Consider the following 1,151,489-nt stretch of genomic DNA (forward strand, 5'->3'; position numbering starts at 1 on the left):
AAGAAAAGGATCACCGAGTTACCTCGAGATATTCACGTTACATTACATCAAAAGTTTTAGGGATTCCATCCAAAGAAATTAACTACGACCGTTAGAATCAAGCAAAATAAAAATCGATATTTTCGCCGCGCGCGAAGTCCGCGGCAGCTCCCCGATGGTATGGAATGTCGTGACGCGGCGTAATTTATAATTGATATGTATAGTCATAAAGGCTATTTTTTCGTATATCGTTAGTCTTATTACTTACTTAATATGATACACATTTTTCTCTATTTCTCCATTTAAATAAAGGATTAGCTCTAGATAGGCTGATAGCTGTTGGACATACCGCACACGTAATTGCACGACTTGGATTCGGTAGAAAAACAGCTATTCCACTTTCATGCTGCAGATTGTCTTACCAATCGTCTAATAATAAGAGTTAATTCATCAGTCAATCGGCAAGCATCGGAATTTCTTAGTAATTATCTGTGCGGTGTTCGATATTAATGGAATCGAAGCTTTAAGGTGCTGCCGAAATAGCTTTTCATTGGTTGATATTCTTGAGTAGTTTCTGATGACACAACCCATGTAATTTGCAATCAAATAAAAAGTATCGCTTAAGAATATAACTGAGACCCTTGGTGTCTTAAATATTTCCTTGTGAGTGAAATTTGCCGTCACATAATTCGCGTGATATCAATCGCATCAAAATAATCACATCTTACGACGTTCGATTGATTTCCGGATTCAACAAATTTTATAAAGGTAACAAAGCACACAACAAAATTCACTCGATAGATATAGCCCTTAGGGGTAAGCGTTTCTTATTAGAGTTTATGTAAATTGGGTTTGCGCAGAATTTCATTTACAAGGAAAGAGCATCTCATTACAGAGGGGCTGAGTTTTTTACTTTTTAATGACGATTAAGAAACTAATATATTATTTTTAAATTATTTTCTAATAGTTGAAGAGACTATTTCAAGATAAAATTTACTATTTTAAGAAGCAAACTGCTAATACAAATTCAATAGAACTTATCTCCCTTGCGCAGTATCTGATAACCAACAGGGACCCAGCAAGGAATTAAGTCTAGGGGTGATTTTAGGCGAAACTAATGCTAGGAGGTCTGGGGGGTATGGAATGCCCGCCAGGGCAAGCGGGTTGTGCGGGGGCCCTCCCCCAGAAACATTTTAAGTTTCACGGCTTTCGGAGCGATATTTTTATTAATCTTTACATTATTCTGTAAGTAATATTAATCTAATTAAGTAAAATGGATTAAACTTTTAAAAAAATCTCTGAGCTCTGTGAGGGGGGGGTTTATCCCCCTCAACTCCCCCACTCGCTGCGCCATTGGTAACCAGTATTCCTGAAGCGATTAAGGTGATAGCATGATGCGTAAAATGAGACGGAGATTGAAAGAAAAATCTCCTGTCTATAACTTACTACATAAACCAGCTGCAGTACTCGTAAATTATGAGATATTCTATCCTTGCATCAAAACTTTCCTTACATGTCAAACGTAGCGTGGGTAGTTTATGAACGATGAAAGTGCAGCATGAAGGGAACTTACAGCGAGTAAACCGAGCAATGAGGGAAGTTTTAGCGGGAGAGCCTCCAGAGTAAAAAGTCCACCGACAATAGATATATGCTTCTTCCGTCTGAACGATTTGTTAAAAAATTCTGCTACCTACTTCATTTCATGAGCGAACGATGAGATAGTCGACGGAAAGTGGCGCTTTTCTTAAACAAGAAACTCGACGGAGGAGAGAACTTTTGCATCGGTTTGGCGATGTGTGCTCGATGTACTGTGCAGGTTTTTTTCCGCGAAGGCAAAAGAGGGTCGTGAACGAGCTGCGCGATGTGTGATGTTCATGAATTAAAAAAAGGACGAGGCGGAGCATCGGAGGAGAAGATTCGGCCGCCAGTAGAGAATGCACCAAGTTTCCAAGTCGAAGAGCTGGCGAAGCGCTTCTCGGAAAACTCCGAACTTTCCGTATATTCTGTTGGAGGTTGCACTGGCGGCTGATTTCATTTACAAATTGACGCAGAGCAGAAATTATTTTCAGCGCGGAGAACATCCTAATTCTACTCGCTTCCTCGGAAGAAAGTCCAGTATGAAAGCAGCAAGAAAACTCACGCATGCTCGGGAGTCACCGGGCAAAGGAGGCATCCTGAAAGAATTATTCGACTATGACCTACAAAATATAAAGAGAAGGCCAAAGTCAAAAGGTTTGGTTCAGAGATGTATGAAAACATACATTGTTATAATCAGATATTCATGTATTACATTCTGCTGACCAGCGACTCAAAACTTGCTTTTCTTCACTAAACGGGAAAGAGATTTTGATTTCACTGGGAAATTAAGGATTTTGTGGAGAAGAAATGGTGAAAAAGATACATAAGGGTTCAAATTGAAAATTGACCGTCTTTAAGGTTTGGCCTACATTATATCTGTATAAAAAGTATTGTGTCTGCTTTCATAATAAATTGATAGCTGTATCCTTCTCCCATGGTTTCAGGGTTGTGATACATCTGTATTTTTTAGTGAGAAAGAACTTTTAATACTCCATAGCATATACCGGTGGAGTAGTCAAATATTTTTTTTATTTTAAATATCGTGAGTTAAGATCTCCTGTGTGTAGTCCTCTAGTAGTTGAATATTAGTTAAAACAACAAAACGAGTTCAGAAAACAATTTGCATTCCCGCTATTCATAATCAAATACTCCATGAGCGGCACTGACTCTTCCTTTGTATATTCAAAACGGATATTGCCGAGCCAATTACCAAGCTAATTACGAGCTAATTAACACCTTACCATAAAAATAATCCTTTGCAATGTAAACACTTCGAGCCAATAATTAACCAAGGTGCCCAAATGTTGCAATCTTTTGTATCCTGATGATGAGGTTTGCAAATAATAAAAAACTGGAAGATGTAGACTAATAGAGAAGATTTTGTCATCCGTTGAGAATCCTGAGAGATCGTAGAATTTAATGAAAACAAAAGTCAATTTTTATGAATATCAAATACAGCATTTTCTAAATATTTTTAGATAACTCATAGATGAAGAGAAGAATAAATAACATGTATCACTGTGCCGTAGGCATCGTTTCACACGATCGCATTGCTGACTGAGAGAGGTGTAAAGTTGGTAGACACATTTTTACCGGGGAAGAGTTCTCATCCTTCCTAGAGGTTTTGCCCACGCAAAAATTATGCCCTGAAAAGTGAAAGGAAGGGAAGAGAGAGAGAGACTACTTTCCCAACACCACCACCCCCAGCGGAGGGATGCACATCAAATAAAGCTCACCCTCTTCCTTTCTCCTGTCCTCTTAAAATTCCTTATCCAGCCACCCCTTTAACTTCCCCGCTTTCCGCAAGGGACGCTGTCACGAGAGATTTTGATGGTCAACACTTCAAAAGCCAAATCCGAGCCTCGGATACAGGGGTTCTCGGTGTAAATCATTTTGATAAATAATGTTGACGTTATAAATTCCGCGATTTTTTGCTCGCAACATACTACTGAAAAATTTTACAGCTAACTCCATTTTCAGTGCAGTTATTTTTATGATAAAAATACTTCCAAATAAAAAGAAGAAAACCTTTTACCGGATTAATTTTCTGCATAGTTAATTGTTCTTTTTTTCGCATTCAGAAAGATAAGTATCACCCTAAACCATTATATTCTACATTAAAATAACAAAACGCGAAAAACGAGGTAAACGGGAAGGTAAAGAGACATCTTATTCTTCCCCTTTGCCTTCCCGTTCCCAGAATGTATTATTGTGATGCTTTCCTGTATTGTGACGTCTTTTACCAGAAGATGGGTCAATGAGCCAGAGCCTGTCTTTCACGTTAGGATAATAGTGTAAACAAATGCAATTTTTATTTTAACATGTGGAGCTACCTCGCCTGAATCGGTTGAACATTGCTTCGCGGCTGAATGTCGATGCGCTGTGAGCACTTGTTAATTCGGCATGCGTGGATTTTCTCTTTGTGTGAACGAGGCATGAGTTGAATCTATAATTTAGTGGATTAGAGTGCCAAATAAGTTTGAGGAACGCGAACAAAGGAACAACAATATACCTACTCTACAAATGAGTCTAGGATAAAATTCTCTGCTTTTTATCATAAAGTGCATTTACTATCGTAATAACTGCACTCAAAATGGACATTAACAGTGAAAATATGGGTAATATGTTTTCATGGTCGTTATCATGATTTAAAAAGGCAATTTTATAATTTATTTAAAAAAATCGGACTAATACGTTTATTTTTATAGAAAGGTAAGTATTAAAAATTAATAAAAATCACTTTAGTTCTTCAAGTCTACGTGCTAAAGCGTTCTCGGATTCGTTGGAAGTATCTCGGTTTATTTGATAGTTTGGACTACGACAACCATTTTCCACTATATTTCGATAGCGCTATAAACATGGAAGTCATGCGCGTGATGCCATGCGTGATTGTGGCTCTAGCGACACAAGTGCTGCGTGAACAGAGAAATAGGTGTTTGATGCATCGGAAAGGAAACGAGAGAATAGACGAAGAGATTGGGGACGAACGGTGGAACTTCACGTCGGCTCCACTCAACGGGAAAGTTGCCTGATTTTGTATCCCAAACAGTTTACGGCGACACGCCACGGGTCTAATAAAAATATAGGTAGGTATACACAAGAAAGCGTCCGTCCTCAGTGCTTTGCTTCGTCTCAAGATACGAATAAAAAAAGCGAGAAAATGAAGAGGGATATGGAAAAAGTTGGAGATGCAATGGAAGATATTTTTTCTCGCACTCCAAGTCGCCCTTCGTTCCCTCGTAGTATTTCTTTTATTTCACGACTCCATTCTCCCGCGAGGCGCAAATATTCGTCCGCGACGCCAATCCTTACGCCTCTGAATCCTCCTTCCGCTTCGCCTCCTTCATTTTTTTCTCCCTCCTGCAGCGCCAGGCCGAGAGAGAGGGAGAGACGGCGTTTGTCTCGACGGAAGGCGGTTTACACTCCCTTCAATGAGGTCACTCAAATATTTGAACTTCCCTGTACGGACGTTTCCGACGAACTCACAATGTTGGGTCCACGGCTCGGATAATGGGGTCTTTCCCTTCTTTTTCAGCACTACCTAGGCGCTCTCGGGACAATTCTACCACGTTCCCCTCCCTTTCTCTCGCTTTTCTCAACTTACTCAAGCCAAATCATCCCCCCTTTCTTACCCAAGACGATAATCCTTCCTATCTATATATCCCCGCTTCAATTTCGGCTGTCACCCTCTCCTCAAGCCACACCGAGAACTACCTCTTTCTCCCCCCTACATCTTTCGCTGGGACAATAATCCTTCCAGGACCGACACGACACCACGTTTCAGAGTAATTCTCCGGACGGGGCAAACGGGGACCAGGGGTACACGGGAGTAACCCACGGATCCAGGGGGAGAGTGCAGGTGGCTACCTCACCACCAGAGTCCCGAGAGCGGTGTGCAGTTTACATTGATTACGGAACGGGGCTCATTCAGGGGTGGTTCGTGGCCCCGGAATGTTTGCCCTGCCACCGGGACAAAGATTACGCTCCCATCCCTCCTGCACAACTTTAATTTCCGACGGCGCCGTCGTATTTACCCCGTGAGCCATCCCAGCCTCACCTACCAGAGACGTTTGTCCATCGAAGCCATCCAAGGGCCGGAGGGGACAAGTCGACCGTGAAATTCGTGGATCGCGGTCCGAGCCTTCCCCTCCTCACACTTGCTTCGCAGGTGACTGCACGCCGAAATTCATGCGAGGGGGTGATACGTAATATGATCTAGACATGTTTGCCATTGCATCACCTCCGTCAACCTCTCTAGCGTGAATAAAGCGGTATCGGACCCCGGTCTGGCGCCAGTGTAAACTCAGGGCGTTCGTTGATTCGGACGGTAATTGAGGGACCACCACAGCAGTGTCCTCGGAGCGGATGCAAACCCCCTCGCGTTCGTTGGAGCCGATGAACGCTTGTTTACGCAGATAAACGCTCGGTTGGAATTCATGCCCCATAGCCAAAACCGCTGAGGATATATTTCGGGGTTGACCGAGTGATGTGGCTCTCAAAAGATTTCCATATTTCAATGAGCCGCACTCGCAATGCATGGCTGTGAAATTGATTCGGGGAAAATATCGGGCACGGGAACTCACTTCTAAAGCATATTTTTGCAGATTATTAATCCTCCATCGCTTATGTGAACAAAAAGTCTAGAGAAAAAATTACGGGCTGCGCTTTAAAAAAATCAGGGACTATCGAGAAACCCTAATAAATAGGATGGTTTCCTATTATTATTTTGCCTAAATCGAAAGATTATTGCTCCTGGAGTACGCATTTCACGCTTTTAGATTTTTATTGACGATATCTATTTTTCGCGACTACATGAAAAGTGAAATATTTCAAGCGCGCGAAAACGCGACGGCTAAGTATGAATGCTGGGTAAACCCTGTGTGACGTCATTCTGGTTCCCGCTGCCGCAAGTGAGGTGGCCTTGGGGCAAGGCTTTGAGCGCTGATGCCAGCAGGTAGCAGAGTACCGTGCTAGCAGGTAGCGCTTGGCTTAAATAAGGATTATTAATACCTTATCAAACGAAGAAAACTTTCCAGCCTTAGCCATTTTTAATAGGTGATTATTAAGACATATTTCCCTGAGCTCTGTGCCTCATGCATGCATTGGTAATTTCAGACGATGTAAAACTCCTATATACTCGTATAGAAACTAGGTGCCTGTGACGTCTCGTGGAGTGGCATCGCATGGGCGCCAATCTGGCCTTTTTCAAATGCGGTCAAAATTGATTGCCATTCGTCTAAACTGGGATTTCTAAAACCAAATAATTTGTATATTATGAATACACTAATGGTGGGTAACGAATCGCAATCAATGCCTCTCGTTTTCTATGATCAAGGAAGCTACCCTATTACGGCAGAGATACATGCTCATTAGTTTCATCTTACTGACGCAAACTTCGGTTGCACGGTTTATCCGTCAAATTACTGACACACTAATTTACTCATTACCATACATGAAACCTTTCAGTAGTATCGGGGAGATTGTTATTGAATCAATGTTACAATCATAAAATAAAAATACATACTCAAATATAGAAGAATCATTTCACGAAATATTGACCATTTCAAAGACTTCAACATTAAATTTATGTAAGATTTCCGCATCAATATAATGCGGCATGAATTTCAAACACTTTACTGGCCCTAATTTTTTATCCGAGCATAAGCAGAATTTCAGCAAGTTATGGAAATCGAAGATTTAGCAAGAGCCTCAATGGAGTCGTTACACTCTCCAATACTGCAGAATATCAAATGTTAAAATCATCAGTATCCTCCCACATGTTCTCAATGGCCGTGACATAAAAACGTTTTGTGCATTGAATTTTTAGATACGAGTCTATTTCACAATGAGACAATTAAGATTATTATTGTTCAAACCAAAGAGTTAAAAAAATAACACTGATAGCAATTAAAGTACCGATTGGTGCAAAATAAAAAAAGTTCTTGTGATGCAATGAATGGAAGCTTTTAAACGGTAAAAGAAAGAGCGATAGAAATAACAATTCTTTCAATTTACATATTCATGAAACAGTCCAATTTTAAATTTTCGACGACGCTTGAATGTTCCAAGAATCAAACAATTCCGTGTCCCCATCCAATTTACCAAAACATTGGAGATTTACTAACATCCTCCACAAATATCACTCGACACAAAGCGGGACCCAAGGTCATTTCTCGGAATCGGCGGCGGTAGAGGGAGCCATCGGCAAAGCCGCTCCGTAGCACTTTCCATCCCCCCATAATTGCGTCATTGAGAGTTCTTAACGCCCGAAGCAAAGCTCAAATGGATCGGAGGGGGGCTCTCTCTCTGCCAGGGTTTGACGACCTCGCGCATGTAGGCGGCTGCGGCGGCGAATATTTGATGGGAAGGAGTCGAGTGGAATGGCTAATTACGTGGACGATCGCAAATGCGGAGGGAAGAGTGGCGAAGTGCATCGGAAGCAGAGTAAACGACGACATCCACGCGAATCTCCCAATCAAATGGATCAGGTGAGCGGATCAAAGGAGATCAGGAGGAATAGGGGCGCGTTCGACCGCGCCACTCGCACACACAAATAGCGACTCCTCATCCCCTGCAATTGCAACCACGATGCTTACCGTCACTAAATGCGAAACTAAGACTCTTACAACATTTTTTATTTTCCAAACTGTTCAAAATCTTAACGGCATCACACTCGTCTAAATGATACATACATTAAATCTTTTTGTACCACCAAAATTTGGTGGCACTAGCGAAAAGTGCCTATTTAAAATTTAAGAATTGTAAAACTTCATGAAAAAAAACACTATGCAAAATTAATATTTTGGATTAAATTTAATATTTATTTTATTAAAAAGGAATTTTTTTTTGAATATTGAATAAAACAAATTGTTTTAACTAATTATGGTTTTAAACCCAAACGCTCGAGCCGATATATCGGCTCTTGGTGGTAATTGCCCTTGGAGCAAAAGCTGCTTTATCGGACCGTAGTACTAAGAGTAAGGTACTATTTTTAAACGCAAGGTGCAACATCGGACCGTGGTACTTAGGTACTATTTTTTAACGTGAGATAGTTTCTTGCGAAACACTTCATAGCCACAAATGTAACACTCATCACATCCGTGATTTGGTTCAGTGCGGTGTGACAGCCGATATTCACTAAAATACTCCATATTTCATGGAAGAAGAAATATATGATGAAGGTGATAACCATTTATTATTGGGTAGAAAATGTTCCTTCAGACGCAAGGAGAGACATAGATACACTAAGAGACACTTTAAAATATCCCTATCAAACTTATAACTTATATAAAAACAGTCTGTTCTATTTATCGGAATTATTTCGCATTGTATTACAAATATTTGAATTTAAAATTAATCGATATGGAGTTTGAGAGGTATTAGTCGTACACAGAGAATGTTTTACGATATTCAATTCACGAAAGCAGGAAGACACTGACTTCCTCATAAAAAATAAGAGCAACAATTCGCATAAGTTCAACAGATTCAGGCTTCAATTGGTGGAAGTTAGACATATTTAAATAAATGAAAGATCATTGCAGTTTTCCACAAATTTTTATTACTGCGTACAACGCGTTTCAGCTCACAGAGCCATCATCTGGTACAAGACACCGGTCTTATCGGGTACTGGTCTCGTACCAGATGATGGCTCTGTGAGCCGAAATGCGTTGTACGCAGTAATAAAAATTTGTGGAAAAGTGCTACGATCTTTTAATTAATTAAATATGCAAACATACGCGCTTAGGCGTACAAAAGAATCCTCAACTCTGCGGTCATTGTCATGACCACAGGAATTTCGGTTCGTTTATTAAGTGGTTTTTACGACAGGTGCAGGGGGGTATGTGAAGTGGAAAGAATGGGAGTATTTCTGAGAATTGACACTGGCCATATAAGGAATTGTAAATGAAAGAAACATAAATATTCGTACGGATAGGAGGGCCAATTATAGGGAAGGCATTATTTCAGAGCGAGAAGAATTACGGAGGTGAGGAATTGGGCAACTGAGATGGAGGAATTGACAGGGCGTTTTCTGGTTGCAGGGACAGGTAGCGGAGTAGATTACGGAGCGGTATTCGAAGATTGGGAGAATGAAGTCAGTGAAAAATGTTCATCCAAGCCGTTCACCTATTGAAAATATTCGACATGGCATCATCCTCCGTCTTTCCTGGCATAGATTAAAAATATGAGATTAGGAATCACTGCCGTAAGACTTTCAAGTACGCGTTGTACGCAGTAATAAAAATTTGTGGAAAACTGCAATGATCTTTCATTTATTTAATTATGTCTAACTTCCACCAATTGAAGCCTGAATCTGTTGAACTTATAAAGTCTTGGTATTTATTTCTTGGCGTAATAAATATTTTAAAATTGAGCTTCTCCTTCTAAATTCTAGATAAAGTATGTTAATGGCAAACCTATAATCAAAAATCACCAACTACTCAAATATCAAAAATTTACCTCAATATCCCTGTACTGTACTCGTGGCCTATAAAGGTAAAAACTTTTTTCATTATCAAAAACCGCAGTCTTGGGAAAAACGAAATTTTTGCCGAAATACATACACATAAGACGCATTTTTATCGATCATAAAAAAATATCCGCAACTCGGCGATGAGGAGAGAACGATCAATTTATTCTCAATATACACTATATAAAATTTATAATCACGAGGAATACCATTGAAAAATAATGAAAATATTAGACCAGAACATCTTGAATTACGATCATCAGCTATAATTTTAGCTTTGTGATCGATGATAAAAATAAAATGCGATCGATATGCTCTCAGGGACACGAGTATCGACTTTAGTTAATCCGTTTCAATACACAACGGATGGCAGCACATTCTCCACAATTCTCTCTCGCAACATTCTCCAAAATTCTCGCTCTGTTTTAATAATTATTTTTATATTTTTGTGAAAGGAGAGAAAAAAATTATTTTGTTCTGTCCATATATTATACTTTGCTCTTGTTCATTGTAAGTTATTGCCACTTATATGTTTCATAATGATAATGTTTCAAAAAAATTATATCTACTTTCTTTTTGTTTTCTGGCCTGCCTTGAATTTAATTTTTAAGATGGTAGCTCCCATGCTGTTTTTTTTACTTTAACCATTGAAGCTGCCTAAAGCTCCATTAATTTTTGTGTTGTGGAAAAAAAGTGTACATTCAAGGTTGGAGTAATAAATTCATTCATTCATTCATAATATCCTACCTTTTCATATTCCAAAACAAATTTTCAAATTCCATGCCGGGAAAATGCAGCGTTCACAAATGTAAGGTTCAAACAATTATCTCTCTATCTCCCAAACTCTTACCGCAAAACAGCACGCATGACTTAGCTCCAAAGTGTCATTCAGAAGGAGGAGAGAATGGGATGGTTAGGGGAGTTTGCGGGGAGGGATAAAAAGAAGGGGATGGGGTGGGTGGGTGGGTTGGGGGTTTATCTGCGTCATGAATGGCCGCGAGCAACAAAAACATTTCCATTTGCGGAGGGAGGAGGGCGAGGACGGGGGGAATCGGCGTTATCTTATCCGCGCCACTGAGCAGCACACACATACATACATCTTGAGGTGCGAACGGAAAAGAAATGAGCATCGGCCGGCGCAAGCAACGGGACCGAATGGGTAGAAAAAAAAGACAGGAAGCCAAAACGGAAAGATGGCAAGAGGACAGAGATGCAGATATCCTTAAGAAGCTCTCCGAGCACAAGTCGACGCCTGCTGAGAAGATTAAGGAGGTTCGAACACATATTAGACTTGCATTTTATTCATACACTCGGACAAAATGGGCAAAATTTTGCCAACGACTGACCGTGAATATATACGTCTACTTTTTCATGCATGATTTGATATTTTCCCATCGAATAGAATGAATAAACTTCTCTAGGGTTTGCGCGTGGTTATGGCTGCCTTAGATTTCATTAACCGCGCGTAGACCCAAGAGAAGTTCATCCACCCAACCTTTGCAGCTTGTTTTAAAAATATTATGCTTGAATTAATTCGAGAATAAAGAACGGTTATTATCTCTATACCACATTTCGGTGGCGGAGTATTATTTCTGCAGCTACCGTAAATGTTTCATGGAAGCCTTTATCCTCCAAGCACGATGAGAGGGAGAAAATATAAATACCTGATTGCATCAGGGATATTCATTTCATCACGTTTCACCTCATCACGCAGCCAAGCTAATCCTTAAGAAGGCTACCGCGAGTTGATGAATATGAAGATGTAGTTCTTCCGGGCTTTTCTCCGCGTCGCGACGTTGAAACTACGATGCAGTTTCAAAAAAGGCTATTCGGGCTTCCAGCCGGGTGGTCTCCCTCCACTCTGCCGACGTTTCGGAACACGAGTCGGGTTCCATCTTCAGGGCTAATGGTGAGAGGATGAAGTTTGCCAGCTTATATACTCTTCAACTGGTTGTGAGGTCTAACGTGATCGGCCGGGAGGCAGCCAATCTTATTTTCTTAAGTGCCGGTTTCCATACATTACTTAATGAATACCCGGTGTCACGGTTGAGGGTGTTAGTTGTCAGCCGGATCTCGATGGATTCCTTTATCAGTATTTTCCAGAAATCAGTCGCGGCATAGAATTTTCACGTGGTCCCACTTCACCCTATGATCCGTCGGTCAAGATGATCCTTATTTGCTGAAGATGATTGCCTGAGCAAACGTGTTGCCATAAAATCTGAGTTTATATGATCTTGGTAGGAATCTCTACGCACAATTTCCGGTACTCTATTTTTGTTATGTTGCCTAATCCTTATTCAGCATTGCGGAAAACGAGGTGTTTTCTAAGAATGGGTCCAAAGCTATATATACGAATCGTAATTTATTACCCCTTGAAATCAAATCTTCTGCGTGTTCCACACTAAGGTTTTTCATATTGATAAGGAATCGGCTTCTTCATCACTTTGGTGCGTAATTTCACTTCGATGTGCCATAGCAATAATGCTGTCTGTCATGGGTATTTTGAAAAGTATTTACCCAGATTTTGTCATTTTCAAAGTAATTTTCTCGTAAGTAACCAAAAATCGTTTATGTCAGCAAAATTTTAATTGCTATCTTTAATTTTTCCTTTTTCTCCATAAAATTTTTTTGGCACGCGTAGTTTTATGAAGTTTTAAATGAATATTCTCCTATTTTTTTATGACTTCTATCGGTGCTCGATTTTATTTGTTAAGGCGGCCTGGCCACAGTTTATTCTTGGAGGAAACCTAAAGCTTTCGTATTAAAAAGTTTGTCGTTTAAAGTGTAAATAGAGCAGGAAGCAATCAATTTATTATTATGGCCAATGAAATCGTTAAAAGAATTTTAACTCCAACGCAGGAACATCACCATCATAGGTCAACAATCATAGGTTTGGTGCGATGTAGCTCTCTATTCCTCTCTCCTATCCGCTAGCCTTTTTACATCGACGTATTTCTTCTCTTTTACATCCTTTATAACCTCTCCTATGTAACTCATTCGGGGCCGTCCCTTGCCGTTCTTCCCTTCCACCTATCCTACGATTGTTTTCATCATGTCTCATCATGTTGCCAAATAAGTTGCCTCGTCTTCTCCTTAAGGTTTTTGGAAGAATTGTCTTTTCACCTACTCTTCTTGGCAGTTCCTCATTATTCACAAGGTCGATCCATTTTATCTCCGGCAGCACCACATTTTAAATGCTTCCACTCTTTACTTCTCCGCTGCCATCAACGCAAAAAGCCTCGTTTCCATTGAGACTCTTGCTCCAAATTTTGCATCTGATCAATTGATTCCTTACTATTACGCTTTTATTTCCCTCTTTAATGCTTGATATCAATAAAAAACGAATGTACACTAAGTGTTTGCCTTGTCGTCTACCCTTATCTATACCCAGCTACCTCAGAAACCTTCCCAGTGCGTTCTAGCTCCTCTCCTCTCGCCTTCCACGAACTCAATCAGAATGGTAGGTGGACGCTGTTTGCCAAGAAGCTGACTGCCTTGCGACCATTGCCCGCTCTCCCCTTACAAGTCCTGCATCCCCTTTTGTGGTCCAGCAACACTCCGTCCCACTTATTTCATTGCGGGCGATCGGCCGATGTACTCGACACTCATATTTTATTCTCTTAAAGCCTCCTTCATTCAGACCCTTGAGAGGCAAATTTTTTAAAGATTTTGAAGGGGGCGAAAATAATAGATGATGATGTAAGAAACAGGATCGCTCAAGCAAAAGCGGCATTCAATAAAAAGAGTTAAATATTAAACTCGAGAAGAAATAGCCTTGAAGTTAGGAAAAGTTTTCTCAAAGCCTACGCATGGTTTGTGGCATTATATGACTGTGAAACATGGACTCTGAGTGATTTCCACGCATGAAACTAAGGTGCCTTTCATGCATGGAATAAGGGCTAATTAAAGAGTAGGAAGTATTTATTATCAGTACCGACGACTTTTTAAATATAGGCCAAGGGGAATGACAAACAACCCCTACAGTGAAAGTATGCGGAGATGGTACGAATAAATTATCTGACATATCCAAGACACGCCATAGACCAAATTACCTAGGTACTCCATAAACAATGGGAATCTCAGTCTCTCGAAATGGGTGGTTTCCTATTATTTTTTATTGCCTAAATCGATAGATTATTACTCCTGGAGTACGCACATCACGCTCTTAGATTTTCGAATGACGATATATATATCTATTTTTCACGATTAAACGAAAAGTGAAAATTTGTGCGCGTTTGAAAAAAGTGCGCGAAAACGCGACGGCTAAGTATGAATGATGGGAAAAGTCCGTGTGACGTATTTCTGGTTCCCGCTGCCGCCCTGTGAGGTGACCTTGAGGCGAGGCTTGAGCGCTGATACGACGCAGGCTGCTAGCAGGTAGCAGAGTACCCTGCTAGCAGGTAGCGCTTGGCTTAAATATGGATTATTAATACCTTATCAAACGAAGGAAAACTTCCGAAATTAGTTAATTTTAATGGGTGATTATTAGGACATGTTTCCCTGAGCTCTGTGCCTCATGCATGAATTGGTAATCTCAGACGATGTAAAACTCCTATCTGCTCGTATAGAAACTAAGTCCCTGTGACGTCACGTGGAGTGGCATCGCATTGGCGCCAATCTGGCCTTTTTCAAATGCGGTTAAAATTGACCATTTCCATTCGCCTAAACTGGGATTTCTAAAACCAAATAATTTGTATATTATGAATACACTAATAGTGGGTAACGAATTGCAATCAATGCATTTCGTCTTCTTTGATGAAGGAAACTACCCTATTGGTCATTAAAAACACAGTGTATTTCTTCTCCGTCCTCGGTATCAATACTTACAATAATACAATCAATAATATTTTCAATTCTCCTGTTCACTTTTGGAAGAAAAGGGAAGGCTTCCTCTAAGGCGAAGAGAAAATGCCAAATTTAAGGGTGATTGATGGTCATGTCGAGCGAGCAGTGTAACTTTTGACTGATTAAAATGGAAGCGTGACCGAGAGAGAAAGAGTCCAACCAACATTCATTGTTGACAATAAGGAACTACCGCAAAAGCTTTCATAATGACAAAAAATCAACTGCTATTGTTAAGCATGAAAAGGAACGAGATCTCATACAGTTGTTCAAACATATTTACTTCGTCAAAATATCCCTCAGAAAGCCGTAAAACTCACCATTTTGAATAATTTATCTTAAAATTCCGCATTTTATCAATCTCGCACCTACCGCTTATCCTGGTAGCTATTCCTCCCATTAAAAATGGCAACATGAGCACAAGTAAGATTTCAGGAAGCTGCATCACCAATAATAGAACAAATAATTTATTTTCATGATCACACCATGATAATTTTGCTTATTGTTGCCATAATAGTAGGAAATGTAATATTATCATTATGCTGAAATAAGCAATTAAACCGAAATTTATTTGATGGACAAAAACTCGAGACAGCATGAACAGTATTACCGGTATTTGTATTAATTATAATTTCTATACCTTCCCTACGATTACTGTATTTAATAGATGAAGTAAGGGAGCCTTCAATTACTATAAAAACTGTAGGACATCAGTACCCCCACACACCCCGGTATTAGTTGCACCTAAAACCCCCCCACCCCCCAGCCTTAATTCCTAGCTGCGCCCCTGCCTTTGAGGCAGCATTTCAGCATGAAACAATCAAGATACGACAAAACCGTTGAAACTTTTGCTCGTAAACACCTATATTATCATATTTATATTTAGGCCCTTCAGGCACGGCTATCCGACGTCGCACGAGTCTCAAGCTATTTTTATATTTTTTTCACCAATTCGCTCATTTGAGACCACGAATTCCGAAATCGGATCTTTTTTTTTTAATGAACGCCGGCCTAATATCACATTTAATAAAAATATAACGTATAATAGCAAAATATACGTACACATTCACCCAAAGATAAACCTTGCTGGCGGTTAGTAATTCCTCTAGAAAACCCATGTTAGTTTAGAACAATGCAAAAATGCAAAGATTTAATGAGTCATCCTAGCAAGTGACGCCATTAATTTTTTTATAAAGGAGACACAAATGCTATCATTTAGCGTACGATGAAATAATGTCACCAAATCTCCCTGTTTTCAGTCTAATTCATTTATTTCCTATGATATATTCTACCGTCAAAGATCCCTTCTTTTGATTAATTTGGCAAGCAGAAAAATTCTCATAGAATCAGAACATGTTTTGAATGATGGATAATTTTCAATGAATTTTAGGCAATGAATAGCAACATGCTCCGTGTGATATGTTATGCAAATCGACTTGCTAAAAGACGTGTTAAAAAATGATGCGTATATATCATAACCTATCTCCAATCAGTTCAATTTATTACATGAACTATCCACGCGGAGGATTACGGACTCGAAACTTTCGGGCACCTCTGAATCGCTGTGATTACATAACCCTTCCCTTCTGAATGGATGGCACTATGCTAATCCCCGCGGTCAACTCGAGCCGTTCTCCGAAACTCAGGCCGAGATTTTTCTCCTCGAGCGGAAGGAAGTGGAAGACGGCATAGAGACAGACAGGCAGACCGGCCGGCATCCTAGTCTCACAGCAAGGAGCGCCAACGCTTGTGTTTTTATTTCCGTCGACCTCGGGGACTTCTGGAGTTTTGCGAAGCATTGTAATGCAGAGTGCGGGATGCGGGGTACACGCTACTCCACGGTTGAAACGCCGGCTGGCCCACGGAGTCATGAATTTTGGAACACTTCTCCAGCAGCGAACTAGTAACCTAGGCGCATTGACTATATCTGCCCACCTCAGCTCTATTGCGGAGTTGAACATACAGAACATGAAGGCACCACAAAATAACAGAATAAGCCCCCACTCCAGATTTTCTTCCATTACTATTCCACAAGTTTTAGGAGATATATCGTGGGTGAAGAGACGATATAGCTAAAAAAATTTGTGATACAATATCTCTTGCCAAATGTTTATGGGATTACTGAACTTTAGCTGTTCCGCGGCTTGATTTGGTTACTATAACGGATCTAAAATATGTATGTGATAACTTCATAATGTTAGGAGGCAAATGATTAATTTATAAAACACATTCCGCCTCATTAGTTCGTAAAAAATAAACTTATCACTGACAGTTTGCTTTCTCCCACATGTTTATGGGGTTACTGAACTTTAGCTGTTCCACGGCTTGATTTGGTTATTATAACGGAACTTAAATATGTACCTGATAACGTCATAATGCTAGGAGGCAAATGCTTCCTTAATAAAATACGTTCCGCCTCATTAGTTCGTAAAAAAACTGATCACTGACACTTTACTTTCTTCATTGGCAATCTTCCCTTGCTTTCAGCTTCAATGATAAATATATGAAGCCAGGCTCATCCATTTTATTTAACCTCTCAACTAATTTCACGTATTTTTCGTATAAATAGCTTCAAGAAAACAGAAGCTATCATTTCGAGATTCGCTTTTACTTCGTTAGAAAGATATGATAAATATAAGGCTCAAAGGAACTGATTTAATTGCCTACTGATTAATCCTCACATATTTTCAAGTAGCCATTCCTCATGTCAAGGACATAGAATTGATTTAAATTTCAGGGAGAAAATTTTGATTTTGATTTTGAAGACTATTCGTCAAAGAGCTGGTTGAAATAACATCTTTCAATTTTTGTAAATATTAAAATTAATATTAATTATTATAACATTAATTTAAAATTTTGGATTATTATAAACGCATAACACAAAAGAAAAATAGGAGAAATTTTCATCATATTATGCAGGTAAGATATTTTATATATTTCAACCCGATTACACCCGCATTATCTGCGAATATTTGGAGCTGTGATTAAGAAAGAATCTGCCTGCACACCTATAGGTTGTAAAATTGCGAAAGAACGCCATTTTTATTTTATCTCGCCACTGGGAGACTAAATTGAAATAGGAAGCCATAGTGTTTTACCTCTCCATTTCCATCAGTAAATTTATGAGGAATTGGTGAGAATAATCAAGAGTTATAAATAACTGGGTTATCATCACAAAGGCTATCAATGAGAGAGCGACGCGTCATCCCGAGAACTGAGGGTGTGGGAAAAGGTGACGCGTTTGAACAATCAGAGACAGTGGCGGCATAAATTTGGAAATGAAACTAGAATTATTCTTGATCTGCTCAAGGGATAAGTTTGGAAATCACTAGACGGGTTCTTGAAACACTCATGGGAAAAATCGATAGACGTTTTAGTTAACTCACGAAAAAAGGCTCATTAGTAGACGGGTCATTTAGGGCTCGTAGAAAAACATTTAGAAAAAATCTCCAAGTGAAGGATTCTGAAACGGTGGATGGTTTTGAACGCAGGATGAGGGATGCATCGCCATCGCAAGAGTCATACCTATACATCGAGTGATGCGTCCATTGGTCGAAGTGTATTTGATTCGCGTAACTGTGTACGAAGTCACCTTTTTCTAAGGAGTGTTTTGGAACTACAAAATTGTTAACACTAAGAAACGTTGAGCCCGTGAATCCAACAGATTGCTTACCGCCACAGAACTATTCACCGTATTTTGAGCACTATTTTTGAAAATAATCAAGGCTGAATTAAATAATACTATATGAGAAAATTATAATCCGGTATAGTTAAGTAAATTGTGAATATAATACAGATAGATATCACATCACACGTGGGACACAGTAATTATAAAAGTAATTGCAATGACGATCAAAAGTGGTACCGTTCAAATATCTTAAATATGTGCCTTGGTGTATTGATGTGATTACATTTCATGTATTGTAAGCGTAACTCTTTATTAAAAAAATGTCATGTTCTATTTACCTACGTCTACTTTGCGTCCTTAAATTAGACGGAGAAAAAAATCAAGTTTTTAAAACGTAGAAAGTTGATTTTTTACTAGATCAAGCAAGTAGGTAACGTCGACTTATCGTTATCTAGGTGTTTTGAACGTAAGTTCTATTTGTTTTAAAAGGATTATGATACACAAATGCTATTCCATCGACGGTGATGGTCTCCTTAAGTTCTCAGCTCCGCAGGGAGAACGGTTCCCTGAGATGGAGCTCATAACATCTAGGAGTACTCAAGCCATAGAGTGGTATTTGCCCTCCATCATAAAGGCAATGAAAGTGTCTCTTTTTTTTAGATATTTTGAGGATTCTCCTCAGAAAACGAATAGCAACATAAAGATACAAAAGCACTCCATACAACAATGAATGCAGTGCTCTCCTGGTCTCTTTGAATTGATGATGTATGGGCAGAAATCAGTAACCCATCACAAATGGAACGGCTTTTAAGATGAAGACAATGACAATATTAAACCCGAATGGCTTCCAAGCGAAATCGTCATTATTTGGGAATGAAAAAGGGAGAATATTTTCAAAACTCATTTATTTGATGGACGCACAAGAGTCCACAACGAATAAAGCATTAAGATAACATCTTTTCTTCATATTTTCCTGAAAGATAAATTTGACTTTCTTGTTCCATTTCAATGTACCTACTTAAATGAGCTTTGGCGCGTAAATCTGAACTCACTCCGTTAAATTGGTTTTCGTGGTAGCTTTGCTACAAAAACTTTTTATTTTTATTCATATAACAACAAGAATTCCGTTGATTATGCATCAGATATGGTAATATTAATTATTTCAAGGATCAATGAACCTAGAATTGCAATCGCTTGTTATTGAACACTGAATGAATTTTACTGCCATTAAAAAATGAAAATAACTTCAAGCGCAGATCTTCTTAATTTTCCAGTTAATTAGTCTAAAAATATTACTTTATAATTACGGCTTCAAATAAAAATAATATGTCTTCCATGGCAAGAATCGCAGCCATTAGTTTCTTATTCAACTATGAAATTCATTCCAAGTTTAGTACTTTTTAACTTTATTTAACAATGTTTAACAAACCTTTAAATTTATTTAATATACACCAAGAAACATTGTCCAGCTATCACACTGGATGCAAGCTCTTACATAATAAACCGAAAAAACCCATTACAATGAAATTTCGTGCTAAATGCGCTGTAATGACAACAGCTGAATCGTGACCCAGCTGAGCCGTAAATCTTTAGCGAATTTATTTTTGAATAAAATAAATATGGATCAAGAGCCGCCAAATAGGGAGTAAGGACAAACAAATAAAATTGGCAACTTTAATAAATCTAAAAATCGCTTTGTTTAAAGCAATTGGTCTATTTGAAAGTATTTGAATAAAGTTTTCCGTATTTAAATCGAAGCTAGATTTCCGTACGCACCAGAGAATGTCACACAGCCTTATATACAATCAGACCTAGGTTTGTATAGATGCAAGATAGCAAGCTGCAGGCATTTTAGTAACGAGTTCACGTTCCTTCAAAACTGCAGTGCTTAATGGCAAAAAGCTGTCATAAAGTTAATTATTTCATCAAAATAAGAAAAATGACTAGCTTAGATATTTGAAATATATTCTTCATGGTATTTTGCCAGGGTTGAAGGCCTTTATGGAGGATGATCTACTTATCCTTCACACTCTGCTCTGCTCTGCAGAGTCTGTAGCCTAAGTAGATCATCCTACATGTTTTTTTTACTACCGCGGAGTGAAGTATTGTCTCTTTGGCAAATTATTTTTTACTCAAGTCAACAAATTCTTGCTGTACTGTACAAAGCCTTGGCGCACCCCAACCGTTAACAATCGTTAATTAAAAAATGGCGCACGTGTACTGTTGTGGGTGTATTGTGTTGTCTGTGTGAAATAGAAACTTATAACTAATATTTACAACATGAAAATTGGCTTTTTGGTGGCCATCACATTGGTAACAATCAATGTTATTAAATTATAACTTTTTATTTTTATTATTATTTTTGGTTGTTTATTAGTATATATTATTTAGTATTTTTAATGTTAATTATTTTTCATAAATATTTTATTACTTTTTGCCAATTCTTTTTGGTCTTTTATTTTTAAGTATATTTTTTTTATTCTTTATCTTTGCTACATAGCATTAGCAAAGAGAGTTTCATTTTTTTAAATACATCTTTTGATAAAAAACTTTTGATTAAAATTACTTAACTTGCTTGGTCTTATCAAGCAACCTCTACTCCCTTGACATCTATTTGATGGAAAATTGGAACTTATTACCGGAGGCTTCAGTCGCAAGAAATCCAACTCTAATAAAAAGGGTGAAAAATCATTAAATATCCTGTAACACAAAATTTACTATGCAAGCACGATTTCAAGGAATATCTAATTAAAATCCAATCCTTGGTATATTTCTAAGTAACTTCACAAAATCAAATACCAGTGAAGCTTCGTTAATTACCGAATAGCAACATAAATTCCTTTGGAATGGCATTTCATTCTATCCATTAAATTCTCATGTCTTTCCCGCATTGCATCTTAATATTACAGCTCAGTAATTGAATTGATTATTGAATTGCGGCAGTGCGCGTAACTGCGTACGAAGTCTCTCCTTCTATGGAGTGCTTTGGAACTACAAAATTGTTAACACTAAGAAGTCTTGAGCCCGTGTATCCAACAGATCGCTTACCGTCACAGAATTATTCACCGTATTTTGAGCACTATTTTGGAGAATAATCAAGGCTGAATTAAATAATACTGTATGAGAAGATTATAATCCGGTATAGTTAAGTAAATTGTGAATATAATACAGATAGATTTGACTGATTTGCTTCTTTCCTCACCCCTAGAAGCTCATTAATTGGGAAAAATTCTCATCAGTTTTCTACCACCCAAAATGGAGAGAACGCCACGAGGGTTTATGTGCTCTTCCGGCGAATTGATTGTGCGAAAATCTCTGGGGACTTCCACCAAGTGAGAATACAGACAACATTTTGACATGCGACTTGGCAATCATGTTCAAAGAGGTTATTCAATATTTCACAATGAAAAAGATGCTTTCAAAGAGCTGTTGGATCTTCAAATGAATCGTTCAATGAGGCATTGATTGTTCTAGGCAAAATCAACGACACGATGCAAATGAACCGTTTAAGTGACCGTTTGCTCGCGCGCTTTAGGGGGTCACTTATTACTTCAAAACAATCCCCCTACTTGGCTAAGCCTGTGTCGTCATCTGAATTTGAGATCAAATTTGGCAATATAGAATAACCCCCAAGGCTGATGGTATCAAGAGAGATTTACGAACTGCGTATATGCAGTAATAATGGTGATTTACTGACGTTTAGTGATTGGTCGACGTTCATAACTCCTAATTGGTCGTTGCTTATGCACAAGGAGGTAAACATTCGCCCTTGACACGGTCAGTCCATAAGATAATGACCGAGTCCGATATCGAAACGTCGGGATGCTTCGAGCTCCTGGCTAACGATAGGAATATGTCGGTCAAAATCGATTTCTCGAGCAATCATATATTTTATCAAAATGAAAAGCTCATTGTTCAACAAAAATTGAAATTTGAACCAAAATATTAGTTAATCGCAAACAAATAGACGGCTCTTTTAAAAATACAGTTTGCAGAAAAATATGTGTATTATTAATTTTAAAAACTTTAAAATTCACGCTTGAGTCGTAGAAAAGTATAGCTCGAATGTCATCGCTTGATCTCCATTTCTTAGATCTTTGACTGTCAAAATCGATTTTTTTCATCACAACTCCCTACCCGATGGGAGTCCAGAGAGCTTTTCAAGCTGAAGAGAAAGTTTTTCCCCCCTCAGAATATCGCAAGCCGACTTCCGCTCCACACCCAGAAAACGAGAGGTTACGCTGCATAGGAGATAACTTCCGTAGCAATCTCGTCAAGGTAAGCGACAATGGAATTACACCTCCAAACAATCTCATCCCAAACCATCCCATCTCCAACCTATTTCCTCGAGTCCTCTCTTTTAAGTGTTCCTTTCTCCATCCTTCTTCTACCGCCCCCTACATTCGCCCCCTCGTAATTATTCATCGTCCGCCTTTTCCCGCCACCTTCAGCACCCCCACTTCTCCTTAGGAAAACCCTCGACCCCCCCTGGCCGCCCCTTCCCCTTCAATTCCAACCCTCCACTACTCTGCATTCCAGTCCTCTTTCTTCCGCCCCGCTAATAAAATCACCCTCGCCACTCAATCTCCAACTAATCCGGAGACACTTAATCAGTCCGCCCTCGTCTCGCCCTCCATTCCTTTCACCTTTCTTCTCTTTCTCCGCCGCTTTCTCTACCCCCGGACATGCCTCCTCTAATTCTCTCTCCTCAATCGCGAGGCCAGAAAAGAAGTATGCAATGAAACTATACTTGTAGAGCGAAAAATTCATCCACCCTGACATTTACATACTATCCCGCAAGCCGCCTAAAAAGGCGTGTGGCAGGAGGTGTTAGGACACCAGCCGTCCACATATAAAAAGCAACAAATAAAATAACGACTAGCATTTATTGAAGTCCTTTATGGTTCCGGGGAGAAAATGAATTCCCACATCTATCCGTGTGGCAAAATATCTCTCTTAGTTTATCGCATCTTTCGGACCTGGAATATAGTGGGGCTCTAATATAATGTTCTCCATTTCGCTCTTAAAGATACCCATTCTCAATTGTTCACGCAATATATGCCTAGCGCGCAGCCTCCGAGTCTCAAGCAGCTCCCAGCCTAATTTGCTTAACATCTGGGTAACGCTGTCTGTACGCTAAGAGCAGCTTTTGGCGAACCGCGAGGCTTTCATTTTTATTTCATTGAGTTCACGGATTAAGTCTTTATGCACCGGATCCCATGTGCTCGCGGCATATTCAAGGTGCGGTCGGACGAGAGTGAAATTGCACCTTTCTTTTGCTTTCTCATCCGAAAATCTCACACAATACGCTTGACGAATCCTAACTCCTTCAAGGCTGTACCGCAAATGTTCTCCCCACGTTATGTTTGAAGTTATCGCAACTCTCTGGTAATTCAATTCGTCTGCTGCCTTTATGTTAATACCATCCACAGCATAAACATGGGAGTAGTTGGACACACGCGAAGATACGCTCCACAAGAAGATATGCTCAGATTAAGTTCGAGTCCCTTCTCTTGGCTCCACAAATGAACGTTGCTTAAATTCGATGACAGAATTTCATAGAGTGATCACTAATTTCGCGATAAATGAGAGCATCGTCTGAAAATAATCTTATTTTACTGCAAAATTGTGAGCAGAGGTCATTTATGTACATGATGAAATTTTATGTTCATGTAAACGAATGTTAATAAATTTGCCTGAATCACAAAATTTAAGATCATCGTATGAATAGCTTTATTTTTTCACTGAGATAGATTATGTAACTTAACGACGACCGATTTTTCTAATATCCATGTGAAAAAATATAAAAATCTATAACACGTGAGTTATTTCTACTTTTTGAAATTATGAGTAAATTCCACTAATCACGCCCGGGACTAAAAAACGAACACGTGTCTTTATATTTGTCAAACTCTATCAAAATATACCCTAAATTAACTCTTAGAGTGCCGACCTGCCCATCTATCGCCCTGAGGCATATGAGCGGAGAATGCCAAGGGCCGATCTATCGGCTGAGTGTGTGTTTCAATACCTATTGAAATCAAATATTATTCTCAAGTTTTACAGAAGAAATGACAGCATTGGTGGATAGTGTTATAAATTTCATAAGTGAGAAAAAATAGTTTCCACGTGTATTGAAATTATCATAATATTTAGATAAAAAACGTAGGCATTTGTAAAAAACATCCCTGTTATTCCTCGCAAGAATATTTAATTAAATTGGACACGGGAAAATTATACATTCTGTAAATTTTGTTAGTGGTTCTAAAATGATGAAAATGAATATCTTAAAGATTCCGCCGAAAAATCTAAAAACTTATGCAATTAGCGATGCCATGTTCAGGGCCGAAATATATAGCGGACATTTTGACCGGCCGGCGGTTTAAGGAGGAATGAGAAAAATTTCTTAAACCCATAGTTGCCGGTGAAAGAAAATTTTCAGGTTGTTCCCTTTCATAGAGTAAGGAAAAGTCGTCAAATGACACAAATTTATTGGTGTTCATACTTTATCAGCAACTGTTGAAAGTGTGGCGGTTCTGGTGTTAAAGAGGGTGGCAATAAAAAGGCTAAGACTTTCGAATGAGCTCATATTCTCGGCGGAAGTGTGCAATGATGCGTGCAAAAGTTGGGGAGAAAAAATCTCCGTATGCCAGTGTCTTCCGCAGTGGTGAGAGGGGGAAGGGTGAGCGTTGGCGGAAGACGCAGGCGTGTACGGGGAACCACAATTGTCGTCCGCACAACCCTTCCTCTGCTGCGCACACAGCCAAGACGACGACCGCCAGCACGGCCCCGGGGGCAGACCGCTGTCTACGGTTTGCATCTCGCCAATATTCCGAGAGGGGGCGCGGGGCTAAGTGGGTGGTGTCGCATTTATCCCGGGGGCCACTCTCACCCTCTTCAAAACCACCCTCCACTCCTCGTTTCGTATTCCACCCCTTTTCCTCCCTCGCTCACCACTCGGGCCACTTGAGAGGTGAGCATCTCTCGGAGACTCGAGCCGACCACCCCTTCCCCGTACCCCCCAACACTGCTTACCCTACGTTTTCCGAGCACCACTCCAGCTTCATAGCAATGCTCCCTATATCCGCACCTCTGAGCTCACGCGGAAAGAATAGTTTGCTCGATACACCCCCCACAGGACGAGCTAGGTGAAACTCCCATAACTTCTTAATGTGATTTTTCTTCCTTTTTTGTCAACGGGGGGTGTTCAAACAAGCGCCACTTTTTGTCCGTTTAGTCAGCTTGCGGGGTTGTATGAAGATTCAGATGTTGATGACTGAAATGGGATTTTTTTACCACTAGAATTTCTTTTTAATCGGTTGAATTGTTTTCTATGAATCGCGAATCAAATTACGCTCTTCGTGGTTTCTCTGCAGTTCAACCCTCGCCTGCAAAACCAAGGTTCGACGGTTTGATTCCTGATGGAGGAGAATACAGAGACAGGCGCATGGGTTTTTTAGTCATGTTGTTCCTAGAATTCAATTTTTGGAGGACACTTGTTGCTATAATTCTCCCCATTTTCCAATAAATGGACGACTTTTAGTGAATTACCAAGAAGATACATACTGGAACATATTGCATCGAAAATCATAAAGCTAAATGCAACGGATTGATTTTAATTAAATTTAACGCACTGATGATATTACACAGGAATAGTCATCTACCATCGTTATTCCTAGAGTGTCGTTATATTTGCAAAACTCCGAAGCTAAATCATAGTAAACCACATCCTCAATTCCAAAAATGATACTTTTTTATCTCTCAAAAAATCACAAACAAAAAACATTCAACGGATAAAAATCTAAAAAAAAACATCAACATGTCCTCGTGCTACTTAATAAGGCATGAAGAGATACTTTAAGCATACTTTAGAAAGCAAATTCAATCAAAAGAGTGACAACCGAATTTGACGTTGCTAATTGGATAATGCACCTAATAACTTCGTAATGACCATCGTGACACCGATTTTACTCACGCCAGGAAGATAACAAAAATTATATTTTTACTGGCAAAGGCACCCGTGGTGACGATGCCGGTTATAACGAGCAGATTATTCAAAATTTCAAAACTCATCTACAAAGATGCACCAAAAGAACCTTTAGCGAATATTCCCTATCGGCTTTTTATTAAACCCAATGAAACACTGATCCTCAGATGGAGCCGATTACAATTTCAAGGCTCCACTATTGGATTTCAGGGCCAATAGAAAAAATACGGATAATTCGAAACTGGGCTAATGAAAGGAATCTAGGGAAGGGAACTACAGTCACAATGTATTCAAAATCTGCGGTGCCAATTTTTTTTTATTCCAGGCATCGAGTGAAATCATTAATTAGACTCTTAAAAACTAATCAACACTTTCGGCGCATTTTCAATGTCATATGGACTGTGCTAAACTAAAGGGTTCAACATTCTGCTATTTTTACGAATTATTTTAACAGCAGCAAATCTCACGATACAGGGCTTTAAAATAAATACATGGATACCAAATATTATTAAATAAACAATATAAATACTTTAGATTGCAATATTTAAATGCAAAAAATTGTCGACCAGTAAATGTCAATAACGAAAGTTTCGATAAAAAGCAATATTTGCATTGATACTAATTTATAATATTGCAATACAACCCAAATAATATAAAAGCAAGTAATCACATAGTACCTTACAATCGTCACCATGAAAATAATCGAATATTGAAATAGAAAATAGAATATCATCCAAATTCTTTGTTTTAAGACTTGGGTTTTAAATATGACTTAAACATATATCCAACTCATAAGAAATGATATTTATTAAAAGTGAAATGCATAGAGTATAAGTGAGGGCAGCGTTTTTTACTTGAACCTATCACCTTCATTTTTGATAATATAGATAAAGAGATTATTTACCACAATCAATCCCAATTCATCATGCCTAAAGCTTTTCGAGGCTCAGAATAAAAAGTCAATCATGGTGGCTGGTAACATGGCAGAAGGAAACGCAATTACGTCTATTACATTTACAGTTGAATCTGTATTAAGGCATTATTTCTACCAGTCTGTTGGAGGAATTTTGCATTTTATCAATAAACGTCGTGGATTCTACTATCAAAAATTGAATCATGAAGGTATCCATGGATTAAAGTACTTACTGATTTTTGTGTCTTTTACATCAAGCATTTTCAAACAATTACACAACCGAGCTCTTTCCATAGATTCTAAGGAATTAACGAAATAATTATCATGAAATATGAATATAATTGACAATATTCACATTAGTGTACAACGTTTGTAGGCTTTCACTCAATCTATTATCTGCGGAGTTATATTTGGGCTTGGAATCGGGCGAAGAAAGAGAAGAAATCTATTCTAAGCCTTTTCACATCGTAAAACTCACACTTTTGATCTGATGAGATGACCCGGGCAGAAGTTGAAAGTACATAGTGCAAGACATAGTGCTATGGGATAATAATATGTTTGGCTTTCGTTGAGCCTTAGGTCACGACCCGGGTAAATGGTATGATTACTATGTCTGGCCGAGAAATAAAATTTTTGCATGGTGGCGTATGATGTCTTTCACACCAAACATAAACCCTGAAGTCTCGAAGGATCAGGAAGACGTGCCGCTTCAAATGAAGATCATTGTTGCTGTTTCCTTCCGTGCTTGCTTTTTTGTTTTTATTTTCATTCCGCAGGGGAAATTCTATTCCTTCTAGCAGCTCAAAATTACACTTTCAGTAATAATTATAAGTAATGTATGTGCGTTTATTTAATACGTTATTATAATGTATCCCCATGCGTTGTTAAGCAATGATACGGGTCTGTTGATTGAGAACAAGTGAGAATCATATGGAGGTAAAGAATATATCTATTTCAAGACAATTGGCACACTGTGGAATTCTTCTTAACGTAGATGTTTTTCTATTGCTTTGCACACGTGCATATGTGATTTATAATCATGAAAATGATAAGCGTTGGTAGTGAAAACTCAAGTTATCTGCTCTGAGAGGTAACTATGGCAGAAGTTTAAATCATATTTGTGACATGGAATGAGTCATTGGATTATTGTACCATATTTATTACCAGATAAGCACGTCTTCCGAAGTGAACAGCATTTTTAACGTCTCCCGTCGTAATCCAACGGCGATACATTTACTTTCATCCCCCTGACGCAATCCTTTCCCGGAAGTATATCCATGCTACAGCTCATATATGATTACGGTTTTATGATAGAATTAGAGAATTATTTTTACGGATAGAAGAGTTTTAGATGTATACCAGAATTATATAGTATTTAGCTGGTGCAAGAGGACGATAGCTAATAAATAACCATCATTATATTCATTGAAAAAATGGTAACATGCCGACATACTAAGAGGATATAAAAGTGTGCAAATACGTTTTCGCAAACAAGATAACTTCAAAATGTGGGCATATTTTATTTTTATTTTTTATTTTGTTCCCGAACCTCCGAATACAGCTCGCTTAGGCCATTTTAAATCGGAGTATTCAATAAATTCAACAATGAATCGTACACGAACAACCATGCCCTGGATAAGGGAAACTTACCCAGGCGGGACTGGAACCCGCGACCTCGTATTTGGCAGGCGAGGACTTTATCCCGCCGCCACCGGGGCCGGCATATATTAGTACTTAGATTTCTTCCGAACATATTGCGATTAAATTGTAACTTAAAACTTATTACAAGGACCTTAAACCCTTATTCCCTTATTTGGGACCCTTAGTCATACTTTACCTCAGTATAATGCTGGGTAGTGTGGTAGAAATAGCTTCCCAATAGATTTTGCTATCTAGTATTTGAATTCTTTCCCAAGTAGAGAAGTTCTCTTTCTCAGTTGAACAGTGTTGACGTTCAAAACTCGAGTTCTCGACCCTGAAAGGGTAACCACGGCAGAAGTTCAAATCAGATTTCCAACATGGAATGTGTCATTGGATTAGCCTACCCTATTTATTGACCCCGCGGTTCCATACAATCACGTCTTCTCCGAATGAAGACCATGATTACTGTCTCCCGCCGTGATCCAATTGCGATTACTTCCATCCCCCTGGGGACACCATCTTACACTTTCCCTTCCTGCCGCCTTCACCCTTATAAACTTCCTTCTTCCCTCAAACACACCCCCTTCCGGCAAACTCGCTCTCTTCACCCCCGCGGCCTCTCTTCAACCCCCCCGCGGCGCGACTTCCTCCCCTCCTACACGAGGAAGTGAGAGGGACGACCTCATCCACCGCCTCCACTCAGGCCGCCCACTTCCTCGTCTCTTCAACCCTATGAGAGGTATCCGCTTCTTCCCTCTCCCTGCGAAGACAAAAGCAGCCAACTCCGCCTTCTACATCCCACCCCTTCTGCCTCCCATCTCTGTCTATAGTCTCATCCTCCCCCCCCCAGCCCAAGTCAGGAACCTCATTGGGAATTCAAGTTCCTCACTCATTCTCCGTCCCAGGTAGGCCGACCAAATCAACCCTTCCCACTCATCCTCCCCATTCCATAACCCTGTCTTCAAGCCTTCCACCACACTCCTGTACCTTCTCCTTTCCCACCCCTTCTCTTACTCTCTTGTGAATGCGAAATTAAGGCGACCTCCCTCGCGAAATCTTCCGGGTTAAACTATTCCAAATTATTATTAGCATTCGTCCCCGGTGAGATAAAATTTTAAAAAAGTTTCCGGTGTCTCTAAACTTTTTTTGCCTGTTTCTCTCTCTCTCTCTCCCCTTCAAGAAGTGTCTGAAATTTTTTCGAAAGCGGATTTGAATTGGGTTTTCATGCTGAATGAGGGGCGACGTGGGATGCATGAAGCATGACAAATATTTTCGCCTTTTTCTCACCGTGATACCAAAAAGGCTCGTCATTTTTAAATAGTAGGAGTAATTATAAATGAGGGGGTGAGAAGACAAGGGGTACAAGTCTCAACAGAGTTAGGTAAAGTTAATTGTCAAAAGGAATGCACAAAAGTTGGTTGCCAAGGGATACGAATGAGTCTCTGTTCTGTGCTGACATCGAGTGGAAAATCAAATGCACTATGTCAAATATCTAATTCTTCTCGTATGTTTCCTATACCTAATTTCTGTACCTAACTGTGTGTAGAAAGAGGAAATCACTTGTGCGCCTTGCCTTCCAAACCACTCTATACAAATATTTTCCAACTTAAAAGGTTAAATAGACAGATGTTAAATCACTGATAAATTTCAAAATTAAACTCAGAAGTTTTGTAAAAGGATTTCTCATAAGTGCATGCAATTTAAATAAAATATTTTTCAACTTAGAAAAATTTCTCCTAAACGCTATAAATAAGGTTCTAATCATTCTCATAAGTATAATATAAATATTTCCGCACATTTTCATCGTCATTTGACGAGATGGTCTATATCACAAATAAACAGTGTCTTGATACAATTCGCTATTACTTCAAATTTAACATCTTGAAATACCTAACTGACTTCAGAACGAGTTCTATTATTCCTTGTTTTTCACGCCTTATACCGCATCAACGGGTCGTTTCGGGACATTTTCGATATCTCTGAGTCTTTGGGAGTATTGAACGGAAATCGAAACCATTTCTTTTTCCACTATTTCATTTCTACTTCCTTAAATCATTCTCAACATGGAAATCCGTCCTGCAGAATTGTAACTGAAACGTCATGCGCATGACATGCATAAAATGAATTAAAGAGAATGCAGGAAAACCCAAAGCATCGCTTAATTCATCCCATTACACCCTCAGTCACTTATTCGTCAAAATTTACGTCTTATTTCGTTCAAGCATAGTGAAATGCACGCAAAATACGTAAAGGAAATGGTGGTGGAATGTTTTGCAGTTCATTTTGACCGCGTGCTTAAATGAAATAAGCGTACCTTCGGGGACGCAAGCGGACTTCACATTTTCTTCAGATATATCTTCACAACTCATCGATACATCGCATCATTAATTATTCGACGTTAACTTTTTTAAAGCTAGTTCTGCTCCATTTTTTAAGGAATATCGCGTAAAAATTAGCGCCCACCTTGTAATGACAAAACGGCACTGAAACATAGTATAAAAAGCCGTGAAGCTACTTTAAATAAAGAAAACGCATCATACATTAATTTATACCATTTCTTATGCTATCAATCTTCTATATTATTTCTACTCTATAGAAACCTTTTTCTCGACTTATTCGCAACCAAACTCCACAAATGAGGTACCAAAATGCGCAGGATTTATCAGAGAACATGCCACGGCATATCTCACTGCCTAAATATTGCTATTGCTTCCTAAAATTGGTTTTTAAATAATAATAAAAAAAACAAAAAAAATCAAAAACCGGTAAATATTCCTGACGTAAACGGCGCACAAACTGATAAATTTGTTCATTTTGCAGCAATATCTCGCATTCTTTAAAAACCTTTTATCAAAATGCGGCTGATTCCACATTCAAGTCTCCTGTTGATGCGTAAGTATGAGTTATCATGTGAGTTTAACATAGGATAGTGTAACTACTTCCAATGTTGTGTTTTGTGCATGAATATTCCAATTAAATTTGTACATAAGACCCTGCCTCTTTTTTCTACATTTTAAAATTATAAACGCGCCAATCCCTCTGTGGACCTGCATTGAAAAGAGCGGGGGAAGCCCGCTGGGAGCGGGCGCAGCACGCTCGTATATTCCAATAGCGTCACCAGGTGATACAGGTATGCAGATATAACCTTTAATATTTTTCAAGATAAACAGAAAAACGTTCCTCAAATGGTTTTTTCATGTCTGCATACCTGTAAAAGACAGTTGCGAATAAGTATGGAAATTCACATCAGGTTCAACTTGGTAACTAATCATATTTGAATATTGCTGCAAATTTTCAGGCGAATACCTCGAGAAACCTCATTTCATATTTTGTTCACCTCTTTTCGATTTCAGCCCACTGTGTGTTACAGCCAAATTAAAGGGTATCTGCATTAAATATTACAAAGCACTTTTTATTTGGCTTTTAAATTACTATGACCAATAACTATGCTATTAAAACCATATTACGCTTGATCTACAGTTGGTATCATTGAAATTTCAGAGAATACCAGACCATAAAATCCCCTAGGAAATACTTGTTAACCTAAAAACGTTAATTAACACATCATCAAGAGATTTGCAAAAAAAAAACTTGACATAATCTATTACAAGCGGAATTTATGCTTTAATTATCTATATTACAAAGAGTTACGGGACGAAAATTTGAGTGCTCACGGCCTGATTCAGGATCTGGATGACGAGATAATTTATAAACGGCTTAACTGCGGATAAGATTTTTTTAATTATAACGTGCGTGCTAAATACTGGAAAAGCACACGGTATATTCTGTGCATTTCTTCTGATATTTGCATGAATTAGACAGCTATCTAATGACAAATTGTGCCACCACATTTTATATACAAAGCTAGAATTTACTACTTTTGGATACGCATCGTAGTTCTCGAATCTTCATTAACAAAATTCCCGCTCCATTTTCAAAGCCGATAATTTACTCGCCACACTTGGAGCTTTCGACCTCGCATTAGCGTGACAAATGAAGTCACGAGCGATGAAAAACTCAATTCAATGGCCACACTCACTCGGGAAAGTGAGGAAACGCCATCGTAAAATTCGAAGAAAAATGCGAGGATTTTTGTCACCATTTCAATTCGAGGACGCGAGAGCGAACGCCGTTCGGAGGAGGGAGAGAGAGAGATGGGAATCACGGACGCAAGCCGAGGAAAATGGAGCCAACTTAAAACCTCCCCCACTCCCCAACATGCGGTAACATTTTTCCGGCGCGAAAACGAAAAAAAAAGAATAACGAAATGATAACCATCCCGCTCTCTTTTTAACCCCGAACGTATATATATATAAAAGAGCTAATAATATTTTATGATTTTAGACTCGATCGAGATTAGGTGTCCTTTTATTTCTAAATGATTCGAGGAGAATAAAAAAAAAGGTTTTCAAATGAGGAATAAAAAGTAGAACAAGTAGAATATGGAGGGGGAATTACGCTTCCCTGCACGCTACAAAAAAAAGATGAGACATGGAAAGAAAGAAAGATAGAAAGAAATGGAGGATGAATTTATGAAAAAAAAAACGCGAGAGAATAGCGAGAGACCAGAGTTCAAATATTCCCACGGTTGAGTTACGATGCACTCAGATCGGAGATGAGAGATATTCATGGGAACTTATGGGCGCCGTAAACCATTCGCCCTCCTCTCAACCCCGCTCGCGCTGTCCCGCTTCTTTTTTTTGCGCGTGTGTTCGCCCGGTCGTCCTCGTTTCTCCATTTCCACTCTAACTGCAACTTATCCTCCTCCGCCTTCCACTTCGGACACCAACAGCGCCATCTTTTCTCATCCCCTCCAACCTCCAGCAGGACCTTCATCCTATCCCCTCCGAACACGTTCAACTCTTTTCGTGATATTCCCACTACACTCCTTATCAATGCTCCCCCCTCAAATATCTCTCATTTCTACATCTACATACTGCCCCGCAGGAAGCAGCCTCAATAGATGCATGGCGGGGGATGCATGTATAATGGGTGGTAGTTATTTTCAAAGTTTTCGAATTTCATTTGGGACGCCCCTCGGTTTTGTTCCATTTGGTGAGAAAATAAATGATGAAAATTATGTTTGCAATCGGATGCCGGGAAAACGTGCCGCATCGCACTTAAAGTTTCGAAATTTTGGTATTTTTGGGTGTTTTTCGGACATAAGTGAAGATGATGTCACTCTCGGATTAATCTATCAATTTTTTGTCCTCTACAATGACTTGATAGACATTGGAATAGTATCACATCAAATTTCTTTCATTTCTGTCCTTTGGTTTCCGAGATATCGCACCGAGAGTGAGCGCGCGCCACCCCAGTCAGACAATATGGGTGGCACGCGGGTTGCATACTCTCACTTTTTGTTGATCATTCTCACTCGTCGTAAAAGCATGAAATTCTTAAAAGCATGAAAGCTTACATTGTACACCAGCCGTTTACAAAGAAAGAGAAGTACGTCTACGATGTTCCGTCTAGCCATTATTTGAGGCCTGTGTTGCTATTGGGGAAAAATCTATTTCATTTTCTTTCTCTTTACGTAATGTTTTTTTTAATTGAACCACTCTAATTCGGAGTACCTTAATATTCTGCGCTTCTAAAATGATAACTCAGGTTTTTTTTATAGTTTGTCACACAGCAGGTTTATAAATACGTTCTTTTTTATTTTCGGCATCCAAAAGACACCTCGCGGCCACATCAACATACTACCCCGCAAGCCGCATGGCGTGTGGCGGAGGGTGTATGGATACCAATCGTCAAATAAAAAGTAAATACTCTTACAAAGTTCCCCCGGCATTTATTTAAGTCCTCTAGTGTTCGGGGGAAGAAAAAATTCCCATGCCTATAAGTTTGGCCAAATACCTCTCTTAACCCTCGAGCGGGCGCGCCTGATATTTTTACACGACCGGGCGCGTGGCGTACTTTGCCCGCGATATATGCATTTATATGATAACACTCGATTTTTGTTAAAATTTATCTTTATTTGTATAAATTAGTTCAAGCTTGTAGGTTTATTTATAGGTGATACCGATATAAAGGTACACAGGTGGTAAACGGCCGGTCGCGCGGCGTAATTTATACTCCACGGGTGTCGGGTTCCTCTTGCCCACCTAAGAAAAATTGCTACAATACTTTATGCTTTAAAAACTCACGCTATAGAGAGAAAAATAACATTTTAAGAATGTAAAATTCGTGCGTAGGTTTCCGCGGCGTTGTTCATGATGGCTGCTAATTTTCGGGTTCTCCAGCCGCGTCTGTCATTTATGGTTTACAACAGTTTCGAAAGCCATCCTGCTATCGTATTTGCACGTTGCTGATTGGGCAACTTGTGGAAGAGAGTACTTGGAAATCAAAACTTCTCACCTTCGACCCGAAGACGAAAGCAGGATGGCTTTCGAAACTGTTGTGAACCATAAATGACAGACGCGGCTGGAGAACCCGAAAATTAGCAGTCATCTTGTAAGAATGTACGAGGCCATTCAAGAAAAGCAAATCACGAGGAACACGGCTGGTCGCGAGGCGTACTTTGTATTTGTACATGGGTATGGGTTCGTCTTTCCGATCTAAAAATAAATTACCTACAATACTTTGAGTTTTGAAAACTAGCACTATAGACAGTCAAAGTACACTGTAAGAATGCACGAGGCCATTCTAGACTAGAATGAACGTTCAATGCTGAAATCCTTGGTTTTCGAACATTAGCGTACTTTGTGCGCCAGCACGCCAGCTTGATGGTTAATTTATCGTTTCTGTCGGACCTGAGAATATAGTGAGACCCTGATAAGACGTTCTCCGTATCACTCTGAAAGATATCTACTCTCAATTGTTCAAGCAATCTCAGCCTAGCGCGCAGCCTCCGAGTCTGTAGCAGCTCCCAGCATAATGCGATTAGCATCTGTGTTACTCGTATTGTACACTAGGGTGCCTCGTTTTGCCACTTTTTTTAGGAGCGAATCGTAATACCCGGCAAAAGTTGCGTACCCGGGTGGGTATTACAGATATGATTTTTTTTCAAAATCGATTGGAAACATCAGTGATATCTTCGTGCCCGAAAATATCGTCATTACAGCCGGCGTTGGTATAAAAGAGGATAATCTCATCCTTGTAACTATCCTTGAAAACTTCAGACATTATTTCCACATTTCTGACTGAAAAGCATCTCTATTTCGCGTCATTTATCGCATGCATGGCGTAAATTGAGGTGGCGTGCCGCGGGTTGTCTACCCCACAAAACTGCTTTCGAGGAGACGATAAAAGGTCAATTTCTCGATAATTAAAAGCAATAGAGCTGGAATCTTTGGTGTTAAATATCAAGGAAAGACCAATTATATACTCAATTGGAAAAAATGAGTGCTTGCTAAAACCAAATTTAAATTATTCACATTTTAAACGTTTTTCGTTAAAAATTTCTAAATTTCAAGACGAAATGGCGAACAGAAGATATTAACCGATTTTGAAAAAAATCATATCTATAATACCCACCCAAGTACGCAACTTTTGCCGGGTATTACGATTCACTCCTAAAAAAAGTAGCAAAACGAGGCACCCTATTGTACAGCCGTACCACTTTTTGACGTATCGCGCATCTTCCCTTAGTATTTTATTTAGTTCATGGATTAGTTCTTCCTGCGCCGGATCCCATAAGCTCGCTACATATTCAAGGGGTGGCCGGAGAAGTGCGAATTAGCACCTCTTTCTTTTAATTTTTCATGTGAAAACCTTCTCAAAACACGCTCTCTATCGCAAGGCTACACTCAAGCCGACTGCACAGAGAAATTTCTAATACATTGCAATGAAGCTAGTTTTATGTTTCCACTTACATCACTTTTTAATAAATCATAAAAAATATCCACAGTGTCACTATGTGCTCAGGGTGATCCATTAGTGAGAATATTTTCAATCGAATACTTGCAATCGTGAGGAATAAAGTTTATAAATTCTAACATTTTATCATCGGGAAATAAATTTAGGTCAATAGTCTTGATTACAACGGCGTGGGTCAATTATTAACCGCAGTGTAGTCATAAAATTTTATACAGTTGCACAATGCTATAATAATGCCTAGGAAATTAAATTCAAATTCGAAGGTAGAAACGTGACTAATTTGCAGACGATGTGTCACTTCGCCAATAGTTACTCGTCTGTCAAAGAGAATCATTTCACGTGAACGCTCAATGTTTTCTTCATTTGTGGCGGTAAACGGTGTTCCGGCTTCTTCATCGTTCTCAACACTTGTGCGACCATTTTGGAATCCTTCAATCCAATCGTGGACACTGTGTTGTGGCAGAACTCTGTTCCTGTGCAGTTCCGAACGTCTTCGATGAATTTCGGTCCCTGATACGCGTTCCGACCACCAAAAAACGGATCACTGAACGCTAATCTCTTCTTTGGTGGAAATAGAAAGCGGAGCAGAGCCATGATTAACAGCATGGCAGTGATAACGAAACCAATCTAGCAGCTTGAAACTTGCAAAGATGTAGCAACAAATAAATAAAGCATGCGTCATCAACGCAAAACTACGATACTAGCAGCGTATACAAAAATATAACTCAATTGTGGATAACTGAAATGTGGGCATGGGAGAGGTAGGAAGTCAGAAAAAATCGAAATTTCGTTTTCTTATGGAGAAGGTTGTACGTAGGTAGGAGAGGGTAGTGTGCAAATGGCACGGACAAGGTAGAGATTCAATAGGGTAGTTTTCTTCATAAAATAATAAGAAAGGCATTGATTGCGATTCCTTACTCACCATTAGTGTATTCATAGCATACAAATTATTTGGTTTTATAAATCCCAGCATAAACGAATGTTACTGGTCAATTTTAACCTTATTTGAAAACGACCAGATTGGCGCCCATGCTATGCCACTCCACGTGACGTCACAGGAACCCAGATGCTATTCGAGTAGTCAGGAGTTTTATATCGTCTGAGATTACGAATGCATGCATGAGGCACAAAGCTTAGAGAAACATCTCCTAATAATCACCTATTAAAGCTGGCTATGGTCGGAAAGTTTCCTTCGTTTGATAGGTATTAATAATCCATAATTAAGCCAAGCGCTACCTGCTAGCAGCCTGCATCGTGGCGGCGTTCATAGCCTCGCTCCAAGGTGGCCTCACACGGCGGCAGCCGGAACCAGAATGACGTCATTCGGGCTTTCAAAACGTTCATAGTCAATCGTCACGTTTTTACACGCTTGAAATTTTTCACTTTTCATTTAATCAAGAAAAATAGATATCGTCATTTAAAAATCTAAAAGCGTGAAATGCGTACTCCGGGAGTAATAATCTTTCGATTTAGACGATAAAAAAACAATAGGAAACCATCCTACTGGTAATATATATCAGTTGCTACGATTGACGAAGTTTGTACACAATATAAGCTTCACACTGTTGGCAAATGTCTTTCTTTCGTCTTCTATAAAATTCACATTTAATGACTTACTACCTCTCCCACGTCAACGCTTTAATTATTGACTTGCCCCCCGTAGATTATTTCTTCGTGAAATCACTCTGCCCTGCAGTTACTACATTGATGACTTTTGTGAACCTATTTACATGCGCGATAGGAGGCGACATATTTAACGCGCCACTTGAATAACCTTCATTGAATTAAATCCTGGTCGATAGGACGCGGACAGTGAGAGGGCAGCAAGCAGGAATGAAAAAAGAAATCGCAGGAGATGGAAATCTGGCGCACATATACACGTGCACATTGAATCGTTGGAAAGAGGAATAAGGGGAATGACAAGTGGGCAGGGCTATTCAATTTCACCCGAATCGCCTCCGAAAAGTCCCAAGCCCTTTGGAATAAAAAAAATATACACACATGAACAGCGGGAATCTTGCCGCAGTGTTTCGCGCGCTCGTTAATCTGATGTTTCGCACTATACCCCGAGATTAAGGTTCAAGGGTCCGAAAATTCAGGGATTTCAGGGAGAATTTCATAAAAGGGCATCATGAAATGTTTACGAAAGGTTAAAAGAGAGCCTTAATTTCACCATCTTTATTTCAGGTGCTTATCTCACAAAGCTTCGACCGAAATGATGTTTCATCGCATATATCCTGTAATTGGGTCGTAGAGAAGTGGATGTGGGAAAATAAAATTTTCATGGTGCGACGATAAAAACCTTTTCAGTAGGTTTCCAACATAATATTCTGTTCATATCCATCATAATATGAGGCAATTGACGCAATATTTTCCTGGAATTGGAGGTGGATAAAAGATCTGAATCCTTAAGTCAGTCAAGGTGAGTTAGTGAAATTGACCTGATAAAAACATGATTTTACGTTCAGATAAATAAAAGCTTCGAAATACAAATGATTCTTGGTAATTGATATACATGTGGGGGTCACGTTTTTATGATCGCACTACATACCATAATTGATTAAATCTTTACTCTCTGCTCTTTATCATTGATCTTCAGCATTTTCACCCCCATCTAGTCTTTAAGTTGATCCCAAATTGGGTGACCTAATGGTACATGGATAAAAAAACCTGTCATTTCAACTGGATAACAAACTATAGCACTTGGTTAAAATTAGGGGCGAGTTATACAATTTATTGAAGATGAATATCATAAGCCTTTCACATCCATACAGCTCAATCGAAAACCATTCCTGAAACACAATACTAGCAAAACATTCCTCACTAAAAAAAATTTCCAACTCTCCATCCCGAAAGCAGTTTTGTGGAAAGACAAAGATTTGAAATGACACCCCAGAAAGGAAAATGACAATTTTATTTTAAATCTGCATAATCTAGATTGAAAATAGTTTCATGACTTCACTAATTTTATTTATCTGTATCGAGCATTTTACACAGATTTATAAAGAGCTGTAAACCAGCTTAGTGGTAAAAGGCGATATTTAGTGGTACTGTGCAACAGGAAATACAATCACAGATACACTTATTATTCAATAATGCATTCACAATTTTTTTGATGACCTCGCGGTTTCGTGACTATACACAATAAGCCTTATCTCAATCGAAAACCTTTTCCGAAATACTACACTAATTAATCATTCGTCAGCAAATAATTTCCACCTCTCCATACGAGAAGGTTCTTAAGATAAGTACGTACTATACACCTTTGAGAATGACATAGTGTATATATAGTCAAAACCTGGGTCAGATCATTTTTAAAAAATCGTGAAACATAAAATATTAATGTTTCCGTGTTTTTGTTTCAAGTAATGCAGAGTTGACAAAGATGACCATTTCCTCATCACTCTGTCCAACTCTGGACCTTGAGCTGCCAATTTCATTGGAATGCATAACTCCACGAGTATTTGAAGGATGGAGAGGCAACGTCCCATCGCCATAGAGTGTTCTGGTGCGTTTGACTGGGAAAAATGCCACGCAAAGAGAACGAAAGGTACCTATATATATATATAAGAGCAGGATATATGTGCGGAGAGGGACATAGGAACGGGACACCAGGACGCGACAGCGTGGAGAGAAAAAAAGGCACGAAGCGAAGAACTTCCGAAAAGTTGAGTCACACGGCGCGGCGGCGGGGGGCAGGAATGCTGCACTGTGGGTCAAGTGGCTGGCTGCCCACTCGAGAAGTTTTCGAGAGAAAGGGGTGAGTGTCCGGTGGGGTGGGCGGGGAGTGAGGGTGGAGCACAAGGGGTTGGAAGAGCATCGACCCCCAGAGAGAAAGAGGTGAGTGTGGATCAAGGAATACCTGCACTCATCCCACCCCAGTGGAGTGAATGGACAGCAGAGGAACCTCAGAATTACCTATATATAAACCCTAAACAATCATTTCCACTTCAAAATTTTGCCACACCTCTTTCAAAGGGAATAACTTTTCCTGCACAAAAATTGTAAAGCGTTTTCTAATGCGTTAAATGACGTTTGAAGAGGCCGGAATTTAAATGACAGCCTTTGACCAAAATAATATTAAAAGGTAATTATTTTTTAAGGCAAAATGTGATCAATGAACCTTATTCATTTTAAATATAGCGTCTAAACCTTCATAAAATCAATAAATTTCACAATTAAAAATACCATGCATAAATTTTTTGGGGAATAAAGGAATGAAATTGCATTATCATTCTCAGTGGCTCTGGATTGATAATAATGATTCACGAAGGAAATATTTGGTTTTTTCATCGCCTGAGTGGGTATGAATTCAAAACTACAGCGTCTATTTGGTATTGTCTATTATAAAATACACAATAAATGATGGTTCATAAATCCTAAGTACATCATCTTCACAAGAATGGTCTACTAGAGGACTCATGTAATCTCCTTTTTTCAATTACATATTTTTATGTTAGGTGTTCAACGGGCAGCACAAACTATCTGATTAACAAGAAATCAAATGCTTTTTTTATATTGACCAATAAATTTATGGCATTCACGCAAAATAATATAGCATGCCATGTGCTTACATTGCATTGAAAACTCGGCAAATTTGCGTTGGAGATTGCGTAGAATCTAAAGACACGGAGAGAAAGTGGGTGAAAGAAAAATCAAAATACAAAGTGCTACACCCAACTTTGGCTATCTGGGAATATTGAACGTTTTTGTAGAAATGCATAAGGCACGTATGGTGATGAAGCATCAACATGTTATGGATAAATTTTCTTATATAACTAGCACACAAAACAATATCCTCTTTCAAAACCATTTCCACTAATCAAATATTTTTTTTATAAAATAGGTACGTAATAAGGCGAAAAGATAGGATCTGTAGGAAAACGATTTGTAAAATCATAAATAGTCACTAAGAAATTATAAAGGTACGGCCACAATTTTTCAACATTTGGGGCAGCAAAGAAACAGTTTTTAGGTTTCCTTTAAATGCGGTATTACGTCAGTAGTTCAAAAATCAAGTAGAACGATCAACACTTCCATTATTGTTATCCCACAATAATATAGATGTTCTTTTTTAATGTGTTTGTGATTGCATGCATATTATTATATATATTATGTTTATATTTTTGTTAAAGGATAAAAAATAAATTTATTTTGTTCTGTTCATATATATTATACTTTGTTCTTGATTATTGTAAGTTATTGTCACATATATGTTTCATAAGGATAATGTTTCAAAAATTATATATACTTTCTTTTGTTTTCTGGCCTGCCTTGAATTTAATTTTTAAGTTGGTAGCTTCCATGCTGGTTTTTATTTTGACCATTGAAGCTATCTAAAGCTCCATTAATTTTGTGTTGTTAAAAAAAAGTGTACATTCAAGGTTGGAGTAATAAATTCATTCATTCATTCATATGAATAAATGGCGCAAGAGAAGACTCGTCCGTGCTAGCAACAACGCCGCGTCACAGATCTTGTTAAGGCTTTCTTGAATAATATGTTTGCCTTTAGAACGCTTCCTTCTAGACTAAAATAGCCTAAGGTAATACGCTGAGATCGAAATATTTTCTTATTCGATGACAGGAAAATATAGTTTCTATAAATTACATCCTACTTATATTTTACATGCAGATTGGCATCTCACGGAAAAATGAGATGATTTTCATCGACATAGCAAAAATAAAAAAATTCCCGCGTAATATTTACTACTATCTATTGTTATTATGATTTATTTTTCCTTCGCGTTTCAAATCAGCAACTGACAGAATAAACACGTTTACCTGGTACAAGAGGTGTTACCAGCAAATTTCTAAACTTTATATGAAAAATCATCATCGCTGGTCAACAATCCTAGGATTGGTTTGACGCAGCTCTCCACTCAGTTCTCCTATCAGCTAATCTTTTCACACCTACGTATTTCTTCTCTTTCACATCCTTCTTTACTTGTTCCATATATTTTGTTCGAGGTCTTCCTTTTCCGTTCTTGCCTTCCACTTGTCTCTCGACGATTGTCTTCATCAGGCCATCATGTCTCAAGATGTGGCCTAAAGGTAGAATAGCTCAGGTGAAGAGAGCATTCCACCAAAAGAGAGACCTGCTCGGGAAACTTAAATATGGAAGTAAAGAAACGATTTATGGGAACCTAAATTTGGAGTATGCTCCTATACCGAAGGGAGGCATGGACAATGACCGCAGCGGAGAAAGCAAGGATAGTGGCCTCCGAAAGGTTGTGCTACAGAAGAATGATGAAGATCAAATGGATCGACCGAGTTAGTAACGAGGAAGTCCTAAGAAGAGTAGGAGAGAAGAGAAGCCTCATGAAAACCTTAACAAGAAGACGGAATAACCTTATATGAAAAATATTCATCGTTATTTAGTCATAATAGCATAACAACTTTAATAACACTTTTACAAAATCATTAAACAACGTTATTTCCGTGGAATAACGAAGAGAATGTAGCGAAGGAATGAGTCGATGGTTTGATGCGCTACTTTATGGAATTCATTCGATTCGAAAAAAAATGAGGTTCTACCGCACGCGAGTACGAGGGCATGAGGCAAAGTGTTCTAAAGTATCAATCCATTTCCGCGACAAAGCGCCGTGCCACCTTTTCACTCTAAACTGGTTTTGTTAATGCAGAACGACGCTGTTCCTTAAAATGCCTTGCGCCATGTGTCTTTCCTTTTTTTTAAGCGCGCGAGGGGCAAATATTTGATTAATGGTGCAACAAAAACTACGGAAAACGCTAGAATCGCTAGGCTGATTCATTCTGGCGATCCATTTCACGGCTAAAATAGCAATGCATCTCCCGGATGAGGCCTAAGTGCGGAGCACATGCATAAATATGGCTTATGAGCGTTCCCCGGTACAATGACTTACGCTCTGTCACGAACGATTTATAGAGGACGTGAGCGCGGCCAAGATAGCATCAATGCACATTAGGCCGGCCCTTATTTTTCAGAATTGAGAAAAGTTATGTTTTCCTAGTCTCAAAATGATCCAAATGAGGTTCATATTCACGTGTTAAAATTTGGTTACTTTAAAATAACGGCAACCTGTGCCCCAAGGGCCCTAAGTACTGAGGACCCTCAATTGAGATTTTTGGGGCCGAAAAGGTGCTATTTCTATGTAAAACGTAAAAGTAAAGCCCTTTAGGGCCGATTTTTTGTTTGTTTTGACCTATCTCTAATCGTTTACGAGATATTGTCCGTCGTAATGCAATCCACCCCCAAGGGCGCTACCCCGCACCGCGGCGCCGCTGAGGTACGGCCCGCACCACTAACTAGAGACTTCCCCTCCACCCCCTCCCCTTCCTCGGCAAAGACTTTGCTCCTGATGGCAAGATGTAGTCTTTGAAGAAATGTGCTTACGTTAAAAAGAATTTAATTGCCATGACAATGCTTCCAATCAAAGTGATCAATTTACTCGTATTTTCACTTGTCCATGAATTTCAGTACATATTAACCAAAACAAAATACATTTTCGTATTTCTAATCTTTCATATTTGGCATTTAAAGTGTATTTGCGCACGTTAGGGGCTGTGCTACGATGAAAATTTATATTTATTGTTAGTAATTCATTTTGAAAGCTCTCTTTCTTCTACGTGACTGACTTAAAATCTTGAATTAGTTTCACCCCTCTTTCTGCACAATCATCTACCGCTTGAAGGCCCCGAATAATTTGCAAATCGTTCTTGTAATCAGGATGTTCATACCATTCTTGCGTGGGCACATCAAAGAATGCAGTTCATATTTCCAATGCATTAAATAGCTTTCTCGAATTAGTAGTGACAACATTTGATATAGATACCGTTTTCAGGTCTTTACGTTTATAGAATGCCATCTTTGGTGGATCATATTTTTCCTCTCGTGTCCTCATATGGCGTATCACATTTTCCTTTTCACACCCAGAAAAGGATCCGTCAAAGAATGACAGGCCTATGAAATCCTCATTCAGGTACCACAAGTGGTTTGAAAACCTCTTTTGTACTCCTTTCGCTATGTCCCAGGTTAACACTTTCGTAATTTTAGGATCTGAAAGTCACTGTTGGGAGCAGATGCAGCACAAGGAGCGGGGAATCACAACTTTTTCTTTTTTCTTGAGCATATTGAAATCTATTCCACCAATAACTGCATTTCGTGCTCCTATTTGACTGCATAAGAATTTTACTTCTTCATCCCACGCACATTTATCTGAGAGATTAACTGCGAGCGTCAAAAATTCAATGGCACCGCCCCTTGCAATATCAAACAAATCATCAAGTTTTGTTACGAAATATTCTCTTCTCTAAATCTTCACGGTAGTTCCCACTCTCTCTTTATGTCGTCGCACCTTCATCCATTCATTGTGTAATGTTTCTAACATTTCAGTCACCTTATTTTCTGTAATAACAGGAATTCTTATTTTGTTCCATGGATGAAACGCATTTCTTACTGTTTTTCTCGCACTAAGTCTGATACATTTCAAACCCATTAGATTATACAGAAACACACAGCACTTCTGTCACTGTTAGCAACTTTGAGCCAAGTATTTCTTCACTTTCTTTTCCAACCACTTCAATGTGTGAATTTAGTCTTGATTTCATACTTTTTCTTGTTGGCCTATTCTTAAAATGAACGCCACGTGTGTTCATGATAAACTAGTTTTTTCGCCACTTTTCTCCTTAAATCCTAAAAAAATTAGCACATTCTATCCTTTGCGCACTATACATAAGAACTAACTATCTCTCCGCATTGATCTACAAATGTGAACTGACTGCCTCGTTTCTTCTTCATAGAATATTTCTATCAAATCTTATGGCCCTGGAAGCGATGTTCATTTCCTTCATTCCTTTATAATTCACGAACACAATTGTATCAAATACTTATAAAATTTTGTACATACAGAGCAGTTTTGAACAAAGCATGCGGTAATTGTGCGCGGTCGTATGGTGGCAACAAACTAAGGTTTAAGGGGTCGGTGCACAGTACATAGGACGGCGTTGAAGGGTTAAGATTGACATTGTATGCTTTAAAAACATTAATCATGACACAAGAGGAACTTTTCAATTCTGTACCACTAGCATGCAAATATTGCCAGCAGGAGCAAAGTCTGTGCCGAGGGAGGGGAGGGGGTGGAGGGGAAGTCTCTAGTAAGTGGTGCGGGCCGTACCTCAGCGGCGCCGCGGTGCGGGGTAGCGCCCTTGGGGGTGGATTGCATTACGACGGACAATATCTCGTAAACGATTAGAGATAGGTCAAAACAAACAAAAAATCGTTCCTAAAGGCCTTTACTTTTACGTTTTACATAGAAATAGCACCTTTTCGGCCCCAAAAATCTCAATTGAGGGTCCTCAGTACTTAGGGCCCTTGGGGCACGGGTTGCCGTTATTTTAAAGTTACCAAATTTTAACACGTGAATATGAACCTCATTTGGATCATTTTGAGACTAGGAAAAAATAACTTTTCTCAATTCTGAAAAATAAGGGCCGGCCTAATGCACATATCCCACCCTTTTGCCATGCATTCATACGCCATTTGTATCGCTCCATTGAACGCTCCGCTCCACTCCAGCCGCTCTTCTGGACCTACCCCTTCAGCAGAGCGCATTCATTCCACGGTAATTATTTCATCACGAGCGATATCGATTTACAAAGATTTGACTCTCGAAGTACACTTGTCTGGCAGAAAAAATTAACACAGAACCAGCCATTCAGCAGTTTTCCAGCATACGTTTCAGCATGCTGCCGCTATAATTACCTTACATTCCCAAGAATCGATAACAAGAGGGGCCAAATTAATAGGTGTCGATCAATAACAGTGTAGCGGAGGGAACAGATAATTCCCTAAATAACTAAAGCAGGAAATATGTTTTATTTGCCCTCATCTAGGGCTACTTTGGAACTGATGGGATGAAATTAGGACAGCAACACTACTACGTGGTTTTAAATACCCTGCGGTCACCGATTGTGAGACCGTTTCTTCTTAGTTAGGTCTTTCGAAACTTTTTTCTTTGCTGCCATATATCGGCTAGATATCGGCATGCATCGGCATAATCTCTGTGAAAAATCTGTGCCAAACAGCAACCATTTTTACTTTTTGAACCAGTTTTGACAAGTTGGAAAGCGCAACGTAAACTTTCACGTATGACTGACGGTTGAGCTAAATTTGAACCACGAAAGACAGGTAACTACAGCAAATTTTACTTGATTTTGCGATCATTTTTGTGAATATACAGGGTGTTTATAAATTAATATCGGGGTTTTAAAGCTTTATAACATTTTTATTACATTATATTTACAGTTATAAATTATATGTCAAATGAAAGAGCAACTCAAACAGTTTTGTTTATTAGCAACAATGCACATGTGTGTGAAATATTTCCGCCGCGATCCGCCAGAAAGCGGTAGTAGCAATGATGGCGACTAGTGAACAGAAAGCGTTTTGTTTTACAGTTTGCAAAGACTGAATATGTAGTTATAGTGCAACGTGTGTTGCACAGTAACCCCAGATCCGCACATTATGAGTGTTTACATGTCTACTGAGGTGAAAAGTCGATTCATCAATGAAGACAACATGATCCAGAAAATCATCATCGTTATGAAACAACATTTCCATTGTGAAGTTGGCAGGTAATCCGTGGTATGTAGGCTTTAGAGCTTGTAATAACTGTAAACGGTAAGGACGTAGTTGTAAGCGTTTCCTTAAAACTTTCCAAGTAGTCGACACAGGAATTTCTAATTCACAACTAGTCTTCCGGACTGATTTCTTTGGCCTACAAGTGAACGACTCTCTCACTCGCTCAACAGTCTCTTCGCTAACTCTTGGTCGTCCCGTGCTCCTCCCTTTACAAAGGCAGCCTGTATCTTCAAACTTATGATACCATCTAATGATGTTATTGCCACTTAGAGGATCACAACCGAATTTAATGCGGAACGCACGTTGCATAGATTCAGTCTTTGCAAACTGTAAAAGACAAAACGCTTTCTGTTCACTAGTCGCCATCTTTGCTACTACCGCTTTCTAGCGGGTCGCGGCGGAAACGATTCACGCACATGTGCATTAGGGCGGATCGGAAAAATCGATTTTTTTCAAATCCATCTGGCCCAATGAAAAAAAGTTGTGGGACCGATCAAAAATGAGGCCTGAAAATTTTGAGACCGAAAAAGGGAACCGGTCTTCGGCTCTTGTATCCGCGACGCTGCGTGGGCGTTGGAATATTTTCTTCGCGGACGCGGAATCAAATTAGGCATTTTGTGGCTAAACGATGGCAGATACGTCAAAATACACGAAATTTTCGGTCTAGAAGGAAAGTAACTCGGCTATATCTATAAGGAATGACCATAAAATACTACTTTTTTCGTATTTCGACCCTCCCCCCCCTAAATTGCATTTGAGCGAGGGTCAGGGGTTAACGTAGAGGTCTCAAAATGTTCAGCCTTATTTGTGATCGGTCCCACAACTTTATTTCATTGGGCAAGATGGATTTGAAAAAAATCGATTTTTCCGATCCGGCCTAATGTGCATTGTTGTTAAAAAAAGAAAACTGTTTGAGTTGCTCTTTCATTTGACATATAATTTATAACTGAAAGTGTAATGTAATAAATATAATAAAGCATTAAAACCCCGATATTCATTTATAAACACCCTGTAGAACCAAATAGCCTAAAATTACTAGCTACATTTGGTTATGTTTGTCAATAATGAGACTTAAGTGGGGCAACTTTGGGACTGCCCGAAAGTTACCCCCAAAAACGTCCTTACTAATTTTTATTATCTCTCTTGTTTTATGAACCCTTAAAGTATGATATGCGAATATAATCGAGCCCTAGGGTCGAGGGCATATAAAAATTATACCGAAGAGTTTAGACGATGCTACTGTTCCAGAAATGCTCAGAGTTCTAAGGTGGGAGAGTTTACAAGAGAGGAGGAAAAGAAGCAGGCTATGTGGCATGTTTAGAACAATGAGTGGGGAAAAAGCATGGAAAGAATTTGGGAAGGACATATCAAAACCCAGATTTTTTGGAAAAAATGATCACCAGTTCGAGATAAAGTGCCGTTCACAAAGGACAAATACAAAGCAGTTTTCCTTCTTGAATTGGACTTTAAGGGACTGGAACGACCTACCAGCAAAACTATCGAGCCCTTCCCGAAACATTTTCATATTTTAAAAAATTGTTGAAGAAGTAGGGACTAAGGGCTTTTTATAATGTTTTCTATTGTTTTTTCATCATATGTACATGTTACCACCAGGCCAATGGCCTACTAGTAACCATTTAATAATAATAATAATAATTAATGCGATTAAGACTAAAACTCTGACGCACAGGAAGGCGTATGTAGGTGAACTGTATCCGGGACGGATTACAAAAACAACAATGAAGGGATTCATCATCTCCTCCATGGCAAAGTCTGGAAACAATTGGAAGTGGCCTTAGGAAGAAGATCTTATAGAATATCCTTCATAGCAAGACGTCCAAATAATTATTTAATCAGCTCACAATATTATTATAATCAGCCCAAAATGAGCCAAGCGCGTGTCTCTCGTTCAATTCTGGATTTTCATCTCATGTTTTAGCTATCTTGCGGCAGCAAGCAGTTTAAGCGGAAAGAAGTACGGTTTATTAGTAGGAAAGGACGCTGATTTGGGGGTTTTATGCTTTGCGGATGGATGGAGGTCCTCCGGTTTCAAAGTCTAATTTCTAGCGTTAGTGAGGGGTTTTTGGCAGATTAATTTGTTGGCCTCAGTATATGCCAATTTAATTAAGAATATAATTTTGAGACATTATCGAGATTATGACAAGGTATGAACCAAAATTCGTCCAATAGATTTTTAGAATTGGTCCCTTAAAGAAGAAATAAAAACTCAAACTCATAAAACACATTTATATGAACGTATGATATCGTTTCTGGCTTAACGTGGTACAAATATCCAAGATAAAATAGAAAAACAAATGATTATTTGCACACTTAAATGTATATATCACTCCACAATCAATCATGGTTTCGACTCTCTATGAAACCTTGAAAATGATTTAGTGTTGAAACCATAGTCGGTAGTGGAGTTTTATATTACGGTGTGGAAAAAAACATTAACTTTTTATATTTTATCATGGAAATACACATGAGACAAGTCAAAAGTTAGGCCAGTCAGGGTTTACTAAAATAACGTTAAATTATCGACTATCAAACACTAAAATCAAATATACACTGTGAAACTCAAATGGTGAAATTAAAGTTAACAAAATCCCTAGGGAGAAATTTTCAGAGGGATCTTCTACTCAAGTAGAAGTTGATGAGATTGCAAGGAGGAAAAAGAACTTTCAGATAATTAAAAGCAAAAATTGCGTCGCTATTCCCCTTAAAGACCAAAATGGAATTTATTTCTCAACTAAATGTGTACACAGTTGCTTCAAGTTCCTGGTATAAGCCCAATTAGTTTGCTCAAACACTCAAAAGCAAACATAAAGTCAATTTATCTCCAAAACTTTTACAGCCAGAAACTTATTTGTTCCTCATTTTATTATCCTAGTAATGCACACACATACATTTTTACGCCCTCATTTAAGGAAATAAAAAGATAATATTTCTACTGATAAGAATTCAAATTGAGATGCGAACAAGCCATAACGTCATTTACGAGCTAAAATTCTTCCCTTGTTTTCAGGTGCCTGACATTTGATGCCCTCCATCCAACTAGGCGTTCTTTCTAGGTTATGATTCTTAGGGGAAAGATTATATCCGTATATTGATGTTAAGAGGTTAATGCGAGATCATAATATTATTTTCTCTTGTCATATCTTGATTCACTGCGATAAAAAAAGTTTTAATATTTTTTAGTCTTTATGCTTGCCCTTTTTAAATTCTGCTTTGAATTGTATTCGAAATTGTATCCATACGCTTTCTTGTGGCAATAATTTAATATAACGTATATTAAATATATGTATAGATGACTATATAAAATAGAAAAGCAACATAAAATGACGTTTATTTATAAAATTTGAATGCACAAATACCAATTAATTTTCAATTTAACTGAGGGTTGCTGTATATGGAGTAAAAGACATTAAAAATGATCGTTGGTGAGAAGGATATCAGAGAAAGACCGCCGCTCACGTTTGGAAAGAAATATAATTTTGGGGGAAATTAATACTCCAGGCTATTTCAAGGTAAGGAACACCTATTCCGAAAATTAAATAATTAAAAGATAGCGAAAAAGCCTGATAAAATTAGTGAAAACACAAAAAGATATAATTGATCGGCGTCACGCTTCGAATAAACAGCACATTACTGAATAAATATTGTATTTCCCCTTTAGGAAATTGCATAAGCAGAAATAACTGGAGACACGGGTGGATATATAAAGATACCGTGTAGAAATAACCATTGTTTGCATATATAGAGGGCCTGAATAACTACAGAATTGACAGAGAAAGATATTTGAATGAAACTTATGATGAAATAATAGATAGAAATTAGGAAACGGAAAAATCGATAGTGGGTAGCCGTTGGCGGTAAATTGAAGAGTAATCTTCAATATTATTTCTACTGTATAGATACCTTTTTCTCAACTTATACGCAACCAAACTCTACAAATGAGGTACCAAAATGCACAGAATTTATTAGGGAGCATGCGACAGCATATCTTACTTCCTAAATATTGCTTTTGTTTCTAAAAATTGGTTTTTAAATTATTTAAAAAAAAACCTGTAAATATTCATGACATTAACGGCGCACAAACTGATACGTTTGTTCATTTGCAACAATATCTCGCATTCTTTAAATAACTTTTATCAAAATGCGGTAGATTCCACATTCAAGTCTCCGGTTGATACGTATGTATGAGTCATCATGTGCGTTTAACAGAGGATAGTGTAATTACTTCCAATGCTGTGTTTAAAGAGGTCCTCTGACCTCGATTTGTACATGAACATTCCAATTAAATTTGTACATAAGACCCTGCCTCTTTTTTCTAAATTTTAAAATTAGAAACGCGCCTATCCCTCTGTGGACCTGCATTGAAAAGAGCGGGAGAAGCCCGCTGGGAGCGGGCGCAGTAAAATCGCTAATTCGTTTTTGAGAATCGATTAAGGAAAAGGAGTGACTTGACTAAAACTTTCGCCCCGGTCGCACAACCTGGGGCAGGCCGATTCACTCACGCTCTCGGATGGAATCGAACACCATTTATCAAGAGGAGAAATAATTAGAAGCTATTTTCGGGAGGCCGATGAGATAAATTGTAATATGCTAATGCTCTACGTTGATTCTAACACTTTGAGTGCTGGCTGCTAATTTTAAAGCCCTACTGAAAAATCCAGCCATTTTTACTCAATTCGTACATTTTTTATAACATTAGCATCAAATATATATTTATATCGATGTGTATTTCAATAAAAATTGACTTTGCTCTTCTTTATGAATGAGTTGAATAATATTTATTGCTAATTTTTAAATATATTATTAAACAATGAAAACGTACTCTTCTTGAAAAAATAAGAAAGCTGCAACGTATGATATATCGCCATAACATGCAATATCATTTTTTGTTCCAAGCAAAGCATTATAAATCCTGGATAACAAAAAGGATCACTGCACCCTCAACGAACGGTTCATTGCCCCAAAGAATTTTAACACAAAGTGGCTTAAGATAAGGATGCCGATAGCTACAGAGGACTTTTCGTCCTCAAGACAAAAAGTGAACTCTTTATTTTTTCCATTGAACAGTGATTTTTGAAATAATAGAACCACTACGCAGTAAACTGGAAAAGTACCACGGGCAAAATATTACGGCTTCACGCATACAAAGCCAATTAAAAAGAAAGACGTAATATTACTTCCATGGCATTCTTCAGAAATATTAACAGGACGTAATATTACGTCCATGGCACGCAAAGTGTTAAGCCTTGAAAAGAGGATCTGTGCATTAATTTAATTGTCTTAAATTAATTCAGGGGGCACTTACGTGTTTCTAGCTTTTCTCCACATCTATTCAGGTGACATTCTCCTTTCAGTGGGAGATGATGACCAAATGTATAACACTCAAATTCATTCAAACGGCTCTACCACCATCAACCCTCAGACGTGAACGATGGATCATATGCGTTTAGTCAGTTTCTATTCCAGCCGGCGCGACTTACATTGGAGGTATTTATATCACTCAGCGTGTTTTAATTTAAGAAGCATTCTAAAACTCAATCGTGAGCCTGGGCGTGCGCGATGCAGCGTCTTCGACCAACAAATAAAAATGATCGACCACTTAAGGCAAGCCAAAATATGATGAAGGAATAACCTGCGGTAAAATTTAAGGCCTCAATCATTTCGGAGACACTGAACTCGTCAAGCTCTTTCAGAAGATATTCGAAAAAGAACCTCCCCAATGTGATGATTGTCGGTGCCCGTTAAATATTAGACATATCCTGATAGATTTTGTTAAGTACCGCGACGCGCGAAGACGGATTAATCTAAGGGAAGACCTAGAAGCCCTTTTAGGAGACCACCCTACCATCTTAAATTATACATTTCAGTTCCTCAAAGAAATAAATATATTTAATAAAATCTAATTATGCTCACTCTTAGTACGAAAGCACCGTACGCAGTGGCTCTCTTTCTACATAAGTTTTGGAAATAACATAGTAGTGGTGCGAAATGACCTAGCCGTCATGCACCCTAAATTTAAATACCAATACTACGATATTCGAATCGTTCTCTTTCAAAAGTGTCAGAATGTGATTGTATTCTGATCAAGAGTATTATATTCAATGATAGAATATAACGAATTTTTTAACAAAAAATATAAAAGAACTTCAGGAAGAAGGATGAGAAAAGACTGGAGGCCTTCGATCCGTGGGTGAGGAGGAGGATTGAGAGGGTTAAGTGAACGGATGGGAGCAGGAGCGGCGAAGCACTGGAAATGGTGAGATAAGGGAGGAAACTCTAGATGAGATACGGAAGAGACAAAAGGTTTGGATGGTGGGACTGATCAGCGGGGAAAATATATTAAATTCTAGCTGGAAGGAAGAACGTAGGATAAGTACGGGAAGGGAATATGATCTATTGATAGAATGAAAGGGAGTTGTCCTTACTGTGAATTGAAGAGAAAAGTCCCTATCGGGCATGGTTGAACTAACTCGTTAAACAATCAAGGTAAACCTATCTTAAAAAGCAGCATAGTTAATCATTATTTTAAGCAATATCACTTTTAAAACAAAAACCAATCAGAGAACAGGCAAAAGTCAGTCAGAGAACGGCCAACAGTCGGTCGGACGCCAAAGAGTGGATGCTACTATTTAAAATCAGGCAGGAGACGAAATGACGTATCTGGGAGAAAATTGAGTTTACACAACAAGAAAAAGATTACCAGAAACTGGCGAAATGAAAGGGCGTTGAAAAATGGGAAGTAAATTCTATTCGAAATATACTAGAAAAGAATGACAGCAATAGAAATGTACATTTTCTAGAAAATATTAGTGATAGGACACTAATTTAACGCTTGGACAAAATTGAAAATAACATGAAACCCGCATATTGACCGCGTGGATAGAAAATGTTAGGCGGAAGTTACGCGATACAAGTATATTGCATAAAAATGTAATATGGGCCAATTAATATATAAGCCAACAAATTTGCAGAGGAATAACCAGCGGTAAAATAAAAAAAATCAAAGGCAGAGTGGCAAAAGCAGAGTGTAAATTTTCAAACTACTAGGAGATACGAATAATAGTGTGATTTTGCCAAGTCAGAGCTATTTTTTAATTTTTAAGCGATATCTTATATTTCAAAACAGACCAAATCAATGAGGTAATCTTGAAAGGCATGATTATGATTTTTATGATAAACTTAAGCCTAAGCTCGTGTTTCATGTTATCCCAGCCATCATAGGCGGATCCAGGGGGGGGGGGCACGGGGGCACGTGCCCCCCCCAGACCCTTAAAAATATGCTAGATTTTTAATACGGTCCCATTATCATTTCGTTCGTTTTGTATGACGAGGTGTCCTTGTGCCCCCCCCTGAACAAAATCCTGGATACGGCCTTGCTTGTGCCCCTCCCAGAAAGAAATCCTGGATCCGCCCCTGCCAGCCATATTTTAATTATAATCCTAAAACATATAGTTCCGATCAACTTAATTTAGAGCACTGCAGAAACAAGCGACTTTGTACGCAGTCACGCGCACGGGTGCAAAGTTAAGTACACCAAAGGATGAAGTTCGCCATGAAAAAATATTTGACTTAGCCGGGATGTCAAATATTTTTTCATGGCGAACTTCATCCTTTGGTGTATTTAATTTTACTTAATTTAGAGTTCAGATCTTTGACCCCATTCAGGAAGAAAGGGATATCATGAAGATGTACTCGGAAGAGAGGGCCATAAAAGGACAAAGGCGACAGAAAACCCATCCCAAAAATTTTTGATGGTTCGGACAAACCCAGAAGTGGCTCCTCTTTGCGCACATGTACACACGAAAGAGCTTTTAGGGGCAGCGCAAACGACCCTCACGGCCGTGCATGGGCGGGTCTAGACACCCTTTGGTGACGTGTCCCGCAATCAACCGGGGAAATAAATGAAAAACAGCCCCAACGAGCGCACGCTCGGTCAAACGCCGCGACAACCTTTCAATTACCTCTGTGCAGGTGGGCAACCGAGAGAGATGGATAGATAGATATAAAGAAAGGGCAGGCAGGTACCGCGACACAGGGTGCGCGTATATCGCCGAAGAACAAAGAGAGGAGAAATCAAGGGTAGTGTGCAGGCGTGCGTGTATGAGTGTGCGCGATGCATTGTTGTGGGGGTAAGTGGGGGGGGGGGGGGTACAACAATACTGAGGTGAGTTCCATCGTCACGTAGGTTCGAGGGTGGAAATAGGGAGGTCGGAGCAAACAGCAGAGCCGCATGCTGCCGGGTGGTCCATATTTTCAAACACACAGGCCCTCCCACATTTGTCTGACCTGCGGTCTCAGTGCACGCCCGATGCCAACCTACACCCCACTGCCGCTGCCGTTGAATTGCTCGTGGCTGCCGATTGAGTCCGACATGACACGCGGGGTGTGACTGGGTTGGCAAATGTTTGGCCTTACTCCATAAAATGGGCGGAGTCCCTCACACTATGGCCCGGAGGCGAAGCTGAAGGAACTCACGCGGGGTTTCCATGCCACCGGTTCCTCAAAAATAAATCCGCACAGGTATACTTCCTTAATAACATGGGTGCAATAATATTGCAATAAAATAAACAAAAATAAGTTTAAAATCTACATTTTTGTTCACACGGAAAAGAAGAAAAAAACACCCTGTGAAGTCCCTACGTTACATACCCAAAACTAAAATATTGGTGCGTATTTCCTTTACATTTGACCCTGGAGTGATTCAAATTTATGATCATGTGTTTGAGATTTTATTAGTACCGTTGTCATGAATACGAGGGTTGTTCAATAAGTCCTTAGAATTTCCGAGAGAATAAACTCTTAATTTCAAAAATTAATTTTCCCAGAAAGCAGTACTTTTGACTATTCAGCTGTTAGAGTTTCAGATGTATTCATGACCTAGTTTCATTAATGCTGCCTATTGAGGTGAACAACTTTCATTTGTTTAGAAAAATGGGCTTTGTGCGGTGGTCTAAAAGTTGTTTTTAAAAGGGTTAACGCCGAAAGAAATCGAATGCAAGCTGTATGGAGCTCATGCCACATCTGCTCTTGTGTTTGCAACTATTTACGATTGAGTAAATGAAGTTAAACGTGGCAGTACATAAAAAAATGAACATCGTTCCGGGCGCTCTGTGAAAGTGCCTACCCCCGAAATGACTGACAAAATATACGATATGATTTTAAGTGACCGACAAATGAAAGCATGCGATTTAATTGAGGCCACAGACATATCGCACCGCTCAATCGCTTTAAGTTTGCACAAAATATTGGTTGTGAAAAAAATCTCGGCAGAGGAGAATTATTTAAACAAAGTTACCTATTCTTGGGACCGAAAACTTACTGTGAGTTACCAAAATACATAACTGACGAAATGAATGTATACAGATATTGCAAAAGGGTAAAGATGTGGCTGTTGGCTCATATTGATGTTTCCATTTTGCTTAGGTGAATGAGGTATTGTGATGAATGGAATGAGATTCTATTATTGTTTTTATGCATTAAGTGGTTTCATATTCTATATGTTTATTTATATATATTATGTTTACATATTATATATGTTTCATATGCTAGGGAGCTTATTATTTCTCATTACGAATGATTCAGCAAGGTAACATTTTTTGTTTAATATGTACAAAAGCACTCTAACTGAAGAACGAGTCGGTAACCAGAAAGCGGAGAATTAACTCCAAAGGGGTACCTATGTTCCTGTAGCCATGAAAATCTTAAAATTTATATTTGTGTGGAACAATAAACATAATTATTATTATATGGCTGCCGCGTTTGCTCGCATTGGAGAATAAATGAAATCGCGCTGCCAACTCCGAGGCAGGATAGGTGCCTTTCCGTCACAGTCCTGAGAACTTTACACATAAGTACATAGCTGTTAATGAAATACGGATGATCCACTACACTACAGGGACAAAATCAGTCGAAACAATGGAATTCTGGAGGATAAATGGCGCCAAAATAGGCGAAGATAGTGAAATGGGGCGGTCAGATCACGGAAACGACATTTTGGGGATGCATGCGGAATAATCTACATCGATTACTTAAAAAAGAGAAAAGCGAAAACAAGTGAGTTGGGCGTCTCGTTATTGGACCGGTTGATGGCAGAAATAAAGAAAATCATCCTCATTCGAAAGAGAAAACAGTTCCTTGTTCAACGAGACTATGCGCGGCTGCACGCCTACGCAGTTGTATTGGTCAAAATTACGGAATTAATGTTCCAATTGTTACAAAACTTCCTGTATATATAAGATATGACCCCCAATGATTTTTTCTCATTTCCTAACTTGAATAAATGGCTTGGTGGATAAATTTTTACGTCTAAGGATAAGGTCATACCCCAAAATAATGCCTATTTTGTGGATATCCCGAAATTCTACTATTTGGACAGCTTAAAATGCTTAGAAAAATGACAATAAAAATTTCTAGAGCCGAAAGAAGACAAGGTTGAAAAAAAATTTTAAAAATTACCTAAAATCAATTATTTTCTACCTTTTTCTAAAGACTTAATGAACGACCCTCGTATATACAGAAAATGATTTGATGTTAGATGATGGATTAATATAAACTATTAATTTCTACACAGTATTTATTAATAACTCTTCCTTTTCAAGTCATTATTAAGAGGTCACACAACCTCAGCCTCAGTTGCCTCTTGATAATTACCTGGAGAGGTCGAAACCGATAGAGGTTTAAATAAATACTACGTGGAATATAACAAAGTTCATTTCCGAATCCATCATGTCACCATTCCACAAAGTGAACACACGATCCATTGATTTCTTTGAAGGTACTGAAATTGATGCTCACATGGTTGCACTGAAATTGCTTACTTAGAACACGTAGTCTATTGTCTGTGAATTTCTAACGTGGTATATTGTACCAAGGTGGCGTGGTTTATTCCCTTCTTTTTAGTTCGAATATAAACGTGGGTCTGACTGTAAAGCTGATCTGTGAATATATTTAAGCCGAGAAGCGTGGGAATAAATTCGACGTAGCGTATGGCGTACAGCGTTGACCTTAGCGAGGGGAGACTAGGCAGAAAAACACCAACCTCGAGCACTGATCCCTTGAAAAAAGACGGATTGAGGCAACAATTCCAGTTTTCGGAAAAAGCGGCACGGGGGGTGGGCGGGTAGGGAAGCATTGCTGAGCTTGAAGATGAAGAGAGTGTGGGATGGGGCCTGGAGGATGGGAGGGTTGTAATATCAGAGAGGGAGACGAATGAAAGAACAGCGAATGGGCATGAAATACCACTCGCAATGTTATGATTGCTTCATGTATGACGGTCCGCATAGATGAGAAATTAATGAAACCACCCTAAATCTTTCAAAATTAGACACATATTAATCATACGTCAGGCAGTTTTGTTACAATAAATGGTTTTAAAGGTCATCAAATCAGATTGAATATTTCCTTAAGAGTTTCATGGTGTTACTAAACTATGTGTGGACACCTTATTGGTTAAAATGAGAACATGAATATTGGTTTGACAATAAAATGATATAAAGTGCGTTATGGCACAAGAGCCATTAACAAAAAAAGAAAAGACTCTGTTGCTCTCGAATTTCTACAATGCCCGTAATGAGACATCGTCTGTTTATCGAATGGGATAAATGAGGAGAGAGCGTGGAAAATAACAGAGAATAGGAACGAAATACTAATCAAAATGTGATAATTTCCGCATTTAGGACGGTCCACGGAGATGATAAATCAACTTAAAAGCCCGATTTTTTTTTCAAACTTTGACATTCCAATGATACATCACGGAGAAAAGATTATTCTTGCAACTGATAAAAATGATCGAAATGATTCCACAGCCTACTCTCACCGCTGAAATTATTGCTTCATGAAAAATGCATTTATTTAAATAAAAATATTTAAGCTCTAAAGATATGAAGCTCTCTTCTTCAACTTGATGTTGTAGTAAAACGTCATTAGTGAAAGAAGATTCGTTTAAATTATACAATCAGATAGCTCGAATTAAATTTTTGCATCGGATCACGCTGTCCCAGAAGAACTTGCATAAAAAAGGGGAAAAACCAATACTAGTGTTCATTGAAAAATTCGAGGAAATAATGCTGATGATTTACTGTGAACTGCTGCTCACAAACTAAAATAATAAGGAGCATTAATTGTGGATGGGAAAAAATAAATACTGAGACTAAGCACACTATTACCACACTTGTGGGATGGGTGCTCAAATGCGTAAGGCTATACGAGGTACTAATTCGTTTAGTTTATCGATTAAACTTCAATCTATCTGTATCGCCTCAGTTAGATGCATTACCTAATTATTCGCCTATTACTATTAATATGTTTGGGACTTCTCTGGATAAAAAATCTCGATTACTGAATTTAATTCGAGCATTTTAAGTAATACTGAGAGCTATTTAAATTCATTTATCACAAGCAATATGGGTTTGTTATTATAAGTAATAGTTGTTTACATACATTGGTTAGTAATTCCACTTTGAATAGGATAACCTGCCACTATCGCAGCTCAATTAGAATGTTTCAACATTTCCATATCTATACTTCAACCTATTCTGAAAGATAAATGAAGCTCTCATGAGATTCACTCTCCTAAAATAATTCTTGCATTCCGCTACATTGAAGTGGAGAGAAGAAATTGCCATACATATTGATAGAAGCTTTCGAAATTTGAATATGTTTGTGCATCATAAATCCATGGTAAATAATATATGAGAGAACCAAAATATATACAACAATAAAAAATATTCATTCTCTACGACCTTTCACTAAAAATTAAGATAAAACCTGAATAGTTCGTCCCAAAAACATTTAGCTGATTAGAAAAACTTAACAGCAACCCCATCATGCGAATAATGAGAAATAGAAAGTAGAAAAATTAAGAATCAATTGCTATTATTAAAAATAGAAGGGAATAATTGATAACAAGAAATGTCTTTAAAGATAAATGTAAATCTAGATGAATCGGTAATAACTATTACAATGTTGCGAATGTAGATTTGTTATTTTAAGGCTGATGCTTATGTCTATTTAAATAAGTAACTTCATAAAATTCTGCATCAAACTGTTGCAGCTTAACTTATTGTACGCAATAAAGGAGAGTTGACATACATAGTTTGAATGGTAACAGTCGATAAATAAAATTTTCCTCTCCAACCCCTGCTCTCTATATTTATAACATTTTGTACCCCCTACGCAACTGCCGACAATTGTCACTCAATTTTTTCTACAAGTCCGCAAGGAGACACCATATGTTTACCGAATGTGAATGATGTAACTTAATTCATCATTTTGACGCATAAATTCATTAGTTTCCCACATTATAACCTTTCGTCGTACTGCTTTCTTATTTTCGTCCCCGTACCCACGTCTCTTTTGCTCAGTTCGTTCTATGGACGTTGAACAATAAAAGTACGACTAAATTTAAATCCATTTCACGTCTTTGCATATGGCACGGTAGTTTTTGGACCTAAATAAAACTTAGGGGTAAAACTGGGATGTTTGAGAAATTAGGATGCTCAATCACAGCATTACTAACTACCCGAATGTAATCCTTCTAATATTTATGGGTAGACTATGCATTTGATTGAAATACAGTCTTGCTGAAATTATTATGCGCAGTTCATGTGACCCCAACTCCGTATTTTTTCAATTGAAATACAGAAATGACCCATAAGAGCAAGCACACGAATAATCATTTACCTTCACATTTATTTAGAAGGTTAGAGGGGCTAATTCATTTCTCTAGTGCATCATATGATGCAGGAATTATTTACTGCTAAAACCCAGAGTCTTCATACTAATTGGAGCCCAAGACTCATTAAGTGTCAGAAACCTAACTTTCCACCCAATACTTCAGTACATTTCCCACCATTTTCTTTATAAACCAATTTACAAACATGTACGTGATTATTCCTGACGAGAGCAGAGCATTAAACCAAATGACATCAGAGGACAGTAATCAAGGATGGCAAATGAGGGGCCCCATTGTAAAAAGTGGAGAAAATTGAAATAATTACTTTGGTAGAACCACACGAGACTTAATCTAAAGTGGAAAAATGACTGCAAATAAAGAGATACAGATAAAGGGACAAAGTAGAGCTTCGAGGAAAGAAAAGCTTTCCAAAGAGTTTTCAAAAGAAGACTGGAGAGCATTGCCGGCTATTGGCAACACTTGAACATTTTCCATTTATTTCCATAAACTGCAAACTACTTTCGCATATGAACTTGAGTTGATTTAATTATACCTCACTTTATTGATTATTTCCAATCGAAAGGCTGATTTTGACAGATGGAATCATTGGAATCTAATGCGCCATTAGTCTATTAACCTGTGTTCTAAATAAGTTGGAGTAACTAGCTCACATAATTTGAGTAAAATTTGGATCTGAAATGCGTTATGAGTTCGTCAGACACTAAAATGCCTTCAAGTCTGTTGTATGTTAAACAGAGAAAATTAAAATCTATTCCAAAATTATCGTTGCTCTGAGTGCATCACCAGCATTTGATCCGGGGAGCTTTAGCCCAATAAGAATCCATCAAATCAATTGGTCCGGAACCAAAAAAAGGCCAGAATTAACCGATACTTTTTTAAGCAGTAACTTCAAAAAAAGAGCCGTATCAGATTTCAGAAAATGGGATGAGAAATGAGGGAGGAATAGCGAAATCAGGATGATAATAAGATCCAAAGCGTTTCTGGGAGATTCCGGGAGGAGCCTTGTGGGAAAGAAGAGGGATGACGTGATGAGAAAGGGGAGGAGTTTGAGTGGGAGGGTGTCTATTGCGAGAAAGGGATAGATATAAAGATACAAGGGAGGGTTTGGAGAAATGACAACTTTCCAGCGGAAAACGGGAAGGAAGAGAGTGAGCGAGAAGAACATTGTAGGGAAAGATAGGCATAGGAAAGTGGGTGAAAACAAGGGGTGCCTGAAATTCCTCTTCACACAAAGCCATCATCGTATACACTTCTTTTGCATCGCCATAACACCTACTATACGTACATATACAACTATCCGAACGAATATATTTGAAATTCTCTATGTTACACCTGAATATTTTTCTTTGAATAAATAGTGATACTGTTTCAAATGTATTTAATATGTCTGAAAATGTTGTGTGGGTAGATACCCGGGTATCCGCATTAGGGATGCAATTGTATGTATATGCTAGAATAGGTTTATATTTTGTTTTTGTTTTTTTTTCTCTATTTTTTGCATTTGCTGAGTCTTGCTGTAGTGTTTTTTTTTCTTTGAACCTTCGACAAATGATTTTTACTGAATTGTTGTGCACTTGTAAATTATCTCATGGGCCAAATGGCCCACGATAATAAATTAATTGAAATATCAATTTAAGCAAAAACCAGCATCAAATTTCAGAAAATTGGATGAAATATGACGGAAATACAGCCATATTAGCATAAAAACGGGATTTGAATGCATTTCAGGGAGATTAAGGGAGAGAGAGATTGGAGAAAATTTAGCTAAAATGATTATAAGGTCACCGTGGTTGTAAATATGGCCTTCATTGGCTAATCAACTGTGCATTTTTTTTTAATTTTTTACTTGAAGTAATTTGTGCATTTGGTTTTAATGAAAAGAGGGATGGAAATCAAGTAAAGAGAGTGTGTTATGCTTCAGAACGACCTCAAGGTCGAAACGCTACGTACTTCATAAAATACATTTTTGGTAAAAATACCATTCCTCTTTTAAATTAAATCAGGATGTCACTCCACTACATCTCGTTTACCTAAGTTACTTTTAATTTGTGCATTATTAAATCTCTTTTGTTTTGTTGAAACTAGTCGTAATTAGGCAGAAAAATCCTATTTTGGAAGACAATCGAGAGATGCGAAAGATCCAATGAGAAAAAAATCATCCACCTTGACCGGGATAGCCCGGCTAGTCCCGGTATACTTTAAACTATACAAGAGCGAACAGCTCTTTGTGTTCTATGTCCGGGCCAGCTCTCCGCCTGTGGCGCTGTGCGCACGATTTGGACTGCTTGTGGCATCATATGCTCAGCAGTCCAACAACACCTTGTCCGGTAGTGTCCACAAGTATCCACAGGGAAGAATGACGCCTCGGTAGCTTAACTGGCTAAAGCATTCGACCAGAAATTGGGGGATCCGGGTTCGTATCCCGGTCAAGGCGGATGATTTTTGTCTCTGTGGATCTTTCCCACGATTGTGCATTGCGGGTGACTCCCGTACAGTGGCGCCGACTCCATGGGGCCTGAGGGGGCCCGAGCCCCCTCAAAGATTCGTTTGGGGGGGCGGAGCCCCCTCAATAAATCAAGAAAATAATTAAGTTATATTATGCTTTGTGAAATCACAAAAATATATTGGTAATTTTTATTTCCCATGTTTGACGATAGTTACCTTTTAAATTAATTTAACATTGAGTGTTGAAACAAATAATTATAAGGCTAAGCAGGTTAACTGAATGAAGTGGTGTGAATCATGGTAGTGTTTCGGTGCTGCGACACACTTTGAATTTAACCTCTTCCCGGGGCAAGACCTCCGATATGGGCCCCCCCAATATTTTTTATAAGTCGGCGCCCCTGCTCCCGTAAAAGTTATCACCGCGGCTAGTCCCGGTACACTTTAAACCAGACAATCGAGAAAGTGATGGGGAGGGGGTGAGTGCTAGGAGAATGGGGAGGGGAGTTTTACATCTGAGATAAAGACGTAGATGCAGAGAAAATCGAGGGTTTAGAGAAATAATAGCTTTCCAACGTGGAATGGAAAGGTGGAGTGAGTGTAGGAAGGAGATATAGTGGAGGAGGGATGGAAAAGAGGAAATTGAGTGGAAAAGGGGGGAGGTTCTAGGACTCCTCGATGGTTTAGGGGGTGAGGAGGGCTTCTGCTGTTTTCAGAATAGGCAGCATATCGATCGTGTCAGGGTGGAAGGGGAGAGAAGGCTGAGAGGCGGATTTGAGAGGACTGAGATCAAGAAAGAGAGACTCTGCGAGTAGGGGTGACGTGGCCAGGTCGACTGGTCGGCCATTTTCTTCTCAGCAATACTAATTTCTTCTCAGCAATAGTTCGACATCGCACACCTCACCTCAGATTCTCTTCAAGTGCCGAAATATTTCATTCACTTGGACTATTACACCCCAACCACCGCCGATTGACATTAGACATCAAATTTCTTTGCCGCATCATGAATGGGTCCTTCAGATCCAGTAATCTCCCAACATTATTTTCACTACGCATTCCTGCTCGCAAAACCCGCAATACTGAAGCTCTACGCCAGCCCAATTTCCGTCTGGCAATATCTCATAGATCCCTCTTTTTCCGCCTACCTTCTATTTTCAATTCAATCTCCAATACTTCTTCCTCTCTTGACATCTTTACATCTTTGCCTCCCGCACCAATTTTAATAACCAAGTGAAAAGTCTATCTTTTTGACACCGACCTTTTGTATGTATTATATATGTTGAAAATGGTTGATATTTATGATATTATTTTTGTACACGTTTATTTTTTTTAGATATTTACATAATTTATTTAGTTTATAAACCCAATGTGAAGGCCCTAGTGCAGTTTTTGGTGTGATATAAATAAATGAATAGCTGAGGGACCCGAGCTTACAGGACCCCCACAACGCTCGCGCGCATCGTGAAGCGTAGTGAAAAAGACTCGGAAGACTTAAAACAAGATTTCTTTGTAATTAGAAAATACTTCGTTTCCATTTGTTGTTTCATTTACAACATATTCGGTGTAAAAGGTTTGAATTAAAATTATTAATATAAAGGCGTCAGAAGATGAAAGAGAACCTGATGCAATTTGAAAGGATTATTCGAAAAAGTTATTTTATAGGCCTCTCAGATATCAAAACAAAGTTCACTGAACACATAATAGAACCATTTATATAAAGTAAATTGTATAAGCTGTTAAATTCTCACTTTTCAAAGTATTTTTCACAGGAAATTGCTATTTTTTTTATTTTGTCTAGTTTTTTTTTTAGAGCCAGAATATTGTCAAAATCCATTTCCTGGCACGCATTTTCCAATAATTTATCCACGAATCCCCCAGTAAAAATGGGCCCCATGATAATCCCGAGACTAGGGCCCCCAATTACTCCAGGCCAGCCCTGGCTACTGGAAACAGCTGAGGTCGTAACGGAACACAAAATTCTGGAATGTAGCACTAATTACGGACACGTATATACACACTGCTATTGTTTTTTTTTTGGGGAGCGAGGCTTGGACGTTGGCAGCAGCTGAGATGTCAGGAGTTAAAGCATTCGAAATGTGCTGTCACCGAAGAATAATGATGATTAAATTGATCAACCGAGGAAGTAATAACCTCCCATTTTTAATACCACTAGAATATTTCTTAATGACGTGCTCTTATAAAATTTAAAAGGCAATTTTTGTACACGTCTAGATAAGTAAGGTAAAGTTATTAACGTATGCAAAATATGACTTTATAATTCTCAGTATTCTTGTTGCTACAGAGCTTCAAAGTTCGCAAAAATTACTTAATTCTTTTGCACTGCAAGAACGCCCTGTAACGTCATCAGTTCACATTTATCTTTCGCAGACTCATCATTAACGATTCTTAGACTTATTTGCTGAGAACTGAGTTAAATCCCAAGTTCCCAAGTTCAGTTTTTGTTGCACCTCTTCAAATTGACTTTGGATACATACGTCTTTTTCATGGAAAGTCGTGTATACTGATGGGAAATCCTTAATAATGTAGTGAGCTACAGAAACCATGAGGCAACAGTTTGGAAAAGAGCTACAACCTTCGTCATGTATGCCTAAAAACATGCACGAATAGTGAAACTCGAAATATCTAAATAATAAAATGTAATCTTTATCCAATTTAACAAAGAAGAGAGGTCTTAAAGCTTTACTCTCGCATAAACATGCACGAGGCTCTATCATTGGGTGGATTGTAGAGAGGGCCCCCTAGAGCACACCCTTCAAAGAACCCAGTCGACTAAAAATACGGGAAACGCCTCAAGGGTAAAACCTGCCATGTGTGGGAGCGAAAAGCAACCGGATATAGAGAGAGGGGAAGGCAAATTTTATTCCAGGACAGGACGGAATCAGATTTAACGCCTCCATTGCTCCGATTTCTGTCCTGGGGTGAACTTCTCCTTCAAACCCCTCGACATCACAGCCCTTCGGCACCCCCTCATCCTCCCCCTCTCCCAGAAATTCCCTTGAGACGGTGGCAGCGGCCCCCAAACAGACGCTCTCATCGGCGGTATCTTTCCCCTTAGAAGGAGAGGAGTTGAGTATCCTCTCAGAGGCCACTTTCTATGGGCGGGTTTAAACCTCTCCCAGCGAAGCAGAGGGCCTCCAAATCCCCAGGCTATCGGCGGACTGGAAAAAACACCATGACGACAGTCCTCATGCCATTATTGTCGAAGGGAGTCTATATAGTACAAGTTTTTGCGGGAGCAGAAACACCGCCAGAGGAACACACTGTAGAGGCAAAGGCCCCAAGAGGCATACATTACATGTTCACGAGCGCGCCCAGTAGGATTAGCAAAAAAAGTCGGTGCTGGAAATAGCCAGCGAGAACAAAATTATCGTGGCCAGTGACGCTCGCATTTCGGTTATTTATTCAACTGATTTAAACTTCTACCCAGCATATAAATTTGGCTTTTTCTCCATTATATATATATATAAATTTATCTATTTTCTTCTTCTCCATTTCAGAATTACAATGGGGAACATGCAGGAAATTTGTTCATTGTGCTAGTAAGTCTCATTAAATAGATAATTTTCAAATCCAAATCTATAAATCAAAACTCTCCTAGTAATACACAAACATTATAAAATGCTAATTAAAAGTGCTCGAATATCGCTTGATGTCACGTGACCTGAAACGCCTTCTGACGTCATCGCTCGGTACACCATTCACTTCCCTAAGAGAGTAGAGCGATAGAGCCTTGATAACAAGATATCGAAGTAAAAATCATCTACGCGCTTTGTAGTACTTCCTCAAAAGACAAATTAATTTTCGAAGGATTTAAGAAGGCACAATACGACAGTTTACCTTTGGTCGACTCCCTTATGGCGGCTGATTTCCTGAATAAACAATGATTGTTTCGTCCTTACCGCGATGCGTGGAGTAAAAGCAAGCACGTACTCAATTATGCAATTCATAAAAGTTGTACTAACGTTTTAAAATATTTATTTATTGCCAAGTAATATTTAAAAGCTTCATTGCTAGTTGAAAATCTATATTTTTTAATTACTTAGTTGCCTACCAATCGGAACTTAGATATTTTCCCCAATCGGCCGGAGTTGAGATCCAAATGATCATTAAAAGGTAATAAAAAAAGTATTTGATATGAACAGAAATAAGTTTCAAGTACTACTTACGCTGTATATACTCGAGTTCCTGTTTTGAACAGCAAAAACGACTCGAAATTTTAGGTTTTTTGTTGACATGCAGTTGAACGTTATGGGCATCACAATAGTAAATATTGAGTTCACATTTTCGAAATCCTTACCTCAGATAATCCTTATTTTCCCCGTGGTTTAATCGTAGTCAGTATCTATTCTCGTGAAAAGCTACCTTCCGTTATATTAATCCTACGATGGGCAGACTAATAGGTACATTTCTAGGGTTGTTTACAAAGTGAAATGGGTGATACATCCTAAATTTGGTGCCCAGCCAAGAAAAACTAGCAATTTGTTAAAACCCTATGGTAACCCTGATTCAAGAGTGACTTACGTTGAGAAATATCCCATTAAAAATGTAAATAAAGTGTTTAACTCCATTTCGTAGGTAATCAACCATTTTCTTCTTTTACGTTTGTCCATTGGGACACAAGCAAAAACCTTCTTCAACGATAAAATAGAGGTACTTTAGCAAAGGGCCACTATAGACGATTTATATGGTTTTCAAACGTATTTCTATTGAATATCCATACTGCAATACATAAATTCCACCAAGCAAATGATGTGAGTGAGTAACGTAGATAACAATCTGGAATCAACTTATCTCAATTTAATATTTCCAAATCTCCCCAAACAATCGCGTTTATTTATTTCAACAACGCCTTGGCAACCCAACATATTCACAATCTGCTGTTTGACGTTATAACAGCAATTATTTTCACCAAATTTGCGTTTGAGTCCTTACAATGACAGTTTTTCTATCCAATTCCTCAGTCCGTCATAAGCGGTTACCGTTCCGTGACTTCACGCCCCGATGACGTCGTGTTTTCAAGCAGCCAATGAAGATTAATTTTTAAAGAATTTTAACTCAGCTAAAAACATTATTCATCCGCGAAATTTGCGGCGATTATATTTGAGGTAAGGACCTTCTTATCTAGCACTAGAACAATGGGGTAAATGCACTAAAAATTGTGCATTTACCCCATTCAGCCCACTGAAGATTCTCAGTAGATTGACTTCATGAGTAGTCTTCTTTTACGAGATTCTCGTACTTTAGATTTCTGCCTTTGTACGAATGTGGAAGCATAATTTGTAAGTATTCCTAATACTTTTATGATGACCGTGTGATGCGCATGTGATAATCCTCTTTCATGCTGTATGCTGTTGATTGATCACCCCCTTCCAAACACCTTAGAGGTTGCTTGCAGGTTACTATGTCAATGTATTGTTGTTGCTGTGGATTTTAAGTGTTTCCTGGATATACACAATTACTTATATCACTTATTTTTTATCAGAGCGCGACCCGGGTTTCAATGAATTATCATCATCTTCAGGCGCTAATTATGATTTTTTGTATCTTATTCTAATACCTAGTTACTTGATGTATTAAAAAACGGACGCCAGAATAGGGGAAAAGGATGGGTAGAGATATTAATTTATAAGAGTATTCTCTTGACTTTCAATGATTTTTAAAATTTCTAACTGTTCCCTAGATTCCAGTTCACGGCGGTCATTGCAAAATTTTAAAATTTTCATTTTAAAATCGCTCCTATGGCAGTTGCACATTAATTGTTTAGCAAAATTGCTTTTTTCATCTTTGTTATTTTTGTAAGCACTTAAATGTTCTTTCTTCCTGATTTCAAAACTTCTTCCTGTCTGTCCCACGTGTACACCATTGCAATAGCTTCATTTCAATGAATATACTCCACATCTACCCAATTGGTCCATCTGATCCTTACATTTGACGATCAGTCTCCTTAGAGTGGCATAAGGTAAGCCATGCGGAATTTGTCCTTGGGTAAATGGCGAGCCATTTTCAGAGAAAGTGTATCGAGGTACGTCACTGTGCAACACTCAAGCATGTATTTGTAAGTACTGATTTAGATAATCGCAAACCGTTTTCATGCTGAACTTGTAACGCGTTTGGAAAGAAAATGACTAAAAGCATTGCTGGCTATGGTTACTATAAAGGAGAGAAATGAGGAATTCCACTGAAAAATGGATGATTATGCAATAAAAAATATCCTCCACGATAAACATTACAGAGAAAGCAGTTCTTCTCTAACCTGCGGAAAATTCGTAAAATTCCACTTCGAAATTTTGTATAATAGTAATCTTGCGCTCCAAACGACCCATCGCCATGTTTGTTGAGCCTGACGTCAGAGTCTTGTAAAAAATACGTTAACGTGGTGCCAGTAGACTATTTTTCCCAGTTTTAGAAAAACCTATGTGACTCTCAGTACTTTTTTCCCACTACTATTTATTTTCTTCATAAAAAAACATATTAATTAATCATTAGTCAAGTGAAAGATTTATGCTGAATAATTGACAGGTTTGAAGAATGTATGCATACTGGAAGATGCAGCAAAGTCTTAGCAAATAGCGCTTATTAATTTTTCACCCTCGTCATCAACGGCGATTTCCACAGTATAAGATTATAGTTCTCACTTCACGTACTGGTGTTACCTTAGCCCCAACAGTGTAAACGCTCAAATTAATTTACAGTTGAACCTATTCAACTGATGAATCAACGTATGTCTCTCTTCCAGACCTTAGGAATGCTAAGCAAATCGGCGTCAAGTATTTTCCGTTTTATTTCTTCGACATGAAATTCACATATTCTAATATTGCACCCAAAACACATTAAAAGCAATGAATAAATGATAATAATTAAATGAGATACAAAACGAGCTCTAGATTACTATCGAACGAGATAGTTTATTTAATTCATCTTACGTTTTAATTTCACGGCTTCTCAACTCCTCATAGCGAAATCTTCATTGTCGAAGAAGAAATCAGCAACCATGAATTAATCTACCTTCAAAATGTTCCTAGAATGCGCCTTTACGAAGTCGGAGTCATAAAGTCTTGTAAACCTTCGCAACTGCTTTTGACACACTCTTCAAGTTATGAATCAGTATCGTCGTAGCTGTCTGTTATGGTCGTTACTGTTTGTTATTGCCATGGAGCGAATCTGCTTAGTCGCACTCTGACGTCACAGGACGTTTTTGTAGCGCGAAAGAATTTAGTAATTTTCGCGGACTTTGAAGCTCTGTAGTAACAAGTATATTGAGAATTATGAAGTCATGTTTTGCAAACCTTTATATCTTCAGCTTACTTATCGATACATGTAAAAAAAATAGCTATTTGAATTTTATGAGAGCACCCCTTTAGCATTAAGCAATAAGTATTGGTTATTGGAAGACTTAGCCCCACCATTTATTTGGTAATATATATTCAAAATCTTATTCTGTTGGTTTTATTAAAATATATAGAGCTAATATGCATCGAAATTTACACTTGCACTGAATATTTCGGCAAAATATGTGTCTACTTGGCAAATAGATCATTTAATTGAAAACCGGTGTTTCATACGGAGATTAGTTCGAAAAAATGGCAAACCAAATCCGTGATGATAAAAAAAAATTTAAATACAAATTGTTGGATTATTATTGACTAAATTATGCAACATGTTTGGAAAAAAGTAATGCGGAAAGTTACAGTCTTTCGTTGTGATTAATAACGTGCAGGACAATATATTTAATCATGACTGCGTTCGTCAATGGCAGAGCGAAAGAAATGATGCTGGGAGTACCGCCTCTTTGACCAATGCACAAGAGATCTCCATACCACGAACTGCCCCATCCTATTTTTTGCACCTGATATTTTTTTATTCGATCAACCCAATCGAAAAAAAACTGAAGCTTTCAATGACCACTCAAAAAGCTATCGCGGCACGTAGAAACGTTCCCTGCATGTTTTCGCAAAGTCCCGAGTTCGACGGCTCCGTAGTCACGTCCTTCTCTAGTTACTTTATGGAAATAAATAAAGAGCACACATTATCTCAATAAAATTAAATCCTGCTCTTTTGAAAAAGAGACGCCGAAACTTTGATGGACCAGAGTGAAGAGCGAGCGTGTAAAAAAATAAAACAGCCATTTTCTCCGGTTGAGTCTCCGCTTTCGAAAAAATTGTTTGAAGTTGAACGTGCATAATTTAAAAAAAATGAAGAGAAAAAATAACAATAAGGGGACGCAGCACACGACTGCCACAATGTGTAGATCATTGGAATGGTGCGCGCGTTCAAGGGATTTACTTTGGGGAGTTGTGCGGAATAGCTGGAGTATACCTACCAGCTGCGGTCAGCGATGATGGAGGAGTGAGGGAAGATGATAGACGCTTTGCTCATGCATTTTGCGAAAGAAAATGTCGCCGCTGACATGAGAGGCTAGCACAAAGAATAACTAACTTCCCTAGAGCGAACGGTCTAAGCGAGGGACCAATTTGCAGAAGTTTGAACCGGGAAGGAAATAAAATGCATGAAAAATTTATTTCGTTTTGACTATATTCCAACATTTGAAATTGCACATTTTCAGTTAAAACACATGAACCTGTGAGCAATGCAGAATTACACTCAAAGCAGGATATTTAATTTTGTTAGCAATTAGATTGCCTAGAATTTTTTGACAGTAGAAAATTGGTAAAATAAGATTAGAAGAGTGTGTTTTAAGTAGGTTGCAGTTGATATTTTATTTGTTTTATGGTGTGAAATTGTACTACATAGCAGTAATTTTCTTTCCCTTTGATCCAAACGACCTCACTTCAATGGCATTTTTTAATACATTAAATATCTAAGATCAATAATTGTAACACGAGAAAACAAAAACATGAGTTTTTATAACGGTAAAAAAATCTGCAATCATCAGCCTTTTTATTATAATACCCGATATTATTATAAAGTCTTCATCAATAATAAGGCAATTTTTACGGAAGAATAGCTATGGCACATGATAAAATATTTAACGGAAGGCCTTAACGAAAGCTTAAGGGAAACATTTTCAAGCATTCCATTGAAAATTATATAAAATTATTAAAAAAACTGCATTAGTCCAGCTAGCCATAATGCTAAAAAATAACTTTGTAGCAAAATCTGACTACGGCATTCAGTTCACATACTTGGTTTTCTATGACTAATGGATAATAATTTGAATTATTTCATGGCAGTAACAAAATACTGCATGCCCTCATGTAACTACCCAAATAGCCTTAAGGGGATTTGTTGCTTGAATTTCCAGTTCATAAAATAAGTCATTTTACAGGTTCGTGAAGCATTATAAATTACAAAAGCGACGCATAGCAGCGATAAAAGCATTCCTTCGTTTTTCAGGCATAAGTCGTGATTTACGGATATATGTAATGAGGAAATATTTGCTTACGCATACTTCAAATATGCATTAACTGCAGAGGCTTCAAATATTAACAAAAAATGTAGTAAATCCATTCACCTGAAAAAGAATCCGTTGAAGATATGAATTCATATTTAAACTGAGGTCGATTATTGTGAAATTAGCATAGAAAATATTAATTCACCGGCACACAACGCATTTATCACCTAATATCCATAATTATCTGATGATGTAATGGGGCCAAAAATGAAATATTCAAAGAGTAACCTTCATTTTGTACTCATTGATGTGGTCAATTACCCACAAATTGCAAATACCAGCATTGAATTACAAGTCTTGAAGATTTTCTTTATTTTCCATCAACGACTGATAAAGGCATGTTAAAAGTTGCGAATTCAATGTGCATTTACAGAATACCAATATTTACATGACGCGTTTCTTAATCAAAATACCTAATATCTCTACGATCAATATTTTGGTAGTAATTATCGGTAAATAGTGTAAAGAATCACTGCATATTCTATTAATAATAGCTAGCTAATATTTTTGAGAAAAAATGTGTTCATGATGACAAAAATTATTCACGAGACAAGAGCATGCTTGCAAAAATTATTCACTAAGTGGTAATTTTCCATCGATTTTACACAATATTAATAGAATCAATTATTTCAGATCACATCTCTTTTTTTCGGTGAATGAAATGAATTAAATTCGCAATCCCGTAGACCATACATAAGGAATGGCAATTAAATTGTCTACCCATCGATTCAAACTATTTTTTTGCTGAAACGAATGGAATAAACGGCGTCGGATGTATCGATATCCCCGTGACTAACTCGAGTTCCAGTTTATGAGTTGGCCAATAACCACAGCGTGATTCGGGGCACAAACTTAATTATTGGTTTAACCTGAGTATCAAAAATCTCAGTTGATTTTCACGTTCCTAAAAGAGTTACATCAATTGCTAGCAGAGGAAAATGCGCAACCAAGAGGGGTCAAGCGTTAAAATCCAATGATGAGATTATGATACTCTCTATTCGTTTTCCAATGCACGCTTTGCAAAGGATACATTGATCACACCATTGAATTTAGTCAAAAGGATTCGATTACCGAAAAATCTACGGTAAAACCCTTCCTGAAACTTTATGAGTTTATTACGCCATCACACCCAGTTACTGAAACAGCGTTGGAATAGGAATTGAAAAGTACTGGAAAAGGAAGCCAATTCACCTTCTATCGGACATAGCTATGTTTGAGAGCTCTTGAAACAAAACTTTAATTTAGACCTTGGAATCCACTTCACTTCCTTCACATTTTATATTACAATCAGTTCGAAATTTTCGATTTAATTGCAGAAAAGTTTCTCGGGTTTTCCACCGGTTGATGTCGTCCATGTCTCTCGACATTTCCGAAATTATTCATTCGGAAGATCCCATGAGGATGATCAGCAAGTCGCGGATCGAAACGTCGGGAGACATGGACGATATCAACCGGTGGAAAACCCGAGAAACTTCTCTGCAACTGATACGCCGGGAAAACCTAATATCATACATTCGATTTAATTGCTTAAAAACACAGAAATATTAACAAAGCATTAAGCCTGGATCACACGATCATTTTTTTTCGTCGCGAAAGTGACCACTATCGCGATCACTAGAGTGATCGCTCGCAAAATGATCATCGCCGGAAATTGTTTATCGCGATCGCGATGAGGATTCCCATCGCTATTTTTCATCACTCGTCCGGTCGCCTTTTCCGTCGCTAAAACCGTCCCTTAAACCCCGTATCAGCCAATCAGAACGCATGACCGCATGGTGTGATTGCAGCGCAGCGTTTGACAATTGTGGGAACGACATAGATAAACAAACACGCTATATATTATCGTGTTGCGGGTCCTATGACAACGAGCAGTGATATTGGAAATGATGCGAAAAGGAGTGACCGTGTGATTCAGAAAAATGATCACTAGAGCGATCGCTTTTCGCGACGGGAAAAGCGATCGCGATAGTGATCACTTTCGCGACGAAAAAAAATGATCGTGTGATTCAGGCTTTACCAAATTCAATCGAATTCGTCGTATATGTAGTAATTAGTCGTTAGTTCAACTACGAGTAATTAATGAAATATGCATAAAAAGCCTAAACCACATTCACTTCTAAATTAGTGATACATATAACTAATTACTCGGTGAAATAAACCAAACCTGTCATTTTGTAGGGAAAATTTCATCGTTTCCTTTATTTATGTTTTAAAATGAAATAGACCAGTAGGAAACGGATTAGAATAGGCTTCTAGATGCCAGTTATGCATCGTGACCATTCATTCCCGATTTTTTCATGCATTTTTTATAATTTTGGAAATCATAAAATGCATTTAAAGGCACTCCTACGCGTCTACTGTAATTCGCACTAGACAATTTAAATTAGTGCAATGGACGCTTACCTTAACACGGATGCATACGGGTATATCAAATGGGGAATCTTCAACGGGAGAAGTCTTATCATTAACCGCAGCAGTAATCAATGGTTAACCTTTTAGTAAGTGAATCATACAGTTTTATTTAACTATCTAGTAAAGCCAATATTTTAGCACTATTTTCTCTGTGCTTCTTCAATTTTTTTCCTGCTCTCTTATATTGAATAACTTTAGGGCAAAAATGTCGCTTGTATTTCGGATTGCATGTCCATGACACGATAATGCAAAACTAAATTCCAGAATGGTAATCGTGAATATTTATTTTAGCAATATGTATTGTGACTACTTGTGCTCAATTCCATAGGTTTTCATCGGAGAAAGGAGAATTTTACATTGAAAATACTAGACCACCTGAGATTCAAATCACGCCCTTTTAGCAATAAATATTTAGCTGAAAAATTTACCGTTCAGCAGGGTTATTAAAATATGCGAATGGATAACAACAATCTATTTATTGTTAAGTAACGAGGGAATAAAATGACTTCCCAATTTTTTCAAAGAAAATGACTTATTTTTGACCTAATTTAGAACTAATTGGTTCCGAAGCTTTAAAGTCGCCATGGATACATTTACTTTTCCGGCTGCTTTATTGATTGCTGCCTTTGCGACCGATGAACCCCAAACTCCCATAAGACTCCCTTTGTGTGCCGCAAGGATTGCAATATTATATCATGTCTTATGCAAATGACAGTAGTCCAACGGGAGCAATTTTTGAAGTAATCTATCAATTTCAAAATTGCTGAAATAAATTGATAAAAATTGGATTTGAAAATTTGATTGCACTATATATAACTGATATTTGAAAGCATACTCTTATATGATTTCCTCTTAACTATTTCCGCGAATATAATTGTATGCAAAATAACTTATTTAAAGAAATGAACGATCTTAAAACACAAGCAGAACAGATAATTGTTTTAAAATTAAATTAATTTTCGATTATTCAGGAAAAAATTGTACCTGTCTCCATGGTTTCTGAAACACAAACGCTGAAGAGATCAATTGATAACTAAACGGTCAAGTATCAAGTGGCGCAATCAATCTCAAACTTTCTCCACTCGAGGGAAAGAATATTCTGAGATGGCTCGAGGCGGTGACCTTGTTCCTCGAAGATTACTCACTTGAGAACGTCAAAAAATCTTCGTCGGGGAGGGAGGAAAACACGTCCCGGTTTGAGCAGGAGCGCGAACAAAGGATCGGAAATAACCTTTGCGATGGCTTTCATTAAGAGGACGCCACCGACAATAAAATCCCATTTGTGCCCCGAGAGAGCGTCAGGGGTGAGAGAGAAAAAATTAGTGAATCGGGCCAGGGTGTCGGAATGGAAAAGGGTGGATGCGAGGATCAGGGGCGCGGTGACCCCTGTCACCCTCTGCCTCTTCATAACCACCCAATCTCTCCCGAGGAAAAATAGATTAAAGAAGACGGGGAATTCAGAGGGTGGGCCTGTATGTATTTTTTTTAAGTACATACTTATTTTACGAGCGTTGACCTGAGCTGCTCCCCCTGCCCTTTTTTGATACCTAATCCTGAAATTTTTACGTTCCCGCAGTCATTTTCTAGAATTGATGTGATATTAAAGTAATAAACGAAAAAATTGTGTGAATCCATACTCTTGGTAGTCTCTCCTGATTTTTTCGATACATGGTCGTCAACAAATCCCATAAAAATGCGTAATGAATAAGAGATATGGAAGTGTAATTAAGTACTTGACAGCTCTTTTTCAGAATGACTGCGCAGTATTCTTTATGTATGGATTTGATAAAAGCGGTATAAATCCAGGACAACGAATATGGCAATTAAACAAAGGAAGTGAAATATTTACTCGGTAATGGTAGGTAAAATTAGAATTGACATTTTTGTTGCAGAATTTGAAAGATTAGTGCTATACCTGCCCGCTAAAACCAGTAGAAAATGCCTGCATCGATTTTTTTAATTAAACGACCAAATATTCAAATTAACGGTTGGAATGCAATTTTCACAGACGAAAGAAAGATAAAAAAACTAAGTCTTTGAGACGCGTAGAGAAGACGGAAGAAAAGGGAATCTACGAAAATAAGCACATCTACCTGTAAATACTTGCCTTATTTGGAACAGTAAAATGTTAGCGATTGTATTTTGAAAGGTGTAAGAGTTATCCCTCAATTTATTCAGAGCAATGCAACACACCTCGGAGGTTTCAGTTGATTGGGGAAGCTTTCATCGAAATCAGAGATAGACGATACCATAATATATGACCATCTTGTTTCAGGTATCAATTCTTTGGAAGACTTCTGATGCTCCGGGAAACACAGGAAAGAAATAATCTGGAAAGTTATGCACAATTTATTTGAGAACATGTATGCGAAGTTTCCACTTCCTAGCTCAAAAAAATCGTTTTTGATGTTTTGGCCAGCTTTTTTCGATTATAGCCCACTGTGCGCCGGAAAGTTTTTCGCTCCGAATTCCATCCCTGGTGTACCTAAATGACTATTCCCCCGTGCGCGTGACTGCGTAAAAAGTCGCCTGTTTCATGTAGTGCTTTTTAACTCGTCCTCATTACCCTTAATGGACAACCTTAAACTTACCCCCAGCCATTCAATGAAATAAGATGCATGAATGAGACATGGGAATGGATTGGGGAATTGGCGGGTCCAAAGCATCAGAGTCCTCTGGATTGTTGATAATACACTACAAAGTTATCGGATACTATACTACTCGGATAATATCCATTGCGCCGTTTTCATGGAAGTTTACTCGGATATTACATGCGAAATCTTTTCCGATCTGAAGATAACAATTCTCTATCAGCTGATATTGGCTTTTCAAAATCTGATATTATGCATTTGACAAGAACACATCGCTATATAGTAGCCCTGGGAACAATAATAGTAGTTTCGGAAATGATTTACCCTGTTTCAGACTTAAGTATAAAAGTTTCATATCCAGAAAAACGTCCTGTGAAAAGAATCAAAACTTGACTGAAGCACGATTATTTGTAATTTTTTACGATTTAATATTTACAAATTGGTAATAAAATGTTCCTACTAGATCAAGACTGAATACATCATAACTTTTAACTACCGAAAAAGAGACGGGAATCGCGTATTTATGAGAAAACTGGTTTTATATAACATTTCCCCATATGACTCTATAGAGACGGAAGAACTAAAATGGCGGATTTCCCAATTCCCATAGTGGAAGTGAATGGAACGACTCGACCCTATGAGGGAGTAGTGTAGAGAACTGCCATCCAGAGGACTCTGCAAAGGATAGCATCTTTATTTCCAAACTACCTCGCCAGCGGCCTCAACCACCGCGTGGCATAGCATGTCAGTGGTCGATGAAGATGCTGGTGGAGGAATGGGCGAGGGTTGCTTGTCGGAGGTTTCGTGTTTTCTAGGATACTTCCAATTTCTGAGTGAAAAACCACACACTGTTGTCAGAATATGCAGAAGAGGATTCCGTGAAACGCCGGGGCCAGAAGATTCAATGAAAGCTAAGGATCGAAGAAAGGGGAAAAATGTTAAGTTGACAGGCTTTAAAAATTGGAGTGGCAAAGGATCTGTTAAGATGAGGTAATGTGTAATGATGGATAAAAATCATAGTTATTACTATCTAAAACATCATTGTAGGAAATGAGTGGAAATTTCTTCGTCACCCGGTGGTATAACAAATATTTCAAACCGGCATCAAGGAAAGTAGCAATGACAAAACTATCAGTGGCGCAGCGAGAGGGGGATTTTGGGGGATAAAACCCTCCCCCCAGAGCTAAGAGAAATTTTAAAGTTCGACCCATTTTGCTTAATTGGATTGATATTGCTAATGGAATATTGTAAGGATTAATAAAATATCCCTCAGAAAGCCGTAAAACTCACCATTTTGAACCATTTATCTTAAAATCTCGTACCTACCACTTATCCTGGTGAGCATTCCATGCCTCCACACACCCCGGTATTAGTTGCACCTAAACCCCCCCCCCCAAAAATGTTTTTACGAAATGCGATTAACATATTTTTATAGGAATAAAGAAACTGAAATGCCCAACGCTAAACTATCTCCATGTCTTTCGTTTCTAAGCTTTTGTTTACATCAACGCCACCGAATGCATCCTCCCATTTGTGCCTTCATTGATGATCCGTAAAAATTGACCTACGAAATACACCAAGGAAAATATCGATGCCCCACATGATCATTCCTAATATATACTTCCTTACAATAGTATCCAAGCACTGGCATACATTACCCCTCTCAATGAAATGCTCCTCCACCCCAGAATCATTTAAGAGGAAATTGAAAGAATATTTGAAACCGTACCACTACTGTTTTGAAAAATGTGACAATCTGTGCGTTGATTATTTAGATTTTTGTTCGATTCTTTGTATTCATTAATTCTCGTTTATATGTTATGCTAAATTTATATTGATTGTATTTTGAGCAGAATGATAAATGTACAGTGGCGGAAAAAATTAACGCAAAGCTCGTTGGCGTCTGAGAGCGGCCAGTTCAGGAACTACTTGTCTTCCAAAATTTTGCCCTCTCAATGCTCTCATATAACCGGGAGTTTTAAAAGCAATATATATCTTATACCGGGGAAATAATCATGTACGTCGCATTATGACCTCCGAAGTATGCTTCGCCCTCGACTCACCTAGAATGGAATCTACTCTCGTTGGGACATCATTGGACACAGCCGACATATTGGGCATTGAGACTGCCTTAGAATCCAATCGTTCCGGTGGTGTAATGCGTTTGGTATCATGCTACGAATCAGAGGTTCCACAGATCAAGTCCCAGTGATGGATGACATGATTCTGCACACACACACTTTAAACATTTTTCTGATCTTAACACTTCGCAATGCCTGTCACAAGGCCCATAGGATGTTGCATGGCTCTTGAATTCTTACGCGCTTATTTAATTGTTGAAATTCAATTACTATATTGCATAACCACTTGGGCAGTTGAATGTGGAGTGAATTTTGACCACCATTTCCGCGCAGTCCAGCACCGCTTCAATGCCCCTAACCATTAGCTGCATGTGCGATGTGTCACGGTCTAGGCTTCTTCTCCCCTTTAAGAGAAAACTCATATAGACTTCCTCACAGTAGAATGAAAGCACTTTTTTGAGCCACTTACGAGAAATAAGTTGTTTGTTTTCAGTTCCGTATTGCGATTTTTTGCTCAATATTCTATGCCCAATAATAATTTCCCGAGGATTATATTGGAACAACTTAGGTAACATATCGATATCGATTTTTGTCGCTATAAGTTCAAAAGACTAACTAACCAAAATTTGGCAAATGAAAACTGAGTTGCTCATTACCTTTACCTATCAATGAAGAAATTTTATTCTTGTAATTACATGAATTACCATTTATTGCGACATCTCCATTTTCTGGCCGAATTTCCAATATTCTCCATCCAATGAAGAGGAGCGATAGTTTTACTGTACTTAAGGTTTTTGGTCCCATGGGTTTCCCAGAGCATCTATAAAATATTCATTGATTCGTATTCACGTGGCGTTTATATACACGCCGAGAGATGCAGAAACTATGGCCTTGAGAGTGGGGAGCGTCACCACGCAAAGTAGCATAGTATTAGACACCCTTTTTTCCAAGTACAGAGGGTACAGATTACTGCGAGTATTCTAGAGATTATGTTATGCTATTCGAAGTATTTCTTTCGCCGACATTAATACTTGGTACGTAAAATCATGACTTTTTCGCGGCTTTCGTCTATCAATCCCAACAGAAAATTAACCCCATGAGTGCATAAAGTTATTTTAGTTGAATTTCATTTATAAAGTAATTATTCTGGCTAATAAGGTTCATTTTAACATATCTCTGCAATTTTTAAAATTTTACAATCAATAGTTTAAATAATACAGCCCGTCCGATACATCGGACGGTCAGTTTTCAGTGTTGATTATAGATTCCAAAGAGTACAGAAAAATTCGATAATAAATAAGATAAAAAGGTCTTCCTTTAGAAGAATAATGAGATAAAAGTTATCAACATATTGATCAAAATACTACAATAAAAGATAATTTACTTAGCCCGTGCGGGTGACTGAAAATTCTTTCAATGCCATGCCTCACATAAATGCTTCTCAAATCGATAAATTCAAGGAGTCAGCTAAAATATTAGGAGGGCGGTGAGGACAGACATTCATTTGAACTTAATATAGTATCAAAATGTAGCGCAAGTCAACTGGAGCCCATAAAAAAATTAAATAAGCGCGTCCGGTATATCGGACGCTGTTCACTAATGGGTAAAAGTAGCACACCAGAAATATGAGAACGAAGCCGATTCACTCTTCAATCAATTATTATCCCTCTTAGCGTCGCGGGCCGATACATAGGCTCTTGCTTCACTACCTACTCAAAGTGCCACCTGCCGAAATATTGGTTTTGAGGTAGGTAGTTGTTCAAATTAATAATTATGGAACAATAAAACTTTTGGATAAAAATAAAGATTAATTATAAAGCTATAAATCAATATTGTAAGAGCAAATAAAAATCAGCATGTTTATATCGCAAAAAACAGCATAAAAACTTTTTCTCGCGGTGATAAATTTTTTAAAATGCCTTTAGCATATCTCGCTCGTGTCACTCCACAAGGTGGAACTTTGTAGCAGAGGGTTAATAAATAAATAACTCATCTGAACATATTGTTAAATATGATCTTAGTTGACCATATTTTTTTCAAAAAATAATTACGTATTTTCATGGAAAACTAGTTTTTTTCTCAACGATTACTCACGAAAAATATTTGGATTATTTTTCAAGTCCTGCGATGCCGCTGAGAATGAGGTGAATTAAATACTTATCAAAAATTTAACTTGATCCCCATCGGGCATTTCGGCGAAGAGCCCCTGAAGCAATCGGCCCTAATATTTTTGGAATTCGAAGAAAAAATGCCATCTAAATTCTTCATGGATGTGAAAGAGTTAATTTTGGAAGCTTTTATAATTGAAAGAAAGCAGGTATTAAATGGATAAGGATTAATACAGAACATGAAAATTAATATACCTTTATCGAAGTTTTAAGCTCGCAAAATCCTCGAAATATGTGATATTCAACCTTTTTATTGGACGTATTTTTATTGAAGAATTTGTCCCTGGTGTTAACTGTGGGCCAAAGAAAGCCATTTAGTTATAAAAAGAAAGTGATTGACAAGAGAGAGCCCATTTGGCACTTTCTTAAACCCATTACAACCCAATTTGCCTCTAAGTTACATCAAAAATGTGGTAATTTTCAGCTCTATTCAGGAAAGATTTAAAATTCTTGATCTTTTGTGCTCTAAATTATAATACTAAAATATGTAGCTGATAGTTAAGACTGAGTAAAAAATGTTCACATTTTTTTACAATGAGAAGTCTTGAAATTAAATTTCCCAGAAGCACCTCTGGGTGAGAAATATTATTCTTTTAAAACTTTGCAAAACCAATCAGCCTCTGTACATTTTCACAGAAATACTCAAATATGCGGATCCCTCAATATTATACAGGGTGTCCCATTTATCTTGACCACCCGAAATAACTTTTTGTCCAGATGCAAAATTCAAAAATGTGTCAGGCAAATGTTCATTAGCCGTCAGGGGGACATTAATGAGCATGATTGCCTTCCTTGTAGCTTTGTTATTTACAAAGATATGAACAGGAGGAGTTATAGGAGAGTAAACGAATCCCGAATAAAATATATAGGGTGCCATTTAAAAAAGACATACCACTGTTCATATCTTCGTAAATAACAGAGCTACAAGGAAGGCAATCATGCTCATTAATGTCCCCTGACGGCTAATGAACATTTGCCTGACATATTTTTGAATTTGCATCTGGACAAAAAGTTATTTTGGGTGGTCAAGATAAATGGAACACCCTGTACACCTTTTATTCAGAACGAGAAAAAATACTCGACTAAAATAGCAACTGGATCCAGTGTTTAACCAGGTCATTGTGGGACATAAAGTATGCGGTAATCTACATAGGTGTGAATTTACCATTATTTTGACAAAACATGGGACACACAAATCCGTATGGTGCCAGATAGTAGTCGATAAGAATAAAATACGACAAATACATTGCAACCAACAACATAATGAGCACAATTAATCTAATTAGTTCGCCGCGAGAGAACTAAATCCTCTAACTTAATCATACTTTTAGTGCACTACTTTCTGTTCCTCTTTTCTCTCAGTTGAAAGTGAGAGATGAGGTAATAGATATTGAAGTATAAAAAGATAATAAAAATTTTGAGACAGTTTATAGATATGTTAATAAGTGTTACTGGGTGCAAGAAGATTTATGTGGAATGTGAAGCGTGAGGGGAGATTTAGGAGTGGGGAGTAAATATATTTGTTATTAAATGAAGAGATTTCACCAAAAGAGAGACCTGCTTACAGCGGGAAACTTAAATATGGAAGTAAAGAAACAATTTATAAGAACCTACATTTGAAGTATGCTCCTTTACGGAAGTGAGGCATGGACAATGACCGCAGCGGAGAAAGCAAGGATAGAGGCCTTCGAAATGTGGTGCTACAGAAGAATGATGAAAATGAAATGTATCGACCGAGTTAGTAACGAGGAAGTCCTAAGAAGGGTAGGAGAGAAGAGAAGCCTCATGAAAACCTTAACAAGAAGAAGGAACAACCTTATAGGCAGGGGTGCCGACTTATAAAAAATATTGGGGGGGCCCATATCGGGGGTCTTACCTCGGGAAGAGGTTAAATTCAAAGTGTGTCTCAGCACCGTAACACTATCATAATTCACACCACTTGTTTTCAGTTAACCTGCTTACTACCTTAAAATTATTTGTTTTAACACATTATTGAATGCATTTTAAAAGGTATCTATCGTCAAACATGGGAAAATACCAATATATTTTTGTGATTTTCCCAAAGCATAATATAACTTAATTATTTTCTTGAATTATTGAGGGGGCTCCGCCCCCCCTAACGAATCTTTGAGGGGGCTCGGGCCCCCTCAGGCCCCATGGAGTCGGCGCCACTGCTTATAGGCCACATCTTGAGACATGATGGCCTGATGAAGACAATCATCGAAGGACAAGTAGAAGGCAAGAACGGAAAAGGAAGACCTCGAACAAAATATATGGAACAAGTAAAGAAAGATGTGAAAGAATAGGGAAGTGCACTAATTTTTTTTTATTGCTGAATTTGAAAGTTTAGCCTAAAAAAGAAACATTAGTATAGTCACTTTTATTTTCTGCATCTGGGATATGCACTTTAAAACGTTTTGAAAGTCGGAAAATTTCATGTTGCGCTGAAACACAGTGCCTCCATCTTGATTGAGATGTGACGTCACAAGGCAGTAGTCACCAGTGGAGTATCGCTAAATTCCGTCGCCTTCTTTAGCGCGGCGAGAGTTTCCGGGAATCGGTGGAGTTTGCTTCCTAAAAATGTCGTCTAGTACCGAAAACATGAGTTCAAAATAGAATTATAAATGATTTTTTGTTCCAAATTTCATCTCGACGTCGAAACAAAAGCCTGGAGAAGATATTCATTCCCGTGCCTTAAGCACAAGCTATACGGAATAAATGGTTCAAGGCTGCTCCTGACTCTTACCTATCATCCTTGAAGATCATTTGAAGGTATTGTAAGATCAAATTGATATTTATATTATAATAATTTACTTAATAGGTACCTCAGTCACATCAGAAAGTGTGTTGAGTCAAAATATAGCATCTTTCGCGTAGACCTACGTAATTTATAAACTGAAAGTAGTTTGGTTAAAGAATTATGGCGCGACTGTTTCTTTACACGACCGGGCAAAATGCGTACTTTGCCCATGATATGTGCATATATGATAACAAACGATTTTTGTTAAAGTTAATATTTATTTGTTGAAATTAGTACATTTATAGGTGATACAGATATAAAGGTAAACGGCAGGTCGCGCGGCGTAATTTGTATTCCACTGGTGACGGGTTCATCTTGCTGATCCAAAAAATTAGCTACAATACCTCGAACTTTGAAAACTCGCAATATAGGCAGTCAAAGTACATTGTAAGAATACACGAGACCATTATAGCCCAGAATGTACGTACAATGTCGAAATCCTTGGTTTTCAAAGATTGACGTATTTTATACGCCAGCGCGCCCGGTCCAGGGTTATCAACTTTTATTTCATCCTATTTGTTAGTTGAAATTATATTTCAGAACTGTTCTTTTAGCACTGCTACTGAGGTAAACTGGTAGGTACTGAGTACAAGGTACTGAGGAATGTACTGAGTAAGTAAACTCCCTTTGGAGTAATGTGAATTACAAGTGTTCGAGATATATGGCATTTTATATTCGCTTTGTGTTCTTATTAATTATGCCTGTACGCATATTGTTGCTTGCCGCGAACCTTAAATGGTATGTGCTCTTGCAAGAGTGGTTTTCATTTTTAATGTGGAAGTTGGTCAGTATAAGCAAAGAAAAAATTAACATTTTAGCGCACACCAACCCTTGTAGTCATCGTATCTCTGCGTTTGTAATGACACTGCTAAAATACCTAAACGCCATAATGATGATAAAAAAATTGTCTCATGTCAATGATTGCTGCAATTATAATTAATGATAAACTTGATGCCGTATGATCACAATGAAGACAACAAAAAATAATGTCATGACGCAGTCTCGAACCACGGTCGTTCGTGTGAGATCTAACCTTTGAATCGTGCACGCTACCACTACCCCAACCATCCCACTAACAAAATAAGGATGTTTTGAATTTATATATATAACTTGTAAAAAGTAACGCATGAAAATTAATTAATTACAGCCTAACTAACGCCCTAATTGAAAAAGATGCAGCAAGGTACGCGGTCTCCCCTTGTTAGCCTTAACGTCTAGCATTTCTATGGAGCGTTGAACCTGTCCTCCTTATTCAAAAATTCAGTAACCATAAATACATCAAAGTTTGGTATACCATTTATAAATCGTTGGAATTTTCCTTCTCCCAACCAAGATTATCTTTTCTTGAACCCATCCTGGACAGCGAACCATTGCAACAACCAGCCAGCTCGGAAATAAGGCTAACATCCCATGATTCTAGTTGCGAAGGGCGAACGTTCCGGCCGGCGTGAATACATACGCAACGAATAAGTCTTGCAGCAAACGTCTGAAATAGGTTTATTAGTTTGACTCGGTTCTTACAAAAAACGTTTTGGCATGACAAACGGCATTGTGTCAAAATATACCCAGCGAAAAATAAATGCCATCATGCATTTATTAAAGATTCAATGTGCTATTCGTACTACTCTTTCCAAACTTGAAGTTGACACGTAAATGAATATTAATATATTACGCAATGATGAAGTCGTTTACTCAAAAGAGAAGCAGCCACATATATATTCTGAAGATCTTTTATGACAGCAAAAAACGGATACCCTCAAATTCTGTAATTTTTCTATGCAATAATAGTGGTAGAACTAAACGGTGTAGAAGCTGCCTTCTGCTACTGCCTTGTGACGTCACGGCCAATATTCAACATGGACACCCGTTTTCGCGGCCTTTGAATTTTTCCATATTTCAGACGGTCATCTCGAATAAAGTATTCACTATTAGGATTTAAACTGTGGTTTTACGACATTATGTTATTCTGAACTCTAATTTAAAAAATGTGTTTGGTGCATTTGAAACACTAGTGCACTTCCCTATTGAGTGGAGAGCTGCGTCAAACCAATCCCAGGATTGTTGACCAGTGATGTTAAAATAAGCTTTTATTTGTCAATATATGTTTCTATATTTTATATTTTCTGGAGTTTACTAATTCTCATTGATTCATTTTGGCGGATAAACAGTTTCTGTTAAAAGCAGCGTGCTGAACCAAGTCCGGCGGAAGAGCCGAGGGCCACTTTGTTTTTGAGACCGCTTTGTGCGTGAGAGCGAATTGGGTGGTCATCTGTGGCTGCGATTACACTCATCGGGCATTGGGTTTTCCAGAGACAAGGTTCTGACCCATTGGAAATATTATTTCCCCAAATTTTGGCTTCCTGTAAACAAGTTTCCAGCTCTCAGGTTGAAATGCACCGCCCTCGGTAGTAAAATCGGGAACAGAAAAACGTAAAAAGGGGGTTTAAATCGTTCCCCAAGATTGCTACGGTGAAATAGGCTTTTTTTCACTTCAAAAAGAAATTTTATTTGTGAGGAAAGAATACGAGAAGGTTATTTCTACAAACCGTAGATAGCATTAATAGCTCATAAAAAGAAATCCACTCAGATTAACCAGAGGGTAATTGACGGTAACAAGGGATATTTTGCAAATTATACACTCCTAAACCAACTCTACAGTGAAGGAATACAATTCTGAAGATCTATTAAGTCTCATTAGACCAGTTTTGACTTATGGAGCTGAGAATTCGACAGTTACGAGGAATAACGAATAACGAGAATTACGTTTTGCTCATTGTATAGATTAATGATCTCTGCTCCCGCATTAGCAGTAAAATACGTTTATTTGCTGACGACGCTGTCATCTATCGCAAAATTAGCGATCACTCTGACTATAAAATTCTATCATCAGACTAAAACAACGTTCATTTGTGGAGCCAATTTGTGGAGTGGGGACTCGAACTTAATCTGAGCAAATGCATATCGGTACATTTCTTGCGGAATCCGTCCAACTATAACCATGTTTATGCTGTGGATCGTATTAACATAAAGGCAACGGACGAAGTGACGAGGAAGTTACGATAACCTCGAACCTCTCGTGGGGAGAACATATAAGGAAGATTTGCGGAATAGCCCAGAAGAAATTAGGATTCGTCAAGCGTATTGTGGGAAGATTTTCGGATGAGAAAATAAAAGAAAGGTGCTATTTCGCACTCGTCCGACTGCACCTCGAATATGCAGCGAGTGTATGGGATCCGATGCAAAAAGACTTAATCCGCGAACTGAATCAAATACAAAGGAAGGCTGCGCGTTTCGTAAATAACTGCTACGGGCGTACAGACAGTGTTACCCAAATGTTAAGCGAATTAGGTTGGGAGCCGTTGGAGACTTGGAGGCTGCGCGCTAGGCTTAGACTGCTTGAACAATTGAGAATGGATATCTTTAAGAGCGACACGGAGAACATAATATTAAAGCCACACTACATTTCCAGGTCCGATAGAAGCGATAAATTAAGAGAGATGTTTTGCCGAACGGATAGATATGGGAATTCGTTTTTCCCGAACCATAAAGGACTTTAATAAACGTCATTCCCAACCTCGTTAGAGCTCTTAATTTTTATGTGTAAACGGCTGGTGTCCTCACACCCCCTGCTACACGCATTTTAGGCCGCTTGCGGGGTATTATGTAAATGTAGATGAATAAATCTTAAGAAATTTTGATGAAAGATCATAAGGAGAATCTACGGCCCAACTGGAGACTGATAGAGATGGAGAATTAGAATGAACATGGATATAAATGATATAATAGAAGGGAAGGTCTTAATCTGATCTAAGAAGTCACTTCGGCTAGCATGGTAGGTAATACAGAAAAAATGGAAAATGATAGAATGTCCAAGGTGTTAATTGAAAGCAACACGGAATGTGACAGAGGGTGGCTAAAGGATGTGGAGGATGATTTGAAGGCAATGGGATTGACAAGATGGAGAGAGAAAGCAAGAAGGAGAACTAAATGGAGGCATACAACAGCAGAAACCAAGGCACAAACTGGGATACAGAGCTGCAGATAATGATAACGGTCGAGTCAGAATTGAAATATGCCTCCATTCAGTCAGGTGTAAAGCATTATTTAAGATCCATTGGAGTATGATTTAAGTAACTACTCAGCGTGTCCTGCTGAATTGGAGGAGATAGGAATCAACGCATGATAGGGTTGTTTCCTTCATCAAAGAAAACGAAAGGCATTGATCGCGATTAGTTATCCACCATTAGTGTATTCATAATGTACAAATTATTTGGTTTTAGAAAACCCAGTTTAAACGAATGGCAATGGTCAATTTTAACCTCATTTGAAAAAGGCCAGATTGGCGCCCATGCGATGCCATTCCACGTGACGTCACAGGGACCTAGTTTCTATACAAATAGAGAGGAGTTTTACATCGTCTGAGATTACCAATGTATGCATGAGGCACAGCGCTCAGGGAAACATGTCTTAATTATCACTTATAAAAACTGCCTATGGTCGGAAAGTTTCCTTCGTTTGATAAGGTATTTATAATCCTTATTTAAGCCAAGCGCTACCTGCTAGCAGGATACTCTGCTACCTGCTAGCATCCTGCGTCGTATCAGCGGTCAAAGCCTCGCCCCAAGGTCACCTCACTTGCGGCAGCGGGAACCAGAACGACGTCACACGGGATTTACCCAGCATTCATACTTAGCCGATCGCGTTTTCGCGCGCTTTAAAATTTTCACTTTTCATTTGATCGCGAAAAATAGATATCGTCATTTAAAAATCTAAATGCGTGTAAATACGTACTCCAGAATCAATAATCTTTCAATATAGGCAATAAAAAAATAATAGGAAACCACCCTATTTGCGGAGAAAAGGTTGGTAGTGGTCCAACCAGCTGCTCATTATTCCTGTTAACATGGATTTCCGATACTGCACGGTGTGCCTCGCGGAAATTTATTTCACAATGTCCTCGATAAGGCTAAAGAATAGTTTAGTTGGAAAAGACAACTCAGTCAAGTGAGAAAATTTGTTTACTGTTCAAGGATATACCACACACATGAACACATATTCCAAATATATAGAAAAGCAATTTTTTCAATTATTCCGTACTATAAATTGTGGATAAATGAAGGAGAACTTTTTTATCGCCAATTTTATGAAAGACCCGTCATTAAGGATATTGATAACAAATTCCTTAAGTAATAAGATGCTTCAAAATACGGGAGACTACTTGCAATGCGCTTTTTCCGTGCATACTTTACAGAACCTTTGATAATTCACGCCTGGTAGCTTGCGCACTTCATTTCCACGGCTGTAACATACTTTCCTATTTTTTTACATTCTACCGAAATTTAATTTGGCAATGAAAGTGATTATTTCTCACCGTCTTACGCGTGCCTGATGATTGCATCGTTAGAGGGGATAGGTAAAATCTGAATTACTATAGGCATTTTTTAATGCCTGAATTAAATGCTCCCGTAAGATAGAACGGCCTTTTATTAACGCCGCATTCGATCATTTTCAAACTGCAGCATTGACTTTGACTTCATTTCACACTCTCTGAGAAGTAAAAGATAAACCTCTTCTCAAAGCTACATCATTCATGTATAGTGGCCTACTATGAATTAAATATTTTTTTTCTCATTCCGCTTAACTGTTTATTTTTACACTAAAGCATCAAAAATATTTCCTCAATCGAAATGTGAATCTGCATAAGCCTTAACATATTTAAGATAGAAACATGGAAAACAATGGAAGAGTTAACGATGTGTAACGAGCTGTATTTATGTTCAACTAAGCTAAGTAGTCGCAATATGATACATAAATTGTCGCGGCATGAAAAACATAGTCATCAAGTAAAATCGCCGCAGATAACATATTTTTTAATTCATTCGAAAATGTGCCTCTGTAGACTTTCTCCGGAAGATTACGTAGTCCTTCCCCTTCGATGTTGAATTACACTCCAAACAAGTAATTTGAGGAGAGTTAGAGCTAAATTTATGTTCCCAAATATCATAAGTTTTGAGCTCATTAATCAACGCAGGGTAAAATATAGATGAACCCAAACAAAACTGAATATCACCATGAATGATCTAATGACCAAATAAATAGAGGATATAATATAATTTAACTATTTATCATTAAATATTAAAGATTTAATATATCTAATCGAAATAATGTTTCAACCTAATGTTTAAATTAACTTTGAAGCTAAGCAAAATTAAGGACAGATAATAACCAACCCGTGAACTGACCGCGAACCTGAACCATCGCATCCTGTTCGTGGCAAGCAAATATTCAAATTAACATGAAATTAAAATGACCGCGATATCCCAAATGAACGGCCAGAGGAAACGAACGGTCTCAGGAAAATGAAGGTTCTGGGGAAATGACCGACCTACCTCCGAAAAATGAACGCCCTGAGGAAACACACAGAAAAATGAACACTTGTTCAATTTATTAGGACGTTAAACAGTTCAGCAGTTAAACTGCTCGTTTTCGTGGACAGAGGAGAATTGTAGAGAAGGAAGGGGAGGGACTTGGTCGTCTATAATGAGCACGTCGGCGGTCTTGGATGGCATGCATCGTAACCGCCGTCTGTTATATCCAAAACGCACTTGCTTTTGTAAGCTGCAGTTCATAATACCTCTTGTAGATCATACCTACTGGACCGAATACGCCGCACGTGTTCAGTGCAGACATAAACAGTAAACAGGAATTTTAAGAGAACTTCATTTTCGAACCGGTTCATTTCAGTGAACTCTTTGGAAGTTTGGTTCTTTTTCACCCGTCTCTAGCTCTACTCCTGCAAACCCCACAAACCTACAGGTTGAACCACAGGGTTGATAAACTTGTTTGAAGGTTCAGCTACTATCGCGGAGTTATTATGGTATATATAGTACAAACTTTTCACGATTTCCCTTCATCTGAAATATGAAAAAATTACCTAAGTACTAATATTTCCGAGGCAAAGTTATTACGCATATCTTGGATACGTTTAAATTGATATGGGTCAACTCTTACGTGCTTATTCTGACAATTTGAATATGGTAGCCTAAATTCTATACAAAAAAATACTTGATGAAGTAGGCCAAGTACTCCTTTCATCGTTTTCCTACGTATTAAATACAAAACATTACTTCTATAATTTTTTTACGAAAACATTTTACTTGTAAATGTTTACTTGGATCAACACTATGTCCCCGAAATGTCGTATGATGATGGCCTACATTTTGAGGCTAAATTTCATGCTAATAATAATTCAGGAAATTAGGAAAATAAAATACGAGTTGAGTGAAGTGGGACGTCCCCTTAAGGGCGTGAATTTAACGACCAACCGCGGCGCTTTGTTCTAAACCTGGCATGGAGTGGGTGTGATTAAGAGGGTAAGAGACCGCGAGTGTAGTGCGCGGCTATTCTGGTCCCGACCAACAGCACGCAGAGGGAGACATTTGGACGCCGATGGGAGAGAGTACGTACTTCCTCGGCAGGGGGTTGGTCATTGATACCGGGATGGGCTTCGCATCGCTCCACCATAGCTCCGCACCGAACATCCGCTCTGCTTTCCTCGTTGAGTTAGTGGCACGGAATTCTGAGGCTGCGATACGAATTTTGCGCGACGAATATTTTTTTAGCCCGGTAACGCCTGGATTAAAAAGTTTGTGCGATTTTTGTGGTAATCATGTATCTAAATGTCAACGAAATTCTGAGTCATTAGGTGCAAAATGTATTCTTTTACCACTAATAGAAACGCCTAGCTGTACCATATAGTACCACCAAAATGTTTTGCATTATAACATCCCAAATTTTAGGCTCACATCAAAAAAATGTACTTTATCTGAGAAAGACATGTTATAAAAACCATAATAACATAATAAAACTTCTGTATTAAGAGTACATGTGGCGTAAGGAAAGAAAATCGAAATGCATGCTCTAAAAATTCCGTTTTTTTGGGCTAGTTGATAATTCCCGATTTTCAAACGGCTCTAATTGCTTTAATTAAAGCTTTAAAATAGCAAACTTTTCGGAAAAATGTTAAAGAAAATATTTTAATAAATTTAAAACTCGCATAACCCCTAATAAGTGACGATAAATGACAAAAAAGTTACGTTCAGCACTGCACTACTAGATACTGCACATTTGGTAACGGGTTAACCCTGCGTAGGGAGCGGCCAATATGACAGGCAATGGCATAGGTTTTTCCAGTGCACCTCAGACGGTCAGGCGTGGCTTGCGATTGTTACATTTTAACTTGCTTTGTTTTCGTAAATAAATTAATACTCAGAAATTTAAAAAAAATAGTTTTCCTTAACTTCCTAAATCCTGATGATGATTAATAAATTTTGGTTTGACTAAAAACGATATTTTAAGGGTTTTTTTCTATCATGTGCTAATCAGGCTCACCACGCCACGATTTTTAAAATCCCTGATCGCGCTCTACGCTGGATTAAATTTAGTTTCTGCTTTTGGAACATTTTTTTGAAGCAACAATTTGGCCGTTTTTTAGCAACGGCTAGTAAAGAATAATGAAATTATCATCAGGGTAGTTTATCGGAATAAAACCGTTTTTTCTTCAAATTCCGCACTTCTTATACACCCTCTAAGTAAAATTTATGCACCATTGCAACTGACATCAATAGGCGGATTAATGATTTCTAGAGATGAACTTTTCACAAAGAATACGATGTGGGGAGCTAATTTAATGATAACATCAAATTCATTCTGAATTTTCGTGACTTAGGAAACGATAAAATTATATTGAATTAATGGAATGATAAGGTATTTTGTATTCCACAATTGAAAAACAACTATGATTTTTTTAATTACCAAGAGCAAAGAAAAATTCTCTCTCTATACCCACAATAAGACAATTAAGGCCAACGAAAATCTGTAAAGGATTATGTTACGAAGTGAAATGGTCAATTGTGCCTTGACCAATATTTATCTTTCCGCTTCGGTTAGCGCTTCGGCAGGACCAAATGAAGCCATAGCGTAACTGAGTGGTGTCTTTGTCTCTCAATAATCACTCACGGTATAATGACTTCCAATCTTAAAGAGATTATTCCCTTAATCTGATTTTAAGAACTTATCCCACCCATTAACATGTAGTGTTTATGTAACTACTCATAAAAATACTCTTAACAGCAATGTATCTCTCATAGCATGAAACTGCATGCCTTTTAAGTGTTATACCTATAATTAAATTTACCCTACGTACATTTTTCATGCATAATCATCAGGATTATTTGTTGTTTCATTATCATGCCTGTTTCACTCATCAATTCATCGATTACTGTATATTAGGATGTTTGAAGTTCGATTCGTGCTAAAGTCCTGATATTGACTATTTCCGGTGAGCTCAATTGCACTTAATTTCAAGAAGACATTTGTAAGGTTAGTGGTGAAGCGTTTGGTTTTTTATCTAAGTGTCCCAGGTTCAATCCGCGGGCGTTCCTCAAAGAAGGGATTTCGTCGTGAAGTATCTAAGCTTTATCATGCACAATAAGGTATTGGAAAATACTCATTTGAAGACTTTGGCTATTACTATGAATCAAATAAAAATTCGACACCGGCATTTCAACAATTATAGCCGGTATTCCATAAATTACTCTTTAAACCAATGTTCCTCCATTGGTCTGGGTATTTTTATTCTTAAAAAATTTCAATTATTCGTCATCTTTCAAGCCCAACAAACAGTAAAACGTAAAGCTTCCTATGCAGAGGATTAAACCGTTTCTAAGCATTAAATATAAGCGTCTGCTTTTGAAGCCGGTTTGTAACCCCATTCCATCCAGAGAAATTGCCACGGATGACCACTGCCAATCCTATACGCCGACGGACTGGCGATACCGATCCCAGTTAGCTCGAGAGCAGGACGGGTAAAAACGCGGATGGATTCAAATTCCCAGTTTTCCTTTTTTACGACCAGCCAACGGGAATTTTTCAAATTGAAGTCCCTCCCTCTCTCCATCGACATCCAGGAAAACTTTCAGGGCTTTTGAGGTCGGTGAAATTGGACGACGGATATACGAGCAGCTCAGGGTAATCAAGCAACTCATCGGCGCTAGTCTCGCTCTCTATTGGTGGAAAGCCATTTCAGATTCATATTCCAAGGATAAAGCAGCTGAAATCCACTTGTTCTCAGCAATTATAAACAAATTTACGGCTCTAAAAAAAATGGCAAATTGCAAAAAAAATGAGAAGCATCACAGAAAACAATTTGACTCTTCACGTCCAAATGGCAAGCCAGTTTTCATAGCTTCAGTATTTATTTTCCTCTCTAGAATTTCAAAATAGAACTAAAAAAACATCAGATCAAAGGCAATGAGAGTTCTGTAAAACTCTCGTCAGTTGTTCATTTAAATTCAAATTTTCGTAGCCGTATTTACGTCTTGATTGTCCACTGACGCTGAATATGGACTGAAAATTGGAGCTGAATGGGGGTACACGATTTGGCGTTCAGATTACTTCGTACAATAACTTATGCTGAACTACAGCCTGAATAGATTTTCCCAAACAAAGCCATTTCAGATTCAAATTCCAAGGATAAAGCAGCTGAAATGCACTTATTCTCAGCAATTATAAACAAATTTACGGGTCAAAAAAAAAACAAAAAAATTGAAAATTGCAAAAAAAATGAGAAGCACCACAGAAAACAATTTGACTATTCACGTCCAAATGGCAAGCCAATTTTCATTGCTTCAGTAATTCTTTTTTTTCCTCCCTAGAATTTTAAAATAGAACTAAAAAAACATCAGATCAAAGACAATGAGAGTTCTGTAAAATTCTCGTCAGTTGTTCATTTAAATTAAAATTGTCCTAGCCGTATTTACGTCTTGATCGTCCACCGACGCTGAATATGGACTGAAAATTGGAGCTGAATAGGGGTACACGATTTGGCGTTCGGATTACTTCGTATAATAACTTATGCTGAACTACAGCCTGAATACATTTTCCCAAACAAAGCCGAATAAATGCGGCGATGCCAGGTATGCAATTTTACATTCGTGTAACCATTCGCATGAATATTTATGCCTACTTTATCAGCGTATAATTTCCAAATCAGCAGAATATGTGACAGAAAAAAAACTTGAAAACAAAGCATGTTAGATTTTTTTGTCAAGAATACTTATGTTAGTGCTTTGTAATGATTTTTTTTAACTCTGGCGCACGATTTTCTCTGCATTAGGCAAGAGAACTTTCCAGGAAAACAAGTTTAAGGGAAATAAAATCAGCATATTGAAATTGTTTATCCAGATGAGATATTGAGCAAGGATAATTGTTTCAAATGAGCTAAAGAGAGCTAAACTTCATGTTCAAAAGGATTTAAATCCAAGTTTTCCAATAAACATAGTAAATTAAGCATATTTTTATTTTCTATCATTTCCTTGAAAATTGTGGACAGAAGTTTTATTCTAGTTAAAATTAAAGTTAAAAAATCGACCTCTTATTTTATTTTAATTAAAATTTCTTATACACACACTAAATAGTTTTTTAATAATTCAAACGAAAGAACTTCAAGCCAATAAACTGGCCAGCCCATTTTTCCTTGATAAAAGATAATGACTTCATGCGAAGTAAATATCTTAATTTCCGCTTTAATAGGAATTAAGGAAGTGTAAATTCTATCAATAAATTGGCTTCAGACTTGCCATTATTTGCAAATATTTGAAATATATGGCTGTTTTATGCGGTGGTGAGGGAAATATTACCGCAAGCGAGCTGCATTTAAACAGTTATAGTAAAAAATCATTTTTAAAATGGATGGGAGAGTTCAAATACTACGAAGGCACATTTAAGGCCAAATTTGACCCCACCATCCCTCCCAACAAAATGAACATTTTCCTTCCCTGCCCCCAAACCACTTCCTTACTTCTGAGTTTAAAAATGTTATCTCCATTATTTTAAGAAAATAAGAAAATTTTTACTAGAAAGACGACGTTATTACTATAACTGTCGCGGGATGAAAAAGGAACGATGTTCATACAACTATAACCCGAAGGACCAGAGAAATGCAACGCACTTTTAAACATTTAAATGATATATATTCATAACTTTAACAATATCATGAAAATAGTGAATAATAATGGGGGGGGGAATTTCACTTATCAGTCAGTAAGCCTCCTTGTCTGCAGTTCCGCCGACACTTGAGCACACTTGGTGGGGCGGGGGAGGGGCTGAGGCAACTGAGGCACGACGCATTCTCTATCTGAGTTCCACACACTCACTCTAACAACTGACTCCGAGATCGACGACGGCTGGTCGCACGCACACTCATAAAAAATTGAATATCAGAATAAAACTACGCCCTCCATGGCAGTTACGACAACTAAAACATACTTCTGTTTACGAAAAAGTAACTAATAGTAGTATCATGCACCCAAACGTACACTTATTTATTATTAAATTAACTTTATGAAGGTAATTTTTAACAAATTACCAAGAAATACTATACACTACCTGAGTGACCTGTAGAGTGTAGAATATATGAGAACGTTCAAGTATCTGAACGGTCTTCTTGACCATTACTACTTGACTCACTTGAGGGGGCATTCATGTCTCGCGCAAGCGAAGATTTGGAAACCGCCTTCCACTTTTCAAAACGTATGAGTAAGTCAATTCTCCCCCAGAAGATGGCTTTTAACGTTGAAACAATGGTCGTGATTTAACAAAAAATATGTATGTAAAAACAAATTTTAAGTTACTCGATTAAAATGTTCCGTAAATTCCACAAAATACTGTCGGAAACCCGATCTATTTTGACGTAGTTTACATGTGATAAGAGGCATAATGGAAGCAGTTTGATGATGCATTGAAAGATAGTTTTGTGATATTTTTGGTGCAAGTTTTATTTCAAAGACATCAAAGATCGGCAGCTATAATTTTAGGGCCAAAGTGTGGACTTGTGACGTCGACACCGTGTTTTGGAAAACCGAGCACGAGATTCGCCTTAAAATAAAATGTTTTGCTAGTGTGTCTGATTAGCATATATATGACTAGCAACCGGAAGAATCGAGTTCGAATTCTGGCTAAGACAAATATTTTATCATGGCGAATTTCATCCTTTGTGTACTACATATTACTATGGCTAAAGTCTTCTCACAGATCAACTGGCCTATCCTCCTCCCCACGAGGTACCTGCGTTATAATAGGGTAGTTTCCATCATCAAAGAAAAAGAAAGGCATTGATTGCGATTCGTTACCCACCATTAGTGTATTCATAATATGCAAATTATTTGGTTTTAGGAGTCCCAGTTTAGACGAAAGGCAATGGTCAATTTTAACTGCATTTGAAAAAGGCCAGATTGGCACCCATGCGATGCCACTCCACGTGACGTCGCAGGAACCTAGTTTCTATACGTATAGATAGGAGTTTTACATCGCCTGAGATTACCAATGCATGCATGAGGCAATGAGCTCAGGGAAACATGTCTTAATAATAATAATCACCTATTGAATTTGCCTATAGTCGGAAAGTTTCCTTCGTTAGATAAGGTATTAATAATCCTTATTTAAGCCAAGCGCTACCTGCTAGCAGGGTACTCTGCTACCTGCTAGCAGCCTGCATCGCAGTGGCGTACATATTCTCGCCCCAAAGTCATCTCACTTGGCGGCAATGGGAACCAGAATGACGTCACACGGGGTTTTCCCATCATTCATACTTAGCTGTCGCGTTTTCGCGCGCTTGAAATTTTTCACTTTTCATTTATTCGCGAAAAATAGATATCGTCATTTAAAAATTCTAAAAGCGTTAAACGCATGCTCTAGGAGTAATAATCTTTCGATTTAGGCAATAAAAATACAATAGGAAACCGCCCTTTGAGCGTTCTAAATACACATGTGCATGGCTGGAGGTGGGAAAAACCAGATAGGTACATATATGAAGAGAGGTGCGAGTAGAGGGAAGGTGTTGTCGTTTTTTTATTTTAAAAATATTACCGCCACGAAGAGGATGATTCTTGCTCAATCTCTGCGTCCACTCCACTCCGCGGGTCAGCATCGGTTTGGACCCCGCGGTCGGACAATGAGCGGCCGGGGGAATGTGCGCGGGAGTGCCACCGGATGACAAACCAACCCTCAGAGGGAGGAGAGAGGGCTTGGGGGGAGCACGCGGGGGCGGATATACACACAGAGAGAATCGTTGGCGGCGCACTTGCACACACAGACATACGAACGCAGACAGGACGGAGTTGGGGGTGGGGAAGAACTGAAGGGGGTAATGGGAACAACGCGTGTATGTCCGGGATTGCAAAGTGGTTTAGCGGGGGGGGGGGGGTCGCGGTGGCACCAAAACATGGCTAGGGGGTGGAAGCAGGGAGGGGGAGTAGGTAGGGAGAGACTCGCGTCTGCAGATGACAAGCGAAGGGGACACGAAAGTAAGGCCATTAATTTCTCGGTGTTGGCCCAATCAGGGGCGAGGGAGACAGGGGTCCGGCCCGTGTCGTGGCTCAAATAGAGGGACAACGCAGGGGGGGGGGGCGGGAGGGGGTGGAGAGGAGGGAGAAAAGATGTGGGAGGGAGGGGGCCGGAAGGGGGTGTAAGGCCGACGTCTACGCTTCGCCGCAATCGTGGAAGTCACCTTAACCAGCAATCGCTCAAAAAGCGACCACCGTGTGAAACAGTTTGAGGAGACAATGACATAAAGTAATTTATTCCTCTTTTTACATGATATTTTTTTTTATACATATCAAAGATCGGTAACGGTAATATATGTTTAAAAAGTTACGTGCAGATGCATGCCGCGTGGTGAATTGGATTTTGCTCCGACAGCTGGCAACTTCTTCAAAAGAATAGTGGTGGTTGGAAGTAAGGAAATAAAACTTTGTAAGGTTCACTGTTATTTAATTATGGGCACGACCCGGGTTTCGTAACTTGGTTACATCATCAGGTGCATGGCCCTTGTCAGGTGACTGATCTTGCATGCATCATACATTTATACACAAAGTACACAAGTGACAGTGAGGACATCTATCGGAAAGGGAAAGGACTGGTTGAAAGGGCGGGGGTGAGGGTTAAACACGGAATGGAATAGGGAGTGGGGAGGGGTATGGGGGAAAGGGGCAGCCTTGATTTGGGACGAGGGTTTTTCCTGTGAGGATAGGTATCTGGCCAGCCAGGGGAGGGCGGGGTTAAATCAAATAACAGTGAACCTTACAAAGTTTTATTTCCTTACTTCCAATATGGAGAGGTTTCACAAAGTAAAGTCTGAAGTTATTATTTAATAGTGGTGGTGTTTGGCTTGAAATAAAAAGTCAGCAGATCCAAACACCACCAGCATTCTCATGAAGAAGTAACAAACGGTTGGTTACGAACCTTTGGGGCAAAATCAGAGATACCACGCGGCCTGCACCCGTATACCACTTATTACACCCGAATCACCATGAGCCGCGAAGGCATTAATCAAGAAAAATCAATCTATGCTATTATGGCGTCTTTTCACAGATCTCTTTCCCATCATCCTTCCCAATCAGTGTTTCCGTAATAATGAAAGTCCCCCACACCCATGTGTATGGTTGAAGAAGAGAAACTTTTCAAATAATCAATGGGCATAACTTTTAACTTTTTACGTAGTCATGCGAACCCGTGAAAGGTTTATTGCATCAGGTATTGGATTCACCGTGAAAAAAATTGTGTGTTCACCGCGTTTCGAACCCGAATCTTTCATCTTCCGGTCCAATAATACATGTTTCTAAGTCAAGCAAAATATTTTTTTCACGATGATTTTTCATCACTGAATTAAAAAAATATGGCAATGTGAAATACATACTGCCAATTCATTGTTTGTTGAAATGAAGAATAACACGAGGAAGATAGGAATCAGGTCTTACTATACGTACTTAAATTCGAAGATAAAAAAGGGATTGTGCCCCTCAGTCAGACCCAATGAACTGGACGGTCCCCGCCCATGTCCCTCAAAAAAATAAAAGGCTCGCATTCCTTCCTTACCTCGAGTGTTAAAATAAATGGCACGTTAAGTGTTATTCCTTTCTCTTGACTTAAATTTTTAATGATGATTTATGTCTCACAGTATAGGTCTAAACTGAAGAAGAACTAAAGTAAAATTTTAAGAACTAAAAGTAAAATATTTGCCAAAATTCTTGTCTCTTTTTGTTAATTATTTCACTGTTGAACTTTTTTCCTTTTTATTTTATTATTATAAAAACATTATAATAACCTTTCATGCCTTTTTTATCACTTTAATGTAATAATATCCGTTCATAGCCTTGATGAAGGTACAGAAATACGTATACCGATACGTTGGCCAATAATTTTGCATTTAATTCTTAGATACCTACACTCGAAGACTCTAATCAAAATTAACGGAAAGGATAAAAAACGAAAACATGAGGACGAGACAAAGAGGATCGGTAATGTGATAAGTTATATTTCTTTATGAAATTTTTAGGGGCCTAGAATGACCTGAGGAGATCTAGCTGCAAAAGAAGGACCTGACATGAGTAAGATGGTTACTCCGGCAAGAGGTGCACGATACAATTAATATACCTGATAAATAAGAGTGGGTATTGTAAGCCAAACAAAATAAAATGTCAGAGATTTCTATGCATTACGTACGTATAATTCTATGCGTTCTATGTATGAGGATGTGTTTTTATTTTAATGTAATTTATGCAATGCGCACATAACCTCAAACGGTATTTTCTCAGCGTTGAAAAATGTAGGTGGAGAAAATATTTGTAGAAATATCTAGGGTTTTCATTAATATTTCATAAGATCAAATCTCTCTCTAAAATTAAATTAAATATATGTATTTACGATGTAGTACCTCTAATGATAAAAACAATTCTTGAAAAAAATTTTTGGGGATAAAAAAGGCAGCGAAGACATTTTGAAACTTCCGCCAACACAAGAGAATGGATAAAAACTTAATAACTTTCCTTAGAATCGTAGTGAGAGATTCACGGACTGCTCACGGTTGAGTAGACTCAGACCGGCGCGCAGAGTCTCAAGGAGCTTCCAAACTAATCCTTCGCCCGGCTTCTTCATTTCCCTCCTTTTTCCTTTGCAGACTACGAGCGTGCGGTTTCCCTTTGAATGTTGCTTATTTCGCGAACTAAATCCTCCCATACAGAGAGAGAGGGAGAGAGAGGGCTCCGAATGACCGCGGTGCATTTGAGTTGTGGACTAAATAGAGGCAGCCAACAACATCCCTGAGTAACTTTTCCAACCGAGTGCCCTCCCGCAATTCCAATGAAATATCCTAGTCAGCATAATGAAGCACTTTAAATTCGCGCATGTATTAACAAGGTTGGCTTTGAATAAAAGGTGGTTCCCGAAAATTTCGCCACAGGCGACTTGATGAATTCGTTAGCGGGTGCAAAGTGGAAAAGTTTGTCGAAAATAGAATAAATGGTAGCGCTGTAAACTCGCTCATACGTCGTGCATGTGCCATACACAGCCGATATAGATTAACTGATTTAAAAATACAATTTTTCGAGAGCAATGAAACGGTAATTTTAACTAAGTCGTTGATTTCTCCGTAAGTGTATCACAAAAGGTTGATTGCGAGAGTAAAAATGTAGGTTTTATTAGCTAATTTTGAAATACTTCAGACATTTTTCCGATTTTTCCATTAAAAAACACATTGCATGTACTAAAATTTCAGCCATAGTAACACAGTTTACTGTCACCGTTGATTGACATGCTTTAAATAAATGTATGTCAATAAACAACCAAATCCTCATTTTGTTGTTTAATCGAAATGATTGAGTCTACATCTACATAATACCCCGCGAGCCGCCTAAAAGGCGTGTGGCAGGGGGTGTTAGGACACCAGCCGTTTACAACTGAAAAAAATTAAGTGCTTTAACGAGGTTGGGACTAGCGTTTATTAAAGTCCTTTACGGTTCGGGGGAAAAACGAATTCGCATATCTATCCGTTCGACAAAACATCTCTCTTAATTTATCGATTCTATCGGACCTGGAAATATAGTGTGGCTCTAATATTATGTTCTCTGTGTCGCTCTTAAAGATATCCATTCTCAATTGTTCAAGCAATAAGCCTAGCGCGCAGCCTCCGAGTCTCCGACGGCTCCCAACCTAATTCGCTTAACATCTGGGTAACACTGTCTGTACGCCCGTAGCAGTTTTTGACGAACCGCGCAGCTTTCCTTGTTATTTTGTTCAGTTCGCGGATTAAGTCTTTCTGCACCGAATCCCATGCGCTCGCTGCATATTCAAGGTGCGGTCGGACGAGAGCGAAATAGCACCTTTCTTTTACTTTCTCATCCGAAAATCTTCCCACAATACGCTTGACGAATCCTAATTTCTTCAGGGCTATGTCGCAAATATTCTTTATATGTGTTCCCCACGTGAGATTCGAGGTTATCGTAACTCCCAGGTACTTCAGTTCGTCTGTTGCCTTTATGTTAATACCTCATCAAAGATCACATCTATTACAGATACTTAAAAGTGCAATGCTTTCACTCAGTCAACAGGAATACAATTTTAGTTCCACTGCTTTTGATAGCCATTGGTGTTAGAGTTAGAGCAGACTAAAAGATAAATGTTGAAAGCATACCACACTGTCAGCAAAAAAAACGAGGATAGATATTTTTAAAATACAGATTTTTTTATGCCAAAAGAAAAATCTCAATCTGATCCTCGCATAATTACCAACGCGGTAACTCAACTAAGAACTCTAATAACCCAAAAAAAATAATTTCATGTACTTTGGAATGTCCATGAATATCTCAGAAGATGTCGAAGTTTATTACATTTCTTGGAGTAATGAGAAAGTAATAACCTCTATCTCTTTGACAACTTATTGAAAATTTCAGACCCTTGAAGGCGAGAGGGCGAAATTTGACAAACAATGCGATTGATAACATGCACCTCGATTATTTTAGAAATGCCGTACTATTTTATTGCTGGCGTTCTAACACCTCCCTCCACTCACCCAAAGCGGTGGCTCGAAGAATTGATAGAATTGTTGTTCATTATATACATTTATGATCTCTGCTCCCGCATTAGTAGTAAAATACGTTTATTTGCTGACGACGCTGTCATCTACCGCGAAATTAGCGATCACTCTGACTATGAAATTCTATCTTCTGACTTAAACAACGTATATTTGTGGAGCCAAGAGTAGGGACTCGAACTTAATCTGAGCAAATGCATGGCGGTACATTTCTTGCGGAATTCGCCCAACTCTAACCATGCTTATGCAGTGGATGGTATTAACATAAAGGCAACAGACCTCCCACTTTTTTTTTTTAGTTGTAAACGGCTGGTGTCCTAACACCCCCTGCCACACGCCTTTTAGGCGGCTCGCGGGGTATTATGTAGATGTAGATGAATACTAATAAATGTTGTTTATTGGGGGGATGGCCATGACTCGCCGACCCTTTTTCCATCCAACCCCTTCTCATTGACATAATACAAAATCCTATAGGATTATACAATTATTTAAAAAGGAAAATATGTACAATTCTTTGATAATATATTATCAAATAATTGCATTTTCGATTAAAATAATACGTGAAGAATTTTGCGTACAGTCACAGATAAATGGATCAATTGCATTGGAATGCAAACGTGGCCATACAGAGAACTACGAACACACGGAACATGAGAATCTACTAATATAGCATATCATAGTAATGTAATTTGTCCAAATATATCGATGGCTAAGTTCTAACAACACGTTTTCAAAAATAGCAAATTTTCAAGAGAGCAAAAAAAAAACTTTTATTATTTTCTGATTGCACGCTAAAATTAAAAAACGAAAAAATTCATAACACTGAAAAAGAAGCTTAAACTTGCCAACAAAGAGTTTTTTTGCTTGAATTTTATTTTTTTAATGTTATTACACTTTGTTTAAGATACCTGAGTGAAACCGGCCAAAATATTTTGAGTTACGTGTTGTTAGAACTTAGCCATCGATATGTTCATTTGTGAAAAAAGGAAGGATTTTGATAAAGGCACATCCTTTTCGGAGAAAAATCCAATGCATGAAAACACCTACACCTGAAAAATCTGCGTAGAATAGAATAGAAAATGAAATTTATAATTCCGGGACAAGTTTGTCCCCTAGGAACATGTATGGCTATAAAAATAATAGAGTCAGACATATTACAAGAATAAGTAGATTTACATTATACATCGATTTCACAGAATGCGACTAAATATATGAGAGAGTAGAACAAAAAAAATACATATGTATATATAATTAACAGCAAGACAAACGTATGAACTCAAAAATACATCTGATATTATTGACTTTAGCATAATCACAAAAATCAGTAAACTTTAGCATTAGCACAATAATCCGTTAAGTTACTATATTCAATTTACATGTAGCAATATTTCATAATATTTCTTTTTGAATTGCCTCACAGCTTTAGATTTTTTAAATCGCATGACAATTTATTCCATATTTCGCAGGAGGTGATGTAGAAAGATCTAGCGTAAACCTACTAGGGAAAAGCAAATGTGCTCATGGATGTACCTACTAAAAAAAAAAAAGAAAAACATTCACCCAGTAGGTACCTGCTGGACCTCAGTACAACGATGTGATGTAAACGTAACTCGGGGGTGGGTGAAATAGTGAGAGAAAGAACAAAGGCTGGTGGTGAGGAATGTGGGTGGCTGCTCATTGCCGCTGTTCCCCGTGGCCGAGGAGGGAGAAATTTGGCCGCGGATGAAGCCGGAACCTCTGGGGGAGAGAGGGAGCCACACCCGAGTTGAGGTCAACAATGGGTTCGGATGAATAGTGGCGGGAACGCCGGGCGTCTGCTGCCCCTGTCCCGGGAAACAATGGTCGGTAGCTGACAACGACGACTGAGGGAAGGTGCAAATGGTTGGTATGGCGGTCGCTGCGTTTCGGGTATGTGACGGAGAAGTCAAAGGCTTATGATTCTGGGTGCATACGGGGCAATGGACTTTCTCGGAATACACCGCATCTGTCAAATATCGGTTAGATGAGCCGTGGATTTTTGGAACGACTTTCACTCGCAAAATATTTCTTAATATTCTTTAGTTTACTCTGATACATAATTTATTTCGATAGTAATTCCCTTTCCACTATTTTTTATTGATTCAGTGCACATTAGGGTGCCTCATTTTGCCACTTTTTTTAAGGAGTGAATCGTAATACCCGGCAAAAGTTGCGTACCTGGGTGGGTATTACATATATGATTTTTTTTCAAAATCGGTTAATATATTGTGTTTGCCATTTTGTCATGAAATTATGAAATTTTTAATGAAAAACGTTAAAAATGTAAATAATTTAAATTCAGTTTCAGCAAGCACTCATTTTTTCCAATGGTGCATATCATTTGTATGTTCTTGATATTTTAGACCGAATACGTCAGCTCTATTCCTTTGAATTATCGAGAAAATGACCTTTTATCGTATGCCCGAAAGCAATTTTTGTGGGTAGGCAACCCGCAAAAAGGTTGAAGTCTACCCTTGACAACTTCAGACATGATTTACACGTTTTTGACTGAAAAACATCTCTATTTCGCGTCATTTATCGCATGCACAGCGTATAATGAGACTGTTTGTTGCGGGTTAGCCGATTAAGAAAAAAAAATCGTATCTGTAATGCCCACCCGGGTACGCAACTTTTGCCGGGTATTACGATTCGCTCCTTAAAAAAAGTGGCAAAACGAGACACCCTAGTGCACATATGATTATTGTGATAAGCATCAAAATGATATCGATGGTTTCATGACCGTGTAAAAAGTTTGTTTTAACATTGACTAACACGATCATTTTTTTCCGATCCTCCGAGTGATATATCTAGCGATGGGTTTTCAGGGACCAAATAAATGATCGCTCGGAATGACTGCTCGGGAAAAGTGTGTAATATTCCCCAAAAGGGAGAGCTCCGTACTCCAAAAAGTTAAAGTACTTGTTTAGCTTACTTATTGGTTCAAAGGCGAAACATTTAGTATGCATCAATAGTTTTTGATTGATATTATCCAATGCATACAAATATTGTTTGAACCCACCGTGACAGTATTCAACTTTGAAATTATTAAATTTATTACTATCTTGAGTTATTCACTTTTATTATAATTGTATAATAATACATAATCCTCTTCTGATGCATAGGCACCATTGGATTTTCTTCATGCACTTCCGATAACGTTCTGATGAAATGATGTATTTCATCCACTTACGATAGAAATGAAAATATAATAGCAATAACAATAATCATGTTGTAATAGTTACGATGAAATAAGCATCTAAGAGCACGCCAATAGAATATTTATTTGAAATCATATTTTATCAATGGCCACAGGCCAACAAAAAATTTTGCTTGAAAACTTTAATTTATTTTAATAGCTGATCTTTATAGATTTTTATGTGCTGAATCCAAATCTGACCTTAGTTTTTTGTATCGCCCATAGTTTCCTAGCAATATGTATTTAATATTTAGTCAAATACCCCTCTACGGTATACAGGGAAATCAATGAAACACTGTGTTACATCATAAAATTGTTTGTATTTACTGTTCACTACATCGTGATAAAACTGTTTGTATCTACTACAGCGTGATAATACAGGGTTCACTTGTCAACTGGAATTGGTCTACATTTTCTTTCCCTTTTTTCCTTAAAGCTTCTTGTGTAACTTTTTCTGCGATGAATCGCTTGCTAAACTTCTCGGTGAGGTACCAACAGTAATCCCCATTATCTTCGTTCATTAGACCTACTTTTTCAATTTTATTAAACTATAAAAAAGCTGTTAAATTATAAACATATTGCTTGATTTCATAAATTTAACTGTAAAATGTGAATAGATGGTGGGTGATACAACTTCAAAACCATCATATCTGAATTCAGCAGCTTAAAAAATATATGAGTAAGGTATTTTCAGTAAAAAAGTTTTTTCATTGTTGACCTGTGTATTTTTTTATAGGATAGCGAGGATATTAAATCAAGTTCTCCAGCAGCGACGATGTGGTAACCCTTACGGTGAGCGATTGTTGGAGGAAGACGGATAGGGAACTTGCAAAGGTATAGTAATGCAAAGGTCGGCCCGCCTATGTAGGTGTGGCCCTGTCAGAAGGTGACATCGGGGCTAGGGGTGGCGACGGCGCGCGGTTGTTTGGCGAGGGATCGGCCGTCCCTGAAAGGCGCCTCGGAAGTGCATGGGACAGGGGTACGTCCAAAAGCGCTGTTAATTAGGATGGAAGAGGCGACGAGGGAGTCTGAAATACAAGCACTCCATTTCTAAATGAAGCCTACGATGATTGAGGCACTGGCATAACCACACATAAACTCACCCTCACCGCGCAAAAGACTTCTTCAAACATGTACATATTCTACCAATGATATCGCATTCCTACAAATTTCAAAAAAGGTAAATAATTTCCGTACTCAATTCCAATTAATCAACGACGAATACAAATAACAATTTTTGCTTGCGCATTATCGGTTCTATATGTTGAAGATATTTATAATACCAAAACGCTAAATTTCAGGAGTGGTAAGATTCTCTTCACAAACCCTGCTATTTTTTACACCCTCATGTGACAAAAATATGAGGCAACATTAAAAGCCAGCGAATAAGCGGCTACTCTCTTGATTAATTCTCATTCAACTATACGTCAGCCCCACCACTTGTATGCTAGATTAACGATGCATTAGCAATCACTGTGCTTTCTTCTTGATTTCAGCTTAGTAAATGCTTAAAACTAGAGAAGAAAATGTCACCTGCATCACTATCCAAAGATAGAAACGTACTAAACGAAACGAAACTATTTTTTTATGGAATGCTTTTGTTCAGTATACGCCTCCAATACATCGATATTGAGTTTGTCCATGCCACTAAGTTTTGAAAAATAAGGAACGGTGGGGCTTCAGTTGCATTAATACTTTCTATCTCAAAGCACTGCAGGAACAAGTGACTGTGTACTCAGTCACGCGCACGAGTGCAAAGTTAAATACACCAAAGGATGAAGTTCACCATGAAAAAATATTTGACATCCGGGATTCAAACCCGGATCTCCCGATTGCCGGTCAGGTGTGTTAGCCAGTTACAACACCACATCCCGAAAGTTCACTCTAAGAATATGGCTTGGTGGTGTAACTGGCTTACACACCTGACCGGTATTCGGGAGATCCGGGTTCGAATCCCGGCTAAGTCAAATATTTTTTCATGGAGAACTTCATCCGTTGGTGTATTTTGCTTTCTATCTCAATCAACGATTCATTTTCCTCAAAACTACGACATATTTTGCTCAAGTAAATCGCTTTCATTATAACAGTCTCCTTCACATAAACTCTCGGAAGGGATTGGTAATTTACTGCATCAGTGTATCATTAGTTGAGAGACTTTGGGAAAAAATGACACGGCTATTAACTAAAAGACACAGGGTGCTTCACAGCCACAAAAAGCAATGGGGAAGTATATGGAAGACCATTTACTCTTGAGCCTGCTTTAACTACAGTACTGAACCCGGTGATATTTTTTTGCGTAAGGTAGGGCTAATAGAATGTACCACAGTAAAGAAACTCTTACGTAGATATGAGGTAGGTACTCGGAAAACATATTTTTCTCGTACAACTCAAGTCTTGAGCAGCCAAACAAAGAATGAGAGACCGCAAAAAAGGAATAGAAGCATAAAAGACTACATTCACCTAGTAATTATTTCGGAAGACGTATTTTTTTGCTCGGGCGAAGGGGGTGTACTTAACTTGCTAACATTGTTTTGACTAGCTTAATTAGGTAAGGCAGAAGATCTCCACCAAAGTCTGCTGCTGTGGTATAGACCCACTGCTTACCCGACCAAAGCTAGATAATTTTGAAGAAGAAAAAATCCAAACGGCATAATTAGATGCCGAAAGGATACGCAAGTAGTTAGCACAAAAGAAGAACAGCAAGGAATGACGAGAATTGCAGACGGAGGAATTGGAGGCGCACGTTCCTCCCTCGCCACAAGCCGTATCCGGTCTTTTGACAACTCACTACTCCTTCAAAAGACTCTCCATCAACTTTAAATGTTCAGCATATGAAGATGAAAAACACTGTAACTTTTTCTTTTCCTCAAATATAAAAAAAATCATTTACGGTAAAATTTTCAACGCAGAGATAAAAATTTTCAATTTTTGAGATACATTCAAATTTTTCAAATTTGAGATAGAGCCAGCCATTGAACGGTTGTTTACTCTTTACCTCTCCTCCGAAAATTTCAAGATGTTAGAATAATTTTCGGAATGGTAATCAGCCGCCAAAATAGAGTGATCTAACGGGGTGCTTGCGCGCTTTTAAGAGGGATCTAGCGTAGCCCGAGGCCGCGAGAATAGGTTCAAAATTAACGTTATCAAATTGAAATCCGGAAAAATTCCGGATATATAGAGTAAACCTTTTCAATACAACAATATTTTCCTGCATGCCAAATAAAAAAATGCATATGAGAAAACAGTGAGGTGCAATTTTCAAATTTTAGGTACAGGAAACTGATGACCATTTTATCACGCTTTTGTCTTATTCACATTACGATTGTTCCAGCGATTGTCGGAACTATCGTGCATTCACACGACGGTTGTTAAAACCTGTGCTGCTTTCTAGTGCTGACATCTAAAGTGAACGGGAAATTGACGGTTAGCAAAGCTGTCGAGGTATGCAGGGACAAGATATTACTGTGTTCAACGTGTATTTACCGAATAATTTTTCTTCCGCCCATATTCTTTGTTCCAAGGACAAATCCATGAAAAAAATAGAGCTTCACGAGCTTTTCGTCTTTCTCTTGTCGCTTCCGTTTCCGGTCTCCCAGCGCCTAACCATCGTAAAGTGGTAACGTTCGGAACTACGTCTACTATTGTCAGGACATGCATTCACACGGCTAGTTCGGCCAACTATCGTTAGGACGATCGCTCGGACAATCGTAATGTGAACGAGGCATTTGCTATGCTCGCTTTCTTGTTTGTCCTTCCGGGGAAAATCTTGCAGCTCAATTTTCGACCGTTTCCTAATTATCTACAGCGCTGAAGTTTTCAGGATAGCTCTGACCTGAATGACAAAGCAATGTTCTAACACTTTTACCACGATTGGAACAGTGTTTCGAGTAATATAAAGAAATAAAAATTAAATCTGAGGTTCCAAAAATAGCCATGAAAATCTAATGAAGACGCTTCAATCGTTTAATCATCAATCATACAATATAGTATTTGGTTGTTAAGCGCTAATTTGTGGATTTTTTTGTCGTTTACATTTAATAGAAGCCTGCGATTTACCATTAATAGTAATAATAATAATGTTTATTTTTCCACACAAATATAAATTTTAAGATTTACATGGCAACAGGAGCATAGGTTCCCCTTTGGAGTTAATACTCCGCTATCGGATTACCGACTCGTTCTTCAGTTAGAGTGCTTTCGTACATATTACACAAAAAATGTTACCTTGCTAGATCATTCGTATTGAGTAATAATAAGCTCCCTAGCATATGAAACACATATAATATGTAAACATAATATATATAAATAAGCATATAATAGAATATGAAACCACTTAATTACATAAAAACAATAATAGAATCTCATTCCATTCATCACAATACCTCATTCAACTAAGCAAATGTGAAACATCATCATGAGCAAACAACCACATCTTTACCCTTTTGCAATATCTGTATACATTCATTTCGTCAGTTATGTATTTTGGTAACTCACAGTAAATTTTCGGTCCCAATAATACGTAGGTAACTTTGTTTGAATAATTCTGTTCTTGGTCTGGGTATGTGAAAAGTATTACAATAGGATATTATGTGATATTGGTAAGTTCTTTTCACCACCTCTAATATAAAATACTCTAAGGACCTTATAAACAAATAAATACCTCAAAGGTAAGATGTATATTTTTTTGAATAGGGGAAGGGAATGAGTTAACGTTGATGCCCTCAGCATTACCCTTATCACCTTTTTCTGAGATACCAGGAGTGGTTGCAAATTAAATTCCTTTAATGATTTTCCCTGATAATTGTATTTTTCTACTATATACAGTTACTTCAACGGAATAAGTTATGAGCAGGTAAGTTATTCAGCAGGAAAGACTGGTCAAAGGGGAAGCATGCGTCATCTTAAGTGTGGATAGCGTGGTCCAAGGCAAGGGAGAGAGGTTGAGGCCATTTAACACTAGAACGTCCGAGGGGATCAATTTGATTCTTTTTCGATTTGCAACTTATTTATTTTGGAAACCAAAATAGGTAGAGTGATTTCGTCTCGTGACTTTTACACATTTTTAAGTTACTTTATGGGCCAAGATGAAGAACCACCAGATTTCTTTACTTTGTAAGATAATGTCATTTTCACCTTAAACGTCCGCAGGGATCAATTTGATCCCTGAGCGAGAAAAATTGTACCACGTAGGGTGATAGCCTTTGGACTTGCCGCGATGGCATTAATATTGTTGCAACTCATCATTCAAACCTTTTTACCGCCTTTCCATGCATGCAAGTTGTTATCCATCATTTCCATTACCTATTTTCCATCCATTTCAATTGCCTTCGGTCGGACAATCTGTCATAGAGTGAAGTACTTTTGTATTGACTGAAAGAAGTCTTTTAATTAGTAAACAACAATTTTTAAAGTGATATAAAATTTAAATATATTTATTTATAAGTATTTAGCATGTAAACTTATTTTAAATCCTTACAATATCTTCTCAAACTTCATTTTTTGAAAATAAATGGGAAAAAAATCAAAAAGAATATTGTCAAAAAATGAGTTTTTTTTTTGTTTTTTTTTTTTACGTCCTGCCCCATTTTTGCTTGACTGTGTGATTGACCTCACACTATTAAAACGAAATAAATGGACAAGTAAAATCAATAATATTTACGTTATAATTTCATCACCCACACCTATTTGCATATATGTGCGGATAACTCGAAGGGGATCAATTTGTTGAAGGTGAAGTGGAAGGTGAAGTCCGGACGTTCTATAGTGATAAGAAGGGAGGGGGAGGCGTGTCCTAAGGAATGCAGGATTGAGTAGTGAATGAATGAATGAATGAGGAAGGGAGGCAGGTGGGTGAGGGGAGGAGAATGGCAATCAAGTCAAGGGGTCAGGTGAGGGAGGAGTCGTGATTACACAGCCACGCGCTGCGGAGCGGAGAAAGAGAGAGAGAAGAGCGCCGACGGCAGGAGATAATTCCGGGCCGAAATGATTAATTTAAAGAGATAGCTCCCGAGTTCCTACCTTCCTTCCTTGGGAACAAAGGCAGAGACCACCGTAGCACCTCACCCCCCTGCCCCTCCGGAGGTAGCGCAAGAAGACGAAAGGGGTGGCGGCGGACGACACGGTTAGGGGTTGAAGGGTGGCGAAAAGGAGATGGACAATTAGCAAGCAATTATCGTGCCCTGAAAATCATTTCAATAATCACTTCGTTTCACATTCGTCTTTGGGCCGAAAAGCCTATTTCTCAGTTTTCAACGTTCTCTCTACCTATCCAAAAAAAAATAAAAAAAACACTGGAGACTATCTTGGTGGTGAAATAGAGTTTCTCGTGAACAAATTTGGGATTTTTTAATTTTTTCAAGCAATAATAATTCGCTGAACAGAACTCATATTGTCACTTAACACCCTTTCTTCAAAAATTCATGAGTCACATCTATTTTTCTACCTTTGACAATCCACATAATGTATTACAAAATGTAGTGGGCACGGTGGCGGTGGGGTAAAAGCCTTGCATGTTAAAGCAAAGGTCGTGGGTTCGATTGCCGCCCAGATTAGTTACCCTTATGCATTGTATGGGTGTTTATGATAGCCATATGCTGTTGTTTATTATATATTCCCGCTGTGAATGCCTTAAATGCGGGGTTTTCGGGACGGATAAGATGAATATTGTACATCTTAGAGCAAACGGCTTTATAAAAGCTGTAGCTGATCGGTAACAAGAATAAGGATAGGTTGGTAAAATTTATTTTGAATACCCCAAATGAGGAATATGGAATACTGCACTTCCAGCATATTAAGCGAAATTACAAAATTACAAAGCGATGCTGAGTAGACCAAGGACAAGAAGCTCGAAAAATACCATTCTCTATGCTTGCCCTCTGGAGTATGCTCCTATACGGAAGTGAGGCATGGACAATGACCGCAGCGGAGAAAGCAAGGATAGAGGCCTTCGAAATGTGGTGCAACAGAAGAATGATGAAAATCAAATGGATCGACCGAGTTAGTAACGAGGAAGTCCTAAGAAGCGTAGGAGAGAAGAGAAGCCTCATGAAAACCTTAATAAGAAGACGGAACAACCCTATAGGACACATCTTGAGACATGATGGCCTGATGAAGACAATCGTCGAGGGACAAGTGGAAGGCAAGAACGGAAAAGGAAGACCTCGAACAAAATATATGGAACAAGTAAAGAAGGATGTGAAAGAGAAGAAATACGTGGGTGTGAAAAGATTAGCTGATAGGAGAACTTAGTGGAGAGCTGCGTCAAACCAATCTTAGGACCAGTGATGATGATGCTTGTCAAGTTTTTCATAATTAAGTTATAACGTGCTAGTCATTTTTTCCGTATTGAAGCATCTCAAGGAGAATAGAACGTTATCATACAGTGAAAAAATTACTTGCCAATTTTGTCATTAAAATTAGTCCTAAATTTTTGTTATAAAATATTCCCTCTCTGTCCCAAAACTGTCCAGTTACCAAAACATAGCTAGTCTCGAGGCCTCAAGCTGTTATAAACTCAGCCTTTGTAATCTATTTTATGTTCCATCTCTACTGAAAACTGTTTTCAGCGATGTTTTAAGGTAGGTTTGATTCATTCATCAATCAGATTTCTTCAGAAAAGAGTTCTAGACTCTAAAAGCGTATTGAAATAGCAGATTATTTCTTCTTCTCATGTAGCCTTTTTATTAATTGGTCTTTTATCTCAAAAAGCCTTTTCAAGGGACATTAGAAAATACTTCCCCGCGCTGCAAGGCAATCAGGCAAAATACTTTCGTTTATTTCTAATGAGAATAGGTGAATTAACAGATATTCAGTTGAATATTTATATAAAAGTAGCCAATGGCCGTGTAATTACAAGATAAACATTAATTCTAATACGAAATAAATAATACATAATTAATTCCAAACGAAAATGGAATTCATGCATAATAAGTGATTTAATCCACAGTATAATGTCCCTTTATTTTTTAATCATACTTACAAATTGAATTTCATTGTGTGAAATGTAGATACTACAGTTTATACATTTTTGAGTGGAGCCTTTAATAGAATGCCTGTTTACATTTCATTTACAGTTTGCATAATTCCATATGAAAACTAGTATAATCGTCCCCAAAGATTTTAGTAATTATTTAAGTATCGAGGAAACGAAATTTTTGGGTAATGAAAAGCTGCAGCACTCCATATAGCCAGATTAACGAGGAAATGATAAAGCTGGGCTCCAGATATTAAGAACATGAGTGAGATAATTCTATTTTTTCCAGGCCCTTCTTCCGATGAGAGGAGAAAATAAAATTTTGTATCCAAGTTATGCTCTCCACTTGCCCAGGTCTGCTTGTGCAGCATTTTAATCGCGTGGCGAATTCACTACTACAAGCTCATTTTCTCATAAAAAATCCACCTCCGCTATTCTCTAAAAATATCCAGGGAAATTTACGCGAGGGACCTTCGCTTGCAAAAAGTCTTCTTCTACCAGACCACTTTTATATTAAACAACAGATCACACACCAAAAATAAATGATCCACTTCCAATATTTCTTTGCAATATCCAATGTTAATGTAGGTTTTCTAGAGATGATCCAATTTTTTATTCAGTTAGAAAAATTTAAAAGGGAACCATCAGCGGCTTCAAGAAAGAGGAGCTTAACTTGAAACGGTAACGATGAGGAAAGAGTATGTTTCCCTAATTCTGGCCATTATGTAAGCAGAATTTTTGTGAAACATTGCTCAGAGACGAATCTGAAGCTGTAATGAAGCGATAAATTAACTTCCATTTACTTAATTAGTAACTAATCTTAATTTATTTGCCAATCCAAAATCATTATTTACGGCTTCATTTCGTAAATTTTGCTTATTTAAGGAAGTTTTTCATCCTTTTCTAGTTATTTGATTTTATTCAATTCAAACCTATTACTGAGATCTACCACCTTCTTTCCTAATTTTACCGTGCTATAAATTGAATAATATTCTAACTTAAAGGAAATTCGCAGAAACTTTTGGACACGCGAATAAACCTATCAGAATGTTTTTCTTTATCTTTTAGCTTTTGCCTGCTCAACGGGGTTATTTAACGTGATGAAGTACCATGACGACTCGTTATGGAAGAGTGTTTTAGTTACACAAGTAGTGTGTTGCAAAGTTACAGGTAAGGTTTTTATCGTCCTACGATAATAACAGTATTTTCAAATATTTATAGCAGTCGTGGCGATTGATCGTGCTTGAAATACAGTACAAATGGCTCACTTACTAATGTGTCTCCACCGCAAATAGGTTTGGTCTCCACTGAGCTTTAGATTGATGAAAGTTTGAAAGATAGTTGCAATCCAACCAGCCACCTCTTGGCGCCTGAAAAACCAAAGGTAAGCAATTATTATGGCTGATAATAAGAAATTTAAACGAAAATTCACTGAAAGAGACATACTAGTGTTACACATAGTGACACTTACATTGGAGTACACTATCAAAACACTCGTTTTCAGCGATGGAGTATTTTAGCAGGAAATTTAGCAGTACATATAGTCAGTTATATTTTAGTTACTGAAATAGAGGTAAAAAACCTTACTGAGGTAGCTTTGCCACTTAATGGCATTGTAGTTGGATCAACTAACTTTATTTCAGTTTCCGGGCCGTCAATGATAGTCCGTTTATCACAGTCAGCTACATATATTGGGAATAGAGTTAGCATACAGCGTCTCTAGCAGGAATAAAACTACTCCATTACCTGAAGAACGCAGTTATAAACGTAAGTAAATGAATAATCCTCCAATATAGTTTGAATATCATCCTGAATCAATGCACGATAAAATGTTTCCACAATTATTCATAATACAAAGATTGAGAAACGGAAATATTGCGATTTCAAGAGCACAAGTGCGAGGCAATGTAAGTAATAGAATTTCATCAGGACATTCCCTACCAGGAGGACTGACGAGGGAAGTCCCTCAATATTCACCACCATTTCTCGTTCACATTTTGCTAGGTGATAGGAAATGGATACTCATGAGGTGTAGTTTCTGTTTCACCCGCCAACGCTCAACGCTTTTCAATATATTTGCGACGTAAAGTAGGAAAACGCCCAAGGTTATGCAACTCGAGCACAAAATTGCATCATCAGTGCTCTTCATCCTAGCAACGGATCGCAAGGGTCTATTGTTGTGATGCACTGCAAAAGTATTGAGCACTGGTGGCTGAAACCAAAAACGAAACTTAATTGGCATCCAATTCCTATCACCTAGCAAAATTTGAAACTGATCTGGTGGTGAAACATGAGGAACTTCACTTGTCCTCTTGGTCCTGACAAAACTCTATTACCGACGTTGCCTCCCAGTTTTTCTCTTGAAATCCCAACCCTAGTGTTTCTCAAATTTTGGCAAGTTATAGGTTCGGTAGACGGAAGGGAAAGATGTGTCACGAGCAATAGAAAAACAACCTTTACCATTCAGTCATTCGCTAGCAATATTTATATAAGAATAATCGGAAATTTCTGCCCTATCTTAATGAAAGAATGACGTCATTAGATCTCTGAATTATGAATGGATTGATTTTAATGTTCACACAAGAGTATAATTAAAGGGCAAACTCATTACATAATAATAATATAATTATGCAAGTAGATAGTCACATCTGTTCATCATCATCCTCATCATCATCACTGGTCAACAATCCCAAGATTGTTTTGACGCAGCTTTCCACTCAGTTATCCCATCAGCTAATCTTTTCACACCTACGTATTTCTTCTCTTTAACATCCTTCTTTACCTTTTCCATATATTTTGCTGGAGGTCTTTCTTTACCGTTTTTGCAATCTACTTGTCCCTCAACGATTGTCCTCATCAGGCCATCATGTCTCAAAATGTGGCCTAAAAGGTTGTTCTGTCACCTTATGAAGGTTTTCATGAGGCTTCTCTTTCTCTTCTCTCCTACCCTTCTTAGGACTTCCTCGTTACTAACTCGGTCGATCCATTTGATCCTGATCATTCTTCTATAGCACCACATTTCGATGGCCTCCATCTCTGCTTTCTTCGCCTCATTCACTGTTCCTTTCATAAATTATCAACTACATTAGATTCAGGCATTGCTGTCCATCGACCACTTGAGATAGATTTTTACAAAATTTGCTTCATTCTTGAAATATGTCAAGGTCACTGAAATATTTATAAATTTCTCGAGTATTCTATAAAACGGTGAATGTGCGGTATACTTTTCGAGCCTCTTGTCCTTCCTTTATTCATCATCACTTTGTAATTCCGTTACTTCTAATAACATCTAGGTGGTTCGGTTTACCATGCTTCTTATACGCCTTATTCGAGACGTTTTCAGCTTTCTATTTCCGTTGCTATTATCGTTCAATTTAAGTTTAATTAAAGCAGTAGCTTGGACCCCAATGAGCATTAAAGCATAAAATTGTACTCTCTCTAAACGAAACTGGCCTTCACCAATATTCACTTTGTCAATTGCACGCACGGATTCGTTTACTATCCCTCTCTTTTCCGCAATTTGAAATATTTCCAAAAGTATTTTACATGACGCATCGCATGAGGACCCAAGGGGGGGCCTTTTGAAGGATGCAACACACGGGGAAAGGCGGGGACTCAATAATTCAATTGATACACCCGATCTCCCGGGGAGGGGAGTGAAATGGGAAGGAAACAAATGAAGGAGGCGCCGCCGCGGTAGGAGCCCGTTGACGCCCCCTGGGAGAGAATAGGAGTGGAAGGTAGTAGATAGGGACAAACCCGGGTTGCCATGGGGACACAGGGGCCAACTACTAGCGAAACCATTACCTGTTTAACCAACGTAATTAGAATATATTTCTATGAGGAGAAAAATGCTTCGATCATTTCGTTGGATTTTTCATGACACATGATTCTGAAGAATTCGATCGATTCGGCTTTTACTTTGTGAAAATTCATGTTGTAATGAAAATACACAACCTTGGTAACTTTTCACTGGAAAATTATTTATTGGTACGACGCGTTTCGACGCTGAGGCGTACTTGATGTGTACTTGAGAATGACGCCTCAGCGTCGAAAGGCGTCGTACCAATAAATAATTTTCCAGTGAAAAGTTACCAAGGTTTTGAATTTTCATTACACATGATTCACTTCCAATGGTTTATTTTGTCTACTTTCGAAGGGATCACACAAGCATTGTGCACGCGATAACGCGTACGCAGTAACACGCGGCCCATGCACAAGGCCGAGGAGTGGGACAGAACAGGCAAGAAATTGTGACGTCATCCACTCACCCTCGAAAGGGTTGATAGACGCCGAGTTTTCGCCGCAAAAAGCTCGAGAAGTAGGGAACGGATCGAAAAAAGAAAATAAATATGGGTATATTTATCACACGCTTCGCTTGCTTCGTCTGTTTCATCAATGGAATCTCGTTATTGATTTTGGACCCTCTTTCCATCATCGAATCGGCTATAAATGATGCACACTTGCTTTATTTTTTACGAAAATGCAATATTAAATAATGAGTTCTTCGAAATTTTGTTCTATCTTGCCCTAAATCATTAACTCAATTTACATACGGAAAAACAGTTTTACAACTATACTCAAAAGATGAACTTAGTTATATTTTTAGGCAGAAATTACTTAAACAGCCCTTGTTAAATCGATTGCATGATCCACGACTAAAACATAAAAAAACGAAAAGAAATAAATTATTTAAAAAACTCGCATTTACTATAAACAGCATAAAATTCACTAATGAGTAAGAAAAGAGACTTCATCGCTCGGAGAAAAAGGTGTTGGAGCTGATTAGGTTTAGATATTAATACAGGGTGGGGCAGAATGGGTCTTTTATTTAAGAATTAAGACCAATTATAAATCCGCTCATCTAGCACTATGAGGGCTACTAGATGAGCGGATTGATTCGGTAGGCGATTATTGAGCGTTTTTGCAGTGGAAGTATGGATTTTTCGTTTGCTTAGACAAAATTATTTCTGTAGCTATGAATCCGTTGGGAGTTCACTCTTCCCCACCCTGTAGTCAGCGCCATTCCTTACACGCCTAACTTCACTAACACTGGAAAGGCTACACTGGTCCCCATACACTTTCGTCGCCACTATTTTCCCGTGTGAGCACTTTTCTCGCATTTCTTCCCATCAAAGCCCTTTCCTAAATAAAAATAAACTTATACAATATGTAAATATAAAATTAATAGATCAACGCTTTATCCACCGAGTGAAGAAAAGCTGTTTTTCGCTTTTTGTGCGTTTTATAATGTTTTTCAAACACTAAGGCATTCAAAAATAATATGAAGCTGGTCAGTGAGCCAGTACAAGCGGGTTACGCACGGTAGATACCAATGGCACTCAACTTATCATCGGAACAAATGGAACCCACGAGCACAATCATAATTTCATTCCCCAATCATAGGATTCCTTAAAGATCTTTTCCATAATGTTCCTGCCTATCAACTTTTGTGCACACTGCAAACTCGTTCACCTTAACTACAAATCACGTCAAATTATTTCGAAAATGTTGCCAAAAAAGCTTGTATGACGCGAGTTTTTACTTGAGAATTAAGGCTAACTAAATATTTTGCATTATTAAAATTTCACCTAATCATGTTAACGTTAACTTACTCTTATTATAATTTAATTTCTTAAATTACCACAAACTTGAGAATATCATCTCCTTAAATATGCAATTATTAGAGAGCACACTGTCTAATGTGGTCGTGCTTAGTCATTTCCAGGGAATCAGTTACAGTTGCGGTAAAGCAGCATACTGACATGTTTCACTATCTGAAGCTCCAGAAGAAGAATACCCACAGCGTTTACCCTAGTATTTATAAGTACCCAGAAATTACCCTAGTATTTATTGAAGTCATTGGTATCTCCATCAGCTGCAATAAAAAAGCTTTTGGCAATTTCTTTTTCCCCATCGACATAAATGAAACTCCTCATCCCTCCCCATCTCCAATCAGCTTCCAAATCCACCGTAAAATTACCAAAACTCCCGAGAACACTAGTGCTAACCTAGTAGACCCTACTAGCAGCCTGCGCCGGGCCGAAATTCTTACTAATTAATCCACGGACAAACATTGACCGGAGATTGCGTCTATTCCCGGCGGGAGGTAATAGGAATAAGGGACTCCTAGGAACTGGTTTGAAAGGGCTCAGGTATCGGAGCGGAGCAAGGAAATTGGAATGGTTTCCGCCAGGGGGGCTTGATTACTCATCGCTCAATGGCGAGAGCAAATGGAACTTTTTTTTGTCTCTTCAATTCCCCGCCTTCGTCCCTTGGAAGAAGAAATCGGTCGTAGAGGGGCGATGGGAGGGGGGGTCGCTTTAATTATTGGACAGCCAGTGCGGGACTCTTATCTCACTCCCTCCATCTCAACACTCTCCATCCCAATCGTTATCGTAAACTCCTTCCAACCCCTAGAAGGTTCCCAGTTTTGCACCATAACTCAACCTTCCGTACATGAGCTAGTTTTTTTTGTGTGCTCGTCTCGGGATTTTGGGGAAATATAACTGAGAGTAGCAGGTTGAAAAAAAAATATGACAGCGGTATGGAAAGGATGGCGAAATGGTTCAGGCATGCGATGGTAATTCCTTATCGCAAATGCAGCGATGCCAGAATTGAATGTTTTCATAACAAATTGGCATATTTCTTCATGCTCCACACGTTTCTCTCATTCCTTTTCAGTGGCTTTAAAAAATGGTTGCGCGCCGCAGTACACTTAGATTCGAAGGTTATCCGAGAACTTCCATTTTAAATGATATTGATAGGAAACACAAATGTCGGCGACAAGATCAACAAGCTCCGGCCGAGCAACTACCCAGTTGATTTCCCTGTCGTTTGCGGCGCCCAGAAGTGGGTCCACCCGTAGCACTTGCAGTAGTCGATTTTTATCTCGTATCCGCAATATCCTAATTTAGTGATAGTAACCCGGTGAGATGATAGTGCAGTAGTCTTACATATAACTGCAGTCGCAATACCTATAAATTATTATGGTTAAAGAGTACTGTGAAATACATCTACATACTACCCGCATGCCGATTCAATAAGCGTAATGCGAGGGTAATTCTGTTAATATTTAATTTAGTCAATTCTGGTAATTCCGTAATAGATTAAGGATACCATCTTTTCAGCAATAAAAAGTAAATCCGAAGACGAAGTTCCGCCTTGTATTTATTAAGTCCTTTATGATTCGAGAGAAAAATGAATTCCCTTACCAATCCGTCCGGAAAAATAGCTCTCTTACTTTTTCATTTCTGTCGGATCTGAAAATATAGAGTGTTATAATATGGTGCAAATTCAAGGTGTGGCCGTGAAAGTGTAGAGCAGTACCTCACTTTTACTAACTCATCCAGAAATCTTCCCGCAGCAAGCTTAACGAATCCTAGCATATTCCGGACTCTGCCATAAATATTTCTAATATACGTTCCCGGCGATTGGTTCGCGGTTATCGTAACTCCCAGGTAATTCATTTCACCTCTCACCTTTACGTTGACGCCATTCATAAAAAACACATTTGGATAGGCGGACGGCCTCCGCAAGAAATGTACCGCCATGCATTTGCTGAGATTAAGCCCTAGTCCCCTCTCTTGGCTCCACATACGAACGTAATTTTTATGGTGATACAATTTCAAAGTTAAAAGTGATCATTATTTTCACGATAGATGGCAGTATCGTTCGCAAATAAAAACATATTTTATATTAATGCTAATTTTGAATACATCCCAAATCGGCCTCACTGGACTTCAACTGTCAACTGCAATTTACCCAATTCGAATATTGGCAAAAAATTTAAAATGATCTCAGAGTAAAACGCAAAAGAACTGAGAAGAAAGCAAATTTTCTCCACCTTCACTTGTGAAAACAACTTAACGTAGACATCGTGAATCAAGATTCCTGATGTCCAAAATCTGTTCACAGAGAGAGCCTAAGTGCCTGATGTAGACATATCATTTTTTTTTAACATAAGAAAGTGGCGTCCGGCGTCCCAAGCTATCTGCCTAGAATTTATAACGAAATTAAATGTGTGATAAAGAATTGTGCAGTGTGTAAGTGAATGTAAGTGTTAATGAATGTAAATAGTTCAGTTATAAATACTCAAGTATACTCAATGAAAAGTTATGCTACATTTCAACCCGTGAGTGTTGCACTAAATTTTATCTCCTTCATGCATTTTTCACAGACATCGCATCGTTGGGAGAGAAGCATCTCTATGCCCAATGCCTCCCTCACAAATAATAAGTGGGTTAGGTGGAGTATCTGGGGTGAATTACACAGGCCAACAAAAACTTTTGTTTGAAAACTTTTTCATTTTAATAGCTGATCTTTACAGATTTTTATGTGCCGAATCCAAACCTGGCCTTAGTTTTTTTGTATCACCCAAAGTTTCCAAGCAATATGTATTTTAATATTTAATCTAATACCCCTATACGGTATATAGGGATATCAATGAGACACTCTGTTACATCATAAAATTGTTTGTATTTACTGTTCACTACATCGTGATAAAATTGTTTGTATCTACTACAGCGTGATAATACAGGGTTCACTTGTCAACTGGGATTGGTCTACATTTTCTTTCCCTTTTTTCCTTGAAGCTTCTTCTATAGCTTATTCTGCGATGAATCGCTTGCTGAACTTCTCGGTGAAGTACTAACAGTAATCCCCCATTATCTTTTTTCATAAGACCTAGTTTTTCAATTGTATTATAACTATAAAAAGCTGTTAAATTCTAAAAATATTCCTTGGTTTCATAAATTTAGCTGTAAAATGTGAATAATTGGTGGGTGATACAACTTTAAAACTATCATATTTGGATTCAGCAACTTAAAAAATATAAGAATAAGGTATTTTCAGTAAAAAAGTTTTTTTCATTTTTGGCCTGTGTTAGCATCGCCGATTCGGTTCCTGATGTGGTTATTTCTCCTCAGAAGATAAAAATACTCTACTAATGCGGAATATTTACTCTACACTATTCAGTTGAGGGAAAAGGAGAAACATTTTTAAGTGCAAACTGAATGTAAGCGAAATTGAAAAAAATGGTGCATAACAAGTGGTGCTGAAGCCTATTTGTTTCAAGAAAACATATCCGATTGGCGTCTATATATTTTAATTGTATAATCCTTGACACTAAATGTATATGCAACCGCTGCCATAATACGCAGCCAAGTAAATTAGCCCCATGCTCATGAAGCGATTCCACGATTTAGTTATTAAAGCCAGGAAATTTTCACGAAAAGAGGACATTAAACGGCACCAACTTTTGCTACTAAATGCATCATTATACTCTGCATCACCTAATCAGCTATTTATTGAAACAATCGATTTCTCGTTACATTAATTACAAACAAATGGTATTTGCTAGTTCAGCCAAATATTAAAAAATGAACCATTAATTGAAACGATTAAGGTGATGTATATTAACATCGTCTCTCCAGTCTGATATTATTTAGAAAATGATAAAAATACAACTTTCCAAATAATTCATGTCCAAAACTCCTTTTTCCCCGTTCGTACAAAAAGTCATTCACGACACATTTTCCTCGCCATCCATGAAACAAGATGAATTTTCTGAGCAGTAAATTTCCAAATTCGGGATGTCGAAGAGGAGTTAGGGGTTGGGGGAGGGGAGACGTCGCAGAAACGGAGAGAAGAAGGAGAAAGGAGGCGCCCGAGCAGTTAATGAGTATTCCCATCTTGCAGATGCTTTTCTTATGAAGGTTGTTATCCCAAGAGAATGGCAAAAAAAAGTGTCCCTTTTTATGCAAATATTCCCTCTGTAGTTCGAAAAAGTTTCTGCCTCCCATTCCCATCACGCTAATGAAAGTGTGCAATCATTCTTGCAAGGGGAAAAGGACTACACTCTCTTCGTTGCCAATAACAACAATTGTTGTCGCATTCTTCCTACACATAAACACGGCAGTGACACGTCAAAAGAGGTATAGTCACCACAAGCGCCTAAACCACGCGTGGGACGATTCTTTTTCTAAACACAATCCTCCGTACCGACCAGCAAACTAACATAATTAGTAAGATAATTCTTCTTTTGAGGAAATTTAATCAACTGCTGTTCCAGGAGGGTTCCCGAATGCTTATTCCGGGAAGCATTCAAAAACGTCCTTTCATGTTTTTGCCGAGTCGGAGATTTATCTCTCGCAACGAAAATACCAAAATTAAGACGTGCTTTATTTATGTTTTCAGCTGGAAGGTATAAATGGTAAAAATAACAGTTTTATCGTACCAAATGGATATCACACATTGAATTAATATCTAGAGTGTTTAATTTGATTTAATATTTCTGGACTCACTAGTTCCTAAATTAGCATTCCCAGACTTATATTTCTAGAGATAAATGGAAGCATATATTCCTCTCTTCTTTTCCTTAGAAAAAAAATATCGAATTTTTTTACCAAGTTTCAAATAATAAATAAGAATAACTAAAGAGAACATTTTAACTGTTTTATCCTACTAAATAAAACGCGGATTTGCAAGAGCAGAAAATTCGTCACAAATTCGAGAAGAGGCGTAGTTATAGGCGAAGGTATAATATGGCACATACTTTCGTCAAATAAGCATTTTTAATTGTAGCTACGCATACACAGTCCACCCGTATGACACAGGAGGAGGTAATCTGTATTTATGAATCCATTTCGTTTCATTAACTGCCATCACACCTTAACTGCCACCTATCTACATGAAAACTGAATGAACACCTTTCCTAGCCGGCCAACTTGAAGTTTAAAAAATAACAAATCTCTAAAAACAAATAGGAGAAATTTTTTGTCGATAATGTAAAGGAAAAAACCTTTTTCCTCTCTAAACACTAAATTTTACAGAAAAAAGAAATGATGCATAGCATAGAGAATGTTGAGGTTGGTGTAGAAAACCAATTCCGTCGCAGTGAATGAAATAAAACCATACAAAGATATTCATAAGAAATCATTGGATTTGTGACGCCGGAAAATGAAATTTGAATCGAAACAGCATCAGTAAATAAACATTATGATGCTCGTGAGAGAAATTTGGAATGCGATAGGTGCCCGAGATTTATCCACTCTGCTTTTAGGTAAGTTTAGATAATAATTTGAAAACAAAAACATTGTTCTTTCATAGCGCGAGAATAAAAAATTGTACTTTTTCGCGGTGTAAGAAACGATAATGTACTTGGAAAGCAGATATGTGGATAGCTGAAGAAGTTCCTATCTGCTCATTTTTAAACTTCTCTCAATGGGGACCGAAAATTCTAAGAAATTTTAACGTTGAGTAACTATAAGAAATATTTGCAGAAAGATACTTGAATAACAGGAACTTTGTGATTAAATTTCAACCCAAAACTGCATAGCTCTTTAGCCATTTAACAATAAAATATTTTCGCATAAATCAACCAAAACATCTTTTGTTCGGGAAAAATCTGCTATGGGGCACTTAATATAACCCGCGGTAAATTTTTGGCAGGCAATGTTTATATGTAACCCGCAGTAAATGGTACATATATAAACCTATGATGTTGAGGTCTCCAAATTCTGTAACCGTGACATTATATAAAGCGGTAAACTTCTCACAATAATTTTCGATCGAATAAGAATAAAATTGGCCGGGTAAGTAAATAGGATATTCTCCATTCAATTATCAAATTCCCTCCATAAATACCAAGTTCATATTTTTATTAAAAGAAGGCAGAAGAGAAGGGAATAGTAGGCTTATTCAGATCAATATCACAACTATCCAAAGTTTGCCCGAAGATGAGTGTTATATATAAGCAATTTATTTTACTCGATTAATACAATGAAATAAAATAATACAAAAACGAGACAACTCTACTAATTAGTGAAAGAAAATAATCATCATTATCACTGGTCAACAATCCTAGGATTGGTTTGACGCAGCTCTCTACTCAGTTCTCCTATCAGCTAATCTTTTCACACCTACGTACTGTATTTCTTCTCTTTCACATCCTTCTTTACTTGTTCCATATATTTAGTCCGAGGTCTTCCTTTCCCGTTCTTGCCTTCAACTTGTCCCTCGACGATTGTCTTCATCAGGCCATCATGTCTCAAGATGTGGCCTATAAGGTTGTTCCGTCTTCTTATTTAGGTTTTCATGAGGCTTCTCTTCCCTCCTACTCTTCTTAGGACTTTCTCGTTACTAACTCGGTCGATCCATTTGATCTTCATCATTCTTCTGTAGCACCACATTTCGAAGGCCTCTATCCTTGCTCTCTCCGCTGCGGTCATTGTCCTTGCCTCACTTCTGTATAGGAGCATACTCCAAATATAGGTTCTTATAAATTGTTTCTTTACTTCCATATTTAAGTTTCCCGCTGTAAGCAGGTCTCTCTTTTGGTGGAATTCTCTCTTCGCCTGGGCTATTCTGCTGATAATTTCTTTCTTACTTTTCCCGTCACTAGTGATCTTGCTTCCCAAATAACCGAATTCATCCACCTCTATCAGTTTTTGTTTCCCTATTTTAAACTTCCCAGAATCTTCATCCGAACGCTCTCTCAAATTGTACCACACTACGAGACGCGACAACCCCAACTGCTTCGTCAAGAGAAGAATATAATGCTCTCGGAACATGAAGTTGCGTTATTAATCATGGCGTGTGTCCATCACGCTAACTTTAAACTGAAATCTCTTAATTGGCATGGTGGCTGCTGCAGGCTATAAAATCCTTGGAAGGACGGATGCATGCGGCCGAACTGCCGTCAGAGTAGAGAGTTTCAAAGAGGCGAAACTTGCCTAATCCCCAACAGCGCCACCCCCCACCCCCACCAAAACGACGCGGACAAAAAGAGGACTTCTTGGACGAGCATAAGCCGCGCTTCGGCCGTAATCCCGTAATTTGCGAGAGGTAACCTGGTTTTCGCGAGAGCGGCCGAAGGCGAGAAGCGGCGACACTGTTTGCGGCAGTAGCTTGCGTGGCGAGGCTAGCGGTCGCCCCACCCCACCATCCCCCTTCATCAAAATCCCACCCCTCCCCCCCAAACCATACACACAGGCAAAATATCCCTCAGACACACACACCCACAAATCCTTTGCTCTATGGCCAGACTTACGGTCACACCCGAGTCGAAAAGTTTCCGGTGGCTGTAATTTGCCAAAAGTTTTAATTTTTTCCACAGGTATTCATGACGTTATTTCTTAACTAAATTCTCGATCAAAGAGTAGTAGTTAACCCATTATAACCCAGTGTTGCTTTTGAGCAGCATCAAGAATTTATAGATTTCCTGCTCTATTTAGGAAAAATGTAAACCAAGGATTACTTTGTTATGTAAATTCTAATGATGAAATATTTAGCTGCCACAATAATTATGGTTGAGTGTGAAATTTTGAAGTTTTCAAAACGAAAAATGTTGATATTCGATTTCTCCCAGATGCAGCTCTGGGTTAGAAAGGGTTGAGTAGGGTTTAGATGAGCCGTAGTTGTAAAGATCAAAAAGTAGTAGGACTGAATCAATTCAAATTCTTTTATTGAACTAATTTAGGTACAAATCCAAAGAATTTCTAGAAAGAGCACCGTAGACGTTGATGATAATTCCGGGGTTCTCCGTCGCAGTTTTCTAGATTTTGTCGCGGAAGTTGATGGCGTAGCGCTGCTCGAGACTTTTCTCCATCTTGGACCACTACCGCACTTTCTAACGGACGAAACGGGCTCTAACATTACGAGCTGAACCCTTCAAGAGATAAGGTGATGACGTCACTGACTTTTTTCCGAGCAGCTGACCAACTCTCAGTCTCTCCTCGGCCGTTCGCATCTCATAATTGGTTAATGAACCAAAATCTGTTGATGATCGTTGCCAAAGCATTGAAAGTGGGCGGCAAATTGCGCATTAATTCATTTTTGAAGTGGCTGTGTGTTTGCAGACTGTGCCATTAACTGTGTGTTATATTTGACCACTAATTTTAGTCCCCCCGGGCTATATTCATGAAAATTGGCATACTTATCCGAAATGGCCATATGTTTTGTTAATTGTAAGAAAAAATTTTGCAATTTTGAACCTATGATCTCCCAGAGCAGAGCTTGCAGAACCTTTTCACCGTGGGATTTCAAATCATAACTGAATTTTTGACCGCTATCCTCATTAAATTAATTTGATTATTAATTCTTAAGGTTTGCTTTATATTTAATGATATTTTATTCATATCATTATTATTACTCAATTGGTTAAGGTTTAATTAGGGTTTTCAAAATATAATTTTTTTCGTTATTCTGTACGCAGTCATCTACGAGTCTGTCATTTTCCAATACTTCAATAAATTTGTTTAAAAAAAGGTATCTGAAAATTACTGAAGGATAAGAATTAATTATTCAACATTGCTTATTGCAAGTTTTTCGCTTTTTCATTCGTATAATTTCGCGAAATCGGGCGAGGTATACTCTTTTCTTACCATACTGTATGTCGCGGGTTCGAGTCACGCCGGGTAGATTATCTCAAACCAGGGCATGGTTGTATTCGGCTGTCCATTGCTATTTACTGAAGCCCCCAGATGTAAAGGCCAAATAGTGCAGTTTTCGAGGTGATGAATATATACAGGGAGGAGGAAAATTTTGTCATCAAATTTAAACCCCGAGTAGCTGAAGCCAGTAGGACCAAAATTTCAGCGATATTTAGGTCAAAAAGGTCCCATTTTTAAACAATAGAAACTTTGAGTGAAGTGCTTCAATTGGCCGCGAATGTTCTCTGTTGCCAGATACTCTGGACAACTCTTTACTTAGAATATTGTGTCTACATTTGCCTTTTTCCGGGTCTGCACTAGTAACTTAAGTGACCACTTAAGTTGGCTCTCTATTTAAGGTGGTAGTGTAGGTGTCACCAGCTTCCTTTAAGTACACCTCCATTAAGTCACTTGGAACCCATACTTAAATTGCGAAGGCAACTGTTTCCGCACGGTTGAAGATCTTCAAGTGCTGTAAATGGCATATAATAATACCCATCCCACCCCTAAAGCATCCCGTTGATTATGTTCTAAGCTGTGCTGTATTCCATGGTGTGGTTATTGAGCGTTCTATTTCGTTAGTTAGCTTTTAGTGTTGGGGTTATTAAATGGACGAATTTATTTTGTAGAATTTCTCATCTTATTGTTGGTTTTATTGCCGTGAAAACAAATTGCTATGCCTGTTGCTCACGAAGAAACCCGTTTTATAAAACTTAGAAACGTCTTAAGAAATTTAAGACTGACAATGAGGCGACGGCAGAGGATCCGGTGAAACAGTTAATTTTCCATGTTGTCATAATCGAAAATAACGTAAACGAATGCACTTAGTAGCATCCCAAACACTGCTATTGAAACCATTGCATAGGGCTTCAATTTTAGTCCTAGGGATGCCGAGGGGGATAAGATATGGCGATTTAATTGGGCGTGGGAGGAATTAAAGGTTAAAATTTAACATCAATGGTTTTAATAAAGGGGTGGAATTTGACTGAGTGTTTTCGTTTACGTTATGAATATGTCATTCCACGAAGTCAAGCTTAGTAATTCTAAATTCCTCTGGCTCCATCACCTCTCGCCAAATAGCGTTTGCTCAGGGACTTAAATCGGTCTTTCCTTTAAACCTTCTAAATCCAAAATGGTTAATACACGGAGTTTGGAAGTTTATTTTAAATAACTGTTTTTTTATAATAAAGTAAATTTGGATCACAGGATCACTAATTGCTCTCCTAGATCTTCATCTGTCGACATCACTGTTTACCGATATAGACAATCACGGCGCTGAAGTCGACTTAAAGCTCAAGTGTAGCTACCGCACCACACTTAAGATAAGACTTAAGTGAAGTCACTTAAGTTAAGTCTGTTGTGTAGACAAGGCCTTCATCCAGAGAATCCGGCAACAGGGCAAGTTCACGGCCAATCATACCACTTGGCTCAAAGTTTCTTTAGTTTAAAAATGGTACGTTTCAGACTGTAACGTTTTTATTTCCTCGAAAACTTCACAAATATGGTAAATACACTTTATAAAACACTTTTTATAAGTTAAAGGTAACGTACCTCTCAGCGAAAAACTCGGGAGCAAAGACACAGCCGCACGCCACAACTTTTACAACCATACTCCCCTATTCTCTCTCCTGCGACGTCAACAACAATTGATCCATTCTATTTTTGCTGTTCACTATCGCCTGCTTCATTGTATTCCACCCATCAATTGAAACATTAACATTCAACCCAAAATAACTGATATTTAAGTATTACAAGACCTAAACATGATTGTTTATTTTGATATCCACTGGTTTCATGTATCTAGAGTTAAAATTTCGTGTTATATTTTTTCGCCAAACTACATCTAAAAAATAAATTAAATAAAATCAGGCCACTAACTTTTAATGGAAAAATTTTATTTAGTTTCGTTTGCTATATTATAAATTGTGGTACTCTAAGCAAGGTTAGAGAGGAGTTTTGAGCGCATTTTGTGCGAGAAAGGTGAGGCAGAGCGGAAGGTGAATTTTAAACCCTCATGCCAGACAGACAAGAGGCACTTTTGATCCAACGTGCCATACTCCTTCATGCATGCTGTCCTGAAAAATCGGCCGTGCTCCGGAAAATATTGTCCCGCGATCCACGCGCGCTAAGCCTCCCTGAAATGCTCCCCAGCGCCACTCTCGCATTGGAAAGCATGACGCGAGAAATGCGAACGTATCCAAACCTGAACGAAATGACGTTTTGACGTTGAGAGGCATTTTAAAACGTCAGGGTCTAATTTTCGCCGAGAGAGAAAGAAAAAAATATATATCCAAGGTATTTGATCGCAACCTATTATTTATAAACTTCGGGATCGATTAAATTCCATTTGACAAGAGTACATCGTCAACGGCTCAAACTTTTCGCATCGGTATTTGCTGTTTCTGGGACACTGACGTTCCCCTACGTGAAAATGGGGTTTGGGGGAGCAAAAATTTTATTTGAGATTGAGAAATAAAGGAACAATACTAATAAAATAGAAATCCTTATATAAATCGAAGGGAACTTTGTAACCTATCACTTACGTAAGACATTTATCAGTAAAAAAATTTAGGAAATACTATGTCAACCAAGCAGACCACATAAGCATGATCAAAGTTGCTAGAGAGGTTGCGGAATGAATCAGGTTGAAATTTTTGCTCTTTCCACGACCAAAAGCTGAAAAAGACATTAGTTATTTCTTAGTAATGTTGTTGGTAAAAGTAAAATACCATGCGCAGCAGAGAAAAAAATGCCCTAAAGGGAAGTTATCTCGAAACATGGCAAACACTTTCCCACAGTTTTTTTTTTGTGTTATCAAATCTCATACAACTACTTTTTAAATTGGTTATCAATTTCAGTTTCCACAACCTTTGTGGTTGCGAGAATTAGCCTATTTTTAAAATGGCAGACAACGTGTACCTATGTTCACACTTATTTTGAAAAAGCAAAAGATGACAAATGGCTTCGGTACACTGGAATTCAAAATGGTAAAATGCAACTTTTAATGCAATGCATAATCATTAAATTCGAATAATGGCATGTGATATCTTAGTATTCATTATTCAAAGTGAACTTACAAAATCCTTTTCCTTGCCCAGGATACATTTTACTTAATGCATAAATTCAGCTAAAAAAATCTCAGTTATCCACCTTAACCTTGGATTTAAGTCCACTTTTATATCCAAAATTATGAGTTTAAAAACTAATTCATTACAAATAATTTGGTAAAATTTCTTCATCCTTCAACCCAGACGGCACAGAATCCTCCTTATCTAATTCGTATGCAGATAGTATCCATTGACTACCGCTCCGTCGCTTTTTGTCAATGGATACTATGCATATGAATTAGATACGGAGGATTCTGTGCCGTCTGGGAAATTACAATCGATAAATGCATGTTGACCATGGCTAAAAATAGAGTTCCTTAAGAGATCTTTTATTAAAATTCTGATGTGTACCCATGGTAGTAGCAGTATAGTTTTAGCAAGGAAGTCTTACTTATCCTCATTGCCAACTGTTTTTAACGTTCAGAACATACAAAAAGTATAAGTGATTGAACGATCTACGGCCGTTGAACAGTTGAAAGAAAACAAATCCCCCAAGGTCGTACTCTTTGGTGGGCAGAGTGGGGGGGGGGAGAAGTTAAAATGCTAACAAGGAGAGTAATACGCGGAAACAAGATAAAACACTTAGAGATTAAACAAACGCGCAGCTCACTCACGCACCTCGCGGATTCGCTCAAAGAAACAAATGTTCACTTTGTTCCTTGGAGCAAATCCGTGAGATGCGTGAGTGAGAGCGTGTTTTTCTTAATTTTTAATTTTGTCTATTTCTTGCGCGTGAGTGGGTCACTGTCGTAAGCGAGAGCATCACAAACCTGCGTGAGTGTGTGCGTGTGTCCTACGCGGACATTTGTTCCTTGGAGCAAATCCGCGAGGTGCGTAAGTGAGCTGCGCGATTCTTTTGTTTCATAGTGTTTTAGCTTGTTTTCCGTGTATTACCCCCCCCCCCCCCTGTCAGCCTTATAACTTCTCCCCCCCCCCCCACCTTGTCCACCAAAGAGATTTGGGATTTGGGGGATTTGTGTATACCAATAGTATCAGGATTCATACTCAATCACGACGTAAATAATGTTACTAATATCAAAATTTCAAAGGAAATAAAAATGATACGAAATTTTTCGAGAAACCATGTATTGGCACCCTTGCGACACAAAACTACACAGAATGAAAAGCTAGAAGACAGATTAGCAAGGTATGTTTTAGCGACCCTTCGATGAGGATCATATTAAGTCTGCATCCTGACTGGGCCGCAATAAGATCAAAGGCTCACATCCAAGCCTTCGGTCAGCTGGAGACCGTTTAATGATTCATCTGCTGGATTTGATGTGGTCTTTTGCGGGTAAACAAACGAATATCACCCGTATAGGGTGGTTTCCTTCATCAAAGAAAACGAAAGGCATTGATTGCGATTCGTTACTCACCATTAGTGTATTCATAATATACAAATTATTTGGTTTTAGAAATACCGGTTTATACGAATGGCAATTTTATCCTCATTTGAAAAAGGCCAGATTGGCGCCCATGCGATTCCACTTCTCGTGACGTCGCAGGGACCTAGTTTCTATACGAGTAGATAGGAGTTTTACATCGCCTTAGAGTACCAATGCATGCATGAGGCACAGAGCTCAGAGAAAAATGTCTTAATAATCACCTATTAAAACTGCCTAGGCTCGGAAAGTTTCCTTCAAAATTTATGCTTCACGACCCCTTATTATATATATATATTTTTTTTAGATCACGAGATGTGGGTCAATTGTAAATATTATTTATTTTTTCCAAACTTTGCCAACGTTTCGGACATTATATTTGTCCATCCTCAGGGCTATAAAAATGATAATTTATGATACAAAATTAGTTAAATACAGGCAATTTTACAGTTGTTATACATTAAAATACATGGAAATACATATTCAAAATTTACCTTTAAGTCTGATGTTGTTTTTATTTATTTATTTACAATTTGGTTGCTTGGATGTCTTTCTTTGTTGGTTATGTCATTTATTATATTATGATAAATTTTGCTAAGGTAAGTAATGTCTGTTCTTTTATTGCAGCTTTTTTTATTTCTGGATATGTGGTACATTTCTTTGAATAATCTTTTTGATAAAACTGGTTCTGTATCTAAAATTTTGGCCTCTTCGAAACGAAATGAGTGACTGTTTGTAATTGCATGATCTGCTAATGCACAAATTTGAATTTTGGTCTTAATTGATGTTTTATGTTGTGAGATCCTATTTTTTAAATATTGACATGTTTGGCCAATATAATTTTTATCACAGTCTTTACATGGAATTGAATAAATGATATTGCTTCTAAGCTGCATAGGGGTATTTGACTTAAGTTTAGAATATATGAGTTTATGTTGGGTTTTATAGTTTTTATGTGCTATTTTAAAATTTGTTTTTTTGAATACTTTGGTAATTTGTTCTGATAATCCATTTATATAAATCATTCCTCGATATTGGTCTGTATTTGTGTTTGATATATTTGTTGTAGTTATTGTATTGTGAGTCTGTGAAGATGATTTTTTATTTGAATACAGTATGTTATTGATTAATTTTTTTGGAAAGTGGTTTTTTTCTAAAATATTACCAATTATTTTCAAATTTTTTTTATGGAAAATCTTATCACTTAAACTGAGTGCTCTAAATTTGAGTGCCATGGCCGTATTTATTTTGTGCTTTAGAGGGTGGTGGGAAAGAAAATTTAGATATCTATCTGCTTTATGCGGTTTCCTGTACCAATCTATTATTATGGAACCATCAGAGTTTCTTTTAGTGATCATATCCAGAAAAGGAAGTTCATTATTTTTTTCTTTTTCTATTACAAATTGCAATTTAGGATGGAAATCATTGAAATGTTGTAAAATAGTGTTATCTTGTATATTATTTGGTATTGCTAAATATAGGTCATCAACAAATTTGTAGATGAAAGGTATGTTAAAAGGTATCTTTGGTAGCACTGTATCTAATAGTTTGTTCATGGTGAGATCTGCCAAAATGGTTGCCACTGGGGATCCCATAGGAACACCATTTTTTATATGGGTCAATTGTAAATAAATAATATTTACAATTGACCCACATCTCGTGATCTAAAAAAAATATATATAAAGTTTCCTTCGTTTGATAAGGTATGAATATTCCTTATTTAAGCCAAGCGTTACCAGCTAGCAGGGTACTCTGCAACCTGCTAGCATCCTGTGTCGTATCAGCGCGCAAAGCCTCGCCCCGAGGTCACCTCACACGCTGACAGTGGGAACCAGAACAACGTAACACGGAGTTCTCCCAGCATTAATACTAAGACGTTGCGTTTTCGCGCGCTTGAAATTTTTCACTTTTCATTTAATCGCGAAAAATAGATACCGTCATTTAAAAATCTAAAAGCGTGAAATACGTACTTCAGGAGTAACAGTCTTTCTATTTTGGCAACAAAAAAATAATAGGAAACCACCCTATTACAAAATTTTGACATGAATCCATCCCGTCTCAACGACTCATTCTCTAAAGATGGGGTTCGACTCTTAAACATTTATGTCCGCAAAAAATTCAAGAAAGACTTCTTTGCTAAAACTATGCTGCTATTACCGGAGAAAACACCAGACTTTGAATAAATAATGATATATGCACTATATTTTAGCCATGGTCACATGCATCAATAATGTCACTTTTGCAGTATTAAAAAAATTTACAAAAATATTTTCGATGAATCAGTTTTTATACTGTTTTTTATTTTCAAGAAATTCATTACTACCACACACCCACATGCAGCTCTTTGAATACTAATTCATAGTGCTTACCTGTAATACATGCTAAATCAGCGGTGCGTTGAGTTTTTTCCATAAAAAGGAAGCATTCAACCTCCACATACTTATAGAGAATTAAGAATAAGGTATGCGACTTTTCCGAGGTGGATTTTTTTCACTCAATGAAGATCAAGAACAGGTTCAGGCATAAGGTAATACTTTTTTACGTATATTTAACGTATTTTGACGTAGGTATGCTTAACGTTAAGTTCAAACATAAAATGTTGTTAAAAATTATGTGTTTTGAGTTTCAAAATTTCTCACCAAACTATTAATTAGTAAATCGTGATGAATGACTCACTTTTGTAAATAACTATCCCAAAGAATTAAATATGATATAGTAGAGGCTCGATCCAAAACTTCATGAAATAATATACACGACCATAAAATAAGGCCGTAACTTCCTTGTTCTCTGCGTGTATTCCCAAGCATGATTCGGATTTCGCAATTCCATGTATGCTGGAAATAATATCAACATTAGTTCATCAACTCAAATTTTCAGAAAACATTTTTTTGAGAAAGTGATTCGTATAAACTATAAAGAGAGAATATTTTTCTTACCCTACTGCGGCAAATAGTCAGTCGTTTCATTTTCTGAGACGTGGAATATTTAAGATAAACAAAAATATTCAAAATTATTGTTCTGAGACCAGTGTTTCACGAGCATAATTTACCGTAGATTTATATTATATTTAGGGATAATTTAAGAGTCATTTTTTAAGGATATAAAACCACCTCACATGTAAAAATACTACGGTTCTTCCAGAGCAAACACTAAAGTTAATTTGTTCCAAGAAATTTATTCTCCGTAACTCTAAGTAATTCCAAGGAGATGAAAATTATTAAATCAGTTTTATGAAAGAAGACGTATAGAAGACATGGAATAAGTTTTTGCAACAAACTTTCTCGTACTACTCGGATTATTATTATCAAATTTCCGTTCAGTTTCTACACAGCAAATCTGAAAAAAACCTCAATTTTTTCCTAGAGATATTTATAGAAACGCTATCCCGCAAGATTTTCGGATGAAGTAATAAGCATTCGGGAAAAATATTACTGAAATTATGTGAGGAAGTATAAGTGACTGATATCGGGATATTTAACTAACTAAAAGCAGAACAGCAATTGAGGAAGATCTTTAATAATATGTTCAACGTGGCGATTGATTTCCACAATAATAATAGGTTAGAGTTTAAAAGGGTTGTTGGCATTTGCAACTTTTTTCTCGCACGCAAGCAGGGAGGTGTCATTCATTAGCCTTTCAAGAGTGGCGGAGCAGAAAAATACTTCGTTGGCAACTCCCAATTTTTTTCATAATGCAGTGAAGTTGGTCTACGGATAAAACGAATAATGAGGATGACTCAAATTTTTGAAAACTCGCAAATAATTGATGCAACAGAAGAGGTTTTGAGAAAATGTGAGTATCGTGATAAATTTTTCCTCGGGGTGCTAAAAAGCAATAGAAAAATTAAGAGGTCGCAAAATATCCGACTGTTCTTTTTTATTAGCTATTTTTATTAACTATTTGCTAGTATTTTTCAGAGACGAAGTTTTTGCTTCAAAGTTAAGATTAATTCGTCTTGAAATTGTCAGGATGCATGGAGAAGATTCTTACAAACATACCCAATACCTGAGGCTTAATTTCTTTGCCCCCGGGATTTCTCAGATGGAGCTTTTTATAGATTATAGAAATTGGCAAACGTTGTCAAAGGTCTAATCTCTCACTCACTCAGTGTATCTACCCCAAATTTTAATATGGATGGTTCAGGGTAGCGCACAACTTCAGACTGAACCACAGACGAGCGAATATCAGGCATTCAGAGTAGGAGTTCTTTTCTCTGGGCCCTTCTCGGTTAACTTGAGACTCGAGTGCATAGACCACGTTTGGGGTGCCGCAAGGAAATGCACTGGGACCTTTAACATTTATTATCTATGTAAATGATATAAGTAAGAATATAAAGAGTCCTATTGGAATGTTCGCAGATGATTGTATTATCAATAGAATAATGGAAAAAGTAGAGGATGGTGATGAATTACAAAATGATCTGAATGCATTACAGAAATGGTCAAATGAGAATAAAATAGCAATCAATTCTAAAAAATCCAAACTAATTATATTTCGGAAGTTATCGTGCGTGCTAACATAAATGATTACTACATCAGTTGTTTGTTACTGACGGAAACAAACAGTTTTCAATGCCTAGGAGTGATTTTTAGCTGGTATTTGCAACGGGAACCTCACATGGAAAGAATACGATCAAAGCATAAAGAGCATTAAATTTTGTTTTGAGATCCCTGACGAAGAGTTGTAGAAAAACTAAAGACTGTGTGTATAAAACATTTATTATACCCACCTTAGAATACGGGGGTTCCTCACCTGAAAGGAGAGATCAAACAGGTGACAAAAGTTCAGCGCTTTGCCACAGCATTTGTGACGGGAAATTTTAAAAGAAGGTAAACGTAACAGAGGTGTTTAAAACATTAGAGTGTAGATCATTAGATTCACGAAGAAGAGAAGCACGAATTAAGGGTATATTTAAAGTGTAAATTGGTGCTCCTGCTTGGAGGCAACAATCAAACTGATTGAAAGGCCCTAGTTAATTTTTTTATTTATTTTATTTTATTTTATTCCCAAACCACCGAATACAGCTCATGTTGGCCATTTTACATCGGGGTATTCAACAAATTTAATAATTAAACGCACACGAACAACCATGCCCTGGGCAGGGGAAATCTACCCAGGATAAATAAGAACCCGCGACCCCTTGTTTGGCAGGCGAGGACGTTACCCCGCCGCCACCGAGGCCGGCATTGGTGAGGAAGGATCATAATTTTAAGATAGAGCCACCGAGACAACTCTCGAATACTTTATGCTTTTCCTTCCTACCCCGGGGGATTCATTATTGGGGATTTCATTGATGGGATTGGGAGATTCATGATTGGAATGGTTTATTCGACGAAATGTTGGAGCCCTTCCCAATTATTAGTCAGATTTTAATGGCAAGGCTAAAAAAATTATAACTGAATTGTAAGAGCATCTGTGTATTTCTTGTGCTTTAGTGCACTGCTTACATTTTTGGGTTTTTCTTTATTATTTTGTGTTCTGGATTATGTGTGTTTTTACGCTGTTTTTTAACCACCTGGAAACATGATATCTTTGTATTTACTGCAGGTATAGTTTTGTATTTTGGATCTTGTGTAGTTTTTGCTGATGTTGCCACCCAACCACATAGTCGACTTGAAAGAATTTGTCTAATAATAATTAAATTAATAACACATTCGTTTCCACCACAAGTCGAAAGTAAGTTCACAGTGCTCTGGTTGCCTCTCACCGCGTATTTAAACAATAATAATAATAAGACATAATCAAGTTGCAAAAATTATCCACCAAAAACTGGCCTACCAACACAAATTAATAGATATACTATGAATACCACCCCGAAACAGTGCTTGAAAACAGCGCATTTAAATATACTGCGATCTCCCTATCCAAACAGATACAACTATAATTTATAATAGACCAGATATAATGTTGATTGACATGAAATATAGAACCTTCTACATAGTTGATATTTGCGTTGCCACTGTCGTATAACATCGAAAAGACAAAAATAAATAAGTACCAAGAATTGGCAATAGAAATAAAAAGAATATGGAATATGAAACAGGTTTATATAGCTCCAATTGTCATCTCAGCTTTCGATATCATCCCAAAACTTATACAAAATAGTTTCATAATACTCTATACCTCCATCCAAATACATGTATCAAATTGCAAAAGGCTGTAATAATTTAAACTCATCATATCACGAGAAAATTTCTCAACGCAATTCAATAGTAAATAATTGCCTTGGTGAGAACCCGTGCTCTTTACACTAAAACAACTCAGTGAAAACTGAAGAAAATGAAATAATAATAATATTTATTTTTATTTCAATTTAAGTATATCTTAATAGGGCGCAGCTAAGAATTAAGGTTAGGGCGGTTTTAGGCGCAACTAATAGTGGGAGGGTCCGGAGGTATGGAATACCCTACGGGGTAAGCGGGAGGTACGCAGGCCCTCCCCCAGATAAAAATTTAAGATAAATGGCTTAAAATAATGAGTTTTAAGGCTCTCTGGGGATATTTTATTAATCCTTAAAATTTTCTATAAGTAATATTGATCCAATTTAGTACAACGGATTACACTTAAAAATTTCTGTGAGCTCTTGGGGTGGGTTTATTCCCCCTCGCTGCGCCGCCGATTACGGTTATAAATCATGTGCTTAGGCTTCACTTCATGGGCGCACCCAGCGAGGGGCAGGGGGGGCTAACTGCCCCCCCCCCCCCCACTTAGAGGCAAAAATCGCAAAAGTCGTTAAGTAAATCAGTACTGAATTGAAACGAAAGCGTTCAACAAATTTTCCTTAAACCCACGAAAAATGATATGTATTATTATAAGATATATAACTATAATAAAACTATTTTTTCAAGGAAATAATCTCTTAAACTGATGACACAACTTGGGTTACCCTCCCCCTAGACAATGGCTTGCCCCCCAAACCCAGACCATGGTCCCCCCCACCCCTAGTTAAGATCCTTTGTACGCCCTTGCTTCACGTGGTGGAACATCGGCGGATCTAGGGGGGGAGGAGGGGGGAACACGTGCCCCCAGACCCTTAAAAAATATGCAAGATTTTTAATACGGTCCCATTATCATTGCATTCATTTTGTATTACGAGGTATCCTTTTGCCCTCCTAGAACAAAATCCTGGATACGGCCTTGTTTGTGCCCCTCCAGAAAGAAATCCTGGATCCCCCCCTGTGGTGGAACCACGTATGTATGTAGGAAATAAGTCATGTAATGTTCCACAAAATTATTTGTAGGGATGTGCGAGTACTACTCGAAAATTCGAGTCCAGTCGAGTAGTTTCGGTTACAGAGCCGTCGAGGCCAGTTAGTTCAGAAATCAGCCGACAGGAGGCGCTATCAGAAAACTCATGTAATAATACCGTTTTTATGGTCGATAATTCATTCTAATCCCATAGCCTATGATTCAGCTGGTGGTATACAAATCATTCAACCACCACAGTAGTCGATGTGGGCGGCGAATACTTTTTTGTCAGACACGGCGGCCGATCGTCTTGCGACCCAGAGGCGTATTCGGAGTGGACCGCTGTACCGCTCATATTTTCCTATGCGATACTCATGTTTCCTATTATTCTTTCTTTCCTTTGCTAACTATGGCAAGATTTAAATCAACGTTCCTCATTATCTTTTCCTTTTTACATAAACTTAGCATTCAGAATAGAAAATTGGGGATAGAAAAAATGAGAATATGTTGCAGCATGCATTTCTGAATTGCCTGTTTCACAATAGGGTTGTTTCCTTCGTCAAAGAAAACGAAAGGCATTGATTGCGATTCGTTACCCACCAATAATGTATTGATAATAATCAAATTATTTGGTTTTAGAAATCCCAGTTTACACGAATGACGATAGAGTAGATAGGAGTTTTACATCGTCTGAGATTGCCAATGCATGCATTAGGCACAGAGCTCAGGGGAACATTCCTTAATATTCAACCTATTAAAACTGCCTATGGTCGGAAAGTTTTCTGCGTTTGATAAGGTATTAATAATCCTTATTTCAGCCAAGCGCTACCTGCTAGCAGCCTACATCGTATCAGCGCTCAAAGTCTTGCCTCAAAGTCACCGCACAGGGCGACAGGGGGAACCAGAATGACTTCACACGGGCTTTTCCTATCATTCATACTTAGCCGTCACGATTTCGCGCGCTTGAAAATTTTCACTTTTCATTTAATCGCGAAAAATAGATATCGTCATTTAAAAATCTGAAAGCGTGAGATACAAATTCCAGGAGTAATAATCTTTCGATTTATGCAATAAAAAAATAATAGGAAACCACCCTATTGTCATACTCGACTCGACTCGATAGTCGCGAGTAGTTTTCAACTCGACTCGAGATCAAAAAGCACTACTCGCACATTCCTACTTGTTAGTTCCGACCCAGAGTTTCCACTGGTAAATAGTCATTACTAATTTATAGTCATGACCTTCGTAATGAATATATAGTAGTCGAAACCATGGATCGTAACGATAAGAAGTTTTTGTGGTGCATTACTACGTGATTTAATTCGCACAATATAATTAGGGTTGTCACCCAATATTTATATTCGTGATGATATAATTCATCAAATTCAATTCAATTCAAAAAGAGCTTATTTCCAATGCTGCCAGTGTGCATGGATATTTACATAGTATTGGTAGTATTTAGACATATTTACAGCATGAACCCTGTTATAGGACAATTTTCCTCTTCAGGGCTTGTCATAGGTATAAATTTACAGGTGTTTGTGAGCTTGTAGCAACAATTGTAATACATATTTTTATCTGGAACTCTTTTCCTCCGGGATGGCTATTGGTCCGACATTCGTCCGAGAAAAGCCATTCCATTTTTATTCATCCCTATGCTAGAATTATAGAGCGAATACTGACAATAAATAGATCGTTCCGCACTGAGGGCCGCTCTTCGGACATTTTTGAAAACCTATTAGTATATGTACGCCCTTAATGAATCGAATATTGTCGGGTTCGGCCAGTGTTTCTCCGCTATACGAAGTCTCTTTGCACGTGGTACTCAAAAAGCTAGGGGGCAGGAATGACGTGACATTGGAATGGGGGTGGGAGATGTATAAAAAGAAGAGGGAAGTGCAGTAAAAAGGGAGAAGGGACGGTCGTAACGGACTGAAGTGCCCGAACGGCGGCAGCAAGAGCCGCTGAGTGCGGTAGTCGCAGCAGCGATTTGAATGGCCTGCAATTCCTTTTGTGTCCCAAAACACCTCTCCACGACTCACTCCGCACGCTTTCACCTCTGTCTCACCGCTGCTGCGGTCCGAATGGCGAAATAAGTGCGCTGTTTGGATTACTCCGTCCCATCGCTGTGTCGTGGTCGGCGGTGTCTACCCCCCCCCCCCCAAAGTCTTTTAAAAAAATCCTCCCCCTCGTAAAGAAGTTCCGTTGATGTTCTCGGGATTTTTTTTTACAATGTTACGCTTCTGCAAACGTGGTCGTAAAAAGATCTCTCGGACTTCGATCTGCTTTTTGGTTGGAAGTTGGTCAACTTTCAAAAAAGCAATGCGTGAAACACGCGTGACTTTGTACGCAGTCACGCGCCCAGGTGCAATTACACACCGAAGGAGAAATCCACTGTGAAAAAATTACTTTCTTACCACTTTCTTCCTATCTCACCACTAGTTTTTTTTAGGTTTTTTCATCACTTTGACATTATTTTACTCGGGATTCGAACCAGGATCTCGCGATTTACAATCAGGTATTAAATCGATTGGAGATTCACCTTGGAGTAAATGGCTTGGTGGTGTAACTGATGTGCCATACTCTAGCAGTTGGGAGATCCGAATTCGAATCTCTGCTGAACCAAATGATATTTTGGCAATTTTCATCCTCGGTGAACTTTTTAAAACTCCGACCGCTTTGGAAAAATAGAAATGCGTTTTCTTAAAAAATAGGAGTAACGTATGTGGAAAACGGCATCTCTTACCACGGGAGTAATTTCCCACTTAACCTCAGTATTCCCACTCGATTGAAGCTAAAATTGTGATATTTTGGATGTTTAAAGCTGTATGAGATAAAAATAACAGAGGGGAATCTTAAATATTTTTATATGCCATTTTCAAGAAAAAATGCATGAGTGCACTTCAGTGTACTTGAAATGGCCCAATAATGGCAATTAAAGAGATAATAATTAAATAAATAATTTGCAGCTTCATTGCCTTCCTGCTTTAATTTTGCTAGAAAATATTATATGTAAGGTTTAGCGGTAATAAAGCCTAAGTCCGTTAAAATATAACTTCGTTAAAAAACACGTCGTCACAAATTTACGCATATTGAAGAGAGATTTAGATCATCCAACGCCTAAAATATTAACCATGCCTATAAATGCAAAATTTAATAGTAAGTTTGATTTCATTGGTTAAACCAAATAGTAGTCGTATCAGAAAACTCATAAATTCGATGGTCTAATTAACTAGGGTTTGACCGACCACTTCTATTGCAAACGCAAAAATCAGGAACTAATCACACTGTTAAGTATGACAGATATCACTCATCTCCTCAGAAAATTGACAGTAGTGCTTACATTCTACACAAAACAGGTTAAATTTCTAATTACACTTCTACCTGACGTCAGTTGAAGCAAGTAAGCCCACATATTTGAATTTCTATCCGAAAATGGTGGATTTGATTGGTATTTAAGTTAATTATACCTTAAACAAAAATGTGAACGGAGAAAATTTCAATAAAAACTTAGTTGGAAAATAGAATCCATGAAGGCGTGAGGGCAGAAATTAAATAATAATATTCAAAATTAAATAAACGTAAAAAGTAATAAGTATTCTTATAATGGAGTATCTCCACATTCATCTTTTCTACAGTACCTCCAGCTTCCATATTTTGGACTGAGATAGGCTAGATTTAATGAGGAAGTATTTTTTCGTGGTGATTTGACTCTCACTTTATCCACGAAATTTATTTTCTGCCTGTAAAAAATCTGCTACTCAGGTCCGATGATTCGACCCCATTATTGCTTAGTTTTCGAAACAGCTTAATTGGGGTCACGATGAAGGTTTACCCAATAGAAGTCTCTACCCTAGATGAGTAAAGAGGGCAGGGTGAAAGTGAGCGAAGCATTAGCGAAAGCACCGGTATGGAAAATTTACATCTGCCGGCGTCACGCCATTTCCTGGTCCCCTCAACGGATTTAATTGGGCAGATCCGGAATCCGCAGTGGAGAGAGGGGATATAGCTCTCAAAGAGAGAATGCTTGCTTCCGCATAAACGGGGTTTAAGGGCATTCCCCACTGCGCGCCCCCACCAACCAACGACTCATCCCGGAGGCCACCATCCCATCGAGTCACCTGCAGGCAGCGCCCTCCCGCGGATAGAGCGAGATTAATTCCAAAGGCCTCTCAGAGTCCCATCGCTATCCACGCCCCCTTGTCTAGGCAAGAGAGGCCTAGACGACCCTCCGAGCACGATTCGAACACCTGCGAGATGAGGTTCGTGCGTGAAGTAGATATTGGAACACGCAATCAACTGCAAAACGGACCGCTTCAAAGCCAATCCCGGCGGCCATGGAGGTGATACTTGGAGCCTCTCGTCGTCTGCGCCTGATCCCGCGAGAGAGCCAATCTCCGAAGGCAAGATCTCTCTCATTGAATCTTGAGCAAACGGTCAATGCCGCCTCTGCCGCGCGAAGCATAGGGATAGAATTCACCTCATAATTAACCCTTTCCTATGCGTCAGCCACCGCGAGTAGGTTGTGAACATTGGAGAAGCTATGGCAGCCTCAGGTGATGGGGGGGGGGGGGGGGGGAGCAGAGGATTATGTGATAGTGGTATGTATTTGTTCATGTATATATATTCTGTAGGTGTATTTGTATTCTTTTGTTATTAAATAGTTTATATTGGCGTATGTAATAGCAAACATTAGCTGCTCCTTGATGATGTAAACAATCGAATGTTCTTTCATGTCGTACATGTTGACTCGTGTCTCAAGTCTCTTTTCGTGGTTCTTAGAGACCCCGAGCAAATGTTTTTTTTAAAGTTCCGTAATTATATTAATTGTATTAATTCAACTTGCAATGATTGTTAGAGGATTCATCCAAATACGATAAAGCATTAATGACAAAGGCATATAACAAATTCAAAGCTAATTTTCCCTTTTAAATTTTTTCCCGTTTCCGGGCTGTTTTCCAGTCCACGTAGTAAGCACTCATTTCCACGTTCCCTTTCTCCCACTTGAAACAATTTCAGGGTGGGTACTCGAAAATTACCTCTTGAAGTTGAAACATGTTGTACCGAGAAAATAAATCCATGAAAGAAAACGAAGTCATTTGTGAACTTCAACTTCCACAAAGTTGAGCTGGAAACCAGTTTTTAGTTAGTTTTTTTATAAAAATTAGTTTTATATAAAATTTTCATGAGTAATTAGGCTTACTATGAATTTTAAAATTCTTCCTTCTTGAACTCTTGATTTGTACATCCATTAAAAATGTTGAGTGTTGGTCCTCAGTTTGGAAGATTGAAAAATAAATTTTTGCCAATGTTTCGGAATTACAATGAATTCCTTCTTCGTGGCTACCTAGTAAGAATTAGGCGAAGGTACAACATCTACATCCTGTAGCTCATTTAGCAAATTCGATAAAAAAATTTAACAAATCCATGCCACTATCACATAATTTTTCTTTTTTTTTAATTCTGAGAGTGTTAAAAATTTCGGGAGAAAAACATTTCCTCTTGAAGCGGGGGTATCCTCCAGACCCTAATGACCATGGATTCGCTTACTATGGTGAATATACCACGTAAGAAAACCCATTTTACTTGACTTCGCCACAAACCGGCCTCGGTGGCGGCGGTGTAACGTCCTCGCCTGCTAAGCAAGAGGTCGCGAGTTCGAGTTCCGCCTGGGTGGATTTCCCCTTTCCAGGATATGGTTGCTCTTATACTTTAAGTTGTTAAATTTGTTGAATACCCTGTTGTGAAATGGCCAATACGAGCTGTATACGATGGCATGAGAATAAAAACATAAAAAAATAAATTTAAAAAAACCATGATCAATCATTTTCTAAATCAATCTGCGTCGATCCCGGTTTGATTACAAATGATTCCGCGGGGGTAAAGATTCCAATTTCTCCATCTTTCGGTTGCTACCGCGTCGGTTGATGATAAGACGATGACACTTTTGCTGGTACTACTGTGCTAATCTTCAGTTCGACGACCTTCGATTTTTGTTTACTTCCATGGCAAACTGAATGTTGGAATGTTGTTTGCTCATGTGAAACTTTGGGGGCGTCTCGTATCCATCAAGCCACACGACGAACGTGTCGTTTACGTTGCGAAAAAAAATATTTCGGCTTCAATTTTGTGGGCCTTTTCCTCGAAATATTCCATAAAAAAGTTGACTATCGCCGGAAAGAGAGAGGGATCCATGACAACCCTAGTAGCACTAAAAGATTATATCTAGATTTAAAACGTATCATAGTATACACTATATACATATTATGTCTGTATAAGATACATGAAAATGTCCTCTACCACGCAGATGATATCTAGATATTATATATACGTGTTATATCTGCTGCCATAATATGGATTTTATATAAATTAAATACGTTTAACTCGTCGTAAATCTGAATATTATATATATCTTATACGTGTCTGATGATCCCTGGTTACGCCGTAAGGATATTATTTGTATATTTTAAAGATTCTGGTACACATCAAGGACCATAGGTCATCAGACATGTATAAAATATATATATATACCGATATATTATTGATACTGATGTATTTCGAAATCTTAAAAATATACGGATATAATCCTCTTGGTGCTACTAGGGAAGGGCGTCGCTTTGTTCGAAAAATTCTCCCGCGAACATTAAAAATGTCATCCTCAGCACGAGGCGGAGAGTATGTCCAGTGTTATGGTCGAATCTTCTTCCCTCCAACAGTTGGATATTCTCTTCCAGAGGGACACTGGTGTATAAAGACAAGACATCAAAATTCACTGGGATCTGACCTTGGACCAAACAGTTGTACTTCGAGGTGCTACAGACTCGGTCGAATTTTTGATTAGGTAGTCGCAGGAACCCAGAAATGGTGCGAGAACTCCGAAGAGATACTTCACAAAGTTGTGAGTTGGGGATCCGATGGCACTTAACATCGACCGTAGGAAGACTTCATCCTGGTTATTTGTTGTAATCTTGTACAGTCTGGGAGCTACCGGGGCCTGCGGTATGAGCATTCTCCTTTATTTATCTTAAATTCTTGCTATCTTGTTTTGATCAGCTGCCTTCCACAATGTGCTCTCACGACCGATTGGTCTGTTTACAGCGTCTCCTATGCAACAATTCTCCTTGACGACGGGAGAGTACAAATAATAATGTAATATACAAAGTCAAATAATAATGGACAACAATTATTGCTGAAGGCGCGAAAAGAAACGCGAGGCATTGTAATAACAATAGTGGCGTTCAGTCCCACGCGTCGTCGTTGCTGCCCATTTTTCGTCTTAAATACTAATCAACTGTGTTTGCAATTTGTGTTAATTTGATTTGTGTAAAAAAATAAATGTTTCACGCAATTTGCCCTTAATCTTTCGGTGGTATTCTTCCTTCATTAGAACCCGTGCCATTGCCCTGTCGTAACTTAGGCAGCGCAACGAACTTCGATCCTCCATTGTTAGGTTTCGTGATGACCCCATTTTAATGGATCATTGTGACGTCAGTTCTTATCTCCTCTCCTGTGTCTTCCAGAAGCTTCCTGAGGGCTCGTTCAACTTCCCCCATAATGCCACCGCAAATCATTGACCACGAAGCCGGAGGCCCTAGGAGAGAACAGACACAGTTGATTCGTCCAAATCCTCGACTGTCAGATTGATGACGACGCGCTTATTGTCCTTTCGCGGGACACCAGCTGATCAAGATTCATTCTATCCGAGACTGATGCTTCGGAGTCATATTTAAGGCGGCAGGCAGAATACTTGAGCCGATGGGAAACCCGAGAAGAATTCATCTCATTAGTTCGCCGAAAAAGAAGTAAATCCTAAAAGTAGAGCATGAAACGAGTGACTTTGGACGCAATCACTCGCAATGGTGCAAATTAAAAAATGCACCAAAGATGAGGTCCGACATGAAAAAGTATTTGGCTTAGCCGAGGTTCGATCCCGGAAGTCCCGATTTCTAGAGAGGCATGCTAGTCAATTACACCATCAAACCATCTTCTCAGAGCGATCAGCAATCGGGAGATTCGGGCTCGAATTGCGGCTAAACCGAATATTTTTTCATGGCAAACTATATGCTTGGATTATATAAATTCAAAAATGTTGTATGCTCCGTGGACTTTTATTCACCGATCAAGGTTTCGATCAAATACGTCATTTTGAAGGTTTTTTTCTTTTCAATATTCCTTTCCCTCCTTGAAAATGGTGTAATTTGTCGAAAAAACCTGTGGCGGCGAATAAAATTTATATACATCATGCAAACATGTCAGTGATTATATCACATGCTATACGGTTTCAAAAAATATCGCAATTCCTTCTTAAGATGGCCATAATTGGGTAGTTTCCTTCATTAGAAAATGAAAGGCACTTATTGCGATTCGTTACCCATCATTAGTGTATTCATAATATACAAATTATTTGGATTTAGAAATATCGGTTTAGACGAATGGCAATGGTCAATTTTATCCTCATTTGAAAAAGGCCAGATTGGCACCCATGCGATGCCACTCCACGTGACGTCACAGGGAAGTAGTTTCTATACGAGTAGATAGGAGTTTTACATCGTCTGAGATTACCAATGCATGCATGAGGCACAGAGCTCAGGGAAACATTTCTTAATAACCATCTATTAATGCTGCCTATGTTTGGAAAGTTTCCTTCGTTTGATAAGGTATTAATAGTCCTCATTTAAGCCAAGCGCTACCAGCTAGCAGGGTACTCTGCTACCTGCTAGTATCCTGCGTCGTATCAGCGCTCAAAGCCTCGCCCCAAGGTCACCGCACACGGCGACAGCGGGAACCAGAAAATTCGTCACACGGGGTTTTCCCAGCATTCATACTTAGGCGTCGCGTTTTCGCGCGCTTGAAAATTTTCACCTTTTATTTAATCGCGAAAAATAGATATCGTCATGTAAAAAACTAAAAGCGTGAAATGCGTACTCCAGGAGTAATAATCTTTCGATTTAGGCAAAATAAAAATAATAGGAAATCACCCTATTGATCAACGAAATCTCATTGCAAGCAAATGCTGCGACAATCTAACATCTAGTTTGAACGAAAGTATGACTTATTCCAGGAAACAACCGCGAGCCTTAATGCAAGATCATAACCGAGTAACTTAGCGGCGTCATTTGTAAGTCAAAAGATTCTTAAGTTCGAATATCCAACGGAGTAAAAATGGTTTCCTTTGATCCGTAATCATACCAGGTCACTCTGAACTTACGCCAAAAGCATTAGAATTTGAGAGACTCTCATTAGAGCCGAAGTCAAGATTAGAGTTTTGCCGGATAAAATATAATATTTTCGTGGTCGTATATTCGCCACATGGAAAATGATGATGATGTTGATGTAACTTTACCAGCAGGAGATGTATATTAAAACATGATTTCTAAAAGGAACTTCTTTTCACACTCATCTCGTTAGATCTGTGCATATAACTGTCGAGATTTTCTTTGACAAAGCAGAGTGCTCTGAAAACATACAAGCTGTAAACAGACATGATGCCCAGCTGTGAAAAAATGGCTTAGCATTACCAAATTCACGCATATAGGCTAAATAGTAGAGAAAGGCCTTGTTACACTATGCATTGCCAGGAACAGGTTAATTTCCAAACGTATGAACGCGAAAATGAGGCGTGTAGCCACTCAATTTGTATGAAAATAGAAGAAGAAAATGGAAACTGTTCTAATTTGGTTCACAAAGTCGTATTTTTTCCGACCCACCAAAATCGTTGAAGCATTTTGACATTAATTCGTACGGGTAAATGTATGATGTAGACCGGCCTCAATAGGTTGAATACCGCGGGTTCCCACCAGAGCGGATTATTATTATTACATAAATTGTTACAAGTCGACCATAATGTCGGGTGGTAACATAAAATCAGGAAGTACATAATACAAAGAAAAAGAACCAGAACATATATCCATGATAAAAATAATACCCTTATTCTAATCTCATACAACTAAGAATTTAACATTATCCCAATAAAACAATTTAAAACAATCCATTAAATACATTAATTCTAATATAATACAACTAAAAACTGAGCATTGACCCAACTTCAAACTCTTTCTTTGAACCATTATGTACTTAATCAATAGTTTAGTGCTTCACACTTCTTCCTAAAAATTTTGGCATTTGAAGGGAAGATCTTAAAAATCACTTCAGGTAGGTCATTCCACTCTTTTATTCCTCTATGTAGGAAGGATTTTCTCAAAATGTCCGTTTTCTGTTTTTTCAATTGAATTTTAAATTTATGGTCTTTCCTTCCTATGGGTGAGCCCAACTTTAGACCTAATTCTTTCCAACCCTGCTCTTTTGTAAAAGCTTTGTATACGCCGCATAGCCTATTAATGGTTCTTCTCACTTTTAGAGGTTTCCATCCTAAGCTCCCCAGCATTGCTGATACACTTTCCCCTCTTCCATGTTTCCCTAGAGTGTACCTGCAGTCTCACGAAAAGTATAATAGTACTAATTATTAAAATCACAGTTTTTGTGATCATTGTGATAACTGATGATAAAACTTTATTTAACTCTAACAGGTAGTCCCAATTACAGATTTTATAATTATGTTAAGTATGTAGTACATACAAAAGTGGTCCAATAAAAGAACTGGATAAAAACTAAACAAAGATTCTATAAATAAGAAGTCAGGCTAACATAAGCTAGTAGTCCACTCTTAAGACTTCTCAACGAATCACAGAAGATATCGCTACCTGGATTATTATCTAGAAAGACATTAGCCGCGCATATCATCCGGTTAAGTGGCACGAACCGTGTGACGTCCACCCTATAAATTACATCGAAAATTGGAGTGCGACTAACTCTACGGGTAGGGACATTAATTTTTATTAAGCTTAAGAGATAGTCAATTGCCCCAGTCAAAATATTTTTGAGAAAAACAATGTAAAAATAATGTAATGTATATTTCTCCTTTCAAAAAGAGGAGAAATTTTTAAGTACGTACATGAATTGGAGTAGTCATTTTTACTAAGAAATGGTCCATTCCTTTTCAAAATTTCAAAAAATGAATTGCATTCAATGTCATTTTGCATAAGCACCTCTGCCTAGAACACAAAGCGTCCACCAAAGCTTACGTTATGGCTTACCATTTGCTTTATTGTCTGTATAGCCCTCAGATAAACCGAAAGCGCTCCTCAAGAACCCCCCGGAAAAAGGATAAAACCATGCCTTGTCGTCAAATCACCAAAAAACATCCTCTTACATCCATCCGCTTCAACTGAAACCACACTTATAATCGCAGGGCAATTACCATCCCATAATGGCCATTTGAAACTATATATTTCCATTGCTGTTCATGTATTTGATAATGGCTTAATATCAATAACCGGTCGTTATGTTTTCAATAAATTATGGAATTCATGAAGTGTTACTATTGCTAACTGTAAACTAAAGTCAAAACTGGTTGAAAGCGGGTGCATGCCGCGTGGTATATCGTACCTCTAGCAGGTAGCAGAGTACCCTGCTAGCAGGTAGCGCTTGGCTAAAATAAGGATTATTAATACCTCATCAAACGCAGGAAACTTTCCGGCCATTGGCAGTTTTAATAGGTGATTATTAAGATATGTGTCCCTGAGCTATGTGCCTCATGCATGCATTGGTAATCTCAGACGATGTAAAACTCCTATCTACTCGTGTAGAAACTAGGTCCCTGTGACGTTGCGTGGAGTGGAATCGCATGGGCGCCAATCTGGCCTTTTTCAAATGCGGTTAAAATTGACCATTGCCATTCGTCTAAACTGGGATTTCTAAAACCAAATAATTTGAATATTATGAATACACTAGTGGTGGGTAACGAATCGCAATCAATGCCTTTCGTTTTCCTTGATGAAGGAAACTACCCTATTCTACCTCGTAAAATTAGAGCACTGCGTGGGTGGAGGGGCTCGCGAATTTTTGCGACTGGCATAACTAAAGGCTCTTCCGGGAAACTAAAGCCATGAGGGCGGACACGCGCCTATCTGCCGAGTGGGAGAGGAGTGGGGTGCGGGGTAGGGATGGGAGACGGATTTCTCGGCCGGAAGTGGATTCAGACGAATGGAATGAGGGGCATGTACAAGCAATAAGGAAGGCCACACGTAGGTAGTGCTCTCCCCGCTGATTGGATCTCGTTAGCGAGTGAATTGGGGATAAAAAATATATCCCTCCCCTTAACGTCCCAATCAGATGATTTCGTAATAATATTCACCGGAATTTAAACTTTAGGATGGAAGAAAAAATGAAATATGTGCGTGAGATTATTTTCGGAGAAAAATAATCTTTCGAGGCTAAACTTACAACCTTCCTTAAAATTCAGTTAACATACATAAAAGGTAAACTTGGGATAATATTAAAAGCATTTTGCTTACAATTTTTCTTTGATGTTTCACAGCTACTTACACCTCTTTTTATTAATAGAGCGCGATCCGGGATTCGATGAATTATCATCATTCTTAGGCACAAGTTAAATTATGTAAAATCCAAGAAAACTTATAATGGAAAACACAAAGTTAATCAGGAGTTGATGCATTTGCTTACGACGAGCTCACCAACAATGTACAATAAAAGACGCAATCGGAAGGAACGAAAAGGCGCTCCATAGAAAGCGCCACCACCAATGAAAGCTCAGTTTTTTATGCACTGATCTCTCGAAGGCAAACAAGCAAATATAAATCGAATGGAAAACTTTAATCATTCATCAATCCGGTCTCAACGACTCATTCTCTAATGGTGATTGCTACTCCAAAGTTAGCGTTGTAATTAATATTGCGTTCTCATGATAAACATTGTCTCTTCTCCTCTGATGCAAAAAGTTTCTCTAGAGAGAGGAATCTTAAAATAGGGAAGGTGCCATTGGGGCAGACGAATTGATGGACATATGAGGTCGGAGGAAGAAGTATACAGGGTGTCCCATTTATCTTGACCACCCGAAATAAATTTTTTGTCCTGATGAAAATTCAAAAATATGTCAAGCAAATGTTCATTAGCCGTCAGGGGGACATTAATCAGCATGATTGCCTTCCTTGTAGCTTTTTATTTACAAAAATATGAACAGCGGTATGTCTTTATTAAATGGCACCCTAGACGTGGACGCGGTCGTGGTCCCGGGCTCAAAGTGACTTTTGTGTTATGTTTTGACTTGCTTGTCATTTTTTTACTGCTAACTCCAGTAAGTGGACGAGTTTCTTCTATTTTCATAACGTTCTGTTTATGTTAATGGTCCACTGTGCTACATTTTTGAATAAGTCTTTAGGAGAGGAAATGAATTGCCGATAAAAAATATATGCTTACCAATCTCCAAACAAAGCTACAAGGAAGGCAATCATGCTGATTAATGTCCCCCTGACGGCAAATGAACATTTGCTTGACACATTTTTGAATTTGCATCTGGACAAAAAGTTATTTCGGGTGGTCAAGATAAATGGGACACCCTGTATATAGTTTTGTGTGGGTTAGTTTTCTGTGTAAACTCTGAAAAGCACGACGGTATGGAGGAAGAGTCGAAGGAGGTAGGCTGGAGTTGGTCTCAAAAGAAAGTACTTTTTCCCTGGATCCGAAAATGGAACATGATTGCAATCTTAATGGCGGCTGAACGCTTCATTTGCCTCAACAGAGAATGGGAGACTCATATTTTTGGCATAATTTCTACCGGTTATTACTTTCGTTACATTCGTAAACCCTACTCTGTGTTCAGAGGGTTGTAAAAAATTAACTAGACTGATTTTATGCAACAAAAATTTGATGGCTCTTTGGAGTCGTATGTGAAAAATGCGCGTTTTCAAATTCGCAATACTTAACAATTCATCTATTCAAATAGATATTTACAAAAAACACCTAAAAATATAAATTTATTTATTCAATGTCAAGAGGAAATCAAATTTTCAGTGCTTCATAAAGTAACTATTGACAACATTGAAGGAATAACGAAATTTAAAATGAAATAACAGAATTTAAATGGAGAATTAAGACGATAAATTGCCCCAACAATGTATTCATCAAATTAAAAATTATGGGAATAAATAAATATGGGCCGTCCATAATCAGGAATTCATCTTCTTATTAATTTGATACAAAATTTACGCATAAAAGATATTTTTTTTATATTGACTGCGGGTAAAATTATCCTATAGATATCACATGGTATTGTTTCAAATCTTTTTTTCGAATTTCACTGTTAGTGCCAACAGATTAACTAATTAATCAAATAATATTTACATAAACTTTGACGCACAGCCTATGCATCAACCCCTTGAGAGCCATAGCTATATGTAAGAACTAGCAATAGAAAATGTTTTTAATAAAAGAAGAGAATAAATAAAATAACCTTAGGTTCAATAAGTACAAGTTTGTGAAACAGCTAAGTCTTTTCTTAACCTTTGTGCATCATGAAGGAGTTTCACCATGTTACGCCAACCACCATCGCATTTATCAGAAACTGTTGTTGTAAAATCGGTAATATTTAAGTATTCGGTGATGGCAGGTTGCTGTTGGTACACTATAAATATACGTCATATCAGATATGTGAAATCGATTAAGAGTAAAACTATGAAATTATTATGCATCAAGTACGAAAAATTTTAATACCTACTATTCAGTACTTTGAAAATTTAAAAGCCAATAAACAGCAAATTCCCTTCACTCAACATATGTAGAAAATAGTGAGACCTCTTCTGTGGAAATATCGCTAAGCTTGACTTGGAATCGAACCGGTAACCTCCCAAAATTTCACGTGGGTTAAGACAATTTAAGGGTAGATGGCGATGTTTGGTGGAACTGTGTAACAGAAAAAATCACAGATACTTATTATTGTATGCTCCACAATTAATTTAATGGTCTAAGGTCTAATCAAGAGTTTTGTACACTGTAAAATATGCCATTTTCAAAGTCTTCTTTAACCCCTCAAGCGCGGCGGGCATTTAATTAAATCCCATCTCAGCGGCCGGATGAGATTTAAATGACTTCGCCTTTTTGGCATACTATCATTCAATAATTTATATCTTTCATAATATACGATCAGTATCGTTGAAAATTTGAGTAAACTTGCGTAGTATAATGCGCTACTATATAGTAATTTTTCGAGCGATTTGAAAGAATATTTATTGTTTTATGTATCTCCTTTTATGAACTAATGAATTCATTTTCAATTTCGAAAGATTTTAATTTGGTTTCGAATAAGCTACGAGATGTCTAACATTCCATGCATTAAAAAATACAATTACATGATGTAATTTAGTTATTTGGGGTTGAAAATGTCATGACAGATTGGATACTTTTGATAGGATTACCCGTTTCGCCTACTAGAAATTTACCACTCCGCCCACTTCTCTGACTTAGTTCCATTATTACCGTATCATTTCATTTAGGTAATCATGTGCTAATGTTTCAAACGTCAATATGTGAATATTCAAATGATTTACCTTAGAAAATCTGCTTTGTGTGACATGATTTGAAGCAATCCAAACATATCCCACGACACATTTTTCACACCAGTACACGCAGTCTCTTCATTTCCCATATTAGGCACAAACTGCACACCTTTGAGACTTTGATTTCTTCCCAGCTGCAGGTATTTTCTTTAGGAAAAGTATTTCTGTGAGTCTTGGTACTAAATTGTGCAATGAGTGACGGCCATGTCCAAACAGTTCGTATGACGTCGGATATTTCAAAAATATTACCTCGACCAATGGCACGCGAAATGATAAGTCAAATTTTTATACGTGTTTTTCCTATGATCAACATATGAATTTAGGACTGCCGCATTCAATTGTCTCCTAAATAACTTCATACACCACTTGTAATGGCGTTTTCTTTCCATTAGTTACGAATGCAAAAACAGGTCCTTGAAATTCACCCCACCAATGAATTTACTATAACCTAACACACTAACATACTTCCGAGTCTCTTTTTTGCCTTTCAATACTATTCCCATTTCGTAGGATCCCCAATTGTAAAAAAATACCACTCACAGTAAGCGCACCCGAGGAAAATTTCAACACACTGCCTAAAAGAACACCACACAGCATGAATGACTCTAGTGGACTGAAGCTCGTGGTTTAGAAGCTCCCTCAAGAGACGAGAAAATATCTCGAAGGAGCCCTGGTATATGCTGACTGTTTAGATGGAATCTTATCTTCGTTGATTACTGTCCAGAAAAAAAATATAAAAAAATAAATGCAGAGCGAGGCACATGGCCCCTTCGCCTAGGACGCTAAGGACTAACGAGGCGGACCAAACACACTTGGGGCTCGAGGTGACGACAAACAAGCAGAAGACGGAGAGAAGGCATTCAGTTCTGAAGATACCGTATCTCAAGCTAAAGTAGCTGACCCTTGTTGACGTCTCTCAAGCACAATAGGCGGAAGTTTTCATGATAGAACAGTTGAAGGAAGGCGTTGAGTTTTTGGACCAAAGTCGTCAACGCGCTGGTTTAAAACGGAATTTTACCGAAGCATTTTTAAAACATTTTGAAGTCATAAAGCCGTTATGGATATTTTATTGGTGAGGAAAAACATTTCTTCAAATGATAGAGTAATTAGTTTTAATTTAACATGCAATGTCTGGCGGAGAAAAAATATTATATACAGTAGGTCAGGAAGCGTACTGGGTACGCATGACGGCGGCATACGAAATTTAAAGGGCGCGTACTGGGTACGCATGACGGCGTTGAGGGGTTAAGAAACCACCTTTGAGAAAGGTAATCGGTATGGTATTTGGAGGAGGTGACCGACAGCTGAGGTCATTTGCGCCCTGAGGGAAGGGGTAGGTAAGGAAGGGTGGAGAGAAACCTGGCGTCGGCATTAGCCTCCTCTTAACGAAAGGCGCCAAGGGGACCACGGCTTAACGTCCCATCCGACGGACGGAATGTTGCGCTTGAAATGTCCTCCACACAACCCTCAAGCAGGGATCGGGCAGTCTCTGAAAATTCTCTGCCACTGCCGGGAGTTGAACCCGGGCCCACCGGGTGGGAAGCCAACACTCTAGCAACCACACCAACCCGATCCCCGAAAGGTAATCTTTGAGACATTGACATAGGGTAATGTCGAAACGTGGGTCATATTTGTTGAGAACACAGCAATAGTATATCTGTGATTATGTTTCTCGTGGGCTTAGCTTTAACCTGCCACACTCAAAGATCCTCATATTCGATGAAGTGGGAACAGCAGCGGTGGGGGAATTCTTAGGGCGCAGAGAGAGATGGACCACGCGAGATAACTTCCGCTTCCGACCCCTTTCCTCCTTGAATTCCATCCGCTTCTGTTGGGAGGAGGAAGTGGAGACGCGAGATTTGAGGACTGTTGTGGGCGTTGGAAGGGGGGGAATTGAAATGAAAGGGGGTAAGAGGGGTGGAGGGGAGATGTGGGTGGAAATCTTGTGGATAGTCTCAGGAGAGAGCGAAGGGGGGGAAAGTCTGTGTTAGGGAGAAAGAGATGGGATCGCTTTATGAGCGGCGGGAAATATGCCGCGAGGTCGGCCGATAGAAACTTTGAATTCGAATTATTAAATTTTCCCTCCCCTTCCCCCCCCTCCCCCACACCCTTCCGTCCGCCTATTTCCTCCACCTTATCCTTTCTCTATCCCTCGCCCCAACCACATCACTTTTTTTCATAATTATATTTTTTCTCCCATCTCACTCCCCTTCTTCCCTCCATCCGGCCACGCCCACTCCTTAACCGCGCCCTCTATCCTTCGCTTTGCCCTCGCCATTGCATTATTTCCTCTCCAAATATCCATCTCCCCCCCCCCCAACGAATTCCCATCTCCGAGTCCTTCCTCTCAACTGAACCCAACCCTCTTGAAATCAATGGTTTGCGATGTTACTTTGTGGAATCGTGGCGTAATAGATTTAAAATTAAACTTTGTTGTATTCCACTCAATATTTTCTAAAAGACTCAACTGGTTTCAGCCTTTTCAGGTCATTTTTAATTTCTTAACGACCGGTTACCCGCCATACCTGTACGAGAAATTCGTTAGAAAATCTGAAGTACATAATATACCTACCCATAATCACACCATTGACCTCCATATTCCTAAACATCACACGTCTCATATGAACAAATCATTCATAGTAACCGCCTCACGAATATGGAACTCTCTTAAATCCCAAAATAAGAGGAAGTACAAATATCAATGGGTTTAAACATAGCTCATATGGGTTTCTGAAGAATGCCTCCTTAACCTCAAGTTGAATTTCTTTTGTTTATATTCATGTTTAGCCTAATTCTTATTATTATTGTTATTTTTATTGATAAATATGTGAATAAATGGTTAACTAAATTTAGAATTGTGCTAAATCACAGCGTTATCCTAATGTTATGGTTTCTTTAAAAAAATGTTTGTTTGACATAAATGTCATAACGTATTGTCACCTCCAATTCTTGTCATTAGTATGTTATATCTAAGTGCGATTATTTATTTTCCTGTTGAAAATATTGTATTGTTTTTTTTCATGCTCTTGGCGATCTGCACTGGTTTCATTTGTCTGTAATTATATTTATTTTTTTACTTCTATTTATCTACCAAGATGGAAATGTAGAAAGCTGTACTTTTATTTTCTCATGGGCCCCAGTGCCTACGAAAATAAACGATATTATTATTATTTTCAAGAGTTCAACTTGAAACAGCGAGAGAGAAAAGGTTGAAAATGGTTGTCTTTTAACAAATACTGTATGGAATACAACAAAGCTTACTTTTTAACCAACCACCATTATTTCCCACATTTCCATGTTCTCTTTTCCTCAGCCCAAGTGGAACATTTGTCCATGGGATACACGGGTAGATTAGTCGTATCAGAAGAAAGTGAAGTTGGCTTAAGTACACATAAATGATGTTGGGTAGGTTAATTGGACACATTGATCCGCTACCGCTAGTTGAAATGATCCAATATATGCTGATTATGCCTTTTAAAGGCTTGAAATATGGTGAATGTGTTCAGGTTTGGCGATAATCTAGAGATACCCAACGATTTACAGCTATTATCTTTGAATGGATAAAATAGCATACAGTCTTCAAATATGAATTCTGCGTTTTATTTGAGTCGTTTATCCATCATTAACGCATGTTTTGACTGAATCATTTTTAAGGTTCGGTGAAGTGCCATTGCCACCTAAAATGTAGCATACGTAGGTGAACTAATATTAGCTCACTGAAGGCTATATTTTATCAAATTGTTTAGAATTAAAAACGATAACTAACGAACTGAAACGAACAGAAAATACTTACTGTAACTCCCACGTAAAACATGCACTGATTGGATATAAGCGCAAAATCCACATTGAATGAAGGAATCCAGAAGCACTCGAACAATAAAAGTGATTGATGATAATAAAACTTAATTTTCTTGTGTCCCGTCACCTTCCTAGAAGTAAAAAGTGATGCATTAATTTGTACGCATCAATTTTTCGGAATTTTGATTTATTTTGTTCCTTGAGCGATTATTGTCCGTTTCTCCTCATCTGATTTGTACCTAACTAAACCCATAATACATAACAACTTCAAATATGTTTCTTTCTTTAAGACGCAATTATTCACAATATATAGCAATTGAGCGCTTTTTAGCCTTGCGCCTCTCCGCGTTCCTCTGGGCATCGCACAGGTACGGAAGTAGCATCGGCCCCGCGTTCACCTTAGGTCGGCGGGAAACCCATAACACCGCTGCGTCTAGGGAACCGTAGTAACTACATCAAATAATAGAGAACTAGCGATAAATGAATAATTGAATTTACTAATCTATTTGTACAACTCTATTTGAAATACATTATCAGTCTCCTATACAGGGTGGAGAAAAATTTTGTAACGAAATTTTAACTCTGGATAGGATGCGAGTAGGAGCCAAAATTACTATTGATGCTTAGGTCGAAAACGAGCCATTTTTAAACCACAGAATCTCTGAGCCGAGCGCTCCGATTGGCCGCTAGTTTGCCATGTTGCCGGATGCCTCGGTTATATCGCGATGTCCGGCAGTCAAATCATTCGAAGTCATGAGTTATGCAGAGCATCTGGCAACAGAGCAAACTCGCGGCCAGTCGAAAGACTTGCTTCAATGTTTCTGCAGCTTAGAAAATGGTGCGTTTTTGACCTATGTATTATTGTAAAATTTGGTTCCTGCTGGCATCAGCAATCCACGTTTAAAATTTCGTGACAAAATTTCTCTCCACCCTGCATGCAATTTAAGGGAGATTGGGCCACACTGCGGGAAGAGCACTTGGCTGCTGGTCGAAAGGGTCCCGGGTTTGAATCCAAGATGAAGCCTTAGGACACCCAAAAATATCAATTCCGAAGAGCCAGGAGGCCCACAGAAAGAAACTTGTCCCCGCTTGATATTAACACGCCTGTGGATAAACGGTATGGTATGGTATTTGGAGGAGGCGACCGACAGCTGAGGTCATTTGCGCCATGAGGGACGGGCATGGAGGGAAGGGTGGAGAGAACCCGGCGTCGGCATGAGCATGCTCTTCACTAAGGGCGCCAAGGGGACCACAGCTCAACGTCCCATCCGACGAACGGAGTGTTGCGCTTGAAACGTCCTCCACACAATACTCAAGCAGGGCTCGGGCAGTCTCTGAAAATTCTCTGCCACTGCCGGGATTTGAACCCGAGCCCGCCGAATGGGAAGCCAACCCACTAGCCTGCACATTAACCCATTATAACCCTATGTTGCTTCTAAGCAACATCAAAAATGTATACATTTCCTGCTCTATTTAGGAAATATCTTAACCACTTATTATTATTTTGGTGTAAATTATAATGACGAAACATTTAGCTGCCACGATAATAGGGTGGTTTCCTTCATCAAAGAAAACGAAAGGCATTGATTGCGATTCGTTACCCACCATTAGTGTATTCATAATATACAAATTATTTGGTTTTAAAAATCCCAGTTCAGACGAATGACAATGGCCAGTTTTATCCTCATTTGAAAAAGGCCAGATTGGCTCCCATGCGATGCCACTCCACGTGACGTCACAGGGACCTAGTTTCTATATCAGTAGATAGGATTTTTACATCGCCTGAGGTTACCAATGCATGCATGAGGCACAGAGCTCAGGGAAACATGTCTTAATAATCACCATTTAAACTGCCTTAGGTCGGAAAGTTTCCTTCGTTGATAGGGTATTAATAATCCTTATTTAAGCCAAGCTGATCATCGCTCAAAGCCTCGCCCCAAGGTCACCTCACTTGCGGCAGCGGAAACCAGAACGACGTCAAACGGGGTTTTCCCAGCATTCATACTTAGCCGTCGCGTTTTCGCGCGCTTGAAAATTTTCACTTTTCATTTCATAGCGAAAAAAAGATATCGTCATTAAAAATCTAAAAGCATGAAATACATACTCCAGGAGTAATAATCTTTCAATTTTGGCAATAAAAAATAATAGGAAACCAATCTATTATGATTGAGTGCAAAATTTTCAAATTGTCAAAATGAAAAAAGTTGAAATTTGACTTCTCCCAGAAGCAGCTCTGGGTTAGAAAGGGTTAACTCGAGCCCCACCTGTGGCTAAATCTGGGGTGAGCTCTATCCTCACATATCCAAGTCGACGCTTGGGTCGCATGACTCAGAGTGTGATATCTAGTCCAAAGCTGATATTTATTGAAAATAACGCTTCATAAATGTATTTAATACTATCTTATCCTCCCTTGCTATTCCTTTCTCTATGAGAAGAGATGCTTGTGCTGTTTGGGACATTCCATCCCCCCCACTCCCTACCAACCCCTTCCAGCCATTAATATTGTAATCCTCTCCATCACATTTCCACCCTTTCCCAGCCACAAACTCACCCCACTTCTACATCTCATTCCTCCTCTTCTTCTTCTTTGCGGAGAAAAAAATAAAATAGGGAGTAGAAAATGAAACGTCGGTCGATGGGTCTCCCTCCCGCGGTGAACTGCGGAGTGTGTCTGTGTCCTCATCTCCCAAGGATTGATTGGATTACATTCGCAATATCCATCATTTTCCCCCGGGAAATGGAATGGGGACGGATGGGGGTTGGGAGCGGCGCTGCGGCTGGGAAGTTGATGGAGAAAGGGAGGGATGGGAAGAACGGATCCTTCTTCGGAAGGCTTACGAGGGGGTGATGGGAGGGAGGATGTAGCTCCGTCGTCTTGGCATTTTCGTTTTCATCCTGATAGGGAGGGGGGAGGGGAGCGGTGACGGCGTGTGTAACCGTGACGGAAGCCACAGATTTAAGAAAAATTGAGCCAAGGTTTGAGGATTCGTGATAAAGTGGATTGCCTTCCAGAGAACACACATCACCCACATCTGAATAATATTCATCCCGCAAACAGAATCCATCGGTGCGAGGTGGTGGTCCTAGGACACCAACAGTAAACGAAAAAGGTGGGACGGTGCCAGTTGGGTATACAGGCTGTTTCAAAAAGAATATACGTATTACAAAGTATTCTTTTGTATAAACTATCGATCGCTGCGCCTCGGTTGTTTCATAGGCTACACAAAAACAACTTCATTTTAAAACAAGACGAGGCGACCCCTCACTGGTGTCGGCGTGAATATCAGAATGAATCTCTACTGAACCGTTGGATTGGTCTTCCAGGAGCTGGTGACTCAGCATTTCTACATCTACATCTACAGAATACCCTACGAGCCACCTCCAGGTTGTTTGGCAGGGGGTGAAAAATCACCAACATGCAGCATGCAAGAGGACCGCCACATGCACACCACACGGTCATAGAAATATTACGCACACTAGCAAAATATACATGCTTATTCATAAAAAAATTGCTAATGGTTAGTAATTCCTAGAGCAAATACATGCAAGGTTAGAACTATGAAAAAACATGCAATGAGTGATCCTAGCGAGTGATGCCATTAATCCTATCAATTGAGACAACGTTGCTACCCTTAATAGTACCTACGAGGGAAGAATGACATTTTAAATCTCTCTGTTTTGCAGTCAATTTCTTTTATTTTATTCTCATGATCGCGTCTACTATAGTACGTTGGTAGAATGAATGAGAGAAAGATTCTCAGCTGGGCTCCACGGTCACTGGATTTATGTGAGGTTTCGTCAAAGACAACCTTTATGTACCAACACTCCTAGAGAACCTGGAATGAGGTTAAGAACCGGATCCGCACTCCCATAACATCAGTAACGAAAGACATGCTTGCCCGAGTATGGGTGGAATTTGAATATCGATGTGATATTGCTCGTTGTCGTTGAAGGAAGACATATTGGACATCTGTAATGTAAACTTGAGAGGTTCGTAAATGTGTGTGTAATGTTTCATATTCGCATGTATTAAAGTTTATTGAATGTATGCATTCGAAATACGTACATTCTTTTTTAAACACACTGTATTTAAATACTTAGCCTCACCTTTCTTATTTCAATACTTAGAGTAGATGTTTTGCTTCTTCGATGGCCTCTGGTATATGTTGGGGATAGTAATGCTTCTCTGTAGTGATGAGTCTAGCTATTTTGAAGTCCGCGTTGGTACTTCCCATAAGTGCTCGGCGATGGATAATAAGCGAAACGGTCTAAGTATGCATTGAATTCGCCACAGCAAGGCCTCCAGGTTGTCCTTCGCGTCGAATTAGCTCAAAGACGACAATTTCTCCGGCGTTACAGCATGCGTCTTTTGGTTTTATGAGTAGGATGCAAGTTTTTCCCGCATTACAAAGGCCTAGTTTTCTGCCATGTCCGTCCTGATTCGTCGGTTTGTGGAAGAGTTTCTTCCAGACGTTGGAGAGCTAATAGCTGTCCTCCCTGTTGGAATTAGATGTTTTGCTACCTCAACAGACTCTGGTATAAGTTAGGGATAGTAATGCTTCTCTGTAGTGATGAGTCTAACATTTTCGAAGTCTGCTTTGGTCCTTCCCCTACGTGCTCGGCGATGGCGGATAAGCGAAACGGTCTATTCTTAGTGGCCTTTTGGTGTTCCTTGATTCTGTATAAAAAGACTCCTGATGTTTGGTCAATGTATTAGTCTCATTAGTAGCACTCGATTTCGTATATTCCGCTTTGTACCTCCATGGGAACGCGGAACATTGCCTTTCATAGAAGGTCGACTGTCTTCGTGGCAAACCTAGAGCATAGCCTCCGGAACTATTGCGGCTCCTGGTCTAATTCGTGTAAAAGCTGTAAAAAACTTCCGTCGTAAAAAAATTTGAAAAATGACAGGCGTCTGAGGCTGGAAATGTTTTCCAGCACCTTAATAAAAAGCAAAATTCAATTGGATAGGTATAAAGTCTAACGCCATTACTTTAAAATGTATGGACTTTTTAAAAATGCAAACAGCAAGAATCTTCCCAAGATGAGCAACGTAACAGGACCGTGAAGGAATTGAATAGTTGACAGTGCGTGGGGTAGGGAAAAAAAACCACGTGGTCTATTCCTGCCGGCAACGTTTTAAATCACCTTCGGCATAGGTCCGGACGCCATTATTTAGCAGCGGCAACTAAAAAGTCGCCCTCAAGTGGGTAAACAGTCTATACCCTCAGATTCTTCTGAGCCACTAATTAGTTACATTAAAAAATTACCAGTGCGCGAGGGCCCTAAAGATTTGACAATCACAATTAAAGTTATTTTTATTTAACAAATCCAAATGGATAGTAAGTATTATGCTTAGTGTACTCACAATAAGTAAATAAATATTTGCAAACAGAATATATTAAAAATTCTTGCACAATTGAATTATTTTTTATTGTAATACCGTAAAAACTTAAGTAATCTTTCATGCCTTTATGTATCAATTCGATGCATTCATATCTTTTCATAATCCCAAAGACGATTTTAAAAAATATGTCGAAAAGTTGTCAAATAATTTTGCATATTATTCTCAGACCTATACTTCTAGACGTTAATACAACAATAAGATATCCGACTGGATACGTTCCTTGAGTGGGCGGTTGCTAGGCTGCAAATCCTTGAGTTATTCTGCCACCGTTTTGCCTCTGTCATCAATTATGCCGGAGTCAAATTAATCGGATCCGTTTCCCAAACATCTTCCCTCGCCCTCCATTCCTCTTTATTCTCACTTCATCCTCGTTTATCAAATTTATGTCCCTCCGTGCACTTCAAACCCTTCCATTTCTCCTGCCGTTCATCCGCGACTTATTCCTCTCCCCTCCTGTTTGTCCAAGCAAAGAAGACTTCACCTTTGCCTCGAAAGCTTTGCATTGCACCCCCTGCCAACCACCCCTCGTCACCTTCCTTTTCAACCCTTTTGCCACCTTCCCTTTGAGTCACCCGAAATCTTTCTCTTCCTTTCCCATTATACATCTCCCTTTTCATTTCGCCATATTTATTCCTCGCTTCCTCGATCTTCTTCCTCCTTCAATTACCCTCTCTCTATCTTTATCTCTCGCCTCCACTCTTCCCCTCATTAATCCTCCATATTTAAATTCATCCATACTTACTTCCTATCTCCCAAGACTATTCCTCAATAACTCACTCCGTATTTGATCAGCTTAACTTACTATCCTCTTATATATTTCATATCCCCCCAATTTCAACAAATTTTGCATTAATCGAAATCTTGAACTAATTGTAAGATATCTATCTTTTATACGCTCGGAATTGCATGAATCTGATTCCTTACTTTTTTATGTTGCCATGGTTATCGTCTAATGTCCTATAATGGAGCATCAAAAACTAAAGCTTCCAGAAAGACATATCCAGCAGGGTTTGTTCTCTTAATAGCCGGTTACTAGGTTCCAAATCCGTTGGGAATGAACGGCTCGTACGCAATAAAATAGGGAAAAGCGTAGTAACTAACAGTTGCTCAGTGGGACAAAAAAACGGAACAATCAGAAAAGCACGGTAATTGACTTTTGGCGAAGTGCAGTCGTCACCGATTCAAAAAAATAATTAATTTAAAGATAAAGGAAAAACCGAACATAATTTACACAATAATAGACGAAAAAAAAACCTTCTGTTTAAGTGATACGGGCGCGTGCAACGAATGGGAAAAGAAAGACACTCGAAGGAAATATTGGTTGCACTGGATTCCAGGGAAAGGTGCCAAATAGGCTCGAGTCTCACTATCTTCAGTCAGATTATTTTGCGGTTCAGTTAATTTATGCTTCAGTTAGATTATCTTCCATTAACTGAGCGACCGAATATTGACTTGAGTATATGCCTTGTGCCTTAAACTTAGGGTTGCATAATCTCTTTTCGCCCAAGGGATGTCTTGCAGATGAAATATTCAAATGAAGTGCCAATGTGAAAGATTACTTATTATATTTAATACTCGCAAGATAATAGATAATTTTTATGCTAAACCCGTAGTCAAAATGATCTTTTAACTTTTGCTGTAAAACATAAATTTGAAAAATAGGCAGTTGAAAAATAAAAACTTGTATCAATCAATCATTTGAAAATAAAAGCATGAAAAATATCGCGAAAAAAATTCAAGTTCTTATGAGAACACAAAATGCAGAAAGCATAGTACGTTAAAAAGGCACAACTTCAGAATGATTGTTCCCTAAAATAGTGGTTTACTCCCCGCTCAATGGAACATTTTCCTAGTCTTATTCAAAGGTTAAGTACTTCGAAAATAAGCTACGAATAATATTTTCTTGATGCTTTCTCTAACTTCAGAAATATTTTGACCAAATAGCAAGTGCTCAATTCTTCCATTGTGAACAAAATTAACTTTTTCGAATTTAACTCGTAAATTCGAGTCTCCCCGCAATTCACGAATCAATGAGTAGTTTGCAGGTGTGAGCTGTCATCCTTATAAATTTTATAAACTATTTTTATGCATATTTGAAATTAAACAAGATGATAATCAATGAACTTAAATTTTAGCAATTTAACTTATCTAAAAGGCCTGACTTTAAATAAAAAGTTAAAAAGAGAGCATTAAGATGCGATACAGCATGCCTGATTAAATTTGAGAATTTAGATAAATTGATTCTTAAATATAGGTACTTTTTAAGCAAGAAAATTAGCAAAGCGGACTATTTGAATATAAGTTTGCGTGTGAGTGATTTTTTCGAGGTTATTAAAGACAGGGAAAAAGTTGTATTAATACCACTGACGGCTCTTAACAAACGCATTGCATAATCTAGTATATTTATATTACTTTCAAGGATTACTCATTTCTAGCAGGAAAAATGAATTGGTTACACAACGACAGCATTGTTCTAATCTCTGACAGAATTTCTTAGAAGGAGCAGTAAATATTAAATGTTAGTAAAGCTATTTACCGTCATACGCGCATGCTGATCAACTTAACGTCAATCATGATGAAATGGATACGAGCGATCTGCGCCCGCTCCCAGCTCCCGCTTCCCCCGCTCTTTTCAATGCAGGTCCACAGAGGGATAGGCGCGTTTCTAATTTTGATGTGTAGAAAAAAAGACAGGGTCTTATGTACACATTTAATTGGGATGTTCATGTTCAAAATGAGGTCAGAGGACCTCTTTAAACACATCATTGGAAGTAATTACACTATCCTCTGTTAAACGCACATGATGACTCATACTTACGTATCAACAGGAGACCTGAATGTGGAATCAGCCGCATTTTGATAAAAGTTATTTAAAGAATGCGAGATATTGTTGCAAATGAACAAATGTATTAGTTTGTGCGCCGTTAGCGTAAGGAATTTTTACCGGTTTTTGTTCTTTTTTTTGTTTTTTTTTTAATTATTTAAAAACCAATTTTAGGAAACAATAGCAATTTTTAGGAAGTAAGATGTGCCGTCACATGTTCTCTGATAAATTCTGTGCATTTTGGTACCTCATTTGTAGAGTTTGGTTGCGTACAAGTTGAGAAAAAGGTATCTATACAGTAGAAATAATATAAAAGATTTTCAGAACATACAATAATGCGACAATTAACAGCCCAAGGCCGGACTCCCAAATTGTAATTCCATACACATACCACATAGAGACAGATAAATTTTTACTCAACGAGTACATTTTCTTATAAAAGAATTCTACCGAATATCACCGAAAAAACTGCAGCATAGCCATGCCGTAGACGTAGATTTTGATTAAATAGATTCTGATGATAGTTGCTGTTATACTTCTTTAGCTCTCATTAGACCTGCAGAGTATTAAACATAATAACTGTTTCACAGGAAAAATAAACGAAAAAAATCTGTTAGTTAGATGCGTTAACAAGCTACACTTAGGGAAGAATGATCTAGCGATAGAAAACAAATGCATGGTAGCTTTGTGAAATAAAGCGCATGGACACTCAACATCGCTGTGATTTTTTAAAACTCGGGTGTACGCACATAATTTCTACTTGGAAAAAATAATTTCCCTTACTCACGAGAAAATATCAGACAACATTAAATTCAATACTCGTAGTAAATCAGATTGATTAATCGTCTTACTGCTTAAAAGAACATCAATTTACTTAATATGACATCACGAATAGTCTCTTTATCTCATCCATTTCGTTTGCTTAGTTTTTTATTACTCCATGTATGGAATTTTTACTCCTCTATGTGCTCTTGGTATTTCGCCTTCTGTTTGTAACAAGAGTGCGCCCTAACTGGAACAGCGTCACCACTTCAGCTACGACCCTGGCCTTCAATTACATTATAATAAAAGGTAGTAATGAGAGGCTGCATGCTATTCTACGGAAAGCAGACACAATATATAATAACGTGGGGACGCCAGCACATGAGAAATGGGCATTCACCTGTTCATTTCTATTTTGCCAAATTTATTCAGAAACACGAGTCCTTTGGCGACCTGTGATGTATTTTGGCGCACTACATGTGGGTACAATTGCCGTAAAAGGAACCTCCCTCAGTAGAATACTTATCTCTTTTTACTCAATGTGGAACTTGTTGATCAAACGTTCTTTTCACCGCCATGAATGTTTATCTATCTAATTCCGATTCCTTGATAAAATTTATGGCATGCATTCATTTAATATATCCTGTTCATCTAATATGCTGTGGCAAAATAACGTTAGAAGTATCAGCAAAATTCAAGACGATTTGCAAGAATTTCGTAACTAGCCACTACAGGCGAAATAAGGTAACACTGAGTGAGGACAAAGCTCTCGCACCATAAGAGAGCAACATCCAATAGGAATTTAAGCGTCTTGTTGTTCTTTCATGGAGAGCCAAGTATCACAAGAGCTGCACTGCTAAAATCACAAACTTTTCTTCCCCCAGAGAGGTCGGCGAAGCTTGTCTGAATCAGAGCAGTTCATGTGTGCTGTACAAAGAAAAGAACAACCAACTCCAGGGAAATCTCTCCGCGCGCAGTGGATACATATAATGATATCTACATCAATACCCCGCAAGCCGCCTAAAAGGCGTGTGGCAGGGGGTGTTTGGACACCAGCCGTTTACAGCTAAAAAGAAATGAAGTGATCTGACGAGGTTGGGACTAGCGTTTATTAAAGTCCATTATGGTTCGGGGGAAAAACGAATTCCCATATCTATCAGTTCGGCAAAACATCCCTATTAATTTATCGTTTCTATTGGACCTGGAAATATAGTGTGGCTCTAATATTATGTTCTCTGTGTCATCTGGGTAACACTGTATGTACGCCCGTAGCAGTTTTTGACGAAACACGCAGCCTTCCTTTGTATTTAATTCAGTTCACGGATTAAGTCTTTCTGCACGGGATCCCATACACTCACTGCGAATGGGATCCGGTGCAGGTATAATATAAAGATATAAGTATAACCAGTGGTGTCATAGTGCCAGAACGCGCTGCACCCCGTTCCCGCACTGGTTAACTAATGTCATAATAGTCAAATGACACTTTCATCAATTTTTTGCCTCAAAATATCTAATTTCTTCATTCGTAACCAAAACAAAAAAAAAACTAGTAATAATACGTAAACAATGACTTGCAATAAAAAACAATCTCAGAGTAATAATTCACTTCTCAAGAAAATTAAGGAAAGTGCGTTCCGAAACTGCTAATTTTCCATGACGTCAGTGGGAATAACCCATTGCAAAACTTATATATGTAATAAAATAAATTATAATATGATAAATAATGATAATATAATCAATGATGACATAAAATATTTAGTAGTCATTATTTCGTAGCTTAGTGATGAATGAAATCAACGTGGTGAGGCGAGATGTTGTGAAATGTAATGATGTGAAATGAAAAATGCAGAGGAAGTACCTATGATATGCCCAATTTCATCTGGACTCGTGCAAATAGCATGTATCAATAATCAAATCTAATCGAATCTAATCTTATCTAATCTCACTGTTCAAAGGCGTCCAACCAACGTCCCTTTCGTTCGAGGCGAAGGATTCGAGCTGGGATTGGTGTTAAGTATAAAAACTCCTACAATACAGGAAGAAAAGCCATTGCTACCTGCACTAAGATAATAATAATAAATCGTATATATGGGCTATCTTCAGGTAAGGGTGTAGGAGTTTATATACCTGGTGTACGCATAATCAGCGGGTATAGCGGGGAGGGAGGAATACATATAAGACAAGAGGCAGTGACGTCGTGGAAAAATTAGCACTACCGAAACACACTTTCCGTAACTTTTGTATAAGAATATGACCTAGTGTGTTTCAATTACTACAAGTTATTATTTGCATTTTATTTCTAATTTATTTTTGGTCATGGATGAAGATATTAGATATTTTGAGACAAAAAAATTGATAAAAGTGCTATTTGACTTCTATTCCTTTTGTTAACCAGTGCCGGAACGGGGAAAAGGCACTACGATCTTTAGTAGCCAATAGAGGAGTACCTGAAGATGACGGATGGAGGCGCCAAAACTCTCTATTCGAGTCCACATTAACGTGGATATATATTAGAAATTTTGAGGCAGCAAAATTGATAAAAGTGCTATTTGACTTCTATTCCTTTTATTAACCAGTGCCGGAGCCGCGTTTTGTTGCGTTCCGGTATCATGACACCACTGGCAAGAGGAATAGTATCGGGGAATGGGTTTCGTATTGAATGTCACGCATCAGTCTTTTCCGCTCTCCTTCCTTTTGTTACTTCTCACTGTTCGGGTATTACCGGAAACGAGAAGGCAGATGAACTGGCTAAGGCCGGCGCTGAACAGAACCCAATCGGTCGAGAACCAATGGTGCCAGTTGCCCCCTCAATGGGGATGGCTGCAATCAGAGTGTGGGGATAAACCCAACACTCAAAGATCTGGCGAGAAACACCAGGGCTACGTCAGGCAAAAACCCTTACAGTAGAGCTCTCTCCTAGACTCGAGAGAAGACTTCTCCTAATGAACAGAAGTCAATTGCGAAGGCCTGCTTACGGGACACTATCATGTAATGAGACATACGCACCTGCTGGGGGTAATAGACTCAGATAGGTGTAGACGGTGTGAGACGGAAGTAGAAACAACCACCCATCTAATATGCGAGTGCCCCGCAATCATGAGAACTCGATACAGACACCTAGGCTCACCTTTCATAGAGCCCAAGGAGGTAAGAGATCTTCCCATTGGGGACCTCTTGTCCTTCGCTAAAGACATAGGCCTCTATGGGTGATCCATTATTGGTGGTTAGCACAATGGACCTACAGGTCTAAGTACCCTGGGAGCTGATCCCCCACCGCATCATCTAATCTAATCTCACTGTTCGAAGGCGTCCAACCAACGTCCATTTCGTTCGAGGTGAAGGATTCGAACTGGGATTCGTGTCAAGTATAAAAAAATCCTACAACACAGGAAGAAAAGCCATTATTACCTGCACTACGATCTTTAGTAGCCAATAGAGGAGTACCTGAAGACGACGGAGGCGGAGAATAGATGGAGGCGCCGAAACTCTCTATACGAGTCCACATTCACGTGGATATGTATTAATATCTCCTTTGAATCATTGATTATCGCAATGATATTCAGTATTACACCAAAAAGAAGTAATTATGTTGTTGGTAAAACTTTGAAATCAATAAAAATCAAAATCAAAGAGAGAAAATTGATCCTAGACTGGAACACCAGTAAACATTTGTAAGAGTGAACATCAAAGTAGACATATTTGAAATTCTTGGCATATTTTATTTTGCCTCATTATCCTCTACAATATCCCGCCTCATACCTTTGATTTAAACCATCAGTAAATAACGAAATAATGACTCCTGAAAATTTTATAATTCCTTTTTCATTTTATGCAAATAAATTCAGGGGTAAGGAAAGAAAGTGATAAGAACGTACAATAGAAAAAGGACGAGGACAACGGTACTGTGGTAGATGGAAGAAGCCAGAAATAACAGGGTGAAAGTGCGGCCAGACTGGGACACGAACCCAGAACCTCAGGTTGCCAGCCGGGTGCTACCAGGACGCTAAGAAAACTCCCTTTGCTTTGGCCCACAGTAAAAACCAATAGATGGCACAGGGGCAGCTCACCACTCACCAGCAAAAGAAATGGACAAGCACATTATATAATACGTGTGGGACCCTTACGATGTAGGACTAATAGCTGAAATCAATCGATTACAGCGCAAGGCGGCCAGATTTGTGATGAGTAGTTACGACAAAAAGTGCAGTGTTTCAAGTATGTTACACGACTTAGAATGAGAATCTTTACAGGAGCGTAGATCGAAGTATAGGCTTAACATACTAAGGAAATTCGAGGAAGATATTTTCTCAGACGACGTGAATCATATCCTTCGTTTACCATCGTACTTCAGTACACGTCATTATGAGAAAAAAATAAAATAAATAGACTGCAAAACAGAGAGATTTAAAATGTCACTCTTCCGCCGTACTATTAAGGATAGCAACGTTGTCTCAATATATAGGATAATGGCGTTGCTCGCTAGGATCACTTATTGCATGTTTTTTCATAGTTCTAACCTTGCATGTATTTGCTCTAGGAATTACTAACCATTAGCAATTTTTTTATGAATAAGCATGTATATTTTGCTAGTGTGCGTAATATTTATATGACCGTGCATTGTGCATGTGCCGGTCCTCGTGCATGCTGCGTGTCGGTGATTTGTCACCCCCTGCCAAACACCCCAGAGGTGGCTCGCAGGGTATCATGTAGATGTGGATGGATATACCTATTCATCTTATTTGATCAGATTCAACCCTAGGCACGAGCCGTCATTGACGTAAAAGGAAGTATTTCGAGCACAAGGCCCTTGTACTGGCGGCGCGCAGTATTTAAATTCTCTTGTGCATCTCTTTACCCACCTATGCACTCGAGGAAGAACACTGCCGGGAGGGAACATCGCCCGCGATGACATCGCGGACGGAGCGAAGCGAGTAAGTACGTATGAGAGGGCGGCGTTTATTGCAGCGGGGCAAGAGTCCTCGGGGCCGTTCGCCGGCGCGAGGAGTGAGGGAGTGAATCGGAGGCCCTGGGCAAGAGGCGACGCGAAGGGGGTTCCGTCCCGCCTTCGCCCGGCACTTGTCAATTTGGCCGGCCGCCGCCGCCGCCGCTGCACGCATTGATCGCGGGAGGGCGGACGGGCCACCACCCGGCGGCGGCGGGTCAAATGGAACACCGGGGTGATTTGACCGTGGGCACACGCCTCCCCTCCCTCTCGGGGTGGGGTGGGGCGTCCAGACGGCCGCAGAAACCACCCCTTCCGCAATCCAATGCCACTCTCTCCTCCCATCTGCGCCCGTAATTCGTCCAACGGTGCATTACCCACCCTCCCTCACGTCAACACCCACGTTCCAAGGAGAAAAAACACTCGGAAGTTATTCGTTAATCTCCCCTTTTATTCCAGGGGCGTGCTTCTAAACTAGACAAAACTTGGCATCACATTACCGATGTGATTTTTATTAAAAATCGAGCAAAAAAAATTTACGTGACTTTTACCAGATCGAGGAAGCATTTTTGACTAGAAATGATGAAATTCAAACGAAAATCATATTATTTGCATTTATTTAAGTCTAAGTACCCACAGCTTCGGCTAAGGAGTAAGAAGTAAGGATCTGTTATAATAAGTATTGGCATAAGAACCCCTTTATGCTAATTTCTTTACGTTTTGTTGATATAATTCGTTTCCCACGAATACCCCTTTACCATGAGTGTTTTTCCTAGGCATTCCGCAATACTTATTAATTATTTAATTGTTCATATTTTTAGTAATGTCTGACTTTAAAGCCCCGTTGAAAGAGTATCATATCGTCAATACAGTAGAGGGGTGCAGCAAACTATTGACGTAAGCTACCAGAATGTGACAAACCTGGTCATAAAATCTAGAAAAAAAATGTAAATAAGTTAAATTTGACATGGAAGCATTGCAGTATCATTCACCTTTCTTGTCGCTTTTAATTATCTAGACAAATTTTCGTTCCGACTTACATGCAATCGACTGAATAAAATGCTTTTGTCAAATTGTCATTCAAAGCATATTTAAATAAAAAAATTGTGATCGTACGCAGGTTTCCGCGGTGATTACTTGAGTTCAGCATTCTTTCGGGCTGCATCCGCGTCTGTTGTCGAAGAACCACAACAGTTTCGCCAGCTCTCCTGCCAGCATCCTCAGGTGAAGGATGAAGTGAAATGCGATCCTTCACCTGAGGACGCTGGCAGGAGAGCTGGCAAAACTGTTGTGGTTCTTCGACAGACGCGGATGCAGCCCGAAAGAATGCTGAACTAAAAAAAAATTGTGATTTCGGTTGTCTTACGCATACAATGATAATCTTGAAGGCAACGTAATCCATGAATTCATTAGAGCACATAGAACTAAATTTTCAAATTTCTGATTGTTGAATGCTTTATTTTCATTAGAATCAAGCAAGTACGCTAATTTCAAAGCCGATCACACAATAGGACAATTAAAAATCAATTACAAAATTTCATCGATGAAAAGGACAAACAGAGGAATCGAGCTAAGAAAAAGCGTATGGTAAACATGGGCAATAAACAATCAAGCGTAATTTTTAATAATAAGTAAGATTGAACATGCATCGAATAGGGAGACAATAATCATTGCGGCGGTTCTAAGTAACTAAATGCCCTTTCAACCAAGAGTATGGTACCTCTTGACAAGGCACGCTGTTAGGAATTAAGGCTAGGGGGTTTTAGGTGCAACTTATACTGGGAGTATGGAATACAGGATGTGTGGGTGCCTTCCCCGAGAAAATTTTTAAGATAAATGGTAAGTTTTACCGCTTTCTGAGGGATATTTTATTAATACTTACACTATTCTATAAGTCGCATTTATCCAATAAAGTAAAATGGATTAAATTTGAAAATTTCTCCGAGTTCTTGGGGGGGTTTGTCCCCCAAACCCCTCCCCCCCTCGCTCCACCACTGCTCTTGACTATAGATGCTAAAATTTTATGCCAAAATTACGAAAGATTGTGGAAAAAAATTCTGAAAAAAAAAATACTGGTCGATCTGAAAACAAAATCATATCTGTTTTATTGATAAGGTTTGGTAAGTTTTTCCGCGTATTACAATTCTTTCGTATATAAAAAAGGGTGAAACGAGGCACCATTACACACATACACACCCCATTTCCACCGTCACCCAACTTTCCGCCAACTCCTCCCACCCTCTCCCCCCCCCCTCGTATCTTGGAGGGCAAAAACAACGCCGGACATGCGTTAATCGCATTTACGCCAACACAGGATGTTCCGCGGAAAAAGAAAATTAGAACCGCGGATTGCGTTAGCATAGAAATGATGACAAAACCCGAAGTAGCACAAACGTAGTACTGGAATACTCAAGGAATAAAAAAATAAGGACTGTTAAAATAGTTCTTGGAGTGCAGGTCAATGTAAGCTATGCAAAAAAGTTTTAGCCAACCTTTTTGTTTATTTTAAACTATCATCAGGGCTTAGCTTTGCAAATATTTATTGATATTATATATTTTATCAATAAATATGTGCAAAGCTAATGATAGTTTAAAATAACAGAAACATTGGCTAAAACGTTTTTGCATAACACACATTGACCTTCACTTCAAGAACTATTTTTAAATGAATTAAACGAGATCAAGATAGGAAAAAATATAATTAAAATAAGGATTTAGCTCGTCAGTCGTACCAATCTATTCTCACTTGGCAGTGCAGCAACCGAATCCGCGGAGCAATAAAGTTATGATATGTTCCACATTTCACAACATATAAATTTCTATATTATCCCAGCTGCTACAGGGCCGGGAGTAATTTTTTCCTCATTACCTGTGAAAAACGTGTCATCCAGTATCTTATTTTCACGGGGGTATTTGAATACCCGCTCACTAACCTCTTCTTCCAAAATAATCATTCAGGAAATTGTTTTACGATCTTAATGCCCACTGATGAAACTCTAAGATCGATATTAACAAAACCTAATAAAAAGAAATTGTATTATCCTAAGTAATTGCCTTCACAGCTAGTTATAAATTAAAATTCATCTCCTGGATAACTTTACCGAGAAGGAGTGGTTTAGCGAGAGGGGAGGCCCGGGGGTTCTGTTCCCCCCCCCCCCCCCCCCGAAATATGAATACATAATTTCTTTTCTTCATTAAAGAAAACAAAATATTGAAAAATCATGGATTTACAAAATATTTCTTTGACGGATAAAGTTTTTTCGATCATGAAAGGTGTTAAATTAGTTTAAAACACTACTTAGTACCCTGCTTTTTTCAAAGATTTCCTCCCCTGGTCAACCAAAGTTTTTAGCCAACAAAGTTTTAGCCAACGTTTCTGTTTATTTTAAACTATCATCAGGGCTTAACTCTGTACATATTTAAACGTTTCATAAATATGTAAAATCGTTTAAATATGTATAAAGTTAAGCCCTGATGATAGTTAAAAATAAGCAGAAACGTTGGCTAAAACTTTTTTGCATAACATACGTTGACCTACACTCCAAGAACTATTTTTACATCAAAAATCCTTTACACCACTGAGCAAGGAACAACGAGGGAAATCCACTTGCCTCGGCGTTTGGCTCGCGGTGCTCCGGTACCTAAGGGGTTTATTGCACCTTGTCCATGCATTTTGGGGTAAGAGGATAAAACAAAAGCCACAGCGCCCACTATCGGAGGGTACCAATGCTATCGCGTTCCTGCATGCAATCTCCTATAGTGGTCATGGCTATTCATCCCGCTGCTTCAATTTCCCTGGAATTTCGCAATCCTGCCTGTTCTCTAATAAATCCGCTTTTGATGATAATTTTCCATCAGACGTCCAACAATGTGAACGAGTGTAATTCGCGCGTCACATCCGATTATGTAAAAGATGCGACACGAAGATGCAGCCGCAATGCTGCCTACTCCTGAGATGACGATGCTGTACAGGTACATTTACTGGAAAATGGAAAGCCTAAAAGCTTATTTACGAACAATAGAATTACCACGGGGTGAATGTCATGAGCGTCACTTAAGCAACTATCCCTAACATTGAGTGATTACTTGGTTTTCGCACCTAAAGTACATTTTTTCTATATCAAAGATAAGGTATTAAATGAACTTGTGGGCACATAAAAGAACAGGGTCCATGACAAACTTCTAGCAATTAATTCCTTACACGAGTAGTAAATAGGGGACCGCAGAATAATTAACCCTTAGATACACGCTAAGCGGGGATTTTACGCATTTTTCGTAAATTCGAAATAGCACTTTTACTGCATATATAATCGGTGGCTCACTTTGGCATTCTATTTCTGTACTTTTTCCTCGACCAAGAACATTAACGTCCGCAATTCCGTGAGAAAAATTATTCGAAATATTTATCGAGAAATTTGCATGTTGATATGCTTTTTTTGTTTATAAATGAAATATAAAAATATTTAAAGTGCTTTTAAGCATTAGAAGTTATCCAAATGTGTTAAAATTCCCCAAACTTTTGATGTATATTACAGAAAAACAAAAATATTTAAGTGCGGAATAAAAGCCGCAAGCGTGTACTGGCGCGGTCCTGGCGTGCAGCTAAGGTTTGAGGGAAAACAAAAAAAGTAGAAATGCGAAGGCGAATTGTAAACTTATTTTTAATACATATTAATATAGCACTAAGCTAAAGCTCCCGTTACATTTGGGAAGCTTTCGAAATTTCGAATACGAAAGACTAGCATAAAACATTGTCACGGTTCATCTCTGCATCTGAAATACAATAATGCAAACAATAATTTAAGCTTAAGCTCCCTCACATATTTGACCTCGTACAAGTGAACAGACTCCCAAATCAATTTTGCCGGCATCTCGATAATCTTTTTAATGGCACTCTTTTGTCTTGTGTTTTCCGGCAAAGAGCGTCTTCGGAGACTTCTCGGGTTTCCTTCGTAAAATATAACCATCCTGTAATATTTCTAACCCTGCGGCAGCAGTGAAATATACAAGAATTGCCATGAGAAAAAATTCCCCTGGAACGGGAATCGAACCACGGACCTCTGGCTTTCTGGCACAATGCGCAGACCACTACGCTATCCCGGTTCTTTAATTCCAATGGCAATTATACCGAGACTCAAGGCACTAGGTGTTAGGCCCTCGCGGTCCATCAAGGATGGCAGGGTTAGAAATATTACACACATCGCTTTGTGCGGCTTTAGCGCAGGTTTGAGGCTCTCAACCGGTTATGGCTTCTTGGAAGTCCCTTCTCCCTCGCGTTGCCATCCTTGATGGACCGCGAGGGCCTAACACCTAGTACCATGAGCCTCGGTAGAATTACCTAGATAGCGTAGCGGTCTGCGCAGTGGCCCGGAAAGGTCCGTGGTTCGACTCACGGTCCAGGGGAATTTTTGCTCATGGCAATTCTCGTATATATCCATCCTGCCTTGCCAACGCTGAAATTCAAATAAATTGCCACAGGAAAAAATTCCCCTGGACCGGGAACTTTTTCCTGTGGCAATTTTCCCGCGGCTCTCTGGGTCACCGCGCGACGCTCTCTATGTTCCGTTATTTCTCCCTCTCGTTGCCATCTTTGATGGACCGCGAGGACCAAACATCTAGTACCATGACTATGACTGCAATTGCCATGGGAATCAAAAACCCTGGATGGCGTAGTTTTCTGAGCAGTGACCCGGAAATCCGAAGGTCCGTGGTCCCATTCCCCGTCGAGAGGAATTGTTTCCATGGAAATTAATGTGAATTGCTGCTGACGGACATATTGGAATCCAAGTTTGTGTCTTGTAGATTGGAACCGGATATTATTCCGGAAATTAAATGCAATTTGCTATTATGTATACCTGATCTTATCGCCAATCTCTTCATAATGCAGAAAGCAACCCCAATTCATCGAGACGAAATTGATGTCACGCAAAAATAGTTTTTCTTGAACATGCAGTCAAATGTCTGTTCAGAGGACAAGCATTGGACCGGAAATATTATCAGCTATTGAGAGGTGTTCGCTATTGGGAGGTGTCCGCTATTGACAGGTGTTCGCTATTGACAGGTGTCCACTATTGAGATGTGTCCGCTATTGAGAGGTGTCCACTTTTGAGAGGTGTTCGCTATGCAGAAGTTGCTTCTGTCTTCTATACACTGTCTTTTATACACTTCTATACACTTTTCAGATCAACTTACAAAAAGCAAAAGTACAAGAGGCCGTAACTCTTTCCAAGAGATACCTTTTATAGTGAACTATCAACGTTGACTCAGATAATAGCAGCACAGGATAGATGAAGGGAGTGGTTTCACAAGCCATTGTCGCGGTAAACCTTACGAAATTAATAAAGTTATAAAGTATGGCAAAATTCACGTAGGGTAAAAAAACGCATTCATTTTAATTCGAAAGGGATTTTAATTAGCTAACCCTCAATCACCGCTACTCATTAGTTGTTACTTCTGCACACGTGCAATATGATTGCGTTGAAATTAAAATGAGATTAAAAAATTAGCGCAGAGCACGAGAGCCAAGGTAATTTTAACCTTCGCATTGTTGACCTATCGGACGTAATTGAGTTTGCTCGCTCAAAAAATACTTTTTTATTAACTCAATTTAAAGAAATTCGTTTTTATTGGATAATTAAAATTATTCCGACAAGCCATTTAATTACAATAATAAATAGACGCATTTTTTATTACATTTGTTGATGTGAAAAGTTACATGTAAATGGCCACGTCCTCTTCAAAAAATTGTAGCCTGAGAGAGATGGTTCTCAAAGGATTCATGAACAAAACAAATTAGTATAGAATGTAGTTGGGGAAATTTAAAACGAATGAATGTAGATAGTAAAATGATTTCGAGGGTTTCTTACTTGGACGTAAATAATACACCCTGTTTGTTAAAAAAATATTTAGATGTTATAAGGATGATTACGAAATAGAGCACTAATTTTTATCCTACATAACTCCAATTGTAATATCAAAACATTTTCAATAAGATGTAGGTAGCTAACTTTTTCCTGAAGAAAACGTAAAATTTCCCCTCGATTCGACAGGACAAGTACATTTTTAACAAAATAACGCGTGTTAACCAGCGATATTCACCATTATGGACCTATATATCTCCTTAAAACAGAATTAAATCCAATTTATTTACACTTTCCAGGGAGCACTAGGGTATTATAAAAGTATAATGTTTCATACTACTCATAGAAAGCATATAAAGTCATTACTTTTTTTGATTTAACTCAAAAGAAGTAACGTGAAAAAATAATACAATAATTAATTCTTTTGAGATAGTCAAAAAAAGGAATGTGCAATCTGTGAAGGAAAAAGATGGACCGGATTAAGATACCAAATGATTCAGGTTGTTAAGAAGAGATTATGACTGATTATGAGGAGAAATTAATAACAAAATAAAGTTAAATATTTCAACTGTGGCATAGAGAAAATTTATTCATTATGAATGACGTTAGAGTTGAAAAAAAGTTTTTAGCCATAAAAAGGTAACGACACTAGAAAAAATTTGTAAATTAACAAGGCGTAAATGGAAAATAAAGCAATCTCCACACACAAGAAATACACATATACTGGAGAGTGAATTGAAAAAAAATATACTTAAATTCAATACATTTCAAAGGTCACCACCACGCAATTCTAATTGACACATAAATAAAACTGATCTCACCTGATAATACGGCATAGAAGAAAAGAGCGCAGCGTATACTATGAGTGATAACCACAGAAATTGTCATGCTGACGTCTTCAAAGTAGCCCTAAAAAGAGAAAAAGATAGATAGCTGCTAAATAATCGTATTTCTTCCACAAAGGTCTAACTACTAATAAAAACTATAATTCTCAAGAGCCAAGGCAGGGAAAAGTTTTAATAAAATTAGGTTTTTTTCATAACCAGAATAAAATATCAACCTAATGAAACTAAGCATAAAAAAACTGATTGGGACTCCGAGATTAGCGATTCACCAATTTACACGGAAATTTTCGAAAACATGCGTTATATAAAGAAAATTGTACATTGATAGAATTTTGAAACCAGCATTTCATCATTAAAGGAAGTTATTTAGGCCAAGGATGACATTCGCTATGAAAAATCATCTGGCTTGAATGGGTTTTGAGTGGAAATTTTTAGGTTCGATATATTTCCCCTATGCATTTACAAGTCCCCCAAAAATATCGCTTCTTTTCCACAGTGTTTCAAATGATACTCCAGCTTTCGCCATTCGTGACCGTCTAAATAACCAGCAAAATTCCTTTTGAAAGAAAACCATTTTCAGTTTCTTTGACCAATTATGATAAAATACCTAAGTAAACCTGGGTTGGCGGTTTGACTAGTGGCACACCTGACCGGGAATCCAAAGATTTGGGTCCGATATCCGGTTTAGTCAAGTCATTTCTTCTTCAATTCAAACAAAATTAGTTCGCGCATGCAGTCATGCAATCGCGAGGAGCTCGCTACGTCCGCTACAAGTATCTTATTGAAAGAGCTGCGTGAGTTCTCCCCATGAAGGCAGTCTGATAACTACTCAAGGGACTTCCCTAATGCAGGAAATATTAAAAATATATACCAAGAAAAACAGTAGGTGATGAAAAAATGTGGCAGTTTCATACTTCATTACTACCGGGTAAAAATGGTAATTTTCAATGCTATACGTCCATGATGACTGAGTGTCACTTTCCTAATACTAAGTATATGGAATTTTTTTGTGGAAAATTTCTCATTCCAACCTATAATGATGACGATTGCCAGCCCAAATAAATCCTGCACACAAACATGAGCATGTTGCGATTTGCTGACAAGGCAGCTGTTAAAACGAAGATTGAGAAGATTTGAAGGAGGAGGAGGAGATAATTATGAAAGGGACAAGTAACAGGTGTCGGCAGATAATATACATAAAAAGAAAACTAAGATATAAGAATTGCCAAGAGAAACAATTCCCCAGGACCGGGAATCGAACCACAGACCATTGGCTTTCCTACTACGTAGTGGTATGCGCAGTGGCCCGGAAAGCCAAAGGTCCGTGGTTCCATTCCCGGTCCTGGGGAATTTTTTCTCATGGAAATTCTTGTATATTTCACCGCTGTTCACGCGGCAGGGTTTGAAATATTACAAATACCGCTTTGCGCGGCTTTAGCACAGGTATGAGGTTCATAACCGGTTGTGGCTTTTTGGAAGTCCTTTCTCTCTCGCGTTGCCATCCTTGATGGACCGCGAGGGCCTAACACCTAGTACCATGAGCCTTGGTATAATTGCCATGTGAATTATAGACCATGGACAGCATAGTGGTCTGCGCAGTGGCTAGGATAAAAGTACGCAGCAAAAGAGAAGAAACCAGTTCAGAATTTAACTCAGGAAAAAGATGGCTTGAAGAGATTTGCTACCTGGAAAGAGGAGTAAACAGGGATGGACGATGCATGTAAGACATTAGAATAGATTATCAAAGGCGAAGAGGGCTTTCTACTCTTTCAACGTAAAATCAACTTATAGCTGAAAATACGAACATGGAAGTAATGAAGCAATTCATTAGATCCTAATTATGGGGCAGTTTTCCGAATGGGGGAGAGGAATACACAGCAAGAGTGAAGAGTGGAGGTCTACATCTACATAATACCCCGCGAGCCACCTCTAGGGTGTTTGGCAGGGGGTGACAAATCACCAACACACAGCATGCAAGAGGACACATGCACACCGCACGGTCATAGAAATATTACGCACAATAGCAAAATATACATGGTTATTCATAAAAAAATTGCTAATGGTTAATAATTCCTAGAGCAAATACATGCAAGGTTAGAACAAGGACCATGGTTAGAACTATGAAAAAACATGCAATGAGTGATCCTAGCGAGCGACGCCATTAATCCTATCAATTGAGACAAAGTTGCTATCCTTAATAGTACGAGGGAAGAATGACATTTTAAATCCCTCTGTTTTGCAGTCTATTTCTTTTATTTTATTCTCATGATCGCGTCTACTATAGTACGATGGTAAACGAAGGATATGATTCACGTCGTCTGAGAAAATATCTTCTTCGAATTTCCTAAGTAAGTTAAGCCAATACTTCGATCTCCGCTCCTGTATACAATCCCATCCTAACACATGTAACATACTTGAAATGCTGCACTTTTTGTCGTAACAACTCATCACAAATCTGGCCGCCCTACGTTGTACTAAGTCAATAGTGTATGAATACTAAATGTCTTACTACAGAAGAAGGATGAAGATAAAATGGATCGACCGAGAAAGAAATGAGGAACTATTTAGAGGCGTGGGAGAAAAGAAACGTCTACGAACCGAAATACGACGGGACAACATAACCACCCATATCGCGAGACACGGTGGCCCTGTGAATACAGTCGTGGAAGGACGAGTGGTCTGAATGAAAGATGAGTATCGGTCAAGAATGAGATACATACTACAAGCTATTTTAGGATTAAAAATAAAATCATCATCATCATCATCACTGGTCAACAATCCTAATATTGATTTGACGCAGCTCTTCACTCAATTCTCCTATCCCTCTTTCACAGCCTTATTTGCCTGTTCCACATATTTTGTTGGAGGTCTTTGTGAGACCATAATGTCCCACAATATGGCCTATGAGGCTGTTCCGTCTTCTTGCCAAGGTTCTCATCTCTCTTACTCTCCTTAGAACTTCCTCATGACTTGCTCGGTCGATCGATTTGATCCTCACCATTTTCCTCTTGTACCACATTTCGAATGCCTCTATCCTTGCTTTCTCCGCTTCTGTCATTGTCCATGCTTCACTTCCGTAGAGGAGCATACACCGAATATAAGTTTTTATTTATTGTTTCCTTACTTCTATATTTAAATTATCCCACTAAGGCAGTTATTAATTTATAAAGTCCTTAGAATATTCTATAACCGTAGTGGTGAAAAGGCCCGACCACAAAACTATGACATTAGAGCTTGGAGAAACTTCCATATACCTAGGCCGACGACCGAAATTTATCGACAGTCATACAATTACTTAGGGCCTAAATTGTTTAGCATGTTGCCGAGTAATGTAGCAAACTCGGAAAAAAGATGGGGATATAAATCCGCCGTTAAAAAATGGCTTATGATGTGTGAGGAAGTAGAGTTTCTACTAAGAAAGGTGGGTTAAAAAGTTTACAATAAAAGGTATATTGTATATTCTATGTATGTAATTATGCGTTTATATAAGAAAAATAAGAAAAATAGTTATCCTTGTCCAAATATTTGAAATACGTTTTGTAATAATGAATGCAATCGGCAATAGAACAAATAACTGAATACAAAGAAATTTTACTTCTCATGTGTGCTAGCACCAGACCTATGTAAAAAGTTTATGATGGTAGCCCCAAAACTACTAAAAGGGGTACCTATATATTCCAAAATATTTAAGTATGTTCTAAAATGTAATATTTGATTGTAAATGGAATAAATTATATATATATATTAAAAAAAAAAAAATTTCCACTGGTATTATATTTTTCTTTTAGTGGAATGCTTTCTTCGCCTGGACTATCCCACTTATAATTTCCTCCTTGCTTACACCCATCGTCAGTTATCCTGATTCCCAAACAACAGAATTCATCCACCTCTTTCGGTTTTTGTTCCCGTGCTTTAATGACAGTATTAACTACTCCTCTTCTGCTACATGTTAATATCGTAATTTTATTTTTATTAATTTTCAGCCGATATTTTCCCATTACCCTACCCATATTAACCAGAATATTTTTCAAATACTTCTCTGTCTCAGCTATGACGCCTATGTCATCGGAAAATATTAGCATGCTAGTTTTTCTCCATGAATATTCACTCCAATTCACATTTTCTCCATGAATATTCTCACACGATTTCATTAAAGGCTTCGTTGATGTAAACGTTAAAAATTATGGGTGACAAAGTACACCCTTGTCTCACTCCTTTCCTAATACTTGCTACTTCATTGCTGGGCCCTGATTTCATCATCACCACTTGTTTTTCATATTAACTGAGGATGATTCACATGTCATTGTAAAGAACTCCAACTTCCAAACATTGTGTTCCAATCCACGCTGTGAAATGCCTTCTACGTATAATTTCACAAACGCAACGAACGTTGACTTGTTCTATGTGCTTATTTTCAGCTTGTAAAACAAAATAAAAGCAGATACGTATAGTAAAGGGTTAGCAGATAGGAGAGCTGGGTCTAACATATCTTCGAATTGTTGACTCACAATGACGATGAATAATTTTGGACGAATTCCACCACTTAAAAATTTTAAGATAATATTTAAAAAAGACAACCACATACGCAATGCAACAAAGGAGCACAGGCTAACACGATGAAAGATTTTTGGGGCTGTGGTTCCGGGACTGCGAATGAATTTGCCTCTCTCAGGTGGGAAGTGATTGCGTAAGAGGGGTGGGGTGGGCAAAATGCATGGGCACTAAGTGCTTCTTGTTTGCAGACCGTCGGGCGCTTTCACGCCGGGACAATGGCTGTATGGCCTGAGTGTCCTATGGCTGTAAGTAGTGGGAGAGCGACACAGGCGGGCAGGGAACAGAATGAGAGGGCTATTTTCCCTTCGCTCCCAACTCTAACCAACCCCAAAATCCTCTCCGCTCGCACAACCGGCGGAAATTTCCAACTCGAGTTTATTTTTTTTCGCATGCGTTACACAATGATGCCGTCGGGAGGAAGGTATCCTTAAAAAGGCATATCGATGGCTAAGTTCTAACAACACGTAATCGGCCGGTTTGAGACAGGTATCCTAAAAAAAAGTGTAATAACGTTAAAAATAAATAAAATTCAAGCAAAAAACAACTCTTTGTTTGCAAATGATCCCTTCTTCTTCAGTTTATGAACTTTTGGTTTTTAATTTCAGTGTACAAGTTTAAAAAATTCATCGTGTTTCGGCTTTCATGAAAAGTTGCTATTTTTGAGATACGTGTTGCTAGAACTTGGCCATCGATATGCGACGGCCAAGTTCTGTAAAAAATCTTTGCAAAAAAGCTGATGCAAAAAAAATCTTTGATAATTTCCTACCGAAGAATGAAGTTCTGTCGTCAGAAATTAGGTAGTAATTCCTTATAATGGATGATTTCAGGTGTTAATATATGGAATAGCTCAAGATGCAAATAAAAAATGTATCTTAGATATGATAAATCAATTTATAAAAACGAACCTTTTTATTTTTCCTCGTCGGCACACCATTTCAAGCGCCAGTTTTTATCTCAATTTCCGTTTATGACTGCGTTATAAATATTTCTCATCGCAATTTTACAGTGTCACAGCGGCGTAAAATCGATGGCCTTTCTAGATGAGTCGATGACGTCACGACCTCATGCCGAGCGGGTGGTCTCACTTTCGTCATCCCTCCTCTCCACGCATGGGTCTCGTATGCTTCGCTTTTGCTTAAATAATTGCGAGTGATTCCATCCTTGAATGAAATTTCGAGGTCTTCCTTTTTCCGTTCTTGTCATCTTACTTCCCCCGAAACAAAGTAAATGAACCAAAATTATATTGGCGTCACTAACTCATGAAAATTGGGCGGCAACGTTCGAGTTTTTTTGCTATAAACTCACGATAGAATGGCGAAATGAGAAAGGTTAGTTTTCCATTGCAACTAATCTTCCACGACAGTCGGAAGATTGATTTTTATAAAATGTAAAAGGCGGCCGATATGATCCTTCTCATACCCCCTCACTCCTTAACCGAAGCAATAAGCAGCTGAAAAAATATGTTGCAATGCAATCACATCCATGTATTTGCGTGCATGTTGCAATTTATTTGTATCCGAGATCATTAATTTACCACAATTTCTTTTTGCATCGAAATAAATTTGACGCAAGTATCAAATTTTAATTGCATTGGAATCAAAAGTAATGTTTCACTGCCATTTATTGCGTCCTTTACGATAAGCACGTAAAATTCATTCCTTTCAGTGAATAATTTGCTTTGGAATATTATTTGAGGAAAAATAGTACGATTCGTCGTTCTCATTTGAGAAAATTTTTGTGAGCCACAAACTTATATGATCCATATATCGCAAACAAGTCACCCCTGACTCGCAGCACTTCTTTAACGGCAGCTTTGAACGTCTGTATGTTCAAGTAAGGGAAAAGCTACATTGGATCCGAACATACGAGGGAATGCTATCCAATGGTAAGAAAGAGATCGCTCCTGTCTATGATGGGTGAGAGAATATTACGGAAAGTGGGAGTTGACGTCTTCCTTGGTGACATACATAGAGCAAGAATATGAATACAGTTTCAATGATCTGGAAATGGAAGAATTAAATTTCACAAAATATACATATTAGTGTTGATGTGTGATGCCTCACAATATCCAGCTATTTTAAGCTACACATAGGGAACTTAACCTTCCTCTTTCGAAGACGGTTAACCTTCCTCTTCTTCGAAAACACCCTCGTTTCGCATTTCCAACTTGGATATAATGGCACGGCAGAGACGCTATGTCACTCCATATCTTCTTCATTCGTCAGTTGACAGTTAGTCAGAATGGTTATCGAATCTCTCATTGGTTACCTATTGAATATTGGTTACTCCATAGTCACTAATTCATTGACGGTATCCATCAGCTCAGTGGCGTCGCCAGGAATTTCGTTCGAGGGGGGGGTCCAAAACCAGGGGGGAAATTTTTGAAAAACAGGGATCTATATAATTAATGGGTTTTAATTTCATTTTTACAACAAAACTTCATTGTTAAAGAAATATTTTGTAAATTTATGATTTTTTAATATTCTGTTCCCTTTTATGAAGGAAATAATTACGTTTTTATATTTCGGGGGGAGTCCGGATCCCCGGGGTCCCGCCACTGCATCAGCAGGTGCCGAAGCGCGGACCACATTATTTGTATAGCATTACCGAAGCGCCTCGTTATCCACCCGGGCCACCACCACCGGCTCCTCTCCATCCCCCAAACCTCACAAATTTAATTTATTCACTGTTTTATCATGCCTTTTAAACCTGGTTTGTGTTAACTTCTAACGGCTTAAATTCAACTTATAATTTATTCCTACCATGTATCATGACTTCCTGAGCGGTGACAGCAACAGGAGGCCACTCAAAGACTTGACCGGCTCAACAAGATGACAGGAAGGTGAAATTTTATCAAATCTCGATGGACAACTAGACGAAAGAATGTATTAGTACCAATTCCTGTACATTAGTTCAATACCAAAAACAAATACCATGTAAAAGAACCCAGGCCCTTTGGGAAGAGGGGGACGGATTGTGACCTCACCTGGGCCTGGTAAAATAAACAGCAAAGTCAAGTCAAGTCCCGAGACATTGGTAATATCTTAAATTTTGGCTATTCTAGACGCACGATTTCATTACTTGATGTTTGTTCATTGAACTGATTTTTTAAATATTTTAAATGCAAATTAACTTTGCGGGAAAGAAAATGTTTGCGCGTGATGATTCGCTTCCCGACACTACGGTCAAGAACCCACTTTTAATATGGCCCGCGCAACTTCGGTACGGGCCGGGACGTTACCCAGTGATACACCAGTCATTAGTTGGTGTTTTCAATTAACATTCTGCTCCCCTCTCCGATACGCCCTCCACTCACTAGGAAGTCTCACAATAATTGGGCGGTCTCCTATTTATTCTTTTATTGCCTAAATCGAAAGATTATTACTCCTGGAGTACGTATTTCACGCTTTTAGATTATTAAATGACGAAATCTATTATTAGCGTTTAAATGAAAACAGAAATTTTTCAAGCGCGCGAAAACGCGAAAGCTAAGTATGAATGCTGGGAAAACGCTGTGTGGCGTCATTCTGGATCCCTCTGTCGGTGTGTGAGGTGACCTTCGGGTGAGGCTTTGAGCGCTGATATGACGTAGGATGCTAGCAGGGAGCAGAGTACCATGCTAGCAGGTAGCGCTTGGCTCAAATAAGGGTTATTAATACCTTATCAAACAAAGGAAACTTTCCGACCATAGGCAGTTTTAATAGGTGATCATTAAGAGATGTTTCCCTGAGCTCTATGTCTCATGCATGCATTGGTAATCTCAGACGGTGTTAAACTCCTATCTACTCGTATAGAAACTAGGTCCCTGTGACGTCACTTAGAATGACATCGTATGGGCGCCAAATCTGGCCTCTTTCAAATGAGGTTAAAATTGACCATTGCCATTCGTCTAAGTCGGTATTTCTAAAACCAAATAATTTGTATATTATGAATACACTAATGGTGGGTAACGAATCGCAATCAATGCATTTCGTTTCCTTTGACGAAGGAAACTACCCTATGCGACTTCGGGTTCGAATGCATGCTCCTGTGCGCTTTCTTTAATTATAAAAATAGATTACGAAGGATATTTCAGCAAAAGAGGCTCCAAAGTTCATGAATAATCGAAATGTATTAGTTTTGATGATGAGCATAAGAATCATGTAAGTTGGTGGATATGAAGCAGTATGAAATGAGAATGACCGATCGTTATATTTTTCTCTCAATGATATCCCAAAGCAATTAATTCACTGCTAGGGATGAATTTTGTCTGATTAACGTTTAGGACGCAGTGAATGGCAATGAAACATTACTTTTGATTCCAATGAAATTTCAATTTGATACTTGGATCTAATGGATAACTTGGATGGATAAACTAGTGCTATCGGGTACACATAAATTGCAACTGAAACGCAAATATCTTGTATGATGTTGGGGACGATATGGTGGAAGTTCTTAATATTTTTAAAATAAGACAGAGTTGCAAACTTTACTTGATAATGCTGTTAGTAACGACGAAACGCGTTGTGTAATAATAAAAGTCAGTGGAAATATTGCAATGTCTTTTTTTAATAATAAACACAAATAAATTGCAGTATTTGCATCGCAACATATTTTAAGTTCTTAGAACCTCGAAATTATGCTTTTCGCATCGCATTGGACTTTTAAAATATCAGTAAATCATCAACAGCCATTATCATCATCATTATTTGTCAATAATCCTAAGATATGTTTGACGTAGCTCTCCATTCCTCGATCCTATCCGCTGACCTTTTCATAGGAAGCTATTTCCTCACTGTTACATCCCTTAACACCTGCTTTTCTACGATTGTTTTCATCAGGGAATCATGTCTCATAATGTGGACAACTAAGTCGTCCAGTCTTAGACCTTACATTTTTGGAAGACTTCTCTTTTCTCCTTTCACTCTTCTTGGCACTTCCTCATCACTTAAAAAGGTTGATCCATTTTATTTTCATTCTTCGGTGGCGCCACATTTGGAATTCTTCCGCTCAACAGACATAATCCCTTTATTTTGCCATCCTATATCCATCCATCCGTCCATCCATTGATGCATTTAATGAGAAAGAAAACGAATTGCGCAAGGTTACGTATTTGACACTATACGGCCAAGGCTAACTTCTAAATTGACCAGTATACAGAAACAAATCACCAGGGTTCACGCCTAGATGATGTTTCTTAATGGCAGTCATGAATAAAGAATGACGACGGGAGAGATGCCAAGGATAGAAAACAAAGGAAATGCTGCATTACTGAAGAATGATGAAGACCAATTTTATTGATAGAGTAAGCAATGTAGAGCTCTTAAGAAGAGTAGAATAAAAGATAAATTATCTGAAATCATTAAGTAGAGACAACTGCGAAGGGCAAGTGGACGTAAGAAAGGGCCTCGTTGGAGGTGATTGAAGATAATGCATGGAGAGTACATACGTGTTTGGCACACCCAAGAACGAAAAAATTAGTTAGTTTGCTAAAGAAAAGGAAAATTAGACAGATTTGCGAAACTAACTATTGATTCTTGAGCTGATCGATATTCGAAGATGAGGACGATTGGGCAAATTTTCTGGCAAAACATGTGTGTAAGGCAGTGGCGCAGCAAGGGGGGGGGGTTTGGTGGTTAAAACCCCACCCCCCAGGGCTCAGAGAAATTTTTAATTTTAATCCATTTTACTAATTTTATCAGTATTACTTATAGAATAGTGTTAGGATTAATCAAATATCCCTCAGAGTCATAAAACTCGCCATTTTGAAACAATAGTCTTAAAATTTTTCTGAATGAGGGCGCACGCAACGCCTGCTTACCCTGGCGGGTATGCAATACCCCCATACACCTAAGTATTGGTTGCGCCTAAAACCCCCCCAACCTTAATTTTTAGCTGCGCCCTTGGGGTCAGGAACCTCTGTTGAAATCCGCGAAAGCATCACAGACTCTCCGGTCTTTTAGTGACTGCGTGAGCAAATGCGGTGTTATTTGCTTTCGGCGGCTGCACTGAGATAGGTATAGGAAGAGGCGGAAGTATACAAAGGAACAAATAACCCTCCTATCCAAACAATCCCCTTACCTCTCTCCATGTGCTGCTAATACCTTCCAAGCGCGAATTGTACGGAGACGCAGTGTGGGTGCGCTACAGAATAACACGGCGTACGATCCGCACTTCAAAACAAACGATTACCGCCTCACTCCCACAGTTCAACCCCCACCCTCCCATATTCAAGCCATTCGCCATTGCCGCCGTGGATTACTTCCTTAATTCAACCGAGGTTTTTGACTGATGTAAACCCTCTCTTACCCTCTACCACACCACAAATACTCCTACAACTGCACTTTTCATAAATATGTATATCCTTAATAGAGTCATGATGATGAACTCAGGACTTAAGAAGACGGTCCCCAAACGACTATTTTGTCGGTTGCGAGGATTAGAAAATAACGAGACTCTACATTGAATACCTAAAATGATAAGCAGCGGAATGACATGAGATTTCATATGAGTAATCTGAAATCCCTTAACAAGAGCACATGCAATGAAAATATTGATAATTAGATTCGTTTTGATCCCGCAATACCTTAAATCAAAAAGCACCAGTAAGGCAACCAGAAATATATACTGAAATTCCGTTTCTGAGCATAGTGTGAACTTATCTTTGACATTAAAATAAAAGGCATAGGTACCATCGCTAAAAGCACGAATAAAAGAGTTTTATAAATGATGTTGTTGGTTTTAGAATCGATAGGGTAGTCTTAAAGGTAATTGTCCACAAATTCGGATGACATGATTCGGAAAATACGCAGCGTTAAGACATTTTTATTTTGTATTATAATCCTCCGTTTTTCCTACAATTTCTTTACTTATGAGAGCTTTGTATTTACCTCCACTATTTTAAGGAGCCATTATTTCTCTATCTTTTTAAACAATGGTATAAAAATAGTGAGTCGATTTTTTATAAAAATAGTTTTGTAACAAGATAAAATATAAAATGCACCTGTTTTCTCATTTTATGCATCGCTTGAAACTTATTACATTAGCTTCATACGACATTTATCGTACTTCACCTGCACCTATCATAATTGCGCCCAAGTGCTGGGAAAAAAAGATTTACTCAAATTTAAGAGGATGAAGAGAGTTTGATTAATAATATGCTTGCATGCTTGAAAACAATTATATTACCAAAACCTGCGTTACGTTATTATGCTTTTGAAGATCAACTAATATTTGCTGTGGAAGCAATATTTTCAACGAATAATTCGAATGGAAAGTGTTTGTGGTGAGTTCTTCATTCTACTCTTCTAGTTTCAGATTCTCATAAGGCCGGTATACACGGGGCACGGAATTGCGCAGGTTAGAGCTGCATTTATTTCTAAAACGGCGTGGAATTGCGCGAATGCATTAACGAAACTAGATCAGGGGCTATTTTGCCGTCTCGCATCCACGCATTCTCGCATGTGTTCTAACAATTCACCGCTTTACACGACGCAATTTTGATTGCGCCTTCGCACGTACATCAGATTGCGCATTTCCGTGTACCGTGTAAAACGGCCTACAGACTGCCCTCCGAGACCGGAGTAGAGTGGGAAGGTCCTGGGTGTGAAAGGGCCTCGAGAGAACGGAGGGGAATGGAAGCGGTGGGGCTGAAAACAAACCCGGTGGTGTCAAATTTCGTCGCTCTGGGCTCCCGACTCAAAAGTCTATTGCAGGCCTCGCTCGTATTTAGTTCAGCCGCGAGATTCCCTAAAGTCAGTATAAGAAACCGACACCCGAGTTCGAGGAGTCTTCTATTGTCCAATCAAAGCTTCAAAAAGTCAAAGAGAGAGAGGATATATCTACGGTTGCCGGCATATTTTTTAAAAAATCTCTGTCAATGCATATTTCTTTTTAACCTTTTGAGTGCCGGGGAATGCAATGTCACTCTTAGATGCTGTTAATTAACTAATCATACAATTGTCAATATTCATTTTATTTTAACATTAACTGTTTTCTTCAATTATAAAAATTAACTCATATTAACAAAAATTCGTCAAATAATACAATAAAAAGGTGAAACCACATATAATTCAAATATCCTCAAGTTTCTGAACATATACCTTTACGTGTTGTTGAAACCTCATTTTTTTCCCTAACCTACAGCAAAATCAGCAAAAATGCCTCGGCACTTTTGTCATAGTACCTAGAAAATCGGTTTGCACTCAAAGGGTTAATTAATTAAGTTACTCAAAAAACTCCCCGTTATTGCACCAAAAATCAAGTTACCCACCTTTGAGTGTTTGTTATTACGGCACTTTTGGTTCTCATAACTTGAAATTTTGACATGGAGAAGCCGCAAGAATTCCATCTTCAATGTGTACAGATAAAATTTTTTAGCACCGCAAAAATTATAGAAGTTGTCAGAAACAACGGGAATTCATCCCAACTTCAAAACCAATTGCTTTATTGAAAATTGATTTGATACCATAGAGTGCTGTACAATGAAAGTAATGCCGGTATTATGAGCAAAATCCTAAAATATCGGTAGCATATCCAATTATGGTCGTCATTTTGTAACATTTTAAGTGTTTGATATCGAATTTTCCTAGCGAGGAAGAACTAGTTAAAACAAGCAATGATAATTCTCAAAACTGTTGATAAACGAAAGGCTATGGAACTGGACTATGGAATATTCACGTGTATTGTGGAAATATATGGATCCGACGCAGGAAGCATGGAAAAAGCATGATAAGAAAATAGCATAGCTGAAGGAATATACTGAAGATAAAATAGACGGAAAGGTGATGCGTCATAATGTACAAGATATCTCACTTCTTGAATCCGTGATTATTACAAAAATGCATGGCATTTACGCACACGGAAACGAAGAGCTATTCTGAGTAATGTAATAAGAGTGTTTATGATCAGTATGCACCATACATGACGGCTAGGAAAGCGGTAAAATTGGACAATATCACGTGTGAGCCGCTGATGACACTAGGTAAGGATGGAAAGAAAAGGTTTTATGAACTAATAGGTATGCTGGATTAATGGGAAGGGGTCTTGGTTGAACAATCTCATAGAAACAGTTCTAAATCCTCCACATAAAAAGAAGAAAGCTGTGGAATATGGAAACTAAATGACTATTTGACTAATATCACGCGTGGCCAAAGTGATACGGAAGATTTCAAACAGACGAATGGAGTTGGAGGAAACCGAATATTAGGGCGACTCTCACTTTGGTTGCAGAAAAAGAAAGTCAACTCTATAGTATTACTAACATCCATAGTGGAGGGGAACCTATTATATAACCTGGACGTGTAGACTTCGTGGATTTTGAATCCTACGTATTCCTAAACGCATGTTTCTGAAGTTTCCTATTATTTCTAACAGCATTTTTTCATATTCTAGCTCCATAGCCAGATTACCTTCGTGAGTAGTTGGCAAGGTTTTTCTTTCTATTAATGTGGAATTAGAATTTGTCGGTATGCGTAACAGTACTAACGTATGGTGTGCATGTGGAAATCCTTTTGCATGCTGGTGATTGACCACCCTCCGCCGTACACCCTGAGGTGGCTCGCAGGGTATAAGTGCAGGCGCGCACTAGCGCGACCACGTCCACGACCACGACCGATCTCCATCGCACACCTTCCGACCAGAGCATGACCACGACCACACCCACGATAACAAAACACATTCACCGTCCACTTGCTCAGTTCGTATGGTCGGGTCGGAGTGAAGTCGGAGTCAGTGCGCGGCGCGCCATAAGAATGTGTGTAATTTCTGGCCGCAACGACCGCTGAGTCGGAGACGACGAAATCGGTCGGAAGGTGTGCGACAGATATCTGTCGTGGTCGTGGCCGTGGTCGCGCTAATGCGCGTCTGCCCTTATGTAGATGCATTCTGTATAACCTCGACCGAATTCAAATCTCCCTTGTTCCTTCCAAAGTTATCATGAGATTTTTTTAAACATCGTGTCGTCAGAGTAATCAACAAAGATCCAAATACAGTGGTACCTGGAGATTCGAGTGCCCTAACATACCAGATATTTGAGATAAGTGCCGTCGAGCGGGCGAAATTTCGCTTTGAAATACGAGCGTAATTTGAGAAAGGAGGATAGGGCGACTGCGGCGCTGCACACGGCGGAAAAGGAAAATACTAGTGAAGAGAAAAGCAGTGTCTAAAATTAAGCATACGGTAGCATTTAAGTTCAGTGGCGCCGACTCCATGGGGCCTGGGGGGGCCCGAGCTCCCTCAAAAATTCGTAATGGGTGTGAGGAAAAAATGTGTCACGATTGTCGATTTTCCCCGTAGTGTCCAGATATCGAGATTCGAGTTATCAGGGTTCTAATGTTGATCATAAATGTTGATCTAAAATGCTTAGAAAACTTAAAACTCACGACTTAGAAAATTTCCCGGGGCTAGATCCCCGGTTGGGCCCCCCCGATATTTTTTGTAAGTTGGCATCCCTGTTTAAGTTATGGGAAAAGTTGCATGTAAGTTGTACTTAAGTGACCAAATATAAATATAATACTATAAAAAGAAGTTATTTTCTTTGAATTCCCTTACAAAATGTTTTCATACAATATTTGTCATTTATAATTACATTTTTCTCACTCAAAACACGCAACAAAAACCATGTGGGTAACATTTTTAGAGCTGGGAATTAAAAGCATTTAAACTAATTTCAATGGGGAAAATTGCTTTCAGATTCAGAGCAAATTAACAGACGTGCAAGGTTACCTTACCTTACCTTACCTATGTGGCCACTCAAACCTCAGGAGGTTTTTGGCCTCACCAACAACATGTCGCCATTTATCTCTATCCGCCATCCATTCTGCATCTGCTCTCATCTTCCCTAAGTCCCTTTTCACTTGGTCCTGCCATCTTAGTCGGGGTCGCCCAAGCGGACGTTTTCCTCGGGGTTGATTTTCAGATACCATTCTTAGCATGGACTCATCTTTTCTCCTCTTTACATGACCGGCCCATCTTAATCTCCTGCTTTTTATTTGCGCTATTATATCCGGATCTGTATATAATTCTCTGAGCTCTTTGTTGGTTCTGATCCTCCATACTTCATCTTCATTAATAGGACCATATATTATTCTGAGGATCTTATTTTCAAAAACTATCAATTTCCTCTCCTGGTTTTTTGTTAAAGTCCAGGTTTCGGATCCGTAGAGTATTACTGGTTGTATTATTGTCTTGTACAGTTTTGATTTAGTTTTTCTTGACAGAAGTTTACATTTTAGCAATGATTTAAGAGCCCAATAACAGTTGTTCCCGAGAAGTAACCTTGCATTTATCTCTACCTCCTCTTTATTTTCCTGTTCTATGGTTACTCCTAAGTATTTAAAATTTGTTGTCCTTTCAAAGGTATAATTTTGGACTTTTAAAGCCTCTGCTTCTATGTTTTCTGCGTGTCGACCAACAATTAAGTATTTTGTTTTTTCTTCGCTAATTTCTAATCCTACTTTTTTGGTTTCTTTTATCAGAGACTCTGCAAGAGTTTTTAACCCATTTGCATCCTCCGCCAATAAGGTCACGTCATCTGCAAAAGCTAGCAGATTTATCTTTTTGCCGACTTCAATCCCCGGTTGTTGCTCCTTTACGGCTTTAAGTGCATTTTCTAATGACAGGTTAAAAAGCAATGGTGAGAGTGCATCTCCTTGTCGTACCCCCGTGACTACATCAAAACCTTCTGAAAATTCATTATTTATCTGTACTTTGCAACTTGAGTTTTCTGTACATATCTGAGCCAGTTTGACTAGTTTGTTTGGGATTCCCATTCTCCTGAGATATTTCCACATTTGGTTTCTGTTGATACTGTCGTACGCCTTCTTAAAATCAATAAAGAGGAGGTGCGCATCTCTATTGAACTCCCAATACTTTGATAAGATTTGTTTAATGATAAAAATTTGATCAATCGTAGACATTTGTTTTCTAAAACCTGTCTGGTGCTCTCCTATAATTTCTTCCGAGTATTCCTGTATTCTGTTATACAGTATTTTGGACAGTACTTTGTAAGCCGTGTTTATTAAAGATATTCCCCGATAATTGCTGCATACTAACCTGTCTCCTTTTTTATGCAGCGGGACTATTATAGAGAGGTTCCATTCTTTTGGTATTTTTTCCTCGTTCCATATTTTCACTATTAGTGCATGCAGCTTTCTTAAGAGAGCATTTTCCCCAGCCTTGAGGAATTCTGCTGGTATACCATCCTCTCCAGGAGCTTTGTGGTTTTTTAGAGCTTTTATCACGTTGCATACTTCCTCCTCAGATGGATCTTGGATCTGTATTTGAGGATATATATATAATTCGTCTTCTTCTTCTGCTGGGATCCTGCCCGCATTAAGGAGGTTGCTAAAGTAATCCTTCCATATATTAAGGATATCTTTTTGGTTACAGGTAATTTTACCATCTTTACCTTTGACCCCAAATGTTCTAGGTTTAAAACCCTGTTTGAAATATCTCACCGAACGGAAAAATTCTCTAGAATTGTTATTTGTTCTGTCTTCTTCCGCTTTCTTTAACTGATCTTTCACAAAATTTCTTTTAGCGGTCCTCAGTGTCTTGTTTGTCTTTCTATTAATTCTTAAATATTCCTCCCTTTTTTCATGGTTGTCATCTGTAAGTAGTCCTGCCTTGGCTTTTTTTCTCTCCTCTATCATTTGCCGGCAGTCTTCATTGAACCAAGTTTTCTTGTTCTTTCTATTATTTTGGAACCCAACTACTTCCTTCCCTACTTCCTGAATTGAATCTCGAATAACTTTCCATTTTCCTTCTATAGAATCCTCTTCTTCCTTTTCTAAGGCTTGGAACCTGTTAGAAAGTTTAATCATGAACTCTTTCCTAATATTTGGGTTATCAAGTTTTTTGAGATCAAACTTTTGTTTTGTCTTTTGTATATCTCTTCTGTTTTTGCACACTTTTTGCCTTACTTTTATTATTATCAAGTAATGGTCCGTTCCACATTCTGCTCCCCTCTTGCTTCTAACGTCTGTGATGCAGCTTTTATGTCTATCCTCAGTCAAGACATGATCAATTTGGTTTTTTACTTGTCCATTTGGAGAGACCCATGTATACTTATGAATATCTTTTCTTGGGAAGGTGGTCGACATGATCTTGAGATTTTTTGCGCTTGCAAAGCTTATGAGCCTCATTCCATTTTCATTAGTTGTTTCGTGCAAACTGTTTCCTCCTGTATATTGTTTCCAGCTTGGTTCATTTCCTACTTTTGCATTTGCATCACCGAGTAGAATTTTCATGTCATAGTCTGGTATACTTGTCATCAGCTGATCCAGATTGTCATAGAAAAAGTCTTTTACATCATCCTCTGCATCCTCTGTAGGTGCATAAAAGCAAATCACAGATATGTTCTGAAATTTCCCTTTCAGCCTTATGTAGCATAATCTTTCATTTACAGGTTCAAAGGTCATCACAGATTCCATAAATGTTTTTCTTACAGCAATTCCTACGCCTGCGTAGTGATTACCATCGTCACAGCCACTGTAAAAAAGGGTATGACTAGATGAATTCAGCTTGCCATTGAATGGCCATCTTGTCTCTTGGAGACCTACTAAATCTAGTTGGTAACTATCTAGTTCTTCCATGACTAGTTTAAATTTCCCTGGTAAAGCTAAGGTTCGTACATTCCATGAACCGAATCTCAAATCCTTAAAACGAAGCTTTGGTCTAATTCCTTGATGTCCGTCCTTTTCCGAGGCTTGTTGTTGGTGTTTCTGAACAAGATTTTTTTCTGGTGTAAGGTTGTCAGCCTTACGTCCAACCCCCAACCTGGAGGACCAGGAGTTTGTGATCGGAGTCCTCTTCTCCTAGACCGATTGCTTTCACTGCAGCTTGAAGACCTTGGTCTGGCCTCGGTTTTACCTGGGAGTGTCCTTCTCCTAGCCTTCGGGTACCCAAACCCTAACGTACAAGGCAGTACGGCTTTTATACCTACAGCCTGGTTTATACTGCAGCCGGTCCTCACATGGACAACAGACGCTGACCAGGATGTCGCCCAATGTGGGAGCACACGCCTGGATTTTGGTTTCCGTTTTGGTCCGCGGGTGGTATTTTATTTCCCACCTACCCTGCATATCTGCCGAGCATTCCCCTATCCGCCACCTGGGGACGCGCCCGATGGGGGACGGAAAACCCCACACGGGTGCAAGGTTACGAAACGAATTAAACTCATATTTCTAGGTACCGCTGTAGTCATTGATAGTCAGTGGCGTAACTATTGGGGGGGGGGGGGGGGATGAAGAGATGTATCTCCCCCAAAAGCCTCTGAGAAATCATAAATTATGTAAAAATCTTGTCTGGATTTGAAATATAATAACTGAATCTGCTAAGAGTTAAATTTTAAATGCCAAAATGATGTAAAACGCATTTTCAGGCATGTTATTCTTCGAAACTTTTCCTGAAATCCCCGTTTGAATGAATGAATGAATTTATTACTCCAACCTTGAATGTACACTTTTTTTAACAACACAAAATTAATGGAGCTTTGTGTAGCTTCAATTGTTAAAATGAAAAACCAGCATGGAAGCTACCATCTTAAAAATTAAATACAAGGCAGGCCAGAAAACAAAAAGAAAGAATGCATAATTTTTTGAAACATTATCATTATGAAACATATATGCGATAATAACTTACAATAAACAAGAAAAAATATAATATATGGACTGAACAAAATAAATTTCTTTTCTCTCCTTTCACAAAAATATAAAAATAATGTATAAAATAATATATAATGTTAGTTTCCTGGGGGAGTAGCCCCCACTAACCCCTCTTATACCCCCCAAAAGCCCCCATATTCCCCCCCAAAGCATATTCCTAGTTACGCCACTGGTGATAGTAATGCCACCCCCGGCCGATTCCTTTCCGCCTCCTCCGCCTTCCAGCTGCTTCGCCACGCACAGCCCCCTCTCCAACTCTTCCTCTTTAAGCTCACGTCACTCACTCTATTACGTACCTACTCCGAAACTCCAACTCCGCTTCGCAGCTGCTTATTAGTTTCCCATCGCTCCTCTTCCAACATTGCCTCCGTCCCTTGGGCGATACTTACGCCTCAATCCCACTCTATCACTGAACCACAAAACCTTCCCATTTCCGAAGAGGTGTAGCGAGCATTTCCCATACAGGTGCTTCCCCGTGACAAAAGCACTGTGGAGGAAGGGATGGATCGGATTCGTGAAACGCATATTTCGGAGTTCGTTAGCGGCAGAAATAATTTTTGTGTTTAGACTTGTGTTCGCAAGATTGTTTAACAGATTTGAGGTGAAGAGAAAAATAATTTATTTAGTTTGTGGCTTCTTGGATAATTGAGGATTGCTACACAAACAGAGGTCCGTAAGAAGAAAGCTCCACAAAAGTCTAGACAGTTTTCCCTACCATTTCTGCCATAGTTCATCACTACTATTTAAGTACTGCGAGTACATATACTTCTTCAAATCGGAATAAAAGCATTTATCTTTATCGATTATAATTCAAGTGTTATGTACCTAGTTATTTGATGGCAATTAGATTTTCAGAAATATTAAGACAACCTAAAAAATGTTGATGTCACACCAGACATAAGCGGCCAAGGTAACAGTTTGTTGATCATTACCGCTGCCAGCGATGGACTCATCATTACGCTATTGGATAGGCATTATTTCCAGTTTATTTTTAATAGCATAGCTTACACAACTAATGCGTGTTTGAGCATGTACAATAAATTGCAGGAGCCATTGATACCTGCACTTAAATTCATTACGAAGCGAAATGTAACTGAACAATCTTCCAAGCTGGGAAATAATTCCTACGACGGTGAAATGCTTCGTTCAAAAACGGTCACAAATAACTCTGAGAAACTTAAAACTGTGTAAACCAACTCCTGGCTACAAATATTTCACACCTAAAGTTAAATAAGGGATATTATTGACTAAAATATTCACATGATGCACCTATTTCCCATTTATACGTAAATCCTGCATAGTTTCTCTTTGGTACGGTTATGGATAACGTTTTTATACGGTATTTTGATACAGTTAAACGAACTGGTTGACACTCACAGTCAGATCTGCTGTGACCACGAATTTTGGATTCTTATAAAGCTAACATTCCTCCCAAATTCATGGTGATTAGAACTAAAACATAGGGTGCATCTTAACAGAGGAAAGTCCCGCGGGATGCAGCATATTATCGTGCAGCTCCCCGTGCTTTTGTACCCGATGAAAATCAACGCCATTGTGAAGAGAATTGTCCATACCGCTGGTCGGTCGGCGGACACAGTGACCGGCAAGAAGCATCACAATCCAGCCGGGGAATTCCTTTGTTTTCCGCGTCATCCGACCACCCGAAAAAAAAAGAATGAGCTCACATTACACCAACTTGCTCTGCTTCCCCGATGGAATTCCGCCGCCGAGTAGATGTGCAAACGCATAATCGCTTCCTTTGTCCCCTCGTTTGTTCCAAGGAAAGGACGCGGAAGACTGAGTTTGAGGAAAAAATTGCTTCTCTAGGAAAGAGGAAGTGGAGGGCAGGGCAGAGCGTGCGTGGCGAAGGGAAGAGAAGCGGGAGGAGGGTGTACGCCAAGGTGCAGTTCAGGGTCCCCATTGTTTGCGCTCACGGAACAGAGTTTCGAAATTTGACCGCGAGCACCCCTCACACACACACGCGGTGGTTGGAAAAATCCGAGAGAGTCCGACTGCGGAAAAGAGGCGAAACTGTGAGAGTCGGGGGAAAATATGAAAGGTGAAGTGAGAATTCATTCGCTCGAAAGTTTGAATGAGGGAATAAAAACCTCTCTGGAATTGTGCGCAGGCACTGAGCATCGCTAAATCTTCAGATCTTTTCGTGGAATCCGCCAGGAAATCATTCCTGAAACCTTGTCTTGATCGCACATATTCCCCCGTCACCACTTTATCCACAAAATTTTTCGTTTTCCTCTCCCGGAACCACTCCGTGATCCACACACCACGCACTAGATTGTCGTCGAATGAGAGCGCTTCAGGTCAACGGCGGATTTCCCAACATTTTTTTCATCTTCGGTCCATTAGTCATGCTCTTCACACTGTCAGATGATAAGCAAAGGAAAGATTTTATCCACGTGAAGAATAATAGAACACAACAGTGAGAAGAATAAGTATTCTTGGAGGTCATATTTTGAAGATAGCAGCCCAAAGACCAGGGGTTGCATACTAATTTTGGATGCAGAGCGATCGGAAGGTTACTGAATTGCATCATCTGGTTGGACAAACGAAGGCATTTCCTGTGAGCCCACGTCTGGAATACGGTGTTTTGTATCGGTTATCGGAATATTCTGCTCAAATTCCTTGAAAAGTACCAACCCAATACGACTTTTACACATGCTGTTTCTACGTATACATCGCTGAACTAACGGTATGCATTGAAAAGACATTTATTTTTACGTAAATGGTCATATTCCCTCTCTTTAAGACTTTCTGTGTACACATCCGCGTATTCCTAAATAAAGGGCATCGCAAAAACATGGTACGATTAAGAGAGCGTAGGTGCTCAATATTTCGTCCCTTGTGATCGAGACGCGGTGGGTTGCCATAGAAAATAACATCCTCCTGCGTCACGCTCTAACCTTTATCAAATTGGATTGTCATGCGATTTAATTAAAATGAAAGCTTAAAACAGACGTAGAAGAAATGAGTGTGGCATAACATTGTTTATGGCATTGGACGATATTTTTAAGGAGTGAGCGTGATTTTTGTATCCAAAGGCGAGCGCCATTAGAAGTAAATATACTGTAATTGACAAAAAATGTAGAGACTTTGCAGTTTATTCTATCAAAACGACTCAAAGGGCTCTGCGTTTCACAGCGTGGATATTAATTTTGTGGCGATAGTTTCGCTGATGTTCCAACCAGAGTCCATAGGTCGAGAGGATTTTTAAGGCTTTCACAAGAATAATCAAGGTGGCATTAAAATTTTAAGTTAGCATATAATATTCGTACTAAATTAAAACCACCACTCAACCTATGGGCGTAAGTTGTAATATCTGCGAAACTGTCATCATAAAATAATTGCGAAGAAATACAGAAACCGTATCGACATTTGCAAACTAACGCCGTGGAAAAATATGATACAACGAGGCCGTATGCGGCTATCAAGCAATCTTCATACCATCTTTGGAAGATGATCTAACATTAGAAAGCGAGCGTTTAAAATAAGTGAAACAGTGTCAATTAGTTTAAGTTTTTTTCCATCATGAATATCCTCCATGTGACAGCTTAAAGATTCTGATTTTTACGATCGAAGTCGTGGTAATTTATATCAAATGGTATTTTAAGGACTAAACACAACTTTCATTCAACTGAATTGCTTTTGCCTCCTAAGTTATAATGTCCCCCTGGAGTTGTGCCATTCGGAATGGCACACTTACTGTCGAAACAGGTTGAGTTGAATCAAGTTCGGGTAGAAAATTATTAAGTCTTTATTACTCCCACTAATAAGACGCTATTCAACAAAGTCTAGCCAGCGAGCAGTGCCGTAGCCAGGGGGTGGTCCGGGGGTTCCGGACCCCCCCCCCGAAATATAAAAATACAATTATTTTCCTTCATAAAAGAAAACAAATTATTTAAAAAAATCATGAATTTATAAAGTATTTTTTTAACAAATGAAGTTTTTTCGATTGTGAAAAGTGTTAAAATTAGTTTAAAACCCATTACTTAGTACCCTATTTTTCAAAAGTTTTTCCCCCTTGTTTTGGACCCCCCCCCCCCCCCCACGAACGGAATTCCTGGCTACGCCACTGCCAGCGAGGGTTGAACCAATGCTATTTGATTCTTAAAGAAGGAAAATTTTATATTGATAGAATTTAAAATTTTTAATGCTCAATATTTTTCTATATTAAATAACAAATATCGGCCCGTTCTCTGTGGTTAACCTCGCAGAATATTTCCAGCTCCTTCTCGACTATAATCCTCGCCCATTTCTTCCCATTTCGAGCACTCTCCTAGTCCACCGTGCTTGACCGCTCCTCCAATTTCACCGTCAGAGCAACTTCGCCTTTCGAGGCTCTCTCGAGGGCGGCGACAGAATTTCTCGGATCATGTTCAGCAAAGCCACCTTCCTTCTCACCCAATCCTAAGAAATATTTGCGGCAGGGCCCTGAAGGTGATAGCATTCGTCAAGCGTGTTGTGAGAAGATTTTCGGTGTGAAAGGCAAAAGAGGGATAGAGATGCTTAATAGCAATCGTACGGGCACACCCTGTATATGCGGAGAGCATATGCGATCCAGCGCCGAAATACTTAATCAGTGAACTTTATAAAATAATAAAATTATAAATTAAAAAAAATTAAAAACAACTTTTTTCTCGCCAACTAAATAATTTGTATGTTATGAATAAACTAATGGTGGGTAACGAATCGCAATCAATGCCTCTCGTTTTCTTTGATGAAGGAAACTACCCAATTGAAAAAAAATACCTTTAGGTACGCAGAGAACATCAAATAAGAACCCCACAATATTTCCAGATCCGAGATAAACGATATATTAAGAGGGATGTTTTGTCGAACAGATAAGAATTCATTTTTCCAACAAACGATAAGGAATTTTCATAAAAGCCAGGCGGAACTTCACCAGAGGATTTCCTGTTTATTCGTCAACGGATAATGCCATCATAACTACTGAGGTGCCTTGCGGGCTAGTATGTAGATGAAGACCCGAAAACCTTTCCCCCCAAACCCCTTCCTCTGTATCTTACTCTCATTCCATTCAGCTCAATATGGCCCGGCACCGTGGCACATTGTGTAAGGTAACATCTGCGTTAATGATGTGAAAAATGTTCGCTTTGAATGCGGTGAGGTTAGTATAATACTCAATTCCTGAAAAATAGGAGAATCAGAGAGGGGTGGTGGTGGGGGTAGCCGGGAAAAAGGGATGGGAAGCCGAGAAATGAGTAAATAAGTCGTTATTGTTTTAACCGGTGCGAAAGGATAACGGGAGAGATAAATGAGGAAGGTGAACTTAGATAGGAACAAGGACAACTGTGACGCCAATATAAGGACTTCAATACATAGATTTTGATTAAACCCGTTAAAACAGGAACCGTTCATTTCTCGTTGTCATAATTCCCCCGCCTACCCTCTCAATTCCCCTCCCTCTGATACTTAGGGAATTAGGTTGGTATTGAATTTTGTATTATGAAGATAAAGTAAAATCTATACCATGTTCAGTGCATACACAATTTCAGTGTAGTACCTACGCATACACAGGGTGTCCCATTTATCTTGACCACCCGAAGTGACTTTGTGTCCAGATGCAGTTTCAAAAATATGTGTCAAGCAAATGTTCATTAGCCGTCAGGGGGACATTAATCAGCATGACTGCCTTCCTTGTAGCTTTGTTATTTACAAAGATATGAACAGCGGTATGTCTTTTTTAAATGGAGGAAATGAATTGCCGAATAAAAAATATAGGCTGCCATTTAAAAATGAAATACCGCTGTTCATATCTTTGCAAATAACAAAGCAACAAGGGAGGCAATCATGCTAATTAATGTCCCCCTGACGGCTAATGGCATTTGCTTGACACATTTTTGAATTTACATCTGGACAAGTAGTGATTTCGGATGGTCAAGATAAATGGGACACTATGTATATAAATGAATTTAATTTTCCTTGAAGAGGGAATGTTATATCCACAAATTAGAACAAATATAACTATCGATTTAATTGTAAAAACGAATCGCCAACTATGAATGCGAGGAAACACTACACACGGTGGCTTCATGCACCGGGATTATTCGTTATCCTCCTTTCAGCCCGACCTCTTCATTCGCTCCAACTTGAGTCGTCCCAAAGCGCGCCTAAAAATACATCCCAAGACCAGGTAAAAAACAACCTGGATCTTTTGTCTTCCACATGTGTCCCGAGCATTCTTTCCCACACAGATGCACATTGTTTGGCCTGTTTTACTTTTTAAAAACATTCTCCCACCAAAACCCTGTAGAAAATTACTGCTTTTTTTTCTTTGCACGACAGCTTTACCATACATTCATTCCCTCGCCCTTTGAAGCGGTGCCAAACCAGAAGAAAGTACAACATATACTCCTATAGTGCCACCCATTCCAAATAACTGGCGTATCGTTTTTTTTTAATTCACGCCATCAATCCGAATCAACTGGTCTTTTTGTGAGGATGCATAACTTTAAAAAAATAGTTATCGGGAAATTATGTTGACTTTTGAATGATGAATGTGAAAAATTCAGCAGAAGAAAAATTTCAATTTACAAAATATTAACAATTCATTGAATTTGTTCGTTTGATGTAAGCCGTATGCCATGAACGCTAAAGAGCAAAGGCATTTTTAACCGCTTTCAAAATCCGCGGTTAAAGTGTAAAACTTTCGCTATGCTCTCTACATTTTCAGAGTGTAAATGATAAATGTTGGTCAACATACATTTGTATCTCAAATTTGATTATTTTCCCTCAGTGCACCCTCAGGGGCTAGATCTTCATATTTGACCTACAAACAGAATTAATAGAAGTTTGTTGCATACACGTGAATATTTACATCCCGAAAAATAAGATGACAGCGTTTTTAGTTTTAAATACAACAATATAACACAAGGGAAGAAAAAAATCCGACTAGTCGAGCAGTAGTGATGAGCAAAAACTTAACTAAGCGAGGCGGAAAATTTTACGGCTATTCGAAAGAAAATGAACTCGTGATACCTGAAGAAATGTAAGTAAGTAAAGATACATTTTTACATGAGTTTATACATTTCATTGAAGAGGGATATTTGTATTTGGAAGAGGAGAATATGGGTTCGCCTAAGTGCTACACACAAGAGCAGGGGAGTGTGGATCTATAACACACAGAGACAGGGGCGGATCAAGGATTTTTTCTGAGGGGGAGGCACAAGGGTCTGATAGGTTAACGATCTCCTCATACTTCGGATTAAAAACAAGATACAACAATAATTTTACAAAATATTATTTTCATTTTAACATGAAAGTTATTAAGATGAAATTGAATTAATGATGCTCCGTAATACGCAAAGCAATGCAAACGTAACGGTAACAGTAGACAATTTCTTTTAAGCGTCTGGAGGAGTAACGGACCTCGGTACCCCGCGGTAGGACTCTGTCCACTTTTTTATGCTTCCTTGCCTTTATACCTAGCTGCCTTACTTTGAACTTTATCAGGCTTTGAAATATCTGTTTTACTATGATGATCCCACACCGAAGAATCATATAAATGAATTAATTGAATGAATTGTTACTCCAACCTTGAATGTGCACTTTTTTAACAACACCAAATTAATGGAGCTTTAGGTAGCTTTACTGGTTAAAATAAAAAACCAGCATAGAAGCTACCATCTTAAAAATTATATTCAAGGCAGGCAAGAAAACAAAAAGAAATTATATACCTGCTGATCATGAATATGGCGTCAGTGAAAGAAGAAAGCTCTAAAATGCTCTTTTATTGCAAAACTTCAATTTTTTATTCTTTACATTAACCATATATTTCAAGGAAAAAACTATTTCAAGGTATTAAAAACTGGTATGAAAGCAAAGAAAAGACTTATAGGAATGCCACTGTGATGTTTTGCAGCACCCTAGAAAAGATTTTGCTAGGAACCCTTTCCAGTCCGTCCTTGATAGATTTCAAGAAGCAGCTAAGTATCAAGAATAACAAAAATATTTTGGAAGTAGGTAAGCATTACACTACAGGCGACTGAAAGTCACCGATCCTTGCGTTAATTCATGACGAAATAAGTGGTCAGCAGAGGAAACCGTAAATGGAAAAAAATCCCTTCGTCTTTCTTTTGTCAGTAGTATGTAATGGTTTAACTCAAATTAACAAATTTCGATGCATTATTAGAATTTAAAAATGCAAAAATTACAAAGATATTTGCGGGGCTCGATTTTCCAACTCCGATTCAATACAAATAAATCCTTTCCCTTTTTATTCACGTCATCTATCTTAAAGGATAATATTTAACAATTCCATTCTTTTATCAACAGCAGCATAGCAACCTCCTTTTTATCGAAAAACGTTCAATCTAAAACAGCAATCAAATGATACACACATTATCATATCAATTCACAAAATTGAAATCCAAATAACAAAAAAATTAAATAAATAAAGTAAAATAAAATAATAAAAATGAACTTTAACAAGGCACGACGTTACACTACGTTCTTCAACGAAAAATTAAAATTTATTTCCAATCTCCGCATCTTTAAGCTCTCACCTCTGCTGGCCAGCGTTGTGACTGCCACTTATTTTCTATTCTCATGATTCCTCTTCTGGAATATCTCACGAGACTAACGAGCAACATATCTTTAATTACGTTATTTTTTATAACAAAACCTTATATTCTTAGAATCAATTTATTTTCAAATGTCCTTTTTTGACTTCTTTTAAATTTTCATTCTGAGTACCAGAATGTTATAATGTTTTAACGTTTTTGTTCCAACTTTTAAGCATCTGATTTTTGTTCATGTCCTTCACTGATTGGTGAGAATGCAGCCTTTACTTTTATGCATATTCAAGGTGTTTGTTTTTTATATTGCTTCTATTAATTATTTAATTTTTTAATTTTTATATACATATCATATATGCTGGATTTCCTGAGAGGAACTCGAATGAAGCAAAGAAAAGACTTGACCAGCCCGAAGTCCAATGACCATTGAATGTCCAAGGAGCTGAACCAAATGTACTAGAAGAAAACAATGCATACCGATAACATATTATGCACTGTAAGAATGAATTTAAATACCTATGTAAAAGAGCCCTGGCACGGGGAAAGCGGGGGCCGGATTGTGGCCTCATCCGAGTCAGGTGAAATAAAACAAAAGTGAAGTCAAGTCACTACTGTACAAAGTCCACACTTTTCTGTATCAAAAACGGGTTGAAACTTGGAAGTGGAGGGGTAAGATACTTTTCTCATTCCATTTTATCCCACATGAAGGTGTGGGGGGGTGGGGGAGGGTCAGGAGAGGGAGAGAACCCCTACTCGCTTCGCCGGCGACGGCGGAAACCGTCTCTGGATGAACATCCGCCCCCCCCCCACCCCATCACCCCTGCTTCCTCTCCTTATACTCCTCCCCCTCACCCTTTATATCCGCGACAGATTTACGGCTAGTACTACCTCATCCTACTCGTATAAATCCCACCACTTTTCTCCACCCCTCGCCGTCATTTTATCTTTTATTCCTTTTTTTTGCATTAAAAAAATTATAAAATTAAAAGGAGCGGAGAGACTATGCAGAACGTACTAAAATTTTGGCACTAAATTCTTCGCGCCGGGATGGTGGGTTCATCGCGTCGCGCTGCTCTTTTTTTTTTAAACTTATTGCCCACTCGGGGCATTGGCTCACTTCTTTGGGTCAAGATTTAGGGAGGACTTCCCGCCGCTGTCCACTCTTCTGCCGTCGCGAGTCCTCGCATCCGCACCTCCCGCTGGCCGCACCACCGCATTGAGGAGACGGACGAAAGGAGCGAGCTCGCGGAACAACTTTATATTCTTTAAGGTCTCTTTCAATTCCCAGAAATACAGGCGCGCAGTCACAGAGCGGACTCCAATTCAAAGAGATAAGACATCTCTCTCTTTCTCTCTCTCTCTCGCCCCGTACAGAGGCACGGGAAACTAACTCCGAAAAGTTTCCCTCAGCTCTAGTCGAAGGGAAATAAACAAATAAATTCCAAAAATGCCACAAAGACTTGAATGCAAGGGAGTTTGAGTGTCCGGTGTGTCGGGTATATCGCTGCTGATGAAAGGAATTCTGTTATTAAATCTAAATATAGCCTTTGAAATACACCTTTATGCGGACAAGTAATTTTTACGACCGGGACAAAAGGTGATCCTGAGAGAAAATTTTGAAAAACAATGATGAAATGATAGCAGCCTAGTGAGAGCTTATATTTTACTGGAAGAATACTGCAGTGATGCCGAATCATTTCTTGATTCAGAAATTTAAGTGCAATGAGTAATTTTTTATTGATTAATTTATTACTTTATTAACTTTTACAATCAATTATTTTGTGCAGGGCGCAATTTTAAATAGATCAAATGAAAATTATAAATTAAATAAATATTTGACGAATTTAAAAAAATAGATACTGCCTTTCATTTACAATGATGAATAAATTCCTTAGAGTCATGCTGTAAACTAAAAAGTTATGTATTTAAGTTTCTGTAGTAACCTAATATTAAAAGTACACTGTCTTCACGGCATATATACTTAAATGACTTTACATTAAACGAATAATTATTCCCAATTCAACTAAAGTAGCCCCTGATATTAGATTTGCATTAATAAATCCATAAAAATGTGCACACACAGTTAAGTGTTAACCCCGTTTGGTGCTTGAAGTAGAATTGCACTTTTGTCTTCCTAATTTAATTTCCGCCACATCTTACGATGGATCCGTTCACTAACTGTGTTTATATGCCTCAATTAGTCTATGAGAATACCTTTTAAACATCGCAAAACAGAAATATCAACTTATGGCCGATTTGTAGTTTTACCATCCTACAAAAATAATTTTAAAAATTACTACAGGGAGTCGAAATTTTATGAAATAGTTCGCAATTTTGATAATATTAAGTTAGGAAGTTGCATTTCACAGTTAGTGAATGTGGAAGCCGTGGGTATAGAGGACGTGAGACGAAATCAATGAATCATATCCAACTGGGAGACAGTCAGACAATCTAAGATATATTTAGTTTCTTCGATTTGAAATCACGCTGTAAATTCCAAAAAATGTGTTCAAAGCGATAATTGTTGCTGATACAGCAATACAACGCTGCCATTTCACTAACATTATATATACGGTGAAAATAAATAACTTTGGGCGTGGCCTTACAAATCAAATTCTAATAATCTTAATCATTTATGAAAACGAAAATGAGTATTACACTCTATTTGGCGATATTTGGTGGAGCAACATTGTGAATTGAATAAATTAAAAATTGGTTTTGCTAAGCATAGTGCAAATTAAATTTTTTTTTCTTTCTTCCAGAGCAAACACAATATGAATTTAAAGAATCCTGACAACAGTTTTCTCATGACCACAAAAAAGAGATGAAAGCCGCAAATGAAATACAAATGGCGGTCAAACTAGAGAATGTACCATAATCAGCTTAGGACCTGCAAAAAGCTTATAGGGCATGACAATGTCAATAGATGGATGATGCGCTACCTACACCTCGAAAAAACGTATTTAGAAAGAAACTGAGAGAGGCTGTTTTTTTAATGGATTCAACGTAACCCATGCGGAATTAAAAAGGCCGTAAAGCCAAAAAGAAATGGTCAGAAGTGACTGCGCAACTTCATCAAGGTACTATACCTCGCCGTCTAGCGTAAAGCTACCTTTTCACGTACTCAGGACTGCGTGCAAAGGGGGACAAATCAGACTGTCGACTTTGAAATCACGCAACAGCGGCAGGGTTGTTTGATGGGCATGATTTAAGAGTTCTCAGAATGCACATGGCAAGATTCTCTCAGAAGATAGAGCAACCCGTGTTGAAGCTCACTGATTGCTGTGCAGTCTCTAAAAAAAATAACGACATACGTCCTCCACTTCTAATGCGTGCTCTGAATTCCTTCTTCCCTTGTATTTCATCAAGTTCCAAGCAAGACAAAAAGACAAGTTTTCTAAAAGTGCATGAAGAAGAGAAGGAAGTAAGCCTCACTGAAGAGTTGAACAGCATTGTCCGACCGGATTTTAATAAATGAACCTGGATTGACTCGAGATATTTTTATCTCAGAGAGGTATGCCTCTGATTTATGTCACCTATAACAGTAGGGGGTTAGCTTCAATTGCGTTATGTCATAAAACGCAAGTCATTATTGAGCCATCTCATAAAATGAATGGAAAAATACTCTTGTCTTCACATTTTACAGAACAATCACATTTTTTAAATTTACCTTTATAATTTATAAGTGTAAATCAAGGCAAATCATTTTATTTTTAATATAAAAGTAGATTTTACATAGTTATCTGTCAAATATAATTCAAAACACGAATCGGAATCGGAGAGATATTATAAAAATTGGGTATAAGACATAATTTCTTACTTTCCACACAGACAATTCTCCCTTCGCAAAAGACGTCGATGGAAACATGGTTTTGCATAGCCGATGAAATTCATTGTAGTTTGTACAAAGAGATAGGTGGGAAGTACCTAGTCGTTTACCACATTGAATTTTCGGAGCTTCCGCGAATTTTTGTCTTCAAGCACAGCAATAAAAATTAGGTACTTGCTAATCAAATGAAACTAATAAATGAATCTGGTCGATATTTTCTTCAGCTCTGATTATATGTCAGGTATGCTCCTGATTCATATAAAATAGAACGGCATGTAGTTATTCACAAGTGCGTTTTATCATAACACTTAGATAATTTTTGAGCCAACTCGGACATAAGAAGGAAAAATACTGCAGTCCAAAATGTTCTCAATTTTAGCTATATACGACTTATCTACGATCTTTATTTTAATTTAATAAAAGAAACATCACTAATTCAGCGTATGAATCTTGATTGAACGGCATAAAGGGGCGGTCTGGCTAGGTCGACTGGTCGACGATCATAGAGGGCCCCGAGGTTAGGGGCCCCCTCACAACGCTCGCGTATATCGTGAACTTGCCGGCATGTGCTGGTCGCGTCTCTACTCTTTCTCTCCCCACCTCCTGTCCCACGCTTAGCCATTTATTTCCCTTCCTCCACTCTTCCCAAAGTCTCCAGTTACCTAGCGTAACCCAATATCCCCGCAGCTGTGTTTTCGAGGGTTGAGACCCCAATTAGGTCAGCGAATTAAAATATCAGATTACAATGTACGGGTGTCACTACACATCTCACTAGTCTGAGTCTTTCGCACAGGTGCATCATGAACGTTAAAACTCAGTGCCGCGGACAGGAAGTGAGGAAGGAAGCGAGTGTTGAGGGTGAATAGTCGCGCGCGGCGCAACTACTCTGCATTTTTCCTCACAAAGATCGCAAAATCCTACATAGTTAAATGATTACTGGTTGGGTCACAAGAGAGTATTTGAAGTATTAATATCGTATTTAAATAGTTATTGTCGTGTATTTACAAGCGTCGCGCAAAAAAAGAAGTGAGAAGAATATAAAACTATCAGATGTTAATAATTTCTCAAAAAACACGATTGCTTGGCTGAACAAGAACAGTGGTTCCTGCACAAACACGCTAACGACATCACTCCACAATGATAGTTTAGATATAGATTCTGGTTCGTAGTAATATTCGTATTTTTAAGAGTGTATAAAAATACCCAAAAAGAAATCAAAGAGCAATTGTACACGAAAAAATTATTTAAAGGAAACGCGGTAAATACCGTTTTCAAATAATGATCAAATAAGAAAAGCAAGAAAAAAGTTGCCAGTCGTAAGCAGGATTCAAACGGGTGACCTCCATACTGAACATGATGGACTTCCTTATGTTGTCAAGTGATAACAAATGAAAAATAAGAATCCAAAAGGTGTGGACAGCGTGTGTAAACCCATAGTGTGTCCAATCGAAGTTTGGCAGGGTTATTTGAGCTGACATGACTCAGGGTAAGATTGCAAAGTCTTAGAATATTTTACCTTGTGTTTCCTCTGTTCTTTGTGTGATACATGTAACGAAACTACGCCTAGCATTTCTTATAGTCCTTCATCTTGCGAGGGTAAAACGAATTCCCACAACTCTCTGTTCGGTAAAATATCTCTCTATTTATCATTTCTATCGAACTTAGATATGTAGTGGGGTTCTAATATGATGATCTCCGTGTCGCTCTTATAGATATCCATTTTCAATTGTTCAAGCAATCTTAGCATAGCGCGCAGCCTCCGAGTCTCCAGCGGCTCCCATCCTAATTCGCGTAACATCTGGGCAATGCTGTCTGTACGCCCGAAACAGTTTTTGACGAACCACACAGATATCCTTTGTTTTTTATTTTGTTCACGGATTCAATTATTCTTCACCGGATCCCATATATTCGCTGCATACTCAAGTTGTGTAAAATAGCACCTCTCTTTTACCTTCTTGTCAGAAAATCATCCCGCAATACGCTTGACGAAACCTAGCTTCTTCAGGACTCTGCCACAAATATTTATGATGTCTGCCCCATGTCAAGTTCGACGTTATGGTAACTCCTAGATTCTACATCTGTCGCCTTTATATTTACGGTATGGTATGGTATGGTATTTGGAGGAGGCTACCGACAGCTGAGGTCATTTGCGACATGAGGGTAGGGGAATATGGAAGGAAGGGTGGAGAGAAACCCGGCGTCGAAATTAGCATGCTCTTGACGAAAGGCGCCAAGGGGACCACGGCTTAACGCCCCATCCGACGGACGGATTGTTGCGCTTGAAATGTCCTCCACACAACGCTCAAGCAGGGATCGGGCAGTCGCTGAAAATTCTCTGCCACTGCCGGGATTTGAACCAGAGCCCGCGGGGTGGGAAGCCAACGCTCTAGCCACCGCACCAATCCTATCCCCCTTTATGTTTACACCCATAGCAAGTATATTGGGATAGTTGGACGACGTCCGCCAGAAATGTACGACCATGCATTTGCTAAGATAAGTTCGAGTCCCCACTCTTGGCTACACACATGAACGTTGTTTAATTCCGATGATAGAATTTCAGTGATAAAATTAAAAAAACTATGTTTTATTACAGCAATTCACTTAGAGGTATTGCTAGTTTCGACGCAGTCCCGTCGTCACCACATACAATGGGTCAAATCAAAAGGCTTAGTATTCGTTCCCTGGATCAAGATCAAAATCAAAATAAACATAAAAATTGAAACCTTATCGAAGTATTTTACTCATTCTTTTTTTCTCTGCCGGACAGTTTTAATTGGTAAGCTGATATGTATGGACCAAGCATATTGTTAAACATGATCCTTAAAAAATTAGTTTGAGATATTTTGTTGATCCAGGCTTAGATTTCTTTAAAAGTACCTAAATTTTTGCACAACTTTTTATCCACACTAAAATAATAATCCATGAGTATGGATAATAACTACATACTTATGATTTTACCTATACACCATACAAAAATTAATTAGACAGTTGATTGGTAATAACCAAAAGCCTCTATCTAGCACAAAATTTTCTTTTGTTATATTTATACCTTTACATTCATTAAAAAAAAGACGGATATTAATTGAACCACGAATTTTTGCAATTTTAAAATTCTACGTTTTCATTGGTTGTTTTATTTGCAATATAATCTTTGTAAAAAGATTACATAAAAATAAATAAATGTGTAAGAAGATAAAAGAGAACCTAGTGATTTTTTGAAAGGCTTAATCGAAAAGCTAATTTTAGATTTCGGAGCAGTTTCAAGGAAAACAATCACTAAATGAATCATAGAACCATAAAAGATAATAAAATTATATAAGCTGCGGCGTTCTCACTTTTCATAGTATTTTTCTTTAAGAAATTGCTAATTTTTTGGGCTAGTTTTATTGCCGTCATAATCCATTTTACGCAATTTTCTAAAAGGTTCCTGGGTGGTAAGGTGGGCCCCTTAATGAACCCCTGCTGTGGGCGCCCAATCACCCTAACCACCCATGACGACAGTGGCGTAGCCAGGAGGGGGCCCGGACCCCCCCGAAATATAAAAACACAATTAATATTCTTAAAAAAAGAAAAAATGCATTGAAAAATCATGGATTTAAGAAAGATTTCTTTAAGAAATGAAGTTTTTTCGATTATGAAAAGTCTTAAAATTAGCCTAAAACCCTCTACTCACTACTCTGTTTTTTTTATTTTCACCCCTGGTTTTTGACACCCTCCACCCCCGAACGAAATTCCTGGCTACGCCACTGCCTGACGACATAACATGAAAATTATAATCCAGAGAGAGTCTTCTCAACCAAACTATGATTGATACAAAAATCTTGAACCTAAAAGCGACTGTCTTATGTTATGTTTGAACATGAATACTGAGTACCCGACATTATAATGAATCTTTTGAGTATCGATGCTCAATTTTGACTGATTCAATTTGATTTCTAACAGGTCGCAAAGATTCATGCATTATTGTGTCTTTCCTCAGTTGTATACCAGGCTATCGCAAACTTATCGATGACACCGATACACACATAGCAGACCCCGCAATTGCGAGCGAAAAAAAATTCCATACGACGAGGGTTTTCGAAAGTTAAAAAAAAAAGTTTTCATAGACGGTGCGAATCAATGGAAATAAAACTATCAACGGTTATCAACTCTCTCTATATTTTTTTCTCCCCGAGCTTCGCGGGTTGGGAAATAACCAGCAGAAATGGCGCAAGGAAAAAGGTTTTTCAAAGGTCCAACGCAACACACTAAAATGACCCCATTCCGCTTTATGGCCCGGCGTTGGAAAATGAAAAAAGAAAAGAAGAAGGAAGAGAACCCCTTCAAACGGTCTCTTTTAATACGGTTTCCATTCAAAGAGCATAAACGATCGTTCCACTCAGGCGGCCATTTTAATAAAAAAAAGGAATAGTCGGACGCCTTCTGCTGCTGCCACTACTGTGGCCGGCGGCCGCTCTCGATGAGAGGACCGTCCCAGTGGAGAGAGAGAGAGAGAGAGAGGGAAGATTAAAAAAAAGATAAACCCACGCTAATGGCGACTAAAGCCCATTCCAATAATAGTCAATAAGCGCTCCTTATATTTTTTTTCTTCTTCCACCCCAAGCGACTTCACAGAGAGACAGGGAAGGAAGGAGCTTGAATTGCGGGCGTGAGTAATTCTGGCAAAAGGAAGCTACCAGTGCGCCACTTCAAATGCCTGAAGTGCACACGGACGGATACGATTACTTCCCAACCAAAGTGCTTCCCAATTACTTCGCGATATCTTCGTGGCAAAGGGGGCCTAAAAATTTTAAACAGATGCAATGGTTAGGAAGACGGACTTTTCGAGGAGATTTCATCGCGGAAACGAAGTAAATGTCATTTTTTGAGGGCATTTGAAAATAGGATAATAGCTCCTCTTGATACTTTCGATTGGCTTTTAAAAATTCCCAACCTATTCGTACCAATTCTTTATTTGAAATCGACTTTTAAAATGGGAGGTTTTTCTCATGACGATACCTTTCGAAGAGCGGCAGGAGAGTCAATTTAGAAAATAATTTGGTCAAGACAAAATTGATATTAAGTGCTCAAATAAATATTACGTGCTATTTTTTAGAAGTTCGCACCCAAATTTTAAAGTGGTAAAGTACAATTAGTCCCGAGTCCGTAAGACTCACAATAAAAATCATGCCTAAAGTCACCTCACTGAGCTACTGTTTAAGTTAATAATGATTTACTTATGTCCTCAGGGAAAAAAACTATATCATTTGAATTAATACGGTGCTGCACCCTAATTTACTGCTGAAGGGTTGATGGGAAATATCCAGCCGAACTGCAGCCAAATTACTACGCATTTATCCGTATAAGAGGTCACAAGTACGTTTTTCTAAAACATCCTGAAGCCCGTATGACACTTTCCAATTTATTGGCCAATAAATAGGCGCGCAATATTTATTTGCCACTTCTATCATTTATGTCAATTTTATCTTTCGTATTGCATAATAACGTTAGGTGTGTTATAATATGCAATTTTAAATACTTCTCTGGGAAAGAGGTTTGCGGTTAATATTTTTGTCAACTATTCTCCCCTTTTGGAAATTCCCCTGAAGTTGAGTAACGCTCCAACCCCAACGCAACCCTCCCCTACCAACGCGTAATAACAACTAAATAAACAACAAAATAACTATAAAAATAACGAGTTCTGTACCTGAAGATGTCGCCTCTGCGACGAAACCGGTCGTCTTAAATAAATTGTGTGAAGAAGTACCAAACTATTTATTGTGTACAGGTATAACCTAAAAAAATGAGTGCCATAATAGAAAATCCCGCCAAGTGTGAAGTTCGTGGTGTTATACGATTTCTTTGGCTAATGCTCGGCCACACATAGATCGAAGAACAATTGAACTTTTGGAAAAGTTTAATGGGGACATTTTTGACCATTCCTCGTACGGCCCGGACTTGGCTCCAAGTGAATTTCACTTTTTTCCGTACGTGAAGCGGTAGCTCGTGTCTCAGAGGTTCAACAATGACGGGGAGCTTCAAAACACCGTGACAGGTTGGCTTCATCCACAGGCGGCAGATAATTATGTTAGGATGGGAATCTTTACAGGAGCGTAGATCGAAGTATAGGCTTAACTTAGGAAATTCGAAGAATATATTTTCTCAGACGTCGTGAATCACATCCTTCGTTTACCATCGTACTATAGTAGACGCGATCATGAGAATAAAACAAAAAATAGACTGCAAAACAGAGAGATTTAAAATGTCATTCCTCCCTCTTACTTTTAGGGATAGCAACGTTGTCTCAATTGATAGGATTAATGGCGTCAATCGCTAGGATCACTCATTGCATGATTTTTCATAGTTATAACCTTGCATGTTTTTGCACTAGGAATTACTAACATTTAGCAATTTTTTTAATAAGCATGTATATTTAGCTACTGTGCGTAATATTTCTATGACCGTGCGGTGTGCATGTTGGAATCCAATTGCATGCTGAATGTTGGTGATTTGTCACCCCCTGCCAAATACCCTAGAGGTGGCTCGCAGGGTATTATGTAGACGTAGATGTAGATTATGAGGAAGGGATTGCAAAGATTTTTAAGATACGACAAGTGCTTGAATCGTTTTGGTGGCAGTGTAAAAAAATAAAGTATATTTTTAGTTTTAAGATGTAAGTAGTAATATTGCTCTAACTTCACTGATTTAATTTTTATTTCAAAACGGCGCTTACTCTATAGATTACTTATATTATGAAATCCCTCTCGTGCGATGAAACTATAACAGCCCAGTCCTCTACCAGCGCGGCGGAACTAGTCGCGTCGCGTAGCCTATATAGTCAGGCGGTCGACTATGGAAACGTCACCGCGATGATGCATGTGCTGAAGGAACCTCTCTCTAGACACCCCCCTCCCCTCACTTCCGGCTACTCAAGGACACGGTTCTACTCCTCAGCTCTCTCCGCCCCCAACTTCCTCGTTCCTGCCTATTCGGTTCCAACTTGCGCGTCCAACATTGCACGAAAAAGCATTCTCGTTTTACTGCCGCAGTGAATTGATGATAAATTGGCCGTCTCTATGTGTAGATAGCTTCACCGGCCATTCCTCTTCAACGGTCTATACTTTAACGGGAAGTTTGGGGTTTCCAACTTTTTTGTCTCCACAAGTTTATTTACTTCGGAAAACCACGGTTACGCAATGACGTAAATTACAAAACTCGAATAGGGCTATCAGTAATTATTATTATTATACATTGCTGCAAGTAGGCTATTGCCTGGTGGCAGCATTAGATGTACATGAATAACAAATGTGTACATACCAAGTTTCTATCTATCTAATACAAAGTTTATAAAAAGAATAGATACCCATGGTAAAAATAATACACTAATTCTAATCTCATACAACTAAGAATTTAACATTGTCCCAATAAACCAATTTCAAACAATCCATTGAATACATTAATTATAATATAATACAACTAAAAAATGAAAATTCACACTCTCCCTTTTAAACCACTATGTAATTAATCAATAAGTGATGAGCACTTCTTCCTAAAAATTTTCGCATTTGCAGGGAAGATCTTAAAAATAACTTCAGGTAGGTCGTTCCACTCCTTGATTCCTCTATGTAGGAAGGATTTTCTCAAAATGTCTGTTTTCTGTTTTTTAACTTAATTTTGAATTTATGATCTTTCCTTCCTATGTAGCAGGCTGAGTCCAGATTCAGACCTTTTTCTTTCCAACCCTGTTCATTTGTAAAGGCTTTGTACACCCCGCATAGCCTATTTATGGTTCTTCTCACTTTTAGAGGTTTCCATCCTAAGCTCACTAGCATAGCTGATACACTTCCCATCTTTCATGTTTCCCTAGAGTGTACCTGGCTGCCTTTCGCTGAACCCTTTCAAGCTTAGAAGATTCATTTTTACAGTAGGGATCCCACACCGAAGTTGCATATTCAAGTACAGGTCGAACCATGGTCATGTCAAGCGCTCTCTATTCTATCGACTTTCCGTACTGATAAATTCTCTCCCGATTCACATTGATCGGTTTTCGTTATAAATTAAAAAATATTTCGCAGTTGGCATCATCTCATTTAGCGCATAATGACAGTGTAACTTGCTAAATACTGAGGTTGTGGCCACTGTAATCGGTGTGTTACTTTGATTTGTGAGAGTTAGATTTGAAATTGTTATCAGTTTCTTTGCTTAACTTTTACTTGTTTTAAGTGCACTTTAAATTGGCAAAATTTCTGTACGTGTACCATTAAATTTAAAATTAAATTAAATAAATAAGGAGGGCAGCCATATAATTAGACAATGGAAGTTCAAGAATATATTCACATTTGCAAACAGCACATTCGAGAGTTTTCAGCACAAAATGTGTCGAATTTTAATTATAATTGTGAGTTTTCATCTCTTCCAACTTCTACACAGACGAGGGTACTAATAAAATGGCGCTCACTGTGACTACAGATTATTATTGACGACTGTCTCCAGAGGAATTTTTGCGCTTCCAGATAATGAGAGCATTATTCCGTATAAGTTTACCACAGATAAGTCCGTGGCTGATTCCCAAAACTTGTACGTACTACAAGCTTAGGAGTCATTTCTATACAAGAATTTCATGAGAAAAAATTCCCCTGGACCGGGAATCGAACAACGGGCCTTTGGCTTTCCAAGCGAATATACCGAGGCTCTTGGTACTAGGTGTTGTACTAGGCTGTGTACTAGGCCCTCGCGGTCCATCAAGGATGGCAACGCGAGGGAGAAAGGACTTCCAAGAAGCCACGACCGGTTGAGAGCCTCAACCTGCGCTAAAGCCGCGCAAAGCGGAATGTGTAATATTTCTAACCCTGCCGCGTGAACGGCGGTGAAATATACAATGAATTAAAGAACCTGGATAGCGTAGTGGTCTGCGCAGTGCCAAAGGTGCTCGATTCCCGGTCCAGGAGAATTTTTTTCTCATGGCAATTCTTGTATATTTCACCGCCGTTCACGCGGCAGGTTAAGAAATATTACACAGTCATCTCTATGTTCTGCAGCATGTTCGTCCATCCCCATTGCCAAGTCCTGAACCTACGAACGCCTATCGTCTGAATGCCTGAACGCTGTTTTGTCCGAAATCGTTCTATTTTAGGGGTGCTTTGCGAGAGAATGTGCGAAGATTACATAATATGTAGGTGCATCTACATCTACAAAATACCCTGCGAGTCTCCTCAAGGCTTTTTGGCAGGGGGAGATCGATCACCTGCATGATGTATGTAAGAAATTCCTCACATGTACACTTCACAGTCATAAAAAATATTGCGCATAGTAACAAATTATGCGTCCACATTCATGCAAAGGCAAAAAATTCCAAAGGCTATTATTACGTATAGAAAATGAAAGGAAAATTAGAAAAATGTAAAAATAAAAACGTTTATATAGTTATGAAAGTATACCGGGACTAGCCACGGTGATAACTTTTTACGGAGTCACCCGCGTTTATATAGTTGTCATAGCGAGTGACGCTATATTATTCATTAAACGAAAAAAAGTAGCTATCCTTAATAGTAAGGTGAAATTATGACATTTTAAATATCTCTATCATTCTATTCTCTATATTTTCTTCTCGTGATAACGTTTACCATACTACTTATATGTATAAAATTTTCGCATGAAACAAAAAATTGCTTTTTTTATCATCATGCGAAGGATTTTTTCAAGAAGTGATATCAAATTATTGTGCACAGACGCGACAGCCTCCTGGTTGCCCATCAAATTTCGCATCCCTCTATTACATTCAACCTAAGTACCGAAAATCCCTTCTTAGGAATGTACTCCATATCGATGGCTTATAAAACTAATTTTCGTATGAAGATTTTCACAGCTTCTTTTATCAATGTTGGTGGTAGTTGTTTTTGTTAATGTTTAACGCTACACGGGTATTGGCGAAGACGGAAGAACATCATCCACGTCTTATACGTGAATCCGTCGTGATAGCGAAAAGGCCTAATAACTTCAATAGGGAGGATGGATATAACCTCAGCCGCAAATGGAGAGGGTTCCTGGCCCAATCTAATGACCAACGGCTATCGCCTTCCGCGTAATTTCAAAATCGGGTCAACAATGGGTAACGAAAAACATATATAAGCTCGGGACGAGAATAAATTCCTTCCATTCTCTTGATAACGCTCCCAGTAGGAGAAGTGAAACGTTGAGTAAGAAAATGTTACCTATGCAGCAATTCCCGAAAACAACCACCAACATTCTAATAACACCATCTCAAAAATAACAACTTCTCACGAGAGCAAAAAAACGGTTATTTTTTTAAAATTGTATGCTAAAATTAAAAACTAAAAAATCATGAAACTGAAAAAAAAACATACATTTGCCTAAAAAAAGAGTTATTTTTATGCTTATTTTATTTTATTTTTTTATGCTTGAATGCTTTTTTATTTCATGCTATAATTTTAATTATTTTTATATTATCACACTTTGTTTAAGATACCTGTGTCAAAACGGCCGAATTTTGAGACACGTGTTGTTAGAACTTAGCCGTAGATATACTCCTCAATAGAGTGAGTTTCAAAGAGACGAGCGTCTTGAGCCCGCATGAAATCTTACACCGATCACGCTAAAAAACAAAAAAGGGTCGAGGTACTACTGAAGTGTGCGTCACATTCACTCATCCCACTCCCGAGTTCGGAGGACGAGGTCCTTAAACTTAGCAGAGGCCCAGGGGGGGGGGAGAGGAGGGGAGGGGGAATGCAGGTCACGTGACGGGAGGGGGTGGTAAGGGTGGAGGAGCAGATTGTTTCCAGAATCCAAGGTGTGCTCGCCTAGCCGGAGGGCTCGACTGTCACAGGACGGGAGGGGATTACATCATGCCGAGTATTACATTTCGCACGGCTGAGGCGCGGAATATACATTCGGATGCGACTGCATCGCATGGCCTGGTAAGGGAAATGGATCTGGGGCAGTCGTAGGTGGGTGGGAAGGGTCGCACCGTGATAAATGGGGATTAGAGGTTAATTTGTAAGTCGGATCTGCGGAGCCGGGATCGGATGAAAAAAAAATAATGCCCTATACACCACGGGGATTATTAATAGCGCGCAATATTGTACAACTAGGATCATGGGAATAAACTGCCTTGGAATTTAGCTTATATACAAGCGTGGGTTTGGATTAGGCTTCACGTAACTGGCCTACTACTTTCTACAAATTGGGAAATTTACAATTGGAAAATCTGTCGAGATGAATCATATTTTTGACCCACAATTCCCAATTTAGCGCCGGAAATGTCGTTTTGATAGAAAGCAGTATAAATACAATAAGGAAATGTATTGGTAAAAATTTAAGTAAATACACATGTAAACCTGCATTCTAGTAAAATATACAAAAATGTAAAAAAATTCAAACAAATATAAATGCAAGTAAAATATACATGTAAACCTACATAAAGTGTTAAAATAATTATAATAATGATGATTTTTAAAATGTATCCCCATTAAAATAGCTAAAAACTAGTGAACTCTAAATAAAATGTAGTGATGATAAAAATTAATGTCCAAATAGCTATCAGGAAATACAAGACAATTTCCTTTACTGGTCGAGTCATTGATTTAATTAAATATTAATACTCAGTATCAGAAGCAGCTCTGCATTGCTGGCAAAACTATCATTGCGATAGCCAGTTCATGATACAACGATGCATATTCATCGTAGATTTTATACACAACCAATTAGAGAATTATGCTTTTATTCAACATGCTGAAAACAAAAAATATAATTCAGGCAAAATTTTTTTTAGACCTTCCCATAATAGGATTATAGAAGAATAAAATTTGTGAAGTTCGATGAAAATATTTTAAAAGTCGCGATCAATGTTTCATAATCTAGTTACATCGTCATGTTAATGACAATGCTTAAATCCAAATATACACCAGAAAATAAGATTCTCAGGGGGTAGGATGAGGGTGGTAGGGCAGGGCCGTAGCCAGGATTATTTGCGAGGGGGGCAGACAGGTTTAAAGTATACCAGGACTAGCCGCGGTGATTGCTTTTACGGGAGTCACCCGAAATGCACAATCGTGCGAAAGATCCACAGAGAAAAAATCATCCGCCTTGACCGGGATTCGAACCCGAATCCCCCGATTTCCGGTCGAGTGCTTCAGCCAGTTAAGCTACCGAGGCATCATTCTTCCCAGTGGATATTTGCGGACACTACCGGACAAGATGTTGCTGGACTGCTGAGCATATGATGCCACAAGCAGTCCAAATCGTGCGCACAGCGCCACAGCCGTAGAGCAGGCCGGGACATAGAACACAAAGAGGTTTTCGCTCTTGACTAGTTTTTGAAGTAGGTATGCCGGGACTAGTCGCGGTGATAACTTTACGGGAGTCACCCGCAATTCACAATCGTGCGAAAGATCCACAGAGAGAAAAAAAAAGTTGGATGATTTTTTCTCTGTGGATCTTTCGCACGATTGTGCATTGCGGGTGACTCCCGTAAAAGCTATCACCGCGGCTAGTCCAGGCATACTTTAAACTAGGGTGGCGTCTGATGGAAATATGACCCTGTGATTGCGGTGCTTGACCCAGGGATAAGCCACGTGTCAAATTATTTGCGAAGGAAAGGCCCGCAAAGAGCGAACGTTTTGTTCATATTTGAGGGCAGATCAATGCTCCATTCACAGGACCACTGCACTCTTGACACTATGGGAACACTGAAAGCGTGATGATACGAAGATGTTTTATTTGGTTTTCAGATTTTGAGATGTTTTTCCATACACTTGGTAAATCGCAGCGTTGACGAATCTGCAAAATCTCCTCCTTTGGCAGACTTCGACCGAGTATCACCCACTGCCATTACTTTAAGAAATTGTAATGGAACATTGTAGAATGGGTCACAGGGCACGCGTAAAAGCGAAAGAATTTTTGCGAGTGGTCTGGGCGTGAAGAAAAGGTGGATTAATGGGAAGATGCACAGCTTGGAGTATTAGGGGTGGATGAGGGATGAGGGGGGTTTATGACCCTGTTATATTGTGACGCACCTCATCCAGGGGTAAGCCACGTGTCAAATAATTTGGGGTGAGCTGGCTTGGGGCGAAATGTTTGTTTGCATTTAGGGTTTGCGGGGATGATGGGCCAAGTGAATACGAACTCGCGAAAGGAGTGGATATGGATGGAAGGATTAAATCTCGGTAGCGGAGTTGCGGGCGGAGGGGGGATGGAGGGAGGGGAGGAAATGAGGGAGGGGGCGGAGTGGGGGCGGAATATTGTTTTTGGGGGGAGAATGTTCGTCGACGCACGCAAGGGAGCGTCGAGCGAAGATTTGCCGGAGCGGACGGAATCGCGGTTACCGCACAAAGCCCCGTAAGCTGTTAATCCATCTAAAACGTAGCCTTATGTTAGAAAAATGGCCTCAAAATACCCGCCGTATGCCTACATTAAAACAAAAGATTTTTTTTCTTTTTCATAGGTATCAAATGAGAAATAGAACTATTTTCATTCTTTATTGAACGGTATTTACGCACAATAAACGGCTGCTTGAACGTACTATAAACGGTATTGACTTATAGTTGCTTACTGTAAGCGGCTGTGCGAGTGCTGCAAAATTTCAATCATAGTTTGATCATGAGATGATTTGCAAGGAAATGACCTTTGGTAGATTATATCATCCTTGAAGCAACAATTTTCAGCAATGATATGACATTTGAAGCAACATTTATCAACAATGACATGACGCTTGAAGCATAAATTTTCAACAATGATGTGACAGTTTAAGCAACGATGTTAAATAACAATACGATCTATATACCTGCAGACAAACAGTAAAAAAAAACATTCAAGATACAGGAACCCATTTCTTCCCAACCGATGACGTTCGGGGCAAAAGCAGAAGAAAAGAGGGGCCATAAAAAAGAATTATTCATTGCAAAGGACCTTTTCAGGTATTGATTATCTGTTAAAGATAATGGCATCGCCTTCAACCCCCATTTTCCTTCGTTTCCAATACACGTCTTCCCACGGCACAAAGGATTCCTCACACTCCAACTGCCGGTATCTCCGACAAGCGATTTCCTTTTCCTTTAAACGATTCTGGAATATCCGACGCATCATATTTCTATTCCGATACATTACACTCGCCGTGCTCCCCCATACCATCCCAATCTAATTCTTCCTGCGCCCTCCTACGGTCATCGAGTCAATATTCACTCGTGTATTTCTTTCCCGCGAATTATGGAGAGTCGATAAAGCCATAATTCCCATCGCTTGTATAGGTGAAACGCTGTTATTCAATTCCGTTAACATCTCATTGATAGTTCGGGTCCCTTCGAGCTTTAAATGTTACTGTAAGGTGTAATGGTACGGAAAAAACTGCGCTGAGGAAAAGTTTGAGTTTGCTACATTGAACTTATTTTCCTTCTCATTCATTGGCAAAAAAAAGTATTAAATCCGTACAGAAATAAGGAAAAATTTGTGAAATTGGGAGGCTAATTCTTAGATTTTATTCCGATGTCAGCCTTAGCAATTCTATTTGTTTTAAAGTATACCGGGACTAGCCACGGTGATAACTTATACGGGAGTCACCAGCAATGCACAATCGTGTGAAAGATCCATAGAGAAAAAAAATAATCCGCCTTGACCGGGATTCGAACCCGAATCCCCGATTTCCGGTCGAGTGCTTTAGCTAGTTTGGAAAATACATTTATTTCAACTTTAAAGCAGCAAATTACAATTCTCCACAACACACATTATCTTTCTTCTAACACAAATCAGTGTCCAGTGGTTATTCTAACACAAATCAGTGTCCAGTGGTTCTTTTAACACAGATCAGTTTCCCGAAGCAGGCTCCTCTCCCGCCAGTGACGACGACGACACAGCATCCGCACCATCCTCCGCCAGTGCTTTGCGGAAGACGGGAGCGAGGAAAGAGTGCACCTCGGCTGGAGCTCCATGCACCGAAATGCTATCAATGAAGCAGAATAGTCCTTTCCCTACTGCCTCATGTTTTAATTTCAAAAAAATATATTGTGATATTAACGAGGAAAGAATTACATTCTTAAAATTGGGAAATAGCTTAAAATTTAATATGATCAAATTTTCATTCATGATGGCACCACCACCTAAGGCATCCCAGGTAAGATAAATGTTTCTTATGGCTCTCCACACTCTCCCACCATCATCACAGCCGAGAATGTAATGAAGAGCGGAATCAACCCGACCGCGTGCGACGCAAGCAGAAGAATCGGCAAGCCTCATTCTCGACATCACCTCGCGCGTAGGGAGGAGGCGAGCAATAGTGTCAAACATGGCGCTCGCCACCCCCGCGTCCCCCCGGCACGCAGCCCAGTTCCTCCATGGGTTTATGACTGAAGTGGGAGGATACTTCTCCCTCTCGATGAGCCTCCGGTTAACAGTCTTTACTACAAATGTTTCTCCTGTTCGCAGGCATTGTGTTATTTTACGGCATTCCTGAATGCATCTCCTAAACGGCGTACTTTGAAAACTGGCTTCCGTCCACGCGGAATGGAGGAGACCCCGCCTGGCCTCATCCACCCCCCCCCCCCCAAATATTTTGGTCGATACTTTTTTAGAAAATTACATTGGATTTTAAAGAAATACTTGTTAAGTTCATACCACCTCTTGTCGGAGGGTTGTAAAGCTGTTGCCTTGGAGCCTTTCTCAAATAACCATACCAGAGGATAGAATTAGTGTCCCTAACCATCTTTGCATGCACTTCTTTTGGCAAAGGCCATGCATGAGCGAGGTACCAAATTTATTTTGGTATAATATTTGGAGTATGCCTCTCTACGAAAGTGAGGCATGGACGATGACAGCCGCGAAAAAATCTAGGATAGAGGCCTTCAAATTTTGGTGCTACAGAAGAATGATGAAGATCAAATGGATCAATCTAGTAAGCAATGAGGAAGGCCTGAGTAGAATAGGAGAGAAGAGAAGCCTCATGAAGACCTTGATAAAAAGACAGGACAACCTCATAGGCCATATCTTGAGACATGATGGCCTGCTGAAGACAATCGTCGAGGGACAAGTAGATGGCAAGAATGGAAAAGGAAGACCTCGAACAAAATACGTAGAGCAAATGAAGAAGGATGGGAAAGAGAGGAAATACCTAGGTGTGAAAAGATTAGTTGATAGGAGTGGTTTGTTAGTTGAATGGAGAGCTGCGTCAAACTAATCTTAGGATTTTTGACCTGTGATGCCTGCGACATTTCTTATTGCGAGGAGTAGTATTGAAAAGTTTGGAATTTGATAAGCACATCATTGATAACATGAATTTAGCACTATGAGTGCCGGCCACTAATTTTAAAGCTCTACTGAAAAATCCAGCCATTTTTACTAAATTCGCAAATTTTTTAAAAAAACATTAGCATCAAAAAAATATATGTATGGATGTGTATTTCATTAAAATGGACTTTGCTATTCATTATGAATGAGTTTAATGACATTTATTGCTAACTTATAAATATATATTTTAATAATGAAACCTACTGTTTTCGAAAAATTAAAAAAGTTGCAACAAATGATGTACAGCCATAAAATGCATAATATTTTTATTGCGCTCAATTTGAACTTTTTAAACCATGGAAATCATACAGAAGCATTGTTCCTAGCAAATCACTCAAAATCCTGGATGACGACAAGGGTCACTGAACCCTCAACGAGCGGTTCTTCAGTTCAACGGTTCAACGCTTCTGTTGAACGGAACGTCCTCAAGGCGTAAAGTCCTCTGTAAGAAGTAAAAAAGATATCTTTTTCCATCGAGCAGTTGATTTTTGAAATAACAAAACCACTAAGCAGTAAACTGGAAAAGTACCATGGGCGAAATATTACAGCTTATAGATAGATCAATAAAATAGATAGACGTTATATTGCGTCCATGGCAATCCTCACAAGGATTAGGAGGACGTAATATTACGCCCATGGCACGCAAAGCGTTAGGTTAACAGCCCCATTTTTTTATCTTATCTTAATCTGTGGATTACGGATCGCTTTGCCCGTGAGGGACTCGAGAGGTGAATCTTGTAATCATATTTAACCGCGCGATAGGACAACACACCTAGAGCCCAACTGGAGAATCATTTGTGGTAATATTCGTCTAAAATACTTTATCTTACCAGATTCTCATACAAAGTGACCATCATCATTTGTCGTATAAGTTTGGAGACACAAAAACAGAACCGCAGAGACAATTCCCAAAATTTATTTACTCTAATGAGTGTTCTACTTAAATGAATGTTTTTCTCGTGCAGTTGTAATTCATTTGGGATCATGCTGACAAAGAGCGCCGAAATGCTAGTGGAAATCTTCCTGCAGTACAAAAGAAAAAGAATAGTTTTGATAAATATAGAGAACAATCCGTTAGATGCAGTAGTGGTAGAAGTTTACATGCCTGTGGCAGTTCACGAGGGTGAGTAAGTCGGAAACGTCTACGATTATGCGTATCATGTGCGTGATCTGACAGATAAAAGGTGATGGACACCTTCTCGTCTTAGGTGATGGGAATGCTCTCGTCAGTTAAGGCCACGATGGAGGAATAACTGAAAAATATGAATTAGGACATCGCAATGAAAGAAAATAATGGCTCTTACAATTGTGGGATGAGAAGCAAGGGGTACAAGTGATATTTTTCTTAACTTAAAGTGTTAACTACAAGAACGAAATGTATTCTTTTTATTGAATCGCACAGATGTGAATCTTATCTCCTTAAATATTTTCGAGCCACACATCCCTCCCCCTGCATCTTCCTAAAGAGTGACAATTCCAGCTCAAACACCACCTACCCGCTCCCAGCTCATCCGCGATTCTCCTCTCGCGCCGTCGCTGTCTTCTTAATCTTCTTTGGACCGCCTCGGTGCCTCCTTTCATCCCCAGGCCACGCTCCCCCCCCCCCCCCCCCCCCAGAAACCTTTACATTTTCGGACAGGACGTCAAGAAAAAAAGAAAAGGAGCCCCTTCCGTTTATGTCATTCCTTTTTTTTCCTCCTTTTCATCCCTCCCTAATACGCAATCCCCCTCCTCCTAACCGCGTCTCCACGACGACTGAAACCTTTAATTTTCCCACCCCGCTCTAATTCTTATTCCCAAAACATCTGCATTCTTATCTCCCTTCTTTTTATATACCACCCCCTCTTAGGGCGAGCCGACTTTATTTTTCCTTCTTCTTTTCCTCTTACCATTTTCAGAGCTTTAAACCTCTTCTCCGGGTGGGGGGGGGGGGCTAATTTTGGGGTTTCTTTTAGCCTTAAAGTACCCACCCATCTCAAACAGCGAATTACCTACTATTTTCCTAAAAAAAAACATTTCAGCTTATTCCAGAGATCGGTTTTTTCCTCACCCCTCTTAAGGAAGGGAATTATAAATATATATATTTAGAAATAATTGAAATGTCATCCTATAAATTTAGCTTTTCTACCATTGCCAAATTTTAATAATATCTCAGAATATACAGTTTCCATGCTGATGAGGATTATAAATATTTCTCCAGGATTACTAACTTACCTGGAGCTGCGGCCCTTGCGGGACCTAATTCTCTTCGACAATGTTGAACAAATCGCCGTGATCCGTTTCTTTAATTCTCCATGTCTTCGCTCTCATTCTACTCAAACAATCTTCTACGTCATCCAGCCATCTTTTCCATTTTTTCTCTAAATCTTCTACCGACTGAATGCCCAAGGTATCTACATATTCCTTACCCTTATTCTCACTGGAATTTTCTCTACAAAACTTTACCATCTCAGCGTGTTACTCCTCATTTCTGTCGCTATGTTTGAGTCGTCGCGGAGTACCTATAGCTCCATATTCTTCTTCCACTACCCAACATTACTGTGCATTAAATCCTTCTCCAAACTTTCCAATCCCATATTTTAAGTAGTTCTTCTTCTGCAGTCCATGGTGCATGTTTCCGAACCATACATAATACATTTGGAGCTATGTATTCATAATTAAATCCAAAATTAAGCATGACCTTACGCATGTAATATTTACGTATCAAATCCGTTTATTTCTCCAATTCCTAGAGAAGACTTATCCGGCTTGTAAAAAATTATTCCGGGGACCTGTTAACACTAGAATGCCGGGAAATTTGTATCCCCTAGAATGCCGGGAGGGTGTCATTTTGACACCCATGTTTTTATATGCATGTTACGTTGCAGATTAGTTTTATTTCGGAGTCGATAGTGTCAACTTCTTTTCAATGCTGGTTTTGAGTCCTAATATTAAAAAAAAAAATGTTTTAATAGAGAACCATTGAAGTAAAAAATTTTATACAAAAAATACTCCCCTGGAATGCGGCATCCATCGATAAAATTGCGCTGAAACGTCGGAGGAGGCATGAAAGTGTAATAATACCAATATATAATCATTGATTACATTTTTTTAGTATTTATTGTTCATTGTAATTGGTTAAATTTTATTTGCATAAAACAATTAAAATGAACATGACAGGATTGTTTTTCTTTTTATTATTATTTTTAACTTTTTTCGTCAGGTTTTCGTCTTAGAATACAGAAGTGTGCTTCGAAATTTAAAGACGAATCGAAATTTAAAATCGAAAGACGAAAATTAAAAAAAAACAATTGCGACCACTTATCTATGAAATTTTTTAAAATAAAACGCAAAAACTTCGTAGGAACCCAAAAAAATCGAATACTTTTTCATACAGACTTACAAAAAGTAGAATACAGACTTACAAAAAGCAGTATCTAAATAGTAGATTCTCTACATTTCTGGCTCTTTTGGTCTGTTTGGACGTAGATTTGCTCACTTTTTACTAAGCTTACAAAAAGCAACAGTTCTGTTTTTATTGCATTTTATCTATGCTTGACAATCCCTAGTCAGTTCTGGATTTGGTTGCCAGATATTCGTTGACGAAATGTAAGGAAAAGCAAGCTATTCTGACAAATTTTGTAAAAATAATTCGGGACATCTTTTGTGAAGTTATTTCCTTATATATTATCCAGGAATTTGTTGCGACCAAGTCAAAAGTACTCTGGAAAGAAAAAACAGGCAATCGCCTGGTTCTAGTTCTGACCAAATATTTCCGCCCCATATGATCAATAATATCTACTTCAAAGATTATCTATCTAATATCTACTTCATTACAACACCTTTCAGTTTCGGGCGATTTGTTACAGTTGTTACTAATATGAGGGCGAAAAGATCATAGAATAAGAACTCATCTTTTTCGGTTTGCCCTGATGAACAGTAAGTGTTACGTCACCATTTTTGTACAATTTAGTTGATTACAACTCTTCCCGAGAAGCTTTTATTGCACCAGAGATTTCCTTTCTCCCCTGATTTACGGTTCCCGATAGGCATGTACCCTTTTGTTTCGATTAGAGCCAGCAAAAGTGATGTGAAATAATTGCCAGTGGTTACATTCCTGCCCTTGCTCATGTAGGGTTGCATACGTTACAATACAACATGATCTGAAACGCGATCGCCAGCTTGACGAGAGCTGTTCTTGACGTTTACCAAAAATCAGTTTACCAAATACATATTGTCTTTACATAGTGCAAACCAGGATTTTTTCCCATACTTATCAGGCTTTGGTGCCATGAATTGCTTGAATGGACATCTAGCTTTGCTTGGAAACAGCTGTTCGTCAATGGTTATGGTAGGCCCAGGCTATGATTCCTCAGCATGGCCATCTCCTTCTGTGGCAGGATCTTTAACAAGGAGTTGACGTCGCCTTGAAGTCTACCCAGCGTCCCTTCCTCGTCTGCACACCACGTCACGACCACGCACAATTTCTTTTCTGTCCGATATCCAGTGCAGATCCAGCAATTCAATTATGGGTATATGCGTATTGTAAAGTAAATATGTTTATCTTTCGTGATTAAATTACTAAACTTAAATATAAAAAACACTGAAACTGACCGTGCTCACTATTTTCATTGCTTTTGGATGAACTAAACTGCACCTCCGGTGCAACCCAATCGTTGTCCGACTCAATATCTTCATCAGACCCTTTCTCTGACACGCCTCCTACATATCGTTTAGTATTGCCATACTTTGCTCCGTCATAACACGTCTATGCAGTGCCAAGACAACTGCCGAAGCAAGTCAAGCAGCAGGTCGCGACACAATTGCGACCCAGTCCGCCAAACACGAGAGCGAGCCAGGCAGCCCAACTCAGAGGCTCGGCAGCAGCTAACTGCATTGTCGCGAGCATCACTTCACTGCTATGTTTCACGGCAAATAAGTGTCACCGCGGTAAAAAAAATAGTTGGTTTCAAGGCGTATCATTCGCAAAAGACAGCGGAATATAATTACCTTACGAGCTACTAAACTTTCGAAAATAATAGTATACAGCCGATGCTCATTGAAATTATGTAAAAAAAAAACAATCATGAAGGTAATATACTATACTAAAATATACTATACTATGCTATACTATACTTAAAGGTACTGCACATGAAGATAATGTACTGCACTATACTAATTTGACAAATAATTATCAAACCGCATCCCATGAGACACCTAAACTGAAGGAAGACATGATATAATATACTGGGTGTCAAAATGACACCCTCCGGCATTCAAGGTAAATTTGAATTTTTGAGACGAAAAAAATTAGGGGGGGTATCCCTTTTACTGTCGTTTTGTTAAGAGCTAAAAATGAATAAAAGTCACGAAAGATTTTTTTCTAGAGCACTCTCTGTGGGCCAGCTCCGTAAAAAATGTACGCGTAGGGTGTCAAAATGACACCCTTCGGCATTCTAGTGTTAATACTGATGATATTCAGAATGTTGGGGCAATGAAGAACCTATTTCCCAGCAGTTTTGTAACTTGATTGTGATCACACAAGATGGCACTCTCTTCTAGCCCCTTTAACTGATTTCTGATATTTCCTGGGTACACGTAATCCTACCTCCAAGGTAAAAATGGAAAGGCCAAAATACAATAGAATTAAATCAGAAATGATTATCCTTTTAATATTGTAAGATAACGATCAATAATACCTTTAGTCGATCATTTATGTAAAATTTATCTCCAATTTAGTTTGAAAGAATAAAACGATATGAAAATGAACTACCACATGATATTAAAATAAATAAGATCTCTGATACAAATCAGTTGCAATGTGGACTACTTCATTAGTTGTATTCACTCAAAAGGCTGTCTTGCTTGAACGCTTACCAGGAACAAAGACGCAGATATTTCACGCTTAGGTAAAAGCACGCTCGAGTGCTTGATACTCAAATGAAATTAAAGAATTATTTGAGAAGATATGAGGTAATATTTCTAATAAGCATACAATAGCATCATTACAATTTCTGTCATCTGAACAAACCCGAGTTTGAGCTAAATGAATAATTTTTACGCAAAATAGTTCAACGCGTAAGATCTAAGTCAACAGCGAAAGTATCGGATTAAGGATACAGTGGATCAAGGTTGATTTTGGGATCCGAATAAAATTGCAAATTGCCACTGAAAAATATAAACCTAGCACGCACTATCAATGAGATACAAAATGCGTCAAATTTGATGTTTTTTTATCAGACAAAAAAAACAATTTTTGACTGAATTCCCTTTTTAAAACTCGTTGTTTCACCTATTTTGCAGCAATTCAAGGAATGTATACGAATTGCGTACGCCAAGTAAAAATATTTTTCTGTAACTCTTCATGGATCGGGCTTACAGGGTGTCCTCACACCAAATGGGGTCTTTTTGGGTCATCGTTTTCCACCATTGTAGCGTTTTTGAAGGCCTTTAGTAACAAAAAAATCTATTTTCACGACTTTTTTGCTTGTTTTTCATCCGTATTAGATTACATTCTAACAAAGCAAAGCACGCCTCCATGGCGTTTTCGATTGTAGATTCGAAATCGACCTCGTTGTCCTCCTAAGTCTCTCAAAAGAATTTCCTGATAACACAAACATCAACACGTGCGGCACGCATATGCTAGAGGTCATCATGTCTAAAAAAAAACCAGAGAACGTACATGAGCAAAATTCCATGGTATCCTGCACGTGTTATAAGCAAATATCTGCGGCGTGCGTTATCCTACCCGAGAGCATAAACTGCGAACTCAAAAATGGACGTACTCCGATAGCAAAGCTTCAGCAGCTTACCCACGTAATCGACGAAACTTTACGCACATATGTGACCCCGGGGGGATTATCACTGCGGTGGGAAAAAATAGAAACTCCAATGCGACGGTTTCCATTCAATAGTGACCTCCTCTCTATTAGTTTTTCGTTTCAATTTCATGCCCGTATCAAGCAATCTAATTGATAGCGGGAAGACCCACGCGACAATAATAATCTGCGTGATATTTGAGCTTTGAAACAAGTCTTCTGGCTTCGCACTACCGTGATAAGTACGTAGATACCATTCCGCAATTCGAATTTCAGTGTGCAAAGGAGAGTTTTGAAAACTCAATCATCCCCATCTCAGGGCCGGTTTTATAATTCCCGGTTTGCGTTAATCTGAACATGTTGCGGTCAAAACCTTATCTGGAGAATGCTTGAAGGTTACCGTGGGTAATAAATAGTTCAGAATAACGTTTCGTAAAACCCGTGATCTCAAACGCAAGGATTAGTGAACTCCAGTTTTCAAACTCAGCAAAATGTTAACGAGACATTATAAAACCGTACCTAAATATCTTATTGTAATAAAAACTCCGATATACTCAAAATAATTAGGTAGCTTCAGAGGAATGAGCATTTGCGCATTTCAGGAATAAAATTTCACGTGGTTAATTGTTGAGTGCATGATAGACGCCAACACGGGAAGAGCACAATCATAAGATTGTTTTTTTTCAGATAGGACGATTACGCTTAGTCTTCTTACATAACGAATTCCATATTCTTGTGAGGGCAGCAGGGTTCATTAGCTCATCGCCACCGACATAGGGTGCATTTTTACAAATTATCCCCTTGTTCATACCAATCCGGAGGTTAGAAAAGTGTAAAATGACCATAAATATTTTAATGCAAAATATTACCCTGTGTCATGCAATGAAAATGACCTTTTACTAGCTCAATTTATTAGGACTTATTTTTTTTCACCATGCCCGTTTTGATTGAGCCATTTACACAACCCAGCAGAGTAAATGTTACTTCTTACTACATTCTAGGCGAGAAGAGAAACAGCCAGGCAACAACACTTCGCAGCAGCGCCTTTTATTGGCAAACAGTAATTAATTCCTGCCGAGAAATAATGAAGCAATTTCAACATTTACCTATCACTCGGATTACGGCCATATCGAGATATAGCTAAAGCGAATTAGGCTGTCCCACTTATGCTAATAAATTTCATTAATGAGAATCGAGAGAGGTCAAAACGGTCTATTGAATATTGGATACGGCTTTGTTCTGGAAGTTATGATTGGTACGTTATTCTCAGAAGCATTAAAATTGCGTTTGATCTGAGAGCTTGGGAATTATATGCAATCTGAAATGAACAGCCCATCAAATCCACAGATACCGTGACGCCAATAATTTCAATTATCGAGTGAAACACGCAGTAGCACAAACTATGTATGTATAGCAATGCCATCTATATTTTCATTTCCTTGGAATCAAAGCCATTGTACCTCGGCTAGCAGATCGGGTTATGACGCCACTGAGTGCTCACGTGCTCAAACAAAATAGCCAACGTGTTAATGTAGAAGAGGTGTGTGATGAATGAGGTGTGTGATGAATGAGGTGTGTGATACAGACTAGCAGTATAATGTGAAGTTATTATCGATAATAATGCTTTATTTGCAATTTTTATGGATGCAAACTTTTATATTTATGGGTTATAAATAGTATGTAAACCTTTTTACGCTTTTCCTTTACTTTTTAGATCCAATGGCACTGCCTATTTAAAAAAAAACACGTAAAGACTTAAATGTGATAAGGCGCCTCCAGAATAACTTAGGTTCTTTAGGATTGTAAAAACTGTTGTCTGGGTTTTTGAAATATAAACTCCGAAGTCCAGAAGTAATGAAAATGATTATGCAGCCTCCTGAGGGGAAAATAAATTCCACGATTTATTTAATTACTTGAAACTGATTACTCCAAGACGTTCTTCCTATACATTTCCTTAAGATCATTCAACCCAATACTGCACGAGCAGTGAGTTAAGCGCTTGGGATCCAATGAGGTGCAATTTTTTTAAGTGACAAAAAGTTTACTCCATCAGTATTACTTTTCTTTCATGTTATCAATATAGCGCTGTTTTATAAACAAAATTCATCACCAATCGCCTTTATTTCATCCCACTCCTGTATCCTTAAATCTCATTATTTTATTAAGCACCAGTTTTAACCTTTCCCTGTGCCTTTTAAACACATTCCAAACCCATTCTGCTCTCCATGCACTCCACCTCCCATATTTAACAACACCTCCGTTTTATAATCCCTTCCAAGCATTCCGCCATAATTTCGCGCCATAACACAATTTCTCGTTTCATTCGACTCCAAAAGGGTTCCCGCGAAAGTGAAAGACGAAGATGCGGCACGAGCGTTTCCATAACGCGATAACGAGGCGAGAGAGAGAGCGAACATCTTAAGAAGAAGAAGAGAAGGCACGGGAGGAGGAATGGAGCGCGCGTACATTCCCCAACCCCCTCTCTAAACTCTGAAGGTTCCATGAAGAGGAAAGGCGGGGAAAACGGTGCCTGGCGAATTAATAATTACGCTGAGCCTTTCCTGAAGTCTTGGTAAACGAAATTTTGGCGTAGGAAAATGTATAAATCCGTCCAAAATTTTAGTACATTGATTACGTTATTCAGTTGTTTCTAATTTATTATTAATCAACCATATTTGAAAAAAATGAATTTCTTTTAGCTGCGATAAGTTCCTACAGAATGATAACTACGCGATAAATAATAAATATGTAGTTTTGAGAGTTTGTTTGTTAATAAAAGAGCCCGTTTCCCTACGTGAAGCACACAATTCTCTGTAGTAGTATATGCAATGCAATCAGCAGAAGTCTTTCAGTGTACCTCTTGCTCATTGTATAAGCTCATTTTTTGTTAATTGGTAGAAATTACTATTATATTGGTCATTTTACTGCTGAGCTATAAACTGACTATGTATAAATGTTCTAACGGATGTAAATCTGAGAACAATAAACTATATTATATTATTATTATTATTGAAGTGCCCAGCGATTGCATAATAAGTATCATTCATAGCAATACTTATAAATTATAATTCTGGTGATTCTTTTCTATCACTTTTTTATCTATTATCCAGGTCTAAAAGTGAATGCGGCCATATCGCATCCACAAGCTTGCCTTGTCGCCGTACTATCAGCCGCCGCCGGCCAGAACCGGGGTCGACTGCACGCTCGAAAAAAAAACGATGTAAAAATCGGGGTTGCAAGTTGTTGCAAGATTCTTTAGATTCATTATGTAGAAGCTTCATAAAACTACGTGGTATGAATCACTTGGCGGAAGGCGACGGAAGTATCTACTTTTTCTTTACATGCACGTAAAAAAAATTGGGTGAAAACAGACTCCGCCATTTTTTTATACATCTATCTATGGTCAATGATAAAACAAAATCTTTGAAAATCCTTCAAATGGAAGAAAAATAACTGTTTATTAAGATGACATAACCGCTGTGTCAATTAAACAATAAATATTTATTAATAATTAAATCCTTCGAAAAGGCTAAGCTAATTTAATTAAGATTCATGGCATTACACATATAACATATACGAATCAAATCCATTTTTTCTCGAATCCCTTGAGAAGACTTATCCATAGTTCCGGCTTGCAAAAAATTATTCCGGGTACCTGTTACTATTGATGATATTTATAACTTTGGGGTAGTGAAGTACCTATTTCCCAGCAGTTTTGGAACTTGATTGTGATCACACAAGATGGCACTCTCTTCTAGCCCCTTTAACTGATTTCTGATATTTCCTGGGTACACGTAATCCTACCTCCAAGCTAAAAATAGAAAGGTCAAAATGCAATAAAATTAAATAAAAAATTATTCGCCTTTTAATATCGTAAGATAACGATCAATAATACTTTTAGTCGATCATTTCTGTAAAATTTACCTCCAATTTAGTTTGAAACAATGACAGGATATGAAAATGAACTACCTCAAGATTGTTAAACAAATAAAAATCTCTGTTACAAATCGATGGGTATACTGCCTACTAAATTATATATAATCGCTCAAGGAACTGTGCCGTGCTTGAACTCTTACCAAGAAGATAGACGCAGATATTTTATGCGTACGAGAAAGCACGCTCGATAGCATTTGATATCCAAATGGAATTAAAAAATTATTTGAAAAGTTATGAGGTAATATTTCTAACAAGCATACAATAGCTTCATTACAATTGCTGTGATTTCTGTCATCTGAACAAGCCCGAGGTTGAGCTAAATGAATAATTTTTACGCAAAATAGTTCAACGCGCAAGATTTAAGTCAACAGCGACAGTATCGGATTAAGGACACAGTCGCTTAAGATGGGTTTATTATTATAATTATTATGATTATATTATAACCACCGCATGAGGATGAATTTGGCATTTTTATTATCTTCTTCTTATTATTATGGCACGATAAATTTGTTCAAATTTTACCTCACATATATTATTAACATGAAGACACAGGAATGAAATAATCTGGCAAGTTATGCACAATTTTTTTGAAAATATGTATGCGAAGTTTCAACTTCCCAGCTTAAAAAAAATCGATTTTGAGGTTTTGGCAAGCTTTTTCCGATTCTAGCCCACTGTGCAGCGGAAGTTCGGCGGGTTTCCTTCCATCTCGGGGGGCACATGGGTGGAAGATGAGTGAAAAGGGGGTGGGTGCTGCTCGTGAGGGTAGAGTGGTGCGACGGAGGGTTGATGGAAACACCAAAGCAGGCCCAATACGCAACGCCACCCTCCCTCTCTTACCCCCTCCAACTCCTCCCATCCATAGGGAGCAGGAAAAACACCTTTGCCAGCAGAATGCTGACGAGGTTAAGCACTAAGTAGGCTCAAGGGGCTTAAGGACGGAGCCCTACCGCGTGAATGCATTTGGAATATAATTTGCTCCCACATCCCCTCAAGTCGGTTTCTAAAATTAATATGGATAAAAAAGGATTCAAAACGCGAATTAATTTAATTATTTTACACAATTAATTGAGAACTATGACGGTTCCATCCACTAAAAACTCCGAATACTCAATTGTTTTTTTTCCAATTTTAACACACTTCATTGCTACGTTTTTCCAGCTCTGACTTTTATTTTCGAAATAGACTGGATATACCGTGATCATACTAACAATCATATAGTAATTACATCGTATTATTGACAAAAATGCTAGAAATCTTTTTTAATGACACCTAAAATATTTCAACTCTAAGGGAAGGAAAAATTACACAAATTCATAAACTGATTGGAGAATAGAGCACATGAATTAAATTCGTATCACTTGCCTTTTTCCAAAAACGTTATGATGTCACATTAAACGCTCAAATTTGTCCATTTTGGATTAATTAAAATTCTCAGGTAGCAGGTATAAAGGTACCTTTGTTTTATTCACATCTACCAGTGCATCTCAGTTAAGGCTATTGTATGGTCAATGATTATTGCCGATTAAAGTTTAAATAAAATCATCGTAGCTGGTATTAAATCTGTTTTTTTTGTAATAAATAGGTCACTTGGTGCTTTCGGTCGATAAAAGCGGACAAAAAGGTTCAAAGTTTGTGGAATGGGGTGATTATGCGCCAGAAATCTAAACTTGGCTCAAGCTGAAAGCAGAATTTTATTGCTTCTCGAAGCTGCCTTACAATGACTAAAATGTATTCATCACAGCAATGGCAATAGCTCGAAGCTATAATTTTGAACGCGGAATTGTTAATTAAACCTCTCTTAGAAGTAATTTAGTTTGACGCACAATGAATGCAGCAAATATTCGGTACCCAATACCTGCCACCACCAGATCACTAGAAACATATATCACCATTTTGAAATCCATTTGAGACCGAAATCACATCTTGATTGACATCATGGATTTAATTCGCAAATAGGAGCACTTGCAAGAATCAATAATCTAAATACAAACATGGATTTATGGCGCCATTAGCTCAAGTAATCTACTGCATCTCTGCAATGGAATTATTTGTATTACGAAATGAAAGAAATATTTACCAATCTGTCACTTGAAAAACTGATATATATTCATTTCTTTTTAACCAAATAGGACGTGAACACTCTTCAACGTCAGGCATTATAACAATTACATACAAGTGAATCAATGGAACTGGAGGACTTGTTAATGAGGCCCTGTTGCTACGCTATCTGTCGGAAGAGCCAGAAATTTTGCGCGGGCACCCATGATACTTCAGATAACGCATACGGGTTTCCAATTTGCACCATTGTTGTCGCCCGAAGAAAACTATCGTGGTGCATCAATGCCTGGGGAACCATCGTATTTAGAGATGGAAGAATCTCGGGCAAAATTAATTTTTCAAGCGGTCGCTTTTAAATCGAAATTTGAACTGCAATATCGAACAATCAAAAAAATCTTTCTTTTTTACCAACAGTTTGTACAAAAAATGTCTTTTATACATTTAAAAAATCTCGAAATACGCATATCTGTGGTGTAGTGAAAAATCCCAAACAATCTACTAAAAATACATTGTGAATTATTAGCTGTTAAAAAATTACAAATGCATGTAAATTAAACTTTTGGGATAACCATTTGGAACCATTCGTTTTGATTAATTATTTTAGAAAACTTAACTTATTGAGATAACTTCTTGATGACCGAGGAATTGCTTTCCAACTATGCCGGCTATTGATAAAAGTTTTTACCAGGGACGGATGGTGTTATCATAGGATGCTGAGATCAAATTAAATGGTCAAAGTCGAAGTTGAAAAATAGTCGAAGTCGAAAAATTGAGTTTTGTTCGAAACTCGGAGATTAGAATCGATCTTGATATCCTCGACCTTTGGAATTATAAACTCGATTTTCGATTTTAATCCGAATCGATTTTTCCATCTAGAAGTAGTCTGGAGTAGTAAAAAATTTCATTAACCAATCTTAGGGCCGTTGGCTAATGATGATGAGGTTTATAAAAGACTTTCAATACAGATCTACAAGTGAAATTATTAGTTAAGCCAGAAGTCAATGGAATATATCCCGAAATCATATGTTGGGTTATGGATTTCTTAAGCAATCTCGAACAATTGGTAGTTCTAGGTGGCGTTAGGTCAGATACGGTAAAGGCCACATAACGTGTACCCCAGGGAAGCGTTATTGGTCCCTCATTATTAGATTTATATGTCAATGATATCACTACTATTATATTTAGTAAAATTCGACCTATCGCAGACGATGCAGCGCTGTAGAAAGATATAGACGCAAAATCCGAAAGAATTACGCTTAACAGAGAATTTACTGCAATTTCAAACGTATCTTTAAGGTGCTCGTGTAAAATATAAATATATTATCCACTCCTTGCTGAGGTATTTTTTTAAACTTATCTGAGTGCATACTGTATCGCTACCATTATGATTATCAATATGATTAAAAGAGTTCGTTAACAGAAAAATAATTGCAAAATGACGTAACCAACAAATTGGTCATCCATCGAACCTTCCTGAAAGACTGCGTGGGTGGATCGTAGATAGTACCCGGCCAGTAAATATTATTCTGACTAGTGATGATTAAACCTACGAGTATCAAAGACAAAAAGAGGACTTAAGGTGGTTTCTCAGTAGCAAAAATATTGTAACACACAACTTCAACAGTAAGATGAAAAATGAAAAAAATCAATTACATTCTTATAATATTTTAATTACTACCCCAACACCTTCTCTTCTTTGCGATTGTAAAAATGAATGAAAATTTTTCAATCGAAGTAAACTCCATGTAAACAAACCATACACGTGAAGATATATCCCCCTTTATGCACAACCACCGCTTAGATAGTTGGTACTATCATCAAAACGGACGATTTGGTATCTCATCCTGAGGTGCCCATTCAAGAGTATTGACACAGAGGGTACTCCTATCGGCCTCAAGATGTGCTGCCAACTAGGGATGGACGGATCCAGGATATTTTTCGGTTCCGGATTCGGATCGGATCCTTGTTTTTTGGAGCCGGATCATTCGGATCGGATATTTTCGGATCCAAATCCATTTTCAAATTCCTGCTATTAAACGATGTAATTATTCAAGTTTATTCTGGATACGTACAATCAAAGGAATGCATTTAAGATTTTCATACACATTTTCATATTTTTATAAATTAAAATCATTTTTATAGGCTTTCAAGTTTTTTTTAGCATCTTTACATGCTCAGGGCCTAAACTGATACGCTTTGGGTTTGGAAGTGAAAATCGGAAAAATCTTCGGATAAACCACTGACCAGTGGCGTAGGACAAGATTCGCATGCGACGGCACATTCAAAGAGAGAATCGGAACTCTTTCCACCCTTATGCATTCACTGAAGCTATTATTTAAAATTTCGGATCCAGATCCGATGTCATCCGCGACTTCGGATCCGATGTATCCGATGAAGGGCAATATCCGCGGATATTTGGATCCGAGGTATCCGATCCGACCATCCCATACTGTCAACCATTTATCATGGAAATGGGTCTACAAAAGTCGCCACTCACGTCGCTGAAGTCTCAGAGGAATCCGAATTTCACGGAGTAATGAACTATGAATTTGGTTGTAAACTGACGTTTATTTTTAACTTGATTTAGTTTTGATTTAACTGTCTTAGTTAATTGAGGTTTTTATTTTGTATGGTCTGATCCAAGAAATTCATCTCTTTACAATTTGAAGACTTGGGCTTAAAACGAAACTTTATATTCATAAGGATATAATCTTTCAAATTAATAAGTTTTCAATACATTTCACCGCGATTTCTGAAAAAATTTAAAATATTGAGAATAAAGATATCGCTCTGTACCCATTGTCGTGCTGCGAGAAAATTTGGAAAACCAGTTAAAATTCGCCAAAAGTGGCCACAAAAATATCAATCTTCTTCTCGGCGGACTGGGGTTTCCTGCACGTTGTCCCCTTGAGCCCATTCCTGAAATGGTTTTCAGCCATACCAATTTGGATTGTGACTTCTCAGCGCGTTTGAGAAGACGTGAGACAAAAGTGGTCTCAGGAAACTCACCAAGAATCCACAATAAAAACATTTTTGATGGAGAGAGTAAAATGTTTTCCCTAGCAAGGCATATAATGTTTAAATGATCGGAATAAAAAATATTGATCGCTAATATTGAAAAAACATTTCATCAAAGGAATCAGCCAATAAGCGACCTATAACAATAAAAGGTCGCAAGAAGAGGAGAGGGTGATCAGGTTGGAATTGGATTTTTTCCCATTTAAATCTTGGTCCCACGTAAAGAGGCCAAATATCGCTCCATCCTTTCTCCCTGGTCCGAGTATAAAACAGGGTCAATGATGAGGAAAAATCTCCAATCAACACTCACGGGCTTCCCGGTTCCCCTATCCAGTAAAATAAGGGGATGTATTCCCAGTTTATTTTTATATTCCTTCAAATCAAGCCTCAGAACGCATTTCTTCGACTTCTACGCCATCAAATAGCTTAGCGCACACAAGGAGAGGGGGTCAGAGGTTCGAAGGGGGAGAGAAAGGGCATTTTCAGGAGTCATTTTTCAAGCAAGTCTTTTAGATGGCGGAACCATCGCTTTTTCCAGAGAAGGGGGAGGGAAGGAAAATTGAGTGCTCCATGGAGCCCATCTCCACGACTCTCCCGATCCGCCCAGGAATTCCTATATTACGCAAATGAACGCCCATCCTTAAGCATCCGACCCATCCCGTGGAGAAAACCTTACCTTTCGGCCATTAAGGAGTCTTATTCCCCCCCCCAAACCCTTTCTTTTTCGAATTATCGTTCGCTATGCCCGAACGCATCAGTCCATTTCTCAAGTCGAATTCCACCAGAGAACCTCCCAGCTCATATTCACTCCTACATGCCGACAATCCTAATTCTAAAAAATCTTATCCTCCATCTTTTAAGTTCTGTGATTTGAAAAAAAACAAGTGAAGAGTTTTAGTTTTGCGAATGGTAAAAGAATATAACTTTCATTTCAATGAGAAACTTTACTCTTGTTATCCCAGTATTTTTTCGCAATTTTTTATCAGTTTTTCCTGGATATACACGATTACTTACACCACTTTTTTTTATCAGAGCGCGACCCGGGTTTCAATGAATTTTCATCATCTACAGGCGCTAATTAATTTTCTTTATATATTCTATTATTATCCCTATTAAATTATTTAACTCCTGAAGATGATGATAATTCATTGAAAACCGGGTCACGCTCTGATAAAAAATAATTGGTATAAGTACCTAATTGTGTACATCCAGGAAAAAATTATAATGGAATACCACAAAGTAAACCAAGAGTTAGTGAATTTTTTTATCAATTTTCATTTTTATTATTATTTTGCGATTTTTTTTATTTTTATTTTGACTTTCCAAGACACACGTTAAGCCTGGATTTATTTCATTAGAAAAAGCAGGGAATATTTTGCATGCATGTGCTCAATGGCTCCACAGTTGAATGTTTATTTTTCTTAGCACAGTAAGCAAACCAACATATTCTTTCTCGTATAATCAACATAATGTTTCTTTTTTAAGAGCGTGTTTTCAAACGTTTTCATAGCTTCGTGTAACCGAATAGTTACGAAATATCACATCGTGAGTAGAAATAACTATTGTTTCTCATGCGGCCAATTTCGCGCAACGCAAGTACTACTCCAATTTACGCTTGTTCCAGCTAGAGTTAACTCACATTAATGCGACGCTCAGCCGAAAAATAACAGATTTGTTTGTGTGGATTATTTGCTTGGCAACTATGTTATAAAAAATTAATGATCTTTACAAATTCCACTCAGTATTTTAAATTTTTATCCGAATCAACACGCTACGCAGCAGCGTAAGTCTCTCATTAACAATTTCCACGTTGCGTTCCTTGAACTCACACGGAAAATCCAACACAAACCGAACAATTGTAACCATGAATTAATTCCTGATGATACCGCAGTGCATTGAAACTTGTTGAATAGAATTAATGACCAATAAATTGATCGGAAATAGGAACGAAAAATTAATACACTGCTATAAAGGAATTCAACAAAGTATGTATTGTCAATGAATTCACTTTCATGACTCTATTATCTTAAAAATTTTCAATTATATACGATTGAGCTTTGTGAACAGATGCTTTGTATTAATAGGGAAGTGCACTAATTTTTTTTAATTGCTGAATTTGAAAGTTTAGCCTAAAAAAGAAACATTAGTATAGTCACTTTTATTTCCTGCATCTGGGGTATGCACTTTAAAACGTTTTGAAAGTCGGAAAATTTCATGTTGCGCTGAAACACAGTGCCTCCATCTTGATTGAGATGTGACGTCACAAGGCAGTAGTCACCAGTGGAGTATCGCGGTATTCCGTCGCCTTCTTTAGCGCGGCGAGAGTTTCCGGGAATCGGTGGAGTTTGCTTCCTAAAAATGTCGGCTAGTACGGAAAACATGAATTCAAAAAAGAATCATAAATGATTTTTTGTTCCAAATTTCATCTCGACGTCGAAACAAAAGCCTGGAGAAGATGTTCATTCCCGTGCCTTAAGCACAAGCCATACGGCTGCTCCTGTTTTGAAGATCATTTGAAGGTATTGTAAGATCAAATTGATATTTATATTATAATAATTTACTTAATAGGTACCTCAGTCATATCAGAAAGTGTGTTGAGTCAAAATGTAGCATCTTCCGCGTAGACCTATGTAATGTATAAACTGAAAGTAGTTTGGTTAAAGAATTATGGCGCGACTGTTATGTTACACGACCGGGCAAAATGCATACTTTGCCCATGATATGTGCATATATGATAACAAACGAATTTTGTTAAAGTTAATCTTTATTTGTTGAAATTAGTACATTTATAGGTGATACAGATACAAAGGTACACGGCAGGTCGCGCGGCGTAATTTATACTCACTGGTGACGGGTTCATCTTGCTGATCTAAAAAATTAGCTACAATACCTCGAACTTTGAAAACTCGCAATACAGGCAGTCAAAGTACATTGTAGGAATACACGAGACCATTCTAGCCCAGAATGTACGTACAATGTTGAAATCCTTGGTTTTCAAAGATTGACGTATTTTATACGCCAGCGCGCCCGGTCCATGGTTATCAACTTTTATTTCATCCTATTGGTTAATTGAAATTATATTTCGGAATGGTTCTTTTAGCACTGCTACTGAGGTAAACTGATAGGTACTGAGGTAGGTAGTAAACTCCCTTTGGAGTAATGTGAATTACAAGTGTTCGAGATATATGGCATTTTATATTCGTTTTGTGTTCTTATTAATTATGTCTGTACGCATATTGCTGCTTGCCGCGAGCCTTTGATGGTATGTGCTCTTGCAAGAGTGGTTTTCATTTTTAATGTGGAAGTTGGTCAGTATAAACAAAGAAAAATAAACATTTTAGCGCACACCAACCCTTGTAGTCGTCGCATCTCTGCGTTTGTAATTACACTGCTAAAATACATAAACGCCATTATGATGATAAAAAATTGTCTCATGTCTCTGATTGCTGCAACTAAAATTAATGATAAACTTGACGCCGTATGATCAAAATGTAAGCAATAAAATACCCTGGTACCAATAAAATAATAGTAAGAAATAAATCTTGTCGAAGTCTTGATCCCTGGTCCTCCGGGTGAGATTCGCACACGCTACCACTACCCCAACTTCCCCATTGCTTATAGGAAGATATTTTAAATTTATATATGACTTGTGAAAAGTACAGCATGAAAATTAATTAATTACAGCCTAACTAAGGCTCTAATTTAAAAAGACGGAACAAGGTACGTGGTCTCCCCTTGTAAGCCTTGACGCCTCGCATTTCTATGGAGCGTTGAACCTGTCCTACTTTTTCAAAAATTCAGTGACCATAAATAACATCAAATTTTGGTATACCATTTATAAATCGTTGGAATTTTCCTTCTCCCAACCAAGATTAACTTTTCTTGAACCCATCCTGGACAGCGAACCATTGCAACAACCAGCCAGCACGGATATAAGGCTAACATCCCATGATTCTAGTTGCGAAGGGCGAAGGGCGTTCCGGCCGGCGTGAATACATACGCAACGAATAAGTCTTGCAGCAAACGTCTGAAAGAGGTTTATTAGTTTGACTCATGTTCTTGCAAAAAAAGTTTTGGCATGATAAACGGCATTGTGCCAAAATATACCCAACGAAAAATAAATACCATCATCTATTTATTAAAGATTCAATGTGCTATTCGCACTACTCTTCCCAAACTTGAAGTTGACACGTAAATGAATATTAATATATTACGCAATGATGAAGTCATGTACTCAAAAGAGAAGCAGCCACATATATATTCTGAAGATATTTTATGACAGCAAAAAACGGATACCCTCAAATTCAGTAATTTTTCTATGCAATAATAGTGGTAGAACTAAACGGCGTAGAAGCTGCCTTCTGCTACTGCCTTGTGACGTCACGGCCAATATTCAACATGGACACCCGTTTTAGCGGCCTTTGAATTTTTCCATATTTCGGACGGCTATCTCGAATCAATTATTCACTTTTAGGATTTAAACTGTGGTTTTACGACATTATGTTATTCTAAACTCTAATTTAAAAAATGTGTTTGGTGCATTTAAAACACTAGTGTACTTCCCTATTAAAAAATTTTATCTCAATATTTTCTAAGATATTATTTGTTCATGTTAGAGGAGCGACCAAATTTTGACAAAAGTTTACTCTATAAACTACGCTGAAGAATGCAAGGTTACATCATAAGTTTTAAGCGAATAATGCTAGACCAAGAAATAGAAATAGCGACTTAACGAAAGAGACGAATTCGTCCTCTTTATAATTTTTGTGCGACGAAAATGTACGTGCGAACTTTACAAAAATTTCCAAGTATATTCTAATTGAAGACATATATTCTACTAATGGCCATAGGGAATAGGGCCAATTTCTCATAACAGACACAAACACAACCATCCAGATTTTATAATTTAATGCAATGGTGTACCTCTTTGACGCGATTCAGCAAATCCAGGAGCGCTGGAACATTCTTAACGATATTTTTAGTATTTGAGTTAACATAACAGGAAATAAATATTCAAGATTCCGCAATTCACGTAGGAACACAATGCATTTAAAATATCATCAAAAGTTCTTCTTACCCAGAAATAAACATTAAACTTCGGTCTTAAGTTAACAATATTATTTCGCAGAACTTACGACAGAGAATTTTGAAGGTATAATCCGTCAAAAAAAGAAAATGTATAAAAAAGGAGTGATGAATATTTTCCATTCGAATAGATCTCAGAAAATATGCCAGCATAATTAAAACAGCTAACTCTTAACTTGCAAGTAACCGGTACGTTTCGTTTCCGCATTCGCGATTTTTTTAATTAATCGAAGGAACCTTAATTAAGTTTCCTGCGAAGGTAAATAAGACTTAATTAAACGCTAGAAAGAATACAACCAATTCGCTTTATTTGTCCGAGGAAAGCGCCCATTCAGTGACTACTACACCAGAGGTATGCACACACAAGATTCCAGACCTAATGCGTGAAATTGCACGAATGCGAACGTGGAGGAAGTCTTTACTATTCCTTCTGCCTTTCACTGAACACTCAAATTCCCGAAACTAAGGAATGGGAGAAAAATACCGGTATACAGTAGAATGAGGGTTCTTTTCATCTCTTAATCCTGTTTGCGGGTTCTTTTTTAAACCCATACACTACCCACGGTCATACCACCAGAAACACCACAACGAGGAATGCGTGGGAAATGGGAATATGCATGAAATTTTTACATCGTGCTAGTAAGTCACATTGAGTGGACAACTCTCTCACTAGTCCAATTGTATAAGCCAGAACTCTCATAGTACTCCACAAACTTCATTAAATGCTAATTAAAAGTATTAGAATATCGCTTGGAGTCACGTGACCTGACACGACTTCTGACGTCATCGCACGGAAAAACCATTCACTAAGTCTTCGCTGAAAGAGTAGAGTGGTAGAGCCTTGATTGCAAGATATCGAAGCAAAAATCATCGTCGAGCTTTGTAGTAGTTGCTGAAAGGACAAATTGACTTGAGAGGGATTTAAGAAGGCACAATACGACAACTTACTTTTGATCCTCTCCCTTACGGCGGCTGATTTTCTGGAAAACTATGATTGCTTCGTCACTAGCGCGATGAGTTACATTTAACTATAACAAACTTTTTTAAATATTTATTTATTACCCATCGCTAAGTTTTAATGGATCCATTGCTAGCTGATATTCTATCTTATGTATTTACTTAGTAACTACCATGTGGAACTATCTTTACATTTAATCTTGATAGTTAAAATAAGTGAAATAAATGGCGTGGAATCCGAATTTTGAAATATATGGTGGTGACGACGAACCTTCCTTCCAGTAATTTATACTTCAAGACTTTATATTAATATCTACTAAAATATGCATTCTATAACACTTTTCATTCAAACACATTCAATCAACACTGATAATAACGATGCGACCAAAAGTTGGAGTCAATATTCCTATAGTCATAAATTATAAAATTCCAGCTTGAAGATTTCATTGAATTTAGTGCACGACTTCACATGGCACATGATATTCACATAATTGTATTGTAAGAATCATTAAGTGATCTTAGAATATACCCACTTCACATTTATGTGGCATTTTTGCATAAATCTTCATCTGATAATGAATCAACAGCCCTCTCGGCAACGGTATGGTTTTATCGAATCGCTCATTTTCGCCGGATCTTCACCAAAATTAGTACACCTAACTTATTTCGCATTCTAAACAATCCTAGGGGTGGGCGCAAGCGCTTCGGGCACAAGTAAAAATTACTAGTTTATTACTTATCTTGGGGCCGGATGGGTAACTTATATGCAGCAGCAGCCGTCATAGTCGGAAAAAGACGATCGAAAAAAAACTGTTGCTACGGTGAACAAATTAGTTTGTATTAGATTAGTTTTTTGTATTTGTTCGTCCGATCGAAAACAATGCCAGATTTTGGCGTGGTCCGTTGGGTTTGGGTATAGATGGGGCATGATGTGTCTTGTAAAGGATGCAAATTTTTCCTTCTCAATTTTGTCAAATCCGAGCGAATGAATGGCTTATTCCTAGCGTACGGTCGGAGGACCGGAAGGGTGGGTTGGGCAGCGCACGGGCTTCTTTCTTATTTATGTGTCGACTGACTCCGACAGACGGGCTTATGACGGCATTAACGAAAGTATGTGGGCGGGTCGGATTATGCAGGTTGGGTAGTATTTATCCAACGATTTGATCGATGGATTTTTCTCATTTATAGGAAAATCTATCAAAATCGTGGCTTTGCCTGGTTTTGCTAATACGATCCATCCGACACCAAGATAAGTAATGAATTCGTAAACTTTTTTTTTGTACTCGAAGCGCTTTCGCCCATGCCTAGGATTGTTTAGAATGTGAAATAAGTTACGCATACTTATTATGGTGAAGATCCGACAAAAATTGGTGATTCAATAAAACTATACTGTCACCCAGCTCTTTTAGAAGAAATTAAAATATATTTGTTTTGAAAGAAATAACCGTTAGCCAACCAGCGGCATAGCTCTATGCAGTCACCCGCAAGCTGTGACGATTCCTCGGGGGAGAAAATCATTCGTCTTGACAGGAATACTGCGCTTGGGAAGAAGATACCTTTTTCAACGTAAGTGATGGAGCTTTTGAGTTGATTTAAGAGGTTTGGGTTATATACTCCAATCAAGGAAAACGATTTCTCCCCAGTGGATTTTTCACACATTTGGTATAGTATGAATTTCTCAGTAAGCCAATACAAAAATGATGGGAATATACGTTTGCGAGTGTTATGCAAATACATAAATGTCAAAAAATATGATGGATCGTAAATAAATAGGATAAAGCAGTAATTATAAAAGAAACAACAAATATCAATTATTTCATAATTAAATAGACGTTATCTTCCTTGCCATTGCCTTGAACACAGAAAACATGGGTCTATTTCGTTAAGTTTTTGCGGATTAATAATATACAATTGAAACAACGTGTATTCGAGAGAAATTGTTCCAATGACAATTGCTACAACCACAATAACTCACTACCAATCTCTCAAACGCCAATTCATTTCATCAATAATCTGACCACACACAAGAATTCATATCAATTGCAATGGATGGAATGATTCCATACCATTCAAAGCAACAATATATATCCCTAAACCGACTAACTGATATCACTTAATTAGGGATATTGAATTGACGAAAATTTCCCCATGATAACCCCGTTTGGGATCAGGAATCAAGCAATGATCATCTATAGCAAGGGCCTCTACGTAAACCGCTGTTTAATCTAGTTATCCCTAATACGAAGAAAATTTATGCCTTATCGGAAAGATCGAATACCCAGAAATTCTTCGTTGCACCAGTCAAAGCATTAAGGAAGCGAAACTAAGAGAAGCCATTTTCCGTTATTTCAAAATGGACTTTGGCCTCTATAAACAGATGTTTGGACTAATAACGAATGAATGCGAAGATATAGTGTCTATGAATTTTGTAAGATGTAAATAGGACACATGATAGATAAGCATACTCACTTTATGGGGAAAAAAATAGCCTATATATGCTGATAGGGTAGTTTCCTTTATCAAAGAAAACGAAATGCATTGATTGCTATTCATTACCAGCCATTAGTGTTCTCATAATATACAAATTATATGGTTTTAGAAATCCCAGTTTAAACGAATGGCAATGGTCAATTTTAACCTCATTTCATAAAGGCCAGATTGGCGCCCATGCGATTCCACTCCACGTGACGTCACAGGGAACTAGTCTCTATACGAGTAGATAGGAGATTTACATCGTCTGAGATTACCAATGCATGCATGAGGCACATAGCTCAGGGACACATCTCTTAATAATCACCTATTAAAACTGCCTATGGTCGGAAAGTTTCCTGCGTTTGAAAAGGTATTAATAATCCTTTCTTAAGCCAAGCGCTACCTGACAGCAGGGTACTCTGCTACCTGCTAGCACCCTGCGTCGCATCAGCGCTCAAAGCCTCGCCCAAAGGTCACCTCACTTTGCGGCAGCGGGAACCAGAAATACGTCACACGGTCTTTTCCCATCATTCCTACTTAGCCGTCGCGTTTTCGCGGGCTTGAAAATTTTCACTTTTCGTTTAATCGCGAAAAATAGTTATCGTCATTCGAAAATCTACAAGCGTGAAATGCGTACTCCAGGAGTAATAATCTTTCGATTTATGCAATAAAAAAATAATAGGAAACCACCGTATTGAAATTTGTATTTGGGACGAAATAATCCATCAAAATGAAAGCTAATAACCGCCATTCCTCGCAATTGCATGCAGCCTTTTGCAAATAATTAAAATAAACAGTCTGCTCTGCTCTCATATTCGCGCTTTTGGTACTTTTTAAACTGATCAAAATAAGCTTAAAGTGGTTATATTAACCCTGAATCACAAGATCATTTTTTCTGTCCCATAGAGCGACCCACTCTTCATTTTTTTAAATCAAAGGGTCATTCACAAAGTCCACCTCACTATCGTCTATTCCGTGTTTATTCATTTCATTCAGCTAAGAGCCACGAGTGGCGCTACAATCGCTGTTAGCGGTCGCGCATTCTGATTGGCTGAAAGACGGTTCCGGGAATGGTTTCAGCGATGGAAAATGGTACGAGCCGAGTGATGGAAAAATGGGTGGATTTACATCCCTGGAGCCACTGGGCAGGAAAATGTTCATTTTTCTGCCATCACATATTTCTGCCAATGATCATCATCTGCCATCAAGCGATATAAGTTTGTAAGGGATGTACTTACTCCAAGTAAAGCCATTGACTTGGGCATCTGTAAGAGCTCAGGGTCTCCGCTTTCAAATTGGGCAAATATTCCATTTCTTTCACAAGCCAAATACTTTGCTTCCAATACAATAGGGTGGTTTCCTATTTTCCTTTCATTGCCTCTATCGAAAGATTATTACTCCTGGAGTACTTATTTCATGCTTTTAGATTTTTTAATGACGATATCCATTTTTCGCGATTAAATGAAAAGTGAAAATTTCCAGACGCACGAAAACGCGACGGCTAAGTATGAATGCTGGGAAAATTTCTTGTGACGTCATTCTGGTTCCGGCAGCCGCTGTGTGAGGCCACCTTGGTGCAAAACTATAAGTGCCGCTAAGATGCAGGCTGCTAGCAGGTAGCGCTTGGCTTAAATAAGAATTATTAATACCCTATCAAACGAGGGAAAGTTTCCGACGATAGGCAATTTTAATAGGTAATTATAAAGAGATGTTTCCCTGAGCTCTGTGCCTAATGCATATATTGGTAATCTCAGACGATTTAAAACTCCTGACTACTTGTATAGCATCTGGGCCCCTGTGAGGTCACGTGGAGTGGAATAGCATGGCCACCTATCCGGCCTTTTTCAAATGAGGTAAAACTTGACCATTACAATTCGTGTAGACTGGGTTTTTCTAAAACCAAATAATTTGCATATTATGAATGCACTAATGGTGAATAACGAATCGCAATCAATATCTTTCGTTTATTTTGAACGTTTTATCGTCTCTCAGCGCTCAAAGTCACCTCACTTGCGGCAGCGGAAACCAGAACGATGTCACTCGGGGTTCTCTAAGCATTCATACTTAGCCGTCGCGTTTTCGCGGGCTTGAAATTTTTCACTATTAATTTAATCGCGAAAAATAGATATCGTCATTTAAAAATGTAAAAGCGTGAAATACGCACTCCAGGAGTATTAATCTTTTGATTTAGGCAATAAAAGAATAATAGGAAACCACCCTATCATCATTACGGTCAGTAAACCTAGGATGTGTAATGAGAATTCATTTTTTATGATTGGCCGACTTTAGATTGCTTCATCCGCACTTATACCCATAACTCATTTGGCATCAAACGTATGTTACCTCTGCAAGCATAAGAAAGTGAAAAACTTCAAGTCTTTGAAAGCTGAGCGAAGATTTCCTTTCCTCTTTTTAGTCGTTCAAAGTCAGAAGGCTCAAAGAAATTTAAAATCTAAGGCTTAGCCCTCTCTCTAGCGAGGAAGTGATTGCATCCCATTGAGATCAACTCTCTCTTGGGCTTTGCACACCAGAAAAAAATTCCAACAGGAAGTGTATAATCCCCACTGAAGTATCTAGGCCCATAAATTAAATTCTTACTCTCGTCTTACGTGAATATCAGGAGTGCAGTAAATTGCTTTAAACTTTCAATGCGGCGGATAAATCAGAGAAACTGACCTTACGCAGTGAGATGTATACGGAGTATAATATCAAAAAATACTTCTCATAAACATACTGTTTCATTTTTATCCAATTAAGTCTCTGATGATATATAAAAAAATAACAAACTTCACCAACTGAGATCCTTCCGTGTACCTACTCCACAAAGCGCAGATCTGCCGAGTGGAGCGGCGGCTCCCACACTTCCGGGATTAAATCACGGGGGTTTTCCAACTTTTTTAATTACCGAACACCGGCTAACACATTCCTGCGTCCGTCCATCGGTAACAAGGGCTGGCTCTTTCTGCAACTTGCCTAGGGCCACCGGAATATCAATTCAAAAGAATGAAAAAAAACTACCGACAAACAATGAGGATAGATAAAAGGCAGAAAGAGCAACGTGAGAAACGATAAAACGAAACGATTGTGAATGCCAAAGTAGTTTCCCATGGAGTAATATCAGCGGATGTTATAAAAATCTTCAATTCTTTCATTTATGAGCAATTTGATGGAAAAAAATACCTGAGACTCAACCGATATATCCTCGTCAAACAAAGTCTGCTTCCTATCGTAGTAGAACAACAGACATGGAAAATAATTTCCATCCCGCATATAGTTTGAAATGAAGCATTTCAAAGAATGACTCGCGCTAGGAATACTCCGCAAATTGAACTCCACTGAGCCAACTAGTCACTAAATGTAAAGGCCAACATAGTATTGAATAGCTTAAAATAAGAAAAACTGTTGAACAATTGAAATTAAATTTATTTTATTTAAGTTCTCGAAAGTTGATGTATCTTTATAAATATATTAGATGAAATTCTATACTTTGGGAAGAAATCAAAGTTATAGCCGGTATATTCATACATTAGTTGCGCCTTGAACACATGTGGAATAATGAATTTATTACTTTTACTTTATCATAACGATTTTTTTTGTTTATCCGTAGGTGAGGGAGAGTTCCGTTGGGCAACAAATTCAAGGATATTGGATTCAAATTTCAGGCTAAGTCTTCGGTCGCCCCAAACAAAATTGCTCTTGTGAAAAGTGATCCTATTTTCCAGCAGAAATTCCTTTAAGATGTTATTAGTGGTGTCAACCGAAATGTATACATAATCACGATTATGTAATCAATCAAATTCATAACTTTTCAAAGCTATTCCTTACAATAGGGCAGTTTTCTTCATCAAAGAAAACGGAAGGCATTACCCACCATTAGTGTATTCTTAATATACAAATTATTTGGTTTTAGAAATACCGGTTTAGACAAATGGCAATGGTTAATTTTATCCTCATTTGAAAAAGGCCAGATTGGCGCCCATGCGATGCCACTCCACGTGACGTCACAGAAACCTGGTTTCTATACGAGTAAATAGGAGTTTTACATCGTCTGAGATTACCAATGCATGCATGAGGCACAGAGCTAAGGGAAATATGTCTCAATAATCACCTATTAAAACTGGCTAAGGTCGGAAAGTTTCCTTCATTTGATAAAGTATTAATAATCCTTATTTAAGCCAAGCGCTACCAGCTAGCAGGGTACTCTGCTACCTGCTAGCATCCTGCGTCGTATCAGCACTCAAAGCCTCGCCCCAGGGTCACTTCACTGGCGGCAGCAGGAACCAGAACGACGTCACTCGGAGTTTTCCCAGCATTCATACTTTGCAGTCGCGTTTTCGCGCGCTTGAAAATTTTCACTTTTCATTTAATCGGAAAAAATAGATATCGCCATTTAAAAATCTAAAAGCGTGAAATGCGTACTCCAGGAGCAATGATTTTTCGATTGAGGCAATAAAAAATAATAGGAAACCACCCTATTGCAAACACTCTACTATCGGAGAAAAAAGGTAGAATACTAAACTTAAAGCATTTGTTTAAAATTCTGCCGAAGGTACATAAGGTCGGTCATATATAGTTTTACTCAATGCTTATTAAACTAAACCAATAAATAATTAACAATTGTTTAAACGTAAACATTTAGCTTCTACGGTCGAAAGAGTGAAGAGGAACACGCGAAAAACTATGAAAGTGGCGAAACGGTCGTCAAATTCATATCGTCACGGGCAAAATATTTGATTGGTACGTTTCATTGTATTTCTTTTTAGAGAGAACAACATCTTTGCATTACAAATAGCTTTTTGAAATAAAATTTGACCCATTATATGATTTTTTTAAATGGCCGAAAGGTAGATTTTAATTTCCGGGGCGTAGATACGGAAATAAATATCGCAGTTACGTGTGCTATACCAAAAATAACATTTCTAAACTTTTCATGTAGGGAAATGGTTATAAAATTCCTCTTACTTAAAATAAACCAAAAAGATGAAAATCGCCACGCTACAATGCACGCTACCGAAACGACGAAGTGGCAACAGAAATCAAGATTCGATGGGATGGAATGGGGCCTCCCCTATCCAGTGATCATTGAAACAGCAGTGGTATTTTTCCACACTTTTTTATTCTTCCTCGACCGGTTTCGAAGCTAACGCATCATTATCAAGAGCTTTCTAACCTACGGAGCAGCAAGCCTGGTATTTATATTGAGGGTAGGTGTAAGTGGGGTAAAATATAGAGGCAAAAATGGTGGAAGGGGTTGAGGTTGGTCATCTACTCATTCGCGGGATGTCTATTCAGGGTCATCGGAAAAGGTTTTGAAGGGAGTAGGAGGGAGTCTCACGTTAAGGAAAGGTGAGGTCATCATCGTTGGTACCACCTCATAGACAAGACATTCACCAAACAACTTCGAACATACACTTATCGCAAAATTTTCCACAAAACCCAGTTTTTTACATTTGTCAAATACTTGTAAAAATTTTGAGTTAAAATCGGATGGATGGTCACAGGTGTACAAATGTTTTGCAAACATAGATTTGCCGTCACAATTTAAAAAAGATTTTTTATGTTCATCAATTCTTGCGTAAAATTTTCTCCCTGTCTGGCCAACGTAACAACAATTACAATCATTTGTTTTACAGCTCTTGATAATCATGCGTAAGCATTGAAACCGGTCGAGAAAGAATTTTTAAAAAAGTGTGGAAAAGTGATACTGCTGTTTCAATTATCACTAACAATGGACTTCCACAAAGTCAACTCGTCAACAATCAGTTTGGTCCCCTATCTAGTCCCCTCGTTCAAAACCCTCAATGCCTTTAATGCTAGTAGAAGTAGAAAATTCGCTTACATATGGATTCACAGAGATTGAATTCACGTGATTTTATGTTTTCGCATTGGTGGAACATATAGACTCCGCAATGGCTAATGGCTCTTGCTCCTTCCCACTCATCTTTTCCCCCTCCAACACTAAGTGCAGGTCTTTGCAAAATCTCCTTTCCACGGCCGCAACCACTCCAAACCTCTCTTCTCTCCCAAGGATCCCCCCAACCCCAACCAATCCGGTCGAATACCGCAGACCTCCCATAATCCCATCCCCTCCTCTCCATTTCCCTCTCTCGAGTCCGTACACCTTCCAGCTCATTAAACACCTTGCTCCATCGCCAACCCTCCACTCCCAACCCTCAACCCCCACACAAATACACCCACTCTGCATTACGCACAATCCCACGGACATTACTTCAAAGAAAACACAGGCCCATCTTCGAATCCTCTGCGGATTATTTCTCGCCTGGAATCACACGTACCTGAATTAAAAACAGTCGCTGAATGTGTTCCACCTTTTCCGCATTGCACCAACCCTAGGTGGCCATTACAAAAGTAATGTAAGCTAACGTTTGGGACACCAAATGTAGATGAAAAAGTAACTTCGTTTGCTTATACTGACTAATTTTTATTTTCACGGTAGGTATATCAATGAAACAAAGGTATAATCATCAGTTACATGATTTTGGAATTTTCCACGTGGTATACATAACATCAAAAAACTAATGGACATGTCAGAGTAGACGATCTTAGAGTGTCCTTAAGGGAGTAAAAGACACAAAGAGCAAAGGAAAGAAATCGAAGGAAGAAAACTAGATTAGCTCTAAAATGTGTTATGTTATCTGAGATCAATTTATCACTCTATGGTTTAGCCATCTTACAAAGAAAACTATGGCCGAAGTATTGGACAGTTATTTATTGCGAAAAAATGAGCTTCCGTATAACTATGGTTGAAAACAGGGATCAGAGACCAGGCCATAAAATCGTCAATGAAAATTATAAACTTGCTATCATTTTCCTGCTGTCGTCATTGTAAATTCTGGTCTCAAAGAGGCCACAAAGCTACCATTAAAATGTATTCTTTATGGCCACCTTTGCGAGAATGTCAGTAATACTTATAGAGAGAGAGATAACTGAATGTATTGTATTTTATTGTATTTTATGAATATTTTCGTGGGTCTACGAGATGCGCGACTGTCTCAGAGACGGCAGAATGGCATTTGTCATTGGGAAAACCCTCAGGGTAAGAACCCTCATGGTAAATGGGGGTGAGGAAGTTGAGCTCTAGGGCGTCAAAAACGCAATGTGGAATGAAAAAACTCGATTGCCCGTATAATGTGTCTCACCTCTCGTCCACCTTTCAAAAATTAATCACTGTGTTGGTGTGCAGGAAGGGAAAGAGTTTCACCGCGTGGACCAAACCTCAGCCTCTCAACTGGAATATTCAAACTTAATTATAAACACTTTTACACACGCATTCACACATACAAGCAACTACAAGTGTACAAGCGTGTAACCGTTGGAGACCTTCGCGCATCTCCGTAAAATCCGAAGGGAACATGCGAGTAATACCTCCTTCTCCTCTTTTCTCTCCCTCTCTTTCTCTCTCCCACAAAGGTGGCAACAAAGAATTCCGACCGCTGGCTGGCCTCTTTGTTTCGTTTTGTATTAAAAGGGGCAGTTTTGTGATGTTTACAATGATCTACATCTACAAAATACCCTGCGAGCCACCTCTAGGGTGTTTGGCAGGGGGTGACAAATCACCAACATGCAGCATGCAAGAGGATCGCCACATGCACACCGCACGGTCATAGAAATATTACGCACACTAGAAAAATATACATGCTTATTCATAAAAAATATTGCTAATGGATAGTAATTCCTATAGAAAATGCATGCAAGGTTAAAACTATGAAAAAACATGCAATGAGTGATCCTAGCGAGTGACGCCATTAATCCTATCAATTGAGACAGAGTTGCTATCCTTAATAGTACGTGGGAAGAATGACATTTTAAGCCTCTCTGTTTTGCAGTCTATTTCTTTTATTTTATTCTCATGATCGCGTCTACTATAGTACGATGGTAAACGAAGGATATGATTCACGTCGACTGAGAAAATATCTTCTTCGAATTTCATAAGTAAGTTAAGCTTATACTTCAATCTACGCTCCTGTAAATATTCCCATCGTAAGTCTTGTAACATACTTGAAACGTTGCACTTTTTGTCGTAACAACTCATTAAAAATATTGCCGCCCTGCGCCGTACTCGATTGATTTCACCTATTCGTCCTACCTCGTAAGTGTCCCACACGCTAGCAGCATATTCCAAGTGATGAATGACGGAAGCAGGAAAATAATAAAATGTTTATAACTTTCTTAGACGATTCATGGCCTACTCTCTTATCCCTAGTTTCAACCGTAGTTATACGGAGGCTCATTTTTTTGCAATCACTAACCGTCTACTAAATTGGTCATGGTTCTCTCTGGAAGATGGCTAAAAATTAGAATTATACATTGATCTCTCGAATACCCTATCATATTCTGAGGGCTAATCTATCTCAGGGCGCGCACTAAGATAGTGTACAAATTTTTTGCGAGGAGGAGCATTGGGACCTTTTATTCGGCCAATTGAGTTTGTTCATTTCATATTGCAAGAATCCTCATCCTTGCACTGAGGGGAAACCCATTCCCGGTCAGCCACTTCATCTGCCGAGGTAATACGGTTTACCTCCGAACATGAACTCGAGCTCAGACAGACAAGGAGCTTCAAAAAGGTGAGTTCGGGTTTTTCGTTCACTTGGACGCCTCAAAAACTGCTACGGGCGTACAGACAGTGTTACGCAGATGTTAAGCAAAATAGACTGGAAGCCGCTGGAGACTCGGAGGCTGCGCGCTAGGCTTAGATAGCTTGAACAATTGAGAATGGATATCTTTAAGGACGACACAGAGAACATAATATTAAAGCCTCATTATATTTCCAGGTCCGATAGAAGTGATAAATTAAGAAGGATGTTTTGCCAAACGGATAGATATGGGAACTCGTTTTTCCCCCGAACCATAAAGGACTTTAATAAACGCTATTCCCAACCTCGTTATATCACTTCATTTTTTTTAGCTGTAAACGGCTGGTGTCTTAGCACCCCCTGCCACACGCCTTTTAGGCGGCTTGCGGGGTATTATGTAGATGTAGATGTAGAAGTAGACAAGGCATTGCCTTTGAACACAAAAACACTATTTTTTTAATACGAATGCAATGGTGTTGGAGCGTAGGTACACCAGAAACTCATTTTATCCAGTGAATTAGAGGTGAACGTGACTTATCCACCCTCTAGCGACATTATATAAGGCTAATAAAATTCAAATTATTTCCAGTTTAGTTTGAAGACGCTCGTTTAGCTGCTGGCCCTCCTTAGGCGCAACTAATACTTACCCCCACATACCCACCAGGGTAAGCAGGAGTTGCTGGGACCCTCCTCCAGAAAAATTTGAAGAATAATGGTTAAAAATGGCGAGTTTTACGACTTTCTGAGGGATATTTGATAAATCCTTACACTATTCTATAAGTAATACTGATCCAAATAAGTAAAATAGATTAAACTTAAAAATTTCTCTGAGCTCTGGATTTATCCCCCAAAACCCCCCCTCGCTGCGACACTGGCACTCAACAAGCACCGCAATTTCTCTTTCTCTCAGGACCTTTTAAATTTTTTCGTCCTCAGGAAAGTGCTCCGAACACCCCTCCTTATCTACCACTTTTCCTTTCTCCAGCTTTATTAAATTTCCATTAATAGCCAGCTATTCGCTAACGTGCCGGCTATTGAGGGAGCGCGTATTACATCAAAGGGCATCATATCGCTTGAATCTACATTTAGGCCCAAGATCAAAAAATACGATATCGGTATGATTAGGCTAAATCTGAATGAAAACTATTCGAGTCGAGAAAAAATTATCTTGACTCCATCTTTGATATTCTCTTTTGAATGCTTTTTGAACAAATGAGGAAATTATGAAGATTTCATCACATGATATTCAATGCGTCCCTACGTAAAAAGAACAGAGTGAGTGAATTAGAATTAAATAGGAGAAAAAGGAATAGCAATTCCTTCAAAACTATATATTTTAGGTCTTTTGGAGAACAGAGCTCGGTAAGCAATGAGACTCTGAGTAATTTAATGTTCACGCAAATAGCATAGATAGCTCATACCGACAAATACTTACTATAATGTTCACTCATTAATCCGCGAGCAACAATATATTTCAGGTGCGAAGCAATTCGTGTAGAAGTGATATGCTATATAAGAATGGTCGAAATCATTCTTACGCACCAGATTTCGATGCCTCAAAATGAATTTTAATTTGCATTTAGCTAAAAGGAACAGTATTTGGAGTATTAAACACATTAAACCATGGAAATAATGAAAAATATAGAAGAAATTGTCTGTTGAAAGCAAAGAAAAAGGTATATCTTCATGTATGAATGGAAGAATTAAGGCGTTGAAAAGGTTAAAATAAAGAAATAAGGTTCATAATTCTCGAGGAACAGCTAAGAAGACACGGTGAATATCGCAATGTATCCATTGAATGTTTGCAGGCGTCCATCATTTTTACTCCTTTGTTAAAAAAAAGCTATGGAAATTTGGTGTGAAAAGAAGATTTCAACAGACAATATAGCCAAAGGCCTAAAAACGGCATTCGCGAAGAATAACTGCGGTTCCTTCTCCCATTTGCTAGTCTATGTTAATCACGAAGCCTACGGTTGGTACGTACAAATGAGGGCGGAGACTCGGAATGTGACATCGAATCAGCACCCAAGCGGAAAGAATAGAAGGCGAATTGAAGTGGCGCGGCGGCCCTCTTAATAAAAAAAAAAAATAAAAAGAATGTCTGACTGTCGTAACAAAATAATCGAATTCTGCGGGGACAGAAGAGAATCGGAATTTCCATCTCTACTCCACACACTAGAGAGTAGGTGCTTCCATCTATCTATCTTTTTTTTTAATTTCATTTTATTCGACTCCACTTTATTCCGAATCGCGAGCGCGCATTCCCGCCTTCCTCACTTTTGGCCAATTGGTATTCTCCGGAACACTCGCTTTGCACGTAGAGAGAGGGATGGAGGGTGGAAAAACCTTTCGCTCGCGCCCGCACTCAACAGAACCACACGGGAATCTGAAAAGGTGGCGGAGGAAGGGGGGGGGGCTTCTCCCTCCACCTCGCACCCTCAATATGCATTGTCAGACCCCCCCCCCCCCACCCAATCTCCTCCACACAGGCAGACAGCCACTTCTCCCGACCCTCACCACACCCTCCCCGGCAACCCCCACCTCCGTCTCACGAGCTTCTTCCGCTCCTCGACTTTTAAATGCGCCCTAATCCGTTTTAATTGACTTCTTTTAATGCTCAATATACTCCCGGCGCTTCGAAGACTGCCTTTCTCGTCCCGAGAGAGGGAGTGCTCTCCTTCCTTACCCCTTTTCCGTGGCATTTTAAAAACTTTCCACCATCTCCTCCAAATCCTCCTCCTCTCCACTTCCTTCTCCGCCCTCGCCACCCTCCAACGCGCCCCTTACACTGTCGCCATGCCAACTCCTCCGTCTCCACTCCTCCCCGCTCCCTCTACGTCCTGTGGGTAGAACTCAAATGCCACCCCTTCCAACCAAAATAATAATCCACCTCTCCCTCCCGTTCTCTCCGTGAATTTCTTTCCTTCTCTCTTCCCAGATTCTTGCCATAATAAGGAAGATGCTTTGAGTGTTCCTTGGGCGGAAGTGTCTTCACTAAGCCACGCGATGATACTATTGTGGAAAGGTAGAGGCACTCCTCAGGAGGAAAAAAGATCTCGATGAATCCAAGCAGAGTACCCTATATTTTCTGCAGCCTTACCGTTAGAGTCTTATCATTGTGTTGGTTTAATTTTTGGAATCATCGCATTCCACGTGTACCCTAAGCATCTACATCTTGAAAAGCAGTGGAAGAAATAAAACAAATGCTCATCTGAGAATTATGAAACCGAATTTTCCTTGCTAAAATAGTAAATATTTTCGTCTTTCGTCCACTTTTTCCATCCAATCTTAAGAGTTAACTTTTCTTGGGTTGGCAGTTGGAGTTTAGGTTCAAACTCTTTCCAGTGTGGCTCTGCCACCGGATTGTTGAAATCTGAAACTCCTAATGCTTTTGATATCTCTATACAATCAATCGCAAACGGTTTAAAATAATTCTCCAATAAACAGAACTTATTTAAAAAATTTCAAGCCTAAGTAAATTAACTCCGCAACCCTTGGAGAGAGAGAGAGAGAAAAAGGAAAAAATCACATCTATGTTTTTAAAAATTAGTTTCCTAGCAAGAGAAGAACAAATAGAATCGCCACTATAAGTTATTTTTCTATTCCTACGCCGCGAGCTTGAAATTATGATCAGTAAGCAAGGGAAATTCAGATCGCAGTGTGTGTACTCCGTTAATATTCCAGCATAAGTATTTTTATTTCCGAAGCTGTAAAGAATTTTAACTCATGAAGTAACGCTAAGAAGAACGGAATAAAATTATCTATTGCAGTAGTCCTATTATGCATATATACTAATGAGACTAACAAAAGAGATCTCGCTGAGTATTATAGGAAGTAAGTATTACGCAATGCAAGCAATCACCTCCTCTCCTATTATAATTCCGTGAAAATTACTTCTTAGGTCCAAATCCAGGTCAAAAGGCTCCATAGATTAACCGAGGTTCATAAAAACCCTCGTACTTTTAATTACAAAATATATCACAAATTAGCGATTTGATCCATAAGGCCCCTTTAATAACATACATGGAAACTCACGCATAGCTGAAACAATAAAAAAAACAAACGCGGCTTGGCGGGCAATCCTTTGCTGTCAACTTAAATAGACTGACAAGTAGGGCTGACAATACGTAGCCTCCGAGGCATTTTGTGCCCCCCAAAATGCCATTTTAGACACGATGCGAAATTTTACATGAGATCAACATGACCTGTTCAGCTGTTAGCTAGAGATTTTTCATAACTGTGATCTCATTTCTGAACACTGATTATTACCTATCACAGCTTCCTCGCAACATAGCATTGTTGAAATAAAACTTTTATCTCTTTCGTACCACATTACCGAACCTCCCTTTTCCACCTCCATACCATATCGTTACTTAACAAGAAATCAATGATTTAATCATTAGATCTCTCCAAATTTTCAAAATACCGACCGTAACCTTTCTCAAGGTGTTTTCAATACTTATTCCTACCACTTAACGTAAAAAGTATACCTGCACGACTTAAGAAAGGAGGCCAAAAATCACCTGAAAAATGATGGTGAGATGCGTACTTGGGAAACAGAGGGTTGAGTGCAAAATAATGCGCGAGAATATCGAATAACAATCGAAGGGTAAAAAAGCTCATAGTCACAAAGTTGTCGAGGTGATGAGTTCCACCGAGGCGAAAAAAACTCTAAAATGAGTTCGGTAAAACGACCATTCAAATGAAAAGAGAAAAAAGTTTTTCATGATAAAAATTATTAGGTGAATTCAAAACGGAGCATGATGTACAAATATCGCGTTAGATTACTAACATAGAGAAAATATATAATGGAAGAAATACACAATCGATCAAAAATAAAAATATATAGATGACCTGTAACTCTTCACCATGCATATAATTCTAGATAATCCCCATGGGCTTAGCTTCTGAACACATTCCAAATTAGCATTAGGAAAAAAGGGAGTTTGTCACGATCTAAAAGGACAGGCATTGTTAATGTTAATACATTAAATTTTGTAGCTTCATGCACACTAATGTGTTCAATTTTGTGGCATATTTTCGTGATAGAGAGTCAATTTTACCTTTATAGAGGGTTAATAACGTGTTATCAATACAATTTCTGACGCAAATGCAATTTTTAGTCGAACTCAAGTTGTACACTGACTATTGTGATTTTCGATGTCGGTGGTCGAATGTCGTGGGTTAGAGTCCCGCCTGCGTATGCAGTCCCTATCCAGGGCGTGGAATGCAATAGGGTGGTTTCCAATTATTTTTTCATTGCCTAAATCGAAAGATAATTACTCCGGTAGTACGGATTTCACGCTTTTAGATTTTTAAATGACGATATCTATTTTTCGCGATTAAATGAAAAGTGAAAATTTTAAAGCGCGAAATCGCGACGGCTAAGTATGAATGATGGGAAAAGCCCGTGTGACGTCATTCTGGTTCCCGCTGCCGGCGAGTGAGGTGACCTTGGGGCGAGGCTTTGAGCGCTGATATGATGCAACTCTGCTACCTGCTAGCAGGTAGCACTTGGCTTAAATAAGGATTATTATTCCCCTATCAAACGAAGGGAACTTTCCGAACTTAGGTAATTTTACTGTGTGATTATTAAGAGATGTTTTCCTGAGCTCTGTGCCTTATGCATGCATTAGTAATCTCAGGCGATGCAAAACTCCTACCTACTCGTATAGAAACTAAGTCCCTGTTACGTCAAGTGGAGTGGCATCGCATGGGCGCTAATCTGGCCTTTTTCAAATGAAGATAAAATTGACCATTGCCATTCGTCTAAACTGGGATTTCTAAAACCAAATAATTTGTATATTATGAATACACTAATGGTGGGAAACGAATCGCAATCAATGCATTTCGTTTTCTTTGGTGAAGGAAGCTACCCTATTGGAAGGGAAGAAGGGCAAGGAACGGCCCCGAATGTGTTAAATAGGACAGGTTATGTAAGATGTAATAGAGAAGAAAGGCGTCGCTATGAAAAGACTAGCGGTTACGAGATAGGTAATTTCGATTTGCAGTCTAGATTATAGCTTACTTATTCGTAAAATTTTATATCGCTTTGCTGGTAAGCGACTCTATTGGCGAATTTTGGATGAAGAAGTGGAAGGATGTAAATAAAGCGTTGTAGTTTGAATCTAGGGAAGCAGCAGTGCACCACACTGAGAAAGAAGTACGTCTTATGATGTGAATACTATATTCTCCGTGCTTCCCTCTAGTTTCCATCTTCCAAAAATACTCGTCGGAATTCACCTCAGATCATCAGCAAGAAATTTACCTATTGCTTGAAACGAAGTGCGAACTAGTTTTCCTTTTATCCATGTCAGAACGGAGTCCTCTATCGAATTTTCTCCACGATCGCGGCTCATGTTGCAGTAAAAAAAGGAGATTTAAAATTTAATTCTTTCTCAGTACTAGTAGGGATAGAGAAAGTCTCAACTTATATTATTATTAATGCGTCGCTTGCTTGGACAACTCATTGCATTTTTACCTTTTTTCATTGTCCTTACCTTTCGTGGATAAGAAAATTATTACTAACCGATTGCATGAGCTCCGCCATTTCGTGAATTCTGGGGTATGTTTTGTCATTTTGTTACCATCTGAACCTACTAGACCCTTTGACCCGCATAAATTGAGCAGAAATATCTCGTTTATTTCGTCGCCGACTTGCTCGCTAAATTAAGCAAAAAGATGTGACGCTTTTGAAATAATCTTGTTGGAGTTGGGATAGCGAAAAAATTCCATCAGAAAGAAAATCGATTTTAATTATTAAATGCCCTCCAAAAACAGCACGAGAACAATTGCAGAGGATAACTAAAATAAAAAAACGCAATAACTAAAAAAACATTTAACTAATATAAAGCTAAACAGAACCAAAAATGAACAAGATAGTATTCGACAGTATTTACAAATAAATAGCAAAGAATAGTAAACTTCAAGAGTGGAGCGAGAAAATTACGATGGAGATTTATCTGGTGATTTTTCCGGGTATTCTCCCGCGTTCCGCGTCCGTGAGACTTCAGTGGACCTGAGGAAGCCAACTGGAACGTTGGCGAAATATTGTCCTACAAAATAGATAAACGCGGAAGAATACCCGGAAAATCACCAGATATCATCATAATCTCCGCGGAAGCCTACTTGGAAACTCCACGATGGAGATTCTTCAAGCAAGATGAGGAATGAAACAAAGGATCGAAATTTGTAACACATTATGAATTGTAGAAGGAAGTGAGTGTATAAAATACCGTTTAGAAACAAAAGGGTGGCGAGTGATAAAATGAAATAAGTCGTTGTGCGCGAAGGAACATAAGGAGGGGAAAGAGAAATAAGGTCAGATGATCTGTATTTGCCATTAATAATATTTAAGAAGAGTCTGTAAGAATTTTCTCGCAAACCAGAATCGGTGGAACGGATTTCGTCCGTATAATCTTTTTCCCCCTCGGTGAATGCTAAGTTAGGTAGTAGTACTGCCCATACTCCATGCAATATTACTCCCTAATCTACATATTCTGCATGAGTGTGCTTTTGGTGGCTCTCGGGGGGAATTTAGTACCGTCGCTAGCGCCCCTGCGGAGAGACGCCGGGGGAGAGAAATAAGGCAGGGCCCCAGTTCACGCGCACTTCATTTTCCGGGCGCCCGCGCTTGAGGAGGGAATCACGGCGGAATCACAGTGGCCAGGGCAAGAGAATCTGCGCGTCCGACCCTGAATGCGTGATTCCCTGAACCCTAGGGGCTTAGCAAGAGGGGCCGGGCACCCTCTCCGACCCAAGGCATAAAGACCCTTCCTGGGCAACCCCCTGACGCGTCCGTTATCAGGGTTCGCGCGGGAGGGCAGAGTAAACTTGAGGACGTTGATAGCCTCGGACCCAGTGGCCTCATGAGCCAATTCTCATCCCCTCGCTCCAAATTCGTAACATCTACATTATACCCTGCGAGCCACTTCTGAGGCGCATGGTAGTATGGGGTGACTACATTCACTCCACACATTCATTGTATTATTATAATTTTTACAATAATAATAATAATAATTCAATCCATCAAAGTCTTAAAAATATTGAACTGCTGAAACACTTGTTCATTACAATACAAAAAACAGCAATTTTAAATACATGTCGGATTGTCAGAAAATTTTTCAACTCAGAGTAAAAAGACGAGAGTGCTTGGTAATACCCGTACCTCGAATAAAACCAGCAAAAATGCAGTGAAACCGAAGAAATAATAATAATAGTTGCACTAACTTATCCCAAAAAGACTATCTGCACCGTCACAATCAAATATGCAACATCATCCACCAGAAATTAGCTATAAAGTGTAAACTCTTAGAAAATGAAGTTCCTTATCATAAATACACACCTAAAGCCATCCTTGAAAACGATCACAGCAAGATTTATTATTATCACCGATAAAACAGTCCGTAGCAATAGACTTGATCTAGCAGTGCAAGATAAAATTCACAATGAAACGTACTTGATAGACATTGCCGTACCAAATTCGCATAACATCACGGCAGCCTACACCAACAAAATGGAAAAGTATGAAGAACTTAAAGATGAAATTAAAAGATTATGGAAATCAGATAAAGAACACATAAATATACCAATTATTAACTCTGCCAAAGGAATAGTGCGTCATTCAATCCATAAAGGCCTCAAAACTTATGGACCCGGCGAAAAACTTGTTCATTACAATACAAAAAGCAGTAATTTTAAATACATATCAGATTGCCAGCAAAGTTTTCAACTCAGAGTACAAAGACGAGAGTGCTTGGTGATACCCATACCTCGCCTTAAACCAGCAAATATGCTGTGAAAAAAAATGTTAATAATAATAATAAAGTCTTTTTCAATACAAAAATCCAAAAATAATTTACATACATAAAATAAATGTCATCTGTAGTTCACATCTAATTCGTTAAGGACTTGTCAGCAGGTTACATCATTTTGACATAATACTCGTATAATGTTATAGCATCACTTGCCATTTTAAAAAATTGCAAGTGATTTAGTTCCAGTACAAAATACGCAATTAAATATACAATACCAATGCCAATTAACCGTAAAATAAAGGGTACAGCATTTTATTCGTTGACGATATTTTATAATTTTCCGTATTTCAACTGGATACAATTTTATTTTCATAAAAATATTAAGTATAACAGTATTTTGTTTTTGTAAAATCGTTTTCTTGATTTTAAAATGTAAATACAATTATGTTCTACCATAGTTAGAAATAAATACTACCTCTACCTCTATATACTTACTATACTAGATCTACCATATTTATAAATAAAAACTGGAGATATGATTAAAAAACTAAAAATTGTGTTTCAATTTTTTTGGGGGGTTATTATCCATTGTTAATTAAGGCCGGAAACATTGGGAAAACACATAATTTTGGATGCAAATTAAGTGTATATTTTTTATTTTTCAAAACATCGGGGGGCACTTTTCACCATCTTAACCTGCTAGACCCTTTATATTTAATGCCTTTGAAACGCTATATTCAATTATCTCGACCTCAACTCTTCGTTATATCTACCTCTACCTCATTTTTTCTCGGTTACAACATCTTTTGCATGATGGCTGCCAAGTTCTGAGTTCTCCAGCCGCGGCCGTCGTTTATAGTCGGTCTACAGTTTCGAAAGCCATCCTGCTTTCGTCTTCAGGTCGAAGGTGAGATGTGTTAAATAGTCACGTCGTGGTCGCGCCGAGCGAAGGCGCGATTTAAAGCTGTACCGGTGAACCTTGGCTCACCCCAACCAGCCAGTTAACGATGAAAAATTGAAAATGGCGCATGTGTTCTGTGGTGGGTGTATTGTGTTGTTCGTGTGAAATAGAAACTTATAACTAAAATAATTCAATGCTGAAATATTGACTTTTTGTAGCCATAACATTGATAAATGATTATTGATGCCATTACAGTATATATAAAAAATATTCTTCATTTTTTTATTATTTTTTAAAAAATATTTTATGACTTTTTTCAATTTATTTCTCATATTTATGTAATTTTTTAAAATTAATCTTTGCTACGTTGAGAAGTGTTGATTTTTAGCCGCCTTGTACAGCACTGGCCGTCTTCTTCCTGTGCGCTGATTGGTCAGTACTCTCTTCCGCACTTTGCTGATTGGGTAGCCATTGTCCCTGTTAACATTTGGTGTTTTATGGATTTCTATTGCATACCTGATCTGACTGGGGTAGTAGCGACTCTATTTTGCCACCATCTTCGCTCTATCGGAATAAATTTTGTGGCCCACCTCACTCCAAGCATGCTCTGCAATGACTGAGGATTGCAGTTGTTTCTGATTAGTGGCTCTCAGAAAATTCAACAAGGGAAAAAATAAAACACGGGAAGAGAATGATTAAGACTGATACTGAAAACTAGATGGGGGACAGAGGAATATAAAAACGAAGGAATATATTAATAAAAGCCGGAATTAAAAATATAGAATCAGTTATAGGGGGAATTTTTAAAACATATTACGAAAAATTTGATAAAACTGATGAAATAATTATCAAGGACTTAGCGACTACCGAAGCAAGTACTGGGGATAAAATAGACGGACAGAGTTCCGCTTGCAAATCTAGACCGGGGTATAATCTGAGTTTTCAGGCGAGATGGAGTGGGAACGGTGCCTAATGAAGAAGCAGGAGCAATTTCCACAATTTTAAATTTATTGGTACTACCGGTTTCGCTTACAGCATCATCAGGTACAGTATATCAAAGTGTGTAACGTCTTAAATAGGAAAGGGAGGATGGAGGTGTAAGACGGGAAGGCGGAGGAAGGAGAAGAAAGTAAAAGAAAGGAAGGGAAGGGTGTTCAATCACAGGTATGATTAGATTAGACGGAGATCAACTCATAGAGGTTTCTTTGACCTTGTTCAAGTGCAAAAGAAGATGACATTCGTGCGTAGGTTTCCGCGGCTTTGTATATGATGAACCCTCCGAACCTGTGATTGCACACCCTTCCCTTTTATATTATGCGCTGACTTTTATACGAGACAAAATTAATTAGTTCATCGAATTAATTTTGTCGAACGAATTTGACGTCGAATGGTTTTAATTTAAATTAAATTAAAATCTTAAGGTTGGCGAGACAATATAACGAATGCAGGAATTGGAACATTTTTTAGGAACAAATTTTAAATTTTAGCAACACAATTTTGAATAATAACTGGGCAAATAACATAGACTGGGTAAACAATAAAAGATTACAGTTGTAAAAAGATATACTAAGCTGAAATGCCTGGAATCTAAGATTAAAACTAGCAAAATGCGTCAACCCCGGCAACAGAATGGCCGAGTGGTCCCATCAAACATTCATGAAAGCCCCATTTAGAGCAACGACACACAGAGTGTAATTCCAGATAAGGATCTTTAGAATTATGACCCAAGTTACCAAGAGATTATTACTGACGGGAGAATAAATTTCATGAACTTACATAGCAAATACAATAAGAAAACATATCTGTAGATATTCAACCAATAGTTCATCTTTGAGAAGCCGCATTCTAGTGTCAGGTACCTATACGTGAAAGAGAAAGTCCCATTTTTAGGCCAGATATACCTCTTCAAAAACCGAAAATGCCGCCATCTCTTCTTCTATTTCCCCTTACCGATTTTACACCGTCTCCTCCACCATAGCAAAACTTCTCAAAATTCTCAAAGTCCTCGATTCGATGCATTGTTGTCCCGGGCCACGCGCGAAGAAAGATAAGGAGAAAAATGAAAAATAAATATATTCCAGGATTCTCCGCGCGTATTTAAACGGGAGAGCTTCACGTTTCAGGGACTCGAAGAGGACACGGATTGGGGATTTCCTTCCACGCACCTCAGGGAAGTCAATATCTTGTGCGAGAATTCTCTCTCTCTAGGTCGAGGTGGAATTCGAAAGGAGCGGATTCCGTTTACGCGGTATATTCTCTCCTCATAAATATGAAAAGGAATTCGATGTAAAATCTACGGAAGGAAATCCCTCGTACAAGCCATATCGTTCATTTCTATCCTCCACAGCAAGGAACGACGCTGATAACGGAAGCATCCTTCAACACCACCGACACATTTCCGATGGAGACGCACTTATCGGTTTATTAATCCACGAGTGGTGATAACGCAGCATTCATTCAAACAACTTCCGTCCCACCCTCGAGGCCAGACGAGGCACTCAATTATCACACCTGTTACGAAAACACACTTCGCACCCCTTTCCAATGCATAATCGTCGGAGTCATGCTCTCATAACTCAAGAAAGGGGCTAACTAATAGGGTGGTTTCCCATTATTTTTTATTGCAAAAATCGAAAGATCATTACTCCTGCAGTGAGTATTTCAAGCTTTTAGATTTTTAAATGACGATATCTTTTTTTCGCGAAATGAAAAGTGAAAAATTTCAAGCGCGCGAAAACGCGACGGCTAAGTATGGATGATGGGAAAAGTCCGTGTGACGTCGTTCTGGTTCCCGCTGCTGCAAAGTGAGGTGACCTTGGGGCGAGAATACGTGCACCGCTGAGATGCAGGCTGCTAGCAAGTAGCAGAGTACCCTGCTGTCAGGTAGCGCTTGGCTTAAAAAAGGATTATTAATACCTTTTCAAACGCAGGAAACTTTCCGACCATAGGCAGTTTTAATAGGTGATTATTAAGATATGTGTCCCTGAGCTATGTGCCTCATGCATGCATTGGTAATCCCAGACGATGTAAATCTCCTATCTACTCCAATAGAAACTAGGTCCCTGTGACGTCACGTGGAGTGGCATCACATGGGCGCCGATCTGGCCTTTTTCAAATGAGGATAAAATTGACCATTGCCATTCGTTTAAACCCGTATTTCTAAAAGAAAATAATTTGTATATTATGAATACACTAATGGTGGGTAACGAATCGCAATTAATGCCTTTCGTTTTCTTTGATGAAGGAAACTACCCTATTGCCTCGCACCTTTCACGTAATTATCACACACCGTTGATAGATGCCTTTTTTTATTGGCGGGAAGGAAGTCAGTAAAGTAGGACTAAATTGCATTTTATCTATGACTGTATGAGATTGAGGATAGTGCCGAGCAGCACCTTCAACCAGGAGACTCCTGGAGGGTCAATGTCGAAACTGTTGTTGACGACAAAGCTGGACACGGTGTAACTCGAGAAATGGAAAAACATCATTCAATCCGCGGAAACCCGAGAAGCAATGTTCAAATAATGTTTACTAATTTGCATGAGCCCATGGCCGTTGAGAAAATAAAAGTTCAAGACTCTTTACAATAATGTCACTGTGATACTTTCCTTCGTGAACAGTAGGGTGGGCCATATTTTTAAAGTTTCCGAATTTCTTTCGTGATGACCCCCAGTTTTGTTCCATTTGGTGAGAAAATAAATGATGAAAATTATGTTTGCAATCGGATGCCGGGAAAACGTGCCACATCGCACTTAAAGTTTCGAAATTTTGGTATTTTTGGGTGTTTTTCGGACATAAGTGAAGATGATGTCACTCTCGGATTATTCTATCAATTTTTAGTCCTCTGCAACGACTCGTTAGACATTGGCATAGTATCACATCAATTTTTTTTTCATTTCTGTCCTTTGGTTCCCGAGATGTCGCACCGAGAGTGAGCGCGCGCCACCCCAGTCAGACAATATGGGTGGCACGCGGGTTGCATACTCTCAATTTTAGTTGATCATTCTCACTCGTCGTAAAAGCATACAATTTTTTAGATAAACTTTAAACTTCGTCAATATAACCTTGAATGTTACATTTATCACTGTTTATTACCAAAACGGGCTTAGTAGCAGAGGTTTACTCTCCATATCTAAATCTTATATCTAAGTGCTTCTATCTAAATGCAGAGTATCATTTCTGAGAGCTAACCGCCAGTATGGTATGTGAAGGTGCTTCTCCTTGCATGTATTTCTTTGTAATTGTACAAGCTGAACAGTGTGCATGCACAATACAATACGAATCACATATCACTCATCGATATTAAAGTAATCCGGGCGTTACCACTCCTTGGTTTATACGCCGATCAAAGAAAATTAAAACAAATTACGTACTGGCAAGGAACAAAGACTACTTCCTTCAATGCCGCAATATTCTAGTGAGTCTTTTGTAAACATTTCCTCTTCGAGGAATGTTTAAAACTCTTTGACCCGAGTAATCGCAGCTAGAGCCGCAACCCAAAGAGCCAAGTAGTTAAAACTATCTGCTGTAAGATTTTTTTTATGTCTAAGTGAAATACAGTTGTGAATTCTTATGGGCTTTACGTACAGGAAGGAAGTTTAATGGGCATAAAACACTCTAAAAATATTAGCAAGTAGTTTTAAATTCCTCACAAAACGCGAGAAAATTTTAAAATGTTGATTCTTGAAAAACAAAAAAAATTGATAATGTATCTGGGTTAGAATCGGAGATCTTAGAGTTACAATTTGATCATCATGTAATGGCATACTCTAGGTTAAATGTGAATTATTCCACCCGCGTTTCAACCGAAGAATCGAGGGAGGTAGCTTAGAATTCACCACAGTAGATCAATGGAAGTGTGAAGTTTAGATATTCAGGACTGAAGGAATATTTCCTTTTCTATGCCACCTACAATAGCTAGGAATTTAGCTTGCATGGGTTCAAAAGCGTAACAAAGGAATTTATAAAAAACCACAATCTTCTGCACAAGTTTAAATTACATTTCAATATTTCTACAATGGACTAAGCCACAACAAATAATTTTTGCAAAATTTTACTAGAAAGTTGCCGATTTTTATGTGCGTAACTTTTGTATTAACTGGCAGAAGATTTAGAGTTCACAAGCATTGCGAAAGTTATTAGTCAGTGATTTCTGTTTAATAGAAACCATTAAAATCCACTTCGATAGAAGGCATAAAACTGAGATATTCTCTGAAATAAGTTTGGGGAAGAGAACTTGCAAGCAGGAAGAAAACATATGCGCGAGTACCCAGCTAAAAACTACTTAATTCTTTTTCAAGATCAAAAATGAGATCTTCAGAAATGGAGACGCAAAAACCGATAGCAGCTCAGCGGTCAATTTCGTCCGTTTTCAACCTCATGGAAAAAATGGTCAAGTAAATATCACGGAATAAAATTCATTACTTCGTGATAACAACAAACTAACACTCTATACCGACGGTGAAAAATCTGGCATTAATATGTGTAGCCAACCAGTGGCGTAACTAGGGATATGCTTTCGGAGGGGATGGGATGGCCTTGGGTGGCGCCCTCCCCCCTGACAACGGGTGGTCCGGGAAAATGTTTGAAAAATGATATGCCTGAAAATACATTGTACATAACTTTTGGCACAAAAAATTACCATAAGGAGATGCAATACTTAAATTTCAACGCTAGGCATTAGTTTTAAATATTTTGTTACTTCTCTGAGGCTTTGGGGGGAATCTGTCCCCTTTTCCCCCCAAAGTTACGCCACTCTAGCCAACAGTCCTTCAGTTGCAGAAATGTTTCTCGGGTTTTCCACCGGTTAATGTCGTCCATATCTCCCGACGTTTCGATCAGCGACTTGCTGATCATCCTCAGGGTATCTTCCAAACTCTCTGGTCGAACTTCCGACATCAACCGGTGGACAACCCGGGAAACTTTTCTACGACTGATACGCCGGGAAAACCTTATATCATACAGCAGTCCTTCAGTCTCTCTTCCTTATTTATCTATCACCCACTTTTCCCGTAAGCAAATTTAGCCCAAATGATCACCACCCAGCGCTATAAATATCTATATTTATTATGTGCCCATGCAAAAAGAGCCAAAGTTGAGTGGCGTCACGATAATTCGTATAACAGAGTAGAGAGCAAGCCCAAATGTGAATGGAAGTTAGATAGAACATGCGGAATGGTTGTATTGTGCTGTATGTACTAACTAATGGTACTCCAAATGGATGGGATGCAACTCCCTATCCCCTTGGGCATTGAGCCCTTGACCCCTAGACGGTGCTACAGCATATAGGGGTCACCATTCGGGGCGGACCAATCCGAATTAATGTCCCTGCTTACCGGGAGGGGTCGCTCGCTGCGAGGGGAAGGACCACGGTCACCGATCCTCCGCCGTTCGAGAACCGCAACATAAACTAAGAGATTTGTGCCGTAGCATTCAATTTCCGAGAGCATATTTCTCGAAGAAGAGAGAGAGAGACGAATCGAGGCGGCTTTTGTGTTCCAAACACACACGTTACTACTAAGAAAGTGGTCAGACGAATGGGACGATCTTCGGATACAAAAGCACAGACAATATCAAATGGTTGCCGGAGATCTAAGTCTCTCTTAACCGGGTAATGCCTGAATTAAAAAGTTTCTGCGATTTTTGTGGTAATCGTATATCCAAATATCAATGAAATTCTGAGTCATTAGGTGCAAAATTTATTATTTTACCAATAATAGTTACGCCTAGCGGTACCATATGCTACCACCAAAATTTTTTGTATCATACCATTCCAAATATTAGGCTCACATCAAATAACCATGCTTTAAATGAGATATCCATGTTATAGCAATCCTAATTACATTTAAAAAACTTCGCATTAAGTGTACATAAGGCGTAAGTAAATAAAATCGAAATGCTTGCTCTAAAACTTCCGTTTTTTGGGCTAGTTGATAATTCTCAATTTTCAAACGGCTCTAAAAATGTTAATTACAACTTTAAAATAGCAAACTTTTCGGAATGATGTTATTTAAAATATTCTCATAAATGAAAAACTCTCAAAAATCTTAATAAATTACGGTAAATGACAAAAAAGTTACGTTTAGCACTGCACTATCAGCTGGTACCATTTGGTACCGCTAGGCGTTAACGGGTTAAGAGTAGGGCCAAACATCGAAAACCATCTCAGAAAAAGTAAATACGGAGACGACATCGGTCATTAAAAGAGGTAATCTCAAGATGCGCATTTGGCCATGCTCTAAATAAGTTCATTGTGGTGGCAAAGTATTAAACAAGCCTTTAACCCGGCAGTGGTCGCGTGGGGTGTCCCAGACACCCCAGCCTCATATAAGCGCTATTTTTTCTTGCAATTGTGACTGCAATGATCTGTAACCTCCTCTAGCTGATTTTTTAAGCTTTCTGAAGATACTTGTAAAAGATTATTATAAAATCAATGCAAGTTTTTAAGAAAAATTACTTTTGTCAAAGCTCTGCAGAGTGGGGTACGCCAGACACCCCACGCGACCGTTCTCGTTACGGTTTTCCGCCAAGTTCCTTCAAGGTTTTTCATCCATTTTCATCACATTTGATAGCTACCTTTCTGAAACTGACCAGGAAAGTTGTCTTTTTACGTTTACATCAATAAATATTAATTTATTGGTATATTTTTTCACTAAATTATGTAAACAAATAGAAAGTTAGTAATTTCTTATAATGTTACAGTGATTTTTCTCGAAGTGAGCCACGAAAAATCGATCATGTAATACTTACAGCACGTTCATTCAGTACACTATGGATTCCTGCAGTCTTTCTAAAAAAAGTAAAAAGCTAATATACTTTGACTTTTGATTGAAAATTTGGATGAGGAATTATTTGTTTCTGACGCCAACTTTTGTAGGAAATGCGATTTTTAGAAGTGATTTTTTGAAGACTTCGTTCAATTACGTTAGTGCAGTAGTTATTCAAAAAAGTCATCATTTTCATGTTTATGTGAATTTACCAGTGAAGGTTGGCCTTATAATACTTAGATTCATCGTTTTCAATTCATACTAGAGGTCAGCTATCTCTAGAGTAAAAGAAAGAGTCTTTGTCTTTTGAATGAATCACTGAGGGAAGAAGATTGATTCTGATGAAAAAGAAGATGGGTGTCATATAGCTGCGTATGACACTTACACTGAACAACAGTGCAGAGATGAGGAACTTTTGTAAAAGGGAAGGGAGGTTATGTACGTTGGGAAGTATGGAGTTGCAACGTGTAATACGCAGGGATCAAGACCAAACATAAGAGCATAAACTTGTAGCAGTGGTACTGAGAGAAGTGGACTTATTAGCAAATTAAAATTGGATTCAAAACACGAATGGTTTGTTTTCGTATTATGTTGATTGAAAGAATGGTAGAGAAAATTGAAAATTGTACTAATATTCAGGTAGAGAAAGTCACTGAAAATTATTCTCGTAAAATAGATAGTGAAACAGACAGGAAAGACTTCGAATTCCTGAATAGTATTTTTATTTTAGCAAGGGCAAATAAAACTGAGTGGACACAATGGATTAGGAGTGGAAATATGTTATTCTCCCATGAGCCATAACATATTTCTCTTTTCCCCTTTATCTTTTCGTTTCGATAACGTGACTGCTAGAGTAGAGGAAATGAAAAGTGGCAAATTAGCACAAAGGAGAGATGTATTTGAGATGTTTGCTCGCAATACACGGCAACATAATAGAATTGGGCAATGAGAAAAAGCTGATGACCAATTGATACCTTTTCAAAGAAGATGTTCATATAGGCAATATTTACCTTCCAACCCCGCAAAATATAGAATCAAAATTTTTGCCTTGGCAAATTCGATTGTATTTGAAGATGTACCTACTCAGGGTGGCAACCAGAGGGTCCATCTTTTGTAGATAACTGTCCAAAAGAGGAGTTAAAGCGAATGTTTTCTTTTGTAAACAGAAACGGGAGGAACATAATTTGAACTACTGGTTCAATAATATTCCGCAAGCAGATGAAATTCTAAGCAATAATTTGACCGTTGTGGGAACAGTGCGCAAAAAATAAAAGAGATTTAGAACTGAATGTCGTATATGTAAAATAAAGAAGAAAATAGCAGCTTATTTTGGTTTAGGAAGAAATAAGCTCTGGTTTCCTGCGTCGTAAAATGGTAAAAGAATGTAATTCTTTGGCCAACAATTCACATAGCTATTTCGGTCTATGAATCCAAGACGAATAGATAATAAAAGAAAACTGCAATTATCAACCTTTTATAACTGCACAGAAGGAGGTCTAGCCACATTAGACAAAATAGGCAGCACCTATCATACAAACAGAAACATCAGGAGATGGTCAATGGCCATTTTCTTTCATTTGCCAAACACTGCTGACATCAGTGCATTTGTTATACCTAGGTATTCCAATTCACTATCTCATTGCAAAGAAGTTTTCTTCGTGAGATAACTCGATCGTTAACTTTTCTATACAGTAAAATTAGATCGATATTGAACACGATCTCTAGAGACTTGAAAAATAGAGAAATATGCGTAAAATGAGCCTGAGAAAAGGATGAGGAGAAAAAAAGAAAAAAGTTGGAAGATGTGTTTTTTTCCAACAGATATAATAACAAATATATTCTTGTGAACTGTGTTAGAAACTAACGCGTGGTACACTTTTGCTGAAAATTTTGAGAAGTGATTAGAAGCAAATAAATAGTTTACATGATTTATTTTCTACATTCTTTAGATTCAATAAAGCTTTTCAGTAGCACGAAATTGAACTTCTGTTGAGGACTACATATTTGTTAGTTTACCTTTCCAATGCTGTATATAATTTGTAACAGGAGTATTTCAATAGCTATAAGTGACCGTAATATCATCGTAAATTTTTCCTCAAGAATACATTTTGGGAAATCGATAAGTAAAGTATTTAGTACATTTATTAGTATTTACGTAAGGCAAATAGAGGTCGACGCTGAAAATATGATGATATACAGTGATTGATGTTTGTAAAAGTATATGCCGTGTATTTATATCTCAACATTTCAACTGTGTTCTTTGGCTGAAACAAAAAAAATTGGCAATTTTTCCGGAGGAACTGGGACTGCCTACTGGAAAATAGGGTATTCAAAAATATTTTCTTAAAAAAATATAAGTTGAATTTATGGTTTGAAATATATAGTATACCCATTCCTAAATAAACAAAGGATACGTCGATATGTGAAATTTTTAAATAATATATACTATTTGAAAGAAATTGAAGAAAATCTCTTGGGGTGTCAGAGACACCCCACGCGACCGTTCATGTTCGGAAAATGGGCGCGACTACCGCCGGGTTAAGATATACATAAAGGCGTCGTGTTGCACCGGATTGGAATAATGTTTAACATTCAGAGATATTGGTTTGGCTTCTGGGAAACGAACGAGGAGCAGGAAGAAAGAAAAAGGAAGGGAATTAGCTACTCTGCCATTGAACGCAAAAATAACACTTGAATGAAGGATAAGTAGTACAGTTTTCAGCTTCCAGAAATATCTGGCGAGGTTAGTGTTTTTAGTAAATACGCGCTATTCATACTCTTTATAAGTTGATGGAAATAATTCATATTTCTCTGATCTATATTTTTGCCAGTACGTATTATTAATTATAAGGTCAGATGCGTTACAATGTACAGTGGCGAAAAAAATTAACGCAAAGCTCATTGGCATTTGAAAGCGGCCAGATCAGGAGCTGCTTGTCTTCCAAAATTTTGCCCACGCAATGCTCTCATACAACCGGGAATTTTAAAAGCTATATGCCCCTTTTACCTGGGAACTAATCACATCCGTCGCATTATCTACATCTACATAATACCCTGCGAGCCACCTCTAGGGTGTTTGGCAGGGGGTGATCAATCACCAACATGCAGCATGCAATTGGACTCGCACATGCACACCACACCGACCAAAAAACGTAACGTACATTAAAAAATTATACTACCATATGCTGTTAGAAATAATAATAAATTAAGAAACATGCATTAGGTTTTACATAGGTTAGTTGGCTACACCACAAGTCATGCAATCTATTTATGAGTTCTATCGCTGCCGTTATGATCTCTTATTGATCGTGGAAAAAATGACATTCTGAATCTGTCTAGCCTACAATCTACCTCTCTTATTTTATTTATATGATCTGATCATCCGTAGTATGTTGACGTCCGTTAGATATGGTTAACTATGTTAGAAAAGACAATTCTTTTGAATTTATCTAAAAGGTTTAGTCTATTCTTCAATCTACGGTCCGACAGAGATTCCCATGAGAACGCGCAGAATATCCAACGACGAATTCTTCCCCATAATCTCCGAATTGTGCTTCTCCCACGACTCACCTAAAATGGAGTTTACTCTCGTTTGGACATCTGTAAACACACCCGACATATTGGCCATTGAGGCTGAATGCTCCACACAAAATGCTCCGGTGGCGTAGTGGGTAAAGTATCATGCAACGAATCCGAGGCTCCACAGATCAAGTCTCACTGACGGATGATTGGATGCTGCAAACACACTGGACATTTTCTGATACTAAAACTTCGCAGAACCTATCGCGAGATCCAAAGGATGTTGCACGGCGGCTGAATTCTTCCGCCCTTATTTGTACGTTGAAATTCAACTCCCGTTTTGTATACTCATTGGGGCAGTTGACTTTGAAGTGAATGTTGACAACTATTTCCGTGTCGTCCAGCCCCACTTCAAGGCTCCTAACATTGGCAGCATGTGCGATGTGTCACGGACTACGCTTTTTCTCCCACTCAAGGGAAAACTCCTCAGAGATCCCCAAAGCCGAACGAAAGAATAGTTTTGAGCCACCTTGACACCTCGGAGGAATCGGCTGTTTGTTTTCAATTCAAATTTGCAATGCTGGGCTAAATATTCTTTTCCCAATAATAGTTTCAAGAGGATTACATTGGAATAGCTAAATATACCGCAAACAATAAACAATAAAAAGCTATGGTACGTTTTCACGCAATTTATTTAAAACGACCGGTTTCGCCGCAGAGGCGACATCTTCAGGTACAGAAATCGTTATTTTTATAGTTATTTTGTTGTTTATTTGGTTGCTATTACGAGTTGGTAGAGGAGGGTTGCGTTGGGGTTGGAGCGTTACTCAATTTCAGGGGAATTTCCCAGAGGGGGGAATAGTTGACAAAAATATCTTCATTTGCTAAAATTCCACTCCTGATGTGCTTCCTAATCTCCAACTCCTCCAAGCAGTCCATCCTTCTTCCCTTTTTCTCGAGGTGGAGAATATCCGGAACAAAATCGCTCCTGTGGTCACTCTCCCATAGGTGTTTCGCGAAATGCAATTTGTCCATCTCCCCGTTTCTTAAATACCTTCTGTGTTTCTTTGTTCTTAATCGGAACGAACGTCCAGTTTGGCCTAAACAATCGAGTTTATTTAAATATACTGCAATTTAAAAGAAATTCAAAGCCGAATTGATTCGCAAGATAGTGAATAGAACATCATATGCCACGTGATGTATGCCTATAAATATAAACTCTCTGAAATATACGAAAAAAATTCCAACAAAAAAGGAACACGGAGTAATATAATTTATGCAATGTTTAATCTTTCTGCCTCGATTAAATTGAGATAGAACCAATAGAGCTTCTTAAGAGAACGCAAAAGTTGATAGGAGAAGATGTTAAAATACATTTTTTGCAGCAGTTTGAACCTAAAACAGGCCGAAGTGATATCTTCCTAATGCGGTCATAGCAAGTGATAAATATCATACGAGAGAAACTATTAAACTAATCGATGAAATGGCCAAAATAAGAGCTACCTTCAAGCAGGTCACCATGTGTTAGGATGCGACGATATCAACTAAGATTGCCATTTGACATTATGCATCCGAATTAGCTATACGTAATGGTTCATTCAAAATACATCTATTTGAGTCAGTGAAAACGGAATAATTTCCAATATTTTCATTGCTATTTCAAAATTTTCCCGTTCATTACACATACGCACATGAAACTAGAAGTTTCCCGAACTCTTATCCCATTCAGAAGGTTCATAACACTTTCAAATGTCGATCGAAGATTCTAATCGAACAAGTACCTCCACATAATTGGGAAAATAAAAAAAAACTGCTTGCCACGGTGAAGTTATTAATGTTTACAGAAGTAGACATGACAACAGGAATACTCTCCAGTGTATAGAATTTTTTCTCTACCTTTTTGAGTTGTCTTTCACGCAAAAAAAGCTCCTCGAGGTACAATTTTTCATCAAGGAGAAATGCAGAATACATTCTAGTCCACACAATTCACCGACGTCGCATGCTGCCATGTTCGTCCAATATGAATACGCACGCATTCTGACATCCGGGTACGTACAACACGAAGTTTTAAGGCCATATTTTTTTAAATTTCGCTTTGTATTTTCCTCGCGGGACCTGTTACCTGTCGCCTTTATCCCAGCTGAGCGAGCTCAACATCACCGTTCAAATTGCAGTTACGTTTACAAGGCATACGTCACGTGGAGGCAACGATCAGTGACGCAAAAATATAGGCGTGTTTGATGCAACAATGATGCAGGTAACTACCTCGGAGTATTTTGCGGGAGGCCTGAAGTGCACTCATTAAAAATAGTGTTACAAATCAACTCTTGCATATCCCACGCAGAATAAAAGCCTCGTATGTCACATGAGTTATGTGCTTGGAGCTGTATAATCAAAAATATAAGGTGGGATAAAGTTGCATTGTAGACCTTTCATTTCCATAAGACTTGAGACCGGTTCACTCAAAATAATTTGCCATAAATAAATCATAGAAGGCACTTAGCAAAAGATTCCTGTATCCACGTAGCAATTGCGGCTTTAAAGAAAAAATGGGTGCGATACCTGACTAAATCAATGCAAAACTTACCATACGGGTGATCGATTTTGAATTAGTGGGAATATATTGGCATGAAATTTGGCGCGGAGTAGATGGGAGTTTTACATCGTCTGAGATTGCCAATGCATGCATGAGCCACAGAGCTCAGGGAAACATCTCTTAATAATCACCTATTACGTCGGAACGTTTTCTTCGTTTGATAAGATATTAATAATCATTATTTAAGCCAAGCGCTACCAGCTAGCATAGTACTCAGCTACCTGCTAGCATCCTGCGTCGTATCAGCGCTCAAAGCCTCGCCCCAAGGTCACCTCACTTGCGGCAGCGGGAACCAGAACGACGTCACACGGAGTTTTCCCATCATTCATAATTAGCCGTGGCGTTTTCGCGCGCTTGAAAATTTTCACTTTTCATTTAATCGCGAAAAATAAATATCGTTATTTAAAAATCTAAAATCGTGAAATACGTACTCCAGGAGAAATAATCTTTCGATTTAGGTAATAAAAAAATAAAAGGAAACCACCCTATTATGAATTCTCTCACATAGTAGCTGTTGTCTGTATTCTCACTCCGAGAATGCGAGTGCCGTATTATCAGTCGCCTGCAATTTCACTGCACTCACAATGCAGCGAGCCCAATTATTTGACATTCCTGTAAGTGGCAACTCCATTGCATGTATTGTGTTGCCAGAATAAAGTGAAGTCAAGAGGTAGAAATTTACTAAATTGATAAATGGATTTCCAAATTACGTGAAGATAATTTAAAGCGCATCAATTACACCTTAAATACCATCGCAAAAAGTCCATAACTTAATTATGTGCATTCACTCAAGAAAAACTAGCAATAGATTATTTGCATTACCTGAACTTAAGTACGGAAAAAACAATCCCAAACTCCGAAACGGAAGCATGAAATCTAACCCCCGCTGAACACCAGACAGCCATTTTTACATGCCTTCAATAAATCTGACGAGAAATTTATCCGTTGAGCAAACCCAAGAATCGCGTGAGAATACCGTCGGTTACAAAGCTACAACGCTTCTTCCAAAACCTCCATTAGAGCACTTAAAATTCCGATAGTCGCTTCTTCATTACTTAGTTTGCATTCACTATTTTTATAAGAGATTTTTTAACGCTCAGCCACCAAAAATTTGAGTGCTCTATAAAACGGATGGGAATTAAAGTGCCTGGGTATTTTGGTCAAAGTCTACTTAGCGAGTTTACAGAAGAAAAACATACGCCATCTGGGTAGATGTTCATCATTGAAATGAATTTTTTGCCATCATTATTTAATCATTCTGGTCTAATTACTTCGTTGCACTAATAATTATTAGGATAATTATGGTTAGAAAATGGTTATAATGATCATGATTGCATGATTGACATGATTAATGCACAACAATGAGAAATTACGTAATGTGAGCGTATCCCATCTCATTATCTGTTTCAAAAGTGTTCTAAAAATGTATTTACCAGGGTTTAACTCATAAATTATCTTTAAAATCATAATCAGTATAGGACGGATATTTGCCTCTCGATAGCTCTTTTTTCGTTGACGGATAACACGGGTAAAACGTGTTCTATCGTCTTCAAATATTCATACTATGAAGAGAATACCCCCTTAATTATTTGCCTGGTTCTTAAACTCAATGAAGACAATTTTCACCCGATGCATGACGAATTAAAAAGGCATTTACAGCAATCTTAAATTCTCTAAGTTTCTTCCCCCGAAGATGCGACTGAAGCATTATCAGTCGCCTGCAATTTTACTTCACTCAGAAGGCAGGAACTGGTATTTTTCGACATGTCAACCCTACATCTGCATTATTTAACAAGAGATAAACCAAAAATATTGGCATTGGAATTTGTCATTTTCAATGAAAAAACATGATTGGAAGTGATTTTGAGTAATTTTGAAGAAGTTAAGCTTCGGTTATCCTTGAAAAATTGGCAATAGATAGGATATAAACTATTGTCAACGGCTTTCGGGGGCAGCAGCGTATTCCGTTTTGTCATGGCAAAGAGCAATATGTAGTTGTTCCCGAAAGCCGTTGACAACAATTTATCTCACTGCGAAAGCCTACGTTCCAGGATATACACTAGGGAAAATTTTAAATAGTATTTACTTCGTGTCAAAAGCAAAAACCTGCAAAATATTGTCATCGGTCATCTTTATGAATGACATAAAAATTTAAAGGTGATAGCGAGTAGTTTTTAGTGAGTAATCCATCAACATAACAGGCAAAGATAGCAGGAAACACGTTTCCTCTTTGCATGATATTTGACCCACGTAGCATAGGCCGGAGTTGGTTCATAGAATGAACTGAATATTAGCCCGATACACTCAACCACGATCGCATCCAGTGTAATGTCTTCTGTAGCATACATTTGAACGCGCCGCATCAACGTAAGGCCGTGGTGCTTGCAAAAGAGGAGTGCAACTGAAGCAGAGATAACGGGAAAGTGAAATGAGATGATCAGCTCCAGGCGATACTTATCGCTTACGCAACGGTTTGAGTCAAGCACCCTGGAAACCTTTCAAACTATTGGAAATCGGAACTCTACCGCTGGAAGAAACAAAACTGTGGAGGCGCCCAGCAATGCAAGCTTCGTATATTCCTATTTCCAACCCCGAGATAACAGTCACGTCATCGTTCACAAAGACATTCAAGTTAGCGATGGAGTCGAATGGGGGAAATTTTGCCACCGAAACTGGTATTTGTTTGGTTGGTTGCAAAGAACTTAAAATAAACACCTTGACAGCAACACGTTACCAAAAACACCCATAAAGATTGATGTTAAAAGAGTAGAATTGACACTTTCAACGCTTACACAAAAAAGACCCTGAGAGTAAATTTTCAAGAAGTTAGGCCTCAGTTTTCCTTCATAAGTTTGCAATAGGTTAGAAATTCACTATGAAAAACATATTATCTTATTTAATGTCTTATTTGCTACGCGTCAGGAGTAAAACTGCGAAAAGATATATAATATGTTTAGATTAGAGTTAGGTTCGAATTAACGAGAAGAAAAAAAAATCGAAAAGCTTTTGAGTTATCTCGAATAATCATTCGAGAGCAATTCAGCAGGAAATTAAGTGCCAAAACTGGAGTATAGGAAGAATAGTAAATCTCGCATTTGAGGCAACCACCCAGATTATTTTTTTGAAAACACTCGAATCCTTTTTGCCATTTCAACTATTATGATTAGAGTATTCTAAAAATTAAGGTCAATCATCACTCCCATGGAGTTTTACAGCTCAGGTATTCTAGCAGTATTCCCTCTTTTCGTGGACTTCCCTCTTTAAGTTCATTCCATTGCCTTTAACTGTAATTTTGTTTATATTTACTTTTCATAGTGAGTCACTACATTGATAATGCTTATAGATCCAAAAAAATTCTGCGGTATTAAAAATCTTTACATTTTAATGTAACAATGCATGCCTCTTTCCACTTACCACTCAGGCACCTGCAGGAGTATCCGGCCATCCTTCAACACTCTCTCTCTCTTTTCCTCGGACATGAAGCTCAGCAGCGCCCAGTCGCGTCAAAATGGCCCTTCACTTGCAGCAACAACCCACCAAGCAGTCCACAACCACCAACGAAAACCAGGATTCACAGTTCGCTTTCGTCCAAAGCAGACACTTCAACACTTTACTTCGCTTGAATTTTCTCCGCGAGATCTCAGTAATCTGGGCCACACTTTCTCAAGATAGCTGCGACGACACTCAAGTAGAGAATACTGAAAGCCATAATTTTTACTGCATTTTAGATGCGTAAAAGAAAGAGAAAAGTTGCACTAATACGATAATCACTACTGTTGTCGAACAGCACCGTTCGAACCCCGCGAACTATCATCCGGATTTTGAAACCAATCTGATTCATGCGGAAGAATGGCTGAAAAAGTCATTCCGAAAAAAAGTAGTCCCCGCAGTCACTCTTGTGCATGAATGATTAGCACCAAAAAGTTCGCTATGAAGCAAAAAGCCAAGAGTAACGGAAATCAGGTCCAAAACGTAGCAACGCAAGGTACAAGTTATTAATAAGGTAACTTTCCTACGCCCGAATCTCCCACAGAACCTCTCGACCCTTCCCACTCACGATTTGCCCTCACAATGACTGCTGGCAAACGAGAAAAAACGTCTGTCCTTCAATACGCTGCCCCTCCCCCAGCCATGCAGTCCCCGTTCCCCATCGCTGACTTGTTTATTCGCCCGCCCTCAAGACCATGGTGTTTCACTTCAGGCTGTACGAGACCCCGACGAGTAGAATTGGCCCAGGATGTACTATTGCGATGTGGCTGTTGACTCACAATTCCACGGCCGCGGAGAAGGCGCGTTTAGCAATGCCGCACCGGTGAGTCTAATGACTCACCCCACCCATCAACCCCCTCGGATACATCGCGATACCCAGCTGGTAAAGCCATCGAAGTCATGAGTTGTTCAGAGCATCAGACAACAGGACAAACTCGCGGCCCATCGGAGCGCTTGGCTCTAAGCTTTTTGAGCCCTTCCCAACTAACACTAATATATTTAGGACTAGGTTAAATTAAACTGAATTCTGAGAGCTTTTCCAAATGTTTATTTTTTTATTTGAGTTTAATGTGTTTTGCTTTGGTCTTCTTATATTCTTGATTGTTATGCATTGTGAAAAAATGGATTTTCCAAAATTTTTTTGTACTTCGTGTTTTATGTTTTGTATTATGGTTTTTATATATTAATTGTGTATGATGAAACCTATCGATCAAGTTGGTACTTCGTATTTTATATTTCTGTCTTTATTTGTTTTCAGATTTAATGTTTCCACCAGACTTTATTGTCGACATGTAACAATTTTTGCTATAACAATAATTATAAGCACCAATAAGTAACCATGGGGGTGATGAGGGGATAGATTCTCAGAATCAGCAAATCCTCAGAAAAATAAAAAAAATCATTTCGAGCTGTTGTCTAGTTTTGACGTATAATATCTGCATCTACTCAACGGTTAATTTTTAAGAGCCAAAATGATGTAAAATGTATTTTCAGGCATGTCAGTTTTCAAAAAGTTTCCCGGAACCCCGGTTGGCTGGAGGTTGGATCGCCCCCAAGGTCCCCCCAAGCATATTCCTAGTTACGCCAATGCTAAGCACGAATAATGTAAAAGAGGATCCTTAAGGTGGCCTCTAAGCGTATTGTTGCCGCCCACCGCGCATTTAAATTGGTTTACAAAAGTCGCCACTCGCGTCGCTGACGGACAAGTTGACCCGAGTTTCACGGGGTTTCAATTAGAGGTGTGAAACGAAATTTACATTCATGATGATTTTGTGTATAAAATTTTTTAATCTTCAAATTTATTCAATGCAATAACAAACGTTATACGGCAACATATTGGAAAAAAAGGATCGCATTGCACTCATCACCGCACCGAGGATATTTTTGAAAACCGATTGAAACGAGAAAAATAAATTGAATTTATTGAAAATGCAACCGAAGTGGCAACGGAAATCATCCTTTTACGGGATGGAATTGAGCCTCCCCTATGCAGTCCACTTGGCTCCAAGTGTGTTCGGCTTAAAAATTGTGCGGTTTCGACCCACAAAACAACAATAGTGATTGTGAGTGGTTCCTATTGGCATCAGCTATCCAGGGTTAAATTTTCGTGGCACAATTTTTATCCACCCCGTTTATCTCCAGAGAGTTAAAAAAAACTCACTCAATGAAAACACTTTCAGAAGAATTCCTGGAGTTAGGAGATGTCCCAGGGCGGGCCTGGAATGTCTGCCGAGGACGGGGTTTGGCGGTTATCGAGATATCCGCCAGTCCGTGGTATGCATATTTGGTGGCGAGGAAGGGGTAGGTAGTTTTTCCCGTCTTTTGGACGATGCTTACTGAAGCTCGTGGGAAGAGTGCAGAGTGAGGGGGGCGGTCAGTGGGGTAGCCAGGAATTGCGTTCAGAGGGATACCAAAACCAAGGTGAAAATTGTTCAAAATTAGGGTATTAAGTGGTGCACTACTTGTTTTTTTTTCATGCCATTTTCTTGATCTAGATAAATGTTTGCAACTTATTTTGGAAGATGAATGTTGTAGATATAGTAGTTTTCCGTATTTGGTTTACAAAGTTCATGAAGTTGACAAAACGGCTAATTTTTCGGTGCGCGTACTCAATTATTACACTGGTGCGGCAACATTTTTGATTTTTTCATAAAAAGTACATTTAAATTAAGAATAAAATTTTCCATAAAATGACACGTTATCCATTATTTTAGCATGCGCACAAGCCCAGATATTAAACTTTTCAGTCAGACTTTTTTTTCACAACGTTGATGATAATTATTCTTTCCCCCATTCAAACTTAATTATGGTGTCATGAACACTTCGCCAATAACGTTGGCTACTTTTCTCGAAGTAAAATTTAATGGCCTACGTCCATAATTACGGACAATAATGCAAATTGGGAGGTTAAAATGCCCTAAAAGTCAATTCCATTTTTATGGACACTATGACTGAAAGGGTTAATTTGTAAAGTACAGCGGCATATCATTTTGACGCTGACAGCACTAGGTGTTTAACACTAAACTGTTAACATTTTTCATGATCAAAAAAAAACATTTTTCGAAGAAATCTTTCGTTAATTCATGATTTTTCAATGTTTTGTTTTCTTTTATGAAGGTAAATAATTGTGTTTTTATATTTCGTGGGGGGAGGGGGTCCGGATCCTCCGGATCTCCTCCCCTCCTCCCCCTCGCTTCGCCACTGGGGGCGGTGGAGGACATTGTTGACAGGCCGACATACTAACTCTCGAATTATTGGTCGCGTAATCGTGGGATGTCAACGGGACAAAGACTTGGCCCGGGGGAGAGGGAAGCGATAAGGAAACGTTTTCACACAGTGGGGGTCGGGTAAACGGCGAAATGGTTTGGAGTGCTTCGGGAAGGACCACGCCCCCCCCTCCCTCCCTCTCCCCCTCCTCCAAGGACTCAAAGGCTGGATGATGGTTGAATGGTGATAACGGTGAAATTTAAGCGTAACTAGGAATGAGTTTTCGTCGTCGAAGCGAGCGGACGCCATTACTGTGATGGTTATGAATATTAAACGTTAAAGAAGCATGCATATTTTCAGCCGTGTTTCTGACCTTCAAACTCCTCAATCCCGCTCCAATATATATTTCAAATCTTTTCATCCAACTGCGTCTAGATTCTGGAACTCTCTTCCGCCAAATATAAAGACGTCACAATCACTTCAGTCGTTTAAAAGAAGGCTGTACTCCTATTTGAAGTCTGGGGTTTAATTCAGTCTCCTCAACTCATTTGAGTTATCATCTTAAAGTTGTGATGTTATCAAAACTCTCTACATAAATGTGTATATGTCTGTGTTTTCTTTCATTACTTTCTAAGTTAAAACTTATATTTTTGTGTTAATAGTATTGAATATTTAACATTTTTTGTATAAACATCTACTACTTGTTAGCCTAGCAATAATCTCCATAATGCCTTATTTTTTGTCAAAATGCCTTTTATTAAGAGTGGAACATTTCCTGTATTTTCTATTTTTGCTCCCATACGTTTTGCTTAGAGTACTATAAAAATATTCTACTCTATATTTTGCTAGTATGGGTAATATTTCTATGACCGTGCGGTGTGCATGTGGCGATTCTATTGCATGCTGCATGTTGGTGATTTGTCACCCCCTTCCAAACACCCTAGAGGTGGCTCGCAGGGTATTATGTAGATGTAGATGAAGAATGGCAGACTTTGCATTTCACCATGATACCTTTGCGGCACCTTACCCGGTGGAGAACACGTTAAGAATTCCTGTGAAATATGATGACAAAGGACGGATCATGGTATAACAAAAATCTCTGTGAAATTAATAGTCGGTACTACGGCTGACATAAACTCTATTCATAGCGGATTGCACGGCCTGAAATTTGTAGAGAGAAAAGATCCTAGAAAGTGAATTACCCGTTGATAATGGAGTGGTGAAATCTGAGGTGAAAGTGGATCCGGGGGTGGGTTTAAGAAGTGGTAGGCCAGGTCAGTGGAAGAAAGATCTGAGGTTTTCCCGGCGTATGATGATGTTGAAATTGCTGCGGGTTTCCCACCGGATGAGGTTCTCCATCTCTGCCAAAAATGGGCAGAGATGGAGAACCTCACCCGGTGGGAAACCCGCAACAACTTCAACAGGTCAGTGGAGTATGACCTAACGAGAGGAGTGCTTGCACTTGAAGTACGCGCCGTCGCACTGAACATTAGAAAAAATTTGAGAAGTTTTAGAGCTAGAGAGATGCGACTTAAGAGCGATAGTTTTTATTTTAATAATACTACGAGTGATAATATGGTATGGTATTTGGAGGAGACGACCGACAGCTGAGGTCATTTGCGCCATGGGAGGGAAGGGTAGGTGAGGAAGGGTGGAGAGAAAACCGGCGTCGGCATTAGCCTGCTCTTGACGAAAGGCACCAAGGGGACCACGGCTGAACGTCCCATCCGACGGACGGAGTGTTGCGCTTGAAATGTCCTCCACACAACATTCAAGCAGGGATCGGGCAGTCTCTGAAAAGTTCTCTGCCGCTGTCGGGATTTGAACCCGGGCCCACCGGTTGGGAAGCCAACACTCTAGCCACCATACCAATCCGATCCCGCTAGGAGTGATATCCATGGTAACAACACAAATGGTAATTTCCACACTATTTTGTTTAACACTTAAAGACCGACCATTGTTTCGACACTTTGTGTCACTATCGAATCATTATCATGTTAAGCGAATTAGGCTGGGAGCCGTTGGAGACTCGGAGTCTGCGCGCTAGGCTTAGCTTGCTTGAACAATCGAGAATGGATATCTTTAAGAGCGACACAGAGAACATAATATTAGAGCCATACTATATTTCCAGGCCCGATAGAAGCGATAAATTAAGAGAGATGTTTTGCCGAACGGATAGATATGGGAATTCGTTTTCCCCCGAACCATAAAGGACTTTAATAAACGCTAGTCCTAACCTCGTTAGAGCACTTCATTTTCTTTAGCTGTAAACGGCTGGTGTCCGAACACCCCCTGCCACACGCCTTTTAGGCGGCTTGTGGGGTATTATGTAGATGTAGATTATCAAGGTCATTATCCTTGGTATCATTATCCTCGGTACCATTATCCTTGATAATAGCACAAAGTGTCGAAACCATAGTCGGTCGTTAAGTGTTAACTTAAATAGCGTGGAAATTAGCATTTGTGCTTTTATCATGGATATAACAATATTCCACAAAATGAGGCCTGAAACGATTATATACTACGAGTGATGATAAGGGCAGGGCGGTCAGATTCGTGATGAAGTCTGTTGAAATAAAAAGTGTACCGTTTCCAATATGTTAGGCGAGTCCGAATGGAAATCTTTGCAGGAGCGTAGAGAAAATCATAGGCTAAATTTACTTAACGAATTCTGAGAATATTTTTTCTCAGACGACGTGAAACATGTCCTTCATTTACCGTCGTATTAAAGTAGACATGATCACGAGAGGAAAAGAAAGTAAATCCACTGTTAAGCAGAGACATTTAAAATATCATTCTTTTCTCGTACTATTTGAGATAGCAATCTTGCAGTTGTCTCGAAGAATAGAATCAATAGCTTTACTCGCTAGTGTGAAGTCGCAACCTTTTTTTCTTCTCAGACAATAATAATCACTTGTAATCTTAAGCGCTTTATTTCATCCCCTCCATCCAAAATGGCTCTCTCTCTCTCTCTAACAACCCCCTGTTCACTCCTCATCACCATAGTGCCCTCAACTCCAAAATCACCAAAATAAATAAAAAGATGCATACAAATAAGAAAAATACAATTTAAACGTCAGTGCATAGTTAATTACGCCAAACATCATGGACACCACATTACACTAGGTCAACTCATTGAATGTTTCTATTTTTTTCATTGTTCTAATCTTGTACGGATCTACTTTATGAATAAACGACCGTTGCCAAGTTTTCCCTTCTCATGAATGTGCACGTATATTTTGCTATTATGCGTAATATTTTATGACCGTGTGGTGTGCATGAAGCAGTACTCTTGCATGCTACATGTTGGTGATTGATTACCCCCTGCTAAACACTCTTATTGGCTCGCAGGGGATTATATAGACGTAATTAGTATCCAATTAAAATCTATGTTTAACATTAACGGTGCCCGGCAAAGTGATCGCTAAAGCGTGGAATATTTAATGATTACGTGACCACTTCATGCACATAACGCCCTACGTAAATTAGAGGATAGGTTTGTCCTATGAATTTTACACAAGCGACTGTTAATATGTCAAATATTTCCCCTCTCATTTCTTTTATTCATGTCTTTCTGCATTTTGAAGAGGCAAAGCGGTGGTTTTCGGTTGCAAAGCATCAATTTAGTGGTTTCATGCATCATGTTCAGCTTAAATAATTTGCACGACTGTAAGTAATCCCGTAGATAATCCTGAAATTAACATTGCTTTCCTTTTAATTGAGGCCTAATTAATAACTTTAATCAGTGAAAGTTTAATTGACGAATCTGTTTGTACTATGGAAAGTAAATAAATGATGATAATATAAAATTGTTAGCATACTTTTCAATGATGGGCACAATAAAAGATCGCTTCATCCGTTTTATGATCACAAAGAACAATTTCGATCGGTAAAGAATCGGAAGGGAGTTAGTAGAGAGCAGTAAAAATGCATATTATCTATATGAAATCTATATTTTGTTGTCCGTGTAAAAATATGCGCATTGATGAAAATATTTCTAAAGCTTCGATGCGCGATTAAACTAATTACTGTATTTTGATCACAAAAACAAACTTTTTAACACGAACGTGTCAAAATTTCCCTGGCGTGTTGACTAAAAAGAGCTATTGGGTCTGTCATGGGGTAGCAGGTAATGGAAATATGAATTCCTTCCAAAAAGGACGGTAGTTAAGACTCTCTCCTGCACGATTAATGCCATCTAATGTTTTAACTTAAGATATTTTCCCAAAACAATGGGAAATAATGCCGAAAAAAACAATGATAATATTCATCCTTTCCTTCTCCGGGAATTTTAACTTTATATAAGCATTCCTTAGCCTTGTAACAAAAGAACGAAGTTCGTTGTAAGTGTAAGATCACATCACCTGCATATTTGTAGACGTCTCAACTCAACAGTGGCTGTCAAACACCCTTGCGGTGGTTTGCCATGCATTAAGGAGATTTAGATGTTATTCTAGATATTCCACATCCTCCACGCTTCCCAGAAGTTCTCTTCTCTCCTCAAAGCCCATACGCTTGGATCCTCACCGGAGAAATAGTAGGCGCTAACAAGGAGCTAGCCAAAGACCTTGTAGGACGCGTCACCTAGGCGACGAAGACAGTTGAGAGAGGCGCGGGCGGAAGACGCTGTTTCTCCAAGCCGGCTATTTTGCTCAAATATTTCGACGCGGAAGAGCAAGATGGGAGGTCTCGTGACGGCGTAAGTAATGAGGAGACGGGGGGGATATACCTGGAGGTACAAGGTGTAAGTTAGGGCGAGGTGGTCCCCTTAGGATAGAAGCCAGAGATGTGTGCCTTGCTAGTTGCGATTTAAGCTCACGAAAAACTTAATTAAGGAGGTGCCCTAGTGTTGTCCGGAGTCACGAGATGTATCTTCCAGGCCGCGACGCAAATTGAGGCGCAGTGCACCGCGTGAAGTTCTTCATTCCCGCCGGGATACACCCCACTCAGAAAATGACGCGGAAAGGGGAGGCATTTTTTTCCAACAATCCCACACTGACTATGGTTAGAGATACGTGAAAATCGCACTTTCATTTTTATTTTATCGCACTTCCAATAACAGTTTATCGCATTTTGTAGCGTCTATTTTTTATTTTCATAATGACGATAAAATGTAGAGAAACACATTTATATGACAAAATACGGAATATTTTAAATAACTATGTTGTAGAACAATAATAAATTAAGGAATAGTAACTAGGAACTAGTAGCTGGCCAGTCGCTCACATGCTTTAAACGGCGAGTGTCGGTGGAGCATTTAAACTGCGCTCGGCACAAAATGTACGAATTTTGCCGTCGAAAAGGCAAATTTGCGTAAAAATAACATAAAAGTTCAGTCATCGCATCTATGCCGCATTTATTTGCGCACATCGCATCAATATCGCATTTGCGATTTTCACGCATCTCTAACTATGGTCTATCCATTGCTTCAAGCATAAGGATCCATTATTTCAAGATCGCATTCCAGTATGTGATCCCTTATTTTCGGTGGCGCCGGGGTAAGTCCCCGACTGCTAACCGAGAGGTCGCGGGTCCGAATCCCACCTGGGTGACTTTGACCACCGTCCAGGGCATGGATGTTTGTTAATGTTAACCAAGTTAATGATAAGAGATTACCTAAATTCGCTTGAATAATAAACACAAAGCTAAATTATTATATTTCCTCTCCAGCTAAAGTTTATTTTCTTTCGGGATCAAATCCTAAGATATGTGCATAAGAGAATATATTTCTTTGGGAAATAATTTTTTTAGCGCCAAACTTTAAAATAAGATCCCTTCATTATTTTTAAGCTTTGTCATATATTTTTATCCCTCAATTTAACTTTCTTCTCACCAGCTGTTTAATCCCTTCTTCCAGGATAATTTCCGTCGGATAATTACGAGAAAATATACCACAATGGGGAGCTATTATCTCCAACACGTCACCTCTGCCCTTAACTCCCAATCATTTCAAGGTTATACTTATTGTTCTTCAGTCTACAACCTCTCATGCAATGTAATTTGCTCATAGGGAGAATTTGGTGGACGCCACGTCATCTTAAAGGAAGACATTTAGTAGAATAAAATCTTACGGAGAGAATTTCTTTGCAACGCGTCACTCCTGAATAAGGCCTACTTATTTCAAGGACATCTGTAATTGCTCACAACTCCTTTAATATTATTTATCACCTACTTTTAGCTCGTACTTCTTGGATAATTTTCACGGGACCAGGAGAGGCAAATTGCGGATAAATAATTTGCAACGCCCCACTCCTAAGTGACTCGTAATCATTTCCCGGTTATATTTTAGAATAGGACATCTCATTTTAAAAAACCTTACTCGCTACTAGCCATGTCGTCAGACACAATTTTCACGTCTGAAGCGTTATAGATCAAAATACTGAAGTTCCCTAATGAAGATTAAACGATAGATGCTTTGTATATATGGGCAAGTAGTGAAAACTAAGGCGATGTAGAGTCAAAGGAAAGTACAGGGGTTTTAAAAAGATTACTAAACTCGAGGGGATCGGTCTTCCAATGGCACAATATGAATGCGTATTTTCATAGAGCTTGTGCATGCGAATTATATCAGCAGCAAGTTAAACGAATACTGGTAAAATTTTCCTACTTTTTATTTTTAAAATATTCAACCCCCCCCCCCCAAAACAGCGCCATTAAAGGCCTTTACCGCAGGGATATTTAACGGACAACAACGTAGGAAGATCATTAACTCCCATGCTCTGGAAAGGGGCAAACGACCCAGGCGGGACTCGAACCCGCGACCATGGGTTTGGTAGGTGATGATTTTACCCTACTTTTCCAGCTACTTATAAGTTACTTATAAATACCTGAGATATCAATAAGGGCCTATGTTATGAGTTACTGAAGGAAATAAAAATAATAGTTCCAAATGTTGATAGCCGGTTTAAAAGAACATTTTACATATCTAAGGTTAAAACAAATTATTGTTCCAATACGCCAATACGAAGGATTTGTGTACTTTATAACAAAAATTTCAACGATCTAGACTTGTCTCAAAATAAATACTGCTTTGTAAAGGGTGTTAAGAATATGTTTCGCGACTGTGATAGTATTTAGTTAATATTTTTCAGCATTTGTTATCATGATTGATAATATTTTTTGGCTGTGACCAATTTATTTTCAATTTTTAGTAGTTATATTATTATATTGTTCGCCCTATAATTATGTATATGTTGGGCGACATTAAACATAATAAATAAATAAATACTTACCTAATCCCATTTACTACCTAAGCCTAGAGAAAGGCATAGTATTCCGAAACCACAGTCAGAGGTGCGATGACTGAAAGTGTAGCAATTGTATCAGGTATCGCTTTATTTGTTATGGATGCCAATTGCAGGATTATAATTATATTAGCGTGCACATCTACTAAAGAATATGTTCCAACGTTAGAATTCATTTCCCCCATCGGAGGAGTAAAATATGCGATCAAGCAGATAAGGGCAGCCAGATTTGTGATGAGTTGTTACGACAAAAAGTGCAGCGTTTCAAGTATGTTACACGGGTTAGGATGGTAATCTTTACGGGAGCGTAGGTCGAAGTATAGGCTTAACTTACTTACGAAATTCGAAGAAGATATTTTTTCAGACGACGTGAATCATATCCTTCGTTTACCATCGTACTATAGTAGACGTGATCAGGAAAACAAAATAAAAGAAATAGACTGCAAAACAGAGAGATTTAAAATGTCATTCTTCCCTCGTACTATTAAGGATAGCAACGTTGTCACAATTGATAGGATTAATGGCGTCGCTCGCTAGGATCACTCATTGCATGTTTTTTCATAGTTCTAACCTTGCATATATTTGCTCTAGGAGTTACTAACCATTGGCAATTTTTTTTATGAATAAGCATGTATATTTTGCTAGTGTGCGTAATATTTCTATGACCGTGCAGTGTTAATGTGGCGGTCCTCCTGCATGCTGCATATTGGCGATTTGTCACCCACTTCCAAACACCCTAGAGGTGGCTCGCAGGGTATTATGTAGATGTAGATATAAATAATTCAGACATTTTTTCCCAAACTTCCGATTCTGCATAGTTTCCTAATTACTTCAAATTCGAGTCCCAGTTTAAGATCCCTCGCAGTGGAAAACCGTTCACCCTCAGTTGATCCTCTCGCCATTGTGTATAAGAAGAGACTTCCCACACGAGGAAGGGTTGGATGCATCAATTTGATGATGCATTTGAAGGAAGCTCTCTCACGCGTATCTCCGCAAACGAAGCAAATAATTTGCTCCCATTTAGCGCGGAGCATCATTCTACTTCCACGAACGCATATACATTCCGCATTGTTCCCAGACGATCGTACATCAAGCGCGTTGTTGTATTTTATAGCTCAAGGATTACGAACGCCCCTCAAAAAGAGTCACGACATGGCGTTAACTAAAGCAGCGCAGGTAGGTGCAGGAGAGGCAGGGCTATTCATCCCACCGACGTCAACATGCAACGCTTCCCTGGGGCTTCAAACAAGCACCCCCTCACTATAACGCCCGTGTCTTGGCGCTAGGTGCTTAATGAGGTGGTTGGCCCGTGATAAGGGATGTACAATGGGGCTTGGGCAATCAAGCAATTTACTGCCCGTTTATTACGTCGGAGGGAAGGCTTCGGAGCAGCCGAGCATTACGGCGGGTGAGCACCGGTGTAATTTCCAGGAAGACATAACAGACACTGTGTTAAAAAGAGAAGACGCGGGCGTAAAAAGATTACAATTAAGCCAGATGCCTGCGACAGAATTTCTCATCACGGTTCACAGCTTCCACGATATAGATGGGATGACATGATAAATTCAAGATTCCAAGTGGCACGCGGCCTAACCTAAATTGGGCAATGCTAGAACGAACTAGCATTTATAACCCAGTCACCGTTGGAAAGTAAACATTAATTTTTGTATAAAGATTTTCGCAGCTTCTTTTGTCAATGTTGGTGGTTGCTGTCGGAAAATGCTGCGTAGGTAATATTATCTGCTCGACGTTTCACTCCTCCTAATGGCAGCGTTTTCAAGCGAAAAAAATATATTTCCATCATGAAGACTTGTTCTTAGTTATTATATAGGTCTTAATTTTTTATCAATGAAACACTCGTGCAAGACCCAAGTTTTGGATATTTATTTTTCCAATTTCGAGGTTTTTACTCAATAAGTCATTTCATATTTATACATTGAGGGGGTGAGAGGCCAAGGGGTACAAGTGATTTATTTTTATAAACAGAGTTAGGTACAGTTAATTGCTAGAAGAAATGTGCAAAAACGTGGTGGCTAAGGGATGCGAGTGAGTCTCTGTTCTGTGCTGACATCGAGCGGAATATAAAATGCACCAAGTGCTAAATATATAATGGATCTCATGCAATGAGTTGTAAATATAGTCTTCAATTATAATAAGAGGTCCAGAAGAAAACTCATTCTATAAATTTTTGAGAAAAAGAGCTTTTACTTTGAATTAAGGCTTCACTCACTCTGCGATTTCTCCCGAAGATTGGTTTGAATAGGTGAGGGTAGAGCTCACTCCGCACTTTGCTACAGGCGTATGAATTTCAATCATTCCTGAGAGGAAGGCCAGTCCATTTCCCTTGGGCAGCCTCGCTCTTTGAAGATTTGATTTTAAGGATGAAAGACCAAATTTTCTTATTTTTTTCATTCGACTTTCGTATGGCGTAATATTGTCCTTAGTATTAACATTTTTTTGTGATTATATGACTCTTTCTCCTAAAATGCCAACAATACCTTCCTTAACTTGTATTCAAGGCTTTGCACTAGTGAAAGGAAACTGTGGATCCATATTTTGACTACCGATAAACAAACCTATGAGTCGCTGATCTTTAGTCAAAGAATCTGATATTTTGATAGCCAGTGCTTGCTTTTAAATGGTGGCAAAAGATTCTAGATTAGACTTGGAAGTTTTCCCGATTATCGATGATAAGTTTCGTGTAAACAGGGTAAGTGAATTTATTTAATGCCTTTACTGAATCATGAATGCTTTAATTGTGGTTAAAGATATATTTTTTTATCTTCCTAAGCAATAGTATTTTTAACCTACTAACGCCATTAGGTTTGAAAAAATAACAGCGGTAAAAGTTTTGAAAAGAGCATTATTGCTCCACTTCGTGGTCGATTTGTAGAGACAGAGTTCACGCATTCACAACGTATACGTATGTGCATGTAGAATAAGGTGCCTAGACTCTGTTTTCCCAATGCTTGCTTCCAAATTTGCTCAGGATTATGGAGATTAGCATCTGAAGCTGCCTACAAAACGGATTAACCCCGAATGGAAGCACGTCATGGAAGTCAACGGCTATAAAAACGATCCGGGATTATCCTGGAAAGAATGATAGTACCTACAAACAAGAGGAAAATTTCTCATGCAAAAAAAATGGAAGTCACTTCACAAAAGCATTCAGCTGTTTCAAGCAGTAACAGTAAAGCTTGGATAGATATTCGCATCGGCTGGATTTTCGCAAAGACCAAGGTAAATATACGACGTTAGCGAACTTAGTTTCACAGAGGTGAACCGCAAAGCCTTGGATAACTGAGTAAAATGGTGTCTAGAGCAGTCGCTTCATTTTCCCACATACTTTCTAAAATCACAAAATTATTGCTTGTAAAACTGTAGGGTATTTACAAGAGAAAATGGAAAAGAGTGGACCAAACTCTTTTTAAAATGCCATGCCCATTTAAAACTGTGCCCGATACAGCTATCTACTTTTATGATATTTTTTTAAAACTCCGTTTAAAAGTGCTGTTCCCATTTTTTCAAGCACTTCCTCATTTTCACTCTGCAGTTTCTTGTGGCTTTAATATTTTGGATCTTAATTCGCAAGTGCTGAAAACACCAGTGCGTTGCCAATACCTAGGAGTAAAATGATGATTAAAATCAAAATTTAAGTTCCTCAATCATGTTTCTTTAACTTAAATAATTTCATTAATAAATAAGCTGAATTCAGAATGATCTTCGAAGTTTCAATGACAAATTTTGCTATTTGTTAGCCAACTAAACCAAGTAGTACTCAAATCATGTACCCTAACTTTTTTGCTCGTTACTCATATACCGTTGAGTTTCTCTGAGTGAATTGAACGACAACTAATTTTTATAGCAAAGTATTAGGTGCGCAACTAAGTTCCCGCTGTTTATTAACAGATGGGTCTGGCAGTGATTACTGGTCGATTTTGATGTATCGGAAATTTCACAAATCAAGCTTAGACATTTGGTAAACAAACCGCTGTTCAACAATGGCGAGTTTTCTTCAGCGTCATATCCTTATTGCCGCGTGAAAATGTCCGAGTTTGTGCCAGGTAACCGTCATTTGCGGAAAGTGCTTATTTTCTTCTTTCATTCATAGAAAAGAGAGCCTAAAGTCCATCGAGAGCTCCAAAAAAGTTTGCGGAGATGCTGCTCTAAGTGAAACAACGTGCCGTGATTGCTTCAGTCGCTTCAAAGACGGTCATTCCAATGCTGACGTGAAGGAAGACCAAAAACGTTCGAAGACGCTGAATTGGAGGCATTGCTCGATGAAGATGAGTACCAAACTCAAGAAGAGCTTGTTTATGCGTTAGGAGTTACCCATAAATCCATTTCCAAGGTCGGATGCGTTGGGATTTATGCAAAAGCAAGGATTCCTCATGATTCTAAGTGATTCTACAGCATGACAACGCTCGACCCCACGTTACAAAACCAGTTAAAACCTGCCTGTAAACGCTCAAATGGGAAGTCCTGACCCCCGCGCTGTATTCCCCAGATAGTACGCCGTCCGATTTTTACTTGTTCTGTTATATGGCACATGGTCCGGCTGATCTGCAGTAGCGCTCATACGAAGACACCAAAAAATGGCATGAATCGTCGGTAGCCTCAAAAAATGAACACTTTTACCGTTACGGTATTAGCCTCTGCCACATTGATGGGGAAAATTTGTAGGTAGCGATGGACAATACTTTGAATGATTCATTTATAACAATATTTTCAAGATAAATTTGTATTTTCGTTCAAAAAACAGCGATAACATAATTGCGCGCCTAATAGTTTGAGGGCGATTAATGTGTACGATGCCAGTCTCCGGACCTGTCTAGGGGAGGATCGGTCCAATTAAATGACCTGGCTTTTAGCAGACGTTTAATTCTAGTATATTTTAGTAACTCTTACTTTGGAACTACCTAATTACAAAAAATTACAATATTTGGGGTGGATCACGAATAGGTAGCTAAAGTACTATAAAGTTATTTCGTATGCTATGAGAAATGAGATGGAATACATCGAAATATATACCTTCTGTTCGGTATCATTTATAGGCAGTTAAAGCAAGAACCTTTTCCAAGAATGAGGTTGCGTCAGTTTACCTTTTCGAAAACTGTGGGAGAAAATCAATCACTTTTTTACGCGTGCAATTGGCAGAATTGATGCCAAACCATGCGTACCATTTTCCATAAATAAGTGAACACTGATAATAAGGGACTATTAACTGTAAAAAAAATGCGTTGTTTCAGATGGACTCCGGATCACATATTTTAGGTTTGGTATGGCATTTGGAGGAGGCGAGGGACAGCACCCTCACCCTCTCCATTTGGACCGTATGGAGTGTTTGAAGGAAGGGTACAGAGAAACCCAGCTTCGGCATTAGCCTGCTTTTAGCGAAAGACACCAAGGGGACCACGGCATAACGTCCCATCCGACGGACGAAGCGCTGTACTTTGAGCGCCCTCCACAAAGCACTCAAGCAGGGATCAGGGAGTCTCTGGAAGATATCCACCTTAAACGGGATTTGAATCCGGACCAACAGGACAGCCAGTAGATCAAATATTTTCCATTGATAATAATTTTATTTTACACGGTATACGATGTGAGCTACGTTTGATTCAAATTTACACCTTGGAGGCATTATGAGATAGTTACAGAAAAAATGCTTTGCCGTGAATGACGCTTAAAAGCATTCTGCATTTAGGCACACAGTCTTACTTTCAGGCCATCAATATCCTATTCGATGTTTGTCCTAATCTTATGACCTACTGGGTAGAACGTGTGATTAATGCTGTAATTATGAGAAGGGTACACTAAAAAAAAAGTTTAGTTAGAACTATCGAATTCTGATGAAATTTATCAAACTTTTCGGTTCATATGGTACATTGAAAAATTCAATAACAATTAACAAACCAGTTTGATAAACTCTATCAAACTGGTTTGGTAATTGTTAGCGAACTGGCCACAGCAGTTCGATAAAAGCTACCAAAATCGAAAGGATAATAAAATCGACGTATCGTGTGCGTATGAAAGAATTTCCACACAGAAAAACATTGTTCTGATTAAAAATCATAAAATTGAGAGTATAACGTAAGTTTCTGCAAAATAAATGCACAAAAGTGGAGAAAAAATACACCTGCACGTAGCATTGAACGTGAGCCCCCGCGTAGTAGAAACGGACTTTAACAACTAGGCTAAATCGGTTGCCGTAAAAATAACTTACAAAAACGTCGTAATATACTAATATTGTAAATAACCAACCTTTGCTTTGAAATGTGAATAACCACCGTTTCCCTTTGTAAGCTTAAGAGGAATACTTGATGCACACAATTGCATTACGTAGGTACTCCTTATCAATATCTAGTGCAGATACGCAAGAAAACTTTATTTGCAGGCTTTTTACATCGATGTAGAAATGAATTTAACGTGCTGAGTGATATCCTTAGCATGGATTGGGTCTAGTATGACGACTTTTATCACATGTTATTAAACATGATCGCGGATGATCATTCCTCAGCAATACCTCAAATTATATACAGTTTTAATGCGTCGAATTACACAAATATCTCCTTACAGCTTTAATATCCATAATTATACGCTTTTCAATCATTGTCATCAAACTCCTTCTTTCTCGGTGGAGTATCAAACTGTCTAAGTAATTAAAGTAAACCTCCTCCCAAAGGTGTCCAGCAAAATGCCAGCCATCCCGCTGTGCCGCGGCACAAGCATCCATCTCCTGTGTTCTTTCGCCCTGAACTCGATTGGTTTTACGGTTGGATATGCGTGAATGCAAGATAAAAGTAGGTGGGGAAAAACTTGAACAGGTAGAGCAGTATAACTATTTGGGCAGCACGTTAGGGGAAAATGGACACAGTAGCAAGGACATCAGGAAGCAAATTGCACATGCAAAGGAGGCGTTCATGAACAGGTAGGAGCTTCTGAGAGGATCGTTATGTAAGAGTTTAAAGAAAAGGTTAGTGAAGAGTTTGATCTGGAGTGTAGCTCTCTACGGTGCGGAAACGTGGACACTGATAAAAGAAGACGAGAGAAGATTGGAGGCATTCGAGATGTGGGTATGGAGAAGAATGGAGAGGGTGAAATGGACGGAGAGGAAAAGGAACGACGAAATGCTGGATATAGTTGGCGAGGAGAGGCTGATTTTATAGAAGATACGGAGGAGACAAGGTATGGATGGAGGGAGTACTTAGCGGGGAGGGGATGTTGAAAACGGTGTTAGAGGGTAGAATGTTTGGTAAAAGAGGAAGGAAGAGAATAGGATTTTTAGATAGGTTGAAAGGGAGTAGGTCTTACAGTGAATTGAAGAAGGCAGTGCTGGACGGAAAGGGAGGCTCCCAGATCACTTCCTTAGTACTCCAGTGAAACCTACTTTAATCGGTAGAATACTATAATAATAAGCGTGAATGGAGTTGCAATAGCTGCATTTAAAGGTGAGGCTCTTCACGTGGTGATTCGCCTGGTGACGAGCGCTCTTCACTGAAACCAGTCGCGTAGGTAATTTACAATTCTATGAAATTTTTACCTAGTTTTTAACTTTCATTAGGAGAGTGACATTTAAGTAAGTTGACCCTAAAAGCAGTGCCGTCGTAAGGGGGGAAGTCCGGGGGGTTCTGGACCCCCTCCGAAATATAAAATTACTGTTGAAGTTAATAGTAATTATTTTAACGAAATGTTAAATTAAATCAACAACATTTAGTGTTGAAGTTTATAAATAAGCATCAAGTAAGCACCAATTATTTCAAATTTGCACTGATTTCTTTGCTTTTGTTTGGACAGCAGGAGAGGATGTACCAACGCACATCGTAAAGTTAAAAAGCCTGTGGAACAAGATAAATTAATGCATCTCAATTATTCTTCTTAATTAAACACGATTTTGTTGTCTCCTTTAACTTATTTATTCAACTTCTCTGGTAACTAGTCAACAACTTTTTCTTACCCTTGACAACCCTTTGCTCTTTTATAAACTTCAACACTTTCCCTTGTTGATTTAAATTAACATTTCGTTAAAACAATTACTCGAACTCTTTCCTTCAACTTTCTTTTTTTAACTTTCATTAGAGCGACGTTTAAGAAAGTTAACCTAAAAACCAAAGGTGAAGTCAGGGGGGAGGTCTAGGGAGTCCTGGACCCCCTCCGAAATATAAAATTACAATTACTTTGCCTTCATAAAGTAATAAAAAATATGGAAAAATCAAGTAATTTTAAAGAATTCTTTGACAAATGAAGTTTTTTTTATTATGAAAATTGCTTAAATTAGTTTAAAACACTCTGCGTTGTGCTGTTTTACAAAAAATTTCCCCTGATTTTGGACTCCCCATCCGAACGAAATTCCTGGCTACTCTACTGCCTGAAACCATTGATTATGGCCCAGAAAGCTGGGAAGTAAACCGTTTTAAACACAGCAAAAAAAAACCAATCCCAACACACTAAAGATAAGCATCTTAAAGTGACGGAGTGAAAGAGGGGAGAAATAGGTTGTCTAAGTATGTATACAAGTTTATAAATCCTCCACAATAAAGGCTAAAGGAAATACATTTGAATATTCTGCCGTGAAATAAAATAGTGTCTAAAAAACGGTTCAGTATAGAAAATATAATTACAATTTAAGTATAAATGCTTTATGGAAGACAAACTATGAGGAAATGAGAACGATATCAAAAGGAAAATATTAAACAAATCAAAATGGTGGCTTTCAATTAAAATATATTTTTTCTTTGAAATTTTTCATTGTATGGTGATGATTTGAAAACCAGCTGATAAAGAGTTCCAAAACGCTTAGTCGGTAATTTGGAAGGAGTTGAAATAAAACTGGTACGTGCTCGAGGAATATGAAGGAGGTGGGGATAGATCGGGTGGACTTCGGGGTAACTTTCTTGCGGGGGATGAAGAGCTAGCACAGGAATGTATGATCCCGGTTTAGGTATATGGGGAGAAAAGAAGATACAAGGAAGTAATTCCTTCGGCAATGGAGAGGTGACTAGTTCAGATCAACGCAATACTTGAACAGATGTTCACCCCTTCGAAAGCCAAAAGCGAATCTTGCACATGAGTTAATTGGCCGAAGGATAAGAGAAAGGTCTCAAAGAGTTCCAAAAGGAAGACTTCCAGGATGGTCTAAGGTAAGATCTTTAACTTTAATTAATATAAAAGATTCTTCTTATCCATTTATATACAATGTATACCCGGACTCATGTCTGGCATTAAAAAACCGTGCCTCAAATATGAAAAAAGTCCAGTCTTGGCTGTTTAAAAGAAAATCTATGGAGGACGTTTCCCTTTGATTGTAACATCAATTGACTAATATAATTACTGTACTTTCTAAAAATATATATATTAATATATTTTTGAGTATAACATATTTGAAAATGGTTGCAGCAATAAGACCGGTTTTCTTCATGAATAGCTGAACTCTTTCATGAATACTGTATTTCTTTAAGGTGTCTCGGTTGGATAACCGTTACTTCTGCGACTTCTTTTTGAAAATAAAGCGGCCCGGGTTTCAATGAATAATTATCATCATCATCATTATGCGTAAATTATTATGTATTTTTTTCTGTTGTGGTAACCTTAGTTACGTTATGGAAGAAGAGATGATTTTGCAGCGGACGCCAGAGTAGCAGAAAAGGATGGGTAAATGTATACGTTTATGAGTGTTCAATAATTTTCAAAATTTCTAACTGCTCTATAGAATCTATAATTATAATAATGTAATACCATAGTTTACGCCTGACGATGATGCTAATTCATTGAAACCCGAGTCACTTTAGTTTGGTATATGTAACAGTTATCCACCCAAGAAACCTTAAAATGGATTACCTTACTGTTAAATATCAGTTAGTGACTTTCCTAAGTATGCAATCAAGGCTTATGATTCCGAACCAAACTACAATCATATTCCAGCAACATAAAGACATTGTTGGCGTTAACACATGTTATACGAGCAATATCCATGTTAATCCTATTGAAGTTGTGTGGATATCTGTCACACAATGTAGCAGCGATGTGCAACAGTGGACATGGAGGACCATATTACTCTTCACAACATCTAATGGGTGTGCTTATTATGGTTTTTGGCTATCCCCAGACATACAACCAAAACAGATTTGGTCCACGATTCTATAGAGACCATATGATACCATTGGATACTATTTGGAATAACACATTTTTAATATCACGGATATTAAAAGTTGAATATCTATGTAACTTTGTTTTTACATCGTCGTGGGTGTTTCAATAGGATACCTATGTAGCGTTGTAAAAATATGTATCGTGTAACAAGGGCGCGATTTGTATGCATCAATCTTATTTAGATATATAAGTTGAATAAATAAATGAATATACACTACACATAGAAACATATAAAAAAAGAAGAAACTCACAAAATGTTTTCAGACGTTTCGGTGGGGTGACCCATGAGTAGAGAAGGACTATCCTCATCGAAACGTCTGCAAAACATTTTGTGAGTGTCCTCTTTTTTATATGTTTCTATGTGTAGTGTGTATTTATTTATTTATTCAATTTATGAGTTATCGCAAGAGGCGTTTTCGTCAAGACCATTTATTTAGATATTAGATGCATATCGTCTACTGCTTGGGGTTTGAACTAATCGAAGTAAAAAAAATAACTAATAATCACCATCATATAGGGTATCTACTCGAGCGGAGGCGAAAGAAGAGGGTGAGGCGAATGATTTGTTGAAAGGGAGAGAGAAGGAAGAGATGGAGAGTGGAGGAGAGTGAAAGAGAAAGAAAGGGGAGGCGCTTCGAAGGAAAAATGCGAACGAATGGCAGTCGTGAAAGATAAATGCTCGCCGGGTTTGTTTGCACTCTTGTTAATTTCCAGAGGATATAAATCCACTCTCGCCGGATCCCTGTTGCCGCTGTTGAAGGGTGGGACGTTGGAGAAAGGAGGGAAAGGGGTGGGTGGGGGTGGGTGGGTTTGCCCTTTAAAACACGTCCAGTTGTCCGGTTCTATCTCCCCTCCCTCTCCCTTTCCCCACCACCCACCAAAAGCCCTCGCAAAGAGAGAGAGTCTTATTTTCTTCTTTCTTTCCCTCCCTCCGGGATACGCGCCCACATCTCAGGAAGCGAGCGAAGTTGTGAAGGGAAAAAGGATTGCATAGGGTGGTCCACAGGGGATGGAGGTCCTCAAACACGGAGGGCGCGATAGTTCGTGTACACTTTGCGCCAGGGGCATGTTCTCCTTTGCTTTGGTCAGTCAACTCCGTTCCTCGTGTTTCTTTCTATTGCCGAGAGCATTTCCGACGTTTCCAGAACAATTCTTCTTGCGATCCCTCCGTTCCGAGTATTGAGTGAAGTTTTTCGTGTAAATCTGCGAAAAACGGACTTGAACTCAACTAGTGGTTGAAGTTTTAAGAACGCGATACTATCAACAAAACTTTAACCTTGAGCTTCATCATCATCATCACTGGTCAACAATCCTAGGATTGGTTTGACGCAGCTCTCCACTCAGTTCTCCTATCAGCTAATTTTTTCACAACCACGTATTTCTTCTCTTTCACATCTCTCTTTACTTGTTCCATATATTTTGTTCTAGGTCTTCCTTTTCCATTCTTGCATTCTACTTGTCCCTCGACGATTGTCTTCATCAGGCCATCATGTCTCAAGGTGTGGCCAATAAGGTTTTTCCGTCTTCTTGTTAAGGTTTACATTAGGCTTCTCTTCTCTCCTACCCTTCTTAGGACTTCCTCGTTACTAACTCGGTCGATCCATTTGATTTTCATCATTCTTCTGTATCACCACATTTCGAAGGCCTCTATCCTTGCTTTCTCCGCTGCGGTCATTGTCCATGCCTCACTTCCGTATAGGAGCATACTCCAAATGTAGGTTCTTATAAATTGTTTCTTTACTTCCATATTAAAGTTTCCCGCTGTAAGCAGGTCTCTCTTTTGGTTGAATGCTCTCTTCGCCTGGGCTATTCTGCTGATAATTTCTTTCTTGCTTCTCCCGTCACTAGTTATCTTGCTTCCCAAATAACTGAATTCATCCACCTCTATCAGTTTTTACTTCGCTATTTTAAAACCTTGAGCTAGCAGGGTGAAAAAAAACTGCTTTTATCAACATAAATAGTCAGCAACCTTGAGATCGCCTTTCCCCAGATATCCACACATTCCTCATATCAGCTTATATTTCATCACCAGCACGATCTGTTTCACCCGTTGCCCACCACTGCCGTTCTTGCCTTCACTTATCGTTCAACAATACTTTTTAACAGACTAACGTATCTCATAACGGCTTTAATCCTAGAAATGCTTTATTGGAGTAGATAAATATGTTCAGTGGAGATTTATGTTAGAAACTATTGAAAACGTTATATTGATTGCGGAGCGCTGAAATACTACCCCTAATTACTCCCCTTTTATCTTTTCGCAAAATCGTGGTTCTATTCCTCTTTCGTTATTTCAAATACTCGAATCAAAGACACCGCCTTCTTATTCATCACTTTTACCGTTCCACTGCCTTATATCACATCTTAAATGATTGACTTTAGTCACTCCTAGCATCCCAAATCAAATGGACATATTATATCAATACATTCGAAGAGAATAAAGATTCTCAGGTCGATCACTTTGCACGATATGAGAAGTGACTTTATGTAAACATCAAAATATCCTTAGTGTGAGGAGTTGTGATTATATAAACGCGAAGAATTCGATAATTTTAAAAACTACCACTAAAACTCTAGTTGATTTGCACATTATGGCGGCCTTCAGAATTTAAAAAACACTGTGCGAAAAACATTCCTGTACATTTGTACAAATTATTCACATGTCATATAAAATATGAATTACATAACTCCTCTTCTCCATCTCTCACTGATGTTGGGCACAACCATTTCCTTCGGTACGATTTCCCAGAAAACCTCTCAGCACGTAACTGTGAATTACCTCTTTTAAAAAATCATTAAGAAATAAAATTGCGCATAAGAGAATGATGAGCATCAACCGCAGTTTGATGTATCCAACATGCTCATGACAACGACAGGGTAAGTAATCAACATTATTTATTTATTTCATCACCAAAAACGGCACAAAGGCCTTTACATTGGCTGTTCCTTAAATAAATAATACCTAAAAGATAACAAACAATAGAACAATAAATAAAAAGTAACCGAAAACAAAATTTTTAAACATAAGAAGGGGCACTGTTGATTAGACAATGGTGAATTATTCAGATGGCATTTTAAGGTGGCTTTGTAACTAGTGGCAGAGGAAAATAGGATAGAAAATAAAATAGAATGTAAAAATAATTTCTTAAATTTCCTCGTCGCAACAATTACGTGTCAAAGTACAAGAGGAGTAAGAGGAGAGAAAAGGAAGGCGATAAGATGGAGGATGAAAGGGAAGCTAGAATAAATAAGAGGGAATGGTGGGGGGTGAAAGGTGTGCAGGTGGTGAAAACGGCCGCGAGGGGATGGGATCAGATGGCTTTGTTTTTGTTTCCTCGGGAGGAGCAAAAGGGATTCTGGGAAGAGGGATGTGTTTGCGAGGCCTTCGAAAAATAAGAAGGCACCAGCCTTAAAACCCTTAAAAAGGTAGACGAATTCTAATGGTAAGCAGAAGTTATCCTGCGGCAACTACGAAGTCGCAGAAAAAATAGACCTATGGAGAATGTATTCATAAACTTAGCATCAGCATGATACTTTTTAAATAATACGGAACGTAGTAGAATAAAATCCTACCCTGATGAATATTGTTCGTCAATAAATATACTTTATCAAAAATTACCCTTTTTTCGAGAAAATTGTTCAAACTTTTATCTCTTTTTTATAAGGATTCTGTTTGGTATCATTCATGTCACTGATCTTTCCTATGGATTCAAATAGTCATTGATTGGCTGCATAAAACATTAAATCTTTAAATTTCAATAGAAAGTTATTGGCAATTAATAATGGTATTTATTGGACCAAAACTCCTAAAAACATTTCATCATCGGCAATTCTTATTAATTAATATGAAACAGTATTTCACCCGTTTTTGCCTTTTCAAGAGATCTAAAAACTAATTAGGATGTGGAGAAAAATCAGGGGACAACTCTCCTTTAAGCCCCCTAAATGAAAATGCGAAATATTTTTCATCATTCAAACTCACACGTTGAATGCTTGGGTAACTCTGAACGCCCAACGACAGAGAAACACCTATTTTCCAAATTTTCTATAAGCATTTGAAATATGAGAAGGAGAGGGCTTTAAGACAAATGTAAACGTACGAACGTATGTATGTTTACGTTTGTCTTAAAGTCTCTTACGTTTGTATGACGTAACTGAAATGAGGAATATGGCACGGAGAGATCGGTCTCGCAATGATTCTAAATCTGATTAATTATAATAGAAAACTTTTTAGGATAAATCGATCACCGTCGATCCGTCTGACGGCTGTTTCTCTTTCCTAAGCTTTATAGCATAATTACTTTTCGATGGACAAGAAGCAGGTGACTTGCTTCATTTTCAAAGCAAGAATACGATAAGTCAAGTTCTAGACTCCATATTTCAATTTTCCAAGCTAAGTTAGTAAGGACTATATTACTTAATCATTTTTATAGCTTTATTCAGATTATGAACCATAATTTTATCACTGAAGTTTTGACTACGAGCAGGTTATTGCTTTACGCTCTAAAGATACGAAATGATGCTCTTGTGTCGAAATGCTTGTATATAGAATATGCAATTGTCACATTCCATCATTAGAGATCATCGCAGACGGACCAGAAAACTCACCCAGGGCCATGCGTTCCGTTGCAAAGGGCACGCATCATAACTTCTGTCACGCACAACTTCATTAATAATATGTTAGTAATGTTTGCACAGTTATTTTACGGAAAATCCATTTTATTCCATGAGGTCTATATCAAAGCAAAATGATGCAAACAGATACATAAAATGAGAGAGAAAATCGGGCGGATTATTGCAGGAACTCGGTGAAATTGCGGTAAGCACATCAAGGAAAAGGTTAACGTGAATACAATAGCATACATTTTATTCTGGAATTGCACCCATAAAAGGTATCACTAACGGCTAGCAAATATTTATTTTCATTGATGACAAAGGAAAGGAAATATAAAGCAAAAAGGTTTTGTATCGGAATTTTCGCTCGGATAAAAACACATGAGTATCACTCCGTACTAGAGGTTTTTTTTAATGAAAAATTCGCTCTTTTCTCTCCGCAATCGACATTTAAAAATGCGAACCACAAAATATTCGCTTGAATTCGGTCGGAAGCTCTTTTAAGCCATTACCATATAGAATTGCATATTAGGCTCTGACTCTGTTGTAAATATTGAATCCATTAGCATTCACTAATTCAACACACAAAATGGCATTATCAAGCGGCATGTTTCCATAAAGCAGTACGTGAACTCTTTTAGGTGTCATTCTTTTTTTGTGGCATACGAAGGTATTTCCAGCAGAGTAGTTTGTCAACATTTAATTCTACAGAGCACTGTAAACTTTGTATATTCGCTGATAATACGAATTCCATTAAATGTTTAAAAATTGTTAGGCTGAATTATATTTTTTTAAATGTATAATTGGGATATTTTAAATATGCATTTCTAGTACCTTTTTAATGCACGCGCATGGGAGAGCGTGGATACACAAAATTTAATAATCTATGACTTTTTATCCTAAAATTTATGCCTTTTATATGCTTGGTTTATGTTTTTTGCTGATTCCCACGATTTCAAGAAGGGAACCTATAAGAGCCTTTCAAAGCTGTTGTCATTGATTTTTCATTATCAGAAGTTCATTTCTGACCTCAGTTATGACTGCACAAATTAGAAGACAATTGGTACTGCCGGCAAACATGTTCATATAAGTCTTCAATAATAGCAATTACAGGAAACTTACCGGTGGTCACTAGTGTGATTTCATCTACATCCATATCTACATAGTACTTCGCAAGCCGCCTTAGAGGCGTGTGGCAGGGGTTGTTGGGACACCAGCCGTAATATTTGAGTAATAATAACTCCAATCATTGATTCTAGAAACATGAGACCATATTTCTATGCCCTTCAATTGCAATAAAATGTCGACTTCTTCAAATTGAATTTACATTCATATGCTGTAAACTCACGACATAAATTCCGCGCCATCACCATCATAGCCATCTGATTGAAATATCATAAAATCGACCAATAACTGAAGCACTTTATTGCTTTCCTTTTTATTCACACAATAAAAAGTTACATCATCCCCTCGATGAAATTCTCGGTGGGGAGGAATGTAGAGAATCCATTTCGTTTGGATTGAGATGCATATCATCGAGGTGGGGAAGTCGAACTTGATTTCGGCCGGGACAAAAGACGAGGAAAATCTGAATACTTACAACTCACACCCGCGCGCGTTATGAAGAAGAGTTGATGGGGGAAGGCGCGGACAAGGGTTTTTGGGGTAGGTGGGGGGGGTGAAGTAATTGGATATCTCGGTATTAACAGACGCAGCGGAACGGAAAAGCGAGAGAAAGAGATTTTTCGGAGGTTTCCTTTCATCGGAACTGAGTGTGGAAAGAGGGGAGGGGAAGGGGAGAGTATGAGGAGAGAAAAAAAAACGGCCGTAATCCGGGAGAAAATGAAAGATAAAGCAGAATTATGAAGAGGGGAATTGAAAGATTGGGGGAGAGATAAGATTCGGAGTGGAACGAGAAAAAGTGGGTGGAGATGAAGGGGCGGTCGCGATGGTGACGGGGCGAGACGACAATGAAAAAGAGGGGGAGGGGCTAATGATGGCGGAGGAGAGGGTGGGGAAGGAAGAAGGTTTGATGTGGAGAAGGGAACGACAGGGCTTCAGGCGATATCGAGATTAAGGGTATCGCTGGGATCTATTCGCTCCAAGACAATCCTCGCCTCTCTCCACCCAAAAGCCCCTTTGCGTAATACTCCCGTCCTAAACCCTCGCTGAATGCGCCAGGCTAGAGAGAGCATATAAGCAGCCGACTGGACGGGTTTGTTTGGGCGCACTGCGAGAGATCAGACAATTGCGGAGCGGTCTTGGATGTGAAGACTATACACGCAGGATTTCTGTAACCGCTCCTCTCTATGAATGGCGCGAGGCGTTATTACCACTGAATTATAATAAGCTGCGCGTCGGAGCTCTCTTCCCTAGAATTTTTTTTATTTCGCATCAAGACGATCTTGGGGCTTGTGGTACATTGTGAAATTAATCCATACCTCATGAGAAAAAAATGCTATCCTATTTTAGAGACATGATATTTTTTCACTTTACACTCAGTATTCGCACCATTGTCTCCACTAACAGAGCGATAATACTAAAACATGCAATTGAAAATATTAATCAGGAGATACATGCGTAAAATATTGTTCTCATTGTCATTATACGTGTAATATTTTCTGTTGAGCGAAGGATTTAATTACAACCTTAACAATAATGAAAAAAAAATTTCCGCTGAATTATTTTAAGCCGTACTGGTAAAATCTCAATCAAATCTTTACCAACCGATCACATTGAAAGTTAAAGATAAATTTCATTTCCGCTCCAGGGAATATTTTATAATGGCAAGTGATATGAACATATCAATTTTGGCGTGAGTGGAATAAATTATATTATTATTATAAAAAAATGGAAGAAGACAGATATTGGTGGACGATTTAAAAGAGGATACAGGCCACGTGGGGATGAAGGGGAAGACATAAAGCAGGAGATATCTGGAAGAGAGAATACTAAGGTCGCGGGAAAAAGCAGAATACCTGATGATGATAATGATGGATAAATTATCAAGTAAAAGCTGTATAAAAATTTATCATAGTTGACCGACCGGGTAAAATGGTCATATTTCATAGGAGTTTCGAAATTTGACCTATTTATCATAATTGAGGCAAATCATTATTGAGCAATGCACTGGATTGTCACAAATTACACCCTTTCTTGTATAGAGCCAATTAATTGGCATACAAAATTGATTAAAATTCTATTAATATCTCCCATGTTTGAGGAATTTCCAATTTAATTACCATATTTTTCTTGGCACACAAACGAGCAGCCACTGTGCTATTTATCAGCGCAAATCAAGACCCCAAATTAATTACAAATGGAAAAATCATCACTCCAAGTACCTATTTATAATTTGAGAATAAATATTAGCGACAGCTATCTAAAGATTTTCTAAATTTTTAAATTTAATTTGCATATTCTGTGGTTCATTAATAGTCGGTTACAATATCACTGGTATGCCGTCAATCTCCCAATTTAAATAAGAAAGGAAACAATTTCATTAAAACTTTTCTTTAATTATGAATATTATTTCTACTAAAAATAATTCAGACATACCTCAAAACACCTGTTTGAAATGAATGTTAAAATAAATCACTCAATTTATTGGTTGTTTGTACACCAACCAACCTCTTCCTTTTTTTTGCAACAAACAAGCTCCCAAATTAATGTTGAATGGAAAATCCATAAAAATGTATGTATGACTGAACAAAGATATACCTATAAAACTAACTTAAAATTATTATATTAGGTTAAAAATGAAATTCAATCTCCATAGTTTCACATAATTCTTCGAAAGTTCGATAAAAATTTTCCACGACTGACAATTCAAGAATCTGAGAACATCTTTCGACACAAAGTTCAACAATGGATACCAACAGGTGTTAACCAATACTTAAACGTAGAGCAAACTCTAACTATCTCCTTATTTAAAGCAACCATTTTTATCATAGAGCGAAAGCCGAATTTTACACAACCAGAGCTCCTGATCTGTCAGCTGCCAACGGATCAATAACTTCCCTTGTTCATCGTCATTTTGTTCGCAATAGCTTCTATCTTAGTCTCATCATAATTGTTACCATAGGGAGCAGGAAGAGTATAGATCCTTTGACGTTATAGGGGTACATTTTTCCTCAAGTAAAAAGCTAAATTGTGTCAAATATCGCTTGAGGCAGAGTTTAAAGTCGCGCAGAGGCAGGGCTTAGCTCCCACATCAATCGATCAACGTGGAGGTCTTTGATATTCCTTTCGGCGGTTTTCGCAAGAGGCTTCAATGATCGTTCATCAGAATTCATGCCTGGTAATGCGCACATAAAAGGCCTTTGACTACCAGATGAGCATTAAATCATCCATGGAATTTTAATTCATTACCTATTTAGAACAAGGCCCCGATGGGTATAATGTCTATAATGCATTATGAGGCCATTAATGAACATATATCCGGTTTAACGGAGAATAATTATCTTCCGTCCTACTAAATTTTCCAATAATATTACAATTTGAAGGGTCTAAGAATAATCATAAATAATACATGAATCACTTACTACGCTAACTTTTCGTTTTTCAACTGCTTATTAGTAGTTTAATTCACATGGTAGCGTGTTTGTGTCTTTACCACTCTCTTAAGCCTGATTCACACGATATTTTTTTTCGTCATTTCCGAGTTATCACTACAGCGATCACTCGACCGATCACTCGGGAAATGATTGTCACCGGCAACTGTTTTTCGCGATCACTCCAATGATGAGGATTCCCATCGCTATTTTTCAGCACTCGTCCGGTAGCTTTTTCCGTCGCTAAAACCGTTACTAAAACCCCATATCAGCCAATCAGAATGCATTTCCGTGTAGAGCGATTGCAGCGCAACGTTTGACAATCGTGGGAACGACATAGATATACAAACACGCTATTTATTGTTGTGTCCGTTTACACCCAAACGGAGTTTTTCAAATATTCTCGTGATGCGGGTCCGATGACAACGAGCTGTGCTATCGAAAGTGATGCAAGAGGCGACGGCGCATAGTGGGCTGAAATCGAAAAAAGCTGGCCAAAAATCGCTGTTGCCTTAAGTATTGCTAAATAAATGAAACTTTTTGCAAACTGGGTATCGTATGGACACAATGAAACTCATTTAGGATGATTTAGTCCAGAACATTGTTTAGGAGGGCAATAAAATTTACAAATAGAGAAAAGTAATGCGGGAACCATAGTTACCAGGGGCAAGTCGAAATTTTGCTATGGGAATATCGAGGGAAATTCAGAATTACTTCCATTTTTAACTATGTTTAAGCTATCTAGTAGCTTCTCATGAGGTATGTGATGATTGAAAATTGCTATTGAGTCTTTTAAACCTGAAATTTTGGTCATTGAAGAGTAATAATAAAAATTAATACCATCGAAAAATATTTTTATTGCAAATTTCTCAAAACGAAGGTGTGCCGCATTAAATTCTATTCTGAGTCAGAGGATAAAGACTCCTCATATTTTCGATGTTCACCAGAAGATTTTTAACCTCCTCTGGTAATTTTTTTTTACTTTACGGGGAACCCTTTAATTTTTGGCGAGCTATAAAAATTGAACAAAATATTTTAACAGAAAATTAAATTAAGTTTTACATGCCCTGGACCTTTTAAAATGATAATATAGCATTCCCGATTCAAAATGAAAAAGCCGATATTTTGAATTTTGGCCAGCTTTTTTCGATTTCAGCCCACTGTGCGGCGGGAGGGACGGTGTGATTCATAAAAATGATCACTCGAGCGATCGCATTTCGCGACGGGAAAAGCGATCGCGATAGTGATCAATTTTAGCGACGAAAGAAAATGATCGTTTGATTCAGGCTTTAGTTCCTGGTCTGACCGCATGTCGTTGTTCTGACTGCTTGGCCTGGGTCCGCCTAACGAGCGTGTTTCTGATTAAGGCTAGGATGAGTGCTGCATTCCTGGCGTGTAATCACCCCGTGCCACACTCCATGGTGGTGGCTTGAACGGTACCTCGTAGATGTAAATGACTCGGTAGCAAAAATGGCTGTATACCTTACCGAAATATAGAAAAATAGATTTTTCTTGATTGAAGCTTTCGCGGCTTTGATGATTAAATGATGATGATGATTAAAAAATAAGTCACGTACGGGTGTATGCCGCGTGTCGTACTGGAGATTGCCCCGATGTTTCGCGGCCGACTGCTGGTCACTTTTTCAAGGGAATGATGCTGGGATTTGGTTTTCACTGCCTTTTTATATACATTGGCTTTTTATATACATGTATTCAGGTGGGAGGGGTGGGCGGAGGGTGTGAGGAGTTAGGACTGGAGGGGGAAGATAACGAAATGTTGCGGATGGCATGGTCCCAAGTACTGCTGATTCTTAATCCGGTATCTCTATTATAGTTGTTCTTGTTCTAAGAATCAGCAGTACTTGGAACCCAGTCATCCGCAACATTTCGTTATTTTCCCCCTCCAGTCCTATCTCCTCACAACCTCCGCCCACCCCTACCACCTGAAATATAAAAAAGGCAGCAAAAACCAATCCCAGCATTATTCCCTTGAAAAAGTGCCCAGCAGTCGGTCGCGAAACGTCAGGGACATCTATATTACGACACGCGGCATACACCAGTATGTGACTTATTTTTTAATTAAAAAAAAATGGATATCAAATTGAGAATTGCGATGACGTCTTTGGGAAAACTTTCCTCTGCTTTATTGTTTATACATTTGACGCAACGGGTATTTAAAGGAGCATACAAAAACTTGCTCCGAAATATGTTCCGGCCAACAGGCAAATTAATGCGTTTTATCAGCGAAGGACTCAGTAGCAAATTGCCATCATCGAAGGATGGAAACAGTGTTTAGAAAGTAAGTGCCTATTACGAGGAAGGTAAGAGATAAAGCTACTATCTTGGCAGTCCAATTAAAGTGATCATAATTTATGTGAGGTCGTGAAGAGATTAATTTAAACCATAGAAAAGGCCTGAAAACATTTTACGCGAGAAAAACTTTATGTTCAAAAGAGATAGGAAAAGATTAGTCATAATAAATATTAAGTTATTATTGATGAATGGAGAAATGTGATATATGCAGAGAATTTGATGCTGAATTAATGGTTTTGTGTGCCTTAACATCTCGAATGAGGCGGTTAATAAAATATCATACCTGGTGGCCCTCACTGATTCTTCAAAAGCAGTGCCGTCGTGAAAAATAATTGACGCTTATATTACCCAACATACATGTTGTTTTAAGCTAAGTTGTAGACGCTTGAACATTGTTGAGCCAAGCCCTGGCTTAAAAAAAATCACATTTTAAAGGTTATGAATCATAGATTCAATACTCCTGTGCTGGAGACTTCATCAGGAGAATCTTTTTACGGAGATTTCAATGTAATTGCTCCATATGAATTAGCTCGGTAAAAGTTGCCACACCCAAGAATTCATAAAAAAAACATGACCATTCTAACATACCATAAAAACGCCGACAGGATAAAAATTATAAATTCTCCTCCTTCATTAAAAATTTGGATGATGAGATTACTGAAACATCATGCCTGATGGCCCACACTGATTCCTCAAAAGCAGTGCTTTTGTTAAGAATAATTGAATCTTATTTTACTCGCCATATATTACATTTTGATCTAAGTTATGGACTCTTGAATATTGCCGAATCAAGGCCTGGCTTAAAAAGGCTTGCCTTTTTTGGTATCTACTGTAATCTAAAACAACAAATGCTATTCATAGCGTATATTCAAATGTCAATTGGTTCAAAAGAACGGCAATAATGAATGGTTTCTACAAAACAGTTCAGTATCGTGGACACACGAGAGCTTGCTCGAAGGACAGGATATTTTGAGATTTTGGGCTCAAAATCTGATGAAATAAAATGATATTTTTAAAGGAGAGTCATGATTGTCGCATAAAATTTCCTCCAGCGCGTTACCCCGACCACATTCACTCACTCAATCATTTAACATGAAGAATTATTCGGTCCACTGAAGATAAGGCCTACTCAAAGCTATTCAATCGATTCATATGATTGAAATCAATATCTGAATCATGCAAAGAAATAGACGTTATTGGGCAGAAACTGTTAAAGTTTAAAATCCTCTCAGAAAGCACAATAATTAGGCTGTAGAAGAGTACTACCTACTGAGTTTAATAAGCCTGAACATCTGAACAATGAGCAAAAATCAGAAAAGAAAAAAAATAGTCTTCAGCAGCAAAAACACTACGCACTATTCTTGGTCCAGTATCCGATCAAGGCACCCCAAGGATACGGGCCGACAGAGAGGAAAGATCAACTGAAGGCTGGAAGGCGATACTTGGTGGAACTCGGTGACAGAAAACATAATGAAGACACACTTTTGTATGTTCCACAGGAGTTTTAATTAGCGACCCAGGTTTCGACCTTATAATGGCCTAGTGTACTGTCGAAACCTGGATCGGTAATTAAAACTCCTGTGGAACATACAAGAGAATAAAGGTCCTTCTACCAAGATCCCAGAATCATTGCCCAAATTAAAAGCAGAAGATTACGATGGGCTGACCACTTGAAGAGAAAGGAGCTCTGAGAATGGTGGTGGAAAATCTTCCACGAGTCAAACGACAGTTGGGGCACCGAAGACTGCAATGAAGAAATCAAGTGAAGAAATATTTGCATAGGCTCAGGAGAAACGCCGGAGCTATTCACTTTATTCACGTCTGTTCACTTTATGTCTGCGGGTGAGCTTTCGTGAGAGCCCGGACACTCTCGGATGGCTTCGCTGATAGGGGAGAGGTAGTACCGAGAGAGAGGAGAAGCGAACATAGCGTTGCCAAATGTAAATAGCCGCCCTACTTTGTCACTGAAAACGTGTGAGTCATGGGTGGCCACGGGTATTTTGGCCCCGGCGCCGAGACAATATGCCTACTCATTTGGAAGGCATTGGGGATAATCCTTTCGCAGAAGCCCATGACATTGTCAGCTACCGCACCGAATGAGGTACCGTTGGTGGAAGGTATACTTAGTCACATACAAGAAGTACGCGTGAGGTTTGGCAACACTGCTCCACGAGCAGATTCACGATATTCACTCGGCGGAGGTCTGAGAGCGACTCACTGAGGCCACGCCTACTGTTTGCTGATTGGCAAAGACAAAGTCATGAGTCGAGAAACTTTCCCTCCCCTCATCTCCACTTGCTTTGGCCACACCAGCTCACCCGCAGAGATAAAATGAATAGAGTATAATATAGGACTGAGACGCATGGCAAGCAGCTGCTGACGAGGGCATAAAACTTTTGGGATTTGAGCGGCCACAGAGATAGATTATAATCCAAAGTTTGGTCGTCGTCGTCGCCGATTGGTTGACTAATACACAGCAGCCAATCTTAAGCTAGTTCCTTCATTTCCTTGATCCTCGCGGCCTTCATTATCAGCTCGAAGTGGTTATCTCGGAGTCTTCCTCGGAAGACTCTTCCCTCAACTTTTTTCCTTCTACAGTTTTTTTCCGTTCCCTTCACCTTTCAGATAATCACAGTTTCTAATAGTATGAATATAATGGTTCTTATTTGGCATTTAGTGTTCCTGCATTTACCTTTCTGCCACTCCTAATCCGTAGTAATAGTAAGCAATAGTAATGAATTGTACACGTTAAAGGTTAGGGTCTCAATTTATTTTCTCGGAACACCTCGCACTTAAAGGTACTTTCATTATGATTAGTTTTGGCAAAAAATAAAAAAAAGGTTGGGAAGTGGATGCCATCCATGAGACACCAACTCGCATTTCATTCCTTCGAAATTGAGATAGTTTATCAACGAAAGAACATTTCCTGTAGTTCCTACTTCGGCACATTATATTTTCCAGAATGTAATTCATTACACGAAGACCAGAGGCTAAAGATAAGAATTTCTTGAAAAAATCGGAGAGGTAGTCGTTTTTCGAGAAATAAATTAAACTATGTCACACTCACATTTTTAGCATGCAAGCACAGATAAAAATAAATTATACTCTAAGTTGTGCACATATTATCTAAGAATGTAAATACGAGTTTTCAACTCCCGAGCTCAAAAACAAAAAGAACGTTTCTTGGCCAGCTTTTTTTTTATTTCCGGACACTGCGGAGGGGTTTTTGAAAGACTTCACCCTCCCATTTCAACGGGAGTTTCTTATGCGATTAGGTAAACGCTTCTCCCACTCGACCACCGTGTTCCCCTCGCGCAAATTAACAAGTTGGCATGCAGCACTTTGAAAACAAAGGGTCATAATTAATGGCATGATTAGAAGAGGAGCTCAAATAGTCCCGGCTAGTAAGCCATCAGTCAGGCAAGGGGTTGGGGGGGGGGGTTAGAGCGGCAAGAGGAGGACGGGGTGAGTGAGGGCCTCCATACATTAACGAGGGAATTAGACAGCGGGGGAGTGAGTGTGAGGAGAGAAATGGGTGCCGCGACGCGGAATGTCTTCATTTGCTCCGGTGGGAAATGGGTTGGTGTGTGAGGGATGGGTTGTCGGGAGAGGGGAGGATTGCCTCCTTCGGTTACCATGGGCCCTGAGGGGGGTTGGGGAATTGTTAGGAGGAGGTTGGCCCCTTCAGAGTCGGTGCATGCGGATAAGGGAAGAGGATAAATGCTCCTGGCTCCTTGAGAATATTGCCACGCGAATGTGCTCAACGTGTTTGCCTCACTCAGCGAAGTGGAGAGAGAGAGAGACGGGGGGTAGCAGACACGTATGGATGAAGGAGAGGGACTAGATGGCGCGTAACACCCTCTCCCGACCGCTATTTTCTTCCGCTGACGGATTACTTGCCTAACACTCATGCTCATGGTATTAAAATTTTCAGGGTGAGCAGAGAAACCTTTGTCTGTATCCATATATATATTAAGTTTATAGGGTTTCATCCCTCTGCATTTTGCTCAGACACACTTTTTAGGGTACCTATCTCATGGCTACAGGGATGGAATCTGGTGCCTTCGAAGCAGAATTTTTGCACGCACATTTTAGACGTGGTCCCAGCGCTGTAGGTGGACATGATGGACACATAAATTTTCGGCTGCGAACGTGCAGAAAAGGACCAAAAACAGCCTGCCCACAAAACGGGAGACAAACAGTGGCAAGCCACAGTTAATTTCTATCCGCTGAAAAGGTTATCCTCTGCAAAACTCTAGCAAAGGAAAGCCAGGCACTGGCATGCCACATTTTATTCCATGTCCCCAAAGCCTTCTATGACCATTTCTCGCAAATGGCATGTGCTTCTCGCGATTGGGCCATGATTCTCGTGATTGGGTCATGACAAGCAACAAGGAAACAACCGGTAGCCATGTAAGGTCAACCTGGGTAAAGTGCACGCAGGTGGCACTTTCAGTCTACCTAGTCACAACTGTTAAACAATTACAACCAAGAAAATACGTAGAAGGTAAAAGGTAAGACTAAAACATTTTATATGTAGGAAAATGTCAATAACGGACTAATTACACGATCTATCCATTTCATATTCATCATTCCTCTGCAAAGCCTCAGTTTGATTGCTTACAGCCTTCATTATTTTGCTGTTGCTATCATCCATGCCTTACTTCCATAGAGAAAAAGGCAAGAAATCAAGGTCAAAATGAAAGGAAGGCTCTTCAAATATAAAAAAAGCCTCGGTAGCTTAACTAGCCAAAGCACTCGACCAGAAATGGTGAGATCCGAGTTTGAATTCCGGTCAAGGCGAGTGATATATTTTTTTTCAAATTTTAGAAAGATGCAAATTTTGCAACCTTGACGGAAATCCGAACCCGGATTTCACGACCCAAGGTCGAGTGATATAGCCAGTTAAACTACCGTGGCTTCTTAATATATGAGCAACTATACCTGTCCACAAATTTCACCTCGGCAGCTTAAACTGGCTAAAGAAGATCGGAAATCGAAAGATCCTGGTCGAATCTCGGTAAAGGCGAATGATATATTTTTTTCAAATTTTATAAAGATGCAAATGTTGTAACTGGTCCACTTAATGTATCACCAAAGTTTTATTTGAGTAATCCGCCTTTAAAAAATAGCGATAGAGCGGTAGGTACCGATGCGTTTTTTTAATGATGAAAGAACTCCTATGCTGCCCGAGTATTTACATGATTTTTACTAACTTTCAACAGATAAACTAGGGCATCATACTTATTTGAGTTTGCATATTGGTTACTTCAATATCAAAGCTTTAGCTACCCATTGATCCATGTAGCAACAAATCCTTCAGTTCAAGCGATTACATAAAAGTTGACTTACACAAGTCACGCCTCAAACTATCAATGAAAATAAATACATATTGTGTGGCGAATAAACATGAGGTTAGTACAAGAATCATGTAAGTAATTGATAGATGTAGTAAAAAATGTAAATAAGTTTTGGGTATATTTTTCAATATCTAGCTCTCTACAATGCGGAAACGCGGACACTGAGAAAAGAAGACGAGAGAAGATTGGAGGCATTCGAGATGTAGGTATGGAGAAGAATGGAGAGGGTGAAATGGACGGAGATGAAAAGGAACGACGAAGTGCTGGACATGGTGGGGGAGGAGAGGCAGCTTTTAGATGAGATACGGAGGAGACAGAAGGTATGGATGGAGTTAGTGCTTAGCTGGGAGGGGATGTTCAAAATGGCGTTAGAGGGTAGAATGTTAGGGAAACGAGGGATGTAAAGGAAAACAATTGGATTTTTTGATAGATTGAAAGAGAGTAGGCCTTTCAGTGAATTAAAGGAGGCAGTGCTGGAAGGAAAGGGAGGCTTCCAGATCACTTCTTGAACACTCCATGGAAACCTACCTTAATCGGTAGAATACTAAAATAATAATCGATAAAAAACGGATGAGAGTGTTTCGAAGAGAAAAGATTCACGTCTCAAATCGCATGCTGGGTTTTTGAGGGGTTTTTTCAGAGGTAACCTATCAGAAGTGAACTAGTCTCATTCAATTTCCAGTGAATGAAGACACCATTGTGGCTTATCTGGGTAGGTACTACTTTCCTGTTCAATTGCAGAACCAGGTGTTTTTACATAAACTCGCCCACAGGGTAAGATTCGAATCTAAACACGTATAAAATCTCTCATTAAAAGCAGACAAATTCAGCATGATAACTACCTGCTTTCCTTCAGCTTAAACTTCCAATCCGATATGCATTCGCACGTAGAGGTAATGTGAACATAATATTTGCACTAGAGAAAGACGAAAAATCTCTAACACCACCAAAATTATTTAAAATAACTCGGTTATAAATCATGAGATATTTTTGCAGTTCCTATACAATAGGGTAGTTTCCTTCATCAAAGAAAACGAAAGGCATTGAATGCGATTCATCACCCACCATTTGTGAATTCATAATATACAAATTATTTGGTTTTAGAAATCCCAGTTTAGACGAATGAAAATGGACAATTTTAACCGCATTTGAAAAAGGCCAGATTGGCGACCATGCGATGCCACTCCACGTGACGTCACGTCTAGTTTCTATACGAGTAGATAGGAGTTTTACATCGTCTGAGATTACCAATGCATGCATGAGACACAGAGCTCAGGGTAACATGCCTTAATAATCACCTATTAAAACTAACTAAGGTCCGAAAGTTTCCTTCGTTTGATAGGGTATTAATAATACTTATTTAAGCCAAGCGCTACCTGCTACCAGGGTACTCTGCTACCTGCTAGCATTCTGCGTCGTATCAGCGCTCAAAGCCTCGCCCCAAGGTCACCTCACACGGCGACAGCGGGAACCAGAATGGCATCACACGGGCTTATCCCAGCATTCATACTTAGCAGTTGCGTTTTCGCGCGCTGCAAATGTTGCACTTTTCGTTTAATCGCGAAAAAATAGATATCGTCATTAAAAAATCTAAAAGCGTGAAATACGTACTAATCCAAGAGTAATAATTTCGATTTAGGCAATAAAAAAATAATAGGAAACCAACCTATTCCTGTTGATTTCAGAGTTTCAGAAACAAATTAATTCCACCGATTAACTGGACAAAGTGAACTTCTATGGGACCCTCGCGATTATAATACCAGGAAAATTTTATGAATGAGTAGTATTAGTTTAAATAAATTCAACAAATATCAATAAAGCAGCCATCGATGAATAGAAACTGAGTGAATAAGCTCAAGTGCCATCACCTTTTTCCCCATCCTCTATTTATGGGAACGTATATTAAAAAAAAAAAAGAGATATCATCACGTAGAAATATGAGGAAATCACAATTTATAAAATCATTCATTGAAATTCAATTCATTCTTGGAGTAACGAAAACCGTAGTGGAGCGGAGTAGAGCGTAATTTTTTAATGTCAATAGTAGATTCCCAGTGACAAAATAATCAGACTGTTCATTGAGATCACGCATCAATACCGTTGGGACTTCTGAATAAAAACACGTGTGAAATACAAATTAGAGCTAATATTTGCGGCTGCAATACGCCCTCTGGGCGTAAAAGGTAGTATTTTTGCGTGATTTGTTTTTTTTGCCAGAATCGACGACCTCTGAATAATCCCCTGGGACATTCTCATAACAATGCGCGCAATATTCAACGCAACAGAAATTTACGAAAAATCGTTTGTAATAATGTCTCTGGATGGGGATTTCTCTGCGACATATCTCGACTCCATCCAAATTTTTCGTGTGTTTTCCATAAGTGTCATTTCTTTGGGATTTTCTGCTTAAGATCAGATATACCTACTCTCGTAGAAAATAGTATATATTCGAATGGTTTCCATAGAGAAAGATTACATTCTTTTGGGGAGTATGAGATTGACAATAATATTCATAATATAAATGACGTATGCATATTATTCTTTATGCTTCAAACGTTTTACTTGTATAGATAGATGCTAAGCAACCGAGTTTAAACTGCCCGGTGAGATTGAATGTAGGCACTGAACAAAGATATTCACTTACGTTTTTGTCTTCCCGCAACATAAAATCTAATGCAGCATTTAGAACCACCTTAAAGAATGCGATATAATGTGGTTTAAAATTTTTTCCCGCTCTCGATTCTGGAGGTATAGTGAATTTTTTTTACATTTCCTGCCTAAATCATCTTCGATAGCAATTTGACATCATTCAATCTTACAGGTGTTGTGATTAATGTCTTTGACCACGTAAAATACATTATACAAATAACTGAGAGTTACGACACTCTCAGTTATTCGTTTATGTATTATGTTATATCTATGTATATGTATATATGATGAACTATGAATGCACAAAAGCGCAACGTCAACAGTAGCAGAGCTTATCACCTGCTGACCTGTATATGCTACAAAACTGTTATTAAAATAATTACTCATGTCACAAAATAGCATGGAATTAAAGCAATGAGATTAAGAACCCAAAAGGAGAAGGCAGAAATTTTAAGTCAGTTCCTCCGACCCTCACTCTCTTTCACTGCACAAAAAACTCCAAAGGTGCTAAAGGTATGCAAATCGTCCGGTTGACCTCGTCAGCGCGAATATTTCACGATCTACCGCACCTTCATACCAATAAAATCGTTTCAGGCTTGACGTGATGGGATATATCCATGATAAAATATAAACTGCAAATAATATATATAAACTATATAGACTAATAAATATAGACTACTATATATAAACTAATATAAACTTCTTTCATGGAAAAATCCACTGCCGACCATGGTTTCGACACTCATGCCTATGTGATATCCATGGTGAAAATGACATAAGATCTCAAAAGCATGGTCGGCAGTGCAGCTCTATACTGAATTTTGGAAATTACCATTTTAAGATTATATTCAATCATGGATTCCTTCATCCGCTGGATATCGACTCCTCCTGCCTCCATTCCTAAAGTCCGTATCACACAAGCGACTGCGACCGCCGCTGCGACCGCGATTTCGGCTGCAGCTACGACTGCACCCCATCACACATTGCGGCCGACGCCACGGTCGCGCTTGCGCACGTATGAACGTTCTGCTTGTGGCTTGTTTGTTTACGAAAGCCCAAAGAATGGATAGAGAGCAGCAATTGCTGAAATTTCTCCTAAAATATGTTAAAACGTACTTCATTATTAGTCACCTGTGTACTCGGGTCCAATATCTAATATACTGGGCTTCCATCATCACTTTAAAAATCCGAAAATCAGCGTTATCTCACAACATTCTTGAACTTCCCTCGCTACGGTAATCAAAACAAATCCGTCTGCCGCAAGCGTGCGAGATTGAAATAGAGCTCTCTGATTGGCTGCGACTGCGACTGCGACTCAGAAGAATGGCCGGTCGGCTATTCTTCTGAGTCGCAGTCGCAGCGTCGGCTGCCTCGCTCTGATTGGTCGACGGGCCAGTCGCAGCCGCAGTCGCGGTCGCAGCGGCGGTCGCAGTCGCTAGTGTGATACGGCCTTAAGGGCAAAACATTTTGATAGAAAAATCTCACCCAAAAACGGATTTCAAGAGGAAATATCACAAAAAATCTAAATATCCTAATAGGGTAGTTTCCTTAATCAAAGAAGACGAAAGGCATTGATTGCGATTCATTACCCACCATTGGTGTATTCATAATATACAAATTATTTGGTTTTAGAAATACCGGTTTAGACGAATGGCAATGGTCAATTTTATCCTCATTTGAAAAAGACCAGATTGGCGCCCATGCGATGTCACTCCACGTGACGTCACAGGGACCTAGATTCTTTACGTGTAGATAGGAGTTTTACATCGTCTGAGATTACCAATGCATACATGAGGCACAGATCTTAGGGGAACATGTCTTAAGAATTACCTATTAAAACTGCCTATGGTCGGAAAGTTTTCTTCGTTTGATAAGGTATTAATAATCCTTATTTAAGCCAAGTGCTACCTGCTAGCAGGGTACTCTGCTACCTGCTAGCAGCCTGCATTACAGCGGCGCACACATCCTTGCCCCAAGGTCACCTCACATGCGGAAGTGGGAACCAGAACGACGTCACACGGAGTTTTCCCAGTATTCATACCTAGCCGTCGCGTTTTCTTGCGTTTGAAGATTTTCACATTTAATCGCGAAAAATAGATATCTCCATTAAAAAATCTAAGAGGGTGAAATACGTAATCCAAGAGTAATAATCTTTCAATTTAGGCAATAAAAAAATAGTAGGAAACCACCCTACTAGTATAAAGAAGTGTCAACAGAAAAGTACACTTGAGTTGCGGAAGATGAGGTCCACCATCGCCGAGGGCCCTCTTTTTTCATGCGAGATGGGGGTTGGTTTTGGATTGCGGGAAAAAAAGAGAGAGACTGAGTCAATCATTTCGAACCGTGAAACTTTCCCCAGAGAATCGAGGAAAAACTCATATAAAGCGAACCCGCCATCTTCTCGTTAATCTACCAGCGGCGAGAAATCAAAGGGAAAAACAAATTCCAAGACCTCCCCCCGGAGTATGGAAGGTGAGACGAGATTAAAAAGTTGCTCCGCCTCTCTTTCATACCTCCGCCTTCCAGTCCACTATCCTCCCTATTTCCCTCAAAAGTCGAACACTTTTAAGATTCCGCGAATCTGTTTATTGCTCTCGACCCACTCCTTCGCCCACGGCTCACTCTTTCGAAAGATTCAGGGGCGATGGAACATGTAAATACCCAAACAAAAAAGGGTTCCAACCCCAACGACATTGCTCCGGCCTCTCCTTTTATGGGTTTTCTGGAAGAATTTGCTTTGAGTGGGAGCATGTTTAATTATTCCTCTCCTTGAATTAAGTCTCCTGAAACATAGGTAGAAATTCTCAATCCTATTAATATAGCACTTATCAAAAAGCATTGTAGAGTGTAGAGATGTGTGAAAATCGCAAATGCGATACAAATGCGATGTGCGCAAATAAATGCGACATAGATGCGATGATTGGAATTTTATGATATTTTTACGCAAATTGGCCTTTTCGACGGCAAAATTCGTACATTTTGTTCCGAGCGCAGTTTAAATGCTCCACCGCCGCTCACCGCTGAAAGCATGCGAGCGACTGGCCAGCTGCTAGTTGGCTGGGACTCTCCGTGGCCGCGAACTACAAGTGGGCGTGGGAAAGCTACACCTCCATCACTAACTGTCTTATTCCTTAATTTATTATTGTTCTAAAACATAGTTAATTAAAATATCCTGTATTTTATCATATAACTGTGTTTCACTACATTTTATCGTCATCTACTTCATTATGAAAATAAAAAATAGACGCTACAAAATGCGATAAACTGTTACTGAAAGTGCAATTTTCGCGTATCTCTAATTATATGTAATTTCAAAACATAAGAACCCAGAGCGGTAAAGTTGTCTAGATTTGCAAAAACGATTCCAATTTTCTTGAAGTTACCTTCACATAGGCTTAATTTAGCCTTTATATCTAAGTAGAAGAAAATAAAATCAATTAGAGCCAACTTGACTGATGAAACATTCAAGTCGAAAATAATTTACTATCATCAAATCGAAGTAACAACTAAAATCGTGCGAAAAGGACTATATCATGACAGTACTAGTAAAATAACAATGCATACTAAGCACCGAATACAATCAAACTTTTCCTTCTAAACTTCATCATTTTTTGCAAAGAAAACCTTAACAAAAAACTGATGCTAATCAAATATAATCTACAATCCGCTGGATCCGCTGAATGTGTTCTTGAATGCATTTTTTCCATTATAATAACATCTCGTAGGATGTTATTAAAATCTCATTATCAACCGTAAACAATTTGATCGAGTCTGAGAACTTTTTAGTATTTTTTGCCATTTGTATCGTAAAATTTGTATCGTGCGATTTAAAGACATCAAAATCGAACGAAAGTGTTGCTCTTTTATTAAATTGCATTTATATGAGTTTCAAGGAGCTTCTAAACTACGTATAATCTAATACTACCTCTAAAATTATTGAATACCCAGACGGCACAGATTCCTCCGTATCTAATTCGTGCCGGAGCGGTAGTCAATGGATACTATCTGCATACGAATTAGATACGGAGAATTCTGTGCCGTCTGGGTATTTACTCTACCAATGCATACGCCTTAGGTTTTCTTGAATTAAAAATCACTTGAAGTCAAGAGCGTTCTTAAAAAAATGGAGACCTTACCTATCCGAGACTTTATGGCAATACAAGTAGTAATTCAGCTTAAAAGGCGATGTAAAATGCTTTAATTCTTACATATGCGCAATAACCAAACTTGTAAAAACTTCACTGTCATTTATTTTTATTCCCAGAGTCATCACGATTCTGACAACTTTATTTTGGTAAATTCTCCGAATTCACTAGAATTCAAATCAATTATTTTGGAAAATTGACTATTTCTTAGATACTTATGACACTAAAAATCTAGTCTTGGGGGCAAGAAAGCTGTGTCATACGGAAGGTAGAAGGAGCAATAGATTAATAGGCTCTCTTGGAGCATAAAACCCCTCTCATCTTGACTCTGGATGCCGGTGAGCCTTGACGCCAAAAACATCATATCCTATCATATCCTTTGCACTGAATTTTATAAGACCTAAATGAAAATTTTAAGATCAGTGACAGGCTGCACAAGATTGGATAAATTAAGAAACTGTCAAATAAGAGATGAATTGGGTTTCCAGGTAGTCACCGATAAACTACAAGACTACAAACACAGATGGAAGGAACATATACTTCGAATGGAAAATGAAATAATTCCAAAACAAGCAATGTAATATCAACCATTTGGCCAGAGAAGTATAGGAAAACCAAGAAAAAGTTGGTAAGTAATGTGGAGCCAGAACAGGCTTAGTAGCCTAATCCTGGAAGGAAGAAGAAGAAGATCCTTTGAACTATAATCTCTTTCACGAAATGGCTGAAGATTTTTGACGCAATTTACCATCACATAGCGGTGTAAAGGTTTCATATATTGATCTTCTAAAGAAATTTCCATTCAATTCGGTTTTCATAAAAGCGTCCAATGTTCACCATGCGATCCCAACGGGTCCGATACAGTACCTTGCAGCGCTGTTGAGTTCAACTTCCCTTAACTTTACCAGCATATATTTTCCTGCAATTCTCACGACGCAAGTTTAAAAAGTGATGTTATTTTTACCAAAGTTTGGACACAAAGAAAACAGTCAATTGAGGAAAGCTAATCACCATATATTCCTTCGTGGCTTACCTCTGTAATACATAGAAAAATATAATTAGAGGGCAACTTCAGGTCCAACCAAAAAAAAGGTGCCCTGCCTATATCCGCTCAGCTATAAAGGCTCTCTTCAACAATTCTGTAAAGCAAGAGAAAAACGAATTCCTTGGATCGAATCCCGGTCAGGGCGAATTATTTTTTCTCTGTGGTCGAGAGACCGATGGCGGAGTGAAACACTGATGAATTTTATCGTGATCATCAACAAGCCTTTGTTTAGTCTAGATATTTTTAATTACTGACCCAGTTTTTTTTAACCATCACCGCCCTAAAAAAAACTCATTTGAGGCATTTACAGAGGGTAAGATCTAACGAACAACAACTTCAAGCGATAAAAAAACGCATTCCCTAGATTGCGGCATTCCTCCCCATTGGGACTCGAACCCGCGACCCTATGGTAAGGTAGGAATTTTTCTTACCGCCACCGAGGCTAACAAATTAAAATATCATCAAGAACGTTTGTTCTAAAAACCTTATTCGGTCACTAAACATCTGTGAATAAAACAAAAATCAAGGAAAAAAGAATTAAATAAAAAATTAATAAAAATAAGAGTCAAAGAATTTTGATATGTCTTTTGTGCAAGGAAAGTGATTTGTTTATTGACTGTAGCGAAACTAATACACGCCATAGTTACTAATCAATTTTGAAAGTTATATAAAAATAAATTTCGCTTGATTTGCCAATGTCTGATCTTTTATTACAACTTTTTTTCTTTTTGGAAATATATTTCGTTTATTCTAATAATAATTTCTTTAAAATTACTTTCAGATTATTTTACCAGCCGTAGAATTCCAAAAAATATCGCCATTAACTCTCCATTTGGTTGGTGATTAATAACAAAACAAATGAAAATAAATTTGATGGAAAACAACTTTTTTATCACGAATTATAAAGAGTACTAATTTTTTCGCGTGAAATTGTTCATATGCGCACAAACATTGAAGAATTTTAATTTTCTAAAATTAAATTATAAATTTCCAACGTAATCAGACTACTTTTTTGTTTTATCTCTCTCTTCTCATTTCGCTGTTAAAGTTTTGTTCAATCAGTTGTTCAGTGAACTTAGATGTAAACAAACGACTTAAATTTCTCCTGGTGAATACTATTGATGAATATTTCTCAGGTTCTCAGCCAGGTTAATAGGGTAGTTTCTCCCATCAAAGAAAATGAAAGGCATTGAATGCGATTCGTACCCACGATTAGTGTTTCATAGTATGCAAATTATTTGGTTTCAGAAGCACCGGTTTAGATGAATGGCAATGGTCAATTTTTACCTCATTTGAAAAAGGCCAGATTGGCGACCATGCAATTCCGCTCCACGTGACGTCACAGGGACCTAGTTTCTATACGAGTAGATAGGAGTTTTTCATGGTCTGAGATTACCAATGCATGCATGAGGCACAGATCTCAGGAAAACATGTCTTTATAATCACCTATTAAAACTGGCTAAAGTCGGAGAGTTTTCTTCGTTTGATAAGGTATTAATAATCCTTATTTAAGCCAAGACCTACCTGCCAGCAGGGTACTCTGCTAACTGATAGCGGCCTGTATCGTATCAGCGCTCAAAACCTCGCCCCAAGGTCACTTCATAGTGCGGAAGCGGGAACAAGAATGTTTTCACGCGGAGTTTTCCCAGCATTCATACTTAGCCGTCGCGTTTTCGCGCGCTTGATAATTTTCACTTTTCATGTAATCGCGAAAAATAGATATCGTCATTTAAAAATCTAAAAGCGTGAAATACGTAATCCAGGAGTAATAATCTTTCGATTTAGGCAATAAAAAAACAACAAGAAACCACCATTTTCTTTCATATAAGCCGAAGTTTCGAGAGCCAACTTGTCTCCCATCTTCAAGGCCGTGTTACTCTATGAAGGTCCAATTTCACACTGAACCGAAACGACCATTTTCAAGGACCAAAATACGGCTCATGTGTCGTCTAATCTGAAAAATCTTCGGAGTTCTTTTAGCCTCGTCTCAATCGTTCGGCCTGTCTCCCCAACAATTATTTTACCACGCTCACAAGGAATTCCATAAACCCCCGGTGTCTTCAGGCCGATCGGTTCTTTCGTCCTCAACAAGCGGTGCCTTAATTTAGGTGGTGGCAGATAGATGGTTTTGATGTTATACCGTCGTAGAATGCGGTGGATCTTATCAGATATGGTTAACATATATGGGATTGAGGCTTTGGACAACGGTTTTTCAGGCGCCTCATCCGAGCAACTCTTTTGTTTTTTTTTTCAGCGCAACCAGAAAAGTCGGCCGTGGCGGAACACAGCATTAATGAAGGCCATGCTATTAGATGGGGAGATACCAAAATTCTTTGCTACGCACAACGTTACTGGGACCGCATAATTAAGGAAGCAATAGAGATCCGCCTCAATCCCAAAAATTTCGATCGGGACATCGGCTTTCATCTTAGCAATGCATGGAGACCTGTAATCAGCTGTATGAAAAACATAAGGGAAGAACGTGAAGAATTACAAAAGACCTACAGCCAATCGGACGACACCTGCGCCGCATTGTTGTCCTCGGTAAACGGCCGTATCGGTTCAGTTTGAAATTGGACTTCCATAGAGAAACACGGCCTTGAGGATGGGAGACAAGTCGACTCTCGAAACGTCGGCTTGTATGAAAGAATAAACCTGGCTGAGAACCTGAGAAATATTCATCAATAGATGTTAACAAATTTGTTGTCATGACTATCATTTTTGCTCCTATGAATGATCGCAGCGCCACCATCGGATTTTGGTGGCAAATATTTGAACTAATCTCCATATCTGATTTTAAATTCCGAATAACAATCTGGATACAGTTAAAATCATAACAGAAGCGTTAGAATATTGCATTTCCATCTGGTTCTGAGCTATCCTGAAACTTTTAACTTAATAACTAATCGGAAAGTGGGTAAAAATTGAGTATCAAAATTGGACCCGGACGAAATGACAAACAAAAAAGCGAGTTTATAACAACCTTATAATAAAGAAAGAAGCGGCGGTGACTGTATTCGCGTGAGACGCACTAATGAGAGGCTGCGAAGCCGCGTGTGTTGGGAGGAGCAGGTGCGCTTAAGCCAAAGTGTGTGGAAGAGAGGCAATATGGAGAAGGGAAGCGCTCGCAGAGAAGGGAGGGGCTGTCGAGAGGGGGCCAAATGAGCGGCGGTTGAACAATGGCCATCGCTTGGGTGTCGACGTGTTAGAAAAGGGGTGGGTTGGGTGGGGGTTGAAAAAGGAGAGAGTTGAGTGGGCGGAGGAATGCGAGGGTGGGAAGGGGTGGGAATGAATAAGGAATGAGCTTGTCGCCATGGAATTGCTAAGGGGGTGGAGCGCCACGGCGCGAGAAGTCGGGGAGAAAGTCGAAATGACAGCCGCGGAAGAAGAATAGCGGTCCAAGTGAACAATAAATGTTTACTTTCGATTTCTTCCGACGATGTCCCTGAAGTTCCAATCCATTTCACCCGTTGCTCGTCCAAAACAGTGGAGCATAACAACTTTTCGGTGCATATATTTCGCGCATTGAAATCAAATGTAAATTTATGTTTTGCACGTTCCAAAATGCGTCGAATCATGGCACAAAATAATTAAATTAGTTTTGCTTCGCAATTTATCTTCCGGATGCGTAGTCAGTTAATTGCTTTCTCGTGTTTTCTACCATGAGATCTAATATGACTACAATATAAATAGATTGACCAGCAACTAATAACTTCCACCATTAATTTATGCTCTCGGTAATTTATGCGAACTTCGACTTTTATTTTCAAATGCTTGCCGCGATCGCTATTGATATATTCGATATTTATCGCTTGCTTAGGTAGAATTTTTTAAAGATTTTTTTTATATTTTCAATTTTAGAGCAGCTCATACCGCAATACTTGGTCTCAAAAATTTTCAAATCCCAAGACGCATATTAATCTAATTATTTTTACAACTTCAGATTCTTTTCATCTGATTTGGTATTGATTCGTTCCTTCCCGAAAGAATTACTACATACTGGCACAGATATCCGAATTATTAGGCTTAAAAGGCATAAACCAGATAATGCTCTATACGATAAATATTCTAATATTAATTAGGGCATGTCATGTCTTATGAATCGATTATTGACTAACAGTATCCATCCATTCGAAATACGAGATACTTCATTCATTGTCATTACTTATTGTTAGATGTATGCAAATCACGAAGACTCTTCATTCGTCCGCACTATAACAATCGCGACGATTAGGCTAAAGCATTTTTTCCGAGTCGAAATCGATCGTATGTATGTACCTACATGAAAGCAACGACGTTCACGCAAGTGAATATGAAATCTAAAGAATAACATCTTTGATAAAACTCAGCTGAACATATTTTCTCTATTTGACAAAATAGGTCCCCACTTTTTTTTTAATCATTCATAAAAGTAAAACCGGAATTAATTAAATTCCTAAATTATGTTTAATTACGAACACGTAATTACATTCTGAAATTGCGTGAATGCAATTATAATATGTGCCCGTAACGTCCAAATAACTTCCGGGTAACCACTGCATCATTTGACTAATCACAACGCGCCGTGAAATCCAGGAAATCACCCAGACGCCAAATAAACGAATTACGGAAATCTGAGGGCCATATTGACATTTACGACTCGTGCGAGTTTTAACTCACTTTATCGTTCACTCACGGGAGCAATGCCGAAAACAATGAACATGTAATATTATATTTTCGCAATTAATGTAACATAAGTACGAGACATCATGATTATCTATTCAAACTACGGTAAGAGAGACATTTATGACATTTCAAATGTAAGTAGTTAGGAAGATTTTAATGAAGATCCACTATTTTAGCCTCAACATATACTAATTTTACAGTAAAAACTAACTAAAATCTACAGTTACCACCCATTAATGCTCATTTGAAAGCGGTCGCTTGTGCTTGAAACCCAATTCTACCCGTAAATGTTTAATACTTTGCGTGCCATGGGCGCAATATTACGTCCTGCTAATCCTTCTGAGAATTGCTATGGACGTAATATTACGTCTATTTATTTTATTGACTTTGTTTGCGTGAAGCGGTAATATTTCGCTCACGGTACTTTTCCAGTTCACTGCTTAGTGGTTCTGTTATTTCAAAACTGAACTGCTCGATGGAAAAAAAGTTCTTTTAATGTTTTTTGGACGAAAAGTCCTCTGTAGCTACCGGCACCCTCATCTCAGCCTACTCAGTGTGAAAATTCTTTGGTGGAAAGAACCGTTCATGGAGGGTGCAGTGACCCTTTTTGTTATCCAAGATTTTGAATGATTCGCTTGGAACAATGCTTTTGTATGATTTCCATGGTTTAAATAGATCAAATTGAACGTAATAAAAAATATTATGCATGTTATGGCGGTGCATCATTTGTTGCAATTTTTTATTTTTCAAAAGCAGTAGATTTTCATTATTAAAATATATATTTAAAATTTAGCAATAAATGTTATTCAACTCATTCATAAAAAAGAGCAAAATCAATTTTTATTGCAATACACATCGATATAAATATATTTTTGATGCTAATGTTTTAAAAATATTTGCGAATTTAGAAAAATGGCTGAATTTTTCAGTAGAGCTTTAAAATTAGCAGCCAGAACTCAAAGTGTTAAGGTGTGAGTGCCAGAGTAACATACAATGGGCTAACGTTTTGCGATATTCCATAAAATTTATCCATATGCCGAGAGAAATCCTGAGAATATTAATGCCCTCTTCTATCGCACTTTCGTAACCGTCAGGAGAATAGTTAACACCAAAATATGTGCACGAAATTCCCATAGTCAACTCTGTATTTTTATCTTAGCTCTGATAAAAGAAGGAAGATACTTAAAAATGGTTCGGATAAAAAAACATCACCATCATGGGGTAACACATTTTGTTGTAAAGTTTTCATCGTAGAATAATTTTCAAGGTTAAAATAAGCACCGCGGGGATGTAATTACAGTTTTTAAAAAAACCTGAAACAACCTTTTAGTGCCCAAGAGCACACTCATCTCATTAAATTACTATGGATTAGAATTTCGACTTTGCAGAGATTTTAAGCCAAATATACAATTCCTATTCATGAGCTTAATTGCAATCCTTCGTGAATACATGCAAAGTCATGCATCCTAACTAAGGCTTGTGCGAGGTAAGTGGCAGGACAGAATGCTCATACAAAAGGCAGCAATTTAAGTTTAGTGAGGGTTATTCTCCCACATTGTTGAAACTCAGTTCATGCACGTGAACAGTGTAGCTCATCCTCACTTTTCACCATAGAAGAACTTTTCCCCAGCATGGGCCACTGTGATACGACAGCTGGTTATGCCACAAATTGGCCAACTTTTAATAAACGTTTAATCGAATCTCATTTACAATTAAAAAATTAAAATTTCAATTCAAGAGATATGGTAAGCCTGAAATTAGGCATCTCGAAAGGTAATCTAACCAAAGAATCATTTTAATGGGGTGTTTAAACTCAAAACTTCACGTGAAATGTGGAGTTTTACTTTTTTCAATGTTCTACCATCGTTTTATTCCATCAATCTCTTAAAACGCTTACTGATTGATGCCAATGCACTATTTTTTAACTTTGCAGAGTACAATATTACTAAACCTGCGTTGACCAAGTGATTCTGTGTGCAGTCATGTGCACAGGTGTACAAATGCATCATGGGTGAATCTCGCTATAAAAAGTATTTGGCAACGTGAAATGTATTTTTATTGCGGATTTTACTCTTGGACGTACGATATTCAACTTAAGTAGGCACCACTGAATATCCTTTCTTTATATCACTAGTCTTTAATAAACACATATAAGTGACCTTTTCAAGACTGACCCAATTTCGCAAGACGTGTGGGCACTCAGGGCAGCTGGTTCTTAAAAGGAGTAAGTGGGTCCTTCCTCAAGAGAAGGAAGAAGGTGTGCGGGGCCGTGGGGGATGGAGGGCGTCTGAGAATACTTGTGGTGCACGGAGGAGAAGGGTTAGGCGTCGAAATGAGGGTGACGACGGTGGTGCAACCTAGGGACTCTCGAGAGAAGGAGGAACTGGCGAGTATTATTTTCCGTAAAAGGGGTTTTAGAAACATGAGGAGACTCTCTCGTAGGGGTGGGAGGGGGGTTTAGGGAGGAATGTTGCGGAGTGGGGTTATTGCGGAGAAGCCTTGGCATTCGCGAAATAATGAGGGCCGCATCGCTTCCTTCCTGAGCAGGGCCTTCCTCCGCTCATCCGGCCCACAGACAGACAGCAGCAGGTATTTTTACCCAACAGAACACGACATTACAATTTTTTCAGTATCAAACTCCACTCCAATAAATTTTTAAATTTTTTGGTGAAGTTTGATGCTGATAAATTAAAATTTAGTCGTACGTTACATCGGCATAGAGTGCTGAGGTATGGTAAAAAAAAGGTTGTATTTATTTTCAAGGCATGCTGCGTTCGCCACAACATGGGTTTGAAAATATAAAAGCCTCGCCCTGAATAATTGAAAATTGAGTGACACAGAGAGGTATATATTTGAGGGTAACGAGGGAGCTGAGGGTATTTCTGGTTTACCTGCTCGTCTGTGCTTACAGGAAGCACGAGCAGTGAGAGAGAATATAAATAATTTGAAAATCAAAGGGTACAAGGAAATGCGTATAAAATAAGCTTGTTTTAACCGCACCAAAGCTCCAAGCCCCGCAGACAAATAACTTTTACGGTGGGTCAGGGGTAAATTATCTTCCTGGATGTATCCGGATAATTTATTTGCTGCTTTCACTATATTTATCGTTGAGGCTTCGCAGGTGTTATTACCTAACAGTACATGAAAATACAAATCAACAGCAGTCCTCATCCTTTCCACTAAAAGAAAGTTCGAAACTGAGTTCTGGCTATTTCACCTCAACTATACAACCGATATTTCAACTGACGTCTTAGATTTTTATTAAAATTTTACAATGAACGTATTTATACTTCACGCTGTTCAATTTTCCTAAAAAAATAAATCGTCACAAGTATTTCTGCTGAGCTGTTCAGTCACAACGCAAACCCCTTGCACGAAGCAGAAAAAGTGTTTGGATAATCTTAGGCACTAGAGCGATCTTCGCCTCTTGCTCCAACTGCATCCCTTACAGCTGGAAGAGCCCTGGGAAGGCGAAATGACCGCGTGTACCCTGAAGAGAGGAGAGACTATGTGCGTTCGCCGAATCCCTTAAATGGCACTCCTTTCTTCTCTCCCTATCCCCTCTCATACCCTGACATAACCCTTCCTATCCCCCTTCTTCCTTCCCCAAACCGACGGAAGCACCTCCCGCGAGACAGTTGCCCCGACTCTAATGAGCGTCAGAGGAAGACGATTGGTGCCGTCTTCCGTCGCCATGACCCCCGGGCGCTCTGCGCGTTTAAAATGCGGAAGCATTCGAGGGTAACAAATGGCAGAGGTAAGAATGCGTGGATACACGCGCATTGCCTCCCGGCAAGAAGTCCTGAAACGCGCATGAACTACGGAGAAGCTCAGGAGCGGGGAAGCATCCTTTTTTTCCCTCTGCTGCTCAAATTGCAAGCAGGGCTGTAATAAAGATGTCGACTTCGGCGTGCCTCCGTATCAGTTGGGACCTTACGCTGACAGTATTGTCTTTTCTTTAAAGCTAAGCTATATGAAAGAATTAATTAGGAATTTATAATGGGAGGGTCTAATCAATCGAAAGTAAAAATACATTTTAATTTTTTTTGCGAAAATTTCAACTTTTTCCCTGATGTTCAAGATATTTTTAGAGAACCTACTAATAAATTACATTAATCATAAATACTAATATGAACTCTATGCTATTTAGTATGGTATAAACATTCAAGTTCGTATGATAAGGTTATAGACTGCAGAACCAATAATTTAAGATGAAGTTTTTCCGCGTACATTAAGGACCATAATACGTGCAATAGTTTAGCTCTAGGACTAGGTAATATAGGCTCTGCATGCATAGTTAATTATTCTCCATAAATGTAAAAACTAGCTCTCTGAATGCATTTAAAGGCACGTTATACCTAAAAATATGCATGAATAACTTATTAGGCTAACTTTTTGTCTTCTATTACTAACTAGAAATTTTATATGCATGGTAGTATGTTCGCGTCCTTAGCACACTCCTAGTGTCTGGTCTGACCGCGTGTCCTTGTCCTGAGGGCATGGTCAGTGTCCGACGACCGAGCGCGTGTCTGATTAAGACTGGAATGAGTGATGGTGGCTTGCAAATGTAAGTACTTAGTCAAGGTAGAATTGAGTTTAAAAACGGAGTATTGTTGTTCACATTTTCTTCCAAATAAATTAGGAAAAAATGACCATACTTGAGACTATTGCCGTAATATCACGAAAATCAAGAAATGTTCTTCCAATGATATGGAGAAATCCAGCCTTAAAAGCCTTTGAAATTTTCCGAAACCAGAAATAAAAACAGACTTTTACTACAGATACGTGTGGCCTTGTGGATCTTCAATCTTATCAAGAGCGCGCAGAATACAGCTTGTAAAACTATTATTTATTTTCACTTTAACACATAGTTGACCGGATATCTACATCTACATCTTCATAATACCCTGCGAGCCACCTCTAGGGTGTTTGGCAGGGGGTGATCAACATGCAGCATGCAAGAGGACCGCCACATGCACACCGCACGGTCATAGAAATATTACGCACACTAACAAAATATACATTCTTATTCATAAAAAAATTGCTAATGGTTAGTAATTCCTAGAGCAAATACATGCAAGGTTAGAACTGTGAAAAAACATGCAATAAGTGATACTAACGAGCGACGCCATTAATCCCATCAGTTGAGACAACATTGCTATCCTTAATAGTAATAGGTTGACATTTGAAAATCTCTCTGTTTTGCAGTCTATTTCTTTTATTTTATTCTCATGATCGCGTCTACTACCTATAGTACAATGGTAAACGAATGATATGATTCACGTCGTCTGAGAAAATATCTTCTCCGAATTTCCTAAGTGAGTTAAGTCTAAAAGTTACATGCTTCAAAGAAACCCTATTGAAATCACCCTGCTCTTTAAGGATTGCGTTGGTCCAGTACTTGAGTGAGTGTGGATTTCCTGGCTAAGGGGCAATTCCTGGGTGATGCCTTGATGGTGGATTACCTGATGGACCAACCACACAAAAATCACGCTTAGGAGTATACTTTCCTATTTCTGTGGAATGGAACCATGGAAAGGGCCGGCCCACGGCCACAAATAATGGTATCACCCGATTATAGCTACATCTGGTGTGAGATCTAACCTCATTCATCCACGACGATTCTCGGATCGATTTACCGGATGTGTGCGTCCTCATAGTTTCCATTTTTGTTCAAGAACAGTATTCCTTCAAAAAAATTCTAACAACTCTAAGAAACAACATACTTTCCATCTAATTTTTGTCTTTCTTTCAAAGGAATCCGCAAATGTTCAAGTGAAGAATTTTAAGCTGTCCACCAACTTTACCACAAATAGAGCAATTTCAGCACCTATGAAAAACGGAAAAAGTTGAATTGCTCTTGTATTAGTCATTTTTTAAAGATAGAAATTAAATAGATTTTTTTCCATCATAGTCAGGGTTATCATATCCATACGGTTTCGTCTTATCAATGGTTATAATCATTATTCATCCGCAAAATGAATTCCACCTCCCAGCATTCCTCCCAGATTGTGACTTTTCGAAATGCGTAATCTTTGTACTCAACCCTGGAAGAATTTTCCCATGCATTTACTCTCTTCTTTACGCATTTAATGCTCCGAACAATTGCAATCAGCCGCAGCAATTTTTAGGATGAGAGGAAATATCGTATTCAAGTCAATGTCGATATCCAAAAAGGAATTTACATTCGTGGCCCGCATGCTAAACACACTTAATAGGTTTTAATAGCAACTCACACTATGATTAAATAACTGGTGAATAAGTTTTTAATGGCTTGGACCATGTGTAATTCTCAAAGCGAAGTCCCTCTTCTAAGTAAGTCCCCCTTGGCCACAGCAGCGGTTTGCTTTTGCAGGAAGGTCTTTCACGGTCCTCAGCGGCGTCTGGGAATTAGCTGAGGATATCGGCTCTCCCATGAGGCAGGACTTGGCAATCACCCACAACGCCTGGGTACCTAACTCTTTTAAAGGTGCAAAGGGAAACGTCTTTCCCGTTAATTGTAAAAATTCACGGTTGGCCCAAAGCCGCAGGGTCTTTCTAGCCTCAGAAGGACGCTGCAAGGAGTTACCCACAAGTTGATCAATAAATTTCAAGGTCACCCGCCGCATGAACTTTTGCGGATGTTTGCCATGCTGACAAAAATCTTAACCACTGCTCTCTTTTCAAGGGAAACGGATTCCCTTATAAAAATAAAGACCAGCAAAGGCTGGGTGTAACATCGTATTTGGAGAAGGCGACTCACAGCTGAAGTCATTTGCACCATGTGAGAAGGGCAAGGAAGGATGTGTGGAGAGAAACTTGGACTCGGCATTAGCCATGACGAAATGCGCCTAAGAGACCACGGCCCATCCGACGGACGAAGTGTTGCACTTAAAGTTCTTCTCCACGAAGCACTCAAGTAGGGATCGGGCAGCCTCTGAAAAATCTCCTCTACCGTTGGTTAGGACCTCAGAGTATGATCCTCTGGGGTTAGGATAGGGGCACGCTTACACTATCTTGTCAGCGAGGAGGTGAAAAACCCGTCAGATTTACTCTACAGTACAAGGGTGTACTTCACGTCTTTAAATGAAACATGAGTGCACTTGTATTCGGCTAAATATCAAAATTGGTACTCTATGACTCATATTTCGATACAAAGATGTTTCCCTCTGTTACATACTTGAATTTTGGCCGGCGATGAGGATTTTACGATGAAAAGATGTTCCATAGGTAGAGTTTTGGCTACATATGCAATATTTTTGCAAAATGTCCATTAAAAATTTTTTTTTAATCGCATTATTTTCGCTCAGGATAATATATTTCGCTTTATCCAAAATAATCTTGATATTTCGCGTCATTCCGCAAAAAAAAACCTTTCGCGAAAAATTCGTGCCTCTATCAATGAGATTTCCAGGATAGAAAAAGGGTAATTTTTCTCTCCCAAATCAAGAAAGGAGTTTAGTTTTATGTGGTCCTCATTAAAAACTGTTCAAGGCAATACATTCATTTGTAACAATTTAACCGCCGAAGAATATAATACAGCAATTAAGTCCCGAAGTACTGGCACTCTACAGAGTAGGTCTCTGACCATTGGCGTTGCTACTAGGCTCAGCTCGGCCCTTATTGTCACTAGATTATCCTAGGTAACCCTCCCTTACCAGTGAGATTCGCCAATTAGCCGCATTGTGCGTGAAATAAACTCTATTAAAAGTGGAGAGAGAAACTCATTTTACTATGTATTAAGTGGAAAGTACGACATGATATCCACAGGTTGAATCATCCATTTCATGTTCATTTCTCAAGTGGAAATATGTATTTAAGTGAATTAATAATTACAATAAATAATTTTATTACTCCACCCACAAATTGCATGACAATAGCAATATTAAGTAATTTTAGGTAGCCGCAAAGGAATACCTGTTTGAGGCTGCCATCCAAAATAATAATACATTATGCTTTACATATAGTGTAGCTCATTTTGTGTTACCTTGATAATCTATACTAACAAAGCTTAAGTGCGTACATGAAAGAAACAGCTAAAGTAGTATTTATAATTCATTTGCATCAATATTTTATAACAATATTTTTTCTACACTTTCTTTAGTGAGAAGCCAAGAATGTGCATTTTGCAAAAACTTTTTCAAAGACTTTGAAATTAAGCAATTAACTGTGAATATATTTCTAAGTTTTTGTTTAGTGACTTTTCTATTTCACGTTGAAAATACATCCTTGCACAACGGTCAAAGGTCAAATGAAACTTGTATTTCCTGGCCCTCATTTCATGGGATTCAGTGAAACAGAGTGATCGCCATGAATCCGCCGTTAGTGGATAAAATTTCCATAGAGTTCTTCTTGAGTACTTATTTTAAGATCTGGAGCCCTGGACTGACCGAGTAGTTTACTGAGCACAGCGGTGTCAATTCGCTTTTAGGACTCTTCAAGCCTCGAAAGTATCTTATATGATTGGTTATCTATAAGCGAGACTTGGCAATCTCCAGACTCATCTGAGAAATAAACTGTATAGAAGGTGAAAAGGTAAAGTTCATTGAAGATGAAAAAAATACAAAATAACTCCCTGCCTAAGGCCACAGTTTCTTCCATGCTTCAATAGGATTCCTATAAATACCGTAGTTTTCGAATAATTTCTTTTAGCGCGTTTTCCTATCGAAAGGAGTGAATTTGGGTGATATAATCAGTGATTTTTTTGCAACTGAACCAGTCAGAGGACGAGTAGAGTTCTTAAAATTTTGACTCGCATTCAACATTATTAAGTGCTCCTTTCTAACACAGCATGGTTGAGTAACTGGTAAATAATACTCCTATCCCAAAATAACGCGAGTATTCCTCAAAGTTCTGGCAGGCTGGGTACACTTCCTGGACCACAGCGGAGGTTATCGGCTTGCCAGTGGCGAGACTTGGCAATCACCCGAGTCTTCTTCTGGGAGCGAAACTCTATTGGATGCGCGAAAGGGCGTAAAAATGCAACTGCCCTAACTCTAGGCCGCAGACTCTTCCTCGGGAGAAAGCCGCAAGAAGAAGAAGAAGAGGAAATCAAGTCCGAACCGAGGAGAGAGCTCTTTGTAACTCCATCCCAAGGAGGAGGAGGAGGAGGTCGCAAAGGGTTTGGGATGAGAAATCGGTGGGTCAACTTCACAAGGGGCACCGCAAGACGGCGGGGAGGGTCCGGGGGAGGGAGTTAGTTGCCAGGAGCGACCCAACCAACATGAAACTCTTCCTGCCAAAAGCTTTCCGCGGAACCTTCTCCTCCGCAGCGCGCCTGTCTGATGAAACTGACCAAGGGACCCCGACGGCGGCACGAGAGCTCAATTTGCCCAAGTTCTTTGGTACACGACCATCTGTGTGAGTGTGTGCGTCCATTTAAGTTCCCGGCTGCAGCACCAACATCATCATCCAGCTGGAGAGGCAAACAGCTCACGAAATGAACTCGTAAAAGAAAAAACTTGCAAGGGCGCAGCTCGTGTGTGATCTGGGGATACTAACTGCCGCTGCTGCTGCTCGATGCAAATAGAGTCCGGTGGGAGGGGTCGAATTAGTGCTCCAGAATTCCGTGTAGGGGGAGTTTGGGCAGAGTTTGGATGAGAGAGAGAGAGAATGGCAGATTGGTCGGTGGAAGATTCATGCTCCGCGGCAATGAGGCAGTCGCACGGAACTCATTCGCTTTTGCGAGCAATGATTGCATCACGCGGCCACATTAACCAGCCGGCTAGAGCAAATTCTATTTCGGATGCTCCGGTGATGAGCCGCGCAAATTTAAAACAAACAAGGTTGTTCGTACGAAGGGTTGCAGCCAAGAGATCAGTGTTACGGATTCGATGACTGGCATAATTATTATAAGACATTATATATTAGATAAAGTCATTTTGGCATGCTTTAATCGCGCCAAATTCTTTATTGTGAAGTTTTTCACTCAATTGCTATTACCTTTTTACACTTTTAAAATACAACATCAAACCGGGTGAATTTTAACAAACAAGATACGTAATGGAGCTGTAGCCAAAAAGATTGGTTTTTCGAATTTTATACCTGATGTAAACATAATGCATTGTGCATACATTCGATAAAGGCACTCTGCTGTTCTTTAATTGCAGAAAAAAAATTTTCAAGAGTTATTGCGTCCAATCCCTAAAAGACTTTTTAAACATCAGCGTTGATATTTTTAAATAAAAAATATTAATGCCTATCAGGCATAAGAAATAGTTTCATACTGGTCCATTCGTGATGTAACCATTGAATACCGCTTTAAAAAAATCATTCATTTCATTCAGGAATTCATTCTAATAGGGCACTTTGTTTTGGAAACGAAGACTCACGTAAACATAAGGCTTTATATAAAAATCATTAGGCAAAGGCATTATGGCGTCCATCATTTAGGCCTTATTCATTTTTTATCTAGACTTTTTTGGCTTTACCCCAATTAGACTTCACAAAAATGGCCATAATAATTTTTAAATTTTTGCCAACAGGCATAAAATATGGTTACATTGAAGCAAGCGTTAGTGAAAAGATGAAACCTTTGAATAATACAAAAAAATAGCAATTTTATAACAAGTATATCTCATTCTCATAATGTTTAAACTCCTTGGTACATCAAATTTCATATAACTCATTTAGAAACGCATCAAAAATACTGGAAAAGCTTTGAGACTCAAAGTGTTTAAGTGCATGATATTTCCACAGAAAACTAAAAAAAAGGATGAAGAAATTAAATATATTTACCTGGAGCTACATCGCCACAATAAACACTCATAGCAAAAAAAATGTGATTACTGATACCTCATAGGTCGGTAAAAAAAATTGCGTATTCTAATTATGGACCATTTATTACTGCTTTAATTAACTCTTTACTTTGCTACTTTGTTGTAACTGTTCCGAGGACCTCAGAACCGGTAAAGTCTGTGTTGTAGCATTTAGAAAAGTTTTTTCAACGGCTTCATCTATTGTAACGAAATAAACGCAATGCGACATGCTACACTATGCATAGCCGATAATTGCGAACTAAATTCAACGTTTTATGTATGAAACGCTGAGTATGCTTTGGTATATCACGCGTGGGCAATATTTCCTGGGCTGTTCCAGAGTTTTACAGCCAGCATCGATGCAAACACCTTGATTCCACAGTGTGCGGGTGAAACGAGGGGTAACGTGATCAACAGTTAACGATGGACCCAGCCTCTGGGGATCACGGATGATAGTTTAAACTCGCAGTCCACCCGTCAACGAGCGACTGTCATTTCCCGGAGCGATGCGGAAGGAATTCTTTTCTCATTTCGACGGGCTTTGACGCTCTAGGACGGGCGGCTTTTGAGCTCACCAGCCCACGCTCCCCTGCGCGGCTGAAGGCAATCAAACAAGCGAGCGAAGACCAGCGCAGCGTGAGTTATCCCGATCAATTAATGATGCCAAATCGATTTAGCGTCGACTGAATAAGAACACCAGATATAACACCAGCTATGTACGACCTTATGAGTTTGATAAGATCATTTTTTCCGCATTACATCAATAAGGTTTTTTAGTGAATCGGTTTCTAAGAATTGATAGTTTCACTGAGAGGGCTATGCCGTCGAAAGTTAAATATGCAAATAATGGCAGCATTTATTTAAGAAATAAGTTGTTAAGGGCGATCAAAGGCGATTTCATTTTGTCTGTCCTTGGAAATGAGATTAGAAATCGATAAAATGAAAATTAATATCGCATTCTCGTGCGTGATTTAAAAGAATAACGTTACAAAATATACGATGATAAAAAGCGATGACTCACTTCCTGAAGATATTTAATGACTTCTTACAATGCCTCACCGTCGTAACAGTGGCATTAGAAAGCGCGAAGATTTTTTGATGCGCGAAAAAAATATTTCCAAACATGTCAGGTAAGGAAATGTTTATATTGTTCTTCTAACTTAAAATAAACAAAAAATACGAAAGTGGCCTAAGTACCTTCGATATTCATGCACTTTCTTACACCTTGGAAATTGAAATCTTCCTTTCAGCCATTAAAAAAATCGAAGAATGGGTCAAATTTAACTATAAAAAGCTATCTGTAATGCGAAGGTATGGCTTTCTCTAGAAAAAATTAGAATTAAATGCACCAATCAAATATTTTTCCCGCGAAGAGACGAAGAAGTCGACCGTTTCCAGTATGTTACACGGGTTAGAATGGGAATCTTTAAAGGAGCGTAGATCGAAGTATAGGCTTAACTTGCTTAGGAAATTCGAAGAAGATATTTTTTCAGACGACGTGAATCATATCCTTCGTTTACCATCGTACTATAGTAGACGAGATCATGAGAACAAAATAAAAGAAATAGACTGCAAAACAGAGAGGTTTAAAATGTCATTCTTCCCTCGTACTATTAAGGATAGCAACGTTGTCTCAATTGATAGGATTAATGGCGTCGCTCGCTAGGATAACTCATTGCATGTTTTTTCATAGTTCTAACCTTGAATCTATTTGATCTAGGAATTACTAACCATTAGCAATTTTTTTTATGAATAAGCATGTATATTTTGCTAGTTTGCGTAATATTTCTATGACCGTGCGGTGTGCATGTGGCGGTCCTATTGCATGCTGCATGTTGGTGATTGGTCACCCCCTGCCAAACATCTTAGAGGTTGCTCGCAGGGTATTGTGTTGATGTAGACGTAGATGTTTCGCCGCTCTCATAGTTTTCCGCGTGTTTTTCTTCACTCTTTCGACCGTGGAAACTAAACGTTTAAGTTTAAACAAAATTTGATGATTCATTTATGAAGTCGAATTAACTATGAGTAATACGGCAGTCGACACGACCCTATGGAGCTTTGGCAGAATTTCATGCAAATGCTTAAAGTTCACCGTTCTACCTTTTTTTGCACCGGTAGTAGTGACATGACCTCCATGGCTAAAATTAAAAGTTTCTCGTCTTCTGAACCAAAATTTACCATTTTTCACGTCTGAGTAACCGTTTTCCAGGAATTAAACATTATAATTTCAAACACGGCAGCGCTCTCCCCAACTTAAACTCCGCGCCGTATGCTCACGACTATGAAAAAACGTTGGCTGTAACAAAAAATTTGCCTACAGTTACATTATGTGACAGAAATTATCATTGCCGCTGCTCATGCACCGTTGTCTACAGGTCTCAGGTTAATTCAAATCCCTGAGTCATTAGGTTTCATAATGTTCTGCTACACAACTATTTTCCTCATAATATTAATCTTGTTAAAATAAGAATGCCTGAGTCCACAGAAACGTAATTTCCTATACCACTATGAAGCCATTAATAAAACACAGTAAAAGGATGAATATTAGTGGTTTTATGTTTGAATTTGGTGTGTTTAAGTATTTTATTATTTTTTTTTGCTTATGTAAGAGTTTAAAAAAAGGTTAGTGAAGAGTCTGGTCTGGAGTGTAGCTCCCTACGGTGCGGAAACGTGGACATTGAGGAAAGAAGACGAGAGAAGATTGGAGGCATTCGAGATGTGGGTATGGAGAAGAATGGAGATGGTGAACGGACGGAGAGGAACGACGAAGTGCTGGATTTGGTTGGCGAGGAGAGGCAGCTTTTAGATGAGGTACGGAGGAGACAGAATGTATGGATGGAGCGAATCCTTAGCAGGGAGGGGATGTTGAAAATGGTGTTCGAGGGTAGAATGCTAGGGAAACGAGGGAGGGGAAGGAAAAGAATAGGATTTTTAGATAGATTGAAAGGGATTACGCCTTACATTGAATTGAAGAAGGTAGCGCTGGAAGGAAAGGGAGGCTCCCAGGTCACTTCTTTAGTACCTACTCCATGGAAACCTACCTTAATCGGTAGAATACTGTAATAATAATTCATTTTTTCTCGGATTCTTGATTTCAATCTCTTTTCGATTAAACCATTATCATATACTTTGACATGACTAATTTATTTAGGAGGTATACTACTTTAGAATATACGCTATTGAACTTATGACAAAACTAGGCAAAAATATCACGAGAGATATATTAAAGTAGTGAATGGATAGACCTCGCGCACTGTTTTCTCTGAACGCAAACGGATAAAATAAATATTCTTTAATAGTTTTTATTAATCTACATCATTACCATCAAGGTGGAAAGATTAAGCAGATTGTATCTCTTTGAAGGTAAAATATATGGACCAATCGGGCAAAAGCTTACTACTCTATTTCCACTGCCATTACAGATTTTTAATTTTCGATTTTTTAATAGACATGCAATTCCAAATTTAACCGTCCACTCGAAATTTTAAAGGAGTTAATATTCATTATAGATGGTGACTATAAAATGAAATGGTCGTAAATGTAAATTTATAATTTACTAGCAAAGAAAACATGTTCACACCTTTCCCTTCCCATTATCAACATTAGCCCAGCCCTGATAAACCCAGCCCATTCACCATCACAATTTATGATAATCCACTTTGATTTCAAGGTCCTCTATGGGCTTTTCCACTCCTTACTCCCAGTAAGTACCTAAAGAAGTTTCTATTAAAAGATGAAACATAACCTTGCGAAAAATGAAACCCTACGGATATTACAGGAATATATGGATCATATCACCAACTGACAACTTTGCTTAAAAGTATTGGCTTTCTATAAAATATCGCCGCAGGATTCAAAGGAATGTTGACTTAAAACAGATGGGAAATAAACTTTCTGAATATACGTCCCAGGGAAATACGATGTCGTAAATAAGCTCGACATTTATAGGCAAAGATCCGAAATAGCTTTTACGCTAACAGCCGGAGATCCTTAACTGAGGATATTGCCGATTTCAAATACGCACTCACTTCTCGAAGTGAAGACACGATAAAAACTGTGGGTAAGGCGGGTAAAGTTTCTCTTTTCTCAATCCAGTAAGATAAATATCCTTCTCTGCAAACAAATGGGCCTTATAGAATATTCTTATTTTCTTTACGATAGTAAAAGGTGAAAAAATCCATTAAATATTAACCACGTGGTAAAACAAAATTAACATTTTATTTTTTCCTAGCCAGTGGAAAAAACATTTATTTTCTGCAATTTGATACCTCACTTTCTTCCCAATTTATTTGAAAACAAATTTTGCAAAATTAAAACAATGCTTAACATAGAATAACATAACATAAAATCATCTACCTGCCAATCGAGTATTTAATAAACCTCTTCAGCCGTACAGAAGCTACTCCCAGCCATAACGGGCTGGACAAAAATGGCATTAAAATTTCCGTGCGGCAATAAAAAAAACTACCTCTAGCCGCTCTGCATGCACTTATCACAACAAGATCTATTTAAAAGGTATCTACGTCCGCCATACCATGACATAGGCATAGCAATACAACGCAAAAATTTTGGCTTCAAAATTCTTCTCAATGGAAATGATGTTCTAACCATATCTTCATTCCTTCAGTTTGACTGTGGGTACATGCGTAGTATGAATACATGAGTGCGATCACTTACAAAACTTGCGACTAACGAATACCTAACTAATGCATATTAATAAATAAAGAATATGACTCACATAAAATGACGGCTGATGACTTTTTCGATAACTTTACAAGTAATAAATGAAGTACGGTAGCAGGTATGGTGAAAATGAGAATATGCAAGACACCCGTAAGGTGTAAGGAATTTTTAAGAATATTGCTCAGTGAATAAAAATGACGTAATATTTCTTGGAGTTTAGGTCATTTTTAAAATAAGTTTCAGCCAACGTTTCGATTTATTTTTAAGTCATCATCAGGGCTATGTAAGAAAAAGTATGAACAATATAAAATACAAAGATTAAAACGATACACAATATTTATGCATAAAAAAGATACAATCGGGTTTTTTATACAATAATATAATTTAAAGAAAGAAAAAAAATAATAATAAAAATGACGACTGATGACTTTATCGATAACTTTACAAGTAAGCAATAAAGTACGGTAGCAGATAGTATGGTGAAAATGAGAATGTGCAAGACACCCGCAAGGTGTTAGGATTTTTGAGAATACTGCTCAGTGAAGAAAAATCGTGACATCGCTTCAAAAAATGTTTTCATGAAATAAAATAAACACCATCTTTTCCATTAAGAATTTTTTTCAATTCAATTTAAGCCAACACTTGAAATTCTGAAACTGGAATCCCCTCTCGCACCCTAACAATAATTTTCCACGTCGTGAGGAGATCAAAACAACGAGTTAATCTGAAAGAATCCCAAGGCTAAGGAGGTGGTTTACAACCGAAAGAATGCCAATTAAAAACCTGAGAAATAAGCTTCGGCGCCGTGAGTTTTTGGCAAGATGAAAAAGGGTAACACGAATTGATTATTCAACTGCCGTGTATCTTTTTTTCCGCCGAGCGAGCGAGCCGCTATGAAATAAAAATCTAATAAAATTCCACGGCCCCTTCGAATGCCAACTGTTCCAACACATTCCCCAGAGAGTGTAAACGAGCCTCAGAGATTTAATTTCGGAGGAAACTCATTTCGAAAAAGATTCATTAATTGTTTACAGTCGAGACTTATTTTCATTTGGGTGAAGTGATGAAATAACTCTGTTTCCCCCCACCCTCTCCGCCCAAAATAAACACGGGGAACTATTTCCATTCTTTTCGATTAATATCACGCCAGGAACACGCCATTTTTTTTGTGGATATTCGATGCCATTTTTGATATTATTCTCTCAATTAAAGAAAAATCAATGAAATGTCGGCTTAAAGAAATGAAATTTGGTTTTCTCCACCTCCATGCTGACAAAAAAGTGAAGATAATTATGAATTAAAATGAAAAATTACATCATTCAAAGAGATAACACTAATCTTACGCTTACGAATCATTTTCAGACATTCAGAAATCATAATTTTTCACTGGTGAATGAAATGTAAAATTATAAATTCGGTTAGAGATCTAATTTCGTCTGGAATGGGAGATATCTTGTGCTGAACTTCTCTCACTAAATACCAAACACAAGAAAGAACATAAAAACACAAGGAAAATCACTTAATTCGTCACTTACAAATAACCTTTTTTGCATTTTTTGGCGTGTAAACATTTCTTTAAATTAGACGATATAGTCATTGTTGCTTGTTCCTGTCCCAACACCATAGACTGATGAAATAATGTTGTTTTTCTTTAAATTTTTCCTCCAGCATTGATGATTTTCAGGCTATCATTCCATGATATTTGGTTTTCAATTAAGTTATTTATAAAGAACTATCATGTACGTTTTTTTCTTTAATTTATTTACCCTGTTCATTGTCCTCGTTCCAGCATTTCATAACGAAAGAACTCTTAAAAGTGAATGATTTAAGAACCATCGTGAAAGCGAAGGAGCAAGCCATTGTTATTTAAGAGACATTATGAAAACAGTGGTGTTAGCCATTATTATACAAGGGCATTTGCGTCTCACGGTCGAGTTGGAACGCAAACATCATGAGGCATAAAGAATGCGGTTTGGTATCTTCGGGAACCTGGTTCCACTGAATTCCGAGATAAACCCTTCCAGTAAGACGCTGACTGCTCTATCTGAGCGCTTTTTTTCCTAGATGGGCGAGTTGTGGGCACTTAGCGACTTGAGGCTTCAGCCAAACCTCGGTTTCTTGCCTGGAGATGATAGCAAGCTGCTAAGATATTAGTTTGGTTAAAACTTCATGGTCCTTCTTTGGATTGTGCTCGCAAGAACAGTGAATTTGGATCTATCATTGAAGGTATTTTAACTCTGACTAGTCCTCTAGAATAAAAAAGTATTATTTCTAGCCATTAATGGCACTTAAATTTTCCAAAGAAACTCTACGAGCAAAACATTGATTTTCGCTCAAGGTGTAGCAACATTTGAACGAACTGTACGAGGTCTCTTTAAATCTTTTGAGGTAATTGAGCGTTGAAGCACTCATATAACTTGACATTCAAAACCTAAATTGATGCATGGAATGAAAAAATTACTTTGAAGGTTAAATATATCTGTAACTTCTTAACATCAGTACAATTCATCACTGCAAAATTATGAAAAACTCAAGGTTATGCATACTAATGCCTATGCTCAATTTTACGACGCGTGCGATCCACCGGGAAACAGAGGAAACACTCCTTGCGTAAGCGCAGATTTTCTCTATTTTCGTGTAAGAAAAGTGTATTGCGGCGCAAACAAAAATATCTAGCGACGAACCTGAGAAGGACTGCAACTTTTAAGGTGGGGAAGGAATAATAGACTAGAGAATGAAGTCGAGTCGTTAGATAAGTAGGCAAAGATTGAAATGGAAAAGGTGAAATGGACGAAGAGTAAGAGGAATGAGGGATTATATCCGTTGTCTTTTGGAAGTTCAGTTTATCGTAAATGAGAAGAAAAACTCTTCTGTATTCAACCAATTTATTTTCAGGTACAGCTATAATGTAACTCAATTAATCTCCTTAATGAAACACGATATTGTTATCTCTTATAACTTATTTATTCAACTGCTCTGGTAACTAGTCAACAACGTTTTCTTACCCTTGACAACCATTTGCTTATTTATAAACTTCAACACTTGATGTTGTTGATTTAAATTAACATTTCGTTAAAATAATTACTGTTAACTTCAACAAGCTAAGCTTAACTAGTTTCGACACAGAGGATTCGCCTTCAGGTACCTAAAGATGACGGCGCTGCGTCGAAACTAGTTGTACCTGAAAATAAAGTGGTGAAATATAGCAAAGTTTTTCCTTTAAATTGTGGCAAAAATGAGGCAGTTTAAGATACATTAGGTGAGGCAAAGAAACAGCAGGAGACAGATGGTATGGAAAAATCACAACCCGAGAAAGAGCAGCGGAATACCAAGATAGTGATGCAAACATAGCGTGAAAGACTGATGGGTGGATAATTATTGGATTCATTAACACTGGCGCCGATTCCATGGGGCGTGAGGGGACCTGAGCCCCCTCCAAAAAAAATGGCTTTGGGTTTGACGAAAAAATGTGCCAGGCTTGTCGATTTTCCCCGGAGTGTCCAGATATCAGGATTCGAGTTATCAAGGTTCTAATGCTGATCATATGACTCTTCTAAAATGCTCAAAAACTAAAAACTCACTACTTATAAAATTTCTTGGGGCAAGATCCCCGGTTTGGGCCCCCCCAATATTTTTTGCAAGTCGCCACCCCTGCTCATTAATATAATAAAAAGAAATTGCCGTTTAGCCGAACTCACGAAAGAAGATCACCTTGACAATGGGGACAAGAATGGGGGAGGTGAATTTTTATAACAGTGAGTTGTATTCCTTGCAAACATAGCTCCTTAAGAAGACGCTTCAGTCCCTATTCAACGATAGCTTTTATCTTTTATTTCTCGACCAATTACTATATGAAAACAAATTTATTACCTTAATTTGTCAGAGTTAATGGAATTTACCTTTGAAAACGATTACTTTTACCTTAAGTTAAAACTTTTTTAACCGAGATTTAAAAATGTTTAAATATGAGGTAGAGAAAATTGTTTATGATGGTGAAGTTTTCAACGAGTGATTACGTACAAAAAAATTTTTTAGCGAGAGAAATGCGTTCTGTTGATGTGTGATAATAATGCCTAAATTCCTGACTGAAATAGCGGTGGATGCGTGCAGGATAGATTGGAATCCATGGCGGAAATCTATTTGTAGAAGGAACGCAATTGATAGCAAAGTAAAGGGAGAAATAAATTTATCAGTGACTTACAGGACGGTGTTCTCCATTCAGAGAGTCAAACATTCCTCTTCCGGGTCCAGCTCTTCTTCAGCAATGTGTCATCTGAGCGCAACGTTCAGGGACCAATTTTTCTCTCCGATCGGAAAAGCACCTCTGGACACCCTTCGGAGATTATTCTGTAAGAAGACCGCAGTGGCGTGAATAACGTTTGCGTAAGATGGAGGGCACAGAGCGACTCGATATATATGCATTCGGACGCAAGTAAGAGGCTATGCATAATTTAAAAATGACTTGAATGAAGTATTTAAACATGTATTTTTCTTTAAGATGGTAATTAGTGCTTCGGAAAAACTATACAATATATGTATCAGCATATAATTTAACCCTTAGAGGACCAAGGGAGGGCTAAAAAATGTCCACCTTTTTATTTTTTCAATATTTTAAGTACTCATTCACCCAATAAAGATTTATAACTTCGTTATATTGTCAAATATAGGTTTAAAAAGATAAATACATCTTGATGTATATGGAAAATTTTGTTCATACAACGTTATGAGAGCGTAAATACGCGGTGGACACAAAGTAACCCTCCCTTGGTCCAACCTGTGACATATTTTTCGACCGAATGGAATCGTGTAATGGGACAAATAGTTTTATTTGGCATTATGATTTATAACTTAATTAGTTTAAATTAAGTATTAATGTTTATTTTAATTCAACAATAGGCTCCATATTGCATTTATGAATTTAAACTATAGGATGTAATTACTTTGATTTTATTTCACAAATTTCTACTTTACATAGTTTCAATTATTATTCTATTCTAAGAAATCAGAATTCGTAAAAATAGTTTTCAATGTATTTATCTTACATATTGATTAATTTTCTTTAAAAATTTTGAACTGTATGTTTAAAATAAATACTCTCTGTTTCTAATCACTTTGGTTACTCTTATAGGCTCTGCTTGACAGAATTATAAACTGAGACATTATATCGAAAAAAAGCTTCTGAATACCCTTCTGAAATTTTGAATATTGGAGTCATTCCCTCTATAATACTTTCACAAAAACCTTTTTACTGTATTTATTGTATTCACTCATGAACAGGAAAGGGCGCAAAGAGCTCTATCCAGCCATTCATGAAGCATCTTTTACAAAATGAATTTTTGCATACCCCCGAAACACTTTGGTTACCTACCTAAACAGACTCGCAAGAATTCGAAATATTTTACCTTCATGTCAAACTGGAATGCTATTGATGCGAAAATATGAGTGCAACAAGAACTAGCCCACTTTCTTACCGTGATATTAGTGTTTTTAAATTTATGACACACCGGCTAATTTACGCAATACCTTCACCCTCACCCTCAGCTGCTGCGTGATTTGAACTCTCGCTATTCAAGATGCAATCTGTATACAATATAATGCAATTTATACAATCCCAAAATTACCTATCATACGGTGAGCATTTACGATGCATGGCATGCTGTCGGCAAAGCTCCTGTGAAATTTTGGTCCTCATGTTGACATCTAGAGCTACTATGCGGTGGCTTTAGAGTGAAAGGGTTTATATCTTTGAAAAGTTTTCCTATCTGCTTATCTACTTGACTGAGAGTGACGTGTAATGAGAATTGGAAATTACAAGTGACACAGAATTAATCAGTAATGAAGAATTGAGTAAAACTGTAGTCCATGTTAGTGAAATCAGTTCAAATAATGTAGTAAGGCAGGTGAAAGAAGTGACTTTTGTAGGGAAAAAGGCAGCTAGGAAGATATCGAGTGCGTTGCAAAAATGGCAATGAAAAACCTGAGTGATCCTCCTCGCGTGACTAGGCGAACCATTCAAAATATATTGTGGAAAAAGCAATGTTTACTGCCTGCTGGCAAGGAAAAGGATATGCACAAGTCATTTGTAAAAATTTCAGCACTGAAATTCTTGACATGATTTTACGGCATACAAATGAAGAAGCAGAACGAGCTCGAAGTCTAAAAATGATACGGTAAAACTAAAATCCTTCGTAGGAGTTTAGATATTGTTCGGTGCAAACAGTGATAGCAAGTTAGAATCGCATGATTGGTGGTTACATAGATTTGGAAGGTCCTCCTATATTGCTGCGAAGAGTTGAAACTGATTTCAGGAACTATTGCCTTATTTGATGAAAAGTCTACTCGGGGAAAGACAAAGATGAAAAGACAAAGTTGCGCTTATTTTTCGGTATTCCAAATGGTCAATGGGATATCACCCAAATATTAAATTTGTGAACCCGATATGTTAGTTGATGAAATGTTATCATTGTTTAGGGGAAGGTGTTAATTTATAGTATTCATGAAACAATAACCAGGGTGGTATGGGATACTTATAAGAATGTTATGAGAGGTATGTGCTCAACATGGAAATTGTTGCCTCAGAAAATAATGAACCATCAACAAGCAGAGGTTCAAACGAGTGAACGCCTGGCGGTCCCAATCAAGAATTAGGGGAGAAATATGTCAATGGGTAGATACTATAATTCTGTGGAGCCAGCACAAGAACTTTATTCATTGACTATGGTTGGAACTATGCAGAGTAACAGAAAACGTATTCCTGAACAATCGAAGGGAACAGCTAGTCAGAAGATTTTTTCAAGTTTGTTTGGATTTACAGACCCGAGATCTGGGGGTCTGGGCCAATCTGTCTTCTTTGCACTAATCGACATTGCTGCCCTAATTGGATTCTCTCTTTTTATACTCATTTTCCATTCATTATACTCATAACCACATTTTATTGATGATGGAAGGGGTCGCGGATAGAAAAATACAGCCGTCATATGTTCCTGTCAAAGTAATTGGCACAGGAAGTTTCCTCACGTGCAGCAACGCACTCACATCAAAAAGAGTAAAACTAAACAAATTATAAAAAACTATGATTATATGTACTATATGTAACAGTTATATTTGCGGTAAACATGGCATAAAAACTAACGTATACAATACAGGCAATAATGCTGCCTTATCAGAAGATTCGAGTTGATTATTCATTAGTTATTGCTAATGTTAATAATTTTATAACTTTATCAGAATAATATAGTTATTGATAAATAAATGCTACGAACAATATAAAACATATTTTTTTAATTAGGAGACGTATTATGATTTATCATGTACTTTTAAATTAGGTAACTGAAAACGGAGTGGAAAATTTTAGGTTTATTTTAAATAATTATAAAATTGTTGTCCTGGAGTACGGTTGCTGAAAATTGACTTAAATTTGAAATACTATGCCTTATTGTTATTTTAGATACACAGTTATCGGTGATTTAGAAACTTAATTTTCAAATAAGAGCATGAAATCCGGAACCTCCGTGAAGAAGTTTTATCATAATTTCGTTTATGATCAGTTTAAAAAGATTTGAAAATTTCAATACTTTTATTGCGATTTTATGACTTTCAGCTGGATAAACAACTTTTAAAATGTTTTAACGATGTAAAAACACAATTGTTGAAGATATATTCTGTTTCATGATTAGTTAAAACGAAAAGATATAAGTGGACATTTTTTGACCCTCCCTTGGGCCACGGTGTAACCGGAAAAAGGTTGGTCCTTTAAGGGTGCAATAAATAGGAATAATTTTGCACCCATTTGGTAAGGATAACTATTAACTTTTTACGGAAAAAATTGCTATTTCAGAGAGACACACTGGCTTTTTTGCGTTGAGCACAAATTTGAATGTAAAAAAATGAACGAAACTTCCATTAGTGGGGAAAATATTCGTGTGAAGTGAAAGAGATTTAATCCACGAGAGAAACATCTTATCCTCAAACACCTGAGGTCAAATTACATACTTCTATAAAATACTTTCTCATATGAGTTTTAAAGTGATCAAAACATATTTAGTAACATTAAAGATCATTAAATGCAAAAAGTAAAAAGTCATAAAATGGTTAGTCGACAAGCAATCATACTTTCGAGAAAATATCATTAGAAAGGAAATACGGAAAACCATCAGAAGTAGAGGATAGAACAAAATCGAATCACATGTACGAATGTGTAGAGTTAAATAGTTTTATCAAAATAAATAAAAACTTAGCTCAATTTATAAACTTCACCCGTAACGCTAAAGTAACATTGTAGTCCCATTAAATAATTTTATATGATTCTTAAAATTATCAACGCCAATACATCAAACTAGCAGCAAATCCTAAACTTTTAAGCTAGATGAAGTACGGGAAATAAAACAGCTTGAAGGGCTTTGAAAAGATGTAGCAATCATTCTTTTCTCGAACTCAGTTGAATAGTCCGAATAAATCTTAGACGGGAAGAATATTTTTCCACCTCATTCTTCCGAGCGTAAAAACCTCATTCGTGAGGCCGGGTACATACGGGCGAATTTCTTTCAATAGTTCAACCTCCGCGGTGCCGGCGCGCCGCGGCGGCGGCGTAGCGAAGACTCGACAAAGCTGGAATCACGGCGATCGGGATTTGTCGGGAGATAAGACGCCAAGGGGTTCGCCTTGTCACTGTATAGGTTCCACAAGGCCTTCAAACGAGTAAGCTCTGGTTCAGGGCTATGTGTTGGGACGGCGAAGTGAAAATGTGGGTCGCCGGTTCTCTCAACGCCAAAATCCGAGCACGAAAGTGGAAAATTGAAAATAAATCCACAGGAATTGTGACACAGAAGAAAGGAAGCTTTCGCCTCATATCAATCAGGTCTACACCGCAGCGAAGGCCTAGGGGCTAGAGGAATAATAGAAAAAATAATAGAATAGGAAAGAGACTGCGGGGGAGGATCAAATAGCGCACTAATCTAGGGGGGGGGGAAGCGTTTCGCTCGGGAATAGAATCTCTCGTAGCAGGGGATTGCGGAGGACGGAATCGGATTGAGAGGGAATCGCATCAAACAAAAACGGTCAGACGGAACGCCGGGGCGTAATTCTGTTTTTAGAACGTACCGAACCTGATAGACGATTTGCTGGGGAGGGGAGAGGTGGAGTGGGGAATGGAACGGACTCAGAAACAGACAGCTAGAAGGCGAGATGGACGCCTCAAAGCGAGCACTGAAGAGGTGGAAAGACCATTTGCAATAGCATTCAGCATAATAATAGGGTGGTTTCCTATTATTTTTTTATTTCCTAAATTGAAAGATTATTACTCCTAGAGTACGTATTTCACGCTTTTAGATTTTTAAATGACGATATCTATTTTTCGTGATGAAATGAAAAAGTGAAAATTTTCAAGCGACGGCTATGTATGAATGCTGGGAAAAACCCCGTGTGACGTCGTTCTCGTTCCTGCTGCCGCAAGTGAGGTAACCTTGGGGTGAGGCTTTGAGGGCTGATACGACGCAGGCAGCTAGCAGGTACCACTTGGCTTAAATAAGGAATATAATACCTTATCAAACAAAGGAAACTTTCCGAACTTAAGCAGTTTTAATAGTAGATTATTAATGACGTCAAGTGGAGTGGCATCGCATGGGCGCCAATCTGGCCTTTCTCAAATGAGGATAAAATTGACCATTGCCATTCGTCTAAACTGGGAATTCTAAAACCAAATAATTTGTATATTATGAATACACTAATGGTGGGCAACGAATCGCAATCAATGCATTTAGTTTTAATTTAATTAATTAATCTTTTCGTTTTCTTTGACATTGCCGCGTTCATTGGAAATTATTATTTTCAAGTAACCAACACCTCAGATCGTTTGCGCTATGCGGGAGGGAAAGAAGAGAGGAGTGAAACCCGGCGCAAGTATTGTCCAAGTCTTATCGAAATAATATCGTCGAGATTTCAGAGGTGAGCAAAAGATGGCAGCACGTTCTATGCGGGAGGGGCAGGGAAAGAAGAGAGGAGTAACACCCGGCGCAAGTATTGGCCAAGTCTTATCGAAATAATATCGTTGAGATTTCAGAGGTGAGCAAAAGATGGCAGCACGTGCTTGGATCGCATTTTTGGATGACCCCCGCTAGGACGAAATAATGGAAGTCAACGGTAACGGATAGTGTGGCTGAAGGCAAGGGGGGTGTGGCAAGACAGTGGAGTGAGGGGTTGGGTCAATTAATACTACGGGCAAGAGGGATGACTGCTACTCAACTTCGATGCCTACCAACTTACCTCCCTCTCATCTTCTCCAAGGAGCCAAAAGGGTTTCTGCCCCATCGACCGCCACCACGGAGAAAGCGGGGGTGGGAGCAGAATCATCACAGGTCGTATAAGTATAGCGGAAAATTTCCCAAGAGATACAGAGCCCATTGCATACAGAATGGCCGGAGACAAGCGGCCATGCTGATAACGCATTCGACAGAATACAAGGAGGGGGTCATTTGACTCCATCTACATCCAAGCATTATCGTGCAAACCGCCTCAGAAGGCGTGTGGCAGTGGGTATTAGCCCTCACGAGAAACTGAATGAGAGGCTAAGGTTTGCATTTTGATCATGGCATCAAGTCCTTTGAAGCCCAAAATTCATTTTCTATCCGCAAGACATCCCAAACACATCCTGTTCGTAAAACAGGATTAATAATAAGCTATTATTATTGTGCAGTCAACGATCATTTTTTTAGACATTGAGAAATAAAAAATCAAAATTATGAATCTAGATAAATGAGAAATGCATAAAATATGTTAAAAAATGCAACTAAAAAATTCTAAAAAATGTCTCGTGATGAAGTCTCGAAAGACAAGTCACTAGTGGAAATGGGAGTAAGGCCATTGTTGGATACAACATGCTATAAATCTGGGAGACTTTCATTGTTGCCAGAGGACACCCAAAATTCCAAATTTTTTAGACAAATTCCCAAATTTCGAAACAATGTCGTTCTTCCGAGACTGCTCTCAGAGTAATATCGACACACAGTCGTCCCAAATAGAAAAAGAGTGGTTGAAATGAACACCGCTATTATATTTACTCACAAATGTACTATAAAGAATCCTTTACTCGACGTTTATCCGCTAAATCCGAATTTGAAGTTTGGTTTAGCTTGTTGTATCTTTGATATCATTTTCTTAATATGGCCAATTATTTGAAATATTTAATGCTTAAAATTTAAATGATATTTGATTTTTTAATCCATATTTTTCACTCAGTAACTAAGGAGTTGCGATCCCATACTTATAGAAAAAAATACTTAAATTGTTTTCCCTATCACTTCCTGAAGTATTGCAGATTCCTCCTGGAACAACCTTAACATTAAGCGATTAAATTGAAAATTGTGATCGTAAGTTTTCATCCAAGCGAACCATAATGCCTAAAGTATGATAAAATATAATAATTTCCCAAAGGAGTCATCGAAGTGAACCGATTTCAAGTGTAAAACTACATATATTTCGATAATTTTTGCGAGCCTTCATAAGGTACACCGGGGGTTGGGTCTCAAGATTTTTGGGCGGCCAAAATCTCTCTAAATATAGACTTGAGGGAAAAATTGGTCGGCAAATTTAAGCTTGAGCAGTAAAGTGCATAGGAAGTCCCCATAATTCCGAAAATTAAATTAAGTGTGGAAAAAATATTCACCAGATTTGGGAGTCAGCCAATGGGTTCCTGATCAGTATGTACATGAATGCATTATTTGGGAATTCAATAATACTACACTGTTAGGTTAGGGTCTGAGGGTAACAAGGAACTTCATTGAAGAAAGTTTATTGAATACGCCAACTTCTTAATATATATATAGCCTGACTTGAAAATAGGTCTACACAGTTATCTAGAATTTTGATTGGTATCATCAGCTATTTTTTTCCTCTGAAATTTAAGTAAATTTATTTTGTACAAAATATCGCATCACGCCAAAAAAACATCTTGATTTAAAACGATTCTGTACTGCCATTCATTTCAAAGAATCATCTCTTTGGGAAATTGTTCGGCGTTGGTTCGGGATAAATAATAGTCAGTCATAAAATTGAAGATAACGAGCCCGCTATTAATCGTCAATTTTCTCGTAACGAGCCTCATTCAATTACTCTGATAATATCTTGCTACTCGTAATACTTTTTTTTTATTTTTTAAATATATGTTTCGCTGTTGCTTTGAAGGCCTTTTCCTTCCGCAATCGTTCGCTCTGATTCCCTCTTTTCGGGCTCCATCTCTTCCTCCTCTCCGCCCACCCCTCCACATATCCCATCCATCCGCGCTGTCATCCCTCTTGCTGCAATCCCAGTGGTTCCGTAGCGCGCGCTCTTTTGCCAAAAGTGCTAAAGTTTTGCGAGGGTTGGTTGGCTGTTGGGAGGCCTCTGTTGCGGCAGCCCCCATCTCAGAGCGAGCTGCAGCCACCAGACCCCTTTAATTAAAAGCACGGCCCTTTCGCCACCCTCCTCCGCAGCCCCTTCCCACCCTCTGGCCGTCTTCTTAACACCACCACCCTCACCCTCCCTCTCTCTCTCCAACCTACCTCGTCTCACTTTCTCCACATAATTACGCCGCGTGCAGAGCGGAGAGAGAGAGAGAAAGTGCTTCGGAGACGAAATAAACCCACCTGGAAGGAGAGGATTAAGCGCCGGATCGTGACGAGATAAGTTTTGCTCTCCCCCTTGCTAATTTATGGCCACGATTCGTAGATAAACAGTCGGAATATCTTTTTTTTGCCTAGCACTCGAGCAAAAAGAATGGACTCCTATATCACCCAAATGTCTGCTTTCAGGCAAAACAAATTACGTTCACATTTGTCCCCAAATTTTTTTGTGGTTACTACTAACCTCTCCAATTACTTAGGAATTAAGCATCACTTTGTAATCGTGATTTGCCGTGTCAAGAGAACATGGTAGCCTAGTTGGTAGAGCATTCCTTTAAAACGTTCATGCTATACCTATCCAAAAAATGAAACGACGTGAGAACGGAGATTTTCGCGGTGTGCTATGAAATTCTTCATTGCTGGTTCCTGACGCGTCGGTTGCTGTGGCGAAGGCAATCATTTCTCTGGCACAATTTTCTGCGTTTCCAGGTTGAATTGGCGCATTGTACGTAGGGGTCCAGCAACTTTGACCTGAAGAAGCAGGCAGTGGTGCCAGAGAAACAGTTGTCTTCGCCGCAGCAAATGACGCTGAAGTAAACGAAAATTTCAAATGCATTTTAAATGAAAATTTCAAATTTCAAATTAATTTCAAGTGTAAATTTCAAATAAATTTCAAATTACAAATGAAAATTTCAAGTATTTAATGAATTTTAAATGAAAATTTCAAATTTCAAATTAATTTCAAATGAATATTTCAAATGTAAATTTCAAATTTCAAATGTAAATTTCAAATTTCAAATGAATTTTAAATGAAATTTTCAAATTTTAAATGAAAATTTCAAATTTAAAATGAAATTTTGAAATTTCAAATTAATTTCAAACTAAAATTTCAAATCTCAAATGAATTTCAAATTAAATTTTCAAATTTCAAATGAAAATTTCAAATTTCAAACGTATTTCAAATGAAACGCCTGCAGGGAGACGGGTGTCGCTGTACTGACCATCGCTGTCTCAACCTTCACTCTCGAAATTGAACTTTTTATTAATACTTCTGAAATTGAGAGATTTCTAAAATTTAAGGAGCGTGGCAGCTCAGTGGATAGAGCCCTTGATCTAGGAGTCTTGGGTTCAAATCCCAAGAGAAGCCATCGGTCACCCCCCAAATAAAAGTCCTCGGGAAGAGAAGTGCGAGGTAACCCATGGGAATAAGCTGACCCCCAGCACTCTCAATGTGCGAAGTTCACACACCAGTGGCTTACTTCTGGACGAACTCTACCCACGCCTAACCAAACCAACCCTCAGTTAAAACACCAAGTGAGAGTGAGTCGTGATTAGTAAACTTTTCTGCCATTTTCCACACGTTTAATGCCACATCATATTATTCTCTAGGTCATTTTGGAATTTTGGCTTGAAGTGTGTGTTACGTGCGTCTTGTCGAAGATCGGACACACATTGTGAAACTCGGAATGCTACCTTGGTTGAAAGTTCTCGGGAAACAGATAAATTCATGTTCATAGCTAATTAAATACATTGAAACCTTTTACATTCCACGCAGAATTATTGGGTGAAAATCTATTCCTGGAATTTACAAGTTTCAGTATATTACTTGCAAACGATTGTATAGCCATAAAAGTTAAGGATCCACAGAGTAGACTTGCATAACTTTGAAGCAGTATATTTATGTTATCTCCATGTTTACGGGCACTTCACCGTGATAGAATTTCCACTAGTTCGTATCATTCGGTATTTTAACATAAAGATCGAAGGAAAGATGGCCACGATTGCAGTACAAATGCTTAGACCTGAAAACGTTTGTTGGATTTCTTGTTAAACAGCTTTAAAAGAAGACAATTTTCAGGGAGAAGAATGTAGAAATATCAAATATTCCGCTGATGTTTTCAATGTTGAGCAATTAGCTACAACTCTTGGCTTCTCACCCTGGAAACGATGGGCTAGTAGTCCGTGGGAACGATGGTGTAAACACGGAGGAAATCCCGAAAAGACCACCAGACGAAAAATTTTGGCATGCTCCATTCCACCCCGAGAATCCCTTTCGGAAAGTATGAGATATTTTTTGATCACCTTTTATGTCTTCCACACGCAGCAATCAGCTTTGAACCATTTCTGCGTAGCACAAACTGAATGCCCAAACGAACGTAATGTCCCATTTCCTGGAACGAACAACTCTATCAACTCCATTTTATCAGATTTTCACTTTCAATCCAATAGGAGGACACTGCGCGCAACGCCTGAATAATATTGCATTCAGCTCCACCTTGATTACTCAGCGGTTACTTGTGGAACGGTCAGCGGTGTAAAATCATTCTCCAGGCACATCGCGTAATCGAATTCGGTAACATCGCAGATGCGCCGGTTTCCCCACCCGCCAGAACCAAACTGAAACCGTGAGACGGCCGCAGTTAGGTGCCGCTGTTTCGGATGTCGCGTGATTAAATTGAATTGCTCTCGGCGCATTTCGGTGGTGGAAGAGGGGCACTGATAGTAATTATTACGTGAATTTCGGTCCACTATCATTGCAAACTCCGACGAATAGAGCCGCATTCAGTGCCGTCATTTAATTCGCCCGGTATAACCGTGTTCTCCTTAGCGTATGGAAATTGCAGTAATATGCCGTGCACTTTCTTTGTGATTTATCGCTGTGGATAACCGGACATCGAGTGGAGACCCAAAAAGGTGGCGTACCGCGTTTGGTCTCAGTTTGGCCGCGTGGAATAGTGCCATTCCTTTCCATTTGCCATATTTCCCTCTCCTGATCCACTTACGCTATCATTCAAGGGGACTACATGTTGGAAGTCCGAGTCTGACCCGTCGAAATCTCATTTTTATTAAATAAAAAGGTAGCAATAAAAGGCGCGTTTTCATTGGTTTTCAAAAATGTGATGAGTGGAGAGAGAGAGAGCGATTTGTTCTTAATATTGGCAGTGCAGTATTTTTCATCGCGAGCATGAGCGTTGAAAAGTTAAGTCGATCGATGAAATCATAGGCGGATCTAGGAGGGGGGGGGGGCGGGGGCACGTGCCCCTTCCAGACCCTTAAAAATATGCAAGATTTTTAATACAGTCCCATTATCATCTAATTTTTTTTTTCTTTACAGGTACTAGGTGACATTTACATGTAATTTATTGTATTTGTAGATACCCAGGTTTACATTAGCTCTCACTCAGTAGGTTTTCCCAGGTTTTTCACGCCCCTTTCTTGTGTGGGCGTTTTCCTGCAGTGGGCTTTTTCCAATGATGACGACAGTCAATATCCTTAGGTTTTTCCCACGTTCACTAACATATTTTTACACTTGGTCAATGGTAACTTTGATAACTTATAATTTTATTTGTTGATTGAAATCATCATGTTGAAAATGGAACTTTTTCTTTTTATGTAATTTCTCTGCATGTAATTTCATGAGCAACTTCATTTTTATTTAACTGAATAAATTTCATGTTTGACGAGAGATTAGATGGAAGATGGGACTTTCTAGTCCCTATCTCGCCCAATGAAGACGTTTTATTATTATTATTATTATTATTTTCCTTTTTCCCTCTTGCTATCTTACAAGGATTTTTCACAGTGAACGGACGAAGTCAAGTTCAACTGTGTTTTGTTATTACTTCCGTTATTATTCTATTGAAAGGAACCGTCGGGCAATATGACAGGTGTCGAGGAGGACTGACTTTTGTATTTTTGGTAGAGTTTTCTCCAAGTTTAGCTTTTTTAGCTGGTGTAGAACTTCGCACGGTGTGATTCCTGTTGTTGTTATCACTATTGGGCATATATCTACTGACTGCATCTTCCACAAGGCTTTGATCTCTGCTGCAAGTTCTGCATATTTATTAATTTTGGTGGATTGTGCTTTCTGTACATTATGGTTTAAGGGAATTGTCACGTCTATGAGGGTAGTGTGCCGTTTTATTTTGTCTATTATAACTATGTCCGGTCTATTGTTTTTAATTGCTCGGTCAGTTTTTATTTCTGCATTCCAGTATAATTTGCACTCATCGTTTTCCATAACATCAGGTGGATGGTATTTGTAGTATGGTTCATCGGTGTCCAGGATTCTATTTTTTCTTGCCAGTTCTTGGTGCATGATCTTGGCCACATTGTCATGTCTACTGGTATATTCATTTGCTGCAAGGGCCGTGCAACTTCCCATTATATGCTCTATTGTCTCAGATTGGTTCTTGCATCTTCTGCAATGATCGCTGGTTACGTTTTCTTTTAACATGAACTTTCTGTAGTTCCTCGTCAGTATTATGCGATCTTGAATGGCCCTCATAAATCCGATTGTTTCCCCATATATATTTCCTTGTTTCAACCATATATTTGAAGCTTCTTTATCTATGTGTGGCATGTTTAACTGATGAGGATGGTGCCCATGAAGCTCTTTACTTTTCCATTGATCGATTAGTTGTTCTTTAGTTTGATTCGGGATGTCTAGTTCACGGTTGCTTAGATGTAGTGGTGTGTAGTGAGTGTCTGTTTTACATACTATTTCAAAAAGTTTGCATTTGACTCCTTTGCCATAGAAGTATTGTCTTAGATCAGCAAATTGCTTATAGTGAAGCAGTACAGCATCAAGAATACCAAGTCCTCCTTCATATGTGGGAAGTATTACTCTTTCTGTGGAGCTCTTTGGGTGGTGTAAACGGTGTTTTGTAAGAAGGGTTCTCACAATTCTGTTTATTTCATTAAGATCGGTCAAGGTCCATTTGATAACTCCAAAGGTATAGAGAAGGATTGGTATTGCAAAAGTATTGATGGCTTTTACTTTATTCCGCCTGTGAAGTTCCGTTTTCAGGATATTTTCTATTCTGCTGCTAAGTTCTTTCTTTATGTTGTCTTTTAACTGTGTATGGGGTATGCCCATTAGTTGGGCAATGCCTAGATATCGGTAACTTTCGGTTTCTTTAAGGTTTTCTATTAAAGTATTTTCATCGAGGGTATAACCATCTGTGGCTGTTAGTTTTCCCCTCTGTAGATGAATGGATTTGCATTTGTCTATACCGAATTCCATTCTGACGCCTTTAGTAAAATTGTTAGTTATGGTTAGCAGTTTTTGTAACTGCATGGGCGAGTTCCCGTACAGCTTCAAGTCATCCATGTATAACAGATGATTTAGGGTGTAGTTGTTGTTTTTCGGGCTTGTGGCTATCTTAAACCCATAACCTGTATGGTTCAGTGTTTTACTTAGAGGGTTTAGACACATGCAAAACCATAGAGCACTGAGGGAGTCGCCTTGGAATATCCCTTTGCGGAAGTATATTGTTCTAGACTGCTGCGCTCCATTTATTGTGTTCAATTTAATTGTTGTTGACCATTTTTGCATTATCAGTTCAAAGAAGGCTAATATATTTGGGGCAATTTTATATATTTTAAGTACCTCCAGTAAGTAAGAGAGAGGTATCGAGTCAAAAGCTTTTTTATAGTCTATGTAAGTTATGCTTAAGTTTCGCTGTTTCTTCAGGGCCTGTTGCGTTACTATGGAGTCTATTATTAATTGGTCTTTGCATCCTTTTGAAAATTTGTTGCAGCCTTTTTGCTCTTCTGTCATTATTTTTTGCGCATCGAGGTGAGCTTGGATTTTATTGGTGAGTATTGAAGTAAGTAGTTTGTACATGGTTGGTAGGCAGGTTATTGGTCGGTAGTTTGCAGGATCTGTATTTGCATCGTTTTTGGGAAGGAGAAAAGTGCATCCTCTAACCAAAAACTCAGGAGTATCTATTGGTTTCTGTAATATATTCTGTAATATATATTATTGTTATTATCATTATTATTATTATTGCATTCATTTTGTATTATGAGGTATCCTTGTGCCCCCCCAGAATAAAATCCTGGATACAGCCTTGCTTGTGCCCCCCCCCCCCCCCGCCCAGAAAGAAATCCTGGATCCACCCCTGGATAAAATCATATCAAATGCAAATTTCGGTTGGAGACCTTAAAATCGTGGTGGGTGGCCACATATTTATCTGCCGACTGAGGAACCCTCTGTTGCCATTACTCATGGAAACTCGGAAGTATGTTATAAGTTAAGGACTCTCCTTTCTTTCCGGGCCGTAGTCGGCTTACTATTATGGCCTAGTTGAAGCTATTTGAAAAAAATATGAAAAGGCATTTCTTAAAATAATATATAGGTATTATATATTTATTATGCGTTATTCCTAACTTGCATATGTTTCCTCGGGATTACTCTGTCAATCCAAGTGTTTTGTCTCTAGCCACGAAGTTTAACAATTGAATACGAAGAACAGGGTAGTTGAGTTATTAGAGATTTTAGTAAATAGGGAAAAAATTGATGTTTTATTTCCGAGTTTCTTTCACTATATATCCTTATTTTTTTCATTTTTCTGATGGCACCTGGGAATAAAAGGTCATTTTGAGTGAAGCCAATTTATCAGAAGAGGAGGACGCTGGACGAGTACAACCATTTCCAAATGGATTTCGAAAATGAACCGCTAAAGTTTATTGAGGACTATTGGATGACACTAGGCAATTTCCGTTATATCTTGAATAGTAAGAAGGAAATTATAGACAAAGACAGTCTCAGGTCAAGCGCATAGGAGTGACAAGCGTTAAGCTCCGCGCAGGTCGGCCAGCAGTGTAAGCGGGTATGTCTGAGGCCGTTTTTCAATTCGCAATTATTCACCCTTCGTGCACTTTTCGATCGTCAACTTAGGGATGTGACGACAGCAAGGGTGGATCCAATCGGCGAGGGCGCAAGGGAACGAAGGGTAAGTGAACAAGGGAACGCGGATGCTCCCATGCCCTCGTAGGAAGTGGACGAGAAAATGGCGGCAATGGAAAACTCAGAAATCTAGAACTGGAGTTTTAAGTAATTTTGTGTTTATTATGTGCAGAGAGAGAGTCCAATCGGTGCCAGAAAAGTCAAAATACTGAGCAGTCTAAATTACAAACGTAAACGAACCGAGAAGCAAGGTGAAATTTATTCTTAAATCAACCACCAGATGCCCTAACACTACGCTTTCCATTTCGCCCTGCGCTTCACATTTCGTTACTGTCAATAGTTCGAATTATTTCCGTTTACACTTGATGACGCCAGTAGAGCATTAGTAAGGGAGCAGGGTGCAAGGGTGGAAGGGAACGAGGGAATGAGTGCATACTACGTGGATTGGAAAACGGCCTGATTCTGGGTTATGGGATATGCCGCGCCAAGCCGCTCGTTTACGCTTGCGTCTCGTGAGCGCGAAGTCGCCTCAAAACGCTTCCAGTGTACGACAAGCCTAAGTGTACATTCGGAGATTGGATTGATATGGTGGCCAGAATGGCCAGAGCCTAAGTGAGTTAATCCGTGGTCCCCTTGGCGCTTTTCTTTAAGAGCAATTTACGAGCCGGGCTTTCTCCACCCTTCCTCCCACACTTTTCCATCATGACACACAAATGACCTCAGCTCTCGGTCGCCTCCTCCAAATATCATACCAGGTGTGCATGCGTGAGTAGACCAAAAAAGTGTGAACACATAAACGAGCAAAAAAGGATTGAACCGAGAATATAGATATATATATTGTAGACGTTATAAATACGCGATTGTAGAATCGTTTGAGTTATGTTTTCATTTTGAGTGTGAACAGGAGTGCTTACCCATCGCAGATATTGTACATCTACATCTACATAATACCGTGCGGTGTTTGGCAGGGGGTGACAAATCACCAACATGCAGCATGCAAGAGGACCGCCATATGCACACCGCACGGCCATAGAAATATTACGCACACTAGTAAGATATACATGCTTATTCATAAAAAATACTAGTGTTAGTAATTCCTAGAGCAAATACATGCAAGGTTAGAGCTATGAAAAAACATGCAATGAGTCATCATAGCAAACTACGCCATTAATCCTATCAATTGAGACAACGTTGCTATCCATAATAGTACGAGGGAAGAATGACATTTTAAATCTCTCTGTTTTGCAGTCTATTTCTTTTATTTTATTCTCATGATCGCGTCTACTATAGTACGATGGTAAACAAAGGATATGATTCACGTCGTCTGAGAAAATATCTTCTTCGAATTTCCGAAGTAAGTTAAGCCTATACTTCGATCTACGCTCCTGTAAAGATTCCCATCCTAACTCGTGTAACATACTTGAAACGCTGCACTTTTTGTCTTAACAACTCATCACAAATCTGGCCGCCCTGCACTGTACTCGATTGATTTCAGCCATTAGTCCTACGTCGTAAGGATTCCACACGCTAGCAGCATATTGTATTGCCGTATGATGTGACGTCACAAATGGTAATGAGAAACCAACGCAAAGGACGCGTGAGATGCATCCGAAAGTAGCATTACTGGGTTTGGGATCATGGGAGGCACACATGTACTAACTTTTTTCTCAATCCGCGCAGTCGTATGGAAACACAAATCGGCCGGACTTACAGACATCCACTTTTATACGACACATATAGATATAGATGATTGGTACAGAATACTGTGAATCTCGTTTAGCAATGAAATGAATGCAAGGGTAGATTACTAAGGATTCAAAAGGAGTGTAGGATGATGGGGCGAAGAAAGCCTTTATAAGATCAAACTGGAAATCGTTTTTGTTACGGAGACATTATCAGACGAAAGTGAGATAATTGGTACAGAATACTGTGTAAAACAAATTTTATGTGGGATTGTTGAATAAGCATACGGTAAAAACGTTTATATGAACCGGATGGAATTCCAGCAGCGTCTGTAATTCCAAGATTTTCATGGCATCCAGAACCAACAACCTAATCTTTCTTTAAAAGGTAGCCACTATGTTTTACCTGTCTTTACTATTATGATACCTCCAGCTACCTTACAGCCGTGACATGGATGCTGCATTTTGGACCACGTTAAAATCCAAAATACAGCCAAATCCTTTAGAAACAGTTGTACTATCATAATGCAAAATGTCTCTGTTGACGCCTGGGACTCCTTAATTATAGGGAATGTGTACAAAGTTGGATAAGAGATGCCTTCTTGGCTTCTGCTTTCTCAACATAATTAATGGATCACACCAGGTCCTCCCCTTCTGATCCATCGCCGTCCACCTCGCGATGAACTGATAATGACCGATGAAGACTGATTAAGTAGAATGGGTCAAAGGAGGGGAGGGTTATAGTGGATGCAAAGATGTAAGATTTCAGAATCAATGGGCTAACTCCACGGCTAAGAATTTTCGTCGATTTATAGCCTCATGCTCATCAGTGGCGAATTAATTTTCACTAAAAACGGTGTCGTCAATTCTGTGAGATGCAACATTTCTAACTCATCAATGCAACAATCATCCGCATTGAAGTTACATTATTAATACAGTTTTTCGAGGCTTGTCTTACGGCATTAAATTATCATCTTCAGTTAGGTTTTTTATTTGCTTCATAATATTCTTAGCATTCAAATCGGAAAAATAAAAATTTGGTGGCATTAACGGCAATAGGTAACATGCCGGGACATAGGTATCAAGCAGGAACGGTAGCAGGTTTAAAAGAAAGTATCATAAATTTTTGTTGCAGTCCTTAATTTTGCTAGAGTTGATTTCTCTGTCTTTGAAAGAGTTCAAAATTCAAGGAAGAGTTTATATCGGGGAAGGCTCGGGAATACCATTTCGTAAGTAGAGTGTGTATTATAAAAATAACAAATTATTTTTCCCATTTCTCCCCAACTTTCCGTTGACCTAAATACGAAAATGGGATTAAAATTAATTCGTTTTTATTTTATTTACATAAATGTGACGTTTAAGCCGGATAAAAAAACATCATTTTTTTGTTCGGTGAACAATTTTTCAAATTATTTTGATGATTTTTACGGTCAAAGTGTTTTTTTTTTAATTAGGCTTGGTTATAATCCATGTAACGGCTGTAACGTAGCTGGGAGTATCTTAATACGAAAAACCGGTGAAAGATAGTTCTTCCTTTTTAAGACACATTAGGTATTTGGTTCTGGATGGCCAAAAAATCGTAGAATAACTGAAACTGTATTTCTTCCCTCCGGTTTATAAAAACGCTTTTACCGTATATTTATTCAGCAATTCTGTATATACGGTCTGATATATTCGTGTTATCAATACCGGTTACTTATAATGAAATATTGGAATTATCACCTGCAGTTGAAGTTTAGGTAGGTAGGTAGGAAACACCTATATTTCCAAACAAACGATTGCAACGAATGAACTAAAATGGGACACGCTCTTTGAAAATTTATTGGCTAGGAAAAAGGAAAGCTAAATGTAAGCGCTCTAGATTACTTTGATTTAATGGGTCTCACGAGTAAATTAATAGGGTCGCCATATTAGCCATCGATTGTGGTGATGAAATTGTCTAATTTATGGGGAGGAAGCTCACGCATCTCATATTTCAGTGTTATTGCTAAACGTCTTACTTTTCCCATAAGACTTGCATCCACGATAATATGGTAGTTTCCTTCACCAAAGAAAACGAAAGGCATTGATTGCGATTCGTTACCCAACATTAGTGTATTCATAATATACAAATGATTTGGTTTTAGAAATCCTAGTTTAGATGAATGGTAATGGTCAAATTTATCCTCATTTGAAAAAGGCCAGATTGGCGCCCATGCGATGCCACTCCACGTGACGTCATAGGAACCTAGTTTCTATACGAGTAAAGAGGAGTTTTACATCGTCTGAGATTACCAATGCATGCATGAGGCACAGAGCTCAGGGAAACGTCTCTTAATAATCACCTATTAAAACTGCCCATGGTCGGAAAGTTTTCTTCGTTTGATAAGGTATTAATAATCCTTATTTAAGCCAAGAGCTACCAGCTAGCAGGGTACTCTGCTACCTGCTAGCATCCTGCGTCGTATCAGCGCACAAAGCCTCGCCCGAAGGTCAACTCACTTGCGGCAGCGGGAACCAGAATGACGTCACACGGGGTTTTCCCAGCATTCATACTTAGCCTTTGCGTTTTCGCGCGCTTGAAAATTTTCACTTTTCGTTTACTCGCGAAAAAGAGATATCGCAATTTAAAAATCTAAGAGGGTGAAATACATACTCCAGGAGTAAAAATCTTTCGATTTAGGCAATAGAAAAATAATAGGATACCACCCTATTGACGTGCTTCTGCATACTAGATTAGCTTTGAAGGAATGGATACTTTTGAGGGTGAGCTGTATTTTCGATTTTAAAGTGATCCAAAATGCAGCATCCATGTCACGGCTGTAAGATAGCTGGAAGTATCATAATTGTAAATACAGGTAAAACATAGTGACTACCTATTAAAGAAAGATTACGTTGTTGGTTCTGGATGCCCTGAAAATCTTGGAATTACTGACGCTGCTGGACTTCCATCCGGTTCATATAAACGTCATTACCGTTTATTTATTCAACAATCCCACATAAAAGTTTGTTATATTTATTTTCCTATAAGGATTGCATCCATGATAATTATAATTGATGTCCTTTTGAATATTAGATTACCTCTGGCGGAATAGATACGTGGATAGATGTTATCAGTAACGTAGCCAGGATTTTGAAATGGGGGGATTGGATTTGAAATGAGGATGAAATTTACGTGAGATTTAGGTGCCCTTCCCGGGTGTATTGGAAACACCCCAGGGCAAAAGGGGGACCGGGGATTTTCAACGTATAAAACGTGACTTTTAGGACTCAAAAACAGTAATTTTAGCGATCATTTATTAAAATCAATTATTTTGTAATTTTTTAAGCCATTTTACCCGTTTTTGGATCCTCTTTTAAAGTCTAATTGGGGGGGGGGGGGGTGGAATTCCCCCCTTGGCTACGCCATTGGGTGTGCTGTATTTTGGATCGAAACGTGATCATCACCAATTTCGCGATTTATCCATGCCATCCACCATACATCGCCCCTGTCATCCGTTCCCTTCTCTTTCCGCGGATGCCCTTAACTTTTACTTTAACGGACAGCCAACTCCCCCCGCCCCTATCCACCCACCCTTCTTCCTGGCAGCTCAGCATGTCATATCTCTCAGCACCCCGTCTCCTCCCCCTACCTTGTTCACCCTGTACGTGTCAACCCCTACCCCCACCACCCCAAACACCCTCATACCCTCATGACGCTCCAATCTTTTACACCTCCCCCCCTCCTTACACGTTCCATCACCTGCCATACACCCTCTCCTTCCCCCTCCTATCTCCCAACTTGTGGCGATATGTGACAGCTTACCAGGAAGCTGGTCCCGCTCACTTTCTCCTATCTCCACAACGTGCCCCTAATCCCAGCTCCCCCCCTCCACCCTTGCCACCTTGCCTTTTCCATCTTATCAGGGCCGCGGTATACAAGGCGCTCACCCTTCCCTTATCAACCAACGCGCTAGTCTCTCGCCCTCCCCTTATCTGCGCTGCTTATTCCCTCCCCGTTTCCCATGCCTCCCTCTCGCTTCTAACCCTAATCCCTCATCTCTTGGCTTGTTCTTTCCGAGGGTCGTTTCCTCCCTAGGAGACTACCCTACTGCGGCAGTTTCCTGAATATCTATATATCTGCGCTGATTCTCGTCCAGGCCATAAGCGCCAAGAGACCTAGCTCCATATACGTAACCCTCTCGAGGTCTCCCGAAAGAGAAAGCGTGGAAACTTGTTACGTGGTTGAGACGGTCCGATGAAATTGTTTTGTCTGATAATTAAAAATGAATATTGTAGAATTTTCGCGGGTGTAGCAAAAATATACGGCGCACAGTGGGCTGAAATCGAAAAAAGCTGGTCAACCCCACAAAAATGACTTTTTTGAGTACGGAATTTGAAATTTTGCAAAGTTATTCCTATACATTAGCGCATATTTTGACGCAAACTGATTTTCATAGGTTGCTTTCTTAAACAAATTCAAATAAAATTTCGACGAAAAACAGGGTCCGCCATTTTGTGTCGTATGGGCCACAAATACTACACCTGAGTCGTGAAAGTTGACTTGAATTTGCAGTTATAAATCGCTTAATAATATTGTAAATTTTTGCTGCTGTTGAATAACTACATGTGGTGTGGAATTAGTTTAAATATGCTGAATTTCGAAAAAAATTCTGTGCGGGCAATTTTTCCGAAAGGGCATAGCCGAGTAAGATATTGAAAAGTCCCCCCTCACGGATTTTTCCCAGACTTGGGGCATAGGATTTGGGATCAAAAAGGACTAACCTCCCCCGCAGTTCTAGCCCGCTTGAGGCCCACCAGGGCCGGCTAGCTCGAAATTTCGATTTCCACTCTTTTTTAAATATGCTGAATTTCGAAAAAAATTCTGTGCGGGCAATTTAATTAAACGGTGGAATGTCCCAAAAAAATAAAATATGCCATTTTGGGCATTTTTTGCTGTTTTTCCCGTGACCTTTGCCCCCATAACACCCGTTTCATGCCATCTTGCACATATTTAGTCCTCTCACTAGCGCTCAAACTCATACCGATTATAATTTAACATTAACATATGTTAAAATCCCAAGGGTTTAGCGTAGTTGGGGTAGTTTGAGCGTTAGTGAGAGGACTCAATATGTTCGGGACGTTCCACCCCCTAAATGTTCTTTTTTCATTGCATTAGCCGAAAGGTATTTAAATACTCCTTCGAAACACATTTTTTATATGTGGCCCCCTCAAAAATATTTTATGAAAACTAACGATTGAAATTTTCAAATCGACGCCATTTCTTCTCATGCCACTGAAACATTGTGAAAAAATTTGGCATATGCTCCATTAAAAAAGCCATCAAATGGCGCAAATTTCATTGAAAAATATGCTTTTTATCTCGAGATATTTAAAAAAGAGTGTAAATCGAAATTTCGAGCTAGCCGGCCCTGGTGAGCCTCTAGCGGGCTGGAAGTGTGGGGAGGTTAGTCCTATTTGATCCCAAATCCTCTGCCCCAAGTCTGGGAAAAATCCGTGAGGGGGGACTTTTCAATCTCTTACTCGGCTATGCCCTTTGTCCAAATATAAGGCCAAGTAATTTGTTTAAAAAAGTAACCTTTGAAAAACAGTTTGCGTCAAAATATTTACTAAAGCATAGACACAAAGTTTCAAATTCCGCACTCAAAAAATCGTTTTTTAGGTTTTGACCGGCTTTTTTCGATTTCAGCCCACTGTGCGGCGTAGCGATGCAGCTGAGCTTCTTTCATTGGGTATAAAAAATTCAGGTTTATAATACGGTCAAATATTCGTATTTTATGCGTCCCAGGCAAACTCTTCGTTGGCTCACAATTTCCTTCAATTTTTTTTCTCTGCACAAGGTCCCATGGAGAAACGAAAACCAAGCGCCAATGTTTTTTATTTACGGATAACTGATTAGTAGGACGGCCTAGGTAGGGTAATGGTGAAATTTTGGATGAAGGCGTTAAAAAATATTAACATCAACCGATTTCACCACATCACCAAATATTCCGCGTAATATTCTGTGAGGGGAAGAATGATGGAGAACCGCGTCAAACCAATCTAGGAACTGTTTATGGTGATGAGGTAAGCACTGCATTCTAAAGGTAGTCATTCATAATTGTATTCGTTTTGGAATCCACTTTCCACAGCTTTGTCGTAGATTCTTCAAAATCGTTACATGACACCATGATTTCGAATACAATTTTTCTCCATCCAGAAATAATAATTTTAGGAATATCGCACTTTTCCTCGGATCGCCTTCATTTTATACTGCTACTCTTTGGGAATTGTTATCAACTCCATCGTGAGTCATACAGAATGTTTTTTATCACTAATAGGGTGGTTTCCTATTATTTTTCATTGCCTAAATCGAAAGATAATTACTCCTGGAGTATGCATTTCACGCTCTTAGATTTTCGAATGACGATATCTATTTTTCGCGATTAAACGAAAAGTGAAAAATTTCAAGCGCGCGAAAACGCGACGATTAGTAGGAATGCTGGGAAAAGTCCATGTGACGTCGTTCTGGTTCCAGCTGTCGGCGTGTGAGGTGACCTTGGGGCGAGGCTTGAGCGCTGATACGACGCAGGCTCCTAGCAGGTAGCGCTTGCCTTAAATAAGGATTATTAATACCTTATCAAAAGAAGAAAACTTTCCGACCTTAGTCAGTTTTAATAGGTGATTATTAAGAGACGTTTCCCTGAGATCTGTGACTCATGCAAAAGTTAGTAATCTCAGACAATGTATAACTCCTATCTACTCGTATAGAAACTAGGTCCCTGTGACGTCACGTGGAGCGGCATCGCATGGGCGCCAATCTGGCCGTTTTTAAATGCGGTTAAAATTGATTGTTGCCATTCGTCTAAACCGGTATTTCTAAAACCAAATAATTTGTATATTATGAACACACTAATGGTGGGTAAAGAATCGCAATCAATGCATTTCGTTTTCTTTGATGAAGGAAACTACCCTTTTGTCTTCCCAGTTTCCTTTTCTTAATATTTGGTCTTATTCTCCTCATTTTTAGGTTTCAAAATTCAGATGTTATCATAAAGTAATCCACCTTTTTTGAAACGTTTATGAAAGATGACTTTAATACTTGATACCCAGTATTATGACTTTTATGACCAACTTTTTATAATTATTTATGGAAATAATAAATAAATAAAATTTCAAGTGGGTGTTGCCACAATCAGGGAATTCAGGAAATATCCGCCGCGGTTTAGTTAGAGTTAGTACTGGATTAGTCAGTCGCTAGTGCACCTTTATCATTATCATCTATTGCTCTGCATGCGGGCAGGTCTAGTACCCTCCTCCTGTCTCCATCCGCTTATGTCCCGTTCTTTCATCTTCGTTTCCTCATAGCTGTTGATCTTCACCAGATCCACTGATTTAATTCTGTTCCTTAGTATTTTTTCTCTCTCCTTCATTAGGCCCCTTTATTGGTCATTGTTATTAAACATTTCCCCCCATCACATGACCCAATCTGTTTCCCCTCATTTTCCTATGAAAACGATCTTTCTTTTTTTCTTTGCTTTAAATCTCCTCTTTTCGCATAATATTTACCCATCTTCCTCAAATCTCCTTCTTCTATTATTTTCCACACTACATTTCATAAGCTTTTATTCTATATCTTACCCTCTCATCTAATGCCCACGCTTCGTGCCCTTACATTAAAACACTGCATGAGTAAAATTTAGTTAGTCTCTTTCTCCGCTCCAGATCCAGGCTCTCGCTGCATGGCGAGTTTTTCTTCTGGCTGAAGGCCTCTTATGCCATCGCTATCCTTGCTTTTATTTCTGTAAGGCTTCTCCACTCCTCTCTCATCTTGGTGGAAGAACTGCAATACGCGGATTGGGGATATCCGGGTTCAAATCACGGCAGAGGTAAATGATTTTACCTATATGGGATGTTAGTACGTCATTATGAAATCATTTACCAGGGTGGAGAAAACTGATCAGATTTCGTTATTGGAAGACGACTTCGTTTTATACTTGTTCAGATGCAGCCTTGTAACATTTTCTGTACCGAGATCTTTCGTTTATTTTGCAAATCGTTTTGATGACTTGCTACCTGTTAATTTCCACACATTCACTACACGAAAGAGAAAATACGAACCTGGTCTTCGCAATATTGAACCACATTATATTTCATAGCTATGTTGCGTTCTATGAATAATAATTTTCTTTGTAACTGATGAGTACTTATGGAAAGGATAGATGATAAAATAAAATATAAATACTTTGTTCTATTCCACACTTTATTTTAAATAGTACGACCCGGGTTTCTGCATATCATGCTATCATCAGGTACAGAAACATATGCAGATATGCAGAAACACGGGTCGTTCTATTTAAATAAAGTATGGAAGCGAACAAAGTATTTTTATTTTTCTTTATTTTATGATGAAGCAGTTCCACAGAGTAACGCCGTGTCTTAAATTTAAATGATAGATGCTTTGTTTTTTCTGTAAATTTGGTGAAAAGTTGACGAATAATTCCAAAGGCCAAATCACAATTATATACCTTTATAATCGTATAGTTCATGTTATTATTCGTATTGTGTATTACTGGGAGTGAAAACCAAACAAGAATGAAAAATTAGCGCCTAAAATAGATTACGCCTTCATAAATTTTCCAAAAAGTTTACCAAAGAATAATAATTCATGCCTCTCCGTCATTCATATCAGGTTTTCTTGGCTGGCATTATTAAAGAAATTTAATATATATATATGCATAGCGAATCGTGGACTGACAGGGCTTGAGCCTGTTTCATCAGATTTCGCGCCAAAATGCATTCATACGCTACCTTCCTCACCCCCCCTTCCCTCCATTCGTCGCACAAATACTCATTTTCGCGCTCTGTCATTATTCTCCACTCCCGGTTTCTTCGGCTGTCACCCTCGGATGTATTTCGGAAGAGAGAAAAAAGAAGTTTGTTCGCCCAGTTCTTTTCGCCCGCTTTTTCGTGCGCGTATCTCCTCCTCGGCGATGCGTCATCCGGACGGGCTCTCTCCACCTAACCGTCTGAGAATGTATCTCCTCATTCCGGCTTCCCAGCTCTCTCTCTCTTCCGAGAAATTCCTTCGCGTCATCGCGATAGTATTTTGTCCGCTTTCCTCTCTTCTTCTCTGCCCTTCGCACCCTTTTCCTTTACTTTCATTCCCCTTCCTTCCTGCCTTCAACGGTCATCTTCAGTATTTCAGCTAATTTCAGCGAAGATCTTCCTTGCAAATGCGAAATTTTTTAGGAAGAAGTGTGTATCTCTTAGTGATTAATTACATAGTGGTTTAAAAGGGAGAGTGTGAAATTGGGTCAATGTTCATTTTTTAGTTGCATTATATTAGAATTAATGTATTTGATGGATTGTTAGGAATTAGTTTATTGGGACAATGTTAAATTCTTGGTTTATGAGATTAGATTAGTGTATTATTTTTACCATGGGTGTCTATTCTGTTTCTAAACTTTGTATATCATAGATAGAAACTTGGTATGTTCACATTTGTTATTCATGCACATCTAATGCTGCCACCAGGCAACAGCCTACTTGCAGCAATGTATAATAATAATAATGAACTGAGGCGGTAAATATGTGGCATCCTAAGACATACACACCTCTGTCCCGATACGATCTTAAATTTTTATTTTTTTCTCACCAATTTTATTTGTTAATTCGGAAACTTGTTTATAATTAATTTTATAATTTACGTGCAATTTGATTGATAATAGCTTGAGTTGAGGTCTTTTTACAAGGGGCACGTACGCACAGGCGAAGTCAAAATTGTGCCGTGTAAAGCGGTGAATTGATAGAACAAATGCGAGAATGCGTGGACGTGAGATGGAAAAAAATAGCCCCTGTTCTAATTTCGTTAATGCATTCGCGCAATTCCACGCCATTTTAGAAATGAGTGCAGTAACCTGCGCAATTTCTCGCCCAATGTAAAATGGCCTTTAAAATATACACTACGGCACTACAAAGTTTTATACATAATTTATTTTATTTTGATTGGCCATTTTATTGAAATGAATTCCTCTATTTGTTGACTTAAACAGTACATATATCATGTTGTAATCCGTTTGTAATCCGTTGATGCAGTTGAAAAAAAAGTAATGAGTTTTTTTGGCGTAATATGGTGGAAAATCACGATGCACTAAATGTTTCCTGCTATTCCTAATTATATTTATGCATGTAAAAAACCATCCAACCATCAGGAATTGAACTGCAGCACTGTAATCTATGTAGCTTCTATATAAAAGTTATGTTCAACATAAATAAGGAGTGAAATGTATCAGTTACAGCAGTCCTAAGTGTTATCATAACTATGGGCTCGTTGAATACATTGCGGAGGGTAGTAGCTTAGTAGGAGTAGAGGAGACCGGGGCACGTTGGCCCAATTTTTTAAAAATTGTTAAATATAATTTATTTAGACATGTATAAATGTATGAAATTAAGGGGAAGAGTGCTACCAACATTCTGATAAATTCCTAGCACGATTCATGATTCATATTGTATGAATAAGCTCGACTGGGCCGTCCTGCCCCTATGGCCAACGTTCCCCGGTCTCTCCTACTAGGCTGCTCATCGGAAGGTCCTGGGTTAAAATCCCGGTCGAAGCCAAAACTAATATCATCAATGTGTGAGGTGGTACTGGGATGGGAACTGCCGAGGGAATAATCTAACGATCTATCGATCTAACGATCTATCGATTATTGCGGCGGTGCCTCTTTCCTTTTCCCTTCCTCTCCTCCCCCTCCCCGGGTGGTCGGGCGTATGATCCACGGGCTTGGTTCCCGGCCCCGGTGTGTTGTATCCTCGAAGGGTTCGCCCTGAACCCTCATTCTCTCTGCCTCCCCTACCCTGAATATGTGGAATCCACACGCATGTGGCTAAATCTGAGGTGAGCTCTACCCTCACCTTAACGTAACACAGCGATTAAACTCAAGGAAAATATGACTTGACAATGATTTTTAATTTCAATCTTATTGTACATCCACTTCAAGATGGCTCTCCTCATAACAATCTCTTATTTATCTCTCATCACCATAGCATCAAATCAGCAAAAAAATCAAAATAAAAACAAAAATTCTCACAGACAAATAAAACAAATAACAAATGAACTCAAAAACAGAAAACAAACTAAAAATATACAAAAGTGATTCCAGTCATAAAGACACATACATCAACCTATCGAAACAAACTCTCAGAATGAGTGAGTGAGTGACTCATCTAGACAAGAATATTATGTTGCCATAAGCGTCAATGTCTTCATGCTGAGATTTTGTGTATTTATAATTACATGCATTTTCATTAGGTTAACTGTTGCCACCCGGCATATATCCAATTCGTAGCAATTTCTATATAAATATAATATGATTTGTATACTTATACACCGGGTGTTTACGTCTGTCGTCGTTTTCCCTCACTCATCTTTCATTTTCTTCCGTCATGACACTCCTCTTCTCTCATTTCTGTTGTTTCCATTGCTCTCTGCATTCCCCGTCCCCAACTCACTCTCGGTCTCCCTCTATTAAATATTCTGGAGATATCCAGTCCAATATTTGCTTGGGCCAACTTGTGTCATCCATCCTATTAACAAGAGCAAACCAGAGTAGTTGCTTCCTCTCTATCTCGCTGACTACATCTTTTTCCAATTCCATCATCTTCATCATTGTATCATATCTAACCTTGTCAAGTATAATCTTACCGCAGCTTCTTTTCAAATAATACCTCTCGGTCGTCAATAGCCTAATTCTGTTTCTTTCATAAAGCATAGACAGCAAAAGGGCATGAACTCTTATAGTATGCCGCCATTCATCATCATCATCACTGATCAACAATCCTAGGATTTGTTTGACGCAGCTCTCCACTCAGTTCTCCTATCAGCTTATCTATTCACACCTACGTATTTCTTCTCTTTCACATCCTCCTTTACTTGCTCCATATATTTTGTTCGAGGTCTTCCTTTTCCGTTCTTGCCTTCCACTTGTCCCTCGACGATTGTCTTCATTAGGCCATCGTGTATCAAGATGTGGCCTAAAAGGTTGTTCCGTCTTCTTGTTAAGGTTTTCATGAGGCTTCTCCTCTCTCCTACTCTTCTTAGGACTTCCTAGTTACTAACTCGGTCGATCCATTTGATCTTCATCATTCTTCTATAGCACCACATTATCCTCGCTTTCTCCGCTGCGGTCATTGTCCATGCCTCACCTCCGTATAGGAGCATACTTCAAATGTAGGTTCTTATAAATTATTTCTTTACTTCCATATTTATGTTTCCCGCTGTACGCAGGTCTCCGCCAGTCATACGCGTTGACATTGAACCATATGCCCGTAAAGTGAAGTATGCAGAAGCGCATACCTGTTTACATATACGACGTAAGACACTCGTCTCGAACAGAATAGCAGCAGAAGGGGCAACTAATGAATCCTCGGGTCTCGATCCCCTTGGCGACGATGCCTTCTCCCCTCCCCCCTCCACAGCATCCCTCCACATCCGCACACAGACGAACGAACACAAATACTTCCTTCCAGCGGAACCACACGCACCACACCTGGAGGCCAAAATTAAATTTTCCAGAGTCCAAACATTTCCACGTTCCTAGCCGCCGCCCCCCACTCCCCTCCTCTGGACCTCCTCCCCTACCTCAATACGCTATCCTCCTCCACCCTCCCCTCCCCCCATCCCTTACTTTTTCGCCCCCACTATCCTACCAATACCTCCATTCAAGTTTACGCTCCCTGGCAATAAATCTTCCAAATCTTTTAATAGTTGTCATAATGATATCTGTAAAACCTTTATACTAATATTCTCACACATTATCTTTAGTGAATCTTTTGTTTACAAGCTATTTATTTTTTTTCTAAACGTTTGTTAGCGCCTTGGAGTGTAGGTCTATAAGAATTAAATGCAAAATTATAAGCAAACTTTTCGGTATATTTTTATTCCTCCTTCAGGGCCGAAACGTTGGCGAAAAACTTTGCACATAATTGATAATTACCTACAATCCGAGACGCTGATCGACGATAAAAATTGAGGACAAGAGAAAGATAATAAACACTCAATTTTCTTCTAGATAGATGATGAAATTTATTCCATTTTTGCCTTTATGGATTACCGCAGAGCGTAATTAAATTTTTATTTACTCATTAAATGAATTAAAATTTTCTGCTGAAGCCGGAATTGTGGCAGGGAGGCAGATTGAAGCGTGGTGAAACAATCTGATGCAATGTGTGATGCCGTCCAGACGATGATTGACGCTTTGGTGGGGGGCGTGGCTGTCGATATGACGTCATTGGCGAAATGAGCGGAGGGTGCGAGGGAGGAGTTACACGTCACTGATAACAAAGATGGAAGACCAACCTCTCTCGCTTATCTTCAAAATGCCTCAAAACGCATTAATAATTCTAACACAAGTCTTTCATTTAATATACGCACAATCTGTATTTTGTAGGGACCGTGTTTTTACCATAGGAGCAAAAATTACAGTCCATTTACGAACGTCGTATACAGCTACGGTGAAATTTCAGTCGGATCTTTGTTAGTACGGAGCTTAGTCAGTCAATCACTCATGTAATTAATAGTATTCTGTATCAATTTAAGTGTGAAAACAGGTATGATTTTACCATGGAGAAGATTATATCACAAATAAGGGGCTCTTACTTCTTAAACGGTTAGCAAAACTTTTGAAATAGGATTTAGGTACTGTTATCCTGGCGTACCTATAGGTTATTTTATCGCTTATTATGAACACTGATACTTAGTGCTTTTCAATTATTAGTTATCGAATGACTCTGTTGCAATACGAATGAGCATTTGTCATTGACATTTTATAGCATGCTGTAGTTCTCATTTATTAATGCCTTATTGCTTGCCTTGCCTTATTCATATTTTCGAGAAATCATAGTTCATACTTACGAGATCTAAAGTTTTCATATAATCCCATGTAAAGCTGATACTTCGATTCCCAAGCTGTGCTATGGTAAATGTTTCTGTCGATAAATCATGTGAAATTTCTACATCTACGTACTACCTCGCAAGCCTTTTAAAAAACGGGTGGCAGGGGGTAACACCAGCCGTTTACACATAAAAAGGAATTTAGAAATTACGATTAGCGTTGATTAAAGTCCTTAATGGTTCGGGGAAAAACGAATTCCCATATCCATTCGTTCGGTAAAACATCTCTCTTAGTTTATCGCTTCTGTCGGACCTGGAAATATAGTATGGCTCTAATATTGTGTTCTCTTTGTCGCTCTTAATGATATCCATTCTCAATTGTTCAAGCAATCTAAGCTTAGCGCGCAGCCTCCGAGTCTCCAGTGGCTCCCAGCCTAATTTGCTTAACATCTGGGTTACGCAGTCTGTACGACCGTAGCAGTTTTTTACGAACCGTGCAGCCTTCCTCTGTATTTTATTCAGTTCACGAATTGAGTCTTTCAGCACCGGATCCCACATTCTCGCTACATATTCAAGGTGCAGTCGGAAGAGTGCGAAATAGAACCTTTCTTTTACTTTCTAATCCGAAAATCTTCCCACACACCGCTTGACGAATCCTAATTTCTTCTGGGCTATGCCGCAAATATTCCTTATATGTGTTCCCCACTAGAGTTTCGAGGAAGCATAATAAAGATACACTGGTGTATGTTCCACACAAGTTATAATCGCCGACCCAGATTTCGACAATACACTATGTCATTTTCAAAGGTGAGAATACACAAATTTGCGAGCTTATACATACCAGAGAGGTGGTGTTAAGGCAGGGAGGAGGTGGTGATGGTGGGAGGGGGAAGAGCGAACGAGGAAATGGATTCCTCAAGGTCAGTGGGTTTACTCGCTGAGTCCAGGAGAGCTGATAATAAAGGAGAGGAGTAGGAGGGGTACAAAAGGTCGTTTACCACCCGTACATTTTTGTTGCGACATGCTCTTAAAATGTCTAAATGTTCAAGAAAGTCCAACTTTTTCCTTTACAAAGATTGTGGAGAACTTTGACATTGAAATCACTGCTATGGTTGCAGTCAGCAACAAATGGTCAGCAAAATTAGAGATAAGAGGCGATTCAAGGATTTTCTTTACAATCACTTAGAAAGTTTATTCAGTTTACCACTGTATCGTTTAAACCGCATAACTGTAATTTGCATAAACGTTTATTGTGAGGTACCGCGTCGAAAGCTTTCTTAAAATCTAAAAATAATTCGCCAACTTGTATTTTCGATTTACCAGATTTTATAACGTCGTGAAGAAAGAGCGCGAGCTGTGTTTCGCATTTTCGGGAGTCGTGCTGGCATGGGGGAAGTTACGACTGTCCAATTTAAGATACATGTTGATAGTATTTTATAGAAATATCCATGCGTAGACAAAATGCAGTTCACATTTAAGAAACTGTTTTTCCCAGTTACCATTTAACTCATCGTTGGAATAAAATTCCAAGCCCTTACCTTAAACAAAAGTGGGTCAAAAAAGCGAAATTGCAAACCTCTGAATAATTTTATACTATCAAATGAGAATTATTATTATTACTTGTTTTTAGTTGAACTGAATGCTATTTTGAAATGATGCGTCTCCATAAACCATTCAAAACATGCCGTATTCAGCAATTATGAACAATGAGGCACAATCACTTTCAAAAGTTTTAGGACAAAGTTTGTAGCGTCACTTCGGCACCTCGAAGAAATTTTAGGGTCCCTTACTACTCAAGATGTCATAGGCTACGCACTCTAAATATTTCGTTTGCACGTGAAGACAGAGATGGAAATGGACTCAGACTCAGAGACACTCAGATGGAGAAATTACGTGCAAATTTACCATTCTGTTTCGATTTATCTAGGATAAAGTGATAATTTCGTGTGCAGCTACTGCCTACTTGCCCCGGTTTTTACTGTTGGTGTTTATTTTCCGAATTATAAGACATTGCTGCGGTGGTGAAGTGGAATCAACGTGCTGCTTTGATGGTGGTGATTATCGTATACAGACCACGTCGCGGAACACTTTGTACTAATAGGAATAGGGCGAGGTTTGTCTTATCATTTATTTAATGGCTACATTTTAAGGGCTTGGGTACCCGTTATATGCTTGAAGTCCTTCCAGATATATTTAGTCGAATATGTCTGGGAGAGTAGGCAAGACTCGAAGGGAGATTTACCCAATGTGTTTTACAACGCTTCCAATGCCCTTATTACGGCTACCTCAATTTCAACTATTAAAAAAAATTTCAGTAATCAACAAGCGTTTTTATGGTTAATTTTAATCCGCTAAAAATAATTGATATAAAATAGCTTCAATCAAAATAAAATTGAAACAGGTGATCTCACTACGGTCTCACATTGATTTTTTTAAATCAGTAAAACCGAGGTATTTCGATTTTAAATCGAAACATTTTTATTCACAGGATTAATTATTTTTAAAGCCATTTCGCTTTTTTATATTTTATTAATCCAAATTAACTATTATTTATTAGTTTTGGATTAATTATTTTATAAATCCAAAATTAATAACTGTCCAAAGATTTCAATCACGTCGGACGCAACAATCGATTTCAAGTACCCTTCACTCGTTTCCATGATGAGATGTTCAAGGCTCAGGCGCTGAGCAACAATGGGACTTCCTTGGAGACCACTACTCGGTTTCCTCATTTGGCCTCTACAGCTGCTTAGTCGCGGACTTGTATTCGTTAAGCCTCTGCTAATAGTGAATACGGCTTATGCGTTTTGCCGCTGCCGACGCGACACCGGGATGAGGAGAGTCGGAGAAGGTGATGTCGATCCTGGTTGAAGCAGTGATGGAGGGAGTTGTGGAGGGAGATTATTCGATTTCGTTGGATGCTACGAGCGAAATCTCGGAGGGAGGCTATCTGGGGGACGTAGGAGACGAGGGTTAGGAGGAGCTTCTACCTGTCTCCCACGATGGCAATGATGAGGGCTCGGGGTCCCATCGCTACCTTCAGCCACTGGTTGATGGGGCTATGGGTCTTTCGGGCGCAGCTTGCTGGCTCTAGGTGACCTCTTAGTGGAGGACATCTTTCGCGAGTGGTACATCAGTCAGCAGTGCTGTGGAATGACTAAGTATAGACGGTTCCAGAGTAGGGTCATGGCCTTACTCTGACCTCGGACATGCACGGTATGCCGGAAGGAGTTTAAAGAAGAAATCTGGACCGTTTTCACAATTTAACAATGGGGGTGGCATGTGAACGTTTTCATGTTGGTGACGTATTTTGGTTACAGTAAATAGATAGCAGTTTTGTTGTTCTGTTTTGACACATAATACTCTATATTTATTTTTTCTCGAATAATAAGAACACTTATACCAACAAAACCATAAATAACTAAGAATTCAACATGGTATAGGCCTGACCGGAACAGAGGGGACCGGAAGGGGAACATTAAACAGGATAAAGAGCCGGCAGCGCGGCCTCCTGGGCTCGGCATGGAATGCGCTGAAGAAACGGTGAAACACTGCAATAGGGTAGTTTCCTTCATCAAAGAAAACGAAAGGCATTGATTGCGATTCGTTATCCACCTTTAGTGTATTCATAATATATAAATTATTTGGTTTCAGAAACACCGGTTTAGACGAATGGAAATGGTCAATTTTAACCGAATATGAAAAAGGCCAGATTGGCTCCCATGCGATGCCACTCCACGTGACGTCACAGGGACCTAGTTTCTATACGAGTAGATAGGAGTTTTACATCGTCTGAAATTACCAATGGATGTATGAGGCACAGAGCTCAGGGGAACATGTCTTAATAATCACCTATTAAAATTGGCTAAGGTCGGAAAGTTTTCTTCGTTTGATAAGGTATTATTAATCCTTATGTAAGCCAAGCGCTACCTGCTAGCAGGGTACTCTGCTAACTGATAGCGTCCTGCGTCGTATCAGCACTCAAAGCCTCGCCCCAAGATCGCCTCACTTGCGGCAGCACCAGAACGACATCACACGGAGTTTTCCCAGCATTCATACTTAGCCGTCGCGTTTTCGCGTGCTTGAAATTTTTCACTTTTAATTTAATCACGAAAAATAGATATCGTCATTTAAAAATCTAAGAGCGTGAAATACGTAATCCAGGAGTAATAATCTTTCGATTTAGGCAGGAAAAAAATAATAGGAAACCACCCTATTGTTCAAAACAAGTCAAATTGAAATCAATCCATGCAAATTGATTACTCAAATAAAATATGTTTTCGTATAAGTGTATCTTGCTTTTATTAATCTTTAGCCCTTCCATCCCGACGAGGGTAATTGGATATCCATGCTTGAACTTTGCCTACGATGTAAATGTCGAGAAAAATAGACTAAGTCAAGTTACAAGTAAAATCTGAAGAACTTGCATCTGGCAAGAACAGAAAATTACGAAGAAAGTAATGAAACTAAATGTAAATGAAGTGGTATCTTTCAAGTACCAAGGATAATTAATACAATACCTTTATTATGCTAGAGGTAAGTATGATATTTTACTGAAACTATTACGGATAAAATTTAAAAAATTCATTCCATAATACTTTCGCATGCATTCAGAAACTATGGTACAATCGTTTTCTTTGACTATATTAGCCCCTGGTCTACAGATTCCAATCTAAATTCAATGGATGCCTACACAATAACCACTGCATAAACCATCGTTGCCTCGAATATTCACGCCGATTTTCTCAAAAACGTTATCAGTCAAGTTATTTCCTAGGGCTAATTTGATATTGCTCAAGTATTTTGAACGATTTTTGCAGATACGTTGCCTATGTGACTTTTAGCTTCTAGGCGTTAGTTACTGAATAAACGTAAATTGTACCTGCATGAACAGTAACGTTCTCTTGGTGAGCAGCGTTAAGTTTTAGCCAGGTATATAGAGGGAATAAAATATTTACAGCCTTAAATTCTTCCATTTTGAGCCTGTAACCAACCATTATAGTAAAATTGTTTCTCTTTTCTGTCCGCCTCTTTTTAATAGTGACAGCAATGAGCATAACTTAATTGACCAAAGAAGTATGCATACACAGTAAAAAAATAGAATCTGCAGTTCACCGATAAGTCGTTAAGGACCTGCCAGCAGGTAAAATCATTCAAATTTACTATTTTTTGGATAATTTCCCTTTTTTTATACGCAGTACCCCTATCCCAATACTCAATATACACAAATTGTATTCAATTTAAAAAATCAATATCCAATAAAATATACAATACTAATACACCATAAAATATTACGGAAAACATTTTATTCGCTAACAATATTTGTAAATTTATACTTATTTCAACTCCATCTTATATTTGAACGATATCTTCATCTAAAACACTGTATGCTCTACTATGCTCTACACAGCTAATGAAAAAAACTCCCCGTATTTTTAAGTTTCCTTACGTATCCGTAAAAGTTTTCCTACCAAGCATTCAAACGGAGTCAATTGTTTCTCGTAAGATTCTTCGGGCGTTTCTAAATAGCATCGGACGGCTTAGAAAAAATTGCAGTTCATTCTTCAGCATTTACTTTTTCTATGCTTCTACGGTTGCTGTATATATATTTGATATATTTTCGTCATTTTAGCACTCGCAGGACCAGTTATACGGTCTTCGTGTAGTGTACCTACATGTACACAATTTGGTTTCGAAATATTCCGTCAAACGCGATGAAAATCCTTAAAATATGCCTTAATCTGTTGAGGAGCGCACTTTATTGAGTTATTTTCGCGAACCTAAAGCAATCACGTTGAAATCTGACAGAGAGATAAGCAGGGTACGTTTCATATTTCTGTCTCGGGGACGCCTCTGCCAGCGAATTACTCCTAGAATGTTGTAGCCACGACATTATGTTAGATTGATGAGAGTTCCATCATTCAGAACCCTCTCCGCAGACGCAAGCATCCATCATTCGGAAGGATAGTCCGTCTCCTCTTTCCTTTTCCGGCTCTTTTCCGATTTTTCCTCCTTCGAATCCATTTCTTTCCATCTTCCAGATTTTACTTCACGGCCGTTTATTCCAGTCCTATTGTTTGGGATAATCGGCCAAAACTTCATAAAGTTAGGATTTATTTTTGTCTCCACTGTAGTGCTTACATTGAAAAAACCTCACCTCGAGCATATCAATAACACAGGCCAACAATGAAAACACATTTTTACTGAAAATACCTTATTCTTATGTTTTTAAAGTTGCTGAATCCAAATATGATGGTTTTAAAGTTGTATCACCCACCATTTGTTCACATTTTACAGTTAAATTTATGAAATCAAGCAATATTTTTAGAAATTAACAGCTTTTTTATAGTTATAATAAAATTGGAAAGTAGCTCTAATGAACGAAGATAATGGGGGATCACTGTTGGTACTTCACCGAGAAGTTCAGCAAGCGATTCATCGCAGAATAAGCTACACGAGAAGCTTCAAGGAAAAAAGGGAAAGAAAATGTAGACCAATTCCAGTTGACAAGTGAACCCTGTATTATCACGCAGTAGTAAATAAAAACAATTTTATCACGATGAAATGAACAGTAAATACAAACAGTTTTATGATATAAATCAGTGTTTCATTGATTTCCCTATGTACCGTATCGGGGTATTAGACTAAATATTAAATACATATTGCTTGGAAACTATGGGTGATACAAAAAACTAAGGTCAGTTTTGGATTCGGCACATAAAAATCTATAAAGATCAGCTATTAAAATAAAAAAAATTCAAACAAAATGTATTTGTTGGCCTATGTAATTTGAACCGAATCTTTAGGCTCAAATACTTGCAGCATTTTTGTTTATTCAAAAACAAATTATTCCAAATATCTTACATGATATTGTGTATGAAGAAGACGAAAACAATAGGTCACAAAGCAAACTACAGGAACAGTTTAGGCAAATTTACATTGAAAGATTATGAAAGAGAAGCGAAGTCCGGAAGCAAGCTAATCACAATAAATTCCTTAAAATATCCGTGCCTTAAAAATACTTAGAATAAAAGACTTATATAAAACACTTCCTACCTTTCATTGTATCAACCAGCAATATTTTTCAAAGCATGTAAACCAAATGAAAACACTAAATAGGCGAAAACGAGAGAACAATTATACTCGAATTTTGGATCAAAAACAGGACTCATTGTGCTTGCTGCCTCAATAAATTATAATAGTTTATGCAACTTAATGCAAGTATAATTGATTTCTCATTAATTTTGTCATTTCAAGCATAGATTTTTCCCTATTTCTCCAGATCCTTTGCTAACACAGTTGGCTGATTTGAACGAGTTAGGCCGGCCCATTTCCACCAGTTTACAGGCGTTTTTATCCTTATGATGTCAGTTTAGGTGAAACCTTCTTAGTGCGAAGGAAAAAGTTATTATTCTTTGCTCCTTCCTAAGTTTGAAAAAATATTATTCGAAACATTAGCTTATATGCCGGTCTTTATTTACAAATCATGTTTTTTCTGGAGTAATTTTTCCCCAAGAACTATCATATTTTATATTTCCAGCCTTGTTAAAGGTTTATGTTTTGATCAAATAAATATTTCAAGCAATTCAGAGCATTCCCACGTACGTTGACACGGAGGTTTGGAAATTTTCTATCTGTGTGGCCCAATCAAGTGCGCTATTCTCGCGAATAGAAAAAGCTGATTAATCGTTGTGGGGTAGGTGAAAATATCAGGTTGGATAGAGGCTTCACGGTGCAATCAATTAAGGGATAAAATAGTGCGGATTGCATCGATGGCGTGCTGTGGCCACCTCGAGAACCATCGCAAATCCCCGCGTCGGCCAATTGAAATGGCGATCCAATGAGCGGATGCGGATCACCGCGGGGGTGAATGCGAAAGTGAATTTTATTCAACACACTTCACCACGGTGTCACGTGAACCAGATCACTTAAAATACACCAAGTGGAAACCGGCAATTCATCTCTCAGAGAATGGACGTGAATCTTTATGAACAGCTCACAATAGAATAATTGGGATTCAAACACAGCCAAAACAGAGATATGAAGTGAAACACTTTGCACTTTCCACATAAAAATTTATTACACTACAGTCGGCATGTTTCGCTGCCCTGCAACATTATCAAGACTTAACCAAGAAATTAACTATGCCAATATATATATATATACAAAAAATGCACACTCGCAAACATTTGACCGTTTCTGCCATTAGTAGGAAAGATGTTATTACTGATGACCATTTTTTTCCCTTCCATTCTCCGATCCTTGACCTCCCTCAGGTAATGGGGAAAAAACCCTCCGAGCACCTGAAAATAGTCACCATCTCCCCTACCTCACCCCAGAGCAACGATCAGTTTAAAATTTCCCAACCCTCCTTTCCACCCCACCTTCCACCCCCAATTTCTCAATTGTGTGCGAGTGTGCATTTTTGTATATCTATTGGTACGGTTAATTTCTTGGTTTAGTCATGTTAATGCTGCAGTGCAGCGAAACATGTCGACTGTAGTTTAATAAATTTTTATGTGGAAAGTACAAAGTGTTTTACTTCATATCTCACAACGGATCTCCACAAAGTATCTGCCTCATCCATCAAATTCATAAATCCAAAACAGGCGTAGAAAATTTTCAGCAAATTTTATCAGTTAATAATTTTTAAAGTCGCTTTAGCTGTTTCAAATCTCGCTGAGATTGCCCTATAATAAGAATGGCCTTGAATATTTAAAACAAACATGCTTATAATTCAATACATCTCTTCTCCTCGCAGACGAAAATTTGCACTAGGTATACTTGTCACGGCAAATCAATTCATGCTCTGGTATCTAATCACGATAGCTCAAGTAACTTTATTCATTGGTTAAATAGTTTCATCAATTGAGTAGCTTTAAGCAGAATCATTTATTGATAAGTACGAAGAACGATCATTCACATAAAATAGCTCAAACACAGGACAACCTATTATTCGCGCTGAAATTCTTGGTAGTTAATAAATCCGCGTCAAGGATTAAGATTTTATTTGCTAAAATGAACAGATGGAAAAAGATTTTTTTGGGGTATCTAGTGGTGATTTGGTAACAATGATACCGTTTTACTTAGAATAAATTGAATCAGTGTCAATTAAACTCACTAAACGAGGTTTTTAATCAAGGGTGAAGAGGAAAGGCTCTCAATGCCTACTTTCAAATCACAAAGGAGAGTCTTATGAACTCCAGAGATTTTAATCTGGGTTGAGAGAGAAGCCAAAATCACGTTCCAAAGAGGCGTGAAAAAAAAACTGCCTTAGCGTTTCAAGAGCACGGCTTTCATCCAAGTCATCATCCTCGCCTGATTTGATTTTCGGTAAAAGGATTCGGAATAACATTCAAAGCGCCGCTCGCCCCAAGAAGCGAGAGGGATCAAATGCACTCAGCACTTTGCCGCGGATGCAATTCTAGTGTCAACACTTTGGCGTTGGCACTAACCTTTAGAGCTCGTGCGGCGCCGAGGGATAAGGCTTCTTCGTTCGCTTCTCGTGTGCAACGGGAACTGGATGAGGAAAGCTTTTACCCCGGGGGCGGGCGTCAGCCTGACGCCGCCGTCTCCCGTGCGATCGTTGGCAGATTTCAAATCCATCGTCGCCCTCCGATCAGCAGCAGCACTTTTAGATGAGATCGAGGGCGCCCTCGCTGCCTGGAGCTGGAAACACGCCTGGATATCGTCTCCTTCAACGAGGGAAGAGCGCAACAAGTTAGACCAGAATGGAGAGTTGACTGAGAGCCGAAAATTTCCCGCGGAAATTTACAGCACTGATGCTACAACACTCGTTAGCCTGGAGCATATTTATTAAAAAAAAACAACGGCCACAGTAAAAGGTGGAAAGGAAGAAAGCACATACTTTCACGTTGGGCCTTGTGATTAAAGATAATTATGGTCTCGGGCGTGACTTCATGGTATTGACTTAACCCTTAAATAAAGGGAATTTCTAAAGACGTGCCAAAAACTTTTCCTTGTCAAATATATGCATAAACGCTTCAATTACTACATTTTATCAAATTTTCTGCTATTTTTAAGTTTTTTGGAAATTTTGAATATCTATTACATATGATTGATTGTGGTTTCATCAACTTATAATTTAAATGTATCACATAGGTATGATACACATTCTTGAAAAATTTACTTTTACTAATTATTATTTCCTATAGTATAACTCTATATTATAGAATTGTTTTGGTGGGCGTTAGTCTCGCAAGAACTCGACAACGGCCAGACTAATTTCGCTTATGTTAGTTTTAAATTGTTCGTGAAAGTTAAGGAAAGGTTTGACAGATGAGTATATTATGACGCAGGGCCCACGAGACCTTGGAATGGGCCCTGAAACATTTCCATAAGAAATACATCTAAAGTTAATTATTTATGCCAGAAGACATTGGAAAGAAAAATAAATACAAATTCTTATTCTTGGAATTGATTTTCGTCTTCAATGTGATTGACTGTGAATTTTGAAAAAGCATTCATAAAAATGTTGAAATTTGATCGTTTTCGGCTATCTACACCCTTGACGACCATCAGTATTTTTAATGTAATTTGACTCTCTTCCTTATTTTTTTCACAGAGTAAATCCTTTCCTTAGGTCGTTCAATAGACCATGTCATTATTTATTCACAAATTTATTGAGTGAAATTTTTTTCACTTACTTTCACCTTCGTTTAATTTTCGTTGTTTCCCTTTTTATCTTTTCACAATTTCTGTTAATACAGTTGTTTGTTTACCCAATTTGACGCGTGCAAAAACTTTCTTCACTCACTCCAGGCTAATTTCGTCACAAATCGTTTATTTTTAATGTTAATAAAGTCATTCGTTTGTGTTGTTTGACATAGGAACACTATTTACCGCTAAGTGTGGGAGAACTGTCTTTTTTTTTTATTTACAATGTTAACGATGTGACCAAACTTAGGTCGTTGAATTCAATGAAATGTGCGACGAGCTACCTTACGTGCTAACCGTACTGATGACAAGCGAGAGACAGATAATGATAATATCTGTAACAGAATGATTCGATAACCCGCGACGTGGTTGAAAGACGGAATATCAAAAGTTTGGACATCCATCAATATTGTGTAACCAAAATTAGCCAAATCAGTTAAGCCGCTTTAGAGAATAACTAACTGTAATTGATTTTGGTATTATAGAGAGGTACGAAGTTCACCGGGTCATCTTTATAACATAGTTATTCTTATTACATTAGAGATGGCTTGGAAAAAACTTCAGGTTGCTATGCGGAACGTGGCCCTCCTTCTACATAAAGGCTGCGCGCTAGGCTTAGATTGCTTGAACAATTAAGAATGGATATCTTTAAGAGCGACGTAGAGAATATAATCTTAGAGCCACACTATATTTCCAGGTCCGACAGAAGCGATAAATTAAGAGAGATTTTTTTCCGAACGGATAGATATGGGAATTCGTTTTTCCCCCGAACAATAAAGGACTTTAATAAACGCTTGTCCCAACCTCGTTAGAGCTCTTCTTTCTTTTTTTTTTAATAGCTGTAAACGGCTGGTGTCCTAACACCCCCTGCCACACGCCTTTTAGGCGGCTTGCGGGGTATTATGTAGATAGATAGATAGATAGATAATCAGGAGCTGATCACCTGTAACACCTACTGAATGTTTCGAGAACCACACAGTTAGCGGCGGGATGTATGATATCTGATACACCATACGTTAGAGAAGGAGAATTGCGCCCTTCAGAAATAATCGGCACTGAGTGTAGTGTATCATATACGATACAAAATGAAGTTAAGGGTTAAAATAATAAATAGTAAAACACTTTATAATTCCTCATAAATTCAATACAGTACAACTTAGGCTTTGACATGTCACGTCATCTGCTGGTACATGCATTGAAGACACCGATTGTCTCTCTCTATCTCTCTTATCATCTCTTCTATCATCTATGTCTCTTATCTCTTCGAAGAAAATGTGCCAGATGATGACGTCCCACGCCAAAATATAGGAATCTAGGTCGTATTACAGTATTAAATCTATGTGGAATGATAGGGTTTTGTTTACTTTTCGTTATTCAAAGATTAGATAATAACTATGCGCAGACCTATCATTGTTAGGTTGCAGCTTTAGATGTATTGGAGTTCAAACAAGCAATTGTCGTTAATAAATCCTTATTTGCGTACCTAGAATTGAATTATGATTCAACCGAGACATTCCAGAAAGCGTTACCTTCAAAATGCAATCGTTAATGCTAATATTTTAGTCCGTTTCCTTATTTATTTGGCGACATATCAAGTCATTGTTTCGAATTCCAAGCGTTCTCACCGTCATTTTAATTATAATTACAGCCTCGAAATCTATATTTGCTTTTAATTAAATTTGAATTGATGCAGCCTTTTTTTTTTAGAGTCAGTCATCATGGATCGGCATGAGAAAATCCCGTAATTCTCTAAAGTCTTCAATGCCCTTGAATTTCTTAAAGGGCTTGAAACCTCAATAACTGCTTAAACGGTAACACCAGAGGTCCATATTTCGATTTCGTACTCCCCAGAATTAATGCTCCCAGATAATTATTTCAATATACTGACAACAAAAGTGAGAGATTTAAAAGTAAGTAATGCAATCCAAAAGAAAATAATCGATCCAGAAATGAAGATTTTTTCAGCTCCAGATTCCTGGGGATTAGGAAAGGAATTGCGCGAGGAAGAAATACGAATATAAATCGAAGTATCAAATATTAATAGAGAGATTCGTGCCCACACTAAAATTCGAGAAACCGCTTCATAACGAACACAACGAGAAGATAAAATTAGCAGTTCCAGATGAAGAACTTTCACGATTAATATTTTGTCGAGGATTGAATTCAGAGGGTGCTGCCAGATTGACATTAATCTGATTATGTCGATCCTCTAAGGAATCTGGGATGTGAAAAAGTTTTTCAATGTAGAACAACTTTGTATGTTAGTGCATTGTTTTCTTCATGAAGTCGGACTTGATAATCTGCTTTAGGGATCCAAGTCTTTCATTACATTAAGGATAATAAGGCATCGAATGGACAACAAAGTGGCAGAGAAGTCACGGATGGAAAAAAATGTGTCATTAACAGAAGAGAGTTGAAAGTCTCATGGATTGCTCGTGTGAATAATGTGGAAGTTTGAGAAAATTTCGAAAGATATAAATAATAACATTTATTATACGGACTACTATCATTATAGTAGACATAGGTACGTTAGAGAAATTAATAAAATAATACATTTTTACGTAACAATTATATGAATGAATTTTGTGATAAATGAAAAATATCCATTGATTTACCAAGTGTATTGACATCCTTCATTATTCTTAAATTTTGTTGGAGATGGATTTAATTCTTTCCCACGAGTGGAATATTAAATAGGTTGCGAGTTCTGGAGTGAAATGGTGGAACCCTAAAATTAATTAAAGATAACAGATAAGAACATTTAATACTTTAAAGACCGAACCAACTTGCCAACTGATTTTTATTACTTTTTTGCATATCCTATTTATTTTCATTTTATATATTTAAAAAATATTTTGAATGCGTTTTCAAGAATGTTCCCTAATGGGAACAAAACAAAAATTTTGCTATTGCTTGAAAAAGCAAGTATACACTTGACCAAAACACTAAGTTTAACTACGTATTATATATTGTTCTTTTGAATAAATGAACAATTGTATCTGAAGAGTGAGTGTAGGGGAAAATATCGAATAAACCGCATACTCACTACTGAGGTGATGAAAGTAAACAATTTTGAAAAGGTATAATTAACCACCAATATATACACAAGTCATGCGATTCACTTTAAATGATACTTCCTTACTTTATTTACATAATGAAAGCTGTAAAAGTAATCACAGATACGAAGTAAAATTTTCATAAATTTTTATAAATCTGTTTCCGAATGAACTGGACTGCGAACGGTTAAATGAGATCAATTAGCAATGAGTGTAAGAATATTATTCTAATTTATTTCACGCGTGCAGATAGAGTATGAAATGTTGACAAAATATTCCAAAAACAATTAGGTAGAAGAATGGACACCTTCATCGGCCACATCGTGGTACACGATGGCCTGATAAAAGAAATAGTTAAGAGGACATGTGAAAGGAAAGAAGGCCAAAGGGAGGCTTATGATGAGGTAATTGAAGCAGGTGATGAAGGATCTAAAACAGGATATTAATGCGTGTGTGAGAAGAGTTGCTGATGGGAGAACTGAAAGGGGAACTTTGCCAAACCAATCTTCCGATTGATGGCTCATTATGATGAAGTCTGTCGATTCGGATGACATTGGGATCGTGGTTGCCTAATGGTTTGAGTGCTTGGCTGCTGATCGAGAGGCTCTGGGTTCAAATCCCGGGTAAAGCCCTCAGGTACCCCCAAACAAATCCTTGGGGTGCGAGGCTCCTTGGGGAAAGGAGCTGGTACTCCTTATCTGAAAGTATGAAATTCACACGCCTGCTGCGGGGCGATCTCTATCCAAACCTTCGGGTAGAATCCATGAGTGTGCGATGATGAAGATGAATGTTGGGTATTCGCACCACAAATGAATTTTGTTTCTTTGGCCTAAAGAGAGCAGTGAAGGATTTGCTCCTTTACCCCGACACCTGTCGGTAATTTTTTGGTTCACTAATTTTTAGAGATACGTGAAAATCGTACTTTCATTTTTTATTTTATCGCACTTTCAATAACAGTTTATCGCATTTTTAGCGTATATTTTTTATTTTCATAATGAAGTAGATGATGTTAAAATGTAGAGAACATAAAGAATATTTTAAATAATTATGTTGTAGAACAATAATAATTTAAGGAATAAGACATTTAGTGGCGGAGGTGTAGCTTGCCCGCGACCACTTGTAGTTCGCGGCCACGTATAGTCCCAGCCAACTAGCAGCTGGCCAGTCGCTATCATGCTTTAACACTAGAACTACCGATGGAGTCATTTTGACTCCTCGCGATTTTTATTTCTCTCCACTGACTATAATTTTCCGAATTCCGGCCTGCAACTCCGTGACTTTTATTCATTTTTGACACGAAATAAGGCTTTGCGATCGAAATAGTTCTAGAAAGTAAAATAGTACACATTTTTCAAAATTTACCTTTGACTACCAAAGGGAGTCATTTTGACTCCCTAATGTATTTTGCTTGTCTTTTCGCCAAAAAGTAATATTTGTTCAAGAGTTTATTTCTTCTTATGCAAATAATTCAAATCTATCGATGGCTTAAATATATAGGTATATATAGGTATATAAAATATATAGACTTTGAAGGCATTTCTAATTTTATGGGTCCGTGTTTGGAACTACAAACCATATGAATGTCCTCATATCATTTTATCTTGCGATAAAGTGGTGAATATGCCATTCATATTAAGTATTTTCAAATTCATGGGTTTAGAAGCCGTCGTGTCTGTCAATACTCCCTTATCCCTCCCTTCTCCCCACCTGAAAGACTCGCGCAGCACAATACTGTATACACCTTATTGCGCTGCAGTGCTTTTATTTCAGCCTTGACTACGTGGAAGTTGATTTTCAAACCTGAAAAAGTACCTTTGTATCCTTCCATTGATATACTGATGAACCAGGAAAATATATCAGTAGAATGAAATAAAGTTATTGTCCTAGCATTGTCGGCTCTGACAGCGCTGGCTGTCGCGCGTCGTACATGAAAACCGTGCGCAGTCCTATGCATTAGTGAATCCAGTGAACTCTCGAGTGGACTGCAGAACTCTTGTGAAGTAAGGCTTCCATTTTTTCTGACTGGCAGTATTACCAGAAGAAGTAGGCTAAAGCGTGAAGGAGTCCTTTCTATGTTGCATTCTATACCGGAAGGTGAATCGGAACGCGGACAAAAGATCATTTCGGCTTTGACGAAGTCGAGGATTTTATTCCTCAAAACGTTTCTAGTGAGTCTGAAGATTCAGACAAAACGCGTGCGAAATATAAGCAGTAATTTACATTTACTTTCCCTTTCATGAGTAGTTACAAAAAAAGGTATTATAAACGATTATTTATTGATTCGTTTATACTGACTCACATAAAGCGATGTAAAATTGTGGAAGCACGCAGGCAAAATTATGAACATTTTACTCTTTCCAATGGGGAGCTAGATGTATGTATAGCCATATTTTATGCTCGCAGAATATCAGGTACAAATTTATTGCAAGTATTTGGTCAAATGACTGGGGAATACCATTTTCTAAAATGAACGACAGGGAACCGGTTTGTAAACATTTTGCACTATCTAAGAGTCGCTGAGAAATCTAATCGATTCCAGCAGCTCAAAGCTGTCAAGTTTGCCGTCTTTTCAATAGTGTAGGATAGATTCACAGATAATTACATTGTTACAAACCTAATCCGTACATCACGGTTGTTGAACAAATTTTCCCCAGTAAAATTAGGTGTATTTCACTCAGTACATTCCTACTAAGCCGGACAAATACGGCCATGAATATTCGCTAGCTGTTGACAAGGATAGCAAATATCTTGGAAATGCCTTCCCTTATGATGGAAAAGATAATTCACTTCATGCAGATTGCCGTTTAGTAATACTGAAAATAATGCAACCGTTTCTGAAAAAGGGCGAAATATTACTATAGATAATTACATTACCATAGTCAAACTCGCTGAACAGCAAAAAAGCTAGGGTAGGTACTAAAATTGTGGGAAAGGTAAATAAATAGAAGAGAAGTACCAAAAGAAATGAAATCACAAATGTACCACAAGAGCATACACTCAGCAATGGCCTATCCACTCGTTGGAAAATACTTCCGACTTAGTAGGTATTCATGGAGAGTGTACAAAGAGACTAGGTACGTAAAACATTTCGCGCAAGACGCTTTTGAAAAAGCTCGATACAGAGTTGGCTGATACTCATTTTAGATCTCGACAAAAGCGTGGCATGTCCAATGCTGCATATTCTTCTAACGGGATTCTGCAAAAAAAATATTTCCAGGCAAAACCAAAGTTCAAAAAGAATCTATCTGATGGGAATTGTATGACCTGCCAAAAATCTTTGTGTGGGCAATTAAAATGAACGACAATGCTTGAACTGTAAAGCATCTTAGCCAAATGCGTGGCTTATCAAATGCAATTTTTGCTGTATTTAATTATCTTCCCAACTTCCATTTAGCCTAGGTAATATTTTTCATCATTCAAACATGATGATAATATGTGTTGAAATGTGTATGTTTGCTGTTTTATCCAATTCCTCTGTGAAAATCCTGTTAAAACAACATAACATGTAGGAAAAAAGAATTTCAAAGCAATACTGTCTAATCTCGCATTTTAAAAAAATATATTTTTTTGTTAAAACCACGTCTGAAATATTGCAATAATAAACAAAAACGATAAACTAAAGCAATGTATGAATAAAAACAGAAATAAACTGGAAAAATGAACAATTATAAGGTAGGAGTCATAATGACTCCATGTGGTAGTTCTAGGAGGGGTGTCAAGTCCGGTATTCCTAGTGTTAAGCGGTGAGTGTCGGCGGAGCATTTAAACAGCGCTCAGCAAAAAAAGTACGAATTTTGCCGTCGAAAAGGCAAATTTGCGTAAAATATCATAAAAGTCCAGATATCGCATTTATTTGCGCACATCGCATCTACATCGCATTTGCGCATTTGCAATTTTCAAGCAAATCTACTGATTTTCTCCTAGGTACACAACGCAACGAACCCGCCCCCAGTTTCTCACACACACACACCCTCTGCTACGGGTAACATCTGATCATCAAGCCACCCGACTCATGCTGAAGAGGGAACCCACAAATATTACAAAAGAGGATGCTCAAGGCGGCATCTAAATGTGCTGTCACTAACCGCGCACTCCATTGGGTTTTAAAAAGTCGCCACTCGCGTCGCCGACGGACGAATTGATCCGAGTTTCACGGGGAGTTAAGATATAATTGGGTGGTTTCCTATTATTTTTTATTGCCTACATCGAAAGATTTTTACCCCTGGAGTGCTCATTTTACGCTCTTAGATTTTCGAATGACGATATCTATTTTTCGCCATTAAAGGAAAAGTGACAAATTTCAAGCGCGCGAAAACGCGACGGCTAAGTAGGAATGATGGGAAAAGTCCGTGTGACGTATTTCTGGTTCCAGCTGTCGGCGTGTGAGGTGACCTTGGGGCGAGGCTTGAGCGCTGATACGACGCAGGCTCCTAGCAGGTAGAATTCCGGCGTAGAATTGTGGAAGGTTACACGGGATTTCCTCCGGGTCAGGTTCTCCAACTCCATCTCGGCCGACGCTTCGATGGGCGAGTCGTCCATCGTCTTCAGGGCATGTTGAGTCTTGAAAATCGTCCTCCTCATATATGGATGACGGTGGTATCAACCGGAGCAGGTGTTCTGCGATTGGTTGAGAGCTTCCCACCTTTTTCCTCGTTCCTCACGAATGCTCCTCAGCACTGGTTTCCATGAGGCGCTCAGAGTGCAGCTAGTGTCACGGTTCATGGTGGTTTTGAGAAACATCGAAACGTCGGCCGAGATGTAGTTGGAGAACCTGACCCGGTGGAAATCCCGTGTAACCTTCCACAGCTCCGCATCTCGGCTTGGACGGGACCTCGTCAATTAACGTGCTCCGCGCTGAATGTGCTAATACAGTCCATGAATGAATCATGTCTTCGTGCCTATATCTAGACACAGTGTTTGTAGAATGAGTGGGAGAGTATTTGTGAGAGGTACGATTCGGAATAGTGGGGATCAACGGCCGAAGATAGAAGCAGAAGAGCGGTAGCCGCATGCATGCATCCACTCGGTGGGGTGTGGGGGGGTTCGGAAGGCGCCGCGGATTCATGAGGAGGCCTTGGGGTGCGGCGCGCGCGAGAGAGAGAGAGGAGCGGAGACCGCAAAACAGTGGCGCGCGGGCCCTGAAGGAATTCAGACGCGTGATGAGGCGGCGCGGTGGCGTGGCACGCGGGAGAGAGCGCCGCCCCTGGGGGATTCTGGGAAATTCCGGGGAAGCACCGGGCGCCACCGCAAGGGAGGGGGGGAAGTGCAGGGGGGTGGGTTAGGAAGATGAGGGCGCCTCGGGGTGTGCACTCAAATGACTGGCCCTGGCAGCACGGCGGCGCGGCGGAGATACGGGGCGCGGAATGCGGTAGGTTGGCATTGAAGAGCACATCACACGTGGAATGGATACATGCATGCACGTGAGAAATGGCGGAGTCAATTTGAGCGTGGTGTCTTATTTCACTCAGTACTTTAAATTACAATTTAATAACAGTACTCGGTAGATAGATGGGAAAAACAGGTCGTTACGAGAAATACATTACAACTTCCTCATTCAGTCATTTTCTCATTACTTGAAAATAAAAAAATTAAAAATTCAAAGTTTTACGCCCATATTTCATGAGTTAGTGACGTCATCAAAGTTCAGGTTGACTCGTTCAGAGAGAGACCCGACCAATGACGGAAAGAATAACTCGTTCGAGTGTGTTCAATTCGGCGAAACGCGTGCGACGCATGCGCGTGGCCGAGAATCAGCAGAGAAAAGGTGAGCCATTCGGCAGGAGTCATTGACGTCATGAAGTTTTCAGCGAAAGGGGTGAGCCCGTCAATATTTCGCCTTTAATAGTTGAAGAAGTAGGCGAATTTACCGAGAAACGGAAAAATAAAGGTCTCATTCCTTTTTAACTCTATTACGATCGGCAACAACGAAATAAGCTGGGAAAACCCTACATTTGTGAACTGATTTTTGGATTTTAGATCTATATTTTTTTCTACATCAATTATTAAAAGACGAACTTGAGATACCAACGTTTTGGAACTTCATTTTTATATCATCAAGTCTTTCATGAAGATTTTCACAATATTTTCACAATCAACATCATCAAATAATTAATTCTTTTTTAATTATTTTTCAATACTGTCAACAACGACTATTCACATTGAATTGATGGTCAATATCAAATAGAATATGGAGTGTGTTCCAGTTCGCCATTGAAATTATACTATGAATCACCTCTTTCGGACTGTATTTACTAAATTACCATTCAAGAAAAAAATTCTTAGCCTGAAAACCTAGACAGTGGAAAAATATAGATCCGAAACGCTGGCTCGCTGTCCCTATAAATGAAGGCAAAAAGATAAGAGAGTTAAAATATAAAAAAAAGTCTACACATACAAGAATAGGGGCAGAAGAAAACAAACTATCCTATTCACATCATTACCTCATCACGTAATCTACCGGTTAATGCAGCGCAATTTCATGCTTCGCAGAATTAACGTCAATGATTACTCCCAGCTGTCTCCTTTCCAGCACAGAATTTCTTCAACTCGGCATGAGGCCAACTCTATCTGTGAATCAAAGACTTTGTGGTACAAATAAAGGGGTAAGCTTTTGAAACACGTCGTACGCCACATCTCAAAGTAACTAAGCAAGTATAGGTGACGTCCGATTAGGAAAATAAAATATTTGCGGCATATTACCTCATAATGCCCGGTCATAATAGGCATTGACCCTTTCATAAATTCCCAACAAGCTAAAAATTTACGGGAACGTTAGAAATATCACCAAATGAAATCCTGAAAAGTTTTACTTTTAATAAATAAAAATTTATTCAAGGTCCAAAAGTCAAAAAAATGGGTTTTTTTGGAATTTTTGGTCAAACGGTTAATTTTACGATAAAAAAATACTCTGATAAAATTGGAGATCAGGTATTATTATATACACTAATAATTAGGTCATTATCCAGTAAATTGTCTGCATACTTTTTTCTCTGAGATAGACCATTACTGAGAAAAAACCATTCGAAAGTTGGCTCTTGATCTGTATTCTACGTAATATGCATGACTATATTGTTGCGCTCTCTTAACATAATTTTACGCGTAACACGCGTATTAATCACTAGCTCTCACCTACCCATCCGCCAACAGTCGGAACAAAGGGTTTATCCTTAACTATTTCCTCGTAGAGAAAACACGTGGTTGTTACTAAAACTATATGACAAAGTTTGTGCTGTATTCAGTTCTTAGAAAATGTGGGGACTTTGCTCCCTCAGTATTTAGGTCTTTGACCTGAAAATCCCTTCGCTCCATAACAGTATCTGCCAGTATTTTCTTTACACTCCCACATAATGACCCTCTCGTCATCTGTTTCCTACTCTTACCCTCTCGTGCTGCGTTAATTCCTCCTTTTAAATTTACCTACCTACTAATCTCTTCCTGAAACTTCCTCTGTTTGTTTTCCGCTGGTTAACTTCAGAAGCATTCAAACTCATCCACACGATTTACGGCACAAATACTTCAATTCGAAGCCTCACCTTTCTTTCTCTGTACAAATAATTATTCCCCGTCCCTTCATTTACATGGTATTAAATCAATTAGAACGTCCACTGCATAAGTGTTGTTTGCGTAAACATTTAAGGAAGTGAGTGAAGCTATCACACACAATTAAACTTTATGGTCCATACGGGTTGTTTTAGAACGTCATTTGTCGAAGTATAACTAGCGATCAGAAAGTTCTCGAATCACTATTATTGTCTGATGGAAATAGAAAATCCTCTAGGCAAGTGTTCAAGATAAGCAGTCCAACCAATTTTTGAAACCAATATTTTTCACAGAAAAGCCCCATTATTTCATGAATGGTTTTCCTACTCAGTGAGAAGGATAACTCATTTGCATATTAAAAAAGCATGTATTTGAAAACAGTACACAGAAAGAAAAAAGTCGAATGCATGCAGTTTCACAAAAACTATTTATCTTCCCTACAATTTACCTACCTACCTATTTATCAGGAAGGCTATATAGCGACTTATCGTGGTAATTTAAGGGAAGGTATATGGGTGCCGAAAACTCGAACTTATTTAAAGAAATTGAAGTTTTGAGGGTTTTTATTATGCTAGGATGGTTTTGATTATGAGCATTCTCATCTTTGAGGGCCAAAATTATCAGCATAGATAGTCAAAATTAAGCTCTCTTTCCTATTTCCGGACGTCTTGGCTCACGGCTTCGATTGCTTAACACAAGATTATATCTCACCTCATCCATCAAATCTACCTAAGCAATGCATCATTGAAGTGAAAGAACTTTAACCCGCACATCAATAACGAATAAGACCTTATATTATTCTATTTATCTATTTTTTTGTGGACAAAGAGAATATTGGGTATACTTGAGAGAAACAGCTCACCAAGCCGCGCCTTAAGTACGCATCAAGCTTATGAGATCGGGCGCAGAAAGACTAAATCTGCGAGCTCAATAAAATACAAATTTTTACTATCCCTCAAAAATTGCTACGAGCGTACGGAAGGAACTTCATAGTTTTCACTTGAATTACGCTGGGAGCCACCAGACTTGGAGGCAACATATTAGGCTTAGATTGCTTCGACAACTGAGAATAGAGATCAAAGCGACACAGAGAACATCGCATTAGAACCTCACTTTATTTCTATGCCGGGCAGGAGCAATGAGTAAAGGAAGATAATTTTCCGAACGGGTGGATACAGAAATTCGCGATTCCATTGAAAAATAAAGGACTTCAATAAAGGTAATGTGGGGATCACTAAGCGAATCTACATTTCTCTATTTCTTCATTCTTTTGTTAATGGCTCGTGCCCTAATACCCCAGCCTACACGTCTTTTGAGGTGGTTTGCGGGTTATTATGTACATGTAGGTAATCAATACTTTCGCGTAATACTTTCAGTGTAACTTTGGAATTTTGGGGTGATAAGTTTTGTCCCTTAAAATCTCATCTCACCATCGCAGAAATTTGAAACCGGAAACGTAATCATATCAAACAAACTTCGCAAAATTACTATTCCATTTCCGAGGAATCCGATAAAGTTTCTCAGAAAACGTTTTCCTCGAAATATCTGTGGATATTATAATTCATCAATTTAGACCAAACAGAATACATATATCCCTTAAGTGCTTTCTGACTGACGGTAGAATTCGGAAAACATAGAAAGGGAGATTAATTTTTAGGCATAAGATTATCTTCACCGATTTTCTCTTCCCTGAATCTCGGTAATTGAGCCCCGAGTTGCTGGGATGCCTGGAAGAAGCAATACGGAGAAGACGCTACTGAGCAAGTATTTTGTCTGTTGCGCGTACGTGCACGGGCTGAGTGTAAAGATGGAAACGCGACAAATGACTGACAAAGAGCGAACACGAAACGGTAGGGGGCGTTGTCTGTCTCCCCTCACGCTCTGATGCTTCGTTGATTCGATGAAAGCGAGCGAGATGAAGATGAAAGCTTCGTCGCAGTTTCCTTCCAGTCACAAACATGTATACTCCACTTCAAAGAAATGGCAGACACATTGACGAACCCGTCTATTGGGGAGACGTGCAGCCTTCCTCGAAGTTTCCTCATATTCCCGCTTCAAGACGTTCGTTTATTAAACATAAGTCCATATTCTTACCCAGTTGCGGATCTATGGGGTTGGGGGGCTTAAGAGGGCTATAGCCACCCCCTCCCCCATCGGGTCGAAACACACGCTAGATAAAATCAAAGTATATATATATATATATATATTACCACTTATGGAAACCTCTAAAAGTGAGAAGAATCATAAATAGGCTATGCGGGGTGTATAAAGCCTTTACAAATGAACAGGGTTGGAAAGAAATAGGTCTGAAGCTGGACTCACCCTGCTACATAGGAAGGATAGACCATAAATTTAAAATTAAGTTAAAAAACAGAAAACAGACATTTTGAGAAAATCCTTCATACATAGAGGAATAAAGGAGTGGAATGACTTACCTGAAGTGATTTTCAAGATCTTCCCTGCCAATGCGAAAATTTTTAGGGAGAAGTGTGCATCACTTATTGAATAATTACATAGTGGTTTAAAAGGGAGAGTGTGAAATTGGGTCAATGTTAATTTTTTTAGTTGTATTATATTAGAATTAATGTATTTCATGGATTGTTTGAAATTGGTTATTGGGACAATGTTAAATTCTTAGTTGTATGAGATTAGATATAGTGTATTATTTTTACCATGGGTGTCTATTCTGTTTCTAAATTTTGTAATAGATAGATAGAAATTTGGCATGTACACATTTGTTATTCATGTACATCTACTACTGCCACCAGGCAACAGCCTACTTACAGCAATGTATAGTAATAATAATATTACCAATTTGAACAAAAGTATTTAGTTATATTTTCCTACATATTTACCTTCCTCAACGAATGGAAATACAAATAAGCTATAAAATTAGGGCCTAATTTACATATGTACTTTTGGTATATTGAAATTCAGTGGCAGATCCTGAGGGGAGGAAGGGGGGGATACAGCCCCCCCTTGGGTATTCAATTTACACTAGATAGAATCGTATTCTCAGTTCCCCCCCCCCTTAACCCCTTCCTGGATCCGCCACTGTTCCCACCCCCTTCATCATCATGAATGCATCCTCGCTGATTGTGAACTGTTTTTCCGACTGCTTAGCAAATTTTAATGTTAAAATTGAAAATTTCCAAAAATGGAGTATTTATGGAAAATGAACGGTAACTTTTAGGTCATTTATATATAACAATTCCACCACATTAAGCCGGAAACAACTCTCCATATTTTTTCAACGGATTTTCTCACAGCATCAGTACATTTTCCACAATAAACACCATCTGTCCCCCTCAATTCTCTTTTTATACTGATAACTGTCCATTTGAAATATATTTCCTTCACAGATAAGCTGTAAGCCGTCACTTTTTTGGCGTACTGGAAATCTTTTCATGTTTTCATATTAGGGCAGAAATAATAAATATAAATTCAAAGTTCTTTTCCACGGATCACATACAGATTCCTGCGAATAATCCATAAGTTCAACTACCCTTCCCCACCCGCTTTCCTAACATCACCATCGTCATTTCATTCGTTACTATAGCAAGAATTTCTGAGTCCCAATTCATTTCAAATTGCTAACCTAAATATCAAACAACACGGATAATTTAGGAAATTAAATTTCACCTGGTGCCTTCCACACTCTGACTTTATGCCGTAACACGGTTCAATGATAATATGATCTCATTACTTTGATAATGACATAGATTTTTTCGAAAGCGTAACGTGCTATAAGGCATTAGCGTGAAGTGCACGAAATAAATTCCCATTTCTGATTTGCAGTTCCACAAAATAAGGCTGCAAGCGTCATACGGAGTTGATAATTTGTTTTTAAAAATATCTATTTAGAAAATTGCATTAATCATATTCACTTGTGACAGAAACCAAAGCGTCCCGCGTAAAACACATAACCCCATTAATGTACAAAGTTTAACTTATTTATATGATAATTTATTTTGTCAAACTAATTTTTCCCAGAGCGCGCCGTTTTTGTCATCGTAAAATTCAGTTGAAAACTGGCCAGAGGTAATCAAGCTCAAATCCAACTTAAATGTCGGCATACTTCTCGATAAAACTTAAGTATAGATTTCCACGTGGGTACTTATTATAATTTAGTGCTTTTTTGGGTATTCATTCTGGCATCATTACAAAAATCTGGAGGGTTTGTGCGAGTCACCTTTTACCACTTGCGTATCAGCGTATTGATGACTGAATAATTTACAATGGTATGTACACATGGTATAACTGTAACTTAATCAATTCTCATCAGTTCAATGAAGCTGAGAAAATCTGAGGTGATGTAATATTAGGATTATGGGCCAGTGGCGGCGGGGTGAAGTCTTCGTCTGCGAAACAGAAAGTAGTGGGTTCGAGTCCTGCCCGAGAAGGTCTCCCTTAACCAGGATTTTGGTGATTGTGATAGTCCATCGTTGTTGATCGCTAGGATCCTCCTATATAGAGGACTTAAATATGCTGTTTTCGGGGAGGAAAAGTGAAATAAACAGCGTAATGTATTTGACAGTGGCCAGCTAAAATTTTAGCCCCAATTTATACCTCTTTTCGTTTTTTATCATAAGGTACACTAAAACTTCCCGAATGACTATCTTGTATGAATTTGAGAATTTCTACTCTTAAGAGTGCTCTAAAGTGACACTGCCTTGGATTATCTTCAGTTAAGTTAATTGGAATTCTCAAATATTTACAGCTTTGTTTAAGTTAAGATGACATCGATATTCTGTCAATATTATGGCTGAATTCATACAGGAAAAGATACAAAACTCCTGTATTTACTTTTTCGTTCTTTCGATGAATTTATGTACCCATTCAATCATACAGTCAGTGATTTAACCCAAAGATTGGTTAGGCGATGGTAGACCTCACCTCAGACTTAGCCACGGACGCGTCATAGCAGATATTCAGGGTGTGGGGGGGGGGTTTCTTTCCCTGAGCCATCTCGGATTTCGCGTATTCAATTTTGAGGGTGCCTGAAACATAACCCGGCAATAGAACCCGTAAAACTTGGATCGTTAGCCAAGCGCTATACCCACTAGGCTACCCCGATACTACTTATTTGTGTACCAACGACAAAATCAAGAGATACCTACACAGTGAATTTATATGGCCTTAACCCGTTTACGCCTAGCGGTACCAAATGGTACCAGCTGGTAGTGCAATGATAAACGTAACTTTTTTGTCATCTATCGTAATTTATTAGGATTTTTGAGAGTTCTCAATTAATTAGAATATTTTAAATAACATTTTTCCGAAAAGTATGCTTTATTTAAGTTGTAATTAACATTTTTAGAGCCGTTTGAAAATTGAGAATTATCAACTAGCCCAAAAAACGGAAGTTTTAGAGCAAGCATTTCGATTTTCTTTACTTACGCCTTATGTACACTTAATGCGAAGTTTTTTAAAATGTAATTATGATTGCTATAACATGTATATCTCATATAAAGTATGGTTATTTGATGTGAGCCTAATATTTGGGATGCTATGATGCAAAACATTTTAGTGGTAGCATATGGTAACGCTAGGCGTAACTATTAGTGGATAAAGGAATAAACTTTGTACGTAATGACTCATTTCATTTGTATTGATATTTGGATACATGATTACCACAAAAATTGCAGAAACTTTTTCATTCAGGCGTTACCGGGTTAATTACAAAGAGGACGATAGCTCGATTTTTAATTAATATTTAACTACAGTTTATAACCTAATATATATTATCAGACAGTCTAACCTCCAAAACGTCTCTTCAAATTCTGCCTAATCTGCTTTCTCCGACCATTGTGTAGTTATTCAACAGAGCTAAATGCAAAGCCGATAAATGCCGTGCTTTTATTTATCGTGGACCTTTTATTAAGGGCAAACAATGATTGGAAACCGATTTCGAGCTATCTTCCTCTTCCTGAAATCAAGTCATCCAATTACACCCATTAGACTTTTTATTATTTGGCAGAGTAATTTCAGACCCAATAGATAGCTCTTCTACCTCGATTCTCACACGGTAATTTGACTGAATTGTAGAAGAATGCACAAAATGTATGGAAGAGAATGCCATCCGTAACTAATTGATTCCACCATAGGCTACGTACGAAATCAGCAGAAATACTGACGCTTGAGAATATGGAGAAAAAAAAGAGAGAAATGTTTTCCTTGATGTTTTGACGGACGGAATACAGAACCCGGCGGCAAAAACTTAGTAATGAATTTCATCTTTTACCTAGTCCATCTCCTACTTTTCAGCTGACTTCTGCATGATCGGAATTTTATAACTACGACCTATTTAACTATTTTCATAATTTACGTAGCACTCACGAATTTAAAAACACATAGCCGTGGTTTCATTGGCGTGGAATAGAGAAAATTTAATTTTTATAACTGTCTCTGATTTAATCCTGGATATTAAAGTAGATTTTTAATGTTGAATAGGAAAATAATTTCTTTAAAACGATTTTTATCCATCCATTCGGAACTAGAGTTGAATGAAGTAGCCAGATATACAAAACTTCAATTAACTCTTTTCATCTAAAGCAAAACTTTCAAATAATACACGCACTAATTACGTCAACAGGCAACGAGCTTTGAAAGACTGCGCCGCACAGTGCACAGTGGTCCCAATTGCGAATCTAGCGGGACAAAATTATTTTTCCCAAAAAACTTAGAGCTTTTGTCGTGAAAACATTCAGAATTGCCAAATTATAGACAAAAACACAAAATAACACTACCATAGGTCTTTTCAAGGTGGTTTTCATGAAAAAAATTAAAATTTTATTTATAAAATAATTTCGTGTTACCTAACACTTAGAAAAATATGCAGAAAATCGTTTAAAAATCTATAGTAATGCGCTTTTCTTAATTTAATGAAGTAATTACGTTAAAAATATACTCCTAAACACAGGATTTACACATAAATTCGTTTTTCACAGAATGTGAACTGCGGAATATTAGTCACCTTCATCATTATTACTCTCCCAACTCCCTTCATCTCCGAAATTTACCGACTCCACATCCTCCATCTCTTCAACATTACTCATTTCATTAGGTACAGGTAATATTGGTTCCCTGAGAAGCTGTCTGACATCCATCGAGAGGGAATAACAATGCCTTGGGTGCAACGAACTAATACTGGAAACATAAGGATCAGATGTGACTAACAGTAGGTTAAAAACATCTCTAATTGTGTCCTTTCTTGAGTATTTTAGCGCGTGATTTTCTTTGAATTTACGAATATGCTTGCTTTCATGCACCGTGAAAGGCATATAATACCATGAGTATGACGTCTGTATATTTTTTCTGTTTTTTTGAGCATACTTCTCAAATACATTTGTACTTATGGAGAAACCACAGGAAAGTGCGGTAAGAATTGCTCCAAACCATTGAAATAATTCCACCTCTACTCCAGTAATGCCTGATGAAGTGTCAGGATTCTTTTAACGTCAAAATTCTGATACTATGTACAATTTCTTCCCGTTTATTTCGATGACCAAGGGCATCAGTAGAGAGATCTGCGCCTCTATCTTTTGCACTTCTTTCACAGTTATCTCCTAACTTTCATCTCCCAGAAATATTTTAATGGGTCTACAATACCTGATCGAAGATGGCCTGGCATTCTGCCATAAGATTTTGTTTTTATCATTTGATTTTAGCTGAAGAGGCAACATAGAAATGGAAAACATATAGGAATCGTCCACTGGACCTAATTCCTTCCGAAATACAAATCTTTGCTTATATTGCTTGTGCCCACTACTCCCATTTTAACCCCAATTAAATATCATCGTTAGTTTGAATTCATTACCAGACCGAAGGAAAGCGGCGATGACATCTTTCTGAGCCAAAATAGTGTTATTCACTAGAGCCAGTAATTTGACCTCGGCCGAAGTACCAGTAATAGTCAGTTCTTGTGATGGGGGATAGCAAAACAACTTTGAGTTCAAATTTATCTTGTATGAGGGATAAATATCGCACCGTCTCTGGTTGGCCTCTCTTCTGATGTTTACGCACTTTTGCTTAGTAGGTTTTTTCCATGGAAAAGGACAAAGCTTCTGAGAATGAATATGGTATTGGAATCAAAGGTGAAGACAATCAAGCCTTCTTATAGTTGTTATCTCTCTTTGGTATGTTTTCAGTTATATCTTTTATAATAGCAGCCGCATATTTTTTCCTAGAGCTTGGCAATGAAATCTGGCTTGCAAAATAAGGTTCTACTTTCGATATATCCTTCAAAAGAGACTGTTCATATATACCAAAATCTGTCGTATTTTATGGAACACTGTTTTCACTTTTTATCAAAATTACTTCAAAATAGCATCACATTTTTCCTGATGTCCTTTGAGGTATCTTCATTACAACTTTCAAATCCTAATTTAAGTTCTACGCATTTAATAAATCATCTATAGTCAGCGATTTCATGCGATTTACCGCCGATACCTTGAATCGCTCTGAATGCGACATGATTTTCCCTATCTATATAAAAATGTAAAAAATTGTAAGCCATGTAATAACTATACCATAAATATTAATAAAAATGTATACCGTACAAAACTGCAATAGTTAAAATTAAAAATATTTCTTCTCTAGCGTAATTTATCCCGATATTCCAGGCGTCGTCCGAGGAAATGCCCCCAGGCCCGCGTCTCAACGGCACTCGTTTGTTAACTTCATAGAACAAAAAGGGCATTATTGTCAAAAAGCGCAAGTAGGCGCAAAATGTGATAAAAATATCTATAACTATAAGGACGTTTTCACATGTCTTTGAAGGTTTCGCAATCCTACCTCGACATATATTTTTTATAAGTCAATTTAAACAATTGAAGTCGATAAAAAAACGAGGTTTTAAAGACTGAGGGATTACCATTTGAAATCTAGTATTCTAAAGCAATTATATTTGAAGAAAAATCACTCTAAATAATGCTATATGCCAATGGCTATAAGATCCCGTTAGAAATTGTCGTTCCTTGCATTATTGCTATCTAGCAGGTACGTGTTAATGCTAGCGAGTCAGCCACCGTCTGGGTGTAGGCGGAGGGTAGGCAATCTCAACGCGTGACTTTGCAGCTGCGTAACATTGTTATAACTTATATAAACGTTGTAAAAGTTACCAATCATGATGAAGCATTTCATTGCGGATATCGTGACACCTACGGCGTTTTTATTTTTAAAAGTTGCAAAACTGACTTTTGTCCCGCTAGATTAGCGATTGGGACCACTGTGCAGTGGTCTGAAATCGGAAAAAGCCGGACAAAAGTCCAAAATGGCTTTTTTTGAGATAGAGACTCAAATCTTAGCACAAATAGTCATATATGATGGCTAATTATGAATATGTATGCCATTTTACATAAATTTGATCCGTTGCTGAGATACAACAGCTCAAACATGACCAATTTTTAAAAAACGCGCGCGATCTCGTTTTTCTACGAAAATCTATGAACTTAAGCAGGTGGTGTTGTAGTTGCATGATTTTTATGGAATACAAAACACAATATTCCTTTAAACAGATGATTCGACTATATTTTTCATGATTTTTGAAGATTTGGTTTACATCTGCATGGTTTTACACTACAAAATGGCGTACCCATTTTTCGCGTGAAATTTTAAATAAAGTAGACATAATCTTTCGTTTACGAAATATGATAATCGGGAAATTTACATCACAGCGTGAAGTATAAATTCTTAAGAATACTGCGAAGAAATCTTTGAAAACGTTTGCGACCAAGGAAATGAGAGCGATTTTTCGATCGCGCGTCAAGTCTGAGCTAAGCGACGCGGGACCCTGAGGCTCGGTAACTGAGGTCGATTTATCAAGTTTTTTTTCTGGATTAATTCTTAAAAATCGTCGTTTAAAGCATGGCACATAGTCAGTATTGACCTAAAGCACTATTACCAGGATAATGGATCGATCGTCTCGACCATTTAACGCATTACTCTAGCGAAGATGGCAAGGATTATATTTTTGTCGGAACCATTCATTACACGTGTAAGAAGTATGCTTCGCTGTTATTGTATCTCAGCAAGGATCACATGTATGTAAAATGGCATACATATTCATAATTAGCCATCATTTATGAGTATTTATGCTAAGTTTTGAGTCTCTATCTCAACAAAAAGCCTTTTTGGACTTTTGCCCGGCTTTTTCCGATTTCAGACCACTGTGCGCCGCGGAGGTTCTAGTATACAATACGTCACTGGATATGGATTTGTACTGCTAACCCAATTAACGTCACGTCGATGGCTACAGCACGATAGTTCGACGAGTACTAAAACAGAGGATTCTCTGGGCGGGCTTTCAATGCATAGTCAAATGTCCGCCGAGCAATCAAACGGGTTTGCAAGAGTCGCCATTCGCGTTGCCAACGGATATAGCGATCCGAATATCACGGAGAAAAGAGCAATAATCGGTAATGCTAACCAAAATTGATGTTCCTGATGATGTGAAGAATCAAATTCGTAGTTTTTCAATACTAATCCTCACAATTTATTTTATTTATTTCATCACCAAAAACGGCACAAAGGCCTTTACATTGGTTGTTCCTTAAATAAATAATACCTAAAAGATAACAAACAATAGCACAGTAAATAAAAACTAACAGAAAACAAAAATTTTAAACATAAATTTTTTTTTCGCTATTGATTAGACAATGGTGAATTATTCAGATGGCATTATAAGGTGGCTTTGTAACTAGTAGCAGAGGAAAATAGCTCCAGGGAAGGGATTTTTGAAGCTATGGAGTTAAACAAGGAGGAGATTCGGTAGAACAGAGAGCGTTGAGAGATGGAGAGACGGAATCGCGGAATGTGAAGCAGAGAGTTATTTCGTAAGGGGCGAGGAGGAATATGAAAACGGAAAAGAGGGAGAATTTCGTTTTGTAATTGAAATTATAATAGTATACTGGGCGGAGATAGATTTTGTCAAGACATTTCAATATTTTAATTAAAACTGGTAGCACTTTTCCACAGAATTTCAATGCATACGATGCGTTTCGGTTCACAGAGCCATCCTTTGGTACAAGACATTGTATTATATAAGAACATCACGTTTATACCTTTGAGAATGGGGTGGGGGAGGATTTTGACATGTTGGAAGAAGGGGAGGGAAACAGGCGTACCTACAGAGAGGAGACAGTGAGAAAAGATACAACTAAATAGGTACGGGAGACCCAAGGTAGAAGGAGGGCTTAAGTCGTACCTGTAGAATAACGTGGGAAGAATCACAGAAAACAGGTTGGCTCCCGGGGGGGGAGTGGAAAAGAGTAAATATGGGGGTGGGGTAAAAAGAGAGGCCTTGTGTCATTAGATATTTAAACCCTGGATTGCTGATGCCAGTAAGAACCAAAATTATTAGTTATTAATGCTTAGGTCGAAAACGCACCATTTAAAATTAAAGAAACTTGTTTTGCGAGTTTGCACTGTTGCCAAATGCTCTGGGAAATTCATAATCTCGAATGCCTTGCCTGGCGGAAATTGTGATGTATCCAAGGCAGCTCGTAAGCTCAGTGTTAGCGCGGCAACAGGGCAAACTCGTGGCCAATCGGAGCGCTTGATACATAGTTTCTGTAGAATAAAAATGGTGCATTTCCGACCTATAAATCATTAGTAATTTTGTTTCTTACTGACAGCGGCTAATACCTAACGATTTGAACTTTGGATTATTCTTCCTCATAGGATAACCCTCCAAAGTTTTTAGAATACCAATGGCTGATGCCTGGTTTCGCTGATGGTAGGACCCGCCCGCATTTGTGACGGTGAGGGATTCCTCGTCCCTTCTTTCCCTATCCTGTCCTAGGAGGCGTCGTCGGGCTCCTATCGCGGCGGCGCCTCCTTCCTTTCTCCTTCCAGTCCTCCCCCTTCTGCGGTGCAGAGGTAATAACCTTCGGCTTTAGACTTCGGCCCAGGAGAGTAACCTCGCGAGCCCGCCGTAGTGTTTCGTATCCACTGACAGCAGCTATTCTGGGTTAAAATTTTGTGACACATATCTTCTCCGGCCGGTATAGCAAATAAATGGATTTTATATAATATAATATATATATTTATTTGAAATTAATTAATCGCACCCACATCATCGTCACGCTTCAGACATTTCGAAAACCGAATAAAAAAGGATTTGAAAACCGATCATCCTACGGGTGATGGAAAGCATAATTTGTGGCGACATTCCGAAGCCAGGTCACGGCATCTTCGCAGGCATTATCAGGCAAGTATCATTTAGATGGACTATCAATCCCAGGACTACCACCATGCAACGTCGGAATGATGTCGCTTTTTGTCCACGACTGCTTATTTGACAAGTAAACTCGCTAATATCGCAGCTAACCTCTAAGCTAGAGGTCGACTCACCATCCGCAAACCCAGTGGACGCACTCGGTGGCTTTAAGGTCAGCCTAGAGACCAAATTAATACTCATTAATATCCACACTTCTACCATATGCGTTGATCATTTTCAAATATTCATTAGGGGAAATTTATAAATTTTTCTCGTCATCCCTAATTATATCTTAACCAAATTTTGCCAAAACATGGGCTTACTTCAGAAAAAAAGAATTTTTATTGCTATAATTCCATCGATAAAACCGATAGTTGAAATTTCTTTTTTAAGCCTTCAGCATAAACGAATGAAGGCTATTTCAGGTTACATAAATCACTTGAAAATGATGCTAGTTTAAGTCCCAAACTGTGATCGATGAAGTATACTTAATGTCTTATCATTTCATTACCTAAAATCTCATTTTAGTAAATATGACAACGAGGTCTAAATTCACTTGAAACCTTGTTAGCAGACATAAAATTCCTTAGGGAATATTAAAATTAATTTGACGTCTTTCCGTATTTGTAAAAAAAATCATTCCTGACGGTAGGAAAAAGCATGAAAAATGTATGTTTATGAATATCTCTTTCATAATTTTATTATAGTTTATTAAAAGAAGACTCATAAAAAATCTCAGTACTCATGAGATGTTCTCCGTTTTTCTTCAACACAAAAGATACAGCAGCTTGTGATATTCCCTTCACATGAAAGCTATTAATAATCATTCAGTGCCTGTATGTCGGTGCGTGGTGATAATGGTTATCTTTAATAAGAGGACTGGGAAGACTATTATTGAAAAATATCTTTAAAAAATAATGAATGAGCAACTGAAATATTTTTACGAGTGGGAGTAAGCTTAAATTACTTATCGTAGTGAATTTTATCATAGCTATACAAAGGAACGGCGCTTTTCATTATTCTTGGGAAATCTTATAGATTTAGCACCTACTCAGGCATTTGGAAAAATATCTATGAGAGGTGAGATGGTAATGTCCTTTAAGATGATATTTTTTATTAATTGAACTTATTTTCAGCATTACATTTATCATATTTAATTTCGGTACAGCTACTATGACCGATGCTAAACTTTATACAATACTTTAAATTTATTAAATAATACACTACCCAAAGAACGAATGATCTCTGAGAAACAGAATTACATGTATGTAAGAATCGAAGGGGCTGCAAAATTGACTTTAAATCACCTTTTACACTTCATAAAGGAAATTGCACCATTTTTCTTTCTCGTCTGCTATAGCGTTGACACGGTAAAAATACTACTACTCCGCAGGAGTACATTAATTCCCTATTTGCACCGTAGGTGATTCGGTTAAAAAAAGCCATTAAGACAAATAAAACCTTCAAGAGTACCCACATACACACTAGTATGCAGTGAACGCCACTTAACCAAGTTCACAGTGGATGGAGAGTAAGTTCATCTCGCTCCGGTGGAGAGATGTGGACAATAAAAAAAAAGTTGAGCGATGCCATCATCCTAGGTCTTGGACACAAAAAAGAAAAAAAAAGAACAACAACGACGCGTTGCGTAATGGAATAGTCCGAACGGATTCCCAAAGCCGTGACACAAAAATGTTGGAGTAAAACTGATTCCACGGAACGAACACATTTGCGCACACGTGCTCTCTCTCGCCGATGCAGTGGCCGCAGGACGTTAAAACGCGGACGTAAAATAAAACGGAAGAGGGTTCGGGGGGAAAAAAGAGAGTAACAGCCGAAAGCAGATGTCAATCACATACACAGCACAGCACTGGGATCGTCTCGCAAGGCTCGCCCGTAATGGGTTCCCGTAAAAGGGGAGGGAGGGATGTGGGGGGGGTGGGTTAAAGAGGGGGTGTGTTGTTGGTCTGTACCCCCTCCGACTCCTCCTCCTTCCCCCCCACCTAAAATACACGTGGGTGTAAACCCCTCTCTCTCTCTCTCCACTACCAGCACGCCTTCCTTCCTCCGTTGGTGGGGTCCACCCTCCCTCACGTTGCTTCCTCTCCCTCCCTCGCAGCTCTTTGAGTGCCCATCAATACATTTGCGGCCTTTTACGCACCAGAGAGAGAGAGAGACGTGAAATAAAACAGAGGGATGGTTTAGAGGGATGGTATACACGCTCGAAAGAACGCGAGGGCTTCTAGAATCGTTCTCTCTACGACTACGCAAACACATTAACGTGCACAAATGTTGGAGGCGGACCCCGAGAGGAGTGGCGACGCGACGTCTCGCTTGCGACGGACCCGCGTTCGAGCCCCGGGCGGTTGAAATCATTCAAAACGGACAGATAGGACCATCGCTTCCCTTCACCGTTCCTCCGAGTCCATAACTCATAGAGAAGAATAAATAAGAACTCATGTACGCTTTTGTGTATTCGACAAATCAATGCCTACTTATGTAGACGAAAATCAGTGGCGTAACTAGGAATTTAATATTATCTGTATACTTTTATTTTTATACATGTTGAAATTCCGGAGTAAAGAGACTTCGTCCCCTGGAATAAGTCTAGTTATGCCATTTATTTCTCTATATTAGGCTCTCCAAAATGTACATTTCCAAAGTCATACAAAAACATGTTTGTTAACGACACCAAATTGGAAGCTAAGGTTACCGCGAAGATGAATAATACCTTTGGGGGTGAAAAAATGGTATACTTCGTTCTAGAATAATCCTATTAAAAAAATCTGTAAAAAATTTCGATTCAGTAGCAAGTTTTAGTAAAAGGTAGGACTATGCCTTACATTGAGCCTAAGCTGAAACACATAATAATGAAATGTACAAAGTAATCACAATAGCGTCATTCGAAACAAGAAAACCAAAATTATTTTTTTATAATTAAAACCAAAAATACATGACTACGTATTTTCCTTCTAACACTTAAATCCATAGATATAAACTAGGAAAAGCCTGAATGTTGATCATTTGAAATCCAATCAATGGTTAGCGAGTTTACTTCATTTGTTCTTTCTACGCCCACGAAAACACATTGACATGCATTAATTTTGGAGGAGGACCCAAGAGGTGGCCACGTCTCGTAGCGACAGGCCCGCGTTCGAGCCCCGGGCGGTTTAAACACCTGATCCGTCGGATGGGAGCTTCAAAAAGGGGCGAACACATCGGATGTCCCCTGCCAACACCATCGCCTCTCTCAATATTTCCGCCACTGTATTTTCAGTAATATAAAGAAGAAGTCATATGGACTTCCGCGTAGCCACAGAAACAATAGGCACATTTATGTACAAATAGAATCTTAAGCAAATTATGTATAATAGCCCGGTCAAATTAGCCCAAAAAATAGGGGTATCCTTGTATAAATTGCCAACAAGCTAAAAATTTGCATGAACGTTAATAATACCACTCTGATGAAATACTGAAAAGTCCCCATCGATCACGTGTGTGCAAAAAATTTTATTCATGGTCAAAGGTCACAAAAATTGGTTTTTTGCATTTTTTGGCCAAACGGTTAGTTTTATGATAAAAATTGCTGAGACAAAATTGTAGATCAGATAATTATCTACAAAATTGTTACCAAACTTTTTTCTCTAAGATTAACCGTTTCTGAGAAAAAGCCCTTCGAAAGTTAGCTGGTGCTGTATTCTCCGTTATATGCATGATTATATTGTTGCGCCCTCCGAACATTATTGGCCGCGTAACACGCACATGGTTACTATGGACGGAATGAAGAATAGGAAGGGAACGAGCTGAGAAATATCGGCTTAGAATTTGTCAAGTTACTACACTTTCATCCAAAGAATCTGTTCTGTACATAGCTCATAATAATTCGTCCTGGTAATAATTAAAAAAATATTATCGGTCGCATAAGGTTTAAGCATAATTTAGTAGCTGCTGAGGCTAGTTATCGTCATGATTGCAGTTTCTTTTTTAAAACCGCTCACTGGAAGTAAAACTGGTCGTCCCCGAGATGAGGCATTGAATCTAGCCATGGAAGAAATATTTGCCTACATCGAGAGTAGTGACGACTGTCAGACTGCACTGGAAGAATAAAAAAATGTTTGCAAAAATTCAAATCTTGATAACAGAAGTGTGAAACTGCGATTGATATTAAGTATGGTATTAAGGTTATTATCACTGAACAACCCCGGAAAATTGACATTTATAAGCTTATGTTGCTCATCATGATCAATTAAATCAAGAAAAGAAAGGCGACTTAAGATCCTGAAAGCTGCGGCAGCAATGATCCGAAATGATATTCAATCGTTAGCCATCGATAATTGTCATTATCCTCCACCAGGTCACATGTTTGTAGACGTTTAAAATCTTATTCCATAGTCATTGACACATGCTTTAGAGCAAACTATTTTAAAAGATAAACGGTTAAACTTAGAAAATATGAAATACATGTATACAAATTTGTCCTAGTATTATGACTACTGCTAGACCTCGGTCTTTCAAGTTCCAGCTACAATTGAGTATTGCAGTTTTTTGCATCGCCAGTTTGCCTCAAAAGACTCATACACATTTTTAATACTCCAATCGCTCACCGAATTCGCCTTCTTTTTTCAGTCTATGGAGTTCACCTCGAGCAAAAATCACCTGCATTTATCCCTTGATAAACAATCACGTAATAAAAAACGTGTGCAATCTACTTGTCTTCCTTCAACTTAAACTTCTGCTCTGCGAGATTTCTATCGATTGTATTAACAAGTTCAAGTGTGACTTGGCAATTACTGGATCCAGATGAATGGGGTTGGAAGTTAACTCGCAATGTACTGGAGCCAATCCATACTCTACGCCCGTCTACTTAACGGCTTTATTATTTTTTTTGCAATTGCAAGAAAGGGTGTAGTTCAAAATTTAGTTGCAAAAAGTGGGCTTATTTTGTTCAACGGCAGACATCAGTTGTCAAGCCAAGTCGTGTTCAAACGTTGAACTTTCCACAGAAGAAGTATCGACATCAACGACGAAACAGATAATGTATCGCTGTTACAACAATTTACATCGATTCACGGGAATGCAAAGGAAGAAGAAGATAAGGGTGGAAGAAGAAATGAATTAGATGAAGCTCAATAAGACCTGATTTACGAGTAAAGCTGACCATGGAGTGGACCTACTGGGGAAACTAGGCTTAAAAAAACGCGCCTCGTGCACTATCACATAGGTGGCGAGGAAACGAGTGTATATTATGGAGAATACTAAACCCTCTGTCCCGATTGTTGGCGGAGGGACAGGTAAGAGCTAGTAACCAATGTGCGTGTTACGCGGCCAATAATGTTCGGAGGGCGCAACAACATGCATATTATGGAGAATACAGCACCAGCTAACTTTCGAAGGGCTTTTTCTCAGAAACGGTTAATCTTAGAGAAAACATTTGTTGACAATTTTGTAGATAATTATCTGATCTACAATTTTGTGTGAGAAATTTTATCATAAAACTAACCGTTTGGCTAAAAAATGCAAAAAACCCATTTTTGTGACCTTTGACCTTAAATAAAATTTTTTGCACACACGGGATCAATGGGGACTTTTCAGTATTTCATCAGAATGGTATTGTTAACGTTCATGCAAATTTTCAGCTTGTTGGCAATTTATGCTATGGTCAATGTCTATTATGACCGGGCTATAAGCCGTGCAAAGCTTGAGTCTCCAAAACCCTCCACAAGATCTCAAAATAAACTCAATATTTCAAATATCATTCAAATACCATAAGCTTTATTTGAATAGGGTATTTATAGCGTTAGGGATTAACGTACTCAACACACAATGTTCATACTACGCGATGTTTATGCGATGAGGCTACTCGCTCTAACTCAAATTCATACAACACATAAACCCTTTCTTACCCATAGCTGCTTATGGGAGAATCTATATTTCAAGACTTCTTATTTTTAAAACGCGAAATTTTTCTACTCATTCATAACTATTGTGACAGCTAAATATCTCGCCATTAAATTTTACAGCACAAAAGAGCACGGATTTTAAATCTTTGCTGAATAGAGCTGAAAAAAGAACACATTTTTATGTTACTTTGAAGCAACATTGGGTTATAATGAGTTAACGTTAATGTTGGAGATGAACCCAAGATATGACATGGGTGGCGATGTGACACCTTGGATGCTACAGATACCCCTTTGAACCCCGAGCTGTCGAAATATTAAAAAAAAAAGCCGGACGAGAGCGTCTAAAAAGGATCAACATATCAGAAGGAAGCGAGCGGACAGCGGACGTCCTTTGCCGACATCATCGCCACATTTTTACCGTGTCTCGAAAAACAAATAAGAAGTCAGGAATATACGTGGACAGAAACAGATGTCATAACCGAGCATGGATAAATCGGGCATAGTAGGGGCCTCCTCCGATCAGGTTTGCATGGATATGGCTTGGTTGCCAATTTCCAATGCCATATATGTAGTTATTTTGAAGGACTAAGATTCATTTCGCTCCAAATAATTATTTATCCCTCCCTATTAAATAAAGATGGGAAAGAAACTATAGGTTATACCATACGGCAGTGAATATCCGGTTACTAGAACTTGATGATTTTGAGTAATAATTTGTTTATATCTATGGATTGTTAGGTGTTAGAAGGATAATACGTAGTCGTGTATTTTTGATTTTCATTATGAAAAATAATCTTGGTTTTCTTGTTTCGAATGACGCTATTGCGATTTGTTTGTACATTTCATTATTATGTTTTTCAGCTTAGGCTCAATATAAGGCATAGTCCTACCTTTTACTAAAACTTGCTGCTGAATCGAAATTTTTTACGGAATTTTTTAAAAGGATTATTCTAGAACGAAGTATATTATTTTGTTCCCAAAGGTACCATTTATCTTCGCGGTAGCCTTAGCTTCCAATTTGGTGTGGTTAAGAAACATGTATTTGTATGACTTTGAAGATGTACATTTTGGTGAGCCGAATAAAGAGAAATAAATGGATTAACTAGACTTATTCCAGGGGACGAAGTCTCTTTACTCCAGAACTTCAAAATATCTAAAAATATAAGTGTAAAAATAATATTAAATTATATTATTGGGATCTTTGTGAACATATTAACTGCTCTTTATATACATGAAAATACTTTTTACCAAGGGATTCCCTACATTATTCTGCCTTACTTAATTCAGATGCTCCACACTGTAGTTGAAGTTATCACACTCGTCACATCGATAAGGTAGGCCAAAATTATTTATATCTTGCAGTCCATCCATTCATAAGATAGGTACATCGCAAGAAAAGCCTTTTATATAAAGGGACCACCCAAAAACGTCCCATCAAAACTTGCCTGAATTGCTTGCTGGTTCCAAAGGGAACGATCGCATTATTGCAAAATCACGCTACCGGAACTCCTGACTCTACGAAAAAGTCCTTTCAACTTTTTCCAAGACTCACAATAGGCTTGCGAAGTCACAACACGGCCCATAAATTTAACATGCAAGATTTCCCGAGGGATCCAAAAAAAACCGTCACCATTACCTCTTCATCTGACAAGTTTGGCGGACTTTATTTGGCTTCAAGCAGTGTTTTCTTTCCTTTTCGCGTTTCAAGTGCTCTAAGCATGCATTATAGTGGTCTGTGTGCACGCATGGATGCCTAATGAAGTACATGTCTTGTCTATACACAATGAAATCATTCCGCCAGGCACAACTGACAATACGCAACAATAGAAGTAAATTTCCAAGTAGCCAAATTTCTAAATAGCCAAATTTCTAAGTAGCCTTGCATATCAAAATGGTAATTGCCCGTCATGTAATTGTAACGTCATGAAGTTTAGACTAAGGTACGTCTATTTTGCATAAGGTTTATATTTCAGGGTGAGCGCTTGAAAAGATTTTATTTGAAAATGGGCCGAAGAGTCAAACTAAATATTAGCAATGAAGATATTTTTATCTAACGAAACCGATTGATTGAAGTCCACACCAGCATAACCCAATAGCAGACGGTGGAATTTGTTATAATTTCACCAGCATTGAGCAATCTAACTTCTATACTAAGAATTCATTGGTCAATATGGCTCGTTTTCAGCTTGATTTCTCATTAAGATACCTACATTTCACCTTAAGTGCAAGAGAAGTAAAATACTGCTGGAGTTAATGAGAAATTCATTTAAAATTTATTATTATTTTACTCCCAAAATAAATTATATACTATAGAGACCTTGATGCAATGTAACGAGTTTAAAATTAACGGCGAATTCTCACGGTGTCTTAAAACGTATCAGTTCCTAATATAATTTTCCCCGCGGGATTCACTCAAATTATATTAATAGATTCACTCAAAGAAAAAATATACAACCCCTTCTGCGACTAATCTCTGGATAATGTTATAAAATGATTTAATTATGTTTATAAGCATGTAAGCAACCGTCCTCCTCCTCCGATCCGTCTTCCATTAACCTCACATAACATCAGCCCATCATCCTATTCTTTCGGCGAAGATCGAAAATGGAGAGAATTAAGTGGAAGAAAATGTAGGCTGGATGCCCCCGGGGGGGGGGGGGGGGGGGGGGGGGGGAGCAAAATAAATAAATAAACAGATGAAAAAGGAAAAAAAAGGTGGATCGGTGGAATACCCTAGTTTTCTTGCTGGAGGAAATGGAGGGGGGGATCTCTCTGAGGGATAATTTGGGAAGGCAAGGATAGAGAGGGAATTCAGGAGGGGTGGACGAGGGTAGGAAGGAGGGAGGGAGGTGATGAATAGGCCGTAAGTGGAGAGGGGGAAGTGCACGATGGAAATTTTTTCGGGCTCTGATGAGGGCGTTGAGGGTTAGGTATACAGTTAGGGGTGGACGGGAATACAAGGCTGGAGGAGGAAGTTCCTCCCTTCTCTCCATGCTGCTGCTTCTTGTACTCCCATTTCTGGAGAGCAGTCGCTCGAGTCGAGGTGGTGGAGATGGCATAGGACGTGATGAAGGTGGAAGGAAGAATGTAGGATAGAGAGAGAGAGAAGGAATTAAAGGTCCAGACACACCGCAGATGCAGATTCCTTCAGTGGTGTGGCGCCGACGCATCGGGGCAGAGGCGTTAAAAAAGGAGAGGAGCTTAGCGAAGGTGTTTGGGGCGTGGGGAAGAAAGCATAGAGAAGGCACGAGTGGAATATAACTAGAGGAAGGAAGAAAGGGGGGATGGGGTGGCATTACGAGATCATCTCGGCCTCAACGCTTTCTTTTCCCCCTGGAGCACAAAAATACGCTCGCATCCTGCACACGCTAACTCATCTCGGGCATTCCTTCTGGCTGGAACACGTGTGCCCCCGCTAGAGAACTGAGAAGTCCTTTTCACACACATCCGCGGCCACAAGCCGATGTTCTCCTCTGAGGAGAGGACGCGCGTCCTTACTCGTCGCCCTTTTCGACGAAGCATTCGGGGTGCATCCGAAATTTCAGCCGATTGGACGGGTTTCGCTTGTTACGCGACGAGCGATACAGTGCAGTGCAGTGCGGGGAGTTTCGCTATGTCAACTCTAGTGCGCTCCAATTCCTGTGAAAAGGGTCAACGGAGACAAGGGACGGCGGGGATATGGCGTAGATCCGGAGGCAGCAAATGGGAGTGGTTAGAGGTCGTTGAAGTAAAAGTGGAGTAAAAAATCTCTCATCGTTCCCAGTTATCTCCCGAAAGGCTCCTTTGGATTCAAGTTGACTATTGCGGCATATTCGGTAGTCCGAGTTTAAGTAGGTGATATTATTTATTTCAAATTGTTATATCAACAACCTTTCAATTCTGTGTTAGGGGAATTCTCCACCACGATAGTATAAAAGTGTATGGTGCGGTATTTGGAGCTGGAAACTGATGTCGTCTTCGCCATGAGGGAAAAGGTAGCAAAAGAAGGGAGGAGAGACACCCGGCATGGGCATTAGCCTGCTCTTAATGATAGACGTGTAGGGAACAACGACTTAACGTCTCAACCAACGTGTGGAGAGCTGAAATTGAAGTGCTTTCCACGAAAACCTAAAGCAGGAATCTATGGAGTATCTCCACCACCATCGTAGTTTGTGCATTGCAGCGGTTTCATCTTGGGATCGTAGTAAAGCCTCGTATAACGCTTCAAACATTAAGGAATAATAGAAATATCTCTACAGCTTAAAAGTTTAGAAGTATTTAGAAGAGAAAACGTGAGCCTGGTGATAAGGAAGGCCGGTAACTTTGCAGTTTCAAATTGTTTTGAACATGAAATGATTGAGAAATAAAAAGTGGTAGCCATACAGGCACTGCATCGTTTCTGTGTCACCAAGTATTTGAGAGAATAAGTTTTGAATGCAGTGATAGTGTGTGTCAGAGTTTCTGTGAAGATAGGAGTTCCGTGCACAAGAAAGAAGTTTTGGAGTGAGAGTCGAAGAGAGAGACAGTAAAAGGTGAAACACAATCCGAGTCGTCTTCACCACGATCCAACGTCTCTATCAAAATTCCTGGTTCCTGGTAATCACGTAGGTGATTCTTAAAGGTCAGTTGAACTCTATAGTGCATTTTCAAAAAGATAAAAAATTAATGAAATCTACATACTGAGTTGCACGGGGGTGCGGCTAACTAAACAAAATTGTGGTATTCATTATTTCCTCCACAAATTTGCTTTCTTTTTGTTTCGTAACCCAGCATTCAACACGCTTGAAATTTTTCAAAATCTTGTTCCACTCAAAATGTGCCTGTGTCTTAATATTAAAAGAATTTGTCGGATTAATTTTGCAGTCTGGCGACATCTCCTTCAGCAGGATATATAAGTTTATTGAAAATATTTTTGCCTCTTTTCATATTTACCAAGTTACTGATTGCTGAGCTTCATATTCAAATCCAAATTTATCTTTTTATAGATTTAGTATTACACATTTCTTTTCAATTTCTTATTATTCTGAATACGTAGTCATTTGTAACCCTATTCTTTGAATCATTTGTTATTATTCTCATTTGCCACTAGATATATAAAACTTCCATTCGCCCGAGCTCCATTAAATCTACTACCCAGAGTTGTGAGTTTGATTTTTAAGTCATCATATGATATCTTAGCGATTACAATTAAATTTAAACTAAATTCAACCATTAGATTACCTATAATAATGACAAAATATTTTTACCACTCATTAGTGATACATTGCCGTTTTAGAACCTAGTTTTTTCCCTTGTAAGCACTAGCTTTAGTCTCTTAAATGCTTCTGTGAAGGCTCACACTCGAGCCTAGAAGGGGTGAAAGTGATGAGACTCCCTGATCGATACATTTCCGCTTGAACTGAACCGCATTGCTCTCGGTGAACTGATCCCACTTTCAGTCCTCGAAACCTCCCAACACTACCGCCAACATTCATTCGAATGGGCCGAGGAATTTTGAATTGTTAATGGAACGCCGAGAAGTCGAGAGATGGGAACATTCCGATGGCATGAGCGATAGAAAAAAAAACAAGGAGAGGCTGTATGTATCTCTGTGCGCAGCGTTAACTCGCTTTATCCCGTATCGCATCGACCGACAGGGGTGGAATCAACAGGGGGAGGAAAGGGTGGGGGGCGGATGTGGGACTGCCCGCGTGATCGAAATAAATCCGTGGATTTACGAGAGGCTGGAGTGCTGTCCGCGGAGGTTATGAGAGTACACTAACGGAGTGACGCGGTGTGGGAGGGCAGAGAGTGACCTTTCCACCATCAACATCTGCCCGAGACTGTTATTGTCATGGTTACCCTTCGATATTCCATTTCTTCTCATGCCGTGTATATTACGGAGCCCGTCCAGATATAAAAAAATGCGATGCTGAAAACACACTGCGCACCTAATATCTTGTATATTCAATTCGTGAATCAAATTTCGTGAAATGAAGACATGGCGCAAATAGCACACATCAGGAGTCAGCTTCAGAGTCGTACTGCACGTATATGCGTGGGAGATTTAGATAGGTCTTTCACTATCGCCGGTAATTTCTCAAGTGCCTGCCGAGGAAATAATTGGAGAAGGCAAAGAAAAAACTTGAGACCAAGTTTGTAGTAAGAAGACGGATAAAAAAGTAAAATACGTATTCATGCCATCATGTGTTAATTAACTATTAATGGAAGGTGTTCAAGCATTGAAGGAAACTTTAGTGCGGAAACATAGGAAGAAAACTAGGCCGAAGAAAGACCGATAAATACCACTTATATAGAGAGGTTATGAGGAAAATAAAAGGAAAATTATACTATTAAACAGAGATAACAGTTAATAATATGATAATCCTAGTATTGATATTTTGTTGAGGAAAGATGGATGATAGAACACTTGAAAAGAATTTTCGCGAGTAAAGGAGAATTTGACAGGGTTTGTGACAATAAGAGACGCATGATGACAGAATCCATGCAATGAAGAACTCCTTAAAAAGTAATTATGACGTATCAGGTTGTATAGTGAGAGAGTAAGGATCAGAGATTACGCGGGGTGGATAGGCCTCAGAAGTTAATGACGCGAGTAAAAAGGCAGTACTACATACAATGAACTCGAAGGAAATATTACCAGAAAATGCTAGAAATGATTTATCAAAAGCACTTCTGAGGTAAAGACAGCAATTAGTTGCCATACCTCCATCAAAATCTGCTTCAGATTATATCATTTTCCAATGCAACAAACTAAATTACCTTATTTCTTACAAAGTACTTTTTTATGCAGGTAAGTACAGTCACAGTAGTAATTAAACTATAAACGTATTCATACTACAATGTGAATTTCTATCGATGTTTCAAAAATAAACTTACTAAGAAATATTATTTACGCTACAAAATGACAAAAAATGTCCAGCCCGGAGATGAATGGCTATGCACTACCGGGAACCCAAAGTTCATGAATGGAATCATAGCATTGCAGAGGTAGTAAAGAGCGAAGTAATTCCGCAGTTGAGGAGGATATAAAACGAAAATAATACAGAGAAAGGAGGAGCAGGGGGGAACGGGAGCACCTCCTTAATTATGCCCACCTTCACGAGAAGTTTTCTCAATGGCAGCTGAGGCGCCTTCGCAACTCTACAATAGGGTAGTTTCCTTCATCAAAGAAAACGAAATGCATTGATTGCTATTCGTTATCCACCATTAGGGTTTTCATAATATACAAATTATCTGGTTTTAGAAATCCCAGTTTAGACGAATGGCAATGGTCAATTTTATCCTCATTTGAAAAAGGCCAGATTGGCGCCAATGCGATGCCACTTCACGTGACGTCACAGGGACCTAGTTTCTATACGAGTAGATAGGAGTTTTTCATCGTCTGACATTACTAATGCATGCATGAGGCACAGAGCTCAGGGAAACATCTCTTAATAATCACACTTTAAAAATACCTAAGCTCGGAAAGTTTCCTTCGTTTGATAGGGTAGTAATAATCCATATTTAACCCAAGTGCTACCTGCTAGCATCCTGCGTCATATCAGCGCTCAAAGCCTCGCCCCAAGGTCACCTCACAGGGCTGCAGCGGGAACCAGAAATACGTCACATGGACTTTTCCCATCATTTCTACTTAGCCGTCCCGTTCTCGCGCGCTTGAAAATTTTCACTTTTCATTTAATCGCGAAAAATAGATATCGTCCTTTAAAAATCTAAAGGCGTGAAATAAGTACTCAAGATGTAATAATCTTTCGATTTAGGCAATAAAAAAATAATAGAAAACCACCCTATTCCTACTCGGGGGCAGGGGGGTTGAGGCTAAAAAATAGTGATGGTTTTAAAGGGAGAGAAAGTAGAGCGAGAGTGCGTGGAGAGGAAATAAACCCGTAAATAAAGGCATCGCGCAAGAATGTGAGGGGCGTTTACGCAGCATAAGAGAACGATAAATCGTATCGGGGAAGGGGGTGTAAGTTTTTTTCTGGTCTACCGAGGGTGGAGGAGGGGTCTGTGTGGTAGAAGGGCTGTTGGGAGCAGTGAGATGGTCTCGGTGTCATTCGCCCTGCCCCAACCATCAACCCCCCTCCTGACCGCATTGCGACCCCACCCTATCATAATACCATCCCCCTTTCCTCTACACTCCACATTTTCCTCCGTCCACCTCTCAGACCGATGCTAAGCCTCCACCCTTTATACGATTGGCCGTCTCATAAAAATTGCCCTCAACCGATTCACGCAGTGCTCCCAGGGTTATATCCCAACCCAACTCCCCTTTCTGTAGATTCTCCACCTCCTGCAGGAAAGCCGGAAAGGTCTCAAGACCGAAAAAGAATCCCTGGTAAAAAAAATAAAAGACGCTTGTTTGCCTTTTTTTATCCGACGCACTTTAGCTTCCCTTTCACAATTTCTATCCAACTTTTTACCCGTAAAATTAGCCATTGTTCTCCATCCTTAGCGATTAACTATGGCTTTACAGCCTGAACAAATATTTTTTTCATGGTGAAGGAAGGCTGTATTAATATTCTTATCCCGGTTTCCGTAAAACCCTCGAGAATTATCTTATCTCTTATAATTTGCCCTTATCTTATTTGAGAACAAGGTAAAAGTTTTTGAAGTGAAAACTTCTTATGTCGCGTTGAGCACTTTTGCAGATGGGTAAAAGACACAGGACTCGCGTCACCGTCACCACTACTACATATATGTATAATTGTGTTTATTCTGTATATATACAATATACTCGCTATATACACAGTATACTCACTATATACACAGTATACTCGCTATATACACAGTATACTCGCTATATACACAGTATACTCGCTATATACACAGTACTTGTGTAGGGGTACAAACCATTAGACTCCCATCACCGTCACCGTTACTACTTATATCTATAATTGTGTATATTCTGTTGATACACAGTATACTCGCTATATACACAGTACTTGTGGATGGGTACAAACAATTACACTCGCATCACTTTCACCGTCACCAGTCTATACTCGTGCAGGAGAGTGTACTCGATACAAGAGTAGTGAAGGTCAGTACAATATAACTCAATTTCTTTTAATACGTTCAATTTGAGTAGCTTATTCGAATGTTGTGCCATAAAATTAATTTATAAATGTGAAGTGTTTGCAATTATGTATTGTGGAAATATAAACATTGGAAATTATTCCTTGCATTAAAAAATGCTCTTATTTCAAGTTTTCACTTCTGTCGGCACTCCCAGAGTGTAGCTTTTTTTGACTGAATTATGAGTACTTCCGCCGACAAGGAGAGTTGCGTGTAGGAACATCTTCTCACGCAGTAGTAGTTGTACACTATATAGATATCGAGATGTGCGCGCAACAGGATTTTAAAGTCGAAAACTGTTTAAAACATAATTAAATCCCAAGAGAATTTATACAAGAAAAAAATAGCATAAAATTTGAATAACAAGGAATTTACGAGTTGGATTTCTAACTAGTGCAGACATTTTTCTTCGCGAAAAAATTTGAAGCTCATCATTAAATGTCATCGTATGAATAATATTCTAGAATTTCTGTGATGCCCTAGATTTTGCGATCTAATCTGGTATCATATTTAAGGAAAGGTAATGACTGCTGGAATAGGGCTACTAAAACTTTTCATTTATGAAAATAGTTGTGCTGATTTTCCAACGAAATATTATTTCGGCCAATAACTCTTTAGCATAGAGAAATGCTTGGAAAGTGCTGGGCATGAGAACATATCCTACCATGTGAGTATATTGTATATTGTCTAAGCTCCTCATAACAAATTAAATATTAGCTGTTTTGGAAGGCGCGTAGGTACAAATTCAAAATAGCTAAAATGCATTTAATCAATTGTGTATAATTTACCATATTTCCTAATGTTTAAAATATATTTAACTCTCTCCAAAAATTTAATTTCTATTATTACTTTCTTCGATTTCTCAACTATATCTGACATACTTGTGTTATACATGCACAAAAACCTTCAACTATTCATTATTATTTTTATAAATACTTCTAGAAAATCATAAACAAGAGCTGCGACTCAGATAAAGTTGGAACCATAAGCTTAAAATATATAGGGTACATATGAGTGTATCTGTTAATGGTGACATAATCTAAGGCAGGCAACGAAAACTGAGGCCTAAAAGAAACAACATGACTTTGTATTGACATCAATTATACGGTAGAAACTTGAAATCAGTAAGTTGGAGACATTAAAACAGGAAAATTTCTTCCTTCAGCAAAAGTTATAAGTCGATAGAAAAGCAACAAAGACTCAGAATGAACAAAATATATGCTAAAAGCTAAAAAATGCAACCTATGGAATCAAGATCCTTTTGATCCGGCATGGAAGAGTATTGGGGAGATTGATAACGAATAGCTTTTTTTATAATCATCGCTCTGATGCCCTCCTGGACTTTAGTCTGATACTAAAACCCGTGAGGACGAATTACGCTCCATCGGATGAGTAATGTTAAAAAAATCTACTAAACATTTGGCAGGCCTCAAAATTTAAAATTTTTGTTGCCTTTTCGCTCAAATCTTTGGTGAATTTTGCAACTTCGATCTATGATACAGAAAGATGAGTATCACCTCCATGGCTGTCATTTCAACTATCCTAACAGCTATTCTTTTGATAATGTATATTTCCTCTCCTTTTCTTTTTTCATTCATGCTCTGTGGAATGACATATATTACTTTGATTAGTGTATTAAACTTCACTGACAAAATGTTATCGGAATACGCTATATTGTCATTAATAACATCATAAGCACCGCATGTATGATGTTGAGGTACGTTATATATTTTTCGATAAATATACTGAACTAGCTGACCCGGCGAACTTCGTACCGCCTAACAATCAATGAACTTACAGTTTACTTACACCATTTATAAATCAGGAGCGGCTGTATCGTTTTTAATCATGTTTAATTTAGTATAATAAAATAAGGGTACAAATTCAATAAAACTACGTAAATGAGTACCAAAATTGCTTGTCAGAAAGACATTTTCTTTATTGAATCTACATAGGGTGAATCGGAGCACGTTTACGCGGATTTTTTCAACAAATTTTCTTACGTTTTAGCTTAAGAAATTTTGGGCATTGTGGTTTAATAAAGCAGTTCATGAAATAAAAGTTATACGCATTCAGTTGTTGGCTATTTGCGTTATTAGCTGTAAAAAAATGTTTTTAGGTCCAAGTCTGTTGCATACACTTGGCCCATTCAGGGGGCAGGTTGACACGACCCCAGACCGACGCTTGACTGATGCTCAAAATCGTGCAAGAAAAGCCCCTATGAAGCAGCATTCGCATTAAATGACTTAAGGCGCGCCAGTTTTAGTATCTCTGTTTGGAAAAAATGCACTGCGTAAACGTACTGCATGCGTAAACGCACCACGGTGAGCCCTACACATTCGGGTTTAATGTCTTGCGTCAAGCACCTTCTGAGAAACAACAGTTTTTGTTTTGTTATCAGGCGCAAGATGAAGCGGATGAAGCTAAATAAATATAGCGAAGCAAAGCAGTGACGCAGCGAGGGGAGGTTTTGGGGGATAACCCCCCCCCCCCCCCCAAGAGCTTAGAGAATTTTTTTAATTAAGATTTTGTTATTAATATTAGGGGGACGGACGACTAACAAACAAAACATATTTAACTATTCACACAGCCACAAAACCCACTATTTTGAACCATTTATCTCAAAAAAATGTCTGAGGGAAGTGCCCCCACACTTTCCGGTTACCTTAGCGAGTTTTCTATACCCTACAGACCCGTGGTATTAGCTGCGCCCAAAACCCCCTATCCTAGCTACGCACTTGAAGCGAAGGATGAAATACAGAGGATGGTTTATCGACTCGTGAACATAGCACGCTAAATTGACCATGAGAAAATCATGGGTTTTCATTAGCACATGAGCACAAACAACACAAAAACTGAAAGAATGACCATGCGATTTTTTAATCGTTATCACGAATGCAACACGAATTGTAAATTGAATACGTTTTAGCTCAAAAGGGCATATGAGTTGAGATCATGGAATCTACGGAATGAGGACTTCCTAACCTTTGAATTTTCCTTTGAGTAAAGTTGCGTGAATCACATTCATCACCAATTTTTTTTATGATCAAACACGTTCCGTTGGATAGTTATGGTTGGTTTAGGCTTCGAAAGATCATGAGCACAGAAACTACATTTTTCTGTAAATCGTGCCTTGGTAAGCCAGGTACGTCCAAGGACTTAAAATATTCAGATAGATAGTTGGTGATTTCGTCTTCGTTCGAATCCATGCAGAGTACGAACTATTTGAATTTACCTCGTTTTAGTCATCCACATCTTCGTTCTTGCTCGCTAAATCAACCATCTTTGATTCTTTTGGTGATCAATCATATTCTGGAACTCTTAGTTGATGAGCAAACTACTCGATTCCTCGACAGGAACACGGACATTACCGTTTGTCAACAATTTCTTGGAGATTTGTTTACAAACACGGTAGTGAAGTGTCAACTCGAGCTGGGCCACGGCTGGGCTTACAATCAGCTCGAATTAAATTTTAAAAATGTAATTTCAATTTAATTAATATTTTGAATATATTTAGTAATTAAAATGTTATATTGTTACTAAATTCAATTATTAAAGTGGTAAAAACAAAACTAATTATTTAATTTGTAGTTTTGACCGACTTATCAATTGTTGTGTTACTATAACTCCTAAATGCATGTCCATAGGAAAGAGATGAAATTTTTTTGTGAAATTATCCTTTTTTTAATGGCCTATATGTTAACCCCGCCTGTGACGAATACAAAGAACTATATCTCATTGAAATCGGTGCAGCCGTTCTCGAGTTATAAGTGTTCTAACTAACACGATTTTCGACTTTCTTTTATATATATAGATATGAATGAGTTGTGCTAATGCAATCGATCGATTCGGCCTCCGCTTAATAAAAATTCATGCTGAAAGAAAATAAAAACCTTTGTAGCTTTTCACAGACGCCTTGTAAAGAACAACTCGCGTCATGGTCGAGTGTTAATAAATCATGCTATAGCGTCGCAACACGCAATAGCTAATGAAAAATCTGTGTAAATTTACAAAGGTTGTTCATCCTCACTGACTTGTGTTGGATTTATATACATAATTCTGAATAAGTTTTGATTCGTCGGCTGGAAGATAAAAAAAGATAATGCACGCTCGATTTTGCACCAATAGGCTCTAGTTAATTTAAAATGTTTTATAAAGGCATAATCTTCATAAAAGCCTCTAATAACGTGTATATTTAATGTTGAAAATATATGTTATAAATAAAATTTCCTGTATTTTTGGGCAGAACCGACGAAAAATATTTAATTTATTTGCCTCTAAATAAGAAAATGAAACCACATCTAATAAAAGCTAGCAATAGAACGAATACACAAATAGAATAACAAAAAAAACATAGTAAAAAATTATTTTCCGTCTCAACGTGAATCAACGAGAAAATTTCACCTCACAGAGAAAATAAAACGGTTAGAAATACAAAATTAGTAGGATTCAATATTATCATGCCACTGAGAAAGGTTTTCGCAATCTCCCTCTCTTTCTCCTGAAAAAAAGCGTGAAAAATAATTGATATAAAAAGGACGTCTTCACGGTCGGCTGATCCATTACAGCTCAGTGAATGCGACTACAACTCGAATTTCCTCAGCGGAGCAGGTGAAAGGTCGTGCCCAAAGGAAGTAATATTTTGAATTGGCCCGTTAAAATAAAAAGGACCGGCTCAAAGGCCACACATGAAGCAATAAAATAGGGATATTTTCTTCGGAAGAAGGCTGAAAGGGATTTCCGATTCCTCTTTCGGGAAGACTGACCTCATCGAAAGTATCCGCCGAAGAATAAACACATCATCATTTGATCGATTGGAAAGAACCTATAGGCATATTTTGTGTTTGCCTTTTTCAGATAAAATGATCAAAAATTATTTAATTGATGCGATCATTTTGAACAGTTGATACACAGGGGTCAAATTTAAATTTTCGTGTCAATTTTCTATCCTATTATGTTATCCTAACATGTTAGATTAGAGTTTGTGTATTTCTACTCATTTTATACTGATATAGAAAATATTTGCGTTGAACAATTTACATCCTCATCCTTGGGCAACGGTGAATCTTCTCGCTGTACCAAAGGGTTTCTAAGTCTGAATCTATTTTCATCCGGATTGGTGACTGTAAAATTTTCATTAATTTATCCAAAGGATTATAGTTGAGCAAAACGTGTAATGCCCACTCTCATGTACCGTTTTTGAAACTACAATAATTATGAATGATAGAATTTTGGAAGGTTCTACTTATAAACTTTCTTTGTTACGCTATGCGACGCGAATAAATGTTGTCACCACAATTTTCAAGTTTCAAGGACGTTGCCAAGGACACTTGATAATGAATTGACCTAATGGTAATGCGTCGTCGATTCTCTTTAAGTCATTATAAAAAGGTCCAATTGCATTTCACCTGACACAACTAGAATAAAAGATACAAAAATGCGTCCTCCGTATATGTACTTGCAGGAACGAATTAATTTCAGTACCTAAGTGCTACATTTAAAATAAAACTAGTCGTGTCAGCTTAGTAAAACATGTACATGTAAAATTTTTGCATTAAAAATGCACCAGTGGTGTCCGTCATTCAAGTTCGTCATTACATATACATGACAAGGGGTGGAAACTAGATTTCTTAAAACAGCTTGAAATTGTTAACTGCCCCGCTAATTTTAAATTATGTAACGACCATATGTTCCCATTCCACTCACCCCTCCTGAACATTACCCTACCTCCGACCCATGGCCATTGACGTCATCATTAACCTTGCAATGAACACACCCCAATTGCCCCTCCCTCCCTCTCCCCTACCCCACCCCTGAAAAACCAATATTAAAAGGCTGTCACCCAAGGCTATGCACCTTGACAATGGCACAAGTTTCCGAAACCATGGTTGGTTTAAATAAAAGGGTGTGAAGCAGACAAGTGGTTTTACTAAGCTGACACGACTAGTTTTATTTTAAATGTAGCACTTAGGTTCTTAAATTAATTCGTTCCTGCAAGTATATGGAGGACACATTTTTGTTTAAATAGCTTTTAACATGGGACTTGTGCACTAAAAATAGAAAACTTGACGAGTCAACAGGAACATGCCCGCCGTTCTCGGTAATGTGATTGTTCTGTGTCCCTCCAGCGTAAATTTATACCTAACCCTTAACCAAAGACGTGAAATATTTGATAAATTACCAGTGACGTGCGGTCTGAGAGACAGCGATTAAAAAAATCGTAAAACCTGCAAAGTCATTTTTATTGCTTAGTTTACTGTTTCTTTGACTTCTCAACTATAATAAAACTTATATTTAATATTATGCATCCCAAATACGAACCAACTTTACCTGTAAAAATTGTTATTTGAAACAGGATCAAAAAACTGATATAAAAAACACTTGAGGTATTATTTTTACTATGGTACTTTTTTAAATTAAGTACTTAATTATCCACGTTATTGCAACTAGAAACGTTTCCTTATAAATTTTTAATTATAATTATTATTATTATTCTTGAAAAATCACAAGGAATTGTTTTTAACAAATTTTTGATTCATTTCCAGCAGCACTACGTTTATTGGATTTCCAATTTAGTGACGTTGGGTCTCACAGACCGCTACTCTAATTCACTTTCAACTTTTCAGAAATAAATAATACGAACGTTAAATTTTAAGAGTGCTATGCCCTCAGTATACAAAATTAAGACGCTCACGAGGGTTATAGATATTTTGAAATATATATCTTGAAAATATTCATAATTTTAGAAACGCAGCGGTCTCTCAGACCGCACGTCACCGCTTAAGGGCTAATATTCGTATTTGTTAGGGAGGAAAAGACAGCAAAACATATCGGCGAAGGTTTTTTGAGCAAATGGCATTACTAATTCTTCCCCTAATACCTAGAGGAGAAGGCAAAGCAGCGCGAATTGTATAGAGACGTGGCGCTTTGAGGCCAAAGATAAATAACACTGCCCGTTCGTAAGGAGCCAGCAGGACACCGCGTTTGATCCGAGAGGGAAATATTCGTTCGAACAAACAAAGCAAGGATATGAAGCAATATGGGGCTTTGTGCGTTCAATCGCATTTATAGCATCAAGTAAATCTGTGATTTGCATAAATATTTAAAAGTGACTCGCGTTTTCTTGGACATTCAGTATAAAATTGGCTAAATACATATCATACATGGGTAAACAAATATTTTTCCGCTATCTTTCCCAAGGCAACAACAATTTAAAAATGTATTTCACCTTATAATGTTACTAATATGACCTCATTACTCTCTTTATGTTACCAAATCATTTGACAAATTAATTATTAATAAAAAGGAATTCAAAGTCAAACACACGGCCCAGTATTTACTGACGTACTTAATTTTATAGCCTGAAACTAATTTCATTTACTTCGATCCAAAATAGAAACATTTAAATAATTCTGTAGATGGAGATAAAAAAAGTTACAACGAGAAAAAAACTTGCTTAGTCGACCGTGTTGCTCATTATTATCATCATCATAAGTCAACAATGATGCGATTGGTTTGACGTAGCCCTTCATTACGCTCTCCTAACCGATAGCCTTTTCAGAGTAACTTATCTGCTCTCTCATATAATCTGAAAATTCTTAAATCTGCCCTATGTTACTCATTCGGAGACATCCCCTTACCATCTCCCCATCCACCCGTCCCCATTGTCTTTATCAGGCCATCGTGTCGTATGATGATGCCTCCTTAGCGGTCCCGTATGAACCACAGTGTTTTTAGAAGACTTTTCATTTCCGCCACTCTTCTTAGCACTCCACTTCCTCATTACTTACTCGGTCGATCCATTTTATCTTCACTATTCTTCGGCAGCACCACAGTTTACACACTTTTGAATTGGCTTTGCTGCTGTCAACATCCATTCCTAACTCTTATAGAGAAACGTGCTCTATATGTTGCATTTGATGATTTTTATCCTTATTATACAGCTTGCATAATCTGCTTGCTTTCTCTGTTTGAATATATTTCTTTCTCTCAGGTCAAACGCGGTGCATTCATGGTTCCTTGTGGGTGGCCAGTATTCGTTATCTTTGTGCTCGAACTACCGCAGCTTTTTGCCATTCTCTGTGCTGCTGCCTTGTCTTCTCCTCTATGTACAGTGTGTCCCAAAAAGAATGACCTGATTAAATAAGATTATTTATTAGGAAGAAGGGCTTAACATCAACATATTGTATACTAACACATTACTCACAATTAATAATAAATACACTAATTACTCACAAAAGACAAAAGTTTATAAAAACCCTTCATAAATGTTCAATATGTCCTCCATTGGCTGCGCGGACGACATCTAGTCGATAGCTGAATTCGTCCCAAACTGAGCGTAAGGTGTCTATTGTCACTGAAGCTACAACAGCTGATACTCTTGTTTTTACTTCATTAATGTCACGAGGTAAGGGAGGAACGTAAACACGCTGTTTAACATTTCCCAAAAGAAAAAAATCGCATGGTGTTATGTCAGGAGACATAGGAGGCCAAGAGTGTAAAGCCTGGTCTCGCAGTCCTGTACGTCATCTTCAGCGAGACTGGCTGCACATTATTGTTAGACCCCCCAATCCTTACTCTGAGGTTAGACCTAATTTTTAGACCAATGGTCTAAGGGTTGCACGCTCCACATCAGCGCTCGTAGTGACATTCAGCGGATTTTTCCAAAACTTTAAACAATGCCGATCACAAACATGCCGCTGTTTCGCTTGCCTAGTGACATTTGTTTCAATTTTATCACAAGTTAAAATCGGGTCATTCTTTTTGGGACAGACTGTATTTTGGGAGGAAGTAATAATGTCTCAAAGACACTTTCGCTGATATATAATGTATCATTTTCATTTATAAAACAATCGTCTATTTCTCTCGGTACAACAAAGTCGGTTTCCTTTGTGGTAGCTCACGCTGGCTTCGTGACGGCGTTGATATTCTACCATCCCATTACCCCTTCGCTCGAAGTTGCTCGAAGTAGTGAGACAAAATAAGAAACTGTAATCTGATGATAATAAAAAGAATTAGAAAAGAACAAAAGTCTGACGTTACATTGCTCTGTTTATTTCAAGTTCTTAGTTCCGTCTGATATTTGTATTAGTTGTGGAAGAGAAGACATTGGAAACGGGAATCCAGGGCGGGCCCGCAGGGATGCGCCTCCCTGGTCCGGGAACCAAGTTAGAGACTTATACGCCCACGTACCTGGTGAAGGGGGGAAGGCCAGAGAGAAAAGACGAAAAGGGAGAGGAATCGTGGCCGCGATGACAGCGCGACAACGCCTAAAGGGGTTAGGATAGGGGAGGAAGGCTTAATGGGATGGTAGAATATCAACACCGTCACGAAGGCAGCGTGAGATACCACAAAGGAAACCGAATTTGTTGTACCGAGAGAAATGGACGATTGTTTTATAAATGAAAATGATAGAGGAGGAGACTACAGTATATATCAGCCAAATTTTCTTTAAGGCATTACTACTTCCTCCCATAATACCTGGAGGAGAAGACACAGCAGCAGCACAGAAAATAAGTTTTCCTGGATATACACACTTACTTATACCACTTATTTTTATCAGAGTGCGACCCGCTAATAACATTTATCCGCTAGTATTTTTATCATAATTACCGCCTGAAGGTGATGATAATTCATTGAAACCCGGGTCGCGCTCTGATAAAAAATAAGTGGTATAAGTAATTGTGTACATCCAGGAAAAACTTATAATGGAATACCACAAAGTAAACCAAGAGTTAGTGAATTTTTTAGCACAGAAAATGACAAGAAGCTGCGGTAGTTCGAGCAAAAAGATAACGAACACAGGCCGTCCACAAGGAAACATGAATGCACCGCGTTTGACCTGAGAGAAAGAAATCTATTCAAACAGAGAAAGCAAGCAGATTATGCAACGTGGGACGTTATACGCTTAATTCGCAATGACAGCACCACATAAATATTTTCTTTGCAATAAAATTAAAATTGTGCATTGGAATTTATCGACTATTATTATAAATTAATCTAAATTAATATAACCTTATATATTAATTCCACTAAGTTCCCAAGGAAAATACGATATGTATATCGATGGCTAAGTTCTAAGTACACGTATCTCAAAAATAGCAATCTTTCATGAGAGCAAAAAAGCGATGTTTTTTGCTTGTACACTGAAATTTAAAAAAAAAGTTCATTAAACTGAGAAATATTTTTTCTCAGTTTTATGAACTGTTGTTTTTAAATATTTGTCTTTTTTTATATTCATTAGCAAAAAAAGAGCTGTTTTTTGCTTGTATTTTGCTTTTTTTAATGTTATTACACTTTGTTTAAGATACCTGTCTCAAACCGGCCGAATTTGAGGTACGTATTGTTAGAACATATATGTCGATATGTGTTTCACCTAGTTATGTGATTATAGGTCTTTAGTTAGAATACACAAACATTTTCGCAACAAATTCTTTTAAATTGGAAATTATATCTCTTTTGATTCTCAAAATATTAATGATTAGGTACTGTCAAAACTAGTGTAAGAGAATTCTATGTGCCCACTTTTAAATCAGGTAGTGAAGAGGGCATAATCTGATAATATCGGGCTTGCAAGGGGTAATAATTTTGTCGAATTTAAACCATCCCAAATTGATAAAATATTCAAATCTCGTGCTCATTTTATTTTAAAAAAAAAGTGCCCCCGATACTCAAAAATGCGGGTACGTGTGTATAAAATGATAGGTTATTCCCGATACAGCTCGAGTTGATTTTTTTATCAAAAGAGTACGAGATCTAAATGTTTGTGATAAGTGGCTTACATTTGATAAAATGCCTTAAAACCAACATTCAGTTAGTTATTTTTTTTCTACACGGTATCAGTCATGCATATGGAGCATTCCAAACGTATGGCAAGTTCATTTCAATTCAGCAATGGCTGCTGTTGTTATGAAATATTTACTTTGGTCTCCTGAGGCGCGTTTTCTTGCCATCGTTAAACCGTGAACATTTCTTTTTCTATCTGTGAGTCACACTTATTTACACAGGTTCTGGATGCCGTATTCAAGAATTTCCCTGCGAATCATTCGTACATATACACAAAGGGATTGGTAATTTCAAAGGAAAAAGTGCTAAAAATATTCCCCCAACACGTGCGACTATAATCCTGAACATCTCATTGTGTTCGGGCCGTTTACAAGAAAGAAATGAAATTGAATCGAAGCTCGAAAGAATAGGAGCTTATTCCCGCATGAAATCCCTTGCTTCAATCACTCGCCCGAATAACTTTTGAAACTCCAGAATTACGAGAAAACGGTTTCAATAAAAAAAATAGAGAAGAATTAATGAAATAAGAATGAAAAGAACTTTCGATGGACTGAAAAGCATTCAGCGAGCGCAACAATGCGAATCCCTCTTTTTACTTTTCAGCTTCTCGTCCCGGCCGATAGGAGGAGCGCAAAATGGCCAAAGTCGATCTTCCGCGAACTATTTCATCATCGCCTCATTTATTCTCCATCCGAAGCGGAATAAACCGATTGAGATGTTCGATACGGCTTCGTCTCGACCCACACCCCTTCTATTCGTGAAAGGATGCACACAACACGCGGCCCAACCCCATTTCTCTGCTTTCTCGAACTTACAATGATATCCATTATTTCGTTCCTCCTCTTTCATCTCTTCCACGGAGATTCCTCGGTTGCAGTAAACAAGAGGAAATTCTCCGTAGTCTGCCGTGAACCTGCCGTGTAATTTTTAGCCTGAACGATTATCACGCGTATTGTTGAGTGCTGATTTATTTTTTAAATCGTAGGAATACGATATTTATGCGCTTGATCAATCTATCATGGTTAATATTCGATAAAATATGTTTTTTCTACGGTTAGGGAGAAAAATTTCCAGGTTGATGCCGATTTATTGAAAATAATAATTATCTCCTAATCTATAAAAGCCCTATTTAAGTGCTATAGAGGAGTTCCTCTCTGCTTGATTTTTTATTGGACCAATAGAATTTCTTTATAATAGCTTTGATAATTATTCATATTTTGATGACCAAATGAAAGACAATGTCCAATTGAATATTAATATTCCGTCCACCGCCTACCACTCTCGGTGATTAAGTCTTAGATTCGATATCTTTTAACCTCCTTTGCTGTGTCCGTCGTCGGTCGAAACCTTAGTGGAAGCCATTGAAATTTCAGAACTCTTGCTATTGGCCAACTTCCCGCGTTGCACAAGAATCACTTGCCTCACGAAAATTTCCATCGAAATTTCAAATTACGCCAAGTGCTTACTCCACTCTATGTGACTTCACACTGCCATCTTTTGCAATCGAATTAATCTCATTTATAAGGCGACTCATTCTTACCAACTGAAAATTCATCAATAGGTGGCCTAAAACTAATGAGGCTACAGCAATGAAATGTTTAAAATATTCACCTTGTTTCATATTTTGGCGCCATAGAGAGAGGATTTTTTTCGAGAAAAAATTGTTGGGAATCGTTTATACCTCGTTGATGTTGAGTTTTCTTACAATATCAAAAACAGAATTTGATATTCCTTGCAGATTTTCTTTTTCTATTGCTTATACATGTAAGCTCCGTCCACTCAAAATACGAAGCATGATTGAACTATTTTCAAGTGAGACTTAAAATGAATATTTGACAAAAATCAAGTGACACAACATGAAGTTTAGTTCTTCTCAAATATAGCAAATGGTAGTAGAAGGAAGGAATTTTTCTGAGAAACTGCTGCATGCTAAGCATCCATATTGTGCACACCCATATTGGCCATCTAGGTTTCCCCATTCAACCTGCAACGTGCATTTCACAATTGATGTGAAGGTAGCATACTACCACGGGGCAAGGAATAGTGTTGCTGAACAGTTCTATTGACTGCGAGATGTAGAAATATACCAAGACATAACTTTCGATCTGAACATAGAAGACCACTTCCAGTGACAAATAGCTAAATCAATGCTAGAGCTCAACATATGTAAGGGTTTTAAATAGAAATCGGCAGGATTATAAAATAATTTCAGGGTCATTATCACACATTTTTAGAGTCCCCTATAACATATCAAACGTCTTTTTGTACAATCCCGTTTTTCGATAGTCACAACATTTCAGGGTTTTAAAACTTTTCACAATGCTTTTCACTTCAGCATTAATTTTATATATTTGCTCATAGAATATTTAACTAATTAGTACATGAATTTAGGCCATGAAAATGAAATCGATTATTTATGGAGTGATTATCAAAGCGGGATCATAAATGCTACCCTTATTTTACCCGTAATTATCAGAGCGGGAAAATTTTACCCTTGTTGGAAAAATAGGTTTGATGCAAAAATATTTCCCTGTAAAATAGGTTCACATATGACAAGAATGACCTAGCAGCGGAAATTCATGATCATCGCCCTAAAAAATTCATATTTTTTTTACAGAAGCAGAATGACGTAACAATGTTCTTCAATGAAACTGTTATTTTACTATAGGTTTAAGTTACCTCCAGGAATATCTCAAGGTACTTCCAAAAGAAAATTAATGGTAATTAATATATTTCAAAAAGGGAAGAGATCATCATTTCAACAAGAGACTTTTTCATTATCTGTAACACCAATCCTAAAAGACTTCAATCATCATCTTTAAATAAGAGAATGAGTGGTTACCCTTAGCTGCCGCAACCAATATGTGGCGCTGTGGAGGCAGTATCGACGCGATGGGAAAAGACATCTGCCGCCCGATAGTCTGGAACCCCATTCATTGCCCTCCCATGGAAACGCGGGGCTTCAATAGGTATTGTGAGGTTTCTTTGATCAATTAAAATGGCCGCGGAGGTAACTGAACGATTCCATTTTCGAGTAGGAAAGTCTAGAAGCCTTTCCAAAGGACGAGCCTTTCATAAGTCCTAATGAAAAGGACTATCAACGCAATTCTGGTTCAGCTACTCAACCATAAATGGAATAGGAAATGAATACCGAGCAGATTTAAAAAAAAATGCAAACCGTGCCCTTTGATGTGGCACAAACGTAACGACGACGTTAGCGGATTTTTTTGTGACCATTGGCGAAAAGTTTGTGTACATTCACGGTGCTATTGTCTTTATAGATGGTGTCAATATACTGCAATATGATAAAATAAGCTGGTAGGTTCTCATGCACCACACGTATCTTACTTATGTCATCACTGAGAAATAATAGTTCTTAATATTCCAGGTTGTTTAGCCACTTCTATCGATTAACTGATTTTTGTTTAAGGAATTCTATTGAATCTCATCGGAAGAAACATATGCATTTCCTAAGATATTTTTCCCATAAATTAGTGGCACAAACTTTTTTCCGGTTGAAATTCGGGTTGAAAATAGCGATGGACAGCTTTAAGCTTCACGAAACACAAAATTATGCCACGGATCTTTTTCAATTAATTAAGAATATTTATATCATCCAATGGAACCGTAGCTCAATTTTTAGACGAACTTTATCGCGAAGACAATGAATGCATAAAAAACTATTGTATTTACCGGAAGCAAAAGTATCGTAACATTTTACAAAATCTACATCTCATTTACACGTACCGATTATCTGCGCGTGAATTATCTTTGCTGAAAATTGTCCGTGCATAAGTTTCACCCTACTCCGATGTTTTTCATGGTCTATATAAAATATGAGTGGGTGAGAAGGGAAGGGGTACTAGTGATTTCTTTTTTAATACAGAGTTAGTTACAGAAATTAGCTATAGAAAACAAACAACATCAATTAGATACTTAATAGTGGATTTGAACTTAAACTCAATACCTTCACGGAACAGAAACTAACGTGCATCCCTTGGCAACCAAGTTTTTGTGTATTTCTTTCAATAATTAACTTTACCAAACTCTGTTGAGATAAAATCACTCGTACCCCTTGGCTTCTCACCCCCTAATAAATGATCCGGCACCAAAACACCAAGGTTATCGTAATTCAATGCAATGATAAAAAAACTTATTATTTATGTTATTATATCCTCTGTAAAACTTAATTACTTTCTTCACTTGCAAAAAGGGAATGTATCACGTTTATTTGGACTCTACCCTAATATTGAAGAAGGCGATGAGTGGCTAAAAAAACTATTGATTAATTTTAGAAGATTTCTTAAATGAATAGCCAATCGTAAATTAGTAATATAAAAACGATATTTAAATATAGTTTTCATATCGCAAGTAGGCAATCACTTCCGCGGCCTGGCTTGCGGTTTAATGCAGTCCAAAGGAACCGGATATTTCCGTCGCACTCAGACATGAATCGTCTCAAGATCTCATTTAAGCCCCTACTTTCGAAACAGGATGATTACTTTTTTGACACTTAGAAGTAAACTCAGTCTGCAACCAATAAGTAGGGTAGTTTCCTTCATCAAAGAATACGAAAGGCATTGATTGCGATTCATTGCCCACCATTAGTGTATTTTGTGTATTTCTTTTAATAATTAACTGAAACTAACTCTGTTGAAAAAAAACTCACTTGTACCCCATATGCAAATTATTTGGTTTTAGAAATACCGGTTTAGACGAATGGCAATGGTCAATTTTATCCTCATTTAAAATGGCCAGATTGGCGCTCATGCGATTCCACTCCACGTGATGTCACTGGGACCTAGTTTCTCTACGAGTAGAGATTACCAATGAATGCATGAGGCACAGAGCTCAGGGAAGCATGTCATAATAATCACCTATTAAAACTACGTACGGTCGTAAAGTTTTCTTCGTTTGATAGGGTATTAATAATTCTTATTTAAGCCAAGCGCTACCAGATAGAATGGTACTCCGCTACCAGCTAGAATCCTTCGTCGTATCACAGCTCTAAGCCTCGCCCCAAGATCACCTCACTCCGCGGCAGCGGGAACCAGAATGACGTCACACGGGCTTTACCCATCATTCATACTTAGCCGTCGCGTTTTCGCGCACTTGAAAATTTTCACTTTTCATTTAATCGCGAAAAATAGATATCGTCATTTAAAAATCTATTAGCGTGAAATACATACTCCATGAGTAATAATCTTTCGATTTAGGCAATTAAAAAATTATGGGAAACCACCCTATTGCTGCACGGGAGTGGTAGGTCTTCCAAAGAAAATTATCCAGGCTTCCAGCATATTGCTGATAAGGATATTGTTTACGCTGCAACACCAGTCAAGGTCAAACTGTAGAGAGAGGGAATAGAGGAAGTTCTGGCCTCTGGGAGTTCCTTACGGCACACAGTGGTCTGGGGAGCGCTGTTTTCCGGACAAAAGTCGACTGTCCCATTTGTAGAGGTATATGATGGTGTTACACAACTTAAATATATCTTCTAATGCATGCATAATGACTTTCACAAAAATAAAATACGCATTCGCTATTTTTTCTAAATAATTATACTACAACGACGTGTGATGCAATGGTGGTCTGAAAAACACTTACGCATTTATAAGTCGCCAAATCCAGTTTTACACGAATGAATGGATGTTTTCTCACTTAGAGATAATTACATGACCATTATGCTTTGGGGGGAGATATATTTAATGAAAGTATTTCGTAGAATAATTAATTAATGAATCAATAATTAAGGGAAGCAAATGGTAATGAGGAAGTAAAACAATTACTCCTCATCCGTAGTTTCTTCACTGTCTTTGTACACGGGTGCCGAGTCTACGTTTGGGGATGAAAGCAGTCTTAGCACCAAAAGGATAGCACAGGTTTTTTTACAGAAAGAATTTCTTCTTAGGGAGGATAAAGACTTGCTGCCATTAGAGATCTGGCCCCTTTCCTGATGGACATAGTATACTGATGTTTAGTCATCTTTGCCTCAATCATTAAGCCTAATGCCTCGTCTGCATTGTAGGTAAGAACTACCTTGGTGTCAGATCTATGGATATAACAAGCTTGCCTTATATTTCTGGCTGTACTGGGGCTTATATGAATTGCCTCATCTACCATATGAGCTGCATCACTTTGCAGTCTTTGCAGCTGCATCACTTTGTTTGGCCGAAGACTTGCGTTCGTCGCATAAACCAGCTCTTCAGTTGTTTTTGTGTCGAGCAATTCCGTGGTTCTCCTCCGCTTTGATCGCTCGCACAACGTTTCAAAATTCTTACACGGACGACTGAATGGACTACACACCTAAATAAAATCAATCTTTTGATAGGTAATACTCTCATTTACGTAAATGCTATAATATATCCCATCGATAGCATTGAACTTACCCGAGGTAGAGGGTTGACAAGTTTCCGAGCTCGTTATCTGGGGCTCGATTTTTTACCGCCAAAAAAATCAATATCTGAATTAAGCCACAGATTGTTGTTCTGCAAAACCACGTTTATTGCTCTACGGCTCTTTTCCCATCTCAGTGTCGCCCGAGTAATGAAAGAAAACAGCCAGTTTTGAATTCTTAGCTGCCTGTCATCTTTCACGTCCGACCTTCCTTGTGACCTTAGAATAAGACACAAAAATGATATGATACGCAAGCTACGGGTTAATGAATCCACTTAGTGCGTTGCACCTCGGAATAAAATCACTTCCACCTACCTTAAAATGTACTCATATAGATGCTTGTAACGAACGCTGCCCTTCTCGGCCCACTTCTCTTGTAAATTGAAAAAATATTCCTTTACGAGTACCATATCCGAAGACTGGTTCACAGAAAATAAGTATTCAATTTTCACTGAACAATTAGAGGAATCTTAACAATAGCTGGAGTTGTCGCACACTGGGAGAAGCCTAGTGGCAGCCGAATTGTTAATTTAAGCCGTGTCAAATAGACTATATTGTTGCTGATATGGTCATTGAATCATATAGTGTTTAGGCATGGATAAAATTGTTGCTGATAATGCTAATAAATGAACCAATTGCGTCTGATAGAGAGACTCAAAACGGAGGATTTTATCAGCGAAAGCGACTTGCCGAGAGATAGCGCGCCATGGCGTTAGGATAGCCAGGGGTCTCTGTAACACATTTCGGCTTATAAATTTAAAAAAGGCAACTAAAGGCAGATAATTCTTTCTAAATTGCTTCAAGGGTAGTATTTTCTTTGCATCCTATTACATGAGAACACAGTGGTAGAGCGTGGTTTTTTTATATCTCTCACTGTGCATAATTAAAAAAAATATTTGCATATGATATTATAGCGCGCTATCCTGACACCCCGGACGCTTTCATAACATTAATAATTAGGTTTATGGATCATAAAAAAGGTGAGTTTGCTGAAATAAACTCAAAAGAAAACAAAAAAATGGCAATTGGTTATGGTATTTATAAAGTTAAAAAGCCGTCAAAAATTGAGAAATTACACTCAAACAACTTTCGCTAAAAACCACTCCTGTAATTCGAAAAATGGGCAGTAAAGGAAGATGTAAAGATCTATTTACAATGGAATGATGTTTTAGCTTCACATATTTAGCATTTTTGGATAGTTTGAACGCAATCGAAAAATCGACTTTTGTCCGCCGAAAAGGGCATCTCAGACCACTGTGCGGCAGTGTGAATGAACCCCTAACCCAGAGTATCCCCTCCACAGTCAGTTTATAATTTTCCGTTTTTCTGATAAATGTTGTCATGACTTCGTACAGGCTTTTCTGTTTTTTTTTATCATTCTCATAATTCATTCCAATTTCAATTTTCATTCAGTGCCTATTTCACCAATGGATTTGAGTAATTAATGAAGCAAAGTCGCCACAAAATTTTTATCGCAGAAATACGATTCAAATACTTTTACGTACTAAATCGTACAATTGGCGGGAATGTTATGCACACATTCATTTTCTGTCGCAATCCGTATTTTTTAAAGATATTAATGCGGTCGGAGCGGACAGTTTTTGGGAGGGAGCACTGCGCTCTGAAGGTCGAGGAAAGAGGCCAGCGAGGGTAAGTGAATCGAGGAAAGGGTTGAGGATTAGCGGCCCTTCCGAGGGTAGGCCACACCCAACTAGGAATTAAATGAGAAAATGTTATGGGTTTAAGACAATGTATTTCGAGGTACATTATCTGCGGCCATTTCTCCGTAATTGGCCGGAGATTACTTAAACAGCAACTTTAACGTTTGATGAAATTGAATGTATTATGTCACTCAAAATCTATCTAATCAACAAAAGTAGCTAAGCAAGCTGAAATGAGATAGTGAAACAACGATTTTAAGTCCCCATTGGCAATGAAATTGAAACGATATGAAATGTTTTAATTCGGCGCGTTAAATTAATAATATATTTAGTCAGACATTTTTGTTAGCGTTGACAATAATTAGGAGTGTGTGGTGCGTGAAAACTCCTGCTAATTTCGCCATTTTTCAATATAGTAACACTGTCTACAAAAAAAAAACCGCGAAGATACATTTATGATTTTCTCCAATGGCCATGAAAATACTCCGCTTACAACGGTGTTAGGTTCGCTCCATATTTATAAGGTAAACATTTCTGTTTTTACGCTTCCCTGTGTTAGTTCCTATTTCAAATTTCTTTCAGTCCCCTCACAAAATGAACCAAATTTCCGTTGCAAATGTACGTATAAAATCGTTTCAGACCAAATTTTGTGGAATATAGTTATACCCATGATAAAAAAACACAAATGGTAATTTCCACACTATTTAATTTAACAATTAACGACCGACAATGGTTTCGACGCCTTGAAAATGACACAAAGTTGCGAAACAATGGTCGGTCGTTAAGCGTTAAATTAAATAGTGTGGAAATTACCATTTGTGTTTTTATCATGGTCTTATCCGTTGCAAATTCTTCTCAACAGGACGCCTGAAAGACTCGTCTTTTGAAAAGCCTTCTAGACATTCCTTCTTCGAAAATGGAATCGTTCTGTTACCTACGCGGCCATTTGAAAAAATGAAACCTCACATAATCTATTGAAACTCCAAATCACCATGGGAGAGCAATGAATAGGCTTTAGTCTCTTTGGCGACGGTTGCCTTGTCACGTCTCGCAGTCGTCCCAAATCGAAAAAAAGTGGCCAAAAGTCATCATTTCGACTCTGTGAGAGGAAGCATTTAACGGAGCATTGGGACTCTTCAGGATATGGCCCACAATATTTTGTAATTGATAGGTCTGCATGATTCGTTGAGTGGTATTAGGATCAACTTTGTGGAAGTTAATATTCGAGAATGAAAAGGAGACTTCGTTGACTTCCACTGATTTATTTCGTCCGTACGACATGTTTGGAACCATAGGGGTCATGATCATGTACTTGATAATGGCCCCTATGGTTCGTAACATGTCGTACGGACAAAATAAATCAGTGGAAGTCAACGAAGTCTCCTTTTCATTTACGGTCTGTATGATAATTATGTTGACCTGAATAACCCTTCAAACATGGGCATGTTGAAGGTGGATCGCCCGATGCGTAGACGTAAACGATCTTTGGGTAATTCAACCTAATATACGATTGTTTTAATGGGGAACATGCATGAAATTTGTTCATCATGCTAGTATGTCTTATTGAAGAGACAATTTTCTCACGAGTCCAAATAAATAAGCCAAAACTCTTCTAGCACTACACAAACGTCGTTAAATGCTTATTAAAAGTGATAGAATATTGCTTGATGTCACGTGACCTGAAACGCCCTCTGACGTCATCGCACGGTACACCATTCACTTCGCTAAGAGAGTAGAAGGGCAGACTCTTGATTGCAATATATAGAAGTAAAAATCATCGACGAGCTTTGTAGTAGTTCCGAAAAGGTCAAGTTGACTTAATAGGGATTTAAGAAAGCACAATACGACAGTTTACTTTTGTTCGACTTCCATATGGCGGCTGATTTTCTGAAAAATAGCGATTGCTTCTAAATCTCACCAAACAATCCCCTTCATTTGTTTATATGACGCCTTAGCAACCCAACATATTCACAATCTGCCGTTAAAACAGCAATTATTTTCGCCATATTTGCGTTTGAGCCCCTGCATAGTCCGATTTTTTTATCCACTTCCTCAGTCTGTCATCAGTGGATTCCGTGTCGTGACGTCACGCTCCGATGACGTCGTGTTTTCAAGCAGCCGATGAAGATTAATTTTCAAAGAATCATAACTCAGCTAAAAAACATTATTCATCCGCGAAATTTTCGGTGAGTACATTTGAGATAGTACCTTCTTATTCTTGTACTTAGAAAAAATTTTGCATGTTCCCCATTCCATCGGATCCTTTCATCAATTTTTCAAGATAATTTTGTAATTTTTGCACAATATCTTGGTAATTTTGGTCCCTATTAGCGCATATGCCAATGTTAGAAAACATGTGTCAAAGTTGTAAAAAGTTACTTTCAATCCAAAAGAAGATAAGTGCTGTGAAAGATATAGAAAATATCTTGTATGCAAACTTTAGCAGATGAATTACGAGTCAAGTAAGTAACCAATTATACCAACAACCTATCGTTCAGGGGTGCGAATTTCATGCCTAAGCTTTTATCACTCCCTTTACCACTAATCAGCCTAACAGGTATAATGCTCTCTATGCTTTACAAAAACCATTCCTCGCGAGGTAAAATACCATGTAGAAAATATTGAAATAATGGTTTCACACAGCGCCGTGTTGTGGGTATTTTTGATAACAATTTAATTTGCACCTTAAAGTGGTAAAATAATCGAGCTTCTAACGGACGGTTTGGGGCGCACTCTATGAAGTAATAACATAATAATAATAATGTTTATTGTTCCACACAAATATAAATTTTAAGAATTACATAGCGACAGGAACATAGGTACCCCTTTGGAGTTAATACTCCGCTTTGGGGTTACCGACTCGTTCTTCGTGTACTCGTGCTTTTGTACATATTACAGAAAAAATGTTGACTTGCTGGATCATTCGTTTTGAGAAATAATAAGCTCCATAGCATATGAAACATACATAATATTTAAACATAATATATATAAATAGACATATTGAATATAAAACCACTAAATAACATAAAACAATCATAGAATCTCATTCCATTCATCACAATACCTCATTCACCTAAGCAAATGTGAAACATCATTATGATCAAGCAAGCACATCTTTACCCTTTTGCAATATCTGTATGCATTCATTTCGTCAGTTATATATTTTGGTAACTCACAGTAAATTTTCGCGATTATCAGTAATTAGTAATAAAGTCCTTACGATTATTATCACAGTTCTTGACTCGGCCTCTAAATAAGTTGTCAGCACAGCGATCCGAGTTACACGGTGAAATAAGCTATAATTAGAGCCGCCCACCTAAATTTTATATTCGAGATGATGCAATCAGTCAAATTAATATAGTTTTTTATGCTATTCCTTACGATTTTTAACATTGCATATGGTTGATACGGATAATAATTGCATTTCTCTTGTTGTCGCCAAAATGTTCCAATTGCGCTACTTTGACTGCCATTGTATACAGCAAAGTTTTCTTTTGTGTTTTGTCTCTTGTTGGTGGTAACCAGGGAGTGCATATTGCAAACGCTTATGTGCCTTTCTCTAGTCAACTTGCACATTTCATTAGCATTTACAATACAGTCCACTATTTTTCTTTGAGATGAACTGGGTGTCCAGGCAGTCACTGACAAACTACAAGACTACAAGCTTAGTAGCCTAATCCTGGAAAGAAGGAGAAGAGGAAGAATGTTTCTTTGAAGTTCATTCTATCTTAGGTTTTTGGCTTATCCTTAAGCGTAAAAATAGCTCCATACTATTCGTCGGACGTTTTTTAAAAATAGCGATTAGAATGCATTCAAAGTGGCAACACAAATCAAACTTCAACCGAACGGAGCGAAGACTCCTCTATGAAGTGTCCTTGCCTCCGTCACCCATTACTCTTCCCAGCATACCTTCCTGCCCATATCTTGCCGCCCACCCCTTTCAACTCAAATTTCAGCACCTCCCCATTCCTCCTGACACATTCCCTCAATCTCTGGACCAATCAGAGAAATCTGCCGTAGCCGACCACTGCATTAAATACAATCATACCATCAATGAAACAAAAATCCTCTGCATAGCAAAGGGATATTGGGACAGTCTTACAAAAGAGGCCATCGAAATACGAATCGCAAATAATATAATGAATAGGGAAGCGGGTTTCAACCTCAGCAAATCGTGGAATCCCATGATATAAAGAATGAGTAAGCTGAGAGAAGGAAAGAAACCTAAAAAAAACTGACCAATCACAGACGACTTGACCTCCCCAACGGTGTATATACGCCCGGCAATAACCAGGTCCATCATTCGCCCTGAAGACGATGGCAGAGGAGGCCATTGAAACGTTGGCAGCAATGTCCATCCTTACCCGGCTGAAGATTTTATCAACAGCATTCGCCGGGAAAGCACCAAATCCTTCTTCTGGTCCAATCACTTCCTCCCTTTCTCTCTCTCTTTCTTCAGCCCCAGAACTCCCAAACTTCAGCTGGCTTGGTACTCGACTCATTTTGTTGATTTTTGTCGCATCGAGACCTACCCCATCACTCTCTCTCTCTCTCTCTCTCGCATTCGTATTTTCTCCCAGGCTCGCCTTCTCTTTTAATTTCCTCTTCGACCGGATCCCTGAAACCTGTCAAAAAGGCCTTACGTGTGTTCACCTCTTTTTCTCCCTCCCACTACATGTTTTCACTTCCTATGCTAGAGTGCACACATGCGATTTACTTTCCATGCTGTGCACCCAATAAAATAAAACAAATGGCAATAGGGTGGCTTTCTTTTATTTTTTTATCGCCTAAATCGAAAGATTATTACTCCTGGAGTACGCATTCCATGCTTTTAGATTTTTAAATGACGATATCTATTTATCGCGATTAAATGAAAAGTGAAAATTTTCAAGCGCGCGAAAACGCGACGGCTAAGTATGAATGATGGGAAAACTCCGTGTGACGTCGTTCTGGTTCCCGCTGCCGCAAATGAGGTGACCTTTGGGCGAGGCTACGACGCAGGCTGCTAGCAGGTAGCAGAGTACCATGCTAGCTGGTAGGGCTTGGCTTAAATAATGATTATCAATACCTTATCAAACGAAGGAAACTTTCCGGCCGTAGACAGTTTTAATAGGTGATTATTAAGACATGTTTCCCTGGGCTCTGTGCCTCATGCATGCATTGGTAGTCTAAGACGATGTAAAACTCCTATCAACTATTGTAGAAACTAAGTCCGTGTGACGTCACATGGAGTGGCATCTTATGGGCGCCAATCTGGCCTTTTTCAAATGGGGTTAAAATTGACCGTTAACTTTCATCTAAGCTGTGATTTTTAAAATCTAATAATTCGTTTATTACGAATACGCTAATGGTGGGTAAAGAATCGCAATCAATGTCTTTCGTTTTCTTTGATGCAGGAAACTACCCTATTGCAATCAAAAGGGGCTCGTTCACCAATTCGTTTTTAATTCGATTATGATAGATATTGAAGTATAAGAATACTTTTTTAAAATATACTTTTCGTTTTTCGATCCATCGCTTACACTCTTTCAAAATTTTCCAAACTGCAATGAGAGAATATAGCTGCTCAAGTGAACGAGCCGGAAATGGATTGACATCACCAAATTATGAAAAAATGGGAAGCGACTTTTGCAATTTCTCAATATGAACTCACATAAAGGCATTAAGGTGGGGGGAGATTTTTTTTGTCATAACTCATCCATATTAGCCGTAACTAAATCCATTCAATTGTTTGCAATTTCGTGTATGGGTTAGCGAACCCATCCCGGCGATGCGGAATAAAGGCTTTAAGAATAAAACCTATTTGTAATTTCTCTGAATATTTGAGTAAGTTATAAACATTACGGAGTGTCAGGCTCCGCACAAACGATAATACAAGAGAGACATTTGCAATGCTAATAGACATGGCAACGCGTTATTACCTCGAACGAAAAATCACCTGAATAAATGCTAGGTCGAAAAATGTCACAGCGCGCGCATAAGTCTATTAGTTTACTTACAATGGTTAAGACCTGGTGCCGTAACACCTTCCGCTCTCATAAAAAGTGCCTAATGAAGTAACTGAAGGGTTACATGAACATGTATTTGTAGAAGTCACGTTCTCCATTTAGGAATTTTCTTCATCGAAGCAGTCTCAATTCCACACAGCAATATCTTTTTTAGAAAAAATAATGTTTGCGGAACTTCATGTAAGCATACAAAGCGCATCAAATTGACACGGTTTTGTACGAGGTTGACATAACTTTCGAATCAATTCATATGGCCGACGTTCATTCTCCGACGATACCTCCACGTTAAAAGAACGTGTTCCACATGATATGGAGCAAAACATCATTTCAACCAGTGGCAAGGTCGGTGGTAAATATTGCGACCTAAGTCTTCCTCATTAATAAACACTGTATTGCACACTCCCTGGCATTTTAATGCCAGTTTTATTCACTCCTTTACCGGCATGTCTGGAGTACCAGATGGAACTCAACATACAGCTTATAGGGTATTTTTAATTCATACCCACGTCACCTCATATTCATACCAACTGTTATGAATATTTATGTTGCTATGATGCTTGCTACTATGTTGCTAAGGTGTTTTTTTAATAAACTACGTTGTTGGCTACGCTCGATTAAAAAAAAAAAAGACTTCTATTAATTTGTTTCCACTTAATTAAGAAATACTACACCATCCATTAACCAAAATAAGGGAACACGCAGATGTTTGAGGCTTCAGCTGAAATTAATTCATCAAAAAACAACCTCCCTTTCCTAAATGGATCATTGCCTGCAATGCCTACTGCCCTGATATCAAGCGTTAGCACAAGTAAATTTGACGCCACCAAAGTGATCCAAATCGTCATTGATATTCAGTAAAAGGTAAAAATGAAAATGCCACCACAGAAAGTGCTCAGAGATTCCTCCTTAACGATTTAATCCACCGATTTGGTTTGCAAATATTGAGCTATTTATAAAAAGAAATAGTTATTTTTCCGATTAAAAGGATATCAGTGAGGTTAGGTTTAATGAAAGAAATTTCTACATTCCAAAAAACAGCTCCATGCTTTTGCTGAGATGGATGGAATACGCCATTAATTGGTCTGATTCATAAAAGGTTATGTTCTTTTAAGCAAACCTTTATATTTACCCCACACTTTGTGACCTCCCTTACCCCTGAATGTTGTAACCAAGTGTTGTGCTTTCCTAAATCTTCAATATTTTTTGTTGGTCCCCCAAATCTTCCAGATTACGTCACCACAACTGAATTGAAAAGCACTCGCCAAAAACCTGCTTCAATGAATAGGGTGGTTTCCTATTATTTTTTTATTGCCTAAATCGAAAGATTATTACTCCTGGAGTACGCATTTCACGCCCTTAGATTTTCGAATGGCGATACCTATTTTTCGCTAATAAACAAAAAGTGAACATTTTCAAGCGCGCGAAAACGCGACGGCTAAGTATGAATGCTGGGAAAAGTCCGTATGACGTATTTCTGGTTCCAGGTGTCACCGCGTGAGGTGACCTTGAGGCGAGGCTTTGAGCGCTGATACGACGCAGGCTGCTGGCAGGTAGCAGAGTGTCCTGCTAGCAGGTAGCGCTTGGCTTAAATAAGGATTATTATTAACCTATCATACGAAGGATATTTTCCGTACTTAAGTAATTTTAATGGGCGATTATTAAGAGATGTTTCCCTGAGCTCTGTGCCTCATGCATGCATTGGTAATCTCAGATAAAGTAAAACTCCTATCTACTCGTATAGAAACTAGGTCTCTGTGACAACGTGAGTGGCATCGCATAGGCGCCAATATGGCCTTTTTCAAATGAGGTTAAAATTGACCATTGCCATTCGTCTGAACTGGGATTTCTAAAATAAAATAATTTCTATATTATGAATACACTAATGGTGGGTAACGAATCGCAATCAATGCATTTCGTTTCTTCGATGAAGGAAACTACCCTATTATATATATTTAAGTGCATTTTACTTGATAATAATAATAATGCATTTCGTTTGACTTCCGAGTTGATGAAGCTTTACGGAATATCAGATGATGCATGGATTTTATCCAGTGAAACAAATAGATTCCACAAGTTTTGCCATTAAAATCTGTATTGAAATATTTTTTTACGTATCCTAGTGGAGGCTTGGCCAGTAATGGAATTTTATTGTCAGCATACTCTGCGGTTTTGTAAATTTTTATCATCTTCAGGTCTAGCAGCAGCATTTTTAAATAGTTGTTTCATTTGTGATGAACAAACATTTACCTGGAGACCCCTTTTTGGCATGGACAAAACAAATGCAATGAGCATGGCAACGCCAGAATATAATCTATGAATCATATATATAAAATAAATACCCCTGAAAACTATAAACGATCAAATCGAAACAGTGCATATGATAAAAAATGGTATTTATTCCCCTCCCAAACCACAAAATTAAATGTGGGTGCGGGTGGTTATGAAGAAAAAAATAAGTCACTAAATATTGCTATAGATAGATAGACAGATGTCTTTATTCGGATGAGGTTGAGAATAAAAAGTCTCCTGTTCCAGTGTTGATTTCACCGTTGTCACGAAAAGTCAACTGAAGCGACGTAGGTATGCCTGAAGATGGACCCTTATACTAAGGTGACGGAAGACTGCAGTTTTATCCTTCCAAATATCTCTAACATAGCTCTAGCCCATCTGTAATGATTTCATCATCATCTTGTGGTGTTCTGCCCGTCGGCAGATCCTCCGCGCCAATGCTGTCTCCATTCCCTCCTGTCTCCGGCCATCTCCTTCAAGTCTCCGTATCTTCCAATTTTTATGTTGTCAATGAACTGCTTCAGCCTTCTCCTTCCCCTTCTTCTGATCCCTTCCACCGATCCCTCCAAAGCTACTTTCAAAATTCCATTCCCTCTCATCAAATGTCCCAGCCAGTTACCCTTCCGTCGATTTATTTTGTCCATCAATGTTCTTTTCTCATCTATCCTATTTAACGCTCGCTCATTCCTAACTCGATCCGTCCACCGTATTCCCTCCATCTTCCTCCAAACCCACATCTCAAAAGCCCCAATCCTGTCCGTCTCTCTTCCCCATCGTCCAAGTCCCACATCCATACATAAACACACTCCTCACATAGCATTTCACCAATCTCTTCCTCAATTTTAATTCCAGTGCCCTGTTACTCAAGGCTCTCTTCTTCTCCTTGAAAACCTCTTTTGCCATTCCTATCCTTTTTTTTAATTTCTGCTATACTTTTCCAGCCTTCTGTTATCAAATTTCCCAAGTAGCTGCAGCTTCTCAAATTCTGTATTTCACCTTCTTTTGTCTTCACCCTTATACCATCTACATTTCTCAATTTTTTCACTTTAGTCTTCTTAAATTTTCATTCCATATATTTCCATACTTGCAGTAATGTAGTGCTATAAAAATCTATATATATTTAGATAATTCGACAGTGTTTGGGCCCGACACTGAATAAGGAGGGAAAGTGGGTAATAGGGAACAGCCAGGCGAACAGTTAGTCTTAGCGAGTGGGATGGGGACGGTGAGGGATGAGGTAGAGCAGGGGTGGGGAGGGGATGTCCCGCTTGGGCGGAGGTGGGTGAACGAGGAAGATGTGTGATATGAGTGTGGAATGGGAGGAGATTATATAAATGCAGACATGTGCGCGTGTGTATATTTTGGTGATTGGGGCCAATGTCACGATAGGGAGAGGAAGGGAGGGAGGATGAAACACAGTCAGATACAGCAGAGGGAGAAACGGCGCGAGGGGAGATCAGTCGTTGGGTGGAGCTCTTTCGAAGATTTATACTGTAGTCTTCTGTGGCGGGATGAAAAAGGAACGATGCTCATACAACTATAACCCGAAGGACCAGAGAAATACAAAGCACTTTTAAACATTCAAAAAATATATGCATTCATAACGTTAACAACATCATGCAAATAGTGAATAATAATGGGGGAATTTCACTTATCAGTCAGTCTTCAGTCGGTAAGCCTCCTTGTCTGCAGTTTCCCCGTCACCTGAGCACACTTGGGGGGCGGGGGAGGGGCTGGGGCAGCTTAGGCACCACACATTCTCACTATGAGTTCCACACACTGACTCTCACAACTGACTCCGAGATTGACGACGACTGGTCGCACGCGCACACACAGAATAATTGAATATCGGAATAAAACTACGCCCTCCAGCGGCAGTTACGACAACTAAAGCATACTTCTGTTTACGGAACAGTCTTCCGTAACGTCTAGTATCATAGTCCATCTTCTGGGTATACGTCGCGTCAGTTGACTTTTAGTAACAGCAGTTTCGCACCAGTCCTAGAGACGTCCTCAGGTTAAGTCGACTGTTATTGCATTCTGGTCGATATACATACTGGTGGCCGACGGGTGTTTCTTTTTTGGGACGATGAAGAAATAAGCGACGATGAGAGAAGCGATAGAGATGGCTAAGAATTTCCACAACATCATTTAAGACGACAGATACAACCATACCTCAGAAACGTGTGCTGGCAAGAGTAGCCTATCAGAAGGAAGGGTGGGAAAAGCTTTAGATCGAAAGAAGTAAGATGAAGACGGTATATCTAATAATGTGTGCATGGTGATGGGAAGTGATGGCATTCAAGGTTGTTGAACATGGTGAAACTGGATATGTTTTTTTGGGATGGATCACGGTACAACACAGGTGTACACGTGTGAAGATGCGACATGGGGAAGAAAATTGGCAAAAAAAGTTTGAAGGATTCATTCGCTATCACTCAGTGAAACAATCCGATGGTTAGTTTGGTTTGGTGAGGGTAGACCTCACTTCGGACTTGACTACAGGCGCGTAAACTTCACACATCAGCGTAAGGGGGAGGGGGCAGTTCCTTATCAGGGCCACCTTGCAACTTGACGTTTTTGATTTGACGCGTCCGAGGCCTTTTCCAGTGACTTGAACCCGGAAGTCTTCTATCACCAGCCAAAAGCTCTAGCCCCTGGACTACAATTCTCCCCAAAGCATCATTAAAATCTCATTTTCTTACTTGGCTATAAAGATTGATTTATAACACAGGCCAACAAAAAATTTTGTTTGAAAACTTTTTTTATTTTAATAGCTGATCTTCATAGATTTTGATGTGCCGAATCCAAAACTGGCCTTAGTTTTTTGTATCACCCATAGTTTCCAAGCAATATGTATTTAACATTTAGTCTAATGCCCCTATACGGTATACATGAAAATCAATGAAACACTGTGTTACATCATAAAATTGTTTGTATTTACTGTTCACTACATCGTGATAAAATTGTTTGTATTTCCTACAGCGTGATAATACAGGGTTCACTTGTCAACTGGAATTGGTCTACATTTTCCTTCCCTTTTTTCCTTGAAGCTTCTTCTATAGCTTATTCTGCGATGAATCGCTTGCTGAACTTCTCGGTGAAGTACCAACAGTAATCCCCCATTATCTTCGTTCATTAGACCTACTTTTTCAATTTTATTATAACTATAAAAAAGCTGTTAAATTCTAAAAATATTGCTTGATTTCATAAATTTAACTGTAAAATGTGAACAAATGGTGGGTGATACAACTTTAAAACCATCATATTTGGATTCAGCAACTTTAAAAACATATGAATAAGGGATTTTCAGTAAAAAAGTTTCTTCATTGTTGACCTGTATAATGAACGTAGTAAATAGCAGAAAATATTCATGTCACCATTCATCGAAATTATTTGTTTTTATATATACGCTTCGCCTATTTCAATTGTTTATTATGGACGATATTAATATCACTTTATAGCCCTAAAAGGGAAATATTTCGTTAGGGGTGCAGCAGCGGGATGAAGCGGGATACAGTATTTCTTTCCTTTTTTGTAACAAATGAAAGACGCCTTGATGCTTGGATAAAATTGGAAGGGTTAGGCCATGTTTGATTCGATCAAATTATCAACCTTAACGATGTTTTAATCAGGTGAAAGTTTGGTCGTTAAAGAAAAACTACGCATCAAATGCAACTAAAGAAGGTAATTGCAGTCTGTTACGTATTCGAAAGGACCAAATTAGCAAGTGCAAAAAAATGCAATTGAAATAAATTCAAATTACCTCATAAAAGTTTTTTGAGAACATATTTCATAGCACGAAAATATCGCGTTCAAAATGAATTAATATTTTTTAAATTATTGTGGGTACAGTAAAAGTTGCCAATGAAGTTGAGAATAACGATTGATATGGATCTCAATGTGGATAATGCACTTATTCCAAAACACTGCATGAAAGAAATAACTCCACACGCTCGCGCCTAAATAAAGTTTGCATGCTCTGCAGATTGCAAACTAAAATTTAAAATTATTATTATTATAATCATTAAATTGTTGCAATTAGGTCTTTACCTGATGGAAACATGAACATACGGAACAAAACAATTGGAAACGTCATAAGAAGCCATTGGTCCCTACTTCTTCAACCGCTTTTTAAAAATATGCAAATTTTTCGGGAAGGGCTCAAATAATTTTGCCGGTAGGTAGGTCGTTCCAGTCCCTTATGGTCCTATTCAAGAAGGAGAATTGCTATGTGCTTGTCCTTTGTGATCGGCACTTCATCGTGAACTGGTGATCATTTTTTCCAACAAAGCTGGGTGTCAACCTTTACACCCCATATTGTGATTCCGACTGCAAAATCAATTTTTAACTTCAGGTTTTCCATCTTCAAAAATTCAAGATGGAGAAAGTTTGTATTTTTTGTGAAAATGTCATTTCCTGTATCAAATATTTCAGAAAATTATCAAAAATATTAGTATTTCCAAAGAATCTGAACCCATGTAAGGGCACAGAGGCGGTCACCACCGAGGTCAAATGGGCGGAAAAAGAAAGAATTGGATCTTAAGCTGTCGTGCCGCAGGTTTTTCAAGGATCCCCAAGTCAATGGTGCAGTTCGCATTCCCTTAGGTATTAACAAATTGTTGACCCCGGAAGGCGTCATACGTGGAACAAATGTCGTTGAGGTTTCTTCCATACTATCGATGCAACCAGCATGATGTGCCGTATGACCATGTTAACTGCTGTTTGAAAGTTCACCATGCGACATCCGACATCTATTTATATCATTTAAGGAACTTTCTACCTTGTTTTCCCTCCTAACCTCTAATGAAATTCATCCAGCCACTTCTCCTTCAATCACCCATGCAGTGGGCGAAATGCGATTTGGATGCCCATGTACGCGTAATGAATGTCGCATGACCAGTTTATATGCGGTTGACGTGCACGCACGTTCACGATATAGTGCCACATAAACAGCCCTCCCATTTCTCGAATATTTCTCGCGTTTCACGCCAAATCGATAGGCTTCTCAATGCCAAAGTATATGTGGGTAAGTCAGCCACGAACTTCTGGGAAGAGAACGACATTTTTTAAACTCGTGACTCCGGTTTTCAGTCCTTACTACTTTTCGTTAATTAATGCTTGGCGATTCCTCTTTTTTTTAAAAAAAAGAGGCGCCTGGCAACAATATACGCAAAATTTATAAACTCATAAGTTGTCTTCAGATCTTTGCTCTTGCTGGCTCTTATTGTTGCTAAGCATCTCCTATTTTTTAACAAAGTAAAAGATGCGCCTAGCAACAATGAGTGTGTACAACAACAACAATCGGAAAATTGAACTTGCGCCAATTTTTTACGCATCTTACGTCAATTACGCCAGACGCCTTTCACCATGACGACATTACCACAGAAACGTTGGCTTTAGATACCTGTTATGAAGCTCGAGAAAACTTTATCAGTTAGATACTCCAGGATAGTGTGAAATTATATTTCAACCGATTTCTTTCTCTCTCTCTCTCTGCCTCGTTATCCTTCCTCCGCTCCAGCGAAAGTCCAGTCATCCCTCCTCCTCCTCCTTCCCCCGCCGCCCCACCCCTTTCCATATCCTTCACCACGTGCTCCCCCACCCCCCTCTCTCAACTCAACCGTGCGGGTGGCTGTCCCGCATAACCCTCTCCTCCCTCCTCCCCCTTCTCCCTTCCCTTCCCACCCCCTCTTCCCCCCACCCCTTGCGCCTCCCCCCCACCCCAGATGCACACTTCATACGTGAGGCGGGCGTGGGACCAACCGCGCTCCAACTTCTCTCCGCCGCCCGCACTCATGGATGAAGACGAGGAAGAAGGAGCGGCCGCCGCCGCGTGGTGGGCTGCGCATCCTTCCGCAGCCGCCGCCGCCGCCTCCAACTCATCGGTGGCGGCCCGCCGTCCGCGGCCCTCTCTCCTGCGCCGCTCCTGCGACGCCGTTCGCCGCGCCCTGGCCTTCCTCTTCTCGCACGCCGGCGTCTGTGCCCTCATCCTCGCCTACACTCTCTTCGGCGCGGCGCTGTTCCTCCGCGTGGAGGGGGGACCGGCGTCAGACGCCGCGTCGGCGGCGGTCCGCCGGGCGGCGCGGCGCCGTCGCCTCGCCGCCGACGCCCTCTGGTCGCTCACGGCCAAGCACAACGTCCTGGAGGAGTCACGATGGCGCGCGGGGGTGGCGCAGAGGATACTGTCGCATCAGGAGGCGCTCGTGGCTGAAGTGAGGAGGGACGCGGCGGCAGAGTGGGCCCTTTTAGGGGCCGTGGAGGGCCCCAGTTCCGGGGGAGGGAGGCCACAGTGGACGTTCGCGGCGGCCCTCATGTACGCGCTCACCGTCTACACCACCATCGGTGAGTGATGACCCGCGCATGCCGATCCTCTTTTGTTGTTATCCCCTTTCGTTGCAGCAACACGAAGATATTCCTGTATTTCCGAATGTGGGCTCAAATTTTTATGACGTCACAAATTTACTCAAATACGGATATTGCTTGGAACTTCAATAAGTAGCCACCTACGGCGCGCGAATAACGACCTACTCAGAGTCCTCTGGATGGCAGTTCTCTACACTACTCCCTCATAGGGTCTTTGGTGCTAATGGAGCAATTAAGAGCCGAACTACAACCTATTGTGCCGTATTTCTCCTACAAATAACGGAAAATCTTAGCGAGCAACTGCCAGCCACATTCACTTTCTCAATGTAAACAACAAGTGCAGAGAACAAAGATGGTAGAATGCGACGACTCGACTATGTAGTGTAGTATCAACAACCCAGAGGACTCTGGGCTCACTTTAAAGGCTCACTTCCGCAGTAGCAGTACATTTACATTCCGGTAAAATATCTTATCATTTGAAGCTTCTAAGGCTACGATTTACCTATAGACTATAAATTATACCTATTACATAAGTTGCAGCTTCTGGAATAACAGTAGATGCGTTGTTTATACAATATATTCGCATCTGAACATCAAAACATTTTCATGAGGAATGCTGAGCAGCCTGGCCTGGACCACTTGCGTCTCGCGGCTTGTGTCCGCTTGACGTCAGATAGTTTCGTGCGCGGAGGCGTTCTGCACATGCGCAACCCATATCATATAAAGGATCCACAGGTGTAAATATAAACAGCGTGACGTCAAGAGTCCACGCTGATGTCAGAGCCAACCGCTTGCATGACGAAGTAAACAAAGGATCGCATGTGTGTAAACACACGAGACCCATGTGTTACACCCAGTGTCAACCCCCCTTAACCACGTGGTCCCGACTTCCATTGCTTTCACAAGTTCCTTATCGTAATCATTACCGGGATACGCAATATGTGAGGAAGGCAAGAAATTAACAGTCCCAGTTAAATACGAGGCTGGAATGTCCACCTAGAAATAATTGTAGTCCTTTATTGTTCGGGGAAAAAACGAATTCCCATGCCTATCATTTTGGCAAAATATCTCTCCTAATTTATCGTTTCTGTCGGACCTGCAAAGATAGCAGAGTCTTAAAATGATGTTCTCTTTGTCGCTCGGAAAAAAATTCTCAATTTCTCAATCAATCTAAACCTAGCGCGCAGCCTTCGAGTCTCTAGTGGCTCCCAGCATAATTCGTTTCACATTCGTATAACGCTTTCTGTGCCCCCACTATAATTTTTGAAAATTCGAGCAGCTTTCTTTCATATTTTTATTTATTCATGAATTAAGCCCATATGCTCCAAAATGCTCGCAGCATATTCAAGCTGCAGTCGGAAGAGCGCGGATTAGCATATTTTTTATCCGATATTCATCCCACAAAACACGCCGTACCACTGCTAGCTTCTTCCGGGATCTGCCACAAACATTTCGTTTATGTGTTCTCCTCGATATATTGGTAATATCGTAACTTATATAATGATAATGAGTGACTACTTCTTCTTCCCACGCCACTTTTTCTATTTCTGGGTATACATATTGTAAGAAACCATAAATGATTAATTCCTAAAAAACAAAACGATGAAAATATGTCTGTTTTTTTAACATTGAGTGTGCTAAATCTGCAAAAGTGCGCTACCACTCTTCCAGTTAGCCATGATTCCTATTTAATAATTTCAGTCCAGTTGAGAACAGATTCTGGGTTCTTGAAGCATGGAATTATAAAAAACCAATGTTATCTCTCCTAAAAATACTTTTTGTAGTATAATGCTAATTATTCTCAGCTTTATCATACATTTATGCTCCTATATATTTATATTAAGTCCGTAGTTTACATTAAAATGGGAATAGTACCAATAAAATGGGCTGTATTACTTAAAAAAATAGGGAATCATTGCATCATCGATGGGATTAACCATTGTTTCGTCACCAACTATTTTTTGCTACTAATATCTACCCTAGAGATTGAAATCTGCTCTTTAATAATTATACTTGAAGCTTTGGAACACTGTGAGACTACGAATTTAATTTTGTAAGCTTTCTAGGCAGTGACCACTAAGATAGCAACCGAAGAGTTTTCAGTTCCTAGGAATACAAGTTGGCATTAACGACCAACGGAACGTAGAGGGCGAATTAACTGCAATAGACATGGTTGCTATAAAATGCGTCACAAAGGAGTGGAGTCAACAGACTGCCCCTTCCTCCGTTTGTTTACATGTTTAGCGGGTGTGGGAAGGGCTAAGAGAGTCGTTCTGCGCCAAGGAAAGAAAGCACATGGCCCCCGCTATCCGTTCACTTGTGTCTTGGCTCAAGCGCGAGCCAAGAGCGGACCGAAAAGACTGATTGCGCATGCGCACAGGAACTCCCCAGTCCCTACTTACACTCGGGCGGGAAAAGGAGTGCTTTTGAGAGAGATAAAGGCGAAGATTACGGGATGGTAGAGCAGCGACCGGAATAGTATATCCTGCCGACCAGTGATGGGCTTTCCAAGTACTTTTAAATAACCTGAAATAACCGTTCTTTAACCGCGGAGTAAACGTTACTTTCGATTAGTCACCAGGTACTCGATAAGTCACCAGAAACCATGTTCACGCAGTGGATGGTATTAGCATAAAGGCAACAGACGAAGTGAAGTACCTGGGAGTTACGATAACCTCGAACCGCAGGTGGGGAACACATATAAAGAATATTTGCGGCATAGCCCTGAAGAAATTAGGATTCATCAAGCGTATTATGGGAAGATTTTCGGATAAGAAAGTAAAAGAAAGGTGCTATTTCGCTCTCGTCCGACCGCACCTTGAATATGCAGCGAGAAAATGGGATACGGTGCAGAAAGACTTAATCCGCGAATTGAATAAAATACTAAGGAAGGCTGCGCGTTCGGTCAAAAACTGCTACGGGCGTACAGACAGCGTTACCCAGCTGTTAAGCGAATTAGGCTGGGAGCCGCTGGAGACTCGGAGGCTGCGCGCTAGGCTTACATTGCTTGAACAATTGAGAATGGATATCTTTAAAAGCGACACAGAGAACATAATATTAGAGCCACACTATATTTCCAGGTCCGATAGAAGCGATAAATTAAGAGAGATGCTCTGTCGAACGGATAGATATGGGAATTCGTTTTTCCCCCGAACCATAAAGGAATTTAATAAACGCTAGTCCCAACTTCGTTAGAGCACTTCGTTTTTTTTTTAGCTGTAAACGGCTGGTGTCCTAACACCCCCTGCCACACGCCTTTTAGGCGGCTTGCGGGGCATTATGTAGATGTGGATGTAGATACTGTTCCACAAATAATGTAATGCTGTCTACTACGTGGACACTTAGGAAGGAGGACGAGAGAAGAATGGAGGCGTTCGAGATGTGGGTATGGCGAAGAATGGAAAAGGTGAAGTGGACAGACATGAGGAGGAACGACGAAGTGCTGGACTTGGTGGGCGAGGAGAGGGAGCTTCTAAGTGAGATGCGGAGGAGACAGAGGGACTGTATGCAGCGAGCACTTAGCGGGGAGGGGATGTTGACAGCAGTGCTGGAGAGTATAATGTTAGGTAAAAAAGGGAGAGGAAGGAAAAGAATATAATTTATAGATAGAATGAAAGGGAGAATGCGTTATTGTGAGTGAAGAGAGAGGTGCTTGATGGAAAGGGAGGCTCCCAGAATGATCCCTAAGTACTCCATGGAAACGTATCATGAACATTACCTCGTTCCACTGAGTGAAGTCGAAATCAGTTGATTTGAGACAAGTATACGTTTACTTTCAAGTTTCATCAATAATCTTGGTTACCTATATTGAGGAGCTTCTCCCTCAATCTTTGTCATTAGTCTTTCACAATCAGTTAACCAAATTACGTTCACTCAGATAAAAATTTTAATATTCTAATACTTTTTTTATGAATTTCTGGATGTCACTAAAATATTGTGTGGATTGCATTAGGTTACTTCATACAAATAATTTTCCATTATCTATGAATATTTTCTTTTCATTAATTCCGAGAACTGCTTTTTGCATTAAAATTCGATTTAACATATGAATGTAAACGAAAATTGGTTACGTTTCGTTACACCTATATTATCTTAACTGCAACTTAACTGGCATCGTTAACCATCCGGTTTTCCTCATCTATTTTACGATTACGTATTCTAACGAGTATTCACATTTGGGTTTTATCGAGTCAAAGTATCAATTTCTCTGATTCGGGTGAATAACGGATACTCAAGTAACGATTGGTCACTTTCCACCAATCGCTACTGCCAAAGCTCAACCGCCTGAGCGCTTGAAAAAACATGTATACCAAACGATGAAACTAGTTAAAACGATGAGGAATCGAACTCGGGTCTCTCAATTAGCGTTCAGGAAATACTACGTTCCATTCTAAAATCGCACGTTGTATATTTAAGTAGTTATCCAGGCAAACGATTTCTCATAGTTTTGCTCTTTGTTTTGCATTCTGATGAGTTTGCATTCTTCAGAAATTGTGAAAAATATGCTTTCAAGTAAGGGGATTTAAAATGGTAAAATATGAATTTATAAAATCTAAAACGATACTTTTATTCCCCATCACCTATCGGCATATTTCCCAGCGGTTCATCTGAAAAAATAAATAAAACCTTGCTTGATTCACGGTTTTTAAATTAACTGATGAGATAAAAGTGTCATACCCAGCGCTCATTAGAATGTTCCATTACACTAATACTGTTTTACGACCTCTCCTCGATTATGATTTCATTTTAAGAATAATTGGGGAAATAAACACCGATGTAAAGTTAATATTCTCATGAGGGAGGGTGAAACTTGATCCTCTATTACGTGAGAAGAGAATAAGAGAAAGTATGAGCATCAGGATAGCTCAAATACATTTTCGGGGTCAAAGATACATTAATGACCACACAGGTGCTTAAAATTACTTGCTTCTTATGAGATCAATTACGTGAAGTAAATGTGTTCAACACACACTCAGGGAACGTTCTGGTATTACATAAGCACTTCTGGGAAAGCGATTTGAAGTAATACTAGGCAATTCCCTGAATAGAACTTAAACGCCAAGTAGACTAAAGGTGAAAATATAGGAAATTATACACACAAGTGCATGCATAAATTATTAAACTTGAGAGTATTCAAGCACTGTATCCCACCACAATTTCATGCACCACAAAAATTCCCTCGCCTATGGCTTAGTTTAAAGTGAAGTCCGCCCTCACCATTCGAACTAACATGCGAGTTAAAACTAAACGTGTCAGCGCCAACATGCGGCGTTGCGAAACTTCTACATATGAATCCAACTAAACAGGATTTCATAATACAAACGCCTTTTAATACATTAAATACATATTCATAAGGTTAATTGCATTATACTATATATTGCAATAAACGATAACGTTGTAATTCACTTGAAGAAAGCTATGGGCTGAAGTTTGATCTAATAGGTTTCTGTCGCATTGCATCATAGATGGCTCTTTTAGAGTTTTCCAACAGGCTATTGGCGCCATGATGGCTGAATGTCGATGGAGAAAGTACGCACCTTCTAAAACTACCAGTGCCGCCTAACGAAGTTAAATAATAAGGGTGGTAATTAAATGTACACAGACGGTAACCCGAGCAATTAAAATTCATCAGAATTAAGGCTTATTCGCCTCTACGGTCATGTTATGAGTAATCTCTCGTGAGCCATAACGTCTAACTAGATCCCATTGGCGAATAAGAGATGTCGTCATCACTGTTAGCAGCACACCAACTCAGCGATAGACGAATTTCTTGGCACGAACCTTCGTAATCTTGCTAACGTTTACACCACGGCGGACGGATAAAGACAGCAATGGCGTAGGCGCACGAATCAAACAAACCTTGACACTCTGGAAAGATTGGTAAACGAAATTTTAGAATGGTATTAATAGATTTTCCATCGAGAAAATCCCTATTTCCATTGGTGAGTTTCATGAATGATTTGCATGTGCAACTCCATAACCACATTAATAATCATGAAGCTGTCTTCTCTTAATGGTGTATTCATGAAGCTTTATCCTTCAATCTCCTTATATCCTCTACTTTTCATTAGTTAAAATAGCTTATGTATTCCCTCTTTTTCTTTCTACAAATAGTCCTTGTGACCCAGAATGCAACCGTCTCTTTCTTCTCTTTTCTGAATTAAAACCTTAAAAATAACTTAAGGGACAAAGGGAAATCATTTTCAAGGTACAGATATACCGGTATCGAAACTATAATACATATGAATAATTAATAAATATTCCAGGTGGAACTTATGTACAAGGAGAATTTTAAGTTCTTAAATCGTGTTTCCACACAGCTAAGCTGGGAGCCTTGTACGACATTCCGGCCACTCTTACCTCAAAGCCGTTTGTGAATGTCCACTTCATTTAGACTTTTCTAATGCTGCCAAATGCAACTTGTCGCAGTTTGCCCTCTTTTCCAGAACATGCTATTCTTTCTTCTAAGTTTCCGTGAAAGAAAAACATTAAACCCAAGCTTATTTGTATCTTAAAATGAACATTCTGCATCGATACCTATCGGATTAATTTCGAAAAATCCCTTATGCTACCAAAAACAGGAAAATATTAGATATTATTTCTCTAGAAAAACTCATTCTTGAATTAATATGTCGCTATTCGTCATAATCCCTTTATGAAGCCATTAAAGTGATATATAACCAATTCAATGAATGCAAAATAAATGCATTAAATACCTACGCTTTCGTATTAATAATGACAACGTTAGTAATGCAAAGGTCACGAAGTACCACCAACTGGAGCAACTATGAGTCAATAGAGTAATATATCGTAGAATTAAGTTCCACTTAATAACGGGTGTTTAAAAATAATATCGAGGTTTCCTATATTCATTACATTAAACTTACAGCTACACATCAAACGAAATAGCAACTCAAACAGTTTTACATAATATCTAACAATGCGAGCACCATTCGCCTTACAGCAACACGATATACTAGCTCCTCCCAAGCGTTGATTAATGTCTCTCGAGTAATTTTTGCAACAGCTGCTTCAATCCTGTTCCTTAATCCGGGAAGGTCAACTGGAACGGAACCCTGGGGCGGGCTGGCGAGGATACACTCCCGGGGGAAGGGTCTGTAAGCGCGAGCTTTTCACCTCTGCACCCAGAAGGGGGAGGACAGGAAGGAGAAAGGAAGGAGGCGCCGCCGCGATAGGAGCCCGATGACGCCTCCTGGGACGGGATAGGTAAGGAAGGGAAGGGACGAGGAATCCCGCACCGTCACAAAGGCGGGCGGGTCCTACCATCAGCGAAACCAGGCATCAGCCATTGCTATTCTAACAACTTGGAGGATTATCCTATGAGGAAGAATAATCCAACGATCTAATCGTTAGATAATCCGGGGAGATCAGCTGGTAGTGGAGGCATGGGTGGTATCATCGCCTGTGGAGACACAACCGAACTTATTAAGAGAAATACTCATGAAAGTTCCTTCTTACTCCACTAGATGTGACCCTCTTTTTGACAATAGCCATCACTCACGCAACTAAGCCTACTTTTCCCCATTACAGCAAATAATGCGTGACGGCAATTTATGTCTCAAAAAGGACCTAGTTTTTGATTCCTTACCTTCTATAATGAGGTACCTGAAAGGAATACCAGACAAGATGTTACCTAATACTACTTAATTAACTATTACAATCTGTATATTATTGTCACTATTATGATATTTTATGGCATTTTATAAAGAATTTTATGCTTTATAATTGGGCCTTGGCCCGTTAATTAATGAAATATGAAAAATATGAAATAGTCTGTATACCGTAGGGTGGCGCGCGGGCCCGCCGGCTACCTGAGTCGGTCCCATAGACTTTTATGGTCGGTCCTTTCCTCCCCCGGTGCTTGCGGCTTGCGGAGTGACTCAAGGTAGCTGGCGCGCCCATGCCCCACCCTACGGTATACAGACTATAAAGTGGCATGCACGTTGCACAGTAACAACACACTCTGTCTTTGCAAAACTGTAAAAAACCCAAAAGCATCATGCACACTGGTCGCCATATTTGCTGCTAGCGCTTTACAACGGATGGCGGCCGAAAAATTGAGTGCACGTGCGTGCTATTGCCAGCAAACAAACCGTTTTGAGTTTCTGTTTCATTTCATTTGTCATTTATAGCTTCAAGTTAGGTGGAATTATTATTTTAAAGCGTTAAAACACCGCTAGTCATTTTGAAACGACCTGAAAAATGAAATTACTTGTCTTTTTTCCACTCTAATTTACTTCAAAATACACAGGTTCGGAGTGGGCCAATAATTCCAATTTCAAGGTCCTTGAAAATGACATCATGAGCCGAAGCTTGGGTCAATTGAAATATTAATCTGTGGAAATAGGCAATTGCTTTCGATAAGATGAATATGAAAGATCTCCACCGAATTACGCAAGAAACTGTATCTTTCATCAAGTTTCAAATTCAAAAAGGAGATTTTTGAGAAGCCAATTAGTCGTAGGAATCCACACAGAATTTCTATGTTACTCTAATAAAATTGGAATGAAAAGGAAAATAATGGAATACGTGCAGAGTTTTAATTTATATAATTATGGTAGGATTTTGGAACGAAAAGAAAAAAGAGGGGATTTTTTCGCAACAGGAAAATCGACCATTTGAATCCTTTGCCATCCGATGGAAATAGAAATCAAAAGGATGGGAAAATGACGTTTAAAAATAGGGAAAAAGATTCATTAATGGAGAGAAGTGTTGAGTGCTAGCGCAAAAGTCACAAAGCTCTCACCGCCGGCCCCATTCAGTGTTGACTAGTCATCGCACGCCGGAAAGAAGAAGAGGGAAATAAATCCGCTTAGCCGCGATTTTCATTTTTTTCTTTGAGAGTTTTTCGTTTCATTCACTTCTTGCGCGACTCTCTCCTCCCCACTCTCGTCCCCCTTCCCCTCTTTCCCCTCCCACGTTTCCAAGAAAAGCGACGGCCCCCCCTACCTCCCCAAAGATACAGTCGACAGTGGACGCTTCTTTATAGAAAGCGCTCAAGAAAACGAAATAAACGTCATCTCCATGGAAAATAAGATTTCCTCTAATTGCACTATATCGATTGTCAGCCTGAAAAAATCGCGTTATTCATGCTTCGGTTTCACATTTCTTGATTATTCTGCATTGCAATCGATCACTATAGTCTATTCACTTTATATCTGCGGGCGAGCTTTCGTGCGAGCACGGACACTCTCGGACGGCTTTGCTGATAGGGTAGGGGTAGTACCGAGAGAGAGAGAGGCGGAGCGAACATAACGTTGCCAAATGTACATAGACGCCCTACTTTGTCACTGAAAACATGTGAGTCTTTTGGTGGCCACAGGTATTTTGGCCCCGCCGCGGCGCCGAGAAAAATTATCAACTCATTTGAAAGGCATTGGGGAAAATCCTTTCACAGATGCCCGTGACATTGTCAGCTACCGGGCTGAATGAGGCACCGTTGGTAGAAGGCATACTTAGTCACATGCAAGGAGAACGCGTGAGGTTTGGCAACACTGTTCCATGAGCAGATTCACGATATTCACTCGGCGGAGGTCTGAGAGCTACTCACTGAGGCCACGCCTACTGTTTGCTGATTGGCTAAGGCAAAGTCACATGTCGAGCAACTATCCCTCCCCTCATCTCCACTGGCTTTGACCACACCAGCTCACCCGCAGAGATAAAATGAACAGATTATAGTACCCTGTATTTCGACTTCTCTTTCATTTGAGCTGGAAAGGTAATACTATTAATTATTACTTAGACCCCTAATAAAAGATACACTGTTGTATGTTCCAAAGAAGTTTTCTTAACCTACCCAGGTTTCCGCGTTACACAATGTCAATTACCTTTGAAAATGACATAGTGTAATGTGGAAACCTGGGTCGGTGAAATAAACTTCTGTGGAACCTACAAAAGTGTATCTTTTATCATGTTTCCTGTTACCAAGTTCCACCAAATATCGCCATCCAGCCTTAAGATGACAAGTCCCCTAAACATGTTGTGTCATTTGTCCCCTTAGCGCTCATTAAAGGCAACATCAAAACCGCTGAAAACGTACATATACTCACCGGCAGCTGGACCGTTATGGAGTGAATATTGAGGTCTTATTAGTGATTTAACGAAAGAATGCACATTTTTTTAAGATTATATTTGAATACCCACATTTAAGCATACATTAGTTTAAAGACGCTCATTTATGCTTGTAAAGAACTTATATAATACCGAACTATACATTTTTTGACAAATCAGGAATATAAATTGAGAAATAGGATAGTAATTATTATTTCGCTAATATAAATAGTATTTAACTTAGGACTTGACCGCACTATGAAACATGATTATCATTCAGCGTAAGTAAAATAATTATTCTTTAAATAACGATGTCGTCGTTTCCCCTTCAAATTGCATTAATAAGAGAAAATTGACAAACAGAATAATCGACCAGTACTCAAACTAGTGACCAAAACTTTACCATATCGCATCAAATGATGTTGCATGCCAAGGTTTTTTTGAAAATACATTTATGGAATGAATGCTATGAACCTGAATCATATCGTCGCGGCGGAAAATGCCACAGACTCACAGTCTAACCTTCCCTCCCCCTAGCGACTGTGCCGTGGGATGTGTTCGCGATGAGCGTGAACGAGTTGACAAATGAAGGCAGCCGTCCGCGCAACTACCCCAAAACGAGTGGGCGGATCGTTTTGGTTCCACCTACGCCAATAGATTACCTGATGAATCCATGGGTGCACGCCGAGCCAAACAAAAGCACTAAGGAGACAGTAAGAACGACTAAAGCAGCTACTGAACAGGCCACTTCTCCACTCACTAAACACTCGGAGGAAACTATATTTTGAGTTAATATTAGTAGTAAAAGAGACGGTGAATGAATATGATCTTGTTAACAGCCAGATTACGGTACGAAGGAAAGATCTCGCAGATAATTCGTTCTATTTCCAACTACGCCGGACACTCACAGGATCACATGGGGGTCAAAGAATAAATGGATTGCATACGCCAAAGACGGCAAACAAAGCCATCAAAACGTAAAAACGCGTCGGTGTATTTCAACCGAATCAGCTGGCCGGAAGAGTGTGAAGGGACTCGGTTCCAATACTATATATTCGTAAAAGACAAAACAATTCGTAGAAAATTATAATCATTCCAAAAGAAATCTCTCCGTTATCTCCTTGACATTAGCAAACATTATTACGAGTATTAAATATGTCAGAGCTGCTCATAAATTCTCTTCCATGAATGATTTTGCCTCCCATTTAATAAGCAAATTGAAGTCCACGTTGGGCACAGGGCACAGGTAATACAACACTTACAGATTTATGGGACTACGACCCAAGTGTCCTAACTACATACACACTACCTCTCCAAATCACTTGTCTATGAGATTTTCCTCCTATATTTTAGCCTCCTTCAAATCACAGGTTTATTTTGCAATTTTTTGCCAATTCATTTGTATATCGCATTTGTGATCTTGCTGTATAAAATAGATAAGATAAATAGCAAATACAAGAAAAATATATAAGTATATAATAAAATCACAAATTTTAAAATTAAGAATTATGAAAAATCAATTGTTAACACTTAAAAATTGTTTCAAAAAGAAAAAAGAAAATAAGTGCTATTATATTTTTGTTCTGAACTACTATTTAGAGTCTAAGCTTCTCCTTATCACTAACAACACTACAGACGACAACAGTACATATGCCACAGTAACCTTTTTCTTTGTAATGCTGCCTGACTGGTTGAGGTGAGTACGCCCCTTCGGCACTGCCAGTGAGCAACCAGTTTACTCTCTACTTTAAATGCGCACCAAATCACAAAAAAGTACTTCGACAGTTCTTGCTTTCTTGAAGAAGCGGAAACAGCTTACTTTTACGTTGTTATATCGTCAAAACTCTTGGAGTATGCCGCTAGTGTGAGGGAACTGTGTGAAAAGTAATGGTTTCGGAAATTCATGAATCTCTTATAACGCTTACTTTTTGTTTTACGTGTACTACCTGGTAGTTGGGTATTGCACAGTATCTCGTAGAGGTAGATGTACCTCAATCAGCTCATATCTTTCGATGGCGAACGTTTCACGGATTTCCAGCTCAGCCATCAGGGCAAGTGGGTTTTCATTTTCCAAATCGCTTAACCCCCAAGGGGCTTTAGCTTATGAGGTACGTCCACACCACTTTGCAAAAATTTGCGACCACACGATTTCAATCGTCCCTACGACCATTTTCGGCATTATTGACTGGTCAGGTTGTCACGGGCAGCTCAAGACATTTTCCTTTGGTCGGAGGAGCAACACAAAAATGCCTCCGCGTGGTAATGGGCTCTCTGAGAGGCCGTCACCAATGAGACGGGCAAACTGGGAAATGATTTATAGGGAGAGAGGAGTTCTATGAATGGCGCCCTCTACCCCTCCAATTTCCACGTCATCGACCTCAACCCACACCCCACCCCGTCCCCCCTTTCCCCGCTCCGCCCCCATTCCCACTCGGTCGTTTTGGCATCCTCACAGATTCCCGCAGTTGACAGAGGTCGTCAAGGGAAACGGTCGAGAGAAAGGGTTGCTGGGGACGGAGGGGAGGAGTTGACACAGGAAGTACCTCGGGGAGAACCAGCTCACAACACCTTGGCCTAGCTCATGACCGGAGGCTTTCCGGTTGATTTTTTCTGTTGTTAAACCGGGTGAAAAAGCTCATTTTAGACGTTATTTGCCCGTTTTATAGACGTATACCACATCGCATTCCATGAATTACGTGCTCACTTGTTTTTACTCATCGAAATTTAGCGATGGCCTCCGTTACTGAGGTCTTTGGGTATGTATAGCATATTTGTCTAGGCTATAAGTATGTGAACGAAGGCACCAAATTGTTCAATTTCGATCAAGTAATTAGTTACATGCGGGATAAGTTCGGGAAGCTCCTCTAACAGGAGTATCTATCGACGGGTATGGGTTCCAAAGAGACAAATTCAACAGGAGAATTCATGTGATTAAAAGCACCGCGTGAAACAATTAACTTATAATGCCGTCACGCCCAAGGGTGCAACGTAATAAACGCCAAAGAATGAAGTTCGCCAAGAAAACATATTTTGCTTAACTAAGATTCGAACCCGAATCTCCCGATTGCCAGTCAGCCGAGTTAGCCAGTTACACCAACAACAAGGCATCTTCTCAGAGCGATCTTAAGGATGGGTTTTACCGAACGAGGCGTTGACGTCACAAGTCCAATATGACTGGTTTCACGCAGTAATTTGAAATTTGTCCTCGCCAGATAGCGGCCAAGTTGAGTTTATTTCTCCGACAATGGCTCAGTAAGCACGACCTCCGTTCCATGTGCCACATTTATGTTGTTGATGGCCTTGAAACGTACTTGGAGGCCCGGAGGTATGCGGAAGAGTGTAACGCTCAAAAAATTAAAAGACACGGTTGAACATTGTATCAAAAAATCTAATAACAAACAAAAGCGGTAGATTAACCAAACAAATCACCTTACTGAACTGTGGTGGTGACGATACCTATATAAAGACTCGGGAGAAAAAGGTGAGGTAGGAAATAGGGATGTTACCATGGCAGCAAGAGGTATCGGTGGTCAAGAAAAAAGGTGCCTTTGGTCTCCTCCCGGGAGCAGCTCTCCTCACGGCCAAACACTCGACAAGAGCTCTTGCAAAATAATGCCCACCGCTCGCGAACAAGCATTCCTTTATATAGGTTTGGGCCCATTTGCCACCACCATTGATAGGCCCCTACTGACCGGAGGCCATTTCCTTTTGGCGGAGGATTTCACCACCCGCCAAGCTGCTCGACCGATAGCGTAGAGTGAGGCACAGCTCAACCTTATACAGTTCCCGAAATTGCTTAGCAACTCCATATTTGATAACTGCTTAACCAGTTATTGCTGCGATGTTCAGCCGTTGCTGATAATTGGTGTTTAACTTTTAAGTGAGGTGGGGCGTTTATTTTTTAAAGTGGCTATTCTTTGTGCATCAATGTGTGGGACTTGTTATTGCATTTTTGGATCTGTTGTTTAAAAAATGTCATGGTAACTCCAGAGTGGTGGTAGTAGAGTGTTTTGTGTTTTCTTTAATGAATGTTTGAATGATTTCGCAATGCCATTTAGGCATTGTGTCAGTCTTTTGATCTTGAGGTTTACGTGTGTATACGTGTCGCGGACGAAACAGGGAGCGCTCGTGATTGTCCTAATGTTTTCTTCTGGTTGACGATGAGTTTATGTAAATGTGTATTGGCTATGGAATACCAGGCTGGATAATCATAGGTTAGAAGTGGCCGGATCCTGGCCTTGTACAGGATTGTCTTCGTATGAAGTCCTAAAAGTGGACTTTATAGGAGGGGAAAGGTGGCTACGCGTAACGAATGCTGTTTATGTGAAACTATAGTCCATTAAAATGTGTTTCAGTCGAAATTTATTTATGAGAGCGCATGCCTTGATAGCCTACTCATAAAATACAAATAAAATCAATCGCAACCTTCCGGGAGACTTCGCCTTCGCCAAATAATCACGATACTAACATGCACTCAAATAGTTTCATTCACGAGACCACGTTAACATTCCTTCGATTTTTGGCTGCCAGGAGTCAGGCACTTTAGATTCGCAAATAGGGTGGTTTCCTTTTTTTTATTACCTAAATCGAAATATTATTACTCCTGGAGTACGTTTTTCATGCTTTTAGATTTTTAAATGACAATATCAATTTTTACCGATTAAATGAAAAGTGAAAATTTTCAAGCGCGCGAAAACGCGACGGCTAAGTATGAGTGCTGGGAAAACTCCGTGTGACTTCGTTCTGGTTCCCACTGCCGCCAAGTGAGGTGACCTTTGGACGAGGCTTTGAGCGCTGATACGACGCAGGATGCTAGCAGGTAGTAGAGTACCCTGCTAGCAGGTAGCGCTTGGCTTAAAGAAGGATTATTATTCCCCTATCAAACGAAGGAAACTTTCCGACCTCAGGCAGTTTTAATAAGTGATTATTAAGACATGTTTCCCTGAGCTCTGTGCCTCATACATGAATTTGGTAATCTCAGACAATGTAAAACTCATATCCACTCGTATAGAAACTAGGTCCCTGTGACGTCACGTGGAGTGGCATCGCATGGGCGCCAATCTGGACTTTTTCAAATGCGGTTAAAATTGGCCAATGCCATTTGTCAGAACTGGGATTTCTAAAATCAAATAATTTGTATATTATAAATACTCTAATGGTGAGGAAGGAATAGCAATCAATGCCTTTCGTTTTCTTTGATGAAGGAAACTATACTATCGTGACATTAAAAAAGCAATAATTTTGATAGTTTACCGATGAGTGATTTATTATATTTATTTCTGCATGCAGTTGGAGAGCCTTATGATTTGATTCCTCTTTCCTCCACTTTATGCGAAGTCCTCCTCACCACCAGATGAATGAGTTTATTTCCATGTACTCACAGTACACTCACTTCACTCACAGCACAGACACCCTAACGCGCTGCAAAATTTTAATGACGCCGCATGACATCATCAAGCGAGTTCTTACAGCTGAATGGAAACTGGGGAAATCTGCATCATAGATTTTCTAAAAGAACTTTTTTTATTCGCCATACGAGGAATTTAAAAATATCCTAACGGTTATTCTATTAAAAAAATGCTGGAGATTTTAAGCCCTTGGTAAACAAATGAAGGCTTCGTATGTGTTGAGGATTATTGTCAAGGAGAGGTTTAATTTTCCTCGAGGTGGCAAGAACTGGTGTAATAAGCTGTCTATTTTGTAGTTTTTTGGGCGTTTGACGAGGGTAGCATTAGACTGGAATCTCCGTTAGGCTCTTAACGTAAACTTATATTCCCGCCAGAAGACGCTGGCTATGGCGTAAATGAATAATAAGACTTCAACTCAGATTGATTGATACTTCATTTTAAAGAACATCACATAAGATGGCATTGTTGCTGAGAGTGCGTAAATAAAATTGTTTGGTCACTTACCAACGAGGGCAAAACATTAGCAATCTTCTATATTATTTCTACTGTATAGATACCTTTTTCTCAACTTATACGCACCTAAACTCTACAAATGAGGTACCAAATGCACAGAATTTATCAGAGAACATGTGACGGCATATCTTACTTCCTAAATATTGCTATCGTTTCTTAAAATTGGTTTTTAAATAATAATAAAAAAACAAAAAAACGGTAAATATTCCTGAGGTTAACGGCGCATTAACTGACATTTGTTCATTCGCAACAATATCTCGCATTCTTTAAATAACTTTTATCAAAATGCGGCTGATTCCACATTCAAGTCTCCTGTTGATGCGTAAGTATGAGTCATCATGTGCGTTTAACAGAGGATAGTGTAATTACTTCCAATGTTGTGTTTAAAGAGGTCCTCTGACCTCAATTTGTACATGAACATTACAATTAAATTTGTACATAAGACCCTGCCTTTTTTCTAAATTTTAAAATTAGAAACGCGCCTATCCCTCTGTGGACCTGCATTGAAAACAGCGGGGGAAGCCCGCTGGGAGCGGGCGCAGCACGCTCGTAAAAAAGTAAACATTGAACGCGACTGAAAATTACAAATAGCTACAAGGTCTTCCAGTTGGCGGATTTTGCTGAATCACACCAACGTGTATCAGCTATAGAATTTTGTTGATTGCCGATAGCCTATGAAAGAGTGACATTCTACTTTCAGATAATTAAAATTTAGAGAAAGATGAGATGTTCTCAACGACCGTCCAGCTTAGCATATTTTAGTTGATGTGAACAGATAGACTCTTTCCTGTTTCCAATCTTTAACTAATCCAAATTAAATCATCGTGAATATGGTCTGAGAATGATATAATTTTTCTACGCGTGATAGATCTCTCCGCTGTCCTAAAATGCGCACTGTTACGTCACATGGTGTTCACGGCGGAGAGGGGGGACATAAGAAATACCTGCTGTTATTTTCCTCATATATTTCGCTGATTTTTACCGAAACATTTGCCAATATAGTAAGCCCCTCTCATGTAGATTACTAAATGACTAGAACATTAATTTTAATACTATACAACGCCCAAAACTTCAGAGATAAAACACAACCGTATCTACCAATCAAGCTAGATTATGGAAAAGGATATCAGAAAAATTAGCCTATCCTGGCAAACATATGAAAGGAAGTTAGGACACTTCAAGAGAAAAAGATTGTTAGAGAAATGAAAATTATTTGGCAAGGGGAATACATAGTAAAAATAAGGCGAATTTTATCACTATGGTATGTGTTTGAAACTTTTGTGCACAGAGCACAAATTGTGTGAAAAATTCACAAAGGAAAAATCATTTGATGGAAACTCATTTTGAGGAAAAAAACAACTAATTTTGAGGAAAAATCATTTCCTCTTTGGATTTGTGGTAATGGGGGTGACTGCGTAAAAGTTATCACCGCGGCTAGTCCCGGTTTACTTAAATAAGTCCAGAGCGAACACCTCTCGCGTTCAAAGTTCGGGCTTTGCTCGCCGTCTGTGGCGCCATGCGCACGACCTGGACTGCTAGTCGCATCATATGCTCGGCAGTCCATACCCCCTTGTCCGTTATATTCCACAAATTTCCACTGCGGAGAATGGCACCTCGGTAGCTTAACTGACCAAAGCACTCGGCCGGAAATTGAGGGATCCGGGTTCGAATCTCGGTCAAGGCGAATGATTTTTCCTCTGTGGATTTTTCGCGCAATTTGTGCATTTCGTGTGACTCCATAAAAGTTAGCACCGCGGCTAGTCCCGGTATACTTGAATAAACACAGACCACATATCTGAGTCAAACCACAAGTGATTCAATGAGAGGAAATGAAAGAAAGAAAAATTTGGCATATACTTGGGAATAAATCTGAAAAAAACCCACATTATGGTTGGTGATTGGACGCAGCTGGAGGAAATTAAGAGGCTGCAGAGAGGATATAGGAAGAGAACAAGTCGTAGAAAAATAGAGAGAGAAGAAACGTATCAGAAATTTTAGTTTAAGAAAGTTAATGGGAGGTCTGCGGTCATCAAATCATTCAGCCTGGTAGCTATAGTTAGTTTTCCGCTACCTTCACAGAGAAAATACTTCTCACTATAAAAGTTCTCCATAAAATATTTGTGAAACTATGAAATGGCAAAATGAGTAATATTTTTAAAAATATTTTCGCATTATATTATAAGCGCCATCACAGTCTGCATAAATCGTTGTGTATTCATTGCACTGAGGCAATTTCCCATCATTAGAGCTTGTACAAATTTTCCGCGAGCGAAGAGTTCGTCCTCTCTCCTACTATAAATCTACCATCTGATCAACCAAGGACACAATACAATACGGAATGTCGGAGTAAATAAAAGGTATTAAGTTGAACCTTTGAGGTAGTTAGGCATCCCCGGTAAAAGTAACAAGAATTTGATGAAACTTATGCACATTTACTTTGAAAGACGCACTTTCAACGGTCCAAAGAAAAAGGGGTTCCCATCTGCCATCGTTTCTGAGATATTTGACGGTGAAATTGGGATGATTTAACATGGACTCTCATCAATAAATACCGTTTTTATGAGCTAGCAAAGCTGTTTGTAACAAGAAGTTGTTGAGACGGCACTCATTAAAAGCAAAATTTAGTGACAAATCTAACATGTAGGGGAAAGTATTAATTCATGATAAAATAAAAATGTATTTGCTAAAAACAGTCTGAAACTGGCAAAATTGCCGCTGGGATCTCTGGCACAAGCATCGCTAAACGAAAACCACTACAACGACTTCGCCTAAAATTACGCCAATATACTTATTTTCCCGGCTTATACATGCGTCTTGCATATCTGATATTTGGAAATAAAAATAATCAGTTGGAATTTACCACTTAGATTTCTAAGATTTATTCGAGGTGTGTCCACAATGGTTTAGTGTGCTAAGGTTCGAAGTTATGTTGAAAATAGTCATGCTGACTACAGGAAATAGCTTTAAAAAATCATTGTTGGCATTTGCATTGCACTGAAGTGCAAAAATTTCACTTACAATTCATTCCTAATTATGTTTTCTTTTGTTTAATTGTTTTGGCAACTCTTTTGCGTAAACAATAGGTAGCCCGAGTACATCATTTGACTTCCTCAAGCTAGTTGAATATGGTAAAAGAATTCGTACTTCCTGACAGGCAAGTTGCTAGGGAAGAGGTTTGGCGGCCTTCGGTCCCAACTTATCCCATTGTTGCGACAACCCGCGACACACATTGGTATATTAAGGAGACCATTACAGCTCAGGGGCATCTATCCTCTGGCACTTCATTTTTTTATGTAGTTGTGATTAACTACGCCTGATAATAACTGACTATGAATTTAACTTTCAGTACTAAGCAATAAAGATAGAATAAGCTGCATTTACTTAAATTTTGGTTTTCCCGAAGTGTACTAATTGACAACAAACCCGCATACCTACCGAGCAACCTCCGTAACGGATTTCTGGTTACCTGCCTGCTTCCAGAGAATTATTTGAGAACTGGTTGAAAGCATAGGCGTTGAGGAAGATAAGGTCACGCCCACTCCTATACAACACATGTAATGGAATAATTAAAGATGAGCTGTATAGCACCAAACCTTGAAAAAAAAAACGTGTACGTGAAATGCAGATATTTGATTATATCCCGCACATCCTCTAATCACAGCAAATATCTGTGGGGAGCACCACCCTTTCGTAATGGAAATCATAATTGCAATTAATCCACTCAATTCATATGATATAAGTTCTTCCTTCGTTTTTATACTTTAAATGTAACATAAATATTAGGCGCATACTTGTCAAAAATACTTTATACCTATGTTGACTCTAAAGAATGCTTTATCTAATACAATCGGTCTACACTTATTCACACTCAACTATAAATCTGTGTACAATATTGAGAAAAAGTTATTAGTTTGACAACATTGCTAGCTGCTCAATGTCAGGATACATTTTCTAGGAATCCACATTCGCATTCTAACTTCGTAGTCAATCAGAAACGTACTTGGATGAGAAGTCTCTTTTAGGAAGATAAACTTTTGGCCAGAAATGGATTCAAGACTATTTTGGGTCCCGCCGACACAAAGGTTCTTTAAGGATAGGAGTGACTGAATTAATTAATCCGGCAGAATATGAAAGCGAGGAGCCAGAATCAGGGGGGAGGGCAGGCGCTCCGAATCAAGGAACTTCCGCTGGCAGAGATACGAAAGATGCAACCGACGAATTCCTTTCCGCATGCCTCGACCCGCTTGCCGTACGGAGACTAGAAATAGAATTGCATCAGTGATTCCTCCTCGCCTCCGATCTAGAGTTCCTATTCACCTAGGCGAGGAAGTCCCTTGATGTGGAAGTCATTTCAAGTAAATGATGCATACAGTTCAGTGATCTCATTAAAGGGGGATGGATAACTTTTCAGGCGTGAAAGAAATCAAAGGTTGCTCTTCTACTTTGCGACACATTTAATTGCAACGACTGTCAGAGCTCTCTAACTTTAATGCACAGCTTCCTGGTAGTTAGCAAAAATAAAATGAATACTTCAGCAATTCTGAATTCAAAGAAACAGATGAGTTTTCAAAAATTTATTCTGACAGCAGCAGTATAGAGGCTCAAGTGACTTTTTTTCAATTCTGTCCTCGATTCAGCATGCGTGCCTGCAAAATAACTTGACGAATGATAGAATACTTCAAATTCCACTGGAAGCTGCTGGAAAAAAATAGGTAGAGTACGAGAGGAGGGAAGAAGTATAACCACCCAGATTGAAGATATGGAAACCAATTCAGCGTGCTCAAAATCAATAATAAGGAATATATATTGTAATTTATTGCGATGATACCAATGATGATACTACATTTTTTACCCAAAACTACCGTTAAGAATTAAAATTACAAGTAAAAAACTAGCGAAAAAGCCATTTTTAACATTGCTCTTAAGTAAAGTTCGTCCATGGTAGAATATAAGTTCACAGTAGCTGATTTTTTTTTAATACTCTAGTATCATTTAATAAAATAAGTACGGTCAAGTGCCATCTACGTAAAGAGAAGAAGATAAAGTTTTTCTCGAAATAATTACTTTTATTTTGATATTATGTATCCATGGCTTTCCTTTTTTCATTCGTATTTTTTCCATGGATTCACGAGCAAGTTAACAATTGGCCATTTTCACGCACGCGCCGCCTGAGTTTGGGCTATCATTAAAATGGCGTAATAATTGAGTAGAAAACGAGTCTACATACGTTGCTATCGGAGGAATAGGAACACATTCCGCAAATACCTCGCCTTTCTGCATTAATTTTGTACCTTTGCAAAGCTCAGCATGATTGACCACGTCACACTACATGATTACCAATTGATTAAAAATTTCTCCTGTTTCAAACAGGATTTCTAAGAGAGAAAAAGAGACAAACGCGTCAACAACAAGGGAACATGAGAACAATGAAATGCTTCCATTTGCAATATCCAGTGGCATTGTTTGCTGCGTTACTCATTATCCTTTGAATACGTATGAGCACTTCCAGGTACGCGAAACCAAAGCCTCTTTGCAACGAGACATGCAATTTGTTCGACACGCTCCAAATAAACGGTCGGCACAACGATTTTTTAACTGATTTACTCGTCAGCAATTCATTAGAAAAGATATGATTGTAAATATTTAAATTTGTTACAAGTAAGCATAAATGTCTCATTAGATGCATTTCAAAAATGCATAGGTAAAATGAAATTCCAAAGTGAATTCTTCAAATTAGAATTTCTCCTGCAATAAATTTTGAAATGAAAATACCGTAGGTTACACAATAAAATTAAGAAATTAAGTTTCACAATAAAATTATAAAATTAAGCCGTCCTTGAAGTTTCCACTAAATAAATATTACTACTGAGATCGTGACAACCCTCATATTGGTACACTGCACATTTAGACGGTCGCGTAAACGGTTTACTACCGTTTCGTTTAACCCGTATGACTGCAATTTGCATGAAGGTTTCTTTTGGTGTGGTGCCTTGTCTAAAGCTTCATTAAAATCTATTACTAATGAGTGAACTTGTTTTTTTCATTCACCAGATTTAAAAAGTTCATTAATAAAGAGCGCGAGCTGCGCTTCGCACGATCTAACATTCCGGAAGTCGTCCTGACAGACATTTAAGAATCAGGAATTTCATTGATAAAATCTTCTCGGGTTTTTGCACCGGGTAAGGCTGTTTCACCCATTATAAGCCAATTTTTTTTTTCAAAGTAATTTCAAAATTGCATAAATTTTCAGCTCTATTTAGGAAATATTCAATCTTCGTGTCCTCTTGTGCTGTAGAAGTCTTACGGCGAAATATGTAGTTGCCACAATAATTATGAGATATGAAGGGAAAAACTTTATACTTTCCACATAAAAATTTATTAAACTACAGTCGACATTTTTCGCAGCAAAAATGCATGTATATGGTTAATTTCTTGGTTTAGTCTTGATAATGATGCAGTGCAGCGAAACATCTCGACTGTAATTTAATAAATTTTTATGTGGAAAGTGCAAAGTGTTTCACTTCATATCTCATAAAAATTATCTCCACAAAATATCTACCTCATCCATCCAATTCACAATAATTATGATTGAGTAGAAAATTTTCACTTTTTTTAATGAGAATTCATTGAAATTTATTTTTTCCCAGAAGCACCTCTGGGTTAGAAAGAGTTAAGGCCATCGCTTCGATGAAAAACTGCCCTATCAAAACTTTGGCCTTATCCGATGCAAAACCCGAGAAATTTTTATCAATAATATTCGCCGAGAAGGCATACGATCTTTCATGAATTTTTTTTTAACTGATTGAGTTATAATACCCCCTGCCACACGCCTATTAAGGCGGCTTCAGACGTAGTGTGCCCAGCAATGGTTTTTATTGAAGCTCCTCATTTTCGGAATAGTAAAACCCCAGCACGTTGCCTCACCCTTTCTTACTCTCCCATTCTGTTTACCGCACAAGATGTGCTCAGAAAATTACGGAATCCTAATTTTTAAATTCATCGTGAGTTTGGAGAGTCCGAGTGCTTTTTACTGGCATACATTCCCCTGGATTATGATTAATTTCATCAGCCGTGTTCACTTTTTACTTTGTCTGAGGCTGATGCTAAGGTTAGACGTGTTTTTATGAACTCGGCGATTTTCGGCTCATATTTTCACGCTCACACATACGTGAATATTTGGCCAAAAACAATACTGTGATCATTCATGAATTTTTTATCTGCAAAAGTTATAACACCCCCTGCCACACGCCTATTAAGGCGGCTTGAGACGCAGTGTGTAAATGTAGGTGAACCGGGCGATGAGACGGCAAGATGGATCGGACGTAGCAGAGGAAGGAAGTTGAGATAAAACACAGGAGTGAACGTTCCTCGCCCGCCTCCCGCCGCCACTCCAACCCGTTCCACTTTTAACTTCGGAGATATTCCTCGCTTCACGGATTTGTATTGGCAGCGCTGTCTCAACTGCCCACAGTCCCTCCCTCCCTCCCTTCGCTCCGTTCCTCAAACGCCTCCTCTTCCTCCCAACAATCCCCTTCGAGAGGAGCCGAGCTCTCTTTGCGCACAGCCAACCCATTCCACTGGACAGCGTCCATCTCCCCAGTCCCAGCAATGGTTTTTATTGAAGCCATTCCACCCGTGAGGGTAGTTTTAAATGGTTCGTTTTACTTAATACTCCCTGTTGAAGTTAATGAATCAGCACAAGCATGCCCTACCAATCCTTACACCCATTTATACCCAATGTGTGCGTCAATTTGACCCAATGTGACCAGGTTTGCATAATTTACTTAAAATATTTAATTTATTCCCACTCTTTTCATTAATATTGTTTATGAAGCATTTTGGATGGCAGTAGAAAATTTATTCAGACGAAAAATATTAAAATTATAGTTGTTCAACAATCTCTATGGTGTTATGGGAAAATACCTTCCACAAATTTGTGAATACCAACAATTTTCCTCCGATGTGTTAGGGATGCACATCGAATATCAATGGCGTCAGGATTTAAAAAAATTAACAAATATATATTTTGACAAAAATTTCAGCATAAAACACACAGTTACAATGAATACCAAGGATCAGTAGAAAGGCTTCAAATAAATTTGATAGTCTGGGTCAAAATGAGCCATCCGGGCATGGCAGGTATATGTGATGAGAAAAAATAGAAAAAAAAAAATAATATCAGGCCTAACTTTTGCGCAGTGGTAAACCAAATTGGATAATTAAAAGACACGAAATATGAGTCTAAAATTTTTCTTCGTTTCAAAATTATCAACAAAAATATTCCCTAATTGGGTAAATTTTACCCAGCCGGGCATTCTAGTGTTAACCAATTTTAATTTAAATTAAAAGAAATAAACAAAAGGATTGCCAAGGGTCAAGAGCTGTTGATTAGTTACAGGATAAGATGAATCAGTCAAAGAGACAACAACGGCTTATATAATTTGAGATTATTAAGTTCATTATTTACATTAATATTGCGTCTAATAGTTATTTATGGAGCAGAAGAAGAATTTAATTCAATACTCACACTTAAATGTGATCGTGCAATAGGATCCGGAATCGTAATTCAGCAAAACGAAGTCTGTGAATAAAGAATAAAGATAAGTTGCCAGCGTAAAAATCGTACAATAAACATTTAAAAAAATATATATCTTAAGAATTTAGCCATTCTCTCGCTACTTAAATTGAAAATAAGCTAAAACGCTCATCAACCTTTCGTGAGTCGGTGGCGTCATGAGGTATTTGTTGTATTATTTTATCAGGAAGAAAATTTCACTGATGTGAGTGAAGCATTCGATAGCATGAGTGTAAACAACAACGAACCATGTATACTCCCATCCTCCAGACCGAGGAGTATCAGAGATGCGGTGACACGCTAAGATTCTGGCGATGATAACAATGACTATGACAAATGTGTTTTCCTAAGTAAAGTAAATAGTGGCAGGCTAAACATTCTGAGACTCCATTTTAATGGCATAGGTAAATGATTTAATTCAGTAAAGTTTCACGGTTTTTGATGACAAAGACTCAGGTTTTGAGCTACAGTAATCTTCATAAAGATAGAGCTAGCCCTCTTCATGGCGACAGTAGCAGTGTCCTTTATGCTAGTTATTTGAGAGGCTGCGACTCCTCGGGATAATAATGTGGTGGTTTCTCCTCACCTTCTCCATCGCAGTGGGTGTTGCTGTACTGATCATCGTGGTCTCAACCTTCAATCACAAAATGGTAGCTTTAATTAAAATGATACCTTTAAAATGTACGGATAGAGAAAAGTTGGGGAGCGCAGTAGCCCAGTATGTAGAACACTTGGTGGCTGATCGAGCGGTCCTGAGCACAATAGGGTGGTTTCCTATTACTTTTTTTATTGCATAAATCGAAAGATTATCACTCCTGGAGTACGCATTTCACGCTTTTAGAATTTAAATGACGATATCTATTTTTCGTGATTAAATGAAAAGTGAAAATTTTCAAGCGCGCGAAAACGCGACGGCTAAGAATGAATGATGGGAAAACTCCGTGTGACGTCGTTCTGTTTCCTGCTGCCGCAAGTGAGGTGACCTTGGGGCGAGGCTTTGAGCGCTGATACGACGCAGGATGCTAACGGGTAGCAGAGTACTATGCTAGCAGGTAGCGCTTGGCTTAAATAAGGATTATTAATACCTTATCAAACGAAGAAAACTTTACGACCTAATAGGTGATTATCACGACATGTTTCCCTGAGCTCTGTGACTCATGCATGTATTGGTAATCTCAGACGATGTGAAACTCCTATCTACTCGTATAGAAACTTGGTCCCTGTGAGGTCACGTGGAGTGGCATCGCATGGGCGCCAATCTGGCCTTTTTCAAATGAGGATAAAATTGATCATCGCCATTCGTCTAAACTGGGATTTGTAAAACCAAATAGTTTGTATATTATGAATACATTAATGGTGGGTAAGGAATCGCAATAAATGCCTTTCGTTTTCTTTCACGAAGGAAACTACCCAATTACCAGGTGAAGCTTTCGGACAACCGAAATCAAAATCCTCGAATTGCGAGGTGGGACAAAGAAAAGAGCTTGTCCCCTTACCCTGAATGTGTGAGGTTCACACGCCTGTGGGCTAGTCTAGGGTGCGCTCTATCCTCACCTATCCGAACCAACCTTCGGGTTGAATTACTGAGTGAGTGCTCCATCCTTAAAATCTTATCGCCTTTGACCGATGTATCCTCTCGAATAGTCCCCGTCTGGAGAACCGCTGTACTATTGGGGATAATAATAATATGCCTTTATTCGGGCCTGGTTAAGACTAAGTGCCCTCTTCCACCTAACTCGATAGCGTCAATGCAAACATGTTAAAAAATAACAGACAAGCGTTTACAATACGAAGGATATACAATATTTGTGAAATGTCAAAAATATGATCAACTGTACGTGAAAACTTTGTGGAAAAAAGAAAAAGGAGTGGATAGTAATGTGGTGGCACCTAAGTTCACTCCACACTGCATTTTTCCCTTCCCTTCCACAGCCGTTGTAGTAAATGAAACCATACCTGCAGTGGTGCGGGTGTCGCTGTGCCGATTCTGCAGTTTAAATCTTCCCTCACCTAATGAATTAATTAATGGTTTTATTGATGCTCTCGGAAACCAATAATAGCAAAAAACATAAGTACGGATAACATTCTGCTCAAAATACAAATATTATGAAATGTGCATCACATAAACACAAAAGTCATTGATTACAATGGTTCAAACAAAAATCGAATTAATCAGCACAAATATTCTTTAATACCTTTCAAAATGGTAATGATACTTAAAAAAAAGGTTAAAAATTTACAAAGATTTTTCTTCTCCTTTTAACAAGAGCGCGACAGGGAGCTACCAAAAACTTCCCGTCTAAAAGATTGATGAAAGTCTCGAGAAGGGTGGTGGGGGCGCTGGACCCCCTATCTATCCACCTCCCTCTCCATCGGCATCCCCACCCCCTCATTCTCGTGGCCAAAGGCGCTTTATATTGACCGCTTGACCGTTCGTTCCATCTCGCACCGCCGAACATACATCCCTCCAAACCGTCTTCACGAGACGAGAGAGAGATGCCTGGCCTCCACGGCGAGAGAGAGAGAAAGAGATAGGGAGGGATTGGTGCGCGCTTAGTGTTCGGGAGAGGGCCTACAGGAAAGAGGAGGTAATGGAGGGAAAAATCACCGTGCAGAGCGCAAGGGCTTTGGCTGGCTTCTGTCGAGGAGAGTACTACGTGGAGGGAGATGTGGAAGGCGGTTTTCGAATGCTTTCGTTCACGAGGGACTACTGAGAGTTCCCGCTTCCTGGTTTTTGTGCCTCTAACGTTCCCGGCATGCTTTGCGCCCTCCCTAAACCTCTCCTAGGCGCCGGCCCCGTTAAGTCCGCCTCTACCCACTCGATGTCGCTGACCGCAGAGGAGCGTGGATCGAGACAGGAGGAACCTCCACACACTCCGCGTCGCACAGTGGGCTAGAATCGAAAAAAGCAGGCGAAAGCCTCAAAAACGATTTTTTTTAGCTAGGAAGTTGAAACTTCGCATACATATTCTCAAATAAATTGTGCATAACTTTCCAGATTATTTATTTCCTGTGTTTTCACGTTAACAATATATGTGGGGTCAAAGTAACATCTACTTTTTTCTCTACGTTTATGTAAAAAAAGGGCTGAAAACAGGCTCCGCCATTTTGTTATATATCTATGGTAATTGATGAAACAAAATCTTTAAATACCCATCAAATGAAAGAAAAAGAAGTGTCAATTAAGATTGTAAAACAGTTTTGTCGATAAAACTATTCACGAAACCACTGCACGAGGTTAAAGTTGGCAATTTTCAGAAAAAATCGAGGGTGGTCGTTTTTCGCTAAATTTGCTCAACATTGACCTCACATATATATGCTAACGTGAAAACACACGAAATGAATGATCTGGAAAGTTTTGCACAATTTGAGTATGTGTATGCGAAGTCTCACCTTCCTAGCTCAAAAATATCGTTTTTGAATTTTTGGCCAGCTTTTTTCGATTCTAGCCCCCTGTGTGTCGCCTCTTTCTTTCTTATCTCAGCAGCCCTTGGAAGAAGAGCTCCACCAACGCCATGTGCCACCCAAAGGCATGGAGTAGAAGATACAGTGTCCGGCGTGATACCGTGGAAATCTTGGATATTCACCTCAGTAAAACCACTTGTCTGAAAATGGCTTTTTATAATTCATTGACACTAGGTAAATTATTGTTTAACTCTAACGACGCATATTGTAACGATGATAAAAGTGGAGTGTATGAACTGATTTGTGACAATTGTGAAACCAAATATATTGGCAAGACTGGGAGGAGTTTTAAAACGAGAATGAGAGAACAAAGACGATGTTTTTTAAATAACGACGAATCATCAGGAATTGCAAGACATTTGAATGACGAACACCACTGGTTCAATTTAGATGCAAAAAATTTACACGCACATGACAAGGGGCGGAAACTGGATTTCTTAGAACAGTTTGAAATCGTTAATTGCCCCGCTAATTTTAAATTATGTAACGACCAAATATACCCATTCTGAACATTACCCTACCTCCCACCCATCGTCCATTGACGTCATCATTAACCTTGGAATGAACACACCCCAATAATCCCTCCCTTCCCTCCCACTCTCTGCCCCCCTCTTGAAAACCTACCAATATAAAAAGGCTGTTACCCAAGGATATGTACCTTGATAATGGCACCAGTTGCCGAAACCATGGTCGGTTTAAATAAAAGTGTGTGGAAAAAGACAAGTGGTTTTACTAAGCATGGAGTAGACAAACAGAAATAGAATGCAAATCCGAACGAGAAGGCGATAGTTTCTAAGTTCACCTTGTAGAATGAGGTCTTTTACTCACACCCCAGTTCTCAACTGACCAAAAGAATTCGGTGGGTGGATAGGGACAAAAAATACTCCCAAATATCCACAATTCACTTCTCAAATTAGCTGATTTTTTGACAACTACCTTCCATGTTCCTAACTTTTCATCTTATCACCTTTGACCGATATATCCTCTCGGACATTCCTCGCCCATAGAACCAGATGATGAACTAGTTTACCTCAAGAATAATCTACTCGAGAGATTTCTATCATGTCAAAAATGAAATGCATATTTGAGCGAGATGACGATAGTTTCTGGCTTCACTTTGTAGAAATAGATCGTTTACTCAGGCCCAAGAATTCTCGATTAACCAAAAGAATTCGGTAAGTGGATGGGAACTAAAAAAATCCTCCCAAGGTGACCATTATCTCGTCACTTTGAAATGATAATATATTAAATTTTCCGCCTTATTTTCGCAGAATTTTAAACAGGTCATTAGTTCCGGTGTTCATTTGGCTGTCGAGTTCGAGTTACGACGAGGAATCTTTGGCTTACCAAGAAGATTGTTTTTAGAAGGTTTGCTTTTATCGAAACGGCCATGGTTTTAAATTATATCCGAAAGCACCAAGGTCCTAAACACGCTCGATTTTGGGCAGTATATTACCCGATTTTGAGAACATTTCATATCTGACACCCTAATTTTGGTCCATAGCTTTTTATAATTAAGAGAAATCAGATAATAAGTATACCTGGGCTAGTTGCCTCCTAAACGTCAGATGGGGAACTTTCATCTACATCTACATTATACCCTACGAGCCACCTCCAGGGTGTTTGGCAGTGGGTGACCAATCACCAATGCAGCATACAAGAGGACCGCCACATTCACACTGCACGGTCATAGAAATATTATGTATACTAGCAAAATTACTACATAGTTGTTAAGTTTTAACTGTTATCGCCTAGAACCACACCAATCGCTAAAAGCATTGAAATCTCTCTTAAGCGCAATTCTGTCGGACTCCTTGTTTATTTTCTTGTACAGCAATGCGTCGTCCGCGAAAAGTCGTGTTTGAATAAATACAGCGCTAGTGATATGGTTAATCTACAAAAAGAATAATAACGGACCGAAAACACTGCCCTGGGGTACACCAGATGTGACCTTCGCCATTTCTGAACTATCGTTATAGAACTACCCAATGCTCGCTGTTGTTTAAGAAATCTTTAATCCAGCAAATGACATCGGAATGTATTACATGAGCTCCTTGCTTAAACAATAATTTAAAGTGCATAACTTTACCGTTAGCTTTTTTGACAAGTAAAAAGCTAACGATAAAGGAAGGAAATTTCGCCACAAGGGAAAAAATTTTGGCCTTACCACGGCTATTTAGAAACTCTCGGGGTTTGCAGATCGCGACGACTAAAAGGAAGTGTGTCCTGAGGCCAATTCCTGATATCAAGGTACATTGACTCACAAGGAATGTCTGTCATGAAAAAAATTAAATAAACAGAAAACTCTACTTAAAGTTGAAAATTAACCACCGCATCTTTTCGGGACAAGGAAATGTTCTAGTGATTACATCTAACCACCCCTTCCTGCCCCTTATTCTCGGAATAATAAAACTCCAGCACGTTACCTCATCCTTTCTTACTCTCCCATTCTATTTACCGTACGATATGTGCTCCTAAAATAACGGAATCATAATTTTTAAATTCGTCGCGAGTTTGGAGAGTCCGAGTGCTTTTTACTGGCGTACATGCCCCTGAATTATGATTAATTTGTCAGCCGTATTCACTTTTTTACATTGTCTGAGGCAGATGCTAAGACGTGTTAGACGTGTTTTTATGAACTCTGCTATTTTTGGCTCATATTTTCACACTCAAACGTCCGTGAATATTTGGCCAAAAACAATGCTGTGACGATGCCCCAGCCTCCATATTTGCCAAAGATGATTTCGAGTGACTTTTAACTATCTCCAAAAATAAAGTCTAAAGCCTTAAAGAGCCGTCGTATTAAAAGCATAGATGAAATTAAAATTTGTAATAGCTTAGTAACCTAATATTAATAAATATGTGCGAAATAAGGCAAGTATGTCAAAATTTGTGTGTGTTCTCTTCTTGAAAAAAATGATATTATTGTAAAAAAACTCTTTCGTAATATTTATTTATATAACAATATTGTATATCATTGTATTTTATTGTGTTCTCATGTTTTCATTCCCTGATGATGGTTTTAAATAAACTGAAACGTTGGCCAACAACTTTTTTGCATTATATATATGAACTACACTCCAAGAGTTATTTTATCATTAATTGAATGAGGCCAAGAGAAAAGGAAAAAATCTGATTATGAAATTAAAAGACATCGCTTACAGAGCTAAAGGCTATCCAAAAAAATTGAGATTGAGAAGTGTTTCTAGGATAGGAAGAAGCACTGGCGAAACTTCATAATATCTAATAGGGTCTCTTCAGAAGGCGACAACATAAATGTAGACGAATAAGTTAATACATAAATAAATATATTTTTTCAAAAATCTAAAATCCCCGTTATTTTCTGCAAACACCTCGCAAAGAGGGCTCCCCCTTCCAAACGGTATCTGCCGAGTCGCCCTCTAGAGCGGCGGGGCAGAGTAGTAAAGTCCTGTCTGCGAGTAGTTCTGGCGTAATCCGTGGGGTTGGGGAAAGGAGGACGAGGGAGGCATTCCCTTTGCCGGAAACTAGATTCGCTCCCAACTCCCCATTTTTATCCGACGCGTGCGAGAGTAGTAATATGCAGTCGCCCCCCCTTTCCCCTGGCAACCCCCTCCTCCCCACCCTTCGCTCCCCAGCTGTTGCTCTCATTATTTCGGACAAACCAGAAGAAGAGGGCGTGTGGTAGACTTGGCTCCGCGGAGAAGTAATTTCGTATTCCGGGGAGGGAAATCGTTCTCTTGGGGCGCAGACACGTTATTGATGAAGCAGCTGCCTCGAACCTCCATCTCTCTCTTCCCTCGCCCTGCATCTTCCGTTCATAGGATAACTCTCGTGTGGAGACATCACTCAAAGCCTCCGCGGTGGAATATCGAAACGTTTAAGCTGAAGAGCATAAGGGTGCCTTCATAGCTCGGCGTTGCGTACTTGGGGTTCGGAGCTAACTCATCCCAGCAAGTTGGAGCCCTTCACAGCTCTGCGTTGCGAAAACAAATGAAAGGTAAAAAACGTCGGCTCCTAAAAATCGGCCTGAGAGCATATTATCTTATGATTTCGAGCCGAACGCACAATACATATGCTGTTTTGTGCATTTTTACGCAATTTCATTTCTTAAAATATTCTTCTTAACTATAAATAGCATTTGAAGTTAATATGACGACCATAATGTCGATAATCATGCATGTAACGATGGCCCTTGCCTATGGATTATTATGATCTTTAAATTTTATTTCCTAACTCGGAATATTCGAAAATAGCTAATTACATACACTCAGTGAACATGAGTAACGTGGAATGTTATCAGGAATATTTATTAATGATAACTGTTGTTCAAACAGATTGTCCTAGCCATGTTATCAAAATAGCTCCAACTAAGTAGATCATGAGGGCAAAATTATCTCTCACAGCTCTCACGCTGTATTTAGCCTGTGATACCATTGACGGGTAGGTGTTATGTTAATCTACGCTCCTTGGTGATTGTAATCTAATTTAGGGTTAAAATTTATCCTACGTTTAGGAAAGATAAACAGCATTTGTCGCTCTCATTAGAGCTAATCTTGCATATTTGTATACCTAAGCTTCCCATAAACAAACACCAATTTGAAATCGTCGGCGTACTACCGCCTTCACGCACAGAAAATCCGACAAGTTCAGTTTTTCTGCGACGACGCAGCGAGCTGGAGACGTGACGTCATCAATTCTCAAAGACGGGCTCTGATTGGCTCGCTAGCCGCGGCGTCAACGCAACGCCGAACTGTGAAGGCACTTTAAGAGTAAAGCCTGAATCTCAAGATCATTTATTTTCGACTTCGCAATGTTTTGCTTGTTGAAAATTTAAACTTTCGTCTTCAGGGCATGAAGAGCGGACCATTTCAAATATCATCAATTTAATATCAGTATTTATTCATATTGTGTGAACATTCCACAGAGAAAAACAAATCATTCGAAAAAATCATTTCAAAATTTTCACGTTTTGGCATATCAGTGGAATTCCCAATTTTTTTACCCTATGAGTGTATTTTCTGTTTCTTCACTTTGGTCTTTGGTAGGTAGGGTTGTTCTTCATGCATTTAAAATCTCATGTTATCACCAGGAGATTGCCTTGTTGTAGCAAAATGTAATTAGATGAATGAATATGGGAAAACCCCGACCTCCTCAATCTTTGGGATGACTAATGTCGCCAGAACTTGCAGACGGAGTCCACTGCGACTGCTTTTGTGAGAGGGAGAGACGGCAGAAGCCGTGTTCAGAGGGGAGTGGAAGACTGGGGGTAAGGAGGAATTGGAGTTGGGATGTTCATCTTCTTCTGAAGCCACATCTTCCCTTCTGCCATTGCATCACGACAACCGCGGCTGATTAAGTCTCTCCGGGAAAGCCAATGAGAGGTGCACTGATTGTGCACCTTCTCCCTTTCACCTGCAACCCTATTATAGCTCACCAAGAGGACGCAAGCCTTCCGCTAGACGGGTCGTATTTGGTTACGTATTATGCATTTAAAACTAATGCCATCATCCTGATATTTCTAGAGTGTGGAAAATACTCTTGTCAACTTTTTTCCCGGATCACATGCATTTACATACAGTTGTATTAACTTGATAACCCTGGAAAGGCTCTTCGCTACACATGCTCTGAAAATTTCTAGAATTGAGCTCAAGTTTTCAATAAGTAATACATCTTCATCTGCATATACTCGTGCCTCAATAGGGGTTGTCGTGGGGTTTAGGACATCTTCCATTAGAAAATAAAAAGAAAACGCACTAACGAAGTTCTACCCATCATTTATTAAAGTCATTTACTGTTCGCCAGAAAGAGAATTATCACACGTATACGTCCGGTGGTGCTGGAGTGATGTGTTTTCTTGAGAGAATGCCTCCCGTCGACCTGCTAAAGTGCCTTTTTTGGTGATGGCTGACCATATTCATAACTCACTATTTGAGGTTGCCTAGATCAACATTTACCTGTATCTCAGTTTTGAAAATTTTTACCTGAGTAATATATCATTTGCATTTTTCTAAATAGATAAACACGTTAGGCAATGTTGATTGAGATCTTCAGAATATACGATGAAAATTTCAAGACGGTAGCTTAAATTTTAAAGCAGTAATTCGCAATCAAAGGATAAAAATGTGATAGATAGGAAGGATATGGTCACATTTTCCTGTGTTCTTTAATTCTGTTTCCGTCATAATCTCTCCAAAAACTGAAGTTTCTATCCTCGCGGCTTCTAAGATAAAACTATATTTCCTCTCCTTTGCCAAATGCTCCTTTAAGAGCCAATGCTTCCTTCGACGAACGGCGCCAACCAGAACACACCTGCTCATTCTCCTCCTCGCCCGGGCACGCCCTTCTTATGAAGTCCAACCGATTTCACGCCAGACAGCCAACCCCCTTACACTCCACCCACCGAGCCACTCCCCCAAATCATCCGACCGTATTCTCCTTATCGAAAAGCATCTTATCGTCATCCCTCTCCGTCGCTTAGCTACACCAGAACACAGAGATGAAAATTCGGGTGGCCTAATAGCCAAAATGGCGAGGGTTTGAATCCTGGTGGGAAAAATAATTGTAAACTTATCACAGAAAAAGGTTAACTCGTTGACAACCATGGTGTTTTTGTGCATATTTAACTTGAGAAGCTTTTTTCAGTTGCGTATTATTGGTTTGTTGGATACGAAAATTAATATAAAGTAAATTTCCTCTATTTTGAAGTGTTGCAATTATACTGAGCACTTAGGCCATGATCCATGCCTAAATAATCGCTCCTGGTCACCAGTGAAGTCAGATATCCACCGGGATTGAGTCACTCCGTGGATGGTCAATGCGAGCGGTAGGATATGGTGGGAACTTTAATTGGCTGTCACTATGAACGGTGTGACTGTCAACGAACTAATAACCGTAAAAAGATGCCCGAAGCAACTGTTTCTGCTCCCGAATATGAGGCATTTACTGCAAGAATATGTCACAAGGTGAGCAATGTGTTTACATTTTTAAGAGGAAGTGTCCAATTTTTCCACAAATAATTGCTTAACTACTCACTTTGCGGCCTATTAATTTCAACAGACGAGCATCGTGATATTCACCCCTCCTTTTATGACACTCCATGTACATTAACGGTGTGTGAGGATTTCCGCTCGGAGTTAAGTAAACGTAGCTTTCTGAATCGGATGAAACAAAAGTTTAACAAACTGAGATTTAGAAAACATACTAAATCTGTTCTACGACGATCAAAGTACTCCAGAACCGTAACATGAATATGGGCAAAAGTAGGATGATCATTTACATGTAAAAAATTAGAGTATATTAGTCCCTTCGTAAGTGTCCAAGCACGAGAAAAACCACAATAACACAAAAAACACAATTACATGATATGTCTATGCTTTGCCATATGCCTACAATGAGAAAGGAAGTGTAAAGTGTTGAACCCCGCACCAGACAGAGTCCGAAACAAAGTGGGCGATTGAACTAATTAGACTGGATAGCATACCCAGTGAGATTTTTCATATATTTATTTAGAAATCGCAAGTGGCATAAAGAGGTCTTTTCCCCTTAGTCTGATTTCCGGGTGAATCGATTTGGAACTCATAAATATAATTTTCCTGATAGTGCTATGTGACTCAGAGAAAGGAGATACCACGAATGTGTGAAATTCACAGGCCTGCAGCCAAGCCTGGAGTGAACCCTACTCTCATCTTGACATAATTGTGTGGAGAGGTCGTCTTGTAATAAATGGGCCTATGTTGCCTATACATTAATTCATACGGAAAACCAAATCATTCCTATTATTTAAAATTGATAGATAAATAAATGACACCCGAGACGACGAAATTTACCGAAAGAACGGATATAGTGATATAACTGTCACGAAAAAATAGACTATTATTGCTTTTTTAGTGGGATAAAGGGTTTCGAATAACAAGAAAAAGTATCTCATTTTAGCGGAAGATGAGAACAAAGGAATTACGAAAAGGGTGAGAATTTGGCAGAGCGCATGAATAACAGCTGCAAAATCAGCTGGGGACGGCACACGCCAAGGCTATAACCCGACTCACTTTCCTCTGTCTGCACCAACACCGTCCATTCACACCCACGCCAATGCCGGAGTTTTCCTAAACGAAATTTGAGACGGCATAAAAAAAATGAAGTCTCTAGTCTTTTAATAAAATATCAGGAGTGAAACAAAGAAGAGAACTGCGAAAAAAAAGAGGGTGAGTGAGGGTTCAAATGCGTCGACAATACTTGGGAATTATTGAGGCGTCAAGGGCGACCGCGTTACTTATATTATTTTTCGCCTTACGTGGTGCTTCCGAAGGATGACGATGAAAAAAATGGATAAAAAAAGTAAACAATGAGGACGTGCTGAAAAAAACGGAAAAAAGGAGTTGCAATAAGATACAAAGAGCTGTGGTAATAGGGTAGTTTCCTTCATCAAAGAAAACGAAAGGCATTGATTGCGATTCGTTACCCACCATTAGTGTACTCATAATATACAAATTATTTGGTTTTTGAAATGCCGGTTTAGACGAATGGCAATGGTCAATTTTAACCGCATTTGAAAAAGGCCAGATTGGCGCCCATGCGATGCCACTCCACGTGACGTCACTTGGACCTAGTTTCTATGCGAGTAGAAAGGAGTTTTACATCGTCTGAGATTACCAATGCATGCATGAGGCACAGAGCTCAGGGAAACATCTCTTAATAATCACACTTAAACAATACCTAAGCTCGGAAAGTTTCCTTCGTTTGAAAGGGTATTAATAATCCTTAATTAAGCCAAGCGCTATCTGGTAGCAGGGTACTCTGCTACCTGCTAGCATCCTGCGCCGTATCAGCGTTCAAAGCCTCGCCCCAAGGTCACCTCACTTGCGGCAGCGGGAACCAGAACGACGTCACACGGAGTTTTCCCAGCATTCATACTTAGCCGTCGTGTTTTCGCGCGCTTGAAAATTTTCACTTTTCATTTAACCGCGAAAAATAGACATCGTTATTTAAAAATCCACAAGCATGAAATACGTACTCCAGGAGTAATAACCTTTCGATTTAGGCAATAAAATAATAATAGGAAACCGATTTCAACATTTACACGTCATCGTCAAGAGCTGTCTGAATAAAGAAAAGCTAGCCTTTTATACATGTTGCTGGGAGGTGTCGGTGGGGTAAAATTTAGAAAATTAAAATATGTTTCGATTGGGTACTCATTTGCGTGACAGACGTCTAGTCAGGGTCATCGGAGAAGGTTTTCAAGAGGGAGGAAGGGGCTCTCGCCTTCAGGAAAGGTGAGTTCATGGTCGGCACCGCCTCATTAACCAGACTTTCTACGAACAACTTAGAATACACTCATATTTCAAAATTTTCCACCAAATCTAGTTTTTTTTACCTTTGTGAAATATACTTTTTTCTACTTTTGCTACAGCTGTAAGTATCGTACGAATTTCCACGAACTGAACTCGTCAAAAAATAGATCCAAAAAAGAAATTTTTCCAAAAACCCTAATAAGAGGACGGGACAACTTTTGAACCCTATTCTTGGACACATCATCTACATTTACATTCACGCAGTGTATCGAGGGCACACGCAGATAACTTTAATATTATAGCCTCAACCGCCCATCTGATGGGAAATAAATACATGCATGGATCTAGTGGGGCCGAATTTCAAGAGGCAGCTCGTGGAGATTACGCTTTGGGTCTCCACAATCAGATAAAATATTATAATTCCAACCCATCACATGAACACGGTGCAGGCCTTCATCCCAAAATTTCCTTGCTGTATCTCGATAATTCTTTAAATTTCCGCGGAAGCGTTTTTAATTTTTTACATTTTTTTCCTCTTTCTGAGAACATCGAGCAGGATATAGAGGATAAAAATTCCTTTGCCTCTCATCAGAGTTTCACCGGCTTTAAAGTAAGGTCATAGGTTAAATCGATTCTCCCAAGTAAAAATAATGATTAATGGAGATCCATGGTTGGTTAGCTACTATCGAATCATTCCAAAGGACCTCCTAATAAGTCAAATAATTGATATTTTTCAATAATTGGGTTTCAAACGTATCCATCAAGGTTCAATCAATGCATTAATTACCCTCTTTTAGGCTTAAAATAATACTTTCCTCTGAAAAATATAGTGGTCACGCGAATCGAGATGTAAGTCTTTTTACCGTGTAGCTTTATACATTCGTCATCATTACCACATTTTCGGCAACATTACAGCATTTTCAGCAGTAAGCAAGGAATCTATAGTCAGAAAAAAATATGCATTTGCACGTGAATTTAATTGCAAAATAGAGTTATATGTACGTTACATTCTCTAAAATCAATTATATTTGGATATTTTCTTGTAAATGCCTATATATGTATGCCAATGTCTATGCCCTTTGGAAGCTTGTAATGGAATTGTTTCTTATACTTATAAGAAATTGAAAAATGGGTAACTTCTGTGCTGCGTTTTTTAAAGTCAGTTTCAAAGAGGGATATAAAATACACCTTTTACTTTCCACATCGAATATTTATGAACACCAACTATGGTTTTGATACTGCTTTATTTCCTTCATAACAATATGACAGAATTGAAACCGGTGAAATTAAATATTCAGTGTGGAACGTTCAAAGCTGTGGAGCTACGTTATTTTCCAACGACGTGGCTCCACAAAGTTTGGTCGGAAACCCTATACTTGGATTCAAACACAAGATTATTTTTCTTAAAAAAAACTAGCTGCTAACCAGTCTTTAATATTTGATTTTTAGCACTATTTTTCCATTAAATCATAAATTTAATAATCGTATCTAGTAGATAAAAAAGAGTTTTTCGGATACATCTTGGCAGAATAGTTACCACAGTGTACCTTAGACGGAGGAAATTTTAAATCAACCTAGACGATTATTTGGAGCTATCCTAGTGTTTGTATAATCTACATATGCGTACTACCCCACCAGCTGCATCAATAGTCGTGCGGCTGGGACTATTAGAACACCAGCCGTATACAAATAAAAAGTAAATAATCCAACGAAGTGCCGCCCAGCATTTATCAGTCCTTTATTCATCGGAGAAAAAAAGGAATTCCCATACCCATCCGTTCGGCAAAGTATCTCACTTAATTTAAAGTTTATGTCGCACCTGGAAATATATTATTATTTCTAATGCTATGTTCTCCGCGTCGCTCTGAAAAAAATATTCATTATAAGCACAGTACACGAGCAGCCATAAGTGAGAGTTCAGCTAGCCCTATTGGTAAAAGCAGCTGTGCCATACTTGCGCGCGAGACGAAATGTGAATTCCTTCGGTTTGCCTCTGTGCGTTCAACTGTTTCTCTTCCCTCCCAGTGTTTCGTGTCCCAACGTTTCGTAAGGGGACGTCATAAAACCCACAGCTCCCTCTTCAGCAGCTCTCGCACACCACGAAAGAGGAAGGAATAGCAGTTCACACACAGCTTTATGATGGTTCGAATTACGACGGATTCGGCCAAGGAAAATGCCATAGTCCGTCCCTTGGAAGCTCGATCGATATTTCTGCTTTGAGCGAATTTCAATCGCCTTTTGAAAAATGTCCACTGCGCGTTGATGAGTGCAGAGCCATCTACTTATTCTTAATATTTATAACTGAATAAGTATTTTTTTCCTTATCCTGACCTCGTTTAATTCATGTTAAAATAGCTCTTGGAGTTTATATCAATGTACCTATGTTATGCAAAAAAGTTTTAGCCAACGTTTCTGTTTATTTGAAAGTATCATCAGGGCTATGAAAGAAAACATAAAAACAATATAAAATACGAAGATAACAAAGATATACAATAGTTTTACATAAATAAATGTTACAATAGCGTTTCTTCACATTAATATAATTAAAGAAAAAAATGTATATATATTTAAGAGCAGAATACACAAAAAATTTTGACATACTTACCTTAACTTTGTATATATTTATAGATATTATGTTACTATGTTATTACCACACCTAGTTACCGTTAATTTTTATTAATTAAATAAAAATAAATTTTACTGAGAATTTCAATGTCTGTTTTTTTATTACAACTGTTATTTGTTTTTGATATGTTTCTTTCATTTCTTTGAAAAGTCTTTCTTTTTTCAAAATAACCTCATGATCTAAAATTTCGGCGTGGTCAAAATCAAAAACATGGCCGACCATGGTCATGATGGAAACTGTCGTCACAAAGAAAATCCACGTGGTGAAACCCAGGAACATGGAGACATCAAAAACATGGTCATTGAACCGTATAACTGTATGTATTTGCAATCGCTAGAAATGGTACCGAAATGTAACGATTGTAATAGGCTAAATCATGAGGTGCATAACGGTCGTTTGACAGCAACAAATATAGCTTTATGTTAACGTCAACTATAACAACTTGATCCTGTTTCTCCGTGAAATTTGCATCTCTCTCTGTTGACATTTGTAATTTTCAGTTGTGTTTTGTCTCTGTTGGTTGGTTACCAAGATTGTTTATTGATCTGTATTTGTTAACAATCCTTATGTGTGTGAAGTTAAAATACGGTACTACTAAAACTTTTAAAATATGAAGAGTTATTGCATTTAATTCATTTACAACTACCAGTGCTTTCCAATAAAATACCAACAGAGGTTATGGGCCCAGCACTGGTAAATTATAAGAAGTAAGTGAAGTCTTCATAATGTCGTCTGACGCATCCGGTATATCGTCTCACATTAAGCCGTTGTGTGGGCGTGAAGGATATCCAACTTGGAAATTTAAGCTGAAGGCGTATTTAATAGATCAAAACTTGTGGCATGCTGTTGATGGATACCCAAATGATGATCATACTGATGCTGCTTCAAAGTCCAGGAAGGATGAGCGTGCCCTAGCTAAGATTTGTTTGTGCGTGGACGATTCCGCTATCATACATGTAAGAAGATGCAAAACAGCTGCTGAAGCATGGAAAGTTCTTGCCGATGCATATGAAGATAAGGGTTTTGCCCGGAGACTTAACCTTCAAAAGACTTTGTACCGGTTATCCCTCGGAGATTATACGTCCATTGAAGAGTACCTAACTGCCGTAATGGATACCGCTCAGAAGCTTGCTGATATTGGGAAGGAGATTCCTGATGAGGATTTAGTTGCTATTTTGCTTGGAGGTCTTCCTTCACATTACGACCCCCTAGTAATGGCACTCGAGAATTCAGGAGTTGAAGTAACGGTGAACATGGTGAAAACTAAACTCTTAAATGAAATGTCCAAAAATGATGGTGCAACTGAGACTGCATTTGCATCCAATGCGTCTCGAACTATTCCGAAGAAAAAGAAGTTCCCGAAACGCAACAACTCTCAAGATGGTATCGTCTGCTATGGATGCAACCAACCCGGCCATAAAAAACCAGACTGTCCAAACAAGACCAAGAAAATGGCACAGACATCGAGTTCAACCCACAAGCAGCTACACAAGAAACAATACACTTTATTCTCGGATTTAGGTGTTGGTGGTTGTGCTCAAAGCAATAAAAATGATTGGTTTGTGGATTCCGGGGCAACTGCCCATATGACTCCTCATAAAGATATTCTGTTCAATGTTAAAAGTAACTCTGGTTTGGAGATTGTGTGTGCTGATAAACGTAAGTTGCAGAGTGACAGTATAGGTGATGTCATGATTCACAAAAGTAATAACAACAACAGTATTAGTAGTATTTCTGAAGTTGTTCATGTGCCTAATCTTGCTACAAATCTTATATCTGTGTCAAAATGTGTTTCAAAAGGTTTTATTGTAGTATTTACGAAAGAAGGTGCTAAATTTTTTCATGATAATGATTGTAGTATTTCAGGGAATGTTTTAATGACTGCTCTTCCCAGTAACGGGTTATATAAGATAGAGTCACAGGTATCAGAAAAGTCCCTGGCTGCTACAACTAACCCTTCTCAGCAAACTCTTTGGCATTGGAGGTTGGGACATCTCTGCCGCTATGGTATGAATCTACTGAGAAATGGATTAGCTGATGGAGTTGATTACGCCCCTGAGGAAAATAGAACTGTATGTACTGCATGTCTAGAAGGGAAACAGAGTCGAGAACCTTTTCTTAAAATCAAAAGTAAAAGGGCGACTAAATGCCTAGAGTTGATTCATTCTGACCTCTGTGGACCATTCAGTGTAAAATCATTAGAAGGAAATAAGTATTTACTTGTATTTATAGACGATTACTCTAGAATGATATTTACCTATTTCATTAAAACAAAAGATCAAGTTAGAGTAAAGTTTCAAGAGTTTAAAAACCTCATGGAAAAGCAAACTGGCCAGAAAATTAAAATTTTACGATCAGATAATGGTTCTGAGTATGTTAATAGGGAATTCTCAGATTATCTTAAGTCAGAAGGAATTATTCACCAGACTTCCATACCCCGTACTCCTCAGCAAAATGGTGTTGCTGAAAGGGGAAACAGAAGCATTGTGGAGAAGGCTCGTTCCATGTTGCATAGTGCCAGACTACCTAAGTCATTTTGGGAAGAAGCTGTGAGAACTGCTACGTATCTCAAGAATAAATCACCTCATAGATCCGTTACAGGAATGACTCCAGAAGAAAAATGGACAGGTGAGCGTCCCAACTTGACACACTTAAGAGTATTTGGCTGCCGAGCTTTTGTACATATTCCAAAGGAGGAACGCAAGAAGTGGGATAGCAAAAGCAAGGAACATATATTTGTAGGATATAGTGAGAATAAGAAAGCTTACAAATTTAGGGATCTTTCTAATTATATGAAGGTAGTCCATGCTAGAGATGTTGTGTTTTTAGAAAATAATTTTTCCGGTGAGAGCAGTACTGATGCTCAAATTCCTTTGGATTCTTACAATGAAAATGCAGATTCAACAAAAGATGAAGCTGCGGCTGCTGTTAAAATTCTTTTGGATTCTCCTTGTGAAAATGCAGACTCAACAGAAGATAAAGCTGGGACTAATGTTCAAGAAACTGCTAAGAGTCCTAGATATCCTCAAAGGGTACGTAACAAGAAACAATTTCCTGATCATGTTGTTTTACAAGCAAAAAATTTCTTTGACAAAGAACCTACCACATTTGAAGAGGCTATGCAAAGTGAAGACAAAGAGCATTGGATGAAAGCAATGATGGAGGAATTAGAGTGTCTTAGAAAAAATGAAACTTGGAAGCTAGTGCGAGTTGCAAATAAAAGTGTAATACCATGTAAATGGGTTTACAAATTGAAAAGAGACAATGGTGGTAAGATCATCAAGTACAAAGCTCGTTTAGTTGCTAAAGGTTTTGCTCAAACTCATGGTATAGACTTTGAAGAAACTTTTTCTCCGGTAGTCAGAGGTTCAACTATCCGTTTGCTGTTGGCTATGGCAGCAGAACTGAATCTTGATGTTGAACATCTGGATGTCGAAACTGCTTTTTTAAATGCCACTTTAGATGAAACCATCTATATGACACAACCAGAAGGTTTCATAGCTGTAGGTGAAGAGAAGAAGGTTTGTCTATTACAGAAGTCTATTTATGGACTCAAGCAGGCTAGTCGTGCTTGGAACAAAACAGTTCACAAGTTATTGTATGAGATAGGGTATATTAAATCAAAACATGAACCCTGTGTCTACTTTAAACATATTGGAACTAAAATAGTTATTATTACATTATATGTTGATGATTTCTTTATATTTTCCAATGATGAGAAAGAAAAGAAGAAATTGAAGGAAGAATTGAAGAAGAGATTTGTCATTAAGGATCTTGGCAAGATCAAACATGCCCTGGGAATGAATTTTACAAGAGATGAGAAGAGGGGAGTATTCAAGATAGACCAGAAACAATACATTAAAGATGCTTTAAAGAGTTTTGGCATGGAAGATTGTAAGATTGTTTCGACCCCAGTTGACGTTAGTCAAATGAAAGAGAAGGGTAAGGATATCATAGATGTCCCGTACCAGTCATTAATTGGAACTCTCATGTATCTCTCCGTCAACACGCGGCCAGATATTTCCTTCATTACTAGCTATCTCTCCCAGTTTAATAAGAAGCATACAGATATACACTGGAAGATGGCCAAGCGGGTACTTCGTTATCTAAAAGGTGGACCAGTCTCCTGGAGTAGTAGAAAACAAAAATGTGTAGCCCAATCGTCTTGTGAGGCAGAATATATTGCTCTTTCCGAGGCTACTAGAGAGGCTATTCATCTAAAACATCTTATTTCCGAATTATTTCAGGAACAAGAAATTATTACTATTTTTGAGGACAATCAGAGCGCTCTCAAGTTAGCAGAAAATCCTGTTTTCCATGATAGAATGAAGCATGTAGATGTGAAATACCATTTTGTTAGAGAACAAGTAGAAAACGGTAATATAAACGTAGATTTTCTCTCCACTGAGGAAATGACAGCTGACATACTTACCAAGGGCTTAAATCGTATAAAACATGAAAAATGTATGAGAGGTTTAGGCATGGTTTAAAAATAATTAAAAAAAAAAATTTGTAATTCATTTGATGGAAATGCTAAAGAGCTGTTTCAGCACATCTTCAATTACGGGGGGGTGTTGACATTTGTAATTTTCAGTTGTGTTTTGTCTCTGTTGGTTGGTTACCAAGATTGTTTATTGATCTGTATTTGTTAACAATCCTTATGTGTGTGAAGTTAAAATACGGTCTACTAAAACTTTTAAAATATGAAGAGTTATTGCATTTAATTCATTTACAACTACCAGTGCTTTCCAATAAAATACCAACACTCTCCAGCCGAGCGGTATCTTTAGTAAACACGTTTAAATGCTCAATGAGTGACAAACGTAGATGACACATCTAATGATGGACTGCTGAATGCTATATTGGAATATTCGATCACTCGGCGTGCGATCCGGGCTGACTTTATCCCGGATTTAGAATATTTCAAAATTCGCCTATTTAGTATCCGCCCGCACAATATGTCATCAAATACCTTGTTAATTTGAGAAGCACATTTGCTTAAGCAGGAAAAATTTAAATGCGCCCATTCTTTTAAAAGTTATTCCTCGTGCGTAAATAATGCATATTCAGCAAAGGTCGGAATTTGCTTTAAGATCGACCAGTTCACGATTTTTGTTATTCTGTATTACCGATTGAAAAGTGATCACATTCTGAAAGCTTCTGGATCTTCAAATGAATCGTTCAAAGAGTACCGTTGCTGTTCAAGGCAGCGATAACAACCGTATCGGTGGCTACGTAACAACCCGATGGAAATGACCCGTTCCCACGAAAGTGAGCCGTGACTCGCGTGCCTCAGGCGGTCACTTATTGAACTTCTAACAACAATGCCCGTAATTCGGCTACATCAGTGACGTCATCAGTGACGACATCCGGAAATACAAGCACAGAATAACCAGAACGGATTGATATCGTACGCGGGGGTGTGTAGTATAGTGTCCTCACTTGCACGGTGCACGCCCCCTTCCGTGAGGAGGAGAAGCAAGCTGAGAGAGTAGAGTCCGGTAATACAGGATAACAAAAATCCTGAACGGGTCGATCTTAAAGCAAATTCCGACCTTTGCTGAATAAGCATTATTTACGCACGAGGAATAACTTTTAAAACCATGGGCGCATTTAAATTTTCCTGCTTAAGCAATCTCAAATAAACAAGGTGTAAAAATATGACATATTGTGCGGACGGATACTAGTTAGGCGAATTTTGAAATATTCTAAATCCGAGATAGAGTCAGCCCGAATCGCACGCCGAGTCCACGAATATTCCAATATAGCATTCAGCAGTCCATCATTAGATGTGTTATCTATGTTTGTCACTCATTGAGCATTTAAACGTGTTTACTAAAGACACAATGACTTGATAATGACCTCTATGGTTCGAAACATGTCGTACGGACAAATTAAATAAGTGGAAATCAATGAAGTCTCCTTTTCGTTTTCGAGAGTGGAGTCTGTGTGGGAGCAGCATATGGGGCATTTTGGTTTTAAGGGAGGTTAGAAAGGCGGGTTGGAAAAGATATTAAAGCGGGGGGAGAGAGATGCTGGGTGAAGTAGTCACTGGAGACGGAAATAGGGAGAGAGGGAGGAGGGTGGGGGGGAGGGTTGGAGTGGGAGGAGGGGATGAGGGGAGGGGGAGACGGAAATACGAATGGGGATGGGGGGGGGGGGGGAAATGGAGGAAGGAGAGCGGAAGTCATTAAAATGGTGGAATGAGGAGTTTCAGAATGTCGGCAGAATGAGATGCGCGGAGGGAGAGAGAAACAGAGAGAGAAAGAGAGAGAAACAGTGGAAGAAGCAAGAAGGGAAAGAGTAGCCAAGGAAACGGAAATAAGTGAGGAAAGAAGACATCATAAAAGCTGAGGAAGGAGGCATGAAAAGGAACGGAGAATAAAGAGAAGTGCACGAAGAGAATGTCTCAAGACCACTTCGATTAGAACATATATGTCTTCCGATATAATACGCATTACAGGATGTAAAACTAGATTATTCTCCAATTAATTTGCTTTTTCCATTCGATTTCTTGTTCACCTATCCAAAATAATATTTTCTTTTTTTTCCATTATAAACAAGGTATGGTAAGGTTCTCAGTTTTTTTATAATTTAACCCAATCAATATAATTTCGTACATTCCAAATTGAATACTTATTAAATTAGGTCATGGCTTTGATTGTGTCACATCATTATCAGGGCACAACAATTTACAAATACTTCCTTAAATACCAAGGGATCAGAGAGGTTGTATTTAAGGCATTGAATTTTAAAACTTTTGGCCTTCGTAATGACATTACAGTATGTTAACTCTGGCCGGTGTCAATAACCATTCAATATGGAACGTACGAAGTGCATTTTATTTCTCTATATTGTGGTTCCACAAAGTGAAGCCGGAAGCCCTATACAAGATTATTTAGATTTGTAAAAGTGCTTCAACAACATTAAATTTTATTGATTGGACCCTAATTAAGCATGTATATGTAAATAACTATTACCGATTTCGTCACGTAGCACCATAAGGTATGAGGTTGAAATACCTTCGCTTAATGAGGGATGCTTCAAATGCTCGGCGTTCCCTAGCAACGGCCTGCTATTAGAAAAAGAGTACAGAGATACTAGATATTTTCTTCTCTAGTTGAGGTAAATAGTTATTCAGTCGTTGAGAAGATAAAGCAAATTGTGTTGTACGATCACATGAGCTATATATTCCATTACTTTAAGCATACAGTAAGAAGTATAATGGATAGTGAAAATGAATAGTTAAAAAATCTTCGAAAACCTCGTAAGTGACAGTGATGGCTCTTCGAAATGGATTCAATTTGTCCACGTACCGACTTCTGGAGTCTTTATACTTCTCATTGCATAAATTGACGCCAATGATAAAGACGTAGCGGTAATAATATGGAAATCAAAAACGACAATAGATTCAATGAACGTGCGTTTTTTTATATTGTTCTTATCATTCATACCTTACCGATTATTTGATGCGCTAAGAAAGAGAATTAAGTCCTTAATTATAGAGAGACGAATTAATTACTTAGTTGGCTACTCTAGTTGATACTTTTTAAAAATACCGCTTGGAAATTAATTAATTATAGCCTAACTGAGGCCCATTCAATTCAATGGAACCACTATCAATTCATAGATGTGTTCGCCATTCCGAATGCCATAAAAAATACGCCATTGAAAAAGGCGGAGCAAGGTACGTGGTCTCCCCTTGTTAGATTCAGCATCTCGTGATAATATAATGATATGCCAAAGCCTAAAAAACATAGAAGGTCACCCGGGAAATAAGTACTACAACTTAAATTTAAATGCAGAGTAAATGCGTCTGCTTATTTTCATCATCATACTATGGGCAGCTGTATTTTTTTAATAATAAGTAGTGAGCACTAGCACAGACCGTAAAACTTTTCGTGAAAAGTGAAAATATTATCTTTCAAAAGTTTTTTTTATCATTTTGAAAGAATTTGGTCATAATTTATGCATACGTATTGCTCCCGACACTTCTAACAAATGGTGATGTCGGTCGAAGACAACTAGAATTCAAAATAACACGTTGAGTCTTTTGATTACTGAGGAAACATAAGGGATACGCGCCCGATACGATGCGACAAGCACGCCATTGAGGCGGCGTAAAAGCAAAGTATGAATGTGAAGACATGGAGTTCTTTTCCGGCTTTCAACGGTGAGAGACGCATAAAATCCATAACCTATCACCACGAATGCTTAAAGGCACGACTCAGACTATTTAAAAAGGCAGGAAATAATGTAAGACTTTTCCCTCGCCGTTGCCAATTTTTATTCCGAAATGCAGTTTTTTTACGGCTTCCACGGTTGATCCCTTGGTAGCAAGCCAAATGTCTCGCTCCTACGTGTTTCCAACTCTTTCTGGGACTTTCTTGGGACAGAGCTGAATCAACACAAAGTACGTATGTTCTATTCGTATTGCTTCGGTACCTATTTCGTAGACTACGCCGATAGTAACTTCACTGCCGTCCTTCGGTTGTATTTGCTCATAAATCCAGTTCAAAGGTAAAAACAATATTGTAAGAGAAATTTTAATATAGCACAAGACGATAAAAATTATCTGGCTCAACAAAGAGACACAATTGTTAAAAGGATAATATTTTTAGAGAAATTATACGAAAACATTTTTTGCATAATTTAAAAAATAATACGTCAATGATGCTTTTCTGCTGCATTTAATTTCTCTTCGTCACTAACATTAAAATAAGGATAATATTTCATCACCTACCATTAAAATTACAAGCTCATGCCTATTTTGAGTTCGGTCAATTTAGAAAGAGTCAGGTAGCACAAAAATCGACGTGCTCCTTGAAAGGGTTAATCCGGAGGTTATTTTAAATCAGTGAGTGTCAAGTCTGTGCTAAACTTAGTCTCAGAAATGCAAAGTTCTACAGCCAGAGTGCGAGGTTGGTGAACAAAACAGTGCAGAGAAGATATTTTTTGGTGTCCTAAGGCTTCTTCGGTATTTGAACCCGGTGCCGTTCAAACAAGGAACGTAGCCGGGGAGAAAGGATAGGGGGCTGAAGACACCAACGTGAAATAGCGAAATTGTTTCCCTCGTGGCGCCATGGCGACTACCCACGATATATCGATTGAGGAGACACCTAGTCCAGGTATCTATCTTCTTACGCACAATTTTATGATGTAATAATAATGTATTTCATTATTCTCAGATTATTATATCCGATTGGAACATTGTTATTAAATAGTTTAAAGCTCAGTTCAGTTCACGGTCTTAGTATTATAATAATTGGAATTCAAAAACAAAATAAAATATCAAATAACAATGCAGAACATGCATATAGCCTGGTCAAAATAGACATTTTCCCTTGCATAAATTCCTGAAAAGCTAAAAATTTGCATAAACATTAAGGATACCACTCTTATGAAATCCTGAAAAGTGTCCATCAGTCCCGTGGGTGCAAAAAATTTTATTCAAGGTCAAAGGTCACAAAAATCGGTTTTTTGAATTTTTTGGCCAAACAGTTAGTTTTACGACAAAAAATTGATCGAATCAAAAATGTAGATCAGAAAATTATCAACAAAAATTGTTGCTGTACCTTTCCTCTAACATTTACCATTCCTGAGAAAAGCCATTCGAAAGTTAGCTGGAGCTGTTTTCTCCGTAGCATGCATGACTATATTGTTGCGCTCTTCGAACATTATTGGACGCGCAACACGCATGTAGGTTACTAGCTCTCACCTGTCGAAGCGCCAATAATCGGGACAAGTAGAAATTGTCAGTTACAGTGTATAAAGGTCAATTAGGTTGTGCTAGTTAGGAAATAGTATAACTTTTTTGTGAACGTTTGCAATGACGAAGATGTCTTTGATTGGTTTATAGTCTGTATACCATACCGAAATTCCAAGCTTCAAAAAAATAAAGCAGAGCATCAGTAAAAAGTATTCCATTGATATCTGATATCGACGCTGATGTCAATCAAATATGTTGACGAATTTTTTCTCAACTTTATACCGCATGTTATCTCAAAATATGTTTTGTAAATTAATTATTCTTCTATGAAAATTAATTACATGGTGTTACTTGAAATCAGCACCTTTTCAGTGGTGACTACTCATACAATGGACTTAGTAGGTATATTTAATCATTTCGTCGCGAAAGAAATAACAAATCATTTAATAAAAATGCGGTCACTGATCTTTGTTATCATTTTTCTTGTTTCATTTAACTGTATATTCCGAAAATCTATTTTTTAACTCTAAATTTCATCAACAGCTCTAGGTTTGAAAAAAAGCAGGTCTGATGAAATACAGAGAAAATCCTTTTATCTCTCACATTCGCAGTTCATTTTTCGCCGGCTAACCTGGTGTGGGTGTATTGTTAGCCACGTGGATACGTTGCGAAAGGGAGAAAAAAATGGCTCGAGGCAGAGGAAAAAGGTGGACTCGGAAAAGAGTTGGGTGAAAGTCTACAAACGCAGCAGGGCCTAATTCAATAGCCGCGAGTAAACTGCCGATCTGCGGATAAGCGGATTGTGAGCGAGTTTGGCCGCATGATAGAAAGGAAGGAGAAGAGTTGCTTCGGACACAGCGCCCAAAATGGTGGATACTCTCTCAAGACAATCTGATTTCGGGGATAGCAGAGAAAGGCCCCGAGTTTTGAGTTCTCATGCGACGAAACTACGGATGCTTGCGGTGCTGAAAGGACATAAAAGATGGTCCTGAGAAGTCCGCACTCCCTTTGGGAGCATGAGTAGTTTTTATTCGGTAACAGTCGACTTTTATCGAAAGGCCAATTTTTTTCAGATCGACAACTTTAAATTTCAAGAGGATAATGCACACTAAGACCAAGTTAAAAAAACAACAAAATAGAATTCTTGAAACAGTTCTTACTCCTAGCAAACCATGCAACCAGATAAGGACGGAGAAGGGAAACCGTGGTAAAACAGCACACGAAAAGAGGAAATTCTACAAAAATAAAAATCCACATACGACTGTAAGTTAAAGAGTAAAAGTAAGCAGAAAAAGTTTTTCCTGGATATACATAATTACTTATACTGCTTATTTTTTATATTAGAGCGCGACCCGGGTTTCAATGAATGAATGAATGATTGAAATCAGGAAGAAAGAACATTTAAGTACTTACAAACATAACAAAGGTGAAAAAAAAGTAATTTTGCTGAACACTTCACATGCAACTGCCATATTAGCGATTTTAAAATGAATATTTAAAAATTTTGCAATGACCGCCGTGAACTGAACTCTAGGGAACATTTTGAAATTTTAAAAATTATTGAAAGTCAGGACAATACTCTTATAAATGAATATCTCTACCCATCCTTTTCCCCTATTCTGGCGTCCGTTTTAAAATTCATCAAGTAACTAGGCAACAATAAGATAAACAAATCATAATTAGCGGCTTAAGATGATGATAATTTAACTGAAACCCGGGTCGTGCTCTGATAAAAAATAAGTGGTATAAGTAATTGTCTGATATCCAGGAAAAACTTATAATGGAATACCACAAATTAAACCAAGAGTTAGTGAATTTTAGTTGGCAGAATGCTCATCAGAACTACATCCATAACATATATCTCTCAGTTAGTGTGGCATAAACCATGAGAACAACAGAGATTAAATGGATCGACAGATTCTATCTCTTCCTTTTTATCAATACATGTAGGATGACATTACATAAATATTTTCTTAAGTTGCATACCTCATGCAATTACATTTAGCACGACTTAATCCACATGTAAGGGATACCTTTACTCGAAATAAAAAAATGTACATTCTTTTCACGAAAATGTTAAGGGCTCCTCCACGATGCTTTTGTCTCAGTGAGTCGAAATAACTGGGAACAACACCTGTAGTGGAGGATACCTATCATCAGTTTCATTTAGCTTTCACGAAGATATAAAAATACTCTGCACAGCTCAGGTGAAACATTTCACATAGGGGATGCAGATTTTAACGACTAATATTCCGAAATAAAAAAATTAGATTCGCTGCATACATCATGGCAGCATTAATTTCCCATTACGCCACAGAATGTTTTCAATGCCCATTTTCAGGAATTTCAATAGAAGATACAGTGTGCGGCGTGATACGGTGGAAATCTTTGATATTCAGCTTATTAAAACCGCTTGTCTGTTTCAACACACTTTTATTTACACCGACCATGGTTTCGGCAATTTCTGCCATTATCAAGGTCAATCCTCTCCATTTCTTAAGGTCATCATCAATCATTATCAGCCCAACCCAACCCTTGATAACGGCACAAGTTGCTGAAACCATGGTCGGTGTAAATAAAAGTGTGTGGAAACAGACAAGTGGTTTTAATAAGCTGAATTTCAGGAATTTCGCCGGCACTATCTCTCGTTATGTCCCCTTTACGCTTTATTTCTCTTACTTTTTCAACCCGAAGGTTGATTTAGATAGATGAGGTAGAGCCTACCTTGAATTCAGTCACAGGCGAGTGAACTTTACACATTCAATGAATGGGAGGCAAGGGGGCCAGTTCTTTTATTGAAGCACCTTGCACTCCGAGGATTTTATCTGGGGGTCTCCAAAGGCTTCACCCGATACTTGAACCCGGGAACTTCAGCCAGAAGCCAAGCCCTCTACCCACTAGGGTACAACGACTAGACTAGATATTTTGCGCCACGACTACACATTGCTAAAACCAAGGCAATTTAGGGTCACGGTTCCACTACCCTTCTAGTCGAAAAGAGGATATGATATGCATAAAATATGTTTCGTGTGAGAGTACATGCCTCTTCATTTTTAACATGCACTAAAAAATATAAAAAATTATGTTACATTTGTATTCCATATAAAAAATATAAATCGAGCTGGCATAATCTTCACTGATTAAATTTAAGTTATGACTGAATGACTCAAATTATGTACAGTATATGACGCATAGAAAAATGATATGACGACCTACTGAACAAACAAAAACCAAAATTAGAACGATGGTTAGCTTTTAGGAACTGTATATGACGTAAAGCCATGGGAAACAATACGCCCCACTGCACTGGTACCTATCTTAGAGCAGCGCTAGCCCCGAGACGTGATTTATTCCGGCTTGAATCCGGCCTTGGGGGCCCTATCTTCTATCCTGTTTGCACATGCATTTGCGGCTCTGATTCCCAGGCTTGATGACGGAACAGGAAAAAAAAAAGTTGAAGGCTGAGTTGCTATGGAAATGGAAGATCCATTCTTAGGCGAGGGATGGAGAGATATGGGGCGCGGATAGAGAAGTTTAAGCACGCGTGGTTTTGAAGGAAAAAGCTAGAGTTGCTTTAAGAGTGCACGGGAAATCCGTATTCAACCAAACACATCCTGCTTCAGACTTTAAGAGGGGATTTTAACCGAACAATTACAAAAAAATTCCTTTAAGATAAGAAACGAAGATTTTTATAGCTATTTATAATGATATATAAGATTACAATTTTTATCTTGAATATTGATGCGATCAAGTTCAAAATGACATAAAACTGCCAAAACTAAACGTAAATAAATTTTCTCCAACCGAAATTTTTTGATTTCATTTATTCATTACACAATCCATCACTTTCACCACCTCAACCAAAATATACTGCTATAATGAAATATTCATACTGATAAACGAAATTTTTAATCTCGATATCCTTATAGGACCTTAAAATAGTGTATATTGTATAGCTTTTGTATCGCAAAGGTTTATCTATCATTTTTTAGATATGTTTGCATCGACGCTATCGAGGGGCTTCTTAATCTCAACTTCCCCTGAGTAAAGGCATATTATTAAATATAATTCTCAATCATTTGTCAACAACCTACTTATATAATTAAACCATGTATGTTCAATTAGCATTCGTACATCCCAAGTCCTCTTTGACGGAGTCAAAACTCGCCAAGTAACATTTTAGCGCAGTGCCAAACTCAATAGGGTAGTTTCCTTCATCAAAGAAAACGAAATGCATTGATTGCGATTCGTTACCCACCATTAGGGTTTTCATAATATACAAATTATATGGCTTTAGAAATCCTAGTTTATACGAATGGCAACGGTCAATTTTAACCTCATTTGAAAAAGACCAGATTGGCGCCCATGCGATTCCACTCCACGTGACGTCTCAGGGACCTAGTTTCTACACGGGAGGATAGGATTTTTATACCGTTTGAGATTACCAATGCATGCATGAGTCACAGATTTCAGGGAAATATCTCTTAAAAATCACTTATTAAAATTGTCTAAGGTCGGAAAGTTTTCTTCGTTTGATAAGGTAGTCATCATCATCACTGGTCAACAATCCTAGGATTGGTTTGACGCAGCTCTCCACTCAGTTCTCCTATCAGCTAATCTTTTCACTCCTACGTATAAGGTAGTAATAATCCTTATTTAAGCCAAGCGCTACCTGCTAGCAGGGTAGTCAGCTACCTGCTAGCATCCTGCGTCGTATCAGCGCTCAAGCCTCGCCTCAAGGTCACCTCACTTGCGGCAGTGGGAACCAGAAATACGTCACACGGACTCTTCCTATCATTCCTACTCAGCCGTCGCGTTTTCGCGCGCTTGAAAATTTTCACTTTTCATTTAATCGAGAAAAATTGATATCGTCATTTAAAAATATAAGAGTGTGAAATGCGTACTCCATGAGTAATAATCTTTCGATTTAGGCAATAAAAAAATAATAGGAAACCACCCTATTTGCGTCATCAATAGCTACTAATATCTTGATAATTTTTTCAATGCACGTAGGTATGAATGACTGCTCTCTATTCCAAGTTGGCTCTGGCACTATGCCCACGATTTTCATCTGCAACTACATCTATGTGCAAACTACCGTCTATCCCGTGCCACACACCTGACGGTAAACTACCGTCAGGTGTGTGGCACGAGATGATTCCATGTAAGGCACTCATCCTAACCTTTACCAGAAATACGTTCGTTCGTCGGACATAGGCCAAGCACTCACTGGAAAATTAAAATTAACACCGTCAGTTCGGAAAAAGGGTATAGATGTTCAAGTGATGTGAATTAACTTCATTCAAATATCGGATGAATATGTTGACAATGAGATATTTTCAGATTCTGCAGCCGGCCTGTTTTTGTCATTATCACATATCCTCTCTATTTCTGCCTAGTCCTCTCTTCTCGCCCTTAAAATATATTCTGTGTCTAGGGAGCATCTATTCCCCATCTCGCATCCGACAGTGCAGCTGTTTCCAGCCCAAATAAAGCATTCAATATCAGACTCGTCGCGTAAAAATACCTATATTTGATGAACAAAAACCTCTGGGGAAGACTCCAGGAAAAATATACTTCGGAGACAATTTCTACAGTAGATATTCTCATACACTGAATCGGATGTCATAACGATGGTTTCCACGGTGATGGTTTGATCTCTACTTTTTACAGGCTTACTTCCGCGTCAGTCGGCATTTGGGCAAAAGTTTTGCTGTCTATTCTGCTCAAATGTAACCATGTCAAAAAGCTCAAGAAGCAGGCGACATCGCAAAACTCAAAACCTGCGTCTCTTTATGTTTGAAACCCATCACAACCGACAGTTTAAAAGATTTTTATCAACGACCCTGCATTGCTCGAGCACGCAAGAATCAATTCTATTCGTAGTAAAAGCCAAATCAATTAAAATCATCATTTCTAGAGCTACGCATTGACATTGCAGGGCTGGCTAAGATATCCGAGGTTTCAGCCTTATAGGAAAAAACTTGTGGGATAGCCTTATTCCTAAGGCCAATAACATCAGAGTAGTTGGAGCAGTTTTTTTCAAACCTGCCTTCATAAGAAAAGGCGACACGGTTGACAGCGGAATGAAATTCTTAGAAGATACACTCTTCAAATGAGATACACTCTTCAAACAAAACGATGCGTGCGCTTAAAGGGTGATATGAATAGTTCATATTCTTTTGAAGCTAGAGAGTTTCTCTTGCCCCGTACGTTTATTTTCTCCTGAGCATCTTAAACACCTAAAAGACATTCGACTACGCAAAAAGAGACGAAGGGGTTGCCCCTGAAGTACTACATCCTCATGCCTCGGCAAACATGCTTTCAATTACCTTATTTTTATTCCACAACTAGGTGATTCTTCCACGACGTTGCGTCATTTCATCATCACAAGCGGCACCCTGCTCATGAGGTAAAGGACTGAAATAATTAGCCCACGGATCGCCTATCTCGTTTAATTAGTCAACGGTATCTTTACCCCCCCCCCCCCTCTCGTTACGCTACCTTTGCTGAGTACATTTTTCCGCTTCCTTTCATCACGAACGTGTATCCAAGAAAATTAACAGAAGACTTCTACCAATACACACTTCATGTAGAAGATCTTCGTCATTCAAGAAATAAAATGCACGTGAAAAATACCACTTTGATCTTATATTCCCACCAAAAAATAAACAACATATCAGCAGCAGAGAAGTCAAGAGTGGAAGCATTCGAAATGTGGTGCTACCGAAGAATGATGAAGATAAAATGGATTGACCGTGTGAGTAACGAGGAAGGGCTAAGAAGAGTGGGAGAAAAGAGAAACCTCCTAAAAACCTTATGCAGAAGAAGGGACAACTTAGTTGGCCACATTTTGAGGCACGATGGTCTGATGAAGACAATCGTTGAAGGACTAGTGGAAGGGAAAAAGGGCAAGGGACGGCCCCGAATGAGTTATATAGGACAGGTTATAAAGGATGTAAAAGAGAAGAAATGTGTAGCTATGAAAAGATTAGCGGATAGGAGAGAGAAATGGAGAGCTGCGTCGAACCAATCTTAGGATTGTTGACTAATGATGATGATAAGTTATAAAGTGGACACTGAGGAAAGAAGACGAGAGAAGATTGGAGGCATTCGACATGTGGGTATGGAAAAGAATGGAGAGGGTGATATGGACGGAGAGGAAAAGGAACGACGAGGTGCTGGACATGGTGGGTGAGGAGAGGCAGCTTTTAGATGAAATACGGAGGAGACAGAAGGTATGGATGGAGTCAGTGCTTAGCGGGGAGGGGATGTTGAAAATGGTGTTAGAGGGTAGAATTTTAGGGAAACGAGGGAGGGGAAGGAAAAGAATAGGATTTTTAGATTTAGAATGAAAGGGAGCAGGCCTTACCGTGAATTGAAGAAAGCAGCGCTGGAAGGAAAGGAAGGCTTCCATATCACTTCTTGAACACTCCAAGGAAACCTACCTTAATCGATAGAATCATCATCACTGGTCAACACTCCTAGGATTGGTTTGACGCAGCTCTCCACTCAGTTCTCCTATCAGCTAATCTTTTCACACCTACGTATTTCTTCTCTTTCACATCCTTCTTTACATGTTCCATATATTTTGTTCGAGGTCTTCCTTCTCCTCTTTCCTGCTATCAACTTGACCCTCGACGATTGTCTTCATCAAGCCATCATGTCTCAATATGTGGTCTATAAGGTTCCGTCTTCTTGTTAAGGTTTTCATGAGGCTTCTCCTACTCTTCTTAGGACAGGAGGGAGGAGAAGCCTCACACATTTCACTACGGGCGTGGTAACATTTACTTTAACGGCTGTAGTACTGCGATGTGGAAGGTAAGGGGAAACCACCACATTATCATCCCGAGGAGTCGCAGCTACTCCACTTAATTTATATAATGACATGATGGAATTCTCTCAAGTAAAATATTAGGTAAACTAGTCCCCCATTCGGATCTCCGGGCGGGGACTACCCGAGAGGGTACATTGGTCAAAGGTGATAGAATAAATCGGTAGAATACTATAATAATAATAAAAGGTAAAAATTATCACTTATTCAGTGATTTAACCTGAAGGTTGGTTGGGGTACGTGAGGTTAGAGCTCACCCCGGGATATCCCACGGGCGTGTGATTGACGCATGTCAGGGTTGTGGGGAGTGGGTAGCTTCCTCTCTCTGTGACACATCGTCAAAGGTCTCTCCCGGGATTTGAAGCAAGAACCCTCAATTCAATATCTACTAGGACTCTAGGCACTAAGATACTTATCAGCTACTTTAGGATGCAGATATAAAATGTAGTTCACCATATGGTTGTCATTTTAATGCATAATATCATGGTATTTCTTTGATGACCTGTTTTGTACCCGTATTTTGTATTTTTTTCTGTACGTTATTTTCCATTTCGCAATCACCTCAAGTAATGTAGTAGAGTTTCACCATTCCTTACACGCATCAACTCATTACTCTACTCGTAACCTCCCCCACTTCAATTCGGTTTCCACAGGGCTTTGGTATGTGAATTAACCACAGAAGGTATTTATTACCCAAGCGGAAGAGTGACTTAGTTTTTTCTTTACAATTACCTGATGACGTCTTCAGCGTGTCGAGACATATTGTGCTACGAAAGAAAACTATGAGGAAGAAAACCATGTCACTGTCACATTGATAAAATTCAACTTTCACACAGTGGAGACGGGTATAATAAATGTGTATTAATTAGAAACTGTATGAGAAAATGTTTACACCGGTTTTAGACCAATAAAAATAGCAAAAGATGCAATAAAATTCCGAAGACTGACAAATTAAATAAAATAGGTACCACATTTGTTTCCGATTTTCTACCATTGATAAACCATTCATCTAATTTCATATTTATTCGGAATTTGATGAAAATTATCGATGCAAACAAACAGATACTAGTGGCTTCTACCAATGCTCATTAATTAGGGTAAATAACCTATTTCAGCGCAGCACAAATGTTTCCCCATTTAAAAGTAATTTTCGGCTTCAATTAGGAAAGTTTTATCCATCAAGGAGACAATTGTTACCTTCGAAGTAATGCGTTCAGATGAATACTCAAAACATTTTGAAAAATCAAATAAGTATGACGATCGAAGGTCAGAATATCTACAATTCATGACTTGAGCACACTAATTCCCAAAAGATCTATCCTGATGAGCGTCCAACGATAAATTTATCGATCAATAAATGAGGTGGGGAAGGCGAAAAGCTGTTGTGCGCGGGTAAATAATATTCCTTCGCGTCTCCATTCACGCCGACGTCTTATCAAAATAATGAAACGGGACGAGAGAAAATATAATAAACTCGCTCGCGCCCCACTCGCGACTCGAGGGGATTATCCGCCCGAGTGGGTCTGCGTTCGCGCGGAATTAAAAGTTAAAAGCGACGACGAGGATAATTGAAGCGATGCCTCGAAGGAAAAAGAAGACGGGCGACAGACGTCGTTTTGTCCGCGCGCTCGAACGGATATCGGAACAAGAGTAGAGAGAGAGAGAGGGGACAGGGTTGGAGGGAGGAGGAGGAGGAGGATTGGGGGATGGATTGTGTGGGGATTACGGGGGCGCGCGCGCATACAATGGAGAGAGGGTTGCAGGGAATAAAAGGGGTGTCGCAATGGGATTTACCCGAGGGGCGGGAGGAAAGGCGAAGGGGATCAAAGGAGAGGATTATACGAGTGGGAAGAATGGAAAGGAGGATTCGAGGCGCAAGAGAAAGAGAAAAGGTGAAAACAGGAGTGAATGCTATGAGGAGAGGAGAAGGCGGTTTAGTTTGGGAACGAAACGTTGAGAACTGAAAGATGAAGAAGAAGATAAGGGTTGGAAGCGGAAGGACAGAAATTGGAGATTGATCATGAGGAGGTGGTCTGTTGAGGAAGTCTGCGAAAGATTATAAGAATAATGGGGGCATTCGAAAGAGGATAGGAAGCTGATTAGATGAGGAATCGCGTGAGACATGATTCTTATTGATTCCTTGAACTCCTGAATAGACCATATCTTTGTTGTTAAGAGGAATTAATATATCTATGTACATAAAAGAAAGTCGAAAATCGTGTTAGTTAGAACCCTTATAACTCGAGAACGGCAGCACCGATTTTAATGATGCTAGGTTGCTTGGATTCGTCTCAGCCCCGGATAACATACAGGACATTAAAAAAGGATAACTTCGCAAACACATTAATTATTATTAAAATATTTTTTTCTGGGGGGGCACAAGGGCCTGAAGGTCATCTCATATTTGAGATTAAAAACAATTTACAACAATTACTAACGGAAATATTCTCTTTCTTTTGATATGAAAGTCATTAATATTTAATTAAATGATTGAGGTTCCGTAATATACAAAGTAAAACGAACGTAATGATACCCGTATTAAAACTTTTGTCTATTACTTAAGCGTCTGGGGGGGGGGGCGGAGCATGTGCACCCGTCCCACCCCCTAAATCCGCCTATGCTCCTTTCTATTAGCCCTATTCTATTTTTTTCAGTATACCGCACAGTCTTTGACGATTTGACGATTATTAGCACCCCCTTAGTAATCACTCAATCCAAACTCTCCGTCTACTCTGTATCATATCCAGAAATTCGCTATTTCACCTACCATATGGACTCATGCATATTGCATTCCCAAGTTCCTTTGCCCTCAATTCATTTCACTCTCTCCATTCTACTTCACACCAACATCTCTAAAGCCTCCTGTCTCTGCCTGTACTTCTTCTTCGACCTCCTTCTGCACTGAAAAGAACTACATTACATATCAGAATCTTCACTAGACTTTTCTTTAAATTATTCATAAACTCTTCCAACTCTTTGCTAACTCAATTCTTCAATTCTCTTCCTGATGCACTTGGTCATCTCTGCCGGTTTTCCTATAATACCCTGCCCAAAAAACTGAAATGATTATCGTTGCATAATTTTAGTAACATAAAACTAAGCAAATAATTTGAGTAATTCAGCAACCAATCTTAAGATCAAAGAATTTACGAAGATACTGGTTATGAATTAAATTATATTTCCATGAATGATGAAAGGCATTCTTTATTATTTTTAAACTAACCTAAGTGTGTGCAATTGGGAATTGTGCTTGTCAGAGAATAGCTCTCAGTGTTTAAACAGCTATCGTTCATAGTTATTCAACCGTCGTGAACTTTTTTTTTCAAGCAGAACAATTATCCAGAACGTACCAAACAATAATGCAACCGCCTGCATAACGGGTCAGCGATAACGGAAAATCAAATTCAAAAGATTGGCTGGGGACTCGTGGAGTTCCACAGGCTTTATTCATCCGTTGATAATCTCCACTGTTATTAATCACTGCCATTAATCCGCGCCAAATATTTGCCTGAAAAGAAGTAATTTCATGCAACAAATAACGACTATTGAGACTATTAATTGATGGGAGGATCAGAATGAAACTCGAAAAAGCAAAAGCCATCATCGGGAATGTGTAACTGCATTCATTGAAAAAATGAAAACGTGAGCGAATCAGTTTTTAATCATCGCTAACTGCAGGAGAGGTTATTCGCAAAATAAACCTTTTTATTAAAACAAATTGTTTTTAACAACAATTTATACTCAGATTGAAAGACATTATTTGATGCGAGGACTCTCCATGACATGAATAAAAATATATTTTAAAAAAACGTAGTCTGCATATGAGAATATTTTATATATTACTTGCCTCTACGTGAAAATAAATCGAATTTGCAAATATGAAAGGATTCCCTTCAAGATAATTCTGCATTTTTGTAGAGCTTTCAGCCTCACGTTAACCAGTAATGCCATTTATGCAGTAAAAAATACTGCAAGTTCTTTTATTAAATATGCAGGAGGCATCCTCCGAAGCATTCAATTTTAATTTGGCCAAAAGCCATTAGAAATTTGTTACCCTGATGATGCTCGTTTGAATGTTATGTTTTCTAATATGAATGGGTTTGCAACCCAAAACACGAATATTAAAATAGCAGAATATCTTTTGTACTAATAAGTATTAATGCGAAAAATAGCTGCATTCTCCCCGATAATGTCAAAATGTCATCATAACCAGTCTATCCTAAATTTCTCAATTCCTAATTCCGACTCTTCTGTGGAGCAAATCTTACAAATGCGTACAGAAATATTTCAGCTACACACAACCTTTATCTCTTCCACTTGTTGGCATAGGTAAGTTCATTCACCTTTAATCTTCAATTACCTGACCCCAAGAAATTTCTTCGATCCAAAATATAAAAGGTACGTAGTCCATTTCCGTCCACGATAGTCATCTCGCTTCACCCTACCACTCTGAGCATATGTGGCTCTTGACGAAAACATTCTCGCTATTTTGTTTTAATATTGTTGTAAACCTGCTGCTTGATGCTTTTCTAAAATAATCCTGCTATCAATTTATTTTTGAAGATGGTAGAAATAATCTCACTATCTGAAGGAGTCATGTTGTAATCGGAATTTCAATATGGACGCCTAATGTCTGTAAAGAAATTACAAGTGGAAAAGCAAAAATACAAGGGCAATGAATAGATTATTTTAGCTTTCTTTCATCCAAAGTATGCTTTCCCTGAGTATTCAATCCGTTCATGCTGAAATAAAGTGGATCCCATAAGATTCTGACACCTACCAAAGCCATGTGGCTACCGGTCATTCTGAGAAAACTCATTGATGAATGAATCACCAGAATATTTTTTACAGGATAACTTGAGACGACCTTAGAAACGGAACACCTAAACATCTTCACAATCGCAGGCTGGCATTTTTTTGGGCGGAAATTGTTAAGATGGCATGAAATCAACGTATATAGAATGAATAGGATTGAGAAATTATCTAATTAGTGAATAACCTTTGGAAAAAAGTGGATTGAGAAGATATCTGTTTAGTGAGTAAGCTTTGGGATATTAAGGCTTTGTTATCTTGGATACCTGGCGTGTAGCGCAGAGACTTGCCATCTGATTGGTTAACCACCGTCCTGGGCGCATAGGTTTTATGTTTTCAAATATGTTAGCATGGTTGTGTGTCCGTGAATTTTCACAATTTTACAACCAAAGCCTATGTCATTTTCCCTTTTGTGACATAATGCTATTTTCCAATCCTTTTTTTTATGACATCTTTCCGATGAATGCCCTTTTTGTTGGAGCCTTCTGCAAACAGGAACTTAATGTCACTTTGAATCGTATCACGCCCTCTTGGCAATTAAAGAATACAAAACTTAGCTTATTTAGCACCATCTCTTGTGCCTACTTTATGGTAGGTGAAACTTAGATGAAGGGATATTGGGGCATTTCTTTTGGTATATATAATATAATCGCATGCAATAAAAGGTCTTAATTATTAAACGGCCTAAATCTTGGAACAAATATTATTTCTTTCTATTTCATGACAATTTTGCTTATCTTCCTCCACAAAATATAAATTCAATATTGTCAACAATCGATGGTGGAGAAGAGAGGAAAAGGATGGGAGACGACTGTTCAATTGGTATTGGTAGGTGTGATACGAGCCTCATTGGTGAAATGCGTGTTTCACTCGTAGTCCAAGGGTATATGAACTTTTGTTAAGCAATTATACTACGATGTATCAATATAATATTTCACATATTCTCATACTCCAAATTATCAGATATCCTTCAATGTTTTCTGTCTTAAAATATTTCTAAAATTATAAATTGAAATGAATTATAATCATTCCAATCTTTTTTCTCTTGAAAATACCAACGCTATGTCTTCTTGGTTAGTTAAAATTCATTATTGAAATAAATTATGCTGTATTCTTCCGCGTCATCTAGTATCATCATCCATCTTCCGCATATACTCGTCGTCAGTTGACTTTTCGTGACAAAAGTTTCGTCCGCTGTCCTGGAGACGTCCTCAGGTTCTCTCGAACTGAGGTCTCCAGGACAAGGATCGAGACTATTATCGCAAAAAGTCAACTGACGCGACGTACACTCGAGAGATGGACGCTAATTAAAATAGATTCTTACAACTTATTTAATTGTTAGAGCACCATTTCCGTTAGCATGACGACACGGCATCTGAGAATTATTTAGACCTTTTACTGTTTTGCAGATGTGTTTGACTTCGCTCCTCTCCTCCGATCCATTCTAACACTCAATGTCCGTGTTCTTCCAGTTGCGGGTCACCCCTTTTCTGCCCTCGCTGCGTCGCGCGGCCGTGTCTGCAAGACTTTCCCGTGACGACAAAAAATGACGAACGCCGATGCACTTGCTTCCTGGCTCACGAGCACCGCAATGACTACCTCGTGTGCAACGACTCCAACGGTTCCCTGGATGCTGTTCGTGACAAATGTAAAGATCAGAAAAATATGATGATTTTCCTCTTCATATCACAATGATTTACTTGCTCGAGGAAATATAAAATGTATCACTGAAATGGCAGTGCGACAAGGGTGTACTCCCTTCCTCATAATTCTCAAATGTTTACACGGAGAAAGCTATCGTTGGAATCAAAGAGGAAGCTCCAGGTATGAAAAGTCTACGGTGCAAACATTAGCGTGCCCCGATTACTCAATTACATAGGAGTCATAATAATGAAAGAGTGATGCGTAAAGAAAGTTATATTAGATTTGGAAACGACAATGGCTAAATACAAGCCGAATTTCAATGCGGAAAAAACAAAGACGTTTGCCTGCAGTGGAAGAGAGGAGTGGAAGGCCAACCAGAAACTCAGAAACCACACTTTTAAAGAGTTGAAGGAATTCTGCTGCACGGGTAGCTGAGTGACCAGCGGTTGATAAAGTAAAAAGAAAAGAGAAAAATAGCTCAAGTGAAGAGAAAATTACTCAAAAATAGGAGTATCTTGAAAGCTGGGAATATGAGGGATGAAATAAGAAAGAAATTCATTAGGGCCGACATTTAGATCATGCCTCGTTCTAGTAGTGAGGCATGATCAACGACAACAGCGGAGAAATTAATGTGGAAGGCTTTCGAAATGTGCTGTTTTAGGAGAATGGTATGCCACAAGTGGATAGATTGCGTGAGCAATGAGGGAGACTTAGTACTTAAGAGTAGGAGTGATGAGACCAAGTACAAATACTCTATATCATTGTATTTTATATTGTTCTCGTGTTTTCTTTCATAGCGCTGATGATGGTTTAAAGTAAACTGGAACGTTGGCTGAAACTTTTTTTTACATACATTGACCTATACTCCGAGAACTATTTTACTTTTGAAAAATGTAAGAAGATAAAAGGATAACTTAATCGTCGTCATGAGACATAATTTCCCATTGAAGATTATCGTTTAATGACAGGTGGAAGGAAGAACGGCAGATGAAAGGCCTCAGATGAGATGTCTTCATAAAACACGTGATGAAGGTGTAAAATAGAATTATTATGTGGTTATAATAAATATTTACTCATCAGAGAATTGAGTGGAGAGCTGCCTCAGACCAATCTTCGAACTGATGACTGCTGATATATACTGAATAGGCACTATAGAGGAATCCGAAAACTGTGATTTGCTATTTCCCATTTCGTTGTGATAATATATAAATTGTTAATCAAACGCAATGATTGGAACACGAGGAGGAGTTTTATTTAGTGAAAACAAAACTAAGTATACAAAACAGTCCAAAAACGCAATTCGCTCAAAATAATTATGAGAAAAATGACATTCTACAGTGAACAAACATGATATGAATACAGAATTTGAATATGATTTCATCCATAAAGGCTAGAAGAACTGACAAAGCTCACCATGGCGACACATCTTCCGCTAAGATTCAAGCCATTGATCTTCAAGTTTGAAGGTTTTGGAAACAACCAGATTGGTGTCCTCTCGCTAGCCCATTGATAACTTTGTAGTTTTTGCTTTCAGCGCTCTAATATTGCGATTTAAGATTGGTTCTACGACTTTGCTAATAATGATATACACCATTGTTCATGTTACTTTCCTTTGCCAATTCGGTATCCTTTTGAACAAAACTCCAGGCTTAAATGAAGAGTTGCACAGTGTACACCTTTATGAAGTGCGAAAAATGTTACCAAATGCCCTATAACCAGGCAAAAATATCACTCATATACAATTTTCGCGAGTGTAAAAAATAAGTAATGGAGCAAGGGCACAGATTTAAAGTCATGGACAATTAGTGAATCGCCGAAGAAGTTTTCATGCGCGGGCTAAAGGTAAATGGCGTTACTGGCAAGTTTCCTCAATTTCATTTATTTCACTTCACAATCGGTAGAAATATATATTTATTATCTAACTGAGATATAAAAATACCCTCTTGAGCAAAGTAAAAAAAATATTGGAACCGTTCGTGAAGTGAAATTAAAGTATTTGTGGGAATTTTCCATTACTTTAATTTTACTAACAATAAGGACGACGCTGTCATCTATCGCGAAATTAGTGATCACTCTGACTATGGAAATCTATCATCGGACTTAAACAACGTTCATTTGTGGAGTCAAGAGTGGGGACTCGAACTTAATCTGAGCAAATGCATGGCGGTACATTTTTTGCGGAATTCGTCCAACAATAACAATGTTTATGCAGTGGATGGCATTAACATAAAGGCAACAGACGAAGTGAAGTACCTGGGAGTTACGATAACCTCGAACCTCACTCATATAAAGAATATTTGCGGTATAGCCCTGAAGAAATTAGGATTCGTCAAGCGTATTGTGGGAAGATTTTCGGATGAGAAAGTAAAAGAAAGGTGCTATTTCGCTCTCGTCCGACCGCACCTTGAATATGCAGCGAGTGTATGGGATCCAGTGCAGAAAGACTTAATCCGCGAGCTGAATAAGATACAAAGGAAGGCTGCGCGTTTCGTCAAAAACCGCTACGGGCGTACAGACAGTGTTACCCAGATGTTAAGCGAATTAGGCTGGGAGCCGTTGGAGACTCGGAGGCTGCGCGCTAGGCTTAGATTGCTTGAACAATTGAGAATGGATATATTTAAGAGCGACACAGAGAACATAATCTTAGAGCCACACTATATTTCCAGGTCCGACAGAAGCGATAAATTAAGTGAGATTTTTAGCCGAACGGATAGATATAAGAATTCGTTTTTCCCCCGAACAATAAAGGGCTTTAATAAACGCTTGTCCCAACCTCGTTAGAGCACTTCTTTTTTTTTTTTTTTTAAATAGCTGTAAACGGCTGGTGTCCTAACACCCCCTGCCACACGCCTTTTAGGCGGCTTGCGGGGTATTATGTAGATGTAGATGTAGAAGATACGAGAGTTTCACCTGCATAAGCCTGATACAACTCTTAATATTTATTAATTTTTTTTTCTTTATCTCGACCTCGTTTAACTCATGTTAAAATATTTCTTGGAGTGCAGGTCAACATATGTTATGCAAAGAAAGTTATAGCCAACGTTTCTGTTTATTTTAAACTATCATCAGGGCTATGAAAGAAAAAACTTGAGAACAATATTAAATACAAAGATGACATAAATATATAACATAAAATACAAACATAAGATAAAGGTTATCTTTGTATTTTATATCGTTCTAATGTTATTCCTTTCATAGCCCTGATGATGGTTAAAAATAAACAGAAACGTTGGCTAAAACTTTTGTGCATATCATATATTGACCTACACTCCAAGAAATATTTTCAAATTAATATTTATTAAAAGAAACATCCTACAGAGGGACTTTACTCCTCTCATAAGAAGATGCCTCACGTTGCTCCATCTCATCACCTGCCTGCACACTCACTAGACTCTCCATTTCCCCTCTCAATTTCGGCCTGAAAGAGAAATAAATGAAGGAGGAGGGGAGGTGAAGATCTTTGAAAGGGCAACAGGATGCTGCTGGACCGGAGATCTTTCTGGGATCTGCCCTTTTCCGGGCTCAATAGTGACGAGGAAAGATCTTAATCCTGGATCTCTGGACCTCTCACACATTGCCTGTGCCTCGTCTTCCCTCTTTATCCCCGGAGAGTTACCGCCAAGCCCGGAAAAATTCGGGGGGGGGAGGAAACGCAGAAGTAATTAGGGGACTAAGCGAGGTTGCTTTCACCTCCGACCCCTCCGAACTAATCCCCCCGAAGAAGAATTTTAACGCGCCTCCACTCTCACGACGCATTGAACCAATCATCCCTCTCCTATCCGCACACATCACATTCGAAAACGTACAGCATAGAAGTAAAATTGATTGCTTCAGGAGTAGGTAACTTGGTGGAAGGGTTTAACATTCATGTTGGTATAATCATACTTTATAACTATTCTCTGAACATTTATTTACAGCTCACACAACGCCACACTGAGGGATGTTCAATGAAGTGTTGTTCTATATAAACGGTAGGGTTATGTTAGTGCGATCATGCCCATCGAGTGCACAAAATTAAAATATATGCCATTAATTAAGAAATTTTCTAAGTTTTTTTGACGGTTCTTTGCATTATACCGGTGATTGCATAAAAAACGTAATTATTCGGTATATGTTGCTAACCTCGACAATTTCAGGCATGACTGGTGTAGAACCGGATTTTAAAAAATCACGGCATTTAACGCCGAAATACCGTAAAAAAAGTATGTGTTGAGGGAGCCTGCAGGAGCAAAAATTTTTCTCTGTTTATTTGGTACTTTGGGCTACATTTTGACATATGTCGAATTTCGAAAAAAGCTGTTTGATGAGTGCCCCTAATATTCATATATATCTCGTCATAGTTTAACGCGTCGTGTGCGTTTTAAATAAACTTATAAGCTAATTGATTGTACGATAACGAACATGTTAGTATGTCCAATAACAATCAAAAATATCGAGAGTGGATCTTTAGTTAAATTTATATTGGTGTATATAATAGTAGGTACATACCGACATCCAGCTGCTCTGCTGGCATATAAAAAAATCGAATGTCGTTGTTATGTTTCACATGTTGACTCATACAATAGACTCTGTTAATGGTTCATAATGGCATCATGCAAAGTGCTATTATTATTTTTATTCCACTTACTATAGGCGTTGGGGGAATTCATGGAAATATGAAGAAACAATAATGGTATACCGTAGTGACAAATTTCAAGGAATTTAACCCCTTAAAATTGTATCGACTTTGTTAAATAAGCTATTAGATGAAGGTGTTGTAACATCATTTCAGTATTAATATTTTTTATGTATGCATAAATCAAGAGGTCGAGAAGGAATATACCGTAAGTACAATAACGTTCAAAATGTGCAGAATACGTTATAAAATGTTAACATTCCCAGAGAGCCGATTTAATAATTACGATTGTTGTGTAATGATTTGGTGACCGCGTATGTCCTATAACTTATTAATAGAGATGCGTGAAAATCGCAAATGCGATAAATGCGATATAGATGCGATGTGCGCAAGTAAATGCGATATCTGGACTTTTATGATATTTTTACGCAAATTTGCCTTTTCGACGGCAAAATTCGTACATTTTGTGCCGAGCGCAGTTTAAATGCTCCGCCGACACTCACCGCTTAAAGCATGTGAGCGACTGGCCAGCTGCATGTTGGCTGGGACTCTACGTGGCCGCGAACTACAAGTGGGCGCGGGCAAGCTACACCTCCGCCACTATATGTCTTATTCCTTAATTTATTGTTGTTCTACAACATAATTATTTAAAATATTCTATATTTTGTCATATAACTGTGTTTCACTATATTTTATCGTGATCTACCTTATTATGAAAATAAAAAATAGACGCTACAAACTGTAATTGAAAGTGAAAAGAAATAAAAATTAAATTGCGTATTTCACGTATCTCCACTTATGCAGATGTCCTGATGTATGCGCTTCCTGCCCCTTATGAATGAAATGAGGGAGTTTGGTTGCCCAGTGGGTAATCTCCTGATCAAAAGGTCCCTGGTTCGATTCCTAAATGAAGCCCACGGACACCAAAAAATTCCTTGAAGTGCAAGGTGGCCCAGAGAAACAATTTTGCCCCCAACCGTGAAACTCTTCGATCCATATGCCTGTTCGGTTGAGGGGAGCCGTGGTTCAGAGTGAACGCTATTGTTGTCGTTCTCAAAGCCACCTACGAGTTGAAGCACAGCCAATGATGTTACCATGAATTATTATTACAGTATTCTACCGATTAAGGTAGGTTTGCATGGAGTACTAAAGATGTGATCTGGGAGCCTCCCTTTCCTTCCAGCACTGCCTTCTTTAATTCACTCTAAGGCCTACTCCCTTTCAATCTATCTAAAAATCCTATTCTTTTCCTTCCCCTCCCTCGTTTCCCTAACATTCTACCCTCTAACACCATTTTCAACATCCCCTCCCCACTAAGCACTAACTCCAGCATAAGTTCTCCACCTTCTGTCTCCTCCGTATCTCATCTAAAAGCTGCCTCTCCTCACCCACCATGTCCAACACTTCGTCGTTCCTTTTCCTCTCCGTCCATTTCACCCTCTCCATTCTTCTCCATACCCACATCTCGAATGCCTCCAATCTTCTCTCGTCTTCTTTTCTCAGTGCTTCAGATTATTTCAATCAAATTATTTATGCCTTCCTTACCTTTTCGTATCATACTTATCATAGTAAATATATTCATTATAAATAAACAATAAAAACATGCCACATATTAAAGGACCGGAAACAAATCCCCCTCCACTGAGACACGCATCACTGGCCTTTGGCTTTCAGGGCCATGATCACTTCGCTACTCATGTTCCCGTATCTTTGGCAATTTAATTTGAACTGTGCCGTGGGAGTTAACCTGGGAGAGAACCTAAATACTGTAGCAGTTTTCGTAGTGGCTTCGAAATTCAAATGCCATGGTTTTGATGTCGACTTATACCTGCCGATTTGAATTTCAGCTCCATTAATTCGGCAGGGTTATAGAACTGAGTTGCTTTGTAAGGTCAGAAATATTGTTAAAGCAGGCACTCGACGTTTTTTTGCGCTGATTCGTCACTACTGGAACATGTGAAGTTTTCGTTTGGTAAAAATGTACAGTATTCCAACTAATAACTTTTAAACATTCTGTAATTTGATTCACCTTCGAAACTCTTGATTTGACTGAACTGATGCTCGAATGTAGTGTTAAAATGTCTCTTTTTTCGCTCAAAAGAATTCCCTTTTAACTTAAGAGAATTAATTAATCGTCGGGCCAATTACCCGGTGGAAAGCCCGAGAATCCCTTTCTGCACTTTATACGCCGGGAAAATCTGAGATATTACAAGTAATTAAACCTTGTAAATTCCACAGAATACATAAATACTTCATTCCATTCAATAAGATTCACTGCATTGGAGCAAAATCAGGACTTAATGAATGCATATGAAACTGGAAGCTTAAGGTATGATTCGGTGGAATCCTTCCATTATAAATAATAATGTAGTGCAATCAAAAATCAATTACAAATAAAGATACTCTTGCAAGTTGCACTGAAAAAGTGGAACAAGTAAGCATTTTTTTATTTACTTAATACACAGTTACCGTTTATGGAAAAGTTTACTTTGCACTACCGATGGGAAGTCAAGGAGTTGGTGATAGAAAAGAAGCCTGTTTTAAGGAGCACTGTATTGACTGGAATGTGCAAAGGTATATATTTTTTCTCTTACAATGGATTTCCATGAAACATAGGCCGCATTGATCACTTTTATCTCTCGCTTTCACTTTTCAGTACTCATTAGTTCCTTTTTTCATCGAATTCTGATCTTTTGATGGGTAAGAGTGAGCAAAATAAAGCACCTGTATTTGTGAAAATGGATCTCGAAGAAAAAAGAAATGAACTGAGAGGCATAGCCCTCCTCCCCACCCGAAATGTCATTCTGCCGAAAGGTCCCCTCTCAAATTCCTTCAGCTCCGCTATAATCTGCTTCCCTCTGCTGACGGGGGTGGGGGTGTTTGAGGGATGGCGACAAGGGAGTGCGCATGCCCAAGACGACAGTTGCGAGAGCACCATAGCAGCTCGTGGCGAAATGGAGATCATACGGACGGTGCACTGAGATTTGAGACGACGTGGATTAGAGCCTCTAGTTGCCAGCACCGAGATCATCTTCTCGGATGCTAATGCCGAAATCTGGGACCTTGACAGAGAATCCAGATCGACAAAATTACTCACGTGTGCCACATTAGGGGATATCCTGCAAGCACCCTTTGGGCAAAATTCCTAGTCCAACGCAAGAGGCATTTACCCCGTAACGCCTGAATTAAAAAGTTTCTGCGATTTTTGTGGTAATCAAGTATCCAAATATCAATGAAATTCTGAGTCATTAGGTGCAAAATATATTCATTTACCACTAATAGTTACGTCTAGCGGTGCCATATGCTGCCACCAAAATGTTTTGCATCATAGCATCCCAAATATTAGGCTCACATCAAATAACCATACTTTATGTGAGATATACACGTTAAAGCAATCATAATTACATTTAAAAAACTTAGCATTAAGTGTACATAAGGCGTAAGTAAAGAAAATCGAAATGCTTGCTCTAAAACTTCCGTTTTTTGGGCTAGTTGATAATTCTCAATTTTCAAACGGCTCTAAAAATGTTAAATACAACTTTAAAATAGCAAACTTTTCGGAAAAATGTTATTTAAAATATTCTCATCAATTTAAAAACTCTCAAAAATCCTAATAAATTACGATAAATGACAAAAAAGTTACGTTTAGCGCTGCACTACCAGCTGGTACCATTTGGTACCGCAAGGCGTTAACGAGATAATGAATAAATATAGGCATTCATGCGAACAAAATGTTCGATAAAAGTGATTCCATACCAGTGGCGTAGCCAGGGGGGTTTCGGGGGGTCTGGAAGGGGGGCTCTCCGCGAAATATAAAAACAATTATTTTCCTTCATAAAAGAAAACAAAATATTGAAAAATCATGAATTTACAATATATTTCTTTGAAAAATGAAGTTGTTGCGACTATGAAAAGTATTAAAATTAATTTTACTCCATTACTTATCGTCAGTACTCTGTTTTTTTTTTAATTTTACCCCCTGGTTTTGGACCCCCTCCCTGAATAAAATTCCAGGCTACGCCTCTGTTCCATACGATTCTCTTAATAATGAGAATAGTTACAACGCATTTAGATTAAACGTACCTCTATTTAATTTAATAGATGGAATAGTAAAAATAAAAAATTTAAAATATTACAATTTTATGTATTATGATACCCTATATTTACCTTTATCACTCGACACAGTTTATGAATTGAAAGATATTTAAGCTAATTCGCGGCCCCCTTTTGCAGTCGAATTACGGAAAACTTTTATCAAACTTTAAGCGAACGGTTGTTTTGGTCGGAGGCGTATCAGCTATAAGAAGTTAGACTTAACACAATGACGTGTATTTAGCAATATATATGTATCTGTTGAAAGAAAATTAATTCCCCAGGGCCATACTCTTTGGTGGACAGAGGGGGGTGAGAAGTTACAATGCTAACAAGGGGAGTAATAAACGAAAACATGATAAAACACTAAGAGATTAAACAAACGCGCAGCTCACTCACGCACCTCGCGGCTTTGCTCAAAGGAACAAATGTCCGCGTGGGACACACGCACTCACTCACAGAGGTTTGTGAAGCTCTCGCCTACGACAGTGACCCACTCACACAAAAGAAATAGACAAAATTATAAAATTTAGAAAAACACGCTCTCACATATGCACCTTGTGGATTAGCTCCAAGGAACAAATGTCCGCTAGGTGCGTGCGTGCGTAGTTCGTTTAATCACTTATATATATGTATCTGAACGAATGTCGTGTAGATGCCCTAATCAATGACCAGAGAAACATGAAAAAATTTTATTTGCATATGAAACATAATGGTTAGTAGAATTTCCTTCGTTCTTAGTCAGATGGTAAATATGTGAATTATATACGTTTTTCATTGCACCATTCCAAGTCACCAAATACATGCTTTCCTAAGATTCCGGCTTCAATGAGGAGTTTCGCTAGCTCAGTAATCATGTGCTAATGTATGTTACGGTATTTGGAGGAGGCGACCGACAGCTGAGGACGCCATGAGAGTAGGGTACGGAAAGGATGGTGGAGAGAAAACCGGCGTCTACGTTATCCTACTCTTAAAGAAAAGCTCCAAGGGAACCACGGCTTAGCGTCCCATTCGACGGACGGAGTGCTGTACACTTAAAAGAGCTCTCAACGAAGCTTTAATGCAGGAATAGAGCAGGTCCATAAGCATCTCAGTCACCGTATGATGTTATTCTACTTTAAGTTCACGATTTAAGTCCATTCTCCGTAGTAGTATATGGAATGCACTCAAAGAAAGAAGCATTTCAGTGCACCTCTTGCAGTGCCCAGCGATTGCATAATAAGAGTAATTCGTAGCAATATTTATTAATTTTACTTTCTGGTGATTATTTTCTATCACTATTATATCTGTTGTCCACATATAAAAGTGAATGAGGCCATATTGCATCCACACGCTTGCCGCGTCGCCGTACTCTCCGCCGCCGCGGGCCAGAACCGAAGTCGACCGCACGCTCGAAAAAACGATTTTAAACTCGGGGTTGCAAGTTGGTGCAAGGTTTTACTTTAGGTCCACAAAGCAGAAGCTTCATAAAACGACGTGGTATCAGTCACTTTGCGGAAGTCCGTGGCAATATCTACTTTTTCTCTACGTTTATGTAACAAAATGTGCTGAAAACAGGCTCCGACATTTTGTTATATATCTATGGTCGTTAATGAAACAAAATCTTTAAAAACCCTTCAAATGTAATTAAAAGAAGTGTCAATTAAGATGGTATAACATTTTTATCGATAAAACTATTCATGAAATCACTGCACGAGGATAAGGTTGGCAATTTTCATAAAAAAATCGTGGGTGGTCGTTTTTCGGTAAATTTGTTCAACTTTGACCTAACATATCTTGTTAGCGTGAAAAGAGAGGAAAGAAATAATCTGGAAAGTTATGCACAATTTCTCTGAAAATATGCATGCGAAGTTTTCACTTCCTAGCCCAAAGAAATTGTTTTTGAGGTTTTGGCCAGCTTTTTTCGATTCTAGCCCACTGTGCGACGTTTCGATTTATTTTTAACATTCCTCAGGGCTTTGAATGAAATATTTTTGTATTGTCATTTTTTCATTCAAATCCCTGAGAAAGGCTTAAAATAAACTGAAACGTCGGCAAAACACTTTTGCGTTTTATTGACCTATACTCCAGGAACTTTTGATCATTAATATTTCCAGTGGGTTTTATTTTGACAATACGCGTTTCGTTGCTACAAACAACTTGATAATGCACTACAACACACTTCATCATGTTGTTTTTTGTAGAAACGAAACGCGTAGTGTCAAAATAAAAATCAGTGGAAAGATTGAACTGCACAGTTTTTCTTATCTCAGTCACCGCTGAGATGTGAATTTGACCACTCAGGGTAGGAAGCCAACATTACCAAACTCACCATATTCTTTAGTTTCTACTGAACATAATAGTAAAATACGTGTAGATTCGAAAATTGTTCGCAATGACGCTTAGTGCTTACTAAGTCGGCTCAACTTTAATTTTTTTATATCTTTGAGGCGGATTCCGTCGCTAGGAGAAATTTTTTTGATAAAATTTGATTCGATATAAGAGATAACTAATTCGCATCACGGTTCACAGTTTTTAGGGGGCACGCTCAATACTTACGGGAATATAGAAAGCAAACCATATTAAATTAGGTAAATTTGAAATTATTTTTCATCTTTTTTTGACGAATAATTCTCTAATTCTCTGCTGAACGTTTTGTATCAGCAACCACGCAACGTTTAAAATACAAAATTTATTCGCAAAATGTCCTGTTTAGTAGGTTAAGTTTGCTTTGTTTCGAAGACTTTTTGAAGATGTGGGAAAACGTTTTGGCGAAATTCGATTTTAAAAAAATAATCACCCTCTCATTAGTATTATGTTCCGTAGTTCCGATAAGACATCCCTTATTTATCCGCAAAAGGAGAAAACAATTTAAATTTTAAATTATGCTTGCTTCCAGGCCACGCAATTTCTTGGCGGATGAAATATGCCAAGTGCCCGCGAGAATACTGGACGGCTAATTGAAAATGCGTGCCTCCCCGTTGGCCTTTTCCATCCGAATGCGAGGCATTAGGGGGCGACCTCACGTAACTACTTACAAACGCACAAAAAAAAACTCATCTCTGAGTGATGCGTAAAAGCACCGTCACTCGCTGCACATCTGGTGCATACGGTGTTTCATCCCGAGATAAAGGACTGCGCCTATAGCGTAGTTTCACGAGCAAGTACGAGTCATATCCAAATTTTTTTCTTCACAATTCGGCCTCAAAATGATGACCTTGCAGCACTCCACTGTCACAACAGACGCTTAGGCAGGTCAGGTCAGGAAAGGTCAGAAACTCTGGAAAATAGGTTGGTTTCCTATTATTTTTTATTGTCTTAATCGAAAGATTATTACTCCCGGAGTACGCATTTCACGCTCTGAGATTTTCAATACCGATATCTATTTTTCGCGATTAAACGAAAAGTGAAAATCTTCAAGCGCGCGAAAACGCAACGGCTAAGTAGGAATGATGGGAAAAGTCCGTGTGACGCATTTCTGGTTCCCGCTGCCGCCCTGTGAGGTGACCTTGAGGCGAGGCTTTGAGCGCTGATACGACGCAGGATGCTAGCAGGTAGCAGAGTGTACTCTATTAGCAGATAGCGCTTGGCCTAAATATGGATTATTACTACCTTATCAAACGAAGGAAACTTTCCGACCCTAGACAATTTTAATAAGTGATTATTAAGCGATGTTTCCCTGAGCTCTGTGACTCATTCATGCATTGGTAATCTCAGACGATGTAAAACCCCTATCATCTCGTGTAGAAACTACGTCCCTGTGGTTGTCACGTGGAGTGGAATCGCATGGGCGCCAATCTGGCCTTTTTCAAATGAGGTTAAAATTGACAAATGCCATTCGTTTAAACTGGAATATCTAAACCCTAATGGTGGGTAACGAATAGCAATCAATGCATTTCGTTTTCTTTAATGAAAGAAACTACCCTATTCGTCAACAGATGCCCAAGGTTGGTCTAATGATCATCCTATCTGAGAGCCCGCGGCCCGCGGAATTTTTCCAAGCAAATACCTGCAATCAATGAGAGATTATTCCCTGGTGAATAAACTGAAATAAGCCGCCTTAACGGAGAATAATACGGCAATTGCAATAGGAAGAGGATTTACCAATTCTAGTGAAATTAATTAAAATATTGTAACGTGCGTGGGTGCAAAAATAAATACTCCTATTTCCGGAACACTTGAAAACATTTCTTTCCCTAAAAATGTATGCAAAGTAATATTAAATTTGTTTCCAAACACACTATTTCCAGTATCCCTTGTTGATTCTTCTTGCCAGGTCAATCGATATCTAGGCTCCCGATGATTCCTCCGCAACAATATTATATCAGAAAAATTATTCACTTATTTTTAATAACGATATTTCAGCCCTGAAAATATTTTTAGGTTGCTAAATTTTAAAGACTGAGTTTCTGACAAAAAATAGTCTGATGGATTCTATATCTTTATTTCTATTCACCTAATTAGAGTTCCACGAACTTCTGCATGAAAGAGAAAATGTTTTCTTTTCTAGAACACCAGCCATTTAAAAAAATAAAGGAGAAGAAATATTAAAAATAATAATTTACTGCCTAATATTTATCCACGTCTTCATAATACACCATAAGCGGCCTCTATTGACGTTTTTGGGCACCAGTCAAAACCAAAAGAAAAGGATATAAGCGTACTGACAATAAAAATACTGTGTCCCACTAAGGATTCATAAAATTCCGTCATCGTACAGTGGAAAGACGAAATCTACTGCTAAGTATTGGATAAAATATCCCTCTATTGTAACCTATTATTTTTGTGTGATCTAGAAATGAATTAAGGTTCCTTGATGATGATTGTAGATAAATTAAATTGAATCAGGCGTGATGTAGTGGAAGTTGGATATGCATAGTCTGAGAAGGAAATTAAATTGCAATTTTCTTCAATTATTTTCATGCGTACAACGCGCTTCGTCTCACATAACCATCATCTGTTACGAGACGTCGCTCTTATCCTACTGAGGAAGAGGTGGTGGATGATTTGACAAGTTTAAGGAAAGGGTGGGAAACAGACACACAGTGGGGAGCCAGTGAGAAAACAGGCTACCAAGGAAATACAGGAAAACCAGGAGTTGGAGGAAGACTGTAATAATATAGTCTAAGGTTTCAGGCGAGACTGTAATAATAACTGTTTTTTGATATTCATCGCAATTTTAGCATAAGAACCTGGACAACAATATATACGAGGGTGGTTTGAAAAGTTCTCGGAATGGAGTAGAAAAAATGTTCTTACATCACTGAAATTTTATTTTTCAATGTAGTCTCCTTGTAGATTACTACATTTGGTACTACGATATTCTAGTGCCTTGATCCCATCTAGAAAATTAGATATCTCTAGGCCTGCAAAATAGTTGTCAACTCTGGCTATCAGTTCTTCATTTGAAGTGAATCATTTTATCTACCAAGTCCACCATGAAAAAATTTCAGTTTTGGAAAATGATGGAAGTTTGACGAAGGCGCATCTGGTGAATAAAGCGGAAGTGGCAACAATTAATGCATATTTCGTGTTATTTTGCCATGGCGACAGCACATGTGTGCAGGCATGCATTGTATTGATAGAAAATGACTTTCTTCCTTACTAAACCTGGCCTTTTTCGCGTATATTTTGTTAGTCCAAAAGGTTAGCATAGTATTCCCTTGTAATTGTTTGCCTATTGGGGAGACAATCTACGAACAGAGTCACCTTCACATCCCAGAACACTGATGCCATGACCTTTCCAGGCGAAAGAATTGTCTTTGGTGGTGGATAATCATCATGTTTCCACAGCTTTGGCTGTCTATTTGTTTCTGGGGAATAGTAATGCACCCAAGTTTCATCTTTGGTCACAAACCTGCGCAAAAAACGTGTTCGTTTCTCCTAAAACGGGTCAAAAATTGTTCCAATATGTCTATTCTCATGCGTTTTTGATCCAGCACCAAGAGTCGCGGCACTCATCTTGCAGATAATTTTTTCATTTCTAATTTTTCAGTTAAAATATAATATACCCTTTTATATGACATCTGGTCAGAAAGAGCAATTTCACCCACTTTCAATCGGCGATCCTCCATGACCATTTTGTGCACTTTTGCAGTGATTTCTGGATTGGTGACACTTCTTGGTCGACTTTTGTGCGGACCATCATCTAAGCTCTCCCGACCAAATTTGAATTCTTTTGTCATCTTGGCAGCAGTTGATTATGAAGGAGCAGAGTACCCTAGTGTATTCTGGAAATCGACATGAATGTCCTTTGCTTTCACACCTATTTTTACTAAGTACTTAATCACTGCACGAATCTCGATTTTTCCATCTTCGCAAAACACTATGCGGGAACAACAATAAAGCCACGTCACCGCCACAGTTTCCTTCCACGGAAAATGGCGTGGCATGTGTTTACAGCGAAGAGACCTATGTATAACACGTGAAAAGTTCGCTGCACTAGTGGCGACAATTCGTGGTGATTACGAGAGCTTTTCAAACCACCCTCGTAATACTGCACAATCATACTGTCGACAAAACTCTCCTAATAATATAGATATAAAGCGTAAAATATGATTATATAAGGTTCTAGGAAAAACTACAGATATTTTTACACTGCAAGCATCTATAAATTATATATCTACTCATGTATCTAATAACTTCAACAAACAGTCGAATAGTGTTTTCAAAAACATAGAAACATACACAATTCACCAATCATAATTCCCATATGCTCGCTGCTTATTTAAGGTGTGGTCGTACGAGTGCGATTAGCATCTTTGTTTTACTTTTTCATCCGAAAATCTTCCCACAACATGCAATGCTATCCGCCCCCACCACCCACGCCGTTATCCTTTCCTATTGTATGGATTTTCACGTATTTTTACACAGAGTACAATGAATCTTCAAAAACATTTCAGTGTGATCAAATTATAACCGAAATTCATAACCTTCCGGGGACTGGATGCAGGATAAAACCATCCCATAGGTAAAGCATGCTTGCTTGATTTGACCCTCAAAAGAATTAACGTACTTAACAATAAAATACGACTCATATCATTTTTTTGCCAACTTCACCGACCAGTAATAAGTTCCTTGTAAATTTTTAAAAGATTAATTTATATAAAACGTGAGAAATTGCTTTTATCATTCCATACATGCTGTATCATTGGATCCCATCTTTCAACTAGCTATCCATACCTTAAAGTGAACCAATTATTCTGAGAATTTAATAGAAAAACTTTTTTAGCATGAGCTTGCATAGGTATATTACAAGGACTCTAAAGTGTTCGGATATTGCTGTGGGCACGCTATATAACGTAGGGGGAGCTTGGTAGACTATTTGCAGGAGCGCTGGGTTGCAGATTAAGGGTTCAGGGTTTTCATCCCGGGAGAAGCCCTTGCACACCCCTAAACAAAAATACTCAATGGCCCAGGAAAAGTAACTGAGCCCCCTACCACAGAGTAGATATATACAGAGGGGACATTAGGTGGCTGTACCATAGGTTTCTCTGTAATGAAAAATGCGCACGGCGGCCATATTGAAAATAAGGAAAATTATGCTGTAAATTCAAACCAAATAGTGCTGACGACTTACCATCCACCGAAAAAAGAGGGTTTAAAATTCAAAGTAGCCTAATTATTTCTATACTAATAAAGGTAGAGCAAGGAACGCCAAATCGCACGCACAAATCCGACAGTTAATCTGTAAATAACTGACAGTCTTGTTTTCTAAATCCGACCGACGACATCGAATCACCCATTCCTTGGACCTGCACCAACACCACAAGTTCTTATTAAACTTTTTCGACAATTTCATTTCGCATGCAAAATAATACTCGAATATAAGTTTAGTTTCTTCGATCAGCAATGTAACTCAGAAAAAATATGAAATTACTAACCTCACAGGGTCTTTAGGGAAACCGAAGAAACTCAACTTTGCTTCCGTTATGCCCGCATTGTTTTTGCAGTTAATGGCTGAACACCAAGCAAAACCTTTTCTTCTCGTCATATTTCCCACTTTCTTCATTTTCCACGTTTCTTTAAAGCACTAGCACACTACTTGAAAGCATTGAAGTGTGGAGGAATAAAAAAAAATTTGTGCGACGACACCCCACGCCCAGCGCGAATGATAGCAACGATAGCAACCAAATAGCAACTAAAGCCACGTTTCCTTATTTAGAACATGGTGAAATGCGCAATGAGCTGATTACCGCCTTCAGCCGTTTTGTCCTCTCTGTATATCCCTACTCTGTGGCCCTACCCTGAATGTAAGAAACCCACATTCCTGTGGTTTAGTGCTCGGAGAGCTCTACCCTTACCTATCCCAACCAAACCTCCGGTTTATTGAAAGAGTATCATCATCATCGGTCAACAATCCTAGGATTGGTTTGACGCAGCTCTCCACTCAGTTCTCCTATCAGCTAATCTTTTCACACCTACGTATTTCTTCTCTTTCACATCCTTCTTTACTTGTTACATATATTTTGTTCGGGGTCTTCCTTTTCCATTCTTGCCTTCCACTTGTCCCTCGACGATTGTCTTCATCAGGCCATCATGTCTCAAGATGTGGCCAATAAGGTTATTCCGTCTTCTTGTTAAGGTTTTCATGAGGCTTTTCTTCTCTCCTACTCTTCTTAGGACTTCCTCGTTACTAACTCGGTCGATCCATTTGATCTTCATCATTCTTCTGTAGCACCACATTTCGAAGGCCTCTATCCTTGCTTTCTCCGCTGCGGTCATTGTCCAGGCCTCACTTCTGTATAGGAGCATACTCCAAATGCAGGTTCTTATAAATTGTTTCTTTACTTCCATAGTTAAGAGTATATACCGTTTAAAACCATTCAAGTGGTTCTTTATGACGATCTTCGAAGTAATACGCAGCCAATGTTTTCTGACTGGCTTGCGCAACCTTCTTTCAGTTATCAGAACAAGGTCAAGCAGCCCTTGACGTAGAGTCATATCTGTAAGCTATATATCATAGCTACATCTTATGAAGAAGAAATTGGCGTAGTACGGGGTTACGGAAGATGGTAGAAAGAGAAAGTAACAAACGCTATAAGAAGAACTAGAAGAACGTTTACACCACCCTCATCGCCTAAACTCATTAATATTCACCGTCTTATTGACAGATATTCACCTAATTTAAACTTCCAGTGTTTTTTAGCACCACAAGGAATACTTAACCAATGATGTAAGTAATAAAAATTCACCCCCTAAGTGCGCACACATCGTTAAAGTTAATTGTTTTCTTCCAAGTTTCCATGAAATACTACCGACATTTCTGTCTAAAGCCTAAACATCGAAAAAGCATGTTTAAATGTCATCATATGCAATCTTCTCCGACCATCAGTGGGTTTAATAGTGTTTAAAACCATATATACAGCATGAAAATTTCGCCTGTGTATTCAATTTCTGTAGGATACATGTGCCTCATCTTTAAATTAGCTCTCTCTCTGGACCTAGTAACAATGGATTTATCAGGAAAATGATCCAGACATTACACGGCAGCCACTATGAATCTTTGTGTAGAAATTTCAGTGGACAACGCTTGCGCTGATTTTCATGCTTGGGAGCCCTTCTTCCGGTTGCCAGCACTACGGCAAACCACTCATAAGGCCGTTTTACACGGGGCACGGAATTGCTCAGGTTAGAGCTGCATTCATTTCTAAAATAGCGTGGAATTGCGCGAATGCATGCACGAAATTAGAACAGGGGCTATTTTGCCGTCTCGCATCCACGAATACTCGCATGTGTTCTAGCGATTCACCGCTTTAGACGACGCAATTTTGACTGCGCCTTCGCACGTACGTCAGATGCGCAATTCCGTGTACCGTGTAAAACGGCCTTTAGTGTTGCCACATCACGTGACTGATAATTCGGAGCAGTACGGGGGGGAGGGGGCAAAAAGAGAAAGTTTGTTCTTATTCCACAGTACAGGAGAGCCGGAGGAATACAGGATCCACCCAAAAACCCTCTGAGGCAGCTGTCGTGGGTCGGATAACATAAAAGATCTTCGGACGGAATTAAAGTGGCCGCGTCCGACTCTATAGTATGGCTCTCTTTGCCCCCTTCCCTTTTTAGAATAAGTGCCGATTCCCCCTCCTCCCCCTGCACCCTTTATGCCTCTTGTGAATCTGAACGGAGCGGAGAGAGGAGGAGGAATGGCGATTTCTACCGCTCCGACCCTTTTCCCCTCGCCGCGTGCATTCATCGGACACGAGGAGAGAGCCGAGGAAACCCTTTATTCGCAGAGAGTGGCGAAAGCATTAACTCAATCCTGAGCGTTGAGTAATTGCGCCCGCTGCCGGGAAGTAAGGTAAATACACTCGAAAGAGGCGAAAGCGGCCACGCCGGCCGAAGGTTTGCTTTTCGGTGCGATCCCACCCGCAGAAATCCGGTGCCGAGATTATCGAAAGCAAGAAATAGCCAGGTAAATTTTAACGAAGATGTACAGATTTAAAAATGTAGGTACCAATTTCACCTCTAAAATGGCCTGGAATATTTTACCCAAAACAAATATTTAAGCCAAAATCCTACAACGCAAAAAAAACACGAAATAGAAACAAGATACCGGTCAAGGCGAATGATTTTTTCAGTGGATTTTTTGTACAATCAGTTCAATGTGGAAAACTCTGTAAAGTTATCACCGTGGCTAGTCCCGCTACACTTTTATTTATTTATTTCCCACTACCCCGTAAGCAGCGCAATGTGGCATTTACAACGGGTTTTCAAAATTAACAACGCACAACAAAAGCATCCATGCCCTGGTTAGGGATCAACTACCCAGGCGGGATTCGAACCCGCGACCTACAATTTGGCAGGCGAGGACTTTACCCCACCGCCACCAAGGACGGCTTAAATAATGAACAAGATTATCACAGGAAAAATAGAAATACTAAGCACAGCATGAAACAAGTAACTCTGTGCTCAGGCACGCACACGGGTGTAATATGCATCAAGGATGGAATTCGCCATGAAAAAAATGATTTGCTCGAAAGCCGGGATTCGAACCCCGATCTCCCGATTGCTGGTCAGGTATGCTATCACTTACACCACTTCGTGGGCTTGTGGTGCAATTGCAACTGTGGTATAACTGTGGGTGGTGGCCATACCTAAATCGGCAAGCGGGAGATCTGAGATCGAATCCCGGCTAAGCCAAATGATTTTTCATGGCAAATTTTATCCTTGGTGGAAGAGATAAATTCTCTAAACTGCCGAAAAGGGAATTACAGCATTACAATCTTTTTAAACCATAATTATTGTGGATTAAATATCTGCTAATGAGAAAGATTAAATTTAAAAAAATCTGGGTTAAACCAATCTCAGAATATTTAGCATATATAAAAATATATCAAAAGGCATAGACGTTGATGCGCGTGATAAACCACCAGTATATTAAAATGGTTGGGGGTAAAATGAATGATTTTTAACAAATAAGCTTTCTTCAAAGCTTTAATAAAATGCATACAACACCGGAAATAACTTACTGAACTACATCTTTCACAGTCGTTGACTATAGTTCTCAAATTAACAACCTAACTACCCTACCTCGGTCTCTCATATTAGTCACAACAGTTTCCGCTCTGCCTATAATTCTCTAATATATTCCTCTCCTCCGCATCCTACTGCATACTAACCAGTAGATGAGTTCTCTATCACTGTCATATGTGACAAACGATGTTTTACCACAACAAAAACTATGTAACAGCTGGTATAACCTACGAAGAAATTGCGAAAAGCTTATAAGGACACGGAATAAGGTTCTAGCGATGATACGTACAAAAAAGGAGGCCACTACCGATGCAATTAACAATTTTCTAATGCAATCGATATAAATGGAACAATTTTATACTGCAAATGAAAATAAATACGAAATAGCAGAATGCACGTTAAGGTCTGAATGCGTACTAATATGTCAGAACCAATTTTTAAATTTGAATAAAAGTCTCTTATTAATAGGAGTGGTATTGATAGTTAACTCTCTATACTGATAGAATTCGCGATCTCAAGATAACCGTGAAAACAAATTTTAACTATATTATATCCCAGGGAAAATGAGCACATAGAGTTTTGCGTCCAGAAAATTAAGTTCAAGCAACAAACTTAAATACTGCATGACTCTTAGCTAATCATTAGCCAAACATACCAATCCACACGTTCTTCTACTCCCCTTCCTCTTAGCCTTCCATATTCGAAGCAGGTATATAAATTTATGAATAAACGTTTCCTACCCACTTTCCTTGACAAAGCAACCAGTAGATCTAGGTAAACGCTGGGATCACCCAGGCATTGGCGCGATGACATAGCCCAAAATAATTTACTGCCAAGGATATTCGCAAATGCAATGGCTAATTGTAGTAGATATACTATCACTGGAAGAGAGGTGATGGGGTGCGAACGGTCTTACGCAATAACTGCTCACGACCGGTGTTATTTACTTAAATTTAGTGACGGCCTTGATAATAGGGTAGTTTCTTTCAACAAAGAAAACGAAAGGCATTGGTTGCGATTCGTTGACCACCGTTAGTGTATTCATAATATACAAATTTGGTTTTAGAAATCCCAGTTTAGACGAATGGCAATGTTCAATGTTATCCTCACTTGAAAAAGGCCAGATTGGCGCCCATGCGATACCACTCAACGTGATATCACAGGGTCCTTGTTTCTATACGAGTAGATAGGAGTTTTACATCGTCTGAGATTACCAATGCATGCATGAGTCACAGAGCTCAGGGAAACACGTCTTAATAATCACTTATTAAGATTGTCTTAGGTCGGAAAGTTTCCTTCGTTTGATAAGGTATTAATAATCCTTGTTTAAGCCAAGCGCTACCTGCTAGCAGGGTACTCTGCTACCTGCTAGCAGCCAGCATCGCAGCGGCGCACAATATCCTCGCCCCAAGGTCACCTCACGCGGCGGTAGCGGGTACCAGAATGACGTCACACGGGCTTTTCCCATCATTCATACTTAGCCGTCGCTTTTTTGCGCGCTTGAAATTTTTCACTTTTCATTTAATCGCGAAAAATAGATATTGTCATTTAAAAATCTAAAAGCGTGAAATACGTACTCCAGGAGTAATAATCTTTCGATTTAGGCAATAAAAAAGTAATAGGAAACCGCCCTATTTAAGCCTTTTTTGATGTGAAATATATTCACGTATATCCTTAGCTCCAGATAGATACGTTTAATAGCAAACCTCATGAGGTCATAGGTTCCTTCTTTCTAGCGTAGGATTCCAGATTCAATGCTTTATTTAATACAACACATTACTTCCAAGTCTGGTGCAGAAATTTGTGAGGATGTCGCTGATGTCTCTGAACAGTTCCCGAAAGAGCATGCGTACCGTTTGCTATTCAGACGTAACTTCAGTTTCGTTAGTTTTAGAGTTTGTTTTAGTATAAAAGTTTCTTTCACGCAAAATAAATTTCATCATTATCAGTGGTCAATAATCCTATGGTGTGTTTGACGCAGCTCAATCTCCTATCAGCTAATCTTTTCACACTAGTACGTATTGCTTCCCTTTCACATCCTTGTTTACGTGTTCCATATATTTCATTCGAGGTCTTCCTTTTCCGTTCTTGTCATCTGCTTGTCCCCCGACGACCTCCTTCATTAGGCCATCGTCTTAAAATATGGTCCACAAGATTCTTTCGTCTTCTTATTTGGGGTTTTCTGGAGATTTTCTTCTCTCCCACACCTCTTGGGACTTCCTCATAACTTACTCGGTCGATCCATTTGATCCTCATCATTATTCTTTAGCATCACATTTACGCTCACTCATATTTCACCTTTCCAAATCACTTATCTCAACTTGGATTTTTGGTCACCAGTATCAGGCACTTCTTTTGGCTTCGTAAATATACAGCTCAGAATAACATCCAGTAATATTACTGGCCATGCGTTCTTGCCTTGGGCAGTTTTCCTGACAACGCAACACACAGTTACCCCGTGACCCACACCAATCGCGTTGGCGGTCAAACGCCAGCACGTGGGAGACGTTGCGGTGAGAGATTTGTGAAGGGGCACTTCCGTGAAAGTCGAGGCCACTTGGAAGTGAAGAACGAGTCAGGTAGCAACGAGTAGCAGCCATACACATCAATTTTTCCAGGAAGGCAGGAGGAAGTGTGTTCCTCTCCGATCACGCGTGTCGCGAACGGACGATGGGATACAGATTGGCAAAGCGTTTGGTCCATTGATCCGTTGGTTATTTGACACGTGCCGCTACTGATGTCCTTGACAGAGAGAGAATAATCGGAGGAGTACAGTTCAGTGTGGCGTTAGAATGCATGAGATAATGGAATGAGACGGATAGTACAAGGATGTAATAGCCAGTGGCGTAGCCAGGAATTTCATTCGAGGGGGGGGTCCAAAACCAGGGGGGAAAAAATTTCATTTGTTAAAAAAATGCTTTGTAGATTCATAATTTTTCAATAACTTGTTTTCTCTTATTTTAAGGAAAATAATTGTGCTTTTATGTTTCGGGGGGGGTCCGGACCCCCCGAATTGGCCCCCTGGCTACGCCACTGGTGATAGCGAAGCAAACTCAATTTTCATCTGAATAATTCGTAGCACAGAGCTTTTTGATCAACCAAATAAAAAGCAGGAATTATCACACGACCCATGTTTTTTGATTAAGAGGATGTATAACTCCCGCTCATCTAATTTCTTGGAGAGAGAAAGTACAAGCTCAAAACTTATGCTTCTACAAGTTTCAAATTAAATAAAGTACATCATTCTAAACATTTTTCCCGTACCTCCAATGTGATAATTTTACCTTATACCAGCAACTAATGTTCTCAGGTGTATTTTTTAAATTTGAGATGATATAAAGTGTTGAATATCGTTTAATCCACATACTCTGAAAATTTCAAGACGATCGCAGAAGTTTTAAGTGAATAATCAGTCGAGAAAAAAGACCCGTGACGGTTAAAATATGTGTCCTCTTGAGACACTAATCACACGTAATCTTTAGAATTCAATTTCTGTCCTATAACGATTCCTAGTTTCCCTAAGCGGCTCCCAGCCTTATTCATTTGACATCTATGTACGACTTTCTGTTGGCCTATAACATTTTAGGCGTAGCGTGGCGTCAAAATAGGCGTGGTTTAACTACCCAAGCACCCCCATTCCTGCCACACTGCGCTCAAAGCCCGGAACCAGTGGTACAGTCTCCACTGTATTTACAACCTCCTTCCTAATCGCTGACTGATTCGACGCGTACCCCCGAGGAGTAAACGAATCCTAGAATCCTTCTCGGGAAACGTGCAGCGGAGGATTGGGCACTAGGCTAAAGACGGAGATGGTGCAAGGACAAATTAGGGAATGCGGAAAGGGAGAGAGGAAGACTTTCAGGAATTAGAGGGAGGAAGGGGTGGAGAGGAGGGTGGGTGCGGGGAGAGGGTTGAAGGGAAGGGTTAAGTGCGGGGTGGCAACAGATTGTTAACAGGTGCGGTGCCGTCAACGACGACGATAAACCACAGAATGGAGAAGCAAATGAAAGTTTAGGCGCGTGCTGAAGAACGCTAAAATACGACTCAGAGATTAGTTTGCCAACTTAGCGTGCCACACGGGGAAGTTTCGTGGGGACTTAAAATCACGCCCTTCAGTTGTCTAAATTAATGATGAGACTCCACCGTGGCGAATTGTGGGAGACTCAAATACCGTCGCGAAGAGGGGAAACGCCGGCAAAGAGGAGAGCCAAGCGCCGTTACAACATCGCCAGCTCTTCCCCGAAAGGATTCTCCGGCCATTAAACTGATTGCATGATTCATTGAATGGTTGGTGGTTTAGATAACACAATCGAAGATATTACCGTCCAATATAATTGCTGCTCATTGCTGAAATTTTCAAATATGGTGATACCAAGAACGCTTTGCTGCAGCCCGTCCTCAGATTTGTTCAAGTGAGCATCGTGGCACCATCTGGTGGGTGAAAGCGGGTTGTTCGTGTTTTGCTTCATTTTGAGGGAAAGGTTTCTGAAATGCTTGCTTTGGATAATAGGTACCTGATGTTTTGCTTACTTACTTTTTCAATGGGTAAAATTTTGGCTGAACTTTCGTCTCTACCTGTCATTACTTTCCAACAATCTTTCACCGAACGATAACAATCTTCGCTAATTTTAACATAACAAAAACGTCATCATCTAAACCATTGAGGCGCTACAGTTGCATTAAGAGAAGCATGGTACTTCTGAAAATCCGCCGAAAGAGGAGAGGTGATTGTTTTTTAGACTGCAATCGAAATGGAGCATTTTTCTGCTATATTCGGGTTGTCGATTAGCTATCCGGGCAACTGAATACCTCTTATCGGGTCCGTTTGGCCCACTTCCTCTCCGCCCCACGCATCCAATCTGTCTAAAAACTTACCAGCCGACGGATTTCCGAAATTGATTGATTGGATATTAAAATTTCATCACGGCACGCTTTCACGCAGGCACGAAAATTGATTTTTAAGCGAATCTTTGCTTCCTTTTTGTAGACAGATTCAGAATATTGATGGTGGAATAATTATTTTAGAGATTGCTTTCCACTCGACTGAGTGGCGTAAAAGACAGTAAACGAGAGACTGACAGGAATGTCTTGTTTAGATGCCGATAATAATTGCTATGGGCGAATTTATTCCTCTGCTGTCTGAAAGCTAATCGATCAGAAAATAAATTTTCACCGAATCCATCACAAAATCTCATCAAAGTCCACTGCTCTGCCATAGGTGTAGATTGTAACTTTTAGATAAATTTGCGCTCCATTTTGGCCTTCATTTTTAGATAACAATCCATTGGTCCAGCAATCTATCATGTTTAAATATTTCCTGGAGTTTAGGTCAACGTATGCTATGCAAACAAGTTATAGCCAACGTTTCTGTTTATGTAAAACCATCATCAGGGGTATGAAAAAAAACATAAGAACAATATAAAATACAAAGATATACAATATTTTTACATAAATAAATGTTACGATTGCGTTTTTATACAATAATATAATTTAAAGTATATCTTTGTATTTTATATTGTTCTTATGATTTTTCTTTCATACCCCTGATGATTGTTTTAAATAAGCAGAAACGTTGCACAGTGGGCGGAAATCGAAAAAAGCTTGACAAAACTAATATCTCCGTTATTATTCAACGTAGATCCACGATTTTTTCGCTTTTTAATTATTTTTACCTCCTTAATCCGATTATAATTTTATTTTTGCTCTGGAACAATCAGGGGCCTCTCTAAAATGGCGGGGATCCGAGATGCGGCAATGGCGGAAACAGTAAAAATCCCCTGATTTTAATATTAAAAGCGCTGCATGTTAGATGCTTATTATATTCATACAAGTACTATAACTGGCTTAGAAACTTTGATACATAAACCTAAACAACTTTACCGTGATGTATCGATACATCATAGAATGTATAGATGCGTGGTATCTATATAATATTAAGGATATGGATTTTACCAATGTATTCCACGGAAATTAATAAAAGTATGTTTCGATTATTTTCATTAGAAGTTAAAACCATATTTCTGTTTCTGAAATGAATGACTGATGAAATGGAAATAATGCATACCTGAGTAAATACAGTTTTAGGTCTTCGTCACCTGAATCAATCTCGTCTCCATCTGACTCTGCGTTCTCGTCAATCAGAAGGAGGTTCCTAGCTCCCTTAGTTACCTTCACATTTCCGTATTTCGAATCGATTGATGAGGATACTATTGCGTCCGAAGATAGAAGAAATCTTCGAAAAATAAAATTTTGCACTTGAAAATTTTCTGGAGTGCTGCTCTTTGAACCTCCTAATATCTTTCTTTGTGCCTCGATTCAAGGGCCTCCTTCGACAATTGTCCAATGGGTAGCACTGCTGCGTTTACAATACACGCTCCATGTATTAGAATCTGATGCACAGTTGGGGGTATATAATACCATTCATAGTATTCCACATAAAGGGCGGCAGTGGAAGAGCAATACCCGCGGAAACGATCTTCATCAATTAGAAGTCGCTAATTTCCCAAAAAATCCTTTATCTCTGCATCTCCCCCAATGCTGAATTTTTTAATAGAAATTTGAATGCCAATAGTTTTTTCGACTCTACCGTCTACACCATTCCTTGGAACATAGCAGCGAGCAGTTCTTTTCGAGTCACTTTCCTCCTCTTCATTTTCTCCCCTGTCGGAGATAAAAGGTTCTAAATCTACAAGCCACAAAAAATTGCTACATTTTCTAACGTTGCTTTATCGACATAAAATATTTCTACAACTAGTGGTTTTAATCATACCTGTGACCGATTAATGTAATCTCTCCGTCGTGTACGACCTCTCTGTATTAGAGTAAGTTCGACAACCGGTAACCAATCGATGGGCTCACCTAGGAGAACTCCTCTGTCAGTAGTCACTGTAGCTAAAAGACGTCGATGTTTCAACACTCACCAGCTAAGTTAGACTGACCGTATGAGTAAAACTGAGGAAGCAAGACATTATCTAAGCCAATAGACGGTGTGAATTTTTGGGAAAACCGCCCGGTAAATCGCCAGCTAACAAGTTCACTAGCGTGGTCCAGAGAAGCGATCTTTTGGAGGGCATTAACCGATGCACGTGCGCTGCGGTGGTAAAACGAATAGCGGCGAGTTTCAAAGATACAACTTAGCCCCAAACACCAAATTCAAAAGCCCCACATTTTGAAGGAACAATAAGCTGGAGTAGTCAAGAGGTGTTACTTAGAGAACTACCCATGGAAGTAGTGGAAGCGGATTACCGCCCCAAGGAACAATTGCAGTCTGTCGGTTGTGTGCACTCACCACGCCTGCTTCGATTCTTTCCCTCTTCTCAAGGTCGGAGGGATTTCTAGTTTGAAGGGACCTAAAGTGCGGGAAATTCCTTGTGCATATGTATGAGAGAATAAGTACGAATAAGGGAACAAAGCATTCTGCCGACGTATGGTCACACGTCCTCATCGGGCTCATGGGTGACCGGCGGCAGCGGCGAATTTTCTACTTTCTATGTTGCAACAAGAGAGTGCAAAATTTTTTTGGACAAAATATTGCCTTTACTTTTAGATTTCACATCTTTCCTAACAATTGGGGTAAAAATAATAGTGGTGGAACCATTATTTGCTTTAAACTGGAGCAAAAACCAAATCAGGGTAACCCGCGGCCGGGCCGGGCGGCAGCGTTGACTTTTTATACATATCCCATCTTTAAAAGCAAGGTAGCAAGTGGGAGCAAGATTTTTCTTTTGGATCATATAGTCAAGATTTAGGTCTTTATTTCCATATGAATTTTAAGATCGAGTCTCATCACCCTCATAAAGATTTTTTCCACTTTATGTCAAAAATAGTAAAAAAAATGCACTTTTAAATGTTTAATTATTATATGAAAAATTGATAAAAATAAATAAACTATCCCGTGAAATTCTTAGGAAAGGTTTACTCTTTTACAAAATATGCGTTGAAATTTATGGAAAACCATATTAACGGCTCAATAGCGAAAGTAAATACTCGATTTTTGCAGAAATTCAGAATTGATATTTTTTATAATTTTTTCTCGTCTTTAACGGATTCTAATGATTTAATGGGTGAACCAAATATTAAAATAGCCATAGTTCCTTAATTCTTGGACATTATTCTATCGGACTGTACCATTTTTGTTTACCAAAAAAAATAGTGAAAATTTTGGGTTTTGTCACACTTTTTTCGATTTCCACCTACTGTGCGTTGGCTATAACTTTTTTGCATAACATACGTTGACCTAAACTCCAAGAAATATTTTAACATGTATTAAACGAGGTCAAAATAAGAAGAAGAAAAAATAGCAATCTATCATATGAATAACATTAATGTCAACATTAATACCGTGTAATATGTGTTCCACAAAACCTTATCAAAAAGCACACACAATCACATGAAATCCGACACTTTTAAAGTAACATTAAAGTCCAAAGAAGTGAGAAAAGAGTATCAACATTCAATATTTTTTGCCATGTAAAATATTTTTATTTAAATTGAATTGGCTAAGTTTTCCATGCTATCGATATTATCCTTACAATGACCCCACACTGCATTACCAGTTTTTCGGAGTTACTTTCTAAAGGAAAGGAATGAAATACGAGTAATTGATTCCAAATCTTATTCTAAATCTCAAAAATATTGTCATATCCCAACTTCATTTTTCAATCGATTACGTTCTCACAATCTTTTTTTTATGCGCGTCAATTTATTTATTTATTTAATCCAGTCCAAAAACAGCACGAGGCCAATTACAGAGGACTCACAATGACAGGAGAAACAATTTCATAATATTGAAGCAACGTAACCAATAATCAACAAAAAATATTCAACAGTATTTACAAATATATAATAATGGATAGTAAATTCCATCGGGTGGTGCGAGTAAGGGGAAATTACAATAGTGATGGTAGAAGATGGATGAGGGATGAAAAAAAGAGATTAAAATTTGGAACACATTTGGCATAGTAGTTAATGGAAGAAGGAAGTCCGAATAGAAAAGAACGTTTAGAGAGAGAGAGGCAGGGTGGGGGTGAAACAGTACAATAGGTCACTCGACCTTGCCGTGCGTGAAGGAACACGAAGCGGAAAAAAGAAAGAAGGTCAGATGATCTGTATTTGCCATTTATGATATTTAAGAAGAGCCTCCGATCATTGAGGATACGGCGATCAGCTAAAGTTGCAATGCCAAGAGAGGATCTAATCTTATTGAGGGAGATGTTACGAAAAGGCAAGTGGCGGTAGCAGATAATGGAAAGGAAAAAAATCAACGGGCGTTCCAGGAGCTTTAATGAAGAAGGTGGGGCCGTAGACCAGATTTGGCTGCAGTATTCCAGGACCGGAGAGACACAGGAGAGGAAGAAGGTGCGTAGAGCAATTAAATCCAACACCTCTCTGTAGCGATATATCATATCCACCAAAGACAAAGCGCAGGTGGAAATGTATTTAATGTGCTCACGGAAGAGCAGCTTAGGGTATTGATTTATCATTGTTTTTGCTGCTTAGCATTTGTCACTTCCATTAGAGCTAATCTTGCGTATTTGTATACCTAAGCTTCCCATAACCAAACACCAATTCGAAATCGCCGGCGTACTGCCGCCTTCACGCAGAGAAAATCTGGCAGGTCCAGTTTTTCTGCGATGACGCAGTGAGCTGGAGACGTGACGTCATCAATTCTCAAAGACGGGCTCTGATTGGCTAGCTAGCCGCGGCGTCAACGCAACGCCGAACTGTGAAGGCACCCTAACGGAGACCCCCTCCTTCCAGCTTGGGCCGATGTAGAATAAAAGGGAAGAGAACAGGAGGAGAGATTCATTGCTAGTTATTGCTGGGGGAGTTCGTCATCATTGGAGTTCATAGTTAGTTTATATTGCTGGTTAGTTTCGCCACCCTGAGAAGAAACCCACGCTAACCCGTAACCTATAAGAAGCCCCGCTTAAGACAGTCGACTCTCTCTCTGCTTCGAGAATATTTGCACTCCCCGCCTTATTCCACTACTTGGGTGTATAAACTGTCTGTGTGCAATAAAACTTGTTTTAAAACTTTATTGAAGTATTCATGGTGAAACAAAGCCCAGAACTATTCCACAAACTTTTATTTTAACATTCAACTAGTTTCGACGCTGACACCGTCATTATCAAGACTTAATTACCGAAATGAGAATACTAAGACTCCAATTAAACTATAAAGACTATTTAGTCTTGATAATGACGGTGTAAACGTCGAAACTAGTTGACAGCTAATAATAAAAAGTTTGTGGAATAGTACTGGTTTTTGTTTCACCATGAACATTTCATCGTTCCACCAAGTAACGCCCAAATCAGTTGATTATATTTATTGAAGTATTCTTAATCTTTGGTCAGCTGACAACCTGGCAATATCCCTAAAATGTGCAGCGTCATGGAGTGATCCGTCAATTCATGTCGCGTGCACACATCGCCAGTAAAGCACAAAATTTCAATTACACGTCTCTTCGATGCTCTTTCGAGAGCCTTAAAACATTCAAAGGGGATGGATGGGATTAGAGATGCGACCGAGTTGAGCACCTTTAAGCCACGCGAGGGCAAAGTGGCCGTTGGCTATAATCCCCCTCTCAGTGCACTCCGAAATGAACGTATATATAGGAAGGAGACGGGGGTCGGTCTGCATCACTACTCATCACGTAGCGGTGGCGTGACACACGCGGCGTGCACTCACTCAGCCGAGAGATAAGGCACGACCACCTCACGGGAGCGGTCCATCTTCATTTCGGACGAGCGCATTGGCTACGTGATGTCAGCCCAAGCAACACAGTAACACATTCCGAGGCCGCTGCGGTTGTGATGATGCACAGAGCGCCGAACATTTACCTCCAAAAAACAACCTTCACCTCTTGGCCTCATTATTATTAAGTAAAGTACATATTGTCTCTGGATAATATTCACACGTCAACATCACAGATGTATTTCAACACTTTTATCAGCCACACGTGTTGAAGTTAATAGTAATTATTGTTACTCAATTACTATTCTTAATTATACACGGTGTTGTGGTCTCTTTTAACTTATTTATTCAACTGCACTGGTAACGAGTCAACAACTTTTTCTTATCCTTGACAACCCTTTGCTTATCAATAAACTTCAACACTTAATAAAGCCGGAAAACCATCACCATTCAACACTTAATGTTGTTGATTTAAATTAAAGATGAGGTTTGCCATTAAACGTATCTATCTAGAGCTAAGGATACTCCTGCAGGCGACTTATCACTTATCCCGCATGCAATTAATTACCCGACGGAATTGAACAATTTTGTAACTTCAGTCAAAGTAATATATCACGTGAATATATTTCACAAGCTCAAAAAGCTTAAATAGAGTGGTTTCCGATTGTTTTTTTATTGCCTAAATCGAAAGATTAGTACTCCTGGAGTACGTATTTCACGCTTTAAGATTTTTAAATGTCGATATCTATTTTTAACGATTAAATGAATAGTGAAAATTTTCAAGCGCACGAAAAAGCGACGGCTAATCATGAATGATGGGGAACCTCTGTGTGACGTATTTCTGGTTCCCGCTGCTGCAAGTGAGGTGACCTTGGGGCGAGGCTTTGAGCGCTGATACGGCGCAGGCTGCTAGCAGGTAGCAGAGTACCCTGCTAGCAGGTAGCGCTTGGCTTAAATAAGGATTTGTGAGTCTCACGCTGACTTGCATTCCCACCATACTTACCTGTAGAGCAAGCAGATACCTAATGCCTTCCTCCCACCTCTCCCTGCATCCGGTGAGAAGAGCGGTGGGAACTGCAAGCTGGCTGACGGCGTCGGTGGGAAGGAGACACGACGTGTGGAGTTGGTTTGTAGACGCCTTGTGGAATGGTTGTATCTTAACTCGAATAAAGAGGAGTTATGGAAAGGACCGGGAATTGGTTATTAATTCCTTAATTCCCTTCCTCGCGTTCCCTCTGCGACCTCCGGCGGACCCGAGAGACTTTACAGTGGTGTCAGAAGCGCGATCAAACCGGAGATCGTAGATATCGCGAGGAAGCAGCAAGAATGGCGAGTCGCGTGAGATGAGTGGGGAGAAGATCAGCATTCTGGCTAAGGAAAACGAGGAGCTAAAGGAACGACTCTGCAGCGCGACTCAGAGCTCTGCTCCGTCGCGGGGAAACAAATTCTCGCTCATCAGCGGCATCGATGTATTCACTGGCCGCCCCGGGGAGAGTGTTGTAGCTTTCATCGAGCGAGTGGAAAGCGTGGCAGAATTGAGTGGCTGGACCAGCGAAGAGACCCTGAAGGCAGCGAGAGTGCGTTTGGGCGGTGACGCAGCAGAGTTCTGTCGTATCAAGGAGGAGTGCTACCAGGCGGCTGATTTTTCAGTTTTTAAGAAGTACCTCCTTGATCGATATCGCCCGAAATTAACGGCTCGATTCTATCGCGAGCAGTTAGGATCGGTGAGACTAGGGCAGGGAGAGGACTTAGAGTCCTTCGCGGACCGGGTGAGATCGATTAACTCTCACACGTATGAACTTCCGACCCACGCTGACATGGCTGCCGCGATCAAGCATGAAGCCGACCAAAGGGCCCTGGACGCATTCCTTCGTGGTCTTCCCGGTGAGCTCGGTCGTCTGTGCCGCTTGGCCGTGCCGGCGTCGTTCGACGCGGCCCTTGAGACGGCTATTCGGATCCGCGAAGCTGATCGCAGTCCGCGAGCCCCCTCGCCGGTCCGCCGTGTTTTCCGTTCCCCAGCGGAGGCGGGGCGGAGGTGCTATGAGTGCGACTCTCCAGACCATCTCGCGCGAAGGTGCCCCCGCCGGAGGTGTTATGCTTGCGGAGCTTCCGGCCATATCGCTTATCAGTGCCAGCGGAAACCCTCAGAGAAGCCTTTAAATGGCGGCGGGTCCGGAGGCGCCACCCAGGCCGGACCCCTGTAACCCTGTTCCTTCCACGGTTAGAGGCCGCTAAGCGGACAGAGGATTTAGTGGTGGCAGTTAGCGTCGTGGGAAAAGACTGCAGATTTTTGGTGGATACCGGTGCCCAAGTTTCCTTGGTAGCGCGTGGTGTGAACGGGGGTGAACGAATTAGAAGATCCCCATATCGTATAAAGGGCATTTCGGGGGAGACTGTGTATAACCATGGTGTAGAAACGGTGAAATTAGTGCTGGGAAAGTGTTCTTATAGTATAGATATGATAGTGGTAGATTCGGTGGGAGAATATCAGGGGCTTTTAGGGTTAGATTTCTTGGAAAAATACGGTGGACTAATTGATGTGAGTAAAAAGACGATGAAATTGGGTGACGTTTACGTTTCGTTGAGAGGCAAGTGCAGCGCGCATGAAGGATGCGAGGAGAGGAAAAAAAAGAGTGCAAGGGTCGTTGGAGTGGACGTTGAAGTTCCTATTAAATTAACTGATGAGACAGTGATTCCGCCCAGGAGCGAAAAATTAGTGTGTTGCAGACTGTCAGATGACGGCCCTCTTGAAGGAGAATACATTACAGAGCCAGAGGTGATAACGGACGCACACAGTTGTGCTGTAGCGCGGGGTGTGTGTAAGTTTGAGAGAGGACGGGAGGTTATGGTAAAAGTAGGGAATTTCGGACTGGATGAGGTTGTTTTGAGACGGGGAACAAAAGTGGCAACTCTCCATGAAGTGGAGAAAATTTTTAAAGGTAACTTCAAAGGCATAAGGCACGTCCGAGCAACGACTACCGAAGAGCGAAAGATAGATTTCCGGGAGAAGTTAGCGGATCTGGATGAACCGGAAAGGAAGGCGTTGCTACCCCTGTTGAAGGAGTACCAGAGTTTATTCACTGAAGGAAAAATAACTCCGGCCACAACAATTACCTCTCACAGAATCCCCACGGGCAACTCTCCACCCATTTATCGCCGCCCCTATAGAGTGCCATATCACCAGAAGGAAGTGATTCAAACCCTTGTGGACGAGCAGTTACGGGCCGGGATAATTGTCCCTAGCAGTAGCCCCTGGGCTTCACCAGTCGTCATTGTGCCAAAAAAATCAGCTGACGGCACCCCATCTTATAGATTTTGTGTTGACTTCCGTGGCCTTAATGCAGTGACTACCCCAGACGTGTATCCCCTGCCAAATATAACAGAAACGTTAGACTATTTAGGGAGGAGCCGTTACTTTTCCACGTTAGATCTAACGAGTGGTTATTATCAGATCCCTATGCATCCTGACTCCAGAGAGAAGACTGCCTTTAATGTAGAGGGCGGACATTTTGAATACAACCGCATGCCTTTCGGATTACGCAACGCCCCTAGCACGTTTCAACGCATGATGGACGGCGTTTTGAGAGGACTAAAGCCCACACAGTGTCTCGTCTATTTGGATGACGTCATTGTATTTAGTTCCTCCATGGATGAGCATGTTGAAAGGCTGAGAAGCGTGTTCGATCGGCTGCAAGAGTCAGGTTTGTCGTTAAAAATTGAAAAGTGTCACTTTGCTAGAGAAAGGGTAAGGTATTTGGGACATGTGATCGACCGGGAGGGTGTTCGTCCGGACCCTGAGAAAATAAACGCGGTTATGAATTTTCCTTCACCAAGTAATACCAAGGAAGTGCAATCGTTTTTGGGACTCGCCAATTATTATAGGCGCTTCATAAATAATTACGCTGTGGTCGCAAGACCGCTAACGCGGCTCCTCAAGAAGGGAACTAAATTCATATGGACACCTGACTGTGACGCGGCGATGGAATCCTTGAAGGCGGCCTTGGTAAGCACTCCGGTGCTCGCCTATCCTGACTTCGCAAGGCCATTCGTTATCTCCACTGACGCCAGCAACTTTGCGGTGGGCGCGGTGTTGTCGCAAGAGATAGACGGCGAGGAGCATCCCATCGCGTATGCATCGCGGCAACTTCAAGCAGCGGAAATAAACTACACGACCACGGAGAAGGAGCTGTGCGCGGTCGTATTCGCGGTTCAGTATTTTCGCCCTTATGTGTGGGGTCGCCCATTCAAAATAATCACGGATCACGCCGCCCTCCGATGGCTTTTTAGTCTTCGCGATCCCAGTAGTAGATTAACCAGATGGGCGCTGAAATTAGCCGAATATGAGTATGAGGTTATTCACAAGCCAGGAAAACTCCACCTTAACGCCGACGGGTTAAGCCGAAAGATACGAGTGGTGGAGGTAATGGATGATGAAGATTGGAAGAAGTACCAAGCCGAGGATATGGAATGCCAGGAGTGGAAGTCGTGCGAGAGTTTTGAAGAGAAAAATGGACTGCTGTTCCGATCGACAAGTGAGGGATTAAAGGTGGTGGTTCCTGTGAGCCGACGGGAAACTGTGTTCCGCCAACATCACGACCACGCTCTGTCAGGACACCTAGGAGTAAAGCCGACTATTAGACGAATACGACAGATGTACTGGTGGCCCTCCCTTGATAAAGATGTGAGAGAGATGATTGCTAGCTGTGTTCCTTGTAATCAACGTAGCCCTTACGGCAAGACGAGGGCACCCTTGAAGAAACTTCCAGTAAGTACCTCCCCATTTTCCTTCATCAGCATAGATATTGTTGGGCCCCTGCCGCGCACCTCGAACGGCAACCGGTTTATACTTACCATTCTCGATCATTTTTCACGATATTTAGAGATGGGGGCCATTCCCTCACAGACAGCGGAAGTGGTGGCCGACGCTCTACTTAGGCGGTGGATTTTGAAATTCGGTGTTCCTGATTATATACTGTCGGATCAGGGCCCTAACTTTGAGTCGGCTTTGTTCCAGAATTTGTGTAAATTTCTAGGGGTATCTAAATTACGTACATCACCCTTTCACCCCAGCTGTAACGGAAGGTGTGAGAGAGTGCATCGAACCATCTCGCAAATGCTAAGCCACTATGTTAATGGAAGAGACAATAGCTGGGATATGTGGTTAGCGTTTTCGGTGGCCGGATATAATTCATCCTATCATAGTAGCACGCGAGTGACTCCGTTCAAGGTGATTTTCGGTCGCGAAATGAAGACGCCCTTCCATTGCTTAGAGACCGTAGAGACTAGTACGAGAGATTCATATGTGGACGAACTGAGTGATCAACTCAAGCAGATTTGGAAAGAATGTTTGGGGAACAGTGAGAGGGCCCTTGAGTCGCAGGCAAGGCAATACAACAAGAGGAGCAGGGATGTGAACTACCAGCCGGGTCAATACGTTTACCTAAACGACCCCTGTATAAAGCCCGGCAGAATCCGCAAGTTCCACAAACCGTTTTCGGGGCCTTATAAAATCCTTGAGGTGCTCAATGACTCTAATCTACGTTTGCAGCTACGTTTTAGGACTATCGTGGTGCATAAAGACCGCGTTAAAGCACATAGGGGTGTGAGAAATAAGGAACATGAATTCGCAGACGCAATCAGGGGCGAGAAAAGGCGTGGGCGTCCGAGATTACTGATGGCGAGTGGGAAAGGAGTTGAGGAAGCATCAACGTCTCCGGAAATCGTTTCCACCTCCCCTTCTTCCACTCCAAATGCAACAACGAGGAAGAAAGAAATAGTAACAGTTTCCCTCCCTGTCCCTTCTTCGAAAATTGATGCCGTTTCCGATTTGGAGAGCGAGGCATCTTGGTCGGCGGTTTCCGATCATTCGGAGGACGAGCGCGCAGACGAATGGAAAGCCGACCGACCACGCCCACTCCGAGCAGAGCAGCCGTTACCTCAGCGTTCGCCGTACCCGCTGCGAAGTAGGCGGCGAGTTGCTGATAAAGACAAAGAAGACCCCGTGGAGATTGTTGACACGTCGGCGGCGACCTTGCCCGTTATGACCTTGCCTTCCTCCCTGTCCCCACCCCATTTTGAAGATAGCGCGGACCGCGCGAAGATAACGCAGACAGCAGCGGAGACTCCTTCGACCACCATGCCCCCTGAAGCTCTCCCATCCCTCAGTGCAAATTCCCCCCAAGTGTGTCCCGGTGCATATGATGAGCAAAGCAGCGAGAGTAATTGTGAAAGTACGACGCTAGCCGTTTGCCCATATAATTTGAGGCCACGGCCATGTTAAAAAGTGAGTGATGAGGCCATTATGGTGTTGGCCGAGTGTTTGCCCGAGGGGCGTTGAGTGTTTTTGAGTGTATGTAAGTCTACGAATGTAGCATCTATGTAAGTGCGACGGGACAGAGTGTTTTCCATTTGGATGATGGAGTACTGGTTGAGAAAAATATTTAAAATTGGTGATTGCGTTATGTCTTTTCATGATTCGAACAGTGATTTTGTATGTTCTGGAATTTTGAGTTGGTAATGGTATCATCTTTGCCCAGTTGATTGTATGATAAGTACAGTGTTTGTGTTGATTCAAGGGGGGTTATTGGGTTTACTACGAAGCACGCAAATTGTTCAAATCTCTTTCTAAATGACTTGTGCTGACTTTGAAGGGGTTACCATAATCAATATAGTGTGGGATTGTGATTTTCTTCATAGCGTTATACTGGGTTTTGGGTTCATTGTGGTGTTGTATTCCTGTCTTGTTTTTTCGACATTTTATCCTATTCTCCTATCGGTGGTGACCAATGTCTTATTTTTTATTTTGACTTTTCAGTATAATCGATTGTTTGCTATTTTTATGGAGCTGTTAATGTTAAGTGGTATAAATCTCTATGTGGTGTGGGAATGCAAGTGGTCGGCTGACAGTTAGAAAAATTTCACTATGTTCAATTTTTCTTTTGGAGGGGGGAATGGTGTGAGTCTCACGCTGACTTGCATTCCCACCATACTTACCTGTAGAGCAAGCAGATACCTAATGCCTTCCTCCCACCTCTCCCTGCATCCGGTGAGAAGAGCGGTGGGAACTGCAAGCTGGCTGACGGCGTCGGTGGGAAGGAGACACGACGTGTGGAGTTGGTTTGTAGACGCCTTGTGGAATGGTTGTATCTTAACTCGAATAAAGAGGAGTTATGGAAAGGACCGGGAATTGGTTATTAATTCCTTAATTCCCTTCCTCGCGTTCCCTCTGCGACCTCCGGCGGACCCGAGAGACTTTACAGATTATTAATACCTTATCAAGCGAAGGAAACTTTCCGACCTTAGGCAGTTTTAATAGGTGATTATTAAGACATGTTTCCCTGAGCTCTGTGCCTCATGCATGTATTGGTAATCTCAGACGACGTAAAACTCCTATCTACTCGTATAGAAACTAGGTCCCTGTGACGTCATGTCGAATGGCATCGCATGGGCGCCATACGCCGGGAAATCCTATGATCATGCATGAATATTCTATGCTCGAAGTATATTTGTCGCAGTCGTCACAAAATAAATAGGTACTTTACCTTTACATTGGTACTTTAAAAATTATTAATGAGTGGAAAATTTGTGACCTGTACAAGAGAATTAATTGGGCAAGATCTAACTGTCACACAATAAATAAATATGCATAAAAGGTAGATATAAGAGAGGAATGGCGTACTGCTGCAAACCAACCTCAGAGTTGAACACTGAAGAAGAAGACTTCTTTTTTATACTCCAATTCTGCCTCCTCAAATTTCTCCCTGTCTGAATTTCATTTCCTAGTCTAAAAACACTCCATTAACCGCATCCTAACATATTAATAATTGGTGGACAAGTAACCTTTAGTTGATGAAATTTGAAATGCGATGGGCTGTGAGTTAATGAAATTACAAACAATCCAATCAAAGCAATTTTTATTTTCAGGAAATATTCGCGGGATAGTCAATCATGAATGGAAAAAAATACTCGTCTTTTTGACTTCAATAGGCAACAAAAATTGTCAGTGCGATGAGGAAAACAACAATAATTCACTTTATCACCTCCGAAAACAGAGCAGTAATGATTTTCACAAGCAGTAATTCCATTAACGACAATGAACAATCGCAAGCACCTACCCATGATAAAATATAAAGAATAATAAGTAATTTTACACTAATTTTTAACTCCACTACTAACCATGGTTTCCAAACTCTGGCTCATTTCAAAGTTTAATTCAAAAGATTCGAAGTTCAGTTTCGAAACCATGGTCGGCGGCACAGTAATATATTATAATGTGGAAATAACCAGGTGTTAAACTCGATTGTTTCAGGCTTAACTTTGTGTCCATTGTAAACAGTAAAAAGTTATGATACTTTTTCACACAATTTATTTAAGACGACCGGTTTCGTCGCAGAGACGACATCTTCAGGTACAGAAATTGTTATTTTTATAGTTATTTTGTTGTTTATTTGGTTGCTACTACGCGTTGGTAGGGGAGGGTTGCGTTGGGGTTGGAGCGTTACTCAACTTCAGGGAAAAGTGAGATAAACATTTTGAAAAAACTCAAGGAAAACATTGTATTATGTAAGTTTACCTTTTTAATCTATAATTAGACGATATTTTTCAAAATATAAGTTTAGTTAATATAAAACAAAATATACGATGCTAAACTGCAATTGATATTGGCTTGCAGGAGGAGCGCAATTGAGCTCCTGGCAATGTAAGGGTTAAGATAAATTTTGCGAAGAAATAAACATATACAAGAACTCATGCGTTAAAAAGGTAAGTTGAGAGTCAATAAAGGGTGAATGAAGAGGGTGGCAACCGATTATGAGTTGCTCGAGGGTGCGGTCGCAAAAGACGCGATTCCCGAGCCAAAGAGATTTAAGAGATGGCTTTGATTTGTCGGTCGGAGCGAGAGGAGGAGTGAAGAGTAAGAGTCTGGCGGCGTGACATCACCAAAAGAAGTAGAGAAAAAGCAGGCAAGAATTGAAAGGTAAGGCTGTGAGGTGGACGGTAGATTTAAGGAGGCAGGAACACGACTGTGGGCGGGATACGATGGCGCAGACGACGAAATTTTGACGAGAAAAAGAAATATACCAAGAGAAATTTCTTTCCTTTGAGGCGATAATGAGGTTTCAGATATTTGTATGGCTCCAAACGCCACATCGTTGCCCCTAAAGCAAAGAGTGAATTGAGATAAAAATTAGAGAAAATATTTTGTGATTCTAGGGAAAATTGACATAAAAAGCTCCGAATTTACCTAAACCCATTTCATAAATGAGTAAATTCTTTTCAATTTTACTTTTTTAATACATGGGACTGATTTTGTACTGAGATGTACTTCATTTTGCAAGATACCATAGCCGTAAGAGGTGTTATAGGAACATGAAATTACGCAGGTAAATTAATGTTTAATGCAATTATCCATTATTATTGGATTATTAAAATTGACCTCTGTCCCATTCTGAGAAATAACAGTGAAAGATAAGGAATGGTACTACGTTAAGTGAAACACTGAAGATGAGTCGTCTTTAACACTCAAGTGTCTCGAATCTCTATCGATGTACTCGGTTCTTTAAAATAATGCATTGGGGCAATCAATATAATATAAAATGTTATAAAAAGCCAAGTGTCGAGTAAGGAATACTTCATGATAAAAATCACAAACCTGAAGCTATTTCATGATGTCCATATAAGCACTGCGAAGAATTGTGACCTCCATCATTACAGCAATTACGGCGAACAGGTACACTGAAAGAGGAAGCAATACAGGAAACATATAAAATCTACGTTTGGAATGTGCTAACTTAAAATACCTACCTGTTGCAATTCAAAGCAGTGCATTAGCTTTGTAATATCTAACTTTTATTGAGCATAAAATAGAAATAATAATATTAAACAAAATATATGACGTTGAAATAAAATTAATATTGGCTTGCAGGAGGAGCAATGCTTAGCTCCTGGCAATGGAAGTGTTAAGATAAATTTTGCGAAATAATAATTCAGACCTTAATAATATTTCTTGATTTTTACTTTGTTTTAGCAATTTCAAATCGATTGCTACTGCAATTATGATAATGAATTACACCAAAGGCAGAGAAATCAAAAAATATTTCCTAATATGCAATGTTAGCAGGAACATTCCAAATGAGACAATTCCCTCCTTAAATTTTCAATCGTATATTTGAGGGTACAACTTTTAAGAGCTTATTGATAGAAGCATCAAAACAAATTGAGAAAAATATGGAAAACCATATTATATCTATAGTAAACTTTCTCATAACTAAACGAGTTTAAATACTTCTCGAAAGGAATTACTGATGATTAAATTTCGATCCTATGCTATTTCAAGGGGTATGTAATGGATCATAGAAACTAAGAAAAAATATATCGTTAACTTTCTCATCCTTTTCCTTTGGCGGCGGATAATATACCTTTATAGTTTCATCTCCTGGAGCTCAGGTCCTCTCTGCGGATTGTTTATCGTGTTCATCTTATGAATTAATAGGGTAGTTTCCTTCACCAAAGAAAACGAAAGCCATTGATTGCGATTCGTTACCCACCATTAGTGTATTCATAATATGCAAATTATTAGGTTTTAGATATCCCAGTTTAGACGAATAGCAATGGTCAATTTTAACCGCATTTGAAAAAGGCCAGATTGGCGCCCATGCGATACCACTCAACGTGATATCACAGGGTCCTTGTTTCTATACGAGTAGATAGGAGTTTTACATCGTCTGTGATTACCAGTGCATGCATGAGTCACAGAGCTCAGGGAAACACGTCTTAATAATCACTTATTAAAATTGTCTTAGGTCGGAAAGTTTCCTTCGTTTGATAAGGTATTAATAATCCTTGTTTAAGCCAAGCGCTACCTGCTAGCAGGGTACTCTGCTACCTGCTAGCAGCCAGCATCGCAGCGGCGCACAATATCCTCGCCCCAAGGTCACCTCACGCGGCGGTTGCGGGTACCAGAATGACGTCACACGGGCTTTTCCCATCATTTATACTTAGCCGTCGCTTTTTCGCGCGCTTGAAATTATTCACTTTTCATTTAATCGCGAAAAATACGTATCGTCATTTAAAAATCTAAAGACGTGTAATGCGTACTCCAGGAGTAATAATCTTTCGATTTAGGAAATAAAAAATAATAGAAAACCACCCAATTTGATGCCATTCAAAGAGGACGTTGAGTCATTTTAAAAAAAATTAAAAATAATGAAATTAAATTGAATACAACTGAAGGAATAAAATACTTAATGGTAATGATGGAAATGCGAATCTTTTCCGTGGTTTAATTAGGAGAATAAGGATGTAAATATTTGAAGAAAAAGCACCCGAGTTCAGTAATCATGAAAGGAAAAATATTTATCCGGCTTGTGTGCAAACATTTTCCATCGCCGCGAAATGCCAAACATTTGCTCGAGCCGCACACAAACGCTTATGGCCATCGAAATTCGGAAATGAGATTTCCTGGAGCTGGAGAAATATTAATCATGAGACCACTTTCTCGGTCGCTAACCGATACCCTTATTACGACAGGAAAAGATAACCTTATGGACAAACGAACATCAAATACATAAAATAATTTTTAAAAAATAATACCGCAAACGCAATATCTAAATAAATGGAAGCTGAAATGATCGTTATAGATAGAACTGAGAAACGTTACCCACAATGATTGGGGTTTATTGAGGCGCATTGCTCCCATGCAATGCTAAAATTCAATCACGTTACATATTTACATAATCTTGAGCAATGAATTGATGAACCGCGTGGGTAAAAACTAATGTCATCGGCCATTGAGACAGCGTGGGTGGGTTTAAATCATCGATGCAGATAAGTCTATTCGTTGATGCGAGTCATTGATGAAAAATCTACTCATAAATGGAAATGAGAAAATGGGATTTGTATCATATCACGACCAGGAAATGTTCCTTGAATTGCAACTTACTGCTAATCAAAACAAAACAAAATTGACCGTATACGTCTAATATCCACACCAAACTGTAAGACGACGATCATGCCGATACTACAGATGCAAACCCGACAGTAATTTATCGATTTCAGGCGGGATATCTGCTCCGATAATCGAGTCATAGATCATCAATAATTATCAACTATAGCAAATTATCGATAACTCACGTAAATTGTCGGTCTTCTTGTGCACCCTATTTGACGAGCAATGAAAGCTTTTCGATGGCATTATTTTTATGTTATGAAACTTTATTAGTGCCTGTTTACATATAAAAACGTAGGCAGCTCAAGGGATATTATCCGATGCAGAAAATTAAAGGAAATGAGCTGACAATCCAGAAAATTCTATTGGCTTCTGCTGATAGTATACTTATAGGAACCTGTATGATTAAATGAAAGAGAAATTTTTCCCCAAAATTCAATGGAATTCACCAGTTTCGGTGTGGTACATGAGCTTTACCATCTGGTCGGAGCTCATGCTATACGTCGAAATGAGAATTCGTTGGGAAAAACGACCACTTTTCCCCCTCATCATGATATTCCAAACACATCGAGGCGGAAACAACTAATTTATTTCAATACTTCACCATTTATGCCCACATTTTGAAGTTTCATGTATTCTGCCTTATGTCTATCACATACTTACGTATGCTATCATGGATCAGAATGCTAGGGGTTGGGGCGAGGAGTTTTACTGCCTCACACGCAATAAAATTTCGACTGTGTATGAGTGTTGCATGGAGGCAGAAACACTCGTCAGCGACGGAAGGTTATCATCATTGTGTGGAGCGGATTTGGACCGGAGTGTAGAATGCAGGAGAGGAGGGATGAAATGGTTGGATGTAGAAGAGAGAGGGGGTGGAGGGAGTGTTGGGGAGAGGGAAGAAGATCAAGATATTATGTATTCCAGTTTGAAGAAGAAACCTTTGATAACCTATCGCATAAACGCTGTTGTGTAAAAATAAGGGAAATTCGCTGAAACATCTAAAGATTAGAATGGTTCCTACTTGATGCCCCGAATTTCTACTGCTCACATTGTGAGGAGCCTTTATAAATTCAAAAAAATTGGTAATAAGTAATACTAGGTGGGCGTGACTTGGTAGAAATTCTTTATCTTAGCAGTTGGAGGAATTAAAAACTTGCGCCGTAACGAAACCATCGTTGGACAAAATAAATCACCATATGGCGATAGTCAAGATATGACGTTGAATATACAGAGCTCATGATATCCCAAACAAATAAAGGTGGAAACGACAACTATTTTTTTACAATTCTACCATTCCGCATTTGATGCATTACGTACTCGGGTCTTATGCGACAGAAGCCATAAATTAAGAAAGATATTACGAACAGATTGATGTGGGAATTCATTTTTTGGCCGAAACATAAAGGACTTTAATAAATGCTCTCTTAATTACATTTGAGCATTTGCTTTTTACGTGTAAACGGCTAGTGTCTTAACACCCCCTGCCACATGCCTTTTGATGCAGCTTGCAGGGTAGTATGTAGACTTTGATGGTGCATGAGTATGTTGATCAAAGTGCTAGGATAGAGAGAGAGCAGGAGAGAGTGGGAGAGGGATGAAGTTGGAGAAATTACGTGTAACTAAAGGGAATGACGAGTCTGTCACCGCGAGGGGAGGGAGGGGAAGGAGAGGGAGAAAGGGGGTTGTTCCCGATGGAGGCAGAAGAAGCCTCTGATGATTCCGGTGGAAACTCAATTAGAGGGAGCATCGGAGCGGAGCCGGATGCCCCGGGGCGCCCCCGCGACAACAGGGGCGCACGCCCCCCCTCCCCCTCTTCCTGGGGAGAGGTCATACGGAGGGGCCCAACCACAGCCATCCGCACCCCTCCCGCCTCAAATTCCAACTCCCTCATTCTCCTTTTCTCCGACGATTCCCTGAAACTCTCCACCAATACTCTCTCCACTTGTCCCCATCCGCATTCCTCATTTCTATCTTCGCCACAATCCTACCCTTCTCAAATATTTCTCGCCTTTTCCCTTCTTACAAGGGGTTCTTACAAGGATTATTCGATTTTTTTTTACATTTTAGGCTTTCCTTCTTCCCTGGCAATGATAGTGGAGTGAACTATCGACACAATCATATCGGAGATAACTTCTTCGGACTGAATGGAAAACCGAGAATTTCATCTGCGCCTAAAATTTAACAGATCATATGAGTGGGTTGGAAGCCAAGAGATACAAGTGATTTTTTCTCAACAGAGTTAGGTAAAGTTAATTGCTAGAATAAATACACAAAAACCTGGTTGACAAGGGAAACGAGTGAGTCTCTGTTCTGAGCTGACATTGAGTGGAAAATCAAATGCACTACTAAGTATCTAATCGATCTCGTTTGTTTTCTATACCTAATTTCTATCCCTAATTGTCTATAGAAAGAGAAATCACTTGTATTCCTTGGCTTCCAACCCACTCTCATATGATCATTACGAAAAGCTAAAGACACATGGCTCCCTAACATGAGATAACCTGACTTACAAGGTCCTCTAACAAGAGACAGCCTGACTTACGTGGGTAGGAACTCAACGCTCACCACCAGGTCGCGTTCGGAATTCACAGTATGATAGGCACTGAAAATTTGGGAAATAATTATTTCTGCTCAAACGCCCGATGAACCGTAGTTTTCGAGACTTTAAACTTCAGAAAGTACCAGTGAAACTCCTAGGTTTATGCAAATCGGTACAACTTTAGCGTAACATAATGGCAACTGAGTCCCACATTCGCACTTACGAAGACTCTTCTTCCGTTGCTATGCTCGATGAGAGCGTGGATTGGCCTATATAGCCATTATATAGCGTTATTTTTGTATCGTAGGTTTCGTTTATCCGAGAGTTTTTAATACTGCATACACCCGATCGATAATATCTCCAAAACTAAAGCCCACTGCACTCTAAAACAAAAACACTTATCTCAAAAAATTCTTCTTATGATACAATTTTCACAATCTATTAATGCGAATTCCACGTTAGATATGAATACTTCAAAGTAAACAAATTTTTTGATCGTATCTTACATATTTTATGGTCAGGCTTCGTCATAATGTGATCTCTAATGCTCCCTGAATGATAAGAACCCTATGAGTATCTGATAACACTATGGCATCAAAAATTATTGGAAAGAAGAAATCTTTTATAGCTAAAATCAATTTATACGGGCATTGCAAAAAATGTTGACCCGAAGTCTTTCTTCAGCCCTTCTGGTTATTGCTTCCAATAGATTCGAGTAGTCTACTGATAATAAAGGTGTGTGGTATAAAGAAGAAGGCTGGAAGGAGAGAGGTCAGACAAACAAGTCCACTTTTAGTAAATACTGTCCCTACTCCTCTGAAACAATGAAAAAAGTTTATCGACCTTTCAGAGTCAGAATCAGAGTCTTTCACGATACCCCACCTTTAACGCCTTGTTATTCATTCACATTATTATTTTAACCCCTTTTAAATTATTTTCTTCTTCATCATTCTTAGCTTCTTATTTTATTAAGAGCCCACATTAGTTTCACAGTCATATTAATTGAAGTGCCCACATTAGTTTCACAGTCATAATATTTCTTCCAAACATTTTCTACCAAAATTCACTAACTCGTGATTAACGGTGTGGTATTCCATTATAAGTTTTCTAGAATATTACACAATTACTTATACCACTTCTTTTATACAGAGCGCGACCCGAGTTTCGATGAATTATTATCATCATCTTCAGGCGCGAATTAATATGTATAACAACTCATCGAAACCTCGGTCGCGCTCTGTAAAAAAAGAAGTGGTATGAGTAATTGTGTAATATCCAAGAAAACTCATTTTCTACCCGGCAGATCGTTGCCTCGATTCGTCTTTTCCGCCAAATTATTTCGTCTTTCTAATCTCCCTCTTTCTTCTCAATCCATCTCACCATATGTTTGGCACGGTATGCATTGGCCGACCTCTGAAGTTATTCGTACCACAGAGAAGGAAGGATGGAGGGAAAACTGGCGTTAGCCTGCTCATTAGTAATCCATATTGGCCCACCGTAGCCATATGGCTTTATCCTACCATTCTGAGCATTATTATTAACTTTCTTCCGTCCTAAAATAAGCATTCCATGAATAAACTCAATTGATTCAGGCTTAACTTTGTGAAAATCCATTGTAAACAATAAAAAATTATGGTACTTTTCACACAATTTATTTAAGACGACCGGTTTCGTCGCAGGGGCGACATCTTCAGGTACAGAAATCGTTATTTTTATAGTTATTTTGTTGTTTATTTGGTTGCTATAACGCGTTGGTAGGGGATGGTTGCGTTGGGGTTGGAGCGTTACTCAACTTCAGGGGAATTTCCAAGAGAGGGGGATTAGTTGACAAAAATATCCTTCCCTGCTATCAAGGATGTATGACAAGTGTATTTCTACTCGTAAAAATTGAGGTACATTATATTCCGACCTTTAACCACCCGGTAGGTATAACCGCGTGGTCATCCTGAGGAAACCCGGAAACCATCAAAGGGGACCCGGTATAAGTGATTGTTATAGTATTCAAGGTTACATTGACGAATTTTAGAGTTTATTTAAAGATTTTTATGGTTTTACGATGGGTGAGAACGATGAACACATTTTGAGAGTATGCAACCCGCGTGGCACCCAAAGTGTTGCCTGGGGTGGCGCGCGCTCACTCTCGGTGCAATATCCCGAGAACCAATGGGCAGAAATGAAAGATATTTGAGAGGATACAATATAAATGTCTAACAAGACGTTGTAAAAATCAGAAAAGTGACAGAATAATCCGAGAGAGACATTATCTTAAGTTATATCCGAAAAACACCCAAAAAACACAAAATTTCTAAAGTTTAAGTGCGAAGCGGCACGTTTTCCCGGAATCCGATTGCAAAAATAATTTACACGATTTATTTTCTCACCAAATTGAACAAAACTGGGGGGTGTCCCAAAAAGAATTCGAAAACTTTAAAAAATAAGGACCACCCTAAGGGACCAAGGTTTAACGTCCCATCCGACGGACACAGTGCTGCACTTGAAATGTCCTCCACCAATCACTCAAGCAGGGGTCGACCATTCTGAAAAAAATTTCCATCACCGTCAGAGTTTGAACCCGGACCCACAGAGTGGGAAAACATCATTATAGCCTCCACACCATCCCGATCCCCTCTCCATATATATATTCCCACCCCCAAACCAATCAGTCTGTCGCTTCCAAGTCTTTGAACTTCCGAGGCACTTGCCTGGTCTCAATATTCCCTCCCTCCTCCACTCCCTCTTCGACGTTTCTCCGACCACCCTCACACCTTATCCTACGCCCCACCCCCCACCACCCTCAACCCTCTTTCCTCAATTCCCTGTCATTCCTACATCCTGCTCATTTCACCCCTTCCGCTCATCTTCTACATTCTCCCCGAGTTTTTTTCTCCGAACATTTCGCGATGTTCCTTGCACCCTCTCTCCACTGAGCCACTAGCCCACCCAACCCCTCTTGTTAAAAAAAATCCTCTCGCCTCCATCTTCAAAACTAAGGATTCTCCCTGTTTCTGAACCAATGAATCGTTCGCCCAAAGGTCGACTCCCGCCCGTTGATTTTCACTTATTTTTTTCGTCGCGTCGACTTGAGATTTCAATTCCGGGACCGAAATTGGGAAATATGTTTGAAGTCAGTAATTGGGTTCGGTTCCCCAAAAACCGTGTTATCCCTCACGATGAGCACGGGAGAAAAAGAAAATATATTTCCAACATTTCCTATATTCTATAGACTTTCTAGATGGTAAGGAATACTTCTTTCTGTTTTTTTTTGGCTCATCAATTATTTTTAATAATCATTTTCGTCCTACCTATGACACTGATGCCATCGACTCCACAAAAAAATAAATATCTATAAAGTGAGACGGTGTTAACCGAGGTTTTGGTGAAAGATATTTATAGGTAGTCATGGCTACTAGTAAATTCCATTCCTTTCAAATCGCTTTGAATAAAGCTGATATATACCTCCCGCTTATTAAATGCTATGTTTATGTTGTATTCAAGAATAAAATATCGAGTGTACAATACTTTAAGAGAGATTATTTATTTAAATGATTATTTACTAATAAGTACACAATTATTGAGGTACTTTAAGCACCAACTGTCGACCGAGATTTAGAATATCGACTGTCTTCTCTAAGCGATATCTATTACAGACACTTATACGCATTTCACTAGAAAATAAAATTCGCAGATCTTTGTTAGATTAATTAAATGAGATATTTGAGAATTAGATTCCTTCATTTTGCCTCTTGTACCCTCGCAGGGTTGACCTGGAACCCAAATTAGGGGAAACCACATTTGAAATAAGAAGTCAAGACTCCGCAAATGCTGTCTCATCAAAGATATCCCGGGGTTTTAACAACGTTTTACAAAGATCCATAGGGAATTAGAAAACACTGAAGGGTATTTGGGTTTCTAAAATATTCATAGAGTACACTCAACAATAAAAAGGAGCGTAAAACGGAAGTCTTGCGAGCATATGAAAAATAAACAATGAAATTCCCAGTTTTTCCCCACGAGAGGAAATAGAAAAGGAAAAAAACATAAATTACTGCAGGGGTATTAAAAAGCGCTTCCGGAAGCGAGCACGGAAGTCAGACCATAAATTAGGTGGCTACTAGAAAAATTTAGGATAGTAAGAACGAATTAAAAGCTAGTTAAAAGGTAATTTCGTAATAGGAAATTCACATTGACTTGGATAGGTTGAATCTACGATAATTGTTAAAAGAGGAAAACCGGCTCTAGGTTACTCGGATATCAATAAGCATGTCCAACGACCCACCCTGTTACTCAGGTCATTTATCAGGCATAACTAAGGTCACGCTATCCATAAAATTTAGAGGTGTAACAATTCAACTAAAATGAACTAAAAAATAAGTTATTCAAGATTTAGTAATTTATTTCAAAAAGAATGATTTTCAATTTTGACCGAGGAATAAAGAGTAATTGATGAGACTTCATTTTCTCCTATTTGAAACACTCAAGCAAACTTTTTACGCTATTTTTTGTCCAATTCAAAGAGAGAATAAAGACACTACCAGAATGAAAGCATACACTTTTTAAATTTTGTCTCCAAGCACTACATACTTTTCCTGTTCCAATGGAATTTATATATTTTAAATGGCCTTCTGCGTAACAGAATGAAAAAATAATACCGCTGATGTCAATTTACTTTATATAATATATATACATTCTACATCCTCAGCCACATTAATCAGACACTCAATATTAGCATAAAAAATTGGTTATAAAAAAGCTATCGTACCTGTGTGAACCTTGATACGGATCGTTCAATATTTTTATCAAAGGATCCATTGATGGTTACCATGGACAATATCCACGGTCGACAGTTACACGTAGCTTCTACTGACTTCTATTTTCACTAGCCGGAATTTTTTATATTTAAAAATAATTGAAAACTATTATGGACATGAATGCGTGTTGGCACTTCAAAAAAAATATTCCGCCGGAAACATATAAAATATACAATTAATGTACAATTGGAAAAATATGCTTTCTTAAAAAATTAATAAATAATAATAAAAATAATTCAATAAAACAAAATCTTATTGCAATGAAACGTAGGTTCTTGTTTGAATGAGAGATTCATCAAGACACCATTATTTGCCTATTTTAAACGAAAGTACAAAGTACTTTCAACCCATTTTAGTATAAGGGTCACATTTGAAGAATTTACAAGTGTAACAAATTTCTGGATCGATGATGAAAATAAGTACGCAATCTACGGAGGTTGAGGCGAACTAGTATATGAAGAGACTATTTCCCGTCGGATGTGAGCACTGAATGTTTCTGAAAGCTTTCGCTCAGGTAAAAAACTCCATCGTCGCCAACGTTCCGAAGAGTGCGTTGCTCATCGTCTTCAGGGCAGTCTCGACTGAATGTCTGAGATTGTTTTTAACCCGAGCGGAAGCCCAAGAAACATTCATTGGGGTAAACTTATCTGCACAAATTATGCGAAAAATCCACAGAGGAAAAATCATTCGCCTTGAACGGGATTCGAACCCGGATCCCTCGATTTCCTCTACGGATTTTTCGTACAACTTGTGCATTGCGGGTGACTCCGTAAAAGTTATCACCGTGGCTAGGTCCCGTATACTTGAATAAGTCTAGAGCGAACACCTCTCGTGTTCAAAGTTCGGGCTTTGCTCTCCGGCTGTGGCGCCATGCGCACGTATGGACTGCTGAGCGTAATATCAGGTAATATAATATGCTCAGCAGTCCATACCACCTTGTCCGGTAGAGTCCACAAATTTCCACAGGGGAGAATGACGCCTCGGTAACTTAACTGGCTAAAACACTCGACCGGAAATCGGGGGATCCATATATTCGATATAACTCTTATTCCAAATATTTGTATAACTGTAGGTGATTTTAAAGGATATTTAAAAATATGTAAACATGTAAATTTTATATGTTGTACTGTGCCAAAGTAAGCAATAAATGCTTTTTAAACGTAGCTTAACAGGCTTAAACACTCGGCCGGAAATCGAGGGATCCGGGTTCGAATCCCGGTCAAGGCGAATGATTTTCCCTCTGTGGATTTTTCGCACAATTTGTGCATCGCAGGTGTATCCGTAAAGTTATCACCGAGGCCAGTCCCGGTATACTTGAACAAACTTATCTGCAGTTGAAATTTGGAGAGACGAAAGTGGTAATAAAAAGGAAATGCGAATGAATGGGCGCAAGTGTCGTGAGACGATATGTAGACAATCAAGGAAGCGAGTTCAGAAAGTCACGAAAGCAAATCACTCATTTCCTCAATAATGGCTGGAATCTCATCAGGCAGCATCGGAGACATCACAACCAATGGGTCTCTATAGATAAGGCCAGAGCTCGTTCCGCAGATGGTTGATTCATGCAGCTACTTCGCTTGCTTTTTTAGGAATGTTCAGAGCGCGGCGATGATCCATTTATTCCTTACGTGTCCAATGGATCATTTTAATTCGCGATAAATTGCATTAAAATGTCTTCATTTGACTAATTATGACATCACGGTTATAAATATCGGTATTTTTGGGTGGATAAGCAAGGCTTTGGAAATGAAATCCCACTTCATAGCGGCGCGAAAGGTCATGACCATGGTTAACATAAAAAAGGAAATTATTAAAATTCCTCGCCATGGATTTCCTGAGGAAATCTAGGTAATAAAATGTACAAAGTCAGGGATGGAAGGAAATTGAATTCCAATTATAGAGTTTCGAAATATTTTATCTAGTTTCTTTTTAAATGCTTGTGTTTAGCGGTTGACCCACGATGTAATTTCTTAGTATCGTTAAAAGGTATAATGTTACATGTACATCAAAATTAAGAATATTTTTCTTGGAATATATATATGTATGAGAAATGAGGAAGTTAAGAAATGTACTTTCGAGGAAAGTTATAAAAATTAACCTCAACTTTGATCAGCCACAAAACGTAGCAGATTTGAAGGCCAATGTATACACGGAAAAAAAAGTTTGGTTAGAAATATCGATTTCTGATGAAATTTATCTAACTTTTGGGTTCATATGGCACATTGAAAAATTCTGTAATAATTACCAAACCTGTTTGATAAATTCTATCATACTGATTTGGTAATTGTTACCGAAATGGCCACAGCAGTTCGTTAAAAACTATCGAAACCGAAAGGATAATAAAACCGATTTAGCGTGCACATGTGAAAGATTTTCAATCCCGAACACACTATTTTGGTTGAAAATCATAAAATTAGAAGTTTAAAGTAAGATTCTGCAAAAGAAATACAAACAAAAAGTGGAAAAATGTAAGCCTGCATGAAGCACTGAACGTGGGTTCCCCGCGTGGTAGCTACGGACTCTAACAACTAGTCTAAATCGGTTTCCATAATTATTACTAACTCAAACGCCATAATATATAATTATTGTAAATAATCAACCTTAGCTTTGAAATGTGAATGAAGTGAGACTACAGTTTCCCTTTGTAAGCTTAAGAGGATTACTTGATGCACACCACTGCATTTCGTAGTTACTCCATAATATCTATCAGATGTGCAAGAAAACTCTATTTGCAGGCTTTTTACATCGATGTAGAGATAACTTTAACGTGCTGAGTGATTTCCTTGGCATGAATTGGGTCTAGTATGACGACTTTAATCACATTTTATTAAACATTATCGCGAATAGTTTTACCTCAGGAATACCTCTAATTAAAGTTTTAATGTGTCGAAATAAACAAACATTACCTTACAGTTTTAATATCCATGATAACACGCTATTCAATAACTGTCTTTGATGCACCAGCTTACGATAACATTGTAATTTAAAGCAGGCCTGAACTTGATTTTAGGAATGCCGCTAAAATGAAAAGCCTGCACTATGATGACATTATTAGGCAAACATAAAGAAACAATATGATAAATACACCCAGTGAGGAGCGCAAATTCAAAACATAATCATAATAAATCAGAATAAAATCACGGCGGAAGTTAAAAAGAAAAACCCAAGTCTCACAACAATAGAAGTAAATAACTGTAATGAGAGGTTATCCTTACTTTCAATTAGCGTTAACATTAAGTCTTATGAGCTCCTTTTTATATCTACTTTCTATTTTTGGGTGAGGATATAAGAGTTCCTTTGGCTATAAGTTCCATTCCCAAATACCCCTATTAATGCATGAAAATGTATTTATATTTGGTGTACCTTGTGCATGCTTCTACAATCAGCCACCCCCTGCCGAACACCTTGGTAGGGACTCGCGAGGGTATTAGGTAGATTTACTCTCGGATGCAGTCGGTAACAATATGTAATTATTGTTAGATGTAGATGAAATGCGGAATGGTCGCAGACTGCTTGGTTCTTCCTTGCATACCACGCCCATTGTGGTAGTAGCGTGCCCTACAGCGCATGAATCACCATCCCTGTCTACCTGCGCTCATACCCTGCCATAAACGCTTTCTCCCGAGTGCGCTGGAAAAGGTTGCTTACCATTTTTGACGACAGATGGCTGCCAAGAAGTCTATTACATTTCAATGCTAATTTTTTACTGTATTACTCTTAATCTTACGGTGTTTGCAGTTTCAAACATCTATTTTCATGCTTCAACAGATTTTTGGTGAGTGATTTAATCAAAATGTCTCATTTATCAAGCCTCTTTGGAATAACTGCAAGAATTTACTAACTCTCGCTATGACTTTTGTCGTCAATTAGAAGGCGGACCTCAATTTTTCTTTTATTAAAATTAAGAAAGAAAGAACTCTAGTCAGTTCGAAAAAATCTTTCGCCTTTTACTAAAGATTTCCGTGGCGGGAGTTCATTTGTCTATTTAGGCAATTTTTGACTGCGCCCAACAGTTTCTGTTGGGCCAAATAATTGGTATCCACTTCTAACTTGAATGGCATTCTTGCTTACTTCTAAAAGTCATTCTTAAAGAGAAGGTTAAAGGACTTGATTTTAGTGATGACCGGAACTGTGATTTTCCAATCACTTCGTTACTGTCACTGCTACTCATCAGTAACGGTGTTTCTTAACCGTGATTGCGATCACCGACGAGAATCGCTCATTAAAGTGAGCAGTGATTTGTGGCGCTGTTATTTTATCCAATTCCCATTGATGACAAACAGAAAAATGAACGTGAACAAAATTAAAACGTTAATGCCATCACAAGTAATGAAAACAGAATCATTTCTACCAACCTATCTTTTATGTAAGGCCTGTTTAAGGGCTGCATATTACTGAAAAGAATAAAATTAACCGATTTTAAGGTGTATTTCTAAGTTTAATTAAAAAAAGCCGTCTATATACCAGAATTATAAAGCATTATGTGTTAGCATAATATTGTCGCTATTTCCGAGGGCGTGGGATGACCTTACATGGGTCAAAATAATGCGCGTCTGTTTAAGACTCTTTCAACTGCAAATGTGTATTAGTATAAACAAAAGAGGTACGACAGACCGTTCGATAGATTGCGAAACGCTTATGCCTCGTTCACATTACGATCGTCCGAGCCGTCGTCCACGGGGACTGCATGGAGGAGGCCCAATTCAATCCCACAGAAGGCTGATTTCTGTTGCCACTTCGGTCGCATTTTAAATGGCTTCCAAAAATGACCGCAGTGCGGTGATGAGTGCAATGCGATCCATTTTCCCACATTATTTTGAAGTATTGTCTTTGCAAATGCGAGGAATATCGTTGAAGAGTTATGAATTTAATTAATCACATCATCTTGAATGTAAATTTCGGTTGACACCCCTAATTATACTACATTTTCTCATGAAACTCGGATCAATTTGTCCGTTAGCGACGCGAATGGCGACTTTAGTAACCCATTTAAATGCGCGGTGGTCGACAACACATGTGGAGGCGGACTTGAGGATCCTCTTTTGTAGTATTCTTGCCGTCGTCCTAACGTCCTTATGTAGGGTTCTTGGTCCTGACTATAGTTGACGTAGTTCCGAACGTTGCCACTTTACTATGGTTAGGCGCTGGGAGACCGGAAACGGAAGCGACAAGAGAAAGACGAAAAGCTCGTGAAGCTCTAATTTTTTCATGGATTTGTCCTAAGTAGGAAGAATATGGGCGGAAGAAAAATTATTCGGTAAATACACGTTGAACACAGTAATATCTTGTCCATGCATATCTCAACAGCTTTGCTAACCGTCAATTTCCCGTTCACTTTAGATGTCAGCACAAGAGGGCAGCACAGGTTTTAACCATCGTTTTGTGAATGCACGATAGTTCCGACGACGGCTGGAACTATCGTAATGTGAATCAGGCATTATCAAATTCTATCAAACCAAGTTTGCATAGTAATGTAGAGTTTGATAATTTTGACCAAACAAGCAATCACCTTCGTAAAATTAACCATAACATCGAAGAAAGTTACCAAACTCAGAACCGTATTTATTAAATTCAGTTATTTTTACCAAACTCTTTCGTGCAATTGACCAAATTATGAAATATCAAAATGTTTGATGAAATATATCAAGAGCGTTTGGTAAAATAAAGCAAGTGCCTAATAATTTACATCAAAGTTCAAGTATATTTAACAAAAATACTCCCTTTCACACCAGTTCGATAGTTTTAATCAAATCTTTTTTTTCCGTGTACACTTGATAGAAATCAATGAATCAAAATCTATTACGAGTTATATACAATGCACACCATTATTCCGCTAGGATATATTACATTTTGAAGTCTATTCACAATACAACTTTAAACCGTTGAAAAAAATGCGAAAATATATTTGATGATTGTATATAATCTTTGGATGATTTAATGTCAACTCGTCATTTGACTTGCGTGATAATTACACAAAATAGGGTGGTTTCCTATTATTTTTTTATTGCTTAAATCGAAAGATTATAACTCCTGGAGTACGTATTTCACGCTTTTAGATTTTTAAATGACGATATCTATTTTTCGCGATTAAATGAAAAGTGAAAAATTTCAAGCGCGCGAAAACGCGACGACTAAGTATGAATGATGGGAAAAAGTCCATGCGAGCATTTCTGGTTCCCCCTACCGCCTTGTGAGGTGACCTTGATCGAGGCTCTGAACGCTGATAGGACGCAGGATGCTAGCGTGTAGCTGAGTACCTTGCTGGCTGGTAGCGCTTGGCTTAAAAAAGGTGTGTTAATACCTTATCAAACGAAGAAAACTTTCCGACCTTAGCCAGTTTTAATAGGTGATTATTAAGACATGTTTCCCTGAGCTTTGTGCCTCATGCATGCATTGGTAACCTCAGACGATGTATAACTCCTATCCTCTCGTGTAGAAACTAGGTCCCTGTGACGTCACGTGGAGTGGAATCGCATGGGCACCAATCTGGCCTTTTTCAAATGAGGATAAAATTTGACCATTACCATTCGTCTAAACCGGTATTTCAAAAACCAAATAATTTGTGTATTATGAATACACTAATGGTGGGTAAGGAATCGCAATCAATGCCTTTCGTTTTCTTTGATGAAGGAAACTATCCTATTGTAGACTACTATCAATGTGTTTTGTAGACAGGGAATTTACATCATAATAGCATGTGGTAACACGTAGTCTACGACTATTGTGAAGTCTTATTTGAGCAGAAAACAGATACGCACAGATTAAGCTATGCTACGTTAACGATAAGCCGAAATTCGTGGCCATGAGTGTTACAATGTTAAAGAAATGATGGAATGAAGAAGAGATCGAGAGAAGAGTGGTATTTTTATTCCGTCTCGGCTTGGATCGCTTCACATAAACACACACGCGCGGACGTCAACAACGCGGACGCCCGCGCGTCGATTCTCTCTTGTTTGCTCTCTTTCTCCGCGAATCCCAATCGCCGTCGATACACGCCAAGTGTAGGACGAGGGGGGAATAAAAACAAAATTTAAAACATTTGAGCAAATATTTTTTTTTCAAAAAATCTACCCGCGAAATCCCAGCGTTCGGCAGCGAGTCGTAGGAGGAGAAGGATTCATGTAGTGCGAAAACGCTTAAGAGGACAAGAGTCGAACGCGTCGCGTAGTTTAGATAACAAAAAGAATGGAATGGTTGATTGAGGGTTGACAAAAAAAATAGAGAAAACGTTTCGGTTTTGCGTTCGAGATTGTCACTTTGAAGTTGGTGGAAGGGGGGAGTGGTCAAGGGAGGGAGGGGTTAGGATGAGGTGAGGGGAAGTGGCCTCCTTCCCCACTTTAGAAAGAGGTAAAGAGTGGCCGCTGCAGGTCTCTCTCTGCCGCCCATAGCTCTCCGATGCTCGATAGTGTGGTTTCCTATTATTTTTTTATTGCCTAAATCGAAAGATTATTACTCCTGGAGTACGTATTTCACGGTTTTAGATTTTTAAATGACGATATCTATTTTTCGCGATTAAATGAAAAGTGAAAATTTTCAAGCGCGCGAAAACGCGACGGCAAAGTATGAATGCTGGGAATACCCCGTGTGACGTCATTCTGGCTCCCGCTGCCGCCAAGTGAGGTGACCTTGGGGAGAGGCTTTGAGCGCTGATACGACGCAGGATGCTAGCAGGTATCAGAGTACCCTGCTAGCTGGTAGCGCTTGGCTTAGTTAAGGATTATTATTACCTTATCAAACGAAGGAAACTGTCCCACTATAGGCAGTTTTAATAGGTGATCATTAAGACATGTTTCCTAGACATAAATCTCAGACGATGTAAAACTCCTCTATCTACTCGTATAGAAACTAGGTTCCTGTGACGTCACGTGGAGTGGCATCGCATGGGCGCCAATCTGGCCTTTTTCAAATGAGGATAAAATTGGTCATTGCCATTCGTCTAAGCTGCGATTTCTAAAACCAAAGATGGTCGGTGTCGGTGTCGTGAAAGTCGGTGAGATTCCTAGAGGATATATTCATGTTGAATAAAAACTTTTGGGCCATGTCGCCGCGTCAATATCTGGGTGGCCCCAACGTTTCCCGACCGATGCTGGTTGCTTTCTCAAGGGATTCTGAAGAGGTGGGAAATTAAATTCATACATACATAGGTATGTGTGTCGGGTGGTGGGGGGAGGTTGGAGGAGTGGGTTGTTGATTGTTATTTCTGACTACGGGTTGCCAAGTACGTCTAATTTTAATGCCGGTGTCCATGTAGAAATTGTTCTTCTCCTCTTTTGATATTTCTCTGGCTTCTCTGACGAGTCACTGTTTAAAATCTTTCACTTTGGCAACAATTTTTGCTTCCTTTAGGTCGACTGAGTGGCTACCGCGGACTTTGTTGACTGATATATTCATATTGAGACATTTCATAAAAAGATACATTCAAGGAACTGCAGCCATTTCAAACATTCGTATTAATTCTGCATCAAGAAAATGATAGTTGACAGCACTAATGGCAAGTTCAATCAGTGGCGCCGACTCCGTGGGGCCTGAGGGGGACCGAGCCCCCTCAAAAATTCGTTATGGGTGTGAGGAAAAAATGTGTCAGGTTTGTCTATTTTCCCCGGAGTGTCCTGATATCGAGATTCGAGTTATCAGGGTTCTTACGTTGATCATATGACTATTCTAAAATGCTTAAAAAACTTAAAAGTCACCACTTATAAAATTTCCCGGGGCAAGATCCCTGTTTGGGCCCCCCAATATTTTTTGTTAGTCGGCATCCCTGCGTTCAATTACCTAGCGCACTTCTATTTCCATGTGCTAGTGAAGAACTGCGGTGAATTTCTGGCGTAAGAGTTTTCACTTAATAAGTCCTAATGGTGCAGGAGGTGTGGCTTAAATATTGAGATGCCAGAGTCAAACGTGCGTGGATCGTTCTACCTCAAGTCAACAAGCGTATGCCCCTTAGGGTTTCAGATTTCCATGTAAATATTCTTTTCTTTTACTATGAAATCGCTATTTATTTCTCATTCATTTGAAAATTGATACTTGTGTAAACGACAATCTCTTACTTGCATGAAAATAATTTGTGTCTTACCTAACCATTTTGCCTGAGAAAACTATAAAATTCAGTCTTACTACGTTTTTGATGAATCTAAACCATCGCTTCACTTCTCGCATAATTTGGCTGATCAGGGATTTTTTCAAATGGAAAATCTCACTCTTGGGGTATATGTGTACCCGTGCGCGAGACTGCGATAAAAGTCGCTTTAAGCATAAGAGTGCTTCATTAAAATCATGACTCTACGACCATTTGGTGAAAACAATTTGGAATGAAATGATACAAGAATCATTTCCTTTTGCAAGAACACGAAAAAATTCAATGCGTATGGAAAGTACATTTTTTTTTCGTAGAACGGACTTGAGTTATTAATTTTGGGGTGATTAGGAAAAGAAATGTTCGTCAATACATGGGAAAATAGTAGTTTCTTGATTTGAGGTGGATAGACCCACATGCAATTCCTCTGAATGCTGTGCCTAATGGGGAATTCCACCGAGAATGGATGATTATGCGATAAAAAAATATCCTTCGTGCTGAAAATTACAGTGAAAGCAGTTCTTCTGTCACCTGCGTATTATTCGTAAAATTCCAATTCGAAAATTGTCTTTGAATCTTGCGTTCCAAACGACCCATCACCATGTTGGCTGATCGTGACGTCAGAGTCCAGTAAACAATACGTTTACGGGGTACCAGTAGAGAGTAGACTATTTGTTCCAGTTTTAGAAAGCCTATGTATCTCTCTGTACAATTTATTTTTATATGTTAATTTCATCATCAGTCATGTGAAATATTTATCCTGAATAATTGACGGGTTTAAAGCATTTATGCATGCAGGAAGATGCAGTACAGTCTTGAGAAATAACGCTTATTACTTTTTCATCATCCTTATCGTCGGCGATTTCCGAAGTATTAGAAAATTACTAAATTAATCTACCTCCAGAATGTTCCCAGAATGCGTCTTTTCGAAGTCGGAAACCATTGCGCAATACACGCATCGTAAAACTATTACACTATTCACAACTGTTTTCACACACCCTTCAAGTTATGAATCAGTATCATCAAAGATGTTTGTTATCGTCGTTACTGTTTTGTTACTGCCATGGAGCGAGTCTGCTTACTCGCATTCTGACGTCACAGGGCGTTCTTGTAGCGCAAAAGAATTTAGTAATTTTTGCGAACTATGAAGCTCTATCAACAAGAATATTGAGAATTATCAAGACATATTTCGCATACGTTAATATATTTAACTTACTTATCTAGACATGAAAAAAAATACCTTTCTAATTTTATGAGAGCACCCCATTACCAAAACTTACTGTAGAATACCGTTAACTTCATAAAAACTATGATTTTTGTGCCAACTCATCTTTTTGTGCGAACCGGTTGAAGAGGGAAGATGTTGAGAGACAAGCCATCTGTCGGACATGGAGTTGACCGGACATCTTGGAATTGATATTCTTCAGTTGAGCTGGGTAGGTTAGAATTACTTAGGGTCCATTTAAGTAGGGGGTTATACTTCCCACCGTGTTCAGGGGTCCAGGCCGCAGAGTTTGCACACGATTGCGGCGACAGCTGCTCTTGGAATGGCAAAGGACAATGAACGGTGCTGAAGGAGAAGTGAAATTCTTCCGAAAACTAACTTTCAAGTGAGATTCAGCTGGAGAGTCCTGAGGGGAATGGAAAATTAGCTCCCCTGGTGAGCACCGAGCGAACTCACTTCAGCAAGAGCAAAATGCCAGCCTCGCATTGTTCCTGAGTCCCACGGTTTATTTCGCCTTTAGTATCTCCTCCACTGCAAATGATTAGCTCAACTCTACGTCTTAATATACTGCACTACTTTTTGGTATGGTTTGGTTGGTATGGTATTTTGATATGGTTTGGTTAGTTTGTTATGGCAAGGTATGGTATTTGAAGTAGGTGACCGAAATTAGTTTTCGCATGAAAATTTTCACAGCTTCTTTTATCAATGGTGTGAAAATGTTACCTACGCAGCAATTCCCGAAAACAACCACCAACATTGAGGTGACCGATAACTAAGGTCATTTGCGGTGTAAGTAATGGAAGGAAATGAAAGGTGGAAAGAAAACCGTCGTCCGCATTGCCCTCATCTTAACGTAACACGTCAAAGGAACCGCGGATTAACGTCCCATCTGACGGACGGAGTTCTGCCCTAGAAGTGCTCTCCACAAAATACCTACCCATGCAGAGATCAGGAAATCTCTGAAAACTCCTCGCTATCACCGGGAATGGAACCAGAGCCCACTGGGTGGAAAACCAACGCGCTAGCCACTTCACCAACCTGATCCGACCTGATGACGGTAATTTAACCAAAGAAATTTTTAATCTCAGCGCACTTCATCACCATTATCCCATTTGATTCACTAGGATATTGATTAAAACCGTCAATGCATTTGTGGCTTCCATTCGTCGCTATAGACGGTGGAGGAGTGTGCAGCCGAAAAATGTGAGAGAGGACTCTTTTGACCGGGATGGGAACCCTAGATTTTATTTGTATCGCTGATAAAAGTTCCGAGAGGATGACAAAGGAAAAGTACCTATCTAAGACAGATCAAGAAGGATACGGAGAAGAACACCCTAAGGGAGGTAAAAGAGCTATCTTGGAAGTGCTACCTCAGGATTTTATTACCATACAAGAATGAACAATGATCACATAGTGGTTTTACGAAAATCCAAAGATAATTTTCTCGAACCCTAGTCAAGTTGAGATTTTCCCAATTTAATGTGAGCACGCTTGATTATGAACGACTTATTGCCTGTTTGAATCGATCTGAAGCTTCCAAAAATTCACTGTTACAGATGTGGATTTAATTATACCTCAGGCTACAAAACCCGGCGCTTCGGGATATGGATGACTCTTCTTCGGTATAATTTTCGCAATCCGATGTGAAACATACTTTCAGCCTGAGTCTCCATGGGATCAAGATTTGCGGAAAAGAAGTTACTTTTCTAAAACTAGGCTTATGATCAGTAAAAGCGGCCTCCTTTTAATAAAATGGACTAGAACTAAAATTTCAGAGAGCTTTCACAAGAAAAAGTCGGAAAAATAATTGTGAACATGAAAGTTAGTAAGTGATGCAAGAAAGAGAGCCGGTCTAGCGAATTCGACTGTTCCTGGTCGGAGGGATGGCGAGAGGAAGGAAGTTGGTGGGATTACGAGTGAAGGGGTTAACATCATCTTGAGAACGCTGATCTTGAGAGGAATGCTGGCAGCGATCGGGAAATGATGGCCTATTATTGGGTTTTGACAGACGTTGGACGAAATGATGAGCTTATGAAGATTATAACGGTGGGAAAATTGAAATGGAGTCCAACCAGATGAACGAAAACGGATGGTCTCTAAATAGAGCGAAAAAGTAATCCATTAATTTATCAAACGGAAAGTACATGGGCGCCGAATATTGTGTTATTGCCTTTGTTGTTCTAATATGGACAAATAAAAAGAACTAATCGACTTAGAAGGCCAAATTTAACTAAAATATATAGTTATAATTCCCTTCATTTTTCTTATGAAATAACATAGGTAGAATAAAATTGTAATGATTATAATAAGGCTAACTCGTTAAATTACTTAAGAAGGAGGTTTAGCCCTTCTGTTTACAATTGAAAAAATATGCGATGCTCCATATCAATAATGATATAAATGTTTCAATTTTAGTAAGGACATGAAGCAACAATACTGTCCAGAAATAGGTTTAGCAATAGAAGTAGGCAACAAAAAAAGCTCAATTTCACCTCCAATGAAACGCACTGACTGACACCAAGGCTTATATTCCGTTTAACCAACTAAACTAGATTCAAATTTTAACTTAAAAATCACCACTCATACACCCAAAAACATATCAACTTTTCGGGGATCGAGATTTTTTATTGAGATCATTTATTGTGTTTAACGTACCTCCAACGAATATATATAATTACAGCATGAACTTTTATAGAAAAAATAAATACAAATTCTATAAAATAGAGCCAGACTGTTAATGTACACACATTGTTTCGACTTACAAGTTCATTTTGTACAAAATTTCCATCACCTCCGAGCTAAATTACCTTCGATGCTAAAATAAATGCAGGTCATTTGCAAATTAGTGCATTTATGAAATTGCAAATTCTTTTAAAAGAGGTACTTGTTTTAGGTACTTACTTTAAAAATTCATAACATGAAAATTCCTCTTGAACCTTGCTTCGTTATCTGGAACATTCACACTTTTCTACTAGTCAGACTATTACCTTTGCTTAAAATGTCATGCAAAAGCAATAAACCTTTATGTAATCTCTGAAACTCATACAAATATGTATTCAGCTGTCATATACTACCAAATAGATAAACTTTTTTACCTCGCTTTGATACGGTTTCGAAAAAAGGAAACATAAGGTTGTATTACAAAGAAGATACTTTTTTAGTGGATATAGAGTGAAGGATAGTTCACGGAAAGAAAAATAGATTCACCCCCGGCCTTCATCCCTGGCGGTGGAGTCGGCAACACTGCGATACTCACCCTCCGCTACAATTCGATTACAAGAGGGCTCAACTACGAAGTTCCACAGCTATGGGAGAGCGCCCTTTGCAAGTTATCGGGATAAGAAGGTCTAAGGAAGGCAAAACGCTTGGGGCAGACCATTTCCACATGAGAGAGAGATAGAGTCACAGGTTGAACTTTGATATGTGCGTTAGTACACCCGAGCGTACTGCATAAAGAGATAACAACATTGAAGCGGTGCTCCTTTACCTTTCTTATGGATCTTCATCTATATACCATAAACCCCCTTAACGACCACTCACTCACTCACTCATTCACTCACTCATGCAAATGTTTGGGATGAACAAGACGATTTACGACAAAATGTCTTAAGAAGACCCACTCTAAAATTGTCTGAAACCCCAGGAACAATTATTAATACACTAAATTTCCAATTATTTATCTCTCTATTCAATTAAAATTGAGTACGGGGATTATTTCAAAAATGGCCACCAAAATCCAATGGCGGCGTGGCGATCATATGAACAAAAAATCATAGCAACATATTTTTTATGCAAGAGGAGCTAAATTGGGAAAGAAGATTAGGCATTAAAACGAAAAACTGATAAAGATAAGATAGGAAATTTAGAAAGTAATTTTTGAAAATTCGATTTTTTTACGTCTTCTTTCCACATGAACAAACATTTGTTTACATGAAAGCGTATTCAAATTAAAAGCGGAGAATTATAAGGTAGGAAATTACTTATTGTTTTTGGTATATTGCAGCAAAAGCGAGTTGTCAGGCATATGGTCAAATACTCTAAACCACCTTATCCACGATTTTCATGATTATTTAAATATACTCGAAAGGTTATGCTTGAATCATCATCTCAATTGTCACTATCCGCAAACAATATTAATGAGAAAACATAAGGGAAGAACGTGAAGAATTTCAAAAGACCTTCAGCCAATCGGACGACACCTGAGCCGTATTGTTGTCCTTGTAAACGGTCGTATCGTTTCAGTGTGAAATTGGACTTCCATGGTGTAAAACGGCCTTGAAGATGGATTTAGAAAGTAATTTTTGAAAATTCGATTTTTTTACGTCTTCTTTCCACAGGAACAAACATTTGTTTACATGAAAGCGTATTCAAATTAAAAGCGGAGAATTATAAGGTAGGAAATTACTTATTGTACACTTATTATACAAGTCGTCTCTCGAAACGTCGGCTTATCACACAGAATTAACCTGGCTGAGAACCCGAGAAATATTCATCAATAGTATTCATCAGAAGAAATTAAAATCGTTTAATATAATAAAACGAGGTATATATAATTATACGTCTTTTCATTTTTCAAGTTAAGTTTTATTAGAACCCTATGAAACCAATTGTTATCCAAAAAAAAATTAATGATAGACAAATATTTGATCCACTTTATCGTTTCATATCTTGACCATCCAACTGTAGCCCGGTTTGGTAGAATAGAGGGGATGGTTGTAGGATGCAGGAGTAGGTTGCCTAATTCTGTCAATTTTTTTATTTTCTCGTATATTTCCGTCAAAAGTTATTCTTTATCAAACTAATTGTTTTTTATATTCCCCCTTTTCATCTATTAATTTTGTGTCTGCAATAAATTAGCCATTTGGATATTTTTTAAGCGGTAAAAACCAAACGAACGGTCCGAATTGGGAAACTGGTTGCAGGTTTTGGACTCATAGTTTCCTAAATTAGACCGGAGGAAGGTACCCTTCCCCCCTCCTAGTAACCGGTAAATTTTACCAGCATACTTGAGTAAGAAACCTGTTGTCATGGCAGCGGTGGAAACCTTAATATCTCCCAAAATTGAAACGCGCAAAAATTCTAATGCAGGCCCATATTCGAATATCCATATCGAGTTTTTTTTATAGAAAAATATGAGATAGTTAACAGAGAAAATCACATTTGAATAATTTTTGAGTTCCATAACTCCGCCATGAATTTTGTTCGAATATTTATTTCCATTTGTTTTCGATTGAGAAAGTAAACCACCCCATTATTCCATAGTATAAAGGCATACTTGTTAGACGGTGGGTCTCTCTCAATAGCGACTTTAGAAAATGGCAATGGGTGCGTTTTTTAAGGTACGATGATACGACGCCTTCGGTTGCAAAATTTTATATAGAATCACACGGTCAACGCAGTCGGGTACACGTGCGCACAATAGGGTAGTTTCCCTCATCAAAGAAAACGAAAGGCATTGATTGCGATTCCTTACCCACCATTAGTGTATTCATAATATACAAATTATTTGGTTTTAGAAATCCCATTGTAGACGAATGGAAATGGTCAATTTTAACCTCATTTGAAAAAGGCCAGCTTGGCGCCCATGCGATGCCACTCCACGTGACGTCACAGGGACCTAGTTTCTATACGAGTAGATAGGAGTTTTACATCGTCTGAGATTACCAATGCATGCATGAGGCACAGACTTCAGGGAAACATCTCTTAATAATCACCATTAAAAACTGGCTATGGTCGGAAAGTTTCCTTCATTTGATAAGGTATTAGTAATCCATAATTAAGCCAAGCGCTACATGCTAGCAGGGTACTCTGCTACCTGCTAGCAGCCTGTATCTCAGCGGCGCACATATTCTCGCCCCAAGATCATCTCACTCGCCGTCAGCGGGAACCATAATGACGTCACCCGGGCTTTTCCCATTATTCACACTTAGCCGTCGCGTTTTCGCGCGTTTGAAAATTTTCACTTTTCATTTAATCGCGAAAAATAGATATCGTCATTTAATAATATAAAAGTGTGAAAAACGTACTCCAGGAGTAATAATCTTTCGATTTAGGCAATAAAAAAAGAATAGGAAACCGCCCTTTTGTTTATCACTAAAAAAAAGCAGAATATTTCTGCTTCTTTCGTATACTCAACGGTTAAAAACTTGATCACTCGGTGGCGTAAATGAATAATGTGACAATTAACAACCACGATTATTAAATGTATTGAATAAAAAATGTGATATTATCTACCCATAAGTATTACCTGCGAATGCTCTTAATGGTCAAGAATCGATTTCCCGACAGTTAGGTTCTAAGCAATTTTTTTAAACATCAACTCATAAGGTTTAATTTTTACTCAACAAAATTATTCCGCATTGCTTACGTTACATTTTCCCGGAAGATTGAATTCGGTTAGTACAAGTAAAATTAAGCCACATTATATGAGGATAAGGGTGATCGATTCAGTTTCTATGGCTTGAAAGACTATTGAACCAATTGTTAATTACTGCTGCTAACGATTGACGAGTTGGAAAAATACCAAATATAAACTCCTGAGAATAATAAATTCTATGCATTTGTTTCAATGATTCATTGAGTCGTTATTGCATTACTGTGCGTTTTGGCTCTATTGAATTTTTCCTAACTTAATATCCCAGGCGACGCAAAAATAAATATTTGAAGATTTTTCCAGGGAGATTTCCATTTGTGATTTGCCAAAAAAAACAAATACAGCAAAAAATGAAATGATTTTCAAAGTTATCGTTGTGCCATATGACTGCTGAAAACTATCTTCTAATTTGTTTTCCCCCTTATCTCTATTTGACTGTTAATTTGAATGTTAAACCTACTATGGTAGGTATGTTTAATAAACAAAATGTTTCCAGATACCATTACTATTATTGCCACAGCCAATATAATTTTTATGCTCTACATGCTTCTTTATAGCTTAAATATCCTCAAGGTAATGTGTGTGGACTATTTTATTTCGTTGATCACAATAACTCTTTCTAACCCAGAGCTGATTCTGGGAAAAATCAAATTTCATGATTTTTCATTTTGAAATCTTGAAAATTTTACACTCAATGATAATTATCCTGGCAACTAAATATTTCGTCATTGAAACTTACTCTACAAAATAATAGGCAGTTAAGATATCTCCTGGGTAGAGCTTAAAGTTTAAACATTTTTGATGTTGCTTAGAAGCAACATTGGGTTATAAAGGCCAAACCTAAGTTATTATGCATTCTATTACGCTTTTAATTTTTTTTTTATTCTGGAGTGCCGTGACTACGCACAAATAGAGAAGTGAAAATTTTCCAAGAGAACAGTACTTTTTGATAAACCAATATATGAGAAAAATGCAGATAAATTTTTCAAAAAATCGTTTTCCTAGGTAATAGTACAAATTTACTATACGAAAACGCACACGAAGGAGTGTTAACAGCTTCAGGTACCTACTGCGTTCATCAATCGAGTCGATTATAAGCTCGTCAATAGTACGTGTTCACGCACTTCCGTTGCCCCTGGCCACGCAATCATCCCTCGCCACTCCACATTTCACTCTTCATACGCACCCCTCACCAGAGAACCCACCTCTCACCTTTGGCATTACACACACGCCTCCCTCGCCACACTTACACCTTTCCCCATCCCCATTCGCCTTCTCTGACCTTTCCCACGTGTTACAATGGCACCCGAGCGCTTCATGCGGCAACAGGGTGAAGAGGGTGCGAGAGACAAAGAGAGGGGGAGGATGAAACTTTATGCAGTGGTGGTGGCATTATGTGCTCACGGAGGGTGGAGAGAGAGAGAGAGGGAATGAGGGAGTCTCAAACGGCGAGAGAATCGAAGTTTGGCGCTCATTTCCATCGGCAAACCCGTCCCGTCCCTTTTAACATCCCTACGCTCTCTATTTGCCGATTCCACCCTTAGGACTATTCCCGTTCCTGCCCTGCCCCTGTACACATGCAGACACCCTCACACCGCCTCAGCTCCCTGCTCTGAAGGCCTCCCATCATCATCCGCAGCTCTGAATCCCCGTGTGGGCCTTGGGTTCCTCTATTATTCGTCTCCATTCGGTTCTCCTTCTTGCTTTCTCCTTCCGTCTCGTAACTACCATTGCCTTCCAATCGTCCTCCGCATATTGTAGCCATCTCTAACGTGAATAAAATCAACTGATTTGGGCGTTACTTGGTGGAACGATGAAATGTTCATGGTGAAACAAAAACACAGTACTATTCCACAAACTTTTATTTTAACAGTCTACTAGTTTCGACATTTATACCGCCATTATCAAGACTAACTTGCCTTAGTCTAGACTAAACATAGACTAACTTAGTTTCGATAATGATGGTATAAACGTCGAAACTATTAGACTGTTAAAATAAAAGTTTGTGGAATAGTACTGAGTTATGTTTCACCATGAACATCTCTTATGTGGTCTATCTCTTCTTCTGAACCCCTTCCACTTTGCTAAAGCCTGAATCACACGATCATTTTATCCGTTATTTTCTCGTGATCACTCGCAAATGATCGTCGCCGGCAATTGTTTTTCGCGATCACGATTGCGATGAGGATTCCATCACTCGTCCGGTCGCTTTTTCCGTCGCTAAAACCGTCACTTAAAACCCCATATCAGCCAATCAGAACGCATGCCCGTGTGGAATGATAGCAGCGCAGCGTTTGACAATCGTGGGCTCGACATAGATAAACAAACACGCTATATATTTTCGTGATGAGGGTCCTATGACAACGAGCTGTGATATCGCAAATGATGCGAAAAGAGATGGCGGTAGGGACCGTGTGATTCTGAGAAATGATCACTAGAACGATCACTTTTCCCGTCGCGAAAAGCGATAGCTCTGGTGATCACTTTTCACGACGAAAGAAAGTAATCGTGTGACTCAAGCTTAAGAATCTTTAGCGTTTGCGCTATGTATCGTGATGGGATTCTCATACTAAATTTGGCTAAATCGTCGATCACTTTTTGTGCTCCCGTGTGGGCGATGGTGCGTGATTGTTGAACGTTGTTGATTCGTTATTGTTGGCTATGAGCATTAGTCATTCTTTCGTCGTGATAGAAAGGTCTCGAGCAGACGCTGCTTAGAGCTATCCATCGGCTGGAAGTGGCCATTCGATTTTGGAGATGAATCTTTTGAGACGGTGGTGGGTCGAAACTAAACTGTTCGAATGTGAATCACGTGGTCCCTCCGGTGCGAAACGTAATTAGAGTTTCGTCCCAGAGGTTTAGTTTAATTTCGACCCGAAGTAGTTTTGACTCCAATTTCTTTTCGACCCTCAGTTTAGCTCTTCGGGTTTAATTTCTTTTCGTTTCGTTTCTACATTTTGTTTCTGGGAACGAAATTGTTGAAATTTTACTGGTTTTGACTTTCGTTTAGTTTCGCTTGCCATCCCTGGCTGGAACACGACAGTCAGGTTAGTGTGGAACTCCCGGCTCATAGAAAATACAGTCCGCTCATAAATATTGTCGTATCGAGCATAATTAGCTGGGGAATTCTGTCATTGCCTAACCCTACTGCACGGTCCAATGCCTCGTTCACATTACGATTGTCCGAGCGATCGTCCCAACGATAGTTGGCCGAACTAGCAGTGTGAATGCATGTCCTGACAATAGTTGACGTAGTTCCAAATGTTGCCACCACTTAACGATTGTTAGGCGCTGGGAGACTGGAAACGGAAGCGACAAGAGAAAGATGTAAAGCTCGTGAAGTTCTATTTTTTTCATGGATTTGTCCTGAAAGAAAAATTATTCGGTAAATACACGTTGAGCACATTAATATCTTGTCCTGCATACCTCAACCGCTTTGCTAACCGTCGATTTCCCGTTCACTTTAGATTTCAGCACTGGAGGGCAGCACAGGTTTTAACAATCTTTGCGTGAATGCACGATAGTTCCGACAATCGCTGGGACAATCGTAATGTGAATGATGCACAACTATGCCAGCGGAAGTGACAAAAGTAGCAAATCTAACAATATCCCACGCTTATAGTGTCTCATTTATCTCCATGTTCATTCGAATACCCTTCTCCTCTAATTGGGCCGTAGATTCTCCTATGATCTCTCTTTCAAACTTTTCCCAATGGTTTCTTCATGCTGACAGTTGAAGGCCTCCCATTCACACTTCATTTATTGCCACTCTCACCTCTGTCTCCGCTCCGTCTAACATCCTCACATTCTCCCTCATCCCAAGGACCCCTTTTCCCTTTCGAGAGCACCCATCCGTGGATCAACCCTCTTCCCTTATACCCTTTCGCTCCCTCCCTCCCTTAATCCCTACCCCGGCCGTGGGGGTGTGTCCCGCTAACCCCTCCAGGCCGCATCCAAAGGGGATGGAGAGGAGGCAGTCGTAGTCTTCCACTAATAATGCCTCCTCCCTCTTACACGCATGCTCTTCCCTTTCGCTCACCACTACACGCGAACCCTCGTCTTTCTCCCACACTTCGTGGAACCACGTCTCCATTCTCCTTCAATTCCCTCAACATTACTCTCCAAGAGGAAATGTAACGTCGTGTCCATGATGTTCGGCGTGATTGATTATGCATTGATGTCTGAATTGTATTTTTGTAATTTGTATGCGTATTTGTGTTTATGTTGGTGGTTTGGAGTTAAGGGCGCTATGGTGATGGGAGAGTAAACAGCGGATTGTTAGTGAGAAAGCCATTTTGAATGGAGGAGAGGAAATAAAGCTCTAAAGATTATAAAAGGTTATTATTGTCTGAGAAGAAAAAAAGGTTGCAACATCACAGAAATAATGCTCTAGATCATGGGGTCTCCAATTTACTGGTCCATGAGGGCCACATTCCAAGTTCCGAATCGCCCCGCGGGCCGGATAGCAAATTTTCCGATGACTGAAGTATTCGATGCCAACGTCTACTGAAGTATCCGGTGGCGTATTTCTTATCTCCGGACCCGGCCCGCGACAAACATACCAGAAAGTTTCCTAAATATTTAACCCTTTTACTGCCAGCCCATTTCAGGGGGGATGTACGATGACTGCCAAGGCTACTTTACGGAATTTGCAACATTTCAGATTTAAACAGTTTTCAGCAACTTAATTTTATTTAATACGTCTAGATTTTTGTTCCCAATTTTTAAGATACATTTATATCTTATAACCGCAGATAGATTATGGGGGTTTACATAAATTACAGCCGTTGAAAAGGCCACAACCACGAAAAAAAAAGTGAAATTATTAGGGCCGATAAATCGGCCCCTGGCAGTTTTCGTTCAACCAGCGAGGGCCGACATATCTGCCCGGTGCCAGTAAAAGGGTGAAAAATTAAATGCCATTAGAGATCATGAAGCTGTAAGAGCTAGTTTCAAAGTAAGATCCGATAAAAATAATCGTCGATTGAGAAGGGAGAGATAATCGGAGAAAAATACATTCATACCATTAGGTATATTTCGATAATTTAAGGCATGAATTAGCAAAGTATTAGGGAAAGTTTAAAGATTTTAGGAAAAAAACATAACGTTGTAAATATGCCACACACCCTGATGCTGGCTTGCATGGTACCTTGTAGACGTGGATCTGAATTATCGAAATAAAATCAAAAAAGGTATGGTATTTGGAGGATGATAGCTGAGATGAAAATGACTTCAGACCCATTCATGCAGTCAATTAATGGCTTGCCATTATCACGTGTTCACGTACTAAAGGTTTTCTTTTAATGCTGCAACACCAGCTATGATTAGAAGATTGCATGAGGGCCTCCTCAAGTGATTTCACGGAATTCTGAAGAGGCTTTCGTAAGGTCACAGAAAAGATGCACAGATATGTTTGAGGAATACGGTTAATAGACAGCTTTGCTGGTCTTAAAATTACATGCCGACATAATACATGACCACCAGTGTACATAAAATTCTCATGCACTGAAAACAGGTTGTGTCTGGATTCCTGTGTGCTATATCTGAGGAAGCGCAGAAGTCAACAAATAAATGTATCTAGCAGTTCCGACGTTATTACTACTGGGATAGCTCAAGACTGGAATCAATGCACGATGTTTTTTTTTAATTTGCACTTTAATCGGCCTTTCATAAATAATGGTATCTGTAGTTCGCTCTCCCTGCACAACGCAATTATTTCGAGTTTTTTTAAGGAGCCTATTATAGGAGAGCAAACGTTTAGATCAAGTCATTCTCACTGAACGTATTTTGTTGAAGAATTAAGAAATAAGTCTGCAATAGTTTGATGGAAATTAAATCTCTTGCAAGGTTAGGATAAGGCATTGACTTCTCAGCCTGTAAAGTCAAATAAAACACAAACGTTAATGGTTCTAATAAAAATTGAAAAGAGCAGTAAAAATGACGAATGATTAGCAAATGTTTAGTTATTTTCCATTGCTCATAGATGATTACATTCAGTGATTGTATTTTTTTAACTTAATCTATTTCTCAGTCAATACTTTCACACTATTATAAATCATGTGATAGTTGTAATGAGCAATGGTTACTGTTTACGTGGATCATTGTTGCTGCACTAAAAATAGTATTTGTGCCTTAAAATACATAAATATTATTCACAGAGCCTTGAACATTATATTGCATTCTCAAATCGGTTGATAAAATTTGTAAAATGACTGTTTCGATTCTAAGAAACAAATTTGTTTTCTGTAACGTATTCGCCAAGCAAGGATCTCGGCGCACAAGAAACATGGATTATAATCTATTCTATTCGTGAATTCTATGAAACTTCGTTACTGGTCAATTTACATGTCAGCAATATTTTCTCTTCCTCCTCCATTAAGACAAAACTTTCGCTTTACGCATTTAAATACTGATTTTGATGCATAATTACATTACTCTTCTAATGTGCATTAAGAAATAGGTTAGTTTCCTTCATCAAAGAAAACGAAATGCATTGATTGCTATTCGTTACCCACCATTATTTTTTTCATAATAAACAAATTATTTGGTTTTAGTAATCCCAGTTTAGACGAATGGCAATGGTCAATTTTAACCTCATTTGAAAAAGGCCAGATTGGCGCACATGCGATTCCACTCCACGCGACGTCACAGGGACCTAGTTTCTATACGAGTAGATAGGAGTTACACATTTTCTGAGATTATCAATGCATGCATGGGGCACAGAGCTCAGGGAAACATCTCTTAATAATCACCTATTAAAATTGTCTGAGTTCGGAAAGTTTCCTTCATTTGATAAGGTATTAATAATCCTTATTTAAGCCAAGCGCTAACTGGTAGCAGGATACTCTGCTACCTGCTATCATCCTGCGTCGTATCAGCGCTCAAGCCTCGCCTCAAGGTCACCTCACAGGGTGACAGCGGGAACCAGAAATACGTCACACGGACTTTTCCCACCATTCCTACATAGCCGTCGCGTTTTCGCGCGCTTGAAAATTTTCACTTTTCGTTTAAACGCGAAAAATAGATATCGTGGAATACGTACTCCAGGAGTAATAATATTTCGATTCGGGCAATAAAAAAATAATAGGAAACCAACCTATTCAGCAACTTAGCTTGTGGTATGGAGGATATCCAGCAAAATTGGATTTGCTTTTCCAAACCCAACCACTTTGCTCCTGAACATTATCCCAATCAGAGATCAAGATGTGGGATTATATACCTACGGGCTCCCAAACCATTCTGTCTCTCATTCTCGAAATGCATTGATTCAGCTTTTATGGCAGACAGAGTTATGAAGAGGATGACATACGACCTGCGTGAAACAGAAGCCATTACCAGAGGGATGTATTACTGGCCCATTTCGGAATGATAACACATTTGATAGTACTTCTGAGCACCAAATTTACTGCCGACATGCTGATAAGGCTCTTAGCACGAATAATAAGAGCACTCGTAAAATATGCGGGAGCATGACGACAATTTATCAGCATGCTTAGCTTTTCGTGGCTTTTATGGCTGAGAATATTTGATTATTTTCAATTTAATCGTAAGTAAACGTGTATAGCACGTTGGTACTAACCTATGCCAATACTTAAGCTAAGGAAGGAATCCTCTATTTATCAATTACCAGATACGTAAAAGATACATTTTAAAGTAAGAAAGTAAAACTGAAAACTACTTAGTAAACTATATGTTAACAATATCATGGAATGATTACCAGTAATCATCGACAATACGCGATGATTACTGTATACGGATGAATAATCATATCAAAACGCGATTTACACCGATTGATTACGTAAAAAAAACGTTACAAATTATGGAAACTAGAAGAAAGCGGAAGACTAATAGTAATCAGCAGATATTAAGCAGCAACACCAAAACGCTAAAAGAAACTATATGCCGAATGCTTCATTTCTCCAAAAAAAAATCTTTAACGCAGCCATTTAATCATTTAATAAAACCTTACGTGGTTCGAAATTTTTCTAATAAACGTAGAAACGGAGAATGGAACAACTGAAAAATTTTCCTTGCAAATCTTGTAGGGTGCATGCCTAGCATGGATCAAAGCCAAAGGTAGAGACCAAAAAGTAGAAAGAGCATTAAATAAGACCGAGCGAGCAATAGAAGAGATTCATTTGAGATACATCGGAAGTCTACCGTACCAACTGCGAGTTAACACGATCACATGAAGGAGTAAATAATGCAATTTAAAACTGCAGACTCATCCATCACAAATCAAAATTTAAGTATCATATGGTTCAAGAATTGCCATTAGAAAAAATTCCCCTGGACCGGGAATCGAACCACGGACATTTGGCTTCGCAGACCACAACACTATCCAGGTTCTTTAATTCCCATGGCAATATAACCGGTTGTGGCTTCTTGAAAGTCCTTTCTCCCTCGCGTTGCCATCCTTGATGGACCGCGAGGGCCTAACACCTAGTGCCATCAGCCTCGGTATAATTGCCATGGGAATTGAAGAACCTGGATAGCGTAGTGGTCTGCGCATTGGCCCCGAAATCCAGAGGTCCGTGGTTCGATTCCCGGTCCAGGGGAATTTTTCCTCATGGCAATTCTTGTATATTTCACTGCCGTTCACGCAGCAGGGTTTGAACTATTACATCATATCGTTGTTTATCACAGAGCGAATTCGAAGATGAAAGACATCACGTATGTGAACGAAACAGGAGAATTTGACGATAACAAGAGGTAACACAAAAGTGATACTCAATACATTTCACAAATCAAAAGGATGAGGGCCGTAAAAAGGGGCCATCATGTTTCAGATGATTAAGCAGAAAAGGCCATTCTTGTTTGTGTTTACGTACCCAAAAGAAACTGTAGATGGCATAACTAAAAACTCTATTATATTGATGTGTTAAACGTGAATATATTTTCACTTAACCAGCTCCACAAGGAAATCAAGGTGGCCAAATATAAGAACTTATATGATTCAAATCGGGTTTTTATGGGAAGAATTCGGAGAATCAAAATGCGCTTAAAAAGCACATTTTTTTCAATACATGTGTACATTTTAAATTTGAGATGGACATATACTTATACAGACATTTTCACCGAAGTCTGAGATCATAAATAACAAAATATTGATGAATTGAGGTAGAATTGCCCATCTAAGAGGGTTCGTTAGTAAAACCGCAAGATTTTTAGGTTACCTTGAGACGTAGTTGGAAGACTAATGATGCATTTCAAGCTGCACAGTCATTCATTACAGTTGCCATGGATCGTTCGACTGGAGAGCATCGAGGCTTCGCATGAAAAGCGTTTTATCAAAGTGGTGGAAGCTTACCTAAATGCTGGAAGATGGCGGAACGGTATCTAAAAACGAAGGTTTTCAAACCGATCCACCCATAATCATCCAAGCCTTCAAAGTCTTGCTGACGAGATAGTGGCAATAACTGTCAGCATGTTACGAGATGTTATGCGAAATTTCCAGGCCAAGCTGCAAGAATGCCTTAACTTCGATGGCGGACATTTAGCGGAAATATTGGTCAGGAAATAATTTTTCTCGATTTCTATTCAAAATGGTTGTTTTTATACATTCATTATATAAGTAAGAAAATGTTTAAAAAACGTTTTTTTTTTGTAACAACCGATTACTTTTCAATGGCAGACCCTGTACATATCGTATGAGATCACTTAAGTGTTAACTGTGATTTAAATCACTCATTATCTTGCAAAAAATTATAAATGGCTCCATAAAATGATTCCTTGTATATATCTCGACAGTAAAATGCTACAATATATGCAAGGAAGAGCTGCCTATTATCAGTTGTAAATTAAAATGCTTACCGTGGATCGATGACCTTAGCAGCGGAGGAGCGAGTGGATCCATACTTTTTGGTGAAAGCTGACCCCAGCCAAACAAACATGAATGTCCGTCTTAGAACTAGACAATCTAAAAAATATTAAATTCGGTCGGAAAAAATGCTTTCTTAATATCATGATTTTATTATTATAATGCCATGTTTATGATATTTTGAATTCCTGTATTTACATGATGATACCCTGTCAATATTTACAACACATGCATGATTTTTTTTTTAATTTCAATGAAGAACGAAGGTCATTTTACACTCATCCTATGTTTTAATCATCATTTAAAATTAAATTATAATTTATGCAAATTCATTTAAATCAGAGGCACAGAGATACGGACAGGAATCGAGTATTAGATCATTCGTGTAATAATTAATATTATCGATGAAACTGAGCGAGAAACCCCAGCTATTAAGTAGGTACTTTAAAAGTTTAAAATGAGAGTTTAATGCTCAAGTGGAGATTTGAGCTACATGCGGATTACTTTAAAACCACTGACTTCATTTCGAAAAAAGAATCAACAGTTTAAAATCAGGCCTGTTAAAATAAATTTTTGCCCCATTTCGAAATAAGGTCTCATATTTTCAATACCTTTGCATCATGCCTGCGAAATAATTTGCAATCGAGTTAGATAAGAATGCCCTCGGATAAAATTTCGCATTTCGATGTAACTCGAGAGGGAATTTGGGCCGGCCTAATGGCGTTCATTAAGCCATCCGTCGATCCCCTCTCATCACCAACTTTTTTTCAGTGAAATTCTCATGATATCACAGTTTTGCCCTCCTATTTTCTGTTTTCCTAAAATTTAGAAAAAAATATAAAAGGATATCCTACGGCCATTTGATTTGAACCCATCTTTAATTAATAAAGGCATGAGTGGATACTCGGAATGAATCCCAAAGATGAGTTCGGAACAGAAATTTTCGAAAAATTTGAAAGGGTGATGATATTGAGTTGAATAGATTCACTCAAGGGACACGTGGAGGCTTCTAAAACTATCGACGACTTGCTCGAACTATTTTCGTCACTGCAATTATGAAAATGCCGATTTTGCAGGCCAAGGTTACATATTCATTATTAAAAAAATACATACACAAGGGTTTTTAACTCTGGTTCACATTTCAAGTACGCGAAAATTCTCGGGAAATCAGGCAGTAATTAATTAATTTAAAAACGCATCCATAAAACATGACGAGTATTCTTGGAATTTTTAAGGCAAATGAACATGGGATGTAGCCTTAGAATTCAAAATGACTGGAAAAAGCATGTGGCTTCGTGATGAAATGAATATATTTTAAAAGTAGGAGTTCATTAGTAGGACTTACACGGCCACAGAATATATCCTCTGAATGGCTTAATTTAACATTTGCAAAATAAAACTGAACATTATTGATTCCATAGACATTCTAATTTTTTATGGGTACTATAATGCAAGTGAAGAGTAAAAAGAATATTACGTTGTATTATCACGCAAATAGAATCCAAATTTTACATAAATTCCGGGTTTAAAGTTAGCTGGCGAAATAACTCAACAAATATGTCCTTGTCATCACTGATCATACCTGTAACAAGTAAAGAGCCAGTTATGCTAAAAGAATGATCCCAAATATCCACTTCATTATTTACAACTCGTTTCCCCTGGTGTCTATTCAATTCAGATAACTTTCGCGCCTCCCGTATGAATATCTAGAATATACCCACTGGTAGGGCTAACAAGGGTAGCGCTACAATCGTGTCTTCAATGTTTTGTTTTAACCAACCCAATGATATGGAAATATTTATGACACATGTATCCAGAACTTCAACCAGTGCTGTAGTTGAGCCGGTACGGTGTACCCCCTAAAATCCAAACTCGTTTTAAGCGTACCAATTAAACTACCTTCTGTAAAAAATATCCCTACCGTAAATTGTCCAATGGATTTAAGAAAAAAAATTTGGAAATTATTATTTACTTGTTCAGAGTTATATCGTGTCACCACTTGGAACTAATGTAAGACTAGGGGTTTGAAATTTCAATCGCCGCCGGATGTACTATAATACATGTTCAGCTGTTGGCAAATTTTGGTGAGTACGGCCTAAATTTTTGTTCCCAACTACAGTACTGACTTCAACCCTCGACCTATAAATGTCGTGGTAAGTTTATATCTACGAAGCAGAGCGAACACTATAACATTGCACGATAGAGAGATATATATTTTGAAAGTCCATCATTCATAACAACAAAAAAGTGAATTCCTGACTTGAGATAAAGAGGTACACAAATTAGGCATGTCATCTTCGTTGGAGACTATGATTTAGTTATGAATTCTGTCGCACACTAGCAGAGAGATAAGTACTTTTTTTATGGACCCTTACCTCGGGAACAGGTGGATGCTGTACTTTAATGCGCGCAATTTTTATTTAGTATCTCATAAATCGATGGTGACGCATTAATTTATATCATAGCTTGAGGGAAATTGAGTCCCTAATAGGGTAGTTTGCTTCAAAAAAGAAAACGACATGCATTGGTTGCGATTCCTTAACCACCATTAGTGTATTCATAATATACAAATTATTTGGTTTTAGAAATACCGTTTTAGACGAATGGTAATGGTCAAGTTTAACACCATTTGAAAAAGGTCAGATTGGCGCCCATGCGATGCCACTCTACATGACATCACAGGGACCTAGTTTCAATACGAGTAGGTAGGAGTTTTACATCGTCTGAGATTACCAATGCATGCATGAGGCACAGAGCTCAGGGAAACATGTCTTGATAATCACCTATCAAAACTGCCTAAGTTCGGAAAGTTTCCTTCGTTTGATATGGTAATAAAAATCCTTATTTAAGCCAAGCGCAACCTGCTAGCAGGGTACTCTGCTACCTGCTGGCAGCCTGCGTCGTATCAGCGCTCTAAGCCTCGCCCCAAGGTCACAGGGCGACAGCGGGAACCAGAAATACGTCACACGGACTTTTCCCAGCATTCCTACATAGCCGTCGCGTTTTCGCGCGCTTGAAAATTTTCACTTTTCTTTTCATCGCAAAAAATAGATATCGTCATTCGAAAATCTAAGAGCGTGAAATGCGCACTCCAGGAGTAATAATCTTTCGATTTAGGCAATAAAATAATTATAGGAAACCACCCTATTACGATGTGGAAAAATATATCAAGCAGTCGTAAAAAGTCTATCCCTCCACACTAGCTCTACTTACACAATAAATCACTGCTGGTTTGCAGGAAGGGTAGATTTCACCACAGGAACCAAATCCCTCTCTACCGATCCTCTCAAGCAATTGCCAAAACACACTTGTAACGGCTGATAGGACCCAACTAAGGCTTCCTGTATTTTAACCTGGGATTTTCACAGGGCTAAAAAGAACCTATTAAGGGAGTCTAGTTAATAACTCCCCCCCCCCCCAACTACTAAAAGAACAATGTGAAGATCATATTTTCAAATTAATGCCTGAATTCACCCCTATATCGGTTAGGGAATTCCTTTCAAGGAATTGAACTTTTTTTAAAATTGTCCAATAGATATCATTCTATGCCTTTTTGCCCTTTTAATACCAGATGGTGGTTCGTAGCAGGTTACAGTAAAAACATGCCATGAAAATTCACTCCCAGTTTCATCAGATGTGAAATTTTTTATCCCTAGAAATTTGAAGAACTTTCTTGGGCTGCAGCACACCAAGTTTTAATTTCCTATTGGAGGGACGTGACCACTTTTCCTCTTTCCCGTAAGATCACAAGAGCACTTTAGTCTTCCTCATTTCCTTGAGGAAAAGTTTTCCGACCCAAACCAAGCAATTGTTGCAGGGAAAAAAAACTCAAGGGCTGGAATGAAATACGAATTTTTACAAGTCACCTCCCTAACCTGACAGCATCACGTAAATAAAGAGAATCGCCTTTCTACATCGATGGCTAAGTTATAACGCCACGTATCCGAAAAATATCTACTTTTCAGGAGAGCAAAAAAACGATTTATTTTTTTGGAATGTATATAATCTTAATTGAAATTAACAACCAGAAATACATAAAACTGAAAAAAGCATACATTTGCAAAAAAGAGTAGTTTTTTGATTGGAATACTATTTTTTATAAACAGCATTATTAACTCAGACCGGCCAAATTTTGAGATGCGTGTTGTTAGAACTTAGCCATCGATATATTTCCCTATTTTTTGTAAACATAGTGATCTTTACTTTACGAGAAATTTCAATGAAATGACAGCGGATTGACTAAGGGTAGAGGCTTTCAAAGTGTGATCGAACAGAAGAATGATGAGCATTAAATGGATCGACCGAGTGAGCAATGAGGAAGTCCGAAGAAGAGTAGGAGAGACGAGAACCCTCTTGAAAACATTGATAAGAAGAACAAAGATGATAGTATATTTTAAAAGAGTTAAAATAAAACTTTTTATATTATTAAAACATTACTTATAATAGTTTCAATCGAAGCGTAATTTTTTAAATCGTTCCGTAATACCAGTTTCACTGTTTAAGCCATAAATTATTAAATGTACTCCGCTTAAATAATAGCAAGCATTAAGGCCATATCCAATGTAGATGAACCTTCTGGTACCAAATACAGGACAAAATCATGAGTTAAACAGGACGAACAGCTCAGGCGAAGAGAGCATTCCACCAAAAGAGCTTGCAGCAGGTAGCTTAAATAAGGAAGTAAAGAAACAATTTATAAGAACCTATATCTGGAGTATGCTCCTATACGGAAGTGAGGCATGGACTATGACCGAGGCGGAGAAAGCAAGGATAGAGACCTTCGAAATGTGGTGCTGCAGAAGAATGGTGAAGATCAAATGAATCGACCGAGTTGGTAACGAGGAAGTCCTAAGAAGAGTAGGAGAGAGGAGAAGACTCATGAAAACTTTGATAAGAAGACGAAAAAATCTAATCGCCATATCTTAAGAAATGATTGCCTGATGGATCTGGGGCGATTTTGCTTTCACTTGCTTACCTGCGCGTATGTTATCTCAAAATGAATTGCCAACAATTTGGGTTAGTTGGATTTATTAGCTCGTGTATCGATATTATAAGGCTCAAAATAAATCAGCTATCTCCAATCCCAATGACTTGGCCACTGCCTCATCGTACTAAATTCGTTTTTCGTGGTACTTGGAAAAGATGACCGACAGCTAAGGTCATTTTCATCGCAAGGGAAGGGCAAGTAACAAAGGGTGAAGAGAAATAGTGCATCACCGCCTGTTATTTTTGCGCCAAAAGGAGTAAACAAAAAAACAAAGAAAAATCAGGTTCTAAAACAATAGATAGACTGTATTGTAAATGCAAATTAAATCAAAAAGTCCACTCGAAAAAGGCTCAGGAACATCTGCAGCAAGCTGCATTCTCTGGTTACGGCCAACAAGAGACAAACGAAAAGCTCGCTCCAGCCTAACGGCTGGCAAAGGAGCACAATAAAAATATCTTGGCGCCAAAACGATCAATTAATAAAAGACGCTTGAGAGACCACAGCTAAATGTCCAACCCAACAGACGAAGTGCTGAACCTGAAATGGTCTCCACAACGCACTCAAGAAGGAATCTCTGAAAAATCTCCTCCACCGCCGGACTTTCCACCAGAGCCCATAGAGTGAAAGGCCAGCTCTCTAGCAACCCTACCAACCTGATCACTCGGAACAGTTTTTGTTGCACCTTAGCAGCAGAATATACCCCTAAATTATTTGACTGAAATAAGTTTTTCCTGGATATACACAATCACTTGTACCACTTATTTTTTATCAGAGCGCGACCCGGGTTTCAATGAATTATCATCATCTTCAGGCGCTAATTATGATTTGTTTATCTTATTGTTACCTAGTTACTTGATGAATTTTAAAACGGACGCCAGAATAGGGGAAAAGAGATGGGTAGAGATATTCATTTATAAGAGTACTGTGTTGACTTTCAATAATTTTTAAAATTTCTAACTGTTCCCTAGAGTCCAATTCACGGCGGCAATTGCAAAATTTTAAAATATTCATTTTAAAATCGCTCTTATGGCAGTTGCATATTAAGTGTTTAGCAAAATTACTTTTTTCATCTTTGTTATTTTAATTTATTGTTGAGTGAAGAATAAAAAAATAACCGGTATAAGTAATTGTGTATGTCCAGGAGAAACTTATAATGGAATGCCACAAAGTAACCCAAGAGTTAGTGAATTTTATTTGACTGAAAATGGCAATTAGAGAAGACTAGCTCGCCATCGGAAAGGTGACTAGTAGCGGCGTTTTCCATTGGTGTGAGTGGAGTGTTGAACTAGACTTGCCAACGCATCACATATCAGTTAAACTGATGCGTGATACGGTAAAAGTAGAGTAACTTTGAAAAAAATATTCTCCGGCGAAATATTTATAATATCTCGGAATTTGATGGTGGCTTGCATTCTATCACCATTTAGTTTCGACATTTGATCATCGGCGAGCAAAAAATAGACTGATTTACATATATCCGAAAATTGGGTTTCAAAAAACCCAACTATTTTACCAACCAAACCATATTACTTTGTTTATACCTATCCATTTAATGCTACACTACCCTTAACGTACGTTGTAGAATAATTAATGAAGTTTCAATTAAAACAAATATGATAATATATTTTGAAAGAGTTAAAAGATATCTTTTTATATTATTAAAACATTACTTATAATGTTTTCAATCGAAGCGCAATTTTTAAAATCGTTCCGTAATACCAGTTTCACTGTTTAAGTCATAAATTATTAAATGTACTCCGCTTAAATAATGTCACGCATAAAGGGTATAAACAGTGCAGATGAACCTTCTGGCACCAAATACAGGACAAAATCGTTAGTTTAACAGAATGATGGGTAAAATAACTCTTTAACATAATGTAGTCTATTTCCAAGCATCTTTATTTCTACCGACCCAGGTTTCGGCCCATAATGCCATTTTGAAGGTATTTTTATCTTTTAAAATGCTTAAATGCTATTTTTATCTTTTTAAATGCTCTTATGCTGAAGCTTTGTAGAATCCCTCGTCTATGCTCAAACTCTACACAACTATAGATTTCAGGAGGGAACCAGGACGAGAGATCAGGCTGTCACTGTGAAATACCCCCTAAGAAAAACGTTAACAACCCCTTTAAATGTCAATCTTCCTCATCCGTTTTCCGCTTTTTATATTTTTTATCGAGGAAAAAAGGAAACTATTTTATGAAAGACGGCGTTTAGGTTTTTTTGATGAGTAGAAAGGGAGGATTATTAAGGGAAATTCTTCCTGAACTCGAAAAGATTCTGGAAAATAAGGGATGAAAGGAAAATGGCGACAGCGAAAGATTCTGAGATTGATCGCGTGAATGGAGAGCAAACATGTGGAGGAAAAGGAAAGAACTTCTCGATGTTCGCCCTGTTTCCGATTTAAAATCGATGAATCGAGCAAATCGATGTTATCTTATGAAGAATTGGAGCATGCGGAAAGGGACATGAGAAGATTTGGAACTCCTGCAGCATATTTTCGAAACAATTAACTATTTAACTGCCGGCGTAAGTTTCAACAAGTTGTAAATATTATAAATACTTAAAAAAAAAGCAGTTTCTGATTCTTACAGTATAGTGCTATGTGCTAGGACCAATTAAATCATGTAAGGAATCGCCACATCGCACAGTGACCGAAAGACACCGACAATAAGGCATAAACGTAAAAATGCACTTATATTCGGACCACTTTGACGATGAAGGGGTATTAAGAAAATCCCTGCTACGTCTATTTATGCTGGTAACACGTTCCTTTGAATACGTCACAGGTCAATCTGAAAAGAACGCACTCATGTATTCGTAGAGCGCAGCTAAATAACCCTAATAACATCTTATTTAGGTTAATTTTCAAAGTTGAAGATTTATTTTCGTTTGATACCGTTCAGAGCAGGGGCGGATCCAGGATTTCTTTCTGGGGGGGGGGGGGCACGTCCCCACGTGCCCCCCCCCCTGGATCCGCCTATGGTTCAGAGGCTCCTCGATACGGGAGTTATACCCGAAAAATGAAGGCAATCTCCAGCCCTGCTCCTATATTTTATATATCCTGCGAGTAGCCATTAAAAGTAACTTAGAACATAAGAGTTAACTAGTTTTTCTTGATATATCCTTCTCTGGAAATCTAAAATATCTGCTTGATATGTGTCGCGCTAAATTTTTGGCAAAATAAAAATTAATTGAAAAAATCTACTAAATTTGATAGACTTTAGAGCCGATAAGATTTTGGGATTCTTCGAGCATAATTTCAGATTCAAAAACCTTCAACTTAATTTTTTCAAAATGATCCTATTTAAAAATTCGTGACCTCAAAATGTTCGGATTGGTCACTCCCTCTTTTCGCTTAACACTGGAATGCCCGGCTGGATTAATTTGACCCAAAAGACAATATTATATATATACACAATACATTATATCTTATACACAATCACTTGCTAAAAGATTCACTTTCCAACGTTCGTCGAGCACGGTATTCCCCCTGGCCAGCAGCAAGCTCCTAACTGTGCCGTACGTTCGAAAAATCGATCTTAATTTCGGCATCGCAGGTGGCCGCAGTTGCCCTTCTGGTATCACACTTTATATGCTTTGTTCTATATGTGGTGTATATATCTCGAGGTAACTCGGCGATCTTTTCTTTTAAATCCTACATGAACACAAAATTTCAACGAAAAATAGGGTCCGCCATTTTGTATCGTATTGGCCACAAATACTACAACTGAGTCGTGAAAGTTGACAAAAATTAACTATAATAAACTTCTTAACAATATTGTAAATTTTGGTTTTTATTGAATTAAAAAGAAGGTGTGGCATTAATTTTAACATGCTGATTTTCGAAAAAAAATCGTTTCGGTAAATTTTTACGAAATTTGTTCAACTTTAAGGCCAAGTAATCTGTTTAAAAGAGTATCCTTTGAAAAAATGCACTAATATATTGACAACAACTGTGCAAAGTTTGAAGTTCCGCACTCAAAAAAATCGTTTTTGGGGTTTTGTCCAGCTTTTTTCCATTTCAGCCCACTGTGCGCCGGCCTAATGTGGCACTCTAACATTGACAGGAGAGGGATAGAAGACACCTCTAAGAGGGAAAGAGACCGTATCGGAAGGGATAATTTCTGTGGGATTTGGCTCGTGAACTCATCACAACCTCATCATGCCCATCCACTATTAAATGCTTAAAGCTACTTGAAGAGGAGTGAGATAAAGTGGTGGGATTTTCCCCTTAAAAAGCAGGATTTTTTAAATCCATCGTTAATTTTAGAGAAACATATGCTAAGTTGCATTTTCAAACAAAATCTTAAAATATTTCCATCCGTAATATTTGCCAGATTTATAGATAAATACAAGCATCATGTTTCCCTTGGTATCGTAGAAGTATCTCAAATTCACACTTGCCTACAAAAAATAACATTTCAAAATCGGATGTTCCTTGTATGCTGCGTGGCATTCCAACTGTGACACGAGATGGATAGTGGGCTCTTCTCAGAAGGAAAGGGACTGATTCGATTGAGGAAAGTTTGGAGGGTTTGGTTCGTGACTGCGGATCGGAGGTAGGGGAAGGAGTCAAGAAGGTTCAGAATCGAAGGCGAAGGGGGTGAAGATTTGGTTGGTTGGACGAACAAGGAAGCCTTGATGGCCTTTGTCGCAGGGAGGGGAGGAGGAAGTCTGGATATTCACCGGAAGATGTCTCCCTCGTAATGAGAAGTTAGTGGAGCGGGAGGATGATGAAGTGTCGGGGAAAGGTGTATAAGCGCGTCTTGAAGGCGGAAACGTCCATAAGAAAACCAGGGGAATATCGCAAGTATCGCAATATCTTAAGTTTTCTTTCCATAGTCGATTTTAAAGTTTAACTTAACCAACCCTGGAAATGGCAAAAAGTTAACAAAATAATAATATTTATACTTTATTTCCATCATTCTGTCAAAATAAACATAAAATATGGGAATTCTAACAAGTAGTAAATACTTCATTCTTTTTTAATTTCATTTATTTCATTTTGATTGCGACAGAACGACGAGTGAAGTGCCACATTTATTTATTGAAAAAGGTCGAATCACTTGAAGCTTTGAAAAGTTAAAACTCTTGAAGTGTATTCAAACTTTTGCGTTTATGCGTCTAATGGCCTTCTGAACATTTCATACAATATCAGAGGTTTATTAATGATCATCTTTAATCACATTTCATTTCTATAGGTTTATCAGATTAGAGTACCGACTTGATGAGAAAATTTTTGGCAAATAGTGACAGCTTCATGTTAAAAAACGCGTTCAAAAATAATTGGCAAAAACAACAGTTGTATTGCTATCTCATGTAAACGTTTGGCTTTAGGCCTGCATAATATACCGCCCAGCATAATAGTTACATTTACATATAGCCAAATATATAATAATATTGTCTATGTATTGTCCCACATAGTTCTCATCATAATGCCCGTCATGCATAAGTAAGGGTTGAATATACGAGGGACGTTATTTTCAACCTCCGATGGATCATGAAAAGAAGACGAGGTGAATGATTAAAAATTATTTCATTGCTAAATGTTGAGCACACTTGTGGTATCCTTTCGACATAATCGCCTCGTCAACTGAGGTATTAGTCGTGCCTGTGAACAAGTTTTACTATACCCTCTTCAGAAGATGTTGACGCCCGTGACCTCCAATGAATGTTGCCTTATTTCTGAAGCTCAAAGCCTGTTTGAAAACCCTTCCCTCCTAGCCAATTCTTCACTTCAGTGTTAAGATGGAGGTCACACGACACTACGTCGACATTTCACGGCGGATGATCGAAAATGTCCCATTGAAATTGCTCAAGGAGCAGTTGGGCTGAGATGACGGTCGTTGTTATGGATCAGAACACTTTATGAAGCCGTCATGTATCCTCTTTTGTTTTTGAATGGGAATGGGTATAATTTTTCATACTGTTTCACCATCTAGCCACAGTTCATTAAAAAAAAATTCTCTATTATCGGCAAAAAGATCGAGATATGTCAATGCTGAAGCCATTCGGGGAGTTTTCTGGCTGTCGCTCCGCAGTGGATACTTGGCGGGAGAATCAATTGCGGCAGTGTAGTTAATGAGATTGCTGCTAACCTTAAACTAAAAACTTAAGATCAAATAAGATTTGAGTGTGTGGTGCGGAGGATACGCAGTCGGCCTCTAAGCGCAGTACTCGCCTGTCGCTTGTATGGCGTTTTTGCTGAGCTATCGGAGGTAAAAAAAACTTACCTCGTAATGTCGTGCCTTACGGTCAGGTAATCACAGAAAATGGGAGCAAAGGCTTAGAGTTTATAATCGGGACGAAGAACCATGAAAATGAAACAGGAGGCGGTGCCCTTAATTTCAAAGTAAGGATAGAGTGCACTCCTCGTACTCCACCATCGTTTTGTCCAACTCACTTTGAGATCAGAGCAGTACTTACGCGGAAAAAAGCCCCCTCCACAAAAACGGAAAAAAATCACTCTAATGAAAAGGAGCAAAGTAAAAGGATCAGGTTTTATTACTCTAGTACTCCACTCGCTCAAAATAACCGATCAACCTAACACCGCTTTTTTTCTCATAAACGCCCATCCCTATAAGCTAAGATTCGTCACGCGTGTCATGAGAAGATTTTAGGGTGAAAAAGTAAAAGAGTACTTCGCACTCTTTCGACCACACCTTTAATATGCAGCAATCATACTCGGTCCTGCACAGAAAAACTTAATCCGTGAACTTAATGAAATTACGGATGAGCGATATATCGTTAACTGTGATTGAATCACCGTTACTGAAAAGTAGCAGCCACTGTCGTTGATTCAATATTCGAAATCACGGTGAAAGGTGATTCGATCACTAGATTCGGTGAAGGTAGCACTGGCTGCTACCAAGTGATGAGCGATATATCGCTACCTGAGATTGAAGAGAAGTAGCCGATCACTGCCGGTTGCTAAATCGAAACCAAATACTCGAAATCACTGTGACTGTGAATACGGTGAAACTAGCTTCGGCAGCTACCATGTTGCTACCTACAGTATTTAAGGATGTCTTATTCATCTTTTATGATAAATGAGACATTCTCTACGAAATATATAGCTAACGGTTTGAATCATGATGGTTTGATTATAAAATGTTTAAAAAATGCCGACGGGATTTTAATGATTGCCCCTTATCAATTCATTTACCATATCAAATTTGCTTAATTATCGTAATGTAAACCCGGAATCAGATCTATTCCCTCAGAAAAAATTATTTTGCCTTATTTAACAATTTTCAATAAGTTAATGCGTTCATTTTGCGGATATTTCATTGGACAAAGTAGCAGGAATAGCAGTGCCACAAATCACCGCTGACTTTTAAAAGTAATTCTCCTCGGTGATCGGAATCGCAGTTAAGAATCTCCGTTGCTGATGACGGCTGATGAGTAGCGGTCACAGATATCGAAGTGATTAGAATATCACAGTTCCGTTCATCTCTGAATGAAATGCAAAGGAAAGCGGGGCGATTCGTCAATAAGTGTCCCACATGTGTCAAACGACTAATGCTGGAGACCGTTAGAGACTCGGACACTGCTCGGTAAGCTTAAATTACTAGTACTGTGAAAAAGATTTCACATATAGCTACTGGCAGAACATTATATATTTTGAACACTACTACCACTCTCCAGAACCGAGATAATTAATAAATTAATAAATATTTTTTCGGAACGGTTGGATATGGGAATTCTTTTTTTCACCAAACAGAGTAGGATTTTCAAAGCTAGGCGTAGGTTCATTAGAAGATGTTTTTTTTTTACTTTATAACATTCAATGTGGTATGGGCTTAATATTACGCCATATGTCTTTTGAAAAGTTCTTAGTTTGTCATTTTTTAGCAAAGTGGTGCTGACCTCTATGCAAGCAAATAAAAAATTAAAAGAAATTTCATTCTTTAAAATGATACGAAATACCTATTCCATGCATTAAAGGTTGGTTGCTAGGAAATAACACAGGAGTACTGAAAATGCCCAGCACTGGTTATACATATCCAGTAGTAAGGTCAGCGTGGTAAATGTTAACGGCTGGGGTCCTAACACCCCCTCTCCCTTCACGACCATTGAGGGGGCTGGCGGGGTAGTGTCTAAATTCAAGTTAAAATCACACAATCTTGCGTTAACAGGAAACACAATAAAAGATCTACATCTACATAATACCCTGCAAGCCACCTCTAGGGTGTTTGGGGTTAAAATCACACAATCTTTCGTTAACAGGAAACACAATAAAAGATCTACATCTACATAATACCCTGCAAGCCACCTCTAGGGTGTTTGGCAGGGGTTGTCCAATCACCAACATGCAGCATGCAAGATGACCGCCACATGCACACCGCACAATCATAGAAATATTACGCACACTAGCAAAATATACATGCTTATTCATAAAAATTGCTAAAGGTTAGTGATTCCTGGAGCAAATACATACAAGGTTAGAACTATGAAAAAAAAACTTGCAATGAGTGATCCTAGCGAGCGACGCCATTAATCCTATAAATTGAGACAACGTTGCTATCCTTAATAGTACGAGGGAAGAATGATATTTTAAATATCTCTGTTTTGCAGTCTATTTCTTTTATTTTATTCTCATGATCGCGTCTACTATAGTACGATGGTAAACGAAGGATATGATTCACGTCGTCTGAGAAAATATCTTCTTCGAATTTCCTAAGTAAGTTAAGCCTATACTTCGATCTACGCTCCTGTAAAGATTACCATCCTAACTCGTGTAACATACTGGAAACGCTGCACTTTTTGCCCTAACAACTCATCACAAATCTGGACTCCCTGCGCTGTACTCGATTGATTTAAGATACACTGTTGTACGTTCCACTGAAGTTTTAATAACCTTACAGAACGTTTTAATAAACTTCTGGGGAGCATACAACAGTACATCTTCTGAAGCCGCCTCAATAGAGGGGGTGTTAGGACCCCAGCCGTTAACATTTACCACGCTAACCTTACTACTGGTATAACCAGTGCAAACCATTTTCAATACGTATGTGTTATTTCCCAGCAACCAACCTTTGATGCATGGATTAGGTATTTGGTATCATTTTAAAGAATGAAATTTCTTTGAAAAAAATGGCATAGTGTGACGTCGAAACCTGGGTCGGTTATTAAAATTTCTGTGTAACATACAACAGAGTAGGTATCTTTTATAATGTTGTGTTCTCTCAGAGTCTTCCGTGGCGTACAGAATTTGTGAATTTCTCCATTTTCCGGGTTATCGCCACGTTTCGTGGTCAGAGGTGACGACAGTTTCGCCAGGATTCCACCTGGCATCTTTAGGTCGAAGTGGTGCTTTCGGTGTTTTTGCCGCGTACATATAGCTCTCCCTCCTCGCGGGCGCGGTGTTGTTTGCCGGTTACCCTTGCTGCTGCTTTTATTATGTTATCTGCCGCCAAGTTCCACCAGTTATCGCCGTTCAGCCTTAAGCTGATCTTGCGTTGAAAACGCGAAATTGAAAATTTAACTCGGAAGGACATCCTATCAGTAGAGTGCGAGAGAAGCGTCAGGAGAGATAGAGATTATAAAAGCGATGTGAGGTGCAGGGAGACGAGGAAGTACTCGAGGGCACATAAATCACGACCCGTGGGAAGAGGAAGGGCCGGAGGAAATGAAGACGGGGGGCGCAGCGTCCGGCGCGGGCGGTCTTTGTGGAGGGCACGGGTAATTAGGGCGGAGGGAAGCGAATCGCTCGCACACACGCAGACATGCACACCAAGGAATTATGCTTTATTAAAAGTTGAAGCACCGAGAGGATCAGACTGCGGTTAGGGAAAGCAGGTAGGTGGCAGGATGATGTTAGGCGCAACTCCCTTAGCTCCGAGGTGGCATTCATCAACTCGCGGTGAAAGAGAGACGAAGGTGACGCCATAGTTAAAAGGGTGGCGGGTGTGCGACTTAGGGAATAGAAAATGAAGGGATGAAGGATAAGGTGCATGAGGGATGGGACTAGAAACAGCCCCTTCCAGCGCAGCACTGACGAGCCGCGGTTTTCTGTAAAGCCAATGAATCACGTCGTGCATTTTAAGCCATTTTGTGATACCCACCCTAAGCCACGAGTCTATGATATCTAGTCGCATACGAGAGGGATCTAGCCTTTTAGCTATGTCAGATGGCCTAACTCAGAAATCTGTTCTAACATTGCTAATCATTTTCATCGGGTGGAATGAACCTTTTTTTTCCCTTTGTGTAAGTCCCATTACATATGCCATAAATACTCTACACAGGATTCTCCACTCCCATGGTTGCATTGATTCCCATCAGTCGCAATAAATAGAGGCGTTCCAGTAGGTAGGATACAGGTAAACATACGTATAAGCCTGCAAGAGATGTGCTACGCGTTGAATGCAATCGTTTATTGCTCAAAATCAAGCTCAATTAATTAATACTAAGCTTATTTTCATATCTTATAATTAAAAAGACGCAGATAAATATTTAAGAGTGTAATGTAGTCCGTTCAAAATATTTGTATTAGCCTACGTTATGTACTTGTAAATATGGTCCTGGAATACCATTCTCAAGTTCCATGCTCTATTCCCACCTGTGGTAATTTCTTTCATAATTTCCCTCTACTTTTTCTTTTTCAGAAACCTGCTGCCAAAAATTATATTCATCATTTGAACTGATAATTTTAATTCTGTGCGAGGAAATGTTTTTGTACACTTGCTACGTCTGATGATCTCCCATTTTTTCACACGGAAGCTTCCTTTGAATTGTTGCATTTTCGAGTCGCAACACGACGCATTACTGATATACACATGTATTTGGTTTACTTTTATGTTGCAAAATGATAGTAGCTCATTCTACCATTCATGCCTAGTTTTCGAATCGGATTTCGTTATTATTAGAACTTTTAACACCTTGCCGAGTAGGAAAAAACATAACTATTAACATTAAAATTGATGAATCTCTTGATGTAAAAAGTAAAATTTACCAACAAGACGCTTCTCTGGAGCCTCTTGTTAGATGAGTGACAGCTCGCTGAGTGGAAAGACCTCGTCCGTCTGACTGTCCGTCCTCGACTCTGGAGGAAGAATCAATTCCCTCCCTGGCTCGCTCTATCTGGTTTTCAACGGTTCTTTTCCAATGATTTGTAAAATAGGCTTGAATTGCAAGATTCCACAAGCCCGTAATTCAATTTGAAAAGAATCCAAGTACATGTGTATGTTAAAAATGCGCCGTGTTGCAAGATATCGCCGCGTGACAAGGATATAAAATAATTTTATTAGAAACATTGAGAAAACAATATGCCACATGAGCACAAAAAAATCGCACAGAAAAAGTGAAAATTTCAGTCAAAAACATAAATATAAAAGTGAAAATCAGTCTTATGTAAAAGAAAAATTAGAAATTAATATAGAAAAAATTATCATTGACGAGTCTCGATCTTAGAATCTCAGCGTGGAAGTCGAACACCGTAGCCGCAGGTCCTTGACAGGATTGGGAAGGGAATTCAAAGAGAAAATCACTGAAGGCTACCGATCCTTGCGCCACTGGTGACTAAGGTTGGAGTGCGAATGAATGCACGGAGACTGGTTTCACATTAACGCGACAACTGCCCCGCAGAGGAGCCTCCTATAGTAATGTAAACTCTATGACATATGCAATGCCATTTTAAACCGTTTTGTGACACCTACCCAAGGAGGTTGTAAATACACTTGAGGGGTCACCACTGGTCCCGAGCGTTGAGCGCATTGTAGTAGGAATGGGGGTGCTTCGGTAGGATAGCCGCGCCTGCTTTGACCAAAACATTGATAGTCCCATCAGAGTCAATGCTAAGTATTTGGTGAAACCGGTCGATCGTGATCGTTGTTACGTTAAAATAAAATATCGCAAACGAACACAGTAAACTTTTTGTTTCTATCATTATGGGAAGGCTTCGTGAAAATGTGCCTCGAATATCTTTTCCCAAAGTAAAATATTGTCAATCACCACGGTTCGGCTGTGCAACCAGCTTAGCTGAAAATAACATTTTACAAGTGTAAAATATCCATTCCTCTGAACTTCTACTGGCAATTAATAAGATTACAGGCAATGGAAATCTTACGAAAGCGGACCGGTCGCAATAATAGTACAAAAGTATGTTCACGACGATACATTATCACCACGATATGACTATGTGGACAGTTTAATATACACAGCACTATGACGAACGATCGGAAAACTCTGACGACAATCAAGAAGTAATAGTTTCATTTTCATATCATAAATCTGAGGCGATGTAAGGAATAGAATACTTTATTATATACCTACACTGTTTGAGACTAAGTCCGAATATTGTCAAACCTAGATGGCGGAATTCTGACCACGCTAAAAACTCGAATACAGCGCCTACAGTGTATTAACAACCTCCTTGCACCGACCCTAACCCTACCTTGCAATAGAGTTTATTGCCAAAATCGAAACATAATTACTCCTGGAGTACGCATTTCACGCTCATTGATTATCGAATGACGATATCTATTTTTCGCGATTAAACGAAAAGTGAAAATTTTCAAGCGCGCGAAAACGCGACGGCTAAGTAGGAATTTTGGGAAAAATCCCGTGTGACGTCATTCTGCCGTCGTATGAGGTGACCTTAGGGCGACGATATGTGCGCTGCTGTGATGCAGGCTGCTGGCTGGTAGCAGAGTATCCTGCTAGCAGGTAGCGCTTGGCTTAAATAAGGATTATTATTACCCTATCAAACGAAGGAAATTTTCCGAACTTAGGTAATTTTAATGGGTGATTATTAAGGGATGATTCCTGAGCTCTGTGCCTCATGCATGCATTGGTAATCTCAGACGATGTAAAACTCCTATCTACTCGTATAGAAACTAGGTCCCTGTGACGCCACGTGGAGTGGCATAGTATGAGCGACAATCTGGCCTTTTTCAAACGAAGTTAAAATTGACAATTGCTATTCGTCTGAACTGGGATTTCTAAAACCAAATAGTTTGTATATTATGTATAAACTAATTCTGGGTAAGGAATCGCAATCAATTCCTTTCGTTTCCTTTGATGAAGGAAACTACCCTATAATAGATGGTGACATTTAAGAAAACACTAAACTGTTAGGTATGTCAGATGGCTACGCTAACTATGTCATGTATTCCGCATATCCTTTTATTGAGAGGAGTAAATGTTAATTTTAGCTTGTTTAATTCCCATTGACTCACGTTTTACCAGTTTGGGACACCTACTCTAACTCACGCCATGATTTCTGGTGACATTTAAGAGAGAGCTACCGCTTAAGGAATCCTAGACGACTAGGGCTAACTTTGGCATAAATTCTGACATGGCAAATCACTTTGTATCGGGTGGAGTAAAACTTTATTGGTCCTTATGTAAGTTCCATTACTCATTTAATTCAATTCAATTCGTTTTCATCCACTTCTTGGCATCTAAACTGCTATGTGAGGCGATATTTGTTGGCATTTAAGGGATAGCCATAACTTCAGGAATGCTGCTCTACCCTACATTTTTTGTGGTTTGTGTAAAGTCCATGAGATACATACGTATTCCATGCTATTATTTGATGTATGGTAACCTCCGCTTATGGCATCAATTCTTCTGCAGCTAATAATAGCTTAGTCTACCAAGTAGAGTCGCTCTTAATTCTGTCAATGGGAATTCGATGAAAACATGCTTGGATCTAACCAAAATGGGTTTCCACGTTGCAATACATTGTCTAGTGGTAGTATCTGCCTTGAAATAACATTTTCCATAATTTTTTTTCATAGTAATACCAGCGTAATGAAAACGTGTGGTTTAAGGGCTAAATTTTATGGGTGACATATACTATAAAATTAGAATAAAAAGGCCCGATTACGGTTTGAGTTAAGCATTCTTCAAGCTGTCTGCATTAAATTTCTACTCAGGAATGTATAATCATTTTTTTATAATCCTTGATTACCTTGGCGCAACAATATGCTGCTATCATGCGTTTAAAAACCACGATGACAAAAAAGAAGAACGTAATTTAATAATAGAAAAATTTTGAAGCCTGGAAAAATTAACATAAGCATAACCCAATATATTTAATAAATTTGAAATGCATTCTGCTGAAGTGGTAATAACAGTCCCACTTCGAACATTTTTTAATATGTTCATTGAGTCAGAAAAACGATTGATTAAATTTCCTTGGGCTAACTTTGGCAGTTTACCCATAAGGTAGCTACAGCATATTTTAATTAGAATGCATCATAGGAATGTGACGAAGTCCAATAGGTATCTAGTAAAATACCTGTAATGAATTTTTTTATCATTTTTCTCCATGAACAGTACTAAATTGAATATTAATCTGTCATGGCACTATTATGGAAACCTAATGCCTGTTTTTTACTAATTTTTGCATATAATATTTATTTTGATTAATGCTTATTAATATTTATTAAAAATTACGAAATTTATTTCAAATGAAAGGGTCGGTTACAAAATATAATTAGAGTTAAATAATTCAAAAAGTGAGGTAGCATTTTAATTATCTCCCCTGAATCGGACAAGGCTTCCAAAAGGAGGAAAAGTGTCAACGATCCCGATAATTTTTATAAAAAATATGAAAAGCTCGCTCCATTAATCTCTAAATACCTAAAATTTCCCTATGAGGATTATGATTCAGAACTTTCTTCGAATTCCCTCTCGAGTCTATCTCTATTTCTTTCGCTCTCAGCCAACGAATAATTACTCTAGATCCCACTCATGCTGAAAAATAGGTCACCCATCGCTCTCGTTTCCTCGTTTTCTAGGGTTTCCCAAAGCGTATTTATGTGGACTAGGTGATCAGGCAAGGTCATGCGTACTCTCGGACTTCCGTCTGAACTTTTTCATCCATTTATTTTCCATCCCCTAACCTCAAATTAAAACTTTTTGCCTCGAAATGAGGGCAATTAAACCGGTACTGAATTTACAATGAGCGCGGCATGCATGCACTTCCGTATTACTTATGCATTCACGTGATTTCTGTTCATTAGAGGAATCGTTCAAAAATGTATCGCACTTTTTTTTATCGTGGGGTTCGATCTACATCATTTTATTTTTGCTAATATGACCATACTTAAAGAGAGGGAAGTTTCGTTGGCCTACTTGCGTTGACTGCCCAGCAAAACTTATCCCTTCTTAATATTCTCCCCATCTGTTTCTTCCCTATTCCAAATTTAACCATCTGCTGTCCCCAGTTACGGGGTATTCTGCTTTCCTCATAATGTTACCTCCCTCTCACCTTGTGCAGACTACCTTCATATGCCTCACCTTACCCTTCCAAACATTCATCCATTAATCCCGAACGCAAACACTGCCACCTGTAATGAATATGCGGAGTCATTTCTAAGTCTGTAATGACAAGGAAAACTTAAAACAAATATAAAAAAATAGGATTAATAACTAAACAAAAATTAATATACTAGAGAATAATATGCCATTGGTCTCTCCTATACAATGCCCATTTAATTAATTCCACAACCTAAAATATGAGCCCGTTGCTCAAATTTGTTTCAAGCACTATTTGGATTATTGAACGCGTGTTCGAAGGATAGGTTTTGTCATTAAGTTAAAAGCCGAAAATTTTCACTCAATCCGGATAACTTTTTTTCAATAGCACTTCCATTCAATTCTGAAGATGAATTAATACTCTCTAGGTGAAAGGCGTAAGTATTTGCGTATTCTTCGTTCATTACAGTCAAGCAGACATATTCTGCTGAAATTATTATTAAACACATCTTTTATAATATTCGTCACGGCTAATTGATATTTTTCAAGCGTCATGCTTTCATGGAAACCATAGAAATACCTCAAATATCATCCTAAATTTAGATTTTAAGGTAAATTTTGGATTATTATCAAACAAGACGGTTTAGCCATCTCTGAAAGCTGCTCTCTTAGGCGACACATTGTGAATAGCATGTGTAATGCTCAACTCGTCTTTTTTCGCATGAAATAAGAAATGCAATTGATAACAAATGTTTTTCAAACTTTCTCGGCTAACTTCCTGCGAAAAACTCAAGCTCACAAAATAGAAATCTTATAAAATAAAAACGAGTTAGCCGTGCAACATTTTCTATAAATATCTTTCTTTGAAAAGTTTTAAAAAGTTTCCATGAAGCTAATTAATTTTGTTTATTTTATCATATGCAAAGGAAGGGTGTTAATTTTTTTGTTGATAATTCAGATACGTAGCGGAAAACACGCTGCCACTTGGTAAAGAGTTCTCGGGATCGCCACCGGGTCAGGAACTCCATATCTGCCGACGTTTCGATGTCCGACTCGGTCATCGAAACGTTGGCAGATATGGAGTTCCTGACCCGGTGGCGATCCCGAGAACTCTTTACCAAGTCCATTCGCCGGGAAAGCACGAAATCTTTCTTCACACTGCCACTGTTGCACCTTCTTGATTATATTCAATCGCAGTCACGTAACTGGTTTGTCATTCACATACGTACCATTGTATGGCATATACCATGAATCTATGAAGGCTTAAGGCCTACTCTTACCGTACCGTCAATTGGAAATCACTGGTATTGGAAAATGACAGTATCCAGGCATTCAGACTCAAACGATGATGAAGAGATTGTAAATTTACTCACCATTCGAAAATATTCGTTCAAAAAAACAATAAAATAGTTTGCATAAGTGTACTGAAGAAGGATAATAGATACGATATGTTTCCGGAGAACATCCAAACATTTCCATTCACTACACCATGCACTATTAAGCCAAGAAAAAAACTACCCAAAGGCATGCACGTTTATACGTCCGATGCGGACATTAACTTCAAGTAGATCACTTCAAGCAATGCAGGGAGCCAGAGAACAAATGAAATGGCTTAGCGCCGTAAAAAGGCCAGAAATCCAGCAAGTCTAAAAAGCATGTCCGAAAAAGTTCAAGCCAAATGAAAACTAAATTCTATGATAAAAAATGACTTCAATCGTACAAGAGATATCCTTCACTGATTTCCTGAGTTATCGCAACTTTTATTCTTTCAGCAATTTATATGAACTCCAGTGATACCCCGTTACTTCAATCTTCATGAGCAACAACGCGAAAAATTAGACATTTTATTGCCCAAGAAGCAAAAAAAATAATAAAACGCACGGCAAGAGATGAATTAAAACAAGATGAAAATAAAATGATGATTAATCTGATGTGGAACACACCGGGCGTGATTCTTTTCGACGGCCCAAAAAGGGGTAAGAACAACGAGGAAATGAGATAAATATTTTAAAGAAAAACATTGTAGCGGAAAGAGTATTAGGGAGGTGTGGGGTAAATTGAAGCGTGAAAGAAGGAGGGGAAGAAGCAGGAGACAATGGGGCAAAACGATGAACACCGTGGTAAAGGAGATTTTTTCATACTCGGCAAGCATTAGACGTACTCTCATATTTTTTTTACCTCTCGCATTCCCCCAAGAAATCTTCGTTCCGGAGAGAATGGAGTGAGAAACAGGGAGAAAAAATGAAAGAATAGCGGGGGGATGGGACTTAAGGGGATGGGGTGGAAAAAGTGGCAAGAGCTTTGTTAAGAAGCGTACAATAAGCTCTCAAGTTAACGAGGCCTCCCTCATGAATTCCGTTTCGATTTAAGAAAAAAAAGAATGGAATAAAAGACGCTCGTTCCCTTTGACGGATGAGAATCTGAAGCTCTCCTCCTTCGCCGCACCCCGTTCCTTCTATTTTTTCATACCACCCTCCTCCTTCTCCCTCCTTCCCTCTCCCCAAACCCACCCCTACCCCCACCCTCCCCCCCCCCCCCCAAGCTTCTGCTCAAGTTCCGCGATTGCCAAAGTTGGCTCCTCTCGCCCGAAATCGCCTTTTTCCCCTTCTTTTGTTCCACTCTGCCACTTCGAAATTCTTTGCAGCCGTCATTTCTGCAACCTCGCGAATGGCACACAAAAAAAACACACTCGCTTTCTCTCCCTTCAATGGTGATATTTCTTTCCTTCCTTCCTTCCTACGTCACTTTCCTCCTTCATTTCATTAATTGCATCTCCACAATATGCACCCCACTGCGGCAACAATATCCGCCGCAAGGGTGTGGAAATCCTAATACGTGAGTAGATAATGACCAGGTCCTCTCGTAAAAAAATTGTCTTTCTCTCTAAATTCCGTCAACTCGGCGTTTAACTTGGGAAGCGATGGAAGGATAAAAACGCCACGACGAGATCTTCAACATATATCCTAAATACATTCTTCGTTAAAAATCTGCTAATTTTGTGCTCTTTTATTTTCAATTAACCAGGTAAGTACTTCAAACACCCTTTTGTTGAATATCACCATCACGTACATGAGGCAAAAAAGTGCAATAGCCAATAATATTTTTTTTTCAATCCCTTTCTTAAATTTTATTGGCCCAATAATTTCCCTTTACATTGCCCTAGCAATACTTCATGGGTTCTTTTGATTTTTTACGTATCAGCCTCAATATACTGATTATGTAATCATTTTTTTTACTTATTTCAAACAATTATTACCACTTTATGGTTACCGAAGTTAGGACCTTTGCATCAAAGAGTGTTGCTTATGGAGTTGAGTGTTGATGAGCATAAGATATTATGTCGTGAAACAAATAAATTATATCCCAGCCGTCAGCCATTACCTTTCAGCCTTCTTTTCAGCCTTTATATCGTATTAAAACTCCATATCCAGAGTCCATTCATCATGAAAATCCCTGTGCAGCTGTTTTTCTCGCGTAAATAAAGAATTTTTCTGCGCGTTAGTGGGAATATTGGTTTTCATCATGGTTTCATCAGTAAATATTCAAAATACATGCAATCCGACACTTAACACAACGATTTGGCTACATAAGCGGTCTTCATAATCGGTATTTTGCGCACTTTTAATGTTTTTAAATATATAAAGGCAATGGGTATTTCAGGCACTCCGTAGCGTCGGGTTCGAGTGTGGTGCCACAATGTCTCCACCCTCGAATACAACCCGCTTGAAGAATTCAAGCGCTGAAATACCTACTCGTTTTTCTGTATACGTATTTTTAATTTCATACTATGCCACTCCTTTCCCTTAATTTTCGTCGCAACTAGCACAAGTTTGTCCGACGGTTTGTCTTATTTAGACTGCACTCTACAATATACCTTTGAAGCATTTAACAGAAGCGTACCTGTGGCTCTGCGTGACAGGATCTGAGAATCGTGTTAAAATAGTTGTTGGAGTATAGGTCGACGTATGTTATGCAAAAAAGTTATAGCCAACGTTTCTGTTTATTTTAAACTATCATCAGGGCTATGAAAGAAAACATAATAAACATAAATAATAAACATATTTTCTTTCATAGCCCTGATTATAGTTTAAAATAAACAGAAACGTTGGCTAAAACTTTTTTGCATAATATACATTGACCTACAATCCAAGAACTATTTTAACATGAATTAAACGAGGTCAAGATAAGGAAAATAATAATTGATCTGAAAATCACAACCGTCAGTCACTGTCCACAACTGTCTAGTAAAGTTCAACTACTCCGTCGTCAACTAATAGTTTGGATTGGATTTTGCCCAAGGACAAACGAGGCCAGCACCTTTCCAAGATTTTATTCTGTCAAGCCCTGGCTTTCATCATATATTTTTTCCCCCAGATGGCAATAACACGGGCACTTTTTCCGTCATACCTACGTGCTCGTTTCCGCCCTCATTGCGCGCCGAGTGATTCCCGCAATTTGCGACGTCGGAAGTCGTCTTGAGAGCCTTCGACGGCACTATTTCCTCCCGCGCACGAATACTGCGAAGCCAAAACCAGCAGGCAATCAGGAACGCAGCACAAAATACGTGCCTAGAACAACGAGAGAGCTTCGTGCCGACGCGAGCCCGATGCACACTCACACACTCCTCGTACACCTTCTCTGCTGCCACGGGAAAAAAAGCCTTGGTGGAATGGCACTATTCGTTTTTCTTTTGTTTTACTCCGCCTCTTTTTTTTCGTCTCCTTCTTTTATGCACGGTCGCTTTGTTCCTCCACCCAAGTGCAAGATGGGGCTACAGCAAGAGAGAGGGAGAGAGAGAGGGAGCCGGTAACAGATCGAGTCCGCAAGAGGTTGGCGCCGAGAAATAATGAAAGCATACCATTTCGAGTTGGGTACATAACACTTACGCAACAAAGGAATTTTCTGCTAAGCCGATTCAAGCCGTCGTCGCAGTCTCGGGATCCGGCTTTCCTCGCTGCCGTAAATAAATAATTCCCACGGCAACTGGCTTGTCTTGCGCTCGCACGCTCCCCAGGATCATTCCCGTTGCCGGGGAAACGAAGGCTCGCTGTTACAGCACCGTCTCTTTGGCGAACGACGGCTGAAGATGTGTTGGGACGTCAAGCTCACACCCAGAAGACGTCTGCCGCCATTCTCTTCCCTGAACTCGTGAGCGCGAAAAATTTCTATTGCTTCCATCGTCCTCAAATAGCTTCGCCGATGAGCACGTACATTGCAAAAGGAAAAAGAAGCCCCTTAACTGAAAAAGTTGATCGGAAAATGTTGTCGATATCCATCGTGAGCAAATGTCCCAAGGATGGAAGATCTTTTTCAAATAGCCACGTGTCCCTTTACTTGGCAGTAATTTCAGATTACTTCTGACTAACTTAGGTACTTCTCCATTTACATAAAGTTTGCTACTCAAACATTGCTCTTTTGTATCTCACAGTTCATTTTATATTGAAATATTCCAGTAAGAGAAATTTTATTTGATATCTTTCTAACCTTAAAAAATATGCAAATGAAATCAAAAACTCTTCCATAAGCATTGGAATTTAATTTACATACCTATCTATCACATTACTTCCTCATTCCTTTCCAGGCGTAAGTCATGAGGAAGTGTAAAAAAGAGTGGGAAAATATTGAAGTCTTCTAAAAAACCCTCTCGAGAAAACAGGACATCTTAGTCGGGCTCATGATGAGATACGATGGTCTGATGAAGACGATCTTCGAAGGAAAGGTGGACGGGGAGAAGGGCAAGGGACGGCCCCGAACGAGTCACACAAACCAGGTCATTCAGGATGTAAAAGAGAAAAAATATGTCACCTGGAAGAGGTGAACAGGTGGCAGAGCGGAATAGAGGGCTGTGTCAAACCATTCCTCGGATTGTTGTATCATAATAATGATCTATTAAATCGAAACCTTAAGCACGTACGTGCTGGAAGGGTTCCATATTAATAATGAAAGACACCGTTTCTTCCACAAGTTGATAAAAATTTATATTGACCGGTTACGGCTTTTACACCATTATCAAATACATAAAATATGTGGTGGGAGCAGGTTTATAAATACTACGGTTGCTAATGTGGGGGTGGGAGGGAAGAGGATTGGTTTCAAGCTGAGATTGGTAATCACTGGAGGAGAACGGGGGGGAGGGGACAGTTTGTCAAGTGATAATAATTGCGGGGGTGGGGGATTAGGGAGGGTGATGAGTAATAAGGGGGATGGGTTGGGAAAGGCCAGGTCATTAACCAGGTTTCCATTTGTAGATATCTCCCGTATTTCTAAGGCATCCATCCTCCTTCCTTTACTGGTAAAACGGAGTATTTCTGGGTCGAAACTGCTTCGGTGCCCCATTTCCAAGAGGTTCCGGGCGAAGGCTGGCGTATCATCCTTGTCCTTCCAAAACGCCCTGTGTTCCTTCATCCTTGCCTTGAATTCTCGTCCCGTTTGGTCGATGTAGCATAAAACACAGTTATTATTATTACAGTATTCTACCGATTAAGGTAGGTTTCCATGGAGTACTAAAGAGGTGATCTGGGAGCCTCCCTTTCCTTCCAGCACTGCCTTCTTCAATTCACTGTAAGTCCTACTCCCTTTCAATCTGTCTAAAAATCCTATTCTTTTCCTTCCCCTCCCTCGTTTCCCTTACATTCTACCCTCTAACACCATTTTCAACATCCCCTCACCGCTAAGCACTAACTCCATCCATACCTTCTGTCTCCTGCGTATCTCATCTAAAAGCTGCCATTCCTCGCCAACCATATCCAGCACTTCGTCGTTCCTTGTCCTCTCCGTCCATTTCACCCTCTCCATTCTTCTCCATACCCACATCTCGAATGCCTCCAATCCTCTCTCGTCGTCTTTCCTCAGTCTCCACATTTCCGCACCGTAGGGAGCTACACTCCAGATCAGACTCTTCACTAACCTTTTCTTTAAACTCTTACACCACGATCCTCTCAGAAGCTCCTTCCTTTTCACGAACGCCTCCTTTGCTAATGCAGTTCTCTTCCTAATGTCCTTATTACACCTTAATTTATAAATGCCAGATTTAGCCGTAGCATCGTAATACCTCAGGCACATACGAAGGCAACAAAGGTATTTGAAATCAAACAACTCGTGACCAAGAAACACTATACATAGGAGAGCATAAAATGAAGCGTACAAACTTTTTCAGCACGTTACCATTCAAAGTTTTAACTCGGAAAATCAGGCATTTTTGTGAAATTTTCCTTAAAACTTAGTTTACTTTCTCCTCAATCATATTTGAAATTTTCAGTTATTAAAGGGGCCGTTGACAGTTATTTTCTTCTTTTTAACAAAACGTGGTTTTTATGAAAATGCTATTGTTATGCTTTAATATTATTTTGTTATTCATTAGGTTTCATATAATTTACCGGAACCAACAGAATCAACTATGCGCTACAAATTAATTCTTGACATAGCTCAACAAGAAATGTTTTCACGAGCATTTTAGAGCAGGAACTGAAGTCAGGCTGACTGCTGGCTTTACATTCCCTGATCGAGTGGGGCTAACCGAGGTATTCGCGGGGTTTAACCGAGGGATGCGCTGGTAGTCGGCGCTGGTCATCCTTCCAGACATTGGGTCGAGCGTAGCCGATGTAACAGAGTATGTCCCTAGCAGTATTTTACCCTAAGCCGCCCTTAGACGGCGCAGTGGGTCCGATGACGCCGACGCGGTAACAATGTCCTCGCGAAAAATGAAACTATTTCCTGCAAAATACTGGACAATTTTCCATTACTTCATATATATCACCCCAGAAAACATTCAGTTTGGAAGCTCAAAATTGACTTTCCTAAAGCTTAAAAATTGAACATACTATGGCGTCCATCTAACTGAAAATACAATGGTCACAATTGGAGAGATAAAGGAATAAAACATGACTTTTTTAGCGATTTCACGCAGAATCATCCGATTTTTGAAAAACAAAATGCTCTCATTTTATGCCAGCAAAAGTTTAAAAAATATTTTCTCCCAATTACGGAGACTTATTAAGAGATATCATTTTTTGATAATCTATTACGCTATGTAACATTAATTAAAAGTTTTAACTGAATCTTTTTTGATAGACACGCTGTCATTTTCCTAATTGAGATAGTGTTTTTCCAAGAAAAGAGAACAATATTTAATTTAACTACCTGGCATATCTTTGCCAGAGTGTAAGAACTGAAAGGTATCGTTTAATTATTTCGGCTATCTAAGATAATTTTTTAGGATGCATAGTGTTTCAAATCTCATTTACGAATTTTGCCTGTTACCTTCTTGCAAACAATTCACCCTGAGGTTCAAGCACGGTTTTAAGGGACTAGCAAGATAAAATGGTCCAATCAGCTCCCAGAACGGTTGACACCTCACCGGTATCACCATGCAGAACATGAAAAAGTATGTTTTCACTAATTCTTAATCCTCTACATAGTCATGTGACGAATCGGGGGTCAATTAGAGGTCAAACGAACTGTTGTGCATACGTCCGTAACAAATATAGATGTTGTACAAATTTAATTAAGAAATATATACATTCAAAAGACACATCTAATGATATCAATCTTAAACCTTTAGGTGACCACGTACGCGGCTAATATTTTGTGGAAAAATTATGTTCTTCTATGTTCTTCATTAGCGGTTTCAATGTGCTTAGGGCTGATTTCATTGTCTACTCCTGCTTTGCCGTTTATTAAGCATCACATTTCTTAACAGATGATAAATTAGGAAGAAAAATCATGCTTATTAAAATATGTATCAATAATTCTCCGCAGGGACATATCGTTCGCATGGTATGCAGATACGGCAAGAGGAATTTATCAAGCTTTGGTAGTATGACCCGTTCCCGTGGTGACTGCAAACAATTCATTGGCTCCAGAATAGGAAGGTTTCGGAGCGATACGGCTTTGCATTCAATGCGGGTAATATCTGGGGGGGGGGGCCAGCAACTCAGCACAGTCCGAGCATCATGCACATTCGAACAGCCTGTCTGCCCAGATCCACGCGATACTAAGGATATTTACAGCGCCCTGTCCTGAAAGCGACCTCAATAGAGGTGGACAATGGATGAGTTATCACCCTAATCCATTGAATAAGCTACGCGCAAATTGTTTTATACCTCATAGACAAATACCTCACCGGTTATCACATTAATCTACTAAGCTAAGCGCGAATAGGGTAGTTTCCTTCATCAAAGAAAACAAAAGGCATTGATTGCGATTCGTTACCCACCTAATTTGTGTATTCATAATATACAAATTATTTGGTTTAATAATTCCCAGTTTAGACGAATGGCAATGGTCAATTTTAACTGCATTTGAAAAGGCCAGATTGGCGCCCATGCGATGCCATTCCACGTGACGTCACAGGGACCTAGATTCCATACGAGTAGATAGGAGTTTTAGATCGCCTGAGATTACCAATGCATGCATGAGGCACAGAGCACAGGGGAACATGTCTTAATTTTCACTTTTCATTTGATCGCAAAAAATAGATATCGTCATTTAAAAATCTAAAAGCGTGAAATACGTAATCCAGGAGTAGTAATCTCTCTATTTAGGCAATAAAAAAATAATAGGAAACCACCCTATTGACAAATACAGATCATCTGACCTTTATTTTTTCCGCTTCGTGTTCCTTCGCGCACGACGATGTCGTGTGACTAATTTCATTGTTTCACCCCCCGTCTTTCTGTCCCTAAACGTTCCTTTCTATTCAGACTTCCTTCTTCCACAAACTCCTATGCCAAATGTGTTCCAAATTTGAATCCTTTTTTTCATCCCTCATCAATCTTGCACCATCACTATTGTAATTTTCCCCCTATTAGTCCTATTGTTCTCCTATTGTTCCCCCTGTCCCCCTCGCACCACCCGATGAAATATACTCTTCTTTGTTATTTATTTTTACTAAATACTGTTGAATATTTTTTGTTCATTATTGTTTACGTTGTTTAATATTATTATTAAATTGTTTCTCCTGTTATTGCGAGTCCTCTGTATTTGACCTCGTGCTGTTTTTGGGCTGGATTAAATAAATAAATGATTCTTGACATAAACGTTGCGCGAGGTCCCCGAAGATACTTTCCGGGTGCGCCCCGAGTCGCGGGAAAAAAATGTAAAAGCCTGAGGGAAGTACTTTGAAGAAGCTCTGGTGTTTGTGCAAATATGTTCAATAAATTCCTTAAAAAAATAATGCTATACTCTCGGAACGAACCCCGCGTGGGTACATTATTATTGCTGCTTCGTATTTTAATGCGTTCTGTAACGCTGATAATGAGTGGAATAAATGCTCAGACGACGTGAATCATATCCTTCGTTTACCATCGTACTATAGTAGACGCGATCATGAGAATAAAATAAAAGAAATAGACTGCAAAATAGAGAGATTTAAAATGTCATTCTTCCCTCGTACTATTAAGGATAGCAACGTTGTCTCAATTGATAGGATTAATGGCGTCGCTCGCTAGGATCACTCATTGCATGTTTTTTCATAGTTCTAGCCTTACATGTATTTGCTCAAGGAACGACTTACCATTAGCATTTTTTTATAAAATAGCATGTTTATTTTTCTAGTGTGCGTAATATTTCTATGACCGTGCAGTGTGCATGTGGCGGTCCTCTTGCATGCTGCAGGTTGGTGATTGGTCACCCCCTGCCAAACACCCTAGAGGTGGCTCACAGGGTATTATGTAGATACAATGTAACTTCAAGAAAATTAGCATGATGTCTCTATGAACCACCAAAAGAGACCTCTATGAGACAACATATACAGTATTAAAACGGCATTCCATTTTTTATATGACAAAAAAAAGGTGGATGTAGGTGTACAGGATATACTGCATACGATTATGAACAACAATATAAATCCATAGATATCAATAAAACGCAATGAAAAATGGACACAGTTCACGCTGTTAAGCCTGAAATAATTAGCTATAGAATTAAAAAAATGGGATAGGAAGACGCTGTATGTAGTAATGAAATACCAAGTTAGAGCAGGAAAACTGGCCGATATTATCATTCGCCAATTTCCCTATTCCCCGTTGTCTTCGCACATATTTCACGGTGATTTCATTGCAAATGCTCCACTAGTCTTAAGCTTTACTCCCAACGGCTAGTACAACTTTTGTGCAAGCGTTTCCTCCTTCTTGACATTCCGCTTAATATTTGTGACTATTTTCTCGTAAGTTCTGTTTGTCGTACTCAGATGTTGCGCGGTAATATTGCTTTGAGGTTAGCTGTCCTGTAAAGGTTTCAGGCTGGTTGATAGTAGGTGTTGCGCCAATGGTTTCGTTATAAAGGAAATATTCTTCCCTTCCATTGACAGGAGCCATTTGAAGTGGCCCTTTCATCCCGCAAAAGATTTTCACAGCCATTGTGACAGGATAGTTCTCACGATTTTTTCTCAAAAGAAATTTCCTCCGCCTATTTTTTTTTTGTTGTTTTTAGATCTGGAAGCGTTGTACCTTCGTTCGCGCGATAACACTGCGGAAGCCCTCGTGCTAACTGCCTGTTAAAAATGTCCTTGTTTGCACGCCTCTAAATTGTTTCAGCGCTCCAGGTTCCAATTCTTATTTCTGCGTTCCTCTCTTTTAGATTTTTTATCGCCACCATCTTCGTGTTAACAGTGACGCTTCCCTGGGACTTGATAATCTGAACGTTGAAGTCTCATCCCCCTTCCGGGGGCAAACAAAATAAACAATAATGAAAGACGTTTTCCTGTTTTTAATATTCTTGATTAAATAATTCCGGGTCTACTTCGATTGAGTTAAAAGAAAAATATATATTTGTTAGATATCCCACTTTTATCCCCACCCAAATGAATGATATAATTAAAGGATCATTTAGGTATAGTAAACGTACTAGTTCTCAGCCTAATTTTTTACAGTGCACCTAACTACTTGCGCAATTTATCTACTCAGCAAGCCATATCAATTGGTATTATGGAGAACGAGCCACATTAGTGAAAAAAGTGCCTTCTTTCATTTTAGGAGTGGGTTAGGAATTTTTTAGACAGCTGTTAAATATATCTTGTTGTCTTGTCCTTTCAGTGGAAAAAAGCGAATTCAACGCCTAAACACTCTTAACTAATTGTCCAAATTTGTCTTGCTCATTTGATGCCGTTCCAGATTACCGAGAAATGTAATGGTGTCCGGAAATAATGTATCGCCAATGGAGACCTCTTCACTCGGTTGTTCTAAAACGTAAGACATGCAATTATCTTCCAAGTTTCTTCAGGTTCGAAACCTGATCCATTTAGTAGCTTGTTAAATCTCTCGTTTTTCAGGTACACCATACAATCACACTACAAAATTACAGACAATCACACTCTCTGTGAGAATAGTTCGTCTGGAATTGTCTGTTCCAAAAACCAAGTTATTCTCTCAATAGCTCTTGAATTGAATACATTTTTCATTTACTCTAAGGTGAATTCATTAGGCTGGAAGACACTCGGACTCAGACGAGGCCATCATTAATGTGTCATGGAGTTTCTCAACGTCGCTTCGGAAAATTTCAATGAAATTGTTTCTAAGACAGAGCATTTTATGCCTTGTTATTGATTGATGCGACACTAAAGCGAACACAGTAATTGGCAAAGGCGTGTTGAAAGTTTCAGTCGGCGTAGGTTGAATTTAAATTCAAGAGACCGGCAACACGTACAAATGATGTGCTGTCTCATATAACGTTTAGTGGGGGCGATATTGAATTTTTCTGAAAAGGCCTGACGTGAGCGCTTCCCATCCCTCAATGCGTGCGGCATAATGCCTTCGAGATGACGGAGTAGTGTGTTAAACGACATTTGAAACGCAAGTTTACAAACTCATGCGTCACGGAAGCTGCCACTCCCTTTGAATATTTTGCAGGATGTAATTATTAAAGCGACTCTCAGGATTGATGTAGCTGAACTAAATAATAGAAAATGAAAGGTATTATATGCAAAGACATATTCCTCAGGGTAATTCTATGATGATCCAGTATAACAATTTTTCACGAAAATGTATAAAATATATCAAAAGAGCTAAGTTTAATAATCAATTCGCAGAAAAAATGTGGTAAATAGCGTTTAATATTTTAAATTCACGATATTTCAGCCGAATATATTTATTTGAAAACGATAATTAAAGTAGTCTTAGAGGCAAAGCGAAGATGGATGAGAGCAAGTGGAACAAACAAGTGGAAGACCAGTGAACACATGACGATCTTACTTGACCTCGTATAAACTCCAAATTTATTCTGCCATTCAAATTCGTGAATGCTTTTATTTTGAATAAATTTTCTGCAATAATAAGTTTCTTTTCGGGATAAAAATATTTAGAAGCTTCGCATTGAGTTTCCAACTGGGCTGTACTGCAAATTGTTTTGTTTGTTTTTAAGTTTCTCTGATGACGATATCCTCAATTGCTTCTTCTTCCCATGTCCTCAAGACTGTTTGTGATGTTCTGAAATGATCACAAGAGAGTAGCAAAGATATTCATAGAAAAATTTATAGCGATCCAAAGCCTGAATACGAGGGAAATTCATAAATATTATGTAGGACATAAAAGGATATTTTGCATTGCAATGCAGATCATCTTCTACGCCACTGAAACTTGCTCATGCTTTTGATTCAGTTATATTTTGTAACCAAATATGTAAAATTACATGGTTGAAATATGCATATACACAGATATATATTTCATGTTATCCCCTGCGTTGTTTAGCCAACAATTGTTGCCTATAACGGACACCGAATCGTTTCCATAATATGTCGTCATCATTACGGGTTAGAATCTGAAGGATCATGCATATTAACATGATTGATGGCTACATGTTTTGAAATGTATATTTACATATGTTATCTTTCGTCTATTTCTATGGATACTGGTTTAATATCAGGAGAGAAGGCAAAATGGAAGAGCTCCCAGTTCTCTCCCGCTGCCTTTTAACTTGGTGCGCGACTCCGAGCATTGAAATTAAGGCTTCAATCTAGATGCAGATGAGGAATGGATGAGGGATGCTCTGTGGTCTGGGAGGGGTGGGCGATGAAGATGCTGGGGGATACGGAGAAGATGAGAGTAGCATGGAGTGGGAAAACGGGTCTCTCCTCATGGCTTAGCTCTCGTTCGCTCAGAATTAAAAATAAAAGAAACACTGATATGCGAGGTGAGGCGCAGAAAGTTACTTCATTTCAGATTGAGTCCAAGACTTTATAGTCAGAATCACTGGATTTCGAAATGAGAATGTACCATGACGACGGCTGGGTCACGAATAAACAGCTGCAATTTACGAATTATCATGAACCAGTGTAGCCCAAATATTATACTAGTGTACTATGTTCAACTATGCGTTGCTTTGAACCAAATTTCTGACTTATAAAAGCAATTTAGTAGCACTTTTTTCTAGTCTGGAACGAAACAAAATTTTCATTTTTGAGGGTGTTTGAGCTGACCCCCGAATTGGTTCCTCATATCTCGGTAACTGTAATGCATGAAAATGTATGTTGTAATGTATGAAAATGAATAAATGTGATTGGCCAACACTGGCGCCACTTCCTGGGATGTTAAGTCCCTGGATGTAGAAGCAAGGCTGAAAATAACCGGCGGAGTCAAGCAGTCTATGTGTGCCTCTCACGAAATGCAGTTCACTGAAGTTTCAATTAACCGATCCCTCAAGGCCTGTACGCTACAGTAACGAACATCTTAAATGCGGTCAAACTTAAGTATTAGTTTGATAAACATTTTTGCCTTTAATGTCATAAGTTTCAATTACTTTTCTCTTACACCAATAGATCTGTAATCAATTGTATAAATTGCGGCTAAAAAATAACTTAGATGCCGCAGAGTTTTGTTCTTGTTGTGGCTATTATCCGTAACCCATGGATCTTACTTATTTATAAATATGAACTCCCAACAATAGTTAAGTTTTCTGTTATCTTCAAGACGTGAATGACTACGCATCAAGGCCGTAGTCATTCTCTATAAAAATGCGTGGGAGAGATCCAATTACCTATTTCTTATTTGTAAGTAATATATTTAAGACTCGGTGATGCCTTTATCATTTGTCTTTAATGTTATTCCATTTGAATTATTTAAATAGTACGAAGTAAAAGTTAGGGATCCCTAATTCTATGGAATCGGTGGATTCCTGGATGGCTTATGGAGGATGGAGGGGCATTGGGATGAGAATTAAATGTTGCGAGAGATTAAAGAAAGGGGTGGTGAATGGGGATATTTTCTCAAGGGATTGGAAATCAAAATCGGACTACGGGCCTGGATTGGAGCGTGGAATAGTTCTACCAAACTTTTGCTTCCAGCTAACGTTGTCCAGCTTACCTATTTTCGGCGCATGTGAGAGATTGTTTCACCTCGCCAAGTATACGCAGCTTTAAACTTTTCAACGGGAAAATTTGAAGCTTCAACCTTTTGAATTTTTGAAATTTTTCACTTAAACATTACTCTATTTCTTAGCACCATTCTTCCTAGCAGAACATGATGTATTGTAATACCCCTATTCCGCTTAATAATAGAGAACTATGGAAGCCACGAAATGCACTAAAGATAGGGGAACTCATAGGTGGAGACCATTTAAATTTTGTACTTATGTTCTAGTGATTCAATAGTTGCTTTCAAACGGTATTTGATTGAATTAGTAATAATACATGAGAATTTTCTCAGGCGAGCAAATGACAAGAGCATTGCCAAGTGTACTAAAAATGGAATGGTCCTTAAAAATGGAATGAGATTGAATGTACAGCATATGGGCAGCGCATGCGTAGTGCGAGTTATATTTCCAATCGCCAATTATTTAGCCAATTATAGCTTCGGTTCCGTAAAAGCTTAGCTTACTTGACACATGAAAAGACAACAATGGTAGTTTTCCTCTCACGTCAGCTTTATTATTTTCCTCGACCGGCATATGCTACTCCACTTACCATTTCCAATGTATGTATGCCAGGGCTGCTTCTCGTCATTAATATTGCTCTTGAAAATGTCGCGTGAAGTGCGTTGAAATCGGTAAGAGAATGGTATTAAAAAGTGTGAAAATTACAATTTTGTCTCCCTACCTATTACGATGAATTTCTGCAAAGTTTAACTCGTCAACATTCGATATTAAGCTAACTTGTTAATTTATTTCAGTTAAAGTAAGCAGTTACAGTAAGCAGGTACGCATAATCAATGTACAACCATTTCATTTAATTTAATTAGTGAACATTTGAAATCTATTGGTCCAATAAAACTGACTGGTAAAGATTGAATTGGCTTTCTTGCTATGAAAGAAGTCTTTGGCTTCAGTAGGTCAGAATTTCGCCAATTGCAATTTGTATACGGGTAGTTATTTTGATATCTTAATCTGGGAATGTCACTATTAGTTTTTGCCTGCGTGGAAAATCGAGGAAAAATCCAGAACATCAATCCAGGGATAGGGTCATCTCATTGCTTTTGTGTGTGACTGTGATTCTTTAGTGTCGATATATGGAGTGTATTTTTTTCGGATGCCTATTTTACCTACTTATAATAACGCGGCGTAAATGTTCATAAAATGAATTCTTTTGATATAAGTTTTTGTTAAACTTTAACGCTTTGAAGATCATAAAGTACCTAATGTTGCGGAAAAAATGAAGAAAATTGTAAATATTTTCTCAAACTGAGGTGATTCAACTCATGTGTTTATTTTTAATTGCCTTATGCTTTCTCTCTCATCCTTCAGAGAGGAAGGCAGCATAAAAATAATTTGTTATATTCTGTCTTGGTAAATTATAAATAAATGACGATTTAGATCTTTTTCGGTTGTGATCAAGTGGATTCAATATGGAACTCACTTCATAACGGCCTTGAAAGGAAGGAATGAGTACTTTCCCGTTAATAATTACCTCATTTGAGTGTGGATTATTTCAAAGTTATTTTTTACAAATTTTTCTATTTGGGCAACGTGAACGGGCGAATGTTACGCATCATTTTATTCAGAGTGATAATGCCTCTAACGTAGCCGGTCGACCGAGGACGACGATAACGAACATTGATTAATTTTAAGTTTATATTATATTATTACAGATTGATATTATGAAATTTTGTTTTATTTATTAAAATTTGATTCTAAATTTGCGTATTCAGAGTTTTGTGGTAAAGGGTGGCTTCCTATTATTTTTTATTGCCTAAATCGAAAGATTATTACTCCTGGAGTACGTATTCCACGCTTTTAGATTTTTAAATGACGATATCTATTTTTACCGATTAAATGAAAAGTGAAAATTTTCAAGCGCGCGAAAACGCGACGGCCAAGTATGAATGCTGGGAAAACTCAGTGTGACGTCGTTCTGGTTCCCGCTGCCGCAAGTGACGCAGTGACGACGCAGGATGCTAGGAGGTAGCAGAGTACCCTTCTAGCTGGTAGCGCTTCGCTTAAATAGGATTATTAATACCTTATCAAACGAAGGAAACTTTCCGACCAAAGGCAATTTTAATAGGTGATTATTAAGAGATGTTTCCCTGAGCTCTATGCCCCATGCATGCATTGGTAATCTCAGACGATGTAAAACCCCTATCTAGTCGTATAGAAACTAGGTCCCTGTGACGTCACGTGGAGTGGCATCGCATGGGCGCCAGCCTGGCCTTTTTCAAATGCGGTTAAAATTGATCATTAGCATTCGTCTGAACTGGGATTTCTAAAAACAAATAATTTGTATATTGTGAGTACTCTAATGGTGGGTAAGGAATCGCAATCAATGCTTTTCGTTTTCTTTGACGAAGGAAACTACCCTATTGTATTGTGTACCTCTTCTAAGGACAAATGGGAAAAAATGGGTTCATTTCAGGGTTACCTTAATCTCCTGTAACAGAAAGAAGTCTACCGGGGCGATTTCAGGACTATGGGGGATTGGGGCAGCGTTTGAACCTCGTGTTTTGCCAGGAACTCACGGATTCGCAGAGCGTTGTGGCAAGGCGCTTTGTCGAGATGGATTGACCAGATAGCGGAGGTGTCTTTTCTCGTCCTGAGGACTCTTTTTCGGAGTCTTTCCTGGACAGACATGTAATAGGCAGCATTAAATGTTTGTCCTTGACAAAGAGATTCCTTATAGACCTCTATTTTCTGTCTATAAGGACAATGAGCACTAATTTCACTTTCTCATTTGCTATTCTTGCCAATTTGAGGATTTACCTTTGCCGGGCCTTCTTAAAGGCCTTTAAACCACCTCAAAACTTTTAAGCAGGACAAAACATTGTCTTCGTAGACCTCACGAATCATTTTGTTTTTGTTCCTCAAGAGATTTATTCAGTTTTGCACGAAACGTAAAATTTGCTCGATTGTTGATTCCATTTTATTTTCGTGACACAGGTGACGTTCAGAAGTTCACAATAATTGAGGTTTCTGCCACTTCTACTGCTTGGAGAGCAATGGAAGTGGTTTCATTGTAAACCTTAGCGTTTATCCCAACTACTCCAAGTTTGATCTCATCACAACCAGCAAGTGTGGCGCAGGAAACTCTATTGCTTTACTTTCGCAACGAATCCTCTATAACAACTTCTAAGGTAATTATTTCTCTAAAAATTATATCAATTTTGTTAAATAAGTCATGAGATGCAGGTAGCGTGCCCACATATGACTATTTTTGTGTGACACTGAAGATAGAACCCATTGCATTCTGAAAGGCTGGCAAAGAATATTTATTTAAACACCAAAATGCACTTCAAATCTCCTGCCTTCGATATTTTTACGGCATCATCCGAAAAAATAAAAGCAAACGAATTCAATTGATATGTGGGATTCCTGAATTAAATCGAGGGGCCAGGAAATATACTGGAATAGTTTCGCTGAGGCAATAGATCAGGGAGTGCTTAAACAATTTAAAGGAGGTGCATTCAAGCAAATGTTAAGTAAGCATTTTCTGCGAGGGATCCGGCTGTATTGTGGCGTAGGTAAAGGTTCAACGCTTCCAGATGTTTACCCCAGAGAAATACAAATCGGGAGAGAAACCGTCTTTGTTAATTTCGTAATGCAACGGTTTGCAGGCAATTTTGGGAGCGTTAAAAAGACATGAAGACAAAGAAATACATAATAATGTATTGTAGATGGAAAACATTATGAATATGAATGAATATTTTTATTATGCTCCAGGTAAAACCTATGAGAGCAAAAAAATAGAAAATACAGGAAATGTTCTACTCTTAATAAAAGGCATTTTGACCAAAATATGACATTATGGAGATTATTGCTAGACTAACAAGTAGTAGATATTTAGCCAAAAAATGTTAAATATTCAATACTAATAACACAAAAATATAAGTTTCAACATAGACAGTAATGAACACACATATACATATTCACATTTATGTAGAGAGTTTTGATAACATCTCAGCTTTATGATGATAACTTCAATGAGTTGATGAGACTAAATTAAGCCCCAGACTTCAAATAGGAGTACAGCCTTCCTTTAAACGACTGAAGTGATTGTGACGTCTTTATATTTAGCGGTAGAGAGTTCCAGAATCTAGACGCAGTTGGATGAAAATTGGTGCGGGCTTGAGGAATTTGAAGGTCAGAAACACGGCGGGTGGAAATTCCAGTAACTTTTTTGCGGTGGATGAATAATTCGTACAGGTATGCAGGAGTCGTTTTTTGGAATAAGGAGAACAGAATAGATCCCAGTTTATAATTCATTCGGCAGTGCAGAGGTAACCAATTCAGATCAGTGTAGAATTTGGACAAATGTTCATCTCTACGTAAATCAAATGTAAATCTAACACAGGAGTTAATTAACCATTGTAGGCACATTTCAAATACACTAAGTAAGTCATTATAGACTAGTATACAGTAATCAGTAATGGGAAAGATAACACATGTGACAAGCATAATTGTTATATAATAAACATTATAACTTACATAAAGATTTATTCAACTAATAGGAAAAAAATCATCTGATGCTTTATGTGTAGCATGTTTACTTATGAGAGAGAGGCTTAGTCGTTGACAGCAACAGAGGACACAAGAAAAGAAGTGTTCGAAATGAAGTGTTACAGAAGAATGGTGAGAATATAATGCATCAACCGAGTATGCAATGAGGAAGTGCTAATAAGAATGGGAGGCAATTAGAAACTTCTTAAATACTTAAGAAGAAGACGGGACAACTTAGTTGGCCACATAATGAGGCCTCATGGCCTGTTGAAAACAATTGTACAAGAACAGTTGGAATGGAATAAGGGCAAGTAACGGTCTCGAATGAACTATATAGAACAGTTTAAGTATACCGGAACTAGCCACGGTGATAATTTAACGGAGTCTTCCGCACCTTGTCCGACATAGTCTACAAATTTCCAAAAGAGGTGAATGACGCCTGGGTAACTTAATTCGCTAAAGCACTCGATCGAAAATCGGGACACACGAGTTCGAATCCCGTTCCAGGCGAATGATTTTTTCCCTGTGGATTTATTCGTGGTATCTAGCACAGGTTATATAGGATGTTAAAGATAAGAAATACCTCGATGTGAAAAGGCTAGCGGATAGGAGAGAGGAATGGAGAGCTGGCTCAAACCAATGTTAGGATTATGTACCTAAGACGACGAATATCCGAGTACCAGCCTTCGGTGTACTTTTATGGGGTCATCCACATATGCACACGAAGCGTAAAATTTCCACTGAGAATAAATCATTTGACTCCGTGGAATTTTCGTACTCAATGTAAAGATGCTCCACTCGGATAAGAAAAAAATTGAACTAAGAGTAAACGCTGTGGAAGGGTTAATTAACTCATTAAGAGCATGCTTTTCATTCAAACGTTGGAGTTAAATAATAGCAAAGAGGAAATCAATCCGTGATTAAAATTGCATTTCGAGGCAATTTCAAAACAAATTTCACTAATTGGCAAAGAGCTAATGTAATGGAGATTGATCAGCAATCAAAATGAAATATGTGAAACTTTCGTCTCCTACGTATGTGCCTTTGAATGAAATGCAAACCGCGTAGGAGAGAAATAATTTTTGGTTTCTTTTTACTTGAATTAGGAGAGGTGATTTCATTAATCTAGGAGGAACAGAATATACCTATACAGGGAATGAAGGGTGAGAAGAAAACGGCTTTGGAAGGAATAGTATATTTTTATAGCAACAAGTATCAGTAAAATATTTAGTAAGTAATGCAACAAGATAAATTATGCGGTCTGAGAAGAAGGTCACATTAAAAAAAGTGTTTAAAAAATTTAAGTTCAGTTTAAAAAAATTAAGAAAAATCAAAAGTACAGTAAAATGTATGAGGCACAGAGCTCAGGGAAACATCTCTTAATAATCACCTATTAAAACTGTCTAAGGTCGGAAAGTTTCCTTCGTTTGATAAGGTATTAATAATCCTTATTTAAGCCAAGCGCTATCTGCTAACAGGGTACTCTGCAACCTGCTAGCATCCTGCGCTCGTATCTGCGCTCAAAGCCTCGCCCAAAGGTCACCTCACCTACGGAAGCGGGAACCAGAACAACGTCACACGGGATTTACCCAGCATTCATACTTAGCCGTCGCGTTTTCGCGCGCTTGAAAATTTTCACTTTTCATTTAACCGCGAAAAATAGATATCGTCATTTAAATATCTAAAAGCGTGAAATACGTACTCCAGGAGTAATAATCTTTCGATTTAGGCAATAAAAAAATGATAGGAAACCTCCCTATTAGAGGAGCACATTCTTAAATTTTCATGAAAGTAATAAATTTTTGCTGCTTGTAAGTGCGTAAGAGAGCGTGTCTGTAGTTTTCCTCCTGGTTTTAATTTTCCGTTTGTATTTTTTACAGTGATTTCTTTCATTGACTTCCTTTCTGCGCAATCATTTCCTTCACTCAATTCCATACCCGGTCTAATAAAGACTACAGACTTGGAGCAGCCATTTATTCAGCTACATCTACGGGCTATTCCCCTCAACATGCTCCCAAATTCAATTCATAAGAAATTCGTAAAAATTCGTTTTTTCGTCTAGAATTGCCAAACTATAGCTCTGCTAACTTTTAATCGCTTCTTTTAGTCAAATTTGTCTGTAATTCCTTAATTTTTAAACTCCCCCCCCCCTTTCTTACGTTAGAATAATTCCATTTCCTCCTTCTGATTCCCTCTACCCCGTTTACCCCCTACCTCGTCCTCCCTGATGGTATATATACCTTGTGAGACGTATTTACCTTGACAATGGCACTTATTAAAGAAACCATGGTCGGTAGTAGAGATGAGCGGAACTGTGATTTTCCAATTACTTCGATACCTATGACTGCTACTCATCAGTAACGGTGATTTAACTGTGATTGCGATCACCGAGGAGAATCACTCTTGAAAGTCATCAGTGATTTTTAGCTGTGCTATTCCTGCTACTTTGTCCAATTTCAATGAATGAGCTATCCGCAAAAGGAAAAAATAAACTTATTGAAAATTGGAAAATAAGGCAAAATATTTTTTTCTGAGGGAATAGTTCTGATTCCGGGTTTACATTACGATAATTAAGCAAATTTGATATGGTAAATGAATCGATAAGGGGCAATCATTAAAATCCCGTCGGCATTTTTTAAACATTTCATAATCAAACCATCATGATTCAAACCGTTAGCTGTATATTTCGTAGAGAATGTCTTATTTATGATAAAAGATGAATTAGAAATCCTCATTTAACTGTTGGTAGCAACATGGTAGCTGCCAAAGCTAGTTTCACCGTATCCACAGTCGCAGTGATTTCGAGTATTTGGTTTCGATTTAGCAACCGGCAGTGATCGGCTACTTCCCTTCAGTCACAGGTAGCGATATATCGCTCATCACTTGGTAGCAGCCAGTGCTACCTTCACCGAATCCAGTGATCGAATCACCGTTCACCGTGATTTCGAATATTTAGTCAACGACAGTGACTGCTACCTTTCAGTAACGGTGATTCAATCACAGTTAACGATATATCGCTCATCCCTAGTCGGTAGTTAACCAACCCTCTTACAACTAGTGCCACGGGCCAAAATATCAACTTTTGATCCGCGGACGAAAAGGGCCACGAGCCGATATATCGGCCCGAGCGTAGAAAAATTACAATAAGGTCATACATTTTGTTTTGTCCCTTATCCAATGTATTAGAATATTACAACCACCAAATAATTAACTTTTGGTAAGTTAATACAACATTACATTGGCATATAATGTATTAAGTAACTTCATATTGTGTCTATTAATGAACTGTTGCAAACTTCATAAATGTATATAAATGCAATTTTTGCTAGCATCACCAAATATTAGTGGTAATAAGAGGGTAAATAAATGTTTAGTGTGGAATTTTACCGGCTTTTTCATTTAAATATGGATGTTTTAATGTAAATGTAAATTTATTCTGTGAAACGGCCTTAAGTAGCAGTCATCGATGCTCATCGGAGGAGTCCATTCAGAGCCTTCAAAAGCTACACCTGGCAAAAAAAAACGCTTCTTTCCGTGGAAACCCTCCGCAAATGGCAGAGGCACCGGGAATGCAGGGACATAGAGGCAGATATGGCGGAAAATATCGCAGCAGTTGACCTCCTCAAAGGTCATGCACGAGCTCAGGGAAATGTACACGTGTAGGCAGCATTCATGGTTCGAACAATGTGGATATGAAATATGTTTCCGGAAGTCATACTCGGGGAAAAATAACTTAAACGTGGTTCTGCGTGCTCCTATCCGTTCCCCAATTCAATATTCATACGATTTCTACATTTCGGACGCTCCAGATATGTACCTACGATGGCGCGCACGGCTAGAAAATGGCAAAGTCAAAAAAAGATGCCTGAAGTCTGAAATTTTTGGCCCTTAAATGCCCTTTTCATTTTGAAGAACGCGAGAGGCTCGTGGTATGCAATTCGGATGTGAAGAGGCATCTCATACCACGCGATCAAAAGAGAGAATTTAATTCATGTCGTCGATAGAGCGTTCTTAATCTAACCTTTTCTTTTAACCCTTACATAATGATCCTCACATCATTCATTTCCTTTTCATGAACGCCTCCTTCTCTTCCTGATGTCCTTGCTGCTGTATCCGTTTTCCTCATCCTAAATGGTTGAATTGAACTATCTTCTCCAGTATGTGCTCAACTACTATTATCTTGAGGCTCAAGGCGATGTTCATACACGGCTTAATGCCTGTAACTTTCTGCATATAAAACTATTATTTATCACAAAATAGCCCACGAAAGAACATTTTTCCGAAATACATTATAAATTAAGGACATGATGATGGTTTTTTCATTAATTTAGCTGAAGCATTCGTAGTTCAAGGGAAAAACCGAAAGTACGAGATTAAAAGATCCGCAAGTCTCATGCCTGTTTTATATCACCCCCCCTCCCCCCCACCTAATTTTTATTGCAAACAAATTCAATTCATTGGCGCAAAAGGCTGATTGAAAAAAAATTATTTCCGGAAGAGTGCCTTGTGTTTAGACACGGTGCCTCGTAACATAGGAATGGCAACAATTTTCGAAAGTAGTAAGTGCTTCCGATGGAATGAGATGGAGAAGCAAGGCCAGCTGTATGGAGGCTAGTTAGGTGGGCATTAGAAAATAAGACGACCCGGATCAGGCACTTAGCCAGAAATTTTCCCAGGGGGATGGGAAGGTGGCAAGCGGATTGCCGATTCTGACATTTTGTTTTCAATTCTCACATTGGAAAACGGATGCTTTCTATTAAATCAGCTATATTTGCTGATAAGAGTTGTGGAGATGCGTAAATCAGAATATCTCCACGTTTATCGAATAAATTAAAAGGTGCTAATTAAGTGAGGCCCTTTACATTTACAATGTCTGACTGGATACAAAAACAAACGTCCCGGCCTCCTTGGCATATAATACATATGAATATGATGAATGAATGAATATGATGGCACCACTTACTCTCGCCACAAAGTCATCTTTTGTTTTAGCAGGCATCATGAAATGAAACAATGTTTTGAATGTAGGCCAATGGCCGACTCGTAACAAATAAAATCAACTGATTTGGTGGAACGTTGAAATGCTCATGGTGAAAAAAAACCAGTAGGTACTATTCCACAAACTTTTTATTATTAAGGGTCAACTGATGTCGACTTTTATACCGTCATTAACAAGACTAACTAACAGTCTTGATAATGACGGCATAAACGTCGAAACTAGTAAACGGCTAATAAAAAAAAGTTTGTGGAACAGTACCGGGTTTTGTTTCACCACGTACTTGTAACCATAATTATAACAACGGGTCTGGTTCTTTTGGCGTTAACTACTCAAGGCACCCCCTTATCTGCAGGCCTGGCTGAGGAAGGAAGATGAGGTTGAACGGAAGAAATTTCTGGAGAGATACGCCAAAAAATTGGGTGCGCTGTCGTGGTCATCTTCTGAGAACTGGATGTGAAATGGATATTGAGGAGCGATAGATATTGGAAAGGGAAGGGATTGGACGGCGAAATTAAATTCGTGGCCAATGGCAGTGGGGTTAGAGGGAGTATTGAGGCCAATACCATACATGAGGACGACGGGAGAATGCGCAAGAAAATAATACGAAGCGGAAAGCGCGTCGTAAGAAAAATAAAACGAAAGATCAAGGTCGGAAGAGAGGGTAAATACGGAATAGAAGGAAAGGGATGAGAGATAAACGCGGATACAAACGGTTAGAGTGACACAAGCGATGCTTCCGTGCACACGTTTTTGCCTCTAGCCGTTCATTCGTCCGTCTGCCAAACGGAGGAGAAAGAACTAGGAACGAATAAACAATTCGGAGGAGAGAGGTGAAGATCAAAGAAGCAAAAACACGGAGCGTACACTTGTTTACTCACGCCGAATGATAAAGGGAAGAAGGAACGCATTTGCGATGGGGAAAAAAATGGGAATATTTTTAAAATATTTTCCCCGCATCGAAAGAGCCTAAGCATAAATAATAGCGCCCAGCCTCCACGTTGGATCATCGACAGAGTGTTACACGTCAAAAAGAGGAAACGGAAGAGGCTTTCGTAAAAATGATAGAAACAATATTTTGAGAATTTCCGGTCGACTTATTCGAGATTCACCTAGCTTTTGCGGGCGCCTGGTCTTTCCAATTGCTAAGCGGTTTACACAAGGCCGAGTTCTCGAAAGTATTCCATGGTCATTGATGCCGTTGTAACATAACGCGTGAGAGAATACCATACGAAAATATAAATTTTTCACAAATCTCTCTCCATCCTTTGGATCAAAGAGGAAGTATAGAATTCAACGCAAGTGCGAATACACCGCATGAATATCCATGTTTTCAGGCTATTGATAATAAACTCACGACTATCAAAACAATAGAGCAAGGGTGTTAATACATAGTGTTATTCCTTGAGGCAAGTTTAAGTTGAGTAATTCAAGCCGACGCAACTTAGCCCCCTCCCAAAATTGGACTTTTCATCGATTCAATTTAAGTCCCACTCCATTCCATCTAAAAAATCCTTCTAACTAAAAATCTATCTATCTAATCTTCTATCTAAAAATCCTTCCCTAATCTCCGTTACCTAACATTCTTCGATCGGAAATATCGGTTTTTAAAATCCCCCTCGCTTACTACGGCGTCCATCCAAACAGTCTATCACCTTTTGCACCTGATTCACAACCTTCTTCTCCCCGACCACCATGCCTAGCACTTCATTGTTCACCCTCCTCTCCGTCCTCTTCATCATTTCCATTCTTTTCCAGGCCCACATCTCGAATGCCTCCAGTCTTTTATTGATCTTGTCCGCAAGCGCACATCTTGAATCGCAAATTATTGTCTTATTTTTACACTACCATTCTTATTTTCATGATTTATTGGATAAAGTTTAAAATCGGATTTTTTGTGAATTTCTTTTACGAAAAATTATTTTTGATGTGCATTACCTCTAGCATCACTGATGGCTTCGCCGAAAGGAGCACTGCGCTCCCTGATACCATGGCTAATAATAATAAACAGTAAACTTGAAAATTTTGATGCATCAATGTGTAACGAATTGCTAAATTATTTTCATATAAATCAGCAAAAAATAAATACCGAATGTGTATCGAAATAAAAATTCCGCCATCAAAACGAAAGGCATGTATATGTCGATAAACTGTTCCTTCCCGGGAGGCCATTTTCTCTTCTCGAAGGTCAATTTATTTCGCCACCAAAAGGTCTGCCCGACGAAGATAGAAGTGGCACTTACCCGTAATCCAATGATCACCCCGTCACTTTTAATGACCGCCGCCCGAACTCGAGGACATTATCAAATATCATCAGAGGGCTCTCTAATTCCATTTAAGTGGTGACGTTCCGGAGATTGCTTGTCACCGCAAATGACGCTCACGGATCGCACCTGCTTGCTCTCTTACTACGCTCCAAATCCCACTTTGTTCCCGAAGCGTCGACGGTCGAAACACGTCATCTATCCCGAATGAATCACCCCGGACACCTCCTACAATTTTAAATTGGAAACCTAGTTCGCAGAGAGTAATAATCGCACGGTCGCGTCACAGCGCAGGAAATGGAACCGTTACGGATGATTGAGTAACTAGAAATGGCTTTTATCATCAGATATTTATGCGAATGAACTGGGCCGCTAATTCAAGGAGTCGTGTTTTACTAGATCTACTCTCGGCCGCCAATTTGTGATTGGGAATATTCCACACGAAAGGAAAGATATTATTGATGGCAAGTAAATTGGAAACTGTCATCGACTGCCTTGCTCGCCTATTTCAATGTAATCTCGCCCATCCAATCTTATTATCTCTCAATATTTTGATTGGTTAAATGAGTTATGAGATGATAGAAGAGAGGAAATAAAAAGACCGCGAAAAAGTACTGCCACAATGGTGCCAATTCAATAACGCACGCCAGTCATATTGATGCAATAGACATATTTTCAATTCCAAAGCACTCAAATAGGAACTGGCATAAAAATTGCCGGCAAATAATTAAAAATTTGAACTCAAGTGAATTTTTTGAAAATTCAAGCCGGCTCTACATGGATAAACCTCATCCTATAAGAAGCAGGTAAGGTAAAATAAGACCCATCGAGAAAATTTGGCTCGGCTCAAAAGCTTAACCATGATGTGGGAGACTGGTAAAACTTCAAAATATCTTAGGCATAAAGCAGATCTATGGAATGAATATATGGAAAAAAAGAGGATTGATAAATTTAAAATGCACCATCATGAAATATATCCGTGAAATTATGATGTATGAGTAGGTAATCATCTCGTCTTAGGGACTGATACACTCATTACAGAAATATTTGGACTTCCATTTTTCTGCTTATAGAGAATACAACAATGGAAGTACGAGGGTGGTTTGAAAAGTTCTCGGAGCCACCGCGACTTGTCAGCGGTAGTGCAACGAACTTTTCACGTGATATCCATAGGACTCTTCCCTGAAAAAACATACCACATCAATGCTCGCGGAAAATAACTGTGGCGGTGACGTGGCATTTTTGTTGTTCCCGCATAGTGATTTGCGAAGATGGAAAAAATCGAGATTCGTGCAGTGATTAAGTACTTCGTAAAAATAGGTATCAAAGCAAAGGACATTCATGGCGATTTCCAGAATACACTAGGCGACTCTGCTCCTTCATAGTCAACTGTTGCCAAGAGGACAAATGAATTTAAATTTGGTCGGGGGAGCTTAGATGATGGTCCGCACAAAAGTCGACCAAGAAGTGTCACCAATCCAGAAATCACTGCAAAAGTGCACAAAATGGTAATGGAGGATCACCGATTGAAAGTGGGTGTAATTGCTCTTGCTTGATAGATGTCATATAAAAGGGTATAACATATTTTAACTGAAAAATTAGAAATGAAAAAATTATCTGCAAGATGAGCGACTCTTTACGCTGGATCAAAAACACATGAGGTCGTATCGAAACAATGTTTGACCCGTTTTAGGGAAAACGAGCAAGTCTTTTTGCACCAGTTTGTGACAAAAGATGAAACTTGGGTCCATTATTCTCCAGTGACAAAACAACAGCCAAAGCTGTGGAAAAATGACGATTATCCACCACCAAAGAAAGCAAAGACAATTCTTTCGCCTGGAAAGGTCATGGCATCAGTGTTCTGCGAAGGGGATTCTGTATATAGATTGTCTCCCCACTAGGCAAACAGTTACAAGAGAATCCTATGCTAACCTCTTGGACTAATTACAACAAAATATACGCCAAAAAAGGCCAGGTTTAGCAAAGAAGAAAGTCATCTTCAATCAATACAATGCGCGCCTGCACACATGTGCTGTCGCCATGGCAAAATAACGCGAACTATGGTATTTATTGTTGCCTTTTCCGATTTATTCACCTGATGTGCCTCCGTCAAACTTCCATCTCTTCCCAAAACAGAAATTTTTTCATGGTGGACTCGGTGGACAAAATGATTCACTTCAAATGAAAAACTGATAGCCGGAGTTGACAGCTATTTTGCAGGCCTAGAGAAATCTCATTTTCTAGATGGGATCAAGGCACTTGAATATCGTTGGACCAAATGTAGTAATCTACAAGGAGACTAGATTGAAAAATAAAATAAGTTTCAGTGATGTAAGAACATTTTTTTTTTTCGATTCCATTCCGAGAACTTTTCAAACCACCCTCGTAATTACGCTGATTTTAATTTTTTTCGCTTTCCTGCGCTTTAATTCAAATCCTAAAATGCCACGGGCCCTTTACTCCTTCAATTGCACGGTGAATTAATTTGTATCGAAGAGGTTTTTTTTCATTTCTCTTTCTAATAATAATTATCCATAGAAGTCATAATTTTCGCTGTGATTTAAACTGCTAATTTAACGCATGCGACGCCTGAGGAAGGTGGAATGAAAGGCAAAAACGAGATCCCGTCGAATGTAAATATTTTCTCCCCATTGAAGGCATGGACTTGATGAAAAATAAGCAGCGCAAAATTGCAATCAAGACAGCGGATATCCACTTTGAAGAGAGAGGATTTTTTTCACGTTGGAAACGGAGGAGGATATCAACATCAACGTAACATTTGGTCAAAAATATCCGTTTCCGAGAGTGGTATATTAATGCCTCTCTGTTTTATTATCACTCTATTCCAACCCGCGCCGGGGTTGCACGTACCTCTTCGAAGGCGATGATCACGGAAGGGCCGGGCGCGCTAATAATGCAAAGATAATAAGCCCCCTCTTGCTTCCCGTGGCCGACGCGAGAGGTCCTCAGCGGCGATTATTATTCCTCGCACGCCGACTTGAGTGAGTCATTTCCACAGCAACCGCTGGCCGATCTTCTCTCTCTCTCTCCCTCTCGTCTTACACTTCTTACTTCCTCACCCTCGCAACGTTCCACTCGAAAACAAATATTTGGTCCCCAAACCACCACTGCATTCGCACTCATGTACACGTAGGCAACCCCGTTTGCCACTCCCCCAAAAAGCCACCACCTTTCCCATCCTCTCCTGCAGCATCATAAAAGCACATTCACGGAGCGGACACCGTTGCCTTGTTCTCAGTCGCAATCTCCTCGCCGTTTTAATGTTTCTAGTTTCCCTTTCCGGCGATATACACACCGTCGCACTCCCAACTTCCTGGGGAAAAAGTCATAACATAACCCTCGCCTCGGGCATGCAGTGCATTCTATATCCGCGGATTGACTACTTTTTTTAAATCAGCGCATATTTGAGTGGGTTTCTCCGTTCGACCCTCGAATGCAATTATATTTTTAGTCCGCTAGACTTCATATGGGACGGAAAAAAGAGATAATACTTGGGAGTTAAATTGCATTTCCGAGTTTGGACTCGAAGTTACTCTAATGCTGTCTTGACGATTTGCACACTCTGAAAGGTTATTTTTTTAACCACTGCAGTTTTCTCTTTTTAGGGTATCAATTTTTTTAAGGCACTGATAAAGTTTCACTCCAGGATCCTTAATGATCTGCATACATTCGTCTGATTTCTTACATATTTTGTTAGTTGTGTCACTGAGGCTTCTCTCAACTTCCTTAATTTCACTTTTCAGCTCGACCAATAGGCGATTGTTTCATCAAATGACTTCACATCACAAACAATTGCACTATTCACAGGTTCCAACACTTCAGCATTACAATCAATGCTCTTAAGATGTGAAACCTGACATGCAGTGGACTTCCACCGCCGTTTTCTTGCCACCATATTAACCACCACCGTCTTTTTTGATAAGAGGTTTCTCAATGCACAGCGCGTGGAATTTTTTGCGCCACTCAAATAAATCAATATGGGGGGTGTTTCGCGCGGACTTTCGCCAAACGAAACAAAGGAACATCTCAACTAGACTAAGTTAATACAGTGATATAATTTCAATTATTTAGTTTGTTCACTAAAAAGTTTAAACATGCGTCTACGCGCTCAGTAAACATTAACGGCCATCATGTTTTTCAGGATCGAGTAACCCTTGAGCCACCCTTGAACACAAAAGAGAGCGAGAACACATCCGCACTCCACGAGGCACGACGCGATGGAAGAAGAGATTTCTCTTGAATTGAATTTCTCTCTTGAACCTTTCGTTGTCGAGCCATTCTGTTTCCCAAATAACATAATTAATTTTCCTCTCTCAGTTTTTATCCTAGTAGGGTAGTTTCCTTCATCAAAGAAATCGAAATGCATTGATTGCGATTCGTTACCCACCATTAGTGTATTCATAATATACAAATTATTTGGTTTTAGAAATCCCAGTTTAGACGAATGGCAATGGTCAATTTTAACCGCATTTGAAAGTGGCCAGCTTGGCGCCCATGCGATGCCAATCCACGTGGCGACACAGGAACCTAGTTTCAATACGAGTAGATAGGAGTTTTACATCGTCTGAGATTACCAATGCATGCATGAGGCACAGAGCTCAGGGAAGCATGCCTTAATAATCACCTATTAAAACTGGCTATGGTCGGAAAGTATCCATCTTTTTATAAGGTATTAATAATCCTTTATTAAGCCAAGCGCAACCTGCTAGCAGGGTACTCTTCTACCTGCTAGCAGCCTGCATCAGCAGGCTGCGCCTAGCGACGCACATGTCCTCGCCCCAAGGTCACCTCACTTTGCGGCAGTGAGAACCGGCACTTTTCATTTAATCGCGAAAAATAGATATCATCACTTAAAAATCTAAAAGTGTGAAATGCTTACTCCAGGAGTAATAATCTTTCGATTTAGGCAATAAAAAAATAATAGGAAACCACCCTGTTTAACGTCTCTTTATTTCTTTTCTTCATAAAAATGAGGAGAGGAGTCATGCGAAATATAGTGGAAGGTTATCTCGAGTCGACGCAAAAGAAATGTCAAGTCTTTCATAGTCATCGAAACCCTAAAACAGCTAAAAAATAAAATCGACAGAAATCTTGTTATTTATAAATTGTTCCCCAAAGCTATAAGATGAATAATGAGAACGAGGTAATAAAGAGAACGAGGAAGATCCATAAATACCCCCCGCATGCAAATTATCAAGAAAACAAGATTCTCACGGAGAAAGTGGAGAGTAGCAAGGGAAGTATTAGGGGTGCTCACGCGGAGAAAGGGGGAGTGAAAGAGAAACTTGTCCTCATTAGGGGATCCGACTATTCTCAATGCAAAAAGGAAAGTATATAAATGTTTTCCAAATGTTGTTCACCAAGAGGCCGCACACAATTAGCATTCTTGCGTACTAGTGAGCATTTCAATTTTCGTTCAAATTGCTCCAGAGGCCGATACAAACATGAGCGAGCAATGAACATTTAAGAATGCTTTGAAATTAATTTCGCTTCACAGCGCTCCAGTGCTTTCCCCAACGAAATTTCAACGCTCCCGAATTCGCCATACACCCAAAAATTCGACTCGAGAATAGCCTTATCATGTAAACGAAGCTACCGGAGAGAGAGAGAGAGAGAATTAATAATGTAAGAAAAAGGAGAATCCCATTAGGATATTACAGGACACTAAAATGGACTCACATACGAGGTCATACCGGTGAAACGTAGGCCCATTTTAGCTAGGGAAAAATTATTGGTGAAAGGTATTCAAATGCATGCCTTCCTCTCTCAGTGAATTTTAATTAGCAAATTTTAAACGAGTCTCTACTCCCTTTGCGGAAGTTTCACTTGGTCTAAACTCGAACTTAGAACTTAAGCCACAGCAAACAGCTATCCCAGGTACAGAATCGCAGAATATTTTTACTGAATTGAGCAAAACTAAATATTCACTGTTTCCAGATAACAACTATACATATAATGTATTTAATTTTCAAGGCAGAGCGTATCTGATACTGGGGATAGGCGAAAGGAGTTAAAAAAAAATTATTTTCTCCTCACGACGAATAATTTTTATCTACAAGAATAAATGTGAGAATTAGAATTGTAAAATAATTAGTATCCCCGACTAAAAAATTATGACTACCCCATTAGCAGAATCAACAATACTCCTTATTTCCAAGAATTAAAGAATGCCATGTTGGCATGTAGAAAGTTAAAATTAGGATTTTATGAAAAATTGGAATAAAAATTGCAATAAACATTGCTGTGGTACATTGATTTGACTAATCGGATAATAATTACAATTTGTATCAATATCATTAATAAATAGAAACGACAGCACATTATTATCATCATCACAGCACTAAATTTAATCCCTTGAAAAGGAAATTTTACGACGAAACATATAAAAGATGCAAATGAAAGAAATGAACCACACAAAATGGACGCGATGGCTCACTGGAACTTATTTCAGTGATCCAGAATCACATTTTTCGAAGAAAAGTGTTAATTCATTCATCGAATCGCCGACCCTCGAAATCTTAAAAACTATTGATACCAATTCTCTGTTCGAATACGTCTCAGTACTTGAAAGAAAATATATAATTCCATTTCTTTAATCATTATTTACATTCATAGTCATTTTCAGCTAATCGTGAAATGATAAACCCAAATACCTTATGTCATTATTCAAATGCTCGCGAAATTAGGAAGTCGATTTAGGTAATGTCGATGATTTTTTCTGGAATTCGAATTTCATAGAGTGATTATAAACTCAGACAGATGGCGCAATCACTCATCAAAGTCATCCAATTATTACTGATTTATTTCTCAGTACCAAAAATCCTTTGATGTTTTCCGTGCAATATATTTTTGTGAAAGGAGAAAAAAGAAATTTATTTCGTTCTGTCCATATATTATACTTTGTTCTTGTTTGTTGTAAGTTATTGTCACATATATGTTTCATAAGGATAATGTTTCAAAAAATTATACATACTTTCTTTTGATTTTCTGGCCTGCCTTGAATTTTATTTTTAAGATGGTAGCTCCCATGCTGGTTTTTTATTTGAACCATTGAAGCTACCTAAAGCTCCATTAATTTTGTGTTGTTAAAAAAGTGTACATTCAAGGTTGGAGTAATAAATTCATTCATTCAATATCTTATTACCCATTGAAGTTGGTAACGGAGCAGCTTTTGCTCATTAAATCCTTACTTGGTCGCGTCGGATCATAATGCTACGACTGGATTTTCTGACGTGATTTTTTAAATAAAATAACGTCTTTCGAAATTGGAATTTTTTTTAGCCCATTATTTCTTGTAATTGTATCGCTGAGTGAAGTTGGATTTTCAAAGCATTCCTTTGTTAAACTACGACCGATGTTTTGACCTGACGCGACCGTGAGCGTATCGGAGTATTTGGACCGACGCTTTATTCCGTTTTAGTCTTATATTAGTCCGTTTTATATAGCAGGCTGATTTCTTCTAATGCTGTAAAGCTCAATACATTTCCCTCTTTTTATAAAATTCATTTTTATAAATACGTTCTCTGCGTAAATATTGATACCGTTTTCTAAGCATTGGCCATGGTTTATGTAATGTTTATTGTGTATCTGACAGAAAATTTAACAATAAAAAAGTATAAACCTTATTCGAACAATTTACTTAGCTAGTAGTATTAAAATGACACATATTGACATTTTTTTTGTAAATCGCAATAAAGTCAACTCGGGTCACAATGACAAAAAGCGACCAGTTGAGCAAGTTTTGGGGTTCGACCAAAATTGGGGTTAATCAATGACCTTTATATTTTCGGGCAGTAAATTCTTCTGAGAGCTTAAATACATTTAAATGCCATAAAATATACCGGTATATCGTACGGCGAAGTAAACGTGACTCAAAAGACGTTTCAAACTTATAGAAAATTTTAAGCTTCCATGTACTAATCGTAATGCTAGAATGTTAATAAATCAAAAGTTGATGCTGCTGATTTTCCACTGGCAATTTATTTTCGCGACCGTTTTCAACGCCTTTATTATAATATTTGGGTCAATTTGAAGGGTTCTGAAACGTCAGGAACGATTTCATTTCGCATAGTATTGTCGTCAGGTTCAAGTAAATTTTAATTGATTTATTTGCAAGAATTCCTCATGCTTAAGACCAAAAAAAAACTCACAACTTTGTTTAATTCTTTGCACTCATCGGTTTTAGAATCAAATCAAATCAATCGATCTAATGGATCAAATTTTGTCCTTATGAATTTCCACGAAAAAGTAAACACGTAAACAAGGGATGATAAATTGTAGCATCATATAACTCACACCGGACAGAGGCGAGGAAATCATTGAGTTGTTGGGATGGCGTTCATTAAAAGGCGAAGACGGTATTGGCGAAGGGAGAATGTATGGGCAATGGCTGCAAGCCTACCCGTGTTGTCGTCTTCGTCCTCGTATCATCCGAAGCGAAGTGCCCACCAAATGAAAACAAAACGAAGGAGGAATGCGATTACGAGGCGAAGGCGGAAAATTGGAGGGGCATGGGTCGGGCGATCATTGGCCCGTGGTTCCTCGTATCTAGGGTAGGGACCGCCACCGTCGAGGGAGAGGCACTGCGGCACAAAACGGTGTGTATTTTGGGGGACTAATCGGATGAGGGAAAAGAAGATCTGAGGAGAAAGAGCACCTATTGGCTGCCGATCGAGGGAAAGGTGGTGGGCGGGCTGTCAGGATGATGTTGATGTGAAATGGGGGGAGGGGGAAGAAATGCGTGGGACCATCTCTGGGCCTACGGAGGGAAAATTGTTTGGAGGGCGCATACCGCTTGCTGGACCGATAGTATTTTGGCAAAGGCCTAGAACTAATGCCATCACCTGAAAATGTTCTGGGTGAAGAAAATTAAGCGTTTTCGTATGAAGATTTTCACAGCTTCTTTTATCAATGTTGGTAGTTGTTTTCGGGAATTGCTCCGTAGGTAACGTTTTCTTACTCAACGTTTCACTCCTCCTACTGGGAGCGTTATCAAGAGAATGTGAGGGAAACCGTTCTCGTCCCGAGCTTATATAGGTTGCGTAACTGGTGGCTGGAGGGTTTCTATGAATGGAAATACGTCATAAGACGGGATGATGCGTAAAAAAGTGTGAAGATATCCCAATATCGCAGTGCGTCGCTGCAAATTCTCAATAGTGATGCGATATTAGTGGATATAAATATAATTTTGAATTTGAAAACACCTATATAAGCTCGGGACGAGAACGGTTTCCCTCCCACTCTCTTGAAAACGCTCCCAGTAGGTGGAGCGAAGCGTCGAGTAAGAAAATGTTACCTACGCAGTAATACCCGAAAACAACCACCAAACTTGAGCGTCTTTAGCATTTTCCTGCGGCTTGAATATTTTACCTATCAATTATTTTCTCAAACCAATTTCTTTACAAATGCAGAAAAACTTTTAACCGGGTCTCATTTGCCTACCCTGAAATTTTCAAGATGATGGCGAAAGTTTTAGAATAAATTAGAGTTCGAATAAATTTTTCGGCCTCAGTGGAAACGGGGTAGAGTTTTCATGATCGAATCGAATCAAATCGAATGGTCGCGGGTTCGAGTTCCACCGGAGAAGGTTACATTTGTCCAGGGAAAAAGTTTTTGCGATTGTTGTACGTTTTTATTTTGTCCGATTCCTATTATGTAAAGAATTTCGATGCACTGTCATCGGGCCGTTGAAGATTAAAGAAATATATTAATAAAAAGTAGCACGTCAAAAACAAAATAAATCGACAGCAGGTACTTACAACTGAGCAGAAGTCAAGTAGCATGTTAAGGCCGAAAAATGGAAACTGAAGAAACAGCACCTTAGGGAAACAGCCACGACTGGTGACTGGAGGGTTTTTATGAATGGAAATAGGTCATAAGACGGGATGATGAGTAAAAAGTGTGAAGAATTCCCAGTTCGCAGTCGTCGGTGGAATTTTTCAAAGGTGATGCAATATAAGTGGACATAAATATTGTTTTGAACTGGGAAACTCCTAAAATTTACTTGATAGGGTGGAAGAGGAGTCGAGTGGATGTATCTCGTCAAGAAGAACCAAGATGGAGCGATGAGCGGAAATTGGAGACTTTCCTGCATCCAAGGGAAAAAAACCTGCATCTATTAAAAAGGAGGTTTCTTCATAATTGGAAATGGGAACACAAAGATACGGTAGATAGATTGATAAATAGACAATTTATTAGTCTAGGGCAGCGGTTCCCAACCGGTGTCACGGCGCACAATGGCGGCGTACTTCCGAAGAACCAGTCGGGGGTACGCCGAAAATAATCGGTAATGGCGGACGCTAGGAAATATGCATCTCTTAACCAGGAAATATGCATACAAAATGTTACATTTTTTGCGGAAAATATATCTATAATAGAATAAATGGAAGAGCGTGGAGGCTAAGTTAGATAAGTGAAATGTATGCTTCAACGAATGCGCGATGCTATAGTGAATGATTGCCTCATCCTTGTGAGTTACTGATGGAAAAAAAATAGTTGTAAATATCTAGGAGTGATGTTAAGCAGGGTATTGCAATGGAGACTTCAAATCGAAAGCACTACGACCAAAGCTTTCACAGAATTATATTTCTTGATGAGATTCCTGGGGAACAGCGGCAGAAAAACTAAAGACTTCGCGTGTAAAATGTTTGTTAGACCTACTTCAGAATACGATTTAGAAATTAATTGGACGGATACATGAATTCTTACGAGAAAAAAATCCCCTGGACCGGGAACCGAACCACGGACATGGCTTTCCGGGCCATTGCGTAGAACACTACGCTATCTAGTATCCTGACCTCCCGCGGCAATCGTACCGAGGCGCATAGGAAATATTCGGTAATAGTACTAGATGCAATCAAATCGAATGGATTTTTAAAAACAATTTGTTTCATAAAATGATAATAGTAATCTTATATATAAAAATGAATCGCAAAATGTGTTGGTAAGCGCATAACTCAACAACGCCTGGACCAATTTGGCCAATTCTTTTTTTAAAATGTTCGTTGAAGTCCAAGGATGGTTCTTACGGCGAGAAAAAATCGAATAATTGCCGGGAAAACCCTAAAAACAGCCCTTATCTTTTTCACATACAAACGTTTTCTAACTAAAACGTAGAATCAATTTGAGCTTTTTTGCTATTATATAAAGTTCATATTAAATTACAAGCACTCACTGTTATCTAAGAAATGTAGGTGTGTTCCTAACGTCAAAAAGTAAATTTGCACATTCTTAACGCTATACAAAGTTCAAATTCAATCATATCTATCAAAACAGTGTGCGTGTGTGCGTTGGAGCACAGAATACGTCGCTGGAGGATTTAATGTCGCGTTCCGAAACTAAAAAAAAAGTGATCGCGGACCCGACCAAATTGAATAGTCACAAAATATAATAATAACAACTTGGTTGGCTTCGCGATATTATTTCTTTTGTTTTACTTTCGGCAGGCAACAAAAAAAAATAAAACATTGGTATGGCTTTAAAGGATTTGACTTCAAGTCATATTAGATTTAAAAAAAAACAAATTAAAAAAACAACTGTCAATGTCGATTTGCCGCCTTTGCCGGTGTTGTTTTTCTTGGATTTTCTGTTATACTCTACTGAGTGTGCTTTTGTTTTGTTTGCAGTGTTTTGTTATCTACCTATGAAAAAAAAAGTTATTGCATGTGACACAATATTTTAATAATGCCTCCTATAAGACGAGGCAATTTAAGTAGAAGAACACGAAATGCTACAAACCAAGCTAATTACCGATCTAATCGTACTGCACAAGAACGTGACGACCGAAATGAACATGAAAGAATTAGGATATCACAAACACGTGAAGCGCGAGCACGACTTTCAACTAATAATCGCGCAAATTTGAATCGAGCTGCTTTCAGTTACGATGTGTCAATTGACTACAGTAACTACCAATGTGTTGTTATTGGTTCTATGAACTCGGTTTGCTCACATTGTAAAGCATTAAAATACAAAAACGAAGCCAATGGATTGTGTTGCGCAAATGGTAAAGTGAAATTAATACCATTGAATCCACCACCAGAGCCATTGTACTCATTGGTTTCAGGAATAGGAACAGATTCCATACACTTTTTGAAAAATATCCAACAATATAACAATTGCTTTCAAATGACTTCATTTGGGGCAACAAATGTGGTTCGGGAAAATTTTATGCCAACTTTCAAGGTATGTATTAAAGCAGTTAATCATAATTATTTTAGCGAACAATATTTTCTGATATATAATTTAAAGATCTACGGAGCAATCAGAACCGATTTGGTGGTGCAATGATTTTATTAGCAGGAGGTTTTCGTCAAACATTGACAGTGATTCCACGATCAACGCCAGCTGATGAACTCAACGCATGTCTAAAGTCATCCAATTTGTGGAAATATTATGTCAAAGTACTTCATTTAAGCAAGAATATGCGTGTTGAGTTGCAAAATGACCAATCTGGAAACATATTCTCTAAACAACTCATTGACATTGGTAATGGCAATTTTCCTATTGACATGTTGACTGGATGCATTAACTTTCCTCAAAGTTTTTGTCATTTAACTCAATCAAAAGAAGAACTCATTCGGAAGGTATTTCCAGATGTTGCTCAAAATTACAGAAACCATGATTGGTTAAGCGAACGAGCTATATTGGCAGCCAAAAACATTGATGTAAATGAATTAAATTTCAAAATTCAAGAAGAAATTACAGGCGAATCGAGGATATATAAATCAGTTGATTCGGCAACTAACCAAGACGATGTAGTTAACTATCCACCGGAATTTTTAAACTCGCTGGATTTGCCAGGATTGCCACCTCACAATCTTCAATTAAAGGTTGGATCGGTAATTATAATGTTGCGAAATATCAACCAACCGCGCCTTTGCAACGGCACACGGTTAGCGATAAAAAAAACTACTAAACAACGTGATAGAAGCAACTATATTGAAAGGAAAGTATAAAGGAGAAGATATTCTCATACCGCGCATCCCAATGATTCCGACTGATGTGCCATTTGAGTTTAAACGACTACAGTTTCCAGTGCGGCTTGCTTTTGCTATGACCATAAACAAGTCCCAGGGGCAATCATTAAGTGTTTGTGGTATTAATTTGGAAAACCCATGTTTCTCACATGGTCAATTGTATGTTGCCTGTTCCCGTATTGGAAAACCATCAGATTTGTTTGTCTATGCGCCAGGTAATCAAACAAAAAACATCGTTTATCACAAAGCACTACAATGAAAATAGAACTGATTTTTTTTGTTAATAATTATGATTTACATGATTAAAATTACTTACTTTTAAATGCTTATAGTGTTTTATTTCATTATTTTTAATTCACACCGAATTATTACCAGGGTGACGGTTCTGTTCAGGATAATTTTTTGCAAAGAATATAAGAAAGGTAGGAACAAAACACTGCCACATTACAAATTTTTTTGACAGGACGAAGTCTGTCGGGTCAGCTAGTCTTATATATAAAAATGAATCGCAAAATGTGTTGGTAAGCGCATAACTCAACAACGCCTGGACCAATTTGGCCAATTCTTTTTTTAAAATGTTCGTTGAAGTCCAAGGATGGTTCTTACGGCGAGAAAAAATCGAATAATTGCCGGGAAAACCCTAAAAACAGCCCTTATCTTTTTCACATACAAACGTTTACTAACTAAAACGTAGAATCAATTTGAGCTTTTTTGCTATTATATAAAGTTCATATTAAATTACAAGCACTCACTGTTATCTAAGAAATGTAGGTGTGTTCCTAACGTCAAAAAGTAAATTTGCACATTCTTAACGCTATACAAAGTTCAAATTCAATCATATCTATCAAAACAGTGTGCGTGTGTGCGTTGGAGCACAGAATACGTCGCTGGAGGATTTAATGTCGCGTTCCGAAACTAAAAAAAAAGTGATCGCGGACCCGACCAAATTGAATAGTCACAAAATATAATAATAACAACTTGGTTGGCTTCGCGATATTATTTCTTTTGTTTTACTTTCGGCAGGCAACAAAAAAAAATAAAACATTGGTATGGCTTTAAAGGATTTGACTTCAAGTCATATTAGATTTAAAAAAAAAACAAATTAAAAAAACAACTGTCAATGTCGATTTGCCGCCTTTGCCGGTGTTGTTTTTCTTGGATTTTCTGTTATACTCTACTGAGTGTGCTTTTGTTTTGTTTGCAGTGTTTTGTTATCTACCTATGAAAAAAAAAGTTATTGCATGTGACACAATATTTTAATAATGCCTCCTATAAGACGAGGCAATTTAAGTAGAAGAACACGAAATGCTACAAACCAAGCTAATTACCGATCTAATCGTACTGCACAAGAACGTGACGACCGAAATGAACATGAAAGAATTAGGATATCACAAACACGTGAAGCGCGAGCACGACTTTCAACTAATAATCGCGCAAATTTGAATCGAGCTGCTTTCAGTTACGATGTGTCAATTGACTACAGTAACTACCAATGTGTTGTTATTGGTTCTATGAACTCGGTTTGCTCACATTGTAAAGCATTAAAATACAAAAACGAAGCCAATGGATTGTGTTGCGCAAATGGTAAAGTGAAATTAATACCATTGAATCCACCACCAGAGCCATTGTACTCATTGGTTTCAGGAATAGGAACAGATTCCATACACTTTTTGAAAAATATCCAACAATATAACAATTGCTTTCAAATGACTTCATTTGGGGCAACAAATGTGGTTCGGGAAAATTTTATGCCAACTTTCAAGGTATGTATTAAAGCAGTTAATCATAATTATTTTAGCGAACAATATTTTCTGATATATAATTTAAAGATCTACGGAGCAATCAGAACCGATTTGGTGGTGCAATGATTTTATTAGCAGGAGGTTTTCGTCAAACATTGACAGTGATTCCACGATCAACGCCAGCTGATGAACTCAACGCATGTCTAAAGTCATCCAATTTGTGGAAATATTATGTCAAAGTACTTCATTTAAGCAAGAATATGCGTGTTGAGTTGCAAAATGACCAATCTGGAAACATATTCTCTAAACAACTCATTGACATTGGTAATGGCAATTTTCCTATTGACATGTTGACTGGATGCATTAACTTTCCTCAAAGTTTTTGTCATTTAACTCAATCAAAAGAAGAACTCATTCGGAAGGTATTTCCAGATGTTGCTCAAAATTACAGAAACCATGATTGGTTAAGCGAACGAGCTATATTGGCAGCCAAAAACATTGATGTAAATGAATTAAATTTCAAAATTCAAGAAGAAATTACAGGCGAATCGAGGATATATAAATCAGTTGATTCGGCAACTAACCAAGACGATGTAGTTAACTATCCACCGGAATTTTTAAACTCGCTGGATTTGCCAGGATTGCCACCTCACAATCTTCAATTAAAGGTTGGATCGGTAATTATAATGTTGCGAAATATCAACCAACCGCGCCTTTGCAACGGCACACGGTTAGCGATAAAAAAAACTACTAAACAACGTGATAGAAGCAACTATATTGAAAGGAAAGTATAAAGGAGAAGATATTCTCATACCGCGCATCCCAATGATTCCGACTGATGTGCCATTTGAGTTTAAACGACTACAGTTTCCAGTGCGGCTTGCTTTTGCTATGACCATAAACAAGTCCCAGGGGCAATCATTAAGTGTTTGTGGTATTAATTTGGAAAACCCATGTTTCTCACATGGTCAATTGTATGTTGCCTGTTCCCGTATTGGAAAACCATCAGATTTGTTTGTCTATGCGCCAGGTAATCAAACAAAAAACATCGTTTATCACAAAGCACTACAATGAAAATAGAACTGATTTTTTTTGTTAATAATTATGATTTACATGATTAAAATTACTTACTTTTAAATGCTTATAGTGTTTTATTTCATTATTTTTAATTCACACCGAATTATTACCAGGGTGACGGTTCTGTTCAGGATAATTTTTTGCAAAGAATATAAGAAAGGTAGGAACAAAACACTGCCACATTACAAATTTTTTTGACAGGACGAAGTCTGTCGGGTCAGCTAGTCTTATATATAAAAATGAATCGCAAAATGTGTTGGTAAGCGCATAACTCAACAACGCCTGGACCAATTTGGCCAATTCTTTTTTTAAAATGTTCGTTGAAGTCCAAGGATGGTTCTTACGGCGAGAAAAAATCGAATAATTGCCGGGAAAACCCTAAAAACAGCCCTTATCTTTTTCACATACAAACGTTTTCTAACTAAAACGTAGAATCAATTTGAGCTTTTTTGCTATTATATAAAGTTCATATTAAATTACAAGCACTCACTGTTATCTAAGAAATGAAGGTGTGTTCCTAACGTCAAAAAGTAAATTTGCACATTCTTAACGCTATACAAAGTTCAAATTCAATCATATCTATCAAAACAGTGTGCGTGTGTGCGTTGGAGCACAGAATACGTCGCTGGAGGATTTAATGTCGCGTTCCGAAACTAAAAAAAAAGTGATCGCGGACCCGACCAAATTGAATAGTCACAAAATATAATAATAACAACTTGGTTGGCTTCGCGATATTATTTCTTTTGTTTTACTTTCGGCAGGCGACAAAAAAAAATAAAACATTGGTATGGCTTTAAAGGATTTGACTTCAAGTCATATTAGATTTAAAAAAAAAACAAATTAAAAAAACAACTGTCAATGTCGATTTGCCGCCTTTGCCGGTGTTGTTTTTCTTGGATTTTCTGTTATACTCTACTGAGTGTGCTTTTGTTTTGTTTGCAGTGTTTTGTTATCTACCTATGAAAAAAAAAGTTATTGCATGTGACACAATATTTTAATAATGCCTCCTATAAGACGAGGCAATTTAAGTAGAAGAACACGAAATGCTACAAACCAAGCTAATTACCGATCTAATCGTACTGCACAAGAACGTGACGACCGAAATGAACATGAAAGAATTAGGATATCACAAACACGTGAAGCGCGAGCACGACTTTCAACTAATAATCGCGCAAATTTGAATCGAGCTGCTTTCAGTTACGATGTGTCAATTGACTACAGTAACTACCAATGTGTTGTTATTGGTTCTATGAACTCGGTTTGCTCACATTGTAAAGCATTAAAATACAAAAACGAAGCCAATGGATTGTGTTGCGCAAATGGTAAAGTGAAATTAATACCATTGAATCCACCACCAGAGCCATTGTACTCATTGGTTTCAGGAATAGGAACAGATTCCATACACTTTTTGAAAAATATCCAACAATATAACAATTGCTTTCAAATGACTTCATTTGGGGCAACAAATGTGGTTCGGGAAAATTTTATGCCAACTTTCAAGGTATGTATTAAAGCAGTTAATCATAATTATTTTAGCGAACAATATTTTCTGATATATAATTTAAAGATCTACGGAGCAATCAGAACCGATTTGGTGGTGCAATGATTTTATTAGCAGGAGGTTTTCGTCAAACATTGACAGTGATTCCACGATCAACGCCAGCTGATGAACTCAACGCATGTCTAAAGTCATCCAATTTGTGGAAATATTATGTCAAAGTACTTCATTTAAGCAAGAATATGCGTGTTGAGTTGCAAAATGACCAATCTGGAAACATATTCTCTAAACAACTCATTGACATTGGTAATGGCAATTTTCCTATTGACATGTTGACTGGATGCATTAACTTTCCTCAAAGTTTTTGTCATTTAACTCAATCAAAAGAAGAACTCATTCGGAAGGTATTTCCAGATGTTGCTCAAAATTACAGAAACCATGATTGGTTAAGCGAACGAGCTATATTGGCAGCCAAAAACATTGATGTAAATGAATTAAATTTCAAAATTCAAGAAGAAATTACAGGCGAATCGAGGATATATAAATCAGTTGATTCGGCAACTAACCAAGACGATGTAGTTAACTATCCACCGGAATTTTTAAACTCGCTGGATTTGCCAGGATTGCCACCTCACAATCTTCAATTAAAGGTTGGATCGGTAATTATAATGTTGCGAAATATCAACCAACCGCGCCTTTGCAACGGCACACGGTTAGCGATAAAAAAAACTACTAAACAACGTGATAGAAGCAACTATATTGAAAGGAAAGTATAAAGGAGAAGATATTCTCATACCGCGCATCCCAATGATTCCGACTGATGTGCCATTTGAGTTTAAACGACTACAGTTTCCAGTGCGGCTTGCTTTTGCTATGACCATAAACAAGTCCCAGGGGCAATCATTAAGTGTTTGTGGTATTAATTTGGAAAACCCATGTTTCTCACATGGTCAATTGTATGTTGCCTGTTCCCGTATTGGAAAACCATCAGATTTGTTTGTCTATGCGCCAGGTAATCAAACAAAAAACATCGTTTATCACAAAGCACTACAATGAAAATAGAACTGATTTTTTTTGTTAATAATTATGATTTACATGATTAAAATTACTTACTTTTAAATGCTTATAGTGTTTTATTTCATTATTTTTAATTCACACCGAATTATTACCAGGGTGACGGTTCTGTTCAGGATAATTTTTTGCAAAGAATATAAGAAAGGTAGGAACAAAACACTGCCACATTACAAATTTTTTTGACAGGACGAAGTCTGTCGGGTCAGCTAGTAATAATATAAATTATTGAAGCGGTAGCGGTGATGTTAGGATTCGGGGAAACACGTACGACGCACTTATTAACTAATGTAATACACCACTTACTCTAATCAGTCACCACCACCTATGTCTACTATATTAGCACATTCTATTAATAATTCGAGTCAGTAAACCATCCGCTGTATTTCTTCCTTCGCTTCAAGGGCGCAGCTAGGAATTAAGGATAGGGGGATTTTAGGCGCAGCTAATCTTGATTTATGCAATAAAAAACTTTCTCCGATCCACCCTAATACACCCTTTTCAATAAAGAAAATGTCTTTATGACAAGCAATTTTGATACTCATTTACGCAATTTTATTGAATTGTATCCTTATTTTATTAAAATAAATCAAATATGATTAAAAACGATACAGCCGCTCTTGATTTATAAATGGTGTAACTTAGCTATAATACTAGCTGGTTCAAATTTGGTGGAATTTCTTAAAAAACAATTTGTTTTATAAAATAACAATAACAGAAATAATTTGAGCGGTAGCGGTGACGTTAGGAATCGGGGAAACACGTACGACGAACTTTCACTCCGTGGAACAAATGAACGCTGAGAATTTAAAGGACCGCAATAAAACACGACGAGGAAGAAAGTAGGATGCGCTCCAGTGAAATTGCCATCTCTCCACATTCACCGCGCGCACGCCAGGCGCCGAAAATGATGTACTTAATTAAAATAGAGACGGGGGGGTTGCGCGGCCGTAAATTGGGATGTTGCATATTCACCAGGCCGTAAGCTCAGAGTCGGCTCTTCAAACGGCGTTAACAATGAAACCATATGCCCCCGCCTCGGGGTGAAATGCAAATTTTATTTCCTTCGACACTATCCTTATGCATCTACCTACACCCACATTTACATGCTACACCCGAAGGCCGTCTCAATAGACTTGTGGCGGAAGGTGCTAGGATACCATCCGTTAGCCTTCGCGAGGTTACAAAAATGAAGGAAGAATAGGAATGCATTTTAAGTGACAGCAGGAGTTCAAACACGGACATTCATCAAAATCTTATAGTGCCCGAAAGGAAAAACGAATTACTAACCGCACGAAAAAATACTTCTCTTATTTGATATTTACTATTAGCCCAAAAACGTGTATTGAGATTAAAAAAATAATTCTCTCCGAGACATTCTGCAGTACTTGCAATTCTAACAATTTTGAGACGGATAAATGCCATACAGAAATATCAATAACAGGTAAATCTGAGGAAATTAACTTCATCTACTAGATTTTAGATGCACGTAAAGCATTTATAAATAGGGCAAAACGAGGTAAGTGTAACCTAGAAACCGAGTATCATCCTATTTGCTGCAGTTGCTTTAAAATGAAAAGGCCAAGCGGTGAAAACCTCACACCTATTGATAATTACGCTCCGGATGTGTTTCACGTCACATATGCTCCCCACGCAATGTCTTCGAAAACATCGCATACATTTATAGTCTAAATAATCGAATACTCATGAATATTGAACAATTGCGAGCATAAAACTCTTCCCGGTTCGAAAAAAATAATTGGAAATAAATTGCTTTGTTATGGCTTGGTTATTTATTTTTATTTTTTTATTTTTTTATTGGTTTGTATTGTTTTCCCAACAACATAAATACAGTAAAAACACAATTGATAGAAAGTATATAAACATTATACAAAAATACAATCCCAGTTTATTTAGAATATAACACATCAAATGTAGTCGTCATAGTTCATTAACAATATTAGAGCCTTACAATTCTTATTTCTTTGTTGAAAAAATTTAAGGTCATTACAATATTTATTATATGTCTTACAAATTCTACGTAATGGTGAATTTTTTGCATAATCATGTTTCGCATAATTTAAGCAAAACAAGTATTTAGGCCTCAAATTAACATTTGAAGCATAAAAATTTAAACTCGCCAAACAAAACTGACATTCACCAATATTTATAATATCAAATAAATACATGAGATCTTTAACATGCCTTCTCTTTTCTAAACTTTGACAGTTAAACAGTTACAACTAACTTTTATAAGGTACATAATTCTCTTTATTTTCAATCACTTTTGCTTAAATATTGCTTAAATTGACCTGCCTGCGTATTAATAAGGAAATCGTCTTCTGCACAGATATTATGCAACGCAAGAGTGAAAAAAATAGTATTAGCTGATCAATGACCGTCCATTCACGTTAAACATCGAATTAGTACATAGTTCTCATAAGAGCGATTGGTAAAGCCATTAAGGATGCTCTTGACGGAAGGGGAGTGCAAACTTGAGTCATTTGGCGAACGGAAAATTGATTTTCACGAACGCAACTCAACGTTCAAGGATTACTCTTAAAGAAACAGGCAGTATGTGGTGGGTTAAGAGCTATTTCGGTAGATGGATTGGTCCGCAAGCAAGTGCGCCCTTGCCACCAAACACGAAATTTACAGTATTCATAAACACGACTTAGAGGTTGAAACAAAGGATGCAAAATTTTAAAATTAGTAGTAATTTCAAGGTATTATAATAATACTGATTGCAAATTGGCCAACTTGAGGAAAAAGTATACGAAAAAGTGTCATTTTTCCTTGAGTATTAACATCTTTATTTCAGTTCAACAGATTCAGGCTTCAATTGGTGAAAGTTAGACATATTTAAATAAACAAAAGACCGCAGCACTTTTCCACAGGAATTTTCCACAAGTCTTGTACCAGATGATGGCTCAGTGAGCCGAAACGCGTTGTACGCATTAAAAAATCTTTTGGAAAATTGCTGCGATCTTTTATTTATTTAAATATCTTTAATTCACCTTCTGACTTGGTGAAAAAATAGCGCAAAACCTAGTTTATTTTCGCAGTAATTATCAGTGGACAATCAATATCACCCATGGGTGATTCATCGATGAATTTTCCCAACTCAGAAGCAGTATAAATGTTATAAGTAATAGTGTCTCTCTAGAAAATATTTTGAAAGATCCTAAATGCGTCAGACAAATCTAAATGATGAATTGGCAAAACGAGATAAAAGATTTGTGCAGTCAATCGAAAGAATAAAGCGCATAATTCTGTTAATTTTGTAATATCTAGTTAAAGCATTCATGTTTCAAAAACGCGTTCACATAAAATGTGTTGATATCTATGTTTATGTGGCTAAAATGTCTTTCTTATTCATTGCAGGTGAGTACCCACAGAAGGATTGTTCGAAAGGAAGGATTCAAAAAGTCCAAGTCTGCATTATTACGATGGCAATTGATGACATACAATCAGGTAATGATGGGAGGTCCTTACATAACCAGCATTCAAGGATGGCTAATGTAAGCAGCGATGATTTTATTTCTATTCAGAAATATTCATGGGAATAAAATACCGTGGTAGTTCATCTCGAAATTTTAAAAATTTCCACCACTTAAAATTCGTAGACAAGCCCGAATAGAATGCAATTATTGTCAACTATAAATGAAAGCCAAGGATTAATACTTTTACAGTATTAAGCTCGAATATGTTGAATAATGGTTGAAAATTGATTTAACTTTGCAAAAGTCCACTCAAAGTAGCAACAACTCATTGCAATCAACATGTCTCACTGTATAGTAGCATCGTCAGGACTAAATACTTAATAATAATAATAGCTGGTATGACTTGAAATATAGTGTGGAATTGTTCCAAGTGTAATTATTTTTCTTTCATGATGGAGCTCATAAAAGTATTGGCCTCTATAGTCAATTTTATTTTTATATTATATGTTACAGCTTTGTTGATTTCCGAAATTAAAATGCATTTTAGTTACTCTTAACACACTTGGCATTAAATCTTTTTCATTAGTTTGTAGACTTTAGACTTGAAAGTATTATTTTGATGTAAAATGGAACTGTGGTGATGCGTGAAAACGTATACCTGCATTTTCTTCTCCTCATATATGGATCTGTATTTGGCAAGAAAGAATAACAAAAAAGACTGATAAATCAACACTGCATAATCATATCAACTCGTCTTGCCAATTACTGCTCAGTAGGCCGGCCCTTATTTTTCAGAATTGCGAAAAGTTATGTTTTCCTGGTCTCAAAATGATCCAAATGGTGTTCATATTCACGTGTTACAATTTGGTTACTTTAAAATAACGGCAACCCGTGCCCCAAGGGCCCTAAGTACTAAGGACCCTCAATGGAGTTTTTTGGGGCCGAAAGAGCAGTATTTCTATGTAATACGTAAAAGTAAAGTCCTTTATGGCCGATTTTCTGTTTGTTTTAACCTATCTCTAAGCGTCATGCAATCCCCCCCCTAGGGCGCCACCCCGCACCGCGGCTCCGCTGCTCTAGGGGGGGGGGGAATTGCATTACGACGGACGATATCTCCTAAACGCTTAGAGATAGGTTAAAACAAACAGAAAATCGGCCATATAGGACTTTACTTTTACGTATTACATAGAAATACTGCTCTTTCGGCCCCAAAAAAACTCAATTGTGGGTCCTTAATACTTAGGGCCCTTGGGGCACGGGTTGCCGTTATTTTAAAGTAGCTAAATTTTAACACGTGAATATGAACACCATTTGGATCATTTTGAGTCCAGGAAAACATAACTTTTCGCAATTCTGAAAAATAAGGGCCGGCCTACTGCTCAGGTAGTTGACGATTTTTTCCTGTAATGACGTGATAGTATATATTTTATTGTAAAATGGCCAGCTTTTATTCAAAGTAATGTGAACATTATTTTTGCCTACACGATCTTTCATAGCATAAAATGCACGTCTGATTCAATTCAGACGTCGTTTCATCTCCCTTTCATAGTCTCTCTTTTGCGAAAAATGAACTATGGAATCCAAATGGGTCTAGCATATTCCCCCCCTTAAATGTCAAAGACTTCACAGCCTTCATTACCGTCACCCAAAGGATGAGGCACGGAGCTCCACGAGGGATAGATAACATTCCTACATACTCTAGCGTGAGGCAGGGAATAGATGAGATTTCGCCGGATTATATCAACCACTGCGCTGAATGGCACACATGCTCAGCATTATCGACACACATCCATTCCGTGAACTCAGCCAACGTAATAGGTTCATCCTTTATCGATTCGCATCGTAGATTGAATAGTTTTTTGGGGAGAAGAGTCTTGACGAACGGAATAGAATGGCTGAATGGAGCAGCGATATGGATTTTGTGTTCACGAATGCAGGTTTTATTTTATGCAGCCTATCCCGATGAATTTTTGCGACCGAGAGCTAGAAGAAGTGCCATGCATTGAAAAAAACAGAATATGGATGCGATTTCAGCGCTTAGAATGCGTCGCCATTTTTTTAATACGATCTTCCAAACGTGGAGATCACGCGAAACTCGACCATAAACTATAGCTACCGCTCTATATGGGTAGCCTTGAATGGATTTTTTTTTATCGCTCATAAGTTTCGCATTTATTCACGGTAACACGGACGTTATTTCGTTTATATGACTCTTTTCAGGGCACAAACTGAATGGCTGATTCATTCCAAAGCGTCTTTTCATTGACTTCGTGGACTGCACCCGCATTCCTGTGATTCAATCGATAGGGAACGGTGTCCGCGGAACAGAGATGCCGTCAAACTGCGGGTAACGGGGTCGGCAGAAAAATGCTCTTATTGACAGTTGAGGAAAGAACAACAAAGACTAGAAAAATATGGGCCTATATTCGCGTCCAAAATTACGGTGCAAAATCTCCTCCTGGGCGAGAAAGTCCCAAATGTTGCAGGCATTCCGGGAATTGTAAAACCAATGTAACGGTCTGCACGTGTTATCCGATCAAATCAACCTTTTGGTGTCTCCATTCTGTGCATGAAGGAATGGGGTATGAATGGGATTAGAACACCATTTCACAGCCAGGAAATCCATTTCAAAGACTTCAAGTGGCACAGCGGTGCCAAATCGAAGACCTGGTCAAAACTAATGACGCTGTTATTATTAACCCGGTAACGCCTGAATTAAAACGTTTTTTGGATTTTTGTGGTAATCATGTACCCAAATATCAATGAAATTCTGAGTCATTAGGTGCAAAATTTATTCTTTTACCACTAATAGTATACCACCATATGCTGCCACCAAAATGTTTTGCATTATAACATCCCAAATATTAGGCTCACATTAAAAAACCATACTTTATATGAGATATACATGTCATAACTATCATAATTTCATAATAAAACCTTTGTATTAAGAGTACATAATGAATGAATAACACATCTAATGAATCATATAGTTTATTTTAAGCCGATCTTTGGCAACAAATCCCGTATGAGGCCAGACATCATTTACTACCTTCGCATACGTTTGATTATATTTTATAATGTAAGTAATAGTATTGGGAAGTTATTATTTAGCTAAAATCAACGTTGCTGTGCTGCATGACTTGTTCGAAAAAAGGATAATATACAATTCCAATTACGTAGGCGCCGTCAATTTTAGACTTACTTGGAACGAGCCCGTAAGTTGGAAGTGTTTTTTCTAACTATGTCCCTGCTCTCACACTTTTCAAAGGCTTTCAATTTCAATATACGAAGTTTAACAAGAATTAAAATTTCGTCAAGCAATATTTCAATATTCGTATTTCACCATTGAGTCAACGCCATTTTTTTCTGATTACAATAAGCTTATTTTGGACTGGGAGATTTATCAATCAAATCACCGAGCACATAATTTTAGGAATAAAAATGTTGATGTGATATTGCACGTAGTTTAATATTTGGATGACAATAGAAGAAGATTGCAAAAATGTCTCCATGTCTCTCACAGTAATAGGGTGGTTTCCTCTTAATTTTTTATTGCCTAAATCGAAAGATTATTACTCCTGGAGTACGCATTTCACGCTCTTAGATTTTTGAATGACGATATCTATTTTTCGTGACTAAACGAAAAGTGAAAATTTTCAAGCGCGCGAAAACGCGACGGCTAAATAGGAATGATGAGAAAACTCCGTGTGACGTATTTCTGGTTCCAGTTGTCGTCGTGTGAGGTGACCTTGGGGCGAGGCTTTGAGCGCTGATACGACGCAGGCTGCTAGCAGGTAACAGAGTACCCTGCTAACAGGTAGCGTTTGGCATAAATAAGGATTATTATTACCCTATCAAACGAAGGAAACTTTAGGTAATTTTAATTCTCCAAAACTCCGAATTTAGGTAATTTTAATGGGTAATTATTAAGAGATGTTTCCCTGAGCTCTGTGCCTCATGCATGCATTAGTAATTTCCTACGATGTAAAACTCCTATCCTCTCGTGTAGAAACTAGGCCCCTGTGGCGTCACGTGGAGTGGAATCGTATGGGCGCCAATCTGGCCTACTTCAAATGAGGTTAAAATTGACTATTAACATTTGTCTAAACTGAGATTTCTAAAACCAAATAATTTGTATATTATGAATACACTAATGGTGGGTAATGAATTGCAATCCATCGCTTTCGTTTTCTTTCATGAAGGAAACTACCCTATTGTGGAGAACAAATCATAAACACAATCATAATCTTCATCTGATACTTCCTTATCATTTTAATTCACTCATCTCACTAGATTGCTGTAGAATAAATAGGACTCTTTATCTCATCTGATAGCGTTATTTTCATATTGAGCATATAGGGAAGCTTTAGTGGAGTTTTGAGTATATCTCGAAGAGAGAGCGAGGATAAGTTTCCGAGCCGCGAATCTATCACTTTGACAAGGACTTACGCGAGCCGGTGAATATATACCTGCATCCCAAATGCATTTCTCGGTGACTCAAATAAAAATCTTGCCAACCTGCTAGAAATTAATCATAACAGCGAACCTTTTGCCATTTATGACCAGTTTTTAGAAATCCGGCAACACTGTGCGGCACGGCGATTACTTTTGGATAACACAAATCAGAAAATATTTTCGCTGGTTTAATACATCTTTTTTCTAACAAACACAAATCAATGACAACATAAGTCCATTTTAATTACTTCGAATAAATAAGTTAAAGGCAGAAATGATAAAATTGTGAATTTTAAGGGTATAACACGAATGGCATGGAATTAAGCCAACCGGGATCACAAACTAATATTACCTTGTTATTGCTGTGGCCTTAAACAAATCCTAAGTGATTTTGGCCTCTTCGACATATTGCTTCCACTGATGTCTGTCTTCTGACATCTCCAGATCCGCTGCTAGCCTTCTAACACCATTCTTCACTGACCTTTTCGTTACGAACGACGATAATATGCGGCAGGACGTAGTTTCTTGACCCGTGAGACGAAAGCCGCAAATTTTCGGCGGAAAATTTTCAACGTAGGTAAACGAATGCCTAAAATATACGTTTCCTTGCTCTCCCCCTTTTATGCCTCGTTCACATTACGATTGTCCGAACGATCGTCCCAACGATAGTTGGCCGAACTAGCCGTGTGAATGCATGTCCTGACAATAGTTGACGTAGTTCCGAACGTTGCCACTTTACGATGGTTAGGCGCTGGGAGACCGGAAAGGGAAGCGACAAGAGAAAGACGAGAAGCTCGTGAAGCTCTATTTTTTCATGGATTTTTCCTAGGAAGGAAGAATATGTGCGGAAGAAAAATTATTAGGTAAATACACGTTGAACACAGTAATATCTTGTCCCTGCATATCTCAACAGCTTTGCTAACCGTCAATTTCCCGTTCACTTTAAATGTCAGTACTAGAGGGCAGCACAGGTTTTAACAATCGTTGTGTGAATCCACGATAGTTCCGACAATCAATGGAATAATCGTAATGTGAATGAGGCATTATGACGGTCGCGGGTTCGCGAAGCCTTAGTTTTGGGACCCAACAAACCTGGACTTAGGCCGTACCCACGAAATCCGGGAGCAGGTACTCGGACCCTTCGTCTTATATGTATTACCCTTCTGTGGGGTAAGGGACCGCGGTTATTTAATTTTTCATTCTGTCAGTTTTCAAAATAAATATTTGTTTTTTTCTCAATAAATATTAACTATGAATTGATTTTTTTGTCTTTTAAGCAGCGTTTACAATTTTTGAACGAAATTCTACGATGAATATTGACTTATATCTCGATTTCAGTACAAACATCAACATGGAAATTGTTGCTGAATTAAATGCGTTAATATTGACTATAGACCTTCATTCAAAATTTAAAAATTCTCAGAACAACACAAGGAATTAAATTCAAAGCCTACAATTTACGTGCAAGCAACAGTTATCCATATAGCCATTACATATAAACAAAGCATGGTTGACCGCGAACCAATGCCGCTGGTAACCCCGAAAGGAGGTAGGCCAACTACAAGTATCTAGGATGTATCAACTACAGGAACTAGTAGGATGGGTCGAAAAAGGTTGGTGATGTGATGGTGTGATTATCTGCGATAAGAACGTCCTGCAAAAATTCTCCGTACGGAGGGGACGGAAAAGTCCTTTTGTGCTCAGTCCAGCAGTCATGCTAAGGAGAGAACTCCGCCGTCTCGAAAGGCTAGGTCATTCCATCTGAGCCTTGGTATTTGCCAATGGTCTATTACCTACTGGTTGCCCTGTACGTAACTATTTCAGTTACTGATCCCCCCTCTTCTTTGAAAATTATCTCAGCCATCTCAATATTCTGATTTTTACCAGTGCTTCTTAGTCAACACCCTTAGCCCTTAACCAGTGACGTGCAATTCTTGTTACACTACCAGTGACGTGCGGCCTGGGATACTGCAATAAAACAAAAATTCATAAAACGTTGCAAAGTCATTTTCATTGCTTAGTTTAATGTTTCTATGACTTCTCAACTTTTATACAACTTATATTCAATATTATGCTTTCCAAATACGAACCAACTTTTCAGTAAAAAATATTATTTCAAACAGGGTCAAAAAACTGATTTCAAAAACACTTGAGTTGTTATTATTATCGTACCCTCTCTAAATTAAGTACTTAATTATCCACGTTGTGCAACTAAAAAAGCTTTCTTACAAATTATTAATTGCTATTATTCTTGAAAAATCACTAGGAATTGTATTTAACAACTTTTTGAATCATTTCCACCAGCATTACGTTTATTGGTTTTTCCAATTTAGTGACGTGATGTCACACAGACCACTACTCAAATTCGGTTGCAAATTTTCAGAAATAAATAATGAGAACGTCAAATTTTAAGAGGGCTATGTCCTTATTACACAAAATTATGACGCTCACTAGGATTACAGATATTTTGAAAATATTCATAATTTTAGAAACGCAGCGGTCTCTCAGACCTCACCTCCCCGGTTAAGGGTTAAATGGTTCCCTAAGTACCCATTATCCCCTAGCAACGAATCCTTCATTTCGATCATTAAAATGAACTTCCTCTAAGTTGAGCCTGAGAAGATAGAGCTATTCTTCTTTATTCTCCAAATAACATCTTCTTCAGCTCTGCGTAATATCTTATTTTCAAAGGCTGTAAGTATTTACTCATTTATCTTTGGTAAGTTTTCATACTTCCGCTCCATATAAGAGTACTGATTGTGTGATAACTTTATACATCTGAAGTTTCGTCCTCCTGGTCAGCAGTCAACTACAAAAGAGCTTTGGTAGACTCCAAAAGCATCTCTGAACTTATGCTGCCTTCATAGAATTTCACCATCTTGTTTATTTTCTTTCATTACTAGTTGACCCGGCGAACTTCGTACCGCCTATTAATGACTGAACATATAAAATTCGAGGAATCAAGCGATATGGAGTGGAATTGATTAATAATGAAAGATGATTTGCAATTCTCCACAAAAATAAATTTAATCAGACCCGAGTTTCGATGTTACTACATCATTTTCAAGGTACAAATGGTGGTAAGTGCAGTTAATTTATACATAGGATGCTGATGGAGGCTATTCTGCACTTACCACTCAATTTGAGATAGAGTTTCGCTTGTACTGCTTTGCTAGCGTTACGTATAAAATTCGAGGAATCAAGCGAGATGGAGTGGAATTGATTCATAATGAAAGATGATTTGCAATTTTCCACAAAAAAAATTTAATCAGACCCGAGTTTCGATGTTACTACATCAGTTTCAAGGTACAAATGGTGGTAAGTGCAGTTAATTTATATCCTCTTTAATAGCCTCCATCGGCACCCTATGTATAAATTAACTGCACTTACCACCATTTGTACCTTGAAAATGATGTAGTAACATCGAAACTCGGGTCGGATTAAATTTATTTTTGTGGACAATTGCAAATCATCTTTCATTATTAATCATTGAACAGTTTAGTTACACCATTTATTAATCAAAAGCGGCTGTACTGATTTTAATAATATTTCTCTTACGGTAATAAGGTTATAAAAATTTTAAAAAGCATAAATAAGCATAGCAATGGCTTTTTAGAAATATTAAACTTAGGAAATTTAAGTCACTGTGGTCTTATAAAGCAATTTATAAAGTCAAACCCATTCTTGGAACAAGTTTACGCCACGCTAGACCGATACTTGACCGACGCTCAAAATCTCGTGAAAATAGCCCCTAGAGAGCAGCTTTAATTTGTCACATACTCTACTATGTATTTAAAAGTATTTGTTTTTCCAAACTTGAAATTTAGAAATTGTGAATTTGGCTGGTTATCAGGTACCCTGCTTATTTCGCGAAATGTTCACAAATTGAGATTGCTCAAATTAAGTTTCATCGTTCATTTAATGCGAGCAGATAATTAGTTGAGTGTTTCTTGAAATAAGGGGTATTTACAGAGTTTATTAAAATGTAAATAAAACTTTCGATACCGTGAACTTGAAACACAATCTTACTAGAGCTTCAGGTAGGCAGTTAAGAGTTGAGATTCCCTATCCATGTTAAGGCAGCAAGGGTTTCCAGTTGAATTTCCTTGAAATCTGCATAAATTGAAAGGGAGAATTAACTTAATGAAGTTAATAATAAGATAATGGGTTAATTTAAGGGTCGAATGAAACGGTAGCAGATAAAACTGAACCATTGACCGAACCTAGGAACCGAAACAAAATATATCGGCCAAGATGAGAAGAAATCGCGTGGATGAAACGCGTAGGTACCACAGAGAAGCTCCCTGGAAATTGATGACTGTTTGTAGATTATTACCACGCAGATTAATACATATAAGTTGAGGGAATTCTTGATAACAAAACAATTAGCAATTTGAGTAAATTAATTCTAGCTTTCCCACTAACTATGGTATATTAAAACGCTGTTCCACATTTTCACACAATAGTCCATTCTTTTTACGACGCATATTGCAATATAGCGTTTTCTATTGTACATTCAAAACTAACAATTAGGTGCACAATAAATTACTTTCTCGTATTTAAGTAAAATTTTGAGTCCGAAAATATCCGGATGGTGTTTCTTATTTCAGTAAGAACATGAAGCCACGTTTCCTTGATTATAATAATTATTTGTCTTTTGATACCTCTGCTTGAATTTTTGAAATGGCTCTTAATCCCCAGGGGTTTTCCAAAAATTATAATTCACCAGCGTTCTCGTTGTCTACGCAGGGTCGTGTCCTCAAGAGTAGCGTGATCTGGGACGGCCAATTTTTCTGTGTAACTCAGCCGGATGAAGGCACTGTGTTCTCAAACACTTGATCTGATTATTATTTTAGGAGTCGACGTACAAGCAGTGGCGCCGACTCCATGGCGCCTGAGGGGGCTCGAGCCCCCTCAAAAATTCGTTATAGGGGGAAAGATATTTCAGGCTTATCGATTTTCTTTTCACCAACCATTCACAATGAATGCACACAAATAATTCCATTTGTATATAAGTTACTCGAAATAAAGCTTTAAAATAACGGGAGGGGGTGGAAATAGATAATACTTCAAAAAGAGCACATTAAAGATGACGTTAACGTCACCGACTATACTACGCTACATCATTTAGGTATGCTCCCTGGCGGACGCTATTCGGAGGCTAAAGGTCAGATGAGTCGATTATTTCCATACTTCTGCACGCACGCAGAGTTTACCCGGAAGTGAAGATGCCCACAGCTTATTTCAGAAACATCGCTTGTTCATGAAACTGTAATTAGTTCGCTAACAACTACAATCCACTAATTCTGTTTTACCTCAGGGGATAATTTTCTCCAGCCAATCCTCTCAATGTTTCAATATTTTATGATCTACGTTATTTCTCTTAAAATATTCAGGACTGCATCGCTTCTTTTCGAGTGTCTGTTACTTTGATTTTGAACTCATGTTGTATTCAGATTTTCTGAAGGGTGCGTTTCATGTAGAATATTTATACGCTAATTACACCAGATCTAAAATTTCGCTATAGCTCAAGTTAATAAAAAAAATGAGTTTTCGACTGAAAAAGATATTCTCAAATTTACCTTAAGTCCTATCCTCTCAAGTAAACATGGGACAGAGGTCTCGTTAGAAAAACTGGAATATCTGGTAAAAGAAGAAAAATGAGGAATCAACTTCAAGAATATTATGGATGATACTTAGCACGGGAGAAGATTAAATTTTTTGAGAAAAGGCTTCTCTCGAAAACTGAAAATTCAATTGGTATTTCGTTAAATTATCTCACAAACACCTGTAAACGGTTATTTTTATGTACGCATTATATGGGAGCAGTAATCCAGAAAAAAAAACAAATCTTTCCGATCGCATTTCTAAAACTCTTTGGTCACAAGCTTGCAGCAGAATATCTAACCCGCGTGTCATTATGTAGATTCCTCTCCAAAAGTCTCCTTCTTCATGCCATTTCATATCGCTTACTACTATGCCTAAATATACCGCAGGTACCAAGTGACCTAACGTTCCATATTGCTATCGTTAACACTTTACCACCCTTAACCGAAGTATCTACCGTCTCGAGTAGTCGCCGCCCGTAGATTCGAATGGGTGACTATTTTACCACCAGAATAGTTTACTTGAAAGAATTCTATCATATCATTTCATAATACAGTAGATTACGGTTAATTGGGATATATCAAGACTTGTGCACTTTGCCCCAATTAAGCGGTTGCCCCAATTAGGCGAACTATCCTGTATACGGGCATATAAAAATGTTGGAATGATAGAAAGAAGACTAAAGAATAATTATAGTGCAATGTAGGTTTATTAAACTATTAATTTGATTAATAAATCAGCGAGTTTAGTTAATTTATTATCATTTTTAAGAATTATAACAATTTAGTCAAAAGTATTTTTCACAGCCTATTTATCTAGCCGATTCAAAGTATTTTTCAAGTCCTATTAAAGAAAAGTCCTATCCTCTTGCGGATAGTATAACAACAAGAGCTTTCAAAAAAGGGCAATAATAGGAACATTTGTGAAAAATAAGAGTAGATCAAAGGAGGAAAATATAAAAAAAAGTATTCTGAAAACAAAAAAATTAAATTTCGTCGCGAGTATAGAGTCTATGTCGCCGACTCATGGCCCATTAAAGCGGTATGCTGTCCCAATTAAGCGGAGATTACTCTGGGATATTCCTCTATTGGGTTCTGTTCTTCAAGATTTGCCCCAATTAAGCGGCTGCCCCAAGTAACCGGTGGACCCATAAAACGGAATCTACTGTATAACATTGAGTGGAGTAGTTGCAACTCCTCGGGATAATAATAATCGTGGTTTCCCGTTGTATTCCTGATGTTAGCACTACAGCCGTTAAAGTAAATGTTACCAGTGAAGTGTGTGCTGCTGTACCCACCAAGATGATCTCCACATTAACACATATGAAGAAGAGCTGCTGCCTTCTCCCCCGGGTGATGGGAGGCATAATTGTTGTCGGTCTCCAGTCGCCAAGTCGTAGCATCTTCGCAGATTTCTGTATCATTTAAATGGCATACCTTTCCAAAAGCCAGACCAATACCCCCTCATATCACCGTCGCTTTTTGCTCAAGCAAGCTTATTCGACGAGTAAACTTCGCTTACATCGCAGCTTATCTCTTTATTTAGAGATCAAAGCACAGTTCACAATTCGGCGGACGCACTCGGTGGTTTCGTGAAATTAGAACCGATATTTAGAGAGGAAAAACGCGCAGCAATTTCTCATTATTTGCACATGGGATGATCCCCATCGCGAATGACTTGTTTCTCAAGGCACCACTTAGCACTGCAGTATGCAAAGAAATACTTCCCAAAGTTAATCTGTATTGATACCGCGAGGAACAAGTCTAAAAAAGGCCCCTCCATTGACTCAATATGTTCTTGGGTCTTCGTATGGCAGGTTCAAATATACTTTTCAAAACTTTTCGAAATCTCACAAAAATTTTCACTGAGCGAAGCGACCCAGATTAAGGAACCGATAAGTCCCTTCCCCTAATGTGAAAATTCCCAAGCTCGTGACTTAAATTGGGGTGAGCTCTACATTTACCAATTCGAACCAATCTTCGAGTTAAAGCGGTAAGTGCGTGAATTGAAAGTGCGACCGGCTGCTAAAACAGCTATTTCTCGCTCCGAAACTCAATCAACGCAGATTAGAATTTTTTTTTACTTTTTACTCATATTCGTGCTTTCGTGCAGTTGCGAGGTGAGACTTTTTTTACCAACCTAGTGGTCTGTGAAGGAGATGAGGTTAGGATATCCAATTTGACGACGGCTGAGGATAAACTCCTAGATGACTTCTGAGTCCGCAAAATGCGGTTGAACTCGAATCAAATTGGCCACTACCACTGATTGATGAGAAGGAGAGAAACAAAAAGCGAGTAAATTGCAAAATTGGAAAAAAAATGTCGACTAGAGATTCGATATCCAAAGGTTAAATAAAAGAAGAGGATAACACTCAAATCTAATCTGATCTTGCGCTAAATCTCGGGAGAGATATTGGTGCGCCATTTCTAAGCGAAGTCGTATTTATTTGCTGCGCCAAATGACTTAGCAAATAGCACACCGAAATTAAACTTTATTGTTGAGGTAAGGATCATCTCACATGGAAACGCTTCATTTATCAGACGTCCCAATCGATTTTCGTCACGACGATGCTGTTATTTAAGCGTGAATATAACAGGTTTTTTCGCAATGCCACATTCTCAGGCACCAATTTTGCGCATAATTTTTTGTATTTTCATTTTTTTTAAGGAAATTACCTGTACTGAAATATTAAATCTTCGCCTTGCAACATTTTCAACATGTTTACGCCATTTTAAACACTCATCCAGGGTTATTCCAAGATACTTGAAACAAGACACCCGCTCTAAGGGCAAACAATCCGAACACTCATTCATGAGACAATCCTTTGAGTGGTAGTACAAGTCCCAGTCAACCTGTTACAAATATTGTAGCAAATGCATTTAGTTTTACTTACATTCATTTTTAATTTATTTCCTTCCACCCAATTCCTAAGAGTAGCCAAGTCAAATTGCATAGTGTTTTTTTACAATTTCCCAATTTTCACTATCGTAACTTAAGGCAATATCATCAGCAAAGGCAGTGATGTGCCCTTTAACTTCATGATTACATAAGTCATTGATATAAATTAGGAAAATAATAGGTCCCAAGACAGATCCTTGGGGAACCCCACTTGTTATCACATTATAATCACTATATACATTATCAATTTTTACACACTGCATTCGTGTACAAAGATAGCTCTTGAACCATTTTAGTGGAGTTCCTCGAATTCCAGCTCCATGAAGCTTATACATGCCATGGTCAATTGTTGTTGTGTGACGTTTTAGAATGGCCAGATACGTCAAACTACGCCTCGGGAACTGTACCTTTCATATTCACGTATGGCTAACCTACCTCTTCGTCTAAAACAGCCTAGTTTCACCTATCCTATATAATGTCACGGTGGAGACACTGTGTCACTCCACAGTCGTCACTTTTCAGTGATCAGTCATAGTGGTGCCTCATTGGTCAGTCATCGACTATTGGTTACTCACTGGTCATTCACTGACGGTGCAGCCTCGCTATCCACCCGTGCCATCACCAGCAGCTCCTCTCCTTCCTGAGACATCGCTACTATCTCAAATTTTGGCTATTCTAGGCACAAAAATTCATTACTACATTGAATAGGGTAGTTTCCTAAATAAAAAAACGAAAGGCATTGATTGCGATTCGTTACCCACAATTAGTGTATTCTTAATATACAAATTATTTGGTTTTAGAGATCCCAGTTTAGACGAATGGCAATGGTCAATTTTATCCTCATTTGAAAAAGGCCGGATTGGCGCCCGTGCGATTCCGCTCCACGTGACGTCACAGGGACCTAGTTTCAATACGAGTAGATAGGAGTTTTACATCGTCTGAGGTTACCAATGCATGCATGAGGCACAGAGCTCAGGGGAACGTGCCTTAATAATATCCTATTAAAACTGGCTAAGGTCGGAAAGTTTCCTTCGTTTGATAAGGTATTAATATTCCTTATTTATGCCAAGCGCTACCAGCTAGCAGGGTACTCTGCTACCTGCTAGCATCCTGCGTCGTATCAGCGCTCAAAGCCTCGCCCCAAGGTCACCTCACTTGCGGCAGCGGGAACCAGAACGACGTCACACGGAGTTTCCCCGGCATTCATACTTAGCCGTCGCGTTTTCGCGCGCTTGATATTTTTCACTTTTAATTTAATCGCGAAAAATAGATATCGACACTGAAAAATCTAAAAGTGTGAAATACGTACTCCAGGAGTAATAATCTTTCGATTTAGGCAATAAGAAATGATAGGCAACCACCCTATTGCTTTGCTGGTGTTTTAAATGGATATAAACTTTGGGTTGAAATCTTTAAATATCTGGGTGTGATTAGTCGATTCCCAACGCAAGAGAGCAAGAACTCACTTTTAAATTCAACCCGCAACTTCGGCTCGGGCCGTTACGTTACAAAAGCTTTGATGGATAAATGGCTAAATAAATATCGGTTAATTTCACGGGTAAGAGGCACTTGATGCACGGGAAAAAATGTTATTGAGTGAAAAGTAGTACGTTACAGTGAAGCAGTTGGGCACATGGGCGGTGGAGCCAGGGTGCTTCTTCACTGGTCCCATTTCACTAAATTCATTATTTCATTTCCCCTTCCTTGATTTTTCACACTGTTTACGGCACTTAATGTACTTGAAGACATTAAACAACGACTGGGAGATCACCCATAGTCAACCGCCTACATTCATTCCCACGTTAAACATCCAAATATCTCCTTGCCTCTCTCCGAGTGCGAATATCTCTTCTTTTCCGGGAAGCTAAATATACCTGCTGTTATTACGATGTGAACTTGTTATGAAAGGCAATGAACGGAATATTTACGACCAAAGCTATCGTTCCGTTTGAGCTGCATTAATGTTCACTGCTTCATTTAAACATTAAACTATCCATATATTTATTTTCAGGGAGCAGTTATGACCGTCTATAATAAGCAGATTGTAATAAAAACATGTGTGGTTTTCAATTTGACGAGAGAAAATGAGGTGCTAAATCATTATTTCCGATATAATTTTATGTAATTGTCTCTGATTTTTTGCAGTTACGAAGTTTTGTTTCCAGCACAACTTAAAAAGTCTTTGCCCATTGACTATCGCAATGCATTTATCTCAAAATAATCGCTTTAAATTTCCAAGTATGTATTTAAGCTTTGATTTTTGATTGATCCGAATGAATTTCCAACTTTCTCGAAAAAAACACACGATCATGCGATCATTTGCTGATACTTACTAAAAAGGTTTAATACTAGTGGGTTCTGGTATTTCTTTGAACCGAGGTCTTCTTAGAAGTAGCCTTCCTAGTTAAACCAATTGATAACATTTCCTTCATTTTGACAGAAAAATACTACATTTTATTTCTATTTCAGCAAAAAAATATCAGAAAAATTAATGATAAAAATATATATCGATGGCAAAGCTCTAACAACACGTGTTTCAAAATTTGGCCGGTTTGAGACGAGAAAGTGTTGAAAGTGAAAGTGAAAGTTTATCTTAAACAAAGTGTAATAACGTTCAAAAAATAAAATTCAAGCAAAAACCAACTCATTGTTTGCAAGTGAATGCTTCTTTTTCAGTTTTATGAATTTTTAGTTTTCTGATTTCAGCGTACAATTAAAAATAGAAATCGTTTTTTTTTTGATCTCCTGAAAAGTTGCTAATTTTGAAATACAAATTGTTAGAACTTAGCCATCGATATGCAAACGCGTATCCTAATTACATTATCTTCTTGGTGCAGAGTAACTTGAAAGACTAAACTTTGAGTTCTTACACATTTCATATAATCCGTATTCAAAAAAGCGGGTGAATTAACGCTCACATAAGAATAGAGAAATCGGAAGCGATTATATCAACAGAATACACTCCGCGATAAAGGAAGTGAATATGCGAGGACTTACTCAGTTTTCACGGAAATAATTAACGTGATGCAGTGCACTGGGTGAAAAATCATAAACAATTACGTAAACTTTATGTGGGAATAAAGGTTGAGCACCTCGTTATCCCTCGTTAAATTGAAAATGACGCATGTTATGCTTATAGCCTGCTTATCATAGTCAGTAATAGCTGCTCCATGAAAATAAATATACAGAAGGATATTTAAATGATGCAGGGAATATAATAGCTTAGCTGAACGACGGTGTCTTGTCGTAAATATTCTGTTCACTACCTCATATAACAAGTTTACACAGCTTCAACAGTCTACTAAGCTTAGCGGAATAAAATTTCAAAATGAATTCAAAAGGAAAATACGCGATGCCATAAAGGGCGCAAGCACTTGAACATTCGCATAAATTTAGACTTTTATTAAACATTACCATGAACAAGGGTTCACATTCCTTTGGCATGGTCGTTCTCTATAACTCTGAAGGCATAATTCAGGCAGATTAATCGCAGTTGTCTACGTAAGTGCTAATAATATGGAAATATATATTATTACAAAACGTTTTCAAACATAGGCATAATGAAATAAAATAAAATTTATTAATAAATCGGTATGGCAACAGCAAAAATGTTTTTACAACTGTGAATTCGTATAATATGAACAAGCACTCAATTGACTAATTATCCAATTAATTACCAGCAATTCCTATGCAATCCACAGCCTGTGTTTCTCTTTAAAAAATCGATCTTCTTTATGCGTTGCTACCCGTGAACTAAGTGTTTAGGAAATTTCATTTGCTCCAATAAACATGTTTTCCTATAAGCTGAAAAACCATTTTTATAAACAGTAGCTCACGACACATTTTAACCATTCAAGTTTACTACCACTCAGTATCCGCCAAATTTATTACATATCGGAGAAACAAGTAAGCAAACATGTGTTTTTTAAATACACTGCTGAGAGAGATGTATGCCATGGAAAATAACACTGCAAATGAAACTGAATCCGTGCTCCTAAAATAATAGCCTTGCAATGTTTACTACCTGCATACCATATGCCACAATTTCTAAACGAAAGAAATACTCATCTTCAAATCTGTTAAACTTAATTCCACTACAAAATTTATGTTTGGATATTGAATAAAAGTAACAGTAGGAGGCGAAATAAAAAAGACGAGCGTGATGCACCCGCTCCCAGCGGGCTTCCCCCGCTCTTTTCAATGCAGGTCCACAGAGGGATAGGCGCGTTTCTAATTTTAAATTGTAGAAAAAAAAGGCAGGGTCTAATGTACAAATTTAATTGGAATGTTCATGTACAAATTGAGGTCAGAGGATCACTTTAAACACAACATTAGAAGTAATTACACTATCCTCTGTTAATACTTGTTTAGCGTTTTCCTTAATATTTACAAAAATATTTTGAAAAGATCTAACCCTAGAGAATGCTACATAAAGTTGGCCATGAGAGAATACAGGCTCAGGCAGGAATAAGCCAGCTTTTTTCAAAGTCTGACCCTGAGCCTTGTTAATAGTCATCGCATAGGAAACCTTAATGGGAAATTGTCTGCGAGTCAAATTAAAAGGCATGGTGGGATCCGACGGCGTTAACTGTATTCTTGGGATGAGGACAATCTTGCCGAAATAGATTTTTTTAATGGATTATTTTTTTAACCAATTTTAGGAAACAATAGCATTATTTAGGAAGTTAGATATACCGTCGCATGTTCTCTGATAAATTCTGTGCATTTTGGTACCTCATTTGTAGAGTTTGGTTGCGTATAAGTTGGAAAAATGTATATATATACAGTAGAAATAATATAGAGGATGACATCCTGTAAGTATTAAAAGAATAGAGAGATGGCACTTTTCCACAGGTTTATTGAGAGAACGACGCGTTTAGACCGTTAGATCATTATCAAGTACAATGAGGATTAGTTGGCCACGGAGCTGTATTTATACAGAACGGATGGTTGGCGAGTGGAAGGGGAAGTTTAGGATATTCGAGACTCAAATCACCGATGACGGCGCTGAGAGCAGTGACGTAATTTGCCAATATGGCTGACGCATCAAGGATATTGTTTTGATGATAACATAGGTACAATAGGATGAGTTGTTGACCCACTGCGATAATTTAAGTTGAAAATATCTAAGAAGGTTTTCTTGGTTTTGAGGAGGCATTTCGATTCCCACGGGCAATGACAAATAGCAGCTAAGATTAAGGAATTAACAAATTTTAGCTGAAATATTCTCTACTATCTCACTAACATTAGTCAAAGGGTCCCCAATGACCATAAATGAGTGACTGCGATAAAAATAGCATTATTCTCAGCCGGCTAGAAAAGAAAAATTGCAAATCGTCGGTTACCCCAAGTGCATCAAACAAACAAACCACCGTCCCAGTAAATGATGAATTATAGCAAAAAATAGCAACTGAAAAGGCATTTTGCATGAATATGAATGCTTAAAATATATTACTTGCGACGATATGATGGCTTAATACCAAAAATATAATTAGAAAAATCTGTAAATTCCCAGAAATTCCAATGATTTGTCAATGTGGTTTCCTTAGGTATCCTCGGAGCTCTACTTCCGAATTCGGCCAATAGTTGGCGTAGTCCTCGTCTGGATTCTCTAATTGAGAGAAAATTTTTAAACCGTCTTCTTTCGGTGATTCATTGCTTATTCCTTGACTCAAAAATCAATCGATTAAATGTATACAGATCTACTCTTCGTGTTTTACATTTCTATGGCAAAAAATTACAGGTAACTAAGACAGCTATTCCCCAATCTGCAGAATACCTTAGGAGGCAGCCACGTGAGCCGATTTTATGTCCCAAAAAGCTCAATGCATACGCTCACAGAGATTTCATGATCGGAGATCAAGAAGAAATTGTATTATCGAGAATGTTATAAAATAGTTTGCAGAAAAATACTTTGGTATATCCTTTTTATACTTAGTACGAGTAAAACCTATTCTCTATCTCACACATTTATATGCCTATTTTGGCATAAACAAAGGAGTTGTTACGTCTAGAAAAAGTATTTATCGAAAACTTTCACTCATGATGGATTAGCGAAATTTTACCTTCTTCACGGCGTTAAGCAAACTAAATTGATTCTCAATCCGTGTAGCCAGGTATTACTAATTTTATAAAATCAAAACAAGTAGCATTTTCTCGTGCTTTCATCCGTTTAGTTTCTCCACTGTCACCAACATGTCTACGACCTAATCGGGTACGTTAATAATACATGAATTACAACGCGCGTAAAAAAAATATTTTCAAAAAGTTATGACGACGCATGAAAGGTAAAACATTTAATTCAACGGTCGTATTAATCCTTACTACCAATGATTCACGCAAAACAATAATAACTGACTAAAAATCAATAACTTTGTCACAATTATTGACAAATTATTTCTTTATGTCTTATAATAAGGCTTGATCTCTGGAATTGTTCGTCAACTTTTCATCAACCTATCACTCTTTTATTCAAGCATCACCAAGCTGAGTAAAATAACATTAAAACAATATAAATAAAAATACAGCAGAAATTGAGTACTAAAATTACACTAGAATATTGAGTAATTACCTCAATACGGTGGATTCCTATTATTTTTTTATTGCCTAAATCGAAAGATTAGTAGTGTAGTACGTATTTCACGCTTTTAGATTTTTAAATGACGATATCTATTTTTCGCGATTAAATGAAAAGTGAAAATTTTCAAGCGCGCTTGAAAATTTTCACTTTTCACTGAGCGCTCTTGGCTTAAATAAGGATTATTAATACCTTATCAAACGAAGAAAACTTTCCGACCTTAGCCAGTTTTAATAGGTGATTATTAAGACATGTTTCCCTGAGCTCTATGCCTCATGCATACATTGGTAATCTCAGACGGTGTAAAACTCCTATCCACTCGTATAGAAACTAGGTCCCTGTGACGTCACGTGGAGTGGCATCGCATGGGCGCCAATCTGGCCTTTTTTAAATGAGGATAAAATTAACCATTGCCATTCGTCTTAACCGGTATTTCTAAAACCAAATATTTTTTTTATTTTATGAATACACAAACGGTGGGTAACGAGTCGCAATCAATGCCTTTCGTTTTCTTTGATGAAGGAAACTACCCTATTGTTTTCTACAATGGTTTCAGTATTTAGATAACAAGAAAATTAAACAAAATGTAAACCCTAATATGGAACATTTTTTGGTTTTACATGTTAAAAATGTAGTACTGTAAGCAATAGCAGAAACGAATAATGAAACAATCAGTGGTTTCTCCTGTCTCATACGCCTGAATGCGTCGCAATAACCTTTTTCTCGCTCTCCGAGTTTTCCGGAAGCTCCCAAATGATCGGCGAGCGAGGGGGAAATGTCTGAACGGGGGAAAAAGGGTGGTTGGCAATTGAGGAAAAGGATCAAGAAGGCAAAAACAGGAAGGAAGGAACAGGGAAGATTGAGAGTATGCGAATGGAAAAGGGTGTAGGAGGGGAATGCGGTGGGGATCGCACTGCTGTGAGGAAGGGACAGGGAGTTGGGATGCGAGGCTTAAAAAGGGAAGGTTAAGGACGATAACGGCCGTGGAAGTGCCGATAAAAAAAAGAGGGGAGCGTTGTATTACGACTCCAGGAATTGGCCACCTTCCTCATCCACCCACCCTCCAAACCCTTTAAACCCCACCACTTCTTCTCTCCCGACAACTAACCTTCTCTCAACCACCATTTACGTGCATTTCCTCCGTGGTTAGCAGCCTGCACGAAACGAATGCGGTACCAGAAAAAAATACACTACTCATTTTGCGAATATCCACTCAAGGCAATGGTGTAACACCGGCATTATTGTTTTTTTTTTAATGTGACCATCATTAAACAGAAAAAGATGTGCACACAGCCACCATTATATGTCAATGCTTGAACTACCCCATTAGTTTTTGAGTCAAGCGCATTTGGCCTTTTCTTAGTATCCTCGCGGAAACATTTCTACCCCGTTTATTTTACACGCTCCCATTATTTTCTAAATAAAGCCTTCATTGCAACTACATATTATGATTCCATCCATCAGGTGACGTCCTAATTCCCGATTTAATAGGAAAATCAAATTAATAAAATTTTCTCGGGCTTCACACGCGGTAATTGTACCAATTATTAAGTCAAATTACCGGGTGAAAGGCCAAACAAAACTTCAAAAATGCATCTTCACCTGCATTATACCCTGCGAGCCACCTCTAGGGTGTTTGGAAGGGGGTATTCAATCACCAGCATGCAGAATATGAGAGGATCTCCACTTGCACACCACACAGTCATACAAACATTACGCATAATAACAAAATACAGTCCACATTCATGCAAAGGGAAAATTTGAAACTTAGTAATTCCTATAACAAATCCATAAAACGTCAGAACAATGGAAAATAAAGACGTGCAAAGAGTCGTCCTTGCGAGTGTCGTAATTAAATTATTTAATGTTGTTTTTAATTGTACAAGGAACGAATGACATTTTAAGAGTCTATGTTTTGCAGCCTATTGCCTTTATTTTGTTCACGTGATCAAGACTAGTACCATAGTACGACGGTAGGAGAAGGATATGTTTCATTTTGTCTGAGATTAACTCTTATGTGAATTTACAAAGTACTAAGCGTATACTTTGCTCTACGCTTCCGTAAAGATTCCCGTTCTAACTCGTCTAACGTTTTGGAAACGCTGCACTTTTTATCACAACAGCGTTTCACGAAGCTGGCGGCCCTGTGCCGCCCTATTGATTTCACCTGTTCAGTTTTACTTCATAAATACGGTTATAGGCATAATGGCCAAATGAAGACAAATCAGTGATAGGATTAATGGCGTCGCTCGCTAGGATCACTCATTGCATGTTTTTTCACAGTTCTAACCTTGCATATATTTGCTCGAGGAATTACTAACCATTAGCAATTTTTTTATGAATAAGCATGTATATTTTGCAAGTGTGCGTAATATTTCTATGACCGTGCGGTGTGCATGTGGCGGTCCTCTTGCATGCTGCATGTTGGTGATTTGTCACCCCCCTGCCAAACACCCTAGAGGTGGCTCGCAGGGTATTATTTAGATGTAGAAGACAATCGTCGAGGGACAAGTGCGTGGCAAGAATTGAAATGAAAGATCTCAAATAAAATATAAATAGATCCGTTAAAGAAGGATGCCAAGAAATAAGTAGATGAGAAAATATGAGCTGAGATTAGGATAAAGTGAAAATCTGCTTCAAACCTATTTAAATCCTGAATCACGTCATCATTTTTTCCGTCCCTCAGAGTGATAGTTTCACCGATATGTTACCCCGAAACAAAATAGCGATAGCTCGACACATCATTTTCTGAATCACGCGGTCGTTCCCACCGTCCCTTTTTCCATCGCTTATTCCGTCATTTTCCGCACTTACAACTGCCATTCAATTAATAGACAAGCGAGGCGTTACAATCACTGTTAGTTGCCGTGCATAGTGATTGTCTAATAGGCGCTACAAGTGATGGTTTCAGCTACGGAAAAAGGGACGTGCCGGCTGATGGAAAAAGGGATGGGATTACCATCCCTGGAGCCATGGCGGAAAAGATTGCATGAAACGATCATTTTTCCGCCATCATCATGGAGCGTTCGCTGGAGCTACCTCTCAAAAGGAACAGAAAAAATGAGCATGTTATTCAGGCAATGGGATTGCACAAAATTGGTGCTGAAAATAAAATGCATCCACTGTCGCACTCTGTGCGATTAGAGTGACCTCATAAAAGGATAAGTGATCTCTCCTTTAGAGAAAAATTAAGGGGTACACGCGGGAGTTTGCCCCATCCCTTAGCCAAACTTGCCCTCGTGAATATCAAAAATCAAAAGATGCCACACTCGGCACTTCGCAGTGATACCTTTGCTAGAAATGGCCACGGTGCGGCGCCACCAGCCCAAGTGAGCCAACTGAAAGAATAATTCTATGTAAACTTAAGGAGTTTCGTAATATTTAAGCTGCCAACAGGATATAAAAACGTAAATTATGGCTGAGTTAGTTTGGAAATAATGTTAATTCTTTGTGGTATCCCAGGTATAAACTATAAAAACGTGGGAAATTATCCTATTGCCCGTGTTTTTAAATACGTTCACTTAAAATGGTTAAAATGAATGCCCTTAACATCAGATGGGCATTCACAATAAAATGAAGCCTCAATAAATGAAATTTGAAAAATGAATGCATTAAAATATCAACAACGAAGATAATGTTTTATCATGCGGTAAGCGTTGAACACCACGATGCTTTAGCGTAAGCCGTAAACAAACTTTTATACGGTAATTTTGTTCTTTTTCTTTGCAGCTCCATAACCCGTAGAGCATCCAGAAATAAAACAATACCTTTTATCCATTTTTCACCAAGATATTAGGAAATGCCAACTAAAAATACCCACAGTAAGTCGCCATACAATTCAACAATCACAGTAGCCCTGAATAACTCCCTACTACCATCTGACGTCCATCTCCAAAATAGTAAAACTAAAAACAATGCAACAAGCGCAAGGTTGGTCAGCCTGCCCCACCACTCCCGTGTTTGTGAGTCCGATGAGCCGCCTTTGAGCGTCGCCCAGAATTAGGAACGAAATTGGAGGAGAATCGTTCGCGGAAAGGAATGAAGGCGACACGCCCCTCATTCACCCGCCCCTTCAAGTGTCCTTTCCGGAGCTCTCTCAACGATTCGGAGGTGGGAGGTAGAAGGAGGAATCGTTTTGCAAGCGAAGGACAAATGAACAATTTCGTTGAAAAGGCTATTTCCACGAGTTTGGAGGGTGGGGCGGATGGGGACTGTGAGGTGGGAGCCGCCCGGGTGCGTGCGTGTGTGAGGGGTGAATGAGACACTGTTTATTTTTTATTTATTACAGTATTCTGCCGATTAAGGTAGGTTTCCATGGATTGTTCAAGAAGTGATCTGGGAGCCTCCCTTTCCTTCCAGCACTGCCTTCTTTAATTCACTATAAAGCCTAATCCCTTTCAATCTATCTAAAAATCCTATTCTTTTCCTTCCCCTCCCTCGTTTCCCTAACATTCTACCCTCTAACACCGTTTTCAACATCCCCTCCCCGCCAAGTACTCGCACCATCCATACATTCTGTCTCCTCCGTACCTCATCTAAAAGCTGCCTCTCCTCGTCAACCATATCCAGCACTTCGTCGTTCCTTTTTCTCTCCGTCCATTTCACCCTCTCCATTCTTCTCCATACCCACATCTCGAATGCCTCCAATCTTCTCTCGTCTTCTTTCCTCAGTGTCCACGTTTCCGCACTGTAGAGAGCTACACTCAAAATCAAACTCTTTACTAACCTTTATGAGAACCTGAAGGGGGTGGAAATGGGGGGGTAAAATATGTGTGTGAGACGTATAGAGGAAAATAAGGCGAGCCTTTGTGAACATGAAAATCATTCAAATACATTGTGGTCACGCAATACTTTCTCAATATTTCTCACCCTTAACACAGAGTATAAATACTCTGTGCCTCATTCGTCAATACCACCTGGAGTCATAGTTTTCAAAACGGCGCGCCGTGAGAATACTCGGAAGGGATTTGATATACACAGCTTTTATATTTGCAGTAGGGTAAATACGTGTTCCACCACGTAGTCCCTTTGATGGCGACATTTCACCTAAAGTATTGTAGGCGTCCTCGGGTCAGGATGAAGTCATCTAACCTACCTAGAAGCAACTGCAAACCTGAGCGCCGCGAAAAATTCACAGTAGAAAGTATTATATTTTTCTCTGATAAAACTTTGACTGTTTCTTCGTTTTATATATTATTTTAGCGTTTAACAAGTGCTGATATTCTGATGTGCATTGTTCTTTTGATTTATATTGATTCTGAAGACATTTAACTGGTTTACATTGGGTTGTCAGGCTTTACTTGAAATAATTTTTTTATTGATTGCTGAGAAAAGGGAAGACTACGTTTTGGCTGACATTCCGTTGTACAGACTGAAAAAAATTGCTTAAAAAGAAGCTGAAACGTTAACGACGTTACACTATTGACGGGCAATATATCGTATATGTATCAACGTTTCCATTCACATAAAACACGGTGAAATGATGGGTTGCGTAGCTTATAAATATAGATACAGAGTAAGCTACACATTTGTATCAAATCTTCGCTGAATGGATTTTTCCTGTTTTGTAATCCAAGGCTTCTAAAATACCAATATTAGTTTTAAGTTTCTGCTCACGAAAACACATCACCACACCCATATCATACACAAATAAGCATAATATGAAATGTATTGTAAACTGGCTGGCTAGAGTGTATTTAGTTTACCAGGGAAGCAATAACGCACCTGTGAGTGCAAAAACACAGTGAGATGATTTCCTTTCTTCTAAAATTTCAACGTGAATACGTTCCATTAAAAGTATAACAAAATCTTTTCAACCTGGATCGAGGTTTGACAAGTAGATTATTAAATTTGCAAATTATTAAAATTAAACCTTAATTCACACGAAAAAGGTTGTGCATCCCAAAATTAACAACTTTCAGAATATTTTAAATACGATTCCTTAAATTTATAGATGCCCATATCTGTTCAAAATTGTGTCCAAATGCCTAGTTGAAGCATGTTCTTGTCTCACAATGGCGATAAAAATTGCAATAACCACGGATTATGTATTGAGTCACATTTCAGTGGTCATTTAATAATTACTGCGTCATGAATTTGGCTCTTTCGTCGTAGTCTGCTACCTCGTTATCTTTCTGCTGGTGTTATAACAATACGATAATTTATCGTAAAAGTATTGTAACAAATGCTTATACCTACGTGCCATTCACATCAATCAAGAAGGTTCTAGCAATTTATACATAATCGCAGTTATACATAATTCGCAGTTTTAAGCCCAATATAAATACGTTACAAATAAAACATGCCTCGGATTCTGCAACGCAGAAGGGCGTTCCCGTTTCCATGGTTGCCACCCCTCCTCCGGTTGCCTGGTTAACTGTGCGACGCGGGCTTAAAGCACGCGGAAATTTTCCATCAAAGGAGAAAGTTCTGACGAGCGATGGTTCTTCCTCGCGGGGATGATTCCTCAGCTTATCATCAAACTTGAGCGATGTCGGAGCAATTTAATTCCATCCCGTTCGTGAGCGTGCAAATTTCGGAACATGTAGGTACTCTGCAGAGGGCGGTCTAGCAGAGGAAGTGAGAATATCCTGAAATTTACATAATCTCTAAAGCGGCGGTGTTCGAAATTTAAGTAACTAAGGTGACATAAGATATCTCGCATGCATTGCCTCCGCAGATCCAATAATTAAATGGCGAAATGCTAAACTGAAAACTTCTGAACTTCTTAACTCTTTATGTAGCGGAGAAGGTTAAGTTCAGTTGATCTGAATAGACTGCTTAGATATATGCCCGTACTCTTCATGTTTGTATTTTTCAAACGATATTAATAGATGTGTTTCCAATCAATATATTCCGATTGGTTTCTTTTTTAGTCTGCTCACTGAATGTGAAAGGCCTCATTTTACGAAGATTTTATTTAGGATGAAACCTTAATAAGTTTATTCTCCTGACTTTTCATGCGTTCATTGAAAAATCAAGTCCTGTAATGTGTGAGTACTGTATTGAGTGGAGGGCTGGTGGAACACGGATAATAATCCTCAAATAGATATCTGTTTGCCAACAGAAAAACTAATTGACCAATTAAATTGAAATAAAAAAATTCTAGTACTTTTGCCTAAGATAAGTTTTTTCTCTATTTAGTAATTGTTAGACATAATTCCAGAAATGTTAGACTTAAAATCCATGTTTCAATTTTCACATTTTTCATTTAATTGTCAATTATGACGATCGAATATGTCAGTACCAAAAATGGATGATAATATAGATTTTGGGTGAAAAGAGTAAACTGCCATGGGGATATGGAGGAGATAAAACTCCTCCAAGGGATAGAAAAGCAATATCTAATGTGATACTGAGGTGATATTATTGAGCTAATCATCCTCCTATATTCCGTTTGGTACGAATATCTGTATTCGAAGACCAAAGTTGCTCGGTGCTCAGCAAATTCATCATGATATAAACCTCCAACGCAATGGTCTTTTATTGGCGACTAATATCTTTATAAAAACTCTTTTCATTTGGAAATTTTCAGGGAACACAAAGTTAGCGTAGTGAAAGTTTTCCTGTACCTTAGTTTTGTTAATTTTTCCTTCAATTATTTTCTGAGATGCAATTTTTTAACGTGTAAGAACCACGTAAATTTTGAATAGGGTCTTCTCTGCACAATCAATGACAAAAAATATTATTACAAATTTATTATCGTACTTTTCCAGAAATAATTTCTTTCTTTTTATTTTTAATTACTCAGCACCTTAGGTAAGTTTACATTTTAAAAGTAGATCATCCTAGGTACAGTTAATTACCTCTAACCTTATGTTACCATATTTTTTTACGTACCTACTATAGGAATTTTATGCAATTCAGTTTGTATTAATTTCATTATATTTTTCGTTTTTACCCCCGGATTTATTAGTAAAGTAGATTTCAGTTGTTAATATCTACTCAAGAAGCCTATCTACAGGTAATAACGCTATGTTTTTGTAAACCTAATGAATATCAGGAATCTCAGCATCATCCCTATATTTACTTCTATGCACGAATTTTAACGTGTATAGATAATTTCAATAATGCATACTCTTCCAAATACATTGGCTATGTCCCTCTTACTGAATAGATAGGTGCTGATTCACTTAAAATCGTTTCCTCGCCCGCTAATGTTTCCTTTACAACGCACCATGAATATTGCAATGTACCGTCCATAAGCGCGCATTTAAATGAGTTTAAAATAGTCGCCACTCACGCCGCTAACCGGCAGAACGATCCGAATTTAAGGGAGAGATATAATGTGTGCTGTTAACCTAAATCTGTATTCAAGGTGATGCCGTCTATCAAATTCGAAAATATTTAATGTGATTCGTAAACTCTGCATGGAACATGCGACTTAGTACGCAAACACGGGCACGACTGAAAAGTTGGATACACCGAGGATGAAATTCGAAATGAAAAATTAATTTTGCCAAGCTTGATTTCAAACTCAGATCTCACCATTATGAAGAAGCAGGAGCAATTTCCACAATTTTAAATTTATTGGTACTACCGGTTTCGCTTTACAGCATCATCAGGTATAATATATCAAGTGTGCAACGTCTTAAATAGGAAAGGCAGGATGGGGGTGGTAAGATGGAGTCATTGAGGAAGTATGACGAATATACAACTAATGTCTTCACTCCAAAGGGGTTGGTAGGAAGGCCCCTTGCTCCCCTACTCCGCTGTGTTCCAATCTCTTTCGGTCACTCGGTCCGGTCACCTACCCCTGGATGTCCCATGGTGTCGGCCGTCAAGGAGGATGGGGTGGGGGGGCGGGCATACCGCGTCCTGGTGGAAAGAAGGGATGGGAGGACGAAGGGTTGATGGAAGTCAATGGATAGGAGGGGTGAGCTGGTGAAGTATAGAAGTTCGTTGAGGAGGGGCTTATTACTCTTCTTCCTTATGTTTATTTCTATTTGTTCCAGGGCATCAAGTTTTCTTCCTTTGCCGGCTACGTGGAGAATGTCCAGATCAAATTCGTAATCATGGCCCGAATTTAACAGGTGTTATGCCACCATGGATGTCTAATCCCGGTTTCCTTAGCGCTTCTTATGTTCCTTCATTCTCGTGGTGAAATCACGACCTGTTTGCCCTACATAGCTCGCTCCACAATCGGTGACACCAATAAATTCAAAATTGTGGAAATTGCTCCTGCTTCTTCATTATGTCACATTTCCACTCCATCTCGCCTGAAACCTCAGATTATATCAGTTCTCACCATTGCGGGTTAGGTATAAAACCATTCACACCACAAAGCCAGCGTATTCCAAGGCGAATTTCAGACTAAATTTTACCGAACGAGGAGAAAACGTCTCAAGCCCACACTCTGACGCAGGAGACGCAATTTGTGCTCACGAACCCGTTAATGGATAATTAAACCCTATTTCTCCGCTATTTCGTGACGGACGTTTTCCAAACACGGCATTAAATTAGTAATTTGGACCCCCCTTCGGAGGGAAACTCGGTCCGTCACGTAGGACGTCGAACCACAGTCCCCTTGGTGCCTTTTTTATGGAGCAAGTTTATGCTGACGCCGGGTTTTCCTCCACCATTCCTTTCTCCCTTACCCAATAATAATTATCATGATGATGAAAATCATAATTATGATGAAAATGATGATATGATTTTCTGCACTGATATTGAAGGACTGATGAGGGAATTGGCGATTAAGAATGATCCAGACCAATGGAGGCTATTCATCGACTCGTCGAAGACAAGTTTAATGGTTGTTTTGCTGAACAACGGCCACGATTTACCTTCGGTTCCTGTTGGATATGCCACTGTTTTGAAGGAAACCCATATTCTACATTTTTGTGGCAGCTCTTTATACCACCTCCTAAACCCCCTCCTATACCACTCGTATTACCCTCTCTTATATTTTATCTTATATTAATCCTTTACAAAATAGGGGGGTGAACTGTGTATACATCCCTTAAAAACTTTTCCATTAGCTTCTATATCATATGTCATAAAAAACGAAGGAAAATTGTTATTTTAATGTTTTTTAAAGTTTTTTTTTTCAATTTTACCCCCTAAATCTTTTCAACCCCAGTGAAGTTTGTCTCTCTCTTGACCCTTATAGCCTTAAAACGTCATTTTTTCAATCAGAAGCAGATAACATTAGTAAATGTCCCTTGAAAAGCGATAAGTTTAGATAAGGGGTTGCTTTCCCCAATTTAGGGGTTGCTCGTAAAAATGGAGAATGATAGAAAAAAACGGAGGTCATTTTCGGATTCAGCCACCCAAAATTAGCCAGATGCACCCTAAATTTTAGCCAGGCATTTTTTTAACAATTTTTTTGCAGAACAGTGTAATGAGCAGTCGGTCGCCTCCTCCTAATACTTGCCATCCAACCAGAATGATATCTTTCGCCCCTTCACTCTTCCCTGTTAAGCAGTAGTGAATATTCTGCGTGAACAGAACCACTGATACAGCACGATTATTCCTCATCAGGAAACCTTAAGTAATTGAATAACACATATCTTTGAGAATCAGGAACATGAAACTGGACATTTAAATAGATGATCAAAGACCCCCTATGAAAAAATTGTGTAAACCTGTTTCAAATTATTATACATTCTTATATGTATATACGGTCATATATACGGTGGTTTCTGTAAGTGGTCTTTCAAACCAATAGAGCGAATTATTGGAGGAATCTAGGCCACGAAAACTATTTGCTGAGTGGAAATTGAAGAAAAAGCACCGAACTTGAATGAAACTCACATATCAGGAGCAATATAAGATCTACCTCCGTTGTGGAAGCCCTATTAAATGTACCTCGGATGTATTTACACGCTGACGCTTCATCGATTTTCACGTTAAAATCAAATTTTATACTTAATTCTACCGGAACATACGTCTACTCACTTCATCTAATTGGGGTAAAAAAGCTGGAATAGGAATAATGCACGGTGAAATTCCCTCAAATTTGCTCTCCCATTGGAAAATTAAACGTTCCCATAAAAAAATATCCTTCTAACCTCATTGTAAATGCTATTTTCAAGAGGAATATGCCTTCTAAAACTGTAATAAGCCTGCAGGTGGAGTGAATATTTTACGTGAACAGAACCACTGATACAGCATGAATATTCCTCATCAGGAAACCTTAGTAATTCAATTCCACATATCTTTGAGAATCAGGAACATGAAACTGGACATTTAAATAGATGATCAAAGACCCCCATTGAAAAAATTGTATAAACCTGTTTCAAATGTTTATACATTCTTATACATTGCCATGGCTATGTAAAAGAATGCATAAAAATTTAAATTAGGTTTATACAATTTTTTCATAGGGGACTTGATCATGTGTATTTTACCTAATTATTTGGCCGCTAAGCTGGGGGAAAACGGAAGAGAATCGGATATGCAAGGAAAAATAGCGAAAGAAAACCATAGAGCACCAGTCCTTTAATGGTCCCCGAGGAATATCAACGTGATATTTGTAAATAAATGGCACATTATTAAAGACTCTATAGCGTCAATATCAAGCTATAATGACGTCGGCCATATCTAATGGAATTTTGAGAGGTATTTTCATGATATTTTACACATTAGAATTTCACAAAGTATTACCGCACTATGGTTATTTTAGGATGAATGGCTACCGATTAATTTGTTAGAATTTTATTTATTTTCACCAAAACATCTTTATCACTGCTTTTCTGAAATAAATTCCTTTAATAGAAGTCTGTTGATGTACATTTTTATCATTTATTTATCTCAGAGGATATTTTTGCTCCTCCGTTTATAACCACAGCGAAAAATAATCCTAACACACTAAAGATCGGCATCTTGAAGATACGGACTGAAAGAGGAGTGGAATAGGTTGTATAAGAATGTATATATTTTTATAAATGCTCTACAATAAAGGCTAAAGGAAATATATTTGAATATTCCGCCGAGAAGTAAAATAGTTTCTAAAAATGGTTCAGTATAGAAACTATCATTACAATTTAAGTATATATATATTATGGAAGACAAATTTTGAGGAAATAAGAACGAAAGCAAAAAATATTAAACAAATTAAAATGTTGTCTTTTAATCACAACATCATTTTTCTTTGAATGCCTGCAAGTATAGTGATGATTTGACAACAGCTGTTAAAGAGCTCCAAAACGCTTAGTCGGTAATTTGGAAGGAGTTGACATAAAACTGGTACGTGCTCGAGGAATATGAAGGAGGTAAGGATAAGATCGGGAGGATTTCGGGGTAACTTTCTTAAGGGGTATGAATAGCTAGCATAGGTATGTATGATCCCGGTGTAGGGATACGGAGAGAAAAATAGATTCAAGGAAGTAATTCCGTCGGCAATGGATAGGTGACTTCAGCTCAACGCAATACTTGAATAAATGCTCACCCCTTCGAAAGCCAAAAGCGAATCTTGCACATAAGTTGATTAGCCGAAGCATAAGAAAAAGTTCCCAAAGAGTTCCAAAAGGAAGACTTCCAGGATAGACTAAGGCAAGAGCTTTAACCTTTAGTAATATAAAAGACGAGCGTGATGCGCTCGCTACCAGCGGGCTTCCCCCGCTCTTTTCAATGCAGGTCAACTGAGGGATAGGCGCGTTTATAAGTTTAAAATGTAGAAAAAAGAGGCAGGGTCTTATGTACAAATTTAATTGGAATGTTCATGTACAAATTGAGGTCAGATGACCTCTTTAAATACAACATTGGAAGTAATTACACTATCCTCTGTTAAACGCACATGATGACTCATACATACGTATCAACAGGAGACTTGAATGTGGAATCAGCCGCATTTTGATAAAAGTTATTTAAAGAATGCGAGATATTGTTGCTATTGAACAAATGTATCAAATTATGCGCCGCTAACCTAAGGAATATTTAGCGTTTTTGTTTTTTTTTTTTAAACCAATTTTAAGAAACAATAGCAATATTTTGGAAGAAAGATATGCCGTCGCATTTTCTCTGATAAATTCTGTGCATTTTGGTACCTCATTTGTAGAGTTTGGTTGCGTATAAGTTGAGAAAAAGGTATCTATACAGTATAAATGATATAGAAGATTCTTCTCATCCATTTATCCAAAATGTATAATTTATAACTGGATTCATGTCTGGTATTAAAAATCCTCCAGTATGAAACATGTCCAGTCTCGTCTGTTTACATGAAAATCCATGGAGGGTGTCTCCCTCTGATTGCAATCATCAATTGACATACAGTACATTCTAATAATTTTCATCTCGGTATTCTTCTGTCAGGATGAGCGGAGCACAAACTTCCGTCCAAAGGCCGACCGCTCCCAATAACGCGCGAACCAACAGGAAAGAAGGACGCACCCTATAGTGTCCCTACCTCCCCGCACCCGAAACGAACCAACAGGCCGGGCGATTGGCCTGTAAAGTGTGTGGAAGGAGGGGAAAATTCTTCTCTCTCTCTCTTCCTGTCGTAGGCGAAACGGCTTCGAGAGGCTGGGGAGGTCGGTACCCTTTGGTGGCGATGGATGCGACGGAATATTACAAGAATAAGTAGATTTACATTATACATCGATGTCACAGAATGCGACTAAATATATGATAGATTAGAACAAAGACAAAAAAATACGTATGTATATATAATTGTCAGCTATAAAAACGTATGAACTCATAAATACATCTGATTTTGTTGACTTTAGAATCAGCACAATAATCAGTTAACTTAAGTATTGGCACAATAATCAGTTAAGTTACAATATTCAATTTACATTTAGCAATATTTCATAATATTTCTTTCTGAATTGATTTGCATTTTTAGATTTTTTTTAATCGGATGACAATTAATCCATATTTCGCAAGGGGTGACATAAAAAGATCTAGCGTAAATAGATGTTCTATAGTATGGTATATAAAGTTCTTCCATGCGGCGTGGTGGGTGTTTATTTGTTTTAGCGTTATATTGTATATTTTTAGGTGTAAATATGTGGGAAGTTCAATCGTATTTAACTTGTGCATAAATGTTGCCTTATAAAGTAAGCGCCACTTGGTGCAATAGAAATTTTAAAAATGTAAGAAGGCGTGGAGGCAGTGTTGTTGGAGCTAGGAAAGCAAGCAGTTAAAGTGCATAGAGCGTCTAAGCAAGCTGAAAAATAACGAAAGAAAACCGTAGAGAACCAGGCCTTAAATGGTCCCCGAGGAATACCAACGAGATATTTAGAAATAAATGGCAAATCATTAAAGCTTTTAAAGTGCCATTATCAAGCTATATTGGTGTCGAACATATTAAGTCTCTTGGAATTTTAAGACGTATTTTAATAATATTTTACTCATTAGTAGTTCACAAAGTAACGCCTCAATCATTCTAATGGAATAACTAACTCGATCATGATAACCACGTAATAATTATTTCTGACTCGGAATAATTTTGGATTGTTGATCGAACAAAAATCTTCTTCAATTGCCCTCATCAAAAGTTTTACCATCAAAATAGAGAATCCTATGGTGTCAGTTCCAGGATGCGGCATCTAGTCAGAAACTTAAACCCTGAAAATTCTCTTATCGCAGAGTGAAAAATTGGCTGAATTTTTTTCCTAAAATAGCGGTCAATAATTACAATAAATACTCACGGAACCAACATAAGTTCCAAGATGCAGAGGTTAAGCTATAGATGGTCAAGACAAAACCACTGAGCATTACTCGAGCTCCAATTAAAATGCTAGAGAAATTATAGTAGGAGACGGAAAATATCGACGCTCGCGGACTTACGGTGCATTTCAATATAAGTTTTTAACCATTTATTTTATTAATTTATTACCTTGACATAAAATTGTTTTCATTTTTTTAATTCTATTTTTGGAGCTAAGTGTTCAGTATTTTTATATTGTTGCAACTCCCCCGCACCCCAAATCAATAATTCCCGTTTTTGGCTACGCAATTATAGGGTGTTTATAAATGAATATCGGGGTCTTAGCGCTTTATAATATTTATTACATTATACTTACAGTTATAAATTATATATCAAATGAAAAAGCAACTCAAAAAGTTTTGTTATTTAGCAGCAGTGTACATATGCGTGAAATTTTTCCGCCGCGATCCGCTAGAAAGCGGTCGTAGCAAAGATGGCGACTAGTGAACAGAAAGCGTTTTGTGTTTTACAGTTTGCAAAGACTGAATATGTAGTTACTGTGCAACGTGTGTTGCACAGTAAGCCCAGATACGCAAATTATGAGTGTTTACATGTCCACTGAGGTGAAAGGTCGATTCATCACCGAAGACAACATGATCCAGAAAATCATCATCGTCATGAAACAGCGTTTCCATGGTGAAGTTGGCAAGTAATCCGTGGTCGCTACTGACGCTTTCTAGCGGGTCGCAGCGGAAACATTTCACGCACATGCGCATTGGTGCTAATTATCAAAAATTTTTGAGTTACTCTTTCATTTGACATATAATTTATAACTATAAATATGATGTAATAAATATTACAAAGCGTTAAAACCCGATATTCATTTATAAACACCCGGTATAAAGTTCATGCTCATATTTCGTCCAATTCTTGCCAACGTATCTACGATAACGGCACTAAGTACCTTTTTCGAATCGTTAGCATTTCCGAAAGTTCTTCGTAAACGACTAAATAATCGATTTTAGGCGAGAAATTTAACTTAGTGACCCAAGTGACACTAAGCCGAGTCACGTTGTTGTGATCGAGGACAGGAAAGAGGGCTTGCGTGCGTTTCCAAGGCGACCAACAACATGCCATTTGCCGGATCTTCGTTCGGCTGGAGAGCAAGGACGCCTAGGACTTTATTGCTCATTAATTGCAAGCGAGTGCTCGACGCGAGGAAGCTCAAATTGCACCGCTCCTCCTCCTCCTCCTCCTTGAAGGCGATTCCCTGGGGGACCCGTGATCCTCTACGGCGCGGCGGCGGAGGCGCTGCAAGTCACCGTGACGAAATAATGAGTAGACTCGTGTAACAAGCCCCTCCGGTCGCTGACCTACAACACTCCTAGTTCTTCTTTTTCCCGTACGGAACGCAAAGAGTAAGGAATGCATAAGACAACACTCGACAGACTGCCAATTCAAGAGGGTTGAATCAATCATTATGGAATCAAAGAATACCTTAAATTTCCTAGTATGATACACACTTATCTCGACCTCTGGTCGCTTTCTGGATAATTTTTTCCTGGATTCTTTCCTAAACTGGTATAAGTAATTGTGTACATCCAGGAAAAACTTATAATAGAATACCACAAAGTAAACCAAGAGTTAGTGAATTTTGTTCGTTATCTGAACGTCTCCAAAATTACTAGAATAATGTGCACTCATATATTATGTGCAGGACACCCCGAAGAGACAATAATAATAATAATTCTAATTTAATTCATATTTTCCGTACCAATAAAATTCGCAAGCAATATCAACGTTTCACTGATTTAGTATTTGAATACTTGAGTATATTTCTTGTGAAGTGCCCATTTAGCGGTTATTATGCATAATGTTCATAATTTCACAACGAAGATTTAGGAAAAATATATAATATGCGAGTTACACTTTGGAATTAAAGGAACTGAATTTTCAGCAGATAAAGATAAAAAACAAATGAAATACTTCGCTTCTTCTTGATAAGCGAATGAGGTCGGTATTTGGAGGAGAGCAGCCACAGCTGAGGTCACTTGTGCCATACGGAGGGCGGGGTGGAGAGAAACCTGGCGTCGAAATGAGCTTGCGTAGTGCCGATCTTAAAGTACCCTCCACAAAGTATTCGAGAAAGAGAATCGGGTGACTTTAAATATCTCCGCCATTTCCATGATATGAACCTAAGCCAACTAGGTTGGAAGTCCACACTCAAGCCACCACACCACCATGAAAATACGAATCCCTGACATGTAATAATAATAAAATGCCTTTATTCGGGCGAGGTTGAGACTATGAAGTCCCCTCTTCCACCTAACCCCTCGATACTGTCAATGCAAACATATTAAAAAATAATAGACAAACGTTTACAATACAAAGGATATACAATATTTGTGAAATGTCAAAAATATGAACAACTGTATGTGAAAATTTTGTGGATAAAAGATTTCTGTTTGTGGGAAAAAAAACATGAGGGTAAGGGTTTAGTATCCTTCAGCGAAAAAACTCACCACAGGAAAACGCCCATACAAGAAGGGGGGCGTGAAAAACCTGCGAAAACCTACTGAGTGAAAGCTAAAGTCGTGTTATTTGCAAAATACAACATAGTCAATAAGGTACAAAGTATACACAAATATTACACATGCAATTAAGATATAAAATATATCATATATATACAAGCATTCGGTGATACATATCACTTTGTCGCAGGCGCTGCTCAGTGTCATGTATATTTACCAACTAGTTGCGAGGTGAAAAGTGCTTTGTGAAGCCTCCTCTTATAGGATGCCTATGAAGATGAGTTCCTAGTTGAAAGGTTAAGATTATTCCATTCCCTACATGCAGTAACTATAAATGATTTGTTGTAAATGACAGTTCGGTGATGAGGTATAGCAAGATTGTGATTCCCTCTTGTGTTCGTCATATGGACAGTGTCAAGACTCCTGAATTCGCATGATGGGTAAGGGGGTGTTTTTGTGTTTAGAACTTGATATCGGTAAGAGAGAGTATGCAGCCGACGTCGTGGTTTCTACAAAATGTTATTGTCAGAGATGAGGTAGGAATGGTAAAAATTATTTTAAACTTATTGTTAGATCTACATAGAAAACCCGCCTTCAATGCTTGATAATCATCATCGTCACAGGTCAGATACCGTGAAATTGGTTTGACGTAGCCCAGCATTCCTCTCTGCCATCCGCAAACCTTTTCATAGCGACGTACTTCTTCTCTTCTACATCGTTTTTAACCTGTATCCTATGTAACTCATTCGAGGCCGTCCCTTGCCCTTCTTCCCTTCCACTTTTACAACCAAAATTGTTTTCATCAGGCCATTATGTCTCACCGACTAAGTTCTACATCTACATAATACCCCGCAAGCCGCCTAAAAAGCGTGTGGCAGGGGGTGTTAGGACACCAGCCGTTTACAGATTAAAAAATGAAGTGCTCTAACGAAGTTGGGACTAGCGTTTACTTAAGTCCATTATGGCTCGGGGGAAAAACGAATTCCCATATACACCCGTTCGGCGAAAAAATATCTCTTAATATATCGTTTCTGTTTGACCTGGAAATATAGTGTGGCTCTAATATTATGTTCTCCATGTCGCTCTTAAAGATACCCATTCTCAATTGTACACGCAATGTAAGCCTAGCGCGCAGCCTCCGAGTCTCCAGCGGCTCCCAGCCTTATTCGCTCAACATCTGGGTAACACTGTCTGTACGCCCTTAGCAGTTTTTGACGAAACGCGCACTTTCTTTGTATTTTATTCAGTTCGCGGATTAAGTCTTTCTGCACCGGATTCCATACGCTCGCTGCATATTCAAGGTGTGGTCGGATGAGAGCGAAACAGCACCTTTCTTTTACTTTCTCATCCGAAAATTTGCTCCTGCTGCTAAGTCTTCTGCGTAAGGTTTTTTTCTATTCTCCCGCTCTTATTTACACTTCCTCATTACTTACACGGTTGATCCATTTTATCTTAATAATTCTTCGGTAGCACACCATTTTGAATGCTTCCACTCTTGACTTCTCTGCTGCTGTCCAAAGCTGGCTCCCATAAAGACACTTGGTACATACTTATGATGCATTATTTCCTTACTTGTATTGTTGTATTTTCAACGGTGAGTAGATTATTCTTTTTTGGAATGCCCTCTTCGCCTGTGCTATTCCTATGAAAATTTCCTTCTGACCTGCTCCATCGCTGCTCTGCTTCCTTGCGAAAATTATAAGAAGTTATGGGGTCGCAAACTTATACCACTAAACGCAAATCATTAGATAGAAGGAAAATATTAGTTTTAGCGATGAAAAAAATCTTCTTCATTCGGGTATTCTATAGTCGCTTTGAAACATAAATACTGCTAAATTTTCCACCCTCTTTTCATGAGTAGGTGACGTAATTTGAGTTTCGGCTCATCAACTAGTTAAGGAAGAACTTTTGATTGAAGCAAGGAATCGCTCACCGAATAAGAGGCAAAGAACCGCGTGAGGCCGAGAAGTAGATGAGACGCAATAGCATGCTCGGCAAACGTTCGTGAGGTCATCAGCTTATCTGCGAAAGGGTTTAAGACTCTGATGGATTTTTCCACCGCGAATCGCGTGAAGCCGATGCTAGAGTCCGACTGGTAGATGAGACGAAGTAGAACGCTCTGAAAACGTCCAAGTCGTCATTAACCTATCTGCAAAAGGCTTCAGACAGAGGTAAGGAATCTTCCACCGCTAACAGCTCAAGAATTAGAGATACAGAATGAGAAACGGATAATTGCGCGTCTCTGAATTTTACAACCTCCAACCAAATCATCATTAAACCAAAATTGGTGTATGTACAGAATTTTTAAATACAAATAATGAATATTAATAATAAAAATTCTCTCATAAATGTCACCAAATAAAACTTCTATTTGGAGTGAAGCTTATTTTTCGAATAAATACGGTGGTTTCTGTAAGTGGTCTTTCAAACCAATAGAGCGAATTATTGGAGGAATCTAGGCCACGAAAACTATTTGCTGAGTGGAAATAGAAGAAAAAGCACCGAACTTGAATGAAACTCACATATCAGGAGCAATACAAGATCTACCTCCGTTATGGAAGCCCTTTTAAATGTACCTCGGATGTATTTACACGCTGACGCTTCATCGATTTTCTCGTTAAAATCAAATTTTATACTTAATTCTACCGGAACATACGTCTACTCACTTCATCCAATTGGGGTAAAAAAGCTGGAAAAGGAATAATGCACGGTGAAATTCCCTCAAATTTGCTCTCCCATTGGAAAATTATACGTTCCCATAAAAAATATCCTTCTAACCTCATTTTAAATGCTATTTTCAAGAGGAATATGCCTTCTAAAACTGTAATAAGCCTGCAGGTGGAGTGAATATTTTACGTGAACAGAACCACTGATTCAGCATGAATATTCCTCATCAGGAAACCTTAGTAATTCAATTCCACATGTCTTCGAGAATCAAGAACATGAAACTGGACATTTTAATAGATGATCAAAGATTTTATCATGTGTATTTTACCTAATTATTTGACCACTAAGCTAGGGGAAAACTAATGAGAATTGGATTTGCAATGGGTAGAGTTATTACCGCACTATGGTTATTTTAGGATGAATGGCTACCGTTTAAGTTTTAAGAATTTAATTTATTTTCACCAAAACATTTTTATCACTGCTTTTCTCAAATAAATTCCTTTAATCCAATTCTGATTATCAACATTTTTTCATTTATTTATTTATAAAACTTTATTTTTCTCAGTGAACATTTTTGTTCCTGTCACGAAGTAACATGAATTTGTTTGCGATTTAATGTAAGTGTATTTTTTTAATTCGTGTTACAGGGAATGTGCTGGCGACAATAGATTGTAGAAAGAGAGAGAGATTAATGACCAGGACAAATAGAGGCAGTATAGTAAACGGAGAAAAAAGTGTAGTTAAAATACCACACTGATCCTAGTAGAAACCTTCTTGAGGACCATTGTTAAATTTACATAATCCTAGTAAGATCTGGTCTAGTATTATGAGCCAGAATTTGGGTAGCGGCTACGTGGTTAATTTTACCTACCAACGGCTGAGGGGCCTTTCGAGTGTTTCATAAAGCCAGTGTCCCACGATATGAAATCTTCGGAAATTTATTCATTAAAATATCAATTGCCAGAAAGTGCGGTAAATCTAACCGTATTACTTTCTACTTCATATTTTCTAACCATGAATCTATGTTGGTTCACATTTTACTTCAGTGTGTATTAAAACACAACATTGATCCTAGTTATTCTAATTAGAATATTTTCCTGTGTAAAGAATAGGTGTAAGAACATACATAGGGTAAGAAGTGAAGGCGTAACGCAGGAGGTCGGATCATTCTCTACTCATATTGCTCATACCTAACCCCACTCCAAACATTAAGCCGGCGCTCTGATACCGGTAAAGGAATAATTTAGTAATATCTATCCGTTGGATGTCAACGGGCACATTTCACAATGCTGAGGATGCACCGCCAAACTGCATGCAAACAAAACACATAAATTCGACTCGAGCATCGCGAGGCGGAGTGCAGGAATAAAAGAGTATATGACAAGGACTGAAGAGGGAGACATAAAGGTCGAAGTTACCTGAAGCGTCGCGTCGGCCGTCGTCCAGCGTAGTTAAGCGGCGGTGTAATCCAGTCATTAAGGGGCACCACAGGACTGTTCGGGTTCCCAAGCACTAGCCCAGCCACAAGACAGAGCGGCGCGCTTATTAGACGCTGCGTATCCCGACTGCTTCGACGGACACGACCTCCCATGACACTGACCGCCATGTACGGCATGTGCTGGACCGACCGGGAAGACACTTGAAGCGTATTGCGATCCTGCAAGGTACCAAAGTCCGAAATGAGTGTACATTTGGCACAGGAATTAAAAATCAAATAGGAATGACATTAAGGTGAATAGGACACTCCCAACACGATAGATTGTAATTGCTTCTTATTTTGATTTGGACCTACTATCATCATGCTAAAAAATTGTGATCGGTTACACGAGAGAAAATTAACCGAGAAAGTTATCCGAAATTTAGTTTTTAATGTTTATGCAAAGTTTCAACTTCCTAGCTCAAAAACAATTTGAGAAATTGACCAGTTTTTTTTCTATTTCAGCCCACTGCTGTACGATGTGGCGGATTAAAAAATGGAAAGCTCGAGTGTCTTTTGTTTTTCAAAACCTATCTAAATGAACAGTAGAGTCAAATTGATGAACGAGCGCATTCTAACTTAGAATTACGTATGAATACATTCGTGTGTACCTTTTTGTTACAACTTATTTACATGATGAAAACTACTTGATTATTTCCACATTCCTTTATTTCTACCGACCATTATGTTTCGGCACATAATGCCGTTTTCAAGGTAAGTAAGCTCTTACCTTACCTAGGACAAGGTAAGCAAGCAATCAAGCCGGTAATCTCAGCGTGGCCCACGTCCGTCAGCAAGAATCGCAGGGAGGAGGTCGCAATCGCACGATTGAGAATTGGGCACTGCGCTCTCACCCACTCGTACCTCTGAAGAGAGAATTTCACCCCTATGTGATGATTGCGACTCTCCCATTACTGTGAGACATCTCCTGACAGTGTGTGAGAAATACCGTTCTGTGCGCCATCGGCTGAACATCGGGGGAGACCTAGGGCACATCCAAGGAGACGACCCGGATAGTATTAGCCGAGGCATCAAGTTTTTAATAGAGACCCGGCTAATTAACAGTGGTTAAATTCTAACGTTTTTATAATCTGACTACCCCTTTTATTACAAAATTTTTTATGAATGTATAAATGCCTTTTTAATGTATCTTTTAAAACTTTGATTTTATAGTTTGTCAGTGGTGCCAATGACCTTAGTTGTCGAGGCACCCTAAAAACAAAATACTACTACTACTCGAGCAGACTCTAAGAAACCTCCGTCACCGCCGGGATTTGAACCCAGGCTCAAGGTTTGGGAAGCCACTCTAGCCACTAAACCAAGCCGATATCCCGCTGAAATCATTTAAAAATTTTAAAGTTGAGACTAATACTTTGCCATAGCAACGCATTTGCTTTCTACATGATCGAAATTCGAGCAAATAATAGTAATAATACATTATGAATATCACCGCCGAAACTGTGCTCTAAAACGATTCAAGTAAACTAATTTACGATTTGACGTTTGATGTTGAATGACAAGAAAAATTAAACGTGATATATAGTTCATATTGCAGCCTAACTTCACATGACATCGGAAAGAGAGCCGGAAAATAAAAAAGTACCAAGAATTGGCAATAGAAATAAAAAGATGATGGAGCAGGTTTTTATAGCACTTATTGGAATCTCTGTCAGCGGTATCATACCAAAACAAATATATATAAAATAGTTTTACAATACTCAAACTGTATCCAAATACTGACATCTAACTGCAAAATATTATATTAATTTAAACTTGCCACATAATGAGAAAATTTTTCAACTTTTTAGAACGGTAAATAGTTACTTTGGCGAGAATCCGTACTCTTTGCATAACAAAAATCAGAGAAAATTGAAGTAATTTTATGAAAAAAATAATTATTATGCATTTATTTTCGTAATACACTCCATTACAACAAAAATTAGGCATCCCACATCGGTGTTACATTTATCCGGGCGTTACCAGTCTTAGATTTATACGTTGTGAAAAGAAAATAAAAACAAATTATAAAATGAAAAATTACAAAGAATACACCCCTGGATGAACGGAGAAATATTCCGATAATTTTCTATTTTCCCAGAAAAACCTTTGTATCCAAAAATATCTAGTTCAATTTCGTGTCGATACGATATTTTTCTCATGAAAACCTTGGTCCATTAAATAATTATACCATTCAAAATAGAAAAAGCAAGTATTGGTAAATTTTTAAAGCAATAAAGGCACAATATATCAGCGCTGTGGCTATTGGATGAGAGATTTCCACCAGGAACCTGAATTAAAGGCAACATAAAACTAACCGCAGCGGCGAAATGTGAATACAATCAAGGCATGGGACATGTATCATAATATGCATGTCCAGCCTCGAAACTGTAACTCGAACTCGGGAGCTAGGTCGCGGCCAGTTTCTCGAAAAAGTCCAAGGTCGCAGAGTGGTCCTCTTTTGTCCGTCGCTCCGCGGGACCTCATCCTGGTTTCCTTGACAACGCGCGCTTGAACGCGCCATCTACTTTACTAGCACGGAGGCGTCTTAATGGCAAGGACTGTTGGCGGTAACAGATGGACCCCATCCCTCTAACTACCCTCCGTCTCTTTCCGATTCGCGTCTGTTTTATTTTTCGAGCTCAGAGTCCCTGCGTCCATCTACTCAGTTCTGCGTGTGAGAGAGGAGCAGTCGCAACAAGCCATTAAAAAGGCCGCAACAGAGTCCACCTCTTGCCCCATTTACTTAGTCCTCATTCACCCCCCCCCCCCCCCATTCCTTAATCCAAGCCACTGCAGCAGCCAGTCACAGTGCACGGGGACGGCCATTTACGGTGCGTGCCTTCTCCTCATACGAGTTCCTGCCTTTTTTAAACTTCATAACACTTCCACACTCCACATTATGATCCCTGTTTTGTGCAAAGAGAAAATAAAGGATCTCTGAATCCCACAATAAACAGGTAAGTACTCATGAAAAGCAATTCAGCAACAATTTTTGATGCTTCATTGAATCAAGTTAGCAAATGCATGCAAAAAAAAATATTTGAGTATTCATACTTTTTTTAACGTCATAAATATCAATATTAGAAAGTATTTTAACGTATTTTAGGACGCAAATTAGAGCTGAAATTTCGTGTTTAAGGAGTACCAAAGTCCAAATTCCTATTTTCTACTCAACAATTTAGAGTATTCGAAAATTATTACTTACTACTATTTCTTTTTGGCGAATTAAAGATTGTATTTTCAATTTAAATTCTAATATATACCTGCAATTAGCAAAATTTAAGGCGTCCCCTATGTGACCTATTTTTTTATTTCAACACGTAAACATTGTCAAGGACACGTGACGCCACACCTTTTCGCGGGAGAAAAAGTTTCGCTCGCCATTATTTGATCTTTTAGAGAGAGAGAAGTCAAATCTGAGTGATTGTTGAAACCCACAGAGTCCGTTACCTTCCCAGAATAGAGCACCCTCTGAGGTTTTCAGTGAATCATAATAGCAGAGGCACAGCTTTTCAAAAAGTACTCAACGCTCACTGGCTCTTAAAAGGTGTCGCGGTGGAGATATTGCACAACAATGAGGTCCAATGAAAACGAGAGGAAGCGGGGATAGAGGTCGCGGAATCGGAAAGAGTCCCATCATGAGTTGGGAGAGACAGAAAAATTAAAATAGGAAGAAGAGAAGAGTTTGACGCATTGAATAAAAGAGGTTTTAAGGCTCAAAAATCGAGAGCAGAGTGGGAGGGAAAGAGAAATTTAAGTTGCACCCGGTGAAAGTGGATGTTAGGGCGAAGTGGTCACTCAAATCCCGACCAGACCGCACCTTGAATATGCAGCGAGTCTATGGGATCCGGTGCAGAAATACTTAATCCGCGAACTGAATAAAATACAAAGGTTCAGAAAAGACTTAGCTGTTTCACAAAATAAAAAATATTTGCGACCGGTTTCGATACAGCGTATCATCATCTGTATCGAAACCGGTCGCAAATATATTTTATTTTGTCTTTTCTTAACCTTTGTGCATCATGAAGGAGTTTCACAATGTTATGCCAACCACCATCGCATTTATACAAAGGTTCGTCAAAAACCGCTGCGGGCGTACAGACAGCGTTATCCAGATGCTAAGCGAATTAGGCTGGGAGCCGCTGGAGACTCGGAGGCTGCGCGCTAGGCTTATATTGCTTGAACAATTGTGGATGGAGATCTTTAAGAGCGACACAACGAACATAGTATAGAGCCACACTGCATTTCCGGGTCCGATAAATGCGATAAATTAAGATCGATGTTTTGCCGAACGGATAGATATGGGAATTCGTTTTTTCCCCGAACCATAAAAGACTTAAATACATGCTCGTCGCAATTTCGCCACAGCATTTCCTCTTCATGTGTAAATGGCTGGTGTCCTAAAACCCCCTGCCACACGCTTTTTAGGCGGCTTGCGGGGTAATATGTAGATGTAGAAATCAATGGGTGGCGGCGATGCACGTGGTTAAGGGGCCCCTACTACTACTAGCCATTAACTTGAACGTTTTTCAATTACTTAAAATAAGCAGTTCAATTCGGAATTTAAAGTAACGCTGTTTTCAGTTCTCCCCGCACAAAGAAATCATCATCACTGGTCAACTGTAGGAAGATTAGGTTGACGCAGCTCAGCAATCCATTCTCCTGTCAGCTAATCTTTTCACCCCTACGTGTTTCTTCTCTTTCACATCCTTCTCTACCTGTACCACATATTTCATTCGAGGTCTTCCATTTCCGCTTCTGCTATCTACTTTAACCTCGAAAATTCAGGCCTTCTGCATAAGGTTTTTATGAGTTTTCTCTTCTCTCCTACTCTTCTTAGGACTTCCTCGTTACTAACTCGGTCGATCCATTTGATCTCCATCATTCTTCTGTAGTACTACATATCGAAGGCCTCTATCCTTGCTTTCTCCATGACTGTCATTGGGCATGACTCAATTCCCTAGAAAAGCATACTCCAAATATAAGTTCTGATAAATCGTTTCATTACTTCTAAGCAATCATTCTATCTCCAATGGGTATCCAACAATAAATCAGCATATCTATAATTGAATTCCTGTCCAGGGGCGCAGCTAGGAATTAAGGCTAGGGGGGGGGGGTTTCAGGTGCAACTAATACTGGGGTGCCTGGGGGTGTGATATACCCGCCAGGGTAAGCGGAAGGTGCGGGGGCCCTCCGCCAGAAAAAAATTCAAGAAAAATGGTTCAAAATGTTGAGTTTTACAGCCTTCTGAGGGATATTTTGTTAATCCTCGCATTATTCTATAAGCAATATTAATCCAATTAATTAAAATATATTTAACTTAAAAATTTCTCTGAGCTCTGGGGGTTTTTTATCCTCTCAAACCCCCCCAGAGCTCAGAGAAATTTTTATCCTACTTCAGGGGAATATATACCATCTTAGGGCCCCCGCGCACTGGCAACTTTTATAAAGAAACTATTTAGTTGCTTTGAGGAAGTTCCAATGACTGTGAATACGGCACTGACTGTGGCCTCAATTTTTAGTTTCCGCAACTAAATAATTGCGTCCGGACCAATGCCGACGGTGGGTAAACTGTTACCGGCAGGAATAGACCACGTGGATTTTTAGCAACCAAATAGTTATATTTGATTTTACACTTTCCCGGCGAACAACTTTAGAAAAATCTTCTCGGGATACCGCGCGGGTTAGATTATATAAGAGAGCCATTTTTTATATATATATATATATATATATATATATATATATAGACGTTTCGGGTATCGACTCGCTACCCATTCGCACGGCTACTGATAGAAAATTCGAAAAGACCGTTGAAGCCCAGCGTTAGGAGGAGCCGGATTGGTCGAGATCCGATTGTTGTCGCGGAAGACCGTGGACCAGCGTAGACTTAGCTCTGGCAAGCATAACTCTTTTAAGGGTTCTATTCCAAGAGCTGCTGATCGAAAATCCGGTGTCTCTGTTTACTTTCTTATTTTCAAGTTTTATTTCAATCGCCTCTTTGGTTAAACGATCCCAGAAATGATCCGATCGCCATAAAACTCTGGTGTCATCCCACCGTATTTTTTATTAAATAATCTAACCCGCGCGGTATCCCGAGAAGATTTTTCTAAACCAAATAGTTGCTTTAAAAATTTGCCAATGCGCGGGGGCCCTTAATGTATAAAATTTACAATCGGACTCTACAAATCCGCGAAACGTAAAAATTCCGTTTATTTTCCGAACGCAACTGAAGTGTATACTACTGAACTGTGCTGACCCTGGGCTCAGGCAGGACTTCCCTCTCTGACCAGTCCACCCCGGGTACGGGAGCGAAAGAAAAACGAAAAGGATACGGTTTTTGAAAGCATAGGAAAAAATACGTTTTCCGACTCAAAATCGATATGTGCAGGGGAGAAGGGAACGAGGAAGATTAAGGTTGCACTCGGCGAGAGAAAGGGGGAGTGTTCGTGTGTGCAAAACGGCCTTGGGAGCAAAATGCACGTCCGCCTCTCAAGTACGTGCTCCATAGGTACACTTCGTCGCAGTGCACTCCCCATGCATCTGGGTAGCGGCAGCAGAGCCAAGAAAGACGACGTGTTTGTCTTTAAGAATGGATCTCGTAAGGAACGGGAGAGGGGGTAGTTGCGGCGTGTGACACACGGCGCCACTTTCGCTTAATTGGGAGGCACGGGGAAAGGTGTGCCGAGAAACGTAAATTGGTTTCCTTGACAACTACTTGCGCCCTACATCTACAGCGGTGAAGGCCGACGTAACAATCGTTGGGATGTCGGTCATCGTTGAGAAGGTCGAAGAAGGAGACTACGTGTGATTCAAGGAGCAACGACGTATGATTAACAGTGTGCCGATTATGATTTCGCAACTTTTTTTCATGACCTTCTTTCATATGTAAAAGTATCGGGATAATATCTTCCTTGATAACTAACCATCTATTTATATTGCACTGCAATTGATATTAGACCCGGTATTAATCGCTTGGAAATCTAACCACCGGTAAAACGCATTAAAAACTTGCCTTATAATAAAAATGTATCATTGAAGGCACATAGAGATACTTTATGAATTCGTTGTGAATGTATTTGTCTCTTTTTTAAACGAAAAATATCCCTTTACGGTAGCATTGGTAATGGAGATTTTAGAGTAAGTTTCCACATTTCATTTATCTACCTATCCGCAAAACCTCATTATTTTCCAATATTTTAAGAAAAGAGAAATTCATGTAGATCACCGTAATAATATTTATTTTATTCCTTTTCCGATACATTCTGATAGTGCAAAAATATCTTAATGCAAGCATTGGTTATTTTATAAAAATGGAAAAAATAACTTTATTATTTCTATGGAAAAATAAATAAACGTTGTACTTCGGCTTCTCTAACAACCACACCTTTTCAACACCGCAGCATATGTCCTAATTCTGAAAGAAAGAAGCATAAAATATGCATTTATAACAAACCATCCTAATTAATCCCAAATTATATGCCCTCAATATCTTCTATTGATACACATAAAACAAGTATAAAATATTTAATTTAGGCTTGAAGGTATATTACGCATGAATATTTCAATATACTTAGCCTCATTTTTTTCTTCATCTTCCGAGTCGATTTATAAATATAAATATGCATGGAAGACCATCGTCTTCCATTCTTGTGATTGAAGATGAACCACACATTGAAGCCATGGAGTTTGAATCTCAAATATTTCGCCTGAAGTGGATTTTCGTCACCCTCTCCCTTTGCGAAGTCAGATTTCAATAGGAAGGATGAAGTGTCCTTGAAAAGCGGCCCTTCGGGAAATTGCGTAACACTACCTATACGGTGTTGGGTGGTTGAGAGGTCCGTGGAAGAGATCAGCTCACCGCTGAGAACGCGTTTGAGTGGCGAAGAGTTGAAGGGGTAAATATAGCTGGGAAAAGAGGAGAGAGAAGCGGATAGTACACGATGTCCGCTCACCTTCCAACAATATCCTACGGCAGAGTAAACACAGACATACTTTTTTATTCTACATCTACATATTACCCCGCAAGCCACCTCAAAAAGGCGAGTGTTGGGGGATATTAGGACACAACCCGTTTACAAATAACATAAATGCTCTTACGAAGTTCCGTATAGCATTTATTAGATTCCTTTTTTTAGAAAAATTCATACCTATCCCTTCTCAAAACATATCTCTAAATTGATCGCCTCTGTCGGACCTGGAAATAAAGGGGGATTATTATGATGTTCTATGTGTCGCTCCGAAAGATATCCTTTCTCATTTACTCAAACAATTTAAGCCTATCGTGCAGCCTCCGAGCCTCTGGCGGCTGTTTTTTCAAGCATCTATTGTCTCTATTGTTTGCTATACAATAGGGTAGTTTCCTTTATCAAAGAAAACGTAATGCATTGATTGCCATTCGTTACCCACCATAAGGGTTTTCATAATAAACAAATTATTTGGTTTTATAAATCCCAGTTTAGACGAATGGCAATGGTCAATTTTAACCGCATTTGAAAACGGCCAGATTGGCGCCAATGCGATTCCACTCCACGTGACGTCACTAACTGAGTCTACATCTAACTAACGTCCACATCTTCTGAGATTACCAATGCATGCATGAGACATAGAGCTCAAGGAAACATCTCTTAATAATCACTTATTAAAATTGTCTAAGGTCGGAAAGTTTCCTTCGTTTGATAAGGTATTAATAATCCTAATTTAAGCCAAGCGCTACCTGCTAGCAGGGTACTCTGCTACCTGCTAGCATCCTGCGTCGTATCAGCGCTCAAGGCCTCGCCCCAAGGTCACCTCACACGACGGCAGCGGGAACCAGAACGACGTCACACGGGGTTTTTCCCAGCATTCATACTTAGCCGTCGCGTTTTCGCGCGCTTGAAAATTATAACTTTTCATTCAATCGCGAAAAATAGATACCGTCATTTTTTAATCTAAAAGCGTGAAATATGTACTCCAGGAGTAATAATCTTTCGATTTACGCAATAAAAAAATAATAGGAAACAACCCTATTGTATTTGTTCTTAGAGGACAAGAGTACTAGAACAATAAATATCTTTTCTAAATCCAAATCTATTTTTTTACTCTCCTCCTCCTCCATTCCCTGCAGACGGGAGGAGGCGTATATAGCATAGGAGTGTGAGTGCGTCTGTGGGTTGGTCCGCCTTTCGTCGATCCGGCGTCGCGTCGAGAGGAAAGCGTCAGCGGGGAATGTAGAGGGGTCATCTGGCTCTAACGTGTAATTGGACCACTCTCGCGCCCTTTGGAATTGAAACGAATGCCCTTTACCCTTCCATCTCAAACACGCCCCCACCCCTTTAAAAGCATCCCTTCCCCTCTCCCCACCCCCTCCCACCCACCCCACAAGAGCTGACCTCCGAATGAGCGAGTGAAGAGGTGGGGGGGAATAGACTCGGGGAGGTGAAAGGGGGGAGGGGGTCCTCTCTCACTCCAAATACATTGGCAGCGTTATCTCGCAAAAATCCCATCCTCATTACTTCTTCCACCCACTTCCATTCGCCTTTTGCACGTATTCTTAAGGTAGTCACATCGCGACATACATCCCTAGTCAAAATGAAAATCATATTTGAGCTTTATTACAATATTTTAGGAATATGACGCAATTATATCATCATCAGTAGACTGATATTAAGTTTTTTATTCCTTACCTCAACTGTAATTATAAATATTCATAAGTTACAATGTTATATTTGACTCATATTCAGTGTTAACAACTGTAATAATGCATGTTTTCTTTTAATTTCCCACCAAATTTCTTTCACTAGCGCTGGAAGGAAAGGGAGGCTCCCAGATCACTTCTTTAGTACTCCATAGAAACCTACTTTAATCGGTAGAATACTGTAATAAATAGTTTGCAATTAATAAGCGGCAGGTCATTGATTATGAATTTTAATTTTCCGAAACAAGGTGAGCACAATACACCTTAAAATGGTTAATTACGCATTTTCATTCACTCAGATGTCAAAAAAAATCCTGGTTGAAATAGGCACCAATTATATAATTATTGGGTTGGTATTGCTACTGGATTCGCCGGCAGATGCAGAACATGATTCATGACTATATAATTATACCTATATCAAGTAATGCACGATTTACATGTGGGCATATTTTTAATGATATTCCAGTAATGCATGTTGTACCGAAATATGCGCTACTCGTTATACAACCAATTCATATAAAGATTCATAGTTTACGACGGTACTTCTTTTGGAATTGAAACGGTTGAGTAATATTCTGTTATTGCTATGTTTTATTTACTGAACATTTGAGAACTCGACTGCATGTGACGAATAACATTGACTAATTTGACATTAATGAGGGAAGGATTATGCATTTTATAATGCACTGTACGTGAGTCCTACGAGATCAAATATTCGTCATGTTTTTCTAGAACTATAATCGGAAATATCTTTTCAAAAATATATTCATCAAGCGTAGAATATTATTAATATTTTATACATTTTAAAATAAACTCGTTAAATTTAAGTGTAATTGTCAAGGAGTATGCTATTTTCTATACTTCCGATGGCAAATCCTTTAAGCCTCAAATGAGGCTCCACAAGTAGTGGTACTAATTTAAATTCTTTCTTCAATTATATTCTAATAAAATCTCGTTCATTTCAAAGATGATGCCAGACCCAAAATGAATATAGGACATGGAATAATCGCTAAAACAATTGTCAGTTGAAGAATGTATTCTAATGATAAGTCTCTTGAGATAGTAATTGACCTATCCCTAACGTAATAATTGTATTTAAGTCACTATAATGGTATAAGTACCTTTTATGTACGAATTTAGGAATGAATTGTCTTATTTTGAGTTTAAAAACATCTCTGTTGTTTACAATCTACACCATGCCACTCAACGAGGCGTTACTTAATCAAAATAAATCGCTTCCGGTTGTCTGCAAGAAACACCATGACTGCCGAAAGTTTTAAAACATAATTTTATTTTACTTTGTAATTTAGGAAAGCCACTAATGAGGTATAACTTTCACTTTGATCGTCAAAAATACTAAAGCACCTTAACTGTCCATCTTCAGTTTTTCAGAAAACTCGACGTCGAAGAACAAAACGATGAAATTAATTTTGCCACTTTGGCGCGTCCATCCATTATTCTTTCCCTGTTAAACAGCTCACATTACAGATATCTCGAAAACGAGCGAGGTAAGGGGTTGAAATTTTTGCAGACTTCATAAGAGGAGATATATTTCTTTTAAATGAGACCAGCTCTATGGAGGGTGCTTCAGGAGGAATCTGCAATATTGCATGAGGTGGCGGGAGAGACATTGTTACGTACTTTTTGTCCATAAACACGGGGTCTTAACTCCTTAGTTACTGAGCTATGGCAAAACCAGCTTTTTTTTGGTGGAGTTTGCAGTTACCATGAAAACGGTTACTCTTGGTTCTCCAGCCTCTCCGACATTTTATTTTATAATATGGATTTCTGATGATACTGAATAAATAAGGTTAGACGAAAATGTATGATTTAAAATGTCCGAAACAATTAATCATTGAGCTTCATTAAACGAGAGTTTTGAGCTAGTAACAACAAAACAATTGCGTGGTCTCACCTATTTTGAGATTGTTTCAGACAATTACAAAAGAACACATGCCTCCAGCGTTAATAATGTCATGTCCCTAAAAATGAGATAGGAAAACGAAAACTACTGTCGGAGTCAAACTGATGAGCCGCTGTACTTTGCTAATGTAAATCTGGACTTCAGTGAATGCTATAATAATAATTAATACATCATTTTGAATGAAATTTTATTCTTAATTCTGATTTATTTTTTGTTCAATGAAAAATTCAAAGTCAAGACACGCGAATGCAATAAATGACTCCGCGCACCATTAAATTAGCCCTTTTGTGAACTTCATGAACTTTGTAACTCAACCCAGGGAAAACTACTACTTCTACAACATTCATCTTCCACAATAAGTTGCAAACATTGATGTAGATTAATGAAATGGCTTTTGCGTATTTTTATAACGCATATTTAGTTGCAAAATAACGAAAATGTTTAAACACTATCTAGTCCTACAATTAAATGCAATTTTTATACGATCCATACTCTACAGTGAAATTTTTATATGATTCATAATCTATAAAAATATTGATAATTGTGAATGCTAATAACTACTATTAATGTCATTTTGCCAAACGGGGCCGCGACGGGCCATTGCCGTCTACCAGGAAGCCAAGTTTCGCGGACAGGACGTGGCAACGCAGCATTCGGTCGCTCTGGCGAATATTTTTAATGCCCACATATAATCTACAGTACATTAAAATCATGTATTTTCGGTTCATAGCAAAATTGCAAATAAATTAAGAAGTGTTTTTATCAGTTTTATTTTTTCTTTCGGGGTAAACTGGGAACGGGACGTTGTGGAACGTAAAAAGTGAGTTTTATTTCCCGGTATCCTGATATCACAGGGTTAAGAAGAGAGCCTCATACAGTGACAAGTGGTGGGAAGAGGATGCGAAGACAGACGACGCGTGGCGATGTAGCTCAACAATTTCCTACATCATGAGAGCCAAAATTTGGTGTCAAGGCACCCCTTGAACTAGAATCAAGACGGAAAAAGACTTCATATTATTTTTGGGAAGACAGCGATTTTCCCCGGGGTTAGTTGAATCGTGAGAACGCTCAGAAACACAGCACGAGGCGCAATTTCGCAGAGGAACTCGCTCGCTGGGGAACCGGGTGCCGCTTGGAAATTGCATTTAGCAGAATCGCACGCCCCTCGGAGGAGTTTCGCATGAACTTTCGCGAAATTTACGGTGAACAAAAATCATTCGACTCCCCGGGGGCCCACATCTCCAGTGGTATTCATGCCGCGGGCTTTGACCAATTTCTCGTTTCCACGCGATGCAGTTTCGCGGAGGAAGAAGAGGACGATAGGGGGCAGCTTATAATTTGAGGCACGTGGCGCGATTACAATTGGTCCCGGGGTTTGAATATCAAAGCAGGGTGAGTTTCTACATATTTTTTCGTAATCCCCCGGGATGGATCGTGAACGTCCTCGTGGTGGGGTTGAAGCAATAACAATGGAAAATAAGTGCACCAGACGTTCACACCCCCCAATGCATAGCAACAGATTCCACAGACCCATTTCAGCCGTAGCAGCTTAACTATTTGTGGAGTGCAGTAAGAGAAAATAGACCCGTAGCAGTAAGAATACCTATGAATTGGATAGCTTCGGGGAGGAAGGAGTTTATACTAAGGAAAGAGATGATGAAGGTATCGTTGTGAAAAAAGAAAAGGGTCGCGTTAGATTTAATCTGCAGCCTTACAATGAGGAAACGTGAACGCTGAGGAAAGGCAGTGAAACAAGGCTGAAGACGCTTGATACGTGTGTATGGAGGACGACGAATTAGAAATTGTTAGATTGGTCAATAAAGAATATAAAGGTGGAACGTAAGTTACCACGGCGATGGCCTGATCTCTACATTCCTTCATGGCAGGATGGCCATCGAAACTGTTGTCTATAAACAAGCTGACGCGGAAGAAAACCCCGAAGAAATGCAGAGATCAAAGAAAATAAACTTCTATAAGAGAACAGATAGATGATTTGAATACAGGAGGTACTAAGATGGGATTCTACAAATTATCATAGGAAAGGCTGTTAAGGTGAAAAACATAATGTTATATGATAGGTAGGAAAGTGGGCTTGTTATCCTGCCTGATCTTCCGCCTCGTATTCATAACCGCGGCGGAGATAACTTTTCCAGCCTTGAACATTGCTCAGGAAGTGGAAGTGAAGGACGATCACAAGGCAAACAAATGACTTGAGTTCCCGAATCTACTGATAAACAGAGAACGACAAAACAACATTAACCGCACTTCATTTTCACGTTTCGATATAAATGATCAAATAAAAGGTATAAATTTTACAAAATGTAAGAAAAGGTAAAACTTATGGGCGTGGTGCTTGAGCTAACTCGGAATAGAAAGCAGTATTTCAATACCCAAATGCATTGAAAAAAATATATCAGAAAATTATTAGTGATTGATGACGTAAATTGAGGTCAACTATACGCATGCCTGGTGTGGAATCACCCACTGCCACACTCTCTGGTGGAGGCATGCACGATATCCCGTGGATGTAGAGTATGTACATGGAGAAACATAAAATGTAGATGACTTATTTTTGGCGTCCATTTCGGCGATTAAAGAGTCCTGAGTTTTAATTATCTGTCGTCAAACATTGCACGGACATGATTTTATATCGATGCAGCAATAGAGTAGTTTCCTTCATCAAAGAAAACGAAAGGCATTGATTGCGATTCGTTAACCACCATTAGTGTATTCATAATATACTAATTATTTGGTTTTAGAAATACCGGTTTAGACGAATGGCAATGGTCAATTTTAACCGCATTTGAAAAAGGCCAGATTGGCGCCCATTCGATGCCACTCCACGTGACGTCACAAGGACCTAGTTTCTATACAAGTAGATAGGATTTTTACATCGTCTGAGATTACCAATGCATGCATGAGGCACAGAGCTCAGGGAAACATGTCTTAATAATCACCTATTAAAATTTCCTAGGTTCGGAAAGTTTTCTTCGTTTGATAAGGTCCTTATTTAAGATATTGATCCTTATTTAAGCCAAGCGTTACCTGCTTGCTGAGTACTCTGCTACCTGCTGGCAGCCTGCATCGTAGCGGCGCTCATAGCCTCACCCCAAGGTCACCTCACTTGCGGCAGCGGGAAGCAGAACGACGTCACACGGGCTTTTCCCAGCATTCATAGTTAGCCGTCGCATTTTCGCGCACTTGAAATTTTTCCCTTTTCATTTAATCATGAAAAATAGATACCGTCATTTAAAAATCTAAAAGCGTGAAATACGTACTCCAGGAGCATTAATCTTTTGATTTAGGCAATAAAAAAATAATATGAAACCACCCTATTTAAACAAGATCACAGGAATGAAAGGCTAGCGCCTCTTCAGGTTGTGTAAACTTTCGTGGGTGGAGCCCGATCAAGTAAAAGAGAGTTATTATGTGTTTCCTCGCGTAAACCGTAAGATTGACCAACATTCCTTCTCGATCGGAGACCTCAGGGTTTAATCTTCACTTCTGAGTTTTTGCTTGTAATCGGATTTCGTCACAGAGTTAGCCGCAAAACGTTAATTTTTTTAAAGAAAAATTAAGGACCGCTTTTAGCAAGCCAGTAACGGCTCACTTAAACGACTCAATTTGACGCTACCGTTTCATTTCCATCTTGTGAATTGCTGCTACGTCGTGCATTGAAAGGTTCATTGAACGATTCGTTTAAAGATCCATCAGCCTTTCAAATATGACGATTTTCATTTGGAAATACAGAAAGCGTCACTCGTCAGGGTTGATAATCTGGCCGGTGAAGCACGTTATTTGAAGCAGAAGAGTTGAAATGTTGACCACACTTACGATTAATAGTTGACACAAATATAAGAATTTTAAATCGCAACAATCACCGTAATTGGAAAGGGTACCCATCGCTTAACCGTTGAATCCTGGCGGGTTATTCTTTATACGAATACGAGTAAATATTATCACATTCCTAGATCTTCTAAAGAAAATTTCAATGAGCCATTTATTGCTCGAGACAACTGTTGCGATGGCACGACGAAAATGCCCAATTTCAGAAAACAAAATTACCACCCTCACCGGGTAAAACTCAAGGTGAATGATTTTTTCCAGCTGTAGAATTCCTGAACATGAGCAGATACCCACCTACAGGGAGCTATTAATACCAAATTGAAGTTGTATTGGTTAAATACACCAAAGAATGAAGTTCACCAAGAAAACATATTTGACTTACTTGTTTCTGCCGAGCTTTGAAGTTTGTGATGGGTTCAAAGGACTCAACTAATCCAATAATTTCACTTGAATTTTCCTAAGGTGAATTACTACACCAAATTTTATTGCTTTTCATATAGTCCGTCATCATTAACTAGCAATTAGACACTCCGTTGAGCGCTTTGGCAATCAAAGAAGAACTGCAAAAGAAGCTGTAATGATGTTCAAATCAGGAGGTTTCAACAATAACAGTTGGAAATACGACACACTTATTGTAAAAACAAAAAATAAATAAACCTATAATTTTTCACTGCAAAGTTTATCCCACCGAGCTATACACTAGAATCTTATTGCCATTATTGATCGGGTCGGTTGGATAAAATTAACTGAAAATTTTAAACTTTTTAAAATAACTTTTTTGACCTTTGACCCCACGATACATAACAATATTCTTCTTCTTCTTCCTTCCAGGATTAGGCTACTAAGCCTGTTCCGGCTCCACATTACCATCTTTTTCTTGGCCTTCCTATACTTCTCTTGCCAAAAGGTTGATATTCCATTGCTTGTTTTGGAATTCTTTCATTTGGCATTCGAAGTATATGCTCCCTCCATCCGTGTTTGTAGTCTTGTAGTTTGTCAGTGACTGCCTGGACACCCTGTTCATCTCTTATTTGAGTGTTTCCTATTTTATCCAGTCTTATGCAGCCATGTACTGATCTAAAAATTTTATTTCCGATGATTCTATCTGCCTTTATTCATTCTTTTTTGGTACACAACATTCTGATCCGAAGAGTACAGTAGGGACTGCCATCACTTAGTAAAATTTTATTTGTGTTTCTTTTCTGGTTTTGTTCTTTAGAGTTCTTCTAATTGAGCCACATATTCTCTGGAAAGTGTTGGCCTTATTTATAATATCCTTTTCCTCGTCATATGTTACATCGCATCCTAAGTACTGGAAGTGCGACACTTGCTCCAGGACTTGATACTCGATAACAATTTTTGTTCGTATCGGGTTGCTTCCTAAAAAATGCCATAGTCTTTGTTTTCGTTTTTGAAATGCTCAGGTTATATAGTTTGCTCAACTGGTGTAGTCTGTGTACTGCCATCTGGAATTTGTCCTAACAATAATATCGCCATTATTTATTGGGTCGGTTTTCTGAGGAAATTTGAAACTTTTTTTCCATGATTTTTGTGAACTTTGACCTCACCTGAAACTAACGTACAGCAAGCGATGGGTGATGACGAATGATTTTTCTCGCCGATTAACTGGCGAACGGGTCCCTCACCGCTCTCCCTGACGCCGGTAATTTAAAAAGATTTAATTACAGGGGACAAAGAATCCTCGCCTTATTCCGGAAGGTAAATGTTTGCCCGTGATGAGCTTAAGCTCTTTGAACCGCGCCCTCCAATTTGAGAGTCGCCCTCCGGCGAAACGGAAGGGAGTGGGTGGGTTGGACATCATCAAAGGAGACGGCGATACCAGCCGCTGAACCGGCGTGCTTTTAAATTAGGGCTCATTCCCGCTTTTCACACGCGCTTTCCGACGTCCCAAAAAAAAATAAGAGAAAGTATCCCGACAAAATTAACGCCTCTGTGCGGAACGTTGATGAGATTTAAAATATTTTTGTAGGTACAATGAAATAAGCATTGCAAAATAGAAGGATACAAGGCATTAATTGGATACCACCGGTTTCTCTTGTTGGAAAATCCTGGGGCCATAGATCCTAGTATTCCTCACATATGACCGCAGCGGAGAAAGCAAGGATAGAGGCCTTCGAAATGTGGTGCTACAGAAGAATGATGAAGATCAAATGGATCGACAGAGTTAGTAACGAGGAAGTGCTAAGAAGCGTAGGAGAGAAGAGAAGCCTCATGAAAACCTTAACAAGAAGACGGAGCAACCTTATAGTCCACATCTTGAGACATGATGGCCTGATGAAGACAATCGTCGAGGGACAAGTGGAAGGCAAGAACGGAAAAGGAAGACCTAGAACAAAATATATGGGACAAGTAAAGAAGGATGTGAAAGAGAAGAAATACGTAGGTGTGAAAAGATTAGCTGATAGGAGAACTGAGTGGAGAGCTGCGTGAAACCAATCCTAGGATTATTTACCTCTGATAAGGATGATGAAAGGTATTGTAAGGGCCATGCAAAACTAAATGCATGGTTCATTCTGGTCCCTGCACGTGAAACATATAAGGAACCATGCATGGCCCATATATAGGATTGAGCCGCTCTTATATTTTCCATATATACCTATTTCATAGATGTGAGAAGTGTTGAAAAAATGCATGTGTACATGTCCCAATGATCTCCCATATAAGCCACCTACATGGGGATGCCGTGTGGACTAGATTACCTGGAAAGTGAAACCGAGCGGTCTGAATCAAGAGACAGTGCATTTAAGAGCTATTCGTCTAGCATAAGTATTTCATTCATTCTGTACCAAAAACGACTCAGGATTGGGGGTTGTAAAATCAAAGAGGCTGTCGTCAACTGGATTGGTTATGCTAACTGGTAAAAATACACCCACTGAAGTATTTGTAAATTGGGGACAGACGCAGCATACGGGATAGACTGCGTGCCCTCCTTAGTTTCGCCGTTTCCTTAGAGATTGCAGTCAGATGCACAATGCAGGGGTACAGTAGATGCCAGGGAATAAGTGAGGATGTCCCGCTTGTTTTTCGTTGGTTTCACAGATTTTAAAGCGCAAACGCTAAAATAAGTTTGGTATTTTACCTTCAAAAATTTTCGAGCCCTGCACTAAATTCGTATCGGACCTTAAACTACTGCTATATTACGATTTTTTGAGGTTTGCATCAACAGTAAGTTCTGCTCGGAATTTTTTCAGTCTAGTTACGCCATATTGGCCTTAAAGGCTATAGAGCCACGAGGTGCGGCTTCTCTCTTGTAGAGAAAGGGAGAGACGTCGCGACGTCTCGACGCGTCGCACTATACTTCAATACAAACGCCGCTTTTCTCTAGTGCGGGATACACGGAATGAAAAATGATTTCAAATGAATTAAAACACGTATATAGAGACGCTATAACTGTTTTAGTGAGTGCATTAAAACTAAAAATTGTTTCTGTATTGTTAAGTATTTAATTATTGGCACGCAGATTTTGAACATTAATATGCTAAGTTTGTAAGCAATAGCAAGTTTTGACTTAAGTAGGATATAACTGAAATTAATTGCCTTAATTTAATTTTCAATTTGTATTTTGAAATTCTTAAAAAAAACTCTTAAATTAAGCCTCTGTTAACTAAACTTCTAAGGTTCAACTTGCATTTTTCAATCAAAATTGGATAAGTATATCCCATTTTAATTAAATTTCTTGGTTTTCATATGTTTATGTTTATAGTAAAAGACATGAACATAGCTCTAGTTTTACAACCTGCATTTCAGTGACATTGAAATCGTGCGGGATCTAAATATGCGCGCGTGCATCACGCGCGATCGTTTTGGGGCATGTAATTCAATACTTATTTATCATCGTGAAGACATGGTTTTTCCATGCATTTTATTTAAAAATAATACAAAAACTTAGATATTAATCAAGAAATAATATTTCTAGTAACCTTAAAAATAAGTTTTACAGTTTTTTTCTTGTTTGAATATCAACGAAGTAGTCATATCGAGAAATAGACATAACAACCCTTGAAACGGTTGTCGTGTCTACCTCTAAGCAACAATAAAATGATCGTATTGTTGCTTATGGACGTTCGTATCGATTGCTCAGAGGTCGTTGCTTAGAGATGGTTCGTATAGATCGTATTGTTGCTTAGTTACAAAGCGCTGTAACCATAATATATTGTATTGTTGCTTCTTTAAGGCAATGGCCAGCCTTGCTTTATTGAATGATGAGATAGTAATGCATAACTTCATATTTTATGCCAGTCCAACTCAAAATAATAAGGTTGTAGCAAAGGTCGCCATTGAATCGATTTTACCATTTTTCTAATTGCTCATCTACCTTCTCCTTCCTATCTCAAACCGATCATATATTTAGCTGACAGAGTGGATATTTTATCGCTTCCATACCACCCGTAAACCGCCATCCTCCTAATTCTGGTGGTAAAAATACACAAAAGTTACTCACCATATATTTATGCACGTTGATAATGAGCTTGAATGTTGAAACCAATAAATTCAATGCGAGGGATATAAAAAAGATCCCTTTTCCAAAATAGCAGTGACGTTAATACCTTCCGCTACATCACGAAAAGCCTGCAGCAGGGGTGGTTCAGTTTTCAGGCCAAATGACACGCGCACGGCCGTATATGAGCAGAGGAGGAAATCACATGGTACACGAGAGACAACTTGAATACGCTGACACCGTTGCAACGGCGCGGAAGGCGACCCAAAATTTATGTCGCCTCCCATCCCATTATTCGGCGTTCAGGACAAGAGGTGTTCGGTCGCATTGCATTACTCCAGCGCAGTGCAGTGCATGCCCGCATCATTATCCCAGCTTGGTAAAGCGGGCCCACAAGGCGCTGGCGGGGGAGAAAAAAATAGAAGATAAATAAGCCCCAAAGGCGCCTTTATTTCGTCTATCGTCCTTTCCGCATTCGTTGGACGGCTACGCTTAAAAAAAATAAAAACTTGGGGGAATATACATACACAGTGTAACTAGGACCCATCCAACCACACCCTTCTTTTAACCCCGTCTACTTACTTCCCCCGCATCCGATCCGCTTGCATGCAAAGCCAGTTCCGGCACTGCTCTCCTTGGCTGGGCTGTGTAAGCTAAGGAGGCGCACCCTTTGGGATAGCGGATGAATAAATTCCTCAAAGTGCATCCGTATATCGGGGATATTGGGGAAACGGAGAGAGGGTGAGGGAGGGGGTGGAGGAGATTTTCAAAGACGACAGGGTGGAGGAAGGGATAGAGGGTGGGGTAGGGATAGGCCTCCTGTCGCCGTCTCGACGGTCATTTTTTTTCCTTCTCTTCTCCTCCCCCTCCGCATCCATTCCTCCCGCACAAGAGTCCGGCAGGGGAGATGCTCAGAATCCGAGTCTTCTTCCTATTCCTCCTCTCGTAAGAGCAAGAAGAAGAAACCCTGTCTGTGAGGCTCCGAAAAAGGGTTTTTCGCTTCGAAGAATATAAAAGATCCGGTTTGCCCGCCGTAGACGTGGTGAGGGTGGTGCGTTGGACGCACGCTGGCGCAGACAGCTTCGGCGATATTTGCATTTATTATTTTCTTTATTCCTCTCTCTCCCCCACCGACAGACTCACTCGCCGAAGGCATGAAGTGCTGCTTTCCACATTAACTCCACACCCCAGAACCCATTTCGGACCGAAGGTATTCGAATAAGCGTCGCAAGGAGGACGAGAGCATAAAGCAGCCGACGGCAGTGCATGCAAGTTGCATCAAGCCATTCGCGTTCTCTCGATCGAAAAATCCACATCGCAGATTTTATCACCCACTGGTAAATATTGATCTCATAAATGTAAAACAAGGTGTTGGGGTGAAGGGTGGGGATCGGGTTGGTGTGGTTGCTAAAGTGTTGGCTTCCCACCCGGTGGGCCCGGGTTCAAATCCCGGCAGCGGCAGAGAAAGACTGACCCAATAGAATCACAACGAAAACCTACCAGGTATGCACTTGCATATTGCAGAGAATTCACGTAAAATATTTAATGGGGATCGGATTGGTGTGGTGGCTAGAGCATTGGCTTCCCACCCCGTGGGCTCGGGTTCAACTCCCGGCGGTGGCAGAGAATTTTCAGATCCCTGCTTGAATTTTTTGTGGAGGACATTTCAAGCGCAACACTCCGTCCGTCGGATGGGACGTTAAGCCGTGGTCCCCTTGGCGCCTTTCGTTTAGAGCAGGCTAATGCCGACGCCAGGTTTCTCTCCACCCTTCCTTACCGACCCTTCCCTCATGGCGCAAATGACCTCATCTGTCGGTCGCCTCCTCCAAATACCATAACATTAGCCTGAACCTCAAATAAGGGTGAAGGTTAAAATATTAATGAGCGCAGGACAAATAGCGTATACTAAGCAGACTGATTTTTTGAAGTGCCATAGATGATTCAAGAGTGGAAGTATTCGAAATGTGGTGCTATCGAAGAATGATGAAGGTGAAGTGGAGCTCTAAAGCTAGTAATGAGGATGTCCTGAGAAGAGTGGGTGAAAAAAAGTCTTCTAAAAACCTTATGCGAAAGACGGGAAAACTTAGCTGGCCACATTATGAGGCATAGTGGCTGGATTAAAACAATCGTAGAAGGACAGGTGGAAGGGAAGAAGGGCAAGGGACGGCCCCGAATCAGTTACATAGGACAAAGGGTTATAAAGGATGTAAAAGAGAAGAAATACGTTGCTACGACAAAGCTTGCGGATAAGAGAGCGGAATGGATAGCTGCGCCGAACCAATCTTAGAAATTTTGACCGATGATGAGGCTTTGTGATTCAGGCTTTAAGACTGTTTACTTATGATGATAAGGATGATTAACTGTGGAGACGAAAGCCCAAGCATTCTGAACAAAATGAAATATACGGTAGAAAAATTTAAGGGCAAAGGTAAGTGAATAGTTTCTCCTCCCTATCACGCTACGCCCGCCGGTAATGAAATGAATCTCGCTATGAAAGACAATGCGTGATGTCGAAAATCGCCTTCCTTGAGACGCTATATTTTTGCATATACCTATACTCTCCGTGAAATACATGTTTCTCCAATTTCCACCATTGTTTAAAGAAAGCACTGTAAAAACAGGAATATCATTGGCAGGAGTTAGGGCGTACAGCAGGCATGAAAAATTTGATGCGCCTGAAGGAAATATTGCCACATTCGACGTTGCATAATGAGAACATGATAATTCAGTGATTTTAACTAAAAACTCACATTTATAACAAGGTAATACTCAATATCACTGCCAAACTAATTCGGGAAGCTCTGCCATACCTCAGAATGAATAATATTCTTCAGCTGATGGTTTTCTTGCATCTTTGACTTTCTCAATGTGAAAACTTAGGCGGATACAAATCCACTTCGTACATTCCGAAATATCTCAAGCATACTTTATAGAGCGAGGTGGCCATTGGTAAAGACCGATACCTCTCCTTCCCCGGACTGTGTGAATTATAAATGAACACGTCAAAAAAAATGATAAGTTTTACGATTAAAAAGTGCGTAAACCATTTTTTCTCCCTTTATTCTTTTCGAAAGCAATGTGAATGTATGTTTTCGCGCATGTCTTGGTAGGACATATCAGAATACATTTGAAAATCCATTCTGTATCAACGATAAAATATGTCGTACCAATTGCATACATTGCAACGCACTCGCAGTCGTGGTAAATCCGACTACTATGCTTCTTTTTTCACAAAATAATATATAAGCACGACTCCACAGTCAAGGACTGATTATGTAGTCATACATGAGTTCCAAAGTTTTTGCTGAGAATTTGCAACTTTTAAAGCAGAACTCCAAACTTTTTCTTTAAAAAATATTTCGTGACACGGGAAACTATTTACTCGCCGGAACGTGGATAATGTAGGTAATTTTTCCCAAATGAATGAAAATTTTATATATTAAATCACAGAATCTTATAAGAATAACTCATTTTCTAATAATATTGTCGCTGAAACTATTCCATTAAATTCCTCTTCACGACGCTTTTACAGGGAAAAAAGGGGAAATTCATATGACAATGTAGAAGAGAGCGCCTTAAATGTAGCAGGGTTAATAAATGGGAAATTCTTACAAAAAATGGAGAATTCCAATCATTTTGGCTCCGGCTAGGCACGTTCTCTTGACCTATTTCCGCCTGCTGCTGCCACTCGGAAACTTTACGAACTTCCGTCTGAGCTGTACGGCGATGAATGAGCAAACCAAAAAAAAAAGCTGCCATTATCGCTTTGTGCGATTTCAAACCGAAAAACTGACTTCAATGCTTTGAAATCACTGGATTGAATCCTGAAACAGTGAGCCGATTTTATTCCTCTTGTTCAGAAGAAAATTAGAAGACATGAAGAGAATGAAAGGAATGTTTAGAAATACTCAATTACGAGTTCAAGAAAATGAATCAATTTCAGTGCCAGGGGGTAAAAATAACTGGTAACAAGAAAGAGAAGACCAAAATTCTCAATCCACTTGCAACAGCTGTAAGAACGTACTAAAGCATAGTAAAAAAATTTAAAGCGACCTCCTACGATGAGACACAAAAATTCTAATGCATAAAACAGTTGTACTAAAAGTACTAATACGAGGACGGACCCAAAAATAACCGGACACGATTTTTATAAAATTCAAAATTTAATTTTTTTGTGTTACACACGTTAGTCACCTATGAAGTTCCCTCCATTTACACTGATGAATTGGTTAAAACGTTTTTTCCACTGTGCGAAACACCTTTTGGTACTCGTCGTTCCCGATGCCTTACAGCGCCGCCTTTGATTTATTTTCACCTCAGTAATATGGCCAAAACATATTTCTTTCATAACCATTTTCATCCAGTTGAACAAAAGTAACTCAAAAGGTGTGACATTTGGTGAGTGGGACGGGTGAGGAAGCACTGTCATACAATTTTTTACCAAAAACTAAAGTCGCGGCAATCAGCAACACGTGACGCTTTTGATCAGGAGGCAAAAAGAGGGGGGATGGAATTCGTCCCAATTACTTATCTTCAGCTGTAATTCGCTGCAATGAACACCACAAATGATGATATTGTTCAGCGAGTGCTCAAGGGCACATTTTTTTACCCATTTTCATCACTTCTGGAGCTGGAAGGCCGGTCCGGGCGTTGAATGTTTTCGATCGACATGTTGCCACGATTGAATATCAAATACCACTCGTGCACTTGAGTTACTTTCAAAGCGTGTTCTTTATATGTCGTAGACAAAATATTCAGACATATATCAGACTGTAAAAAAGAAAGCCATGTCTCTGTTAGGTCTTCTTTACCGCTTCAAGGAAATTAAGGATCCCATTTCACTCCACTCCTATTTCTAAACGATTTTCCTTCCCATAGTTTTGTATTGCTCTCCAATTTGGTCATGTCAGTCCCGACTAACCTAAAATCCCTTGATTGCATCCCCCACTTCTTTGCCTAAATAGTTAGGCATAGAGTCCCTCATTTACGCAATATGTCCTCTGATGCTGTATTGTCTTCTCTTTCCTTGTCTAATCTGCAGAATCTCAGACTTAAAACGGACTTCAACTTTCTACACAATATCTTGAACTTGACTTTTGACTGCCCTGAACTCCTCTTTCTATTGAATTTTAGAATACCGACTCGTTCCACCAACTCGCTCTCCCTACTCCAGCTTCCTATTCCCAGAATTTCCCTAACCAAGCCCTCACCCTCTCCTCCCATCTAAATTCGCTCCCTCCTTCCATAGATCCTTTTTACCTGTCACGCAAAAAATTCACCGCACAAGCTTTGACCCATATGTCTGCTAATTGAATGTTATACTTCCCTACTGGTCAATTCTTTGTTTATTTTTATGTGGTTATTGTATTGTGTCTAATTCATGTCATTGCTAAAGATTTCACTCTAAATTGGCGTCACGGCTGTATGTAAAATTTACTTAAATAAATAAATTAATTAATTGACCGTTTCCAACTCAATTTTACCGACAAACAAAATTTCAACGCTGCACGATGTTCTCGAATACCAGCCATTTCAAAAATTGAAGAGGCCCCCTCTTATGCGGTACTGAAGTCTCGTCGTTTACAAAAATAAAACAAAAAAACTCAAAACGTTTGAGAACTTATTGTTGAGAAGATTATTCGGACCCATTTACGAGAGAAATGGAGAATCAGGAGTAACAAAGTGATGAGAGGACTAAAAAGAATCAGATATCAGTGGGTATAGTCAGAAACAGATGATTTCGATGGTTAAGATATGTCCTAAAAAGAAGTGACAGTGAAATGGTGACAAAAGATATGGAAAGGAATCCGAAAGGACGAGACAACCAGTAAGACCAAGGCCGCAGAAAAACAGGAACTCAACAAAAAATAGAAGGACATGGAGGCGTTTGGTTGATGACGTCACAGACAATGCCGGCCAAGGTGGCGGCGGGGTTAAGTCCTCGCCTGCCAAACCGAAGGTCGCGGGATCGAGTCGTGCCTGGGTAGGTTGTCCCTACCGAGGGAATGGCTGTGTGTGATAGTCGTTGTTATATGTTATTTCCCCCGATGTAAAAGGCCTTAAATGAGCTGTTTTCGGGGAGATGAAAATAAATAAAATAAATTTAAGTTTCCCATGGTCGCAGAGGTACGAAATGTATGTTTAGAAGAAATTTAAAATTCCAATCAATTATTGAGTGACATTTCTCAATCGGGATTACTTTTTAATAATTTTTTACGACCGCTACTAGGAGGAAACCCTTAATTCTGTCAGTGATGATAATTTACAATATTTCCTGAAGAAATGAAGCTATATATTCAATTAAATAGCAATTTTTATCATTTTGCCGTAATTTGAAGTAAGATAAAAGGATAAAACAATCAAATATCTACTTTTCATACATCCATTTAGGAATTTAGCGCTAAAATTTCACAAAGAATAGCACCCAAACGCGATTTTTCTTACCACTGTGAAATCAATGGTAATGAAATCGATGCATGTATCAAGTAACTTTGTAGGTACGTTTTCACACGCGGGGGTGCAAAATCATGCATACCAAAGATGACATTCACCACGAAAAAAAAATCATTTGGCTTGGCCGAGACTCGAACGCGGATCTCCCGAATGCTGCTGAGGTAGGCTATCACTAGAGATACGTGAAAATAATACTTTCATTTTTTTATCGCACTTTCGATAACAGTTTATCGCATTTTGTAGCGTCTATTTTTTATTTTCATAATTAGGTAGATGACGATAAAATGTAGTGAAACAATGTTACGTGATAAAAGGCAGAATATTTTAAATAATTATTTTGTAGAACAATAATAAATTAAGGAATAAGACATAAGCCTCCGTAATAATATAGAAGCGGAGTTGTAGCTTGCCCGCGCCCACTTGTAGTTCGCGGCCACGTAGAGTCCCAGCCAACTATCAGCTGGCCAGTCGCTCACATGCTTAAGGCGGTGAGTGTCGGCGGAGCATTTAAACTGCGCTCGGCACAAAATGTACAAATTTTGCCGTCTATATCGCATTCTATCGTCATCTATCATTCTATCGCATTCTATCGTCATCTATATCGCATTTATCGCAATCGCATTGCGATTTTCACGCATCTCTAGCTATCACTTGTACTACCAATACCGCTGCTATTGGCTTGGTGGCGTAAATGGTGTATAAAAAATTGCGCCCGTGCGCGTGACTGCACACGAAGCTAGTACTTATTTCATGCAGTGCTGTTAATAGCATCGCGTCGCGGAATAGCGACAAAGCAAGAGTTTATTTCTTCGACATGGGATTACAATGCACGACCTCCGTCTCGAATTCCTTAGGGCGGACTTGAGACGTCAACACCTTGTTCGTTAAACCCAGTCTAATATTCGTCTTGAAAGAATATTGCTAGGTGGTGTATTGCATAGTATGCCTGACCATCAAACAGAAGATCCGGGTTCAAATCCTGGCTGTGCACAATGATTTTTTCATAGCGAATCTCATCCTCAGAGTAGATACCTTTAAATTGTACACCTTAAAAAATATAAGTATTCAGCAGGACGATTTTGGACAGCCATTCTACCATCATAACAACGTTATAGAATACCTAAAATAAAAATGATCAGAGTGTTTAACAATCTCTGAAAATTTATCAAAACACCACGGCCCACCTGCTGATTATTTTTAAAGGAGATATGTTCATCTCTTTTTGCATTTATTTAATTCTCTCTTATCTAAATATATTTGGGCAATTACAAATAGGAACATAATGTCAGCTCTATCAAAATATTTGTCTATAGGTCGTGGTTATAATTATTTTTATGCTAAGGTAATGTCGAAACAATTTTTATAAAGCAGGAGTGGATGTAGTCCCAGCAGTTACGAAGGAATGGGTCTTTGAACGCCGGCTATGCTGTTGTCTCGTTAATAATACGCATTGATTGTAATATTCCTGAGAACAGTTTTTCTAATTGCATTGCACGCATATCATTATAATCATCTATATCATTGGAAAAAACCAAGTATTTCAAATTATAGTAACGTTGTATCACTATATTCGCGGCTATCAAGTCAATCGCAAAACCGAACATATGATGAATGAACTACAAGTATATCTAGCGGATGCAGCGTTTAAAGAAACAGCCATGTTAACATGTGCGTTGAGAATAGATAATCATTCCATATTTTCGCCCCAGAACCTTAAAGATATTTCTTCTGCGGAATGTATAAAGTCAATACCCAGTAACAACGCCGTAGAGACAAGAAAAAAATTGAACGGTGAGAATGCGCACCTTTTGGCTCCGATTCTTTCCCTAATGGCCGCTTTACATGGTGAATGATCAGTCAAAAGATCATTCGCATGATCATCCACCGTGTATAACGGAAATTTCCTGCATTTGAATGAAATTTCAGGCCTGTTCTAATTTGCTTAAATGATTTCCGTGAATGATATGAGCGCACGGCGTCCATCTTGCCAATGGGATCCACCTCGGAATTTCAAGATCATATATAAAAACTTGGAAGCATAGTAACCCATGAAAGAGCTCAAATAATTAATATGTACTTTGAGTGAACATAAATTCACAAACATCAATTGTCTAAACTGGGTAATTTGGAAATAGCATTCGGGATATTTAATGAATAAAAACGTCGTTTTTCTCCTCGATTGCGTCTATATTTAGTTTAATTTACAATTGTTAAACTATATTTCATGATTTGAGCGCTAAAGTTTGGGGTGGGAGTTCCAATTAATGACAAAATCTCTGTTTATTCGGTGAACGCAGTAGAACGGAAACGAACCGTTACGTTATCTTGGCTCTCCTAGGAAATCACAATATTGCCTACCAATCATCATTCAAGGAACACACTCGAAAGAAATTTCGTGCGTGTCCTAATTTGCTTGAATGATTCCGTGAATGAGATGAGCGCACGGCGTCCATCTTGCCATTGGCATCCACCTCGAAATTTTAAGATCATATATAAAAACTTTGGAGGCATAGTAACCCATGCGATAGCTCACATAATTAATATTTACGTCGAAAGAAAGTAAATTCACAAACATCAATTCTCTAAATAGGGAAAGTTTGAAAAAAAAATTCCGGATTTTTTAAGTTCAAAAACGTCGAATGATCTTTCGAATGATCATTCACCGTGTAAAGCGGCCTTAAGGCAGTGCGGGAATACCAAATAGCTTCAGCTCGAGGGATATGAAAACCTTGAGCTCTCGTTTTAATAATGGACACCTCCGTACCTTCTCAAGAAGGCTAATCTACATTCTAATCGAATTATTTTCCCGAAGCGATGCGGAAGTTTTGAGTTTTATTCGAACTCATTCCTTAAAAGTTACCTTTGACTCCTTGGTCCAATTAACTCCTCCTTCAAAAGCCTTAACTCATTCAATTAGCTTCGGCCGACACTATTTCTTCCCCATCCACTAAGTTGCTATTTCAATCTCACTCCACCGAACCCATTGAACGAGAAGTTTTTTACGACCAAAAAAAAAGAGGGCCAATAAAAATTGAACTATAACTACCGCTTTTAAAATGTGACGGTCTGGTAGACTATGCGTTTAGGACGGTGTATTGAAAAAAATACTGAAAAGATATCCACAGAGAGCACTGAGCGTGAAATTTCACAGGTTCAACATGAAGATGGCGACCTTTTTTCAAATAAAATTAGGGTGGTACCTGAATAAATTGACGCGTAATTCAGCGCTGAGTTTCGGAACGCGCAGTACCATCGTCAATTGTTAAATCCGCTTTTCATCCGTCTTTTGTTAACTTTAAACGTAAATCGTGGAAGATGACATCTGGGGATAAAAAATAACAGGGATACAACATGGAATCGAGAGGCAAACTCCAGAATGGACATCGATAAGAAACAATTCAATTTCAAAACAGCTGGGACAGTTTGCTGATAGTTCTATAGAAGAGTGGTCGATGGCGTCGAGTACGTATTAATTTTTTCTAAAAAAAACTCCCGAAGAAGTGAAGGTCATTTTTCTTGCTTTTTCTTCTAAGTAGTCAACCATTGGGTTGGTTTGCAGTAATCTTCCACTGTTGCCTGTCTTCCGCCAGCCTTTTCAGCTCCAGGTAATTGTTGCAGCCTTTGTCTTTCATTACTTGGGCTATGTAATTCAACCTAGGTCTTCCTCTACTATTCTTTCCTTCCATGATGCCTTCCAAAATTGTCTTTACCAATCCATCATGTCTCAGTGAATTACCAACCCACTTATATCTCCTTGCATTTAAAATATTCCATAGGTCTGCTTTCACTCCCAGTCAGTCCAGTATTTCCTCATTCGTAACCCGGTCTACTCATGAAACTTTTAACATTCTACGGTGGCACCATAGCTCAAAAGCATTAATTCTTTTTTTCTCTGCTGGTCATATTGTCTACGTTTCACTACCATAAAGCATTAAGCTCCATACAAAAGTTTTGAGTAGATTCATTTTTCTCTTGATACCCATGTTGTTTTGAATGTTTATCTTTCTCTTCTTGTTTTTCTTACTAAGAGATACATTTTAATTTATTGATACATTTTAATTTATTGATAATTATTTCTATAAAACGGCTTATAGACAGCTCATCGCACAGTTTCTGGTCCTTACTCGAGGGAAGCATTTGGACCCCAAAAAAATCCTAGCGCCGCGAAGTGGCATACCTTCCTTCCATTCCTTCAAGTTGTAGTACCCCTCCGCCTGTGTCTGAACTAAATTACAGGATACTTTTGACGACAGTTTCGCCGGAAATCCTGCCAGCATCTTCAAATCAGAATTGGACTTTAATGCAAAATACTCGCTAATGATGTTTAGGTCGAAAACGCACCATTTTCAAGCTACAGAAACTTCGAGCCAATTAGCTACGAATTTTCCCCATTTCCTGATTCCTTTGATATGTAGCGTTCCCCAATAGGCGACGCATTCCAAGTCATGAGGTGTCCACGTATCCAGGGCAACGGGGCAAACTTGCTGCCAATTTTAGCGCTGTTAATTAAGAAATGGTTCATGATCTCTGCATTCTCTTCGGGTTTTCACCGCGTCCGTTGTGTTTTGGCGACAACAGTTTCGCTGACATTGCACTCAGCGTCTTCAGGTCGAAGGTGAGGAAACTCGGAAAATTTTTCGCCTTTTATAGGCAGAAAATTTTCCGCCTTAAATAGGCGGCGGCGGCTCCTCATCCTCCTCCTGCTCTCTCATTGGTCGGTGGTTGTCCATCTCTCATTGTTGGTCTCCCATTGGTTGGTGGTCGGAGAATCCTTTTCCATGCGATATGCATGCGGTAGCCTTGATCCCTGTTGCAATTCGCCAGCGTTTTTGTTACCTCAATAGCTTTTCTGATAAGGCGAGGGAAGTATTTATTTTCTTTTGTTATTATTCTGGCGTCTTCAAAGAGTATGTTGTGTCCAGGTTCACTCCAAGCATGCTCATATATGGCTGAGAGTTGGTGCTGTTTGTTTTAGTAGCCCTTCGATGTTCCTGCAATCGGATTTTCATTGATCTGCAAGTCTCGCCGATATAATATTTTCCGCAAGAACAAGGCACTCGATATATTCCCTCGTAAAGGTCCATTGGGCGTTTGTCCTTCGCTCCGGATAGTTTGTCTGATATTTTTTTTTCTTTTTTTTTCTTTTTGTGTTGTTCTGTATGGTTCATTTTCGCCCTAAACATCATTTTTAATTTGGGTTCATACAAGCATCCAGTGTTAAAATTTCGTGATAGTTTTTGTCCACCCTGTATAAAGGCGATAAAATCCAACCCGGCATCAGCACCCTAAGAACCATGGTAGCCATTGAACGTTGGCACCAGAGGACCTGACCTGGTTGGAAACTTGAGAAGAATAAATTTCGTTAGTTCCTCAGGAAAGAACCAAATCCTATTTATTTATTTAATACAGTCCAAAAACAGCACGAGGCCTATTACAGAGGACTTACAATAAGAGGAGAAACGATTTAATAATAATATTAAGCAACGTAAGCAGTAATGAACAAAAATATTCAGCAGTATTTACAAATAAATAACAAAGAATAGTAAATTTCACCGGGTGGTGCGAGGAATAGGGAGAAAATTACGATAGTGATAGTGCAAGATGGATGAGGGATGAAAAAAAAGGATCAAAATTTGGAACACATTTGGTATAGGAGTTAATGGGAGAAGGAAGTCTGAATAGAAAAGAACGTTTAGAGACAGAAAGGCAAACAATGAAATAGGTCACTCGACCTCGTCGTGCGGGAAGGAACACGAAGCGGAAAAAAGAAAGAAGGTCAGATGATCTGTATTTGCCATTAATGATAAGATGATGATGATGATTAATGATGATCTATATGAGACGGTTAACTGACAAATTAGAGCAAGGTTGCCCATTGAGTACAGCTTTTGGCTGCCGGTGAATGGCGCCAGGATCAAATTCCCAGGGAAGTTTTACAACACTTTTAAACAAAAATCCACGAAAAATGAGGTGGACTAGAGACATCAGCGCCCGGCACCTTATCTGGCACGAGTCAATTTCACACATTTGAGTCTAAGTCCAACACGAGTTCTACTCTTACCTATCCGAACGGGGTATATAACTGATATAATGATAATGACAAAACAATTGTTACTCCAGAGATTTCATTTCTTTTCAATTCTGGATGTCCAAATTTCTCGATTTTCGGTTAATATTTTTTATTTCAATTTTCGATTTCGATTCTTTATTTTTACTAGGCATCGCCCATTGCGTTAAACTCAATTGAATAAATGAGTCGAGAGATTGAAAAACGAGAGCATGTAGTGAAGACTTCCCTCTTTAAAAGGAAAAAATTTTACGCATTTAGTAAGAAATTTAAGGCATTTTCATTTTGCATACACCAATTATGTTGACATCCAAAATTTTGAATTGGCCTTCGCATCGATAACTTTCCACAGCTTGAGGTGCGATACGCCCAAAAATAATTTTAAGTCGGGGTTCAAGGGAAGTGAATACATAGGGGCAGTCAAAGTACGAATCTTGGACGAAGAGGAAGAAAAGAACGGCATAAGCGGGTTAGGAAGAGGAGTCTCTCTTTTCGTCTTCCTTATGAAGTTTTCCACAAAACTCTGTATCGTCCCTCACCAACCCTCATCAAAATCTGGCTCCTCGTCCACCCCTCAACTCCACATGGGAAAGGGATGAGAGGGGTGCACGTGAGCAGAACCCCCCCCCCCCCCCCCGACATGCTATTGCTCTTACAAATCTTCCCCATTCCTCCCAAGCCTACCCTCACCACTTTCCTTCCTCTATCGTGATTTTCAGCCTCGCAGGAGCAAATAAACTCGTTATATTTTTTACACAGGCATCTCATGGACGGAGAGGAAAAGGAACGACTAAGTGCTGGATATGGTTGGCGAGGAGAGGCAGCTTTTAGATGAGGTACGGAGGAGACAGAAGGTATGGAAGGAGCGAATACTTTACGGGGAGGGGATGTTGAAAATGGTGTTAGAGGGTACAATGTTAGGGAAACGAGGGAGGGGAAGGAAAAGAATAGGATTTTTAGATAGATTGAAAGGGAGTAGGCCTTACTGTGAGTTAAAAAGGTAGCGCTGGAAGGAAAGGGAGGCTTCCAGGTCACTCCTTTAGTACTCCATAGAAACCTACCTTGATCGGTAGAATACTGTAAATAATAATCTTATAAAGTGTGCTGAAATACTTTTATAGCAGAAAAAATTACAGATATTGACTGTATCAGAATAGGAGGGTAAATAACCCAATTATAATTCAAAATTGGGATACAAAAAGGAAACCCAGACACAGGGGTAGTCAGAAAATTGCAGGCAGAAAATCATGAAGAAAATGTGTGCTGCAGTTTTCTTTCCTTCAAAGTTTAACACTGATACACGCTGGTATAATCCAAGTACCTCTCCAGCCGTACTTCCTCTTTCAGGGAGGAAAGGGTGAAGGAGGGTGGAAACCTTACTCGCCACTAACAATAAGCAACCTTGTTTCGTCAAAAATTAGGCATTACAGATTTCTCCCTTATAATATGCACAAAGGTACGTGTGACACATTCACTCACAAAATCAAATAAATACGATTCGGAGAAAATTCCGAAAAACCACAAGTTTCCCGCATCCGCCATATTTACGGCGTTAAAATGGCGGATATTTCGCACTTTTTGGGGACGGGCTTTTGGATTTTATTTTCATGCTCCCGACTTATGCGTACCATAAGGATGATTGTTGTAAATTATAAAAGCCCATAAATGGCGCCACCTATTCTTATAATTTTTTCAGTGGTAGGTATTTTACATGCATGTCGTGAAAAAGCCGTCCAAATATAGATTGAACGGAAACATTTGTATTATTTCCATATGAGCTTTCGATGAAATTTTGTGTTATAGACGACGGAAACAATTATTATCAACGCCTAAAATATCTTTTAACAGTTCGAACCGTCCACTTACTGGTAACTGAATTACTTTAAACTTTGTAAGTACATCAATTACTGTATTTGACGTAAGAAATAGTAAAATTTTTGACCTGGTTGCATCGTTCTTTGCGGGAAAAAATTAAAATGGCCGACATTTCGGATTTTTCCTGGACGGACGTTTGGCTTTTACTTTAATACTCCCTGTATGTTAACACGACACGGATGGTTTTTGTTAATAAAGAAAGATTATGAATCTAACCACGTGTAATTGTTGTCGTTTTAATCAGCAAATTGTAGGTTTTAGCTGTTTCTTAGGTTCATTGTTGCGAATATACCATCCGATCCGAAATTTGTTGGGCTCTCCTCGATGTACTATGATTTTGAATGTCTTTTATGATTAAAAAAATTTTAAAAATCCAAAAGCTCTTTTTATGTTAAATACAACTTTATTTTATTATTCTGATATCTTTTGAAATAGCTTAGAATTTAAACTTTATGCAAACCAAGTTTTTCATTAAAATTGACCCAGCCGCCCTTTCAAAAATGGCTGCCAAAAAAAGTATAGCTTTTAAATTTTTTTCAAATGGTGTTTTGTGATTGCCAACTTGTAGGGAACCAAATGATTAAAAAATCAGGATAATTGAAAATGCCGAGCTACAAATTTTATTATAATGGGTGAATTGAAATGGAATGACCGCTCCTCCCCAATATTACCATTTTTTTCAAAGAAATATTTGCCTTTTTAACACTAAAACGTGAGGAAGAAATTCAAAAGCAGAGGAAGTCAGAAAAATTTAGTGCAGGAAATCGTGAAGAGAGACGGTTCTGACTTTTCCTTTCTTCCAAACTTTGTCATGGAAACCCGTTGGTTTATTCCCGTTCCCTATCCGCCCCTTTTTCCTCATACTGGAATGGAAGGGTGAAGGAGGGTGGGAACCTTACACAACGCCACCCTTTTTTCCCTCCAACCCCTTCAGTTCAGTCCTCCTCCACCCAAACTCCCCCCCCCCCAAACAGTCACACCTCAAAAGGGCCCTAAATCTCCTCACGTCCAACAGTCCTCCACACCTACTCCGAAGAGTCTCGCCTCCCCCTCCCAAAATATCCCTCCGTCTCGTAACACAACGATCCCTTATCCCTACACCCCGTCCCTCGTGCTTCCAAACTTTTCCAGTACTACGGGGAGCGAGACAGGAGGACACAAATTATTTCTGACTCGAAAAATATTTCGAAAGATTGTCAGCACCCTCAAGATGTGACGATAATTAATGATACCTCGGCAAATACATAGCAATAATAATATTCAATAAAAAAATATTCCCTGATATGATATGAAAATCAAAAATGCAAAATATTTAGCAGCAAAAAACTGCCAAAACATAACATTTCACGTAATTTGGAATAAAAACCGAAAAGTGCAGGGGGAAAGGGAGTGGAAACATGATGACAGGGAAATATTACGCCAAAGCAAATAATAGTGAAACTTCAAAAAGAAAAATATATTTCAGTTCAAGTGCGAATTGAAATAAAACGAATTATGAATATCAAGCAAGAATAATATATGGTGGTGCTATTATGCTCAATCACATTCCATCGATTTTTTCATAGCGGAGCTGCTTTCAACATGATAGTACTATCACACCTGAAGGCTGAAACAGGAGGGCTTCCGCAATCGGGGGTTCGGGTTGGTGTGGTGACTAGAGTGTTGGCTTCCCACCCGGCGGGCTCGGGTTCAAATCCCGGCAGTGGCAGAGAATTTTCAGAGACTGCCCGATTCTTGCTTGAGTGTTGTGTGGAGGACATTTCATGCGCAACACTGCGTCCGTCGGATGGGACATTAAGCCGTGGTCCCCTTGGCGCCTTTCGTCAAGAGCAGGATAATGCCGACGCCGGGTTTCTCTCCACCCTTCCTTCCCTACCCTTCCCTCATGGTGCAAATGACCTCAGCTGTCGGTCGCCTCCTCCAAATACCATACCGCTTCCGCAATCGCTGTCACCAGTAAAGAACGAACGCAGATTGAGAACCCGAAAAAAAAGATTCAATCGTCGCGGAAAGCAACGAAATAATCTCACAATGAAGGTTTTCCATTATGACTTGCGATTACTTATAATATTAGCTCATAAAATTGACACTTTTAAGTTGAAACCACCTTGACAATAAATAAAAGCCATGAAATCTCTAAAAAGGTTTGTATCAAACCAATACGCTTGTGGAAAGGACTTCGAGTAAGTTATAGGAAAGGCTCATAAATGTTATTTTTATTTCAAAGCTAAATAAAAAAATAGAAATTGAAAAATTATAAATACGCCGCAACATACAATGAATTTAATGAGAAAGGAAATGTCTGATGTGTCTGTATAGTGTTTAACTACTGTCAAGAGAGAAGAGAGAGAAAGCACTATAGAATATAGAACAACGAATTTAATCCTCTTCAAAAATGACGTGATTGAATTTGGTCAAAGAAAGTGCGTTTTTTTTCCTAATGTAAGATAAATCTGCATAATACTTAAACAAGGATTTCTTTCCAAAGAGCAATAGATAACGCTATGATCTGGTAATTGTAATAGCATATGGGCAAATGGAAAAAATTGATAGTTTTCTACGAACAATAATGATTTAGCTTAAATACCGAAAAATTAAAAATAACCCTAAAAATGAGCTTAAAATTGCATTCAATGTTAAACTCTCTCTGTTCTCAATATTTTTTCGTTAAGTTTTAATTCATTTCTTTTTTATGTAAGCGTGGGTAAGACAAATCTTCATATATGAATAGGAATGGTCAAACAAACAGGTTGACTGACAATATTCTAGTTCCAGTGCCAGTAAGGGCATCGAGGCCGATTTTATATTTAGAACACCACATAGATTTCTGGGCTGAAACAAGCTTTAATGGCGAATATAGGAGTTGTAATGCTATGATCACGCTTGATGAACCTTTCATCAGGCATACTCCAACTATGAGTCACGCATCCATACGTATCGTAGACAAAGAAGTCATTAGAGGCATTCTGCAATGTGGATCGATTATTCAGGAAATAGAGCGGCTAAGTTACCTGCGCCAATGGAATGAGTTCACCAAGGACAAATTACATGTAATTTTCAAATGCGCTGCTATCTAACTAAGGTCGCACAGGTCTGAGACCACTTAAAATCAAACTACTATTATACACACCAGGCTTTCAATATAAATAACTTCACAAGATTACAATGACAGAAGCCAATCTACAGCTGATGATGCTAAAATAATTCCAAGAACTGTGCTACTAAATGACGTATTGGACCACTGATGAAGTTATCCCCAGATACTAATCCGAAAAGTTGACGTTCAACCGTACAAAATAAGTAAATATTCAGGAAATATATTCCTCTAATTTCTTAAAATGATCATAAAAAGGCTCACTACGGTAATTCCATGACTTTACTTCAACAGACATATACCTTCTAAACATAATAATCAGAAAATTCTATCAAAAATGCAATGCCCTTTCTCGATTACGCGTTGAATCATCTGGTACCGAAATGTCATAAATATCAATATTTATAACATTCTTCGCCTCGATTGACTCAATAAACGTCCACATATTGCTCGATTGGCACTCCATATCTACACGCATTAACAAAAGTGGCCTGGTCAGCATATTAATCTAATAAGTTAATTAAAATAAACATACCGTCCCTCGAATCTGGATTAATCGTATTGAGCTAAATGTCCTACAAGCGAGCAGTCATGACAATGATTGGTAACAAAAAAGATATTGAAAAAGCAGAAATAAACAAGGTAACTGATAAAAGCAATCGAAGCTAGTACTGAAGCTAGACGGTATGAGATTTATGAAAAATTATTAGTAGCATGTTCGGAAGTGAACTGACCTCTACCCCTTTTTATCTTTATTGAAATATTTTCTTACGAAAAACAACAAAGCCACAAATTGTAACATATGACACACACTTTGAGTACGAACAAAATGTATAATAAATGAATTTTCACAGTGAATTCCTACCGAGGTATGAAAAATCTTATCTTCAAAAAAATCTATTTCATCGTTTAATCATATAACCTTCATGATGAGCATAAATATTTTTAGGAGCGTGTAATAGAAAAAATGTATCAAAAATTTCCTGTTAATTAAATTCACAATAAAATGATAGTAAAAAGTTAACATAAAAAACGGCCTCAGGCGTACATTTCACGATTATCAAATCACAAAACATTGATAAATCAAAAAAAATATTCAAATAAAATATTTAATCATAGATTACTTGTGCTACCTCTATTTCGACTGAATAATGACATCAATATAGACAACATTAAAAATAGCTCGCGTTTTTCAAATGAAACATTGGAATATTACCACTGAATCTATTTTTTCTGGTTTATAAATTGTGCGAATTCTTGAAATTTTTGTTGCAACAACAATTGCAAGTCACACATGGTACTCTCATGGAATATATGGTACTACCCACATCCTCTTAACAGAGTATAAATGCCGCCCCTTTCCCCCACAACCTTCAATATTCCCAGTACACGACAGCCAAACCCCTTCTCCCTCGCACCTCCTCTAGCAGTAGGACACATTTACGGAAGAACTTGGCGGCACATGATGCACTCGACAATATTTTTGTAATGTCAGAAGGCGTCGCGCGAAAATAGATTTGGTGGAAAATTTTCGATGCCTAATTTAACTAATATCAATAACTTCCACGGCATCGTTCCACATATTATACAAGAATAGCCACTTTCAATTCAAGTAAAAGAAATAATATAGTGCTTTTCTTCCAATTGAGTGGATATATTTCTCATTATCTCCCTCCTGAGATAGTTAAATATCTTGTTGGAAAACATATCTATCATTTTTATGATTGTTTATTATTTCCTTTTTTCCCGTTTTATCATGAAAGAAAACCACTTAGAACACAATAGTCTCATGCATTATTATGAAATAATATAATTTCCATTATAATATGCATGAGTGCTACCTTGAAAAGAATGGAACCAATACAGAAATGCATTGAATTCCGTTTTATTTGCGTTTTTCCTCATCTTAATCATGATAAGATACGCTTACTCTTTTTCCAATCCCCATAGGTAATTAAGGAACGAATTTCAACAAGCGATAGGATGCACAAAATTCAATTTACCTCAAAACGAATGATTAAACGCTTCTGTAATCACTAAGTAGCTCACATACGCTGTACGAGATAGTAAAATATGCTCAATGCGTTTTCTAGTACTACTCATTCCATTCCAAGCGGGAAAAACTCATAGAACGAGAAAAATGGGGCATATTAGCAGTATTTACGACCAAAATAGTCTTTTCTGCTAAATGGCAACATTAAAAGACAATGGAATTTCCAATAAACACAATTTTATGATTTTATTTCATTTATTTTTTGATTCATTTTTACTTGACGCTATTTCTCTTTCATTAAAGACTTTTAGAGCAAAGCTCATATTAATTTACTTATCTCGCCAAAAGTTCTATCCTATACGAACGCAACCCACGTAACATAAATGCCATGCGGCTACTGGAGATTGGTGGAGTAATTAAAGAGGAGAGAAAACAGCTAATAATAGGCCATTCGTTATCACATACGCCGCGAATCACACGGAAATCAAAATAAACCAAAAAAACTTTTTTCACACCGCCTATCACCTGCCCATCACTCTCAGGACAACCTGGGTGAAAAAACTTCAATTTTCGATGGGACGAAGTTTATTTGTTTCAAGCTCTTTCTCGATTTCTTTAATCCCAAAAAATCCTTAGAAAAATGAATATATAACAAACAAAATATACATCAGACACTGCACCCAATAGAGTAAAAATTAATAGAAAATAGAATTAATTTAAAATAAAAAACATGAAATTTTCATGACAAAAAAATTCTATGATTCACGACTTGATGCAATGTCTCAATACATCACCACATGATCGCTCCAATACTCTTTCACTTCCTCAAAACACTCGGTCATGGAAAAATAACACGGTTTGTTAGAATATCGATAACGCGTTCTTGCCATTTCATAGGTCTGATGACAAAGGTCGTCTATCCCCATAACCTTAATCATGTTTCCACAAATATATATATAACTTTTTTGCAATACAAGACCAACATTTCCCGTGACCCTGTCGCCCATTATGTTCACATCGATCCTGAAATGGATTTACGGAGTTCATATCTCAACCACCAATATGATAGGCCTGTACTGCATCTTCCATGATAATTGGACTCCACCCTCCTTCAGATACCTTATCATTAGAGATGTGTAAAAATCACAAATGTGCTAAATGCGAATAGATGCGATAAAGATGCGATGTGCGCTAATAAATACGGCATAGATGCAATGACTGGACTTTTATGATATTTTTACGCAAATTTTCCTTTTCGACGGCAAAATTCGTATATTTTGTGCCGAGCGCAGTTTAAATGCTCCGCTGACATTCATCGTTTAAAGCATGTGTGCGACTGGGCAGCTGCTAGTTGGCTGGGACTCTACGTGGCCGCGAACTACAAGTGAGCGCGGGCAAGCTACACCTCCGCCACTATATGTCTTATTCCTTAATTTATTATTGTTCTACCACATACTTATTTAAAATATTCTGTATTTTGTCATATAACTGTTTCACTACATTTTATCGCCATCCACCTCATTTTAGAAATAAAAAAAGACGCTACAAAGTGGGATAAACTGTTATTGAAAGTGCGATAAAAGAAAAATGAAAGTGCGATTTTCATGTATCCCTACTTATCATATACAAATTACTTTCAACTTAAAATGGCTTTCCAAAACACTCAGCCTTTTAAACACCGCATTTTCCCCAAAACCGTTTCGTATTCCAGCCGAGCGATTACATTGACAGCATACAGAAGTCTTAAAATGCCTAAAAAGATGCGAATTTGTAACTTTGTAACTGCACTGGAGCCAATTTACAACCCTGTGGTCGCCACCTCCACACGTCGGTTGCGTATAATGTTAGATGTTCAATATTCTGTGTCATCTTTGTTCTTTCACACTTGGCCTATATTTTTCCGAGACGAAAGAGGCCATCAAAATCACCATCAACCTCACTTAGTGTATTTACATTACTGTATTTACTTCATGCAATCTCTCATAGTCGAGAAAACCATACACGGATCCACCCTTAGCGAAAAAACTGTTGAAATCTCAACAGTTAATTGGAACCATTGTTGAATTCAACAGTAACTGTTGAATTCAACAGTAAATTGGGACCACTATTAAAACTAAAAGTAACTATTGAAGCTAATAGTAACTGTTTAAACGAAGAGTAACTGTTACTCCTAACAGTAACTGATAAATCCAACGGTTATTGATGAGTTCAGCGTTACTGTTGGATTCAACAGTTACTGTTTGATTTAACAGTGGTCCCAATTAAATGTTGAAATTTCAACAGTTTTTTCGCCGAGGGCAAGCTCCCCAAAAAAAACTCTTTGAGATCAACATCGCCGGCAACAAGATAAACATCGCCGGCAACAGACCACACATCGCGTCCAAGATTCTACAGTCGATTGCAGTCACCATCGTCGGAGAGAGCCAACCGCATCGGTTTTACCATAAGTGGATACCGATGCAGTAAAATACCTTCAAAGTGTTAGGCTAAGGTCATTTTACAAATCTAGACAATGACTACAAATTACTGAAGCTCAGAGAACGTGATTTAACTTAATTTAAACTTACTAGTAAAAGTGATTCTTGGAAACATTTTTTTTACATCTAAACCGAATATATTCACCCAGATGTTTGTAAACGAAAGAAGTTTTCATCGTATGCATCAGTATACAGTTCATCTTCCTTAAACCTCGCGTTTGTAATCGAAGAGATAGTGTGTTTCCTTATGTAATTTGAATCCATTCCGTGCATGAAAGTGGCCATATGGTCTGTCTTTTTGGAAAATTTTATTTTATTCTTTATAGTTCGCTGATAAAACGTATTTTAAAAATTTTTATGTTTCACATTAATTTTAAATTAAATTTTTAATTCAATCAACCTTTAAAAAAAACTTTTAAGTGAACAGATTAGTAGCAGAAACTATTTTAAAATCTCCTATCTTAAAATGATCGCCTTTTTTAAAACTTATCTCCCTATTTAATTTTAAATTAAAATCAACATTAAGTTTCAATCATAATAAGAGTGTAAGAATGTAGCATTGCCATCTGGTTCTGAGTCATCCTGAATATTTCAGCTTGATACTTAATCGGAAAGTGGATTATAATTGAGTTGCAAGACTTGACCTGGACAAGATGACAAACAACGAAAGGAGTTTATAAAAACTATAAAATACTACTACATGCCCCAAACGGATAATTTTAAAAATTTTGAGCCTTTTAGCAACTTAGCTAGTTTTCTTTACCCTACAGAGCTATTTTTATCTCAACTTATAGTTTTCTAATTTATCACGCAATGAAACACTACAAGTAGAATAGATAAAAATAGCTGGTATAGAGGAATATATTTTTTTCAACGGATCTTAATTAGTTTTATAGGGAGGTGCCAAATTTCTTGATATTTCTGCAGCAATGAATCGGCTGATTGCGTTTAAAAACAGTATTTATTAACTTAAACATAAAAGAATTGAATTGTTCAACCATTTTGTCCTCATCACCTGCTTACATCACGAGATCCGCCTCACCGCATGCGTGCTCTTCACACGCTCGTCCACGGACGCACGCGATATACTATATATCACAGATGCGCGCACCTCCACGCTGACTTCCTCTCCACCTCTCATAAATCTCCTCCCCTCCACTCCCCTCCCCTGCCCTCCTCACGTGTCTGTCCCCCAAACCTACTTACACCCTCTCTCCTCCTCCTGCCGTTGCTACGGTGCAGATACATCCTCCTTATCTCCCCCCAGCCACTCCGCTTCTTCTCCTCAGACGCTCCAATACCAGAGCGATGTACCTATGTGCGCGCGGGGCGCCGACAGCGCGGGCCGTGGAAGCGGGTGGAGCGGCATGTGTGTGTGGGTGCGGGAGAGACGAATGGCGGGCCCCTTGTTTTATGTCGCCCCCTCGTCGGAAGAAGCGGAGTCGGTCGCGTGGGAGGCGTAATTTGCTCCGAATGGATCGCGAGACGGCCCAAAAAACACGCGCAATCAATTTGATTACGCACGCGAGGTTTGAGGGAGAAGTATTACACATATATGCATGCGTTTAATAGTCTTTCTTCCTCTCTATTACCGACCTCACGGCGATGAAATCGGGTCAAACGTTGTATACGATGATTGATGAGCATAACTACAGGAGGCCTCCGATGTCAAACGCCTATTGGCAAAAGAAATCTATGGCAATCGTATTATTTAGCATCTCAGCCACAGTAACTTTAGGGTTCCTTGATTTTCGCGAATAAAAATGTTTTTGGCCCTCTTTTTTTGTATCCTCAGATGATTTGTATCTTCAGATGATGTTTTTGGATTTGTAGTGATATTCTCGAGTATTTCCCCGATTTTGGGTGGTTTTCGGGAATGACTACCATATCTTAAAACCGCAACCAATAATAGGGTCGCGAAAATCAAGGATCTATAAAATAATTAAATAAAAAATAAAATAATCAAACATTTAATTCGGTGTTTTGAGGAGGAAACCGGCAGCTCAGGTTATTTCCGCCTCGATAAAAGGGTAGGGATGGAAAGGTGGAGAGAAAACCAGCGTTAGCATTGACCTGCTCTAATCTGCTCTAATTGTAAGCGAAAGGCACCAAGGGGACCACGGCTTAATGTCCCATCCGACGGACGGAGTGTAGTCCTTGAAGCACCTTCCACAAAGCACTCAAGCATGGATTGGACAGTCCCTGAATAACCTTCCCCAACACCGGGACTAGAACCCGGATCCTCAGGATGAGAAGTCAGTACTCTAGCCACCACACCAGCCCATTACCCTATGATTCCTTATTTCATAACATGTAAGATTGCTTGTTCTGCAGACAAGAGTTATTGAAATTCTTTTAAAAGTAAATGCACGTTCAACGTATGATTCAGGATCAATTTGACTTAACAAGCTGTGACGGAAGTATAAAATGGTTAACTATATCGAAATCTATTAAGTTTTATGGATTGAGGATTGATTCCACGGCCTTCTAGGTATGAAGTGCATTTAAATATGTCGTGAAATACCTTTTAAAACAAAATTTAATAAAATACCTCAACTTTTAGTCAGCAAAAGGGCTCAAGTTAGTGGTAGAGTTTGGATAAGAAGACATATGGTCAAGAGTGACCTCTCAGTACGTTATTTTTTCTTTGCAAACGAGCTTTTCAATATCCTACAAGACAAATACGAGAAATGTGGGACGAAAGACAAAGGATACGTGTATTATGGCTGAAATATAATATGACCACTACCTAAGCCGCATGACGAAATTTTCGTCGGAATGAGGATCGCTAATATAGCGGGAGAAACTAGGCAGCAGTTGAGTGGAAAAGAGAAAGCTCCCACCAGAGCACACAGAAAGAGGGACAGAGAGGACGGATTTAAGCAAATACGAACTCGAAGAGAAGTTCCCAAGCATACCTGCGCCGGGATATACATCCATCGCGCAGGTGAAAGCACCAGGAACAAATTACGCTTTAATTTTAGTAAACTAAGAGCTTATGGAACATTACAGTTCAGCAACGCACATAAATGTCAAATGCTTTCGAAGCGATAAATCTCTCCGGATAGGCAGGCAAACAGATGCTACGCTTAATCACTCCATGAGCCTAATAAAATTTAGCCTCGCTGTCGTTCGGGCGAATAGCAATAGATATATTTTGGGAGATAATCCCTAAGCGCTCATATGGTTATTCGCCACTTTTTTTGTTCTCCTAGGCTTATATTTTGGGCAGGAACAAGTCACAGAGTAACCACAAATAACCACTGAAATTCGATATCCCACAATAATCCCACATCTCAATAACTCTTAAAAAATAATAGCGGCAGGAATATGGAATTCTTTTAGCCTCGCATCAGAAACTAAAATTGTCAGCATCAATCAGAAATTAGTCACCGACCATATATAATGATCTGGAAGGTCCCTGCTTAAACTGTAAAAACTTCTGCTGCCAAAATAGAGAAGGAAGATCTACAACTGACGTTTTTCTACTTAATCTATGTTTTTACCGTTGAAGCCTGAATCTGTTCAACTTATTCGGAATGCTAGCATAGCATATCAGGCCAAACTCTACCTGCATTTGTCAGTGAAATTCCGTAAAGCGGAATTAAACATCGTCTTCAATGCCTAACTTCCACCAATTGAAGCCTGAATCTGTTGAACTTATTAATCTATGTTCTTACGGACTACTGTTTATCATTTTAATTCCAAAATACTTAAATATTCAGTGAAATTGTTCCTCACTTTTTCTCACTACTAAATTGGATTGTTCTTTTTTTTATTATCCGTTCACGACGTTTTTCTCATTTTTCCTCGTTTTTTAATAGCTTACTTCTGTTGCAATTTTAAACTGTAATTTTCTTACATTTTATTTTTTTACTATTCAAAGTAACACTTTTATGCTTTTAATGTTTAAAGGTAAAAAAAGAGCAAATATAATAAAGTAAATTGAATAGAGTATTCAGGACAAAATGTGAGTGCAAAAAAATACGCAGAAGTTATTAAACTTAGTTAAGTAAACGTACGATCCACCGTAATGATAGCAAAATCGCCAAGTAAAACCCGTCAGTAATGACTTTAAATGTTATGACCTCAAAATGACATAGAATACTTTTTAATTAAACGTTCCAGTACCCTTGCAATTTTATCTACAAATGATTGGTACATTTTCGAAACCAGTAACGTTTTCGAAAATATATCCAACCCTTCTTTACACACTTTGTAACAGTGTCGCTCGTTTTTTGTATTGAATTTAGTTTGGTTGTTGAATGAGAATATCAAAAAAATGTTTCGAATGTTTTTAATGTTATCAAAAGTTGGACAATTGACAGAAAGAAGAATTTGGCCACTCTTTCTATAAAAGCTATCATTGCATCAAATTTAAATATTTTCACAAAAGGTATTCGAATTAATTATTTATAGATTTATTGGCTTGTAAGTTTACCCTCTTATCAATTTGACTAAATGGTATCATATCAAAGCGTACTTATAAAACGATAAACAGTTTTGGAAAGAACAGAGACACGATGGGTATTACGCTGTTAAATGATTCCCAAATTCGACTATTTGCATAGAAATATCTTGCTTCGATATTCTTATAAATCGTCAATGAAACATCAACAGATTCCCACACTTAAACTTTTTCCGCGGCTCATCCCTGAATGACCTATTTTCTCTTTTTCTTAGGAACGTCTAGTGGGAGAATTTTTCTGGAACTTAAGCTCCAGATCTTGTATAGAGGTATGCACTTAAAACAAAGTAGCTGACTGCAATCTAACTGGAAGGTTTGGCGTGAATGGCGACTGCCGCGCAAGGCTAATGAGTTATTTGCCGCAGCAATACTTCCAACGTCAATTAAGTGACGGCTGGTAGATTTCATATAAGTGTATTAAAACGACAGCTAACGTGAGATCTTAAGAACGCAGACAACAAGTTGAAGTCCCTCAAGACGTCGAGACTTCCCAGCAGACTCGCTCTAGATTGATATGAGAGAAATCTTTAAGTGAACTTCCTCTCATTCCAAATGGGACTGTGGGCAAAAAAAACGGCAAAGGGAGTGAAGTAATATGAACTTACTTTCGCATTAGAAGAGAAAAAGAACCACGGTCAATAAGAGTTCCCAGGTTTCCTGCGGGGTAGCACTTTTATATCAGGGCAGAAATGTTGTCATGAATGAATTTAATTTATGCATTATCCTGGGTCCCTTAAGAACAAAAAATCTACAAGTTTGAGTGTCATTAATAGAAAAATTAACTATTTGGAACTAACATAGTGAAAATATTTAAATATAAATGCGTACAACAGTCACAATTTAAAATTCTGAATGGATAGTACTTACCAAATCATTTTACAAAATTCATCTGCATACTTTTTTAAAGTTAGAAACAGAAGAAAAGCACTAAAACACTATTATTAAATACGCAAACGCAACAACTATAAGCAAAATAATGACAAAATTTAGTGGTCAAAAAGATCTATATTATTATATTTCGTCTTAAAAGGTAGCAACACAAGTACGAATTTTTTATGTTTTCAGGCTGGGTATTCCAGAGATGACATGCAGTGACCAAGAAAGAATTTTGGAATTACTTTGTCTGATAACTAGGGAAATAAAGATACCCAGGATCATATCGAGTACGACACATATTTACTGCGCATTCCGTATGAATATTCAAATGATTTTTCTTTCGTCGACCAGTACAAGTAAAATCCGAGGAATTATTTCCTTCGGATTTTAACACCGAGCCATTTAATTTTATTTAACTAGGGGGTCATGTCAACATCTCTGCGAAGTTAAACAGACCCCTGCGGAAATAAAGACCCTTCCAGGTGTGCGACTACTCGTTTGCCCGTAATGTATTCTCGGTACACAGAGATTCAACAAACGTTCCTTCAAAATCGACTCTGATTCAAGACGGAGAGCAAATAATACACGATGTAACAGACAATATAGTCTCCCACGCCGATACATTAGATAAAATCGTACAGAAGCCCGCGGCTTTAATGCAATATCATAAGGCCTGCACATCTGAAATTTATTTTTTTTAAGTAAAATTGAGATTTCAAGTTGATCATAGTAAATATTTAGTCAATTACGCATATAGAATATATTAATAAATTACAGAAATGTCTCCATATAATAGAAATATTTGCAACTCACGAAATCTGGTTAACTCAAAGAGATGACGCTCAGCACTGTGCCAAATGGAAAACATGGACCGCAGACTCGTAAAGAATCTCCATGAATGTGCAACACTACACAAACTGCCAAAAAAGGAGTATGGCGGGAGGCGTAAGGACACCAGGCGTTTCACTGTATGAGAATCTCAAATAATATTAAAGTGACCGTTGTATCAGATTGGGCCACCTGAGCTTGGGCTAGCACTAATACATATCTTCATTCCTCAGCATGAATAGCTAAAAAGTCCTCTATTGTTCACGGAAAAAAGGAATTTATATTCCAACCGTTCGCCAAAATATCTCCCTTTTTATTTCCTTTCCATCGCACTTGGACAGTAAGGCTATGAAACATCATTTTCATGTTAATCTGAAGGGTAAAAATTTATTATCTAAGACAAAGCAAAGAGTCTCCAGCGGCTCAAAACCAATGCCCTGTAAAAGATAAGTGACGCTCTTAAAGGTAGAAATGCCTGCAGACGTTTCGGAAACCGAATCGATTCCCATCTTCAGGCCTGATGTCAGGTCCGTGCGATTGTCCGATATTTATATTCACCCTTGGTCTGGAAATGTTCCCTGATTGGCCGGCTTGTACCTTTTACGGGCCATTTAGAAGACTTCGCCATCAAAAGTGAACACATCGGACATTAGCACTGAGCATACAGCCCTGAAGATGGAAACTGACTCAATTCTCGAATATTCGGCTGCCATATTTTCAACTCTGATCCGGTGGGAAACCTGAGTGAACATCCTATACGATGTTCGCCAAAAATATACCAGAAAATACTTGGTTAAATAACGCTGTCTGCTCGTTTATAGCAATTATACTTATCCTAGGACTGCACCAATGATAACCCTTCAAAATATGATCGTTTCTATAAGGACATCTCCGAGCTGTACGGTCAGAGGGGTCGACGAACGCGTAGATGAAGCTTGTGTGCAGTAGGAAGCCAGGGAACTCGAGCTGGCTCAAAGAGGATTATTGGATGCCATCCACGCTAATCACGCGATCCGCGAACTCAAAACAAACGGCTTAACTGCGTCAGCGCCCCCGTTTGATCTGTGGCCAACGAACTCACTCAACACATCGGTATATGCGTTGTCAAGGGTGCGTCAGTCAGTCAAGCCGACACTCCGGGTCGTCAATATGCGCAAGGAATCAAACCAACGGATCACGCACAAAGCTCACAACGTATTCACGAATTCACAAAGCTCCTTGAGATCCTACATGAGATAAGGACATCGCGGTCTCGGTGAGATAAATAATGCCCATATCGTGCCTCAGTTAATCCAAAACGCCATTGGTTGTGGTCGCCACAAAAAAATTATTTTTACGTTTGGATAATTCTGATGACAACTTCGCCGAGCAAAACCTAGACCTTCAATATGTACAACGGAAAATTGGAAAGCTAGAGAATACGTTCACCTAAGAGGACGCATATCTCCCTCAACAGGGATCACTTTTGGTAAAGGATAACTTGCGCAAATCTTATGCTGTTATCTGGATACTTTCCGGGTGCATGAAGTATATCCTCTTCAACATTTGGATGGGCCTCAAATACTAAAACATTGTATTCATAAATCAATTAAAAGCTAAAATTACCAAATTTGAGATGCAGGCACAAGATTTAAACGATCCACTACGCTTACCCTGAAAATCTCAAGATGATAGCATGCATCGCATGAATTTCAATGGAAAAAGATTCCCTTGGACGAAGAATCGAACCTCGGGCCTTTGGCTTTCCGTGCCACTGCGCAGATCACTGCGCTATCGGTTTCAAATCCAAATACCCATTCCCCGGAGGTTGTTCTAGTAGTTCTGAGGTAGTTCCGGAAATCCACAGGTCCATTGTGGCCACAGGCCTCAAAAAGTTTCCCGGCCAGGGGAATGTTTCTTATTGCAATTGTAGTGAATTTCCCAGAGCAATTATACCGAGGCTCATGGTGCAAGATGTTTGTCCTTACCGTCCGTCCAAAACAACACGAGGGAGAAATTTCCATTAGGCTACAGCCGGATGAGAGCCTCAAATCTGCGCTATGTTCTTGTGTAACTCTTTCTACTTCAAACATTTTGCTGAGCCAGAGGAATTGTTGTTGGTCTGGACTATCTCAGCGTTGATTCTTGAGTAGGGGGGAATATTCATGCGCATCGTACTGAATATGGGGCAGCAGCAGTAGCTACAGGATGCGGACAGGTACCTACAGACTGGTGCGATCTGACGTCGAAAGCAATCAACGCATCCACCGAACGCGTAGTCGCGACGAGCACTTCAGGAGCGCGGCACGGCCGATACATGACGCGGTTGGCACTTCAGTCCGTGTCTTGTCAGACGCAGATGGCGTTGAAATCTCCCCTTCCCGGCGAAACACTTCACATAGCGTACGATAGGTTCCTCGAGAAATGCCCCCTGTCGACTCCATTTGAGCTATCCGATGGCGCGTAAAAGTTGATGATAATTGAGTCTCCAATCTTGATAGAGAGCATCCTACCCGTTTCGTGACGGGTGAAGGGCATTAACGGAATAAATGTTCTTTACCAAGGCCGTGATTCTATTTCACATACCAGGGGAATTGGAGTGTGCGTTTTATATGTGATCACCTCGATTGAAGTCTCCTATAGGATGGTAACATCCGGGGAAAGGGGGTGGATAAAGTTTTGCAGTTAGGAGATCTTGGTGGGGATGAAGATTCGTTCTATGTTAATTAAATGTCGTGACTCTCAGGTGGAAGGTGAGTGGGTGGGTTATCTTTACTGGCTCCGGCGATTGAGACGCCTGATTGACTTTTCTAAGCGGCGCGGAGAGTAGGGACGCGCTCATTGTGTTCATTGGTGAAAAAATGGTGTTTACCCCTTCGTACCACCTTTCTTCAACTCGGTTATCAGTGATAACACAAATTTTAGCAACAAAATACTATAAATAAAAGACCTTCTGTCACCTCCTCGCTGATTACGTTTGGCGAAATCACATGAGCCGAGAAAAACTAAATAAATTTAAAAAACAATGCTGATGATTTTAGGGGACTACCCAAAATCAGGATACGAGAACCGAGCGCCTCGCTGCCGGCCGTCTCTGGGCTTCCGCAATCCGACCAATACACTGTCAATATCCGTTCCTCTCGATTGCACACTGGAGTTAGGTCGTGGTGGGTCCGACCGCTAGGTAGCGTTCCAGGTTCCAGATTTACCAGGTAAATTGTCCTTTTTTCTCATGTTAATTAATGTAAATTTTACCGTTGTTAATGCGGCAGGATTGAAATATTACATATTACCGCAACGCGCAGCTTCAGCGCACATTTGAGGCTCTCATCCGGTTATAGCCCAATGGAAACCGTTTCTTCCTCGTGTCGCTATTTTGGATGGACCGTAAGGACAAACATCTAGTACCATGAGCCTCGGCATAATTGCCCCAAGAAATTCACAACAACAGGGTAGTTTCCTTCATCAAAGAAAACGAAAGGCATTGATTGCGATTCGTTACCCACCATTAGTGTATTCATAATACACAAATTATTTGGATTTTGAAATCCCAGTTTAGACGAATGGCAATGATCAATTTTAATCGCATTTGAAAAAGGCCACATTGGCGCCCATGCGATGCCACTCCACGTGACGTCACAGAAACCTGGTTTCTATACGAGTAAATAGTAGTTTTACATCGTCTGAGATTACCAATGCATCTTTTTTCCTTCATCAAAGTTTCCTTCATCAAAGAAAACAAAAGGCATTGATTGCGATTCCTTACCCACCATTAGTGTATTCATTATATACAAATTATTTTGATTTAGAAATCCCAGTTTAGGCGAATGGCAATGGTCATTTTTAACTACACTTGAAAAAGGCCAGATTGGCGCCCATGCGATGCCACTCCACGTGGCGTCACGGGGATCTAGTTTCTATACGAGTAGATAGGAGTTTTACATCGTCTGAGATTACCAATGCATGCATGAGACACAGAGCTCAGGGAAACATGACTTAATAATCACCTATTTAAACTGCCTATGGTCGGAAAGTTTCCTTCTTTTGATAAGGTATTAATAATTCTTATTTAAGCCAAGCGCTACCAGCTAGCAGGGTACTCTGCTACCTGCTTGCATCCTGCGTCGTATCAGCGCTCTACGCCTCGCCCCAAGGTCACCTCACTTGGCTGCAACGGGAACCAGAACGACGTCACTCGGGGTTTTCCCATCATTCATACTTAGCCGTCGCATATTCGCGCGCTTGAAATTTTTCACTTTTCATTTAATGGCGAAAAATAGATATCGTCATTTAAAAATTTAAAAGTGTGAAATACGTACTCCAGGAGTAATAATATTTCGATTTAGGCAATAAAAAAATAATAGGAAACCACCCTATTGCGAATTCCCCTTTTATGAGATTCCCCTGGACGGGAATCTAGCTTTCGACCTGTGGCTTTCCCGACCTTGCGCAGATAACAAGTATCCTGCAATTTAGGTGCCACGGGGATCAAGGAACCAGTATAGCATAAAGGTCTTTCCAGTGGTTCAGAAATCACAAGATATGCGGTTTCATTCCCGGTCTAGGGGGATTTTTTTCATGTCAGTTTACTCAACAGAATTAGGATAATATTCATGATATTATGAGTCTTATGTGAGTAATCCATTACCAAGAAAAGACCGGTCGAGTGGGATTTATGCGTCCTCTTTCATAAGACTTTAGATGAAAGCCTAATAAACTTGATTGCATCTGGACCACGTAATGAATTATAGGGTATTCAAAAAGGCGTGTGGTAATATTTTTCTATGCCTCCCGCAATGTTCGATAATACCTGACAAGCCATTCATAAAATTAGAAATAAAATATCCATTCGCATTGCATGCTGAGTTTGGTCGCGAACGAACTATCAAGCTACACAAAGAGGACGATTGTAGTAAATATGAACAGAAAATATTCGATGCATCTATTCTAAAAACCAATAAGAAAATAAGTAAGATATTATTACGCATTAGGACAGTCATTGAAGGGCAAATACACAAGATAAAATAATAAAAAATTAAACGATTTACACCTAACCACACTACTTGTGATTAATCCATTAATTTTTAGGAGTTAATTATCAAATAAATCACATGAATGGAGTCAGCATTAATATCGTTTGTCATCAGCCTGTACCTATGTAATAGACATGACGCGCCAACATAAAATTCCTAGAAAACTAGTTACAAAAAATAACATATCTATTAAATAATCCAATGACTATGCAACCTATTTTTTTATTAAACATCAAAGGACACCATGTACTACAAAAGTTAAAATTTTAAAACCATTATTTAATTCAGCTATGGATTACAAATTAATTGATTTTAATCGAATAGCCACAGCAGTAACTATATCGCAAAGGATTTTACTCATGAGATGCAAAATTCCTGGTTTCACATATCACATCAGAAGAGGGTTTAAAAGAATGCAATTCTAAAAATCGATCTCTGTTCTCAAAGTTTACCACATACAATATTTGAGCACATTTTATCATATAGAAGGTCGTTTTTAGCCACTAAGCACTCCTAAAGTTATTCTTAGAGAACTTAATCTTTCTACTAATTGCATAATATGAAACGGGCTACTCAACATGAGGTGGATCTAACACTCTATTTTCTCTGTGATTTATCACACTGTAATGAAAGGCTATAGCGCATAAATGAGCCTATTTAAATTTGCAAGTTTCAAAAATTTCGTCGAGTTTTCAACCGTGGACGAAAGAGGTAATGACAACTTATTTTAATCTAATCGACGAAACAGTGCCTCGGTAATTGAAGATTTCTAAAGCCTGAATCACACGAACAATTTTGTTTTCGTCGCGAAAGTGATCACTATCGCGATCACATTTCCCGTCGCGAAAAGCGATCGCTCTAGTGATCATTTTTCTGAATCACTCGGTCACTCCCGCCGTCGCTTTTCGCATCATTTCCGATATCACAGCTCGTTGTCATAGGACCCAAATCACGAAATTATATAGCCTTTTTGTTTATTTATTTCGTTCCCACAATTGTCAAACGCTGCGCTGCAATCGCTCCATACGGTCACGCGTTCCGATTGGCTGATATGGGGTTTTAGGAACGGTTTTAGCGACGGAAAAAGCGACCGGACGAGTGATGAAAAATAGCGATGGGAATCCTCATCGCGATCGCGAAAAACAATTGCCGGCGACTTTCACTTAGTGATCACTTTCGCGACGAAAAAAAATTTAAGTGTGATTCAGGCTTAACTCAAGACGTTGCGCAAACATCGAATGATCCTTGAAGGTGCTCTCATTTTGATGATGCTGATTGCATCACTACCACGAACACCACTCGATTAAAATCGGTGGCAATTAGTATCCATTAGTCAGTCTTTCATTGCAGAGTGGCGGCTGATTTAGAGGGGCAGTTACTCCCAGATGGTAGATAAAAGCTTAAATGCTAAATTATTCAAGACGCCACTTGACAGAGAGAGCATTTGGTTCAAAGGCAACCCTTTGAAGCACTAAATGCAGTTGGAGTGCCGTGGAATAAAAAAACCGATAGCCCAGCAGGGCAAACTCTCCGACGTCGTCGAGAGATCGCGTTTAGGGCAAGCAGAGGTATTACTCATCTTTTTCTTTTCACACCTGGAGTAGGGTCTCAAGTATCCGACTTATCGCGGCTGCGAGATGAAAGGGTATTAAAAAAAAGCGAGATTACCTAGAAACCAACGAACATCAAATGAATACCCTACGGGAAAAAATTGAGAAGGAAAAAAAGTAAACACTCACAAAGCGATTTAAAAAAGGTAGCGGCGACGACCCGCTTGCGAGCGAACTGAGCGAGTCAAAGCGGCAGCAAAGCAGACACAGTCGCGAAGAACAGTGGCGCCTTTCCCTCGGGACGCGTGTGCCGTACGTTTCCGGAAACAAAAGCAGGCGAACTTCCGCAACTCGCGTTAGTCCTCGCAATATGGTCCCAGAGTAGCGGATTATCATGCTAGTAGGAGTATAACGTGGATTTGAAAGCGATTAATCTGCAATTGAAATGGTTGGAGTGGCCTCTTTCTCAGAGAATTCCGACGGAAGCTTCCAAGTCCCCAGTTTGAGGAAAAGAGGGGACACTTTCGAGTGCTTCCCGCGAATTCCGCACGGAGTAGTGGGGCGCTAGCGTGTCTGATTTTACCGGAAGCATTTGCGACTGGGAATTCGAGCGATGCAAAGCAACCGCATACCACACTCATTTCACAATAATACTTCCCTATCTAAAAGTCACCACAAGCAAAAAATACATTATTATAAAAGTATTCTACCTATATTCTGTTCTATAAAGTTAAGTTTCCATGGAGTATTTACGAAGTATTCTGGCAGTCGCTTCACGGACTTCTCCCTTTTCATAATAAGGCCTTCTCCCTTTCATATTATCTAAGACCTTTTCTATTCCTTCTATCTTCTATCTTATTTCCTATCTTTTCAATTCCTTCCTCTCACTTGTCTACCCCACATTCTACCCTCGAACATTGTTTTCAACTCTCCGCTCAAAACTCGATCCATCTCGATCTTCTGTCTCCTCCGTATCTCACCTAGAAGCTGCATCTCCCCATCCTCTTTTCCCTGCACTTTCTCCTCCTCAACATCCATTTCACTTTCTCTCCTTTATCCTTCATACCCACATCTCGAACACCTCCGGTCTTTTCTCGTCTTCTTTCATCAGCCCCCACGTTTCCGCACCTTAGAGTGCTACACACTAGATGTGACTCTCCACTAACTTTTTCTTTACACTCTTACAAAACGATCATCTCATAAGCTCCTTCCTGTTAATAAAACTTCTTAATAAAACTTAATTCTTTTCCTGATTTCCCGACTTCTGTACCCCTCCCCCTCAAATACACAGCTCAAATAGTAGGATAGCTCCACCTAGTCAAGCTTTCGCCCTCCTACTTTTATCCTTAGTTTCGTATTTCCAGGGTATTTAGATTTTACGCCCCAAGTTACTTTTAGATTGAAGCTTTTTATAAATGTTTAATTCGATTGCAGTCAATCAACGACAAAAAATAAAAATACTTACTATCCAACGTTGCTCAAAATAAATAATGTAATTACTCATCATGAGCCAATAGTGAGTGTTAAAAACAGCTATTCATATCTATTTTCTTCAAACATGCAAATTTCCGCAAGCAAAGTTAATTTTCCCATCTCAGTCATAATAATTACGTATTTTTCTCTCCGTCTGCGATGAGATACTTATAAACCGTAAAAGGAGGGCGGTTTTATCAAAGCATATAATAAAGAGGTAGGCCAAAGACAAATGCCAAGAACAATTTCCATTTCTCACTTTCTCAAGACTTCATACGCAAGTTAACGCCTAGGGCTTTTCCACATGGAGCGACTGCGTTTGCAAATTCTTTTGCCGTTCGCTTCATATAAAGATAATCACTCGTGCATCTCCATCTCCAAGGTAGCGGGGTGTTGTTGGTCATAGCCATCACATCAGTGATTATTGTTGCCCAGCTAAATGGATTGGTAGTTCCCAAGTGCTCATGGCAGTCGAGCACAAAGGCAATTCAGCTACATAATCTATTTTTTTGGAAAATTATTCATATTATCAGCATTGTAATTATCCAGATGACATATCTGCTGCCGACGTTAATGCGCAGAGTAGTCGCTTACAAGTCGCTTTCGGAAACAAAGGTTAGAATATTCTCCTTTTACGGAAAGTGACTATGAGAAAGTGTAAGAACATTAAAATCTTGATAAATATTTGGTTAAAAATTTACAGCTATTTTCCTGTCAAAAAAGACCTATAGAAAGCACATGTATGAAATTCACATTATTTTCAGTGAGTCGAAATTTATCGGACAGGTACTCTAAAATCAGGAGAATGGATTTTTGGACCATCTCGATGTCCAGGTTCATCAAGTTTACTTTTCAAAATATAACAATTGTCCAGCATTAATTTTTGACCTTGGGTTACGTCAGCAAATGCACATGCAATGTATGCGTATAGAATATATCCATCGGGTATGGTCGCATTATCTCAGGTGAGCTACACAAAAACTTGAAATGATCCAGAGGGAGCTTTGTACCTTGGGATATAAAATTGCTTTGACATCGAAACAAATAGAATCGATTTTAAATCAGAGCTAACTGAATTGGTTTCGGAATCGAATCAAGAGTGATGATTTTTTTTTAATCAGCATTATCTGTCCTTGAATCGATAAGGATTCGCTGGTGGTGCACATTGAAAACTTCAAAATCGGTGCGACGGCATTTACATGATGCTTCCATTGAGGTTCATTTCGAAAAACAGATCTTAATTTCGACGTCGCAGGTGATCGCATTACTACCTTTGGTATCATACTCCACAGGCTTTGTTGTATATGTGGTGTAAATATTTCGAGGTGACTCGGTGATCCTTTTTTTATAATTCTTCATGATCACAAAATTTCGACGAAAAACAGGGTCCGCCATTTTGTATCGTATAGGCCACAAAGAATACAACTGAGTCGTGAAAGTTGCTGAGAATTAAAGATAATAAACCGCATAATAACATTGTGAATTTTTGTTTATATTGAATTACTACAGAAGGTGTGGCATTAGTTTCAATATGCTGAATTTCGAAAAAAATTCAATGCGGGCAATTTTTGTTCAAATTTGAGGCCAAGTAATTTGTTTAAAAGATTCACCAATGGAAAACAGTTTGCGTCAAAAATGCACAAACGTATTGACAACAACTGTGCTAACTTTCAAATTCCGCACTCAAAAAAATCGATTTCGAGGTTTGGTCCAGCTTTTTTCGATTTCAGCCCACTGTGCGTTGATTCAAGATTATATATAGAGGCCAAGGCAGAAAAAAACTCTATAAGTATTATCATTGACATGGTAATTTCAGAAATATGGAATTTCAAAAAATAATATCCCAGTAAATTAAAGCTTGACGGTACTAACTGAAGATATATGAAGTGGATGAGACCGATTGTGCGCCTGAAGTTAGGCTGAGGGAATTTTAAATTTGCAGTAATTATTTCCAAGGTCTTCATTACTAATTCCTAATAATGTCTCTTGGCAAAACATTTAAGATGCCGAATAAAAAGAGGAGAACTTTATAATTCCACATAAATTTAATACTGTACGATATAGGTTTAGACGTAGCATCATCTTGTCCATTTGCATCGAAGACAGAGAATGCCTGCCTTCGATTCAAGTGCCTCTATATATCTCTCTCTCTCTATTATCGATATGAATGTACCGGATGATGAAGTGTCACCTAAGTCGTATACCATTAAATTAATGTGGAATCATAAAGTTTTTTCAAATTTAATTATGTTAAGTTGATTCCATAAAGTCACGCCCGAGACAGCGACTTTAATGCCGAAGTTATAACGGCTGATTCGAGAAGCTCAGCTGACTTATGAAGCGAGAAATCCCTTCCTGGAGTTACGACGCGGCGTAGAAGCACGCAGTGCTGCCGTAGAATCGGGAGTAAAAGCGATGAGCTGACCCGAAAATGGCGGACCGGCCATCTGTCACTCTCAGCCAAAACGCCTACTATTCCCTATAATTACGCATTTCAAGGGATATACCAGGAGTATACCACACCTGGGCGCGCCGGCTACTCCCGCAAATGGATCAGCTTTGTTTGGGGCGAAGTTTCGTGGCTCTTGGGGTAAGTTCAAGGGCAGATATGGAATAAAACACATGGTTTTCGCATGAAAAGGGCTAAACACTACGAACTAGGCTTCGTTGAATAATCCAATCAGTACAGGATCAAAAATTGCCTCACTAGCAAAATTTTGGGATGTTTTCCATCTCTTCCTCTTGTTTATATTGCATGAGAGGTTTAATCCGAATATGAGATTCGCTAAAAGAAACACTTCGTAAGACAGCGCTGAAAAATCCTCCACACCTATTTGATGACAGCAAATGGTGTCACCATTAATATTATTGATATTGATTCTGGTTTGACATTGATACCATGATTATTTCCGTAGACATTGATGCCAAAGAGGGCCTACTTAATTATTTTTACGAAACCAAGATTATAATTGTGGTGGGCACCGAAAAAGGCTCTAATAAACCGATGCGAAAAACGTGAAAACTTTCTCATTTAACCAAGTCCACATGCATTAAGGGCGGATCCAGGATTTTTTTCTGGGAGGCACAAGGGTCTGACAGGCAAACTATTTTCTCATATTTGAGAATAAAAACAAAAAAGAACAATTACTGAACGAAATAATCTCTTAATTTTTATATTCACTAAGATCACATTAAAATATGGAGCCTCCGCAATACAGAAAAACAAAAGAACTTAATGACAACCGTATTAAAAATCTTGTCTATTTCTTAAGCGTCTGGGGGAGACATGTGCCCCCATAAATTCGCCTATTGCATTACTCCTAAAAGTTTACCTGGGAACTCGACGACAAAACTTTTTAGCAAATAAAATTTTATAGCTCCATGATATCCTAACTAATAAATTGGTAAAATATAAAAAATCCCAATTTTAAAATAAATCATAATCTCATAAATATAATCATAAATATACACAACTTTTTCATTAACTCGTGCAACCTTAAATAATTTTTGCGTTCTCAGTGATTATTAACTCATTTCCATAAGAATTCCTATTTCCATAAGTATTTCCTGGGAAAATAATCATGGAAAACCCTGAAATACAATTTATCATGTAAAATGTGAGACCATCATATAAAACGTCACTGCAATAAAATTATTTGATACGCATACTTTTGCACAATAGATCCCAAAAATTTCCAATTAATTTAAGTTGAGTTAAGAGGCGAATAAAAATAAGGAGTGATATGTTATTGGAACAGCAAGTTGCCTAAAATGTGTGCTACTTAATGCATTTGAAGAGGAACTCCAAGTCATGAATCTAAGATAATTCAAAAGTTTTTTTTTTCAGAGTCATTTTAGGTTAGTGAAGCGTAGGATGTTAAAAAAATATCTTAAATAACCGTTAAGCCGATGACTTCATGAATCAGATCTAGGAGACTGATTACGGGGACGATAGGTAATTTAAGAGCTTCACTTAACAGAGTTACTTCCTGGGCACTTAAAGATTGAGAAGATAAATTCATCGTTCATCGACCGTAGGAGGTGTTTTATCGTCTCGGAGAGTGCAAGAGGAAAAAAACACGTTAGTGAATCGAAGGTATCGATTCCGAGAAAATAGAAAGGTTGAAATGTTGGCAAGATCGGGTGGTTTGTCCAGCAGGAATAGGAGGAAGCTGGCTGGGAGAAGTCGGTGCACTTAGCCTCTCCAAGTAGCCATCGCTCTCGCATTTTCTCCCGTATTCCTTGTGCAGGCTTTCGCGGTGTGGAAGATTCAGCGGAGAGGTTTACGAGATTTTTTTTCAAGGAGAAGAGAAATTTTCCACGCATCATCAGGGATGCGATAGAGATCGTGAAGGCCATGAACAACTTTTAACAGGGTAACCGGACACCAGCAACCCAACTCATGGAGAAGAGTCCTCAGACCAACTCGGGAAGAAAAGAAAATCACCGGAAAAGAGGAACCACTGAGAATTACGCCTGCCTCCGACGATATATATATATATATAAGCCGGTCTATTCCACCACTCTGAACTTCAGTGACCTGAAGAAGCCAGCTACAATGCCGGCGAAACTGTCGTCTGCACCGATGGACTCATTCGATGTAAATCCCGAATACTTCTCCGTTGAATTTTCTCCCGGAGTCGTGCCGAGAACCAAGGAGTGAGTTTTGTATGCACGCATGAGTGGTGTCTCAACCGAGGTAACTATAGGTCCCTTCAACACGCTCAAAGTTTCCTTCGAATTAATCGAGTACTTGTGAAGGGTTTCTGGTTGAGAGGCTGGAGTTTGGTCATTGCTGCGAATCCTCTCGTTCCAGCAAACCAACATGGTGACATGTCTCGTATCTACATCTACATAATACCCTGCAATCCACCTAAAAGGCTAGTGGCACGGGGTGTTAGGACACCAGCCGTTTACAGCTTAAAAAATGAAGTGCTCCAACAAAGTTGGAACTAGTGTTTGTTATGCGAGAGCAGAGATCATTAATGCATATAATGAACAACAGGGGCCGATTACGCTACCCTGTGGAACACCTGATTTAACTTTTACTAATTCCGTCAAGAACTACTTTTTGTTTACAATCTCTGAGAATGTCGCGTATCCAGTTTACAACTGTTTCGCTTAATCCGCATGACTATAATTTGTATAAAAGTATGTTGTGAGGTACAAAGTCGAAAGCTTTCTTAAAATCTAGAAATAGTGCGTCAACTTGTCTTTTCGATTCACCAGATTTTATAACGTCGTGAAGAAAGAGCGCGAGCTGTGTTTCGCATGATCTACCTTTTCGGAATCCGTGCTGACAGTCATGGAGGAAGTTACGTCTATAAACCGTCTGATCCCTAACGTTACAGCCATTGAAGACTTTTCTGTTTTATCGAAATAGTCCCAGACTAAAATGAAGGAATGGTAAAGTGATAAAAAAAGTGACATACGAGTACGACGCGTGGCATATCGGATTTTTCCCCGACGCGACGCGTCGCGATGTTTCGAGACCGACTGATAGTCACCTCTTCAAGGGAATATAGGTGGAAGTTATGAATACAAACTTTTGGGCTATGTCGCCGCGTCAATTCTTGGGTGGCCCCAACGTTTACCGACCGATGCTGGTCGCTTTCTCAAGGGATTCTGAATCTGAAATCCTTGCCAAAGTAAAAGGTTTTAAACAGAGACTCGTCCGAGAAGCCGTTGATATACCCAAAGAAGAGAAGAAAATTTTCAACAGGGACACCGACATTAAAATTAGCCGTGCTTGGCAACCCGTAATCCGGAAAAACAATCAACAACCCACTCCTCCAACCTCCCGCTCCCCTCCCCCCACCACCCGACACACATACCTATATGTATGAATTTAAATACCCAACTCTTTGGAATCCCTTGAGAAAGCGACCAGCATCGGTCGGGAAACGTTGGGGCCACCGAAGAATTGACGCGGCGACATAGCCCAAAAGTTTTTATTCATAATGACGAGCACCCGCGAAAGTTGTAAGGAAGAATAGGTGGTGGTATTCAGCGCTGCTGACTTTATTTCAAGTGGGAGAGGTGTGTGGGAGTGGTGAGGAGCAAAGGGACTGCATGGAGGAATTCAATGCCCCAGAAGGTTGATTTCTGTTGACATTTCGGTCGTATTTTAATTGGCTATCAAAAATGTCCGCAGCGCGAAGATGAGTAGATTGCGCTGATGAAGATTGAAGTAGAATCTCTCCATTCAGTAAAATTGGCTGCAAAATTTCTCGTGTATCGATCTATATTGTTCAAACCGTTAATGAAAACACTTATAGAGGCATACTAATAATTACCTTTTACAGAATACGAATCACCAAGGTCCCCCGAATAATAGAACATAGAGATGGTAATACTCTTTGCGGACGCGTAAAGTTTTTTAATTCTTCCAAAATCAATATAACTTTGCATATTTGTGCTCTAGCTACTTGGGAAAGGTGTGCGTGAAGACATTTGCTTTTTATCGGAAAAAGCCTACGCCAGGCAAACGTCCCCTAAAGCCAAACATTTGGAAAGAGCAAAAAGAGACAACAAATCAAAACACACAGTGAAAAAATCGACACCTTTTTATGCAAACGGAGGATTAAAAAAAATACAAATAGCAAAAGAGAATTGACAGAATGCCTATAAATGCGTTTATTCATTTAATGTTAATCGCTTTGAAGTTGAAAGCAAAATAATAATAAATCCTTTCTAAATGCTACAGCGAGCGTCACTCTATAAAAATACATGGCCAATTTTTATACTGGCATTATTTATCAAATAATGAGAGCCGAACAAATAAAAGAGGTTTTTCCAAACAAGCGCGCGGGCATATTTTAAATTTCCGGTGAATGCATTTCAGGTTTTCACTTTCAAGCCACGGAATTTGTCTCCGCCATTCGGGATACTGCCTAGTAGATTTAATCCGTGGTATAAGTAATATGCGCTTTGAGTTACTAATATAATGTGAACCGCAGCAAAACCAATTATTAAAGAATTTTAGCATGTTGAAATGTAAATAATATTTCTTTGATATGCAATCGCACATTGTGAAAGATGACTGGATAACAACTGCTTTGCGCCCACAGCTTTAACAATAAATCACGTCGCTACTGAAGTGCACGGTATTGATAATTTGGAAATAAAAGACTTGTCAGTCAACATGAAATCTTTTAGAAAGCATATTTATATTTGAAGATTTGAGAGTCATAAATCAGGTAATACTAGTGAATTTAGGTTAATTAATTATGTGAATATGTTGCAGATTTCATGTTATGATGTTTTTCAAGTAAAATTATTCAAATTCATCCCTCCAACTTTCTTTTTATTGGGAGAACTGAAAAAAAGCAATAAAAGTATGTTACTAGCAATTAAAAACTTAGTTGTTCGCAGTAACCGCCATTATTGGGTGGGATATTTGGCATTCTATGACATAGACAAATAAATGTGTGAAAATAAGTATGCCAAGAAACATTCAAATTGTGAGAGTTTTTTATCACAGAAAAATGGAGAGAATTCTCCGAGTTGGAAAGTCTTAATGCCAGAAAAAAAAATGAAGGTGATTGATTCAGCTTTAATTTGGTTGAATAACATAATAAAATACTAATACCCGTAATAATAAAACTATCCATTCCAACTAGTTAAAAATTCCCATTTTAAGGTGCTACATCCTCTTCTGGAAAAGAAAATAATCAACATCCATGTCTACAGCAAATTTCATGGGGAGAGGAGTCAATGGAAAGAGGTTGGGGATTGCTGAATGCAATATGGGTATTATTGATTTAGATATAAATATTAATGTTGAGTATTTCCTTCACCAGCAGATGATGTTGTGCATCGAAACCAGTCTTATTAAATCTATACTTGAGGAAATCGCCAGTTTCATAACTATTACTTAAAGGTTAGTTAATCAGGACCAAAAAGTATATATCATTTCACGCCTTGAGATTAATTCTTCAAGTCTGAAATTTTTTGAGAGTTTTAGGTGCTCAGTTCGGGAAATTTAACGCGGGATCTCAGATATCGGTCCAAAGAAGTCTCAGCGGTCTTTTTTGCCCCGATTCTCCAGAAACCAAGGGACGCAGTAATTTCGGGAGGAGCGATTTAATTTTAGTTCCAAGAACAGGAATGTTAATGTCCCTTAAGAGCGTGAGACAGGTCCTCTCTTAGGGTCTTTACCCTCGAGAACGCAGGGGTCCTATGTACCCTACTTTCCTCCGGGCGAATCGGCCTACATGCTCCCGCACCTGAAGAGACTATCAACCGCCCGGGAGATCAATTTTGGTGAGGTATGCTTTGCATTAATTTGAATAAAAGCCGTGCGATTTCTTAAAATTGAAATTCCATTTCGCCAGCTTACTTCGAGAGGCTTACTAAGCGCGGGAGGGTACAGTATATAGCACTGGGGACCGAACAAGCTACGATGGTTCCCGGCGCATGTGCGCTTCCCGTTTTAATGGAAGTGATACTTTGTTGTCGCATGATTAAACTAAAGTAACACTGCGCCGTACCATAGATTTGGCGTTTGTACTAGGCATAAAATCATATGAATGCGTTCATGCAATATTCATACATGAAAACGACTTGAAATCTAATAAGAATGACAACCGTTTGGTCCCGTCTTTGCATAATTCAGGTCCAAAGAAAAATTGTACGAGGATATATTGGGTACAGTTAAATGATCAATTTACGATGTCATAAAAAATTGAAAATTTACGAGTGACGTGTCAAAGTTGTCATTCATAGTTAAACAAATTTTGTCAAATAATTTTATTTGTTTACTTTGGCACTCAAGGAGAAATATCTCCAAAACATTGGACCGCTTTTACATTCATCCTATTAAAAATTGTCATATTTTTGCATTTAAATAATTTCTCTTTATTTTAAAAAATTACCATTAACAAAATTTATTCTAGCGAATTTGTAAGATTCCTGGAAATTTTATTGGCCCTTTTCCATTCATTTATGCTCAAAGTCGAATTAGCAAGAATTTGTGCCAAAATATATGCCTCATGGCGTAAGCAAACAAGCCCACGGCAATTACGACGAAGTGTACCTTGCATTAATTTGAATAAAAGACGAGCAATTCCATAAAAATTGAAATTGCATTTCACCAGGTTAATCCGTAAAACATGTTTAGCACGGGAGGGTGTAGTAAAACGCTGGGGACGGAACAAGCTACGATAGTTCCCGCTACGATAGGTCATTCAACGCTCTTGTAGTAGCGATATTGAGTTGTCGCAGGATACGAAATTATTAGGTGCTTCCTTTTCGCAAAATAACGATAACAACTGCAATTGATGAGTGTAATACTTTCAGTAAATACTACACGCGACAAATAATCAGGTGATTACATTGATTCAGTATTATTATCTGCATACTACTTAGAATTCAATGATAACACGGTTGTTTCGTCCTCTTTCTCCATAACTCCTCTTGAACTATAAAAAGTTTGTTCACAATTCAATTGAACACAATTTCAATGAGTTCAGCGGAAAAATAATTTAACTTTGCGAGCGCGGCTGTAAAACAGTGGTCATACTCTAACAAAAATTATAATTTATAAAATAATATTTAACATAAGGCGCCAAGAAACCCTTTTATGCTGAAATTTGGGTCAAATTTTGCACTCACAGTTTTCAGCACATCAAATTTTTTTTTAATATCTGAAACACGGTGTTATTCAATGGGAAATGCATTCGTTCCAAATAGAACTACTAATAAACACACTCTATACAATCTACAAGATTTCTCGGGTCACACGTTGCAGCCGAGGAGACAGCCTATCGTTCCCGGAGCCATTTCGGTGAGTTGTGTTCCGCACTAATTCGCATAAAAGCCGTGCGATTTCTTAAAATTGGAATTCCATTTCGCCTGCTAACACCGAAAATGTCTGCTATGCAGGTCCAGAAGGAATAGGAGGAGTTTTGCGAACACACATGACCTAGGTGGCTCCTCCATTGTTGTAAGCGTCCCAATATCCCCGTTCCATTTTCCCCCCACACCCATCGCCAGCGCTCTCCCCCGACATTCCGCGCTACATAGTACAGGCGTGGCCAAGTGTATTTCGTAATCGGTGTGAGTACCAGCGCAACCAAGTGGTAACTTACCTCTCTCCAAGGTAATATAATAATAATATAATGATATAATTTTATTCCATTTACATTCAAATATATTACATTAGAAAACACTTAAATGATTATGAAATATATAGGTACCCCTAATTGAATAGTTATGGGGCTACCATCTTACATTTTTGCACAGGTCTGGTGCTAACATACATGAGAAGTAAATTTATTTCTTTGCATTCAGTTATTTGTTATTTTACCGAGTGCATTCATTATTGTTATATGATATTTCAAATATTTACTCATGGATAACTATCTTCCTTGTATAACGCATAATTACATACATAAAATATACAATAACCCTTTTATTAATAACTTTTAAATAATTTTAAACCTTTCCTAGAAGAAACTCTACGTCCTCATACCTGATAAGCCATTTTTTTACAGCGGATGCAAATCCCCATCTTTTTTCCGAGTTTGCCACATTACTTGGCAACATACTAAATAATTTAGGCCCTAAGTATTTGTATGACTGTCGATAAATTTCAGTCGTCGGCCTAGATATATCAAAGTTTCTCCAAGATCTGAAACCCTAATGTAATCCCTTCATTCCCTCCCTCCTTATCTACGCAGATACGATCGCGCAGTGATTCAACCCTAAGGTAGAAGTTAATAAGTATATCTTCTAAAGTCAATTAAAAAGGAAATAATGTCTCCGAAAATTGTTTTTCGGTTGCCTAGGCAGGGATTAATACTAGAATGCCGGGAAATTGGAACACCCCAAGAATGCCGGGAGGATGTCATTTTGACACCCATGTTCTTGAAGCCGTGTTATGTTGCAGATTATTTTTTTCTTAGTCCCTAGTGTTAAAGCGTCATCTTCATTGTAATATTTGTTTTTGATTCCTTAATATTTAAAAAAAAAATAATGTTTTCTAAGAGATTTCCATTGAAGTAAAAAAATTATGCAAAAATATCTTTTCTCTTGGACTGCGGCATCTTTTTTTGTACCTGGTTTTCGTCTTCGAATCGAGGAATTTGATTTTAAAGATGAAAATTTGAAAACAATAAAATCAATTCTGACTATTTAACTACAAAATTCTATTAGAGAGTATTCAGTTCTGTTTTTATTGCATTTTATCTTAACTCGACAGTTTTTTGTTCGTTCTGGTTCAGTTTCGGGCGATTTCTTAGAGTTGTCACTGGTGAGAACATGAGGGCGAAGAGAGCTTAGACCAAGAACTCATTTTGTCGGTTTGCCCTGATTAACGGTAAGTGTTACGCTACCATTTTTGTACAATTTATTTGAATACAACTCTTCTCTTCTCAGGAAGCTTTTATTCCAGCCTAGATATGCTTCTCTCTCGTATTTATGGTACCCATAAGGCTTGTACCCTTTTCTACGAGCAAGTCCAAGCAAAGTGATGTGAATTTGGCCAGTAGTGATATTTCTGCCCTCAAGAAGGGCCTTATAAGTTTTAATAGAGCAGGATCTATAAAACAATTGCCAGCTTGATTAGAGTCGTCCTTGCCAAGGTAATGAAATCCGTTTATCAAATAATTATTATCCTTATCCACTACAACCCAGTATTTTTTCCCATATTTATCAGGCTTTGATGCCATGAGCTGAGTGAATGGGCATCTAGCTTTGTTTGGTAACAGCTGTTCGTCAAAGATTATGTGTGGCCCTGGCTATGGTTCCACAGCATGTATATCCTTCTCAGTTAGGATCTTGAACGAGAAGGTGTCGTCGCTTTGAAGCCTGGCCAGCGTCCCTTCCACGTTGGCTTTCAACCTCACGACTACGCATAAATTTCTTCTGTCCGATAGCAGGTGCTGATCCAGGTTCGTTTACAAACGCAATGAGGAACACATCTACATACTGCCCCAAAAGCCGCCTTAATAGGCGTATGACGGGAGTTGTGCGCCGATACAGAATAAATAAAAAGGAAATACCTACTCTAACGAAGTTCCGCCTACATTCATTGAAGTCGTTTATTCATCGGGGAAAAACTAATTTCTACATTTATCCGATCGGCAAAATATCTCTCTAAATTTATCTATTATGTTCTGGAAATATAATGAGGTTCTGATATTATATTCTCCGTGTCGCTCCTAAAGATATCTATTCTCAATTGATCAAGCAATCTACACTGAGCGTGCAGCCTCCGAGTGTTCAGCGGCTCACAGTCTCGGGAGTAATGACTGATATTTGTCAAACCAAGAGGAAAACCAGTTTTGGAGACTAAAATTCCTATTCCTCGTGGCTCTTGGTGGAATGTAACTCTAAATTTCATTCAAGCCAATAAGCATCTCCCTCCAATTTATTTTAAGTCCAAAAATTGTTTTGGATGGGTGAGGGTAAAGTTCACCCCAAACTAAGCGACAGGCATTTAAATTTCACGCGTTCTGGGGAAGGGGCACAATTTTTTCCATGGGTCACCTAGCATCCCTAGGATTTTCACCATTTTTGACCGAAGGCCTCACCCGGGATTAGAACCGGGATCTTTGGATCAGGAGCCTCTAGCATGCTCCCCCACACAGGTCCGCGTCGCAAACAATTTACCTACGCAGAGAGCGGCGCCACTTATGCTTGTGGTCGGTGTTTGATTTTCTCTACTGCTTTTTTGTTTTTCCATGGTCATGCCCAGGAAGACTAAAATTTTAACAACGCAATTCCACCTGCTTCAAATAGACATAAATGTCTTCCTATGCCAAAGAAAATGCACTTAAAAGCTAAAATTAAAAACAAACATGAAAAACGCATTCTTAGGGCGTTTTCTGAAGTGCCGATAACCAAGTTAGCTTGATTTTGAGTTCACTTGACAACGAAAGACAATGTCATGTGTCATTTTATGAACTACCTCCACCGAAGGAGAGATCTAGTTGCCATGCTCATTATATTTAACTCGGCGATCGCCAGTGGTCATGTTCATTTTTCCATTCGGCGATCCTTGTCCTTTGTCATCAAGTGAACCAGAAATCAAGTTATCTTGATTGTCGAAACTTTCAAAAACACCTTCAATACCCTTATTTGGAGTGAAAAGTAAAAAAAATGCACTAGTTACTATGCTAACGATCCACACAAACAAACTTCAGGAAAACCCATCGTAGAATGACGGTTATTAAGCCAGAGCGGTCGCTTTGGCGGCAGACAGATTCATTCATTTCATATGAGTTTAGGGAGGTCAGATAACCTTAGCCTACCACGAAACATTCACTCGCTACTATGTGCCATATTTCCGTCGTCGCAGCGAGACCCAAGAAAATAAAATAGCACGAGAGATGAATCCGAATTTTCAACAATAGCGATTGTAGCGCCACTCCATCTCCTGGGTAACTGGTTTGAAGCATAGCACCATAAGCCGCACTGCCCTTCAGAAAATCTCACTCCACATATACTCCATTCATTTTATTATTGTTATTACCACGTTTTATAATACTCGCTTTCTTGTTTGTCCTTCCGGGAAAAATCTTGCAACTAAAATTTCGACCACTCCCTGATAGACTGGAGCGCCAAAATTTTTAGCATAGCTCAGAATTGGATGGCAATGCAATGTTCTTACACTTTTACTACGATCGGAAGAGTATCTCGAGTAATATTAAGAAGTAAAAATTAAATGTGGAGTTCTGAAAATGACCACTTGAATCCAATGGAGGCTCTGGAATCCAAGCGTAACGTACCTGTATATTTTCTAGTGTTTATCTTCCACATAAGCTTGCGATTGTCATCCCTTTTATGACTTGCTCTGAAAATTGTATATTGCAACGAGGCGCCCGTAACTTCTGCCGTCTCTATGCTCCAATCAACAATTGAATAAATAAACGATTGCCACAAAAATCTTTCAAATTGAAGGAAGAAGGTAAAAAATTGAATTTAGAAATGAAAAGGTTTTGAAGAAAAGAGAAAGTAAGGAACCGAAAAAATTATACAGTGTGTTAAGACATCAATTTCAAGGCATCAAACAAAGTGGGTTGGCAAGACGAACAGTTTCATCAGAATCCATTATGAAACTTTTGACGACTCTTAATGAAACTATTGCATTAGTTCTTGATATCTCTTGTTGGTTTAAAATAATGGTAATTAAATGAGTCCGAGTCCATAAATAAATAGGTAAAATAGTTGTAGTGCAAATAACACAGTGAAGTAAAAGAAGGTAAAGAAAAATAGAGGAATATCATAATAATACGGTGTGTTAAGAAATCAATTTCAGGGCATCAGGAGAAGACAGATTGGCAAGATGAACAGCTTAATTAGAACATTGTGTCTGATTAGCACTCTCAGGTCAATATTTTTTATTTATTTTAACATTACAAATACAGCGCATGATGATCGATATATCCGTTGTGAAACTTTTGATAGCTCTTGATGAAGTTCTTCATGTTTTTTTTCGATTTAAAATAATAGAAATTGAACAACTAATGCATCGATGAAACTGTTGCATTAGCTCTTTATCTCTTTTTTCGATTTAAAATAGTGGGAATAAAAAAAACTACTAAATTTACTGTCAGATAAATGTAGAATGAAACTGAACAGAAATCTATCCATTATTCAAGGTAAATGGAAAAAAATGTTTTACTTGATTCAAAAATTGAAGTGAACGGAAGTAAATAGAGCCATTATGACAATAATAAATATCCCACTCAATTTAAAGTGCTTTTATCATCTAAAGATCATCCTCAATTGCCAACCACGTAGACCCATTATTTTTTAAATAGATTATAAATCCTTTCTCGCTGCATGAAATTATAATAATCGTTGACGGGTAAAAAAGACAATATTTGAGACAACCACGTAGTGGTTGTGCTTAAAATTTAAATCGAACGCAAAATTTTTCTCTCAAAAAACTAAAACGTCTAAAATAAATAAAAATAATAAAAATAACATTTTTATAAAAACCAGGATTTGCTAAAAAGAAGTGAAAATAACTTCTTAGGGCCCATTAAATTATTGAAATTTTCAAATATGATTAATGAGAAAACAAAACAAGTTTTAAAAGAAAATATCAGATATAAAAAACAAAAAACGTGGTTCGCATGTGAGATCATAAAATTAGTAATTGCTGGTCAATATTTATCAGATTAGTCTCCTACCGGAAGTAAATGTAATTTTACATGCGCTTCACGTTATCATTTAATCTCCTTGCCACCGCTGTGTTCAACATATTGTGCGTGATCTACCTCTTTGATCTCCTATTTTGACGTACACTTGTCTACGAACCAACATAGACATATATGGAATATTTTAACCGATATATCGCGAGTGAAGAGAATAAATAACGATATATTTTTAGGCTGTATAAGGGTAAATTTGAGGTTTTTATTAAAAATTCATACAACGCAGTTCGGTGATGAAGTTACGATAGTACTTTAAAGAGTTATAATTGCAAAAATATATCATGGAAAAGGAAAATGAGAAGTCATCTTTTATGGCTTCTACTGATTTAATATGATTTTTTTTAGAACGTACGGTGATCTCCTTAACGTAAATCGTCTTCTTTTTTCCTCAAAATCGTTGCTGCTGCTACATAGACATACCAATCAATGTTGAGGCTTAAAAAAATATGACGCTGCTTTTGTGCTACCTTTCTTTAAATGAATGCTAAATTTCTTTCAAAAATTCAATCACATTTCGATGAAATGTAACGAATGCTTTGGAAACGATATTTCATTTTTAAAAAAATTAAATTTATGGGATAAAGTTCTGCCTTGCATTCATTCTGGAGTAATATGAACCTGACACAACGAACTCAGTAATTAGATTAGCATTATATTAATGACAGAAATTAGTACCTAGGCACAAGAAGAAGGCAAATACCAAAATAAAGAGTAGCATTATGTTGAAAACACCGATACATGAATACACCGTCGTGACTTTTAGCCGTGTAATTACACAGGCCAACAATGAAAAAACTTTTTTACTGAAAATACCTTATTTTTATGTTTTTTAAGTTGCTGAATCCAAAAATGATGGCTTTAAAATTGTATCACCCACCATTTATTCACATTTTACTGTTAAATTTATGAAGTATAGAAATATTTTTAGAATTTAACAGCTTTTAATAGTAATTATGAAATTGAAAAAGTAGGTCTAATGAACGAAGTTAATGGGGGATTACTGTTGGTACTTTACCGAGAAGTTCAGCAAGCGATTCATCGCAGAAAAAGCTACGCAAGAAGCTTCAAGGAAAAAAGGGAGAGAAAATGTAGACCAATTCCAGTTGACAAGTGAACCCTGTATTATCACGCTGTAGTAAATACAAACAATTTTATCACGATGTAGTGAACAGTAAATACAAACAATTTTATGATGTAACACAGTGTTTCATTGATTTCCCTGTATACCGTATAGGGGTATTAGACTAAATATTAAATATATATTGCTTGGAAACTATGGGTGATACAAAAAAACTAAGGCCTGGTTTGGATTCATCATATCAAAATCTATAAAGATCAGCTATTAAAATAAAAAAGTTTTCAAACAATATTTTTTGTTGGCAAGTGTTATCAGCCAAGTGGTATACTTAAAAATATACCGTACTCTGTTGTAGCGGTTTATTTTTATAAACCGCACTTTCCTACCCAGCACAAAATGTACACTACCTTTTCCTCCTTAACAAGTCAACCCGCGCACACATTTCGAAAATGTAACTGAATTCCTAATACGTATATTTTGCCGGTCCTGCTTGTGGTAAGGATAACATTTTAATTTTTTGTTGCACCTTCTCATGATTAATTCTTAGCGAATTACTTGTCACTCTACCTTCAACAGTTTTTCCATATCCGTAACATTTCTCGATATCAATGCTATACCATTGGCATGAGAAAATCCCAAGTTGAGAATTATGCACGATAGGTCCTTACACTGCAGATTTTTTCGCTGCTCCAAGAAAAGCAAAGTTTAACAAGAAAGCTGAAAATGCATCCCCTAGTCTTAATTCAAAGGCTATATTGAATGCTCCGATTACTTCTTCCCCTGCATAAGGTTCAAATCGTAACAGTAAACGCGGTATTTAGATACACTTTGTTGCGTAAAAAGCATATTACGCACATCGTCTGTGTTTTTTTTTCATCGCCTTCCGCAGCTCTCCGATTGCCCGGTTTGGAGTCATAACGTACGTTATGGCATCGTAAAAAAACGGTATCCCACAGTTTTGAAAATTTTAACCTACAGCATTTTTATTTTTTAATATCGCTTGAAATAGAATTTTATAATGCGATAATAAAATCAATAAATGATTAAAATGGCGACACAAAGCCTGTCAAATTATATAACAATATAGATAGCGAATATCGACTATCGTATAGTATCAATCCTTAACATTATCACTATCATTATTTATTATTCAAAAATATCTAACGTATGGTGTTTAAATAGAACACATATTGGACTGCCCAATTTTAAAAATTGTATTTTTTACATAATGAAAAGTAAAGAAAACTTTGCAATTCCGAATAAATATTTAATTTACGACCTAGGTTTCGACGTGGCACGTCATCGTCTGGTACAGATGCACACAAGACAGAGAATAAACAGCCGCACACAATTTTTTTTTTATCTGTACTTTTCATTATGTCAAGAAGGTTCCATTAAGTCACGCCTGAAGCAAATAATTTTTTTACATAATGCTAATTGTAAATTGAAATGTATTGGTATTAAGTAATACCGTAAATCGCCTAGACTGTGGATTAATTACTCAATATAAAAATAGTCGCAGGGAATATCCGATGCGCCAAGAAGCGGAGCATTAGCGTTTGTGTTCTGCTCCGCTATGCTCCGGCTCCATTGTCGGAGCGGAGCAGTTCAATTCCTGCTGGGGTGGAGTTCTCGCAAGAAATGCTCCGCTCCGGAGTGGAGCACCTAGGTCCCATTGTCGTCGCTCCGCTCCGGAGCGGAGCAGCAGGAATTGAACTGCTCCGCCCCGACAGTGGAGCCGGAGCATAGCGGTGCGGAGGAGCGCTCCAGGTCCCTGGTTTGGACACTGGTGGCGCTAATAAGAAGAAGACAGGAAGTAAAAAAAGCATGAGGCCAGCTCATTATTCTCATTCCTTATTAAGGATGTTTCGTAAACAGAAGTATGTTTTAGTCGTCGTAACTGCCACCGGAGGGCGTCGTTTCATTCCGATCTTCAATTTTTTGTGTGTGTGCGTGCGACCACTCGTCGTCAATCTCGGAGTCAGTTGTGAGAGTCAGTGTGTGGAACTCATAGTGAGACTGAGTGGAGCCTCAGCTGCCCCAACCCCTCCCCCGCCCCCCAAGTGTGCTCAAGTGTCGGCGGAACTGCAGACAAGGAGGCTTACTGACTGATAAGTGAAATTCCCCCCATTATTATTCACTATTTTCATTATATTGTTAAAGTTATGAATATATATTTTTTTGAATGCTTAAAAGTGCTCTTGTATTTCTCTGGTCCTTCGGGTTGCATGAACATCGTTCCTTTTTCATCCCGCAACAAAGCATGTTTTAATTTTACTTTTCGCCGAAGCTCAGGAAGGGTATGCAAGTTAACCTTATTTCTGTGATTCAAGTTTCCTTGCAAAAGCGAAGAGGTACTTGCATGTTAATTTTCATTTTTTATTTTTTTTCTTGAAATCAACCAGTACAAGTGTACATGTGTTTCAAATTCTTTGACTCCGTTCTTCACCCTCAGGCTCAGCTTGCGATTTTCCCCCAGTGAACCCTATGCCGTTTACTCTGGTGCCGTACTTGCCGGAACATCGTAGTTTTGGCCATAGCTTCTCGATCGAAATTGAAGGATAATTTATTATATTTTCTGACATCGTGGATAATGATTACATTCGTTGTAATTGCTTCAGTAAAGCTACATCTATTGCCTAAATTCAATGTACAAAATAACAGTGCAGGGTTCGTAAAAGGTTGATCGCTCAATAACAATACTCTAAAATTATAATAAAATTATGATTCCACATACTTTTAGTCAACTATGAATTAGCACTCAGAAGTTAATAACATTTTACAGCGTTCCCACTCTTATGTGTAGTATCCCAAAAAAAATGTTTTAAGAATGAATCAATTTCAGAATTATTTATTTGCGTCTGCATTTCAATGGAGGCAGAGAGGTCCACATCAATTTTTAAATACGGATTTTTCGTGAAAATTTAATCTAAATCCGAGATGTCAAGGGTCAACTTCAGTTAAAATTCGTGAGGCGCGTAACACATGTCTCATTCGGGAAAATGATCATTCAATTACATACACTTGTGTCCGAGTACATTAGAAGTGAGAAACAGTATAATGTTTAGCTAACAAGCTTCCCATATTATGTGTCAAGTTAAAGAGTATAGTATTACAGGACGCTCTCGTAATTAAACACAGAGTCTTTTAATGAAAATTCATTAAACTGACGATATGAATTGCATGCAAACGCAACTATTAGCAGTCGTGAGAGCAAATTAAGACGAAATATGTCAATCAGGAGAATGCATTCACCCATGATAGATGAATTCTATTGCGATGTAGGAAGAAAACCAAAATGAATAATAATGAATGAATGAAAAAACTCAAAATGATGACGTTCTTTGTGCTTTCAGGAGTCATGATTAAATTGAGATTTGCAAAGAGAATCAGGTGCTCGAAAACATTATTTTTCATCATCCATTTTCAAAAAATAACATGATGGCAGTTTGTTTGTTTGTTTAGTAATTGTAGTTCAGCGCAGATTTACCACGCTACGCGAATGTTATAAGATTGTTCAAAAAGTTTTGAATTTAAGTAGAAGCTATAGCACTCATTAAAACATAAGAGCATACTAACAAAAAAATTCACTTTGTACGTACCATACTGAAAATTTATAATACTGTTATATCATTGCCAAGGTGCATAAGTAGATATAACAGTAACAAAACCATGGTTGGTGTTAATAAATATTCGGTATGGAACGTACAAAGGGATACCTATTTCCCAATAGCGTGATTATGTTAAAGGTAACTATACCCCACAGAGAAAAATACTTAGCTAATGGCTCAGAAATTAGAAGAACCATGAGTTATCTTAGGCCCATTGAACTGTCCAACCGACAATAATGGCGCAATAACAGGGGTGCCGATTTGTAAAAAATATTGGGGGGCTCATATGGGGGCTTAAGGGGGTCTTGCCCCGGGAAATTTTTTAAGTAGTGAGTTTTAATTTTTTTTAGCATTTTAGAATAGCCATAAGATCAACATTAGAACCCTGAAAACTCGACTCTTGATAACTCGACATTTTGGGGAAAATCAACAAACCTGACACATCTTTTTCCCCCCCCATAACGAATTTTTGAGGGGGCTCGGGCCCCCTCAGGCTCCATGGAGTCGGTGCCACCGCGCAATAATGTAAGTTAGCAACACTATTCAAACTAAGAAATTACCACTATTCCTCGGATTTTTGACAATAGGGTAAAAGCACACTATATTACCGACTGGAGAATTCCTACTCCAAATCCAGAAACGCATTGTTTCTCCATCTTCCGTGTATCCACCGGGTAGGACTTTTTGGTCGACAATACTTTTGCCAGTGACCCAAATATGGAGAATCAATCACCCAGTCTTCCACAAAAACATGAGAGGAAATATCAAGAAGATTACTTCGATGACGGATGCACCTTAAAAATAATTAACAAAGCTGTCTTTTATTTCAGACTTGGATCAAAATATCAGGTGGTTTTGAGTGAGAGCAATGTATTTCCGACGTGGGCATGTTACGCAAAGATGGACTTATAATTGGTGCACTCTACCGATTTCGACTAGAACTGAACACCAGGGTAAAAGCAAGAGGGACAATGCCGGCATAAAACGTATCCTTAAGATGAAAACACGATTTACGTGATGAATCCTATGCGATAAAATTATTACTTCGAAAACAACGTTGACTTTATGTTGAAAAAGAGACAGAATTGAACCTAAAATACCATCGAAGGCTAGACTGAACGCATATGCAAATTGATAGAAATGTAACGATCTTCGATTTGTTTTGGTTCAAAGCTAACCAGGCCTCGCAGAGATGCTTAGTACTTTGCTGCTTTGCTACTGCTGAAGAAATCATTGCATGTGATATATGAAACCCATAAAACCAACCACTAATTAGCTATAGAGGTACATGAGTCTAAGAAGTGCTAAGTCGATCTTAATGATTCCAATGAAATGCAATGCTCTAATCATAGATTTCATATTGGTTTTGGGGAGCGAAAAGATAAGCGTGGATAGGCTCTAAATATGGATCGAGAAGCACACCGCCTTTCTACCACATCACTCATGTCATCCACTCGCTAATTTGAATGAATACGGCAATAGATTCAAAAGAAGGAACCGACATCAGCAGAGGAGCTTATTCCGCAAATGTTTTGGAGCAAACGGCTAATTACCCTAACAAGTAGCGGAGGAAACGCTGAATAGCTTTGATCGCTGTCAACTACGGAGGGAAAAAAATAAGAAAGGTCGAAAATGAAGTCTCAGAATATTTTAACTCGTAAGGAGCTTAGCGCAAGACCCGTCCGGATGCAGGCGACGAGAATTCAAATGGGTCACGGTGAAGTTGTACCTAGGAAAACATCAAACAAATATTACCACGGAATGTACAAAAATAAAAGAGGATTATCACCCTCCTGCGGCTGACCCGCGGGACTTCCAAAGTGTATTTCAGCCACTCAAACGGACGATGTCAAAACGCTGCACCCACGTCCGCGGCGGAAACACTGTTTCTGAGCCCAGAGTTTTATTTCACCGGAGGTCGGACGAAAATTACACGGAAAGCCTATCGTCGCCACGTATGAGAATTTTATTTTATTCCTACTCCAATTCCGCTGGGAATTAGCTCGGGCGAAGTAGAGCAAGCTGTTCTCTTCGCTTTTCACTCGTGAGGAATGAGGAGAAAAATTAGGCTGAATAGTCTAAGACCCAAGGAGGAGAACGTAGAATGAATGAGGGAGGAAAGATCCTGAATGAAAATGTGCAAGCCAGAGGGAATATGATGCACCAAAATATAAAACGTTGCTTCTATTAAGGAATTTCGGTGATGTAAAAAAATTAAATATATTTTTATTCAAAGAATTCTAAATAAGCTAATAGGAATCATGTGGGACGTGTAATACAACCGTAAATAATATTATTGCTGAAGTGAAAAATGTGTGAAAATATAACTTGATTGCAAAAGTATGCTCTTCATTAAGAAACGTTTGGCATGAGAGCGTCCTCATGCATTTGCGTAGGATTTGTGTGTAACCATATATAAAAGTATCCAGAGTGTAATGCTGATTATATGATAATTGCGAAAAATTCTACCAGGAATTAACGACACAATTGCAAAGTGCAATGACGAATATTTTTTTCATTCCATTGATATAACTTTTGATCAAAATTTATTTGACACTGCATAGGTTAATGAGAAAAACATATATTTTAAATACCAATACATAACAATATTCAAGCTTCAATTGGATATCCCTAGTTCTATACGTAACTGGCCCTTTTAGGCATTTATTCCTATTATATACCCTCGTGATGACGATAACTAATCAATTCACGACTCGTATGCAATTACGGATGGAAATTTACAGTATGATATTGTAAAAAGCAAAAAACTGGATAGGCAGAACGAATATTTAACCCCAGAAACACAATGTTAGTCTTCAAATACACAACAATATGGTTCAATAAATATATCAATCATTTCTCACGAGTCACTCCCATACTCTATAAGAAACGGGTAATGAAATCAATTTTAATAAGAATAGAAAAAATATTTAAACATAATATTAGAAGGTTGAGTTATTTTTTCAATAAAGGCCACAATATAAAAATATTAAGTATACGAAGCTTAAAACCGAGTATGAAGATGTATTTTCGGATCGAAGAGAATAAAAACCTCTGCAGAAAATCAATAGAATGACTTCAATGGAAGAGAAGGGGCATATTTTCCGGTACAAGGTTACGAAGACCAAAATATAAATAATGCAACGTAAAAAGTAAATATAGTTAAGATCCGAAAAAAAAAGGGAAATGCTCAAGATGGAGAAAAGGAAAGGAGATTTTCTGGTGGTGTGGGAACGCATGGCTAAAATCTAAATAATGCAAAGTAATGGACAAATAACGGAAGATCTGAGGGAAACATGTAATACCCAAGAAGAACGTCTTCAAGGGCGATAAAAAACAAAGACGCAACGAGTCCTCGGGCCTGGAAACGTAAAATATACGCCCACCCTCGAGAAAAGTCATAAAAAAAACACGACGAAAAGCTGCCAAATCCGAAATATTTCCGTCCATAAATTCAACAATGTAAACGTTCATTGAGCGGCGTGTACAGCCTTACTTCCAACCGCTTTCTTTTCACGATTTTCGGAGCTTCCCTCCACGGCGAAAGGCGTATTTTTCCCTCAACCCAGTATGCTGCAGCTTTCAACTGCGTACCTACTCTTCCTTCTTTAAGATACGAAGAAATAACAACTGCTACGGTCCTCGTTCCTTAGCTAACCGTTACTCTCTTTTTTTTCCTCCGGCTGCTTGCGGAGCCATAAATCTCATTTTAACAGCCCTAATATTATTTTTCCTACCGCTATCCTCCTCTTTCTCCTTCTCTTCTCGTGCGGGTGACTTGTGTGTAAGTTTTCCTGAATCATTTATTGGCCGAACTCTGGGATCTTCCCCAGATTTTTAGATCTCTTGCCCCCCTATAACCCCACCCCCCAGGCAACGCACTTGCGGCCGCAATAAAAATCTTTTTTAGTCCGCCGTGGGAAAGAGGACCGAAGGAGTTCATTGTACGGAGAGGAGCAAAATGAGAGGACTTTGGGCATTACTAGCCGACCGAGTGCAGGAGGGGGAGGGGGGGGGAGAAGCGGGTCTCCTCCTCCCCCCTCCCCTGCCCGCCCGCTATCTCTTTCCGCTTCGAAGAGCCGAAACCCCTTCCTACACCTCCCACTCCCCCACCCTCCTACGTCGCATAACAGGGGCGCACAGGGAGGGATAGCCAGGATATGCGGGAGAGGAAAGGGGCCCACACGAAAAATGTGAGCCCTGTCCAGTCCCATTACATCACCAGTATCACTTCCACACCTTCATCACTTTAGGTGATATTAAATTGGTATCATTTTAGTATCACTTTGACATAAAAAATATATATCACTACAAATGATAAAAACGTATCAAAAAATAACCTGCGTATGAAAATTTGATCTAATTATAATAGCAATAATAATAATTTCGTCTTTATTTGTCAAGCGAATTGAGGACAACATTGTCCACTCTTACAATTAACTTGATTGACAATCACAAACATCCATGCCCTGGACGGTGGTCAATCCACCCAGGCGGGATTCGAACCCGCGACGTCTAGGTTATCAGGGACTTTTACCACGCTAGATCAGCACCACCGAGGCGCTGATGCGCTAATCTATGCGCTGTTTATGAAAAAGTTGTATCAATAATATTAATGCTAGGTAATTTTATAGCAAGTGGCCAAAATTTGGCCACTTGCAATATATCCTTTAACATAAAAATTTGGCAGCGCTGCAAATGATAAAAAAAATGTGTCAAAAAATACCCTTCGCATAAAAATTTGATCTATCCGCTATTGATGAAAAAGTGGTAGTATCAGCATAATAATGCCAGGTAAGGTTATGGAAACTGGCCAAACTTAGAATTTTACATTTCGGCATATAAAACAAATTTTCAAAAATTGAAGGCAAAGTGATTCATTCTTCTAAACATTTAAGCGGGACTAAAATTAATATCTACCATAGTACCCAGTAGCACTGATTTTGCACAAAAATGATACACCTGTGAAATACTAGTATGGCCAAAGAAATTTTTATCATTTTCGATGTTTAAAAGATAACATCAGTGATACCTTTTTAACACAAGGGATAGCTAAAATACAGGGTGTCCCATTTATCTTGACCATCCGAAATAAGTTTTTGTCCAGATGCAAAAGCAAAAATTTGTCAAGCATACTTTGTCAGTGGACACACTATACAGGGTGTCCCATTTATCTTGACCACCCGAAATACTTTTTGCACCGATGTACATTCAAAAATGTGTCAAGCAAATGTTCATTAGCCGTCAGGGGGACATTAATCAGCATGATTGCCTTCCTTGTAGCTTTGTTATTTACAAAGATATGAACAGCGGTATGTCTTTTTCAAATGGCACCCTAGACGTGGACGCGGTTGTGGTCCCGGGCTCAAAGTGACTTTTGTGTTATGTTTTGACTTTCTTGTCATTTGTTTACTGCTAACTCCAGTAAGTGGACGAGTTTCATATGTTTTCATAACGTTGTGTTTATGTTAATGGTCCACTGTGCTACATTTTTGAATAAGTCTTTAGGAGAGGAAATGAATTTCCGAATAAAAAAGTATAGGATTCCATTTAAAAAAGACATACTGCTGTTCATTTCTTTGTAAATAACAAAGCTACAAGGAAGGCAATCATGCTGAATAATGTCCCCCTGACGGCTAATAAACATTTTCTTGACACATTTTTGAATTTACATCTGGACAAAAAGTTATTTCGGGTGGTCAAGATAAATGGGACACCCTGTATATTGATACCTTTTTGACATAAAGTGATATCCAAAAGGTTTCGATATATTTTTGAAAAATTGATGGCCAAAGGATAATACAATGCTGCTTGGAGCATCGCCTAACAGAAGCACACAGAAGGAACGACAAAAAGGACATTAGGAAAGGGAAGTCTCATCAGATAAATACGAGCCTTTTCCCGAGGAGAGAAAGATCAATCGGAGCCTCGACACGCGCTAGAGTTCTGTAAATCCCATCCTCCCGAAATAATCACTGTAAGGAAAGAAAAGGTAGGCCTTACAGTCTCCCACGACCAAACTCACGTTTTAACCCGACAAGACCCACATTTTAAAGGAGAGGTGAATAAATTGGAGAAGGTGCAGAGAAAGGCTGCTAGGTATGTGTTGGGAAAGCATAAAAAAAACGGAAAGTGTTTCAGAAATGCTCAGAGTTCTAAGGTGGGAGAGTTTACAAGAGAGGAGGAAAAGAAGCAGGCTATGTGGCATGTTTATAATAATGAGTGGGGAAAAAGTATGGGAAGAATTTGGGAAGGACATATCAAAAGCCAGCTTTGTTGGAAAAAATGATCACCAGTTCAAGATAAAGTGCCGATCACAAAGGACAAATACAAAGCAGTTTTCCTTCTTGAATTGGACTATAAGGGACTGGAACGACCTACAAGCAAAGCTATTTTAGCCCTTCCCGAAAAATTTACATATTTTTAAAAAGCTGTTGAAGAAGTAGGGATTAAGGGCTTTTTATAATGTTTTCTATTGTTTCTGCGTCAAATGTGCATGTTATCACCAGGCCAATGGCCTACTTGTCACCATTTAATAATAATAATAATATACGCACAACCTATCAAGAATGCTCTTTTGCTTTGATGCCCTCAATTTTCCCAACTTTTGACTACGGATATGAAACAATTAATCCATTGACCTATGTTAAATGACAAAACTGGTCGACAGAGTTTCTGCAATAAGAGCAATTATTAAATTTTTTCACAATGCACCCTCGGAATGAAGACGAGACCCGGAAAATAGTGCTACAACTTTAAAAGTATTTGCATAGCATAAGTTTAGGTCTATTTATTTCATTCAAATCAATTTGTTATAATTACTAGAATACAAGACATGAAATAATTTTGGCTGGAAAAGGGACTACTCCTATCTTTGCAAGTTAGTACGGAACTTTTTACTTGGGAGGTAAGGCAATTTTTTTGGTTTAATGAAAGCATTAAAATATATACCTACCCTCAAAAATTGTTTCGATGCCTCATCAATGTGCTGAATCATGCTTCACTATCTTATACGGTGCTGTTTAGCTTCACCGCTAATTAATATACCTATGAAAAAATGCAAATTTCTCTATATTTTGTTTAATTGTAAGCACAGTTTGGGCATGGTTTTACATTATAGGCCTCGTATCAGAACTCCGAAAATTTTGGATTACAAAGGAAGTAATAATATTAACTTGATTTTGATGGGTGTTAAAGAGGCTGTACTAAAGTTTTCACTTGATTAAGCAAATAGGATAGATAAAATAAGCCACTTTTCTAAAGCAGCATAGCGTTAAAAAAAAAACTAAAAATCCTGAAAAATTTTTACGGTGAATTTTTCCCAACCTTCAGAAAGTGGTTCGTTCTTCATTGCATTGTTCAACATTCTATCTATCCTTTTTGCATCAAGCTGGAGCGGCTGAAAGATGTTATTAAATTTTTGATTGAACAGTATGCTGGTACCTCTAATTTTTGGAAGATTTTCCATTACTATCAGAAGGTTAGATAGGGAAACGCGTTTTATACGGACACTGAAAAAGAGAAGAAAACGCGTGTCCCTGAACTTCCGAAATGAATTCAAAATAGAAAAGAGGGATTCGGTGGACTGGATACTTTTTTGTGATATTAAAAGAGAAGCTTCTAGGAATCATTAAACTTTGTCAGATGAGGAATTTGCTTCGTTGCCTATTATGTACCTGCGAAGACTTGGGTCTCCAAGTGCCTTAAAAAGACTTCCATTCATGTATACACATTTCTTCATAATAAATTATTGGGCTGTTAAGTGATAAATTGTGAAAAGAGGATCACTCAAATATAAAATCCATTGATCTCTGCATTTCTCCAGGGTTTTCTTCCGCGTCAGATTGTTGGTTGACAACAGTTTCGGCACCTTGTATAGCCCCTCATGAGGGGGTATACAAGGTGCCCTGCTCCTGCGGAAAATTCTACATAGGGGAAACTTGCCGCTCCATGCATGTGAGGATTAAAGAACATCAGAGGGCGACCAAGAACAAGCAGTTTCAACTCTCTGCCATCGCCGAACATGCATGGTCGGAACCCGGCCATGACATTAAATTTGACGAGAAGAAACTATTAGTTAAGGAGTGCCGATACTTCCCTAGACAAATCAGGGAAGCAATAGAAATTCAAAAAACACCTTTGAATTTCAATAGAGAAGATGGATACTTCCTTCACAGCGCCTGGAAAAGAGTGATCAAAGAGAGAGCCAACCAGAGAGAAGCATCCAGTCAGACAGCCAATCACAGTGCAGCTCCCATCCAGCCTACAGTATATAAGCGAGGCAGAAACCAACAGCCGACACCTTCGACCTGAAGACGCTGGCAGGATAGCCAGCGAAACTGTTGTCAACCAACAATCTGACGCGGAAGAAACCCTGGAGAAATGCAGAGATCAAACCATCGCCGCGGAAACCTACGCTCTAACATAAAATCCATTGATTATAGACAGCTATGTTTCTTGGAACTTTCAATGATTGGATATTAATAGTGACACATAAAAAATATTTAATAGCAAAATAATAATATAACACTCCTAACAAAAAGGAAATATAGACAGCCACCTAATATTTGAGCCTTTACGTATATCATCCTTACGAAGAAAATGGTGTGTTTAAATGTATTAACGGATTAACGGACGGAAAGAAAAAGAACACAATTTTTTGTTACGATGGAACAAATGAAAATTCTCACCATCATTTGTTTTATCCCAGCTATCACAACTACGAAGGCATATGTAACTAGATAAAAGCACGTGGTACAGTTTTTCATAGTCATATTTGTATTCACTATCAGTGGCGCCGACTCCATGGGGCCTGAGGGGGCCCGAGCCCCATCAAAAATTCGTTATGGATGCGAAGAAAAAATGTGTCACGCTTGTCGATTTTACCCGGAGTGTCCAGATGTCGAAATTCGAGTTGTCAGGGTTCTAATGTTGATCATATGACTCTTCTAAAATGCTTAAAAAACTTAAAACTCACTACTTAAAAAATTTCCCGGGGCAAAATCCCCGGTTTGGGCCCCCAGTATTTTTTAAGTCGGCACCCCTGTTCACTATCAATTATTATATACAAAAGAAAATATATTTCATATCATTTGCAGAAAAACAATACTTCTTCTAGACCACTGGCGAGAAAGAGTCGGCGTGATGGCTCAAACTCTATCAGGAAATGTATTATTCGTGGACATAGGCGTGATGGAATTATGATCTATTATGCGTAACAGGTTAGTTGTAGCACCTCATGAAATACAATACTATTCGCACTTACGTTAGGGTTTTACAGTATGCACTATAAACGGGTTCCTTATATAAATAAGGAGAAATTAAATCACTGGATCAAACTAATGGAATTTTCCACATGTACCTACATACAAATACATGAATTTCAAGAAACATTTGCAGAGCAACGTGATGCCTCGATCGCATACGCAGTCCATCAATCATATATATAATGGTTGGCATGCCGACGCTTAAAGCGCGCGTCACGTAGATTATTCGGACGTGGAAAAAATGTGCTGAAATTTCCACAGATTCAACCGTCAAGTAGCGATCACGGCTCGATGGAAGTGAAGCGAAATAAAATAGAGATTTAAAGTATCCTTGCAGCGATTGGCGCCTTCAAAATGAAACACGTGTGATGGAAACTAGAGTGGGGCTTAGAGTTTGCTCAGACTCAAAATTCCATTCATCAAATGTATTCGGTTGATTGAAATGAAATATATGTTAGGCACCACGAAATAAAGTCATCCCAAATAAGCCATACTCTTAACTGCTTTATCAATCTGGCCCAGGGGAAGAGGGGGCCGGATTTTGGCCTCATCTGGGCCAGGTTTAATAAAAACTAAAGTCAAGTCACTTTAGTGAGTGAGTTTGGATAGGTGAGGGTAGAGCTCACCTCGAACTAAGCCATTGTCGTGTGAACTTTGCACATTTGCGGTAGGGGGGCAATTTCCTTTCCCTAGTCACGTCGCGCTCTTTTAGTATTTCGTTTAGGGTTGTACGAAGGCTTCATCTGGGGTTTCCATTCACTAATAATTATGAAATAATCTCAAAAGTTGCCGCCTACTTTCCATGAGTTTCTGACGTCATTAGAGTCTCGGTACTTGAACTCGTTCAGACAGTATCTTCCATTGAGGGAGGGAATCTCTCACAACGGTGTAAACAACGATGAACCGCGCGAGACCGATAGACAAGGCCGACGAGTATCTTTCTCGTCACAAGTTTTTGACGTCATCCACTTGTCTGTGAAAGGGTAAAGGTGAGAGTTTTCGTTACAAACATCTTTAGAAGTGCACAACGGATCGAAAACTGGAAAAATACAGATGTCTTTATTTTTCAAGCTATCGTTATTTGAAATAATAAAAAGCTTTGGACAAGACCACTGATTTACTTAAAATATATCGGAAGTTGAATATTTTAAAGTAATAAATCGATTGAGATACTTTCAAAAAGCGGTATTTATCATTGAAATGAAAAATTTGCTTTCACCTGCATTAAATGGGCATGTAATGTTGGAAAAAACTTTGTCGTTTCACACACATTTTACATGTAATATGACAAAGTTTTTTGTTTTACCATTTACCAGTTTAGCGAATTCGTGCCGAAAACAAGGTATTGATTTTCTTCGGTATTTATTGATTGAAACGAAAGCCACTGGGTATCATCGAAAATAACTATCTTATTAAATAAATACAGCCGCATTATTGTGCATTGTAAAAATGCATCCGTAAAGTATACGCCACAGAACTTCGTGTCGTATACAAGGCAATTCCTTTCTATGATCACTAGAAAAAAACTCTCAATGGCACATATGTTGTTGATGCTACCCAGTAGAGCTTAAAATCTTTAAAGCAATACCTTCCCAAGATCGTATTCCAGCGCGGGTTTACAAGAAAGCAAAATTTCCTTTGAATGATAACGCAAGAAAAGCACTTATCGGTTGGAATGCCGCTAGAAAGAGGTGAAAAACTCAAATGCGCAACACCTTCCCGTAGTAGCACTGCTGTAAACCTTCTACGACATTACGAGGAGACGACAAGGATTATATTACCCTCCGCGATCCCGAGGACGGCTCGAAAAACGCACCACACTCGTGTAGTTAGCCAACCGATTCCCCCGGCAAAATATACCCCGAACGGAGCGGGGACGCTGAAAATAAAAATCCACACATAACCTTAGAGTCCATTAAAGTGGGGATGTGAGGGAAAAAAATCGCTCCACCACCCATTCCACCCCCTTGTGCGCCCCCAAAGCCACTCAAAAAGTCTCACCCCCTCACCTAGTTCCAACCCTTCGAGAAAGGAGCTCCCCACACGCCCCTTTCCTTCTCCACAATCCATTCCATGCAACGCCCTCTCCCCCGAGAAAACCCACCCCAACCCAATGCACCTTTTTATATTCATCCCGCACCCCCTCCCCCCACTCCTCCTCCTCCACCACCGTTTTCTTCGCTCCATTTTCCACGTCACATCCGCCAAACTCCATTCAAAGAAGCATTCGACGCCTATCCCCCCGGCCAGGCGCCTTGCCTCCATCCAGCGCACCTCCCCCGTCCCGTTCTGGGGGTGGAAAGGAGGAGCGCCCTGCGAAGGACTCTCCACCAACGACATAAATCAATCGCTCGCGGAGACGAGGGTGGGACGGGTGGGGCGGATGATACAAACCCCCCCCCCCCTCCTCGCGTCACCCTCAGACCCTCCACATAAGGCAACCTCCTCACCCTCCAGCCAAAGCACCCTCAAAGCCTCCCATCCACACTCCACTGGAATAAGTCCACTCTCATATGGAATAGAACAAATAATTTCTTCACTTTTGAGTTTATACTTTAAAAGCATGAGCATGAAAAGGAGACTTCGGTGATTTCAACTAATTTATTTTGCCCGTACGACATGTTTCGAACCATAGAGGTCATTATCAAGTACAAAAATTGTATATGGTTCGAAACATGTCGTCATCATCATCATCATCATCATCACTGGTCAACAATCCTAGGATTGGTTTGACGCAGCTCTCCACTCAGTTCTCCTATCAGCTAATCTTTTCACACCTAAGTATTTCTTCTCTTTCACATCTCTCTTCACTTGTTCCATATAAATATGTCGTACGGACAAAATAAATTAGTGGAAATCAACGAAGTCTCCTTTTCATTTTTGAGCATTAACTTCCACACAGTTGAGCCTAATACAATTGAACGGGCTTTAAAAGCACTTCAACCTCCCAACTCCACCGAAGTGCAGTAACTAGACTGGACAAACTCAATAATAACTAAATAACTCGATTAACTTCTCATGTTTTTACATGCGCGACGGTGCATATTATGAAACGGCCACAGATGATCAATTACTAAAGTATATTATTACTAGCAAACCCGGCGAACTTTGTACAGCCTAGCAATCAATGAACGGTTTAGTTACACCATTTATTAATCAAGAGCGGCTGTACTGATTTTTATAATTTTTCACTTAATGTAATAAAATATACGCGGACTTTTTCAATGATTTTTTTAAGCTTTATATTTTAACTTAGGAAATTTAAGACATTGCGGTCTTATAAAGCAGTTAATAATTGCATTGATATGGGAATTCGTCTTTCCTCCGAACCACAAATGACTTTAATAAATGCCAGGCGGAATTTTGTTGTAGTTTCCTTTATTTCCTAACGGCAGCTGTCCAAACAACCCCTGCCACACGTTTGTTGAGGCGGCTTGCGAGGTAGTATGTAGAAGTATATGTAGATGAATTTCTCTAGAGGGATGATTCACAACCAAAAAAATACGATTAGTGAGTTTTTTTGCATGCGACATTATCCTACGATGTCAGCCTAGAACGGATTCTTCAATTCGCGCTAAGACTGGTGGCGTTCAAGTGAGCTACAACGCTAACTAACGACACAGCAACATGAAAGGGATGAAAACACCAAATAAATTAGGGACGGCATAGGCGCATGAAGTAATAGAGACTATTTGCTTCGCTCGAAAAAAAAACGTCTTTTTACACTCATCAACAATGCAAATCAGAAGCCTTGAGCGCAAATCAGATGTAATTGGTATGAAGCCAATATTATGATAATTGTGAACCAAACGATCGTGTTCCATTAAAATTATTGCTTTGGTTATGCTTAGATCCACAACCTCCACAAAGCCTGAGATGAGTTATTAAAGGCTGAACTAGGTTGGAAACTTGATTAAATGAATTATTCGTTCCGTAGAAAATGTATGTTCTAATATACCACATGCTAGCTTTATGCCGTTCCATCCAGGATGAGCCACGCTAAAACAGCACTTCAAAAATTACAGGTTTTTAGGCATAGTTTCTTTGGCTTACCTACTCAGTCAGCAACAACTGAAGTTAATTTGGCCAAATAAGATTCAAGAACCACTTATTGACTTGAGCCCTCCAGTAACTTTATCTTGAATAGTTAAGAAAAAGAAAGATTTTTTCAGGGGAAAATTGCACTATCTAATAATCGAGATATTTCACACAGCTCATAAAAAATAGGTTACATTAAAGCTGATATATCCTTTGATCTCTCGTACAACGTCGCCTTGGGCGATTTCTCGATTCATTATTGAAAATATGTAAAGAAATTTAGTAACTCCCTATTAAATACTTAAATGTCAATTGAAAAAATAAATTCCTTGAAATAATATCTTCTGTGCGATAAATTTGAAAACTACAATTAAAGAAAAAAACGACCCCGTAAGGTGAAGAAAACCAGCTAAGTCATTAAAGGGCATGTCTCAAACTACTTGGATTTATCCATTTGGATCATATAGAAGTATTTTACACAATAAATTAGATTGACAATTGCAGTAGTTACATATTCATTGCCATGCTTGCCAAGGTCTTCAGATAAAATTTGAGAAATCGTGATAAACGAATGCGAACTGTAATTCGTCTTCCGTCTTTTGTTAACCTTAGTAGTGATGGTCATATTAGCAGATATCACTCATGTCATTACTTTAGCCGAGAAGGATAAAAAGCATTCACCGGGAAATATGCACATTGTGTAGCGCAACGATAAATTGATTCTCCCACGCTCATTCTCCCAAAACACTTTCAAATGCTTGCTCCACGGTTTTCACTGCACCCAAAAAAAAAAGAAATGGAAAACTCAAAATGCTTTTAAATAATAAATCCATATTTGTGATAAAAGGATAGAACGCATGGCACTGAAACTATAGTATAATTTTCCTTCCTTAATGCAAAGAATAACAATAGTATTCCTCAAAATATTAAATCTTATGGGTTCGCGATGTATGGCAAAGCACTATTAAAACAGCGACTTCCTTCCATTTAATTTACATGAAACTTATTGACCATTCCAACTATATTCTGCTTCAACTTGGAGCATTTTCTGCTTGTATATTAACATTTTAGGGGTTAAAGAAAAGTGAAATTGTAGAAATTATTTACAATGGTAACCTTCTCTGTCAACCAAACTATCCGTAAACTGTAAGGTATAACGCTGTTTATAGCAATGAGGTACAGAGGTACAGATGAGAGGTACGGATAATAATCCAGTAAAAAACTATCTCCCGTTTAATCCTTTTAGAATAAGCCCACTCAACGTTTGTAGGCAATATTCCTTTAAATTTTTAAGGTGACTTTTCATAGAAAGGCGTTCACGATAATTTTTTCCATCCATAACACCTGCCGTTTTGTCCTCGAGGCGAAATTTGATCCGTGATCAAATCGCCAAGGTGAAATTCCAATCATGTGCACAAACGTGATGCTAACACAAAATCGGTGAGGGGGAAAAGGTGGCGGCGGCCATATCGTTCGCCATTATCCACCATCTCATCGGTCATACTCTGGTTCATTCGGTCGCCACCCCGACTTCTCCAGGCGGCGAGCGAAATCAGGGCCGCGCGGGTGTCGTTAGGCACGTGTTTTTTTTAAGAGAATGTTACGGCCGTCTGGACCCTTCATGAATTATGGAAAGCCTTGCCTTCGCTGCGACCGATAAGGAAGCGAACAGGAGGGAAAACTTTAATAAAGCTAATCCCCAGCACGAACTCCCAGAAGGGTTTTCCGTCGAGTTTCACGGCTTATAAAGGATGAAACAATGTATCTCTTTTCGGAGTACCATCTTAAGCAAATGAATTAAGAAAGCATTTGCGAGTGATGAGCTATAATCATGCAAGAAATATGAAGGATAAGATTGCGACGATCAGGGGTTTTTATACCTACCACCCCGAGAAATTTCTCGGGCCCCATTTTAAGTCACATTTTTAGGGAATATGTAGTTATCGGTCGCTCACAGTGTATAATTCAATCGAATAAAAAATGTGCAATTACGTAATTACAGTAAATTTTTTGACCATGTTAATTCATTCTGCCTCCAGCTCCTGACCGGAACGGACGCATCCCTTGCGCGCTCCCCAGGGCCACCTGACTACCTGCGCTTGCTGCTGCTTGCTTGGGTCTTGCTGCTTGTGCATAATAGTGCAGTGACATATATTGTCGTAGCTTATTTGTTTATTAGCGTAGGCTATTTAAATTAGTCTTAGTTTTAATATAGGGGTGCAATATTAATTGTTAGTTGGTGTGGGTTTTGTGTGTGGTGTGTGCGAGTGAGTGAATATCCTGATTTTGTTTGATCCCGGTTCCTGCGACGTGTGATTATCGAGTATCTGCTAGTAGTGATAAGTAGAAAACTTACGTATATCTCAAATTTTTCTCTTCCCTTTAGTATTATTTATTGCATAGTTATTTGCACGTTATCTTTATTTGTGTCGCTGCGCCTTTACTAATCTGGTGTTACGGTCGTTAAGTAGAATATATATTTGGCTGCTTTAGATTTAATTTTTCTATCGGAATAGTGTCTTAATATTATTTAAGTAATTTTGTGATAGTTGCCCTCTTTCTTTTACATCAGGTGTGTAATCCTAACTCTTAATTCTTATTATAGGCTAACGATATATATACATATTGTTTTAATATATTTTTTTCTGTTATAAAGCTCTTCATATATTATTTGTTTTACCGTTGTTTTGAGGTCTATTTTGACTGTTAGGATTTTTATTGTAATTTTCGTAGCGCAGCACACTCATTGTGATCTTGAAAACTCTCGTTCCGTTCTCCAGTAGTGGTCATTTTAGCACATATCTCCCCTTGAAACACAGGTAGTTTCTTCCGTCCCTCTTGTTGTTAGTCATTGACTCACCCCTTCACTCCTAGCCCTCTCAAAACAACACCTGCGTCCTTGAAGAGCTAGGCACACCTCCCCCCCTGCTATCAATCCCTTTTGCTAATCCGTTTCTTCCACTTTCGGTTAACTCGAGTGACTATTTAGAGGGTAGGAGGTTGACCTTTTTCTTCTTCAGTTATTTTCCATTGCATTTTCGAGTGCGGTTTTGATATTTTTGCCTTGTTAGCGTTTTTCATGTGTTAGGATATACTTTCACCAAACGCATTGCAACTGATCACACTTTTATCTCAAGGACTCATATACTCTTTTTTACTTATTTATCCAAAGTCTATTTATACTTATTTATTTAAAGTCTATTTACGCGTATTTATATATTGTTGTTAGTACTTTTATTACTTATTTACCCTTATTTATACATTTTTGTTAGTCTATCACCCTTTTTATAGCTCTGCTCTTTCGTGGGGATCATATTGCGGGGAATTTATATTTTAGCTAGTTAGTTTCGTCTTTGCTCTCTTGTTGATTATTATCGTTAATCTATTTGTCCCACGTTAAGTTATATCTTAATTTCGTTAATTAGTCTTCTTTGGAACTATATAGTTTTCTAGTTTTAAACCCATTAATCGACTTAATCCATATCCAGGTAACTACATTCCCTTATTTACGTTTAAAAAGAGACAAGTTAGTAAGTTTATCGGTTTGTTTTACTCTCTCAAATATCTACTAAGCGTATCTCCCGTCAGGTAAGCTTTTCTGAAATCCAAAGTTGCGATAGTGATAGGATGCCTTCGAATAGGTCACCCGTTGCCGGAGTTGAAAACGCCGGTGAATGCGAGGCTCTCGGAGACCGCATTACCGCGTTGGAGACGATGGTGCGGGAACTTCGGGCCCAGTTTGAAAGGGTGGCTGATACCGCTGAGGGGAATGGTCCGAGGGGTGGTTCTTCGAAAGGTCGCCGTGCCACAGGGGCTGCACGGGTTCGCCCGATTGCAAATAGCGGCTGGTCGATCGAGAGCCTTCCTCGAGGTCCATCTCTCGATGACGGGGTCACGTCACCCCGTAAATCTGAGTTTTGGAGGGTCGTGTCTCGGAGGGACGGTGGTAGTGTCACTCTAAGACGGGGTTTGGGGGATGCTGAGGCAAATCCCGTCCCCGTCTCGAACAGGTACCAGTTGCTGTCGGATGGAAACTCCGAGGTGCCTGACGTGCCTACTCCTACCCCGAAACCGGCACCTAGGAAGGGGCGTCAGAGTGGGAAGGGGGGGATCATAGTGTTAGGGAGTAGCAATGTCCGTCGTGTGATGGTCCCGTTACGGGAGAGGGCAGACCGCGAGGGTGTAAGCGACCGTGTAACGTCATGGTGCATCCCTGGTGGCGGTGTTCCTCAGGTGACGCAGGCGGTTGGTGCGGCGGTACGGGGCACGAAGTGCTCCAGACTGCGGGTCGTGGCTCATGTCGGCGTCAATGATGCCACCTTCCGTGGATCTGAGGAAATTCTAGATTCCCTCCGGGATCTGAATTCCGAAGTGAAGCGGGTGGGTGGGACCATTGGAGTCGGCATTGAGCTTTCGATTTGTAGTCTTGTCCCGAGGATCGATCGTGGTTCTCTGGTTTGGAGCCGAGTGGAAGGCATAAACCAGAGGCTGCGTCGTTTCTGCACGGACATCGGAGCCTCCTTCGTGGACCTTAGGCCGGCAATCCGATCGTGTAGGATCCCTCTGAACCGTTCGGGAGTCCATTACACGGCCGAGTCGGCTAGTCGTGTAGCGAGTAGCATATTTGAGCACTGTAGGTCTTTTTTAGAGTAGAGAGTAGGGCAGAGTGTAGATATATTAGTGGGTTGAAAAATAAAGGGGTAAGTTCAAAACTTTTCACAGACAAAGATTCTTCCAGAAATGAGAATAGAGAAGTAGAGAGAAAAATCAGCGTTTCAGGTATTACATTTAAGCACGAGAAGCGTCAGTCGAGCAACACGTTCAAAGGCAGTCAAGGCTCAAGTCATTTTGATAGTGTGTCAATAAGACATGCATTTCCATTTATCAGCGGTATAGAGCCTGTGAATAGTCTATTCGACAAAAGCAAATCAGAATTATTCCCGAATCGCAAAAATACTAGTTCCGAAGTTTTAATCGTGGCTGTGGTTAATTGCCGTAGTTTAAGAAATAAGATTCCCGAATTCCACCATTTAATTCATAGTACGAAGTGTAACGTCATTTTTGGAACAGAAAGTTGGCTAACAGATGATGATTCAGACAATGAGATCTTCCCAAAATCGTTCACTGTTTATCGGAAAGATAGAATTAATCGAGTTGGGGGCGGAGTTTTTATAGCTGTAAAGAATTCAATCGTCAGCCAAGCGATAACCGTAACTGAGACCAGCGTTGAATCTGTGTGGTGTTTAATTAAATGTCCAAAATTCAAAACTATTTTATTATGTTCGTATTACAGACCACCTAACTCAGATATAACGTCAATGTTGGATTTTCAAAATCAAATAAACAGCGTAGCATCCAAGTATCCTGAAAGAAACTTGATTGTGGGTGGAGATTTCAACGTACCTTCTATAGATTGGGAGACTTATAGCTTCATTCCTGGTGGGAGGGATAAAGTGATCTGCGAGGCTTTATTACACACTTTCACATCTAATTCATTGTTTCAAATAGCATCCGCACCGAACAGAGGAGAAAATATTCTTGATTTATTAGCGACAAATATACCACATCAGGTAATAAACGTTGGCACTGTCGAAGGAATAAGTGACCATAGGGTAGTAACTGCAAAGTTTTCTCTAAATACCGCTGTAAACTTTAAAAAAGAGCGTAAAGTTTTCATTTTTAAAAGAGCTAATTTTGATGGGTTTAAGAGTCATATGAAAAATGCTTTCCCCGAGTTTCAAGAATCAGTATTAAAGTTAAATGTAGAGAATACTTGGAAAGCTTTTCTTTCGCTCGTAACTTCGGGAATAAATAGCTACATCCCTAGTAAAATAGTAAAAGAAGGCAGCGAACCGAGATGGTACGACGCGGAAGTGAGAAAATCATTGAGGCGACAGAGAGCGTGTCATGCTAAAATGAAAAAAGTCAGCACGGATTTATCCGCTAATGAACGCGAGCTAATAATTAAAAAATATAGGATGACTAAAGCCGCCACGAAGGAAGCGTTCAGGAATGCGTTCACGAATTTTAAAAGAAAAACACTAGTAGAGCAGTTACAGGATAACCCAAAAGCATTTTGGTCATATGTTAGGGAAGTTCAAGGTAAACGATCTACCGTATGTTCGCTGAGAAACGACCATGGAGATGTGTTGACAAGCAGTTACGATAAAGCCAATTTATTAAATTCCTACTTTAAGAGCGTGTTCACGGAGCCTTCCGAAAACTCACCCGAGACCGATGACAATCCCTGTATTCATAAGATGCCAGCTATTGACATTAGTACGCTCGGAATAGAAAATATATTGAAATCGCTTAGTCCAAATAAATCACCTGGTCCAGACGAAATCCCTTCTCGCGTATATAAAGAACTAGCCTCAGAACTTGCCCCCTACTTGCAGTTAATATTCAGTAAATCCATCAAGCAACACGAAGTACCTAATGACTGGAAAATCGCTAATGTAACGCCTATATTTAAAAGTGGAGACAAGGAACAGCCATCTAATTACAGACCGATATCTTTAACGTCCATCTCTTGCAAAGTCCTTGAACACATCGTAGTCAGCTCGGTAATGAAACACCTAGACGCGCAAAACTTATTAATGGGAAATCAACATGGATTCAGGAAAAGCAGATCTTGCGAAACTCAGTTAGCGCTTTTCGCCCACGATATTTTAGTCTCCGGGGAAGACAACATTCCAGTAGACGCGATTTTTCTTGATTTCAAAAAGGCATTTGATAAAGTACCCCACGGAAAGTTAATATTAAAACTGAAATCTTATGGTCTAGACGAAGATGTCATTTCCTGGATTAGAGAATTTTTGAGCGACCGCGTCCAAAGAGTAGTATTAGACGGTGCAGTCTCCAATGAGGTTAGAGTGACTTCTGGCGTTCCTCAGGGTAGTGTCATTGGCCCACTCCTATTCCTTCTTTATATAAACGACATTGGCGAAGTAGTGCAGAGTAAGTTACGATTATTTGCAGACGACGCTGTAGTTTACAGAGAAATTCGTTCCAGCAAAGATATAGATGAACTAACGAATGACCTTGCTGCTATCCAAGCTTGGTGCGATGCTTGGCAGTTAGAATTAAATTTGGAAAAATGCGTCGTAATGAATTTCTGGAAGAAGAATAACTCCCTACAGCGTAACTATGTCATTCGGGGCGCGCAGTTAAAGGCAGTTGAATCTGTGAAATATCTAGGGGTTAGACTCAATAATGATCTATCGTGGAATAAACATATTCGAGAAATAACCGGTCAAGCTAATCGTAAAATGGGTTTTGTTAAAAGAATATTAGGAAAGTGCGACGACAAAGTGAGAGAAATTAGCTACTTTTCCCTCGTTAGACCACATTTGGAATACGCTGCCAGTGTTTGGGACCCTCATGAAAAAGGCTTAATAACAGAGTTAGAACGCGTGCAAAGAAGAGCTGCCAGGTATGTGAAAGGTCCTTACGATAGTCTTGTTAGTGTAACTGACCTCTTACATAAACTCGGATGGGAATCTCTGTCGGACCGTAGATTGAAAAATAGACTAAACCTTTTAGATAAATTCAAGAGCAGTGTCTTTTCTGACGAAGTTAACCATATCTTGCGGACGCCAACGTACTACGGAAGATCAGATCATATAAATAAAATAAGAGAGATAGATTGCAGAACAGACAGATTCCGAATGTCATTTTTTCCACGATCAATAAGAGATTATAACGGCAGCAATGGAGCGCGTAAATAGATTGCATGACTTGTAGTGTAGCCTACTAACCTATGTAAAACTTACTGCATGTTTCTGAATTTCTATTCTATATTCTATTTCTAACAGCATATAGTAGTATAATTTGTTATTATACGGGACGTTTCTTGGACGGTGTGGTGTGCATGTGGGAGTCCAAATGCATGCTGCATGCTGGTGATTGATCACCCCCTGCCAAACACCCTAGAGGTGGCTCGCAGGGTAATTTGTAGATGTAGATGTAGATGTAAAATAGTATTCTAAATTAACTTGAGTTACGAAAATGTTTTTTACATTCACACTCAATATCTGGAGAATTTCGGTCATTTCCACGTCACACTTCTGTCAAAACGCTGTAAAAATTTAGAAAATATACGCAGATAAAAATACAGCTGATATAGGAAATGACTCACGTGAATAGCGAAAATTTGCAGTGCCCGACTGAATATTTCTATCGATAGGATTATTATATAAAGTAAACTACGATAAATTTCCAGTTCTGGAAAGGATAATTAAAATATTTACACTGGGCAGAAGGTAGACATTTATGAGCAATAAAATGCAACAAAACCACTTTTTTTAATTTCAGCTATATTTTAGGATGCAGTTACTTTTACTATAAAACTTAAGTGCGTTATTTCGCCCAAATTTAATAATTGATTTACCTCAAGATTCGATATTTAATTTTTAATTCAGGAAATTGATACAAATTTGCTCTAAATATTTAGCACAAAACCATGTCACTAGTAAGCTCCCCAGGAAAAACAAAAACTTTGTGACATCACGAGATGCAAGTTGAGTCTCGAGTCATCTGCACCGCGGTTAATGTAAAAAAAAAACGGGTTTATCTGTTATCGCATATGATTGAAGACGCGAAATCATAAATATATATATAGGCGTAAATTATGCATTAGATCGCAAAAATCTCAAACCTCTGAATTCCGCGAACATTGTTAGCTTCCTATTTCAGTTTGCCTCCTTTTTTTAATTTTGATGTTTGCTGAATCTATTTACTACCTATCACCAAATGACTGGTAATATTGTGTACAAATTAAATACTTTTTCTATACAGTGGATGCATTGAACACCTTTTTTTTAATACAGAAAACTTGTAAAAGACAAGTTATGAGAAGCAAAAACTTCGATACTTTAAACAATAGAGGCGTTCCTAGAGCGAAAGCTTGGTCACAGTGGCCGCAGAAGCAACCAGCTGAAAATCATGACGGGAATACTCGTCCATACCCTGTCCTGAGTAGTCCTGTAACTGAGGAGTCAATACCCTATTTCATTTTGGGATAACCAGCATTACAGGTAAAGTAAAAAAAAGTGGCTTCGAAGACCAGAAGTTAAAAAAAAATAGAAACAATGGGGGTGAATTATGACTTGGGTGGCATAAACCTCCAGCCTTGAAATCTCACGAGAATTACTCGTCACTTATTTTAGGTTTGCCTTCTTCTATAAACATGTTGAATGGTAGCTGAAACTATTTAATACCTATCTCTAGATGGCTGATAAAATTTAAACCCAGAAAACTCGCTAGCGACAGGTTTTGAGAAGCAAAATCTTCGATCAGTCAAGCAATAGAACCGTTCCCAAGGGGAAATTTCTGTCACAGTCGTTACCGAAGCAACCAGTTGAAAACCATGTCGTGAATAGGCTCCTCAGGTGAGAACGAAAACTTCACTATTTCAGTGATCTGTTTTAATGCTGATGAAAAATGTCTCGGGACTCCCACCGGGTGTGGTATTGTGTTGATTCTCCCAACGTTTCAATGGCTGAGTCTGCCATCGTCTTCAGGGGTTTACTCTTAATGGTACTTTTTTACGGTACTAATTTCTTTAAAATTTTACATAATAAAAAAATAAATAAATAAGTACCGCAAAAAAGTACCATTAAGAGTAAACCCCTAAAGACGATGGCAGACTAAGCCATTGAAACGTTGGAAGAATTAACCCAATACCACACCCGGTGGGAGTCCCGAGAAATTTTTCATCAATCTATACTCCGGGAAAGCCTAAAATTTGACATTTTTTAATGCTGTTATGCCATTTATCACAAGAAAAGAAAAAAGAGGCTGTATCTGTTAATGAATATTATCGAAGACGCGGCTTCTAATAAAAGATCGTGAATGGGCTCCTAATGCAAATACGAAATCTTCGTGGCATCGAAGGACTGATTTAATGTTGGGATAACATGCATCACAAGTCAAGTAAAAAGAGGGATGCATCTGTTGACGAATATCATCGAAAAAGCGAAGTTTAAAAAATAAAGAGAAACAATGGGGGTGAATTATGACTTGGGTCGCATAAATCTGGAAATCTCCCGAGTGGGGATGGGTGGGTGGGGAGCTTTGGCTGGGATTTCTCGTTCTGACTTGATCACAATCCCACTGGCCCACCCTTCCTCTTACTCCAACCCCTCGTCCTTTTCAGAGAGACTTAATTCACGGAGAAGGTGTACCTACCATGTAATAAAAACAAAGAACGAACGGAAAGCCGCGTGGTGGCGGTGTGGGATTCGGGGCGCAGGGTTGTAATGTGCCGGCGCGGGGTTTTTAAGCCCTTAGGATCGCAGTTAATCGCGGCGGGGATCAGGAAGATGGAAGATTTTCTCCTCGCGCTATCGGAACAATGCCCTGGGGGCGGGGGGAGGGTTGGGTGGGAGAGGGGTTAAAGGAAGGGGGAAGGGAGGGGGTGAAAATGTGGGAAAAATAATAGTTAAAATAAAAAAGCACTCTACTTAGTGGTGAGGGTGTTTTAGAGGTGGAAAAAATATCACCACGTCCCCGTGTGCATACGAGTGGTTGGCAGGCGTGAAGTTACGAGGACCAGACAGCGGAAGTGAAAGGATTTGAGGCTTCAGGATCTACGGGATGTGTGGGATTTAAGATTAGACTCATCACTTTGGCAGCGAATCTTTCGAGTCGAATTAAGTCTACGAAGTGACCCAAGCTCTAAAGCCTCCGATTTATTTGCTAACTAACTACTCATCGAAAAACTATGAAACTTTTGTTACTCCTCGGCGTAATCTTCCTAGAAAAGCAAACATTTGTCATAACGTTGACGCCATGATTCCATGGCCGTGGCGAAGGCTTATTTAGGAGTCTGATTTGACCACTGTAAAATCGCGAAAGCAAAGCAAGGCTGGCGTGTTTGTGGCCACGGAAAGTGTCTTTTAATTTTGGCGACAGCCAAACGCCGCTGGGAGCTAGGCCAGATGATAATTGAACTTGAGAGATCACTTCAAAATTGTTTTCACGCAGAAACTCTTTTGTGACGCTAGCTCTATGTGCGGGTGCGTTGTCTTGGCGATGGAGCAGCACACGCGCAGCCTATCCCGGCCGTATTTGTTGCAGTGCATTTTTGGGTCATTGCAGGATTATGTGCACAGAGCCCACAGGAATGCCAACGCAGGAGGCGATCTATTCCGCAGTCATTGGGCAAACCCCAAAAGCGACCCTCTCCACTCACTCGATCACGACGTCAGACCGGTTTGGGCGAGGCTTTCCAGAATGTTACACGAGTTAGGATGGGAATCTTCACTGGAGCGTAGATCGAAGTATAGGCTAAACTTACTTAGGAAATTCGAAGAAGATATTTTCTCAGACGACGTGAATCATATCCTTCGTTTGCCATCGTACTATAGTAGACGCGATCATGAGAATAAAATAAAAGAAATAGACTGCAAAACAGAGAGATTTAAAATGTCATTCTTCCCTCGTACTTTTAAGGATAGCAACGCTGTCTCAATTGATAGGATTAATGGCGTAACTCGCTAGGATCACTCATTGCATGTTTTTTTTATAGTTCTAACCTTGCATGAATTTGCTCTAGGAATTACTTACCATTAGCAATTTTTTATGAATAAGCATGTATATTTTGCTAGTGCGCGTAATAAATAGGCTGAGATTGTTTTGGTTTAAAGTCACACGGTGTTCTGCCTTCATTAATCTGTCGCACCCACGAACGAATTTACGACACATCCATAGCTCTATCACCATTTGTCTCCTTCAACTATCGAAGAATTTTGATTGCTATCAGACCACGAAAATACAGAATACGAATGATTGCGCGCTCGTTTGAATAAAATGTCGTCATGCCGAGGGTCTAAAACAGTTTTCATTCTCACGCCGCCGCAAGATTTTTATCTGTTACAAAGTTCTGCCATCTCTGTCACGTATTGCAAAAGAGCGCGTGCTCATTTGAAAACATTACCAATGTATATCTAAGAGCGGAGGCCATTGTGCGACCACTGTAACCGCAAAAAGTTTTTGGCCTCGTCAAAATCTTTTCGCCATCCGTCTCGGTCTTGAATCAGCTCCAATGTTCACCTACAACTATATCTACATACCACCCCGCAAGCCGCCTAAAAGGCATATGGCAGGGGGTGTTAGAACACCAGCCGTTTACACAGTAAAAGGAATTGCGAAATTGAGATTACCGTTTCTTAAAGTCCTATATGGTTCGGGGGGAAAACGAATTACCATTTCTATCCGTTCGGCTAATATCTCTCCTAATTCATTGCTTCTGTCGGTCCTAGGAAATATAGTGGGGTTATGACATTATACTCTCCGTTTCGATCTTAATTCTCAATTTATTGAGTAATCTAAACCTAGCGTGCAGCGTCCGTGTCTCCAGCGGCTCCCAGCCTAATTCCTTTAACATCTTGGTAACGCTGTCTGTACGCCCGTAGCAGTTTTTGACGAACCGCGCCGCCTTCCTTAGTATTTTATTCAGTTTTCGGATTAAGTCTTTCTGCATCGAATCCCATAGGCTCGCTGCATATTCAAGGTGCGGTCGGACGAGTACGAAATAGCAGCTTTGTTTTACTTTCTTATCCGAAAATCTTCCCACTATACAGTCGACGAATCCTAATTTCTTCAGGGCTGTGCCGCAAATACTCCTTATGTGTTCCCCACGATAGGTTCGAGGTTATCGTAACTCTCAGGTACTTCACTTCGCCTGTTGCCTTTATGTTAATAACATCCACAACATAAACATGGTCGTAGTTGGACGAACTTTGAACAATGTGCCGCCCGCGCCAAGCATATGCTCAGATTAAGTTCGAGTTCCTATCCTTGGCTCCACAAATAACCAAATCTAATCAGAATATATTAACGCATTATACATGTAGCAAATCCGGGAGCAGAGGTCATTGAGGTACGTAATGAACAAAAGAGGGCCGATTATGCTTCCTTGTGGAACACCTGATGTCACTTTAACTACATCAGAGCTAATTTCGTCAAGAACTACTTTTTGTTTACGATCCTTCAGAATTTTCTCACATCCAGCTTACCACTGTTTCGTTTAATCCGCGTAAATGTAATTTTTTATAAAAGTTTGAGTGAGGTACCGTGTTGAAAGCTTTCTTAAAATCTAGAAATAATGCGTCAACTTGTCTTTTCGATTCACCAGATTCGAGAACGTCGTGAAGAAAGGGCGCGAGCAGTGTTCGCATGAACCAGCTTCTCAGAAACCGTGCTAACAGCTATGGAGGAAGTTACGACTGTCCAAGAAAGTCACGATATGCTAATGACCATAAGCTCAAGTATCTTGTCTATAATCGATGTTAATGATATTGGACGATAGTTGCCTGGGTCATGCCTGTTTCCCTTTTTGAATATCGGTGTAACGCTTGCAATTTTCCAGTCTATCGGTAACTTTCCTTCAGACAGTGACTTCTTAAATATTATCTCTAAGTAAGGTGCAATCTGTGGAGCTAACTCCTTGAGGACACGCGCGGATATTCCCTCCGGACCCGGAGATTTACTATCTTTATCGATTGTAGTTCTTTAGTTTTCCCATCGCGTTGTATAGAGATTTCTTCCAATGGTTCCTCAGTACATGGGATATCTTAATTAAATTCAGCATCGTCTGTAGTGTATGCACTTCCGAAGTTGGAATTTAACGTGTTATAGCTTTGTCAATATTTTTGACTACAAGTTTACCATCTTTAACAAATAACGAATCTGCTGTTAAAGATTTTTCCCTGAAGCTCTCTCGCATACGACCAAAAAGATTTCGGATTTTCATCTAGTAATTCACCGATTACTTTTTCCTTGAACTTCCACAGTGCCGTTTGCATTGATTTCTTGGTTATTGAGCATTATGCAACGTAAATTTCTTTTGCTTCAAATTCCTTCGATTTATTATCTAACGTAATGGACTTTTTGTACAAGTTGTATAGCTTTCTCCGTTTCCTAAGGTCCCATGACATCGTTGTTGTACTAGCGTGGTTCTTTATTATCACATTTAAGTTTTTGCGGAATATGTTGGTTGATTCCCTGGGGGAGAATTTTTAAGAAGTGTTTCCTTGCTGCATCTGTGCTTTTATCACCTGTTATAGCTACAAATTTCGTGTAGGAGTCATTAAGCATCTCGCCAAATTTAATGAAGTTGCAATTATCCAATTAGTAAATATTGCGTTTTGGTTTTGTGGATGACAGTGTTATGTCGAGGCTTTGCATTTCTTTCTACACTTGATCCCCTCTCCGTAGTCATGGGCGACCCAGCTGCAACGGTCGTCTTCCTCGCGGGAGACTTTCCATAGTCCTAAGTACGGAGTCCAGCTCTTTCCTACCCACGTGGTCAGTCCATCTTAATCTTCTTTTTAAAATGAGCAATGATGTTGGGATCTTGGCAAAGGATTCTTAGTTCTTAGTTGGTCTGTATCCTTCACGCTCCTCGTTCAAATACTGTTCAAAGAGTACATCGTAGAATTTGTTTTCGAAGACTTTATGCTTCTTTCCTTATTTTTTGCATATTTTCCAGATCTCAGATCCGCGAATAGGTTGTATAGGCTCTTATAAATATTATACATCTGTATGTTTTTTTGAGAGTATTGAAGACAGATTTTGTAGGACTCAACAACAACTATTTCCCTACAGAATCCTAATTTGAATTTTTACGTCTCTAAGTTGTTACCCTCTTCTATTGTGACTAATCCAAAAGTACTTTAGTTGGGGATGTTCGATCGTTTCACCTGGGATTTGAACACGGGACCATTCAAGCAACAAAAAAACCCAAGGCACTGCCAGTGGGCCACCGCGCTCCCCCTGGGAAATGCCAAATGTAATTCGTGTATGTTTAGCATAAAAATCTACTCTGATCACTTCATGAGCTGAAGAAACAGTGAAAAGCATGAGTGTGTTGTGGGACCGCGGCAGAAAAATAGTTAGTAAGGATGATAAAACAACAATAGGGTGGTCTCCTTTTATTTCTTTATTGCCTAAATTGAAATACTATTACTCCTGGAGTACGCATTCAACGCTTTTAGATTTTAAATGACGATATCTACCTTTCGCGATTAAATGAAAAGTGAAAAGTATCAAGCGCGCGAAAACGCGACGGTTAAGTATGAATGCTGGGAGAACACCGTGTGACGTCATTCTGGTTCCCGCTGCCGAAAGTGAGGTGACCTAGGGGGCGAGTCTTTGAGCGCTGATACGACGCAGGATGCTAGCAGGTAGCAGAGTACCCTGATAACAGGTAGCGCTTGGCTTAAATAAGGATTATTAATACCCTATCAAACGAAGTAAACTTTCCGACCTTAGCCAGTTTTAATAGGTGATTATTAAGACATGTTTCCCTGAGCTCTGTGGCTCATGCATGCATTGGTAATCTCAGACGATGTAAAACTATCCTACTCGTATAGAAACTAGGTCCCTGTGACGACATGTGGAGTGGCATCTAATGGGCGCCAATCTGGCCTTTTTCAAATGAGGATAAAATTGACCATTGCCATTCGTCTAAACTGGGATTTCTAAGACCAAATAATTTGAAAAATTATGAATACACTAATGATGGGTAAGGAATCGCAATCAATGCCTTTCGTTTTCTTTGATGAAGGAAACTACCCTATTATTGATCCTGTCCGGTCAGGTATGTGTACCAGATGTCGTCGCACCGCGAGAGAACCCGTCGTCTAAACTTATACTCGTGTCGCTGACAGTGTTTTTTGGAAATTTTGAGATATAAATAAAATAACGGCAAGAACGGAAAAGGAAGACCTCGAATGAAATATTTGGAACAAATAAAAAAGGATGTGTAAGAGAAGAAATACGTAGCTGTGAAAAGATTACCTGACGTGAGAATTGAGTGGAGAAATTCTTCAATCCAATCGAAGGATTGTAGACCAGTGATGATGATGAAACAAAATAAAGGGCTATGGCGATATTTTTCGGTAATTTAGATCATAATAAAAACCACAAAATCAGTTGTAAATAAACATTTTCTGTTTTGTTTTTGCTTACTCTAAATTATTATGAAACATTATTACAACGCAATTTTTGTTTACATCTCAAAATTATATCCATTTTCAATTCAAGCTCTGATGAAGCAAAATAAAATGCCGTCACGACGGCAAAGAAACAGTAGGGTAGTTTCCTTCATCAAAGAAAACGAAATGCATTGATTGCTTTTCGTTACCCACCATTAGCGTATTCATAATATACAACATTATTTGGGTTTAGAAATACCGGTTTAGACGAATGGCAACGGTCAATTTTACCCTCATTTGAAAAAGGCCAGATTGGCGCCCATGCGATGCCACTTCACGTGACGTCACAGTTGCTATACGAGTAGATAGGAGTTTTACAATTTCTGAGATTACCAATGCATGCATGAGGCACAGAGCTCAGGGAAACATGTCTTAAAAATCACCTACTAAAACTGCCTAAGGTCGGAAGATTTCTTCGTTTGATAAAGTATTAATAAACCTTATTTAAGCCAAGAGCTACCAGCTGGCATGGTACTCTGCTACCTGCTAGTCTCTTGCGTCGCGTCGTATCAGCGCTCAAAGCCTCGCCCCAAGGTCACCTCACTTGCGGCACCGGGAACCAGAACGTCGTCACACGGTTGTTTACCCGGCATTCATACTAAGCCGTCGCGTTCTCGCGCGCTTGAAATTTTTCACATAATCGCGAAAAATAGATATCGTCTTTTAAAAATCTAAAAGCGTGAAATACGTACTCCAGGAGTAATAATCTTTCGATTTAGGCAATAAAAAAATAATAGGAATCCACCCTATTCAATTTTCTTTTAATTTCAATGCAAGATCTACGCTCAAAGAAACTCATCTACTACCAAATAAAGAGCTAAAGAAAGTAAGAAAATAAAACTCTTACTGTCGGTTATGCTAGAGTTATATTTTGCGAGATGTCAATCATTAATTCACAGGTGACAATCCTCCCATTTGCATCGTAAAAATATAGGTAACCAGTCGCCCTCGGCACTACGCATCCATTTGCGCCGAACAGTGTGCTGCGCCCGGACGCGAAGTTTGCGCAAATTCACGTCCGAACAGTGAATATGTATACAGCGATGCGGAGTGCTGCGATAAATCAGAGCGAGAGAGATATGAGGAGAGAGAGAGTGATATGGAAGAGGGAGGAGGGGTGGGCTCACCCAAGCGAAGGTCACGCGAGGTGATGGGCAGGGGGTGTTAGGAGCAGGGGACTCGGTGGGCAATCACACGGTCCATCGCTGTCGCCTTCGACTAATCGGCGCGAGGCCCTTCCGATTCGCTCCGGTGGACACGTTGCCGGCTGCCGGACGGATGGGTAGATAAATGATTGAGACCACCACCCCTGGAGGATCGGCAGGGTGGAAGGGGCAGGGGGCACGTGAAGGGGAGGGGGGTAAGGGGAGGAATTAGGGGGAGAAGGACAAAAGCGACATCTAAAATTGACGCTTTCGAATTATGGGAAAATTGTTTGGGAAGAATATCTGCCTCTGTTGGTCCGGAGGGAGAGGGAGGCGAGCGAGAGGTTATTTGTCTGCCGTCTGAAATCCCATGCCTCGCCTCAAATCATTCGCCACGACCGTTACAGCACGGAAGGCACGCACGCTGTGATTTAGAAACACCTCTGATGTGTTGGAACACGAAATAATACGTCTACCCTCTACCCAGGAAGCCGGCACAAAAGGCTTATGGCGGGGGTGTTAGGACACCAGCTGTCAACTAATAAAAGGTGATGCTCCAACAAAGCTCTGCTTAGCATTTACTTTTGGCCCGTAGATTGAATAGTAGACTAAATCTTTTAGATAAATTCAAGAGCGGTGTCTTTTCTAACGAAGTTAACCATATCTTACGGACGCCAACATACTACGGAAGATCAGATCATATAAATAAAATAAGAGAGATAGATTGTAGAATAGACAGATTCAGAATGTCTTTTTTTCCACGATCAATAAGAGATTATAACGGCAGCGATAGAACTCATAAATAGATTGCATGACTTGTAGTGTAGCCTACTAACCTATGTAAAACTTAATGCATGTTTCTTAATTTTATTATTGTTTCTAACAGCATATGGTAGTATAATTTGCTAGTATACGTGGCATTTTTTGGATCGTGTGGTGTGCATGTGGGAGTCCAATTGCACGCTACATGCTGGTGATTGATCACCCCCTGCCAAACACCGTAGAGGTGGCTCGCAGGGTATTATGTAGATGTAGATGTAGAGTTCTTTATTGTTCGCGGGAAACATGAATTCCCATACATTTCGGTTCGGAAAAATATCTCTCAATTTTTTCGTTTCTGTCTGACGCGGAAATATTGTGGGGTTCTAATATAGTGTTCTCCATGTCGCTCTAAGACACGTCATTTCTCAGTTTTTCAAGTAATGCAAGCCTAGCGCGCAGCCTCCAAGTCTCCAGCGGCTTCCGGCGTAATTAGCTTAACATCCCCACGCTTTCAGTCTTCGACGAATCGCGAAGCTTTCCTTTGTATTTTATTACGTACACGGGTTAAGTCTTTTTGAGTCGCATCCATATGTTGACATCATCCTCAACATGTACAAAGGGATAATTGGACGAATGACGCAATGAATTCACCACTGTGATTATGCTCAGATTAAGTTCTAGTCCGCAATCTTGGCTCCACGGAGGAGGGTCAATCTCTAAATAAAAAAGTACAAATTCTAAAGGCAAAATTTAAAAAATTTAATTTTTGTTTATATAAGAACAAATATTGTGTAATTACAGTTAGTAAATAAAACAATCTAATGACGTAAGTGACAGAGATCTTTAGCTATATTTACACTGCTTTTTTATGTTTACTTTTATGTTGTCTACCAACGTAATATACAGGGTGTCCCATTTATCTTGACCACCCGATATAACTTTTTGTCCAGATGCAAATGCAAAAATTTGTCAAGCAAATGTTCATTAGCCGTCAGGGGGACATTAATCAGCATGGTTGCCCTCCTTGTAGCTTTGTTATTTACAAAGATATGAACAGCAGTATGTCCTTTTTAAATGGCACCCTAGACGTGGACGCGGTTGTGGTCCCGGGCTCAAAGTGACTCTTGTGTTATGTTTTGACTTGCTTGTCATTTGTTTACTGCTAACTCCAGTAAGTGGACGAGTTTATTATGTTTTCATAACGCTCTGTTTATGTTAATGGTCCACTGTGCTACATTTTTGAATAAGTCTATAGGAGAGGAAATGAATTGCCGAATAAAAAATGTAGGGTGCCATTTAAAAAGGACATACTGCTGTTCATATCTTTGTAAATAAAAAAGCTACAAGGAAGGCAATCATGCTGATTAATGTCCCCCTGACGGCTAATGAACATTTGCTTGACACATTTTTGAATGTACCTCGGTGCAAAAAGTATTTCGGGTGGTCAAGATAAATGGGACACCCTGTATAGTATGTCCACTGACAGGGCAGAGGAAGAATATTGTGTTCACTCACGAGAAATAGTTTGATTTATTCGTCATTGAACATTCTGTAAATAGTCATAGTGTATCATCATGTCTGTTGCCATCTGTCATGCGTCGAATTCCTCCAAATTAAGTTATGGCTGAGACTGGCAATAGGTTAAGACTCTGTCATTAATACATTGAACTTGCATCTTATAGCCGTAAAAGACATCTTAATTGTGATTAGTAAAAGATGTAGAGTTACTTCTTTTTACTTGTCCACGGACATGACTGATGATCTTGGCTCTTTCAACAAACTGAACGAAACTTTTTCTTCCAGCATTGAAACATTCACTAAACCAAGCATAAACTCAAACAAATCATTATATCTGACAATCTCCTTTTCTACACACTGGTTTTTCAGGGCTGCTCCTACGAATAATTTCCCCTTTTCCCTGGGTCTATCTTTCCGGAAGCTGTGCTGTCAACAATGTGGGATGTTTCCTCTGTCCAGGAAAGTCATAACATTGCTAACAACGATATGTTTGACAGTCTCGCCTATAGTTAATACTATAGATATAGGTCGATTATTCCATGGGTCACGCCTGTTCCCATTTTTTAATATCGTTGTAACGTTCGTGATTTTCCATTCCATTGGTATCTTTCCTTAAGACAATATCTTCTTGAATATAATCGCTGATAACGGTGCCATCCACGACGGTAACTCCTCGAGGACGCGCGCTGGTATGCACAGTATCGTCTGAGGTTTGTACTTTTTTGAATGGGGATATTGACATTTTAGTTTCGTCAATTTTTCTGTGACAAGTGCACCGTCTTAAAAAATAGAGAATCTATGGTTGAATGTTTTCCCTGAAGCTCTATCGCATGTGGCCAAAATATTTCGGATTTTCTTCGATTAGTTCACATTTCTTTCTCGAAATTTCGCAGTGCAGTAGGCATTTATTTCATAGTTTTTGACCGTTGCACAGCGCAACTTTCTTTTACTTCATGTTCCTTCGATTTTTCACCTGACGCAATGGATTTTTTAAACAAGTTTTATAGTTTTCTCGGTTTCTTAAGGGCGCTAGTAGCGTCATTGCTATACCAGCAAGGTTTTTATCACGTCCCAGTTTTTGCGGAAGAGGCCCGTTGATTTCACAGCTGATTCAACCTCTATCTTGAAAGTTACAAAAATTACTCTGTGATCACTTATACCGTCGAGAATATTGACTAGTATTATCAAATTAGGATGGCTTGCTAATGAGAGGTCTAACATTTTATGTCCTCTCGTAGGCTTGTCATGTACTTTGAAAAGTGAGTGATTTGCAAGTGCGTTTAGCAAGATCTTGCTGAATTCTCCATTCTTAGAATTCGATTCTACAGAGTAAGAAATCCAATTTATAGATGAGAGATTTAAATCTCCCTCGATTAGTACTTATGGATACATAAGGGCAGAATCAATATTAGGACCCAAATAGACAGTGCAGAGGCAAAATGTTAGTGCATTTCTAAGTCTATAACCTAACACCTATTAAATGAATGGTAATAAGAATGGAAAAAAATACTGAACACCCTATTTCTTCCTACGATTCCTTCCCCTTTAATGAAGCCCCAGCATATCTTTTTCCCTACTTTAAGATCCGATTTTCTAATAAATATTGCTGCTAAAAGAAGTTGGCAAGTACATTAGTAAGAGGTATTTGAATCAATGAATGAAAAGTACAAAAAAAATGAAAAAACGAACTAGTAGAAATGAATTGGTAATGGACCAACAATTCAGTACCTGTAACTGGTTTCTGTTTTGATGGTCCCAATTACATTTTGCCTCATACGAAGTATATCTAGTTTTCGATACGAAGTGACTCACTCACTGACTCAGTGATTCAGCCCTAAAGTTAGCTTGAAGAGGTGAGGCCATTGCTCACCCAAAATAGGCGTGTTAGAATCACATATTCAAAGAGGGAGGGCCAGATCTCACCCTGGGTTACCTGAGACTTCGAGGATTTTAATATGGGAAATTCCGAAAATTTCACCTAGGATTTGAACTCATTGCCTTTCGATTTAATACCCACCAGAATACCACTCCATCGCTACGCTCACGCCAGCTAACGTGACTATTATAGCCACTTTAAATAGTCAAAAATTTGTGAAATAGCCAAACATTTGACAAATGACTGGGCTAAATTCTGAAAAGGGACCGCTTCACAACCCCCTATCCTTATTAATAATGCCTACACTCCACTTTTAGGATATACTTCATTCATATATTTAAAAAAAAAAGCCATTGAAATCCTTTTCATCCCGCTGTTCAGTAAGAGTGACAGCACGCCATCTAAAAAAAAGGCCAAACTCGATTCGAGCTCTGGAACAGCGACGCATTTTTACGAGATGATGAAACCAAATGACACATAATCCTCGCTAATTAACTCCCTGATTTTTGCCTCCAAATTTGAAAAGTCTCGGTATCCCATTACGTTTTAATTAAAATTCACCCTGGGGTGAGAATTTCGGAGGTACACAATGGATGTCGAAATAATAGTCCATTAGAAAATGCCACGATTTAAGTTGGAACTCACACCAATCATGCCAAAATGTTTTTTTTTCCTTCGTTACCCTCCCAAAGCAATCGTGCGAGAGAAAATGAAGCGATAGGAAGCGGTGGGAAAAATGAAAGTTGATGGGTTTGAGGAAAAGCGCGATGACATAGGCTGAAATATGTGTCGGAAAATGATAGCCGGAATTCTTCCTTCCCGTGAAAAGACTCGTGAAGAGAAATATGTTAACGAAAGGAATTGTAACAGAGCGAAAGTGACTGATTCGAGGTGTCCTCAGAAAATAACAGGAATTTTACTTTTAGAAAGAGAATGTTAGTATATTTATTCGTCTACATTACTGCTTCAAAAGAGTCCCCATTAGATATCTACATCTACATAATACCCTGCGAGCCACCTCTAGGGAGTTTGGCAGGGGGTGACAAATCACCAACATGCGACATGCAAGAGGACCGCCACATGCACACCGCAAAGATTCCCATCCTAACTCGTGTAACATACTGGAAACGCTGCACTTTTTGTCGTAACAACTCATCACAAATCTGGCCGCCCTGCGATGTACTCGATTGATTTCAGCTAGTAGTCCTACCTCGTAAAGGTCCAAAACGCTAGCAGCATATTCGAAGTGAGAGAAGAAATTATGCACTTATGCCAACCATTCCTCCAATCCTCGTAACACTTATCAAACTTTTTGGGATAACCTTTAGCTCTGTCAGCGATTTCCTTCAATATCATCTATCCTTGTAAATGATGATCGTTCAAGGATTTCTTTATTCTCTCCAAATAGGATAACGTCACAAGGAGCCATGTTTGTAAAATATGGAGGCTGAGTCATCGTTACACATTGTTTTTGGCCGAAATGGCACAAACAAGAATTGAAGTTTGAGACAAAATAGGCCGAAATCATATAAAAACACGTTTAACCTTAGCGGCTGCCACACTGTAGCAGTGTCACAGCCTGACGTGTATGTTATAAATGTTATAGAAAACCCTCAATAACTCCATTTACAAGTTGTCATGGAAAATAACCAATAATGGGTGGTTGTTTATGTTTGGGGACGCAAGAGATAGAACACGGAAGTTCATATAATCTTTTGTACTTAAAAAGATAAAGAGGAGGAATTAAAGAAGCTAAAAAAAACTTTAAGTAGTGATAAGTTACTTAATTCTATCGCTACAAAACGAAAAGATAAAGTGAACAATAAATATATTTGACCATTTCATCAACTTCATGATCATGTATACTAAAATAATGAAAATAATTCGGTCATAGGACTCCACAAACCCGCTTGAAATTTTAAATTTTGTTACCGAGATTTTCGGAACGTACCTCGTATTTATGCAGGGCTTGGCCGAATGGTATCCGACGGGATTAGAGGGATTAATAGCAGAGAGGTGGGAAAGGATTGAGGGATGGGGTAGATTTGTAGCCTAAAGGGTTTGGAAGTGGCACGGAAAAGCTTATTCGACATCGCTGGTGGCGCGAAAACGCTCGAGCCTCGATGTCCCGCCAGCCGAGGACGCCATCTAATGATGCGTAACCGAACGACGCGTCGATCGCTCCAAAATAAGACCACCATCACTCAAAAAAAGAAAAAAAATAAATTCTCTCGAACTCTTTTAGCGTTACATAACGTCATCCAGAGAGATTTCAACATTCTCAACCTGATTTCCTTACTGCTGTAACCGTTTTTCTCTGTTGTGCTGCCCTAATAGTTTAATTATAAAATAGGATAGAAAACAAATTTATTGTTCAAGGCAAAACCTATGGAACATGCATCCAATACGTAAAGATAAAGAGCAAGCTCTGTGGCATGACAAGAGATATATGCAGGTCACCTTGCTATAACAACAGGATCATTGAAACACAAACATAATATATAAAATCAAATACAATGACAGAATTTACAAGAAAATATCCAGCCAATTCAATAGATTAAACAAAAAAAAACACACAAAAACCTTTCATGAAATTAACGTGGATTCTTTGAAAGGAAGAAAAAAAATCAATAAATGAATGAACGGTAGAGGTACACGCTCAATAACCATAACATTCATTGATCAGGTACGCAAACATTTTTATTTTGAATTCATTTATAATATTAAGCTTTCGATATTTAGTCAGGAATATCATTCCACACCCTTATACATGAGTTAATGGTGGACAATTGGTATACAGTTGTTCTACATTTAGGAACTTTGAATCGTTTCCTGACTCTAATAGATCTTTTTAATACTTTATTTAAAACTATATGGTCAGTGTACTACGAAATAACGGACACACCAGTAAGGATATCATGAAGTGAATTGTGCCGGAAAAGGAGGGGTTCATGAACAGGAAGGAGCTCATGAGAGGATTGTAATGTAAGAGTTTAAATAAAAGGATAGTAGAGAGTCTGATACGGTTTACGGTACGGAAGCATAGGCACTTACAAGGAAAGACGAAAAAAACCTGGAGAATTTCAAGATATAGGGTATAGAAGAGAGTCAAGAAAGTGAAGTGGACGGGGAGGAGGAAGAACGACGAAGTGCTGGACATGGTGGGTGAGGAGATAAAGCTTTTATATGTGATACGGAGGAGGCAGAAGGTATGAGCGAGTGCAGAGCGGGGTTTTGAAAACAGTGTGAGAAATAGAGGATGTAATTTTGGATTAACAAGGGAGAAGAAGGAAGAGAATAGGGTTTTTAGATAGAATGAAAGGGAGTAGGGCATATTGTGAATTGAAGGGGGAAGTGATTGATGGGAGGGGATATAAACAGGGATATTCTGAAAATAATCTCAAATTACAGTCCGGCCGCCGGGAGTTGTCCGTTGGCTGCTAGAAGGGGTCGAGGGCAAGGCTGCCAGGTAAGTAAGGGAAACGCCCACCTCACATGTAAACAAAGGCGTTCCGTGAAGAAAGCAGGCGGAAGGGACGGTGAGCGTGAAGGATCCAAAGGAAGAATCGTTTGTTTTGGTGACTCGCAGAAAGGGATTGTTTTGGTGGTTCAGGCTTGTTTCAGTGCTTCATATGCATGTGACAACGTTGCATGACTAGGCGAGGGTGTGAGGTGCATTTGGGAGACAGCGATTGGCTGCAAACCGTGCTGGCGCAGGGTTCTCCGCCCCTCCTTTTAAAGTGCCATCGGACAACTCTCGCCGGCTGGACAGTAAACATGCCTACGTGGTAGAATACTTTCAAGATAATACTTATATTCTCTCAGTGCTTCAAACCCAAAGTTGTTTTGGATAGGTGTTATTAGAGCTCAAACGAACTCAAAATCACCGGTGTGGATTTCATACATTCACGTTGGGAGAAATGTTCCTTTCCCAGAGAAATCTAGCGCTTCAAGGCTTACAAATTGTCCAAAGGGGTCACTAGGGATTTGAACGCGAGGTCCTTCTGTCAGTAACCAAAATCCCCACCCACCCAAATGCTCTCTCGCTCCCAAATTTAATGTGAGCATAATATAACATTTGGAGTATGCTCCTATACGGAAGTGAGGCATGGACAATGACCGCAGCGGAGAAAGCAAGGATAGAGGTCTTCGAAATGTGGTGCTACAGGAGAATGAAGAAGATAAAATGGATCGACCGATCGATCGATTAGTAACAAGGAAGTCCTAAGAAAAGTAGGAGACAAGAGAAGCCTCATGAAAACCTTAACAAGAAGACGGAAAAAATTATAGGCCACATCTTGAGACATGATGGCCTGATGAAGACAATCGTCGAGGGACAAGTGGAAGGCAAGAACGGAAAAGGAAGACATAGAACAAAATATATGGAACAAGTAAAGAAGGATGTGAAAGAGAAGAAATACGTAGGTGTGAAAAGGTTAGCTGATAGGAGAACTGAGTGGAGAGCTGCGTCAAACCAATCCTAGGATTGTTGAACAGTGATGATGATGATAATATAACAATATCAAATAATTCAGAATGAACGCAGAGGAAATTAGCTATCCAACTTAACACTTTGCAAAACTCATGCATTGCATTTGAAATCATGTCGTGCATTTCAACCCATGGAGGCATTCAGTGAATTGAGAAGCCTCACAAGCATAAAATCATACAGGACTTTTGGTTGCTTATTTTCCACCATTGATCCCACTAATTTTTTTGGCACACTATTTTTTCCGTTTTTATTTCCATTTGTTATCTACATGCAAACAAAATAATTAAGGAGAAGCTCTCGAAAGAAGTGCAAAAATGACCCCCATTCCCCTAATCTTTCAATAGCAGATCCATTAAAATTCTTTGTCCTGCAATTGGTACGCCATTTAATGTTCAGATAACTCTGTTCTATGATGAAGACGAGTAACTAAGGTTATCGTTATTCCTCCACTTTTGTCACCAACAGTTCGAACGTTCAATATTTAAAAAACGAACAAGTGTTGTATATCCTTAAAAAAAAGTTACATTTGTACTCAGGAGTTAAACACACTTTTTAAATATTTTTCCCAATTTTTCTTTATTTTTATTGCTATACTGTCTAAAACTTTTTTTATTGTATCACTCATAAATCAAAAATAAATTTAACGTCAGGGTTTTCATTTTTATATTTTTTGTTGCTTGATTGCCAAAAAAATTGGAAAAAAACGTAAGGTAATCAGAAAAATGTTTGAAGCATTATCTTAATGCGAAATTACTTAAATTTAATTTTCTTAACGTTTTATTACATAACGGTGAGGGTTGTCGAATAAAGGGGTGAAACTTTGGTGGTAAAATTTGACGAATAATTATAATGTAAATGACCAAACAAATAAAGCATCCCATTATTTATTAAGTAAAATAGGAGGTCAATAAGTACAGATTAGGTATCTAAGATGTGAATGGTGAAAGTTAATTGCTCACATTTGACACGTCTGTCTTCTTTCTCTTTTCAGGTGAGTAGCCTGGTATATATTCCCGGTTCTTATGAAACACTCACAAGATCTCCAGATATGACCGAGACAAGATTTCAAGACAGACCTCCGAGATAGTGGCTTGACCTTTGATTCTCATTCTGTGATATTTCCTTCACCGGTGATAAATGGTAAGACACGGTTATTTCGGCAATCTTAATGAGTTTCTCTTTGGTATTTTCATGGCAAAGATTTGTATGAATAAGCTGTACATTTCTTCCTAGGAGAACCCCTTTGAAGGACTCAAATACTCGGAACATAACTTCCTGCGGCCGCGATTAGAAAATTCCATTTTGACCTCTTTATCCTCTGATAACTTACAATTAGACAATTACATTATTATGATGTACTAAGATTTGCCTTAAGAAAAAATTGATTAGAGAGGAGAATCGTTTCCCATAGTTACATTTAACACCTATGATCAGGGAAACATTATAGACCCAAATCAATAAAAATTGGGGTTTAAATATAAATGAATCTCAATATTTTCGTCGAAGCATCCTTATGGAGAATCTCAATATTTTCGTCGAAGCATCCTTGTGGAGAATCCCAACATCCCGGTAAAAATAGTCAATGATATGCTAGAGCTTTATTTTACAGGAGCCTGGTGAAAATTTTACAATAAAACTCTCTCATCGTCTCCATTAAGTATGATTGTGACAAGAGAATATAGTTCACCCAGAATTCGGGTTATCGTGGACATGCATTGCAATTCTACGAATATACTGCTGATTTAAAATAAGAGCGTTTGCGATTAAAATTATAGTTCGTTAAGAATTATGCTTCACGCAGATGGACTAAAACTAAAAATATCATTTAAATAAAGTTCAAAGAGCTATCTTAAAATACCACCAATAATATTAATGTAAAAAATACATAATTATAAAAACTACGTTTTTTAAAGAAGATATTAACTGCGTGTGGCCCCTTGAATTACTTAAAATTTCAAATATGATCGATGAGAAAGTAAAATAAGTTTTAGAAGAAAATTTCAGATACCTAAAACGAAAAACGTGGTACGCATGTGAGCATGTAATATTGAAAATGATGGTCAATATGTATCAGATTTGTCTCCTAGCGAAGGCGAATATAATCTGATATGTGCGCCACGTTTTTAGTTATAGATTTCTGAAATGCTCTTTTAAAACTTATTACTCTTTCTCATCGATCATATTCGAAATTTTTAGTAATTTTAGGGGGCCGCAGGCAGTTACTATCTTCTTTTTAACAAAACGTGGTTTTATTAAAAATGTTATTTTTATACTTTAATATTATTTTAGACTTTTTAGTTTTGTTAGAGAGGCAGTTTGCAATCCTTTTAATTTTTAAGCACAACCACCTAGGGGTTGTGTCAAATATTGTCTTCTATACCGGACAGCGATTGTGATTATTATTATTTCAAACAGCAAGAAAAGTTTTCCAATCTACTTTTTAAAAATGCCGGAGCCTACTTGGTTGGCAAGAAATGGTAATCTTTAAAGAATACAATCACTTTAAATCAAGTAGGAAAATTATTATTGTTATACTTGCTCAATTTACTTTCGTTCACCTCATTTTTTGGATCAAGTAAAAGAATATTTTTTCCCAGTTACATTTAGAAATGGATAGATTTCCATTCACTTCCATCAATAATCTGACTTTAATATTAGAAATATTTTATTATAATTTCTATTAGTTTAAATCGAAAAGAGAAATATAGCGCTAATGCAACAGTTTCGTCAAGAGGTATCAAGAGTTGCTAATTGGATATTCAGTTAAAAAATCATCATGTGCAGTATTTTTTATCTTAAAATTAATTAAAACATACCTATCGACCTGATAGCGCTTGTCTGATAGAAGTATTCTTATTAAGCTTTTCCTCTTGCCAACATACCTTGTCCTGATGTCCTGAAATCGCTGTCTTAGCGCACTGTATTATTCTAGTATCCTTACTTTCTCTTTAATTTCTTTCGCTTCACTGTAATTTTTGCACTTCAACTATTTTGTCAAATTATTTCTGGACTCATTGAATACCCATAATTTTAAATCGACAAAAGATCTCAAGAACTAATGCAACTGATATCAGGAGCTGTCAAGCGTTCCGTAATGGATTCTAATTAAACTTTCCCAACCCACCTTGTCTGATGCCTTGAAATTGATGTCTTAACCCACTGCATTGTCATGCAGTTCCTCACTTTCTCCTTTCTTTAAAATCTTTACATCTCCATATTCAATTTGATACGTCATCTTTCAATTTGAAATAGTTTTGCAGCACACTTCTGTTAATTCAATTAGTATATGAATGAACATAGAGACGGCAGAAGTTCAAGCAGGATAATTATTATAGTCATAATTGCTCTATTTACTTCCGTTCACTTCATTTTTTGAATCAAGTAAAACAACATTTGTTTCCATTTACCTTTAATAATTGGATAGATTTCTACTCAATTTCAGTCATAATTTATCTGACTGTTAAATTATAAGCAGTTTTTTTTATTCCCATTATTTTAAATCGAAAAAAGATGAGAAGAACTAATGCAACAGCTTCATCAAGAGCTATCAAAAGTCTCGTAATGGATATTCCGCAAAAAAATCATTATGCACTGTATTTGTTATTTTCAAATTAGTGAAAACATATTGGCCTGAGCGCATTTCTGTGACACAATTTTCTAATTAAACTGTTCATATTGCTAACCTGCCTTGCCCTAATGTCCTGAAATTGATGTCTTAACACACCGTATCATCATGCTGTTCCTCAATTTCCTTTTACCTTCTTTTACTTCAATGTATACTTCGCACTTAAAGTAATTTACCAATTTATTTATGGATTCGTTTAATTCCCTTTATTTTAAATCGGCAAGAGATCTCAAGGACTCATGCAACAATTTCATTAAGTGTCGTCGAAAGTTTCCAAATGGATTCTAAATAAACTATTTATCTTGCCAACTCACTTCGTCTGATGCCTTAACACACTGTATCATTATGCAGTTCTTCACTTTTTCTTTTCTTCAAAACGTTTTCATTTCTAAATTTAATTTGTTAACTTCTTCCTTCAATTTGAAATATTTTTGTAGCAAACGTTTGTTTATTCAATTGTTGTAAGAAACTTATATACGATAGAAGTTATGTGCTAATCGAAAATTCTACGTAGCAATACACACTTTTCAGAGCAAATATAAAAGGAATCGTATGTCGCAGGCCTCTATTGAAGATAAACTACAGAAAAATTATACAGGCACTATAAGCTTTAAAAAAAAACTACTTAATTGCACCTTCCATGATTGCAGCTCCTCCATTGGCTTTAAGTGGCCGCTTTTAAAACTCCGTAGTTTTTTTTACGAATATTACTGGATGAACTCTTCCAATCGTGGTTAAAGTGCTAGAACATTGCATTTTCATCCAGTTCTGAGCTATAGTGAGAGTTTCAGCGCTCTAGTTAATCAGGAAGTGGCCGAAATTTGAGTTGCAAGATTTTTCCCTGAAGGACAAACAAGAAAGCGAGTGTAATAAAACGTAGTAAACAATACATTCACGCCGACCAAGTACCAATATATCCCTTCATTTAGACACGATCACGGGAATGAATACGAACACACATCGCACGGATGGGCAAATAAAGGCAAAGTTCAACATTCAAAATCTTGATCCCGGAGTAATACCATTTCCTATTTCCTTGTCACCTCTGGGGTTATCTTTTTCATGAAAGAACTAATGCCGCGTGTTTCCTACGTGCAAATTTGAAGGGCATGACGAGCATATATTAGCATAGGATTTGAATCTTTGAAAGTTGAAATGTTGAGCTATAAATTTTTAGACTCTTCATTGAGACATTCACGTTTAATTATCGCCTAAAGATTTTTTATTGTTAATTCACGGTAACCATCGGATGGGGTCAACGCCTAAAATGGAGATATTACGGCATCCATTAATTTTCTACGCCAAACAAGTACGCAATATGCAGAAGCTGATACGTTATTACCAATTTCCACGTTAAATAAATCTACTTTTTTCCACTTACGCCAGGGACTTCTATATTTTTTTAAAATATGCCCTCAGAGCAGTTAACATTATGAACTTACTCCATGATTTTCCGGTGACCTTAGTTGATATGCAAACTGCGTAGCTAATTACGAGGAAATTCAATCGCAAATTGAAATCATTTGCTGCCACTGTGTTCCCATCGCGTAAGAGACTTAAGCACCCACCGGGACTCAACGGAATGCTAATTACCTCCTCGCCACGAAAGCATGCTCCCAAGATTCTCACGCTCCACGGCACACATCCAAGAGAATAATTTCATTGACCTGAGCCAGATGGCTTCTGCAAGCAAAGTGATCGCCAGCTTAGTCAAAGATTTCAAATGCCATTCATGATGAGGAGGAGTTATCGTTACCAACTCAGAATGATACAGAAACTTGGGTGACATTACTTTGAGTGATAGCATTTTTGAGAAAGAGCCAAGACCATAAAAATCCCTATTATTACATCTAACCCCAGAAAAATAATAGACTTGATATCTGGCCTTACCACAATTAATAACAGAAGCATCTAAAGTGAAACGCCTCTAAAAAATTGCATTCAAACTCATACGAGATATAAACTATAGAACTATCAATTCTTTTCATCAATTATAATTTTAAGTATTTAATAAAATAATAATTTACTTTCGCTAAGTTCGCAGAAGGCACTCGATATTAGACATTTTAAAATTTAACTTTAAAAAATAGAAACGCCATCAAACTGCCGTAAACATGGCATATAGTTCTGCAGTAGTTAGTTTGAGCCACTAATATTTTCGATAATAACATGAAAAGAGGGATGTAGGGTAGGTATTCATCGCACCATCAATATTAAACAAAAGATAAACATAGGTTTTATGTGGAAGTAATTAGGAGCCATAGAAAAGGCCCTCGTCAAAGCGATGCATCCAACTTTATTTCGCTAGCTTTTCTTTTATTTTATATATTACTAACGTTTAATTCTGATATTTGCAATTCTAAGCTTATAACAAAAGGCCTCATTGTACACATAATATATAATTCACAGGAGAATTACCACCGGCTATTTGATCAGCCACGGGGAATAAGTGGGTGCATTTTGTATTAATTTCGGGATAGTACGACAAATGAATGTTAAATGCCGTTTTGCTCCTTGAAAAAGGTTTATACATATTCATTTTCAAAGTATCGTGATCAAATAAATACATGAAAGGAGTATTGCGCGGCTCAACTTTATAAAACCGTATATTTTACTACCCGAGCAATAATTTTATTCATAACACAATGAAAATAAAGGATTGCAGAGTCCTCTATATTGCCATATAATAACTACGAGAGAGTAGTGTTGAGAGAGCAATCTAGAGGACTCTGAAGGATTGTGGATTGTAGAGCCCTCTGATGAGAGTAAATCGAACGAACCGAATTATAGCGAATTGAAGGTAATAAATCAAGGCATGAGTCATGTAAGAGAGTAATTAGACGAAAAAATATAATACCAATTAATATGCAAATGCATAAGAATATTCACCACAATACCTGTTTAATTTTGAAATTCGATGATTAAGCCTAAAATTTACCAGTAGACGAATGTAAAAAACTTGCACGGAATTTATTTCAACTGCGCACTCGATTTTTTCGAAAAATTTCCAGCACGGATATTCGGAAAATTCAAAAACCATGTTCTAGTATTTTTCTCTACGAAATACGGCTATCGCACACGATCAAAAATGATCGCTTTTTGAACGAAAGTTGAAAGTGGCGAATCAATTTGGAGAAGAAATTTATTTGCTTTAGGAGACAGTTTTCAAATATTGCGACAGATAGAAAGAGAGAGAGATATATATAAAGAGAACCGGAGTGTGATTTGGATGGATTCATTCGAGCGGAAATAAAACATGACGGATTTTTTTTTTTTCCGCAGTCAATGCATGAGCACAGTTTATTTTTGAAGTCACCTCGTGAATTGAATTGAAGATAGACGTCACTCCTGGGGGAATTGGGTTCATCTATCCAGCAAGAATCAATTTCCACGCTGGAGCAAACAAAATCATCTAATTTCTTGTTTTTTGGCCAGAAAATTTTAATATAGAATTCACTGAAATCGAAGTAGTTCTCCAAGATATTGTAAAAAAAAAACTTTATATTCATAGCTCTCATTTTATAACAGGAAAAATGAACACCAGAGCAATGACACGATAGCAATAATTCTCACGGACGCGATCTCACGATTTTGACATAGCAGCAAAAACTAGGTCGAAAGGCAAAAAAATATTACTTGTGAGGAATTTGAATTTTTTGTTTCTCTGTAGGAAAATCTTTTCTCTCTCGAATCCAAGGATTTCATAAGGTTTTATCAAACCTATGACTATCCTGAATTTTCCGATATCATAGTTTAAATTATCTTGCTGAAAAGTACGAGTCTTCATTGAACTATAGATGTTTTTTTAATAGCCTAACATAAAATGGACATTTTTGACAGAATAGAGTTAGTCACAAAAAGATAATGTGGCTTGAATAACTTTGGTAGATTGATAATGAAGAATATTGATCAGTTTCCATCCGGCGAGTAACGGTTATCTTTCATTATGAAATATATTTAAATATTTTAAATATAACTTTTTGATGCACCTGCTCCTTTTCAATTCAATTGAAATAAAATGAAGTGACATTTGGAAAGTAAGAACACTTAAAAAAAACGCCAATAAGTCGAAACAAAGCTATTGACGTAATCAGGCACGTTCTTAGACATCGATAGGTCGTGAGGGGAAAGGTGGAGTCGATAGTAAAGACATAAAACACGAATTCATTGCAAACACAATCTATCTCCCTACCACACACTAACCGTTCTGTTATCTGCCCGATGATCTACGACAAGAATGCCACCTAGGGGTCATTAATGAAGTTCCCCACTCGGCGAGCAGGAGTTTTTTTGTTTACCTCAGAATTCATGCATTTATAAGCCTGCTGTTTCAGCGAAAATAAACGAAGCAGTACACTAGAAAACTGATTTATTCTCACTTGATATGCAAGACAGAGTTCGCCGGACGAGGCCAAAAAGTAACATATGAACAGTCGTATGTACACTAGGGTGCCTCGTTTTGCCACGTTTTTTTAGGAGCGAATCGTAATAACCGGCAAAAGTTGCGTACCCGGGTGGGTATTATAGATATGACTTTTTTTCAAAATTGGTTAATATCTTCTGTTAGCCATTTTGTCTTGAAATTTCGAAAATTTTAACGAAAAACGATAAGTTTTTTTCCAAAAAAGTTAAGCCTGAAACGATTATATACGTAACCCTCGAATGTCAAAACATCTTCCGATTTTTGACATGTGGTGATGAGGAATCAGTACATTGTGCTGATAATAACAAATCTTCAGTGAATCCATCCCGTCCTCTTACTACATAAGGAGGCATGATGACGTTATTGACCCAGGCAACTACCGTCCGATTTCATTAACATCGATTATAGGCAAGATACTTGAGCATATCGTCGTTAGCAATATCATGACTTTCTTGGACAGACGTAACTTCCTCCATGACTGTCAGCACGGATTCCGAAAAGGTAGATCATGCGAAACACAGCTCGCGCTCTTTCTTCACGACGTTATAAAATCTGGTGAATCGAAAAGACAAGTTGACGCACTATTTCTAGATTTTAAGAAAGCTTTCGACACTGTACCTCACAACAAACTTTTATACAAATTACAGTCATGCGGATTAAACGAGACAGTTTTAAACTGGATACGCGACTTTCTCAGAGATCGTAAACAAAAAGTTGTTCTTGACGGACTTAGCTCCGATGTTGTAAACGTTACATCAGGTGTTCCACAAGGAAGCGTAATCGGCCCCCTGTTGTTCATTATATACATTAATGATCTCTGCTCCCGCATTAGAAGTAAAATACGTTTATTTGCTGACGACGCTGTCATCTATCGCGAAATTAGTGATCACTCTGACTATGAAATTCTATCATCTGACTTAAACAACGTTCATTTGTGGAGCCAAGAGTGGGGACTCAAACTCAATCTGAGCAAATGCATGGCGGTACATTTCTTGCGGAATTCGTCCAACTCTAACCATGTTTATGCAGTGGATGGCATTAATGTAAAGGCAACAGACGAAGTGAAGTACCTGGGAGTTACGATAACCTCGAACCTCACGTGGGGAACACATATAAAGAATATTTGCGGCACAGCACTGAAGAAATTAGGTTTCGTCAAACGTATTGTGGGAAGATTTTCGGATGAGAAAGTAAAGGAAAGGTGCTATTTCGCTCTCGTCCGACCGCACCTTGAATATGCAGCGAGCATATGGGATCCGGTGCAGAAAGACTTAATCCGCGAACTGAATAAAATTCAAAGGAAGGCTGCGCGTTTCGTCAAAAACTGCTACGGGCGTACAGACAATGTTACCCAGATGTTAAGCGAATTAGGCTGGGAGCCGTTGGAGACTCGGAGGCTGCGCGCTAGGCTTAGATTGCTTGAACAATTGAGAATGGATATCTTTAAGAGCGACACAGAGAACATAATATTAGAGCCACACTATATTTCCAGGTCCGATAGAAGTGATAAATTAAGAGAGATGTTTTGCCAAACGGATAGATTCGCGAAATCGTTTTTCCCCCGAACCATAAAGGACTTTAATAAACGCTAGTCCCAACTTCGTTTGAGCACTTTATTTTATTTTATTTTTTGCTGTAAACGGCTGGTGTCCTAACACCCCCTGCCACACGCCTTTTAGGCGGCTTGCGGGGTATTATGTAGATGTAGATGTATAGTCTATTCACTTTATGTCTGCGGGTGAGCTTTCGTGAGAGAGCGGACACTCGGATGGCTTCGCTGATGGGGGAGGGGTAGTAGCGAGAGAGAGAGAGAGAGAGAGAGGAGGAGAGAAAATAACGCTGCCAAATGTACATAGCCGCCCTACTTTGTCACTGAAAACGTGTGAGTCATTGTATTGGTGGCCACAGGTATTTTGGCCCCAGCGCCGAGACAATATACCTACTCATTTGGAAGGCATTGGGGATAATCATTTCACAGAAGCCCATGACATTGTCAGCTACCGCGCTGAATGAGACACCGTTGGTGGAAGGCATACTTGGTTACATGCAAGGAAAACGCGTGAGGTTTTGCAACACTACTCCACGAGCAGATTCACGATGTTCACTCGGCTGAGGTCTGAGAGCGACTCACTGAGGCCACGCCTACAGTTTGCTGATTGGCAAAGGCAAAGTCACATGTCGAGAAACTTTCCCTCCCCTCATCTCCACTTGCTTTGGCCACACCAGCTCACCCGCAGAGATAAAATGAACAGATAATTATTTTTTTCCTTATCTTGACCTCGTTTAATTCATGCTAAAATAGTTTTTGGAGTGTAGGTAGGGGAAATGTACAAAGTAAACCCTATGATAGTTTAAAATAAAAATAAACAATGGCTATAACTTTTTTGCATAACATACGTTCACCTACACTCCAAGAACTATTTTAACATAAAATGAACGGAGTATAATTCATTCCTCCGAATCCGTGCGATCCGTCGAACTTCGACAGGTGTGCTGAACGCCTCCGTGCCAATAACTGATGATGAGCGCAGGATGGAGGCCATGAGTGGGGAAATGAGTGCTTTGAGGAGAGGCTCTACGACGACCCGGTCGCAGCCATTTCGAAGAGCACTCCATTCAGCGAGGCCTCAAAGATCCTTGAAAAGTTTTCTAAAAGCGACCACTCTCCCCATAACTCTTTCTCTCCCATGGGACTACTCATCGTTGATCTTTATAAAGAACTTCAATTCTCCCTAAGGGGCTAGCGTCAGGCAATTTTCTTTCCCTATTCGTCTTAATAAATAAACAACTTTATCCAACTTCGTTTAAAGAGCGGTAAAATTACCGATGCATATTTTCATAGCGGTGGTATGAAAATATGCACCAATAAATAATTGCTCTAGCAGAACATGCATAGAAATGTCCTAAATAATGCTTAGGGAAGTTAATGTAATCAAAAACGATAAATTCACAACCCTATTAGCATGAGTAGATGCATATTATTAAAACGTTAATCACTTCTGTGTTCAATAAAATCATCAACATTTACAGTTAATGTTTACAGTTCAATAAGTATAGTGGTGGTAGCCCTCGCCAGCATTTTTTAAATTTTGTTTTTCAAAATTATTGAAATGTTTATTTCTCTTTAAAGGAGATTATGAGTTTCCTCTCCCATGTGTTTTTTGTGTTAGTTCATTATTAGTATTTTTTTTAGTGCGATGTAAGTTTCGAAGTGCTGATACTGAGTTAGCATATTTTCGGTTGATTCAAAGTGCGTGCTGACCGCGCGAAGAGGTGAGGCTGAAAAAGGTGGCGCTGAAGTATTGAGGCGTAAAGCAAAAAGGTGGCGCTGAACGGTGAACCACTTGTGTTCCCCATCCCCCACCCCCAAAACGAACGTCTTCTTAACTCAAAATGCCGATAATTGATTTTTGATTTCAATGCACTCCGTGTACACTTTGCACAATCACCTCATGCACTAATCAACTTAAGGCTGGAAGGCGATACTTGGTGGAACCTGATGACAGGAAACATAATAAAGATACACTTTTTTATGTTCCTCAGAAGTTTTAATAACCGACCCAGGTATCGACAGTACACTATGTCATTATCAAGGTGAATATGCACAAATTTGCGAGCTTATTCTCGCTTAAGCTCGCAAATTTGTGCATATTCGCCTTGATAATGACATAGTGTACTGTCGATACCTGGGTCGGTTATTAAAACTTCTGAGGAACATACAAAAATGTATCTTTATTATGTTTCATACACTAATGCTTATTTTGCTCTGTCAAAGTTTAATCCATTTTACTTCTGCCACTTGTTCCATGTTTTACCTTTCACTATTCCCTATTATTGTTTGTAGGAAATAATAATGAATGAATAGACAATTTATATTTATTGAGGGTACTTGCTCGAAAATTCATTGCTTGTTTAATATTTACGAGGCCTGTGTACTTCACGTTATTTGTATCACGCGGAAAATATATAAAGGAGTGAAATGGATATTTCAAAGTGCATCACTTTTCCATTAGTTTTAATTGAAGAAAATGCCTCCAGGAATACTACAAGGCCAGAACACACCAGACTGCAAAGGCGGATGAAAGCAATTCTGAAGGGACATCGGAAGGGGCATTGGGTCAAAGGGAAGGCCATTGCCCTCCCGCTGGTTCAAAAGGCGACGCATATCCGTTTCGTTCTACTCTACATCCATTTCTCTATTTTCTGGTTCGCGGAAAGCAGGAAATCTTCCCTCACGCTCCCTAACACAATCGGCCTCAAGCAAAAGCCTTCCTGTATCTGACTTCTCTTGATCTGCCTATGCAAAAATCCTCTCTGAGGAGTATCACAGAGAAAAACTGATGGGATACGATAGATCCACTGCAGAAGATAATTCTTTAACAAAGAAATAAGAAACAAATAGTTTTAAAATAGCACAATTGCATCGTAATAAAATAACTTATGTCTTAAAAAACGGATGGAATAATAATAAAAATAATATATAACTAAGTATGGTATTTTCAATGTAACACGAATATTGGTTCGACGAAGGTCTTTATCCGAATTTCTTTCAGCTGACCATTTCATATTTCTAACTGAGCCATAAGTTTCAATGGTGGAAGCTTTCGAAATGCTCTTTTAAAGAAAAGTGATGATTATAAAATTATAAACAAAGATACTGTACTGCCCAATTTTATTTATTTCACAGCTCTGAAACACGTTTTTCGATTGGTTTGCATCCCAGGTACCATAGAAGCACAATATCTAATGATGATTTAATGCCAATCGAAACACATTGTTGAAGGGCTACGGAATAAATGTAAGTGGGGAGTATGATATTTTTGTTTATCATTTGATAGGCTCTGCCACGACATCTCTCCAGAAAAAGTTGACTTTAAGAGTGATGACGGTCAAAGGCAACAGATAGAGCAATGCGGAAATTCCTATGAAGAGCAGGAGAAACGAGACAAAATAGTCTGATGAAAAGTATCGTCGAATGATAGGAGGAAGGGAGGAATATCAGAGGAGGGCCTCTGTTGAGAAACAAGGAGCAGGTAATGAAGGATGCAAAACGGAAGGGTTGGGCAAGTGTTAAGGTATGTTAGCAGAGAGTAGAATTGAAAGAAAAGCTTGCGTAAAACAAATTTCCGGATTGTTGATTACTAATGATGAATTTATCTGAAAGACAAACTACATATCTACACCTACATAATACCCTCCGAACCACCTCCAGGGTGTTTGGCAGGGGGTGACAAATCACCAACATGCATCATGCAAGAGGACCGCCACATGCACACCGCACGGTCATAGAAATATTACGTATACTAGCAAAATTACACATTTGTTAAGATTTAATTGTAATTGCCTAGAACCACATCAATCGCGAAAAGCTTTGACATCTCTTTTCGCAATTCTGTCGGACTTCTTGTTAATATCCTTGTAAATCACTGCGTCGTCCGCGAAAAGTCGTATTTGAATAAATACAGCGCTAGAGTTATGGTTAATCTACAAAGAGAATAATAAGGGACCGATAACACTGCCCTAGGGTACACCAGATGTCACTTTCACCGCTTCTCAACTATCGTTCTAGAACTACCCTTTGCTCGCTGTTTTTTTTTAAGAAATCTTTAATCCAGCATACCTATGATATCGGAATGTATTCCATGTGCTTCAGCTTAAATTATAATTCCACGTGCATAACATTATAGTTAGCTTTTTTGACAAGTAAAAACATCGCGTCTACTTGAACGTGCCTTTCTCCAAAAGAATGAATGTCTACATCCACATAATACAAAAATATAGGTTGTCTAAAGCTGCCACGAAGGAAGCGTTCAGAAATGCATTCACGAATTTTAAAAGAAAAATACTAGTAGAGCAGTTACGGGAAAACCCAAAAGCATTTTGGTCTTAAATGTTAGGGAAGTTCAAGGTAAACGATCTACCGTATGTTCGCTGAGAAACGATAATGGAGATGTGTTGATAAACAGTTCCGATAAAGCTAATTTATTAAATTCCTACTTCAAGAGCGTGTTCACCGAGCCTTTTGAGAACTCATCCCAGACAGTTGACAATCTCACCATACGAAAGATGCCGCCTATTGACAAACATCATGCCAAGAGTAGCAGAAGTACTAGACTCCCTCCAGCGCTCGCGTAACCTTCAACATTTTGCGAGTAGCTGAGGGCTCTTTCCGTTGCAATTCCTTGATAACAACATCCCGGCTACTTTCTCATCTTTAGAGGATGCAGTTGCTTGCTCCTCTTAGACGATCGCATCCGCGAGCTGGGTCAAGAGGCCGGACATGTCTAGAGTGGACAATCCCTGCCACTCACCCTACTCCTCACCGCCGTCCTTCCTCAAGCCAGCTCCACCCACCCCTACTTCCTCTCGCCCTCCTCTCGCTCTCCGGGTCAAGGGTCGCAACACTCCTCACGCTGAGTGACCCCCTTTTACTTTATTCGAGTAGGGGAACATAGAGGGTTGGATCAGACTTCAAAGAGGAAAATCGCCCATATCTCCCTCATTGCTCATCGGGAGATCCTAAAGGATACATCAAATATGACCTTGATGCGTGTCATTTTCCTTATCCGTTTATGAAATCTGCAGCTCGACTTACTTCAAAGGGACTGGAGTAGTGCGAATTTCCTGAAGTGACTCTACGGTTCTCCGTACGTGCCGTGAGGGTGGGGAGGAGTAAATGAGCCATATATGTCCACCTTTAACCTATCCAAAAGTAATTATAGAGTATACTAACTCCTAGAATTATGTATTGGATGGATGAGGCTTTGATGATACTTTGTGGAGATCCATTATGAGATATGAAGTAAAACACTTTGCACTTTCCACATAAAAATTTATTAAACTACAGTCGATATGTTTCACTACACAGCAGCATTATCAAGACTAAACCAAGAAATTAACCATACCAATATATATACAAAAATGCACACTGGCAAACATTTGAGAAATTGGGGGTGGAAGGTGGAGTGGAAGGGAGGATTGAATAAAACCCTCTGAACACCTGAAAATAGTCACCATCCCCCCCTCCCCTACCTCACCCCAGTCCAACGGTCAGTTTAAAATTTCCCAACCCTCCTTTCCACCCCAAATTTCTCAAATGTTTGCGAGTGTGCATTTTTGTATATATATATAGGTATGGTTAATTTCTTGGTTTAGTCTTGACAATGCTACAGTGCAGCGAAACATGTCGACTGTAATTTAATGAATTTTAATGTGGAAAGTGCAAAGTGTTTTACTTCATATCTCCTAGAATTATATTATACAAAGATACTTTAAGAGTTATGTGGAGTAAAGAGCGGTACGAGTTTAATAAACTAATTACGGCGGTTTCCATGGTGAATCGCTCCTGGATCACGCGCACTTTTCCTATTAATACTCTGTGTGTATAAACTGTTCTCGGGATTCCCACCGGGTTAATTCTTTCATTACGGCCAACGTTTCAAGCTCCGTCTCGGCGCTCTTCATCAGGGCTGAACGTTGATTTATTTACTCATTGCTCATTAAAATAGTGAAAAAGGTGGGAATCCCGAGAACAGTTTACCCACATAATTCGCCGGGAAAGCATTAAATCATATTTTATTGATACTCTGCTTTGACGCATTACCCTTCATCCTATTAATCGCAACACTGTTCTCTTCTCATATTTTTAATAGACGATTTCCTCAACTCTTCATCCGCTACTCCTTTCTAAGCCATTTCTATCTACGTGCTGATCATTTTCTTAAGGGGGTCGATGTATCATCGGCACTTTTAGTTTTATTTCCTTTCAATAAATCGTTATTATCTAACATTTCCCCTATAGCACGGAGATCAAATTCTTTGGATTAAGAATTTAAATTCATCACCGCACATAATACTATGAGAACTTTCACCTAAGCGCTCTTCAAATCCAATTTAAAAGTTCGCATAAAATCGAAGTAACAGACAGTTATTGGGGGAAATTTTCACTTATTAATCGTCAATATGCACTGATAATTTCCATCATGGCACGGGATATTACATTCGGCCGGCTGGTATACAGCAAAGACTGACGAATGCAAAATGTCCCGCATGGAAAGTATCAATATGGTCATTAATTAATTTCCCACACGACCACAAAAGATATAAATACATCAACTACATTTAATTACTAAAAGCCCCCTTTCAGCCCAGTCGCTCTTTCATGGCATTAGCAAATTTAAATCTATTAAGCATGCAGATAGTCGCATTATTCGACCAAACTAGGGAGACCCGTTTTTGTGGTTTATGTGACACGAGCTCTAGGCTAAATGATTTCGGTGGTCCGATAAGCGCATCACACGCCATGAAATGAGCCAAGCTATTTAAAATACCACCAGCGATAATGAACCACAGACATAAAAAGGAAGGAAGCTGATGCATAATAATGGTAACTAATTCAGGTCAAAAGATCAAAAAATATTTAAAGCGGTATTAAAAAAGTAAAAATTTCATTTGCAAAAACCATTTGCTTCTTTAGCATTACATCGCATTCCGCGCAGATATATATTGAGGAAATTGTGATCATTTAATTGAAGCTGAATCACTGCCTATAACTTTAGCTTCGGAAAATATTCATGATATTTTATTAATATAAATAATTTGTAACCTATGATAAAAACACTCATTCTTCTTCGTAAGTTCGGAAACTTCGTAAGTACCTTCTCCGCTTGAATGAACGTGCTAAAAATATATATGCCCATGGAATAATATTTTTTAATTGATTTTTAATCAAATTAGTGATAAAAAAATACACATGTTAAGTTCTCCTTCCGTAAAAAGTTTCCCCGCATGAAATACCATGCTACAAACATGAGTTCATGGAATTATACTTTTGGGCTACTCTGGTATTACTAAGGCAGGGGTCTTCAAATTTATTCAATAAAAGGACCAAAAATCGATTTCTCATCTTCCAGAGGGCCACAATGATCCACGTCACTTTACCACCACATCAACAAAAGAAAAAAAAACATAATTTCAAAGTACAATAATCTTTATTGGCAAAAAAGTTCTATCAATCAATATGATATTGTTTATTTTTGGGTGTGCTGATGCATATTTCATCTTTTGTGGCGCTATACAATATTTTATTTAGCCTCTAATGCATTTCTATCTATTCTAATCTATTTAGCCCCGTTCACACTACACTTTTTACGCCGGTTAGCCCCGACCATGGTTACAAAACAAGGTGTGAACCCAAGTTACCGTTAACCGTGGTTGGGATTCAGACCACCGTTTTCCGACCATGGTTAGCGGTAGTTTTTGCGTGCGTGAACCCAAGTTGGTTAAAATCTGGTTAGAAAAAGAAGAAGACGAAGCAGCAACAAGGTGGGATAGGAGGAAAGAAAACAGAAAGTAAAGCATTCGAAGAGGAGACGGTCGTTCTTGTTGTACTATATTCGTCAGAATTAATTCCATGGAAAGTGCTATAGATTCATTCCGCAATTCGTTGAATATTAATAAATTATAAACTTGATGTAAGTTATGCGATATGCTATTGTTCGTAGTGAATTAGCCATTGGCTCGCATTGTATCGTTAAGGACATATTTAATAGTCTATATAAATATTTTGCTAGAATAATGTTAAATGTGCGAAAATATCTCAATGAAAATCCAATGGTCACAATGATTTTAATTTTTCGGTAAGAGTTCTTTGTCCCAGTTTAAAAAAATCACTTATGTTCATCCTTCATCAAAATTTCCTCCCATACCAATATAAAACATCAGGCTAACTGCTAGTTAGATATAACTATAGAATATAAAGTGATAAACGTCGAGTGATACTAAATATCACAAAAAATGCCACGTTCTCTCTCTTATTTCATTAGTTTAATTCAACAATGCTCAAGTCACGTTTCTGCAAGTTATTCGTCCACCATTGAATTGAAATAAAGTAGTTTTAACTTATGGTATAGCATCAGATTGGATCATGCCCTTTGTCAAAATCAGAAAACAATAATTGCTAAGACTGCAACGCAGCGACAAGTGTATCTCAATTCGAAATCACCAAAAGTGTGCCTCTTTTTTTCACCTACATCAATGATTTGTCAACACATCAGAATCAAGGGCAAGTAGTAGTATATGTTATTGATACCAACCAAATTATTACTAATAGTCACTTTAATTCGGATTCAATTGAGCAGTAGAAAAATGCAAACCACGCTATCGATGAAATGATTAGTTGGACGAACACATCTGAATTAACTTCTGCGTCACAAGGAGCAATGCTCGACGACGCAGGAATGCTGTAATATTAAATAATAAGCAGCTCATAATATGCATATGCATTGAAAATCATCACAATTAACACAAGAACTTTTTCCTGCACATTCTCTATTTCCTTCCAACAGGTTATTCGCTCTTGTGAATTCATTTTTCACATGGACTTACTTTACCACTCATCAGATGTCGCCCGTGCCTAACCATGCTATATGCGAACACACGCTGGTTCTGACGTCATCTTTGCGCTGGTTGGCAATGATGGTAGTGTGAACAGGGCATAAGGGCTGCAAGAAATTAGCCCGCGTGCCGCATCCAGCCCGCGGCCGCTGAATTTGAATTCTGAAAGTGTATATTTCTCTCGCCTATAGATTGTTCTGGGATGAGGTCCATCCTCACCCATCCATACCGGTGGGCACACTGAACTTAAATGAGTTTCAAATTAGCAAACAGCTGATAATCTCTCGCAGACCAAACGATTGCTGACGTCTACGCCTTCATGCAGAAGAGTAGTAAAATACCCGAATACCAGGCCAAAATTTCAAATTCTAAAGGTATTTTGAGAATATTACAATTATTCCTGCTTGATTTTCATACATTAAAGGGAACTTCAGAAACTAAAATAAAACATTAGATGTCAGAATTGATTTTTTAAATCAATATTTTGACGTGACGGTAGACGATATTAATTTATCCAAAAATTGAGCACATTTTTGCGCGGTGGAATTGCTGACTTCATCATATTGCTGCAGCATAAAATACGATCGGATCAGCTTAAAAAATACTGTCATATCATTTGAAGGCATATTCATTATTAGTACACTATTTAAATAGGAAAAATAAATATTTTCCTCATCTTTCGAAGCGAATTTAATAAGGGCTGATTAAAAAAGTCATTGTAAGCAAATGTGCACCAAGGGTTAAAAACACCATGAAAATGTCTTTGGCTTAACTGGGATTCGAACCCGGATACCCCCCAATGCGATCAGACTCGGAGGTGTAACTGGTTAGCATATCTGACCGACAACCGAGAGATCTGGGCTCGAATCCCGCCTAAGACAAATATTATTTAATAGTGAATTTCGTCTTTGGCCTGTACTTGAATCCGTACGCATGAATACGTGCAAAATCACATGCTTCATGCAGTGTTATGAATTATACATGCATCAATTTATTTGGAAGATTCTCCCTGATAATATGTGTCGCCTTTTTAGCCCAAAAATATTAGGTTTTTCTCGGTATATTTTTAGAATTCGCATAAAGTTTTAAATTTCCTCCAAGTTTTTATAGCATTTATACTCTGTTCGCTGAAGATATAAGAGAAAAAAAATATTGATGGCAATATGATAAGAAGACTTTCCACAAAATAGATGAAGATAAATGTAATATTTGGATCATGAACTTGCTGCGATTTGAATTTGAAAGCTAGAGGCAAAGGACATAAGTCAATAGAAAAATCTAAATAATAAAAAATCTAATAATCTAAAAGAAGATGACCTAAGTAAATTGGTAATTAATAAGAAAAAAGAAATAAATATTTTCGGTAATTTAATTTTATTATTGACAACTAGGGATCATAGTGGACCTTCTAGTATTTCGGTTTAAAATGAGCGCAAATAAATGGACATCAGTCTTAAGGAAGGATTTGGCAATTGGACAAAACATAGAAGAGAGGAAATGCCGTGATGGGATGCCTTTAGAAACAATTTGAATAATTAAGTAATAAAAGGATAAAGGGCAATTGAAAGAGAGAAAGGAGGTGCAATGAGTAATTTTAGCAAAGAGATAGTTTACTCCTGGAAAATTAATAATCATTATCCTCATCCTAAGAAACCTTATTATATTCCTTAACATCAAAGGCATCTATGAAACAAAATTATTATTAAAATTCAAAAAGGCTGAAATAACTTTTTTATGAGTACTGATATAGACACACGGTAATCTTCTTAATGTATTCAAATAATTCTGGCATTGTAGAAGTTCGACGCATTAAAATAAAATGTAATTGTAATTTCCTGAAATGATTTTTATTCGTTATTACGCGTTTCGGCTCATAGAGCCATCATCTGACAAAATACCTAATGGTGGCTCAGTTAAATGATAGCTCTGTGTGCCAAAACGCGTCGAACGCATTAAAAAAATCGTGTAAAAGTGCAATTGCATTTTGATTTCTTTTTTTTTTAATTCTATTAAATCTGATTGCTGCCATGGATTCCACCATGCCACTCAATTTAATAATTCTCAGGGCTATTTCATTCCTTTCGATCCATGTCTCACTTGCTATGCTTATCATACAAATGTTTATCACGTTTATACTCACATTATCTCAATTTTGATGCCCGCGTTTAAGGAAAACCACTCTTTCGCCCAAAACGATACAATTTAGTCAAAAGCTCATGAAGATTCAAAATCATTCATTCATGGAGCAGAAAATATACTTCAATTGGGTAGTACTTCACGGTTAAAGCGATTTGGATGGCATGTTTTCAATTGAATTTCCGAAGAAAAATAATTATCATCCAATCGTCTGAGAGATTATTCCTCACAATGGAAGATTTAGGGAGCCAAAATTAATATCGCGCTATATTACGGCAGGTGAAATCGGATAACTTCTGACTAAAATTAAAAAATTATAGCGGAAAAAAAATTATCGATTCTCGATGACTGACGGAAAAAATTCGCTGCCGGGGGATTAAGTCCTTAAGAGGGGCTTAAACGCCGCTGAATACTAGAGGCAGGCAAGTTATCTAGGTCAGGTGCGCCTAGAATACCTGGTCCCGCCGCACCGCATCCTTAATCACGGGCTTTTCAAAGCGCTTGGCAATGGACCGCATCGAGTCCATAATAAATATATTGATTTTTTTATCCCCTCATTCGCCGCTATCAAAGACTACCTCGAGGGCATTTCACAAAAGTTTTCACAACGGCATCTCGAAATGCGCATATATATATTTTACAACGGGATATTGGCAAAAATATCCATATAAACGAGGATGACTATGGCCATAAACCTTTAAAGGTCTCGCAAATTCTATCGAAATTAACAAAGGGTTTAATTTGGCCTATTAACTCCTCGTAGCAAAAAAGGCCATGGTTCTAACAATAGCAACGCCGAATTCCTCTCAACTCCTGCGACTCCCAAGGTGTTACCAATTTTACCTCTGGCTATATATTAAACCAAAACCTTGATATAATTCTCGGATATATTCCGTTAAAAGAATGCAGCGCGTTAATAACTCATCTATACGCAGGATTTTCCCCTCATATCTTCTTCCTAGCGACCATCTCGGTACAATAACCAATTTCAACTTATATTTTCAGCTTAACCCTAAATTGGGCGAACCCCAAATCTTGCTTCACTGGTCGCGTCAGTCCATTGTGACCCGCAGTGGCGCTGACTCCATGGGGCGTGAGGGGGCTCCATCCCCCTCGAAAATTCGTCATGGGTGTGAGGAAAAAAGGTCAGGCTTGACGATTTTTTTTTTTTTTTTTTTTTTTTTTAAGTTTTCAAGAAGAAGAAAAGATCCTTGTGTAACAAGGCACTGGAATTAAAATTGAGGAAGAGATTGGTGAAATGCTATGTGTGGAGTGTATGTGTGTTATGTATGGATGTGGGACTTGGACGATGGGGAAGAGAGACAGGGACAGGATTGGGGCGTTTGAGATGTGGGTTTGGAGGAAGATGGAGGGAATACGGTGGACGGATCGAGTTAGGAATTGAGAGAGTGTTAAATAGGATAGATGAGAAAAGAACATTGATGGACAAAATAAATCATAGGAAGGGTGACTGGCTGGGACATTTGATGAGAGGGAATGGAATTTTGGAAGTAGCTTTGGAGGGAACGGTGGAAGGGGTCAGAAGAAGGGGAAGGAGAAGGCTGAAGTTCATTGACAACGTAAAAATTGGAAGATATGGAGACTTGAAGGAGATGGCCGGAGACAGGAGGGAATGGAGACAGCATTGGCGCGGGGGACCTGCCGACGGGAAGAACACCACAAGATGATGATGTAGATTTTCCCCGGAGTGTCCAGATGACGAGATTCGAATTATTAGGCATATAATGTTGATCATGTGACTCTTCTAAAATGCTTAAAAAACTTAAAACTCACTACTTACAAAACTTCCCGGGGCAAGATCCCCGGTTTGTCCCCCACCCCCCAATATTTTTTGTAAGTCGGCATCCCTGGTGACCCGAGTTGAGTTTATTTGCGATTTACAAAAACTTTCGTCAATTTTTAGTGTCATTTTACTGCTACTCACTAAGTAAGCTTTGAGAATAAGTTTTATGAATTTTTATCCTTAAATTTTCAGTTTTGTACACAATAAACATTACATAAACTATGACCGATGCATAGAAAACGGTATCAATAGTTATGTAGAGAACATATATATTACACATGAATTTTATAAAAAGAGGGAAATGTTATGAGCTTTACAACATTTGAAGATATCAACCTTTTATATAAAACGGACTAATGTAAGACTAAAACAGAATAATGCGTCGGGTAAAAGGCGGAAAACATTTGATATGCTCACGGTCGCGTCGGGTCAAAATATCGGTCGTAGCGAAACAAAGCAATACTCTGAAAATCCAACTTCACTCAGCGGTAGAATTACAAGATATAATGAGCTAGATAAAATTCCAATTTCGAACGACGTTATTTTATTTAAAAAATCGTCTTAGAAAATCCAGTCGGGTCAATATTTCCAGTTCCGGTGGAAGCGATAAATTAAGAGAGATGTTTTGCCGAACGGATAGATATGGGAATTCGTTTTTTCCCCGGACCATAAAGACTTTAATAAACGCTAGTCCCAACTTCGTTAGAGCACTTCAATTTTATGTGTACATGGCTGGTGTCCTAACACCCCCTGCCACACGCCTTTTCGGCGGCTTGCGGGGTATCTAGTAGATGTAGATGAATATGACCCGACGCGACCAATTAAGGGTTATTTTCTACCCTTGTTTCCTGTTAATTTCTGGAATTTTTCTTTCCCGCTCTTCTCACCTACTACTTCCTACGGATTATTGTCCATTTATTCATTCCTCTCTTTTACAAATTTCCACCGATTTTAAATATTTTAAATTTTGATTGTTTTTATTCATTGCTCACGAAAATCCCGATCTTCACTTTTTTACTATTACTGAGTCCTTCCTTAGGACTGGGATCCATTTTTTGCAGTCTGTTTCCATCGAAATACTAAGAAGGTCCACTCTGATTACTAGCTGCCATTGATTTAATGGAAGAGCTGAAAATTTAATACGTCTCTTTCCTTTGAATTTTTCTCAGCACTTTCATCTTAAACTAATTCAGATCTTTCATCATTACTGAATTATCTCAATATTTCTGTTAATTAATGTGGATCTAATTGTCACCTTATAATTATTCTTTTCATTCATCACTAGTTTAAAATAGAGCTCAATCAAAGAATTTTTTGCATCAAGGCATTCTGGCTCCACCACAATTTACCCTTTTTTCAAAATATTATCAATTATTTCTGTTTGAAATTAGTTATAATTTCACACAGTTTTTTTTACTTGATGCTTTTGGCAAAACCTTTTACAATTATTATCATTCGATCAATTTGACAGAATTTTAACCCAGTTCCAAACGGATGCAGAGGCAAAAAAGAAAATAGTGATAAATTTCACGTCGTATAGAACCCAATTGGATATTGAAAAACCACCTATCTGGACCAGCTGATGACTGTGCGGCTATTTGCTCCCAATATCACAAAATGTTAAAGGCAGTATTTCAAGTGGAAGAGAGAGAGAAAACTAGATAATACTTCTCCTCGGTATTGGAGACCAATGAAAACTTCATGAACCCATCTTCGGTCATTTATATTTGAAGCATTTAAGAAAAAGATGTTATATATAATTTATAGATATCAGGGTATCTATAACAGGAAATCAGGGAAAATAAAAAATAAAAAATACGGGGAAATAAAAAAAATACAGGGAAGACCTGGCTCAAAATTGCGAAAGCACCAAATAAAAATATGATGCAGTCTCTGGGGTCAATATGAAGCCTCGAAACATGCAGAATTAAAATTGGCGGCATTAATATGCAGTGGCTAAATTATTTTTGGGGAAATAGTATACAACTGGAGTTCCATTTTCAACTTCATTAGCTCGTGAACTCCACATTTTTGGATAATTAAAACATAATATTTTATTATGTGGTGACATCAAAAGATGTGAAAGATACGATCAAAAAATTCGCATCCATCATTCACTCAAAATAGGGTTCCGAAAGAAAAATCAAGTGTATATACGGTTCTTTAAAAAGGGCAACAGTTTTAAAAGAGCAAAAACGAAAGATATATCTGTCCATTATGTAGACGCAACGGACAAATAATGAGAATAGTGCTTAGAGTTCCCGTGGACACATGGATTGAAAACCGATAAGAGCGAGATGGTTTCCTACCTTAGAATCCCATTTCTAAGATGAATCATATATTCTCTGGAGACAATTGATTTCAGGATATTGCAAAAAAGTAATTCTAACCGTTAAAATATTATCGGCAGAATAAATTTAATTTCGTCTCCTTCCTCTCTTCTTTTCTCATACTCCTCGCCATCAAAGTTCTATTTTCACGTCATTTCATTCATCACAGAGCAATATACCCGTCATCCGTGACTCAATATTACTGCACGCACTACATTCAAATATGAATTCTTCTTTTTCAGCGAGAGACTAACGTGAAAGAAGTGAATTGCACTCATAGATTTAGATGGCAGCACGTTTAAATTATTATTCTTGATTAAATTTCAAATCTTAATAGGTTTCCCCGCAAAATATCAAGCTAGTTTGGATAAGCACTTCCAACATTGGTTTCCCGTCTTACGATGTTATTTCTAAGATGAAGGATGTATTTTCTAGCGAATATTGATACCAGGGCACTGCAAAAAAGGTGAAGTTAGTGTTTAAAATATTACCGGAAAAGTAGATTTAATATCATTTTCATTCCCCATTACCACACTTCTCGCCATGAAAGATTAATTTTCTCTTAATTTGCATATCAAGGAGCAATAGATCCGTTATCCGTGGCTCAAGATTACTGCAGGCTCTACTCTGAATGTGATCCACTCATTTTCAGGGAGACTTTTTCGTGAAAGAAGTGAATTTCACTCGGAATGCACGTTTAAATTATTTATTCCCACTATAATTTCAAATATAAAAAAGTCTCCCATCCTAACAAGCTAATTTAGATAAGCGCTTCAAACATTGGGACCATTCGGCAATGATTTTTTTTTTTGGCCGGAGACCAGAATCCTGATGAGAAATATAGGGTGGAACGAGGATTTATTATACGAAAGGTGAAAATATATATATATTTATATTTTATAATTTGCCGGAACACTCATGAATCATCTCTCTCTCTTCCCCCGGAGAGTGAGCTGGTGCACGCGGTTTTTGCGGACGATTATGGAAAAATTTCCAGACCCCAGATTGGGGCGATTAAAAACTACCCTGGGGCAGACTATATATATGTGTGTGTGTGTATGTGGGGGTGTTGGTGTATTCTTTTTTTATTAAATGGATGGCGAATCGAAAGAGAGAGAGAGAGCATTGAACTGCAGTGCCGAAGAGTATTTTATCGCCGACGGGTCGGAAATGAATGGTGAGCTGCAAACTCCGTTTTTCGGGGAGGAGGTGGAGAAGGATTTTGGGGTGGGGGTAGAGCGAATAGGGGAGGAAAAAAGGCAGGATGGGGTTAAAAAGGGAAGGGGGTGGTAGAAAGAGGGACTCGTTAATGGGGGTGAGGGAAGGGATGATTGCGGTGAGGTCGCATGGGAAATTGGGAGTTAAGGCGGGGTGGGGAGGAGGGTGGAGATTTTGGCGGCAATTCGCTCTTTAAAATGCATTTCCAAAATCAACATGTATGTATCTACAGGATGAGCATACGCGAACAAATTTACCCAATGTGCAAACTAAAAACCCCAATCCTTTTCTTTTTTATACACTTCTACGTACGCTCCGAGTAATGCAAAATATTGGCAAGGCACTCTCCTTAATTGGCTAAAGTATTCGGTTTCAAATTGAAATTCGAAAATGAAATTTTCAAACGCAATTTATATTTAAATGCTTGCTACAAAATAAAAGAAGTCTGCCCGTTAGAGTAAAATCGACAAAGCCGGGATTTTGTTCGGAATTCATAATTTTAAGCCAATGAAAACGCTAGTCAAATGTGTTCGGGTCGTGAAAATACGTGAGAACTAACTTCGTTCGTTCACACCCAAAATTAACCACAGAAACTCGCTGAAATATAAATTAATATATCAAGTACAAAAATGACATTAATATAAACAATCCTTTCTCGAACAATGGCCCAGAACCATCGTTAACATCACGTGATGTGGATTTTGTGATTTCTGGCAGCCGTATTTTAAACCCTTATAATATGATCTCTCCCTTCCTAACGAAATAATATGATGTCAGCGGTAGATAATTTGAAATGATCTAAGAGTATTCAATTACTTATTCCGCGCTATAATCTTACAATCCATTTCTCGGACAGATACCAGATTTGATAAAAGCCTGATTTCAAAAACGATTTCCTAAAGGTTATGAAAAGAAAATTAAAAATTCCATCGCAGTATCAAATATTTTTCATGTAGCCAAACACTGAAATTCCACACATAGCATTTCAACGGTTGCCATGACATCATACAGTACGATGATAGGAGTAATTACGACTTCGTAATTTTCCACACGTTGATTCAACCCAACTGATTTCAACTGTGCTCAGGGATAAAACTCCTATTTTTTTTTGGAGTGATGCAGTGATTTTAGAGGAGTTTACGGACTTTTGATTTTTCCTTCCTTCACCTCTGTATAAAAAGGTAAAATTTTATTTTTGACGCAGATTCAGGTTAATGATGACCATTTTGAAAGTCTTCCACTGAACTTATCCGGTATATTTCCCGAGTCGAAATAGCAAACTTTGCACTGTTTTAAATTTTAAAGAGTCAATTAATTCTTATTCTTTAGTTTTTAATGGTTTCCTTTTGATTTAATATGATCCATGACTCCCCCATGTTGCGCCATGATCCACCACCGCTGCTCAATTCATAACTTTGACCATTTTTCTTCCTCAATGACCATTATTCTTCCTCAACATTATCACGTGCCAAATAATCCCCGACCCCCGTACACCTTACACCCACCGTACACCCCGGCGCAGCGAGGGGGGGGGAATTTTGGGGGATAAAACCCCCCAGAGCTCAGAGAAATTTTCAGGTTTAATCCATTTTACTTATTTGGATCAGTATTACTTATAGGATAGTGTTAGGATTAATCAAATATCCCTCAGAAAGCCGTAAAACTCGTCTGTTTGAACCATTATTCTTAAAAATTTTCTGGAGGAGGGCTACTCACAACTCCTGCTTACCCTGGTGGGTATGCAAAACTCCCACACCCGTAAGTATTAGTTGCAGCTAAAACCCCCCTATCCTTGATTCCTAGCTGCGCCCCTGCCTTAGATGATCACCTCCATTCCCTCTCCCTAATTTTTATTTAGAGCCCCTATGAATTTGTATAAATATGTCATCCACTGCCAAAAAGTTTGAAGCTGCACCATTGAGAAAGACGCAGTAACTAATTGGGTTAAATTAATGTTGCGCTGAAAATTACTAAGCCGTCATTACCCCCACTAATACGACGAAATTCTAAAAAGATGAGCCAGCCGAGGTCGCGTCACCATACAGTTCGTTCCCATTGGCGAAACTCTTTTTTTCAACCACACCAGTGCATTCGAGGCAAGCAGCCAATACAGAAAGCCCGAAATAGCTGCTGCCATGTATTGAAATACTAAAATCATTTCGTAGAGGGGAACAGGACCGATTTCTAGTGAAGGGAACCTGATGTACTTTGGTGACATTCGGATGACGAATTCCTCGTATTTCCAACGGTCGCTATTTGAACGACTTGAATTTCCCAGTCTTACACCGTGGTGGTCACCGATATGACATAAGTGGGGAGCATAAGAGAGAGAGCTTCTCCTTCCCCTTCTCGACTCATCAGCTGTTCGAATCTAACTCCGTGCATCAAATATCAAAGCGAATGCGATTACGTTTACGATCGCAAAATCGTTTCAAATTGCAATACCGCCAACGCTATCCGATGTCTCTAGTCTCTTCAACTCCGATCCACTTAGATTCCGATGATTAGGAGCAGATGGTCGGGAAAACCTACACTTAAACGGATTGAATGGGCGGAGTTGAGTCGTCTTTCCTATTTACTTGAGAGAGATAGAGACGGGTAACACTTGAATTGGGGGCGCGCATTCAAACTGTTCCAATGAAGTGCCCATCGCAGCGTCCGCCGCCTGAATGCGACGAGCCCGCTTAGTACAACCGATCTGGGAACGCCTGAGGAACACATCCGAGTCATCCACGATGAGAAAATAACACGAGGGCATCGAGGACTGAATAGTCTTTCCAGTTACCCACAGCATTTAAGGATCTCTGAGAGAAAATCTGTTCACTCCGTCTCAAATGAGAACTCGAAACATACCATCGAGAATAATCCTGAACTTGACATATTCAATCAAACCTGTAAGAAAACATCTACACCTATAAAAAACACCGCAATCCGCCTCAAAAACGTGTGGTATGCAGTGTAATGAAAAGAGAAAAAGAAAGAGATTTGCGAACTGAGAACCTCCTGTTTATTTATTGGACTCCTCTATTGTTCGGCGGAAAAAGAATTCCTATTCGTACCCGTTCGGCAAAATAATTTTTTATTATTGTCGTCACTGGAAATAGAGGATGCTTCAGAAGGAATCTGCATTACTTCAGTAGGTGGTAGGGTAGACAATTTCAACCATTTTTTGTCCTACAAACATTTGGTCGCAACTCCTTATTTACGGAACTATGGCAACGCAAACATTTCTGGATGCACTTTGCAGTTATCATGAAAACGGTTTTTCTTGTACCCTGCCATTTCGAAATTTTAATTAAAACTCCGGATTTTTATGGACATTATATAATTAAGGTTGGACGAAAATGTGGGATTATAATTTTCTGCAACAATTAATCTTTTAGCTTGATTTAACAAGAGCTTTGAGCAAGCATCAATTATACCATTGGTCGATCTTGCCCATTTTAAGATTGTTTAAATTCGATGATATAATAACTATAGGTTTGCACGACAAATAAAATAGATCTAAATGTCAGGGCAGCTGACGAAGGCTTCCCCTATCACCCATGCCATAAATCATATATTTGAGTACTTTGATGGACACAAAAGTTGCTATGGCTTTTGTTCAATAGTAATAAATTCTATCCTAATCATTGGAATATCATATAACTGTTCGAGTAATTCATGAACTATTGTTGGAGCACCTTTCTGCTCTTCCAAAGTTAAAGGTACTACATTATCTCGGAACTTAATCTGTAATAATATTTAGTAGACGTTTTTGAGACATCGCGTTGGCGGAAATGAAGCATCGTAACCGTCAAAAAAAATATTGTAATCATCAAAAAGATCAGCATTCCACCAAAATTATCTCTTTCTAAATCTATGTTCTGAGCTAAAAATTCGCGCCTCACGAAAAAATAGTTTAGAAATCACGGAAGAGGCTTTTATAAAATTATCACATTTTTAAAGAAATATTTTCAGCCGAGGTACGCAGTATGCTGTAATTAGAGAAAAACGAAATATTCAAACAGATTAATTTAATTTAAAGAAACCCGATCGCTTCCCTCCCCGTGTCCGTGGCTGTTACGACGTTTTCCATGCAAGTAAATACTAAATTCAAGAAACCCGTCCACTGTTTACGCGTAAAAACGTAAATATAAGTATCGGTGGAGTAATCACCCGCCTTAAGTTGACAATGAGAGCTATTCCATACCATAAAACATGGATTTTTAACCTTTTTTCATTACCGCACGCAAGGGAACATAATGGAATCAATTTCACGACAAACATCGGACCTCGTTACAAACATTTGTCCACAGGAATATTAGGTGATAAACGGTGAAGAGAAACAATGAGCAGTGACGACGATAAAAAAAATTACCACGACTATTTAAAAAAAAATTAAGTCCACATTGTACTTCCGCATGGAATTGTGGTGGCGCCATTTGAATTAAGGCGCCGCAGTTCAAATCAATATTTCGATCAAGGCTCGCAAAACGGGAGATTGGTGATTCGAAAGCAGCATCTATTTCCAAGTGAAATTTTAATACCACAGCTAGGGTTACCCTTTCAAATTCACCTCCAAAACGCTACATTGATTCCATACTTTCGTTTAAATTTTCCCCACGGTTTAATGTTCAATTGATTGAAAAGCAGCTATGAGCAGAGGAACAATTACTTACTGCGCGTGTTCACAAAAGGTCTCCCTGGATGACGGTGAATAATGAATCGCTTTTATCAGTGGGTAAGCAGCAAGCGCCACACATGACAGACCAGCGCCGTTCTGAGAAATCTGCTATGAAGCAGAGCTCGGTCAACCTGCAAATGGAAACGAAATGTAAAGGTAAAAAAACAAAATTCTGACATCGACACCATAAAGAATAAAGTAAATAAAAGGGAATACCCAAAAAGGCATATGTATCACGGAGCTTTTAAAATATCGTATCAAGGATCACATTTAACCTGCAAACATTGAAAAAAGGAAAAATTCAGCGAAATAATGCAATCTCATTAATTTGAATCCACAAACGAAGAGATCGTAAAACTAGCTATTGTTAGGGTAAATATTATTGAGCCTAGAGATTGCTGGAAAGTAGCTAAACTGGTTTAAAATGTATCTATTAATGCTTGGATTATATTAAGCACGCCCTTTTTCACACTTTCGTGTATCTCAGACTTAACTTTTTCCCCCAACGAAATTTATTTACGTTCAAGGTGCAGACAATAGCTGACTGGAGCTTACTCTATATACGATGAAAATTTCAAGATGATGGCGTACAAGGTCGTTCAGGATATAACGGGAATTTCAGTTTTTTGAAAAAAATATTGATTTAATCGTCAGCATTAATGCTGTCACCCTCAAAATGGTCCTTCTTAGATATAGATATTCATTTGATCAAATTCTCATCTCCTCTTCTTTCGCTTTTCCACGCTTTCATCAGTTGTTTGTGTGTTGGAGCGTTCGTCATCTTCAACGTCTTCACGGCCATCTTGGAAACGTCATTACCACGCGTAAATTCTTCTTTTACTCAGAGCAAACTAAGCATAGACCTTTGCTAACATTAAATACAATTTTTTAAACTTTTCTTGCAGATCAGTCTTATCTTTGTAATCATTTTTCGATCCATTTCTTGTAAAATAATGAAAATCGCCGAGCTCAAAAAAGCACGTCTAACCTTAGCGATTGCCATAAACAAAGTAAGCAATGAATACAGTTGAAAATGTTATCATAATAGGCTAGTTTCCTTCATCAAAGAAAACGAAAGGCATTGATTGCGATTCGTTACCCACCATTAGTGTATTCATAATATACAAATTATTTTGTTTTAGAAATACCGGTTTCGACGAATGGCAATGGTCAATTTTATCCTCATTTAAAAAAGGCCAGATTGGCGCCCATGCGATGCCACTCCACGTGACGTCGCAGGGACTTAGTTTCTATACGAGTAGATAGGAGTTTTACATCGTCTGAGGTTACCAATGCATGCATGAGGCACAAAGCTCAGGGAAACATCTCTTAATAATCACCTATTCAAACTGGCTAAGGTCGGAATGTTTTCTTCGTTTGATAAGGTATTAATAAACTTATTTAAGCCAAGCGCGACCAGCTAGCAGGGTTCTCTGCTACCTGCTAGCATCCTGTGTCGTATCAGCGCTCAAAGCCTCGCCCCAAGGTCACCTCACTTTGCGGCAGCGGGAACCAGAACGACGTCACACGGAGTTTTCCCAGCATTCATATTTAGCCGTCTCGTTTTCGCGCGCTTGAAAATTTTCACTTTTCATTTAATCGTGAAAAATAGATATCTTCATTTAAAAATCTAAAAGCGTGAAATAAGTACTTCAGGTGTAATAATCGTTCGATTTAGGCAATAAAAAATAATAGGAAATAACCCTATTTAAGGGTACTTGCAATAACATAATATACAAAAATTTTGTAGTCGGACTCTCCAAAACAGCGAAATGTAAAAATTCCCGTCATTTTCTGAACACAACTCGTACATTCTAAATGTGCAACACACCGCCGAAAAAGGCAAAAAAACGAGCGGTCGAGATGGATTTTATGTGTATTCTCAATGGATTCACTTCAGAATGAGTGTCTTTTTTGGATCGGATCTCAAGATGGCGACAAATGCAGTTGCGGGGATGGACCAAACCGCGAGAGATGCTGCACGGCAGATGGACGTTCGGAATCAGACGGAATGCACATGATGCACGAAGGGAGGGGCGGGAGGAAGGCGCCCCCTCGCGGTTTAGCACTGATTGAATTTCTGGGAAGCATGAGTTCGATACGTGCGCAATAGCCATCCAAACCAAGACTACTTCCACCGAGTACAGCACGAATTCCGGCTTGAACGTGAGATAGCTGGTTAGGGATGACTGAAATTACTGGTTTTCGGCAGTGGTGAGTACCTTTTATTCCTTTAAATCGCATTTTAATGATAATTAATCTCCACAAGGCAAATGGGTAGCCAGAAATTTTTTTCGGCGGGGGGGGGGGTTCAAAACCAAAGGGGAAATTTATGGAAAAACGGTGTACTGAGAAGGGTGTTTAAAACTTATTTTAACACTTTTTTAAAGAAAAAAATAACTTTTTCAAAGAAATATTTTGTGAACTCATGATTTTTAGTGTTTTTTTGTTCATTTATGAAGCAAATTAATTGTACTTTTATATTTAGGAAGGGGGTTCGGACCCCCTCTGAACTCCGTCTTCGTTACGGCACTGCGGTATAAAGCCTCATTCCCTCATTCCCTGAATTCATTCCCTCACGATTTCGATCTTTCTTCTACTGGAATAAAGGACGCTCTATGGCGTGGCCTGAAATAACCAGATTTTTCAAGTAACTCGTTGTGGACCCAAAGTACGAGATGTGTTCATTAAATAATGGGAATTTTGAAATTTCACAGGTCTGGTGAGACCTACTGTCTAGTATATAAAAATTATCTCGTTATACATGCCCCTGAGTTACGATAAAAGTTTCAGTTGCATTCATTTCTTACTTTTTCTGTGGCAGTTACTATGGCTACACGAGTTTTTATGAGCTCGGCTATTTTCGGTTCACGCTTCATTGCTTGTTCGTTTTTTTGCTAAAAACAATACCTTTACGATGCTATAAACTCCATATTTGCCAGACGTGGCTCTCGTGTGACTTTTTCCTTGATAAGAAGTCGAAATAACGTGATAGGCCTGATGTCCTGATGAAGATAATCTTCAGTATAATTTTATCACCGGATTTATTTGATTTTCCCCCGAACCATAAAGGACTTCAATAAACGCTAATCGTAAATTCGAATTTCATTTTAATGAGTGAACGGCTGGTGTCTTAACACCCCCTACCATACGCCTTTTAGGCGGCTTGCGGGGTGGTATGTAGATGTAGACGAAAATAAATAAGATAGCAAGAATAGAAAAGGAAGACTTCAAATAATATATATGGAGTAGGTAAAGAAGTATACGAAAGAGAAGAAATACGTAGGTGTGGAAAAATTAGTTGCTAGGAAACTTATGGGAGAGCGACGTAAATCAATGTTGAGATTTTTGAGCAGTGATGATAAGGTATCTGCTAAGGTTCGTGGAAATTCTTTATGGCCACTTAAGCTGCCAGGAACTAAAACATCCAGAACCTAAGCCATTTTGTCTGTCCAGGCATTTGAATTTCCAACATTGGATTTTTAGACTATCAATTTGGGTTATTTAATAATGTCATCGTAAACTAATCCATGGATACAATTTACCGCTCTCCCAGATAATGGTTACTTCCATTTCAATTCATTTTTTCAACGTGGGCTTCATCATTCATGATTCTTTACATGAACCGAATGAAAGTCAGCAAGGATCTCCCAAATTTGTTCAAATATTGAGCTGTAAATGGACATTCAGCTGCAATAGATTTAAGTACCTACAGGATTTTCTCCACAAAATTATTCATTTACCAGAACTTTTAATGGAAATTTCCCGCCATTTAGTGGAAGCCTCTGTAAAAGAAGGAACTCATTTAATTAATGAACTTCGGGTCTATATTCACGAGTGATGAATGCTCGACAAATTATCCTTTCCAACTTTTCGACCAAACGAAAGCAAAAATTCCATTTCGGCCGCATTGATTTAGAATCGTTTCATACCACCTGCATCCTTTTTTAGCCTACAAATGAAATTAGCTTGAGCAAATATATCATTAAGGTTCGAATTCGAGGCAATTAAAATTTATTTTTCATGGTAGTGACCTCAAATTAAAAAGCATAACCCACCAACGCAGGCAGAGAAGAAACAGGATATCATTTGCCAGTGATTAAGTACAGAACCTAATATTCAAGTGTAATGACATGAGCTGCAAAAAGCATACCAATAGATATAAAAGGCCTCTTCGAGGTCCACCATTTTTAAAAGATTTGCAATCGATCACTAATAACAGTATTTTTGCGCTAACAATGCTATAATCTGCATCATGGAAATAAATGACTTATAGAGTACGTCGAAAAACGTAATAAGATAGCAGTAAAATGTTAAATGAATGAATGAATTTATTACTCCAACCTTGAATAAACACTTTTTTAACAGCATAAAATTAATGGAGCTTTAGGTAGCTTCAATGGTTAAAATAAAAAACCAGCATGGAAGCTACCATCTTAAAAATTAAATTCAAGTCAGGCCAGAAAACCAAAAGAAAGTATGTATAATTTTTTGAAACATTATCATTATGAAACATATTTTTGACAATAACTTACAATTTCCAAGAACAAAGTATAATATATGGACAGAGCAAAATAAATTTCTTTTTTCTCTTTTCACAAAAATATAAAAATAATATATAAAATAATGTATAAAAATATGCATGTATTCACAAACAGATAAAAAAAGAACATTCATATTATCGTGGGATAACAACCAATCTTTGGCCTTTTTACAAAATTTGTTTATTTTTAATAATAGGAATAATTATGTGAGCTTAGTGGAAAAAATGGAATTGATCCCATTGTTCATACTGAAAATCACCTGAAATTATAAAGTCGGACAATCACTACAACTTATGTATTTCGGGTGAATAATGATGGCACTCACGGAATGATTCAACCTAACAGTTGTCTTACTCCATGACACCTCACCCCAAACCAAAACGCAGGCACTTGAAATTCACAGAGTAATGCCTGAGTCACATCGCACATAGAGAACATAGTAATCGGGGTTTGCCCAGGGGCTTCAAACAGGATTCGAACCTGAGACCCTACGATCAGTTGACACGCGTAGTACAAACTGGGTCGAAACATTCCAAAAATAATTAAATAATGAATCGAGGATTCGAAACAAAGAAAAAGACGTGGAAGGAATTCCATACTACACCAATAGGGTGGTTTCCTTTTATTTTTTTATTGCCTAAATCCATACGTTATTACTCCTGGAGTACGTATTTCACACTTTCAGATTTTTAAATGACAATATCTATTTTTCGCGATTAAATGGAAAGTGAAAATTTTCAAGCGCGCGAAAACGCGACGGTTAAGTTTGAATGCTGGGGAAGTCCCGTGTGACGTAATTCTGGTTCCCGCTGCCGCAAAGTGAGGTGACCTTGGGGCGAGGACATGTGCGCCGCTAGGCGCAGGTTGCTGATGCAGGCTGCTAGCAGGTAGCAGAGTATCCTGCTGGCAGGTAGCGCTTGGCTTAATTATGGATTATTAATACCTTATCAAACGAAGGGAACTTTCCGGCCGTAGCCAGTTTTAATAGGTGACTCGCTTTGCTCGCTGGGGGAGCTCTGCCCCCCCTAGGCTCCCCCGAAAAAGGCCTGCGGCCTATTATGCTCACTGTGGGAGGTCTTACACTTTTTGTTAGCCACTTGTTACTAAAGGATAGTTTACTTTTAAGCTGGCTAGCTTAGGTATAAGCAATATTTCCACTTTCACGTAAAACGAGCGCATGGTACGTAGGCTAAAATATGAATGTAAATATTTATAAAGAGAAACGTTTTTCTGAGGGGCTAAAAAGTAAAATAAATTTCTACGAGTTTCTCGACCTAATTCAATTCAAATACAAAAAACGCTGACACCACGTTCCACTGTAACACCCAATGCATACGTAATATCATAACATAACGACTTTACATATTACGATGAAAAACACGTTTATTAATTATTTTCCACAAAACTCAACCAAATTCTTGATATACGAATAAGATGTAACAGCTGTTCCCCTTCGTAAGCGAATTACGTAGCGACTGAATATCTAGAACAAATGCGCCTTAGCATGAATTGGGGCTAGTATGACGAATTTTATCGAAATATAATTTATCCTGATCGCGAATGATTTCACTTCAGAAATACCTCTATTTAAAGTTTTAATGAATAATAGATACACAAATATCTCAGCTTTAATATCCAACGCAATGCGCAATAACTCTGGTGAGTAACGGATCACAGCCTTTGGTGTACAAGACATTGTGAATGTCAAGATTTCGATAATTTTCACAGTGGAATAACTTAGTCACTCAAGGAAACGTGATTTTCTCAAGACAAATAATTGAATAAGAAATACCTTTATTTGCACTTATCTTCCATATTGTATTATTCACTGCCTATTCACTCCTGCAGCTCACGGAAAACATTGTACATTAAAAAGGACATTACCGGAAAAAAGAACGTAAACAAAAATAAAAAGTTATCACCATCACAAAAAATGAAAATATAATCATTTTTACCTACCTATATTATGCAAGACTTGTTTAAAAGTATTTCTACTACAATCGTGTTTCGCCAACAAGATACGAACTATAGTCAACAGCACTAATCATATTTCTAAAATGGCATTTAGTGCACTTGTTAACTTTGAAAGTAATAACCACCATACTTTCGATGCAATATTCCAAAAACAACAACTAATTTCCTACCTTATATTTCTCCGCTTTTCATTTGAATGCGCTTTGATTCAAACAGATGTTTGTTCTTGCGGAAAGAAGACGCAAAGAAATAGACACTTCAAATATTATTTTCCTTATTTCCTTCCTTATATTTATCAGTTTTTCGTTTTAATTCCTTTATCTTCTTTCCCAATTTAGCTCCTCTTGTTTGCATAAACAAATATGTTGCTATGATTGTTCGTTTGCCGCGCCGCCATTGGAATTTGGTGGCCATTTTTTGAACTAATCCCAATACTCAATTTTATATGAATAGACAGATAAATAATTGTAAATTTAGTGTTTTCATAATTTTTCCTGGGGTTTCAGACAATTTTAGAGGGGGTCTTCATTAGACTTTTTGCCGTATCTCGTCTCGTTCACCCCAAACATTTGTATGAGTGAGTGAATGAATGAGTGAGTGAGTGAGTGGTCGTTTGGGGAATATACAGAATATAGATTAATAAGACATGTTTCCTTGAGCTCTGTGCCTCATGCATGCATAGATAATCTCAGATGATGAAAAAATCCTATCTACTCGTATAGAAACTGGGTCCCTGTGACGTCACGTGGAGTGGCATCGCATGGGCGCCAATCTGGCCTTTTTCAAATGAAGATAAAATTGACCCTTGCCATTCGTCTAAACCGGTATTTCTAAAACCAAATAATTTGTATATTATGGATATGAATACATGAATACACTACTGGTGGGTAACGAATCGCAATCAATGCCTTTCGTTTTCTTTGATGAAGGAAACTACCCTATTGTGGCCCTTTGTAATGTACGATTTCATCGAAGATAGTTATTCCAATATAGAAATTGTAATAACCAATTCCACCTACCATTACGCAATTAGTATTTTTTCAATTTTTTCAAATATGCTAACCTAGGAATGGCCCTAACGCTTCTTCCGGTGTATTTTTTCAGCTTACCGTATTGCCCTTCAATTTATGGTTCGAAGTTGAAGTTCGATGAAGACATGGAAATTCGAAATGCGTACGGTATTCAGTGAAGCTGATTCTGTTTCTAAGTTAAATAATAGATGCAGGTAGCCTCAGGCGATTCTCGATCAATTCCAAAAAATTTATTTTTAGTAACAGTTGTTCCAAAAGTGAATGAATCATTGGATGAAAGCATGAATCTCTCGCGAACACAGATCCGCGGTCCATTTGTTTAGCACATTCGTTATAACATATGGCCTTCACTGAAAATCAGATATAAAAATCAACACCTCGCTATGACATCAGTTTGATGTACTGACGTCACATAATGTAGACGTCAAGACGCAGTCGTGTGAAATTCAGAGTTAGATTATGGGGTCCACTTCCTTCGCCAGGGTCACCTCTCACAACCAGCATATTTAACGGGCGATAGCAAAAGCCCTTAACCTGAAATTGAACCTGTATGATTTTTGCTTGCCTTTTCCGGAACCGAACGCCTGCGTGTTGTTTGTAATACGGAATTATTGGTGAACAGGACAAAAATCATATTTTTTTACCGCCAATTCAAAAAATCATTGAATTTTGTGCTCTTCTTTTTTAAATTTCCAATTATGTCCGGTCGCCTTTTTCTCCCACGCCACTCCCCTGATATACGAAAGGGGGAGATTACATTTTTGGGTCGCTAGGGGAACCCTTTCACTCCAGATAATCCTCTCTTTCTCTCTCTTTCCATTGCCATTCAAGAGAGGTCTCTGAATTACACATGCTTCCCATCAACTAAAACGCAGCAAGCGTTCAGCTCACTTTTGCGGCGTGCAAACACACATTGCATAGCGCGGATAACGGAGGTGAGCACACGGTCATTGGGAGGGGGAAATGGGACGAAATCACGCGGTCCGGTCCCGTTGCGATGAAAAAGGAACTTTATTAACAACGTTAAGACTGCATGTTGGCGACCTGTTGACCCTAGACTGTATCACGATTATGAAAATTTGATCCCGGAATGTTCTTATTGGAAAGTGTTTCGTATTTTATTCCGCGGGAAAACGTTACTAAGAGTACTTTAAAGGAATGGAAAACTAGACACTGGAATTTTCAACTCGACGACATGATTTTCAGTCAAGTAAAAAAAGACAAAATACGACCGGTCGAGCGGAAGAGAAGCGTCTACGTCTACACACTACCCTACAACGCCTCAATAGGTGTATGGCGGGGAATGCTAGGGTACTAGCAGTTAATAAATATAAAGGAATGGTCTAATGAAGTTCCACTAGGCATTAATTTAATTTCTTTATTGTTCGGGAGAAAAACAAATTCCTATACCTATCCGTTCGGCAAAATATCTCTTTTGATTCATCGTTTCTGTAATATGGTGGGGACCTAATATAATGTCCACCGTGCCGCTCTGAAAGATATTCATTCTCAATTGGTCCAGCAATTTAAGCCTATTGTGCAGTCTTCGAGTCTCAATCACCTTCCAGCCTAATTATTTAACATCGGTGTAACTTTTTCTGTACGCCCGTAGCAGTTTTTCATGAATCGCGCAGCTTTCGTTTGTATTTTATTCAGTGCCATAGGTAATGCAAGTATCTCTACTCCGAATTCCATATTCTCGTTGCATTTTCTAGGTGTGACCGGAGGAGTGCGAAATAGCAACTCTATTTTACTATATTATCCGAAATTCTTCTCACAGCACGCTTGACGAATACTAGCAACGTATGATGCTAAGCTACGTAAAACATTAATAACACCTTTTAGCAGCTCTATCCTTTTGATAGACTTATATTTCGAAAACATGTGTTAGATTAGTATTCAAGAGGAACCCGGATCATTATTCAACAATGGGTCATGTACGTTTTCAAAAGTAGGTCATGTTAGTTTTCTACAATGTAAATATCCATTGTTAACGTATCCTTGTTTGCAACTCAGCTCCTATTTGTCCCCACAGCGACAACACTGAGGTCGCATTGCGTTGATAATCTGGTAATAATGGTCTATGTTGCAAAGGGCTGAAAAGAAAGATATGTATATGAAATTTTCAGGGGAAAAGAAAATAATCTGTCCGCGCGGCTCAATTATATTCGTCAGACCTTCCCCGGCGTGCTCTATTGATTGATTTCCCCCCTCTACCCCCCCCCAACCCACTCCCACGCTCAGTGAGCGACAGTGTGTATAATGGCATCCACACGCTTTCCCCACACTCTCCCTTTCAAAATTCAAAACCGCGACCTTATTACCAGGGGGTTAACAGGATCGGGGTGCGACCAGCCGTTCGCTTGTTAATGAGAGAGGGAGGGGGACCCCGGTGGGAGGTGTGGGAGGGGGTATGAAAGGGAGGGGTGTTTGGTGACAACGGGAGGGGGACAGGGTGGCACCCTGTGTCCCAGGGGCAGGGTCTCCCTATGGAGTGTGAGCGTTTGGCTGATAAACGCGCCGGAGGGAAGGGGGCAGATCGGAGCAACAAGAGGCCCGGGCGAGCGGTAAATTATTCTTTTATATTTCCCGGGACCACACGATTAACTCCTCACCACGGACTTAGATTTTAAAGGACTGGTCACTTCCCAGCCATTGTGTCGCCACTTGTGTCGCCGCGAGGTAACTGTATGTATAGGTGGCAGCACAATGACTCGCCTTTAGTTTGCCTTTGTATGGATAGGAGCTGACTGTGAAAACATAAATTACATAGACTGCGACGAATTTAGCGAAAAGCTGTGTGCAATCGATTAATTTCTTGCATAGAAATTCGTATTTAACGAATTAGGGATGCCAGGACATCGCTGTATCGCTCCAGGCTGCACCTCGGGCTACGATAGTAACAAGGAGAAGGTGCATATTTTTTTGGTACCCGGCGATCTTCCAACCCTCAAGAAATGGGCTAACGCGATACCCCGTGAGGGTCTTCAAGTTAAACCGGGCAAAAAGTTTTCGAAAAACATTTTTTGCCATCGGAGATCGTAAGGAAGAAGGATTTACGACCGGAATGGTAAAGTGATAGCCGAGGTTGGTATAGTATTTGTAGCCAATACATTTGAGGCCATTGGTATTAAATTAATGTCTGAAATGTATTTCTTTCATATCTATTGATGTTCGTCTCTTTCTAATTATGCTACCCTTTAAATAAAACTAATATGAATTGTGGTTTTCGTTTTGCCCTCACTTAGGGTGCCTTCACAGTTCGGCGTTGAGTTGACGCCGCGGCTAGCGAGCCAATCAGAGCCCGTCTTTGAGAATTGATGCCGTCACGTCTCCAGCTCGCTGCGTCGTCGCAGAAAAATTGAACCTGTCGGATTTTCTCTGCGTGAAGGTGGCAGAACGCCGACGATTTCGAATTGGTGTTTGTTTATGGGAAGCTTAGGTATACAAATATGCAAGATTAGCTCTAATGGGAGTGAAAAATGTTGTTTATTTCATTATTTACTATTATTTTGAAGTGTTAAGCATAGATATTTCGTATCTTTCCTAAAAATAGGATAAATGTTAACCCTAAATTAGATTACAATCACTGAGGAGCTTAGATTAGCATATCATTTACCCATCAATAGTAACACAAGCTACATACAGCGTTCTTGGTGACTACGGTCGTTTAAATTCCAATTGATATCTAATAATTGTAACAATGTAGTGTTTATGATCTTGGAGTATAGGTACATGACCTATACTCCAAGATCATAAACACTACATTGTTGTAATAATAAGGAAGGTCAGGAGAAGAAACTGTATTCATCTAATAATTGTGCCCTCACGATCTACTCAGTTGGGGCTATTTAGATAACATTTCTAGGACAATCTGTTTGAACAACAATTATCATTAATAAATATTCCTGATAACATTCCACGTTACTCATTCACTGAGTGTGTGTAATTAGCTATTTTCGAATATTGCGAGTTAGGAAACAGAATTTAAAGATCATAATAATGCATAGGCAAGCGCCATCATTACATGCATGATTATCGACATTATGGTCGCCATATTAACTTCAAATGCTACTTATCGTTAAGAAGAATATTATGAGAAAGGTAATTGCGTAAAAATGCACAAAACAACATATGTATTGTGCGGTTGGCTCGAAATCAAAAGATGATATGCTCCCATGCCGATTTTAAGAGCCGACGCTTTTTGCCTTTCATTTGTTTTCGAAACGCAGAGCTGTGAAGGGCTCCAACTTGCTGCGATGAGTTGTGCCTCGTTCACATTACGATTGCCCGAGCGATCGTCCCAACGATAGTTGGCCGAACTAGCCGTGTGAATGCACGTTCTGACAATAGTTCACGTAGTTCCGAACGTTGCCACTTTACGATGGTCAGGCGCTGGAATATGGGTGGAAAAAAATTATTCGGTAAATACACGTTGAACACAGTAATATCTTATCTCTGCATACCTCAACAGCTTTGCTAACCGTCAATTTCCCGTTCACTTTAGATGTCAGCACTAGAGGACAGCACAGGTTTTAACAATCGTCGTGTGAATGCACGATAGTTCCGACAATCGCTGGAACAATCGTAATGTAAATGAGGCATTACCTCCGCCCCCAAGTACGCAACGTCGAGCTATGAAGGCACCCTTACCCGTCCCGCAAAAAGGGGAGAGGGTTGCAGGAGAGGAAGGGGAATAGGAGGTGTGAAGCCGACCTTCCCGCCAAAACCTCTGCCTTTTTTTTCGACCCGTTTCAAGCATCAATTTGACACCGAGAGCGCTCATATCGCCTCCCTATTATCGACCATCAACGCCCACGGCTCACCACTTGGCTTCATTCGCACCCGACTAGTCTAGTGGTCGGACATCACGTACACGATATGTCGCCGTATTGAAACGCACCCCACAGGCATGGATTCTCCTATGCCAACTAACTCCATGAGGCAAATGCAAGGCAACCTCGTTATCCCTAGTTACCGTCGTTGTGGTGTGACCTAGGCGGTTGCGTCTGGGAGCACCGGACTGCTTTTCTTGATTACTTTCCAATCACTCGTTAAATCTCGTTCTTTCTTATAAGTAGGGATGGACGGATCCAGGATTTTTTCGGATCCGGATTCGGATCGAATCCTTGATTTTCGGAGCCTGATATTTCGGATCGGATATTTTCGGATCCAAATGCATTTTCAAATTCCTGACGCTGAGATTCCCTCGATGATTGTTCAATCTCTTGGGAAGAGTCACACTATGTGCCAGTTGTATTTTGCCTTTTTTATTTTCCACGGCTGAAATTCTCCTACGTAACCTCTGCGAGAGCTTTCAAATAAAACGGTTCAAGAGTAGTAGGGGAGACCCGGGCACGTTGGCCCGATTTTTTTACATTTTTAAATATTTTTTATTTATGCATAGTTAACTTTATGAAATTATTGCTAAATTATAGAACAGCCTTTCTAAATCTGAATGGCAATAAATAAACTTGAATATATGAGTTATAAATTTTAAAAAATAAATAAATACTGGGCATATGACAGGTGGGCCAATCTGCCCCTACATCGGGGCAAGTTGGCCCAGCGGCTGGGGCACGTTGGCCCATGTATTTTTTGATAAGCTGAACTAGTATGATTTTAGGAAATCAAAATAAAACTAATAGTAATCAAGAAATATATTTCAGTTTATGTAACCATTTTACTAAAACAACGGGAAAGCTTTAAATTATTAGGATTTATGGCGTGCTAATGCAAACCAGTTGACTTTTGTGACTGTCCAGATACAAAGGATCAGCACAATTATTGCTCTTGTGAAATAGTACGCGGATTTCATTGTTCACACATGTCTAATGAGCACAACGCTTGCAATTCGTGCACTAAATACATTGTGCTCCAGGCTGACCGTCGAAAAAGGCACACTTTAGGCACAGTGAATCTTCATCTTCCTATATCGGACGCGCATATTTTACTTTTTTTAGCTCCATTTGACATGCGTTACATTGTGATACTATGTTACGTTCAAATAGATGTCTGTCTTCACCACTGCAATTATATTTTAGTAGCCTCTTTGAATTTAATTGCGTCTCTGTGTCTAATCAGTTCAGACGCAACCCAACGCTCCCAAAGACGACTGACTAATCGCAGACCCAGTGGAACCTCTGGAGTTGACTATTGATGCAAGCTAACCCTCAAATGTAACAGAAAATAATCCATGTAAGTGAGGAAAGGGTAATCCAGCTTTCGAGCTCAATTTAAATTGTAATCCAATTCTTCCTACTGAAGATGTAATCAAATGCGGAAGTCCACTCGACTTCTTTCATTTTTCTCGGAAAAACTGCTTAAGCACATTTGCATAAACAGTGACATATATGCTAACCAGAAAAATTTAAATCTAGCTTTGGAGAAGGAGGAACGTATGACATGATAAAGTCAGGTATTATGACTTGTAATGATAATGTCATGCTACGATAAATTCCCTAATAAACGTATGTGTTGGTCCAGAAAGGTAACAAAACTTAACAAAAGGTACTTCCCCACACTCTTATCGGCAAGCATGCATTGTAACCGATTTGTAACAATATTAAGTCATTTACACCTGAATGACAGCTCAATTGATGATGCAAGTGACCGTCTATTCAAAATTAGGCCACTTTTGACGAACAAATGCATAGGACGGGGCATGTTGGCTGGGGTGGCCAACGTGCCCCGTCGTCGCTGGGCCAACCTGCCCCATCGCCATGTTTACAATAAATTCTATTCGTTACAAAACTCACTGAAGCAATTTAGATTGTATGCCACACAGAAGTTATCCTTAAACTATGACCTTTGATTATAGTACTCAACTATTAGGCCCAAATTGATCAAAACTTAAATAACACACATTTAACCTGGGAGTCGAATTTTACTGAAACACGCGCAAATACAATTAATCGCTATAACTTGTCAAAAACTGCTCCGCCAGTCATAATGGTGTTGTGGAGAAAGGGGAAGTGTGCTACCAACCTTCTGATAGATTCCTAGCACGATTCAGTGTCTATTGTATGAATTAACTCGACTGGGCCATCCTGCCCCTATGGCCAACGTGCCCCGGTCTCCCCTACAAGAATCGCATGCGACGGCGCATTGGAAGATAGAATCGGAACTCTTTCCACCCTTATTGGCGTTGCATTCACTGAAGCTTTATTTTAAAATTTCGGATCCAGATCCGATGTCTTCCGCGACTTTGGATCCGATGTATCCGATGAAGGGCAATATCCGCGGATATTTGGATCCGAGGTATACGATCCGACCATCCCTACTTATAAGCTATGAATCTTTGCACAATCCAGTGATATGAAGCAGCGACCTATAAGTTAACACAGTCAACAAATGAATCGCTAACTGCAGAAAGGCATCACGTCCAAGTCGGACGATTTTTCTTTTTTTTCTTTAAGTTGTTGCTGGGTGCAAGACTCGACGTTTCCTACTAAAAGGAAACATATCAGATCGGTTTTGTTAGCATGAAATGTTTCCTTTTAGTATGAAACGTTGAATCTTGCACCTCGCAACAACTCAAAGAGAAATATATTCGTCCATCTTGGACACGATGCATTTCTGCAGTTAGCGATCCATATACGATTTGCGGGTTTGTAAGTTTACGATTAAGAAACTGACCTTTGGCCCAGCCACACGTAAATCAACCAAAGTTAGCCTCTCATTTCACACACGATTACGTACTTCCCAGTCTACACCTATACACAATTCTCAGTCTACTGGAAAATAATTCCTAGAAGGCACCACGTGACTATTAGGAATAGATTTCCATGATATGAGGAGAAAATGTGAAGTACATAAATGTTAGAAACGTGGTGTCCCAGAGATACCTCTCCCTCCCGAAAGTCTCGTGGCCCACCCAGAAAAATTGGAAAATCTAAATTTTGGCGGCCACGCTTACAATGCGCAGGCAACCCCTTTCCAGAATCGTACGAACAGAAATGCCATTAGAAATAAGCCTTAATGTAAGTTCTGTGAAGTTATTTTCGTATGAAGATTTTCACAGGTTCTTTTATCAATGTCGGTGGTTGCTTTCGGGAAATGCTGCGTTGGTAACATTTTCTTACTCGACGTTTCGCTCCTCCTACTGGGAGCGTTTTCAAGAGAGTGGGAGGGAAACCGTTCTCGTCCCGAGCTTACATAGGTAAGTAAATAAATAAATGGTACTCTGTAAAAACTATCCACTTCATGCATTGTTCACAGAAAAAAAAACTTCCATTTATGGAAATCAAAGCAGGTTACAGAATTATGGTAATAACTTGCGAGGTACACTCTTGAGTGGACCAAAAATTGTTTCATGGCACGGAACCCATCTTTGGTATAAAAATTCACTTGGGATTATATGAAAACCGGCGTCCATCTTGCATTATTTTTAAGCTTTCGGATCCAAATTTATGAATTGGTTTCCTTGGCAAAGTTTGTAATTGAGTTTTTTTTTATTTCTTTCTCTTGACCTCAATTTTTAGCGTTGATCAGTGTTTTGGAGTGTTAGTCTTTGATAATTAAGTGCAAAAAATTTTAGGCAAACGTTTCTGTTATTTTTGTGCCGTCATCAGGGATCTAAATGAATATGATTGCATTTATTTGATGCATAAAGGCATGAAAGACTATTATAATTGCTTTGTTATTGTCAAATAAAAAATAAAAAGAATTCGATCGTAATTAAATGAAAAAGGAGAGACAAGGATTTTTACATACCTTTCATGCAATGAATATGTTTTGTTTATTGATCTCTGCATTCTCTTCGGGTTTTCACCACGTCCGTTGGGTTTTGGCGACAACAGTTCCGACCTTAAGACGCTGACTGCAATGCCATATAATATTGCAGTCAGCATCTTCAGGTCGAAACTGTTGTCGCCAAAACCCAACGGACGCGGTGAAAACCCGAAGAGAATGCAGAGATCATTTAATCAACGCCACGAAAATCTTCGAACCTACATGATTTGTTTATTGATTGTGACTAAGCTAACACAGTTCATAGTTATAATGTCAAGCAAAGTTGGTAATGGTTTTTCCTTGTAGTTTTCCTCCTATTCAAAACGTCCCGAACGGAACTCGGAATGGCTAGAGTTTTAGTCCCCTTACTTGAAATAGGAATCCATCACTAGTGTGGTGTCTAGAGGTGAAAAGGAATGGACTTGGAAGGATGTGTGAGGAAGAAAAAAGGAAGTGGGATGAGGAGGAACGGAGAGTAGGAAGGAGAGGGGTGGACAATTAATCCGTCATCCGAGTGAATAGCTTCAACGGATTCAAAGAGGTGATCGGCCGAAAGTTTGCGAGAGGAAAAAGTATTAGTGGTGGGAGTGAAAAGGAGGAGGCCTTTCGTTTGAAAAGGAAGTCGGCGCAGTAATAGCGGGAGGCGAAAGTTTATCCGTCCAGCTAATGCGTCTCCGAATGGAATAAGATGCTATTGGTTGGAGGGAAGAGGGAGAAGGAGGAAAAGCGTAGAATTCGATGATAAATCGTCACGAGGGGAGGGTACCGCAAATGGGGTGTTTGATTTCCCTTTCATTCGCCGGTGGAGAGGATGGCGCTCGCGTCGTTGTGACGGCCTCATTAAGACCCCTCGACCAAGGCCGAACTGGAGGACCAAATGGACTACAGTGGCCCTAGACCGTCCGGTAGACGCTCAATCTATGCTGAGACTTAGGGCACATTTTAATCGATTTTAAAATAACTAATAAAAGTTAACTGTAGTACCCCTTTTAGCCTTTCATAATGTTTTTTGTTGCATGATGTTTTAACGCGAAAATTTACATGAATTATTTAAAAAAAGAGAAATAAACTAAAATAAAATACGCGAAATATTATGCACAAACAATTATGCTATAAAAAAGAGAATGATAAAATCGATAGATCAGGCTTTCACTTAGTGCAAATTCATGCTAAATGAAGATTAACAATGTACTATAAAGGTAAATCTTCACGAAAAATTTTATTCCACTTTGCGAAACGTTATCTCCAATCGCACTTTGCAAAACACCTGTGATAAGCCGGACACAACAGCGAATTCATACTATAGGTCATAGAGTACGGTATTTATGCCCGAAGGTCTACACCATGCCAGGAAGGGAAGATGATAGACATTCTATAAGAATTGAAGAGTAGGAGGAATTTGAGTACGGGACAGGTACTCAAGGACATTGTCTTTCAAAATCACTCACATCTCCTTACCATCACATTATCCCTACGCAATTTACCCTCACGAATTCACTCCCACCTATGGCCAGCTAAACTTCCAAGCCTTCCCTTCCCCGAAATTAGTCACAGAACACAACCACTCCCCCACTTATCCTCATACTCCACCCCAATTACATTTAATCTTCCCCTCATCCCCACCCAATACAAATTGAGATTGGTCCAGTCAATGTCTTTGTATTCGAGAATGACGTCTTAGAGTCGACACGAGTCGCGTCATTAAAATCTTCTGTGAAAATTTTCAAAGGAGGTTTATCTTCATTCAGAAGACAATAAATTAGTCGATAATAAAAGGCCTGAAGCGCGGCGATGAGTGTTAATGAACCCATTTATTCTCAACATTAGCAATAGAGTAGATTTTCATATGGAGATAATATCAATTAAAAGTTAAGAATTTGATAGATCAGATCATCATGCATACGAACAAATGTCGCTTAGCAGCCCGCATTAGAGCATATCAATTCAATTCAATTAATTTATTATCGTGGGCCATTTGGCCCATGAGATAATTTACAAGTGCACAACAATTCAGTAAAAATCATTTGATAAAGGTTCAAAGGAAAAAAAAACACTACATCAAGACTCAGTAAATGCAAAAAATAGAGGAAAAAATAAAACAAAAACAAAATATAAACCTATACATGCATATTCATACAATTTCATGCCGAATGCGGATACCTGGGTATCCGCATTCGGCACACAACATTTTCAGACGTATTAAATACATTTGAAACAGTATCACAATTTATTCAAAGAAAAATATTCAGGTGTAGCAGAAAAACGTAGGACCAATAGAAAATTATATCATGAATACAGATACCCAGGTATCTAGTCTATATAGCCCATATCTATGGCTAAGTTCTAACAACATACATCTCAAAAATAGCAACTTTTCAGGAGAGCGAAAAAACCATTTATTTTTTTTACTTGTATATAATTTTAATTGAAATTAGAAACCAGGAATACATAACACAGAAAAAGAAGCATAAATTTGCAAATATAGAGTTGTTTTTTGCTTGAATTTTATTTTTTATTAACAGCATTAGCGGTATTAACTCAGGCCGACCAAATTTTGAGATACATGTTGTTAGAACTTAGCCATCAAATATTTCTCCTCGAAATTTGGATCGCTCTGACATCTGCTACGCGAGTGACGGCGTCTATGAATCAATCTTAATTCGCGGCGTTTATAAACCAGGGCTGGCAAACAGAAACTACATGAAAGTCAAAACGAGTAAAAGTTCAATATTTTCGTTCCCAAGAGCGAAATGTAGAAACGAAACGAAATAGATTTAAACCCGAGGAGCTAAACTCATGGTCGAAACGTAATCGGAGTCGAAACTACACCGTGTCAAAACTAAACTAAACCTCTGGGACGAAACAAAACGCAGATAATTCACAGGCCAACAATGAAAAAACTTTTTCACTGAAAATACCTTATTCTTATGTTTTTAAAGTTGCTGAATCCAAATATGATGGTTTTAAAGTTGTATCACCCAGTGGCGCAGCGAGGCAGGGGGGCTTTGGGGGTTAAAACCTTGGTATATTACTAATAGAATAGAATAGTGTAAGTATTAATAAAATATCCCTCAGAAAGCCGTAAAACTCACCATTTTGAACCGTTTTTCTTAAAATTCCGCAATTTATTAATCTCAGACATACCGCTTATCCTAGTGGGTAGTCCATACCCTCACACACCCCGGTATTAGTTGCACCTAACCCCCCCCCCCCCCCCCCGCCTTTTATTGGCCTGTGTAATGTTTCGCACCGAAGGAACCACGTGCTTCACCTTCGAACGGTTTATACTTCCAACTCACATCCAGAGTACGAAGAATGGTTGAATGAAGTAGAGGTTCGGCCTACCGCCATTAGAAAAATTATCGTTATTAACAAATTTAAAATCTCGGTTGGCTGAAAATAATCAGATGAAGGAAGGGGTAAATGAAATTGGAATTACATCAAAGAAGATTAGGTTTTACTAGTTCCGGAAAACTTAGAAAGTATGATTTATCCCTCGAAATTATTACAAAAGCTTCTACAGTTTTCGAAACAAGTTATCTAATGCATGCATGAATGGTGCATGAGTGTAGGTAGGTTTAGTGTGTACTCTTTCTCTGAGAAAAGTTAACGTGATCCTTCACTAAATTTAAAAATACACCTCACCAAAAGTGCGTTGACACATCAACTAATATACTCTTCGCTCATAATTGAATCCACACCGTTACTCAGCATGTGAACCCAAGAATGGTAACACCCAAATTCCAGCAATATCACCATAAAATCTTTCTTTTGCACGTCCATGTAATGTATAATGCATTATATACTCACTTATCAAGGATTTTTTAAAGTTTTAATCGATAGAAATTATTCTTATAGTTATATCAACTATCTACACTGAGTATTTTTCTAAAGTTCGTCTTCCTTTTCCTTCGTTTTTAAATCTTATTTCTTAATTTTCATTCGCCTGTAATTATGCACAATAATGTTCCCATGATCCATGAAAAGTGTCATGTAAAAAACGAATTAATGAGATTAAAATTCAAAATCGATCAGCCCTTGTAAAATTGCATAAAATTTAACCAATTTATAGGACTGAGGACGATTTAATTCGCCTCACATGAATCTCTCTCTCACATTGAGGAATTACCCGAGGTTGAGACTTGTCTGTGCGATTGGGATGTTTAGCGGTGGGAAGCGGAAGTGACGAAGCGAGAGGAAAGGGAAGGGGTGGGGGTGTAAGACGGGAGGGTTGATGCGGTCGTGGACAACAAAAAAAAGGAGGCCAAGGGTGGAGATCAGGCTAATCTCTCAGGCTCTCCCTCCCTCCCTCTTCCTCCCCACCCCTCGCATCCCCCCTAGCAACGTCTGCGTTTGACTGATCGCGGGTGACGCGACGCGGTCGTGTAGAGGGCGTATAGCATTTAAGGGCGAGGAGGGAGGTTTTTCTCTTAGCAGAGTGCTCCGTGGAGGAGGGGAGAGTTTAAAAAAAATGAGAGAAGATGTAGGGAAGATTTATCTCTCTCAGATGGCTGATCGACGTGATTTCAAAAGCACAAGGGATTTGACGCGAGGCGTCTTCTTTCCGTCCACATGGGGTTGAAAGAGTAGTGAAAAGAGACTTCGGCCGAGGTTCAACCGCTCCATCTATCGACAAGGGAAGGAAAAAAAGGGGTGGAAGGAAGACAAATGAGAAGCCGAAAATGGTTGAGTTAAAAAAAAAGAGCCGAAAAATTCGTTGAAGAGGCAAGTTAACCTTCCACAAAAGCTGCGCTGGGAAATGATTTAATCGTAAACCCAGAGAAGAATTGAAAATGCATCACTCTTAGATTCGATAAAGGGTGGGAAATACTCTGAAATATGTGGTTTTATACTTTCCTGGTCGGTCGCTTGAATAAAGGTTTCTAGGTATTCATACCAGGTCGATGTGATGAAAGCAAAAGCAATTAAACCATTTAGTTATTGATCAGGTGCGAAGACGGAGAACAATTAATTAAATCACATAAAGGTTACCCCGAAAAAAAAATTCTTTCATGTTCATGATTTCATTCATGATTCACGTTCCAACAAATTTTTCCAAATAAGAAAATTTGGGAGAAATATAAAAATCGTCTTTTGGTTAAAATTTTCGCGGTACACGAATTACCATCGATGTTCTTTTTGGGTTAGCTCCCGCGTCAAGCATTGAAATGCCAGCGTTTCGTCCCCTATGCTGGAGACTTCCCCTGAACTAATGATCTTCCTTTATCACGCATTGATTTTCTATATATGATCATTAGGCTGGGATGGGGGAGGCCTTGAGGTTAGGTGTGGGGCTTTCTGGAAGTTTCCTCCATTTCTGAAGAGTTCTGAGATGAGCTGACCTTTTGTCTTTAGTCTCTGCTTACTTAATTCCTACTATCCCATGCAATCTAGCGCGCTTCCTTGTCTCCAACGTCTCGCTGAATAATCGGGTTTTAAAATGTTTCTCCTTGACTAGGATTCATCCGTCCTTCATTTCGACGTCGCGGCCCAAAGCGGCGTGTTCTGCGACTGGTGATTTTCGAAAATGTTCCAGCATATGTACGTCCTGATAAGGGGATTTTCATTTTTCCTCCCTCTATTCCATCTTATTTCAGGCACATGGGACCTACCAGCTTTAAGGTTTACGGGTTCTAATTCTGCTTGGGTGGACTACTCCACATCCAAGGCATGGATGTGTGAAATTGGCACTTGATGAGTTCATTGTAAGAGATAAACGTACGGTCCAAGATGTACCACCAATAAAGACGGTATCAAATTATTATTACTAAAACTTCTAGGGGAAAATTCAAGTATTACGCAAGCAACGGACTGAGGCGAGATGTTGTGAAGCGTAATGGTGTAAATTGAAATATGCACAGGATGAGGTATATTTCATCTTTGATGTTGACTCGTGCAATTAATTACGACAATGTCATGCGTAATCTTCGGATACTGTTCATGGTTCCGGGATGTAGGAGCTTTTATTCATGTGTAAGTATGAACAATGAAAAAGATAAAGAACATGAAAAAGAAGGAAAAAGACTGATGAATGACATTGAATTCCCTGTCATTCTTGCAGCAAATATAGACTCTGGAAACCCAGAACCCAGAGAAATGGTCGAGGAAATCAGATTCTATGTTACACAGAACGCCCATCAAATATATTGCCCGGAGCCTAATAACAACAATTAATTGCTAAATACTACATTTTCACGATTTCATTTAGCACCCACGTAATATTTCTAAATGAACGCTTCAAAAATAGTATAAACTATCCAGTTTCCTTTATATTAGAATATCAAAACTGTCGTTACTCTTACTTCAAAAAGCTAGATTAAAGAGAGGGGACGGGTTTGGAAAAAGTTTGTTTTTTCTTACTCTGGGGTTGGCAGGGTGACAATTGATCAAAAATGTGCTCATTTTATACTTCAACTCTTCCTGAAGAATCGGCACAGGTCAAAGTGTTGAGAATTGCCATCGGAGATTTGATAGAAAAAATGCTGGTAACCAAAGAAACTACGCAGTCTTCCCATCAATTTCCCACTCACCTTTCCTGAGATTTTAAGTTCGACGACGCAGCGGCGTAAGTAATTCTAGTAAGCAGCAAAGGATATAAACATAAGGTGGAATAAATTGTTCAAAATGCATTACAGAACGTAGTCATATACTGCGCATAAGTCATGCATAAAAATAGGGCATCTTTTGAATTAATATGGAGCACTGTGTTCATAGTTTGTTCCAACCTTGAGATGTTAAGTGTGCCGTATAGACACGTCACAATAGCTCCATTGTTTGCCACGATGCGTCCGATACGAGAGAAGTCTTACATTTGCCCCACTTTCTCTCCACCTGCACATGCGGAAGTTTTCTTCCTCGTACAGAACTGGTATATTTCTCTCCGTCTCTCCTTGGCACACAAATATTTATCTACACTGATTTTTCGCTCCTACTCCGAGAGTATGTGAGAAATTGAAACAACCATGTATTTCGCTGCTTATTCTTGCACGCGTCGCTGGATTCATCACCTCATCTCTAAAAATAATACATCACCGGTTAGCATCTGTATACTATCATCACAATCCACATAAATTGTTGAAGCAAAATTAATTGTAGCCAAATTTTCAGGTTTTTGATTAGGTAATAACAGACTTCCTCACAATAATTTATCGTATCTCTGGGTTAAAAAAATAATATCCTATCACATGATTGATGGCCAACTGTGTGGAATTACCAATCTATGGGTCCCGGTTGCAAGAAAAATTCGGAAAGGATGAATCAGGACATGCATACACGCATCAGGACATGCAATCAGGACATGCATGCAGGACACGCTTCCTTCATTTGCCACCTAAGAAAGGGAAATGCTCTTTGATTGTGTGATAACAACTCATTTCTACATCACTAAGATCTATATGTAAGTTCACATTGTGTCAGCTCGTGAATAAATAGCACTTCCCCAAGAAAGTAATTTCGGACGCTGCAGTTCAAAATCACAGTGAGCTAATATGGCATGGTATTTGGAATGGACAATAGGGTGGTTTCCTATTATTTTTTCACTGCCAAAATCGAAAGACTTATTACTCCTGGAGTACGTATTTCACGCTTTTAGATCTTTAAATGACGATATCTATTTTTCGCAATTAAACGAAAAGTGAAAATTTTCAAGCGCGCGAAAACGCGACGGCTAAGTAGGAATGCTGGGGAAACTCCGTGTGACATATTTCTGGTTCCAGCTGTCGCCTTGTGAGGTGACCTTGGGGCGAGGTATTGAGCGCTGATACGACGCAGGATGCCAGCAGGTATCAGAGTGCCCAGCTAAAAGGTAGCGCTTGGCTTAAATAAGGATTATTAATACCATATCAAATGAAGGAAACTTTCCGACCTTATGCAGTTTTAATAGGTGATTATTAAGAGATGTTTCCCTGAATTCTGTGCCTCATGCATGCATTGGTAACCTCAGACGATGTATAACTCCTATCTTCTCGTATAGAAACTAGGTCCCTGTGACGTCACGTGGAGTGGCATCGCATGGGCGCCAATCTGGCCTTTTTCAAATGAGGATAAAAGTGACCATTAACATTCGTCTAAACCGGTATTTCTAAAACAAAATAATTTGTATACTATGAATACACTAATGGTGGGTAATAAATCGCAATCAATACCTTTCGTTTTCTTTGATGAAGGAAACTACCCTATCGATGGCCTACTGTGTGGAGTTACCAATCTATGGGTCCCGGTTGCAAGAAAAATTCGGGGAAGGATGAATCAGGACATGCATATGTACCTATATATATACCATATGTATATGCATACCTATAAATACCATATCGATAACCACAGTCTTCCTTCCTTCTTCGCTTCCTTCATTTGCCATCTAATAAAGGGAAATGCTCTTTGATCGTGTGATAACAATTGATTTCTACATCACTAAGATCTATCTGTAAGTTCACATTGTGTCAGCTCGTGAATAAATAGCACTTCCCTAAGGAAATAATTTCGGATTTCGAATTTCGGAAGCAGTTCAAAATCACGGTGAGCTAATTTGACATGATATTTGGAATGGACAGTTGCTAGATATCAGCAGCAAATCAACGAAAATAAGAGTAAGATATTAGTGTGCAGTTAGAGAAAGGAGGCTGACAAGTATGACAAACATTGAAATATGAAAGCAAAAGCTCGTAAGAGAGAAAGAAGTTTGTTTCCTAGGAAGCAGAACAAACAACCATGTACGAAGTAGGAAAGAAAAAGTCAGTAGAATAGCGCAAGCAAAGGCGGCTTCCTACAGAGAGAACAATCTTACAGCTGCAAACACAATTATGGAAGTGAGCAAGCGATTCATCGGATGCTGCATATGGAGCACATATCGCTAAGCTCAAAGAAAAAGGGCACAAAACAATCAATGGCTAGAAGCTCCAGCTTATTTATAATCCAATGGAAAGACGTCGTTCTCTTGATTGCGAAAAACAAATTTTCACTGTCAATGTTACAATATATCTTGTTTATTTAAAGGTTTGAAAAAAATAAATAAGATGCTTGCGAAATAAGAACACATTCGCATCACAACGAAGTGATGATGGAAGATATTAGGATGAATTAGTAAGAGAGGTGGAATTTCGCACTCTTCCGTCCGCACCTTGAATATGTAGCGAGCGTATGGCATCCGGCGTAGAGAGACATGATCCGTGAACACAACAAAATAAAAAGGAAAGCTGCGCGATGCGTCAAAAACTGCCACGGGCGTACAGAATGCATTACTCAGATTTTAAACGAATTAGGCTGGGAGACGCTAGAGACTCGGCCCGCTAGGCTTAGAAAAGCTTGTGGAATTGAGAATAGACATCTTTCAGAGCGCCACGAATAACATCATATAAGATCGCCATAATATTTCTTGGTCCGAAAAAAAAACGATATAGTTTGCCGAACGGACATTTACAGCGTGGTTTTTAGCTTGCGTTGTATTTCTGTACTTATTTGGTTTGCGCCGTTTTTTTCGGTTTATCAGCCCTACTGAACCTTAAAAAATAAATAAAGACTTTGGCCAAGCAATTTTACCAAATTTCGACAGATCTTAACAAAAGTATTACAATACAAATGTATTCGTAATTTTAAAAAAAATCAGGCGTGAAAATGAACCCGAGTAAATTGCTCCTTATGGACAACGATATTAGGTATGATTCCTAACTATTTATTTCGTCGTTACAAACAACATTATCAAGTGTAACGACGAAACGCGTTATGTAAGAACAAAATTATAAGTGGAAATATTTCAATGTCTCATTTTAATAATATCACGAACTTCTACCACATCGTTTCTAATATCATACAAGATATTCGTAATGAAAATAATAATGAAATATTGATAATGTTGTTTTTAACGACGGAACGCGTTGTGAAAGAATATAACTATAAGTGGAAATATTGCAATGTCTCATTTTAATAATATCACACAAAGCGCGCATATTTCTCTTTAAAAAGCAATCGATAGTCGAAAGTCATATCGATAAAGTTACTCATTATACAGTTTCGACGATACTTTCGCCGGAGATAAAAATGCCTCCGGGCTAGAGGAGGAACGAACTCACGGACTCTCTATTAATCACGAGAGCGATGAGAGATAGGAGGGTGGTCGGGGGGGAAAAATTCGTTCCTCGTTTCAGATCCAGAGCTTTCCTGGTTTTATTGTACCTCTCTGTTCTACACCAGATCTCGCAATCTATTCAATATTCATAGACAGAAAAAACTGAGACCACGAGTTTCACATCTCATGACCCAGTTTTCCAGTTCACTACATAATATTATGCAGACGATGATGGCACGTAAAAATTCTCGCCCCCACGGCAGGTTAAAAAAAAACACAGGAAGAAAAAAATAAAGCCGCCGTTCTCCAACAGACGGAAAATGTGCGGCAGGCAATCAAGAAAACTACCTCGACTCTTTTTTTTTAACCCATCCTCTCTGAATATTTACCAAAAAAAACACGCAGTATATTCAACGCATTGAGCAACCAGAAAACTATTCTTATTCACATCCCAATGCTTACTAAAAGGTGTGATGACAGAGAAAAAAATACCAATAGGTACGCGATCGGTATTCCATTCACACTTTCTCGTTTTTCATTTAGAAGTCGACAGCGAGATATATCAACACAGAGAAATGGCGCGAAAACGTCATCTGTCCCTGGGTGAATTTAATTCCTTCCTCGCTTGGCTTCATGGTTGTGACCGCAATTAAGGGAGCTTCAATCGAGCTTCAGATAAATAAGACATTCACTGAGAATTCTCCATGCACAACCTGTTCACTTACCCACGAACATCATCAAATCAGCATCTAGGGTTGATATAATCTAGCTAACGCAGACTAATAGGATCAGATACCTGCATAAATCCGCAGTCTTGATGAACAACACGTAAGAAATGAATATGTCAAAACTTATCACCCACCATCCTCGATGTTCTCACTGCCTCTGCGTTGTGATGTTGCAATTTTCCTTTCCATGCCCCTTGCAAAAAGTAGGGATGCAAAAAATTCAAGTAAAAAACAATCATATAAGAGTTCACTCAAATTCATTTTCAGTTGCATCAAATTCATTTCCTAAAAACCATCCTCTACGCTGAATGTGTCCAGTGAGACCTTTATTAAGGGTGATGAAAAAGTTAACCATGTTCACCCCTTACCACGTCCTATTGAAGCGACTCGCGGGGTAGTAAGTAGTTGTACATTTTAAATTTTAAAAATCGTTGAGTTTTAAGTTTCTATAAAAACCTTATTTTCTCAGCGGATCACCCTGATTAGGCAACTTAGTCATTATTATTCCTGAAGGGAGCAATGGAAACAAGTATCGGAGTATTTTTCACCTCAATCCTACTGAAACATGATTTTCCTCAAAGCTCTAGATCGGCATGTCCCACATTAACCTCTCCTAAGTGGCTAGCCATACTCGATAGGTTTCTCGGTAGTGGAAAACTTAGCTAAGAATACTCAAAGAACAAACTTATTACTTAGGCATTCCCAATGAATGACAAAGTAACATATGAGCTAAATAAAAATTTTATAAAAATACTGCGCCAGATTTTTCCCCAACGGCACTTTTATAATAATAATATTTTATTTATATTGTTGCCTTCATGGTGATCAAATAATGAGCCACATTTACTCACATAATAAGCCACTCCGCAACAAGGATACAAATGACTCAAATTCAGCATAACTACCTTCAAGAATAAATGCTTAAAAATGTAACGTTACGATCCGAAACAGATAGGACTCAGAAGGTAGATATCAGTGGACAAACATGAATTGTTACCAAAATTAGAGTTCCTTTATAATAAATACTTCCTGGGAATGTTAAGTAAAGATTGCAGAAAACATAAACACGATTTGAGTCTCCCAAAGTTCATTTGTATATCTGTGACATAAATAGCCTTTTTACTGTTTTGGTGATACGGCTGATACTTGAAGTACTCCCCTATTGGTTCACAGCTCGATTTAAAGAATAAATTATCGATTATTTAGGTAATCTACGATGTTAACGTGAATTTTTGGCATCAAAATCAAAACGTGAATAGTGCAAATACCCTAAATTCAACTGATATTCGATTGCTTACCAAAGAATAACAACCTTCAATAAATTGCTGATAGTAGAGGATCCTGAAAAATATTTACAATATATTTAGATCACCTTCCATGACACATCTCTTAAGATTTATTTAATTTAGGCAGGTGCAAGTAGTCGAAAATTGGAGTCAAATCGAGTAGTTGGTACTCGACTCCAGTGCTTCGAGTAGTATTACGAATGTCGAATCGAGTAGTTTCGGTTACAGAGCTGTCAAGGACATTAAGTTCAGAAATCTGCCGACATGAGGCGCTATCAGGGAACTCAGATCAAGGCCATATATGTTAAAGGTTCTGACAACCCTACCCGGCGGCCATTTTGATTCCTGAGGCCGACGATCTTTGCTTGTATGTGAACGCTTACTACTCGCCAAAGTTACTGTTTATTTTCTTTTAGCGACAGAATGAAGGACTTTATTGTTTCGATAGTACTCCTAATCATAGGCGGATCTAGGGGGGGCAACGGGGGTACCAGCCCCCCCCCCCCCAAACCCTTAAAAAATTCTCAAGACTTTTAATAAGGTCCCTTTATCATTGCGTTCATTTGTATTACGAGGTATCCTTAAGCCCCCAGAGCAAAATCCTGGATACGGCCTTGCTTGTGCCCCCCCCCCCAGAAATTAATCCTGTGACCGCCCCTGCTTCTAATTACTAATGTATCGTCTCTCAGCAGCGAATGTACTCCTGAAGAAAGTAACAACGGTGTAGGGTACTTCAAAATGTTTGGAAAATCTCTGCATTCGTATTTAGAAAATGAGGCAATTCATCTCCTATTTGTGGCATCAACGCGTAGAAAACTGAGCGAAAATTAATGAGCGGTGATGGTCCAACGAATGCTAGCACGTTGATTAAAGTTGAAAAGGAAGCAAATGTTCAACTATTTTTAAAGACGGGCTATAATTGCTTTAAAAAATTGAAAGTTTGAGTTGAAACAATACAGTGTAATAAGTAGACATATAGTGCTATATATACTACGTATATAAATAATAATATATGAAATGAATAATGAAATATAATATACACGAATAAAAATAGTGTTCCTTTATAATTTAATTCCAGTCTGGACAGGTTTCCACTTGCCATCCCCAACACTCATCCTTTCGGTTACTCCCACAAAGTATTTCAAAAATTGAATACTTTTCTCATATACATCCAGTCTAAGTTTACTGAGAGCCATTACAGTCTTCCTTGAGCACATTAACTCAAACCACCTATCGACTTGCTCAAAAAACCAAGCAGTGGTGAGAAACTCATTGTTCCAACCTCAGTGCACCACACAGTACCTAATTTTAGCAGCAACATCATGGCTCATCAGTTCTCTTGCAGTGCGCACCCTCATTTTCTGGCATTGCCTCACTTCCACATGTCCCTCGTTCAATTTGGGAACTATTTTCAGTTCCCTGCTCGCCTGCAATTCTATAAGTTTCCTCACAGGATCTAATGAAACTCTACTACTAGGTAAACCATTATCCCTTACATCATTTTCATTAATACAAATAAATTTGCCATCAAGAAGGTGGTTGCGCAAATTCTTAATTATATGACAAACATCTGCCATGAAATATACCTTTGAGCCAGTGTTACTTGGATGAGGAAAAGTATTTGAAGTTACTGAATACTTCCCACAAGTAACTCCGAACTCCCTCCATACAGCCCGATTACAACTTCCCATGTCACAAGTAACACAAGTTACCAACAAGCCAATATCGAAGCACTTTTCAATTAAATTAATAATAATACCCTTTAAATCAACGCTATTGAATGAATTGCCTGTGTAGTGGTAAGCCACTGTTTGTTTCCATCGTGTAGAAACCCCAGCCAACATAAAAACCAAGGCATGCGTGGAAGGCACGGCCTCAGAAGGAGGCAGTGTCGTGTAACCAAACAAGGTTTTAGAGCTCCTGTCAAGCTCCACTCTTTCCTCAATGGCCATTTCATCCACTAACAGAACGCACATTCGCTCCTTCTCATTCATGAAGTCCACCTTAATTCGGAGGAATTCAAAAATCTCCTCTTGGACTCCAGGATAAAACTTAAAACCCTCGAGCCTTCTGCTCAGAGTTCACTGGGCAAGGGGTAATTTAGCTTTAAAATGCAATTATAGCCTTTGATACCGCACGCAAATCTCAGCTGTAGTGCACTTTTTACAGTGATGCTTGACCATTTGTGCCCCTTCCTTGATTTCTTACCCAGCGCTAGTATTTGGTCGGGGTTGAGGAAGTCATTTAGGGCTTTAGTGGTCCTCTTCAATTGCTGCTCCAAAGTCCTCACCTTCCTTTGCAATGATAAGACTTTTGATTCCAGCCGTTTAATTTTCTCATCCTTGTCCTCCTCTGTCCCTTCTGCCTGATCCAAAACTGGAGCTTCAGCTGGAGCAGTAGCTTCAATGGAAGCTGTAGCTAATACTGGTTCATCCATACTGGGGTCCAGGGATGATTCATTATCTGAAATATCCATGGATGATTCATGAATTGCAATGGTTCATTCTATGTGCAATCGACCAAGTTTTAATTTTTTTAAGAGTTAAATATTAGAATCCTTAGCTTAATAGCTTAGGAAATAAAGAAATTTATCCCTGGATGCCTATATTTTTCACTTGGATTTTTAAAACACAGGTTTCGATTGACTGATCACTAAGGAAAATACAATGGAATCTAAATTTTTAAAAAAATTTTAGTGATGTCTAATGCGTGGACATATATCATCACATTCCTTTATAACCAAATCTCATAAATATTTTCATCGGAGGTTTCACTAACATAGTTATTCAAGTCCACAGTCATCGACTACACAATCAACCTTTCATCCGTTCCTTATTTACAATTATAATTGAAATAAATTAGTCATCTAGATCCTGAATTATGCCATCGCTCGTTACAGAGAGAGATTTTATACATGGATATCTTAAATACGTTTTTACCAATACTATATATACCAGATAAAATAGCAATCATATTCACCAATCAATAGGGAACAAACATCTCTTTTTGTTGGTGGCTTTCGAGGAGCTTTCGCGGGTCGGTGAGCGAAAATCTCTGGGATGGCAAATGGTTTAAGGAGTTTACGACCATCAGCTCTCTTGTTCTCAAAATGATCAGAACTGAAGTGAGCCTATTAAAAAAGAAAGGAAATCGTAAATTTTAATCTTCTAATCTGATTACAAATCAAAATAACACATGATCCATAAATAACATCAGCACATTATCTTTTCATTCAACGTTTTCCTTGTGAAAAACGTTCTCGGGAATTCGTTCATGAGCAGTTTGCAATCAGCATGAAACATCAATATAATTCCGAATTCGCTCAGCTCAGATCATAAAGCTGTGATCATTTACGTACTACCACTTACAATAGAATACTGTCTCATTGAAAGAAAAGTTTAGTGAACACTTACCTCGCATACCATGCTGTACGGCGTGGGCTTCCAATCATCGCGGCGAATCTTAGCAATCCAAATTTCTTCCGCTCGGGATCTGCAGGAAACCGAAATAACCTAAATCCCTTTTCCGATCGATTATTGCATCCAACAGCACTACAGCAAGGCATGATCTCGCAGTCAACGAAATAGTATGCTTACTATTTCGTTGCCTTGCAATGTGCGGATTTCGATCACTATTTAGATCAAATATGAAAATTAATTTGATCTGAACGTTTGTATCCTTGTAAGATTTCAGAACGGAGTAAAGCGGCCAGATAAAACGTTTCCAGAAGACACGAAATACTCGAGAACACCAGTATCAACCTGTCGCAAAGGAATAAACAAATAGATTGAGGAATCAAAATGGCGTCGGTGAACACCGTTGTCAGGAGAGGGCCCAACAATGGTTGTCAGAACCTTTAACATATATGGCCTCGTCTCAGATAATAATACCGTTCTTAAAGTCGATAAGTCATTCTTGTCCCGTGGCCCAGGAGATTCAGCTGGTGGTATACGTTGCATAAAACCACTATAATTGTCGATGTGGGCGCCGAATACCTTTTGGTCAGCCGTGGCGGCCGATCGTCTTTCGACCCGGCGCGCAGCGGCAGCGTAACCGGGTACCGGGGTAGACCGCTGCACCACTCATATTTTCTTATGCGGTACTTTTGTGCCCTGCTCTACTATTTTACTCAAACTACTCAAACGCTGAGAGAAGACGTATAAAATTGATAAAAATTTCTATGGAAAAATGCAACTTTTAGTTTTTTTGGCGGACAAAGTCGGTTTTTCCAGGTGTTTGACGTCACAAGAGGGTGCCTTCTTTTAGCCTTTTTAAATACTACGTACTTCCGATGTTAATTTTCTAATATTCCTTTTTTCGTTGGTTTCCTTCTTGAACTTGCAAAAAAGAGTTGCAATGGTTGATTGAACGAAGTGAGAAATAAAGAAAAAATGTTTTGCTGACCAAAACTAAAACTTAAGTTCTATAGTTCGTTCGCTTCGTCCACTTAAATGCCACAAAGATTCAAGGTCCATAAAAATCGTTCATATAGCTTTTAATAAAAACTCACAAATCTTGCAATTTTCGTAAGAAAGTACCTGTTCAGTCACACAGGTGTGTTGTGAAAGACAATTTTCTGCAAGTAATGCTGTAGCATGTAGACATCAAAACCTGCTGCCTGAGCATGTAGAACAATTGGTTTTTCTATGAATATCATGAAACTCATCTCGTTTTGAAATTCGAATAGTCGTTCTAACGCCTTGCCCTTGGAATTTCAGCTTGCTATATACAGGGTGGTATCCAGAAGTAGTAGGACTGATTTTTTTCCGCGCGGGCGGAAAGATTGAGGGGGGTCTGCAAGATTGGATATTGTGGTGGGGATGGGAACAATTTTCGACATGCGGCGGTCGCCTGCGTGCATTAGTTGAGTGTGGACAACTGTTTTAGTGACCTCCTGTTTAGGCGCCTCGTCGTTATTTGCGATGGAGCAAAATTTAGAGCAGCGGTACGCCATCAAGTTTTGCTGCAAAATTCGAAAATCGGCAACCAAAACCAAGAAAATGCTTACGCAGGCCTACAAGGATGATACCATGAGCCATTCCTCGATATTTGAGTGGCACAAGTTGTTTCAGGATGGCAGGGAGCTCGTCGAGGACGACCAACGCGCCGGGCGTCCGTCAACCTCGAAATCGAAAGTGAAATCGATGTTGATTGCATTTTTCGACCGTCATGGAATTGTCCATAAGGAGTTTGTACCTCCTGGACATTCTGTAAACGCAAGGTTTTACGCGGAAGTGCTGCGATATCGGATCACACGCGTGCGACCAGACCTGTGGGGCATTGGAAGCTCCACCACGACAAATCACCGTGCCACGGCGCGCGGATTGTGAGGGATCTCCTGGCCAAATTCGGCGTTTCCACGCTGCCTCACCCCCCTTTACAGCCCTGATGTGGCACCACCGAACTTCTTCCAGTACCCCAGGATCAAGAGGCAGCTCAAGGGGTATCGTATCAACACGGTGTAAGAGGTCCAAACGGCGACGACGAGGGCGCTGAACAGCATTCCGGAGGACGACTTCCAGAAGGCCTTCACGACGTGGAAGACTCGCTACCAGAAGTGTGTGGATGCCCAAAAGGCCGGTTTTGAAGAGAATTGAGTCAGTATATCAAAATATTCAATAAATTAATTTTGAAAAAATCAGTCCTACTACTTCTGGATACCACCCTGTATGTAGCAGTCAACCACTATTTTTGTCAACGTGGGCGCCGGATAACTTTTCGTCAGCGGCGGCGACCGATCGTCTTCCGACCCTTTCGGCGTTCAGAGAGTAATCATAGTGGACCGCGCATCGCCAATACTTTCTTCTGCGATTCTTTTATACTCTAGTTTACTACCTTTACTCAAACGTTGATATAATAAGTAAGCATTAGCAATATTTCTATGAAAAAAATATGTAACTTTAAGGTTTTAGCGGACATTGCATGGTTTTTCCCGGTGTGTAATGTCACAAGTACTGCCATATTTTAGCCGTTTTCCGCTGTTAATTTTCGTTTATTCCTTTGTTACGCTTAGTTTCCTTCTTTAAATTGCATAGCAAGAGTTTCTAAGGTAGATTAAACGAAGTGAAAGCTAAAAGAAAGCTAAAGCTAAGTTTCTATAGATTGTTCGCTTCATCCATTTAAAATTCCATGAAGATTATAGATCAAAATAATCGTTGGTATAATTTTTAAATCAAAATTACCAAGCGTCTCAAATCTTGCAATTTTGGCAAGAAAGTACGTGTTCAGCCACAAAAGTATGCAGCGAAAGACAGCTTTCTGCAGGCAGTAATACTGTAACGTGGATGCATACGTCAAAACCTGCTGCCTGAGCTTGTTGAAAAGTAGAAGAAGTCCAAAGGATCAAATAAAATACGGTTCATTTACGTATGTAATCTTTATTAAGATTGTGCAAATACCTTTACTCAGGGCTCTACCCAGCACTTTGGATTCATATATTAATTAAATTGACGAAATGTTATTATCAGAGGTTAATTCATTTCAATTGTTCTTATGGAACAGTTTAACCCTTAGCGAAAAAACTGTTAAAAAAACTGTTGAAAATTTCAACAGTTAATTGGGACCACTGTTGAATCCAACAGTAGCCGTAGAAAATCCAACAGTGACTGATAATCCCAACAATAACTGTAAAAGGCCAACAGTAATTGTTGAATTCCAACAGTTACTGTAGAAGATCCCACAGTAGCCGTTAAAATTCAACAGTAAATGTTCAAATCTAACAGTAACTGTTAAAATCCAACGGTTTTTTTTTGCTAAGAGAAGAGACATTCATTTTCATTCACCTCCTGATTATGACCAAATTACTGTTAAATTTCCTCATTATCTTTTCCTTTTTACATTAAGCTAATCATTCGGAATAGAAAATTCACAAGGGATTGTAAAAAATGAGAATATGTTGGAGAGTGCATTGCTGTATTGCCCGGTCCAAAGTTACCACACTCGATTCGATTCGACTCGATAATCGACAAGAGATCAAGAAGTGCTACTCGCACATCCCTACTTGATATGTCTGCGTACTTCGAAAGAGTGGACGAAGAAGGCCAAAACGCTTTTACAAAAAGAGGCACCCGCATTACAAAAGAGACAACCGCATGACGAAACTAAGGTCTATGACCTAAAAAGTAAAGTGAAACCATGAATACTTGGCGAAAATAATCATAATTGGTGGGCGTGCGATTAATCATAGTTATCGACCGCCTACGGTTGAGCGGAGAGATGTCCAAGTAAAAAAGTATTTTTAATGTGTTATCGCGTCTTTGAAGTCGCAAAACACTCACAATCACAGAAAAAAAAACCACTTTTTTCACAGAATATTCGGAACTAAATCCTTAGACTCCCAAGGCAATAACGACCAAAGAAAGACTTCTCTAAGAACTTTCTAAAAAACAGATTGCCCTGACCGACATTTCCTTCATGATTAAAGAGTAATTACTATAAATTCTACGCAGACGGCCTCTCCATAACATTCTCCCGTTTAAAATTTACCTCACGGAAAGGATGAAAAACCCTCTGTCATATTTAAAATGCCTGGTTTTTTCCTGGCTTACCACTTTGGACATCCCCCTGTCTCCTTCGACTTTTTTAATAATTCTCTCAGTCTTCAGATCACTTCATTACCAACTCCCTCTTCAGCATCAAGTATACATCCAACTGCGACATTGTAAACCCTGGATCAAGAAGTCGCGGAGAATTTCCAAAAGAGTGAGATTATTAAGTCAACCGGGCAAAAAAAGGAAGGATTACAGAATGGAAAGAGAAGGTGTTTGCGGAAATGATGGACCGCCTCCGCCCGTTTCAGGAAACTACAAAGTTTCGCTCGGGATCATGCAGGCACAAATCTTTCGCGACGTTTAACACGGACGCGCGCCCATTGGAAAGCGGAAAGAGTGAGGACCGCTTTAAGGAACGGTGGAAAAACAATGCGTGCAGTTGCCATGGAGAGTTAAATAATGGGAGAGATTCAGAGGAGGGGGACTGGGTCCGCATCCGCCAGGGGTGGCTGATAAAAGGCGGGAGCGGCCCTTGTTGACCGACCCGCCCTTGTCTGCTTCCCGTGAGCCACCCATCCCTGACTGCGTGATGCGCGACAGCGTGATTGCGCACAGGTTGCCATGACAAGGTCGTGATTCTTGTTTGCAAGCGTCGTCGCCGCAAGAGAGGCGAAAACGCGATTAAGGAAACTGGCTTGCGACTGCTCGAGTCAAGTTGTCGATGTCAGTTCATGTTCCCATTTTTTTCCCTGTGTTCCAAAATCGGAAAAAAATATTGATCTCAAGAATTGACAATACCTTTTTCCATTAGAATATTTTAAAATGATATTAATTTTATTAGCAAGGGGTAACATGAAAACTGCCATTATTGCAAATTTCTTGTAAATACGATTTACGTACTTAGTATAAATAAAAATACCAAAAAATACCAAAAAATTAATTCGGGCAAAAATGGGTATATAAATGGGTATATAAAAGTAAGAGTATATTTCTGTTATAATATCCTCACTTACTATTGAGTCAACCACCTTGATGATTTATTTATTTACACAGATCACTGCGAATTCACTTTGGACAGCTAATTTAACCGATAAGCACTCCCACGGAAAACTGCCGCATATTTCTGAGCTCACCGCTTGTTGGCTTTCGTATTTAATTCGTGCGTGCCCACGTGTTCTATTTTCAATATAGGTAAGAGGCGGAATTTCCGATATTCGGATCAATTATTTACCGAATGTTTCAGTAGCTACGTGACATCTGAGACAGTTGTACAAGTCAAAGAGAAGAAGAATTATGTTACTCGTTAAACGCTGATGCCATGATTGATGGAATTGTAAAACACGGTCACCATTAGGCCCGAGCATTTCCTTCCCATTTGTCAACGGCTGGTGTCCCAACACCCCCATGTCCCAACAATGTGGTTTTCGGGGTGGTAAGTTCATGTAGATGTAGATAAGTGTAAGTAAAAGGCATTTACGTAAAAAGATAATGTCAAAAAGAGACGAAGAAATGAAGGGCCTATATTAGCACTAAAATTATTAGTAACGTACTTCCAGTCACTAACAATGTAGCATGTAACTGCAACACCTTAATCATTATTTTCCCATCACAATGTTACATCCATCTAAAACTTAGGTATGCAATGTGTATTTGCGCTAAAATTGCCGAGGGACGTCCACTCGTGGGAATGATAGTGGTGCGCCTTTCCGGAGGCGTTAAAGAAAAAGATGTTTCAAACAAAAAAATAAAAATTTCATTTTAAATCGAACTTATTTATTTATGAAAGAAACACTGACGCATTGGTCCCGAAAACAAAGTGCATGCTTGTAATGGTGAAACGACATAGGCAAACGGCATGCGAAAGTTAAAGACTACGTAATGCAATCGCAAGACAAGACGGAATGGAGGCCTACAATAAATCAATTTAGGATAAAATGACTTAATGGGTACAAATGCAATTCATTCTAGCGTGCGCTGTAAGAAAACAAGCTCTTTAAGTGTTTAATATTTCGAGACTGCCGCGTGAACGGTGGAGAAATTTTGTATTGCCATGAGAAAAAAATCCTCTTGACCGGGAATCGAACCATGAACCATCGACTTTCCTGATCAATGCACAAACCTCTAAGCTATGAGCTAAGTACAACTACCATGGGATATCAGGAACTTCGATTGCGTAGTGATCAGGGAATTTTTTTTCTCATGGCATTTCATTCCCACATAGCAGAAATACGTCTCGGATACGTCTCTGAGACGTCTCGAATATCACATGTTACGTATCGGAGACATTCTGAGAGCTTCAGAGACATCTCTGAGATGTCACTATATCCAAATTATGGTCTCTGAGATGTCTCATGAGACTTTGAACTATGATATGCTTTAAATTAAGGCAAAAAAATAATTAAATGCAAATTATACAGTTATGGCCTACTTTTCTCGATCATTTGTAGCGACAAATTTTTAATGGATGACCTTTTGAAAATAAGAAACCCATATTAAGTGTCGTGATTTTAAAAATCAAAACTGCACAATTGCACCAAAAAATAAATACGGAAGGCATTAATGGCTTTTAAATACGTTTTTTGAAAAAAAAATTCCTGAACGTCTCATGACTACATCTCTGAGACATCCCCGAGACATATGCGATATTCGAGACATTCGAGACCGTAGTGAGACGTCTCTGAGAGGTTCGTTGCTATGTGGGAATAAAGCTCTTTAGAAATTCATACATACAATTCTTCTCAATGCTTAAGTGAAGCACAGAAAAAACACTTTTACGGGTGGATATAGTCGACAACGGGCATGCACTAATCCGCTAGCCAGTGATCAAGAAAGTAAATAATTACAGAAGGGGTTGTGCAGCCGTGACTACATTAATCTCCAATTCCAATGCACCGGTACTTACATCATACCAAATAAAACTAGTCTGGTCATCTCTGCCTCGGTCCGAAAGAGAGCAATGAAAGGTAATAGGGCGACATGGAAAATGCTTTAAAACTATCATTCCCTCTCCGTCCATGCATTCCGAAATTCGTATCGCCCAAACTGAAGTTCCCCGAAAGTCAGGCATGAGAATTCGTTATTAGGGAGTTGCAAAAAGACTATTTTTGTAGTAAATAGCTCAATAGAGGAATTTGAGTTGAATGCATACTCGAAAATCGGGTCAAAGATGTTAAGGCTTAAAGTAGAAAATTTGGAATCTCTGAAAAGAAATTTACAGTTGGTATAAATGATGCACACCAGGGCTTACAACTCGTAGTATTCCGTACAAAAAAAAAAGAATCTCCGATTGACGTCCCACATTGATTATGGTCCTCATCGAAGGAAAATAGTTCACATCACTCATGCCTATCCTGAAAACAGGAATGACGATATAGATTTGGCGATAATTTCGCTTGAAATAAATGCTTGAATTTTTTATCCTAGGCCTCTTGCTGATCATCTAATATATTTGTCGAAAGTTCATCAACCTCAAAGCTTCGTCTAAGTTAAAAGACGACGATGTAAAACTGACAGTCATTCAAGTGGAACGGAATTGTATGCAGAATATCAAAGTCGAAATAAAGTATAAGTAGGATTTTTTTTCACTTGATATCGATTCCTCGTAAAGCATCTAGTATCTGGAAGTTTAAAGTTCATTCCCGTGTGTTTCAAGCCTAAATAAAAGAAAATGGACGGTATAAAAATTGATTATTCATCCGCAGCAGAATTGTTAGAAGTATTCCACGCGGAGAGAAGCGGTAAGTTACATTTTTTCAACTACCATCGATTACTCGTTGATCGCCTACTCTTTTCATCGCGATTTAATTACCCACCATCCAATTCTAGCCCAAATAAAAGATAAAGGACGATATAAAATTGATAATTCAGCTGTAACGGAATTGCCAGTACCATATTTCGAGTTTCAAAGAGGAAAAAAGTACGAATTTTCTCCCATCCAACATCAAATCTTCGATACTCATCGCACGTCAAATTAGGAATTAGGGCAATATCAATGATCGATCACGGCGTCCAGTAAACCGACGCAAAACTAATGGTCTCCCCAGGGAAAGGCGAATGAATGGATGAAGGCCATTCATTCACCCGACGAAGAAATTCAAAAGAAGTTACTCTTTTCCGTGACTTCAATAACGTGCACGGCTTCCTCGCGCATTGCATGATTCAACATAGGAGATTCTGAGAGCGCGCATATTTACGCAGGTATCGAGGAAATTCAGCGAGCAATAGGAACGGCTTTTTCCCCTCGCGGCAAACAGACTTTTTTACACTGCATGAATTTCAATCGAGTGGATAGCCCAGCTCGAGAGCAGAATTGCAATCGCGTTGGCCGCTAACCTCGGCCTCGTACGGAGGCAGGAGGCGGAGGATGCACAAATTGGGCGAGTCAAACATTTTTCGCCCAAATTTCATTTCGCCATGAGGAATGAAATCAACGTAAGCATCGTAAAACTGCCCGCGAAAAGATTGCATCGCCCCAGAAAAATGTTCGGTTTATACGATCGACGATAGGAAGCCAGAAGAGAAGCGGTGGCAGGGAATTCAAATTTTCATTCCTCCTCTCACTCAACCAACAGGTTCCAGCCGCTCTCGACTATTTCCAATGAAATATATACATACGATGGATATTATTTAATTTATCGATTAAATTTAATCGATTTCTGTACATCTAATTGATATTTTTAACATTCTTCCACCTATTAACATCCTTTCAAAACGTTTGCGCCCATAATTTCGTAAGAATTTAAAAAATGAAAATCATAAGTTAACTCTAAGTAATCTGAAAAATGCTGAAAAATGGCATTTTTAATTTTCATTAGAGTTATAATGTATTTAAAAATCAGAAGTCACCGACAATTCACAAAAGTATTAAATAATAAATTACTTCTTATATTCTACAGTTATTGTTTTATTTTAATATTATGCGTAATTATAAGTATCTCTGCTATGTCATCTTTTTTTTAAATTAATTGCGCGCCTTAAAGTTTTGGAGAAAATCAATTATAAGCACTTAATTGATTCCTGTATTCATGAAATAAAATTTTATATTGAATTAAAAATAAGCTGAAAAAGTAGTCTTCATACTTTGGTATATATCATATAAATGGTTTTCAGCTAACGGAGATTTTTATTTTTCCTTATAAAACATTTTGAAGGGAAATTTTAACCCCAAAACAAGCAGGAAAAAAATTTAAATTATCGTAATCATTGATAGTTCCTTAATAACTTCACCTACCCGATCGTTAGACATGAAATACTTCTGGACCACGCAATAGTCTTCCTTGCAACCGTACGGTTGGCATAAGTCTGCCTTAATACCACCTTTTCCCTCCTTCCAGTGATTTCATTGAATACAATATTTCAGTTCTCTTCAGGGTTCACCTCCCATTGTGCAGATGGACAGACAGACTTCTCATTGGTCTTTCTTTCCTGGCGTTCTTTTTCCCCTGTTCCTCCATACTGGTTTGAGGATAGGCGGATTTAGGCACGTGCCTAAAATATAGACAAGATTTTTAATACGGTTATCATAATGCTACCGTTTTATTTAGTGTTTTGCGGAGCCTCAATCAATTAATATTTTTACAGCTGCCATATCAAAATAAGAGAATGTTTTCAACGGTAATTGTTATATATTGTTTTTAATCTCAAATATGAATAGATCCGTGAGACCCAAGGGCCCCCGCCAGAAAACATTCCTGGATTCCCGCCCCTGGGTTTGAGCACTCTTTTTCGTGAGTTGGAGAACTCGTATCCGTCTTCCCTGCTTAAGTTTTTGCGTGGATTTCATGACCTCTATTGACTCCCCAATGATGAAAGGATAGTATCAGTTCTCCCTGGCAATAGGGTGGCTTCCTATTATTTTTTTATTGCCTAAACCGAAAGATTATTACTCCTGGAGTACGCATTTCACGCTATTAGATTTTCGAATGACGATATCTATTTTTCGCGATTAAACGAAAAGTGAAAATTTTCAAGCGAGCGGAAACGCAACGGCTAAGTAGGAATGCAGGGTAAATATCGTGGGACGTATTTCTGGTTCCAGCTGTCGGCGTGTTGGGTGACCTTGGGGCGAGGCTCTGAGCGCTGATACGATGCAGGCTGCTAGCAGGTAGCTGAGTACCCTGCTAGCAGGTAGCGCTTGGCTTAAATAAGGATTATTGATACCTTATCAAACGAAGGAAATTTCCGACTTAAGGCAGTTTTAGTAGTTGATTATTAAGAGATGTTTCCCTGAGCTCTGTGCCTCATGCATGCATTGGTAATCTAAGGCGATGTAAAACTCCTATCAACTCGTATAAAAACTATGTCCCTGTGACGTCACGTGGAGTGGCATCGCATGGGCGCCAATCTAGCCTTTTTCATATGAGGATAAAATTGACCCTTGCCATTCGTCTAAACCGGTATTTCTAAAACAAAATAATTTGTATATTATGAATACACTAATGGTGTGTAACGAATAGCAATCAATGCATTTCGTTTTCTTTGATGAAGGAACTACCCTATTAGTTTGGCGTTGTCTTAGTCAATATTGTGTCTGGGTCCACTCCAGTTGCAGTTGTGCTCAGGCGCAGTAGTTGATCTCTTGTGGCTCTTTGGTGTTCTTGGAGTCATATCTTTAGGGCCCCTCATGCTAATCTCATGTATGCACTAGCACAGTTGCAGTTTACTTGGTTAGCACTGCATTCGGTTCCTCTATCCTTTGCCTTGCTTAGTAGGCTAGCGCTCTTTAAGGTATTATTAAATCTCGTCACTTTGTCCTGTTATTTTGAGGCACGCGAGCGATCTCTGCGTCTTTTTTTCTCAACATAAGGAAGGATAATGCTCAAGGCTTTTTAGCACCTGCAGGAGCTTGGTTTTCGATCATTTTTTTGAAGTCTCGCAAATTTTTTCCAAGTAGGCTTCCGCGGAGATTATGACGGTGGGCAGCGATTCTTGCGAGTGGACCTGAGGAAGACGACTGGGACGTTGGCGAAACATTGTCCAGCAAAATGGATAAACGCGGAAGGAAACCCGGAAGAATCGTTGCCTACCTCTCGTCAATTTTCTTTTCGTAGTCGTCCCGGCGGTATCCGTGGTCTTCCTGTGTCTTGCGTAGGTTTAGTTTCTCTTTCGCCATGGAGAAATAAGCCAGGATTGTTGAGTTGGATGGTTTACAGGAAGAAATATTCTAGAAGAATTCAGCTGCAAATAAAGCAATTGTTTAAACTGCTGTCTATGAAGATTAACTCATGCGATGCATATCACGTAAATCAAACCGCTGAATGAATTATTTACACAGGCCAACAATGAAAAAACGTTTTTACTGAAAATACCTTATTCTTATGTTTTTAAAGTTGCTTAATCCAAATTCGATGGTTTTAAAGTTGTATCACCCACCATTTAACGTTAAATTTATGAAATCAAGCAATATTTGTAGAATTTAACAGCTTTTTCATAGTTAAATAAAATAGAAAAAGTAGGTCTAATGAACGAAGATAATGGGGATTAATGTTGGTACTTCACAGAGAAGTTCAGCTAGCGATTCATTGCAGAAAAAGCTACACAAGGAGCTTCAAGGAAAAAAGAGAAAAAAAATGTAGATCAATTCCAGTTGACATTTGAACCCTGTATTATCACGCTGTAGTAAATACAAACAATTTTACCACGATGTAGTGAACAGTAAATAGAAACAATTTTATGATGTAACACAGTGTTTCATTGATTTCCCTATATACCGTATATGGGGATTAGACTAAATATTAAATACATATTGCTTGTAAACTATGGGTGATACAAAAAAACTAAGGCCAGGTTTGGATTTGGCACATAAAAATCTATAAAGATCAGCTATTAAAATAAAAAAGTTCTCAATCAAAATTTTTTGTTGGCCTGTGTTATCTATGCTTTCATTAGTGAAAAATATCTTAATGGAAAATAAAAATTTTTCAAGAACTTGAGCAGAGAGAGGAGAGCGTATTGATTGACGGAGGTCACATTAGTGCGTAAAACTACTTGTCCAGAACTATAAAATGGATAGAAACTGACGTGAATCGCTATGAAATTGGCCCAAACAAACTGTGCTTGAGGATTAGTTAATTCCGAGAAGGAATAATGTCACAAAAAAAATAATAAAGTTTTATAGAAACCAATGCTTTTATCGTGAACCGAAAAGAACATAGGTAATAAAGTTTCAATGGCCCTGAATGTCTCTAACTAAATTACTATTATAAAACAAAAGACGATAGGCGCGTGTTCCACTATAATAAAATTTTAACTTATTTTAAGTATATATTTAGTGAAATATGCACCCGACGTTTTTCGATTTATTTGAAGCAATTTGTTGATAGGCTCGGTCAGGGCCATAGAAAATTCATTTTATTATTAGCAGTTCGCCAGAAAAACATTTTTTTAAATAAAAATCTCTTTTAAATTTTGATGTTTTTTTCTTTCTATAGTTGGATACAAACTTATAATCGATCAATTCATCGTACACAAGGCCACAATGCCCTATGAAATAATCTGGAGTATTTTGATACTGAAAGCAGAAATTTGAATGTAGCAATCGAGCTTCTTGCTTACAGTGCGACCTTCCGATTTTGGTGAACATTTTTTTAAAAATTGATCTCCATAATTAATTTCAAATTTTGAATAAAAATCTAGATATCTACCGTTTTTATCCAAATAAAAGTGTTAGAATTTTGAATTGGCACCTGGTTCTGAGATATCCTGAAATTTTCAGCTTGATAGTTAATCGGAAAGCGGGATGAATTTGAGTAGCTAGATTTGACCCGGGCAAGAGAAAAATAAACATCAAAGCGAGTTTAGAAAAACGTTGTAAAAAGAACGTAGGATTGAACTCCATGAACTGAATTCTCAGAAAAAATATTAAGACTTATTGGGAAACATACCCGAATCCCTCAATTTTCGATCATGCATGGCAAATGCACGATTATTAAAACAGGAAATTCTTCATCTGGCCACTGAACGCCATCAACCCGCATAAAATGGGTTTGCAGAAGTCGTCACTCGCAACCCCGAAGGTATTGCGATCTGAATTCATCGGATAAACGGCCATAATAATATTTATAGATATAATAATCGTAATGACATAATCCAAAACTCATACTAATTTATCAAATGTATTCCTTTCGGTTGCAAACAATATATGGCAGACATTAAGAATAATTGGACCCCTCTTCACTCATTGACACTCTGCTGGTAGTTTTTGATACCCAATTAAAATTTCAAAGTATCAATTTTCTTTAGGACGGATTGGGTCATATTGCATGCAGTCCCTTGGAGTGTAAGTAACCCAATATATAGAAATTCACCGGCAATTTTTGACTTAGGTTAGATACCCAGTCGAGCTAAATTTTTCACAGCGTGATATCGTCCCTAGTATTCATACCCTTTCCTTTTTGCACAAAATGTGAACAGTCTTACGTCTCATGAAAAGAGGCAGCAGAACATATCAATACTTAAATGCGAAAAATAGAGAAAACCCTTCCATAGAGAATTCCCTCCAACATAGTCTCGAGCTCTCGACTTACTGGGAAACATTGAATGAAGTAACCATGCAAATTAATAGAGGCTAAATATATACATAAAAATGAGGCAAGGAGAGGTAAGAAGGAAGAACTGTCTAGTTTATGGTTCAGTCATCATGATAAATCATTCAGTTAATTAATAATGTTTTTCCGGAATATGAGGTTATAAATTTAGCGATATCAAAAGTAGATAGGAGGATTCAGGTAATATAGCGAGTTCCCTGTATGCCCTCATATTCCTGTGGATAAAGTTGACAAAGAATAAGTGCTGGTATAGGAAAAGCTCCCTTGATATTGAAATTTTGATGCTTCCCGAGCGAAAAATGTGGGTACTCTTTTCTCGGGATTACCACCGGGTTACTTACTCCATTTTATCTGACGTTTAGTTAAATACACTAAATAAATTGTAACAATGTGACTTAGCAACCAAAAAAAAACTAATATGACATTCAACAGCCAAGCGATGATGAGCCCCAAGTCGGAGATCGAAACGTTGGCTTGAATCGAGTATTAAACCCGACGGAAATTCCAAGAAAAGTTTACTCCCTTGATATAAATTCCGGATGGAGAAAAATACTTTTATACATTAACGCACCCATGGTTACCATTGCGGTAAAAGTGGTTTTTTCCAAACATTTTATGCATTAAAATTCCTACTTCTTATTTTTTAACGAATATAGGGATTCGCTTCAAAATCACTTGTAGATCAGTTGTTATATCCTCACTGCTAGCGCATTTATTACACTTTTTTCTGATCGAATTTTCCGTTTTAAAACTCTTATTTAAAAATCTAATGTACATTTTGATTTAAACGGCTGATGACTGACTTATGATTAGTCATAGCCAACTTGCGATTAAGAAACCGCCGATTCTCATTATCCCTAGTCTTGAAGGGTTCAATCGCATGTACTTCATTATTTCTCATTTGTTTAGAATTTACTAACGTCATGGTTAGTTCATTTAATAATGGATTAGTATATCGTCTACCATGTGTAAGTAAAAGTGTCAAATGCCAGTTCAACGGATATTGGGAAGCTGGTAAGATTTCGATTTGTTTGCAATGTCCCATTAACACAGGTGAAGTATGGAACTCGTAAGTAAAGATGGTAACTCGTATGTACCAAAACCCTCCAGTAGGAATCTCTGCTAAAATGATTATTTATTTTATTTCACTTTGGCGGAATCGTAACCTCTTTATTAGCTGTACCCACATCGTAGCTGTTTGAAACGTACAGCACATTCATTATGCACTTCAGAGCGAAAAAAAAATCGGATAATCCGGAAAACCATCATTTGCCTGATCATCAAATAATGCTCGAAACGGATATAAATTAATGCTCTCGACCTCATTTCACTTCAATTGAACTCCGAAAAACTCGAGGTTAAAAAAAGACAACTCTTCCTTTAATTCAATCTCATCAAAATTAAATTCCATTTCCGCAAACGAGTGCGTTGACTGGAAGAGTAATGCGGAAAAAAATGAAGATTCGAGAGCGCAAAAATGCGGCGGCGGCGGCTGCCTCTGAAATTACGCGAAACGAACGAAGGGGAAGCTCGAAATACGGACGGGGCATCAAAATATTTACTTTCGTTATTCCGGACCTGAAAATAGAATCATGAGATAGAAAAAAACGCTACCCCCCTTCCCTCTGGCAGTTTTCCACCCTTACCCTAAGAGAAAGGGGGGAAAATGGACAGGGAGATGATTAAGCTGTTTTTTGGATCTCGCGTCGTGGCATTGTCAACCTTTTCTGGGGAGGGGCGGATGGGGTTAGGGGTTGGCATAAGGTCAGTGGGGGGAGAAAGAGGGTTGGGTGAGGGCGTCACCAAGGGAACGCCGTGGAGGCGGAACAAGGGGGTGGAGGGCGAAGGAATTCGGGATAAAATGGATGAATGGAGGAGATCATTGGCTTCCCAACCTCCGCGAGAAAACTCGTGGGTATCCGTCCCTCCGCGGAAAACTATCCGTTCCCGACCGCAGAGAGGTAACTCGCTGGAACTCACACTACAGTTGTGTGGCATTTTTTTTGGTGTACCCCTTCGCTAAATTTCCCCCACCACTCTGCCCTGTTCCGGCCCGCTCTCTCGTGTACCGGCCTTCGACACGGAAGGATCACTAGACCTCCAACGGCGATTCTCAACTTAGTTTTGGTGCTGGCAGACTTGCTTTTTGTACTTGATTTTTGTATTGGTTAAGGTTCGTTCTAGAAATTTTAGTTATTAATTGTTATTAACGAAATACTTTTTACATTGTATATTTTCACTTTGACATGCTAGTGTAATTGAACATGACCTCTAAATTTTGATACGATTGTTTCTCGTGTTGGTTATTATTCTTGTTTTGAGACGTCTTTCCCTCACCTAGTCAGTGACAGACGAATGGAGTTCCCCGTGTCTGGGCTTACGTTATGAATTGCCAAGATTCAACGACGTAACGCCACAGTTGGACCGTCCACTATACAAGATAGGGAAAAATTATTTCCAAGGTTATCAAAATACTTCTCTCCTACACTTGTTAGAACTTCCGCATCACTCGAACGATTCATCCATTCGTTCATCATTCTCCTACGGCACCACATTTCGAAAGCTTCCAATCTTGATTTCTCCGCTGCTGTCATCGTCCATGCCTCACTATCATAAAGAAGCATGCTCCAAATTAAGGCCTAATAAATTACTTTCTTACTACAACGTTTATATTTTCAGCAGTAAGAAGACCCCTTTTTAGGAATATTTGTAGTACTCCTTCCTAGGGCTAATCTACTAACTATTTCTTCCTCTCTTCGCCGACCGCTGGTCACTCATTAGACAGTAGCAGATCTCCTTTCCACTTCCTGATAAAGTGCCTTCTAACTCAGACGCTTATATTTTCATCTGTAAGAAGATTCCTGTTTTTGTGGAGTTCCCTCTTTGCTCGGGGTCCTCTCCGCTGACGCGTCCTGAACAGCCTGTTGATCTATTGATATTTGTATGCAAGGTTTTTGAGTAACGATCGTGCTTGCTTCCTTCTCCTATCCTCCTTTCCTTTATGCTCCAACCGCAGTCTCCCCAGCAAACACTTCCGCTTCTTTACAATTTCCAGCGCCCTCAAATTACCGGATACCGGACATCTCCGACTGAATATGCATTTAATTCCTTTCTCTTAAATGCATAGTTAGTCGCATATACACCGGTCGCATTACCTCTTTTGCGGTGATATTTCCTCCTTTAAAACTTGGACTATCATGCCGTCAAGAGCTAAAACTTCCGACGTTTCGTTTTCAATACTGGAGACGACCTCGCGTGTAATGTTTTGCCTTGTGAGAACAGAGATTTCCGCGGTGTGTGTTGAACTACTCCATTTCCAGTTACTACCGCGTTGGTTGCTATGGCGATGACAACAGTTTCTCTGGCACTACTGCCAGCGTCTTCAGGTCCAAGATGCCGGTTCACAATTTTCGCCCTCATTTTGCAGGGCCCCTCAGCCGCCAGTTGCAGCTGCTCTCCCATTGGTCCGCTTCAGTAATCTCCTCCAAAAGGCCTCTGGATGGTATCCATAGTAGCGATTAAAATTGTCCGTCCGAACAATTTCAATGGATTCTTCTATTATTATGAGGTAATATTTGCTCTTTCAGAATAATCTTAGCTTCATTAAATCTTACATAGTTACCCGGGGTGCAGACGTGTTCCGAAATGGCAGACAGGTGAAATTGTCTATTTTTCGTGGCTGTCAGGTGATCTTGAATGCTCAGAATCCCCCAGGACCGCTATGGAGGAGTGTACATATAATGTGCCTTGCACATGCGGGAAGTCATACATTGGCGAGGCTTGCCAACCATTAAAAGTGCTCAAGAAAGAACACCTGAGAGCCACGAAGAAGTCTAAACTAACCATTTCCTTGCATTATTACTAGTATTTTATTTTATTACCGGCAATGGAAGTCTAACGTTCAACGTCTAGTCACATTTGTTGTCCAAAAGTATTTTTACGAGGATATTTCCACCAGTAGTGTACTGGAAAATAAGACACAGAGTTTATACAATAATAGTAGTATCACGAATGATCGGCAAAATCCCAAGACAATCAACGGCTAAATAGAAGTGTTTATGGCAGCAGTTATCATTTAACTTACTGCATTTGTAGAAAAAAAACTTAGCCAACTCAAAATATCATATCCCAAAATTTTCAAACTAATATGATGAAACCATGACCACGTCAAAAACTCAGAAACAGCGCCTCTAGATAATCCAACCTCCTCGGGTAAAATACTTTAATAGCCATAGAAATGGATTGCACGAATTTGAATCCGCACGCTGTCGCCCGAGCCATCTGCCGGCCGTCGGGAGAGGCAGTGGGAATAGCGCCCCCGCGCGCCGCCGCGCCGGCTGAATTTCATGCTCGGGTCATCGACTGCACGCTCTCCGCCGTTTGATAAATGCTGGCTTTCTGCGCGAGTTTTCGCTTGTTTTTATTTTTTCATCAACACAGCCCCTCTCTTGCATATTTTACCACTAATTGTCGACTGCTCACACTGATTGCACAAAACCAGCGAATCGCATTTATATTTTCGCCAATTTCCGGCAATGATTTACTGTGAATCACGTCCAGCGGCGGACGGCATTTTAAAAGCAGCGCTCTCCGACAAATATTCTCTCTTTCCACGCGACGGTCTAGGTTTCCACCCTGGCCAGCGTTTTAATTAATTATGGAACGTATAATTTATATTTATATAGATATTTTGCACGGAACACGAGACCATGGCACTAAATAACGCGACACAGGAAATAAAACTTGCCGATGTTTGAACGGAGGAGAGAGCAAGTGGGGCCGAATCATAAAGTAGGTCGCCAAAAGCATTGATGCCCAAAATGAATTCCAACATGAGGCGACAGGCACTGGATTCTTTGAAATCAAAACCGTTGTTCAAAGAACTCGTAGGCCCTTTCATTTTACCTCTAAACCAGATCATACGCAGCTCATCATATCACATAAATTCAGGATTATTTCGGGTGAAATCGTAAATATCACTTGATAGAGGGAAATATTTTTAAAATATATCAAATAAGTAAAGGGTTTTTTTTACAATAAATTAACTGATGATGATTATAGCACGCGATTAACGGGTGCATCCGTAAAGCTATAAATTTTGTGGAACATATTTTATTTATATTTCTCCGATCCTCAATCAGCCACTGCTTAATACAAAAGCACGCAACTAATTGTAGAAAACCAAAAATATGAAATGTAAAGAGTTGGAGGTGTGGGATTATGGCTAAACCCTGAAACTAAATAAAATCGTATGATTTGTATAACGGCGCTGATAGAAAATAAAAATGCTCCTACTAGTTGACAAAATCTAAAAACATATCTTTCTCTTAACAATTTTCATGAAAATTAACCAAATTTGAAATGCAATTGAATTCAATAAGCTTAACACGAATCGGAATAACATATAGAACGACGCATTTAAATTCAAAATAAATTCAATTGGGTTATTATCTCGCAAATTCTAATATAGTACTCGAATGTCCAAAGGAATAATAATGCTGGTTACCTTAATGCACTTTCATCAGATATTTTTGCGCATTATTTTATCACAACCAAATAAAATAGTCGGTATAATAAATTACGGTGAAAAAAGTGCATGCATTAATGCTTCAAAGTACTTTCCTCAATAAGTATCAACGATTTTATTCTTATAATAAATATCAATTGTATTAACTGCCACTCGCTGAATTGAATGCTTATCGAATACGTGTGCAATATGTGGAAAAGAAAATCCAATGCATGGACACAGGTAGGCGAATTTTGACTGGTAATACGGTTCACTCCGATAAAAAATAGCCAAAAAAATATCATAACCTACGTCATCCCAGAGATCGTGGCGACGGAATCACCCCCCACCACTTATGTAGGGTCGCCTTGGAAATGCCTGTACGGGCCTCTTGTCAAAAAGGGACAGATGGTGTACAGTGTCGACTCTGAATGCGAGTCTAAAGCTATAAGCACGTACTACCTCATCAGCCACCTTAATGCAAGTGTGGTGGGAAGAGATATAACGCTAGAAGTTTATCCGAAAAAATAGAAGAGGAAACGTGCGTAATGGGTTTTTACCAAGCATTCTTGTTTTTCAAATGGTTTCCTCAATACGGTGGTTTACTATTATTTTTTTATTGCCTGAATCGAAAGATTATTACCTGGAGTACGCATTTCACGCTTTTAGATTTTTAAATGACGATGTCTATTTTTCGCGATTAAATGAAAAGTGAAAATTTTCAAGCGCGCGAAAACGCGACGGCTAAGTATGAATGCTGGGAAAACCCTTTGTGACATCATTCTGGTTCCCGCTGCCGCCAAGTGAGGTGGCCTTGGGGCGAGGCTTTGAGCGCTGGTACAACGCAGGATGCTAGCAGGTAGCGCTTGGCTTAAATAAGGATTATTAATACCCTATCAAACGAAGGAAACTTTCCGACCTTAGCCAGTTTTAATAGGTGATTATTAACAGACGTTTCCCTGAGCTCTGTGCCTCATGCATGCATTGGTAATCATCTCAGACGATGTAAAACTCCTATCTACTCCTATAGAAACTAAGTCACTGTGACGTCACGTGGAGTGGCATCGCATGGGCGCCAATCTGGCCTTTTTCAAATGAGGTTAAAAATTGACCACTGCCATTCGTCTAAGCCGGTATTTCTAAAACCAAATAATTTGTATATTATGGATACACTAATGGTGGGTAACGAATTGCAATCAATGCCTTGCGTTTTTTTGATGAAGTAAACTACCCTATTGTCCGAGACAATTCTTTTCCTCGGTGAAAAACGAAAGTAGAAACGTAAAAAAAGGGGGAGAAATACAGTGAGGTTCTAAGATGATGTCCTTCATGCCACACTGAAAGATATGTTAAGATTCTCCATTGCTCAAGCAATCTAAGCCCATCGCGCATCCTCCGAGTCACTGGCGCCTCCCAGATCAGAAATGAGGAGATACCTGTAATCCAGACGATCGGCGGTCCGGTTGGATGGATGCTCAGTGGTACGGAGATACTAGCCGAAGACCGATGGGTAGGTACTTGGACGACTAGCAGGGTCGAATAATTCGAGGCGAACTAATGCAACAGTGAGGCGGTGCATGGAGGCGTCAATCAATTGTTTTTGCCGCCTCTATCAGTCCGTGCTATCATTGAGGTTCAGTCCACAGAATTAATAACGCTTGCGCCGTAACAGGAATTATGCGCTATCAACGGGCATTGCGGCTCCATGGAGAATCGACGGGAAATGTTAATGCTCTGTGGATCCGCGCGTGGCAATCACACTGATGCATCACGGGCTGGGCATCGGGATCACGAGCGGACAGGCGGAAATGGCCGCAGGGGCGTGTGATGAGTGAAAACAGTGCGAGCCGACCGGGAAGTGGACATTGGGCAACATTGAAGTGGTGGGAGTGGACGCGTTAAAAGCGACAGTATGAAGTGTGACCGGATGCAGAGAACGGGGGAAACAGGGTGCCGCAGCCCCCCTTTTAATTCTCTGAACGAAATGCAGTCCAGCACTAAAGAATAGCATACGTTGTGGCAGGTACGCCAAGCACAAAGATTACACAGGCCAACAATGAAACAACTATTTTACTGAAAATACCTTATTCTTATGTTTTATAAGTTGCTGAATCCAAATATGATGGTTTTAAAGTTTTATCACCCACCATTTATTCACATTTTACAGTTAAATTTATTAAATCAAGCAATATTTGTAGAATTTAACAGCTCTTTTATAGTTATAATAAAATTGAAAGAGTAGGTCTAATGAACGAAGATAATGGGGGATTACTGTTGGTACTTCACCGTGAAGTTCAGCAAGCGATTCATAAAAGCTACACAAGAAGCTTCAAGGAAAAAAGGGAAAGAAAATGTAGACCTATTCCAGTTGACAAGTGAACCGTGTATTATCACGCTGTAGTAAATACAAACAATTTTACCACGATGTAGTGAACAGTATATACAAACAATTGTATGATGTAACACAGTGTTTCATTGATTTCCCTATATACCGTATAGAGGTATTAGACTTATGATTCGGCACATCAAAATCTATAAAGATCAGCCATTTAAATAAAAAAAAGTTTTCAAACAAAATGTTTTTGTTGGCCTGTGTTATCAGACAGTCGCCTTGTCGATGTATGATGCCAATGGAATGCTGGATTAGTGAGATTTCAACGTAATACTGTTGGATAGGAGTCTGACCACAAAATTATTTGAAGAATGGAGTATTATCTGAGCAAAATTCAACAGAGCTTAAAAGACATAAAAGAGTTGTGGCTTACGCGCCAAGCACGAAGATTGTCAAACAGCCGTCGCATCGTATCGATTGAGGGCTCCTTGTTTTTCACGAATAAAAATGTTCGTGGCTTCATAATTTTTGTATTTACCGAAATTTATGAATTTCAAGTTTTCGTGGTGTTATTTTGGCGATTTCTCAATTTTTCCTTTTTTCATTTGGGATAATTTACCTAACTCCCCTTTCAGAAACTGCGAGAAATAAAAAAATCGCAAAAATTCGCATTTGCAAAAATCAAGGTGCTCTAAATTTATGGGAATTGTTCATATTGAGGTTTCGACGAGATGCAGTTGGAAATGAGACTGACCATAATTGCATGGGAAGAATTCTCTCCAACAATAACAGAGCAACTTTAATGTTCTTCTGATTCGACGGGCGACCATTTTAGCACATCAGATTTTTTTTCGAGGTAATGCTGAAAAAAATATTTACTCACCATTTGAAGTGGGGATTTCATAAAAAGAGAGTCGAAAGTGAACTCATTAAAGGCGGTGTTGAACTTCATGTCCCAGTGACCGGACAAAGAGAACGGGGAATGGTGCCGAATTTCGCCATTTTTCACGGAACTATTTGTAATAACGCAAGGCATAATAGCATGTATTACGGATTCCACAGTACAAAGATTAGAAGACGGTCGCCTTTTTGATGAATGATGGGAATTTCGTCAACAAAGTTTTCAACGCCATCAGCGGCGGATTAAAGATGAGGGGGAGGACGGCCACCCTTCCCTCCTCCCCCCCTCCACTAAAGCCCCCATAATTTTTGGAAAAATTTAAAAGATTGTATTTTTTAAGGAGGCTCTCCAATGAAAGTATGTATTCCACCAGCCTAAAAAGCAATGTTAAAAGAAATAATTAACATGGGTTATGAATAACTGCAAGCAACTTTTCTATGCATATACGGCCTCAGACACATCAGAGCGAAGAGCTATGCAATGTGCATACCACCAGCGGGAAGAATCCTGCCACCCCCACCGAAAGAACGACTGTGATCCACCCCTCAACGTCATACGGTCAACAAATAATGCAAATAAGAGATTTTTTCAACAAGCACAAAGACTTTAGCAACTGGGAACTTTCTCTTCAGCCTGAGATTTTTGGTCAAGGTAATGCTGAAGAAGTTATTAGTGTGAGGTGCAAAAACGCGGAAGTGGGCATTTTGCGTAATGGACAGGCGAAAATAAACACTTTAAGACGACAGTGGATTATTTAGACAAAGACCAGATAAATAGAACGGGGTATCATCATCATCTTGTGGTGTTCTGCCCGTCGGTAGGTTCCCCCGCGCCAATGCTGTCTCCATTCCCTCCTGTCTCCGGCCATCTCCTTCAAGTCTCCATATCTTCCAATTTTTATGTCCTTCCCCTCCTTCTCACTCCTTCCACCGTTCCCTCCAAAGCTAATTCAAAATTCCATTCCCTCTCATCAAATGTCCCAGCCAGTTACCCTTCCTTTGATTGATTTTGTCCATCAATGTTCTTTTCTCATCTATCCTATTTAACACTCGCTCATTCCTAACTCTATCCGTCCACCGTATTCCCTCCATCTTCCTCCAAATCCACATCCCCAATCCTGTCCCTGTCTCTCTTCCCCGTCGTCCAAGTCTCACATCCATGCATAAACACACTCCACATATAGCATTTCACCAATCTCTTCCTCAATTTCAATTCCACTGCCTTGTTACACAAGGCTCTTTTCTTCTTCTCGAAAACTTCTTTCGCCATTCCTATCCTTCTTTTTATTTCTGCTATACTTTTCCAGCCTTCAGTTATCAAAGTTCCCAAGTAGCTGCAGCCTCTCGCATTTTGTATTTCACCTTCTTTTGTCTTCACCCTCTTACCATCTACATTTCTCACTCTCATCACTTAAGTCTTCTTAACGTTTATTTTCATTCTATATGTTTCCATTCCTTCCTCCAATAGGGGAAAACGGGGTATCATGGTGCCAATTATTCCATTTTTTCTGAGAATATTTCGATTTCGAAGCAATTATTTTATTTCTACAGAGGACCTCAGCAGAATGTCACCAGTTTTTTAATAACAGGTAGTTGGCATATTGAAGTATTAATGACAAACTTTTTGAAATAATTCTGAAAAAAAAATCTGAAAAATCTAAAGCATCTACAACAAACAATATTTTTAACAAGAGGAAAGCAAATATAGAATATCCCTCTTCTTTAAATAGAGGTGAATTTTCCGATTCCTGATATTTTTGATTCGAGACAATGCTGTGGAAATAATCTTGATGAACTGAGAATGAATAGAGTTTGATGTACATATGAATGGATTTAATAAATTTTCACTTTGGTAAAATTATATGTAACCATTGCAGGATCATTTCATCACCACTGCCCCGATGAATAGATATTTGCTCAGTAGCTAATGAAACCTTAAAATCATCCATCTAAAATAGCTTTAATCTGCTTTAATAGACACATCAGCTTCCGAAGTTTGCTTTTGTTTTCATCAGGTGATTCTATAATGATATAAAATAAACTATTATTAGTAAACGATTTTAACTTTTCCTAGTGAATACTTCTGACGAATATTTCTCGGGTTTGCAGCATTAACCTATAAACATAAAAGCAAATTAAGCATAAAAGCATTAACCTATAAACATAGAAGCATATTAAGCATAAAAGCATAAACCTGGTTGCAAACCCGAGAAATATTCGTCAGACTATTAGTAACATTTGTAAATCACGCAACTCAATTTACACAGAATGTTATATCCAAAAATATAATTTCACTTGACGCCGTGAACTAATCCGTGAAAATACTATAGCTGTCAATTAATTTCCGCCATTACTTGAGAGGTAGACAACGAATCGAAATGTGGAAAAAATGCGTTTTCCAAACTGTATAAGGTTCGGCATTAAAATAATTTGGTGTACGAGTGCATTCGAAAATTTGTTGGCGCCAGGTTTTGAAACCTACAAGTGTCGGATTAGGAGTAAAGTGCGCTAACCACGACACCTCTCCGCTTCCTTTGGTCGGATAAGCGATAAAATATTCCGTGGGAAAATTTAAAATTTATTTTCATTTTTTCTTTGGGATGGATTTTTTAAAATAATTATACATCGAGAGTGCAAGCAAGGGCGATCCAAACTGAATATATTATTTTGCCGCCACAAAATTGTGTGAACCTTGGCCGCTTAAAACGGAGCAATTCGACATTAAAAGGATGATACGTTTGCGGTAAACCGAGGTCGGCCCAGATATCCGGCGCAGAAAGATTTAATCCGTGAAATGAATAAATCACAATAGAGATATGCGCGATTCGTAAAAAAGAAGCCGTACGGACGTGCAGAAAGCGTTACACAGATGCTAAATGAAGTTGGCTGGCAGCCGCTAGAGACTCGGAGGCTGCGCGCTACGCTTCAATTGCTTGAACAATTGAGAACGGATATCTTTCAGCTCGCAGAGCATCATATGAGAGCCCCACTATAATTACAAGTCCGACAGAAAGGACAAATTAAGAGAGATATTTTTCCGAGCGGTTAAGTATGGTTATTCGTGTTTCCCCCCAACAATAGTTTATTTTAATAAATGTTAGGCGGAACTTCGCTAGAGTATTTTTTTTTATTTGTCACAGCTGGTGTTCAACTTAAGGCTGGTAGGCGATACTTGGTGGAACTTGGTGACAGAAAACATAATAAAGGTTCACTTTTGTATGTTCCACAGAAGTTTTAATAACCGACCCAGATTTCGACAGTAGGTACACTGTGTCATTTTCAAGGCGAATATACACAAATTTGCGAGCTTATATATACCATGGAGAGGGGGGGTTAAGATAGGGAGGAGGTGGTGATGGTGGGAGGGGAAGTGCCAACGAGGAAATGAATTCCTCAAGGTCAGTGGGTTTACTTGCTGAGTCCAGGAGAACTGATAATAAAGGAGAGGAGTGGGAGGGGTACAAAACGTCGTTTACAACCCGTACATTTTTGTTGCGACATCCTCTTGAAATTTCTAAATGTTCAAGAAAGTTCACCTTTTTTCCTTTATAAAGATTGTGGAGAACCTTGACTTTGAAATCACTGCTATGGTTGCAGTCTAACAAACGTTTAGCAAAATTAGAGGTTGAATCGCCTCTTACCCAACACTTCATGTGTTCATTTACCCGGAAGTGCCTTAAAAACTAGGAGGTAACGCTCACGCACGCACCTTGATAATGACATAGTGTACCGTCGAAACCTGGTGCGGTTATTAAAACTTCTGTGGATCATACAAAAGCGTATCTTTATTATGTTTTCTTAACAGCTGGTATCCTAACACATGTCTATTGAGACGGCTTGCGGAGCAGTATGTAGATTCACTCTTGAGGTAATTCATGCGAACTTCTAAAAACAAATTATAAGTCCACATATCCCAGTAATCCAATATCTTTCCAGAATATGCCTCCTTAATAGAACTACTGGCATACATGAAGAGATGACAATTTCCTCCGGTCTTTTTAACAACAAATCCTTGTAATTAAAAACCATCGCCAAGGAGACAATAGATCGCCGCTCCGCGATGGATCCCTTCTATGATGAATTCGGCATACGATCTGGATTGTACTTCCGAAAGAAAATGACCGCATTGGGAGAGCTTCTGGATCTTAAAATGAAACGTTCAGATGAGCATTTTTTTATTGATGTTTATTTTTCAGTTTGATTCCGCGTCAACTTATTTTTGGTGGACGACAGTTCCAGGCGCGTTCCAGCTCCCGTCTTTGGATCCAAATTTTTAATCTATTAACCCAATAGTGCATATCGTCCGATATATCGGACGCGCGTAGTTAATTAATTTTTTTCTGGGCTCCAGTTGACTTGCGCTACATTGTGATAGTATATTAAGTTCAAATGGATTTCTGTCTTCACCGCCCCACTAACATTTTAGTTGACTCATTGAATTTATCGACTTGAAAATCATTTATATGAGACATGACATTGAAAGAATTTTCAATCACCCGCACGGGGTAAGTAAATTATTTTTTATTGTAGTATTTTGCTAAATGTGTTGATATACTTTGTCTCATTTTTCTTCTAAAGGATGATCTTTTTTATTTTCTTTATTATCAAGTTTTCCTGTACTATTTTGAATCTGTAAACAACACTGAAAACGGACTGTCCGATATCGCACGGGCTGTATTATTTAAACTACTGATTGTAAAAATCTAAAAATTGCATAAATAAGTTAAAATTGGGCCTTATTAGCCAGAATAATTACTTTCTAAATGAATATTTGACAAAAAAACTTTGTACACTAATGGGTCAATTTAAAATAAATAAATTTAAATTTATTTATCGAAGGCAATCTAGAAATAACTCTCTCGACTATCAACCATGTATGCATTGGGGCGACTCACTCTCACGATAAGGAAAATCGTCATTAAATAAGGTGATTTTTAACGATTTTCGTCCATTCTACACGGAAAAATTTTACACGGTAGAAAAAATATCAAAAATGAGGAATTTATTTCTTAAGGCAATATGGATGATGCGATAACATGATGATAAGGTGCCGTTCCCGTGGAAGTGACCCCTTTAAGTGAGCCGATAGGTACTAACCTGCCGCCCAGCGGCCATTTATTGAACCTCCAAACGCCCGTATTTGGATAAATCTTTTACGTCGAACAAATTTCAGCTCATATTCGGTAATACAGAATAACACTCCCTCAACTCCCCCACCCACCCTCAGCTGATTTTACGCGCGCTTCTTAAAATTTCTCCGATTTTATTTCAATACTCACTATGTGCCATCAACTATGTAACTCAACACCGTATTTGTAAAGGAAACGCATTTTTAACTTAGCAACATGTGCAAGCGTTGATGCTCTAAAAATAATCCCTAATCCTGTATTAATGCGGATTAATACCATGGAATTCGGTTTACGATCGGTCATATAGAACCAATTAATATTGTAAAACGGCTGTAAACTTAATACTTCAGTTTAAAACAATTAAGAGGGGTTTTAAAGGAATTCATTTTTTTTAATCACCTTTGAGCCTTTAATATTACAAGGAATCAAAAATCAGAGCACCAAATACAAAAAATATATTAGAAAACTTCATCAAATAAGAGCCAGGTGTGAAAACCCGACACATAGTGCGTCAGAATTTTTCCATCTACGCTAACACACATTGATATATATTTTTCTACCGCGTAAAATTCTTCTGTGGAAAATGGATAAAAATCGTTAAAAAATAACCTCATTTGGTGACGTTTTTCCTTATCAAGAGAGCGAGTAGCTCCAATGCATGCATGGTAGGTAGTCGAGAGAGTTATTTCTGGATTCCCAATGAAAGAATAAACCTAACCAGTCCTTAATCGGGGCATAATGGCATGGGTAACACGCAGGTTGACATCCATTACACATACGCCGGTTTTTCGCGATGCACATTTCATGGACCCGTTTCAGAGTCGAGCGCGCGCTTGAAAAATTAAAACGAGTCCAACCTCATCCAATTTGGGTGAAAACCGCATTATCATCGACGCTCTCGGAAATTATAATTACCATCCCTATGTTTGTGTTTTCTACGGTCCTCAAATGCTAATTGAATTCATTTCCTATTATACGGTTCCGCCGACCGCCGCACCGTCCGACGAATAGCAAATAGATTATAGCGAGGTCCCGTGCTCCATAGATATGAGTTAGTGCCTATTCATTCCCGTTTAAACCATAAGCTTCCGCGCAAACATAGTTTTAAAAAATAAATTAAAAAGCAAGCGTTTATTGGAGAGAGCCTATGAGGCTGTGTAAGGGGGAGGGGGGACAACAATGGTAGTAGAGGAAGGGGTGGGGGAGTCTCCATTCTAAACACACTCCTCTCCCTTCCCCCCCCCCCCTCTGCCATCCATTTTACGTGAAAACGGCGGTAAAAGGGGAGAAAAATAAAAAAAAGGGAAGCGAGGAAATAAAACACAATCGCATCTCGCAACGCGATAATTCAGATTTCACCCCTCAGAGCTATGAAATTAATCCGCACAATCCGGAAGTTATTCAATCGGTAATTTATTAACGCTTTTTATAACAAAAGAAGCGAGAGATTTTTATTTTTTTGCGAGGCGTGGCGCGAGGCTCAATTGTTGAGGACTTGCCCTCGTATTCAAGGGAAAATAAAACAAATGAATAAGTGCACATCGCATTCCCTTTGTTGTAGTCAGTTTATTATCGCCATAGGTAACAGGGATCAGGCGCGCGAGAGCCGTTTATACACGTGGTGAGAAGAGCTGTGGTAACCGAGGCTTGTATAATAGAGGCCGGGCAATCCACGAGGAAAAAAACCGTTTTAGACTGAATTTATCGGAAAGATCATGACCAGTAAAAAAAAGATTCAAAGAAGCTAGTCTGTTCAAAGCCTGACTACGGGAAAAGCTATTTATGCTGTGGTCTCGTGTTTCTGTGACACCGTGGATTTCCTTGCGACTAAAGTGACATATGCACCAATTTTAAAAAAGTTTAGCCCGAGTATTCATCGTAAAACACCCATAAGCCGTTATCATTTAATAATTTATTCCTTATGTATGATTCGGCCGAGAAAAAAATCGAGAGTAGGTATAATATGAAAATCAGGAAGTCGGTGACGGGGTATCAGCATCGGTCTACAGTGGGCTACCAGAAAAGTTATTTTTTTAAATAGTGTCTTCTGTGGTAGACTTTGAAATATATGTACACCAAAATTTACTATGATCCATAATCCACATTCACAGCTACTTGCAGGGAAAAATCGCTGGCTTTACACACCCTATCATTATTATTATAATTATTATTATTATCTTGGAATTCTATCGATTAAGGTAGGTTTCCATGCAGTACTAAAGAAGTAATCTGGGAGCCTCCCTTTCCTTCCAGCACTGCCTTCCTCAATTCACTGTAGGGCCTAACAACTTAAATTTCGACGCAACTTGAATTAATATCACTAAGACCTGTAAGTGCAAAGCAGACCTCGAGAAATCTATTTGACTGTCGATAGACATGATTAATATCCTTATAGTTGGCTAACTCCAATAGATATTTGATTTTTTTCAACTTATTGACCATTCCAAGTCGCGTTACAATACTTAAAATCGGTTCTGAATCAGAAACCGCTTTTCATAAATTTTCAAATTCACAGTTACCCCAAATTAAGTATAATTAAGTTGTTTTGAACTTAAATGGGTGCTGACCCATCCGCAGACGCGTTGATGGCGTCACCGATGCGCGTCGAGCACTTCACCACGTCTCGGCCACTGCCTAACGCATCCATCTCGAGTGGCTATCATTTACACTCTCGTATGGCAATCTTCCCTTCAATGAGCGCTGCTCTCTGAACGAGTAAATGAACCGAAACTTGAACGACGTCACCAACTTATGAAAAGTGGTCGGAAATTCTGTTATTTTTTTATTTTAAAAAGTATGAATAAATGGCTGAATGAGATTGACTTATTTTCTATATTCATTAAAACATCGAGGTTGGTCGACTTCATGCTAATGTTTTTTAAGTTTCATTTTTATATTTATTCCACTTACTGTAAATGTTGGAGGATTCCCTGGAACATAAATTAACAATAATGAAGTACTCGTATGACAGTTATTAACTATTTAAGTGTAAATAGATTTTTGACCATTATAATCATTCATGATCATTTCGATAAATAACAAAAACGGTGTTTTTCCACGGGAAAAGTTTGTCCTCTTTTCTGATATTTGTTGGTGGATCATTGAGACCACTACACGGGACCCTATTACTGAGCTGAAGACATGCTCATCCAGTGATTCAACAAGAAGGTTGACATGGATAGGTGATGGTAGACCTCACCCCGGACTAATTCACAGGCACATCAGAACATCACACATTTCAGGGTAGGGGGGCCTTCGAGCTTCGAGGATTTCCATTCTGGGTTTCCAAAAGGCTTCAGCAGGGAATTGAACCCGGGAGCCCTCGGACAGTAGACATGCGCTCTGCCCAATAAGCTACCATGCTCCCAGAAAAGGTGCTATCAGTCAAAAAGGTATCTTCATGAATGTAATGCCGCCACTACCGCACCTAAACGAAACTTTACTTTCTCTATTTGGCTGCTAGACTGTATGAAATACGATAACATAGAATGGAACATGATACCGAAATATAAGCACCGCATATATCGGATGCTCGCCGAACGTGCTACACCTTTTTTAGCAGAGCGATTTGAAAGCGGTCGAACTCCAGAATGTTGAGGTTTTACAACATGGAGGAGAAGGACTAGAAATATGTAGATTAATTAACAATATTCGGAAACGCAACTAAAATTTATATTTGTGATTCGGGCGCGGTACCAGTTTTTCCTAAAGTTGTATAAATAGCAACGACAACAATTACAACATTCTTTTGAATATACATTGACATATACGAAACAGTCATTCTTTGAAAACGTAAACAGAGTTCGATTACGTCTTCATCTTAGTTTCCATTTTATCTCATTCGCAAAGAGCCAAAATATTGTGCAAGGGAGCAAAATATAAATACAACGATCTTATAATGCCACAGAATTTTTAAATTTTAACGGCGGTGGCCCATTGTTCAATTTTTGGCCATGATCATGTGTAAGAATAGGATCTGAAAGAGTGCGGAAAATAAAACATTCAGGAATCAAAAATGAAAAACATGATTTTCATTCAATTTTTCATTTTTATAATTTAAATTTGAAATAAAAATATTCCTGCTACATTTCATCAAACTAAGTATGATGTAAAATACACCGCATAGAAATTTATTTGTAAAATGTTGGTTAATTATTAAATAACGAACTGAATCGCAGGCGATATATTGTCCAATTTGGTTATGTCGTTCATTTGCATTGGTGAAAAATAAATTCAAATGAGAATCCATGATAAACATAAGGCAGAATGACTTGGGCTCCCACATGCCCACAAAAATAAATTACGCAAACAAAACTTTAAAATGATGCATGAAGTATTGATCTGCTCGATGCTATGTTGAAATTTATGAAGATCAACGTTTTTCGGGAAAAATTAAGGAGATAAGGAAGTTTATTATGATTTTATAAAACGTGTTTCTCCTGAAAACTACATCAACTGAAGTGGAAATAAATACGTGGAAATCTCTCAGGCTAGATAGGTTGAACAGTGGACCACACGAGATGTACTGGGCCAGTGAGAGTCTAAGGCAATTATAAGTAGATTGCGAGTAATAAGCTCTACGTTATATATCGGCTTTATATAAACACTCGCTTTTGCTCGCTCAGACCCCTCCCTAAAAGGCCTGCGGCCAGTTATTGTCACTATGTTAGGTCATATACTTTTTGGTTGCCATTTGTTACTTGAGGGTCGTTTACTTTCCAGTCGGCTAGATTAGATAGAATCAATATTTCCACTTTCAAGTAAACCGAGCGTATGGTACGTAGGTTACAATATGAAAATAAATTTAATATGAGAAACATTTTTCTGAGGGACTTAAATAATAAAATAAATTTCTACGAGTCAGACAGTCACTTTTTTGTTATTCCATTCAAATACAAAAGAAAACTTTGAGAGCATATTCCACTGTAATACTCAATTGATACTTAATATCTTAACGTAACGACTTTACGAAATACAATTAACTGCAGTTAACTACATTTTAATTGATAAAGCACTACATAAAGCGAGTAAACACTGAAAAAATTATGTTTAAAATACCAGTCACTGATCAAACTCATCGCAATTTGGATTCATATGGAGCATTGAATATTTCTTTTACTTTTACCAAACACGTTTGATAAATGAAATTCGATAAATACTATTTAACATGGCACCCATGAGTTTGATAAAAAGATCAAACGAATTATAAACCCGATGAAGCGTGAGCTGATGAAAGATTTTCCACATTTAAAAAACCAATTCTCGGATTGAAAATAATAAAATTAGGATTTAAATTACAAAGGAAAATCTATAAAACAATCATCCATTGCAGTAAATCGGTTAGGTAACTAAGGCAACGCCAACCGACTCTTCACCGTTGGAAAAGATATTAGGAGAATTTTCTTTAACACACGTAAAAAACGCTCGACTAGGCGATGCCTATCTGGGCTTTGGGAAAGCAGAACGTGAACAGCAAAAAAACGACAGGAGCGACACTGCGGCTGGACCTTCAAAGAGATTTCCCGCTCCGGATGAAACATTTCGGCCCAAGTCAGCCAGCCACACGTGCAGACACCACCTCCCGTGTTTTTCTCGACGGTGCTGCCACCGGACGGTGAGTAATGCACGCGCGTTCCTGCGAGTGCATCACGACGGTGGCGCCGCTAATGGGGCACGGCCGCCCGGAACGGCTGAGGTCTGCCGCGCGCCATTACCGGACGGACCGGCAATTTGTCTTCGGATGGAGCGAGACGGAGATCTGGATTCTCATCGCCACTAATTCCATCGACGAAAGGTGAGCCTCAACCTCGTAAGGAATAGTTCAAATGGACAATTCGCCATCCTTGAAAATCAATGCTAAACTAAACGAAGAGTTGATTCGAAACCCCCCAAGCTAGGACATCCTTAATCATCTCTTATCAACAATCCTAGGATTGGTTTGACGCAGCTCTCCACTCAATTCTCCTATCAGCTTATTTTTTCACAACAACGTATTTCTTCTCTTTCACATCTTTCTTTACTTGTTCCATATATTTTGTTCGAGGTCTTCCTTTCCCGTTCTTGCCTTCCACTTTTCCCTCGACGATTGTCTTCATCAGGCTATCATGTCTCAAGATGTGGCCTATGAGGTTGTTCCGTCTTCTTGTTAAGGTTTTCCTGAGGCTTCTCCTCGCTCCTACTCTTCTTAGGACTTCCTCGTTACTAACTCGGTCGATCCATTTGATTTTCGTCATTCTTCTGTAGCACCACATTTTGAAGGCCTCTATCCTTGCTTTCTCCACTGGGGTCATTGTCCAATGTCCATGCCTCACTTCCGTATAGGAGACTACCCCAAATGTAGGTTCTTATAAATTGTTTCTTTACTTTCCTTAATACCTAATGCAAATCGATCGTTCAATGGTTCACTTCGTGGAGTGGTTACATGATAGATTGAAAAACATTTTTATATTCCACACAGTATTTATGAAAAACTCTTCCGGTGTCGACCTTTTCAGGTCATTACCCAGAGTTAACAAACAACTGTAAACTCTTGATGTGGACCTGAAAAAGTCGAAACCGGTAGCTTTTTAATAAATTCTGTGAGGAATATAACGAAATTTATATCTGAATTTGCCCTCAGTAAAGGTTGAGCTTTATTGCCAATGGTCGTCAATCCAAAGACAGGTTTGGCATCTTGTCGCAAGAATCAGAATTTCTCAGTTCTGCTGTTAGCTTACTTTTTAATCCATACATAATTCTTCAGTCAAACATCTATAATTACCTGCTCTATGCATCTCATCCGAAGCCTACCCCTTTCGTTCTTCCCATCCAACTGTTCTTCAACGACAATCCAACGGACCGTCCATCTTCAGGACAACATAGGAAGAATCAAACGACGGTACAACCCCTACACATCACAGCATAATTAACAACATCGATACAATTTTAAGAAGGACATTTACCTTAGAACTTGTATAAAGGGGGGCATCGTTATTGCTACTTCATAATTGGATGAATCATCCCACACGCATAGTGATTGGAATAAATGTAACAAACGAATTTTTAAAAGCATTAGTACGATTCCTCGAGTAAACGCTAAAAGAGAGACATCCATGAGTCAACGTGCGCAGCAAAAACATGTAAAAGAAAGATGAACACAAATAAGAGTTGGTGAGGGAGAGGAATACCGAGTATCGTCCATTTCAGGTATTACATCTACGGCGGGTCGGTATCATTATCAGATGATGCAATCACGTGAGACACATACCTCAGAGAAAATTGAAGAAAAAATCCCGAATGGAAGACCAGGCGAGAAGTAAATTGCAAAAATCATGAATCGTACGGAATGTGAAATAAAGCAAGGAAGAAAATTCCGCATGGGTAATGAACATACGCACATCGAACTGTAAACATACGCACCGCAACGAAAGAGTATGAATTACAGTTCATTTTTTTTTGCTATTGCTTCGGCTTAACGAATATTTTTAGCTCCTATGTGACGGGATAATGACACCCTTTCACGGAAATTTGTTGACAGTAACACATGAAGGAGTGGATTTCACGTGTTGCCTCAAAACAGGGAAATAAAATGGGCCATATTCATCGCATATTTCAACGCCAAAAGACCGGCTTTGAAATAATTCATATGATAATTTAATATATGCCGCCGGGTCCCTCCACTGCGCATCCCAGGAAATGTTTAACCAACAGCCGCGAGATAACAAAACAACGGAAGAAAAAACAAGGGAGATGAAAAATTTAGTTTTTTTATGCTATCACCTCTCCATGCGAATGTCAAACCAACTGGTCTGTGAAAAGAAAGCACGTTATATTTGAAACAGTTGGTTGAGCAGAATAAACTAAGCTCCATTCAAACTGGAATATACAGATTAAACCTCCACCGAAAATATGTTTGCTTGATTTTCTTAATACAAATTCAATTATAAAAGTCACATGATTGACATTGATATGTGCCTCCTGGACTAAGATACGATTCCTTCACAACACAAAATAACTCTCACCACCATTCATGATGAATACGTAACATATGACGTTTCATAATTGCCTCATTCAATGGTTATCAGTTTCCTAGTTAAAATTTTCATACATTTCTCACTAACTAGGCGTGGCAATTGGCATAATCATCAAAAGTTTACTTGGGTTGGCAGATATTTATCTGATTCCCATCAAGGAGGACAAAGCAAAGACATTTCATGTTACCGTAAACCGGGACAACTTTGCCACTTTTTTCCTTTTTCAACCGCATTCTTGTAAGTCCATGTACGGAAATGATTCAAAACCATTTTAAGTCATTAGTCTTGGTCTCTACTTTCAAAATTTGTTAAATAATGACAACTTAAGTAAAAGTTTATACGTTAAAAAATTGAAAATATAGTTGGCAAAGATTCTCTGGATCTGGGGCAACTTTGCCAACGGAGTTATATCCAGAGGAAACCTCAATAAAACAATGGAAAAAATAATTTTTATTTATAACACTCTTTAATATAGAATGGTACACCAAGATACTCAAAGCATTGATCGTGGAATGCTATGGTCATTCCCCTAATTTTTCTTCTTTTTACGAATCCTTCCAACATGATTTTGTATAGAGGTGCTTGTAAGTGACCAGGCGTGATTTGTCCATGGTTTCTCCAGGGGCTACATTAATTTTCCGTCTTCTTCTCAATGGCGAACTTTTGTTTGGATTTTGACGACAGTCTTGAAGATAATTAAAAAATGAAGCAATTACTCTTGTAGGAGTTTCAGTACGATCAGTTTTCTATACATCCGGAATTCAAGACTAAACTTCTTCGGGATTGAGTGGCACGATGCCACATTTCTCGAACTCTGATATGATGTTTGAGTTCATTTTACTTTCTTCATCCGAAGCACTGAGAAGTTTTGCCAAAAGTGTTGGAAATACACTTTTTTCAATAGTTTTATAACTATTACAGTTCCACAGAGTCAGTATGGCTCTCCATTTGTTTTTTACAAGGAGCGAATACTGAAAAATCAAAGGGTTTGACATAAATGATTGGACGATGGCGTAAGAACACAAACCGAATCAATCTTCAATCAATGGCATTAAAAGGCATTCCCCAGTCAGCACAAACAAGCACATGTTCGAGTATCTCTTCCTCCTAATCCTTGCTCAATGCCGCATGGCGCCCTGGATTATTTTAATGGCGACACTTCACCTTACTTTCAATTGTCCAATGTGGAATATTATACTTTCAGGTCATCATCATCATCAGGTGGACAGGACCAAATAATGGCAAAGGTAACAAAATCAACATTCTATTATGTCAACATTCCACGAAGTGAACTCGCGTATTTGATACAATTTTATTTGATACAATTTTATTTTATTTGAACGATTGATTTCATGACCTTTTATGCACCAAAGCTCACGATAAAGTAAAGCAATCATCAGGGGAATGAAACAATCCAATGGCCGTAACAGGGGACCTCGTCACAGGTATAAACAAAACACTGTGTTGGTATGCTGGAACGGGATTCGCAGCCGTAACCAACCCCAGCCTCTCTACCGGAAACCCTTCACTAACACTCGTTCAACAGTGAAGAAACCTTCGCGAGGGTTTTGCAAATCACTGCTGCGAATCTTCCCGTTCCAGCATACCAACACAGTGTTTTTTTCATACCTGTGACGAGGTCCCCTATTACGGCCATTGGAGTGTTTCATTCCCCAGTTGACCTTGAGGCCGTAGAGTTCACCTTTTTACCTAAAGCAATCATGTTTCTCGGCTATCCCTCATTTCAGACTTCGAACGTCCATGTACGATCACATTTTAGTTAGGGAAACGAAAGAAAGTCGTATGGTGAGCCGTGAGGTGATGGTACTCTTGAATTTCTCAAAATGGATATTTACGTAAGAGAAAAATTTATACCGTATATTTTTTTAAATATGGAATTTGTAAGTGATGACATGGCGCAATATTTTCATGATCCAAACTGGTAACAACATCTGCAATTCAATTTTCTAGAAAGTCACCCTAAGTTCAATGTGAGTTTTCCTACACTTTCAAAGCGTTGAGATATCACGTTGAAAGATATTTTATTATCGTGTTTTTCAGACTTCAAACATCCATGTACGAACACATTGTAGTGAGGGAAAACGAAAGAAAGTCGTATGGTGAGACGAGGTTTCCAGGGAAGTTCATGCGGGAGAGTGGTATTTTGTGGCGATAGAGGGCAGCAGGAGGCAGGCAGGCAGGAAGAGGCGACACAGCAGCGGTTTTGCGACGCACGGATAAACAGCTGCATGGAGGTCAGCGCGCAACACGTCCAGAGAAATCCGTAACGATAATGCGGTCGTACGTCACGTCCACTTCACCAGTCACTCACGGACGGGAAAGGAATAAGCCATTGTTAGGAGGCTAAGAGGAAGGTGGAATTGGGTTTAGAAGGGAGACTTATAACGTTTAGATTTACAAGAAAGATTATGTTTGCATTTTAGTGATCTTAAATTCAGAAATTTGTAGTTTTCGTGGCAAGAGTATTTTTTTTATGGGTGCACCGATACCTGAGATATCATCTTGCAAGGCGACTTACCTTATTTAAACCTTTCTTTGTACATCACTTCATAAACTCGAGAAATTTCGATAGTACCCTTGAATTTCTCTGAATGGATATCTACATAAGAGAAAAATTTATACCGTATATTTTTTTTTTAATATGAAATTTGTAAGTGATGGTATGGCGCAATATTTTTATGGTTCAAACTGGTAACAACATCTGCAATTCAATTTTCTAGAGAGTCTCCAGAGTAAGTTTCCCTACACTTTCAAAGCGTTGAGATACCGCGTTGAAATATATCTTCTTATCGTGTTTGCAGCCACTTGTGCTCCACGATTTTCACCACTTCGTCACCTCGGAAATGCTTGCGTCACATTCTTTCACTGAGTTCACCAAACACATGAACGACACCAGGAACAAAGTCTAGTGTCAAATTTGACATTCTGAATGGACTTCATACGGGCTGTATGGTGTCGGGCGTTACTAAGCTGTGGCAATATTCCGGGAGTTATCGTAGTGATTGCAGGGCGAAGGCGATTTTTCAAAAAAACTGAATTAGAATGAGTGGTTACTGTCACTCTCTTGTCCATGTAAGGTTTTGTAATTACTGTCAAATTTTTAGGAGAGATGTCATACTCGGTTAATAAATTGTTGACAATACGATATCTTAGTTTATCATTATTATTCTGCAATTACCCACGTTTCATTCCATGAAATACGAGTAAGCATAACTTTCGCGGCAGAATGTCAGTGCGGAATTTCTTGAGAAAAGGCGATGATGAGCTATTGTGCCATTCCTTGCTCAATCTTTACGTTCCTGGATGGCCGATTTTGAACTAGCTTCACCACTTAAAACTTTGAACATCGCCTCACGCGATATAACATATGGCACTGTCATTCTGCGATCAATATCTCTTGATTTCACTACTTTCTCTTATCAAAAAACTCCTTGCAGATCAAGGCTCTAGCGCGGAGCATGTGAACTGCGGATCTGGCATCTTGGTATGGCCATCGCTGCCTTCTTCGGTAATGCGGCATAATTGTTTTCAACTGCATTTAACATTGTAAACCTTTAGAAATACTACTAACAACTACCAAATGAGTGGTATTAAGTTTTTGCAATTCAATAGAACTTTTTAAAAATTTTGATAGCGTAGAAAAGAAAGTCAATGAAGGTTCCACAATTATGTATTGATGTGTCTGATTTTGATACAAAAAATCGTCGTCAGGCCGAACAACAAAACCGATATCGAAAGCGGTCGCATCAATAACCAGTTGAGGAACCTGCCATTCGAAACTCAAATGACCAATGGCGGCGCTGCTGTCAGTGACGTCAATTTCCAAGATGGCCGCCAGAGTGATGAAAAAATCAGAACAATCATTTCTCTCTATTTTCTACTTTTATACTGCGTAACCTGATGCATGAACGATTTTCAATTGAAATAACACCATATTAATTGCTATTACATGTAAAACCAACGTATCCCCATTAAAATCGTCCTAAACAAGAGCTTTCTGCTCCTACCTACGTGCGGGAACAACAGCCGTCGCCTCGCTTTGAAACAATTCCACTTGTGCTGCAGTTATTACCATAGGGTCATAGAATCAAAGAATATTTAACCTCAAGTAACGTTAGTAGTTGCTTTGAAACCAAAAAGTAGGTATCACCGCGTAACTAGTCAATAAAACAGTGTAAAGGTCTCATATACACTATTCCTCATAGCACTGCCGCGTCATGACCATCGTTCCTCTGTTTCGAGCGTTCTCCGCCAGGTGGTGTCCTCCTTGGCTGGAATCGCGAATTGCCTTTCCTTTCTACGCAATTCGTGATTCAAGTCACCGATGGTGGTGCTGAAGGGGCAGACGTAATTTGCCAACATGGCTGAATGAGGTTGTTGTGATGATGGCATTGGCGTAATAGGAGTAATCGTCGTGCCACTGCGAAATATAAAGTAGAATATTCCAAGGAAGATCTTTCTTTGTTTTGAGGAAGTATATCGATCCCTAGAAGCAACGATAAACAGCAGTAAAGATTAAGGAAGTAAAAAATTATGACTGAAATATCCGATACCAACCCACGGTGATTGCTCAAATGGTACTTAATGACCATGCGTGACTACGATAAAAAACACAATTATATTCTTTGCAGAGTATGAAAGAAAAAGTGTAATACGTTGGTTACCTTAAAGGCCTTTAACCTATAAAACACCCTCAGATTAAATGATAAATTGTAGCAACGTCAACTGAAAGGCATCATGCATAGATATAAACACATTACTTACGACGTTATGATAGCTTAATATATAAAAAATAGCGAGAGAAATCAGTAAATACCCAACAATGCCAATGATTCCTCAACGTGGTTATCTAAAGCCGGAATCACTCGATCATTTATTTTGTCCCTCATATAAATCACTCTAGCGATCGCTTTTCAGGACCTTTCGGAAAAGTGATCGCTCGAGTAATCATTTTTCTGAATCACATGGTCCCTCCCGCCGTCGCTTATCGCATAATTTCCATTATCACAGCCCGTTGTCATAGGACCCGCATCACGAAAATGCATTGCGTGTTTATGTTTATCAATGTCGTTCCCACGACTGTCAAACGTTGCGCTGCAATCGCTCCATACGGGCATGCGTTCTGATTGGCTGATATGGTGTTTCAGTGACGGTTTCAGCGATGGAAAAAGCGAACAGACGAGTGTTTGGAAAAAGTGATTGGAATCCTCATCATTGGAGTGATCGCGAAAAGCAGATTGCGCGCGACGATCGTTTCCGAGTGATCACTCGAGTGACTGCTGGAGTGATCACTTGAAAATGACGAAAATATAACCTTGAGATTCAGGCTTAAGATTGATTGATATCCTCGCAACTTTACTTCCGAATTCGGCCGTTAGTTGGCGTCTAGCTTGTCTGGATTTTCGAATCATGAAGCAGTTTCATCATGTTTCATCAGTCGTTATTGAATTTAAGGTTTTCATTTCAATAACCCTCGTGCTTTGACGCAGAACTGTAGGCTTTCCGGTGAACTGATTGGAAGAATTCTTCTCGGGTTTCCATCGGATCATGTATTCCATAGCCTACGGTTCGATTTTCTACTCACTTCGACATCATCGTCAGGGCATCATCATTCATCTGCCCTAATGATGGTGCACGAGTCGAAAATCACCACGTCTGAAATGGAAAACATGACCTGGAGGAGAAGCCGTGAATAATGCCTTCGTAATACACCGACGATAAAATTATTAAATCATTTTTCATTGTTTTATTTTTGTATCTGATACTTATGTATTGGATATAATGCTGATAAAGATGATAAAAAAACATCTTTCTCTAACGTGATGAGCATGCCAAGTATCCCACAGCATTCGACTCCGTCTATCAATACCATCTCAAAGCTTAAATATCCCATTGGCCACTTTTTGGCGTTGTTTTTAATTTCGATCCGATTGATTTTATTTGGAGGCGAGAGAGGAGGATATAACGGAGTCCCGGTACAAGCATCTCCATTTCAACCACCGCCCAAAGTGTAATGAAAACTGTTTCCTTTCAATCGCCCCACAGCAAAATAAAATTCAAGATATACGATCTGGTAGCTTTATGTTCAGAATGGTTTTAAAAAAAGGTCGATTTTTCATTGAGTAATTAAGTTTCAATTTTACGATGAAAATAATATGATTAAAAATTTCGACTTTTACGAATTATTACGAGTCCTCACCGCCACTACTCCAACCTTAATTCCAATCTCTTGTTTTGTTAACGTGAGACATGCTCTTGGAGGTTTTAAATGCTTTGGAAACAATTTTCCTGATCCCCAACGATAATGAGAATGGTCTTAGTTCTTACTGAGCAAAAACAACTCTTAAATTACCTCCAGCTGTCCGTGTCAATATGGAGTGCCTTATTGTTTCGTTTTTCGTCGGTAATGTGTCAATAAGTTTTACTTCTTCCAACACCAATCCACATTTAAAATATCTGCTACTACTTAATACATTCCTGATATGTATATTTAGTAATCCATCTATATTTCAACCTTTTTCATTTCCAATCCGAGTAACTCCTTTTGGAATGAAACCAATTACGCTATTGCATCCTACACATTAAGCAATCACAAATTCTTAAATGTAATGCTGGTTGCAGCATTGAAGTTAGCTCTTTTATCTTACAGCCTGCATGTATGCACTTAATGCAGCCTGAGGGGACCTGATCGAGCTTAAATTTCTAAATAACTGATTTCTAAATAACTGAAAAAATTATTTAAAATTCGGGGTTGCAAGTTGGTGCAAGGTTTTACTTTAGATCGTCAATGCAGAAGCTTCATAAAACGAAGTGGTATCAGTCACTTAGCGGAATTCCGTGGTAATATCTACTTTTTCTCTACGTTTATGTAAAAAAATGGGCTGAAAACAGGCTCCGCCATTTTGTTATATATCCATGGTTATTGATGAAAAAAAATCTTTATAACCCTTCAAATGGAAGTAATAAAAGCATTAATTAAGATGGCATAACAGTTTTGTCCATAAAATTATTCATGAAACCACTGAACGAGGATAAAGTTGGCGATTTTCAGAAAAAATCGAGGTTAGTCGTTTTTCGCTAAATTTGTTCAACTTTGACCTCACATATATTGTTAACGTGAAAACACAGGAAAGAAATAATCTGGAAAGGTATGTACAATTTATTTGAGGATATGTATGCGAAGTTTCAACTTCCTATCTCAAAAAAATCGCTTTTGAGGTTTTGGCCAGCTTATTTCGATTCTAGCCCACTGTGCGGCGTTTTCGTTTTGCATGCACGGCCGCAGAAGCTAAAATGGGCGCGTTTCAAAATTCACAGGCATTACTGCTGCTGCTTCTGGAAAACGGAACGGAAAACAGTACTGCCACTGATAACAAGTCAGTGATATCGGAACAGTCAACAGTAGCTGCTGTTGATAATTTCCCGGGAAATAATGAATCGTTCAAATACCACTTCCTAACTAAATTGAATGTACAAGTTTTAAGCAAGGAACTTCGAAATTGATGGATGGCATCTTAAAATAATATTTCTTGACATCCATTGCAACCGAGGAGACTCACGAACATTAAAATTAAAAATACTTGAATCTCAGGTTGAAAAAGCCTTCAATTGTAAGGTTTTCTTTGCGTTTACGTAATCAAGTACGACTTATTGTTTACAAGAGACCAATACAGGAATTAATTATCTATATCTCAATATTCATGGTTTAAGCAAAGTTAAACCCTATAAGGGTTAGATGGAAGATGGGAATTTCTAGTCGTAAATAGTAGTCTAGATTTAAAGGGAGACGAATATCATACGTGTAGTTAAAATTTCATTTGCCACTATCTATGAGATTATACGTTTTCCGCGACGTGCACTAATCTGAATAGGACGGAAATCATAATCTAAAATCAACAATTTTTCAACGTCTATTTTATTCATTAAATCCTCTAAAATATTCTAATATATATATAGAGAATCTAACATCTCTCGGAAATGTAATAGAAACTCTCTCACTCGAGATGAATCAATGGTCACGCATTAAACGATGTGGTAGAACAAGAAAGTGTACGCATGTATTTATGTAACAGATACGTATACATGGGTGGAAGACTTAGTTTTAATAATAGTTCTTTGCGTTGAATTTTCCTGGAATTAATTCTTATCTACCATAGGATTTTATGAGACATCCAAGACACCATCGGTAAATCACACAAAGTTAGCAAAACAAATATTTCATTCAGGTACTCAGACATTCATTAGCGCACAACTTGCCATTTTCACATCCGATACTCATTAATAAGAGGAAATTAGAGGTACATACTTTTCTCTGTTTACGTGAATATTCTGAATTATGTGAAACAGTCGTTGAGTAAGTGAATATCTCGGTATTTTTTTAATAGGTGTTTTCTCTTAGACATTTTATGATATTATTTAGACACGTCAAAATTTTTTTCATCCATTTTCTGTAGTCGTAGAAAAGGAATATATCGAATACATGCGAAATGGAAGACGGTTTCGTGTAAGGCTGTTGCGATAATCTCCCAAAGGTGGATTCCATAATGATGGCATTATACTGTAAAAGTAACCAGGACTTTTTGGCTGCAGAATTGAGAGAAGTGAAGGCCTCGCGGTAAGTTTTTCTGGTTTATTTTGTCAGTAGCTACACTATAGAAGTAGCTACTTGGCCTCTGTTGAAAACTTCTGCAAGAAATATTGATGCATCTAGTTAGTTCAAATATAGGTTATATGTTACGAGATATTATTTTTTGCTTTCAGTATGATACCAGCTTTTTGATTCAGTATGTTGTGAAATACTTTCTGTGCACAGATTTATGGTAATTTTTCCGTACACATTATGCACATCATATTATGTACAGTTTTAAGGTGTGTTCTGTGTGCATACCGTCTGAAGTGTGTGCAGGTTTTGACAGGTTATGCGCTTTTGGAGCCGCTTTTATAAAAGCTGGTTAACGATAACACGTAGGTCGATTTGGGAAAGACTGACAAGGGAGGCCGTTGAAATTCGACAGAACACCATCATGAACCGTGACACTGGCAACACACTGAGCGCCTCATGGAAACCGGTGCTGAGGAGCATTCGTGAGAAACGGAAAGAAAGGCAGGAATTCCTCGACAAATCACGTAATTCCTGCCCCGGTTGATACCGCCGCCAACCGTATATAACGAGGACGATTTCCAAGATTCGACATGCTCTGATGATGATAGACAAGTCGCTCATCGAAACGTCGGCCGAGATGGAGTTGGAGAAACTGACCCGGTAGAATGCCCGAATAGCCTTCCACGATTCGATACGCCGGGAAAGCCTACGATCATTCTTTGCAGTTCTGGCTAGAGAAGTTCCGGATTCAGGATTGGGCTAGTTCCTTTCATCTGGTCATCTTCAATACGTACCCAACCAAATTTTGCCAATCAGAAATCACATTTTATTATATTATCAATTCCACAGTCTATTATCATAAGGTATCCAGCCAATTCTCTCGAATCCAAATCAAATCTAAAAATCTCCATCCGATTTAATCACAATCCTATCCGTAATGCCACCATGCCCCAGTATACTCGTTTGGTCAGAATAAAAAAATAACTCAAAATTACATTTGCTGGCAATTCACTTTTCAAGTAAAGTATATCAAAATTATCTAAGCTGACACATTCTTTTTAGTAATTCTAGTATACTAGCATAAACCCAGCTCTATAACAGCCACGATAGACCCAACGTGCATGGCCATTGCTGCGGAATTACTTTGGCCAACAGTACACTCATCAAATGTCATTAGATGTCTGTCGGCATCGTGCAACGTCGAAATTCTATACTGAATGTTGCGATCCTTATCCCAAAGAGATTTCTAACCAAATCACGTTGCCAATTCATGCGGCCGAAATGGAACTGAAAGGCTTAGTTGAGGTTAATTCCAGGGAAACTTTATAGAAGCCGTCCACAGAAAACTAATTTGTACGGGACACCCTGGGAGCCTAATACGGCTGAAAATTCTCAATCTGTGGAGGCTGCTGGGTATGATTAAACTTCATCTAACCTGCTACTCTTCCATACAGCCGATGAAGTAATTACTGATCATTACCCACGGAATACGGAAAGGTAATTGAACAATGAAATCGTTTAAGTTCGACCGATGGTCATCCATGTTCCCAAGTTGACCCTAATTCCTTAACAGGTGCAAATTTGGGATCACTGGCAAAATTCAATATGGCGTCAAGTTTTTCCTACCATGAAATGGACAGGAGCTCCGAAAGGCCTAAAATTTCACTAACCACCTCCTCGATGCGTCAGAGAAGAAAATATCTAAATGGAAATTAGGTTATACTTTTCGACTGGGAAAGTTGCTGAGTAATATTTATCATCGTCAAGGAAACCCAAATACAACTGTTACAGTAATAAATCGTTCAGATTTTGAATTTTTTTTCAATACAAAATCGCATTCTTTGAACAAAAAAGAAGATTTCGGTGTGTGACGGTTAATTCTTACGGCAAAATTTACGATATTATCGTGCTGTAAAATGCAAAGAAGTTTAAAAGGGATATTTATAAATAGATATGAAATATTAAAATAAACGATGGCCACAGAGAAGAAAATAGAGATAGCAAGAGATGCAATAATATATATAAAAAAGAACAATGCTCCGTCGGAACATTTCCTTGACAACAGATGAGTTTTTTTAACAGGAACTGCGCGTAATAGCGTAAAAAAAAAGCCAATGAGTTTCACATGAAATGTCAAATTTAACGATGCGAAAAAGAGGACGCGGCGGAAAAGTCTCAATTGTTCCGAGAATCGGATAAGGAAAATATAGGGGATTGTGACGAACAGATTAGCAAGGGATGAAGAGTTTAGCAAAGTAAAAGAGGATGGGTACAGGGATAATTCAATGGTGATATTGTATTTTCAATTGTTATACAGTTTAAATAATAAAGATACCGTATTTTTTTCGTTTGCCGATCCATCACCTACTTCTTGGTGTATTCACATCGAAAACTCGCCGTCCTTCAACCTCTCGCGCATAAGTTTATGACGTCACAAACTCATTCCGAGCGTGTCGCTGCTTCTGCGCAACTCCTCGGCCTTGTTACATGGGCCGCGATTTGTTCTAGAAATTCCTTCCATCAAAAATCTATTTCTCCCTGAGAAAATAAATGGACCGGAGCACAAATGGCGTCATCAACTCATGAAAAAAAGGACGGCAACTTTCTTGCCTTCTAAATTTAAACCTGCGAGAGAATGGCTGAATAGGGAAGATTTCTTTTCTTTCGACGAGTTATCTGTCCTTCATAGCAACCGAATTTATTCAATAGATTGTAATTTTGAGTCTGAATAAACGACACCAATGTTGGTTGGGATTAAAAGGAGGCTGAATGTGCGGACGGACCAAGGGATATTTTTGAAGGCAAAGATACCCTGGAGGATGAGCTAAAGGAAAGGGTATCGTGCATCAATAGAGGGCTGAAAACAGTGTTCTACAATATACAGGGTGTCCCATTTATATTGACCACCCGAAATAACTTTTTGTCCAGGTGCAAATTCAAAAATGTGTCAAGCAAATGTTCATTAGCCGTCAAGGGGAGTTATAGGAGAGGAAATGAATTGCCGAATAAACAACATAGGGTGCCATTTAAAAAAGACATACCGATGTTCATATCTTTGTAAATAACAAAGCTACAAGGAAGGCAATCATGCTGATTAATGTCCCCCTGACGGCTAATGACCATTTTTTTGACACATTTTTGAATTTGCATCTTGACAGAAGTTATTTCGAGTGGTCAAGATAAATGGGACACCCTGTATATTTTGGGTATCATTCATAATTACTTATTCGCATGATGGATTTACGTCGATCGGAGTTAAAACTCCCTAATATTAAAGAAATTTTATCGCAAAGCGCGGATGAGAGGGATGAAAATATACATAACATTTTATATCACAGGGCTGCTTACCAAAATCTTTAACTCGTGCCAAGGCTTTGAGGGTCGTCGAGGTTATATTCCGGAATTATGGGAAGTTCACCGAGCCAAATTTCCTCAACTGCTTAATTGCTTCCATCCTCATGTGAATTGGTGATGGTCCACCGAAGGTTAGCCTTGGTTGCTTCTAAAATCGTAATACAACAAATAAAATTCCATGCAAGATTTGCATCCGTTTTCTTTTCCGTAGTGGCTCACTCAGAAAAACTATAGACAATTATTGTGACATTAATAACGAGAACCATCCTTTTTTGGGACAGGACAGAGGGAAACTGTGAGAACTTCAACGTTTACCCTATTCGTGACAGGAAATTTCAAGAGGAGGGCCAATGTAACGAAGATGATGAACGCACTGCGACGGCAATCAGTCGAATCAAGGAGGCAGAAAGCGCTGGTGATGGGCTTTTCACGAAGCCTAAAAACGAAGTAAAGAAAGATCATAAAATATAACATTCAAACATTCTGTCAAATATTGTATAAAATATTCTTTCCTGCAGGGGCGATCTGAGATAGCAAAGACATAAAAATGGCAGGTTTTGCAAAACATCGGGTGAAGGTTTAAAATCAATTCATTTCAATGGTACTTTGTTGCATACTTCCGTTGCTTTGATAAAGTTGCTTCTCTTTTTTATGTGTATGTGTTTTTACAGCTACATAACATCAATTGAATTTCAATGAAATCAGAGTTTCTCACCCGCCTGCGGTCGACTTGCAACCTTATCTTTTTATAACTGATGATTCCAGACTTAACTGCGTGGAACCTTTCCATTGCAGAACTTCGTTAGGTTCACTAATTTCTTTGAAAAGCATGACCCGGATTTCAAGCCGTAGTTGACAAGGTAGCTATGTTATGAAATGCGGGTATATGAAAGTGTTGATAAACCCGGGTGTATATACGGTTCAAATATATTTCAACCTGAAAAAGTTTATTCTTTCGTTATTTTTTAAATAATAATAACATGTATTTATAAATAAAAAATATAAATATATACTGACAGACCGTGGGTCTTGGGAAACTTCCTGCGATCGAAAGAAACAAGAGATGGCACACTCCATCTCCTCTGAAGAACTCTCCGATGGTTGACAGGCTGTGCTGCGTGGGTGGATGCGAAGAGAACGATTTCCTCCAGCTACAGAAAAAGAAGATCCTCCCAAGGACGCGTACGAACGTGTGTCTCCCGATCGCCACTGTCCGAGTGAAAACACGCAAAAAGTCTTTTCTTCCCCATGTGGGGCGGGGGGGGATTTCGCTCGCTCCATTTTTTTTCTGCCCCTTGTCGGACTATCGCCACTCCAGAGTTCCACTCAGGAGACGTGTGACACACTCGAGAAGACCAGGACGGAGAAGAGAAGGTGTTGGGGTAGAACTAAAAATGGACGCTGATGAGGGAAAAACAGAGCGATTCCACTTTCGATGTGCGAGGACGGCCTAAAAAGGATGAGGAATCTAAAATTGTCATCAACAGTGGTGTCCCACAAGGAAGCGCTATGGGCCCCCTTTTGTTCATAATATATATAGATAACCTCTGTTCCACAATTAGCAATAAAATACGCTTATCTGCTGATGACGCGGTCATCTATCGCGAAATTAGTTATCACTCCGACTAGGAAATTCTATCAACGGATTTAAACAGCGTTTATGAGTGGAGCCGGAAAAGATTTAATACTTATATTTATAATACAATGGCGGAATGGGTTAAAAAATAAATTTTTACCATAATTTTACAATCCCATCTACAGCCAATTCTTGAACTGAATTGCTATTTCTGGTCTGGTCAAGTGATTTTCATTTTTAATTAGAGAAATCGTATAAAGACCTTAATGAAATTTTTAAAGGCAAGTTCAAAGCTTAAGTATCGTCAACTAGAGGATGTTGAAAATAGACTTAATACCTCATATTGTTGCCATAACATTTTGCAGCCTAATATGATTCTTACTCGACCAGTTCGCCACAACTCCGCTGACTCGGACAACTAGCCCACACTGCGATACTGACGCCGAGTCTGCTCAAAATAAACTCGTGAAGCTACTTAAATTAAATCATTACTTCTATTTCCATCATCACCGGTCTTTCAGGTCATTCAGATTTTTGTTACACTTTTAAAACCAAAGCTTATAGATATCACCGCAATACTCTATGCTTTATACATTCAATAGGAGGATTAAAGTGCAACATCAACGTTATATTTCAAAATATATGTGTATAAAACGTCATGCAGAGGAGTCTGCAGTAGACAATATTTTCCGCTCGAATTTAACCTCTTTCATACTTTCCCTCTATGTTATTTTGTCGTTGGCCGCGCTTTGATGGGACCAGGAGTTAAATAAATTCGCAGAGCACACTAGAGAGATCCGAAAGTTACAATTAATTCAATCAGGGGCGCCAGGATTTTGTCCATCAGATAGTTTGAGCGTCACGCAGTGAGGCCAGATTAATTCGTGACCGACCGCGAAATGTTTTTTTCGCCCACGCCACGCGCTCGCTGCCCGATGGTTGTAAACCCGATGAAATTTCCCGCTATAATTCCTTCTGCGTCCGAACAGTTCCCATAGCGGCAAATCGTTTTTTGAAAATTTCAATCCCTCAACCGGAAAACACGCGAGTCGCGGATAAAATAACTAATTCCTCTCCATCGAATCCTCCCCCAATCTCACCCTCTTCCGAAAGAAACACGCTCGCCGCTGCCTGCCACGATCGTCATTTTTTTTAAGCCGATGACTTACTTTTTTTACCGAATTCCCTTTCCGTCTCCCCGGACGTAGTAATAGTCCCTTTCAAACGATTTCATGTCATTCTGGACGTGTTTTCTCTAATTCTACGTAGAAAACACTTAGAGTAATCCATATATAAAAATAGAGGCGATAGATTGCCGTGGATTTTTGGCTTATTCTCCCTTAGAAAAATAAAAGAGACAGTTGATTCCACTAGGTTTCACTGGGACTGATTGATTTTCACATGAGAGGCTGGGGTAGAAGTAATAATCCTTGGCAATTATAACTTTTTTATCCCATATGATACCTAGAGATGATTTACTATAGCAGGTGTATTCGTTGAGTGTCAAATGATGCAGAAATATCATACAAAAGCATAAAAAAGTTTATTGATGCCCAGTTCTACTTTTTGTACGAAGCTGCGTTAGTAGAAGTATAACCCACGTCTCGCAAACAGTAAAACAAACAACGAGAAAACCATTTAAATGGTGGCACACTGTTCTACGATGAAAGCAAAATTATGGCAAAACACTTCGTTCATTTATGATGGGATAAATTACTTCTGACACCCGATGCCGCACATTTAGGATCAAAATGCGGTCCCTTGGCGTTCGATCGCACCTTGAATATGCAGCGGGCGTATGGGATTCAGTGCAGAAAGACTTAATCGGCGAACTGAATAAAATACAAAGGAAAGCTGCAGGGTTCGTCAAAAACTGCCACGGGCGTGCAGGCAATGTTACCCAGATGTTAAGCGAATTAGGCTGGGAGCCGCTGGAGACTCGGAGGTTGCGCGCTAGGCTTAGATTACTTGAACAATTGAGAATGGATGTCTTTAAGAGTGACACAGAGAACATAATATTAGAGCCACACTATATTTACAGGTCCAATAGAAGCGATAAATTAAGAGAGATGTTTTGCCGAACGGATAGATATGGGAATTCGTTTTTTTTCCCGAACCATAAAGGGCTTTAATAAACGCTAGTCCCAACTCCGTTAGAGCACTTCATTTCTTATGTGTATATGGCTCGTGTCCTAAAACCCCACCATTAGTATCTTCCTAATATACAAATTATTTGGTTTTAGAAATACCGGATTAGACGAATGGCAAGGGTCAATTTTATCCTCATTTGAAAAAGGCCAGATTGGCGCCCATGCGATGCCACTCCACGTGACGTCACAGGGACCTAGTTTCTATACGAGTAGATAGGAGTTTTACATCGTCTAAGATTACCAATGCATGTATGAGGCACAGAGCTCAGGGAATCATCTCGTAATAATCACCAATTAAAACTGGCTATGGTCGGAAAGTTTCCTTCGTTAGATAAGGTATTCATAATACTTATTTAAGCCAAGCGCTACCAGCTAGCAAGGTACTCTGCTACCTGCTAGCATCCTGCGTCGTATCAGCGCTCAAAGCCTCGTCCCAAGGTCACCTCACTTGCGGCAGTGGGAACCAGAACGACGTCACACGGAGTTTTCCCGGCATTCATACTTAGCCGTCGCGTTTTCGCGCGCTTGAAAATTTTCACTTTTCATTTAATCGCGAAAAATAGATATCGTCATTTAAAAATCTAAAAGCGTGAAATACGTACTCCAGGAGTAATAATCTTTCGATTAAGGCAATAAAAAAATAAAAGGAAATCACCCTATTAGCACTAGTATAGGTTTCCTATTCGATCGTAAGTGGTGGGCTGAGTTGCGAATGGTCGACCACTTCGCGTGGCGCCACACAGTGTCCGGCGACCCACTCTCACGTGACGCTCTGCCGTTGCGTGGAACGAGTTTCATCCTGATCGGAGTGGCCCACCGGTGGGTCGCACTTGACTTCAGGGGGCACCACATAGGTAACCTGGCACAGCATAGGCCGTTTTCCAATCCACGTAGTATGCACTCATTCCCTTGTTCCCTTTCTCCCTTGCACCCTGCTCCCTAGAGTGCGAACGGAAATAATGCGAACTATTGACAGTAACGAAATGTGACTCGCGGGGTAAAGAGCTTACATAATAAACACAAAATTACTTAAAACTCCAGTTCAAAATTTCTGAGTTTTCCATTGCCGCCATTTTCACGTCTACTTCCTACGAGGGAGCATCCGTGTTCCCTTGTTCACTTACCCTTGGTTCCCTTGCGCCCTCGCCGATTGGATCCACCCTTGCTGCCGTCACATCCGTAAGTTGACGATCGAAAAGTGCACGAAGGGTGAATAATTGCGAATTGGAAAACGGCCATTGACACCGAATTTTATTCTTCGTTAAAACATTCGCGAGTACTCGTCATGTTAGATAAAAACCTTTGGGCTATGTCGCCGCGTCAATTCTTGGGTGGCCCCAACGTTTCCCGACCGATCCTTGTCGCTTCCTCAAGGGATTCTGAAGAGTTGGGCATTTAAATTCATACATACAGGTATTTGTGTCAGGTGGTGGGAGGAGGGGGGTGGGAGGTTGGAGGAGTGGGCTGTTGATTGTTATTTCTGATTACGGGTTGCTAAGTACGGCTAATTTTAAGGTCGGAGTCCCTGTTGACATTGTTCTTCTCTAACTTAGAGGCATAGTAATATCTAATTCAACCCGTAATCAATAAAAACGATCAACAACCTAATCTTCCTACCTCCCACTCTCGTCCCCTCATCCCCTGACAAAGATACTAATAACATATATGAATATAAACCCCTGCCACATCAGATTCCCTTGAGAAAGCGACCAGCATAGGTCGGGAAACGTTGGGGCCACCCAAAAATTGACATAGTGCCAAAGTTTTCATTCAACATGACCGAATTTTATCTCTCACACATCTATTTTCGCAAATTGTACATAACACAGGCGAACAAAAACATTTTGCTTGAAAACTTTTATTTTAATAGCTGACCTTTATAGATTTTTTTGTGCCAAATACAAACCTGGCCTTAGTTTTTTTGTGTCACCCATAGTTTCCAAGCAATACGTATTTTAATATTTAGTCTAATACCCCTATATGGTATCTATGGAAATCAGCGAATCACTGTGTTACATCATAAAATTGTGTCTATTTACTGTTCACTACATCGTGATAAAATTGTTTGCATTTACTACAGCGTGATAATACAGGGTTCACTTGTCAACTGGAATTGGTTTACATTTTCTTTCCCTTTTTTTTCTTGTAGATTCTTGCGTATCTTTTTCTGCGATGAATCGCTTGCTGAACTTCTCGGTGAGGTACCAACAGTAATCCCCATTATTTTCGTTCATTACACCTACGCTTTCAATTTTATTATAACTATAAAAAAGCAGTTAGATCCTAAAAATATTGCTTGATTTCATAAATTTAACTGTAAAATGTGAATAAATGGTGGGTGATCCAACTTTCAAACCATCATATTTGGATTCAGCAACTTTAAAAAAAATAAGAATAAGGTATTTTCAGTAAAAACATTTTTCATTGTTGGCCTGTGTAATTACGAAATAGGTGAAGAAGCAAATTAGCCGTCGCCACGGGATGAAGCTGGAGGATCACTCCATAGCAATCGATTTACTTATACGGTTGTAAATTTACGCCCTTCGGCGTCAAGTACAAAGAGTATTTTCAGTGACAAAATACGAGGCGTTCTCAGAAAATAACGGGAATTTTTAAATTTCGCAGGTTCGGGGATTTCTATCGTCAATTTTTTATTATGCTGGTATACATGCCTCCGAAGTGTGATGTATGTTTCAGCCGTATTCATTGTTCACTTTTTTCTGTGGCAGCCGCCAAATTTAGACGTGCTTTTATGAGCTCGGCGCTTTTAATTTTTTTAAAGAATGATTGCAAAGCTAAGAATGATCAGAAAATAAAAGATAACAAGGAGTAATTAAATTTAAATAAAAGGAGACCAATGGTGAGTCACCTATGACTAAAACCAGAATTTACGAGTTATGTATGCGTTTTACAAGAAGGCCACGACCCATATTATCCCGGAACACATTTTTACCTATTTGGTATCTGATTTTTTGGTATGCTGCTCTATTAGTACTACTTGCAATGGGAAAAATAGTTTAAAAAATCAGAACGTCGTACTTTTGCTGGGAGAGCCCGTGTCTTTAAACACACGATGGGATAAAGCCCAGATCAGACTTGCCGGCGATCAATGTGAGGGTAGAATGCAAAATAAAAAATACGTGAAATCTCTACACACTTTTATTTCACAAACAACTAATAAGACATTTTGTTTCACACTTGTTATATGAGCCTATTTCTTTTTAAGCATCATAATTTGAAGCCATACATTTTCATGCTCAATAAAAACTTACACATGGCACATTAGAATGCATTTCTATATTTTACAATAGCATAGATTACAAAATTTTCCATTTATATTTCGAAAACTTTTTTGTAGAATATCACTAATTCGACTGATATTTTACATGGTACTCCTTGAAGCAACAATCAGGGTGCACGCCCACATTACACTTTTCACAAATGAACTTTGAGCTTTTACCGCAGTGACCACACCGCCGATGGGTCTTAATTTTACTTATCCAGTGATTATAACCATCATACCTTCCATCTGTTATAGCTTGTCTCATTGTTCTTGGTGCTACTAATTTAGGCTGAGTATCACTTGACAGTAGCCTGATAACAACATCCCTCAAAAAATCAATTTGATTGCTTTTCCGATTGTTTATTCGGAAAATATGCCACAAATTAACAATGCTGCTGTTCAGACAAAATCTAAATAAAGGCCAGTACCACTTGTTTGACCTTATTTTCACACGATACACTGCACGCTGTTGATCAAATAAATCTATACCTCCCATGCCATGGTTAAACATTTTCACAATTTGCGGCTGGCATAATTTCATATGTTTTTTATACTTTGAATTCCAACGGGTGCAGGAGCTAAGGCCAAATACAGTTTTTGAATCCATGTTTGTGGCAATAGTAACTTGTGCATTATCATGCCAGCGAATGAGTGAAATGGGACTGTTCTTATCAGTGATTGCGGAGAATGCACCACATTCCTCCTTGCTCACATCTACTACAGGGGCTCCTTCAATGCGGTCTTTTCTTATTGTTCCAATGCAGTTTATATTACTTTCTTTCAGTTTTTCTAGCAATGAAAGTGAGGTAAAGAAGTTGTCTACAAATAGCTTTGAACCAGGAGGAAGGAAATCTACACACATGGATTCTGTCACTTGGGCACCGAGAGAGATGCCTTTGGGTCTGTCTGTTTTTCCTGTGTAAACACTAAATTTAAGAAGGTATCCTTTTGAAGTCGTAGCACACCATATTTTGTAACCAAAACGGATGGGCTTGCCGCTAATAAATTGCTTCATTGAATGACGCCCAAAGTATGGCTCCATACCCTCATCCAGAGAAAACTCACTACCGAAGCATTCTATAATCTATGTAAATTTTTTATTCATGTGATCTACTACAGGCCTAACTTTTCAAATCGTATCAGTGCTATCTATCTGGGTGTTATCATTAAAATGAAGGCATTTGTGATTCAAATCAAATTTATTACGGCTCATTGATCCAGCAACTAGAGAATGGAAAGTATCAAATACATACGTCTGAATGGAACACAACAGTAGCCAGAAAGTAATAACACGCCAAGGTATTTGTACAAATCGTCCACAGAAAATTCGGCATTTGATAAACCTTTCTGAACAGCATACTTGTTTGTTTCTATGCATGTCATATTCACAATATTTTCGTCCCAAACCCTCTTGAACATTTCCAAAGGACTTTTATCTAATAACTCTGGTTTTGGCTGCATTCGAACAGGCTCTGAAGGTGGCATGTTATTTGTTTTCAGATTTAATTTTTTCCATGATCTATCTTTCTTACGGTAACTACCTGCCTCTAAATGGCTAAATTCTTTATGAGTGTTGGTGGCCGAGGAAACATTGATTGAACTCTTAGCTACTTTCCTTCTCTTGCTATGACAATTTTGCCCATTATTTTTATTAGGCATATCAAAATCAGATCCAACCTCATTATTGTTTCAGCTTATTGAGGAACAGTCATCAGAAAAAAGTGGTAAATCAATTTTACCGTTGTTAGTGTCAAGACGTACCTCACCTAATTGGGCTAGGACACCTTTGCCTAAATCCTTTATGCACTCAGGAGTCTCACATTCTTCAGGTGCCACATCTTCATCAGAGCAGTCACCATCTCTTGCTGGAAGAATAACCACATCTACAGTGTTTGCTCCATCAATTCCTTGCCCTTGTTCATCATTGTCATCCAAGTTGTAGAGTTCAAATAAGATGTCTTCTGTGTTGAGTTCTGACCTAAAAGAGATCGGACATTTTGATTCACAGTTCTAAACACAGCTTCAGATGGCGTAATAACACCTAAAAACTATTTTAATGAGGAAGTGAATAAATATTTGCAATTCTTACCGTTTTCTGTTGTTTGTCGACATTGCGAAGGTGTACTCAGGATTCACTGTGATGCACAACTAACAAATGGATGAGCTAAAATAATTTAAACTTAGGAAATTTGTTGGGCAACTACGAAGCACAGAACTTACGAACACTTGGTCTACAGCTGCCAAGCTTGCAAAACGCAATGGCAGGTACCCTTAAGTCGGTCCTTTATATACATCCTATGTCCTATGTATATAGTGTCTAGCCATGAGGAGCAAGAGTTACATTTTAGCGAGAATCTCAAACTAAAAACATGGATTATATTTTAGCTCTTCAACCTCATAATTATCTCAGGCATCGAGTAACAATGATTTTGAAATACATTGTGAGTAAGAATAACTAATCTGAGACGTTTATAGACAGCTCAACAATGTAAGGCAATACCATAAATGGTTTAGGGAAGAGTAGCGGTTTATCCCACCGTGTGTTTAAACACACACAAAGTTTGCGCTTTCATTGAAGTGTTTCAATTATCTTCACGGAAAATACTTTACTAACATCATGTTTCCTCAACATTCGAATGTATAAAAACAGGAAAAGTTTTATGTTCGCATCTAGTGTTCTCAAGAAGATGAAGGTTAAACAGTTTGCCTTTCAATTTACACATGCAGGATTATTATTTTTTTTCGATGGTGGCCAACCTGGGGATAGTTGTCTGTAATACAAGATATAATGAGCCTTCAGAAGTTTCAAAGAATGAGTCAAAGTAATTAGAAAATGGTTGCCCCTGAAGAGTAGCTAGAAATTATTTTTTTTAATTTCCGCGTACTCGGCGTGTGTTTAAACACACGCTGGTAAAATATGGGTTAAGGTCTCGGACAACCCAGCACACCAATAACCGATTAAAACGTGGAAAAGTTAAATATGTATGGTTATAAACGTCTAATCTAATGAATATGAATGGAGACTATTGTGAAAGCGGCATTAATGTATACGGAAAAATAAATATTTTTTCACAAAACTAAAATTCCCGTTATTTTCTGAACGCATCTCCTGTGTTAGAATACTTTTTTATTATTCCCTCAAATAATTGGCGGATCATATTCCCTAATTTTCTGAGACAATGTGTGTTATGATGCACTCATATCATATTTCTTTCATTTTCCCATCAGGCTATGGTCACCTGACCCCGAGGACGTTCTGGGGCAAGGTGGCGACGATGGCGTACGCGCTGGCCGGCATCCCGCTCATGCTGCTCTACATGGCCAGCGTCGGAGACATCCTCGCTTCTGCATTCCGATACGCCTACTTCAACTTCCTATGCAGGTGAGAACCCCAACGGCAGCGAGATCGATTCCTTATACCCCCTTACTTTGGCGACATAGCTACCATCGTGTTGATTAGCATAAAAATCAATTCCTCGACAAAATAATGTCTTACTTAACCAACCCCACCAGACAAAGAACTACGACTTTATCAATGTTGACTGGCTACAGCATTTATATATTGTAACCATATTTGCCCGACCACTCAGAGCAGGAGATATCAAAATTCCGGAATCTATCCTCGGCCTGTGTTTAGTTTATGGTGGTTGACCTGCAATAAATTATTCTCCATTTACTCCTCTGCAATGGATTTTTTTTAAATAGCTATCCACTTCTTCATGGTTTAACTGCCTATCCCTAAACGCTTGGTTAAAATGTAATCAGGTACATTACAATACCAGGCAATTGTAACTATATAAATTTTGAATGAACTCCTACTAACATCGTTTCATTGCTCCACTCATGCATATCTGCATATAAAAGAGTTTTGGGAGATAAACGATGTCTAGAGCTCAAAGTCTACCAATTATCAAAGTTCTGAAGTACATTTAAAGACATCCTTCAAATATGTGACATCGTATAGCAAGTGGATGGGAAGGGGAAGTTAGCGGTGTCCTTGGCAGAGTTTTTACACTGCAAGCAGCCTCAGGCGGAGTGTGGCAGGGGGATTTAAGACATCAGACGTTAACAAATAAAAAGGTAATGCTCTAACGGATTTCCGACTAGCATTTAATTAAACTCCTTCATTCCAACGGAGGAAAAACGAATTCCCATACTTACCCGTTCGGCAAAATATTTAATTCCCTTCATTTATCGTTTCTGTCGGACGTGGAAATATAGTGCGGTTTTTATTTGATGCTCTCCAAATCGCTCTGAAAGATACCTATTTTCAATTGTTCGATCAATCTAAGCCTATCGCGCAGCCTCCGTCTCCAACGGCTCCCAGCCTAATTTTTCTTAATATCCATGTAACGTAGTTCGTACGCCAAGCATTAAACATATTAAAAATACAACTAGATTAAGGACTATTCTTTTGTTGACGTGTTTTTCCTCTGGAGAAAATAAAAAAGAAATTAGTTAGCAGAAGCTCCCCGTCCTGCTTTCAGGTATTTTCCTCGGGTATCGGCTGCAGTTGATATTCCAGTGAAAACTCGTAATTTGGGGAGAGTAGGTATGCGTAAACTCCGCGGAAACCTGTGAATCAGCAATGTTTACTTTACATGAGCACTTTAATCCCACGAGGATTTTCAGTTCGGACCAGTTCTCGGCAGTGTTTAGGTTCACTCAAACATCTCAAGCGAACAATACAGTCGAGCTTACTCAAGTAACGGATGATATGACAGGGGTGTATATGAACTATATGTTCCGGATAGCTTGACATTTACTCAGAGGAAATTTTTATGGATTATATAGAGTACATGTATTTATTACATATGTTTCTGTTCTCTCATCAATTCGTAAAAAAACATCATAATTTCTTTTTTTTCGTATGAAGATTTTCACAGCTTCTTTTATCAATGTTGATGGTTGTTTTCGGGAATTTATGCGTAGGTAACGTTTTCACACTCGACGTTTCGCTCCTCCTACTGGGAGCGTTATCAAGAGAGTTAGGAGGAGTGAAACGTTGAGTGTGAAAATTTTACCTGGGCAGCAATTCCCAAAAACAACCACCAACATCATAATTTCTTCTTTTACTCTTTGAGAATATCCATTGGTGTGATTATTTTATATTCCACGCAAAGAGCAGCCAACTGTTAATGTCAGAAAAATCATAATCAACCAATTTCAACAGATGAAACCATACGTTTTAGCATCATGTTTCCTTCCCTAGAATCACAAAGCCCTCCCGTTTTTTATCCAGCACCCTTGAACTCTGTAAACGGGCGAGGTTAGACGAGAGAGGATCTGCAATTTTATTTTACAACGCCGTCAAAAGTCCCAGGGGGGCGCGAAACCCCATCCAAAATATGTGCACCCCAGATATTTTCCGCGTAAAAACTTTCAAATGAAAAAAAAATGTAAAACAAGATCTAGCGAGCACTTGATGTCGCTGCTATGCAAAGCGCGAATCTTCCTCGTTCCCTCTTCCTCTCTCTCTCACTCTCTTTATCTCTCTCTAGATTCCACTTATCGTCGGCATACTGCAGTTCTCCCTCACGAATAGAAGGGAAGAAGTTTATCTTATTTATATTTTTTTCATTTTTTCGCATTTGTGCCAGGAATTGCAGGGCACGTAAGCATTCTGTTCACCCGCGGCAGGGATTAGCATCTAGGTGAAGCGAAAAGGGAGGGAAAATTTTCACGGCCGACCCCTAAATTTAATTGCTAAAGTCAATACAATCTTATGTATTTATGAGTTCATACGTTTATCGTGCTGATAATTATATATACATATGTATTTTTTTACCCTGTCATCTATTTAGTCGCATTCAATAAAATCAGATGCATTTATGAGTTCGTAAGTTTGTCTTGCTGCTAATTATATATACATAAGTGTTACTTTGTTCTACTCTGTCATATATTTAGTCGCATTCTGTGAAATCGATGTATAATGTAAATCTACTCATTCTTGTAATATGTCTGACTCTATTTTATTTATAACCATATATGTTCCCAAGGAACAAACTTCTCCCGGAATAATAAATTTCATTTTCTATTCTATTCTAAATTTTAAAAAATATAAAAGATTTTGGAAAAAAATAATTCCACGCAGGGAACGAGACTAGTGGAAAGGCGAGCAGATGATGGTGAGGCGGAAGAAAGGCAGGTGAGGAAGGGGGCAGGGGATGGAGGGAGGGAAGGAGGGGGGGTAGCGAAGCTATGAACGCCGTGCGAATGAAAACTTTATCAAAAAAATGTATCCGCCACACGCCATAAAACGCCCGGGTGCTCTTATGAATAATTCCGCCCGTAGGAGGAGGGGGGGCGTGCCTCTCCCCCCTCCCCTTCCTACTCCACCCCCTACCAACTATCACGGTGAAACGACGTCACTGGGTGTAGAAGGGGAGGAGAAGATGTCTCCGAGGCGCACCCAAGGAACGCATTATCATCGCCGTTTTTACTCCGTCCGATTTCCTCGAAGGGAATAAGGGATTTAAAAAAAAAACAAGTCAAGATGTCAACAAAAAAAACAAGTGCCACGGCGATGCCTTCCCATCAGATAGGACGCGCGTAATTCCATTAAAACGAAGGCTTTCGGTTGGAGAGGCAACAGGAAGAGACAAGAAGCTCTATCCTCGGAAACCGATGCCTTAGCTCCACCTACAAATCGATCAAGGATGGTGTTGAGGGGGTTGCTGGATCCAATTACGAGGGAGACAATTCCCTTCGCATCGATTTTTTTTAACTAGCGCCATTCCCACCCTTAAAAAAATGTAACTGAATATTCCCTCCTCCTTATCACTGCCAAGGGGGAAAAGACGCTGTTTTACGGCAGTAATAAATAGTAGAAGGTCATACGTGTACCTAGAAGGACGGATCTCCCATCCACACGAGGGTTAACGGGAACGACAACTTTTTTTTTCGAATCGGTTTGATTTTCCGCCAAGAGAGTGGAATCCAGCGACCTGTTTGACGTGAGCACCTCATAATCAGGTCGATAGAAGCAATATCATCTTGCACATCTTGCATCATGAGGAGCATGGGATATCGGGAGAAAATTTTCTGGGCTTTCATGATGAATGATACCACATACAGGGAGAGAAAAATAGAATGTGCGTGGAACTGAGGTCGATTCAAGGTTAACACCTAGATCAAGCAATTATATTTTACTGAGAATAATACATTTTAACTCCAATTAAGTACTCAAGGAAACACATGACTTTCAGCGGTAATTACTAATAATTTGGAATCAATTTCCAATTCTTTCATGAAATATGTTAAGTACCTTATAGCAGTAAATATTTCTAAGAGATAGAACTCTCAGTGTAAGGACAAAGGGAGGTGTATGCTCCCACGTGTATTTCAGAAACATCCATCAGTGTTTCTGGAATGAATCCTCTTTAATTTTCAAACTAAACCCGATGGCAAATAATATGAGCTCAGAATGTTATTATATTTTAATAACGCTAATGGATGAAATAATGGTAGCTGAAAAAAGGTTGCACACAATATGCCCCGCGAGTTTAATAACGCTATTTCATCGCGAAATTCCATCATTACTCACCATCATTAGCGGAGAAAATACGACAGAAGCGGACACGGGGCTGATGGTGGCTGCAGTCTTCTTACATGGTGGAATACCTAGAAAACGAAATTGAAAAAATTAATATAATTAATCGTAGCAGGCGTAGCTTGGTGTAAATCCATAATCGCAGGAATAGAAGGATCAACAACTGTGATATTTCCACATATTAATTTATTTTCCACATTGTGTTCTTCTTTTTATTAAAATTATCAAGGTTCACCTTACAGAGTAGCACTATCAAAGTTCACATTGATAATGTTACTCTGTAACGAAACCATGGTCGGTGTCAATAAATTAATACGTGGAAATAGCACAGTTGTTGATCCTTCTATTCCTGCTAAATTCAAAAAATTATATAAATCAAAGGCTTTCATCGAAAATATATATATGACATCGGCCAAATAAATCAAGTTTCGTGGTTTTTAGAATGAAATTTTCCTCTAATATTTGACAAATACTTAACAAAAATATCATTTCCGATTCTTTAAGCCGTGGTGGTTGGTGGTGTTTTGGGGAGATGACTAATGGCTGAGATTATTCGCTCCGTGAGAGAGGGGAAGGGGAAAAAAATTGGAGAGAAGCATGGCGTCGGCATTATCCTGTTCTTAACGGAAGGTGCCGGGGGTCCACGGCTTAGCGTCCCATCCAACGGACGGAGAGCTGTACTTGAAGTGCTCTCCAGAAAGCACTTAAGCAGGTACCAGGGACTCTCTTTTAAAAAATCTCTGCTACCGCCGGGATTGGAACCCGAACTGAGTGGCATTACTTCAGTCACCACACCAATCCGATATCCCCATATAAATACGGAATTATTCTTTCGTCAAACATAGATATACTTATGATCACACAACGCTAGTTCACACGTAACTTTCAGGTGATTTGAACGATAAATCACGAATTTTTTGTACTATCAGTAAATCACATATAACTCACTTCAAGCCGTAGTATATCCGCTCAAAAAAAGGATTGAACGAACCACTTCACAAACAATTCACATTTTGTGAATATGATTCAAACTTTTCTCTTTAAGACCCTTTTTAAGGCGAATACGCACATAGATATTTCCTATCAGCCGAATAAAACCAATTTCGATATAATACGATATACGGATTATTCTGAAAACTACGCGTGACAAACATCTATCTCCCTTTTTGTATCAAATATATGATTCTTAATTATTCACGATGAGAAGTACAAGCAAAACTGAGAAAGTGCGATATTTGAACGTCAATCATGCACTCCCTGTTAAAATAAGAAGCCATTGTGCAGCTCTATGCACCCTATATGACTAAAAGAATTATTGCCAACTTTCACTTGCTCCATGTGATTAATCTTCATTTTTGGCATTGGTGCAATTTTCCAAATTCCAAGATGACTTGAATACTTCATCGCATCAAAGGTCTCTGACACAGAAAAGGCACAACTTCGTCTCGATGAATAATTGATATTTGTTGCTACTTTGGGCGCCTTTTAATATGTTTTCGAAAGGTTTCGCAGAACGGCACCGAGGTGATAGCGATTCGTTTACACTCAATATCTGCTATCAAAATATTTTAAATAAAGATAAATGGCATAACAAAATTTGTTAGCACACGCAGAAAAAAAACCTTTTATTCACAAGACGTTAAAACGTACACTTACACCAAGAACAAGAAACAGTTACATCAAACATAAACGCAACCTTGGCAACGCCTTTCCGAACTCCACCCAGGGGCTGCAACCACATCAAACATATACAAAAAAGAATTATTTTGTCAATAACGTATACTCCAACAAAATTAAGAATTTTTTATGAGTATCCCGGGACTAGCTACGGTGAAAACTTTACGGAGTAATACTAAAATCCACAGAGAAAAAAATCGTTCACCTTGACCTTAATTCAAACCCGAACGCCGCGATAACCTGTCGAGTGCTTTGGTCAGTTAAGCTACCGAAGCGTCACACCCCTCTGTAGAAATGTGTGCACAATACCGCATAAGATGGTGTGGAGCTAATAAAGTAATGCTGAATATAATATGTCCAGCAGTCCATACTATCGAGTCTGGTATAGTCTACAAATTTTCACAGAGGAGAATAATGCCTTGGAGGCGTAACTGACTAAAGCACTCGATCTGAAATCGGCGGATGCGGTTTCAATTCTGGTCGAGGCGAATGACTTTTTTCCCAGCGGAATTTTCGCACAATTTAGGACTTCGATATTTCACAACGTCATGAATACAAATTTAGATTTAGCCTGCATTTTAGCTTATTTCTCCGAGAAATTCTGATCGCTCCTACCGTCGACTTTTTGTAAATCCATTTTAATTCGTGTTGCGTGTGACACGACATCTAGAGGCCGACTGAAAAACCCTCTATTGTAAAATTTCGATAACATATAACAATCAGATAATATATGCAGCACCCAACCGATGTCTAGGTAACTTAAGAGTAATTACAGCCCGTGATGTAATGGAAGCAATTTAGAAAGTAATTAATTACATGATTCAATTCCACCATAATTTCGGTAATATTAGTCATTCCTAATACGTGTATATTGTGCGGATTGGTCTGAAGCACGGCGTGGCGTGGCTGCGGCAGACAGATGCGAATGGCCCTCGAAAAGCATCAAACGCCGGCCGCTCTCTCCCCGACCTAGCCGCATTCCATCATGGAATAATCACCACGCACCTTGAGTCAACACACATCGGCCTATTTGAGCACTCAATGGATGCGCCAATCCGTAATTGATTGATTGATTCAATGGCGATGACCGCCAAACGTGGAGTGCGTTGGAATCCCATAACTTGCGCATCTTCAACCGTGCCTCTCCTCTAGGTTCCATGAATCACCAATTCTCTCTCCGATTGTATTTTTCCGTCCGTTTGCTAATGCGAATGGGAGAACGATAACCGCAGGACATTCGCCATTTGCACACAGAAATGCAAAGCCAATTTGCGTAGTGAACTGAATCAATTCATTGCTCTTTAAACAGAAAGGATGGGTCTATGCATGCAGAAGTCAGAACTCCTTCTGATATGATTTCTGGTTCGTCATTTCATCCGATAAAGAATTCTAGAAACCTTCTGACACCTCAATGTAAGTTGATTCGAAAATTATGTCATCAACTTTATGCAGAGATTTTGGAGTATATCCTATTGCTTAGTGTGCAAGTACACTTCGTAAATAGCAAGCTATCTTCCTGGCTCTCCACGCAAAAAATGAATTCGGTTAGTAGGTAATATCAATGTATTCCCCAAATCACATCAGCTATTCTTGCGGAAAAAAATTATGCCTTTCTCTCCATACACTTCAATTTTCAAATGCCGGATCAATACATCAAGTTTTCCTGGATATCACACAATTACTTATACCACTTCTTTTTTTACAGAGCGCGACCCGGGTTTAAATGAATTATCATCATCTTCAGGCGCATATTATGATTTGTTTCAGAAGTGGTATAAGTAATTGTGTGATATCCAGGAAAACTCATAATGAAATACCACAAAGTTAATCAATAGTTAGTGAATTTTGTTCAATATATCAAGTTGTCAACAGTTCTGACCATAAAAAAATAAAATCAATTCGGTTACTTAGACGTTCTTTGGAAGGCGAGAGGGCGTGAATAATGAATAAACTTAGTTCCTCAAACATGAATAGAAAGTATGATGATCGTTAAGAACAGTATATTTACCCACACCCATGTAATGCAATTCGCCACGGCTTCTCGTTCAGAAAATTTTCGTACCAAAGTTGAAGAGGAATAAATAAATGGAAGTTTTTTTATGTTAAGGTGAGAATAATACACGTAGTGCTGTAAACTGCCGCGTCCGCTTTTAAGAAACCCGGTAATTTTTTTCGAAGAATAAGCATCGACACCTCAAAACTTTGAAACCTCACTCGAAATCGATTTAAAAAATCTAAACTCCCCCCACGTAACAATCATTCTGCTTTACATTTACAAATAAATTATAGCTCACTTAAGATATGACTCCGTTATGGTTTCACACGAAGTATTCCAAAGTAATGAACCCACGCAGCTCTTCCTCCCGAGGATGGTATGGATTGGGGAGGGACGTGGTCATCCAAGAAAGCATAACGGGCGCGTAAATTTTCACACATTCAGGGGAGGGGGATAATGCTATTCTCTGGAACCCACCACACAACGTGAGAGATTTTGCTAGGGACATCCAAGAACATCTCCTGGGAGGAATCTATATTTTGAAACGTGGGATCAGGAACTAAAAGTTCTATCAACCTTCTGCCAAGCTCCCCATGAATACAAGCCACGCTGTTTATCGCTGTAGTAGAGTGTAACAAAATAAGTCCTTTATATGTATCTTCTTACTCCGAGCTGTGTTGCTTTATATTTTTTTACTATATAAATGGTAAAATTATATTTGAATTTCACCCACAACAGCCATTACGGAATTCTAACTTTTTTTCTTCAGTGCTTCGGTTCCCCTGCCATTAGTTAGGCATAGAGTCCCTCACTTACGCAATATGTCCCCTGATGCTGTATTGTCTTCTCTTTCCTTGTATAAACTGCAGAATCTCAGACTTAAAACGGACTTTAATTTCTACACAATCTCTTGAACTCGACTTTTGACTGCCCTGAACTCTTCTCTCTAGTGAATTCTAGAATACCCACTCGTTCCACCCGCTCCCTCTCCCTACTCCACCTTCCTATTCCCAGAATCTCCCTGACCAAGCGCTCACCTTTATATCGCCTCTCCTCCCTTCTAAATTCGCTCCCTCCTTCCATAGATCCTTTTTACCTGTCACGCAAAAAATTCGCCGCACAAGCTCTGACCTATATGTCTGCTAATTGAATGCTATACTTCCCTACTGGTTAATTCCTTGTTTGTTTTTATGTTGTTATTGTATTGTGTCTAATTAATTTCATTGTTAAAAATTTCACTGTAAATTGGCGTCACGGATATATGTGAAATTTACTTAAATAAATAAATAAATTCCCTTTCTCTCTGCCTCGCTTTCTTCCCCTCCATCCCACCCATTCACCCCTTCGACCAAAACCTACCCTCCTCCCGCGCAGGACTGCGACAGGATCTCTGGCGAGAGCTACACTTTAGCCTCCAAAGCATCTCAATTCCCCTTCTTTGATTTGAAATGTTACATTTTCTTCCCTCGGGGTGCAGGGGCGCGGGGAGGAAACGCCGGCCTCCACGAAGGTCTGCGTCGAGGAGCCGCCGTGCTCGGAGCCACGCGGACTCCGTGGACAGCGACTCCGACTTCCTGGCGGGCGGCGGCGGCGCGGCGTACGAGGGGGAGGCGTCGGAGGCGGCGAGCGGGCGGAGCGTGGCGAGACGGCGCGGCGGCAGCGGCCGCTCCTCCTCCAAGGGCGACAAGCAGATCCCGGTGTGGGCGTGCCTCTCGGTGATCGCCGGCTTCGTGGCGGGCGGAGCCACGCTCTTCTCCGCGTGGGAGGGATGGCCGCTGCTGGACGCCGCTTACTTCTGCGTCGTCTCGCTCGTCACGGTGGGGTTCGGAGACCTCGTGCCCGGGGACGCCTTCCGCGGCGCCGAGACCACGGAGGGCGCCACCACGCCGATGACGGCCACCAAAGCACCAGAAAGCATCACGGCTGGTGCCACGACTGAGGCCCTCACCACGGCAACTACGACTGATGCCACGACCATGGGGCCTTCCAGTGCGGCGAGGAGACTTCTGGACACTGGAGATTACAGTGAGTGGCATTTGACTCCTCGAGTTATTTCCCACTTTTCTATTTATTATTTACAAGGGGAGACCACGTATCTTACTCCGCCTATTTCAATGCTGTATTTTTTATGGCATTCGGAATTGCGAACACATCTCTAAACTGATAGTGGTTCCATTGAATGGGCCTTAGTTTGCCTGTATTTAAGTGATTTTCAAGCGGTATTATGATGATAAAAAAATTTCTCACGCCCATGTTTGCTGCAATTAAAACTATCGAAATACTGGAGGAAGAGTTCTCGGGATTCTAGCCGGGTCCACGGGTTTTTCTGCACCGACGTTTCGAAGGCTAAGTCTGCCATCGTCTTCAGGGTGAATTCGCCGGGAAAACCTTAGATCCTTCATTATCGAAATACTTGTCGCCGCTTGATCAAAATGAAGACTACAAAATTTACTGCCGTGTCGAAGCTTCGAACCCTGGCCCCCCGAATGAGAGCCTGAGACGCTCACCTCTAGTGCTTGTTAAAAATACCGCCCGAAAACCAATTAATTACAGGCAAACTAAGGCCCATTCAATGGTACCACTATCAGTTCAGAGATGTATTTGCCATTCCAAATGCCATAAAAAATATTACATTGAAAAAGGCGGAGCAAGGTACGTGGTCTAACTTTGTTGTTGATTTAGACCCTTTTCTCGTAACGTAAACAAACGTATCAGCGGTAAGTAAGTCAAAGAGAATTCAAGCTAAAAAGTTGAAAATGTAAAATATTTTTTACAGAAACAGAGCATTTCAAAGAATATAAATGAAATGTTGATTTTTGCATTTTCTTCGGTCTCTCGCCGAGTCCGCTGGCTATTTTTGACAACAGTTCCGACCAACGACCAACGAGAGAGCACCGTCCGGATGAAAAGGCTTACGTGAGGCGGCAGATTTCAGTATTCCATCATCTTCGACCTGAATACGTTGACTGCAATTTCTGCGAAACTGTTGTCAACAAATGCCAATGGACGCGGAGAGAGCCCGAAGAGAACGCGGAAATCATATGATCAACGCCGCGATAAATTTCGAGCATAGAAATGGAATAGTTCAGTAAAATATCGCCAGATATCGCTCTAAATCAACAATAATACTGGATTAATATGATTTAATGTATCATTCATTCGGTTCTCTAACACTAGGAAACTGCTTTTAATCAAACTTCCCTCATCTATTCATTTCATTTCTTTTTCACTTTTGAATTCATAAAGTATCCTCTCTCTGAGTAATTATATCCAGAAATAGTATGCTTGCCAATGCTCAATGATGAATAATACGACCATGTCTAATTTAACGGCAAATACAAATTGTTGCCCATAACCGAATACCTTTCATTCCAGTTGACATGTACGAGGAGTACGTGGACCTTGTATCCACCACTGCCCCAACCACAAGCCACCCCGAGGAGGACCTAACCCCTGCATTCGGTGGGGTGTTCTCCGATTACGTCACCACCAAGGACATGATGATGGTGGACGGCAAGCTGACTTTCTGCGCCCTCTACCTACTCACGGGAATGGCCCTGCTCGCCATGAACTTCCACCTGATGCAGGAGACGGGTCTGCGGGCGGCCCGAAGGATGCTGGACAGGCTTAGGCCCTCGTGGGGACAACCCAAGGGCCGGGCTCGAGAGCGGTCCGCGCCGCCGCCAGCAGTGGGGGCTCACCACGTGGCGCCCCACGTCTGGGGGGCGAGGGGCGAAGCGTGGAGGCGGAGGACGTGGGCGGGAGAGGGGCGGAGGCGAGGCGAGTACTGCCTAGGGCGGAGGGGGAGCTGGGCCGAGAGTGGCACGGACAGGTGGGAGTCGGAAGAAGACGTGCTCGAAGGGACCGGGGGCGGCGCCTCTGCCCCTGGGGGAGTGGTGATCACGCTTCAGGCCGAAGATGGGGCTGTGTACGACTGGGAGCCGGGGGGCGGAGGATACTCCAGCAACGCCGTCTCCGCGGAGGAGGGAATAGACGAGTGCGGAGGCGGACGGATTGAGGAGAAACACGGGGAAGCAAGACATGAGGAGGACGAGGAAGAAGTAGATTTCCGGAAATCCTCCAGCATCCGAAGCAGCGGAGGTCGAAGGTCGAGGACCCCCAGAATGACTGAAGGTCCCGAGGGGATGATTGTGGCTGCTTCCAGAGGACAGAACCGCCTCGAGGTGCCCTCGAAGGCGAATGCAGAGGACCAAATCGCGGTGGCCTCCCGGAGACTTCAACAGGAGGATCCGCGGAGATTTCAACGCTCGCGCAGCCTCGGACCAGAGGCTCCGCCGCCGCAGGCCGATTGGAGGCGGTCGCCGTCGCGGCGGTCGCTCACCGCGGGGGCGGATAGGGTGGAGGGCGGCGGGGGGCGGGAGGGGGGCGAGAGGGGAGCGCGCGCGGTGGCCAAGAGCAAGCGGGGTCCCATCTCGGCGTGGAGGAAGAGGCGCAAACGGAAGAAGGGACTGCGGAGGGTGGGCGTTCCGGCCAGGCAGCAGAGCGGATTCCGGAATCCGTTCTTCTCCACCTCCTCACTAGATCGCATTCCGCCAGACAGACGCTAATTGGGAACACGTGGCACACAATCGAGTGACGCTTCTCAGCCACCAGCGATGGCCACTTCCCAAGCATACGATGTTCAGTAGGAACTCTATGGTTTCCACACGAGTAAGGAATTCGGCTGCTGTCGACGCTAAAGGTTTAATGATTAAGGCGGTGACAGCTAATGAAATTTACCACTTACAGCTGCCACTATTACTCTTGGAAATCCGAGAGAACTTTCCACTCAGAAGCGATGGCATTTCTAATTAAATAAGTTAATATATAAAACTTTAATTATTTTTAAAAATAACCCTAGCTCTTACAAACAATTATTTATGATAAAAATGAGGATTTGTTGAAGACTGTGACAAATTTAAAGGTGTTCCAGAGCGTTCAAGTACCTACTGATAGTACGAATCCAAAAAAAAGTGACTTAAAAGAGGATACTTCTCTTTCTTAGCAAACTCACAAATGGTATATTTTCTATGATTACACTACATTATATGTTTATGCAGATTCGGAACTTAATAAATTGCACAGAGTGCCCCGGTCATGAGCTTAGTACCACTGATCTACAAAATTATTGCTTCACATAACTAATGTTGTTTTAGATTCATTTTACATGCTCAGAACTTTGAAAAGGACGAAAAGAAGAGCAGTGATATGCATTAGATGACAGATGAGATACTTTTACGCCTTAATGGTCACTATTCACCGCAGGGAAAAACTGCGAAGAATTTAATGTTGAAAATACATAAATATTTTCATTTATTTTTCAGCTACTACTTCAAGTACTCTCATAATGTTTTCTTCATTTGAAAGTAAAATTTTGCATTTAATTACCCTTATATTCTAAGTGTGCCTTCAATATATTTTCATAGTTTGTGTATTTTGTTAATAATAATTAGTAATATTAGTCGATACTTTATTCCCACATACAGATTTATGACTATTTAGTAGTCGATGGTACTAGAATAAAGAAATTTCTTGGAAAAATTAATAAGCATAAAAAAACGAAGTCTTCTTTACGTTGGGCGAACCGGTCAAATAATTACTGCATTTTCTACTGTCTTACTCTTGAGCAGCAAAAAGAGGTCTTTATCCACATTTTCTTTTCTTCTCGAATCACACGTATAAAAAGTTTGCATTCTGATCAAAAAATACAAAATTTATATTATGATATCATTTTTTTATCAGCTTAAATGCTTCATGATTTCACATTAAAGGGACTAGAGAAAATAGTGCCGGTTATGCCTATCTTGGTCAAGTTTTATGTATGCGGAAAAGAAAGCCACGGCTATAAATGGTAAGTTATACGTATTTCTCTTTAAAATAACTTAATCATTTGGTTGGAAACGCACAAAGAGTGAATAAACACAAAGGGAGAAAAATGTAGAAATGGCATACTTTGATTTAAAAAATTACTGCTAACAATAATTATTTCTGGATTTTTAGAAGTACCACAACCAGATCTATTAAATTACTCGGCAAATCCCACTATTAATCAAGTAGCGGTAGCGAACACCAATTTTTTTTCAAATAATATTGCTTATTCATATTAGTTACAGAACATTCATCGTGCCTCAATACTAAAAAAAACGTCAATTTTGACAATTTGCAATGTAACCACTCGTCATTAATGGTCTAGGAGATAGCTAAGCGTGAGGAACGTTATACTGGTGTTAATAGGAAACTACTGTCATAATTTTTTATAACTACAGAAATTTAATGCAGTTTCGAAGGATCGTTGGAAATTCCTTCACTACCAAGAACGAACAAGAGGATATTTCATAAACTTCACTCTATTTTCACCAAGAATGTGTGTAATTATTTTGCGTGAATTTTCCACATAAGATACTTCCCTATATTCACATCACCCCACAATGTTTTTATCTCGTTGATATTCACTTTTATGTAAAAAATTATTTAAAAACTGAATAAAAATATTTACTATGTTTAAATAAATTTTCACCCAATCTTCATCCCTTCAGCATGATGTTTGACAATTGATTCCAGATGCCATAGTTAAAAGAAGTACATGCGCAAAACTTTAACTGAAAGTATATTGTTGATAGATACTAATTTAACATTAACCTTTCGTCTCATTTAGTTTGAACAGTGTTATTCATCATAAGCAAATGAAATTACTTTTCTGAATCATCAAGGCCAATAACCTATTAAGTGTACTTCAAGAAAAAATTCAATACCCGCTACATCTACAGCCGCATTGTTATCACCAAAAGATGGAGAAGGCAACCGAGTTGGGTTATCTCACAGAAATCTCAAAGGATTAAGAAAGGAACACTTCATTCCCGTAACAGCGTTACCTCAAATAAAACGTCATGGTTACGGCGCATCACACGGCTGCTAAGTGACTTCTCATTCTTTACACGTGCAAGCAAAAGGCGACCGACTTGAAATTCGGCTGCAATTTGAAGTTCTTTGTCACGAGAGGCAGAGGGATGCGACGGATTAGGACCTTTCTATCCGTCCCATTTCCTCGAAGCATCGTAGCGTCTTTGTTCTCACTAATTGGCCACCTAGCACCCATTCTACACCCCTTGCCGTTCCATACAACCCCACCTCTCTTCAGTAAGAATAGCGGTACAGCTCCCTTCACTTGCAAGTGGAACCAAATCCCTTTATGTAGTTTCCACCATTTGGATAGGTACCACAAGCAGAGCAAATGTTACCCTGTACCATTCATTGCTGAAGAATATACAGACATGTAAGTTTTGCGATTTAAATTGGCCCGCTAATATTATTTTCTACTCTCTGTCAGTATTAAATTCCACACTACAATTTAATGTTAACTATGTTTCCAAGTTAATTCCCTACGGATTACCTCGGCGGATAGTTTATCTCTAAAGAATTGAGGCAGTGATATAGTGCAGTGATCAGTAATATTTTTTTTTTAGAAAATAGTTCTAAGACCTACCACCGGTATAGTAAATTCAAAAACCCAATTTAAAAAATGACAGCCCGAAATCCGAGTATTTACTCGAAATGGAGCATGCGGAAAATTGAAGGATAATTTTAAGAGTTCCGTAGTGAGAACAATTGCTCATCTTAAAATTTTGAGTCTCTCAAAATAATAGGCCAAATATTCAACCCTTAGGTTCTTATTAAACCTATTTTTTGTGGATTACACAATGGAGGGGTTCCGTCAAGACCGATAGCCAATGCCATCAGCTGGCCAACTTGAAACTTATGTTAGCTAAATAGCTCACCGGAATCCTGCGTCCGGTTGCAGGAATCGGTGATTGCCATACTGAAAGCTCTAGAAGTTTGTAAAGTTTTGTTTCATACGAAAACATCATGTTGATAATAAATTAATTTAAGCAACTAATTGCCTAAAGAAATAATCCCGAATACCATGTTTCATACGAAAACAGGAAATCCAAGTGTCAATACAAAGTAATTTGGCATCTTGGAAATTCTCAGAAACTCTGTATTGGCATTTGATTTTTCTGGCTTCAAAAATGTACATAAAGACAGCATTTCAGTCAGTTTGAAAGGTAATTTCTATTTTTGCCCGCTAGTTGCTTGCTGAGACCTTTCATTCCTAGAAACAAAATCGGTCCGAAAAACGGAATAACTCTTTCACCACACTCGTTTCTTCAATTATAAAACCTTCGTTTATTGTATCGTCGCCATGAGAACGAGGCCGGAGGGAGGATGGGGAATGTACACCACCCCTCAAACTACATTTTCTCTCTCTTCCTCCCCTTAATTCATTCATTCATTTAGTCAGGTTGAAAGGTAATTTCTGTTTTTTCCCGTAAGGTGATTGCTGAGACCTTTCACTCCTAGAAACAAAATTAGTCTGAAATAAGATAGAACTCTTTCACCACATCCGTTGCTTCAATTGCAATAATAATAAGGCGACAAGTTATCAGACCAATCTGACGGAGTAGCAATGGGATCATCCCTGCCTCGAGCAATTGTCCAAAAATGTTGCATGATTGCGGGGAGAAATTTCTTGCTTCAATTGAGGCGTTTCTAAATACACATTGTTGACGCCTAGCCACTTTGCTTCATACATGAGATACCTTAAAAATATGTTTTTAGAAAGCATATATAATGTACACTGGACAAACATTCTATAATGGGAATGTAGAAGAGCAACGCGATCCCATTCGTGGACATTCTTGTTAAACGAGTGATAAAAGCAGGCAAAGCATGCATATTTGATATCCCTAGCACTGAATTATGAGTAGGTAATGATTTTGCTCTCTGATAAGATTCGTCGAAGTAATCTTCATATCTACTAATCATTCCTTGAAATGTATCCATTGATTGTTTCGGGCAAGCCAAATGTGGAGGAAAAAATTCGAAAACCGCAAATTCACTCGAAGATAAACATTCTTAGCTAACTCTACAGCATGGATTTAAGAAACGGATATTTGTTTTAAATACTTAGAGATACACGATGTTGACGACAAATGACGAAACCGTTAATACGGTGTTACAATGGATTTTCAAGCAAAGTAAATGACATATCCGATGAATTAGCTGGAAGAGAAAACCAAATCATGAAAGCTACATACATGATATTTGCTTGGTAGCTAAATTTACACAAGGTCAATGACAATTACCATCTTTCTAAATATAGACTCAACGCTGAGATTTCGTTTTCCATCTTTATTCTACTGAATTAATCACCCTCTGATAAAAATAAACTGTAGCCTAAAAAAAAACTTCAATGTGAGTGATGGTTTTTTTTTACTCGCAGTCTATTTCAACGCATTTCTATTTTGTATAGATAAATGACAGATAATTTCTTTTCCATATCACCACCACAAATTTAATAATCACTGTAGTTCACCTTTTCCAACACTATTAAACAAATTAGTGCATGTTACATTTTTCTGCGGTGATAACATCAGGTAATCAGGTGCATCGACTGCATTGGTCATTAATCACCTTTTATATTTATTTGTTTCATGTATTCACTAATTACTGGGAAGTTCCAAATCAAATTTTGGCTAGGGTACAAAACTTTTGGCATTTTTACATCTCACGTTCATACTTTATGAGAACATATACCGCATGAAGGAGCACAATTATTTTGTTTATATCTATTTATAAGGTCATCACCAAGGATTCATTTGGGAAAAGAACCAAGATCCTAATAAACCCTGGGTATAAAACTTAAAGAGAAGGTTCTCCTAAACCATAAAAGCGTGTGACAACTTATTAACATACGCATACAGATGTAGTAACTTAGACAACAAAACTCAAAAGATGCGTATCATGCCTTTCTGAAATGAAGAGGAATCTTTTGAATGCGTCGCGAACACTATTTTTGTTCTCTACGGAGAGATTCTGAAATGAAGAGGAATCTTTTGAATGCGTCGCGAACACTATTTTTGTTCTCAACGGAGAGATGCGCGCACTCACCCGGCAACACAAACTGATGTTCGAGAGAGGCGGCGTTTGTTGTTTCGTCGCCATGAGGCCGGAGGGAGGGTGAGGAATGCAAACCACCCCTTCAACTACATTCGCTCTCTTTCGCTCTCTCTTCCTCCCCTTCATTCATTCATCCAATCGTCCATTTTGAGCCCGTGCACGTGATAATGAGTGCCGGTCGCTTTTCCCCTCAAAAGGACACACTTTTCCATGACCCCCATCCCGTACCCTTTTCGAGGCGCAGCAGCAGCAGCCCTCAATTGGTCCCATCGTCGCTCACCCCAGAGAGTGAAGGACCCCACTTGCCAGCGACATCCTTAATTGAGATTTAAAGCGAGCTAGAGAGAGAGAGAGGAGGCAAACTATTAATTGGAATACTCGTTTCCTGCTCGCCTCTTCCTGCCCTTTTTCCTAACACGACCCCTTCTCCACGTGAGCACATGGCGTGGCCCTGGAGCAATCAATTAAAACACTTGGGGGCAAAGGGAGTGGCTGTGGTTTGGGGGAAGAGAGCCATTTTGGAGAAAAAGGGAAGGTTTACAAGTCTTCATGCTCATTATAGTTTGCGTTGTTTTGCTCAAAGGCACGCCATTCGATAGAATAAAAAATGATCACCATTTCAACCACCATATTTCATCGAATATAGAGCATTAGTCCACATTTTTTTTAATACACGTAGACTATTTTGGCATAGGGGTAGTTTACAGGGCACAAAGTTCTCGTTTTGTTGACAGAGGCACGCAAGCATGATATTGAATGGATGAAAGAGTGGCCAGCACCTTAATCACCATATTCCATTTATTATTGAGCTGATTCCCACCTTTTTATTAGTATGTGTGGGCTATTTTGTCCCTGGGTTAGGTTCACATGCTCATAATTCACATTTTTGGTTGCTCGCCAACTGTCAGGCCAGTGGCGGATCCAGGTTAGGGATAAGGGAGGGCTTAGTGGGGGGTAACCTCCCAGCAGTAGTGGGGGTCCGAAAAAAATTACCATTCTATCTAGTGTAATTTGGATTCTCAAGTTGGGGCTATAGCCCCTTACTCCCCCACCCCATAAATCAGCCACTGTATCTGGTCGATAGACGAAATAGTGACCAAAAATTTATCCATCACGTTTCACTGATTTTAAATATGATGTTCGTCTATTTTGTAATGAGAGTAAACGGATCCTGAAAATTATTTCACCATAGCCTGGTTTCAGGGAACGTTAAAATACTCGTGAATGACATTGACATTAAAAAAACTCACTTGCATGAACATTTTGAGAATTTAAGGCGCACTGGAGGCACCACAAATATACTTATATGCTTACTGGTGAAATGAATACAACCTTTGAAAAAACTGGTAAGGGGAAGCCTGAGATGAGAAATCTGGAATAGGTAATGAATGATGAAAAAGAGAATGCGAATGTGAAAAGATAAGCTGATTGAGAATTGAGAACAGGGCTGCGTAGAGCCATTCCCACAAACGGTGACCTTTCATGATAATGACGATCAGGATGATAAAGTAGTAAATGAGTGCAGCTGAGAAGAATGGAAAAGTATTACTTAAGAAAAAAAATCTGATGAAAATATCTCCCGCGGTCACCTCCGCAACAGGGTGTGTTAATGGGGGTTGAATAGGGTGTGAGATGGGTCGGGTGTGAGGGGGCCATCATTCCATGCTCACCCCACTCGCTAATGAGCGGGGCCCATTACACAAGGGCCGGCCCACAAACACTCCCAACAACAATGCATTCCCTGAGTGGGGTACCCAAGAGGGGGGTGGGTGCAGAAAGCTGAAAGGGAAGGGGTGGAATATAAGAGAGCGGAGAGGATGTCGCCTCGCCGAGAACGGCCGCACGGCACCTATCAAACTCCCGGAAACCGCGAGGTGTCGCACCGCATAATGGCGCCACTGTGCAGGCGGCGCGGCGGGCGGCTGTGGCGGGGACATGGCCAACTATGTGTGTGTAGGTAAGGAGGCCCTCTCTCTCTCTCTCATAACCAACATGTGCAATGGATGTACGTACGAACGTTGGTGGAACGCAGGTATTCATAGATTTCGCAGGTCAGGGCTCTCTCTGCCTAAATTACCTTCTTCCTCTATATTCCTCGAAGTTCCTTGCCAAATGTCGTGTAAATTCGGTCCATGATGGCGGAATAAAATTCGCACTCATCGGGCCATACCTTGACTATGCAGATAACATATCAATGGCTAAGTTCTAACAATACGTATCTCAAAAATAGCCACTTTTCAGGAGAGCAAAAAAAACAATTATTTTTTCATGTTCACACTGAAATTAAAAACCAAAAGTTCATACAACTGAAAAAGACGCATCATTCAATTTTAAACGAAGGGTTGTTTTTTGCTTGTATTTTATTTTTTTAGTGTCAATACACTTTGTTTAAGATACCTGTCTCAAACCGGCCGAATTTGAGACATGTGTTGTTAGAACTTAGCCATCGATATGGGACCCGGCACAGAAGGCATTAATCCGTGAAATGGAAGAATTTTTAAATAAGGGAGACTGCCTAAAATAATGTGTTAAGAAGTGAGCAATGGTCCAAGAGTGGGAAAATTAAAATTTCAACCACCTCTGACGTAGAGTTATTGGCATAAAATACTTCATCGTACAGAGAGTTTTATGAAAATTATTTGGGACAGCAGTAAAATTATTACGCCTATCTATGGTATCATATGGGCAAACTCCAACGACTTTTGACTGAGATAGAGATACAGACTAAGTAATCGTAAACATGTCTCTATCATTTTAAGGAAAAAAAACTAACAAATAGCCACAATCCTAACAGCCTTAGCAACACATACAACAAACCTGTAAAATATTCAAATTAATCTTGTGCAAATTAATAAAAATAAAAAATGGAAAACATAATAACGATAAATGCACGCAATACTAACTTCATAAGATTGCCTTCTGGTCTCCTTCAACCTCCTACTACATGAATATCAGTCCACAAATGGAATTTGGGATGCAGTCACTAGACCCAATGCTTCCACAGGGAAAATACAAGCCTCTATGATCATTGAATTAAAAATATTAGCGACCATTCATGAAATATTTGCCGAAGAGCACGTCCTAGATTGTCTGTGATTCAAATAATCCTCATGATTTGGGCCAAGTCATCCTCCATCTCGTAAGCAGGAATGCGGAAAACACTGTCTTTTCAGGAAATCGTCTCAAAATATCTTCTGGCCATTCCACACGGAAAATTCCGTAGCTCTAAGGGCCATCCATGTAAGACACCGATGATGAGAGAGGCCTGAATTCGGATTAACTCAAATTTCTCAGGCGGAAATGTTGCGTGGGATGGTACCAGCATTTCTCAAATCAAAAAATTACTACATGAATTGAAATTCCATGAATTTCTGGCTTGGGGTAGCAGACCTTCGTGAAAATTAAAATTAATTACGAGTCCTTTTATAACTCCAAAAATAATTTTATCTCGCACTCATTGATTAATCAGACGAGAGCCTCATCACTAGTGTTGAGCGAGAGTCTCGTCTCGGCGGTCGAGACGAGAATTTCATTTCTCGGCATTGTCAGGACGAGACTCTCGGCGCGGCGAGAGTCTCGCCTGGGTCGGGAGTCTCGACGAGACTCGAGAAATCTCGCCCCATCGAGATTTCTGGACACCGGTCGAGACTCCCGGGCAAGGCAAGAATTTCCAATGAATACCGCAATCAGTCGATAATACAGTTCACTAAGGTATCCCTTATGACTTTTACGGATTTATACACACAATAAAAATATTTTATTTAATGATTTACCCTCGGCATCCAATTTTTAAAGAGTGTGCACGATGCTAATAGAGTTCCTAACGATAGATTTGGAAAAAAAAAATTTCCTTTTATTGACCTCAATATTTAATATACAATTTGAATCTTGGAGTGTATGTCTTTAAATTGAAATGTAAATTTTGCCGACGTTTCCATTTATTTACAAACCATTATCAGGGCTTAAAATGAAATTTAGCGCATAATTTTGATACACAGGCATGTTAAATGATTACATCAATGTTTCTTATTATAGTAATATAACATAAAAGAAACATTCACTTGAAAATTTACAAAAAAGTCTAATTCTAGTCTGATTCTATAGAATTTTATATAATTCTTATTGCAATGTTTATTTCTGGTAACTAAGGTCCATAGTTACCTTTCAGTTTTGGTTAATTAAATAATAAAATGTGCTTAAGTTATCAATGTCCATCTTATATTACAACTATTTTTGGTTTTGAAAATATATAACATGTCTTAAAATAATATTTTTGTTATATTAATTTCAATGTCTAAAATAGAAATAGTTATATTTTTTTCGAGGAGCCGGGAGTCTCGAAGGGTGTCGAGAAATCTCGAAGGGGCGAGACTTCCCGACTCTCGTAAAGACTCTCGACCCATCACTTTCTTAAAGGCACCATTACTCTAGGCAGTACGATAAATGCCATCTTATTTACCTCTATTTGTATATTATCCTAGATTATTTAAATGTTAACAGAACTCTAAAAATTCATAGCTAGCATTCCAAAATTAAGCGTAACTCAAGCCTTATAGTCACCATCGCCCGTCAATTTCTTCACGGAACCTCACCGAGCCAAATGTTGCCTTGAGATGGCTATGAACAAATCACCGCTAATGCGCTTCATGGGAAGTACAAAAAAATGACAACCACTGGTGTTTACCGGCGAAAGAACGGGAATTATCCATTAATAGCTTATTTTTCATCGGTTTCTGCATCCGAATATCGGATAACTTGCGAGAAAAAATACATTATACCTCCCCACGACACAGAGAAATAAAAAACCGATGCAATTCGGAGGTATCGGAGGATTAAAAATGTTAACGGACGGCTGCACCATCTTTGAATATCATCATACCAAGGAGTGCTATTTTTGAAAAAATAACGGAGAGAACAAAAGGAGCGAACAATTCCAAAAAGTTCCTTGGAGTTTGCAAAGCGACAACCAGTTGTTCTGGTATATACCCGATATCGGGAAAACAACGCATGGTTTTCAAGGAGTACTCGATTTGATGGCGTCTGGGGACCCCGTGGAGCTAAAAATAAAGAATAATTCTGCTATATTACCTCAGTAGCGTATCACTTATGAAACGATAAAATTTTTCAATTAAAAATTACTGAATCATCTCCTATTCTGAACTCCTCAGTGACACGAATTATCGCCGAAGAAGTGCGCCCGGGGTCAATTTCCGGCGCTGATAAACATTACATCCGAATGGGGAAAGGCCACCCAAGGATTGATTCGTTGAAGTAGCATAATAGTTGTTGAAGTTAATAGTAATTAATTTAACAAAATGTTAATTTAAATCAACAACATCGTGTATAATTAAGAAGAATAATTTGAGTTACATTAGGTGATGGGCTTGCAGCCACTTCGTCAAAAGTAAAAAATATGGATTTAGCAAAACATATCGAGCCACTGGCGGGTGAGAGAGAGGATGGAAAAGGAAAGTTTGTGATTTGCTAGATTACCATGAAGGTGCTCTCGACGTTATTGAAAAAAGGTTAGAGAAACCAGGAGCGTTGGCTGAAGATGCGACGGATAAACAAATCAAGGAACATAAGATAAAGTCTGATTTGAACCGTAAGGCGAACAGCTATGCAAAGTCGATGATTGCAAGCTCAGTGACAGATGAGGTCTATCAAAAAATTATGAACAAGGAAACTGCGTATGAGACTTGGGTGGCATTGAAACAACTCTTCGAAGCATCAAGTGAGGACCAATTATTTCAAATTTGCACTGATTTCTTTGCTTTTGTTTGGACATCAGGAGAGGATGTATCAACGCACATCGCAAAGTTAAAAGAGCCTGTGGAATGAGATAAATAATGGTTTAAAGACGAAGGGTGAGAACGTCATGCCAGAGGTGATTTTAATGAGTAAAATTTTGCCCATTTTGCCGAGCACACTTGAGACATTCAAATCAAGTTTCCCAAAAGCTATTTGGGCTGAATTAGTAAGTACTGCATTTTGAATAAATAATTTAAAAGAGACAACAACATCGTGTTTAATTAAGAAGAATAATTGAGTTACATTAATAGTGTTTATGCAAGTTTGATGCTATTATTGCACAGTTTCAAACAAAGAGCTTTCCCCATTTTTACACAAAAATAATTTGACGCCGTGACCGAAATCCATCAAGGCTAAAAGTTGAAATAAAAACGTAAATCATCCTCTTCGGAAATCAATTCTTTTAAAAGTTAAAATGAGACACGTAAAGCGCCATTATAACGTAACTAATGTAATTTGAGGCCAATTACAGCTCTCATATCCTAGCAACTCATAAAGAAGTCTAGTAATGTGCGTAGGTTTAATTTATTCCGCGATTTTTACGTCTTGATGAAATTCAAACCCTCTAACTTTTTTCAAGCAACATTTTATATTCTATCATTAATGAGCAGTTTTTTCCTGTGCTTGGAGATAGCTCTGTGTGAAGAGAGCTTCGTTGCTGAAAAAATGGCTCCGGGCTTCAATCCCTGGAGAAAACATCAGACAAACGCAAACGAAAATGAACGTGTACGGAATGAACTGGTTACCTCACCCTAACTTTTAATACCTAATTAGACTCTGCCTTAATCCGGGTTGAGCTTTACCCTCTAAAGTCCAATTAAACCTCTGGAGCCACTAAATAACGGTGACTAGTATCGTCGCAAGAGCATGTACTTATATCTAACACCCTATTTCCAGATAATATCGCATGGAAAGCATTTTCTTTCTGCCGTGGACTGAGGAACAATTAGAATAGCATATTTGGAAAATTACACGTTAATAGTATAGGATTGAATTTAGTAATACTCCATTTAAAAATACATATAATGCGACCGGTTGTATTTTTTCTGATTGGCGGCCAAAACAGATGTAGGTACTCTTTAAACAAAATTTTTCACCTCTAAATTTTCATAGTATCTGGAGCAGACCGATGTGTAGATAAAATTTTAAAATGCTACATCTAAGAAAATATCGAGGTGAACTTGAAACACATGTGGGTTGACAATGGTCCACTGAAATTTTCCAGGCGATACCATTAGATGTAAACTAACGTAATAAAAAAAAGTCGATCGAGCCAAAGGAATGCGAACTTCAAAACAGCCATGATTAATTCAAGACAATTCAAAGTTATCATGCTGGCTTCACCGACCGCCCTTGCCCAAGCATCCATAACTAAATTCAAGGTCCATGATAAAATACTTGTACAACCCAATGCACTACTTCCTAACACCGAACTCCAATTCACTTTAGGGTATACGAAGCATACTTAAAATTCCGGTTTCCTGAAATGACGTCAGGTTTTTCGGCTTTGGGCGAACTTCACGAACAAGAAAATAAAACGTGGTATGCACGTACAAAGCTGTACAGGCCTTATAACGCATGGCCGTATTATTAGTTCCAAAAATATAATTATAACAGCCCAAGCTGCACTTTTAGGTTAAGAATGCTTTTGAAGCATAATTTGCTTAGAAAAAAATTCACTCATAGAGAAAAATTAACGCCTTATTTTCACTCGTGCGTTTACCTGGTGTGTGCATGAGCTTCCAGAATTATAGACAACATTTATGATATTTTAATTGACTTTGATATTTATTTATACTCACGCTGAGCTGATAACTTGAAATCGTTTTTAAAAATAAAATTGGGGATGTTCTCTTTCAGTATTTCCCGTTTATTAATGGATTAATAATGCATGCAACGTAATGTTCTTCATCAACTTTGAGCTCCTCCATCGGCGCGTTTCATCCTCCATCCCGTCACCGAATTAATTCCTCTAACCTTCATTTCGACGCAATTGCTCGTGCTTTTTACTCCACACGAGTTATTTAGTTCCGGTAGTTGCCGCTGGCGGCGCGGCTGAGGCGGAATTCGCCCTGATCGGCGGCTGCCAATCCGCTACAGCTGGGAGCAGTAGTGGATTGAGAAAAAACTCAGGTCACAATATATATTTTGAGATTCCATTACTGTTATCGTAATGAAAAATAAGTCGCATGCAAGTTTTATATAAACTGAATACACCTACACTTATACAAGACTATGCCATCTTATGATATTAAAAAAATGCAATTGTGGTTCTGCAATGTTAAGCAATGGGGGCGGCCACGGAACGGGGGACGCGTCCCCTTCGTCCCCCATATACATCCGCCGCTGGCTGGGAGCAGTTAACATCAGGCAGTCCGCGCAAGGAAATCAGCTGAGAGGTTTCAGCGGATGGAAACGAATCCCTTGGGCGATTCCAAAATTGTGTTGCCGCAATTGTGTCCGATAGAGTACTACATGTCATCCTATCGCTTATTAATCGCTTCTTTGCTTTAGAAAGTTTGAAGAAAGTTTATTCCCCCACAGCAATGATTCTCTAAGCAGCTCATAAGTATAATAAGGCGGTGAGTTGCATACTAATAACTATTTTTATCGAAAAAAATATATATCCATATCCTCCAGCACAACGCAGCGCTAAGCGATTTCTTTTGGTGTTTAGTTCCTATGCGGTCGCGTACGCAGTGAACGAGCGCTTCGGTCGTACGCAGGTCATCCGAGACCCTAAGCCCCAATCTCATACTAGGGTAGTTTCCTTCTTCAAAGAAAACAAAAGGCATTGATTGCGATTCCTTACCCACCATTAGTGTATTCATTATATACAAATTATTTTGATTTAGAAATCCCAGTTTAGGCGAATGGCAATGGTCATTTTCAACTACATTTGAAAAAGACCAGATTGGCGCCCATGCGATGCCACTACACGTGACGTCATAGGGATCTAGTTTCTATACGAGTAGATAGGAGTTTTACATCGTCTGAGATTACCAATGCATGCATGAGGCACAGAGCTCCGGGAAACATGCCTTAATAATCACCTATAAAAACTGCCTAAGTTCGGAAAGTTTCCTTAGTTTGATAAGGTATTAATAATCCTTATATAAGCCAAGCGCTACCAGCTATCAAGGTTCTCTGCTACCCGCTAGCATCCTGCGTCGTACCAGCGCTCAAAACCTCGCCCCAAGGTCACCTCACTTGGCCGCAGTGGGAACCAGAAATACGTGATACGAACTTTTCCCAGCATTCATACTTAGCCGTCGCGTTTTCGCGCGCTTGAAAATATTCACTTTTCATTTAATCGCGAAAAATAGACATCGTCATTTAAAAATCTGGAAGCATGAAATACGTACCCCAGGAGTAATAATCTTTCGATTTAGGCAATAAAAATATAATAGGAAACCACCCTATTCAAAACGGAAAGGATTTGGATTGGAGACGAGACAGAGATATGTCAGAGGTCAAGTATGTTGCGATGGAGCGAATTCACCCCTCCACTCCCTAGATGGCGTCATTTTCCAGCTTCAACAGGGGTGCTACCCAGATGAGTGTAGGGGAGTGAAGATGAAAGGTGACCAAGGGGGAGGGGGAGGGTGGGAACGGGGTGAAACGAGTGGCGAATGGGGGAAGGGTGTAGGGGTAGATTTCGGCAGGAGGAAATCGGGATTGGGCCACAGCCTCACTCTCAGAACGGATCAAGAAGCAGGGATGAGTGAAACGGGACACCAGATCTTCAAACGATTTACGGTTATCCCATAATCGAACGACAGGCCAACGTAAAAGGTATAGAATAGAACAGATATTTATTCATGATCGGGTAAACCCTTGGAGCAAAACACAATTTACAATAATTGGCTCATCAAAGCACAAAGTTCATAAAATAACTCAGGAGAGTACAGCAGAAAGAAGTGGTGCGAAGGAATGTGAAAATTACGCTTTCCTCTGATTTTGAAATATGCAAGTCCAGATCTCCGGAGTTACATTGTCCAGGATGATTACCTAATACCTACTACGTCCTGATGTTGGAGTATTCGTTGTTAACAATATAAGTTCTTAATGTGTACTACATGCATAATGTGGTTGCAGCGCCTGGGTGGAGTTCGGAAAGGCGTTGCCAAGGTTGCGTTTATGTTTTGATGTAAATGTTTTTTGTTCTTGGTGCAAGTGTACGTTTTATCATGTTGTGAATAAAAGGATTTTTCCTGCATGAGCTAACACCTGTTTTATCTAATGATCAGGTTTTTCCTTTATTCCATCCTCTCCTGACGCGATTCCGATACTTCACTCTTTACATCTCTTACGAAATTACATATTACATTCTTAACATATTTGTCCAAATTTTCTCATTCTGAATGACGGAACCAACATTTTTTAAATCTACTAAAAGACTTCATTGCCATTGCTTCGACGGAGTCATTTTTTGAAGCTCACTGCAATGAAACCTATCAATTCCATCCTCAACAAAATTCACAAAGCATTTTCTTGGAATTGACACAAGAAAATATTACATTGATAATCTGCCACATTTATGCAACCTAATAATTGAATTTCCCAAGGCCGTACTCTTTACAGGGTGAAAAATAATTATAATAATAATTCGCCTTCATTAGGCGAGATTGGGACTAGAAAGTCCCAACTTCCATCTATTCCGTCATCATACTTAAAAAAATTAGCAGAGGAATACATTGCAAAGTTACTCTTGAAATTAAATGCAGTCAAATTATAGCAAAAGAGACGTAAATCTATGCTTATAAAAAGCAAATTGAACAAAGTTACATTTACCAAGGGTAAAAAGATGAGAAAAAACGTTAGAAAAAATCCTAAGGATATTAACTTTCGTCCTTAGAGGAAAACATGGTGGAAAATCTGCGAAAACTAAATAGGGGGGCAGGAATGGGAGAAATCAATGGGTTTAAACCCAATGACGTCCTTACTAACTTCTCGACCCTTTTATCCTTCTCGTAATTGACCCCCCTCCCTTTTTCGCCCAGTAAAGACTCCAGCCTTGGAGAATTCATTTGGAAATGGTATAACTCCCATTGTTTAATAGTTGTCTAACGTTCGTTTACATTATAAAATATATTTCAGTGGCTGAGAGTTAAGTATTTCCGCAAGTCTTTGGTCTCATGCGTTTGAATAAACCTGCAGCATTTTTAAGTTCACTGCCACCACGTCATGTTTCACTAATTTAATCTCTGTCCGTTTATACTGCCATCTCATTAATAGCGGCAAGAAGTGACTATGTTCTAGCCCCCATCCTCACGACAAGACCGTGATGAATAGAGGGAACTATACTGCACGTTTCTAAACTCAAAACAATATTACGATTATTCCTGTGAAAACGCCAACACCACACTCCACGCATCTCTGGACTGATCTTCACAAAAAAAACAGAGGAGGAAGATGTCAGAGGTCACGCGGGGATCGAAGTTTGGGGGCGTTTTTCACCTCCACTTTCAAGGTGGCGTCATTTCCCAGCTTCATCTGAGGACAGAGACACGGAGAGAGGGTGAGGGGGTGAGAGGGAGGGTGAATCGAGAACGGGGAGGGCGAACGGGGAAAAGGAGGGCGGGAGAGGGGGCGGTGCTGATTTTTTTCCCGATGGGATCGTCTTAGATACCTGATATAATGGTAAAAAGAAATTCTTCGCTCAAACAACAAACACATTTGTGATCCTTGACAAGTTTTAGGCGGGCCACTTCACCTTTATTCACTTCGCCCGCTAATAGGGTGGTTTCCTTCATCAAAGAAAACGAAAGGCATTGATTACGATTCGTTACCCGCCATTAGTGTATTCATAATATACAAAATATTTGGTTTTAGAAATCCCAGTTTAGGCGAATGGCAATAGTCAATTTTAACCGCATTTGAAAAAGGCCAGATTGGCGCCCATGCGATGCCACTCCACGTGACGTCACAGGGACCCAGTTTCTATACGAGTAGATAGGAGTTTTACATCGTCTGAGATTACCAATGCATGCATGAGACAAAGAGCTCAGGGAAACATGTCTTAATAATCACCTATTAAAACTGCCTAAGGTCGGAAAGTTTCCTTCATTGGATAAGGTATTAATAATCCTTATTTAAGCCTAGCGCTACTTGCTAGGAGGTTACGCTGCTACCTGCTAGCAGCCTGCATCGGATCAGCGCTCAAAGTCTCGCCCCAAGGTCACCTCACTTAAGGCAGCGGGATCCAGAATGACGTCACACGGGGTTTTCCCAGAATTCATACTTAGCAGTCGCGTTTTCGCGCGCTTGAAAATTTTCAATTTTCAATCGATTGCGAAAAATATATATCGCCATTTAAAAATCTAAAAGTGTGAAATGCGTACTCCAGGAGTAATAATCTATCGATTTATTCAATAAAAAAATATAAGGAAACCACCCTATTGTTCAAGAAGGCATTCAAATCTTCATCTAACATATGTTATAATGGTGCTTGCTCTTAGCAAGCTCTAAAATCTAATTCAAGCCCCAAAATCTCAACCACCTTATTACAACCTATCATTCTGTTCCGGGTTCTATACATGTACAAGATAACATCAAAATCAGTCGCATCTTTTATCCGAACAATTTATGACCATCAAAGATGGTCCAAAAAAAGGTCCCCCAATCCGTGCATTTTTATTCTTCAAATGGCCAGCATCTGGTTGTTCGTTTTGTGAAAAGAATTTTCTAGGCAGTACGAAAACTAAACAAGAGAATCGGGCAACTTGTCCCTCGTGATGCCTCATTTAAATTATGCTGCCAACATGTAGGACCCACGTAAGATGGGATTATACAAGGAGCTGGAGCGCGAGCAGTTGGTTTTAAGTTTCGTTAGTTATGTCTAAAATTCGCCTCGTGCAGCTAAAAAACAATTTTTTTCATCACAAATATTTACTACTCATCAAAGTAAGTATCTAATATAAAAAACTACTTCATTCATTCACACGACGCCTTAAGCGTAAACATTCAAATAAATTCAAATTAAAGAAATGAAAGGGATAGGAACATATAACAGAAATAGGACGAAGTCAACGGTGCTTTGGTAGATGCAAAAAGCCAGAAATCAGAGGGTAAAAATGCTACCTGACTGAGACAGGTTTACCCTCTGATTTTTGGCTTTTTCCATCTACCACAGCACCGTTGTCCTTGTCCTTTTTCTATTACATGTTTCTATCCCTTTCTTTCTTTACCTTTGAATTTATTTAAATATAAAAAACTATATACGTACTTCAAATCCAAGCAGCAAAATGTGAAGGCTGGCCGCTCTCGGTCAGGAAAGGCGGATTACGAGGAATTGTATTATTTGTATTTTGCGGAATACGGACAGTTGTAGTCAAGGTAACTCTGGGCACTATGCGGAATATGGACGTTCGTATCTACCAAGGCAGGTAATATGTGCGGAAAGTGGACGAGCCGTACTATAAGAAGGTAAGGTAATAATAGAAGCAGCGATAAAGAATGGGGTTGAAGTGAGAAAATGGAAAGGAGGAGTGAGGAGTGGGAAATGAGGTTGAGAGGGGTGGAGTAATCCAAGAGGGGATGGATACCCATTGATCCCCTCCTTTCTCTTAGCACGGACCAACCCCCTGTCCCTTCCGAACCCCTGGTCTTCTTCGCGGGGGTTGGAGGAGGGGGGAAAACAAGAGATCCGCCGCCCACGGAGTCGCCCAGGGCGAGAATTCCACCCCATTACCCCGAGAAATTCCCTCCTCCTCCCCATTCACAAACAACCGAGGCCACCCTCCCCGATACGACTGCTTCCAAACCCACTCGAGGAATCCAACACCACTCGTCTCGTGATTCCATCTTCGATGATTCCGACGCCGGATATGGTTTTTCTATAAAACCCGGGAGTTGAGACCATGAGCTGATGTGCCAATCCCCTCTACCCCCCTAGCCCCCCCCCCAAACTTCCACCTCCCTCTCTCCCAGCCCTCTCAACACCGCAATCCCACCAAAATAAAAAAAGAGATAGGGCAGTCTCGTCAGTTGGACACCCCGAGGAGATGAGACAGTCATGTTTTGCAGGTATTCAATATCTGGCTGGTAAAATAAGGTGTAAAGGCCTGGTTACATGGTACATTAGCACGTATAAGTTAATGTACGTTTGCGTAAATGATTTTGGTGGACCGGAACGGAACATGTACGAATGCATGAACCAAATTAGAACAGGTTCTACTTTCCGTTCATGCATTGCGCAAATTGGGTGGTTACATTTTCGTGTTCATTCACGCGTTCATACATTTTGACATTAACCCGTACGTGTTAATGTATCGTGTAACCAGGTCTTAAGGCTTTTTTGAAATCTCTTTGAATTTATGGAACGTAAGCCTTGGGTTTAATGAAACGCGAAGAAAATATAATTTCAAATAAATTTCGTGCTGTACGTCCTAGGTTTATACTTGGCACGTCATCATCTGTTACGTTTGCATCGACGCCACAGAATAACATTTAACGCAGATTTTTAATAACATAACACACAACTATTCCGTGCCTTCGATGCAAATGTACCAGATAATGATATGTCACGTCGACTTCTAGGTCGTACAGTATCAAAAATATGAGGAATGATAAAGTTTTCTGCATTTCATTATGGCAAGTCAATTACATGGATTCACGCAGGAAACAACGAATGACATGTAAGTCTTTGGATTTGTATAAAAAAAAGAAGCATTGCAAAAGTGGTAGCGGCGGAAGGACAAGGAGGGGGTGTAAGATTACGATTCTATCTAGTGTAAATTAAATACCCAATAGGGGGGGGGTATGACCCCTCTCTGTATCTACCTCTGAATTGTAATAGACCAAAATTATGTAAAAATAAGCCCCAAATTTGGAGCTAATTCGTATTTTAATTCGTTAAAGACGGTAAATATGTAGGAAAACACAAATAAACACTTTTGTGCAAAGTGGTTACTACCAAATACTTCAATTTTACCTAGTGTGTGTTGCGACCCAATGCCGGGGGCTGTAGCCCCCTTGGAACCTCCCCCCCCCCCCCCCTAGATCTATTTTCTGACAAATAGCGATGCATATTTTCTTTATCTGAAACAATCTTCAGTAGATATTTCTCGCCCACGAAACTTTAGACCTTGACTATTATGTTGTTCTTTGACGTAGTGATACGCACGTAGCAGTAAACTTGGACAAACTTTTACATTAATGCATCGACTGAGCTAAATAGATCAGTAAATGCCCAGAAATATTTCAAAAACAAAAGTAAAGCGTATCGATTGTTGCTCAGACAACCGATGACGTGATTGAAATGACTATCGCCGACCGAAACTGTAATCAGCGTCGTAGATATGATGGTGAAAGATACGAACAAAACCCGCGGGTACTACTTGTTAAACAAATAAGTGGTAAAAAATATATCAAAATGAGACCTGAAAGAGGATACTTCAAATAGAAGATAAGTGATGACAGAGAAGTTAGTGGAGCGGCTGCAACGCTGCTTATTTCATTTTATTTCGTTCTGTCCATATATTATACTTTGTTCTTGTTTATTGCAAGTTAATGTCACACATATGTTTCATAATGATAATGTTTCAAAAAATTATATATTCTTTCTTTTTGTTTTCTGGCCTGCCTTGAATTTTATTTTTAAGATGGTAGCTTCCACGCTGGTTTTTTATTTTAGCCATTGAAGCTACCTAAAGCTCCATTAATTTTGTGTTGTTAAAAAGAGTGTACATTCAAGGTTGGAGTAATAAATTCATTCGACTCGGGAATGGCCGGTGAAACATCTACGGACATGTCTTTCAATGCTCACTAAGGTACATATTGTGAACCATATCCCAATTACCTCTGGCTTTGCGATTTACAATGAAAACAATATCTACCTCATAAATAACGAAAACGAATTAGGAATAACGTATAAATATCGAGTAGCTTGTTCACGAGTTGAGTGGAACCCGCATCCGTAAACATAAAGGCATTCCCAATGAAATATTGAGCTGACGAGCTCTCTCCATAAGTGGAGTAAGCCGATATAAAATCAAAAGTTCACAGAATCGCGCTTTTTTTACAGATTTTCACAAGAGTGAAAAATGAATTTTTAACGTTTCGGTCGAACTTAAAGATGGCAAGATTTTCCACCAATAGGTAAAATCACCACGTGATTGATAGTAAAATTTTCGGCAAATAGCAATATTGCCTCAATATCACGAGCACACAAATAGAGGGCTTTATTTTCAATGAGTGGACAACCCATCAAGGCTGGAGACCCAAGAACTCTTCTAAAATAGAACTAAAAGGTACTCGTGATAAAAAATGAATTACAAATAGTAATTTCCACATTCTAATAAATAACTCCACTATCGAAGAAGGTTCTCAAGGTTGAAAAATACCTTGAAAATTAAATAGCTTCGAAAATATGGTCGGTAGTGCAGTTACATATATTTCAGTATGTAAATTACCATTTGTTAGTAATATTCTATCATAGATATACAACATGTCCATCACGTCAATCCCGAAACGATTTCATAACAAAAGGCGTATCATTCCTTCAACCTTGCCACCTTTCCTTAGGGCTCAAAATTCGGCGCTATTTCCGAAGAGGGAAAAAATAAAAACATGATTATTTCCGATTCTTCGCCCTAGTATCCAATTCAGCTAGCTGCAAGAGGGCGTCGCCCACAGCCAGGGAAAGTGAGGGTTTGGCGTTCCAACACCCCCACTCCCTAACAATCCTCCCAACAATCAAATGTATCTGCCCGCATATTTCTAGAACCTCCTTTGATAACAAACTTTTGAAGTCAAGAATTCTGGGTGGCGGAAGTCTGACGCCCGCATTTCTTGAATTCTAAATCGGAAAACGAAGGCTTACGTACGAATTTAATCCCACCAGAGGGAGCTGATTTTTGTTCTCTCTGGATTCCGATAACATATGAATGTCGGGTGACGGTCCCACGCTTTCCCTCAGCATTCCGATGATGGTAAACATTAACACTATAATATTTACAGTGCTCTGCATAATTCACAATGTTCATCTCTCAACTGCATAGAATGAACATTAATTCACACGAGTTTTACTAAATTGATATTATAATCTGAAACATTTCATATACCTACTTACATTGATCATTTGAAAGTAGATTTACGATTTGTAAAGATATCAGAAACGAAATTTTTCACCAACAGACCACCCGTATCATAAATAATTAATTTTCTGCGCAATTTTTCTAGAAATAATGTTAGATGTACATGTGAATACAAACAATAGCTGAAAATTATTAGACACATCACCTTCCCAAGATAGATCACAAACTTGCAATAAAAAGTAAATTATAATGCAGTTGAAATTAACGATGAAGAGTGTAAAATAGCAGGCTTGAAAATCTCTCACAAAATAAAAATGAAAAGGAAGATATTTCCGAGCTTCTGCTCGAAAAACAAAATCATCGGCATCCGTAACACCTAAAAAAAAAGTACTTTTTCACAACAAAAACCCAACGAAGGCTTGATATTTCATACGACACAAAAGGAAGCATAAGGAAACAAACTGCCATCTTGTTTTTACTGATACACATAAGTTATTCATATGAAATCATATCACAAGGTACGTATATCGTATTCATTGTCAGCAATTTTTTACTGATACTGCGGAGGGCCCATATGATTAAGTCACGATCACTAATATTGGCAGAGGTTTCACAACCGTGCGAAGCGCTCTCCGAAGCAGCCCTCCACGTGTTTCAACTCCCCATCTTCACTCATTTTGATTGAAATAGGCGTGACAAGAGAGGAGGCAGTGTTTGTGACTCAAAATATAGGTCAACTCCCGCCCGTTTCGCCAAACTACGCAATTTTGTTTCCTTCGGCAAGAGCCGTCTTCAACAAACAGCATTGTTTTTTTCTTATGTAGCTCCATCTAAAGCGAATATGTAAAACATTAACTCGATTGGGTTTGTAATAGACACAAAAGTTGCTTGAGAATAGCATGAAGTACAATAATTTTCACACGTCAGTGCAAATGCCCGATGCATGAATAAATATTGACTGAGGGGGTATCAGCAAGGCCCTTCTTGAAATCTTTTTAAAGATGAAAATATTTGATAAAATTTTCCATAAGATTCACCACTGTTATAGAAGAGATAGATTACGCTTTTCTTTCGACTTCAGCACAAGCATGAAAACAGGCGTACCATGCAACAGAAATATACACCATTTTTCCCTCAATTGGACGGTAGTTATCATAATGATTATACAAGAAGGAATCCATTCACCAAGATGGAGAATATTGCTTTTTCTATACGTTATCAAATCTCTCTTTCTTAATTACAAGAATTACAAGAAGATGAAATTACAGAGACGATTCATATCCTCATAGTAGAGCTTCAGATGAGTTTACAACGATATCATTCACACTGAGTAATGTGGTAATCTAAAAATAAAAACTATTTGATTGCACACATCTTTTAAAAATGCCTTTATATACAGAAGTGAAAAAATTAAAAAAAGTCGACAGAAAGAAAGGTGGAGGTCCCTTTTATTTAGCTCCATTTCTTTATTTAGCCTTAATATCCCTTAAGCTCAATTTTATCCTTTAGTAGGCACAATGTAGAGCATAATACTATCTGACCTAAATGCTGGGAAACCTCACCTTGCACGTGTCCTTTGATCTCGGGGCAAAGGTACCACTTCCTTCCCGAAGCTAATTAGACTATCTTCCAACGGATCATTAATATTAGCTATACGCCCTGAGTGAATTCCTATTACCGCTTTGAAGAAAGAGCTCTAGCATGAGCCTCAATTCTCTTTTTTTTCTTCTTCCGGGTTTGGAATTCTGAGATGAGCAGAGGAATATTTGCGCCCGCTCGGAGAGAGATAGAGAGACGTAATTCGATATTTTTTTATTTTTCTTTCCGCCTGAGTCGTCTTGCTTGAGAGGGCGATATGAGTAGGAGGCAGCAGGGACCGCAGAAAATCATTTGAAAAAATATTATCGGATAAAAATCATGAAGACGATGCGGTAAGGAAAGTGTTTTCCAAGAGGACGGATAAATAATTTTTCAATCCAGTATTCTAGTTTTTCATGCATTACACATCAGATTAGTAGAGACTCTTATTTCCACTAGACTGTACGCATATAATCTGAGGTTTCAGGCGAGATGGAGTGGAAACGGAACATAATGAAGAAGCAGGAGCAATTTCCACAATTTTAAATTTATTGGTACTACCGGTTTCGCTTACAGCATCATCAGGTACGATATATCAAAGTGTGCAACGTCTTGAATAGGAAAGGCAGGATGGGGATGGTAAGACGGGAAGGCGGAGGAAGGGGAAGAAAGGAAGGAAAGGGTGTACAATCACAGGTGCATGGAAAAACCGAGGATGGAGTCAGTGAGGAAGTATGACGAATATACAATTAATTGGCCTTAATGTCTTCACTCCAAAGGGGTTGGTGGAAATGCCCCTGGTCTCTGATTGTACACCCTTCCCTTCCTTTCTTCCCCTTCCTCCGCCTTCCCATCTTACCACCCCCATCCTGCCTTTCCTATTCAAGACGTTGCACACTTTGATATATTGTACCTGATGATGCTGTAAGCGGAACCGGTAGTAACAATAAATTTAAAATTGTGGAAATTGCTTCTGCTTCTTCATTATGGACTGTACGTACTTTTAGTGACTTCAGCTTCTTGGAAACTTAGGATATCGTCTTTAATGTTTTAGGGTAGAGAGATTTATTAACAAATTAAAAGTTACTGGTAATTTTCCGCCAGCGTTTTATCTTCAAGTGAGGGTTGTAAAAAAATGCTATTAAATCGATATGAAATTAAAAGGATTTTTGTACAATTGACAGAAACCATTTTTTCACTAATATGTTAGAATTCCACCATAATAAGCCTGAAACCAATCTCAATAAATAGAACAAAATCTCAACATTTAACTGCCTATCAAAAGTTACTCCCTAGTAAATACAGTGATAAAATTTTCATAGTTGAGTAATACGCTATTATTGACAGAGGCCAAATGCCTTTGGATTATTTGAAACAAAAAAATGAAAGGTTCGGAAATTCCTATGCATTCATGCTAATTATTTCCTCTCGACGGGGAGAAAATAATACCAATATGGAACTCGGAACGAGGAGGCTAGGCAAGTAACAGGTTCACTCATAAAGCACTACTTTTTTTACAATTACCAAAGCTTCCTACCTTGACCGTTCTAAACAGTGTACATAAAGTATTTTCCGAAATTTTATATTACCCTAAAACTAGGCATCAATTTTAGATAACATTATTTCTAATCGGTTTTTACTCTTAGCATTTCAATTTGAAATTGTATCTACAACATCACCCTGTCCCCTTCCAAAGAGAAATTATAAGCTCTTTAACGACACAATAAAATTACTGCTGAAATATTTCAGTAAGTATGCATCTATGCATATTTCTAAACAGAAATATGCGTTTCAGAATGTCGTCATTGTCATTAACTGTTTCCGTACACCAAATAGTGGTAATAGCTCGTTTAACACGTACAAAATTAGTAATATGGTGGTTTCCTATTATTTTTTTATTGCCTATATCGAAATATTACTACTCCTGGAGTACATATTTCATGTTTATAGATTTTTAAATAACGATATCTATTTTTCGCGATTAAATGAAAAGTGAAAATTTTCAAGCGCGCGAAAACGCGACGGCTAAGTATGAATGCCGGGAAAACCCCGTGTGACGTCATTCTGGTTCCCACCGTCGCCGTGTGAGGTGACCTTTGGGCGAGGCTTTGAGCGCTGATACGACGCAGGATGCTAGCAGGTAGTAGAGTACCCTGCTAGCTGGTAGCGCTTGGCTTAAATAAGGATTATTAATACCTTATCAAACAAAGAAAACTTTCCGGCCTTAGCCAGTTTTAATAGGTGATTATGAAGACATGTTTCCCTGAGCTATATGCCTCATACATGCATTGGTAATCTCAGACGATGTAAAAATCCTATATTCTCTTGTAGAAACTAGATCCCTGTGACGTCACGTGGAGTGGCATCGCATAGGCGCCAATCTGGCCATTTTCAAATGCGGTTCAAATTAACCATTGCCATTCGTCTGAACTGGAATTTCTAAAACCAAATAATTAGTATATTATGAATACACTAATGGTGGGTAACGAATCGTTTATGCCTTTCGTTTTCTTTGATGAAGGAAACTGCCCTATTGCGCACAATAAGGAAGTTTACTATTAAATTATTTCTCTATTCTGTGCTATGGAACAAGTGAGCCAACTGGAGTTATCAAAATAACTCTTTGAGGACCTTTAAAATGAAAGCCAAATATATTTGCGACGTTTGCCACTTCTACGGAATGATGGGAAAGAAAAAGATTGAATTATTATTTTTTTTTAATAAGTCCAGAGAGTATGAAAGAATAGTAATATTATTTACGACAAAATGAGCTTCATCCCCTCTCGAAGTACACCTCCATAAGTCAGTAGTCTTGCGTCGAGCATCCCAGAAACGCCTGCTTTGAAACGCATCCAACGCCATGCGTGAAAAATAAATGATAACATTGTAAACGTATCACGCGCGTCAAATCGATAAACTTCCTTCATTGTCTATTCGTTTCAATCATATTTAGACTGAAGTGATGCCTGCATGATCAATGTTAGCAGTGCCTCTCTGAGAGTTCAAATATTTATCACTATTGATTACAGTTTATCCTTCAGTATCGAGCTAGGGAAACTTAAAACTGGTACCTTAAAAACATACGGCCGTATTCATAGATTTCCGCTAAAACACGCTAGTAGGGCGACTAACTTAGTCGGCTACTAAGACCTTTTAGTCGCCTACTAAGATATGTTATTCATGGATTGTATTACGTGAGCTACTAAGAGCTACTAACTTAGTATGCTACTAGCCAGCTCGGCAGCCGATACTCGGTAGCGGTTTGGGTTCAACCCGCTAGGCTACGCTTGACAACACTGCATCTGACTCCTCCGCGGCGCGGAAAATTCGTAACACTATCAAACAAAAGAAATTGATTCAGCAAAATGCATTGAAATATTTACTTCATAATGGATAATTCGATGTGATATCGCATCTCATACATATTTTTTGATTGCTGTACACAAAAATTATGTAATACCTTTGGGAAAGGGTAGTGTTTGAAGTCTGTGTAATCTAGTTTGAGTTCCCGCCAGTTCAATTCGTTTTTCCATTGTTAACAGAGTAAGTCAAATTTTGTGTGAAGTCAAATTTTGTAACTGCCCCCACGTGTTCCGGCACGAGGGTAGGGAGTCAGCCTTTGGTCGCCAGGTAGAATGGTCGATCGGGAGAGTTCTCCTTTTTTTTGTAATATATAGCAATTTGTATCATCATAAACCGCCTGGTCCTTCGGTTATTTATCAAATCATTTATCTTTGTACCCCTCGCGTACATATTTTTTGGTCCTTCGGGCCGGATGTCAACGGATTTCATCGGATACGTCGGATCATATCGGAACTCATCGGATCGCGACGGATAGTGCTGAATTACATAGGATCTCATCTTTTCGGGACCTGTCTTTCCGGACTCAGTATCGTTGATCTCAGCATCGCCAAATTGAAAATCATCGCATTGCAGAGGTCGTACGTATCATCACCGGTTTTATCTTCTCGGGACATATCTTTCCGGTTATATCGCTGCCGGATTAATCTTTACCAGATTATCGGTCCCGTTTACTCGTTAACGGAGTTGTTAGCGAATCTTGGCGGTCAATGTTTCATATAATTATCGTTTATCGGAGAAAAATCGTATCGGCGGACTAATGGAATTCATCGACGAAAAAGAAGTCCCGCTGGTCATCCCTATCTACCGTGAGGCTCATGACGGAGGCACGAGGGACAGCTCTTCAAAGCAGCTCGGAGAAGAGGAAATCGGAGGGGGAAGGAGTGCATCGTGCCGTCGTCCTTGCAGCGGCTGATTCATCCCCACTCGTACTATCATCGGACGTCTACGAGGGCATCGTACATCGACAGCAGAGGGCGTCTTTGGGGCTAGCAGTCATCAGAAAATCAGTAAGATTGTTTCAATTTATCTATATAACGCCCAAGTTACTTAGCAAGTTTCATCTAAATTGAAAATCTTATCTAGCTAATGTGGCTTAACCTAAGTAAATGATATCAAAGTGTTATATTGTGAACGCAATTTTGCCGAACTCAAGCAGAACTATCTAATCTGATTGACTGAGTGACATATCAAAATGGAAGGCTTTTATGAAAAGCAAAAGACTTATCTAAGGAAAATTAATAATTCCTTCATAAACTTTAAAAAAGAAGGTGCTACAAAAATGAATCGCGGATCTTGTAAGGTTCGAATGGAGTGCATTGACAATTATTGGCAAAAAATTAATGATGCTCATGAACAATTACTTGAAAGTGAATATTTAGATTTACAGAATGATTATTTTTGCTCTCATTTCCTAGATAATGCTGAGGAAGTGTACTTGCAACGAAAGGGTGAGTTTGAGGAATTTCTGATAAACCTTGTATCAGCATCAAGTAAAAGTGAACGGAATGGTGAGAATAAAACTTCCCATAGTGAGGGTGATCACCTTGTTAGATTACCTGTCCCGGAGTTACCTAAATTCTCAGGTGATTTCCGAAATTGGGAAACTTTTCGAGATCTCCTGAAGTCTATGATAATAGATCGCAAAGATATTTCGCAGGTTGCTAAATTGCAATACCTGTTAAGCTGTCTTTCTGGTGAAGCTGCTGACCTGGTACGTACTATTCCTATCACAGAAGAAAATTTCACTCTTGCGTGGCAATCTTTGCAAAATTATTACGAGAATAATAGACGCATAACTAGTGCTCACCTTGCTGCGCTATTTGATCTTAAATCGATGCAAAACGAGTCAGCATCTGAATTACGCCGCATTTATGCCGGCACAGTGAACCCCTTGCTCTCACTTGAAGCGTTGCGACGTCCAGTATGTCATTGGGATGATTTAATTGTATTTATAACTGAAAGGAGATTAGACCCACAAACGCGACGTGATTGGGAAATTAAATTAGAGAATTCAACTGCACCTCCTACTTATGAGATGCTTAAAAATTTCCTAAAAACAAAAATAATGAGTTTGGACAGTCTGGAAAGTTGTGGTAATAAACAATCTTCGGGATCTCCCAAGGGCATGCAACAGCGACGTCAATTTCATGAAAAGAGTGGATCATACAAATCAAAGAGTTTTCATATGGGCGGATCAACCGTAATGAAAAATCCCTTGTGTGCTTTGTGTGGCCGCAGCCATTGGTTGGCGTATTGTGAAACTTTTCGTGATAAATCAGTAGAGCAACGGAAGGAATTTGTCCTTTCTAAAAATCTTTGTTTCAATTGTTTTGGACAACATGTTTTGAGAAATTGCATATCAAAAAAGAGCTGTCAGGTTTGCCATAAAAAGCATCATACATTTTTACATGAGCCTTCAACTAATTCTGAATCTTCGAAAAACTGTGTGAAGAACCAATCAACAAGCTCTTTTCCTGTTTTTACTGAAGAATCTATCGAACGTAAACTAACTAATGTGATCGATAGCAAGCCTGAGACAGTACTTCTTTCCACTGCGTGGGTAAAAGTGCAAGGACCTCATGGAAATGTTGTGTTAGCTAGAGCGTTAATTGATCAATGCGCTCAGTCTAGTTTCATCACGGAATCACTTTGTCAAAGACTTAGACTTGATAAAAAATCAGCTTCGGTGGTTGTCAGTGGACTTGGTAACAGTCTTCATATGAAATGCAAAGGCTCTGTTAGTGTTATAATTAAGCCAAGATTCATGTCTACTTTTAGCTGTCACACTGAAGCTCTGGTGGTACCCAAGGTAACGTTGTACAAACCGAGTCTTCTAACCAGGGATAACTGGCCTCATCTGAAGGAGTTGGAGCTTGCTGATCCCAAATACTTCCAGGCTGGACAAATCGATCTACTCCTTGGAGCCGCGGTGCACGCCCGAGTCGTGGAAGGTAGAGTCGTCAAAGGGGAAGCAAACCATCCAATTGCCATGGCCACAGCCCTAGGGTGGATCTTATCTGGTGAGACAAATGCGGTCCTACCGCACACTTCAGCTGTATTTACGATTCAACAAGATGATCATGAGATTCACACCGCATTGGCTAAGCAAAAAGATGTCATTAATTTGTGCATGGTGGGCGGTTTTTCCCTTCGCAAATGGCATTCAAATAGTTCTACTCTACTTCAGTGGTTGCCACAAGAGTTATTAGCCAATGAACCGGAATCACTCTTTGCGAATGAATCAATATTTGCAGTTTTGGGACTTAATTGGCAACCCAGTGAAGACTGTTTTAACTTCAATGTTAAAATTGATCAAAAGGTAGAGCAATGGACTAAACGATTAGTGTTATCCAAGGTAGCTAAACTATTTGATCCATTAGGCTGGATTGCGCCAGTGATAATATGGCCAAAAACAGTTTTTAATAGAAGAACTAATGAACAATCTAAAATTCCTATTGTTTTATCAACAAATACTGCAACAATTAAAGCTAGTGGCTTTAATATCTTTCAAAAGTACTCTAATCTAAAAACTACAGTGCATGTCATGGCTTATGTGATACGTTTTCTACAAGCAAAAAAACTATGGCATCCAATTTTCAGTGCATCATGGTTTAATGTTGAATTAATGAATGCTGATGTAATTTTGAATCCAAGTGAAGTTATCAGAGCTCGTTTATTGTTAGTGTACATAGCACAACGGCAATCATTTTCTAAAGAAATTTCGATCTTGGAGAAAAATGAAATTATTCCTAAGAACAGTGTGCTTATCAGGTTAACGCCATTTATTGATCAAAAGTTATTAAAAGTGGGAGGAAGATTAAAGCATTCATTACTTTCTGAGGATGAGAAACATCCGTTGATCATACCCAGTGATCATCCACTCACACGCTTAATCATCGAAGACTGCCATCAACGTACACTGCATGGTGGGGTACAGCTAACTCTGACAACACTACGCACACAGTACTGGGTATTGAAAGGACGGCAGAAAATCAAAGAGATAATACATAAATGTGTTGTGTGCCAACGTTACCGAAAAAGTACTTCATATCAAATCATGGGTAATTTGCCACAATACAGAACAATGCCTAACAGACCTTTCTCAAAATCTGATGTTGATTATGCTGGACCTGTGAGCATTAAGACCTCACCAGGAAAGTGTAGAAGTTCATACAAAGGTTTCATATGTGTTTTTGTATGTCTGAGCACTCGTGCTGTGCATTTGGAAGCAGTTTCTAATTACACTTCTGAAGCATTTATTGCAGCGTTCCGACGATTTGTTGGGAGACGAGGTCATTGCTCCTTGTTATTAAGTGACAAGGGAACTAATTTTGTGGGTGCTGACAGAGAATTAAAAGAACTGTTCCAGAGATCTTCCAACTTCACCCGCACCCTCGCTGAGGCCTTAGCATCTAATGGAACGGAGTGGCGTTTCAATCCCCCCACAGCCCCACATTTTGGTGGGATCTGGGAAGCGGCAGTCAAGTCAACAAAGCATCATCTAAGACGGGTTATCGGGGAAACAAAGTTGACTTTCGAGGAACTGTCAACTCTATTATGTCAAGTGGAAGCATGTTTGAATTCCCGCCCGCTTGTTCCCTTATCAGATGATCCTAATGATATCCAAGCGTTGACTCCTGCTCATTTTTTAATTCAATCTTCATCTTATCTAATTCCAGAGCCAGCATTAATTGAGGAAAATATTCCAACTTTAAAGAGATGGCAAATGGTACAGCAAATGCTTCAGCATTATTGGCGACGCTGGTCGAGGGAGTACTTGCAATCTCTACAGCAACGACAGAAATGGGCAACATCAACCCCAAACATCAAGGCTGGGGATCTCGTGATTGCCTGCAACGACAACACTCCACCAGCGCGTTGGCAACTAGCCAGAGTAATAAAAGTTCACCCAGGTGATGATGGATATGTCCGAGTTGTGACAATTCAAACTGCAAATTCAGTGCTTAAAAGACCAGTGAATAATCTAATAATTTTAAAATGAATATTGTAATCTGAGTTTAAAATCTATGTTCATTTAAATATTTTTGTTGTTGTTATGTAATGGTTCTCTTCTGCGAAGAGAAGGTGGGCGGAATGTTTGAAGTCTGTGTAATCTAGTTTGAGTTCCCGCCAGTTCAATTCGTTTTTCCATTGTTAACAGAGTAAGTCAAATTTTGTGTGAAGTCAAATTTTGTAACTGCCCCCACGTGTTCCGGCACGAGGGTTGGGAGTCAGCCTTTGGTCGCCAGGTAGAATGGTCGATCGGGAGAGTTCTCCTTTTTTTTGTAATATATAGCAACTTGTATCATCATAAACCGCCTGGTCCTTCGGTTATTTATCAAATCATTTATCTTTGTACCCCTCGCGTACAGGTAGATTTATGAGTAATACCGAGACATTTGTGAGATGCAGTTATTGCTTTACAAACGGCCGTATATTTATTGATCATATACATTGCGTATTGCTTGCACTTCCGATATTTGTTTCCATTAGTGTATTCGTGATTAGTATGGAACGTAGTAACGGATAAGTAGCAACGTCAGTATTATACATATCTGTATTCGGAAAGCAGAAATACACCTCAATGTCGGAGTAGAAACGAAAACTTTTTCAATGCAGAAATGAAACGTTAAGAAAATAACGTTGAGATAAATGTGTGAATGACACACATTTATTACGTTACAAACACCTACGTGCGAGCAATTAGTAACATATGTTTGCAACTCCTAAAATGTTAGTCAAGGAAACAACAATCTGCTTCGCTACATTTAAATATTTCAAATATTGACAGCGTGCGGAAATATACGGCATATAGTTTACTAGAGGTGGTTAATGTAAAAAACAAAGCATAATTAACGTAACTTGTTTTACTTATTTATTGCTGATCATATCACAAATAGCACTACAACGCACACAACATTTCACTTCACATTTCACGAGCTGTCTTTATGACACTTATAATCCGTACATTCCAAATCAACTGGTTCAATGAAAAGCTTGACTCACACTTAATTCAAAACACTATAAAGTAACTCTAGTAAAGCATGATAAACTGTTTTCCAATCACTCTGCACACACCAAAAGAATTTGCACTCGTTGATTTTCGAAAGAATTCTTCACACCTCACTTCCCACTCAACACTAATGATTTAGAATCAGTTGATGGTATTTCACATTACCATTACGTAGACAATGAAATAAATAGGCTGAAACAAATTTTTAAACCAGAAATTGTAACATCAACAAACTTCCAATCTCACTCTCCACTATCACTCGTACCGTAACCAAAACAAAAACAACAGCGCAACGAAATACGCGAAATGTAAACACTGCCGAAAGCTCACGATAAAGTGACTAGAATAAGTAATATAATCAAACACAAATTATAAGCGTACAAACGAATGAAAATTTATAAGCGTTTGCTGTATCCCTAAAGAACAACTGCTTCAAATATGAAACATATCCCTTTCGCAACAGCTAGTAGATACCTTAGATCGAAATGGTTAAACCAGTATGAAAGAAATAAATAATTTTGTCGAAGCTCATACACTCACAAATCACTTCACTTGTCGCTTCACTCTTTACTTCATCGTCTATATGCAATCAATTCACTTAGGGGCGCACTGAATGTACAAATTGTGTTCACTTACACTAGAGGCACAAGTTCACTGCAAGTCGTAGCTTCCTCGCAGCTACGAAAAACTTTCAATTTCTGTCAACAATTACACTACATACGTTTCCTGCCTTACTTGAAGAATGGATTCTCGTATTCCATTTTGGCACAAATGCATAAAAACTCTATAACAGTATACAAATAAAACCGGAGTTCGATCATCCACAACAGTCCGCCATATTTAGTAGCTCCCTTAGACAAGGCCGGAGGGCGACTAAGAACCGGCTACTAAGATAGTAGCATACTAAGCTTAGTAGCCCTTACTAACGATCTATGAATACCATTTTGCTAGTATGCTACTACTTAGAACGCTACTTGGGCGTTAGTAGCTTACTAAGGAAACTATGAATACGGCCGATATAATTTTTAAATTGATTCGAAAAGGTCTGCTCGAGAGGTATTTTATTTTAAAAATGAAAATTTTTAGCAATAATGATAACTGCAGTTAAGTTTCTCGGGTTTCGCGCCAGTTAAGGTCCTCAATTTCTCCTTCCAACTTTTTGACGGACAACTCGCCCATCGTCATCAGGGATTCAGGAATTCAATGAAATGAATTTGGATTTCTAAATCCCTGATGACGATGGGCGAGTTGTCCGTCGAAACTTTGGAAGGAGAAATGGAGGATATGACCCGGTGCAAAACCCGAGAAAACTTCACTGCAAATGTTCGCCGGGAAAAAAACAAAAATTATATTAATGATAACTATTAGCTGACTGGTAATTTGCTTTCTTCGCTAACCTTGCTAAAAACATTAGGCTAAAAATATTGATATTGAGACAAAGAACTGTTTATTTGTTACGTATACAAAAGTTATAATAACTGGATCGGATTCAGTTTTTCCATCAATGAGCAGCAATGATTTCCTTTAAGCTACCAAGTCCGTAGCACATGAAAATTTTTAACTACTCCACTAGTGACCAATGTAGATGACTTAAAATTTTCCGATCTACGCCTAACTCAATCCAAAAGTCCGACACCTTCAAATTTAAGCAACCTCACACATGCTATGTGTTTGCTCCTGCACAACCTATAAATCGGTCAGTAATGAATGATCGAAATTCAAAAATTTCGTGAAAGCATGATTAACGAAATCAAACTTGCATATTATCTATTTCATTCATGAGTACCTAGTAAAACTAGACACAAATCTTAAAAGAAAAGTGCCCCTACCAAGAGGCCAAGTCAGCAAAATAATTTAAAAGTGGCTTTGAGATTATCGCGATTCCATGTGCCCTCACCCAATTCAGACACCCGAATATTCTCTTGAAACTGTTTCGTGCCACAGCAGATTTGTAGTCTTGGCAGTCTGAAGTGACTTTGATGTTTCATTTAACTCTTTGCCAATGTTATCCCCTTCTCCCTCACATACAAATGTCCACACTCACATCTGGGCTTCTGACAGACACGAATACACCTGGATCTTTGGCCCTCAGTAGACTTAAGTTTGAGGAGTATCATGAGAAGGGATGAACTTCATGCCAACATATCGCATTCATGTTAATTTCCCAGCTCATTGACACAATTCCGCCCATCGCAGCCATGGGGCTACATCCCACCAATATGATCACATGAGAAAACCCACTCTCGAAGAAAACTCGGTACCCCTTCTGCTGTCGAATTGTCACAAATATTCTTTTTAAGCTTGCAACGCCTTTATCTAATCATTGGTTTTTTTGAAGCTGGTCGAAATAAGCCCCCTGCCGAAAAGTCATAAAAATAAACAGAAAATGGATTTTTTTACATTATTTTAACTTTCCTTCAACCAAAAATAGGATTGCCCTGAAGATTCATCCTTTCTATCAGGGTCACTAGGAGGAAAATAAACAACGCTAGATTCTGACCTCGCTACCGACCAGTGTAAATAAATATCATACGGGTCATTCCGAAGAAACAAGTTGATGTATCATCAAAATATTCCACTGGATTACTAAGGACAACATACTTTCAGCACTTTCAATATCTCCAGAATTGTAAGCAAAAAGTTTTCTCGGCGAAAATGTGGTCTCAATTCAATTTAGTAGAGATAGAAACAAAATATATCACATATTATTTTATTTTTAAATATACTGAGCTAATGAAGTGAAAAAACGGAGATCTGAGACAATTTTGAATGATAATAATATTTTCAGTGGTAGCAAAGAGCAAGTACGAATAATCATAATTGAAATTTGCAAATCAAACGACTCGCTACGCAAAGAATTCTTCCTTAAACGCAGACTCTCTCGCACGGATGAACGACTCAAAGCTCCAAAGAGTTCCGCCGTCAAGAGCCGGTCCAAAAATCTTGCCAGACTGCGCAAAATAACTGCGCCCGAATAATTATCACTCCTTTGAAGCATGCTTTTGAGTCAATTTAACAAAACTGCTCTCGGCAAACGAACGCGGGGCAATGACGATTCCGTTTGGTGTGGTACTGAAGGAATGTCTGCCAGGCAGAAACTGGAGGGGTGGGTGGGCGGTGACTAAAGGATGGGGGCGCCCCCAATTAACTAGCGAGGAGGCAAAAGAAGGTCGGAAGCGCAATTGGAATAATTAATGGTTGACGTGAGCGGGAGGCACTTCCGGAATGCATTCGGCGGGCGCAGACGTACAGACTGAATGACGGGCGCACGCAGCCACAGAGAGAAAACGTTATTTGCAGCCCATCTTCTGATGGATTCGCAAGTTCTATCAAAGGACTTCGCGTCTGTGTGTGGGAGTGCGGAGACGGAAAAAAAAAGTTGAGCAGCAAAATTGAAGGATTCGCACGCTTCAATTGAAGGCAAGCGAAGGCGCACTGACAGAGAACTCCCACCGCACCACAACGAGGACGGGTGGCGGTTTGCAAACGCTCTTGTGTGGTACTTTGTTTTCAGTGCGGAAAAATGTGCAATAAATCATCATGATAAGAAACAGGTGGTAGGTATGGTAAGTGGAAAGATCACGAATATTACAGAATAGAGCATTCTCCGGTCGCCTCCAGGTGTATTGTTTACCTACCGCATAGCCATTTAATACTAGAATGCCCAGATGGATCAATTTGACCCAACAGAGAATATTTATGATGATTATTTGGAAAGGAAGAAAAATTTTAAGACTCGTATTTCATGACTCGTAACCCTTAACCAGTGACGTGCAATTCTTGTTACACTACCAGTGACGTGCGGTCTGGTATATATCGCAATAAAACAAAAATTCATAAAACGTTGCACAGTCATTTTCATTGCTTAGTTTAATGATTCTTTGACTTCTCAACTATTATTAAACTTATATTTAATATTTTACATTCCCAATATGAATCAACTTTTTCAGAAAAAATTTTTATTTGAAACAGGATCAAAAAACTGATATCAAAAACACTTGAGTTGTTATCATTATCGTACTTAATTATCCACGTTATGTAACTAAAAATGCTTTCTTACAAGCTATTAATTATTATTCTTTAAAAATCACTAGGAATAGTTTTTAACAACTTTTTGAATTATTTCCACCAGCATTACGTTTATTGGTTATTTCAATTTAGTGACTTGAGGTCTCACAGACCGCTGTCAAAATTCAGGAGCAAATTTTCAGAAATAAATAAAAAGAACGTTAAATATTAAGAGTGCCATGTCCTTATTATACAAAGTGAAGACGCTCACGGAGATTATAGATATTTTGAAATTGCAATTTTGAAAATATTCATAATTTTAGAAACGCAGCGGTCTCTCAGACCGCACGTCACCGATTAAGGGTTAATTAATTCAGTTTGGTTCACCACTGTGCAAAATTTAGGCATTATATTATTATTATTTTCTATTTTTTCTCATCACTTATACCTGTCATGCCCAGATGGCTCATTTTGACTCAGACTATCAAATCCATTTGAAACTTCTCTACTATTCCATTTTATTCTATGTAACGGTGTGATTTATACTGATTTTTTGTCAAAATGTTACTGTAATTTTCTATTTAACCTGATACCATTGAAATTCATTGTACGTCCCAAACCCATCAGAGGAAAAGTGATAAGTATTCACAAATTTGTGGAAGCTAGTTTCCCATGGCACCAAAGAAATTGTTGAACAACTACAATTTTAATTATTTTTATCCTAATTAAAAATTCTACTATCCTCCCAAATGCTTTATAAACAGTATTAATAAATGAACTGGGAAGGAATTAAGTATTTTGAGTTAAATATACAAAGATGGTCATGTTGGGTCAAGTTGACCCACTCGAGCATAATTGGACTCGGACATAAGGATTGGTCGGGCATCCTAGTGTTAAATGGGATTACAAAAATGATTTAAGTATACCGGGACTAGCCACGCTGATACGGGAGTGACCAGCAATGCACAAATTGTGCGAAAAATTCAAGGGGAAAAAAATCATTCGCCTATTATAGACTAGGATAGTCAATAGAGTACTGGTCAAGGCGAATGATTTTTTCCCGTTGGATTTTTTGCACGGGATTACAAAAGCTAGCATCTAGCATCAAAATTACTATCATCGTTGACGGGCAGGGGGATCCGAAATATTTTAACTATTGGAAATATTTGTGACAGAGTCCTGAAGATGCAAGGATTCGTCAAGAGTGTTGTGGGAAGATTTTTGGTGGAAAACACGAAAGAGAGGTACTAATTCGCATTAGTCCGGCCACGCCTTGAATATGCAGCGAGTACATAGGATCCATCGCGGAAAGACTTAATCCATGAACGTGCACATTCGCAAAATTCGTAAAAAAAAAAAAATGCTGCGGACGTACAGAAAAGATTACCCAGGTGTTAAATAAATTAGGCTGGGAACAGATGAAGACTCGGGAGGCTGCGCGCTAGGCTTAGATTACTTGAGCAATTGAAAATACTTGTCTGTCAGAGCAACACGGATTACATCTTATTAGAATCCCACTATATTTCCATGTCCGAAAGAAACGCCTATTGAGGCGGCTTGCCGGGGTATGTAGACGTAGATCCGAATTTCACGTAATAAAAAGCTATTACTTGGGCGGCTTACCAAAGCATACTAGGTGCGCAACTAAGTTCCCGCTTTTTATTAACAGATGGCTCTGGCAGCGATTACTGGTCGATTCTGACGTATCGAAAACGTCACGAACCAAGCTTAGGCATTTTTAAACAAACCGCTCAACAACTATGACGAGTTTTTTTTAGCGTCATATCCTTATTGTTGCGTGAAAATGTTCGAGTTTGTGCCAGGTAGCCGTCATTTGCGGGGAGTATTTATTTTTTTCTTTCATTCGAAAAAAACAGCGGCTGAAGTGCATCGAGAGCTCCAAAAAGTTTACGGAGTTGCTGATCAAAGTGAAACAACGTGCCGTGATTGCTTCCGTCGCTTCAAAGACGGTCATTCCAATGTTGACGTAAAGGAAGACCAAAAACCTTCGAAGACGCTGAATACCTGTGACAAGAATAAAGGGAGCAACCGCTCACTGAAAGGACCCGAGAACGTAGGTATTTGATTTATGGCGATAGCATGAGAACATTTCAATTTTAAAATATTAGGTCCAACATGTTTAATGCATTCTCTGTTAAATCAAATATGCTTTCCCAGAAAATAGTTTGAAAACTGAAACACAGGGTAATAGTGAAGTATCCTAGACCCCTGTTTCGAAAAATAGCTCAAGAAATCGACTCCTCTTCCGGGCGTGTTATTTAACCGTGCGATGCTAACTAACTGATGACGCAAGCAAGAAGAAAAATTTATCACCTAAGATTAATTACTAAGTTTACTACGGATACTGTACGGAACATTTTCCTCTCAAATTACAAAGGCTATTAAGGTCGCTTCTTTCCATCCCTGAAGTTTTCTGAACTCTATGAGCCTGGAATACGGAAGCGGGATGCACATTAATTATTAAGCAAGGCACTTTACAAGGGAGAATATATTACAACCTTTGATTCAAAGCCAAGGAATATTGAACGTATCCCAAGAAATAGATTAAGCTGCCTTATACTTGGAAGCATAAATTTTATCGAGAAAACCCTTGCATATTGCTGGGGCACGAGAAAACTTTCATTTCGCTTCAAGATACAAGATGCTGATGCGCAAACCAAAATGACGTTTTTTCCTGGCATACAATCCAGTGGGAAATGATGAGAAATATTTCTGTGATTATAATAAGCACCACAGTATATCTCCAGAGTTAAAAAAAGGCAAATGAGGTTGATTTCGCCACATTCCGCCTAAAAAATTAAAAAAATAAAATGAAATTTTGGGATTAGATCCAAAACCAGCGCGTGATACTCCTATTCCCTTCAAGGACTACATACCCCGTCTGTTTTATTAGAAAACGCAATAAAAACAATGATCAGGGCCATCGATCCACTTAGCATGGGATTTAAATAAGCTAATTATCGTTTCCGGTAAAATTGAGGGCAAAATTACGCCACAATATATCTAATTAAATTCAAATTCCTCAAGCCCGCACCAATATATATTTCAAATATTTTGATCCAACTGCGTCTAAATTCTGGAACTCTCTTCCGCCAAATATAAAGACGTCACAAATACTTCAGTCGTTTAAAAGAAGGCTGTACTCCGATTTGAAGCCTGAGGCTTAATTCAGTCTCCTCAACTCATTAGAGTTATCATCTTAAATTTGTGATGCTATCAAAACTCTCTACATAAATGTGTACATGTATGTGTGTGTTCATTACTGTCTAAGTTAAGACTTATATTTTTGTGTTATTAGTATTGAATATTTTACATTTTTTGTATAAATATCTATTACTTGTTAGCCTTGCAATAATCTCCATAATGCCTTATTTTTGTCAAAATGCCTTTCATTAAGAGTAGAACATTTCCTGTATATTCTATTTTTTGCTCCCATAGTTTTACCTAGAGCATAATAAAAATATTCTATCCTATTCTAATTACGCGGCTAGAATATATCATACAAGTAAACAAAGAACAGAATAGTGAAATGAATAAAATTAAACTTTTGTTCGGTCAACTTTTTAAGTACAAAGACTGGAGAGTATAAAAGTTTTATTTCATTCAATTCAATGCATCCGAGTAATCGGACTCTCGAGTTTAATTTTACGAGAAGTTATGCAAGACTAGCTACAAAGCGGACGAAAATATTCGCAAAATCCAAATAAACATTTCCAAATAGAAAGGATAGGTTTTTCCTATCAATTAATCCGCATGGCTGGAAGTATCGTCCAAAACAAACCATATGGAGAGACGTTATACATTCAAGATGAGAATTTTGTAACTCATTCGCTAAATAATGCATTTTTTAGAAGGTATGGGGTACATATTTGTATCTTTAAGTTTGATTGAGTTGTGTAGCAGTTAATTTCTTGAGACGCTAGAGAAAAAGCCAGGCAAAAGTATTTAATAGCTCACATCGTCGCCAGTTAAATTGTTGATGTTAACGCAATGACTGCGAAAATTTGGGAAGAATTTGGGTTACTCCATTTTCTAAATTATTTTGGAACGTAAATGCTTATTAGCACTTACTCATTGCACTATGAGTTAGCAAACTTCACATATCATCCGGAGTCCGGAATTCGTTAAGTGTGCTAATCCGGAATCAAAAATTTTATTTTCCATGAAATTTTGAAAAAAATATAGCCCAAATTATGCTTAATGAGCAAGATAATAAATTTGCAAAGACTTCAGCTGTATTTATATTTCTTTCTATAAGAATTTTGTAACTCATTAGGGCTAAAATAACGTTACATTTCTATTGTTCGAATTTTCATAGGGTGATGGAAGTATTCCGTAAAGATGGTAGTAGATATAATAAATGAGAGTTACCAACTTGATAAAATCGGGATAAAGTCCGGGATTAGTCATCGATTGCCAACCTCTAAAATAAAAATCCTCGCAAGGCGATATAACCAAAATAAATATTCTGGCCCTGAAAGGGCGCAATAGTTTTTTCTACTACATTGATCTTTACCTTCATCTAGCACATATAACCTCCGGGTTGGATCATTGAGAAAGAGTGCCTTCGGGTAATGTAAATGAAAGCCGGTTAACGGTCAGGTTAGTTAATGACACTCTTTCGCCCCACAAAATCACGAAACCAAATATTGAGTACTAAAAATTTAGGGAAATAATTTATATTTTTAACCGCTGAAATTTGATAACTTATTATAACAAACCATCATAATCCTGGCGGGTATTCAGATTTATGGAAACTGCAAGGAGTCCAAGATACGTGACAAACTCCTAAACATAAAATAACCTGTGACAGCAGTAAGAGCGCAATAAAACCAGCGCGTTTGACTGAAAATTGGAGATTTAGGGAGAGCTCATCAACTTAAGGTTTCCAGTCAAGAAGCTTTTGATATACGAAATTATTTTTAACATCAGTCAAGACTGCGACGGGGCTAAAGAGTCAGCGTGAATTGTGACAAACCACGCTCGAAAGAGGAATGTGAGAGTGTGTTTACGCTGTGTTTTCTGAGAACGTAATTGATGAACTGATAATTTGGGAAAATTGTGGACAGTATTTCAACGTGAAATTTGACGACTTATTTACATCAAACATCATAAGCCTGGTTGGTATTAAGATGAATGACAACTATATACATTAAGTTAAACAACAAGCTTGCCATCATAAACTGATATCAGTCAGACATTAAAAGCGCAATTTAACTAATCATAAAAGTCTTTGGGAGCACCATATGTAGCTCGTTAACTTCCGACTTCATGTCGAGAATATTAGTTCTTCGAAATTATATTTAACGCCGTTCATGAATGCTACAGGCCTAAACATCCAGCGTAAAAGGCTGAATGGGAGAGATCACTAACTTCGTATTTCATGCCAAGAAATGTATATAATCGAAATTATAACAGATACGAAATCAAACATTGAACAATTGCACTCGACATATGAATAATTTATTCTAGTCAACATTTTTGACTGCACTGCAGCATCATTCTTACTGACTACATAGTTACCGTTGTTATGATAGTTTCTTTTGGATTGGAGGATTTTTTTCAAAGTTTAATTACTTTTCCTTTATAATGGAGTTCCACAGCGTATCGGCCGTCATAATCACTGTTATTCGAAATCATTATTGACCCTAAACCAGTGACGTGCAATTCTTGTTACACTACCAGTGACGCGCGGTCTGGGAGACCGCAATGAAACAAAAATTCATAAAACGTTGCAAAGTCATTTTTTATTGCTCCTTTTAATGTTTCTTTGACTTCTCAACTATTATAAAACTTATATTTAATATTATGCATTCCCAATACGAACCAACTTTTTCAGTAAAAATTGTTATTTGAAACAGAATCAAAAAACTGATATCAAAAACACTTGAGTTGTTATCATTATCGTACTTTTTTAATTAAGTACTTAATTATCCACATTATGCAACTAAAAAAGCTTTCTCACAAATTATTAATTGCTATTATTCTTGAAAAATCACTAGGAATTGTTTTTAATAACTTTTTCAATTATATCCACCAGCATTTCGTTTATCGGTTTTTTTCAATTTAGTGATGTGAGGTCTCACAGACCGCTACTCTAATTCAGTTGCAAATTTTCAGAAATAAATAATACGAACGTTAAATTTTAAGAGTTCTATGTCCTTTTAATACAAAACTATGACGCTCACGAGGATTATAGATATTTCGAAATAGCAATGTTGGAAACATTCATAATTTTAGAAACGCAGCGGTCCCTCAGAGCGCACGTCACCGATTGAGGGTTAACTCTTGTCATCAACGCTGCATGGCTCAATTTGATCCAGCATTACAAACATGAAGTGTGAAAAAACACACATTATTAGAGCGCGCCCACGGAGTGTATTCTGGGTAAGTAATTGAAGAGACGCAGTTCACACAAGGGCCGAAACCTCTGGTCGGGTGGCCTCCAGCAAAAGCGCAATTGATGCGGCGCGATAAGAGGGGTCTTTCCCCCCCCCCTTTTGCCCCCCCTGGCGGCCAATTTATGCGCACCCTTAAAGTTACATGCACCGCACACAAGTTGGGCTCAAATTTATTCGCGACCATTAAGCGCGACGGAAGAAAAATTAGGCCTGTTTTAATGGCGCAGAGGGAAAGGATATACATTCTAACCCTCTCGCGTATTTTCACTGCCATTTACTAAATGGAGCTCTTCCTCTCCAATTTCTTTTGGCTCTAATGCTGACCGATAAAATAACTACAATATAAGGAGACAGTATCTCCTGGGAATAGGAGAGGGATAAAAACTTGAGGACAGAGTAGCTATTTGTAAGTCAATATTTTAGGTGGTTAGGGAATTGAAAATAGTTATAGATGGACGACAGCTTACACAAACTTACCTGTACAGCAGACCTATAATGAGATACATGGAGCAAATGACAAATTATGTATAAAATTTAGGCAACAAAACGGATGACGGCTAAGTATTTTCAGAGACAGTGAATTCATTGAATAGATTTATATTCATTGCAACTATCTCGAAAATAACCTAAAATATTATTGATTTGGAAAATTTGCTTTGCTCATTCAACGATTAGACCACTCATGGTTTTGAAACGAGTTACCGTCATCAAGGTCTAGACTATATTTTAACGCGGTTAATGATATTTTAACTTAACCTCTGAAGAATTATTATCGACTTTGTAAATTTATCGTCTAGTTTCCTCCTTCTAACAGAATATTGACATCATTCATTTCCGAGAAATTGTTTCTCTTTTTCCTCCTCCATCCACTATCTATCTATTCAAATATGGATTGTTTACCACTAGAAGCCCTGTACCAAGGTATTTTGTATGTTTTTACGCTCTTATTCTTGCAATTAGGTAATATAAACATAAGAAAGTGGATTTGAGTTATCATAACACCTTGCTAATGACATCATACGTTGGCGCTATGGTCGATACAAATGTTGCCTTAATGCTATGTTCCTATTGGAATAGATTATTCCAGTCCAGAAGTTACCAACTGCGCAACGCAGTCAACTTTTGCTAGGACCTTACAATGCCAAATTTCTTTACCAACCGCGCGGATCCGCATAGTAAACTTTAAACTGTGTTCAAATGTAATGTTTACAAACATCCACTCCCTCAGAGTAGGTAAATTTAATGTTTACAATCGTCAACATCTCTTTCTTCTCGGGGAACAGTCTTCATTCGACAGCGGTATTCTACCCACCAATCTTCGGGATATGAGGATAGGACTTAACACCACCGCCTAAAGAACCATGGAAATGAGAACAAGACATACGCGAGAGATAATAGTGAAGAAATGAGAGGAAATGAATGTGTTAATAACCTAGTTGATGGCCAAAACGCTAAGGTACTAAGACATTTACTAACTCTCATTCTCAGGATAAAAATGGTTACCATGAGACGCATTAAGTAAGACGCAAATGAAGCTATGGTTAATAGAAATGGTTTTTCTCTGGGTGTTAATTTATCATTTCCTTCTGCACTGGCACCTTTGACGGCGCAAATAATTACTTGCTTCTTGGTTGTAGCGTTGGAATGAACGTATCACTTAACCGACGGACTATAGTCAAGTATTTCAAGTTTTTTTTATTGAAAAACTACAGGAAAAATGGCATTTTCAATATTGGGATGTCACAGCTCTGGTTTTCAGAGAGAGAGAATAAAATAATTTCCAGCTAAGATAATAAGAAAAATTAAAACTTATCATTTACTTTAGGACACTATCACGAATTAGATCGTGAAGTATTTCCATTTCCAATTTTCCAACTCATTCCAAGGGTTTGCCTCCACGAGGGAGGAGGAAAGAACGGGATCATATGATAATTATTTCATGTAAATCCATTTTTAACGGGAATATATCTTGATAATTACATAAACAATACTTTTCCTTTCGAAATCTCAGAAGATAAAAATATCATGTATTAAGGCTAAATATTAGTCGTCAAAAATTAGCGATTCTTAATAAACATTAGTTCTTCCCTAGCTTCCCCGATAAAATGAACGTCAAATTATTTCAATTACAAAGGGAAAAACCGCAACACTCCATTGCTTTAACATTGACGATTGAAACTCTACGCATAAATTGATCTCCAAACGTGCGTGAGACCTTCATTTAACTCTCATCCATAACTTTTTCACAAGGAGAAGTTAATGACTAGAGGGAGATTTTGAGATTCAAATATGCTTCAACGCATTTATTTGTCCCATTATATTTCCGATCGCTAGCAAATTACTTTATTACTTCTTTCATTTTACTCCGATTATTGTACAGATAGAAATATAAATACATCGAAACTCTTTGCAAATTTGTTATCTTGCTCATCAATCCTTATTTGGGCTATATTAATTTCAATATATTTAATGGAAATTGAAATTTTACATGAAATAACTCCTAAACCACGGATTGTGGTGTATCTATGGTTCAAGTTTGTAAGTTAATTCAACTAACTGGAAGGGCAGTGGATAAAATATTTTGCAAGGAGTCTTCAAAAATATTATTTAAATGCCTGACGCATTACATAAATTGCAACAAAACGGTGAGTTTCCTAATTTTATCTAGGTATAGTAAAGCCTAACAGTTGGTAAAAAGCCAAAGACTTTAAAGTAAAAGGTTTTTTCGGCTTTTTCTTGGTAGGTACTAATGAACAAAATAGATATTTCCACTTAATTACATTTACTTATACCCATTTAATAGCCATATCTTCTGGATGAGAAATCAAAAAATGATATAGATCCCTAAAACTTTTATACGCAGAATAAAATTTCCTTTTCATCTAGCGAAAGTGGTTACATAAACGAGTCTGGATGATGATATGTGAAGTTTGCTAACTCATAGAGAAATGAGTGAGTGCTAATAAGCATTTACCTTCCAAAATAATTTAGAAAATGAAGTAACTCTCCTTCTTCCCAAATTTTCAAAATCCTTTCGTTAACATCAACAATTTAACTGGCAGCGATGTAATCTATTAAATCCTTTTGCCTGGCTTTTTCTCTAGCGCCTCAGAAATTAACAGCTAAACAACTAAATCAAACTTAAAGATAAAAATATGTACCTAATACCTTCTTTAAAAAATGCACTCATGAATTTTCCCTCCACAGAAACCCCCTTTCGTTAGTCTTTGAAGGGTACTTACGTTTTAACGAGTCAATCAAACTTTCCACGCATCCCATGAAATGTAATTTTCATTACCTCGAAGCAACATAAGGCTAAAGGTTAAATATTCATTTGCCTGTGAATCACCCCCTAATTCATAGGTCGTACTCACTTTAACGCTAACGGGCCTCGGGATTAGCCAACATGATGCTATCCATCCGATAAAATGGCCACCTACTCCCTTTCTCCATGGCTTTCACAACATAGGGACTCGAAATACTCAATGGCAGCTTTATAATTCTCATCACCTTATCCAGTCTCGCAATTAGCTTGAAAGCTTGAAGCACATCTTAGTACTGATTTAGTTGCAGGTTATTCTACTCCATTTACGCTCGCTTAGCAATAGTAGTATGGCAAATTTAATGATCAACCCTTTCGCCTTTCATAGGCAGTCTCTTTAAATCCAGCTATTGTCAGAATGGTCCTTTTCATCTTTCCGTAAATAGTGGCAGTACTTTACTCGTTAAAATGAACTAAGATCTTAATGCACTTAATTCCTTATTTCCGGATATTGTGCGCAATTTATCCCTCCTGTACCACAGCATACTACTACACCCTTACGACGCATATCGTGCAAAATTTGCCCATTACAAGCGATGAAAGAGTTGGTTCGACATTCAGTTAGCTGCGAAAGAAGTCGCGAAAAATGGCCACTTGCATACGAGTCATGATGTGACGTTTTCGTCTTACAAACGGTCAGGGACATTCGATGTCTAACTCAAAAGAAAAGTTAAACAGGATAGAATTGGTGGAGGCTTGTTGAATGGATAAGGTGGTCTGTGTTATTCGATCAAAAAAATACGCTCTTTCAGTATAGTAGTGAAGCAACACAATAAATATTTCACTCGTAAATAAAGCATTTACTCCCATTGTTTCAATCGCCTTTTACAATAAGGTAACAAAAGTGACCTCATTCTAAGTAAAAACACCTTCGCTTTCCACTTTAAGGGGTACAAGCTAGACAGCCTTGAAAATTTAGACATTATTTGAACTCTAATAAAGGAAAAAGGTGTTCGCGTAGAATGAAATGCTCCCTGCCCACTTTCCCCTCCTGGCATCACTTTTCCTTCCTAAGTCACTTAATTTTCTAATAGTCTCCTGACACAAAATTTACAAATATTCCAATACAACCACGTAGCAGTCCACGCATTGGTTGGGACCCTTTTTGTCTGCCCTTTATAAGGGTGGTTGTTATGTGATTTTAAATTGTAAAAGTTTTTGATCCACTCACTATGCATGAAAAAGTATGGATAGCATTGGGATGTGTATTTATTTGATGATAAGATAATGTGTACAGCTTATTTTTAATGCCAATCTTTTATTGAAGTTGTTAAATATTTATCAGTTTATGATTCATCATTTGTAAATAATTAATTTTTTCAAGATATCTTCTTTAAAATGTTTTTCCTCCGAAGTGATTATAGTTTTCTTCGTGAATTCTCTGTGGTAAGTCTTTCAAGTTACCTAAAGGATTTATTATAATAATAATAAATCTTATATATTTGTATTAATTTCACAAATATTGTTGTTTTAGAACTAATGGTATACTTTCCAAGTAACCTCCTATGATATTTGGTTTAGATTATACATTTGTGGAGACCAAAAGAAACAGCTAAGGCATTATTAGCAATGAAGATGAAATGATTTTCATTTCAATATGCTTGATTTTCTGCTTGATTTTACACTCCCCATCCTCCCCTTGCAGGCCCCATTCCCTTCCCTCCTCCTCCTTCCCTCACCCATGGTAGCAAGGGGAGAATAACTGCGACTTTCTAGAAGCTATCATACCATCGAAATATGGGTTGGAAAACAAAATTCCAGTTAAATATTACCAAGTTATTTCACTTGCGCAGTTTTACGATTCAGGTATTACGCACTAAAACTGCCAACCAAAGCTCATTTTCTACGTTCAATGCGACTATAAAATGGGAATAATATTAATATACCTGCAAGGTTTTGCAACTATCTTCTATAATACAATATATATCACATATTTTCTCGCGACCTATTCGATTCTATAAGAGACTGTTCCACGTACCCAATCTCTAATTGAAATAGCATTTGTATTTTTTTTCTTACAAAATAAATGCTTATTTCAACACCAATTTTTACTTAACACTTATTTACAAAGAAAGTCAAAGATTGGGCGCATTGAAACATTAAAATTACTTATGCATGAAATTCGACACAGCAGAACACTACCTTTACCACAGAGGGAGACGATTAGATCGAACGCGTACACGATTGACAACGGCTGTACGTTGATATTCATACATCTACATAATACCCTGCGAGCCAACTCTAGGGTGTTTGGCAGGGGGATATATGCAGTCCAGCATGCAGTTGCATTCCCACATGCACACCACACGGTCCAAAAAACGTTACGCATACTAAAAAATTATACTACCTAATGCTGTTAGAAATAATAATAAAATGCAGAAACATGCATTAAAGTATACATAATTTAGTAGGCTACACTAGAAAGTCATCTAATCTATTTCATAAGAAAACCCTAAACAAATAAACTGCGGACATAAAATACAAGCACACAAGCTACAAAACATGAGTAATGATAGATTAGGTTTCGCACTAAAAATCCGTAATACCAAGATCCCTAAACTTCATCTACGAACTGCCCCCCAACCCGCCTCAATAGGCGTGTGGCGGGGGATGTTGGGACACCAGCTGTTTAAAAATAAAAAATAAATGCTCCAACGAAGTTCCGCCAAGCATTTCTTGAAGTCCTTTATTGTAATGGGGAAAAACGAATTCCCATACCTATCCGTTCGGCAAAAACTCCCTCATTTATTTATCGTTTCTGCCGGATCTGGGAGCATAGTGGAAGGTTCTAATGTAGTGTTCTCCTTGTCGCTCTGAATAATATCTATATTGCTCAAGCCATTTAAGCCTAACGCTCAGACCCCGAGTCTCTAGCGGCTCCCACCCAAATTCGTTTTAATCTCAAATTTACCAGCGTCGCGTTAATTCACACGTAACAAACTTTACGCATTACACGGAATTCATGAACCGGGAAACAAGTTTTCAATATCAGCTCCCCTGTGTTAACTGGCCAAGTAACTCAATAATGAACCAAGTCATGTGATCGGAGGGAATGTAACGCATAAAAAGTTGTAAAAATTTCTCTATAGGAAACTGTACCAAATAAAAAATCCTCCTTCATGAAATGTTTACTTTCATGTGACGCAGGACAAGGACTTAAAGGTGTTCCCGACCAAGTAGCCCAATGAAACACCGCTCAATGGCTATAATTAAAGCACGAGAAAACCAAACTGATTAGAGGGTAAATTGAACTCCCAGTTCAATAGAAAATTATATGTGGAGTCATTTTACAAACATCAATACGAGCATCACGGTCTACATATTCTCTTCTCACTCTTAACGCTGTAATTATTTCGAAAAACATGTAAAATCATTCCCGCTATTAGACGTTCTTTTAATTAAGAACCAAGGCAATTTACACTTTCTACATTTATCATAAGGACACTAATACGGACAATTTTATTGCACAATTCTCACACCATCCAAAGCGGCACAAAATTGCATCACGATACTTCTTCGTTTACATATTCATGTTAACCCATCAAAACAGCGTTATGGCAAATAAATCAAGCGAATCAAACTTATGGTAATAATGCTCGATCACGGCATTTGAGTTATCATAACACCTTGCTAATGGCATCATACGTTGGCGCTATGGTCGATACAAGTGTTACCTTAATGCTATGTTCCTATTGAAATAGATTATTTCAGTCCAAAAATTATCGACTGTGCAACGCAGTTAACTTTTGCTAGGACCTTACAGTGCCAAATTTCTTTACCAACTGCCCGGATCCGCATAGTTTGGCCGTAAACTTTAAACTGTGTTCAAATGTAATGTTTACAAACATCCACTCCCTCAGAGTAAGTAAATTTAATGTTTACAATCGTCAGCATCTCTTTCTTCTCGGGGAACAGTCTTCATTCGACTGCGGTATTCGACCCACCAATCTTCGGGATATGAGGTTAGGACTTAACACCACCGCCTAAAGAACCATAGAAATGAGAACAAGACATACGCGAGAGGTAATAGTGAAGAAATAAGAGGAAATGAATGTGTTAATAACCTAGTTGATGACCAAAACGCTAAGGCACTAGGACAATTACTAACTCTCATTCTCAGGATAAAAATGGTTACCATGAGACGCATTAAGTAAGACGCACATGAAGCTATGGTGATCAGATAAGAGCAAAAATCTAATGCCCAATTAATTAAAGAAACTTAGCATTATACTCACCAACAAAAGCATTAAATAGAGGAAATAATATAATAGAGGGAAAATAGAGGAAAGGTAAAACAAAATTATCATTTTTACTATCCGCGACTGCCTGGTTACTTGATAAATTAACCCGTGCCAGTTAATATGTAAACGCATCAATAATTTTGTTATGTCGTAATGAAACGTAAACGAATGAATCAGCTAAATTAGAATAGGTTCTATTTTCTACTCATACATTCGTAAAATTTGAGTGAATACACGGTGAGTTTCGGCGCATACATTACGACATGAACTCATACGTGATAATTTCATAATCGTGTAAAGAGCCCTTACCGTTCGACAAAAAGAGCAAGCCCAGCGACGTGAACTACGTGATAATGCATTGCGTAACCAGGTCTTGAATCCCTTCAAAAGAATAATCCATGTATAAATAATGCAAAAAAAAACTTACTCGAGTTTTCCAAGGACTCCTCCGTTGCAGCAGTCTGGAAACACGTAACGACGGGCCATTGCTCGTATTTTGCCTGGCCGAAAAACAATATCCCTCTGTCGCACTCGAGATACTCGCGGCGAGCAAAAAGACACAGGAATATTTACTCGATCCGCGGTCGCGAAGCACTTAAAACGAATCAGGCCACCTGATCACTTCCGCCTTCCAGCACAAAGGGATACGAAGATACGTGGACGGAGCAGCAGAACTCGGACGCATGTTGACCGCAACTACACTGAGAGACACTGTGACTTCCCCACCTCTCCCTCGGCCCCTCTTGAAATATTTTGACGCAGGCAATGACTCATGATCACCAATCAGATTACATCAGCGCAGATGGGTGGCAGATTTGAAGCACTCTAGCCGACAAGGTCTTCTCCCGATTCCCTAAAGCCGCTCAGGCGAGACGGTCGCATTGGATTCGAATGGCATAGAACGCTACCGAGGGAGTGTCGCAGGGTGGAAGGCGTTCAAATCGAAGCCGCTGTTCCAAGTGCACGGATATTACGCGAAGAAAGCCCCAGTCCGTTCCGCAGATACTTGATTTAGGGCCTCTTATGTTCTTTCTTCACATTAATGACGTTACCACATAAGGAAAATCCGCTTCCTCACAGATGATGTAGTTGTGTACTGAGAAAATTGCGATATACTGGAAATAAAAAGGCCCTAGCTGCCATAAATGAAGGGTGCAGTATTTTGGAGTTGGAATTAAATCTTGAGAGTATATAGAGATGAATTTTTGAGAAAAGGATATCTATTCAAGAAGGAGCTAACGGGATTCAACTACCTACCGAATGTCGTGTTCGTAAAATATTTAAGGGGCAGCATTAGTCGGAATAATTCGTGAGGTAAACATGTACGCAAAGTATGCGGGAAAGCTAGCCGTGAACTTGGATTTGTAAAATGAATCCTAGGTAAATACCACAGTAAGATAAAAGAGATAAGCTGCCTGACAATATTCAGGAATCTCTTGGAGTATGCTGCTAGCGTGTGGGACCCTTAACAAGTATAACTGATAGCTGAAATCAATAAAGAGCAGCACAGGGTGGTCGTATTCGTGATGAGTTGTTACGGTAAAAAGTGCAGTGTTTCCAATATATTAAGCGAATTGGAATGGGAATTTTTTCCGGAGCGTAGAGAAAGATATGGGCATAGAGTGAGTAAATTTTTACTTACTCTATGCCCATACTTCGTATATTTTTTCTCAGACGACGTGAAACATATCATTCTTTTACAGTCATAGCAAGGTCGATATAATCACGAGAATAAATTGACTGCAAAAGAGAGAGATTTGAAAGTCCATTCTTTTCTCGTACTATGAAGAATGGCAACGGTATTTATATGAATAAAATTAATGGCAAAACTTACGAAGACGACTCATTGTATGCTTTTATTTTGCCATTGTTCTAGCCTTGCCTGAATTTACCTTATGAATTACAAATCCTTGGTAAGTTTTTCCTTTGAATGAATGTATACGTATAATAGGTTATTATGCGTAATATTTTTATGACCATGTGGTGTGCGTGTGGAGATCCTCTCGCAGGATGCATGCTGGCGATTAATCATCCCCTTCACAATATCCTAGATGTGGTTCTCAGGGAATTGTGCATGTGGGGAAAACAGACAAATTGATCAGGAAAACATTGTATTAGCTAACAAAACGTAACACTTCTGAATCTGGCGAATGAAGTGTGATGTAGTCCGGTTAATTAAAAAAAAAATATTGGCGAAAATTAATAAATGAGAATCCTCCTTTATTTTACAATTGTGTGTAAGAAACTTTGTATTTTTTTGTTTCAAATCAACTACAGGTATTTATTACATCGAAAACTATATGATACCCTGCTATGCATCTCCAAAGTGTTTGGCACAGTAAATAAGAAGTTGTGAGAGGAAATAAATTCGAAACTATCAGGTGCTTGTAAAAACGTAAAACTCGCATGGGAAAAAGGTAATCTGGGAATGGAGGGAGTTTACAAATAAATTTGTCGGAGGCGAGAAAAAGTATACGTTGGAGAAACGGGCAAAAGCATAAGAACCAGAGTAAAGGATCATGGGACCGCTATTCGACTTGGACACGTCACTGAGTCAGACGTTGCGGAACACACCGCTCGAGGCCACGACAATGACATAAACAGGGCTGAAGTATTGGCAAAAGATAAGAATTGGAGAGCCCCCATCTTCAGCACCTGGCGATATAAATCATTGAAGGGTAAAAACAATCATTATCGCCCTGAGAAGGTCCACCAGCAGTTGAGACGAAATTGCTGGCAGATATTTTGAACTGAGACGCGGGTGCACCGTTTAGAAGATTTCTCGGACATCGCTGACCGCAAAAATATATTTTTTAAATCAATTCTCATTCTTACACCACTCGTCTCTTGATTTATTCCGTATTTTACTTTCACGAAACTCATATTTCCTTACGACTGATAACTTCAGGCTTTACTATGTGAAACCTCTCCATATTGGAAATAAAGGAGTTTTATTTCTTTATTCCCTCATATTTCCTTATTTCAATGATCTTAAGCGCAAAAGTTATTTTTAATATGTATATTAGGATGTCCCTTACTTGGAAAAATAAATGTTTTTAAATGTCGTGAATATGCTTGCTTCCCCCCCCCCCCCCTCACTTTTTCCTTTTAGCCATTAAACTCAAATGTGAAATTTTAGCGCAATCGGACGTCGCTAATACGTAACAAATTGAACGATAGGTTAAATGGGGATTTCAATGTAAATTTGGAGAGAGGTTTTTTTGTTTCTGGCTTTAAGTTTTTCTCGCAAATATTATACCTACAGAAGATCCCATTACGTTAGTGTTTTATTGAATTTTTTCTCCTTTTCCTCTGGCCTTTAGACTAACTTCTTAATTAAATACACATATCTTTGGGCTTTGAGGGCTTGAGGCCCCTTCACCCCCGAAATTTATTCCGACTACCCTCGATACTAATATGCTTCGGTGACCACTAGCCCAGAGGCACTCCATCTGACACTCCATTTTTATATATACAGTGCAACTTGGTTATTATGGCCTCGGCCGTAACGTCAACACGGATTAAACGTTATTCGTTCCTAAGTAACGCCAAGCTTAAAGTGTAAGCATTGACAAAACCTTGGATTTATCTTCGATAGATTCCAAAACCTCGTATATGACGTCAACAAAATCCGGCTCCAAGCAACGAAGGACTGCCCAAAAGAAAATAATAGACTTCTTTCAGCAGTAGGAGTTCAATTAAATCTGTTTGTAAGTTTTGAATTAAAATTAGCACGCTGTATATTGCGCCTTTACTTAAACATGATACTGTATTTGTTGCATAAAAACACTTCGTTTTGACGATTTTTTTACAAAAAATTTAAATAGTACCACACTATTATTCATAAATTTAGTTGTATTCACACCCACAATCTCTTTAAAGAATGTATTTCATGAAAAACGGTGGCTATTTATTTCTCCTTTGTCATTGATCAATTATTTAAATGACCATTTTATAGTGTCACTCCCATTAATAGAGTCAATAATTGTGTGGTCCCTTAAATGACGTCATAACCAAGTTATACTGTAGTCACACTTCATAACATCTGCCTATAACCAACGATGAATTTAACTTTCAGCACTATGGAGGCGAAATATATAACTGACTTAATGAAATGCATGGTTTTCCGATGCGCGTGAATATAAGTACAACAAAATTTAGATGTTGGTAACCCGCACACCATACCACCCCCACCCGAAACTAACTTCCGCATACTTGCCTTCTTGGGACAATTCCAAATCAATATCTATACTGAAATAGTTACCAAATTACGCGTATGAAACAATTTAGAGCTTCAAATCGACAAACGGCCGCGCAGACTTCCTGTACCGACAGACCTAAACGTGATTCCAAACCCTTCCAAAAACCTTCTGAGGTTTGAGTGGCTTAATAGGAAACGTAAGGTAACAAATTTGGGGGGAGAGAGTTTAAAATTTTTAGATAGTCAAAGTAACGATGCATTGTTACACGTCCTGTAGTTACTTGATCTGCATTTTTTATTCCTTCAGTTTACTATACTATTAGTTGAATACTCAATATTGGAATTTATAGATATATATTTACGTTTAAGTGATCGCCACAGGAAAACAAAACTGAAGAAGGAAACAAATTCATATCTTAACGTGCATGTCGGAAACGTGCCCATCGCCTTTTCTTTTCCAACGGCTCAATGACAAATACTATTTCAGGCGAGTTGTTATCACTTAATTATTACTCATCGGTACAAAGAACCACTTATTTTTGAGCTACAGAAGTCATATATTGCGTATCAGATGCGTTTTCCGCAGTTCAACACCAAATAATGCCGTCGTAAACAATGCACCAGCTACTCTACTGTATGACTTGTGACATCATTTACCCACAATTCCGCGTTCCTACTGGTTTCGCAATCGTTCGAATTCATCTACTCTTTTTCAGTAATTTTTGCCTAAAATACTGTTTAATTTGCGAAAGCAACTATTTACCACGTATTTATTGACGGAAAGAATTTTTCGGTACATTTTCAGAAAATCGGACGGTCACAACTTCGCTGGAAGGACCATAACAGAAAGGGAATTAGAAGAGCTGGAGTAGGAGTAGTCCATTGGATGGAGAAACTAGAGAGGTGGCTAGATGTTTTTGGCGAGACCAAAAACCTTCTGAGTGGCTTAATAGGTAATGTAAGTTAACAAAATTGGGTGGGTAAGAGCTTGAAATTTTTAAAGTCGGAAAGTTAGGGACACATACAGGGTGTCCCATGTATCTTGACCACCCGAGATAACTTTTTGTCCAGATGCAAATTCAACAATGTGTCAAGCAAATGTTCATTAGCCGTCAAGGGGACATTAATCAGCATGATTGCCTTCCTTGTAGCTTTGTTATTTACAAAGATATGAACAGCGGTATGTCTTTATTAAATGACACCCTATATTTTTTATTCGGCAATTCATTTCCTCTCGTATAACTTTTCCTGCTCATATCTTTGTAAATAACAAAGCTACAAGGAAGGCAATCATGCTCATTAATGCCCCCCTGACGGCTAATGAACATTTGCTTGACACATTTCTGAATTTACATCTGGACAAAAAGTTATTTCGGGTGGTCAAGATAAATGGGACACTGATATACATAGAACTCAAAAGCCCAAGGTAGCGGTGTCTTGATAATACCACCGACAACATAAAGTAACTCCATCTCTTTTTTCACGGCGGTTCATCGATATCTACACACACACTGTTTGGATTCAATCCCTCGCTCGTGAATATCAAACGTGCGGTAACCCAGCGACGTAATCCGCCGTTTTGATTGTGCTCACCCTTGGGACTTCCGCGGCAAAATTCCTTCGAGTGGTGGAACTTCTTTGAGCTCCGCAAATTAAATGAACTCCGCAGTGCTTTGAAGGCTCGCTCTTGACGACACACACCGATCGGAGCGCCGCCACGCGTGGGAGGCTGGAATTAATGACACAAAAGAGCTTTACTTTCGCAGAGATGAGTGATGACACCGCGATGATGATATCGATTCGGTTCGAAAAGCCCCTTTTTCTTTATGATTCTCGCAAATCTGAGGGGAATTCTCTCGCTGAAGAAAAGGTGCATCCAGATAATCCCTTCGTTGCCGGAGGAACGAACGTTGCACAGTCAGTATGAATGCAATAGCGCCTTGTTGAAGGCCGAGAGAATCCTTAGCCCTCAAAAGAATTTGGTCTTTAATGAGGTCCCTTTACTGCCAAGCCTCCAATTAATGCAAGAGGCCAGAAGTCAACCTCATCAGCTATTTGACCAGAGTTTTTGAAACAATCTCAGAAGCAAAGACAGGACTAAAAAAATATCTACCGCTCTATCTTCCCACCTAATATCTTGTGAAACGGCAGACTGCATAGTTGCAAAAAAGTTTTTGTACCCGAAAGACTTTCATTGCATCAAATTTCCCCTGAAGGAGCAAGCCAAAGCATTGATGCCTTGTCATTGGTAGAATAAAGGTTTTCGGAGTACCTACCAGGTGCTCGTAGTTAATTAATGAAAACAATTAAAAATATATGGCAATATTTCACACAATTTATTTAAGACGACCGGTTTCGTCGCAGGGGCGACATCTTCAGGTACAGAAATTGTTATTATTTCGCATTTTGCGAAGGCCCTACGGGAGAGTTACCACAGGAGCAATTTTGTTCCGGAAATTCTTCACCTTGAGAGAAAGGGAAGAAGGATGGACAGCTTGGAGGAGTTGGAGATAAGAGAGCACATTAGGAATGGAAATTTATCTAATGAGAATATTTTCATCCACCATTCCCCCTCTGGGAAATTCCCCTGATGTTGAGTACCGCACCAACCCCAAACCAACACTCCCCTACCAATGGGTAATAGCAACCAAATAAACAACAAAATAACAACAAAAATAACAATTTCTGGACCTGAAGATGTCACCTCTGCTACGAAACAGGCCGTCTTAAATAAATTGTGTGAATAGGTACCATAACTTTTTCATTGTTTACAATGGATTTTCACAAAGTTAAGCCTGAGACAATCGTGTTTAAATATCAAATATTTTGTCATAAAAATTATTTGAACACCGTAATTTGAGGTTACTGCAATCTTTCTCTGCATTGCAATCCACTATATTCAGGGTCATCTCCTCGACTATACTTTTAATAATCCAGCACCATAACTTTTACTCCCAATTAATTGGTGAATCGTCTTCAGAAACTAAGATTTTTAACTCCTTCACGATTGGTCTTCAGTTTAAGAAAAGGAAGGAAACAAATGTCTTTGAAATGTTAAGGAATGGCAACTTTATTTATCTTGACTATTTTTTGCATAATACGTTATTTTTTTTCAAAGGTTGGTAGTGAAAGGCCTGGTATAAAATAAAAGTGAACGTGAGCAAATAGTTAGTCCATCGATTTTATAAGTTTGAAAAAAATCGGAAGAAAAATATTTCTCCCACACGGATTACATACTACCACGGTAATTAATGAAAAAGTTATCTATATGTACCCCTCATGTTGTGTGAATATTATCTTATCAGCAAATTCACCGCGGAGGGGCTAAAATTATCTGTACATTTGTTTATTATACTATTATAGCTCTGAATATTCAACAAATGAAGACCAAAACGTCATTCTAAAGAAAATATATTTTGTTAATTATTCTAAGAACATCGACAAATCAATGAGAATAAATAAATTCTTCTTTGAGAATGGATTACATGTTAGTTGACAGTAGATAGGGTTCAGTCCGGGAGGAAGGAGATGCTGACAAATGAAATGGTCCACACTCGGCCACATCATGATATACGATGGTCCATGGAATATCGTCGCTGAAGGATAAGTGGATTGGAAGGACGGCTGAGGTAGGCTACGGATGAGATGCATAAGTGGTGTAACTAGGAATATGCTTTGGAGGGATGATGGAGCTTGGGGGGACGACCATTCCATCAGGCAACGGGGGATCCGGAAAATTAAAAAAAAATGGCATGCCTGGAAATACATTTAACATCAAATTGGCACTTAAAATTTAACTCTAAGCAGGTGTAGTTTATTAATAGTAAAGAATATAGCAAGTAGAGACGATAATTTTAGTGTTTTGTTTATTTCTCTTGAGGCTTTGGGGGTAGGGGCTTAGCCAGGGAGGTGTCCGGGGGTTCCGGACCCCCCCCCCCCCCCGAAATATAAAAACACAATCATTTCCCTTCATAAAATAAAACAAAAAACTGAAAAATCATGAATTTAAATAATATTTCTTTAACAAATGAAGTTTTTTCGATTATGAAAGGTATTAAAATTAGTTTAAGACCCATTACTTAGTACCCTGTTTTTCAAAATTTCCCCCCCTGGTTTTGGACCCCCCCCCCCCCCCCCGCCAAACGAAACTCCTGGCTACGCCACTGTTTAGGGGGGGATCTATCCCCTTCATCGCCCTCATTGTTACGCCACTGAGATGCATTATGCAGACGATGAAGGATAAAGAGAAATAGAATAGAGTTGTTTCCTTCACAATGAAAACGAAAGGCATTGATTGTGATTCGTTACCCACCATTAGTGTATTCATAATATACAAATTATTTAGTTTTAGAATTACTGGTTTAGACGAATGGCAATGGTCAATTTTATCCTCTTATGAAAAAGGCCAGATTGGCGCCCATGCGATTCCACTCCACGTGACGTCACAGGGACCTAGTTTCTATACGAGTAGATAGGAGTTTTACAACGTCTGAGATTACCAATGCATGTATGAGGCACAGAGGTCAGGGAAACATCTCTTAATAATCACCTATTAAAACTGCCTTTGGTCGGAAAGTTTTCTTCGTTTGATAGGGTATTAATAATCCTTATTTAAACCAAGCGCTACCAGCTAGCAGGGTACTCTGCTACCTGCTAGCATCCTGCGTCGTATCAGCGCTCAAGCCTCGCCCGAAGGTCACCTCACACAGCGACAGATGGAACCAGAAATATGTCACACGGACTTTTCCCAGCATTCATTCTTAGCCGTCGCGTGTTCGCGCGCTTGAAAATTTCACTTTTCGTTTAGTCGCGAAAAATAGATGTCGTCATTAAAAAATCTAAAAGCGTGAAATGCGTACTCCAGCAGTAATAATCTTTCGATCTAGTCAATAACAAATAATAGGAAACTACCCTATCATGGAGGTGCTAATCAGCTGACGGGAAAAATGATGGGAGAGCTAAGTCGAAATGAAGTTGGGACTCTTGAATCAAAAACAAAAACGTGCATAACATGATCCGTACCGTATTTCTGTGTTTCCTAATTTCGCTTTTTTTCATCTTCGTCTGCTATTGCATAACATGTTTTGTAAAATATACATGAAGAGTACTTGTTTCGGATCTCGCATTCGAAAAATTTACCTCCTCATGGGGCTTGGGACTGCCTCCACAGAAAGCATCGCAGCCGACCAACATGATATCCCTTCACAAAGCGAAACGTTGGCGCTGCACCGAAATTATAATTTTTAGAGAGAATGGCATGGAAAAAATCCCCCTGGACCAGGAATCATACTACAGACCTTTTTCTTTCTGCAGGCCACTGCTCAGGCATGCCATGGAAATCAATATGAATTGAATCGACATTCACGCGGCATACTTTAATTAAACTACTTATGAAGCACTGCAGGAAAGAAGTTACTTTCTACACAGTCACGCACGCGGTAGCAAACTTAAATGCACGAAATAATGAAGCTCGCCATGAAAAAATATTTGACTTAGCTGGGATTCGAACCCGGATCTCCCAAATGCCGGTCAGGCGTGTTAGTCTGTTATATAATTAAGCCATTTATAAGTTTCAATAACCTGACATTCATCGGAAATTATGAATTCATGCAGTCATCTCATCTTTTGTCGTTGCGAACATGATGCAATACCGAGAGTTGTTCTAGGTTTAATCTAGTGAATTTCTAAGATTACAGTAAATTAAAATTTTCTGGATATTATTCATAGATGCTTTCATTTCACTTCATACCCGACTTCGTTATATTTTACATTGAAACCGGTGGTGAAGTAAAACAATAGAATTTTTGGATATAATAAATTATAAGCACAATGGAAATTATAAACCCTTTATAGACAAAAAATTTGTTGGAGTTTCAAACAATGGAAACAATCATTTTCGTGTTCTGCCACATTTTAGCGAATATCTCAAAGAAAAGTATGTATGAAACCCAAGCACACGAAATGTATACCAGCAATAAGAATGCACTTTGCGACTAAAAAGGCCGCCTCAACAACAACTGAACCGTGAATCCCTGAAGAGTCATCTTTATGTGGAACTGAGCCGAATAACGAAGACCAAGTACCTGGAAAGTACCGCCGACGAACACTTAATTTTACTCCCTAATTCAACAAGAAAGCTCGAATCTAAAGAGATATACTGGCACAAAAAATAGCTCTTATAACATTCCCAGAAATGCAGTGGAAATTTTCGGACCCGTGCACTTTGAGGACTGTTTGAGAAAAAAAATAAAAATGCTAATACGTCGAAATACATGCATAAAGAGAATGGTTATAGATGCATGAAAATTATCAAGTAATAAGGTTGCGTATATAAAAATATTCTGAATATCGCCAAGCGCCCGCCGTTATCATGGCAAGTTTTTCTGGAGGTTAAAAACAAGGATGAAAGAAACGCGTGTATTCCTGGAATAAAGATATAATTTTTAGATCGATTTACAGAAAAATCAGCTAAAAATCATTAGTACGGAACGCTTGGCATGAAATTCCAATACTCATCTGTCAAAGACGGCTTTATAGAAATTATTGAAGCGGTGTAATTTGTGCCAAATTAACGTACGGTTTGGGCGATTTTGATTTAACGGGAATATTAGCGTGAAATTCAGGGAACGCGCAGTATCACAGTTGTTTGTTTTAGCGTTCGATACGTCCTGTTTGAGTGTATCGCGAGGTCTGCGTTTAGTGCGTCGTCTGCTGCGGCCCAACGCGCATGCGCGGCAAACCCCATTCGCCAAGTCTCGTCGCGCCACTGCTCAGCTGCGAGTGTTCCGCCAGGGGTCGCCTGTCGTCACCTAAACTTTCTGCAATCCACTCTCTTCATCCAGCCTTCTTGAAATATCCCCGCTGTCCACGCCAGCCAACCTGCGGTATTCTTGCTGCCTAAACCTGTCTTGCAATAGGGTGGTTTCCTATTATTTTTTTTTGCCTAAATCGAAAGATTATTACTCCTGGAGTACGTATTTCAAGCTTTCAGATTTTTAAATGACGATATCTATTTTTCGCGATTAAATGAAGAGTGAAAATTTTCAAGCGCGCGAAAACGTGACGGGTAAGTATGAATGCTGGGAAAACTCCGGGTGACGTCGTTCTGGTTCCCGCTGCCGCAAGTGAAATGACCTTGGGGCGAAGCTTTGAGCGCTGATACCACGCAGGATGCTAGCAGGTAGCAGAGTACCCAGCTAGCTGGTAGCGCTTGGCTTAAATAAGGATTATTTATACTTTATCAAACGAAGGAAACTTTCCGACCATAGGCAGTTTTAATAGGTGATTATTAAGACATGTTTCCCTGAGCTCTGTGCCTCATACATGCATTGGTAATCTCAGACGATGTAAAACTCCTATCTACTCGCATAGAAACTAGGTCCCTGTGGCGTCACGTGGAGTGGCATCGCATGGGAGCCAATCTGGCCTTTTTCAAATGAGGTTAAAATTGACCATTAACATTTGTCTAAACTGGCATTTCAAAAACCAAATAACTTGTATATTATGAATACAGTAATGGTGGTAACGAATCGCAATCAATGCCTTTTGCTTTCTTTGATTAAGGAAACTACCCTATTATTTTCGTATTTGTGTTGAAGTATTTAATTATAATAAATATTTTATTTTAATCAAAAATAAGCCCCAATTTTCCATTGATTTATTCCTGCACGCAACACGCTCTTTACCCATGTTTTGTGAATTCAAACCGTGGAAAAATACATCTAGGGATAAAAAAAATAACTTGGATATACAATGGAATGGAGAAATAAACTCAGAAAATGCAAAGAGTATGCTAAGAAACAACTGAGCCCAATTTGATACGATAGATGGAGTCCAGTTCACACAGTATTTTTTTTACAACACCGCAGAGCTGTGATGCTAACATTTGTGAAGTGCTCCATTTGAAATTACGGCTTAGTTTTTCGAAAAAAAAACTGGCCAAAAAGAAACAAGAGGGGACGTTTAAGTCTTAAGAGGCAGCAGACGAAAAGGTAAATGCGTCGATATTACCAATTTATAAATGAGAGAGGGCCGCCACAAATAAAAAATGACATCCTGCGAAGTAATCAAATGAATGAGGAAGGAAATGAGACGGGGGCACAGGGGTGTCTGGGGGTGGATGAAAGGGGCTTCGATATCGCGAGATGGAAACAATTACCGTGGGAAACAAGGCCCCGAATTCGACGTATGGAAAATGGGGCGAATAAAAAGAATTTGGAAGCGGCCTTAAATGCCGTTAGCTGCGAGTCCTTGGGCAGAGCAAATGGAATGAGATGAACGGGGGGGGGGGGCGCTGATTGATTAATGAAGCTGTCCTCCGGAGAGAGTCGGCAAGGAAAAAAGTCTGGAGGAGACACTGACAAGATGGGAAGGGTAACTAATTGGGCACGTCCCATGAGGACAGCAGTTCAATGAAGAGCCTCCGAAGGGAGGAAGAGCAGGAGGTGGGAAGATGGATTGCGAGAAATTAATGATATAGAGCCCTCGGACGAATAAATAAATGAATTCTCTGCTGCGTGCGATGGCCACGTGCGAAACTGGTCTTCTCATAAACGGCCTATTAAAGTCTTTAAACCAAAAATATTGATTGCATTTTTGTGACATAAGCAAATATAATAAAATAAAACATATGATCCAACCGGAGTACGAAGATAAAAAGTTTTCCAAGGAAGGAAAAGGATATGAATTTTTTTAAGAATCTGGAAGCAATATTTGCAGAGGAAATATACATAATATTGAGATAGTAATCCATAGTGCAATGACGGTGTTTTCTTTCCATAAATTATACTTTATTAATTGTGAATTGAACAAAACATTTTATTGACTTATAATAAACCCAACTTTAAGCTTTTATCGGTGGGGCCCCTGACTGCATTACATCTAATTATACATCATCCTGGATTATTAATAAGAAATTTACCAAAAGGGGCCAGAGCACAACATTTTCTGTGTCAAGAAGTGAAATGTGAAGGAAATCCGTGAAAACCGTCAAATGAAAAGAAAAGAGAAAGCCTGGAAGATGGATTGAGGGAAATTAATTATATGGAGTCATTGGAGGACTGCATTGAGGAATAAATGGATTTCCTGCTACACAGAGCAGCCACGCAGGAAAGGCATTAGTGGCTAGTTTCTTTCAGTTTGGTCTATTTAAGTCTAGTGACCTTAGTATTAGAGATAATGATGCAGAACGTACACATGCATTGGAAGTCCCAGATCATTTTTACCCGGAAATATGCTTAAGAAAATGTTGTCTTCAGAATAATGTTGCCACTAAAATAAAGGTTCTAAATAGTTCATTGAGCAAAATTTTAATTAATTAATAATTATTTTTCGACAAAATATTTGTTAGTTTTTGGTTCTACAGAGCATACCAGTGCTTAGGATGCTGCTTGATTAGCGAGGACCATGCTCCTTCGGCTTTTTATAAGTTTTAAGGAAATATTAGTTGTGGAGATATTAAATTCTAGCATGGAGGCTTAAAGAACACGGAGAGAAAAATAAAACCCAGAAATTCTCACTGTTTACCTCCTTCAGATTCGTTATGACTTCAGCGTTTTCATCTGTTGATTTCAGTATCGGAATAACAACACGGGGATAGAATTGAGGCAGAGTGAGTTGTACATGGGCTATTGTTTAAGGGTAAATAAGAGTATCATATGAGGTGGTGAGAAGCCAAGAGGTGTAAGTGATTTTGTTTTCTAAAAAGAGTTAGGTACAGAAATGAACGGTAAAGAAAACAACGAAATGAACTAGACACTAGTGTTGGAGTATACGTTATTAACTAAATAAGTTCTTTTTGTAGGTTCAAAACTGTTGTCTTTAAAAAACAACAAACGCGGTGAAAAAAACCGAATAGAATGGAAAGATCAAGTTCTTATTGTATATGTATAATGTGGCTGCAGCGCCTGGGCGGGTTCGGAATGGCGTTGCCAAGGTTGCGTTTATGTTTGATGTAACTGTTTCTTTCTTCTTGGTGTTAGTGTACGTCGTAACATCTTGGGAATGAAAGGTTTATCCTGCGTGTGCTAACAATTAGTAGACAGTAGTAGGTACAGATGATTTTCCCATCGATCAATGACTCTGATCAGAGATTCACTCGTGGACACTCTCGGACACTAATTTTTTTGTATATTTCATCTATCCATTTCCGTAACAAACTCCGTTTAGAAAAAAAATCACACCCCTTGGCTTCTCACCCACTCATATAAGTTTCATTCACCCTCATGTACTACGCCACTAAATCCCACTACACCATCTCTTCCTTCTTACCCAAACCAATCACTGAATTTTAAATAGGACGAAAAATATTCCCACCGTAGCGACATTACCTGAAGCTGACGCCAAAACACAGGCATATCAGTGCAGAAATAAAAACTGGACAGTAGATAAATTAGCACTCTTTCAATTTATCTTGATATTCTCCAATACGAGGTGTGTTCAGGAAATAACGGGAAGTTTATAATTCCGTGGATTTAGAGAGCCTGATTGTAAATTTTTTGTATTATTTCGGTATCCATAGCCGTGAACTATCATATAATTTTTTACTGTATTCATTTTCTAGTTCGTCCGTGGCAGCTTAAACGTGTTTTTATTAGCTCGGCGTTTTTCATTTGTTAAAAGAAATGGATCAAAGAAAGATTACAAAGAAAAGGATGAACAGCAAATAAATTTTATGAAAGTGTGCGACATTTTGACGAAGGCCTATGGTTAGATTGCTATGAGTAAAAGAAGAATTTACGAGTGGTATAGGCGTTTTGAAGATGGCCGTGAAGACTTTAAGGATGACGAGGGACCCTCCAGCACGTCAAAAACCGACGAAAACGTGGAAAAATTGAAAAAATGGTTACGAACATGTAATCTTATCAATGCGTACATTGAATATTTATCTGCTATTTTGAAGGCTAAAGTAGACGATTAATGTAAGACACGGTCTCAGGCATTATTTTGTGGAATTGTTTCATTATACAATTAAATTAAATAACTTTGTTTTATTCCACACTTTATTTTAAATAGCACGACCCGGGCATCTAGTGCTATCATCAGTTGATAGCACTAGATGCTGAAACCCGGGTCGTGCTTTTCAAAATAAAGTGTGGAATAAAACAAAGTTATTTTATTCTATAGACGATTAAATAAACATTTTTTCAAGAAACTAAAATTCCCGTTATTTTCTTAACACCTCTCGTATTTCCTCAAAAACTTTTCAAACTATTGACATTTATTACCACTTCTTTATGGGAAACAAACAATAGACGATGCGGATAGGATGAGAAAAACGGTATAGTCAGCCCATCATGCGAGAAGGGGTTCTTATCTGACGGTAGTGCCTGAAGTACTCAACAGGAGAGAGAATGGACCATGGGAAAACGCCACGGGAACGCATCATTGAGGGAGATCACGGGGAGTAAGGAAAAGGACGGGTAAGAGCCGCCGGTGAATACTTATAGAAGAAGACGGGGATTGGGAGGGTGAGAGAGATAAGTCGGCCTGACTCAGGGGCAGCCGAGGGAACGGGGCCGGCCCTGGAAAATGGGTCAAACCCCACCTTTCCTTCCGGAAGAATTGGCTTGAGTGTTATGGTTTTCGCGATAACGGAGCTCGCGCTAACCTTTAAAAACAATGCACTTGGAGAGGGGCACTCGGTGAAATAGTGGCAATTCCGGACGTCCGTAAAATTATTTCCTCACGCTCTGCTTGGCGCCCTGATCAAATTTCCACGGGCTCGACCTCCGCGTCTTCGCTCATCACCCTTTTCTCCTTCCTCTCAACAGACGTAACATAAAAAGGCCAATTCTAGCGCCCTCCATTGCCTCCTCTATGAAGAGGTCCCAAAAAATAGCCCCCGTCCAATCCTCCACACAGATTCGTAGCCTTCGACATATTTTAAATCCTCTCTTACTTCCCAGGAATAGCACTTCAATCTTCACCCGAGCGCAAGAAAAAAATGTACATTATGACATGTAAAAATGTAAATACATGACATGCTCTCCTTACCTAGTTGGGGTTTTTCAATTATACTAAAGAATTCTTAGCTCAAAAAAATTATATTTTTAGCTCTCATTCGTTATTCAATAGCTTCTGCCCGTAAAAGAACCTATCTATTATTTTTTTGAAGGAAGTGCTTGATGTCCGTAGATACAAATTAATATATTTTAATACCGAAGGATACGGATGAACAGGAAAGATATAGCTCTCATGGCATATATTCTCGAAGCGCATGATAACACTTGATTTTCTTAAATAGTTTTCATATTTCATCAACCAATTCGGTCTTAAAAACATGAAACTAATGATAGTTATTTCCACTACACTGACAACATACCAGGCGCCTTTGGTGAAACATTTTCGCAACACAAAGGTTAAAAAAAACATGGCGAAGTAATCGATAAAAGCACCTTTTTAATAATTGTATGCCACGCAGACCTAAAATTATATGGCTGTATTAGAAAAATATCAACAATTTCATTTTTAGGATTGACTTGACAGACCGAATACAAAACTTGTTTTATAAAAGTAATTACCATTGTCCCCTTATTCAATAGCCTCAACTCAGGCCCAAGGATTCACTGAAAAGAAACTGAAAACGTGTCAAATTATCAACGCTCATGAACAATTCAAACAGCAATACTTTTCCTATAGAAGCGTTCGATTACTTCGTGAGGGTCCCTAATGGATTGGGGAAGTTGTGAGTATGGTTTAGGGGTGCTGACTTACAAAAAATATTGGGGGACCCAAACCGGGGATCTTGCCCAAGGAAATTTTACAAGTAGGTAGTGAGTTTTCAGTTTTTTAAGCATTTAAGAAAAGTCGTATGATCAATATTAGAACCCTGATAACTCGAATCTCGATATTTGGACACTCCGGGGAAAATCGACAAGCCTGACACATTTTTTCGTCTCACCCATAACCAATTTTTGAGGGGCTCGGCCCCCCTCAGGCCCCATGGAATCGGCGCTACTGGTCTGGTTACTCTTTCGGAAGAGTAGGAGGGGGCAGGGTAAGAGCTCTAGCGCGAGATCTTCTTGCTCTTAAGGGAATAAAGGAGAAGTGTTCGAGCAGAAAGTGTTGCGCCACATAATGAACGTCGAGAGCGTTACGCATGCTCAAAATCATTCATTAATAAAACTTCTAAAGTCCTAAAATAGTAACAAGGTGGTTTCCTATTATTTTGTATTGCCTAAATCGAAATATTATTACTCCTGGAGTACATATTTCACGCTTTTAGATTTTTAAATGACGATATCTATTTTTCGCGATTAAATGAAAAGTGAAAATTTTCCAAAGTACCCTGCTAGCTGGTAGCGTTTGGCTTAAATAAGGATTATTAATACCCCATCAAACGAAGGAAACTTTCCGACCTTAGCCAGTTTTAATAGGTGATTATTAAGACGTTTCCCTGAGCTCTGTGCCTCATGCATGCATTTTTAATCTCAGGTGATGTAAAACTCCTATCTACTCGTATAGAAACTAGGTCCCTGTGACGTCACGTGGAGTGTCATCGCATGGGCGCCGATCTGGCCTTTTTCATAAGAGGATAAAATTGACCATTGCCATTCATCTAAACTGGGATTTCTAAAACTAAATAATTCGTATATTATGTATACACTTAATGGTGGGTAACGAATCGCAATCAATGCCTTTCGTTTTCTTTGATGATGGAAACTACCCTATTCCCGTAACAGCACTCACGTGAAATTGCTAAATATTCACTTGACAACAGCACAAAATATTTGTTAATTAAACACGAAGCACATGTAAAAATATAGAAAACTCAGAAGAAATAAAGTTACCCATAGGGGTGCTGAGAGTTCAAAAATGGCCAAAAAGATGCGTATATAATACTTAAACGTCCCATATAATACATTACAAATTCTTTTGCCTTTTTTCTCCTCATCATTAATCCTAAGATTTGCTTGACGCATCTATCCACTTAAATCTCCTATCGGCTAATCTATTAACATCAAAATAATTGTTCTGTTTTAGGCCCTTCATCACCTGCTGCATGAATCTCATCCTCAGCCCACCTTCGCCTATCTTCCCTTCCACCTGTCCTCCGACGATAATTTTCACTATAGCATCGTGTCTCATGATGATCTAGATTATTTTCTCTTGCCTCCTACATTCAGTTTTCAAAAGACTTCTCTTCTCTCCTACTTTTCTTAGAATCCTTGCATTATTCACACGATTTGTCCATTTGTTATTTATCATTCTAATAATAAAAATTTTATGTAGTCCTACATTTTGATTTTTCATCTGAATAACGAGGATAACGAAGATAAGGAGCTTCAGGTGGTCTCCAAGGTTATTGGACCAGAATTGAGCCACTATAAAAAAACAAAAATGTATGTCATTAAAATAAAATAATGATGCATCAAATAATACGTGAGTGTTTTAAAGAAATAACATTAATATAAATGTTCAATTACTTCTTGTCAGAAAAGCCAGTCTTTGGCAAGTCTTAACATTTTATTTGAGGATTTAATTTTAGCGGGCAGTAAATGAAATATCTTTTGCCCGTGTGAAGAAAATAACGTTTAAATAATGTTAACCTTGGTATATTTGTTACTACGAATGACTCACTCCTTGAATTATATTTATCACATCCAATCGGCATATTGCCCCTTCTGGCAAAAAAAATTCAGGATTTTGAATAAATACATGCATTCTTCTATAACAACCCATCTAGAAAGCATCCGGCCTTGATGCCGTTGACTTCGTAAAAACATCTCAAATATAGAATGAGATCCATGACACATAGTGCCCTCCAACGCGTCCACCGCTCCAACATACTCTCAATAGCCGCCACTCCATCTAATAGCTCCGATTGTTCCGGGGCTCGAGTGAAGTGCCGTGATATCCCTCTCCTCGCATCGGGCAATCACCGATGGTTAAGAGTCAATTCCTCTTCCACGAGAGCACTTCTGCACGACGCTATCACGTTAACGCAACGGATGGCAGATAATCGCAGATACATATTCATGCAGAAATGTGACGCGTCCGATCATCCCCTCAAATAAACCAGCAGAGGAGAAAAAAACATCGATCGAGGTCTAACACTGTCATAGGTCACACCACATGCTCTTTCAATGATCCCATCTACATAATACCCTGCGAGCCACCTCTAGGGTGTTTGGCAGGGTTGATCAATCACCAGCATGCAATAGGACTCCCACATGCACACCACACAGTCCAAAAATCGTCACGAAAAATAACAAATTATACTACTATATGCTGTTAGAAATAATAATAAAATTAAGAAACATGCATTAAGTTTTATATAATTGGTTAGTTGGCTACACTACAAGTCATGCAATCTATTTATGAGTTCTATCGCTGCCGTTATAATCTCTCATTGATCGTGGAAAAAATGACATTCTGAATCTGTCTGTTCTACAATCTATCTCTCTTATTTTATTTATATGATCTGATCTTCCGTAGTATGTTGGCGACCGTAAGATATGGTTAACGTCGTTAGAAAAGACACTGCTCTTGAACTTATCTAAAAGGTTTAGTCTATTTTTCAATCTACAACTTGCAATTAAAACTGTCGATTTCAAAATTGAATGTAAAAAACTAAATACATACATATTATGAGAAGAAAGTGTAATGCGCCTTTCTTCGAACCAAAGGGCATTAACATGGGAATTTTGGACCCTCAACTCAATATCCAAAATTAGTAATCACTATCGATAAGGTACAATAAACGAAGTCAAATCGTGCTTTGTCCATCCCTGATAACCAATTTTTAACCGAGATACCTTGAAAAAAGGCTATGCACAAGTTTACGTTTGATGTTTTATCTCCCATCCAAATCAGAAGATTTTTCAATAATTGGTCATCACCTCGGGTATTCTAGCAGTTTTCATTTATGGAAACTGACTATCTAAATCAATTTTTCAAGAGCTCGATGGTATTAACATTAGATATCTCAACGACTCGATGATGGTATTAAAGGTTAAAATGGTGCAACACAATCCACCTCGTGATAATAACTAGGGGGTGAGGAAAAAAAGAGGAAGGGAGGAGTGGGAGGGGAAGGATGCAAGACGGTTCCTCATCCTCTGTCCCATCTAATTTCCTTTTCCTCTCCAATCCCTGCAATTAAATTAACAGCAAATTGTATCCGCCAAAACAAATTATATATGTAATACCGGTAAAAATTAAGCTATCATTAGCATCGACAATAATATTCCCTCATATGAATTATTGTTGCATAGAATTTAATGAGTCAACCGACAGATTATATATAATTGAACAAGGTGCACAAAACTTCTTTTTCCGTTTTGTTTTTGGTCTAAGCCGCCATGTCTCTCCGTATAGAGATTATCTTTAATTAAATTTAATTAAAGTGGTTCAATGATAAAAATAGAAGAGTGTACCTATATCTACATACTGCCCCGCAGGACGCTTCAATAGGCGGGTGGCGGGGGTGCTAAGGCACTAGCCGATGACAAATAAAAAGGAATATTTCAAATAAAGTCCCGCAGAGCATTCATTAAAGTCCTTTATTGTTCGGGGAGAAAAAGAATTCCCTTGCTTATCCCTGTCGCTCCGAAATCTATGCTCAATTCTCTAGCGGCTCCCTGCCTTATCCGTTTAACTTCTGAATAACGCTTTCTATACGCCCGTAGTAGTTTTTGACGAATCGCACGGCTTCCCTTTGCGTTTTATGAAGTTAGCGGATTACGTCTTTCTGCGCTGGATCCCATATGCTCGCTGCGAGTGCATTTATGCTTCAGCTGTTTTCATTTATGGAGCCTGACTATCTAAATCAATTTTTCAAGACTGCTCCCAGTTCTCTCAGGGCTACAACCAAGAACCAATTCCTCGATGCTATATTTTCCAGCAAACCCAACTATCAAATTCAGTAACTCCTTCGTTGTACCTCCACGAGTTTTATGGAACTCATTTCCAATCTCATTAAAGAAGATTAATTCAATATCTTGTTTCGAAAGAAGAATATATGAGTTTTTTATAACTTTTCATTCTCAATAATTCTGTTACATATCAAGTCGAGAAATATCGTTTACTTTAATTACTATGATATTCTCATACTTGGAAAGGAGAATATGATTTTAATTTGTTAATTGTAATTTTATGCACAATTATTATTATAAATATCATGTAAGTAGTTGTATGTTTGCTCTTGAGGGCTTGAACCGATCAATAAATTATTTACTCCAGGGGTTAGATTCACTTTATAATCCTAGTCTCGCCCAATAAAAACGAATTATTATAATTATATTATTAAAACTTTCCACTCCTCCTTTCCGCGCCTCAAAAATCCATCCAACACGAAGGTTCCTCATACCAACTTTCCATTCTCAATGTCCCTGACCTTTCCTTTATTCCCAGTCCAATTTTTTTTTGTTTCCCTGACTTCATAACTATGGAAAATCAGTCGCATGAAGGGCATTCGTGGAAAAATGCACTTGGGTATAGTATGAAGTAATGTCGAGCAGTCGTCTTAGCAGTCACAGAAATCAAGGGTCAAATAGCGTCACGTCGGCGCTACCCCTTGCCGCCCAACTGGGACGGCAACAATAATATTTCTAAATATCGAAATTAGGACCCACAGGGTTAAACCTCAGAATGTGTCAATTACTTTAGCAATCAGCAATAATGTGCTAAACCTCTAAATGAAATCCCAAATCTACCAATATATTCGTGATAGTGTCTTTACAGTGAAACGCAAATTTGGTGGTATCGGATGATGAGTGAGAGGCGTCACCAAGGAAATAGGAACGTGCTCTGAGCAGAATAGGATCCTGGGGAAGGTCGTGCGAGACAGAATGGAAATGAAACGAGAACTCGATCCGCATTCATACCTTCACGTGTCTGCGGGTAAATGGACGTAGTGATTTCATTCACATAAAAGAAGAAATAAAGTGATGGCGTAGTTTTTGAAAATAACTCAAATGTACTGGAAGAAATAGGTCCTATGAGAGTAGCCACATTCCTATTGCAGCGGCTCCAAATGAACCTGCAACAAGCAGCTCCAAGCGAGGCAGATTTTAATGAAATTGCACCGATATGAAATAGAAGATGATGAACTATGACTGGAATCTCATGATATTCGAATGATATGGCGTTTTAAACAGCGTATACACGTGCTTCGTTTCCACGCAGCGAATTATACAGCCAAAAGCGGGATCATTACGGGATCAGCGTTGATTCTGGCTTCATTCACCCGATACAGCCCTCGGTGAAACTGACTAAAATAAGACAAGAGTTTGAGAAATTTGGCGGTGACCGATACATTAATCCACCAAGTATCAGTTAAAAATTATGGAGTCCAGAGTTTTCCAAGCATGATTTGCATAAACCCGGGTCCTACCATTTGAAATATAGTATGGAACATAACAGAGTATTTTTATTTTTAACATAAAACAGTTCATCAAAGTAACGCCGGAGAGCGTGTATTACATTAAAATATTTACCTACCTAAAAGTAAAAAGAAAAAATACATAAAAATCTACCATTTTTATGAGCATGATAGAAAATATGGACCAATTCATAAATATTTTCAACCAAACCGCCACTTTTACTTTTATGAGTCGAACTTGCAGTCCAATCAAGACAAAACGTTTACGTAAACTCTATACATACGCATATATTTAGAGTATTCCTAGGTATCATAATTATTTCCATGAATATTACAACTGAGAATTCCTTAATTGCCAACTTAATGGTCTGTTATTCACCGCAAATTTAGATGGGTTCACAGAAATTGACACTCGCGTCGCTGGCGGTCTCAGCGATCTGAATTTCACGAAGAAATAAGTCATAATTATGGTCGTAGTTAAGAGTTTAATATTTGGGGGGCAGCCATACCCCCAGGGTTCAGGGGCTGTGGAACACCCCAATAAAATCGGGGTCCTCGGTGCCCTCGCTTTGAAAAGTTGTCTAAATTAGTCTGAAAGCAGCATTTTAAGTGCTATCTAACAAGAAACAACACAAAAATATTTTTAACTTCTTTATACTTTTGATGTTTCTGTTTACATTGCACTTCAATGTATAGGTTTCGTACCATTTTTAGACAATTAGCATTTAAGTTGGGGGGGGGGGCAAGCTCCCTCCGACTCCCTCTAAAACTCCGTCTATGGTCACAATTAGGGCTATTGATCGAAATCAATGTTCTTGAAAATGTGATCTATCAAATTCATAACTTCTCAATGCAATCCCTTAGGTTAAAAACTGCTAAACAGTAAGTATTAAAAATAAAATAATCTCTCTGATTTCAACTCTAAGTTGCGGACGTATTTGAAAACCAATTAAAATTCGTTTCAAGTCGCAACAAAAAGCAAGATTCGGCGGGATGGACTAGTGCCTCACCTGAAAAGTCTTTTTGATTTTTTTCTTTCAGGGCAGCAGGTATGAAGGTGTAGCGAGTCTAAATTTTATTTTTTCTCGAGAAGGTACTATATCACTCAAAATAGGAAATGGCCGCGCTACGAAGAATACAAGTTTGCTTACAAAAACATAGATATTCATGCCATTTAAGAAACCCGCTATTTAATTCTGAAATTTGTAGTAAGATCATATATATTAGCAAGGTAATATTCATTTCTTAACCGCCAATTCATCGCTTAAAGGGCCTCCAGGATACAATGTCTCGAAATATTACCATGAGTACAATGAAATCACACAATGAACCATGATAAAAAAGATCAAAGGTGATGTGACGAAATATTGGAGTTATGCGGAAAATGCTCCCCGCGGCACACTCGTAGTTCAAAATTGAGTCATCAGGAAATTCTACTCATCATAATGAAAGTGACAGCAAAATAAAACGTGGGAGGGGCTTAAGCAAACAAATTTAATTATAGAAAGTGTCAATAGCACCCAGTGCGTAGGAAGACGGAACATGAAAGGAATAAATCGATATAAAGTGGTAGACTTCTTCCAATATAGTTGATGTAGATTCAACAACAGATTCCATGACTCTTCACAACAAAATACTGGTGGGAACGAAAGATACGAAGGTCATTATCTTTTTCTCCTTCTACTTCTTGATGGTACCCAACCATTACCTTATATCTGCATCTCATGCCCCAGAAGATTTAGGCTGTTATTCGTTTAAAAAAAACAATTTTACAATCACTTTTTTGGGATAATTCCTCGCTCGTTTTTAAGTACTTAGAACTAATGAAACTCAACTGACTACTTGATTGTTAACACCAGAACGGTATCCATGGGATCACTCCTCCACGACTCCCACTTAAACTCTAGTATTTCCCAAAAACCAACACTCTAAGGCCATCATATTTACTATTGCTATGAGCATTAGAAAGCTGTACAATGGAAGAAGTAATTGATATTTGAATGATGTAACCTCCTTTCCATAGGCTAAAATTAAAGCTGACCATATATAACTCGTGCAGTTCATTTCTATAGTAAGTTTGAATCACGGTAATAGGATACTTTCTAGATCCAATGTCATTTTGATTACTTTTAATCGCCAACCACAGATAATGCTAACAGCGTAAGTCACTGGGTATCAATTATACAATTACATTTTAGACGAAACTTTCAGGACTTATTCTAACTTTAATCTAGGCTGAGTGCTAAATAAATTGTAGCCAGAACACTTGATTCATATTGCATGTAGATGCTCAGTATGGCGTCAACATTTCACAAAAATTTAACGGTTTCACAAAATGCTTCGGTCAAATCTATTGCGACTTTCTATTCTCATTATATTTTTATCTCATCTCATAAAATTCCAACATGGAAAGCCGCTTTGGTATGCTCATGTGCAATTCTGTCCGCTACAGTTATGATCAACTTAAATTCTCCGCTAGCTCCGATTTAAATCAAAGAATGAAACCAGAGAGCATTCGTGTTTATAATATACTGCTTGCTTTCTTAAAGTTATCTGGTAAGAGACATCTCCAGCTTTAATGCGGTGCAAAAACAAGGTTTAATGACCTCTAAAAATCCAACTTATCCCGGATACGAGGAAATAATTCTGGAATATTTTACCTCTCATTCTTTATCTGACAAAAATGAATGCATTTTTCATTCCACCCGGCCTGGAATCGAAGAATAAACGCACTTATTTAACTGGTATTTTTACGCAAAATCTCCCCACTGCAGGCTCCGAACCCGCCACCTTCCTTTCCCTCCTCCCACACCGACCAAACCTACTCTACTTAATTAAAAGGTCCCATCAAACCGAAGGAAGGGGGAGATACAGACGGTAATCCTCATTCTTCCCATCACTAACTCCCATAACCCGCTGAGGGGATGAAAATAATTTTAATAATAATAATAGCGTCGATGCGACAGAAGATTTTATAGGAATAAGGGAAATAGGGACCACACCACAACCAACAACTTCGACCTTCCCCCCTCATTCAACATTCTTGCTGCCACCTCTTGTGGAGCCAACCCACTCCCCTCTTTGTCGTCGTCATCACCATCATCATCATCTTCTTCTGAGAAACCGAAAAACACCATCCCAGTTTTCCTCCTCCTCCTCGCCTCACTCTGTCCCTCCGCTCAGCCCTCCTCTCAGCGCCCCCTCAAAAGGAAGAAGAGAAGAGGTCGGTCCTCAAACCTCTGGGATTCATTCCACTCCACTCCTCTCTTCGCGTCTCTTTATCAGTTTCTAAGAAGTCCGTCCCTCCCGGGAGGGCGCGTCGCTCGCTCCACAAAGGTAAGGAGGGGACGAGGAGGAACCTCTCACGTCGAATTAAAAGGAATGCCCTTCTCCCATCCACCCACCGTGACACCAACGAGAGACACCTGTCCCATTTACACCATCCATCCTTCCCCCCCTCCCCTCCTCGTGTCCATTCTCTGCCTCACCCCTAGAGTCGAAAACACTCGCGTGTTTCCATGGAGGAGTTTCCAAGAGTGACAAGAGATCACCATCACAAACTCAGGAACGCAAAAATTGAACGAATTAATAATAAAAATATAAAAACCATAAAAAATCAAAACAATAACCCTAAAGCGTGCGATTACCTTCACTTATAATAATAATATATCATTGTATTGCTCCAAAGAACTCATACACAATTAAGCCTTGATTGCATACTCAAGGTAGCCATGAATAGTAGCCTATGCTATGGCTACTATCATGTGCAAATAGGTATTGGCACAAATAAACATAATTAGGAAAATTATTTGGAAGTAAATTATGCATAAGTGTGCATGTATATATAATTATATATCTATAACATAGGCAGGTAAGTATTTTATATTTGTGCAATAATTTCTCCCTCGCATTTATTTCTCATTTAGCAATGAGTGTACAAGCTCTGGACTCCATTATTTTCATCTGATATTGATGGATTACTTTAACGGTCACCGCCGAATTGCTCTATCGCGCGTGCCCTATATTAGTCAATTTCACTGCGGATTCTATCATGTGAGTGAAGTCAAAATCAATGCTGACCCCGTAACGATTCCGCTTTTGGCTATATAATACTCACTGCGTGGCAATGAAGAACGTGTTTATGTTAATAAAACGCTAATTCATTAGAGAATAATTGAATTCCAGCCATAGTTCATCATCTTCTATTTCATGTCGGTGCAATATCATTAAAATCTGCCTCGTTTGGAGCTGTTTGTTGAAGGTTCATTTGGAGTCCCTGTAATAGGAATGTGGCTACACTCCCGGGACGTATTTCATCCTGTTCATATGAGCTATTTTGCAAAAACCACGCCATCATTTTATCTTTGCCTTTGAAATCACTGCGGCCATTCACAAGCAGACACGCCAACGTATGAATGCAGATCGAGCTCTCGTTTCATTTCGATTCATTCTTACGTGACCTTCCCCAGCATCCCACTCTGGTGAGACTAATATTTCATTTCCTTAGTGATCCTTATCACACGTCATCCAATACCTTCACATCTGTGTTTGACATTAAAGCTTATGGCGATACCACGGTATTATCGGTAGACTTAATAATTATATATATTTATTCCACGCATAGATACAATTTTTATTTGAACGAGTATTATTAGGAACATGGGAAGGTACCCCACTAGAATTAAGATTCTGTTTGGGGTAACCCACTCGTTTTACCTATGAAGTTTTTGGATGTGATGGATGATGGATGGATATTAGTACGAAGGAGCCTTAATACTGGCAGTTAAAAAATAAATCCAAGAGTTGTATAAACAAATTTGATTTTTTCTATGAATTTATTACATGAAATCATTGAACTAAAGGCCGCTATACGTTGGATATACACGGCAAATGATTTCATTCGCATGATCATTCACCGTGTGTAATGGAACAATTCGCGAATTAACCTTCATGCGCATGATCATTCAGGGAAAATTAAAACAAGTTCTATTTATTCCATTTTGCTCGCATGATCCTGGGAATGATCACGTGATCATTCAGCATGATCATTCACCGTGTATAATGGCCTTTAGACAGACATTCCACTAGTCTACCTCCTTACATATATTGTTTAACCAAATTAGACATATCATTAATGGTAAATAACTAATTTCGCACACTATTACGATACTACATTCATTCTTAGCATTAATTATACAATTAGGCAACGTACGATACATTTTGTGTCCCAGTAATTGGTAACTTTGTTAGAAGATTTCTATCCTAGATCTCGGTACATCTACAATATGAACGATAGTAACGGAGGTCATGCAATTTAGGTGAATTCTTTTCACAACATCGATTATAGAATATCCTAAGGACCCTATAGATAAATAAATGCCTCAAAGGTAAGATTATCAACTCTTTCATTTGGTAATTTTTCCAGGTGTTTTCGGCCATAAATCCGTATCCAAGCCACCGGATTGTCAGTCGTCATGTGTTTATGTTCCTGTCTCTTTGTATCAGTATCTATCTGTACTTAATGTTCGTATATTCGCCTAAGGGGAGGAATTTAAATGTGAATTTGACATATATACATAAATTGACGGAATGGGATGGAATCTCCTAGGCCCGTGGACTCACCGCAGCAGTCCTTACGCTTCTGAGAAAGGACCCCTTACCTTGGTTTCAACGCCTCGGCCACTTCGGAGACTCCCCCGGCGTGGAATGGTTCTGAGAAAAAGATACCACCTTTGTGGCGTGTTTGCTAGGGGCGCCACTCAAAAGCGGAGCCTCGAGCTATCTTAGCCGGTAAATCAAGGAAGTTCCAATTGTTCAGGGGGTGGTGATCATGAGCTGAGAGGGTGGTAGTAAGGCAGCACACATGGCGCCGATTGACGGGAGGATGGGAAAAGTTACGGGAAGCATATGAACGATTCTATTCACAACAAAAACAAAAAACATTATTCGAAAGAAACGACCATAAACCCTTTTGAGTGCCAACCGATTTTTTACGTACTATGCTAAAACTAACGATGCTTTTTTGCTGATTTGGCAGTAGTTTATGAAACAATATGTCTAAAATATAAGTGGAGGTAAATATTCAAAAACTCAGGGAAAACTGTATACGTGATTTCATCCATTTTATAATAATTGTTGGCAACTATTTTTCAAAACAGAAGTTCAGTAATAGCTTAAACAAAATACATAATTTTTAAATAAAATTATTAATTACTTGCAGGAGGATCACGATAGTGCTTTCCGGCACACTAACGGTTAAAAAACAACGCATGGTTAATCAATTGAATGATGATGAATAGCAATATGTCACTCTAATGCTAATAAACCTAAATCTTACTTACCAATGATTGACTTCGATGGGTGAAGCGTAAATGAGCAATATAATTTTATGCAATGAAATACCCAGAAAATATCATGCGAACTATTTAAAATTTCCTCTCACCATTTCGTTAGCAAATACTATAGACGGAAAGGTTACTATGCATAGAAAACGCCAGATATAAGGGAGAATGAACACTTCATTACAATAACATGATGCTCTTAAGATTTGAATAATGAACTGTTCCAGTTCTCCCAACACTTAAGGAATCACTTGTAAGCGCCAGAATTTAATTCAAATAAGTGACTTCCAAAGTTCCCGCAACGCAAACGCTAGACAGTTTTAACGAGAGATAAGGACGGAGGAGAAACATTTATTCCGACGGTGCAGGCTAGGTCACGGTGCGGCGTCTGTTCCGTCGCTAGCGAATCGAAGAAGTTGCCACTGAGCCGTTGAGGGGCCGCCAATGCAGCGAGTGCTTTACTATGTTCATTTTATCTCTGCGGGTGAGCTGGTGTGGCTTAATCAGGTGGAGATGAGGGGAGGGAAAGTTTCACGGCATGTGACTTTGCATTTGCCAATCAGCAAACAGTAGGCGTGGTCTCAGTGAGTCGCTCTCAGACCTCCGCCAAGTGAACATAGTGAATCTGCTCGTGGAGCAGTGTTGCCAAATCTCACGCGTCCTCCTTGTATGTGACTAAGTATGCCTTCCACCAAAGGTGCCTCATTCAGCGCGATAGTTTACAATGTCATGGGCTTCTGCGAAAGGATTATCCCCAATACCTTCCCAATGAGTAGGTATATTGTCTCGGTGCCGGGGCCAAAATACCTGTAGCCACCTATGACTCACACGTTTTCAGTGACAAAGTAGGGCGGCTATATACATTTGGCAACGTTATGTTCGCTCCTCCTCTCTCTCTCTTGTTAGTCCCCCTCCCCTATCAGCAAAGCCATTCGAGAGTGTCCGGGCTCTCACGAAGGCTCAACCGCAGACGTAAAGTGAATAGACTTTAATTCTCAGCATAAATGTGTCCTCTTGGCTTAGGCACTGAACCCTAACCAGCGGGTGGCCGATATCAAAGACTGCAATCATTCGCGATGCGTGTCCGAGTGCTGCTGCCCCTCCTCTTCAGGCCCTGTTTTCCCTCCCTCCATCTCTTGACCACCCTTTTAGATTTGAGTCTCCCTATATCCGCTAACTGCCGACTGCTTGGCATCTATCTGCTGACTCTGACTGCCGACTGTCTTTTGGCTGACTACTTTCAAAAGAATGCCCATCCGGAGACTATCGACAGTTCACTCGGAGTATTCCTCGTCCCCCTTTTCACGTGACATAATTCAAATTCCTCCAATAATTTATATTCTTACATAAGTACTTTGGCCAATCTCCTAGGTTAACAAAAGGTGGCGTGATTCTCACAGTTACAACTCTACCGTGCTCCTGAAAGAAAATTTTACCATAGCATTGATTTATGAAAGTAACTCGCTCGCGCGGAGTAAATCGAAAACTTTAATCAATTTATAATCCCCTAATATTGATTAAAAAAGCTAAAGAAATAAATTAATATTATTGCCAAAATATATAAACTGTTATCGCAAATGACATACTGTTGCATTGTTGGTTATGAGTTAATAACCGTGACAACAATGAAATACACGCACATCACCGGTGTTTTTGCCATTGGTAAATTAATTTTGTAATTGGAGTAAAAGCGTTAGCTGAAAGATGATTGCACAGCGGTGTGCTGAAACATCTGAAAACGTGCTATCTTAGCATACTAAGTCAAATATTGGTTCTCCCCGTAGGTAGAAATTTTTTTTGCTCTTTTACCTCACATTCTTGATGATCTTCCATACTTAAATTTTGTAATCCATGTCCATAATTATGCACGATTAAATAAATAAGGCGGTAATAATTTCCCTTAGGTCACTTCCATTTTTGTCGGAATTAAGATTGAAAAGCTTCAACTAAAATAAGATTAAATTAACCAAATTCTTTGCACTTAAATTTTACAATTCAATCTCGATGCATATCGTCCGTGATGGCAAATGTTTTTATAAATAAGTAACATGAGTATTGGATCTGGTTCGCGCAGTTGCTAACGTGCCTTCTTTTAAAGGCTAACAAGTCACTTTCGTGACCAAAAGCGAGAAATCACTCGCTCTTCACTTCCACGAGCACGCTCGAAAAGGAATCGAAATCAATGGAACGGACGTCTTCGTCATCAAGACCTTCTTCAAAGGGATCCGACGGCAAATATGACTCTGTCTGCGGAAGATGAGCTGCCTCAAAGCCGGTCCCTCTGCAATCGATTCACGGGGGATGTGTTCGCGTGGTGCCAATTCAAACGGCAGATGATGCAACGACAAGGGGCATAGATTGGAAGATTGCTCTCTAGAGCAGAACTCTCTAAAATGGAGCGGACACATCAAAAGGATTGGTCGGAGGAGTTCCTTTCTCGGCTGCGGTCGAGTACACGTCATTGGTCTCTCACAACCAGCTCACGGGAGATGGAAAATTAATGGCGAATCGGAGCAGGAAATGTTCGACGCCAATCCGAGATGCCACAGGAATATCCGGGAAACCAAATGTCTTTGATCCAGAGGAGCCCAATTTCCATCGACTAAAACGGCATCATCCTTATGCTTACCTCGCGAAAAACAGTGCAATTTTATAGCATCCATTCCTTAGCACTTGCTTGCCACGATAACGGTAGGTACTCCACCCCAAGAATTGGGTGGTTTCCTATTATTTTTTTTATTGCCTAAATCGAAAGATTATTACTCCTGGAGTACGTATTTCACGCTTTTAGATTTTTTGAACGACGATATCTATTTTTCGCGATTAAACGAAAAGTGAAAATTTTCAAGCGCGCGAAAACGCGACGGCTAAGTAGGAATGATGGGAAAAGTCCGTGTGACGTATTTCTGGTTCCCGCTGCCGCCTTGTGAGTTGACCTTGAGGTGAGGCTTGAGTGCTAGCATCTAAAAGGTTTTAGAATACTTTAGAATGCCGTTTCGCACGGGGCACGCCAATTCCCAACCTGACGAGTGTACGAAGGCGCAGTCGAAATTGCGTCGTGTGAAGCGGTGAATTGCTAGAACACATGTGAGAATACGTATTCCACGTCTGGAGACGACAAAATAGTCCCTGTTCTAATTTCGTTCGTGCATACGCGTAATACCACGCCACACACAAAAATTAATGCAGTTCTAACCAACGTAGTTTCGTGGCTCGTGGCAAACAGCCTTCAAAGTAGACCATAGAGTAGACTTTTTCCAATATTTTCCTGCCTCTCAAAAATTAAAAATTGCCTTCGTAAAAATATTGAGATAAAATTTTCAAATTTGGGATTCAGATCAATACGGGCCTGGGTGTACTATATATTATTGACTAGGTATTTAAAAAGATAGCATGATTCTACACTAGTTTAGGGTGTTAATAAATGAATATCGGGGTTTTAACGATTTATTATATTTATTCCATTATACTTGCAGTTATAAATTATATGTCAAATGAAAGAGCAACTCAAACAGTTTTGTTTATTAGCAACAATGCACATGTGTGCGAAATGTTTCCGCCGCGATCCGCTAGTAGCAAAGATGGCGACTAGTGAACAGAAAGAGTTTTATGTTTTACAGTTTGCAGAGACTGAATCTGTGCGGCGTGCGTTCCGCATTAAATTCAGTTGTGATCCTCCAAGTGACAATAAAATCCGTAGATGGTATCATCAGTTTGAAGATGCAGAATGCCTTTGTAAAGGGAAGACCACTGGACGACCAAGATTTAGCGAAACGACTGTTGAGCGAGTGAGGGAGTCGTTCACTTGTAGCCCAAAGAAATCAGTCCGGAAGGCTAGTGGTGAATTAGAAATTCCTGCGTCGACGCCCTTACCGTTTACAGTTATTACACGCTCTAAAGCCTACAGACTACGGATTACCTGCCAATTTCCCCATGGAAATGTTGTTTCATGACAATGATAATTTTCTGTATAATGTTGTCTTGAGTGATGAATCGACTTTTCACCTCAGTAGATATGTAAACACTCAGAATGTGCGGATCTGGGGTTGCATGTGCATTTTTGCTAAAAAAACAAAACTATTTGAGTTGCTCTTTCATTTGACATATAATTTATAACTGTAAGTATAATGTAATAAATATTATAAAGCGTTGAAACCCCGATATTCATTTATAAACAATCGGTATTTCGCCGCCAAAACAGACCGGTAGAGTGAGTTGTACGCGTTCGCTGAGTAAGGGTGTGCACCCCCGATTGTCCTCAGTGACGGCTTTGATACGTCGAAGGTCTCACAATGTTCTAAAATTAGGCCAGGTATGAAATTGGCAACAACTAATAAATTCTTGATGGTTCTGTAAACTTTTACAAATTCATATTTGTTATCAAATCACCACAACAATACACTACATAAAAATTTTACTTTGATAATCATAATTCTTGAAGTTGTACCAAGATGGGCGTGTTAAGTGACAGCTCACTCTAGCCGAATTTAAGGGTGGGTTGTGGGGGGCCAGGACCCGAACCTGGGGATTTTTTCGTCAATGACTAGAATCATAGGCACAGAATATACCAACACATTAGACAGGGATGGTACTCAGTGATTCCATTGATAGTAATATTATTTTTACGATTGTTACCTTGAGATTTTTTGGACGGTTGAAAAAAGGTAGGGCATTGGATATACAAAATCCTAACTGAGAAAGATTATGATTCCAAGCCCTTAAGAAGGCCCAAACCTTCATCTCGACCGGTCGCATTTCTCACGTAAAACTTACGCTACAATCCCGACATTTTCAGGGCACATTCAGCAGACCTTTGTCGCTATTTGCCTGTATCTCAAATGCCAAAAAATTATTCATTGCAGCAAATTATGAGGATTAATTTTCAACTTTGAGACACAGTGCCAGAGTCTACTTTATTTAACCCGAAAATCTCAAGATGTTGGCACATGTTTTCATCCATAAATACGTCACCAAAAAAGACCGGTCGAGCAACAGGCACGCGTCCTCGTCAGAAAGTGAATCACTCCAGCTCGATTGGTGCTTATTTCGACGTATAACTGTTGAAGTTAATAGTAATTATTTTAACGAAATGTTAATTTAAATCAACAACATTAAGTTTTGAAGTTTATAAATAAGCAAAGGGTTTTCAAGGGTAAGAAAAAGTTGTTGACTAGAGACCAGTGCAGATGAATAAATAAGTTAAAAGAGATGACCACATCGTATATAATTAAGAAGAATAAGTTACATTAATAACTCGTGTAAAACTAAAGTTCTTAGATATGCAGAGCAAATTCATGTCAAATTGAATTTGATATCAGTATTTCTCTACGTATATTTTTTTATGCATTAGTTACAGAAAACACCAGCAACAGAGTCTTGCTCTTGAATCCATGCTATTCACCGGGAAAAGCTCAGATTCTTCAGCAAGAGAGTCACCTATAAAACCCTGAATATTTCGATTTAAAAATGTAAGTGTCAACTTAGTTATTGTTTACTCAGTGTTTCCACCCGGAGGTTGGTTCGGATAGGTGACAGTAGACCTCATCCCTGACTAAGCCACAGTCTTGTGAATATGACGCTTTAAGGCAGGGGTGGGCCAACTTCTTCCCCTGGTCCACATCACATTTCGAAGATCCTTTGCTTGGGAGTGTAGGAATGCTTCGCCCAAGATTTGAACCCGAATCTCCTCGATGAACAGCCAAGCCCTCTACCCGTATTACAAAACAATGGAATCAAATGCATACTTTATATATCTTACGATGCACTATCGCACTTTATGACGTACTTAGATAGTGATAGAGCAAACATAAATGATAATATATGAACTGATCGACAAAAAGTGTTCTAGATACATTAAATATAAAATAGCACATAAAAGATTGGCAAGGAACACAGAGGTTCTCTAACTTCCGCATATCCACACTACTGTGAATGGTGGATTGCTTTACGTAACTTCTTGAAGGAAGTAGAATTCTTTACCGGAGTAAATAAATTCATCTGAAAATATAAATCTGTTAAGGAAGCAGTTCAATAGCCACCTTACGTAACAAACAAAGTCGTGAATTAAAATTTTAAAAATTCCTAAAATTTCATGAATTTGCAAATCGCATTCCAAAATGTCATTAGTCACCGGTATAGACCTGCAATTACTTTTTCGTCGAACACTATTTTTTGTGTAAGTATTTAGTGCATGCATTCACTGTAAAATGACCACTCATGTCGATGCTGATGTTGTTCATTTTATGCTCATATGTAAACGTACCATGGTGAGTCTTATCCTTAGAACTTTCAGAAATATAGCTATTCATCCATTTCATTATAATGAAAAAAATACGAAATTTGAGCGGCGGATGGCTTGAAATGGATGCGAAGGCCCCCTTAAGCATGACCGCCTCCCGTGCGCGAGGAGTCTCTCACGCAAAAGGATTAGCGCCGGTGGCGACATCTCCCGAGAGAGAAGCGAGGGACAAACCGTGGTCGCGTCATCAGGGACCAGGACACTCTTTCGCAAAAGGCAAAGTCCCTGCGCTCCATAAATCGCATGTCTTCCAAAGATGAGTCAATTTATGCTTGCTGCTGTTGAGCCAGCGAGTGAGGGGATCGTGAGACCAGCGGGAATTTGATGAAAGGAAAGGAGAACATGGTCTTTGAGAGTGTGCTGAATGGAAGGAGGGAAATTGGAAATGTGGCAGACAAGGAAGAGGCCGACAGTGGTGGAACCTGCGATAATGAAGCCGGTTCATTGATTAAATAAGTTTTAGAAGGTTAATTCCGTCAAAAAACTAGCACGTTGAATTTAAGGGAACAGTAAAAAATTTAATAGTATAATGTAACAAAAAAATTAAAATAAAATTATCAAAGGTAAATTCAAAGCATTTTAAACGGAAGTTTTTTAAGCTGATGGAATCACTTTTGTAATGGATTGTTACCAAATAAATAAAAATGGTAGAAAATAAATTTTAAAAACGATGTCTTTGGAGATAGACACGCAATTTTTGGATGGAAACGAATCGTGAGTGCATACACATGAATTGCCATAAATAAGTGCAGCCTAACTTTGCACCTGCATACCTTTTGACCCGCTATACGTGCAATAATTTAAAAAACGGGATAATTTTAGACAGAAGCATAGAGGATCTCTCCACTGAGGTCACTGCGATTCTTATTGCCAGATGTTGTTATTTATTTCCTTAAAATTCATTTTCTCCCCGTAGCCGACATTGTCTTGTTTCACTGTAATACATTTCCTACCATTCCTTCCACACAAAATTCTCTAACAGTATTCCAAAACATCGACAACCGCCTCACTAGCAAACGCGTTAAAGATTCAAATTTTAAGATGACAAATAATTTCCACTGAAGCATTACAGAAACCTTTAAAATTAATGTAAAATACGGAGGTCATATTCCATTCGGTGACAAATGATAAGCAGCACTCTAAGCGAAATAAGGACGACTTCATTCGCAAAGCAAAACCACCATGGCAACAAAATTACCTAAAAACATAAATAACCTGTTATCATACAGAAGATAATGGTTTTTGGGTAACAACTACCCTTTTTAATAGTTTTTAATAGGTTTAATAGGGGGCAGTAATATTTTGAGGCACGACGTTACAATTGGAGTAAAAGCAAGCGATAATGTGGTGAAATCACCACACAAGATATTTTTTGAAGCAAAAATCTTTCAAAAGAGCGGGGCCATTGGATGGGGAGTTGATTATAGAAAAGGAGATCTCAGAAATAAAAGGAGTGGGTCGGAGAAAATGGAAGGAGGGAAAATATTAGAGCTCAGGGGAGCAGTGTGGAGGGTAGTGGATGGAGGGGGAGGGAAGGGAGAAGACGTGTGTGAGAGAGAGGGGATGAAGAAGAGGCTTCTCTTCTGAGGATGCTTCCACTGATGGGACGAAGGTGCCCTAATGAAGAGTGCCAGCGAGGGGGTTGGAAATGAGAGGGGGGAAGGTGAGATCTGTGAGGGTAAAAGGCAGTGCGCGGGGGAGTTGGGCTGAGATATCAAAGGGGTTCTTCGGGGGGCGTCGTCCCTTCGCTGCCTTCTCCTCGCACAAGGGCAGGAGGACGAGTGATTGAGGGCGCAAGGTCGATTCCAAGAGAGCAAACGCCCACGCACAATCTCGCTTCTGCCGATTAGTGCATCTGCATGCCGCCCCGAAAGCTGCATCGATAGGCGATTGGTGAGGGCTGTTATGGCCGTTTTACACGGGGCACCGAATGCGCAGGTTAGAACTGCATTAATTTCTAAAATGGCGTGGAATCGCGCGAATGCACGAACGAAATTAGAACAGGGGCTATTTTGCCGTCTCGCATCCACGCATGTGTTCTAGCAATTCACCGCTTTACACTACGCAATTTTGATTGCGCCTTCGAACGTACGTCAGATTGCGCAGTTCCGTGTACCGTGTAAAACGGCTTTTAGGACATCAACAGCAACAAGAATAAAATGAGATGTGGTTGGTGCGAAGGCTTCCGCGGTGCGCTGGTAATGTAGGCTGGATTTTCCTGGTTTCACCGCGTCGTGGTTGCGTTGGGGACAACAGTTTCTCCTGCATTCCAGCAGGCGTCTTCAGGTCGAAGTGAGGGTGGTGTGGGGGTGTGGTTGCTGAGTCCCACCAATCATTGGTTTAAATTCTTTTAATCTTCGGGGGAAAAAGCACGAATTCCCAAACATATCCAAAATACATCTTATACCATTCCTCAAAATATCTTTCCTATTAAATTATTTCCGCCGGATCAAGAATCCTGGAAGATATCTAAGGGTTGATGAATCAGATCCCTCGAGGTGACTGCGCAATAGCCACAACCACAGGTCGACGTGAAAATCCCCTGATTCAAAATTATCGCCAAAATGGAGCAAGGAAATATATTGAATACACATCCCTCATTTTTAAGTAGCTTCTCTTTCACGAATCGGACACCAGCCGATAAAAAATCAAAAGAAAATGCTAATTCTAACGGAATTCAATCTAGCATTTATTAAAGCACTTTATTGGTTTGGGGGAAAAACGAATTCCTATACCTACCCGTTCGGCTAAATCTCTCTCTAAATTGATGAAGTCTTCTCGGGAAATCTTTGAAACGTTGGGCCATTGAAACGTTGGAGCAATGTCCATCTTGACCCGGCTGATTTCCCGAGAAGACTTCATCAACAAGATTCGCCGGGAAAATACCAGATCCTTCATCTCTCTCTAAATTATTCCATCTGTCCTGGAAATATAGTGGGGTTCTAATGAGACGTATTAGGCGATTATTGGCGGCGGGGTCCTCGCCTGCCGAACAATAGGTCACGGGTTCGAGTCCCGCCTGGGTAGGGGATGGTTGTTCGTGTACATTAAAATTGTAAACATGTTGAAAAACTCCGATATAAAAGGCCACATAGAGCTGTTTTCAGCGGTATGGGAATAAATAAATTTCCTTCGTGTCGCTCTAAATGATGTCTATTTTCAATTGCTCAAGCAATCTAAGCCTAGCGCGCAGCCTCCGTGTCTCTAGCGGCTCCCAGCACATTTCGTTTAACATCTCTATAACACTGCCCATACGCCCGTAGCAGTTTTTGACGAAACGCGCAGCTTTCCTTCTCATTTTATAGAGTTCAGGGATTTCTGCAGCAGATTCCATTTGCTCGAGGTGTACGAGTGCGAAATAGCATCTCTCTTTTCATTTGTCATTCTAAAATATTTCCACAGCACGCTTGACGAATCCTCGCTTCTTCTCTGGACCCAGCCACAAATATTTTCTATCTGTGTCCCCCACGATACCTTTCATCATCTTACAACTTACATTCATACACTCACTCCCAAAAAATTGGACGATCGGGTTGGTGTGGTGGATAGAGTTCTGGCTTCCAACCCGGTCAAACCGGGTTCAAATCCCGACCGCGGAAGACTTTTCAGAGGCAGCCCTAAGTGCCTTGTGGAGGGCAGTTCAAATGTAACACTTCATCCATCGGATGGGACGTTTAGCCGTGCTCCCGTTAATACCTTTCGTTTGAAGCAAGCTAAGACCGACGCCGGGTTTCTCTCCACCCTCCCTTCCACTCCCCTTCGTCATAATGCAAATGATCTCAGCTGTCGGTCGCCTCCTCCAAATAACATACCATGCCATACCTCCCAAAAAAAATTATTTAGAACCCTTTATAGGGGCACACTTAGGGCAGGCGCGCACTAGCGCGACCACGACCACGACAGATCTCCATCGCACACCTTCCGACCAGAGCATGACCACGACCACACCCACGATAACAAAACACATTCACCGTCCACTTGCTCGGTTCGTATGGTCGGGACGGAGTGAAGTCGGAGTCAGTGCGCGGCGCGCCATAAGAATGTGTGTAATTTCTGGCCGCAACGACCGCTGAGTCGGAGACGACCAAATGCAAAAATTTTGATCGGACGACTCGGGTCCGACCAACGAGTCATACTTGGCCTAGTGCGCGTCGCTCCATTTGTTGCTATGCTAAAACTAGTCGTGTGCCACAGGTCGTGGTCGTGGTCGCGCTAGTGCGCGCCTGTCCTTAAGTGTGGAAACCGTTGGGGTAAAATTATATTTGCGGGGAAAATTACTAATCCGTCACTATTCCCATCATCGATCGTATATTAGTCAGTGCCCATTCAGGGCGAAGTGAACCGCAAGTGCAAACAAGGTGCAGAAATTCAAAAGGAGAAAAAATTGACAAATGATTTTTAGCCCGTGGGATTTTCACGCTTAGTTGAAAGTTTTTCTTGCGACAGGGAATTTTGCGTTGAGAGGGGGATGACTTCAATGGGAGTGAGGGGAGGGGAGGGGAATGATGGCATCAGTGAGGGTGAGAAGGTTGCGTGGAAGGGTAAATGGAAATGTGAGGAGGGGTGGATCGGCACTAAGGCGTAAAACTACATGGAGGGCGATCCATAATCCGAGGGAATGGATGAGAATTGATCGAGTGTGATGACTGTGGGGAGGGGTGGGGGAGATTGGAGGGGGATTGGGGTGTGAGGCGTCATTACCACTCTCGGTCAGAATTGAAATAAAATGAAATGGGAGAAGTGCAGATGATAAAGAGGGGGAGAGGGGGGGGGAAATGGGAAAAGGGGGGGTTGGAAGGGGGAGGGAAGAGTGAGGGGTGGGGGAGGATAGCAGGTGCTGCGAATGAGCGTGAGGGAGAAAACAGCAGAGTTTGCAATACAGATTTTCGCTTTAATCGCACACTGAAAAAAAAACAGAAATCTAGAGGTCTCTTCACTTTCATTTCCTCAAATATACAATCCCTTTTCTGAGTTTATACCGATGTTGAAGCTAAAATGCGGGTTTAAAATAATTACAGCAGTGGTCCATTGTTTTCAATTGGTTTTGGTGAAAGTAGTTCGCATCATAAATTATGTTTCCAATGGAATTTTCACAACTGATTGCTACTTTAACTGCCATTGTTGAAAAAGACATAGGAATGAATAATTTTGGATCAAAAGCAAAAAGGATTATCTCAAAACTGTGTCCATTGGAGACTAGTTCCAGCATCGTAAAGGTCTCCGGTTAAAAACATACAAATGGTAAATTCCACACTTTTAATAAAAAACTCAACTTCTGATCATGGATTCAACACATTGTATCATTTTCAAGGTGTGTTTAACACAATGTGTTGAAACCATGGTCGGTTGTTGAGTTTTGAATTAAAAGTGTGAAAATTACCGTTTGTGTTCTTCTATCGTGGATATATCGAACTTCCACAAAATCAAGCCAGAAAATAATTTATACAATAGAGACTCGAGTCTCCGAAATTTATCTCAACAATGTGCCCACGTAGGAAAATTACAGACAATTATTCCGCTATTGGTAGTCCAAGCCTCTCTTTTAAGCTGCTGCATGCTATACATGGGCCATGTGTCTCTGTGGGAGGGTTGCCTAGAAATATATGCTGAAATATTCATAGCTTTATAAAGAGTAGTTCGGGCTGAGCACTGATGATATACTGAATAAGTCAGTCGTTCAGGACACCTTCCTGAACATACTAGATACTGGATCGAGTTCATATGACGGGAAATGATTACACAGGCCAACGATGAAAAAAAAAATTTACTGAAAATACCTTATTCTTATGTTTTTTAAGTTGCTGAATCCAAATGCGATGCTTAAAAAGTTGTATCACCAACCATTTATACACAATTTACAATTAAGTTACTGAAATCAAGCAATATATTTCAAATTTACCAGCTTTTTTATAGTTAAATTAAAATTGAAAAAGTACGTCTAATGAACTAAGATTATGGGGGATTACTGTTGGTACATCACCGAGAAGTTCAGCAAGCGATTCATCGCAGAAAAAGCCACACAAGAAGCTTCAAGGAAAAAAGGGAAAGAAAATGTAGACCAATTGCAGTTGACAAGTGAACCCTGCATTATCACGCTACATTACTATTGTAAATAATTTAACAGTAAATAAAAACAATTTTATGATGTAGCACAATGTTTCATTGATTTCCCTACACCGCATAGGGATTAGACTTAATATTAAACTTGGAAACTATGGGTGATACAAAAAAACTAAGCCCAGGTTTGGATTCGGCACATAAAAATCTATAAAGATCAGCTATTAAAATAAAAAAGTTTTCAAACCAACTTTTTTTGTTGGCCTGTTTTATTAATCTAGTAGATTATCGCATTTGAATTGCAATAGTGAGTGAACTAGAGCAGATTCATCATTGGTAACACCTATTTTTTTCATGAATCACGAGAGAAATATTCTTAACCCTGACATCTATTAGGTGGATCTAATTAAATTAACGGTGTGAGGTTTCCCCACGAGTTTCTAATGCAACCGTGAACCATGAAGAGAGCCCGAAGATGAGGGATGCAGTGGCGCAGCGAGGGGGGGGGGGGTTTCGGGGGGTAAAACCCCCCCAAGAGCTCAGAGAAATTTTTAAGTTTAACCTATTTCACTTAATTGGATTAATATTACTTATAAAATAGTGTAAATATTAATAAAATATCTCTCGAAGGCCGTAAAACTCACCATTTTGAACCATTTATCTGAAAACTTTCTAAGGGAGGGCCCGCGCACCTCCCGCATACCCTGGCGGGTATATCACACCCCCAAGTACCCCAGTATTAGTTGCGCCTGAAACCCCCCCTAGCCTTAATTCCTCTCTGCGCCCCTGGACGGATGAATGCGTGGAAACTAGTTGTCCGAGTCAACATTAATGTGGGCATATACTAAATCCTTTGCATAGTGCATTTGAGGAGAATCTAGATGTCAGATGATCTTCTTTTCCGACTGATCTAGAGCTAATGCCATCCAGCATTGATGGCATGAAAATTGCTAAGTTATTGACAATAATCCTGATGCTATAATATTGCACTAATCTTCTGAGAGGATTTATCAATTGAAGAATTAATGGCACTGGTCATTTTCAACGTTTTATAATTAATTTAAGAATATTTTCTCGAGCTCATATTATTTGCATTACATTGGTATCCCCTCTTACATGAGAATAAAATATTCTGGATACTAAGGGAGCCTATTCAATAGGGTGGTGCGAAAAAACTCAAGTTCCAAATTTCGTGTCGTAATAGTGCGGAAAAGTTGCGATACGTTAGTACAAGAAAAACAAAAAAAGAATTATTAAAATCGGACGTCATCTTCCGATCCCGCAAAGCACCTGAAAAAATGACAAAAGTGAAAAAAATTGTTTTTTTTTCGTTGTAAAAAAATTAAATAAAATTAATATCTTTTAACGCTGTAGCAAAAAATGATTACAAATAGCATGAGTTATTATTTATATATGCATATTTATGGCTTTTAACTGTTATTACCGATCGCACAAGATCGTTAAAAATGTATAAATTTTGCAATTTAGGCGGTTTTTCAGTTTTGTAATAATTACTTGAGGATAATTTTTGAGAAGTTTTAATTAGCTCTTTGGATCAAAAATGACAATAAAACTGACCACTAGAATTGAAAGACAAAATTGAAATTTAAAAATAATAATAATATATATATTTATTCCACATTATGGTACATGAAAGGCAGCATGTTAACCCCATTGAAACCGAAAGTGAAGATGTTGAGGTTTTAAATGACGCAACGCAAAGTTCAACAATCAAGGAGAAATTTGTTGACTAGGAAGATTACATGCCTAGTACATCCAAAAAAATATAAATCACCATGGCAAATGAGGGTAAAATTCCAGAGTACAGCTTTTCATTGTGATCAATACGGGGTGTCTCACCTTGGAGACCTTGATACCTTACACCGTACAGCTGCTCTATCACCTTACAGCTGCTGCTAGCATCAAGTGTACTAGTAGACATTGGTGTTATAACTGAAGAATATACTTCTAGGTTCATTGACGTATGTAGAATTAAAAGGGAAAATAAAAATATTATTAGCGATTTACAGCAAATCCATCTTGAGTTAGGTGAGCTACAGGGTTATACTTTGACGGAAGGGTAGACAATACCATAGTAATAGAAATGATTGAATCGAAGGAGTACTGTCGGACAGTTATAGCGGAACACCATTCTCTAATAAAAGAACCGGCTTTTGTGTATTTGAGTTATGTTTCTCCAAGCTCCGGGTCTGCTAAAGATTTAGTGGTCTCCATACTATCTTATCTCTCTGATCAAGGAGTATCATTAGAGTTCTTCGAGTTAGTTTGCTGTGATGGCACGAACATCAACATTAGATGGAAAGCTTGCACTATGAGAAAGCTCGTAAAACACCAATGACACCCGCTGCAGTGGGCAGTTGGGTTACTTCATTTCATTGAATTACTTTTGTCATATTTTTCAGTTTTTAGATGGTGAAACAAGTGGCCAAAAATCATTTGATGGGCCAATTGGACTAATATGAATGGTTGTGGAAAGCTTCCAAACTGCATTTCCAAACAATTGAAAGTGAAATGCTACCAGTTGATCGATAAATTTTGAGCAAGGACCAAAGATACCTTATTGATATTAGTCAAGCAATCACAAGTGCCGACTTTCCAAATGAATTAGCAAACCGGGATACTGGGCCATTTTCACATGCTAGATGGCTCGTGTGAACAGAGCAAAGGAAACCTCTCGATACATACCTGGATATTAAAAGAAAGTAGTTTTCCCTGTTATTGAACGGAACTCTAACTTTGATCACGAAGAGAATGTATTGATGGCGATGGTTTTTGATTACAGAAGGCACATTAGAGAGCTAGGGCTAAAAAGAGTATTTAAAGCCAGACAGACTTAACCAAAATGCAAACCTATTGTAAACTTCATTACTCCTACCATGAACTTCGAAATAACTGACCATATAGAATAGATTGACTGGAATGTAGTCAAACTATCTACTCCACCTCTTCTTATGAGAATAATTACTAATGAAGAAATAGCTTCCTTCATTGAATCTGGCGATAAACAAGATTGGGATATTATAACTTCCCATATCACACGCAAGCAATGGAGCCGTGTGTGAAATTGGTAACGGAGGCATCCCTTAAGCTTTGTGGCTATCGATCCAGAGATGGATTTATTAGGGCTAATTCAAATCAAGGTCCATTATGCCAGACTTTACCACTAAATCGCAGTACAAAGTAGTTTTAAAAAGTCAAAATTTAAAAGAAGGACAAAAAATTTAAATATCGTGGAAGCAGTAACCCTCATTGGTTGGATGGATGGAGGGTGTGGGTAGAACTCAAAGTGCGGCCACCTCTCCGCGGTGAGTTCTGGGTTGTTTAAATATTATTAAATCATATATAAACAAAGGAAGAGCTGCATAATCAAACATGTATTTTAGACTAAAATATTACCTTAAGTTATTATGACACAACTCTGAAAAACCGGCTAAATTGCAAAATTTATACATTTTTAATGATCTTGTGCGATCGGTAATAACAGTTAAAAGCCATAAATATGCATATATAAATAATAACTTATGCTATTTGTAATCATTTTTTGCTACAGCGTTAAAAGATATTAATTTTATTTAATTTTTTTACAACGAAAAAAAAACAATTTTTTTCACTTTTGTCATTTTTTCAGGTGCTTTGCGGGATCGGAAGATGACGTCCGATTTTAATAATTCTTTTTTTGTTTTTCTTGTACTAACGTATCGCAACTTTTCCGCACTATTACGACACGAAATTTGGAACATGAGTTTTTTCGCACCACCCTACTATTCAATGAAAAAAAATATTTTTCAATGCAATCCATATTTGTTTAAAAAACTGATTGATAAGGTCAATATGCTTGAAGTTTAGAACTGCTACCGAAATTTTAATTATTATAACTAAAATATCCTCTCCAACCAACGTGAGAAACATTCTTTCAGATGAATCTTTTCCGGAAGACAAATATCAGCCTTCTCCAAAGTCGGGGAAACTCTGATTGCCGAATAATATGAGAGATAAAACAAATATTACAAGCTTTCTAGGTTGATGTCGAATGACTCCACCCTCTCAAAAAGCAGTATATCCACAGAGCTACCTCATATACGACACTTTATGGGTCAAAGATATTGGGAATACATTGAGTTTGGGTTGAGATTCTTGAAGCAACCAAATCTCTCGCGGCCCGAAATATCAATATGAAAAAAGAGGGATCGCGGAGACATTTCTCAAGAGATACGTCCTCCAATCACTGCTCGGCATTCATTTCTCGTTCCAAACGCTGAAAATAACATTTTTACTCTTGAAATCCAGCATGCAGTTGCTTCGAGGATTTCAACTTTACCAATAGATATACCTCTGTTCTATAAGAAAACGTAGCTACATCTTCCCAACATTTAAACTGTGGAATGAGAAGAGATGGTCACCGGCATGCCAAGTGGAGGTACCGCGTTTGAGTCCCGGTTTTTGAAGGAATTAATCAAAGGTAAGATTCATGAAAACCTCAATCACGGCATAAATCTATTTCAATTGAGTATCATTGCATTACACCCAAGCTAAGAATCAAACGATGTAAACGTTGCAGTATTTGTCTGGAAATAATTGTCGACAAATATATCAATGATGGCCAATTCAACTTCTCCAGAAACTTAGAGCCGCCGTAAAGGCTCAGTGAGGGGTGAAAAATTACCAAAAAAGTGCTAATAAAATAAATTGTGTTCTTTCAGGCGTGGCTCGATGGAATTAACTAATCATTATGATAAAGAAATAATAATAACTTCGCTATTCCACATCTGTTTAATTCACAATCACTCGGTGGCCTATATTTCGGCGAAGATTTCCATCCTCAAGCATATCAGATGGACATAGAATAGTCAAGGTCTATCAATTGGTAACTATAAACAAGTCTATGTAACTACGTAACTATAAAAAAGTCTGTGTCACTAATCGATTTCTTTTATATGCCCGATGATTAAATATCTTCTTAGAAACCTACGTTGCACAATAGTTGTGCATTAAAGATATGTCTAATAACAAAGTTATAATTACAACATTTACATAATGCTTCTTTAATACTTGAAAGCTCAACTACTTTTTGTTTTGGGTCTCCAAACATTTCTCACCTGCGACTACGAATACTTTGGAATTGAGTTTGAGGATGAGAAAATATTATCACGCTTTCTACGAGACAACTTCATTGTCTTTGATAAAACCGGCTTAAGATTTTTGAGAATATCATTAAAGCATTGGATTATTACGATTTAGGAAATCAGAGAGATGAGGAATTCTTCTGGCTCTGAATTTCGTCAATAAAGTAGTTTCCTTCATCAAATAAAACGATAGGCATTGATTGCGATTCGTTACCCACCGTTAGTGTATTCATAGTATACAAATTATTTCGTTTAAGAGATACCTGTTTAAACGAATGGCTATGGTCAATTTTATCCTCATTTGAAAAAGGCCAGATTGGCGCCCATGCGATGCCACTCCCCGTGACGTCACAGGGACCTAGTTTCTATACGAGTAGATAGGAGTTTTACATCGTCTGAGATTACCAATGTATGCATGAGGTACAGAGCTCAGGGAAGCATCTCTTAATAATCACCCATTAAAATAACCAAAGTTCGGAAAGTTTCCTTTGTTTGTTAAGGTATTAATAATCCTTATTTAAGCCAAGCGCTACCTGCTAGCATCCTGCGTCGTATCAGCGCTCAAAGCCTCGCCCCAAGGTCACCTCACTTGCGGCAGCGGAAACCAGAACGACGTCACACGGAGTTTTCTCGGCATTCATACTTACCCGTCGCGTTTTCGCGCGCTTGAAATTTTTCACTTTTCATTTAATCACGAAAAATAGATAGGTATCGTTATTTAAATCTATAAGTGTGAAATATGTACTCCAGGAGTAATAATCTGTCGATTTAGCCAATAAAAAATAATAGGAAACCACCCTATTCCTAAATTACGCACCTAATTGTAGCGTACACCAATTAATGAATGCAGGAAAATGACCATACTTCGGAGGAACTATCAAAAGTCAACAGAGTCGACATCTGCCCATGTAAGTACCGGGATATTCTACGATACTACTACATCAAGCCCTGAGGAAGACGGTTGACTCGGCCAAGGAAACGTTCGTAATAATGGACAGCCTGACCCGGTTGAAAAAAGACGATAAAAATATATTAACGTTTGCTACACATATTAAAATATAAACATCGCAATGAAATACTCCCATCTGGTTGATCAGAGAACAGCAAGACAATGCCTAAATCTAGCAGCATCTAACTCATGTGGTAATGAACACTACGTATTCAATTCTCTGCATAGGTTAAAGAAATTAATGAAGGTTACAGCATAGTATGCGAATTTTTGCATAGAAAAGAATATTTTTCCAGTCTGACATCAACTTCATGCTATAAAGATACATTTTCATGAAACTTATTGGATTCCTATAGTTAAAATCAAATAGAAGCTACTTAAATTAGTCTTGGGTCCAGAGTTAAGTTAATCTAAATATATTTCTCCAAAACATAATTAATCTTAAAATCTCACAATCTTTTCGTACATTTCAGTGAGAAGTAGACAGATACATTGCAGTTTTTTTGAAAACAGCTTACTGATATATTCGTGAAACAATTCATAAAAATTTACAATAAAGATTCGGCTTTTTCCGAAACTAAGAAAAACGGTAAAAAGACGGTGCACTGAATAGTAGAGACCTTCACGTTGTAGAAATCCATCTTACTGATTTGTGAATGAAAAACTTTGCTGTTTCTACAATTTGGAATTTTATATTCTTGACTAGTTTCGATACACTGTATCACATTCATAGGACTAGCGTCCTATGAATAGTCCTATGAATATGATACATTGTATCGAAACTAGTCAGGAAAATAAAGTTCCAAATTGTAGAAACAGCAAAGTTTTTCATTCACAAATCGGTAAAAATATGGACCTGAATAAAGTGTTGCCACCAAGTAAGTTACACAAGACTGCAGTGAAAATTTTCTCCTCTGTCTTCGTTGATATTGCAAGTATCGCAAGGGTATCAGTAACTGTAGCAATAGAAGGATAGACATTATTCCCCCAACCGCTCTTCCTTGTCAGTCAATGAAAAGTGGTGAGGAGCTAAAAATAATCTTAATATCATTCTAGCGTTTACCTTGAGTGAATTTAATAAGTCATCTATGAGCACAAACTTACCTTCCTTGTCTCGCTTAACGCAAACACTTAAGTCCCTCGAATCGGCTTTACTGATTACACAGATGGCTAGCGGTAATATTTACCAGTTCACCCCTCTGGATTCTAGTTTCTCCTTTGGATATTTACAGTCCTGAGTTCACCGAAAAACTGCGTTTCGAATGTTTGTGGAGTGATGGAGATGTGGGATCAAATAGCATCAGATTCCTTTTTTTCATTCACTTTTTATCCGCAAACCTTCTTGCTATTACCTCGGCAAATCCTCTCTTAATGCAACCACGCAAACGTCTCCACGATCTTCGAAACGAAGATATTGCGCAGAAAAAAAATGATAAAATCCGATCCACATCGATAGTTCACGGGAATATCTTCCAAAAGACTCTTTGGAATCGCACAAACCCCAATAGCGTGCTCGCGAGAATATATCGAATGGAAGTTACTTAGCAACCGAGGCGGCAGCATCCTCAGGGAAAAAAGAAGGGGGAGAGGATATCCACCGCCTTCCTTTCAGTGGACTTATTTCGGTAAAAGAGCGCGAGTAAAATATAAAAAAAATAAACAGAACAAAAAATAAACGCAACAAGACATGGAGCAGCAGAAGAGACCTCTACGGTTCCGATTGGCTGATTACGAGATTTACGCGCGAGCTATTTATTCGCAGATCTTAAATCCTTTATCTTTTCTTTTTTTTTATTCCATCCCATTTCTTTACCATCTCCATTTTGTGGTTCCTTTGCGATTCCCGTAATTTCTTTCTTCCCTGCTCAGTGACGCGTGGAAGGTTGAAAAAAGACATAAAAAAACGTACTACCCAGTCACGACTGCATAAATAAGCCTGCGAAGAAACGAATGCACTCTAATACGAGCGTACACCATCTCTCCCAATTCCAACTCTCCATATATTGTGCATGTACTGCGTGTGTGTATGTATGCATATATCCATCGCCCAGGATTATACAGAGGTTGCTTTACGGCTGCAGGGAAATAAGAGTTCGAGGCATTCGGGAAAGAGTGTCCGCGAAGATCGGAAATGCGTTCGGAGCGGGATTAATCATTCGACGCATGCTGAAAACAGGAATGCAACAACTTTTGTAACAAGGTGACATGATTTGTAATACGATAAGCGTCTTCATGCATTCCTCACTTCAGAAAATTGCAACTGCTCCGTTCGCTGTATTACTCTTATGAGTTCCGTTACTTTTTACAGAATTTCTCTGTGCCACCAGCGTCGGAAGCCAAACAAGATGCTAACGAACTTTTAAAAAATAAATAAATGTGTTTTTTATGCCAGCCAAGAATACATGGCGAAAATAAAAAACCAATCCCATCAATAACTGAATAAGGTTACCAAACTAAGTTAGTTAAATCGCGAAAAATAGATATCGTCATTAAAAAATCTAAAAGCGTGAAATACGTACTCCAGGAGTAATAATCTTTCGATTTAGCCAATAAAAGGGTAATATGGAACCACCCAATTGTATTTAGGTACTTTATTATACGAACACAGCTTCTGGATGAATTTTAACAATTACATGTCCCCAAGACTTCAATAAGTCCCGACATATTTCCCAGTGACCTCGTCTCCCTATGCCGATGCCACGTCTGACTCCTTAGCAGCTTAATTTCTTATATACAGTAAACACTGCAACGACTTCACGTATTATGGGAACACTTTATACTATGATTAGTTCAAATTTAAGCTCAATCGTTTAAAAAAGCGAGGTGTTTATTTTATCACAAATGTTGCCTTAATTTGATGCCGAGTACCAATTGCAGTGGTGATCCTGCGTGGAGGGACCTAACGAAGCGGTTATAAGGACCAAGTTATCTGGCGAGGAGGGATCATAATTATAAGATTAAGGCTCCAAGGCAGCTGTTAAATAGACTAAAATTTTCCTTCCTACATCGGGGGATAGAGGGTTGGAATGGTTCACAAGAGGAAACTATTTTTGGGCCCTTCCCAACTCACGCCAATATATTTATCAATAGGATAAATAAAATAGAATTTTGAGGGCTTTAAAAATGTATATTTGCTTAATTTGGTGTTTCTTGTTTTTTTTTTGCTTTGACCTTCGTATATTATTGTGTAAAAATGGATGTTGAGGGCAATGTAAATGTAGCCATGTATTGTTTTTTTGCTGATTTGGTGCTGTGTACATGGGGGGCATGTATTGTATAAAAAATTGTTTTTTGAGGGCCTTTAATTTTTTTTTACTTAGTGTTTTGTTTTGTACTTTGGTTTATGTATATTTTTGTGTGTGATATCAACAAAGCTGGTACTTTGCATTTTATATTTTTGTCTGAATGCATTTCCTAACTTTATGTTACCACCCGACTTCATGGTCGACTTGTAACAATTTATGTAATAATAATAATATATCTCTCGCTGTACCCTCATTAAAACACGTTTCACTTCGTGCACAATAGTAACGCTTGCAGTAAGAACTTTAACCACTCCAAATATTCTTGATTTGACGGTTCCAACGACCATACTGAATGAAAATTTGCCAAACAGGAATTCGCGATTGACTGAATAAATGAATTTATTAATCCAAAATTAAGTACACACATTTTTTTAACAACACAAATAAAATTGACGACGTTAATCAATTTTATAAAGACCTTCTAAAAAAGTTCGTGAAAATAAGATTTCTTAACAGCTTTTGATTCACGCTCCATTTCACATCACATAGAATATTATATTTTAATTAAAAACAAGCTCTAAGGAGGGTTTATCGAGGATGGTTCTGAGGAAATTCATTAAACGGTGCTTTGGAAACTTATTTTCCAAGTTAATGGGCCGTAATTTTTTCGGTCAAATTCAGATTCTAATGTACGAAAAGATAAAACTTTCAACCAAAATAACAATCTAAATATTTATATTCATCTGCCATTAACACTTCAAAGACCGAACTGACTTGCCAACTGATTTTTATTATTTTTTGCATATCCTATTTATTTTTCAACTAATTAAGAGATATAAAATGAGAGAAGACCCGAACAAAAATTTTTAAATGCCTTTTCAAGCATGTTCCTAAATGGAATTTTGACAAAATTTTGCTATTGCTTGAAAAATAAATATACACTTGACCGAAGCACTAAGTTTTAACGACGCAATATATACTGATCTTTTGAATAAATGAACATTTGTCACAAGAGAGGAAATATTGGGAAAATATCGAATAAAATACATTCAACAGAGGTGATGAAAATAACCAATTTTGAAAAGGCATAATTAACGACCAATGTATAGACAAGTCATTTGATTCACTTTAAAAAATTCTTCCATACCTTATTTACATATAAAAGCTATAAAAGTAATCACAGATACGAAATATAATTTTCATGATTTTTTTATCAATCTGTTCCCAAATGGGGACATTGGATAGTAAACGGTTGAATAATCTCCTCTTGCTAACAGTATCCGCGATTCATACGACAAGGAGATTACCTATAGTTACACTTGATGTTACGAAATGACAGTGGGTTCGAGGTTCCCAGGGCGGGCCCCGCGAGGATACAACTCGAGGACCGGGAACCAAGTCGGAGACTTATACGCCCGTGCCTCTCGAGAGGGGAAGGACAGACAGGAAAAAAGGAAAGGAGGCGCCGCCGCGATAGGAGCCCGACGACGCACAGTGGGCTAGAATCGAAAAAAGCTGGCCAAAACCTCAAAATCGATTTTTTTGAGCTAGGAAGCTGAAACTTCGCATACACATTCTCAAATAAATTGTGCATAACTACCCAGATTATTTTGGTCCTGTGTTTTCACTTTAACAATATATGTGAGGTCAAAGTTGAGCAAATTTAGCGAAAAACGACCACCCTCGATTTTTTCTGAAAATTGCCGACTTTATCCTCGTGCAGTGGTTTTATAAATAGTTTTATCGACAAAACTGTTATACTATCTTAATTGACACTTCTTATTCTTTCATTTGAAAGGTTTTTAAAGATTTTGTTTCATCAATAACCATAGATACATAAGAAAATGGCGGAGCCTGTTTTCAACCCATTTTTTTACATAAACGTAGAAAAAAAGTAGACATTGTCACCGGCTTACACTAAGTAACTTATATCATGTCGTTCTTTGAAGCTTCTACATTGTGAATCTAAAGTCAAACCTTGCACCAATTTGCAACCCCGAATTTTAAATCGTTTTTTCGAACGCACGGACGACTCCGGTTCTGGCCGGCGGCGGCGGAGAGTACGGCGACGCGGCAAGCGGGTGGATGCAATATGGTCTTGAGACCAATATGGTCATGAGCATTCACTTTTATGTGTGGATAACAGATATATTAGTGACAGAAAATAATCACCAGAAAGTAAAATTTATAAATATTGCTACGAATGACTCTCATAATGCAATCGCTGGGCACTGCAAGAGGTGCACTGAAAGGTTTCTTTCTTTGAGTGCATTCCATGGAGAATGGACTTAAATCGCGTCCTTAAAGTGGGGAAACGGACTCTTTTATTAACTAACAAGCTCTATTTCTAGGCAAGAGCCCTCGATGATCCATGGCCTCCACTTCCTAACCTGCCATACATATTTAAAGGCCTTCGGACAACGGTCGTTTTATAGTATTGTTGTAGTGCCGAGTCCTTCGAACTTGTTTTTGGTTTGAACTCCTTTTAGCTTTAAAAGCTTCGGAAGGCATATTACTCACATCGAATAATGTATTCTTTCTAAGAATAACAGTTCATTTTAATCTATGTCTTATGCTCAATATAAAGTATTGATTTAAATCTCTTACCTATATATCAACGTCATTATTCTTAATGAACTGCGCTGCTGACAAAATGGTTATTTTTCAGGAATATTTTACCATACAAACATAACATAAACAAAAGCAACACAATTTACGCTTTTCCCAACTAACATTCTGCAATTAGCACTGTCAGCAATAAAAGGTTACTGTTTTTCATTCACTATCTGACGAGTTTTTATCACTTTCACTGTCTGAGCTAAAGCTTTGTTTTCCTTTTTAAAAAAACAGATCCATTACATTGTTCGGTAAGCTGTGTGTTTCCTCCAGTTTAATTGGTATAATTTTTATCATTATCATTTATGACATGAGGAGTTGTCTTCGAAATAAATCCCTATTTGTGGCCACTCGTGCCATTTTTCTAGTCAACCGTTCACGGAACTTTCTCACGTCCTTATATCGTGCCTATATTGCTTCCCCTGTCAGTTGTCGCCATTAAGAATGGACTCTGTTGCAATGTCAGCTCCTTGAATGAAGACCTTATGCACGGTTGGTGGCATACCATAATTGTATTTAAAGCGTCAGTGAGAGAGAGAGAGAAAATTAAATTATTTGGAGAGGAAATCTAGAATAATTGTGATGACTTTTGAATACTCGTGCCTGTTTCATGCTTCGCCTAACGAACAGCATTTTTTACCTAAACAAGAAGGCACAAAGGTGCTCACGAGCAATAATTCATGAGACATAGGCCCTCGTTCCCACGTGCAATTATATTTCGCATGTCCTCACTGCTATCAAAGCCGTGTTTGCAAATTGAAGTGCACTTTATATGCGACGCGAAACTAGGATCTGTGGAAATGCACGCAAAGATTCGAGTCGCAGTAAGAGAACAGAACCATTTTTGGAAACTTCTTATATAACCTCGGCTACAATAATTTCACTCGGGTAAATGAAATCATATGCTCGCATCACTCTCTCATCGCTGGGGTTAATATTATATCCCTAGCATTTCAGATTTTCAAAGATTCTTGCACCGAAATTTGGTGAGCTGCATGAACACAATTACTTATTGAGAGGGCCTCTTAATCTGACATAACATAATATTCGGGGTTGCATTTTATCCACTTGGCAAGAGTTCTTCTTGCCTCCGAGGATGGTCACTGTATCTTCCTTTTGCATTCGTTTTCCTCCTATTCGTTCTTTCGATACAACCCTGAAAATATGAATTGACGTCCATCTGCACTGGCTAAACTAGAGCAACATGTAAATTGTGCTGCATAAGGAATAGTTATTAATTGCTTTAAATCAAGAATATAAACTAAATAAGAATAATGAACTCTTCAAGCACCAAGACAGTACTTGATTTGGCAAAATTCGGCAAAATCAAGTACTGTATTGAGCCATTTTCCATCACGTTTAAGGAATATTAACTGTTATTTTTAAAAAAGTTTATTAGTTAGTAAAAGAGTCCGTTTCCCCACTTTAAGAACGCGATTTAAGTCCATTCTCCATGGAATGCACTCAAAGAAAGAAACTTTTCAGTGCACCTCTTGCAGTGCCCAGCGATTGCATAATGAGAGTCATTCGTAGCAATATTTATAAATTTTACTTTCTGGTGATTATTTTCTGTCACTAATATATCTGTTATCCACACATAAAAGTGAATGAGACCATATTGCATCCACCCGCTTGCCGCGTCGCCGTACTCTCCGCCGCCGCCGGCCAGAACCGGAGTCGTCCGTGCGTTCGAAAAAACGATTTAAAATTCGGGGTTGCAAATTGGTGCAAGGTTTGACTTTAGATTCACAATGTAGAAGCTTCAAAGAACGACATGATATAAGTTACTTAGTGTAAGCCGGTGACAATGTCTACTTTTTTTCTACGTTTATGTAAAAAAATGGGTTGAAAACAGGCTCCGCCATTTTCTTATGTATCTATGGTTATTGATGAAACAAAATCTTTAAAAACCTTTCAAATGAAAGAATAAGAAGTGTCAATTAAGATAGTATAACAGTTTTGTCGATAAAACTATTTATAAAACCACTGCACGAGGATAAAGTCGGCAATTTTCAGAAAAAATCGAGGGTGGTCGTTTTTCGCTAAATTTGCTCAACTTTGACCTCACATATATTGTTAAAGTGAAAACACAGGACCAAAATAATCTGGGTAGTTATGCACAATTTATTTGAGAATGTGTATGCGAAGTTTCAGCTTCCTAGCTCAAAAAAATCGATTTTGAGGTTTTGGCCAGCTTTTTTCGATTCTAGCCCACTGTGCGACGCCTCCAGGGAAAGGACGGGGAAGGAAGGAAGGGACGAGGAATCCTGCACCGTCACAAAGGCGGGCAGGTCCTACTACTAACGAAACCAAGCTTACGCAATTAATATGCTACCAATTTTAGTAGATTTTCCTATGAGGAAGAAAAATCTATCGATCAAATCGGTAGATGTTACGAAATGACAGTGGATTCGGGGGTCCCAGGGCGGGCCCCGCAAAAGATACGCCCTCGAGGGGCCGGGAACCAAGTCCGAGACTTATACGCCCGTGCCACCTCGAGAGGGGGAGGACAGAGGAAGGATAAGGATGGGAGGCATCGCCGCGATGAGAGCCCGACGACACCTCCAGGGGAAGGATAGGAAACGAAGGGAGGGAACGAGGAATCGCGTACCGTCACAAAGGCGGGCGGGCCCTACTAACAGCGAAACCAAGCGAACGCAATTAATATTCTACCGATCCTAGTGGATTTTCCTATGAGGAAGAAAAATCCATCGATCGAATTGGTAGTTATGAAATGACAATGCTCATAAGTATAAGTTATGATTAATAATTATCTCCCAGCCTAATTTATTTAGCGCCGTTTAGTGACGATTTCTGAATGCCCGCTGAAGGTTTTAACAAATCACGCAGCTTTCTTCTCCATTTAATCAAGTTCCCGGATGAATTCTTTCTTCGCCGGATCCCAAATGCTCGTTTTGTATTCAAAGATTATGACTCATCAGAATACAAATAATCTTCCATATTGCTTATTGTCACCAACCTCGTTTCAACACCTTGAAGAGACAACCCAATATACTTGATGTTTCAATGTGATTGGTATGGCAGACAATTATAAATCATTGGGGCACAATATTCATTAGATCTCTTGCAAGCTTCATTTTATGGTTCCGCAACTGATGTTCTGTACCGTGATCTAAATCTATGAAGAGAAACATTTATTGAGCCCGTAAAATTTCCACTTCTAACATAAAAGCTACGAATAAAACGAGAAACAAATAAGTATCCAGTTTTTCTTAGTTATGAGGAAAGTTGTCACATTTCTTTTACATCCACTATTAATCTAATCATTTTATTTGTCGCGACAAAAATAGAACTAATAATATAAGACAAGTATGATCCTACCCAAAGGAAAATACTATAATGGATTTTTGAACTCATAAGAGCATTACATACACATTTTAGAACAGACACTTACATATCTGTTTAACCTAATGGAATTAAATCATTATATCCATGTATTTTTTTTTAGTTTTTGAAAATGTTACTTCCATCTTAACTTTTCATCAATAAGGAGACTTAAATACTTAATATTGCATCTTGGCAAATTCTCATATTCTCTAACTTGGCACATTGAAGACAAAAGGCACATCAAAAAGGCAAAAAATACGTATGTGTGTCAAGATCATGCAGAATGCCGTCCCTTGCTGTTGTTAGGTCTTTTGCAGAATATGCCATAGCAACGCCATCTTCAAAACAAGGCCTAGTCCATTCCCCCATTGAATAAATCAATGCCTACGTTGTTCGCAAACGTACGCCAGGAATAAAATACGCCCAAGAACTGATGCTTGAGGAACATCATATAAAATAAGTTCCTCTGCACTGTAACACTCTGAATTTTACACACTTTCGGTTTCCCGATTCGGTTCGGAGCTTCGGTTTCCCGATTTGGAGTAACGAAGGAGAATTTCGCGCATCGTAAGAAGAAGTTGAAATGGCTAAGTGAATGGGATGGAGGTTGCCGATGGGAGGAATCATTTGGTGTTGAATGCGAATAAGGAGAAGGAGAGGAAAGAGGCAGAAGAAGAGAGGGGAGGGAGGGGAATGGACGATGCGGTAATAGGGTGGTTTCCTTTTATTTTTTTATTGCCTAAATCGAAAGATTATTACTCCACGAGTACGGATTTCACGCTTTTAGATTTTTAAATGATGATATTTTAGCGATTAAACGAAAAGTGAAAATTTTCAAGCGCGCGAAAACGCGACGGCTAAGTATGAATACTGGGAAAACGCCGTGCGACGTCATTCTGGTTCCCGCTGCCGAAAAGTGAGGTGACCTTGGGGCGAGGCTTTGAGCGCTGATACGATGCTGGCTGCTAGCAGGTAGCGCTTAGCTTAAATAAGGATTATTAATACCCTATCAAGCGAAGGAAACTTTCCGACCTTAGCCAGTTTTAATAGGTGATTATTAAGACATGCTTCCCTGAGCTCTTTGCCTCGTGCATGCATTGGTAATCTCAGGCGATGTAAAACTCCTATCTACTCGTATAGAAACTAGGTCCTTGTGACGTCACGTGGAGTGGCATCGCATGGGCGCCAATCAGGCCTTTTTCAAATGCGGTTAAAATTGACCATTGCCATTCGTCTAAACTGGGATTTCTAAAACCAAATAATTTGTATATTATGGATACACTAATGGTGGGTAACGAATCGCAATAATCGCCTTTCGTTTTATTTGATGAAGGAAACTACGCGATTGGAAAATGCATGAGGGGGAGAGGGGGCCTACCCCCTTCGAAGGCCCTTCTCTCCTTGGGAACACATAAAGTGGGAGTGAGAGTTTGAATGGTAGTGATGAGGAAGGCTAGGGGTAAGGGTGCCGAATGACCCCTGATCACGATAATTCCAAGAAAAAGGAATAAATATGAAAAAATCCCTACAAGAACTTATGGAATTTTGTAAAAAAAATTCTTCGACACTTCAGTCAATTTGTAGGAAAATATATAAGTTTGCTAAAAATAAATACCCCACTCCGTGGTCTGGAGTTCGAATCCCGGCGGTGGCAGATAAATTTTCAGATTCTGCACGATCCCTGCTTGAATGATGTGTGGAGGACATTTCAAGCGCAACACTCCGTCCGTCGGATGGGACGTTAAGCCGTGGTCCCCTTGGCGCCTTTCGTTAAGAGCAGGCTAATGACGACGCCGGGTTTCTCTCCACCCTTCCTTCCCTTACCCTTCCCTCATGGCGCAAATGACCTCAGCTGTCGGTCGCCTCCTCCAAATACCATACCATATACCTTTATCACTGTGAGTGCTGGCTGCTAATTTTAAATCCCTTCTAAAAAATCCAGCCATTATTACTAAATTCGCAAATTTTTTTTTAAATATTAGCATCAAAAATATATTTATATCGATGAGTATTTCAATAAAAATGGACTTTTCTCTTCTTTATGAATGATTTGAATAACATTTATTGCTAACTTTCGAATATATATTTTAGTAATGAAAACCTACTGTTTTTGAAAAATAAAAAAGTTGCAACAAATGATATCCCGCCATAAAATGCTTAATATTTTTTATTACGCTCAATTTGAGCTATTTAAATCCTGGGTGACAAAAACGGTCACTGCACCCTCAACGAACGTATCTTTCCTCCAAAGAATTTTCACACAAAGTAGGCTGAGAAAAGGGTGCCGGTAGCTGCAGAAGACTTATCGTCCTCAAGACATTAAAAGAACTCTTTTTCCATCGAGCAGTTGATTTTTGAAATAGCAGAACCACTAATCAGTAATATGGACAAGTACCATGGGCGAAATATTCCAGCTTCACGCATATGAAGTCAATTAAATAGAATTCCATGGCAATCCTCGCAAAGATTAGCAGGACGTAATATTACGTCCATGTCACGCAAAGTGTTAAGGTGAAGATGCGTTACTTAATTTTACATAGTTTCCTTTTTGTGTTCCGAAAATTAAGGGAAGACTTTTCTTTCTTATAAAGCACTCCCAACACCTCAAATAATTTTTTTGGCCAAAAGCCCCCAGTCCTGATAATACTGCAATCAGTATACAATCAAGAGAAAAATCTATATAGTTTCACCATCAAAAATTCCAACTAATATTAAATCGTCTTTGGCAAAACATTCTCTGAGATGAAAGTCGAGCAGAAATCAGCCAACCAGGACCGACTAATTGATAGTCTACACTAAAGCAGGATAGGGCCATCTCTCTGCTTGTACAATTAATTCCGCATTGCTCCTGGAAAGTGCACAGGGATTAATCAAAGAAGATGCAATCATATATTAGAATGGGGAGGTTTAATTAGACGCTCAAAAGACAAGAAAGTAATTTGAAGGTTAGGGAATCTCGTGTTCGCCGCGAAGGGGTCTCAAAGAGGCGCCATTAGCAAGAGCACTGACGAATTCCAACCCTTCCTTAAGATTGCAGATTCAAAGAAAGGGCCCATGATGCAAGGGAACATAAAATAATGAAACAGATGTTGAAGACGTCGACATTTGGCAATTTTTCTAGACAGACCTCAGTTTAATTAGGACTTCAGTCGAGTGAAACTTAATGTATTCCATTAAAGCGATACTCCGCTTGCATGAAAACTTATCTTGCGATCTAAAATATTTCAATATGTCCGCTGTCCGCTGATATGTCCGCTTAAATCCTTCATTATTCGTGCGGATGTCATATTACGCAGCAAACATTTTTTTTCTTCTAAATTTCTTATCTTTTCAATGGTTTTCAAAATGAAATTTGGCCATTTATCTGAAGTTTGTAATGTGTAAAGTGCGTCCGGGAAGGTTGGAGGTCGAAGAGCAGGTGGGAGAAGTTAATGTATAAAAAAAAAAATATGTATATATTATGTATGGAAATAATGTAAAGAGATTATTAATTGTAACTATGTATATGTATGTTCTTTTTGGGACTTCAATCCACTTTACTTTCATTATGTAATTAATCATTACACTTGTTTCTTTTGTTCTTCGGTATCGTCTCGCGTGTCCCAAAAGGGGGGAGCATTGAGGCCAGATAGCCACTTACGTTACGTGTGTGATGTGTGTTAATGTGTTTTCTTTGTTTTCTTTTATGTGTTTGTGGAGCATGAATGTTGAGAGGAGAGGGAGATAAATTGGAAGTTTACAGGCATGCCGCAGGACTGCAGCGAAGAGATTGGTCCTCTCTGAGGGCAGTCTTAAGGAAGATCGCCACTTTACTTCCGCGGCTGACCACGGCGGAGTAACTTGGGCGACGGGCGGCCAGCGGTCCAACTGCGATGCCAGTTTAAAGACCCGCGCGTAAGGAGAAGAGCGCGCGCGGGCCGAACAGATGACAAATTGTGTCGTCTGCTACGCGGTGTTGGGAAAAACGGCAACACTGTGGGTGCTAGGTAGTCAGCGTGGCGAAGGAAACCGTTCTCTCGCTCTGCAACCTTCCCGCTGGACGCACCTAACTTGAACTCTCCTGATTTGAGATAATTCTCAGTGATGAAGCATGGACTTCGGAGTATGTGGGTTGTATGATTGTGTGTGTGTTAGCGTAAGGTATGTGGCTGTTGGTTTCATTTTGGTTTAAGGGGAAAGATCAATTTATTGTTGTAATTTTGGGGGAACCCATATTTGGGACTATTCAGTGGACATTTGTCTCCAATTTATTTATTCATGTGTGTGAGGTTCGTCGATTGCAGGGGTAATTGTGATGTCAGTGGATTGGAGTCGTTAGTGTGGATCAGGGAAAATCTTATTTTGTTTAATGGAACTGTCATTTTGTAGAAAACTCAAAAGGTGCAATTGTTAAATAAATGCCCAAGTTGTGGTACGATTTGTTTTATAGAAGTGATTCTCTTTTCTTTTGGTTTATTGATCCCTTGCGTGAGGTGTCCCGGACGAATCCTCGTGGTTCTTTTAGTTTTAATTAAATGATTTCTCCACTGTTAGCTAGTCGCGAGCAAATTTATGTAACGCGGAACTACCCTCGTCTTTTGGGTTCTGAGATTTAGCATTGGTAGTTGTAAGAGGGTTACATCATGGCGTTACAAGTTCACTCTTAATCTCACATGAAATATAAATACTGGTTGCTTTACTATTTAAAGAAGAGGTAAATTCCACTAACATATGTATGGTATTTACATATGACCGACAGCTGAGGTCATTTGCGCCAGGAAGGAAAGGTGTGGGAGGAAGGGTGGAAAGAAACCCGGCGTTGGCATCAACATACTCTTAACTAATGACGCCAAGGGGACCACGGCTTAGCGTCCCATCCGACGGACGAAGTATTGCGCTTGAAATGTCATCCACTCAACACTAAAGAAACCAACTCGAAAAGTAGGGGAGAGATCAAGAAATGGAAAAATACTTGTCTCTTTCATTTTTCAAACCAAATCAATTTATTTTTCATCCCAATCTGCAATAATAAAAAAAATGGTGAACGAGCACACCAAAAGCTCATTCACTCAAAAAATTGAAACAAAAAATTATTATAAATAGAAAGCAGTGAATATATTGATTTAAAAATTGCTCTTAAATACTTTTGATGACGCCTGGTCTTTTATCGCAATGAACATTAGCGAGGTAACACTGAATTCACACATACACTTCCTAATACATAGTGTCAAGATCTAAGAGAGGAGGAATGGATAAATTACTCATACGGACACGTCGCGTCCCTCGTGTCGTCAGGTATGAGGTAAATCCACTCGACACAACTTCACTCACTAAGAGATAGCTCATTTTTTCGTTTCATCGCTAATTGTTCCAAAAGGTCGAGTATCCTGTCTCCTCTTGAGGTGACATGCGAGAAATGTGCTCTTGGGGCATATGAAGGTAAATTTTAAAGGTCATTTAAAGTGCGAGCGAAGATAGTACCTAAGCGATATATTACGAGATGGGATAAGTCGCAAAATCTCACTTTGCATGGAATTTGAACTCGCAGCAGCAGAAATGTTGTTCTCAAAGTGCCTCGTAAAGACAAGTGTATGTTATTGTGATGCATTAAATTTTTTTTTCAGATTTCAATGATTACACAGGCCAACAAAAACTTTTGTTTGAAAACTTTTTTATTTTAATAGCTGATCTTTATAGATTTTTATGTGCCAATTCCAAAACTGTCCTTAGTTTTTTTGTATTACCCATAGTTTCCAAGCAATATGTATTTTAATATTTAGTCTAATCCCCATATACGGTATATTGGGGAAATCAATGAAACACTGTGTTATACCGTGAAATTGTTTGCATTTACTGTTCACTACATCGTGATAAAATTGTTTGTATTTAATACAGCGTGATAATACAGGGTTCACTTGTCAACTGGAATTGGTCTACATTTTCTTTCCCTGTTTTCCTTGAAGCTTCTTGTGTAGCTTTTTCTGCGATGAATTGCTTGCTGAACTTCTCGGTGAAGTAACAACAGTAATCCCCCATTATCTTCGTTCATTAGACCTACTTTTCAATTTTATTATAACTATAAAAAAGCTGTTAAATTCTAAAAAATATTCTTCATTTCATAAATTTAACTATAAAATATGAATAAATGGTGGGTGATACAACTTTAAAACCATCATATTTGGAATCAGCAACTGAAAAAACATAAGAACAAGGTATTTTCAGTAAAAACGTTTTTTCATTGTGGGCCGGTGCTATGATCACACCAAAAGCTCAGATTCTATTAATTCATAACTTGTTACTTCTATTCACAATTACCTGAATGGGATGGATGGATGCAGGTTAATCGACATATCATCTTTTGTTCATGCTTTTGTTTATTTTTATTCAAATGAAATAATGAAAATGAAGGAGAAAAATTTTATGCAGAGGGCAGCCTTTCGTGAAGTTGCAAATAGAGAGGAGACTCACATTTAGCGCCCATAATAACGAAAGCCGGCGAGGAATTAGAACTGAAAATGACTGGGGTAGGGTAAGAGGCATACTCTCCCCTAATCTTCATACCAAGTGAGCACAGCGAATGGACCCTCGATTAACATAAATTTCGCATTAGCCGTTGTGACGCCGGCGGCGGGTCAAGTTTCCATCCTTTAACATTTCTAAACGTTGAGGACAAAAGGAATATAATGCCTTGATTGTAATAGTTGAGTTTGCGAAGCAACGGACGATGGATGATGTTCTGAATGGCAACGTAGCGGTTGCTAGGCCAAGAGGAGGAGTTCGTTAACCCTCAACCGATGACGTGTGGTCTGAGAGACCCCTGCGTTTTTTAAATTATGAATTTTTCAAATTGGCTGTTTTTAAATATCTAAATTAATCATCGTTAGCTTCAGATTTGTGTATAATGAGGATATAACACTATTAAAATTAAATTATTATTACTTAATTCTGTAAATTTACAAATTAATTCGATTAGTGGTCTAAGAGACCTCACGTCACACCCGCAGAATGCATCAAGAAAAGGAATATAAACGAGATAAATTCAATTGTTTCCTATTAGTTAGCCATCTTTCATTGGATTTTTAGGCCTTATTTTGCATTATGGCGAGATATTGGCACTTAAAAAAGTTAATAATAACTCAAGTTTTTTTCATATCAGTTTTTGGAACCTGTTTTAAATTACTTTTTTTCAACCGAAAAATTGATTCGTATTGGTAACGCATAAAACATGAAGTTTGGAATAGTTTAGAAGGTAAAGAAACATAAACTTAAGCAATAAAAATGCCGCCGCAAAATTTTATGAATATTTTATTTATTGTGGTTTCCCAGACCGCGCGCCACTGGTAGTGTAACAAATATTTCACGTTACTGTTCAAGGTTTAAAGGAAGACATTTGAATCCAGTGTCTGGAGGTACCACCCAAGGGGACTGCATATAGGAGGCCCGATTCCAAAACACAGAAGGCTGATTTCTGTGCCTACTTTCGGTTGCATTTTCAATCGGCTTTCCAGAGTCTCCACTGCGCGGTGATGAGTGTAATGCGCAGGGGCGCAGCCAGGAATTAAGGCTGGGGGAGGGGATTAGGTGCAACTAATACCGGGGTGGAATAATATGGATAATAATATGGAATACCCACCAGGATAAGCGGTAGGTGTGAGATTAATAAATTGCGGAATTTTAAGATAAATGGTTGAAAACGGTGAGTTTTACGGCTTTCTGAGGGATATTTTATTAATACTTACACTATTCTATTAGGTATATCAATCCAATTAAGTAAAATGGATTAAACTTAAGCATTTCTCTGAGCTCTGGGGGGCTTTTAACCCCCAAAACCCTCCCCTCGCTGCGCCACTGGTAATTCGATCCTTTTTTTTACAATATTTTGCGGTATAATGTTTGTAATTGAGAGGAATAGCATTGAAAAGTTGTGAATTTAATATATATTACGTGATCATATACATGAATTTCGGTTAAAACTCCTAATTTGACCTTATTTCCCCGTGAAACTCGGATCATCCATCCTCGGATCCATCAGCGACGCGAGTGGCGACTTCTGTAAACACATTTAAAGGCGCGGTGAGCGCCAACACATTAGAGGCCGACTGGAGAATTCTCCATTTCCATGTTATCACCAGTGCAAGGAAATACTCAGCCGTGTAGCTTTTACTACTACTAATAACACCTTATTTAGGATAAATTAATTATAAATATGATATTAATGTCCACCTCTAAGAGGTAAAATTACTCCAATAGCCCACAAGACATTTCAAGAACGACAAATAAAATCATAGACATCGACGCAATAAGCCACAGACAAAATTCTGATAAGCATTTTTTTAATGATAAAAGTTTTTCATAAGGCAGCAGCCAGCCAACATGGTAACCTTAAATGGTTCCCTAAAAGGCGTAGAAAAGAAGAACATCACAGATACTAAAAGAAGAGCTAAATCGAGTTAAATTGAACGCTTTATTCGCACGTTTCGCTCAGCATTAGTAGATGTTGAAATTGCATTACCATATAGTAGCATTTTCCAAAAATAAAAATTTTTAAATTAGATTTTTTTCCGTGTACATGAAAAGGAGTTGAAAAAAACTTCAGCAATATTTCAGTGAAAATATCTTCACATCGCTACGAATAAGCGCCAGGAATAAACAGATACTTGTTCATTCACTTTTAAATTCAGAAAAGGAGACATTATCCCTCAGATAGGGATTACATTTGAGAATACGCGTTTGAGCATTTAACATATTCGGAAAAAAAAAGTCGAATGAGATTGTTAGCCATGGAGACGGAATAATTCGCAGTGCGAGGCTGTAACTGCAGCATTAGCAAATAATTGCGCAATTCGCGGCGATCAGTTTAACGGGTGACATTAATAGTATGAAGAAATTGGTTCTCAGCGTTCCGTCCTTTTGGGAGCTGATTGCAATTAGTGCAACGTTGAGTTCCTCATTAAACCCTAACTGACACCCATGCACTGTGGAAGCTAAGTGCTGCAATAATTTAAACCCAATTTATCTCGATCATCTCCTTTCATTTGATTCCATAGCATTAACAAGTGCTTCGATTAACTTCTCTAATTCGCATCACGTCCAACGCACAGTATTATCATTGGTTGGATACATCACTGTTTCTCGATGATGATACTTCACATGAGTCAGACCCGCTTCCAGAAATTACGGAAAAAATACTACAACCACAAAAGGTTAATTTTCGGCATTAACCTTGCAAAAACGATAGAAACATTGTTTGTCATGGAATTAGCAACATTCAGCTATTTCGAACCTCACTCGTCTCGGTAAATTTATAGAGCGTAATCCTGGAATTCAATTATCATCATTGCAAAGGAGTAACCAAAGCGTTTAATTACTTGTACTCAGTAGCACTAGCACAACGGCACGTAAGAGGGTAAAAAAAATATCACTCAATGGAATTAATTTCTTTTTTTTATAAACAGAGCCGCGTGTTATTTTTAGCGGTAGGAATAGTGATTACGGAAAATATGCCCTTCGCAAATTACTATCGCAAACATACACTGAGAATGTCAGCAAGGCCCATTTTCGCTAAATAGATGGACTGTTTAAATAACTCTCAGCGTAAAATAGCATATATGTCTTAATATTCATCATCACCATGGACCCCCTGGACCCTGCCCCCCAGTCGATCCTTCGAAAAGTATTCAATTACGCGCTGACGCTAAAGAAAATTCCGGTGGAAGAAATCATTAGCGGAGTAGAGAGCGCCACTTACCACCCAGCGAGGCTGAGAAAGTTCGACAAGACGCCTGCCGAATCCTCAGAAAGAAAAAGAAAAGAATAAGAAGCATAATACCACCATGGCATAGAGAGAAGCCCTTTGAATATTGAAAAAAAAATTATAGCATCGTGATTTTACCAGCTGACAAAGGCAACGCGAGGGTCGTCCAAGAGAAAGAAGAATATGATATGAAGATGGAAGAACTACTTGCGGAAGGACCTTATTAAAATAAAGACAGTGACCCAACCTCCCGGTACAAGAGGATAAAGAAAGAAATAATAAAGACTTATGTACCGGATCCCGCCGAAAGAAGAAGAATCAACCCACAGGATCCGAAAACTCCTTGTAACTACGGCCTGCCAAAAATTCATATTGAAGGAGTGCCCCTCAGGCCCATTGCCAGCGCCATTGACTTACCAACATATAAATTAGCGAAATACCTAACACCGATTTTACAGCCCGCAGTAGAAGAGGCGAAATCATACGTGAAAAAGTCGCAATATTTTCTTCGGATTATTAGTGGCATCAAGGTCAAAAAAGAAGACATCCAAGTCAGCTTTGACGTGACATCGCTCTTCACAAATATTCCTTGTGACGAGGCGGTAAATGTCATCAGAGACAGATTCGGAGAAAACATCGCCAAGCTGATAGAGATTTGCCTTAAGAGCACTTTCTTCCGGAGGAGGAATAATTCTTATCAACAGACGTCTGGAGCAGCGATAGGTTCCCCTCTCTTCCCAGCAATTTCAAATATATTTATGGAACACATGGAAGAAACAGCAATTCAGAACACCGCCCACAAGCCTAAGATTAGGGTAAGATATATCGACGACACTTTTATAATTTGGACGCACGGCAAGGTAAAGCTTCAAGAATTTTATACATATTTGAACGGGATCAACGACAACACAAAGTTTACAAAGGGGGTGGAGGAAGACGGAAAACTTCCATTCTTGGACGTTCTCGTGGAAAAGAAGACGGATGGAACATTGGGGCATACATTGTATCGAAAACCAACAGCAACAAATCGGTACCTGCACGATTTATCTCACCATCACCCAGCCCAAATAAATGGAGTGGTCAACACCTTGATTCACCGCTCCTACACGATAAGTGACCAGAACAACTTTGCCGAAGAGAGGCGGAAGCCAGAGGCAGTGGCGCCGACTCCATGGGGCCCGAGGGGGCCCGAGCCCCACCAAAAATTCGTTACAGATGTGAGGAAAAAATGTGTCAGGCTTGTCGATTTTCCCGGGAGTGTCCAGATATCGAGATTCGAGTGATCAGGGTTCTAATGTTGATCATATGGCTCTTCTAAAATGCTTAAAAACTTAAAATTCACTACTTATAAAATTTACCAGGGCAGGGTCCCCGGTTTGGGCCCCCCCAATATTTTTTGTAAGTCGGCACCCCTGGCTAGAGGCCATTCTACAGGGAAATGGATTCGACAAACAGAGTTATCTTTCGAACTTTTAATGAAGTCATCAAAAACAACGTGATCAAAAACAACACCGCAGAAGCCGCGAAGTCATCTACAAATGACCTCAGCTACCAGAAGAAAGCCTTCCTGCCACAAATAAAGGGGACGACTGACTTAACAGGACTCCTCACTTGCAGATAAAACATCTATTAAAAACCGTCAAGGATAGAACTCCACTACAAGTCGAAGGGGGCCTTGTCAGACCTGTGGGAAGAACTACATAGGCGACACAGGCAGATCAGTCAAAACACGCCTAGAGGAGCACGAGAGAGCGATTCGACTGGGGCAGTCAATGTAGTCCGCGGTAGCCGAACACGCAGCGCTGGGCCACACAATCGACCTTAAGGAAGCAAAAATCGTTGCCAAAGTAAAAGGTTTTAAACAAAGACTCACTCATCAGGGAAGCCATTGTAATATCTAAAGAAGAGAACAATTTCTACAAGGACACCGGCATTAAAATTAGCCGTACATGGCAACCCGTAATCAGCAGAAACGATCAACAACCCACTCCTCCAACCTCCGGCTCCCCTCCCCCACCACCCGACACGGATACCTATATATTTTATGAATTTAATTTCCCACCTCTTCTGAATTCCTTGAGAAAGCAACCAGCATCGGTCGGGAAACGTTGGGGCCAACCAAGAATTGACGCGGCGACAAAGCCCAAAAGTTTTTATTCGACATGACGAGTACCCGCGAAAGTTTTAACCAAAAATTAGGAAAAACATAGCATCCAAATTGATGGGAGAAATGTCTAACTTTCTTACTTTTTTGGGTAAAAATGAAGCTTATAATCTTACGAAGGTATTTTCGAGTATATGCTTGCAACAGAGGGATTTAAACATCTTTATCATATAATTTACGGATAAATATCGATTAGTATCACATTAATCCACTAATTGCAATAAGTTTATATCATTACGATTGCACAGCAGTCGATTTTTCTGGTCGGAAAAAGTTCTCTATGAAACATATATAAGTAAACCAAGAAGCCTCTGACTGAAATTAGCAAGTACTTAAAAAATCTGTATTACATGAAGCAGCCTCCAGTTTCTCACAATATAAGCTACACCATTATTGAAATTGATTATGTTGAATAATTCCAACAAAAAAGACAGGACATGGATCATTTTAAGCAACTCACGCAGTTTGAGTTATCATTATTGCATATATTAGATCATCAACAATAGTAATTTACACCGACCGTGCTACATTGTACGAAACATTCAAGCACAGAAAAAGTCACAATTCTTCGATGGAATTCAAAAAGTTTCTAACGTGGAGTATTCCACTTCAAAAAACGTTTTATTTTCCTGCATTCCGTTTCAGTAAAGCCTGTTTCCACTGGTACTATTACTATATTTTTATTGGTTTGATATTAGTCCCGTATTAGAGTGATCTTTTCTTCTGATTGAATCTCGGAAAATATAAAACATTAGCGTAAATTTTACATGGACTATTAACGTCCACGTACTGAACTTCCTGGGGGGTTGTGTTTGAACCGCTCGTAATAATCTTACCCACTCACCAACCCGAGCGGTCCATTACGAGTGGTCACCAACGCGAAGGGCAATCGGTGTGTTTGAAACTTTTCGTCTCGAAGTCGTATTGGAGCCTTCGTAATGAGATGGATTACGAGTGGTGGTTGTGGCAACGTTGTAATTCCCTTCATTTGTTTACGGATTCCTCAGTAGCGCGGCGTGAATTAGAGTAAACGAAGACGTAAACATAAAGAAACCGATGAGCAGAAATACATACTTCTGCAATTCATTGAAGGTACACTTTAAAAAATGAAACGTATTGCGATATTGATATTTAATTCATTATTAATAAACCATCAAATATATTAGCTATCAATATTTACGTTACATTAGCCTTTTATTCTTTCATATCTGCTCCATATTTTTCGGTAAATGATCGGTTTTCTTGTATTGTAATTATTGTTACGGAGTGATTAGCTTAAATGAAACGTAAAAATAACTACTTACTCAAAAATAGAAAAAGATGTTGCATCACATTTGCCGCTGATAAACTATGTTTCCATAAATTACCATTTAAGAATCTCATGACACTTAGTGTGATTAATAAATTTTCCATCAGCGTTGGCAAGATTTGAAATCTGCCTCTAAAGTAGCGCGTTACAATCGTGAGGGCACCCAGACCGGGGTGGAGCCCATAAATTTAGTGAGCTTAATCATATTAAAAAAACGTGTGATAGCACTGATATGGAAGAATGGTACACACGGACATGAAGACTGGCAGGAATCACTAATCATTTTCGATATTGAGGTATTACTAACTTTGGAGTCCGTTAAAAAAATATTGCATAAAATAATATCAGCTTTAATTCTCCATAGAAGCAAAATGATTACTAGTAGACATTTACTCGCAATGTATCCGCGTCCATTCAGGATGAAAATATAAGGGTAAATATAAGTCTTTGTACCACACAATAACACCGATGTGTCGAAATTTGTTATTATCAAGGTATTATTCATCTCTTGCTCAATGCCAAGGAAGTCGAAAAGGTGGAAACTTGACCTGCCGGCATCACAACGGTTAACACGAAATTTATGCTAATCAAGAGTCCATTCACTGAGCTCACTTGGTATAAAGATGGTAGAGTATCTCTCACAATACTTATGATTTCTTTTTTCAATTTAGTTTCAACGCCGGCTCTCGTTCTCATTGCCGCTGAATGTGAATCTCCTCTCCACTGGTTACTTGAGAGAAGGCTGCACAAATGACTATTAATTATTTGCGTTACATTTTTCCGTCTTAAGTGTCGTTATTGTTTGAATAAAATATAAACGTTTGTTACTAGATGTGCAACGAATACGCGTCTCTTAATTTTTTTAACTTTATCACATCCAGCATTAAAAGTAACTTGGTGAAGGAGCCCATTCGGACAGAGTATACAAGAGGATCCACATTTGCCGCTGCAACTTTATGTATCTACATAATAATTAGCGAGCCACCTCTAGGATGTTTGGCAGCGGGTGACCAATCACCAGCACGCAAGAGAACTCCCGCATACACACCGCACGGTCATAAAAATATTACGCAACAATACAAAACAAACGCGCACATTCATGCAACGCCAAAACTTTCAAACTGTTATTAATTCCCACATCAAATCCGCGAAAGGTTAGAACGATGTAAAAATTTAAAAACATGCGATGAGTCGTCGTGGAGAGTGACGGCATTCGTTTCATTAATCGAGACACTCATTTGCAGTGCATTTCCTTTATTTTCTTCTCGCGATCACGTGCACTAATTACTGCGAAGGATATTTTTCACTTCGCATGAGAAAAACCCTTCCCTAAAGTTTCTAAGTACATATATTCTATACTTTCCTCTACGCTCCTGTAAATATTCTCATTCTAACGTATTCCGCCCAACATAATGGAAACGCAGCACTTTTTATCGATATAACATCTAGATCTAGATAAACTCGGATGGGAATCACTGTCGGTCCGCAGATTGAAAAGTAGACTAAATCGTTTAGATAAATTCAAGAGCAGTGTCTTTTCTAACGAAGTTAACCATATCTTACGTACGCCAACATACTACGGATGATCATATCACATAAATAAAATAAGAGAGATAGATTGTAGAACAGGCAGGTTCAGAATGTCTTTTTTTTCAACGATTAATAAGAGATAATAACGGCAGCGATAGAACTCATAAATAGATTGCATGACTTGTAGTGTAGCCTACTAACCTATGTAAAACTTAATGCATGTTTCTTAATTTTATTATTATTTCTAACTGCATATGGTAGTATAATTTGTTAGTATGCGTGTGTGTGTCCAATTGCATGCTGGTGATTGATCACCCCCTGCCAAGCACTCTAGAGAATTACTCGCAGGGTATTATGTAGATGTAGATAACGCATCACGAATCTGGCCACACTGCGCTTTATTCCATTGATTTCAGCTATCAGTGTTTATTCGTAAAATACTACATAAATACGATCCATCAGGAAAATAATTGTTTATAACATCTCAAAAGACAATATAACTAATATCAAGTCACATAATTTATTTATATCCGCACATTTCTGTTACATTTAACGTTAGATTTGCTAGTACCGCCATCATTATATTGCATTACAAATATCCTCGCATATGCAAATATCGGTGGGATAGAGTGGGCAAAAAACAGCATGCCGACGAAATTTTTTTTTTATTATGAGGCTTGTATTATATGAGATATTAGCGTATGCCATACACTTGTTTCAGAAATCAGGGACATTATTACGTTACTTCAAGAATGAAGTCAGAAAACTCCATCCGAGGTAACTTTTATGAATATTCATGTGTAACATACATTTTCTTCGCGATATATTTTTATTTTACAACTTTTATCACGACTAACATTATTCATTTGGAACGGCTATTAAGTAATGATCATTACAACGATTGGTGCTACCTATTATATGCTCATCGTCTGAAAAAAAAATCTTCCCCGAATGTACTCAGTAAATGTAGCGTATTGCTTTTCTGTACGCTCCTGTAAAGATAACAAGAGTGTTAACACGAGCCGATGGAACTAGACATGAGCAGGGGTCTGAGCAGTATTCTGCGAAACGAACTACAGCGTAGTAATGGCGAAGGCTCGATCGCTACATGGCACCCTAGGGATGGCTTATAGGACACTGTGTACCTACATGCAATACACACACGCACATATTAGAGGGCGTTCCGTGATGCTCCGCTACATGCGACGACATCGTTAGGCATCTGTTTGATTGGTGCGCGGGAAGGAGCCCCGTGGTTCCGATTAAGAGGCGAAAAGCCCCCTCGGAGAATCGAAGGCCGTCCCCAAAGGAAGAAAGAAGCGAGCGAATATAAACTCACTCCATTCATTGCAGTGATGGAAAATAATATTGAAAAAAATTTAATCGGATTTCAACTACATTAAACGGTCCACATTGGAATTGCATTTGCATTTGCAAACGGTAAGCATTTGCAATTAATTGCGATTACAAATTACTCTTTGAAAGAGCAATCATTACGATTACAATTAGTTAATTTTGCTCCTCCACATTATGCAATCGCTGTCAATAATTTCTCAAAAAGTCATTATAAACATATAAACCATCATTTTTATTATGAAGCAATGACATTGTACAAAATAATGATTAAAGCAATGTTGAATTTAGGCATTTAAGGCATAAATAAACTTACTCTACCAAAAATTTACACCGGTGGGTGAGGTTAATGCAGCTGCGACTACCGTTCTTTCAGCGCGCGTGGAATTTGTATGTTCACTTTTGATTATTGAAATGTAACGATAGCTCAAATGTAACCATTACTCGCAAGAGCTCTGGAGAAAATTCAAGTAAAAATTTCTTATAATATCTGTAGAGATTATAAACAAAATTACCAAAGATATAATCGTTAACAGCAATTCTATTAATTTTACTTCGTTACATGACATCACCGATCCATTTTCCCAGCACCTACAATCCCACTGTAAACTTCAAACCAGCTCGAATTATCCCGTGTGCTCTCTTGCAAAATTTTTAAAGGCTTTAAGTATTTAAAGATAAACTATCAAAACTATCAAAAGTACTATTATCATTACTCCCTGTGTAACTTCCTGTCAGTGATAGTACCACAGGCGAGGCTACATTATGATCATCAGTATTTGCTCATCTCCCTGACAGGCGGTTTGGTCTGATGCCTCACTATCATGATCGCTTTCCGAGTCTGAAGAGTCATTTGATGCATAAGGAGCACTGTCGATTTCTTCATCTAAAGTATTTCCTAAAATCTTCCTTATTTCTCTTTAGCTAATGCACAAAATCCTACAAGAAAAATAATATGGAAAATATTTTATGAATGAACACGGCTCCGGTTTTATGAACTACAAAAGAAGAAGTATCTTCCCCTAAAGAAAATGCCTCATCCATCAACGATACTTTGAGATGCATTAAGCTAAAGCTCCAGCAGTCACTGCAAGAGCGGAAACTACTACAGCAATCTTCTTACTTTATGAATGAAAAGGCAAGAGAAAACAAAGTGAATCAGTAAGTAATCAAAATTGAAATATAAAGTCATGAGGATAAAATGCATAAATGCCCTAAATATCGCAGCATACCACATGAAACTCAATCGTAGCAGGAGTGATTTCCCCACGTCTAGATCACTTTCCGGGAAGGAATTGCGTCATTCAAAGAGCACGATAGCAAAATGGATAGACTAAACGATGTAACATGGGATTACTATGTTGAAGATGTTTGAAGAGGAGGAAGAAATGACAGCGAAGAAAAAAATATAGCACATTACACATACTCCCGTATAAATCAGGCAGGTTAGCGCTCCCTTGCAATTAGTTCAAGCGTAGGTGCACATGCAACGATTACAATCCTCGATAACACCCATGTGATCCCAAGTACCGTCGCCACGACTATGAATCATTTGCCAGTTTTTGAGCTGAAAATTGCAAAACATAAACTTTTAATTCAAGTGTTTTATCTTTATGAACTTGCAAAATTAGCGTCGAACATACAAAAGAATGAGTCCAAACACGACCCAAATCAGACATCATCAAAATAAGTTATTGTTTGTTATGATGTACAACACAAGCAAGTATGATTAGTGTAAAATATTTGCCATTATTTGGCTACATTGTTGTAAAACAATGATTCCTCGAAGGTAGTTCCCTCAAACGAGACGAAGGAAATAAAAGCGCAGAAAAAATTAAAAAGCATCAAGAGTATGACGGACTCACCTTGCCCGGGATAGACGCAGTTCACATGGCAAAACTATTTCTAATTCACCTTATTTCCAAAATTAGTTTAAATTGCTGTATTTTATAGGAAATATATAAATAGAAGTCAAAAATTTACGCCACGCATGCCCGTACCCTAGCACTTCAATCGCAAAATATGATGAAAAAAAATTGATGCGATTGGTCCGAGAGACTATGCCCATATGCGTAGAATAAAACGAAGGAAAATGTAAGCATAACGATCATGATTCAAATTTTATGATTATTTATATTTTTTAAATTAACGGAATAATAGGGTAGTTTCCTTCATCAAAGAAAACGAAAGGCATTGATTGCGATTCGTTACCCACCATTAGTGTATTCATAATATACAATTTTTTTTGTTTTAGAAATACCAGTTTAGACGAATTTTTAATGGTCAATTTTAACCTCATTTGAAAAAGGCAAGATTGGCGCCCATGCGATGCCACTCCACGTGACGTCGCAGGGACCTAGTTTCCATGAGTAGATAGGATTTTTACATCGTCTGAGATTAATTAATGTCCAATGCATGCATGAGAAACAGAGCTCAGGGAAAAATGTCTTAATAATCACCTATTAAAACTGCCTAAGGTCGGAAAGTTTCCTTCGTTTGATAGGGTATTAATAATCCTTATTTAAACCAAGTGCTAACTGCTAGCAGGGTACTCTGCTACCTGCAAGCAGCCTTCATCTCAGCGGCGCACATATCCTCGCCCCAAGGTCACCTCACACGGCGACGGTGGGAACCAGAATGACGTCAGAATGGGCTTTTCCCGGCATTCATACTTAGCCGTCGCGTTTTCGCGCGCTTGAAATTTTTCACTTTCCATGTAATCGCGAAAAATAGATATCGTCATTTAAAAATCTACAAACGTGAAATACGTACTCGAGGAGTAATAATCTATCGATATAGGCAATAAAAAAATAATAGGAAACCACCCTATTCTAGTAAATCCTTAGAAATAATCAGAGCTTAAAATACCCAGGGCCGGAGATAGGAGATACAAGGGAGGACTAGAACTCATTCTGGAATATAATTTTTTGTGAAAATATTAGCGGCTTTTATCATTTTTTGCAATCCTTAGGTGTAAAACCTTAGAAACCACTTGACCTTTACTAATTCCATAGAAAAATAGAGTGGAACTTAGCATTTTTTGAACATGTGACATTTTTCCTAGTCCTCCCTCATTTCAGGAGGAATGGGACGGTTAAGTGGGAGGAATTGAACACTAATGTAAATGTAAAAAAATGGCAAAAAAATAAGTGATTTACTCAATATACATTAATAATAGATATTTTAGTTATTTAGTATTTATAATAACATTCTGATCACATTCATACGATTTATGGCAGTCATGGCAAATGTAAACAAGGATTTCACTCTTTCAGAGCCTTTAAACAATATTGGATAATTAAGTTTAGTATAATGTCCTTTTTATCCATGAAACGAATGTCTTCTTGTTGAGGTAAGAAAAATTGTAAATCGGTTCCCCTTTTCCGCATGAATTTTACATCATATCCATCATCATACTCATTGCTACAAACTTTCCCTGTGTAGCGCAAAATAAGAAAACTATTCCACATCTCAGATTACATTGAAAAATTACTCTGTCCCTATCCTTGGAATTAAAGCCTTTCATTACATGTCTTGATAATTCAGATTTCGATGAATTCTTTACTCGCGATACCTCTCTCACACCTTTGCCTCACAAACCATCTTCACAGTTTGCAGAATGGTAAATTTGGCACTGGTTTCATATCTGGATTTTTCCCTCCACTTATGAGGTATCTTTACCTTAAACTAAAAATTACAAAACAAAATAAAAATTGAAAAATAATAGTGCTTCGGAGGAGTGGAACACTGTCCAATTCCTCCCACATATCTGATATCCCAGACCTCCGTTATGGGTCATTATGCATTTCACATGTATTATTAGACTTTAAGAGGCAACTAGATGTTATAATATTACTAATTATATACCCGAAGGACAGACATTTTCATCAGTCCTTCCAGAGAGAAAAAATCATAATGAAAATAATAGAAATTTAAAGTTAGAGCATCTCCCGAAAGTTACCAAAATTGGTGTGAAAACAAATATCTTTTCTCGACTCATATTCACAGGAGTGAGCCAGGAGCCATTTTAGGAGGAAATGCAGCGACTGCAAGAGCTAAAAAACTTAAATCAAAAGAGGAAAATTTGAACCGTCCCATTCTTCATTTGTTTCCCCTGTACCTAAATCACACCGAGAAGCAAATAAAGCAACGAGAACAACTTCATGAGACAAGAGACTTGATGAACTGGAACTATTCTAGGGGAATGATGACCAATTCTCATGTTGAAAAGCTGGGGCTAGAGGTCTAAACTTAATATTTCTTCAACAGGAAGAGAAGACAGTCGTGAGAGAAAGGCTTTCTCATCGTCTTGGTCTCGAGCTATGAAAAAAATTTCCTTTTCCACCACCTATATCAACCATCCCCAAAATGTCTACGCTCAGCATCCAGGCCCCCGTATATTTAAAAGGCCTTACGACGCCTGCGAACAAATAAAATGAAAACGCTTTCTCGGATACCCAATTCTTGTCCAAATGCCGCCGCCCCTGACCTGGGTGGATATTTCCTCGAGAAATGCCCACCTCCACGTGCCGACAACTTCTCATATCCACACGTACAACAGTGGGTGTGTGTGCGTGTGTATATATCGGACACCTTTCTCTTCCGTTTCCGCCGAGTAGAAGAAGGAATAAATCTAATTCTAGGGCAACTTTATGAAAGTGTGAGCCGGAGCAGTGACATGGGCGGCAGCGGGAGAAATTCTCTGGACCGCCTGCCAGTTTTCATTCGTAGTATAAGAATGGTTGGGGATGGAGGGCGGAGGGATGAGAATAAAGGGGTAACGCGAGGTCAGGGGTGGAAAAGAGGCGGTCTAAGAGCAAGAAAAAGGACGGCAAGAGAGATACTAAGATGATTCCGAAAGCGGAAAAAGAATCTCCGTGGGTATATTCATGATCAGAAGGTTGTTTCCGATTGTATCATTGGATATTTTAAAAATGGTATACTATGCTAAAATCCATTCCCATATTTCTTATGGCATTCTGTTTTGGGGAAACCCACCTGTGGCTAAAAGAGCCTTTTCAGCCCAAAAACAAGCTGTAAAAGCTATGTACCATGTCCCTATTCGCACTCCAGGTAAAATCTTCTTTGCTCAACCTAAAATCCTCACCCTCCCTTCTTTGTATATCCTTAAATGTGCCTGCTTTGTTAAAGCAAACCCTTCCCATTTTCTTCCAAATTCTACCTACCATGATCACCTCCCCCGTTCTAGAAATAACATCCACTCAAACCAGTATTCCAGCTCTCTCTGCCTTAAAGGTCCCAACCACTCTGCCTCGATCCTTAACAATAAAGTTCCCGAAGAAATAAAAAATAGCAACTCACTTTCCGTGTTTAAAAAGAAACTAAAACTTCTCCTAGCTAAAAAATGCAACCACACTATTAATGAATATCTGGAGGATGCATTGTAAGGTAATTTCCTAGATGGCAACTAGAATTGCCTATTTTTTCCATGCTTTTGTTAGTATTTATTAACCCCCTGGACCCTGTTTTAATGTGGTACATATCATAGTTAAACGATTATCTTGGGAATTCCTAAGAATCTTATCCTGGTAATTTCAATATTCATGTATGTATGTAATTGTTTGTAAATTTTATACTTGACTTTAGCCTTGCAGATGTGTGTACTGCCAATGGTGAAACAAATTTATTTCGTCAATAGATAAAATAAAAATACACATAATTGAGAATTGTCGCAAAAATTGCCAGTGAATTTTAATTTACTGATATGGTAGAACTCGAAGAATGATGGAGATAAAATGGGTCGACCGAGTAATGAAGAAGTGTTTTGGGAGGTTGACTGAAAAGAGAAGTCTTCTGAAAACCATAAAAGGAAAATGGGACAACAGTCGGTTACAACATCAGAATTGATGGTCTGATGAAGACAGTAGTTTAAGGAGAGGTGGACGGGATGAAAGGCAAAGGACGGCCCCAAACAGGGGCGCAGCTAGGAATAGGGTGGTTTCCTTCATCAAAGAAAACGAAAGGCATTGAGTGCGATTCATTACCCACCATTAGTGTATTCATAATATACAAATTATTTTGTTTTAGAAATACCGGGTTAGACGAATGGCAATGGTCCATTTTTATCCTCATTTGAAAAGGGCCAGATTGGCGCCCATGCGATGCCACTCCACGTGACGTCACAGGGACCTAGTTTCTATACGAGAAGATAGGAGTTATACGTAGTCTGAGGTTACCATTGCATGCATGAGGCGCAGAGCTCAGGGAAACATGTCTTAACAATCACTTATTAAAACTGGCTAAGGTCGGAAAGTTTTCCTCGTTTGATAAGTTATTAATAATCCTTATTTAAGCCAAGCGCTACCAGTCAGCAGGGTACTAGGCTAGCCGCTAGCAGCCTGCGTCGTATCAGCGCTAAGCCTCGCCTCAAGGTCACCTCGCAGGGTGGGAGGGGGAACCAGAAATACGTCACGCGGAGAGACTTCCCGACATTCATACTTAAGCGTCGCGTTTTCGCGCGCTTGAAAATTTTCACTTTTCATTTAATCGCGAAAAATAGATATCGTCATTTAAAAATCTAAAAGCGTGAAATACGTACTCCAGGAGTAATAATCTTTCGATTTAGGCAATAAAAAAATAATAGGAAACTACCCTATTAACACTTTGAGTGCCTGCTACTACTTTTAAAGCCCTACTGAAAAATCCCGCCATTTTTACTAAATTCGAACATTTTTTAAAACATTAGCATCAAAAATTTATTTATATCGATGTGTATTTCAATAAAAATGGACGTCGCTCTTCTTTATGAATGAGTTGAATAACATTTACTGCTAATTTTCAAATATATAATTTAACAATGAAAACCTACTGTTTTTTAAAAATATGTAAGTTGCAACATATGATGTACCACCATAACATGCAATATCATTTTTCGTTCCAAGCAAAGCATTACAAATCCTGGATGACAAAAAGAGTCACTGCACCCTCAACGAACGGTTCATTGGCCCAAAGAATTTTCACACAAAGTGGCATAAGCTAATGGTGGCGGTAGCTACAGTGGACTTTTCGTCCTCAAGACATAAAGTGAACTCTTTATGTTTTCCATTGAGCAGTGATTTTTGAAATAACAGAACCACTAAGTAAGCAGTAAACTGGAAAAGTACCACGGGCGAAATATTACGGCTTCACGCATACAAAGACAATTAAATAGAAAGACGTAATATTACGTGAATGGCAATCTTCAGAAAGATTAACAGGACGTAATATTACGTCCATGGCACACAAAGTGCTAAGGCTAGGGAGGGGGTTTAGGCACAGCTAATACTGGGGTGCGTGGGAGTGTGGAATACCTGCCAGGGGAAGCGGGAGCTGCGAGGGCACTCCTTAAGACAAATTTCAAGGTAAATGATTTCAAAATGGTGAGTTTTACGGCTTTCGGAGGGATATTTTATTAATATTTACACTATTCTGTAAGTAAGAAATATTAATCCAATTAAGTAAAATGGATTGAACTTTAAAAAAGTTCTGAGCTCTGCGCCACTAGCCCCAAATGAGTTACATAGTTTTATTTACTTATTTTATTCTGTAACTATCGGATACAACTCTCATTGGCCACTTTACACCGGGGTTTTCAACAAATGTAACAAGTAAAAGCACACAAACAACCATGCTCTGGTCCGGGAAAACCTACCCAGGCGGGACTCGAACCCGCGACCTCTTGTGTGGCAGGCGAGGACGTTACCCCGCCGCCGCCGAGGACATTTATTGTAGGACAGGTTATAAAGGATGTAAAAGAGAAGAAATACGTCACTATAAAAAGGCTAGCAGATGAGAGAGAGGATGGAGAGCTATGTCAAATCAATCTTGCTGGCTTAAAATTGTGATGATGGTGGAACTCAACCAGATTAATCAACTCTCTGAACTCCGGAAGGAGTTAACCAAATTATTGCTATGGATTCCCACTAATCCGAACTAAATGGCACCGAACCCTGTTAGGATTGTTCGGATTAGCCGAAATTAGAGCAAAAAAATGTTTGAAACGGAGGAACGAATCACAGACGTAAGTATTGCATGGGACCACAAAATTGGATAAGATTGTATTCCCCCTACGCCTTCTTCGACTCACTACACTCAAAGGCACGCCAGGCATGCTCGGCAGTCGTCACTCCGCATTAGTTTGTCATTTGTTGTTACACTGCGCAAAATATATCTTCTCGGAGCTGTTCGGACTTAGAAAATGTTCAGATTAAACGTGTTCGCATTAGCAGGACTTCACTGTATTTAGTAAAGCCGACGGCTACATGCATTATGAAATGAATTCTCCCTATGAATAGGTACACTCAGAACACTGATTTAATTTCTTTCTTCCATAAACTCATTTACAGCAGTATTTCATCAAAAAAGGTGAATACTAGGATAATATTTTAAATGGCTTGCATTATTGCGGAAGATATTGATAACTTTCAAAAAATTAGCAACCACATCATACCACAACCCCTAAGGAGAGTTGGGGAAAAGTGAAGATTACTGAAAATACGGAATAGAAGACAGCGTAACATGATCGGCCTAATCACAAGACATGACGCTCTGATGTAGGCAATCAGCGAAGGGTAAGTAGAGGGGTAGAATGGCTAATCAAAGCCCTCTTTTGAGATAAAAACTGCACGGATGCGATAGAAAAAATTTTAGTATTTTAACCATAAATTAATGCTACGTAAAGTCATTATATGCACAAAAGCAGACGCGCGCTCTTATCTCCCAGTGCTAGTTTAATATCCGAAGGCTCTAATCGCGCGGAGGATTTTCTCCTGGTGGGTGCCGTGTAACATACGGTTTCCAGCGAGTACCTCGGTTCCAGCACTTAGCTTGGCATCGAGATCTTCGCAGGGCCACTGCAATTTATTGCTTTCGCAGCAAAGTCCTGCACCGTCCGAAAACTTTTTTAATTAACTGAGAAATTTCAGTTCGACGCCGACTTGAGCCATTCAATAGAGGGAAAATAAGGTGGTACTCGTAATATCGGTCGTAATCTGGAGCCTAAGCTGCGACCAAGTGCTGCCATTCGTGAGGTGAAGGCCACTGGGCCGCGACCGCTTCCAGCGCCTCTCCCGACGAACTAAATTCCACGTCCCCCATATCCTCGTCACCGCCGGTGGCGGCGCGACCGGCGGCGGTGGCGGAGTTTCGAAACGGGAGAATTGGCTTTTACCGAAATTAGATTTGCCGCGCGTTGGGCAAACCTTCGACCCCTCTTCATTCTGTGGAGGGCAGCAAATGAAAATAAACAAAGAAACAGGGGAAACTAAGTCGGTTTCGGCGGCCGCCGATCGGGAACAGCACAGAGGCTATCAACTCGGTAAGTAATGTCCAATTCGGGATAGTGTGTGGCGATCCACTTTCTGGTGTCTCGAGGAAAGAAAGTAGGGGAAAATTAGGAAAGAATTACATTCAGAGAGAAACTCTCTTCGGTCAAAATAAGAGTACAACAAGTTACGCTAACTGAGACACCAGATTAATCGTATCTAACTTATAGCTGGTTGAAAAGGAGGTGGCGACCGTAGGATACATATAATATTCTTTTTTTACTTTAATTACTCTCTGTACCTCTGATAGAATATCACTTGAAATACAGGTGGGCTCCATTTCGTTTTACAAGCTCAACAATAAATAGAAATAAATACTCAAGGAATCAGTTAAATAATGCTATCCCTTTTAAAAAACACCATAACTTGTTTAATTTTCCAGATAACCACGTAGCACGTCATATCCGGGGGCGGACCAAGGATTTTTCTGGGGGGGGGTGACACAAGGGTCTGATACATAGGTGGATCCAGGGGGGGGGCACGGGGGTACGTGCCCCCCCCCCAGATTTACGCCATAGTTGTGACCATGTAAAAGAAGATGCACGGTCTTCTCTATAATTCCGATTGTGAAGCATGTACCCCACCTCCTTCAATTGCAACTCTAAAGGAACCGGGATGTACATTTTTAACATTTCATGCAATTATGATTACGGGGGTACGTGCCCCCCCCCCCCAGACCCTAAAAAATATGCAAGATTTTTAGTACGGTCCCATTGTCATTTCGTTCGTTTTGTATTACGAGATATCCTTGTGCCCCCCCACCAGAACAAAATCCTGTATACGGCCCTGGTCTGATAGGCAAACGGTCTTCTTATAGTTGAAATTAAAAAAAAACACCCAACAATTACAGTGCGAAATATTCTCCTTGTTTTAATATGAAAGTTATTAATATGAAATTAAATGATTGAGGCTTCGTTATACACTAAGCAAAACGAACGTATTAATAATCTTGTCCATTTTTCTATCGTCTTGGGCCACCCCCACCCCCCTAAATCCGCCTATCGTCATATCTCAAAAAATCTATAAGGTAATAACCGATTCAAATTCTTTATTCATGCCTTTCAAATCAAGCTACCATTCATTTCATCATAAAAAATATAAAATAATTTTGATATAATTTTTCACCTCCTGTGATTAACGCCATAGTTGTGACCATGTAAAAGAAGATGCACGGTCTTCTCTATAATTCCGATTGTGAATCATGTACCCCACCTCCTTCAATTGCAACTCTAAAGGAACCGGGATGTACATTTTTAACATTTCATGCAATGATGAAAAAATTCAATACCCGGTATTTTAAGACTTAAAATCGAATATTGAATATACATTGTTTTTAAGAATTAATTTTTCATGCATAACTAAAATATTAATAATTTGTGCATGGAGTTGTTTCTTTAAGTATAATAATGCATTTTTTAAATTGCCTTGCCACCGGAGCGAGAACATTCTCCTGTAAAAATCATTTCACCTCATTTTAGGCTTCGTTTCGGTGAGATTGTCCACCTCAACTTCTTCAAAACAAGAAACCGGATTACTCCAAGATTAAAAATAAAAAATTTAATTCCATTAGCAAAAAAATAGAATATCACGGATGAGCTCAACAACAAAAGAAAAAGTCAAAGATGTCCTAATAGTGTTTTACGACATTCCGCCGACATCTGTACAGCTACCTATGGTATCCTGACTCAAATCACCGATGGCGGCGCTGAAGGCAGTGAGGTAATTTGCCAATATGGCCGATGCATCGAGGGTAGTGTTGTGATGTTAACATAGTCGTAATAGGATGATTCGTTGAGCCACTGCGAAAATTGAAGTAGACAATATCAAGGTAGATTTTTCTTGGCTTTGAGGATGCATTTCGACACCTATGGGCAACAACTAATAGCAGTAAATATTCAGGAATTAATAAATTACTGCTGAATAATCCCCTACTACTTCACGGTGAGTACTCAAAGACTTCCTAATAGCCGTGACTCCCGTAAAGACAATATTATTAGCAGAGTAGAAAATAAAAGTTGAATACTTATGTTACCTTACACGCCTTAAACCAACAAACCGCCGTAAAAGTAAATGATGAATTATTGTAATTAAGGGCAACTAAACGGCATTGTACATAAATATAAATGCATAAAATATATTAATTACAACGTTTTGATAAGTTATTACCAAAAATATACCCATACAAATCAGTAAATACCCAAAAGTCCCAATGATTTGTCAATGTGATTTCCTTTGGTAAATGATTGGATTCCTCGGAGCTCTACTTCCGAATCCGACCGATAGTTGGCGTATTGCTCGTCTGGATTCTCAAAATGCCTAATAAAAATATTACGTCATTTATACAAGGCTTCTTGTGCCTCTTTTAATGGCACACGCGTAACCTTCAAGAGGTGAAGTCTTTTATGGCCCGCTGATAATGATTCTCAAAGCATTAAAAACTCAATTGTTTCCTTGAAATCAAATTTCCTTTTAATCAAGGTCGCACGAATCACAAGAATTCCTCTTTCCTCCCACTCTATAGCTGAAAGGATGGAAAGATGAGAGATAGCAAAAGTGACGACGGTGGAGGAAGAGAAAGCATGGAAAGGTGGAAAACGGCAAAGGAAAAATGAGGAAAAAACAGAAAAAAATCATGAAGATTTCTGCGAGGCCCAATGAACCGACGACGCACGTGGGGGGACAAAACCTTTCCTTGAAATTTATCCGGATGCGTCCCCCGGCGACCTTCGATTTAATTAAAGAGGAGAAAAGCGGGTGGGCGACCGAGGATAGGTAGGGCAGGATGCGACAGTGTAAGTGGCTGACATTTTCAAATATCGTGAATGTGGTCAGGTGTACGCGGAGTAACGAAGAATGTTGAAAACAGCCTCATTCAGCATTTAAATGAGTTGAACCCTCAATTTTTCCATGGCACTGACCCTTCTTCTATTAACATATTCATGCAAAATTATTCGAATAAAATTTAACTGCCATCTTTACCAATAGGGCAGTTTCCTTCATCAAAGAAAACGTAAGGCATTGATTGCAATTCGTTACCCACCATTTGTGTATTCATAATATACAAATTATTTGGTCTTAGAAATCCCAGTTCAGACGAATGTTAATGGTCAATTTTAACCTCATCTGAAAAAGGCTAGATTGACGCCCATGAGATGTCACTCCACGTGACGTCACAGGGACATACTTTCTAAACGAGTGGATAGGAGTTTTACATCGTCTGAGATTACCAATGCATACATGAGGCATACATTTAATAGGGTGGTTTCCTACTATATTTTAATTGCCTAAATCGAAAGATTATTACTCCTGGAGTACGCATTTCACGCTCTTATATTTTTAAATGACGATATCTATTTTTCGCAATTGAATGAAAAATGAAAATTTTCAAGCGCGCGAAAACGCGACGGCTAAGTAAAAATGATGGGAAAAGCCCATGTGACATCGTTCTGGTTCCCGCTGCCGCAAGTGAGGTGACCTTGGGGCGAGGCTCTGAGCGCTGATACGACGCAGGATGCTAGCAGGTAGCAGAGTACCATGCTAGCTGGTAACGCTTGGCTTAAATAAGGATTGTTAATACCTTATCAAACGGAGAAAACTTTCCGACCTTAGCCAGTTTTAATAATTGATTATTAAGACATGATTCCCTGAGCTCTGTGCCTCATGCATGCATTGGTAACCTCAGACGATGTAAAACTCCTATCTACTCGTATAGAAACTAGGTCCCTGTGACGTCACGTGGAGTGGCATCGCATGGGCGCCAATCTGGCCTTTTTTCAAATGCGGTTAAAATTGACCATTGCCATTTGTCTAAACCGGTAATTCTAAACCAAATAATTTGTATATTATGAATACACTAATGATGCACAGAGGTAAGGAATCGCAATCAATGCCTTTCGTTTGCTTTGATGAAGGAAACTACCCTATTATCATTTAAGAAATGCTGGTGGTGGTACTTTCAGGATGAGAACCCCAGCCGACTCGAGTACGGAGATGTAACCATAGAGTAAGTACATTCTTACTCTATGACTCATTAGTGAGTTAAGCTAATTACATAATGAATTCCTGATCATATCTCTAAATATAATGGAACTCGGATTATCAAATGAAAGAAAAGGCCTACAATTTCAATACGATTGTGACAAAAATATTTGTCAATCATACTCCTATGAGAGTACTCATGAATTGTGCCCACAGATTAACTCCAAACACAGGTACAAAATTTATGATAAGTTGCAATTCAGTGCTGAATAAGAGCGGGAGAAATTATTTGAACTGCAACATTAAAAAAAAAACATTTCTTCTTTACTCATGCATAATATGTATGAATGAAGCCTCAGTGATAATTGATGAACAGCATGAAAACAGCAAGGAAGAGGGGCAAAAAGGTGGAGGATGATGATAAGATCATAATATTTTATAAAGGAAGAGAATGAAATATAAAAATAAAGAGAAGGCCTGATACACAAGTAAGCACTCTTTGCAGTTTTGTAAAACTATTGCTGAGGATCACAATCGGGAAAAATTATAAGAAAGCGTAGAAACACAATGAGCTTAAGCAAATTTTCAAAAGTATGGCAGAGGCCTTTCCTATGTCTTTTAGCTACCAGACTCATTAATCGCCATATTTAAAAAAATACTTCAATTACGAGTGTCATGCGCTATTGCTCTGTGGCGTATAATAGATTGAAGGAACACGGAAAAGTAAAGTCTACAAACGAGAGCTAAATGTCCCACATTGTGTACCAAAAAGAACGAGGAAGATAAAAATCCTAGAGCTGGCTTGAAGATTCAGGATTTTCAGGGATATGGATTGGTTAGAACCTATATTGCCATGGCAATGAAATTCACGTGAATTGTTTTCGCCAAAAGGAGAATAAAGAACGATAGGAAAGCAATCAGTCCGTGAATATTTAGCTTTCTGAGTCATTGCGCAGATTACTATGCACACAAATTCTTTCACTCTCATGAGCACTTATTTCCAGAGAAGAGAGGGAACACCGACGACATGGCCTTTCACTCGAATGGTGCGGAGAAACACGCTAGTAGCCTAAAGTGGGAAAAAAAATCTCGGCGTAAATGGAATCCAGTTGAGATCACGTAGCATGACAGCCGGTATGCATGATCAGTGGCGCAGCGAGGGGGGGGGGTTTGGGGGATAAAACCCCCCCAGCGCTCAGAGAAATTTTTAAGTTAATACCATTTTACTTAATTGAAATAATATTAGCTAAGTATAGAATAGTGAAAGGATTTGTAAAATATCCCTCAGAAGCCGTAAAACTCACCATTTATCCTAATATTTTTCTGGGGTGGGCCCCTCACCTCCCGATTACCCTGGCGAGTATGCCACACCCCCAGACACCCCAGTATTAGTTGCGCCTTAAATCCCCCCCAGCCTTAATTTCTAGCTGCGCCCCTGTGCATGATGATCTAAATAAGTCAATGTAACCATCAACATTATTAAGATGGACGAGAAAATTATTTTCGCTCTATTGCAACTTCACATGAAGATTGGAAATTCCCCAAATATTTTTAATTGATCACCCCATTTTATAATAAACATTGGATCAAAGGGGACTGCACTAAGAGGATGCCCAATTCCATCCCATTCGAGGCTGATTTCTGTTACCACTTCGGTTGCGTTTTAATCGGTGTTCAAAAATGTCCGCGACACGGTGATGAGTGTGCATGTCAAAATATGCATTTATTCATACAATCGCGAATATTACAAAAGAGTGCATGGAACACTGGAATCGGTGCATGAGAGCAGAAGAAACCAAATGGTTTTTTCGATACATTTCCAAATAGAAAATGAATATTATAAACTATTAAAGTGCAACGCGATCCACGTCTTTCAAATATTTTGCTGTAAAATGTATGCCATAGCGAGGAATACCATTAAAAAGTGATGAAATTGATAGATATTACCATCATTTATATAAATTTCGTTTAGTATGCCTAATTATACTTTATTTCCTCGAGACACTTTAATAGTGCCACGGAGACTCGAGAGGAAGAGCTACCAGGCATGCGAAAGGTCGTTACCATAGTCTTGTTAGTGTAACTGACCTCTTAGATAAACTCGGATGGTAATCTCTGTAGATTGAAAGACTAAACCTTTTTGATAAATTTAAGAGTAGTGTCTCTTCTAACGAAGTTAACCATGTCTTACGGACGCCAACTTACTATGGAAGATCAGATCATATAAATAAAATAAGAGAGATAGATTGTAGAACGGACAGGTTCAGAATGTCTTTTTTTCCACGATCAATAAGAGATTATAACGGCAGCAATAGAACTCGTAAATAGATTGCATGACTTGGAGTGTAGCCTACTAACCTAAGCAAAATTAATGCATGTTTCTTAATCTTATTATTATTTCTAACTACATATGGTAGTATAATTTGTTAGTATGCGTGACGTTTTGTGGACCGTGTTGTGTGCATGTGGTAGTCCAATTGCATAATGCATGCTGGTGATTGATCACCCCTTGCCAAACACCCTAGAGGTGGCTCGCAGGGTATTATGTAGATGTAGATGTAATCAATTTGTCCCTCAGCGTCACGGATGGCGACTTGTGAAACCGTTTAAATGCGCGGTGGGTGACAACTCTTTTAGAGACCAACTTGAGGACCCTGTTTTGTAATATTCGTGATTGTATCAATGGATGCATATTTTGACTCACATGTTTATGGGATAGGAAAACTCCACCCCAAGGTGAACCGTAAGTGGAGGATCACGGACTACGCTCACCTGAAAACATAAAATATAGTAATTTTTAAATTGGTATCAAAAGTGACGAATGAATACTATCGTTTATGTATACTAACCAGTCACAGTGCTGAGAAAAGGCCGAGAAAAAATTCATACTGAAGTCATTAAAGAGATTAATTTGTTATTTTGCCGATGAAAAGTAAATGAAGTACATCAAATGAAAATCACGGCTACTGAATACTAACCTACACTTAAAATATTAGCATACGTAAAATAAGATTTGAAACCAACAGCGTTGCTTCATCATATTATCTATTCAACTTAAAATTATCAACTTGAATACTCTGATTTCATTGTTGTTTGTTAGAATAATATTGCTTTAAAAATTATGAGTTTTCATTCTTTATATCTGAGAATGGATATTAGAAAACCTTTAAATCACATAATGGTCGATGAAAATAATCTTCCCCTTGCTTTAGCAAGACGCCTGTCGAAAATAAAATCAAAATAGTGCCATCAATGGCATCACACGGCCCACAATATGCATAATGAGCTACCAATGTTAAAAAGCAGTACGTAAATAGAATCAGAAGTAAAAAAGTGCATCGGGAAAAAATGGTTGCATAAAGCAAAGAGCGAATTCGTTTTACGTTGTTATGGCACCAGGTTAGGGTAAATGATGTTTAATGAGCATGAAAACAATTTCACAGTTAGGAGCTTAAACGGATGACTCCTTGAAGTTGTACCCCTGGATATTATACGCAGGGGTAGCAGGGGTGACGTCTCTTACCGGGGGATCCACCGGCCCCCCACCCCCGGGAAAATTTTAGGAAATCATCTATATGTTATTAATATGTTAATATTTATTTCTTTTGAATTTCATATCGTCACTTCTTATGGCGCAGGCTTACTCACAGTATAGAATGATAAAGTATTTTGTGATTGTGTGTGTACTTTCAATAGTATGTAGACACTCACGAGACCCGCTTAACTGAGGGGGCAGGGTCGGTGAAAACTTGGAAAACTTGGTGCATATGAAGCGACCTGCATTCTTACCCATCTCGCCACCAAGAGCCGACGTGGACGGATGACGATACAGGATTATGTTCATTCCAACGTACCTCAATGTGTATCTAAACTCTCATTGTGTACTAGTGTCGATTGGATATTTGTACTGGAACCACTGTAGGTACTTGTTCTGCCAAGCAATATATAGTTTTTTGAGAAATCATTATAATATAAAAAAATTTTTCTTCTTCTCACTTCTTTTTTACGCACAGCTTTCATATTAACACTCAAAATAACATGGAACTATCTTATAAACTAAACCAGCAATCATTAAACTATCTAGGATTTTGCTATCTATGTGAGAAAAAAAGCAGAATATTTGCGCCGTGCGCGACTATCGCCCCCCTTACCCCCCCCCCCCTCTCCACCCCCCTAGAATCGCATCCTTCCTCACTTCCTGTCCGCAGCATTGAGTTTCATGCTTCATGATACGTCCTGGTCAAAGATTCAGACAAGTGAGATGTGTAATGGTACCCATACATTGTAATCTGATATTTTTTTTCTCGGTGACCTAATTGGGGTCTCAACTGCTCAGAAACACAGCGGCGCGGGGGCTCGCCGCCGCGGGGGGGATATCGGGTTTCGCTAGGTAACTGGAGATTTTGGAAAGGTTGAAGGAGGGAAAAAATAGCTAAGCGTGTGTCAGAGAGAGAAGTGACGCGACCAGCGCCTCAGCACATGCAAGATGAAGCGATGTGGGGGCCCACAGCTAGGGGCCCTCGGCGATCGCCGACCTGACCAGACCGCACCTGATTATACGGCCACCACCTCAACTACGTTTAAATTCAACCTGCGATTTACAATAAGAACCTTTTATACCAGGGGTCTCCAAAATATGGTCCACGGAGGGCTTTCATCCAGCCCGCGCACTCGTTTCAAGTAGTGCGCGATCCTCGTTCGTTTAACTCTGTGAGACGCCGCTAGGAGCATTGCAGCGCTGTACTGCACGTTAAAGTCGCCTTCATCCGTTGGTAAATAAGAAATACGCCACCGGATACTTCAGTAGACGTTGGTATCGAATACTTCAGTCATCGGCAAATTTGCTATCCGACCCGCGCGCGGGGCGTTTCGGAACTTGGGGCGTATAGGTGCGTAGGTATTAAGAAAAGAAATGTCTCTTCTACTATTTCTTTCGTCTCTTTACAAGAATATTGAAAACAAATACGTTGTATTTACATTGTTTTAGCTATATATCATATTTTTCAAGTTTGTTGTGTTCCATTTAGTGCTATTAGCAGCGTGGTATGATCACGTGTTCAGGCAGTGGAAATGATTTAACATAAAATGGCGGTCGCTCCCAAATGGCACTACGTCTCTCTATACCTGTTCGATGTAAGAAGCCTTAAAAAAAAGACTTCCAAAGCATAAGCACTTTTACAAAATACTTGTAAATCTTGTTTCAATTATTGCCGACTTTTTATCAAGCAAAAAAAACTAAATCTATCATTAATGTCAAAGATATGACTTATTTAACTATTTCTGTTCCTTTATACGTTACGGGTGTTTTAATGCACATGTTTGCTCTATTTAGGGATTTAAAAAATACCCTTAAATAACTTGCCTCTACGCCTCTCATTGCCGCGGAAACATCATTTCCTAATTTTGGCCGCCAGTGCAGTATTTGGGAAACCGGTTGCATAAATCGCACCATCGTTTGCAGAGGTTTGAAATTGAATTTTTATGCATGCGTTCAACTTGGAATTGGTTGTTCCCAAAAATTGTGGGAAAAGTAAACGTTCCAGCTAATATTAAACAGCATTTAAAACTTATATTGCGTCATTTACTTTTGAGTTAATCCGTTTTTTTTTTCAAAATCGGTGCGATTTACGCAACCTTCCCCTAACACTTAGTATCTTCACGGGTGTAGTTTCGGCAACTTTTTCCGAGGTGCTTTTGTAGGAAAATTATTTTTTTGGCCGTACAGCCAAACCAAGGTACGAAGGATTCGCGCATTAAGCAACTCCGCTTCTGCGGCGTCGTTCTTTGACTTACTCCGAAATCCTCCATTTATCAACTGTCTGCTGTTTTGGTAGGGAATATGGCGGGCGTGCGAAACGTTGTTATTAGGTATATTTCATGCGGATTCGACATCTTCAAGGTAGAGCGCTTCAACCGACTCTCTCTCCTCTTTCCACTTTCCGTTTAGGATGACTTAATTGTAAAGATTGTTGATAGTGTGCGGCACCTGCGCAAAAACCCGTTCTGACCTGTGCGAGTCTATTTTGACGAACTTCAGGGAGAAAAGGTTGCGGGTGTGAGTAAGACATTTCTCCATCGGGAGTCCATTGAGAACTACTGGCGGGTGCATTGAAAGCTACTGGCAACTTTCCACAAATGCTTTAAATTCACTTAACGAACGGATTGAATACATTTTGTATAACATTCCCATTAGAGAAGACCTAAATTTAACTCCAATTTAATATTGAAACCGGTCGATAAGTGACATTGAAGTATTTGTGGAAAGAGTAACAATTATATTTAGACCCACATTTAAGTCAAGTCCGTATTTATGTTTCAGAAATAGACCAACGTAATCTATGAATTCAGTAATTTATGACACTATAATATGATTTTCCAGCATTATTGCACTATATTCCATAGAATATTTTTTTGCCATCATTTCCGTTTCCGGTCGCACAACCTCGGTCGTAACCGAGGTCCGTACTGAGGTAGCCAATACCTATCGTCTGAATGCGCGTTGGTTAACGAGATATCAGTAGTTCGTAACGCTATCACTTAACCGTGGCCAGGGCTGCTGGCGCGGCTGGAACTAGAAACAGGAAGTATGATGGGAGGAATGATATAATCATTTAGAGATTGAGAGCGAATATGAATCGGGGAAGAAGCTGCATCGTAACATAGGTGAATTTAAAGAGAGATGATAAAAGGGTAGTTTCCTTCATCAAAGAAAACGAAAGGCATTCATTGCGATTCGTTACCCACCATTAGTGTATTCATAATATACAAATTATTTCGTTTTTGGAAATCCCAGTTTAGACGAGTAGCAATGGCCAATTTTAACCGCATTTGAAAAAAGGCCAGATTGGCGCCCATGCGATGCCACTCCACGTGACGTCACAGGGACCTAGTTTCTGTACGAGTAGATAGGAGTTTTACATCGTCTGAGATTACCAATGCATGCATGAGGCACACACTTCAGAGAAACATGTCTTAATAATCACCTATTAAAATTGCTTGAGGTCGGAAAGTTTCCTTCGCTTGATAAGGTATTAATAATCCTTATTTAAGCCAAGCGCTACCTGTTAGCAGGGTACTCTGCGACCTGATAGCAGCCAGCATCGCATCGGCGCACATATTCTCGCCCCAAGGCCACTTCACTTGGCGGCAGCGATAACCAGATCGACGTCACATGGGCTTTTCCCAGCATTCATACTTAGCCGTCGCGTTTTCGCGCGCTTGAAACTTTTCACTCTTCATCTAATCGCGAAAAATAGATATCGTCATTTAAAAATCTAAAATCGTGAAATACGTACTCTAGGAGTAATAATCTTTTGATTTAGGTAATAAAAAATAATAGGAAACCACCCTATTGAAGTTTTTTGCAGTGTAATGCTACTTTTTTCTACTTTTATTTTTATTAGGACGAGTTTAAAAACTTCGGTACCCGAGGGCAGCACTGGTTTACCACGGTCTGAGTTTTCTGGATTTCCGATAATAAACTACACATGTAATTGAGGGAGAAGTGTAGAAAACTGCTATACAGAGGACTCTGACCGCAGTCATTCCACAAATCTTTCATATTGATATCTTATCTTCTCTAATGAAAAAAATATGTTTGACAATTTATTACTTTGTAGCCATTTCAGTCATACCTCATGGTGTTTTAAACTCATTAAGTCCTACCATTTCGCAAAGCTTCCTTTTGTTTTGCATAAAGAGGCGTCATTCACCTTTAATGTCAGAAACAATTTTTTAAATAAATTAATTGTTTGTTTCTTCCTAGTCTCTATACGGAAGAGTTCTGAAAGAACTTCACTATGAATAAATATTTTATACTGCACTGATCTGTTTGAAAATTTGTGTCATTCTTATAAAATAATGTACTAATTGCCAATAAATATGTATGTAAACCTACTAGGATAACCTACTATTCTAAGGCCTCGTTGGCTCATTCCTCCAAAATCAACCGATAAAACTTCCCTGTTAGTCACCAGAATCAGATAATCGGTGCGTGCCAATTCCCAAAAAGGAGTTCAGGTATGTTTACATCATACTCTTACTTTTGAAGGTATGTTTCATCGCTCTCTTGCTGGGAAAGGCGTTTTGAGCCGAAGATAATCGACTTGAATTAATTGAATCGAAAAAGAGAGTGAGAGCATGTTGTGATGATTTGAATTTAGCGGCAAATGCTGAGCCGCCGAAGCTAATGCCATCTGAACGTGTTGTAGGCGTAACTCTTCCCTAGCAATGACGATTTTCGTGGAATGGGTAACCCATGATCACGGCCACGTGCTTGCACGTCAACAATTACCGATGAACTAACCGAGGTCGCATGATCGGGGTATGAGCTTCCATGTACAACTTGACTCAAGGAGTCCTCGAGGGCCATCACTGCCCCCCCCCCTCCCAATAAAGCGACGGCGCGAGATGATTTATGAAGTTGCGTTGAACGTGGGGACGAAGAGGTAACAGATCGTTAATACTCCGAAGTCAGCGGCTTAAAGAGGTGGATAGGCGCGCGCGAAATGGAGGTGGATGGATGAGAAGAGGAAGATGGTCGACCACGAATTTCCCTCGCCGCACCTAAGGGGACGCCTCGTGGCGCGCAAGAGGATGTGCCTTAAGGAAGGAGGAGAGACACGGTTGCAGACAGAGATGGATTATGGACGGCATCCCCCCTCGGGGAAGGTGTTAAGGAGATAGGGCTAGAGGTGAGACAGGAGGGAAGGGTAAGAAGGGCGAAAATGGTTGGGCAGGGATGCGAAACGGAGCGGAATAGCTATTTCCATCACGGGCGCCTTTTGCGTTCGGAGTGAGAATCGGTAAGTCAAATTCGGATCGATTAATTACGTGATGTGACACTGGAAAGCTAAGGAAGGTTTGCCTCCAAAATCGTAGGTGATATTACAAGTGTAACCACTGCGTTGTGGTCACAATTTTACCCTCTTATTTATGTTTTGACCATCCTCTACCCCAACCCTGTTATTTCTATTTCAAGTTAAGTAATCTGTCCCTATCATTCATATAAAGTCTTTAACAATACACTAACAAATGTTATGGATGGCAAATGCTAACAAACGGTGAAAGAAGTCCCCGTTTGAAATAGATTAATCGAGATATTATGGATAAACATTAAAAGAATTAAGTGCATTAACGTAAAAGACAAGCTAATAGGAAAATTGAGTGGAGATTGGTATCCAACCAATCCTAGGATTGTTGGGGATCTATTGTAATCCGATATCTGTAATGGGTAGTTGGTACTACACTGCAGAGCTTAAGCGAAATTTAGGTTGATATTATTTATTGTTTAGTGTCCTAAACACCATATTTGACATGTTTTGCACTTATTCTTCATTCTGAGACGTGAGTACAATACACATGTCATAGTGCCCTGAGAAATATTTTCTATCATCTGCACAACTTGAAATACAACAGTTGGCCAACGAGATGGTGGTGATAGCGTAAAAAATTGTAAGTAAGAAGCATACCCTGAAGGTGTTATATGAACAATTGAGAGGGTCAACTAAAAAATAGAGCTAAAATCATTAAATATCAAGTTACAGCGGCAAAAGAAATTCACTTGAAAAGGAGAGGCATACCGTAAAGGTCCATTATTAGTTCGTAAGAAGGTTTCCAATAGCAACCTATGCCCTTGTTGACGGACGCATCGATACGTAAACAAAATCGTGATTTACGCGTGGCTGGAAATCCCTAAACGTCAACCACTTCGCCGTACCTCTTAGAAACTTTTGGAGCGGAGAAAATTGCTGCTCACGCTTGATTGGGCCAAAAAAACAGACGTCTCTTCCTATTTTCGCTGCTGAGGGATGATCAGAACGCACGAGGACGACGGAGAAATAACGTCCGAAAAGAAGGTAACAAAAATAGTTGGTTGCGCAATTCTCTGAAATGGTGACAGAATATGCAGAGGAAACAAAAAAGGATGGACATTGCGATGAAGGCTAAGGCTCCGTTCATAAAAACAATTATTAATATTTTATCCGCAGGAAGTAATCAACGTGAAATTCTCGTTGCCATACGCCAATGACGGTGTTCCTAGAAAACAAAATAGCGTGGAATCTGGCTAAACTAACGGTAAAAGTAGCGTGGGATTTGATCGATTTTGAATTAGCGAGAAAGGTATTGAGCTATAACTCAGAATGGCAAAATGCCCCACCTAAAAAGACGAACGAAAATCACCTCATTTAGTGATTTTCAAACGTCTTTCGCTCAGTCCAGATTGATCTCTACTTTCACGTGCCCAAACCAATCTTCGCATTGAATCAATGGGCGATTTCAGGGGGAGAGAGCGTTCACAACCGCAGTGGAATTTCCCCCGAATGCGAACGCTTCTCATAGCATATAATAGTGCGAGCGCTGGCATTTCTCGGAGCGGCCGCTACTTGCCTGAGCACTTGTCGCTGACTAGCGAGAGATCAAATAGTTCTAGATAGCCAATGATGCAAAATCTCCCACGTAGCGCGATATCAACTTTTTTAAATTCAGGGTGGCTAAGAATCTTCTATATAGCGGCATGCTTCCGTGGTTAGCGAGAGCTCCAGGCTTACTCCTGAACATAATTAAGGGTGTCCGGCGATATCTTGTGGAAATGTTTGATCTCCATGAGAATAAACTAAAATGGTAAACTTCCACACAATTTTATTTAAGCACGGACCCGGTTTCGACACGTAGTGTCATTATCGAAACCGGGTCGGTGCTTAAATAAAATTGTGTGGAAGTTTACCATTTTAGTTTATTCTCATGGAGATCAGAGACCCAGAAGACTTCCTTATTCGACCCGTCGCCTACTTCTTAACCGGAATCGGAACATTGTTTATTTAAAAATAAAAACTCTAATCACCAAAAATTGTGGCGCCTTCTGTTAAGAACAGGCTGACATCTGTTCTTTGCCTTCCCTGAGGGCACGAAACTCTTAGTCACCTACTCTACGTACCTACCACCCCGTAAGCTCCAGCGAAGGCTACCACAGTGAGTGATAGATGCTGTCATGGTTTCCAGGTTTCCACCGCATGGTTTGGTGTCCGATAACGGGAGTTTTACCGGAAATCTCGCCAGCATATTCAGGTAAGATGTAGACTTTGATGCAAGATGGCCATGCATTTATACGCCGTAGTAGTGTCAAGTTGAGGTCGTAGTCAGGTTTCCTCTAATTGGCTGAGCCGTATTTGGGTTTTTGAGAGAAGGTTCCGGGAAAAAAACTCTTCCATGACAGGTTGAGTGGGTACTTATCCTCTCTATCAAAGTTTCTTTACATTTCGGCATGTTTTTAAGCCCGAGTTGTCATACTGAATCTGATGCCCGGGTGCGGTTCATGCATCCTTGTCGTTTCCGAGAGACGGAATTCTATATTCTTGAAGATCATCCGGTTCTCTTATCGCCGTCGTCTGAAACAACGACATTTGTGGCCAACAATATTGACAATACCTACTACAACATACTTACACGGTAACACACATTCGGCGTGTAAATACATCTTACATCGAAATCCGCTTCTGACCTGAAGATGCTGGCGGGATTGTTGGCCAAACTGTCGTCATCCAAAAACCAAACAACTCGGCGGAGACCATGAAGGCATCCCTTGAGCTCTTCAACGAACCACATGAAGAGGTTAGTGATCGCGAAATTAGTAATCACTCTGACTATGAAATTCTATCATCTGACTTAAACAACGTTCATTTGTGGAGCCAAGAGGACTCGAGGGGACTCGAACATAATCTGAGTAAATGCACGGCGGTACATTTCTTGCGGAATTCGTCCAACTCTAACCATGTTTATGCAGTGGATGGTATTAACATAAACGCAACAGACGAAGTGAAGTACCTGGGAGTTACGATAACCTCGAATCTCACGTGGGGAATACATTTAAAGAATATTTGCGGCATAGCCCTGAAGAAATTAGGATTCGTAAGGCGTATTGTGGGAAGATTATCGGATGAGAAAGTAAAAGAAAGGTGCTATTTTGCTCTCGTCCGTCCGCACCTTGAATATGCAGCGAGCGTATGGGATCCGGTGCAGAAAGACTTAATCTGCGAACTGATTAAAATACAAAGGAATGCTGCGTGGTTCGTCAAAAACTGCTGCGAGCGTACAGGTGGTGTTACCCAGATGTTAAGCGAATTAGGCTGGGAGCCGCTGGCGACTCGAAGGCTGCGCGCTAGGCTTGCTTGAACAATTGAGAATGGATATCTTTAAGAGCGACACAGAGAACATAATATTAGAGCCACACTATATTTCCAGGTCCGATAGAAGCGATAAATTAAGATAGATGTTTTGCCGAACGGGTGATATGGGAATTCGTTTTTCCCCCGAACCATAAAGGACTTTAATAAACGCCAGTCCCAGCCTCTTTAGATCACTTCATTTTTTTTTTAGCTGTAAACGGCTGGTGTACTAACACCCCCTGCCACACGCGTTTTAGGCGGCTTGCGGGGTATTATGTAGATGAAGAGGAAGAATTCTTCAGAGGGAAGAGAGATAGGAAAAGGATGACGACCTTAAAAGCAAGAGACGGGGGATAACGGGGAAAAAGGATAGAGGTTAGGGAGAGGTCCCAGTAGACATGAGGTGGAAGATAATATCATGAGGATCGTTTCACGGTAAGAGGTTGGGGGGAGGGCGGAAGAATGCTAGGGGGGTCAGGGGTCGTGAGGTAAGACACCAACGGGAGGGAAGCGGCAGGGGGTACCTACTCTGAGGAGAAGAGGGGGGCGAAATTTTTATTGTTCCCGGGCCTTAGTACCTGCAGAGCACCGCCACCGTCGCCCTAATGTATGCAACTCGCGTCCTTTAAACATTTTTAAAAACTCTCAAAAGCTGGAGGGCAAAGAAGGAAGGAGGGCGGGGTTGGAATTCATTTAAAAGAGGCCAAAACGCGGAAGTATTTACAGCCGTTCTAAATCTCCCGCCGCCCTCGTTCTGGAAGGGTTGGTTGGGGGTGCACGTTTTATCATGGGGTTTAGTGGGAGGAGAGGATGAGAGATAAAAAGGAGAAGAAATGGATATGAGTGCAGTGGAGGAAAGAATTACCGCTATCGCCGACGAGGGAGCGAGATGAACACGCGCAACACAAGTCGAGAAATAAACATTCCCCCTTTATTCACTGTTGTAATAAAAAAATGTCCTTGTTCCTGTCATATTTCAATTATGATATTATGAAAACCGTAGAAACGGAAATATAGAATACAAGAGCAGATGAATAACGACACGTCATGTTATAGCAGGTATTTTTGTCGCTACAACTAAGACGATATACCGTCTTCCTACCTATTCTTAAAAGTATCTTATAGTTATGGATTTCTAATTTTAATTAGACTACTAGTGAGTTATTTATTTAGGTGCTGGTAAGTTATAATTTAGGTGCTGAATGAATCAAAAAATACTTTTCTTTCTGCTTGCACACGAGAAATTTATATGACTGGATACGAGCAACCCAGCCGAGAAATTAAATTTCCCCACAAGAGCTTATTTCCTTGCTCCCAGTTTAAATCAAAAAATGACATTATTAGCGTCAAGGTTTCACTGTTATAATGAGTATCATAAACACAGACTAATTATAATACGCAAAGCTATATAAATTTCGCATAAAAGCTTCTCGGGTTTTCCACCGGTTGATGTTTTCCATGTCACCCGTCGTTTCGAGAGGCGACTTGCTGTTCATCCTCAGGGGATCTTGCGAATCCTGAGGATGAACAGCAAGTCGCTGATCGAAACGTCGGTAGACATGGAAAACATCAACCGGTGGAAAGCCTGAGAAACTTTTCTGCATCTGATACGGCGGAAAACCTAAGATCATATATCTACGTAAAGTTTCTTTGTCACAATCCATCAGATAGCACAACTTATTCTTCGACAAATCCGATAGTTTTGGATTGCCAAGCATTTAAAGTGTTGATAAAAATTAAGTTTCTTTGGTTAACAAACGAGGAGATGTGACACTTGAATAGGTACAACGGAGGCGATGAAGCCGATGATCAGAACTCAGCTTAAAACGCAGCTAACACGAAAATCAATGGAGAGAAATGCAATCCAGCGCTGGGAAAACCTCAAGCAGAAGCCGATGAATTGACATCACCTGCAAGACTTCATTTCCATCTTCCCTTCTGAAATAAAAAATACCTTCCTTGGAGTCATATTTGCATTATTATCATCATGAATAATTACTATATCTTGAAATGCAAATAAGTTTCCCAATGAATAGCAATTTAATAGTTAAGAAAATTCACAACCGCCCGTGCCTTGAATATCTGGGGAGGAGTAGAACCCACGAACTTCGATTTGTAAGGCGATAATAAATTCTCCACCCAATCCAGTGATATTATAAACAAAGAATAATTAAAAACAAGTCATGCTACACACCGATTTTTGTCACTGCAGATAGTTCCACTCACAACCTCTACGCCCACCTTCCTATTCTTCAAAATTTCTGATAGTTCTGGATTTCCATTTTTAATGAGACTAGCTGGGAGCTAACGTTCTGTTTACATAAAAATGTCCTTTCCATGGATATGTCCCTCAGAGGCGGTGAAGATAAATGCATTTGAGACACGTGAAGTTATCAATCGATCAGTGTTCATCGGCTACAAGGAAATTAGCACAAGCGTTTTCCCTGTGTGCATTTACGTTAGCATATTATCATTCATAAGTGTAGCGGGAATAGCATGTGAAGATATATTGGTGGTCTTGATAAAAATCTGAACAGAACCAAGGCTAAAATGGCAAAAATAAAGAAAACGCCATGATAAATACTCTCCTATTGATGAAGCAATAGTCTTACGAGGGCCATCGAAAAAAATATTTCTTATTAGGCAAAGAAAAATGTTTTGACCACGGCTCATTCAGTTTTAATATCCAAAGTTTCGTCAGGGTGTTAAATAACAGTTACACCAGGGGTGCCGACTTACAAAAAATATTGGGAGGGCACAAACCGGGGATCTTTCCCCAGTAAATTTTATAAGTAGTGGTTCCCGCTACCGCAAGTGAGGTGACCTTGAGGCGAGGCTTGAGCGCTGATACGACGCAGGCTGCTAGCAGGTAGCAGAAGACCCTGCTAGCAGGTAGCGCTTGGCTTAAATATGGATTATTACTACCTTATCAAACGAAGGAAACTTTCCGACCTTAGACAGTTTTAATAAGTGATTATTAAGAGATGTTTCCCTGAGCTCTGTGACTCATGCATGTATTCGTAATCTCAGACGATGTAAAACTCCTATCCTCTCGTGTAGAAACTAGGTCCCTGTGACGTCACGTGGAGTGGAATCGCATGGTCGCGAATCTGGCCTTTTTCAAACGAGGTTAAAATTGACCATTGCCATTCGTCTGCACTATGATTTCTGAATCCAAATAATTTGTATATTATGAAAACCCTAATGGTGGGTAACGAATAGCAATCAATGCATTTCATTTTCTTTGATGGAGGAAACTACCCTATTCCTTGAATCACTGGCGTGGTATTCTCTTCCCTGGAACAACGGAGCAACGAACGATAAATTGTAGCACACAGACGGCAGCGAGGGTTTAATAGAAGTCATATTAGAAAGGAGCTGATCGTCTAACGTGATTTCCTTAGGACGTATACAAAATACCACTGTGTTCTTATTGTTATCATGGAGGGCGAAGCATTTTTGAGCTCTCTGAGGGTAACCAGGCCATGATGAAGAGTTCCCGTATTTAAAATAAGATAATTTCACGGAGAAAAACGACAGAAAGCGATTTATTTCATCAACGGTAATTCTAAGTATAAAATAATCGGGTGCAGTTTATCCAAGAAGAAAAAGTAGACGGCATCATCTAATCGCCCAAATCTTTCAAAAACAGCAGAGAACAGTAATTAGATCCTTAATGGTTCGTTTGCAAGTGCAATCGTTCGAAAATTTTGCTTGGAAAAAGATGCGAAGGAGCGAACAAACCTACTTGTATTTTTAAATTACCTCAGAAGGAGAATTTCAAGTGTCAATAATTATGATCGTCTCCCAGGATGCTCGGCTGCGACCGAATAGGACGTAAAAGCGAGCTGTTGCTTCGAGAAGGAGGCCATTGAAGAAGCTGGTCTCAAATTAAAAAGAAAGCGCGCTCTTCGAAATAAGGAAGCCCTTGAGGGTAAGAAGAAGGCCGGAAAATTATGCAGGGGCGTATTAATTAGCCTCGATGATCACGCGCGAGCAAATATTCAAGGATTGAGACGAAAGCAAATAGGAAGAGACCGCAAGATGCAAAGGAAACGACGATTGCTCCAGAATGCACCGCGGCATTTTAATGGGAAGGTTGGAACCGCCTTTATACTTAATATGCTTAAGGAAATTGCTGCATCTAGCGTAATAGGTAAATGGAAAAGTTCACTTCTTCGTGTTTCAGTAGGTTTTTTATCTCCATCCGTGAGTAAAAACCCAGGTTCTGTTGTTTATTGTGAAACCACTACAATAAATAACGTATATAAACACATATAGGCTTCAGTATGTTTTCTACCTTCGCCCAAATGGGAAAATCCAGATTTCGCCGCTTCTGGTGAGATTGATTTTTCATTCGGAAAAAACAGTGGCCGACGATCGCCTCAAAGTAGAGACATTGGAGCAAGTGGAGTCATTCTCCCGCTTTGGGATCACCGTTGCCAGGGACGGAAGCTTTCAAGGCAAAGGGGTCGCGCTACTGTGCTCAAAAAGCCTAGGACTGAAGAACAGGAAACAGTTCGCGACAACACCCATGAAGCCATGCATGTTCCCCATTCTTAAGATATATTCATATCTTATAACCATAGATAGCTTATGGGGGCTTACACAAATTACAGCCGTTGAGAAGGCCACAATCACCCTGGGCCCCTGGCAGTTTTCGCTCAACCAGCGAGGGCCGATATATCGGCCCGGTGGCAGTGAAAGGGTTAACTTGGGAGAGGGCGCGCGGCGTGTCAATGACACCCCATGGTTCTTTTTTGACCCATTGAACGTAAATCGTGGTATCTACAGAGTTGATAGTTCCTATACCTCCAAGTCTCATACATTTTGACCAAACACTGCCAGTATAACATAAAATTTTCATTCTCCTTCGGAATTGGAACGAGCTAAAGAGTCTCCTACACCCCGCGCAACCTTCCACGTTCCTCTTCCGAGACATAGGACTTCTCCTGAGCTTTTTCCTTTCATGAAAGCCAATTTTTTTCTCTCTCTTTTAGTACGTAGAAGTTTAATAAGATATTTCATGCCTTGAAACTCAAAGTTGTAAAGTTGACATCAAATATGTTTCCGAATGTGAAATAACGTACTTATAAAATGTTGCGGAGTTCTGGTGTTCAAATGTGCGCCCTTGCGGACTTTGTAGTCCAAGCTCTCGCCGCTAGGGAAACACCGTGGCGCAACTTGTCCGCGCACCTCCAGTAGATGCTGCGATGCCTCATTTACATTACGATGGTTCCAGCGATTGTTGGAACTATCGTGCATTCACACGACGATAGTTAAAACCTGTGGTGCCCTCTGGTGCTGACATCTAAAGTGAACGGGAAATCGACGGTTAGCAAAGCTGTTGAGGTATGCAGGGACAAGATATTGCTGTGTTCAACGTGTATTTAACGAATAATTTTTCTTCCACCCATATTATTCCCTCCTGGGACAAATCCATGAAAAAATAGAGCTTCACGAGCTTTTCGTCTTTCTTCAGTCGATTCCTTTTCCGGTCTCCCAGCGCCTAACCATCGTAAAGTGGCAACGTTCGGAACTACGTGAACTATTGTCAGGACATGGATTCTCACGGCTAGTTCGGCCAACTATCGTTAGGACGATCGCTCGGACAATCGTAATGTGAACGAGGCATGAGAGCGCCTGTTCGTTCGCTCCCCCTCTCTCTCTCTCTCGAACTGTAAAACAGCAAGGACACTTATCTCTCTCTCTCTCTCTTTTTGTACTCCGCGAAATCTCGTCCGCTTCACTAATACTTTTTGAGAGATTAAATATTTTCTTAAAGGAGCTAACGTGCCTTCGAAATACGCAACATAAAACTTCAGTTGAATACATTTTTTTCTTCCATTATCATTTTTATGGTCATAGTGCGGAAGTAAATATTTAATATCAATGTAATTCGGTGGGCCTATTTAAAAAAGGACACAGCATAGCTGTATAATTCCAAGTAAAGAGAAAAAAATACATTTTTTGGGTTGTCGATTACACCCCACGCGCCCTCTTACGTTACATTTCGTCGCGCGCCCTCTCCCGGGTTAAGGTCGAATGTGTGGCCCAGCGCTGCGTGTTCGGCTACCGCGGAATTCGTCGACTGCCCCAGTCGAATCGCTCTCTCGTGCTCCTCTAGGCGTGTTTTGACTGATCTGCCTGTTTCACCTATGTAGTTCTTCCAACAGGTCTGATATGGAATAGGGTAGCTTCCTTCATCAAAGAAAACGAAACGCATTGACTGCGATTCCTTACCCACCATTAGTGTAGTCATAATATACAAATTATTTGGTTTTAGGACTCCCAGTTTAGACGAATGAGGAACTTGCATGAATTTTTTTTTATTTCATAGGCGGACAGAAAATTATTTTCTGAATACAACAAAGAAAACCGCATGTAAATCTGAGTTTTCCTTCGCGAGATATTTAATGATAAATATAACGAATTTTAAAGCGCGGGAAAAACTCCCTCACCCCCCAAGCCACTGCCGACGAAGCCTCGATGACGTCAAAGGTGCCTAAACATCACGCGAAGCTATTGTTGTGATTGTTTGTAATAGTTGCCAGCAGTTGTGAGAGCTTCGTTTGTTAGACGTGTTGATTATTTTATATTTAAAGATAAATATCCGACGATAGAGGCTTGGAAGCCCTCGTATTTTGCATTATTTATAATATTAATATCTGAGTAAGGGCATAAAATATAAAACTGGAGCAGTTAAACCAAAAATTTTATAATACCTAAATAACATCGTTGTAGGAGTCTGAGCCACGGCCATTGGAAGGGGGATACGTTAATTGTAAGTAGATGTTATCGACGGCATATCATTCATTTAAGTATGTAATTAGAACAATTTTGATGTTTACTAATGTCCGCTTAGCTTTTATATACAATAACTTCATCCGTTTATTCGTAGGTACCGGAGAATTCGTCGTTTAGGACTGTCTGTGCTTGTATTATGGGATGAATTCCAGTCAATGCAAATTTTGCTCGCTGATTGGAGACATCTAGGAACATTTTTGTGCCAAAATAGTGTTGTTTTCAACGTGACATCTCCCGTTAAGCTACTGCTAATAATCACAGTGCCAGTGGTTGTAATGCACAAAGTTTGACAAGGTCGAAAAATATCGGCCAAGAGTTATCAGTGTTCCATCGTGATTGAATTGTAAAAAGTGCTATTACGCTATCGATAAATGTCTAACAGTAGTGTAAAAATTGTCAGTGGCGTGCTAATCTCCGTTGTTCACCGTAGATATGATATTTCACGATCACGCTATTGAAATAAAAACTGTGTGTGAAGTTTGTTATTCCATTATTTCAACGAATAGTAGTGAAAAATGTCACTTGTGTGGGCTAATTTAAGGGTTTAAATCAGTGAATAAATAGTTGTATTCATCATAACGAGTTCTGTTATTGTAAGTTGTACGTGATGAATATAAGGATGTGATAGTGACATCCAGTTTTTGATAAAAGTATTTGCCTATTTCCCACTATATTTTTATGGTATATGCTAGTATATTGTTTATGGATTTACCTATATTATTGAAATAGATTGTAGCTTGTGTGTGTGTTGGCAGCGGAACCGATTCGCGATCTCACATGTGGATTGTGTGCAGACTGTTTTGCTGTGAATTCGTACCGTAGGACGGATAGGTATACCTTCTCCGTTAATCCGGCGTTGCTAAATTCAACAGCACAGCTTACTCTAATGTCAACAGCACAGCTTACGATCGTTATCCTCCAGTATTACAAGTTTCTTTTGCAACTCGATTTGCCGCCGACGTTTAGCAATAATTTGTCTTAACAAATTCCATGAGGGTCGTGGCATCAATTTTTGGTGTCCTAAAAAAAGTCTGGTGTCCTAACACCCCATGCCACACGCCTTTTAGGCGGCTTGCGGGGTATTATGTAGACGTAGATGAATTTCAGGTGTACGAGAGAACGAGAGGTGAACGAGTGGCAACGTTATCATCCATTTTTCTGATAACCAAAACACACGAAGTGAAACGCTTGTACTTCATCATCCCGATGCCGCATTATTAATATCCCAAGTAATAATCTAGGCACAATAGCAATAGGAAAACTTGCCCGAGAATAACAGAACAAAATAAAGTGACGATGAGCGGCTAAATACTCCCTCAAAACAAATTTTACACCATGCGCTCATCGTATTTCCCTACTCCCTACGGTTGTTTAGGCACCTATGACGTCACGCCTGGCCTCGGCAACGCTCGGGTGTCTTCGCGCAGTGGTCGGCTCAGAGAAATTTTTCTCGATTTTAAATGCAATTTTTTTATTTCTTTTGATGTTGAATGGAGAAACTGAAGGTATTTTTGCGAGCTAATGTATCCATTTGACTTATTCAAAATAGTTTTTAGAGCAATCTACGACCCATGCAAGTTCCTCATTGCAATGGTCAATTTTATCGTCATTTGAAAAAGGCCAGATTGGCGCCCATGCGATTCCATTCCACGTGACGTCACAGGGACCTGGTTTATATACGAGTAGATAGGAGTTTTACATCGTCTGAGATTACCAATGCATGCATGAGGCACAGAGCATCAATTAATCAATCAATCAAGGAAACATCTCTTAATAATCACCTATTAAAACTGGCCATGGTCGGAAAGTTTCCTTCGTTTGATAAGGTATTAATAATCCTTATTTAAGCCAAGCGCTACCTGCTAGCAGGGTACTCAGCTACTGCTAGCAGCCTGTATCGTATCAGCGCTCAAGCCTCGCCCCAAGGTCACCTCACACGTCGACAGCTGGAACCAGAAATACGTCACACGGACTTTTCACATCATTCCTACTTAGCCGTAGCGTTTTCGCGCGCTTGAAAATTTTCACAATTCGTTTAATGGCGAAAAATAGATATCGTCATTCGAAAATCTAAAAACGTGAAATGCGCACTCCAGGAGTAATAATCTTTCGATTTAGGCAATAAAAAAATAATAGGAAACCATCCCTTCGACTTGTAGTGGAGTCCTATCCTTGACGGTTTTTAAGAGATATTTTTATCTGCACTTGAGGAGAGAAGATTGTCCTTATCTGGAATTTTCGTTGGATATTTCCTATTACGTCAGTCGTCCCCTTTATGCACGGCAAGAAGGCTTTCTTCTGGTCGCTGAGGTCATTAGTGGAGGAATTCGCGGCTTCTGCAGTTTTTTTTCTGATTTCGTTGTTTTTTTAATTGACCTCATTAAATTCGTTAGAGAGATAATTTTGTCGTCGAATCCATTTCCCCGTAGAATGGACTCTGGTTTCCGCCTTTCTTCGGCAAAGTTGTTTTGGTCTTAATTATCTTGTAGGAGCGGTGAATCAAAGTGTTTACCACTCCATTTATTTGGGCTGGGTGATGGTGAGATAAAGCGTGCAGGTACCGATTTGTTGCCGTTGGTTTTCGATAGACTGCATGCTCCTAATGTTCCAATCTTCTTCTTTTCCACGAAAACGTCCAAGAATGGGAGTTTTCCGTCTTCCACCACCTCCATTGTAAATTTTATGGTGTCGTTATTTAACATGACGAGTACCCGCGAAAGTTTTCTCGAAGAACCGAGGATTAATTAGGAATCCCTTTAAGGCATTGATATATATTTGGATACTTCAGTACAAATTCCAATACAAATTGAAAAAATAATTTAACTGAGTCCAGATAAGATACGTAATGAACGATTAAAATCATTGGCGGATCTAGGGGAGGCACGGGGACACGTGCCCCCCCCCCCCCTCCCACCTCAGAACCTTAAAAAATATGAAAGATTTTAATAAAGCCCCATTATAATTGCGTTCGTTTTGTACTGCGAGGTAACCTTGTCCCCCACCCCCAGAACAAAATCCTGGACACAGCCTTGCGTATGCCCCCCACCCCACCCCCAGAAATAAATCCTGGATATGCCCATGATTTAAATGATAGCCATTTGCTGTTTATTCTCAACCTGCCGTGCAAATAAACCCACATCCCGAAATTAGGGGCTCACTTCACGTTCCTTTTTTTAGACGCTTTTCTGGATGATGATGATGATAATGAATCGGACTCAGACAGCCTACCCGCTTCATTGGCCAGAGAGAAGCGTGGGAAGGAGGAAGGAGTACTCAGGATGGCGTGAACTGGAAATTAAACCAGGGGGAGGGTGTGAGAGGGGGTTGAAGGAGGAGGAGGAGCCTGTCGTAGAGACCGTGGGAGGATAGGCATCGCCCCAGAGAGTAACATATTTCATCGGAGAGACGAGTAAAAAGAACGGAATATGCCCCCTGGATTATTATTCCCGCTCCCAACGACGACGATAGGGCACCTCCCAACCCTCCGACTCGTTTTCCTTCTAATGGAAAATTTATTAATATTGAAAGAGAGTTGCTTCCATTAGCGGAAACTTTCCCGCACAGAGTTCAAAAGAGCTCAAGTTCCCTCTCGTTCCGTCTCTCTCTCTCGAGGGCCCCTCCTCTTAAACCCTTCCTTCCTTCCTTCCCAAGACCAAAAACTTTTCACTCTCGTCGCTGCAATACGAATATGGCGGTTTTCGCGGGGGTTTGTTTTATGATTCGCCCCCTTCGCGCCCTCGTTTCCCTCGAATCAAATGCTCATCAGAAAATAAAGACGCCCTTTATTCCGAAGAAAAGGAGGCCAGGGGCGGAATCTTACAAGGCCAGCAGCAGATTATAGGAGAGTCAATCAGCGCCGATGGAAGAATTGTCGCGGGATGGTAAAGGAAATAAAGGATGGAAAATATTTGACAGCGCCCCGACAAATTTTCTAAAGAAAAACTGTATGCGCAGATGGAAATTTGCGTGAGATAATTTTGTCCGAAACAAAAATAACCGAGCTAATTGTCATTTTTTAACTGTTAGATCGATTGCTGATTGTTGAAATGGAACGTTAAGGCATCCTAAAGCCTGAATCACACGATTACTTTCTTTCGTCGCGAAAAGTGATCACTAGAGCGATCGCTTTTCGCGACAGGAATTTAAGTGATCGCTCGAGTGATCATTTTTCTGAATCACACGGTCCCTCCCGCCTTCGCTTTTCTCATCACTTCCGATATCACAGCTCGTTGTTATAGGACCCGCATAACGAAAATATATAGTGTGTTTGTTTATCTTTGTCGTCCCCTCGTTTGTCAAACGTTGCGCTGCAATCGCTCCACGCGGGAATGCGTTCTGATTGGCTGATATGGGGTTTTAGTGACGGTTTTAGCGACGGAAAAAGCGTCCGGACGAGTGGTTAAAAATAGCGATGGGAATCCTCATCGCAATCGCGAAAAACAATTGCCGGCGACGATCATTTGCGAGTGATCACTAGGAAATGACGGGTAAAATGGTCGTGTGATTCAGGCTTAAGATCCATCTGGTAGGTTTTCTTTTGAGGTGCGTCAAGTATACGGGATGGGGCTTGGAAAAACTAAATTATGGTACAAATGAAAATGACGCAATTCTTCAAAAACGGCTGCGACCGAACGGAGAGGATTAAGTACGCGGTTTTTACAAGAATTAGAATCGGAGATACTGAAGACAACGAGGCAATCGAGGTGTTGGGCTCATATTGCTTGAAAATTAATGGCGGATATAATTCAGAGTGACGCGGAAAACATCATCCTAGAATCGCACTACATTTCAAGGTCCAAAAGAAAAGATAACATAAGAGAAAACGGTAGTTGAAATAATTAGTTTTTTCCCTCGATCAATGCAAGGCTTACCAAACATTTTGTACAGGCAATAGGCTGCTGTCCGTCACACACCAATAGACGGGACTCTTGGGGAACTCCGTAGACATGGATGTATATTATTCACTTCATCAACGACTTGCTTAGCGAAAAAATTGTTCAAATAAATTATATATAAATAAATAAATAAATAAACTTTATTGGCTCTAGGAATCCTTTCCTTTGGAGCCTAAATAAATACATAATAATAAACACTCAGACTGAGAAGGTTAACATAAAAAAAAGAAGAAATCATCAAACACTAAACCAACCAACTCAAACAACCACCTTTATACAGATTTCCAATAACATGAAACAAAATCAAAAACCATACAAAAAACATACAAATGTAAGCGGAACATCTTGAGTTCGCAGAGACGTGAAACCGGATGGTAATGCTATTCTGATCCCCATGCCTAGTCACTCATGTGAGTGCGTGGGAGTGATGCTGCCATCAGCACCTTCCGGGAAGCCGGAGGCCACGTGTGGAAAAGGCAGAGGGCAGTCGGCGAAAAGTACTCATGTGTAAAGGCCGCAGGCCAGGTGTGCGACGCACGGTGTGTGATTGATAATAAATACCTTCACGAAATGAGTTGATTCCATAATTCCTCTGGAGTGCCAACCCAATTAGAAACCCCGCGCTTACAACTGGTGTCAGAGTGCGACGTTGGCCTCCAACAAAAAGAGGAATCAAGTCTATAGTGAAGGTAAGTGAGGATGACGGGCAGGGTCAGTATATTGGGCCAAGAGATGGATCTCCAACGCGCGTTAGACACGTTGACTGCGCAGTTAAAGGACCTGCAGGAGGAGAACGCTAGAATGAGGGCTCGAGAGGCCGAGAGACCTATGCATCTCCCCGCCCCGACCGCTGAGCACTACGCGGATAGACAACCGAATTTCGCCCTCTTAGCCTCGGTTGAGAATTTCTGCGGCGGACCAGCGGAGGATGTGGATGCCTTTCTCGAACGGTTCGATAGGGCTGCCTTGCTGAGTAAGTGGACGGAGGAGGAGAAACAGCATGCGATCAGGCTGCGACTTAAGGGGGCCGCGGATACGTATTGCCGAGCCAAGGCCGAGGGGAGAGAGGCATTGACTTATCCGGAGATTACCGGACTGCTGAAGGAGAGATACAGGTCGAGTAAAAGCCGGCGGTATTACCGGGAGTTGCTGTCCACTCTGCGGATGAAGGCGGGGGAGACCATACAGGAATTCGCGGATCGGGTTCGTGAAACGAATGTACGGACCTATTCATCCACTTGAATTGATTCATATATTTCAAATTGTACGGTTTTCTGTTAAGTGCGTTAAGTTTTTTTTTTTTTTTTTTTTTTTTTCTCTTTCTTTTTCTTTCTTTCATCTATCATTGGGTAACTTTTCATCTTTCTTTGTTTTATTGTGATTTTAATGGTTTCCATGTATTCTAGTATTGAATTGTTGTGTTTTTAGGATATTCAACAATTCACTTTGGAGGGGGTATAGTTGTAAGCGGAACATCTTGAGTTCGCAGAGACGTGAAACCGGATGGTAATGCTATTCTGATCCCCATGCCTAGTCACTCATGTGAGTGCGTGGGAGTGATGCTGCCATCAGCACCTTCCGGGAAGCCGGAGGCCACGTGTGGAAAAGGCAGAGGGCAGTCGGCGAAAAGTACTCATGTGTAAAGGCCGCAGGCCAGGTGTGCGACGCACGGTGTGTGATTGATAATAAATACCTTCACGAAATGAGTTGATTCCATAATTCCTCTGGAGTGCCAACCCAATTAGAAACCCCGCGCTTACACAAACCAAAAATTGCAAGTTGCAGACGCTTATATAAATTCAGTTATCATAAAAATAAAAAGAAAACAAAGACTTTTTGAAATTATTGAATCCTGAGATATTATTTAATTCTTGGGGAATCGAATTCCATACATGGCATGAATTAATATAAAATGAATTTTGGTACATGGTTGTTTTATGAATAGGTACAATTAATTTATTTTTATTTCTTGTTAATCTTGTTTTTTTTCATTAAGTTATCTATGTAAGGCTGGAAAATGTAACAAGGAGTTTCAGTTTTTAAAAGTTTATACATAAAGAGGCCCATTTGAAATTTTCTTCTTTTTTCAATTTTTAAAATTTTTAATTCCTTATAATATGGAGTGACATGCTCATAATATCCAATGTTACACACATAACGCAAGATACAATTTTGTATTTTCTGTAATTTAGATATCCGACATTTGTTAATGTTCAACATCACCAAAGAACAGTAATCAATATGAGGAATCAACAAAGCATTCGCTAGTTTGAGTCTCAATGGTATTGGCATTAGGTTACGGAAGCATTTTAACTGGTGCAAAGATTTAATTACCTTATTAGAGATGCATGCTATGTGTTCGTCCCAAGTTAGTGTTTTATTTAGAATAACGCCTAAATTTTTAACCTTTTCAGAATAATCTATTTCTACGTCATTAACTTGAATTTTAGGCAGTGAGCCGATGTTTATGGAAGACAAGACCTTGGCGCTGCCTATTATAATGCTCTTTGTTTTCTGTGAGTTTAGTTTCAGACAATTTTTAGACGCCCATTCACATATAATTGAGATATCTTCGTTAACTTGAGCAATGGCGCTAGAGATCGCATTGCGATCGCAGTCAATATAGATCTGCAAGTCATCAGCGTATAAATGGTACTTACAATGACGTATCTTATTTGGGAGGTCCTGAATGTAAATGACAAAGAGCAATGGCCCCAGTATTGACCCTTGGGGGACCCCATGTTCGACAGGGAGTAATTCAGAATGTACATTGTTTTTCCGATCATTCACCGCCTGGAAACGTTGACTCAAGTAAGTAAGGTCTGCAACAGCTCCTTTGTGGTTTCCTCCTCGCCCGGAAGAGTAGGAGACGCAACACGGATGCCTCTCACGGGGGTTTCCTCTCTGCGGTCTAGGCGACGTTTCCCAAGACATTTGCTGCACGTCCACGGCTTTTGCAGATCTAGGATTGTCCTGAAGTCCTCCTCAGTTAGAGAATTGCAGGACGGATGTTGCAAACTCTTGCATGCACTGCAGGAGAGGCTAGAGCCGCGTTTTGTAGGAAGGCCACATATTACGCAATTGGGCATTACGAGGCGAGCGAGAATAGGTCTCAAGCGAAAACCGAGCGACCGCGAACAACACGACCGTTCCCCTTCACTGCCTGAGCGAGACTGACGCTGTGAACAAAAAAGTACCTCACCTGGCTATTTAATAGCTGTCTGCGCATGGATTCAGGGATGCCATCTTAAACTTGAATCACACGATCATTTTTTTTCGTCGCGAAAGTGTTCACTATCGCGATCACTATAGGCGAAATGATCGCCGCCGGCAATTGTTTTTCGCGTTCGTGATCGCGATGAGGATTCCCATCGCTATTTTTCATCACTAGTTCGGTCGCTTTTTCCGTCGCTAAAACCGTCCCTAAAACCCCATATCAGCCAATCAGAACGCATGCCCATATGAAGGGATTTGCAGCGCAACATTTGACAATTGTGGGAGCGACATAGATAAACAAACACGCTATATATTTACGTGATGCGGATCCTATGACAACGAGCTGTGATATCGGAAATGATGCGAAAAGCGACGGCGGGAGTGACCGTGTGATTCAGAAAAATGATCACTAGAGCGATCGCTTTTCGCGACGGGAAAAGTGATCGCGATAGTAATTACTTTCGCGACGAAAAACAATGATCGTATTATTCAGGCTTTACAAAGAATATTGGGGGCCAAACCGGGGATCTTGCCCTGGGAAAATTTCTAGTGAGTTTTAAGTTTTTTGAGCATTTTAGAAGAATCGTATGATCAACATTGGAACCCTGATAACTCGAATCTCGATATCTGGACATTCCGTGGAAAATCGACAAGCCTGAAACATTTTTTCCTCATACCCATAACGAATTTTCGAGGGGGCTCGGGCCCCCTCAGGCTCCATGGGGTCGGCACCACTGCATGGATTGTAGAATGAAATCTATTTTGATATATTTAGATAGGCGATAACATCGCTGTTAACATCACAGCAACAACCACTTGCTCCACATTCTTCGATTGAGCGTGTTCAGGTTGGTTTCGTTTCATACAGCAAGATGCGGTACATTTTTCTAGACAGTATGATGTGGAAGATTGTGACATTTCGTATTAACGATGCTGACGGAGCAGAACATTTTTATTCGCATATTAAGGACAGATGCGGCAATTTTGAAAGTAATCGTGGTGATTTGACAAAAACACTGAAATCACACGAAAGTCACACGAAATGAGAATAAAAACCCAACCTGTTCCGCTAAACCGAATTTTATCTCAGATCAAGTTTTTCTATCAAATATATATAGGAAAGATAATTAGAGAATCAATCTCATCTTTCATTTCTCTCTAAGTTCGAATAAAATAAGGTACTTACTCTTATCGAAGAATTGATGGTGAGTGTGGAATAAAATGATACAAGATGCAAGCGGAGATAAAAAGTTTTAAAAATAGGAAGGGCAATAAAATTCATCATCACTGGTCAACAATCCTAGGATTGGTTTGACACATTTCCTAAAGTCTAAAACTTCAATGAACAGAGCTTTAAAATAAAACTTTGTACAAAAATTCGAACGAGACATAAAATCAATGCAAAACATGACATGACGCCCGATTGCCACGTCATCATTTAAATAAGCACATTTCCTCTAAATTTCTCTAAATATTAGCCCATATCCCTACATGATTATCGGAATCAGGGATTGCCAGCTTCAGGCGAAGCTGATAGCAGCAATTTTTATGTACCGCCCCTGTAATACGATATGGCGTAGTCTTTTTTATCTTTTCGTCCACGGATAAAATCAATTTAGTTTCCACTTTTCATTGATATGGCAAAATATTTATCCGTAGTTTTCCTGTCACACACTGAAAAAACACTTTGGATATGAGAATCGTAGGTTTGGGTATCACACCCAAAGCTGAGGTGAAGGAAAGGACTTGTCCATACATTTGGTTGTGTCACCCAAAGGGAATGGGTGATGAGGAGTTAGATGTTCCAACTACTCCTTTGGTTGCTAAATCCAAAGAAGATGGACGAGTACTTTGGGTGTGAGAACCAAAGCGTTGGGTAGCTCATCAGAACAACGTTTGGATGCCGAATGAAAACTTTAGATCACCTGCCCAAAAGATGGCGCCCCTACCCCTTCCTCCCTCCTGTTCAATTCCACTACACCTTAGTATTGTTCTTTTTCAACACATTTTGAAATAGGCCACTAAGACAGTGCAACTAAAAAATGAGAAAACCTAGCTCTGTGATTATCATAATATCTATTATCACATAATTCAACATATTGTAACATGCGCGGGTGGAAAAATAAATATCCATATTTGTAGAACACTAGAAAGAACATTTATTTCCAATATATAAACACACAGTTACATAAAAGTCACTCTAAACACACAATTTTTCTCAATCTCTTCTTGTTTATTCTCGTTTCCTCGTCAATAAACTCCGTGCCAACGCTCTCGATGATTACTCCGCAAGGCTCCCGATGAATCCACCGTTATAATATCATAAAAAGTGCACAAAACACAGTGAATTAATATCATTACCTAATTTTATGCCAATAACATAAAATATTATTAAAATACAATCACAACATATTATAAATATCATCGGGAAATACAAGAAACGTGAGACAATTTAACCTCAATAAATAAATGTCAATGTTAATAAGCACAGCAGCACTTCCGACAAAATATGATCTGAGAGTTTGAACTTTGTTTTAATAAGCACATAGAGATAACAATGGGAATATGAAGAACTCATAAGCAAAGGGTGGTAGTGCGGGCATGAGAATTAATGCAACATGGCGGTGAGAATAAACACAAAATGGCCGTGATAATAAACAACAACTCGCAACTTACCAGCGAACACATAAGCAAAGGGTGGTAAGCAAAGGCTCCAAGTCCAGCCTTCGATAAGAAATTCGCCGTCCCCTCGTCCATAATCTCGAGCAGCAAGAGCAACGAAGCACAAGCGGCAGCAGAGTTCGCCCATTTTGCCCACAACAAGTCCACACGTGTCTACGGCTTCCACGGCTGAACACAGAACTGCGGGTGCTAGAGAGCTTCATGAGATTTCCACCAGAGCGCGTAACAATAGATTTAGATTTCGTACCTAAACCGGTTGAGTGCACTAACCATAACTTTGGTTCTCCCATCCAAAGGACGATGACTGGACGTGTTTGGTGTGACATTCTTTGCCTTTGGTTCTCACATCCAAAGAGTTAGTTCTGACGTCGTATGATTCTTGATGACGCATCCAAATCTCCCCGCCCAAAAGGGTTTAGGGTGTAGCATCCAAACCTGTTCTCTCAGTGCACTAATTACTTCATCCAATACCGTTGTTTAAATCGCAATCCTAAACCTAATCTTTCTTTATTTAAAAGATCGTTTCTTTATTTGGGGCCGAAGATTTTTAATAAATTACCTTGTTCGATCAAAGAGTTAAAGATTATAAATTAATTTTGTAAAAAGGCCAGAGATTGTTTGTTATCCCATGATAATATAAATGCTCTTTTTTGATGTGTTTGTGAATACCTACATATTACATATTATATATTATTTTATATATTATTTTTATATTTTTGTGAAAGGAGAAAAAAGAAATTTATTTTGTTCTATCCATATATTATACTTTGCTCTTGTTTATTGTAAGTTATTGTCACATATATGTTTCATAATGATAATGTTTCAAAAAATTATATACACTTTCTTTTTGTTTTCTGGCCTGCCTTGAATTTAGTTTTTAAGATGGTAGCTCCCATGCTGGTTTTTTATTTTAACCATTGAAGCTACCTAAAGCTCCATTAGTTTTGTGTTGTTAAAAAAAGTGTACATTCAAGGATGGAGTAATACATCCATTCATTCATTCAATACTTAATGAATAATTAAGGATGTGATCATGCACAAATACTTCTGCCCAACACGCACAAAAAATGTGACAGTCATACTGAAACTCAAGTAATAATAGTAAATAGTCTTCGGCGAATAAAATGGTGATCCTCCATGCAAGGCGGATAGAAAAGAAGAATCGCCGAGATCTTTAAAAAGGACGCCGGGGGGGGGCATTGATACCAAAACCCAATTTTCGCGCAGGAGTAGTTAATCCTGCGGATGGTGGATCGGCCTGAGAATCGTCTCGGGCGCTTTCCGTATTTCTCATTTTTTTACAGCGCTCCTTGGCCCGAATCAAGATCTCGAGTCGAGCGCGGAAGAAAGTAAGCTTAGGCCTCATTAAACCCGAATTTCTCATTTAAGTTGCCCCTCAAGAGTTCTCCGCTACTCGCTACATACCCACCCTCTTCTCCCACGGTCCGTTCCGCCGGTTAAAAAAGAATGAAATCGTTTCCTGGCACGGTCATTTAGCGGGACGGATTCGATCATTATTTTCCGAGTGGTTTAGCAGCCAGGAGCCGTTCTTCTCCAGCGAATACCAAATAATTTTCCTGCGAGGGTGAAACTGAACAAAACAAGTTCCTTTTGGCAATTGGTTGGTTGTGTCTTTGCCACTAAAAAAAAAAGTTTCCCTTTCATTGAAACATTGGTGGCTATCCAATTTTCGTCCATCTTAGCTATTTTACATCTTTATTTCCAACCGAGGCCCAGGTTTTACAATTGCTGTTACACATTTTCTCTATCGTTTCCAACTCAACCTAGTGGAGGTTCATTTTATCGTAAATGAAAAGAAAAATTTTGCTATATTTCAATTTTTTTCATTGGTAGATATAACCAAGTTTTTCTTTTCATTCACGGTGTTGTTATTATTATAAATTCATAATTTTCAATTTAAAGCTAGTATTGAATACTTGGATAAATTGATGAAACAGGAAAAGGATTTTAGAGTTGCGAAGGTAATTAACATCATCAAGACCACGATACATAAACATACGCCATTCTATTTCGACAAGCCAAAGCTTCCAAGTAGGACATTTCGCGACATCAGTTTCATTAATATTTTTCAAATGGATGCGGTCACGTCGAGTGGCATCGCATGGGTGCCAATCTGGGCGTTTTCAAATGAGGATAAAATTGACCCTTGCCATTCGTCTAAACCGGTATTTCAAAAACCAAATAATTTGTATATAATGAATACACTAATGGTGGGTAACGAATCGCAATCAATGCTTTTCGTTTTCTTTGATGAAGGAAACTACCCTATTGCTTCAATGATTGTTTACCCTCTTCTTTCAAAAAGACCAACTGTCAAAATACAAAAACAGCATTTCGATTCAAGGCTTCTTCAATTTTCAATCTTTATGCAATAGCTACTTTCCAATACGCATAAAAAATGCCAATATATTCAACGCTGGATGTGTACAGGAGGAGAAAGTTAACAAAAATATTAGACAAGGTTAGTTTCGCATATCGTTCAACAGAATTTGGATTCTGCGGACTGCAAAAATTACCCATATTTCGCCGGGAGAAATCGTTTCAAGACTCGAACATTTCGCGGTATTTATGTTCTCTTACGATAGCTATTTCAATTAAGGCTCAGGAATTAAAGCCATAGCCGTTTTACTATCAACCTTTCATTCTAAAGGTTTTATTAAGCATTCGGACTCAAAGGTCTTCGGAAATTATTTGATGTAACAACGAAAGTAAATGAAGTAAATACAGTATTGCAAGAATAAATTTACCGTAAAACGTGATACTTTTCCCCACCACATTCTCTCAACTATAGGCACCTTTTTCGTCATTCATGTTTAACGCCGTCAGTTTTTACTGATTATTACTGATCAATTTTCAACAACTACCATTTTCACTCCCAGAGTGTTTTATTATCTTAAATTCCGTTCATTTTCAGGATTATGTTCGATACTCTTTCTTATCAAGTGGATTTTAAATTTTTGCAGACAATATTTATCGACATGCCTCCCTAAAGTCATCCCATCATTTATGTTCATCTGCAAACTCACAGTAGTTTCGTTACTAAATGAAGCTTGTGAATCTTTTCAGAACAAAGGCAATTGCTCTGAAAAAGCAGCCACTATTACGTTCCAGAAATACAAAGAAGAAACAACGGACATGTATGAGAAAGTAAACACTTTATTTACGATCCTATTCTTGTCCTAATTCACTTAACTACCGAGGGGTAATACCAGTACCGCACGATATAAAACACACCATAGCCCTGGCGGCACACAGAGATACATGGTGAGGCTTATTTTTAATCCAAGCAGGGTTGACATTTCGCTGAAATAATGAAATTACAGATCTCATTCTTCTCTTGTTTCAGATCTCCAAGGGTTTAGAAAGTTAAGACGGAGGCTTAGAGAGGAACGATCAATTTAATGATCAATTTAAAGATAAGGTGAACGTTTAGCGTTTCGTTAACGATGTAAATTGGAACATATCCACGTTCTATTCACTCGTGCAGGCAGTGTAACAGTGCAATCATCGGCGGAAGAGTAAAATTTGCTAAATATTTCATTCAATTCGAATTCATTCAATCGTATAAATACATAATATTTAGTATAATTTATTAGTTGAAAAATTTTTGAATCTGGGTCATTGTGGCTTAGGTCAATTTTTTGGGATTCGAACTAAGTAAGAAAAAAATAAAGAAATTTTTTAAAGAACTCAATGAAAATTATGTATCATTAAAAAATATAGAAAAATGAGCCGAATTGTGTAGTTACTATTGCATAAACTTACGTAAACATATTATAACCCAACTTTGACGTTGGTGTTAATGACTTTCACCACCTTCAGTAAATACATGGAGAAATACGCAGCCGTCAACCCAACTTCAGTTTGGATTTCATGGAAACAACTTCAACTCAACCAGAACTATTTACACCCCAAAACCTCAACGCAAAAGGGGGGTGGGCAACCAATCACCACCACCATATCAACTCCGTCCTTAATTAAACCACGCTAAAATGCTCTGATTCTTCGGCGCACTCACTGGTTTCTACTTGCAAAAGGGCCGTATCCAGAAACCTCACTACTGCTAGAAACGTCATCAGATGATGACGTAGCTGCTATAGCGGCCGAGCACCGCTACGATCACCCGCTGCAAAGTCTAGTGAGGTCCATGGCATGCTACTCACTACTCGGTTTCGTCTGCTTATCGTCTCGCATTTATTATTAATGATTATTGATGTTTAAAGGGCTATAAGCTCATGATAACCATTTATTATTACTTAAAAATATAGTAGGAATGCTTCAATAACCAGCTTTTATGCTAATGATTAAATATTTTAACTAATTTAACTACCAATAAATACTGTCTACAACACCGTGATGAAACCTCTTCGGCTTCACCGTTTTAATTGCAATAAACTTCTGATCGCGTCCTGCCATGCCTTGAAAACCATTTATAATTAAAGAATAACAAATCTTGAAGCATGGTTTCTGGATACGGCCCTAGATCACTATCCTCAAGAGTCGTCAATACTATCATAGGTTTGATGCAGCTCTCCACTAAATTCTCTAAAACGAGTTAATCAGCGAACTCATTAAAATGAAAAGTAAAACAGCGCGATTCGTCAAAATCTGCTGCTGTCGAACATGTAGAGTAACACAGCTTTTATATTAAGCTTTAATTAAGCCGCTAGAGACTGAATCTGCGCGCCGGGCTTGCATTGCAATAGGGTGGTTTCCTATTATTTTTTTATTGCCTAAATCGAAAGATTATTACTCCTGGAGTACGTATTTCACACTTTTAGATTATTAATTGACGATATCGATTTTTCGCGATAAAATGAAAAGTGAAAATTTTCAAGCGCGCGAAAACGCGACGGCTAAGTATGAATGCCGGGAAAACTCCGTGTGACGTCATTATGGTTCCTGCTGCCGCAAATTGAGGTGACCTTGGGGCGAGGACACGTGCGCCACAAGGTGCAGGCTGCTAACAGGTAGCATAGTACCCAGCTAGCAGGTAGCGCTTGGTTTGAATAAGGATTATTAATACCTTATCAAACGAAGGAATCTTTCCGACCTTAGGCAGTTTTAATAGGTGATTATTAAGAGATGTTTCCCTTAGCTCCGTGCCTCATGCATGCATTGGTAAACTCAGACGATGTAAAACTCCTATCCGCTCGTATAGAAACTAGGTCCCTGTGACGTCACGTGGAGTGGCATCGCATGGGCGTCAATCTGGCCTTTATCAAATGAGGTTAAAATTGACCATTGCCATTCGTCTAAAATGGGATTACTAAAACCAAATAACTTGTATATTATGAATACATTAATGGTGGGTAACGAATCGCAATCAATGCCTTTCGTTTTCTTTGATGAGGGAAACTACCCTATTGATAATAGATACCTTTCATATCGACACGGATAACAACATATTAGAACCCAACTATATTTCCAGATCCGTCAGAAACGATAAATTGAGAGAGATTTTTTGTAAAACGAATAGGTAATGGGAATTCTTTTTCCCCCGAGCAATGAAGAACTTTAATGAACGATGGAAATCAGTGCGCGCAACTCCCTTTCTTAATGTCTTAAGTTCTTTTTGTTAATAGCCAGTGTCCCAACACCCCAAATATTCATGCAGATTCCGTGGAAGTGCTTATATGTAGAGGAATGCGGCACTTAGAGCAGCATAACTCCGAAAAGCATGACAATTAGTTGAGAAAAACTGAAATCTTAAATTTATGCAACTATGAGTAATTACCCACAGTACTAAAACATATGATAAGTATGCTACAATATATATCATGTTTGAACTGCGATCATTACACTTTTCACTTAGAGTTAAGATGCTTCGAATGAATTTACTACAATTAAATATAAAAAATTAAATCAAATACCCCACGAAATAAATATAACCTTAACGTATACTGCGTATGAAAATAAAAGTAACACGCACGGCATGCCACCTATTTCTCTTGCGTAATTAACAGCAAATGGTCTCGTGCACTGGATGAAAATTAATTTGATTAGTTCTACGTGCTTTGACTTATGACTCTAGTCCGAAGTCAATTTTTCATATCCACTATGTACACACAATTTTTCAACCAAAGGTATCTTTGGTTCAAGGTCAATGCAGACATAAATCAGGAAGAAATTGTTCACAAAACCACAAAGATACTATAAAAAACGTTCACCCTATTCTAAATTTGCCAAACCTTATAACCTTATATTTTTCCATTAATTGGACAATTCTCCACGATATTTATTTCCACGAACGCCGCCATAGACCTTAGGGCATTTTAATCCTACCCTAAGTGCACCCTGAAGTTAATTTATCGATATTGTCGCCATGAAAGTTCACCACATGAATGGAGGGAGTTTTGGATTGTCAGGTGGGAGATTGCAGAGAAAGGGAGAGAGAAGGAGAGAGAGAGGGAAAGAGAGAGAGACTTGACTTTTGTTTTGTTTTACCTGGCCCGGGTGAGGCCACAATCCGGCCCCCTCTTCCCCCGAGCCAGGGCTCTCTTACAGAATGTCCAGTTCAATCAGCGCGCAGGCCGATAGATATTCTCATGTTCTTGTGCTGATTTAGCCAAGTCAGGAGGCAGGCTATAACATAACACCCTCTTTCCCCAACACCAACGGGCAGAACTGGTGGCCTCCAGTAGAATATCCAACAGAGCATATAGCAATTATATAAATAGAAATAAATAAATAGTTAAACGAGTGTATAGGATAAATAAATATGTTAAATAATTAAATTTAGAAACCTGAAATTGAAGCATGGGTTTAAATCATGATAAAATTTTAAAAATTAAAAAGCAGATAAAACCCATTCTTCTCAACAATAAAAGTTGAATTTAAAACAGTTTTAAAAAATTAAGTAAACGTAAAAGCATGCGTACATGTGACATTAAAAAATCTGGGTAAAAAAAATATAAATAACATATTGATTACAAAATTAAGCCTCAAATAAAGAACAGCAATAATTATTAAAATATTATCTTAAAACCAAATAAGAGCCAGGTTAAAAAAAAAAGGAACAAAATGGATTAGAGACGAGACTTCTGACACAAAAACCGAGAGAGAGAAAATGGTATGGAGTGAAAATAGGAGGGGGTGAAATGTGAGTCGGAGCGTCCGGAGGTAATGAAAAGAGAGAGAGGAGATCCCAGGGCAGAGCGCCCACACAGTTGTGTGTGGAAATACGACTCCCTCCCCCCGAAATAAGAAACTTCGCGGAAGCCCCCTCCCCCTCCCTTCCTAGAAGGGGTGACGTCTATCCTCCACTGCCTTTGTGAAGTGCGCAAGAGGGAAAGGAACTCGACCAGAAACAATTTCAGCGAGTCCCAACCATTGACGTCGGACTTTTTTAAACTTTGCGATTGGCCGGAGACTTCAACTGTAAAGGGTTTGAGACAAACCAGCGCCGCAGAGTACCAGCGACGGAAGAAAGAAACTCCGAATAACTCGTCGTAGTGAGTGGAGCCGCGGGGAAGGAAAGGAGCGCCTCGGGTGAAAACTCGAGGGACAGAAAAATTGATGGGGCAAGATTGTGGGGGGGAATAAAGTCTTAAAGACGGATCAATTGGATGGGTTTAATAAAAACTGCAAGGGGGAACTTTGGTCGTCGAAAACAAGTGGAGAAGGATTCGTCTAGATAAAAGCCATCCTGACTTTGGAACATATATATGGATAAAAACAAAACAAAACGCTGAGGTAACATGAGATGAGTCCCAAGGAGGCATTTTGAAGATTATCAACTGGTTTTCTCGTACTGTTCAAAGAGAGTTCAATTGTCACAGTACCTATTGAGAAAGTGAGTAAAACTTAACCCAAATCCACCTAAAAAAAAAAAGAGTTAAAGTTGTGCAGTAATTTCAATAATAATAGTGTTGCACCTTCGGCTTGTCAACATAAATAAAACGATTTAAAATGGACTTTATTTTAGTTTTTTATATCGTTGTTACAGCTGTTTACTATTGTCTCTTCTCCCTTCCCCTTCCGAGGCACCCTTAACAATACAACCCCCTGCCCGGGCACCTTAAACGCGGTCCATCCCATTCTGGGGTACCACTCAGTCACTCATGCCTCTATAGGCATCTATATGCCATCTTTCGCCCCAAAGACCAACTATTTCATTGCCGTGACAAATAGCGAGAAAAACTTTGGTATTGATCATTCAAATACATCGGTTGTAATGACAATCGCAAGAACAAAACTTTACCTCGACGGGCAAGAGATTCAAACGACGTCATCTACGATGTGGATTGGCAAATTCACAAATCCATTATTTCCTTAAATTGCGCAGACTCCCGATAATTTATGTTACGAACGTCGCTGTAGACATTTGACCCTCGCCCGAGGTGACCCGTGAGGTTACTTTATCGCGTGTGTCGTGGAAGGCCACCATCTAAATGTGACTGCAAGTGTCCCGCCAATCCTCCACTGCTTTCGTGAATGGCGGAAGAGGGACAGAGACTCGCGATCAGAAATATAATTTTAGCGAGTCCCACCGTTGATTTCGTACTTTTGCACTTACGCTTGGCGGGATACTTCAAATCCAAAAGATAAAAAAATAAATCATGGAAAAATACATAAAAAATTCTTTACAGTGCAACTTCATGCATTAACAACTCAAAAAGCTTAAATCAGCATACCTCTCTAAGATTCTCGAAAGAAATCAAACTGCAAATCAGTTAATCACCGAGGACCTTACAAATAAATGTACCAAATACGGCGTGAGTGTACAGAGGTAGAGTACATTTTCGCTTCATTGCCGTTTTACGATCACGAACATTCTATGCATCTAGCATATATAATTCTCGTTATATTACAATTATTACGTACAGGGGCGGATCAAGGACTTCTTTCCAGGGGGGCACAAGCAAGTCCGTATCCAGGATTTTGTTCTGGGGGGGCACAAAGATACCTCGTAATACAAAACGAACGCAATGATAATGGGACCGTGTTAAAAATCTTGCATATTTTTATAGGGTCTGGGGGGGCACGTGCCCCCCCCCCCCTAGATCCGCCTATGATTACGTATCTTTTTAACAATAATAATAATATTTATTGTTCTTGGACAAATTGTCCATTAAAAACATAAAAGATATTACATGCAAAAGATATTACAAAATAAACTTGTACAAAATATTTCCGAATGGAATTAAGCACAACTAACACATCAGGGCATAGAAATAAAATCTTGAAGTTAACTTAATCAATCATAGCAAAAAAATACCTAAGAATGCACATATACCCATCACAACATTTAGGGTAGAACATGAAAAAATAAATAAATAACTAAATAAATAGAACATGAATAATGATAAATCATTTGCTCCAATAAAGACGGCATTCGATTTCAAACAGACCTGAGGTAAATATTATGAAACCCTTAACCGGTGACGTGCGGTCTGCGAGACCTCTGCGTTTTTTAAATTATGAATACATATTTTCAAATTGGCTGTTTATAAATATCTAAAATAATCGTTAGCTTCAAAATTTTTAATAATAAGGGCATAAAACTATTGAAATTAAATGTTTTTATTATTTAATTCTGTAAATTTACAAATTCATTCGATTAGCGGTCTGAGAGACCTTCACGTCACCCCTGCAGAATGCATCAAGAAAAGGAATAAACGAGATAAATTCAATTGTTTCCTATTAGTTAGCCATCTTTCTTTAACATTCAAGGTCTTATTTTGAATTATGGCGAGATATTGACACTTAAAAACGATGATAATAACACAAGTGTTTTATATCAGTTATTGGATCATGTTTAAAATTACTTTTTTACCGAAAAATTGATTCGTATTGGTGACGCATTACACGTAAAGTTTGGAATAGTTTAGTAGATAAAGAAACAAAATTAAGCGATAAAAATGCCGTCGCAACATTTTATGAATATTTGATTTATTGCGGTCTCCCAGACTGTTTGCGTCACTGGTAGTCACACAAATATTTCACGTCAATGGTTAAGGGGTAAACAGAGACCGCGGTAGCGAACGGACGCAACTTTGCTCTCTCGCCGAGCCAAATTGTGGGGAGTGAAGCGCAGCTGCGGCAAACATTCCGTCGTGTCTCGTGGTGATTGTCGTGAGCAGTACCATCTTGTGTCTTACTCCTTGACTGAAGAAGATAGCGAACCCTGGATGGCGTGCAGCGCCCCTGGTACTATGCCCAGCGCAGAAGCGCTCAACACGCGTGGGCAACACTCTCGGGAAGAGCTCGACCGACGCACAGTGGGCTGAAATCGAAAAAAGCTGGACAAAACCTCAAAATCAATTTTTTGAGTACGGAAATTGAAACTTTGAACAGCTGTTGCCAATACATCATTGCATTTTTTGACGCAAACTGTTTTCATAGATGAATTTTTTAAACAAATTAATTTGCCTCAAAGTTGAACAAATTTCGCAAAAATTGCCCTCATTGAATTTCTTTCGAAATTCAGCATGTTGAAATTAATGCCACACCTTCTGTAGTAATTCAATAAAAACAAAAATTTACCATGTCATTATGCGGTTTATTATTATTAATTCTTGGCAACTTTCACGACTCAGTTGTATTATTTGTGGCCGATACGATACAAAATGGCGGACCCTGTTTTCTGTCGAAATTTGGTGTTCATGCACGATTATAAAAAAGAATAACCGCGATACTTCGAAATATTTACACCACATATACAGCAAAACCTAAAGATTATGATACCAAAAGGAGAATTTCGACCACCAACGACGCCGAAATTAAGATCGATTTTTCGAACGTGACAACATGTATTGACAACAACTGTGCAAAGTTTAAATTTCCGAACTCAAAAAAATCGATTTTGAGGTTTTGTCCAGCTTTTTTCGATTTCAGCCCACTGGCGACGCTGAACTTGCCGCCACGACGCAAAACGATATCTCAGCCCGCATCAAGTTCTTGCAAGACGAAAAAGGGTCAGATTTGGAAAAATTCACTCGTAAAGAGCAATAAAATCAGTAATTGTTAGTGAACTAATGTCCTTTAGTTCCTAAGTGAGGTTATTAGTGCTGTTGCAAGCAAGTTACGCACGGATGGCGACAATTCCCGTAAATTTTTACCCGAACGTGTCAGACGGATCTCGAAGATTTTCGTCATTTTGGCGAATCCACTCAAGCAATTTAAAAGAATTTTTTGGGATTCAGTAGTAAATTTTTTGTTGTTGCTAGTTACTCATCAAGAATGGACACATCGTAATTTTTGAATAGGTTTATTTATATTGTAAACATAAGCTTTTCACCCATGTTTAAAACAAAGGCAGTTAGCACAAATTGGCACATATTTTGGTAAAGACGCATCTATGGAATTTTTTTTCTATTGGAAGGCTTGCGCAGTGACGGATGTTTAAAAAAAACTGCCGAAAGAGATGTTTAAAAGTACTTTAAATGCCCAGGTGCACAACGTGATAGCCCCAGTGAAAAACTTGTCAGTGAGATTGGAAATTTGTACCAGGCGCAAAAGCGTGTATCCGACTTAGAACGGCACGCAAATCGAATGGTGCAATATGCACGGCGTGATGAGGTAGAAATTCAAGGGGCTCCTTTGGCAAAAAAGGGAGCCTCTTAGCGCTATTATCCACCAGATAGACTCGTCCTTCGTAGTCAAACTTGAAGCCTCAGACATTGATTACGTGTACCGTGTTGGCGCACAAAGTGACTCAAACCGTCCGCTCACCGATGTTCAGCGATTTGTAGGTAAGAGTACACTAAAGAATTCCTAAGGCTGCCGCGAGTCAAACGTGATCTTCGCATCCGAGATATCCAGCATGATAACTCGCTTTGTCAGCCAATTTTCGCTAATGAGGCGCTTACTCAGAGAAACAGGAAGCTATTCTCCAGAGAACTCATGAAGGCACAAAAGGTCAAATACCTTAGGAGAAGAGAAGGCAAGATCTATGTGAGGAAATGTGATATGGGGATTCTACGTATTATCACCTGTTTTGAACGCCTCATTGACTATAACTAAATGTCAACACCCTTTGAAACGCGAAAATTGTGTCGTGTAAACGCGCAGTCATTTCTTAGGCATTTCGACGAATTCTGAGACTGTTTTTACAGCAAAGAATATCGCATTGTTGCTGATTCTGAAAGCTGGCTCAATGAAAACATACCTTCTGAAGACATAGAACTGAATAATCACAAACTGATTCGTAATGATAGAACAGGTAGAGATAGCGGTGGTGTTATAATTTTAAGTGTTTCTTGATTTTAACGCACTCCTTTAAGTCCTGAATATGTTTCCAGAAATAAGAAGGGTGAGTTTTTTAATTACGTCATATAAACCTAAACCCTAAAGACAGGTTTTATGTCTGAGGTCTTTGAATTGTCCCTTCATAATCTGCTCCGATACAAAAATGTGGTAATGTATGGAGTTTTAAACACTGAAATGCCAATGAAAACCCATGACGGTGGGTATCTTGATGATTTTTCGTATCTGTTTAGCTACAATTTATTCTGAATGCCATAAAAACTACCTGATTGTCAAAATAATAGCAACACCAGATTTAACTAGATCGTTTTGTAGTGCTGACTCTTTTAAACTCGTTTAAATGCGCGGCGGGTGACAAAACCTTTATAATCCGACAAGGGAACCCTCTATTGTAATATTCGTGCCAGAGACTTCGGTATTTACTCAGACTAAGGGTTGAAAAAAGATACTCCAGCTTCCGCCCATGATTGAAATGGAAAAAAATACGATCACGTGTTTCCCCACCAAACTTTACGGGTCAATGAAGATCGCCGACCACATGATTCCATCGATACCATTGTTTGACTGGTAGGGGTGAGTTTGTTGGCATGTAAATTTGTTCGAATGCACATTTTATTTCTATTGAATTCAACGCTCAAGATGGAGGGTCATCAGGATTAAATCAAGTCTCTGAATTTTTTTATACTTGTTTCCCAACTTTTTTTTCAATTTCCATTGTTGCTCCGGGCTGAAGTCTCGGGGTGGAGATTTTTTAGAGAATACTCCATCCCTACTGGAATGCTTTGTGGAGGACCTTCAAGCACAGCACTTCGTCCGTCAGATGGGACGTTTAGTCGTGGCCCTCTTGGCGCCTATCGTCAAGAGTATATTAGTAATGCCGACACCCGCTTTCGATCAACACTTCCTTCCCTACCCTTTCCTCATGGCGCAAGCAACCTAAGATTTCGTTGGCTTCCAAAAAATCCCACACCATCCAATTTTCATTGAATCGGAATTATTGATAAGGTGATTTCTTCAATTTTATCCTCAACGTTTGGCTATTGCGTATTCAACACGACAGAATTGTTAATATTAACCACGATGGCAATTACCTACACAAAAAATACAATTGTTGAGCAGAGTAATTCCTACCGAGCTAAAACCGTGCTGTTTCTCTAACTCCGTCCTCATTTTTTTCCACAGACTTTTTTCCGTGGATTAGTTCGAGTCCACCTGGAATGGTATTTCCCGCGCGGAACATATTAGATTCCTTCCCGCAGCAACCCCTGCCACTCGCCTCCTACCTTCCCATCCCGCCGAAACCACCCTCCCTCCAACAACGCCAGCGGGAACTTTGGAATTCCCCCGACGCCCGGATGACACAGCCGGAATGACATTCACCCAACCACCTCCGCACAATACGCTCCAGCCAGTCGCTTTTAAACGCTCCGAAAAAAAAACGTATGAGAAATAAATATTTTCCGCACAACTTTTTGGAGGCCACGAGTGAAAACGGAGGATGAAACAGCGTGGGGGGGGGGGGGGGGAAGGTCGGTTGGTCGAACTGCGAGCGAATTCCGCGGTGGAGCAAAACGATCTCCCAGCAGGATTAGTTTGTTTTCGTTTAATTCCTTCGCAAGCCACACCCCCCCCCCAAACCCCCCACACACACGGCGTTCCTCCTCGCCCCCACACCGGAACGTGTGCTGCCTCCGCTCTCGCTTCCTCGCGAATACCACGCCGTCCTGGCGGAACATCCACAAAATATCTCCTCTCTCTCGACGCTCCTTTGTTTTCAAGCTCGCCGAAGGTAAATACGCCCCCCTCAATCTCCAAGCGGCCCTTCCGAGCCATTCACTTTTGCAATATAGTCGCGCATAGTTCATCGATCAGCCGATATAGGGGGAAATAAAAATAAATTAATATGGTAAAAAAGAGGGCGATTTAACGATGGACCAAGTATTGAGTCAAGAATCTCATTTCAATGGAACAAACGATATCATACCTAGGTATATCTTAGCACATTCCTCACACTATTTTGGCATTAAGTTAGTCGTCATCAAAGCTGATGACATTAAAGTAGCTTTTACTATTAAATGTTGTTAAAAAAAGAAAGTGCAACTATATACTACT

At 38.8% G+C, this 1,151,489-nt stretch overlaps 1 protein-coding gene and 2 non-coding genes across 3 annotated transcripts; all 3 read left to right on the forward strand.

The window, feature by feature from the left end:
* Positions 1 to 109,145: 109,145 nt before the first annotated feature.
* Trnat-ggu lies at positions 109,146 to 109,218 on the forward strand. The gene has a single exon. It is a non-coding gene; the product is annotated as a tRNA-Thr (tRNA).
* Positions 109,219 to 471,507: 362,289 nt separating this feature from the next.
* On the forward strand, positions 471,508 to 971,528 carry LOC124156551. Its single transcript, XM_046531159.1, has 4 exons — positions 471,508 to 472,081; positions 957,718 to 957,871; positions 967,192 to 967,739; positions 969,090 to 971,528. The coding sequence occupies exons 1-4, from the start codon at positions 471,535 to 471,537 to the stop codon at positions 970,280 to 970,282; spliced, it is 2,442 nt and encodes an 813-aa protein (XP_046387115.1). The 5' UTR covers positions 471,508 to 471,534; the 3' UTR covers positions 970,283 to 971,528.
* On the forward strand, positions 590,085 to 590,202 carry LOC124156666. Its single transcript, XR_006864375.1, has one exon. It is a non-coding gene; the product is annotated as a U5 spliceosomal RNA (small nuclear RNA).
* Positions 971,529 to 1,151,489: the final 179,961 nt, after the last annotated feature.

The sequence above is a fragment of the Ischnura elegans genome, chromosome 3 (genome assembly GCF_921293095.1).
Source record: "Ischnura elegans chromosome 3, ioIscEleg1.1, whole genome shotgun sequence".
In the NCBI taxonomy this organism is placed as follows: Eukaryota; Metazoa; Arthropoda; class Insecta; order Odonata; family Coenagrionidae; genus Ischnura; species Ischnura elegans.

Coding starts and splice junctions, on each gene's coding strand:
- LOC124156551 (XM_046531159.1), top strand. CDS start 471,535: ATGGATGAAGACGAGGAAGAAGGAGCGGCCGCCGCCGCGTGGTGGGCT. Junction 957,872..967,191: donor TACTTCAACTTCCTATGCAG/GTGAGAACCCCA, acceptor CTCGGGGTGCAG/GGGCGCGGGGAGGAAACGCC. Junction 967,740..969,089: donor TCTGGACACTGGAGATTACA/GTGAGTGGCATT, acceptor CTTTCATTCCAG/TTGACATGTACGAGGAGTAC.